Below are 1153433 nucleotides of genomic sequence, written 5' to 3' on the forward strand. Positions count from 1 at the left end.
TCAGTGACGGTAATTAAAATTATAAAGAGTATTATTGATTTCTTATACCTTATTATATATATATATATATATATATATATATATATATATAATTTTTGTCAATTAAAATCGAGGTATAAGCGGCTGTTTTTTTTTTTTTTACGTATAAAATACCACTCGAATTTATTTTAATCAACATTCTTATTTAAAAGTGACACGAGTTTTATAAATTATACTATTAACAGTTAATTTTATTAATATTTATTTAGAATTAGTAATTAATAATTAGTAATAATAATAGTAATTAATATTAATAATAATTGAAAAATTGTTTATGACATCTTGTTAGCAACAGCGAGGTGTAATGAGTGCAATTGACTTGTCCATTTGTCAAGAGCATTATAACGAGCTGCACACAATGACTTTTTGTCCAATTCAAGTACTTGATTCACCTGAAAATATATTTAACATTTAAATATTCAACATTAAATGTCTGTTATAATAATAATTAATTAAAAATCAATTTATATTAATTTTAAAACACAAACCTGATCAATACGGCCTCGAATGCTGCTGTCAAGAATACAAGACACGAGTAAACTTTCAACTTCAGATGCATCAATATTCAATTCTTTACTAATAAATGGGATGTGAATTCTTGTGTAAGGCTTGATAAGTTTTATAAGGACCTGTTGAATAATATTTACATTAATAATAAAAATAAATTAACATCTCAGTGTTAAGATGAAAATCTCAATTATCTTTTAAATTTATATACTTTTAATATTACGATATTTGATCATTTATAAAATTTATTTATTTAATAATTACCTGAGTTCTAATATTACGCAATAAATCTTCAATATGTTCTCGAATAAATGGATCATCCATTATATTATTTCTATTTTGCTTGAGGATATCTTCAAACTGACTTATGTCATTGTTTTGATAACTTGATACTAAATTAGTCATTGCTAAAATTTCAGGATCATTTTTATATGGTTTGGCTTCTTGTGAATCAAATGGATTTATTCCTGATTTCATTAACCTGCGATCATTTAATTGATTAAGTAATTAACTGTTATTATTATTCTTAATAGTAATTAGCAGACATAAAATAATTAAAATACTTTTTTAATTAATGTTTATTTTAAACACCGGATACTTATTGAATAATTGTTATCTCAGTACATCGGTTTAAATATCTCAGGACATTATTCTTCGCAACAATTTTTTTTCCGACTTGACAATTATTTTTATTTGATTTTATAAATCAACTATTTTTCACGAAATTTTTCAACACAAAAAAATTTGTGATCATTTTGACAGCAACGGAAAAATTAATCAATGATTTGATTGAAATAAAACTGAAATTTATTGCATGTCAATCAATTATCGAGACAAGAAAGTATTTTCTCGATAATTATGAAGAAATTAACTTCTTAAATCAATAAAGACTTTTTAGTAGAAGTCATATTTTCTTTCAATGCAATATATATTTTATGTACTTTCATATATGAGGAATTTAATAAAGTAAAAAGCATTTTTTACCCAATAAATTTAAAAAGTTTTCTATTTGAAAATTTATGTCTTTGCATTATAAAGACATAAATACTTTAAATAAAAATCAAATATTTGTCTTTGTATTGAAATAATTATTTATGAGTATAATTAGAAAAAAATTATCCGCGTAATTTTACAAGTGAAAATAGAGTCGCGCATACGCTTATAAATATTAATAAATGCCACAGACTAGCGGACGCAATCTATTTTATTATTAATGTACTGTTTCTTTTTATCACATCCCATACACTTTAAATAAAAACGTCACTTATCTAGTCTCTTTAACTAGAAGCAATTTTTAAAAGTATAAAAAAAATATGTAGATTCTAAACAAAAATTTTACATCAAACTAAAAATTTAAAATTAATCGAAAATGTACTCAGTATTTTCTTTTATTACTTATCGATATTTATCAGTGAAAAAATTGATTTTAAATTTGAGCTTCAATAAAATATTTCATGATTTCTTGGTTTTTATATTAAACGAATAAATAAAATATCAGGATTTCGTACGATGGGTATAAATATCAGGAATAAAATTTAATTCCAATTGATTTTAGTTTATGACAGTGCAATTACAATTCAATTTTATTCCTAGTGTATTATTTACTACCAAAATCCCTACGATTAAATTTATTAAATTTTTCATTTAAAAAACTTCACTCTCTCCCAAATTTAAAAATTAAATTCATACTCAATCAATTTTAATTAAAAAAAATTCTATTATAATCTAGGTCTTACTTTGATTTTAGTGTCAGTAAATATTTGAATAAAAAAAAAATAACTTACATATTAGCAAGAACAAGATATTTAAGACACGTCGTGCGTCTTGGAGAGCCAGATTCGTCATAATTTTTGAAAGCTTCAAAGAAATCTGTGTGCGCTCTCTCAAATTCACCTTCTCTGAGATGCATTTTACCGCCACATTCTACAAAATATTTAATGTTAAATTTATCAATCGTTACTTAGTTCCTTAGTTCCAATCAATCAACTATTCATTCATTAGAAAATAAAATATAACATTACCTCTGATGACTCCCATAATAAGCGGGTGAGGAATAGCACTTTTAATATGCAAACTCTGTTCATACAGAGTCTTCAATTTTTTATTATTCTTCTGCGCAGTGTACATTTGAATCTCCAGAGCATAAATTTCCAACAACTGAGTTCCCTTCTTCAGATCGTCTTCTCCATCATCAGTCTGGCAGCTCTGGTGCAGTTGTTTTAATATTTTAGCAAGTTTATTAAAGTCTGAACGATCGAAGTAAAGTTTTCCTAACTTAGTATTTGTTTTGAACCACAATCGATCATTTTTAGCGTCTTTCAAAGCATCCAAAGTTGTTTCATAAAAATCTTGCAGCAATTCCATCTACAAAAATTCGAATAAAAATTAAATTGAAAATTTTGTCTTTATATTTTTAATTAAATTTATAATTCAAAAGTAATCTTACGTTCTTGGAGGTACTGATGTAATCCAAAATTGAATTAATAGACTTCTCAGAGTGATTTCGCGTTACTGCGCTTTTGATATACGTTAGTAATTGTTTGTACCTCGTCATCATTTCTTTGTAATTATTCTAAACAATAATATAATTAACAATTATTATTATTAAGGAAAAATAATAGTATATTGTGTGACAAGGGATGAAACACACGATTTCAGACCAGGGTGAAGACTGACATCACCCGCAATTTGAAATTGTGTTTTATCCTGAGTTACACACTAGACTTTTTATGATTACCTGCATAAGAACTTAGTTTCGGTGTCAGCAACTAGTCAGAAACAAGTTAATTTAAGACCAATAGTGTCATCAACTATTCAATTGCCATTTGCAATTTATAATTAAGCAGAAACTATAAATACTATTTATTATTAATACTAATTTTTACAAAACTTAATCACAGTCAGAGCTGTCATTTACGTAAATAAAATTAATGCTCTGAAATTACTAGTAAACAAATGACAAGTCGGGCAGAAACATTATTTGTTCGTTCCCAATGGACGAAACAAGTTTGTTTCTGCTGCTGACTGAAGGCAGTCACAATTTACGCGTTTGCTAATATTCATTCGCAGCATTGAACTTAAATTTGCTTGTTACGACTGGCTGTAGAGACACTGAAACTTTAAATTTCGATCCTAGTATCATAAAAAACTAATTGCAATGATGTTACTCAAGATCGGACTGTTTTTCGACCAACGAAAATAAAAAAAATTTATGTAATTCGACTACTTAAGAGAAAGTTCTCGAAGTTGTAGGTAGTCTAAGATTTTCGGCGAACATACCAGCATTTATATACGAAACATTTCAGAAATCTAGTCACCTAGTAAGTTTTTTACTTTCTAAAACTTTTTTTTTGTTGCGCGAAAAACGTTTCGATCTTCGGGCACATTTGCAATGATAATTAATTAAAAAAAGATTATTACAAGTTTGAAATTAATTTTAATCATTTGCTTCAGAGCTTTGAAACCCCATTCCCCTTTATCACCGGCTTCAAGATCCAGAACTTTTTGAAAACTTTGTAACGCTGCTTTTGGATCATCTTCCTTTAGAGATTTACTATTATAATATTGATTTTCTAGATCAACATCAGGTTCTGAATTAGAATCCTCTGAATATTCCTGTAAATAAATAATAAATTTTTTGGTAAAAAAAAAAAAAAAAAATATTTTTTAACTTTTAAAATAAAAATATAGAAATAAATTATATTTTCTGAGAAGTAAAAAAGTATTTAGAGCATATTTAAAAATATTAAGTCTATTTTTACTCTATGTAAAGTCACTATAACCTTAAAACGTATAACAAAATATGTAATTACCGGTAAAATTATTGAATAAATGTAAAATAATACTTACGAGACCGTAATCTTCTTCTTCTTCACACATAAAGTCATCTTCGCCGTCAGACATTTTATTTTATTGATAAATAACAATAAACACAAAATTAATATTTACTATTAAGTAATAATAAGCTTGCGGCAACCGAAAACTTTAACCTTTCACTCAACAATTCAAGATTCAACACAACCCAACATCCGTCATCTCATTCCTCTTTTTGACGCATGCGCTTTTATACGGCTGCATGCCCGCAAATAGCGCGAAAAATTTTGAATTTATTTCATGATCTTGAAGTCAGCAGACAATTAAAAATTTTCGGATTTTTTTTTCGACAAATTGATTACAAAAAAAAAAAACTAAAAATATGCGCAAGTAGAAAATTTAAAAAACTACAAGTCCAATTTTTTAAATATTTTTTTTTTATAATTTATCGTTTTTAAAAAAATTCAAAAATTATTAGATTTCGGCTAACTTCAGTTTCATTTTTTTTTTTTAGTAAATTTATTTAGTAACAGCCAAGTTTCTTGTTTTAAAAACATTTCTTACTGATGGCTGACACCTAATAGTCTATGAGATTGAATCCATTAATTTTTGATATTGAAGAATAACAACTATACCATCATTTTATTGATGATACTGAAAATAGCCAACAGTAAAAAAATGTATTTCTTTTAAACAAAGAAACAAAATATTTATAGAAAATACTTTTTAAAATTGCACATCAAAATCGTCTTGTACAAATTATGGGTGCATTCCAGAATGCACCCTTGTTAATTATTCTTATTACTTGCGCAATAAATTTAAATATTTAAAGAATAAATTATTATAAATTGAAGAAAAATTAAAAATTGTACGTCAAAATAAAATGGCGGCCGTATATGATAGAAAAATATTTAAAAAATTTAAAAAAAAACACGTAAGTGTTTAAACAAACCTTGGTGGGGAAATAATACGCAGAAGGGTGTCCTAATACACTTGGAGATTTGAATTAAATTGCTCCAAGTGTATTGCAGCTAAACAAACGTCACTTAACTGCTATTTCCCACCAGACGATGCCAGATGATTTTGCTCAGGAACTTGGATATTATCAGCATCAGCCATCAGCTCAGCCATCACTTTACAGTAGCACTGACCACTTAACACTTTACACTAGCACTGAACATGTAACACCTTTCACTAGCACTCAAAATTTAACTACACTACAAATACTTTACACAATCTAAATTAATAAAAGATAAATTTTACTATCACTGCACAATTTTACACGACGCCATTGCAATACTGTGTTTCAATTCAAACGTAACGAACAAAGAAGGATCTAGACTACTACTGCCATTGTCGATGATACTGACTGACGCTATCGAACCGCCAGTTGATACACAGCAATCGACTTTGCGATTCTCTCTCTCCCCCCACTTCAGAAAAAATTCGAACGTTAAATACGACGCGCAGTAGCGCCATCTTGGCGCGAAATTTCAAAATTTAAATTGAATAATTTTATTAAAATATTAAATTAAATTAATGAATATTAATTAGGCTAAAAGTACACTTGAGAAGTTTTATTTCCATCAATATTTTATTAATGATTCTCATTACTAGCGCATAATAAATAAATTTGATAAATCTCTCCACTGTTTCAAACACCCGGATCACGTCTAAGGTATGAGTGTGAATGTAATAGACAACAGAAAAATTTAGAATTATAAATAAATAAAGTAAAAAGTAAAAAAAAAATATTTGTAAAAAATGCAATTATTAATTTCAAAATTCTTTAAATGCTCATTTTTATTAAATTTTATTTGATCAATTATTCACTTTAATTATTGATAATTTTAAATTTGTCTATCTGCTACTTTCACTCATTTTATTATAAAATTCAAAAAATTGCCAATTGTCAGCTACATCACACTCAGTCCAAGAAAACTCTACTATTTTATCCGTTAATACCCCGTAAATTAACACAAATTATTATTTGAATCAACGACAACTATTATAAGAATAATCTAGCCTTTGTAAATTAATTAAAATAATAAAAAACGTAATAATTATCAGAAATTAACTGACTATTAACACAGAACCGATAGCTTTTGTTTGACTCGAAAGTAAAAATGACCAACTGACTTCACCAGCGCACTGGAACTGCGTCAGCGAGCCGATGGAAATCCTCATCACTGATTGGCTGACGTAAGCGTGCGCGCGCATCCAATTCTTAGCGCGCAATTTTTAAAATTCACTAATTGCGTTGCGGTCTTTTAGCATTAAAACTCAAAGCGCCTGCGCCAAGAAAAAAAATGTCAGCGAACACGACCTAAGTGTCATACATTTAGTCATGCGCAAAAGTTTACTTGATCAGCTGTCAAATTTCATGAGACATTGTTCCACGGTTTTTTAATTATTTATCGTTTTATATACATACATCCATCCATATATATGAAGTGTATATATTTATATATTTATATGTATATTATTACCATATTAAAATTTTCTTTATCAACACAATCATTAGCAGTACTGCCGTATTGATGACTAGTTAATTTTTTTAACCCTAAAAATTGTAATTATTTATTATATATATATACGTTTCCTTCATGTATCCATATATATACTTATATAGATATATATATACACTAACGGCATTATATCTTAAGTAACGTATTGGCCTAGCAAAATTTTTTATTAACAAGAATGTTTTTAATTTAAACTATTTATATTTATTTATAAAATAAGTGGTAATCAATAATTACAAAAACACGAGGTAAGAAAAAGTGAATGAAATATTTTTTTTTTAATTTTATAAAATCATTACAAATGTTGAGTCTTTTCCAAAGACATTGAAATTCCAATTAGATTACTCATTTGTACTATCATTTGATCTACTTTCTCGTCTGAGATAGTACGAGTGCTATTTTCTCTTATCATGGATGAGTTTACTGTACAGTCAATTACTTTTATGATTACGAGTAATTCAAATGGTTATTATTTATTGTCATTTGTTTGTTTTTTACAGAGAATTTGGAATGTAGTCATGGCTGCTGGTGGAGGTGGAAGTTTTATAAGCAAACCTGCACGAGGATGGTTACACCCTGATCATTTAGTGAGCAAAGAAGGGATTACCTATGCTGTAAAGGTAATTAGCAATTATTGATTTATATTTTTTTATTTATTATTCACTTATTTTTAATGATTTTTATTTTTGTTCATTTACTTTGATTTTTAGTACATTGGATGTCTTGAAGTTTACACGTCGATGAAAAGTTTAGATTTTGAAACAAGATCATGTGTTGCCAAGTAATTTATATATTTATTATATTGAATTTTGTTTTTATTATTTATTTTTTTGTATATTTTATTATAATTCATTTTTTAGAGAATGCATTAATCGAGTTTGTGAAGCAGCGGGTTTGAAATCTGCTGATAAAAAAAGAAGAGTAAGTAATTTATTATTTTTTATTATTCTAAGGACAATTTTAAACAGTGCTACCACTTTTTGAAAATTTTTAATGACTTAATTAATTAAAAAAAAATTAAAATTTTAATTGAAAGAGGATAATTTCGCTGCAACATAGAATTTAAAAAAAAATTACTTACAATCATATCAATTGAATTTGTTGAAAAAATTTTGGCCTACAAAATTTTAAAATTCAAATTGTAAAACTGACATGAAGATTCTAATGAAATTTATTTACAAATCTCGTTCAACTCCTAACTGATATCAAACCTAAACTAGGAAGTCTTTAGCATTTTTTTAAACCTTAACAGAGGGCTAAAAATTTCGGATTTTCAAAAATTCTAATTCGTCTCTGAGAAAAATTGTTTTAAAATTATCATTTACTCTACGAGTTTCCCTTAAAGTAACAGTCAATTAACTAATTTTTATGATTAATAGGTTGATCGTAAAGTATTAAAAGCTATTGCTGATAAGCCTCGCATGGAGCATGCTGGTGACAACATTAATTTAACAATAAGCAGTACCAGCTTAGCACTCACAAGTTTGGACACTGGTCAAGTTATTGCTAAACATGAAATGCCGCGTATCTCATTCGCTTCTGGAGGTGACACTGAAATTCTCGACTTTGTCGCTTATGTTGCGAAAGATATACAGGAATGGAGAGCTTGCTATGTACTTGAGTGCGGTGGGGGACTAGCTCAAGATGTTATTTCGACAATTGGTCAAGCATTTGAATTGAGATTTAAAGAATTTTTAACGAAACCATCAACTCTGCAGTAATTTTTTTAATTTTTATTTTTTCCTCAAACATTTAAAATTTTTATTTATTATATTTACTTATTTATTTTTTCAGTCCTGTATTAAATGGACTCAGAGAGCCAGATCGTGATTATTATAATGATCTTCCTGGCAAAGTTCCACCGGATATAGGACCACCTCCGGTACCGCCACTTCCTATTACGGCTTCAACGCTTCCTAATTTGAAGCATCACCATTCAAATTCAAATTCAATGAGTTCGAATAATATACAATGTATATCAGATCAGTATCCTAATGGAAGGGGTAGACATACTTCAGTTCAACAATGGCCTGGTAATTATTTAAACATTATATTATTTTATTTTATTAAGCTCGTAGTTAAATAATTTTTTTTCATTTTTTATTAAAGAAACCGGAAATCTTATTGATTTAAATTCCGACGGTGCAACTGTGATGCCTTTAACGCCACCTGAACATAATTATGTTAATGATACAGTAATCGCTGCTAACAGAGACAGTAGAAAAGAAACTTCATCATTATTTGATGCCTTTGATATGCGTAAGCATTTATTATTTGTCAATTATATTAATTAATATTTAAATTAACAAAATACTTATTATTATTATTATTATTATTATTATTATTATTATTATTATTATTATTATTATTATTATTATTATTATTATTATTATTATTATTATTATTATTATTATTATTATTATTATTATTATTATTATTATTATTATTTAGAGCCATTTAGCACAGCTATATCAGAACTGACAAAATTGAGTCCAAGATCACAAAAACAACAATTGAAACAAGAGGTCTGGTACCATGGGAGTGTCAGTAGGTCGGAAGCTGAATCAATGCTTACTAAAGATGGTGATTTTCTTGTACGAGAATCTCAAGGTTCTCCTGGCCAGTATGTTCTCACGGGAATGAACAACGGGACACCTAAACATTTGCTATTAATTGATCCCGAAGGAGTGGTAATTATTTATTATTATTAAATTTAATCATTTTTTTTTTACTATTAAATTTATTAAAGCCATTTTCAGACAGTGTCACCCACACTTTTTTAAAATTTCCAATGACTCAACTGTCAAAAGCGTATAAAAATTTTATCAATTAATAAAAAAAAAATTGAAGCATTAATTTTTAATAAATTACTTAGTTGATATCAATTGGGAGTTAAACAGAATTTAGAAAATGAATTTCAGTAAAATCTTCATGTCAATTTTAAGAGAGAATTTTCAAATTTTGTAGGGGAAAAATTTATTCAAAAATATGAAAAATAGTTGACCTTGCGGGAAAACTCCAAAACTTCCCGCCGTTATCGAGCTCAGGGAGCTGAATCTTATCTGCAGAATTTCTTAGACGGCGATTCTGTTGAAAATGATGACAGTTGAAAGCCTTTAAAATTTTAAAAAACTGGGGAACACTGATTGAGAATTTCTTTAATTAATAATACATTAACTAATTACAGGTTAGAACAAAGGATCGCATATTTGATAGCGTTAGTCATTTAGTTAATCATCATTGCGATAATGCCTTGCCAATAATATCAGCAGACAGTGCTTTGGTATTGCGATACCCAGTACCTCGACGTACAGAATTTTAATTTTAATTCCTGTTTAATTAAATTTAACTATCAGGGAGATTACAAGATTTATAATAAATGTATTTAAATTTAAATTTGAGAAAAAAAATAATTGTATACAATTTAAAAGAACGTCGGAAACTTTAAGTGATTAAAAGTCTCTTTAAATCACTAAAAAAAAGTTTACATGAAGAGAAAGAGACTGCAGTTAAGGCTTTTATAAATCAGTGCCACAATTTAGCATTTTAAAATTTTTAAATGTCTTTTATTTTATTTTTTTTTTCTTTTTTTTTATGTAAATATTCTTCCTGCCGATTGAATATTTTTTTAACCAACTAATTGATCCATTGATTAATTAACTGGCTATTTAATTAAATAATGAATTATAAATAATATAAATTATAATTATATGTAATAGCAATTAATGTGAACCTTTTAAATGTTAAGTAGCCATGTAGCTAAATATCTTCCTACTTATATTCGAAGCATAATTTTATTTTTATATGTATGTATTTTAGAGACCGACTATAATATACAAGTTAGTATATTTGGATAAAAATATTTAACAGATGAAATATTTAAAAATTATAAATTATTAATTTATGTGTCATACTAAACAAGTATTCAAAATAAAAATCATTGTTCGGAGAGTAATTTATGACTATGATATTTGGAATTTATATATTTAAAAACAAATATATATATATATATATATATATATATATATATATATATATATATATATATATATTAAATTATAGCGCACTTTTTTATATTTTCATACATGAAAAAATAATAGCAATGCATTATAATAATTATTTACTTATTTGTTAGGTATTTTATTTGTAATTCAATTAATGCTACGCATTTTTTATCATACTATCATAATTATTAATTAATTAATTATAATCATTCAAGTCATTTAATCATGTCAATAAAATCTTTTACCTCATAAATTATCTGATTTTTTTTTTAATTTAAATATTTAAATCATTTGACATTTCATTCAAATCTTCGAATAAGGTCATGCTTAATAAATCTCCGTTATCAAAATCTTTTTCATCAATCATCTATAAAATGAAAAAATAAAATTATTAATTGATATATTTTAGGGGAGAGCTGAGTTTTTTAAGTAACTAAAATTAATTATTTCGTAGATTCGTGTCTGAACTCTATCTACTTCGGACAAAAATTTGAATTATTTTAAAAAATATTAAAATTTCAACTCGTTGAAAATAAAATTTTTGAATTATTCGTAAATTTTTGAATAATTCAAAAAATTCGAAAGTTCCCAAGTAGCACAGAGTCAACTTTAAGATGTCTTTTAAAAGGACAAGACAAATTTTTTTTTGTCTCAAAGTCATCTTTTTTGGTATAAATACGACATGCAAATGTTGGTTCCGGAGACAGAGACGAGTCGTGTTGTTTATCCTGCCTCATATCAATTGAAAAGTCGTTTAGATGACTTATTTTACCACTATTTGTGATTTACTTTTTGTCGTCACTTGTGTTAAGTCTTTTAAGTAGGTATTTTTTCGGTGACATAAATTTCTGATCGTTTGTCAACATATTGATGCCTTATCGACAAGTCAGAAAGTTGCCTGAAAACTGACATCTTATAGATGTCACAAAGGCAAGTGTGCTACCTGGGTTTGAATTATTCGATTTTAAGTTTGAATAGAATAGTTCGATTCGATTCGATTCGATACAAATAATTTGTAAGTTCGAACTATTCACCTCGAATATATTTTATAACAAACCTCTGGATATTTATATTTATGTGTCTTTTTTTCTGTTGGAGGTTCAGGTTCTTTGTTATCTTCCTTTAATTTTTCTGATACCAGAGAATTAGGAATAGTTTTTTTAAACCATTCGTAATTAAATTCCATTAAATCCGAAGCGTTTGAAGATTTTTCTAAAACTCTACGCCTTTGTTGAAAAAAATCATACGAAAAATTGTTTTTATTTTTATTTTTACTGTCAATATCTTTAGCTAGATCATCAACATATTTGCTCCACTCGTCGTAATTAATGAGAGCTTTTTTCTTTTTCATTTTCTTACGTCTTTCAGAAAGCTCAGCAGTGCCTTGCTCGATTGCCTTTATGTCCCGGTCACGTGATTTAAAATGCATAAGTTCTTGTTGTTTTAAAAATGTCCCAAGACGTGGAATGTCTGATGAAGGGTCCAAAGAACATAAAGGCACACTGCTAACCGGATGCAAAGCTCTGCTTTTAATTTCATCCTCTTCGTATTCAATGTACTCATCATCATCTTTATCTCTTGCTATTAAACCTTCCTCTTTTTCTTCACAAATATTTTTCATTTCGATTTCAATTTTATACCGCTCTGGTAAATCTATACAAGCAAAATCTTTATCATCACAAAAATTAATATAATTTAATTAATTAAGAAAAAATTAATTACAATTTTCATAAGGCAGAAGATACAAATGTTTGCCGCAACTAAAAATAATGTCTCCTTTTAATGAAGAAAATGTAAGTTGTCTTGCACTTAAATTTATTTCAATTATCTAATAAATTATACAACAAATAAATAATTACTCAAATTATCTTTATAAATAATTAATTAATTAGTTAATTTTTTTTTTACTTTCAGAAGATCGTTCTGTTGATTCCATACGCGTAAAGTGAAATCTTCCGAAGATGTCACGCAAATTAGTAAAGATTCAAGTGTAGAAATATCAAGAATCTGCTTATCGTGATCTTTTGATTGATTATGTTGATACTTATCTAAAAAAATTATTTATTTTTACAAAATATTACCTCATATTAACTATTAGAACCTCAAATTAATTACTTTTATTTTTTATATCATACATTAAAAGTTGATGCCTCGCACTGCTACTAATAATTACACAAACTGAAAATCTTTTATGTAAATTAATTAAAAGTTTATCAATTATGTAATTTAATTTTTCCGACACTCACCCTACGGATGCGATATTAATTACTGGAGTAGTTAAATAAATACAGTAATTTAATGCTAAGGGTTCAATAATATCAGGAAAAATTCTCCATGCTTTTACACACCTGTCGTCTGCTATAGAAAATATGTGACGTGATTTATATGACGCGCATAATTTTTTAATTGATCCTTTATGTGCCTAAAGAAGAATTGAATAGACAAACTTTTTTTATACTAGAAGATAAGGTTGAAGTTGAGTCAAAACGACTTAAATAACCTGAATAACTTTCGAAGGAGTGAAAATAGTCGATTTTTTTGGCCTAGTCTAATATCTATACATACTGTGATTTCAAGATCTTGACTAAGATAGCTACTAGAGTAGCCGCTAACACGACCAATTATCTCCATAGCAACCGTTGCCATAACGACAATTCCTATAGCAACCGTTGCCATGACAACAGTCTTCATAGCAACCATTATTATAATCAAAGTCTCCATAGCAACCGTTGCCATGACGACTATAATCCTCCTCGATCCTGACGTCCCGTATAGGGGACAATTTTGCCGGCATTTGCAGATAGCAGCTGTTTGCTAAACGATAAAAATAATTATTGCCACAGCTTTAAAATAGATGACTTTAAAAACTATAAATTAGAAAAAATATAAAATATGTTTCTTTACTTCTTAAAAGGTCTATAAGTATACTTATAAAAAATTATTCAAATAGCAAACAAAATGGTGCATCGGGACTGAGGAGGAAAAGCGGTGACATAACACCAACTTTTTTAGGATAGATTAATTATAATATAAAACTATAAAGAACTTCTATGATTTGTTGGAATTTTCCAGTTGATTCTTCAATAGATATCAGCTCCCCTGTATCTGTTCCAGCAATTACTCGCATACAATTAGAATTTGCAGCTGGATAAAACTTTCGATTATATTCAATTCGTTGATAATGATCGTATACTACGACAGTTGTTATTCTTTTTTCGCTTGTCCATGAATTTCTATAAATAAAAGTATATTTTATTTTTAAAGTAAATTATACTAATTATTGTAATTAAGTTCACAAGTTATTTTTACTTGATCTTCATTGGAAATATTTTAGAATTTAAAATGATAATATTTTGTATTTTCATTGGGACGATATAAATGTCAGCTGGAATAAAAAAATTTTTTGTAATTTAAATTTATATATAAATTTATATGATAACTTACTGGTGACAGAGCTGTAAGAAATAGATATAGGATCAACATTAGATGGAAGAACAATAACATTTATTTGTTTTCCAGTAGCAGAAGATAAAATACTTATTGTATGATCATAATTATTACTGACGACAATACGAATTGGATGGATTAGATTTTGGGTTGACAATAAAATATTTGGTTTCGCACTGAGAAAATAAATAATTTTTAATACTTATTATTTAAAATTATTATTTTAAGACCTTACGTAAGTGGAGAGTAAAATAAATAAAGCTGGTGCGTGTAAAAAAAAGTTAATTTTGTTCCTAGAGTTACTAGTGATGATGATTCATTAATTGCCATTGAAGTTATTGCTCCAAGATTTGAAAAAGACTCAGATTTATCTTTAAAATTACAGCTCCATACTTGAAGAATATTGTCTGTGGACGTGGTAATGAAACCACAAATTGAAGGATGAGAGATAATTGTCTTCACTGCACCTTTATGGCCGGCTAAGTAACTAAATACTTTGTCTAAATTTATTGTCCATGCTGAAACTAAAATTAATCATTAAGTCTACTATAATAATAATGTTAATAATTAAAATAAATATACCATTGCCTAATTGATCACCGGTAATGATCCATTTACTTGCAGGTTGATAATAAAGAGCTGTAATTGCCGATGCGGAAGCGTTTATTTTTTTTGATAAAAACTTAACTGGAAGACTTGTGTCTTCATCTTCGTCTGGGTTCAATGGTATAATATATATTGTCGTTAAATAAGATCCCGCTAATTTTAATGGTGAATATATATCAATTGTTATTAATGAGGAGCATTGTATTGACCATACAGATCCGTAGTTATCATCCATCATATTTATTTTTGGATCACACTCGAAAGTTAATTTAAATTTATTTTTTAAATATCTCTGGATATTATTATTATCATTATTATTATTATTATTATTATTATTATTATTATTATTATTATTATTATTATTATTATTATTATTATTATTTAATTATAAATAAATATAATGCATACAGTGACATTGATAAGACCGATGACAATAAATTGATCATAAGAAAAAATTAAATTTTCAATTTTAGATTCATTTCTTATTGTTTGTATTGATTTAAATTTTTGATCCAGGAGCCAAATAGTTTCATAATGAGGAGCATAGCATGCAAATAATTTAATACTTTCACACCAAATTATTTTCGAAAATAACATACTAGGGCTCAGAATAAATGAAGGATGGATTACTTGTCCGTCTAATAAATATCTGTGAATTTTTAAACCGTCATCGAGTACAAGAAATTCCTTTGAGAAAAATAATTCAAATGTTTAATAATAAAATACTAAGTGTACTAATAATTTCTACAAATGAACGTACTTTGCTGTCAGTGCAATAACAAATATCTAGAAATTTTTCAAAAACTTTTGTTGAGGATATTAATTTTAAGCCGCTGTATGATTTCATTTCTTCTTTACCTTTAATTACTTCATTGTATTTTTTTTCTTTGGATTTTTTTGTAGTTTCCAATTTAAACGCTGACATTTTATTTTTTTTTTAAGAAGCAAAGTTATTGTTATCAAGAATTGTGAGTTAAAAAATCAGGTTAATTACTTATGATTAATCAGATTGTCATATTTTATCACAATCGATCTGAAACTCGTTTGTTTTTTTTTTTTTTTTATTTATTCGATAAAGTTCAAAAATTAAAATTTTATAAATACGAATGTAACTGATAAGTGAAAATTAAAAAAATTTAGAATAAATAAATAAAATGTATGTAAGATAAGAGACCCAGAACCCGATCAGGGAACTGGTACCAGAGAACTACTAACGCAGGACCCGCATGCATACAAAAATATTATTACTGTTTTTAAAATATTTTATTCATTATAATTAATAAGATATCAACAATGACTTAATATATATATATATATATATATATATATATATATATATATATATATATATAGTATATAGACAAATCCTAGACTCAGCCTAGTCAAAACTTAGAAAAATTTATTTTGCTGAGAATCCTAGACAAATCCTAGACTAATCCTAGAGAAAACTTAGAAAAATTTATTTCTCTGACAATCCTAGACAAATCCTAGAGAAAACTTAGAGAAATTCATTTCTTGGGTTACGTTTTCATTCATTGTCATGCAAATGGATTGTGAAAAAATCGAGAAGCTCTATTATTTATATTTAAGGGTCGAAGAGAAAGAAAAATTTTAAATAAAAAATTCAAATTTCGATCATTTTTGATATTTTCAAAATTCGTAAGCGACCTCTGAAAATTTTTTATCGAACTGATTTTTGGAGAGGCTTCTTAAAACATCGTAAACCAACAAATTTTCATAAGAGACTTAAAAAAAAAATAGTCAGTTTTTTTGGGCCACCTTAATATATATATATATATATATATATATATCGTTTTTAATTTTTGGTGGGTCAACTTACCTCAGTAAGAGATATAAGTAAATATTTAAAAAAATTTACCAAGTGCATATACAAAAATTAACGCGGGTTTTTTAAACCAAAAGTAGTTTTCGTCAATACCGATTTCATGTAAAAATAAATAAAAAAAACAAAAACATTTTTCCAGATGTTTTTCCCCTCTCTTCATGGTCACAAATATAAATAAATAATTCAGCAGACACAAGTGTAAAAAATTTCAAGGCCATTCAACACACAAAATACTTAACTTGCAACACGTTAATCTAGAAACATCTAATTTTTTAAATAGTGTGTGTTCTGTCCAACAGTAAGCAACCAGCATCAACATCAGTATAAAATATCCAAGACAACCTGAAGTGCAGGACGTTCTTTGTCTTCAATACGTTCATTAACCTATCGCAATACATATATAAACATACCTATATACATACATATTTATAAAAAAACTTGTGACTCTAAAATATGTAAATTTTTTAAGCACGAGATTTAGAGCTCCAAGCTTGGATTGGATCCATTCAATCAACGCACATCCAAGAACCGAGTGCTCGAATTTATTTCATCACATCTTCCAACCCAACTGAAAGCTCCAACTAAAGTTCTGTCATACAGTAAAATCTTTTGTTCGTAAGGTAAAAGCTCTGGTGATGTGAGCGAATGCTTTGTTCGATTGACGTTTAGACTTCGACTTGCAACTGTCAGTGTTTGGTGTGAAAAATAAAAAAATACAGTTGGCAAGAAGTTGGTTCTGGTGTTCTCTCACCTAACAAGTCACTGTCTATTTTTACAACAGAGACCAGGATCGATGAATTTTTGTGTGTAAATTAACTTGAAATAGACCACGCGATCTTCAGTCTTCTCTGCTGCGTATTTATAACGTAAATAGAGCGATGAAAGTTGCTATTGAGGTTAACGAGTCGTTGGGCAAACAACTTGAGTGCTTGATTTGTCATTTATATTTTATTGTTGTTGCTAATTATCTAGCAATCAGTTGTCATTAGATATATATTTATTTTTTTTTACTGATTACAAAGGTATTACTAAAGATTCAAAACTGATAAATCTGTACAGTGTTTATCCAGTCATAATGGATGACGAAACGGATATTTTAATGCCATTTATTAATCGGATTTATTCAATGGCAAGAATTGGTATGTCAATGACATTGTACACCTTGTTGAGTGATAAGACTGAGGAACAAGTAAATTCAATAATAAACCAGGTAATTATTATTTTTATTTACCCAAAAAAATATTTTTTTTAAGTTTGTAATTTTCATTTACTCCAATAAATTTTTTGAATTTTGATACTGAAGTTAGCAAACTAAATTATAAAAAAAATATATATTATTCAAAATTGCACATATAGTTTTTTTCATTTTCTACATGTGCATTTTTTTTTTTTTTTTGTTTTTTTGGAGTTGATTTGTTGAAAAAAAAAAATCCGAAAATTGTCGATTGTCTGTCAGTTTAAAAATCATCGCATTATGATAAAAAATATTTTTTGCCCAAGATCATTTTTTTTGTGTACTAAAACCAGGTACTTTGTTTTTACTACCAACTGTCAAATAATTTTTGATGAATAATTGCTTTAAATTGTATACTTTATAAATAATTTATTTAATATAAATAGATTTGGCATTAAATTCATCATAGAACTCAATGTTAGTTTAATTGACACGTGTGTATAATAAAATTTGTCTTGTCGCTGGCAATTATTCAAACGACCTTTGTGTATTAAATTCTTTTAAACAAAGAGAGTTAGTATTAAATTTATTATTGTATTTTTTATCAGAAAGTTTTGGATGAAGATGGACAAAAAAGTACGCCGCTGATAATAGCAGCGCGCTATGGCCATGACAGAGTAGTCAAAATGTTTATTGATAAATTTAAAATGGATATTGAACAGGAGGGAACTGTCAAATTTGATGGATATGTCATTGAAGGAGCAAGTGCACTTTGGTGTGCAGCAGGTATATATTTTACATATTTAATTTAATTCAATTAATTAATTAATGAAAAATTATTGTGATTCGGTGATGCAATAAAAATGATTGTTGTTTTATATTTTGAATTTGAAGCAAAAGCTTCTTTCAGGTGCGGGGCATCTCAGTGTTGTAAAGACTCTGGTTAAAGCTGGAGCTGACGTAAATCATCCGACTCACACTAATTCTACGCCTCTGAGAGCGGCGTGTTTTGATGGAAGACTTGATATTGTTAATTATTTAATTGAGCATAATGCTGATATTCATATTGCTAACAAATATAACAATACTTGTCTTATGATTGCTGCTCATAAAGGACATCTTGATGTCGTAAGTTTTTTTATTTATTCAATTTATCGTGGTCATATTTATTTTTAGTCAAGTGAAAAATTTTCCATCGGAAATTTCCGTCAGAAAAAAAGTTTGATTGGTTTTTTGCAAATATCTTTGTAAATATCGAAGTATTCAAAAAATTATAAGAGACCTTTTTCGTAGAGTTTTGAATTTCCTACAAAAAAGGTATCCTGTAGTTTTTTTTTAAATCGAATAGCTGTTGAGATATTTTGAGTTGAAAACTGCCTGTCTATGCGACTGTCAAAGATTAATTTTTTTTTTCTTGGGATTTCAGGTGACATTTTTACTTGAACATAAAGCGGATCCAAATGTAAAAGCTCTTTGTGGAGCAACAGCTTTACATTTCGCAGCAGAGTGGGGTCATGTTAACATAGTAACAGAGTTACTAAAATTTGGAGCTAAAATGACTAAGAATAACAGCGGGATGACGCCTTTGATTGCTGCTGCTGATCGCACACGTGCTAATATCGTCGAATGTTTTATTGAAGAAATGGATATTAGTCGGGAGGATAAAATAGAAGCTTATGAATTACTCGGTGCATCATTTGCTAATGATAAAGATAATTATTGTTTATCAAGTGCTTATAAATATCTTCATAAAGCAATGGAACTAAGGTATTAATTATTTATTTAAGCATAAAAAAAAAGAAAGCAAAACATCAGTGTGGTATTTTTATTTCAGATACGCGGATCCGACAAATATAATACGTAAAAAATTGAATGAACCCGTGTCGGCTTACGACAATTGGAGAGAGAGTGAGACTATGCAAAGACTTGAGAGTATTAAGAATGACGCCAATGCTATTCATATGGAATCGTTGGCTATCAGAGAAAGAATACTGGGTACTCATAATCCAGAAGTACCACAGCCGATTATTTATAGAGGTGCTGTACTTGCTGATAATGCGAGATTTGATAGATGCATTGATTTATGGCTTCATGCTTTACACCTCAGACAGCAAAACGATACATCTGTCGTCAAAGATCTTTTACGATTTGCCCAAGTAATTAAATTATTTATTTAATATTTATATTATTAACGTGATAAAAATTTAATTATATTTATACCCTAGGTGTTCTCACAAATGATTCATGTTGGAGTGGATTTACAGTTCACACAAGTTATGAATGTACTTGAGTCAAGTGTAACGGAATTGAGTAGGAATAAATTGAAAATAAATAATACGGATGCTGATGAAATTGAACAGTATCTTGTAAGTTAATTTTTTGAATATATTTTTATAATTTATTTAAATATAAAGAAAATTAACCCTGGGTGTATACCTATACTTTTCGAGACACGGTTTTTGCACTGGGTATTTTAGGGAACAGTCAAGTTCTAAAAGTTTCTAGGCTTTCAAAAAATCTGAAAAAATATCTGGATTATTTCTTGAAGTGCCTGATACATGGCCCAGAAGTTGCTAAAGTCAAAAGTTTAAAATTGCTGCCAAAAATTTAAGAATAATAAAAAAAAAACGGAATATTTCTAAAAATTGACTGTTCTAGGACCAAGGATACATACGCAGTGTTAATAAAACTCTTATATTTGTTATTTATTTTAATCTGTAGGATGAAACAGAATCTAATATAACGTCAGCATTATATATTTTGACAATTCTTGTTAAATTAATGGCATTGAACCAAAAATCATATGATGAGAAAGATATAAAAAAGGCGCGTTATCTTGTGTACAAATTGTGCGCGTTAAAAATGACTTTACGTGATGGTCAAACTTTGCTTCATCTTGCGGTTAATGCTAACACGCCAGTTGATGATTTTCACACCAATGACGTTTGCAAGTAAGTTTTCATTTATTATTGATTTAATAATTTAAAAAATGACTTTTTTAAATTTATTTTTTATAGATTCCCGTGTTGTGCGACAGCCAAACTATTAATTGAGTGTGGCGCGGATGTTAATGCGATGGATAATGATAGAAATACTCCATTGCATGTTATAGTTGCTTATGAAAAGCCTATCAGGTATTTAAATTTATGTAATAATTATTTATTGGTTTATAAATAAGTATATTTATGTATATGTTTTTTTTAGTGACTTTTTGACATTGCACGGTATTGTTGTGGAGCTTATTAATGCTGGAGCTCATGTTGATACAGTAAATAGTGAAGGAAAAACTCCTTACGATGCAGCAACAACTGGTAATTTTTTTTTTTTGTTTAATAAAATAAAAGATCTAATTATTGACAGGGTACCAATTATTGACAAAACTTTTATCAACATCTTGAAGCGCCAGTATTTCGAACCGGGTTTATTTTTATTGAGGTTTAAATTAATATTGCGAGTATATCTAATATATATTAATAACATAAATATTTTTTAAAATATTTACGACCCGAGGAAAAATTTCTAGTTTAGGAAATTAAAGATTGAATAGAAAAACATTTTTTGACGTATTTGAAAATTCAAAGTTTTTAAAAATTATATGACGTTAATAATTGGTACCGCGTCAACGATTGAAGTTTTACTGTATTTAAAATTACTAAGGTTTGTTTTAAAATTATTGTCAAATAGGAGTTGCTGAAATAGTATTAAGATCACAAACACAACTGTCACTAAAATGTATGGCGGCAAAAGCTGTAAAAACATACGGCCTATCTTATACTGGATATGTTCCGCGTTCTCTTGAAAGTTTTATTGAACTTCATGGTCCAGGACTAAATCAAGGATAATAATTATTATTAGTAATAACTATTTTTAATGTTATAATATTTAAAGTAACACGAATTTGATAATCGACTGTTTTTCAATATTATTATTATTATCGTTATTATTATTATATTTTTTTCTGTAAATAAAATGTAAGATATTAATTATTTGATAAAATAAAAATAATATAACTACGAATTAATTTAAGTAATTTAATGAGTGTGAATATAAAATTTAAATACTTGAAAAATAAATTATTGTGGTCTAAAAAAAAACACTCAAGTGTTTGAACAAACCTTGGTGAGGAAATAATATGCAGAAGGGTGTCCTCATATAATTGGAGATTCGAATTAAATTGCTCCAAGTGTACTGCAGCTAAACAAACGTCACTTGACTGTTATTTTCCATTAGACGATGCCAGATGATTTCGCTTAGGAACTAGGAAGTTATCAGCGTCAGCAATTCGCAACACTTTACACTAGCACTAACACTCAACACTTAACGACACCACAGACACTTTGCACAATTTAAATTTTACAAACACTGCACATTTTAATTAAACAGTTACCATGAGCAATAAATTTTATGGATAATTTCGCGAACTAACTACAAAACTGTGTTTCAATTTAAATGTAAAGAAGAATCTGCGCTACTACTGCCATTGCTAATTATAAAGACTATCGCTATTGAACCGCCAGTTGATACAGAACAATCGATTTTGCGATTATTCGACCACTTTAGCAAAAATTTGAACGTTGAATACAGCAACGCGCAGTAGCGCCATCAGCGCGAAATTTTAAAATTGAAATTTAATAATTTTATTAAAATTTAATTTTGTGAATAATTATATTAATTAACTCGAAATTTTTTATTTTCATCAATAATTTATTAATTATTTTTATTATTTACGCGGTAAATTTAATAACGTCTGCTACACTCACATTCATAGTAATTTATATATTGATATTTAAATATTAGAAGTATTAAGTTCAACCATAGGGAGCGGTAGTGATTTTTTTTTAAATGGAAATATAAAAAGTTTAGGTTATATAGAAATATATTAAGTTGTGTTGAGTGTAAACACACGTGGGTGTTTCAAATCATTATTGAATTGTGAATTATTATTTAAAGTAATAAATATAATAAAGTAAATATGAAAGTTAAAGATTTGCGTAAAAATCCACTGAGCCGTAAAAAGCCAGAAAAAGATGATGATGGTGTAAAAATAAAGGAAGAGACAAGTGATAAAGATGATAATAAGGTTAGATTTCCATCGGACACTAATTTTAATCATATAAAATGCAAAGCTGTAAGGCAAATGAAAGTCCAGAAGATGATGAAGGCCAAGGCCAAGGCGAAAAAAGAGGCCAAGAAGGCCCGCATCCAAGAAGGAGCTCCAAAAGGTGTCACCCATACCATTGAAAGTCTCAGAGAAAAAGATGAGACCATGATCAAAGGTGATCTAGATGATGAAGAGAATGCTGAGCTGAAAGCTGAGTTAATGAATGATGAATTTGCTGCTTATTATCAGAAAGATTACGAACCAAAAGTTCTGATAACTTATTCTGACAACCCTACGAGAAAAACAAGAATCTTTGGTCGTGAATTAACGCGAATTATTCCCAACTCAATTTCTCTTTATCGTAATCGCTCGGGTGTTAAAAAAATGGTAAAGTCTGCGACTGCTAGAGGGTTCACTGATATTGTTATTGTTAATGAGAATCAATGTCAGCCAAGTATGTTTTTTTTTTTTTTTTATTTACGTAAATTATTTATCCTGATACGTCCTGGAAATACGGGTGTAAATGTAGCAGATGTCAGACGAATTCGAAATTAAGAATAAATAGAGTAAATAATTTTTAAAAAAATATTTGTAAAAAATGCACTTGTTAATTTTTTAATTTTTTAAATGCGCATTTTTTAAAAATTTTATTTTATTAATTACTTACTTTATTTATAATTAATTTTAAATTTGTCTGATGTCTGCTACATTCACACTCATCCTGAAAATAGCAGACACTAAAAAAATTTATTTTTTTTAAATAAAGGAATAAAATATTTAAAAAAAAAATTTTCGAAAATTGCACATCAAAAGCTTAAAAAAATTTTTTTCGGAATGTTATAAAAATTATATTTTATTTACAGGTGATATGTTTATAAAAATTAAAAAATTGTGTGATGACTGCTACTTTCAGTGTCATGAAAGTTGTAGACAATTAAAAATTTTTGGATCTTTTTTTCCAACATTAAATTATGAAAAAAAAAAAAACTAAAAATATGCACATTCAGAAAATTAAAAAAAAACTATGGCTGCAATTTTTTGAAATATTTTTTTTTTATAATTTATCACTTTGAAAAAAATCTAAAAATTATTAGATACCGGCCAACTTCAATATCATTATCTCAGTAATTTTTTGATTTTTTTAAAAACGATAATTAAAAAAAAAATTGCACCTATAGATGTTTTAATTTTCTACATATGCATTTTTCAGTTTTATTTTTTTTTTTTGCGATTGATTTGTTGAAAAAAAAATCCGAAAATTTTGAATTGTCTGCTAACCAGGATCATTTCATGCTGACAATAATAAATTATTTTTTTTTTTGTTTTTAGATGGTATGCTGGTTATTCATTTACCAGATGGTCCAACAGCGTTATTTAAACTCAGTAATGTTAAAATAACTCCTGAATTGAAGCGTAGTCACAAAGAAATTACAACTCACAGACCGGAAGTTATTTTAAATAATTTTTCTACACGATTGGGGCATACTATTGGCCGTATGCTGGGTGCTCTCTTTCACTATCAGCCGGAATTTAAAGGTCGTAGAGCTGTTACTTTTCATAATCAACGTGATTATATATTTTTCAGACATCACAGGTATACTTATACTTATATTTTAATATTTAATTTAATTTACTTTATTGTAAAGGAATTTTTTTATTTAATTAACTTTTTTTTAGATATGAGTTTGATTTAGAAAAAGGTAAAGCTAAATTACGTGAACTGGGACCAAGATTCACTTTGAAATTACGATCACTTCAACACGGAACCTTTGATAGTAAATACGGAGAGTATGAATGGATTATTCAGGGTCGTCGTCATGCTTTGGAAACAAGTAGAAGAAAATTCTTCTTGTAATTTTCATTTTTTTTATTGTCCTTAAAAAACTTATAGACTATAAGGATTAATTATAAATAAAAAATAATAAAGTAGAAATTATTGAATTTTAAAATTGACTACTCTGATTTATCGGAAGATGACGATGACTTTCGTGGCTTGACGAGTGTCGTTACTCTGGAGATAAAACTTTCGTATGTTAAATTTGTACGTTTTAAAACGTAAGCCGCTGCATTGAGTCCTCCCATACTTATAGATAAAGTTTTTTTTACTCTAAATAAATCTGAGGCTGATTTTAAAGCCTAAATATTTAAAAAAATTTGAATATTTGATTAATTAATTATTAATTATTAATTACATTAAATTAAAACAGTGAACTTACCACAGTAATACTTCGTCGATCGTAAGTTAATAAAACTAATCGTCCATATTTCATTTTAACAACACGACCTAGTTCTAGTAAGTATTTTTTATACTGAACTCGATTGTCTGACATCGATCCCATTCTTTTACCAAACGGCTGTAAAATAAATTCATTTATTAATTAATTTAATTACGTAATTAAATATCCAGAAATTAAATCGTTAAGACAAAATATTTAACAATACAAAAGCTAAATATGATATTCCAACACCTCAAGTTTAAAAAAATTTAAATATCACATGAACTAAATATACTAATATACTAGATATATTTATAAAAATTTATTCTGTCTTTTATTTATATATTTTAGCTTGTGGATATTTAATTTTTCTACTGTTAATTTATTTAAAAATAAATATTGCCAGTATAAAAATATAAAAATTACCATGTCTGTTACAAAAGCATCAACATATGAATCTTTAAATGGTAATTTTTCCAAATTCCATTTAATTAAATCTGTTTTATAAGCTTTCGGTAGCATTGAAATATTTAATCTTGATCTTTCCATAGCTTTCTCATGATTATCTCCACCAATAATAAAAGATAATGGAAATTCTTTTGCTGCCTGAATATTAAAAAAAAAAAAAAAGAGTATGAATGTGAATTATTATATTGTTAATTACTAAAATTAAATATTTTACCTCAATGGGAATAGATCCGCCACCACACATTGGATCGATAATAATTTCACCGGGTTTGGGTTTAGCTAGTCGCAATAAATTATAACAAATTGTTGCTCTTAAGGTTGTAGGACCAAAGAACGCGATGTTTCTCCGATGCATTGACTCAGTAGTAACACGTAAATGCAAAATTGTCTCACCGTGAGTTATTTTGTACAAAATTTCCAGCTGATAATCCGTCAAATCAACGATCCAATTATACAAATCATTAAACTCTCCGCCTAAATTAACAGCAACTTCCTGTGATTCAAATGCATGAATTCCGGACCTTTCACAGGATACTCGATAAGACAGGATATCATTTTCATTAGCCGACGCTGGATCTTTGCCTCGTTTCTTTTTACCCGGCACAGATTTTTCATCAGCTGAATTTTTTTTTTGCTCTTCTTTTGCTGCCTTATGAGTGTCTACTACTTTTTCATACTCTTCAATAGAAGGAAATATTTTTCCAGGAAATTTAGTAAATTTTTTCCACGCATTTATACTCTTGTCTAATTGAGACTTATTTGTTAATAACGAGTCTTTAAGAAGTTTAAAATTATATTCCTTGTCGTCTTTGTTGTATGAATAATATTTAACATCAGCTAGTATATAAATATTGTCTATTGATTTCAATTGTTCGACCTTTACAAAATAAATTTATTTGTTATTTTAATTGATGTAAGTTTCAGATTGTCAATCTCCAATTAATTTTTGGACAGAAAAAAAAGGATTTCTTGGCGGAAAAAATTTTTACTCATTTCATAAAAATTTTTATTTGTCCCAAGTAATTTTTTGTATTATAAATTAAAAATAAAAATTTTCTTGGGTCAAGCAAAATTTTTTCTAGTGCTAAGAAAATTTTTTTCTTTAATTTATAATAAAAAATATTTATTGCATTAAAAAATTATTTTTTTCTGTGCGGTCTTTCAATAAAAAAAATAAATTTAAAACAGAAAATTAGTAAATTTTAGGAACTGACTGCTGGTATTTAACTTCAAATTTACTTATTTTTATTTTTAAATATAATTTATCACTAATTATAAGCTTTGAAATAAAGTTTAATTATTATGGAACCAATAAAAAAATTTTTAAATATTTTGTGGCACATAAACATATAAAAATTAATTTTTTAATGACACTGAGAGCTGGGTAGTTAAATAAAAAAATTTATTGAAGTAAAAAAGACCTTATAGAAATCATCTATTGGAATATTAAAATATATTTTCCCTCGATCTTTAAAAACCCGTAAATTCTGCGATATTTTTTCTCTGCACTCATCAATGGCCTGCCATTCGAATCCTGTTAAATAATTAGAAATGAGTAAATATCGTTAGACATATGGACTTATTATTTGTTTATATAATAAAAGTAAGGCTATGCCTACAATATAAAAAATTATTAAACAAATTAAAAATTACCTGTATCAACTGTAGTTCCAATTGTTATTAAATTGTCATCTTTTTTAGCAATGTCAAAAATTTTTTCCAACTCTGACTTCGATTCTTCAGACATTTTAGTTAGTTCCTTTTTTTTTTTTTTTTAATTTAATTTTATTTCTGGAAAATTAAATTATAAGATCAGCTGATCCTTACTGCACGTGTTTATAAAAATATATATAGATTTTAATTTTTAATTAGATCACTCGCTTGATAAGAATATTTTTTTTTTAGCAAAAATGATATTATTGGCTGAAGTTAAGGCTGGGCTGCACGAATTTAATTTTTGAATTTTTCTTTTCTTTTAATTTTTTAATCAATTGTTATTACGGAAAAAATTAAGAATATAGCTTTTGAAAAAATTTTTAAAACGAAAATTTCGGAATATTTTTATCAATCGAGTGACATAATTATTCGAGACGTAATTAGAAAACTGTACACAATTTAAACAAAAAATCTATGTCTCGGCGATGACATTACAATTACGTTGTCCTTTATTCAACTATTTATAAATTAATTGATGAAATTTTAATACGATTTGACAGTTGTCATTAGAAATTTTTTAAAATTCGGGGCACTGTCTGCCCAAGTATCACACGGTTTTATGACAGCTAAAAGATGATAGTTTTGTGGCTGTATTTTGACCTATCGATAGGCACCAATCAGGGCTGACTTGACAAGTGACTACAAAAAGTAAAATTAAAAATAAGTCATCATCTGGACGATTTTTAAATTTAAATGACTTTTTTAAAACGGAAAAAAGATGTCAAATTTTCTATGATCCTAGGACCAACATCTGCATGTCTTATTTATATCAGCAAACTTGACTTGAAGACAAAAAAAAATTTTTCTTGTCCTTTCAAAAGACATCTTAAAGTAGTTTTGTGTTACTTGGGGGTATCATATATAACAAAAGAGTTAATACGTTGGCGCAAGACTTGATGTCTTGATGCGCATTAGCGTATTTTCACTAGTTCTTTGTCCAGACTCGAGACTAGTTCAAACATAACAGAATCGCTGACCCAATGCAATGTCTTCTAAATTTCTTTGAATAATTTACGCCGAAAAATTATCAGCTTATTTGTTTGATTTTTTTTTTAATAATAAATAACGGCGTATCGACGTTCATTCGGTAATATTTATTACTTTTACAAGTAAGTATATTTTTTTGTCATCGTTATAAGATTTTAGTATTGTTTTCCTTCTCTAATTACTTAGTGTAGCTTCTAAAAAATTATTTTCTGATTACTGCAGGCAAGTAGTACGCAATAAATATCGTAATATTTCATTTTTGTTTTTCGTGAATTTATCTATTAACAAAAAAAGCCGCAGTTTAAAATTTAAAGTTTATTTATTTGTTATTCTGTGTTTTTTATATACATGTACAATACATTTATACAGAAGAACAGTAAGAAACTTTTCATACATCAATGGTGGAGGTACGGTAATCGTATGTTTACTGTGAGGAATCATATTTCACAATTAGCATAGGCATTATATGCGTATCAGATTTTTTTGTGGTATGTGGTACACGGAATACATATATATATATATATATCATCTAAGATGTATACACAATCGAGTGTCAGTTTTATTTATTACTTGGTATTTAATTATAATTTTTTTTAAGTCCGCATGTATATAGTTAGTAATCACATGTAATAATAATAATTGAAAAAAATTTTTAATTTTATTTTGTAAAAAATAAGTAAAATTACAACTTTACAACTTTAAATCTCTGTGGTTTAAGTGAATTTAGAGGAATAATTGAATTTAACAGGATTTATATTTGACAGTGCGAAATATTTTTTTTAAATTTAAAATATAAATTATTTAAATTATCATTTCTCAGTAGTGTGATGTTGCTTAGACATTTTAATATTTCAATTAATTTAATCACTGTAAAAAATTTAAATGAGGTTTTAATCTATAATTATAAATCTATTATGCTTCCCTTTGTCGCTTACATTTTTTTCTTTTTTTTTTTTTTTACGAAAAATAAACATAAATAAACTTAAATAATAATTTAAAATTTTATCTGAATTATTGTATTGTTATTTTTTAGGATTGCATGAATCACTTTGTCGTCTAAATCGGATGGTAGAATTTTGGCGCTAATTAGTCAATAGTGACTGGTAAAGTAAACTTTAATTTAAAACTTGCATATAGATCCAAAAACAATGACATTAATATGTAACTTTTTATTTTTTTTATTTTTGTAGGAATCAATAAAGATAAAAAATATGAATAATTATAACAGAATGATTAGACGACAGACGACTGTATCGAAATTACCATATCAGGCAGTTCGTTATCGGATTCTGAAAGGAACTATGGATGTTAATACAAAGTGTAAAGAAAAACCAGAGGAAGAGACGACAGCTTTACAACTTGCGATAAAAAAACAAGACTGGAAATTAATCGACTACCTTCTACAACATAACGTTGGCGTTAATAGTTACACATCAAAATGTGAGCCGGCACTTTTTTTGGCTATTAGATCTGGCAATGTGAGTTTAGTTAAGGCTTTAATTCATCATCGCGCTAGGATAAATATGAAGTATAATAATGATACTCCGCTACACTTGGCTGTTGATGGAAATAACTACACAATTACTGAATTTCTTATCAAACGGAGAGCCAAAGTAAATGCTCTGAATAAAGAAAATCAGTCCCCTCTGCAGATAGCAATTGAAAAAAATAACTTAAGTTTAGTAAAACTACTGATTAGAAATAACGCTGATGTTAATGTAGTTGCAAAAAATAATGAAACAGTTCTAATTTTTACTATAAAAAATGGATACTTTGACTTATTCAAGATATTATTGGATGCAGGCGCTGAAGTAAATCCGGTAAATTTGCCACCTTTGTTTTTAGCCGTTGAAAAAAATTGCTACAAAATGACTGAACGTCTTATTGAACGAGGAGCTAATGTAAATACTATTTACAACAATCAAACACCATTAATAATTGCCGTTAAAAAAGAAAATATAAAGATCGTTAAATTATTAATTAGAAATAAAGCAGACATTAATGTTAAATCAACAACCGCGAAGGCAGCTCTTTTAGCAGCTATTAGAAAAAGTAATTTAGTCATATTTAAAATATTAGTGAACGCAATCGCTGATTTAAATTCACCTGATTTATTACCATTACATTTGGCTATTTTACAAGACAACTATGTGTTCACGGAATATTTGATCAGCTCTGGAGCTAATGTCAATTCTCTTGGTAAGAAACGACAAACACCATTGCACACTGCCGTTTTCAATGAAAGTAAAATAATAATCAATTTATTACTTAAGAATGATGCCGATGTTAACGTCTTTGATGATGATAATCTGTCACCATTAAAGATTGCTGTTATCAAAGGGAACAAGGAAATCGTGGAGTTATTAATTGACAAAGCCAAAAGTACTGTCAAAGCAAGTTTGAAATCACTTTTAAAAATTGCTTGGAACAATAGTACTTTTAAAATTTTTGAATTATTATTAAATGTTGGTCTTGAAGTATATCCGTTGGCTGCTGGTAAAATTGTACCACCACTACATATGGCTGTTCTTAAGAATAATTTTGAAACTTTTGATCGTTTGATTAATGATGGGGCTGATATCAATGATTTATTTTGGGAAAAAACGCCACTAGACATCGCTGTTAGAAGAGGGTACAAAGAAATGACAGCATTACTTGTTAAAAATAAAGCAAATGTTAATTTAAAAAACGGTAAAAGTATTCTTGTAGTAGCTGTTAAAAAAGATAATTTTGAATTGATGCGTATATTGGTTGACGCTGGTGCTGATGTTAATTCTGGAGCACCATTAAATCAAGCAATTGAAAATAATAATTATGAAATAGTGAAATATCTTGTTACTAATGGAGCTAACGTAAATGCTTCTGGTGAATGGGGAATAACACCATTAGAACATGCTGTTAAAAGAGGATACAAAAAAATCGTTGAATTGCTTATTGAATACAAAGTCGATGTTAACTACAAATCTTATTCCGAATTTTCATGCCTAAATACAGCCATAGGACAAAATAATTTTGAAATATTCAAGTTACTTTTGGATGCTGATGCTCATATTCATTCACTGCCCGGAGAAAATGCACCAATATATGTAGCTGTTGATAAAAATAATTATGAAATTACCAAACATTTGATTAATTGCGGAGCTGACGTTAATACTATTGCTAATTATAAAACACTATTATATCGTGCTGTTGAGAATGAGAATGAAAGAATAGTGGAGTTACTGATTAACAATAAGGCCGACGTTAATGAAATTATTTTCGGTTCTATATTGAATATTTTATCCCCGACAGCTCTTCATAAAGCTGTTGAAATCAGTAATTTAAATATAGTAAAAATACTAGTCAACGCTCCTAGCATCAATGTCAATTTATCTATTGGTCGACAAGATCCACCGTTATATAAAGCGATTTGTAAAAACAATTACGAAATAACCAAGTGTTTAATAGAAAATGGAGCAAATATTAATTATAATTTATGTCTCAAAACACCATTAAATATTGCCATTAATACTGGAAGCAAAGAAATAGTTCAACTACTGATAAATAATAAGGTAAATGTTGAGAATTTATTGGATTCACCTTTTCGTGCAGCTATTGAAAATAATGAATTTGAAATATTGGAAATATTAATCCATGCTTATAAGACCGAAGTAAATCCACGGTTTGGCGAGCCACCATTACATATAGCGATTCGAAAAAATAACTACAACATGACTAAGTATTTGATTAGTCAAGGAGCGTGTATCAATACTTGTTATAATAAAACACCATTACATATCGCTGTTGATTGTCAAAATAAAGAAATAGTTCAATTACTTATTAAGCATAAAGCAGATATTGATTTCATTACTGCATCTGGAGTAACAGTTCTTGGTATTGCTGTTGAGAATGAAAATTTTGACTTGGTGAAAATACTATTGGATAATGGTGCTAACACCAATCTCTCTTCTGACAAAGGTTACTCGCCATTACAACATGCGATCATCAAATCTAACTGTCGAATAGCTCAATATCTAATTAATCATGGTGCTAATATCAATGCTCTTTGCCGTAAATTTTGTCGTCAAGAATGGACTACAAAGCGTATTAATGGATATGGTATATTTATTAATTCTATCAGTGATTCTCAATATAGTTTATTGCAGTTTGCCGCTGACTGTAAGAAAACTACAATGGTAAAATTATTGATTGATAATAAGCTTGATATGAGTTTGGTTGAGAAGAATAATCCACAATTTATTTTCGATATTATTAAATATCAAAGTCATAAAATATTTGAGTTGATATTGTCTACTCGTGTTGATGTTAATCGCCGCGATACTCGTGACTTGGGATGTAATGAAACTCTTCTGCACGCTGCTGTGAAATCAAAATATATGAATATCGAAAAAGTAAAATTATTGGTAATGAGCGAAAATTTTACTAATATCAATGCACTAACAAAGGATGGTAAATCTGCCCTTCATTATGCTGTAACCGAAGGTCATACGCCTATTGTAAATGTTCTTCTAAATGCAGATGTTAAAATTGAAGTTAATATGCGTGGCGACATGGCAGTTATTGCTTATCGCCATCCTGAAAATATCAGACAAATAATTTTACAGCATGTTGTTAAACTAAAAACTGCTAATTTACATTTTGGTTATGAAAATTTACACGATCTAAGTGATGAAAAATTAAATGTTCTATATGCCAAGTGCTTAAATGAAATTGAAATAATGAAAAAAACAAAAATCGTGAAAACTAATTTATCATATTACGATGTAATAACTAAGAGCAAGCATAAAATAGCTTTAGGTTTGAGTCGTACTAATTATTATGTTAAATTTGACAGCGAAATGTTATTATTACAATTCCCATCATATGGCGGGATGATCAGCTACCGCCTAGATGAAGCACAAAGAAGACGACAATTTTTAGAAAAATCTAATAAGATTCTCTCTCTTATTTTTTATGGTAACTTGTCGTATGATATTATAGCTCAAATAAATTATTATTTAACTTCTAGAGATTTAAAAATTTTATCTTTACATTGTTGATAATACTATTTAAAGAGCTTCCGACAAAATGTAAATGATGTTCCTTTCATGTCGATAATTATTTTATTTTTTAATACTTTCATAAAAAATACGGATAATATTAAACTCATCTCAGATTTAAATGTAACAAATTCAGTTTTAAAAAAAGTGCAGCTCCATTATTTTACTAAAAACAATATTTTTTTTTTTTTTTAAATATAAAACTATTTTATAATCATTACAAATTAAGAATTGCTTAGACAAACCTGAATATTAAGTTAATAATATTTTTATATTACAAAGAAACCGCAATATCTTTATATTTCAATTTATCAGTATGAATAGTAATAACTGTTTACTCTTGTAATCAACTACTGATTATTCAGGTTGTCGTGTAAAATTTTCTATATCTATTTTTTTTTTAAACTTTGATTTAAAAGTTGCTTATATGTATTTCCTATTTTAAATATTTTTTTCCAAAATATTTAAGTTACAAATATTATGTTGCTATAAAATCAAGCAAAATGTTTAATATGTGTAATTTAATTTATGTAGCAGCTTAAAATTACTTTAAGTATATTGATATTTCAATTTAATTAAATATATTTAAAATAAATTCATTCATTTAAATTAAAATTCTTCAATTGGCTGTTGATTTTTTGTTTTGTAGTAAATAATTATGACACTGAGGTAAGCCGTCGTCTGATAATTTTTTGATTTTTTTAAAAAAGATAAATTATAAAAAAAAGAAAATATTTAAAAAATAGCATTTATAGCTTTTTTATTTTTCTACATGCCCATATTTTTATTTTCTTTTTTTTTAAATTAAATTATTTTTAAAAAATCCGAAAATTGTTAATTGTCTGCTAACTTCAAGATTATATATAATTAATTTTATTATGAGTGTGAATGTAACTGACAAGTGTCAATTTTAAAAATTTTTGATTAAATAAATCATATGTTAGCAGAGTAAGAATTTTAAAATGCATATTTCGATCAACGAAAAATTAATACGCGCATTTTTTTAAATTTCATTATTTGAATTTATTTATTTACTTATTTAAAATTTATAAATTGTCTAATATCTGCTACATTCACAGTCATAAATTTCAAAAAGTTGCCAACTATCAGCTACATTCACTCATTTATAAAACAAAAGAATTATCTTACAAGCTGAAGTGCTCTGCTATTGGTCGGAATGGAATCTACTCAGTCGACGTCACTCAACATCCATCTCCGCACGACCAACTCACAGTAACTCATCTTTCTTAAAAAAATATTTAAAGGTAAAAACAAAAATTAATAATTTCTAGAATTAATTAAATTTAAAAATTTATATCATAATCATATATATTTACATCAATATAATAAAATAACAAATTAAATTTTAAAAATAAAATTCAAGTATTTTATTCCAGATGACTGTCGGAGGTGCGCAGACGCGCATGCGCATGAAATATAACAATTATAGATGGCGTAACCTCAGTCATCAGAAGCACGCGTGCAAAGTGGACGTAGGAGCTGGAAATTGCAGCCTCCGTATCTGGCATCACCTCCGCCTCCGCACCACCACCTCCGCCGCCGCAACCGCGGTCGCGCTCCTCTGCGTTCGAGGGACGTGGGTAAGTACCCTCACTCCACGCTCCAATCAGTCTGCACTCGCATGTCCACGAGGTAGCTCACCGGGCTGGCGGCTTCCTCTAGCATTCAATACCCCGCTTCCTAGCTTTCTCAGTTTGTCTCTCACGTTTAACCGTGACGGGGTGACAGCTGATAACACTTTTGCTAGGGTACCAACAGTACTTGCCGGGGTTTAGGTTAGGTCGCATCTATTGACAAAGCGCGGGCTTATGGCTCATTGTTTGAATTACAATTTTTTCCAGAACATTTATTATTATTTGCTGTCATTCAAATTTAACTATAAATATTTACTGTTTGTTATTTTTTTTTTGCACTGTCATAGAAACCGGTGTAATTATTTTGTAATTTTAATAAATATACTGTGTCAATTGTGCGGTTATTTACGTGCGTGAAGTGTCTCGCGTGACAGCTGAAAGAGGTTAGGTCTCTTTTAACTGCAAGCGCGCGGTTTTTAAATTACTCTACTATTTTTAAAAAGTGATTCTATTTTTTTTATTCTTGTTAATTATTAATTAAAAATTGATTAGTTAAATTTAATTCTCACATGACAAATGTCTGATTGCGTAGTAAAAAAAATGTTCTTGTGAATAAAACTCACAGGAATTAACTCGTGGATAATGCGAATTATTTATCGAGTATAATAATAATAAAGATAACGAATCAGTAGTATTTCAATTTAAAAAATTTATATATATATATATATATACAATATATATATAAAATTTAACAAGAAGATAATCATCACACAACTGGGCAATCATGTGGAAAGACAGCGGTCCTACTGTAACTATTGCATTAATTATTATTTGTGACAAATGCATCTTCAATCGAGTGTTATCGTTATATTATTTTAAAAAATATAATAAATATATTTATTTTTATCTTTACAATTGAGTAAACGCGATTGCGGTAGTTTAAATGTGTTAATAAAAATGATATTGACTTTACCCGACGTTTAGTAATTTTTGTTTTTATTTTTAAAAAAATAAATCATAAAAAAAAAATATTTCAAAAAATTGCACCAGTAGTTTTTTAAATTTTCTATATGTGCAAATTTTTAGATTTTTTTTTTTTGTAATTGGTTAAAAAAAAATTAAAAAATGTTTAATTGTAGTGATACTGAAGCTAGCCGACGTTTAATAATTTTTGAATTTTTCCAGACGTTGAATTACAAATAAAAAAAATATTCTGAAAAATTGCACCTATGGTTTTTTCAATTTTTTATATGTGCAAATTTTTAGATTTTTTTTTTTTGTAATTGGTTGAAAAAAAATTCAAAAATTTTTGTCTGTAATGATACTGGAAATAGCCGACGTTTAATAATTTTTGAATTTGTCCAGACGATGAATTATAAAAAAAAAAATATTTAAAAAAATTGCATCTGTAGTTTTTAAAATTTTCTACATGCGCATATTTTTAGTTTTTTTTTTTTTTTTTTTTTGTCATTGATTTGGTGAAAAAAATCTGAAAATTTTTAATCGTCTGAACTTGAGGATAAAAAAAAGTTTGAGTAAAAAAAATAAAAGTAGGGGAGGAAAAGTAGTTTATCGTGAGCTAAATGATCGATTAAAAGAGGGATGATTGATGAGCGTAGGCAAGAACCGAAACGATTTGTCCGCGGCGATGGCTCGTCGATGGACAATTATATGCGAAACCACTGGACACACACTCGTGACTGCTCCGCGACGGCGGACGTAATATAAAACCAATTTGATTTTGATTCCGGCATTAATACATTGGATGCCGATCAGCGTACAACCACGATGATGCGGGTGGTACTGTGTGTGACCATTGCGGTTACGCATTTGTCCACGCAATTTGGTTTTGCGTGGCTGGTTAATGCCGGATGCTATATCGATTGTACACTGAGTTCGGCTTTCCTACTTTCGACTGATTAACACTCGAATTAATCTCTTTAATACTCGATTTAAAATGTTTTATTACCTTTTTTTTTATTTTTTAAATTTCGCGGGTTATTCATATAATTAATTAATCATATTGCGGTGTAATTAAATGGAGAAGAACATAAAAAGAGAATACCGGTGTCTGTTTTAGATGGACAATTCTTCATATTTGCCGAATCATCTCCCGCCACCGTCCTTGGTCGTGTTTTCACAGGCCGGGGGACTCCCCGATGGCTTGCGAATGCAGAGACCCTTCAATCCACAAGTTAGTGCCCTTTCCTCGCCGTGCTTTCGTCGTAATTGCATGAAAAGTAATATAGATTATGAGTTTAACAATAACTACTCTCTTTCACCGCATGCCCCCTCCCCTTTTATTTTTTTTTTTACTAAAAAATTTTATAATATTTAATCCCAGTACAAGAAATTGACATTTAACATTATTAATTAATTATACAGTTGATACGTTCATTTGATCAACGGACTTTCATATTCACGATATTTAAATAAAATGATAAAGAAGTAATTGAAAAGATTAATGAGATTAAAAAGATTGAGAATTATAACTTTCGATAAAAGAGATAATGACTTTTAAATTGTATATTAATGTTATTTAAATTTCAAATGAACGTTCATAATTTTAATTATATGGAGTAGTAAAAATTTTTTTAATTTTTTTAACGGTAGATTTATTTAAGATTTAATTTAAAGTATGATAATAATAACAATAATAGTAAATTCACTTGCTTATTGCATGTAAAAAAAAATGCAAAGTATTTATAGTAAAATAATGAAAGTAATTGAAATGTAATTTAAATTTAATAAAAGGTAACCGACTCGAAAGAACTGCAAGTGCCATTCAGCACAGCAGCATCACTGGGCTACGGACTTCATCACATGCTGCATTTGCCGCATCAATTTCTTCATCCGTTGGATCCACGTTTACCATTTGGTGCATTTCGTCCACTAGGACCATCGGCATTTGCGCCACCGAGCAAGTGCCTAAAAGTCGAAACCGGAGGTTCAAGTGTATCATCTGGTCTCGCAAGTATCGGTTCGCTGTCAAATATGTCAAATATGTTTTCGCCATCACTACCGTCGTCCGGAGTTGCCGGCGGTCTACCTGGTGGACCGAGTAATCAAGAAGTTGCACCACAAAGTCCTGCTGGTTCAGCAAGTCGTTCACCTCTTGGAACAGGACCCGGTTCAACTAATGCCTCTAATCGTGGACAGAGTCCTGATGATGATGACCGTGACACAAATGCAACACCTGGTTCTGAGAACACCGAGCGATCTACGCCCGAGGAAGGACGGCCCTACAGACGTGAGTAGATAAATTTTATTTAATTTAAATAATAATTACAATAAAAATATCCACATTCGTATACATAAAAAACATACGCGAAAAAATAATATTCTTGTGGCTTCTGTTCGGGTGAATTTGCGTACCTTAATTGCCAGATGATGGAGCCATTCATTTCGCCCTCACCTTTGTGGCCTACGTTAACTTTTTTTTTTTTATTATTCTTATTCATTTTTACATCCTCGCTTTGTCCGCGGTTTTTAGCCAACCGTTGCCCGTGTTTTATTTTAAAAAATAAATAAAAAATAATTCACATTTTATTTTTTATGCAGTCATTGGCTTTTTTCTGTCGCAAATTTTTACGCTAAAAATTTACAAGCGACTAATATACGTTTGATTGCAAAATTTTTTGACCGCTAACTGGTGTCACATTAACAGCCGGTCGTAAGCTGATAGTTAGTTAGTTAGTAATATATATATTAGTAATATATATATTAGTAATATATATATATTATATCTGACAGTTCATAGTAAGAAGATGAAGAAAAAAATATATACGAATTTATTATTATTACTAATGTATATTATTATTAGTGAGTAAATTATAAATACACATTAGTATCACGGTAAGCAGTTAGCAGAACGGATCGTTTTGTTGATGCGTAGTTATAGTTAGTATGTATATGTATGTACGCTATGTGTTAGTGTATTATGGTGTGTACATACAGTGAGTTTTGACTCGTGTATAACGACATAGTCCGCAATATTTCAAGCTCCGCGGTATAACGGACGTAATATGATGTCGAAATGAAACGTGTCGAGCGAACTAGTCGATACCTCTGCGGCTAACAAATCGGGGAGAAGGTAAACGCACCAGTAGTTGCACCCCTCGATATCTATATATGCATATACATATATATATATGTATAAATATATACACGCATCATTCCTCTTTACCCCTCACGACAAATACAAGCGCAGTGATTGAACGTAACGTGTGTACTCGTGGAAACACAGATATTTGTCAGGAAATTGATAACGCGAATAAACCCATACTCTATATATATGTATATATCATTCATTCTCTCTCTCATATATTCATATCTTTTCTGTTTATGTATTATTATATCGGTTAAAATCTGACAAAATATCCATTTCGATATCTAATTGTCAATTTATCATTTAGTATTTTATTATTTATAATGTTTTATATTTTTTTTTTGTAACTTGATATCTTTAAAATATATTACGCGGATAAATTTACAGGTTTTTATTAATCTGATGTTATTGATTGATGGGTAATTTTTGGGATTATAATGGTTATGGACGTGGATGGTTGTAATTAATGAATGGTGTAACATTTCTGTGTAGAAAAATTTTTTGTAATTAGTTTGAAATTACTAGAGGATTATTGTATTTATGTGGAGTAGATATCTGTGAAATTGATTGGGGATTCATTAATAGCTAACAGATATTTTCATTTCTATCTCAGTTTATTTGGTTTCTGATATACGTGTGTTTGATACACGTCATTTGATACAACATATTATATCCAGTATTCAAAATTTATACACATATCGAGAATGAGATATTCGATAATTATTTTTACTCTTTTTACATTCAGTTGTGCTGGACAAAAAAATAGGGTATGGAAATTTTTCGAAAATTATTTATTTGATTTGAAATTTTGAACGAAATCAAAGGATATTTGAATGTAAAATAAATATTTTTTAAAAGTGTTAATTATTGAAAAAAAATAATTATTTTATATAAAATAATTGCTTGACCAGCAATAATTAGACATAGTCTGAAACCCCATGGCAAGAATAAAAGAAAAAAATTTCAACACTTTTGTCTGTTAATTGGCGTTCTTTCGATACCAACGAGCTTGTTATCCGTCACCTTCTTGTACACTTTGAACAGATGCAACAATCCAAAGTAACCAAAAAATTTACGAATTTCGTTTTTTACCATTAAAATAAAAAAAATATAATGCGTTTTATTAAATTTAAATTATAACATAAATTACACGAAAAAAAGTAAGCAAAAATTATTGCCCGGAGAAAAATTTAAAGTAAATATTCCTATGTGATTTAAAAAGCATAGCTGACATTACTTTACGAGCATAGTTAATGATAAGCAATGTAATGTAGTCATATCTGAATATTTACTTGAAATTTTTCTCCGCGTATGTGGCAAGTTATTTAAAACCCCTAATGGGATCCGATAACTTTTAATTTTGACAAAAGTTAAAAATTACTATTCCATAAGTAAAATGTACTGTAATAAATTAAAAATTACTAAGTATTTGTATCTTTTACACTGTAAAAAATTTCAGAGGGAACGCGGATTAAATCTGGAGTAAATGCGGGGCAGATGACTGGATGGATTTGATCTCGGAGTGAAATTCACTCCGAAGGAGAGTTAGTTCTATTATTGAAATTCCGGGTCGGAGTAAAATTCACTTCACAAGGAAGTTTATTTAATATTAAAACTCTAAATCGGAGTTAATGCGAGTTTAAATAAAATCCAGATCACTCTGAAAAAACAAACTCCCTATTTACTCCATATGCGAAGTGATTTTTTTTCAAACTCCGAAACTTTGTGTCAGACTGAATTCGGATTGAAATAAAATTCGTAATCACTTCCAATAATTTACAATGTACTTATGGATCCATAAGTAAAAAAAATTGTAGTTCTTACCACAATATTGTAGTAAAACATTTGTAGTAGCGAGTACTCCAATATGTAGTACAGGATACTACATAAATAGTACTGACTTTACCACACATGTGGTTGAGGTTATTCCGTTGGAAGTTGGAGTTTGCATTTCTTTACTCCAACTTGTAGTAATCTCAACTACAGCTGCTGTTGTTTTTGTAACAACTACACTTTTTCCGTGAAATAGTAATTTTTACTTATGCCAAAAGCAAAATCTATTGGACCCATTACTTTTCACCCAGTAATTATAACTAAATTTTGAGATCCGTTTTTGTCCATCTAATAATGATAATAAAAATTTTTTATTTGATTATTGAATAATTTCGTGGTGCGTTATGGTAAATCGAGGAGGACGCGCTGGACGGAATATTTTCGCTCTAAGAATACAAATGAGGCTAAGTGCTTTTCTACAACATGACAGATACGTACAACGAATGGTATGTACGTATGGTACGTACTACTACTGTTATGTAGGGTCGTTGTTCCACGTTTCAGATTCAGATGTACGTACCTACGTACGTGCATTCGGGCATCAATTTCTCACCCTCGTCTCGTCTAGTCCTTCTATTCTGTTCGTGCTTCATTTGATTTCTCTTATTCTTTTTGTCTCTTGTGTTACAAATAGAATCGATCAATAGATCATTTGTCATTTATATTTTATCCCTAAAAAACAAAAAAAAAAAAATAAATTATCCTATTTATATACAACTTTTTTGATAACTCATTATTCTTCATGTGACATATGTTTTATGAATCTTTATATTTATTTTATTATTTTAATTTTTTTCGTTAAACTTTTTGTTTTTTATTTTCACTCGTGCATTAGATTTAAATTTTAAAAGGACAGGTAATGCGAGACTCATTATATGTTCAGACAGTAACGAGCTACCGTTCAAATTACCGCCATCACAAACGGAATGAAATTATTGAATTACACACATCAAATATTTCCATCTTTTTCTTTCATCTTTTATCCATTTTTTTTTTATCTCATATTTAGTTTACCAAAGTTATATTATAATTTTTGTCCCTGATCATTCATATTAATATTATAATTAAAAATATTTAAATAATTTTTAAAAAATATATATCAGGCTGCAAAATTAAGCAAAACGGTATTTAAATTTTCAGTAACATAAATTTATATAAATTGTCGGGTATATATAAGTTGATAAATTTTTCTACTGCGCAAGAATAAAGACCGCGTCCGCGTCGGTTCTCCTCCTCTATATATTACTTTGGTATGAAGAAGATTCCTGGGCGGAGCAGGCGTTTCGCGCAAGTACGAACATTGTCTTAAGACACTGCTAACCCCTTTGATTCCTAGACAAACTTGTACCAACCAACAGCTTTTGATCTTTCTCAAATCCTTTATACATCTCTACATATACTTCTCATATATATCATTTTGAAATATCAAAAATCGACACTCGCATGTCAGCATAATTCCTTCGCAATACAATCAAACGGTAGTACTCAATTCTCGAGGAACAAAACCCGTTCAGAGAGAGAGTATCGTATCTATATAACATATATGTATCTGTATATAAGTCTAGAAATAGAAGCTCCGCCTCCTAGAAATTGAGCATTGAACTTTACCACCCACTCACCCAGGGGTAGTTATTTCTCTGTCTCTCTTAATACTGCACTTTCATCCGTGTATTTTATCCTTCAAAGGCTAAAACCCCTCCACTAAACCGCGGAAACTCTCACGACTGTAGACGTCGGGGCGTGGTGATGAGGACTAGGGAGGAGTCCTCCTCATTCCTCTCTCTCTCTTCCTCTTTCTCTATTATTTTTTTTATCTTTTTACTAAAAGTCATTTATGTGTAACACTACTAGACAGCAAGTGTTCCGACACTTTGCCAATATTACGAGCAAGTGAACTAGCCAAAGAGCAGAAGATAAAAAATTCCTGGACAAAAAAATCTATTTGCAACAAAAAACTTGTTCACCAAAGATGTATGGAAAATTTTTTTTTTTTTTAATTGCGTTCGCTGGTTCCGTCACCCAGTGGTATTTTGTATTGTCCATGTGAATGTAAACTGTTTCTATATATGTTTACATAATACATACATACATATTTGGTTTTATAGTAAACGGACGGCTTGACTCGTGACAGAAATTACTAAATGGTCACGCGGGCAAGGGAGGCAGAAATGGGAATGCGCCCTGGCGGGCCAGTTAAACTAAATATGGAATGGGCAATCGCGAAGCAAAGTGAACAGTATAGGAGTAGAGAGTGGAGTTGTATGTATCCAAGCGAGTGGAGTAGAGGGTAAACGACGAAAAGGGAGAAGAGAAAGATAGAGACAGCGTGGTAGTGTGGGTGGTAGAGTGAGTTAGGTGTTGCAGGTTAGCGTCGAGAGGAAGTGCCGGTAAACGGACGGTGTGCGCCTCACGCGCATATTAATCTCTTCAACCGCACATCAGCAGGCCGCACATCTAGCCTCTACTCTTGCACTACTAGCTGGTGATTGCTCAACTACTCCTTCCATCTACCCCGTCGCCGTTTGGTTCTCAACCCCCTAAATCAAGAGACGAATCTCCTTTCTCTGCCACGCACTTGCTGTTTCACTTTAATTCATTCTACATTGTACGTTCTGCTCATTGTCATCCACGGTAGCTAACCTACGTACATATAACGCTTGTGGGTAAATTGGTAAATCTGCCAAGAGGACTGTCCGCGGCTTCACGCGGCAAATGTGCGCATATATGTGTGCAATTGTCACGAAAACGTGCTGAACGTATTAAAGCAACTAAATCGAAATATATATCACTCTCTGTAGGGTAGAGGTACTGTTCTTGGCCACTTTGGGACCAGTTTTGGACACTTGGAAAATTTAAATAAAATAGTTTGTAAAAGACGCAATGACATTATTTAATTTTTTTTATTTTTAAAAGATACTTCTATCCTACTATTCAAATGGTCGTTTTATTTTTAATTTTTTTTATTAATTGAATAAAGTATCAAATGTCCAAAAATAGAACAGTGGCCATAAATGGTACTTCTACTTTATATGGATGTTATGATATTTCTTTACATAGAAAAATTAGATTTCTGGACGCAAAAAATTTTTACTTGCCCTAAGAAATTTTTTGCATTACGAATTAAAAACGAAAATTTTCTTGGGGTGACTATTATATATATGTGAGTGAAATAAAATTGATTAAAGTTCTGGTATTTGTTTCCATTGTCTATTTTCGATTGTTCGTCAAATGAGTTGATTACTATAGTTGTCATAATTATAAAATTAAAATGAGTTTATGGTTTCTGGTAAAATGGAAAAGGGTGTAGGGAATGAAGGATAGGGAATTAAGGGGGTTGTTGAGTAAATGACGATGTAAAATTATTATAAGTGATGATGAAACTCTCGGGCGATGAAGAGGAGAAAGCGATAGACAGAAATCACGCGTGTGGTTTTGCGGCTAACATTTCTGACCGCCGAACACTAAAGTTCGAATTGAACTGTCACCATCAGCTGATGTGGAGCGTGACCACGCGCAGGTTAACGCGCGAAATGTTCGTTCATAATAACTGCGGTTGCTAGTCAGGAAATTCTCTAAACGCCTGTTTGGATTTTGTGATGGCATTTTCACACCTCATCGGTTAATCTGCAGGATTCAAAGCTGATATTATCTAGATGTTTTTTTTTAATTTTTATTATTAATTATATTCAAGTATTGATTTGATTTAGGCTGTCGAGCAAACTGTAAACGGGAAATTGAGTCGTCAAAAAATTATTGTGTTACACTATAATTATTATTGTGAGCCTGCTGCATCGTAATTGTTTGATGGCTCAACTTATGATACTAAAGTTAGCCGAGGTCTAATAATTTTTGGATTTTTTTAGAAACGATAAATTATAAAAAAAAAATATTTCAGAAAATTGCACTTATAGTTTTTTTAATTTTCTACATGTGCGTATTTTTAGTTTTTTTTTTTTTTAATTAAATTGTTGAAAAAAAAAATCCGAAAATTGCTAATTTCAGGATCATCTCAATTTATGATCCTGAAGTTAGAGAATTAAAAAGTTTTTGATTTTTTTTCCACAAATAAATAACAAAAAAAAACTAAAATGCACATGTAGACAATTAAAAAAACTATTGGTACAATTTTTCGAAATATTTTTTTTCTTCATAATTTATCATAATCAAAAAAAAAATTTTTTAGACATCGGTTAACTTTAGTATCATTCTCAATTTCCTGTTTCAAGTTCAGTTGACACCATAATCAAAATTTGTACATTTTTTAAGTCAATTTTTCTCCGCATAGAGGACAGTAGTATTAATCCCTCTTACGTACTTGGCCAGTCGTATTTTATTAGGCATAGGGTAGTACTTAAGGGCCGACAGAAAGTCATTTATCCTCTAACAATAAATACAGTAAAAATATTAATCCCAATTTAATAAATGACCTCAGAAAAAAAGTAAATAAATATAAAAAATAATATCAGGTATAGAATTGCGGAAGCTTATTGTTACATTTGATATGGCCGGGTAATATACAATAGCTTGTTACTTCTATACGGTGATAACTCCTCAGTAATCCGGCATCAGAGTAGTGGGAAGCTCAAAATCTTTCTCTCATCCCGGATGTCATTACACTCAGGGCTATTTACTAAAGAAAAATAAGAACACAAAGAAGAAATATAGTAGTAGTAATACGGCCGAAGTAAAAGTAGAAGAAGAAGAAGAAGAAGAAATAGTAGTAGAAGCAGTAGTAGTTGTAGTAGACCCTTTTTCTCCCTTTGGAAAGTCGTCGTGTCTTAAGCCTTCAAGTAAGACATCTCAACCTTTAGCCCTTTCGCTTGTACGACACCCTACAAGATATTTACGAGTGGTAAAGACCCGCACACACCAATCGTACCAATGTCTTGTATAAACGCCAACGCATTTTAGTTTCTACTTGTCTCTTATTCTCTTTTTCTTCTATATAGTTGAGTGAAAAATGGCCCCAGTGACAATTAACTGAAATCACTGGAACTAAAAACGTTTATCACTGTCTTCTGATCGTTTCTATACACTGGTATTTACTCTAATCTATATATATATATATTTTAACCAATAGTTTCCGGAAGTGATTATAAATAAATTTGTTTTTTTTTTTTTTAAATTTACATTAATAATTTTTTTTTTTTTTTTTAATTAAAAAAAGTTATATTACATGAGTAGTGAGTAAAATCTGTTGATTTATAATTCTCAAAGTGTCATTTATGGTGGCAGGAAAAAATCGGACATTTCTGTTCGTGTTTATCTAATTTTTAATTAATTTATTTTTTTTACCCGTTCCTTTTAATTCGTCTCTTGACTACTAATATAAGAGAGCTCTTTGACACGATCGTGCTAACACAATTAACCAATTAGGCCATTTTTAATCTCGTTGGTAGTGTAGTGTTTCGCTTCAACAATTTTACCACCACGTCGACGTCGTCACCGTGAACTGGTCACGAGCCAGCGGAAAAATAAATTTACTCAAACGTTGTACGGGATTAAATCGTTGATTAGAGTTTATTTTTTTTTTCTTACTCTTTATATACATATATATTTATATATGTCTAGGTTCCTCCTTCTAAATCGATAAATTATCCCTAGAGTTTTCGTCAGTGTCTTTGTGTTTCTTTAATTTTAAATGCCCCACACGTTTATTTTTACTCAAATTTATTTATTTTTATGTTTTTATATTCCATTTTAATTAATGATTAGTTTTTTTAATTTAAATATATATGACACTGGTAAATTATTATCAATTAATTAAAAGTGAAATTTATTTTGTCACTATTTTTATTTATTTATTTTCGTACTTTTTTTTGACTCTTAACTTTTATTTGTCAATTTTATATTTTTATTTTTAAATCGTATATATATACATATATATATTATTTTTTTATTTTCTCACATTTGACAATTATTCGGTAATTTATCAACGAAATCCGCACACAATGGACCAGAGTTAAACTGTATAGAATTACGAATAAGAAAGATGCACACACGTGACTTGTTAGAGTCTCTTTATTCGCGCTAAGAATTTCTCGCTTACAAACAGGGTGTTTAAAAAAATTCATATTCTCTATACAAATACTCACTTACTCCAATAAAAAATTTTAACCGTTTTATTAAGAATAAAAGGAAAAAATTTTGATGATAAATAAAAACAAAACAGTTTGGATAAAAAATAAAAATAATGAATATTATAAATTTAAAAATAATTGGAGATTAAAAGTGAATAGATCACCCGGTAGGTAAGAAAAGATTCAGCCAGAGAACAAGTTCACGTTCGAATCGTGTATATAAGAAGTTTAAAAAGCCGAATATAAGCGAGATAGAGGGTGAAATGTAAAAACAAAAGTATCTCATTGTGTGTTAATATGGTGCGTTGCTTTTCTGCTGGTCCGTCCACCTCGATCGCCTCTCTTTGGCACTCACTCCACACTACAAAAGACATAACATATAAAACGCTTTAGCTTTTTTTTTTTTTATTTATTATTATTATTTTTAAAATAATAATTTTTATTATTTATAAATTTAAATTTTTATTTATTTTTCATTGGGAATAAAAATATAAATTTAACGTATAAACGGCTGAGTATTAACTATAAAGTATGAGGTAAATCGTTTTCCCTACGGTATATATATAGGAAGAGATAGGCTGCAGATATCCTAAATTACGAGAAAATTCTAGCGTCAATTTTCAGCAGCTTAGGGCGTAAAGTGAGAGAGCAAGTTGTTGTAGAGAGTAGAGCAAGAAAATGTAACTTCTTGTAGGGGTCGAGCACACTTGGGCCACATATTGGATCATATCGTATCTTCTCACAGCCCATGAATAATGCATTTCGAAATTCTCCACCTCTTACCCTCTCTCGTTACTTTTATTCTCCTTCTCATTTTACTATTTCAAATTTTTACGTTCCACGATTCACTTGCTCACTTTTTTTATCTTTTTCTCAAGCACTAAAACAAAATTTTAACATGAAACTTTTATTTGTTTGATGCTTTGATACTTTGTAGCTTTATCGCCGTTTAAAATATTTTATCGGGCTATTAAATGATTATTAATTACCTTGAGTTTAATTACGCCCATCAATTATGCGGTTAAAGATAAAAAATTAAAATTATGGGCAAAACAAGATTCACATCGATAAATTTTATTTAAAGATCGATTGTAAAAATTCTTGTTAAAATATTTGTTGAATTGCGTATATTAACCTTCAAGTGAAATTGCCAAATAAATCTTGGATTACCTACACCCTTGTCTCGGGTATTTTCTTCGTCTTATTCTTTTTTTTTTCTTGTCTTACAACTGTCGTAAAAAATAGCCGTGTGTCAAGGGGATGATATGAGGTATAAGGGATAAGGTGTATTATATATTTTTTTTTTAGGTATATATGTATATAAATATAAGTGTGAGCAAGATAAAGGGGTCATTTGTGAATAAAAAAGCTTGAAGATGGTGAGTAGCCGGATTGAAAGCGGTTTCTCAAATTAATTACAGGGAAAAGAGATCCGTGCTCTAGACTCGGGAGTCTGTAGTGGAGGTGGTAGGAGTGGTCGGGATAGCAGAAGTGCGGGGGTGAAAAAGACCGAGGGATGAGACCACCCCTGCACTAAAGTATTCAACGGAAGGCTCGTTAGTTGAGTAAGAAGGACAGTAGCAAAGAGCCAGAAGTAGAGAAGCGAAAAAAATCTCGACGTAAAAATTCCGTTGCGTACTAGTTGTATAGCTGTAGGGGATGAACAAGATTTAAGTAGTCTGGTTGGGTGCTTAGCTCCTCGTTCGACCCCAAAAAGACGTCCACACGTTTATCGATATATGTTTTGCTATAACATTTAGTCTTCTCCAATTGAATTTATATACATTTTAATTTTATTTTATCTTTGAATTCAATGCGTTTCTCTTTCATTCCATTCGTTGGTATCAAATCAAAGAGTATTTTTGTATTTATACTTTTATATTTTTTAAATTAGCTCAATACTTTTTTTTTATTTCATTATTTTATATTTCATATATCCAACAATTTAAATTCGCTAATCGTACTCCAATTTTGTTCATTATATAAATGGTTCTCTCATTAAAGAACGGTTGAAATAGCTCTTAATTTAATATATATGTCTAACGTCTATCAAAATGTATATCTTCTTATGAACTGAAAAAATTCATGTGATAAAAAATAAAATTCTTATATATATTTATGAGAATTATCAAATTATGAATGTCACTTGACTTTCACAATGAATATGAATTTCTATGATCCTGTAAGCAGACCATTAATAAGTTTCGGATTTTTTTTTTTAATATTTAATTAAAAAAAAAAATAATAATAATATGCACATGTAGAAAATTACAAAAGCTATAGGTGTAATTTTTTAAATATTTTTTTTTTTCATAATTTATCGTTTTTAGAAAAATTCAAAAATTATTAGACGTCGGTTAACTTCAGTATCATAAATTTTCTTATTAATAAATTAAGTTATTAAATTATTTTTTTAAAGTGAATGTAGCTGACAGTCGTCAATTTTTAAAAATTTTTGAATAACTAAATAAAATGTAAGTGAAATAAAAATTAAAAAATGTGTTTTTAGATTAATGAAAAATCAGTACGCGCTTTTTTTAAATTTCATTCTTTTAATTAATTAATTTATTTATTTAAAATTTATAAACTGTCTCATGTCTGCTACATTGATACTCATTTTTTTAACAAGACCTTAAAAAAAAAATTTTTTTACATTTTAATTTTCTTTCCATGTAAAAAAAAAAAAAAAAAAAAAAAAAAAAAAAATATTGAAAGCCGTCGGTTATCAAATAAAATAGTAGGAAAAATAATAAGATTGATCGGTAACGCGATTTCTAAATATTTTTTATTTATTTATTTTTTATATTTTTTATTTTATATTTTTTTTAAGGGTAAACTTGTTCACCCAGCTTATCGTGAATCCCACATAACGAAAGCGGGTTTGTCCTCTGGTAATACCGATGTAATCCCCACGTATAAACGTAGTAAGTCTCGATGACTGGTTGGATATCACTGGTAAGCTTCCAACCACTGCATCCGCGCCCTACTCGTTCGATTTGTTTTCGTACAATTGTGCGGGCACTTCTGCCTATCTCTATACATATACATATACATATACATAGATATTTCTATCTTTCATTATCTCTCTTCTCTCGCAACATATAATTATGTATATAAATGCAGTATTTCAGTATTCCAGTATCTCTAATACAAGTCACCCAAGTGTTTGTCGTAAAATATTGCTTTAATTACATCGAATTTACGTGTTGTATTGAACACGTCTTATATGTGTCGACTTTTCTCACGCTCTTTAGACAATGAGGACATTCATTGGACGGCAAGAACCGTCGCATTCTATCGTGCAGTTAAAGTCTTAATCGTTTGCCACGGAATGTTCGATAGAGGGAAGTTTACTTTCAAAAATAAAACAGAAGAATTGAAATTTTTTATCGTCATCATTATTGTTATTATAATTATTATTGTTCCTTAACTTCATTGTACTTCAAACATACAACACTTACTTTAAAAACCAGCAACAACAAGGAACATAACAACAATCTTCACATTATTCGCGCGCATTCCGATCACGAAGTCGCGTTCAGAAAAAAAACAATAAGAATTAAAGTAGAAAAGAAAAAAAAAAGTATTATGCATGCATGGTGTAGAGGAGAGAATCGAGGGAAGCCCCGATGATCGGAAGGGCTATCGCCCGGACAGGACGCGAAACCGCACTCGGCGTTCAAGGGTAATGTAAGGATATATACTCATCGGGACTATGTTGGTTAAGTTTGTTGGTGATCTATAGGTTATATATTTACAATGAAGGCAAAGGTACAACAGAGACCTAACCCGATGATGGCTATATAATCCGTTATATACCCATCACATATTACATAGTCTGTATGAAATATCAACCACCATGAAACTCGAACGGCCTGAGAATACTTTGGCACTTGATCGCCCTAATTTTGCCAATGCGTTCGACAATTCTTTGAGATAAAAAATATTTATTTTGTTTTATAACTTAACGATTATTACACTGTAAAAAATTCGGAGTGAATAAGGATTTTTTATTTAAATCCGCATTCGGTCTGGAGTTTTAATACTTAAATAAATTAATATTTAATAGAAACAGCTGGTAATTAGAAACATAATTGCTTCAATAAATAATTCACTCAGATATTAATAATTAAGCTTAAAACATTATGTTTTTAATTTATAAAAAGTTTTAGTAACTCACTAAAATATAATTTCATATATATAATGTATAGTGAAAATATTAAATTATTGAATAGCTATAGTGAGATAGTTTTTATGGGAATATTTTATACTTCGGTACAATATGAAATGTTTCGTGGTATGTCATCCGACAGTTTGTGACTCAGTGTAATTATATTTGTCAAAGTTTTATTATCAGCTGCTTATAATTTTTAATAATAATTTCGCGGGAATATATGGAAAGGGAGCTCGTAATTATTTCCATATTCAATATCAATGTCAAAAAATTAGACCTTAGCTCACTATGTATTAGTAATTTTTTTAATAATTAATATTTTCCTAAACTCTCCTTGGAGTGAAATTCACTCCGAAAGAATTAATTAAATAAAAAAACATCCACTTCGCCTTCACTCCGAAAATTTTTTACAGTATTACAATAATTATTATTGTTATAAATACTACTAAGTTTATTTAAATGAAAAAATTCTAACCGCGATATTCAATATCGTAAATTATTATTTCAATAATTTATGGTAATCTAGATTAATTATTTGTTTTATATATATATATGTATAACGTATATTTAAGTTATTGATTGATAATTTAGGTTCTTGATGTTTGTAAATCTACAATGATAATTTAACTTGAATATGACAACTAATATTGACTGGGGATATGGTCAACTATTTGTTTTTGAAATGTATCACCGCAAACTTGAATTATTTGCTCGCGGGGGTAATATAAGCTAAAACTATTATCATTTGCTCTTTTCCATATTGTTTACAGTACTGTGTTGTTGTAAATGCTGAATATGTTAAATATGTCATGACATATGAGTGCATTGTGTTTAAATATATATATATAGATATATATTTATTTATGGTTGTATGCTTGTGGGTGAGTGAGTGAGTTTGTGTATGTATGTATGTATGTATGGATGTATGGATGCAAGTGTGATGGTCTCGTAACACTTCCACAAACTGGTATTTAGTATCTGAGTAGGTACAGAGGATTGAATAGCAAGATCTCTCACGGCAAGTACTGAACCGTCTAACTGGATGCAACCCAAGCCACTCATATGAGCTCAAATGCCTGAATTTCCGTAATAGCTATAGTGTCAAGTATGTGTACTTTCATTGTTGCCAGGTTTATTTCATCACATCTTTATATTATGAATATATATGTAATTATCATTTTTTTTTTTTTTTTTTTTTTTTTTTTAATAAAAAAAATTTTTTCTTGTGACCGTAATGGAACACATAGTCGCGATTCCGTCACTGATTTTTGATAAAAGTTTAGTGTTTTTTTTTTTTTTTTACAAATTTTTTTCATTTCCATAAAATTCATTATAGAAAAAAAATTAATTTTTTATGGAAATTTAAAGAAAATTATGTTCAGATTTATTTGAATTTCAAAAAGAAAATTATTTAGAATCATATGGGTGTTTTAATTATTTTTAAAAAATCATTATTAAGTTGATTATAAAATTTGACCATTCAAAAAAAAAAAAATTTGAATTCGACAGAAAGAGGGTACAGCACTTGACTTTGAATAATATTTTTTTTGACTTTAAATTCAAAAATTCTTTTATAGATAATGATTAAGTACATTTTCAATCTCATTGTATGTATTTTTAAATCCTGTAATTTAACCGTAAAAAATTTTTTATTGTTGCGGTTACCATAAAAAATTTCATAGAAACAGTAACAATAGAAATTTTATTACAATGTTATTTTACTCGAAATTTTTTATTCGAGGATAACAATCGAATTAATTAAATAATCAATATCTATAGTCATCAAACTTATCCCTCTACATTCAATAAAAATTGAAGGAAAATAATTTTTTAAAAATTTGAATTGAATAAAATATTGGAATAAAAATTAACGTAAAAATAATTAATGTATAAAAATATATAATATAAAGAATATATTATTGGTTTTTATACATGTGATTGTGATGTATGAATTGGTAATGATAAAAATAATAAAAAATAATCTGACGGATGGTCTTATCGAAGGGGTGTGTCCAGGAAAAAATCAGTGAGCGTGCGCTGGAAGGCTTAAACTTAAAGACATATAGAATAGAGCAGAAAAGAGTCGACGAGTCTCGCGGCTCAATGAATTATTCAAAGTCTCGATATATATACGGTCGTCGGTTTACCAAGTAGCGAATCTTCGGCTGCCACCGTCCGACGGATTCTCGTCCTCTCTCAATCGTCGAGAGTCGCATTTTTTATCATTCTTTTTAAACTCTTTTTTATTTTTTCAACATACTCCTTAAATATATTTTTTTATTTTATTCCTCTCTTCTACTCTTGTTTATTTTATTTTATTTCATTTATCTCCGTTCAATCCCGCTCGTATAAGCTTTTCTGTACTGGCCTCAACTTTTTTTTTCTCTTTTCTTTGTTTCTCGTATCTTCCTTTACTTTATTTATTTTTTATCCTCGAAGCAGTACACACACGACGAGACGAATCTTCTCTCCTTCCGCGAAGAAACTGCCGAGATTAAGATCGCAAGGATCTGCAGCGGACTGTCAGCTGCCAGTCCTCGTGTCTCTTGCTCGCACGCGGCTACCGCGGTTTCGCGTGCCTTCTATGGCCAATTCCACAATGTATTTTCATGATTCAAACTCTTTCGTATACGTATTATACCAAACTTATATTTTATTTTATATAATACATACACAAAAAAAAAAAAATTTCTTGGCGTAAAAAATTTTTTTTATTAATTCATAATGAAAAATTTATTTTGCGCCAAGAAATTTTTTTTTTCTGTGTAAATACATATATACATCTCATATATACAAATAAACTAATTTCGAGCCTTATAAAATAGATAAATAGGATAGAGGTACCATTTGTGGCCACTGTTCCATTTTTGGACATTTAATCCTTTATTTTAATTAATGAAAAAGTGTAAAATAAAATTTCCATTTTAATAGTGGGATAAAAGTATCTCTGAAGAAATTTTAAAAATTAATTATGGTATTGCGTATTTTACAAAATATTTTATTTAAATTTTTCAAGTATCCAAAACTGTCCCTAAAGTGGCAAAAAACGATACTTCTACCCTACTCCAAAAAACTATTGAATTAATTATGACTAATTGCTAATTATCAATCAATTATTGATTTGAAAGTTTCCACTTAAATTTATCGCTTTCGTTCTACTTAACACGTTGTAGAATTAATTAATGTAAATTTCGAGTCTAAGATCTATCGACTTTCAATTAAAACACTTTTCATTAATTCGTATATATATAAATATACATAAATATTTATTGAACATAAATATTCTTACATCTGATACATGTTTAAAAATAATTTAAAAAATTTTTCGATACTTAAACGACTAATTTATGGTCATACTACCCACATAACATTAACTAAAAGTACATCTTAAACATTAAGAATGAGAAGGATAAAAAATATATATGTCTTGTCTGAATTCAGACACCCGTTGCGTTTAAACTCACCTTAGCAAACGGTACACTGTGTGCTGTGTCCATGAGCCAGTGAGATGCCTAATGTAAAGCAGCCTAAAGCAAGATCTCTCGGATCTTTTGAGACTCTTTTCGCCGCCTAATTGTATCGGGTGTCTTAATCAGCGTGTAAGCTACCGAGTCAAAGGCAACGCGCTTTTTTGCCTTAAACTCTACGGTCTTTCTATCATTTTATACTACTACCTCTACTATATATATTTACACTAACAACTTTATCTATATAATATATATACTATATATCTTTTAAAATTTTTTTTTCTCTTCATTTCGGCCGATGCTCTGCATTTCAAAGACGCAATTTAAGAAGAGTATGTTAAGCCGCCGGTAGCATATTATATATTATGTATATAAAGATATATATATATACATTGTAGACCGTGGATAATATATATGTATATAAATATATAATGATAATAATACGGATGATAGCTTCCAGTGGAATTTTATTTTTTGCTTGTGCTCAGGACTTTAAAAGTTAAAATATGATGTTAATAAATATCGATTTGTTGCAAAGTGAAAAGGGGGATTGAGATATATCCTATCATCGTACACTATATATAGTTTAGAGTAACAGTCAGCTTCAAAGGACACGCGGTGAGGGAGAATTGGCACGTGTCAGATGTTGCAAAAAAAATAAAAGCAATAAACTCATGCATTGTCGATTGATGCAAAGTGGATAATAAAGCCTACAAAAGAAAATTACTCTATATTATTAAATATTTTTATATATATATTTTACTAATACTAAGCATATGAATATGATATTTAAAAATGTGTATTTTATTGACGGGTATCGAGGATGTTTCTAAAAAAAAAAAAGAAAAATCTTCGTCGATACCCGTGTAATAAAGATGATAATGATAATGACGATGACTGATGATGTAATCTTGTGGGTGATTCTAGTGGGGCCAGTATTCGGGGGTCGATGCGGCGCAGAGGCGCTTGGTTTGGGTCTAGGACTGTCACTGGGCCCAGCCTACAGGTTCGCTCTGCCCCCGGGACTCGCTGCCAAGACCACCCGTTGTCTTTTACAAGACCAAGGTAGGTCATCAGCCATCTTCATTATCATTATAACACCCATATACATTTATATATATTTAATACTTCATATTTATTTTTTTATTAATATCAAGCATAAATTATTCGCTTATTAATTAACAGTAAACATAAGCTTATTTGAATATTATCGAGCAGATTGACGGTAGCATTTAATCGGAAGCAGAATAATAGTTAAATGTATTGCGTAAAAAAATTAAAATGAATAAATTTAACGATCTCACGTGAATGCGTTTAAATATTCGTACAACAATTTCCGGAGTAATAATCTTGTTACTATGTTGACGGCTAATTGAACCAGTAGTTAACGGGATTTGTTTTTGATGCCGTTTAATTGCGGCTTATATTTAACAATAGTCCGTATAAAACTTTTCTATTTATTTATTTACTTTATTTTTTTTAATAACAATTTTAAAAAAAATTAATTAAATTTTTTTATTGATATTTAATAAGCTGTAAGTTTTTATTTTTTAATTTTTATTTTAAGAGGTCAGAGGATTTGATTTCGGCAATAGCGTAAACGTTAAAATTGATAGGCAATCCGTTCACTCAGTCGTATCACCACGATACATATATATGTATATATGTATATATATGTATATGTATAACACGTACGGGCATATCGTTCTCCAACTCTTCGTACTCAACAGTAACAAAAATACGTGTTGGCAATATCCTGTAATACTTTACTCTCTTTCCGTTAAAAACACGCGCATATCACTATTCATTTCCGAATACCGTTTTATATTTCATTTTGTGGACTTTTGTTTTCATTTGTATCTCTATAACAAACAAACACACCCACATAAATATAACATTCATACAGCGAATATTGATGCTCACTTGGGTTTTATTTAAAAATTTTTTTCATCTCTATTGATTTCAATTTAAACTCTTTAAATTGATTTCATTTTATTGTATCTTATTTTTATTTTAAATAAATTATTCAGTGGGTTTTAGTTTGGTTAATCTCCGAAAACTGAGGATTTATTTAATCAGCAATAAATGTATGATATTAAAAAAAAAAAAAAATTAAATACTTATTAAATTAATTTCTTAATGATAAATAATATTTTATTATTTTTTTATTCAGTAAATTATGTTTTGTTGCGAATGTTATTATGAGTAAGAGTGAAAACACTGGACCGTAAAACTTAGCTACGAAAAAGTAACAAAATTTTGATTACAAGCCGCTAAGAAGAAATTTAAAGCTTTAAAGAGACTCTTAATTTCCTCTTTTATATTTTTTTATTATTGTTTTTTTCATATACTTTATTCTCTTTTCTCACATTCATTACCTTAAAATGGCCGTCTTGAGATTACTACTAGGAAAGACACTAACTTGAGACCAAAACTGGTCAGTGCAAGGGCATTAAAGAGTACCCATATTATTCGCCATTAAAAATTCTCTACCAGGGGGGTCTCACATACACATTATTAAATAAAATTACCGTATATTATGAGTATACGAGTAACTTTACTCCTCATCATTTTACCAACAAAGAAAAATATCACCATACACTCTAATTTTTTATTTTATTTTTTTTATTTATCTGTTGTACTTTATTTTTATAAGTACTTTTTACCTTTTAATTCAAAGTTAAGGACCTCGCTAAGTCGTCTTTCAACGTGACTCATAATATCTCTGCGTATATTTTTCCTTGGGAATATTTAATTACTTTTTCCACCGGCGATAAATGTTAATTGCAGATGAAGTGGTAATAAGAGAGTGATCCACATCGCAAAGCGCGGTTGAGTGTTTAGGAAAAGAGGGAGTATCATATTTTCGGTTACATTCTTTATTCTTTCTCTCAACCCAACCTCACCAACCAGCGCGATAATTTTTTTTTCGCGAATTTAACTCTTAACCAAGTCACTTTTTTTTACAACCCAAGAAAAAAAAGTTGAGTCAAAAAAATATTTTGGAAAACAAATGTTTTTGGAAAAGTAAAATGTCTACTGGATGACTAGATTTAAAAAATGTTTCGTAGATGCTAGTATGTCAGCCAAAAATTTTCGCCAACCCCCATTTTCTGGAGCCCCTTAAGCACTCAAATTACATAAAATTTTTTCGTTTCATCGCGCGAAAAATTTTCTGATCTTCAGGTTCATGAGAATTTGTCTTGGTCAGAAAATTTCAACTTTATTCGAGAAAATTGAGGTTTAAAAAAAATTTTCTTGAAGAAAAAAAAAAACTTCAGTCGAGAACTTTTTTTTCTGCGCAGTAAATTGCTAACTACTGATATATATGTATGTATTTATTATTTAAAAATATGAATGTCATTTTTTTAATACTGAAATTTTTTTTTTTATTAAAAAAAAAGAATTAGTGATATTGCGTTAAAATATAAATTTAAAGAAGCAACATATTTATTTAAAAAGCCGTTAAAACCGCGATAAGACGAGTATTTTTTCCAAGAATATTATCTATGAAAAGTCCAAACAATGTCTCGGGAGTAGGATTGACGCAATGAAACATACTAAAGATCAACGGAGGAAATTGCAAAACGCCAAGGGACACCAGCGGCAGAAAGAACGGAATTTAATTAAGTAAAATTACTGTCGCTAAAGGCGACAAGGACCCAGTGCCACTGCCGTTCTTTCTGCTAACGGGAATAAGGCAGCCGTACGTCCGCTGCCGGGGTGTCGGCCAAAAGGTAACGATGCAAGAAGCTACACCCACACACACACCGAGCTAAGAAAAGAAGGGCAAAAGATACGGGGTAGGGTAATGATCTCATCCCTTGATAAAACAAAGTAATAGAAAGTAAACGAATTCGCTTCTCCCTCGTCAGTCTCTCACCCTCACTACTTACTCCTTATGTCCTTTCTCTCACCCTCACTCTCATAATATTTTACGTTTCTCTTACATTATTTTATACCTCAAGTATTTGTCGTAAACTAGTCAGTCTCTATACACAAAAATCTTCACACAACAATCTTAAATATGTAACAACTTGTATGATGAAAAAAAAAAGCTAGTGTAAGCAATCATCTATAACGATCCCGTTATAGTCTTTTATGAAAAGTAATACGACAGTTGATATGATGTTGAGTATGAGATTTTGTTGAGTATTATATGCTAAAGTTAAGTTAAATTGCAATAAACCCATGACAAAATGACGATGACGGGACATGTACGTATATATACATATATATATATATATGTATGTAGACGTTGACACGTATGTGAAACTCGACCAATTTGTCGACACCTCGTAACCTTAACAGTTGTTGTATATGTATATATATATATATATATTGGTTGTAACCCAAGCCAAGTAAAGCGTATGTGGAATATGTGGTGTGGGCGTAACACGTCGCTCTGGGTCGTTGCAATCCAACTAAAGCCCTTGCTGATAAGCTCGACGATAACGGTGAGCTTGAAACCCTCTTCGGAGCCCATCTATGTACGGCCCGATTGCATGCCACGAAATTTTCCACTTTCTTTAAAATCCAACCGGACGAGATGGGATAGGATGGGTCGGGATGTGTTATGTGATGTTGTAGAAAAAGAGAGAGGGGGAGAGTAGTGTCGCGCGCGAAAATACTGATACTCGTACACCCCAGCTAGTACTAATACTACTTTTAGCTGGTTTATGTATACGAGAGAACGACGCTGCCGAGAGATAGAGATAGCGTTGACGAATTGTCCGGGTGGTGCCGGCTGTTTAGAGATTTTCACGACGATAGAGAGAGTTTAAACCGCAAACGTTTGCGTATACCAACAAACTCTCTTTCTCTCTCCGGCAACCATTTCCGGAGATTTTCACTGATTTAGTTTACAAACGCGTGCGTGGTACATATGTACTACACGCGTCTTTTATGTTCTTGGATTAGGTGATGCCGTTTATTAACACTATCTGGGTGTTTTGTTGTTTGGGTTACATTTAATAGCTTTTTTTTTTTTTAGTTTTACAAATTTGTCAAATAAATTTTTTTTCCACTAGGGTGAGCTATCGAGTTCCCGGCCTCTTTAGAATCCTATTTTTTTATATTTATATCCTATAGAAATCTTATTATATATATTTTTTTAAGATTTTAAAATACTTGGATTTTATTTTTACAAAAATACCTGAAGATCGAAACGTTTTTCACACAATAAAAGTTAATAAAATTATGAATTCGACTGCTTAAGGGGTAGTACCGGAAGTTGGGGGTCATCTAAGATTTTTGACTGAAATACCAGCATACGCGAAACATTCCAGAAATCTAGTCATCCAGTAGAATTTTACTTTCCGAATGTTTTTTTTTTATTCCGTGAAAAACGTTCCGATCTTCAGGTACATCAATTTTCGGCGCATTCAGCCGCGTTCCACTTTCCCTCAAATTGAATCAAAAAAATTTCAATTAATTTTACTAATAAATTAAAAATATCACTTTTAATCTATTAAAATATTTATAACTCAAGGCATAATATTTAAATTCAGTCATACATCTTAAAACAGTTACAAAAGTAATAATCTTGAAACCTGTAACATACACAATATTTGTTGGGCTCCCCAGCCGAGGTCTAACCGTGAGATATTATGTAGCCGTGTAAACCCGATGACAAACGTTCACGAGTACGCAAGTATCGTAAACGAGTGAGACAAACTACCAGCTATATGTAAGTCCAAACTCCCACGAACAAGTGTGTTGGTAAGTGTAGTTGCCGTGAATTCGCACAGCACACACAAAACATCAGATTGAGAGTGGAGAGTATGTGGAATACTGGTATTTGTCGTGGTCGTGGTCGTGGTCATACATGTACATACAAACAAGGTATGAGGGAACGAAAAGAGAATGATAGAGAATAACATACGTAGTGTGTGTACCGTAGCAATATGGAAGATCATATGTCATGCAAGGGTCTCCGCAAAAGCACCCGCTCCACCCCTTACCGACTCACGTATAACACACGCTTCGCATAAACATTTTCTGTCGTACCTCGCACCCACATATATATCCTTCATCTTACTCGCTTCTCGTGAGATTCAATTCGTGCTGTACCGTGGCTATGTAACCAAACGAATAAGCCAAATAAAATAAATAGTAACACAAGGGGGGCTGCAAGGGCAAGGGGTTTCACGCTACTCGCGGTAATATAACATACCAATATTTTTATACACATATTTTGTTTATTTGCTATATAGGTATACCTACATGCTGAAAAAAAAATGATAACTATTACCGTCTTCAATAGGGATGATTATCATATTATGGGGTAATAATTATCATACTTATACATTGATGATTTGTGTTTTTTTTTTTTTTTTTTTTTTTTTTGGATAGAAAGTAAGAAAAGATTTCTTGGCACAAAAAATTTTTATTTGACTCAAGAAATTTTTTGATTTATGAATAGAAAACAGAAATTTTCTTAAAGCAAGAAAAAATTTTTTTGACTCAGCAGAAACCTTTTTTTTTCTGTGTATGCTTATATATATTTACTCATTTATCTATTCTTAGAGAAATTATTGTCGTTTGAAATGATAAAGTATTATAGTAAAACTGAACCATGCACTGCAAAAAATTTTCAGAGAGATTGACTGTTTTTTTAAACTCCAAATCAGAGTAAAATAAAATCCAGAGTACTCCGAAATCACTCCGTTAAAAAAGCTCCATATTTACTCCGTATTCAGAGTGATCTTTTTAAAAACTCTGGAACTCCAAGTGAGAGTGAATTCGAATTTTCATAAAATCCGAATCCACCCCCGACTTTTCACAGTGTGTTGGTTGCCAGCAGAAATTAGAATAAGCGCATGCAAAAATTACTATAGTCATAGTAATTTTGACATGTGTTTATTTCAGTTTCCGTCAGGTGGCCACCATGGTCCGGCTTTACTGTGACACCATAACATGTCAAACAAGAAAAATTTCTCCGTGTGTACTGCCATGTTCTTCTTTTAATTCTCTATTTAATTAGACTAGTCCCTCTTGTGCTGTGTTTTAATACAGCTGAGTATTCACATGCTATTTGAAAGAGTAAGAGAGTAAATTTTACTTAGAGTTCAGAGAAAATGTTTCGCCACGTCGTGCGGCTTATTAATCCGACGCTAAAGCGATAAAGCGGCTGCCCACACGACATACACGACACTATACTTCATACTCACCGTCTACTCATGACTTCTATGAAGAATGTTGTGATACATTTCTTCTGTAACTTTTTTTTTTTTTTTTTGTTACTTTTATTTATTTTTTTATACCAAGTCAAGATTTATTGCCATTAATTTTTTTAAAACTCGTTAGCTTTTATTGCTGTATATTTTATTACGGTATATTATTAATGACTTTATTAAATATATTTATTACATATATGATACAAGAAATTTTATTAAAAAATTTTGAATCAGTAAAATTTTTTTTTCTTTTTTTTCATATTAAAAAAAAAAAAAAAAAAAAAAAAAAAAAAAAAAAAATTAAATTAAAGATCGAAATTTATCACATCATTAATAATTTTTGTTCATATATATGAAAACACAACTGAGTAAATGGTTAAAGGAAAAATTTGATTATGACATTCCAATTTACTAATATTACCCTACAAAAAGTATCATTTATCATTACCGGGCTGTATATATTTATATATATGAGTATAAAAAGGAAGTGAACTGTCACAAGGATTGTACTGAAATACATGACACAATTAAGTGTATAGATAGATACCTATAATAGACAAATTGAATTCTGTGATCTTTTGAACACTTAACATTAAACACCGGACATTGATTTCACCCGTCAATGACAATTGGAATGAATGTTGAAAATTTAACAACGACCGTATTGCGAAAGAGGTATATTCATATATATCGTGGGTTTCCCTCAATAAAGTATCATCATCACTTTTGGATGGTTTACCAGAGATTGACAAGCATACATGGAATGTATTTTAGTTAGCTTATTCTGGCGTGTGTTTATCATACATTTTAATGACTGTCAATGACGAAAAGCTACTAACTAAATATCCGAAAATCTATTTTAATTGATACGATACACGCATCCTCGAGTGTACATTTCAGCAGAAATCTAATGGAGAATTTACGAACCCAATTTAAACGTCACAAGCAAACCCGGCAAATAAAAATAAAAATAATACCAAGAATCAAAGTGTCGATAGTAAAAGGATAAAAAATGACAGAAATAGAGATTAAAGTGATTTACGCGGTTATAAATAGCCAGTGGCTCTTATATAGACAGAGCTAGAGGACGGAGGTAGAGGAGTATGAGGAAGGGTGAAAACAAACACAAATTTCAGGGGGTTGTTGTGTAGAAAACATGATCGTAGAAAGATGCAATATCACCGTGTTATGACAAGCATCATATTTTAGGGGCAAGGGGAAATATTACCAAGGGAAGTAAAGAGAAAAATAGCTGTATTCATGTTGTAGTATTGCTGGACTATGATGACAGTAACGCAGGCATAACAGTGCACGGTATACGCATCAATCACTGGTATTTTAATATCGGCCAACGGTATACAATAACAGAAAATTCCTTATAACGATAAAATACCTAAACTATTCACTTTTTTTTTCGTTTTTATAGACATGTATATTTTTTTATGAATATATGTTACTATATATATTTAATTTTTTACTTTACGTCATCTACTTGTCAAATAAAAACGGTTTTTTTTCAAAAGTAAAATAAAAGTTACTACTTCTCAAGAAAATTTGATGTTTAGAAAAAAAGTTTAATTTATTTTCAAATAGAATTTGGCGTGAAACTATACATTTTATAAAAAAAATTTATTGAAAAAAAATTGTAGGAAATTTAATTTGCTACAAAAAAGGTTTATGGGCTTATTAACGTATCTCTGTTAGTTTTCCAGTCATAGAAACAATTAACAGGGGAGTAAGTAATTTGCAAGTATAATGTTCAAATTTATTTTCTATCTTTAAGTTGTTATTACATTGAAATAATTGAATATACGAAAAAATGTAATAAGACCTTTTTTGTAGAGAATTTAATTATCTATTAAATCATTTATATACATTTTTGTCGTATCTTTAGCAGTTTGTCCAGAATTTTGATTTTTTCGCGATATTTTTTGAATATTAATTTCAAATTTTGTGAAAAAAAATATATTCATATATATATATATTTTAAAAATATATTGTACCGTCGATAATAAATCTTACGGCCGAAAATTTTTCATAAACAAAATATTTTTAAAAATATTTTTAAAAAGTCGGCCATCAAAATTTTTAAAAATAATTTTTATTTTATTTAAACGAAAAGAAAAATAAAAATTATATATATATAATAAGTTTACTAACAATATATATTTTCATTGGACATTATCGTAACAAATAATTTGTGCCAATGGTATCAAAGAACATAAAAAGGTGAATGATGATAAAAAATGTGTTGAATCGCATGCAAATAAATGGGGTTATTTTATCGAGTTTATATTCACGCACTCGACAATTAATTTAATAATATATGTATATGTATGATATGAGAAAAAGTAAAAGTTACGATAACTATCATTCATTAAACATAAATACAAAAGTTATTTTTCCACATATTACATTTATTTAATTCCATATAAATATAAATTTTTAAATTATATTATTTCAATGAAATTAAATTCAAATAATTTATTTTTTATATCTTATTTATATATTTAATATGAGTTTATCCAAAATTTAATTATGCTTATAATAATATTAATTTAGATTATTCAACAATGATTTTTTTTATTAATTAAAATTTATTAATTAATTAAATTCATAATCATTAAATAATTGTTACGTAATACTAATTAAATTTATCTTATTAATCTATTTTAAATATATGCATACGTCAATTAAAATATTAAATTCCATGTTAATTTTCAAACGTTGAAATCACATAGAGAATATCATTTTTTTAAATTTAAAGAGTATTCGCGGTAATCAAGTGCGTTATATAGTTGAAAAAATATTTAAAATTCTGTATAATTAATAGCACTCGTCGTTTTTAAAAAATTTAAATGCTTCTAAACATGTCAAGTAAAAAAATAAACAGGTAAACTTTTTAAAAAGATGCGCACGAAAAGATGCAGAAGTAGATGACTTGAAAATAGCAAGTGATGAATAAGAATTTTCGTCTTGCCCTCCTTACTCTCAGATGGTTGCGTACGTCTGTTTCCACGTTCTTCTGGTACTTGAACCAGACATTGAGTAAACCCATTCCTCAATCTGTCTTTCATCCTCTCTTTTCCTCAGCTTGTCGAGTTACGAGGGTGTTAAGCCGGGCATCTCGACGTATTTTAAACTTCTTTTGCATATTATATATATATATATATCTATATCTGTATATATTTTTCCTCTACACTCCACTCTTATGTTATGTATATGTATTTTTTTACCACTCTAAATTTTCCCAGTTTATCCGGGATCACTGAATTTTGTTTTATTTCCAAACATTAAATATAAAATAAAATCAATTTTACTTTTTATCAAACAATAAATTTTTTTAAAACCCATTTTTTAAATTCTCTTCTGTATATATTTACATAAAATCTGCTAAAAATTTTTCCCTCAATAATATTTTAATTTTTTTTTTAAGTATTCGCGGTAATTTACAATCCAACGTTTTCGACTTAAAAAAAAATAATTCAAATTTTTTACTCCGGTAGTTAACGGTTTTAATTAATTCAAGTCTTGTATATATATGTAAAATATATGAGCTTTTTCGAATGAATAGTAAGATACCTGAGAGGTTTATGCGCGCCTAAAAAAATTTTCCTCAAGTTTTTTTTTAATTCTTTTGAAATCCGTCTTTGCCTTTTCGCAGACGTTTGTCGTTAAAGTTAAATTCATATAAATAAACAGTGTTCAATTCAAAAGTTTGTACATCAAGTAATTCATATAAGTAAAAAAAAAAATTAATTTTCATAATTACACTAAAAAATCGGGAGTGAATTCGAATAAATTTGAATTTTATTTAAATCCACTTTCACTCCGTTTCGGAGTTTTAATATTAAAATAAACCCTCCTTTGGAGTAAATTTCACCCTGAGGGGGTTAAATAAATGAACAGCCATCTGCTCTGCAATTACTCCGCATTCACTCCGTATTTAATCCGCAAATTTTTATGACAGAAGTTAGCCAACGTCTAATAATTTTAGGATTTTTTTCAAAACCATAAATAATAAAAAAAAAAATATTAAAAAAAATTGCACCTTCAGTTTATTAAATTTTCCACACGTGCATATTTTTACTTTATTTTTGTAATTGATTTTTTACATTAAAAAAATCTGAAAATTTTTACTCTGTTAACTTCCACGTCATAAATTTTTTAGTGTAAAAAAAAAAGATTTAAGAAAAAAAAAATGAAATTCTTGATCGCGAAACGTGGCTTATAAACGAACCTAATATGACGAATTAAAAAAAAAGAAAGATATGTGTCCCGCAAAACTAATATAAAAACGGATTGTTTGTGTTAACGAGCATCCGCACATGAAGTGATAGAAATATATGTGTTGATAACGGATGAGTGCACGCGTCATGGACGTCCATCGACGAGTAACAACCGATAATCAAAGCTCAAGCCATCCCAAACGAGATAGACATCACTGTTATATATGTATATACCTGTAGATATTACTCTCACAGCGATATATTTTCAACATACTCTCTCTTTCTACAGTGCTCACGTTTGCGGCAGATTTAATTTCGCCCTGTGGGGCTATTGGATATCCGCTATAGTGTAGTATGTAGTATGTAGTGTGCTTTCAACCGACAGGGATATTATTTTATTTACCATTAAACTCATTGGCGAATACATTTGTTATTAATTAATAAAAGGTACCGCGAACAGTGAGTCCACATGACTGTTATATATGGGCCGACCGAGTTTGTCAAATACGTTACACGTATCTATATATTAATTCTGTCCTTCTTTCCATACATATCCAAATGCAATATCAATTTTATACTCAGCATTCAGAGTCATCAGCTCTACTGGTGGATCTGTAATGTCATATTGCTCACCATGGGGTCAGAATACTATATAATATAGGTTTTAGTGATCAGAAAATCCCTCGGTTTACTATACGTGTCATCATCAAGCACAATATCAAAACAGCGGCAACTAAAAAAATAATAAATAAAAAATAAAGCATCATCTGCAATGACATTTCAGTATATAATATTATTCGTATGTGCCAATGCAGATATTTATTTTATTTTTTATTACCCTTGTGCCTTTTTTTTTGTTTTCATCATATGTAGTTTGAAGTTTATTTTTATCCTCGTCAAATATTATCCTACATTGCAGCAACTTCTCTCATCCCTTGGATCTCTCATTGATGTGTGTCGATAGCTTATATAGGTTGCATGTCATATTTAAAATATCCCTCGAATCCCGTTTTTTCAATTTTTATGTTTACTCTAAAGCGATATCAACTATTTTTTAAAAATAACAAACATCTATAGTAATAACGGCTTATGAAAAAATATAAATTTTCAAAATTTCATAAAATACCTAGCGGGCATACAACATAAAGAAAATATTAAAAGAACACTATTTATTGAATTTTTTTTTTTATACTCAAAAAATGTTGACAAAATTTATGATACTGAAATTAGTCATCTAATAATTTTTGGATTTTTTAAAAAACGATAAATTAAAAAAAAAAAAATATAAAAAAAAAATTGCACCTGTAGTTTTTGTAATTTTCTACAAGTGCATATTTTTAGTTTTTTTTTTTTTTAAAAATTCAAAAATCGTTAATTGTCTGGTAACCAGGACCTGAAAAATTTTTTTTATTTCACGAGACGGGAGTAAAAATAAATATATAAATTTTCGTGTAGTGACAATGAATAAATTGTGAATTTTTTACGACATCTTTTAGTTAAGTGAAAAAGTAATCAGAAAGTCTGGGTGAATTGTTCATCACACTGGAATAATTTTACAGGATGGTAAAAGAGAGGCAAACGATTACCAATTCAAAAAGGCCCAAGCTACAGTTCACAGTCGATGTGATATTCTTTTTCGTTAATTACTAATAATATTCCAGCCGCTCTTTATATATATACACAGATAGACATTTATATATACATACATATATAAAATTCACAGCTGGTGAGCCTAGCATTTCTCGAGAGGGTGAAAAATATACCATCGTACGGTTGGAGATAGTAAAAGAGATAGAAGTAAAAGACAAACCGGTGGTAGTATCGCATTACCATAGGCAAACTGAGCGACTGAGGATGGTGTCTGGCTTAGTGAAGAAAAATGAATAAAATTATCAGGTCCAAGAGAAATTTTAGCTTAAAAATGACGTGTCGGCGTTCAAGAGTTTCTACATCATCCCTTTATACAACCATATATATATATATATATATATATATATATATATGTGTCAAGTGAGAAAATATTTTTTTGTGGTCTGATGATAGAGAGAACGAGAGTCTCGTCAGCGATTGAATAATACCAAGAATACCAAGGACTTGGAAGGGCCGTTTTACGTTTTGAGGGTTGAAAGATACCTATATATATATATTATACATATATACAAACGCGAATACGGGGTTGAACGATGCCTGGTATAAGTCAGAATGCGGACAGACGCGTGGTAATAGGGGATGAGAAGTTTAAATGGCTCGTCCGTATGGCGCGTCTCTTCCTCTCCAGCTAGACTTCCACCTCCGCGTACTCCTCTTGCTCTTATGGTTCTTCGTCCTCTTGTCTCTCTTGTTCGTGATTTTACTCCTCTCTGACTCTCTCACGAAAGCAACTACTGCTGCAACATACTACCCTACCAACCCCTTTTCACCCTACATTAGCCTCGCGAGCTTTGAACGCACCCACCGTGCGACCGCTTACGGGATAACGTTCAGTCAAACCACGTTATTCAATTTTATTACACGTCGATATTAATTCATTTACCGTATACGTCCGTTTATACATATAATATTTCCGCGTGACACCAAAGCACAAATACATAGTGGAATTTTGTTACTATAGTCTGCAAACCACTATATTGTACACTAATATTCAGTGCCAGTCTATTTTCCTCAACGCATCATATTCTATCGTACATAGAAAAAAAATTTTTTAATGAAAACTTAAATTTTTTTGGATAGAGTAGAAATTTCTTCTGGCCAAGACGAATTCTCTTCTCAAGAAAATCTTGACTTGGTTCCCGAAAATTTGTCTTCCAAAATATTTTCTTGAAATTATCTTATGATAATTTTTTTTTTTCGGTGTGTACTTGATGTTTTAATTTTTTCAAATATAATAATTATTATTATTATTCAAAGATATTTTCAAGTGACGGCAGTCGGGTAGAAACACTGTCGGGTACATAATAGAAGTCAATGAATGATTAAAGCATCAGCCGGATTTCTCGTGGCTGCTGCTCAGTTTCCGAGCTAAAATTTACCAACCACCTAATTTGTGGTTTGCTTTTCAGCTACTTTTAATTGATGTACACGTTATTTATTAATCAGTACTAATAATAGAAAAAATAAAATACCGGGAAAAGAAATTAACTTAAATTGCGAAAAAATTTTTTCATTACAAATTTTTGCATCCATGTTTGATTGAAATTCGCTAACAAAGAAGAATCAACTGAAAAACTCAAGTGAAATATTTTTAAAAATATTTCTATCTAAAAAATACTTTAGAATATTTTTGCAATTACGTTCTATTTGATTTAGCAAAATTAAATTGCAGTGAAATATTTCAAATCATATTTCATTTGATCAAAAAAATATAGCTGAGGGTTTAAAAATGTTTTATTGAAAAATACCGATGATAAAGATGTGAATATTTCTATAAAAAACCGTGTAAGCTAAATATACTTTCAATTGAGCATAATTAAATTATGATATTTGAGTAAGATGCTTTAAATCTGGTTAACAGACGGTGAAATGAGAGGGCGTTTACGTCACTGAGTAGTTTGTGGATTCCCCTTTCTCTAAAACAACTCTCCTGAGCTGATAGACGCTTATGATCCACACAAAACTTGTGTCGATTTGTCGCATCTGTGCAGCCCTACGAACTTCCGCTTAAATCACTCTCTCAGTTTTCCTCCGCAGTACGTATATACATACATATATATATACTACATAGATATATATACATCTTAAAAGCAGTCTTTATTGCAATAGCAGGGCGGGTTTGAGCATGAGTTAGCTGTAAGCAAGTTTTAGCGATCAACCGGGCGTCGAATGAAGGTCGGTGTTATGAATGACGAGGCAAAAACCTCAGCAAAGTCCTGGTTGGTCGGTTTGTTAGTTGGTTTTCGTCCGGTTGACCGAGTGGGTGATTAGCGGATAAAATCCACAGCTGCCCGCTGTCAAATCTTTTCTCGATTATTCCGTACCCGGATGCAGATTACATCAAAGTATTCCCTCAGATAGTCATGTTCGAAACGAATCCAACACACCCTCATAGCTGGACATTTTTTGTCATTTTATCCTCACGAATTTACCCTACACAGCATCGAGCAAATAAGTAAAAAGAGCTACTGGATAATATTTGTCTACTTTTATTTATATGTGAAATAAAAAAAAATTTATGTTACACACCTCAATTCCGTGTAGTTTATATTATTGGTGAGGAATATGAAATTTAAACGGAAGTACCCTGATACGCTTGAAAAGACCAACAAGTCGTTTTCGCGCTTCCCACCGCCAACCTCGAGGACGACGATGTGGTTACGATGTGCTGGTGGTGATGGTACAAGTGTAGAAGAGGTTCTTTCCTGGGGATTCGTCTCGACGTTAAACGAAACGGAAGCGCCTCGGGCTTTAAGAACGCTTGGCTTTCGGTAAAGATACGAGTGAAGCTTAAAAATACGCAATCTCGCTAACCCGTCAGGCTGAAGAATTGAAATACGCGTTCCACCTACTGACTATACGGCTACATCAAGTCTCTTCCCCTTTGATATCGTTTGCCCATAATCATTTAATTTAACCGCAGAAACGACCACCATCTGAAACTTACCTTCGTACTTTATATATACGTATAAATATGAGTTCGTTTCATCATTTTTCGCTGCCGACAACCAAAAACTCGCGGAAGTTCTTTAAAAAGTATTCTCACGCGTCGTCGGTCGCGATATTCCTTTCTTATTCTACATTTTCTTCACTACTCTTTTCCGTGATAATTTTTTTTTTTCAAACCATTAAATACACTTCCAAAAATTTTATCATTCGCAATATATATTTATATATCGTGTTACTAATTTCAAAAAGACTTGTATTTTTCTCACCCTTTTGGCTTTAGAGAGTTTTCTAAAACCAAAAGGGCTTAAATTTTTTTTTTTTTATTATCAAACGTTTCAGGGACTTGAAATTTGAGACTAAAAATTTTTTGGCTCAAGAAAATTTTTTCTTGCCCTGGGAAAAATTTTTTTTTTTCAATTTATAACTGAAAAAAATTTCTTAAGGCAAGTAAACATTTTCTTGGGGTGAGTAAAAATTTTTTGCGCCAAGAAAACTTTTTTTAAATTTTTAGCTTTAAAATAAGTCGACAAAACGACAACAAAAAAAATGCCCTTTTGGTTTTAGGAAACTCTCTAAAGCCTAAAGAGCGTATAAAATATGTCCTTTTGAAATTAGTAACGCGATATATTTTTAATAAAATTTCATTATATTTTTTTATTACTCCAGAAAGAGTTTGAAATTTAAAATTTGAAACTGAATTGCTTATTATTAGATAAGCGAAATGAAAAAACAAACTAATAATGTCGTAATATTGAAATGTCGGCCGAAAAGTATAAAAAATAAAGAGAGTAAAGTATTGGAGTGAGCTGCAAAACGTTTGATATTATTTCTCTTTATCATAGTACTTTTTTTCTTTTCTTTCTTTACTCCTCATTTTTTTTTTATATTCCGGTGTCGATGGTTCGACGATAATGTCAGATGCTCCGAGACACTTTCGATGCAAACTACGACAGGCAACGAATCCAATCGGTTATTGAATCGTTAAGCCACGCAAGACCGTGGAATAAAAAGATCTACATAAACTTATATATATATTTTATTTATATTTTCCTCTCTTTCCCTTCAAAAATACTACCAACTTTGTAGTAAACCCGTGGGTTTAAAGTATGGGTTATTTGTATTCTCTAAAGATTCATGTTGGTTGTGTAGAAGTAGCAGTAGTAGTAGTAGTAGCAGTAGCAGTAACAGTAGCAGTAGTTGAGGGTTGAGAGGATGAAGAAGTGCAAATAATATTTTGAAACGTAAAAATGTGTCAAATGGTTGATCCCAGCTGACATTTGAATACACAGATATATATACATATATATATATAAAAAACCTACGCATCCATCCCCAAGTTCTTTTTTAAGGGGATGACTTAGGGTGAACTTTTCATCCAAACTCATTGGTCATTCCTCATTACTGTCATTTTTATTTTCACTTCTATACAATAACAAAAAAAAAATAATAATAATAACAACAAAGAGTTGCAAATATAAAATAAAAAAAAATAATGAATAAAACGAAAAAAGAGAAGGACTGAAGCAGCAGTATAAGTTTACAACACCACGCCGACATGACGATTAAGTGCGTGGTTTAACGATCGATGAAACTTACGATCGGCTGAGAAAGCTAATGGTGAGTGGTCCATCGTCCATTCTTTTTGTTTGCTTCTTGTACTTTTTTTTTATTTTTAAAGCCTTTTATTCATCATTTTATTTTATTTATCTCTCGCTAAAGTCTTCAAAGTAAGCAACAACATAACACTAGTGTCTACAACATATATATATATATATATATATATTTTTAGATAGATGTATAATATAGAGTGTATCACTATGACCATCGATAGTGGAACTAAACTGGTTAATGGACTCTTCTTCGAACAAGTATATACATTTACAAGCGAATTTAAAATTTTTAAATAATTTCTTATCCATTCGATTATTTTAAATGATTATTCTCTGCAATCTTTTATTATACCGCGATAATTTAAAAAAATTAACTGAGTCAATTAAAAAAAAAAATATTTATTGAAAGTAAATGAAAGAAAAACATGTGTGGTAATATAAATATTATTAAAAATAAAAAAGCAAATATTGGATAATTTAAAATCGTGTAATTGGTGATGATCTTAAGATTCTTGCAAAAGCGGTAATGAAATTTAAAATGAACTCGATTTAATAGTACCGTAAATACCAGCTTATTAGCTATATATTATTAGTTAAGTCAACCGTTGCATTGTATCCACATCCGGCGACATTGACGTGGATGCAAATTTGCAACTTTGTAGCTCAACATACGAGCATACTTGTCGTCCAACAGCGTGAGATGTGGTCCGTCAAAAAGCTATAAAATCTGCAAGGCCACGTCGTTGGACTTATACTCACTTGCGGCTGATGTCTTTTTTTTTAACTTAAGGTTTTTTACAACACAATGAACAAGACTTTGCACGAACTTGGAGCAAAGCGGCATCTTGTACTTCATTTGGGTTTATTTCTTTTTTCTTTTTATTACTTTTCGTTCAACTGATTAGTCTTTTAAAAAATGCAAGAAAAAAAAACTGATAGTAGTAATAATAATAATAATAAAGATAAAAATGTAAAGAAGTTTCGGGCGGATCTTGGGCGAAATACATAATAAACTCTGACTCCTCGCTCCCGATTGCAGTCTCATCCTCATAACTCGAGTGCATCGTTCAATTAAGGATTGGAGGATGCTAAGGGAGAACATATTCACGGCAAACTAGTGGTATACATGTTGTACAGTCTACTGGAGTGTGTATATATTACAACTATATGTATGTAACGGGTGTGGATCCCGATCGAAAACGATTGAGCCGAGTAGTTGTGTCTTGGGGTAATAAAAAAAACGAGACGGCGCATTATCCTCGCGAGAATGCAATCGACTTGGACTTTTCGTTTATCGATCCACTTCTCCTTTATTTCTCGTCTTGTTTTCTCAGCTTCACATCCTATATATATGTATACTTGTATATATGTATGGACAGATTTTTTATGGGAATATACGTATGGAGAAACTATAATACTTATTATAGTGGTACATTCGCGAATACAGATATCGGGGGAACGGTTAATAACTTGTGAATTGCGTGCAACAAGCTGTTATTATATTTTCTACTGTGACTTTTTGATGTCTCTTTCTGTCCTCAATTTATCTCATTTATAATGCAATTAAATTTTTATTTTTATATACATCCATATATAATATATTTTAAAACCATTATTAATAAATCGCTGATAAATATTTTTTAAATTACCTCTGGTTACTTTTTTTTATTATATTATTTCACATTCGGTATTTAAAAGCCTCGAGATAGTCATCTTAATAACTATCATCAATTTAAATAAAATAATATATTTTTTAAAAAATAAATAATAGGGGAGACCGGGGCATAGCGGCCCACTTAAGCGAGTTATTATTTCTAGCTACTATTGATCATCTAAAAAATTTTCTTGTGCCTTATCTTGAGGGAATATATGATAATTTGGTCAAAACCCACAAAAAAAAAATTTTTTTTTTCTGGGGCACAACGGCCCACTTCTGGAGAATAATTAAAAAAAAAAAATATTACCAAAAATTTTTTTCTTTTTTAATATTATTCATTTATTCTAATTTAAAAAAAAAACATTTTGAAATGATAGTTATTATTTTTTAACTTCCCCCACCCCTTTTCACTTTCTTTGTTTAGAAAAAAATTAAATTACAAAGATTTTCTATTTGAAACTCAGAAAAAATTTTAATTCCGTACGATGTAAATTTAAAAGTACCGCCAAACGATTGGTTGATGACATCAACGGTCGGTAAAGTTTTTGAAACAGTCGCTAAGTGGCGTTGTAAATGTTGAAAATAAATATGGAGTTGTACATCATATGACTATATTTGTGTTGGAGGTTCACTACAGTTCGGCGGTAAATTTTACAATTTTAATTTTACTTCTCATATTTTCTAAAATAAAAAATGGTGCGCAATTATAAATCAAAAAATACTCAAATGTCATGGAATGAATTGGCTATGGCAAAAGCTATCGAAGCAGTTAACCAAGGAGAGATGGGATATCTTGCTGCTTCAAAAGCGTTTGGAGTACCAAAAACCACTCTGAGACGCCGATCCAATTTTTATAAATTAAACAATGATATAGAGTTTGTATCATCGAAAGGTATTGAGAATCTAAAACAATTATTTTATTAATACACAGTAAAAAATTTTGCATCAATGCGTCAAAAAATTTTTATGCTAAATATTTAACATAAAAATTTTTAACACAAAATTCTTTGATGAGAATTAATTTAGCACATATTTTATAATTTTAAGAATTTTTTTAACAAATAAATTGTCAAAAAAAAAAAAAAATGAGAAAAGAAAATTGACATTTAGAAAATAAAAAAAATAAAAAATCCAATTTTTTAGGAATAATTTTTTGGAGTAAATTAATTTATTAAAAAAAATTAAAAAATTGTCAAGCGACTGCTAACTTTAATGGATTAATTTTTTGACGCAATAATAACGTAAAATTTTTTACTGTGTAATTTAATCGAAGAAAATAATTATAAACTAAAATTTTTATTGTAGGGCTACCCAGAAAGTTTACTCCAGTTTTTAGTCCTGTGCAAGAATCCGAACTTGTCAGTTATTTAAAAGATTTAGAAAGTCGATTATTTGGATTATCAAGCTTCGAGGTGAGAATCCTCGCTTATCAGCTCGCTGAAAAAAATCAAATTAAACATCCATTTGTAAATGGAGTAGCTGGAGAAGATTGGCTGCAAGGATTTTTGAAACGTAACCCCACCTTATCGTTACGCAAACCTGAAAGCACATCAGCAGCACGGGCAGCTGGTTTCAATCGGATTGTCATTCAAAATTTTTTTAACTTACTAAAACAGATTATGGAAAAATACAATCTACTTCCTCATCGTATTTTTAACGTAGATGAAACTGGCTGTAGTAGTGTCCCAAAAACTCACGGGAAAATCATTGCTGAGAAAGGAAAAAAACAAGTTGGAATTTTAACGTCAGCTGAGCGAGGTAAAAATGTGACAGTGGAGCTTTGTGTTTCAGCTTCAGGACAATTTTTACCACCATTGTTCATTTTTCCTCGTAAGCGTATGAAACCCAACTTGTTGAATAATACAATCCCAGGAAGTTGGGGGCTTTGTCATTCCAGTGGCTGGATGCAACATGATCTCTTCTTGCAGTGGTTCCAATGGTTTGTTGACCAGGTTAAGCCAACTTCTGAAGATCCAGTGCTGCTGATTTTGGATGGGCATACGACACACACTAACAATTTAGATGTGATTGACTACGCTCGTGATCATCACGTTGTAATTCTTTGCTTGCCACCTCATTGCACTCACCGTTTACAACCATTGGATGTCAGTGTAATGAAACCAATATCTTCTTATTATGAGCAAGAAGTAAAAAAATGGTTATCAGAGCACCCAGGAAGAGTCGTCACGCCTGAAGTTCTGCCAATGCTGTTCAGTAATGCATTAAATAAAGCAGCAAAGCCTGAAACTATAATAAATGGTTTCCGAAAAACTGGAATTTACCCAATGAATCCAGATATTTTTGACTCAAAAGATTTTGCTCCTGCCGACACTACCAATAGCAACAAACCACCTGAAGAACAATCACTAGAAAATCTGACCCAAAGTCTGAGTGATTTGTGCAAGACAGATTTTATTGAAGGACCTGAACCCGAGCAACAACCTGAACAGCAGCAACTTGAGCAACAAGAGCTTAGACAGCAAGAGCCAGAAAAACCTGAACTGCAACAACAACTTGAAGAGCCAGTAATTATTCCAATTGCCTCCACCTCCACTGGTAAACCATCGTTGAGGCCCCCATCTAGGTACTTTAGACCACAAATTATTGACGAAAGCTCCGATGAAGAGATGGAAAAATCTCTTACTGAAAATATCACTCAAACTGCTGCATCATCCAAAGCAACGATGAGACAAAACACATCGAAGTTTTATGTAACACCTTACGACATCAAGCCATTGCCATCAAGAGACTCCCCGCCAAAAAAACGACGTCGAGGTGTGACGAGGATTTTAACCAGTAAACAATACCGTGATGAGTTGGAAGAAAAAAAAAATAATCAAAAAATAAAAAATAAAATAGCAGAAAAAGTCACTAATAAAAACAAAGCTCCAAAAATTAAAAAAAAAAAAAGTTCTCAAAAAGAAGACAGTGATTGCCATTGCCTGTATTGTAATGGACTCTATTCTGAATCAAAGGAATCATGGATTCAGTGCAATAACTGCAAAATGTGGTCTCACGATTCCTGTGCAAGTATTGAGGAAGATTTTTCAGATGAATATACCTGTGATTACTGTGAAAATAATTAATTGTATTTTTTTATTTAATTGTTTAAATATTTTTAGAAAGCTAAGTGTTTAAAGATTTATCAATTATAAAAATTGTTCTTTGTTATAATTACTCTTAAAATAATTAATTGTATTTTTTTTATTTAATTGTTTAAATATTTTTAGGAAGCCAAGTATTTAAAGATTTATTAATTATAAAAATTGTTATTTGTTATAATTATTCTTAAAATAATTTAAAATTTGTTGATTAATACAAAATATTCTTATTTTTTAAGTTGCTGTATAATTTTTAATCCCAAAAGTTTTTGTTATATTTTAGATTAGAAATTACTTGATTGTGGTTTGACAAATTTTAATTTTTTTGAAAAAAATTCTTATCAAATCATTTTTATCATAAAATTAAAAAAAAAAAAAATTTTATCAATATATTTTTGAAAAAAAAATTTTTATCAACAATGTTTTATGGAAAAAGTTTTTTGATGGTCCATTTTGCCCCGGATTTCGCTACTTAACTAAAAAAAATTAAATTTATTTTTTGACAAAATTTTTGGAGTGGGCCGCTGTGCCCCGGGTGGGCCGTCGTGCCCCGGCCTCCCCTATCAAGTTTTTTGTTATTTAAGTCTTTACAGAAAAAAAATATTTATTAGTACAAGAAATTTTTCGTACCGTGAATTGAAGAAGAATAATTTTTTCAGCCAACAAATTTTTTTTCGTCACTAAAAATTTTTCGTACTATGAACTAAAAATGAAAATTTTTTTTTTCTGTCAGTTATTAAAATTTTGGCTGTGGATAAATAAAAAAAAAAAAAAACGATTTAGACTAGCATTAGTAAGTGGCGGTCTATCTTCGTCATAGCATACCCTATCTGTGGTTGATGACGGTCAGAGAAATCGTCGTGTCGGTTGTGTATCTCACTCGTATCCTGAGGACTTGTCACCCCATTGCACGCGTCCGGGTTGCCCGGGTATAATTTATCCCGTTATGCTAATCGAGACGATTTGTCTAAATTAAAAGGCGCTCGTCGTTGATCCGCGGTCAGGTTACCATTTTCGCTTGTCCTACCGACTGTCTCTTTTACCACTTCTCGATTTATTTTATACTTTTCTCTTTTTCTCTTATCATTGTCATCCTAACCTCGTATACATACATCTATCTATACATATATATACACATATACATATGTATTTAGGGGATGGTATCTAGGAAAAAAAAGAAACGAAAAGAGTGAGGGTAGGTCCAAGAGTTAAGCGAACAGAGAAAGCAGAAACGGACTTTACGCGAGGACATTCTCCCGAGGGAATGATACTCGCGTTATCGTACTAAATCCCCGCGGATGATGAGACTTTAGTTTATTGTTGGTGGACGTCAGGATATTCGTCGGCATTGGTGGTGGCGAAAAAAAACAAGAAAGCAAAATATGAGTGAGTGTGAAAGAGAAAGGGATGAGAAGAGCAAAGAAATAAAGGAACTGAAGGAAAAACAACACATGTAGGATTTGTTTCTTTGGTAGTTTCTCATCCCCTTTGGATGGTCAGTCTCTAAATCCTACCTTCCTACATGACTAGACTACATGATGACTTTTCTTTTGAACAAAATATGTATAAATAAATAAATAAACATGCAGTAGCATCTATTCGCCAGCCAAATCGCTTCAATCTTTTTGAGCCCTTTGGGATATACATCCCGATGACCAATCGTTTTCATGGATCTTATATATTATGTATTATATACATTTTCTTTTTGTTCTGTCGTCAAAAAAAAATATAAAATTTTGTTTTACAATACAGGTCTACACTGCAATAAATTTGTAGAGTGATCGCGGATTAAATCCGGAGTAAATTCGGAGCAGATGACTGTTTATTTATTTACTTACCTCGGAATTAAATTTACTCCGAATTGGAGTGAATATGGACTGAAATAAATTTTTGGATTTTTTTAAGCAATAAATTATTAAAAAAAAAATTTTTGAAAAAATTGCACCAGTAGTTTTTAAAATTTTCTATATGTGCATATTTTTAGTTTTTGTTTTTTTGTAATTGATTTGTTGAAAAAAAAAAAAACTGAAAATTACTAAGTATCTGCTAACTTCAGAATCATAAATAAATTCCAGGCCACTCCGCGGAAAAGACAAACTCCGAATTTACTCGTATGCGGAGTGATTGTTTTTTTTTACTCCGAAAATTCCAAGTGAATTCGAATTTAAATAAAATCCGTAGTCACTCCGAATTCACTCACGATTTTTTACAGTGTACATAGGGTAAGAGTACCAGTACCCAGCCTCTAACCAGTAGTTAGGGGTTGGGTACTGGTGTTCTTACCCTATATCAGATTTTTGATTTAAAATAATTTATTTTTGTTAAAAAAAAAAAATTACAAGAAAAAATTTAGTTAGAAAAAAAAAAGATAAAAATAATGAGTTATCAGAGCAACAAATCGATTGACCGTCCAATCTACAAGTGCCTCTTTATCGTCGATTAATGGCTGAAAATTATCCGAGGGTTAGTTGGTCGCTTGAGGCAAACTAACGTAGCAGTGAACAGCAAACGACGCGATTGGATATTATCACGCCCGCATGAGCAACCGAATCGACAAGGTCGTTGAGTATTTCCCTCATCTAGCACCCATACACATGGGCACACTAATTCTTTACTCTTCACACTCACATCCTATCTGCCGTAATACTGACAAGTATTTGTACCTTACAGAGGCTAGGTGTGTATTATACACCGTGGATACAAAGAGGAAGACACTGGGAGTGACAAAAAGAAGATGAAGTAAAGGAGGCCAAGGGCCCCGGTTAGAAAGCATGTCCTATTCATCCGGGCCACTGGCATTGCCAGTGACGTAAAATATCCCACGGGATATAGGATACAGAGGAGAGCTCGCGTCGTCGAAAGACGTTTGTACTAAGCCGTATAAATCTGGGCATCTTATAGCGGCATAAGTCTACGGATTAACACGCTCTCTCTTAGGATCTCTCACCACTCGGCAAACCAAGCTCATTCATCCTACCACGTCTCTTTTCTTCACAAATAAATATATATATATATACATATATACATTAAACCGTAGCTTTTATACAACATAAAATAAAGTGCCGACGTGTCATTTCATTTAAAATTTAAAGATGTTAATTTTCACCAAGTATAGACTCTATACTTGGGAATTAGAATCGCCGCCTTATAATCTGCTCGATTTATCCGATTATACGATAAAAGCACACGGAAAAATAAAAATCAAAATTTCTTCTTGAAGATTTAAAAAATTTTAAAAATAAATCTAAATCTCAGGAGAAAAATATATAGTACGACTGTTTGGTATTCTTGGGTTTACCCAGAGGCGACGATCAAGGGCAGGGGACTTTGAGTATGAGTGTATAGTGTGTAGGGTCAGAGGGGATGAGGATGACGTACAGGCTATATACTAGGGGTTGAGAGGGATACAGGTTTCCCGGGGGCGGCTGATGAGCTATTGATGATAGGATCGCGTCAACACCAGCTGAGCCAATTACACGGCTAAATCTCCTCCACTCTTCACTCTCCTCTCACTTCTCTGGTGAAGCTTCTCTCTGACGACAGAACAAGAGAGACTATACAAGTGTGAGGTACAGGAGCTGTGTAGACCTGAGTACCGTAGCTAAAACCCCCCACGGCTATTTGCCACCGGACTGTACCACCCACCGATACATCGATGATGTCGATTTTCATACCTATCTATATAACGTATATATATATATCGATTCTTCAAATCACCTTGACGCAAATTAACGTCATGGCAACGCTATCGCGACTCTCGGTGTCGCTGACAACTTTGTACTAATGCGCGACTTTTATCTAAATTATTTTTTTTTTTTTTTTAAAAAATGACAATGTATTGATAGAACTAAAAATATTTATTTTTTTTTGTTCCAGGTAAGTTTATCCAGCCATTTAATTTGTTTTATCACATCGGACCATTTAGTTTTGAGATGGAACAAGTGGGGCACTTAAACTTGCGTATTATAATAAAAAAAAGAAGTAAAGTATATAAGAACGAGGGTGTTGGTGTGCGAGATATAAATAAGAGACACGTAAGAATAAAAAGGAGAGACTGGTAAGTTTTAAAAGTTAAAAAGAGAGTAAAAGAGCGGGACCATTTGTCCCGAAACGGAAGCCCGGGTCGCCGAGAGAGACCCGGTTCCGAATAACAAAGTGCCAGAGAATAACAAACGCGTGGCTACATTGAAATGGCCCGCCGGCCGTATCTCATACTCTGGATACTACTACTGTTACCTTCTGTACCGTAGAATGAGAATGAGTATGTATATAAGTATGGAAGGAATATCGGAGGGGCCGTAACAGACCGTCGTAAACAGAAAACGAATAGAATAGAGAAAGAGAGAATTGTGTTAAGAGTAAAAAGGATACGAACAAGAGCTCGCCTCGCGCGAAATCGCCTCCCAAATCTCGCGTGAAAATTACCCTATTGTAGCTCCCTTGCCAACCCTCGTATTTCATCCCTCGGTTGCGTAATCGGCTTTTTGTTTCACCTTTTTATCCAGGGTGTACCTAACCCAGGCCAGAGAGCTACTACTATACCCAGTACACAGCTATATATTTATATATTTATATACATACCACAGCAATGTCCTTTACTTGGTCCTCGCTCGATTTGGTCTCGAGTTTGCGATATGACACGAGACACTCTTACCCTCTCTACTCTAATACAAATAAAGACCATGTGGAAAATTTAAAGAGGGTTGTGTAACGATCCCGAAATTTGTCGATCTATTCTTATTTTTTTTATTTATTATTTTTTTTTTTTTTTCGCTGGGTAGAGACTCTCTATTCTATTTCGGATTACTGTTAACTTATATACATACCCAGTGGATAAAGTACCGCACACCACATCCCAGCACATATGGCATAGTTTAGTTATGATATATACATACATACATATATAATATATATACGTCATCGATGTGGTTAGGTTTTTAGCACCCTCGGTTAAATAACTTTTTTTAATATTTTTCTTACAATGATTAATATCCATATGATCAAATTATCAATCACTATTTTATCGTTTATGTACTACATATGTTAAAGAATTAACAAGTGTGTAGTAACATAAATATTATATATTTTTAATTTAAGGGAAATCTCATCTGTTTTTTTAATACGCAATAAGTGATAATTTTAAATATTATTTTTTTGGTAAAATTAAATAGAAAATTTTTGCTAAAAAAATTAAAAATTTTTCATCAAATGAAACGATGAAAAAGTTTTGCGCAATTGTAAGTGCGTGTAGGGTATTTTTGAAATTACAGTACGCGGAGAAATTATTGTTGTTTGAAATGTTATGGTGTCAGTAAAGCTAGAGCATGTTGGCCACCTGCAAAAATTTGAAGCATATGAAAAAATTACTATGGCCATAGCAAAATTTACAAGAATTGTATATGATATTGACGTTAGCCATCTAATAATTTTTGGATTTTTTTTAAAACAATAAATTATAAAAAAAAAATATTTTGAAAAATTGCACTTGTAGTTTTTAAAATTTTCTCCATGTGCATATTTTTAGTTTTTGTTTTTTTGTGATTGATTTGTTGAAATAAAAATTCAAAAATGATTTATTTTCTGCTAACTTCAGAGTCATGAATTTTATCACAATTTACTGTAACCATTGGAAATTTTACTATGGAGGTGACCATCATAATTCGGCTTTTCATGACACCATAGCACTCCATGTTGCTGCTGGTAATTAAATATGATTTTTAAAAACTTTTTACTAAATAAATGAAAAATTCTTCATCTAATAAAAGGATGTAAAAATTTAGCGCGAATGTAAGCGCGCGTTGTGTATTTTGAGGAATCACGGTTGGTGATGCTGCCGGTGAGCATTATCGGGGGTTATCAGTATCGGACGAGCCAACACACGAGTAGGGAAGTGACGAAGAGGAGGCGTAAAGCAAACGAGAGAGGAGCTAGCTCGTGTAGTATAGTTATATAGGAGGGTGAGTTAAACGTAGACCATATGCTGCCAGTATGTTGAACACTCTCACTGTGGACATGCTTCTCGATATGACTCTCGAAGCTCTCGATCTATTTGTCTACTCTCTCTCTTCACTCGCTACTCTCTGTAATCTCTTTGCTCTCTTTACTCCCGCAACCTCACACTCTTCGGCAATCCCATCAGTCCAACTCGTTCACTGCCATCACTGTCATAATCGATATATTATTACAACACTGTCTCTATTTAGCTTCCACGCTAAATATATTTTCCATTCATCGTATCGTGTATACTCTATACCCACTGCGGTAAATTATTCTATCAATATATAGAATTTTTTGTAATACTGAAATCAGCCGACGTCTAATAATTTTTTAAAAAATGATAAAATTGAAAAAAAAAAAAATATTTTAAAAAATTGCACCTGTAGTTTTTTTATTTTTCTACATGTGCATATTTTCAGTTTTTTTTTTTTTTTTTAATTAAATTGTTGAAAAAAAAATTTGAAAATTGTTAATTGTCTGCTAACTTCAGGATCATTTTTTTATGATACTGAAATTGACGTCTAATAATTTTTAGATTTTTTTAAAAACGATAAATTAAAAAAAAAATATTTCAAAAAATTGCATCTGTAGTTTTTTAAATTTACTACATGTGCATATTTTTAATTTTTTTGTTTTTTTTTAATTAAATTGTTGAAAAAAAAATTTGAAAATTTTTAATTGTCTGCTGGCTTCAGGACTAAATGTTTTAAATTCCATTTGGTATTTTTTTGTATTTTTATATCACCGGGTTTTAGTTTTCGTCTCCATTCTCTGCTCGTCAACTAGAACATCGATTAATTTCTCTACTATACCCCATAATTCGACAAGCTTTTACAAAAAACAACTAGACGTTTATTTCGGTTAGTTGTCAACAACATATCTAAAATATTATTTATTTTTTCATTTATCAAAATAATCTTTATTCAATCAACTTCAATTTATAAAGTCTTAATATAACGTCTCAATTCTTCAGCAATAACGACATTTATTTTTAGTTGATATTGATTCCGCTGTAATATAATTTACTAAATTGACGATATTATTAATCTATCATTGAAATTTATAAATTAAAGCAATTGGTTTACTAATAAATTAAATTGTTATTAATATCTTGATTATATTAAAAAATAGCCCGTGACATAAAATCTCTCATGATCAAATTATCAAATTTATTTTTATAAATTACCGTCGGTATTAAATTTCACAGTAAAAAAAAATAATAATTGTTTTAATTTTAATTTTAACACATGACCTGCAGCTGTCAGTGTCAAAATCTTTAGATATATCATTCATTATTCATTAATTTTTTTTTATTATCTACATTTTTGATTAAAGCTCTGCTAAAAATAAGTTTTAATTATTAAAATTTTATTAATTCAAATCTATTTTGGATCAATCAAACGTCCAGTAAATTTTAGTGATTAAATTTACAGATTTATATTTTGAGATTTTATATAAAATAATAAAACTAGTAGAGATATTCTGTCTATTTATATTTAATTATAAAATCAAATTTGATCTTAATTTTACACACTCTCAGATCATGTCATTCTTATATCATATGAAATATATATATATATATATATATATATATATATATATATATCATAAGAGCACAATTTCCTTAGCAAAAGTTGACTTTATAAAATTTTCCTTGAATTTTTGGTCAAATGTCCGTCAACTTCGGACTTTTCCGTTTTTCACGACAATTTATATACAACTTGCTATAAAATTTGACATAAACTTACTTCTCAAATTATAATTCAAATTCACTTAAAAATTTGTATATAAATTGTCGTCAAAAAAAGGAAAAGTCCGAAGTTGACGGAAAATTCAAGGAAATTTTTATTAAGATTTTTTTTTATTATTGAAAAAAGTTACTTCTAAATTAATGGAAAATGAATCGCAAATTTTCCTTTCTAACTTTTGCTGTCAAATCCGGGCAGCAAATTTCGGTAATTTCAATTGTCAAACTGCTGTCAATTTCAAGCTAAACTGGCTATTAAGGAATATATATATATATATATATATATATATATATATAATATGAAATGTATTTATAGGAAAAAGTAATCGATAAATCGAAAAAAGTGAGCAAGAATCTAATTCACACTACGACGGGTAACTTGTGTAATAAGTTATTATTAAACTTTTGTCGAAGTATCAAGCAAATGACACAAACGTTTTGTGGTTATTGTGAGGACAATCACGTCCTATATTGGTAAACTTGGACACTTGCTGTTTTCGAGATTTAGTTAGTATATATACATATATATAGACACATGGAGAGAATATATGAGAGATAACTCTCGTGACATGTGACATTAATTTACAATCTTCCGCGAGTAACAGTATGTGATAGCGCGATGACTCACACCGTATGCCACATGCCCAAGATTTCATTATCTGCTGTGTGTATTATGATACTGAGTTATGCTGAGTACACAGTATTTAAGTACTTTGGAGCTACTGACGATCTGATATGTTCAGAATTGTTGTTTATCGAGTTTACTGGTTAATAGACTAATCGCTAATTTTGTAAATACTCCAATATCTTAATTTTTATTTTCGGAAGACTGATTTTGATCGGATGACTTAATTTTTATCAGGAATGTCGTCTGAAAAATCTTATAGAAATTCGATAGAAAATCTAGACTCCTTGATTTCAAAAACAGCGGGAAGTTTTGAGGATTTCCCGTAGGGCCAATCGTTTTTCAATTTTTTTTTTTTTACAGTCGTCCTATTAGTAAAAAAAAATTTTCTTGCAAACTTCAATAATTTTATGGAATTAAAAACTATAAATTTTTTTAAACTCATAATTTAATGTTTTAATATCAATAATTATATTTTGATAAATTTTGTAATGAAAGTTTCAGTATCTAGTTTTAAATTTCTTTAAAAACATCAAAATTTCAATTATTTTTTTTTTACAGTAGTCCTATTAGTGAAAAAAATTTTATTGCAAACTTAAATAATTTAGAAAATGAAAAACCATAAATTTGTTACCAAATTTCATATATATTTTTAAAATCAGTGATTATATTTAAATAATCTCGTAAAAAATACTTCAGTGTCTAGTTTTTTTATTTAAATATTTAAAAAATATTTTGTCAATTTTAAAATCTAATAAAATTAAAATCTGATTAATGTTGAAAAATAATTACAGAACATTCATAAAATATAACTTTGAAAATAAAAAAAATTAATCTGATTAATTCCCTTTTTGGTAGTTTTAAATTTTATTGCAAGCAAAACTTACAGTCACAAAAAATTTTTTTTACATTCCAAAGCCGTCTTCTTTAGCCTCGTCATTTAATTTAGCTCGAGTCATATATAAAAATCGCTAATTATTTCCATACAAGTTATTCAATGTGATGTATAATACAACATCTATATATATAATAGTAAGAGTAACAGTAATGATAGTCTCCTTGATCTCAGTAGGTTTAGAGCTGTCGTTCTCTAATTGCACTATTGATCAATCTATTCCGTATAGTATACAATAATATACCATCGTGATCGTACATCTTACATGGAGATTTACTCAATTCGATTATACCCTCGATCTTCGACCTATCGATTAACTTAAGCAATCATCTTTTTTGCTAATTCACTATTATATCCCATAAGTTACTTTTTCTTGACATTACATTAACTAACTCCATACATATATCTGTAATACATCAAAGATCCAGCAATCATCAACCAATCCAGGTTTTACGCCACAACACTACTACACCTATCCACATCACACACACACACAAACACATATATATATATATATATATATATATATATATATATATATATATGTGCACACTTGAAGTCTTTATTTTCTCTCATCCAACTGATACCTGCTGGAGTATCAAACAGTTAAGTTGTGTGTTATGTGTACGAGCGGTAGTAGCAGCAGAAGCAGTAAGAAGAAAAGCGGAGGCACGCAGTCGTGTTGTAAATTACGAGATCAGTCGCTGATCTCGTGATTTCTTAAAGGAATCTTGCCTTGGTCTTTTTATCTCGTTCTCTCTTGTAGTGGCTGTAAACTCGGGCAGCCACCAAAGAATGCCCAGGATAATTTATGCTCTCAATCGAGTACGACTTTACTCCGAGTTGAGAGTCCGCAGCAGATCCAATGGGACAGAGCAGAACATAACAGAACCAACACAGAACTTCTTAACTGGAAGAACTTAACTTGGATTCGATTCAACGAACCATAGAATAACTAAAGAGTGTCATGCTGTTAAATCCGCGGGCAATTATTTCCTGGGAACCGAAAATACTTTACTCAGTATAAAACATACTTATAAATGTGTTCGGTAAATAGGACGTACAGCAATTGAGACATTCAAATTCTGTGGTAATAAAATTTAAATTTACTCTAGAGCTCTTTGATTTACAATTGAGGTGTGTAGTAGGCCTGACACCTGGAGACCTGGAAGAAGTTATCACTATTGTCAGTAAAATAAAAAGCTCGGGACAAAGGTGTAGCAGCTTCTGATGTTACTGGAGTCTCTTACATTACACATTACATTATAGATCGAGTTGAGAAGTTCTGACCGGTTGATTTACGCTTTGACCACAAGTCTATAACCAGAGACTTGTAGCAGACATTGTTTTTTTTTTTTTTTTTTTAATACACTTATACACTTGCGAAGTACTACGAAATACCACTACTAAATTATCGTAGGTAACATTTATATACGTCACTCGAAACGATATGAGGCATAAATAAATCAGCGGCAGACCTCAAAAACCATTTGTGTCTTCATCTTTAATATCTTTATCTTGTATTCTTATGCTTATACTCTTCTTCGTCATCCTTTTCTTATTATTATTATTATTGTTATTTTAATAATAATAATAATAATAATAATTATTATTATTATTATTATTATTATTATTATTATTATTATATTCTCAGTGATTTCATCACTTTCTCTAACATTATTACATTTAAAAATCCAATTTGTTCGACACAGTATCTCATTATAAATTTATTTTATCCGCTATTTAAAATCTATTGATTTATTAATCGCTGTAAATTCGCACTCTATTTATTAGTTCCTTCAAAATTTGAATAATTATAATTTAATGTTTTTTGCTTATAATTGAATTAATTAAAAGTCATAAATAAATAATACTCCATTATCTGGAGGTGAAATTCCGAAATAAATCACCTTAGAGTCTTATATTAATTAAAAAAAAAAAAGTGATATAAATTAACAATGAAAATTCAAAATAACAGCTAAGCATCTGATAGGCGGCAATGAACAACTAAACCACATTGACCACTCGGCAAACACACATACGATCCGATATATCGGTAGTAAGCCTCCTTAAGTCCGTAACTCTGCGGTGATTTGTGTCCTCTCCTCTCGAAGTAGCCCCAGGGTCTTGATTCAGTCTCACTCTGTCCTACATGTATAGAGCCAAGTAGTGTAGAGTATAGCGAACTCGGCACACACTAACTGATGTGTGCAACACAGTAGCCAGAGAGTATAGTAGCAGTTAGAAGCTTCTCATACCTCTGAATACCACTGCCTACTGAGCAATTAACAAGTCCCCCTCAACACACTAATCCCGCTAATCCCTTGACTGATGCCTTGGTGTCTCAGTCCGGCGTGCCGGCCACGGGTTTCGCCAGATCGCCGGTGAGTGTAGTCAGAGAGAATCACCATCAGCACAAACTCCACATCTCGAGATGACCAGTTCGTCCCAACTTAATTTTTAAAAGATTTATCGCGTCTTACATTTGTCCGTATTCTCATTACATCAATTTTTTTTTGCACAACTTAATTGCGAAGCAATGAGATGTGTTCTGCTAACGCTTACTCAGTCCCAGCTGATTCACTCACGTAAAAATCGTAGTAACATTTATTCAAATATTATCAATTAGAACAAAATTCGTACTATTTTGACAATAATTTATTAATGGAAAAAAATAACACAATATTAAGTCACTTTTTTTAAAAATAATTTTTAAAATCTGTAATGTCCGTCAGTATGTTTGGATGTTGGTTAACACTTTAGCTGCAATTTTTTTTTTTTATCATTATTATTATTATTTTTTTCTTAAATTTTTTTTGCACACAGAAAAAAAGAATTTTTTGACGCAAGATAAATTTTTCATTATGAAATGAAAATAAAAATTTTCTTAGGATTTGAAAAAATTTCTTGGCTCAAGAAAATATTTTTTCACTCTAAGAAAATTTTTGTTTTCAATTCATAACGCAAAAAATTTCTTTAGGCAAGTAAAAATTTTCTTAAATCGAGTACAAACTTTTTGCACCAAATTCTTTTTTTTCTGTGCATATTGGAGCGTTATCTATTGATAACTTTTTTAATAAGAAATTGCACGGAAGGAAATGTCAAGTAAATATTCCTATGCAGCATAGTAATGGTTACATTACTTTATAGTTTGTACGAGCTGTCACATAAGAGCGGCGTGACACAAACTATAGAGTAATGTTACCTTTATTATGCTGCATAGGGATATTTACTTGAAATTTCTCTCCATGTGTACTGTAAAAAATCGGGTGTGAATTCGGATTTCATTTAAATGCATATTCACTCTCTCACTCAGAGTTCCAGTTTCAAAAAAAAAATCACTCCGCATAAAAAGTGAATAAGGATTTTTTTATGGGAGAAGTGATTTCGGAGTGATGAGAATTTTATTTCACTCTTCAAATTTTTTAGTGTGAATTGTGCACGTTTAGATTTTCCAAATTTTTTTTTTTTATATGACTTATTATTTTGGACAATAGCAATTTCTTGGGCTATCTATCAATATAAAGTACATATCGTAACGGAATTAGGTACGTTAATTGATCGTTAACGCAACCCCTGGTCTAATATTAGAGGAATCAATTAGCTTGTAATAAAATTTATTGAATAATATATATTTATAAAAAGTAAGAGGTAGTTATATTACTTAATGACATTAAACGATAACTCTTTTTTATTTATTTTTAATAATTTAATAAAAATAAATTTCATTAAAAGTAATCACGTAAACGAAATCGGTTCAATTTACCACCCATATAATGATGTTATATTTAAAAACACGATTTGTATTTAAAAAGTAAATATTGAGTTGACGGGACTGAGGGAATATTGTAGATGAAATGTCGGTATCACGTAGCAAGTTAATTCATTTATGAAAAAAATAATTCATTAACTTTTTCATGTACATAATATCTGTCGATATTTTGATAACTAAATTCAACTGATGTACGCAGTGTATTTTACCTCATTTATTTAACATCAAAACTTGGATACTGCATACTGAATTTTAGTTCGATATTTCAGGGTTTGAATTTCAATTATATTGTGGATTATTGATATTATTATATTTTATTTTCTCGATTTATCTATCACTTAGATTAATTATTTATATTATTAAAATAGTAATTTTATTTGGTAACATTTTTTATTATAAATTATCATATTTTGATATTTTATTTTAATTTTTACTTATTAATTAACACAAAAATGTTGCAGTGAAGAGAAAAATTTCCTTTGAAAAAAAAAATAATTTTTTTGAATTTATAAATTATTCGTTTCTTAATTCAAATTTTTTCATTTATATTAAAATTATTCGACTCATACTAGTGTTTTATTTGCAGATAATTTTTCTTCAAATTAGAACTTTTTGTATCAAGAAATTAATTTATTCCAAATTTACAATAAAATAATTTCTCAGCGTAAGAATTTCTACTCTTAAAAAAAATTATTTTTTCTTAGTGTAGAATTAAATTATGAGTGTGAATGTAGCAGACGGAGAAATTTAAAATTATTAATAAATATAGTAAATAATTAATAAAATAAAATTTTTAAAAAATGCGCATTTAAAAAATTGAAAAATAAATAAGTGCATTTTTTACAAATATTATTTTTTAAATTATTTATTCTGTTTATTTATAATTTCAAACTTGTCTGCTGTCTGCTACATTCACACTCATAATTAAATTAAAAAATTGAATAGTATTTTAGATAAAACAAAGCCGCAGGGTAGACTCGAACTGCCGAGCTTACGTTAACCGAGTAATTATTTTGCACTGACAGTGATTGTATTTATCTTTTTAAGTTATAAATTTATCATAATAAAAATTTAAATAAATTATTAAAGTCTAATTGGACGTGAACATCAATGACCAAAAATTATTAAAATAATTCGAGTCATACTAGTGTTTTATTCGCAGATAATTATTCTTTAGTAAAAAAATTTCTTTTCGTGTCAAGAAATTAATTTATTCAAAATTAACAATAAAATTATTTCTCAGCGTAAGAATTTATATTCCTAAAAAAAATTATTTTTTTTCATAGTCTAGAATTTAATTAACAAAAAATTGACTAAGAATTGAATAAAATTATAGAGAAAAAAATTCTAGAGTGGACTCGAACCGCCGAACTTTGCACTGAGTGATAATATTTATCTAATTCAGTTACAAATTTATCATAATAAAAATTTAAATGAATTATTAAAGTCTCGTAATTAGACAGGGAGCGGCAACGACCCAAAATTATTAAATTAATTTGAATACCGACCGAAGATCAAAATCTCAAAAATCCATTCACTAAAATATCAGTCTCAATATTAATATTAATATTACTATAATATAGTAGACAAATATATATGATACATGTATACGGGTTTAAAAAAAACGTATCAATAATAAATCGAGTTCTCAGTTTGACTTGTCCCTTTAGCTGATGTTTGGCGGTCTTGTTACCTATTACAATTTTACAATAGACCCCTGCGATCAATTGCAGCCTATTATGTCAAATTTCGTTCGAAACTGCAGTACAAATATCCCTCTCTAGATTTATACACACCCGGGTTCCCAAAATAATAAATCAAACTTTTCGAATATACACACCTATGATACGCTTTTGTTCGTGCCCCATCGTCAATGTTACACCGAGTTTCTCCATTTTTATATTTAACATCGAGCATACTCATCTCCGTCTCTTTTTTATTTTATTACTCAGCAGTTCCATACGTTTCTTCTTTATTTTTTTTTTTAACTCAGTAGATTAAATTGATGAAGCTCAATATTAAAAATTTTTTATTAAATTCAAAATTTAAAAAAAAATTAATCCACAATCAATAATTAATTTTTAAAAAAAGAATGTCTATATATTAAAATACTCGGCTTATATGATTTCAATTCTCCGTCACGGTATTTAATTTCGGTAATTAATCACTCAAGAATGAATTATAAGTTTAATTAAGTAATTATTAATATATTTATACATATATATATTAAAACATAATAGATTGAGATAATTAGTTAAATAAAAGTAGACAAAAGTAATCCAAGAATAAAAGATTAATATAAAAATGGGTTTTTTATCTCATTTACTTGATTTGTGACACGTCTTAAGTGTAAGCTGTCTTGGCTCCTTAGACATCATTCATCCATATAACAGTAATATAAAGTGAAGGTAGCGGAGCGTAAGACAAGAGAGGGACATATCACATGATGAGAGTGAGATACATATGTGACGTGTGGACGCGGTGACAGCTACTAACGTGTCCCCTTCAACTGATACCCGTAGGTCATTAGCCTTCGGATATTCACACTAGCATATTAGTGTAGACTCGCTCCAAGTCAGTATCACATCATCTGCCATTTAATACTCGATACTGTACCACTATCTGCGACAATAAACTATTCCACAGAGCTATCTCTACTCCAGAAACTTACTCAACACTAATTATATTATATTCAACCCGGAGCCCAAGATCAAACAACAAACTCATTCTAAAGGTGTATCAATGAGAGCACACTTGGAGCTTATACTCTACAGCGAATCTATATAATGTAGATATACTGTATTCATATACGGTATTCATTATATATGTTCGGTGTAAATTCACCTCCGGGCTATTAAGACATTTGCGTTTGAGATAAAAGGAAGTAGCAGGAGTTAAAAAGAAGAGTTAACTTTGTATCGAGAAAGAGTGTAAGGCAGCTAAACGGATAACGGGCTGATAGGACAAGAAGATGAGCAAGAAGAAGAGCAAATAAATGTGTTGAGTTGAGTGTAAGGGTAAAGTATCATCAGCAAATGGATAAAGAAAGAGATATACAGATGGAGAAAGAGTAAAATGTTAAGCGAGTTGAAGCCAAACGAGTAGCGGGCACCATTAAAATGAAAAATTACAATCCTACTGACATCCCCGCAACACTGGAGCTAAAGTGTCGAGTGTTGGCTCTGTATTCACTTGCTCTTGTTCTTGTTCGGCTCAGTACTCTTCTGTTCTGTTGGTAGCTACAGTTAAGTACAACAACAGCATCCCTATCTCCCTTGAAAAGCAAACAGTCGCCCCCCGGAGAAATTATTGGTGATTTTTAAAATCTGTTAAACAGCCAACGAGACCGCAGTTTTACATTCCCCTCTGTATCCTTTGCACACTACATATCTCTTTTTCTTTTATATTCTATTCTTACGCTACGTTCAAGCATTACTTTTTTTTTTTTTTTTTTTTTTTTTTATTTTTCCCGTCCTTGTCAAACTCTTTCTCACTTTCACTCGCCTATGGTTTTTTGAAACTACGAGGGGTCGTTCTCTTGACTCATCTCCCCCATCTCTCCCTGTACAGTATTCTCGGTTACCGGCGCTTAACACCTTGTTATTTATTTTTAAAACTTTCCTCAGCCGAACCATCCTTCTTATAGATTTTTGTTTAAATTTTCCGTCTCTCCGTTCTCGCTTCAGCTTTGTTATTTTTACTTTTTTATTCTTATCCATTTAGTTTCTTTTTTAGCTCAAGATAACAAGAACAATATATATATATATATATATATATATATATATATATATATATATATATATATATGATTGAAAAAGAAAAATGCCATGGGATTGATGAGTGAAATTTCCGACAAGTTTAAAACTGTTGTTTTGTCGATACGTATCATCATGATATACATTTGTCGACGCCATATGACAAAGCAGACACACTTCCGGCAGACAAAATTCTTCTTATTGAATCTCTATATATTTTATATATATTGTTGATCGCAATAAGTTTCTTGTTATTGTTGTTGTTATTACTATTACTATTATTGTTATTATATATAAAAATACTTAAAAGTGAATAAGAATTGTCGGATGGGAATAACCACTTTTCATTGCTAGGTATTGACATGTCACTGTCATCGGTGGTGGGTATCCAAGAAGTTACACACAATATCACTACTACATCCAGTAGTTCTGTGTGACTTGTCGTCGCAATCGTCATCGTCCCTGTCGTCTCTGTTGTTGATGTTGTTGTTGTATAAAAGAACAGACCGGTCTGAGAACAGTGCGATCTTCGAATCAACTCACGAACATTTTCAATTGCGTTCATTGGCGCAAAAAAGGTGTGCCGCCGTCTTAACTTATTTCGCTCAACTCTCTAACAACACACACGCGAGTCTCGCCACGGCAATTTTATAAAATTATATCCCATTTTATTTATACTTTTGTTCATTTTATTAACTTGCTTCTTGCTAATTTTTTTTAAAATTCCAATTTAATTCAATAAGAAAAGACACAAACGTCTCTTGTACATTATCTATATATAAAGACAGTAAGACGTTTTTATTCACCAAACAAGTGATTTTATTTTATTTTATTCATTTAAAATACGATACGAAATTCAACGCCTTGATTTCTTCGAATCGAGATCAATCATTTCTCGGATGAATTAAACCCTCATAGTCAGTTCACTGTACTGTGTACTGTCTCCTATCCCGATGCATATTCACTTCGGTCGGGGTTTTTTTTTATTTTTTTCATTATGTGATACAAGAATGATAGAGGTGTAGCTCATGCACTTGGGCCTAAATTAAAAATGCAAGAACATGGACAAGCCAACCAGAGGAAGCGTGGAAGGAATCGGTTCTTTAGCAAAATAAGTATTATATACTAGCCAATGTCTGTGTATATATACATATATATATATATATTTATATTTATATGTGTGTTATACTCTGGGCCTTACCTCTCTCGGGCCTGGCAGTATATCAACAATGATAGTTATACACGTACGTTATAATCGTAAATTAGCCACGGCAACATAATATATTCGTGAGCTGTGTTGCTTCGCGCGTATCTGTTTTATGCGGTTATTATATACGACAGCACCAGTCATACTTGACTGCTGTACCTCCCCCATTTCTCTCCTTCTGCCCGCGCGATTCTTACCACTAATCGAAATCGAGTTAAACTCATATCATATCGTTTACCCGATTAGTTATACTTTTATAAACTTCCTCAGTCTTTAATCCTCGATAGCACGGCGCCTGGAGACCAACGTCGTCAAAATTTTTTTATTTCTTTCATCGGGTAACTCGTTCTAATATCTTTTTAATGATCATTTTACGTGGGATGGAATAAAAATAAATATTTTAGTTGCTGTGAATTTTTATTTTATTTAATGACTTTTTTTACGCACTCCGGCTAAAAATTTTATTTTTAAAAAAATGCTACAAGTGAAATCATGTATAAATTACGTGTACATGGAAATTATTGTTTACAACCTACTATATGGCTACAATGACTACGGTGTCATGATATGTATTATTAAACACCTACGGGCTTTCATAACTCCTTTATCATAAAAATTTCAAATTTTATTCAAACTAATTTTTAAAATTAATCAAATTATTAACAGAAGAGTAGGAGAGACTGGGACACAATGGCCCATTTTTTTAAATTTACTAAAAAAAATTATTTTTAAAACAGAGCAGAGTAGGGGCAAAATGAGCCATGGAAAGTTTAAAAATATAAAATTGTTTTTTGTGAAACAAAAATTTTCGTCAAATTTTTTTTTTTCGAAAGCTATCGATAAAAAAAATATTTTATGAAAAACAATGTTGGTACATTTGGAGGTTTGTTTAATCCAAGTGCAATTGAAGTAAGTACAGAGAAAAAAAGAATTTGATATCGCCTTAAAAAATTTTTCTCGCCTCAAGAAAATTTTTGTTTCTAATTTATAATACAAAAAATTTCTTGCGTCAAGAAAAAATTTTCTGGACGAGTAAAATTTTTCGCGCTAAGAAATTTTTTTTCCTGTGTAAGAGATTAAAATCCAAAAAATAAATTATAAGATTGAATTTCAAAACTAATTTTTAGAGATGAGTGTTGGTTTATAAAAAAATATTTTTCACCAAAATTTTAAAAATTTGTTGAAAATAAATGAAAATAATCGTATCCGTGTTTAAAAGTCACAACTAATAATTACCCGTTTAATAGGCGTCGTGCCCCAGTCTCCCTGAATAATTTATCACATCAAACCGAACAAACCCAATCCCAATTACAAAAAAATAAAAAACACCCAACATATTATTTAAATCAATGACTATTTGTAATCAAGCGTAAACAATGACACCAGTGCTATGTGTATACCGCGGCGCGCAGTTTGATGTATATATATGTAATACATACAAATACTAACAAACATTTGGCTCGCTCACGGAAACTACTTGTCACTGGCTTTCGATATCCGGCATACCGTTGCAATTAATGTCAGCGACACCATTATCGGGCGAGGTATACTCGTGGATAGTGTTTCGAAACTGGGCATTGTGAGCTTCTGCCGTCGGACTGCGAGGGCTTATACTACTACTACTACTACTACTCCTACTGCGGCACTCTGTAACTCTCTTTCTCTAGCATACAGCAACTAGTTACACAATCCATCGGTTATAATGCACATCCACACATTGCAATAGGACATACGTTCCACGTTCCACGGGAGAACGCGAGTATTTCACTCAGCAATAGGGAGCTAAAGGGCCACTATTGCTTGTCCTTTGCCTGCACCAGTACGACAAAATATATCTGACTCTCTTCTCCAATAAACCTCATGCTCATACTCACAATAATTCTCATGGTGTGCTTTAGATTAGCAACAGCTCAACCGACATTAATTTAGCCTCATCAGCACGTGCGTTACGATATATCCCAACAAAATAAACTACGCGATAAAGTCATTGCCCGGTGACCGATAATACAAAATAATAAATCTTAAAATCATTAGTTATAAAAAAAAAATTAGTCAATTACTCGTTCTTATGATAATTTAATAAAAAATATCCTTCAATAAGTCAGCTCTGATCCCTAAATAAAAATCTCGTCGTGAAAATACACCAACTGGAATTTCGACTTCTTAAAGGGACAAATTGCTCGTGAGCGCGCGCGGCACGACGAATTATTAATTGTTATCGTTGGATTGTAATTTTTTGTTTTCCATCATTCTGCTGCCGCTTATGCTGCTACTGGTACTGCTGCAGATGTTACTGCTGGTGGTGTCCCATCCTGGACAACAAAACGACAACCAAGAGATCAAGTTTCTCGCTCTACTCGCGGCTACTCTCAGTCAACTCGTGCGCGGACGACCGGTGGACACGCACGATTTATTTATTGGCCAGTTGCCCCTGGGATATTCTCTCATACCTCATGCCTTCTGCTGCCTCACATGCTACCACACTACTATACTATCATATATATGTATATATATATAAAAGAGTCGGCCGCAAAGGCACCGATAAAAGAGTTGATAGTTATCATTATCGATCGTGTGCGCGCATTTAACCGAGGACTAAAACAGTAGCCGCGATATCTCAATAAACGACAACAAGAATAATTGTTTAACTTTAAATAAAAATAAAATACAACCGTCATCAGGATGATTACTCTGGCTACCGGCAAAAAATATCAAGTATTATAAATATACAAAAATTAATGATTAATCTATATACATATATATGATTCGCCTTATCCACTTAATCTTAAACTTTGCCGTTGTCATCCTCGAAAATTATTAGACTCTTCGTGACACGTCCTCGAGACTCTCGTAAGTTTCTGTCGGTGGCTCGTAAAAGGCATCGCGAGTTGTTCGAGTATAGAAGAGTAGAGACGGGACCGAGTACAAGAAGTATAAGGACATAGCAGCAGGACAAAACAAGAGAGAAGAGGATAAAGGAAAACGAGACAAGACAGGACGAGCTTACGGGTTTCGCGACGAGACACACTTGGTTTTTAATAAGCGACAATTAGCCAAAAGTATGGCTGACTACCTCCCAGTATCTCAGTAGTCTTTCTCTTATACTGCCTCCAGTATTATCTGTTTAAACTTGCTGTTCCTGTGCCCCGGTTGCCGGTGTAGTAGTCCTGTAGACATTAAACCTGGTGGTGGTGTCTCGAGGTGACTGAAGATCGTAAACTACGTAAAATATTACTACCAGCCAGAGAGTGGCGTGTGATGTTCCCCCGGTTTCTTTATACCCGTTCCCTTTTACATCAACGCATCTCTTGTTTTCATCGATTATAATAAAAAATAACCCAAACCCACCTGTCTTCAATAAAACACTCGTGCAAAAAATACACAATTACTGTTCCAAGTCTTAAAGAATTATTTACTCGAGCTAAAAAAATTTTAAATTCATTTTTAGATACCCATATCTTATCGGATGTATATGGAATTAAATTCCCTGGGTTTTATATATTTTTATATATTTACATATATGTATATAAATTTTTTTATTCTTGTAAATTGTTTTATCCTCCTTTTACGACCGTGTCTGACTACTATGTATCTGCCGGGTCCAGAAAGTGTTTAAGACTGAGTAAGATTTTGTCGTATATGCATACAGATATTTTCTATATTCACATGACTCACCAATGAAGTAAGTGATGTTTTAGTGCTGAGTGAACATATATATACATGAGGATAGTATGATGAAAAAAAAAAAAAAAAAAAAAAAAAAAAAAAAAGATAATAATAATAAAAATACATAAAAGACAAAGCTGCACGAAACGAGCGCCCCTTGACATCTATGTGACACGTATGACACCCCCTTAGGATATTGAATCCCGATTTTATGATCCCTCGACGACGTCGCTTTTCTCGTGCGGTGTAAACTTTTATCTGTAAATTTTTAGCAAATCAAGCGAAACAGTAAACTGAAGAACGAAAGAAAGAAAGAAAATAATAATAAATAAATAAACTTAACTCCCACTCTTGTGTACAACAATGTGCGCAATTTCGTACGGTAAACATACTGTAATAAAAAAATAACAATTTGGAAGGTAAACTGCATGATTTTATGGCTCCATGCAGTTTTACGTCTCACAATTGTCTCGAGTAGTAAGAGTAGTAGTTTTAAAAGCTAAATGGCTGTTTCACGCCTGTTATGTGTATCTATATATTATATGTATATGTATATATATTTGTCGGCGTGAATGGAATGGAAGTGCGTGTGAAAGCCCAGTGGGTTTACTATCGTCGTTTAGCAGGCTCTTACGGGCATTTCTTTAGACATAGTAGCAACGGCAGCAGCATGGAGCAGAGTAGTATTAAGCCTCAGGGCGTTTCTTTAAGACACAACACAAAGTGAAATGAAGAAAACGATTTGAGTTTAAAGATGCCGGGATCTTATACCAGCCTTGCTGGCTGTATGAACGAGTATCTCTTTTGAGAGCCCTTTCGCTAAAAGGCTATTCGATAATAAAACGCTAATTAATAGGTTGTTGCTTGTACTTTGCCGCCCTTTCTCCTGTTCCGAGGCACGGGATACTGCGCTCCGTGTAAAAGGGGTAAAACCCCTCGTATTCAATAAAAATTTTTGTTAATATCTATCATATTTAATATTACGTTTTATTTCTTCAATACAGATATATTATTATCTTTTTTTAAGTAAAATTATTAGACAATTTATAAAAAATTATTTTTAAGTATTTTATGGCTGAATTATTTGACCGGAAACGGGAAAAATTGACTGATGTAAAATTAGTTACGATCGTGAGACAAATTTTTTTTTCTGGGAATTTTAAATTTACCGCTTCTGTGGGCTGACCAATTTGCCCCATATTTTTTCCAACCCGTAATGAAGAATTTTCAAACAGAAAATTTTGTTTTTCATATACTGGATTCCAGTAAATGTTGATAAAACAATTTATGAAAGATATAAATGTGAAAGCGACACTTAGAAGTGAAATCTGCTCAGCAATAAATCGTAGGGTGAGTAGTAAAGTAGCGAGTACAGTAAGTAGAGAGAGTATAGTATAGTAGCTCGGTATATTCGACGTAATAGTATAGAGAGGGCGGTGGCATCAAACAATTAGCCAAAATCCTCGCTTACCCCATCGGAGGTTAACTTCTGATTGGGGTAGGTTGTTACAACTAATATCTTTGGTCTTATCCTCGTTATTATCCAAAGCCCGAAAACGAGAAGGGGGAAGCGATGAGCGAGTAGTCAGAGTTATACTCTTAGAGAAAGCCTTCTTGCATTTAACAGCAGTCCTCTCTCAGACTCTTAGTACTGCCAAGTGCCGCCATACCGTCGAAAGGATATTAAAGCGTCTTCACCCTCTACCCTCTGATAATTTCCCATCCCGCCCGACCGAAACCATCTCGGTGCCTGGGTATTTTACAAATAATATAAAAAAAAGAAATCATTCTGTCAACTATTTTTCACTCTATATCATCGATTATGTCAAACAAAAGAAAGAAAATATGTCTATAAAGAAGTTGAGCTCCCGTGTGTACTAATAATAGTGGGGGTAAAAAATCCCAGCTAGTGACAATCATGACATAAATAGGCAGGTGTTAGAAAACCGGAAGCCTTTAGAACGTACCGCATATATATATACATATATATATATATATATATATTTTGTTCAATGGACCATCTAATTCGAACTGTGACTTTTGACTGTATAATCCTCAAGCCTGATCCTTTTGGTCACTGGGAAACGTTCATTGTGTGAATCCCAAAGTCTCTTTTCATCATCACTCCGGTGCTTTTTTTTATTCTTTTTTCACATTCAAATATATATTGAGGGATCTATAAACTAAACTATACCCAATTGCTTCCTGCGCAGGCACACCATAAAAAAACTATATGACCAACACTATTTTTTTTTTTGTTATTTCTTGTCAAACCGACAAAATAACGATTAATCCAGCGATGAGATGAGAATCCTCCCTAGCTCATTGTAGGATTATTATTCATCCGCGTATGTGGGCAAATGGACGTATAACTATGGGTGATGATGTCAGCGGGGTAAAGTGGGTGTGTGTATGTGTTATAAGGGGATATCTTTTGCAAAAGCTTATACTCGCAAATCCGCAAAATGACGTCTCATAAATCGCTCGGGTATTCCCGTTTACCCGATATACACGTCCACCGGGTTGCACCGATTTTACATAAATAAATATGTACATGGTGTGCTCGAGCGCAAGAGTAGAGATGCGAGTAGCAGAGCTACGCGACGGACCGTGTTACGAACAACTCAGGCGAATGGTTTTAAAGTTAACGTTCACAAGTCTACTCTTATCCCTCACAACCATCTCGTCTCTATTCAACGTAACTCTACATACTATTATACCATATTATATGTTACACAAATATATGTACTAAACACCCATAACAATACCATGCAAGAGATCACCCAAGAAATCCGCAAGACCCGCGGTGTGCATTTATTTTTTAAAAAAAAAAATATCTACGGCTCGAAAATTCGCTACGTTTATTTCAAATAATACATTTTACATCATAAAAATAATTCAAAGAACATTTTTATATTTAAAAACACATATATTTTGTGTAAAATAAATTTACGCACACCAAAAATATTCATATACGATAAATAATAAATATCACGTACATCTTTCAGATATTTATACTTATAAATTTTTTTTGTTGTACGACCGTTGTACTAAAGCTAATGTGGTGTGACACGATGGCCTTTTGCACGCCACGACTGTTCCTAGCCGTGTATTATACATTGAAAGTACCGAAAATACTAGTATAGGTTATATTTCTCAAAGGGTGACGTCGATTCTCTCACTCTGGTATTCTTGTTGTGTATATAAGGGCTGGGTGTCGGACCAGTGACATCTGTATTAGCGAGATTATGGGGTCGTTTTTCAGGGGTGCGAGATCCTTATACACACTCACTATACATATGTATACATACTTAAATATGTATATATGTATATATCTATATAGATATATATTTAGGTATGTATAGAAAGGTAGACCGATACGTGACGTGCAGCCGGTTTTGGTAGAGTAAGAGGACACGAAATAGGTGTGGACATAGATGACGGGTATAACTGAGGGTGTGATCTTGATTTCTGCTACTACTGCGAGCTATATAATTCGAGGTACTTTGTAAGCCAGCAGTTCACTAATCTGCTGATGAGGACAATATGCCCTATTGTTGAACAAACATCCTATGAGTCGATTTGTCAATTCAATTTACAAACATGATTCTATGACAGTTTGCTTTTTACTAAATCTATAATTCTATTATTTCGAATATAAAGCGCGAGGAGTAAACCGATCGTAAACGGATCAATTATTTTTGTTATAAATGCTATGATGTCATAATGAGACCGGACTATGCTGGCCACCTTAGGGAAATTCGAATGAACATTTTACAACAATTACTGCGCCCATGGAAAAATTTTCAAAGGTTATTTAAAAAATTACAGCAACTATTGGAAGTTTTTCCATAAATGAAAAAACAAAACTTTGGAAATTATGGTGTGAATAGTAAAAAATACTTTTTTCAACGCAAAAGTGTGAAAATTATTGTTTTTAATGTAATTTTTACAATATCTCAACAATGATCTTATAAGCAGCAATTTTTGAATTCTGCATTCGCAAAGATTTGTTTTACTACTCGCAGTGTAATTTAAAAAACTTTTTTTTCCATTCATAGAAAAATTTTCAACGGTTATTTAAAAAATTACAGAAACTATTGGAAATTTTTCCATACATGAAAAAACAAAACTTTGAAAATTATGCTGTGAATAGTAAAAATTATATTTTTCAATGCGAAAATATGAAAATTGTTGTTGATAATGTCATTTTTACAATATCTTTCAAAAATTATGTTATGAGCAGCAATTTTTGAATTCTGCATTCCCAAAGATTTTTTTTTACTGTAATTGTAAATGTTTTCTTTTTCATGTATGGAAAAATGTTCAATGGTTACTGTAATTTGTGACATTGTAGATATTTCCATGGACTTAATAATTTTTGAAGCATGTTTTTGATAGTTTCCACAAGATGGCTCACATACACAGAAAAAAAAATGACTTTAAAAAACATGGTATTTTTTTCTTACAAAAAATTATGCTATTGGAAATTTTCAGTGCAAAAATTCCAAGATTTCATTTAAAATAATTTTCTTAATCTAAAAATCTGACTTCAGTTCAAAATATCCTGTCTTTTTTTCACACTACCATAAATAAATTTCTGCCCGAAAATTATTCTCTCTACTCCTTAAAAAAAATTGTTTTTACAAAAGTTAATTTTTTCCAGTGTAGTCTATCCTTACTGACACTATAGCTTTTAAATCATTAATAATTTTTCTATGGCTAGAAAAACATTCATTTAATTTTACACATATATATTACTAATAATCTATCTGTATACAGATATAGGTATAGACTGCGTATACTATAATTGTGTACACAGCAAAGCGGATGTGGACAGGTCAGAATAATCTTTAAAGACATTCAATACAATAGACGAATAGGCAGTGTTAGTTTAGTATAGTTAGTATAGTGTTATGTGGATTAGGGTAACTACGGTTAGCTAAAGTTCGTCTCCCTCTCTCTCTCTCGCTCTAAAGAGCTACTGTATGGTAGTATGCTAGTTGGTATTATATCCTGATCCTGGTATGGCAGTACTGAACTAGACAGTTTGGCTCCTTGGGGCGAAGTCACATCCCCCCTCGACATAACACTCTCTCGGATCTCTAAATGCGAGAGTCACCCCGGTCTCTCTATACTACTCTGACATCAGTAGTCGAGTGTGCTGGATGCTGTGGACTATTACATTATTACGTTCTGTTTAACTGGAATGCTGCTGTACTACACTAGTTATCGCTCCAAACACTTTAAATACATGTTTAATTATATATTATTTTCGTGATATATTACAAGTGATTTATCTATTCAGATACTAATTACTCAGGTCTATTGATACTGATATCAATAATATAGTTTTTTTAAAAGTGTTATGTTTTTTTATTTGCAATGGATATGTACCATAATGTTAATCTCTCACTCTTTTGGAATTTGCACTGTAAGTTTATTTTTTAAAATTTATTTATATAAGAATTAAGATCATAAATTTTATCACGACCTAATAAATATATATATTGTTTTTAATTTTTTAATTGATAACCGGATTTAATTCGATTTCAATTTTCCATTATCTCTTAATCATTTAATTTATAAATGTTTTTACAAGGTATAGATAAACATGCGTGTACAATCTATTATATATATATATATATATATACATATATGTGTAATAAAAAAAAAATCCTAGTGAGAAACGATAACAAAGACATTTTAAGTGTCGAAAGACCGGTTAGATATTATTATACAGTAAAAATACAAAAGTAACTTCCTCCCAGTTTTATAGTGGCTCAATTAAACTTGCTAAAGAGTAGGTATAACGGGCTAAAGAAATTGAGAGAAAGAATTATAGTGGTCATTGTATTATTGGCAAGAAGTAAAATAAAAATAAAAAAAAAATATTTAAAATAAAGTTGTAAGAGAGGTGAGCAGTCGAGTATGGAATCGAGGAGCAGATGAAACTACATAACGCGCGGGATAGCTTATGAAGAAGAATTAAACCGCTGGTGATATTAAAGATCACAAACCCAGCACCTAATTTATAAAAAGATACTATCCTTCCATTCGTCTCTTAGGTATTTACAACAGACCTTTGCTATGCGTAAGAGTCTCTTACGATCTACGGGATCTATCAAAGGGACCGCACATTTACAGCCCCATATACTCTTTACGGCATTTCAAATCTGACATCTATATAAGTGCAACTATTTTTTTTTTTTTATTATTTTAACATTATAAAATTTATATGTATATATATAGATATTTATATCCATGGGTTTTAGTTGTCAAAAGGAAATAGTTTTAGCATGCGTTGAACTCACTCGGTACCTGGTTTGAATTCAACAATAGTTCTCAACTTAAATGTTACACTGTAAAAAATCGGGAGTGATTATGGATTTCATTCAAATCCGAATTCACTCCAAGTTCTGGAGTTTTTAGAAAAAATCACCGCAAATGGAGTAAAGGGAATTTGTTTTCTCAGTAGAGTAGTTTTGGAGTGAACTGCACGTAAAAAATTTCCTTTTGCTGCAACAGGAAATTTTTTTCCGTGTGGATTCTATTTAAATCCGCATTTACTCCAATTCGTAGTTTTTACATTAAAATAAACTGTTCTTCGGAATAAATTTAACTCCGGATTTAATCCGCGTTCACTCCGGAAATTTTTTATGGTATACTATATTATTATATACTAATAAATAAACTTTTATTTCAAGCGATTTCATCTTAAATTATTCCGCGGCGGTTATTTGTTACGTCGGAAAAAATTTTTTATAAGTTTTCCTCAATAGTCCTGGCGATATCCATTCCCAAGAACGTTAGTAATGTTACAATACAAATAAAGAAATTTCTTATCTACATGGATGGACGTTAGTAAGAGTTAAAGTAGTACACTAGAATAAGAAAGATAGTATCATCGACTACTTTTGCGGTATGCTAAATATCTATACATATATATAGTGCTCCTGTTATACGCGCATACGTCCTTGATATTTATTGAAATTGTTTTTTATACTCTCTTATTCTCCTTACTTGTAATGTTGTTACCCGTGTATCGGAGTTTGAATAAATGTAAAAAAAAAATTTTTCATCCATATGAGTATTTTAAGTACACGTTATTTTCTTTGTAGACGCGTTATCTTGATAATAACAATTATCCAGAGTAAAGAAACGCGATATCACACCTTATAGATTGTTACTGGTAATATAGTTAATAGCAAATTCTGTAGGAATATATAAAAGCATTTGTTAAGTGCTAAAATGTGTATTGAAAGCTTAACAAAAGATAAATGTGAATTGATATTTTTATTAGTATACAATATTATCTTTAATTTATAAATTCTATATTTTATAAAAAAAAGTTTATTATTTTTATGAATGAGAAAAGAGATCCTAAACCCTATCAGTATCATTACTCGATTAATTTAGCTGATTAATGCGTTTTCATAATTACAAAAAAAATTTTTAATTGATAAATAATTATTTGTTAATTTGAATATATATTAGTATGATATATAGAAGTATTTTATAGTTTATTTCATATAAATTTAAATTAAGTGACTTTTGAAAATCGCGCTGTCATTTTTTATTGAAATGTAAAAATTCGTTGAATCGAGCTTAGATGTGTTATTAAATATATAATTTGAATTTGTGGAAATTAAAGAAATCAATATATTTTATATATTTTATAAATTATTCTATAAATTTATAAACTTATCATAGTTCGTATGATAATTATTTTGAGTGAATATCGAACCATTGATCGATTAATCTCATATGAAAAAACAATATATGGTTAAAATATATAAAATCATATATGTTTGCAACAAAAAAATATATGATATATTATATTGTATATTATAAAAAATCATATAGAGATTTTCGCCGATTTAATATAAAATTGAATACAGTAGTAAATATATGTATTCCATATATGTAACTTATATGTTTTTTATATTAAACCATATATACATTTACATTTACCTTATAATATATTGTATTGATATATTTCCTTTTATATTCAAAAAATATAAAATTTTTATATGAAATGAAATATATGGTAGGATATAATTTATATTATATATGGCACCATATATTTTCTTTGTTATATTTGAGTATATATTTTATTCGGTGTATGCGTATGTATATGGGTATTTTATATATTCGCTCCAAATTAACTAATTTCGAGAATTTTATCTGCAACTTAGAGTATATCAAAATTTAGTTCTAATTTAATTGGAATTGGTTATATACGAATGAGAAACTTTTTTTTCCATACACAATAGAAATATATGTTTTTACATGTGATCAGAATATATTTTTCGTATATGATAGAAATATATATTTTTATGTATCATAAAAATATACTTTTTGTATATGACAAGAATATATATTTTCATATATGCTAAACAAATACGAACTGATATATGATGAATATTATATTTTTCAATATAAAAAAAAAATATATCAGAAAATATAGTTAAATTCACCACATATATTTTCTGATATTTAGCATATATTTTCACATATATTTTGACCATATATGTTATTTTCATATGGGATAACAGCTGAAATATTTTAAACTAATAAAATAATAAAAATTTTCTTCGGCCTAAAAAAGACCGAAAACTTCTGAAAATTTTCTGTCATATAATTCTGTTTAAAAAGAAAAATATTGGCCAAAAATAGACTTTTAGTTTTTCGGTCTATTTTTGAATATTAATAAAATTTGTGTTTCCGGCCAATTTTCGGTCTTTTCTAATAAAATTCTACGACTTTGGCGTCATTTCAGCTAAATTTCGGCTTCTGTAAATAAAATTGTATGTTTTCACTGTAATTTCGGCCAGATTTAGTTTTTTCGGCCAAATATTTTTACCCGAAATGGTACATCACAACTTTTAGTGAGCGACTACGGGTACACTCAACGAACTCATTAAAAAAATAAGCAATAATTAATTATCAACATTATTCTTAAAATAAAAATTGTATTCTACTATTCAAAGCTACAAAAAAAAAGATAAAAACAATTTTTAATATAATTTAGCAATTTATATTGAGTGGTTTAATCTGACTCGAAATAAAAGTGTGCGTAATGGATATTTTACCTCAGTTACTTTTATTGATAAACAATCTAATAACTAAATAACAAGTGACTTTATCAGTAGTAATAGTTATAAAAATTTATAAATTTGTTATTAAGTTAAATATGGGACTAATGAATAACGATATGTTATCAGAAATGTATCGAGATGATGTTGAACGTGTGCATTAATTTTCAATTGATGTTATTTTAGTTAGACTCTTACGTTCCTTTACGTGTCTACAATCGTCTCCCTTTGCACATTTGTTCGGCATTCACCCATAACGCTGAGTTTAATTAATATTCGCACAGCGGGTTGGCCCGTTTGATTAGCCTGCTCACAGAGAGCAAGAGAGAGAAAGAGAAGGAGAAAGAGAGTGTGAGTAGAGAATACTCGATGCCCAGGATTCAAGCATGCATCCGCGGTACAACTATATTCCATATATATATATATATATATATGTACATATATGTTTGGACATACATATATATGTGGCGTAATGGTACAGGTTACGTACGTTCATACGTACGTGCGAATAGAAGGGGCGACTGGACTGCGAAACGTCAGAGAAACACGGGGAAAGCAGATAAAGCCACATTCCGTGAGCCTACGGACCAACATTGTAACATCACAATCATAACTAGACCCACGCTTGTCCATCCGTGCGCTCGTCCGTCTGCCAAAACGTCCTCACGCTTCACCGATATCAAAGAACTGCCCGTCGGTTGTTGACGTTATGTTTCTCCGCGTGCACATCTCCATTCTCTATGTATACAAACTAATAATATATTATATTATATATAAATATATATATATATATATTTTGTTTGTCATAACTATACAAATTTAAATCCCTCATATAAGTCTTATATATAACTTATTACAAACCATACTCGTGTCTAAATAAATACCAATTTCCATAATTATTAATCCTTAAATAGATTTTTTTTTTGTGTTTTAATAATAATTCAAAAATTTATTTCATTTATATCAAAATAAATTTCCCGAGTTAAATTTACTCCGAAGGGAAATTTATTTTAATATTGAAACTTCAAATCGGGTTTAAATAAAATCCAGACCACTCCGAAATCACTCTGTTGATAAGACAAACTTTTCTTATTAACTCTGTACGCGGATTGATTTTCTTTAAAAATCCAAGTGATCACAGAAAAAAAATTGTAGTTGTTACAACAGCAACTGTAGTTAAGGTCACTACAAGTTGGAGTAAAGAAATGCCAACTCCAACTTGGAATTGGAGCTAAAACTTTTTTTCCATGGAGCGAATTCAGATTGAATTAAAATCCGAATTTTTGCCGCGTAAAATTTAAAAATTTTTCTAAAATATTTATTTATTTATTCATTAATTTATATATTTTATATTACATTTAAAATTAGTTCATTCTCTTTGCCAGCTATCTTGCAATCATTTTGTAACAGGAATTTATTATCCTCGAGCGTTAATACGCAGTAGCAACGTATTTATTAGCACAGATAGGACCGCCACGTCCCTTTCTTTTTACTCGCTTCCAATTACCCGGTCGCGGGGAGGTTTTAGTTTAGTACCGTTGCCACTTGTCCACTCTACATACATACATACATACATACATACATACATACATATAATATATTTATATTTGTGATTATATACATCGGCCTGTACATCCCACGGAGTTTGGAGTTGTCGGGTGTTGGGTCGCGAGAAGGGGGGTAGAGATTTTACGGGAGAGGTGAGAGACGAGATGAGATAGTCGGAGGCGGTGCGTGTTGCCTGATAATGTAATAACGTATCCCCGTCTGTGTCCACTTCATAAACCAGCCAACCTCGTGAATCTTTCTTACATTATTATATACACATACATACATACATACATATATATTTTCCTCCTTCCTCATATCATTCCTTGTTGCTCTGTCGCTCTCGCTCTCAGCCGCGTGTATATTACACCAGTTAATAAGAACTATACTTAACTTAAATCTTAACTTATTTTCATCTCTACTCGACTTACACTTATAATCTTACTCTGACCGCGGGTTTTATTTACAAACGGAGTATATAACATGGCCTGGTGATACGGTACACATATGAACCAGAGAGAGTAGAGAGAGTATTCGTCGATGGGACATGACCAAGAGTGGCTGCGTTAACTATAAAGCACAAAGATGATATATAAGGGATTTGTCTCCGCGGCAACCTCGTGCGTCATGTCGCAAATATTAACTCTGATACAGGCCATTAATTCTCTTAATTACAAACAGGCTTGATTTAAGGCAGGTAAGACGGTAGGGGGTCATGGGAGTGTAACTGAGACAGAGTAACAAGTAAGGTGTCCAAGAGAAGAGAGATAAGACGCCTGAGTTGAAAACTTTGGTCTTGTGTTGTAGCTTTCTTTACGACCCCTCATTTACACAACGGGAGCCCGGACAGCCGGAGAGACCAAAACACTCTTCTTCTTTACTCTTTACTCTACTCGATCTTACACACACGAATTTTACTCACTTGCAATCTACTTGCGGTCAGAGTTTAACTTAAAAATAAATAAATTAAATATCCTGTAAGGAATTGAGTTTGAATGTGAAACTAAATGCCATTTTTTCCCATGGCAGCTTCTGGATGCTGGCAAATTCATTTTACTTTTCTGGGTTGGTTCATCTCTCGAGCGTGTGGCAATTTCACGAGGGCTTTTTTCACTTGTCTTGACGGATAAATACGTTGTCGTGTGACGTGTCAGACAGAATCTGCCGTCGAGCGGAGAATAAAAAGTAAAGTAAAAGCACAGAGTTGCCGACTACTACTGATAAGTGATACCACTAACCGGGGGTTGATCGTTTTGGATCTTGTAGGAGCTGTTGAATTATATAGTAGTGTAGTAGTAGTGAAGCGAATAGAGAATGGAATGTCTATATGAGAGTGAACAGCCAGCCGCGAAAGGAATAGAAGCAAAAGCGGTGACGCGTAAGTCGTCTGCACATCGGCAAAGGAAAATAACGGAAAGACTATCGTTTGGTCTTTTCCCTTAAAAAATAAAATATCTTCCTCGCTCTCTTACACACATCCTGGAAGAAATAAATTTAACTACTTTCGTGTAAGCTATTCTTTAAGCTTTTCATCTTAATATCCAATTTTTTTTTTTTTTTTTACATACTCGAAATTAATAAAATACTTGGAATAATTTTTCAAATAAATTTATTATGAATCAAATAATTCGCATGCACTGCAAAAAAATGGGAGTGAATTCCGAATGATTACGGACTTTAGTTCAATCCGAATTCACTCGGAGTTTTTTTAATATTAAACTGAACTTTTTTTAGGAGTTAATTTCATTAAATAGTCATTTGCTCCGCATTCACTTCGAATTTACTCCAAGTTCACTCCGCTAATTTTTTACCATTTAATTGTAAATTAAAGTAATTTATTACATATGTAATTTATACCAAAAACAGTAAAAATTTCGATGCGTAGAAATATAAAAATTTTGAAGTCATTTTTACTGAAAAATTTTCTGTGTATCTGGAAAAAAATTATAATTGAATTAAAAAAAAAAAAAAAAAAAAAAAAAAAAACAGGGTAGGATAAGTATTAATTCTTGGTTGTAAAAGTCATTAATATTTTTTACACCCACGCTTTTTTCATAAATTATTCTGTCATTAAATAGTTTGATAAAGTCTATAGTTTCGATGATAAAATAGATTATCGGCGATTAATGAAATAAATTATAGAACATACAGCAATGCAGTAAAAGGAACAGTCAAGGTTACATTTATGGCTTCTTGAGATTAAAACAAGAATTAAACTATTAAATTAGCACTGTAATTTAATTATGTCTTCCATATAGACATTTTTTACTCCTTGGGAAATAATAACCTTCAATGAGTGTGAATGTAGCAGATTAGACAAATTTTAAATTAATTATAAATAAAGTAAATAATTTATAAAATAAAATTTTTTTAAAATGCACATTCAAAAAATTTTGAAATTCATAAGTGCATTTTTTATAAATATTTTTTTTTAATTATTTACTCTATTTATTTAAAATTTTAAATTCGTCTGATGGCTACATTCATACTCATAAAATTTTAATGTAAAAATTAATTTCCCTGCTCAAAAAAAAAAAAAAGTCAATGAGTTCAGTATAACACCGAAAAAAATCGGAAGTGAATTACAGATTTTATTTAAATCCGAATTCACTTAAAGCTCCGGAGTTTTAGAAAAAATTACTCCATATACGGACTTTATTTTTTCAGCGGAGTAATTTTTAAAATAAACTTCCCGCATTTACTCCACGTTCACTCCGAAAATTTTTTACAGTAATGGCAAAATGTTCAGACAAGACATGATTTCATAAAGTAATTGTCTATATAATTAATAATTAAATTGCCAAGTATTTAAACAGCATTAACAATTTTTTTTTTCGTAATATTTATTTCGCAAAAGTTAAAATATTTATAGCGTATTAATAAATATAAAATTATCTTCCGACAACTAACCAGTATTAATAATTACAATAAAAATAAAAGTCTCAAAATTATGATATCGGTGGTTTTATTCAGCTTATATATATTTTATACCATACACTGTTGGTGTCTCAACTGAGTGCAACGATGGTGTTGCGATAGGACGAGATTTAACACCAAGTGGATATAAGACGTTATATATACATGTTGATACTCTCATCTCGGTACATATACATATATACATAGAAGAAGATAATAAGTAAAGTAGAGTAGAGTAGAGTACAGAATCAGAGTAGCAGTAAAGTATAAGAGTAAGAGAGTAGTGAAGCAAAGGTACTCGGGTATGCATGAAAGGACTCGCATTTAAAGGGATTGCAAACCACCCGGTGTCTCACGCTACTCCGTCTCATCCTCCTTGCCAGTGCCTTCTTACCTACAAAGTAAAGTAGTCTTATGAATGTATATATCTATATATCTATAGATAAATATCCTTAACTGCCGAACTTATGCCTGTAGTCTGAAGCAGCCCTTGAGTCGCCCTCGCGTAATTTACTCATCTAAGAAATTAAAGAGAGCTACTGTACTATGTACTACACTCACTACCTTAGGCCCTTATATATAATATATAATATAAAAAAAGTCAAAACGGACCGTTATCATTTAATTACTCGACTCTAAAGCCCAGATAATCACCGAGACTGCATACCAAGTGCCAAACGCGTTTTGTCGTTGTTCTCAAAGCTTAAGTTATTAATAAAATGCCTAGTCCGTTTACTTACTAACTCTCTTTTACTACTTATTATATATTATTATTATATATATAAATATATATAAATTTTCCCCTACACTTGAGGACATTAAATGGATATAAAGGTTGTAAGCTGTAGGTGTAATGGCAACAAAGAAAGAGCTATATATATATATATATATATATATATATATATATATATATTGGGGAGAGGGAGCAGAACGGGGTATTTAAGGAAATACTTTCGAGGACTCGAATACGCAAAATCTTTTTTTTTAATGATATTCAAAAATGAAAAAAATTTTCAGTTGCCATTAAAAAAAAAAAAGAAGACAATTAAAAATTATCGGATATTTTTTTCTAGCAAACCGATTACAAAAATGAAAAAACTAAAAATATGCACATGTAGAAAATTAAAAAATCTATAAGTGCAATTTTTTGAATATTTTTTTTTAATAGTTTATCGCTTTAAAAAACAATCAAAAAATTATTAGACGTCGGCTAACTTCAGTATATTTTCAAAAGTGATTTTGAAATGTTTAAAAAAAAAAAATTCTTTTTAAAAAATTTTGGAGGGTACTCCGTTTTGCCCTCCGCCTGTCCTCTGTAAATATATATAAATTTTCCCCTACACTTGAGGACGTTAAATGGGTATAGAGGTAGTTGTAGGCTGTAGGGTAATGGCAATGAAGAAAGAGCTACATATATATATACATATATATATATATATATATATATATATATATATATATATATATATATATAAGTCGTATGATGTCGTACATGGGATCGAATATCATCCAACTCATACGATTAAGAATTATGGTAAATTTATTCGGGTATGAATTTAGTAGTAGTATGGGGTTATTATTTGATTGAGACATTTGCCAGTATAAAAAAAATTAAAAGGTATATGTAGGTATAAATAAAATGGGAATTAAAATAAAGAAGAAGACGAAGAAGAAGAAGAAGAGATACAAGCTAAGATTTAGTTAAGTTTAAAGGTGTGTATATTATTGGTTAGGATAAATAAAAGCGACGAGGAGGAGGAGAGCAGTCAAGAGAGATACGAGGTATAGCTTGTTGGCCCCCCAGTGCGTTGAATGCCGGTGTACTTGGTGTGGTTACTCACCCCATTCGCGTGACAACAGTTGTGGTTAAATGGCTAGTAGTGTTTTAACCACGCGAACGAACCCTCGACTGAACTTTTGGTTGCTCACGTAACGGTAGTAGAAGTCTGCTGAGAACCGCCAATACAGACAAATTTAACGCGACTGTTGTATGGACTGTTTCCATCTTTCTCTGGACATTATTCTATGACTCTTGGGTAGTTGACAAGCTTTATGTAACTTGGAGGGCCATGGATAGATGGGTTTGTTTGTGTAAGAAAGAGATATTCTGAGAGTAGAGGGGAAATGAGAGACGCAGGACAAGAGTAACCCGTCGTGCTTGGTTATTTAATTAAAACCGGATTAAGTTTCAAGTTACTTCCATACCATGCTTTTGCATTATATATTTTCTCGCCCTCTCTCCCTCTTGTTCTCTTACTTTATCATCATCGATATCAGATACTAATTGCTCTATCCAGATTAAAACAACCGTAAACACTCGTTAACTTTATTATTTTTATAAACATTAGGTATTCATGCTTATATATTTTTTTTAATAACATATTTCAAATTTCGGTAGTTACGTTGTTACACTGCTGTACCCTGTTCAAAATCGGGAGTGAATATGGATTTTATTTATACATGAATTTACTTCACTACTCGGTATTTTGGAGTTTTTTCTCGGAGCTATGTCAGCCTAGTGCACCGCAGACAAGATTTCCAATTCAAACGAAAAGCCCGCGTTTTTCGAAAATAAAATTTTAATTTTAAAATATCGAGTAACTCTAAAGTTTTATTAATTTTTTAAATTACTAGCTCAGTAAATAATTTTAAAAAAAGTCATAGGCACAGCTCAAACGTTCATGTTATATAAGACATGTCTATTACATTTATTGTCTGAAAAAATCTGCCGATTTTTTATATCATGACAATACATAAATTGTAGACGAGATTTAAAATCAGTGAATGATGAAAATTTTTTAAACAGGAGTAGGGATGAACTTTACCCGAAAAATTAAAAATTTTAATTCTGCATCAACCGACGAAATAAAAAATTATTTATGAAATATATTTGATGCTGGAATATACCAGCCCATTAAACACCTTATGTACAAATACACTTGATAGCAATTCAGTAGAGTTTGACGTCAAGTATGCGCCCGTTGATGCTCGCTATTAAATCAAAGAGGTACTCGAACGGCGCCCGATGCCCCGGGAATTCAAATCGGGACCATAAACCTCACACAATACGCCGCACTCCCTTGCCAGCAAACCCACGGAGAATTGTTGCCAAATGTCTATTCCCAATGATTCAAAATCTGTGCAGATACTCACCGGCATATCTGATCACGTACGACCAAACTTAACCACATCCCCGTTATTGAATACGCGATGCCTCCAAAATGGACCCGAAAAAATAAACAACCGTCGTAATATACAATATATATTCATAACATCACAGCGCAATAAGTAAAAGCATTTAAAAATAATCAGTCCCTAATAAAAATCTAAATTACGAATTAATGATCAAGAAAAACGACATTAAGATTATTTTTAATGTTTTAAATTACCTCATTTAATATAAAACCAAAACTACATTTTTTTCTCTTTACTTTCTTCATCTATTTATTTATTTTTATTTTATTACACCGAGGGTCATTTAGGGGTTCTAATTAAAGATACGAAATCGCTCTATCGCTCGCAAACACTTTTTTACCCCCTTATACATTGCGTTAGCCTTTAACTCGCTCACTTTTAACTTTTTTTATTTCTTCTCTTTCATGAATTTCGTATTCTTCTGTTCAGATCCGCAGTACTCTACCGTACCGTGAATAAGAAAAAGAGTAATAGTGTATATATATGTTAAAAGAGAAGTGAGAAAATGTTGGGATTTTAACAGTAGCTAAGTGTAAATGATAGCGCGGTTGGAGATGCTCTCAAAAGAACGGTTACGACGTCATCCTCCTGAGGGTTCTCTCCCCATTTCTTCTTTTCTTTCTTCCTTTCTTTCATCCTTCTTATTATGTTTTTTTCTTTTACGGTTAAACGAAAAAGTGTCATGATAAAACGAAAAATAAAATAAACTGTAGTCGTACACAAGTAAGAAATGAAAGAGGATAAAAAAATATAAATAAAAAAGAAAATTTAAAAAGAGAAATTTCAAATGTTAAGAAAGACAAAAAACTTAAAAAATAATACCCAGCTTCTTATATGTCGTACTTTTTTTTCATCATCATCTTACTCTTGCACGTTAAGATTTTAAGGTACGACGTTATGAAGTTTGAATTAAATTCAAGACAAAGAAGCGCACGAAAATAAAAAAAAAAAAAAACAAATAACGAGTATCCTGACGACTGCTTCAACTCGACTCGTTTCGATAATCGAAGATTTAAAATTTTTTTTTAAAAATTTCCGATACGACGGCTGGTCTCGAACACGCGCACATATAAACTCATTACATTACATGACACTAAAAAATTTTTTAAAATTCAAAATATCCGATCCGCGAGTGGTCTCGTCTCTGTTTAGCTCGCGACTCTTTGATACAAGTGTCCTTGTTTCAATAAAAGACAGCGACGGAATATCGAATACAGTAGCGGACATAAATTTGCGAGGCCACTTAATTGAATAGGGAAAGTAGGGTGAGGGCGAGAAGAGACAAGAGCTACCGTAAGCCGGAGATAAACAAGGAAGAAGGAAAAGAGTAAGAGAGATAAAGAAGATGAAGACGATCAAGGGCTACAAGGGAGTCCAAAGCCGGTGAGGACAAAGAGTAAAATTCCCTCTTCCTCTTTCTCTATCTCTTTCTCTCTTAGACTTGCACCCGTCTTATTTTCATGCCCAAGGATCCTCTGTATCCAATAGACATGGATATGTTAAACGGTCGTGGAATGCAGCGAGGTATTCGCCGAATAAACGTGAGTAGCAAGGGGCTTTACAAAATAAAAGATTTAGGATTATTCTAGTATATAATAGAATAGCAAGGACGTAAGACGTCACGAGTCGACGAAAACGGCCTTCGCGTGCCAACCAATACTTCTTTTACTCCTTTATATATGTGTATATGTATATGTATATGTGAATGTATGCATATAGACATATTATATACATATGTGAAAAACACACACATGTATATATTTGTTATTTATTTTTTTAAATAATTTTTTTGAATACACGCTGACAGCCAAATGGTTTCTGTCACGTGCTATACAAAATACAAATAATGTTAACAAAGTGTGTAGCTTATCTTATTAATATACATGTGGGCTTGTAAAAATATTAAAGAAATGATACGTTAGATGTATATGTATATTTCCGGATAAATTATTGTTTTAGTTATTGATGACGGTCTAGTGGAAGTAAACTAAAAAAAAATAAGTTTTGTAGAAAAAATATTTTTTCGAGTTGTAACCAATTAAAGTAATCGAATTATTAAATGAAATTTAACTTGGAAAATAATTTTCTTGACGGAAAAATATTGAAATTTATTTACGCAGATCCGAAAAAAAATAAATGAATATTTGATCTAAGAATTTTTTGTGAAACTCGGGTCAAAAAACATAATTTTGACTTTTTTTGACTTAAATAAATACTACACAGAAAAAACGAATTTCTTTATGCAAAAAATTTTCACTTGCCACTAGAAAATTCTCAATTTCTGCAAAAAATTTCTTGAATCATGAAAAAATTTTTTCCTGCTTCTAAAAAATTTTTTTTTTCAAATTATAATTCAAAATATTTTTCGCGCCAAGAAATAATTTTTTCTGTGTCCATTGAAGTCAAAAAACTCAAATTTGACTTAGTTAACTTGAATTTCTCCGAAAATTCAAATTAAAATTTTTTTTTACCCGAAACTACATTTGGTTTTTTTTCCGTGTTCGATCAAGAAAATAATTTTGAATGAAGATGAAATTTTCAAATTTTCAGTAGCATAATTTCTCGCAAGAACAAAAATACAGTTTCCAAAAGTTATTTTTTCTCTACACGTAGTAGTAAAAAAAATGGTACAGTAGTCTTAGTGATTTAAAAATTAGTCTGACCCTTATATATATTTATATATATTACTTTATGTAATACAGAGTATAAGAATTCTAAAATCCCAGCTAAACATTGTGTGCCAACTGTGTGGAGAGTAAAACCGAACAAATAAATAAACAAACGTTGTACGTTTGAAGGACCGCAGCTGGTGTTCTGATGATCAGTTATCTTTTGCCCGGAGCGCAATACGTACTCCGAAGCCTAAAGTAAAGTTTCCGCTTATACATCTAGTTTTATATTTTTTTACCACGATTTATTGGTATTATTCTTGTTATAAATTAAATAACAATTTTTTTAGTATAAGATTTAACGTAAAGATGGTGACTGACAAAGATGACGTTCTATTTATTTTGAGGTGATTTATTTTGTTTAAGGTAAGAAAAAATTTTCGTCAGATCCGTCGTGTTGTCCGGTTTGCGGTGTTACCGTAAGACCACAAGAACTCGAGCAGCATTTCGCGCAGGAATTAGATCGGCTTTACAAGGTATCTGTTAATAATTCACGACCAAGACAGAGGTTATCGTTACCCCCGGGACATCAAGATCATCAGCATGGACTGATGCTTCACGCACCTTCGACTGCTGATGGAACGATACAGGGAAGATGGGAGACTTACAAAAGGATTCGCGCTAATCGCCAAGTAAATATATAATTTAAATTATTGATCAACAGGAAAACGTTTTAATAAAAATTTATTTAAAGGCGAGAATCCGGGTTAAAAATCGTAAAAGAAAAGCAGATGAGCCAGCGTGTCCTGTATGCAGTGAACGTCTCTCGGGTACTCCAGAAGAACTTAATCAGCATGTAGAGCGATGTCTAGCTAAACATAATGGTGGTAATCCTGGATCACATGTAAATTTAGATGACGAAGAAGTGGACGTTGAAGGTGATGCCGAAACATTTGAAGAGTACGAATGGGCTGGACAGAGAAGGATTCGAGCCAGTTCGATGCTAGTGGGAGGATTTTCTGGTGAGCATTAAATATAAAAAATATTAAATATTTACACAGAAAAAAAAAATGATCCTGGAGTTAGAAGACAATTAAAAGTTTTCGGATTTTTTTTTCTACAAATCAATGTCAAAAAAAAAAACTAAAAATATGCATATATAGAAAATTTAAAAAACCAGAGGTGCTTTTTTTTAAAATATTTTTTTTTTTATAATTTATTGTTATGAAAAAAATTAAAAAATTATTAGACGTCGGCTAAATTCAGTATCTTGAATCAAGAAAATATTTTGAAAAACAAACGTTTTCGGGAAAATTGAGGTTTTTAAAAAAAAATTTCTTAAATCAAGAATATTTGCCTTAACTCGAGAATTTATTTCCAAGAGACCTATCACCCGATCACTCATGTATTTGTATATTTATATTTAGTGAATTTAACTAAATATATGGAATAATCGAGTATTAGTTCCCTGATCAGATATTAGGTTTACCTTACGCTTAGATTGATTCAAAAGTATTAAAAGTTAATGATATGTATTTCGGAGTCTAATAAAATTTAAAACTGAAAATCCGCGCAATTTCGTTTAAGGGAATATCAAATAAATATTGCCTGCAATATGTATGATATTTCATACCGTTTTATCAATTTAAATTTTATTTTTTTCCGTCATTTGTTGATGGCCTTTTTTTTTTTTTTAATTTTTTACAGCCGCCGGATTAGCCACGTCAACGAGTAATCGTTCGAGTAATCAAGAAGAGGAGGAAGATTTGGTTGTGGATGGGGATGACGCAGCGCAGTTCGGACCCGCTCAGTACTCGGAAGCTGATGTGATAGCGCCCCGGGGTGAAGGCTCATTAAGAGAACAAAAAGAGCGCGATGCATTACGTGAAGCTGTTATATCACCAAATGCACCGCTTACACCCCACACACCCCCGGATCAACCACACGGTGCCCAAGTTGATGTTAAATCAGAACCTGGTACTACTAATATTAATAATTCAATGTCCGTATCACCTTCTTCTACACCACGACAACGCAGTGACAGTGATGATGCTGGTTCTGCCTCATCTCCAAAACGCGAAGGCACCGACGCCCCTATTGTTGATGCTCTGCGCAATAGAATTCGCGAGCTAGAAAATGAAATGCGGGGTCAACCTTTCAAGTGTTTAATTTGTATGGTACGTAATTTATTTTTTTTTTCTTCAATAATTATTTTTATTTATTCAAATTATTTTATTTTAATTGAAAAATAAATTTTCAAGATTAAAGTTTTACAATTTTTTTTTTTCTGTTTAAAGGAACAATATAAAAAACCAGTAACTTCAGTGTGTTGTTGGCACGTCCATTGCGAGCAATGTTGGTTACATACACTAGTAAGTTTCATATTTTTCATATATAATAGTAATATTCTTCAAAAAAAAACGGCTTTCAAAATTTAGATATAAGATGATCCGTTCAGTGAATGAACACGGTCCGTAAAGGAATGTGTACGTATGTGAGCACGATATTTCTTGAAAGAGTTGATGAATCACTTTGATTTTTTGATATTAACCCCTTCGAATCTCTTTATTGTAAACCGCCACGTTAATTAATAATTACATACACGCAGATAAATTTTTATTAAAAATTACCCAAAAAATATGATACTGTGAGGACATGTGATTTTGGAATTTTGGTATTGTAACGAGAGTGTATGATGTCTCCCCAGTATATTGCGATTAATTTTCGCAACTGGTACTTCCTTCCTGCGTTTACTCCGTTTCATTAAATATATCCAACTTGTACGCACAATGTACTTCTTCAAAAATGCTCCACTGGTCGATTAAAGAGTCAGAATACTATAATAACTGATCTATTGTACGAACATGTCATAAATATTGTAGCAACTGGTACCTTAAATTAATATCACTTATACACTACAATAATAATACACTTAAATTATAAATAACAACACCACAATTAACAGCAGTAAAAGAAAAGCAATCAAAGATATAGTTTATTGAATACAGATTTATGCTGTTATGCTGTTAATATATGACTGACTTTAGTCGCGCATCTATAAAACAAGAGAAGAATGCATTTGTTTTCTAGTTATTCAAATATTTTAAAACATCAGTTTCACATTCGTTACATTATATAAATTTTTACCATGCACATTGTAAAATATACTACTCTGCAGCACATAAATGAAGTGGATGTCCTTACAGTACCAAAATTTATGGTTTCAACTAATACCAAATTCTCCATTTGTTTTTCCACAGATAGATATATTTTTACATCTCGATTCTACGTTTCGAAAGCGGTTATTTTTTTTTTTTTTTTATCAACAGTAAAAGCTACGAATCCCATTAGCGGTTTCAAGTTATTTTCAGCATATTAATTTTGACTTTTTTTTCGTGTAATAATCGTTATAACAAGCAATTAATTGAATGAATAAAAATATATATGATCGTGATACAATTGATGACATGTTGCTTTGATAGCGTAATGTATTAATTACAACTTGATATGACAAATTGACAAAGCCCGTATGACTTTATACGGATGATAGATCAACAATATCAAAATCAAATAATATATATATATATATCTTGTAATACCTGTTACTGCATGTAATTATAATAATAATAATGTAATAATAATATTAATATATTAACGCAAGTGCACGTTTAAATTATGATTACAGGGAGCTAAAAAATTGTGTCCGCAGTGCAACATGATCACATCACCGTCGGATTTACGACGTATTTATATGTGAAACATAGTAACGACTATAGTTTTGAAACCCGACAAAATAGATAAAGATAAAAGACCTAGTCTTAAAAATGAATCCGGATAAATTATTTAATTCCAGCAATTGAAATTATTTTATGGACTCTAAAGAACAAATAAATATAATTGTACATTTTGTATATTTAAATTAAATTAATTGATTCAAGTCCTGTTGTGTATTTAGTATTTAGTAAATTAACTATTAGTTTTTAATGAAAAAGATATGAAAATATTATATTACTGATTATTAATAATAATAATGATAATAATAATTATTATAAATCTAATAACAATAATAATAAATACAACAATAATAATAAATAGTATTATAATTGCCCGCCCACAATTAGTTAATTTAAATCATAATTAAATAAATAAAATATCTAATTGCACTTTCATATAAAACACACAGAAAAAAAGGATTTCTTGACTCAAAAAATTTTTTCCTGTCTTAAGAAAATTTTTGTTTCAATACAAAAAATTTCTCAGAACAAGTGAAAATTTTCTGTATCAAAAAATCCTTATTTTTTCCTAATTAAATTTTTTCCTGTCTTAAGAAAATTTTTGTTTCAATACAAAAAATTTCTCAGAACAAGTGAAAATTTTCTGTATCAAAAAATCCTTATTTTCTGTGCACTATTGAAATTAATAAAAAAAAAAAAATATAAATAATTGTGGTAATATAAATTATTAATTGACAAATTGGTGCGTTAGATAAAACAACAAGAGACTTATGTATGCATATAGATAGACTATACCTTTTTAGCTGGAAAAAAAAATATAAGTCGACGGGCCAACGGTACTCCGTCCGAATTAACGGCAAAATACTAAAATATAATAATTGTTTCTGTTGAAAAATAATAATAATACCAATTATTTTAAAAAAATATTATTATTTAAAATTTAAAAAAATATTCATGTTTAATTTTTTGGCCGCACTAAAATTCCGACGTTGTATTAAAACTAAAAAAAAAAGTAATAAAAAATCTTAAACAAAATAAAAGACCATGAAATATATATATATATAATAAAGTTGTTTAAAATTATTTATTTAAAACCCGACAGCCCAACTAGCGATAAGTATCTCAATGAAGTATTAAAACCCAAGCCCAGTGTTCACTGCACAGTGCAATAAATATAAGAAATGTATGACAATTTATAAATTAACATGCTAAGAGAAAATAATACATAATTTTCTCAGTACCTGAGAATTTAGTTGTTGCTGTTACCTTTTTTTTTGTCATTTATTTATATATGAAACACCTATAAATACCTGGGTGTAATTTCCGCCCTCGTGTTATCTCGCCGGCGTCGAGCTCGTTTGTCGCGCACAAGACGTCCTAATTAAACATCACCAGCAGTTGTAATATTCCAGACTACTATATAATATCCAGTAATCTGCTGGTATAAAAAATAAATACCTTTCATTTTTATAATAAATATAAATATAAATATAAATAAATGACATTTACAAAATGGCGATGGAATTTCTGTATAAGATGCGTTTTACTCTACACCATCTTAAATATTTCCCTTCACTACTCCTTCTACAGAACATATATATTATTATTTAGTTATTTCATCCATATAAATATATAAAGGAGCTGTATTTTAGTTGGCATAAAATTGTATAGGGTGGCAGCTGTATTTATACCCAGACAACCGGACATACTTTAGCATTTCGTAGACCAGTAGCGAGTTACCTCTTTACCGTTACGTTACATTACATGCACATACGCGATTTTTTTCATCTATTATATTATATCTTTACTCCATCTCGTTGGTTATATATATATATATGGAAGATCTAACGGAGTAGTAGGAGGCAAGAGAGTTTAGTAAGGGGGTAAGGGGATAAAGGATAAGGATAAGTATATATCTATATATATATATATATATGATTATAAAGAGGAAGAATAGTAGAGGGAGAAAAGAGTTTCACGAGTGGTAACACACGGTTAAATTGTAACACGTAAAAAGAGTTTGTACGCGCATAAAAGGTGTAAGTGGGGATTCAAAGTATTTAAAGCTCCGCCTCTTCTCATGTATCTTTATATATATGTATATGTATATGTATAAGTATATATGTGTATTGACCTACATGTATATATTTAAATAATACATATTCTTTTTTATTTATATTTTTTATTCAAAGCTTAAGAATTTTTTTTTTCTTAAAAATTAAAAAATTTTCAACAGACAGTAAATATTTTTGATTCAATAAAATTTTTTTGAAAACCTAAATTTTCTGGAAAAAAGTAGAAATTTTTGACCAAAACAAATTCTCTTGGCTGAAAAAAAATCTTGACTTCTCGAAAACGTTTGTCTCTTAAAATATTTTTTTCACTCAAGACTTTTTTTTGTAGAAGAAAATTTTTGAATAGAAAATTTTATAGTTTAATTTTTGCAAGTCGAATTGTCAATGATCAGACAGATTTTGAAATATAAAATTATGGATTGGAGAATTAATTTGTGTGGAATAATACAAATTTTTTGTTTAAATAATGAATGAAAAAAAAAAAATTGTCGAGAATTAAAAAGAAGTTGAAGCTGCCCAAAGCAGACTGAGTGAGTATCGCACATACAAGTTGATAATAACACTGCGCAACTCGTAAAGGATAAAGCGCGCCTGCGAAGTTGAATGCGGTCTGAATAGAGGAACGCCCACCGCCTCCATCGAGGCGTTCATTCTTAACCGGCCCTCCAACCGGTACCGGGGGCCGCGATTCCGCGTTCTCCGCGACGGCGGTCGCGCACATGAGGTGGAGACACATGAAAGGTGACGAGAGCTTGGAGACGTGAGTTTACAGTGACCTGGCACTTCTGAGACCTCCTCTTTTATTTTTTTATTTACTTTATTTAACATTTTTTTTATTTTGTTTCAGTTTAACTTTTTTTTTTTTTTTTTTTTATTAAATAGACTTTGGAGTAAGAGACGTACGCGGGTGCTGTCGAAAGAGGAAGAGGCGGAGGTGCTAAATTGCTCTAGGCTATTGGATTCAAAGTTTAAATTGTCAAACGTCAGATAAAATTAACTTTACCTAAATCGTTACAATTTTTAAATATTTCAATCTTTTTTTTATATTATCAAGTAAGTCACTATTTTTATTAAATTATATATTTATATATATATGATAATTATTAATATCTACTCATATTTAAATGCCACCCATGCGCTTTATAATTAAATAAAAAAAAATTCATATATTTAAATACGATAATTAAATTATATATAAAAAAAAAACTTAAAAATCCCTTATAAAGTAAATTATTAAAATCCACATATATATTTATATATATTTTTAAATTATTTGGCAAAATATAAATGTCTATTTATTATCGACACAGAGAAAAAAAAAATGACTTTTAGAAATATTGTATTTTATTCTTACAAAAAATTTCATCCGAAATAATTTTTCTCAATCAAAGAAATCAGAGTTCAGTTCAAAATTTGCTATTTTTTTTTTTTTTAATTGTGTAAGTAAATTTAAATTTTCTTCTTTTCAGAAAATTCAATTGTCAAAACCAAGAGTTAAACGAAATTTATTATAATTAGAATTTGAAAATTGTGTAGTCTAAAATTTATTTGCAAAATTTTGTTTGACTCCTTGTTGATAACAACTGTACATTATTTTTTATCAAATCTATATTTCGGCGGAATTGTATCCACATTGTCCTTTTTTAAATTAATGCTCTAATTTTGTTATTTTTATTTTAATTAATTAACAAAATTCTAATACGTTCACAACAGTCAAATGTCATTGAATATTTTTGAAAAGTGCAAGACACTCTCTCAGAAAAGCCTTAACTTTTATATTTAAAAAAATATGAGCTTTCAGGTTTCTTATAAAATAAATTATTAACTACTGAATTCACCCGTTTAATTTTTTTTGATTTTTTAAAATATATAAGAAAAAAAGTATTCAAAAAATTCTACCTATAGCTTTCTTAATTTTCTACACGCCCATATTTTTTATTGCGAATCCGAAATTTTTGGCTATAACTTATGATACTAAAAGTTGACATTTTTCAAAATTTCTCCCTTAAGTGTTTCATTTATTTATGATACTAAAATTAGTCGGTCTAATAATTTTTGAAATTTTTTTAAGCCAATGAATTATTAAAAAAAAAAATTTCAGAAAATTGCACTTGTAGTTTTTGAAATTTTCTACATGTGCATATATTTTTTTTTTTTTTCTAATTAATTTATCAACAAAAAACAACTAAGAATTTTTAATTGTCTGTTAACTTCAGGTTCATATTTATTTATTAAAAGAAAAACGATTTTTAATGTCTGTCACTTTCAATATCATAATAACCTAGTTTATAATTATTAAAATCCATATATATATATACATATATATATTTCGAAATGATTTAAGAATATAAATGTTTATTTACTATCTACTGGTGAATATTTATGATGATTAATAAATGTGTAATGTATGCTTGGAATATCCTTATAAAATATATAATAAAATATAGTTGTGAACTATAAAATATATATTATATGGAATTACTGATAGATGATCTTGACCATCTGTAGTAACAACTCGGAAAGTATATAAATGTGTTCTCCAGACATTGATGTATTGCATCGACTTCTTCTACACTCTTTATATAGTCTTTAGTCTTTCACTTACAATTCGAGTTATACAAATTAAAAAAAAAAAGATAAATAAATAGATAATTCTGAAAGTTAAAGTAGCAAACAGTAATGGGTTTAAAAATAAAAAATTGACTCAATTTAATAAATATATTTTTTTTATTACTATCATGACAATATTTATTTATTTCATTTATTTATTGTAATTTACTTTAATGTATACTCATTTAGAACATACATATAGCGTAGTTACATTTATTAATTATAGTTAACATTTTAAAAATATAATCTCAAAGGCACATTGTTGGCTTTTTTATCCAAAATAATTTACCAAAAAACATAAATTTTAATTTTAATCTTTTCTTGTAATTTATCATTTTTCCATTAATCAAAATTAATATAAAATTCAAAATTTAATAATGAGTTAATTAATTATAAGTAAAAGCTGTTTTTTTTTTAAATACAATTGAAGCTTTCATAACATTTATATAATAAGTAATAACAATAATAATAAAAATAGCACAATTATGTCAATTTAATGATAAAAAAAAAATTCTACAAATTAATTCGAAGGCGCGAATTTTTAAATCAATCAAAAGAATAACAAAATTAAATTTTTTTCAATAGAATAATAATAATTGCCTCCGATCTGATAGTATTGCACTTAAAAAAAAAAAAGTGCTGACATAAATGAGCTGCATCTCATAACATCTGACACGTGACCGCTGATTAATTTATAAACATATAAATTAATTGACATTTAACCGGTTAGTTATATAAATTAAACGTCAACTTTAAATGGTGATCCAGGAATATGATCGTCACCCCACTTGACAATAACGATGTACTCGCCTCGTTCACGTACAAGATAACTGACGTTGTAGTTATTACGACCAACGTGTTTGACATAAACTTCTTCGCAAGGTCCTTTTGGTCCGTAAACACCAACGTACAAAATATTGCTGCCTATTAAACAAATTAGACACGTGAATATCAATTGCGTAACAATAGTTGAGTTTTAATTAGGGTAAGATACTGACCAGCTTCACCGGCACTGACACTGAATTGATTTTGCTTTCCTAAATAAGCCTTTTTTAATCCCATACCCTTGCTAGTAACTTTGCTGGCGTCAGATTTGAAACGCGGTAATACTGGACCAGTTTGTTTTGATTTTGAAAACTTCTGAACTGTTTCTACGACAATGGAACTCGTTTCCTGAGCTCCTTTTTCAGCTAAATCTTGTCCTGCAGAAAAATTTTTTTATTGAATATTTATTCAATAGTTTATTGTGATGATCCTGAAGTTAGCAGACAACAGTTTTTAGATTTTTTTTATTGAGAATTTAATTTAAAAAAAAAAAAAAAAAACATGCACATGTAGAAAATTTAAAAAACTATAGGTGCATTTTTTTATAATTTATCGTTTTGAAAAAATAAAAAAATTATAAGACGTCGGCTAACTTTAGTATCATATATTGTGTGACAAGGGATGAAACAAAAGGATTTCAGACCAGGGTGAGGCTAACATCACCTGCAGTCTGAAATCGTCTTTCATCCTGAGTTACACACTAGATTTTTCATTATTGCCTGCATTGGAACTTAAAGTTTCAGTGTCAGCAGCTAATCAGAAACAAGTTAATTAAGACCAATGATGTCATCAACTATTAAATTGTCATTTGCAATTTATAATTAAGCAGAAACTATAAATACTATTTATTATTGACACTAATTTTTATAAAACTTAATCACAGTCAGAACTGTCATTTACGTAAATAAAATTAATACTCTGAAATGACTATTAAAAAAATGACAAGTATCAGAGTTTAAATTGCGAAAGCTTTCAGTCAGCGGGCAGAAAAATTATTTTGTTCCCTCGGGACGAAACAAGTTTGTCTCTGCCTGCTGACTAAAGGCATTCAAAATTTACGCATCTGCTGGCATTGGACTGAAATTCGCTTCTTTCGACTGGCTCTCACTTTAAGAGACACTGAAACTTAAGTTTCGATCCTGGTATCCGAAAAAACAAATTTTCACCATACCTGCATCGAAAGTTTAAATTCCTGCCCTATTTAGCGGGAAGAAAGTCATCCTTTTCTCTTATGAGAAAACAAGTGACAAAAATTAGCGCATGCGCCATTCTTCCCAAAAATAGAGGCAAAAATTTAAACTTTCAGGTACAGATCTAGTGAAAAATCGTATACACACCCCGGAGGCAAGTAAAACGTCCCAATATCTGTGTTAGGAATTTCCTACATCCCTCCTTAGGTGTGTAATATACTAATTTAAAAAACTAAAAAAATAATTACCAGTTGCTGTAACTTTGAAAGGTGACCCGGCAATATGATATCCATTGTACTTGATACTAATATAATAATCCCCGGGTACCAAAGGAGTGTACCTGACTTTGTAACCCTCTTCGACTTCAGTGCAGTCCATAGCGACTTTGCTGGGACCATCAACGGTAACAGCAAGCGCGCCGTGGCCAGCATTGCAAGTGTCGACAATAAAATCTGTTTTCTGTCCTGTCTTTATTTCCTTGAGACCGTTACCGTACGCCTGGATAGCGGCTGGATCAGCGTCCACCTTTCCAACCTTCACGCGGAACGGACTTCCATTGATATGTACCCCATTGAATTTAAGATGAATATTATGAATTCCGTTTTCCCGTGGCATAAATCTTACAGAGTACTCTTCAGAATCAATTGCTTGGATAAAACAGTCATCTTCCACTCCGCTCGGTGACACGATCTGCAAATTATTTTTACCAAATAATTATTATTTTATACTCATCATGACTAATAACTAAAAAATTTATTAATATAAAATATTATGCGTATTGAGCTTTTATGTGTCAAGTAAGACTGAAAAAAAAATATATATATACATATATATCGCCCACGCACTGTTCCTCATGATGTGGCATCGTATTTTGCAATGCCGTGTTTATTTTTAGATAACTTTACGCAAGCTTACATTTAAATGTCCTCGATTAGTCATAAAAACACTGGAGGGATATCCGTAGACGAAAAAAAATTCTTTAATAATTATAATTTACAAAATATTTCATTTAATTTACTCATTTTTATTTTTATTATAAAAAAAAAAATTTTCGTTATGAATATTATACATATGTGAGCTCATATATGTATAAATAGCTACTTAAATCGTTTCATAAATTAATTTATAAAATTACAGCCCTCAGGGAACTTCAGCTTTAGGATAAAAAAATATATGAAATAAATGAATAAACAAAATAATTTACCTTGCCGTCAAGTTGTCCTCGTGCGCCATTATTACGCACTAAAAACGTTGCTGGATTATCTGGTTGCACACCATGCTCTGGAAATTGAGCAACTTCTAATTTGTGAGCATCACCAACTGCTGGTGATATATAAACTTTGTGCGGTGAATCGGGTATATGTTGGTCATTGAATTTAATTCCCACTCTGTAGTCACCTGTAATTCAAAATAAACATCAATATATTTAAATTAAAAAAAAAGAAAAATTATTTAAAGTGACTTAAGACAGACCATCATCAGGAGTTTGCAAAAAAATATTTTTACAAGCTGTAAATGTACTCATGACTGAACAATAACAAGAAGGTAAACAATGAGTACGTAAATAAATAAATAAATGTATATGAAGTAGTAAAGTGAATGGCAATTATAAATAGACTTGTGCTACTGACGAACTAGTAAACGAAGAAGATGATGATGATGAAGATAAAGAAGAAGAGATAAATAAATAATAAAAGGACAGTTGAGAAAGACAAGTGCAGCTGTGCAACCGGGAGTTGGTTGTGCACCACTAGGTCTCTCCCTAACGAATTTAAACCTCCGAACGTCTTGAGTTAATGCCGCCTCCACTGCTGTCCTCTTTTAAATCTTACACAGTTAAGAAAAGCTAATTCTTATATATTTCTTGTATATTTATCACCAAATATTTTATTTACACGCACAAAAAATATTAAATTTTAATTTTCATCATCACTTGATTTTAACGCTCTCATATATATATTATAATAGTATACCCATTCTCACAATTTATATTTTTATAAAATTTTCAGCATAAAAACATCCACACGACCCGAATATAAACCACGTGAGCTAGACGTAATAGCAACGGCATCGTGTCTCCGCCGCCAAAATATTATTTTATCGCGAGCATATATAGACGATGGTGTATTTTTAAAATGTTTTTTTAGATGAAAGATAATTTTTAGATGAGTTAAGATAAATTTACCGGGATATCAACGAGGTGAGGACGCGTCTCACGCAAAATGAATCATTGAAATGTTAAAAATAAAACTTAAATAAATAAATAATTTATTTAAATATAAATATGTAATTTACCTGGTTCAGAGACACAGTAACTGACATAACAGCTACCGTCTTTACGATCCTTGAAATCAATGAGAGCTTTACTGGGTCCTTCAACAGAAATAGCTAAAGTCCCAGCTCCAGCTTCACGTGTCCAGATATTAAATTCACAGGGCTCGCCTTGTTCGCCTCTTTCCAGACCTGGACCACCGGCATGGACCCGGTGAGCGCCGCCATCTTTCAGTGGACCAACCGTAAACTGGAATGGTGACCCAGGAATATGCATCTCCTTGTAGCGTACCGACACCGTATGCACACCAAGTTCTTTTGGTACAAACGCAACTGCGTAAAGTCCGTCCTCGACTTCCTTTATCTCCGCGTCTTCAGTAATGCCACCGGGTGAAGTCACCGTGGCCGACAGATCAAAAGAAGTTATTCCAGGCATCTTGAAGGTCAGCTTGCACTGGCTACCGACTTCGGTAATCGGTACGGCCTCACGACGTCTCTGAATTTTTTCGCGCTGCCGGTTGCTGCCTTCTCCAGTAACTTTTACTGTAAACGGCGAGCCCTCGACATGATGGTCAGCGAATTTCAGGTTCATTATATAGTAGCCCGGTTCAGTTGGTTTGTAAGACACATTTAGAGTACCATCAGCATTGTCTTTGCATTGGATTTCAGCTTTGCTGGGTCCCTCCATTGACAGAGACAGTCCTCCGAAACCAGCATTGCGCGTGTCAATGGAAAACGTGTTTTCGACATGAGTTTTACCTTCTTTCAGTGCACTTCCTGATACCTTAACTTTCTTAGCGTCACCAACCTCGCGATCCTTAACGTCTATTTTAAACGGAGAGTTCTGAATATGTTTTCCCATTCGCTTGACGGCGACGACGTGCTCTCCAGCCTCCCGGGGCGTAAATGACACGCAAATGTTACCACTGGGCATTTTTTTCAAAAAACACGGCTCTTCTAAACCACTTGGTGCCGTTATCGATCCATTTAACGAACGTATGTCAGCCTCGGATACTTTTCCCGGCAACTGGACTTCACTTGATGATCCAACAGATATCTGATTCCTCTTACGACCTTCACCTAATTTTGAATATTAAATTAAATTATTCATTTAACAAGAAAGTAATTGCTGAATATTGTGATAAATAATTTATTAAATATTTTACCAGTTATTTTGGCAACATAGGGACTGCCTTTGATTGGCTTGTCTCCAAATTTAACTGAAATTTTGTACTCTCCGGGAGCTGTTGGTAGATAAGACACTGATACGGTGCCGTCTTTATTGTCGTGGCAAGAAATTTCGGCTTTGCTGGGTCCTTCGACGGCTAGGGATAGTCCGCCATCACCCGCGCCCTTTGTAGAAATAGTGAAATTCGCAGGCTCACCGCAGACTCCGTAAATTAAACCTGGCCCGTAAGCTGTCACGTAACCACTCGATAAAGAGTCAACGTGAAATTTAAATGGTGAACCTGTTAACATATATTTATTTGTAAATAAATATCTGGTAATTACGGCCTCTAATGAATTATTCGTACAAAATGGACCTAGGAATAAAATTTTCGAGCTAGAAAACGGGTTTTCTCTCAGTAAATTTGTGGTGGCTCGCGAAATAATTTCGAAAAGTTGATTCGTGGAAATAGAAATCGAAAATTTCAAATGGAAGTAAAAATAAAATGATCCTGGTTAGCAGACAGTTGACAATTTTTGAATTTTTTTTTAACAAATCAATTAAAAAAAAAACTAAAAATATGCACATGTAGAAAATTTGAAAAACTATAAGTGCAATTTTTTGAAATATTTGTTTTTTTATAATTTATTGCTTTGAAAAATATCCAAAAATTAAATGCCCGATAAATTCAGTATAAAAAATATATATGTAAGGTTTCTCTCTTATTTTTCGTAATGTGATGGCACTAAATAAATAAATAAATAAATAAATAAAATTATATATATTTTTTTAATTATCTGTTGAAATTATTTTTAAATAAAAATTTTATTAAAGATAATTATAAAATTTTAAATAAAAAAGAAAAACATGATTTAAATTTTTAAATATAGAAAAACCAGATCGTAAAATTAAGCTCACGATCTCATAATCTCGCTTTTATTGCTTTATAATTCGTACAGTAAGACGGATTATAAAACCAAAATAACGAGGGGTAATTTCATTTTTAGAAAATAAAATTATTTATAATATCATATATCTACTTTTTTTTTTTTTTCTAAAATTACAGTAGTAATTTTTAAAAAAATTAAATATCAAGGGCACGAAGATAAATACGATCATGAAGTTACTAGACAACTAAAAATTTGTAGATTTTTTTTCAACAAATCAATTAAAAAAAAAACTAAAAATATACACATGTAGAAAATTAAAAAAACTAGGGGTGCAATTTTTTAAAATATTTTTTTTTTTTTTAATTTATCATTTTTTAAAATCCAAAAATTAGTAGACGTCGTAACCAGTATGAAATAAGTAAGGAATTTTTAAAAAATCTAAATATATTTTACCTTGAACATGTTCGCCATTAAATTTAACGTAAAGTTCATGGAGACCTTCTTCCCTTGGATCATATTTTATAGAAACAGTTCCGTCATGATTATCTTCGATCACTGGCTTATCAACGTTTCCACTTGGCATTTTTACTTCAGCTAAAAAAAATAATAAATAATAAATATTAATATTAATTAAAGTTAATATATTTATCTTGGGCAAAAAAATATTTCCTTAAATTAAAACTCAGCTGGGTCCTAAAATTAAAGTAAAAAAAAATTCTACACAAGTCCCACCTTTACGCGAATTAATATAATAAAGACTTTGAAATATTAACGGCGCGAAATCAAGACCCGGAGATGGTATTTCTTCTTCTTGACCGTTGGCTGCAGGATTTGTGTTTACATAAAAACTAGGCCTGTCTGGGTAATCAATTTCACTGCAAGTAACTGATTTTAGCCACGCTTTGTAATAAAATGATATATCCTCCCAAGTTGCAACTTCCTCCTCCTCGTCAGCCCAAATCATTTCTGGTATCTCAGTAAATTATTTTTATTTTTATTAATTGTTACCAAAAAAAAAAAATTAATATGAATGCACTTTGAAGCTACACAATTATAAATTCACAATAAAAAAAAGTACCAGGTAAACATTATTATAAATAAATATAAATTTTTTTGATAATTAAATAAAATATAAATTTGAAAAATGAAAATTCCAGTTCTAGTGGTCAGCAAGACATCTCAAGCTGAACTGACAACTCTTAATTCTAAACACGGGTGTTGGAATGAGTGAGTTTCTAGTTGGTATCAACTTTAAATATGCTACTGGGTCCCGGGATAGAGGCCGAATTATCTTCCAGAGGACCAGGCTAAAGTTAATATATAACATTCGGGGTCGTATGCTACAAATGTAATGCTATCAAAGAAGTTGTCTCTTCTCGGCCAAACTAATTCGTCTCCCACGCAAGCGCTCGGGCGATGACGCCAAAAGGGATCGGCAGAGAAGGAGTGATACTATTATGGAATGATACACAAAAATATTATAAATTTTAAGTTCTATATTTAATTATTTTCTTCACGACTTATAAATATATATATATGTTTTTTTTTTTTTTTTTTTAATATCTTTTAGCTGCTAATCCTCTGAGTTTATTTATCGCTGGAAATTTTTTGGAAATTTTATTTAATTATTATTAAGCCTGAGCTCTTGAGAATTTTTAATCGACAAGATGGCAGTGGTCCAATTTTTTTTTTTTTTTTAATTTTTCTTTTTTATTTATTTATTTTTTTTTCATTGATAGTCAAGATAGCAAACCTCTCTTATATAATTAATTTTCTTTAGTAAATAATTTTGAATTAAGAAAATTTTTTTTACTAATGAAATTTAAATCATAACTTTTTTTTTGTCAATAATTGAAAAAATGGATTTTTAGAAATTAGGAAAATTCTGTGAAAATTTTATAAATTTAAAAAGAAATAAAATTTAGTTACGTGTAAATCAAAATCAACAAATTTTTTTTATTGCAATAGATAATTCTGGGCATCAAAATTAAAAAAAAAAAAACCGACATGTTTTACTAGAGAAAAATTGAAAAAAAAAAAAGTGCATTTCAAGTTTTTTTATCTGATACTCAGAGATCCATGTCATTCATCAAACTAATTATTTTTTAAAGACTTAATTTCTAAAAAATTCATTCTATTTTGAAACATCATTTAATAAATATGAAAAAGAAACCAAAAGACTTTTTAAAAATATTTATCTACTGCATTTATTTATCTAACTTAAGTATTTACTCATTCATAAAATTTAAACAAAAAATACTGCAAAAAATCGGGAGTGAATTCGGAGTGATCTTGATTATATTTAAATCCAAATTCACTCGGAGTTCCGAGGTGAAAAAAAAATCACTCCGCGTACGGAGTAAATTTGGAGTTTGTCTTTTCAGCGGAGAGATTTTGGAAACTGGATTTTAATTCAATCCACATTTACTCCGATTCGGGGTTTTAATACAAAAATAAACTCCCCTTTGGAGTAAATTTTACTCCGAGGGGTTCAATAAATAAACTGTCCCCCGCTCCGCATTAACTCCAGATTTAAACTGTAAAAAATCTGGAGTGAATTTGGAATGATTGCCGTTTTTATTAAAACACCAATTCACTCCCTCACTCGGAGTCCCAGAGTTTTAGAAAAAATCGCTCCGCATACGAAGTAAATATGGAGTCTTTTCAGCGGAGTAATTGCAAAGTGATCTGGATTTTATTTAAATCCGCATTTACTCCGATTCGGAGTTTGATACTAAAATAAATTTTTTTGGAAATGAATTCGACTTCGAAGTGGAGTTTAATTATTAAAATAAACTCCCCGGAGTAAATTTCACTCCGAGGGGATTAAATAAATAAACAGTCATCTCTGCTCCGCATTTACTCCAGTTTTGATCCGCACTCACTCTGCAAATTTTTTACAGCATAATTAATATCTTTATTTTATGTAAACAAATTAAAATTGATGTGTAAATTTTCCCATTCACTTAATAATGACTGAGGCGCGTAAACATTATTTGGTACTTAAATTCTAAAATAAATCATTTAAACACCTCATTGAACATTTATTTGCCAGGAATGTGCTAAGTTAAGCTATACTTTGTTGCAGGTTTAAATTTATCTTATTATGTATTTACTTACTATGTAATGGATCACTAAAAGTTACTGAAATATGTTTTCAATTCCTCTTAATAGATCTAAACACTAAAATAAGAAAAACTATAATTTAAATCTCAAATTTTTAAAAATATAAATTTATTTTTTTTTTTCAAAATATTACTCTAATGTAAACTCAAAAAAATATAAACATTTTACGTTTATTTTTCAAAATTTCAGCAAAATAAACCAATTAATTTTGCAATTTATTTCTTCCGTAAAAAAAGTTTTACAAAAATTCTAACAAAAATAAATTTTACTAAACTCATCTCTTTTTTTTTTTTTTTTTTGTTTTATTTTTTTTTCTATGTATATCATCAAAATACATAGACAGCAGACAGGAAATCACGGCAGCTCTGCTCTGGCGTTGGATCACGGGCCAAAGGAAATATAAAAGCACGACTGGCGCAAACTCTTCATCAAGATCTAATTAACGATGCGTAACGTTAATCGCAATCGTATGGACAAGTTGTGACTCATTTGTCACTTGTAAAGTGTTAAAACCAAAAGACTAACGTACGAGGATTAATGAAAATTCATGTCAATCATTAATTACAATCAATTTGAATAATCACTCCATTCATTGAGTTCTTAAAAAATATAAAACTGTTTTTTTTTTCTGTTTGATAATTTATTTAAGTCAAATTCATTTATTTGATTTGTCGCTCTTTCCCTTGAGGATTAAAAAATAAATCCAATTGATGAAATGTGCACGCGGTGGCACTTAATCATCAACCAATATTAATAACACGAATAGCAAAACCTTACGACATCTTTAAATATTTATCTCTCTTTCTTCCCTCGTTCGTCGTATTTTACTTTATCCTATTCATATTTTTGGCATAGTAATACTTGGGTATTATGTAGAAAAGTATTAATCAAGGTCTTTACTTCTACCTAACTTTATAATAAATAATAATAATAATAATTTACTACTGCACTTTAATATTAAATTATTAAGATTCAAATTCAAAGTACGGTAGACTTGTAACATCCGTCAAAGAAACTAATAAATTTGTAAACGCATCAATAAATAAAAATATATAGTTACGGATTTTATTTAACTGCAAATTCACTCCGTCGAAGTCTTGGAGGTTTTTAAAAAATCACTCCGCATACGGAGTAAATTCGGAGACTGTTTTTTCAGCGGAGTGATTTCGAAGTGGTCTGAATTTTATTTAAATCCGCATTCACTCCAATTTGGAGTTTTAATATTAAAATAAACTCCCCGAAGTAAATTTCACTCCGAGGGGATTTAATAAATAAACAGTCATCCGTTCCGCATTTACTCCGGATTTAATCCGCAAATTTTTTTGCAGTACTGTTAATACTAAGGAGCTTTGGTTAATTGATAAACTGCTTAATAGTTTACGTTCAGTAATTAATAGCTCTCATGTACTGTAAAAAATTTTTGGAGTGAATGCGGATTAAATCTGGAGTAAATACGAAGAGCATGACTGTTTATTTATTTAATTCCCTTGGAGTGAAATTTACTCCGGGGAATTTATTTTAATGTTAAAACTCTGAATCGGAGTGAATGCGGATTTAAATAAAATTCAGTTCACTCCAAAATCTCTCCGCAGAAAAAATAAGCTCCGAATTTACTCCGTATGCGGAATAATTTTTTCTAAAACTCCGGAGCTCTTAGTAATCAGTTCGAATTCACTGTAGATTTTTTACAGCGGATCAAGTATTTTATTAATGCTGAGCTTTACTTGGAATAGGAGAGACTGAGTACCAAAGACCGGGAAAAATTATAAAAAATGTAAATAATTGAATGAAGTACTTACATGTCACGGTACCGTCACCTGATGGCAAAGGGATACTGTTGAGACGGATTGAGTTAAATGACTTAACACTTTCGTGTTGCTGATTTGCTGTACTACGTCGTGTAAATCTTGAGCTTTCTTGAACACTTGAGCTGTGCTTTTCTATTACGCGTTCGTTGTGTGACCTTCTTCCTGTTGTTTTGTGGGTACTTTGTTCACGATATTCTTCTGATGCCTAAAAAAAATTTTTTTTAATATCTTATTAATTAATATTTTAAAAAAGTTTTAATAATTAATAATTTTAAAAAAAATTATATTAATTTCAGTTTTAGAAAATTTTATTAATTAACACTCGTAACTATTTTTATTAATCAAAATTTAACAAAAAATTTTTAATTACTACTTCAAAAAAATTTTAATAATTAATAGTATAAAAACAAAATTCTATTAGATAAGTTTTTACAAAATTTAATTAATTAACATTTTAATAAAATTTAATTAATGAATATTTTAAAAAAATATCAAATAAAAATAACTGATAAATTTTTTAACAAAATGTAAATAAATAAGTAATTAAAAATATTTTATTATAAATTTTGATATTGTGAAATAAAAAATTTTCTCTAATTGATTTCATAATTCAATCCTGGCTAATATGAAACCGTTACATAAGACGCGAAAACCTTGAATTGAATCTTGTCACGAGGTTGTTACGTTCATAAACAAGGTATGTACAGTACACATAAATAATCTAAATAATTCGTAAACGTAATAGCTAAATATTTAGACATTTGATAAATCTTTACTGTCACTTAAAATTATAAAATTAATTTTTTCTAGTTTGTCAATAAAACGGTAGCTTGTACAATCTTAGAACGAGCTTTGATACTCAAGGTGTCAAGAGATGGTATAAACAACAATTTGCTAACACAATAATAGATCTAACCCCCACTCTTGTATTTATTAAGGAATGTGATAGAAATAAATTTGAATTTTGCTGACGTTTAATCTAGATCGCTAACAAGTGTAATATAACACAAATTTAGTATTGTTTCCATATGTTGTCTATTACTCTGTATGTTAAGTCGTTTTCTTCATCGCATTTTAACCCCGGAAATGAGTGAAATAAAAATTTAATTAACAAAATCTAGTTGAATTATAAATAGCAAATCTACAATAAAATAAATTTTTAAAATCTCACGGAAAGCAACAGGCGTTTTGTTGCTTCTATTAGTTATTTTGGAGTCGCGGTGAATCCACGCGGATCTACTAGATTTGCAGCTGTCGCCGTGTCTCTCCTAGTCAAATTAACTTTATTTATTTATTATTTTTTTTTTTTTTTCAAATCTTTACACTGCTATCAAATATTTTAACAACTACCCAGTAGCATTTTTTTTTATTTTCAAATTTTAAAATCACTATAAAGTACTCATGTGTTGAAAACGTACAATAAAAATCGTCTGTATATATTTTTTAAAATTTTAAAATAATATCTAGTCGTCTAAAAATGTATAATTTAATCCAGAGCATCAATTCACCAGTCATCAAGTCCACCCACAATCTCTCTTTTCTACGTATATAAATTCAAAAAAGCCCGTTAGTTAAGATGAAAATAGTTCATGGATGTCCATACGAATAAACTTTAATTCAACATCTCTTGTAATTTTATTTATGGATTTATACTGACATTTAATTTCCTAAAAAAAAAATATTCTGCCGAACTTCTGTACACAAAAAAAAATAAAATAGTAAAATTACAAATAAAATTTGACAAATTTACACAATTTAATCATAAAATATATAAAAGTACCTTTTTATTTAAAATAAATGAATCAGCGTTAAGGAATCAAAGTACCCGTTAATTAAATGACATCTATAGTACAGATTACATGTACAAAATGTAGATTTTTATTTACAGTAATTGTACTATAGCAGTATATAGTTATCACTGATATTTATCCCTATCGATATAAATATATAAATATTATATACAGATGAAGAAGACGTCGATGCTATTCCGACGACACTACGACGTGAACTGTTAGACTGGAAACTCCGCGACAATATCCCGGACGTGTTAGTCTCTATAGTTAGATACAAAATTACGCCCCCACTCACCCCCACATAAATGTTATAAGCAATTCGGGAAATGGGAGAGACAGTTTGAAACAGTTGTCATCCCAAGATCACGAGGATTTACAAACCAACGAGAGACTATCGTGAAAAAAATTTAAATCTTCTGTCAACTCTCTTTACTCTCCGTCAACTTTATTTATTTCGAAGCTGCCACTGCAGTTAAGTCACGCTTTGTTTACCATACGTTATTTTCATTAATCTTATATAAATAAATCCTTTGTACAAATGTAACTGTCTAAATTCCGGCCAAAACTGATGCACTTTCATAAAGTTATACGAGCTGCAATTGTCTACTCTAGTTATATTATTTTGTTACAGTTGTTGAAAAATTTTATGCACATTAGAAATTCAAAATCCATGGTGTGGATTATTGATTTAATTTATTATTTTGTTATTTAATAAATAATTAATAATTATGAGGTGATTATTGCATACGTACTGTAAATGTATAGAAACCATTTGGCACTGGTTGACCACCAAATTTGATATTAAGTGTATATTCCCCTGCATCAGCAACAGTATAATAAATATTTACTGTTCCATCTCCATTATCCTCAATATCAATGTCCACAACTTCACTGTAATTAAATAAAATATAACCATAAATAAATAAATAAAGAATATTAATTTTTGATAATTTGTTTTTCAATATAAATGTCATTTTTTTTTTTTTTTAATTAACGATAGTATTGAAGTAAAAGTTGTAATTGTTGACAGGGTACGATTATTGAATATTTTATTTTATTATTTAATAAAATTTTATCAATATATTTATTTTTTAAAATTATATATATTTTTATATCATACCAATGGTAGGAAAATCGAGACCTGATTTTCAAACGAGGCAGGGGAATAAGTAGATCTGATTAAAAAGCTTGGTAGACTTGGCTAGGGTGAAGATGGGACATCTGGCCAGGGTCAAACATATTGAAGATTTATGTACCTGAAGATCGAAAAGTTTTCGCGGAAGGAAAATAAAAAAAACGGAAAAGGAAAAACGTTTACTGGATCTAGATTTTTAAAATGTTTCGCATAAGTGCCAGTACGTCAGCCGAAAATTGCAGGCTATATTAAGCAGCCAAATTACATAAATTTTTTTAATTTCCGTTGCGCAAAATGTTCTGATTTTCAGATACATGAAGATTGACAATTACGTGGTCTAATCAAGAGTTAAATTGGAAATAAATATGAAAACTGTTATCATGGGTACTATTATAGGGAGTTATTATCGGGAGTTATTCCCAAAAGATGAAAATTGATAGACATCCTTTCGATTTCCCCTCATCCTCCCTGCTCGGACGGTGTAATTCCAAAATAAAATTTTTATCACGAATTTTTATGGTTTCTTCTACTAGAGGACATTATAATGCACAAAAAAACGTTAATATTGTGATGGGTTATTTCCAACAAAAGCAAAGTTATCGCCCACTATTCATAAAAAGTTATAGATAGTGTCATCTGCCCGCATCTGCCCGTATCTGCCCGACGTCAATTACTTAAAAAATAAATTTTTCCAAGGACTTTTTATGGTTTCTCCTACTAGAGGACATCATAATGAACAAAAAACATCCATATTGTGATGGGTTATTTCCAATAGGAGCAAAGTTACGAGCTCCCGTAAAAATTAAAAAATTTAATTTATCAACTAAAAAAAATTTATCAAATTTCAGGAGCGCTAAAAAAAAATTTAATTTATTATTGCCATTAAATCTAATAAATAAATAATAAAATCTACTGTACTTTTCGCAGTATAAATAATTGGAACATATCTTATATATTCGTAATATTAACAATAAATAATTAAAAGTATAGTGTCACGTTGACATTATAATGTATGTAAATAATCAACAGCGACAATAAGGTAAAATTTTCGGCCAATTGCCAAAAGATCTAAAGTAACAGGGCATAAACGAGTCGGGTAGAGATTAACAAATAGAAGAGAAAACATCATGTTCAATTTACATAGGATGAGAATTAAATTCTGAAGGAAATAGCCAACTAAGTATCATGCAAGTTAATACCGCTCAAGTGAAACGTGTTCGCTTATAATCAGACATGCATTGTCATAGTATATATATATATATATATATATATATATATATATATATATATATATATATATATATATATATATTTACATACACATATGTATGAATATACAATTAGCCTACTGTACTGTACTATAACTACAGACACTTTGGGTGTTAGATTCTATGAGAGCCAAAAGTAAATGTACGTCTGTCAACTCCAATAGAATACGTCTGTCAACGTCGGTTCTTAAGCACTCACTGTCATTATAATACATGTTACAATAAAATTATCATTTACATATCTCTACTTTGTCTTCACAGCTATCAGTTTATTTTATATTCTTTTATTTTTATTTATTTTTTTTTTTACACTACACTGTAAGAAATCGGGAGTAAATTCGAAGTGATTATGGATTTTATTTACATGCAAATTTACTCCGTCAGAGTCTCGGAGTTTTTCAAAAAATCACTCCGCATATGGAGTAAATTCGGAGTGTCTTTTCATCGGAGTCTTTTGGATTTTATTTAAATCCACATTCACTCTGATTCGGAGTTTTAATACTAAAATCCGCGTTCATTCCGAAAATTTTTTACAATATACTATTTAACGTTAATTGATAATTACTGTACTGAGAAAAAAAAACTTTTAGAATAATTTTCATATTGTTACCACAAGAAATTATGATATTAAAAATTATGTCTGATATATTTTTGACGTAAAAATTTTAAGATTTCATTAGTAATCATTTTCTTAATCGAAGAAGTATGAGTTCAGTTCAAAACATGCCGATTTTTTTATCGAAATTGTGTAAATAAATTTCTATTTTCGTGTCGAGAAAATTGTTCTTCGAATTCGATATAAAATTAATAAACCCAATGAATTTTATATTTTTTATTTAAAAATTAATTTGTCATGTTGCTTGTAATTAATGACATGTGTCATGTAATTATTAATATTTAGGTGAATATATATATTCTCCAATAAGAAAATGAACGTGTGAGTTCATTTGTGGATGCAGGAAGTTATTAAGCGGAAACGAGAGAAAGATAAATGAGCTTCGAATAACAGAAATAAACTCGAAGGAGTTCTAGAAAATTTTGAATATTTTTCTCTCCATTCCAATTAATTATAATTTACACATTTAATGTATGTTAATATTTTTTAGTGTCCATGTTAATAAATCTGTTCTAAAATAGAAACCAAAGTGTATAAATTATAATAAATTTATTATTGAGAATAAAATATGTAACATACCTTCCGGAAGTTGAACGTATGCGACATGTAACAGCACCACGGCCAGCATTTTCGGTGTCCACACTGATACAGTATTCTTCGCCTTGTGCCAAAGTTTGTTGAATGCCCTCTTTTATTTTACACTTATCAGCCTTACCAGTTGACACACTTTGAACATTAACCGGACTTCCGGGTACTTCTTTGCCGCCATATTTAACATTTACTTTATAACGACCGCAGTCATCTGGCAAATAAGTTGCTTTGTATTTACCATCACCGATATTTTGAATACTAACTTTACGCGGTACTTGATCTGGTCCAAGTACTTGAACTTCAAGATCGCCGTATCCGGCTTTTGAAGTGTCAACGACAAAGTCAACAGGAAAAGAGGCTGTACATGCTGATGCGACTCCCGGACCTGACAGCACAACTTTGTTGGGTTCAACAGTTGGATTAACTTTGAATGAAAACGGACTTTTAGGAATATCTTGATCGCCATAAAGAACTCCGACTTGTATATTACTGCCAGCAGCAGGTGGCTGATAAGTTACTTCATAAACACCATCACCGCGATGCTTAATGTCTGGTTTCTGCATCTGACCTTTGTCTGTCTTCAGTTTGATATCCAGCTGTGCAGGGTCACATTTACTGGTATCCACAACAAATTGCGCTGGAATGCCTTCGCGAATCATCTCAGGTTCTAATCCAGGACCGTAAGCAGTCACGTCTTTTGCATCAATACCGTTTTCTACTTGGACTTTGAACGGCGATCCAGGTATATGTACCTCCCCAAATTTTATAGCTACATCATATTCGCCGGGTTCCGTTGGCACATACTCGACACTACAAGACCCGTCGTAATTATCTGTGCAAGTCATGATTGCTTCACTTGGTCCTTCGATAGCTAAGCCTAGACCTCCGTTTCCTGCATCTACAATGCAATTATTAAAGTTAATTATTTTATTTTCATGATACCAGGACCGAAACTTAAGTTTCAGTCTCTTAAAGTGACAGCCAGTCGAAAGAAGCGAATTTCAGTCCAATGCCGTGAATTAATATTAGCAGATGCGTAAATTGTGAATGCCTTTAATCAGCAGGCAGAAACAAACTTGTTTCGTCCCGAGGGAACAAAATAATTCTTCTGCCCGCTGACTGAAGGCTTTCGCAATTTAAACTCTGATACTTGTCATTTTTTTAATAGTCATTTCAGAGCATTAATTTTATTTACGTAAATGACAGCTCTGATTGTGATTAAGTTTTATAAAAATTAGTGTCAATAATAAATAGTATTTATAGTTTCTGCTTAATTATAAATTGCAAATGACAATTTAATAGTTGATGACATCATTGGTCTTAAATTAACTTGTTTCTGATTAGCTGCTGACACTGAAACTTTAAGTTCCAATGCAGGCAATAATGAAAAGTCTAGTGTGTAACTCAGGATGAAAGACGATTTCGGACTGCAGGTGATGTCAGTCTCACCCTGGCCTGAAATCCTTTTGTTTCATCCCTTGTCACACAATATACTATTTCATATAATACTTTATTTATTAAACAAATAAATAATTACCGCTTGTTTCGACAGTAAATCGATTTGATTTATTAACAAATCCTTTTTCCAATCCCGGTCCATACGCTTTACATTTACGTGGGTCACAAACTCTTTTAACATTTACTGAGAATGGTGATCCAGGAACAGGAACATTGTCGTAAAGAATGTCAATAGTATGACGTCCCTCTTCAAAAGGTGTATAGCTAACGCGATAAGTACCGTCATTTTGGGGTGTAATTATTTTTTCCATTTTACCCCCAGTTGGATTGGTAATAAGACACGACAATTTATTATCGTCACCAGGCGTTTTGGGTATCGCTCGTGTGTCGATAGTAAATTCCGTTGGTGTATTAACACTCAAACCTGTAATTATAAATAATAAAAAAATTACATATATATTTATTGCAATAAATATAATAATTATAAGTCTAATACTACACTAATTATTTATATAGCAACGCCAAACATTATAAATTTTAATTAACTTATTAATTAATCACTATTATAAAAAAAGTACAAGCTGCACACACGTGATTACTTATTACTTGTAATTAAAAATCAAAGATAAAAAATTCATTTAAAAAATAGGGTAGTGAATGAAGCGGGTAGGAGGGGTCGGGTTTAAAAAATAAAAATATATGTGAGTAAATAAAAAAAAATGTTAAGATAAATAGTCATGCATTTTAATCGAGCAGCAAACAGTCCACGCGGCTCCTAACCATGGGGCTTAATGCCATTTCCGGTGACCTTGATCTTGGAGAGATCCTGCTCTGGTGCGATGATAGCTTGAAATGGTGACCCAGGTATATGGCGATCATTGAATGTGATATTGATGATGTAATCCCCGGGTTCAGTTGGTAAATAGGCGACCGAACAAGTGCCATCGCCATTGTCCCGGCAATTTATCGCAGCTTCGCAAGGCCCCTCCACAGTGACACCAAGGCCGCCTTGTCCGGCACCACGTGTGTCAATGACAAACTCAGCTGGCCTGGAGACTAGACCTCGATGCAGACCCGGTCCAGATGCACGGACCTTGGATGGATCGCTGCCGTGAACGCAATTTAAACGGTAAGGTGATGATGTTATTGCTTCGCCGCCAAAACTTATTCCCAACAGGTATTCACCGAGTTCAGTGGGCGTAAAATTAACCAAGTAGCCGTCGTGTGCAGGAATAATATGGGCCTTGACTCTATTACCCGACGGAGTTGTTATAACAACTTGAAAATCAGCCGCCTTGCCAGCCTCCTGGGTTATCACGCGGAATTGCTGGAGACTGTTGACTGGTGCCGCTATAATTTTCGTTTTTGTTTGCTTTTGCTGTATATTGTTTTCTTTTTTTCTCTATTTTAATTAGCGTTAATTATTGCTAGTCTATTTTATGTTTATTAATTTATTAATTAATTAATTAATTATTATCATCAATTATTCACAAGTGCTAAGTAGCGTAAATTTTTCATTTTGCGCATAAATTATTGACGGGAAGCGTCATTTGGGAAAACTAGCTGTTTGGATTTATTTACAACGGTGGCGCGCAAGCAATTATTTATTAATTATAATTAACAATCAATAATTTATTTTAATCTTTAAGTTAATTTTTTTTTGGCTTGTGCACCTCCGATAATTGTGTACGTCAGTACTATTAAATTTACACGAGAAAATATTTTTATTTTATTGTAGCAATTAAGTTTTTTTTAATGAAAAAATAATCAATTTTGAAAACTTTGAATTTAAAAAATTTTGCCACAAAAAAAAAATATTTCTCGCGTGTTAGTTAAATTAATATAAAAATCAGTATCAATAAAAAAAAAATCTATTGATCTATTGTCAAAAAATCCAAAAAATTATTCAAAAGCTAAAAAAAATTTTGTTTGCTGTTTATTGTAATTTAAAAAAAAATAATTTTTCATAATTTGAATATCTCGCGTAGATTCTTTAAATTTAAAAGATAAATTTTGTCAAGTTAAATGTAAATTATAATATTTTTAGATTAAGCCAAAGGCTACGTAATCGTACCGAGGAATTTGTGAGATCTGAAAATAAACATCGGGCGAGGGTATACAGGAAAGACGAGCTAATCGTAAACCGGGACAATTCGCGACCTAAATTTATTAAATCTCATTTTGATTCATCATCATAATAATTTTATGAATTTTCATTCATTGCAATTATTATTACTCCATTAACACATTCATTATATCATTACTTTACCATCTAAAAATAAATCACAAAAGTAATTCAGGCTTAAATAATAAAACAATTATTATAATAGCAATAACAATAATAATAAATTACACCGATGTTATGACATGTGAAAATTAAAAAGTCGCGTGAAAATTTATCATAAATCACCTTGAATTATTTTAGTACTGGCTCGTTACCAGCTCAATAACACGCGTTCATGTTAGTATTATCCTTGTTCTTATCCTGAACTTTAAAATATTATATTACTCAAAAGTATATAAAATATACTTTAGTTAAAAGCAATAAATCATTTGTTAATTACTTCCGGGTATAACAGTGACTAATAAACCCGCGAAACCCGAAGATCTATAAATTACAACAATTTACGATTTTAAAACCCACGTCTCTCCCAATTACCGTAGTCTAAATAATCACCGGCGACACAAGTAGTCAACAGAGTTTGTTTAAATACTCACTTGGTTCAAGTCCTTCAACTTTTATTTTCGACACGTCAACATGCGGCTGAACATTGACCTTGATAGGACACTGAGGTACTTTTAGACCACCGTAATTTAGATTAACGGTGTATGTACCCGGCTGAGGGGCGACATAATCTACTGTGTAGGTTCCATCTTCATTGTCAGTCAGCGAAATCGGTAAGTCATGACCCTCAGGACTCTTCATAGTAACGTCTAAGTCACCGTTACCAGCTTCGCGGCAATCAATATTGAAATGTGTCGGAGTATTTGACTTTATTCCTTTCTCTAAACCAGGACCAAAGGCCGCAACCATCGCAGGATTTAATGGCGACGCGACTTTGACTCGATACGGCGATTTCTTCGTAGCAACACCTCCATAATTTACCTGAATAGACAATCAAATGTCAGTAAGTCATAAAAAATTTCCAATACAATGCATAGATTATTATTAAATTATTATTATTTACCATGACTATGTGCTGAGAGCCAGATGTTGGTGCATAGTGCGCCTGTACAGTACCGTCGTGTTTATTTTCCAGCTTAACTGGCACATCACGTCCCAATGCATCTTGAATAGTAACGTCCAGTGGAGCTTGTCCAGCTTTTTTAGCGTCGACGATAAAATGCGTGGGCTTATCACGTGCTACGCCTTCAGGTTGAATACCCGGACCGTGCACTTCAACTTTATCCGGATGGAAATCCGCTTCAGGTTGAATTGTTGCAATGTACGGACTCTTTGGAATGTCCTCATTGTCACAAAGTATGTGGACAGCGTATGGTCCTGGTGCTGTTGGTAAATAAGTCACGTCCGCTGTTCCATCGCCATTGTCATGGCAATCAATTTTAGCTTTAGACGGTCCTTCTATTGAAAATCCTAACGCTCCAGTTTCACCATTTGTATCAACGGTAAATCTAGCCGGATGATTTACCATACCGCCGTGTAATCCAGGACCAAATACGCGTATTGATGATTCTTTATAAGGGCCAACATTTACTTCAAATGGTGACTTGGGTATTTCTTTACCGCCGTATGTTATCATCACAACATGTCTGCCTTCTTTTATCGGCACATAATGACACTTATAATTGTTACCATCAATTTTATTTATTGTTATGGGTAAATTAACACCTCCTGGACCAATGCATCGGGCTTCTGGTATTCCTTCACCCGCATCCTTGGTTATGATAACGAAGTCTGCTATATCTTTAACCCTTACACCATTGGGTAACAGACCACGGCCATAAGCGCGGCATTTTTTAGCATCTGACAGCGGTGCGACGTTAACTCCCATAGGACTTTTTGGTATTAATTTACCAGCGAAAAATACATTCACCGAATGCAAACCAGTTACCGGTGACACGTACTCGCATCTCCAAACGTCGGGTGATGTTTGACGCAATTTAACTGGTACAGTTGTCTTTGAACTCTGTAAGAAAAGAAATTGTTAATTTATAATTATAAAAATATATAATCAATTTATTTTATTATTATCTGTTTAACCTGGGGATCAAGAATAATAACTTCCGGTACTCCGCGACCAGCATCTTTTGTAAAAATGTCGAAATACGTTGGGCGATTTACCACGACACCGTCGGGTTGTAGACCAGGACCACTGGCAGTTACTTTACTCGGGTCACCTGGAACACCTTCGACCGCAACAGTGTAAGGGCTTTTTGGAATTTCACGGCCGCCGTAGAGAACCCGAACTTTGTGAGGTCCCTCGCTCTTAGGAGTATACGAAACAGAGTACGTAAGATTCCTGTCGTTATTAAAACGGATGTCCACTGGTAATTTATGTCCCTTAGCGTCATCGACCGTTACTTCAACGTCGCCTTTGCCAGCTGAGAATGTTTCGACGGTGAAATTTGCTGGCGCATTGACTATCGGTCCTTTAGGTTCGATACCCGGTCCATAGGCGCGAACTCTAAAATGTTATCGTACAAAAAAAATATAAGATATTTAAATAATTGTTGTTTATTGCAGTAATTAAAGTTACTATTCCTTCGTCCACACTAAAAAAAAATCCGCATTAATATTGCCAGTCGGTTACAAGCGTTAAACAATCCGTTGTATTTTTAATAATTATAATTACCACACGCTTGCACACCAGCTAATTTTATTAAAATAAAACTAAAACTTAATTAATTAATTTTAAAAAATTATTATCATACGTTCGTCTAGTTAGATATGTATTCAAACATTAATATTTATTAGAATGAAGGCGTAATATTTCCCTTTAATTATGAATTATATTTATATATTTTTTTTTGTTTATGTATGAATGTCACTACGGCAATGATTAATGCGTAAATCAATAATTAAAATAAATACTTTCGCATCCCGACTTACCGGGGCGGAGGAACGCTGCGACCAAAAAAATGAAATAAATTATTATTAATAACTTAAATATTTTTTTTAAAAATCTATTACTAGTAACTGATAATTAGGAAATTTAAAATTAATAATAATAGATAATTATTTTGTGTAAAAAAAATAATTTACCTGTTGGGATTAGTGCGTGCACGTAAAGGTGCGCCAGTTTTCAATTTAGCATTAGGGTATTGCGACAAATAAGTCATCATCGACAGCTCATCAACATTTGGATTCACCATTTCCTCGGGACTTATAAGCTGGGAGATAAAAAAAAAATTAATGACTTCCTAGTTTATAGATATGACTTATGACTCACCCGCATATTATGTGTAATATAAATGATGGTAAAAATAAAAATAATAAACCTGTGGTATGTTGAGCCAGTCATCAGCAAGACTCATTGCCTCGGAGGCATTTTGTACGGCATCCTTGGGGTTCCAGTCAGGCCAGTCAGGACACAAACCTGGTGCGACTGCATCAACAAGTGCACCAACGGCTCTACCGTCATTCCAGTCAGATGTGAAGTTATTTATTGGTAGCTCAGGTAATTTTGCTTGGATCCAGTGCATCAATCTCTGTTTGGGAGTGGCGCCTTTCTGTGCTTCCTCCGTGTCGTCGTAATCCCACATGGGCATTGAAATTGAATAGTGGAGAATTAGGGTCCATATTAATCCAAGTATCAGTTTAAGCTTACAGTCAACGATATCTGATGAGTCTGCAATTAAAAATATATATAGATATTTATGTAGTATACTATGAATTATCGAGTTTGAATACGTAATTTCTATGGAAAATCAGATGTTTAAAATTTTAATTTTAATTAAAAATTTTATTTATTTAATTTTTTAATTAATTTAAATATAGGGTGAGATAAATGAGTTCGAATGTAGCAGACATGCGACAATTTATAACTTTTAAGTAAATAAATTAATTAAATTTAAAAAAAGGCGCGCTGATTTTTAAAAATTTAAAAACTGCTAATTGTCGGTTATATTTATACTCATTAGAGGTAAAGTTTTTGGCAAGTTTTAGACACTTGAAAAATTTATATAAAATACGCAATAATAATTAATTTTATCACACTATTACAATGCAAGTTTTTGTTACTTTTTTATTAATTGACGTAAAGTATTAAATGTTGAATGAAGCAGTAGTAAAAAATGATACTTCTACTCTATTAATTATTAAAATTTAGGGCCAGTTTTTCACGATTCAAATTAATATTGCTAATATATCGATACATTAATATTATATATATTTACCAGCAATAATAAATTCAAACCCGGTTTGAAAAACTGGCGGTAATAAAAAATTTTATTACTCATATTTAAATAATTTTATAAAATTTTTTATTTTTGAATAAAAAATTAATTAATGTAATTAATATTTTATTATCATTATTATTAGTCATAATAAAGCTTTCATAGAAAATACAGACTCAATACAGACTCAATACAGACTCGGTGCTCGATATTGGCAAAAATAATTATTTTCTTTCATTTTTATGGGCTGGCGTGAATTTAGAAGCCTTGTCTATAGCTTCCATAGAAAATACAGACTCAATACAGACTCGGTATATCAGGTATTATTAGTCATAATACCTGATATATGTAAGTATGATATTCATGTATATATTCTTAGAAACATAATATAAAAATACAAAAATACGTGGGTGTACATAAAAGTGTGACAGTAAGACTGTGGAAATAGAATAAAATATACAAGTGTCTTCGACTCACATTTAATCTCTGAATCATACAATCAAACTAAAAACATTTGAATATTTCAAGATCAATGACTCAATGTATATATATTTATATATATATATTTTTTTTTAAACAGGTCGATATCCTCATTTTACATCAAACTAAAATATTACTGTTAAAAAATATACTATAAATAATAAAATTAATATCGTCAGTGTAATAAAATATAAATTAAAAATTTGAATACCAACTAATTAAAGTTAAAACACCTGATGATGTTAAATCACTTGGCGGTTGATTAAGTGATGTAAATAGTGCGTTCAAGGTGATAAGAAACGTAACAATTTGATTTTTATTTTAAGATTTAAAATCTGAGAGATCATACGCTGTTTATGTCAAATACTTGTAGTCGTGCGAGAATTGTAAGAGCTACAGGTGGATTTTTAGTTGCACAAGAGAAAGAGAGATGATAATAAAAAAAACTTATATGAAAAAAGAGAGATAACTCTAACGAGTTTCAGAAAGAAGACGAGAGTGCCCAAGCGATTCATACCAGTTATTTTAAGCAATTACCAACCAATGACGTCATATATTTCTTAAACGTAACTGACACATCTTTCTATTCATTAATATTACGAGTCTTTTTTTTTATTCAATAGAAGCTGATAAACCAATCGCATATATATATTTTTTTTTTATGTCGACGTATCGTTAAAATAATTATTATCACAAATTTAATATTCGATGTAGTATGAAATTAAAATATTAAATTTGAAAAATAGAATTAAATTTTAATTTTTTAAATTTTATGTAAACAAGTTACATAAATTAGTTTATCATATTTTTATTCGATAAACAAAATTAAATGTTCTACTTTTTAATTATGTAGATATCGAGTATGAAGAATTGGTACATTTATATTTATCGGTGATAAAAAATAATAATTAATAAAGACTTGTGTCATTATATTTTAAAATGAGAGCCGTAGGAGCTATTGCTTCAATTAATAAATCATAAATTTACATGCTCAGTTGCCTGTCACACCCAATTTAAATAGTTTTTTTTTATTATCAACTTCTTTCTTTAGTTTTTTTTACGTTCCACGCACTTACGTCTGTAATTTAAAAATTTTAACCACTAATTACTTGAAAAATTTTTTTACAAAATATTGATCCTGGTTAGCAGACAATTATCAATTTTTGAATTTTTTATTCATCAAATTTACAAGAAAAAAAAAAACTAAAAAATGCACATGTAGAAAATTTAAAAAGCTGCAGGTGCAATTTTTTGAAATATTTTTTTTTTTATAATTTATCTGAAAAAATCCATATCATAAGACATCGGCTGATTGGAATGATACTGAAGTTTGCCGATTTTTTAATTTTTTGATTTTCTTTTTTGACTATAAATTATAAAAAAAAAAATATTTTTAAAAATTGCACCTATAGTTTTCAAAATTTTCTACATGTGCATTTTTTTTTTCTGCAACTGACTTGTTGAAAAAAAAATCCGAAAATTGCTAATGTTCACATTCACACTCATTTAAAAAATATGTTATGGTAATATTTTATTAACAACCGATATTATTTACACTATTGTTAAGTGTAATACAATATTAGCTTTTGTTTATTGTAAGAAACTAGTTTGCGAGCATCGCAGCATGAAGTGATTTTTAAAAATGCCCCTCAATGGATGCTCTATAAATTGTAAAATAATATCGAGTACAAAATAAAAAAAAAACTATAAAAATTTATAAGAGGATCAAGAGGCACTTGAATGTTATTTTATTAATCGACCACCGTGTTAAGGAGTATTTTATTATGCATGTACACAAGACTATATGTAGAGTTTTAAAATACTCTTGAGATAAAATTCAAATAATGAAATATACTCTTTTGAAATCGGTCAATAAACTCAACCACCAGTTGTCGATTTATTTGATTGATCATCTGTAATTCGATTTACAAATTTACTCAAGTTATTAAGATTAAATTTAAATTTTTAAATTCAACTTATTTTATGTAAATAATAAATTTAGACAAAAAAAAATTAATTGGCAATTTAAATTAAATATTTTTAATAATTATTATTATTAATAGTAAAATATAAATTAAAATGTGTGCACGTCTGATATAATAGATGACATCAGTGTCTGTCTGTCTCATCGATGACGATACAATGCGTTTAAACTCATTGGCTTATAACTGGACAATTAAGTTTCTCACACATTAGATAACTAAAAATAAAATGATACTGAAGTTAGCCGACGTCTAATAATATTTTCATTTTTTCAAAACGATAAAATCTAAAAAAAAAAATTTTTTTTAAATTGCGCCAATAGTTTTTTTAATTTTCTACATGTGCGTATTTATATATTTTTTGTAATTGATTCGTAGGAAAAAAAATTAAAAATTTTTAATTGTCTGCTAACTACAGGATCATAAAATAAAAAACTACCACTACAGAGTGTCTAATTTAAATATTTCCCTGTAAAAAATTGGGAGAGAATTCAGATTTTATTAAAATTCAAATTTACTCCACACCTGAGTTCTGGAGTCAAAAATCATTTCGCATGGAGTGAAAAGAATAATTTCGGAATTATGTGAATTTTATTTAAATCCGCCTCTGACCCGTAATTTTAACGTTAAAATAAATTTCTTTTTGGAGTAAATAAATAAAAAACCGGCTCTGCATTTACTCCGGATTTAATCCGCGTTCACTCCGTAAATTGTTTTAGTCTATTATCTAAATAAAAAAAATAATCTGTTTGTCCCAAGTTATGTTCAATGAGTCATGCAGTAATTAGTAATCAACTTGACGACAGCATCACCAAACAACAGCAATCATCATGATCACAATCGTCATCACGTTTATTATAATTATTATTTTTGAACAGACGTTACACGGTTTGGTTAAGAGAAAGTGGGCGTTCTTGTTGACCGTTACAAGGTCACGTCTGGCTAGATGCCTGCAATCTTAACATAATTTTATCACCGATATTGTCTAAATCCAATTACCCCAAAATTATTAAATTACTGCCTGTCATTTCAGTTCTATACCTTGAAAAAATAGTCACCCAAAATTTGACTAAATTAATTAAGTTAATTAAATTAAATTAAATCAAATCAAATCAAATAAAAAGAATTATTCTCATATCTACGTTACCATATATATTTATAGCTATTACGAAATACGAAATAATAATTTGATAAGACTTACATATAATACATGTAAGAATGTTTACGTCCGCAAAACATTTTAAAGTTATCGCGGTTAAGAATGCGCGCGACACTTGCGCGCGGATGCAGTCGGCAAGGATCCACTAAGCCAATGATTTTTTTTTCTTTCCCAATCCTCTATAAATTTAATATAATTCATTATCTACAAGCAAGCAAATAAATTTAAACTCACATTTTAAATTCAAATTAATAAACTTTTATCACTCGATTTAAAATATTATTTTTGGCTTAAAAGAAAACCTAAATAATTCATGAGTATTTTAAATAACGAATAAATAAAATTATAAATATGAACAATAGAACAGGTTACGAGTAAAGAATTTCAAGGATCAGTGTCCTTGTAGACTGTACCTATAGTAAGTCTTAAATTCCGGTATGCCCGGGTTACAAAACAAAATCGATTAATCGTATCGCTGTTCGATAACGCGGTTTAAACTTTTTTTTATTATTATTTATTTAATTACACAGAGAAGCAATCAAATAAAAATCATCTGTTAAAACTTGATAGTGTCCTTGATAACTTTAACGATAAATAATATAATATATATATATACATATGTATAAAACTTACCGATATTAACAATACGTATGCCTTCATCGTCAAGGAATTTCAAAGCGACAGCAACATTTTCCAGTTTTTGTGATCTAAAATTCGGTCTTTTATTGTGTTTAGGCAAACGTTTTTGTGACAAAACTTCTAGCAGATTTACGAGATTTAGACCGTCAGATAAATCACATTCCAGGTCATCAATATATTTGTTTATTGATTTCAAATGTTTGTTGGCCCATCTTGTGAACGTATTCTGCTGTATCCTTTTCCACTGTGCATCCTCTGCTAATTCCCGCTCAAACATTTCGTTCTCGTCTTCCACCACGTTGGAGTTCTCACTCCTGACTGACTTATCATTCTCATTCATTTTATCGCCGGCGTGGTATGAACACGAGGCAAAACTCTATACTCTAGCCTTCAGCTATGTGTACGTATATTCTTTTGAAATGGAGATGGTGATGGTGATGGTGGTGGTGATGGTGTTGGTAGGTATGGTGATGGTACTATTGCTATGTGGATCTCCAAGTAGTGGGGAAATGGAGTGGAGACTGTAGAATTGTATATATTTATTTTTTTTTTTACTTTTTTACTGGTAAAGACTCCAGTCGATGATGATGATGATGATAATGATGCTGTCTATATCGGCCTGTGGGTCAGTATGAGTCACAAGACTCAGAAGGTATTCCTCATCCAAGGTATTCTTTAAAGTCTAGATTCCTTTTATTTATTTATTTTTTTCTTTTGCAGTTAATTCCCTTCTGGGATTTACTTTTTTTTGCTGACCCGGCGTTTGCTGTGCGTGCGTTCCTGTTTCAATTCTGCGCGCGCAAACGTTTTTGTTGATTGCAAAGATTTTTTTTAAAAATACGGGTTTAGTCGGCGGGATGTTCAATATAAATTTAATCGCCGATAGTCCCCGATGGGAAATTGCTGGAGCTGAAAAATATAAATAAATTTAATTATATTTTTAGAAAATAAATTTAGTTTTTTTTTGAGACCCAGCAACTGGGACGACATTTGGAGAGATTTAGTCTAGTTTTGGAGTTTGTTACTAAAGTTTTAGTTTTTGTTTTTTTTTTTCTTTATTATTTTAAAGATTAAGGATAAGGACGTTTACTTTAATCGGCTGTTTACTTTATTTGTCACTTATCGTTTTTAGTCACGTTCTTGGTAATATTTTATTTTGGTTCGGTAATTTCTTGTAAATGTTTTGACAATTGTTTCTATTCCGGTTTTATGTCAAAATTATTTAATAAATAAATTTTTAATATCAATGACATTTTTGTTTTAAATTTACAATGTGAATTTTTCAGTTTAATTTTAAATGCTTGCGGTTATAATATTTCTGTTTTGTTACAAAAATAAATGAGATATTAAAATAAAGGTCAGACTAAAATAATAACTGATAATTTTTGATAATTATTTATTTATAAAATATTTTATTTTTTATCTTTAAGACGCTAATTATTTTTTTCTTTTTGATAATAAAGGCTGTGGACACCCGACAATTTGTTTAATTTTACATAAAAAAATTAAATAACAATAGAAGTAATTTTCAAAAATAAATACCAAGGTTTCAAAATTTTTTTAATTAGAATTAAAAAATTTTCAAATGTCAAATTTTGTAGCTGGGTTAATTATTAATAAAAAAAATTCGATTACTTGTTTTTTTAATAAATAAAAATATGTACGTTATCGACTTATTAAAAACGTCAACGGAGCACAAATTTCGCGGCTAGAATCACACATGGAAACACAAATTAAACATAAACCAGCATTCGTGAGTTTAATTTGAAAAAAGTAAATTTGCCAGCAGACAAATCACAAAAATAAACATATCGTAATTCAAGAACGCAAAAAAAAACATATAAATATATCTCGTTACTCATACATTGAGACATTACTTATATTAAAAAAAAAAAAATCTCCAACTATTTGTAAATTTTCACTCGTAAATTTTTCAGTCAACTTTTGAAGCACATTAAAAATTTTAAAAATTACCTTTTTAAAAAAATTTGAAAAATTCACAATATCAAAGCACGCGCGATTTCTTCTCTACAATGTAGTAGAAGAATAATTAATTAAAGATCACAGAATTTTATAAGAGCTGCTTGAGGATTAAAAGATAATGGCACTTAATACTTTAAGTAGATTTGTTTTAATGAAAAAACCTCTTGAGAAATGACGGCGTGGTCGTTGTCGTCGTCGATATTTAAAAACCGTTTAACATGCGTCTTCGTAACGGAGGCAAAAGCAGGTCTGAGTGAAGTTCTCCAAGAATAGTACTTGGTAGCTCACGTTAAAGCTTCTGTAACACCCCCCGCACTTGACAATTTTACCCCGAAACATTGATATTGGATAGGAGGGGAATGAAACCGAGCTATATATACACAGACGATCTTTCTTCTCTACCACACGCAAATTCACTTAATATAAGATTTTATAGCGAGATGAAGAAGGAGCCAATGTTACAAAAACAAAGCGCATTCATTATTCATCTCTTGGTTCTAAAAAAAAATAACAATCATATTTATATTTTATAATAATAACATTTTTATATAAATAAATCGTTGAGTAATGATTTGAATTGTTGAGCAATTTGGCTTTAGTAAACAATCTACGGTGAAAAAAAAAATGACGTAAAAACAATTTTTTCTTAAGGAAAATCAATCAAAATTAATAAATTATTAATTATATGTTCAAGTTAATTATGAAAAATATTTTTTTTGACTGAAGAAAATCGAAATTCATTTACGAAACTCCAAAAAAAAAGATCTTCATATCTCGAGTTAAGCTCAGATTTTTTTAAGAAAATTATTTTGAATGAAATTTTCAAATTTTTTCACTAATCTGTAAAAAAAAAAAATTCGTTACACAAATGCTCAAAAATTGAGGGAATTCTGAGCATTTTTGAAATTTTTAAAAAATTAGAAAATTTTCAACTGAAGGCTTTTCTTGCGTATTACTTTTTTTAAGCAAAAATAATTTGATTTAACAATTTTTTGGTTTTGGAGAAAAAAAAAAGAAATTAATTAGGAATTATGAACATTTACGACTTTTACCAGAAATTCAAGTATGAGATGTAAAAAAATAAAAAAGATTTGAAAATATTTATGAACATTTTTTCTTTGAAAATTTTTCACACTTCTAATTATTTTAAATTTCCAAAAATGTTCAACTCAAACTCAAAGTTCGAAATTGTCTCAATTTTTGAAGTTCACTGTCAGGCATGACAGAAAAATTTTTTTTGCACGGGAAAAATATATTAAGATTGAAAATTTCCAACAGCATAATTTCTTGTAAGGAAATACAATATATATAAAAAATATTTTTTCTCTCAGTGTAATATAGTTTAGTTAAATAGATTTTAATTTATAATTTTTAAAGTAAAAGTAAATACATGACCCGGTCTGGCCCATGGACTTATTCATCAGATTATGGTTTGTCTGACGAAATCATTTACCTTCATAAGCACATTTTAAATTGCAAACCGTATATGGCTATAGTCTTCTAATAAAGTAACTTGTATTAAACATTTAACACATTGATAAGTCTATAAATACATTGAGAAGAAAAATATCTTGAGGAGTTTAAAAACTCTTTTTTACTATGGCCGAGTTTCGCTCTTGACCATATGAGGTAAAATAAAAATAAATAATTACAATTCTTATTTTTAATTTATACAAAATTAATAAAAAAAAAAAAAAAAAAAAAAAAAAACAAATTAATTGTTGTTGCATTGAACTGATAAAAAAAAAGTATTTTCCGATGAAAAATTTTTTAGCTTCTTGTTATTGTGAAGGTGAGTCATAAAGAAAATATTTCTTTTGAAATAGTAGTTTTTTGAAGAGAATGAAAGGTGAATATGCATCTTATACCTGAGAAAAGATTATCCCCGGGCTATTTATCAAAACATACACGAGCTAGTTGAAGATTCAAATATTAAAATGAAACGAAACGAGTGAAATTTTATAAGACCTAACGGATGATTGATTTATTGATTATTTATGATACTAAAAGATTTAAGATATTTATATTTTTACTAAAGTGATATATTATTTTATTTTTTTAATAATTGTTTGCTTTTGTTAATCTAATTTTGGAGAATGCGATAAGATCGTACATTTACTTATATATTTATTTATTATTCAAGTATTTGAATAGTCAACAAACTTTTTTGTTATTCCCGTGTAAAAAAAATTCGTTCCAAAAATATTTCCAAAAAAAGGTCATGACAGTGAACTTCCAAAATTGAGACAATTTTGAACTTGAGGTTGAACATTTTTGGAACTTTGAAAAATTATAAAGTAAAAAATTTTAAATTGAAAGCTTTTCCCGCGCGTTTTTTTATTCTTTGAGCAAAAAGTAATTTTATTTGGCAATTTTTTGGATTTGAAAAACATTAAAGAACAAGAAATTAATTAAATTATTGCTCAGGTATGAGGCAAAAAAAATAAAAACGATTTGAAAATCTTTCTGGTCATTTTTTGACTTATTCAAAAATAGTTTGAAAAATGAGTAATTAAAACTTTTGAACTCACAAAATTCCAAAAAAAAAAAACCTACAAGAAAAGTCGACATATTTGAAAATTTTTCACACTTGTAAATATTTTAAAATTCCAAAAATGTTCAACTCTAAGTTCAAAAATGTCTCAAATTTGAAAAATCACTGTCAGTTATATTTTTTAAACATTTTTTGAAAGATTTTTTTTTACACACGTTGTCATTAATAAAAAATTTTTATACTAATCAACGCAATAATAAAACAACACAAAAAATAACAAAATTATTTAATTAATAAATCAATAAAATCCAATAACTAAAACCAAACTTACAATAAAAAATTAAAATAATTAATTTTACAAACTAGTATTGCAATTAATTTAACAAAATGTATTATCACTTGTATATAAATATATTTTTTATGATAAAATATAAACATACCTTATAATAATTCAACAGTCAAATATTTAAGTAATAAAATTTAGCCATAGTCATTTTAAAAATATTTATCTTTAATATTATCTATAAATTAATGGAGAGTTTACTGCTTATTGTCTACCCCATTCATAGCGTTGTATTTAATTCTTCGTTGCATGTTCACACAATTGTCTTTTTGATTTTTTTAAAGACGAAATTGTCGTGTATAAAAAAAATAATTATGCGCTCAAAGTCGACACAACTTTTTTAGCCGCTTCATCTAAATCGTTGATCATCGTAAAAGGCGGGCCATACTCTTGCAAAATTTTTCTTGCTTCCAAAACATTTGTTCCTTGCAATCTAACTACTACTGGTTTATTTATTTTCAACTGTTTGGCAGCGGCGACTAATCCCTTAGCTATTGTCGCACAATTTACAATCCCTCCGAAGATATTTACAAAAATAGCTTTGGCTTTAGGATCTATAATTAAAATAATAATCAAAGTAATGCTAGTAAATAAATTATATCAATAAATACCTTCAGCTACGATACGGAACGCATGGAATACTTGTTCTTCTGTAACACCTCCGCCAACATCTAAGAAATTTGCTGGTTCTCCGCCATTCATTTTAATAATATCCATTGTGGCCATGGCTAAACCTGCGCCATTGACTAAAAAAATATTAAATCGGGAGTTAACTCGGAGTGAATAAGAATTTTATTTATTTAAATACTCAGAGTTCCGGAGTTTTTTTTTTTTTTAAATTACTCTACTATTGGCGGAGTGATTTTGGAGTGAACTACATTTTATGTAACTCCCCTTTGGAGTGAATTTTACTCCAAAGGAATTAAATAAGTACACAGTCATCGGCTCCTAATTCACTCCGGATTTAATCCGCTATTTTTTTACAGTGTATAGATAATAGTTTAAAAAAAAAAATTTGTACCTAAACAACCAATATTTCCATCCATATTTACATAATTCAAATTATATTTCGACGCCTCAATTTCTCTGGGATCTTTTTCACTGACGTCCTCCATATCAAAAATGTCTTTCTGTCGAAATTGCGCATTATCATCAAACGCTATTTTGGCATCAACAGCAACAACTTGTTTATCTTCAGTCTCAACAAATGGATTTATTTCAATTTGCAGCGCATCAATGTCGACAAATAATTTCCATAAATTTTTCAATTCAAATATCGCTTTCTGCTTAATATCATCATCAGTAAACCCTAAAAATTCAGCAACTTCCTTAGCTATTTTATCGTCAATCCCATAATAAATATCAAGTGGTATCGTTTTAACAGCTTCGGGATTTTTTTCAGCAACTGTTTCAATGTCAACACCACCAGCTGGTGATGCAATGAGTACCGGTCCATTATGCGATCTGTCCATTAATATGCAGAGATATGTTTCTCTTTTTATATTGACAGACTCAGCTATCATGACTTTTTGTACGAGAATACCATCCTTTGTTGTTTGTTTTGTTATTAATTTGTGACCCAGCATTTTCTTAACAATATCTTTGACCTCTTGCGGACTGTAATCACCCGCAAGAATATATAAATAAATAATCAATTAAATGACAATTTTACTGAGATAAAATTTTTAAAAATTACTTACAGTTGTTATCAATTAAGAGTTAAAATTTATTGAGTCAATTTGAAAATTCTAATTATAAAATTGACATGAAGATTTTACTGAAAATAATTCTTCAAGATTTCGTTCAACTACCAATTGATGTTAACTGTATGTAATTTTTTAAAAATCTATATCTCAGGGAAAGTGTTCTTTTTTCAATTAATGCTTTAATTTTTTTTAATTAATTGATAAAATTTTACTGCGATTACGACAGTTGGATCATTAAAATTTTTACAAAGTCGGCGCACTCCCTAAGTAGCACAGAGACAACTTTAAGATTTCTTTTAAAAGGACAAGACAATTTTTTTTGTCAAAGTTTTTTTTATATAAATAAGACATACAGAAATTAATCCTAGGAGTCATAGGAAATTTGTCTTTTTCAACAGCCTCAAAACTTCTATCTTATAGATGTCATAAAACCAAGTGTACCACTTGGGTGAGAATGGTCAAGACACCAACATGTTGAAAAAGCGATCAGAAATTTTTGTCATCGAAAAAATATCCGCTTAAAAGACTTGATGCAAAAATAATTTTTACTCCAAAATTTTTGAGTTGTAATTTGAAGAAAATGGAGAAAAAAAATTGATGCCTACAGCACGTGGTGTTCCCAAGCGGTCACCCATCCAAGTACTAACCACGCTCAATGGTACTTAACTTCAGTGATCAGACGAGAACTGGTGGAATGACCATGATATGACCGTTGGCTATTATAAGAAATTGTCTTGTACTATTTCTACACTTGCTATCAAATCATAAAACTTGGGGTAGAATTACTATTTGTGACGACTACTCCATTTTCGGACAATTGATACTTTAATATAATTAATGAAAAAGTATAAAAAAAAAAGCTTCCATTTTAATAGTGTGATAAAAAAATCTTTGATTAGATTTAAAAAATTAAATATGTCATTACATCCCAAGTAACAAACCTGGATTTGTGACATCAATAAGATAAAAGTTTTGAGACTGTTTTATGACCTATCAACAAGGCACCAATATGTTGACAAAATATCAGAAATTTGTCATCAAAATAATTTTTTAATTGAAATGACTTTTTTAAGATGAAAAAAAGATGTCAAATTTCCTATGACTCCTACGACCAACTTCTGTATGTCTTATTTATATAAAAAAAAATGGTCTTGTCCTTTTAAAAGACATCTTAAAGTTGTCTCTGTACTACTTGGGCTTAAATAATAAATTTGTTAAAATTATAAATATTAAATACTCACTCTTTGGTTAAATGCACACCGCCTTTAAACCCATTATCAAACCATCCTTTACCTCGTCCACCAGCCAAAACTTGAGCCTTAATAACATATTCATTAGCATCTAAAAAAATAATTAAAATATAACAGCTAATTTATATAAATAAAAAAAAAATTAATCTTGGTTCTAAGACAATTTTCAATTTTCGGATTTTTTTTCTACAAATCAATTACAAAAAAAAAAAAAAACTAAAAATAAGCACATGTAGAAAATTAAAAAAGCTGCAGGTGCAATTTTTTTAAATATTTTTTTTTTATAGTTTAACATTTCTAATAAAATCCAAAAACTATTAGACCTCGGCTAACTTCAGAACCATGTAAGAATTAAATAAAATACTTACGAAATTTATCAAGTGCACTATCAGTTTTTTGTAGATCATCAATAATCGTAAAATTCTGTACTGAAACACCACTGTCTTTTAGCAGCACCTTGCTCTGGTACTCCAATAAATTTAAATGTCTTATTGACAATAATCCAGCCTGCGAATATTTAGTCAAAGATCCAACAGAACTGACTAGTTTACGAGTTAAAAAAGCCGACATTATTAACCTGTTTTTCTTAACAATATAATTAATAATTAAAATAATTTCCTCTTATTTTGTATCAATATTTCAAATAATAATTCAGTCTTATTGGATGATTACACAATAACTCTTCAGTGATATCGATTACCTTATCTTTTTTAATTTATACATGAGTATATATAAATATGTAATTTTATTTGCTTTTATACATAAAATTAAAATCTGCTTTCGCGTAGTATCCTCTCAAAACAGCATGTAAAAAAAAAACAAACATATTACATACGTATAAGTATAAAATAAAATAAGAGCACATATGCGCGTTGAATTTAATCAATCGGACAGTTTCGCGGGTTATCGGGAAATTTAAATTTAACGCGGGAAAAAAGTTTGCGTTTAAATATAATCTACTGATAACATATTATATATTTTTTCATTGTCTACAATTACACTCGTCTAATAATCAAGCATCTACATTTTTTTTTATTGTTGTTATTATTATTATAAAAGTGATAAATTTATAAGGGAGTGGACAGTAAATTAAAATTTATAATTTAATTTTGATGAGTGTAAATGTAACTGACAAGTGTCAATTTTTTTAAATTTTGAATAAATAAATAAAATGTAAGTTGGATAGAAAAATATTATTCGAGACACAGTCTGTACTAGGTCTTTTAGGGAACAGTCAAGTTTTCAGTTTCTAGGCTTTAAAAAATTCTGGATTACTTCTTGAAGTGTCTAGTACATGGCCCAGAAGTTTCCAAAGTCAAAAGTAAAATTTTTATTAACAAAAATTTAAGAATAATAAAAAAACTTAATTTTTAAAAAATTGACTGCTCCTCCAAAGACCCAATAAACAAACGCAGAGTTAAAATGCTAATTATTACATCATTAAACATGATGACGTATCAAAAACATTCAGTAGACGATTTTATATGATCAAGTTGCTGAATAAGTCCCAATAAAGGGACGAAACGTTCAATATATGCTCAAAATAAAATTATAAATTTTAATTTACTGTTCATCCTATTAATTTATCATTTTATTAAGTTGATCTGGACATGATTTTAAATTAAGTAAATTATTATTATTTTTTGTTATGATAATTTATAATTAAGTGATTAATTAAAACAAGTATGATATATTATTTTAAGTTATCTACGACTGTTAAGAAACATTATCATTATTTTGTTCAAGCGGAAGTTCTTGTTGATTATCATAATTATTTGTGGGATAACTTTCATACTGCTGTTGATCAGCTTGATTATTTAGACCCTGGTTTGATTCGGGATAAAGTGACGGGTCGTACTGCTCGTACTGCTGATAATCTTCAGCTGTATATTCACCATGATAGTTAGGATCATGTGCTGTGTAGTCTTGGTAATTTTGATTGTCTTGTAATCCATACTGCGGTACTTCCGCCTCGGTGTTTTTATTTTCTCCATTGTAAGCTTGTTGATAATTATTTTGATCGATGTCATACTCGGGGTTTGTATTCTGATTAATATTTTGATTTGCTGTGGAATTTTTTTGTGACTTCAGGGGGATTTCTGATGACACTGATTGTCCTGTAAAAATATTTATTATCAATATTCATAATAATAATACTAATAATTAAATTTAAATATTAATTAAATTAATAACCTTTTTTATTTTCAAATGATTCTTTTATTTTATTTGTCAAGTCGTTTATTTTTTCCTGTAAGTTGACAATTTCTTCCCTAGTAATTTAAAAAATTAATTTCTTATTTTTAATTGATTTATTATTTTCATTAAACTCATTTTAAGTAATTACAACTATTACTGTGCTGATAGAGGTGCTTATGACTGGAGAACAACGGACTTCTTTTTCGGATTTATTTTAAGTTTCAAGTCAACCTTTACAGTGCGTTTCTTTTTTGAAGGTGAAGTTGTCAAAGTTAATGGTCCATCATCCATGTCAACCGGTTCCTCTGTCAACACAGAACAGCCTGATGCATTTTATTGCGACATAATTTTACGATAATTTACTAATTAATATTAATTATAAAAAAAAATGTTTGAAAAAAAAAAAAAACAACCCGCCTAAATATTCGCGGTGATTATTTTTAATAGTATATTGTGTGACAAGGGATGAAACAAAAGGATTTCAGACCAGGGTGAGACTGACATCACCTGCAGTCCGAAATCGTCTTTCATCCTGAGTTACACACTAGATTTTTCATTATTGCCTGCATTGGAACTTAAAGTTTCAGTGTCAGCAGCTAATCAGAAAGAAGTTAATTTGAGACCAATGGTGTCATCAACTATTAAATTGTCATTTGCAATTTATAATTAAGCAGAAACTATAAATACTATTTATTATTGACACTAATTTTTATAAAACTTAACCACAGTCAGAACTGTCATTTACGTAAATAAAATTAATGCTCTGAAATGACTATTAAAAAAATGACAAGTATCAGAGTTCAAATTGCGAAAGCCTTCAGTCAGCGGGCAGAAAAATTATTTTATTCCCTCGGGACGAAACAAGTTTGTTTCTGCCCGCTGACTAAAGGTATTCACAATTTACGCATCTGCTAATATTAATTCGCGGCATTGGACTGAAATTCGCTTCTTTCGATTGGTTGTCACTTTAAGAGACACTGAAACTTAAGTTTCCATCCTGGTATAATGAAAAATAATTTATTGTTTTTTAAATTATAATCAAAATAATACTTGTGCGTGAGATTGTTAGCATCCAAACGCTGTGTGAGAGATTGGCATTCGGCAGACAGTTGTGAGACGAGCATAGCCTGATTGCTGAGAGCATCTTCAAGACCAGCAACTGTGGTAGCTAGAGAATTTCCAAGTTATTCAATAAACTGAATTATATTAGTCAATTTAAATAATAAATTGACTAATATTTTTTTTTCTTACTACCCATGCGTGGCATAATGCCGATTTCCCACACAAATTTTGTTCAACAAATCTTTGTTTTAAATTAACAGACGTCATACTAATTACTTACACCAGTACTTTTTAATAATTAATAATTATTTTGTTTTGTTATCACAATCTACGGACAATATACCCAACACAGGTAACTTAATAATATCTTACCATGTTTTGTTTCCATGTCCATTATCATTGATGTCAAATCTTTTTCATTATCCAGCCGAGGTGTAGCTGCTGGTGTCTGGCTGTCAGCGCGAATTATTTTAACCATATTCAGCTAAAATAATAAATAAATAATTTTTTATCGGAAATATCAATAAAAGAAAGTGGAAATATTTATTATAAATATTTTACTTCTTTTTCTAACGAAGCAATTTGTTCAGATAATCGTAAATTTTCACGTCGGCAATGAACAATATCAGCATCAGCGCGTTCCAATCTTTGCTTGTAAGAATTTATTTCTGTTTGCCAACGACTTTGCTCTTGCTTGGCGTGTCTTTCACTTCTTTCTGCTGATAATTTTGCCGTTGCGACTTCTTGCTCGACTGCATCTTTCTCAGCTGCCATTTGATTTAAATCACTTTGTAAATTTGCTAAAAAAATTATAATAAATAAATAAATATAAATAATTAAAGTTAAAAAAATAATAAATAAAATTTACAAATTTTATTGTGTAATTCCTTCTTGAGATCATCAATTAGCGCTTGCTTCTGAGCCAATTCTCTCTTCAAATCCAAAATTTCTCTCCGCTGTCTCTCAATCTCCAACTGAGACTTGGAGGCAGCGTCCCAGTGAGTCGCGACGTCAGCTGAAAGCTGCTCAACTTGTTGACCATAACGTCTTTCGACTTGATGTCTCTCATCTGCCAGCCGTCGAGACGTTTCTTGTGTAGCCTCCCGGATTTTATCCCGTTGTCTCTCTAGTTCATCTTTTAGTCTACGAATTTCCGATTCTGCTTGACATTTTTCAAACTCCGTTTGCTGAATAGAATCTATGGCGCGTTTAGCTTTCAGCGTTGCCTCAGCCTCGCGATCACGCGCGACTTGTAAATTTCTCAATGTCTCCTCCAACTTAACAGACAATTCGCGTTTTTCTTTCATCACCTGATCCAACTGATGGACAGTCTCTGGACTGGTATCAATAGCATCCGTAAACTTTTTACTACCAGCCTGACTCTCTTCCAGAGCTTTCTTCAGTTCTATTTTCGCTTGAGTCAACTGTGCCTCCAGTTCACTGATTCGCGACTCATACATTATACTCGGGCCCTCAATTAACTGATGTAATTTTATTTTTTTACCAGGACTAGACTGAATGTGATCAACATCCACCGACTTGTCTCTTTTATTTTCATCTTGACTGTCATATTCATTTAAAAATGATTTAAGCAACACCGTCTTATTTTTATCATGCAGCGCCTCGTTTTCCGCCACAACATCACGGATTTTACCGAGCAAATTTTTTAATTCTTCCTTACAGTACTGAGACTCAGATTCCAACTGCTCAATATATTCTTCCTGACGTATTATAAATGTTGACATTTCTTTCGGTGTCATTTGTGAATTATCGCCGCTCAATACCGAAGTAATTGGCAGACGTTTGTCTAATACTAATCCTGTATTAGTTCTTGATGATAAATTACCTGGAAAACCTTTTGAACAATCACTTACTACACTTCTGTCATCTGTATCATCCGCTGACTCATGCAACTTTGTATTACTTCGTCTATAAATATTTTTTTCTCGCATTATTTTACTGAAATAAATTTTTTTTAAATTAATATCAAACAAATTATATATTTTAAGTATAAAAAAAATATATATATATATATTACCCAGATCCTCTTGGAGTGTAAGATTCAGCTAGTAAATATTTCAAACGTGATACTGCTTCTCTGTAAGCTGTTTCTGTATAATCAGGTATTTTTTTTTTATTAATATCCATTTTTTGTATATAATTTAATTTCCTAAGAAAAAAAAATAATATTAATATTTATAATTAAAAATAATAATAATTGTTTTTTAATTAACTGGTAGACTTCATGAGTGTGAATGTAGCAGACATCAAATTTAAAATTAATAATAAATAGAGTAAATAATTAATAAAATAAAATTTTTAAAAAATGGGCATTTGAAAAATTTTAAAATTAATAAGTGCATTTTTTATAAATATTTTTTTTTAATTATTTACTCTATTTATTTATAAATTTAAATTTATCTCATGTCTGCTATATTCACTCACGCAGACTTCTAGTCTCTTTCAAAATTATTTACTATATGTGGTGATATTTCGTGGGTCCAATACCCATATCCTCAGACCATAAATCTATTGACTCGATAAAAAAATTTTATTTAAATTTTTGTAATTAATTATTTTTTTATTGATATGATTTTTTCTTTTTTATTTTCATGTTTTTCGTTTTTTTAAAGTCTGTTTTAAGTTCGTATTTAGTAATTTTTTTAAAAAATTTTATTTAAAAAAAATGTGGTCAGTATAAGCAGTGAAAGTAGTCTGAGGATGTTGGGTATTGGACCCACGAAATATCACCATATAGTAAATAATTTTTAAAGTGATCCGAAGTCTGCTAATTAATTTAAAAAAAAACAAATATTAAAACCGATCAGAAAAATATATATTGAAAAATTTTTTAAAAAACAAATAGTAATAATAATAAAAACTTACTTTAGTTTGAAACGTTTTGGTCTTCCAAAAGGTGCATTTTCAATATGATTAAAATAAAAATTACTTTTCGGTTTAGAGTAATAAGATTTGAATGGTAATTTAGGTCGTGATAAGTAACTTCCAGGACTTTGAATAGCTAATGAGGATGTACCAGTTCGACATCGTCGAGAATAGTTGTTGGTCGGTAGCATTCCGTTAGCATTATGGCATCTAGGTTGCTTTGACGGGGATTACATATAAGCTCGTTGAGTCGTAGTTGAATCGATTATGACGGTAATATACAGGAGTCGGACGTACAAATACACTGTTAAATCTGAAATCTTTAAACAGTACTTGGGAGGGCTTGTAAGCTAAGTCAACCAACCAAGTAAATTGAACTTTTGTACAATGGGACGTAACCAGAGACTGGTACCAGTGGAAAATAGCGTGCAGAAAGTCATCCGTGCTTATGAGAGACAGGCACCGTCACTATCACGCCATCCTCTCATACCTTGACTATCATTTTTATATTATATCTTTTTTTCTTATCTCGTTATTAATTACACGTTAATAAGATGCCTCATTTATAATAAAATAATTAACAATGTTATTTTATTTTTATAAATAATATCAATTAATTTAATACAATAATTTAGTTTTAAAAATAATAAAATAAGTACGGTTTTAATTTAAATTCACACTTATCAATTTTCACTGGTTATCCTCGAGTTTACTTCTCTGGGTTCAAATGTATCGTCTGATTCTATAGTTCGATATTCTCTTCCATCTAAATAAATATTTACGATTTTTAAATATGGCCTAGATTTATTCCTACTTTTTTTTTTTAAGTGAATGCCCTTATTAATTTAAATTAATAATTACATAATTAAATTATGTGTTCATTAAAAAAATAAAAATAAAAGTAAAATAAAGTAACTGATTAAATATTACATACTAATTATTATTATTATCGAATCTAAGTAATACTTTTGTAAGAATAAATTTTTTTACTAACAAGGACATTCAGCTTAATAAATTTTACCTTCAATTTGATTTATCAGAGGTCTTATAGATATCAACATTAAAAGGCCAACAGTTGCGGCTCCTCCGCAAACAAAACTCAGTACATCCCGATAATAATAAGGAGAATTGAACTTGTGAAGTCTGCGATTAAAATTTTTATTTAATTAATTAGGGAAACGTACTGAATTAAACTCATTGGAAATTATTTTAAAAAATTGAATTATATTTTTAATTGATAAAGTTTTATTGTTGAGTAACAGACTTACGTGTATTGTATTGCCATGACAACAATTCCATTACTGAGTTTGTCGGTAAAACTCATAGCACCATAAACAAAAGCACCGCTTTCTGTATTTGGGCCAATTAAATCTGCGGTTACTCCAAGACTAGTTACTAGCATCATAGATCCGCTTGCTCCTGTACTCAGTAATATATTTATTTATTTTTTCATGATATCAGCATCGAAACTCACAGCTTGTGTGTCTACAGCCAGTCGAAAAAAGCGAATTTCAGTCCAATACCGCGAATAGATATTAGCAAACGCGTAAATTGTGAATGTTATCAGTCAAGATCGACCCTTGGGAAGATCACGTGGCTTAATTAAAACCAGAGGAGTAAAAGAAGACCTAATACTGCGTTTACCTTCTCTGTAAAGTTTATGAACGCATTATGGTAATCGATTGTTTTTCCGGTTTAACCAGATAATATTTGTACTGAAAATTTAAATTTTGGCCTCTAAAAGTTTATGAGTGTGAATGTAGCAGACATCAGACAAATGTAAAATTATTAATAAATAGACTAAATAATTAATAAAATAAAATTTTTAAAAATGGGCATTTAAAAAATTTACAAATTAATAAGTGCATTTTTTATAAATATTTTTTTTTTAATTATATACTCTATTTATTTATAATTTAAAATTTGTCTTAATGACTTTCTTCCCTCTAAACAGAGTAGGAATTTAAATTTTCAGTGCAGTTATAATGAAAAATTTCTTCTTCTAGAAGACGTTCTTCCCTTTTAACAGAAAATAAATGATAAAATTAGCGCATGCATCATTTTTCCCACAAACTTTTAGAGCCAAAAATTTAAACTTTTAGATGCAGATCTGATGAAAAATCGTTTACACATCAGGGAGGCAGGTAAGATGTAGTTCACCCTCGCCTTTGGTAATTACACACGCAAGTTGGAATTTCTTACTTTCCTTCCTGAATGTGTAATATACTATTATAAATTGCAAATGATAATTTACGCTTACGCTAATAATTAATGACACTATTGGTTTTAAATTAACTTGTTTCTGACTGGCTGTCGACACTGAAATTTTAAGTTCCAATGCAAGTAATCATAAATAATATTAATTTGTTAATTGTTAAATAATTTACCGAGTAATAAAGAAACCGGATATATATACAATTTAGTAAAATTCGTCCCTTGGCCAAACCATATCCACACACACGCAGATATACCCAGCAATACTCCAAGGGCATACGAAATTTTTCTACCTAATTTGGTATTTATTCTCTCAATTATCAAGGAAACTTTAAAGCTGCTGAGGTACATTATCAGGGGGATTATTGCCAAAGATGTCGCGGGCATTTTCAAAGTATCGTGTAAATATAAAGGTACATAAATTTGTGATATATTTACAAACAACCTAGTTGCCATGTACACGACAGCTACTTGATAGAACTTAACGTCTCTCAAAAATGACGAAGCCGGTCGTAAATTTCGTCTTATAGGACCTACACAAAAAAAATTACAATTTATTAAAGTTTTGGACAATAATTTATTTAAATTTTAAAATAACTCATACTTCCAATATGAGATTTAAAAATAAAAATTTAACTAATTAATTACCAGTAGAATCGTGCGGAGTTTCTTGAATAATTGAATGGAAAGTAATTGACGCTACAACACCAACTGCCATACCAATTAGAACAATTTGTTGAAATTTGTAAACATCTTTTGGACCTATTTGGTTATTTAAATTATCACTGGTGACGTGCAATACTGCCCAGGTTACTCCGTATACAAAAACATTTGAAAAAACTGTAAATGTATATCTAAAAAAAAAAAAAAATGATTATAAATTTATCATTCAATGATAAAAATGAATGTGCGAATAAATTAGTCGGACATTCATTCAGTGAATCATACAATAGAATATTAAGTTGAATAATTAATTAAAATTAATTTGTTTACAATGTTACCTAATTGCAGTGAGCTCCGTTCTTTCGTGTTCGGTTGGTGTGAGATCAGGTATCATAGACAAGTGTGATATTTGTACAGCAGCCCAACCGAATTGAAATATTATTATAAATGCCGAATAATAAACTATTTGAGCCCAATGCTCAGCATTGTAACAATTTATACAACGAGAAAATATAAAAGGAAAACTAAACATGACACATATTGTACCTAGAAAAAATATATAAATTAATATGAGTGCGAATGTACCTGACAAGTAGAAATTTTTAAATGATACTAAAATTAGCCGACGTCTAATAATTTTTTTATTTTTTTTATAACAATAAATTATAAAAAAAATATTTGAAAAAATTGCACTTATAGTTTTTTAAATTTTCTACATGTGCATATTTTTAGTTTTTTTTTTTTTATAATTGACGTTAAAAAAAAAATTCGAAAATTTTTAATTGTTTACTAACCAGGATCATAATTTTTTAAATTTTTGAATAAATAAATAAAATTTAAATAAAGAAAAAATTTTAAAATGCGTATTTAGATCAATGAAAAATCAGTATGCGCATTTTTTTAAATTTCATTACTTTAATTTAAAATTTATAAATTGTCTCATATCTGCTACACTGACATGAGTGTGAATGTACCTAATAAGTGGGAATTTTAAAAACTTTTTGATAATTAAATCAATTGTAAGTTGGATCGAAATTAAAAAATGCGTATTTAAATCAATGAAAAAATGCGCGCATTTTTTAAAATTTATTTACTTAAATTTTATAAATTGACTCATGACTGCAACATTTATACTCGTAAATTAAATAAATAATACCTATTAGATGCCAAGTTTTCCGTCTTCCATATCTACACAACCAGAAGTCATCAGTTTTATCTGATTGCAATCCAATAAATGGCGTAGAAACAGCATCAGCTACTTGACCAATAAGTAAAACAGTTCCTGATAACACGGGATTGAAACCCAATACAAAGTGAAAAAATACAATTAAATATGTAAACCACAATGAGGCACAAATGTCATTCAACACATGCCCGACTCCATATGCCCATTTTTGTTTTTTTGACAGCCTCTGGACTATCTCCGTGTAATCATGTTCTACTGAATTTGTACTTTGATTATCCATTATTCTATTTACTATAATTACAATTATAAATATATATATTTATATAAATTTAAAATTAATCCTTAATTGAGTCACTGGGATACTTTGTGATGATTCAAATAACCTAACAACTGACAGGTTAGAAAAATTGCAATGACAACTTTAACAATTTTATAAAAAATATAAATTTGTAGACAATAAGATATATATTATTTTATTGTTACCATTTTTTGGTAATTGTTATTTACAATAATACTAATTATTGTATATAATTAATTAAAATAGTTTTTTTTTGACAGTACTGGCTGTCACATCTGAACTGACACTAAACAGCTGTTAGAAAAACTCCTCTTTGATGATATCATAAATTTTTGTAATCTTCCGCTCATTTTTCTATTATTATTATAATTTAATGAGCATGTATGACTCATTAACGACTTTGCGGTCAACAGATAAACAAATACAAATAACAAAACAATAATTATAATTATTATCTTTAATTATTTTATGATCCTAAAGTTAGCGGGCAATTAAATATTTTGAATTTTTTTTCAACAAATCGTTTACAAGAAAAAAAATTTTAAATATGCGCATGTAGAAAATTTAAAAAACTCCGAGGGTCAGTTTTTCAAACCGGATTTAAATTATTACTGCTGGTATATTTATATATTATTAATATACTAGCGATATTAATTTAAATGAGTATGAATGTAACAAGTGGGAATTTTTTTAATTTTATTTTAAAATAAATAAATAAAATGTAAGTAGAATAAAAATTTAAAAATTCGTATTTACAGCTGTAGCGTAGCACATTTCGGAGTGCACCCTTGTTAATTATTTTTATTATTTGCGCGGTAAATTTAAATATTTGAAAAATATACTATTAGAAATCGGAGAAAACTAAAAATCGTGCGGCAAAATATGATAGAAAAATATTTAAAAAATTATAAAAAAAAACATGTAAGTGTTTGAACAAACCTTAGTGGGGAAATAATATGCAGAAGGATGTCCTAATACACTTGAAGATTTGAATTAAATTGCTTTAAGTGTATTGCAGCTAAAAAAAACGTCACTTAACTGCTATTTCCCACCAGACGATGTCAGATAATTCTGCTCAGGACCTTGCAAGTTATCAGTAACACTTTACACTAGCACTGAACACTCAACAATTTATGCTTGCACTAGACATTTAACACTTAAAGACACCACAGACACTTTGCACAATTTACATTTTACAAACACTGCACAATTTCATTGAACAATAACTATGAACAATAAATTTGATGGATAATTACACGACGTATCTGCAATACTGTGATTAAATTCAAACTTAAAAAATGATCGTTGAGTACAGTAATACGCAGTAGCATCAACTTGGCGCGAAATTTCAAAATTGAAAGTGAATAATTTTTTAAAATTTGTGTCAATAATAATATTAATTTGACCAAAAAAAGTATACTCTAAATGTTTTATTTTTTATTAATAATTTGTTAATTATTTTTATTAATCGCGCGGTAAATTTAAAGATTCACAAAATAAATTATTAGAAATCGAAGAAAAAGTAAAAATTGTTATTCATAATAAAATGGCGGCAAAATATGATAAAAAAATATTTAAAATATTTAAAAAAAAAACACGCAAGTGTTTGAACAAACCTTGGTGGCGAAATAATATGCAGAAGGGTATCCTAATACACTTGGAGATTTGAATTAAATTGCTCCAAGTGTATTGCAGCTAAACAAACGTCACTTGACTGCTATTTCCCACCAAACGATGCCAGATGATTTTGGTCAGGAACTTGGTAGTATCAGCATCAGCAATTTGCAACACTTTTACACTAGCACTGAACACTCGACACCTTAGGACACCACAGATACTTTGCATAATTTAAATTTTACAAACACTGCACATTTTAATTAATCAATTACTATTAGCAATAAATTTTATGGATAATTTCGTGAATTAACTGCGATACAGTGTTTCTAATTGAACTGACTGCCGCTATTGGACCGTCAGTTGATCCAAAGCAATCGATTTTGCGATTCATCGACCGCCCCCACTCTAGCAAAAATTTGAACGTCGAATATAGCGACGCGCAGTAGCGCCATCTTAGCGCGAAATTTCAAAATTGAAATTTAATAATTTTATTAAAATTTATTTTTGTCAATACTTATATTAATTAGACTAAAAAGTATACTCATAGTTTTTTTATTTTCATAAATAATTTATTAATTATTTTTATTATTTGCTCGGTAAATTTAGAAATTCGAAAAATAGGTAATTAGAAATGCGAAAAAATTAAAAATCGTAAATTAAAATAAAACGGCGGTAGAATAATATAGAATATTTAAAATATAAAAAAAAAAATTACTCTATTTATTTATAATTTTTAATACTGATGTTTGCTACATTTACTCATTTAAAATTATGATCCTGAAGTTGGCAGACAATCAATTTTTTTTTTTTTTTTTTTTTTTTTTTTTTTTTTCCAAAAAATCAATGACAAGAAACAAAATACTAAAAATACGCATATGTAGAAAATTAAGAAAACTATTGTTGCAATTTTTTCAAATAGTTTTTTTAAATTAATAAGCAACAATTTTATGAGTGTGAATGTAGCAGACGATACAATTTATAAATTTCAAATAAATTACAGAAAAGAAATTTTCAAAAAATGTACGCGCTGATCTTGTACTTTTTGACTTTTACTTCCATTTTATTCTTTTATTATAAACTTCGAATAATTGCCAATCGCCATCTATATCCACACACAATTTTTAAAATTAATTAAATCACTTACTTAAAATAACTTAAGCCTAATATACAACAGAACTAAAATAAAATAAATTAACAACAATTAATTGTTTACACACATTTTATTATAAAATTTTTTTTTCCTTTACAAGAATGGTTTTTATATTAAATACAAAAAACGATAAATCTACTTATTGGTACATTCTTTTTATAATTAATTTTATTAATTATAATTTAATACTAAAGTCAAACTTTGTCCTTATAAATGTAATTACATTTGTAATATTAAAAAATAAACTTAAGATAATTTAATAAATGACAATAAACTAGAGTATGAATGAATAAAAAAAAATGAAAATATTGAAGTGATTATCTTTAAGCAGCTTTGACAGTCTTTGATGCTTTGTCTTGAGCACGAGTAACTGGAGTTTTTTGAGGAGAAGTGTCCTTTGATCCTGAGGGTTCAGCTGACTTAGTGTCAGTTGATGTGATAGCTGGTTGCCCAGTTTGTGTGATTGGAATAACTCGTTCATTTTTGTCTTCCAGAGCTTTTTTGCGGGGAGCGATGATACTCAAGACTCCATCAGATGACAAATTAGACTGAAGTTGGTCAAGGTCACACTGCTCTGGCACCAAATATTTACGTGAGAATTGACGTGAAATCCAGCCATGCTCATCCTGCTTTTCTTCATGTTTGCCCTCGACGATAACATTGCGCCCCGATACTTTAACACTTATTTCATCTGGAGCAAACTGCTGGACGTCCAAGTTAACTTGGAATTTATTTTTGTCAGCTTGCAAAACTGATGATCCAGTGCCGGATCTACGAGCGATCGACTTCTCGTATGGATGATGGTAATGATGGTGACGTTTTGGTGGACGAATTACCAGCAGACTAGGCTCTTCTTCACGGAATGGAAGCAAATCTTGCGGGCTTAAAACTGTTCCAAAATGTTGGTCCAACAAACGATGAGGACGTTCAAGATCTTCCCACCAGTGAGAGAATAATGATGGTAGTAATGACATATTTTAGTTTTTAATTATCACTTCACAGCTGATAAGTAAATAAAATACAATTACTATCACTTGTTTGTTTGTTTATTTAATTAATTTACAGTAACACGTAAAACGTGCGGTTTCGCTTAAATGCGTATAAGTTACGTATTGATTGTTTGTTTTCAGACTGATGGCGTCGACGGAATTCACCGGTTTTATATAGACAGCAACTGACAGCAGAGAGGGGGTATGAATATACCAGAAATTTCTAGATTAAAAAGTTCGCGATGCTTCTGGCCGTTACCTGAATAATTTCATTTTTATTTTTATTTTTATTAAAATTTATTTTAAATGTCAAGTTTTCAAAATATTTTATTTTTATTATTAATAAAGTACTTATATATTTTATGTGAAATTTTCATACCTGATATATTTATAAAAAATAATTCCTCTTGTGTAATTATTTAGTAAATTAATGTAATTTATTTATAACGAAATAAATTAAAAAAATGAAAATTAAATAAATTTTTTAAAAAATTTTTTGAATGAAACAAAAAGAAATGTTAGAAAAATTTATTATTTACTTGATTACAATAATTTAAAAAATCATGGATTATTTTTTGAATTTATTAGCAAATTTTTATTTGAATCCATTAGAAAATTTTGATATATTTGAATTTCTATAATCGATATAAAAAATTATAATATATTTTATAATTTATATTACATGATAAATAAACAAAAATTCAAAATAAATATTATACATTTTAGTTGTAAATAAAATATTTTGTAAATTTATTTTATAAATAATAAGTATTTCTAAAAATATGATTACAATATTTATGAAAATAATATAAAAAAAAATAATAAATTGATATATTTTTTTATTATGTATTTTATTGTAACGTTTTTGACTAGAATTTTCTACCGGCAAGTAGATCGCTCTCGCAAATAAACATGTAGAATTCCGATGTTTATAATTGTTTATTATTTTATTTAAAATTTTTGAATCTAAAAAGTTGTAATCGTCATATTTAATTAATATAAGTCAATTATCACAACATACTGTTCGTTATTGTTCATAATTGTATTTATTTTATTAAATATATAACATATATAGGTTTTGTTTACACAAATATTTATATTTTATCCCAGTAGATGGAAGTACTGTCGCGCGGCATCAACGCGCATGCGTCATTATTTCAAATTAAAAATTATTTTACAAATAAATAAAGTGTAGGAAATTTTTTATTTTTTATTGAAATTTAAAATTAAATAATTAATTAATAAATATAAGTTTTAATTAAAATAATTTATCAGTCATTAAAAAATGTCCAGTCTGAATATGTGAGTACTATAAAATTTCTAGATTAAATAAACTAATTAAATAAATTAATTAAACTCAGTGTAAAACTTCAGTCTTTATTTATCTCAACCAAAATTTTTTTTACAAAATTAATTATTTAAAATGACAGTAAATTTTTAGTAATTAATTATTTTAATTAATTGATTCTACTAATAAATTGATTAACTAGTCACTAAAATAATTAAATTACTAATTAATTTTATTATCAATCATAACCACATTCATTTATTTATTAAAACAATTTAATTATTTAAAAACTAATTAAATATTTATGATCCTGAAGTTAGCAATGAAAGTGTAGCTGACAATTGTCAATTTTTGAAATTTTAAAACAAGTGAATAAAATGTGAACTGGATAAAAATAAAAAAATTCACATTTACAGAATTTCAAAATCAGTATATGTATTTTTTTTTATATTTTTGAGTGTTAAATTCAATTATTTGTAATTAAAAATTTGATTCATATCTGCTACATTCAAGACAGTAAATTTAGCGGACATCTGACAATTTTCAAAACTTTGAAATAATAAAAAAAAACGTTTGCAAAATAAAAATAAAAAATACATGTTTAGACAATTAAAAAATAAGTACATGCATTTTTTTAAAATTTTATTATTTTAATTATTTAATTTTTTTATATGTAATTCAAAAAATGTTTTATGTCTACTACATTTACACTCATAAGCTAGCAAATTAAAAATATTTTTTTTTTTAACTAATCAATTACAAAAAAAAAACTAAAAATATGCATTCGTAGAAAATTAAAAAAACTACAGGTGCAATTTTTTAATTTTTTTTTTTTTTTTATTAATTAATTTATCATTTTTTAAAATTATTGGATGCCGGCAAACTTCAGTATCATAAATCTTCTTTATATTATTTTATTTTTGTAATTTTGGATAAGTATATTTTCTTATTACATTTAAAAATACTTTATAATGAGGGTCATTACTTTATGTATAAATTTTCTACTAATAGTTCTATATACTGTAGTTAATCTCATTTCAATGGTATCGTAAACTTAAAAGTACATTACGATGATCTCTAATTACCTAAATACTTAACATTACAAATTTCAAACCATGTCTATACCTGGCGTTTTCCCAAAATAAATCTCTTGCGTACTGTACCTACAGTGCACCGAGTTCCTTGTATTCTATTAGCCTGCGAAAATTTTTCTTTGGTTCCCCCCCCATAGATAATTAGTTGACCTGCAGCAACACGTACACGTATTTGAAACTTTTACAGCAATACTATATTTCACTCCGTTCTAGTCAGTCATTTTGTGTTAAGCATCGCGTCAGAGTACAGTTTTGTTTAAATTAACAAAAAATAGTAAAATCGCTTTAAAAAATGTACCGGAAACTCGAAGAAACGGATTTTGATTTTGCAATACCTAGTAGTATTGTTAAAAAAAGAAAAATAAGTGATACAAATATTAATAGTTTATCAAATTACAAACTTAGTCCGTTGGAAAGATCTTCAAATTTTTATTTCCAAGCTCCATTAAAGGACAATGTTAATTTGAATTTTTCATTTAAATCTGTTTCAACAGAGTCAAATTCAAGAAAATCAGATAGTGGATTGCTGAGTTCCAAGTCGAGGATGTCATCATTTTTTTTCAAAGAACCGAATAAAAAAAACTTGGATGATCATCAGTTATTAAGTTCCAAGTCAAGGATGTCATCATTTGTTTTTGAAGAACCTAATAAAAAAAAACTGGATGATCAATCATTGAGTTCCAAGTCAAGGATGTCAGCATTCTCTGGTTCATGGCCAGAACATTTAAATAATACAACATCTGGGTCTTCATTAAAAGGAAAATCACCTAGAAATTTAAATGGTAATTCAAAGACTATTAAATTGACAAATAATAATAGAATACCAGACACTGATGATAACTCACCTGGAACTGCTGAATCTGATGATAATAATCCAGTAGACTTGGATGTCACTCCACCAGTTGGTGATTTATTTGATGAAGCAGAAGACTCAGATCTGGATGTTACTCCACCAGTTGGTGATCTATCTGATGATGACATCACTCCACCAGTCAGTCCATCAGATGACTCCAAAACATCTGATGATTCATCAGATTCAATTGATCTGGAAGACATCACTCCGCCAGTCAGTCCATCAGATAATTTTGGTGAAGAAGAAGAAGAAGATAATCCAGCTTTTGACACATGGAAAATAACGAATTCTGAGGGAATCGTCCTCAGAACGGGTGATGACAATGGGAATCGAGATGACCCACAGCCGCCTTCAGGATCTTCACGAGTTTTTCATATATTGCCTGGAGATGATCAAGTAAATCTCACGTTATCTTTGTGATGTTAATTAATTTAATTCATGATAAATTTGATATATTTAATTATTTAATAGAACTTCAATTGTAAATAGACAAGTAATTTATAATCTTTAACTAAGATTTCAATCAGTAATTAATTATTTTCATTTTTTTAATTTATATATCAAATTACACGAAATTGATATTCAGTTAAATTCAAATATTTTTAATAATTTTCTTTATGAATTAAAAAAAAATAGAAGTCTCTATTTTAAATAATATGCAGGGTAAACTATCATGTCCTTCAAAAGCTAGCTCTCTAATAATTGTTGTTTATATATTTACCAGCCACAGAAACATTTAAAATTTTTTTATTGATTCTACGATAATTAAATTTAATTTTTATGCTTATAATTATTTATAAAATTTCATATTAGAAAATTAAGAAAATCAAACAAGTAAAATTGCGACATCAGTCAGCTCTTGTACAATTTTCAATTATGATAATAATGCAGCAGATTTTAAATAACTGATTAAACAATAAATTTATCTGGTGAAAAAAAAAAAAAAAAAAAAAAAAAACAAATAATTCTCTTATCAATTTTATATAAAGGCACTGGGCTGCTGGCAATCAGATACTTTATTCTATTAGCGAGTAAATAAAAAACAAAAATAATTTATAAATGTAAACTTTAATATTTATAAAAAATTATCTAATACCATGTACATATAATTAAATAAATAATTATAATAAACAAAATATATAAATGACATAATTAACTATCCCTTCTCTATTATGCTAAGCTTTTAATTAATTATATAATTAATTTAATTATCAATTATTTACTAAATTTCAATGATTTATCAGTCGAATTCTCGTTTAAAAAAAAAATCCTGTTTTTTTTTTTATCAGATGTTAAGTTAAAAATAAAACGTTTTATAAACATAAAAAAATTTTTCAAATTTTAATTATAATAAAAATTTACTTACCTCATTTATCTTCATTTTTAAATTTAAATTAATTTTCACTTACTAATTACTTAAATTACTAATTATATAATATGACAAATTTAAATTTAAGGAATTATATCTCAAATAATGAACAAGATTTTTATATTTTTTTTTATATATTTATTGATAACACTACATTTGAAATGCATCACTTTACATATTTTTTACAAAAAGTTACAAGTCCAAGACTAATGATAAATAAGAGTAACATAAAATTATGATTAAGTAGAAAAATGGCGCACTTTTTTTAAATGAAAAAACAAAAGAAAATTCTTATTAATTAATTATAATATAAATTATGTTATTTTTTAATTATAGATATAAATTTTACTGTTTAGCAGCGACTTTTTTGGGTTCTTCATGTTCAATAGAAGGTTTGCCGGTGAACTCAATCTTTATTGGTTTTTCCTTCTTGGCTTCGATAGCTTCTGGTTTCCTGGGTGCAGTGATGGTCAGCACTCCGTCAGTGGACAATGAACTGGTAGCCTTATCCGGCATACACTGTTCAGGAATCAAATATTTCCTAACAAATTGTCTGGACACTGTTCCATGCTCGTCACTCTTTTCTTCATGTTTGCCCTCGACGACGATGAAGTTGTCCTGGACCTTGACATTTATTTCCTCAGGTTTGAACTGCTGGACGTCCAACGAGACCTGGAACTTGTCTTTGTCTGCTTTTATGACAGAAGTTCCTTTCTCATCGTCTCTCATCAAATCAGCCCATGGTCTGTAGTATGCTGTTGGAAATCTTCTTTCGTACTCACGCATGGTCCTCTCGAAGTCACGGAACAGGTGCTCAGGATTCAAAGGCAATCCAAAGTGTTGGTCCATCAATCGGTGAGGACGATCAAGTGTTTCCCACCAGTGAGAAAACAACTTTGGTACGAGTGACATTCTTGATCTCATAGATTTTTAAAACTTTGATCACTTGTATAACTTTTCAAGTTTATTCGTTGCTTGTATTTTTGCGACTGACGGTTTGCGCGCTCCGGCTCGCTTTTATACTCTCCTGCAAACGTCGTACAAACGTCACTCGACGTTTCGAGAACGCTCTTTAAATTTTTCGTTGTCTAAATTATTTTTTAGTCAATTCTATGATTTTAAATAAACGTAAAAATAATAAATGACGCTATAATCACTCGTTATTATAATTACCTTCAAAAAAATTAATATTTTATTTTTAAGACGTCACATATCAACTGACGTCCAGAAAAATCTCGATCATTCTTTATATACAAATAAATTTTAAGTTCTTATAAAATTATTATTATTATTATTATTATTATTATTTATGATCCTAAAGTTAGCAGATAATTTTCAAATTTTTTAATTAAAAAAAAAAATAAAAATAAAAAAAATAAATAAAAATAAAAATATTATGAGTGTGAATATAGCAGACATGAGTCAATTTATAAACTTGAAATAAATAGATAAATAAATTGAAATAATGAAATTTAAAAAAATGCGCGTACGGATTTTGTGTTTATTTAAATATGAATTTTAAAATTTTTACTCTACTGACATTTTATTCATTTATTATTAAATTGATGATACTGAAGCTAGCTGACGTTTAATAATTTAAAAATTTTTTTTAAGCAATAAATTATAAAAAAAAAATATTTAAAAAAATGACACCTGTAATTTTTAAAATTTTCTACGTGTGCATATTTTAAGTTTTTGTTTTTTTGTAATTCATTCATTGAAAAAAAAAATCCGAAAATTACTAATTGTCTGCTAACTTCAGGATCATTAAAATTGATGTAAAAAATTTAAAAAACTGTGGGTGTGATTTTAAAAATTAATCGTTTTTAAAAAATTCAAAAATTATACGGCTGATTTCAGTATCATTATTATTAATATTTAATTACATAAATTAGTATTTGGAATAAGTAAAAAATTTCTTACATAAAATTTAAATTTTAATTTAAATTTATACTGCGTAGTGCTGCCAATAAACTGTAGTGTAAATGCACTGAATTAACTCAAACATTGGGATATTTTACTTACGTTATCAATAAACTATCAATTAAACATTTTTTTTTATCTTTAGATAAAAATATTTAAAAATACTTTCATCTGATCAGTTTTCAAAAAATTATACAATTACTGTATTACATAACAAAATTTTTGTTTACTTCGCGATACTTCGATCAATACTTGAATTACTACGTAATTTATCATCTTCGTAATGTTTATAAATTTATTTTAAACATATGTATAAATATAATCTGTAAATTAAAATAATAATTTTTTATTCTATTTCAGGAATAAAATTAATTTTAAAATAAACAATATCATAAAAAAAGATAAAATTATTTGAAATAAACAATAGAATGTTGGAGAATGTTCTAGAAATATCAAGAACATTCGCCGGCCGGCTATCGTGAGTTTTTCAGCGCCACCTCAATCATATAAATGCAGTTGCTGGGTTGCTACGCCATCAGTCGAAAGCTAAAACTCATACGTAAAGTATCGAAAGTTTAAACTTTAAAGCATTTTAATCTTTGTGATTAATACAAGTGATCATTAATTAATTAATATAAAAAAATAATCAAGATGTCATTATTACCATTGCTGTACTCAAACTGGTGGGAAGATCTCGACGCACCTCACAGTTTATTGGATCAAGACTTTGGTTTGGGATTGCGTCCGGAGTCAATGACACCAAGAAGCCTTTATCTATATTTGCAACAGCCAAGAACAGCATCAAGATGCCCAATTAACTACAACCGACCTTGGGGTGAGCTTTTGCGTAAAGGTCAGGGCGGGGCATCAACAGTAAAAGCTGATAAAGACAGTTTCCAAGTTTCATTGGATGTCCAGCAGTTTGCACCTGAAGAAATAAACGTCAAAGTGGTCGATCGATCGGTTGTCGTCGAGGGCAAGCACGAAGAGAAGCAAGACGAACATGGCTTCATATCAAGACAATTCACCAGACGTTATCTCATACCAGAGCAATGTGATATTGATCAAGTGACTTCTAAATTATCATCTGATGGAGTTCTGTCCATTGTTGTACCACGCAAAGACCAACCCAAGATTGAAGGCGAGAGGAAGATCGAAATCGAGCACACTGGGAAACCGGCTATCCGTGACACTGCTCCAGAGGCTGTTGCTAAGAAACCTGAGGCTTAAATTTAATTATTTTTACATTTAATGACTAAATAATTTTCACTTTTTTTTTTTTTTTTTTTTAATTTAACTCCATTGCATTTAATTCATTAAAATATTAATTATCATTATCAAAGACATGAGTTAGAATTTAAGATCTAGTCTATATGCTGTAGATTTATGTATTCTCTATAAACTTTTTCTTATAAAATAAAACAAAAAAAAAAAAAAACTCGAGAAAAAAATAATTTTTTTAATTTTGAAATCCTATCCTTTAGTTTTTAATTTAAAATATTTTTTAATTAAAAGTAATTAGGCTAATTCTAGTATATAATTAGAAATAAATTAGTTGTAAATAAAAGAAGACAAGGTAATTATAGATTTAAATTTTTTATTACATACAAAAATAAAATTAGTTTTTACTTTTTTTTTTTTTTTAAATTCAATTAAAATTTTTTTTTTTTTATGATACTAAATTTAGCTGACGTCTAATAGTCTTTTTTTTTTTTTTAAACATCGATAAATTATAAAAAAAAAATATTTGAAAAAATTGCATCTATAGTTTTTTTAATTTTCTACATGTGCGTATTTTTAGTTTATTGTTTTTTATGTAATTGAATAGTTGAAAAAAAATCCGAAAATTTTTTATTGTCTGTCAACTTCACGATTATTATTTTTTTTTTTTAATTGAAAATATACAAATTTACAACAGATCGTAAAAATATTTATTGGCAATTAAAATTGTTTGAATTTAATTCAAGTTCAATATGCGCGCGCATGAGTCAAATAAGCATTTGCAAAAGAAAAAATAACAATTTATTTTACACTAAATTACAATATTAAAAAAAAACTTTCAATTATAAAAACTTATAAAAAATATTTAGATTCTTTATAAATTTACTAAAACATATTCAACTGATGTCAGTAGTAGAGCGCATAGAAAAATATATAAACAATTATATAAGTATGTCAATGTCAACGTTAGAAAATGTACATGATGACGTTAGTAATCTGGTAAACGTCAGTTGCAGAACACAAACTCTTACCGCGTACTTTTATTTTTAACAAAATAATAATCCTAAATAAAGAGTTTATAATATTTATAAATAAGTGTTCGACTCAAGTTATTTCCAACTAGGATATTTATATTAACTGTCATCCTCTTATTTTTTTTATTTGCTACTTGACGTTGCCTAAAAATAAACAATAAAAATAATAATTTAATTGTTTTATTATTAGTAAGAGAAATTTGTGGTAATTTACAATATAATTAATTAATTAATTAAATTAAGTGATGTCATTGATACCAATGTTGTTCTCCAGTTGGTGGGAAAATTTGAATCACGTTCATCGAATTGATAATCAAGATTTTGCATTACCCATAAATAATATTTATTTCCCATCATCGAGGTATAGAAATTATCAGCATCCATTTGATGTGATAAATTATCGACGAAGTAGATTTATAACACCAAGATATCAAGAAGAAGAAAAATATTCAGTGACCTTGGACGTTGGACAATTTAACCCTGATGACATTGCGGTGAAAGTGGCCGACAATGTAATTACAGTACAAGCTGGACTTGAATTAATCCTGGATGAGCATGGTACTGTTTCAAGAGAGTTTGAGAGAAGTTATGACATTCCAGAGGAATATGATGTTGATGAAGCTAAGTCCGAGCTATCGTCTGATGGTGTTTTGACAATCAATGTGCCTAGAAAAAAATTAGAAGGTGAAAGAGCGATTTTAATTGAATATATACCGTATCCAGCTGTTATTGAAGTTGCTCCGGGTGTTGGAGAGCAGGAAAGGCCAAGGTCACCAAACCGACGTCCAAGATACAATGGGTCTGTTGCTGCTGGATAATTTTATCTTCTAAAAATTATAAATATTTATTTTTAAAAATATTTTTATTGTGAAAATTAAATAATTATTTCAATTTTTAATTTATTAAATTTTATAACAAATTGATTTATATCATAATATTATATATTTGTAAATATATATAAGCATGCGTTGATATATGTCTGAAAGCTTTATTGCTGTATATTTAAAAATTTTTTAATTAAATTATTTTTTTGTATTGAGACTAAATTGTAATTATAAAATTTATTATTTAGAATAAGTTGCATAATTAATGTATTTAAAAATAATTGGCAATTATTTACAAAATGTTATAAGATATGTTATATATATATAAATATATATTTTTTTTGAAGTTAATAAATCATCAGAGCTTACTAGAATCTATATAGAACTAGTAATTATAGGAGAAATTATTTATTGTAAATAAATATTTACAAAATAAATGTTATATTTTGAATAATAAATAATAAACATATTTTCTTGCCAATGTATTGAAAAAATTTATCAATAAATAAATATTTCAATGTCTCTTTAAATAACACGAGTACGTTCTTAGACCCGTACGGTACTTTTTATTTTATTTTATTTTTTTTTTTTTTTTCATCATTTTTCAAAGGTTTTAAAATTTGCCGCAATATTCTAGAAGGTTCTAAAATTTTTTCGACGTTCTAATCAACAAATGGTCTAACTCCATTTCAAAAAATCCTCCATTTATGCGAAAAAAAAGTAATGTAAAAATTTTTTTTTTCATCTAAAATCAATTAGAACGTCGTTATGGAATATTCTAGAAGGTTCCAGAATTTCATTGAACATTCCAGAATTTTCTACGAATTTCTTAGAATTACATGAAATATTCAAGTATTTTTGTTTCCGAATTTTCTAGAAGTTAATGGAAATTCAGTTAATATTTTAGCACTTTTTTCCATATGTTTTGGAATTACATAAAATATTCTAGAATTTTTCCGAATTTCTTAAAATTACATGGAATATCCAAGTATTTTTTTCCCCGAATTTTCTAGAAGTTTATAGAAATTCAGTGAATATTCTAGCACTTTTTCCCATATGTTTTGAAATTACATGAAATATTCTAGAATTTTTTAAGAATTCTCTACAAAGTTCTGAAATTTCATGGAATATTCTAGAATTTTTTCGAAATTTCTAGAACATTTTAATAAATCTAATTTTTCATATACATATTATTGAATTATGTAAAATTTAATATATTTTAGATAATTAATCAAATAAATTTATCAAAATTATAAAAAAAAACTTGTTTTTACTTTGTTTCAATCAAAATTTATGTCAAACAGCAAAAGATATATATTTGATACGCGAGATATATATGTAACTAAATAAACATGTTTATCTACTTATATTTATAAAAAACACGAATTTATAGATATATATTATAAAATATATAAAATGCAAAATAATATAACAATCATATAATATATAAAAATATCTAGTAATTACATAACAAATTTTTGTTTTTAAATTAAATAGTCTGCGAATTTTGTTTACCGAAAATCCATCAACTGATAATGTTATTGATATTACTCATATGTTATTCACTACATTCATATATATGACTTATGATTATTAGGTATTATATATATTTAAATTCGTGTGTATTTATATAAAATCGTTACGTAGAAACCGTCAGAATTCAAAGGTGAAAAATCTTTTCGTTAAAATAACATATTTTTTAGATGATCAAAAACGTTTTATATAAATATATATATATATGCATGTGAATGTGAGTTTTTGTTCAGCAAAAACCCCAGGCAGGTTACGACAAGTTTCTGGATCCTTCTATCCTAAAACGTAATACATGAAGGATAATATAGAGAACAGGGTGGGGTTTCTAAACCTATTAAAGGACGAGTAGAACGAGAAACTTCAAGAATATTCGTTGAGTTAACGGAGAAAAAAAAATAAACGTTCCCTGCTAAAAACGTCACAACAAATGTTTCAATTATCTTATCTACACTAACAATGTTAACATAAACAAGATTCATATTACATGGATTTTTAAAAAAATAAATAATTGATATTAAAATTTATTTATTTAAATAACTCAATAATTGTTACTAAAAATAACTAATTTATTTTTTATGAGAAATAATAGCTTGGCAAATAATAATTTTATCATTAAATAAATATATGTGCAAATTTACTGAAATTCGCATTGTAAACTTGATTTTTTTTGAAAATCAAATTTGTTTACAGGAAACAGCTGATATTTATTATTGTTATATAGAATATAATAGATATTCACCGACAAAAATTCTCGTTTTTGTTTTTTTTTCTTTGTTCCCCTAAACGTTGTAACCGATCACTACCATCACCCAAGACGAACATTCGAGCACGCAATAAATTCGACAACAAAATATTGCGTCGTAATAATTTATTCACAATGGAATAATTTTTTTTGCCAAAAGCAAAATTGATAAATCATTATATAAATGACAATAATAACAAATATATTTAAAGAATTTTCACTCAAATGTATTTTGACAGTCGGAAAAATTTTTTAAATGCGCAGTTTTTAGAGACGTCGCGAAATTAATTTTTTTTTTTTTGCTAAATTAATTAATTAATTTATGTGAATGCGAATGTAACAGATATGAGACAATTTATAAATTTTAAATAATTAAAAAAATGATTTAAAATGTAATTTAAAAAAAAAGCGCGTACTGATTTTTGAATTATCTAAATACGCATTATTTAATTTTCTTATTTTACTCACATTTTATTTATTTATTCAAAAATTTAAATTTGCTAATAGTCAGCTACATTCACACTCAGTAATTTATATATTTATATTATATATTAAAAATTAATGCTTTAGGATTTTACGTAAAAGAAAATATTTACAACTTGACCCTGAAAGAAATTTAGTAAATAATTAAACAAAATAAAGTATCAATAATTAATAACTTGTTGACAATTATATATTTTTATTTACTTCATTAAAGCTCATTGCTATTAAACGATAAATTAAATGATAAATATTATTTTACTTGTTGTTTCATAGCAACGACCTATATTTTATTATATTATTATTATTATACAGAACGGTTGCCAAAATTGATTTTTTTCTTCTCTCTCTTTATCATCTGTCTCTCTTTCTCTTTTTCACTTACACTTTCATTTCGCCTACAGATAGGCTCGGTCTGTCTCGACCATTCGAGAATCGCAAGATAAACAGAGACCGAAAACATGACATAAAACGTTCGAATTACGTCGCTTTTTTTTATCACACACATTTTATACGTAACTCAATAACATATATACTTCTTTCTAGTATTTTCTGTCACATTCTGAGCAAACTTTACCTGGTCAAAAAAATATTTTGATCAATAATCGCAAACTGCGAAGTTTAAATAAAAAAAACACATATCACTTTACACAAAATATTATTATAAGATAAGTAGTCACGCATTAAATAATAATAAAAAAATTGTTATTAAACAATTTAAAATATTTTTAATTAATGAGCGTGAATGTAGCAGACAGTAAACAATTTATAAATTTAAAATAAATAAGGAATTTTAAAAATTGCACGTACTGATTTTTCAATTATGCGAATACGCATTTTTTTTTTATTTAAATTTTATTCATTTAAAAATTAAAAAAATTTCCACTTAGATACATTCACACTCATGTGAATGTCGCAGATATGAAAAAATTTATACATAAATAAAAATAATAAAATTAAAAAAAAAAGCGCGTACTGATTTTCCAATTATGCAAATACGCATTTTAAAATTTTTATTTTACTTACATCTTATTTATTTATTTAAAAATTTTAAAAATTCCCGGTTGTCAATTACATTCACTTACATTATTTATACAAAAAAAAATTATTTTTAGAATATTTACCAAAAAAAATAAATAAATAAATAAATTATAAAAACAAATAAACACCGACTTGTGTTACGAAATTTCTAGACGAGTGTTTACGAAGCGAAGTCATTGAACTGTCAGCTAACGCCTGTTTCTCGAAACGTCTATAGGTTAAATAACAATTTTTGAATTAAATATCCAATTATTTTCTATACAATTATTACTAAAATAATTACAAGACATTTAAGATAAATAAATAATTAATTTTTAAATTTTTAAATAGAAATTAGGAGAATTAGAACCTAGAATTCGAGAGTATTCTATTGAGAACGTTCACGAATCTTCGAGCTACCGGCCGGTGCCTATATAAGCCGCGCGCATCAGACTGCCGGCACAGTTGAATTCAAACAAGCAAACTATAAACTTCTCTTACCTCGCTAGTAAGCGAAACTCATACGCGTTCTACGCAATAACAAAATACTTACAAGTTTATTTGTGACAAGTGAAGAAAAAAAAAAAAAAACTAAGATGGCATTAGTACCATTGTTGTTCTCAAACTGGTGGGAAGACTTGGAAGCTCCTCACCGTCTTCTGGACCAGGACTTTGGATCAGCATTGACAGCTGACCAATTACTGACACCATCTATCCTGGAACGTTATTTGGTACCACGTGCATTAGAACGTCGTCGCAGTCCACTGGCATACTACCGACCTTGGGCAGAACTTCTTCGTCGTGGCGATACTGGATCTTCAACCGTAAAAGCCGACAAGGACAGGTTCCAAGTCATCCTAGATGTCCAGCAGTTCAAGCCTGAGGAAATAAACGTCAAGGTCGTTGACAAGTGCGTCGTCGTCGAGGCTAAACACGAGGAGAAACAGGACGAGCATGGATGGATCTCCAGACAATTTGTACGCAAGTACATGATTCCAGAGCAGTGCGACATTGACCAAGTTAACTCCAGCTTGTCATCTGATGGAGTCTTGACCATCACAGCTCCAAGAAAAGACGTTCCTAAATTGGAGAATGAACGTCAGATCAAAATAGAGCACACTGGTAAACCAGCTATCCGTGAGTCCTGTGAGAAGGAATCCTGCGCCAAAGACGTCTGCGCCAAGGAGTGCAAAAAAGACGACAAGAAAACCAAGAAATAAATTTTTTTGTCTAGTATTTATTTTTACTTCTTAATTATTATTATTATTATTATTAATTTATATTATATATTTTTTTTTTATTATTATTTTTTTTTTTTTTTTTAAAATAAGATTACTGACTGACTTGTACAGCGTAACTATCATACATTTAATTTCTAGTTCATACAAAAAAAAAAAACTTTTGTACTTCGAGTCACTAAATATATAAATAATTTGTTAAGATTAATGTAAAATTTTGTTTGTTATAAAATAAATATGAATAAAAAAAAAAAGAGAGAAATGGAAAAGTTAAAAATAAATAATTGGTGTTTATTTTCCTACCCCTATTTTTAAGTAATTAGTTTAAGTATTTTTTAGTATAATTAATTTTTAGTCTAAGATTTGATCATATTTTTATTACGTCAAAATTGGGGTTTCACTTTACGATATAATTTTTTTAATAATTACTGCAATTAAAATTAGTTAGTTGCAATAACACATAAATCGACTTGAGATTATTTTGATTATTATAAAATTATAAGAAAAATTACGAGTAAAATTAAAAATAGTTATGGAAAAGTATCTACATTATTTTGGTAATTAAATAATTAGAGTAATAAATTTAATTACAATAGAATAATATATTAAAATTTATTAATATTTTATTTATTAGTACATTAAGTATACAAATTATTTATATTAAAAAATAGCATCTAATCAAAGGGTTTTGAGCGAAGATTAGAGCTACTGAAAATAATTATCTAAATTATTAAAGCAGCAAGTACTTGATAATTTATGATCCTGGTTCGAAGACAAACGAAAATTTTCAGACTTTTTTTCAACAAATCCATTACAAAAAAAAATACAACTAAAAATATGCACATGTAGAAAATTAAAAAAACTATAGATGCAATTTTTAAAAATTTTTTTTTTTATAATTTATCGTTTAAAAAAAAACCCAAAAATTTGAAGATGTCGGCTGACCAGTATCATAATTTTATGGAAGATAATTCAAGGCAATTTTTTAAATTAAATTCTATAGAGCAACACTAAAATTTCCATAACTTGAAATTATAATCAGTAATTATTTACAATTAATTAATTAATAATAATAATAAATGATAAATGATAATTAATATCAACTGTCTTTCAAAACTTCCTTTAATATCGACCCAGTATTTCTAGGTGATACGAAATCTGGAAAAGATGGAAGTGTCATATTGGACAGCAAGAGACCACCGGAATGAGTTGATGATGTCGAGTGCTGTCTACTGTGTCCTGGTCTTGTTATAGGCTGCAAAAATAATTTATTAATTAGTTAATTGATTAATAACTATTTAATTTATTAATTACCGTGTTAGAAATAGGCAGAGCTGGGACAGAGGACATTGGCTTGGATTCACTTTCCAGAAATCTAACAAATGCAGCAGATAGAGATGCCTCTTGATCCTTAAAAATGAATAGTAAGTATCAGTTTCAATTTATTGTTCCAGTGTAAATTTAAATGAAATAAAAATGACAATTGATTACTTTTGTAGGGTTTCCGCTGTGTAATAATCCCGAGAACCAGCCACCATGGGCGCTTGAATTATTGAGACCCGACTTATCACGCTCAGTTTCATTGAAATCTAAAACCGTTGCCATTACTCTCAACACTGATGGTTTGTCCGACGCTGATGCTGATATGAATCCAAGAAGCAAATTTTTAACAAGATTTCTAGGTAAAATAAATGAATCATTCATTAATTATTATTGTTGATAATTAATTTTTTCACCCTGCCTACGCCGAAAGCTTAAATTCTTGCCCTGTTTGAAGGGAAAAAAGTCATTTTTTTCTCTTATCAGAACACGAATGATAAAAATAAGCGCAGCTATTCTTACCACAAACTTTTAGAGCCAGAAATTTAAACTCTCAGATACAGATCTGGTGAAAAATACACAGAAAAAAAATATTTCTGTGTAGTATAGACACTACAGAGGAAGATAAGACGTCCCAATTCACGTGTCTAGGCCCAAACTCGTGTTTGTAGACAATTACACGCGACTAGTGTGTCCTACTTTCCTCCCACGGTGTGTAATATACTAATTATTAATATCACCCCTTACTTATCAACTTTTCCTGCACCACTTTCCTTAGCTTCTTTAATTCTTTGTTCCGCAGTGTTAACAAGTTCATTTAATTTAGAAACTGAAATAAATAAATTTTTAAATTCAGTAATAAATATCAATTAAAAAACATGTTTTCTAGTACAAGTATTAAGTAATTAATAATTAACATAATAATAATAATTATTGAGATACCTATTGATGCATAAAAATGTGCATTAAATTTTTCATCCAAGTTTGTAGACTGATGATGACTAAAGAAAACATAAATGCAAGTATAACACAAGCACTGGCACTCAATTAATATAACCAGTACCTGATGTAATACTCACAACTATGTTTATACAATCATGCGGCATTCCTTTGATCTATCATGCCATTCTATTGAGCTATCATGCTAATTATTTAATTATTAATATGCGTTACAAAAAAATTAAGTAATTTAACAATTTTAATTATCGACTATAAATCTAACTGCAACTCAACTACGGATATATTTAAATTATAAATTGGGTAAAAAATAATACTGGTGATTAAAAAAATATTAATGACAATAATTTATTGTAAAAAGATTTATGTTAATTAATAAATTTTATTTTATTTAATTTGAAGGATAATGGTAACGGGTAGGAAATCCCACGAGGTAATATGAGAAACTGTAATGAACCGACTCATAGTTACCAAATGAGATTACTTACACTATCGCTACCAAATATATAAATATTCTATAATATTTAAATATGTTAGAAAAATATATTTATTCTTTTAGTTATTTTTTATAAAGGAAGTTCTAGTTAAAAAAAAAAAATTTAGGTTTATATTTATATTCAAATTTAATTTAATAATTTTTTTTATTAATTATCAGACATAATTATTTTTTTTTATTAGTTAAACAAAATACTAGAACATCCTCGTTGTTTAAAATTCTAATGCAAATTATTAACTTTGACAAAAAAAATCAGCACACAAACTCTAGCTAAATTTTATGAAAAATAAAATTAATAACAATTCCCTGATACCAATTTAAATATTTATAATAAATTAATAATTATTTATACTTATAAATATTTTTTTAATCGCTGATGATAATGAAGTCGGATTAAAATATTTAATTAAACATTTTTTTTTGTTAACAATAATAATTGTTTAAAAAAAAAAAGTTGGGTAAAAAAAAACCAACACCAAAATTTAATGAATAATGCGTGAGTTCGATTTAGTGTGCAAAGGCGACGTTCTAGTACTTAACCAGATACCAGCAAGAATCCTGAGTTTCTAACAATCCCAGAATTACCAGCTGATATTTGACTAAGACACCAGATTTATTGTGCATTTGCTCTATTATAATTAGTCACAATTCTATTAAATATAAATAAATTCATTACTCATAATCTAATAACTCATTATCCTGAACTAACAATTAAAATAAATTATCTAATTAATTAATTAAAATCTAATGTAATTTTAAAAGGAGAAATAGCTATAAGCATTAGAAATAGCGTGAAATTTTTAGTACCATGCAATTTTTTTTTCTACTGTCAAAATTAATCGTCAATATTAATAGTGAGTTAAATGCATGCGTTATATATCGTATTACTAATTTTTATTAGACCTTTTGGCTTTAGGGAGCTTCTTAAAGCTGAAAGGACATTGATTTATCTTGTATTTATCCATGTAAAAAAAATTATTTCCGAAAAGATTTCAAAAAAGTTGGACACGGCGAATTTCTAAACTTGAGACAGATTAGAATTCCCAGTGGAACTTTTGTAATTTTGATAGTAAAAAAAGAAAAATATTTTATCTAGGATTTTATATGAGTGAATTTTGAGTCAAAAAAATGTAGTTTTTAATTCTTAAATTTAGAACTTATTTTTATTCTTATCGGGCTATTAGTTTCTAATGGAAACTTTTTCGGAACGAGGGTAAAATGTAATAAAAATCCGATCTGAAAATTATATTTTAAAAACGATATTTTTTAACTCAAAATTCGCTCATAGAAAATCATAAATAATTTTTTTTTTTTTACTATCAAAATTAGGGAATTTCAAAAAAAATTTCCACTCAAAGTTGTAATCCATCTCAAGTCCGGAAATTCCACATGCCGAATTTTTTTGAAATCTTTTTGACGGGAATTTTTTTTACATGGGTAATAAAAGTAAAATTGTAAGTCCGTTTCGCTCTAGGAAGTTCCTAAAGTCAAAAGGGCCAATAAAAATATGTTTTTTTGTAATTAGTAACGCGATATTTTTTGTATTAAAAAGTTTAAATATTTAAATAGAAAGAAATTAAAGATAATTAATTATTAATATATAATTAATAAATACCTTCTTCATTTAGTTCTTGTATTCTTTCAGTTTTTTTATCTAACTGTTCACTCAATCGAGAGGCGGCTTGTAAACATTCTCTCGCTTCTGTCAATTGATTCTATAAAATAAATTATTTAATTACATAATTAATTGAATTAATAAAAAATATATAAATTGTCATTACAAGATAGTTAATTAAAAAAATAATGAATATTAATGTCTTGGTATTGCTTATGTATTTGACATTGAGACAAATGGAAGAATTTAATCTTAATAACATTAATCATAATGATACTTCTTTTAATCTAAATGTTAACTTGTAGATATAGCTCGTCATTAATCATCCGGTATAAAAAATGATTACAATTTAAAACAATATAAATTAAGTAAACAAACCTTTAATAATTTAATCTCTTCATTTAATTCATCTTGTTTCTTAAATGAATCATTTAATTGCTGACGAATTCTGTCTGTCGCATTTCTTATGTCACTTTCTTTATCTAAAGTCAAAAATTAATATTTAATTAGCACACACGCGCACACAAACAATTTTTATTAATTTTTTAAAATAAATCATACTGAAGTTAGCCGACGTTTAATAATTTTTGGATTTTTTTTTTAAACGATAAATTATAAAAAAAAAATATTTTTAAAAATTGCACCTGTAGTTTTTTAAATTTTCTACATGTGCATATTTTTAATTTAATTTTTTTTATAATTTAATTGTTAGAAAAAAAAAAATCCGAAAATTGTTAATTGTCTACTGTGACTTCAGGATCATAATTTTTTTATGATACTGAAGTTAGCCGACGTCTAATACTTTTTGGATTTTTTTGAAAACGATAAATTATGAAAAAAAAAAGTTTTAAAAAATTGCACTTATGGTTTTTAAAATTTTCTACGTGTGCATTTTTTTTTTTTATTTTTGGACATCGATTTGTTCAAAAAAAAATCCAAAAATTGTTAATTGTCTTCCAACTTCCATATCATTCAGGATAAAAATAAAAAATTACCTCTTTGGAATTGTTCAAGGACAATTTGCAAATTGGTAAGCGCCGCCGTTTGAGATTGAACTTTATCTTCAGCGACAGACAATTTATTTTGTATTTCATCTCTTTGTTGAGCGACAAGCGCCACTTGCTGTTGAAGAGTTTCAACTTGTTGATTAGCCCTAATATTCGCTGAAGTATAAACATTCGAGCTATTTTTCAATTGTTCTTCAGCTTGGAATAATTTATTTTCCATTTCTTTTTTACTCTGTTCAAGTATCAGCATTTCCTCAGTATGATTTTCTTCAATTTCCATTAAATGCGATCTCAGTCTCTCCAACTCCCGTGCTGCCGAATTTTCACGTTGTTGGCTTTCAGTTAATTGATTTTGTAACATTCGATTGCTGGCCTGTTCTTGAACAAGAGCCGCTTCAAGGGCATTAGATTTTTCAATTAGCATCGATAGCTGAGCTAATTTCGACGAGTGTTCAACAACATTACAAATTTCCCCATAGTTTGTTGACTCTTCAAGATTTTTCAATCGTTGTCGTACTACTTTAAGTTCATTTTGTGCCCACAGTACTTCAGCTTCCTTATCTTTTACCAACTTTTCATAAGACTCACGTTCTGCAACGGATGTTTGTAGTGCAGTAGCCTGTTCATTAAACAATTGAGTCATACGTTTTATTTCAGCGTGGTACTGTAAACTTTCATTGTGTTTAACTTGTACGAGTTTAATAAGTTCGTCGCGCTCAGCTTTCAGCGAAGTCAAAATATTTTCATTCTCGCAAACTTTCTTCTCAACATCAGAGGCCTGCGATGACTTAATCGACGCGATTTCTTTATCCTTATCGTTGACTATTTCAGACAGATTTTCAATAGTTTCACGCGCCATGTCCGCAGCTTCTCGCGATTTATCAATCGACGATTGCAGTTCTTGTGAACGTGTAGTTAACTGTTCTATCAGTTCATTTCTCTCTATTTTCAATGACTCCAACTCTGCAGTTTTACTCGCACAAATATCGGAAATTACTTTTTTATCCTCTATTAACTTTTGTTTCTCGTTCAAAAGTACCATCAAATCTTCTTCAAGCTGATGACATTTGTCTACATCCTCTTTTGATTTGTTTTCCTCCATACGTTTTAATTTTTCTTCAAGCTCTAGATATTTTTCTTCATAGCCAATCAATTCTTCATTAACATTTTTAAGTTTCATGTATTTTTCTTCCATCTCTGTGTATTTTTCTTGACTTTCCTTCAATTTTTCTTCAATAGCTTCAAGTCTCGAAATTTCTTTCTCCAATTCATCGGCTATTTTTTCCCTTGATTGTAAATTTTCACACAAATTTTTAAATTCTTCACACTCAGCTCTAGATTCCTGTAGTTTAATTTCAAATTCCCGCGACTGCAACTCGCATTTTTCAAATTTTATTTTCAATTCATCCAGCTCAGCTTTATCAGCTCTTGCTTCTTCTTGCAAAAATATGTGTTCCTGCTGCAATGAATTCAACTCTCTCGACAGAAGCTCCAGTCTCTCCTTAGAATCTTCATTAGCAATAGTCAATTGATTATAAGCATTCTTATTATCTTCGCACAATTTTTTAATCTCCCCATCCAATTTATGGCATTCGTCTTCAGAAACAGCAGCTTGACTCAACGCAGCATCCAATTCTTTTCTCATATTCATTAAATCATACTCTAAATCATTTTTCTCATGGTTCGCTTGATCCAATTGCTCGCGTAATTCTCTAATTAAATTACTGTCTTCATCAATCCTTCCATTATTTTTCAGCGCCATCATCTCCATTTCCAATTGTTCCTTTTCCTGGGACAGAGCCAAGATATCACGCTCTATTTCTCCTTTAGCCTCATGCACAGTCATCAATTCACTCTCCAATCGCTTGTTATTATCCAGCGAGTGCTTCAATTCTTTCCTGACATTATTTATGTCCAGCTTAAGCTCCTCAATAAGTTCAATATTTTCATCCAAACTCTTGCACTTTCCCTCGTACATAATCAGCTGCTCTTGCATTTGTCTCTCCCTCGTCTCCATCGCGTCATTTTTATTTCTCAGCTCATTATTTTCGTCCAGCGCAGCATGAAGTCGACGACTAAGATCCTCCATCATATTTTCATTGTTCTCGACATTTTTCGATGCACCCGCCAGCTGCTGCTGCGCTATCACCAGTTGCTGTTTGGTATTGCGAACTTCAGCTTCTAAATTTTCTTGGTTTCTCAATGAACCCTCGACATTACTCATTGCCGTGATTAATTCGGAGTTTTTGTGATTAAGTAAATCGCACTCAGTTTCTAAACGTTTTATTTCCTGTGACAAGGATTCATTTTCAGCTTCAAGCATACCGACTTTTTCTTCGCTTTCTTCAGGTATAGATGGTAAATTTGATTTAACGTGTTGGATTTCCATTTCTAATGACTCAACATGATGCTGCAATTCATCACATTCCATTTGTAAATTATCTCTTATTTGATTTGTCTGCTCAAGTTCATGTGTTAACTCTGTCATCTGACGTTCAAGAGTATCTTTTTTCCATGACGTTTCCACATAATGCTTAGCCACTGTCTCAAATATCGTTTCATCCTCATTATCTTGTTTTATATTATAATCTTTTATAATATCATTGACACGTTTTATTAATAATTCAATATTAATATGATTATTATCATCAGTCTGAGTTGTTTCATTATTAATATTTTTTTCCTCATCACTAATTAATTTTGTTTGAATATTTTTATCTTCTGATGAAAATTTGTTTGACGTAAAATCATTTATTGTCGAATTGTTATTTGAAAATTCCAATTCTAATTTATTTAATTTATCTTGACATGAATTGTAATCAACATAAAGAGATTCGTAAGCTGCCTGAAGACTTTTGTGTTTTTTTTCAAGCTCTTCTTTGATGCTCAGTACTTTTTCTGCGGAAAAAAATTTATTTAAATTTTAAATTTTTATTTTAATTAATAAAATATTATTATAATTTTAAAAACCTACCGATAGATTGTGAATGCTGCTGATCCAATTCTTCGATACTGCCAGTCAAAATTTTATTTTCCTCTTGTAATTTATTTATTTTATCAAGTAAATCAACCTCGCGATTGTGAACTCCGTTAGTATTAGACTCGTCGTGATAACGTTGAGAATAATAACGTTTCTTAAGTGTATTATTTTTTTCATCATCATTGTCTTTTAATTCGCTTCCATTGTCAAGCTCCAATGCATGGAGAGCACAACGTATTAAATGGATTTGCTCGTGAGAATCAAGTTTCGATATTGCTGCTCGAAAATCATTTACAAACGTTGATTCATCTAACTGCTGTTTCTTCATATTCCTTTCCGCTTCTCGGCCCTGTGTACGTTTCAAAAACACACGTGTATCATATACGTATATATAAATTACATTATTCAATATTTGCGTGATAATCAACTTGAATATATGTCATTATAAAATATTACATGAGATCTGGTGCCATTTAATTGACACTAATTTATTATTTCGTATGAATATCTGACTGGTTTTACAACAAGTTTCAAATTTTTCCAAGAAATAATTTAAAAATTTTTTGAAATTTCGCGGGCATTAAAAGTTTTCCATGAAATCGGGCAACCCAGGTAGAAAAAATAACTTAAACTTAAATTTTTTGACTTAAATTTGAGTCAACTAAGCCAAAGCCGAGTGAAATTTGACTTTTTTGACTTAAGTGGATACTAAGGAGGTCAAGTTACCAAAAAGTAAGACAAAAATGAATAAAAAACACGTTTGATTTTGAATTACTTTTGACAAACTTGAATTACTTCGTATCTATTCAAGTAAAAAAACTCAAATTTAAATTAACTCTCTGACTCAAGAAATCATAAGTATCAGATGACAGTTAAAATAAAAAAAATTTCGTTCCCAGCCGATTTTTATTGCAACTGTTTTTAAAAAAAAATTTAATTTACGTCCGAGTTTAAATAAAAACAGAAATTTTGGCCGAGTTTGAATTTTGCTGCTGGTTAGATTTATCTAGTTTTGAAAAAATATGTAAACTTTGAATAAATATCTGGAAATTGAGTGACACTTTGCAATAAATCCTGCAGAATATGCAAGTACTCAACAAATAGAATAAGAATTTATTAAAAACTCAATTTAAAATTTTTGAATAGCAGATTTTAAAACTACAGTTAAATTTATCAATAATATTTTTTATTAAATAATAAAATTATTTAAAAAATACTAATTTTTATTATACTTGTCATTATTTAAAATTATTTACTAGAACTTGAGAACGCAATAAACTGATAAATTAAAATAATTTAGAATAATTATAAAAATTTGAAATTATAAACGACTAGTCCATGTTATTTAAATAACTATCTATTTTAAATAAGTTAATTAATTTAAAATTCAAAATTTAAATTACCTTTTCACCAATTTGTATAATACGATTAACAATATCCTGTTTAGCCCGTAAAATTTCACCTTTTTGATGACCATCCGCAACATCATCGAGTTTATCAATTGATTTATTTCTGTATTTTTCAACTTCTTCTTCTAATTCACGAATTCTCATGGTGGCTTCAACAATTTGATCTTGTAGTTCACGTACTTGATTTCGATTACTTTTGACCTCGCGATTACTCGCCGGTGGATCCCAAAAAAAACCTCCGCCTTCATCTGCGCTAACATCTTGCTAAAATATATATAAAAAAAAAAAAATTATAAATAAAAGTTAAAGAAAATATACAATCAGAATGATTAAATATTATTACAATAATAATTACGATGTGTTAATGCTAACATAAATACAATAAAATCACAATTATTATTGTCATCCTTTACATCTTTGCATAATAATCTCGTGTCATGAACAATGCACTTAAAGCGTTTCTATCCGGCAACGTACAGGGTCATACAATATGAGAAAGAAAAATTTATTATGCAATAAAAAAAAAAATTATATGTCTTTACTTTTGGGTCGCGAGAAAAAAAAACCTAGACTGAGTTCAAAAATGAATTAATAAATGTATAGAAAAATTGAGATTAATTTTACAATATATATGTATATATATTTTTTAATTTAAAATAAATAAAGTAAAAAAATTTGTAAGCATGTCAATGAGTAGAAGTTTATCAAAAAGTCGAACATTCAAAAAAAAGGACAATGCATTATGTATAGACATTAAAACCCGACCGAAAAAAATAAAAAAAAAAAGTTTTTGTCAGACGATTTAGAGATACAAATCAATGTAAAAAGGAAGTTGGATCACCAATATTTGTGAGTCATAATAAAAATTCGGATATTTTTTTATTTCCTTTGTCGCTGGGTTTATTTATTTATAGTATATATTCAAGTGACACTCATCGAAATGCAAATTAATGTAACCCAGTCAATGTGTACATATATATTATAAAGTCCTAGTGCTGGCTAAATCGCCTTATTATCCCGGATTGGACGATTTTTTATTGATAAATATCTTGATGAAAACAAGTTGAGATTAATGTTTAAGAATATATTTTACTGCAATAAAATCACTCTCTTATGGATCTAAAATTTGTTATTTATGAGCGGGAAATTTCAATTTTTTTTTTTTTTATTCATAATTATAATATAAATTTATCAAATTACAGCGGAGTTTAGTAACAGTAGTACATATTTTCAAAATTTATTCGTTAAGAAGGAATTTAAATATCGCGCGAAAATATCGTAATTTAAAAAATTAATTTTTTAGAGAAAATTAATAGTTTTATACGTAAAATAAATTATAATAGTTTTTATAAATTAAAATATTTTTTTCCCCAGTTAAGTATCTGCGTAATTTAATTTCAATGGGTTATGACGTTTGATCATTATGTTTTAAAATCAATATAATAAATTGGTGTACTTAAATATAAACACATTTTATTAACGTCATTTGGTAGTATAGCGATAAGAATGATAAAGTATAATAAGTTGTTAATTGCAGGAAATAAATTAATAATTATTAAATTATTTAATTACTGCAAAATAAATAAACATTTTAAAGTGAGCGCATTAATTTTATTTGATCTTAATAAATAATTAATAACATAAACGAGGGTTTTGTTTAATGAGAAATTTTTTTTAAATTTAACAGTAAATTATTTTTTTATTAGTATCTGGTTGAATTTTTTTGTATTTAATAAAATTCTAATAATAAATAAGGTAGAAGTGCCATTTTTGGTCACTTTAGGGCCGGTTTTGGCTACTTAGAAATTTTAAATAAAATAATTTGTAAAAAAACTGTAAAAAATTTGCGGAGTGAATCCGAAATAAAATTTAATCCTCTCGGAGTAAAATTCACTCCGAAGGGAAGTTTATTTTAATATTAAAACTCCGAATCAGAGTGAATTCGGATTTAAATAAAATCAGCAGTTACTCTAAATCAACTCCCGAATTTTTACAGTAAAGGTAACACAAAAAAATTAAATAAAAAGGCCTATTTAGGTATGGTAATTATTTTTAGAAACATTGACTGATATCTGCGTCTCGCATCCTGTCCTTGTTTTATTTTTTTTATATTTATTTATTTGTTTCTTTAATATAGACTACGTTTTTTACTTGTCTATTCTACTCTCGGGTTTAGTCTCAGCCGGGAAAAAAATATTTTAAGTAGTAAAAAAACCCTAGCCTATGTCTCTATCGGTACCTGGTTGGTCCAATAAGACGTGGCAACGCTAATGAATATGAAAGGGGGTTTCGTTAGGTCAGGTCAAGGAATAATAGCTCGTTTGACTTGCATACCGTGACAAAAAAATATAATAGCAATAAATAACCTGATGTTGATTGTCTCTCAAAGGTATTCCATAAATATATAATATTGTGTCTTTTATATATATAAATGTTATACAAATTTATTTTAAAAATTTATTATTCTTCTATACAATTAGATTTATATATTTTAGTTATATAGGTGAAGTAAAAGCGAACAATAGAAAATATTTTTTTTATTTTAATAAAAAAAATTCCTATCACACTTGTGTACTGATGAGCACGGGTAATAAGTCACCGATAGTGAACGTGGGAAAGGAAGTGGCATTGCTGTGGCACTATCGAACTCAAATAGCGCGGTAAAAGTAATTTATCTAGTGATAAAAAAAATTGATAGTAAGTATAATAATAATAGTGTGCATCAATTTTTAAAGTTTTAAATTTTTTTAAATTTTATTCATACGAATAATTTTTTTTTTTTTTTCCTGAGTATTCATTTTTTATGAATTTAAATTTATTGGACATTATTGTAATACATTAGTACGTACTATAGATAAATTCAGTATCAAAATTATGTACTCGATATAATGAAACAGGTGTTCATGAATAAAAGTAAATGTTGGTATATGATAGATGAATTAAAATATATTTTATACTTTAATGATATTGGAGACCAAGTGTTAGGGATTAATTTTTAGGATTATTATTTTATTTCCTTACCGGAAATACTTTTGAGAATAAATAAAAAAAATTTATTATTTACAAGTTGTAATTTATATTTTTTGTTAAGACTCAAAAAAGTGAATAGTAATTACAAGTACTTTTAAAAAATAATAATAATAATAATAAAAAAAAAAAGGACTAATGTAAGAAAGAGGTCGCGATAAAACGTCAGACTCCAGATATCAGGAATAACGAACGTTCCAGTATGAACTCATATTGTTCTTAAGTAAATATTAACAGCTGCGTTGATATTTATGGAGACAAAAAAAAATAGTTTATATTTTTTTTAATATTAAAAAAAATGTAAAGCAAATTAACGGAAATAATTTATTGCAAAAAATATTATTTATGAAAATTGAATAATTTTTGTTACGTTATATGTTACAGTAGCCTTTACTATACATTCATATATATGTATATATAAAAATTTATGTGTATGTATATGTATATAGTACATAGCGATAACAAGTAATCGAGACGATTTTCAACGTTCGAAGACACGCGATATTGTAACCCGCATCGTTATATTCCGTCAATACTGACCTCGGAATTAAATAAATATAAATAAAATCCATATACAAACATAGGTAAAAATTTTAAATTTAATTTAATGACTCAATTATCAGAAATTTTTAGTAACAGTCATAATAATAATAAAATAATTAAAAAAAAAAAAAAAAAAAAAAAAAGTAAAGTAAACTAAATAAATAAATAAAATAATAAAAAAAATATAAAATTACTACTGTAAAGCGACACATTTTTTTCTTTCTGATCATTTTGCTTTACTAAGAAAAAAAACGTCGTCAGCATTCTGGAAGATAAGCCCGCGAGTGCGTCACCTTTTTGAATACTTCAACTCTTGTGTTAAAAATACTTTTAACAAAACTTAAATTATTCGAATTAATAATAAAATTTAAATTTCCAATTTATGTCACTCAATAATTAACAAATAAATAATTAAATTCCCATGTAAATATTATAAATAATAAAAAAAAATTTAATAGGGCAGAAAATAATCAGAAATTATCGCCAAGTTTAGATCTTTGGTACGATATCTAATAAAAAGCTTTATATCAATGAAAAACAATAAAATATATATTAATATATGTATATGTATAAGTATCGGTAAATATATGAGTCCATCGATATTCAATAATGTAGAGCGATGTTATGAGACGTTTTATCGTGGGGTTACAAGGTGTAACGCCGTGGAAAGTTGATCGAACATACGTTAAATAAACGGCCACGCGATAAGAATTGCTCGTTACGTATAACGTTAAGCCTAATCGTGTCCCACAAACTATTTGCACCGTCCTCACGCATGTATATGTACATATAAATATATATATACATCGTTTGTGCGAATTACTTGTTGCTACGTTAATTGTGCAAGCGGCATTTTGCACTATTGCACAATAGTTTAACCAAGGACCGATGAAAGTCAGCATATGCACTTTTGACTAATGTGTCATATTTACTTTTTTCTATAAATATATATTATATATATATACTTTTTTATTATCATTTAAAAACCATGTCTTTTACTTAAACTCAAACTTAAACTGTTTGTTTTATATATTATATATATATATTTTTTTTTACCCATTTACTGTATTACTAAACAGTGTAAAAAAATATATAAGTTTTGTTAATGTATTTTAGAGAGAAAACAAATGTTTTGCTAAATTAATTCTAATGGCATTAAAAGAGGCATTAAATATTTTTGCACCGTCATTTTAACAAAATAAAAAGAGGCTATAAAATTAGTTTATTTTTCATAGCATTAAATAGTAAAAAAAAAAATTATAGACTTTGTATTCTATGACTGCAATATAAAAAAGACTTAGGCAAAGTTTTATGGCAAAATTTTTTAATGGGGTATTAAACAAGTATTTTTTAATGGGATTAAAATTATGTAATTTAATATTTTAATGTCTTTTTATATTAATTTACAATATAAATTTTAAAATCAGGTGTACATAAATTTATGTCAGCGTTTTACAATAGTATCATTGTTATATAACCGGAAAAAATTGTATAACAATAACGGATACTATAAGTGGAAAAAAATAAAATGTAAAATGAAAAGGGCGGTATGAAATATTTATGGAAATTCATAGTCATCCATAAACTCTATAACAAATATGACAAATTTAATATTCAATATTTCATTTTTCTTATTTTTTTTTTTTAAGTGCAGGTTTCTTCAATACTTGTTTAAATAACGCAAGTTTACACGAGAAAGTCGAGGACGAGACATCAGCTTGACATATGCCAATACATTAAGAGTTCGAAGTACAAGGATCAATTTAATTAGATTTTCTATCTATTCATATTTATATATATATATATATATATATATATATATATATATATATATATATATATATATATATATATATATATATATCTATTTATTTATAATAAATCAAGGTATAATGTAAATTATTTTAAAGTGGGTCATTTTATTATGGTTATTTAATTTAAATTTAAATAATTAATATTTTTATAATTAGTCATAAATATGTAGCATGAGTATGAATGTAGCAGACATCAAATTTAAAATTATTAATAAATAGACTAAATAATTAATAAAATAAAATTTAAAAAAAATGTTCATTTAAAAAATTTTTAATTATTTATAATTTTAAAATTGTCTGATGTCTGCTACATTCTTACTCATATATTTAGCAACAAAAAATTAAAAAAAAAAAATAATATTGTCCTCAATGTTGACTATCGTGTGTGTATTTTAATCGTTGATTAAGATAAGAAAATGCAGCGGTGCATTTATGATAAACCGGCGTCTTTTGTGATAGTAAAAATATTTAAAAATTTTATTGTATACTCATAGCAATACCGAAATATGTATTATCATAAAAATAATAAATTTCTCAGTAGTAATTTTAATATTTATTATTTTCGTATAACGGAAATATTTCGTATTGTTAAAGTGTGTCATCGTAATTTATTTTTTAAAATATTTTAAAAAAACTTTTAACAATTGGAACTATCGGTGATACTGTCATGTGATATATTTTGTACAATTCAAGGTATTTTTAACGTCACAAATCGGTTTTATATACATCTATACAACACAGAGAGTAATGCATACAGCAATAACTAAAGAATTGTGTACAAATATCAGTATTACTATGTCTGTGTTTCCGTTTCAATCATATAGATTTTTTCGCAAGTCATTAAAATACAGATCAACAATGTATTCTCTACTATATAATAATAATGTTATTGTATTATTCAATAATAACAATAATAAAAAACATACATATGTATCAATACTAAAAAATAATTAGAAAATTAATAAACTTCCTTCCAATAATAATTATTTCCAATAACATCATCATTCATATCCCATTGATGTATTGTTTGAATAAATAACTTTCATTTCCGCACTATTGTTTATTAAAATAAAAAAATAAATATATATTTTTCATAAAAAAATAAAATTTAATTAAAAAAAAAAATTACCTCAAGTTTTAAAGTTGGAGTTGGAGTAAATTTTAAATTGCACTCTTAATAAATATATAAATATGACGTACACGTGAATTTACTGATTGTTATGTCATGAATAAATGAATTTAAAAAATAGTTTATAATTTTATGATTATATTAATGTGGACAAAAAATTCGAGTGTAAGGTAGACACGTGTTACACCTTCCAAGCGATGAGACACGACTGTGCTCCAAGAGTTCGCCCGCAGGCTGTTGGGGATATAATATGCACACCATATACCACACACGACACAGTGGTCTAGAGTAAAGTGATGGACGCGTGCCCACGACTGTATATGTATCCATCACGTATAGACCAAGTAGTATAACGGTGGTGGTTACCATTATCTTTATACCATTACCATTACTAATCTACCACATTTGTATATGGACATACATTTATGTATATATTTATCAGTGTTGGGTATGAAGAAACCGAAAAGAAGGAAATAATTTTGTGAAAAGTAGTGGAGGTAGAGGAAAAAAGGAGGAGCTTAGAATTGTAATAATAATAATAATAATAATAATAATAATAATAAAATTCAACCCCACGACTACCTGCAAGACAAATTTGTACAAGAAACTATTTTAAAAAATTTTTACCGCCACAAAAAAAATTTTTTTAAATTTATATTGTTGGGTATAAAAAATATTGGAGTAAAAATTCTAATGAATGAAATAACTTTAAAAAAGTTGTGATATTTATGCATGTTTCGACATTCTTCAAACATATTTACTATCAACGTTAATAAGAATCGAGGAAGTAGGAGGAAAAATAACGCAATAATTCTCTGATAGTGAATAATATCTTCAAGGTGGGTCGACTATTATTATCACAACAGAGTAATAAAATTTGAAAAATTAACGATTATTTTTAATAAATTATTATTTTCATCTAAAAATAGAAAGAAATTTATTTTCGAAAAATATTTACTCATTTTTTTAGTTTTAATATTCAATATAGCAATTATTAATATGTATTAATTAAAATAATTAATAAAATTAAAAGGTAATTAATAATCCGAGTAAGAAATATACAGAGAAGTTCATGAATAATGCAACTAAGCATTCACTCATTTTTTTTTTTCTAACTGTTGATCCTTGTTTAATTTGTACGCGTCAAGAGCATTAAAAGCCGGACAATTTTATCAGCCCTCATGTTAAAAATTCTGCGGGCACAGGTGATGAGAATAAAACTCGCACAGTAGGACTGAATTTTATTTTTTTAATTTCTAAGGAAATAAAATTGTTGTATTTAAATAATATATATTTAAATTAAATATCATAAATTATTATAATACTGCAGAATTTAAATTACATAATCGTATATATATGTGTATATATTTAAATGTATATGTATATTTACTGAACACAAAATAATTATAGGAGCAATTATAAACGTCGTAGAGGTAATTGTTTAAAAGTGATAACAAAAATAAATATATATAAATAATGAATTTGTATGACATACATTTTTAATTACTCATCGATAATTTCGAATATACTCGAACATTATGTCCTTCTTAGCGATATTTATATTATTATGTTGATAAAAAAAAAAAATGGAAGAAAAATATTGCGAGCATAATAATGTTTAGCTGACCTGTCAAGACTCAATAGGACGACCAATTATATGGAGATATGTAAGTCTACCTCGAATGTACACGTGTACTAAATAAAATGTTATATATTACGTAGATTAGTCAACTGGTTATTGTTAATTAAGTGGAAAAATTAATGTATTCTATAGATATATTTTGGTGGTATTACTCATCGAGGGTAAATTCTTAAATAAATTTTTTTTGTTTCACCCTTTTGCTGTTAATTATATAAATATTAATAACAATTTATATCAAATAATTGATGAAATAAAGAATTTCATATAAAAAAAAGAGGGAAGTTTATTAATTTGGAGGTTAATTGATTATTTATAGATTTATTGGTAATAAAATTATCAATTAATAAAATAGGTTTAATTAAATTTTATTAGCTTTTATGCTAGTATAAATAGAGAAGTTTTTTAAGTAGATATTAGAAAATTAAATAAGATATTTGTATGTACACACTGTAAAAAATTGGGGGTGAGTTCCGGAGCTCAAAAAAAATCACTCCGCATACGAAGTCAATAGGGAGTTTGTTTGATGGGTTTTATTTGAATCTGACTTTACTCCGATTCGGAGTTTTAATATTAAAATGAACTCTTCTTAGGAGTGAATTTCACTTCGATCTAGAGTTCCAATATTAAATTAAACTCCCCTTCGGAGTGAATTTTACTCCGAGGGTATTATTCGCTAATTTTTTACAGTGCAGAAAAAAAGGATTTCTTGGCGCCAAAAATAGCCCTAAGAAATTTTCTGAATTATGAATTGAAAAATAAAATTTTATGGCGCCAAAAAAAATGTTTTCTTTTTCATTTATTTCATAATGCAAAATTTTTCTTGCGCCAAAAAATAATTTTTTTTCCGTGTATGTATGAATAGAATAAAATAATTTATGATTATTCCAACATTGCAGATGTGAATCAAGTCAAGGGTTAAATCCGGCGTGTATGTCTGTGATTATTTGGGTAAAATTAGTGACATGGATTGACAGGAAACGGAAGAGACATTATTAGAGAATTGCCTGATGCTTTCTGTTGACCTTTTTCAATAGATCGAGAGACATCGATGGCATTGGAGTTCTGTTGACCAATCCTTTGTTGATCGTAGATACGATAAAAAATAAAATATATAACCGGTACGGTACATTTGTCTATTGATAAATTTTTTTTTATACTTTTCTCACTTCATGGAGATGGTTTTTTTTTTATTTATTGTTACAGTTATAACTCATTAATTGTAAATTATTATTGTTTATTTAATGTACATCCACACAAGTGTATGGTGTGTAATTGTTATTATTGTATCATTAGTTACGCATATGCAAGAATATTATAGTTGGAAAAATATACAAATATATTAATGTATATGTATATATAAATAAAAAAATGTATTATGGAGAAACTAAAAAGATCATAAAATAACCTTCGGTTTTTGTTGAATTTAAACACAATATAATGTAAGGATCTATCCCTAGAATTTGTATGTATAATTAATAGTATTTGTTGTACAATAAAAAAAAAATTTTAAGAATAAGATAAAAAAAATGTAAAGATAAATAATAATTTTATCTATCAACATTTCATTAAAATTTTTTTTTGTTTATTTTTCGTTGAAAAATATAAATTCTTACCGTTCCATGAGCTCGTACATTTGATTCAACTACAGCTTTTTGCAATTCGCAATTTTGTCTTCGTAGAACTGAGATCTGTAATTGAAAAACAAACATAATTTTTTAAATGTGAAGAAAAGTTTTTTATTATAGTATTTTTTTACCTAAAAAGGTAAAATTGACATAAAAAATATGATATACTGGAATAAATTTTCTAAAGCAGAGTTTAAAGGAAGTCCGGTGGTTTACTATACATATGGAGGGAAGAGCGTACGATGCGTCGTCTCTATTTACTTTGTTTATCTCTAGTTTGTATTGTGATAAAACGCAACTACCTCTTCACCAGGTATTTTCATTCGTTCTTATATATTATCTATCTTTACCACTTATTTTTTGTTTCTGTCATAGATCAGACGTTGTACAACCGAAGCTTTTGAGTATTTCATTTACTTCAGGAACGAAGAGATAATTTTCATTTCCCCAGGTCATTGAAAATCAAATAACAAAATGAAAATTTTTAAATATACTTGGGATGAGTTTTTGTTGTTTGATAAAAAAAAAAATAATAAAATAAAACTCAGCACAATTAAGTACTCGGATTACGTTCATGAGACAGTTGAGTAAGCGAAATTATAGATTATTTTATTACAAAGAATATAGTAATCATATATTTAGATTTTTTTATATCAATGAAATATAAAAATAGATATATTTGATTAAATAAAATTTAGGTTTATATTTAACGTAACAAATTTATTGAGAGATAGTCTGTAGTAAGTAATATTTTTAGAAAGTTCATAGAGTAGGCATTTGTGGCCACTGCTTAATTTTTGGAGATTTAATACTTTATTTTAATTATTCATAAAATATAAAAAAAACTTGCACTGTAATAGTGCGATAAAAGTAATTTAAACACATTTTACAAATTAATTGTCATTGCGTATTTTACAAATTATTTTATTTTAAGTTTTGAAGAATTCAAAACTGTAGATCTAAAGTGGCCAAAAACGGTACCTCGGCTATATTTATTTTAAAAAATTCATTAAGAAGCTGATAATAGTTTAGTTTCTACAAAAATTTCAAATTTCGCGCCCCAATTTCGTGATAAGTTTATTCAAAAATTTAGAAGAATTTTCCTTACAATATCTCTAGAAAAATATTTAGCCGAAAGTATGCAGGAAATACTAAACTCGGCCGAAATCTCGCCGTAGAATTTTATTAGAAGAGGCCGAAATTTGGCCAATAAAATAAGTCGGCCTATGTTTGGGCCTAGCTAGTTTTTGGCCTTGTGTTCACTACCTGGGCCATTTGTCGGCCACTTTTTAGCCAAGAAAAAATTTTATTATTTTTTTTACCTGAATTTTTTTCCCCCGGAGTCTCAAATAACAAAGAAAAACCAAAATTTGATAACAAATTTTCAAAAAATTATAACACTACATTGTAGCAATTACTTGAAATTACAATCTTACAATTTTTAACAAATAAATATTTAAGAAATTACTATTTTCGTGCGAATGATTTATAAATTTATGCTGATCAATCTAGAAAGACTGAATGTATAACGAATGAATTTATTTTTAGTTTATATAAATTTAATATTTTACAACAGATAAGTATGATTATGATGAAAGGATTAATGTATAAAATGATAAGGATATTTGATTAACACTCAGCGACAATCATTAAGGGATATACAACATCTGTTAGGATATTTTCCAGTTGACTAACCTTCGTTATCAAAATAAAATTTATCGGAACATATGTCCAAGGGACATTCGATACTTTTTTTATTTATTAATCAACCGTTAGCAATCAGGACATAGATATTTTAAAATAAATTTACTAATGCAAACCTCAGAGCTTTAAAAAAATTTACTTTATTAATTCAAAAAAAAAATAAAGAATTCACGAATTTTTGAGTGATTATTATAAATTTTTTTTTAAATAAAAATTCCGGATAAAAATGAGGCGAGTAAAAATTTTTTGCGCCAAAAATATTTTTTTTCCGTGTAACTGATTATCCCTTTTTTTTTTTTTTGTTTTAACATTTTTTATCTAAAAATAAATTTTTTCAAACCTATTTGGTTGAAGGTACTGGTTTTGCTCACTTTATACTTTATTTCAATGTATTAACAGTATAAAAAGTATTATAACTATAATAATAGTGATTAATGTATCTTTAAAAATGACAGAAACATCTGTGATATTTTTCGCGTATTGTATAAATCACCTTATCAAAATTATTCGTTTATGAAACGGGTATTTAAAGTGTCCAAAATCAGTAGTTTTACGTTACGACCATTTTTTTAATGCCACGAAATTAGAAGAGTAAAAATTAATTTTTACTGAATTTTGAACCGGAAAATTTGTAAATTTCGATTCTTATATCATTGAGGTACTATCAGCTTAAAAATTACTGTTTAAAATTCCATAAAATTTGGTATGCTAGTAAATTATGACAAGAAAAAAAAAACAAAATGATTTTTTCAAGCGCTACAGAGAACCAGTAAAATAAATAAAATTTCAAATTTCGCTGGCTTTCTATACACAGGAAAAATGAACTACAGAATTTGAGAAACGACAAGTAATATTATGAAAAAATAATCAATAAATACTATCATTTTCAATTGTAATTCTTTAATTTATAATTAAAACATAAATAATTATTGAATGAATCAAAATTTATTGTCTATGCAGAAAAAATTAATATTTGAACTTTAAAAATCGGAACATAAACTTAAAAAATTTATGTCACGTACAATAAAATTTATTATTTGAATTAAAAAAATTCCCTATATTGACACCCCGGTTTCAAGTTATAATTTTAAACACCAATTTTAAAATTTTCTACTATTTCTGTAGCTCTCAAAAAATTAACTTCAACTTTTTAATTGTCATTCTCTACTAAAGTCCAAAATATAATTAAATTCCATCTAGTAATTCTAAAACCAACTGTTCGACCTTGAATTTAAATTTCATCCGTCAAATAAATGTAAAAAATGAATCATTTCCAATTACCTCAGCATCCCTTGAATTTAATAACTCTTGTAATTGAACGCACTTAACATTAGCTTCTTCCAACTGCTTAGATCCTTCATCTAGAAAAAAAAATACAACAAAAATTGATAACCAGCTCAAGTAAACATAAAATTATATATCAAATGTACTCCGTAAAGTACAACCATAAAATTAAATTTCCCGGTGCACCATATGATTTATCAATCGGTATTACAGTACAATATTTTGACAGAATGTTATTGTGAGAAGGAAAATATAAACAAATAATTATAAAATATATAAAATAAATTTATAATTAAATAATTAACATACCAGTGTCATTGACAATGCTGTCAGAAAGGACTTCTTTTGTAAAACTAGTAATCTGTCCTTTTAAATTAGATAAGCTAGAAAGTCCATCACCGAACCACGCCATTTTACACGTCGACACTTGAATTCTCGACTTATTTAACACTAATTACGGTGTAAATAATTACCAAAGGCAATATCACTATCAATAAATCGAATAAAACTAATTTTTAATAATACCTTGTTATGAAAAAATATTAAAATTCACTTTACAAGACTTACACGTCATACTATACATCACACATATACATAACACAACACATGTGATAAACTGTAGTATAAAAACACAATATTTTTTTATTTTCCCCTAGGAAATTTATTTTATCATGAACCGACACTCCAGCGCATCAAATTATCTCCTCCTGGTAAAACAAATCCGGCCATCTGGCGGTTGATTTATGAATTAAAATTTCCAGATGACGTTAAAAAATTAGGAGGTTAAGAAACGTTTTTTTTTATCGTATCAGTGGGGTCTGATCTCTCCTTTAGATCGACGGGAAAAGCGGAGCACAGGAGTCGCAAAATGGCGAAGAAGACGTTGGTTGATAAAAATAATCAAAATGATGATCCAGCCCAAAATAATGACGAGCAGATGAATGAAGATGACGAGCCAAACTTCAGTGACCCTGAGGGATACGTTGATGACATTAGTGATGAAGGTAAAAAACTATTTTGTTATTTTTTTTTTAACTGACGAACCAACGATTTGATGCGGTGGCAATTTTACATGCATGGATTACCGGAAATGTGGGACATGCGACATAACCTGCTTTAAGTTATATATTATAATGCATGTGTATATTTATATATATCTATAAAAATTTATTTATATCCCGACAATGTGTGGTATTTTTACTAAACATTTTATTTGTAATTTTTAAACAGAACTTCTGCCAGATGTGTTGGCGCAAAAACCATCGGAGGCTGATGGTGTCGAGTCGGTGATCGTCGTCGACGGCGCGCCCCAAGTCGAACCTGAACGGCTGGAAAAATTTAACACACTTATAAACAAAGTCTTCGGAAAGTTTGGTACCATCGTTAATCGGTTTTACCCCAAAAATGACAATGGAATTACCAAAGGGTAAATCATTTTCCATTTACTACTACGTCTTGCACACAATCTTTGATGTTTATTCTATAGAATATTTAATTGCTTTGGTAGGTACTTTTTTTTGGAGTACAATAGTCCATTGAATGCTGCAGCGGCGGTAAAAGCTACAAATAACTACAAGATTGACAAGCAGCACACTTTCAAAGTAAATCTTTTCACCGATTTCAAGAAATATGAAGAAATCCCGAAAGACTGGGAGCCTCCGAAACCAAAACCTTACAGTGCAGCCCATGATTTGCATTACTATGCATTGGAACCTGACGCATACGACCAATTTGGAGTTCTTTGTGGTAACGGTGCCGGAGTGTCAGTACAAATTTGGCTGAACTCTGCGCCTGATCCAACTCTAATTGAAGAACGTTCGCGATGGACAGAAACTTACTTCAAGTGGTCGCCATTGGGAACTTACCTGTCGACGTTCCACAAACCCGGAGTTGCTCTCTGGGGAGGTCCGAAATTCGAGCAGCAAGCGCGATTTGGACAGAGTGGAGTTGAGTGCATTGATTACTCTCCGTGCGAACGATATCTCGTGACTTATACGCCGCGAATGGACGGCGGACCTGATCAAAAACGTCTTGTAATTTGGGACATCCTTACTGGACATGAGAAACGTTCATTCTTTCCCGATGGATCATCTGTCTGGCCAATTTTCCGGTGGTCTCACGACGACAAGTATTTAGCTTGTATGGGTGAAGATATTTTGAGTGTCTATGAGACTCCGTCATTTGGACTTTTGGATAAAAAAAGTATAAGAACTCCAGGAATACGTGACTTCAGTTGGTCACCGACTGATAACGTGCTCGCTTACTGGGTGCCAGAAGACAAAGATGTTCCTGCTCGTGTAACACTTTTAGAAATTCCTAGTCGTAATGAAATAAGAAATAAAAATCTATTCAATGTAGCTGACTGCAAAATTTTCTGGCAAAAATCTGGTGACTACTTGTGTGTCAAGGTCGATAGATTTGCCAAAAAGAAGGAAAAAACTGAGCAAAAGTACACGGGAATGTCGTACAACTTTGAAATTTTCCATATGCGAGAAAAACAAATTCCTGTAGACAGTGTTGAGATGAAAGAGCCCATTCACGCGTTCGCTTGGGAACCAGTTGGCAGTAAATTCGCTATTATTCACGGTGAAATTCCAAGCGTCAATGTAAGTTTCTACGAAGTACGATACGGACATCAACCAGCGTTGCTAAAAAAACTAGAGAAAAAAGCGTGCAATCATTTATTCTGGTCACCTGCTGGTCAATTTATTGTCTTGGCTGGACTGACCACAATGGCTGGTGCTCTCGAGTTTATTGACACCAATGACTTCACTATCATGAACTCAACTGATCACTACCAAACCTCCGACGTCGAGTGGGATCCTACTGGCAGATACGTCGTCACGGCTGTGTCTAACTGGAAGACGAACGTCGATAATGGCTACTGGATTTGGACATTCCAGGGTCGTATTTTGAAACGTGTTAACTTGAATGCCTTCAATCAATTACTGTGGCGACCACGTCCACCAACTTTGTTAACTCCTGAACAAATAAAGGAAATAAAGAAAAACCTCAAGAAATATTCAGCCCAATTTGAGAGCAAAGATAGAATGCGTTTGACACGTGCGTCCAAGGAACTCATTGAGAAACGTTGCGCCTTGATGAAGGCATTCAATGAATACCGCGAGAAACGTATTGAAGAGTGGAACTCTCAGAAGAAACGTCGCATGGAGTTAAGGAACAATATTGATACCGATAATTTAGATTCTGATACCAAGAATGTAGAAGAGGAAGTCGTTGAATTTTTTGTCAAAGAAGAAACTTTCCCAGTTGATGACAAATAGAAAAAAAATAATCATCGTCGTGACTATTAAAACCTGTGCCCGCGGTTTTGCCCCTACATATTTTTAAGCATTATCGTTGGGAAGTAAATTATTCAATTGCAAAGAAAAAAAATGACGTACTATTATAAACAAGTGTTTTTAAATTGGCCATTTTTTATATTTTTAAAAGACCACTTAGTCGTGGTATTAGACGTACTCTATATTAATTATAATATTTACAAATTCTATCACTTTACGTATAGAATATTATATTTTAAAATATATATTTTATTCCTCTTGTCTCGAATTTTTTGTTTTATCTTTATATATTTATTTATTTATTTATTTATTGGACCCTTGATCGGTTTTCACTGATTGCGGCTGACGATGTATGTCCTTATTCTCTATGTTAGCGAACTGATTTGATTAGAAAATTTTAAACTCCAGAAAAAATGTTAACCCACAAGACAGTACACAATTGCTACGGTCGTAATTTAAATGATTATGAATTAAACTGACAGTTAACAATTTTTGGAATTTGTTTTTCAACAAATCAATGACAAAAATATAAAATCTAAAAATATGTACATGTAGAAAATTAAAAAAACTATAGATACAATTTTTTTAAATATTATTTTTTAAGTAATTTATTGTTTTAAAAAAAATTCAAAAACTTTTAGACGCCGGCTAACTTCAGTGTCATTAATTCAAACCATGAAATAAATTACTTAATTAAATTAATATGTAGAGATGTCAAGTAAAATTTAAAATAATTTTTTTAGGTTTTTAAAAAAAGAGTTTTATTAAAACTCAATAATAAAATTATCCTAGAAAAAATAACGAAATAAAAATACTGCGGCGTAAACCCAAGTCGGGACAACTCGATCATGTTGTAATAGTGAATTTCTAGTAACTTGATGAGAATTTTTATATAATCTATTGTACTCTTCGTACAAATCATTTTTTAATCTATCATTTTTTGTAACAACGGCTATTTGGGTTTCTAGATCACGATTTACTGATCGGTATCCTGTAGTAAAAAATAAAAATGATTGTAATAATAATTAGCGGATTAAAAATTATATAAAAAAAGTATTTACCAAAATTTGAAGAACCAATTAAAGTAAATGAGGGTTTTTTTTGATTTGGTAATGTGTACCAAAGACCTTTGGCATGATATGTCCAACCACTACGAACATATTCTCTTAATTTAATGCGTTCATTCATTCCCAATCGTTCACAATATTTATAAAATGATTTTTCTATCAGCGTATACGCTGCGGGAATTCCTCCGGCTACTCCTTTAGCGCCTGTGATAACAAAAATTCTAGTTACTGATTAAAATATAAATTTATCGGATTTATAATTAAAATGACAAACCATAAAAACCATTGGCTGTAGGATGAGCAGTAAGGAGCTGGACTGAAGCCTGACAATCGCGAATCAGAGCATTAGAATACTCTGTCGTTAAATTAAAATATCCTGTAGCGAACCGCAGACTAGCTCCCGCAGGTGCAGTCTTCAATAATCTTAAAGTAATTTCATTGTCGTGATAAATTCCAAGCTGACCCATTTGAATCAATGGAAATATCCATGTGTCTGCAGACACTTGATTATTCCCGGCTTCGTTTTGACGTTTATCCAATTGATTGAAGTAAAATTTACGTATTCGACTGTTAGCAGATGATACAAATTCTTTCACAGGACTTTGGAAAGGATGAGGACTAGAGTCGGTATCAAATGACGTTGAATTATCTGGCATCAATTGGAAACTGAACTTTGATACTTGAGATATTAAATCATTATAAAAATCACATAAATCTTTGCAGTCTTCAATGAGAAAATAACGATCTTGACGATTCATGAAGTAATCATTACTCAAATTAGCCCTTTAAGTAATCAAAGTTAAATTTACAATAAAAATTTATATATTTATGATAATTGCTGTTAGCTTACCCACTAATAATTAGAGAATCATCAAAAATATATACTTTCATGTGTTGCAAACCTATTAATTCATTGAAGCGATTCGGTATAAACTTCTTGAGTAACCCTCGTAATTTTGGTGTATGGTACAAATGAACTTTAATGTTATCAGCCCATTGTTGTTTAAGTAATGGCTGTAACATTTTTCTGGAATTTTTGTGACCACGTGAGCCTCGCATGTAATCCAAAAGAATGTTTACTTTCAAATGACCATCGCTTGCGATTACTGATTTTTCTATAGCTTCAACCTTAAAATTTAAATATTTAAATAGTTTGTTAACATTAAATTTTGAATTTATCACTTAATTATATAATATTTATCGTGTACCATAATAATGGTACATACGAACCTACCAAACCCCCTTCAAGTTTTCCAGTTCCTAAATAAAGCGACGCTAATGTTATTCTTTTCTCAGCTTTCTTACATTTATCTAATAAAGTTGAATAAAAAACTTCGGGTTCGTGAATAATTGTCACCTTAAAAATACAATTAATAAATAATCAAAGTAATTGATAACGTACTTAGTGAGACCTAGTACCCGATCATAGAACTAGTACCCAATCGGAGAACTAGTTCTGATCAAAAAATGAATACCTGATCACTCATATATTTGTATATTTATATATATTTAGTAAAACTCAGTAAATATAGATATTGAAATTCATGGAGTAATCGAGTACTAGTTCCCTGATCAGGTACTAGGTCTTTTACTTTACTAAATATTTAAATAAAAATAATAAACATACTTTAGAAGCATCGACAGGAAATGCAGGCGCTGATTTTTGTAACCAATAAAAAAAATCCATAGGATTTACTTTATTGTTTTTATCAGTAGAATCAAATTCATTGCTAATCATCCTGATTGAATTGATATTTAAATTTTTAACTTGCCGCCAATGTGTCATTGTCAGTTTCAAAATAAATTTATAGTCATGAAGCCTACAACTAAAAATGGAATATATTTATAAATATTAAATATCAAAATAATAATTTCATCATCTAGCTTTAACCTTGTATTGAATATAAAGAAAATTATAACTTAATTAATATTTATTAATTATTGATAATTAACTAACCGTTTAAATGTGCATCTAATTAAATTATACATGAATAATAATTAAACATTAACTACGATTTATAAATCCAAAATTAAATCTCTTAAAAACACACGTGTATACACAAGGACTTATCATTCGCATGTTTATTCTTACAGTTCAATTAATGTATATATTTTTTATTGATCAACATGATCATGTGAGTGACATACATTGTACATATTTTTTTAAATTATTATTTTTTATAATTAAATTATTTTTACATGCATTTTATTTTTTAAAATCATTTTTATAAATTTATGTTGTAATTTTCTCTACTTATTTTTTATAATTTTATTTAAAATTTTCAAATTGTGTATAAGGAGTAATTATTGTGTATGAAAATCCGCCTTAATGTAGATGCGTATGATCAACATGTGTTTGAAAATATATATATGTATGAGTTGGATGGATGGATAAAATTCAAACTAACACAAGCATAAACTTTTACTGGTTGACGCCAATATACGCTATCCAGTTGTAGAATGATTCAGCAATATTATTATAAAAACGAAAAACGGAAAGAAAAGACTTTCCTCCTTTGCTGTGGCATCGTAACTTGATCCTTAAAATGGATGGAAGACGCTCCGTTAAAATGGTAATTACTATTTATTTCATTTATTCATTATTTCTGTTTAAATAAAACAGCTGATGTTTTCGACAGTTGTATAGTTGAGTCTGTTTGTAAGTGTAAGTGACGTATATTCATACTGTAACCTACTCATCGTTACTATTCTATTCGCATCATATTTAACAAGCCACCAACAAAATTATTATTTTTCTTTCTAACATCATAAGTTTAAATTTTTCCCTGCCGATTTAAATTGCCCGCCATTAATTAATTATTTATTTATTTGCAGGATCCAATTTCTCCAAGTCCTTGCTTGGATATCAGTGATGATGAACTCGTGACAATATCAGTACGTGATTTAAATCGTCAGTTAAAATTACGTGGGTTGTCCCGTGATGAGATAGTGCGTATGAAACAACGTAGAAGAACTTTAAAAAATCGTGGCTATGCAGCAAGTTGTCGAACTAAAAGACTCGAGCAAAAAGATGAGTTGGAGACTGAAAAAACCCAAGAGATTCGGGATATGGAATTGATGCAAGAGAATAATGAGTTAATGCGCACAGAAATTCAGTCTTGGCATGCTAAATATTTAGCATTAAAAAAATTTGCCGCTGAAAGGAAAATCATAATTCCTCATGAATTAGAAACAATATAATTTTTACTTATCTTGCAATTTATATAAGTAATTCATCTAATATATTTACGTAATTACTCATTATTTAAATGTAATTAATAACTAGTCCAGTTAAATAATAATCAACTTAAAAGTATAATTAAACCACATGTTTTAAAGGTAAACGGGTGTAATAAGTTTAAATATAATAAAAGTTTTATTAAAAATGTTTATTTGTTATTAAAATAAATATCTTATTTTAAAATATTAACAATTCTTTATACTTTTTTTTTTTTTTTAATTAGAATCAGGTACGTAATCAAGGAGAATAATTAATAGACTGACAATGTGGACATTTATCGAATTGCCGATCAATTTATATCTTTGTCGTTTATTTATTGTACTTGGGAACGTAAATTTATGAGGAAAACACATGAGTCGCGATACTTCACTAGGTGTAAAGTAACGTAACCTTAAACTCTTTAAAATATCCGAGTTATTTTCGGTCAACTCGCTATTTTTTAATTCATAAATTTTTTCCTCAACATCAGAGCTGAGTAATGGAGAAAAAACTGACCCTGTGCCTTCAGCATAACGTCCGTATGCTGAAGTAAAACAACATGACCCTTTGGAGTCAGGACTTCTTATATCTAGTACTTTAATATATTTATTTAAAATTGTTTCCGGTAAATTGTACTCATGTGTGTCAATTTCATTTGAATTACTAACTACTTCACTTAATTTAATGCAATCGTTTGTTAGATATTCCGGGTGTTTATTTTTAAATATTTTGAATCGGCACGACTTGGATAAAATATTTAAAATTAAATCAGAGTTGATGTCTGTTATCGTTGAGTCTGATAAACAAAATGGTAAATTTTTTTTCTTAGCTATTAAAAAATATCTTGATCTACTATTAGGTACTCCAAAGTCACTGGGACTTAGAATACATTCACGATAATTAAATCCACTGTTTTGTAAACATGAAGTTAAGATATCACGTGACAAAGATTTTGAAAATGGTTCAACATTTTCTAATAATATATATTTTAAATTTGTCAATTGAGGTATTAATTCTAGTATATGAAAAAATGATACTGTTCGCGCATCGTTAATATCTTTTTGAAGGCCATTTCTTGTAAAAGGTTGACATGGAGGACTCATAAATATACTATCTACTTTCATATCTTCAATATCTTTAACTGTCAACGAACCAATGTTTCTATTAATCAGTTTTGTTGATGGAAAATTGTGTTTATAAACTTCATTTGCAACTGTACTTATTTCAATAGCTGCAACTATTGTTCCAGGTACTCCACTTTCTAAAATAAAAATAAGTAAATAATTACTCAACATTTTAAATTAAAATATTAATTATATAATTTAAAATTTAATTAGTCATAAGTGGAAATGTAGCTGCCAATTGTCAACTTTTTAAATTTTTGAATAAATAAAAATTAAAAAATGCGTATTTAAATATTCGACAAATTATTGCGCGCTTTTTTTTAAATTTTATTATTTTAATTAATTTATTTAATTATTCAAAATTTATAAATTGTCGTGTGCTACACTCACATAATTATTTACTAAAGTAAGTAAATATTTTACTTACTCTCAAAAGCATAATGCATTCCACCAATACCCGAGTATAATTCTAAAACCCTCATGATTTATTTAATTGCTTTGACATCAACTAATTATGACAACTATAACTTTTTTTGTTTATTATAAATTATAAATATAATTATTGTTGATTTTCAGAATTGATAAACGACTGATGAATCTGCACATCACACATGGGTTTTGGCGTAACCTCAAAAAGGCGCGACAGAAAAATTTTAAATGGGCGTATTTATATTTTAGATGTTGGAAAAATGGACCAATCATAAAATTTTTCTTTGTGTTATTAATATTTAATGCTGCTTCGTAATTTCGGTGCTCGAGAGATGCTGCCACCTAAAAAATTTAAAGTATTGAAATAAAAGACACGAGTGTGAAGTAGCTGACAATTGATTTTTTTTTTAATTTTAGAATAAATAAACAAAATGTAAGTTTAGAATAAAAATTTTAAAATGCGTATTTAGATAAATGAAAAAACAGTACGCACATTTTTTTAAATTTCATTCTTTTAATTAATTAATTTATTTATTTAAAATTTATAAATTGTCTTATATTTGCTACATTCACACTCACTAAAAGATGATACTGAAGTTAGCCGGCGTCTAATAATTTTTGGATTATTTTTCAGAACGATAAATTATAAAAAAAAATATTTTAAAAAATTGCACCTAGAGTTTTTTTTATTTTCTACATGTGCATATTTTTAGTTTTTTTTTTTTATTTTAAATTGAATTGTTGAAAAAAAAAATCCGAAAATTGTGAACTGCCTGCTAACTTCAAAATCATATTAAAATTCGCGTAAAATGAACACCACGTGGTTGCTTTATAGTTAATTAATATTCAAAATAAAATAAAATATTAAGTTATCAGCTGATAATTAATCATATACTTAATTCATCCAATTACTGGAAAACTTTCGGAAAATTAGAAAAAAAAGCGCGTAAAAAATTTTAAGGCTGAAGAGATGCTGCCCTCTTTAATAAAACTAATCCTATAAAAAACAAAAAAAAAATACGAAATAATGTTTCTGTTGGTAAGAAAGCACAACAAAGTTATCATCAAGGACAAATAATAAAAGTACGTGTTTTTATTAACTGCATGTCTCAGTGTGTCAAAAAAATTCCTTTGTTTATCGGCTTGTCCATGTTTTTATTATGGTCTCATACGAATTTCCGCGTGAAAATTGACAATTAGTGTACTTACATTTTATAATTTATATATTTATAAATAAATCCACCAGTTATATTCTACAAAATTCTATAAATATCTTTATGAAGCTAATTGCTCGAGGTAAGTCGACAATAATTTACAAAACAGTATTTTGTGTCATAAATCCTATTGGATATTGAGTAGTGAAGATAAAAAAATAAGTTAAAACGAATGTTGATACTCAATAGCCCATTGTACTTACAAGTGTCGTATATTATTCTCAAGTTTTATTACGTCAATGTATGGTATATATATTTATATTTAATTTATTAATTATTCATTTAAATGTCCAGTGCAATGGCTAGTCCTGATGAAAAATCCAGTTCTGTTAACGAACGCAATAACGAGGATAGTTCATCTTCTGGTGAATGGACTCTGATAGGTGACAAAGAATCTGCTGACAGTATTAGTATTAGTAATAGTATTGATGTACATGACAACGATGATGATAATGCTGACGAAAACATTGATGCTGAAGAAGCTCGTGAAGTAATTCAACTTTTTAAAATTTATTTTAAAATTTTTTATAAATTTGATTGTTAAAAAATTTTAAAAATTATTTCAGGCCATACAAATTTTAGGAGAATCAATTCAGGCTGGTAACAAAGAAAATGAAGATGAAGATAAAGACAAAGAAGAGAAAGATGATATGAAAGATGATGAGGATAAAAACAGAAATGATGCTCTTGTTACACGTGATGATGATTCAGATGGTATATCTGTGATAACTGACTGTGAAAAAAGTGATGATAATTTATATAGAAGCCTTACTGAAATTATAAAACCTGTTGATAAGATCCAGTTACCGGTACACTTTCACATTTATTATTATAAACATTTTGTAAGGGATCTATTATTGTAATGATCCAGAAGTTAGTAAACAATTTCAAGTTTTTGAATTTTTTTAGAACAAATCAAAAAAAATAATGCACAAGTAGAAAATTTATAAAACTATAGGTGCAATTTTTAAAAATAAGTTTTTTTTTTAAATTTAGCGTTTTGAAAAACGTCGGCTAACTTTAGTACAATTTATTTTATTGCTTTAAATTGAAATTGGATCTTGTAGTTAGCAGACAATGACTAATTTTCTGATTATTTTTTAACAAATCAATTAAAAAAAAATATGCGCATACAGAAATTTAAAAAAAACTATAGGTGCAATTTTTTTTTTTTTTTTATAATTTATCGTTTTTCAAGAAACTATTAGAGGTCAGCTAACTTCAGTATCATATTAAATTACATAAAATATATTTTATTTTAGTTATTTAAATTCAAAATTTAGATAACATAAATTTAGATTTATTTGTTTGAACCTGATAAATATTTCAATTATTATTTAAAATAAATTAAATTTTTAGGCCGGAAGTTTAGTGCATATATTGATAGCATGCACACTGGCAGCGACAGTTGGATTTGGCATCGGATTATTTTTTGGCCCGGGAAATACCGAAATGTCACCTCTTACCCCAACAATTCCAACTAATGATGTTAATTTTAAAGATATAAATACAGAAAGTGAAAAATCACTTTATCGTACTGATGAATTAAAAGAAGAATCTCATTTACTAAAAGATAATATTGATGTGTCAGTACTGAATAAGCCAAAAATAAATAATTTTAATGTTGGTACAATTAAAAATAATGGTGATAATAAGCTTGTAAATATTAAGACTTTAAAAAATAATGGATCATTAAGAGAAATAATTGACAAAGTTAAATTATCATTTAATACTTTATGTTCGATCATTGAAAATGGTGACACGCCGCATAAAACGAGTATAGACTTTGCTTGCAATCGACGATCGCTGCTAGATTTACTTGACTTGAAAGATAATCTGCAGAGAATTATGACGGGGATTCAATTTACCGAAGAGAATTCAAATAAACGGTTTGTTACATATATATTAATGGTTTTAAAAATTGGAGTAACCTTCATTAAGAGAAATAATTTACTTCATGCTGTTTATTTCTATATATTAGTCGATTCAAATTGTTTTAAATCATTTCAAATTGTTTTGAATCATTTTAAACAGTTTTTTTTAATCAAGAAAACATTGGCTTATTTTATTCATCGCTCCGTAATGGAGTCACCAGCATCGGTGGTCTAGTGGTATGATGCTCGCCTGCCACGCGGGCGACCCGGGTTCAATTCCCGGTCGATGCATTTGTTTTTCTTTTTTTTAATCAAAATTTAATTTTTAATATTTTATTTAGAGTATAAATTTTAATTAATTCATGGGGACTTTGAAAACAAAAATATTTTTGGTCCATATCATTTCTGATTTGATACAAACGACATAATTTAATTATTCAATAGGAGAATCTCACATGAGAATAGAAGCGTTAAAAATTAAAATGTGATAGAATGCCCTAAAATTAATTTAAAATAAAATATTCATTTGCTTAAACAATAAATAAATATGTTTTTTTTCACTGTTTCAGATTCATCGAAAATGTGGAATCGAAAATAAAAAATATTTCTTTGACGTTCTTTGATGATTTATCAAAGACTTTAAAGAATTCAATTGTAAAAGTTCATCGTAAATTAGTTAAAGTAAGACGTAAGTTAAATCAACGATTATGTTTGATACAAAATACGATGGGCGACGATCCAAAATTGTTGGAATTGTTAGAGAAACTAAATTTACAAAATAAAAACTGTAATAAACCGCTAAAATCAGATAAATTTAATGAAAAAATTACCAACGATGAGCCGAAGAAGAAAAATAAACCAGATAAAAATAATAAATATCCTGTGGGACCGGAAGTTAAGCGCGAATTTGATAAAGAAAAATCTAAGGTAGTGTAATTAATGAGTGTAAATATAAATTTATTATTTTATATTTTCTAATATGAAGTTTTTTATATAATTATTTAAATTATTATAGATGGATTCAAAAGAATATCGCGCTAAGCAAAATGGGAGAAATGACAAAGGAGAGTACGGAGAAATGAAGAGAAAATTTAAATCTCAAAGAGATTATCATAAAGAGTATTCGATAACAGATGATAGTAAATCAAATGATTTAAATGCTAAAATAATAAGAGATACCGCTAAACTTAAACCCAATGCTCCTCCAGTAGATAAATATAAAGATAAGACTAAGGAATCTCATATTAAAAATGATGATGACTCTGTTTGTCATAGTAAATTTTGTAGCAAACAGCGCAATAACGATAGGAAAAATTCATTTGAGAAAAATGAAAACTGGCAATTCAAAAGGTAACAATAAAATTTATTTAAATATTCAGGGTATGTTCAGAAAAACACTCGGGAGATTGATAAATATTCATAGGAAATTTCCGAACATGCTCTTGCTTTATATATTTTACTATTAAATATAATTTATTAATAGATCTGAAGGACGTGATAATTGGCGGACAGAAAAAAAAACAAACGATAAAAAAGAATATTCATGGGATTTTAAACGCGCTAAAGGACGTGAAAACGCGCGAACAAATGTTTGAATCTTTTATTTGTGTATTTAAATATATATATATATTTAAAAAAAAAAATCCAGAATTTTTGTGTCCACAACTTTGAAGAAATAAAATTTTATTTATAAATAAATAAATCTTTAAAAAATTATTTAAATGTATTGAGATAAATAAATTTCAAGTTTTAATTGTGGAAAGTTAAATTTTTTATTACTTATTTCAATAACTTCACTTGTTTAATGTTAAATATGGAAAACTATCATGCAGATAAATTATTTTATATTGTAAATTTAAATGTCAACTCTGTGGTACAGGTACATTTATTATTTTTTTTTTAACTTAATAAGAATAAGTATTTAATTTATAAGAGTAAAAATTAATTTTAATTTACTAATAGAGTTATGGAATTTTATGTAGATAATTAATATTAGTATGTTTGATTATTAATGTCATCATTCTCAGACAATACCCCCCCCCCCTCTTTTAAAAAATTTTCAATAACTCAACTGTCATAAGCGTATTAATATTTTATCAATCAGTTAAGAAACAAAATTACAGAATTGATTGAAAAAAAGTACAATGTGGTTGCAACTTTTAATTGATAACTAATTAATTTTTTTTTTTAAATCTACATCCCGACGACAATTAATTTTTTTAAATGAATTAATTAATTATTTAAATTTTGATACGGTTATGACAGTAGTCATTGAATATTTTGAAAAAATTTCACTACTTAAATGTTTGTAAATAAATTATTATAAACAGAGCGGAATAGAAGAGATTGAAAAACTTGCTGGCGAATTAAATTCAAATGAAAATTATAAATTTCTAAGTTATGTCAAATCATTTATTGATTATGGATTATCAAGACTTGGACTGTCAGTTACTGATGAAAGAACCCGACAATCTTATTACTGTGAATTGTGGCATCATGTCAATAAAATACAAGATAATTACAAATGTAAATTATTTTATTCATCAATTTAAATTATTTTATAAAAAATATTTTATCATATAAGTATTTATTTATTTAGCGCTGTCAGAAAAATTATTTTACCAACGTAAACTTCACCGAGAAATCGAATCGAAATTAATGAGCGAGTACTTGAAGAATGTTAAAGTGTTGAAAGAATTTAATGATAAATATATAAATGACACAGAATTTATATCAAATAAATATGAACGTATGCAAGTTAATGAATATAAACAATCTCTAGCAAGACAAAATGATTTAAATCAAATTTGTGGGTTTACTAAAAATAAAACCGATGCTTTGATGGCGACGAATAAAAAATTAGAGATGGAAATCTATTCTAAAAGGTCTTTTTTTATTGATATATTTATTTCTTATCTAATATATGAATTTTTCCTTTTAATTTCTTTGTTAGAATAAAAGTAATATCACAATTAATGTCGTTGCTTCATCGTTATGACACTGAAATTGGTGACAAAAAATGTCATTTAGAAAAATTAAAAGCAGAACGTTGTGATCTGGAAGAAAATCTAAAAAAAACTGAGGTAATTATTATAAAATATATAATCTATGTATTAAAATATATATATTTACAGTAATTATTGACTATTTTAGGAAGTAATTCATGAGCAATCAATAATTTATGAAGAATATATGAACGAACGTCATAAAAGTGACATCGATCGATTGGAGTCATTCAGAAAAAATCACGCTGCCAAAAAAATTCAACGCTGGTGGCGGTTTATTCTTACAATTAATAAGAAAAAGACCAAAACTAAGGGGCAAAAAAAGAAGAAGAAGATAAAGAAGAAACGTCGTATTTTACCTTAAAAAATTTTTATATACAGTAAAAAAAATAAATTATTCATCTTCTTTTATACATTTTTCTACTAATTCACGTAAATTTGGATTCTCCATAGCAGCAGCAATTCGTTCCTTATCATTTATTTGTTTATTTACTGAAAAAGGATAATAAAATTTAATTATAAATTAATAAGTAAATAAATGAGTATTTATTTAAGATCAGGGAGATTTTGACTCGAATTGAAAAATAACAATAAAATTATCATTAATATGCGACGTCTTGTTTTTTGTTTATTGCGACTTTATCAAGTAATTGAAAGTAAAAATATTATTTTAAATACAGTACTGATAGTAAATATTTTTCGTCACTGTCTGAAAGCAGAAAATGATTTAATCCAACTTAGACATTGAAAAAAAAATAGATGAGTAGATTTATTGTAATTGAGCTCATTATAAGATTAATTTGAATTAATATATTATATATTAAACGTCTCACATTAATGAGTTTTAATTAATATATTGAATCAATAAATACGTACTTTCTTCTTCAGTAGAATGAGCGCCTTCCTTAATATAAATATCTAATTTAAATGACTCGATTAATGAACGTTCTAATTTAATTCTAATACACAGTCCGATTAATGTTGCCAGCGAACAATGTGGTACAGTTGGATTAAACTCAACCCGTATAACAAATGTACCATTTGGAGTTGATGGGCAAATAATAACTCCATCTTCATAGACAACGTCCAATTGTTCAAGTGTTTGTGGTTTTTCAGGATCTTTTATTGTTCTCAATAGATCTAAACCAAACAAAATAAAATGAAGTAAATATTTGACGAGCGTGAATGTAACTGACAAGTGGGAATTTTTTTAATTTTTGAATAAATAAATAAAATTAAATAATGAAATTTAAAACAATGCGCGTACAGATTTTACAATTATGCTAATACGCATTTTTAAATTTTTATTCTACTTACATTTTACTTATTTATTCAAATTTAAAAAATTCCCACTTGTCAGATACATTCACAGTCACTGCTACTGAAAGTAGCAGACAGAAAATTTTATTTTTATAAACAAGTTGCTTGTAAATAAAATATAATTTTTGTTATATGCAGAAAAATATTAAAAAAAAACTTTTTATATGCAATTTTCATGTGAATATAATTGATGTGTCAATTTTAAAAATTTTTAAAAACGAAACAAAACGTAAATACAGAATAAAAATTAAAAAATGCGTATTTAGATAAATGAAAAATCAGTACACGCGTTTTTTAAAATTTCATAACTTTTATTTATTGATTTAAAATTTATAAACTGTCTCATGTTTGTTGCACTGTCACTCATAACTTTCAAAGTTTTTTTTATATAAGTATTTTATTTATGTAGTAATAAAATAAAAAAATTTTTTAAATGTCTGCTACTTTCAGTATCGTCAGATTGTAATGATCTAAAATAAGTACATAAATAAATATAATTATTACCATAAATAGTATCTTTTAATTCAGTGATATCTTTCTCAGTAACCTCACTTGGGTTTTTTTTGTTAGCAAGATCTTGAGCAGTACCCATTTCTCCATCAGGCAATAAACCATCTTTTATTTTAGTGCCAATAGATAATTTGCGTATCCAAGATAATACACTTGTCATTATAATCTTAATTTAAAAAACAAATCAATTAAATTAACACCTAAGTACATTTAAAAAATTTCAATGTAATTATTGGCGATGATGTTGACTTTTTATAACACAACCTCTACAAGACGTCAAAAAAAATTCAAATTATTTTTGTTTTATTCATTCGTGATTTTATTATTTACCGTAATTATAATCAATTAATTAATTAAACAATAAACTCATCAATGAATTTCATTATTGTTGTTTTTACTGTTACTTTTTTTATTAATAAACAAGTATATATTTGTTTATATATAAAATTATAACAGCTGCTGCCTCTGTTGTCAGAATTACACAATCAAAAATTATCTACATTAATTAAAAATTATATACACAATTTATATGACTGAGTAATTAAAATGAAAATAATTAAAATTAAATAAAATTTAAATATCTTATTATTTAGTATAATTATAATTTGATTAATTCATTGACTCTTGTAATAACAATGAGATTAAATGATAAAAAATCAAATTGTCAAGCAAAAAATTTAATTATTACATCAAGTGAACGTAATTATAAAATTTTATGGTATAATATATAATTATATTGAGTTTGAGAATTTAAAATCTCAGTTATCTACTTATATAATCTATGATTATTTATTTTTATTATACATAATTTAATCTCTAGTCAGATGATAGCAGACAGCTTTGACGAGCTGCCAGAAGATGTTGTCTCAAAGAAATGGAGTTTTTAAAATATTCAGTAGATATTTAACAATAGAAAATTCTGTTCAGCCTGAAATATCACGAGTAAGTTATAAATAAAAAAAAATAATTTACTATCATTAATATTAAATAAATTTCTTTTAAGAAAATTATAAAATAATTAATTTTATTTAAATAATTATTTGTTTATTTCAGATTCAACAATTTCGTGAACGTTTGAATCATGATAAGAAACAGGAGATTCTTACGGATTCATTTGGACGTCATCATTCTTATCTAAGAATTTCATTAACAGAAAAATGCAATCTGCGATGTCAGTTTTTTTTTTTTTTTAAAGATAATTTTTCGATTTATGTTTTTAAATAAATGTGTATTTATTTCAGGTTTGTATTGCATGCCAGCAGAAGGTGTCAAGCTGACGAAAAGTGATAAAATTTTGACAACTGATGAAATAATGAGACTAGCAAGACTTTTTGTTAAAAATGGAGTCAAAAAAATAAGATTAACTGGTGGAGAGCCTACTGTTCGCAGAGATATTGTTGATATCATTGGTAATTGACATTTACTGACTATAATTTGTCTATTAATATCTATAAAAATATTTTACAAAATTTTATCGAGCAATTTCCTCTACAAAATTTTATGAAATTCTTTTTTTTTATTCGCGTTATTCTATTTTTTCCTTTCAATTTTTATCTGCATGTTCACAATTTTTGTCTTTTTTTCTACTCTTTTTTTTTAAACTAACTTCTTATTTATTGTACTAAACATCGCCTACACCTTTATCACAATCTAATGGTTTATCACCACCTGCTTCAATCGGCTTTCCTTTCAGTTTTTATTCGCCTAAATTATTTTATTTAAATTATTTTTAGGTCAGTTAAAGACATTAAAAAATTTAGAAAGTGTTGGAATGACAACAAATGGCCTAACATTAACTCGTCAACTACCAGCACTGCAGAGAGCGGGTCTAGATGCACTGAATATTTCACTTGATAGTCTTAAAAAAGATAGATTCGAAAAATTTACACGAAGACAAGGATTCAATCGAGTATTAGCGTCAATTGATTTAGCTGTGCAGTTAAAATACAACCCAGTAAAGGTATTACTATTTTTATTTATCATCAATGCTAACTAATCATGATCACAGTCGATAATTAATGCTTTGATAAATTTTTCTTCAGATAAATTGCGTAATGATGCGCGGTTTCAATGAGGATGAACTAATAGATTTTGTAAAGTTCACAAAAGATCGACCTATTGATGTGAGATTCATCGAGTACATGCCATTTTCTGGTAACGATTGGGACGAAGCTAAAATGTTATCGTTTGAGGAAATGAAATTTATAATAAGAAAAGAGTTTCCTGACTTTCGACAACTTGAAACACCAGCAAACTCAACATCGAAGGTATATTATTGTTAACAATTAATATATTATTTATTTAAAATGACTTAACTGAATGATTAAATATTTTTAGGCTTATTGTGTACCTGGATTTGTTGGACAAGTTGGTTTTATAACATCAATGAGTCAGCATTTCTGTTATTCATGCAATAGATTACGAATTACCGCGGATGGTAATATTAAAGTTTGTTTGTTTGAAGGCAAAAGTGAGATATCATTACGCGATGCCATGAGGAATGGAGCTTCTGATGATGATTTAGAAAAAATTATCGGATTGGCTGTTTCACGGAAAAAGAAACAACATGCTGGTACGTATTTAAATTTATTAATAAGGTCAAAGACCTAGTACCCGGTTAGGGAATTAATATCCGATAAGGGAACTAGTTCCTGATCAGGTAGGTCTTTTACCTTATAATAATAATAATACTATTAATTTAAATTATTTAAATATCGAACGATATTCCAGGCATGTCCAATCTTAAATCTGTGGAAAATAGGCCTATGATCTTGATAGGAGGTTGATTATTCCCATATTAATTGCAGGTCCGCCGCAGTTACAAGAAATATTTAAAAATTATAGTATCTATGGAATTAACTACCACTTTAATCATCAAATAAAATTAAATGCACGACAATATTCATCATTGACGCACGTAGATAGCTCAGGGAAAGCAGCGATGGTGGACGTAAGCAGCAAAGACTCAACTAATCGTTGTGCGAGAGCACGTGGAGTCGTACGTGTTGGTCCAGTTGTCAGTAAACTTATCGCTGATAATAATATGAAGAAAGGTGATGTGTTACTCGTCGCTCAGCTTGCGGGAATAATTGGAGCGAAAAAAACATCCGAGTTGATACCATTGTGTCATCCATTGGCACTCGATAATGTTAAGGTCAATTTGCAGCTCAACGAAGTTGAGCACACGGTTGAAATAATAACAGAAGTTAGTTGTACTGGAAAAACTGGTGTTGAAATGGAAGCTTTAACTGCTGCTAGCGTTACTGCGCTGACTATTTACGATATGTGTAAATCAGCTGCTACACCAGAACAACTTGAAATATTTAAAATTGAATTAATATCTAAAACTGGCGGTAAAACTGGTGATTACCATAGAAAAAAAAGTAATTAATCCAATCAAAGTGTCTTCCATTCCATGTACCTGAAGACCAGAACGTTTTTCGCGCAACGACGCAAGTATGCCTAAAAAGGCGAGGTATAGGCTTCCGGTTAACGCAAGTGGACTTAGGTCCCGTTACATTCATTAATTTTCGCCCCCTTAAGGGGTAGTTCCGGAGGCTGGGGGTCGCCTAAGATTTCCGATTGACATACCAGCATCTTTATCCTCCTCAGTCCCGAGGCATTACTTTGTTTGCTATTTGAATAATTTTTTATAAGTATACTTATAGACCTTTTAAGAAGCAAAAAAAATTTTATATTTTTTCTAATTTATAATTTTTAAAACCATCTATTCAAAGCTGTAGCAATAATTATTTTTATGGTTCAGCAAACAGCTGCTAGTTGCTAATGCTGACATTGTCCCCTGTACGGAACGCCAGGATCGAGGAGGATACGCGAAAAATTGAAAAAATCTAGTCATCCAGTAGATTTATTCTTTTCAAATTTTTTTTCCGTTAAGCGAAAAACGTTCCGATCCTCAAGTTCATTCCGTGATGCATAATAAATAAATTAATTAGAATAATTATTATTTTTATACTAACACGTGTATATATTGTACATTTTACATAAAATAAATCATTTACTTTTTATTATTATTAATTAATAGTCGATATAAATTTACAAATTACGGAAGCTTTCGTTTGGTAGGTTCTTCATGAACTCGTACTTGAAGAGTTGATCTTGGACCACATTTCCAAACATTACCATCTTTATCTAAAATACTTGCGCTCGCAGTGACCTGAAATTGTGTACCACTCGAGCTACTAGAGGATCCAGAACCCGAACTACTCCCGGGAATGTTTCCAGCACAATTATTATTACCGAGTCCCCCAGCTGATGAACTTCCCAATGACAGTAAAAATTCACAAGCGAAGAAATCACGATGTGGAATAACTGTCTGTTGAAGTTCATTTCCATTTGATTCATGTGTGGATCCATTTCGCGTGTCGGCATTAATTTTAGATGGTGGTGACGTCGAGATGGAGATACAGACAGCCGCAACAGATCTGAATAATGAAGCTCGCCGGCCGTGACGCAGTACGCCTTCTATTTTTAATGCCAATTGTGATCCCTGAGGAACGCAAACTGGCTCACCGAGTACTCGAGGCTGCGGAGAGACGGATAATTTAACAACAGTAGCCTGCAGTGCTTGGAAAAAGTAACGAGGCATAGGAAGACGTATTTTTCCACCAGCTAGTAACATTACTTGCGAAATAAGTGATTCTATTCTTGAGTGACTGATGGCTTCTTCCTTTTCCTGTACCTGCCAGATGGGACCAAGTCGTTGTACTTCAGCGCAACATTTCGCCAATTGCCGCATCTCCACGGAATCTCCGAACATAAATTCAGTCGGCTCAGTTCTTTGATTCGTTGTCGCGGAATTATACACCGAGCAGACACGATCAACGCTATTGGCCATCAGCAAACAGATCTCCTGGAGTGCACGGATGTTATTTAAAGATCCTTGATCAGCGTCAAAAGCCGATTGATACAATTTATAATAATTATCAGCGCACGTGCGGAAATCTTGAGCTGACTTTCTTAGCTGATAAGTTACTCTGCCGTAACGTTGAAACTCGTCCTTAGTCAAGACGACAATTGACATGGCGATAGCAGGTGGCGGAGAAGTACACAGAGATCTGCATGAGTGAACCAGCTGTACAAGTGCCTGGAGAAATTCGCACCGTAGTTTTGCGTACTCACAAGCAAACTGAAGACTTCTCAATGGAGTGCTGGCTGCTTTGAGTGACGCACAAGCACTTGCATACTTTGATATCGCTCCATTTAATTTCTCAGTAATTCTTGCTTTGTTTTCCGCGTGATTTTCTCCTTGACCGCTTGCTAGATAACTCTCAGCACTTGTCAGTAATTCTAAACCAGACAACCAAAAATGCAACTGCTCTGAAGCAACAGTTTCCTTTAAATTTTTAAAAATTTCAGAAGCAATACCATGATGCCCGTATCTCGCAGCACCTCGAGCAATGCGATACTTTGCCCAGCCATCAACAGTTTTTGTTGCAGTCAAAATAGCTTTCATACATTCTTCATTCCACTCATAACCACCAGCGACTATTTGAAATAGCAGCGTGCAAAGCATTACTTTAGTGTGAGCATCAGTCATATGTTTTAATTTCTCAAGTATGTCAGGCAAAAGCGGTAACAAAACGTTATTTCCTAGACTACCAATAGCTCCAAGTGCTTCGCACAAAACCGCACTCTGTTTATCATTGCGACAATAATCAGAACTAGAATTCATAAGAGTTGATCCAATAACGTCGACAAAAATAGGAGCGTGGCCAAAGTGCGCCTGGCAGAGTTTTACCGTTGCTCCAAGACACATTTTCAAATGATGAACGTACTTGTCTTCGGTGGCGAGAAGTACAATCAGAGATTCCAAGCACGATATTGTGTGCTGAATGTTATTGACCGGCAGATTTTCTTCGTAACAATAGCAAGCGATTCTTGAAAGAATCATTACAGCTTTGACGGCAATTAGAGGGTCATGTGAATAACACGCGTCAATGCACATCGATGACAATGGGCTATTTTCATCTTTATTACCGTCACAAGTAACGGCATTTCTGCTTAACACTTCAATTACATCTAGAGTACGGAGTAATAAATCAGTACTTTCATTGTTGTCCTGTGGAAGTCGGGTTGTACTGTCGACTAAATTATCTAAAGCACCACGTGGCCACAAATGAGCACCACGTTTAGCTAAATCCAGCAGGAGTCTTAATGCGTGACGTTTTACTGACAAACGTGGGTCATCGCGCAAGTATTTAAGAAGAAGTGCCACTTGGTTTGGGACGTCGATCAGTGTCGCGGATGCCAGTGTGCTCATAGCACTCAGGGTCACCCGGACGAACTCGACAGCTGGATAACTCGCTAATAATTCCATGCAGAGTTCGTTGACCATAGAAGCTGTCGACGTGTCGTGATGCATATACTGGAGTATGGGAATTAACTGAAGCTTCATGGAAGCCGGAGTTGCTTGTCCGCGAATCATATCAGATATTTTGCTACACATAGACACTGCAAATAGTTTTGATTGTGCGGCAAACATACGTGCTGCGTAAATAGCAGCTTCAACTTCCACCGAATCATGTGAATCGAGTGACTTACGTATACTGTGATGTACTTGCTGACGTTCTGGTATTATTCCAGCAGCACTTCCTAGTGTTCGTAGTGTTAATGCTCGCGCTACTGGATCATTTGAGTGAATGACACTGTAAATACGACGTACAAATTCGTCAACGTTTAATATTTTATCCAAATGTTTTTCACTTTGCTGACAAACTCTCAGTACCCATACACGTAAAAAATTACTTCCAAGACGAAATACATCAGCTAGTTTTAATAACGCTGAGTTTATGAGAATTGGGAATGGATATTTTTCAAAAAGACGAGGAAATCTTACTATTGCTTCGCAACGTTCTCCAGTATTTTTTGATCGTAATCCTAAAAAAAAAATTTTTATTATAATTTTATTAGTGACAGCAAACCTGTCAAAAATTTTATTTTTAAATAAAAAAAACTCAATATTAATTTTGTTTAAATTCATACCAGACTTCAAAATCTGGGTAATTATTTTTAAATTTTAAAAAAATTTGAAAATTTTCTTACGGCCGATAATTTTAATGATACGAAAGTCAATTGACGTCTAATAATTTTTTGATTTTTTTTCAAAACGGCAAATTATAAAAAAAAAATAGAAATATTTTAAAAAATTGCAATAATAGTTTTTTAAATTTTCTACCTGTGCATATTTTTAGATTTTTGTTTTTTGTAATTGATTTGTTGACAAAAGAATTTTAAAATTTTAAAATATCTACTAACTTCAGGATCATTAATTGTACCCGCATTAAATTTTTTACAAAAACATTTTTATTCAAATGAAAAATAATTTTAAACCGGTGATTTAAATAATTTTAATTCAAATAATAATAATAATAAAATAGGTTATTTTTTTACCTTTATCTAATTCAATAAGCGCAGAATTAGCATCTTGCTCTGGTTCACCAGCCACAGTATCATTAAATGCATTCATTTTAATTAATTAATTATTACTAATTTAAATATTTAATTCATTACTATATTAATAATAACCCATATATTATTGCAAAAAAATAAAAAATATAAGATATGAGAAAAATATCACAAGCTTCAGTAAACTGTCGCCAGTTGGCGCCTAAGTTTTAAAAAAGCAAGTTGACAAAGCCCAGTAACAAATATATTTTATATTTTTATTTACACTATTTTTTGTTTATAATTAATGCTAAGTACAAAAAATATATCAACAGTTGAATAATAATGTTTAATAAATAAAAAAACAGCCAGTGCAATTAATTGTTGGAGATGAATTTAATTAAAGTCTGTATTTTATAGAATAGAATAAAAATAAAAGTACAAAGAAAAACTCTAGGATACTCAATGACGACGGTTGTTTACCCGGGAAAAATATCACCGAGATGCCGACATTACATGCTCAGAATATTTACTTAGGATTCATAAGTATTTTATTATTATGTAATGGAATTATTAAAGCAAATGATGGACTGGAAACTGACAGCAACAGTCCTGTGGAATGTCAGTTGGGACGGGCGTTGAGAAAGCAGGTTAAGCCCACGCCACTTGGTGGCATGTGTCTCAAGGACATTGTCATTCGTTTGTCAAAAACTCTGCGTTCAATTGGTAATGATGAACTGGGACTCGTACAGTTTCAACGTATGCTTGACCAACTGGATTTTATCCAAGTCCCTGATGAACCAGACTCAGCATTGAAGGCACTTGTCAATGACATCGACAGCCAGCTGGAAAAATTTCTTGACATTTTAGAACGTAGTCTTGACATTGTTACTCCAGTAATAAAAATAAATACTTATGACCATTCATATCTAGATCATAATCAAGAGCTTCAGGTACAAAGACAAAAATCTGGAGATTTTTGTAAACAAATTGAAGATGGTAATATATATTTAGTTAATTAATTAATTATTAACGAGCAACCTACAGTCATTACGTGTCTGTCTGAGTATTACTATCAAATTTATTAAATATGATTTAAATTTAACTATTTATTAAAATCTCTACTCTAAAATTAACTCTAGAATATTTTGTTTATTTTTATGATTATTGAAATTTAATAGGACAAATCTCATCATTAACTCGAAAACTTATTGACTTCGATGATTGTATAATCATGGAATTCTTGGAAAGAAATCTTCACACGGTCAAATTTTTTCTTATTAGTCGTCTTATATATTTTTTTTTCACTGATACCAAATTATTTTCTAAATTTTTATTATCATAGAAGACATGGCATAGACTACATTTTTTTATTTTCTCTTAATTATATATATAATAGTTATATATATTCAGTCATATTCAGTGACAGAATAATTAAAATATTCATTTATTTAAAGAAAATAATTACGATCGTATTTTTCCTCGCGTAATTTAAATGTAATTTGAATGGTATAAATTAATTGATTTATCTCGACACTTGGCAATAAAAAAAAGTTTAAACCATGAAAAAGCACGAATTCAAGTCAATACCTTCTAACGATACCAAATTTAATAACATTATTCTATCATATAGATATGGCTGGAACAAAATTTTTTTTATTCTCTTAGTAATATAGATAAGTAATTTATCTATTTAATTATTTATTTATTAATTTATTTTTTTTCTAGCATTGGCATTCAGTTTAAAAGACAGTGGATGGAAGCATTTACGAGTTATTCCAATAAAACGACCGGGTAAAATATGCGGACAGGCAGGACCTGTTCGTAACATCGGTTCCTTATTTCTTTCCCAGTGTGATAAACCAAGAAATGTTATTGTCTTGTTAGAAAATGGAATGTTTATGTCGGAAGAAGATATAGCACTTGCTCGCGCAACCGCCAGGACAATTGTCGACATGCTGTCAGATGCAGATTTAATAACAGTAATTGGCTTAGCTGATAAATCCTCAATCTACTGTACTGACACTCTTGTCAAAGCTACTGATGTCAATAAGTATCAATTGATACGTCGTATTGACTCAATAGTAAGACTTGATGTCAATGAATCATCGTCAGTAGATTTTAAATCTATAACTAAAAGCTTACTTGATGATATTGTTATTGTCCATATTACAAATACATTTAAAGACTTATCCAATGTTAAAAATATTGTTAATATTATTGCGTCGAACAAATTGAAAGTTTATTTTCGTACTGCATTGATAGTATCTGATTTAAAACCAAGTGTTAATGTTGAAGAGACGTTTATCAATGAAAGTACAGCAACTTTACCAACTAATAATCCACTTGGTTACGATATTGCAAGATTGTTTGCTAATTTGCAATGCCCGATAATAAATAGGAAATATTTTTATCTATCAGATATATTTTTACAACCGTATGGTAAAACACTAGGGGTATCAATAGTCCGTGCTACTGATGACGTACTTATATCACTTGACGTTAAATTACGTGAATTTGTTGAAAAAATAACGTACTTTAATGCTGGTTTTAATAACAATGCTGTGTTATTTGATAAAAAAGGCTTAGTGTGGATGCACAAAAATTTTCCGAGAATAGAAACGTTATTTGAGCAGCCGATAAAAGTTTATTTTCATGATATTGAAAATATTGAAAAAGATTTTGTTGTTGAAATGATTGAAACTCCTGCAGGAGTCAGAGAGTTGACGAATAAATTGAATGAAACCATAACTGTCAGATGGAAGCACTTGAAGTACTTAGATTTAATTGTTTGTATTATAACTGATTACAAAAATAATGTCCGCAGATCAGTTGCTAAATTTCCACCACCACTGCCAGAGAATATACTGCATCATCGGCTTGATTTGGTATCACAAACTCTAGCCGACAGCGTCGAGTTATGTCTGGACAGACGGAGCATCGTGAGTCCAGGGAGCGCAGTCATGTATCTATCGCCCTGGTGTTTGAATTCATGGCGAGAAGACTTGGCTTCGCTGATGAATCTTCAGAGTTACATGGCTTACATCAAGGACGCGACGAGACTGCTGAGAAATCCAGGACTTGGTCCGTTTGTAAGACGGGACGCAGCGATGCTCGCACAGATAATTGACCATTGGAAAGAACGTCACGACAAGAGTCCGTCAAAAATGTTTATATTGAGGAGATACATGGCTGCTGTAGAGAGTGGAGTCGCTGAAGTTTATCCAGGATTGGCGATGGACTCGAGTCTGGATCCCAGACGACGTGCTTGGTATGGCAAAGCCATTGATCATCCTGGCAAAATAATACTGACTGGTTCGTACTTAGATGGTGGAGGTGCTGGTTATGTTGTAAGTTTAAGTCAGACTATTTACGAGGGACGACGATCTACAATTCATACTCAAGATGATCCAGTAGTTGCTGTTGCATCAATGGATTTTACATTAGGTTACGTCGTGAGATTAATACGAGACATGCTGCCGTTTTGCAATGAATCTATGATTAAATGTTTTTTGATGGACGACAAAGGATACCTGGTCTTTCATCCATCACTCTTGGAACCAGCTGGTAAATTAGAACAGCAGCATTTGACTCACAAAGAACTTTTAGTAGCAAATGATATTTTGAATCATGAGTTTTTTGTAAGGAAAAAAATTTGTGCTAATTTTTTGGATGGTACTATTGAGAGATACTATCAATTTAATACATCTCTAGAAGAAGTTTTGACGAACATTATTCACGGAGAACATTGTGTCAAGTACCAATTAGCTGCGGTACCGGATACCAATCTCTTCTTTGGAGTAGTCAATGAAACTTGTACTTTACCAGCGTTCTGTCCGTGCAATACCATGGCTCGGTCTTGTCTCAATTGCAAGCGAATGGAACAAACGGAGTGCGAATGTCCTTGTGAATGCTCTCTATACTCATCAGGTTGTGAACCCACTAATATCAGTAATATTGAGCCTTGTAGGCCGCCTTATGAGCAAGGAATCGTACCGACTACTCGCTGGGATCGAGTGACTGTTCCAGAACAACTAAATCTCCAGCAATGCCCGTCGTCAAATTGCAAAGCATACGGAACAGAATCAGAATGTCTGGGAATTGTTGGCTGCCAGTGGTGTTCAGTTGACATCGACGGCGAGACAACTTTGGTCCATCCATTTTGCTCCGATATTAATTTATGTTTCAAAGGAGTTTTAGGAGCGATACTCCCGTATGCAGACGGTACTTACAATTCTCAATCAACTGGAGACAGTATTGGGAAGGAATGGCCATCAGTTGGACCAGTTGCTGGTGGAATTCTTGCAATAGTTCTTATATTTGGTATCGTACTTTTCTGCTACCGTCTTCACAGTGTCCAGTCTGGTTTGGAGCATCAGTGTCTTCATCTAAACGGATCACCTGACACTCTCCGGATGACCCATTTGGACGTGGGCTTGGGTGGAAGTACTGACGGTGATCCTGTTGAGCTTGACCGATCAAAAAATCACTTAGATTCTCTGCTACATGAAAGCACGCCGCCGATTTCACCGTATCGTGTTTCTACGAACTACCGGCGACCTCCAGGAGGTGACAGCGATCATGGCTACAGCACAATGACACCACACGATGACACAGAGCAGCAATCATTCGCAGAACCTCTTTTACTTATCAATGCAACCATGGAACCTGAAGACGACCGTCCTGTTAATCGTCCACCCTCACCTACAACTCGACTCGAATCACCGCATCGCGTTTTGGTGCCGGTTACCGTCCATCGAAATATGGAAACTAATTATTGTTAATTGTTGCTTTTATGCCGCTTATTGCCACTAGTGTACTATTTTTATTTTTAACATACTGCTTATTTTTAGTACTTTTATTTTTAAAAAATGTTGACTGGAGTCCAGAGTTTTGGGTTTATGACATTTATATTATTTTTAATTACTTATTAAAAGTTTTGACTGCAATAATAAACTTTAAAGACTTACTAAAAATAATAAATAAATAAAAAAATAACACACAAACTCTGGGCTCTTCTAAAGATGATCATTGATACCAGTGTGTATATACCAGTTTTTTTTTATACTCCATTTTTTATGGATTTTACGGGACTTACAATCGTGCCAATGAATTGATGATATTTTATATATACTTATATAAAAATACTTATTAAATTTTTGAAACGTACAGACTGATTTTAAAATTGCCACATATTTTTGTAGATTAACATATGTAGATACTTAATAACACAAAACATTTTTATAACAATATTTTATTAATATGTAATTAATTACTAAAATATTAAATGTAAAAATTTAAGGATGATGACAAAAAAAAATTTTTTAACTAAGATGATATTATTAATTTTTTTTTATTATTATTATTACAAGATATTACTTTTTTATGTCTCAAAAAAATAATAAAAGTTAGAAAAGATGAGAAAAAAATTTTATACTGTGTCTCATTATTATTATTATTATTATTTTTTTAAACAAGCTCTCACTCCTTACAATAATTATTATTAAAAATAAAGTGACTTAACTAGGGAACAAAGTCGGGATTCTTTCTGAGGATAACGAATCCTTCCATTATCGGGGTAAGAGGAATATATTCTTCAGTGGCAAGCTCAGCTCGTTCTCCGTAAGCTAATAATACAGGTGTCGTGTGTGTTTGGAATCCTGTTATTGTTTTCGGTTTACCTGCTTGCCCGACAACGTCGACAGCAACACCAACTCTCACTGGTACTGGAAGTGGATTCAGTTCTTCGTCGAATGTCACCAGCATTCTGGGTTGCATTGCTGCTGCCAGAGTATAAAGTAGATAGTGCGATCTTCCAAGAATTACTGTAATAAAAAGTTTATTAAAACATTATTTCATTTCAACTATTAAATGATACTAGAGTTAGCAGACGTCTCATAATTTTTGAACTTTTTTAAAAACGATAAATTATAAAAAAAAAAAAAAATTAGACCTATAGCTAAAATAGCAAAAATTGTTGTCTATTAACTTAAGGAATATTATTAATTATAATTACTAAATATAATACTTACTATTTTTAACATCAAGGAAACCGATGATAGCTGATAAAAGTCCAGCAAGAGCAACTGGGCTGAGTAATTGACGATCGCTGTGATAAGGTGATAAAGTGAGCGTACCTTTACCTAAATGCGTAAGACCCTGAGCAATGCGTACCATGAATAAATTATTGGGGTCTTTAGCGTGATACTGAGCAAGTTGACGAAGCATGGCAGCCAAACGCGCGTTATTTGTTCCAGCTCCAACAAGACCCATACCAAAAATAGCGTTGTGCGCAACCTCTGGATCACTGTCATGCGAAAATTTCGACAAAGTATCGACAATATTTGGCTTAGGATTCGATACAGATATTAAACCAAGAGCCAAAGGTACTGATCGTCTTATAACAGGTTCGCAGTACCGCAGAAGATGCCCAAATGTCCTGTAAGCCATCTCTGCTCCAATTTCTTCACCCATTGAAATAAGCGCGATACCAAGCACAGCAATAGCTTGTCTTGAACTAAGATCCTTTTCTTTTTCCTTTTGCTTACCATCCTTGTCTTTGTCCTTATCTTTTTCTTTTTCCTTTTCCTTATCATCCTTCTTTTCTTTGTCTTCTTTATCCTTCTTATCTTTGTCTTTGTGATTACGATCAGACTTGTCGTCTTTGTCGTTCGTAGGCTCGTAATGTTCAGAGCAAATATGCAATAGATGTTGAATTTTCAAGACATTGCCAGTACCAGCATAAGCACAGACTTCAACAAGAGTTGTTGACATTGATCTAAAAGGCTCAGGAATTATTTCTAATGCTGCTATTATTGCTTCAGCGGATTCTTGTTTCCCAAGGAAACAAAGCGCAAGACCAAGAGGTAAGAATCGAGCATAAGTGTCCTTAAGATCAGCTTCAGTCTTTTCCATCAAGCAATGCATGATTGTTGTTGTTACAAATGAATTACATGAACCAACGGCTACCATTCCGAGAGCTAGACCAGCGATACCGACAACTTCCCAGTTTGATTTAGGATCTGTTAATACTGGGGCTAATAGACTAAGTACAGCTTCCCGATTAGAACCAGCGTAGGCAAGTCCCAAACCAACGATAGCCCCTATCCGCATTGTGTTGCTGTTATGAAGAACGTAGTCCGATAAAAGAGCTAACGCTGGATCGCATTCATTTCTTACACCACAGTTAACAATACCACAGGCCAGCAGAGCTCCTGACTTAATGTAATCCTCAGACGAGTACAAATACTTGTCAATTGGCGTAAGACCACCATCAACATCCCAAAGAAGTACCAGACCCAGTGATGCAGTTGCGCTCAACATTCCGTGTTCTTTATTCTTGTAGAGCCATTTATTTCCGTCCTCGATCAATAATTTATCATGGCCAAAAGCGGCATTTACAAAACCGTTTACGAAACTAGCAGCAAGATTTTGTCGTGCTGAGTCAACTTGTCCACCACCGAATGGCGGTCGTGAGTTTTCAAGATGTGATTTGTAGACATCTTCAGGTGTTTTAGGTTCCATGATGTCTAACTCACGGGCCAAGTTGAGGAAATGATTGTTTAGATGAGAATTTGACATTATTTCTATCAAGTCATCGTACTCTGTTGTAGACTCGGGAATCTCTAGGAAGATTTGCTGGCGACCTAGCATAAAAGCCAACTGCTTTTGAATTGATCTGGAAAAAATAAATAATTATTTATTATTTATCAATTGATTAATCATAATATTCAAATTTATGACAGGTAGAATACTTACAAATCAGTGCAACTTAAAAATATATAGCCAATAAGATTTAAATCATTAAGCTGCATGGCGACACGTAAAGCCTGCGGGTATTGCTTAAATTTTCTGTACAATTTCCATGAGCTGCGGAGCAGTGTACTGTTCTCTGGATCAGCTACATACGGGACACAGCTCGTGAGATAAAGACATACGCGTTGATAAGCGCTCTCATCAACGTAACGTTCCACTAGATCAAGTCTCTCGATCTCCATCAGCAGATCACAGGCTTCAGTCTCAGCATTATGAGCCATATTGTAAGGAATTATTTCATGAACAAGACCTATTAATTTTTCAGTATTTGCCGCAGCATCATCACCGCTACTGACTTCGTCCCATTCAGCAGCCAGTTCACCAGATAAATGTCTCACGTACTCGTGTCCCCATTCGCTTAATGGCAGCGATGATCCAATCAGCCGGTATTTAAGACAATCACGGCCTTCAGCCATTGTCATTGCCAGCACAGATATAATATCTGCGCACAATTCACGAGATTCTTGGTCGAGTAGTTTTTCATAAATTGTTTTCATGGTTTCAAAATGAGGCCGCATGAATTTCAATGGCTTCGGGACACTGGTCATCGATGTCGTTGATGCCCGAATTTGAGCTCTAAGTTGTTCCAGTGCTGGGTAATGGAGACGTCTGTCAGAATCTTGTAGACGTTCTACTAAATGTTCTAATTCTTCTTGAAGTAATTTATCCTCTTCCGACTGTAAAAATAATTATTGCTCATTAAATTTAAAAAAAATTTTAAATATACAGCCGGTAAAGATAGGATTTTTGAATGATACTGAAGTTAGCCAACGTTATAATTTTCGAATTTTTCAAACGATTAATTATAAAAAAAATTGCACCTATAGTTTTTTAAATTCTCTACATGCGTATATTTTTATTTTATTTTTGACTGTTGAAAAAAAAAGCAAAAATTTTTTTAATGTTTAACTTCAGGTTTTTTTTAAGTCTAATTTTTAAAAAAGTAATTAAATAATTAATTACTCTGATAAAAAAATAAAAAAGTATAATTTTAATTACTAAATAATAAAAATAACAGCATAAAAGATGAAAAAATTTGATAACTCACTAAATCATTTTTTTCCTCTTCTTTGCTACCCTTGACATCTTTAGTCGATTTCGACTCGACTTTCGTACACTCTGGCATTTTGAATCCTCTATTTAAATAACAATTAGCAAAAAATAAATGCTACTGTATATTAAATTTATCAGTAATAAATTGTCCGTCAATAGATATTTTAAATAAGGTTAAAATTTCAGTAGCTTTGATGTGCGAGTCACTGCATCAGCAGCGCGCTTGCTCTTGGCGTTTAAATAGTGAATTAAAAGTAACTTTCTTTATTTATAAAAATCGAGTTTGTATACTCGATTAATCGAAAAGTTAACAACTAGAGTCAGCCATTGTGTTGTACTTAAAAAATTGTCAATGTCAATAAATAAGAGCACGACTTGAATCAAAATGATTATTAAATTCAAGTAAGTGTTCCATTGAAGAAAATTAATCAATAGTTTATTAATAATTATTTAACACGACAATATGATTTATTATTTACTTGACAAAATAGTAATAGCAATAGTACTGATAAGTGAATTATGACAAGTATTTATTTTTAATGATTAATAATGCGCTTGCTCGTACGCGATAATTAAACTCGAGAGATCGAAGATGAACCAGCAGCATGGAGGCCTGTGTACTTTTGGGGCGGTAGTTGTGTGTCACTACTGTTAAATAAATTCACGTAAACTAAGTCAAATAATATTTTATTAATAATGTATTCAATAATTAATTACTATATTATTATTGTGGAAATAATAAAATGACATTTAATTATTAAGTGTAAGATTGTTGCTGGGATAAAAGAAAAAAACCATAGACGCCAATGTGCGTACAAACGCAACAAAAATTTTTTATACTCATATTTTATTGACGTGTGATCAAAGCCAATTGGAATTATTTATTTTACATGGATTAAAAATACTCCATTTGCTGGCTGCTTGTTTTATTTTATTATTTTTATTTTATTTAAATAAAAAAAAAAAAACGATAAAAATTAATTAAATATTAATGATTATCAATTTAGAAAATTCATGTAACTATTTTTTATATTGTGTTTATTGTAGTTATTGTGATAATAATGACGCGCCGCAATTCGGAGGCAGCAGCTTCCGATGAGCGGCGACTACGATACCAAGAGTATTATACGATCATCAGGAAAATCATTGTCCGTGGTGTCGAATACTAAAGTGAGAGTGTCGTCACGACGTGAGTTATCGCCTTCTCCGTGTGCCAAGAAGAGACGAAAGTACAATTGTGAAAGCTGGAAATCATTTAATGAGGACAATATGGCATCACAGAATTCAAATTCACCTGGAATTGCTAATGTAACATCAACATTATCAACCGCAGGATCATCAATTGCAGCACCAGTATCATCACAGTTGCCATCATCATCATCGCTGTCTGTATCAACATCATTATCAACGCCCTCGTCGTCATCTACATCAACATCACCGTCGCAGTCACCCTCGCCGTCACCTATGCTGTCGCCGTCCTCCATCTCTTCAATGTCTCAAGGACTTCAACAAACTACTCATCCTCAACAAAAATCAAATAATTTTGAGCCACTTGATAAAAGCTCGTCCAATACTTTGAAGGTTTTACTATTTTCTGTTATATGATAAATTATTCTATCATTGTCACTTATTATTAATTTATAAACTTGTAGATTATAGATAACTGTCATATCAAGTCTCTAAAGTTTTCATTGTTAATATTTTTTTTAAAACAATCGAGATTGTTTCATGTTTAACTCATAAAATATCTTTTTTCTGTGCATTAGAATTACAAAATAATTAATATAATAAATACTTATCATTGTAATTGATTAAATAATTTTTTATTTTCCTATAGATAATTAATGACCGTGAAAAACGAGTTTATTTGCACAACAATTTTATCTCGAAAGTAAATATTTATCATTTTAATCTAAAGAATTCAAACGCGATATCAAAAACAATATCAATTAATCACTAATTATTTTTGTTTAAAATAATATCAGTTTGTCATTTATATATTTTATAAATTTATTTATATTTTTAGAGAAATCCTAAAATGGAGCTGAGTAAAACCGATCTATTGAAACTTCTTGGATACTTGGAAGGAGAATTGCAAGCACGTGATATTGTAATAGCTGCATTAAAAGTAATATATTATTATATTTTTATTTATCATCACGTACTCGAATTTATTTGTTCACATTTATATTTTTTTTTTTTTATTATAATTGGATTGTTTAGTCTGAAAAAATGAAACATTTACTGAGCTCTCGGTATCGAAGTGGCACAGCGGATCCACATGCTGCGTTAGCACGGGATGTAGCTATTGTGGGTGGTGTTATACGTATGGAGAACAATCAAACAGACCGACAAGTTGCTAGTCTAGAGGCTCTTGTAACTCAACAGAGACGTATGCAATGTCGCATGGCTAAAGTTCTTAAAGAAGCGGAAATTCGACATAGAACGGTAATTTAAAAACTATAACAAATAGAAAATAAATAAATTATTTTTTTTTTATTAATGCAGTTGCGACTTTTACACCTGAGTATATTTCAAACTTATAAGTATTTAAATATCATAGGATTACTAGTACTTTGCAGCTGTTTTAAATATCTCTGACGTCTAGATTATTGACTTTAGAAACTGTATGATATTTTTTTTTTTAAATTGTAAAATTAATTTTAATTTTATTTTGCACTGAATTTATTGATAAAATAAAATATAAGTTATACTTTAGTGAACTATTCAAAAAAATAATCAATAAAATCGATGATTACAATGTCAGATTAGCTTAAAATAAAAAAATTTTTCTTTTGTCACACGACTATCTTCTACAACTATTTGAATCTTATTTTAGAATGAATCTCTCCAGCTATTTATACATAATGTCCATATATATTTAGTATTTTGTTTTTGGTAGGTAATAAAAGAGTTAGAAGAAGAGAAACGTAAGCATGAACACGACACAGCACAGGGCGATGACATCACATATGGACTGGAGAAAGAACGCACGAGACTGAAAAAAGAATTAGAATTAGAAAGACAAGAGAAAAAACGACTGGAGATGGAATTGAAAAAAGAAAATATAGCACTTGAAGTTGAAAAATCACGACAAAAACAAATAGTACTTTTATTATTAGCAGAACGTAAAAAAATAATAATGAAATATATTGAGGAGAGAAAACGTTCGGAGGATTTAGCCCAGATATTGAGCGAAGAAAAAGTACGTATTGATTCGATGGCTGAGGGATTAGAAGAAGAAAGTAAAAAATCATTACAAATGGAGGCTGAAGTTGAAAAACAACAAGCGCAATTTGACATGGAACGTCAGCAATATCGTCAAGCGCTCGCTAAAGCTGAAAAACGTAATAAGGAATTGGAAGCGGATCTTGAGGGGTTGAAAACGGAGGTCGAGTCGTGGAAAAATGGTGCTACTATGCGTAGTGTACGTACACCACTGGGAGTTACTCCGCCTCCACCTCCAGCGAAGCCTGCTAATTTAGCAGCAATACCGACACTAAGACCTTCTGGTAGTGCTGCACAATCTCGTAAGTTTTTTTTTCAATCCTTACTTACATTAAGCTCCTTATTATTATTGATATTTAGTTATACATGTATATGTATAATTCATTAAGTCTTTAATTATATTAATAGTTAAAGGATCAGCTGTTCTGGGTACTGGTACACCGATGGTCAGTAGTAAGGTCGTTCAACCGACTGCGACTGTTTCCAGTGTACCTGTAAGCGGTCCAAGTAAGTTAAAAAAAATAGTAATAATGATAATAAACAGAAAAAAATAATTTCTTGGCGCAAGAAAAATTTTTTTCATTATGAATTGAAAAGAAAAATTTTATTAGGACTAGAAAAAATTTCTTAGGGCAAGTAAAAATTTTAGTTTAAATAAATAAAGAATTTAATTAAAATAAAAATAATTTTTTTAGCAACAGGAATTGCAAGATCAGTGACACCGCGACAAGTAATACGAGGTGTTACTTATGGAGCAGCTGTACCCGTGACACCAATAACAAATGTTACAACAGGTACTTCTAATGTGTCACTTGCTAATACCAATGTTACGACGATATCTAGTGTATGCACTACAACAACAGTCACTACTGCCCCAACAAACATCAATGCAACTACAGCACCACCGATTGCTGGTGGTGTTGAATCAACGGCCTCGGAGCCTCAGGTAATTCATCAACAATTTTCTTCTCGGTCTACGTTAATTTAATAATTATTATCATTCGCACATTTTGAACAAAGGCCCTATTTTTAATTACACCGACTTTTATTTTTTATTCAGACAAAGAAAAAAATTTTATATTGTTTACACACAATTTACACATTATAATAATAATGTCTCAAATACTGCATGATCAGTTAATTATTATCATCATTATTATTATTTAATATATTATTATATTTTTACTGTCGTATGTGCACGGAAGAGTTAGTCTTCCTTATCTACGTTGTCATTTTAAAGATATGTATATTATTACTTATTATTTAGCCAAGTAAACATTTCACTGTTTATTATTATTATTATATTTTTTTAAAATCATCGCAACTCATGTGGGCCGAGATTTTTATTTTAATTCATACCGTGGCAACTTTTTTTTAAAAAAATGATTAACAATTGTTATTATTATTATTAATAATTAGGAGATAAAAAAAAGTAATGACATGTTTTAATAAAACATGTTATTTTTAAAAAAATTTCTAGTCTTATGCCCGTTATCGTAACGGCGTTTGATTTTATTATAAACATATATATTTACCAAGTACTTATTGTTTGATTAATTAATTAATTAATGTATTTTATTATTACATTAGTGTTTATTATACTCATTAGTCATTTAATTTTTCATTTTCTCATGTATCATCACGCTAATCTTTATCATTTATTTTTTAATACACTTGGTTAATATTTTAATACTTAACAAATCTATTCACGTCTATTTCAATTATATATATATAAAATTATATAAATATTTATATAATAGATATTACTATTAATAATTAGTTTGTAGTCAAAATTATCAATTGACGAGAATAGAATTGAAAATACAACAAAAATAATAATAATAATAATTTTTTATTATTATTAATTAAATAAAAAAAATTTTATCACTTTAAAATTTGAACTGATGCGATATTATTATTATTATTATGTATGATGTATACATATATATTAATTTTTAATTATAATTAATCATTTATTCTTTTAACTATAAATTTTTTAATTTCGCATATTCCAAAGATATCATCACACTTTCATTTTTCTTCAGTATATATATTATCGATAATTAATTTAAAAATATATATTTATTTAAAAAATTACACTCCTGATTTTTATACTTCAATTGTAATAAAATTATTTAAATTAATTATCGGTATGATATATACTAAAAAAATATCATTCACTCAATTATTAATAATTTTTATTTTACAATTAATACTTATCGTTCTATTTTTTGTGTACATAAGTCTATTATTTAGTATGTATATTGATTAATTCCTTAATTAAAAACATAAAAAAAAATTTTTCGTATGCAACTCACTTCCGTGCTTTATTTACACAACTTCCCTGCTTGCCCTTCCAATAATAATAATAATAATAATTTGATTTAAAAAAAAAAAATCTATCCGCATCCACTGCAAGCCTCGGCTCGTAGTGACAATTGCTTTATATTTTTAAAATTATTCACACTATCAGCAACATTTTTATTAGCAAACAATAAAATAATAAAGCAAGTAAACAGTTAATTAATTAATTAAAAACAAAAAATATATACATACAATTACGAGATCGGAGAATAAAAACAAATAAAATTTTGTTGTCACAACTGCCACATGCCACATGCTGACTTTTTTTTCACATCATGTATTATCTGCTGTTTTTCACCAACCAATTGGTCCTGGCTTCTGTATGGTTTGGTCAATGGTTACACATCTCTTGGGCTTGGTTGGTAAATAAAGATAAAAAATAAATAGAAAAAAAAACCAATTAAAATACATTGGAGCAGCGGAAAATAATTACATTAAATTTATATCATAACTAATAAGACACACGTATGGCTGTGATGTGTTGGTTCCTCAGACAACGGACAAGCGTACGCTAACATCAGCAGTACCAGTCCTAACATCATCATCTTCATCATCATCTCCATCACCATCACCATCATCAACAACAGCATTATCATCACCTGGAGCAGGACAACTAACAGGAACTAAAAAACCTCTTATTCCAAGAGGGATTCCACCTCCTGTGCCACCCAATAAACCAGTCGTTCCACCGAAAAAAGAAGCCGCTGCTTATATGAGACGACCTGATCCAAACTCAATCCAAGAAACTTTAAAAATCAATAAGTCTCCAGCTGGTGCATGTCAAGCATCCATTCCGGCTTCATCTCTCATTCAACCAGCATCAGTTAGTCCTATTCCAAGTCATCAAATAGAAGAGGTCAGTTTTTAATTTCATTTTATTCATACTCACTAAATTATTTATTTTTAATTTTATTTATGAGTCATCGTCTCAAATAAATACTTAACTCAAAATCACTTGAGAATTGTGACTCATTAAAATAAAATAAGATTAAGATTATAAATTTATTTATATTTGCTTACATACTTATGCATCATTGAATCATTATTCTATAATTAACAATTAAATAATTTACCAAAAAATATTTTTAATTATTTCAATTTCAGACCAAGCCACGTTGATTACTTTGTACGCAATATCAAGAACAACAACTGAAATTAAATCATTGCTCTTACACAGAAATTAATTGTGGAAAATGAGAAACTTTTATAAAGGTTTCTATTGCACTATTGCACAGTTCACGCATTAAAAAAAAAAGCCTCCACTCAGGAATATTTTCGCAATCATTATCAGGAAGCTATGAAATTTATCTGATTAAGTTTGTGATGTTACCACTGCCTCGTGAATACTTGTGTGGATTTTTTTTCTGGTGATTACTGGAGACTGTAAAAAAATTAAAAAAAATAAAAACATTTAACGGTTAGTAGAAATGTTGCTTATAATAATACACATAATAAACTGCAGCTAAATTAATTTAATATCACCATGAAAAATAAAATAATAATAATAAAAAGTAAAATAGCGATTATCAAAAAAATAAATAAAATATAACGATAGCAATTGTATTGATATGCTGGATTTGCTACTGTGTAGACGCATTACTATTAAATAATTGTTACGCACGACAAATTGTCGGCATGTACATTGATATATTTCGTCCTAAATTTTGAGTTTAATCCAACTTGCAATATCGTTACAGTCTTCCAGATATTTCTATAATCATGAACTATTTTATCATTATTTATTTAATTACTAAGTATTGCAATATATTGATAATTGAATGTATTATTAATAAGTTTATTTAATTCGCTCACTGTCTACAAGACTCACTTTTATTTGCCAGATCATTAGGAAATAAATGAATAAACTTTTTTAAAATTAATTATTGATAGAAACATGCGTCCATTATGTCTCTGATAGTTTTTACGAAAAAATAGAAATAAAATACTCAATCGTTTTAATATTCATAACGTATTCTCGTCACTCACATCACCTCATTATTAAATTTTTAAGAAAAAAATGTAGTGGCATTTGCAGCCAATTTACTTAGAAACCATCCTTTTATTTCGCATGATCTCTATGTATACAAAGAACAGAAAAAATATAAATAATTAAATAAAATAAAATTATTATTTAATAATTTTTAAAAATACGTATAGTAAATACGTTAAATGTATGAACATAGAATTTAAATCTTGTACGGCACGTACCTCAATGTACCGAATTGATACATAGATATGTAAAGGACTGTAAAAAAAAAAAAATCAAATATATGACATGTGAATTATATAAATGAATAAAATAAAGTACGTTAAAAACGAATTTTAAATTATTTAATTTTAAATATTACACTGGTAATTTTGAATCACTTAAAATTAAGTTTGACATTTTAGGAGATAAAAAGAAATTTTAAACTTTTGAATAAGTGTGAGTGTAGCAGACATGAGACAGCTTATGAATTTTAAATAAATAAATAAAAATATAATGGAATTTTTAGAAAATGCGCGCACTGATTTTTAAATTTACGCGCCCACGAATTTTAAAAATTTTAATTCTACTCACGTTTTATTTATTTATTCAAAAATTTTAAAAACTGACAGCTGTCAGTTACATTCATACTCGTACTTTTTAATATTTAAAACTTTTTAAATTCTTAGAACGTAGCAGTAGATGATAATTTTATTTGAAATTTTATAAATAGTTCATTTTTTAACTGCCTTAAAAAAATCAGTACTTAATTTAAATAATTTATACTGCAGAAAATTAGTCGTTTATTTCTGGTAAAAATCATAAAATGTAAAAAAAAAAATTTCAATAAATTTTAATGAATTATTGATACCCTCAGATACTTTTTATTGAAAATATTATTCATATTTTAAAATAGAATCACCCGAATTAAAATTTAATGTAACCGCATAGTTGAATAACGTCTGACAGAACTTATTCCCGCGATAAAATAAGCGCGCGCACGCGCTCAAGTTTAAAAAAATGGCGGACTTTATTCAGGAGAGAGATGGCAGCACTAAGTGGCGTTGTAAAAATAAAATCATATAGATTTTAGTACAGTAGTGTGTTGAGGATTCCTTCGTTCGTCAGTTTCAGTCCGATTCGTTGCAGTCCGCTCCGATTCGCCGGGGCGTTTAATCCCGGTTTGTTTCTACCACTACCTAGTGCATATATATTCGTAGTCGTCGTGGTATCGATATTAAAATTTATCGGAGGCGTCTCAGTTTATTCTGTTCCTGACGCACCAGTCCCAGTCTCCCTTAAACCGTTGGCGCGTTCGTCGGACAAGCAACGTCCGTGATAAGATACTCTGTTCGTGGCACGTCGCGTTCTTTATAATATTTTTTTTTTCGCCCCTCTCCTCCACACCATAACCACGCCATTTACCAGACCTTCACCACCACCTGCTCCTTTATCACCGGATCTTATTTCCTGGAACAATCGTTAAACTCATCCTCAAATAAACTCCGTGTCCACTATAAAAAATCAATCATCACTAAGTAATCGACTAAATATATAATACCGAAGAGGTGCGAGTGTATTTAAATTATCCATATATATATAAAAAAAATATATATATACCTTAACTTCGGTAACACGAGAGACAGGATGGCGTTCAATGGGGACGGACCCCACTCGAAGAGGCAGCGACTTGAGGAGTCCGGTCACAGGGTGAGGAGCTTCCAGACACCGTAAACCCGCGTTATTTATTTACATTTACATGCATTTTTTAAATATATATATATATTTTTTTTTTACATTTAAAAATTCAAATCTCGTAATTACAAACTAATCTCACACATTAATTTATTATTATTATTTATTTATTTATTACTAACTCATTCATACAAAAATATTAACCATGATAATTTTTTTTTAGTCACCATCAAAATAATATAATTTTTCAAGTAGATAAATAAATATACTGTGCATAAACTCAACAATACGTATAGTAAAAAGTACATGTACATGGACACATACAGAACATAATATAACATAACATAAAACAGCCGTCAGTTGATTGAACTTATAAATAAAATTAGTATCGTTGAATAAGTCCTGGCTTGGGGACGATCGTCGTCGTCGTCGTTACAATTACAACAACGGTGCTGGGTATTGTTGGATTAAAAGATCGCGCGCGTAACTCTCACGTCGCCATTGGTATGTTATATGTATGGACCCTACGTACCAAGAGGAAGGATCGTTGATTCGTTAAGCTAATCTGGAAGTATCGATTTCGCGTCCGAGTTAAATACTGATATATAATAAATAAAAATGTTTAACAAAACGGAGTAAAAAGAAGGAGGAGATAAAGATAAAAAGAGCATTAAATCATAAAATTGTAAAAGAAAAAGCTTATAGTGTTGATGATTGAATGTTTAACCATTGAACGGCAAGTCATCGGCATCGCCGTTAAAATTGCCGTCAACTGATCGCCGTCATAGCTAAGCTGTGTCCTCGTCCTCGTCTTGGTCGTCTTGGTCATCGTCATCGAGTCGACAACCTGTTATCCCTGCGTGCCAGCGGTCCCGCCGCTCTCTTGTCATGGAGGTATATTGATTATTTCGCGAAGCCGGTCGCTATTGACGATACCTTCCTCTAGACGCTTGTCGAATTATTTATTATTGTTATTTTATTAACTTATAACAACAATAACAGTAATGATAATAATAATATAAAGATATATATTTTAAATGGTACAATACAATATACAATTACATAGACTGTAGGTGTATATAAATATATAATACAGTAAATATATAATACACTACAATGCATGTCTGCATATCGATTTTTGTTCGCTTAATCACGCGTTCTATTATATTTAAATTTTTTATTGCTTTTGACGTATTTATATATATGACTTTATAATTGGAAAGTTCAACAGTAATTTATTTTAGCTTTTTTACTCCAATTGAGATGACAGAAAAAATTTTTACTTTTTTCTTTTTTTACCCGAAAATTTAATTAAAAAAGATCATAAATCATTGGATTTATCTTGTGACGACAAACATCTCATAGCTTACATTGTGGTCGTTATACAGGTGTTGTAATATCTAGCATCCATATATATGTATTTTAAAAATATATATACTTTATAGATGATTCTGGTTAGCAAACAATTAACAATTTGCGAATTTTTTTTTAAACAATTTTTATTAAAAAGAAAAAAAAACTATAAATATGCATATGTAAAAAATTTAAAAACCTGTAGGTGCAATTTTAAAAAATATTCAAATATTTTTAGACCTCGGCTAATTTCGGCATCATATTTACATATATAAATTATGAATGGTACAGTATTTTTGAGTCTGATATGATGATTTGTCACAAAGACGAAAGTATGAATTATCTGTCCAATGGAGAAGCATTTATGCGCATATTCAAAAATTGGCGCACGCGCTTGTGCGTCATTGAAATCGATAATTAATACAATTTGCCATCTCCGTAAATCGTTTACCTTTGACCAATGATACGTAAAAAATAAAAAATAATAATAACAATCCTCAGAGAATTATTTAAAATTATTTAAAAACTTGTAAGAGAATAAAGGATGAAAAATTTTTTTCTTCCAGTAAATTTATCTCAAGAGATGTATCCATTTAATTAAATTGAAAAGCCAACAAAAAGTACTATCTACTTCACCGAGCTTTTGTTTCCTATCTCTCTATTTTGATTCGCGGTTATATCTAGTCTTTTATATTAATAATGTATGATGTGGTGACGCCGATGACATACAAAAGAAGATTTTATATTATAGGTATGCAATGATAGTGCGATGATAGTGAAGCCCGATCTGATTACTCGTTCAACACCGTGTCATTGTACTCGGTGGTGTTGTCTTCCGAACGTCGTACTGTAGTCGCGACATATCACAGAGTTAATAATAGAAATGCATACAGATACAAGTAGATATTACAGCCGAGACAAGTTAAGTAGTCAGTTGTCCCATTCGTATATTCGTGTTTATTCGCCCGTAGGTACATACTTATTTTTTTATTTATTACTATTGTTTTGCTTCATTCTATTTTTTACATTTGTGCTTTGTTGTTTTTATATTTATTTACTTTATTTTTATTTCAGTGGAAAAAAAAAAGAAAACAAAAAAAAACAGTCACAAGTGCCGTTTTAACTCAACTTAAATGCCAATTGTATGTGCACATGTATATCAATTTATAATCGTATGAAATAATTTATATAGACTTACGTATGTCTATCATATATATGTTTATAAACTCTGAACTAACATTAGTAAAAAGCAAATAGATCAGCGAATTACTATATAACATATAATATGTACAACATAAAACGTATTTGTTGTTGATGTTTTGTGTGATAGCTGAGTGCTCTCAACGCATTTTAAGACCGCGAACAACGTGATGCAGAAAGTGAGTCAAGAAAGCTCTCTTGGATACTAAGCAATAAAATGTAAACATTGTTTTCGTTGCTAATCTCTTTATTGGCGCGTGCTTGGCATATTGCCAATGGCAATAGTCGTCTACCGTCTCTTACTCCTATATGTATCCTTGTTGGTTTTCTCCTGTTGCTGGTACCGGTGCTGGTGCTGGTGCTGTTGCTGTTGTTACTGATGCCACTGCTGTTACCGGTACAACTGCTGATTCTGCCGATGTGTTACAGCTACTCAGCTTAACTGGTTTTCATCTTTATCCTTTTGAAGGGAAAATTTCCTGTTGCTGCTGATACGACTGTTGTCGTATTTTCTATCGATTATTTTACGCCGTTTAGATCTCAGTTATTAGTAATTTAGCACACGGAAAAAAATGGGATTGAGAAATATACAAATTTTTATTCTGCTGTTGACCAAATTTGAAATAGGAAGTTGAGTCACTTGGAGTTCTGGAGTTTTTTTTTTTAAATTACTCCGCACAAGAAGTAAATAGGGAGTTTGTCTTTTCAGCAGAGAGATTTGAATTTTATTTCAATTCGCATTCACTCCGATTCGGATTTTTAATATTAAAATAAACTCCCCTCAAGTAAATTTCACTCCGAGGGGATTAAATAAATATACAGTCATCCACTTCGGATTTAATCCGCGTTCACTCCGAAAATTTTTTACAGTGTAGTAAAAAATTAAAAATTTGTAGAGACTCACGATAATAATTACAGTGCAGCTTAATAATTTTTTGACGACTCAATTTTCTGTTTTAAGTTTGGGTGACAGCATAGTAAAACAAAAATTCATACATTTTTGTCTCCATTTGGTCTCGGTGTAAATTGTATCTTATGTTGTGTTATATTATTAACTACTGACTGTGATAGATAGATTTGTATCTATGCAAGACATGATTTAACTAGTGTATGTTGAGTTGTCAAAGTTGATTGCCCGGTACAAAAAGAATAGGTTTACGATGGTTGAGCGGTTGGATGACGTCCATAAACGATTTTACTCAAAGTAAATGGAGTAGACCTCTGGCTAGCTTAATTTGTAAATTTGGATCGGGAATTTTAGTTGTTATAATGTATTTAGTACGACAACTAAACGACGTAGACGACAATTAAAATCGTTTTGCCCGGGATTTACAGTTAAAATTTGTCTTTTATATCTGTCTATTGCATACAAATGTATATATAAGTATATAGGACATCAATACTAGACACTTTAGATAATAAATAAAACAAACTCAACTAGACTTAACTTTTTGACGTGTACTTTGCAATACGACTTCCTCCATTTTATCCTCCATGCGACCGTCATTATTTTATTATTATTTGTATTATTATTCGTCATAATTATTGTTAAATTTATCGTAAATTTAATTTATTTTATTGTGTTTCAGAATCACGAATACAGTGGGTATGGCGATGAGCCGCGTCGCAAAAGGTAAATTGTTTATCATCATCCGTTTTTTTTATCTTTACTGTACGTAATAATTATTAGAGGTTTTAGAGATTGGAGTTTTTATTAATATAAGACTTTTGTGGTTTTCTGACGGTAGATTTATCTATAATTATCAGGTACTCTTTGAGTTTAGATAATTAAATTCTTTATTAATTTATTTCACAATTACTAATTTTAATAAAATATTAAATTTTAAATTTAGTTTTATTTAACTTTTAGTTTAATAATTTTTAAATTTTTAAATTACAACGGATGTAACTTTAAATTGCCGTAAATTTATCATCATTTTTTCTTTATTTAACATAAAATTTTAAGATATATTTAAATATTAAATTTAAAATTTATATTTTTTTCACTTTTATTTTAATAATTTAAAAATTTTTAAATTACAACAGCTGTAACTTTAAAATGTGATAAAATTGTCATCATTTTTTCTTTATTTAACATAAAGTTTGAAGAAATATTTAAATATTAAGGATAAAAAAAAAAAAAGACAAAGAATAAGTGAGAAAGGTTTTACAATTGGCCATATTTTATGAGCTATGTGAACATATATATACATATATATGTGTGCATAGTATAAGGTCTGAAGAATTTTATAAAAGAATGAAAATGCCAAGCTCTGAACCTCTACAATATTTTATTCATTCATATGTAATGTACTTGGCCGAAAAATTAGCTCATAAATATTTATTGCTTTTTACAGAGAAGACAATAATAAACCGAATCACGTATTATTGTTTACAATAATCAACCCAGTTTATCCAATAACAGTCGTAAGTTTTAATAACAACATAATATATACTTAATAATATTTATTATTATTATACATAGACGCTAATGCTACTAGATTGTAAAGAATGATTATTATTTATGATGTATATATATATCAGACCACTCTGTCTGCACTCTCATCTCGTATCGCGAGCCAACAATTTCCAAGATCGTGTGTGTTGTGACAAGCTTAGTATCCACGAACATTGTGCTTGTATGTATTATACAAAACAGCCCACGTGGATAAATAACGTCCATACCATTCGTAAATTCCTCATTGACTTTGAGGCATAACGACGGCTCATTTCTCAAGCAAGACGACACCGTTGTCTGGATTAAGTTGAGCGAGGTCAAGCGACTGCCAGCAGAATCAAAATTTAAAAGGCTCAAGAGAGTGCAGATGGGAAATGTCTTCTTAATCTTTAAATATAACGTATACATTTAATTTAAATAATTTTTAGGGGTGGGCGAATAGTTTAAACTTACGAATTATTCGTATCGAATCGAATCGAATTATTTGTAGTCTCGAATAATTTAAAAATTTATAAATAATTCAAAAATTTTATTTTGAACGACTTAAAATTGTAAAAGTTTTTCCAATAATTCAAATTTTTGTCAGAAGGAAATATAACTCAGACACGAATCTATGAAAAAAATTTTTGGTTACTTCAAAAACTAAGCTCTTCATTAAATAAAATTTGAATATTTGAAAGCTGATTAGAATTTTCACGATTTGAATCGAGTAATTTTAAAAGTTTCAAATAATTCTAAAATTTACGAATAATTCGCAGAGTTATGAATTTATGTACTTGAAGATCAAAACATTTTTCCCGCAACGAAAATGAAAAAAATTTATGTAATTTGACCGGAGGTAAGTTTCAATGATCTACAGTCATCCAGTAGATTTAATTTTTTCAATTTTTTTTTTCGTTGCGCGAAAAATATTTCGATCTTCAGGTATACGGAACCCGATTTGCATACCCCTAATAATTATTTAACAATTTATATAATTAGTAATAAATACGTATTACTATTTTTGTAGTGGTCAAATATCATTTATAAACATCTGTTACAGGAAGTACTGCACACAATCAGTGCCCCAAGTGGACAGGTACAACGTATCGTTATCTTTAAGAAAAATGGCGTTCAGGCTATGGTCGAATATCCTTTTTATTCTAAATATAAATAAATATATATTTAAATTAAAAAAAAAAAAAAACATTTAATTGAGAGACTAAATTAAACTTGAGAAAATTAATTTTTTGTTTACTTTAGTATTTCTGTTTATTTTAGTTTCTCATTCATGTTTAATTGTAAACATTTAAAACATAAATGTAAGAATATAAGCGTGTAGGCTCGTATACAATATAATATAATATAAATTTATATAAATATATACATATAATCCTTAACGATTTGTTTTTGATATTACGTTTGACTCGGTAGAGTCAGCAACGCGGGCTAAAGAAGCCCTTCACGGTTGTGACATTTACTCGGGTTGCTGCACACTGAAGATTGACTTTGCCAAGGTAAGCATAAGAAGTCGTTGGTTTATTCAAAGTTAAAACTTTACAACGTGCTAACTCGTACGCAGGTCGCGAATTATCGATCGACCAAACGAGAAAGACAATGTGAGAGAGAGAGGGAGAGAGAAAGAGAAAGCAAGTACTGTACAATGTATATATTATAACTATATAATGTTCAGAGTCTATACAAGACAGTGAGAAAGTAAAGCGAATGAGAAAATTAGAGAGATAGAGAAAATGTGAGGCAGTGTAGTAGCGGTTGAAGAAGAGTCCGCGAATTCGTTGGCTCGTCTTTCAACGTCTGCCAGCCGCTTGAATTAATACTCTCGTTTAATGCTTCTACGCTGGGTTATATGCTAGGCGATTTAGCAGTTTGGCGGTCTAGAAAGCACGTGAGTGCCTGCCAAAAATAGTCAGATGATTTTACTACTACTACTACTACTACTACTACAACTACTACTCCAACTTACATTACCGTTGGTATGACTAAAACAAATATGCTTTAAGGGATCTGTTCCCCTTGATTAAATGTCGAGAATCACATTCCACAACCGATAAGAACCCATAAAATATCGGGTTATAGTACTAATACATAAAGGCAGTTATAATAAACCGGATACTTAAAATTTAAATCGTCAATCGTAATCATAATCATAACAGTAATAACATTTTACGATACATCAAACCTAGGAAACGAGCACTTATGCATACGCTAGATGTGATTTAAAACGTCGACTATGGCATCCGCTGGCAGTTGGTTCACTGGACAAATATAGCTCAAGTATTTCAGAGACATGACGTTGATATGACAGGGATGCTCCAGTAGTAGGCTACATTACCAGAAACTTTGGTATTTCCCTTTGGCACCACACGTTATCTTCATCATCATCATCATCTTAATAATCATAATAACTAATAATAATAATAATAATCAGCATTCTCATCCACGACGCCAAAGTAATTTTCTGTAATTTCAGTTAAATATCATATGAATCTTATACAATTTACACGAGTAAGCGTGATCTTTACGATTTGTCATTCGTTTCTCTCCATCAACTCTCACACTTTCTGTTGGCAATTTAATTACGATTATATATATTTTATGAGACATTTATAGTCAATTTAATGCTTTAAACTTGTGTATGTAATAATTATTATTATTTTAATATTTTATTTTGAAATGTTTCAGCCGACCAAGCTTAATGTATACAAGAATGATGCCGAGAGCTGGGACTATACGACACCAGCACTGGGTAAGCTTTTAAGCTCTTTCTCTTTATTTTTTTGTCTCTCTCTCTCCCTCGCTCTCATTTACTCAGTCAATCATTCACTCACTCACTTGCTCACTCACTCGAGCAGTGCAACGACGACCGATCGACAATCATTCTTCTAATATTTTTTTTTTTAATTTTTTTTTATTCCCTTTCCTTTTTTTTCGCTCTCTTTTCTACCATCAATATTTCGCCAATGTTGCAACTGATGCTATTCTGGTCCAAGCTTCCTCTCTACTCTGGCCTCATGCTCTATCAGCCTCTCTACTACTTCTATTTCCAACTCATTGCTTCCTACCCTCCCCAAACCTCTTCCATCCCTCTCGCACAATCCTACCCTACTGTGTTATCCCTGACATGCACCAACACTCTTTTATCGCCATTAGCCGCCTTCTGCCTATCTCTATACCTGCCTGCTTGCCTGCCTGCCAAACTGACAACTATCGAATTGGAACTCCTCGGGGCGGAACATTGTCCCACTACGAAAAATCACTGATAAAGTAAAAGAAGTTACGTTTAGATCCACGGATTGCCGGGATGTCACGAGACTGTTTGACGTGTGGACGACGTTACTACCGCCCCGAAGAAAATTCACGCGAATAAACGCAATGCCAATAATTTTCTTTCATGTATACATGTATATTTATATATGTATAGATATAGTCATACCTCCTACGATTACTCTTTGGACCACGCCCTCTAACCCACTGCTGTAATACCTATATATTTAATCCTTTAATCTCTCAAACTGTATATCACTCTTGCTCTTTCTCTGTGATCGGTATTTGTCCGCTGTACCAATCCCCCGGCAGATATTGTCATTTGAAAAAATATACGCGAGCTTACGTGAGAGAATCCATGATAAATATCACAGTTACACACAGTTACCAATTGTTTAAATATAATAATTCGTTGCCTTATTCGTTGTTACACTTTATTGTCGCATGGAAGCATTTTGTAGATTTTTTTTTCTACGATTAATTATACATGGAAAAAAATTTTTTTTTATAGATTAGTAATACTGTTTAGCAATGTAAATTTAATATATTGAATTAGTTTGAAATTTAAATTATGTACATATTTTTTGCGCTTGAAAATATCGGCTCTAGATAATAAATTATTTTTGTTATTTTTTAGTAAATTTAATCCTTGAAAAAATTATTTGTATTAAGGAAAAAAATAAATAATTAAAGAGTTGGTCGGTTTTCCGTAAAATTTTAATTTTAATTTAGAATCTCGTTCATTTAAAATTTATAATAATAATAGTAAAACGTCGGCATACATCCCGGGCTTTGAATTAAGATTCTGCTAAAACTATGCAAAACAGAGTAAAACTGTACATAAATAATTTTGTAAAGGATTATATTGTACACACAGTAATAAGATTCTCTGCATCGTGGACCTTAAGTCAATGGTTTTGTTAGAAAAGTTTAAATTTAGAAAACTCATTTAAATAATAACATTTGAAAATTATTATTGTTATTTTTTTTTACACAGAAAAAAAGATTTCTTGGTGCAAAAAATATTTTGCACTACACAGAAAAAAAATTATCGACTGAATGTAAATATTCTTGATTTAAGAAAATTTTTTTTAAAACCTCTATTTTCTCGGCTAAAGTTCGACTTAAACGAATTTTCTTGGCTCAAGAAAATCTTGACTTGGTTCCCGAAAATGTTAGTCTTCTAAAATATTTTCTTAACTCAAGATAACTTTTTTTTCTGTGTATGAATTGAAGATAGAAATTTTCTTATGACTGGAAAAAATTTATCGCCTCAAGAAAATTTTTTAAAATTTATAATACAAAAAATTTCTTGAGGCGAGTAAAAATTTTTTGCGCCAAACTTTTTTTTTCTGTACATAATTAAACAGTATTTTTTACAATTAATGAATTTATTTCCTTAAATATTTAAATAATTTGTATTAAAAAAATTTTTTTTTCCATTTATATTGACTTGATGATTGGTATATTATTAACTAATATTTATATAAATAGTGAATCATTGTGGCATTAAGCTTCCAGATACACATCAAACCACCTCAGTACACATTGCGTTAAAAAAAACGGTATATATATAAATAAATTACTTGTTTATTGTTTAAATAATGTAGTGAGCTACTTGTCACAACACATGATGGATATTCTAGTGTATATTTAACATAAACACAACGAAAAATAAAAAAAATGTAGCAAGTAGAAAACAAAAATAATGTAGAAAAATCACCGGCGCTTAAACTACTTTAAACATCATCCAACACAAATGACAAACATATAATTTGTCATTGAATCATGCCATCGAGATAATAAATAATAAAAGAAGACACACATATTTATAATAAATACATCACCACGGCCTGCACTCAACTTTAACACAAGGATCAAAAATATATCAACTGATAAATAATTATAAAATACAAGTGAATAATCATTGATCGATTATTTAACAACTCTACACCTCTCAAAACACATAGATGATGAAATTAACTGACAAATGTTTTACGCGTTAAAATCTCAATATATCAACTTTACTTTTTTTAACATTTTTTTTGTTAACGTAAATTATTATTATGAGACCTGTAGTAATTTAGTGAAAGATGCTTTCAAGAATCGTACCGTCAATTATCGCTTGAAGAGCCGGACGAGACATAAAGGAGGCAAAAAGAAAGTTATATTTATACTGCGGGTGAACGCCAGAGGGATGGAGATGGGAAAAAAAAATATATATATATCATAATATTAACTACAGACGAATGAAAATGAATGAAAAATAATAAGACGGAAGCTTATAATGTCAAAAAAATGTAAATATATGTATATATGTATTTATATATATACTTAGGTATATATATTAATATATGTATGCATAAAAAGACTAATTAGTTACGTAACTGTCACATAGTTTACAAGATATTCTCACATATGTCACACATACTACGAGTAGAGTAATATATATATATATATATATAGATATACGAGCAATCGGACCCTCAACAAATTTCATTCACCACCAGCATCGACTATTAAAATATATATGAAACGAAACAACTCACCTATAAAAGCATTTTATATACAAATGTACTAATAATTGAGAACAAACATATATACATTAATTATTTTATGTCGCATAATATATATATTTATAATAATACTTGACATTTAAAATTATTAATTAAAAAGTCTATAATAATAAAATAAACACTAAAATTTACACTTATGCATATATGTGCTTTATTAGATACAATATGGATCGTGTATATATGCAAATTAATGACCAAGTGGTTTTAGTAATAATATATTAATAATAATTATAATAATAATAATATTAATAATAATCACAACAATGTTATGTGCCATTTTTTGCAAAGGCTACCAATGCACTCACAGACAAACATTCGACTGATGAACCTATCGACCACTGCTATCGCCCCGCCATCAATTTACCGAGTCTACAAATTCGATATAAACGAAATATTAAGAGAGAGAGCTAATTCATGTAATTAAAAATAATAATTATTTATTTAAAATCGGATAATACGGAGTCTAGTCATTAATCCTCCCGTTAATTCACACTTATAAATTTATAAATTTAACACAAGTGGCGGTCGAGGCTTTAAACAAAATTTAACCGGTTAATTAAACACGGATGTAATAATAATTATTATTTATTAATAATAATAGTAATAATAATAATAATAACAATAATAATAATAATCAACAAAAAAACATTTGGAAAAAAACATGTGCACAGAAATAATACAAGAATAATCCGGAAGTGCGGAAGATTGCAGGTGAAAGATGTTATGTTGGAATGTTTGTCTGTGTGCAGATGCGGCCATCAACTACTTTGTTGACTTGAGGCGATGATGATGATAATGATGGTGATGATGATGATGTTGGTGATGTTGGATTTACAATGGACGAAAGAGAGAAAATTGAAAGAGATATCAGGTTTGGTGAGTGAACACAGCACTTTAGGTAGGTTCTACTACAAGTACTTTTGATGATGATGATCCCGAGCCTTGTCAGCTTTATCGGTTGGAGATATAAAACAGAGGCTTCTTCAAGAGATTATTTTGTACAAGATCGATCAACTGATTTACGGTAAGTGGAGTAATGCCGCTTGCTTGCCAATCAAAACAGTTAAGTAGTTTTTAAGCCAAATGAATAAAATATTTAAAATTTTAATAAATAAATAAATAATGATAATAATACAGTACATTATTTAAACCTTACGGTCATGTAATATGTATATAACAATTAGTTGGTGGATGTGAGGTGAATAGATCGATGTTATAAATATGTAGAGGCGCGGTTTCACTGACAATGTTGCTGGTGGTTGGCTGTGGTTAAATTGTGACTCTAAAAGACAAGAAGAGTAAGAGTAAGAGCGAGAGATTAAATATACGACAGACGAGAGTGTATGTTTGGTCGCGATAACCGTGCTTACCGAGCAAATTACCTCTGTTTAAGGTGCAGTGGCTCACCAAAAAGAACCAAACACCAACGGACGACCGGCGCCGCTTCTTGCTGAACCGAGATATGGAGCAGCACCACAGCCATATGGTAACTTTTTTATTTTCCTTCATTTTATTACATTATATCCACCAGACTTTTAACATACTTCCACATAATACCTTTCTTTTGGACCCCAGATTAGCGATAAAATATTTTTTTAACTCGAAAAGTCAACTTTAATTTTTCCATTTTCTCCTAAACTATTTACTTAACTTGATGTAAAAAAAATAAAATGAAATATCCAATTAGGCGGTAGTAAGAAAAATAAAAATAAACTTTCTGGTAATTGCCAGCGTCTTTTATAATTAACGAATGTTATTAAAACCTCAAGGAGCTTGTTAAAATATTCATCTCGTGAGCTTTATACTTATGGTTAATTTAGCCGACTCTAATAACGTTAGGTTATTTCTTGGCCGCAGGCTCGACGCCACAAGTGGGCTTTCCACCCGGGCACGATCGCTACGAAGAAAGCTTCAATGGTCCCGCAACGTATGCGGAGCCTTATGAGAGGTATGGGTTAAAAGGTGACTTTAGTGGCCGAGAGCCACTTCATCCGTCTCCAGCTAGACCTGGTTATGTTCCAAGTCTCGGACAAACGCCGCCGACAAGTACTCAAGGCTCAGTTATGATGGTTTACGGTCTACAAGCTGACAAAGTCAACACTGACAAGCTCTTCAACCTCTTCTGTCTTTACGGCAACGTCACTAAGGTAAATACACTCTAAGTATTGTCATTTTTCAAAATTATTTTTTTACCTCGTTATTTACTCCAGTGAAACCCGATAATCTTTTAATCTTTATGGATTTTTTTTTTATTTTTTCAGGTCAAATTTTTGAAGACAAAGGAAGGATGTGCCATGATTCAAATGGGTGATAGTATTGCCGTAGAACGGTGCCTACAAAATTTAAATAATGTGACAATTGGTACTGAAGGTAAACTTCAACTCGGCTTTTCAAAGCAGGCCTTTCTTGCTGACGTAACAAACCCTTACGTATTGCCGGATAAAACTGCCAGTTTTAAAGACTTCACTGGTAGTAAAAATAACAGATTCTTAAATCCAGCAATGGCTAATAAAAATAGAATACAGCCACCGTCTAAAATAGTTCACTTCTTCAATACACCACCAGATCTTACCGAGGAAACAGTTAATAATGTATTTGTCGAACGTGGAATAGAAACACCTTTAACTATAAAATTGTTTCCACTCAAGTCAGAGCGCTCGTCCTCGGGGCTTATTGAATTCAGCAGTGTAGGAGTTGCCGTCGCTGCGATAATGGAGTGTAACCACACAGCACTAGAGAATAGTAGTAAGTTTTAGAAACTAGAACATGACTAGTATTCATTAAATGTGTTAGCAATCAAATAGAGTAGAAAATAAAATAAAAAAGACAATAAGAGATAAAAAAAAAATAAAAAAAAAACTTATTCGTCTCTTATAAATTGATTTTTGTTGTTTAAAACTAGATGGCAAGTTTCCGTACATCATGAAATTGTGTTTCTCATCATCACGTACGATACCAGCAAACTTTCCACCAGCCGGTGCAAGTGCCAATGCATCAAGCGATTCACCCGGTAATGGGCACGCTAAAATGCAACAAGACTCAGAATAGAACGTCGAACTCCAGGGCCAGCATCAGCATATCAGCAACATCCGTCATCAACAGCAGCAGCAACAGCTTCATCATCATCTCCATCATCAACAGCAACAGCATCAACAACAGCAGCAGCAGAAGCATCATCAGCAGCCGCAGCAATACCATCAGCACAATCATCATTTTCGTCATCATCGTCTCTCACAAGGTCAGGCGCAGGGTCAATATGGCCTACATGAATTATGTGTCACGGTAGGAACAGCCGTGCATCCCCAAACAGCCATAGCTTTATCTCCCGTTTTACCACCGCCACTTCCTCCTTCCTGTCACCTTCTTATCACTACACCGAGTATCTATTCAGGCGTACAGAGGGTGTCTCATCAACCGCCCCCACCCCCACCTCCTCCACCTCCACCCCCGCCGCCAACTCCCGGTGCGCCGGCACTTCCGACCCCTACGGCATTAGCACCACAACCGTCGCTTCCTCCATTATCGTCACAGCCGCTGGCCGCTTTCTGGCCCTACGGATAAGAGTATCGGAATTTCTACTTTCTGCTGTCAAACAGAAGGATTAAAAAAAACGTAAATAAAAATAAAATAGGAAAATAATAATAATAATAATAACGATAAAAATAAATTGCATATAAAAAAATGTAGAAGCAACAAAAAGAGATTTTAAATAAGAAAGTGTAGATGAAGAAAAATATAAATAAACAAGGCTGGACCAACTATATCCAGACGTAGACATGCCTAGAGGTCCCTCGTCCCGTTTTTTGATTAATTAGTACTGCCGTGGTTCTGGTTAGTTTTTATAACTCATCGATTTATTATTGAACGGGAAAACATCACAATTATCATGATATAAAGTGTGATAGATTGCCACAAAATTTTAGAATTGCTTTTTTTTTCTCAGATACATATCAAATCACGTGGCAATTGCGTTTGCTGATTAGACGATTTTTTGTCGTTTATAATATTAATAATATAATAATAACAACAACGAATGTATGACTTTTATTACGTTCGGGCTCTACTCTAATGACGTGTCATCTTAACTATCATTTGCTTTAAAAATAATAATAAACACCTGAACCACGTGCTATTAAATATAAAAACTGCCGTGTTTATAATCCTTTAAATTACCGTCCAGGATTACTTTGACACCGGGGAAATAAATAAATGAATAATTAAATTTATAAATAACTTATAATAATAATAATAATGGTATATTGTCAAGTAATGTTGGATTGGTGTATTTAATTGGTTAAACTGGATTTAGAACGATGATTACGCGACTTTACGCGATGTATTTTTGGAGCCACCTCTAGTCCCCGATACTGCGCACCATTTCCGACGATAATTGCCGCTAGTCATTCATTTACCCGCATAGTAAACCCATAGATTGATTAATTAATTGATTAATTTATCCATCTATCAATTGATTATTTTATTTATTGTAAATTACGAATCGAATAATAATTTAAAAATTTTTTTTAGCATTAAAAAATTCGACAGTTTATTGAAACTCTTTTATAGACAAGCTTAGATTAGTAAGCGGCAATAAATCGTCGTGACTCTTTTATGAATTTTAAACAAAGAAAAAAAAAATTATATAAAATATATCTTCTTGACTGCTATATTTAAGAACAATAAATTTAATCTTATCACTGGCGTTCACACATGCGGTGGACTGTAGTGTTCAGATTTCCTAATAACTTTCAAGTAAATAATAAATTAATATTAATAAAAGTATATAAGTATATACTCGATACTAAATTCCTTATTCGATTTATAATCACGGATCGAATCACGGACTGTGAATTGAATTTTATATGCTAAAATAATTTAAAAAAAAATTACCTTGAACACAACATGATAATTAGTATCTCTTGGCAATATTTTGTCGGGTCAAGGGATGTTTTTATAAAAAAAAACAAAATTAAATAAAAAAAAAATTAAATTATTGAATAATAAATGAAAGCAGGTTTTAGATCTCGGATAAAAAAAAAAACATTTTTTGATGAAAAGCGAACCAAATGACAACGCTATCAATTAAATTCTTCTAAATTACTCTATAATTGCTATATATATATATAAATATATGAGATATCTATTAACAATAAATAAATAATGTAGACGCAACTCGGCCATGCATTATATTAAAATAACGATTACAAATAATAATGATAATGATAAATAATAAAAGTAATAATTATCCGGGCATTGCATACCCCCCTGAGACGTAGACAGAAAAAAAAACTAAAATGTAACCGGCAATTAATGTCCACTGATCGTGCAAGAGCATGAGAGATGATGAGTGATTGCGCGTGTAAAATTTAAATAAAATTTTAAATGAACTAATAACAGAGTAATAAAGTGGAATTTATTATTAAGAGTAATAATTTAAATAAAACAAAAAAATGATCGATGATTTAAATAAAGAACAAATTTATATTTGAGCCAGGTGTAAAAACAAATATATAACTAGAGTATTTGATAAAAATAAAATACATATAATATTGTATTGCACAGTTTTTTATTTTAAAATAAAAATTAACGGTGCAATGCAATACGTGGTCTGATGTATGTACATAGAGAGCTTCAACGATGATTCGCAATGATTTCAATGAACGGAATTGTTTTGGAAAGTGCTTAAGTAGCCTAAACAAAATAATAATAATAATAATAATAATAATAATAATAATAATAATAATAATAATAAAAATAATGATAAATAATAAAAATGGTAATTTTAAAAAAAATTATGGACTAAATATAAAGGTAACACGTCGTCCCTCGGACGTTTACATACGCTTTGTATTTTCTATTAACAATTAAATTTTATTATTTTTAAATATTAAAATCTTATTAATCTTATTAATTATAATTTTTTTTTTCGCGATTTAATCTTGATAATAATAATTACTGATTATATTTTTATTTAGATTTTATTTTTGACTTTTAAAATTAAATAACTACACATTTGTAAGTGTAGAATCATATCAGGTTAGTCTAGATTTAAATGAGAAAAATTAAAAAAAAAAAAAGTAAACATGTAGACATCCAGCGAATTTTTAATTAATGATTAAAAAATAATTAGATGGCGAGAATAATGTCATATCGTAAGTAATTGTAGGTGTAATGTATAAAAAAAATTAATTACGAGTTTTTGGAATTAAATTGGGAGTATCGTCATAATTATTTTATAAATTTTTATTTTAAATACTTAACGTAATCAATTTTTATTTATTTTTATTTTAATTATGATTTTTTTCGACGGATTTATTAATTTATAAAAATATAAATAAACAAAAAGTTTGTTTAGTTTTGTTTGTTTTATCAAGTAGAAATATCGTTTGGATACGGCTGTGAGAAATATATACTTTGGCAAAAATATAATTTTTTTGAAAAAAACAAAAAATTAATAATAATATAATAATATATATATATATATGTATATCCTCGATTTACAATTCACACGACAATATATCATTAATTATCACTAACACTTAAATATCAAGTCAGTTGGAAATAATATTTTATAAAGAATTTTTAAACATAATAATGAGTCATGATAATGGAAAGTTTTTTAGCAACTGATTATTATCATTATTATAATTATCCAACAATCTGGCTTAGATATTTTTACGTGCCAGATTATTTTAATCAATCAAGTAAGAAATAAAATATACAGAAATAATACAACCATACATTTATTAATTAAAGTAATTAATGAAAAAAAAATGTCTATCAATTTTTTTCCTTTTCTATTTATACAAAATTTAAATAAAAAATACAACTGCGTTTAGCAATGAAAAAATAAAAAAATATAATAAATTATCTTAATTAAATTAGTAGTACTTGAGACGCTTAAATGATGCCCTCGTGATTTAAATCACGCTCCGATGCGAATAAAAATAGTGGCGCTTTTTATCAAAGCGCGTCGTACTTTTAAATAAAAATTCAAAAGCCAAAAAAAAAGTAAACTGAAATGAAAAGTAAAAGTAAAGTATAAATAAAATAAAAGTAAAGTATGAATTTGAAATTTTTAAAGTAAAAAAAAATCTGCACATTAGACTGTCGCTTATTTTCTGATAAATAAATTGTACATTAATTTACTAATTAATTAATCAATGAATTAATTACTAACACATAAAAATTTTAGTCTACATTACAACGAACGTTTGCAATTATTTTTAATCCGATAATTTTAAATCGGATTTAAATAATAGTACGGCGGGAAAATAAAATATTTTAAAATCTTTTTAACGTCAATTATTTAAATATTTAATTAAAATAATTATTTGCTAAATAACGACCCATTTAATACTTCAAATAAATAATTAACGTTAAAAAAATATTTTAATTTTATTTTAAATGAATTGTGTGTCCGTTTAATTAACGAAATTTTATTTCGTTTAATTATTCGTCTGTTGACGAGTATTGAGTTTGCATTTGCTCTCGTTTTATTAAAATAATAATTAATATTTAAACAAATAAAAGACATACCGAAAGATATTAAACTCTATATTTAAAAAAAATTAAAATAATAAAATTAAACGAGCGCGTAAATTTAAATGCGCTGTAACTAATCAAGACTATACCATACACCGGTAGAAAATTTAAGTCAATAAAATATTTTACTAAATTGCCAATTATTAAAAACATCCTTTATTTTTTATTTGTTCTAAATATTCAATATATATATATATATGTGTATACATGTATATGTAAATATATACATAGTAGTAATCATTATATTTTTTTTAAAATTGCGATAGATTATTTGCAGTATTAAGCAATCATCTTCCGGTGAATGGAATACAAATTATGTACAAAATCAAATCTTATTGTATTTAAAATAATCTGATACATATATGACATATATTAAACAACAAAAATATTCACACACATATACATTATACAAATATATAAATATATACACAGGCGTATTGTAATTGTAATAATAATAATTAAAAATAGAAAAAAATAAATAAATAATCAGACATTAAGAAAATTTTCAATGTCTGCAATATATGTCAAGGTTGTAAGAACAAAAACAAAATGATTTAAACTGTGTCGATAATTATTCTAAAAAAAAAAAAAAAAAAAAAAGGAGCGAAAGTTTTCTGTTTAAAAAAAAATACTAAATGCATATCCCATCTGTGTGTATATATTTGAAGAAAGAATAAGTAATATATGGTACACTTTTATCAAACGATACTGTAGTAGTCTATTATTTATAAATTCCAATTTTTTATAAAAAAATTGGAGTATATACATACATTAATTAATAGACATTGCGTCTTAAAAAATGAAAAAAAGAAAAAGAAAAAAAACAATGGTATTAGAATTAATGTCTTGTTAGTAATTAGTATAGAAAAACATATCGCTATTATTATATTATTAATCATGATTTATATAATTTGATTAATTATTGATAATTGATTACTATTAATTGATAGTTATTACAATTGTTATGATGTATTGTCATTATTGGTTATATCATCTTCATCGACAGTTGATTATTATTGTTCAATTTATAATTTAGTTATCAATTATGTTTGTAAAAAAAATCTATTTTAAAATTGTAACGCTAAAGCGCGATATTGCTCGACGTACGTCACAATTACTCGGATAATTAAATTTATTATAGCTATTAAATTCTTAATTACACATTTTAAATCTTCTTAATGGTTATTTTAATATTTTATTTCAACACTTAATCACAGCGGATTATATAAATTACACACATACATATATATACTAAGGATGTGCGAATAATTCAAACTTACAAATTATTCGTATCTAATTAAATCGAATAATTTGAATACTCGAATAATTCGTAAATTTTATTTGAAAAAAAATTTTTCGATTTGTATCAAATAATTTGAAAATTGACAAATAATACAAAAAGTTTCGATCCGAACTCGATTCGCACACCCCTAATATATGTGTATATATATCATAAATCCAAGTAGTTTATATGAAATATTTTTTTCCATTTAATAAAATTAATAATCTGAGTAATTAGTATTGCAATAAAGCGTTTAGCGAAGCCAAGTATTACCGGTGTCATTTACCTGCCCCTCCCTTACATATCAGGTTGTAGTAAATCCAAACTATCTTCTGTCATATCAATGTATGTAGTGTTAGTTAACCGTATATCGGTTGATAGGAAACCTTATCCCTAAAATAAGACCAAGGGGAGTATTTATAAATTTAATAACAATACTGCGTATTGTTAAAACAAAAAGAAAATAATAATAATAATGATAAATAACTCCCCAGTCTATGACCCGTCCCTAAAAACCTAGAGTCCTCTTCATAATAATCTGGACCTGGAGCATTCAGGTCCTTGCTCTGTCTTCCCATCGCTGCGTCAAAAGACAAACTAGATGTAATATAACAAGATTTATTGATTATACATATATAAATATAAATAAATAAATAAATATATAAATATATATATATATATATACGTATATATATATATTATACATATACATATATATTATACAATATTAAAATACAAAATAATACGTGAAATATGATTTTTAAAAAACTGTATCATAACGGGAAATTTGAATTTTGTTATTTTTAAAAATTTTATTTTAATTTGGGTGGATATTTATTTATTCGATAAATAATAAATTTAAGTATCTGACAAATACGAGAGATACAAGGATTAGTTTAAATTGAATTATTGATCCGGTGATTTGCGAGTAACCACCCTCCCTTTATAATAAATTATTGCCCGTTATGTCGCGGTACAATGCGTATAAATTTAAATTTAAATGTATTTTAATGCTATAGAGGTATAATTATTAGTACAATAATAAAAAATATAAATAACATTAACACACGAATAATGATGATAAAAAAAAATAACAAATTATAATTGGGATGAATTAAACAAAGTAATCAGTATACAATTACATGTACACAACAAATTTATATAACAAACATATACACGCTCAGTCACTCTTACTCTTCATACTTTTGTTGCGATGCCATTAAACTTACAAGTAATACTAAAAAAAAAAAAAAAATTAAAAAAAAAAATACAAAATATGTAAACGTAAATGTGTGTGTAATTATAGACATTTATAAATATTTTCATTTATATATAAGTATTTTCTTTGAATATATATTTATAAATGTATATAATTATTTACACAGAAAAAAATGATTTTTTGGCCCAAAAAATTTTTACTTCTCTCAACCCGGGTAAAAAAAAATCATATATAATTTTTTTTACCCGCGAAAAAATTTTTTGCATTATAAATTGAAAAGAAAAATTTTTAGAGGCGAGAAAAAAAATCTTGTGCCAAGAAAATTCTTTCCAGTCTTAAGAAAATTTTTATCTTCATTTAATAGTGAAAAATATTTCTTGCGCCAAGAAATCTATTTTTTCTGTGTAGCATTGTACTGTATGTCGTACGCTCTAATGTTGTTTAAAGAGTTATTTGCGAGTCAATTACATGTGCCTAGCAGCCCTGAGCACCCTACCAAGTGTACCACTGTCTAGATGAAAATCTAAATATACAAAATAATATTTAAAATATAATAATAATAATATAATGATAATGATAATGAATAAAAGGATAAAATACTTGAGCGAGTGAGCGAGAGAGCGAGAGGCTAGATGAGAAAAAAAAACTGGTGAACAAACAATAATTGCGATAAAGCATTTTAAGCGTAATTTTATTTAAATAATCATGTATATTTAATAGCCAGCACAATTATCTGGTCCTATTTTTTGGGAATCAGTTAATTTATTTATTTACTCATTTATTTCATTTTTTTTTTTTTTATATTTTTTTTCCTCGTTTTTAACTTTGCCAAGAAATGTATTGCCTACTCGATTAGGGGTATATATTAAATAATATATGAAATACAAGAGATTTAAATGAATATTTTCAATTATCTATTGCCTTGATAGCTCCATTTTTTATTAACAAATTTTATTTTTTTTTATACAAATTTATTTAATTGATTTTCGAATTATTTTTTTTTTAAACAGTCATTTATCATTAACATTAACAATCATTAATATAAAATATATATTTATCATACAATTGTATGATCGATATTGTTTAGTAATTTTTTTTATTACTCGTGTTCCATAATTACTCTTACGCTGACACTCACTCGCCAAATATTTTTCAAAACAATAAATAAAAAATAAATAACTGGAATATAAATAATAATAATTCACCAACAGTAATAAGGTAATTAAAAAAAAAGTCATAAACACAGACACTGACAAATTGATCAACAAATACACTCTTTACTCACGACCGACAGCAAAAGATAACAGCGGAAAAAATTCAAAAAAAAATTTTTAAAAACAAAAATTACTGTATACAGTAAAAAAAATGCTTTTAGCTGCTAGCGTTTACGTAGAATAGATAAATTTATTTTAAGTTTTAAAATATAATTAATATTACGATAAGGTAAAAAAAAAAAAAATATCAGCCGCTATCACTTACTCTGTAACACATACACTGTAACATTATATTAACATTATATACTGCGAATTGATACATATGAAATCACATTAAAACATGTACTACTCTTATATATATCTATATATACATATCTCTATATATATAACCATTGATTAACAATTTTACACCCACACTACCAATTCAACTCCAATCTTTACCTTTATCATTGAAATATTTTTTATATTATTATATTCTATACGTGAAAAAAAGATAAAAGATAAACAATATTTATTAAAAAGGTAATTTAAAATTTTGTTTAAACTTATAAATTAAAAAATGATAAATTGCCTTATATATTTTATTAAAATTTATTTTAAATTCAAAGATTAACGTATACGTCATATTTACAACACGATACATCATTTTCACTGGAATACAATGTTAAGCGTGCATTATTTATTATAAAAAAATATATATATATATATTCTCATATATATATATATATGTAATAAGGGATTGATTTAAAATTATCCTTTAAAAATTTATATATACAGGCTTTCATTGAAAGCATAAGTATCGGAGTTATCTGTTACTGTTGTAATATATATATATATATATATATTTGGGTGTGTTATTTTAGGACAACTTTTTATCAACGCACCACTAGTTTTTATTCTAGAAGGAAGTGGCTTATCGCGATTTTCTATTTCCTATTGAAATAACAGGAAAAAAAAATTTTAAGTTGAGAATTTTATACCTCGGGTGACATACTGTACAAATAATCCTAGGATTTATTTTTGTAAGGAATTTAACGCTTTACAAAAAAAAGTCTCTTATCATTTTTTGATAAATCCATCTGTTCAAAAGTAACTTGAGCTTTAAGTCAAATTTATAGTAAATTTCGAGATCTTTTTACTTTTCCAGCGAAACCATAAGACTTATCACAAAATATCATAGAATCTTTTTTGTAGACAATTTTATTCCCTACAAATTATTTTTAATAAAGTTTTTTCAAATTCCGCATTGTTTTCTAGTTATTTTCATTTTAATATCAAGCTCAAAAAAATAGTCTGATCGATCTCAAGAGCTTAACGTTAAAATGAAAATAACTAGAGAACAATGCGGAATTTTGAAAAATTTTATCAGAGTTAATTTGTTCGAAATAAAATTATGTACAAAAAAGATTCTACGATATTTTGTGATAAGTTTGATAGTTTCATTGGAAAAGTAAAAAGATCTCGAAATTTACTATAAATTTTACTTAAAGCTCAACTAACTTGAACAGATGGATTTATCAAAAAATGATGACACTTTTTTTTGCAGAGCGTAATTGCCTACGAAAATATACTGAGCCGAGGTATAAAATTCAAAACTATATATTTTTTCCTGTGTTATTCAAATGGGTAATAGAAAATTGCGAAGAGCCCCTGCAAGTATAGACGCTAGTGGTTCGTTTACAAAAAAAGCTGCCCTAAAATGCCACACCTATATATATATAATATATATATATATATATATATATATATATATATATATATATATATATATATATATATATATATATGTATATCAGACGGAAGAATAATAGATGAGTATATAGAATACAATAGCAGGAAGCCAATCATTCGGGAGATCAACGAGCCCGTTCCATTCCACGAAGAGCTTGAGTGGATACTCCAGGTGGAGGCAAAACTGCATCAATACTTCCTCTAGCTTCGACGTCATTGTTACTAGCCTCAGCGGCTTTGAATCGTTTCCACTTTCCTATAGAACAGAATTCAATAAAATAAAATTTTTATGATACTTGATACCAGCAATCCAGTAAAAAGTCATTAATTAATACAATTAAACATCAATACACTTACTCGCTAAACGTATCATCGTGACACCCCACCAGATACTCCAGCCCCATCCAACAAGACAAAAGAGTACAGTAAAAGCTTGGCTGACTCCAACAATAATATCGACAATAAATGCGCCTACTCGTGATTTAGCACTAGCTGTCGCAGCAAACCGAGGCTGACCGACGCATAAATTAAACAACCCACTCCACAGAGTACCTATTGCACAACAAATACAGTAATAAAGTTGAGTAATTGATAATTACAAGGTAATTATCATTAATAGACTTGTCTGAATGATTAGACAGGGAGATAGACAGTTCATAGTTACCTGTACCGGGAAGGAGGACATTCCAAACGAGGCAGAACCAGGCCAGTGGGACGGGAAGACAGGGAATGGCAGCCCGCATCACGGAGTTGTGCTCAATCAGAACATCCGGGATCTTGGATTTCTGCTCCTAATGGATTATTGATAGCAGTAATAATGATTAATCGGTTATTATCTCATTCTATGCTCTTCACTTAATATAATATTCAAGCAAATGACGTACGCTAGATTGATAATTATTATTGAGTTTAATTAAGGTAAATTACCTCCGAGAGTGGCGGTGGTGCGACGCTCGTTAAACTGTGTTTGGCACGTACGTTCCTGGTGGTCTCTTTGCGTTTGCAGGAACAGCAACTGGGCCATCGGCACCAGCTTAAACTTGGCTTACATAAGAAACAGCAACTTTTTTCAGGACGACAGCAGCTCGTCGTTTCCGCTGGCGCTACCCGTGAACGTCCTCGCAGATTTCTATCAAAATAAATAATTACTTTAATTCAATCAATCAACAACGACTTTTTCCTGGTGATTTACAATGAAAACATTTCATTTTTATTGAGAGTATCTAGCCAGGAATACAATTTATTAATAATAGTAAAGTAAAAAACCTGCAGCAGGCTGGTTTCAAACGGGACCAAGCACTTGGTTTTTTTGTGGCACCCGTAGCTCTTTGTTGTTGTGGTTGTTGTTGTTCTTGGCGATTAATTTTAGTCAACTTGTTATCTTTTTTTTTGTTCTTCCGAAAATTAAAACACTTGATATTTCTTCCTTTAGCTTTTGTGTTGCTCCAGCGATCCTGCAGCCGTTTCACCACCGAATTTCTCCATTTGACAAACCTCTCACGTTTGGTGACAATTTGTGGCTGACTGTTGTCGGTTGATTGAATAACGTCGACTGTCGGCTCGGTTACCTCGACGATTCTGTCAACAGCAATGAACAATGGTACATCTAATGAAAAGGTCAAGGGCGAAAGAACTTGATCAACTTGTTTTAAGCCCTTGTCCCGCATTTTTTTAATCATTTTCAAAACCGTGATACTATTTCTTCATTTATTTATTTGTTTATTTACTTAAACTCAAGACTTTACTGGGTTTTTATTACCAACAATAATTTTAAAAATCTAAGTAACTTGGTAACAGCGCGGCTTAGCACGTTAAGCGATCGGTCGCATTAGACGTCGGTTACTCGAAGATTGCGGCGCACCCCAAGTCCGCGGTTGGTCAGTCTTAAGAAGGGGACGTAGGGAGACCCGGTCACGCAAAGATTTAACTAAGAATCGATATTCTACCCTGACTTTTGTTCAGCTTGACGTTCTCGTGTCTCGAACCTGTGTTTACTTCACCTACTACTCTAGTGCCGACAATAAGCTATAGCTCATGAGCGTCTTAAACTTCCTCATCAACGATTGCCGCCACCCCTACCAATCTTAAGACCCATATAAATTCCCTCGTGACACATATTTCGTTATTTTAATTTGCAAATATTCAAAAGCAAAAAAACAACGTGTCCACTTAATAAATGAGTCACCGTATAAGTAAATTTACTTAAAGTTGGGCTTAATTTTAAACTAGTCCTCTTTCTCTTTCTTCAGGACTTTGTTATTTCTCTTCTCGGTAATATGTACCCACATTTATTTTCGTTCTCTGTCTTTAATTTCATTTTATTCAAAGGACCTTGGCCGCACGCGACGTCACGACGTTCATTTTCACCCTGAGCGATAACACATGGGTGAAGGAAAATAAAAATTACCAATTGGTCAATTGTGTTTTTACCTCACCCTGCCCTTGTAAGAATTAACTTTTGTGCTTTTGATCGATTGTTTTTTGCCCAACGCCCACACTAATTCTCATATCTACTCTCTGTAGTTATTTTAATATCTAATAAATGCCTAAACGTGTGCCGATCATAAAATGACTCACTCGCGATCCTGGACAATTATTTAGTCACTCTAATTATCAGTAAATTCATTTCTTCTTATCTTTGCTAAGAAAAACAATTAATGAAAACCGAAAAAAAAAATTTTTTTAAATTCCTGTGTTTTCTTATGTCCGAGCGTCCATGCAAATCGGCCGGGATCGATAAGTCCGTCGTTGGAACAAGCAAACGAGCTGTACTCGCACGCTCGAGGTCAAGAAACTCTCGACGTTCTGTTGGACAATTTTATCGTCTTCATTTTTATCATAAAGACGTACAAGGAATAAAACTTCTCTTTGCTTTCTTCTTTTTTTAATTGACATACTAATAATTTTTCCTAATATGAGACTTAATTATTTAAAATTTAAAAAATAATTTACTTGAAATAATTAATTGCGAGTTAGCAAAATTAACTACCAACGTTTAAACCCTTAATTTAAATAAACATTACAGTTAGTAAAATAAATACAGTTAATTTAATTGTGGACATTAAATTGTTTGTGTAAAGAAAAAATCTAAGGCCTAAAAGATTACAGGTTTTAAGTAAATTATTTTCTTGTAGCGTTTGAATTAAAATAACTCATTTTGATAAGTTTCTAAAAATAATAATATTACTTTACAAAGTACTCTTTAGTTAACTTTAAAGATATTTCTAATATGGGTAACAGAAATTTCACCACGCATCGTTACAGTCACGAACACCCAGAGCTACAAAAAGTATAAAATTCTTTCCGGATTATTAATTAAGAGAGAAAACAAAATAAAAAATTTTAATGAAAAAGAAATTTCCTTTAAAAATAAAAAGTACTTACGCTGGCTCGCCATTTCGTCGGTTTTCAATATTCATCACATTGCCACTGAGTGTTTCAATTTCCTGTGACCGTTTGACAACATGGGTACCGCGTTTTTCTCTTGCTGATGAGACACCACGTACGGTATTGAGACTAACTCCGGTGTCAGTCGAGCGGATACTCTCGACAGAACAAGTCGATAAGCCATTAGATGACTTAAGAGAAGTTTCACTTCCGTGGTTTCGTAATTTATCTTGGGTCTGATCAGTCCTTTCATTCAAAAGCTTTTGATCTTGGCGCTTATCGTCCTCGGGATTAAGTGAACCAGCAGCAGCAGTTTGAATTATTCTATCAGTTTCATCAGTTTTTAATTTTTTATCACTATTATCTTCCCTAGTCTGTACTTTAACTTGATCAGTTGCCTTTGTCTCGGCAATCTTTTCATCTTTAATTTTCTTCAGCTCCTTATTATCCTCTGGTTTTATATTTTCGACTAATGCCTCAACATTCATTGGCTCAACGACTGCTTCGACGGATTGAAGACCGTCCGAAATTTTATCACCCGCTACCAAAGTTTTAGTTTTAGGTTCAACTTTAGCTTCTACTTTAGATTCAACTTTAGTCTCGGCTTTAGCTTCAGTTTTACTCTCTATTTTAGTATCAGATTTAATCTGTTCCGGTATAAAACTTTGTGAACTTTTTTTATTGTTATCATCCTTAGTATTCGTAACGACAGCGGCTGTCTCACCAGTACTTTCATGAAGAATAATATTTGTTGCGTCAATTTTAAGCGGCTGTACTGCAGTTGTGGTCGTTGCACTAACGACACTTTTAGTTCCTTCACCTTTTGTCGGATGTTTAAGAAGATCCACTAAACCAGGATCGTTTTCTTTTTGCTCTACAGGTTTTACTACTGGTATTTCTTCACCAGCAATCACAACAGAATCGTCGGTTGTTGCAGGCACAGAGGAAGATTCAGAAGATACAGCCGGTGAATTTATTTCTTTTTTGTCTTGCTTATCATTTTTATCTGAAATCTGAATAAATCTTCCACCTCCGGCATTATTCCCACCTCCGACGCTTCCATTAGGAGCGAAAGCTGCATAACGTACGGGTATTTTTGTTGGCGATCGATTTATTTTCTTATCCGCTGCTTTAGTTGCAGCTGAATTTTTAGCACCAGTAGAAACACCAGGAGTTTTAGTTGTTGTTGTTGTTGTTTTTTTTGTTGACGACTTTGCCGCACGTATCGTCTCTCCTGTCGGACGTTTTGCTGGGGCCTTGAGTGAGCTAGAACGTGGTATCCTAGTGACATAACGACCGGACCGTCGTTCCCATTTATCACGATCTTTGTTCTTTTGAGTCTTAGCACGATGTGAAGTTAAACCACCTCGTGGTTGAGGTATCAGACTTTGTTTCCTTGGACTATTACCTTGTGACAATGACTCTGAAATAAATAAATAATTAACACGTTAAATACAACAGTAAATAAGTACTCAAAGCTAATTTATTATTAGCAACACATAGATGACAGTTTAAAAAAAAAATATAAATTTTATAAGGAAACAGTTTAATTTAAAATTCAAACTACAACTTAGAGAAATAAATAAACTCACTGGGTTGAATAAATCGTCGTTGAGCAGGTACTGGAGGACTCTGTGGTCTTGATTGTGCATGAGGAGGTGGCCCTTTAAAACCTCTAGGCCGGAAAGGGGAGGATCTACCACCAGGTACAACTCTCGTTGGGGACAATGGACTTCTGATAATTCTCTGTTCGTGCGTTGGCGATCCACCGACAGATCGCGATGTCGGTTCGATTGCATCAGCAAGAATAACGAAACTCGATCTGCGGTGTGCTCGTGTCATCGATGATGACGCACCGGATATTTTATACGGTTCCGGTGCACGCGGAGGCTCGGGAATATCCAAATAATATTGATGATGAACATTGGCACTGGGATCCAAAAGACGAAATCCTACATGATCATCATCTATAACTCTTGGTCTACGATATCTTCTCGTATCCTCTTCAAAACCATCAAATCTTCGTCGCATCTTATTTTACACCACCAGAACTTCATCTACAATAATAAATAATTAACCATCAGCTATCAATTAGAGTTCCAGTTGAGAAAAAATCACTCCGCATATGGAGTAAATAGGGAGTTTTTTTTTTAGTGAAATGATTTCGGAGTGATCTGGATTTCATTTGAATTCACATTCACTCCGATTCGGAATTTTAATATTAAAATGAACTCTTTTTCGGGGTAAATTTCACTCCGAGGAGACTAAATAAATAAACAGTCATCTGCTTCACATTTACTCCGAATTAACTCCGCGTTCACTCCACAAATTTTTTACAGTGCAATACACTGCACCCTTATTCTCTCATTCTCTCTCTATATCTTTGTCTCAGACATCTTGCGACCCTGCCAAAAAATTTATTACCCATGTTTATGTATATTTATAATCATTCTTACTTGTCTAGATTTAAATTATTGATACATATATCAAAATATGACCCCGTAATATTTTCAAATTATTAAATTTTTTTTAACACCTCTGATCTATTAATACCAACAATTATTATTATTATCAAGACCTAAAAGTAAGTAAAAAATATATATACACACAAATATAATAAATAGTAAAGTCACGGTCGACAGTCAAAGAGAAATCTCAGCTGCATGTTTTTTATTTTATTATTTAAAATTTCTCCAAGTAATCGATTTACACAAGGACTTGAGCTTGTAATTATTGGTAATTATTATTTCAATTATCATTATTACCCCAATAAAAATTATTGTTATTTCCAAAGACTGTTTTTATTTTAATAATAGTAATAATACAAATAAAAAAGTCAGTAATTTATTTGAATAAATTTATTAGCTCACCTGACAGTTGTTATTGGACGCGACACCGTCTCGAGTAAGACTCGGTGGACTTCCACACACGCGGAGTCATTCGAGGGAACTGTGTAAAGAAATAAGGAGCTGGTGAGAGCGCGACTCGGCCGTTCTGACTGACCGACCAGCCAGCCAGCCAGTCGGCGAGAACACTGGAGTTAAACAATAATGTATGTGGTATTAAGTTTTACCTGTGTAGTAGATATATGACTAGCTATCAGAGACCAGCTACCAGCTACCAGACATACTCGGCGCCGGGGAAAGAATCACTGTCATGTAGGATTCTAGCACTGGGCAGTGAATAGCAACCCCCTTTTTAAAATAGAGAGTACGCGTGCTACATTACCGCCAAAAATATCCACTGACACGTGTGGTCTTGGTGATTGTCCTACATCGACTTTATCAACTTGTTTAGATACTTAATGATACATACATATCATTAAATATATCCGCTATACGCATTAAATTATCTGCATAAATAATTTAAAAGATTTATTAAATATTATAAGTGATAGTCTTCGCTATCAAGCTGTCATTAAATTTCTCTTTACTTACTTATGTTTATTTCATCATTTTCATTTTTCATAATAAAGTGCGTAGATGTTTCCTGTACGATGATGAGCCTATTTCCAAGTTCGGGCTCCGTTAAACAACAAGAACATTTTATTAACAGCTTCAGTTGGGTTTTAAGTTATGATTTGAGTAGCAACTAGGTCATATTTTATTTAACTACTAAACCTGTGATAAATGGATGGATTTTTTGTAGTTGGTGAAGAATAATCCTGAAGTTAACAGACAATTAAAAATTTTTTGATTTTTTAACTTCCGCTGATGATTTTTTTTTAACAGAGTACGTGTGAATGTAGCAGACATGAGACGTTTTATAAATTTTAAATAAATAAATGAATTTAAGTAATGAAATTTGAAAAAATGCGCGTACTGATTTTTCATTTATCAATTTTTTTAATTTTTATTTATTTATTATGAAATTTAAAAAATTCCCACTTGTCAGTTGCATTCACACTCATCTGTGTCAGATGTCTAATAATGGTCTAGATTTTTTTCTAATTTTTTTAAACAGAGCACGTGCGCGTCAGATGTCTAATAATGGTCTAGTTTGTCTAAGAAGTGTCTAATAGTGGTGCAGATTTAAAAATTTTTTTTAACAGAGCACGTGTATGTCAGAGATTTAATAATGGTTTAGATTTTTCTGTCTAATAGTGAACTTGTTTATAAAATTATCTGATGTCCGCTACTTTCGTTATCATAAAAAATGCACATGCACACAATTCAAAAAGCTACAGGTGCAATTTTTCTACTTTTTTTTTATTTTACAATTTTCGGTTTTTTAAAAAAATTCAAGATTATTATGAGTGTGAATGTAGCTGACAATATACAATTTTTTAAATTTTGACATAAGTCAATTAAATGTAAATCAAATAATTAAAAAAAATGCGCATTTATAAAATTTGAAAATCATTAAGTGCATTTTTTAAATTTTTTATTGTTTAATTCGTTTAATTATAATTTAAAATTTCTTTCATATCTGCTACATTCACACTCATAAATTATTAGACATCTGTCAACTTCGTTTTGATTTTTTTCAATTAATAAAAAAAAAAAAGTAAACTAAAAATATGCATATGTAGAAAATTAAAAGAGCTATAGGTGCAATTTTTTGAATATTTTTTTTTTACAGTTTGTCGTTTTTAAAAATTAAAAAATTGTTAGACTGCCGCTAACTTCAGTATAATGATGAAGAAAAAAAATTTTAAAATCACCACTTGGAATGATTGGTTTCAGTGTGCAAAATGATGCCCCAGCTTTTATATTGACTTGCAATTACTTGAACATTAGCTTGATTGAAGTTAAAATAGGGCTGGGCTGTATAACTCTTCAACTATCAATGTGTCTTGAGTCACTTTTAAATAACCGCGATAAAATCTGGGCTTTTCTCATGATAATTAATATTCTTAGGTAAGTATAAAATAATAATTATTTTATATGAGTTAAGTGAAAGGATTATTTTCTATTATTATATTTTGTTACAAAACAAATTTATAAATATTTAATTTTTAAATCGTATTATGGAACTCACGTTTTTAAATTTATTTCAAATAAAATATAATCCTTGAATTATTCATTTATAACTTTAAAAATTTTACAATTATACTTGTAATAAATAAAATACTGTAACAAGTAATTAGAGCATGCTCAAATATATTTATTCCATTAACTTCCGTATATACAGATATATCTTAGGTTATTTAACAAATAGTTTTTACTTTTTTTTCAGCAAAAAAAAAAAATAATGTTACGTTACATTACACATTAGACTAATAGACATACGGGCATGTCGTCGTCACGCATTTAAATATATATTTTTCATTAGAAAAAATAAAAATTTTGAAGTTCTTACTGATGCCCATGTCAAAAAAAATATTACAAAACTTTTCTTCACAACTTTTAAATTTTAAATAATTTAAATTAAATTAATATTTAAAAAATCTCGTGCGCGTATTCAAATTCTTACAAAAACTATTTTTTAACTTTCAAAATATTTATTTTTAAATTTACTTGTTTATGAAGAAAAATAAAAGCGATAAATTTATTATCCTGAAGTTAGTAGACAATTACTCAACAACAATTTTCGGATTTTTTTTCAACAAATCAATTACAAAAAAAAAACTAAAAACATGCACATGTAGAAAATTAAAAAAGCTATAGGTGCAATTTGTTAAATATTTTTTTTTTATAATTTATCATATTTAAAAACATCCAAAAATTATTAGACGTCCGCTTACTTCAGTATCATGATAAATTTTTTAATTATTTTAAATTTTGATCTGAATTTTTAGAGCTCGGATTTGAATTGAATCGAATAATTCGAATTATTCGTCAATTTTATTATCCGAAAGTTTTTGAATTGTAACTTTTAAAATTACTCGATTCAAATCGCAAAAATTCTTATCAGCTTTCAAATATTCAATTTTATTGAATGGAGAGCTAAGTTTTATTTGCCTCTGACGAAAATTTGAATTATTGTAAAAAATATCACAATTTTAAGTTGTTCAAAAAGAAATGTTTGAACAATTTACAAATTTACGAAAAATTCGATTCGATTCAATACGAAAAACTTGTAAATTCAAACTATTTGCTTACTGCTAGTTAAAATAATTATAAATTATTTAAAATTTAAAAGTCGAAAAATTTTTAGTAACTTATTTTTTAAACACGAGTGTAATTAAATAATTAAAAATCCATCTAGCCGAGTAAGAAGTAATTATGAACTAGAGACCGATATGTCGCGGCCTTTGGCATCAAAATAGTCACACTTTTTTCCAAGCTATCAATCAATTTTGTGTTATGTGTTTACTTGTGTGTAGGTAATAAGTATTATAATAGTAATAGTAATACTGCCTATGTAATGATCCTCCAGTATAATCGAGCAACACTTAAGCTTTAACGTTGTATGATATAAACAATAATAATAATAATAATTATGATAATAATAATAATAAGGGTAGCTTATAATCAGCCATGGTATTGTCATTATGTTTATATTAGCATACAAACCATATGAGTTTATTAGTATTCATTGTACCCTGGATAATAATTCTCATACAATGTTTTTTAATATTGATTTTCTTTCAGATTTTATTTTATTATTATTTTTTTCATTATTTATTATAGCAACAGCGGCACTTATTAAACTTCCGGCTAAATAAATTACATTTTTATTTTTTTATTTTTAAATAAGTTCTTAGCATAAATATTTTCTCTCGTAATTTCACTTATTTATGTATGTATGTATGTATGTATGTTTAGTTATTTTGTTTTTTAAATTCAAACTAAAGATGCATATTAAATATCACGTATTTAATGAGAGAAAATTTTGATTTTATAGGCCGAATCATTTTTTTTAGTAAGCGGTTTTGCATAAATTAGCTTTTATATTTGCTACTTAATTATAACTTTTAATTTTAATTAAATATATTTGATTAATTTATTAAATTAAAGCCCGAAAGTTTGTGTCTATACAGGTATTTATATATATTTCATTTTTTTTTATGAGGTAATTTTAATTGTAAATATATATCATTTTTTTTGTTTCGTTTAATAAAATTATAATGATCTAGAGTTCAATAGTTTATAAATTATAAAAAATTTGTATAAAATTACATTTTAAAAGCTATAATTTCTAAACTATTAAATCTAATCGATCTACAATAATAATAGTTTTATATAAAAAATTATTTAAACAAATTATTATTAATAATAATAATAATAATAATAATAATAATAATAATAATAATAATAATAAAATAAAATATTATAATTTCGGGCTTCAATTATCATTATCACGTAATAAATATTTTTTAACACAAGGACTTGATTTATAAATAAAATATTGTACAGAATTGTGATCACAAGTCAACGAGTTTGATGACCAAGTTGATGAAAAAGTAGAACAAGGTGAAGAAGAATTCGAACAAGAATAAGAATAAGAAGTAGCAGTATTAATAATACGTATTATAGCTCGACGTTATGTATTAGTTTCTGTTTTTTCGTGTATTTTTTGCATATAAATTTTCTTATGATCCTTACGATATTTTTCAATTGTCAGATCAGCATTTACATTAGTGGGCAAACGTAATGTACGCGGATCAAGACTGGCAGCTAATTTCAAATAAGTTTCTTCCATTTCTTTGGTTATTTTAACTTCGCAATCTTCATCACTTGTGCTTAATTTTTTTTCATTACTTCTGCTCTTATTTTTTCTTCCATCCTCGTCCTCTCCGTCGTCTTCGTTTGTCGAGTCGAAGCAAATCAAATCTTTTACTTGCTCATTCTCTTGTTTTTTATTGCAACTCAATAAACTCTTTTTGTCAATCACGTGTGTTTTAATAACCAGTTCATTGGCAATCCCTTTGTTGCTATCAAACGCCACCTTTAAAGAATTATTTTCATTAATAAGATCATCAGTATTCGGTATTTCGATAATACAGGATGATTTTGTGCTCTTCATATTTTGTGGCTGTGTCAGATTATCACTGGATGTGCTCGGCTTAATACCAGTATTATTAATATTATTATTGTTATTATTATTATTAATATTTATATTATTAGTATTACTAATGATGCTATTACTGTTTCTTGTATGAGGAATTTTTTTAACCCCAACAGATGACTGAACCCACTCAGCCACCCTCTGTAATTGCGTTGCATCGTTTGATAAAATAGGAAGAGCTTCTTCACTGCTAGTTGACAGCGATCTACCAGAACGTGTTGATTTAGCCAAATTGTGTACGAGAGCTGTGTTTGTTTGATTGGCACTACCGCTACCACTTCCAGAGCTTGTATAAAGAACTGTCTGATATTGACCAGCGTTGTCTAGTAAAATATTTTTCGATCCCTCACGACTTACGCGCATCAAACAATTTCGCGGGCCAATAACACGATCTTTATTTACTGGACTGAGTAATCGTCGCTTTTCATTATTTATTTGGACTAGATCACTCGAGCTACTTGACGGTTCAGAGCTCGACATCAGAACGCTGTCATTACTGAAGCTCGGACTTACTGCAAAGTCTGGGGTTTGATTTGCAGTCTCTTCATTTGAAACTTCGATTACTGTCACCTGATTATTGTGATTGCTATTGTTGTTGTTGTTATTATTATTATTGTTGTTATTGTTGTTGTTATGGTTATTGTTATTAATATTGTTACGGGGTTCTGTCTTCCAAATCCGTTCATTTATTACATCTAAATGAATGTCACTTTTACTATTCGATTCACTGTTGCCTTCTAGCTGGGGAGAATTCAATTTCGATTTGCTCCAATTATTTCGCCATATTCGTTCGTTTATTATATCAACAGGATTAACTTGACCCTGTGATTTTTGTATTACTATATTGTCAATTGGAATTTCTATCCTCTTGGGTTTATTATTTTGTTTTATTTTAAGCGTTGATTTAGATTGACGTTCAATTTTTATTTGTGATGGCAAATCCTGATTTACTTTTGTGCATACGCCTGTTTTATTAACATTCAAACTTTGACATTTTGTTTCATCACTTTTACATAAATCGTAATTATTATTGTTATTGTTATTATTAGTATTAGTATTACTATTATTATTCTTACTGTTATTATTTGGACTAGTTTGCACCTTATTACAAATAATATTATCGGGGCTCGTTTGCGTATGGGAATCGACAGTTAAAATAGATTTATGACAAACACACGTTGAACAATGTTTGGCAAGCAAACGATCCTTTTCCCGATCTTCAAGGACTTTGGCCATAATTGCTGCTGAAACTACATCTATTTGTGGTTTACCGTCGTCACTCTCGTCATCACTGTGCTTGTCTGGATTTGTTTTTGTTATGTTGTAAACCATTGCTGTTGGTGGAAACGTTGATATTGGCACAGTTATACTTTTAACTTCTGATTGTGATTGATCACTTGAACGTCGCTTTTGACTCATGTAATGTTTTACTCGTGACTGTATTTCTAGTGGCAACTAAAATAAAACAATCCATTTTAATTATTATTATTATTATCAATATTTTGTACATGCTATTGTTACTGACAGTGTCCTAATTAATGACTCATTCAATTTATTTTTTAAATTTCCCGCTATGAAAAATTAAAATTAAAACAAAATCCCAAATTATTGGTTTCGATCCCATTTTCGAAAATCGAGTTTTCATTAGATTTCGATATTTTTTGATACTAAAAAATTATTCAGACTATTTCTGGGTGGACGTCCGTGCGTGAGTGTGAACTTTTTTTGTCTGACGATACCTTTGAAACGAATAAACTGATTTGAATATTTTGGCGGCAATTGGAAGGGTTCACTAAGAATTTGAATTGATTAGATTTTGAAGTTAAACGATCGAGTAGTTTACAAGTTATACGCAAAATAAAAATAAAAAAATTTTTTCTTCAACAGGCATTCATACTTTTTTCTTTCTCACACCCAAGTGGGCAAACGGTATTATCTTTGATGCACTAATACAGTAATCAGGAACTTTGGCCGAGTTTTTTTTCTTAAACAAACGAATAATATATAAATATTGAAGTGCACTCTGCTAGATTAGACAGTAGTGCATCAATGTGCAGTTTGTTTTCCGAAAAAAAATCAGTTGAAAATATCTGATAACCCCTGTTGAGTTTTTGTTGCATAACTTGTAAATAACACGACCGACTTGTTTTCAAGTTTTATCAAATCTATGTCACAAGCTCTTTTGATTGTCGCAAAGCACGTGTGAATCAATTGATTTGATTCGAAGATATCGTCGGACGAAAATGAGTTTTTTTTAGCGAAATTTATAGATTTTGTCCAGCCGTTTTTTGAGGTGAAAAGTTTACCAATAGTAACGTTTTCGAGCTCTCCGAGCTTAAAAACAGCAGGAGGTTTTGGGGTCGATCCCCAGAGTCACCCGTTTTTCAGCTTTTTTTTTTAACTTGATTTATTATATTAAAAAAAAAAAATTAATAAATTATTTCTGTAATTAATAAAACTTGAAGTTTCAAATTGAAAAAAGAACAATTAAAATATTTGTATATGTTAATAATTAAAACATCTGATTGTTATGACAACACTGAAATTCAAAACTTAAATTTAACATTTAAAAATATAAAACAAGTTCGTTATAAAGCACAACCTCTTCGCTTCGCATTCGAGGCGTGCAACTGTATATATAAATTTAATTAAATAAAATAAATGTGACACAAAGTGAGAAGCTTCATTGTTCATATTTATATTAATTACTAACTCTATTAAATTCTATTCTCATATTATTTTATTGATTAACAATTAGTGATAAAATATGTATCGAATGAAATTAAAAATTAAAATACTGGATAATTAAATATTTTAATAACACATTGATAAAATTTGAATAAATATTTTTACTGACATTTTAAAAATAGAATTAAAATCGCAGTAATATTTAATATAGAAAACAATAAATGTTAAAAAGTCAATAAAATATTAAACTTACAGCATCATATTTTTGTCCAACGAAGTTGGATGGTTTACATTGAAGCGATTGAATAGCTAGATTCATATCAGCTCTGTATCTAGCCTGGAATTTAAAAAAGTGTAAGAAGATATTTAAAATTTTAGGGCAGACGTACCATTTGTAGCCACTGCTTCACTTTTGGACATTCAATACTTTATTTCAATTAACGAAAAAGTGTAAAATAAAATTTCTATTTTAATAGTGTAATAAAAGTACACCGTAGAAAATCGGGAGTGAATTCGAAGTGGTTACGGATTTTATTTAAATTCAGATTTATTTTGTCACTCGGAGTTCCAGAGTTCTAGAAAAAATCACTCCGCACACGGAATAAATGGAGTGTTTTTTCAACGGAGTGATCTGGATTTTATTTAAATCCGCATTCACTCAGATTCAGAGTTTCAATATTAAAATAAACTCCTCTTTGGAGTGAATTTTACTCCAAAGAAATTAAATAAGTACACAGTCATTCGTTCCGCATTCACTCCGGATTTAATCCGCGTCGAAAATTGGCTGTAAAGTGGCCAAAAACGGTACCTCTACCCTGTAACCAGACACTTATTTATCCCTAAAAATACAGTAATTAATTTACATTGTCTTGGGACAAGCTGTGAATTGTCAAATTAGCATCAGCCAAACGATGTGACAGTGTCGCTATGTCCTTAATAAAGGCACTCTTCTCAGTCTCACATTTATCAACAAGTTTCAGCAATTTATCTTCGAGATTTTGATTAACTTTAAGCATCCTCTTTTGTGCCTCCATTAGTCGTGCATGTTTTTCTTCCGATAGACGTAAGTCAATCTTCATCGACGCCAATTTACCATTTGGAAATTTATCAACCTCCTTCAAGTACTGCGTTTCTATTTTAACAATATAATTTTCTTTTTCCTTTAATTTTTGACGTAACTGTTCGATTTCCGCATGTAAATGTACGTCGCTGAATCTGTTGGCATTTATTGTGCATTTTACGCAAGTGCATTCCTATACAAAAAAAGAAAAAAAAACAGTCATTAATAAAATATAAAATTAAAAAATATTAGTGTGAATATATCAGATATAAAAAAAATTTTGAATTACAAATAAATAAAGCAAACAATTAAAAATATAAAAATAAAAAAATTGCACATACTTATTTTAAACTTCTGTAACTTTGAAAACTTGAAAAATTTGTATTTAGATAATTTGAAAATCACTACGCGAATTTTTTTAAATTTCATTATTGTAATTAATTAATTTAATTTGTTCAAAATTTATGAACAGTTTCATGTCTACTATACTCATTTATTTTTTAATTGAATTACAATTCTTGGATCACAATTTAAATTTAAACGAGTGTGAACGTAGCAGACATCAAACAAATTTAAAACTACAAATAATTGGATTAAATAATTTAAAAAATAATATTTATAAAAAATGCATTTATTAATTCCAAAATTTTTTAAATGCGCATTTTTTAAAAATTTTATTTCATTAATTACTGTATTTATTATTAATTTTAAATTTGTTTGATGTCTGCTACACTCTCATAAATTTAAACTTTTAAATCAACTTGTTTTTACAAATACTTCTTTATTTTGAATAATTGGCGACTGGAAATTAAATAAACATTTCAAAATTACTGTCTCAGATAAGTTTAAAAGTTAAACTCTAGTAAAATTACATTCAAACTGTGACTAACTTTTTAAACTATTCTTTAAGTTTTATTTCTAAACAAACTTTTTTAAAATAAACTTTCAACATCAATAAATACTGGAAGATTTCATACTTTTTACATACATTGTAAATAATAATAATTATTATTATAATAAAATTAACATAACAAATATTCAACCATATTTACGAAACCTTGAAAAAATATAATCAACCTGTAGATTAAATTAATGAATAACAATAATGAAGAATAATTAAATTCAAGTACCGAGGTAATGACATAGAAATAATTAAAATTTTAATTATAATAAAATTATCATCCAGATGGATGCGAATGAACAAATTTATCAATGATTCTATAGGCATTAATTATTAATTAATAATACAGTTGTATTTTGATACATACCTTACACTTTTCTGACATGATGGTCTTGTTTCGATATTATAAAAATAAAAATAATAAATAGTCAATAATAAAATTATTATATTTTTGTATCTATTTGTCATAACCCTTGGCTGCTATTGAACAGTAAAATAAATCTAAAAATCAGTGATTGTGATTTTATTAAAAAAATACATATTTTCACTCTATTGTTTAAATACGATGACATTTAATAATTAAAAACAATAATAATAATTAACAATGGCTTTATAAAAAATTTATATACGATTTTAATATTTAGGATACATGATATAAATCAGTTTTTTATCTTATATATTTTTTTTGACACTCATTAAAGAGTGAAATATCTTTGTAAGACGTAAGACAACACACACGTTTAATCGCGCATACGTGTGCGACCGCCATGTTTTTTTTACACTTTGCGCATGCGCGGTTTTTATTTTCGTATTTCGTGCTCGCGCACATGCGCAATTATGTTAAATTACAAACCGCGTTATTTTTTAATTATACTTTTATATTTATATTTATATTTAAGATTTTATTATCGACAACTCTCATATAATTTATGTCTTATCTGTTTAATCAACTGATAAATATACAGTCTGAGTTGGTGGTAAATTTATTTGAATAGTTTATATGTGTAGTAATTTATTATTTAATAATAATAATAAAAAAAAAATTATGGTTTTAATATTTATTTTTTATGGTTATTATTCATAATAAACACCTGCTGCAATTCCGATTGCATAAAATTGTGAATTTTCAAAAATATATTTTGAATATGAATCTCTTTGATGGTCCCAAATAAATCCCAATGATTCATGTATTCCTTGGTTTGTTTTTTCGATAATATTTATTATTACGACGTATTTATATCTAATTATTAAAAAAAAAATTAATTAATTAACTTAAAAAAATTCATCATCCAGAAGTTAACTGGCAACTAACAAATTTCGAATGTTTTTCTTAAAGGAATTAATTACAAAAAAAAAATAAAAAGCCACTCGGCGTCTAAAATAGAAGATTTCTAATTATTTCTTAATTTCAAAGTTTCAAACAAAGTTGAATTGAAAATTAATTTTTTTTTTTTAACTGAAATGAATTTAAAGCTCAAAAACCGCCAAAAATAAAATAATTTGAAAATTTAAATTGCCACCTTTCCTTAAATACTCAACCGACTTTTTAAATTTTTGAATTTGATCAAGAGATAATTGACTGGAGAATAAGTATATAAAATTTGATAATTATCCGTCAAAAATTTTCAAATTGGTAATAATGTCATTTTTACTATAACACAAAATTTATACATACATATTTATTTTTTATAATTTAACGTTTTAATAAAAAATTCAAAAGTTAGTAGACGCCCGCTAACTTCAGTATCATATAAATTTACCGATTAAAATCAGCTTTGTAAATTTGTTTTTTAACTTGTATAGCAATATCTTGACACAATTGCAGACAAATAATTGGATTATATGTAACGCCAGTTAATTTTGTTGTCATAATATTTTTTAATATTTTATCGACAATATTGTGTGAGAATGGATTAGTTGATTCTAGCTGATAAGTATTTTGATATCTTGGAACCTATTATGATGAGTCATTCCATGAGTAATACTAAAGACATTTTATTTAATTGTTTTTAAAAATTAATTTATCTACACTTAAGTAATACCAGTTTTTTAAAAAGATGTTGATAAATTGGTTATTAAAAAAAATATATTGTGAAAGTTATTCATGAATTAAGTACCTTAAAACCAGCTTTACCAATTCTAAACGCAACACTACCACGATGTATTCCTAATGATAATAAACTACTTGGACGTGATTTGTTTGATGATGTCTGTGATAATGCTCTCGGTAACGATGACTTTGATGTTCCTGACAGTGTCTTTTGACTTCCTTAGTTATTAAATAAATAAATTATTTAAGTTATAATTCAAATCAAACTATATTCACAGAAAAAATAATAGTGGAAAAATTACTGTTTCAAATATCATAGCAAAGTTCCTCTCCTTCGAAACTGTAAAAATTAAATTATTTCTAAGATGTAGTAATTTATTACAGTCTCATATAAGACTTTTTTCAGTTCTTACACTGTAAAAAATTGGGAGTGATGTCGGAGTGATCTGAATTTTATTTAAATTTGCATTCTCTCCAGTTCGGAGTTTTAATATTTAAATTAAATTCTTCTTCGGAGTTAATTTAACTCTGAGGAGATTAAATAAATAAACGATCATCCGCTCCGCATTCACTCAGGAATTTATAATAAAGTTTAGTTCAACTTAAAATACACTAGAAGCTGTAAAACTTGGTATCTGTAGTTGTAATTAACTTTATTACAAAAAGGAGTCTCAATTATTACAGTGCAATCTATACATAATAAGTACTTGGAGTTTTTTAAACGAGGATCCTGTTTTTGTACTAAAAATTAATTTTTCCACTGCTCTTTTTTCGTATTTAAAATTTTAAATCACTTACGTATTGACATCTTGCGTATTAAATTTCTTTTTTTTAAAAAAAGTTGAAAATCTTAAGCGTGAAAAGGTTAAAAAATTTAATTTGTCATTCAAAATTTTTAAAATTATTTAGGAAATTTTTTCGATAAATTTAGGTATATTTAAAACTGTTTGTAATTTCAGTTGTAATAATAAAATTTTTTTTATTTATAATTAAATTATTTAGTAAAATTTTGACAGATATTTGGTTTTTAAAATAAAATATAAATTTTTTAACATAAAAAAATATACTTATATTTTTATAAAAGTTTAAAAGTTACGCGCGTTTTTATCAACAACCGGATATGACATCGCACGTGCTCTTACATCCGTTGTCACTTACACAGACTCATACGTGGTAAATAACTTACAATTTGTGGCAGCAAACACATTGAAATTTTTATATATAAATTTATAAAAATATATATGTGCATTGACGTATTCACGGATCCGATCCAACGAAAAAAAAAAAACTAGTGTATGATTCACGTGACAATTGTCAGATGTCAAAGACCAATTAACCTGGAATAATATTTTTAAAAAATATATTTAAAATTATAGAACAAAATCTAGGTGTGTTTGTAGGATGTTTCAGAGATCACCAAATTTTTATCAATTACTCGGTAAATAACCTGATCTTTTTTACTCCTTTGTACCCATCATTGTTAATTTAATATATATCATATAATGTCTGCTTGATACAATGTAATTTTATATATATTTTACAGATAAAGCTACGAGCCATTTGCATCTTGATCCCGACTGGCCGACGATTTTACAAATTTGTGATCTCATACGCCAAGGAGACATACAGTATGTTCATTTATTTATAAATTCATTATTTAAATAAATCTACATATTATTTTAATACTAAATTTTATGATTACTTTCTTTTAGACCTAAACCAGCTCTCGCAGCTATTAAAAAAAAGATAACTAATTCCAATCCACACGTTTCTCTTTTTGGTCTTCTTGTAAGTTTATTTTTTATATTCAAATTTAAAATATAGTTGGTATATATTACAGTACTTTTCTTTAGGTATTAGAATCATGTGTGAAAAATTGTGGAAGTTTGATCCATGATGAAATAGGTACTAAGCAGTATATGGAACAATTGAAAGAACTAGTTAAAACAACAACTCACGAAGAAGTTAAAACTAAAATACTTGGACTGATTCAAGCTTGGGCATTCGCATTTAGAAATAGTCCTAAATATACAGCCGTTAAGGTAAATTTATTTATTTTTTTAAGATACCAGCATCAAAACTTAAAGTTTCAGTATCTACAGCTAGTCGAAACTAACGGATTTTAGTCCAGTGCCACGGAATAATATTTTTACCATACCTGCGCCGAAAGTTTAAATTCCTGCCCAGTTTAGAGGAAAGAAAGTCGTTCTTTTCTTATTCGCTGTACCCAAGTAGCACAGAGACAACTTAAAGATGTCATACAGATGTTTTTTAAAAGGACAAGACAAATTTTTTTTGTCTCAAAGTCGTTTTTTTATATAAATGAGACATACAAATGTTGGTCCTAGAAGTCGTAGTAAATTTGTCTTCTTTTTGTCGTCACGTGGATCACGTCTTTTAAGCAAATATTTTTTCGGTGATATAATTTTCTAACCGCTGTCAACATTTTGGTGCCTCATCGATAGGTCAAAAAACAGCCTCAAAATTGTCATATTTTAGATGTCATAAAACCGTGTGTTACTTGAGTACCTGCAGAAGTTTAAATTCCTGCACTATTTAAAGTACAGATTTGGTGAAAAATTGTATACAGACTACGGATTTCAGACTGCGGGTGATGTCAGCCAACTTCATTCTGGTCTGAAATCGTTTTGTTTCATCCCTCGACACACAATATACTATTTATTTGTTGATAAATTTAAATTTCAAAATTTCCATCCATTAGTTTGCTAATTATTAAAATATTTATAAATTTTAGGATACTATGAACATTATGAAAGCAGAAGGATACATGTTTCCCGAGTTAAAAGAAAGTGATGCAATGTTTAGCGCAGACACAGCACCTGAGTGGGCTGATGGTGAAGTTTGTCATCGATGCCGTGTTGCCTTTAGTCTAGTGCAACGCAAACATCATTGTCGAGCTTGCGGTCAAGTATTTTGCGGTCAATGTTCTAGTAAAACATCAACTTTACCTAAATTTGGTTTTGAAAAAGACGTACGAGTTTGTGATGCTTGTTACATTGTCGTAAATAAACCTAGTACTGCTTCGACAAAAGAAACTGATTTGCCGGTCGAATACTTGAGCAGCTCACTCGCTCAACAGCAACAAGTAAGTTACTATCATTAACTATTAATTTTATCTTTATATTTCCAATTGATTTTTAATGTACGCGACTGACGTCTCGTTTTTATCATCAGTTACTTTATTTAATTAGTATAAAAAAAAAATGGCGTCCATTGAGTCGCAAGTGAGTTAACAACAAAATAAAATTTTTAAAATAATTATTTAATTGTTAATTTTACGAAGGTTCCGCCACGAAAGACTGAAGAAGAGTTACGTGAAGAAGAGGAACTCCAGTTGGCGCTTGCATTGAGTCAGAGTGAAGCTGAACAGAAAGAAAAGGATAAAAAACGTGCGACAAATGCATACAAGAGTAATTCTATATCAATATCACGGACAACTTATTCTCCTCCACCATCTCCAGTTTGTTTTATTTATTATTTATTTATTTAAATTTATAAAAATAATATTTTTTACTAATTGCGGTTTACTTTTAGGGTCCTAGTCCTTCGAAAGTCCATGAAGAAGAAACAGATCCCGAGTTGGCAAAGTATCTTAACCGTCAATATTGGGAACAAAGACAGATAGTTAATGAAGAGCAAACTGGTGGTTCGCGTGCTGATGTCACTAGTCCATCAGCACCCAACATCGGCAGCCCGATGCCTCAACGGGTTGTCATTGCCAAGCAGCAGAACGGCGACATTGACATCCACCTGGATGAGTTTGTCAACAACTTGAGATCCCAAGTTGAAATATTTGTTAACAGAATGAAAAGCAATTCATCGCGTGGCAGATCTATTGTCAATGACAGCTTCTTCCAAAGTCTGTTTATGAACATCACTGCGATGCACTCGCGATTGCTTAAGTACATCCAGGAACATGATGACACTCGGCTTTATTACGAGGGCCTGCAAGATAAATTGGCTCAGGTGAAAGATGCGAGAGCTGCGTTGGACGACTTACGGGAGGAGCATCGTAATAAGTTGCGTCGCGAAGCTGAAGAGGCTGAAAGACAGAAGCAAATGCAAATGGCTATGAAGTTGGATATTATGAGAAAGAAAAAGCAAGAGTACTTGAATTATCAACGGCAATTGGCTTTGCAAAAAATTCAAGAACGTGAACGCGAGCTCCAGATGCGTCAAGAGCAACAGAAGCAGCAGTACATGATGGGTAAGTTTAATAAAAATAAAAAAATAAATAGTTCGAGATTAGTTTTTATTTTTTATTTTTAAAAATTTATTTCTAGGTGGCTATCAAACGGTTCCTAATTATATGGGTCCAACCCAAGGCTCACCAATTCGTCATGTTCAGTATCAAGTTCCGGGTACTAATTACAATCCCATGTCTCCAACAACCCAAGGCGTTTATTCATATGGCCCATCATCAATGGGCCCATATCCGATGCCAAATTATTCTATGTCTCAAATGGGTTCTCTCCCACCTCACATGATGCCCAACATGCCAGGAACTCAAGACCAACCTCCGCAGTCTGGTCCCAATGACTCAATGATTCAATCACGTGACAATATGACTCCGGCATCACAACCTGGAATGGTAAATTTTTTTTTCTCTCTCTAAAAATATTATCTGACTTTGCTGTTAATTACAGATGCCGCAAATGTCAAATGTACCATCAATGACACAAATTCCCGGAGCTGGACATCAAATGACATTACCAGGTCAGCATGGGCCGTCGTCTGGACACATGGGACCTCGTATAGGTCCTCAGTCGAACGATATTTCTCAATCAGTGCCTCCAGCGAATGTTTCACAAATTGGATCGGCTCAGGGAGCAATGCACGGCCCCCCTGGACACATGGGCATTCCTCAAGCACCCGGTGGTGTTCAAATGCCGCAAGGAATTCCTCAACAAATGCCTCAGCATGTCGCCGGGGCTAGTAATATTCCACCACCACAAGCTCCTGGATCCATCCAAATGCCTGGTGGTGGTGGTGGTAATAGTGGCAGTAACACCCAGATTTCACAGACACAAATACCATCAATGAACCCTTCGCAGCCTATTCAATATCCGGCATCAGTTCCCGCGACAGTTCCATCAACACAAACAGAACCGCGACAGAATGAAATTAAAAAAAATGATGATAATACTGCTGAGCTTATATCTTTTGATTAAAATACTCCCATTGATAATGTCATTATTATTAATCAATGGTAATAATAATTACTAAAAATATCTGCGTGATATTTATATTAATATTCATGTATGCTAATTATCATCATTTAACTGTTTAATTAAACATTAATAATTATATTAATAATCGTTACTCAATTATATAACTCCTTCAATATATTTGTTCAATAAAGTCTCGTATTAAATTTTAATAATCAATATTATTTTATTTAAATTAATAACTAATTAAAATAATACAACGAAATTAAAATATTTTATTATTTTTAAGTTAAGCATTTACACAGTCTCTACTTGACCTTTTTTTTTTCGACGTGATTGACCTTGCGTTGAAGTGAATGACGTTTCTTCAGAGCGTTTATTAATCACAGACAAATCATTATTTATTGATAAATTTAATACAGGTATTTCATCCCTATCAGATGAACTGGCAGATCCGTTGACGGTCAATGAAGATTTTCTAAGACGCATATCTTCAAGTGGTATCTCTTCACTACGAGGTCTCGGCATCTTGGGTGAGCTGTCGCGGGATCTCATGCTGTCTTGAGATCTACCGCTGCCACTTGGGCTGGCATCGTCACGCCGAGGTCTCATCGGCGTGTCTTTGCGCATTTGCGCCGCGAATCCTGGCACTTTGTTGACCATAAACATTGGTCGGGGCTGGTCTTTTGGTCTTTGACCTCTTCCAGCTATTCCTGACGAACAATAAATTTATAAATTATCGTAATCATAGAACTGTTTTGTTATTTTTTTGTATGTCCGTATTTTATTAAATATATTACGTTCATGACGAATACCGAATAAAGCGTAATTTGGAGGAGTTGAACAGCTTGGAAGATTTGTCGGAATGTCTAGAAGTCGGGCTATTTGACTCATCTTCTTCTGTCGTGCTTTGATGCGTCCTTTGCTTAATCTATTTTTAAATAATTATAATTATTTAGTATTTGATAAAGTAATGAATGATAAAAATTAGTAATTATTGGGTATGTAACATGTGACCCGAGAAAAAAGTAACTGTAAATATTAATAATAGATAAAAATTAGTAATTATCAATGATCATAAATCATTAATTTACTTTTATAAAATTGATTAAACATAACGCAGGAAAATTTCAAAATTTTGAATTTTATTAAAAAATAACAAGTAGCATACTTGGCTTTGTGACATTGATAAGGTATAAGTTTTGAGACTGTATTTTGACCTATCGACAAGCTAGTAAAAGTTTGACAAAGCGATCGGAAATTTGTCACCGAAAAAATATTTGTTCAAAAGAATTGACACAAAAATAACTTTGACTTAAAAATTTTTGAAATGTAATTTGAGGAAAATGGAAAAAAAATTTGAGCTAACAGCACGTGGTGTTCCCAAGCGGTCACCCATCCAAGTACTAACCACGCTCAATGATGCTTAACTTCAGTGATCGGACGAGAACTGGTTTTGTCATCATGATATGGCCGTTAACTGTTGATGAAACTTATGTTGTACAATATATACAATTACTTCCAAATGATAAAACTTGGGATCAAAGTGACATTTATGACCACTGCTCCATTTTTGAACATTTAATACTTTAATTTAATTAATAAAAATTAAAAAAAAAAACTTCCAATGTAATAGTGTGATAAAAAATCTTTGAACAAATTATGATCCGGAAGTTAACAGATAATTAAAAATTTTTGAATATTTTTTTCAACAATTCATTACCGAGAAAAAAAAATAAAATATCCACATATAAACAATTACAAAAACTCTAAGTGCAATTTTTTTAAATTCATCATTTTGAAATAAATCCAAAAATTATGAGACGTTGGCTAACTTCAGTATCATAAAAAATTTAAAAACTAATCAATCATCACATTGCGTATTTTACAAATTATTCAATTCAAATTTTCAGTGTCAAAAATTGACCCGGAAGTGGTCAAAGACGGTACCTCTACCTTGTCTTATCTTTTTTTTATACTTTTCCAAATAATTACTTATCACAATTTTTATGAGTGCGAATGTAGTAGACATCAGACAAATTTGAAATTATAAATAAATTGAAAAAATAATTAATAAAATAGAATTTTTGAAAAATGCGCATTTAAAAAATTCAGAATTTAATAAGTGCTTTTTTTAAAATTTTATTTTATTAATTATTTACTCTATTTATTTATAATTAATAGTTTGACAAAGCGATCGGAAATTTGTCACCGAAAAAATATTTGTTCAAAAGAATTGACACAAAAATAACTTTGACTTAAAAATTTTTGAAATGTAATTTGAGGAAAATGGAAAAAAAATTTGAGCTAACAGCACGTGGTGTTCCCAAGCGGTCACCCATCCAAGTACTAACCACGCTCAATGATGCTTAACTTCAGTGATCGGACGAGAACTGGTTTTGTCATCATGATATGGCCGTTAACTATTAATATGACTTATCTTGTACAATATATACACTTGCTTCCAAATGATAAAACTTGAGGTAAAATTGACATTTATGACCACCGTTCCATTTTTGAACATTTAATACTTTAATTTAATTAATAAAAATTAAAAAAAAAAACTTCCAATGTAACAGTGTAATAAAAAAAATCTTTGAAAAAATTTAAAAAACCAATCATGTCATTGCGCATTTTATTTAATCTAGTGTTATATTTAATTTTATCACGCACTCGATCAAAAATTTAATGCATTATTTGGTTCAATTTGTCTTGTCCTTTTAAAAGACATCTTTATGACATATCAAAGTTGTCTCTGTGCTACCTGAGAATTTATGTAAGTGCTGTGATAAAACATACGTAAGAAATTTTACCCTAAATAAAAATATTTATATATTATTAATATTTAAATATTTTTCATGACTTATGACATTTTACATTTACATTTATTGCATCAAAGTTTCTTTGTTCTCGAGTACCACGGGATCAGATAATAAATTACCTTTGTTTAGCAGCCATACACCGTATGTGGTCATCAAAAATAAACTTTGCCGAAAGAAGAGGTAATTTGTTAGTAGAACTACTACTCGGTTTGTGAATAGTCAAATGAAGACACCGGGAATCATCTTTGTCACCAGCGACTTCAATGTCCTGAAGAAATCCCACTAGTTTTGCTACACCCCATCCTAATTTTCTCGTGTCAGGTTCAACAAGAATTAATTGAATGACATCGATAACTAAAAATCGTCTTATTTTTTGTCCGTCCTTCCAGACCACTGTGCAAGCAATCAAATCACTGTTATCTTAAATAAAACAAATAAAAATAATTATTATTTATCATTATAACTATTAATTAATACCGTTCAGGAAGTAATTTCTACTGTTATTGTTATTAAAATCCCGAACGAGTTTATTTAAGTATAAAAAACGGGAATAACTTTTACTTAGGTCAAGAACGTTGTTAACCTGGACACAATTTGTTGGATTTGTTAATGGTAATTGTGTCTCTGTCTCTTTATTTAACGTCAATGATAGCTCACGGATTAAAAAAAACACTCTAATTGCTCGGCGAGCTCTCTCGACCTATTTTTCAAAATAAATATAATGTAAATTGTTTAATTAATTAATAAAAAAGGTTTTTAAGGGACACCACTAGTGTGAAATTTTGAAAAAATCGATTCTTTTTTGTATATCTCGATAGTTTATACTTTCAAAAATAATATACTAAAATTTTAAGTGCATATTTTATATAATGTTTGAGTTACGCCGTCGAAAAAGCAACATCTCATTGGTTTTTGAAATCATATTTTTCAAATTTACTGCAGTTACAACTCGAAGACAAATTATCTGATAGATTTGATTCTTATTGCAGCTTCTTTTATACTTCTCCATACCATGAAGTTTCAGTTTTCCGATCGAATGGAAAATGTAATTTTGCAGGCCAAAAATTATCAAATTTTCGCGTGAAATTTAAAACTTTTTTTAAAAAACCCGCTATTATGTTACATTTTGGGTCAAAAATTTTATCATGTATTTATTACATTTACATATCGAAAAATATATCCTCAAAACATTATAACATTCCATGCAGCAGTTTTCTTTAGAAAAATTCCCAAAAATCACCTTTTTTTCAGGCGGTCGCACTAGTGGTGCCTCGTAAGACAAATTTATTTTAAATAGTTATTTTTACCTCACCACAGGGCAATCTCTTTGTAAATTCAATACCAGTCATCGGTGTACCAGTTGGAGGTAATAAAATATTACTGTCCATCATTAACCATTCGACATTCAATGGTTTTTTTTGCACCTCAACATATTCATCTTCAAACATATCCAAAAAAATATCTTCACTCTAATAAACAAAATATTAAATAATTAATTTATATTAACATAAAAAAAATTATTTAATTATTTAAATAATAAATAATTAACAACTTACTTTATAAAAATTTCTCAGCAATGCAGTGCTTTGTTCTCGCGCGGATTCAATTGCCGCTAAATGAGCATCACATAGTAAACTTTGTCCATCAGACATAACGATTTTTAACAATAATTTTGTACATAATTCCAATGTTACAAGTCGTATTTTAGCGTCTAATAAATTTATTTTAAATAATTATTATTATTTTATAAATTTATATATTTTTATAATTTATTTCTTACTGTTTTGGCAGCTCATTGAAATAACTTGAATTAATTTTCCTACTAGTGTTTCATTGTACCAATTACTTGATGCTTCTTTACCAGAAATACATGACATCAAATCAAGTGCTTCATTTTTAACGCCCTGAAAGAAACATATTTTATTTTATCCTAAAGAAGGGAAGCTGGTCTGATAGACACAAAAAATGGGGATATTTTTGTGATTTTTTTTTCATAGTACCTTCTTTATTAAAATTCTTAAAATTTCAGACATTATTAAGCAACCTTCCAAGAATATTTTTATAAATTTTTATAAAAAAATATTGAAAAATAAGCCAGTGGTATTGGGGAGAGACGAGTCACTTAAAAAAAAAAGTCTTCATGCCGTAGGCAGGATAACTCACGACTGCTTTATTTGAAATAAAAAAACCAAAAATATTTCTTTAGTACATAAGTTTATCTTGGATTTGAATGAAGGAATAAACAAAATATTCATTTTTTAATTTTTGGTAAAGGTGCAATAAAAAAACTCTGATTTTGCCAAAAATTCTTCATTTCGTTTAATTAACGAATAAGTAGTTACTAAAAACAAAAAATCCTTCGTTCAAATCTAAGATAAACTTATGTACTAAAGAAATCTTTTTGGTTTTTTTGATTTCAGGTGAAGCAGTCATGAGTTATCCTGCCCACGGTATGGAGACTTTTTTTTTTAGTGATTCGTCTCTCCCCACTACCACTGGCTCATTTTTCCATATTTTTTTATGAAAATTTAGCAGAATATTCTTGAAACGAAGCTTAATAATGTCCCAAATTCTAAGAATTTGAATAAAGAAGCTATTCTAAAAAAAAAACCATAAAAATATGCTCTTTCTTTTGTATCCCGGATCAGCTTCCTCTCTTAATAAATTACATTACAGGAAATAATTAAATAATTTTTACCTCATTACTTATAAGAGCGTAAAGCAAACAAAGTCCAAAAAGTGCCGCATAATCATTTTCCGTACAATGTAATGAATTTAAAATGGTGTCAAGAAAAGGTCTAGAGACAATAGGGCCATTAGATAAACTATCAGCAATTTGTTTAGATAAGACAGGACTCTCGAGAGCTAATCTCTGTTCTTTTTCTTCGTCCGTAATATTAAGATGTTTCATTTTGTCATCGAAATTATCTGGTCTCACAGCATCCGAATCTGAAGACTCAGGTAATTCGTCGCTCGTACAACTAAGCGGTGGCGAATCGTTCGATGACACTAGATCCACAGTCGGACTCTGAGCTTCGGATATCGCACTCAAACTCTCTAATGACTTTTCTAAACTCTCTGCAGGTGGTCCGAAAACAATTGACTTATCAATCGTGACATCATACTCTTCTAAGACTCTACTCGCTCCATTTTCAATTATTGCCGAGTCGGATTTTAAAATAATCGAGGCTAATGTACGTACGAGAGGTCCATATGAGACAATTAAAAATACTTGAGACAGTAAAAAAAGTGATACAACAACGCTGACATGTTTACGTTCATCTTGATGTGAATGAGTTGATTGGTTTCTTGATTTCGTTAATGAGTAAACGTATAGAGGAACAAGTAATTTATGGAGCAAGTGTTCCGATAACACTGCGTTTAAATCTTCTATATTTAAACAAAGAATATCATTCAAATAGTGTAAATGATCTAAATGTTCCGCTACTAAATCTGCTAATCTATTTTGACTCTGATGACTGTAAATTAATTTTATTATTATTATTATTATTCATAAAATTATTAAACAACCCAAGTAGCACACGGCCATGTCACCAAAAAAATATCTGTTTAAAAGACAACACAAATGATAACAAAAAATAAATTACAGATAATTGTCAAATAAGTCATCTAAACATTTTGTTAATTGAAATGACTTTTTTAGGACAGAGAAAAGAACACAAATTATCTATGACTCCACGGACCAACATCTGTATGTCTTATGTATATAAAAAAAAACGGCTTTGAGATAAAAAAAAAATTGTCTTGTCCTTTTAAAAAACATCTTAAAGTTGTCTGTGGGCTACTTGGGAAAAATTAATTTTTCAAAACTTACTCAGCGTCATTTCGAACACATGTATCAAGTTCAATGATATGATTTCCGATAAACCAAACTAAATTACTAAAGTACGGAGCCGCCGTACGATCACGTATAAAAGCAAGCATCGAAGCGTCTTCAACACGATATACATTCAATGTCAATGTTCGTACCGCTATTCTCACCATACCTTCCGAGTGATTGAAAAATTTAATGGCCTCAGTGTACAATGGAAAATCATTTGTATGCTAGAGTAAAAAAAAAGAACTATTAATATTTGTATTGTATTTAATTATTATTGACTACTTACTAAAAACTGCAAACTAAATTACAAATTTAAACGAAAAATTGAATAAGTATACCTTGTTTACCTCGTTATAAAAAAAATGAATGGTATGCGCATTCAATTTTAAACTCAATGTCTTTAGAAAACTAATGTAGTAAGCCATAACTTCTTCGTCGCTAAAGTCGAATTTGTGCACAATTATGCTATTTACATGATTATTACTCAACAAATAATCTATAAAAAAAAATGAATGAAATTTGTTACGTTCTTAACAATTTAAATATATCATTTATTGTATTATTATTAAAGTGTCATTATCGTTATTACTAATTATTGATAAATAGATAAACAAGTGTCTTACATAATGACGTTTCATTTCTTATGTTTTCAAATAAAATATTGAGCGTTTGAAGAAGTTGAACACATACATAACTACCGCATTTTTGTTTCATTATCCTTAAAAAAAACGACAGCATATTTTTTTCTAAAAAGAAACTGAAAAATAAATAAATAAATAACAGATGATAAATTTTGAATTCGCTGCTTAGAAATATAACATCAGCTGAGAGTTTGAGTATTTTAAAGAATTAATATAATAAACTTTTAATAAAATTAGAGAAAAATTGTAACTGCGTGTTATTTAATTAATTTTACTTTTGTATCTCTATCTATTTTTTGGTAAATGGCTCAGGTTTTTTTTCCTACAGTCAATATTATTTATTCATATTTTAACAATTTTCTGTTAAAAAATGAATAACTATGTAATTATTTGTAAATAAGTATGAATTCATAGATAAATTATTTAGTTCAATGAGAATATTAAATTTATAATAATTAGAATAATTATCTAACTACGCATTTTCATTTTTTAAAGATAAATAGAGTAAAGTACTCGATTGCCAGCCCCCTACATAATTTATTAATTAAATGATTTTAAGATCAATGATTATTTTATTACTGACAATGGATTTATTTTCAAATCAATTATTTCATATTGTGACAGCTTTAGACTCTCAATAATTTTTTTTTTGTGATTATTTATAATTAACATGAATGTAAATGTAGCAGATATGGGACAATTTATAAATTTTAAATCATTGAATAAATTGAAATAGTGAAATTTAAAAAGTGCGCGTACTGATTTCTCAATTATCTAAATACTAAATACGCATTTCTTAATTTTTATTCTGCTTACATTTTATTTATTTATTCAAAAATTAAAAAAATTCCCACCTGTCAGTTACATTCGCACTCATGAAAAAAATTATTATCCTGAAGTCAACAGACAATTAACAATGAATTTTTTTTTTCAACAAATCAATAGAAAAAAGAAAGAAAATAAAAATATGCACACGTAGAAAATTTAGAAAACTAAACGTGCAAATTTTTTAAATATTTTTTTTTTACTCTCGTTAATTAACAAATAAATATTTCTAATAACTTACTCAAAGACACTGCTGTCATTCTGATCACCCCAGATTAAAATTTCAGCAATACATCTAAGGGTCTCGACAAGTAGACCTCTATTGTTGTCAGACACTGTTTGATTTTTTGATAAGACATTATAAAGATATCTGAAATACCAATGCAATAATAAATATAAATATACAAAATAAAAAATCTTTAATCTGCAATAGTATTAAATTAAATTAACATACTTAAGATGTTCAAGTGAATGTGGGTTTTTAGGTTTCCACAAGCCACCACCGAACCAACTGCGACTCCGAAACATTTCAGTTACAATAAAATTTATAAACAATAATAATAATAAAATATAAATTTATTTATCAAATAATAATAAATATTTAAGTTAATAAATGTCTAGCCAAGTCATCAGCTTCGACGTAGTAGTGATTAATTTTTTTAGTTGATGATGATCGTCACTCATCGTCACTTGTCACCTTTATTTGTTGGAATGAATAAAAACTTTTTTTGTAACCAGATTTTTTAAAAATTAATTAATTATGAAGAGCAGAATTTATTAGTAAAATATTTAAAAATTTTTACACAACCAGCCACTTTTGCAAAATCCAGTTCTTGGGCAAACATGAAAAAAATTATTTTTAAATAAATTATTATTATTGCAAATATTATCTTGGGTTTGTATTTAATTTTTTTCGTTTGTCACTTGAGATTAAAAATATAATTCACGTTTCTTGTTCTTGATCAACAACGTCATAAAATACAAACAGAGCGCAGAGGTTAGTTTCCATTAGACTCTTGCCTGTAGCATTTGTCCAATCACACACAATAATTTCTGTCAATGATAAATTTGACAGCTGATCAACATTGGACTTGGCTACAGATCAATAATCTATCTTGTTTATTTTTTCAACTAATATTTGTTATTACTTTTAAACTAAAAATAAATTAATAATTTTTTAAACGATTAAGCAAAATTTTAAATGTCAGGACCAATCAGGGCAATTTTTCATGATTTCTGACGGCTATAGGCGCCGAGTTCCTATTGGCTGGATGGAAATATAATAAAATTCTACTGGTCAATAAATCATGTGCAGAAAATTTCATTTTATTTTCATGAGTAAATTTTATGTTTTCAAAAAATACATTTTATATAAAAATGTTTATTTTCAAAAAGTAATTATTAATTTGAAACAAATATTGCATTAAATTTTTTATGGAGTGCGGATTAAATTTAAATAAAATATCAGATTAATTGAACTTTGAGAATAAAAAATGAAATAAAAAAAACTGATGAATATGAATATAGCAGACATCAGACAAATTTAAAATTATAAATAAATAGAGTAAATAATTAATAAAATAAAATTTTAAAAAAAGCACTTATTAAATTCTGAATTTTTTAAATGCGCATTTTTCAAAAATTCTATTTTATTAATTATTTTTTCAATTTATTTATAATTTCAAATTTGTCTGATGTCTACTACATTCGCACTCATAAAAATTGTGATAAGTAATTATTTGGAAAAGTATAAAAAAAAGATAAGACAAGGTAGAGGTACCGTCTTTGACCACTTCCGGGTCAATTTTTGACACTGAAAATTTGAATTGAATAATTTGTAAAATACGCAATGTGATGATTGATTAGTTTTTAAATTTTTTATGATACTGAAGTTAGCCAACGTCTCATAATTTTTGGATTTATTTCAAAATGATGAATTTAAAAAAATTGCACTTAGAGTTTTTGTAATTGTTTATATGTGGATATTTTATTTTTTTTTCTCGGTAATGAATTGTTGAAAAAAATATTCAAAAATTTTTAATTATCTGTTAACTTCCGGATCATAATTTGTTCAAAGATTTTTTATCACACTATTACATTGGAAGTTTTTTTTTTTAATTTTTATTAATTAAATTAAAGTATTAAATGTTCAAAAATGGAGCAGTGGTCATAAATGTCACTTTGATCCCAAGTTTTATCATTTGGAAGTAATTGTATATATTGTACAACATAAGTTTCATCAACAGTTAACGGCCATATCATGATGACAAAACCAGTTCTCGTCCGATCACTGAAGTTAAGCATCATTGAGCGTGGTTAGTACTTGGATGGGTGACCGCTTGGGAACACCACGTGCTGTTAGCTCAAATTTTTTTTCCATTTTCCTTAAATCACAATTCAAAAATATTTAGTATGTGGAAGTTATTTTTAAATAATTTATTTATTTATTTTTTTACTAAATTAAATTTTAAATTTATATTCCACAAATTCAAATTTTCCAACAATGAGCCCTCTATCTACTCAGTACTCATTCACAGAATTATTAATTTTTACCTATCATCGATAAGAAAAATTAAAACTACGATTTCATGAAATTTTGTAACCTCAAAAGTTTCATAGTTTGAGGCTGTAAACTACTGTAAACCTCGTGTTGAAGCTAAAGTGAAAAATTCTCTGTCTCAGGAATCATCATCAACATTAAGTGATTTTCAATCCAATCCAGATAAACTATCGAATAAATTCCATTAACTTGATACTAAGTATTAAATTTATAAAAATAATATCTCTCATAGTCGATCAAATTTATTTTTTAACGGCAAAATGGCAGTGAGAGTACAATTTGAAAATAGTAATGAAGTTGGTGTATTTTCAAAACTCACCAATTCGTATTGCTTGGTTGCAATCGGTGGTTCTGAAAATTTCTACAGGTATTTTATTATTTATTTTTTAAAAATAATATTTAATTATTTAAAATAAACAATTACGAACTGGAATAATTAAATAATGAATATTCAAGTGTGTTTGAGGCTGAATTGGGTGAAACCATCCCCGTAATCCATGCATCAGTTGCTGGTTGTCGTATTATTGGACGTTTAACTGTCGGTAGGTTCTTATTTTATTAATTAATTTTTTTTTCTATTAACAACTTAAAAACGATTGATCTAAATAAATTTATTTTTTTCTATTAACAATTTAAAAGCGATTGATCTAAATAAATAAATAAACATATGTAATTGTCCAGGTAACAAAAATGGGTTATTGGTACCAAGTTCCACGAGTGACATAGAGCTTCAGCATATCAGAAATTCCTTACCAGACTCAGTGAAAGTCCAAAGAGTTGAAGAAAGACTTTCTGCACTAGGAAACGTCGTTGCTTGCAATGATTACGTCGCATTAGTTCATCCAGATCTTGATCGGGTAAATTTATTTAGACGAAAAGCAAAATTTTTTATACTAAATCAATCCCTCTGATTAAATTTATTATTTAGGAGACAGAGGAAATTTTAGCGGACACATTGAACGTAGAAGTATTCCGACAAACAGTTGCCAGCAATGTTTTGGTTGGGTCATACTCTATTTTGTCAAATCAAGGTGGAATAGTACATCCTAAAACTTCAATACAAGACCAAGATGAATTGTCGTCGCTTCTTCAAGTGCCTTTAGTGGTAAATATTTTCCCAATACAGGGTAGAGGTACTATTTATGGTCACCGCTTCACTCTTGGACATTTAATACTCTATTTTAAATAATGAAAAAGTGTAAAATTAAATTTCCATTTCAATAGTGGGATAAAAGTATCTTTAAACAGATTTAAAAAATTAATTATGTTACTATGTCTTTTACAAAATATTTTATTCAAATTTTTGGTGTCCAAAACTGGCTCTAAAATGACCAAAAACGGTACCTCTACCCTATTTTATTTGTATTAAAAACTACTAGGTTTCAAGTAGAGTAAGAGACCCAGTACCCAATCAGGGAACTAGTTTCCTACTAGGTCTTTAACATAATTTAAAATGAATAATTTAATTATTTAGGCTGGAACCGTTAATAGAGGAAGCGAAGTTGTAGCAGCAGGAATGGTCGTAAATGATTGGGCAAGTTTTTGTGGTATGGATACTACAGGAACAGAAATATCTGTAATTGAAAGCATTTTCAAACTTAATGACGCAACGCCATCAGCAATCACTTCAACTATGAGAGCATCTCTTATTGAGAGGTAATTATTTTTTTTTTTTGATCTAAAGTAATTGTTTAAAACTAATTAATCTCATTGCCTGTTTCAGCATGTCCTAAATAACTGCACCGAGACAAATTACACTTGATGTATTAATTATATTGATGTATGTATTAATAATCATATGTTATATGTACATAAAAAAAAAAAAACAAGAAAACTATTCAATTCTGACAATACAATTTATTGAAATTAAAGATTGTCTTTTTCATTCTATACAAACACAAGTAACTTCTATTTATTAATTTATTAATAAATCGCTTAACACAAATAGTTATTTATTTTTTTAATTATCAACAAACAAACAAAATTAGCTTATTATTTTAAAAAACCGCCAAATAAAAGTTAAAAAAAAAGCTTGACAAAAAGATGAAGTTTTTTTTTAAATTTAAAATTTAAACAAATGTTGAAGACGAAGAAAATTATTAAATTATTAATAAAAGTAAAGAAATTAAATGTTATTATTTTTCGTTGAAGAACCTGAGTTAATAAATAGTGAACACTATATAAAATTCAGTTATATAAAACTGAAAAACTATACACCAGCTCACGACTTTATTTCAATAGCTTAGTCCGCGAGGCAGGGAGACTCTATTTTATAATACGTCTAGTTATTATTACCTATTGCAAGGATTTTAAATTATAGTTGCGTTTACTTCATTAGTTGAAACATCCCTTAGCCAAAAATAAAAAAAAAACTTTATGAGCTCAAGACTGATTAATTTGTGCAGTCCTCGTTGCTATTTAATTACAATCATTACATACAGTCGTGTAGTGTTTAATGATACCAACACTATTTATTTATCTTTTTCGTTTATTTCGTAGCTTCTGTTATAATTATCTTGTCTTTTTGTTTATGATGAGACTAGAGTAATGGTAATTCCTCTGCATGAAGTAGTTCATCGGCTGCAGCTGCGTCGGATGGCATTACGAGAGTAATTCCTGATTGATATGACGCAGGAATACGGATATGAGTGGTACTAAATGTTCCTGTCGTTGGTTGAGGTCTCTGGCCTGAAGATTCTCGAATTATATTCACCACTTGACCTAAACGTTACAATTAAATTATTACTCAATAATTTACCCTGAGTAAGGCAAGAGTACCTAGTCCCCAATCAGGGAACCAGTATCCGAACACTCATGTATTTGTACATTTATATTTACTAATTTTATTAAATATCGATTTACAAATACATGAAGTAACCTAGTACTAGTTCTCTGATCGGGTACTAGTTCTTTTACCATACATGGTTTTTCTAACTTCCCGCTGTGAAAATTTAAAATTTTCAAAAAAAGTGAAGTTATTGGTTTTGGTTCGATTTTTGAAAATCGAGTTTCCATTATATCTTGACGTTTTGAGTCACTAGGAAATTATTCTGACTATTTTCTGTGTATGTAAATTTATTTTGTCCGACGACATCTTTGGAATGAATTGACCGATTTGGAAATATTTGGCGGTAATCGAAAGGGCTCATCAAGACGAAACAGTTTAGACAAAGCAGTCGCAAATCGGTCGATTTGGTCCTAAGATCCTAAGATCGTCACACAAAAATTACTCTATTTCAGCGGGAAGTTCTGGGGTTCGCCTACAGGGTCCGTTTTTAAGATTTTTTTTTAAATTACCAAGAACATTGAGCCTTCGCCAACGATGATCCATATTTATGAGTGGTGTTAAATCTGTTGATGGGTTCCAATGTGCTAGAACGTCATCTCGACGTACTAATAAAACACTTGGACTTACTAATTGATGCCATACAAGCTGTAATTAATAAATATTTTTTATAATCATTTATTATTATAATTATTCTAATTAATTTCATAATTGAATTGGATAATTACTTGCTCAGGAAGACATTCTAATGGATTTGTAAAGTAAATACCAGCTTGACTTACTCCAAAAATCATTTGATGATGCCAAGCATCTGGTATTTTAGATTCTTTGCTACAATTTTGTAAATTCAATGTCGCTATTGGTACCGCGCCTTTAAAAAGAATAAAAATTGTAAAATTTAGTTGACTGATAACAATAAATTGAATGAGTATTAAGTTAAAAATACCTCGTGAAATCCAGTAATGAAGCCAATGTGAAAGCGAAATCGCTCGTTCTGGATAGAAGGAAAAAAATTTAGTTATCACTGCGCCATTAGTTGCCAGAGAAATACCACGAATGAGATCTTTATGCGTTGCTCCTGCTCGCGATCGACTCAATAGATATCGCGGCAATGGAGTTCCTGGTTCACGAAGTCTTGTCGCGACGCCTTTTACCAATACTTCCGGTGAAAATGGCACGTCTAACGCGAGCTAAAAATTTAATAATAATTATTATTATTAATATTATAAATAAAATATCTTATATGGTAAATTTAATTGACAGTATATATGTTACTTAATTATAAAAATATTTACAAGAGCATTAATGGCTGATGTGGCACCGCAAGCAGAAGTTGCGATCTGGGTAACTTGTTTTGAAGCGGCTTCTTGCTCGTTCCAGAGCATTACTCTCTCAACCGGTTGCAAATCATCTAATTTGTCATTACACAAGTCACTTTCCTGCGATTAACGACAATTATTATTATTAATATATTTTAAAAATATTAGTGTAAGAAACAATTAATTTAATCAACAAACCAAATTAGACTCCCCGCTTTGATTGAATGCCGTTTGTTTATGAAGCATCAATTTTTTTGCCATCATTCTGTGCCACAGAGTTGAACTCAAATTAACTTTTAACCAGTTGACAGTTGAGTTTTCCGGTAGTGGTATAGCTGCTGCGTCAGCCCACAATTCGGAATCAGAATCTCTATTATCACCTGGTGAAATTAAATCACCACTTGTGTTATGATAACCGTGTGATTCTCTTGTGGGAATTCCGGCATGATTGTATAAACTGGTGCCAACTTTTCCTGTCACAAAACCAAAGTTAATAAATAAAGTATTTAAAATTATATCAGCATATTAAGTACAATAAAAATACAAACTTATTCCCGAACTGGTACTGGGTAGACATTGGGTGACTTGATTATGGTTTGAATTACTAGTAGAAGGTTTATCCAAAGGTACATTGTCTTGTATCTCCAATTCAACGCTGACATTCTGTTCATTTTGAGGCTGAGGTGAGGACTCACTTGGCCTCTGTAGTTTTCCGCCGCTCAAGTCATTCAGAAATACTGAATCAGCCTCTGCATTATCCAGCGCAATATTCTGTATGTCTTCATTAATCGACGCCAAATCACTGTCTCCAGTATCCTAATGATTAAATATCATAAATTTAAAAAATATTGCCTACAATTTATTGCAACCAAATAAATAAAAAAATCGACCTGTTCACAAGAAGGTCCAGGGTCGAAATCCATTTCCAAAAAATCCATTTCTGGACTTGATCTTCCACTAGATTGTTGTCCACCAGCTTCTTGATTCTCTAGAAGTCCATTGCCTCGATGCCTTTCGTCAGCAACAGCTTCGTCATTACCTTTGTACGTATATATGCAATAATCTTCACCGTCAGAAAAATCATCACCTTCATTTCCTGAGCTAGAATCTCTTCTGTCATTATTTTCACGCTTAAAAATAAAATAAATAATAAATAATTTATTTAACATTTTTTAACATCATTTTTATAGATTAAATAATATTTTATACCCTAGATAATCCACTTGGTCCAGCAACTTCTCTCGTACCATTTATATTAGGTCGTAAAAAGCAACAAGTACCTTGACTTGTTGAACCAATACTTGAAATATTATTCAACGAATTAGACCACGTTGCTCCAAGCTCGTTACTGGAATTACATGACACTTTTGCTGGGCACTTGTTGATACCACAATTATAGTCAACATTATTTATCATATCTGGATCATCTGGAGTGTCGCTGTCATTTAATCCCTGGAATCCAGGTAATAATGACGACGATGAGCTCCCAGTTGTCGCTTGTTGACAACCGTTAGTACATACTGGTGGTAAATTTGATTCAACATATGAGTTTGAATTATTATTTACTGATAATGAATGTGGACTGGGTATGTTTGTACTCGTGTATTTGTATTGAAATGTTTCTTTGTCGTTGTCCATTTTCGATGATGTCCCATTGGATACTACAATAAAATAATATTTATTTGACATTAATATATTCTATTATACTTTAAAAAATTGGCGGAGTGAGCGCCGAGCGGATGATTGTTTATTTATTCCATATCCTCGGAGCGAAATTCACTTCAAAAGTTGCTTTAATATTAAAACTCCGAATGGGAGTGAATGCGGGTTTAAATAAAAATCCAGATCACTTCGAAATTACTCTACTGAGAAAATAAACTCCCTATTTACTCTGCTGCTAAGTGATTTTGTTTTAAAACCCCGGGGTGAATTTGGATTTAAATAAAATCCGTAATCACTCCGAATTCATTCCCAATTTTTTACAGTACAGAAGTATAAAATGTAAAAAATATGAATAATTTATTAAAATTACATACATATGCCATTTTGAATTTTTGTTTTACAATTTTTTTCAGCATCAGACATTACATTGCCAGTACTTGGGCCAATTGATTCCTCTAGTTCTATTTCCATTTCACCTTCTTTGTTATTTGTATCCTTGGAGTTCATAATTTATCCCATTAAATAATCATCAGAGTAAATGACTCAGTAAATACACACGCTGTAATTATAAATACAGATATAAATAAACATTTAAAAAAATTATATTAAATCTCAATACAATAGAACTTGTTGCATTGCTAAATAAATATTGTCATAAAAAAAACCGTTAAACCAAATTGTCAAACTCATAAATTTATAATCTTTGTATTAATAAACGTTAAAAATAAATGAAACCAAAATGTTTGTTTACATTAACGTAATAATTAAGAAAAAAATATGCTAAGTATGAAAAAAAAATTTATATATTTTTTGCATAAAAAAAAATTGGCAGTGAGTATTTTTGCAATGGTAATTATAAAGACAGTTACCTGGATTTAAATTAAAAAGTAAACTTTTTATTAACTGACATTTTAATAAATAATTAACATGTGGAATATATTAATATTAATTATTGTTATCTTCATTTAATAAATAATTTAATATCGCGGAAAAATATTTATGTGAAGTGAGGCTAATAAATGCTGGTATATATATTATATATATATATAAATATATTTGTATATATATATATAATAATATATATTTATTAACGTTTCTTAAAACATCGACTCCGGATGTCAGCTGATTAAGCGGAAATAAAATTTATTTGACATTTTTTGGATTTTGTAGTAATCAAAGTTATTAACAATTGTAATAATTACTGGGTTATATTTATAAATATAAACAAAAACATCAAATTTACTTTTATTTGTTTATATAATTACATATATTTATATATTATAATAATAATAATTATTATTAAAACAATAAAGTTTGAAATTTACAAAATATTTTATAATTTATTGAGTTAATTTATGTTTGTTATGGAATTAATCAGATTTAAAGTCATATAGGAATGATGGTAATGTATATGTTAATTGTTTTAATTATTAAAAGCAAAGTGTCATAAACTAACCTCTAATAATTGATTGTTTATTTATGATTATTAATTAATTTTTTAAATTATTTTTAGGTCAAAAAATGTCTTCGAGATAATAGAGACCTTTTTTTGAAATTTTTCATTTGACAGCAAAGAAAAAAACAAAATGAATATTGTTCGTATAAATGGAAAAAATGTTATATTTATCATACTTTCATTGATATTTAATTCAGTTAAACAAGTGCATATGGGATATGGTAAATATTAATTATTTATTGTAATTAAATTAATTATAATTTAATATTAATCTCATTTTTACAGAGGGTATGATGAGTTACGCTTTCACAAATGTTACACCAGCTAATAATAATAAAAAAGTACGTATTAAATACTAATAATAATTCACTAATATATTTTATGATACTGAAATTAGCCGACGTCTAATAATTTTTGAATTTTTTTAAAAACGATTAATTGACAAAAAAATTTTTTTTTAAATTGCACCTATGGTCTCTTTAATTTTCTGCATGTGCATATTATTAGTTTTTTAAAATAAAAATTTGAAAATTGTTAATTGTTTGCTAACTTCAGGATCATTATATTTTATTATTGATTAAATAAATGTAAATAAAAATATTAGCAGGATGATCTTTATGGTTTATGTCCAGTCGGAAAATTATGTTCAGAAATGGGAGGTGATTGTTTGACATGTGATCTTGATCCTCATTGTGATTATGGATCAATGTATACTGTGAATTGTACTGTTCCTGATTCAGTAGATTGTGTGGTAATTTATTGATAATTTGGACAATATTTATTGGTTTAAAGTAGAGGTACCGTTTTTGGACACTTAGGGCCAGTTTTGGACACTTGAAAAATTAAAATAAAATAATTTGTAAAAGGCGCAGTGATATAATTAATTTTAAAAATTTGTACAAAGTTACTTTTTATCACACTGTTACAGTAGAAATTTTATTTTTTATATTTTTAATAACTAAAAGAAAGTATCAAGGGTCCAAAAATGAAGCAACGGCGACAAATGGTACTTCTACTCTAAATGTTAAAAAAATTAACATGATTTCTAAAAAAAAAAATCATTCTTTTGTAACAATTTTTGTTATTTAGGGAGAAAGATCATTTACGAAACAATATATGTGTAGATATTGTTACCAAACTGATCACTGGGAACACAAATGTCATTTAAAAAATTCATGTAATTCTGTCGCTTCACCTCCGCAATATTACAGGTAATTTGAAAATTAAATAATCATGTCTGAGTCATATTTTCAAAAAAATAAAATTCTACTTTAATAATAAATTTATTTCAGAACTAATTGTACAGTAAACAGTGACATCATATGTTTAGGAAGACGAAAATTTATGAAAAATTTGCGTTGTAATTGGACTGGGGGATACAAATGGTCGACTGCATTAATTTTGAGCATAACACTAGGTGGTTTTGGTGCCGACAGGTATTTAAATAAAATACGTAATTACCAACTTAAGTATTTTTATTTAAAATGTGGATATATGGTTATTTTATTTTACAGGTTTTACTTGGGACACTGGCAAGAAGGTATCGGCAAATTGTTCAGCTTTGGTGGACTGGGTGTATGGACACTCATAGACGTCATGTTAATTTCCATAAGATATTTAGGACCCGCAGATGGTTCTTTGTATATTTAATTTAAAAATACTAATTGCGCTCAGTGATTTGGCCGTGAATGAGGAGCAAAACCAAACATTATTTATTTATTGTATTTATAATTATTTCATATTTGTTAATTCATATTATACATATTTATTTTTACACAGTATATTTCGTGATTAGTAAAAAAATTTATTTTCTAAGAATATAAAAACTGATTATTATTATGGTTTACTATTAATTGTAAATGATTATTATCAAAAATTGCAGTTGAATGAACTTTTAAATATAATGAAGACTTTTTAAATTTATTTTTATGCGTTAAAAATTTTTTTTTTCATCAAATATTCAAATAAAATAGAAATAAAAAAATATAAAGAATTTTCAGTTTACAAACGGAGTAGCCTTTTGGGTGCATAGTTGCTAGATGTCGCAAGGTGACTTTTCTTTAATAAGTATCAAACGGTAAAATCGAATCTAAGGGTGGAGTCGAGAGAATCGCAAAATGGATTGCTTTGTATCAACTGGCGGTCCAATAGCGGCAGCCAGTATCATCAACAATGGCAGTAGTAGCTCAGATCCTTCTTTGTTCTTTACGTTTGAATTAAAACACAGTATTGCAGTGGCGTTGTCTAAAATTGTGTGGTGATTATAAAATTTATCTTTTATTTATTTAAATTGTACAAAGTATCTATAGTGTAGTTAAGTGTTTAGTGCTAGTGTAAAGTATTTAGTGTTGAGTTCGATTGTAAAGTGTTGCAAATTGCTGATGCTGATAACCTTCAAGTTCCTGACCAAAATCATCTGGAATCGTCTGGTGGCTAATAGCAGTCAAGTGACGTTTTTTTAGCTGCAATACACTTGAAGCAATTTAATTTAAATCTCCACGTGTATTAGGACACCCTTCTGCATATTATTTCCCCACCAAGGTTTGTCCAAACACTTGCGTGTTTTTTTTTTAAATATTTCAAATATTTTTCTATCATATTCTACCGTCATTTTATTTTTACGTACGAATTTTCATTTGTCTCCAATTTTCAATAATTTATTTTTCAAATATTTAAATTTACCGTGCAAGTAATAACAATAATTAACAAATATTTACTTTGGGTGCATTCGGAAAAGCTCTACCTGGAGTAGTTCGGTGCTCGCCGCAAGATTGCGCTTAAGAAAAGTGGTGTCCCTGGCAAGAAACTTATTTTAGAACTTATTATATTTTCTTTTAATTCTATCTCAGTATTTTTATAGTCAACAAAAAAATCCTTAATATATTTATGGGTTCTTAAATTTTGCGGAAGAATTCATCTCAGTTTTCTTAAAAGCAAAAAAAAACCAAAACAATTTTTCTATAATTATATTTAAATCAACTATATACACTTTCTAAAAATATTTATCCAACTATCTAAGTCATTATCCGCTCTAATAAAAAAAATAACTTCGATGAAAATTTACATCAATTAAAAAAAAACTCAAATTATCTTAATATTTATTTTTTATTTTAATTACACAATTGATCGGACGGATTATGATTGTTTCATATTCATACATTTTACAATTTAATAATATACTTCCAAACGACATATATTCTATATAATAAATTCATCTATATCGGTCTTAAATTTCTAGTACAAATTTAAACAGTAAAAAATAATAATAATGTTTCTTATAAACATTTACAAGTCTTTCGTTGACAGTAAGGCATCGCGGTGTTTATCATACATCAGATAAATAAGATAAAATGCTTCTGAACACATCAACATTATTGTAAGTAATGCATTAATATATATCGATAAATGTTACTCGATATTCGGTTCAAACAATACATTCAGATTATTCTATTTAAAAATAACAATCAATATTTTCAATAATAATAAAAAATTATACAGTTACAATAAACTAGATAAATAACCAATTAAAAAATAAACAAATATTACATCGTTTATACAATTGTTGCGAGTTATATCACACATATAAACAAAAAAATGGAGTTTATTCCATTTGACCAGTCTTATCTTTTTCATCATCGCCCACGTCAATATTAACATCAACATCAACCTCATCAGGATGAGAGTCAGGATCATTATTGCCAATATCATTGTCGTCTTCATTGTCATTATCATCATTATTATCAATATCAATGTCATTGTTATCAACATTTTGTTCAGAGACTAGAGGTATGTCCTGCTTATTAAAAACTAACGAATCCTCACCAATAGGCGCAGCAGCAGTGACGAGATTTTCAATAGACGTGGCATTGATTGGTGGAGCTGATTGATGATTGAGCAGCGAATTTGTCTGCAATGTCTGGTGGGTTTTCGTAGTACCCCTTCTGATACTACTCCGTAATAAATTAGCGACATCAGCAGCTGTCAAATTAGATGATCCGGTATTGTGTAAACGCCGGCGATTACGATCGATTGTAGAGTGAGTTCTTTCAACAGGACATCTGTCCAAAGTGTTTCGTGATACTCTGTCGAGAGTTTGTGATCCAACTCTTAGATCCATAATTGGAACTCCGCTATGACTATTCCGATGAAGATGATGGTGATGATGATTATGGTGATTATTCATAGCAACACCAACATCTGTTACATCCGGTCGCGATTCAATGGTATGAATAGTTGGTATGTCTCTTGAAACAATCGTATGATTCATTTCAACTAAAACAGTTGCGTAGTCTGGTGGCGGTGGTTGCAAAGCTGGTCTTGCACGTGCTACGCTACTTTCTCCTAAGACTGATGCTATTCTCCGTACACTTTGACGAAAACTTTGACGCAACATTTTAGCAATTCGTGCACCCGTCGCCGTCGTATAACTGGGAGGTGGTGTATACTTTGGTGGTGGGTCTTCAAAGGGTACGTCCGATGTCGTGGGTAGTATTCCTGTGTTATCGTGATTTATATTTGTCGCGCCGCTATTTCGTAACTGGGTGATACGTCGTCGGGCACTTTCGGGCTCCAGTGATGGCCGATATAGCAACTGGATTCTCTGTAAAAAAAATTATTTACTCGTTTTTAAATTATTTTGGCATTGAAATATATTACAAATATTAATAATCATAATAATCATCAGAAAACTACAGTCTATGCTACAATTCGAGAATCGTTATTGTTCGTTAAAAATTTTAGTAACTTTTTTTTAGTAATTAACACTTACATTAGCATTACAATCTTCACAATGATTATTCATCTCCGATTGTTCAGTCTAATGTGTTAGCATGTCAAAAATAAATTCCATCTTACAGTTATTTCAATCAAAAAAAAAAAAATTTAATTAAGCGCAAACAGAGACTAAATAATTTTTTATGTGGCTATTAGTTACCAGTATGATTTACTTTACGTATTAATATAATTTATAATTTGTTTGAACTGTTAACAAAGTATTGATATTATACGAAAGTAAAACATTTATTTTTAGGCTATTATTAAATTTTAATAATTGTTAGTATTTGAAAATATTATTTTTAATTCAATAAAAATAAATATTTACATCATATATAGTCACAGAAGGCATTTACTTAATAAAGTTTAAAACTTACATCAAATATATCCGGTGGTCCATTATTTAGATACCGAAAAGTTTGGATTATAGCAACTGCCGGAATAATTAATATCGGTATTAATTGCATCGATGCACCCAATTGTCGTGACCATACTGCCCAGTAATCTTTACCATTTCGTCTATAAGAATATAGTTCACGGAAATTACTGCTGCGGAACAAAGTTATGCTCAAAACCTGTAAATTAATTTACAAATAATTATAAATAATAATAATAATAATAATAATAATAATTAATAAAATCTAAATATTTACCATTAACATAATCGGTAATATAACATTCCATGTGAATGACAATAAAGGACCAGCCCAATGCTTAAGACATCTACCAGTTGGTGAAAATAATTCAGCAACAACAGCTTCCCCAGTATGAGGTCTACCTCTAACTGCAAATACCGCGCCGACTTGTACGAGATATAAAATAATAATCCACCATGCACCGCCAATTGTGTAGTCCAAAAAATAAACGATATAAATACCCCACTATAAAATTTAAAAAAAAAACGTTTATTAATAAATTTTACTATCAAATAAACACAATCGTCTAATGCAATGTGCACACAGTTTATAATTATTAATAGCAACTAAAATTAAAAATAAATCTATTTATCCAAAGCCGACGTAGAAGCCGATAGATTGCTTTGTAATTCGGTAATCTGTATATCGAAAAATAACAAATTATTTTTGGTGAATCCATCATGTCTATTTAAAACAGTGTGTGGTATAAACATGTCAATAGTTGAATCTTTTTCAAAATTTATGCTACTATTTTTACTGTCATTACTTTTAAACCGCGTAGCTGTGGTTTTAACAATTTTTTTAATATTATTATTTGAATTATCTTGATCTAAAAGTGTTACACGCGCACGAAGAGTGCAAGGCCACTCTAATAAAGGATCCCAAGGACCTTCAATGACTTTAAGACATCCAATAATATTCCTATCTTTCCACCTGTCTCTTCCGTTTAAATATAATTCCATTTTTAATAAGTAACCGTATTCTTTACTAAAAAATGTCGGGCTATTAACTACAGCCTCATATTCTTTAGCGGCGCTCATTTTCTCACAGTAATTATCAATACGCCACAAAAGTCTTCCATGCGTAATAGGTATCGCTGTAACTATTTCTTCTTTGCTGTTTTTAAAGTAATTTATATTACCAACAGCATTGTAAGATAATAATAAATTATTATTAACAACATTTGAGACCATTAATTCCTCAAGACACTTAATCGTTTTGTTTAACCGCAATTTCAATGACTTGGTTATGATTTCATGTTTGTCAATGCACTCATTATGACATTTCAATTCATCAATTAATAAATCTATTTTATCATTAAGCAATTTAAATTTACATTCAATATTTTTGTCCTCATTAAATCGTAACCCTAATTGATATTTTATATTTTTTATCTCTTGCTTATGATTGTCCCAAATATCGCTAATTAGTATACTTTCTTTAGCAACGAACGTTTTCAAATCTTTCAATTCATTTTCCAATTTTTCCATCCTCATTACACTGTCACAATTATTTGATTGCTGATGCTGATTATCATCAAGAGCATTTTTAATGATATCCAACCGATAACCAAGCGCTTGAAAACTGGCACTAGTCTTCTCTTTAACGGCGTTCAATATTTCATCGAGATTATTCAGCTTTTTATCAACATTCAGTAAATAATACTGCTGCTGTTGATGTCTAGCGGTCTCTTTACTCGATTCTTCCATCATATTTTTCCACAATCCATTCATCAGCTTAGTTATGTACTCAACATTATTCTCCAATTGGTTGATCATTAAAATCAAGTGGTCCACCGATTCCTTACGCTCATCTTCTTCGTCTTTTATCGCTGCGTTCATTGCGTTAATTGCGTGATAAATTTCACCTGCCTCGTTAACTTTATCAGCCGGTTTGTAACTCATAGATTTTGAATTATTTAATTTATCTTGACAGTTATGACAACCGGGACACTTATCTTGATGAATTATTTTATTCCTTCTCATTACATAATTACCACAACCTGTGCATTGTTCTAAAATTTCACTACACATTTGTACATGACTGTGCCAATATTTTTGATCCAATAATTCATTACAAAAATAACAATTTATGATATTTAACTTTGAACCGCTCGGAGTATTAACGTCGCTTGTACTGTTGCTATTCATTTCTTGTTTAGTTATTTTATCTAGCAACGCGCAAGTGAATTATCTGTTTTACTTTTCTTTATATTTTTTTTGCATGTACCAAGTAAATTTCATTGATTAAATCGCGTATTGATATAATATTCATACAAATACACTTGTGATTTTTATTTGAAAATTTATTTTTTATTAACCGCGTCGTATTATGTGCATTCCTGTACTGATTTGAATCATTCTACAAAGCTATAGTGATGATAACAATGAAAAAAAATGTGATAAGAGATTGTGAGATAACGGGGATTTTATCACTATTTATAAACCTTTTTTTTATTCCGTTTAAAAAAAGTTACTTGAATGAATTTAATTTGTGTTAGATACTAAATGTTTTATTGACTAGTTATACTTTGTTTTTTTAAATTAAGTGCTTACCTCAGTTGCCATTGGTAATCCAAGGATATAAGCGCAGGCACAACTAAAAAATGTTATTGTTGTTTCCCAAAGCTTCATCATTTTAGCGTTTATTGCCATTATCCCAGTTATCACACAATGCCATATTGCTAACTGTAAATAACCATTTAATTTATGATAAATACACAAATATATCAATTCATTTTAGAGTAGACTAAAATTTAATACACAGCCGCAGTTTATTAAAAATTATTTCTTTTAAATTTTTCGTAAGATTAAGGGCATTCTCAGAATTTTACTAATTAATTTAAAAAAATTAAAACCTTAATTGAAAAAAGGACAACGTTGTCGCAGTTTCGCTGAGATAGAATTTTCAAAAAATTACAATTGTTATCAATTAGGAATTGAAAAAGTTTTTTGAATAAATTTAAGCCTAAAAAGTTTAACTCCCAATTTAAATTAACTGTAGGTATTTTTTTTATATCTATATCTCAGCACAATTATGAATACGTTGCCTTTTTTTTAATTAATGCATTATTTTTTTTTTAATTAATTAATAAAATTTTGATATGCTCATGAAAGTCATTGAAAATTTTTTAAAAATAGGGGACACTGTCTATGAATAGCCTTAATTTGTCGTGAATAAAATTTGAATTAAAATATTTACATTTGAAAAATAAAATTAAGATTTAGTTTTTTTTTCTTAAGTAAATAAAAATGAATTTCTCAAAAAAAAAATTTGAAAATTTTGATGGCCCATAAAATCAGCAAAAATGATAAAACAAAATTTTATTTTATTAACTTGGCCGTATTTTTTTTATAATGAAATTGAGCGAAAAAAAATGGTTAAAAATTTTAATGGCTTAAATTCACCATATGAACAGTTTTTTTTATTAGTATCGTTATAAAAAATGGGCTGGGTATTAAAAGTTCCGTGTAATCTTCAAGAGTTAAAGGTAATAATTACCTGTTGCGCGATACCAAAAAGAATGAGTATAAAATAAAATAATACGGCCCAAAAAGGCGAAACTTGTTCAGCACCCAGTAGAGCAAGAGTTGCTGGCACTAGTTCCGTTGATAGTCTGAGACTCTGATAGCCAGACTCAGCAGTCAGATCCGCACCTGGTTTTATTGTACGCTGTCCTAGAAGAAATGACGCGTGGGACATGAATCTTTCGGGCGTGTTGCCGTAACCTGGAGGCGGCGCTTGATTGATTGGCCTCATAAAAACATAACTAGATATTTTTTCTATAACAAAAAATTACAACCAATAAATAACCGAGCAATTTAATGAAACAAATTGTTAACTACATCAGATAATTAAATTTATAAATTACCAAAAGAACTAGTCGTATATGTGTACCCATGGTATCGTAAAATTTGCACACACGTATTAGCTAAAAATGCTGCTAACAGTAGTACAACAATTGTCAAAACAATTACCAGGCTGGTGTCTCGTTGAAGAAGATTCTTATATTTATTGTGTGCGGCAATCTAAAATAAATAAATAAATACAATTATTTATTTATATATTCTTAGACCTTGAAAGATTTTTTTTATAAAAATATTAACCTGCATTGCAGCAGCACCTAAAACCCCCCATGTAAGAAATACTTCAGATGAAGCAGCGACCCATGATTTACTGTTTATAAAAAATTCACTCCAAACAGTTGCCGGAAATAATTGATTTATCGTACCGGGTGGCGTTAAACCCAATAGTTTTGTACATAATATTAATGTACCGAATACTGGCACTAATGTAAATACATATACAACTTTTCCATATGATCTTAACCCTGCAAGTAAATAAAATATATTAATTAATTAAATTTTATTAATTAATTCTAAAAATAATAGTAATAATACCTTTGCTAAGAGAAACAAATACAATCATCCAAACAACGGCGAGATTAAATGCTACTTGAAATTTAAGAGTCACGACACCAGGACTCGGTTCATTTAAATGATGTCTCTGTAAAACGACTCCACTAAAATAATCAGGCACTGTTTCGTGTAATTTGTAAGATACTGATAAGTTCATTGGCTTGGTATCTTCACGATACAAAAAAAATGGTTCTGCCCAACGATATCTGTCTTGTTTTGTTATAAATGAATCTCTAAAAAAAATATTTAGTTTATTTAAATTAAAAGAAATAATGAATTTGTGGAAGATGGATAATTACCTGAAGTAAACGAACATCCAAGAAACTCCAATAATACTGTAAATACCAATAAGGGCATGTGCTACTAATAAAGCGATACCAACACCATGAAAAACTGGTGATATTTTCCACATGTCAACGGCACCGGCTGCAAGGCGTTGACCAAGACACACTTGTAATGTTAGCATTGGTATACCGAGTACCAATGACAATACTAAGAATTGTACGATAAAATTTGCTATAAAACAGATAAATAATTAGAAGTTATTCAATTATTCGTACAGAGATACATGAGAATCAGGGCAAAATGAGCCCCGAAGAAAAATAATTTAATAGTGTGAGTTTTTTACTCCGGTTCTATTATTTCTTCTAGCCCTTACGTCATCATAAAAAAATAGAAATTTTAAATGTGGTACAAAATGAGCAATCATTAAGAAATTTTTGAAATTGAGGAAATTTATGAAATTTTGAATGGCTCCCATTACCCAAGTCCGTATCGATTATTCGTGCAGTTAAAAGAATTTGGAGGCCTATTTTGCCTCCTTTTTTAGTATTTAAATTTAAAAAATAATCTTTACCTCCGAATTGAACACTGAGTATTGAAAATCGGCTTATATTAAATAAACCAAGTGTACAACCAAGACAAGCCAATGCTGGACTAAGCGCATGTGGCCATTTCCCCAATGGATTTTCCTCACTTTCTTCATCTTCATTTCCTCCCGCGCTTCCTGCGGCTCTTCGGGATCCATCTCTCTGTCTTTCACATCTATAAAAAAAAAAAATTCAAAATAATTAAATTCACATTTACCAACGGCGGGAATCTTTTAACTTTTTCTCGAACCAAATATTCTAAGATTCCTAAAGTTTCTGCAATTAAAATTTTTAAAAACAAAATACTTTATTAAAATAAAAAAAATTATTTGTCTGAGCGATTGGTTCTTGGATCAAAAAATTTATTTAAATTATCAAGTACCAAAACAAAAATCTTTTGATCCCAATTTTCAAAATTTCGTTGCTTTTGTTCCTTTATATTTAACTAAAAAAAAATTACTTAGAAATATTTATTAATTAAACGATTACTTAATCTTATATCTTATATTTAACATCAATACGTAATATTTTAATATATGCAATAAAATAACATTACTATTAATGTCACTCAGCAAAAAGTGATAATTGTAGTCAATAACAAAAACATGCTAAATAATTTAAACAAAAACTATTAATTTATTTATTTATTAATTTACACATCCAAGGTCACTTAAAGGTTGCGATACCTCTATAAGATCATTGTCGCAAAAATTAAATTGGATAAATGAGGTCAATAGACTATAAAAAGTAAAAAATAAATTTTTAAAAAAACCATATATATATATATATAATCTATTACAAATATTTGACCTTTCTCGCGATGTAACAGCTTTATATAAGAAAAAAAAATGGAATCTAAAAAAACGGCAGTCATCAAGGATAACAACAATAACAATAACAATAACAGTTATTACCGCAACTAGTTCGCGTTTCGCTTAACATTCGGACTTAAAAATAATAAATAAATTATATTACCACTTATCACATTAAAAACTTATCAATTCATTTAGTTCATATAAACATGTGATATATACAGTATTTCTATATAATTAAAATATATTAAGTCGTTATCACATCAGTAGCATTAAAAAAAAAAGTACCTTGGTCGTTGTCTCCGTTGACTATAATAAAAGTAACTCCTGCATATCGTCGTATTGTCGTAGCTCATCATATTAATATCATATCATATCTATAGTACAGCGACCGACGTCGTCGTCGGGGAGTCGCATCAGCGACCAGAGGTCGGATCGCAGTCGCAGTCGGAAAAATCGCGCGCGAAAATATTACCTCTTTACTTGATCGTGTTTGCCTGATACGAGGATTTTCCGACAGCGTCAAGTAAAGACTCACTACTTAGTAATAACAATAATAATAATACTGACACATGTAAACATTATTTTTATTCAACACATGTTATATACCTTCTCGATTATACTTATTGACACTTGTGTTTTATTAAATATATATGCAACTCAACGTACATATGCACTTGTGTTATTGAAATATTATCAACCGCATATACGCCTGGTGGACGATTAATTTATTTTATATATAGACATATATAATATATCAATATGTAATAATGCATTATTATTATTATTAAGTGGCGGTAAATTTTTGAAAATCGATCACAATTAAATTAATTAGTCAAATAGATATTTATTACAGAAGTTATTATATTATTACATAATTGTAATTAAATAACAACAACTTTTTATCTATGGTAATAAATTGCCTCTTAACACGCGCGTTTTGAATGCAATATGAGAAATTGATCGTTAAAAACACGCGGTCAGCTGATATTGATTATCAGAATTTTAATTTTTTTTAATTAGTGTTATTATTACTATAAATTATTTATTTTTTTTGTTTGTGCCATTAATAATTGTTTTAAAAAATACATTAGTACCGTTAAATTAAATTGTACCGTATGAGTAGCAGTATACGGTGATTCTTAACAACCGGGGACGATACTTAACTTAACTCGCGAGTCGCGACTACTGAGGCGATTTAATGCGTATGATATAGCTAGTGACTTGGACTACCGCCTCCTAGGCCTTGATGGTCACCGCACGTAGACTCAACCATCGCCTGAACTTGCAGCAGGTATAACTGTAAGCTGCAAGTCACGTGAGGTGACTTGTTTATATTTTTTTTACTCAAATTTTTGTATTTTTATTGTTGGTAAATTATTATATGTACACAGAATATTAAACTTTATATGACGGTAATAAATCGCTGAGAAAATAAAGACAAAAGAAATTTTGGGATAATAAATTTTTATATTTTACCTGATAAACGATAAGATTTTTTTTTAATTACAATCCAAATATTTTTTTTTTAATTATTAATCATAACAATACCCTTTATCGTTAACTTTTTAATCCAAAATTTCAAGTAAAATAATTTTTTTTTTACGTTCTTATTAAAAAATATCAGATACAAAAATTTATCTCCCATTTTTAAATAAAAATTTCTAATGAAATTTTTTTTCAAGCTTTCAATAAAATTTTGCCTGAATTTATTTTTTCAAATTTTCAATAAAAATTTTTTTTCTATCAAAAATATACAAATAATTTGAATGATACAAAAAATAGAATTCAAATAAAATAATTATTTAAAAAAAAATTAAAGTATATATTTACACGATGCAATTGATATATATATATATAGTATCTATACATTGGATGGTTGCATTCAGAGCTCTAAGTACAACATGCATTCAAGTACAGAGTGCATACGTGAGCAAGAGCACATGTTGTATAGAGCTATCAATATAGCAACAATGACAGTGCAGTATACGGTGCATGCACCGGCTACACGTGTGTTAGTTGTGTGTCCGATAGGAGTCAACACATGGAAGAATTGCAGCTGGAGAACGAGCAGAGGGGGAGGAGTGTATTGGTCGCGAGTCAGACATGCGGAGGAACTAAAAACTATAAAGTGGGGGAGCATGTGCAGCGCTTTGTGCAACGCCGCTGCAGTGAGGGTATCAGGAGTTTAGATACATAAAGAGGTGAAATGGCGAGTCGATGCAGTTTATACATATAGCTTGCAAATGCCTCTGAGGATGAGTGGTGAACATCATGATAAACATTACTCACATCATTCAACTACGCTTATGCATCCCGGTTCATTTTTTGCCCCAATAAAATAGACTCCCGTTTCCGATACTGAAAATTCATCATGCCCATTGCTCAAACTCATAAATTTAACTACTAAGGACTCCTAGGATTCCAAGGACTAATTTTAATTAATCATAAAAGCGTGTTGTGTAACAGAAAAAAAATTATTGCAGAGCTCAGCAAATTCAAAACCGTTTAATAACTGATTTTTTTTTTTTTTTGAGATAAAAATTACCCATAAACAAGATTGCAAAATTTGTAATTGAAAATTAATGAATTTTTCAATAGAAATAATTTCCATGATATATTAAATTTTAATGACTAATGGCAATATTGGAAATAAAACATGATCCTGAAGTTAATAACAATTAAAAGTTTATGGATTTTCTTTTAATGAATCAATTACGAAAAAAAAAAACTTAAAAAATGCACATGTCGAAAATTAAAAAAACTATAGGTGTAATTTTCTAAATATTTTTTTTTTTTTAAATTAACGTTATGGAAAAAAATAAAAAGTTATTAGACGTACGCTCACTTCAGTATCATAATAAAGCTGTGGAAATAATTAATTAATTAATTGTTTTTTTTATTCGAAATAAGTAAGAAGACTTTATGTAAATATGAAATTGCAAAGAATATCTTATTCATAAGACGAACGCTTTCTAACTGACTAATTGCAACGAAAACTTAGTGACTAACACCATTGGTTTGGTTGCATGGGTACCTAAAGTATAAACAATACCGCGCATACATTTATCATTCTCAGTATTTACTTTATGTGGTTTTCTGCGCACTGATACTCTAAAATTGAGTACCAGGTTATAAATAGTTTAAGTATAAATAAAATTTAGATTCAGTTTTATTTATAAAATAGTAAATAAATTAAACCATGAACAGAGAACAAAAATTGTATGACTAATGAAATTATTCAATTTAAATTTTTGATGATTAGTAGAAATTTTTCTATCAAAATTAAAAATTTTTAATAGTCAATTAAAAGAATTTAAAAGTAAAAATTTCTAATGAAAAAATCGATGCATTAAAAAAAAACTAATGAATCATTTTTAACCCTACCTATAAGATCATTAAAATAGTCTACACAGAAAAAAATAATTTCTTGGCGCAATAAAGTTTTACCTGTCCCAAGAAGATTTTTACTTGCCCCAAAAAATTTTTCGCAGTATGAATTGAAACCAAAAATTTTTTTGGGACTAGAAAAAATTTTACGCCAAGAAATTGTTTCTAGTCCAAGGAATCCTTTTTTTTGTGTCAGTACCAACTAAAAATTATTTTAACATCGACCAAATTTTATACCATATATGGAATATTTATTTGAACTTTTAAATATTTTTATTATTATTTATAATCTCTTACCTAAAATTATTACTTTTTTACCACACTAACTAAAATAAAAATACACATATAGAATTACATAACTAGTAACTGTTACGAGTTTGCATTGAAATTAATACCAATTGCTAAATCAACATTATCATTAATAATAGGAAACCGAAAAATTATTATTTTTTTTACTGATAAATTGCAACTTTTAAATACGGATAGTAATTTTTTCTAAATACATTACAATAAACAATTATAAACCATTCAATTTCATTTACCCGCGCAATTAAATATTTTTAAAAAATCCTTTCGATAAAAAAAAATTAATTCTCTGTGCCGAGTTTTCGGTAAATAAATCACAAATAATGACTCATTATTTAAAGTGAATTTAAAAAAAAGTTTATTTATTTACACAGATGCACGTGTTGCATGCAAGTGCATTGTATTGTCGCGCAAGTGGTAAGTGGAATTCATTTTAAAAACCGGAGCTACGCACTCTGGCCACTAAGTCTAATTGCATTATTTAAAAAATAAATAAAACAGACAGAGAAAGTACAGATGAGGTAAAAAGAAACTCGTGTGTCATGTCTCGTGTGCATCAACATGTGGGAATGTGGGCACTATATATTGTTACGATTATTAACGTTATCAGTTAAGTACGAAATAAAGATAAGTACATATATATACGCAACATATACGAAATATATATGTAAGTATTTTTAAGTCAAGAATAAATAAATATTAATTTTGAAAGTTTTTATTTCACGTGCTCGGTATCGTTTGACATTGAAACGGTTCCAAGGCCAGTCGTATCGTCACGAATACCCCTATCCTGATGCCCTTAAAGCAAATATATATACCTATTCCTATTTAAAATGTGTGTATATATGTTTGTGTATGTGTATCTATATTTATATATAGTCCTGCCGCAATTGCAGGCTGACCACTGGCCAAACTAGGGGAGTAATCAATATCATATCAGTATATAAGAAAAATGGGGATGAATATTTAGTTATAATTTTATATTTTTCACTATCTAACATTATGAAAATAATGTATTATTTTTATATGAGTTCTTCATATGATAGATATATAATTGGACGGATTTATAATATTTAAGTTCCGGGTTTTTGAGGTCTTTGATGTAAAAGAATTGAAGTATAAAATTAAATGTAATTTTTTAGTACAATTAAATGTCATATTATTTAGAAAAATATTTGAAGGATCAAGAGCTGTGCATAAACACTGACCCTGGGTGGTCATTGATGCGTGAAGACAACATGTAGCCAATTGACTGAATAAAACGAATGGGACAAAAAAAAATATTATATATTTTTATTAATATTTATACTTATATTATTGTTGTAAAAGACATTAAATAAAGAAAGTGAACAAGAAGACGTTATTTTATGTTTCACAAAAGCATCTCTCAACATCCGGTCGTAGGATGATGATGATCATGATGATGATGATGACGATGAGAACAAGTACGAGAACTTCTCAAGCAATAAGCTACGGACTACAAGTTATTTTATTATTATACTATGGTGATATCATTTCAAGTCTATTCACCGTAATTTATTATTTTTTTTAACATGATGAAATGATAAGTAGAAAAAAAAATTAATTTAAACTTCAAACAGGGCAGCGTTGAAGGATAACAATAGGAATAAAAAAAAAATTGTTGCGTAACGGTAAGCGGTGAAACAGCCCGTATGGAGAAATATTTTTTGACATATGGTTTATACCTACATATTATAATATTATATATACATATAAATATATACTATAAAAAAAAAATTAAAAAGAATATTTGACGCAGGTTCTTTTTTTGTTTAATTATTTTTGAATTTAAATTAAAAATAAGTATATTTATTATATACGGTCATTAAAAAATATATATAACAGTCCGGAAGAAAATTTAATCCAGAAAACTGCAAGTTCTCTGAAGCGAAGAACCGCAACAGTGCAACAGATTTCTTGTGTTCCTTGCGTATAATATGCATCGCAATTCCTAACACCGAGAAAGAATGAAAACAAAATAAGAAAAAAATATTGACCACCTACGCTAAAGAATATATATATATATATACAGCGTACATTGGAGTATACAGTACAGTGCGTTGAAACGCGAACGATTAACGGCACACCACATATATATATATATATATATATATATATATATATATATGAATGTAATGCATAAACATAACAATCTCCGCGAAAGGCGACATACACAATGCACATTGATGATGTTTTCTCATACGCCGTTTGTTTGCAATCAAAATTTTAAAAAATTTAAATAAGAATATAGACATTAAAATTCTTTGTCTACAAACAATCTGAGTAAAAACATAAATTGTTATTTAAAATAACTTTATTAATTAAATATAAATAAATAAAATTGCGTAAACTCACCGTCTGGTTGTTGGAGTTGAATTTAAATGTTGAGGAGAATTTATTCTTGTAATATTATTAACATTATCACTATTATCACCATTAGCACAATTATTATTAGTGTTATTATTTATTGATGACGATCTATTGCTATTACGCCGACATGATCTTTCAGTAACACTATTATTTCCTCTTGAACGATTAATATTTCCTCTTCTACCTCTACTACGCGGTGTCAACAAATTATCACCGGCATTAGTTCTCGCAACAATAACCGGTGCACTCGATGGCCTCAAATTTGACGGGTTAGAATTAGTGTGAGCGGCCAATATTTCCGGAGCAATTAACGCGATGTCTGGTAATGAGTTTGGGGCAGAAATGGGCCGAGATGATGAGGCTGAAGATGAGGATGCTGATGACGATGTTGAGGTTGTTGTGAATGAAGATGACTCAATATTATCAACAGTCAATGGTCTGTGAGATGTCCTTTGTCTTGTTGATCCCTGAGGAAGACGGAGATGTCGAAGCCTGCGCATCGACGCACGCATCCACGACGAACTACTGGCGGGAGAATTTCCAACACTATTAAAAACAATAGTCGTGTCTTCGTTATCATTATGATCGACCTCAAATGACAGCGGTGTTGAGTTTGAAGTAGAGGAAGTGGAAGTTGAATTGGAAGTTGATGTTCCTGCTGTTGATGTTGTTGTTGCTGATACATTATCAGTGTAATTATTATTACTATAATGATTATTATCTTGGCTTGACAACGTGGACGCTATTGATTTTACCGTCGTCGTGTCGACGGGCATGGTGATACTGGCATTTGAATGTCCACCGCTACCGGCAACTGGCCCTGCTGATGAACGCATGCGTTTCTGGATTTTCTCTAGTGTGTATTCGTTATTACGAGCACCTGGTGATGACGATGTACTCTCTAATGTTGTTTTTGTCGGTGTGCTGGTAGTGGTGATGCTCGCAATGGTGGTAGAGTTGATGGGGGTACAACTTGCAGTAGTGGGAGTATACACTGAGATTAACGACTTTGGACGACGAGATTGAATTGATAGCGAACGTTGACGCTCTAGTTCTTCAACCCACGACCAATCAACTTCGGAACATTCTGAAGATGATGTTGATGCCAATACCTCTGATGATTGCCTTTGAAAAATAACGAAAAAAATTAATTATTTTAATAATAAAAAAAAGTAAAAAATTTAAATATTAAAATTTACCCTAAAGATGATGACTTTGAATGAGTCGGTACAATTTCCTTATTAGACGTTGAAGGTTTACAATTAAATTCATCAAGTAATCCATCAGAATTTTTAATCCACAATTTTTTTTCTTCATTTCCTGCTGATAATTCATTTTCATCAGCCGCTGTAGATTTAACATCCACCTCTAAAGATGTTGAAGATGATGATTCGTCATCTCCAAGAGTCCTTGAGCCATTAAACTCATTATTATTTTCACTCAGCTCGGCATTCTGCTCCTGAGTTGCCTTTATAACAGGTTCCAGATTTTTCGTTATAACACGAATTCTTTTTATCGTTTCTGAAGACACCACGTCTATTCTTTTACGTACTGGAACAACCTGATCGTGCCCAAGAGTTACTAAAACATCACCATTGTCACAGTGTTGGCGTATCAATTTGTGTTCTTTCGTCAACGATAATTTTTGCTCAAGCCGCGGTGGGCAGACATCCAGAAGATGTTCTTCAGAATTAACTGTCTCTGGTACACGAACAATTGATACACAAGCACGGCCATCTAAATCAATTAAATCTTCTTCCTCTTTGTGATCGCTCGTCGTCAACGCCGTCGCCATTCTATTGCTTTAATTAGTCTTCAACTAATTCCTACAATCAAATTAAATTGTTAAATTACTGCCTAACAATAAATAATCAAATAAATATAAACTTTACAACTCAAAATATACTTTTAATTTATAGCTTTAAATGTCACTGCGTACTCGATTCTAGTCTGCGTTCAATTGAACACCAGACATTTATATCAAACATACATTTCTAAGTCTACATACTTAACATTCAAGTGATAATATTTTATAACACATAGTGAATAATTATCAAATACGTACAAATATCATTAACATTAATTATTAATTAATTGATAATATTTTTACTAGTAAAATTAATGATACTGAAATTAGCCGGCGTCTAATAATTTTTGGATTTTTTTAAAAACAAATTACAAAAAAAAAAAAAATATTTCGAAAAATTGCACTTATAGTTTTTTCAATTTTCTACATGTGCATATTTTTACTTTTTTTTTTCTTAATTAAATTGTTAAAAAAAAATCCGAAAGTTGTTAATTGTCTGCTACCTACAAGATAATTAAAATAATTATTCATGTACTTAAAAACTATTTATCAAAATAATATTTTTTAAATCTACTAGAGCAGTCTAAAGTGAATTTGTTTGTCGATGATTACGTGCCAAGGGTCTAGGGTTGGCCCTAATACATATAAGTGTTTTGTATGATTCATCGATTACAAAGTAAGCGTAAGAGTAGAGTGTATATTAACGCCTACTCACGCATACATACATTCAAATACAAACAAACTAAAATTCTTATTCCTCCCAGACATACACACAATACACTCTAATATATAGATACATTATTTTTTGTCACGATGATTCATAAAATCGTTAACAAAAAAACTTATGGTATGCACGTGTTTTAAATCTTTTTACTTTTACGGACAAATGTTTCGACAAAATAAAAATTTATAAATTAACTTATTTAAACATTCAAACCGAATAATTTTGTTTTAATTTTAAATTTTAATATCAGCCATATGATAAATGTATATAAAATATATGTATGGGTATAGGAGTAGGCAACAAACTTATTCACCTCGACATTGATTTTTTACTGACCACACGAGACATACAGCGAAATAAAACCTGTCGGTTAGAAAAAACTTAACTTAAAATTTATAAATTTAACTTTATTTACAATGTCAAATATATGAAATTAGTGATAAACTTTAATATATTTATTTAGTAATTTAATTTTACATTCATTAAAAAATTACTTCAAAAATTTTTTATTAAATGAATCATTTATCCTTCATGTTTATAAAGCGTTGATGAGTCAATGACCTTTTTTAAATTGTCCAGATAAACTCAAGCTTCGTAATATATATATATATATACATTGATGCGCACATATTTATACATTTATAGATGTATATATTTGAAGTAAAAAAAAAATACAGAATAAAAAAAAATAAATTATTAATACTAAAGAATAATTTAGGTTCAATAAGTCACGGTCAGCCATTTTATTCTTCTGCATTATACTCCTGAGTGCAAATAAAATATATCTTTTCTTGTATATATTTGAGCATACACAATTCATATTATATATAAATATAAATAAATAAACAGAATATTTGTTCTAGAGCTAATTCATAAATTTTTTTTAAGTCAATTTTTTACTCCGTTTAAATAAAAATTTATCTATTTACTTTCTCACAGGACATGTGTCTTATTTTATTAGTTAATTTATATATAAAATTTTAATAATATAAATATATATGAATATTAATATCAAATTACTTAGACTAGAGAAAGTTTGTGTGAAAATATTATTTCGCTTGTCATGAGGATTAACAATAAAAAAAATAAATGATACTTTATATAATAAAAATAATAATAATTTATACTTGTCACAGGATTTTCAAAACTAGACGTTGAGTTGTGGAGATAAATCTTAATTTATAAATAATTTATACAATCAATTATAATTATTTAGATTTATAAACGTATAATATTTATTATTTATTTATTCTATTAACAATAACTCAAAAAAATACATAATACTGAATTACTCTACGTCTCATAATTTGTGAAATTTATTCAAAACGATAAATTATAAAAAAAAAATATTTTAAAAAATTGCACTTATAGATTTTTTAATTTTCTACAAGTGCATATTTTTAGATTTTTTTTTTTTTGTAATTTATTTACTGAAAAAAAGTCCGAAATCTTTTGTCTGCTAACTTCAGGATCATAAAAATATATATATTTTTAAAAATACTTACAACAAAATTGGTAATCCATTGAAATTTAAAAAAAATCAACAAAATATACTTTATAATAAAATATATTTTGTTTTCAATCGAAAAAAAAATTATTTCACAGCAATAAAAATAAAATAAACGGTAAATAATATTTTTTTTATCATTTCTTTGTGCATAATAAGTGGCACGAATTCAAATCCTTTATAATAATCATGAAAACTATATACCACACGTACAAAACAGGTCGTTTAAAAGAAGAAATAGAAAATATATGTACACTATATACACGAGCAATATTTTATATTTAAAAAATTGACTATATACATATACTTTTGCTGTTTAAATAAAAATTGAACTAAAAATTTATTTGAATAACTTTATGGATTTTTAAAAATTCAAATAATGGCAAGAAATGAATTTTCTATAAATTTTTTAATACTTATTATTATTATTGTATTGTTTATTATTATTTTAAAAAGTATAGTGTACACATTTTATGGTGAATTTTACCATGGTGAAAATATTAAGTATTAATACGAAACAAGTCGGCGCGATACTAAAGAACGAGAATGAGAGACTTTAACTATGGGGCCTTTTCGGAGCGCGTGCATTCACCCATTCACATATACATATATATGTAGACATATATTTATATATAAGTACCAATACAAAGGGGAATGGAAGAAAAGTATATTGAGCCAAGAGAGCGTGATAAAAAGAGAGAGAAAGCAAAAAGAAAGAGAGAATTAAATAATCTATTGGTAGAAAATGATCAAGACAAGGATAAATAACAGAACACATATACATTTACGCGGGAGAAAGAGATGGCAATGTGTATGTAATGGATAATAGGTCAGATATATTCAGCGCACATCAAAGTAGATAAAAAACAAAATGTTTGATATATTTGTACGTATGTATGTGTGCGATTAGAAGTAAAAGTATAAGAAATAGATTTATTATTAAATGGGAGGGAAGTTGGCTAATATTCAAATAATAAATAAAATACAATTTGCGATAATGTATCTGTAGTGGTGAATGTCGAGGAGAGCTGGTTTGTGAGTATAGTAATCGAGATTGTAGGCCCATTATGGCTTCTATATATATATATATATATATAAATATATATATATATATATATATATATATATATATATATATAAATAAATATAGTTGTGTGTGTGAATAGCGGATTTCAAAGAGCGCGGGATTGGGCCCTCTCGCATTGGCGTCGAAATCTTTCAATTTTATTTATTTTTTTTATTTCTATGTCCTTGAGTTTTTTTGTTGCTTATATTTTATAGAATAGTTTTTAAATAATTTCATGGGTCTGGTGAGGATACACTTTATTTTTATATTTACAGAGATGAACTTTTGGTTGATTGGTCAAGGGCATCAAGGGTTATTTTAGAATATATATAATAAAAAAACGATGAATAGATTTATGAGTTTAGTCAGAGCTATTTGAAATCGTGGAAACGTTTCTTCAAGAGTTCGATGTCCAATCTATGTTTGCAAAGATAGTGTCCCTCGAAAAAAAGAACCGGAATTTGATATCTATACAGCTCGAACAGGCCCTCATTGCCGGGCTTACTGATGTCAACTTGTTCGAGCACATAGCAACCGTGGAATTGGGCCTCAAGTTCGTCTTTCAGTACATCGCATAGTGGGCATGGATTTTTAGTAAATAACTGAAGTCTTGGCAATGACGGGCTTGGTGAAATTGGATGTCTCCTACACGCATGGGTATTTTAATCATACATATTGACATCAATCATCAACATTAACATTAACGAAAATATTTATTCATCACTAAAAAATATAAAAGTTATAAAATATAAACATCCAAGTGTATACAAAAATAGTAAATATATAATATATTTCTTATTTTTATAAAAGTATATAATTTTATTTGTATAATTGCATATATATTTTTTTAAATTCAATAAACAACAAACGATAGACTTACAATTTTTCAATTAAAATAGATGATGCACCTCCACCGCCGTTACAAATTGACGCAACACCTTTCTGGCCTTGCTTTAATGCGTGGACTAAGTGAACAATTATTCTAGCACCAGACATTCTATTAAACAAATAAGATTATTTTATTTAAGAACTCAGTTATTCACTTTAAAAAATTATGTATAAATTATACTGACCCAACGGGATGTCCAAGGGATACAGCGCCACCATGGACATTAAACTTTGCTGGATCAAGATTTAATTGTTTTTGATTAGCGATCGCAACGGCACTAAATGCTTCATTTATTTCCCATAGCGCAACATCATCTTTCTTAACTCCAGCTTTTTCAAGTAACTAAAATAAAAAAAAAAATAAATAAAAATTTATGTATCGCTAAAAAATTATTTATATCCATGAACTCATGAAATTACTTTTGGAATAGCAAATGCTGGCGCTATCGGAAAGTCAATCGGATCAGTGGCAGCATCATGAAAATCGATAATTCGTGCCAATGGTTTGAGATTTAATTTTTCAGCAACTTCGGCAGTCGTTAAAATTAATGCAGCAGCACCGTCATTTAACGTTGACGCGTTTCCAGCCGTGATAGTCCCATTATCTTTCTGAATATAAATAATTACAATAATGACGCAAGTATAATAAATAATTATCAGTCTAACTCGAATATAATTACTTGAAAGACTGGTTTCAATTTGCTAAATTTATCAAAATTGACACGCTTAAATTCTTCGTCTTCATTTACTATCAAATCCGGCATTCCACGTTTAGTTGGTACATTGACAGGAACTATTTCATCTTCAAAAACTTTACTTCGCCAAGCGGATGCACTGCGTTTGTAACTATTTATCGCATATTCATCTTGCTCTTGACGAGTGATTCCTAATTTTTTAGCAGTCATTTCAGCGCACTTGCCCATTATGAAACCTTCGTTGAATGCATCCATCAATCCATCAAATATAATTCCATCCTCAATTAACAAATAGATATTAATTCATTAATTTTTCATATCACACTATAAATTGTTATTTAAAATTCATTAAAATTACATGTAAAGTAACTCCACCGTAAGGTGTAATGCCACGTTTCAAATAATATGGAACATTAGACATTGATTCCATACCACCAGCTAAAATAATATCCTGATGTCCGCACAGCAATGATTGGGCTGCTAACATAACACTTTTCATTCCACTTGCACATACTTTATTTATTGTTGTACAAATTGTTGATGTTAGTAGACCTAAAACCAAAATTTGTATTAAATATAAAAACTGATAACTAATAATTATTAATTATAACCCAGGTCTCTAAAAGTAAACAACAGGATAAAAGAATAATCTCAAGCATGTATTTAAATTCACAATTACTAATTTATATTAAATTTCAGAGTAAATACCAGCGAATAAAGTTGCTTGTCTAGCTGGTGCCTGTTTTAACCCTGCTTGCAAAACATTGCCCATGTAAACTTCATCAACTTGTTCCTTAGTGACACGTGCACGTTCAACAGCAGCCTGGAATAATTATTGATTTATTTATTTATTAAACAGTAGAAAAATGAGAAACTTACGAAAATAAATTACTTGTATAGCAATGGCACCAAGTTTCGGAGCCGGTATCGACGACAATGATCCAAGAAATGAACCCATCGGTGTTCTTACCGCACTTACAATAACTACATCTCTATTCAAATTTATTCTCGTACTGTAAGCTCTGCTAATAAATATTTTATTGATACCCTGCAATTATAAAATAAATTATCAAATAAATAAATTTCATTTCTCTATTAAAAAAAATAGTTACTCCAAAAAATAATTACCATTTTTATTATTTTTGAGTTATGTGAAATTGTGAAGTACTTGAAACTAAAGTTTCATATGAGCCGATCTATACAAAGTATCAACTTTTATCTGTATTCAAAGTATGCAATTATTATTATTATTCGAAGTATTATAATTCTTTAAAAAAAGTAAAAAAGTCACATTATTGCCACCGCATTTTGCATATATTACATACATTTATATTTACATACAAAAATCGCACATATATATTATATATCGCGTTAAATAGCTACTTATATTATCAACTCATATTCATTCATATATAAGGTAAAGTACCTAGTACTTGAACACCACTGAAGATAGGAGCACTACTTGAACAAATTCATATAAATTAAATTATTTAAAAATTATTGCATTAAATATAAGAATTTTTTTTTTTGTATTGCAATATTGTTTGAAAATTCAGGTAGTAATTGCAATAAATATATTTTCATTTCATATCGAAATAATTATAATTTTATTGAATTTAATGTATTACCATACAATGAGTTAACAATTGATGCTTCTCTTCTCATAAAAATGATTCAAAGTGATTGAATAAATAACCGGCAAAAATTACGTTACATTAATGTTTTTAGTGAAAAAATTCTACCAGTAATTCTAATTAATTTTACCATAAAATATACTTTTTTAAACATAACACATTTTTTATGAAGTCAAAAAATTATTTTTTAGTATTAAATTTCATCGCCTGACTATACCTCATAATTTTTTAAGTCATACTCGATACTTGAACAAGATCACGTAAAATATTCAAGTCTAGGTCCTATGTTTTTCGACCTGCAGCAGTAATTGAACAGGTTACTATAATGTGATTTAATTAATTTTAAACAATAAAAACAATCAGTCAATTATTTTAATAATCTTTTTTATTGATAAATATTATAAATAAAAGTTATTTGAAGTGAAAAGTTGTATATATTATAAAAATAAACTATTTACAATATTCGATCTAATCATTCACGCAATAGGGAACATTTTAAATGACAGTAAAGTTTGAGGACATCTGATAATTTTAGTGTTTTATATTCAATAAATTAAGTAAAATAGAAAAATAAACTGAAATATTGGAAGTAAAAATTTTTTTCAAATCTATATGTCAATATTGTTTAATAAATTTATTTGGTAATATTTATCCTGTTTGTCAAAATAAATAAATAATTTATTGATTTTCTATTAACTAAAGTATTATACATTTTTAATGACACTATATACTAGTCATTATTGAATTATATATAATTAAATTTATAAAATTAAAAATTAAAAAAGTTTAATGAGTTATTATTGATTTTTGAACTGCAATCTGTATATATCTTATACTTGTTCGAGTATTGGTCTCAGTGTATTCAACTACTGCGAATTGTGTAAATAGATTGTTCAAGTACTACTGCTTTTTAGTAAATTTTGAAAACCTTACGAAAATATGAAAGTTTTATAATATATTAATTTTTTTTTTAATAGATTGAAAAATGTCCCGATTTTTATAAATAAGACTTATTTTGTCGATTTCATTAATTTTTATTTGCCAAAATCATATTTAAATGGATTTCACTTTAAAAACTGTTCAAGTACTAAATATTTTACCTTATTTTAGACCAAATTATGAATTCAGTTGGAGCTGTTTAAAATCGTGGAAACGTTTCTTCAAGAGTTCGGTGTCCAATCTATGTTTGCAAAGATAGTGTCCCTCAAAAAAGAGAACCGGAATTTGATATCTATATAGCTCAAACAGGCCCTCATTGCCGGGCTTGCTAATGTCAACTTGTTCGAGCACATAGCAACCGTGGAATTGGGCCTCAAGTTCGTCTTTCAGTACATCGCACAGTGAGCATGGATTTTTAGTAAATAATTGAAGTCTTGGTAATGACGGGCTTGGTGAAATTGGATGTTTCCTACACGCATGGGTATTTTAATCATACATATTGACATCAATCATCAGCATTAACATTAACAAAAATTTTTATTCTTCAATAAAAAATATAAAAGTTATAAAATGTAAACATCCAAGAGTATACAAAAATAGTAAATACATTATATATTTCTTATATTTATAAAAGTATATAATTTTATTTGTATACTTGCATATATATTTTTTTAAATTCAATAAACAACAAACGATAGACTTACAATTTTTCAATTAAAATAGATGATGCACCTCCACCGCCGTTACAAATTGACGCAACACCTTTCTGGCCTTGCTTTAATGCGTGGACTAAGTGAACAATTATTCTAGCACCAGACATTCTATTAAATAAATAAGATTATTTTATTTAAGAACTCATTTATTCACTTTCGAAAAAATTATATATAAATTATACTGACCCAATGGGATGCCCAAGGGATACAGCGCCACCATGAACATTAACCTTTGCTGGATCAAGATCTAATTGTTTTTGATTAGCGACCACAACGACACTAAATGCTTCATTTATTTCCCATAGCGCAACATCATCTTTTTTAACTCCAGCTTTTTCAAGTAACTAAAATAAAAAAAAAATTAAATAAAAATTTATTTATCGCTAAAAAATGATTTATATCCATGAACTCATGAAATTACTTTTGGAATAGCAAATGCTGGCGCTATCGGAAAGTCAATCGGATCAGTAGCAGCATCATGAAAATCGATAATTCGTGCCAATGGTTTGAGATTTAATTTTTCAGCAACTTCGGCAGTCGTTAAAATTAATGCAGCCGCGCCGTCATTTAACGTCGACGCGTTTCCAGCTGTGACAGTTCCATTATCTTTCTAGATATAAATAAATAAAATAATGACGCAAGTATAGTGAATAATTATCAGTGTAGTTCGAATATACTTACTTGAAAAACTGTTTTTAATTCACTAAATTTATCAAAATTGACACGCTTATATTCTTCGTCTTCATTTACTATCAAATCCGGCATTCCACGTTTTGTTGGTACATTGACAGGAACTATTTCGTCTTTAAACACCTTATTTTGCCAAGCAGTTGCACTGCGTTTGTAACTATTTATCGCAAATTCATCTTGCTCTTGACGAGTAATTCCTAATTTCTTGGCAGTATTTTCAGCGCAATTGCCCATATGGAAACCTTTGTTGTATACATCCGTCAATCCATCAAATACAATACCATCCTAAATTAACAAATCGGTATTAATTCATTAATTTTTTATACCACACTATAAATTTTATTTCATATTAATCAAAATTACTTGTAAAGTAACTCCACCGTAAGGTGTAGTGCCACGTTTTAAATAATATGGAACATTAGACATTGATTCCATACCACCAGCTAAAATAATATCCTGATGTCCGCATAGCAATGATTGGGCTGCTAACATAACACTTTTCATTCCACTTGCACATACTTTATTTATTGTTGTACAAATTGTTGATGTTGGTAGACCTAAAACCAAAATGTGTATTAAATATAAAAACTGATAACTAATAATTATTAATTATAACCCAGGTCTCTAAAAGTAAACAACAGGATAAAAGAATAATCTCAAGCATGTATTTAAATTCACAATTACTAATTTATATTAAATTTCAGAGTAAATACCAGCGAATAAAGTTGCTTGTCTAGCTGGTGCCTGTTTTAACCCTGCTTGCAAAACATTGCCCATGTAAACTTCATCAACTTGTTCCTTAGTGACACGTGCACGTTCAACAGCAGCCTGGAATAATTATTGATTTATTTATTTATTAAACAGTAGAAAAATAAGGAACATACGAAAGTAAATTACTTGTATAGCAATGGCACCAAGTTTTGGAGCCGGTACCGATGACAATGACCCCAGAAATGAACCCATCGGTGTTCTCACTGCACTTACAATAACTACATCTCTATTCAAATTTATTCTCGTACTGTAAGCTCTGCTAATAAATATTTTATTGATACCCTGCAATTATAAAATAAGTTACCAAGTAAATAAATTTTATTTCTCTATTAAAAAAAAAATTTACTCCAAAAAATAGTTACCATTTTTAGCATTATTGAATTATGTGAAATTATGAAGTACTTGGAACTAAAGTTTTATATGATCCAATTTACGCAAATTATCAATTTTTATCTGTATTTAAAACTTATGCAATTATTATTATTCGATGTATTACAATTTAAAAAAACAATAAAAAAGTTAAATTATTACAAACACATTCTTCTTACATTACATACATTTATATTTACATACAAAAATCGCACATACATATTATATACCGCATTAAATAATTACTTAAAAGTATATCAACACTAATACATATTTATTTATATATATTATAATTCAAATTTTTTCTGAAGAGGCAGCACTTCCCGATCGTCAACCACTATATATATATATATATATATATATATATATATATATATATATATGTATTCGTATATTTACAAAAAATAATTTACATAGGCGTGATTGGAGTAAAACTTCTCCACTCACGTCAAAAAAAAAAAATGATTTATTATATTAATTATGAATAAAAATATTAAACAATTAAAAGTAATAATGAAAAATGAATTTGAATTAAATTTAAATGAAGAAATATTTATCAAATATATAAAGTGTACAGTATTTAAATAAAAATATGTATCTGTGTATAGTTTAAAAAAAAAAGTGTGTCACTGGTCTCGATTTTATTAAAGTTCTATATATTTGAATTGTAAATAAATAAAAAATTTTTCGTTTCATCTAGACTGGAATGTATATAAATATATGGATTGAATAGTAAATAGTATCGAAGTAGTTGGAGTAAAGAATCAGGATTGTGGTAATTAAAGTTGCCATCTCCAGTAATATACACGAGTACAGCAGAGCCAGTCGGAGTCAGATCATCAACAATAGGATATAGGATAGTACAGTATAGCATCAGCCATCGCCTTGAAAATTACAATTACAATTACTGGATTACAGTGGGCTGCTGTAACGCAGTTTAAATTTTGTAACGGTCGTGTCGTGTGTATTGCATTGCATTAAAATAATATAAAAGTCGACAAGTTAAACTTCAAAACATATTAAATTAATTATTTTACTTTTAATTCATGTTTATTTTAAAGTGCGTCTTTATTTTTTTATGTAAGTGTACAATTGCTTTATTTTTTAAAATATTATTAGTCATGATAAATATAAATCATTAAAACTGTCGTTATTTTTAGTTTACTTTAAAATTTTTTTTAAAAATTACTTTATAAATAAATTTTAATTTAATAACTTTCACTTTCAATATGAATTTAATTATTGATATTAATAATAAATATATGTATACTTTGTTTTACAGATGTTAAACATATTGTGTATGTAAACAGTATTTTAAATTTAAATTGTGCATATGTAATATAAAATATTTTATATTTTTTATATTTATATACATATTGGGTGTAAATGCGTATGTGAAAAAATTTTTAATTATTTAAATTAATTTTGTTTGTGCATAATAATGATTATGACAAGATTTTATACTTGTAAATAGAAATAATATTTTAATGTTTATTTATATATTTTATATATTAAAATAAATCACAAAAAATTACGATGGATAATTCAGATTCATTACTGATGTGTGCTACGGAGTTGATAAAAGGTAAATTTATATATTTTTAAAATTATTTAATAACTTTATTAAGGTAAAAAAATCCAATTATTGACAGGATACCGATTGTTGACACTTTGTTTTATTTAATTATTTACTTAAATTCTTTCGACATCGTAACCAGTTATGAATATTCTTATCTAATCTTTTAAAAATATTGAACCTTAGAAAATTTACTTATAATTAATATACAGGGGATTGAATAAAAGAAAAGTTTAATTTTGTGTTCGGAAACATTAGCAAGAAAACTGGAAATCCCTTAGAGATTTTTGAAAAAAAAAATATTAAGATATGAATGATCCTAGTTAGAAGACAATTAACAATTTTCGGAGTTTTGCCCATCAAATCAATTAGAAAAAAAAATATGCACATGGAGAACATAAAAAAAGCTATAGGTGCAATTTTTTGAAAAATTTTTTTTTTATAATTTATCATTTCTAAAAAAGTCTGAAAATAATTAAACGTCAGCTAACTTGAGTATCATAAGATAATTATCCTACATCATATATATTTTCACTGTCATATATAATAAATAAATTATAATGTCTGATATACTTTTATTATTGTCAGTAATTGGAATTTTTACTTTATTAACTTAAAAACTTTTAATTGTATTAATAACTAATTTAAAAATTTTACAGATCGATTTTATTTTGTGACATTGCAAGCTGATGTCAAACCTAAAAGTACTCTAGACACCCATTACTTTAGTATCGACGATGAATTAATTTATGAAAATTTTTACGCCGACTTTGGGCCGTTAAATTTGGCGATGCTTTACAGATATTGTATGAAAGTTGAAAAGAAATTGAAAACATCGGGTTTTTATAAGAAAAAAATATTACACTATACAATAAGTACCGAACCAGAGAAACGTGTTAATGCAGCATTTCTTGCTGGTAGCTATGCAGTAAGTTATTTATCTATTAATTAATATACTTATTTATTCACTTAATTAGAAGTTAGTGTTACTGTTTACTGATTACTAAATAAATTAAAATTGTAGATATTATATTTAAAAAAAACAGCTAGAGAAGTATACGAAAGCCTGGTGAATAGTCCAAATAGTCCACCCTACATAATGTTTCGCGACGCATCATTTGGTGCGCCGTGTTATCAGATCTCCTTGAAGGATTGTCTGAGTGCCATTTACGAGTGTCATAGATTGGGATTTTTCAACTTTGACGATTTCAATGTCAAAGAGTACGAGTACTACGAGCGAGTAGAATACGGTGATTTAAATTGGATTGTTCCTGATAAATTTATAGCATTTTGTGGTCCACATGCTAAACTTAACAATGAAAATGGATATCCATTACATGCGCCTGAATCATATTTCTCTTACTTCCGTCAAAATAACGTTACGACAATTGTACGGTTGAATAAAAAAATTTATGATGCATCACAATTTATAAATGCCGGATTTGATCATCGTGATTTATTTTTTCGTGATGGTTCGACGCCAACGGATAATATTGTAAGACAATTTTTAAAAATTGCTGAAAATACAAATGGTGCTATTGCTGTACACTGCAAAGCAGGTCTTGGTAGAACAGGTTCATTAATTGGTTGTTATATAATGAAACATTATCATTTAACAGCACATGAAACAATAGCTTGGATTAGAATATGTAGACCTGGTTCTGTTATTGGTCATCAGCAACAATGGCTTGAAGAGTAAGTTCAATAATTAATAACCAAATCAATTAAATGGACAATTACTTCATCACTAATATCATTATTATGTAAATAGGAAAGAATATTCTCTTCATTTATTGAGAAGGGAACCATTACAAGTAGACAGCAATGGAAATCCGCCTCATTCACGTGGAATATATTCAAAGTTAGGATGCAGTGGTGGTGGAACATCAACTTTCTTAACATATGCAACTAAAATGAATCCGACTGCTGGTACAGCATTGGAGCAGCATCAACAGCACGATAATGTATCCGGAATAGTACATCGTGTAGATGATATTCATCTAGACGACTCATCGTTACTATCAACAACATCTACGTCGACTACGACATCAACACCAACAACGACATCGACAATCACAAGTGCTGGTAATAATACTAAATTGCAGCAACAAAAGCAGCAACGCCCACAACGATTTGCCTTAAACATAAAAACTCAAGGAGACAAATTGAATGAAATTAAAATACGTAGACAGACGTCGTCTTATGGTAATAATTTTAGTATTGGTAGAAAAGGTATCGGACAGCCTACTGTTATGCTGTAAGTTTTCAATTATTATTATTGTTATTATTTTAAAGTAATGCTTACACGCATCATTAAATAACAAACAGTTGATCTATATAAATATATTACTTGTAGTCCTAATTTGGGGCTGCTGTTGAAGTCATCAACGTCTTCGTCATCCTCCTCAGTTACATCGAGAGCTAATCAGAAAGGAACGAGCAATAATACGATAGCTACCATTATTGGATCTAAAAAAGATATCAATAAACGTTTACTTTCACGTTCAAATACTTCGGGAACAGCCACACTTGCTAAAAGGTTTTTTTATTATTTAATTTTATCACTGAGGTATCTAGTTTTAAAGACTGACAAAAACACTTAAAATTTGAAAAATTGCCAAAAATTAATAATTGATCAATCAGCAATTAAATGACTGAATCAAAGTCATCAATTTCTTATGATTCTCAAGTTAGCCGACGTCTTGTAGTTTTTTAATTTTTTTTTTAAAACGATGAAATGCAAAAAAAAAAATATTTTTAAAAATTGTTAGTTGTCTACTAAATTCAAAATCATTACTTTCTTTTTCAGTAGTAAATAAAAAAAATTTATTTCTCCAAAAATAGATTAAAAATTAAGCTTTTAATTTTTCCAAAGACGCCAAGTTCTAAAACTAGACACCGCAATTATTAAACAAAATATTAATGAGTTTCGAATGAATCTTAATTAATATTTATATAGAAATACTCGGAGATTGAGCTGCAGTGGTAACAGTACCATTAACAGACCATCTCCATGCTACATGAGGTCTAAATCAACAACGCAGATGCATAATAATCATAATAAAAATAGTGTTCTGATGTCTAACTGCAGCAGCGTAATAAGATCCGGTTGTACGAATACTAAACCAATAACACGATCGTTTGCTTCACGTGAACCAGCCTCGCTGTCATCACCTACAAATATTATCACACAAATCCGCCGCCCGACTTTATTACCTTCAACTGCTCCTACAACAACCACTTCAGTTACTAATAATAATAATAATAACAATAACAATAATAATAATAATAACCAAAATTCAACTCAGCAACAATTGTCAACAAATACAGGCAGCATGGTACTAAGATCTGCTGATCGTGTAAATCGTTACTTCTCTAAAAAAGAGTAAGTTTTTTTTAAATAAATTGATGGTTTCATTATTATTTATTCGCTTTATTATAAAAATTTACCCGCAATTATTATTTTTATTTAAAAAAAAATATATATATATATAAGCATGAGCAGCATGAAATTTTTTTTTATTTCTTCTGTTGAATTGATAAATTACAATTTTGCATGAATTTTAACAATGATACAATTTGTAGTGATTGCGTATGGAGTGTAAAGTAATGATAAAATTTTAACGATTGGTTCTTTTATAAATTTACTCTATAAGAACCTATAGGTGGCTAACAATAAAAAAAAAAAAAAAAAAAAAAAAACGAAACAATCGTATTCTGTTTGCTTTGTGACTTGCAGTGCGCGCACGGCAATAACTTCAAAAACTGCATTTATCAGATGATTAACCGACGACGATATTCTTAGTGGTATCAAGCGGCGTAGACGCCAGCGGCGGAGTGTCATCACTGGGGAAACGACGAGCCGCAGGACTTCAGCGAGGCAGCAGCAACAGCAACAACGATGATGATCAAGATTATTAATGGATAATATCTAAAATCTAATCACGGCAATTTTATTTTTTATTTTTAATAATCACCTTGCAATTTATAATAATTAACATCCCAGATAGAAAAATATTATAATTTAATTATACTATCGATAGATATTGTCGTTATAATTATGGAGAAAGTGCTCTGGAAATTCCGAGCTCGAGTTTTAATTGATAAAAAGATCTCGGTGCTTCAGTTGTTAATTGGAAATTATTTTACTATCAATAAGATATTTTATTTTAATTTTTATTTATAACCGCGTTCATGTTTCGGTAAACTGTAAAAAATTTGCGGAGTGAATCAGGAGTGAATGATTGTGTATTTAATCCCCTTGGAGTAAAATTCACTCCAAAAGGAAGTTTATTTTAATATTAAAACTCTGGTTCTAAGTGAAAGTAACTCCTAAAAAGAGTTTATTTTAATTTTAAAATTCCGAATCGGAGTGAATGCGAATTTTAAAAAAATCCAAATCACTCCACTGGAATAACAAACTTCGTATGCGAGTGATTTTTTTTTTAAATCCGGAACTCCAAGTGACGGAGTTAATTCAAATTTAAATAAAATCCGTAATCATTCCGAATTCACTCCCGATTGCTTAGGGTACACAACTTCTCTTATCATTAATTAAAAATTAATTTTTGTTGTCTAAAAAATTATTTGTTTGACACTAAAATAATTTTTTATTTAACTAAAAAAAATTCAAATATTCATATATATATATTCAAGGGTATACGCTACTGGACCTCTTTTTTACAATCAGAAAAATAAACGGGACTTTTTTTGTTGCACTCGTAGAGTAAATGATAATTGTAAAACAATTTTTCTCGGAGACGGATTAGAATTTTTGAAAATACGAAATTTCGTCCTTTATTAAGGTTTTAAAAAACGCTAAAGACTAAATTTTAGGTTTTCAGTGTTTGTCCGTGAATTAAATTGATTTGAAAATCAGTTACCGTTACCTTTTGAGTATGATCAGATATATGCATATATGATATCAGATATAGTTATATATACTCATACCTGATATCATGTATGAGCCATAAGAGTAAATGCGGCATCATATATGAACAATTAAAATCATATATATGAATATATGACTAAAAATAATGACATCTATGTGTTATCATATCAGTTATGAATTTCCTAACCATTTTCTTTTGATAATAATGACAATATTATACTTTTCCACTGGGATAATAAGTAATACAGAAAATGATAATCATAATAATAATAATAATAATAATAATAATAATAATAATAATAATAATAATAATAATAATAATAATAATAATAATAATAATAATAATGATAATTATTAAATATACAATTTAATACAAGCAGATATTTAGTTTGTAGCAGATTTTTTTCTTTTTTATTAAAAAAAAAAATATATATATATATATCAACTATAAATAGCTATTAGAAAATTAAAAGATTTTAATAATTGATTAATATAAATAAAATAAAGTAATAATTGATTATATAAATATGTATGTAGAATGTAGGCTGTAGATTGTTTAATAGATTTTAAAATATTGTTTTTAAACACAATATGTATATAAGTGAGTAAATTTAAAATATGTAATTTCTTTCGCACAATATAAAATTAATACATAAAATAATAATAGTAATGTACTGACAGAATGTAGAAAACAAAAAAAACTAAACTGATATTAAAAATTAACAAGTACAAATCATATTTATACTTTTTATCACATGCACTTTAATGCTAAAGTGAATAAAAAAAAGCAGCTGTAAAAACAATAAAAAATTATATTAATTGTAAACTAAATTTTCGTTACTTAATTACTGGGTAATTATTAATTGTTTTTAAATAATTCTAGGTAAATATAAAAAAAAATTTTTAATTAATTACACTTTTATAATATTAAATATATTGCTCACGTCCAAAAAGTTCAATATTAAATTTAATATCACGGTTGATTTTTGTTTTTTCGTAATTAATTAATTAAATATATATGCCTATATATTGTTAATTTCAAAACAGTAATGCATTAATTTACAGTACGATATTATGATTATTTGTTATTAATAACACTTTATTAATTTAAATAATAAAAGAAAAATATTTACTAAAATCATGATTAAATTTTTTTTATTGATGCGTATAAAAAATATCAAAATTTATGTACATGTAAAAAAATATTAAGTACAAATAATTACTTGTTTAAATAATTAGATAGTATGTAATGTAAGTAGAAAGTGCAATCAAATGACTGGCAAATCCAAGTTGTGACCATTTATCAATAGTATGTGAGTAATTGTAACCAGTTTCTTGTAACTCAGAGGTATCAAACATTAAACCTAAATAAGCTAAATGAAATACTGCGAGTAACGAGAATCCAAAATTAATTAATAAAACTTTAATACTGTTTTTTGAATTTAACTGGTACTGACATTTGGTACCACCGCAAAAATAAATAATCGATGATAACGATGAAGATGAGTTACATTGCCGTGATCCAATGCAAATATTGAATGTATTGGCTAGATGATTACGTAACTTAAACTCGATGTAAGTATATAAACCTAAGCTTAATAATACTGCAGCTATTTGAAAATTTAATCCGTGAAGTAGTGAACTTGTTAAGTATGTCAGTATTACGGCATTAAATTTACCGACGTGTTTTACTGAAGGACGAAAAATATCTGTAAAACAAAATTGGCAAGATTAAATCAATAAAATATTTAAAATAAACTAGCGCGAAAAATTAAAGGAACAAAAAAATTTTTAATTTTTGGAAGGCTAAATCTTCGTGGAAAATTGTCGAATTGAGATTTTAAAAAGGATTTGAAAGCTTGGAATCTCTAGTTTTAAGATTTTGTGAATAAAATTCAACAAGAATAGAAGCAAATTTAAGATAAATAAATTTGCTAACTGGCCTATAAATTGGTTTAGCTGAAAAAAAATTTCCACGGCTCGTGGACCCTTTGAAAGAAAAATTTAAAAAATTTTTGTCTTGCAATATTTCTCATAATTGCACAATAACCCTAGCTTTAAAAACATTTTGAATCTAGAGATTTAAAGCTTTAAAATCCTTTTTTTAAAATCTCGATATGATAATTTCCCACAAAAATTCAGTCTTCCAAAAATTTCTATAGTTTTTCTATTTTTTGCGTTAGTGTATAATGGTAATAATAATAGTATATTATATTACATGATTTTAACCATGTATGCATCGGTATATTCCATGAAATGACAACTTGAACTAATGAACGCGGTAATTCAATATCAATTGGTCTTGTTATTGTTGCTGGTGATATTGATTCCATGGGAGTGGTATTTTCATGATGAATTAATGATGTAACTCCACCAAGTGATAATACTGTTGATGCAACGTAACATATAAAATAATGGGATGATCTAAATGATAGAGCGTCTCCATAAGCTGTAAACCATCTTTGAAAAATTATTTTTTACAAAATATTTTTAATTTTCAATCTACAATCAACCGGAATAACTTCGGCCTCGTCAAAGTAATTTGAGCCTTTTAAAAAAATTCCTGAACTTCTATCTAACAACCGCGTTAAGTATTTGTAGCTTTTAGATTGCTTGGGTAGAAAAAAACATTATTAAAGTGATATTTAATTATTTATGGACAAGGACAAAGTTACTCAGATTTGATATTTTATTTAATTAATTATTCTTACTTTCCATCACTGATATAATTGGGTATAAGCCACTGAGCAAAACAATTGGAGATACTCAGAAATATTAACGCGATTGCGAAATTTTTTAGCGCATTACCCAAGTCAAGGAGCCACAGGCTACTGATTTGCTGTGGAAAAATATTTAGTATTTGATAAATAAAATTAATTTATAATTTATTTTAAGTACAGAGTATTAACGTACCCGAATAGTTAATTGTTGTTCAATAACTCCAGTGGTAATCGCTTTATAATTATTAAAAGAAATCCATGGACCAAATATACATGTTATGGGACTAAATATATATCCAGTGTACTCCCAAATATTGAATGATAAATTTTTATTTTTATTGCTGTCCAGAGATATACTGACAGTTTTCATTGCGGCAATCATTAAGATACCACGGATTCTATGCCATGATACTGGATCCATTGAATATTCACTATCAATATGAAAAGTTGTTATATATTCAATTACGGGAAAAATTAAATAGAAAAATACAGGAACGAAATTCGATAAGAATAATATTTTAAAAACATGAAGTAAAATTTACCAGTACAAAATTGTTAGTAGAGAAATTATAAACATTTCAATTCCTCTTTGATATTTTTTTGGCACACGTAAACATAAATATGATAATAGTGTGTATATAAACATTAATAACAATGATTCGTGTGCATAGTAATTGATGATAAAAATCCCAATTATTACTGATATAATATGATATATTTTAGATGGCACTGAAAAAATTTTATAATAAAATTTAATAATACTTGTTAGCCGACGTCTAATAATTTTTGGATTTTTTTAGACGATACATTATAAAAAAAAAAGTATTTCAAAAAATTGCACCTATAACTTTTTTATTTTTCTCCATGTGCATATTTTTAGTTTTTTTTGTCATTGATTTAAAAAAAAAAAATCCAAAAATTTTTAATTGTTTTCTAACTTCAGGGCGAGTGTGAATGTAGCAGACGTGAGATAATTTATAAATTTTAAATAAATAAAAAGTAATGAAATTTTAAAAATGCGCGTACTAAATTTTCGTTGATTTAAACACGCATTTTTCAAATTTTATTCAAAAATTTAAAAAATTGCCACTTGTCAGTTACGTTCACACACATAACTTCAGGATCATAAATAATTATGAGTGTAAATGTAACTGACAAGTAAATTTTTAAAATTTTTGAATAAAAATTAAAAAATAAGCGTATTTAAAATGATAGTAAAGTTAGCGGACATCTGACAATTTTTAAAACAGAAATATTAAATTAAAATGTTTATAAAACAAAAATAAAAAAATGCATGTTTAGAAAATTCAAAATTCAGTACGTAAATTTTTTAAAATTTTGTTTTAATTATTTAATTTTTTTATATGCAATTTAAAAATTGTCCTATGTCTGCAACATTTACACTCATGTACCTAAATCAGTAAAAAATCAGTACGCGCATTTTTTAAAATTTCATTATTGTAATTAATTTATTTATGTATTTAAAATTTATATATAAATTGTCTCATGTCTGCTAGATTGACACTAATTAAATAATTATAAATATTAACGCTTACTAAATTGCATTAAAATTCGTAGCAAAATATTTGCAACAAATAACGTTGAGAAATTACTTGTCGCATTAATACTGGTAAAGACGCAATTATTTAAAATTTCTAAAAATGTTTCGCTGTTATTTATTTCTAAATAATCGTAATCATCATAAACATCAAGATTCGGTGGACTATTTTTGTAATTTAGGTTATAATTGTTGCACTCAAAACAATCATTCTCATCGTCATCGTAATATGACATATCATTGTCATAATTATCTTTGTAAAACATTTTTAAATAATATTTAAAAACTTTACTTATTTTTATTACATAATACTGTAGTTTATTTTATTTAAGTACAATATTTAAATTTCAAACTTCAAACTATAACCTTTTGTTTGTGCGTCAGGTCAGGTAAAGGTAAACATCATATATGTATGTATATTACCATCATAGATATATTTTGACATAAATTTAAAAAAACGCGCGCTTAGTTTTAAACCAATGGCAAATAATTCCAGAAGTAAAAGTAAATTTTAATTCGTCGAAATTGAGTTTATTATTTTTAAATAACTAGAATGTGATTGGTAATGAAATTAAGTAACTAGATTTTTTTAAATTCATCAACTAATCAAATTCATTTAAACTTTTTTGAAAGATCACCTTTAAATATCTATATGTATAATATACATACAACATTAAAATATAGAACTAGGACTAGGACATACCAAAAGTGTTCAATTTATCAATAAATTTAAAAATATATTTTTAAAATTCTATGTCTATATTAAAACTAAATAATTCAAATATATATTTACTAAATTGGTGTGATATTTAATTAATTAAAAATAAAAATAAATATTTTTTTGCCTGTCAGATATTTAAAGATAGTTATTTAAAAATGTCAACAGTGTCAGAGTTAATCCGTTCAATACCTAGTAGTCCTTGAACTTATAAAGTTTTTGAATTAAAATCTAATTCAATAATATTGTTATCTGTCATATATTTTGTTATATATATTATTCTTCCAATTATAACAAGTGTCATGTTATTTAAAAATATTATCATAAAATATGAATTAGTAATTATTTATATTGGATTATTTTTATTATCCTGCAATAGTAAGTTTTATTTATTCATTCATTTATTTATTTATCTATTTAATTAAAAATTATTAAAATTTAAATTTTAGATGTCACAAGTTTGATGCCAGAAGCAAGTCAAGAAGGTGCTTTACATGCTTTTAAAAGCTACAGTGACGTTGCAACATTTCATTACACTGTTCCTAAGGAAGTTTATCGTGCAACATGGCAATTTGCTGCTTTTATGGATGGAAAAAATTGTGTACCACGTGAAGTACACATGTTAGTTATTTTTTTATATAATAAAATTTTTCCCTGATTAAAAGAAACGATTCAAAATGATTCAATTTTACTACTATATAAATATACATTCATAATTGAATGAATTGTTTTGTTCAATCAGGAATTATTTATTACAATTAATTCATTAATTTCTTACTTAAAGTCGTGAATTTACCTTCTTTACTATTTTATTTTATTTGCAATTTTATTTTTAAAAACTTCTATACTGCAAGAATTTAAAATCTCGACCGGTAGATTCTCCTAATTAAAATAACTAATTTAAATAAAATAATTCGGAGTAAAAATAGAAATTTTACAAGCTAACAGCAAAAATTTAAATTTGATTTAAATCATAATTCAATTACGTCTTTCCCTTTCCTCAATTTCTAATAAATATTTGAAAGATTTATTAATAAATGAAATCAACGTTTCCGATAAAATTATTTTTGAAGGTAAATAATTAAAAAAGTTACACCCGGTTTCAATAACAAATTCGTATTTTACTTTATCACTTTACTGCTGAAAAAAAAATAATTCTGTAATTACATTCATAATTATTTGTACGGGTATTTTTGTCTGAGGTTGTAATTCTAGTAGACTTTTTCATGACAGATTTAAAATAATATATTTTATTTATAATAAATTCATTTTCAGACATTTGCAATGGGGTAGTTATCCAGTAATAACAGTTAATAATGCATCATTCCCACCAAATATGTATCCAGCAAGAAATGACACTATTAGAGTAACCGCTGTCACTGCTTACGACTTCCAAACAACAACAGTAGTACCAGTAAATAGTCCAGAACCCGGTGATTGGTTTGTTGGTGCTTACATGAGTCATTGGGATGAAAAAGTTCAACAAGAGGTTACTTAGTTTTATTTTTTACTCATTAAATCTTAAAAAATTTTCCTCCCAAAACCTGATAATATTTAATAAATAAATTTGAATTTAGGGAATCGGTCATAAATGTCATTATAGTATTGGCTCAGTAGCGGTTTGGTTACAAGCTAATGGTATACAGAGTATACCAATTGGTCATGAAAGTACTATGAAAACTAGTCAACCATCAACTTATTACAAGTATAAAAAGTTTTAATACATTATTGATAATTATTTTAACTAAGTAAATAAAATAATAAATATTTAATGTTTTAGAATATTTATACCATCAGGAACGTGGACATTTAGCGTTAAAATATGGGATTGCAAATTTAAAATAGCGACTTCAAATAAAATATCAAAAAATTGTATCAAAGCTTTGGCATTACAAGGGCGCACGATGCCAGTTTTTGATCATTCTAGCAGTTTAACCATGACAAATTTATCAACTAATAGTACTTATACATTTACTGAACGAACGCCACACGATGATAGTTATTATTATTTACTTGTAGTTTCTGATAGTATTGTTGAATTTAATGTAAAAGTATCTATTTCCGGTAAGTTTATTATTTATTAAGTAATAAAGTAATTAATAACGAGCAACCTGCAGTCATTACGCTACTGCTCAAGTATCACTTCGGGAAAAATTTTTACTTGCGCCAAGAAATTTTTTCTAGTTCTAAGTAAATTTTTTTTTTAATTCGTGCGGAAAATTTTCTTTAGGCGATAAAAAATGTCTTTTTGTAATTAGTAACGCGATATAAATATATATAGTTATATATATTCAGTCAAATTTATTCATATTCTGTGACAGAATAATTAAAATATATATTAATTTATTTGAAGAAAAGAAATACCATTTTATTTTTTTCGCGCGTAATTTAAATGTGTTTTGAATGACGTAGACAGCTTGATTAATTTTAATACTTAGCAATAAAAAAAAAATTGAAACCGTGAAAAGGCACAAGTCCAAGTTAAAATCTTCACAACGATATCAAATTTGACAACATCAACTGATTAGATCATTATCCTCTTAATAATATAGATAATTGTTAATTAATTTTTTTTTTTTATTATAGAATGTCCAATTAAAATAACAGAAAGTACATTGATGCATCACTGGGTATCAAATATAAGTATTAATTATACAAGTCATCAATTAATGATTAATGATAAAAATTTTAATGGCCAAGATGATAACAAAGATGACCCATGTCCGCGTAGATTCCAACTTATTCGCGTTAAGCAAATTCAAACATTCTCTGGAGTTTACTTATTTCAAGGACGTGAATGGCTGACTCCGTGGATATTATTGACCGACAATTATCCAGTGATTGCACAATTTAATATACTGCCGCTGGTGGATGTTGGAGGTTCGCTGGACATCGGTGTTCACTTAGAGGTAGATAAATTTGCGACTCAACAACAGGTAATTGTTATTGCTTGTGTACGTCGTGCTCGAGTACCTGATCGTTATAATGGGGAAATAATTTGCCATGACAATCATATGATGATGAATCTATCGTCTATTGATAGACGTGATGGACATTTGCTGATACCTTATCCGCAACCTGATACCTGGCACGTGGCATTGCAAACTAGATGTCTAAATAATGGGTAGGTTTTATTTTTACTTAGCAATCATTTTTTTTTTACTTGGTTTATGAATTATTTTTAATTGTTTACAGAAATGTTGTCCGTTGTGACGTTAATGAGATATTGGTATCATTGAATATTCATACAAGACAATGTGTTTTGTCTGGACCACAGTCGTGCGGCAGTCATGGGATTTGTGAAGAAATTCACCGTGGGTTACTACATTATACAACTTGTAGTTGTTTTGGTGGTGAGTATTATTAATTATTTTATTTATAAATTAATTATAGAAAAGCGGAAATAGAAATTTAACCTGTTCTATGTAAAAAAATTTATTACGAAACGTTTGTATAAATATAAAATTAAAAATAATTGAGTAAGTAATTAACTTAAAAAAATAATTTTCAGGGTACAAAGGATGGGGATGTACAGATGACACAAACGTAAATATACACTCATCACTACTTTTATCATTTTTAATGTTAATACTGAGTAATGGATTCTTCTTACCAGCCATTTACTTGGCAATTAATCGTAAATTATATACCGAATCCCTGGTATATTTTTCTACAATGTTATTTTCATCGCTTTATCATGCCTGTGATCAAAAATTTATGACATACTGCATTGCCAGCTACGAAGTCCTGCAATACTGTGATTTTTTTTCTAGCATACTAGCATTCTGGGTAACACTGGTAGCGATAGCGCGTTTGCCGTTGCAATTGATACCAGTATGTCATATGTTTGGTGTATTTATAATTGCGTTTTGCGTTGAATCCAACAAAACTGGATTGACAAGTATATTAGTGCCTTTAGCTATCGGTATAGTAATCCCTATTGGATCGTTTGTTTATAATTTTTACAAATTGAAAATACGTAAATGGTCACGTAATTTACTGATTAAATTATTTATAGGTTTAGGCTTAGCGAGTATAGGGCTGGTTTTATTTACAACCGTTGAAACAGAAGCTAATTATCAGTATACACATAGTATGTGGCACGTGATAATAGCACTGTCTTTGATATTTTTGTTGCCGCCTGCTGGAGGTAATAACAGCAAAGGCAATGGTGCTATCGAATCAAGCAGCGGTTCTGACAGCGAATTAGTTAATTTAAAAAATCATTCCGACAGTCCCGTGTTTACTGTTACGCTTGATCAAGAATCCTCATCTATTGCCAATGAAAATAGTTAAATTATTAATCTGCTACCTACTTAATGTGCCAAATATATATGAAATTATTTTTAAATAATTATTGAAGTGTCTTTCATGTTTGAAACATAAGAATCTATTATCATTATTTAGGATTTATATATTTTTTTAAGGTTTTTCTGCTTAAGAATTTATTAAAAAATAATGAGTAATTATTTTACGTACTTATTTATGTATATTAATTATTGTTAATTAAAATTTTTAATTAATACTTAAGTTATTAAGTTTTGATACCAGTTCTGTTAGCGTTAAATATTTAAAATAATTTTTGGCATTTAAGACACTTTGATATAAATGAGATTATTTTTAATAATGACTTACTACTTAATAATATTTAAAAAAATATTTTTCTCCAAATATTACTTATACTTGAACATATATATTATTCAATCGACATAATAATGATTATATTTTGATAATTTAAATTTTTTCTATAAAATATTTAATGACAATGACTATTTTATTGTGAGATTAAAGTTGTTATGTAGACAATGCAATCCATGACACTTTTAAAAATAAATAAATATTTTAATAAAGATATATATTTAACAAGTGGATCTGCTTAGTTCAACAAATAGAATGTCTTTTAAATAATCGCATTTCTCTGAAATTCCCGATTTCATGTTAACTGTCTTTAATAATACAAAATATATATTTATATTATCTGCTATCAAAGGTATAACTTTATAAAGTTCTTTGCATCTAAAAAAAAAAAAAAAAAATAAAAAAATTTAAAGTACCAAACTTAATATACTAATAAAATAGTTTATTTATATACATATTTAATAATAGTAATACTAAAAAGTACCTTTGAATTTCTTCCTCTAAAATATTTATGTCATACTTCCGAGCGTCTTGTTTCATTTCACTTAATTTTGTTTCAATATCCAATAGTTGTTTCGTAATATTAATAGATTGGATAAATTTATCTAGAGCTTCGATAACAATTTCCGTTTCTAAAATAAACCCATTAATAATCATCAATTTTGAACGACAGGTTTAATTATTCAATTGCACTCAACTCCATTTACCCAAGTGAAAATATATTATTATGTCATTAAAATCAATTATTATAATTAAGAAGTTATAAAACAAGACTTCTTCTCAGTTTAAATCCAAGCTTCAAAAATTTAAATATGCTCGTGATAATTCATAATTACCTTTTTTGATATGATTCTTCAATCCTATTATTTCTTCATCAACTTCAATTAAATTTATTCCATCTTCCAGACGTAAGTCAATCAATTCAAATATTTTATTGCAGTTTTCAATTGAATAAAGTTCATCACTTAATGCCGTTATTAATTCAATAACTCTCCTAATTTCTTCCACATCCGGTTGCAAAATAATCTAAAAATATTTAGTCCATTATTTCACTAAAAGCTTCATTTATTCTCCAATATTATTAAATTTCTTCTTATTTAATTACTTGATCATTTAAATAATGAGCTTCAATTATCAATAATGGCTCGGGATTCGTCAAACCATCGCCTTCAAAAAACCTACGAGCTGATAATAAAGACATACGAATATTTATAAGCAAGCTCTCCTTCAAATTTTCTATTATTTTCTCTACAAACGTCGTCCAATAGTTTGGAGTCTACAAATTATTCAAACAAATAATAAAAATAATTAATTTATATTCAACTATCAATTAAAAAATATTGATTACAAACCTTATCGTCGCGTCTTATGTCATATTTAATCAATGAAATCAACTTATAAATTTGTTTGCACTCTTCATTGATGTTTTCAAGACTTTTATTTCTTTAAATTAAATAAATTAGTTAACTAAGTAATTAACTATCTAAAAATTTCCTAATTACCTAATATTTTTCAAGTGGCTCTCAAACTCTTCTAAAGTATAAATAGAATTAATTGTTCCTTCAACAAATAATGTCTCGGATATATTTTTTAAACAGCAGTATATTTTTTTAAATGACAATTTATAATCTCCTATAACTCTTCTCAGCTGAAAAAATTCGAAACTAACAAATTTGAAATAATAATTAATTAATTAATTAAATTATTAACTTAAATAATTTACTTGATAAATATTATTGAAACATTCGTCGTAAAATTTATCAATAGATTCACTCGTCCATGTATTTTTAGAAACTCCAGTTGTTACAATTATTTTAATTTCATCAATTAACAATTTAAATAACATCAATTCTTCTTTATTCCTTTTCGCGATTATATTATTGTAATACTTACATAAATAATCAACTTTTATGTAACGTATCATAAATAAATTCCATTTTTGTAGTAACTTCGGTGATATTTTTTTAGTTTCGTACTTCATACTTTTCCACCTGAAAAAAATTACCTCATTAATTAAATTAATTAATTCATAATATAGATTATTAATCATATAAATTTTACATTCAATTGTTACAAGTCTATAATTATTATTTTATTTCAATATTTATCTAATTTTTCAAATCATGTCAAAAAAAATCATAATTTCGAACAATTTATTAATTTTTGTATTTTTAAAAAATAATATTTAATTAAAATAAAAAATAATTAAGTACATTCTTAAATATTCCCCCCCCCCCCATTATTCATTTTACGGCAAAAAATAAATTTTTATATTTTTAAACAATTTCATTTCTTGTAAAACTTATTTTTCATCAAAATTATCTAATTATTTTAATCAATAATTAGTATAAAAATTTAATAATAAACTTACTCAATAACCGACTTGATATTTTCTAAACAAGTAAAATTTAAATTAACTTCCATTAATTTATTATTTGGATAGTCAGAATATTTAATAATTGGATTGTTAAGCATTTCTTTAATAATTGAATCGCTCAATAATTGTTGCTCCCATTTCATATTAATCGAATTTATTTTATCCAATAATGTACTTTGAATACGTTTATATTTATCAATAATTACTCTAAAATATATAACGCATTAATTGTTTATAAATTACGATTTAAAAATAAAATAGTAAATTTACTCTTGCGCAATATTATCATCAAACCAATCAGAAGCATTTATCAGCATATTAAATTGTGTGCTCAGATAATTATTTTTTAAGTGCAATAAAGTCGCGGCGCCGGCATACGAAGTCATCGAGCGATCGTGAAGTAAAATTTCGTCGTCGATATCAGTGATAATTAATTCTAGCTCATCATTAAATTTTTTCCAAATATTTGTCCAGTAATTATCGAGTGTTTCTTGCAAATTTTTCCGTATCATAAAACGCTTTATTGCATACAAAGCTTCCAGAGCTTCTTCGATCGTCGATACATTTTCGAATATATCGTGGATCAAATTCTTCATCATATTGTCTATATCTTCTACTTTATTACGAAAGAGTTTTATTTTTTCCAACCACGTGAACTCGGTGACATCTAAAATACACTCAGGTTTTTTTTTTATTTCCTCAAGAGTTTTGCTAAATAATTTTTCTATTTTTTTATATTTCAATTCGTGTTCTGTTGCTTTTGCTCCACCAATTACTTTTATATCTTCACATCTATAAATATATATATATATTTGTTATTATTATTATTAACGAAGAATTCACTCATGAATTAATTTATTTGTTCTACTAAATTTTTACTTATCGAAAATAATTCTTGTGTTTGTAACTTCAATGAGATCTTGACATCGTTGAATAAATGTATCAATGTGATTAAAAATATTATTTTTATTAATATTACATAGTGTTGATGAATTACAATGTCTGTCCATTATTATTAACTATAGAAAAATATTAGTGATACTTAAAATATAACAAAAATAAAATGTATAAAATACTGAGTGTAAAAAAAAAGTTACGAAAATATTTCATATGAGGAACTTTGAAATTTTAAATAATTCGGAACTTTAACTTAAACTTCTGGCAAACTTTTTGTAAAGAAGAAAAAACTGTTAATATTAATTTTTTAAAAATATTACAAAAAGTGCTGATAAAATTCAAAAGTTAAACTCAAAGGTCTGAATTTGAAAAATTTTTGATAATTTTTTTTTTTTACACATTAGAAATTAATTATTTATTTTGTAATCAAGAGGATCAATAGCTTTTAAATAACTGAAATAATTTTCAGGTGATTAATTAATTAGTTTTTAGACTTTTAAATAATTATGTTGAAAAAAAACTAGTTACTAATTTTAAAATATATTTTTAGTTTTAATAATATTGACTAAGATAAAAAAAAGACCCAGCACCCGATCAGAGAACTAGTAACCGATCACTCCATGTATTTGTATGTATATATTTAGTAAATACAGATATAAAAATACATGAGTGATCGTGTACTAGTTCTCTGATCAAGTATTGGGTCTTGTCTAAATATCCAAAAGAATTATTTATTAATTTAAAATGTAATGATTTCCTTTAAATACTTCTCTTAGTTGTTATTATTATAAAATCTTATAAATAAATTACCTGATCAAAAATTTCTTTAAAACGTTGACAAGAATAAACTGAGTGTTGAAGCATTTGTTTGCCACTTAATGGATCTTCATCAAGTATAATATCAAGACTTATATATTTTTTACATTGATTTATTATTTGTGTGCCCAATGCACGGCAAAGTATTTCAATTTTATCACTACCAATTAATAATTATTATCATTTACTTTATTAATTAGTGGGTTAAAAATTCAGTGTCAAAAATACGATTTTAAATTATTTGTCATTTTAATATAAACATCTTGTGATCTGAAGACGTTTCAAACTATTGTTCAATTCAAATTTCAAGAAAAATATGTAGTAAACATTAATATTTTTGTCTGTCAGTGTAGTACTTAAATTTAAATAATTTTCAAATCGTATTTTCAATTTAAGGAGAAGAAAATAAATAACAATTTTTTTTTGAACATACGGGCTATTGTAGAATTTAGAATTAATAGCAACGAATCGTATTAAATACAGTATTTTAGTCGTATAATCATCAATATCATTAGGAATTTCAAAATCACAACAATAATCGACGAATAAATTTAAATATTTAATGTTTGAAGTTATTTCAATAAGTGATTTCTCAATTTCCGTAACTAAAATTGTAAAGTCATCGATACTTGATGATTTAAAATTTTTCAGTGTCTCAATAATATTCATAATATATTTATTTGTCAGCTGATTATGAAGACAATTAAAACTTTCAACTAAAATACAAATATGAATAATTAAATAAAAAATTTAAAGTGTTCAAAAATAAATATTTTTAAATTATAATTTACAAAAAATATATTTATAAATGTTTATTATAAATTATATTTTCAAATGCATGGAACAAAAATTGAACAAGTAAAATAATAATTCAAGTATTTTAATAATTATAAATTATAAATATTTAAAATATATATCTATATATGTATGTGAAAAATGTGTAACAAAGTAATAAAAAATATATTTTAAATGTTTACATCTGTAGTTCCAGAAATTAATTTCATCAATGATAGATCTGCAAGCTGATGTTGTTGGAATATTAGAGCCGCGCAATACTTGTCTGATTTGTTTTACCCAATAACGAGCAACTCGTTCAAGTCGTTCGATTAATCCACTCTTATCTTGTTCCCTCATATTTGATTCTAATAAATTATTATTATTTTCTTTCGTGTCTTCTTTATACCCATGAGTATAATTTATCATTTTTTTTTCACTGCAAAATATTTTTTCGCGAGGTACATAAAGAATAGTCAGACCCATTGGATAATACGTTGCGTCATTTAGGTGACTTATTAATTTATTTATGTTTGAAAAAATTTCATCTCTTTTAACTAAAAAACAAAAGAAATAATGGATCATTTAATTAATAAAATAAATTGTTAGTTATTTTAATTGATACCTATCGGCCATCGATCGTGAGCGAATGCAACTGGAGCATAAATATTTTGAAAAAATTTAAGCAATGAATTTTCAAAATAATTTAAACTCCCAAATTTTACTGTAGACATAAAATTATCGGGAGTATAAACTTGCCACGGGGATCGGAGAAAATAAGTCAGTCCATTTTTCGGATATGGAGGGAAATTTAAAAATACTTTCCATTCAAAATCAGTATAAAAAATTGTTAATATTGTGTGGGACGGATTACAAAAGTATTCGTAAATAATATCAACATTTTTTTGTGAAAAAATTATTTCTCCGTGTGGTTTCGCTGTTAAATTTTTAACATACTGGAGCTAAAAGAAATTACAAATTTGTAGCACTATAAAATTGTCTAGAAATTAAATAACATAAATTTATACAAGTATTTGTAATTGTTCCTCGGTAAATGCTGGTTTTTCGGGCTCAGGAGGAAGTTCTTCATCTGGCTCAGGAGTTTCTGTCATAAATTATCATATTTAATTAAAAATTAAATTTATTTTATTTAAATAATTTTTAAAAAAGTTGTTAATTATTAATTATTGTTAATTAAAACCTTGATGACCGAATTCTTCTTCATCAGTATCCATATCTAAGTATTCTCTATGAGAAACTACCGAAGGTGTTTTGTCAATTTTTTTCATTTTTTTCGATTCACTCGATTCACTTTTTTTCCCACTCATTTTTTTTGAATTATCAATTTCAAAAATTATTTAAAGTATTTTTAGTGAGCAGCACTTAATATTCTATTGACTGATAAACTAGTTTGTTATTTTCCTTGGTTACAAAGTAAATCAACGAAAATTTTTATCCATATACTCAACAAAAAAAAAATATTAGAAAGTAAAATATTCTTTTGAAAAAATTCATTTTCAATACTAGCATTTTTCAAATCAACTTGATATTTTATTTAAAACCCGATTAGGAAACTAGTACCCGATCACTCATAGATCTACATTTACGCACTTTAACTAAATATATATATATAAATTCATGGAGTGATCGGGTCTAGGTCTTTTAATGAAAAATCAGTTAATTTTTAAATGACAAAATTATTTTTCGATATCGACAAATTCTTAACAAAAAATATATATTTTATTGATGATATCCAAGTAGCGCATTTGGCTTTTTGACATCTATAAGATACAAGTTTTAAGTCTGTTTTTTGACTTATCGATAAGGTACAAAAAAAAACTGACAAAATTAAAAGACTTGACACAAGCAAATTAAAAAATTTCAATGTCATGGAGATTATATCCCGCGTGAAAAATATATATAAATATGTATGCTTGTTTATGTACGATAAATAAACAGAAGATATATATGCGGAAAAAAAAAATTCATAAATATTTCGTATATATTGACATGAGCGCAACAACATTTACAAAAATTCAATGTCTTAAATAAAGTGATAACGAAAAAATAGTGGGGATAAAGTCACGTGTCTTAATCTTGAATCGAGTTGAATGGGTCAAGCTTATATGACTTTACATCCAACACTCGTACTTTTACGCTGCCATATGAAGACTTTCAAATATTTAAAATACGCCTGAGTAAATAATTACTATCATAAAATGACAGGAAAAAAATTTTTGTTTGTTGGGCCAATTGTACAGACAATTAAAAATAAATCAGCTAAAGTTGAATTACAAATTATTGAGGATGCTGGGATACTCGTACAAGATGGACAGGTAAAATTTACTCAATAAAAAAAATAATTTTTTTGAATAAATTTGACTTAAAATTTTTATTTATTTACTTTTAGATACTTGAGGTTTTCAAAAAACCAAAAATATCAGATATAGAAGCAGATATTGTTACAAAATTAGACAGAGGACAATTTTTAGTACCTGGATTCATTGACTGTCATGTCCATGCTGTTCAGTTACCAAACATAGGACTCGGTTATGATAAAAGTTTACTTGACTGGTTAGAAGCTTATACATTTCCACTAGAATTAAAGTATTCAGACAATGAGTTTGCTGATAAAGTATTTGACTTTGTTGTGGTAATTAAAGTCATTATTTTTAATCAACTTATTTATTAATTAATTTAAAAATTCATTTATTAGAAAATTGTTTTTATAGAGACGTACGTTATCATTAGGAACAACAACAGCTTGTTACTTTGCTTCGCTTTACAATGAAGCGTCTTTGATTTTAGCTAAGAAAGCTGCTAAATATCATCAACGTGCATTCGTTGGTAAATTAAATATGGACAGAGTACGTGATGATAATTATTATGAAAATAAATCACTATCTATTGCTAATACTAGAAAATTTATTGAAGAAATTTATGCACTTAAAGTGAGTATTTGTTTGAGATATCAATTTCCAATTCATTATTTTATTTTTAAAAAATTTTTATAGTAATTTATGATAATGATAACTTATAATTAATTACTTTCAAGTGCTCATTAGTCAATCCAATTATAACTCCTAGATTTGCATTGAGTTGTAGTATGGAATTACTTAAAGAACTTGGTAAAATTGCTGAAGAATATAATATTCATATTCAGGTAAAAAAATAAGGTAACAGTTTAGTACTACGTCATGTTATTACATCGCGTTACACATCATAAGAACGTTTCCGTTGTAAGAGTATAAGGGTATAAACAATTTATTTTTTTTTCTTAATCAATTCATTTTTTGCCTTGAAATATAAAAGTGAAAAAATATAAATTTTACTTATTTTAATTTTTTTTTTTACGCTCTATGATACCCGGCCTACCCGAGTGTCATAATCATACAAAATTTTGTTATTAAACATCCAAAAAAACCAAATGAAAATATATATATTTTTTTTTTAATCAATGAATTTTTATTTAGCCATTGAAAAATGAGTAAATACAAATTTTTTCCGTTCAAAATTTTTTTTATTCGCCTTATTGGTACCTGCATCGCAACATATATAAATTGATTGCCCTTCGTATTAGTAACAATTAAAATAACTTCCCGAATTTTTGAAAATTTTCAATTAAGAAATATCACATCACTAATTCCAAAAGGACTTAGATTTTATACGCCCTTTAGGTTTTAGTTACTAAATTTAAAATCAAAAGAGCGTGTAATTTTCTTTTTAATGGCAAATCATATCGTAGACTTTTTTTAAAGCTGAAAATTGGAAAAAAAAGTTTTAGCTACAAACTAAGAGTACAAAACGATTCAATAAAAAAAAATTATAAACCCTTTTGGTTTAAGTTTCTTACAGTCAAAATGACGTATAAAAATATGTCCTTTTGGAATTAGTAACGCGATGTCACCAGATGTGATTATGAATAAATATCGGAAATGATTAAATAATTTTTTTTAGTCTCATATATCAGAAAATATCGGAGAGATCGCTGAATGCAAGTTATTATTCCCAGATTGTCCGACATATACAGAAGTTTATGAAAAAGCTAAATTATTAACAAGTAAAGTACGTTAAATAATTAGGATATTTACATAAAATTACATGCTTATAATTATTTTGATAGACTGTACTAGCACATGGAGTTTATCTCGAAGACAGTGAATTAAAAATTTTAAATAATCGTAAGTCAGCAATCATTCATTGCCCGTCATCTAATACTAATTTAAAAAGTGGGCTCTGTGATATCCAGAGATTGAGAAGTAATAAAATAACTGTAGGACTCGGTACAGGTAATTTTAATTAATTAAATTGATATGAATATATTCTACTTCTACCCTAATTAATAATAATATTAATTTGTTTAGACGTAGCAGGTGGTAATAATTTATGTATACTTGATGTAATGAGATCAGCAATTCAAGTATCAAATCATATTGGATTTATGAAAGATAATTCTTATAAGTCGATTAATTATATCGATGTATTTTATTTAGCGACTTTAGGTGGTGCTGAAGGTAAATAATATTTCATTAATTAATCAATTAAATTATTAAATTAATTAAATAAATTTATTTTATAGCTTTGTCTATAGATGATAAAGTGGGCAGTCTAGTAGCTGGAAAAAAATTTGATGCATTAGTAATTGATTTAAACGCTAAGGACTCATCGGTAGATAATTTAAAAACTTTTAGTTTAGATGACCAATTGCAAAGATTTATTTACTCAGGCGACGATCGTAATATCATACATGTTTACGTTGAAGGACATAAAGTTAAATAATTATTTAAATTTATACGATTAAATTATTTTTAGATAGAAAATTTTGTATACTACTGTTGCATTGATCGTAAGCTTCAACGAATCCTTGGCAATTATTGTCCTGAAATAATAATTTTGTAATTTAGAGTTTGTAAAATATTAATTATAATAATTAACTTACCGTAAAAGGGTCACGAATAATTACAATTTTATCCGGATAATAACTTCCTAATAATTCAATTTTCGCTTTGCTAATTTCCGGTTTTATTTTTACAAGTTCTCTAATATTAATTTCATCCATTCCAAAGATCCAATCATAAGAATTAAAATCCTCTTTTGTTATCTATTGATTATTAATTAAATTATTTATGATCATTACTACATAGAAAAAAAAAAATTTCTTTGCTCAAGAAAATTTTTGTAATATGAAATGAAAGCAAAAATTTTCTTAGGGTAAGTAACAATTTTTTATGCAAAATTATTTTTTTTTCTGTGTATGATTATGAATATTGATAATTAATTTGTTTTAAGTATCAGTGATTAGAATAGAGTATAAAGAAGACGTTGATTTAAAATGAATACTTAAATACATACAAGTTTAGCTTTATGTGAATAATTTATAATTCCTTTTCCTCTGAGAGTTACTAGAGCACGTTCATCTGGTGTTTGACCTAAATGGTAATCACATAATGCCGCACTGTCTACTTCCCAGTTATTTAAATTCATCTTTGTTATGTAATCATTAAAAATAGCTTCTGCTATTGGTGATCGACATGTATTGCCTATTTAATTAATTTTTTTTTAATCATTATAGTAATTTAAAATAAAAATCATTAATGACAATAATTATTTTTTAAATATTATAAAATTAGTGGCTGTAAATATAAAAACAATTATTTACCCAAACAAACCATTAACACACGTTTTTTATCAGACATTTTTATTAACAATGATTTTTAAAAATTATATAACTAAATAATTATTTTAAAATATCACGTGTTATTTATACATTAATGTTTTTGTAGGAATGATTCGACACTTCTTACACATTGTTCGTAAGCTTTAACAAAACCTGCGCTGTTGTCATCCTATTAATTAAAAAATAATATATTAATTAATTGTGTTAATTAAAATAATTCATTGATTGATGAATAATTACATAATAAGGATCTCGAATTATTTTCTCTCCTTCAGGATCATAAGATCCCAATAATTCAACTTTAGCTTTACTGCCAGAGGGTTTTAGACGATTTAGTTCGGAGATATTGTCGTCGTCCATTCCAAAAATCCAGTCGTATTTATTGAAATCATCTTTGGTTATCTATAATTGATAGATTAATTAATTAATTAGTATGTACATTATAATATTTGAATAAATTAGACGACAGTTAAGATATAAAGTAAAAAAATATTTACTAAGATACAGAGAATGGATTTAAATATTTGTAATTTCCGGGTCACTACACAGAAAAAAAGATTTTTTGAGGCAATAAAATTTTCTCCAAGAAATCCGTTGTTTCTGTGTTAGACTTTCTGGTTTTAAAATATGAATTGCGTGAAGATAAAATAAGAAGTGAGCATTTATTTTCTATAAATACTAAAGTTCAATAGAAAGAGTTTTAACTTACTGGTCTAGCACGATGTGAATAATTATTAATTCCTTTATCCCTCAAAGTACTCATTGCACGACTATCTGGTGATTTACCAGTATGATAACCAATTAATGCTGCACTATCAACTTCCCATTTATCATTTAAATTATTTTTATTAATATAATCATCGAAAACAGCTTCTGCTATAGGAGAACGACAAATATTTCCTGAAAATAATAATTATTTAAAATTAATTTGTTGTAGTACTGAAAGTAGCAGACATCGGTTATTTTTTTTATTTTCCTAAACAATTAAAATATTTTTAGAAAAAGTACAAAAATTTTTTCAATTCATTGTTTAAATTTAAAATAATTATTTTTATTAGTGTGGAATTAAATTATTTAAAAATTGTCAATTGTCGGCTTACTTCACTCATGGAAATTTACATTTTGATCTACTGAAATAAAATAATAAATTAAGTTATTTTTACCTAAACATATCATCAGAACACGTTGTTTATTAGCCATAATTGTTAAATTATTATTAAATTACTTTACATAAAAAAATACAATGAATTTTTTTAACCTAGATTTGATTTTAAAAATTTAACCTTTGACTGGTTGGAGCGAAGTCCAAAAAATGTAATTTAAAATATTATTATTGGCGCCACTCTTAATGTCCACTTGCATACAATTTTTAAAAAAATTTATACTAGGATTTAATTCTACAAAGAATATATAATAAATTATTTTCACCAGTTTTATTACAAATATTTATTTAATAATCAATTCATGTCCAATTTAGTTATTTTTAAATTTAAAAACCCACAGAAAATTAATTCATAATCATGATCTTTTTTTTATGCATATAGTTAGTGATTAATTCCATCTTCAATGTATAGAATCCTATAAGTGTAATGTAACAGACAGACAATTCATAAATTTTAAAATAATAATAACAATTCATAAATTTATACCTTATTTGAAAATAAGGTATAAAGTATTCAAATTACTCTCGCATTTATTTTGAGATAAAATAAAACCCGGACAAAAATATTTAATAATTTCAGTCATGTTAATTGATATAATAATTATGAAAAAAGAAAAATTGATGTGTACACTTGAAATTTTATTCACCAACAGTCGATAACTTTAATATTTACATATACATATATGTTATATATATATTTGTTTATTTCTAGTAGCACATGGTTAGGATTTGTACAAGTGAAGTGTCTAAAAAACACGTGTCCGCTATTTATTTACTTGTATATAAAAAGGATAAAATTAAAAACTATTTATTTGAAATTAATATTTAACAGTAATAAATTATATATAGTATAGGTTTTATATTTTTATAAAATTGATAATGTCAAAGACAGTTAAAAAAAAAGCTACCACTGAAAAACCAGAGGGGACAAGACTTCCAAATAATAAACCGATATTTCAACGAGCTGTAATTGGTCTTCATGGTAAAATTATCAATAATACATTGAAAATTCACGTACACTCTACAACTCCGGGGCTTAATTTAAATAAAACACCATGGGTAGAACGATGGGATGTCGAAAATGTTATGAATTTATATAGTCCATTTCCTTTTGCTTGCGATCTACCAAAACCTTTATTGCCACCGGCAAAAACTAGAAGACACCGTAAGTTTTATTCAGCAATGTAGTTTTATTATTTTCGTAAAAATAAATTATTATTTTTTTCTAGTCCACACTAATGATGATCCTGCTACCGATATTTTATTTACTAAAAGATATATTAAAGAGGAGATGGATGCGATATTAGACAACTATCAGATGCATCAAAATGGTTTGTTATTTTTTTAATTAAAAAGTACTATTAATAGTATATTGTGTTACAAGGGATGAAACACACGATTTCAGATCAGGGTGACGGCTGACATCACCCGCAGTTAGAAATTGTGTTTCATCCTGAGTTACACACAAGATTTTTAATAATTAACTACACTGGAACTTAAAGTTTCAGTGTCAGAAGCCAGTCAGAAACAAGTTAATTTAATACCAATGGTGTCATCAATTATTAGCATAAGCGTCAATTGTCATTTGCAATTTATAGTTAAGCAGAAACTATAAATACTATTTATTATTGCCACTAATTTTTATAAAACTTAATCACAGTCAGATCTGTCATTTACGTAAATAAAATTAATGGCCTGAAATTACTATTAAAAAAATGACAAGTATCAGAGTTTAAATTGCGAAAGCCTTCAGTCAGCGAGCAGAAACATCATTTGTTCGTTCCCTCGGGACGAAACAAGTTTGTTTCTGCCCACTGACTGAAGGCATCACAATTTACGCGTTTGCTGATATTAATTCGCGGTATTGGTCTGAAATTATCTTCTTTCGACTGGTTGTAGAGACACTGAAACTTGAAGTTTCGATGCTGGTATCATGAAAAATTATGTAGATAATTGAACTAATACTTACTTTTTTAAGATCTCTATTAAGTATATCTAAATCTTTGACATGATGCCCATCGATAAATCGCGTGGCATCTCTCAATAATTTAGTCGCTACTCCTTTGGAATCCAGTGCATCCACAACTGGAGCTATTGTTTAAAATAACTAATGAATTTATAATTAAAAGTAATAGAACACAATAATACTGCTGGTATACGAACAGAATAAAGTTTAATAATCTAAAATTATTGAGAGTTTTTTCTTCGTAATTCTTGCGCGTATTAATAATTTAAATTATCTAATTACAGACCATACTTCCCAATTAAAAAAAGACCTTCAATGGTCTGGTACATATAATAAAGGTGAAACAATATTACCTCGTTATATTGCTAATCTTGCAGATCACATCGAAATGGATCCAGATCCGTATTTTGAAGGGGTAAAGTATTAAATAAATAAAAAAGCTTATTAATAAAACCATTAACCACTTCTTTATAATTAATAATTACTTTTAATTATAGAAATATAATTGGTATTATACCGGTGGATCACTAAATAATCTTTGTTTTAATGGATCTAATTTATTAATTTTTCCTTATGTTAATGATTTAGGTAAATATTAAATTGAAATGTTTATAGATTTATTGAAAGAATAAATTACTAGATAATTAACATATTTTTAGTGGTAGCACCGATAAGTCTTCGAGAAAATTCGCTATGGAAGCCAGCATTAAATAATGCAACTAAAGTAAATATTGATAATACACTTTATGAAACCAGATATAATATTTCGACTGAAAGTTGTAAGTTGCTTAATAATTAATATATAACATTATTTTACTAAATGTTAAGTGAAAGATGTGAACTATTTTTAACTATTCAATTAATAATTTATTGAGCCTAATGGATTACCTTTTACTTACATAAATATCTTGATTGACATGAGCTCTTCTTCTTAATCTTAATAATTTACGTACTCGCAAGCTTAATAACGATATTATTTTATATGTAAGATATAAAATACATAGAATAATTAAGTGTCACTTAAAATTTTGATGAAATATTTTTCAGGTCGACTTCTTGCGAGATTTAAACACGAATGTATATTTTATTCATTGACTGAAAAAAATGGGGAGCTTAATTTAATAGCACTTGATAATAAAGAATCTAAATCTACGCCGTTTATAAGCGCGGATTTAAATCCTATTGATCCGAATCAGTATTGTACATTTAATGTTGGACGTACTTTCGAACTCTGTGATATGGTATCAGGGTAAGTTGTCATTATCTATATAAATATTTTATTAATCAGTAACTAACTACTACGGATGTACGAATAATTTGTACAGAAAAATAATTCGTTCTGAACTAAATGCTAACATTAGATTCAAAATTTCAATCGCATTCATGAATTTTGAAAAATAATAAATTTTTTAAAATTCAAATTTTTGCGGAAGAAAAAAAATCCTAGGCATGAATTTATGGAATAATTATCATAGACTAGTCTAATTTAATAAGCCGAGTTCACCATTAAGTGGAAATTTAATATTCTAAATCTAAGTTGGATATTCGATATTGAATATAATAATTTAAAACTTTTTAAATTCGCGGTTTTACAAATTATTTGAATATTTTATCAACAGAAAATGTTTATCCAAAGGTACTGTTGATATGACAAAAGTTCTTGATGATAGTTGGGGTAGTATTAAATATACATCCAATCCAAATATTGTTGCTTTAACTGACAGATGTTGCCTACATTACATTGATTTAAGAGTAAGTACTTCAACTAAACAATTTAATTGTTTATATAAATTTAAATTTAAATTAAAATTCGAATTAAAATTATAGGTATCGTTAGAGATACCGACAGTGACAATGTGTCCAAAGTATAGATTAGATCGTTGTGACAGTTTATCATTACATTTTCCAAGTGCACGTCCTTCACGTCATTACATTGGAACGTATCACAGTTTCTTAATGTGCGATGATCGCTCACCAGACAAAAGCATTCAACAGAAATGGACTCATCAACTTAGAACTGCTCCTCTAAGTGGATCTGCAATTATGCAGTAATTATTCAAAATATATAATAATTATAAAGTACTTTGATTGGTTAATTAATTAATTAATTTTTGTAGTGACGGAGAAGAATTTATAGTAATATCTAGTCTATTACCATCGGACAAATCGATAATTATAAATACCTGGCAACACTATGACGATCCACACAGTTACCATTTGCCTCGTACCCCGCCAAGTATTTTAGATACTTTGAGAGAATCTCGTTTGTTAGGAAAATGTTTGGATCCATTACTAGCATCGCGACTTGAGTTAAGTGCCATTGGATCTACTTCGATGATTTATGATACGAATGTTTATCATTTTTCTCAAAACTCACTGGGTAATTTTAATTACTTAATTTTATTTGCTAATAAATAAATTATGCTGGTATTAAATCTTGTTTTTTTTTTTTTTTTTTCTAATACAGAAGATATTTTCTATTCGTGTTTCACTCATGACAGTAATGTAGATAGGATGGATTATATTAATGATCATGCTCGTTATGCGTTGGAAGTTTGGGATCGTCAAATATTGAATCAAGAAAAGTCGATAGCGCCTTTAGTGCTTACGGATCGATTTAATATGGCGCATATTTTTGAAAGTAAGTAATTAATTTTATTAAATTTATTAATAAAAGTTGGCTATCTCAATGTTAATATAAAAATTAAGTTATTAAGTTTTGATACCAGTTCTGTTAGCGTTAAATATTTAAAATATTTTTTGGCATTGAAGACACTTTGATATAAATGAGATTATTTTTAATAATGACTTACTACTTAATAATATTTAAAAAAATATTTTTCTCCAAATATTACTTATACTTGAACATATATATTATTCAATCGACATAATAATGATTATATTTTGATAATTTAAATTTTTTCTATAAAATATTTAATGACAATGACTATTTTATTGTGAGATTAAAGTTGTTATGTAGACAATGCAATCCATGACACTTTTAAAAATAAATAAATATTTTAATAAAGATATATATTTAACAAGTGGATCTGCTTAGTTCAACAAATAGAATGTCTTTTAAATAATCGCATTTCTCCGAAATTCCCGATTTCATGTTAACTGTCTTTAATAATACAAAATATATATTTATATTATCTGCTATCAAAGGTATAACTTTATAAAGTTCTTTGCATCTAAAAAAAAAAAAAATAACAAAATTTAAAGTACCAAACTTAATATACTAATAAAATAGTTTATTTATATACATATTTAATAATAGTAATACTAAAAAGTACCTTTGAATTTCTTCCTCTAAAATATTTATGTCATACTTCCGAGCGTCTTGTTTCATTTCACTTAATTTTGTTTCAATATCCAATAGTTGTTTCGTAATATTAATAGATTGGATAAATTTATCTAGAGCTTCGATAACAATTTCCGTTTCTAAAATAAACCCATTGATAATCATCAATTTTGAACGACAGGTTTAATTATTCAATTGCACTCAACTCCATTTACCCAAGCGAAAATATATTATTATGTCATTAAAATCAATTATTATAATCAAGAAGTTATATAGCAAGACTTCTTCTCAGTTCAAATTAAAACTCCTAATGTGCAAGACTTTATTTGGATATGAATATTAATCAATTAACTATTTATTTAATTATTCCAGAGTTTTCCCAAACAGAGTTAAAATATGAACTAGTAGAAGAAGAAAGTTTTCTACCCGAGTACTGGAGACAACCGATAGATAAATTAAAAGAATATGTTGATATATTAGCGCCGGTGATACTCAGCGCTTGGGAGCTAGATGAAGAAGGAGAGACAGTGGCCACAGCGAAACCTCATCAAAAAGTATTGAATTGGCTTGAAACGGCTGCCAGTGGTGAAGTTGATGCACCTGTTGGTTCTTTATCTCAGGAACCGCAAGAAATGCAGTCGTCGCAAGCAAATGACGAGGATTACATTCCATTTACTCCGATAAATTCGCAAGAACTCATAAGTGTCAGTCAGCAACATCAAGAGTATCAAGAAGAGCCAGAATTGGATACTATAGATATTAAAGAAGAAATTATAGATGCTGATATTGATCTTGATATTTTCATGCCCAAGATTAAAGTCGTGTCGCAACGGAAGGATACGAAAAATAAGTCTAAGAATAGTTATATTTCGGGATTTTAAATAATTATCTGATACGAAAATTAATAAACAAAATTGTTCGATTATTTTTTTAAGAATTTAAATATTTATTTAAATTATTAATAAAAATATATGTTTTTATGGATTAAAATCAAAGTATAAGTTTAGTTTGGGTGAAAATAAAAATTTTATTTTAACATTTAAATATACATTAACTTAAAAAAAAAAAATTTATATTTATAATTTTTTAGATTATTTATTAATGCGATTTTAAGAACGATGGTGTCCATTTTGATACCAATGTTTTGTTACTTTCATTTTGAGTTTTCATCATTTCGTCTTCTCTAATTTGTTGCTAAATTAAAAAATTTAATATTTATTTAATTGTTTCAATAATAAATATTTGAATTAAAATTAAAAGTTGAAAAATATACTTACTATTACTCTTTCTCGGTTAGCCTTAAATGCTTCGATAGGATCATCGAATTGTTGATAATACAATAAAGCGTCACGCATATCGTCAATCTCTAACGCAGCAAGAGCTGAGAAAATATTTAATATTATTAATAGTTTATAAATGATTATTTTTATTTTTAAACATTCTATTAAATATGTACTACCTTTGAGAAACGCTGTGAGGTGGAACAACGTCGTGTCATCATCGTTACCCTTCCATCGAGGTATTTTGAACAAATTTGCTGGGTGAAGTTTTACGCTATTTGGATTCCAGTCTACTACAATTACCTATAAAAGACAGAATGAAATGACTTGAAAAAATGGCAAGTATCAGAGTTTAAATTACGAAAGCCTTCAGTCAGCAAGCAGAAACATTATTTGTTCGTTCCCTCGGGACGAAACAAGTTTGTTTCTGCCCACTGACTGAGGGCATTCACAATTTACGCATTTGCTGATATTAATTCGCGGCATTGGTCTGAAATTATCTTCTTTCGACTGGTTGTAGAGACATTGAAACTTGAAGTGTCGATGCTGGTATCATGAAAAATTATGTAGATAATTGAACTAATACTTACTTTTTTAAGATCTCTATTAAGTGTATCTAAATCTTTGACATGATGTCCATCGATAAATCGCGTGGCATCTCTCAATAATTTAATCGCTACTCCTTTGGAATCCAGTGCATCTACAACTGGAGCTATTGTCTAAAATAATTAATAAATTTATAATTACAAGTAATGAAACACAATAGTATTGATTTAAATAAAATAAATACCATTGCTGGTTCCGCTGTGAAAATGACAACTTCAAAGCACTGCGATAGACTTTCTAGAAATTGATCAACGCCCGGGCGTTTTTTGAACCTCCAGCCGGTTTTATACTACAAGGAAAAATAATTTAGATAATAAATAAATATATAAACAATTTAAAATCAATAAGTAAAATCATATTACCGTCCATTCTGGATGAATTAATACGTCAGTCAATTCTAATACTACAGTCGGCGGGTGAAGGTACGGGTGTTTCAGTGGATCTGGTAATAATTGTTCTCTACTTGGTTCTTGGATGAACTAAAGTTAATTAATTATTATTATTATTATCATTACTAATTATTGTGAGTGTGTATGTAGTTATCAATTAGCAATTTTTTAATAAATAAATAAAATGTGTGGAATAAAAATTAAAAAATTCGTATTCAAATATTTAAAAAATCAGCGCGCGCATTTTTTTTCAATTTCATTATTTGAAATAATTTATTTATTTATTTATTCAAAATTTATAAATTATCTCATGCCTGCTACATTCATACTCATCTAATTGTCAATCATGGTGACCACAGATTTTTATTTTTACAGAAAAAAAATTTATCGGATATTTTTTTAAAAAAAAAAAAAAAAAAAAAAAAAATAAGTAAAAATTTTTCCAGCTTTGCGACGAAATTTCCTGACTTTTCTAGTAGATTTATAATTTCCTGACATGTCCAGGTTCGTCTAGAATGTGGCCACCATGCCAATATTTATTAAGTTGATCATAAAACACTTACTTTAGTCCAATAATTAATTCGATCAAGAATACGATTCCATAGACGTGGGAAATAGGGTAAATGTGAATATTCATCCTCGATGACATTGCCTTTGCTATCATACTGTGGTACTGATAATTGATAAATATAATACCCACCCATTAAGCCAAATATTATTCCGCATGGAATCATACTGTATTTGGTAAATTTCCATGTCATTTCGCGTTGTTTTCTAAGCTCTTCTTCGTCAATATCCATATCATCTTTTGGAGGAATTGGAGGAACTTGTTTATTATCTGTTTTTTCTTTTACATTTTGTGCAAATGGGATTGTGGGCGATGACGACTTGATGTTTGTTAAGCTACCAGCTATTTTAGTTCGATTATCTATTTATCAAAATTTAAATTTATTAATTTTAATTTAAATAAAAGTTATTAGAGCTAGATTATGAAAAATGTATCTTGGGAATACAAACACGTGCGATTAGGTTAGAGCTTAGTTATTGATTTATGACTTACTTTGTGTGGTAAATTTGCATTTTTGTATTGATGGCAATAAACTTATTCGTGCTATTGGTTTCCGTAATGTTGAGTAAGAATTAGTGACATTGCCGTTGTATATTTTGTATAAAATTCGCAAATTTCGAGCGGCGAAAGCCATTGCGTTTACACTACGAATACTACGATTTTATTGTTATTTTTTTATTGGCTGCTTACTCGTTGTGATGAAATGCAAAGAATGGAAAAAAGTACAGATAGTTATTTTTTTCATTGTTGGTAAAAGTGTTGTCTGTTATATCTAGTATGTATTTTTTTAAATTTGACAGTTGGTAAGACGAATTATTACTTATACCCTGATAGCCACCTTAACTTCAAACTACGGCCGTATTTTGAAGCCATCTTGAAGGAAAATGTTGGAGAGTAAGAGTTACCTTTAAGTTGACAGTAAATTGTCTGTAACTTGAATTCAATTTGACAACAAGTGTTACTGTCAGAAAATGACGTTAAGTTGATTGAAAGTTTCACTTGAAATTGACGGCAAGTTTTTCTGTCAAATTACTTTCAGATACGACAATTGATTTGCATCAATTTGAATGCAAGTATTATCCAGCCAGGACTTGCCAGAAACTTGGTGTTAAGTTAGCCGAAAATGTTTCACTGCAGAAGTTCTCTGATAGCCAGAGTTTCTGATCAGAAAGTTGGTCTACATGAGTTGCGACCAATTTGACAACTTTCAGTTGTGCGACTGTTGACTACAAGTTGCTCAAAAAACTTGGCGACAATCTACTGCCGTAACCTGTCACCAAGTTGGCACTTCCATAAGTCGACGACGATTTTCCGAGAAACTTGTTGACAACTTTAAGGTCATATAACTGTTGACTACAAGTATGTCAGAAAGCTGTCGACAGGTTGCGGCAGTAGATTGACGCTAATTTCCTGGGAAAATTGGTAACAACTTGTAGTCAAAAGCTACAAAAGCTAAGAGTTGTTGACAACTTGCTGCCAAGTTAGTTGCTACCAATGTACACTAACTTCTTGAATAGAAAGTCTGGCTTTTAAGAAGTTTATAAATTTTTATACTATTGCGGTGATAATGTCTAGTACACGTAAAAAATTTCATTCAAATTTTTGCTCTCTTCCACACGTAAAGTCACAAATAAACTTGATGTAAAATAGCAGCTTTAATTTAACGTCAAATTTATATGTTATTTTAGGTATAAGAGAGCTAAAAAGTTTAAACTTAAATTTTTGATATATACTATATATATATATACGTCATCGAGATGTCAAAAGTTTCATTTCAATTTCTAAGCTGAAACTCTGGTTTCCTGGGTAGGGTTAAATTTTAAATAATTCGTTCTACTTAAGATGAGTCTGAAATTTTTTCTCTATCAAACTCAAGTCGACAAACGGTACTATCTTTGTTGCACTTGCGCAGTAAATAGAAATTTTGTCCACGTTTTTTTCTTTAGAAGCGTCGTAGTAATTTTGGTCTGTTTTTCTCTCAAACAAAATCTCTAGACATTACTCTATCTGTCATTACTGACAGACATTAATCTGTCAATCGCCGTTATCATTTTTAAAAAATGCGGACAAAGTTTCCATTTACTGTGCAAGTGCAACCGTTCGTCGACTCGAGTGTGATAGAGAAAAAAGCAGACCCCTCTTAGAGGTAATCTAAGACCACCCCTCTATATTTTTTAATTATGTTCAATCATTATCAATTGTCAGAACAAAATTTGAAATTTCGAATTATAATTTTGACATCAACATTTTATTGGAATTTACTTTTAAAATGTACTTACACACTTGGTAATAAAATTCCGATAGTAAATAATTACAATAAAAAATTAATTCAATTATTGGCACCTGAATTTTTAAAATGTTTAATTAAGAAAATTTTGTAGAAAAAAATTAAATCAAGACCCAACACTAAATTCCAAAAATAGGGTCATTTACATTTTAAATTATTCTCGATACTTTATAAATTGACAAAATGTTTTATTTAATTGATCATTTATAAATAAATGAGTAGCTGCAAGTAATGAAATAATTCGAGAGCGCTTTAAATATTAACTTACATGACTCTAGTATAATGACTTGGTTTCATCTATAACGAGAAATAAAAATAGAGTTTATTTAATCAATATGGCTGTCTAGTAGTAGAAATAGTGATACATTTTTAACTGAAACCTTTGGAAAATAAATAAACGTCTGTCAATGAGTTCACTCACTGCGCTACATTGACAAATAAAATCGATTATCCATTACACTTTAATGAAAGAAAAAAAAAATATATATTTTTTATTCTTTTAGATTTCTATTATTATTAATAGCTTGTTTACATGTCAGTACATGAAAATCGATTGTTGAGGACTATCGGATTAAAATCTCTATATAATTTAAAATGAATCATTATACAAAAAAAAGTATATATGTATTCATGTTGTCATGAAAATTTTAATTGCGGTGAATTTCAATCGGTGGAAAATGTAGAAAAAAATTCTTAAAAATTTAATTAAAAATTTTTGTAATATTTTTTGTGTAGTGTAATTAAAAAAAATCTTTTAAAAAAATACAATGAAATGAAATAAAATAAAGTAGGATGGGTAGAGTATGTATTTAAAAATCATTGGAATCAATTTAATTAAATTCAACGCAATTTACTCTGAACTCGACCGATGACCCTACTCGTTGTGAGTTAAAGCTACCCTCTCTGACATTTCCAAATGTCTAACCAACCAACCAGCCACCCACCCTCCCAGTCTACATCATCCCCCTTTGAGCCTGCACATGATTCAAGCACAGGGTGTTTCAAATGTATTCGTTCGTCAAATGAATTTGCTTGCAGGTTTGCTGAGTAAATGCTGCCTGACAACTTTTATATCACTACATTTTAGTCTCTGTGACAAAAACCGGAAAGTATTTTCTTTAATTTTTATTTTTCATTCAAATTTTCTAGGTTAAAAAACAAATATCAGTTTAGAGAAAAAGACCGCAAAAGAGACCCAGACCAAAATTAATTTGAATTTTTTTTTAAACTGAAAATTGCGTAAAAGAAATAATGAGACAAATTAGGTCGGTTAAATTTGAAATCAACTTTTTAAAAAGATTTTTCGAATAATTTAACTGAAATTAATGATTAATTTCTTTTTAGTTACCGAAACAAAAATTAAGTTTTTAAATTTTTAATTTGCCTAATATTTACATGAATTTTTAAATAACTTGACCTTAGTATAATAGAGATTTAAAATTTGTTAAATAATTAATAAATTTTAAAAGTGTCAGTAAGTAGGACAAATAAATATTAAGTTCAATAGTTCTGGCAACGTCAAATAATTAAGATACTGAAGCAATTTTCACAAGATATTTACAGAACTATGAATAATTTATAGTCAGAAGTCTTTGTAGAGTCACTAATTAGGGCATTTATAAATAAATAAAAAACAATTTTATATTAGTCAAATACTACATATATACAGTGTAAAAAATGGGGAGTGAACTCCGAGTGATTATGAATTTTATTTAAATCCGAGTTCACAGTCACTCGGAGTTCCAGAGTAAAAGAAAATTATGCATATGGAGTAAATATGAGTTCGTTTTTTTCAGCTGTGATTTCGGAGTAATCTGGATTTTATTTAACTCCGGTTCGGAGTTATAATATTAAATTAAACTCTCCTTCAAAGTGAATTTCACTCCAGGATTAAATAAATAAGCAACCATTCGCTCCGCATTCACTCCGGATTTACTTGTCTAATTTTTTATTTGAATGATTCATTTATTTCTCAGTCTGATAAAGTATAAAGTTTAAGTGAAATAAATATTTATAAAAGTCCATACAAGCGAGGTTGATAAAAAGAGTTTAAAAATAATAAAGTAAAAAAAAAAATTTTAAAATAACGTAGATGTTAGTTGCATCAGTCGTATAATCGAAATATCGCGTGTAAAACTTGCTTCGCGCTAATTCCATTACCAGAGGGAATAAATTTATGTACACTGCACTAGTACAATACACACCAGCCCCTAACTCACAGTACAATAGTACACTACTTTTTTTTTATCCACCAAATGATCTAACACTGCGTTTGTCACGTGTGGCTTGCACGTTAAAAAATAATAATATATATATGTATACCTGAAAACATACATCTATACATTGATCCATGTATAAATATAAATATAAATATAATAGTATTCACATGTATATATATTATAATACAAATAAATGCAGTAACAAAGTTACAGCTAATAACAATAACACGGTAAAGATAAATGACGTCAAGTGTACAAATGTAATTTTGTTTGCGTGGTAATGTATTTGGTTTTGATGTATTATATTGTATATTGTATGCACACATGAGTATGAGCATGAGCATGAATGTGAACATGAACACACGTATAGGCGATATAAAATTAGTCAATTGCTAACAAACACGTTATGACACGTGGAAACATGATTAATTATTTAAAAATTTTCTCGACGGTAAACATGACGAATTGGCGAAAAATTTTAATTGTAAAACAAACTTAACTTTCAAGAAGCTGTTACTGTTAACTCAAGTCTTTGTTACTGTAATTAATATTAATACTGTACTATACTTTATGGACATGGTAAGATTCAGCTGTGTTGTGAATAAATGGATTTTTTATTTTGAATTTTCTCGTTAACTTTGCGGTATTATGTCTGTAGTTATTTAGCGGTCATTGCTTTTGTTATTGTGACTCTTTTAGAGTACTCACTCGGGGTAGATGTATGTACAGTTGGGGCATAAAGACACTGGAGTGTAAAAGAAAATGAAATAGCATGGGACAAGTAATGAAAGAGAATGGATAAATTAAAATAAGATCAGAGTATGAGGAAGAGGAAGAAATAAAAGGAAGTAAAATAAAAAAAGGAAAGCTTTCTTGTTCTTATGGTTGAGCATCGTCGAAACGACGGAGCACGGCGAAGAGTAACCACTTGGTCGTAACGCGAAAATTAATGTCCTGCGTGTTTACGAGCGGGCGCGAGCACGTTGGTTGGAAAAAAGTCGTGACGGGTATAGTAGCTCTCAAACTCTGGACTCTGGTACTCTGTTGTGTTCTGGTGTTTTGCACGGTGGTAAATGTATAGACAAGTACACCAGAGAAAGAATCAGTGAGTGAGAGTGAGTGAGAGGAGGCAAAGAGCAGAGGGATTGAGATGAAGTGAATAGAAAGAGAAAAAAGTGTATGGATGAGAGTTGTAGTAGAAATACCCAGCAGAAGAGCTAGCCCGGGCTCTCTCTGAGCCCTGGGCTCTCGGTTGGATCGTTGGTCGTTGCGTCTCTTGCATCGTTGCCGGGGGCTGACGTTCTCGAATAATGAACGACGTCGAAAGTACCGTCGGGTAACTATAGTCAGAGCGAGAGGGATTGAGATTGAGAGAACTGGGTAGATGTAGCCAACGTGGGAAATCTGCGGAAACTAGACCGAAAGGATTTTTTAATGTTCATTTTATCGCTGGTTGACGTATAAAAATAAAAATAAAAATATATGTATAAAGCTTTGTAAATGAATTTGGATCTGTGTTTATTTTTACTTTTTTTTTTTAATCTAATCTTGTTTGTTTGCATTATTAATTTTTTTTGTTTCAACTCAGGAAATTTTTTTTTACAAAAATAAATATAGAAAATTTTTTTTATTCACATTACTTCAGCTATTGTACTATAAATAATAAAACTAATTTCCAAATGTTTAAAAAAAATTGTCTTTTAAATTTCGGTTAAAATGGAGTAACCGAAAATTTTTTTTTCATGTCTTTTAACTAAATTTTACATGCATGCTGATTCATATGTAAATTTTAGTAAGGAATGTGATTTTTAACACAATTCAAGAGTAAAACGTTAAAAAAAATCAATTTTCAAAAATTATTCCGTGCGCGGCAAATTGCTTACGAATTATTGTATAAGTAATGAATTGCAATTTAAAATCATTTTAAAATATATAATTTGTTCACAATCACCATTTTTAGATACCCCTTCTACCATAGGAGTCCTTAACAATAAGTAAAATGAATTTTTATTTGACTCTGTCATAGTAACTAGCATCACTACTCTGTAAAAAATCGAGAGTGAATACGGATTTTATTTAAAATTCACTCCGAAAGAGATGAAATATATAAAAAATCATCCATTTCACAAAAACTCCTTTGAAATAAATTTCTTTCCAAAGGAGAGAATAAATTAAAAATCATCTACCCCGCAAATTTTTTACAATACAGTAAAAACGTTCTCCGGAAATTCGAAATAAAAATTTTTTCATAATTAAACATTAAATTCCATTATAACAATGATGTAGCCATAATTATGCTTATGATCACATCATAATGAATTTAATTAAAGTTCCGCCTGCTTATATTATACAAGTATGATTTAATTTTACCAACTTGATGTGTAATCTAACTTTAGCATAATACACACATGTCCATTATTATTATCATTGTTATTAATATTATTAATATTCCAATTATAACCCTCAATAATATGAAGATGCTCTAATTAATACATCCGAGTTAAAATCATTATTAGTCTAAAAATAAATAAATATACATAGCTCGGATACTTAAATGAAAAGTCTACAAGAGCTTTGATTAAAATATCTCAAGAGATCATTTCATTTTTTTTTTTTTTCTATTAAGCAGAGTTAAATATACCTTTATAAATATAATATATAAATTAGATGAAATAAAATAAGTATCATCTTTAAATATATGTATATATAAATAACTAAATATATTTAATAATGTATAGTAAAGATACATATTTACGGGAATGGTGAATGAAAATGTGCGTGCATACCTGCGGTCTCATACCACCCAGGTGTTGTAAGTGTCGGTACGTAACGCCTGAGTGCGTTGCAACAGGACGAGCCGAGTAACTGAAGAGTGAGTGAGTGAGTATGTAAGTAAACGTTCTTATTCTTACTCTTATAACGATTTCGTAGATAATTACGGTGGTGTGAAGTGAATAAATATGTATATAAATGTTAGTACGGACTTACTCCGACCTCACACGTTTGGTTTTAATAAAAAACGACTTCATCTTATTTTTAAATGGTCGAATTATTAAATGAAAAATTTAATGGTATAATAGACTGGTTAATTTTACATATTTATTTATGAATAATAGTACAAGTTACGGCGGGTATTATAAATTATAAGTCTACTTTAACCCTCAAACTATTCCATCTTGTCGCAAGTAGAGCTCCCTTAATGCATTATATGCTAGTTTCGACGTGATTTTAACTATGTGTCCGAGAGTAATAAATTTAGATTAAATTTAATAAATTATTTTACCTTAACACTCTCTTGGTACGGTAACAAAATGTCCGACAGTAAAATATCTGCAAAACAAAATAATTATGTCATAAAATTATAGTAGTAGTGGTCTAAACATGCTACTAATTTTGGTTGAAATAATAGTACTTAACTTATGTAATCGAAAAATTTTCATTTTTGTTCGATCTTTAAATGATACCGGATGCCATTTTTATCCCAGACTATTTTCAGTCGATTTTTTTGAAATTTTCTCAATGGAAACACATTATAAAAATTTTTGGTGTGAAAATGGTCCTCGAAGACTTTCCACGGTCTGCTCAGTGTGAATCGACGGTGTGAAATGTTAACCGGTGTACTTCTAAGACGGTATGAGTGTTTTCTTTCACATCGTTCGGTGTTAATAACTCAAGTATTGTCCGATAATGTAACCTGTAATCAAAAATTATCAAATAATATATACACTGATGAAAAAGTTGACTTGATTCAAGAGAAAAAATCTTGAACGAAGAATACTATTTTAAAGAAAATGATTTCCTTGAGTCAAGAGAAAAAATTCTTGAACTAAGAGACTTTTACTTGAACCAAAAATAATTTCTTGGCTCAAGAATTTATTCTCTTGACTCATCTTTTCTCTTGAATAAAGTCAACTTTTTTATCAGTGTAGGTTACAGCACGAGTTAAATAATATTATTATTATTGATGTCGATTATTTTAAAATAAAAATTAAATGTCTATCGTCGAAGTTTTGAGAGTTTCAAATAAATAACTTATATATTTACGCCGTAGATGGTGTGAACGTTTTAATTCACACCGGCAGTGTTAAAAATTTAACACCAATGCATTCACACCGGATGGCGGACTCAAAATTGAAGAACTAGCTGGGTCGTCTGCTGACAATTGAGACTTTCGACATTGCCCAGAAAAATGTACCATTCATGCTTTGGAATAAAGATCTTTTTTGGAAACCCCACGTACAGAAAAGTCTATGGCGTAAATCTGATTTTTTTTAAATATCGAAATTTAAAAAAATGCCGCGTATGAGTAAAAAAAAAAAATTTTTTACGGTTTTTTTTTTTAATGAAAATCCAAAAAGTCTCATCAGGATTCTTTGTAGAGGTAAGAAATATGTTCTAGAATTAATTCAAAGAGAAATTTTGAAAACTAGTGATCATTGTTTCAGGATGGGGTCAAAATGTCGCCGTATCACACGTATGTCATTTCACAGACTAGTGTCAGTTAAGGGGTAAAATTAATATTTAATAGATTAAATTTTACTCTCAGGAAGTCACAGTGATTAGGAAAAGGTTTCTAGTATAATTATTAAAGAATTATCCATTAATAATTAGCAAAGGGTTTAATTACAGCCTGAATATTTTATTCGGAAACAATAAATCTGGAAATGAAGCTCATAAAAACGGTTAAATAGTATAAAGCGAGGGACATATTAAGTTGTAGTTGTTGTTGTTGTGTATTTAACTTTATTTAGTTGATTGTTTTTTTGTTTTTAAGTACAATAAAACAAAACTACAGCAAGTACAATAAGTAGAGAGTAGTGTAGTAGGTATACTGTTAGAAGGAATGTTAATGGCGTCGCAGATGTTGGTGATATTAAACGCCTCCTGGCTGTGTTCATACAACACCCAACGAATTGGAGTAAAATCGTTTTCGTATCCCGCCAAGCGTGTTGTTCACGGTGTCTTGAGTTCTTTGGAGCTTACAAACCATCTCACGAGAGCTTCACTGCGGCGTTTTAAAATAAAACGTGTGAAGAAGATGAGGTAGAAAAAGTAAGAGAAGAAAGGATAAAAATAAAAAATTTAAAATACCAAGATGTACATCACAATGATGAGAGCTTTCGTTAAAAGGTTCGACGTTCATTATCCCAGTCGTGGGTTCAAATAAAAATGGGGTTGAGTTGAATCCTTACTGATTATTTCAACCGTGTGCATATTTTTAAAAAAGAAGGAAATCGTTCTCTTTTCACCTCCTAGATGCGCTTCTTTGCTAAAAAATTCCTTTAATCTCAACACGCCATATATTTCTTCATATTTTGTCTATATAAAATGCGCTGGATTTATTTTTAAGATTATCACAGACACGATTAAATTCAAATATTTAAAAAGAATCAAATTTTGATATTATTGGCCAGTTACATGCTCTCATGTTAAAATGTCAGCCCCGCGTAAATGAAATTAAATTCAAAAATTTCTACAGCAGTTGCTACTTTGTACGGTTTATAAAAAATTCTCACTGTAATGCCTCATAAATTTTTATTAACATTTAATGACATCACGCGTTCGGGGTACGAAATCTTGACTTTATTAGACTGTTTATGTTTTCATATTTAGCGTAGAGATAAGAAAATATTATAAATAGGCAGAGAAAAAAAAAATAAAATATAATGTTCTTTATTTCATATTAAAGTATATGCTTAAAATACTACTTATAACAGGTATATGTTCAGCTGTTACTGCAGCGCTCGCAGCAATAATAATCCTTCGCGCGTAATGTAATATGCGTGCAGGCCATATCCAACGCGGCATATGGCTCAACATGCGGGCTCTTGGGAATATTGAGAGAACACTTTTGGCTAGAAACTACTACTAGTTAACTGTCTGACTAAACTTTAGATAACTATATCGGTATACTTTATTGGATACTTACGAACAACTTTCTATACACACATTTGTATATCTATGTACATATTTCTATAAGTATATACATCTATACATACATGTATATAGTACATAAACACGGACATAGAAAGTGTTACAGAAATTACTTAAAAGTTATGCCCATGCCAGGAAAATAATCATTTTTACATTTTAATCTACTGGTAAAGTTATTAAACTGTTGACAAGTTCATTATCATAGTAAATAATATTTAGACACTTTGACAGTATAACTTTTGATGTTTAAAGGCTTATAATGACGATGATGGGCATCAGCAAGGGACGAATAATAACATAAATTAATTCCAGAGTACCGTAAATGTAAAAACAATTTTAATTACTGCAATTGAAGTGAGGTCATGGGGATTCCCGCGGTATGTTAACCCTTTTACGACAGCATCGATTTTTGAGTATTGTACGTATCTATATATGTGAGTGTAAATGAGTGTACATATGTGTATGTGGGTACAGAGGATGAGAAACGAAAAGGTTAAGCTGGTAGTGAGCATATAAAATTTCTTGGAAATTAAAGCCGACGGTAGGATCCAGCGATTGAATCGGCGAAATGGCACGCCGCGAACAAGTACACGTAATTAGATGCCCTATCTTTTGGCTAATTAAGTGAGTTTTAAGTTGACTAATTAGGCCATCTGAGCGAAGCACCAGTGGAATACACGGCTATATATATATGTGTATTACTCTCTTTAATTCTGTCGCGCGACCGCGAGTTCACGTTTATTGGTATGGAAGGCAAGACGCGGATCTTCTTTTCTTATATTTCTTTTGATCATGATAACGTCTCTCGTTTGCCTGGCTCTCAACAACAACCCTTTTGTGTGTACCGTAGGATTGAAAGGATCTTTTAACCCCTTGACTGAGAAGAATAAGAAGACGATGGAGGATGAAGCTGAGCATGACCATCATTCTCGTGTTCTGATAATCTACAAACAGTGTACATGCAGAAAAATAAATTCAAATTAAAATTTAACTCAAGATTTATTTTTTCCTGTTTATTTTCATTAACCCAATTAATTATCAATCATTTTAAATATTTTTTTCCAACTCGTTCTTTCTAATTGATTAATTATGTCTACGGACATAATTTCGCGGGTAATTATTTGAAAGTGACTGCGCATTTAATTAATTTAAATTCATAAGAAAATGGTTTGCTATTAATGTATTTTTTTTTGTAGAAATCTGTTTGTTTTGAACCAAGAATCCGATTTCAGATCAGATCCTCATTTAAGCTTTTGGACTTTAAGCTCATTAGACCGGAAGATCCAGGTTCTGGAAGGTGTAGAGAATCTAAAATTACTCTACTAACAACCTTAAACGATTAAATCTGTCTACTAGAGAGCCGCTCAGCCACTGAAACTGTTCGAACCACGATTTTAGTCCGGAGACTTGTTTTAAAGCCGATACTTATTAGCTTTTGGGTTTCAAACTCATTAGACCATCCGATTTTTAAAGGTCAGTTTTAGTGATTTTTTTAATACACCAAAAGCCTCAAATTTTTTATCACATAAATCTGTCATTGCAAAAATTTTACGACAAAAAACACCATTTATTTTCCAAACAAATCACTTGTTGTAAGTACACTGATTTCGTTGCTACAACGAAATAATTATTCTGTGTATTGGCTCGATAGCTCCGGTATTGGAAACCGATAACAGTAAATTAATTGTAAAGACTTGGAGTGTTAATAATTTACTACAAATAAATAAATATTTAATTTATTAACCTATTTCGGATAATCGTGAGTTAATGTTATATACTTTATCCACTTGGGGATATCAAAGACGTTAAAAATGCAAATTACTCTAGTAATAGGAGCAATAGTAGGGTATATATATTTATATATTAACTTTGATAGAAAGAACAGACTAAGAAAGAAAGAGAGATCAAAGAAGAATAGTCAGCTAAATGGTAAGGAGTCCAGTATAATGTACAATGTAATGTACTTGTGTCTTGCCAAGTCGGTGCCTCGTTAGTAACACTTCTAATTCAACACTCGACATTAATATACTGACCCGAATACCATTAGCTGATGAAGCGGATTTTTTTCTACCCCTTTAAAAGTTATTTTTCTGCTGCGTCAGCATTCAAATATGTTTTGTATTTCTTCTGTTTGAATATTTTTTAGTTCCTCGGCTAATATATAACTCTGAAAAAATAATGACATTGTCATTTACTGCGTAATTTATCAAAGTTTATATTTTTATATATATTTTAAATCTTTTTGTTACGTGTAAGTACATTTTGAATTTTCTTGTATCACTGGCGATGCTTACTCTTAGCTACTTACTGCTCTTTTATTCTTCTACTTCTTGTCCGTGACATGACGATATGAGTTGTGTTTTGTGTGCTGTTACTAGCAGTGTGTGGTAAAAGAGCCGCAATGTCTGTACGTGAGAGTCGTTCTTCTTCATACAGTACACAGTATAGTAGGTACTTGATCGTCACTGCGGTCGTTACCCGGGTTTTTGCGGCAACTCAAATGAGCCGTCAAATGACTAGAACCCGGTGTGGCGTCCGAGGCAGACTTTAACCATTTGTTGCCACCGACTTTCTTTGCACGCTTCAATCGAGACCGTTTAAAACTCTTTTGCCTCCTTTAATCTTCGTATTTTACTTTTTACACTCCTATTTTTATATATTTCTTCATTTCTTTTTTCATCATCTCTAATAGTCTGTTTGATGATTTCATACAACAGAGATCTAAATGCACATCATTTTTTATTTTTTATTTATCACTGAGAAAAATCATAAATGATCATCTTATTTTTATGCTGAAAACTTACTGCCAGTGAATTAATTTGTCATAGTAAAGAAGTTTGACACTTAAAGTGACACAATTTTATTCAGAATTCCGTCGAAAGAATTTTTCCTGATGAAGGCTTTCAGCGATGAATCCCGGGGTTTTTTTTTCTTTCAAACGTAAAATGTTTTTGGGCCTGGGCTTGACTGCGTACAAATTATTTTAGTTTGGGAAAGAAAAACTGGAACAAATAAGTTGCGGTCACTTTATTACATTTTTTTTTTATCTCTTGTATGACAAGTTTTTTTTTTGTTGTTAAGGGTCGTTTGGGTAATTAGAAATTTCTATTCATTATTAATAATGGAAGGACCGGGCAAATAGAGATGTTGGGGGTAAAATAAGACACCTAAAATTTTTTTTTTTTTAAATATTTTTAATTTTATTTCTACAATTATTTTTAGCGGTTTAAAGTACTAAGGATTTGAATTGTAGATCATATTTCTTATAAAAATTTAAATATGAATGACCATGCTTGTAAAATTTTCTTAAAAGATGTGAATAAAAAAAAATTTTCTTATTTTCTAGACTTCTCCATATTGCTCGAAAATAAAAAAAATAAAATTTAATGGCAATTGAAAATTTGTATTATTTATTTGAAATATAAGCGATGAGAAAAAGTTTTAGCGTATCCAGGATCAAAAAAATGAATTTTTTTAGCGTTTCCATTTCGCCTGCTTTCTCCTCAATATTAAAATATTCAAATTAGATTCATTAAAAAAATAAGAATGTCGTTCTTTAGAAAATTTATAATAATATAAATATAAATTCATAATAAAATAAATTGTAGAGTTAAAAATATTTTTTAATACTTTGGGTATTTTTGAAATAATATAATGATCTTGTTATTTTGTGATAAAATAATAATCGGTCGGATAAACAGACATAATAATATAAATTGGCGAAATAAGTCAAGCATTTAAAAATATATTTTAAATAAAATTATGATGAGGATTTATATTAAAATATTTATACTTAAATATTTTCTCAAGCTTATTTATATGATTTGATAACTATTCTCATTAAAATGAATATCATAAATAACTTCAATAATATTGTCAGTACAGCGGAATATTAAAGTTAGGAACAACAAAGTACTGTAAGTTATATAATAATTATATCCGCGAAAACTTTAACAAACTCGCGTCTATTTATACTAGCATAAATTTATACTTAAATAACAATAATAATAATATTGATAATTAAAATAAAATTGAATTATAAAAATAAAAATAAAATTTTTATAATAAATAAACAATATAATAGAACATATTTATTACTTTAAATTCAATTTTACGGCTCTGTATACGATAAAAATGTCAAAAAAAATATGACGATCGTTGTACATGTGAATTCGTTTGTTTTTTATTATATATATATTTTTTTTTAATACCAATATATCAAACGGTGCAGCTGTCAGTCAGTCAATCAATACTTTTTTTGTCAATTTTATTACTCATTGACATATTGTACAATCACTCGTGTATCGCCGTCGTGTCTATGGCATTCACCAATTAATAACAATAGCAATTCTATAAAAAACGTTTGAACAAAAAAAAATATATATACATACATATAAAATGCGCCGAAACGTCAATTGGTGTTATGAATTTTTAACCAGTGATCCACTTCGGCGAGAAATTTTTTTATGGATTTACAATTTTCTCATTACTTACACGACAGTAAGACTAATTTTCTCAATTATTTTTATAATATATTATCATATATTTTTGCTGATTATTTGTTCACGTTCATAAGCTTTAAAAAAATGTAAGTTCAATTTTTAAATTATTTGAATTTTTTTTATGAGTAATTTCTAATTATTATTTTTTAAATTCCAGAGTTCCTACCTCTCAGTGTTTTATACAAAAGTTAAATCATGTTTTTTTTTTAAATAAAATAATTTAATCATTTGTACAGAATTGTATAATAAAGTATACAAAATATTAAAATATAACAAGAGGTTGGATGTTGGATGTTGATGAAGAGAAACGAATAGTCACTATATATTTATATATATGTTATAAGTGGATATATTGTACTGTAAAATAATGATGGGTACGTCGCACATGATGGTGCATAGGGGAAGCAATGAGTAAAGCGCCGAATATAGGGTAACTGAGGATAATTATTTCCGTGGTCGCCCGAGCGTCCTATTTAGCCCATAAAATTTGCATACTCAGCACAAGAGTTACCACCCACTACTGTACTACCGAGTATATACTATACCAAGTATCCTACTCGGTTTAGCGTGTTTAAAAAGACATTACCTTCGGCCAACATCCTACGTAACGTTAAAATGACGCTTCTCTCATTCATCGTAAACTCTAGGGAACCTTTTCATTAGATAATTGCACCGCGGGTTAGTAATTTATATAAACTATTATTTTTTAATGTCAATAACCCATTTTAAATATTAACAATTACCTAATTAATTAATTAAATGTTTAATAAAAATAATAATTTTAAATATTCACCTCCCATCGAGTTGTTTGTTCGTAAAATTTAAGTTTCAGAAAGAGAAAGTGCTGTTACTCTAATCTCATTTAATCAATAGTAAACCAACGACAAACGTTTAGTCGATGTCACCAGCAGAAAGACCGGGAACTTTAAACTACGTCGACTTCATCAGTGAGGAAACACTTGGTCGTTTATTTCAAACTATACTCTATGTTTACCCTTTGTGTTATTTACGTCTTTCTCATTTGCTCTCTATTCGCGCAGTTCCTTCGTCTTTAGATTTCGATTCGACATGCGATTGTATATCTATATTTATATCTATATCTATATAGCTTACTGTACACAGTACATAGTACCTAGTATTGGTCTATATAGTGGGTGTTGTAGAGATACCTCAAGTCCTCCATGCATTTACTGAATCCCCAGCAACCCTCGACACCCACTAGCACAGTCTGCAGCAATGCCATATATATACATTGCGCTCCGAGTTCTACGTGTCTATAACTCTTCAATTCGTCATCTATTTAACTCTTCTATTCCATTCGATTCGAAACTGGGGTAAACGTTTTCTAGGAAACTCGCTTATAGCTTCGCTTTGTTTCTATCAAGTACCAATCGCGTGTCATTCAACAAAAAATAACTTTCATCATCAAACAGCAATCCGTTCTATGGATTATAAATGCGAGTACTGAAAAAAAAATATTTATACACTGAAAAAAAAAAAAAAAAAAAAAAAAAAAAAAAAATCGGGGTGTCCAGACGGTGTAGGTGTTCAACACCGAAAGCGGTGTTAAAATAACAGCGCCACTAGTGTAAATATTCTTTACTGGTGTTAAAAAAATTTCCAGTGTTAAAATATTTAACTTTGTTAATATTTTTACTTACTCGATCACTAAAATTAGACAGTGTTTTTATTAATTAATTAAATTATTGATGATTAAAATGATCGCCGTAAAATTGTGTAATTTTTCAAAAAATTACATGTAACATAAATAAGTACATAGCAAAATTTAAATTTCTTCCAGATATTATTCATTAAATTTTTGTATTTTTCTATATGTAAGACATTTTTTTTAAATTTCTATACGTGAAATTTTTTTTTACACCGATTTAACGCCGCCAAATTACACAGTCTACAAGGGTGTTATTTCATTTTAACACAAATTGAGTCCATTTTCTTTTGTTTTTTACAGTGTACATATATATAAATAAAAATCCGCAGGTTTTTATCTCGTTAAATATTCACATTGTTAAAATATTTTCGGTAAATAAAATCCTCTTTGATAATACAAATTTCGACATTGTTTTATCGACAGTAAACAGATGAGCACGAAAAAAGGATAATCATTGATTGATCTCGGGGAATAAAATAAACAAATAAAAAAAAAAAAAAGAAAAAAAAACAATAGATTGGCAGTGGAATGGAATACATGTATTGAACAAATATAAATGATCTGGGGAACAATATTTGAAATAATAGATGAAAAGCCGAATCGAAACGTCAGTGGCGTGATATCGACGTTAATTATAAAGGCTTGTACCTGAATATATATAGAGAATAATTGAGAGACGGCTGGTAGTACTGATGCTCGATGGTGGAGGTATTATTGAAGGTTTCAGAGGGGACTCGTGGATCGTGTACGGATGCACCGGCAGTAGCCAGCAGCAGTAGCAGCAGAATGACGCGGCGGCAGAGAAGAGCAAAGGGAGGATGGTAAAATGTTGACACTGACATGCGCTCGGTTGATTCGCTGGTCAGTCTAGTCGTCAGTCGACATTACGCACACACACACACATACACACATATTGTAGGGGGTGTACTGGTGCTGATGCTGGTGGTGGTGTTTTCATGCATATGCTAATCACATCTCTACGGAGTAGGTGGCCGTTCAATCCCTCAACTACTGCGCTCCTCGTCGCCGACGTCGTAGTCATAGTCGTTGCCGTTGTCGTTCCTATACCCGTCTGTCTACTCTCTTTTACTCTCCTCGCGTCTCAAAGCTCCAGATGCTCTCAGCAATTCCTCTCTGCTTACATCAACTTATTCCTACTCTTCATTCTCATATAATATATTTTCACCCGACGATATTTTTATTATTTATTTTTTTTATGCAAATTCATGTGTCAAGCAAATTATTATTTTGTTATTTAATATTTTCGTTAAATGAATAAATAAATAATTTAATAAAATGCTGCCTTTAATTATAATCACATTTAAATATTGCGGGCGGACGGTTGTAAAACGTCTGAGTGCCGATGGAAGATGCAAGATCCAATGACATTTAAGTATAGCTGAAGAAGCTCGTGTCCGAGTCTTTTGGTCGTCAACTTTTGATGTCGGAGTTGATGCTGCTGGTTCGTTTGAATGCGTCTCGAATGATGTGAAGTGGACGACGAACGTCAACGATTCTTTTGTTCCACGAATAAGAGAGACCGCGCGCTGTTTCCAGGACTCAAGACACAGGACTCAACTCTGGTCGCCGGTAGTTGTTGCTGCACGGCGTACACTACATATAGCAATGTAGTCAGTCAATGCAGTCCGATTTCGATGCAATGCGATCCGAGAGTCGACGACTGAGAGACTGGGAAACGATGAGAGACGGAGAGCACAAGATAAGGAAAAATAAGAGAGAGGAGAAGAGAAGTGTACTTGATTTAAAGCCAGTACGATATCTTTGGCGAATCGCACCGAGGCTTAACGAGCGCTACCCCACATGTACGCATGTCGTTCGTTACGGTTTTACTTTATTTCCTTCTCACAAATGTTCATGTATATTTTATATATATACACATATATATGTAGGGAAGATTCGGTCAAAATAGGGACGACGTTTAGGAAATATTCTTTTTTTTTTTATTTAACTTTAATGCGCTAGACTTTTTTACTTTTCGCTTATAAAAAAAAAGAGACAAATTTTCAGTTGCCGTTAAAAAATTTTCTCTTTTGCGGCACTCCCTTTCACAGTATCGAATTTTGTGGGTAATTTTTACGAACAATTTATCTGCGTGTAACAATTTAATAATAACGAATAATGACACTGTAAAAAATCGGGAGTGAATTCGAAGTGATCTGAATTTTATTTAAATCCGATTCGGAGTTTAAATATTTAAATAAACTCCCCTTTGGAGTGAATTTTACTCTGAGCGGATCAAATAAAAAAAATCATTTGCTCCGCATTTACTTTGAATGTGATTTGCTGTCACTTCGAAAATTTTTACAGCGCACGTAGATTTTTTTTAATAAATTAAGTGACATATCCCGAGTCAAAAAACAAATTCGCATTTGGACCTCATAGTTCTCATTGAGGCTTTTGAGTACTAAACGAATTGGTTTTTTGACTCGGGATTAAACTCTGAAAACTTTTAAGGCTGAACAATTATTATATGCATATTTGTAAGGGCTATTTGGTCATTCAACATATTAATGTTTAGTTGACTTTATGTCATCTCTGGGTCTTTCATGGAGATATAATGCTAGTTAATTGTATTCAGTGTCGTCTATATTACGTCTTGCTGGTGTTAAACGTCATGGGAAATGCCGAGGGACTTTACGATAATCTAGTTGACCTAAGGAGATGTAATATCTTAGTTTTAGTGTCTATATATAGTTTCGCGTGTGTGTGTGGATTTAAGAGGGTGTTGATTTAGTTGATGCTGATGTTGATGTACAGGATGTCTGATGTGCTGGATGTTAGGGCCAAGGACTAGGGTGCGAAAGATGTTAAAAGAATGAAAATGTTATAAATATATTGATGTTTATAGTAAACATATATATATATATATATATATATATATATATATATATATATATATATATATATATAAAGACGGAACGTGAAAAAAGTGAATTGAGACGGAAGTAAAAATAAAAAAAGTTTGTTGCGGGTGATAGAGATGAGCTGAGGGTAGAGTCGGGAGCTGAGTGGGAAGAAAAAGATAAAAGAAAAAGAAAAGTTTAAATGCAGAGTTGAGAGAACTGCTGCTACGGGACTTAAATATATTTTCGCGGTTCGTTTATTATTCGGTCTGCGACAATCATGCGCCTGGAATATTCCGGCGGGATTGCTACTCTGATATCTTGCTGGAAAATAAGGTTACGTATCTTTCTGTGAGCAATCATCGGTAAAATGTCTTTATTTTACAAATAAAATAAAACATAACATCTCAATTAATTAGTCTAGTCACTAAATATTGGTTTGAAGCTGCATTTTTGTCGTACTTTTTTTTTCAAATACCGAATCAAACTCTGATCATATTTGCCGCTAAATTTTTTATTTTAATAATCCGCTGAAAATATTCCGAGGACATACAATATGCTTTGAAATACAAGTTTTACAATTTATATAAATACTATTAATAAAATCTATGTATCGAATATCGAAAATAATTTAAATGACATATTTCGCTTCGACTATTTATATATGTATAAAAATTCGAGATACATTTTTTATTTTAAAACATATATCTTGGACAAGATTATTGGCTCTTAGTTTTATTTGAATTATATATCTTATTCTTAATTTATATTTTAAAATTAACTTTAATAATAACTTTTTTTTTATTCAGTAGTGAGCGAATGTTTAGTACAGATGAGTGTTAACAGTTAAAAAAATAATAGAGTCTTTCGAGTGATTGATTTTAAATTGAACGCATTTCTTTTCGATTACTTAGGCCTTCGATCATGATAAGTAAAAACAAAACAATAATAATATTAATAATGATAATAATAATGGTGATGAAGAAGTAGGAAAGTAAGAAAATTGCATTTGTTAAAAACATTGTTGATTTAATAAAAAAGTTTTTTAATATAATCTAGTCGACAATCAGACACACGGTAACTCGAGAACGTAAACGAAAATAAGTGAACATTGAGGGTTTGTGTAGATATATAGGAAGAGGAAAAGGTAAAGGATGAGAAGAATGAGGAATAAGAGAATGAAAAGGTAAAACTCAGCTCGATGGGAGCAGAATCTGCTTCTCTCTCTCGGTCTCTCTCATTGGTTTCTGTTATCGAGTAGTAGTAGGCCGCTCGTTCACGTCGTTTGACGGAAGCCGATGCATTCCGCGAGACATCACGACTGTCTCACCGATCTCCTGGTCACCCTTATTTATTGCCGCGCGAATCGAACGCCGAGCAACTCCAAGACGAAGACGAGCAGCGAACGAACCGACGGACGGACGATTCAACGACTCTGCCTAACAGCAGCAACAACAACAACCGAGGGAATCACATAAGAGATTGACTGTACATACATATAAGAGCAAAGAGGACGAAAATAAAAGGATGAACCGGATCGATGAGCGTGTTTACTGAACGACGGCCCGCGCCAACATTTGGCATGTGTGTATTCAAATTCGTCTCTCGTCTTGCTTCATCCTCATCGGCGTCGTCGCCATCGTCGTCTACTTATATTTATTCTTATTGTACAGCAGTGCTCGATATCACCCAAGTAAACAGTCAAGAGTGCATCTGATCTGCAACATCTGACGTTTGTTAAATAAAAATTTATTTCGCTGGCATTCTCAAACTTTTGAGTCCGATTTTTTTCTTGCTTGTTTCAAAACTTACTTTTTATACTTATTTTATGACGAGGGTAATATTTGCCCAGAAATAGTTTTGAGTTAGAGGTATAGGCAATCAGAAAGAGAAATAAAAGAACGAAATCAAACGGCGTACGACAATAGTCCCACGGGACTACGAATCGACGAATGAGTATATTTTTAGAAGGTGCTGAGGCATGGAAATCCCGAGAGACGTAGTGGTTTATTCTACTTTTATTTTTTTTTCTTCATTTTCTTCTTCTTCTTCTTCTTCTACCTCTTATTCGTCTGCCCCTTCTTGATCTTCCTTTATCAGAGAAGTGAAGAATGGCTGTAGTGAAGCGACATGTCTGAAGTCTCCAAAGGGTCGAGGATCCAAAATGAAATGTACGTATGCGTATAAATGTTCATACATATATGTATAACATACCTATGTGTGTGGGATATAAATGTGTAGTGTAAAGAAAAGAGAGAGACATGATGATGTCGACCAATAGTTCATATGCCGGGTGTCGCTTCGTAGTACGTGACCCGCCCGACAATAGGACCCTTGCGTGCTCGAAAAATTCAAAGACGTGTGCATTTATTTCGCGGGCCACCTACAACACGAGATTGCACCCTTCGGTTTTCGTTCGTTCCCTCGTTCGTTTCTTTGGCTGCTTCGACTGGCATCGAGGTCGAGATGTCGAGAATTTCCCATTTTAAATTATCGTCTTTCCTCTTTACTTGCTTCTATACATCTATATATATATATACACATATATACCAATCCTTTGGAAAATCACGCCAAGGAAATAGGGGTAAAAATATATAAATATATATATATATATATTTATAAAAAAAAGAAAAAGAAATGAGGAAATAGCACTAATATATAAAGACGACTTTTCCGTATATATATGAATGTAAGTATATAAGTTAGATGGCATTCAAAACGTGCCGGATTGAATCCATCCGTCATCAGCATCACCCTCGATGATTGACTGTCGTGGTATAATATTTTATATAAAGAGTATCACCCTTCTTATTAAACATTTTTATAATACTTGTAGTCGGAGTTATTGTTCGCAAAGAGTGTAGTAGAGAAAATCCGATTAAAACTTAATTCGAGAATAGTACTTGCTACGGAAATTACAGTAGAAGCGTCACAGTGCTATAATGTAGTGTAATAGGTATATATACTTATATATATATATATGTGTATGCAGAGTGGTTGTCGAGTTGAGTTGATGCCTGAGAGTCGAGACGAGATGAGAGTGAAAAGGGGCGCGTTCTACTGTGCGTTGCAGCATGTTTGATAACCCAATAATGATCAGTCGGGGGATCCTTTGATTTAGTGCTATTTCGCTGGTGCTGTGACACGCCGTCACAAGGTGACTGCGTTGTGAGTGCACAGAGGGGCACCGCTCCCATTAATTTACTAGAGACCATTAGCCAACTTGTGCGTAGCACTATCTAATACACAAACAAAATTATCCCTAACTCACTGGGCTTTTAGTTGCTATTTACTTCTTTTTTAAAAATCCTTTACAATTCATCGCTTTTTTATATTTTTCATTTTTTATCAATAAATTATTGACTTAAAATTGTTTTAGATTTAAACCAACCGAGCATTTGTATAGAATGCCTTAAGGGGAAAAGGTTATCGGCCTTTGGAACTTTAGTTTTTTAAGTATCTCGTGCGACAGTAACTTTGTCTTGGGTTAAACTGAAAGTTTACACTGTTCCAATATCTCGAAATTAATTTTACCAAGTCCTGAAAAAAAAATAATTCAAATCTGACGATCTAAATCCTGGATTTCATCCAGTTTACGTAGATCTTATTGTTAAATTATTCAGATATATGTAGATCTTCGTTGGCCAAAGCTAGAAAGGCCAAATTATCGAAAAGCAAAAACCAAAAATTTTCATAAATTATCAATAAATTTATAGAGACTCACATATTTCATTAATCGTTATATGAATACATCGAAAATAGGTAACTAATTTTTAATATTTGTGGGTCAATTATAATTATCTCGCGCTTTGAGTTCAAAAAATGAATCGTGTATCCTTATCATTACCCGTAACACGAAAATAAAATTTAAAAAAATGAGGTGATATTTAAAAATAAATAATATATTTTTACAACGATTTTAATTAAGATAACGCGTTATTTAATTTATTTAAACAATGTAAATTAGATTAATTTAAAATTCAAGAATTGATAATATATTGGATTCTTTTACAGGTGATTTAACATTGGTTCTTTTTAGCACTATCTACCGCCAAGCATTATTGGAATCTGCGATTCAATTACAAGTTAAACGTTGTAAATCTGCATGAAGTATCGCAAGTTACCCTTGGCTATCTTGTATGCTTTTGCTCGTATTCTCATCCTATCTATTGTATTATATCGCTCTTTCTCTACTACATTCACATTCGAATACAATTATACATGTATCTATACATATATATATATATATATATATATATATATATATATATATATATATATATATTGTATATACATAGTCATGTGCACGGATTTCATGTAATCATCATCTTGCCTCGTTGCACTATCGTTCTAACAATTCCATCACACCCCTAGAGTTGCTGTGGGGATGCGTGGTTTCTACCCGATCTCATATAATTTCCCATTCTATTTTCCTTTCTCTCTCTCTCTTCTTACTGATCTGCTTCCTCCCCGCCCCTAGTCCTAATAAACTATGCAGCCTGAATAACAACGAGCTTCGGTGTCTCATGCGTCCACGAAAAGTCAGATCCTTAATATTGTTATCCCATTTGAATCACCCTCGTATATAGACAGTCACTTTATCTTTTGATATCTCTCTTTTAATATACTCTAAATTATATACTTATCCAATGTATGTGGAAAAAATTTTTTATCACATACTTTTGACCTCAAAAATTTAATCATGTTAAGTGAAATTAATTTTCTTATTAAATAATGTATAAATAATTAAATAAAATGTAATTTATTATAAAATTGTTTAAGAAATTTGATTATAATTATGAGTATAATTTCTGAAGTAAAATAGATGGAATTCGTTAGAGAACTTGGATGATTAAGGACGCTAAACTTTTAATTGAACATTATTTTTTTTTGTTTAACTTCAAATAAATGATATATACATTTTTTTTTTTTTTAAATTAAAATATTCTTATTGTTTATAAATAAAAGAAAGTTTTAATTAAAATTTTATAACCTCGAAAATTAAAACATTTTTTAATATTTTCAGTATAGAAAAGTGTTCGATAAAAAAAAAGTCATTATATTTTTCGATAGAAAAAAAATTTTTTCTATTATTCCTGGCTCTTGAAATGTTGATTTCAGTTTAATAATATCCGTGAAACTTTTTAATTATAAGGAAAACCTTTTTTTACCAAACGCGATTTTGTTTTAATTTTTGTCTGACGGATTTTCAATTGAACAGTGGGCTATTTTCAATTTTATAATACTATAAAAGAATTGTTTCTTTTAATTTCAAAGGAAATTGGAATTGCGAACGTACTAAAGTTTTAAAAAATTTTTTTTCAAACAAAATTTAAAAAGATAAATTTTCCTCCTGAACTTAATGGACGTCAATTGTAATGGGATCAGATTTAGGACGGAAACAGAAATTCCTTCTTTTTCTTCTTCAAGGATTAGGAATGGGCTACGTCTCTCCTTATCCACTAAAATTATAAAAAATACCTGTGCAAAAGTAAGTATGCAAAGTAAAAATATCACGAATTATTCTTTTGGAATTCAACTCTGATATTTAAATAAAATAGATATTCACATTGAAAATCCATTTTTGTTACAATATATTTACCACAATGTTAAACTAAGCTGTAAGGGAAATTTGTGAAATCTACCCGACATTCTTGCGGAGAAATACGACCGAATAGAATTGTAGTATATCCTATTTTTCCTCCCTATTCTCATACAGCAAATGAGACATACAAAAACTGGTTTTTTCGCACGATACGAAATTGAGAGGGATGAAATCATAGCAGATATATGTATATATATATATATATGAAAATTCCCCAAGGGGATTGAAAATGTACGACATTTTTCTGTATGCAATCGATATTGTGCCAACAGCAGCAATATACCCAATTTTTTATCATTTCAAAAAGTCTGCCGTCGAACGTCAATTGTCATCTTTTTTTGAACCGTTTTATTCTTTTTTTGAGCTTTTCAGCTGAAATATGAGTTTGATAAAAAAAAAATTATTTTTTAAACCATTCGACTTCAATCTATAATTAATTTAATATCAAAATTGATAGTAATAGTACGCAGGTGAAAAGATTACTGTTAAATTTAACACAGATCACATGCCCTAAACGGTCCGTTCAATTTTTTGTGTTAATTTAACACATTATAATTGTGTCAAAAAATAATACAAGTGTAAAATTTGTTGAGATCAGATAACACATTCAACTTTAGTTAGATTTGGAACTAATGGTGTCAAATAATTGACACAAAATATTCAACGATTGAATTTTTATGCACGAGAACACAAAATTTAAAACTGTGCAAATGAGTACTGACATATATTAAATTTTTGACGGTTCAAAACTGATAAAAAAAAACAATGTCAAGTACCAAAAAGGTTATGGATAAATTAACGAACTCAATTGAACAATAAGACTCATATATTTCACGACTAAAAATAAAGTTTTTGATTAAGAAAATAATAGTAATAGATTATTTAACATAAATGTAAAACAGGCGAAGAGATTTCAGTAAATCAGATAATTTTTTGTCAGTTTACAAAAGGGGGTGCGGAACACGGGATTGGGAATCTCGAGAGCGACGAGTTATACCTTTCGAGTTGGCTCGGTTGGCACGTAAATCAGTGCGACGCCTCACCTCGCCGCGCTCCCTTTCTGTTTTCGTGTTATACTCATCCTCTTTATCCGCCGCCCTATTCTCTGCTGGGTGTATGTACCGGGAGAAAAAACTATTGGTGAGACTAATCCGTTTTGGGTGCGTGCGTCCATCAACGGCTCTGCACATAACACAACTTGAGCATACAACATATACAACAATGAAAAAAAATATATAAACAATAAAAAATACATAAAAAAAAAACAAAGTCGTACAAATGTACAGCGATGTTATGAAAGAGGAACAAACGAGAGGAATTGGTGTATCACTGTAGCGGCAACGAAAAATATAATAAAAGTAGAAATAAAATAAAAAACAAAATAATAAAAAATAGATGGTGTGCTTTCTATTTTCAGCACCGCAATGGCAATAACGATATCGGCATCATTGTACTTGGTGTTGTAACGACGCCACAAGCGTAACATTTCGATAACGAAGGTTCGAGTGATCCGTTGTTAGAGGTGATGGGTTGGAGGTCAGAGGCTGTAGGTTTCGTTCGCGAGGGGCGAGAGGAGGTGAATAGCAGCATTGTTGAGCAGTTTCTACCCTCCTGGCAGAGAAAAGGGAACAGTGACGGGGTTGGTAACAGTCAAAAGCACCGTGACAAAGTGTGACAAGTGAAAGCCGGCAGCGATAAACGCACGAGGAAAAACCAACATCCAGGAAACAGGATATCGTTATGGCACGACGTTACCTTCTGTTATAGTGCGCCATCTATACCAGTTGCGATGCCAATTTCGGATGCGATTTATACCTGTATCATCGCCTTTTTTTACTATCAGCTTTATAGTTATCAATACATTTTTTAAAAAATAACTATCAATAGCTTAACAGGTTACTAAAAATCCTGCTCCCTAGTTTACAGATTTGTTTTTTATATTTATGATTTAAGCGAAGATAGTAAATTTACTGATAAGTTTTAGTGCATCCTGACCTTGTTCCTGTCCTGCATTACATCGAATTGTTTAAAAAAATATAAGAGGGCGTAATTTTGGCAATTACCAACAGAGGCTATAAAAATATATAACTTTTAGGTAAAAGTACATTTATTGAGCTATTAATATCAAGTTAATATATATGATTATGAATAATTTGTCAGAGGCAATTGATCGGTAAACTATAGAGTTTCCATATTTATGAACCCAGATAAACTTGAGAATATGATCGTCAAAGTAATCCTTATTGATCGTTAAAAGTAACTTGGTTATATTGGATATACATGTGTCTACATGTATATATGTATATGTATATGTATATATATAAAAAGAGTCTTTATATACATGATCTTCAGGTCCCGCCCAAGTCGCTCACGTAAACTTATTGAACGATCGTGTGTATTCCTTTTTCAAGGGTACCAATGAGGGTAAACATGTATGTACATATAAACATATACTTTCTCAGAAATCTTTTGTCGCACCTAAAACCGCCGGTTTTAAAACTTAAAACTGATCATTATACTGAACTTTCGATCAAAAAGCCATTTTGCCGCATACTGAGCCACTCAAAATGGCTTCCATTAATTTTTTATTATTTCTGTGTAAGTGCGCGAGCAGACAGAGAAACAAAATAACGCGAAATTGTTTTTCTCTGGCTTTAAGTGTTTATGATATGTTAGATGCAAGCGTCTGAGTTTAAAATTTTTCAGAATAGTGGGATTTATTCAACACTGAAATACATGATGGCAGTTATTATTATTTTTATTCGTTGTTGTTATTGTTATTATATAAAGCTTTAATACCCGCACAAATCTAAATGGCGAGGAGAAGGCGAGTGAGTGGGATATTTTATTAGTAATAAAAGAAAATCCGCGTCAAGCCGGTGAATTATATATTTCGGCACTAAATGTCTGCTGGCTCGGCCTGCCTGCTGCTGATGCTGATGTTGCTATATATGTGTATATATATAAATATATATATATATATATACATATGTAGTAAATGGGAATCGCACCGTATGAGCACACCATGAAACCCAAAAGATATAACGTATCCAGAAAGAGAGACTTTCCTTATCCCTTTTCAGCCTCTTTCTCTATCCACGTTATCTATCTCTCAGTCTTGTGTGCTCTCAGTTAACCTTTTTTTTACTCATTTTTTTTTTCTTTTTCACTGTAAACCGCAGGCATTAACGTGGATATTTGTAGCGAGAAGCGTCTCGTAAATTGCGGTGCAAATTTTTCGGTCCTCCTGTTTTGCAGAGTAAGGTATTTTGTGAGATATCTGTTGGTTAGGACAACTTCCATGGGATAGATTCGAAAAAAAAAAACACCTGACAGAATAAAACTGATGTTAACATGATGATGTTATTGGTTGAGTTTTGATGTTAATTTATTTATATAAATACTGTAAGAAATAGTGTAGGTAAAAATAAATACTTGAATGTTGTATTTGTAATAAACGCTTAACATAATCAAGCTTCTGTAATGAAGTGATAGAATGCGAAAAATTTGTTGTCACGACAACTTGATGTCCTCGTATTTTCGATGAAACCGTAAAAACAGGACGAGATACGAGAAAGGATCAAGTAAAAGGTTTATATATATATATATAAAGTTAACAAAGAAAAAGTTTGCGGCAAACGAATAAGCGTAAGAGATGACGAAAGACAAGAATAAAAAGAGTATTAAGGAATACATAAAGATACAATGAGAAAAGAGGACTAAAGGGGAAAAGATAAATAAATATAAGTATAACAATAATAATAATAGTGATAAGAATAAGACGAAGGAGACGGTAAGTTTGAGGAAGAGCTTAAAGCAGTGGGAATAAAAAATCGCGAGAAAGATGAAGCGAAGAATGGAGAATAAGAATAATAAGGACAAGGCGCATTCATAGAAGACGATTTGCTGCTGCTGAGGCTCTGGAGAACTCTCTTTCTCTTGAGTCTTTCTGAATCTTTGGGACCTTTTTGCCCTTTTCGTTAGCTCGCCCGTCGGCGAAAGCACGGCTTAGGGGGGGGGGGGGGAGTGTTATTAGCGGAGAGTCGGGCCTGGCGGCTGCCACGACGGACCACACACATCGTTTAGTGTTCCGCAGGAGAAGAACCTACCGGTGAAGAACCAATGGACTCCAATGCTCACTTATTTCACTCTCATATTCCTTTTTTTCTTTTTTGAATCCCTATTTCCTGCCTCTTCCTTCCTCTCTTCCGCCGCAACTACACTCGTACTTTATTTCTCTTTTTTTCAATTTCTATCAATACATCCGCTACATTTTCTCTGATTGAAAATATTCTCATAGACAGTAACATTAAATAATGTAGCGAGATCTGTGAATTGTAGTTACAGCAACTTTAGCGACGTTTGACCCAGAAAAGTGAACTGCATTCAACATTTTCCAATACTTGTATATTATTGGCAAATTTATTTAATTATGTAATTCATTAACACGACTTCTAATGGGTTTTACGTGTATATATAACTTGGTTCTCAAATATTCCGTTCATTTATTCAGTCATCAATATAACATTTTAGTAATTGATGTTGCAACCGCAATTATTTGCCATTAAAATAAACAATGGTTCATTCCAGGTATTTTTTAATTCATGAGAGTTCATTTAAAGAAAACTATCGATAGAATATTATAAAAAATTTATGAACTTTACTTGATAAAAAATAAAACAAAAATGTTTCTATTGATTTTCTAGTGACAAGTTCCCACGGTTAGCTTTTATATATTTATTTTATTTCAATATATAACATTTGTAAATAGACATGAATATATACTGTGTATCGAGGATTGCATCCACTGTAAGTGTGCGTATGTGTGTGAGTGTGTGCATGTGCGTTAAATTCCTCTGATATGATCGAAGAGCTGTAATAACTGTCGCGGTAGTATCTGCGACGGTATTTACGTGGATATTCACGTAAATATAGCATGAAAGGAGAGACCGCATTGAAAAAGCTTTCCAGCCATCTTCAAACATACCGCAACATATATATTTATATATATCTATACAGCACACAGAGAGCACTCACATCGACAAACACTCTTAGCCAGAGTCAGACTTCGTTTTAGTTAAAACGCAAAAGTAACTGAGCACATCACACATATAGGGATCGCAAAAACTCCGTATAGGTAATATTAAATCCAGAATGTTAAAGTGCAAACACTACAATTCAATGTTATTCCAATGGGAATGGGAATATAACTGTGGATCGAATTAATTCCGAGAATTGAACTTGTCACCATTGAGCAGGAATGACATGTGTGTGTACGACTCTGCGGTCATCCTTTCTTCACCGCAGGAATTATATTATACAGTGCGTTATATATTTGTGTGAAGATGGCTTCTCTTCTTGGTAAAAGGATGTGTATGGTTAAGAATGTCTAGTTCGAGGCCAAGATAGAGGTCACGGCGACGACTAAGTATAAGGCGACCGAATGACTAAACGACTAACCAATGCACCACAAAATGCCACAAGACGCACATTGGTGCTCTGTTATATGCTTGACATATGCCTTGGTGATATTTTATAATTAGCCTCGAGTACTGCCCGGTGCGTTACGGTGTACGCCGTATCACCAAGATTATTTTTATTATTGTTATTAATATTATCTGACGGTCTGTACACACGTGCGATTAAATATCGCATTATAACTTTAGATGTAGTGCAGAATATGCTTTATATATGTGTATGGGAAATGTTTTTTCTATATGAAATACCTTTAGCATCCTGCCACTTTTTCACTGTCATATATATTTCAAAGCAGACGGGACTTTGCGGGCCTCCGAATCAGTATCTTGGGCGCGTGAACGAAAAACGTAAGTGGGGTTTGGAGGATAGCCAGAAGGAGGATGAGTAGAATGGGAAATAACGAATAAAATATATGTATATCTGGGATGTATTCATGTATATTGTGCTGGTGAGCGAGGTAGGGAGAGAGTGCGCTGGAGAACCAGGGTAGAGAGGTATCGTCGAGTGATTTACGCGCACGAACGTGGCGTATAGGTACGGTAATTAAGCGAGTCGAGAGAGCGAGAGCAGGATCCATAGGTTTCTTCTTTGGTCCTGCGGCCAGTTGGTTATGTTTATTTCTTCTCTCGCTTTTACTAACTGGAACTGCTCATAATACGCCCTCGCTCGTTCGCAAAATTTTCTTCTCCGTAGTGGGCGGTCTGCAAATCGCGTCTGAATTTGACATGCGTATCACGACCCTTCCGACTTGGCGGTAACATTCATCCGTATCTTAAAAGGTTATTAAAGAACTCTGTTTAAATTCTTCGGCAATTTTGTTTCAATTGTTCGCCAGCCAACTCAATGAAAAACATTTATTTCTGTTACATGGACGCTGATGATACACGCGGGCGTTTGTTAAATCAACTACATCATGTTCAAGTCAACACCTCATTTATTATTTTCTTGATATATATATGTATAGATATAATTCTTAAATTTTATTTTTGTTTTTTTGAATGTTTTAGTACCGACATAAATGTTTGACTTGTTTAGATATATTGTATCGGATGTATGTGATGGCATGGCAGCAGTAAGATGTCGAGTATCATTTTTACACACGGGGAATTGAAACACGTGGGGTGGTCCACAAGATTCGAGAGAGTTAGTGTATTTCATACTTTTTGCAGGTGTCGTGTCCACCTTCATCTGACCACGACTCTGCTAAGAGTTGGACCGAGAGAAAGAGCGGTTGACATGAGGCACCGATACAAGGGCTAGGAATTCACGAAATTCGAATGCAACTGGCAAATTGCTCGACGGGAATCCACCAGAGGAATTCCATTCGGCGAGATGCCACCGGCCTGTTCTTACTTGTCGCAAGGAATGGCCGACGAGACCAAAGTCACCACGATCATTCTCTTTATATCTCCCCCTGGCCCTCTTAACTCAACCAATATTACATCTCGTTTTATTTCTCTTTATCTCAAGCTCTTTACCTCCATCTCACTCTTACGTACACTTACTGTTTTCTCACTTAACTCGTTTTCGCAGGACTCGGGATTGTGTGTACCTTTGAATTTAAACATCGCATGGAGATTATTCGGTCTGCTGATGCTCCGAGTAGTAGGTTTGCTACTGGACTCTTGTTGCTCGTCAGCAGACACACGTTCCTCCTGCACCTGTCCAGCAATGTCCTCGAAAATAACCCTCGGTGCTTTTATTTCATTCCATGATGTTTGCCAGTCGCAGTTCAGGTTGATAACGAGCAAGGGACACGTTGCTCGGTGAGCAGTTGAGGACAATGGAAATAAAAGTTAGATGTAGACGAGATGCTCGAACGATAGTCCTGTGAGATGATTATATATGTACATATATATGTGTATATTGGTAGCACCCTCATAAGCAAAGACCTTTTGCATTTGGCGAGAAATTCTCCACTCAACAACTCGAAATGCCTCAGCGAAAGTGCTCGAAACATCTGACGAGCTGTCGCGGAAATTCCTTAAGTACTCGAGGTCAACCAGCCCCCGAGGGAAATAGTTTTAGAATCACCGACGAGAGATCTAAAGTTCTCTTGGTTTAAATTGGAGTGGTGATTAAACAAATTCATTAATGGATCACCAATTTTGAAAGCAAATCGACAAGTACTCGTGAGCCAGCATTCACTTCTTTACTTCTCTTAAGCTCTTCATACTTTTATTTTATTTTTTTTTTATTTTATCTCTCTTTCCTTCCATCTCACAATGATGGATTCGATTTTCCTTTTATTGCATTTGATTCAGACTTTACCTATCTTTCCTCTGCAGCTCTTTTCATTTTTTTCCAATCGAGCTGACGTCTCATCCTCCAAAGCTCACACTTTCAAAAGCCAGTGAAAAAGATGGAGACTTTTCTTCATTTTTATTTTATCTTGTTATTACTATTATTATTGTTATTATTATTATTATTATTATTATTATTATTATTATATTTATATATGTACCTATATATAACGGTCATTCGCGTCTCAAGCACGTTCTTCATTTCTCTTGTGCAACTGGCATATTATGTGCGTGACCTATGAGATCTCTTTTGAATTGCTATGCGGAATCAGAGATGTGCTTGCAAAAAACCTGAAAACGCTATATATGTATTTATAAAGAAATGTCAAGAGACGTGTGAGTTTCTTGATTAATTTTGTTATTTAAATTTCAAATATATCACTTTTTACATTTATCTACTGGTTTATTTATTCTACCAGCTGCTCTGCAATTTTTTATTCACAAAAAAAAGTTTACGTCAAAATGTACTTTTTATTTTGAAATTTTTTCGTTTCATAAAAGTTTTATATAAAAATCCATTTACAACACATTTGCCGAGTATAAGGCCTTTTATTCTGTTATCCGAGAAATAATTCAACAAGGCATTATTTTACAAACATACGCATGTGATAAAAACTCCTGCACTGGGACTCACTGTTTTTACAAAATAAATGAAAAAAAAATTTAATCCTTCAACACAAGCTTCATTCAAATCTCAAAGGAATACGCTCATTGTCATAATCGTCAATACTCCTGGATGTAAAGAGAGCTTACATGTTGGAAAAAATTTCACAAAGTCGTTGACATACTGATTGTTGAAAAATGCAAAAAATAAATGCTCAAGCGAATTCGAAAAAATATAGTAACTGCACATTGTTTACACATATATCTAGGCGTCGTTTCACTCATGAATTCTCTCCTTCATTGGTGCACGCGTAGTCTATAAATCAGCATTGTCTTTGTTGCGTATATCCACTTTACTGGACACCTCTATCCTTTATCTTTTATTCTCTGTCCTTCGTCCTCAGCACCTGTTACCTTTTTAAGAGCACGAATGCATGGCGATGTTAAGCACACCGAGTGAGTATTCTGACATCAGGGGAAGTGGATTTAAAGAAGTGGCAAAAGTCTACGGCAGACTGCCGGCCAGCCGTCTAGCGACAGTGGCGCGGCGACGGTGGCGTGGGCTAATTAAATCCAGTGAGTGGGTCCATTGAGCCATTTGAGCCGTAGCTCAATGCAATAGTAATGATTAAAAAGTAAGAAGAGAACAGGTAAAATTGGTTCAACAGCAGTAGCAGTGGTAACTGTGCAGCAAAAGCAGAACCAGAATCCGAATCAGAACCAGAAGCAAAAGCAAAAGCAGCAATACTAGCATATGTACAAACTACACTACACACTCGGCTCGTGGTGACTTAATCCGAAGGCTGTGCAATGGGGTAAGCCAGTGTGTGCTCGACCACACAATGCCGAGAGACCGGCCACCCGGCTTCCGCTTTAGTTAGTGCGTAGAACCCGTAAACAGAATGACAGGCTTTGCCAGGTTCGTTCGGCTACACGTTACTGTCTCTCTTTCTCCCTCTTCCCCTAGCTCTCGGTCTTTGTTGCATACTCGTTAACTCAGCTACTATATACTCTCATTGCCCGCAGGTTAAGCCGCCCACTTGCCACCTCTTTTACTCGTGCTCAGCAGCACTCGGCTCGTTTGCCTAAAGCGCTAACTCTACAAAAGTCTCATCAATATATAAACTTAGTTCGGGGTAACCCGCTAATTTCTATTTAATTTAACCTAACAAAACTATTTACCCTGATAATTTACAACCTTTTTACTTATTCACGTGCACACATGAGCGTGTGAGGTAAACAATTTGCGTGCGATCACCATTAATTTAACCTTCTCTCCTCTGCCCCGTCCTGCCCTTCCTTTCCCTGTATATTTTTATTTAGTTTTTGTTGTTTTCGCTTATAATGGATAGTTTATTTATGTTGTTTGATTTGTCGATTGTTATTTTGTTGGTTTTATTATATTGCAGCGTTATTTCTTCCTATGATGGCAATCGTGATTTCAACAAAATTCATGTGACCCAGGTGCCACCAATTCTGGCCAATTGGCCGGTTGCCATTCCTTACTAACTTGTAGTTTCGGTTAAAATATCGTGCCTGTAACAGCTTTTAGTTTTTTAAAAACTCTTTTTTTCTTCACTTTTATTCTCATTTACTTTTATACGTTTCATCTATTCAAGCTTGTTTTTATTTTTATAATAGTTTTTCAATATTGATTTGTCAGCGTATGCGTATGTGCACACATCTCATATGAATAGATGGATATATAAAAATAAAATATTATTGTTTGTTGCCTCACAAATTCTCCAACCAAAAAATTGACAATGCATTATTTTTTTCACTTGCAATAACATTTTTACTATCTCGTTTCCTGTGCAATTTCAATAGATCCTTCTACTCACGTTGCAAAGTTTATACAAGCTAAGGAGCGTGCAGTCACGTCGTACAACCTAATATACAGTGCAAAGTGCTGTGAATCGTTTCCCAGAGAAAAGACGGTGAAAAATAAAGATAAAAATAAAAATAATAATAAAAAATAAGTAAACGATGATAGAAATATAAAAAAAAAATAAAATAAAAAAATGAAAAAAATATATGAGAAGCAAAGGATCCGAGAGTAGAGTGAATATAACTGATCATACACACACTATTTAATAAACCTATACTTTGTACAATCATAAATATCCTACATCTGGAAGATGGACGCGTAATATTAGCGCATTGATTACTGTGTAATTTGTAATCAATAAATCTGTAAGAGTGGCCTTCCGACAGGAAATTGAACTTAAATTATACTAAATTCACTCTTCATACTGTCATAGTAAAACTTAAAATTACATCATGTCTACTTTTTTATATTTTTATCTTATAACTCATATACATACGCCGGTACAAGAATAACGACATACCTAAAATTAAATTTCTAGTCACGTTACTGGTTATTACATTTTTTAACTTCCTGATTGACGAACTAAAAAACGAGAGAGAGAGAAAGGGAAGACGGAGATTTTTTTTTAGCGGATTTCTGTTTTAAATTTTTTGCAAGTAAAGAGACGAGAAAAGGTGGATTTTGTAGGATGGGATTTAGCAGATCGGATATAATTTATAGAAGTTGATTAAAAATGATTGGCCATGTCCGAACGGTAGAGTCACGTGAGGGTGCGGTGATGTTGTACACATTATATAGAAGAGAGTTGGTTCCTCGCAAGGAGAGTTAAAGGTCGATACTCACGAACTCTTCATATATATGTGTATATACATACGTATGTACATATTTATATGTATATATAGATAGATATGTACCGGTATATATATAAAGTATATAAACCCAGGGCATCGTATTCGAGTCGTGAGCAACCGAGGCTCCGACACGGTACTGGAATTTCTCGACAAATAGGAGAATATGCACATAAATACATAACAAAGGGTCAGCGGCGGGAGAAATGTTTCTGTAGCTAACGTTTTGCAGCAGCCTGGTGTGGTAATGTTAACCGCAGAATAAGAGGAGAGAGAAGTGCCCTATCGTCAGAATTTGTAGATACCCACAATAGTAAACAGATTACAACGCTACACTAAACGTCCTAGATATTGTTATTATTATTATTATTATTATTATTATTATTATTATTATTATTATTATTATTATTATTATTATTATTATTATTATTATTATTGTTATTATATATAATTATTGTTGAATGTTATTATTATTCATTTTATTACTAGATACGTTTAGATGGATATATTTCGTGCCATTCTGACCTAATACTCCGACTTACTGAAGAGAAAATACCGAGTCGAGGCTACATCAGCAATAACTACACGCATTTAACAGTTTACGGTGTTTAACCATTATTATACCAGGTCATTAATTTTGACCGACTAGTTTCCATATCTCGAGATGATTTATTTTCACGAGCTATCTATTCGTTTTAACATTTTTATTTATAAATAAACAATTATTTTTTTATTATTTGCGTTATTCTTGTTCTATAAAGAGAGTTACCTATATATAGATGGTTCATAAAATTTTACTGAGATCATTTGGTCAAAGGTTTAGACTAAACTTGATCTTTTTGGTACGGTTAATTTGTATTTCAGAGATTTTTACGTAGGAATGAGTTTTGAAAGGTTCAAAATTAACAAAACTGATATTTTGAAACAGAGAAATTCAAAGATTCAATTTAAAAAGACTGTGGATTTTTTCTGAGTAACTAGCCATGGGGTAATATTGTAGACAGTAGATCAGTTCGGTTATTTGATCAAGTAAATTTATAAATATCGATGATAATTGTAATGTGAAAAAAAAAGTCAAATTGAATTTCTTCGGTATTTGTATAAATAACGATTAATCTCATGAGCAAGTCATGAGTTTGAATCTGAATTTTTCATGAACGTGTCAAGGAGATAGATTGACTGATTGAAATGAACCGGATAATTTATTAATCATTTCAAGTTTCATATCTATGAAAATACCAAAAATATCTATAACTGTCAATATAATTCATGCAATTAAGACCAATAGAAGTCTTGTAAAATGATAGATTCACTTTTCAACGTCATCGAGATGTAACTTTTCGTTCCAAAAATGTTCACCAAAGGTAAAATTCAAAATTTTAGACATCAGAGCTTTGAGTTGACGATTTTGAACGGATATAAAACCTTCCGTGAGATCAAAAAGGAAAATAAATATTTGGATTTGAATGATAATTCAACGAATTTTTCATAATCAACATTTTTTTTTCAGACCAGAATCGTGAACTGCATGCAGTAAAATAAAATTAAAAATCATTATTGCATGGATTATAAAGTTAAACGAAGCAATTGACCGTGTGGTCATACAACTATCAAAATATTCATTTTTTGTACACAGCATGCTTGATAAAATTACATCGCCATGCATGTAATTAAAATTTAAATTTTTCAATGTAAACTAATTGTGAAAAACTGAATTAATCATATTCCGGGAAATTTTTTTAATCAATTCAATTATTCTTTACATCTTCCATTGGTATTGTCCAAAATATATTTTTATGTAATAATAAAAAAAAAAAAAACAAATATTGACAAGATATTGTATGACATTCACGTACAAAATTGTAATCCATTTAATATCCGCAGTCGGTGTAGTATTGCATCGTTATGTCAAGAATGAAAAACATGTTTTCCGAACAATATATATACGTACATACAAATAAATAAATAAATTTACTAATACATTGTTATTTATCCATTTTATAAAAATGAATTGTAACTGTACGTAGAATAAACAAAAGCCCCAATAAGTACATGGATGTTAAACAAAGTGAAAAAAATATCAAAAATTATTAATTAAAAAATAAAGTTGGATCTGCAAATAGAGCCGAGAGATGGATGGTTGTATGGGAATTGGTGCGAGCTTAATATATTGCAATCGCGATTATTATTTTTTTCCAAGGTATGTACACGAGCAGCAGTGGTCAGACTGGCTATTAGTATTGGACATCCCGCTGTGGTCCTCACGATATCTTAGACACGAAACCGACCCCAACGGCTCTCACACATTTTCGATCCGACATGGAGCTTTGAGCTTGCCAACTTATTCTCTAATCTCTGTTCTTTGCTAACCATTACACTGCACTCACGAATTAAGTCGACCAACTGATTATCTTTTTTGATGACACACTTTACCATTAAACGGTTTTTTTATTTTTTTACTATCAAATACGGTATTACTATTTTTAATTATACAATAATTATACCAGCTATCAAATCTATTAGATAACTTGGTTAAATAATTACTGCAGTAAATTTGCTGTCGTGGTCAAATTACAGTACTTGTTATATATTGATTTACTTGTTGTAATTATCAGAGTGTTATTTGTGATTATAATTTAATGTAATAGATTAAAGGTATTTTGATGAGCGTTAACTAATCCCGATAATAATTACTCGTGAAGTAGGATTATTCCAAAATAATAATAATAGTTATTATTATTATTTTATGGGAGTAATTAAATAATACGTATATGCAGCATTAGATACTGATAATTTAATTAGTAGCGATAAATTAATAATTTTGATTGATAGTTGTTCAATAAATTACTGGGAAAATGTATTGATATTGATCATCCACTGTTATTATTATTATTATTATTATTATTATTATTATTATTATTATTATTATTATTATTATTATTACTATTATGATTTTTTAGCTTTAGTGTAAATGAATGAGAAGAGTTTTTGAACTTTTGTCTTTGTCGAATCAGCATATTTTTGTGAATACTATTTTGGTTCCTGATTTATTTCCAATGAACGTAAACTTCAGCGCTTCTCACCTCAATAATATCGATTACTTATTAGTATTTCTATGCGATTATTGTTAACAAATTTCTAAAATTTTTATATAAATATTTTTGGTAGCTATTGAATTAATTCTAGTGAGTACCTGTATAAAAATAATTTTTGAAAAAGCATTGACTACTTAGAACGTGACACACCGACGAACTTTTTTTAAACTTTTGAAAATTCAAGAGGAAAATCAATGAATATTCTAATATTATTACGATATTCTAAAAGAAACGTTCAGAAATAGTTCAAAATCAGATTTTTCTGGACGTATTTTGCACTGAAAAAAATGATGAAACCTTGCACTGTTAATGAAGAGTTGAAAAAAGTTTACAAAAGAGTCTAAAAGCGTTAATTTATACACTGATAGAAAAACTGTTTTGATTCAAGAAAAATTTTTTCTTCAAAATGTGGTTCTTGTTTCAAAATTTTTAATTCAAGAAATAAGTCTTTGAACCAAAAAATTGAAATTCTCGGATAGAGAAAAAAATTTTTCGTTTGAGAATTTTATTCTTCAATGAAGCCTTTTTTGTTTTGAAACAAAATTCTAACATATTTCGCTTAAGAATTTCTTGCTCTTGGATTAAGATAGGCAAAATGTAGGTTTAAGACATTACCGACTTGTTTCGAGACTGGCGCGATTTTTAAATCAAGATATCAATTTACTCAGCTTGAAATAAAACTTTTTTTTTTTATTTTGAAAATGAAAAATTTTAAGTGATTTTTTAGGACTACATTTATTTACTTCAGATATGTTAAAATAGAAATTTATTAAAGAAAAAATTTTTTTTTTCATTAGTTAAACAACATCTTCCATCAAGGAGTTATTAAGTTATTACTTGAACCAAAAATTTCAAGTTCTAATAATAATAATACAACATTTTTAGTTGAAGACAAGTAGTCTTGCTTGAAGAATTCAATAGTATCGATTGAAGATAATGTAGTTTCGGGTCAAGAAACGAGAGTTATCCATCAAAGATACAAAATCTTCAGAGCCAAGAAAATCTAAATCAAGACAAGAATTTCTTGAAGCAAGACAATTGGTTTTCTTCAGATATAAATTCTTGGCTCAAGAAAATATTTCTTGAGTCAATATAAAATTTCTATCAGTGTAGTATTAAGTCACAATTCAAAATTTCGAATAGTCAACACTGTTTCAACCTCTGTCACATGGGTATGTATGTTTTTGATCTATGTAGTAAAGATTTTTCATCGACAATGTATTTATAAATAGCGCTGAATGGAATAGCTATTTGTAATCTGTGAATTGTTTTATTGAATAGTGTATTGGGTTATTTACACAATTTGCAAAAAAAAAAAAAATAAAAGAATACTGGACACTGAGTTAAAATTTTCTAGTACAATGAGATTGTTAAAATAAATAAAATAGAAAAAAAAAAAAATAATACAAGTAAATATCGTAAAAACGACACGTATAGTAGAGTATACAGGTCTCAAATCACACGTAAGCACGTATTTGGAGCATTGATCGGAAAAAGCCAATCGGGATTTTCACACAGACTGAAAACGACTGAGTAGTAAAACGTTTCAAATACCAAATATACATCTGTCCATTAAATTTAATCAATTTAAAAAAAAACAAAATTGCGTCGTCGTTGTCGCCATCGTAACAAAAATCGACATTGTGGCGACACAATTAAAAAAAAAAAGAAAACTGTCTCAATATTACGGAGCAGCTTTTCAAGAACGGAAATATTCTGGATAAATAGTAATAGGAAATGATGAATAAGTGATAATTTAAATTCAAAGCTTTGTTATCTAAGCGTTTATGGTTACCCAAAAGAAAGGAATTCAAAGTACAAAAATAGTACATTTTATTGCACATCGTGATTGCGAAGCATTGGGTGTGCTCTATTTAAATATTTTAATACAAAGAAACTTGAACGTGATGGCTCATGGTTTTTTCAGCGAAAATGACGTAGTACACTCATGTATGGGATGTGTGTTGTATGGAAGGAACAAAAGAGCAAAGCATTGTTTATCGCGACGAAGGCAGCGGTTTATACGAGGAGGTTGTGCCATTTTGTGGGCAATTTTTCAAACTCACAGGAGCGTACTGGCTTGTCATAAAGTCAGAAGAGTTTTCCTGGTTGCTTATGCGCAAAGCAAATAACATACGCGACGGGGATATTTTATACGGATCGTTGGATTCTTTCGATAAACTAATCCTCTTTGTACTTGCCACATTTTTACGACAAAAAATATTATTTGACTTTATTTTTAGTTACAAAAATTAATGGTTGTAATGGACGGCAGAAAATGGGGTTAAAAAAATTATAATCACAGCAAGTAAAGGAAAAATACGATTTTAATATATAATTATCATCTACCAGAAAAATTACATTTTGCTAAAAAACAATTCTATAAATATTTTATGAAAAAAGTTGAGGTTAAAAAAATGATAAATCGCTTATAATTTATTTGAAAAAATTAAAGCAAGATGTTACCTATGACTCGGTAATTTTTTTAATCATATGGGTAATGTCGTACTGAAGAAAAAAGCGGAATGATTAAAATTTTCCGGACCGTTTCTAGTTTATTCAGGCATACAGTAATTTTTGGTCAGCTTTTTTGTTCACGTATAAATGAACGGCTTTTTGTAGTAGCGTTTAAGCAAAAAACAAAAAAAAAATTTTTATTAATAGTTAATTTTAGTTGAACAGAAAGTTTTAAACCAGAATATGTTAATAACGAAACTTAATAAAAACATTTACGTTGAAACGTTATTGCGAAATAACTCGAAAATATATTTAATGAAATAAATATACATGTTAATTATAAGTGTTATGTTGTGAGAGAAGGTATAAAGACATGAAGAGTTATATGTTTTAATTTATTTAGCTGGGGCAATTAATTAAATCAAGTAGTGGCGTATAAAATATAAATGCGAGGTGGTTGACATAAAGAAAAGCTGGCTGGTGGGTGGGTGTAAAATAAAGTTAACGAAAGGTTTTTATTCTCTATTCTCGGGGGTTGAAAGAAGAGGAAGAATAAAATAAGAAAAAGGAGGTAGAGGAGAAGAAAAAAGAGAAAAAGCAGAAGAGAATGAGGGTTAGACGGTGAAGGACGACAGTGGTAGCGTTCGGTACACTAGGTGCAATTTATAAACCCGAAGCATTATTTTTCCCGCCCTCTTCTTATACGATATGGCATACTCTCAGTGGTATAGAGTAAAAGAAAGAGAGTGTAGGCAAATAACTCTGCAACGGACGAAAAATAGAGTAATATTTTAACCCGGGCAGCTGTTTTCCCGCCCTCGCAGAGATTTTAATAAGAACTATGTTAAACTTAAAAATTAATGTTCTTTTTTATTCTCTATTCTTTTCACTTCTTTTAACAATTTATTCTATACGTTTATCTTATATCAAATTTTAACTTTTTATATTGCAACAATATTTTATTAATTTTTATCTCGTTCCCCGTAATATACTTTTACGATAATAGTTGCGAGACTCATTTTATTTCTCAAAAATAAATTTTTAGCATTAAATAATTTTCATCCGTTCTTTGTTTTATTTATTTTATAATTTTATTTTCCCGCTCAATAGTATATAAAATGGTTTAAAGACTTATAGACGCGTATATATATTCCTTAGCTTTATCGCTTTAGTGATAAAGCTCACCGAGAGAAAATCCGAGGAATAAAAAAGTAAGCTGACGTTGATTGAAAGTGTATCGTGAAATCAAAGTCATTGTATTTAATATTAATGACGCAGTTATAGAACGTGACGTTTAACATTTATAAAATTTATATACTGCATACACTGAAAAGCGCTTGGATTTTTATATAAGTGGCAATAACATCCTACTAAACTTCTGTATACTTCTTTTTATGTACACCTTTCTTTAGTATTTTTTTTTATCAAAGTTTTATGGAAGACACGAGACACTATTTTCACTGTTGGTCAGACTCATCTGAATACACATTAAATTTATATAATATATGCCTGCGTCCTACGTGACTTTTAATGTTTTTGATATTCGTTGTTTCTATTTTATTTTCATGTCATACTAATTTTTATTTATTTATTAAGGGACATAGCAATTAAGTTCCTCGAAAAAAAAAAAAAATAAATAAAATAAAACCAATTATTGTTCATTTTTTTTTTGTGATCGTCAAATAATTTGTTCGTATTAGTATGAAAGTCGTATGAAACAATTTATGTAGTGTGATATTTTATTCTTCATAAATAAAATTTCAGATCTAAAAAAATCCACATGAATAAAAAAAAATCGAAATGAACGATGGAGATCAATCGTATTGAATTTTTTTTTCCCGGTCTCTATGAGCAAAAATATCAAGAAAAGCCGAAATTTTTCTTTCTTTTTTAGCCTTCATATTTCAAAAAAAAAATTGAGCATAATTTTGAATTCTTTTTGTTAAAACTTTTTCAAAAATTGAAAGTGTCAATCAAAAAATACCAAGGGCTTTTTTTTATGATAAAAACTATTAAAATTTTTTTTTTCCTTTACATCCAATAATTATGTAAAATTTAATTTTTCTTCATGTAAATTACTTATAAGAAAATTCAATTGAATCAAATTTATATAATTTCCAGAAATTTTTTTTTTATTGGCAGCTGAAAATATTTTCTATTTATTTTGAATATTATTAAAAAAAAAAATATTTAACGTATTTGAGTTCCCGAAAACTTAGTATATTTTTAAGTAGCCCATTTTGCCCCTCCCTCCCCTATAAATATATAACACATTTAAATTATAAGTAAATCAAATTTTGGCAATTCCAATTTACCCCGTACACCAGAATATTTTTCGATGTGTCATATAGATTTCAAAAAAATCTTTAAGTAATTCATATTTCTGTAGATTTTTTCTACCCGTTTTTCCTGATCTTATGTAAAGTGTAATTTAATTTTATGAAGTTTACGATAAAGATACTTGATGAAAAAGTAAATTAGTTTTATTAAACTTTCATAGACTTGTCATTAACAGACGAATGTAATTGACAGTTTATTATTAAAATATCATCAAAGGATACTTTGATAATGATTTATGTCTCAATTAATAAACTTTGATGTATCATTTGAATATGAATCAATCATGAACAGATATCTATACAGAATGCGGATTATTGAGAGCGGATTCCCGTGGAGTTGAAACTTATTACTATGAATTCCCTTTCATAATCTATTCAAAAATAATAATCAATAATATTTAAATAAATTAAAAGTTGATTTATTAAAATATTTGAAAATTATTGTACATCCTTGGCTATATTTTTCCATATTATTTTTTTTTATTTAGATAAAATAAATGAAACTGTCGTACATTCATGTCAAAACTACACAATAAAAGTCAATTTATTGCAACGGATTTTTATTTCGAAATATTTTTTAGTTTATTTATGTTTTATATGTTTCTTTGGAGTATACATTGTATACGTTATTCCATATTTCACGTATCTAGTTAATAAAGAAGGGGATAAAAATATGTTTTAATCCTTCCCTTGTATATAAATTGCGATAAAATGTATCACTTTAAAAGTTTGATACACGTGTAAATGAAAAATAATAAAACTTTATTTTCATCCTAACTTGAACTTTTATTTTATATTTTTTTTCGCTACACCGACGTTTTCATGAGCCTGAAAATATTTTACTACCGTACAAAGAAATACTGATGAAATCTTTTTTTTATCTATGCAAAACAATCGACCGAGAAATACGGATTTGACACTTTTATTGTGTAAGTCGTAAAAAAAAGTTTACAAAAAATATATATATGTGTACAGAAACAGGCGTATGAGATAAAAAATACTGATTCTTACTTTGAGCATCTATGGTTTGCGTGAAATTTTTATTGCATCGTATTTTTTCAGTGGGTTTTATTTACACAATGTGCTTATAATATATTATATTTACATATATACATATATATTTATTTTGTACATTTTTAATAACGTGTAATTAATTTTGATATTTATTTACAGTGTATAGTACTGATATATCTATAATATTTACTAAGTAAATTTGCATATGTTAATTAAAACATAAAATTTTATGAAGAGCATGCAATAAATATTATTTGAAACAGAAAATGTGGAATTACCAAAGGATTGAAAATTTATTAATTTTCTAAATTTTTTGACTATTTGAAAATTGCATGCAGAGGATTACTGTTGTCAGTAGAAATTGCACTTCATATATATGTTATCGAAAAGTATATTTTGCAATGTGCATGGGAAAAATTTACATATTCACTACATGTCCGCACAGTATCAAACTTTTCGAGTAATTTTTACTAAAAATTTCTCTATGTGTAGAGACACTTTGAAACATCAACTCTTGAAAAATTTTAGGTTTATTACAGCAGACTTTGGTATTTGTTCATTTTCATGATTACCTAATTTTCGGTTGTATTGAAAAATCATGAAATAACGTCACTGAAGAAATTCTATAGAATTTCAGGACTTGCTGCTCATGCGCAAAAAAAAGATTTTTTTCTTTCACTATTATTCTTTAATCCTCTTACGGATCATCATGTTACCGTTTCTGAATGCCGAAAGTGGGCATTTTAGCCTTCATTTTCCAAAAATTCACCTCCCGAAAAATTGCTTAGAAAATGTATAGAAAATCAGGACTTGCTGCCCTTGTATTCAATATGGAAAATTTCTGTATTTCATTATTCTTTCAATCACCTGATTTTTGACTCTTTCAGATCATTGATTACAGCGGGTTGATATAAAAATTAATGGATTTTATATAAAAATAGTAATTTAATATATATTTCAATTTGTCCAGACTTGTAACAAAATGAATTTTTGTAAATTGTAAACCTATATGCATTCCAATTATTAATTAAATTGGTCAAAGTGAATAGAAATGAATGAAATGATTTAAAAGTTTTTTTTAATGAAATAAAATTAACGTGAATAGGATCGTAGGTGAAAAGCGAATGTCAAGAGCTATTTATTTAACAAGTTAAAGTATAACTATTTCTGTCTGACTATCCTTTTTCAAATATAACTCGTTTGAAACGTAATTTTTTTCGCAGAAGGACCCTTGACGAAAATACCTCGACCGCCCTTCGTGACGTTTTTCTCGCATCCGTTTTTTGTTTGCACGTATCGTTCCACTTGACTACTACATTTATGCTACAAACGGCTTTCATTTAATACACAGACACACATATATATATTTTATTCTTTCTTGCATTCACCCTAGGTTAATTGCCTCAATTAAATCTTTGTTACCAACAATTTAGGATGAAAACGTTAAGAGCTGACTGTGATTGGGTTGATGATGATGGGGGTTAGAAGAGGAGATTCAATCACGTTTTTCAATTCTTTCTATTTTACTTCTACTTCTCTTCTGCCACAGTCTTTACAAACTTTGTATTCTGTTCTCTTTCTTTAAACTTTATTCTTCTTACGTGTTCAACTCGTCGTGAACAACCCTATAGATCGTTTACTGAACCAGACACAATTCGAATCCGCATCGAGACTGCCAGAGATTAACCCGAGTACGATAAAATGATAATTCTTTCTTCAATAAAACTCAGACCCAATGTTACCCAACTTTATTTCAATTTTTACTTTTATATTTATTAAAGTTTCTACCAACTCAATGTCAATATTATTCTAACAAATATATACATTTTACTATATTTAGTTACCGTTTACTCTTTTAGCTGCCGGGAAAATGCTCAAAAATTTTGTTTACTGGAGTTAAAAAAAATCCATGTCAAGATTTGAATACAGAATATTCATTTTTTGCAGATTAAATCAATACAATGGTATCAAAATTATGTTTTCATTATTGGTACAATTTTTGAACTAATCTTTCCGATTATTAAAATACCAAAATCGAAAAAATTGTAAAATTGATATTAAAGTTCTGTAATAGGTGACATGTAAAAAATATGAAGAATTCCAATCCGATTATAGATAATCTATCTTCAAAATTGAAACATAACTTTTGTGTCATATTTTACAGGAATGAATAATTTTATGAAAAAAAAAAAGTTATGCAAATTGTTATTTAACACGCGATTTGTGTTAATTTTTATAAAATTTTTTTTACTATATCATATTTATTGCTAATAAAAATAAAAAAATAGCTGCAAGTTCATGCGACACTTAGGGATCGATTAATCATCCGCAGAAAATACAACACACGTGTATATACAACACACGTATTATAATGAACTATGATTATAACCTCCACACACCCAAGAGACTTAAATAACGTGGGTTAATCGCGCGCAAATTAAATCGAGATTGCGCAACACGCGAAATATTTTGCGCGCTACTGAACAGGTGATACTTGACTGCTAATGGCAATTGTGCGAGTTATCAAAAGACTATACAGTATATACATAAATATATATGTATGAGTACTTATAAATATGTGGATAAATATCAACTAATGATGATTAATATATAAAACATTGTTTTAAAAAAAAATTACACATATGCATAATTTTTATTTTTTACAAACAATGAAAAACTCTTATTTTATTATTTAATTTTAACGGTAATATATAATAAACTATTAGTGAATGTACATTATAATAATAGTAATTAATTGCAAGTTCGTTGACCGCAAAAAAAAATATTTTGCATTAAATATATATAGAGCCTTGTAATTAATTTTAAAATATTAATAACACGCGAGTTTTAATAATTCAATGGCTCGTTTAATCAAAATATTTGAAATCCCAATTATTATCATGATATTTGAGCTTTTTCGTATTATATTATACTATAATTTAACGTGTTATTACAAACGAGAGATATTTTAAAGCTGTACAACCGATAATATTAACACGGGAATCGATTTTATTGAATTTTATTTAATTGATTTAATTAACGAGCAAAAATAATTTTATAACAATGGGAGCCGTTGTTTGTAAACTTAATTATAAATTTATTATCAAGTTTCAAATAAAAAAGTATTTATCAAAATTAAAATATATATATATATAGATATTCGTATAAAGTAATTTGTTATTGTTTGTACGTTAACTTCAGGTACAGAGTTTGAGTGGGATGTTTATTTCACGGTCTACTTACACATGCCACTGTGTCTGGGAAAGCTTGATGACTGGCAGAGGCTATTAAAAAGCTACTCTCATATGCAAGTGGATATGATGGGGGAAAAGCTCGAAAGCACAGCTGGAGTGGACAGCAATCGTTTTATATATACATAGACAATTTATATAGATATAGATATAATACATATTTGTTGAGATGGATTTAACAATTTTAAACTCTGTCGAAAATAAATTAATGACTTTGAATTCGAATAATCCATTGTCTATTTTTTAATAAATGTGGGCTAGAATTATAAAGGTTATAAATTTTAGTAAATCGATATTATTTGAGTTGAATATTTGCACGTAAATTATACCTGAAGATAGGAACGTTTTTCGAGGAACGAAAATAAAAAAGGGAATGAAAAGTAAAAAAAAAAAAATAGGTCTAGATTTTTAATATGTTTCGCAGAGTGCTAGAGTAAGGTAAAAGCCCCTATACTCGCTCACTTTTCATCTGGGTGAGATTAAATCACTCAATATGATTTAATAAATACAATGAAAATCCATTTTTTTTTTTATAGTTATTTTTTGAAGTTTTGAGTATTAGAACAAAATTTTAGTATGAAGAATAATGTTGATGATTAAATATTATTAATTTTTTATATAAAGTCCTTGGGTGTACCCATAGTCGCTCACTAAAAGTTGTCATGTAGTATTACTCGATCAACACATGACCCTATAATCGCTCAAAGACAATATCGATTAAACTATGATAAGTTTATTGATTTGGAAAATAATTTATAAATTATACTACTTTATTCTTTGATAATATAAAGTTTCATGAATTTTAAAAATGTATTTAATAAGATATAGTTGTAAAAATTCTTGAAAAATTCGACGTAACCTAAATTTAATCTAACGAATGAAAAAAATTCCCAGCTGAGCGCGATTTTGAAAACAGTCATTTAATTTAAATTAATAATCTATTATAAAATAATTTGATACATCATATTTTAATATATTTAGATTCACAAATAATTATTTATTAATGATAATATTTTTAGTTGTAATTTTTTTTATAAAAATTATAAAGAAACGCTTTAAACAATTAAAGTGAGCGACTAATGGTATTGAGCGGGTATAGGGGCTTTTACCTTATGCCAGCCGAAAGTTGCCACCCCCAATTACCCCTTAAGTCACTTTTAAGCAGTGAAATTAATTATTTAAAAAGGAGTATTTATTTTCAGCAAACTCGTCGTCAAATTTTTTTTTAGTCTGGTTTTGTCGGTGTTTTAAAAGAAGATATCGTGACTGTAAAAAGAAAAAAATTTTCAGAATCATTTTAACGGTATCCAAGTCTAGTCTTGGTAGCTGTGATTTTTTAAATTTTTATTTGGAATTATTATGGTGATATTTTTTTAAATAAATGAAATTTTTTGTCGAGAAACTTCATGAAAAATAGAATAAATTTTTTTAAAATTTTTGCGATCCTGCGAATTTTTTTTTTATGACTAAAAGTTAATAGAAGAGTGGCTTTGTTTTCAAAAATAAAAATAAAAACTCAAGTTTATATTAATAACGAGAATTTAAAATATAAAATTCAGGATTGAGTTGAAAAATTTATTTTATTAAACTTTTATTTTCCATGGATTAGAATAAAAAAAATCCAGTTGATAAATATTTGAAAAAAAAATGAAGATAATTTTTTTTTTTTTTTTTTTTTTTTTTTTTCATAAGGAATATTGTTTTAAATGAACGTGTATGGTGCACTCTTAATTATATTTGTTATGCACTGTCAGCAGGTTTTTATTCATATCACGGAATCATGGAAATTATAATCAAATATGCTGATCAAGATAAAAAATAAAATTGCATTGAAAAAACGGGTATAAAAATAATAAAAAGGTTAATTTGTATAAGAGGAAGCAGAAGTTTGTTTTAAAAAAATTTTAAACTGAATGTTGAACTTGGAGATTTTGGCGCTGGGTGATAATCATAAGATTTTATTTGCCGAGCAGACTCAAGAGAATGGAAAAACAAAAATGAAAAAAAAAATAGTGGATCGATCAGTGCCTATACTTGGCGTGCAGAAAGACCCATGAAGATGATCCTCGATAAAATCTTTAAATTTGTTGTCGGATCCCAACGTTGTCACAGCAGGACACGTGGTAACAACTATAGTCCTGTGGGAGATCGCTGGAAATAGTAGACACCTTTACTGAAAATTTTTTAAGACTTACAATAAAATATGTTTGATTATTTTTATTAATATTTCAATTTCAATAAATACTGGATTTTTTTTTTTTCGCAGACTAGAATACTAACAATAATTCTCGCTGACGCAAACAGGTGAATAAAATTAATAATAATTATCAATAACGTTTAAAAAAAAAAAAAAAAAAAAAAAAATAAATAAATAAAGTAAAATGATCCTATTCTATTAGAGATGACAATGCGGAATTTTAATTGATCTCGCTAATTACTCTTTTGATGATCTTTTGCCTTCTAGGGCGTGGCTTAGGCTCTGATACACTTCAAAACTATTTGCAAAAAAAAGAAACATTATATATGAATATAAAAAGATGCATTATTAATGTTATTTAAATTGAATATGCCCAAAAAAATTTTATTCACTAAAAACAAAAAGTTTTTAATATATAATTTAATTAACTTTTTCTCTCCTCTCTCCGACAAAGAATTTTTAAAGTGAAAAATGTAATTTACTTGATTTTTTTTAAATTTCTAAAAATTAATTCCAAAATAATTTCGTAAAAAAAAAAATTTTTAAATAAATAGAATAATTAAGGATAAGTTTAATTTTTTTTTTACTTTTTGAAATAAAATTATCCAGCAATTTAGTGAGAAATGGCATTGAATGCATCATTATCGATTAATTTGAGTTCCTGAATGTAAATAAATAGCATTGAAAATAATGACACAGTATTGGAATTGATCTCGCGATACATTCACTGGAAAGAGAGATAATTTTTTTTTTCTTAAGTATTTCTTTTGCCTTTGTTTTTGTAGTGTTTTTTTCAATATATTTTGAAGCTAAAGTGAGGTGAGTGTGAAAAGGGCGGAGCATGTTCCTTGTGGTGGGAGACATGCTGATGTGTGCAGGAAAGAGGCGTCAGAAGCGAAAGGGTTCAGAGGGATACATGAAATAATAATGGTATGTATAAAGTGTAATTTAGCTAAACGTATGCAGCGTTGTATTGAGGCCCGACTTCTCGAGCACCAGGTACGTACATACTTTACCACCGGAATCAGATATTTTAAAACCATCAACTTCCATTTTATCACAATCCTTCCATTTAAATCAACCCGACAATAATTAAATTAATTATTTAATTTACCACTGAAATATTTCATGAAAATCTAAGTGTCCTGGGCAATTATATGGGTATTTTAAAAATATATAAGAAGAGCGATGGACCCGTGGCCCGATATCGCGAACAGTATTTCGGGATTTCGATGAACACATCCCTGAGTTATGCCACAGGATGGATTGCCTGAGGCTCGCGGTGAGTAAATTACAAGGTAAGACTGAAAACGCTGACTCCCTCTTCCCACCGCATTATAACTTTCTTTCTCTTACTACTTGACGTTATTCAAAAGATCTCTGTCTGACATTCACTCCCTTTTTCCCCTTACCGAGCCATCCGCGGTCTCAGAGACGTTCTTGAGCTCTCAGTTGCATTATTTCATAGCCGGCTTCGTCCATGATATCCAACGTCAGTATCATCACCAGTTGAGATTCTCCGTCGATGTATTGTATCTATATACACTGAGTAATGGGGTAACTCAAAAGACTGATAGTGTAGCGCTGCTATGTGTAGAGTACTAGGTGCATCGGTATACAATATACCTTTTTCCCCTTTTATCTTTCTCACTCAAGTAGCTACTGTGCTGTGTATAATATAACCCGTCGTCCGGTCTGTACTTCTCGTCGACCTCGCGTCCGCTCGACGACGATGAGTCGACGATCCACTGCCACTACTATCATGTACTTGTTTTTTTAAAATTTATTTTTTTAAACGATGAGATGCTGATCCCCTGATCCACATTTTTCTTGTCATATTTTGCGGTCAACACTTTTAGATTTATGTAAAACTGCTTGTTTAATTATTTATTTATATGTAAGTACTTTTAATCTTTTTTAGTGTCAGAGGAATCATTTATCAAAGTGGCCAATTATTGATCTTGTTCTATTTTTTGGTATTTTTTTTTATTCATTTTAAAAATAACATATGAACAATAGTCTAATACTTTTTTATCATAATAAGAGATGATATTTTTTGGCTTTTACTAATAATAGTGATCAGCATTTTTTAAAATTAGAGCTGAAATGTTTGATTCTAAACAATTTTCGTTGAAAATATATGACATGCTACCCAGATTGTTATCACTTTTGAGTTTTTAGATTTAAAGATCTAGCGGACATACTATTAAGTGCTGAGGTTTTTTCAAGCAATTAAATGAATTAAAAATATCAGAAGAATCTATTGACTGTGGACTTTAATTTTACTCAAAATATAATTTTAGAAAAAAATAATAATTTTGTTTCAATGCTACGTTTAATAACGGCTGAATATTTTTTAAATATTCAAATTTTATGGATATTCCAGGGATTTTATTCGTGTTTCGTTACATGAAGATAATTTTAAAATACAATTCACACTAATGATGTGAATAAAAATAAACCTGGGTATGATGAATTAGTTGTTTGTTTCCTAAATATTGCTCAATTACGGAGTAGAAAGTACTCGGTCCAGAGTTTTTTTTTTTTTTTTTATCAAAAAGTGAGGATTGAAACAAAAATGGATACTTATTTTTTTGTTTCGTTTTTTAAACCAGATGTTTAAACTCACTCTAAATTATAGGGTAATTTTTAGTAAAAAATTCGCTTCGTGTACGAACTCACTTAAAATGATACATTGCATTTTATTTTAAATAATTTATCAACAGAATATTTTTATTGGAATAAAATTTTCAAAAGATCACAAGTAAGTTGTTAGCTGTATTGAAGAATTAAATAGAAAATAGAGTAATGAATGATATAAATCATGATTTTATTATATTTGTTGGTTTTGTGTTCATTATAAAAGAATTTGAATCCTACTAATGCTGTATACAAAAGTGAAGATTATGATAAAATAAAATAAAACGAAATCAATGATATCAAATAAGCTTATCATGAGCAGATTGATTCCACTTGACCAGCCAAGCATATTTCAAAAATTTGGAAAACCATTATATATTATACAAATATATTTATACAAAGGAATAATAAGTGTAATCGATTGAAAATACGTTAAGTATATTTAGTAGTCTGTGTCAATATGCTGCATCCCACGTGTTTACATCAACACATGCGTGGAGAATTGCCTAGAAATGGTGAATATAACATCTGTCAACTGGATTCAATCCCTCGATTATTCGCTTCTGACAATCACAATAAAACATCTCTATTTTCCTCCCTTCATATTTTTATTTACATTTTTCTCTTTTTTTTTTTTACCACTATTTACTTCCATGTTTATAGTTTTTTTCCGTCTTAATTTTGATTTTTTTGTGCATTTTACGTCAAGATTGTTTATATTCCGGTATTGATGTTGCAGTAACAGCAGCACTGACCCATGTTTTTAATAATAAAGACGTTTGTCGATCGATATAGAAGAAAGAAATTATGAAAAGATTCTAGCGGAAGGAAAATGTCGGTGAGCGCGCCCATTCCCGATAACTGTTTCCGTCACGATCACCTTCCGCAGGAAATCGTCCGGAGATGTATCAAAGGAAAAAACGAAAACTGTCTTATATATATATTTCTTGACATATCTTCTTCTTTTCTTTCTTTCTCTTTTAATATATATATATATATATACTTATTTCCCGGAAAATTGCCCAGCATTTTGATAAGGAAAGCAATAACCGGTATAATACTATACTGCATGCACAGTTGAATTCACGTGGATTTTGTCAGTAAGAATAAAGATAAAGATGAAGATGAAGATGACATAGTGAAGTGGATTGGTGAAGCTAAAAGATGAAGACGAAGATGAAGAATAAAAATAATAAAAAAAAGCCAAGCATTTTGTATTAGCCGACAGTGAGAATTACCATGCATGTAATAAAGAAACAGAAACGTGAAGTGCCCGAGGTAAGGCCATGACGAATTGCTTCTGACGGTGGTGATTGTGTATGGAAATACGGAAAATTTTAAATTGCCAGACTTAATATAATTGACTTAAGTAATAATCTTAATCTTTTATAATCTTTATTTAACGTTCGTCAGCGGCTATCACGCTAGATACTATTCTAACATTTTTTTTTTTTTTTTCACCGAAATGGAAATCATTGTTGGAAAATATATACATATATATTTATATGTAGGGATAAAGAAAGCAATCATTTAGTGCAGAGGCATGAAATTGAAATGGTCTTGGTGAAGGAATAACTGTGTGAAATATTGAATAAGATAAAAGAGATAAGTTTACGTATATATACATATATTCATACATGTATATATATATATATATATATATATATATATGTAATAAGTAAAAGTATAATAATCCCTCATAGACTGTTTCGAAACGAGCAAGAGTCCGGGTTCAGGGACAGGCGGACTGTATCGTAAATTCATCAGTATTACGTCCGATTAGCATACCAACTGGACTCACAAGTACACTGTCACACTGTGGTGCGACTATCATCCCTTCTACACGAATTTACAGATCTTTGTTTGAGTGCTCCATCGAGTTGAGGTGTCTGGTTCTCGTAACGACATACATCCTTATATTTATACAAATACAAATACATATACATATATATATGCGTGTAAATATATCTATATAAATGTAAGTCTGTCACTATATGGTATGGTTTGCTAACGTTCAAAGAATGTCTCGTAAACATTGAGCTTGAAAAGTTTTAAGTATGATAAATTGAGTATTTAATAAATTGACCGTGACGTTGTTGAATACGACGGATTAACAGTGACATTTTTATTTTTTTCTTACTGTCTTTTTCGTGTTTATTATTAATCTACTATCGTTTTAATTTCGTAATATGCTATATATTTATAATAGTAAACAGCAAATATACATATCCATAGTTCTTAGTGTTGATTTATGCAATAATTATTTTTAAGCTCATTTATTAATACTTTTTTATTTAATCTCCAATATAAATAAATTATCAAGATTAAATATATAAATTAACTAAAAATATTTAACTCGGTCTGTTAATTTTTTAATTTTTTATCTTAAAAAAAAATGTAAAAGAAGAAAAATAAAATGGATTTTCAATGAATGTATGAAAGTCTAAAGGGCGACATAAGTGTAGATAAGAGTATTGGGATGTATGTTGAAAAACTATCGACTGACAATAGAAGAACCATTAAGAATGGTCACGTGAAGTGACGCAAATGGTTTTGAAAGTTGTGAAGAAGACAGTGAGTGAGTAAGTAATGTATAAATGTATGTAGTAGTGATGGCGAAAAAGAGGATATGGGATGATAAAATGTGAGAGTTTGGTCTAGAGGTTTGAAAGCCAGAGACTTTGGTGGTTAAAGTATTCATATATATGTGGTAAGGGTGGGAAGTAGAGAACGGTTAGGAAGTAGTAGAGAGTGGAGGGTTTGTTGAGCTCTCCCTATTATCGGGAAATTAAAGGCAGTAACTCATCTCAACTCGACTTCTATTAGACTTTCCCTAGCTCGGTTGCGTTCGCTTGATATTACTTTCGATATGAAGCAGCCACTAAATTAATATCCACAATGCACTGGCAATTATCAAGGGCCTTTATTCGACCAAAGTCCTAACCGAATAGCCTCTGCATCTGTGATATTAACCAAACCAAGGATACTGCTATCAAACTACTCTACTCGTATGTGCATCCAACACTTGCGCTCGGAGTAAGTTAACGCTTCAGAATTATATGTGTGCGTATCCAAAGCTCAACAACCAGAGTTTAGTTGTATAATCTAGTGTTCGTCTTTGTAGTAGTCAACGAACAGTCTAGTGCGTGAGTTTTCATTTGTCCTAACTCTCTTGTAGAAGTGGAGCTGAGAACAATGAAAGCAAGTTGGTGGTGGTGGTGGTGGTGGTTGCGGAAAAGGCGGACGAGAATAATATCGCACCCTCCGACGTCTACTTGCACATTTTTCATATCGCATAATCACTTTCAATGTCGCCGAGGAGCTTTCTCAAGTTTGAATTGTAATCGTGAGATAACCTTTGATACACAGTCGCTGCACGGAAGTTTTATCAATTAAAACTTTTTTTTGTTAACTTCACAGTCTGATGAATAACTTATCTCTAACCGGTAGGACCATAAATAGTCTCATCCGTGACGGATTATTTTTCTTCAAAGCCTCAATTAATAGATAATTTAGCGGTTGCTGAATTGCAGACAATGGGATTCAAATAAATTGATAATTGCGATGGAAAAATTATATTTTTTCTTTCTTCTGTAAATAGTCATTTGATTCTTTTCTTGCACTCCTCAAACAATTTAAATACTGAAAAGTAATTTATAAAATTTTCATACTCAGTTAGAAATTTTGTGTATTTGGGTTAAATAACCGTTTGTCTTATTTTACTTCAACTGATTTTTTATGTTAAATGATAAGAAAATCTCTTGCAAGGTCCCTCATTAATTTTCAAAAGCTGCTGAAATTTTTTTTTTCTTGTTTACAACCTTCTAGACGTACTGTAAGACCCAAAGGAGCACAAGAAATTAACCATCAGTAGATTACTGTCTCAAAAGGCCTAAATTGTTTTTCCACAGCTGTTTAGAATTTTTATTTTTGGTCTCCAAGCTACTAGGTAGTCTGTAAAACTCAAAAAAAAAAAATTTTTATGAGAGCTAAAAACCACTATGCTGCTAGATATATTTTTTTGACAATCAAATATGTGTCCGATATAGTTTAATTTTTTCATTACAAGTTTTGAAATGTTTTGCAGGTTTTACGCAAGCCTTATTTACGTTTTCGTACGTTAACCTTGTCTAAAATACGTTTTTACGGCTATTTACGTCTTCGAAGGTTGCATTTACGTTTTCGACGTCTATATACAGTATATAGTTCAATCTACGATTTAAATTTCGCTATATAAATTCGATAAATTTGAATTGTATTCTAAATTTGAAACTCAAAATTTAATATTTTTTGAAAGTATAGCTGCAGAATAAAAGATAATAATAAATGAATGCAAGTACTGTGTTGTTGAAATATAATTAGTGTAGAAAATGAGTAAAATGAAGAGAGAGAGAAAATGAATAGTTGTTTTATAAACACATTACTATGTAAGATAATTTGTTTGCATAAATTTAACAGGATTTTTGGCAGAAAATCAGTATATCTCATCAAGGTGGATTATTAGGGTAGAAATAGCATCAACAGCAACAGCAACAGCAGCATCAGCATCAAGATAGAATGAGAGAGATGGGAAGTGGGAGAAGATAGGATAAGCATATACACAAGCTTTTGTGTTAATTATCAAAGTTCCAAGGAGTAATGGCCATTTTCAGACGTGAATCCAATTGGCGAAAATATATTTTCGAATTTCGCGACAAGCCAATTATACGTAATTTAATTTAATGGAGTTGCCACGAGAGCTCCAAGAGCTTTCTCTTTCGCGCAGAGCCAACTCGCTTAATCGTTTTACGTTGTGCACAACCCCTACGAGGAATTAAAATCAAGTGAATAAAGAGAGAAAACGAGAGAGGGTGAGACGAAGATGAAAAATACTCGTTTGCTTGTGCTCTGTCTGCACCACCACCGCCACCATCACCAGCAGCAACACTGTCGTTTGCTCTGGAATCCATTAAACTGAGTGTCGGTCGTTAATTTTTGTTGGCCAAAACTCTTAACTATCTGAAAATTCGTTGTTGTCATATGTAAACTTTGACTTTAGCTGGCTGCTCTGTTGCTGTTGTTTTTTATTTCACATTCACCCTCGCACTAAAATTTATAACTCAAACAGTAAACTCAAACACATGTGAGTAAATAGTTTAAGTTAAATAATATATATATTTAAAACTCTGTACAGTAATTGCTGTAATTTGTTGCCATGCAAAGTGGGTGAGAAATCTATGCGTGATCAATGCCTTTGTTGTTGTTATCGACATTTATTTGTCTGAAAAAAGGATAGGATAATGATGGGAATCGGATGTCGTTGATGGTCTATTTTATTTTTTCTCTTCACTTTTATGATCGATATTCCTGACAGACGTAATATTTTTCGAGCCATGACTGTAATGATCTACTTGGGGGAGTGTTTGAGTTCGCAGGGATGCAGATGTCGGATCACGACGATTTGTCATACTTGGGGATAACTATCATTATATATATGAAGCTTATATATGTTGTAATTTTAAATAGATGAACAAGTACAATAAAGGTTGTTATACTTGATATATAACTTTGGATGATTAAATCTATTATTGGGTAATGGAGACTATTTTTTTTTAATAATAGAGATTATTACTTTTAGATTAGTCTTAGATAGGAGATGAAAAATTACTCATTTTTTTTTTTTATAATAAAATTATTGAAATAAATTTAATGATAAAAAAAATTGTAAATAATAAAATTTATATGTCAAAGTATTTTTTTTTTTATATGGCTAATAAATTTTATGAGCAAGTAAGGTCACTTTGATGTGTAAGTAGGGATCCACCTATTTCGGTCTGTAGAAAATTTTATTGTGGCTTTAGAGATTTGATTTTCTTTCAACCGTTTTATTGATTCGCTGGATTGAATAATAAAAAAGATATATAACAAAATGGTATTTTTGAATGGTCTTAAAGTGGCTTTTTAAGACATTCAGAGGCGTTGCGGCTGATTTGTTCATTTTTTATTTTTTTTCTTCATCCCTTTAAAAAAATTGTAACACTCAGAAATAGAGATTTTTTCATTTTTCAATTCACTGAGTCAATAAAGCGGTTGAGAAAAATAAAAAAAGTATTTTTACTGTGCAAAGTAGATGGAGCCCCATTTGTCCCTTCACCCTTAGTAACAAAGTGAATGATCTGAGAGAAATGTACATTGAATTTATCTAATAAGAATGGGAGTATGAATTTAAATTATTGTTATATTGGAGTGGTAACCTTATTGCCAAGATGGTAGACATGTTTGATATGATGAAAGATGGTTCGTAGCAATTCCTGTTTAGAATAGCTTGCCTCCACTTCGAGGTCAAGGAAGCTGAACAGCAAATTGTTACGTTGCGGTTTGAGGCTGCTCTAGATACTATGCTGATACAATTGCAATTGTAAACCATCACGTTCTTGAAACAATGCATATGAAAATGTCCATGTATATGTACTCGGTACTCTACTCTCTGTAATATTTCATCTATTCTAAATATCAAGCCCTAACAATAGCAATTTATCGTATCTAATAAATATATTCCAACCGTTATTAATTTTATAATTTATTTTATTTCCTTTATCGATTGGAATTTTAATTTATTAACGACACATTATTATTCTAGATAGTCACAAAAATTTATCACAATTTATGATAACAGAATATTGTACTTTCAGTCTATTGAGATAACATCCGTTACACAGAAAAAAGGATTTCTTGGCGTAAAAAATTTTTACTTGACCCAAGAAATTTTTTGAGTTATAAATTGAAAACAAAAAAATTTTTTGAGGCAAAAAATTATTGAGCCAAGAAATTTTTTCTAGTCCTATAAAATAATATTTAGACACAACTTAAATATTATTTTTTAATAGAAACAATCAGCAGGCGATTTAAAAATCCGGATATACTAAAGCCGGTAATTTATTATTATTAAATTTAGGTCTTGGCCTGATGAAAGTTCGAGTGAACTTGATAATTAAATAAAAAAAAAAATTTGAATATTTATAAAATAAAATTACTTGAATAATGATATAGTGCACACATCGTTATGATAATATTTTAAAAATACAAACAGATAAACCTACACATGCATTTGTCTTTTCAGTATCCATTGTTGTTGGAAGCAGTGCGAAGGGGACTAGAGATAATACTGAAGAACAATGCATCATGTCTGACAGATAATTCTAAATCACTCTGTACACACCTGCGGCTCAGTGATCTGACAGAATATTTAAAGTAGCCGTATCCGAGGGTAATTTATATATAAAAATAAAAAAAAATTATTTTCATTGAATTCAGTTTAATTAATGGGTTAACCAATTAAGTTAATTTTATCAACGATAGGTTAAATTAATATTCGGCGTAATTAGCACAGATGTACAGAAGTAAAGCAATCAAATGGTGGTTTGTCGTGTAGGGTATGGCTACGGATGTTTCTAACAACTCGAGCTGGGATTAGCCTCGGGGATGTGGTCTTACAGTTTCGATTCACTCACTTGCCTGCTTGCTTTCCATAGTTATACGCATGTAATTATCATCTGTGATTGGATTAGACTGTGTTCATTTCAATTATAGGTATTGACTGTATGTCTTGGATTTTGACGTTTAAGCTCCATATATACAGGCCACTGATGTTAAATCGATTGCGCTCATCAAAGCGATCTGACTGATACTATAAGCGTATTATTAAAATTTTAATCAATATTAATCCTTATCAATTTAATGATAACTGCATGGATGCATTGGAATATTGGCTTCAAAATTTTTAATACAGATTAATAAGTAAAATTGTATTAATATATCAAATATTTTCGGTTAAATTCGACTCAAGTTTATTTTTCTGTCTGTAGGGTCACTTTATTTTAATTAATGAAAAAGTATAAAATAAAAGTTCCGTTTTAATGATGGGATAAAAGTATTTTTGAACACAATTCAAAAATTAATTATGTCATTGGGTCTTTTACAAATTATTCTATTGAAATTTTTCAAGTGTCAAAAAAAAGGCTAAAAACTATACCTCTACCTTATCTATTTGAAAAATATTTTCAAGTCGGCCTTTAGCGATTGACCAGATCAATTTTTAAGAATAAAGTTCCAGAGAAATTTTGAATATTTATGTACTGTAAAAAATCGGGAGTAAAAACAAATTTTATTCCAATCTGAATTCACCCTGTCACTAAGAGTTGCAGAGTCTAAGAAAAAAATCCGTGTTTTTTTATCCTTAATATTTTTTAAAACTCCCCTTGGGAGTGAAATTCATCCCACGTTAATTCTTCAAATTTTTTACAGAGTAACTTCTAATTATTTTGAATATTTCGAAAAAGAAAATTAATTTATGTTTCAATTAAGGTTCCGGCGGGTAATAAGGCCTAGCTAAGGGAGATTTTGAATAGAATCGAAAATATTGCATTTAATTATCGAAATGTATCATTAATCATTATTTCAATACATTATCCAAAATGTAATGAAGTAATGGTAATTTTTACCATAAACAAACAAAAAATTAAACTTTCACAAAAACTATACGAATAGGCCTTATTTTACTACGGAAGGGTAATAAGGCCTCCGGGTTAAACAAACTGTAATAGTTTAATTATACTTAATAAAATTGATATTAGAGATGAATCATCACTTGAATTTAGCAACAATACTTTTTTAAAGACAGAAGACTAAATTGTTTTGTTCAATAGCACTTAAAACTATCAGTATCCTTTTTAAGAATCAGAAGACTAGATTGTTTTTTATAATTTTTTCTGCGCTACGACATCATATGACAGATGATAAAATATAGAAGACAGGGAATGTTGTATCGGAACTCAATAAATATGTCGTAACATCTCTATGCAAAACCCTTCTACGAGAGTAGCCTTCAGCGGAGGTGGTTATATTAAATATCATTTCTGTCACTTAGATCTTATTACCCGTGGGTACTCTCTAAAAATGAATTAGTGAAATTCTCGCGAATCAGTGGATAGTCACTATTTGTCTAGCTATAAGTATACCACTAATTCAACCAGTGGTATACTTATAGCTGGTTCTCAATAAATATTCACTAATTTGAAGTGAATTTGACTGATTCATTTTCAGAGAGTACCTCATTAAAATAAATTTGTCACAAAAATAGTGACAAGTAAATAAAATTATTTAACCGGTGCAAACTGTATTTTATATGCATCCTGTTCGGTAGACGTTTAACTAAATGATCAGTTGTCGGATAGATTAATTTATTTATTTATTTAAAGTTAATTAAAATTGTTTGTCAATTAAATTGAAAGTTTAAGAAAATATCTCAGTGAGGTTAAAGTATAACTCAGACGTTAAACTGTTACAAATCAATGTGAAAGAACACGGTGACCTGGAAAAGAGTTTGTATAAGGACAGATTCCGATTGTTTCCGAGACAAAATAACAGGAACAATAAACTTTTTTTTAGCTTTGTTTGTTTCGTATTGTCATAATATTTGTTTTGTTCTTCCGTTTCTCGTTACATTTTTAAATCTCTTTTGCTGAACGTTTTTATTCATACAGTTAATTATTAAGTAGCCATTTTTAAATATAAAAAAATATAATATTATTTTATTATGTTAAATTTCGTGATGCTTTAAATTTTTTTAAAAATAAATGGCAATTGTTGTATTTAAAACAATAGCAACGTTGATTTATAATACCCGCTAATTAACGTTAACTTTTTGACATTTTGTATGATGGGCCATTTAAAAAAATGAGTTACGTATTATGCAATTAAAATTATTTAAATACTGAAATAATTTTGATTAAATACGCGCGAATATTATTTAACATATCATTAAATATTACAAAGATTATGAAGTGACAAATTTAGATATTAATGATATTCGTCATTAGTTATAGTATTATTAATTTTGAAATATATTAGAGTAGAAAGCTTTTAGGATTAAAGATAAAACAGTAAATAAATATTTAATAGAGATAAAATTACCGAAAGTTTATTGTTATTATTAATTCTGTATTAACTTTAGTAGCAGTAGCGGTCGACAGTGAGTTGATGATTAATCTATGGTGGAAAATGGTAAATTTAAGTAAAAATAAAGTTTGAAGATCGGAATCCGGAACGAGAACGAGAATAATGCCGGCAGAGGTTATTAACATAAAATAATGGAAAAAAGCTTGTGACCTGGACTTTTGCGATTCAGAGTTAATGTTTTTTACTGTTTGTAGACAATTAAAATTTTTGAGAATGTCTACGGTGTAAGCTTGATTGTATAATAAGTTGGTGGACAGAGACAGATGAGTCGGTGACGACAAAGCAGCAGAGAGTAGTCCCTGGTCGGTTCTGGGCTGGCCTGGTTTGCTATTCTCACATGGGAATCAAGTGACATATCAGTACGGGGCATCCTATCCTTGATAGGAATAAGATATAACGAGAATTACAACGGTGGCACTCATAGCTGAGGCACATATGTGCCGGAGAATGAGCATCAAAGTTGCATGAGGGTCGGAGCACGTTAGGTATCAGAATAATGAGGATGTAGGAATAAGGCGATAGTCATATCTTGTTTGTAACAAGTATGTCCTAACGTCAAACTAATCCGATGAATGGAATAGAAGGTCGTAGAAGTGGATAAGGAGAGTACAGAGAAGAGAGCGAGGGTAAGAGATCGATAGGCGATGGCAGCTCCTGATCCGACGAAATACTAAAACATTAAATGCCAGATGGTGCTAAATTGGATTGGATTGGATTCTCTTCTCATCGGTAATATTATTCTTATGATGGATTTGTGGTGTTTTGTTATTTATTTATTTTATAAAAGTTAAGTTTCTCTAATTTTATAATTTTGTTTTCGTTCCAATACACTTCCGTGGCCGAAGTTAGCCGTCTTTGGATCGATAATTCTACTTTAACAATTCACCTAGTTTGAAAAAGAAGTTTGTATTAGCAGTATAAAGTTGAAGATAGAAGAAAAAAGACGTAGATGAAGAAGAAGAAGAAGAAGAAGAAGGAGAAGAAGCAAGAACCTAATGTCCGGAAACTTGGGCGAACTGAGTATGTTTTTAGCGTCTGGAATAGTTCTCAATGAGTTCTCATGAATTCCAGCTAGCTATCTATACTCTGTACCAAAGAACTTGTTGTATAGATAAACAAAAAGTAAGAATAGAGTGTACCTATAAAAGCAGATTAACTTGATCACGTGGTTTTAATAAGTTTTAACAGAAATATTCAATAATCCCTTTATCTACAACTGGGATAGTTTTTTTTATAATTGAGGAAACTTTAAAAAAATTTTTTGTGTAATTTCTTTTAGATATTTAATACTTTTTTTCTATCATAAAATTGTTCTATTTAATGGATGACATTTCAGAGAATTTTTACTTAAAAACCGTGAAGTTTATTTAAATCTTCATTAGCATCCAAAATCAATTTCGTTTTTAATGAAATGGAAATATCTTTTATACATGAGAGGACTCGGCTAAATAGAGCATAAAAAATTTTTTATTTTTGGAATAATTTTTAAATTGTAATTTATTGCTTTTGCAATTATTTTTAAGTAATTTGAGATACTTATGACTTTAGCAAGATATCACACTTGATATTTCTTAGTTTACACGAGTATCTTAAAAAACAATAACTTGAAATTTTTTTTTGAAGTTACAGTTTTTTCTAAATTAAACTTTAAACGGTAACACCTTTCGGCAAACCATTAATCAAATTTAAAACCAATAAAACTTTTTTTAATATGTTTGTGTTCAAAAATTAATTAATGTGAATTTTCAAAATAAATTAAGTACACTCAGGAAATTAAGTCACTGTGTTTATGATGCTAAATTTTTAATTCCAATCATCTAGAATAATTGGGACGTTTTTCAATGCAAAAATAGTAAGTGTTATAATCTTTTTTAATATAATTAATAATTATTGGATGATAACTTCTGCAATAAATTTCGTAACAGTTACTATCAGGATAGTAATATTTACTATCAGAATGATAATATTTACTTCAGCAATAAATTTCGTAACAGTTACTATCAGGATGGTGACAATTATAATTTCTGATGGTAACTGTAACCATCCGGATTTTAAATATAACTATTTATATTAATAATAATAATAATAATAATAATAATAATAATAATAATAATAATAATAATAATAAACTCTAGTTAACATACAGGATTGTAACAATTATCATAAATACGGTGAATATTACAATCTAGATGATTTATACAATCATCTAGATAATATTTACTACTATCTGATTGATGGTAGAAATTTTTAACATACGCTGAGAAAAAAAATACTTTTGTTAAGAACATTTACTTGATACGAGAACATATATTTTTGATAATTTTCAAGAATATATAATTTTGTCTCAAGAATTCGTAGAATTGAAGGAAATAATTTTTATTTAACTCAAGTAAAGTTATTCTTTTGTTTACTCATAATATAATATCAAATTCATATAATAACAAAAATAAATTTGATGCTCTTTTCTCAAGAAATTGATAATTAATAATAATAAAATAAATATTTTAAACGGATTTCTTGAATCAAGAAATTCTTGTTTCGAAAATAGTACTTTTTTTTCTCAGTGTACTAGATAGATAGATAGTAACTACTATTATTTAATTTTCTGAGTGTATATGACATTATTAAATCATGTCTTTTTCATGAAGATCTTGTTTTATTCATGTAAATAGATAAATTTCCCGTTTCAAAAGTAAAAAAAGGCCATTCGGCAGCCGAAATGGAAAGTAGATTTCTTAATTAATCGATCGAATAAGTTAATTTCGTACATGAATATCTTGTGATACGTGTTAATGTGTAGTCAGTATGAAATTTGGTTCGTTTTCTAAGAGTGAGGGTCAAAAAGGAAAACGACTTACTTTCTCGGCGAACTTCGGATTGTTAATTTGACAAAACATTTTATAGATAATATTCCGATATAAACTTTACGCAAGTAAAGTATTGCTATATTTATAGTCTACAATGTTTATTTAATTTTTAGATGGTTAATATCACCTAACGGTGTTACTATCAACAAAATATTATCTTTCAGTGCAAACAAATAAAAAAAACGTACAAATTTTGAAGTTTACCGTTTAAAGGTTACAAAAAAAAATATTTATGGCAATTAAAAATTTGTTGGAATTCCTCTAAGAAAGTCTATTTCCCGTAGCTTCCCACTTTGCCCACCCGCCCTTTTTGTCCAATTTATAATTAATTCCATCATTATAATTTGCTTTTCATCGCAATAATAAATATGAGGTATATTTTTGTAATTTCTATTGAAACAATATTTCCTTTGATACTTTAATTATTTCCTTAACGTAATTTTCCCTACTAGCGAGGAATAAAATTAATTTGAGTAAATATAATTCATGATATGATGGCATTATATGATAATTAAATTTTAGACTAAGTAAAATATTTATTTAACAAAGTAAATTAAAATAAATATTATGGATAGAAGTGACTTAATTGTTAACTTAAGTCGAATAACGATAAATTAAAATGTCATAGAAAGCTGAAGAAAATGAGCAAATGCGCGTGTTTGAAACCAGTATTGCTAAATTTGAAATACATATGTCTATAAATCAAAATTCTTTTAGTAAATCTATGAATTTTTAGTCGCACGCAACAGCAGTATTACACCCTGCTGTTTTCCATAATAATAATGTTGGATTATTATACACAACAGCAGCATCAGGTTCAGGATCAGGCTCGGCAACAAAAAAACGCGGGAACAAAAGTACACAATACAAAACACGTGTATTATATTTATATATATGTATATACGGAGAATTTATATTTAGTTAAGTTGAGTTTCTTTTCGCGTGTTCTGTCACAGTGTAAAAGTTATGAACTTTCTGGTGAAGGACGGCTATGATATACAGTGTTGAGTGTAAAGTGGTGTAGTGTTGTGTAGTGTAGGTATATTAATGTAAGTAACGAGAGAAAAGAGTAGAGGTTGGATAGCCGATGGAAGGCGAGAAGAGAACACAGCGGGATGAAGGACGTTGAAGGTAAGATACCAAACTTCTCATCACCGGGGATTAAAGTGTTATTGCAGCGCAAAGCCCCGCTATGGGTGGCATAGCGTGTTCTTTGCCGCCGTCATATTGAACGCTCCGTTGAAATAAAAATATATATATATGGGTAGGTATACAAGTGGATGAGTTTGCACGTGGGATAACGCGCGCGCGGTTTGCGTCGATATTGAAATTCGAAAACCACCGATGCGAGCCACAGCCGAGATTAATTTTAATTTTTTTTTTTTATTTCAATATAAATTTGGTTTTTTTTTATTTTTATTAATTTTTATCATTCTCGTGGTCTGCTTCATTTGTGTTCACATAAAATATAGATATGTCTACCTATATTACAACTTTATATATATATGTAGAATGAGAGAGAAAGAGAGAGAGAAAGAAAAAGGACAATGTTTAAATATCACGGTGTCGGCTCAGACGGGTAATCAGAGGCTGCACGATTATTTGGTAGTCGATACCGGGTTAATAAAGGTGTCTCCGATCGAAGTGATTGGAGTGGACGGGAATGGAAAGAGGAAGAAGGAAGAGGAAAAGAGGTATAAAAAATAGAAAAAAAAAAAAAAAAAAAAGAAGATGAGGATAAAGAGTAACGGGTAGGCGACGTGAGGGTACGAGGCTCAGCGGAAGAAAGGAAACAAAGAAGGGGATGGGAAGCTGGAAACGCGAGGGCAAGTCGATAGAGAGTAAAGTATAGCATCAGACAAAGATAAAGAAAAAGGAAAAAAATTTATAATAAAAACAAGGAATAAAAGAATCGACCAAGACCCGGTCGACTACTCACTTGGGCCAAGTTCTCGCTCTTTCGAGCACGCTTCGATGGATTCGGCTAATGGAAGGTGCCGAAGCGGTCGGAAGGTCGCGACGGAAGTTTGCGGAGGGCGCGTCGATCTATCCATGAAAATACCGCTCGGTCGTGTCATCTTTTCGCTCTTTTCCTCCCCACCCTCCTTCTCTACCCGGGCCAACCCTCTGTATAACAACGCTCACAGAGCTCACTGTTCATAGTCTCTTTCGTTCCACTACTACTACATTTTATACTACTACTTTTACTACTTCTACTTCTATCGGGTATATACCGTTTTGCCAACTATTCCAAACGCGGTCGTCGTAGGTACATATTTATGTATGAGGCTCTCTGGTACTGGTGGTGCTGGTGCTGGTGCTACTGCCGGTGCTACTGCTGCTGGTGTGCTGGTACATCCGATGGAAAATGGCGTTCACCCGTAAATAGCTCTGCCAGAAGAGAGTTCTCTTGCTCTACTCTGCACTACTCTAGCCACTGTGAACGAACGTGCATCAGTATTGTACATCTATATATATATATATACATATAGAAGGTCGAGCTTCCAGCAAGAATCGAGGAACGTATAGATCAGAGTGACGGCTTTGGTTGTGGACCCTCTGTTTACGTATGCAAATAGAGTTGGATCAATGCCGTTAATTAGGATTGGCTTTTCTTCCAAACGCTGGTGGTACTGATGACGCCAACTCTGGTATAGGACGACGCCAATGGCACGATTTGATGAGAGACTAAACTTAACATCATTCTCTGATGGTATTCTGTTGATTTATTTTACGATTAAATAGCATCGGTCGCGGTCATCCCTTTAGATCTTTGACGGTGTAATACCTAAATATTTAAACGTACTCGCCCTCTTTCGTGTTCTCGCTTATTAAGACAATGAAGGGCCGTATTATATGACCCGTTGTGCAGATGTGTATATACAAGTGCTCTGGTACCTTCAATTCTGATTACACGGACTCGTATGTCCGTAAGACGCCCACGATAAGCTCATACTCGGTTCGCATCTTCGAACGGCTACGGTCCGACCGCCATAATCGTACTCGATGGCGTATAATCATATACGTTATGCCGAGGCTTGTCTACGCCCTCCGTCTCTTTACTCTTTCTATATATTTTTTATTAGATTTTTTACCTCTTTATTCACTCTTTCTATAACTTTGTGGGTATTATATATTGCATGTGTGTCTTATAGTGACTCGCTTGTTTATGCTCTATGTACTCGGCACGTTCTTTTGTCCCCATCACCGTATTCGCGCACCCACGGATATTATAAACAGAGACATTATCTGCCACTTGCTTGATTATCGCTTTAATTCAGTACCTCTTTAGTTTTACTTCTTTATTTTGTTATCATTAGAATAAGAATTTTTCTTCGGTGTGCACGGAAAAAAATGATTGACAATAATTGTAGTTCACCTTATAATTATTTATGTCATGTTCAATAACTAATGTCGTTTCAATCAGTAAAATATTGAAATATACTGCTTGACTATTTAAAATTACTACTTAAACCTTAAAAAACTACAAGACACTTGTCAAAAAAATGCATATGTTATTAATTTTTTACGTTCTACTCAGTAATATTTGCGAATATTTTTTTCCGTGTGTGAATACTTGAAATTTTGAATTGTTTGAGTAATGTTTTTTTTTAAAAGTGTTTTCTGTAAATACCAAATAATGGCAGTTAACTTCTTAGAAAATTGTGAAGCGGATAACTTTTTATTTATTTAATCTCCTCGGAGTGAAATTTACTCCGAAAGGGAGTTTATTTCAATATTAAAACTCTGAATTGGAGTGGATGTGGATTGAAATACAGTCCAGATCACTTTGAAATTACTCCGCTGAAAAGATTCCATATTTACTTTGTATTCGGAGTGATTTTTTTAAAAACTCCGGAACTCTAGGTGTCGGAGTAAATTTATTTTACTTGATATGTATTCTAGCTGAAATTTCAAAATTCATTTCCAAAGAAGAATAAAATTTCCAAAATTAATCTTTTCAGTAAAATAGAAATTTTTTTAACTTTTGACAGCTGAAAAAATTAACTTGTCAATAAATTTGTTTTTTCTTTTTACACTTGCACTATAGCTTACAGTGAAGTTTTAAAGACAAAGCCTTGGAACTAGTGTTGGGGGTGTGAGAATTGTATGCTCGCTAATGTGTTATTCGAACAATAGATACAAGACAAAACAGAATTTGTTCAGGCGTTGAAAAAAATTTCATTGTTAACTCACAGCAAATTGTTGGAAATTATACATTGGTAATTATTTATTTATTGTTTCAGAAAATATATCTTTATATTTATTTATTACCTCAGTGAATTGATGAAATATAATGACGTAAATTTTTATTAGTTGTGCATTGAAAAGTTTTCATATATCATATATGTGGTTTTCTTTCATAGCACAAGTACGTTCGCAATTAATAAATAAAACCATGTATATTTTTATCGTCAAACATAGTTTTATAACAAGTGTACATACACATCGTCAAAGGCTCGTATATATCTATCAGTGAAAAAACTAGGTCGTGCTCATTCACTCTCAGAAATTCCGTAATTTTAAAAATTTCACCAAGAATATTTTCTACTTGTTAAATTAGACGCTTTGACTATTGTTTCGCGAAGAATTTATATGTGTATATGTATATAAGACTGAAATATGTCTCGTGACATCTTTTGATATAAAAGACATTTTTTATAGAGCATAAAAAAAGTATACGGACAAAATAGCGTTCTATAAATTCATAAAATTATAAAGGGGAAAGGATAGAAGGAGTTTTAAAGAAAATATATAGACAAAAAAATATATATACTAAACTGCTGCGGTAGGGTAAGCAGGGTAATATGATACGACATATTCATCATAAATCATAACGCAAAAACACCTTTGACATTGACGGGATATCAAAAAATTTATGAATGGAAAATTCTCACAAATGGTTTACACGGAAGTAAGTTCAAAAGATTTTTGGGTTCATTTTTTACTTGCTTTTTTTTTATTATTATTATCATTATAGATGTATATATGTTGGATTCAAATTGTGGTTGCTGATGATTATTATACGTCATATTTAAAATGAAGATTCAAAATAATGAGTAAGGTATGCGATGATGGCCGGATATAATAATTTTACGAGAAATTTGATCTTCATACAATGGGATATTCCTTTTTATTTTATTATTATATTTTTAGTGATATATAAAGCTAATAAATTGCTTACTAATCCGGTTTAAAAAAAGTTGAAAAAGTGTTGACTGTTCTAAACTTTAAAACATGACACAATCGTGAACTTTTTTTCAACATTTTTAAACTTTTGAAAATTCAAAAGAAAAATCAATGATTGACTTGATAGTAATAAAATATGGTCGAAAAAAAAGTTCAAAAATAGTTAAAGATCATTTTTTCTGACCGTTTTTAACATTGAAAAAAAAATGATAGAATTTATCACTTTTAGTAAAAAGTCAAAAAAAGTTTACGAAAGAGTCTAAACATACCCGGGTCATAATATCTAGCCTCATCGAACCTCAATCTAGCCTCATCAAACCCAAGTAAGCCTCACTTAGCTAAAAAAGCATTTTGAGCCTCAAATAATACTCATAGAGCCTCAATGAGCCTCAAATAATACTCATCGAATTTAAATTATATTTGATCGAACTCATTAAATTATTATTATTATTATTATTATTATTATTATTATTATTATTATTATTATTATTATAAATTCATTGAGTCGAGACTAGGTTCATTTGAGGCTAATCGAGGCTTCTTGAGGATCTGTGAGCATCATTTGAAGCTCATTGAGGCTATATGAGCATTATTTGAGGCTCAAAATACTTTTTTTAGCTAAGTGAGGCTTGATTGAGGCATACTGAGGTTTAATGAGGCTAGATTGAGGTTCGATGAGGCTAGATATTATGACCCGGGTAGTCATTTATGATGTTAAGCAAATGGTTTATTTCTTTGAATTTTCCAATGTTTAAAAATCGTTCAAAAAAAGTTCCTCGATGTGTTACGTTTTCGAAATAGTCGAAATTTTTAAATACAGATTTCAAATATTTAATGTCTAATTCACACGTGATCAATTATGGAAATTTTTTTATGTATAATAATTTGAACTTAAAAAAATGAAAAGATAATGTTAATATACAATTCAATAATTATTTGCACATCCTTGTTGATAATTTGTTATCTATGATGACATTTTGAGTTGGGCGTGAAAATAAATAATTATTGAATGTGTAATATATTAATTGGAATGTTGATAGAATTGATTATGAGTAATAAGTCAATAATAAAATACCTCAGACAATTGATGTTAAAAGTTATAGTCGTAAATCAGATGTGTGGATACGTAGTGGATGTTATAAAGTTCGTCTTAACTACAGGGTGGTGTATGCAGACAAGTGTGTAGTGTGGAAAGTATGTACTTGTACATGTAGTGACGGAAAGAGAAAGAGGGATAGATATAAAGTTTGAGAGTGTGAGTACGAGTCTCTCGTAATTTCGTAGATTTAATTAACCAATTTGTACCCGTCAGGAATCTCACTCGGAAACTAGAGAGTCACGTAAACAAACGGGGTCCTCCCGGATTTCTCGGATGGCCGATTAAACCGTCTGAGGTGTACGTACATACACGCTATCGTTCCACCGGGGAATCTGAAATTGCGTTAACCTCACTCTCTCAACTACTTGAGATCCGTTTCGGCGAGAAATTGCTGCGCTTCAGACTCCAACGCCTTTGGCAGATACCAAATTCGTTTAACGTACTACCTTATAGATATATCGAACTATTTTTTTTCTTCACTTACTTTTATTCAATTGGGCATTTCTTTTTTTTTTTAATAAAAAAATACTCAACTAATTATTCAACTTTTTTTTTCCATGAAAATTTATAGATTTCCTGCGAGACTTTCGTAATTTAAACTGAATTTATTTAAATAAGATAAAATTTTTTTTTCTTTAATAAAACTAAACATTAATTACAATTTAAAGTATTTAATGTTAAGACAGAGTTAAAAAAAAATAATTATCATTTGCGGTACGAATGTTTGTTTAATGAACTTTAGGATAATTTAGAATTTCACTGATTACTTTCGTAAACTGCACACATTTAATTTTATAGAAGACCGAAACAGAAGATTAAGTCATTAAAAACTATATGCAGCCTCGTTTCCATGCTATTATAATTATAAATAAAAAAAAATTTTTAATTCAAATTCAATAATTGTACTCGGGATTTAAATTAATTTAATTGCTTTTAAAGGAATTTTAAGATCTGACATTTTAAATTTTAAAAATAATTCAAAGCTTTGAATTTTTTCTGGCAAATTAGTACATAGAAAAACAAAATGTCTTCAGTTAAGAAAGTATTTTGAAAAATAAACGTTTTCGAGAACCAAGTCGATTTTTTTGAATGTTAGCCGACGTCTAGTAATTTAGGATTTGTTTTAAATCAATAAATTATAAAAAAAAAACAAATATTTAAAAAAAATACGTCTATAGTTTTTTAAATTTTCTACACGTGCATATTTTTAGTTTTTTTTAATTTTTTTGAAAAAAAAAAAATCTGGAAATTGTTAATCGTCTGGTAACTTCAGGATTATCTTTCTTGAGCCAAGAGAATTTGTCTGGGTCAGAGATTCCACTTTATCTGAGAAAATTAAGGTTTTAAAAAAAAATTTCTTGAATCAAGAATATTTACCTTCAGTCGATTTTTTATATGTGTGCAGATTTATTTTCAATAAAAAAATAATAATCAAGAGTATTAATGGACGAATAAAATTTTTCCCACAATAATGAACACATGTTCATCCCTAGAAGGGAACTATTAGCTGCAAGGTGTTCCTCGTACCATAATAAGAAGAGAAAGAGACTTAGACTCTTTCTGCAGTAGTAATGTTGGTAATACGCGTAATAAATAATAATCACATACGCACTATCTTGAGGAGTATGATAAATATGTGAATGAAGAATGGAGAATGTTAAATAAACGTTAAATTGTAGAATTAAGTAGCTTTAAAATGGCGTTAATGTGAAAAGATGTACCTGTTATTCATAACGAGCGATACGATAAATCAAATAATATATTTTTTTCATCATCTTTTATGGTATTTTACCATCCCATTTGTATTTATAAGCAAGTTGAAGTTGTAGATGTAAATGCAAACCTAAATTATTATAAAAGAATAAAATTTATCGTCTTTAAATGTGTGTTGCCAGAGGGTAAATTGCGTTTTCCAAGTGGTGGCGGTGACGATGGTGCAATTAGATGCAGCTTTTAAGTGTGTAGACCCGAGTGCAAGGTATAAAATACCCACAGGGCAAACGGTTTCACATTTATAGAGGTTCGCTCTCACACACTTTTAAACACGGCTGCAAGATCTCACCGTTGATTCAAGAGATAGATAACGCGTCGCGCCGGATAAGTCGCATTACCGTAACCATCGGTTTTGTATGGGCCTCAAGGGTAAACCTGCGATACTATCCACCAGCCATCTCAACTTCAGAGAAACAGAGAAAGAGAATCGATCTGTTAAATATTATTCTATTTTCGATTAACATTTTGCCCACTCTATCATTTTCCCTCTTCATATCATATTTTATTTACATTCATACTTTTCTATTTCGATCTACAATATATTCGTAGTGAACATTCCGTCACGTGATATTATATGAGAGAAACTCGACGTGAATTAACAAGTGATGGATAGATAGTGCTCGCACAAAAGTTTGTTTGATTAATTTCAAATTAGTAATTACGGATTTCAATTATTTCCATCTGCTGACGCGCGTACGTTTCAACTAAAATAATATTATTAATTATGGACGAATTACTGAAATTTTATGTCTAATTTAGTTTGGGGTAGTGACGGAATTTAATTTGTATGTATGTGATATTTTCAATCGACAAATTTATTCACGAATTTTGTTTTGTATTATTATTATTATTTATTATATTAATTTTCGTTTGTATACTACTTATTGCATTCATCGGTTGATGTTTCGATTAAATTCAAATGAATGAGAAGTATGAAAAAAAATTTTAATTTTTAATGACCGCGCTTTTGTAACCTGGAGTATATAATAAATGATATGGTATGATGATAATTATATAGAGATAAATGGAAGTAAAGTTGACGTAGATGAGAGAACATAATAGTTGAAGCAGTAATAATAGGAGAATTTTATTGGATTAATAGTAAAGTTGAAACGTATCACGCGATTGTTGACCCGATCAAAAGAGGGTGATCCTTTGAGGCGATTAGATAATCAATAATTCAAAGAGAAACTCTCTTGGCTCCATTGCGCTCCCGCAGATCTCCCAGAGGTCAAAAGTTTTACATTCGCATATATATGTGCATAAGTACGTTCGTTTAGATTTTCCTTGTGGCTTTCACTTTCTAATGTACTCTCCGCAAGAACGCGTATTTGCGATCATCAAGACCTTCGACTTGAGATTTACATCGATTATTGATCATTGTTTCTCTTCCGGGAAAGTTTTTAAAAAGTAAAAGATTGCGTGTGATAAATGAAAGCGAATAAAATCGCTGGTTTTATTTATTAATACATGGATTATTTCGCTGGGTAAATTTGTTGGAATTTAAATTCCTAAATAGTGAGTGAATGTTTGTTGTTTTATTTAATGATGCGTTGTATGGATAATTTTACAGCAATTATTGTTATTATTATTATTGTTCGTATTAATTTGTGGTACGAATTTCTAAATTCCGTGGGTAATTTGCACAAAGATTGAATCATTGTATGCAGAGATGTTTGAGTATATTTGTTCCGGTCAAAAGGTCTGTGTGTACACACACTGAACAATTATTGTCCGTACAAGTAATAATTTCATTTCTATACGTGAGAGAATTAGTCAGACGTTAAACACATATTCTATTTGGATAAAATATATATTGTTAACTATTTAATTTAAATGTTTATCGAAGATTCATCTCCGTAGATAATTTTCAGTAGAAAATTATTCATTTCACTGTTTGTCTTAAACAGAGTTAAAAAAAGTAAACGATTATTTTTGTGTATGAAATGTCATATTTTTTTTCAATAAAAAAGCGATTGAATATCAATCATAGACTGCCTCAGTCGGTCTTAAATAACAAATAGACAGATAGAATATTATTCTTTCATTATTTTAAAGGAATCTATTTTTTTCACAAATGAAAAAGTCATTTTTTAAAGGTACACTGAAAAAAATATTTGTTCGAGCCGACTAAGACTTATTTGAACCAAAGATATCGTATACTTGGATGTGGCCAAATGAATATTTCATTGTGAGAAAGATATAATGTATCTGAGCAAGTTACCCGAGTCGAAATCTTGGCATACTTTTAACCTAAATGGGCATTGAAAGCCTACACTAGACTTTCTGGGATATAATCATTGTAAAAGCTTGAAATGGACCTGCTTAGGCTTACAAAGGCTTGAATGGAACCTACTTAGACTTATGGAGGCTAGTAAAAAAATTCTGCAAGTAATCCAGCGATTTTATCAGCAGATTAATGACACCTAGGAATAGAATAGGACCTAAAAAGTCGAATGTAGGTTTTCAATGCTCACTTAGGTTTAAAGTATGCCTTAGATTTCGGCTCGGGTAATTGCGTATATAAGTGATTTATTTGTGGTAAATGATCCAATTGTTGAAATAAATGTTCGTTTATTTGCTTCAAATATACGTCAAGTATCGTAAAATTTTCCGTTATTCGTCACAAATTTATCATCTTTACCACAAATATATCATTTAATAACCACAAATAAATTATATACTTCAGTCATACTATGAAATTATTTGAATCAACTTCCATATTTAATTGTTCCAAATATATTTATTTGTAATTAAGAGATATTAAAAAAAATCGACAAATAAATTGCTTTATTTGGGATATATATTTCTGCTTTTCAGTGAAGGGAATTCTCTTTCATTATTATAAAAAAAAGCAATAAATTTGTCATGTGACTAAAAAAATGATTTTTTTTTCTTTATAAACTTTGATGTTATGATTTTTCATTTTTTAATGGAAGAAAAAAATTCATTTTTATTGAAAATATCCAAACAATTTATTTTTAGTTATTTTATAATCAACTTTGGCTTGAATATTTGAGAATTTAGTGACAAAAAGTTTTAATTATTTCAATAAAATAACCATACTATCGTTCATAATAAAAATATGCATCGCTTTGTTCAATTTTTATTTTCCCCCTTTATTCAACTATATATTATTTAGTAATAATTCCAATAAACATAACAAAGCTAGACTGAGGTCATATCAACTTTTCATGATTTATCTTTCGAGAATTAGAACATGTTTTCGTAAGTAATTAACAGAAAGTAAAAATACTTTGTTGTCATTCTAGTGTTGAATTGACAGCCAGACAAATCGATGTAAATTTTACAAATTTCCTAATTGTAGAATTATATAAAAAAAAATATTAACTATAAAAATTTCGCATTGTTTATACTTTACTATAAATATATATATATAAAAATTATAAGATTAATTTTAGTAATAACTCAAGTCGATGTAATATAAAAATAAATGTTGTTACAGCAGGAGTATTAAAAGAGCTTTACATATTTTTCATTCCACTGAACGTTTAGTCTCTAGTGATTATTGGATCAAATAAATAATGAAAGAAAAAAAACTATGGATAATAAAAGTTGTGTACTATAAATATTATGATAGATCTATATATTCATGTTTATAGATCCGCTTCATTGAAAAATTTCATAACGCCACAAGAACTTACAAAGCTCTCAGTCTTCCGAACAATTTCATCGCGATTTCAGCCATATCTACTATTTTTTTTCCACTCAATTGTCACGATGAAAGTATAAACTTTAATTCTTTATTTTTACTTTACTTGTTTCATTCCTTTTAACAGTATATCCATGTAAACTAATAAAATTTTGTTTTTTTAATCCACTAAAATATCTCATGCAAGTTTAATATCTTGGTCAATGGCCAATTTTTATTCTATATATAATTTTTTTATTTTTTACTCAATCAAATTAGTAATAAAAAAAAGTCCTCACATGTGAGTTTACTCAAACCTAGCGTGTCCATTTTCATTATTAAATTTATTTTTTTTTTTTTTTAACTTGTTATCAATATTTCAACTAAAATATAAAGGAAAAATTATATGTTCCATTAAAATTTTCATTTACTTTAAGTGTTCAAATTTTGTAATTTATTTGCACATCCAAAAATTTTCGAAATTACATATCATCGTGTTCTTATTTATTTTTAGTTTCTCGTCTAATTGATAAAAAAAAAATTCGTATTTTTTTTCTGTAATTTATTTTAAACTTTTTATGCCTCTCTTTATTTAGATCAGGGACATACTTTAATAGTTTACGAGTTTTTTAACTAGTTGTCATTAAAAATATATTATATAAATTTAGATTTTATAATTTAAAAAAAATCTCACTAAACTATAAGAATTTATTTATATAAAAATTATAATTTCCTGGTACTTGGATAAAAAATATTTTTTTTCATACGACAGACCAGCGATCATATGAATGTTTTCCGACGGGCACGCTGTCAAATTGATATTAATTAATTAAAATATACAGTTTTCAAACTTCTAATAATCGCTAGTATTAAAAACTAGTTTTCTGAAGTTAATTATTATTACATAGTTAGCGCCTAGTTTAATACCCTCCGAACTTTATAGGGTTAAGTTGTATGAGCAATTTTAAAGATCGTATTCCTCATTTATTAGTAAACTTAGGGATGAAATTACTACATAATACTTAAGTAAATCCATTAAAATTTCACGCCTAAAAGCTTTTTGAATAAGGCTACTAAATTTTGATCTTCTCTTAACATATCTGTGTACTTAACGTTTTTCAAGAGCATTACAAAATTTATTCCATGGAAAATTAAAACCAGGTAATTTATATATTATGTATCTCGATAAATCAGTTTCCAATGCAACACTTCAGCTGTATACTAATATGAATACTTTATTTTATCATCAACAATCTTCTATGAACTATAAATACTCAAATTTGATTTATCAATATCGATATCTTTATTGCTGTTCCACTTACACGAGTAGAAAATATTTATTTATAAAGTTTGATATTTAAATTCATATAAAATTATATCTCGTTAAAACACGCGGCTTCTAATTAAAAGCAAATTAATTTTTATACCGAGTTAGATAATAAATTATTTCAAAATATCAGTCTTCACTGCTAGTGGATTTCATTTTATCCTTTCTATTGAGATAAATACGACTTACGCATACATTTAAAGCTGGAATTTATCTTTGAATATTCAACTCAACAAATAATTGCGATAATTCCTCTCAGTGCGCTCCGTATAAATGGAATTTTTCATAAGTAAGTGTTCCAATTTAAAAGATCAAATGTTCAAAAACTGTTGAACGATTGAATAAAATACTAACATATCAGCGAATTGCTTTTTTATAAACACATATAATTTTTTTTATATCCGTTAGCAAAAGTCTATGAGTAGAGAAGAGAAGTCTTTTGAAATAAACGTTGGACTATATAAAGTAAAAGTTTAAAATCGATGTAGTTTGGATATACTACCACACTAAAATATAAAATAAAAATGAAAAAAAAAGTTTTATAAAAAGTATCGTTTAAGTTTTCATAATAACTTGACTCCATTATCTTCAATTTTAATTCTTATGACGCGTAAAAACGAAAACTCTGGTTGCAGTTTTCGAGTAGTAATAAAAAAAAAGTTTTTTTACCAATCTTACTATACTTTTTTGTAAACTTTTTTCTACTTTTTGTCTTTTATTTTATATTTTTATCTTCTGTTGTATTAAGTTTAAGTATCAATGAGTACTTTTGCCATTGGACTATTCGAGTTTCCAGTAGCAACGGAACAATTGAAGAAAAGTTTTAGTGAACACGATTCGCAGCCTCGCATAAAGGATCGAGATCTTCGTTTTAAAGTTCCATTGTGACTTTCCGTACCGCGTGCTACTTCTATTCCTTTTCCTTTTCCTTTATATCAACAGTTTTTATTTTTATTTTAGGATTTTTTTTTATCAGAAGAATGCACAGGTCCCGTAGAGGAAGAAATGGATGTAAGGTCCTATGTGTGAGATACGTTAAAAAAATAACTTACTGTGTATGTGTGTAGTCTATGAAGTAAAGAGGATGTTAAAGTTTAAGTTTAAGCTGAAATGTTATTTAGTTAATGGAAAAGTTGCAAGTGAATCTTTTCGTTTGTACTTTTTAGTTTAAAAAAAATAACAAGTTGTAAATGGAATAAAATAATAGGGTTTTCACCATAATTCCTTGGACAAAATAAAATTAATAAGGAATGCTGACATGTCTAATGCATTGAACTTATTATTTGTTTTGAAACTGTTTTTTTTTTTTTAAAGGAAAATAAATGTCGAGTGGCTATTGTATAAATATTTAACGGCGTTAATTATTTAAGAAGATGAAAACAAAATAATAAATAAGTAATTTTTGAAAGTGAGAAACTATCTTTGATGATTTGTGGATACATGTCACGCCGGGATGAAAATTGATATTTGATCTATCGAGGGAACATATGGCAGCGTAACATCTGTAAGCGTTCGTTGATTTAGTGTTTTAAGTAATAGTTTTCTGAACTATTGAATTAATAAATCTATTTCTAAACAGTAATTATTTTTTAGTGTACACCCACTGAAAAAGTACAAAGGAAAATAGTAACATCTGACTGTAAAAATGAAAAATTATTTTTTTATAAGCATTCGAATGTAATTTAATAATAATTAATTGATTTCAGTATTTTAATCTTTGAAAATTTAATTGATATCAGAACAGGCGGGAGTGTATAAATTTTTGAAAATTGATTTTTTATTTTGGAATGAAAATTTTTATATTTCGATGTCTATTGAATATGTCAGCAGAATTGGCTAGTTATCAGATCATATATTTTTTCAAGTATATATAGATTAATTTTGATAGTAAAAATTTTGAGATAATATGAACCTGCCAAAAAATAAATTTTTTTGTTTCTCGAATAGAAAATTATAACTTTATATAAAAATTAATTCAATTTGAATTTTTTTAAAATTCAAATTTTTTTTAGTCATATTCGTGGTTGATTGCTCCTATGAAACTAGAATATTGAGTTTTTAGTGCAATAAAATTACAATACTGTCCAGAGCATCACGGAGGTTAAAAACAACGGGATACAAGCCAGTTGAAGGGTCAGCGATTGTTACATTTTTTCGATGCTTCTAATAATTGAAATCATATTAACAAGCTTTTATTTTTCAGTAAGCCCGACATCAAAGAAAAATACTATTTAAAAAACTAAGTGAAAAATTCACTAAAATAGAGCACAAAAGCCAATATGTGTATTATAAAAAATGAGTTTTTTTTTTTTTTTTTTTTTTTTTTTTTTTTTTACGTTTTCTCAAATTTGATACTCTGACACAAAACCATTTTTCAGTAAATTTTTTCATGCATATACATTCAGCTATAAAATTTCTATTATCATCTGATGGAAAAATATTTTTTTTCCATTTCGAAAATAATACAATTTAAATTAATGATTCAATATAAATGTAATGCAGGGAATTGCGAGATGATGTGAATCACACAGAAAACTGCAATTACTCTACAATCAGAGGTAAATAAAAAATATTTTACTAATTCCAATGAACTATGTAATATTAAACTTCCTGGTACGCCTGTTTCTGGTTAATTCAATCCCAACACGAGTCGTAATACTATTCCCGCATAAAACATAATTACGTCCATATAATAGCATCAGCAAAAAATTTATATAAATAATTAAGAAACAAAATTTTAAATTAGCTTCAACATATTATTGACATTAAAACTCGTTCAGCGAAATCACATGTGAATCGGTAAATCCTTCAGTAAGTAATAAGTCGAATTGAAGCTAAGGAGGATGAGGTTAATAAGGATAAGTAAATGCAAGTGGTATATAATATATGATGCAGTCGGTGAGCTTTTCATAAATACAGGAGGAGCGCGAATAGAGCGGAATCGTTTCCCTGAATGCGTATAGATGCATTTAGCAGAAGAGGCGTCAATCTTATATACACTGGGGAGGATGTACTGAGAGTTAGTATGTGCGGCAAAGACCAAGACTACGAGCAAGAGGAAGATGAGAAAGAGGAAAAGGGGAAGGGCGAAGGGACAAGGGTGGCAGAACAGAGTAGAGAGGACGAGCGTGACAGCCGCTGGAAAACGACGATCGCGAAGGTGGATATAAAGAGGTGGAGGGATAAAGAGAGGAAGGATGAGCAAGTGAGAGAATTGAGAATGAACGGATAAGTCTTAGCTTAGTTGGTTGGTTGGCTGGTTGGTTGCTTGTATAGATGAGTATGAAAGAGAACGAGAGGCATTAAAGGCCGAGAGAGAGAAAGAGATAAATAAAGGAAAGGATACGATGGGTATGCACGATGCACGTAGTGAGATAACTGGTTTCGCGGAGCCTGCTATCATGGCACTCTAATTACCAGCCATTACACTCTCAGTGAACGAACGAACCCTCGCTGAATTGTTGCGCCCTCTGTGCTTGTACTAATATATATGTATATAGATGTATAGAAACTACAACATGCAGAACCACAGCCACCGCGACCGCAACTCTAAATGTGAAATTAATATACTCGCTGCAGACACTTAACTCACTGATATCCTATGTCTTTTATTTTATTTTTTCATTAATTTTATGTATATTTTTACTCATCAATCATCGGAAAATTTATTTTAAAGTAATTAAAATTTTATAGTCGTGTCAGTGGTTTTTGAAAAAAAAAAAAATTTGGTTTGCCAGTTGACCCTGCAGACCAGCCCCAAAACTTCCCGCTGTTTTCGAGCTCCTTGAAAATCTCAAAACGTCGACATCTGTTGGAATTTCGATTTTCGCAAATGGGAGTGAAAAGAATAACTTCCCGAAATTTTTGAAAATCATCGATTTTCTTAAAAAAAATTATAAGAATAATGTTTTTGATGAAAATGTAATCAAAGTAATTCATTTAATATAAATGAAAATTTTTATTCATTTTTATTTTTACAACATTCTCTCGAAAAATGAATTAGTGAAATTTACTGCGAATCAGTGGATAGTCACTATTTGTCTAGCTATAAATATATCATTAATTCAACCCGTAGTATATTTATAACTGGTTTTCAGTGCATATTCGCTAATTCGTAGTGAATTTCACAACTTCATTTTTATAAAGTTGTAAGTTTGCTTTTATAAAGTGGTATCCTCAATGGTAAGATTCCAAAATGTTGTTAATATTACAACAGACATTGTTTTGTAAGTCACATTTTACATCGTATCTGTAAGATGCGAAAAAAAAAGTTTTAAATAAAATAATTCGTTGCTTATAAACAAGTTTTCATCTTTTTAATTTACCTTATAGATGGAATTACTTCAGAATTGTTATTAAATATTTTTTCATTGAGACATTGAGAAGCGGGAACACAGAAACAATGCTCAGTTTTAATAATCTCACACATATTAATTCCAGCAAAAATTAATAACAGCAATAATTGAAATAACTCCATTTTTTTTATTCGCAAACAAATAATTTGAGTGTTAGCGCTGACAAAAATTTCTACACTATATGTAACGACTGTTTCGATACTAAATTAAACGACATGCAGAACGCAATAAAAAAATCATTAGCTTGTGCCGTATTATCAAGTCTTTTTATCGATTGATGTGGAAATTTTTTGCTTTAATTGCTTTGTTTTTTTACTTTGTCTGTAATATTTATTAATAGTTCTGAGTACAATAACTTTTATACCCGATTCTAAGTATTTTTTTATAACTATAGTATTGCTTAAAGAATTTAAAATAATTGTGATAAATTTAAAATTAACAGAGCGTAATTTATATGAATAGATGCAATAATTTTCAGAGCACGTGAATAAAAATTACAAAATTAATTAACTGATTAAGGGAGTACGACACATTCTGCAGTATCTTAATGGAATGTACTAGCAAGAGTAAAGTAATGGTATTAGTAGTATTAGGTACCAACCGTCTGACTTTATCTCAGTACACAAATAATCGTTTACATTCCGCGAACTAACGTTTAGTAAACGCACTTGATTACGCCAGGTGGATAAATGTCGACGAGAATCAAGTATAATTAGTATTTGCAATTGGCTATCGTACTGCATACATTTATCCATACTTATATACACATTATATGTGAGTATAGAGATTCAGTACGCATCAGGATAGCGGAATTGATCTTGTGTGACGCGATGGATAAACAGAAAAGAGCCGCAAGTGTACAACTAAACTCATGTATTAGTAAATAGTTTAGTTACACTGGAATACATATATGTATATTTGTATGTATATTAGTATGTGCTGACTTATTCGCCTCGAGAGATCTAAATGTGTGCGCTTGCGGATCATGATCCCATGAGATTGGCAGGTAAATGCATAAGAATGTGCCATTAATTGTATCGGAAAGCCAATTGGTTATTTAATTGGTTAGCTCAGAGAGCATGAATTAACTGTTGCCGAGACAAAGACAACTAGGGAGAAAGTTATGTAGGATAGAGGAGTTTAAAGTGTGTGCATACACCCACGTGTGCATGCGCTTGATTATTGCATATGTTAATAAAGAATTGAATATAATACTCTTTGCCTTTAGGTTTTTACTTTCACATTTAGTACCGAGTATAGAATAGACGACTATCATATATATGTATATATAATAATTTAATGCTGCATTAAATGTATCGAGGGTGTATGTGCATATAAAGATCGACAATGATCATCAAGTTTAAATAATCCAGCTGCTGTGTAATATCGATCTCATTTATATCCTTCTCTCGTTTTCCCAATCGGTAATCGATCTATTTATCCGGCTGCTACTGCTGGTATCTTTTAGTCGACGTCTTGTCGTAAAAAAATGTCGAGGATTGTGCAGACATGTTACACTCTTGAGTATTACGATATCGTGTATATATATTCATGTTTATTTATTTTATAGGCTGTTGTATACATGTTTATTTTATTTACTTGTTTTTTATTTTTTTATTGTTATTTTTAAGCTGTAAAATTGTACGCACGGAGCGAGACGAGGACTAATACGCGGTAGCTGTTTACTGCTGAGACCAGAGACGTCGATATGCGGAACTCAATATTACTTTAGAGAGTATTAATGCGTTGTACAGAATTAGATGATTCAGAGTTTATGTACGTGCATTTGCGAAACGATCCGACGTCAATCTAACCATTAGAAAGGTCGTTAATAATGTTTAGTCGTCGGCAAATCATCAGTCGACAATTTAACCATGACAATTAGACAGCGGAATCCTAGTTCGATATATGTGTATGTTTATGTCTTTGATCTACGTGTATATGTATAAATATATGATGTCAATATATATGTATGTGTAAGCATTGTTAATATATGCTTACTATTATGTGTATTTATGCGTAGTATTATGAGATTAAATGTCGACAAATTACTAAAGATATCGTTCATTTATTCATTTTATTACTGAGTAATTTTTATAAAATAATTAAATTCAATGTTGGCATAAATGAAAATTTTACCAAAAACTTCTTACGTGAGTTTTTTTAAATATAATTGTTAAAGTAAATTATCTTGTTTTATGAAAATGTAAAATGAATTATTGAGATTTTGCCTCCACTTTCGCGTACCGAAAATCAAAAAAATTTATGTAACTTGACTTTAAAGGTGACTTAAGGGGTAGTTAGAGGTGGCCAGCAATTTTCGGCTGCGAAATTTTTCAGAAATCGAGATCCAGTAGATTTTTTACTTTTCATTTCGTTTTTTTATTTTCGTCTCGGGAAAAACGTTCCGATTTTCAGGTACATAAAAAAAATTATTTTATTGGATAGAGTAGAGTTCTTTAAACAAATGGTGAAAAAAGTTTAATAATTTATTTTTTAATTTTGAGATCAATGAAAATAAAAATTTGAATGAATTAATGGAAATTAAAAATCGATTATCAATACTGAAAAATATTGGACAATTTTTTTTACATTGATGAATTCTAGATTCCAAAATCTCCAATAAATGTAAAAAAAGACCTTTAAATAAACTTTAATAAATTTGATTTTATAAAAATTTGAATGTGCCATTTATTGTAAAAGTTTAAATTTAATTTTTTACTCATCTGTTCGTTACAAATTACTGTAAAATTTTTTTCACGTTAAAAAAAAAAAGTGACCGTACTTTTCGTACCAATGAAAAATTTTTGCCCCACTCTCATCCGTATCCCTGAGCATGATTTTTAAAATACTTTAAGAGGATTGAAAATAATTACATATTTATACATATATAAATACTAATAATATATAATTTCATCGTCTCGATAATAAGTTATAAATATATTACATCGGATTGCATAGAACCTATCAAAGTATCAAAGCGAATCATGAGATATCAATTACGGAAATTGAAAAACTCGTTCACACGAAATTTTTCAAACAATCCTTCCAATTTGTATAATCTATTTATCGTTTTTTCCATTCCCATTACATTGATTATTATTATTATTATTATTATTATATTTATTTATATTTGTATTTATTGAAACAGAAAGTTTTATTGGATTATTTGATCGGTTGTGCACAAGTGTCGCAATATGTCGATTGAAAAGTATATTGTATACCAACAGAATAGAAGGACACCGATGAGAGGTTATAACTGAAGAGAACTAAGCGTTCGACATTTGATAGGAGAATGCCTGTCAATAGATTATATTATATCGAATGTACACTACAGACATACATGGTCACAATTCACTGGAGATTCTATTAATATTAACGTTCCACTTTGGCCTTATACGCCGAAGAGAATAATTGTTTAAGTGTAATTGCTGAGAGCTGAGATCCAACAGCCAACAACCGAGAACCGCTCAATGTAGTTTAATGTGATTAAAGTCATTAACCTACTGACTATAATGCAAGATGCACTGCTATATATATGTATCTACATTCAAGGAGTTTAAAACAGCAGTATTTGCATTATTAATTTGTTAAGTATAATTCAATGGATCGTTTGATTGATCGGACAAACATAACAAACTTTGAATAGAGGTAGTCCAAATATGATTAGTTGATTAGTCCAACTAGTCCAATGTTCATTTGTACGGCTCAGTATGATGTTGATATTAATAGCAATATCAGGCAAACCAAATTGATTTTCCGCAGTCGGTGCATAACGCGGTATGCCTGGTGTGCCACGTGGTTGCACTCTACTCTCTGTTGTGTTGCAACCACGACCTCAACAAAATATACATTTAGTCAATCTACCTTTATATAAATATATATATGTATATTGAGAGAATAGACGATTGGCATGCGCCTACACGCTTTATAATAGCGAACAATTTACCGATCGCACAAAAGTCTGATTGTAGTTAGCCGCTATCTGATTCGCAACGTCGCTCGCTATATCCAATGGAAGAACTCAACCAACTAGGGAGTACAAGTTGAGCCCAACCACTGGGAGTGCCTCCGTGTGATGCCGTGAGGCCGCCTGCATGGGAAAATAACGCACTTCTATATCTTATGTATGTACTATACCCTGGTACACCGACCGAGTCATTGCTCTGGTGTGTTTACGCGTTCGGATACTTAATACGCTGAGATTTTTAAGAGATTATAAAGTATCTAGGAAATCCGATTACAAGATGTATAGTATTGTATATAAATTTTTTTTATCTCTAAGCAATTTTACCTATCGCGTGAATGTTTGAGGCTTGAATTTCACAATTTATTTATTATATATTTTACTTTTTATTTAAAAGTGGATAATTTATTTTATAAACTAAAAATTACTGATCAATTGATTCAGATAATTTTATTTATTTTTAAAATTGGAATTAGATATAATTATTTATTTATTGGTTTATTAAAAATGTATCAAAGTTCAACGTCGTGGTAAGACTTTAAGATCAAGTCTGATTAATTTGGAATTGGACATGAATTGTAAATGTGAAATGTCAGCGGAACGAATCGAATTGAAAGATCATCATTTATTTCAGATGGTAATTATTTATTGACATGGATAATTCTAAATGTGGATCTTGATAAATTATATTAATTTATTATTACCATGATCATTTATAAATTCACATGCTTAGTAGATAACGAGCTACGATTTTCGCTATATAATTTTGTAATAATACTTTCACAATTATTTTTGGCGATAGAAAGCAATCATTTTCATATGCAGCATGAAAATGTCATGAATGTTTTTATGGATTTTGTTTTTTTTTTATTTTATTTATTATAGTAAAAGACATTTTCTCTAAGAACGTATAAAGCGAGTTTAATGATATATAAATAACGATTATCTAACATATAGAGAGAAAATTTATATACATATACATATTGTGTATAGTTTATTTTATATGGAGACGCACGGGATGAAAGTTTACGATGTAACTCTCACACGCATGTCTTATAATATTATATCCGGCATATGAATATGATTTTTTAAAATTATTCATTGTTCGAATGACAATGAACAATGTCGTGATTTTCTCGTATGGTTTGTCGTTCATTAACTTGATTTTTTTTTTGGGAGAGCGAAATAATTAAAAGCTTGTGGATTTTCAGTCTTCGATACAGTCGATTTTTATCTATTTTAATAAAATCTGTCATCGCTTTACAATAATTTTAATAAAAACACTTTTTCATACCGCAGCATAAGAAAGTTATTGAAAATTAATTTCATAATTTTATTCGCTGGTTTTAATTACTATGCATACTTTCACTTTACTTGTATCCGATGAACTATCCGTATTTCTGATAAAGAAAGTTATTTTTTCGGGGAAAGATAAAAAATTTCTTCAATTTTTTAAATGTCTCATTGTACCGTACACAGAGAAAAAAATATAGTAAAATTTACTAAAAAATATGCACGAAAAAAAAAACTCTAAAAATTACTATTTGAAATTATAACTCGGAACCCGACCTCGGTTGTCAATATGGGGAATTTTAAAATTCAAATAGTAATTTTTCTTGCATAGACAATAAATTTTCCTACTTATCCTGTAATTATTCACATTTAAATCGTAAATGAAAAAATTACTATTTAGAATGATAATATTTACTGATCACTTTATCATTATATTACTTGTCATTCTCAATTTTTATAGTTCATTTTTTTCCGTGTGGGAATAATTACTAAATTTAGATAGTAATCTTGAAACACTTATGATTTATATGAAAAATTCATAAACAGATAAGTAAATTTTACTATAAGATTGTAATTTTTACTATATTTTTTTCTCCGTGTAGGTACAATTGATGATAAAAATTTTTTTTAGTAAATCCCAGAGGTGCCCTGGTCTTCACTATAAATTGCGAAAAAAAATAAAGCAAATATTGGACTTGAAGTTTCACAAAAATAATTTTAAGTATTTTATTTTTCGAAAACACGTGTAATACCTTAAGATATGTTATGTATGTTAAATTCGTATCCAGACGGTGCGAAAAGTTTCGTGCAGCTGTTACTTCTCTCTAGTGTATATATATATAAGTATACAACATACAGTGTGATATGTCGTGTGACGAATACTTTTAAATGTGCAAGGTCATACCATGACTGTGCCTTTATGTACTTTTATTTCTTTACTCTCTTTCTTGGTACGTATCTTTGCGAGCCGAGTTTCTTTTCGTATTTGTTCTTTATTGCGTGGCAATGAGTGTACATATGGGGTGGGCATGTACATATATTTTTATATACATATATGTATATAGAGTGTACGCCGAAAGGGTTTTAGTTGGCGTGAGAGTGCGGCACTCATTAACAGCGAGCGCAGAGAAGTGTGTCGGTAAATCTGTTTGAAACTCACCTGTCCATCGCTCAATTCAACGTCGCAACGTTTCATTCGATACGTATCAAAGACGGCCTCGATGAGTGACACTGGGCAGATGCCGGGAAAAAGAGCCCAGGACTTGATCGTCCAAGGATATGCTTAGTGTTTTATTTTTTCAGTTTTATATATACACGGACTGCAACTGTTACTTAAAAAGATGCTTCATTAAAAAAAAATTTTTTTTATTTACCTGACACATAAAAATATTTTCCCTTTTATTTTTTATGCTTTGACGGAATAATTAACTCTATTTTTAAAAGTTGTGTATAAAAAAAAATTTTTTTTCAATTATCGAATTCCGTAACAGACCGACACACTCAAAAAAAAAAAAAAAAAAAACTAAAAATATCATTTCCGGTTAACTTAACACGTTAGTCTTAATTTTTTGTACCTGTACATTTTGACTAAATTACAAAAAATGAATTTCAAAAATCTATCAATTAAAAATTTTAATTCTGATACTCAACATTTCATTAAAAAAAAATTTTATTTAAAATTAATCCCAATGTCAATTTTTCCCGCAAAAATTTTGGATTTCTGACTTTAAAAAAATTAATTTTATTTGAATAAATATTTAAACTTTTACCGAAAATATGAGACAAATCATTTTTTGATTTTTTTAAAACTAATAAATAAAAGAAAAAAAATTAATTTCAAAAAATTGCACCTATAGTTTTTAAAATTTTCTACAAGTGCATATTTTTAATTTATTTTTTTTTGTTAATTAAATAGCCAAAAAAAAAATTCTAAAATTGTTAATCGTCTGTTTACTTCAGGATCACGACGAATAGAGCGATGTTGTGTTCTATTACAAATAGAAAAAATAAAAAAATATATAATTCATAAATAGAAACTCTGTTTAAGGTGACAAATATTTAAATAAAATAAATTTCTTAGCCGCATATGAAAGTAACATTTGCTTTAATGCAAAATAGTGTACATGACACGCAGGCACCATTTATGGTTTATTAATGCCAGAGAAGAAAGTCTAATAAAGTATATAGATATACATGCAAGTGACCCAGAAGCCGTGAGTATGAACTGTGCAGCGAGACCCTCGAACTGAAACCTGTACCGTATTTAACCATACATACAATCATACATATATCATAGATATATACATACACAAATGTACTAGTTGGCGATTTCGCGGTCGCGGCACGAACGCGGTAACGATCACTCGTGTTATTCATCGGCGTGGAACGAACGACAAGCGAATAGCACCGAGATAAAGACTGAGCCTAGACTTGTGTTGTATACCCATTCTACTTGTCACGTCATATTCCTCATATCATGATATGTCTAAATTCCATTTAATCGATGCATATATTATTATTACTATTACTCTTACCAATGTTATTATTATTATAATTATTCATATTATTAATATCTACTTAATAAAAAATACGGGGATTGGACTAACATATTTATTAAATGGTTATTATCTGTGCCAACGGCGCTTTCATCTTTCATTTAATGTGAGAGAAAGATTTATGTGCAAGCTAAGATTAGAAATCGATTGAATGTAAATGGTGCGGGTGGGCTGTATTAGATTTAACATTTATAAAAAATACGGATACGAATACGAGTACGACTACGAATAATAAATAAAATAAAAATAAATAGTATACGATTTTACATTGACAGTGAGTTGTATGTATAAGCAAGTAGAAATACGAAAAGTGGTAAAAAAAGAAGAAATAAAAAAAAAAAATAAGGTAGTCTGTGATCAAAACCTCACGAGAGGTATAAAACGTGAAAACTTTTCTCGCCCCTTTTTCTCGCTGTCATTTGAGACTTTTACTTTTAAATCATTCAACTTGATGCCCTTTACATTATTCATCCACTAAGACCGCAAGATTGCTAAGAGTTCGTATATAAGTTTCAACCAGCATACATTCTTTACTTTTATTTCACACTTGGATTTATTGTCATTTATGTTAAAGCTACCAAGTTGTTGATAAATCAATTGCCACATTTATTTTTTGTTATACACTAGTTATTTATTTATTTTTTTAAAAATTAAAGTGTGCAGTGACGTTTGATGATTTTTTGTCTGATTGTTGTTCTGCGGTAAGTTGAGATGAAAAGTAGCTAAAGGCAAAAAATATGTTTTTTGCGAGCATTAGCTTAATGTAAGTAAGAGCATTAAGTACATTTTATAAGTACGCTAGGATTACAGTTGAGGTAGTTGAGTACAATCTTTTTTAAAACTTTTTTTCCATGGTTACATACAAACGAACGTTATATGAGAGAGCTTTACAGAAAAATTTAATAAAAATTTCTGACATTTTGCTATTAAAAAAAAATTTTTTCTTTACATAGAATTTTCTAATGGATGTAATAAAGAAAATTAAATTAAATAATTCAAGACATTTTAATTTAATTAAAGTAATTATTTGAAGTTAAACAAATTTAAAAAGGAAATTAAAAAATTTTAGTAATTTAATAAAATGAGATGCTAAGAAAAAAATTTTGTAATAATTTTTTCATATTTTCAATAAAATTTAAATACTATGATGATCTTCGGTTAATTGAATTGAAAAATATAAAAAAAAAATCTGAAAAATGGTTGACCCTAAGGGAAAACCCCAAAATTTCCCGACGTCTTCGAACTAGGAGCTGAGTCTAGATTTTCTATGGAATTTCTTCGACGACGATCCTGATCAAAATTAAAGCGTCTGATAAAAAGTCGATTTTTGGAAATCGGATCGAAACCAATAACTTTTGTTTTTTAGAAAATTTTCAATTTTTATAGCGGGAAGTTGAAAAAGTCATCAGGTCAATTTTACTGATCTCAAACTGTTTGAAAATTTCCAAAAAATATTTTCTATTTTTTAGAGAAAATACCCGATTTTCCACTCGTTTAAAATGAATCAGTGAAAAGTACTCCAATCAGTGATATACTTGGGACTGACTCGCAGTGAATATTGGCATCACTGATTTGTAGGTTTTTTCACTGATTCATTTTAAAAAAGCGCGGCACCTAATTATAAAAAATGAAAAGTTATAAATCTCAGAGCTAATAATTCTTATAAAATGTAAATTACGTAAGGTATTATATCGTTAGTACAATAGGACAAATTAAAAATATAGGTTGTACACGTTAAGATTTACAAAGTTAATTACGATTGCAAAAACTGACAAGAGGTGATAAATTTTTTCAGTAGTCACCCGATACGGTACGACAAAATAACTCCTTGCTCTCGTAATAAAAGTATTACCACTACCCAGAGCCCTCTTAACTCCAACTCCAAGTATTACAACGCAGTCGACTGATTCTTTAGCGGGACAATAAAACGAGAGTGAGCTCATAAGTTTGTCGGGTTTGATAAAGGTCTACGACTACGGCTATAAATAAAATTGTAATAGGCATGTTGCCATACACGCTTATATTCTTAAAATAATAATATTATAATATATAATTTTGTTCAGTGGTCGTGTGGCCGGTCATCCGGCCAAAGCATTCGGAGGTGCTCACATTGCGTGTTACTCGTTTAAAACCGCTGCAAGTAGGTCAACATTTATATTAGCTCTAACCAATTTTTAAAGCACCACCCTCGCTATTATTTATCCCACCCTGTGGTTATTTCAATAACTACTCCAACATTTTCCATGTATACATGTTTCGTCCCGTCCTCTCGCTCGCCAGAGTTACTCTGCTCGGGTATCTCTATTTACCTCGTCATTTCAATCTACTGCTGACGATTTGTGGATTATCGTTACATTTGTTTCCATTCGGTAGAATGCATATCGCGGTTATAATGCCCAGCGGTCCATCAAAAATATTCATTTCTCGTTAAAATATTTGCTTCATATATATCTATATACCATTACCACTCGCGCTGCTGTGGTAATAACATAAAGTTAAATTATTTCGCTACTATAAATATCATTTTTTTTTTATTTTTTCTCGTCTACTTTTAAAAATGGTTTTTATAGCAATCAGTTATTTAAAATAAAATGTTTATTAATTAAATTTACTTTTTATTTACGACCGTGTTAAAATAAAATCTACCAACAGATAAATTAATTATTTACATTTTATAATGGATTTTTTTTTTCGATTAAATGTAAATATTCATTTTCGCTTCGGGGGGGTTTTTAATTTTTTTATAGAATTATTAATTATAAAGCAAATATATTGATGACTGAATACACAATCTATATAAATATTTGGATGAATTTCAATTTTATAATCCTTGTTGATAAAAAATTTTATTTATGATGTCTATATTTTATCAGGTAAATAAAATAATTTTATTTATATTTTGTTGAGGATAAAATTTATATAAATAGAATCAGAGTATGAAATGACAGTATTTATTTGAATGCAATTCGAGAAAACAGAACATTCTAAATTACAATTAGCAACAGGGTCGCTATTGTGACGATGACTTTCTCTTTAGTTTGAATTTATATCGGCTAGATTTCTACACATACCTCTTTATGTACAATTTAAAAATTGTTTGTGACTTAGAAGTAGATCCGAGTACATGCAATGCAAAATATGGCCACCTACGCTCGGATATTTCCACCGTAAGTTTATATATAAATTCAAATGATGTATGCATACCACATTGCTTTGTTTTTTAATATATTTTTAATTTAAAATTATTTATGGACGATATTAAGGTGATAAATTAACCCGAGGACTGATTTCTTATCTGATGTGTTGAAATAATGCCTCGTTTTTAAATTTAGCTTTTATATTTTTAGATCGACTTTAAAGGAAAAATTAAACCCGATTGGATTGCGAGTCATTAAGAAGATTATCGTCCTCGTTTAGAGATTGAGGGGAGGGGAAGAGGGTAACCGATGAACTAGAAGAGATCCGTGGAGCGTAAAAAACGGAAAGAGAGCAGAGGGACCGAGGGTAAGTCCCGGTAAAATCAGAGACCTCGTGTTGTAAAGAAGAAAGTCACGATATACTCGTATTAAGGAAGAATCATGAGCAAGAGCTATTCGTAGTACTCGTTAACATTATCTTGCACGGTACAGTGCGTGCTGGAGACCATCTCGAAAGCCCGGAATGCCCTAACGAATTTCCTGTCCCAGGAAGCTCAACCGTAAATCACTCGGAAGTAGCTGCACCGTAAGTCCGTACCACTTCCTACAGCTAACTCCTTTTTTAACAACCACCTTAACCACCTACATCGTGTTTTAAGTACGCTCAAGTATCAAGGTCTCACCTCAAACTATTTATTTGTAAATTATTTATCACTGACTGATATTCATTTTACTTCTTCATTACCGAGCAACTATTTAGGGCAGACCCAAGCGGAGGTAAATTATTTTCAAGTAAATAATTTGTTATGTGATTTATTTTTCACTATTTCAAATGAATCTATTACGTATTAAAATCATTTAAAATTTTGGAAAATTTCAGAGCATGACCAGGTGCCTTAGAAAATTTTTTTAAGAAATTTTTTTCTTTTTATTTTAATTACTATGAAAAATGTAAATATTTTCACTGCTCTGATATGTAATGACTCGATAATAATTTACTGATATTCTTAATTCGAAAATTCCTATTTTTTGGGGGAGATAAAATTTTTTTTAAAATTTTAATCAGTTGAGAAAAAACTCTGACAAAGAATTTTTTTTAAAATTATTTAAAAAATAAATTATATGTTAAAATTTTTGAATATTTCGGATGACCATACTGCCCCACTTATCCTCTATTTTCTCATTTCTCACCTCACAACTTTATTATTTCTATGCATTGAATTTTTTTTTTTTTAAATTTCAAAGCTTCGTATTAATGAAAAATGAAATTAGTGTAAACAGAGAAGATGAGTAGCAAAAGAAATATATATTTTATTCGGAAATATGAATTCATCTCTTTTAAAAATTAATGTTTGAATAGTATGCTATAGCGAATCGAAATGGGAATAAAGTGAAAAAATTCTTACGCTGAATGAAATGAATCAGTCTGTTTAAATATTTGTCTACCGTATGTTTATTTATCGATAAAAATTAATGAAAATTATAATCTCTCAGTAAGTGATTTTTATTTAATTTACAATGCAATTCATGTTTGCTTTTAAATTAATTTGTTGCAAAACTATTGAGATACCAAGTAAGGGGATTTGACAATCGTGATAAATGGTAATTGTATTGAGTTATTAAAGTGGGTGGATAATATATGAGTTTTTATGTATGACAAATAATAGTTATTATATAAATATATGAATTTATTTAAAGTTATGCTTACTTTGCTACACTGTAAAAACAAATCGGGGTAAGCCTAGGCGGTGTATTAGATGTTAAATTTCAACACTGCTGCCGGTGTTAAAAACATTTTCGGTGTTAAAATATTTTTCTTTGTCAATGTTTTTACTTACTCGAAAATAATAATTATTTAAATAGTGAAAGGGGGGCAAAATGGGATACTTAAGGAAATACTAAGTTCTCGAGGACTCAAATACGCCAAATCTTTTTGTTTTTAATGACATTCAAAGTAAATAAAAAAGAGTTTTAGCTGCCGTTAAAACAAAAATATTTTCACTTTTGTGGGCAAAATGGGTTAAGTAAAAAAAAAAATTATATTATTATTATTTGAAATTTTTTGTCATGTGAAATTTGTGTTTTTGACAGGTATCTATCTGCTCGAAAGTGTTCCGAAAGTATCCGAATGTATCCGAAAGTGAATCGAACGTGTTCTGAAAGACACTTCCCAGACACTTATAGGCGAGATACCAGAAAACTGACAAATAACCAATTTCAAGTAGCAAAGTTTACAAGCATGAATATCACTGGACTTTTAAACTTTAGGTAAACCTTCAGACGCCACCGTCCATCTTACGGCTTTAAATAACCCATAAGGTACCCGCGGGTAATAAGTCCTGTTGGGAAATAAGGTCTAAGTGACAGAAATGATATTTAAAATAACCGCCTCCGCTAAAGGCTACTCTCGTAGAAGGGTTTTGCATAGAAAAGTTACGACATATTTATTGAGTTCCGATACAACGTTTCCTGTCTCCTATATTTTATCATCTGTCATATGATGTCGTTGTCCAGAAAAAATTATAAAAAACAATCTAGTCTTCTGATTCTTAAAAAGAATACTGATAGTTTTAAGTGCTGTTGAACAAAACAATTTAGTCTTCTGTCTTTAAAAAAATATTGTTGCTAAATTTAAGTGATGATTCATCTCTAATACCAATTTTATTAAGTATAGTTAAACTATTCCAGTTTGTTTAACCCGTAGGCCTTATTACCCTTCCGTAGTAAAATAAGGCCTATTTGTATGGTTTTTGTAAAAGTATAATTTTTTGTTTGTTTATGGTAAAAATTACCATTACTTGATTACATTTTAGATAATGTATTGAAATAAAGATTAATGATACATTACGATAATTAAATGCAATATTTTCGATTCTATTCAAAATCTCTCTTAGCTAGGCCTTATTACCTGCCGGTACCTTACTCCTTAAAAAGAGTGAAAAAAAAAATTTCTGCATATTAAAGAAATTCGATTAAATAAATTTTTTTGGAAGTAATTTACATAAAGAAAAATTACATTTTACACAATTATTCGATGGAAAGGAAGAAAAAAAAATTTTTTATTGGTTTTTATCATAAAACAAAAGCCATTAACATTTTTCGACTGACTCGATTTTTAAAAAAGCTTAACAGAAAATATTCAAAATAATGCTCAGTTATAATTCCAAAAGGGATTTTGAAATGTTTAAAAAACATTTAAAAAATGAAATTTTTTTTATAAAATTTTGGGGGTACCTCGTTTTGCCCCTCTTCTCTTAAGTACATAGAAAAATTGGAATTTTCTCCAAATAATTTTTACTAAATTTTTATATTTTTTTTTATGTGCAAAATATTTTTCTTCTAATTTTTGTACGTGGATTTTTTTTTTACTGATTCAACACAGCCTAGACCGGTGTTATATCATTTTAACACCGCGCAGTGTTAAATTGAGTCTATTTTTAACACCGCTCTTTTTACAGCGTAGTTATTATATAAATATATGAATTTATTTAAAGTCATGCTTATATTACTAATGATACATGGGTTTTACGTGTTTAAATATCTGAGAATCCAGTGTTGTGGTATAAAAAAAAAGTTAGGAGTAGTCGGATGACATGCCGTGAAAATAAGCTCGTCGTAAAAATTTTGAGGACGTTGAGAAATAGGTGTTGCATGAATTGTATATTGCATGTTGTTCGCTGGGTTCTAATGTTAAGCCTCGTGAATTTTTCATTTTCTCGAGTAAGTTACAAGGCCTTTTAAAAATCTGTCTGCTTACTGGCTCCTCGGTTCGCCTTTTCTTTTAATGATACCAGTAGTAGGTGGAACGATTGTTTGAGACTGTGATTATAGCTGTCGTCAGATTCATTATGGATAGTGCTCGTTTCTTTTTTGAGGTGTACCCTTTTATATTCAGTTCTTATATATGTATATATATCACGTAGTACATGAACTTGTTTACTGTCATTTTTCATTTTCCTAGCTATCAATTCTCTTTTTTTTTTTTTTTTTTTTTTTTTTTGTTAATTAAAAAGTTAATTATTCTTTGTTATTTTTCTCATGATACCTTCTATTACTGTTTTTAATGTATTATTGTAAAGTTTTTACTATTATCAGTTGAGAACTTTTTTGTTGTTATGTAAGCATGAAAAAAAAAAATAATAATAAGGCGTTTATCGTCAAGATAAAACAAGGAAGTTCATTAATTTTTTAATATCCGATGAAAGTTGGTTAAATTTATGACGCTATAGAATTATTTACAAGATTTTAAGATTCAAAGTTTCGAATTATTTCTAATTAATGCACCCTCTGTCTCATTTTCGATGAATGATGAATATTTAATTGATCATGAAATTCAGTAAAGAAATAAAATTAATTTTTTCCAAAATCCGTGAGTCAAAATTATAAATAATGTTAATGAATAAACAAGCATTTATGGCTTTCAAATATTTCAAATGGTTCTTCGAGATAAAACTTGGAAAGTTGCATCTCTGTTTACTCATTTATGTGAATGTTATCAGTTACATTCACACCTTAAATTTACGTCAATTAGAGGTTATGTGCCAGAGCCTCTAAGGAATTACATCTTACCCTCTGTAAGTTTGGCTGATCTCAAAGAAGACCTCCTCGTGGCAGGCATAGATATCCAGCAGCTTCCCCTGAGGTCATAACAGAGCAGTGGGAAACTTTGCTTACGTATAACTTGTGACGGTCGCTCATAGGAATCAAAGATTCAGTCATTTAATATTTAAGACAATATTCAAAAATATTTTCAATGACTGGAAATCCAAGACGTTACAATTTTATCACAACTAACGAACCACTCGGTATTTCAGGAAAAAGTTAAAAAAAGAAAGCTATCTTACATTTTTGGAGCAAACATCAATACTTATAATTTAATTCGTAAGACAATCTTCTAAATAAAATTTAAATATTGGCGATTATAAATATTTGAATACATTTAATATTGAAACTGATGGAATTTATATGACTTGCATTTTTTTTTTAGTTTGATAAAGAAAAATATGGGCGTATTGATATTTTTGTTAAAAAATATTTAAAATATTTAATAATTTTCTGTAACAAAATTACAGAAGCTCCAAGTATTGGTAGCTATAAAAAATCTATTGGGTGGAATTCGGAATGTAGAATCGGAAATTATTGCATTCCGATGCGTCAATATTTTACAATGATTTTACATAGTCTAAAAATCTCATTCAATTGACGGCGGAATTTCATGAATTGCTGTTTTTTCTTTTATATGCGTATATGAATATTATGGATTAAATAATAAAAATATTTATTCAAAAGGAGATATGATGTGAAATCTGAAGAATTCATTTTTTAAATCCATTTTGCATGTGAAATTTATTAGTTAGATATTTTCTATGAAAAAAAAAAAAAAAAAAAAAAAAAAAAAAAAAAAAAAAAAAATAGAATTAAAAAGCAACTTTTGGTCTATTATAATAATTATTAAAATACACACCGTGAAATAATTTATGGAGGGAAAATTGGGGGTTTTCAGTTAAAATTTTAGAACAAATACGCAAGTTTGGTTTAAAACCAGATGAAAGGTGACATTTTCGTGATTTAAAAGATCGCATACTACGGTTTAATATTTAAAATACACACTTGTGTGAACCGTTAGTATAATTAATTCAAGGCCCATGAAACAGACGTTCCGTAGTTACAATAATGGAGAGTCATGAGCCACCGAGGACCACTCGAGGAGAAAAGCGGTGAGGGTCACAAGAATAAGGCAATTTAATGTTACACTCATTCAACTATCTAGCTCCCTCGGCGAGTTTTCACGTTACAAAATCCACGTTCTTAATTATTTCGTTGTCGCAATTCAACTGTTCTTGTTAAACTTTCGATCGTTTCCCGCAACTCATTTTTGCAGAATAAAACAAAACTTGAATTTTTCAACAGAATCCCGACTGAATAGATGAGCAGCAAGACTGATGATGCTGATGATGATGATAAATCCCATAATAGGTAACAAATAATTCGGCACACGTTCTCGAGCTCTTCGGTATAAAGATCAGAGAGAAATTAAGGAAAGAGAGAGACAGAGTATTTCATCCGTACGACATTTCCTAATTCCTAGACAGCAGTTTGGAACATCTAATTTCCCGGGCAGGCATTTCACAATGGGGATCGTAGCCCTCGTCACTGGATCTGACGACAGACGTGGACGGTAACAGATAGCCTACAACTCCGAATAGAACACGAGTGCTTGGCTGCCAGCAAGACGTATACATACATAGATGACTCTGAGCTGACTGAGAATCTGATGGTAGGTGGTAGTGAGAGGACGGTCTTATTCTCAGCTCTCTTGCTCTCTTCCGGTCTCTTATTCACTGTCTTCTCTTGCCTCATCTCATCTCATCTCATCTCAGCAATTTTCTTCTCCTCGAATGCCCAGATTGCGATTAACTGTGGCTGTGGGATGAGCAGACCATCCATAGAAACTCATCCAGTTGATGCTCGTTTCTCGTTTCGATTATAAATCGACGTCCATTATTTATCAAACCGTTTTCCATATACCCTCTACTCACCCGTCAACCTATTGTTCCAATGAGTATTTATCTGACTCGCGTATATACTCCCGTTCATCTGGTCAATATATTGAGCCTTTAACACTTGGGTTGTAAACTTAACCAGTGTTTTTCTCTGATTCTTGTACCAATACCAGTCACTACTTCCGCTATCCCAGTTGTTTTCAAGTTTCTTTATTGCCCTAAGAAATCGTGTTATGAGATTGTATCTAACTATTAAATCTAGACTCGTGACGATTAAAAATATAACAACACTATTGATTTCGAATTAAAATGTCACTTTTTCATGTGTACTAAATTACCGTTAAGAAAATAAATTTCATTCGGATAAAATTTAATTTTTTTCTTCATCTAAAAATATAAATATAATTAAACATCTAAATATACAATCAGTGCAGGAAATTGCGGAGGAGTTTTATCGAAATTGGTAGCCGCAAGTAACGCAGGATTAACCCGGGATTTACGGAAGACAATTTTGTAACGCCACAGGAGTATAGAATGCTACTCGGTAGTATGTAGCTTTTCCGGATGCGAGACACGTAATGCTGCGATCACAGGACTTTACCATAGAGTATTACCAGTATGCAAGCTAGCAAGCTACCAAGTTTACTAGTACTGAAAAGATACCACTTTTAGATATTACAAGTTTTAACCGCGGTCGTGTTTTTTCTAAACACTGTTTAGCCAACAATTTAAAACTTAATTAAACAAGTTTAAAAAACTTTTCGCGGGCTTAATTAATATTCTGTATAATGTCAAAGTGATTTTTGACGTTGAAGCTTTGATGAAAGAATTTTTTGTTTAGACATTAAATAGTCAAATTAACCAGACTGGACTGAAAAACGTTGGATAAATAACAGGTTTTGCGTCTCCTCGACATTAATATTTTGTAGTCATACGCAGTACGCGTGGCAGACGTGCAAAACCAAGCAGAGTTACATTCGTACAATGTGCACTGGGTGCTATATATAATATAAATATAACTGGTCACCCGTACATTCGTTGGATGTCAGGTGAACTGGACGCGTTACATCGGACCGTAGCACCTACATAACTCTGCTGGCTGTTGCTGCACTAGGTATTTAAGAATATGTCACGCAAAAGCTTACGCTTTACTCTCCTTTTATTTACATTAGATAAATATTTTTTTCCATGTATTTGCTGCGTTAGATATGTAATTCCATGTAGATATTAAATGTACAGGACATGGTTGTAAATATATGTATATACAAGTAATATATTAAAACATTTACACACAAAATGGATGCAGAAAGTTGAGAGATAACTTTCTCTATTTTCATACTGCATGGTTTAATATTTCGCTCACATGCGAGAGATCAAAGGATCACTAGCAAAATATGTATGATTAATATGAAAACGTTTTTGATTTGTAAAAATATATATTAGAAAACTTGATAAATTATTTTTTTGCTCATAGAAAAGAGGCTGGACGAGGGGGGAGGAATAAAATAGACGGAATTAAGATTGTTATTGTTTTTGGTCATCGATATTGTTACTTGACTTATTGTGCTCGGTGATTATCGAGCTCCATCAGGCGCTTCATGCCTTCTTGTACCTCATTCTTGTTCTTTTTCTTCTTCTTCTGTAATACGGGATCGGAATAAATACAGTTTGTGTGTCGTGTGCTGTGTGTGAGTGTGTCAGAGCCGGTATAGACGATGATACGTGATTTATGTGCCGCGTGGGCCTCGGGCTGCGAAAGAAACGATTGTAACTAAGATTTATTTCGCGCTCTTTACCGTCACAATATCGTACACCGGCACGACCACCACCACGTAACCATGTGCTGTATCAAAAGGAGTACGGGATGTATATATATTTGTACGCGTGAGATATGTGGCCTCATCGTATTAAATACAGGTATTGAACGCTGGGCTACAGGGTGCATTGAAAGCTATGGGAGTATAATCATTTAATGTCATAGGCCATGTGCTAAATTAGAATACTCGCCGTACGTGTCGTCGAGGCGTTAAGATTTTGCGTGTTTGAATATATATAATATTTATATATATATATATATTTATATACATATGTGGGTACATGAAAAATCGATTAAAAATTATATAGGCTTATAATTATTTTATATTATGTGACGTTGTAATTCATTATTATTATTATTATTTTCCCGCGCGTTTATAAATATTAAAGCTGATATAAATTTTTTAAATTATTATTATCGGAATGTTTTATTAGAAGGGTATTTTTTTGATTGAAAAAGGTCATGCATGAAACCATGTAATTCATGAAGGAAAAAGTATGCCATGATTAAAAAAGAGTTTTTTCATAAGCTCCAATGTTCGTTGAAAAGAGAATTAAAAAAAATATAATTAACCAAAATTTTCTATTCTGTCGATAGTGTACATCAAACGACCCGATTGAACGTCCATGCAAAAGGTTCTTTGACAGGCATTGCTATTAACGGCGTTAATTGTCAATCACCCGTTCGAACAAACAATGTATATCCGAAACGCGTGTGTTGAAAGTGCAAACCTACATATACTTGGGGCATATAAACGCCAATAACACACACCATTTGCTGTAGGAAGTACTCTCAACACTACAGTATGCTATTGTTGATGATTAAACTTTCGTTAGTCTAGGAAATCGAAAAATGATGTAATCATAAAAATCAACAGTTCGATTATCACTGAAATGTAATTTTGTCTGAAAAAATTAAAATGCCCAAATATAAATTTATCAGCATATCTGAATACCTATTTTATGATTACGAGCATGGTTGGTTGTAGGGAAACCTTTTCCGGTACAATAGCGATGATTTGATAATGAAGAAGTTCAAATTTTGGACAAGAATATTACGGGCATTATTTAACTCCGAAAGGACAAATCGAATATGGTGAACTAAAGAAACAGCAGCGTAGTATATAGGAGGGTAAGGTAACTATTTTGGTAAAAGGGTGCCCATGGGAGTATGATCCGAGTGGTGTTTTAACCCCTGAGTACCACTGGGTCCAACGAAACTTGGCCATCGTACCATTCAATGTAGGTAATAAAATGTTCCATCGTTAAGCGACGACTCCATTGAGAATGTACTTTCTCTCTAGCGATTAGCACACACTGGAGAATATAATTGAGTTACTAGTTCAAAGGGTAATTCAACTTGGGATCTATATATAATATAATATAATATAACGTAATATTAGATACATATAGATATATGTAAGTTTATTCGAGTATACTAATCAATAAAGCATTGCTTCCGTTCATCAATAGCTTATACTTCAATGTGTATTAATATAATAATCTATTATTGATGGCTGTAGTTGTCTATTATTAACTGCACACAAGTATAACCGTTTTCTGGAGTGTATCCATGTACTCTATGTTCACCAGAGCATCAAAATATCTCACAAATTTAGTGTAAGTGGTTCTATGAATTAAAGTGAAAACATTTTCGGTTTACAAGATAAGTCTCATCTAGGCTCCAGGTTGTTATGAAGTAGTTGGTAACTGTAACTCACCAGCTGATGCCACATGGCCTTTCTGGATGCTGTCTCTTCTATCCCTTCATAGCCACCGCAGTGCACCCTTACCTCTTACATACCTTGCTAGATACCCTTGGCCAACTTTACTCATTTGCGATAATGTATGACCATCCATTAAGGATACGAGTCTGTGCGACCTCACTTTTACTGTTTAAACAGGTAACTCGTTTGCAAACATATATATGGCTTCTTCTCGCCTCATTCTACTTCTGCTGCTTCTTCTTCTTCTTCTTCTTCTTTGTTTTATGCAGATTATGTGCATGTATAGAGCTAGATACATACATCTATGTATATATGTATGTATGTATATGAAAATCCATTGTACGATGTGCAGCCACTTTTAATCTAATTAGTAATCAGACTTAGTCAGTTGCCGAGCCTTTTGGTGTTCCCCGGCTTAATGGCTCATTGGATTGTCATTTCGTATTCCACAAATGTGATTTTCGGAATATGGCTTTAAACGTTCTATATCGAATTTAAATCCTACCTCTGATGTGGTTTTATAATTTAATCCTTATATAAGTTTATTTTCCGAATTTTATTTTCCACGGAGTTGATTTTATTATTTTAGGTTTATACTAATTTATTTATTATTATTTTTGTCTGGATTCTAGTGACAATTGTCATTGAAGTATATATTTTTAATAAAAAACTCCAAGGTACATTAGTAATAGAATAGCAGATAGATAATTAACAGAAATGGTTAATGCATGTTCTGCAGAAATAATATCTTTAAATATTATTATTCTGACAGAGTATATATTTTAAATATGTGGATTTTAATCTAAAATTTATAATTTTATAATTATTTATAGAAAGTAAAATAGTTGAGATTTTAGGGTCGGTCCATCATTGGCAGTCAGGTAAAACGAAAAATAATGAATTTATAGTTGGACATTTGAGTGGCGTTAAACTCTAACAATATATGATAATCTGATTTACTAATTCAACTTTCATAATTTGTTATGTCAGAGAGTATTTAAAAGGTCATTTATATTATTTCATTTTCTTAAGTTATTTATTAATTAAAATTAATGATAAAAATAACTAGTTGATTATTGATTGAAATAAGGGGAGCGGTTCTGCAGAATACCTAAACGAGTAATCGATTTTTGTGGCTTTTGACCACCGAATACATTTTATTGTCATCTATTTCGACTCAATCACCCATTACTTTACAATTATTTTCATAAAAACAATTCAATTTCATTTACTATTTTTTCTTCGGGCGATTGAAAAAATTTTTATCATGCCTCGTTATGCCCCAAGTGCTTTGTATCGCTTGGAAATTCAAACCCTACGTAAAAATAATAAAAACTCAACAATGAAATTTTTTAAAATTAAATTTTTGGGGTATTCCGTTGTATCTCAAGTATTCTGTGCTCTGCTTTCCTTATTTTAATAATTAGTTATTATTAATTTTAAGAATAAAAAATTTTAATAAAGCAGCCTACCGAAATGAGACAATTTCTTTTGTAATACGACTGGGATAGATAAGAATAACATTTTATACAAATGTAGGTTAAGAGTCCGTAAAAAAAAAGGGGTTTTAGTAATAATACCTTACAAATGTTTATTCTGGCAAATTGATGTCAAGAACAAACAAATATAATGTTAAAAGAGTTGTTGAATGGTACTAAAAATAAAAAGTTAAAATATTGTAGCATAGTAACAATACTAAAATATACAATGAATTTAAACCTTTCAGCTATCTTTATATATAATCCTTGTTCAAAAAAATAGTACATCAAGCGTATGGATCTTCATAAAAACGGAAACACAGCGGCAGTATAATAATAAAAAAAGGCTTCTCTATATACTCGTGAGCGCAATTGTACAATGAGGAATCTGAAGAGCATTCACCTCTCACTACATATATATGACCGTGAGTACCGGAATAGGAAGGAAAAGAAGCACGGGGTAATAGGCCGCATGCCGATATCCCCATTACTTTGTCATTCTTACACGATCTCATATTGATATATGACTAATGTGTATACTTATACATACAAACAAACAAATAAACAAACATACATGCACACTACTGTTGTGTTAAGTTGAATTTATAAGAGGCTTTTCGAGTATATCGCTGTGTTGTATACGCAGCTTGTTTGTTATTGTAAAACTTCCGTATCAATTTCATGTAAGTTGATTTGATACGCTATTAATGATAAATTTATATTGACTTTTCAGTTATCATTTTGTTTATGATGTTTGATGTAGCTTTTAAAACATACAGGCTTTTATTATGACTGATATTAATTTGTTGCTATATTGATAATTATTATGCGGATTTATTTAAAATCATTAATTATTTTTATTAATTTGCCAAATATTTATTGTATAAAAGCCAATTGAAAGCAGATTTTTGAAAAATAAATTTTTTTTCAATTTAAAGACAATTGTCTTGATGAAAAAATTGAATATTTAATTCGCCCACCCATAATTTAAATGCTATTTTATTTCTGAGACTATAACAAATATTATTATTTTTTTTTTTTTTTCAAATGTTCATGTTCTATTTGAACGGAATTATTTAATGAAGTTTTATCGTTGGTCAACTTTGAAAATTTTCAATAAAAAATTGAATAACGATATCAGCAAAAGCATACACTGCAAAAAATTTTTAGAGTGAACACAGATTAAAGAGAAATTCATTCTTTAAGGGAATTTATTTGAGTATTAAAATTTCGAATCAAAGTGAACACAGATTTAAATAAAATCCAATTCACTCCAAAGTCACTCCGTTGGAAAAACAAATTCCCCCTTTTCTCCGTATGCAGATTTAAATAAAATTCATAATCACTCCGAATCCACTCCTAATTTTTTTCAGTGTTTGTATTTTCCACTTTTCTATAAAAAAAACTGACAATAGAAAATAAATTAATGAAGCCTCCGGTGAAAACACGAGGTAGAAAAAATAAAAATAATAGTTAATATGAAAATAAATGGAGCAAATGTATTAAACCATAAGATTAATTGAAAACGATTCCCAAATCGTTGTTAAAATATATTATAATGAACAATAGAGGCGATAGAATAAAATTGATTAGAGAAGATTTAGCTGATGGGCTGATGGAGAATCAGAGTAACCAGACGACCCGAGGGGTTGAATAGCAATTGACAGTATATGCGGTGTAAGCAAGTGGTGTACGTAATACACGTTGAAGCCAGCAACAGCAACAGCAGCAGCAGCTCAAACGGTTCAATTAGCGATCGTGACCGTGTCAGCCGTTCGTACTACAGTATATAGTATCCGTTGTTCCGGGGCGCACGTCTACCATATCCTGCACTATATACTGCTCTGCAGTGATACGCATCTTGGAATAGGAGTAGAGGATGCGCGCATAGGAAAAGCCCGGTATTGCAAGTCGATAATCAAGTGTGCACCAATACCCAGTCTGCACCCACAAAGCCTGTATTCAGGTGCCAATTTCACCATTTCATCTGCTCCATTCTACACCATAATATTGTACGTGAAGAGTGCTCGAACCTCAACGTCAATCAATTATATACACCGTCCGACTATTCTGTTCATCTAGTCTAACCACTTATGAATTGTACGATCAAACGCACTTTCTACTACTAACTCTCTTCACATTTCACATTTCACATTCACATTCACATTCACACTAGAACACATTCATCAAAAAAATATATTTATAAAAAATAAAACCAAAAAGTTAAATTCAGCGGAACCTTAATTGTTGTCAATGTCTTCGTAATTTTTTTATCTCCCTGTGCAAAGTAACTTTATAGTGGTTTTTTTTTCTCTCCTCCAATAACAGTGTAAAATAATGAGCCGGATGGAATAAAAAAATGATAATAAGAAAAGGGAAAAAAAAAGGACAAAGTGAAATAAAATGGTTAAAGTGAACTAACGAATCGTTATATACATGTTCTCCTCCAACAAGTATTATATCTATTTGTTCTTGTTAAAACAGTTTCTCAAGATAGGCGCAATGTAGAATATAGACGTCGAGAGACACTGAGCACCCGCGAAATCTTGGTAACCCTCTTGCTGGCATTCCCTGTGGCGCTTCAATTAACGGAACTGGCAATTATCCGTTATTTAAATGAACCTCTGCTCGAGAAATGCTTCTTCTCTACCCAGTCTTTGTGCCTTATAATGTCACAGCCGAGAGTCTGGTGCCATACCCGGTATGCCTGCCTTCAAGGATACAACCTTACAGAGACAACCTTAAGAACTAAAATACAAAGGGTTATTCAAGTGGAAAAAAATAAAGATAAGTTTTATCGTACTTAAATTTTACGACATTAAATCTATTCAATTTAAACTTGTCTCTATTTTAAAAGTAGACAATAAATTATATTTTTGTTTGATAAAAAAATATTTTTCATCTTTTTTGCGAATTCGAAGGGTTCCAAAGTCTATAGATTTTATTTGCTGTCATTGCTGAGGATAAAGAATTTTAATAGAAATTGTTTGAAAACAGATACAAATATATATATCGACACAATAAAAGTTTGTAATAAAAATAATATTTTGTGATTCTTTGACGATTGGTCATTGAGCGACCATTTAAACTTTTCTCTTTTCGCGCTTGGGATCCGATATCATAAAAGCTTGAATCGTCAAGATTGCTACGGTCAACGAGAAGCATAACCACAAAAAATAACAAAAATAAAACTCGACAAGGAACAAAAAATACAATGATACTTTTTCTTCTCTCCGATGTAATCTTTAAAATGAGATCACGGCAAGTTCATGAATCCCAAGCTCATCTCTGATAAAATTACTCCATTTAGTTTTTTCTTTTTTTTTTTTTTTTTCATTAAACATTTCCGTAGTACGATTATCAGATAATTGACATATCAAATATAATTAATTAATCCAAAAAAAATAAAATACATTTTTTTAATTTTTCACGACTGAAAATTAGAGTAATAAATTTCTAGACACTTTAGTTATAAATAATTTTAATTTCTTATTTTGAGTTTGAAAAATAAACAAAATAAAAAAATGTGAACTTTATCACCTTTCAAGTTTTTTAAGCTCTCTTGATGTCCGTGGAGAAATGATTAAAAATAGGCAGCTTTTTTTTAAGTACTTTCTATTTATCACTCAAGCCTCAAGACATTTTAAATAGACTTTTTGCCACATGGATGATTTTATTTATGAAAAATCGGTATTTATGTTTATTCGCGTGTACAATAAAAAATTAGGGAATTTGGGCTAAAAAATAGTTTGTCAAAATTTATGTGTTGAATATAAATAATTTTTTTTTTTATATATTAAATTAATACGACCCGTGTAGAAAAAATTCATTCGAATATTGTGACAATTCTGAATTTTCAGTTGAACATTTTTGGAAATTTTAAATAATTAGAAGAGAAAAAAAATTTCAATTAGTGTGGACTTTTCTTGAGAGTTTTTTTTTTTTTTTTTTGAAATTTGTAAGCAAAAATGATTTGCACTGTCAATTTTATGAGTTAATAAAAAGTTCATTATTAGTTTCAATGACTCATTTTTTGGATTGTTTTTGAACAAGTCAAAAAGCTAAACAAACTTATCCAAAAAATTCTAATAAAAGTCAAAAAATGTTCATAAGTATTTTTAAATGTTTTGTACTTTTTCTTTGCTTCATACCTGAGTAATTTTAATAAGTATTGTTAATATTCATAACTTCTAATTAAATCTTTTTTTTTTAATTTTCTTCAAATCCCAAAAATTATCAAATCAAATTATTTATGCTCAAAAAATTAAAAAAAAAAACAAACAGGAAAAGCCGATACCAGTTGAAAATCCTTCACTTTATAATTTTTTCAAAGTTGCAAAAATGTTTTACTTAAAATTCAGAACTATCCCAATTTTTGAAGTTCACTGTCATAAACATTTTTGAAACGAATTTTTTCCACACAAGAAGGATTGATTTCATTATTAAGACTATAAAATTTTAGTCAATTAAAATATACGCTATTTATTTAAATAATTTTTTAATCCGTGATTTGTATTAATTTTCTAGCGCGTAAAATTTTCTCACGATTTGTTTAAGTATTGAAAAATAAAGTAAATAAATAAATCTAGTTGACAATCAATAAAGAGGCAGTTGGTTTGAGAGATAAGCTAAGGTAAGCTTGAGACTGGTGCGAATAAATTTATTATATAAGCTCAGTGTTTCAGTGAGCATCCCTCGAAATCCCCTTGTCGTTCGACTCTATGGAACTTTCGATAAAGTACATTGATATAACCTACAGGCATCTCACAGACCGAGGGGAAAAGAGAATATACACCAAAAGACATATAATCTAACTAAAATCCTGCTGTACACATACTACATCCATTTAAATAGATTATTTATCTTTTTATTATCCGTCGCATTATTTTTTTCTTTCGTAACATCGCTTTCTTTTATATACAGGCTAAATAATTTTGAATTTACAATTTAAACAGTTTTGTACCTCGTCGGTTTCTTAGCAACTAGTTCACGTCATTTATATTTAAATTTATATATACTTTTTTATCTCATCTTTATCAATTTATATATTTATTCTTGCGATAAAAATACAAACAGATAAATTTTTCCAATATGACTTTATACATTTGATATTTGACATTTGGCAGCTCGACGAACTAAATATATAAAATATATGAATTTAATTAATAATAGAATTCATTAAGGAAAATAGAACGTCTTTAATTAATAATAGAGTGAAATAAAAAATGAAAAATTTATACGGTTATTTTTTCAGTACGTACAGAAATAGAAGACAAAATAAAATATAATTAAGAGGCGAGAAAAAAAATTAACTTTTTTTTATGAATCCTACAATAAATAATTTTTTTACCCGTGAGTTGCAATAGGTACTGTACTTTCTCGATAGTACAGACGTTTATTTATTTTTATTTATATTTTTCCAACACTTGATGAGTTTTAAAAGTTTTGTTTGAAGACTTAATTACTGATAATAAATTAAAATAAAGTGAATGTTAAATTATTATTTTATGTTAAAATAAGAGGTGGTTTAAATTAAATAAGAGAATTTTATCGTGACAGTTGCAAGGGATGTCACATGGTTAAGTATCAAAGGAATTTTAAAATAAGCCAAGAATCAGCAGAGCAGAGTGGCTTACATCAGAATAGAAATTTATTTTATATTCTTTATTTAATTTAATATTTATTTATTTTTATTGAGTTTTATATGAGAGATCTCAGCAAGCAGAGAAGGATGTACCGGCATTTGGGAGGCTCAAACCCGAGTGTGTGTTTGTGGAGTAAAGAAAGACGAGACAAGAGGTATAGAAGTAAAGGCAGAGGCAGCTGAGGTAAAAGCAGAAGTAAAGACTGAGGCTGGTAGTTGAGTAAAGAGAAAAGAGAAGAAACATAAAGCCGGTATATATATTTGCCTCTTTCCTCTTTCCTCCTGAAAACCCTGTCAGTATATATACTCTGTCGAAGCGTCGTCCCTCTCGTGATGTATTATTCATGCTCGGCATCGACTGTGACTTTAGGAAAAAGGCCTTTTGCCCACTTAACGAGGAGTCACGTGTCCCAGGGAGTGCGAATCCCAGGATGGATTTGAGTCCATGCTAGTCTTCACTGGTACTGTCCACCAAACGACCAGGAAGGCAACACAATCTTGGTAAGACCAGCTGTCGCACTCTGGCTCTGTATATTTCTCTGCTTTTGCTTTAGCTTTTGCTTCTGCTCCTGCTTCTGCTATCGTTTATGATGATCGCCTCCTTGCTTTGTAGAATTACTGGATTTGTATATAGAGTGCACACTTAACCGCTCTTTATTTTATTTTTTATTTTTACTGTTACTTTAGCTTTTTTCTATTCATTCTAGCTCTATTTCAAAGTGTTATACTCGTCTGCCGTTATAAATTAGTTATATCTACAGTCTGGTGGTCTAGTTGTCAGATGAAATAGTAAAATCATATTTAATTTGCCAGACGAATAATGAATAGTTTGTACAAACTAAAATGGCTAGACAATTTTAAATTTTTATCAACCTGGTATTTAAATAATTTAAGCCATTCATTAGGTTAAAGCGGTATTATAATAATATATAATATAAATACAGACGCTTCCATTTTGACGGAAAGATAAATATTTTAGAAAATTTTATAATGTAATTGAATAAAAACAATTTTTTTAATTGCAACTTGAGATATTTACCGGATTTTACTTTACTATTTTTTTTTTTTTTTTTTTTTTTTTTTTTTACGAGCTACAATTCGTTATGGACACGTCAAGTAGAATATAGTTTAATTATAAAAATACATATTGATCTATAGAGAAAATTATATATGACTATAGCCTTAAGATTATAGCCTCGTTAAATTATCACTTACGAAGGTATGATTACGGAATAATAATAAGATGTATGTATATAAGATAAAAGTTATGAATTTTTCGGTTGTTTTATTATTATTTACATTTTTAGGTTATTTATTATTCATGAGAAAGTGAATAATTTACTTTTAACTATTTCAATATAACTCAAAAATGTTATTTCAACGAAAATTGGTTTTGTTCACCCTTCCAGAACACGATGAGGGTTCGCCGAGACAAGGGGAAGAAATATTCTTATGTGATCCCAATCGGTGTATCGTATAGTTGTAATGTTTTGGCATCGTACACCCTTCTCTATCTTGCAAGAAATAGCAATTGAAGCGGCCAGCGTAGCCAAAAAAACCCTCGTAACTACCAGATTTATCGTCACTTGAGGGCACGTGCAGTAGATAAAAAAACCTACTGATGTTTTTTCAATTTTTTAAAAAATTGTCTGGACACTTATTACAAATGCATTTGAAATCAATTTATCGAAGACTGAAAGCTGCGAATGAAAGCTAATTACTATTTTCGTGGTTCATTAAATGTTATGAGATAATTCATTTGGGTACAATGTAAATTTAATCTGAGAACCTGAGCTTAAACGCAGTTAGTTAGTTAGTTTCTCTAAAGACAAAGGAGATAGATTGAGAGTCAGAGGCATTTACATATTTACAGGGTGACTGAAATAGGGGTGAATTGAACCTGTATTATATACGCATTTCATTTGAGAAATCCTACTCTTTAAAATTTTTTTTTTATTTTTTATTTGGAGGTGAGACGGGGCAAGACGGGCTACTATACAAAAAAAAACTGTTCTTATTAATTTTAATTGCCTATTAAAATTTTCAACGAATTTTTGATACTGTAGATAAGAAAAATTTTTTTTTTTCGTAAAATTTTTTAGCTGCCCATTTTACCCTAAATTACTCTGTACTGCTCGAAAATTTATTTTTCTTTTCACAAAATTTTTTAGATGCTCCAGTTTTTTTTTTTATTTTCAAAGTAAATTTTATGAAATTAAATTAATAATAGATAACTTTTCGTGTTAACTATTAATTTAATTAAAAGTAACTCAATAAACTTTTACGACCATTGGAACCCGATAAATTAAATTAAAAAGTCACGGTTAGTAGTTTTGAATAAATCGATCTATTAGAGAGTTGTTTTGATAAATAATGAATTTCAAAAAATATATAAGATACATTAGACGTATTGCTAAACTGATGCAATTTCATTGGGGCAGAATAAAAAAAGGGAGGGGGGAAGAAAAATATTGGTACTTGAAATAGCACGTAAATAAAAGAAGCCATTGAAAGTGAACGAAGTCTATGCGAGAGCAGTTCAGCGATCCGTAGCACGAGTGATATATTTGATTTTGGTTTTCAAAGGACTTTCGAGTCGATCTATATAAATGTATATACATAGATTGCTGGCAACGTAAACGCGGTCACGTGTCTAGTTTAAACAGAGCCTGGAGCCCTTATATATACAGAAAAGACACGAGCGAGCGAACATCATTGGACGAAAATGCAATGCGATATAGGTGGATAAACGTATATATTGTGTGTATGTATATATAAATGTGCTTAAGTCTTCTAGTGATGTCATATATACGATTTGAAGCCAAGTGCGTTGAACCGTAAGGCTCTGTCGACGTAAACGACACGGTACCCTATAGAAATAGCGCATGTGAGTGTGGATTTGGAGCTCTTGTGTATTAATTCTCTCCTCTTTCATACAATCTCCAATGATTTTCTCTCGCTCTGTCGCCACCCTCAAGGATCCGATTATTTCTCGCTGTTTTCGAACAGCCCATTAAAAGCTGGCTTGTTGGGAAAGTGAGAATGATAAGAGGCGAGAGAGCGAGTGAGCTGGAGATTCAGATAAAGCGAGACAGATAGAGGAGAAAGTAGGGGTGATAAATGCTGATTTCGTGGAGCGCGAGTAAACTTCTCGTTCCCTGGGTTGCTTTGCCACCATTGAGACAGCAGACCCCCAGGGTTCATCGGGGGGCTTTCACCCTCTTCTAGAGACCAAAGTTCCCTTCTAGCTTCCTATTCCGATGAAATATTTTATCAAATACAATAAAACGCACACCAGAAGTTCAACTACAGAGTTTACTGTTTTATCGTCATTTATTTCCGCTTTTCATTGGTATATAAATATAGAATACTACAACGATATTTATCATCTTCTTTTTCATTTTGCTGCTGCTGTGTTATATTGTTTCTCTACTTTTTAATTATTTTCCGTACGTACATTGATATGTATATTAATCATTTTTATTTTTTTTTAACATCCGACGAATTTAAATTTAAGGTTACGTTTGAAAGCTTTTGAAAATTTATTCGTACATAACGTCAAACAAGCTGCATAATGCAATTGAAATTCCAAGTAAATTTGTAGGGATTTTGTGAAATTGAATTTGAAAAGGCTTGAGTTGTAACCCAAGAGCGCCATCTGAGGGAAGCGTCGTCAGACTAAAGATAAAATTTGTATCATCTTTATGCTTTTGAGAGTTTGCTTGTATATGAATATCAGTTTTATTCACTACAGTGGTAAAGTGTAACGTAGTTGGTCTACAAATATACATGTTGTTTTTCACCAAGAGTTTGTGCGTAATGACTTAGCATTCATGGTTGCCGAGTCGGCAAACGCATCACTGAAAATTCATGTAATGTATCTTTACGGACTTGATGTATTTTTTAGTGGTTTTTTTTTTTTGTTTTCGCGTCTTTTTAACTTCCTAAAATGCTATTTCTTGGTGAATTTCTTCGTGTCTTTATTTTATTTTAAAAACTTTTTATTTGCGTTAGCTCTTTTACTTTCCCTCGATGAACGTAAACGTTTTCGTGAGTGACATTATTCGACTTTTGTGGGTTTCCTGAGGGTGCACACGAATTTTCTTGGTATCTGTAAAAGCAACCAGAGAGAAAGAGAAAAAAGTTGTTTTAAACAAGTCGCGGATGGGGATTCATAAATATCAGAGTGGCTCTCTCTAATGTAGTACCCGTTTCCGAAAGCCATAATGTCCGATCTCCCGGCAGAAATATGAAAGGAAAAATGGTAAAAATGGGTAAGAGGAGCTTGCAGTTCTCATATACGTTATATATCTATTTTTTATTTTTTTTTTTTTCAGCCTTCTTACTCGCACTTATGTGCATTCTTATCCCTGTTCTTGTTCAACTTGTCTCACTTTATATACATGTATGTATGTATGTATGTACGCTGTGGGGTTGGTCGCTGATATTTTATGACTTTCCAAAACGAGAAGAAAAAGAGGGAAAGAATATGAAGAGGAAGAGGACGAGAATGAGGTCTACGAAAAAGTAAAGTAAAGAAAATAGCGAGATAGAATATAAGACGACGCTCTCGGGTATCTTCTCTGCAGTACTGCGAGAATAAAGAAATGTGAGAGATGTATGAGAGCACAGAGAGATATTGAAAATTCATAAAAGCATAGCAAATTGCATATGACTCCTTTACTTAAAATAAAAACTCGAAAAATCATTATTATATAAGCTTATACTTTTATTTAAATATATTTCATTATTTATTATTCAAATCCGTAAAACCGTCAGCTTAAGACCATTATGTCGAGACACTGACAGATTAATATACCAAAACTTTATACTTTGAAATTTTAACAATTTTTTTCTATAAAATAAACATAGTATACATTGTAATTATCGATCGAATGCATTAAAAGTTTATTGAATAATCTTAAGTGAACTTTATAAATATTTTATCAGCAGAGTTTCAACTATTGGGTACTCGAATAATTGACTCGGCCTTAATGTTGCATAATTAACTAAAATTTCAACGATTTTTCTCGCAGTATAATTATTATAATGAAATTAACCCAGATTTGAAAATCGGCGAATGAAAAAGTCTGAGTAGGGCAAAAGTTAAAAGTAACGTAACTGTTAAAATATCGAAAAATCATCAAGTCCCGGTGCGTTGGGTATTTTGATAGATTTAACAAAAGAACGACATTAAATAGCTTGGAAAGTAGAGTTGATGGCCCGGGGGCTACTAAAAGTAAACTGAGTAAAGTACTTTTGCACTTTGAAAGCGTATAGGCGTAACTCTGAAGTTTTCAGCGCACTGGTCTCGGCCAAGTAGCTGTCTTTTAAAGAACTCTTAAAACTCGTAAAACTTGCTTTGCCGAAACTCTCATGAAAACTTTATGTTTTTCCGCGGTAGTGAATTACTTGTTACAATTTATTATTACTAATAATAATAATAATAAAAATTAAAAAGTGAAAACAATATAAAATTTAAATATAATAAAAAATTCATTAGTACAACAGGATGATTGACGAATAACTAGAGCTTAATTTCAAAGTGTACCCGGGAGGCATTGGCTCCTCGCCCTCTGTCGATCTTTTTCACTTGCCCAGTCGTCGTCTACTGGATAGTCTATATATAAATATATATATATACGGTACATAACCTCACCCTTGTCCCTTGGGGCGGTAACACGTGCTCATTCGTCAAGAGCACCAGGGATGATACAGAGATAGTTTAAGTTGTAGTTGTAGTACAAGAGAGGACGAGACAGAAAAGTAGTAACTTTTAGTAACAATGTTTTCTCACCCTTTTTACTCATAAATTGATGGAGCGAAAGAGTAAGCAACCAAATGATGGAAGAAATCCGCGAGAGGAGGCAGGATAAGAGAAAATAAGTTCAACGAAATGTGGAAGCGAGTTTGTGTAGACAAACAAGTGTGAGATAAAATAAATTGGAAAATGTGTGGAAGCAAAGGAGACAGGATGAAACGAGTAACTGGGACGACGCACACCCTAAAGTTCCTGTGTGTTGGCTAGGTATATGTCTATATATAAAGCCCGGCAATCAATTTCGTCAATACCGCTTGTTGCGGAGGGTTTCACGACAGTCTGGCCCGCGGCGGTGCCGACAGTAGCGCTTCTAGTAAATGGAGAGGTGGTGAAAGTGACGTCGGTGACCTCCAATACCGCCCTTTTGATCTACTCTGTTCTACGACCCTATATTGTTATAGTTTACTACAAAAAGCCTGTCTAGATTTTAGATTGTATGTTTATTTATTGCTGCCATTAATTTTTTTTTATTCAACAAATATTAAATGGTTTGTTAATTAAATATATACGAATTTATGTATTTATTATATGCTAGATTAAACTTCATATAAAGTAATAGACTTTACTCCAAGTAAATAAACATCAATGTAAGCATTTTTGTATTTGCAAGTTTAGTGTTTGTTACTGTTACTTTTTTTTTTTTTTTATATAAAATATGTAGAAATAAATTTAATAAAAGCGGCTGAGTCGAAATGTTTTGAAAATACTTTAAATAATAATAAACGTTGAAGATTTTAAATTATAGAGGATAGAATAAATTTATGTAGAGGAGAACCGGGCAAAATGGAGTGTCCAAAAATCGTTTTAAATCATGATTTATTTATTTTATTTTTGCATTGAACTTATATATTTCAAATCATGTTTTGTAAGAAAATTTATGTGTAAATTACTCTACTAAAAATTTTATTTCATTTTTATTTTAAATACTTTATTTTGCTTGCAAAAAAAAAAAATAATTTTTTGATGGCAATTTGAAATTTGAGTTTTTTTTCTTTATAAATTTAAAGTAAAAGATTTAGCGCATTAAGAATAAAAAAAAATTTATCTGGCGGACATATTTTACCCGGTCCTTCCTATTTTAGACAGATAATATATTTGTGTGTACGATTTTTTCTCAGGCGATATTTTTAATACCATTATAAAGAAAAAAAAGGTTCAAGATTGTCCCTTTTCCTTACATATTTTTTCAAAAGATAAATAGTCATTGGGTAAATAAATTAAATATTTATTATTCTAGTTATCCGGATAATCTTAACGGATCGGTGTTACTCAAAATTTCAGCACAAGTACAATCATCAGAGTAGCAAATGAATATAAAGATTCTGCATGGTTTTTTTTTATACTTCAATATTTGATATTTTATTTGTAAAATAATAAACAGACTTCTAAAAGTGATTATAAGCTTTTGAAGAGCTTTGAACCAGAGTAATTATTTATATTGTTAGATATATGTATTTAATATTTTATCATTTGTTCAATAAATACCGATGGTGAATACTGACAATGAATAAAATTTTAAATACATTCGATTATATTTCATCAATTACTGCTTTATATCAATAAAGTAAAATACGAGTAATTATCTACTAATTGCTATTGATTAATTCAAATTAGTGAGAGCAATGCATTTAATAATTAGTAAAATCCCGTTGAAAATAAAATTAATATAAATATTATTGACAATTAAATATTTAATTAAAAAGTAATATTTAGTTAAGAGACAAAACGTTTTTGAAATTTATATTAGAGAGTAATTGGTGATAAAATCTATCAGAGATAAATTTAAAATATTCAAATTATTTTATAATTCTTATTAATTTTGCAAAAATGAATTATTATGATATTTTATTTAAATTTTTATCGACAGCGTTTTGAAGCTATCGAATTATCTCATTTAATTTATAAAAATAATATTTTCTGATCTAATAATTGATTAAAAAATTAATTTAAAATAAGCTCAAGATAAATCGTAACGATGTAAGACATTTCCCAATAATCGATTATAGAAAAAAAAATGAACAAATAGAATAAATAATTACATACATAATAGATTATTATTAATAGCAACTGTGGTTATTGTCAACTCGGTGCACTTACAATGTAGGAATTCATGCGTAACAAATGAGTATATATTGCGTCCACAGATGGAAATATATCGTTTCTAGATGAATGACCGTTTATACTTCATTGAGCTAGAGTTTTATCAGACGCTGGGTTGTGGGAGCGCTTGAGCACAGAATAAGTGCCAGCAAAAATCACTTTATGATACGGAAAAATTTGATAGAAATGTTGCTATTTACTATCGCTATTTATTTTATTTTTTAATAAAAATTTCCTTCTTTCTTTTTATCATTAATTTTTAACTAATAGCGAAAAATATCTCTCTTGAGAGGAATTTTAATCAAATAAATCCGATATGAAAGGACCTTTATGGTATAAAGGACTTGCAGCATTGATAAAAGGGAAGCTAATCAAACGTCATACTGTTTAAAGTGAAATAGGAGAAACGGGTACGAGTTTGGCAGCAGAGGAATACTGAGAGAAACTGTTATATAATATATATATATATATATATATATAGAGAGAGTTCGGACGGTGGCAAATGGTGCTCTTGGCAGGACGCTTCTCGTTCAGCGAGTGCCACCGGTGTATTTGGCACAGAGTGCTTTTCATCTCCGTAAATGGACCGACGGTAAAGCAATTTTGGTACATTGCCTATACTCTTGCGTTTGCTTACACTCTGCACCAATTCAGTGAAAGAGAGAGACTAAGATTCTATTATATACACATCGATATATATGTATAAAGCCTTCTGAATTTCTCGTATGGAAACTTTACCATCATCCTTGCTTGCCTATTTTCAATCTCTGCTCACGTTCACAGATTTACTTCGACTCGATAGTGAAAATAAAAAAAATACCAAAAATTATATAATTTCATTTACTTTATCAAGACCAAGTAAAATCTCTTCATCAATCTTTATAACCATACAAAACTGCCGATTACTCAAACTGATATGTAGCCTTGACTTTACTAACAGTCAAACAAAAACAATAATTTTAGAAAACCATTGAAGCTTTTTATTTACAAATGATCCGAAAGTTAGAAGACAATTAACAATTTCTGGATTTTTTTTCAACAACTCAATGACAAAAAAAAAAAAACTAAAAATATGCGCATGTAGAAAATTTCAAAAACTATAGGTGCAATTTTTTGAAATACTTTTTTTTATAATTTATCGTTTTGAAAAAAATCAAAAATTTATTAGACGATGACTAACTTCAGTATCATATTTATCAATTGATTGAAATAAAACAAGAAAGATGTCAATGATCGTTTTCTACTCTAGGATCTGAAGGTACCGTTAAAAAAAATCAGGTAAATTAATTGCGCAATTTTAAGTTTACAATCTGTACGAACTTTCAAATGTATGAATGAAAGGACTAAAATTTTATTTATCACTGTACTGTTTATTAAAATAAAAATTACCCATCGGAGAGTAAAATTCTATTGCAGAATTTTGAAAAGTATAATTTCTTTTTGTTTTTCAAATATAAAAGAATAAAATGGCTTTTTAAGTTTTAATAGTAAGACTTGATAAGAACGGTTGAATAAAAGAAAATACTTGGATGAAATGGAGAGAATATAATACACATAAAACTGTCTTGCAAAGTGAGGTGTAGTAACCACATTCCGGGATAGTTTTAGCTCTATCGTTGAAAGGAGTTCTATATTCCATTGTTAAAGCTTACCGCATATTCAGTATATACTAAAACCCTCCTATTCATTAGGCCTGTACTTGCTCGCGAATCTTGATTAGTCTACTCTTTCTAGTCAATACCACGTCTCTGAACAGGACTTTCGCATGTCGCTTCCACTTAATGTTTAAACTTGTCAGTGTCTTGATCTGACGGTGTGTGCAATGCTAAAACCATGAGATCTACTTTTTTAAACTACTATTTATTTTCACATACACACACAGATACACACTAATTATTTAGATAATTAACGTAATTTCTGTTGTAAGTATAGCAATCAAAAGTAGTTAACTCGAATTTAAAATCATTTAAAAAATTGTTTTTCGTGACTTTAAGAATTTTTATGTTAATAAAATTAAATAATAGCACACCTGGAAAAAAATAATTCAGATCTATACAAATCCACGTATACCGAAGCTCAAAAAAAAAAAAAAACGAATAAAATATGAAAAAAGTTTTGATTTATACTTTAAAATATGTCTCGAAATTTATGATCCTGAAGTTAGCAAATAATTAGTAATTTTCGGATTTTTTTTTTCAACAAATAAATTACAGAAAAATAAAAACTAAAAATATGCACATGTAGAAAATTTAAAAAACTACAGGTGCAATTTTTTCAAATATTTGTTTTTTTATAATTTATTGTTTAAAAAAAAGTCTAAAAATTATTAGACGTCGGCTAACTTCAGTATCATTCGAAATCTAATAAAAAACGAATTTTTTGATCTAGAAAGATCTACACTGTTCGAATTTACTCTGGTCCAGAGTGTTAATGAATAAATTAATATCTAATAGAAATAGCTGTTAATTAGAAACATAATTATTTCAATAAATAATTCAGATCTTAGTAATTAAATTTCAAATATTATATTTTTAATTTATAAAATATTTTAGTAACTCACTAAATTAAAATTTCATATATATAAGACATAGTGAAAATATTAAATTATCCAACAGCTATAGTGAGATAGTTTTTATGGGAATATTTTATATTTCGGTACAATATGAAATGTTATCTCGTGGTATGGTTGATGTAAGTCATCCGACAGTTTGTGACTCAGTGGAATTATATTTGTTAAAATTTTATTATCAGCTGCTTATAATTTTTTAAAATAATTTCGAGTGAATATATGGAAAGGAAACTCGTAATTGAATCGTTTATTTGAGAAACCCCATAAGTCATTTTTTTTCGAAATTTGTGTTTTTTTTTTTTTTTTGCATTTTTGGGTTCTATGGATGTCCTCCCATAGAAATTAATAAAAATATCCATCAAATCAGTGTTTGAAAAACAATTAATGGGATGAAAAAAATTTCATTTTATTAAAAAACCCCATAAGTCAACGACTTATGGGGGTTTTCAAATAAACATATGGAGTTTTAGTTTTATAGAAATAATTTTTTCTTTTTTATTTAAAATTCGCGCTTTTTTGGGGGAAAAAAATATGACTAATTAAAATACTTGAATTAATTATTATTTTTTGTAATTTCTGAGGTTCAGAGTTTAAATACATATTATAAGCTTCATTTTATAATTCTAATAAATTATTTGAGTAGAAAAAGTAAAAAAAACAATGTATTTCTTCCGTTTGGTAGAGAAACCCCATAAGTCAATTAACTCTAAATAATTTTTTCAAGTAGTTTCAATTAGAAAATTGGATTTTTCTTGTTTGAATATTTTTTAGAGACGCAAACATTATTCTCTTCAATTATTTATTTACTATTTCAATGACAAGTTTTTCCATAAAAATGTTTTTAGTGTTTCCTGATAAATTTTGTATTTTTGAGTTATGGAATTTCTCAAATACACGATTCAATTATTTCCGTCCTCAATATGAATGTTAAAATGTAAGAGACTTAAGCTCACTATGTATTAGTAATTTTTTTTATAATTAATATTTTCCGAAACTTCTCTTCGGAGTGAAATTCACTCCGAGGGAATTAGATAAATAAAAAATCATCCACTCCGCGAATTTTTTTACAGTGTACGTTAATTAAATTCTGTTTCATAAATAAATTAATTAATATAACGGGACCTAAGCCCACCTCCGCCGACCGGAGGCCGAGGTCTATTTCATAAAATAAAATTTTTATCACCAATAAATAAATCAACTATAAATATTATCATTAAAAGTGCAATAACAATTAAATGTAATTTTTCTTTGGCCAACTATAAATCCGGATGTAATCGTCCGAGTATGCCATTTCGGAAGTTAAAGCTAAGCCGTTTACCGAGATGGTTAGTATAAGTCCACTATAAATGGGTCGATGGTCTACTGCGCGATGTTCTACTATTACAAGCGTAGATGTATATTAGTTAAGCTTTATCAATATTACATAGTACGATAATTGAAGCCGCTTGCCGGAAGACCTTTACCGGAAGCTATTCTCTTATAACTCAAATGACTTTCTACCACTTCAAGTACTCTAATATTTTGACGTGACCTGGATTCTCTAAAATGTATTAATATATCTAATATTAATCTGAATCTCAGTCATTTGATAATTTATTTTTCATTGCCCAGCTTCCGTGAAACAAAATTTCGTTAATCGTTCTTGCGAAATTATATTAACTTTCAATATTAAAAAGTTAACGATTCAATTGAAGCCCTGTCATTTCTCTATAGCTAGAATATAGTTTTATTATATTATCTATCTATAGATAGATATATTATATGAAATATCGATTTCCAGATAGTTATCTGTCATATCTGTCAGTGACGATACCGTTATTGTCCGTATGAATAATTTATTAAAATGCTAATGTTGAATATGAATTATATATTTTAGCATTAAAGTATAGCAAGAAGACTTTTCATAAATTTATTATAACTTTAATAATGCTATTTGATAATAATATTTAACGTTTTAAAACCTGATATTTCATTTATTTACTAATTATATACTTATCGCTTAATAACAGTATTTTCAATATTAAAAGCTTTTAGTGACATATATACTTTATGATTACCAATGCACTATTAATTGTATCATTAAATGAAAATATTAATTGATGTTTTATTTTAAATATCCCGGGTTTTTACGGATGGTTTATTTTTGATAAAAATAAAACCACAGGTTGAAAATTAATAATATTTTTCAATCAGCTAATAGATCAATCAACAATTAATGATTACAATTAATTATTGTGATTGTAAAAATAGAAAATAAATTTGATGAAGTAGAAAAATGTTTTTTACTGGTGATAAAATATAAAAATAAACAGTTTGAAATTTTGTGTATTTGGGTTAAAAAATTATTTGGTTAAATGTTTTGTGTTGATTTTTAACACAGAAATCTGTTAATTCAACACAAACCGTTTGTGTTATTTTACTTTAACAGATTTTTTATGTTAAAGAAATAGAAAATCTAGAATGTAAGACATTTCTTGTGTTATTCGAAAATTGATACAAAATTTGTGTTGTTTGACTGAACGTTCCCGCGCAAGTCTTCATTACTATAACCAAACAAAGCATTGTAGCAGCATTGTCTGCGAGAAATTCGGATTATAATTTATTTGCAATTGAATTTAGATAACTCTCATATATTTTTGAACCGGTTCAATTGTTCGCTAAATAGACATAAGTTCTACTAAGGGTAGATCAGTATACTTGATTTGGTTAGGTTATGTGCTTATGTTTATTAGTAGATTTTAACACGAAAAATGTGTTAAATGTACACAAATTTTTTGTCAAAAGAACAGATTTTATTTGTTCAATTTTATTTGACATAAAATAAGTGTTAAAGATCAACACAAACACAATGTGTGACCGTTTGCAAAACATGATTTGTGTTAAATTTAACACAAAATTTCTAACTGTGTAGAGCCACCTTCACTTCACGCTCGAGATGTGCGATATAAAAATTACGAAACATTGTAACCGATTTTAAAAATTTAATCGAGAATAAAGTTTTGGCATTTTGTTTTATTAAAAATAAAAAATAATAAAATTTTCTACGTTTATATCTATATAAAATCTCAGTAGCGGATCGTAGTAATACGATCCATGTCATCTGTGGGTATCGATTGCGAGTAGACTAAAAAGATGTCGACAACGTGTTAGATAGCATACGAAGTGACACGAAGGCATTCACGTGAGAAAAAAACGGCAGACTCACTTTCGGTTACAAGCAGCTTCTTCGGGGTCACACACATATAACCATCGGCCCGTTTACCGGAATTCGCGATAAAGATATCTCAATATATATTTTATATATAAATAAATAAAACGCCCAGTGTAAAAAACCATACACACAGACTTAAATATCTACATAAATAAATGCCTGTCTATTCATGTGTGTGCGCGCGCGTGTGTATGTGTGTGTACACGTCTTTGTTTACGTGAGAGTATTAAAGTAAACCCGAGGATTTAACGATTGGCGTTTCTTTAGGTCTTCCAGGACTTTCTGCAGAATCGATATCACGTTTTCCGAAGGTCGCGCGATATACGCGATATCTCAATTGAACGGGGTCTGGGGCGTGCGGTAGTCGATCTTGGTACCATCGGCACGCGGTTTCTCACCTCGGACAACAACTCACACGCGTAAAATACCATCCACGATTATAAACCTAACCCAAGTAGGTAGATAGGACTACGTAGGTTCATATAATAGTCCTTGTAGTAGTACTTTACTGTACGTACACTTAAGACAGTCTCTTCCTCTTTTATTCAACCTCCTTCACCTCCACCATCACCATCATCACCACCACCACCACCACCACCACCTTCTCCTTATTCTTCTTCTACTCCACTCACCAGGTATTTATGGCCGCGATACGCGTTGCGCTTGAACATGTATGTGATTTACCTTTACACGCCAGCACGTTTATCTCGATCCCAGTAGGTATACAGGTATAAAGGTAAAAGTGTACTCGCATACGGTTTTTTAGTCTCCAACTAAAGTATCTGAACATTTATACTAACTCCTTACAGATGAAGGCAGCTTTCCCAATACACTATAATACAAATACTTTATATCCGAGTTAGTCTTTCAACTAAATCTTTCATTTTGAATTGCATTAAATAAATATACATATATATGTATACATATTTCATTCATCATGACATGATAGAATTAAAAATTTGATTATTCTGCGATTGGAATTCCCGTAGATCATTTATTTTTATTCGCACAACAACAGTTTGCTTAAACTTGTGCTGTCTGTAAACACGTGACCAACTGAGTGCCTTGTTTGTTGCAAACCAACTTACCCCGCCTAATCAATCGTTCGGTCGTTTGGTCGGTTATACATATTTGCACCTCAGTTTACTATTCGCGCGATCTATTAAACTTTTTTTAAAATAGATATGGGTATGAGTAGGCGAGTGTGTGTGTGTTGGTGTGTAAGACCGCAATGTCGATATGCTCGTGATCAAGTAACGTAGATACTCTGTTACGAGTAGCTTGATGTAGGCCACTGATCCTGCCGACTGTATTTCTTAAACAGTTCCGTGCGAGATTTTTCTACATGCCGACGACTCTCGTGTAGTGTTTTATACCGTTATACATAAACATTTGCCAGAGTCAGAGCCAGAGTCAGAGCCAGAGTCAGAGTCAGAGTCAGAGTCAGAGTCAGAACCAGAGTTGGAGTACTCTCGGTACTCAGTGTCTAACGGCATTAAGTAGTAGTTTATTTAAATGAAAGAATAAAGTTATGTTTTATTGATAGCATTATTATATGATTAATTATTATTGGTTTAGTATTTTATATTGCAAGCCTTTATTTTATTATAATAATGAATTAACTATTAATTTAATAGTTTTTTTATTTATGATATTAAAAATTATTAACTTGTGGAAATTATTATTCTCAAGTGTTATTAATTTATTTTAAATTAATAGCTTGTAATAATATGTTTTGAGAATGATTAATGGACGTTACTGTATTATATAAATAATAAAAATGCAATTATTCTATTTTTCTTCAACTAAAAAAAATTAATTTAATTTTGTTTTTTGCAGTAATTTAAATTAGATTAGATTGTCGCGCCAAAATCCATTAATTACTGTCTTGTATCTTTTAAATAAAATATTAAAAATAATATTTTATTTATAAAGAGCAGGATATTTCTAGGTCTAGATAAAACGGTAAAATCGACCTTTTTCATGTTTTAATTTAAATTTACATACGCAATTCAACTGTAAGGTCAGTTAAGTGACCTTTTAATCTATCCATAGACGTCAGATAATTTATTAATAAATATAATTTATAAATTTAAAATTACAATCAATAATCTTTGTAACATCACAAATTACCCGAGAGTCACAGACACTTGCAATTAATAATTTTTTATTTTATCAGTAATTGAAAAATAAAATGAAAATACCGGTACAGAACAATGGCTATAAATAATATATTAAAATATACAGCAGCAATTATTGAACTAATGTTTTTATAATGAAGAATTTTGTTCAAGTGTCTGTGTAAGTATGTCTTATATATTTTTAAATTATTTTATTAGCGCAGGCCAATAAAATTGTCAGAATTAATGCGAATAATATTGGATACTTGTATCTAACTGTTAGCAAGAGAGCTCGAGGCCTGTGAAATATTTATGACCGTAAGAATAATGACGTCGTTGTTTCATGGGGAAAGAAATTAACCGTACTTGTGTCAAGAAGGCAGGACAATGACAAGAGCTGATACTGAGAGATATACACCAGCTAGATGTGATCTGGCGGACAAAAGTTAAGATAGCGATTGCTCGGATGGGTTATGAGCCAATACGAGAAGATCTTTTCACTAGATGGATTTGAAACTACTGCTACAACTATTTCTTCTCTATTGCTGGTCTACAACTATGATATGACAACTACGAAGATGACGAGCAAGACGAGGATGACCAGTCTATACGATCGATACAGTTACGACGCCCGGGACGATCAACTGATAGTTATTTACCGTACCTTGCAATCACCGGCCATAAAAAGGAACATAAACTGACACGTTCACTCGAGTCCAGTTTTATGCTGCCTATTTCTTTTAATACCACGGAACGGTCATTTTTAAGTTGTTTTACTTTATGTAATTATTAAATAGCTATTTATATACAAACAATTTATTAATGATAATTTAAATTGTGTTATTAACTCATTTGACGGAGAAAATGGACGCCCTGAGATAAACGGCCGATTGTTCATAAAAAAAAGCCTGATGTGGGGTAAAATGAGTCTTTTAAAAAAATAAACTAAAAATTCTTTTTAATTTCTCATTTCCTCTGTAGAAAACTTAGAAAAAGCACTAAGAAAATCCAAAACCAATTTGGATACTTTAAAAATTTAAATAAAATAATTTGTAAAAGACGCAGTGATGTAATCAATTTTTAAAATGTGTTTGGATATTTTTATCCCGGTATAAAAATGCAAATTTCATTTTATATTTTTTTATTAAATAAAATAAAGTATTAAATGTCCAAAAAAGGAGCAATGGTCACAAATGTTACTTCTACCCTATAGTAGATATTTAAAATTTTAATAAATTTATTTTATACCAAAAATTTTAATTTAATAATAAAAAAAATTATTTTTAAATTATTTTGAATTGAATCTTTTTTTTGTTTTAAGAAGGCCCAAATTTTCCAAAGATTAAAATTTGCTCATTTGAATTATGCCAATTAAATTTGTCCCTTTTTCCAATTAAATTTATTTTTTTTTCTTTAATATTTTGACGAGTTGAATAAAAAAAAAAAAGTACAATTAATGATAAAAAATATTTCCGCAGTAAAATAATAAATAAAATGAATGTTAGATTGATTTATATGAATATTTTAAAAAAAATCTTGTGCTTTAGTGTAAATTATATCAAACTGATAAAAGTATCACAAAAAAGGTTATAAATCCCATGTAATTCACATAAAAGTGTTGTTATAATAATTCAAGTTTATCTGTACAGATGTTAAGTACAAATTTAATCTGAGGTTTTAACTTTTCTAGCTTTACAATCTCATGACAATTCACAAGTTGACTGATTACTCAGTAACACGATAAACATTAGCATGTACCCGGTATTATTTAAAATTTTAAATATATTAAAATGTGTATGCTGAATGAAATTTATTGCGGCACACTAAAAAATTATGATTAATTCAAAGCATAAATAATTAACATTAAGCATGATTAAAAATATTTCCGAGTAAAGTAGTACACAAATATAATAATTATCAAAAGCACGAAAAACAAGGCGACAATCTTTTGTGTTAAAGTTAAAAAAAAATTTAACGCGTTCATAAAATCATAAACAAAGCGCTCAGCACAGCAACACCTGTCGTGAAGGCGTTATTTTCTTTTGCGCCCTCGACTTTTTTTATTTTTCTATTCATTCTTTCTTCTCATAATAGTGCCGAGACAAAATTAAAACAACCGGGTCGCGCTCAACTCTTTCACTATAGTTAAGTAAATTAATACAACAAAAAAACAATAAAAACGGGATAAAATAAAAGTAAAAAGATTCTAATTATCCCTGAAAGGTGTGAGCAGGCACGCACACTTGAGAAAAGGTCTTGTCGGCTTTTGCTTTTGCCCCTGAAGCTTTTGCCGTTGGCCTTGTATGCTGTGTCCCTCTATGTCCCTTTACTCTTGAGATCCCAAGAATAAGAGAGTACATATTCAACTCGCGATTCAACTCTTTTGCTTTTGCTTATACTTATACTCACTTGCATTGGTTAGCTTTAGTTACTATACAACAAGTTGCATTGCATCTTGGATCGGTTGAGGAGCATGAGATCACGCGTCGTTGCCGGCAGCAGCAGCATCAACCGCGCGTTTTGATATTCATGTTTCAACATTATTTATGGTCCTTAGAATGAGAAGCCGCACGCGTATTCCTGACACACACGACGTGTCTCAACACATAACGCAACACACATGCCACTGGCAATCTCATTTAAAAGATAGTTTAATACTTATTTACATCAGAACAACATCAACAGCAACAAAACATATTTTTTTAATAAACAGTTAAAAATAATAATAATGAAGAAAATATATTGAAACAACGGCGGGAAAAGTGCGGACGTATAAATGTGTAAGAAAAAATAAAATAAGGGTGGAAAATTACACGTTACATGTTTGTTAGTACGTGATATATATGAATAAAAAAAAGTAGACTACTCGAAAGTAAGAGCATGGAGCTGTGTATTGCAATAAATGAACGTCTGACTAAAGTATACGCACATGAAAGAAAAAAAGGGCAGAACCACATGTTGTTTCATTATTGTATAGAGCTAAGAGTCGCGACATAATATTCTTTATACTTATATTTATGTACATATATATATGTGTGCATGTATGTGTGAGTAAAAAGTACTCAGGGCTGGTTTAGTTGGGGGGGTGTGGTTCAAGCACGCGTTACGGACATAATTCATCCGACATCGTGTGTAAAGCCTTTTTGTATAGTGTGACGTACACATGTACAAATCCTGGTTTTTATGTATCATCGTCGCTGATAAGCACAACGCGAGTATAGTACACACACATATATATATATGTATATACATAATCAGGGTTAGTATACTTTTATATTATGGAATCAATTCCTGCGCAACCCCTCATCATCATCATCATCATCATCGTGCTGTTCCTTCCTTACTAACTAACTAATGGTCCCTAATCAATATCCTGTGTGTGCTGCCGAGTGGTAATTTTCGGAGGGTTACGTCACTTTATTATTATCGTCTAGTCTTTATTCTATATACATTCGAGCTATTCCTGCATTTGCTTTATTATTTTTAAATTTTGTTGATCAAGTTTGAAGATTTTAAGGAGAGCGCTGTTAGAAAAATTAAAATAAACCGTGAAAATATTAATATTTTTATAATTTTAGATTTTTCAATAAAAAATCCGTGCTGACAACGGATTATTTTTGTTTAATCTTTAGATGACATTATTATAAAAATTTTTAATTGACACCAAATTTCTTTATCACATAATTTTTTAAAATTTTGGTCTCCTTATGAATAAAGTTGAAGAAAAGTTTTTTAATGTAAGGTAAACACCTAGTACCCGAACAGGGAACTAGTATTCGATCACTCCGTGTATTTATATATATATTTAGTAAAATTGAGTAAATATAGATACACAAATACATGAGTGATCGAGTACTGGGTCTCTTACCTTACTCCGAAAAAATAATTTACGTAAGTCTTATTATTTAATTGTGTCTTTATATATCAAAGTAGAGCAAAGCTAAAAAAAGACAAGCTATAAAAATTTGAACATATTTCACATATTTATATATCTAATAGATTTATGGAAGTCAATGTCGATTTTAAATATAAAAAATGAGATCTACGAAGATACTGTTTAAAATATTGTGAGAAATTATTTAAACATATATATATAGAAGAGAAGGAAGTTCGTTGAATTTTGTTGAAATTTAAAATTTAACAATAATTTGGTCGGAAAAAAGTTTTAAATAAAATTTAGCATCTGGGCTTTGTGATTTATTTTTTATTTTAATGTACGATAGAAGAGCTGTCTTATGCAATTGCGTATTCAATGAGGCAGAGAGTACTATGAGATGCATGTTTAAGACAGCAAGAGTTTTCTTCCGAAGAGTTTGCAACTTTTTTCCCGACAAAACTAAGACGACAATGTAATGGGCGCTTTGCAAGCACACAGTTGCTGATGCTCTACTACTGCTACTACTACCGTTACTACTATAACAACAACAACAATAATAACAACAACAACAGCTAGTTTTACTACTCTATTCAAGTTGAAGAGTTTAAAAGCATCCGCTTTAGAATACAAGAGTAAATAAATGGCACGGGAATTCATTTAGATAACTAAACGAGCTTTATAATCTCATGACGATTCACAGCTCGACTGATTACTGATACTTAAATACACGATTCTTTTATTACTTTTATATCAAACGAATCCTTTTTTAAAAACAACAAACAAAACATTCAATTAAGAGTAAAAAAATTTAGTGATAAAAAAATAATCTCAATAAAAAAACATGAAGACAAGAATAATTTAAGACATCGGAAATTTTTTAGCCACTCCAAAGTATCTGAAAAATTTTACTCGAGGGTTTTTAATTTTTATGAAGAACGTCTAGACACCAAAGAATAAAACTGAGTCCATTACGTCTTGGAGAATAATATCAGTATAACTACTTGTTGTGAAAAAATCGCGAGGAAGATTTATTTTTTTGCAAATTTTTTTTTTTTTTAGTTTATTTGAGTTTTGTGACTTTGGGTTGATTTAGTTTTTATTTTTTTTTCATTAAAATTTTAGCATTCTGAGAAATTTTTTTATCAACTTTTTTTGGAGAAAAATCTGGCAAATTCAGCAACCACCCGCCAGTACAATCGACGATGTATCCTTTTTGTGTCGACCTCGAGATTCCAAACCCGTGGAAATAACCGCGCGCAGGTTGCAGTTAAGACCTCAAAGTATCGGGTTTCCCGATTTTATCAGCAGACGTTTTAGCTGACTTCTCAAGTATATTATGTATATAATATATATACATATGTGCGAATAAATATATACATATATATAAATAAACAATATATATTGAATTTTTAAGTATACAATAAACTTTTCCACCAATTCAGTTTATTGAACTTTGATTTTTAAAATTCTGATAAAAAAAATTAAACTTTTTTTTTCAGTAAAATAAAATAATTAACTGCCATTAATTATTACTTACAGAAATGTCTCTTCTGTAACGAATTCAAAAAATATAAATTACTAATTTCTGTTAATAATTCAATTTCAAGTCTCGGTATTTTCATTGATGAAAAAAAACTTCAGTAGACATGAAAATTTTAATTTTTAAATTACTCAGCTCTCTGCCGAATCGATAAAAAAAATTATTCTAACGGTGGCAAAAAGCGTTACCATATTTCACATGATAAAAATAAATTTAAGCGATCAAGTTGGCTGTGGCCTGTTTATTTGACCTTTTTTCTACTTTTTTAAATTTAAAAACTAGAAATAAAACTTGATTTTATATTTATAATTGGTATTAAATGTATTTCATAAATCGTCGTTCGCGACCTTTGAAAGTCCGAACTGTTCTTTAGATCACTCTCGTAAAATATCATGCTAAAATAATTCAAATTAATTATTTATAACAGTTGTAATTTTTTCATCGATCCATTGAAGAGCAGAGGAATTTTAAAAAAAGACGAAATGTCATTTGAATTTTAAAATATTTTCAACCCAAATAAAAATGTGATAAAATTATTATGAATAAAATAATTGATTCAACTTTAAGCTCCGATACGCGGATTAATTTTACGTCCTCATCCTATCCAACTTTTCTCGTATTAATAAAATAAATTATTAATATAATAAATTACATAAAATATCAATATAAAATTTTCATCTCGACTAATGGACGTTTAAATGAATATTTAACAAGATTTTCAATAGAATATCTATTTTAATATCATTGTAATTTTATTATAAGCCAAATTCATCGAGGTTGAGGTAAAAGTTTTTAGTGAAGACCATAAAAGCATTAGATCTTAGCAGGATCGTTAGAGAATGGAGGATATATGAGATAATAGCTAAAGCTTTACTCTAATAACTACCTAGTATTTAATATGAGGAATAAGGATGTGAGGATATAAGGATGACACAGTGAATAGTGTATGTCATAATCTCAATTCTGGTCGGTCGATAACCCGGTAGAGCTTCGATTGACCCATTTACGTTGCTAATAGATAATCAACCGACTGATATCCATTACCAGATAATAAAAAATATAAAAATCAGGGTAAAATAAAGATAAAAACAAGTTAATGAATCCTGACATAAACGGTTTAGTGTCCAAGGCATGAGAATATCGAGTTTTCTATTAACTTACTGGTGTAGTAACCGAGACAGCGATTAACTGAGGTAATTGCCGGATAACTGACGCATCGAAACGCTACCACCATCATGACTAGACCTCTATCGTCTCTATCAGCTCTATCATTCGTTAATTTAAATAAAAAATAGTCCAAGAAAAGTATTTCAATATCGTCTTGGTACGGTGGTTAATGATAAGCATAAATATATAACCGTAAAAAAATATAATGAGAATATTTGCATTTCTAAAATTGATTAAAATTCATCAGTTGATGCTGGCGATATCAATAATCGATCTTTTATGATATCTCTATTAACTTTAATGCTATTTATTATTATCTCATTTTATCAAACTCGATTATTAGCGACATTTATTAACGTCAGACTCGTTTGTATTTTAAATAATTTATATTTTATGGAGAAATAAATATTAAAATGATTAAATAATTAATTACTCACTCATCGCTGGAAATGTAGATGAAGATGGTAATGAAATTGAAATTGAAGGTGAAGTTGATGATTCGCCGGATGTAATCCGTCTCAAAATGTCTTTGTAGAAGTTCATTGTCTTCGCAGTACAATGGGACCAAAAGCTCCAGGATATCATTCAGTGGGTCTGCTTTTGAAGATTTATTTTCAAGTGTTCTATTACAATATTAAACCTGGAAAAGAATTATTTATTTACAATTAAGATGTAAAATGTCACTAAACTGAAAACTTTGTACTATAATTATATTTATATACCTGGGTTCAATATCCGGACTTCAGAGTATTTTACTATCATTGTTTTGATATTATTAATTATTTTTATTAATTAATGAGTGACAAGCTTTGAGAATTACCAGCCATTGTTTTCACAAAAGTGAATGATTGTTGCATAATTATGACTGACAAGTGTTTTAAGTCTGGCTTTATCAACTCGAGTAATTTTATTTAAATTTCATGCTCGAGATATTGTAATCAAGATTATAAATTTGGTACCAAGTGAATTTGTTAGTTAAATATATGAGCTAAGATATTCAAATTATTCAAAATTACAATTAAGATCTTCATAAAAAGTAAATAAAGAGAGCAATAAAAATCACCTGTTACTTTTCTGACAATTTTTCATCTTCTTTAGTTTATTTCTACTCTTTTGTGATTTTAATTAATTAAAAATATATTTTTTATATTTATTCATCATTTGAATTCATTACTGTAATAGTAATAATAGATTTTTTACTTCGCACCGACATGATAACCTGCAATAAAAAAAAATTGATGGTTTGGTTATGATTTAATTATTGTTAACTTTATTATTGATAATTAAAAAAACCAAGAACTTTAATCACCTTTTTAATAAAATAAATCAATTAATTTATGAGAATTAATTAATTGATTAGCAGCTTGAAATACTTTGCCGCTAACTCTTAGGTCTAAGCGTCTGGAATCTAGACGCAGAACGTTCTAGAACGTTTCAAACATCGAAGCGCTGCGAGCGTTCTGCGCACCCGCGCACACGATTCGAATTTTGCGCGTCATTTTGAAGGACGCCATCTTTGTAAAGCCAAGATGGCGTCCCAAAGTCCCAAAGTGAAACGACGCGAGCTTTAAATCGTTCGTATAATTAATATTCAAAGTGACGAAATAAAATCGTGCAAGTATCTAAAAATATGACTCACTTATAGAGATTAATTTCTTAAACAAAATGAGATATTAATTATCATTAATCATTAAGTATTTTATAGTTTTATTATTTAATTAATTTTGTGAGTTTGTTGAAGTGGAAGTGTCTAGTGTCGAGTCAGTGTTCGGAAATCATTATCGGTTAAATTTTTTCGCGGAGACCTAATTTCAAATTAATTTTTTTTTTTTAATCGTTTGACATTAGTGACTGTAGAGTAACTTAACTTTTTTTTGTAAAGAAATTATTTATAAAATATGACGCGATAACTTTTGGATGTCTATTGTCTGTACGAGCGACATTCAAATTTTGTGCGTCATTACAGGTGGCGCCACCTTTATCATGCCAAAATGGCGTCCCAAAGTGAAACGACGCGAGCTTTAAATCGTTCGTGTAATTAATATTTAAAGTGACGAAATAAAATAGTTGAAGTGTCTAAAAACATGACTCATTCGTAAAGAATAATTTTTTGAACAAGTTGAGATATTAATTATCATTATTCATCAAATATTTTATAGTTTTATTATTTAATTAAACTTGTGACTTTGTTGGTGTGGAAGTGTCTAGTGTCTAGTGTCGAGTCAATGCACAAAAAATATTCTCGCTTGAATTTTTTCGCGGCAACTGAATTTCAAATAACTTTTCTTTTTTAATAATTTTTTTTTGTTTTTATTTTTTTTTTCTAATGATCTGGCATTAGTGACTGTACAGTAACTTGACTTTTTTTTATAAGAGAAATTATTTATAAAATATGACTCGATAATTTTTTGATGTCCTTTTGTTGTACAAACGACATTCAAATTTGTGCGTCATTACAAGTGGCGCCACCTTTGTCATGCCAAGATGGCGTCCCAAAGTCCCAAAGTGAAACGACGCGAGCTTTAAATCGTCCGTATAATTAATATTTAAAGTAGTGAAATAAAATGGTGCAAGTATCTTAAAATGTGACTTACTCATAGAGATTAATTTTTTGAACAAAATGAGATATCGATTATCATTAATTATTAAGTATTTTATAGTTTTATTATTGAATTAAATTTGTGAGTTCGTTGAAGTGGAAGTGGAAGTGTCTAGTGTCGAGTCAGTGTTCGGAAAACATTTTCGGTTAAATTTTTTCGCAGCAACCGAATTTCAAATTATTTTTTTTTTTTTAATGATTTGACATTAGTGACTGTAAAACAAATAAAAATTATTTATAAAAATATGACGCGATAATTTTTTGATGTCTTTTTGTTGTACAAGCGACATTCAAATTTTCGACTCATTGCCAGTAGCGCCACCTTTATCATATCAAGATGGAGTCCAAAAGTAAAATGACGCGTAGCTTTTAATTGTTCGTATATTTAGTCTTTAAAATAGTAAAATAAAATAGTTAAAGTGCTTTAAAATATAACTCGTTTATAGAGATTAATTTTTTGACCAAATTGAGATATTAATTATCATTAATCATTTAGTATTTTATAGTTTTATTATTTAATTAGGTTTGTGAATTTTTGGAGGGAAAGTGTCTAGTGTTGTGAGTGATCAGTGTCTAGTGTGTAATCAGTGTTTTTAATTACAAAAATTATCAGTTAAAATTCAAAAGTGTTAACAGTGTTTTCAGTCATTTTCAAAAATCCAAACTTTATTTTCAGGTAATAAATTAATTTAATAAAATTTTTTTTTTTAATTTTAGTTTCACAAAAATTACATAGAAAATCACTCAAACATTTTAAAGTCCCTGGAATATGATACTGAAATTAGTTGACGTCTATTAATTTTTGGATTTTTTTTAAAAGCGATAAATTAAAAGAAAAAAAAATTGCAGGAAATTGCATCTGTATTTTTTTGAATTTCCTACATGTGCCTATTTTTTTTTTTTTAATTTATCATTTTTAAAAAAAATCAAAAATTATTAGACCTCAACTACTTTCAGGATCATCTTGGAATAGATTAAAAAAATTTTTTTTATTTAAAAATAATAATGTCATTTTTTTTAACCAGATATTTTTTAAAAGTAAATACTAAAATAAATATGACCTTAATCACCAAATAATGCCTTTTATGAAAATACAATAAGGAGAAAATTTTTATTTAAATACAAAGTAAATTTTTTTTTTAACTTCACTTATTATTTTTGCAGAGAACGAAGCAGTTTTATTTTTAATTCATCAGCAAAACCAAGATGTCCGTCACTATTCATCACCGGTGAGTGAATTAAAATAAAATTATACATTAAATAAATTCATAATGAATTTAAAATGAGAATTAAGAAATAGGTTAAACATAAAAAAAGAAAAATGACAATAAGTTTTATAAAGTCACGCACCAAGTAGCATAAATCAGTTACAACCAACGACTTTATTAAAGTAAAAGGTGCATACAGTCTGTTTTAATAACACAGTTATAAATATACTATAATAATTCATTCTCTTATATAATAACATACTTAAAATATAAATGTATGTCTAAACAATGCATACATAATCAACTTAACATTTATCGACATCCGTGAATAAGCGGAATTTTATCCTCATTATAATTATAATCATCATTATGATTATTAAAATTTAAACCATCATGTATAATATATATATTTACATGACTGCAAGAGCAAATAGATGTTTATCAGTCCAGTTGAGCGTTAAAATTAAACTCAATGTATTCAAAATAATTTTGACTTTGTTGAAGTACACCGCGTGCGCTAATGTCGGTAGACTTACTTGGCATATTTCCCTCTCACAAACTCAAAACAACTGCAGCTCGTAATATGTACAATCATGTAACAACCACCGACATGATTGTTCGTACATGTTAAATAATTTCACTAGTTCATACATGATAGAAACATGCGAGTTAGTTGAATACAGAACTTGAATTCAAAATCCCAGAATTTATAATCCATGAAGGAGTTGAGCGCATTTCTCTTGGGATATAAGTATTTGCAACAGGAGTAGTTTAAGTTGTCATTGTAATTGTAGTTGTAAGTTGTAGTTGTAAGTTGTAGTTGTAGTTGTAGTTGTATAGATCTAAATGTTGTAGTAAGTCTAGAAGTAACAGAACAGCAGTAGCATCTTACTCTGGGGAATTAACGTAAAGCGCGACAAGAACACGCAGAAATAAATTTTGTCTTATTCTACACGGTCTATTCTTTCAATGAATATTGACCAGCGTTGCATGTTTATGATTACCTTGTCATTAATATATACTTTTTATTCATGATTAACAGACGTCCCTGGTGAAATCATGATACAAAATATTAATTTACCGAGTGATGTAGATATAGATGGATTAAAATGAAACATTGAATGGCGTTATTATTTCCGTCGAGACTTACGTAGTGCGTAGAAATCGCTAATCAAACCTGAGACGGTACTCGGAGTACAGAGAGCATAGGAAGAGGAAGGTCTTCTCTTCTTCTCATCCAATGGAGACAATCGCGGCTGAGCTGCTGTTGTTCCATTGTATTCTAGACTCAGCTCTTGTGCCATTATCGAACGAACGCGGTCTCCCACACCCTCTCAATTCTCTTTTTCTTTTATTTTATACCTTTTTTTATTGTTATTGTTGTTATTATTATTATTATATACACGTTTACAGATATAGATATATTTTTTTCCCTATATTCTGGGTCTCGGAGTTTGAATGCAGTCTGGCAGGTCCTCGTATAGTTTGAGGAATTACTATATAATACAGAACTTGCAAATATAACAGTGCGTCATTCGTTGAAAAATTTTTTCAGGCGGGTCTATGGTCTTGTATAGCTGCGGTGATGTTTTGGCAACGACTTTGACAGACTAATTATAGGAGACGTTTTTAGTATTTTATTTTTTTTTATTTATCCATGCAGTAGGGGATTTGTGGGGAGTAAGGGTGAGTGGAAATATTTAGGGATTGGGAGGAAGAAGGGCTTGGCTGAATGAAAATCGTAAGTTATCGGTAAAAATATTCAGTGGAAAATCAAACAAATCGTGGATAGATTATAAAACGCTGACGTGAGTTTGATATTCGGCCAAGTGTAAGGGAAAAAAAAAGGAGAAAAAAGTAAAAGAACTGAGATTGAGACGACGAGGGACACAAGCTTGTAAAAGCGTGATCGGGCAACTGCTCTCGATATTAAAAAATGGCTTTCAGAGCGTAAAATTCTAATATCTTCAATAGAGTCTGGTCTTATATTTTCATGAAAAGATGAGTAATAATAATAATGGTACTAATGGTAATAATAAAAAAGTATTAAACGGAGGTAAATTATACCAACAAAAAAGTCATTTTAAATTACTATACTTCAAACTATTTTTTTTTTTATTCCAATAATTGATTCATCGGATAATTTTTTCCCTCGGTATAATGGTAATAAAAAGTTTTTATTCAATTGTCAGTTTTGATAATTTGATTTTGAAATTTAGGAATAAAATATACATACATAATAACGTGTGAGAAAAGTTTAAATGTCATTGAGTGTCTGGCTCCTTTCCTCATTAGCCCATCATATATTGAATAATAATAGACTTAATTAAAAGTTATTAAATGAATATTTTCTATAGTTCAACTGTCGAATATGTAATTTTAAAAACTGTAAACTTTGTATATTTTAAGTATTGAATAACCTGGACAATAGATAGACGATGATGACACGGGTTATATCTGATATACAATAGCACGGTGTAGGTTGGAATGCGAAACAGAACCGTGGGGGAATCTGCTAGTGAATGTTTTCGGTGGTAATAACTGCTGCAGGAGATTAAGTGATATCTTTGGCACCCAGACACAAACTACGCGAAGGGCGGAGTATTAGTAGCGAGACAGGCGCGGATATAACGCGATAGCATTCAATTTTTATTATCGTAGAATGTCTATTCAGCTCTTTGGGCACATCATAATCGCATTTAACGTCTGGTTGCATAAAGAAATTAGCTCATTCATGGGAGGATTTTAAAAAAATAAAAAAAGTATAAATTTAAAACGTGAATCGAACATTCCGGCATTTCAAATGCAATTCATTACTACTGAATTTTGCATTAGTTTAGTAAAAAAAAAAAAAAAAATAAAAGTTAAATATACGTTAAAGAGGATGAGAAAAGCGACGGCGGGATAGAATATGAAATAATATAATTTGAATCTGATCGTTTTTATTATTCAGTGGATGAGGATATTAAATGTTGGGACTTAACGTTTGCATTAGGTAGATAAATAAATTCTTTTGAATGGTCGTTAACGACCATTAACAGGAACTGCAGACGAGATAGGCAGAGTCACGTGCGCGCTTTGGCAAACCCAACAGATCGAGAATCCCTGGCAAACACGACTAGCAAATATTGAACGCTTCGCAATCGTTGACACGAGGCTCAAAAATAACAACGCTATTTTTTTTATTTTATTTATTTATTTATTTTTTTTTTTTTATTTATTTATTTATTTATTTTTTTTTTTGTTTATTTTAAACTTTAGTTTATTCGCCGACTCGTTGGTTCCATTTATTTTACACGTTTACCGTCAATCATATTTTATTTATGAAAAAAAATTACTCCGATTGCTTAACACATAAAATGACAACCTTATGTGATATTTTTTTTTAAAAGGGATTCATTTTTTATTTTTTTTTTTTGAGTTAAATTATCTAATTATAATTCAACGATTTCCAGACATACGGAAATTTAAATTAATTATAACTGACTTTGACAAACGGCTTACCTCATAATTGAAAGAAAGTAAAAATAGCAACTCGTAAAAATAAATGTACGTATTCGTATTACACGTGTTTAAAAATATTTGATTAACATTTTAAAAAAATTCCTGTTTCTCATTTTAATTTTCATCTTATCGTGTTCTTGTTTTTGTTTTTATTGTTATTCATTAAAATAAGTGACACTACAGAGCGGTTATCGTTTTGCATTTGTTAAGTCGAATAAAAATGCTGAATGTTCGATAATGACTCGGTATGATAATTGAGGCATAAAAGATGGAGTAATTTACTGGATGGATTCGCCCGAGGATGAAGTTGAAGCTCATAAAGCGGGTGAATACACAACAGTGTAAAGTCTATGTACATATAACGTATGAGAGTATGAATATGTGTGTATGAATAAGGATCGGCTAAGAAAAAAAAAAAAAAAAAAAGGGAACGGCTAACATATAACAGGACGGATGCACGGATCGACGCGCATCATATCGTGTGTATGCGCGTGCGAGTCAATTTACCAGAGAAAATAGCCACAGAGAAATTGTTTCGTCTAAAGGTAGTGGTTAATTTAGTAGGAGAATTCTACCAGTAGTCTCTTCAGTTCTTCACTCGACCCTGAAATAAATATATGTATATCTATATATATACATATATAAATTACTATCAACTTCATAACTCTTTACTCTTCACTTGCTTCTTCATCCGTTATATACATCATATTCTACAGCTTTTCGTCTGTGTATTCGCTGGCGCCAAATGAAAATGAGGTTTTTATATACAGATAAAAAACGCTTTTACTCGTAGCAACCACTTTTTATATATATATATATATATATATATATATATATTTATATAAAATGAAAGGAATCGAGTGTCGCACGATTTTAACCTCCAACCTCAACTGCAGTTGTAGTTTGTAGTCCCCGGAATACGTCGACAGAGCTTCATCCAGTCATGTCCCGGAAATTGAATTTCGATGAAAAACTCTTCATTTCTTTTGGTGTACATCCCATACCTCGGTTAGCTCTATTACTTCTGGATCAAACTTTTTTTTTAGTTCAACTAGTGGATGATGAAAATTTTAAATTAAATTTTAATTTATCTCATACCTTATTTTTTATATTTATTTTTCATACATTTTACAATAAATGTAAATAAGGTTAAAAAAAAAAACGTAAAAAAGTAAATAGAATTGTTGGTAAAAAATAAATAAATTAAAATGGATTTTAAAGTGAAGGAGTATTAAATGACAAGAATCGTTATCGCGAATTTCTTCGCGGATCGCACACGCGTACTACTCGAATAAGAAAAATTCTGTTGGCAGTATGTGCACTGGTACTCGTAGCAGAATGTAGAGAGGAAGAGAGATAAAGAGAAAGCCCGTTGGTATTCCGAGATTTCGTGACAGTGTTTGCGACACGCACTGTACCCCCACGTTAACGCGCGTCTACCAGTCTCCGTGGCGTGCGATCTGCTGCAGAGAGCCGCTAATTTTTTCGTTGCTTTTTCATTCCTCTGCTCTCCCTCATCCTTACATTTCTCCTCCATCTTCATCTCTCTTAACTCTTATTTTATTCCTTCTTCCCACTTACACACTCACTGCGCGAGGGGTTTGCATCTCCACTATCCACAAACGGTGCACTGAACTGACCAGCTTTGTAGCCTTTTCTTTACCATCTTCTTCTTATATTTCTTTTCCTTCTTATCCTTTATTATTATTTTTTATTTTATTTTTATTTTGTACTCTTCTTGCAATGTAATTCACTACTCTTCTTCCCCATCCTAAGTTGTTGGTCATTATTTTGTCATGGACGAAAGTTAAGAGTTTGTTGCTTTTTGGAGCGCCGGCAAAATACTCGCGCCCGCGGTTCTTTCGAATGTCCAAATTACGGCCAAGCGTAAACCTCCTGGCTAATGAAGTCGCAATTCAACCAACATTCTACCCCATCCAATCCTTGTTAAATATCAAACCTTATTCTCAACTCCATTCTCAGAGTTAACTCACTCGCGATTATACTCTACTCTTATTTTTATTAAACCCAAAATTATTTATTTTTAGTTAAACTTTAATCGATAAATTCGTCTAATATAATTTAACGTATCGACATAAATTATCCTGAATAATTTTTTGTCACACGTCTATTTTTTTATTTACTTTTTATACCTCTGTTAAATAAATTGACAGCTTGTCTATTTTATTATTAATATATCAGCCATTTATTTTCCAATATAATTATCGTCATACGTCAAAGTAAATTTACTTTTATGACATTTGATTATTATTTATCATTATTATGACATACATACATACATATTTTTATTTCATGTAATTTCATTTCATTATAATCCACAATATACATCAATTAACTGCAAATATTATTCCCTACATTATACGTAAATACTAAAAATAAATACGTGAATTAATATCATGAAAAACTTTATTTTATTTTATTTACGGCAAAGAGTTTTAAAACCGACCGACGTTACCGACAAAAAAAAAATACTCTGATGAATTTCCGCGAGAGTTTATATACAAAGAATTTTGAACTAAATTATATAATTTGTGAGCAAGTTACCTACTATACAAACACAAAAAAACACCCATATATAGAGTAAGTACAACAAAGAGGAGGGGTTTTCATACTTGTTTGCCTATAAAATACTCACCCAAAATATACATACATAATAAGTATTCATCCACATTAAATTTAAATTCAACTTTTTTCTTTTCTTTAACTCTCAATATTAAAGTGAAAAAATTTCATAAATTATTCCTCAATAAAGTATCCTACGTAATAAAAAAAATATATATATACATATATATTTGTTTTTTAAACTTTATAAAAAAAGCTTCTTCATATTTTTGTCATTCCAGCGACAAAAATATTCAATCACTTTTACTTAAATATTTTTATGTCCAAAAAAAATATATAATTCACAATCATAATGTACCTTCCATTTCCAATATTTTTATTCGACATATTTTATCATAAATATTTATGCTCTCTAGCAATCAATACACTAAAAAAAAATTCCTAGCTCTTTTTTTAAAATATTTCTTTTATTAAATTTACACTGTAAAAAATTATGAGTGAATACTGATTTTATTTTGATCCGATAGAATCACTTCGCATTCAGAGTAAATAGGGAGTTTGTTTTTTCAGCGGAGTGATCTGGATTTTTTTTTAATCCGCATTAACTCCGATTTGGAGTTTTAGTATTCGAAGGAATTTTTTTAATGAGTGAATTTCACTTTGATCCGTAATTTCAATATTACATTAAATGCCTCTTTGGAGTAAATTCAACTCAGGGAAGATTAAATGAATAAAGAGTCATTCGCTCGGTATTCGATCCGAAATTTTGATTTATATACGCATACGTATAGTATCCGAAAATAGGGCAAATGAAGATTCTAATATTGACGGTGAATATTAATACGATTGATGACTTAATTGTCAAATTGTAGCCTTGGATATTTAGTCATGTAACCATTTGCTAAAAAATTTGAACTGCTGATTTAAGAATTAAAATTTTTTTCAAGTAATTTAAAGTAGCTCAGATTGCCCTGTGATATTAATTCAACTCCTTGCACAGGTTAAAAAAATGGGGTTCATTCCCCTTCTAAATTAGCATCAGAATTTAATTCTTCATTAATAAATATAAATGAAAAACGCGTTCACTCCGCTAATTTTTTACAATGTAACAGAAACCACAAAAAGACAGATATTACTGTACCGTGATAAATAAGATTGGTTAAATTTTTGAATAATCCCCGTTATTCCATCAGGACTAGTATACACACGTTTCAGACATAATACATAATATACAACAAACATAGTACATATGTAACGATAGTGAGAAGCGTGCGTTTATAGTGCTTCTGGGCGTTGTTACCAACTGCACAAGACATCGGTTTATTGCAATCGAGGGAGTATAACTCTATACCGTGCACACATTCACACAATGCTTGCTGTATATATTGTATATATATTCAGTTATATAGACAAGAGTTGGTTGCCCGCTTACTAAAGCTCCCTTTATGACAGCCGCTATTCTGATTAATTATAGATTGCTTATGGAAATCTAACGAAAAGCCAAGCTAGCTTGTTCAATCATTATTTTCAACGCTTTCTCCTTACCTCCTTCAATTCGCGTGTTCACCACCTTGTCAGCTCATTCTGTTAACGATGCCTCGTTATATATCTCAGGCTTGTCGTGCTTTTCTCTTTACTTATAATACTCAGCTATAAACTATAATAACTATATCCTTCCGAGTTAATGAAAATCTAAATGAACCTTGTCTTTATGTCCATCATACTTTTATAAATTTTATTGTCACCCGATTGCTAAACTGCTGCCATTTAATTTAAATTGCTTGGTAGATAAATTTATTAATTACTTGGGATGGATACGATGAAAGAAAAATAATATGATACTTATACAGTAGTTTAAAATTTTATTTATAGAATAATATAAGACAGGAAGTAAAGATCATCAACGCATATTATTATTATTTTTAGATATATATTCTCTTGAACATTATTAAGTACATAAGTAATATGAAACTGAGAAAACTATTAATCATGACGTGCATCAAGTACTTGACTAACGGATACACGCTTTATAATATAAATAACTTTAACACACTACATATATATTCTGATGGATGCTACTTAAATATATACATGTATATTTATACATATAAAATTTTATGTTAAATGTATATGCATTTGTAAGATACTAGGATGTAAACGGTGACATTTGCCAAGAGCTGGGTGCAGAGCATAATATTCATCAGATCAGCGAGTCCCACTCATCGATGTGCATTTCACTTTATATAACGGTCCTCAATTTTTCTTTGTTTCTTTTATTTATTTTTTAGGGCTGTTTTTTTTTTTCTACCCGCAGGAAATTTTTATCAATATTTCATATCAGCCGCAGCCAATGGAACATCAACTCGTTCTACCAACTTGCACTGCTATCACTAACTCGATCGACGACGATATATCTCGTCGACTAGCACGTGAAAATTGATCAAATGGTTACGAAAAATAACTAAAAGAGCATACAAGTACACAACAATAAAAAAAAATACATATACATATATATGCTTATGTATTTATGTATGTGGATAAAAAAGAGATGGAGTAGCCAAATTTGATTTTAAAGGGAGAGAAAGGATCCTATCCACACTCACATTTATATATGTGATATCTACCTATATATATATATATGAAGACATAAAATATAAAACCAAATGGTGCAAATGCCCCGAAGCATCAGCGAATTATCATGCTTTTGATATGGGAAAAAAAACATCCGCACTCTAGTTGGCAGGATGAAAGTCAACGCCAACAGGAACGTGGGTCACATTTGGTGTAGCACCCGGTTTTATCTACGTAGTAATGACAATCGATATAATAAATCAAGGGTATCTAAAAGTCAGCAGTATAACGTACGGGAGTGAATGAGTTTGTATGTATATATATATACATATATATACATAAACTATGGGAGTGTATGTGAATGAGTGAGTGAGTCTCTTAGTTTCGACATTGCCATCAGGGTCTACATTGACAAATGTCTCTATTTCAACGTCGTATACATTGTACATGTACCATTTCTTCGGCAGGGTACCCCTGCCTTTAGATGCTACTGCTACTGCTACTGCTACTGCTGTTACTGCTACTGCAGTGGCTGTAGAATAGCCCTCGCTCGGTTGGGCAATAAAAATTGTCAATTGGGGTAGGTTGACTGTCCCACATGCTCTCCATCTATCCTACACAATACAATAGTGCATTAAGCTATCTCTGTGCATCATGTTAATTCACTGGATTGAATCGCTCCCTTAGGCTTACACACATACACATAGACACACATATATTTTATATACGGTTATCAATAAAAATATACTATTACGTACACATATATTATGTAGGTTAAGAGTTGAATGTACATTGAGAAATTGAAAAAATGATGAGCCGAACCGGATTCATCTCGCAACTTTGATTGACCGTCGGCCATTTGTATTGTATGTGTTTATTATACGTGTACACGTGTATTACTCGAGCGTGTGGTGATAAAAAATAAAATCTATTGCAACTGCTTGGTGATTTGCCCATGGTAAAGTATACATACGTAGAATGTAGAAGAGTCTCTGAGCGGAAAGTGAGTCGTTGATTAGTATTCAGGGTTTTTACGTGCAAACGGATACACAAGATGACGATGAGACACCATATCCCGCCGCCAGGTTATAGTGTTATGTGTATTATATAGTTATATTGTGTGTTGTGTGTAGTCGGTGATGCACATAAACTTGTATTTATGCTCATGTTGCGAATAGACGTCGAGTTGTTGTAAGACGCGACTTTATTCGCCGCCAGAGGCCGTTTCTTATTCATAAAACCAATGTTTGTGGCGTGCTGTAGTTCCACTTGCACTCTATATGACGATTATTCTAGCTCTGGAAAATTGACATTCCCTTTATGGTTACCCTGTGTCCATTTATCTTTCTATCGGTTGGTTATACATCTATATATTTATATGCTTATATGTGTGTGCAGAAGGTATATATATCTATTGAAACTTTAAAGTATCTATATGTGGATCGTACGTATTTATTATTTTATTTCTTCAGTACTCGTCGTTTGCTAATTTTACTTAGCAAGTATCAACTCCCTTTCTGAAGACGAGAAAAAAAAAAGCGAACGTGAGTTGATTAATTCGTTGAATTATGTATTTCATTTCGCGGTGTATATACACAGTGAGCTTAAACATTTTTATATTCGTCGCAATCAATTTTCTCTCAACCGCATGTAATATAATAAGTATAGCATCCCTTTAAATTCTCTCGGGGAAAAAAAATAAAAATATGGACAAGTAAAAGAAGCAGGAGAAGAAGATGAAGAAGAAGAAGACAAAATAAAGGAATAAAAAAAATCCGACAATCCCTTTGAGAATACTTAATAAGGACATTTTCTCTTTCCTTTGTTTCTTTCAGCAACCCAACAGCTTTAAACATAAATTCGTTGATTTGCTCGTCGTGTCGACACAAAGGAATCTTTTTCCGCAATGAAGAAGGAAGCAGTTTACGACTTGGGCACATGAAATAGCGCACGCCGATTGAACGATATCGAGGATTATAATCACTTCTGCTGCATAGTCTGCATAGCATTCCCTAAAAATACGAGAATTTTGGTGCTGTACTGTGGTACCTCCAAGTATAACACAAAATCATCTGTGTGTGTGTGTATATACATGTATATGTTGAGATGCAGGAAGGAGGTATATAAGGATGAAGAGAACGCACAGCACTCTCGGAATACTGCGATGCTTTGCACACGAGGGTGGCACGTTGAGTGGAGCGCATACTCGCGATTGTGTCAGATGGCTGGGAAGATAGTGATCTGAGAATCTCAAGAGCCCGTGGCGTACCATGAACGCTACGCTATGAGTTTCATGAGAGTAACGATGGTATAAATGTATGTATGTATGTATCGTATAGATATATTATCAATGTGTTGAAGTAAAAGCAAGATGGAGGGATAGTCGGTACGCTGGGTCTGAAGTTAGCTGGGTGCCACCAAAGTGCGGTAGAACGCGGCGGTTGGTCCAATGTGGCTAGCGAGGAGAAACTCTCGAGGGCTGTACACCACAATTGTCCGTTGGCCGTTTCAACGTCGTCAACCCAAAGATCGAATACTCAGCTTGTCGTTGTTCTCGTAGTCGCTGTTCTAGATCATCATTTCCTTTAAACACTATTCTACTATCAGTCTCAAGAGGGGTTTAAACTACGTCGAGCACTTACCACAACTATTCGATGCAATCGAGAGAGTCTAATTTCTGTCATGTCGAATGAAGCTTCTCTAATTCGGTCACTTATATATTATATATGTACTGTAATTACTGTTCATTCATCTTTGAATTATATACGTTTTACGTTCGTGATGGGTATGAAAGCGAGGTTAAGTCTAGTAATTTGTATCTATAAATCAGCGTGTCAAACAAAAAAAACCTACATGATATGAACGCGAAAACAGCCTGTTTGAATTAATTTTTTAAATGTCCCAGTTTAAATATTCGCGGTCTTTTGTGTAACCAACTTTGTGTCGGTGAGCAGCCAATCACAGGATCGGTTAAAAAAATTCTGGTATTTTTATAATTCAATTTATGGTGGGTTTCAGTAAACAAGATCCTTTAAAAAAAAAAAAAAGATAAAATATTGAATGTGTAAATTAAAATTGAGACATAAAATAATGAATTTTATTTAACACGAGTTTTATTGTAAAAAAAGTGGCGATAAAAAATAAAAAGACCGACATTTAATGTCAGTGTAGGGCAATATGTGACGTTTCAAGCTCTAAGGGCTATATGCGTGGCCGAGGTGTGAGGTCTGCACGATCAGCTGTCACGCGGTGGCCTCGGAGTTTCTGCTACTACGTAATTAAATTATGTTAATACGCGACGGCCAATTTCTGGAGGCTGGCATCGTGTAATTTCCTATCATTACGTCACTCGTCGGGCGAGAAGACTGCGCGCCAGTAAGGCTGTCTATCCTACTCTCTTCCCATGGCCCGTCTGTCCGCCTCCGGCCTCTTCTTATTCTTCTTCTTCTTCGTTCTTCTTTCTCTTTACGCCAATCTTCCGGGTCTCTTTATCTTCGTCTTCTTCATCATCCAACACCACGGCTACATCATTGGATGTGTATAATGAACGAACAAACCCATTAGCCATCGTTCGTGCCTTCTATACTACTCTGTTTCACCTCAATCTCAAGCATTTTGCATTTTACATCTCAACACACACCTGTAAGCCCCAAACAATAGTTTTATATTCCTAATACTACTTTTAATTGTCATTTTTATTAAAATTTATTTTTATTTTAAACCCAAAGTATATTTATTTATTTGTTAATTTATAGACATTGATCTTTATGTAATCGTAACTAACGTTGAAAGAAGTCACCATGTAATTTGCCAAAATATACATAGTGGTTTGTTAGTTATGAAAAAATTGGGTTCATTGAATTCAGTCATTTATGACTGGAGCCAATGGGCCTGATGAGCAACCTCAACACATAGGTAGTAATTGGTAAGCGAAGACCTCAACTTTATGTTTGAGTACACCGCTTTTTTATCACCTGCCGGGGAAGCTACTGGCTTTCTGACCTGCGCTGCCATGTCTGGAAGATTTTCTTCAAAATCTGACAAATTGGCGGAGAGTTAGATGTCTCGTCGTAGAGGCTCTGTGCACGCAACCTCTAAGAAAAACTCTCTTTCTATATATATATATATATATATATATATATATATTACTCAAGGTGCGCCACTGAAAGATTTAATCCCATCAGTTACGCGGTACAATAATCTTAACTTTTAAAAAGTGACTCAACAGACGTTTAAAGGACTCACATTGGACTACTTTGAGAGAGCTTAAAAAATTTTATAAAAACCTTGTCCAGAAGATAAAAAAAAAATAAGTATAAATAATAAAGTTGATAAAGTGAAGCAATATGTTTGACGTAAATACACGTCCCAGTATTTCTCTTTCAATATATATACATATATTATAAATTAGCGAGTTTAATAATTAAGTAAGAATAAATGAGAATAAACAAGGACGTTGGCAAGATCCTTGGAGTTAATTGTTAGAAGCCATTATATATTATTTAACGACGAAGGGAGATCTCCTGGCTGCTCATTATAACAACAGGCTACAGGTGCCAAGAGAGTATCGTATGTGAGGTTCACTTTGGCCCGGGTTTTACACCTGTACCACACGACTACCGAAGTAACAACGACCCAGAGAATCAACAAAGTTCCGCCCGTCTACCCGCGTTATAATTAACTCTCTTTGGTAGTAGCAAAGGCGTTACCCTGCTTGTACATACATACACTCTGGCTATATATACTGACGCCAACCCCCGCGAATATGGCCTTTATGACTTTATAGCGTACATCAAAGCCTCGAGTTAACTGAATATCATAGTCACGATAATAATTATCATCATTATTAAAACATAATTGCTAGTTAATTTGGAAAATTAAGTAAAGTAATGACGATTGGCGCCCAGGGTGAGGCTTTCAGCAGAGATTTATTCTTCGCGATTTGGCATTGAAGCTTTGGCAAGGGGCAACCCGACAATTAATCTACTTGCGGACCGATGAGAGAATCCAAATGGAAATGCGAGGGCCGACGCGGTTAACTGTGACCACAAACCGCAGACTGGAGAGAAACAGTATCAACATCAAAGTAAATCTAAATATATATGTATATATACATTGAATTTTTATAGCTATCGTGGTAATCCGGCAGATGAGATCCTAATACGAGTAGAATGACACGAGGCACATTTTGTAATAATGTCGCTAATGGAAAAAAAATCTTGTTAGGCAGTTAATATAATGGCTGATATGCATACTGATTTTACTGGTGATATTAATCTCTGTTGATTCCCTCTCACCTGTATTATAATTTGATGGCTGTGACAATAAAATGATTTAACCAGACGGGACAATTGAATTCTAGCAATTAATTGAATTGCCTGGCGAGAGAACCACTCGATAGAACGTTGACCGTTCCGAGTAGCTGAGAGTTGTTGTGTTGTTGGATTTACCAAACCAACAGCACAAATCCCAGCATAAAACACGTGCCGGTACATGGGTATACATCAATAACGTGAAAGATTTGAGTAGTTGTTTTCTTGTTTTATTTATTTTTTTAACTTTTTTTGCCGTCGCTGATTGCTTTCTCTTTCTCTTATTCACTGACCCGAAGAATCCTCATCCTCTGTTAGTGGCAATATGTATCGTACACGGTTGTCTACCAAATGTTTTTGACTTTTCTTTTGCCGCAAAGATCGGCCAGAGAGCAACAACCAGTCTTGGGATGCGTCCAGGTGAATTTACGACGTGGCCCTTCTTCTCTTCTTACCACCACAATATATATTTATATACATTTATGTATGCATGTATATGTCTGAGATGTATATGCATCGCGCACAAGAGCTTTATTTCAATGCACACAGCGAACCAACTTGAGAGAGGTATATAGCGACGCGTCATGCTGAGCCAAAAATCTTAAATATTCATAATTAAATATGCTAATGGACTGGCGTCTTCAACAGCAAAATAATTATCAAAACGGACAATAGTTACGACGTACCGTCGCTACGGTATTATAAACTTTGTATGTGATCGCATCTCTACATGCAATATATATGTAATATTATATATTACGTCGCTTTATATGTATATTTATATAGCTTTTCTTGACATAAATATACATTTTATTTATTTATTTTTAAATATTTATTTAATTATTTTTTAAATTCGTCTATTTATGCTTATTATCTTGACAGATGTGCGTTGTGATAAATTTCGATCTTTATTCGATTTATAAACTACTCAAAATTACAGTTCACTGGTTAATTGGAAAGTTATCATATAAATTTTAATAGTAATTGATAAAAATTTGTTTAACTAATTAAGACCATTCTGAGATTGCCCCCCCCCCCCCGCCACAAAAAATTTAAATGGCTTAACTGTCATATATGTATCAAAATTTTATCAATTATTTGAAAAAAAAAAGACAATTTTGTTGAGAAATAGATTTCAAAAAAATTACTTGCAGTTGACATCGATTGGGAGTCGAACGAAATTTGTCAAATTTCAGTAAAATTTTCATGTAAATTTTATAATTCGAATTTTGAAATTTTGTTGACTAAAATTTATCCAATAAATTCCGATTAACTCCTAATTGATGACAACTGCAAGTAATTTTTTAAAAATTCAATTCCTCAACGAAATTATCTTTGTTTCAATTAATGATGTAATTTTCTTGAATTAATTGATAAAATTTTGATTTTAATTTAGATATTGTCTGAAAATGCCCTTAATTATGAAGATTTGAGTTTAGAAGTTGAAAATCAGACTCTGGCATTGAATAATGAAAATAATAATAATAATGTTAGTAAAAAAATTTCCTCTTGAGTTTATATAACCTTAAGTATTTTCCAATAATCATAACTGTAAGATTGACAGGTTTATTATGGATAAAATAAAAAATCTAAATGAGTAAAGGCATCTCAGTGACAGCTAAATATTGTAATGAAAAGAGAAAGAGAATAATGACTAGAGAAAGTGAAGAGCTACCGCACATTGGACAAGTCTGAACAACGAATAAATCAAAGTAGCGTAGATAGAGAATTTATTAAATCATGCCGGTCTTAGAGCCAAGGCTTTCTCGTGACGGGTTGAATAATCGGCGAACATGCTTAGTATACATACATGTAAATATACATAAAATAAGCGAATGGTAAAGCTCAGGATGAAAAGAGCGAGACAGATAAAAAGGACAAGAGACAGACAATAACAAGAAATACCCACACAGAACAGACATATATTAGCTTGTAAAAAAGCAAAAGTAAGAAATGTTTTTGCTCTATCTCTTTTTCTCAGCTCTTGAAAGAGCTAAACTTGGGTTGGATACCTCGTCGCGTGAGATAGTCGCATCATTCCTCGCTAGACACAATTAATTACTCGTGTGTTATGTTTTAGAATGGTTATGTGTCGTATTAAATCCTAGGATTTGTAACTTGACGTACATGAGAATCCCGCTGTTAAACTAAACATTGAACAATAAATCTTTTTAATTCAATCAATCCAATCAGTCCAATTAGCTTGCAGTAGTCCGCCTCAGATATACTTTTACTATTTGTCTTGGAAAATAAAACAGGAATCAATATCACAAATAAATAACTCACTTACTCGATTGCCCGTATGTATACCTACGTCGGATATAAATTTTATCACAAATTAATTCAACAAATTTCTCAATATACTTGCTCTCAATACCAAACAACGTCTATATTATTACATCCAACATAAACTTGCCACTTATCGATTATTCCTCTTCCGTGGTCTCTTTAGTCGAACCACCTCAACCTCCTTTTCCTTCTCGGTCTATACTCAGCCTCAGTCTCAGTCTCCTCTTAGCCCTCCCTATTTACCAACAACACTTTCCTCTTTGTCTCTCATTGCATGCAGCCTCTTGAGTAACCATATTCGATGTACATGCCACTACATTTAACATTGACGCCCGTTAATGTTTATAGAATAATGTGCATTAACCAATACACTGATGCAGCTCTCCCTTTCTCTCTTACTCCACTATATATATTAATATATATTTCTATATACACATACCGTCACTACTTACTTACTGATGAGCTGATGCACATTTTGAGGGTTGAAAAGCAACAGTGCAAGTGCTTTCACCACAAGGACAAAGTAACCAGACTAGAATTTGTTAACCAATCGCGTTTGACACGATGCACCCACGATATATATAAACATATATTCCCATGACATAACATAACACCACAAAACGACTACAAGAGTAGGACACTCTGCTGTAGGGTAGAGCAACAACTGAGGGAAAGGTCGAAAGCTTAAAAGGAAGTTTTAGTATAACAAGTACTGTGTTGTATTCTAATGTTATATATGTTATATATGTTGATTATACACGCGATCAGTGTTACCGGTATTTAGCATCGTGTCACGTGAGCTAAATGTTCCAAGTGATGAACACTGTACATTTACATATTATCAGACACTGCGTTTGTAGTTTTGTTTAATATTTAATTTACCGAGCTTGAATGATAACCACTGATGTCGTTGTTTTACGGTTGCTGTTGGGTTGTCGTTGTTGCTTTGTTGGGTTCTCTTGTCATTGAGTTAAGGGTTATAGGAACAGTTGATGTAACCGTGTGTATAAATTAGACAAGTAACGCCGTATGTGACACTGAACAACTGATAAAGATAAATTTTCGTTTTAAAACCCAACCCCGGTATACTACGGATGAATCAACAATAACGTCGTCTCGACTCGATGTCGACCCCGACAAAACTTGCTTGTACTTTTTGTATATAGTTGCATTTATACCCACGAATTTATATTTTTTATTTTTATTTTATTTATATTAGGTGGCCATGGGTAAGTGAGAAAAAGTGTGTGTTGGTATATAAAATAATAAAAAAAATAAAAAAATAAATAAATAAATAAAAGATTAAAACTTGAAGTGTCTGATGTACTACGCCTTACGTTCGCGTTATCGCGGATCGCGTCGAAAAAACACGTCGCTTTGTCCCCGCAGCCACGTTGGTAGTAAGCCGTGGATCCGACCGATTATTTCGACTATCGTTTTGCCAAAAGAAAAACGGGATTCTTATATTCAATACATTTACTTTGGATTTTGTATGTTGATGTTTATAAATTTTTATTTTATTTTTCGTGATAAAAATAAACAATGAGAGATTTAAAGTTATAAAATGTGAAAAAAAAAAATAAATAAATAAGTATAAAGACAATAAAATATTTGTAAGTCGAAAGCAAAAAGGGAAGATAAGGATGAATAAAAATAAAATTAACGAAATAAGTTAAATAAATTCTTTTAAAAATTTTTAAGTACGGTTGCATTGTCTCGTTCACACCGGTAAGTTTCCGTCGGTGGCGTGCCAAAGGGGCATTAACGTGCCGACACAATTCACCGGCAAATGAGAGACCCGGTACGGTCTTAGCCCAAAGTCTATACGAATGAGCGAAGTCCGTGATCAGTGCGAACTCTGCTCTGGAGAGACCAAAAACGAGTAGTAGATCAAGAGTATGATGTGTTGAGTGGAAAAAGTATCGAGAAAAAGAGCTCGGATGGCGAGCAGAGCTCTCATATACCTCTGATGGAGTCTACACACGCCTTTTTAATTTTTCCACTGATTCCTCGAACTTTTTACCCGCACTGCAGAGTTGCGATCTATCGATTACCGTCTAAATCGGTAGACCAAACAACTCTAACGGTATTGCTGCGCCAAACGATAAAAAGTAAATTGATTTAAATTGGCGCTACTGTTACTGAGTTTGTTTTACGTAAGAGGTTCGTTTAAATATTTTTCTTACGTGATACTGCACGATTTAGATGTTGCGCAGCTCAATAAAATCAATTGATCGATTTGGATCGAGTCTAATGTGTTGGTTGTTAAACTGTGAAACCGTGAAATTGAATTAACACGCACTTACCCCCTTGTCTCTTTGGATTACTAACAACGGAGATCTTTAATGCTGAAGTGAATGCCAAAGCTGATGATGCTGTTATACACATATATATTTTTATTTGTATATTTATGCGTATGTATGTATATTGAGTTTGATTTCAAGTATCAAGAAGCTGATGAAATGAGATTATTCATGTATCAAGCGAAAAAAAAAGGCAACAGTCAAATAACAAGCAGATATAAAGCTAAGAATGCAAGCAAAGTATACTAAAAATCTCAGAACGCGCAGTATCCAGCTTTAAATCATCGTATTAACATGTGCTGGGGCCCCGCGACCGTGGCGAATACATGAAAATGTTAAACGCGCATGAAGAGAGACCAGGTCGTCATGAGTTTGGAGGGAGGCCTTGGTTGCATTTACAACATGAGAGCTTACGAGTTGGGCCGCACGGGCTTACAAGAAAATAAAACGGCGAATATAAATGAAAAAAGAAAAAAAATTAGAGAGAAAGATGATAAAAATCGAATGATTTAACAGAACCGCTTGGTGTGTCTTGGTGAACATTGTGACACCGTGGTACGAGATATATGTCTCATGATATTGCTTGTCCAATAAATTTCATTCAGCGCCACTTTTTTATTTATTCATTTTTTTAATTTTAATTTTTTTTTATTAATAATAAAATCGTGGTTTGATACAGGGTTTTTTTTATTTCAATCATTGCAATTTGTATTTTTTCGCGGCTTTGTTCTGAATAAACGATTTCGATTTTGAATATAGGATCGTGTGTATAACGTATACGTACAAAAAGCTGATCTAGAGGTTGATCGGGTAAACGAGATTTTTGTATTCGTCTATATCTGCGGATCAGGTTTTTTTCACGACTATTTGAACAGTACTCACATAACCCTTCAAAGCTCGCTTTTTTCGTTTTATTTAAGTGTAGAGCGCTTTTATTTTAGATGAAAAAAATAGAAAAAAATTATCGTTCAATCGATTGGCAAAAAATTCATGTAAAATAAAATTAAATTGGTTGATCTAAATGAACCTAGCTGTTTGGATAAGTCCATAAAATAAAACTAAAAAAAAGTTGTATATCAAGCTCAACAAAAAAACTTCAATCAACTGTTCAGTTTTCGAATTTAAAAATTTTTAAAAAGTATAATCCTGGCAGCTACGATTTCAAATAATCCTTAGAATGTTTCAAAGCAGTAATTTCTTTTAAAATCAACTTAATTAATCATAGAGTTACGTATGAGTCTGAAATTTTTCCAAGTATACCAAAGTCAAACAATGTTGTAAACTAGCTCACTACAAAATTAAATTGTTCTCACTGGTTCGCTCATAATTGTTTCTAACAGACAGCTTTAAATGAAAATTAATTAAACTACGTATCGATCTTCAACAGTTTTATTTTCCTCGAGCATTAATTTTGACAGTTAATTCAAGAATTACATGAGCGATAAAATAATTTAACCCGGGAATAATTTACAGGTAAAAGTGTTAATCAAAAATCTATTGCCAGCAGTAATAGAAACCTACAAGTAACCATTGTATCATGTTAATTGTATAGTTATCTCTGTCTATTTTACTGGTAAGCGAGTTATACAATATAGTACTAAACTCACTCTCTAGCTCATATTATACAGTACGATACCGAAGAACAAGCACGTATTTGGTTCTTACAACGAATTAACTTCAACTAACACTTGTCTCACTTGGTTTCCTCACTATAGATCGTTATAATAGTTCTTCTTGTATACATATATAGATACATCCATGCATATAATAAAGCTCAGATACCAAGAAGTTGGTATAGTGTACAAAGTGTATTGAGCCAGGTCGACGGCTTAGTAACGCAGTCGACGGTTTTACAACGCGTTAAGGTGAACGATATCTCTATTCGTTGAGACACGCGAACTTTACATGCTTCGTCGGAGATAGGCCAATGAGTTGTTACATATATATTGGTATACCTGCAATATATATGTATATACGACATGTAGATCGAGCGTGTGTTGTATCGAGTTCAATGAGAATCCCAAGTTAAATTGCAATCTCAAATTGCTGCCGATGTAGGACGATATACTTATACTTAGATTATTACGCTTTGATTTTCTCTCTAGCATGAGATCCTCGGTGTATATATAACACTAATCGTATTAACGTTTCTATTGGTATTTGTAAATTTAACGAAAGATTTAATATTAATGTAGTAGATTGCATGTAACGGGTACATGGACATTGATAATGCGAAATGAAAGGATATGTAAGTAATAAATATATAATATGGAGGATGTAAGGCGTATATAGATGTATATAAGACGCGCGGAGACGAAGACGGAGACGATATATAGAAGCGATAGATGTAATAAAGGATAATTGAGTTTTCAAATCATTCGTTTTGATTACATCTACACAAGAGTCGTTGGATGAAACATAGGCCAGGTAATTACGGACCGCCCAGTTACAAAAGAGCAGGTGCCTGTCGGCTCTCTTCGAAATCGAAGTGTGAGGTTCAAATACTTGGACCGCCCTAATAGCCTCGGGGTTACAGGTCTCTTCTAAACTGGAAGGGACCCTCGCCTTGAGGTCTCACCATTCAACCAACCAACCAACAAATAAAAAATAATAACCAACATGAACAAAATAAAACTAAAAAATATGAATAACATGAATTAAAAAACAACAAACGCAAAACGGCGTTGCATGCTTATTCGTATTCATCTGGCAACTCTTCTCTGCCTTTTATTTTATTTTACATTAATATATACATATATTTTTTTTTTGTTTTCACCTTTTTTCATTTCGCTCATTTTAAAATCTCACAGCTTGTGGGCGTAATTATAATAATTATTGTTTTTTATTATTTTATTTTCCCGGTGTAATTATACGCGACACAGATGCAACTTAATTGATAGACTAGCTTGTGTTATATTCTCGCGACGAGAACTTGGTAATCCATGGGCTTATGTGGTTTATAGCTAACCGTGTCAAGCTCGCCGGTGAAACTGAGCCCAGAGAGTAGAGTACAGCTAAATGCCCAAACCTCTGCTACCCGACTTTAGTTACTGCAGCTCACTAAACTACGGTATAGCACTACCAGTACAACAGTACTGAGTTCTAGGTCGTAGTCCGTATAGTACAGGGCCCTCACGCATTCAAACTAACCCCTCAATATCTAGCTGAATGCGTAATAGTTGTATATACTACCACTACAACTACTGCAACTACTATCAGCACTGACACTACCAACTACCAAGTACAGCTTAATACCCTCAATGGTGAATGGGCAACAACCGCGGGAATAGCAGGGACTACGTATAAACTAACTGCTATGGAAATTGCACATTCTCAAAGTTTCATATATATACATATATATCTCTAGGTAGGTGTTAAAGGATATATGCAAGTATGTGCCATGTGCTTCATCGCTTTTGTCTATAATACGCAGCTACTCACGCAATTGAGTCTCGTAAACTAAATACGCTTTGAGTACCACACTGTGAAAAAAAAAGAAAAAAAAACGGGGTTAAGTCCAGGCGGTGTAGGTAAAATTTTTAAATAAATTATGTACAACATAAATAAGTGCATAGCAAAATCGAACCCGAGTCAAAAAAAAATTCTAGTTTAGTCCTCAAAAGCTTCAATTTCTTTGATGTTTTGTTTGGCGACCAGAAAGTAACTCTATTTTAGTACTCAAAATCCTCAATGAGAACTATGAGGTCTAAATAAGAATAATTTATCGATTTTAAATTATAACTAAGACCTCAAAATCTACAATGAATGAAAAGTTATATTTTGGACTTATAAAAATTTTAGATAGAAAAGGGAGGGAAAAAATACGTCGAATGAGACTTTTGAGGTTCAAATGTGGGTAAAATTATTCCTGTACATTTTGAGTATTTTGAGGCTCTAATCTAGATTATGTTATTCCAGTTTAGCCCTCAAAGTGGTAAAATTGGTCGTGACTACTACTTTGAGGACTAAACTAGGATAACTTTCTCTACGGATGTCAATCTTAAAATTCTAAATTGATCCTCAAAAATCTCATTGAGAACTTTGAGACTTAAATCCAAATTTGATTTTTGACTCCGGAAAATTTTTTCCAGACACTATTCATTAAATCTTCATATTTATTTACATGTAATGCATTTTTTAAAATTTCTATACATGGAATTTTTTTACGCCGATTTAACACCTTGAAATTACTCCGCCTACATCGGTGTTATTTCATTTTAACACCACGCGATGTTAAATCGAGTTCATTTTTAACACCGCTATTTTCACAGTGCATGAGTATGTAAACTGGTATACTTTTCACTCTCCGAGATGTAACCATTGTCTGAATTATACAATTTTGTTGGTCTACTTATTATTATATTCCGAGCTTTATTATTTGCTGGCTTACTTTTTTAAATTTTATAAATATCTTAGATCGGTTATTGGCATTTGTGAAAATGTCAGGATTTTAAATGTCAGCTTCTCTATTCACGAGATTCTGAACTAACATTAAATAATCATGTCACGTATCCTATGGTTATAATTATAACAAGTAGGTGACGTTTTAATAATTATTACTTATTAACAGGGTTTATCTATTGCTAATTGAAGGACTTTTGCGTTCTTACTTGAGTAATAACCTTTTAATGGTCGGAAATTCTGATATAGCTTTTATCGAAAGCTCTAAATCAATTTGCCCATCATATATTCATGGTTCAGCTCTGTATTGATGTAATATCTGTTTTATTTAATTATTATTTTAATAAACACTCCGGGTCATTGGAATATTTCATAAATTATTTGTGATGGCCCTATTTATTCTAAAATTTCATTCGTCCGTAGAATTTATTCATGAATTTTAGAAATGTAGGTCTTTAAAACAAGCAAAAAAAGAATTAAAAAAATACGTTTCATATTTTTATAGTTGAATAAAGTCTCATTATTGATATAAATTTTCCAGTTCGATTTTCTATTGAACTAGATTTTTAAAAATATTTTCTGTATCAATCGCTGCAGGGCTTTATCATAAATTTCTAATAGTCTCCAAGGACTCAGCGTAAACTATATTTATAATTTATCCTACAATCTACGATAATGAATCTGCCAAACTGATAAATTCTTCAATAATTTATAAAAATTAAAAGAAAAAAAAAGAAATTTAAATGACATAGAAACAAAAAGTCCTCGAAATCAATCATATGTAAAGTAATTTTTATCTCGTCTCTAATGTCATTGTAGAATAATGTAAATATATATCAAAGGTAAATGACGTTTAAGTCAAAAGCGATGTCGAAAATTAAAACGATTTGTTACTGTATCGTAATATCTTCGCAGGAGGTCGACAATATAAACCTCTTAAGTATAATATACAAAAAAAAAAAAGTGCAAGGGCTCCGAGGATAAAAAAATGATCAAATGGTTGTTTCATGCTTCAACATGCATCCATTATTTTCTATTATTTTTAAATATTAATTTTTAAACTGGCATAAAACATCCATCCAGACATACATACCTACATATTCCATCATCATACAGCACATAATGCTCTTGCTCTCGCCAGCTTGAGAGTAGAGAGAGTAGAGGGTAATCAATAATGACTTAATGTCCACCAATAACGGACACCATGGGTGGCACAACTCATTCGCCAAGATATTCCCTCGGCCTCTTCTTACTTATATATATTTTATATTTTTTATTTTATTAATTCTTTTTTAAACTTTCTTACTCCTTTAAACTTTATGTGTATATTCTGCACAGTATCCTACTCGGGATCCACGATCCATCGACGTTTACACTGACTCCATACAAGTACCGTTCATTTTCACCATCATTATTTTTTTTATCTTTCAACTAACTCACACTCACACTCATACATTCATATCACGGATATTACACACTAAAAATCCATACCTGGTAATTTTAAACTTCATGAGCCATAATACAACTAAGAATAAATTAATTGACCATCGATTCAAGCCTTAAGTCATAATCATCGTAAACTTTTTCTTTATACTCTGAGACTCCATCACTTGAGAATTAATATAACTTTTAAATAAAAATATTCATTTTTAATGCAGCTTTTATTTTAAACAACTTAAAATCATAAAGTTTTAATAACTTTTATTGGAAAAAAAAATTATAATAATAATAATAATAACAATAATAACAAAATAAATCTATAGTTATATAGTTACAAAGTTATTGTCTAATTTTATTCTTACAACAAGTTATAGAATTGCAGTAACAAAACTTGATAAACTTATTTTCTATAAATAGAGCGTATTATTAAATGGATATAGCCATGGCAGAAATAGCAAACATTAATTTAAATGAAACATCTGGTTGGATTTCCACGAGTAAAAAAGTCATTTCTTTTATGAGGGTTTTAAAGAATTAAACCCAATGAATGCTAATGATTTATTTTGAATTATTAATATATTTAATTTAATGCAGAGCATTTATCAAAAGTTAATGTGAAATCCTTTCTTCGGATGTGTTACACAAAGAAATATATGTATGTATAATAAATGTTATACTTAAAGTTTATTACAGATATCATTAAACAGCTGTGTAGATAAATAACACAAGAATTATTATATTTCATTTCCTTTTTGTTCCGCATGGCAGTAGATTGAATCGATTCTGTAATAATAATTATCTCGATGACTTACCGGTACGGTTACGGGCGTAATATCGCGCTAGATGAGAGTGTGAGCAAGTGAGAGAGTGAGTGAGTGAGGAAGGAAGAGAGGGAGAGAAGCCCCGATGCGATTATACATTACCAGCGATGCGTTAGTCAGGAAGGGTAGATTACCGTAATGAACCCAAGCGACCCCTCTGTGCGGTCCAACGACTCGAAATATGGATAACCATAACCACTACTGCGCCGCGAATCGTCCACTACTCCGCGAAAACTTTACAACATATACATATCCATCCAGACAGACGTATTTCCTTCCATCTTGCTCATTAGTACCTTTGCCATCACACCAGACTTTATCACTCTCTTTTTCGTCTTTATTTTTGCTACACACACGCACCCACACATCCTCACAAACACACACTGCATTTATCTAACTCGTTTTTTAACCCACCATCTTGCTCATTCTCTTTTACACTACGTTCTACATTCGCTTTCTCAGTTCGCTAACCATCTGAATCAATCTTCGGACCGTTTATCTTCCACTGGTATACACTCGAATTATATCTTTTGAAATGGATGAAAAACATTTTTATTTTTTCCTTTTACTTTCATAATTCACTCCAGTACTATTTACCACATCCATTAAAATAATATCTAATTAAGTTATTCATTAACGTTAACCAATTTACAAAGTAAAAATAATAATCCTTTAAATCTTCCTCTAATTAAAAATACTATTATATCGGTAATTTAAATACAAGTTGGGTACGCAATATCCTACGGCGAAAAATTTTACCCTCCGCCAGTTTATAGGGTTTTAAATAAAATCTGACCTCGTAGAAACGCGGGCCACTATGGAGACTAAACTTAATAAGGAAGAAGTGAGTGTCAATGATGGCAGAGGCTGAAGACATTCTCAGACAGAAGTTATCAAGTTTTAACTGCATCAGAAGGACTCAAATTTTTTTGACGTTGCAACAATGAAACGTCAGGAGGATTAATTAATACCGTTGACATCAGCTATGAAAAAACAATGCTGTGATCGGTGCATCATCAGAATGACTTAATGAAGAAGAATCGAGTGTTGACATAATAATGTCTTCGAGTTTAATAATCCTGTGACAGAAGTAAGAAATGTAAAAACAGAAGGTAAAGTTCTGTTGTTAATAGAAAGGGATAATGCAAATAGTATAAATTTCATAAATAAAATATTACTCAACGAAGCCCCGATGGTGTAGGGAGAGTAAAATAATGAAATGTGTAGTAATATAAATAATAATAAATAGATTCGTTAGCGTCAGAGTGGGATGTGATGGGAAATCCTGAGTGAGTTGAAATCGTCCGTTTACCCAAGATGATTGTCAGGGGTAGAAATGCCGTACTGGTAAATCTCAATATTCACTAAGGCGTCATGAATATTCCTGGCACGCGGATCTAGTCACTGAGGGTACATAAGGGGTAGAAGCACCAGCAGTTCCAATGAATTTGGGTTTCTGCTTAAAGGGGTCGCGTGCGAAACTACGTCGGGGTTTTCACCATCGCCGTCTAACTCACTGCTGCATTATAGTGTCTAGTGTAGACTAGTTCTAGCAGTATTTCACTGCATAACATTGCCGATGGCCAAAGACAACCCTTCCGACAACCAACTTTAACATACCCATTATACATATAAATTATTAAATCTATTGTTGTATTACCAACTTAAACTTTTAAAAATGATAATATTTATATGAAGTCTTGAAATTATATTCAAAAGTGTTTCAAGCTTTCAGAAAAATCTTTAATAGAAAAAAGAACTCATACATGCACATATGTACATATAAATTTATATAAAAAGACTTTGAATGCACCGAAAGAGTATATAAACTTATATTTAATATATATACATAGATATATACATGCAGTGAAGACGATAGATCTCAGCTGTTGAGCAAGTCGACATGAATTTTTCTCTCACAAACTTTTCTTTAAACTTTTTAAAACTTAGTAAGAATGTAAAGGAGAAATACAATGCACTATAAAAATACAATCCTTTTACCAAAAGTTTAAACGAAAAAATATTTCATGGCAATTAATCATTTCCATCACCCTAATTTTAAACTCATAAACTATTTAATAATTTTTAAGAAAATTTTTTACCGCCATTTCTATAGTGAATTTTATCCATTATTTTATTCTTAAAATCCCGGTTAAAATTTAAATAACGTGGAATGTTTAAAAATATGCTAAAGAATACCGTCACTACTTTAATTTATAATACATACCTACTGTATTCTTATCCTCAACTTTTGTATAAAAGAATATAAACGTAGTAGCTGAGTAACAGCGTTTTAAATCTCTCAGACAGACGCGCCTGGAAAAGAAGACGAAGACGAAGACGAAGATGAAGAAAAAGAAAAAGTTTAAGAATAAGAAAAATAAGAGTTAAAGTTATCGGATCTACATAGCATAGGGTAGTACAATGCGTTAGCATATGATCAATCTGCCCTGCCTCGATTAAATCACTGAGGCTGTAGAAGGTATATCTTGATGCTGGTGCGACAAGAGTATTCCTGTGCTACTTTCTCATCTACATATATCTATATATATATGTGTTATATATGTACACATATATGTTAACGCAAGGCGAACATACGCATGTTGATTTTCATCGTCAATGCGTATGCACAGGCGAGAATAGTGCAAAGTCAATAACAAAGGGCTCGTGCAAGTGTGACGTCAGTGAGATTTACCTGTACACATAGATATATCTGTCTGTGTAAACTCCAGACAAGAAAATGCTCTTATGTACGCGCGTCAAATGCAACGTCAACCCCTAGATGCTTCAATGTCTATTACTGATGCGGTATTTAGATGTGACGTGTTGTGTGTACCAGCCCTTGTCTCCGTCAGTTAATTTACGGCAATCGGGTAGCAAGTACTTGACGAGACAAATTACGTAAATTTAATAATTATTTTAAAATGAAAGGTCTTTATTTTATTTAAATATTACTTTAAAGTCTGGGTGAGGACGTTAAATATTATATCAAATAAGATGACGCATAAATTGAGTTTAAATTTACTTTTTTCTTTGAATGAACTTTTCCTTGGGAAAAATTCATTCACGATGCAAGAGTTTCGCTGAACCTTTTTCAGAGATCTATGTTTGTATTTATGTGAGTGAGAATGGGTGGGGGTGGGTTGGGGAATGGGGATATGTAGAATAAGGGCTTGGAGTGTGTACTGGATGTGTACAGATCGACACAGCCAATAGCAGTAGCACGACTATCTCAACGTTGGAGTAGAGACAGAGACGCGTCATTTGAATACGAAATTCGAATGCGTTGACGAACCGCGCATACATCAGTCTATGTCTGTTTGAACTGGTCTCTGTATGGTAATGCTTACGAGAGCGCCACGATACAACTCACGGTTACACGCACGTTGAGTAGTAGATAGTACCGACGAGGGTGCAGTAGAATGGGAGCAATACTTGATGTAAGTACCCAACTGTACCTCGCATCTATATGGGATGTATAAATGTATAGACGTACAGAATTGCTCTCTTGTAAACGATACAGCCAATTCTTTTGACACGTGTGCTTAAAGGATTTAAATGCGATATATATATTTTTTACAGCTCTCTCGCACTTTATTTCTATTGTAAATGGAACTGCTCATTTCTAAATTGATCTTTTTGTTGAATAAAAAAAATTATTCTATTCACAGCTCGCACAATAAAGTTATTTTCGCAAGTGTCGAGCTAAAGCTTCGCTGAAAAAAAAAAAAAAAAAAAGAATTTACAATTTTTGTTGTTTGTTATTTTGATCAGTTGCTTAAAAATAAAAATAATTATTTTTAATAAATTTAGTAGCTCGATAAATTGTAAATAAAAAATTTAATTTAAATAATTTAAAATGATAAAACAGATGATAAGATGTGTATCTGAATTGGTTTGTAAATTGAGATGGTGTTTAAATAAAAAATTCCACAAGATATTCTGTTGGAGAAGAGTAAAACTGCCATGAATTTACTGTGTAGGATGTTGAAATTGAGAGGTGAAAAAAAGTAGATCGAATATCAAGATAACTGCCTCAGTGCCAGAGGGCAGGTCGTGGAAGAAAGAACTGGTGAGGAGGTTCAAGAAAATGAGAAAGGTAACACGGGTGCTGGCGCAAAGTTTAAATGACTTTCACTGTTTTAAAAAGCTAAGTTAGCAAAGAGACTAGTAGTAGTTCACCCTCTACCTCTACCTCTACTTTTACCTCTACCTTTACCTCTGCTTTTCCTCTTCGTCGTCGTCGTCGTCGCCAATGACGACCAGAACTCATCCTCCAATTGTGCACCAACTTTCTCTCACTCAGTGGCAATTTTCCAGCACCTCTACCCTGTTCATCTTTTGCATTACTCGCCTGATTCAAACTCTTCTCCCTTTCGTTTTTATCTTATTCGCATTTTCGTATCCTCTTATTACTTATATACATACACATATACTATTACATACAAATGTATCAGTATCAGTAGCAGTACCAGCAGTATTAGTAAATGTATATAGTGTTTACAAACGTTAGGTGGCTCATAATGGTACTTTTTACGTATTGTCGTTGTGAAAATACAAAACTAACTTGTACAAACTTTACAGATAGTTTTTCTGCTTATTCAACTTTTTTATTTTTTCATCCCTCTCATTTCTCCTCTTCTCTGCCCGCGATACCGAGATACTCTTTTCTATTCTACTGCCGACTGCTACTATATAACAAAAAAAAATTTTCTCACAGAATTATACTTACTGCAAATGATACCATTGTACTAAAATAAAAATAAAAATAAAAACAAAGCCAAAGACATAATCGTCTTTGTAAGTAATTTTTGTTATTATATTTATATCTTTTATTTGGTATTTTTTTATACCTGTTGAATTTAAAAATAAAAGTACATTGATTCATGTACATTGTTACTTACTTACTTACCCGGTTGCTTACTTACTTACTTACTTACTATACTGTCTATGCGGCTATAAATATTAGCTCGATCTCGTAAAATCTTTTGCGAAAACGTTCGTAGCCGAATCTATTTAAATAAATAAAATACGTGATTTACAATGGTCTGAAGTATACTTAAATATCTGTCGGTTCTGAAAATGGTGAAGAAAGGAAAAAAAAAAAAATAGAGAGAAGAAGAATCGAAAATGCAAGTTGTTGAGACTAGATTGTATTAGTGTAGTGGTGGCGATGGTATTGAAGGAGCACTCGTTAAATTAGCGTATTCCTTCGACGGGGTAAGTTGAAGTTGCGGGGAAGCTTCTGCACGGAAGCAATCGCTATTCCATGAATACGAAAAATGTTGGAAGCCTCAGACACATCGGTGTGCACGTTTTTACCCTCGATCCGCTTCGTTCGTTTCTTCTTTTCGAACAAAACTTGCAACATTCTTTTATTCTTATACGGGGTTTATTTTCTTTTCTTTTGAATTTTTTTTTCCATCCTTCCCTTATTTCTTATTCTTTCGAAACTTAAGAACATTTTCGTAAGAAAAAAAACAGTAAATATATATATGTATACTGTAAAATAATAATGGACGCGACGAGACTCACTCAGACAAAGTTTTATTATTTAAATCCAAATTAACGTCTACGGTGTTAATATTTAACAAAAATATTCAATTAACAGTTAGTCGGTGAATTTAATTTAATTTCAATTAATTCCAAGTAATTGTATACTAATGGATACTGTAATAGCTATTGGTGATTGCTAAATAAATCAATACTTTAAGTAAGAGTGTAGTTGTGTTTAGTAAAGTATACATATATATATATATATATATATGAGTGTTGAATTCTCCAGTTTCTCGAAAGTAATTTTGAGACGTGCGCACCAGGGGTTTCACTGTTTCCAACTGTTTTGTAATGCTTCGCTAGGGCTGGAAAGGTTTCTTGAGATTCAACTCGCCGGTTGCACTGGCACGTAGGAAACTAGAATGGTTGTGAATTTCGTGAAATCCGATCCCACTGCATCCGATCCAGCTACTCAATTTACGCATTGGACGTTCTATTATTGTCTAACTCTGACTCTTTATTTGTTTTATTTCATTTGTACCGACTTGTAACGCGCATTCGATATCATTCGTACAGTAAATAATTAAATGTTCACGTAGTACAGTTTGACGTTGAGAAGTATCGAGTCAGAAAGTACGAATCAACTTATCGGAAAAATTTATACGATACTCCAATACTTCATAAGTTACATTTTAATCAATTGATGTCTTATTAATTTAATATGAATGCAGAGTATCGTGTTTTTAGTAATTTAATATTAGAATTCATAGTTAACTAAATATGTAAGTAATAAATGTCGGGATTATAAAAATATCTTTCTTCAACGGAAACAGAAAATTTTAAAGTTACTGAGTCAATAAATTGTCGCAGTTCTTTTAAATTCAGTAAATAAAAATTTTATATTTTTTTTTACATCTCATAAAATTTATTTTAAATGCCCGGTAAAATTTATTCAAAATTAATGAAGATCCGGTAATTATTTATTTTGCATACTTTGTAAGTGATTATTCCAAGAATAAAAACTCCCAATTATTTAAACTCACTCGAAAAAAATTTATCTGAATCACCCTGAGTCATTATTATTATATATTACTCTATGTGTCGTATATTAAAGGAGAAATGGAAATCCAAACAATGATGAATATAAAACTCAGTGATTTCTTCACGATTCCCGAAATATTGCGGTCACATAATCAATGATACCTTTTTTTTTATAAATTTTTTTCGGATTCAATCGTTGATCGTTTCCGACAAAGACACAGAGGCGGGGGATTCTGAAGAACGTGGGCCGGAACCTGAACCGGTTAGTTGTTGAATACCACGCGAGAGATGCTGCAATCATCGAATACCCGTTCCTTATACTCGTCTTATATTCTCTTATATTCTCCAAGAGCTAAAGTATGTGCTCTTTTCGAAGCAGCACACACCGTGTGACATATAGGAGTCAACGCGAAAGAGAAAGAAAACAAGAGAGGGAGAAGGAAAGGGAGAGGGAGATAGTAGAGAATGAGGATAGTCGAGAACCCCACGAAAGGTAGAGGTCCTTAATAAATTCTAGATGCTATCTCTGGTAATGGCCATGTAAACTAATTTTGGTAACTTGGTCCAAATGGTAGGTCGTCTCTGATCCAAGTGGATGTTTTTTCAAACACACGCATCACTTGGATTGGATCATCTGAATTTTGTTGTGTTTTGTGTATCTACACACCTATAAATATATATATAAATATATATTTCACTTAACTGTATATAAGATAAATATATACATATGTCGCATAAAGAAGATAGACATATCATGCGGGTAATTCAAATAAAATAAATTCCCCAAAAGTGAACAACAATAAAATACAAAACAAATTCGTCAGTGAGGTGATAAGAAAATAATCCATATATATTAACTTATACTGAGCTCAATTATTTACTTTTTTTTTTTAATGAGCATTTTAATAAAGTAACTTTGTAGACCGATGCTGAGTAGAATAAATTACAAATAAATTTAATTTTAAAAAATGTCGAAGCTCACAAAATCCACGGATTTCTGTATTAATTGTTAAATTTATTTGTATGTAAATTAACTTTCTTTGACCTTTTGTTACCTTCCTTTAAAGTTTTAAAAATAAATTTATAAAATTACTGTTTGAAATAGTGATTAAGTATCCAGAAGTTTATTTGAGAAACCAGCAATTTTAATTATTCGATAAATCATCAGTACAGTTTATACTTTATTAACATTTTTACAGTTCAAATTTATATTTCTGTGGTTAATGATGGAATTAATATTTAAAATTTCATTTGTTACTGATTACTTTGTCAGTAATTACTTGCCATACTTTAATTATCATCTTTATGTAATTAATATTTAAAATATAATTTTAAAACGGAAAAGTAGGAAAATATTTTTTTTTCGGTTGAAGTGCAATCAACTTTTATTAAAAATTTATCATAAAATATTTAAAAAATTTTTTTGATTCCTTTTCGTTCAATTTTTTTTTGACTCATATATTAAGAGGAAAAAAAATGAGTTGAAAAAATTTTCCGATGACAAAATTGTTATGAATGATGTGTGTTTAATAATCGTAGCAAAAGCTTTAAAATCTCTGCATTGCGACGTCGTTTTGGCTCTGTCGTGATGTTCACATCGTTCTCGTTTCTCTTCAATAGTAACAGACGGGCCAATTATCCGGTTCGGTGATACGCTTTCGATCTTCACGTTTTATTTATTTTTATATTTTTTTTTTCTCCGTTTCTCTGTATCGAAATGTCCAAAGTCACAGTGGTCAATCAGGAACGGGGACCTCTAAAGTGAAACATGCGAGCTCTCGCGCTCCGCAATCGAAACGTTAATGGAAAAAAAAAAAAAAAAAAAAAAAAAAAAAAAAAAAATATACAAAAGCAAAAATAAAATAAATAAACATTTGTAAAAACTAACACAATAACAACCTGCTGATTCAATTCAGATAAAACATACATCCATGTACTGCTATTTTATCTCTTTACAATTACGTGGGAATAATTAAATGAATAGAGGGTATTATGTACAGTAAATGGAATGGCGAACAGAATTTTATAATAAATAAATAAATCTAAAGAAGATTAAAAATATATAAAATAATAAATGTAATGAAAAAAGTTTTAAGTATCTCAGCGATAAACGTTAATGATATTGAAAGTGACCAAGTGTATTTTATCTGAACGAGGGAAGACACAGGTAAAAGCCCGCGTGAGCCTTGCTAAGATAGCGGCTGAAAGCTTGCCCCATTAAAGGTATCTAGATACCTCAAGACATTCTTCTTCTCTTTCTCCTTTTCTCTATCTCTCTTAAACTTTTGCTCAAAGAAAATATCTGAATAATTATCCAACGCGTTACTGCGATTAACATTTTGTTGCATGGGGCCAACTATATCCCTATATACCTGTATAAATATATATATAAGTAAAGGGGACATTCACCTTTTTCCTGTCTCTAACTTTTTTATGACTGTTCACCCTACTGTTCACACAAACAAAAACACACACACATGCTCCGTATACATGCTGTCCATTTCTCGGGAATACCATGTGAGATAGGAATAATCTGTCCACTTGTCCTAACTTTAAATTCAAACTTGTCCCTCGTATAATATATCCCGAAATATAAAAACCTACCAGTCATTACCGTTCTGTTTCTCACAAAGCAGTAAAAAATAAAATAACGCGAAACTAAATAAATAAAGAGATAGAAAAAAAAAAAAAAAAAAAAAAAAAAGGATAAAAAGTTTGCCATTCTCTCATAATTATTCATAACATTTATATCTAATAACTTAACGTTTAATTATTATTTTTCTGATGACAACATTAACTTTTATAAAATGAGATTACAAGACTCGTTTATCTGTTATTTATTTGATTGCAATTTAGCAACAAGTTTCAACAGCCGATTTAGCTATTTTTAATTCTTCATTTTATTTATTTTTTTCTATTTAAATATTTTATTAATATTGCCTAGCATGCTTGCATCTTAATTGAATAACATTCACACGATTTATAGTGAATGTTTCTTAGATACAGAAGTAGTCAGCGAGAACCAGTTTGTCGACGGCCGTTATATCCAGGAGATGGTCTAAGGGGATATTTCTTTCATCGTCGTCTTCTTCTTCTTCTTCTTCTTCTCCTTATTCTTGTTCTCCTTAAATTTTTTCCTTACCTTTTTTCATTCTTCTTCTATACCGCCTGCGCGATATTCACGCAGTAGACCCACGCGGAAACAAATAAAATACCATTCGAGTAACGTATAGAAAAATGAATTAAAAAAATAAAATCGATCCTACATCTTATATATTATTTTAAAGTCTATCTATTATTACATCTCCACATACTAGAATTAAATATCACAAAATAAATTTCGTCCTCAGTTTAAATATTCTCCGAATAAGCCGCAATTATTTTTAGTTGGTCTTTAGTGTCAGCCCGACACTATTATAAAATTTAAAGTTTAAACTTTTAAATTACATATACATCAGCTGAATAATAATAATAATAAAGTGTGGCAATCACACATAAATGCTGAAAAAGTATTTAAAAATTAATTCAACCAAATTGCATGCGTTGAATAATGCAAATAGGTTTTCATTTTTAATTCCTATCAAAAAAGCTTTTTAAGCCTTATCACGACTACACTAAAAACATATTTATATATTCATTTTATTTTATACACAAATATTTTATTTTTATTTATTTATTTATTTTTTTTTTTTTTTCGATTATGGGTCCTCCGAAAAAGCCACTGGTTAGTGGCCAAGCCGCGTTGAGAAGTACCAAAGTGGACAAGCCGTTCAGTCATCTCGATTTGATGAAATGGTCGGTGGTTGTAATTGAAATCCCATGTTTCCTTTCAGCAGTTTGATACGACGTTGTTACTGCCTCGTAATCGCGCGCCATAGTCCCACAAGATATCCCGGAACCCGTTCACGTCACGTTCGCAGAACGCAACCAACCCGATCTTGTATATATATATATATATATATATATATATATATATATGTCTCCATACATATATATGTATATACAGTATAAACTTAATGGTGTGTACGCCCGCGCGCACCTCTACAAAGACTTGCCTCGTTGAAAGCAGACGCACACTTTTCTCCATCTCGACTTCTCGCTTCTTCATCTTCACCTTCGGCTCGTATCGTCGCTGTTGTTGTCGTCTTCGTCGTCATCATCATCATCATCATCATCGCCGCCGTCGTCGTTTTACCGACGAACCCCTCTAAGCCGATTATCTTCTCAAATATTGAGACGTGCTCATTGGACGAAATCACGAAGCTTCGACCAACACACCATCAAAGTGCCGTGAGAGTCTTGAGTAAAGAATGGTCGCTGTGTGTTTTATTATTTATTTTTTTTTTTCGTAACTCAAAGTCACTTTATTCATTCCCTACATATACAAACACACATTATATTCAGTAATAATATTTTTATAACATAACTTAACGTTTCTAAACGCAGGGTATCACACGTAGACACTAAAGTTCATAGAACTTTACGCGCTAAAAATTATATATCATTTTTATCTCCAAGACCTAGATGTTGTGTGTTAAATTAAAAATTTATGTTATTACACATTATAGTGGTATCGCGTATATACCTAGATAAATATATATATGATGGTTGCGAAAGATGCAACAAGAATATAATGCGGTAACGAAGCAGCACACAATCCCCGACGGCGATTTGACAAACTCGATTATTATAACACGAGACGTGGTTAGTAGCATCACACCTTGTAGGATGTATACGCACGTGTACAAGAAGATATGTATGTATATATACATCCAATGAAATTTCGTGACAAGCCAAATTGACAATACGATATAGTAGTGTGTAATTACATGGAAAAGGTCGAATGTATAAAACCACGACAGACATATCCCGTGGGGTCTAGAGTGCGGTTAATAAACTTGGTACACATCGAATGTAACCGCAACACCGTGTACGTACTGTATGATGTACTTTTATTGTATGTATTGTAATCTATAAATGCAACTGCGGTAATGAGTGTGTATATATGATAGCTCTGTATCTCTGTGTGGCTCCGTGTAAACTAGTACCCGGAAATCTGGCAAATTTTATCGTCAATCAGTGGGTTGTTTGCCGCAAACGTTGTTATGCGTGGCTTTGAAATATCTGGAATGTTTGTGTGGTATTTTGTTCTGCTCGTGCTCGTATTCGTAATTATTGGGCTGTAAAGATTCATTGTTAATACTTGGCTTAAATAGTTACACGAAATAAAAGTGGTTTAAATAGGTTCAATGGAATATAAATGGGTAGAAAAATAAGTGGCGCCGTGACGAAGCTTCTTTTGAATTAATAAAATTAAAAAAAATATAATCGAGTCATTTAGGCATTGAAAGTTATTGTCCTGAATGGGATGTACGTATGTGAATAATAAATAAATCTGCCGGGCATTACTTTAGCACATAATTAATTTGGTAAACGGTAAACAAGTAATTTAGTTAGTGGAATAATGGATCGGTTGGAATGGAAGAGGATGAGAAATAAAAGATAAAGAAATGAAATAAAGTGACTTGCAGAGGAGGCTGTGTAACAACACGCTGCAGAGAATCAAGTTGGGTTTGTTGGGCCATCTAATGAGGGTGGACCGCCCTGTAAGTCAAACATCAAAACAACTACAACAAGAAGAACAACAGAGAAGTAGGTAGTTTGGCGTCGTTCTGAAATGAATGCGACCCGGGAGTAGCTTTCGTATGCTAAAATTTGCATCTTCAGTCCGCTGTAAATAGTTATCCGAAATGACAGTTGAATTTTGGTGTAACTGGGCTCCGACGTTGCGAGACGTCTTCAGCTTGAGAAGACTCAGCAAGTCTGATGGGAAAGATGCTAAAAAGTATGTAAAGAATGGTGATCGGTGGTAATAATCGTTGGAGCGAGTATCAGCAGCCCCAGCAGTTGCATCAGCAGCAGTTGCAGTTGCAGTTGCTGTTGCTGTTGCTGTTGCTGGAGCAAGAGGAACAAAACGATGAGAATGCTGAAAGAAAGGACATGAGATATAAATGTTCGGGTTGGGAATTGTGTAGGCTAGCCGGCGTGGTTGGTACGGTGAAGACGGGCCAAGTTCATCGTTTGTCTTGTCTGCCATTTCGATTGAAAATCCAACCCAAGTAATTCTTGTGTTGCTTCTTATATTCTTTTCCGTCGGCGGGGCATTGTACCAACGGACAAAGCAAAATGCCAAGTATATATCGCAGGAGATACATACACACTCACATACACATATAGATATAGATATATAGATGCACACAACCAAAGTACAGAGAGTCTTATCCAATCCAAGCACACGGGCTTCCAAGGTTTGACAATATCTCTCGATGAACGGTTGGTTGTTCTATAGGTAGTATCTATTGCTCTCTTTCCCCACAACATTGAACGACGGGTGATGGTAATGTCGGAGGTGGGTGGGTATAGAATTCAGCAGAGGGGGAAAAGAAAGATTATAGACCAAGTCGTATGATCCTTCGGATATATAAGTCTCGAAGGAAAGTTGCCGGAGGACGAGTAGAGTAGAGGAGAAAGAGAGAGGAGAGAAGGAGAGAATGCTGAATAGAGGGTAAAATAGTGTAGCAGTGTACAGTGAAGTTGAGGGAGTAGTAGAAATGGTAGCAGAAGCAGAAGCAAAAGCAGTAGAGCAGAGAGGTACAGCAGAGGAGTAAAGAGAGGTAGAGAAGAGGATTTCAATTTTAATCTCGAGAATGTCCCTCTCCACTTGCCATCATACTCCGCGCGCTACTATATACTCTCTTCCCTTCTCTCTTCTTCTCTCGATATCTTTTTTAATAATAAAGCCCTGCTCATAAAACTCGTTCCGTGATATCTCTACGTCGCTGTTCAAATTCACATAAATTACTTTGTACAAGTCGTATAAAAAAATCAGTGAAGCATTAAATATTGATATCAGGGCGAATAATTTAAGTGAGGCGAAAAAAATTTGTCGTGGTTATGTATATGTATATTTATAATGGCTATTTGTAAGTGTGAGTGTAAAAAAAAGCTTTCCTAAAAGAGAATAAGAATAAGGCGGAGAGACGCGTAAATAAGAGGAGAATATGGCGTGGGATTTATCCTATCATATCCGCGTGTACACATGGCTGAATGTGCCTCACTCGATTGCTCGAATATTCCTCTTGTAAAGTGTGCGCGAGTGTGGCCGACACACCCCGACTTGAGGCGTCCCGCGCCGTCACGCGATACACGATGAAGAAGGCTCCTCGTGTTCAAAACACGCGATCAAGTATATGCAGGGGGCGCTGCGAAAAAGAAATGTTCGTCCCTCTTTTACCTCCTCATCCTCATATTCATCCTCATCCTCATCCTCTCGATCCTCTCTTTTCTGTTTCTCCTACTGCTCCGACCACTATCACACCAGCAGAGTCCGCAGCTAAAGAAGAAGAGGTTCCTCAAGCTTCTCCATGAACCACCGATGAGGAACAAGAACAAGAAGAAGTTTAAGTTAAAGTAGAGGCCCTACAATCTTTCACATTGAGGCGGCAATGGAATGCCTTTTTTCCCTCTTTTCTTTACTCCTCTCTCATATCTTCGTCTTTTATAAAACACACCATCTTTCTCCCATACACTAATACACTCTATAGCAGCAACAACAACACCAGTCCACTAGTGTGAGCATACACTACTCTTTTATCTTCTTCTTTTTCACGGGTTTATTTCGTACGCCACCGCGCATCAGCTTCTCGGCTTACCTGACCGGAGCCGGCGGCTCGTATCGATTCGACAATCATAATATACGCACGAGTGTTCAGCCTACTGGAAATCAAGTGTTGTCGACAACGCGGTAGGCTCTCTCCCTCATCGCCAATAATAATCCCCCTTGTACACGGTCTATTTTCTACCATTTATTATTATTATTTTATATTTTATAAATTCCATCTACTTTCAATATTACATTATTATTTCGTTCATGATAAAAACATCCCCTCAAATCCCAATGTTTATTAAATAAAATAAAATAAAACAGTTTTTTTTTTCCACTGCTCATGGCATTTCAGTACATAAAAGTCGAAGGCAGAGTATCTCAATGCACAATTTATTTGATATGATGAATAAAAAAATGTAATTAAAAAAATGAAATAATTTAAGAAAGATATCAGTAGCAAGGACAGCGGCATTGGTATGTTAGACAATAAATCGCAAGTCAGTAGTGCGAAAAGACTTGCACCAGTGGCTAGAGCGATGTCATAAATTCGAAGCACGCTTCGCGCGTGCTGCGGCTCGACGGCTACCGGAAACGATTTGCCGAACGCGTCCCGTTTTGCTATGTGTGAGCCACGTGGCAACGTCTGCGCTTACACTTATACAGTGATGAGAATCCAGTAACAAGAACAACAACAACTAGCAGGCAAAAGCCCTTGAAAAAGTTTTTCTCAGCGGGCCAACATTTGCCCATATTCCTCTACATAAATTATATGGGTCTGCAGCAGTAGTATTTTAGTAGGGAAAAAAATAGAGAGGGTGTGTGCATCTCCGAGGGTTAACAGAGAGTGTGTGCCCCTATCCCTCTGGCATTGTCATACATTCGTACGGTACTTTTTCGTTGTCATTTATTGCTGCACGAATTATTACTTTTTATCTCGATATCCACGTCTGCTCTTAAATTGTCCAATTATTTTTAATCCTTTTATTTGTTTATTATTTTTTTTTTCTTCTATTTTATTTATCACAAGCAATCGTACCGGAAATTTTGCCAATTTAATTGCTGGATTTTTTAATTTTATTTTCTTGAATTCCTCCTCTTTTTCTTTTTAATCACCTGTAGGGTATTTCTCATAAGCAAACAGTAGTGCGCTACACTCATATTGTAATTTCCGGTTAAATTTCCTCTCGGGTCTCTTGATTCCGTAGTAAATTGAAAGCCAGGGGGAACAGAGTAGCTCTCTGCGCGGAAATACCACAGCCTTACAAGCTATCGCAGAAGCGCGAAAGTTGAGAAGAGCATTGAATAAGAAACGGAACGATCAATCTCGGATAACCTATGCCTCGACACTGAATCCACTTCTCCGGCTCTTTATTCTTCTTCTTCGACACAAAACCCACCACCGCCGCCAAACTCTATACATAACCAGCACTTGCTTCCTCATTCACTCACTACCTCTTTTTATTACTTTTTTTTTTTTTTCTTATTCTCACTTTTATTTCCCATCTATATTATTCTTACTTGCTCTCACACATTTTACCCACCGTGGCTCGTACCTTAGCCGTTTCACTCTACTCACTAACCTACGACCTAAGAATTTACGCCGGGGGTATATAAGCGTTCACTTTAAATTCATGTGAGCGAATAAATTTTACAACATTGTAGTACAGTAGTGCACAGCAGCTCTAAACTGCAAGTAATGTGACTGGAAATATGTGATCGAGATGATACAAATTTATAATAATTTACATAATTCCTAATATTACTTTTCTCACAAAAAAGTCAAAAGGTGATTAATATTTTCTCAAATTAACTCACTTCTTATTTTATTCAATTTAATAAAACATTTTTTTTATTATTAATAAAATTTTTTTGCCCATCTAGCGCCACTTTATAGTCGTATTACAAGAGCTAAAGGAAATGAAATAAAAATAAATAATAATTTAGATAGAGTAATTTAAACAAGTTTCTTATTATTTCCGAGTATTATAAAAAATCAAAATTGACATGAACCCCCATATTGAAAAAAAAAAAAAAAAAAATGCATTAGACCGATGAATCGTTAAATCAGCCATAAATATATATTGTATATCAATGTACATAATGATCACAACAACAGCAATAATAATGTATGAGTGTAGATATCTATATATATTTATATGTGTGTAATAGTAAACCACAGAAGCAATCAGCATCAGAAAGGGAGAATAAGCGCTTGTGAGTCGCGTGTTAGCAGTCAGAGAGATGTCTATAAGTACGTAAGGTTGTTCGAATGAGAGTTGGTCGGAAGTCGGGTGCGATCGTGATCTAGCTCATCCGAGTTACACGCAATGCGCCCGTGCCCCAGCCCCAGCACTACACTCGCTTAGTGCACCGTCTTGATGTCTTTTCTCCTCTTCTCCACACCCAGGCTGGTTCTCCTTATGCATGCATGCATGCATACACTTTATCTGCCTCAACATAACCTCATCCCACCTCTCTGTCCCTCTCATCCGATCGCTTAGTGTAATCCAGTCGGTAAAGCATAAGTGGTTCACCTTGATAGCCCTCTCCGCGACTACCAGACTATCACAGCTACAACTACAACCACAATTATTATATTTATACAGGGAATATACAACATCTACAACTATACAATAAACATCGTGACGCTTATTCTTCAAGTCCTCACCTGTGCGTTCTTCACTCTTAGATTCTCTCTTCCCATTACACCTATAGTCCCATCTTCTCAACTCTACTCTATTCTACTCACTCTATCTCATCGTTCTCTTGCGTGTTTCAAAGTTATGCCTTTTACTTTTATTTCTTTTGGTCCTCTTCCCTCATTCTTAAAAAGGAACAGGATTGTGCTTCTTTTATTCTCCCTCATCTCCTCATGACCTGAGGGCACCGCGTACCTGGCCCGCCCATTTGTAGCACCCATGTCTGTGACCAGCCGCCCGCAGAGCGTATTCAGAGGCGCTACTACTACTTCTATGACTACTACTACTGCTACTTCTGCTTCTACTTCTACTTTTTTTGTTATCTTTACTAGTACTATACACATGTCAATACTATTCTTGATAATAAAAAACATATATATGTAATACTGTGAGGATTTTCTCTTACTCGTAAAGTTGAATGATTTTTTTTCTCGTAAAACTTGAGGTTTTCTTCTCAATACTGAAAGAACATTATTCTGTAAAAGAAACCGAGGATATTGAAATAAAAGTAACGTAAATAATTCATTGGGGATTTAAATATATTAAATTAAAAATTAACGTTATTAGTTGAGTATTTCAATAGCTAATGATTTTAATGATACAGATGAGTAATGAGTTTTATTTGAATATTAAAATGATAATGTAAATTTATATTAAATTTTTAGTTTTAAAATTAACATATGTGACCGTGAAAAATTACAAAATTATCTGTAACAATATAACGGAAGGTGGGGCGAAATAGACCCCTGGGGTACAACGGCTTCCGCTTCCCAAAGATTTTAATCAATTTATTACTCATAACGGGTTTTTTAAGGCATTTTCTTATTATTGAATGTTTAATAAATATATTTTTACATAATAACCCAGTTACATATTTTGAAACCCTTCATAAAAATAATATCCGTCTTTTTATCTTAAATAAAATTTAAAAAATTTATTTATTAATGATAAAAATTTAAACTCAATGAATTGATAAAATATTTAAGCGTTAAGTAAAATACAATCACTAGACATTTATTTCCACATATTTTATGAAATATTACAAAATTCCATTTAGCTAAATTGTCCAACAGTTGGAAGGAATATCGTTATCTTTAATACCGGATGTAATACTCGTGTAGTTAGACTGATAAAAAATGTGCCAGTGCAATTGTTTATAAGACAATGCAGGATAGGAGTAGAGACAAAGTAAAAAAAAAGTAAAAAAATTTAAATTTAAATATAAACCTCGATTGAGAAGATTAGCGGATTGGGCCCCCGTGAATAACCCCAACACTAGCTCTCAATACACCAGTGGGCCCTATGGGCTAATTAATTCGAGAGAGAATTTATCTGCGGGCGAATCTTAGGGAATAGCAAGACGGGGCCCAAGTCCCACTAATTATACGTTCGAGTTCCAAACGAATTTGAGCCACGGTCTCGCGATTTTTATCAGGATTAATATAACCTTTTCAAATGAAATAATCTAATGTAATATGTGATCAGCATACATTACTACTCACATACCTCTGTGATATGAATATTTATAAAATATTTAATTAATTGCTTGTATGAGAGCTTATGAATTATCATGATAATCAATTGTTGTTTTATCTTTACATCAATTACATATCACTCACAATATAAATTTTATTTTCAATATAATTAGTAAAATATTGGAATTTTACTCAACAGTTATTGCTACTTTATTACATGAACACAATGCTTGACTATGGAATTTAATTATTAATCTTTGATATGTGAAATTTGTAGTATGGCTTGAACATATTTCAACTAATTATTATTGATATTTGCTGTATATTTTACCATGTTCAGAACAACTTTGATTTGATTGTTATTAAATTACTCAATACTTTATCACATGGTAAATCAATTAAATGAAACGAATACATTGATTGATTACTAGTGAATAAATTTAAAAAAAGTTTATTGAATTAAAAAGTCGATATTTTATCTGAATAGAAACGCGATAATGAAATTGAAATCTTAATAAAATCATGGAAATGATGTTGGAGTAGCTTGTAATGCGTATATAAGTGGTTTTTGCACAGAGCGTGAGTGCATTAGAGCGGTAGTTGAGAGGATATGTATATATATATATATATATATATATGTAGTAGCAGGATGAGGATGAGGATGAGTAAAAATGTGGAATAAAGAGCGGTAGAGAGAGAGAGAGAGTGAGATTGCAGTAAAAGAGAGAAAGAGTGACGGTAAAATCAAAGAGAGGTAGATGGTCCGACATAGCAAGAGAATAACGATTGGCTCGACCTTGCCAAACAGGAATACGAATATATACTCTGGGATTTTCTCTTCTCTTAGAATAAGAGTATCCTCGTTCTTGTTCTCATTCTCGTTCTCGTTCTCGTTCTCGTTCTCATTCTTGTTCTGCGTCCGTTCGTCCACTTGGTCCTCGCGTCGTCGACGGGTCGTCCGATAGGTTGTCACCGCAGTAGCCGAAAGTAAATGCGCTCCTCTTATTATTCGGACAGAAGATTTAAGCTTTGCTTCTGCGGCGCATGAGTTATGCTCAAAAATTGAAGTTACCCAACTACACAACTCGGTAGTAAGAGAGAGCCATCCATTTCTCCTGGTGCTCTCAAATCCATGATCTGCTGTATGTATCTTTCTCTGTGTCTGGTACTCTCTTTAGTGTAGTACCAGCACCAACGGCACCAGCAGCAGTAACAGCAAAAGCAGAAGCAGCAGTTATACCGCCACTGTAGTGTAGTAGCAGGCTCATCCGTTGTCCAGCATATATCTCTTGTTTCTTCTTAAGGCCCACGCATCCATTCCGTTTGTCTCAGTCTCTTCTGGTCTCTTCTGGTTCTTCGTCTTCCACTGTCTCTCTGACTTTTATTTATATTTATTTTTTTACTTTTGTTTCGGCAATATATTTTCTCTTCGCATCGAGCGATCGTCCCGTGGCTCGCGGAGAAAGGCCCTACACGCGGCTCACCCGGGTTCTCAGCTTCCTTCTTCTCTTGTTTCTCCCTCAGTCCTCTGTCGCGACCCCCTACTTTGGATTCCTTTCGCCGGGAATTCGAGGACTATAATACATGCGTATGCAGTAGCTACGATCCAACATCCACTTGGACCACTCGTTTTCTCTTTCACATATATATTTATTTATGTATATACACATACATATATATTTTCTGATTTCCGATTTTAATTTCTCCTTCTGCTACTGTTGGAGAGGATGTCCCGACGGACATCTCATACTCTTAAATATATATATTTATATGTATGCAGACGAATTTATATACATATAGATAGATAGATAGATAGATAGATAGATATATTTGTAGACTCTGAAGAGGAAAACATAGAAAACGCAACAACAGAACGGATATTTCATTTTAATTTTCCCGCAAAATAGAATCCTTTGCGCCGGATGGGTACGCCCATCCCTTGTTCCATGCAGTGATAAAGCAAATAAAGCCGCGTCGTGCCACAATAAACTGCCAGTCGAAATCACGTGATTTAAATAAATTTACATCCGTTTGTACCTGCGGAATAAATTTCACTTTGCTCTTGGACCGTCGGCGTGTGCTCTCTGTCTTACTCTGTCTTTTATGCCTCTTGCTAACTCTCATCACTCGTCGACGTTCATTCTCTACACTAAACACATCCACACACACCCACACATACACTGACGTTCAAATAGTCCCTCCTCATTTATCTACATACATACACTCTTCTGTGTGAACCCTTCATCCGCCACGACTCGACTTAACTACGTCGTTGAATAATCAAAAATGAGAATTCGCATTCAATTCAATTGGCCAAGTGCAATTAACATCTCAAGCTGGCTCCGTTCTTTTCTCGTCTTGCCTTCATTGTCAACCCAACCGTAACTACTGTCGTCTCTCTCAATTATTTATTTATTTATTTATTTAAATCCTTAGTCCAATGGTGGGCGAATAAAGCCAATGGATTATTATCAAGCACCACAATGTCAAGATATTATCGACAGCCATGATAATGATAGTCAGCACGCAGCGCAAGACGCAAGATGATCAACAAGAGGAAGAATAATAAGTCGGGAGTAGAGGATGAGGAAGAGGAAGAGCAGACGGTGGTGTATGACTCAAAATACAATACATAAAGTAAATGTGAAGTCAATGGGGCCGAAATGATATACGAGGCGCAGACGCAAAATGGCATTGCTCTTTCTGTTAACCCTATCGTACGGTTGCATTGCGCATCCGGTAGTGTAATAAAGTCGATAATAACACCAAGCCTTGGATATTTAGTGCTAGTCGTAAATCTTGAGGCAAATCGACGCCGCCGTTTCGTCGTACCTGTTAGAATACATTATACTTGCCACACCATACTTTAGAGACTCCCAGCCAGTGGTTTCTTGCATTACATATGTACATACTACTTTTATATATCTCCGATTGCATTACTCTTATAACCGAATAGACTTGCGACGTTTAAATTATTAGCTTTATCTACACGAGTACAGTAACACCTTATATATTTTACATTTATTTACTTTTTTTACTCGCCTTTCGGCAATTTTTATTCCTCTCTATATAATGCACTTTATCTTATTTCTTATTATCATTATCATCACTCTTCGCGACATAAATATTTACAACTCCCGATAAAAATATATTTATTTCAATCCGACGCGAAATTCGGGAGAGCGGACCGCGACGGGGTATCTGAGCGAGTAATTAATTACTGTCAATTTTCATCACTATACACAATTTCTTCTCATTTGTGAACAAATCCGTCATCATTAGAAAAATTCCCTTTAAAAAAGTTATTTTTTTTTTTTTTCTGATTTAAAAAATATTCAAATTTATTTTTTTTTTAAATTTCGTTTTCTAGATGTCCCATTTTACCCCATGAACACCAGTCACTTTAATTTCACATATATTTTTTTTTACCTTTAACTCAACGACCGATTTGTTAAAAAAAAAAAAAAACCGAATCAATGAACTGAATAACATCTGAACTGATATTTTTAAGTATCGGATATCTTTGCTCTCATTATATAAACATATAATGAGAGCAACTTCAATAATAACTTGCAAGTTGATTGATTTTCGTTGTTAAAATTTATTTTGAATATACCAGAGCATATTTATAAGGGTTGACGAGCGATATGACATAATGATAATAGCCAGGCTCATAAATAACGTTAAATGTAAGCAGACATCTGTGAGCTCTATTTTAGTGGGCGTACGACAGATAAATCGATTTGTAGTTGAATCACGATATACGATAGTAGATAAGTGAGTATCGTTAGCCTGCCTTACCAAAATATGTGTACATGTCTACGATATAGTAACAAACTGACCTTATTTTCGTTTGACAATGAGATATGTGAATATAACAGGGCCAGTAACAGCAACATCACCATCACGGTCATGTCATCCGTCATCCATTACAAATGATAACTTTGTCATCGAAAACTTTCCTTTTTATTTTTACCCGCTGTCCGTACTATATATAAATATATATAGGGCATTTTTATAAACCCCGACATCCACTTTTTCATCCCTTAAGTAAAATCTCTTTTACCCTATTTATTTATTTATTTTATTTTTTTCCGTCATATCTTTACAACACTATATGTCCTTATTTATAACTCCTGTCAACTAACTGCCTTTTTTAACGATTCACTTTGATACATTGCATTGATCGATTACACGTAAAACCTGATTTATATTCCCAGAATGCTTTTCACTTTTTAAGACTACCGTGAAAGCGTTACTTGAATTCCTGACATTGCTAAATATAATCATACAAATTCAATCAATATTCTGTAAATTCTATATATTTTTTAAAATATAAATTATTATCTTCATGAAAACGCTTTAGCTCATATTTTTATTAACAACTGGGAGTTATATTATTATGGAAATTTTTTTAAAAATACCCTGCAAGTTATCATTAATTATCAATTTGGACTTTTTGTTATTTGGGTTATTCAAATTTATCAAATAATATACACAAGTCATTTTTTTCACGATTATTTAATTCGCCGAATCAAACGCATATGTATCATTATTATTGAATAATGAGAGTATTTATGATGTAATGTAACCTGTAATTTTTAAATTCAATTTTCTGACAATATGAAATTACTTGGGGGCTATTAGCATGGAGATTTTGAAACCACTCTCAAAAATTTGAGCCTTTCATTCTATCCTACGTCCTCTTCGACGTTATTGCGAGCTGATACAGAGAATAAAAAGTTTAAGTTGAGAAATTCTCTTTGTCTTCATAAAACAAAAGGGAGAAAAATTTTCAAAATCTGAAAAGGGGTTGATCCTGTGCTGTTTCGAGCTCCCTAAATTCCAAACATCTGAAGGAAGCCTATATTTTGGTCAGAATCGTCGTCTAAGAAAATCTATAGAAATTTAATCGTAAATCTAGACTCAGGACTCGATTCTGAGAAAAAAATTTTTTCCTTCACTTTTATGTGCTAGCGTTTTTCCAGAAGACTTTTCTGATACCAAGAAATTTAATGGAGATCCCAGAGAAAAATTTCTTGCTCTAAGAAAATTTATTCTCGCTCCAAGAAATTTTTCGTTTTCAATTGATAATACGAAGAATTTCTTCTGCCGCGAAATCCTTTTTTTTTTTTTGTGAATCTTTTGGACAGAAAAATCTATAAAATATGAGTACAATTGTATCAAAAAATAATTTTTCAACTCATAGCAGTGTAGTTTTAAGTAAAAACGATTGCAAGTATCGAGAAATCTAACACGTGTCTATATTGAAAGCGGCTTCGGTCGATTGTAAAGGTCCATTGGCGATCGGATCTGCTTAAACTCCTTAGCAAGATCATTATGACTCCATTCCAACTATCCAGCACGACGACTGCACTCACTTCTCCACCGTTCAATACCCACCTTAAAAGTCCAATCTTCAATCATTGTTTTTAACAACCTCTTTAATATCTCGCTCAGATAAATAAATTTCGGTCGTTTTCTGACGTTCAAAAGCCAACATTGTAAAGTATAAAATAAACTACTTTGCCCGATAATGAGATAATGAGACCCACAAGATATGTAGCTTATATGTTATATTTTATATGTATTTAACCAACAATGTCAGAGTATATTACACGTGAATCAATCCGAGATGGGTTTATACCTGGTTCATAAGCCAAGTGAATATTGGATAGTGGGTTGGACTTAATGGCCGTACCGTTCGCGTGTTAAACACCAGTTATCTTTTACCGATCGGGTAAGTTTTACGTTTGCCCTCGTCGGTCCAACCAGTCGCGTGCTTCTTGTATTTAGATCTTCATTCTATACCTTACTCTGCAACTTTGTATATTTTTGTCTTATGCCTTAACGGAAAATCTCTCTCTGAAAATAGCACTCGTTTACTATCTGTAGAAAATATTTCATGCTATAATTTCTGCAAACTATCATTAAAACATCAAAATAACTATTCAATTAAATTTTTTTTGTCTATTATAATTACATAAATATTGCAGTAGCTCGATATTATTTTTTGTATATATATATATATTTTTGTAAAAGATAAAATTACTACTTCAATAATTTTTTATACATACTTCAAGTAAATAACTAAATTAACTTCACTGCGCTTTGAAGTATTTACTTTAAAACGTGTAATTTATTAAAAAATATTCAGTAGAAATTATTTCATTTTGATTTCCAAGTTTTTCTTGATTAATTATAATTTAATTAATAGGTCAGGTATTTTCAGTGTCTGAAATCACATTTGACTAATTATAAATTAAATACTTGAGTATATTTAGAGAAGTTTAGGATGTAAATAGTGATTTGTAATATTACTTACCCTACTTTCTATAGCGTACAGTGTTTTCATTAAATTAATTAACTTTTTGGTATGAAAAGTTTGTTGAAAACAATCATGATCGATAACCAATCGAGCTGACAAATCACAAGAGCCCTAAAAACTTAATTCGCGTCGCGGTGAAAGGAACTCGGTGCACTCAGTTAATTACGAGACTTGCTGGTCAAGAGCTACAGTAGAGGTAACAGAGCTCATTGGTACTCCTTGACTGTTTTCACCACAAGGTATAGGTGTGTAGAGAAGTGAACTCTGTTCAGTAACCTCTCTTTGAAGAGCGAATAACAGGAACGAAGAGGGATGAAAGAGAGTATGACTGTATGGCCGTGGGTTGTAGGTACACTCGAAACTAGAGAAAGCAAGTAGAGTTGAAGTAGGGTGCAAATGGAATTGTTCGGCTTCTTGTGCAATTCTATTATATATGTGTCGGCGTGTCTTAACAAAAGAAATAATGAATTTTCCATGTAAGTAAGTCAAGTTAAATAGATGAAATAAAATAATAAGAGACAAATGTGAATGAGAACTTTAAATATGATGCATAAAAAAAATTTTTCCAAGAGTACTGGACAATTTTAATTGTACACACAGTTAGAAATTTTGTGTATTTGTGTTAAAAAATTATTTGGTTAAATTTTTGTGTTGATTTTCAACACAGAAATCTCCCGAGTCAACAAACAATTTATAATTTAATCCTCAAAAGCCTCAATTCCTTTGATGGTTTATTTGCCGTCCAGAAAGTAACTCTACTTTAGTACTCAAAATCCTCAATGAGAACTATGAGACTTTAATCCGAATTCGATTTTTGACTCAGGCTGTTAACTCAACACAAATCGCTTGTGTTATTTTATTTTAACTGATTTTTTATGTTAAATAATTAGAGAATCTAGAATGTAAGACATTTCTTGTGTTATTCGAAAATTACCACAAAATTTTTGCTGTTAAGCCAAACACTCCCGCGCATCTCTTCGTTTCTATAACCAATCAAAGCATTGCAGCAGCATTGTCTGCAATGAATTTGGATTATAATTGATTTACAATTAAATACAACCATAGATAACTTGAATATTTTTATGATTAGGTTCAATGGTTTTTCTATTCTTATTTTACGGGAGGACAATTCATAGCTCCGCTTTTTAGAAAAATCACAGAAAATCGAACTAATTATCTGCTAAATTGACAGAAGTGGTACTAAGGGTAGATCAGTGTACTTGAGTTAATTAGGATATGTGCTCATATTTATTAGTTAATTTTAACATGAGGTCTGTTAAATTTCCAAAAATTTTCTGTCAAAATATCAGATTTTGTGTCCAATCATTTAGCATAAAATTTGTGTTAAAAATCAATGCGAACACAATGTGCTGAATTTAGCACAAAATTTCTAACTTTGTACTGGACAATTTAAATTGTATAGTAATAAATTAAATTTTCAAGGCATTGCAGAAATTTTTTTTTACCAAATTATTTGTCAGCTTAATTTTGAAAGCATATTTATTCATATTTCCAAAGTTTTATTTACCATTTTTGTAATTTAAATTTTTTAGATTATCTGTGTTTTTATTACGGCATTTAAAATTTTTTATCGGATATCACGGTGCTCATAAATGTTATCTAAGTAAGCGTATTATGAACTAATGAAAAAGTTTTAGTTATCACACCCCATGTCGAGCTGAATTGAGATTATCAAAGTAAAAGTAATTTTCCGAATGATGTTTTTTTATTGAGCCAAAAAAATAAAAAAAAAAGAAAAAAAGAATAATAAAATCCATAACATTAAATTTTTTTCTGTTGCTGGAGCCGGCGGTGATAATATTTTTCATGTGTATGCGTGATAAAAGTATAGAGTGTGCCTTTTGCCCGGGGTACACACCATCATCATAGTATGGTGGGTTCCTTTGTTCGGGATAATAATGAATTCAGCAAGTTTTGTCGAGGGTAGTAGTTTCCTGACGGCACCCTAAAAATTGGCGTCTAACGTTTGGGGTAACGGTGGTAGCGGCCGCGACGGTAGATACTAACAACAACCTCGACTACTGAAAACGGTGTGCCATGATTATGGCAGCGGTGTGATGAAGAGACGGGGTTACAGTGTGCCGGGTTGTCGATTAACCGAGACCGAGTTGTAGATTATATAAGCTAACACACAAGCAAAAGCACAAGTAGGAGCTGAAGCTAAAGCTAAAGTATAAGCAAACGCAGTAGAAGCGAATGATGGTAAAGAGTAAGTAAGTGAACGGTTTAAAAGTATAGTAGGGGGCTTCAACAATTTATAGACTGACGCTTCCTTTATGACAAGGTACCCATTCTATCTTTTATTTCTTTCTCTCGCTATTTTATTCGTTCCCTTTTTATTATTATTATTTAGTTTTTTTTTTGTCTACTGTCGGTTTTCGCGACTGAATTTTTAACCTCGCCTATTTAAATTATGCAAATTTTTTTATTTTTTATTTATTTAAATTGCCGCTTGATAAATATTTATTTTTTGTTTCAATAAACTCAGTTTATTGATTTTACAAAGTAACTCCACTGAAATAGTTTAAATAAATGATAACAATCAATATTAAATTTGAAGTGATCTTTCAGAATACACGTGCACTGCGCTCAGTTACTTAACTGTTTATTTAAAAGTTAATCAACTATGGACACTAAATAATTTAAGATATTTAGAATTGTAACAGATGTCATGATGCTTCATAAATTTATTACAAAAGAACGTCAATTTTGGCAAGTTAAAATTATTCAACAAGAACTGAAAATATTTTCAGAAATATACTGATAATTTTAGCACAGTTTACCTAGTTTCAATAGAAATCTCTATACTGTATTGTGTAGATTCATAGTGGAGCTAAATAAATAAATAAGGCAAAAATATTCCAAGCAATGAGTTTTCGTTGTGATAAAATAATAATTAAACAGTTGATGAGAACATATCTCATAAATATTTTTATTTTAGTAATTTACTGAAGTCAGGCAAATAATACACGGAAAAATCGAGTACAAATTTTTTTTTTTCACTAAAAAATCGGGAGTGAATACGAATTTTAATTCAATCCCTCACTAGAAATTAAAAAAAAAATCACTCCGCATGCGTGAGTGAAGAGGGATTTTTTCATGGGAGTGATTTCGGAGTGACGAAGATGATACTGAAGTTAGCAGACAATTGTCAGTTTTTGAATTTTTTTTTCAACGAATCATTTACAAGAAAAAAAAATAAAAAATACGCATGTATAGAAAATTAAAAAAATTCTAAGTATTTTTTTAAAAATATTTTTTTTTCTTAAATCCATTTTGATAAATATCAAAAAATTGACGAAGATTTTATTTCAGTCCACATTCACTCCGGTCCGGAGTTTCAATACTTAAATAAATTTACATTAAATAGAAACAGCTTTTAATTAGAAACATAATTATTTCAATAAATAATTCATTCAGATATTAATAATTAAACTTAAAATATTATGTTTTTAATTTATAAAAAGTTTTAGTAACTCACTAAAATAAAATTTCATGTATATGATACATAGTAAAAATATTAAATTATGGAATAGCTATAGTGAGATAGTTTTTATGAGAATATTTTATATTTCGGTACAATATGAAATGTTATCTCGTGGTATGGTGATGTAAGTCATCCGACAGTTTGTGACTCAGTGATATCATACTTGTTAAAATTTATTAAAAGCTGCTTATAATTTTTAAAAATAATTTCGCGCGAATATATGAAAAGAAAGCTCGTAATTATTTCCATACTCAATATAAGTGTCAAAATATAAAAGACCTAAGCCCACTACATTAATAATTTTTTTTGTAATTAATATTTTCCGAAACTCTCCTTCGGAGCGAAATTCACTCCGACGGAATCAAATAAATAAAAAGTCATCCACTCCGCATTCACTCCGCAATTTTTTTCAGTCCACAAAACAATTTAAAATCGTAATTTATTATTTCAAAGCAATTTATACTTTTAAAAAAATTAAATATTTTCATGATGATTCAACTAATACGATAATACCCATAAACATGAAACAACTGACATGAAATCTATAATAATACCAGAGTTCGTACCACGTGTCCAATAATTCACTTGGATTAATTCTCATTGTTTAAATCAGGCAATCTTACACCAAGTACATAAATAAATCTAACTAAAAATAATATAATTTATTTACATGCATAGTCTACAAATACCCATAGGCTAATGAAAAGTTTAAGTACTATTAACTATGAGTCATTATTAGAGTACGCAACTAAACAGACATCTGATTTTCTCACGTTAATAGAAAATATCTTTTAAATAAAAATAACTTGGAGTTAATTTAATGCACAATAACAAGCATATACAGATAACGAGAACATGAACAATTCAGGCAATCATAACTGTATCTCTCTATTGTGTTATAATAAATCCATATCATTTTGTTTTGCTAACAATCTGCGGGGGCTTAGTAAACGATAAACTTTCCTGTTGGTGTTTAATCTGTAACAAATATTTGAATTTAAATTCTTGTAATTACTTCAACTTTTTTTTAAATATTTTTCGGAATCTAGATAATTTAGAATTTATAATAAGATAAATAGTTAATTCTTTTGTATATTGTCATTAAGAATTTGAACTCAATAAAACAAAACATTTAATCAAAATAATAATTCCGGTAAATGAAACAACTTTTTGAATGAGACTTTACAGAAAGGGAAGTGAGCGTAGTAAAGTAAAATCAAAGTGAATATATATAACTTTACAATACAATTTTTATATACTTTTATTTATATATATGTATATAAATAAAGGAAAAGAATAAGGAAGGATATTAAAAGCTCAAGGATAATTTGTAAAGACGATTATTTGAGGGGTAAAAATAAATAAAATATATAATATGAAGCTTGATCGAAACTTGGTATTATAAAATATATAATATCAAATGACAAAGTATAAAAAAAAAATTAGTCTGTTGTAGTTTGAATAAAAAAAGAGATGAAAAAGCAGAGGTCGTAAAAGGTCGATAAGATTTATGTATTTAATATATACATACATATATATATATTTATATTAAAGAGCCTTTCAGTTCTTTTGATGCTCTAACATTATGCAGACTTCAATACGTTTATATTTGTCATCATCAAACTATAGATATTATAAATATATCAATGAGTTTTTTTTTTTTTTTTAATTTATAGCAGACACGAACTTTGAAGTCAAGTATCTCTTACAATTACTATTGTGTAATTTGTAATTATTTTCAATGATTTCATTTAATAGAAAAGAATTTTTTCTTTTTAATTAAATATTACAAGATAGTTTCATTTAACGATCTGATAAAAAATATTGAGTCAATCAATTTGTAGAATGATTTCAATGTAAACCTTGTTACGAGGATACTTATAGTCTGTGTATATTAAATTGATTTAATATTGAAGTAGAGTAAAATAAAAAAGAAAAAAATATCAATTGATTTCACAGTACTTGATTTAAAAAAAAAAAAAAAAAAAAAAAAAAAAAGTTAAAACAAGGGAACTGATAACGAGAGTACATAGAGCTTGGAGGATTGTGTAGAGGAGGCTTTCTCATATGCGGTCACATATAGCAGTGGATTCACCACCTACGTCGATGGGAAGCTATACATGAGGTCAACCGCAGTCCGCAGTAGAGAAACTATAGTATAATAGTGTAGTGTAGTAGAGCAGGCAAGTCCCACATCGACTACATCCCTCGCGCTCGGTATATCTCTCGAACGAGCGCACCCGCGAGCGTAAACAACTATTAGCCTAATTGATTCGCGGTGCGATAAGTTGGCCAATAATTTCAAGCAAAACCCTCGCGTATTTGCTCGTGACTCGTACACATTTACATTTTAAATTTAATTACACTTTATACACCGTCAATTTTTAATTTAATCACATTTACTTCAACGACATTTTTAAATCTAAATAATTCTAATGCGTTTTAAATAAAAAATTTAAACAAACCATAACTTTTTTTGATTATCCCGCCAATGGCCAAATAAAAAAATTTATACTTGATTTTCTAGTACTTGACATTTTACAATAATTTAACAACAGAGTAAATTTACATATTTGCATATTTTATTTTATGATCCTGAAGTTAACAGACAGTTACTAATTTTTTAATTTTTTTTTTTTTTTCAATAAATCAATTACAAAAATGAAAAACTAAAAATATGCACTTGTAGAAATTCAAAAAAACCATGGCTCCAATTTTTCAAAATTTTTTTTTTTTTTTAATCTATCGTTTTGAAAATAATCCATAAATAATTAAACGTCGGTTAACTTAAAAATCATCTTATTTATTTAGTTTTTATTAAGAGTTAACGTGGACAGAACAAAAAAAAAATTTTAATAAATATATTGATAGAAGTGTATAAAAAAAATGTGTGGTAATTTAATAAATCTGAAAGAGTTAATGTACAAGTAAAAAAAAATCAATATCCGAGTCAATATTGAATCGATGTGCTGTGAACCAAGTAATGAGAATAGAAAGGGTGAGAATCTATGGCATTTCATATATCTATATCTATGTACATATATATATAACGACGTCTCTCGTCGCTGGACTCGCGAATAGGACGGAAGTCGATGCGGAGAGGTTGACGTTAGCCGTAATTGCGACGATAATTCTCGCCCGTGAACATGTGGCGCCATGTCACTCGGCTCTTAATCCTCTCGTTACCCGACTCAACGATCTCTTCTCCCTTCCCCCTGTTACGGACAACCTAAACCCTCTCGTTTGAACCTGCTGGTACGAGCAGTCCAGCTCTTTTACTCCCGTCCTATCCGTTCTACTCAGCTCTGCTCTTCTATCCTATATCCTAGTGCAGCCCCAATGGGCCCCAATTCTACTCGACAAACTAAACGCGAGTGAACCCTGATACCGAAAGAGTTATCGCACCGTGTGTCTCTACCACCGCACCCATTTCTATAGAGGTTACGCGGTACTAGGCTTTGCACCCATCCAGCTGACCAGACAATTAATTAATCTCAAACTTTTTATCCACCTATCGATTATTTTATTTATCACTACTTTTTTTATTCCTCAAAGGCTTCAACCTACAGCTCAATACTTTTTTTGCGAGAGACATTAATAACGTAATAGATAAAAATAGAATCATAAAAACAGCAGAGACTTACTGAACGCTGTTGGAAATTGAAGGTAAAAAAAATAATTTAAAAAAAAAAACATCGATTCATTTTGTAGGAGTTTTTGTTCGACTATTTTCAAAAAATAATTTTTTTTTTATATAGGGCGGGGGGGGGGGGGGAGCGAAACGGGGTACTTGAGGAAACTCAAATTTGTTGAGGACTCAAATACGCAAATTTTTTTTTTTTTTTAATGATATTAAGAGTAAATGAAAAAAAATTCCAGTTGCCATTAAAAAAAAATTCATTTTTGCGGGCAAAATAGGGTACCCCCTAAAAAAGGTGAAAAAAAAAAATTTTGAATATCAAATAAAATTTTTTTGTATTTAATTTACATAAAGAAAAATTGCAATTCGCATAATTATTAGAAAATTTTTCGACTGACTCGATTTTTGAAAAAATTTCAAAAAAATCAAAATAATGTTCAATTATATTTGCAAATTTAATTCTGGAATGTTCAAAGAAAATTTAAAAAAAAAACTTTTTTTTTTAATTTCGGGGGTAGAAAATACAGTTTACATAAAATATCCTTATCTAAATTGCTTAATGGCAATAAATTACGATTAAAAACACCAATTACTACTAAAATTTTTGAACACTCCGTTTTATCGGAGCCTCCCCTATATTTGTACTCACTAGACATGTATAAAAAGCATTTGGATTAATTAATATTTTAATAAAAGCAAACAGTCAGTACAAAATAATTTATTTTTTTTTTTTTTAAATATTTATATGAATAAAACAGTTGATAGTATTGAAACATTAATTAGAGTTGTGAATGTTTTGAATATAAAACAACTTAACATAATAAAATATATTTGAGAAGGAAAAAAGAGGCGCATTGGTAATGCGTGTGATGCATACAATGTTGTAGTTATGTATGTACTTGCCGCAGCTTACATACAAAATAGAAAGAACAAGAAGTAAAAATAAATAAAACGTGAAATAAAAAAAAAAAAAAAAAGAAAAAAAATACACAGCAATAGTGCATGCAAGAAGTGATACTCGTCTTGAAATAAAGCACGTACACAAGATAATTACAAGAATTACACAACAGCGAATGAATCATTAGAAGTAACATGCCGGCTATGTCTTTATATCAATAAAACACTCGACCTTTGTGTAAATAAATTTATGTACAAAGGATGATTAGTTATAATTGAAACGGATGATGCTGTCGTTATTTAAATAATGACGATAAGACAACGTCTCAGGTCTCACTGATAGATGTCATGATATTTATTGGGGCATGATGTAATTTTGGTGCTATAATATTCTTTATATTATGACATGAGAGCTTTTGTCGGACACAGTGGCTTTTATACTTTATTACAGAGTAAAAGAGTATATATAATATAGAGTAGGGCTTAACTTGCGCGTGACGTCTCAAACTCAGGACGAGCATCTACAAAAGCTAAAAAGCCGGCGGGTTGCTCGTTTGATCAGAACCGCCTACCAAAGTCCCGAGAGCTCGTTTTGTGCCAATCGATTTTCCTCACTTCACTTTACTTTTTTATTTTTATTATCATATACATATATATGTATATATATACACATTTCCTTCTTATATACATCGACATATATATCTATGTACTACAGATTTCAATGACTCTTGCCAATTCCGTTTTGCATTGCGAATTCTTTGGGTAATTTACCAAAGAACTTTTTGACGACATTGTCAAGGAGTATGTGCCACTTTTGTATATTTCAATATTTTTATTATAAATGAGCGTGTATACATATTTCCTTTATTGCTGAAAGAGCAGACATATATAGAATAGAATAGAATAGAAAAAAAAAAATGGTTAACGATATCAAGCTGTAATATCCAATTTATTTTTATAAGTTGAAATAAATTTGATATTTTTACTGCTCATATTTATTACGCTTTTAGTAAACATGGTAATTAATTAGTAAAAAATATATATGTATATTAGCTTTCTATAATTAATAAAAACTAATTATTTCTCAATAAAACAGGTATCTTTATCAAGCGATATCACTAAGATTTATCGTTAATATATATCCAAGCAATAAAAATAATATTATACACGGATAATATATCGATAGTGTAATATTTAAAAAAAAAACCAATAAATAAAAAGTAAAGTAATAAAATGAACAGAGCGAGTTATGTTCATTGATTATTCATATTTTTAGTTGATTCGTAAAGCTTAAAAAAATAATAATGATGATAATAATAATGAAAAAATAAATGATTGCGTATGCATGCGCGTGAACTGGTGAAGCGAACCGATTGCTTTGTAATTTTGCGTACACCGTTATTTGCAAACCCGATCGTGACTATCCAGCTTGCATTGAACATTCACGCGGGCGCATAACGGTCCTACGTATTTTCGTACAATCTATATAGGCTGATGCCGCCGCCATCAGTCCAACAGTTGTACAAGAGAGACAATAGTAGCCGAGAGGGCAGAGGAAAAGGGAGAGAAAGTTTTTGCTAAAAAAATTATTACACTCGAATAAAAGAGAAAGAGAAACAAGACTGAGTAAGATAAAATATGCGTATATATATATTTACAAAGAGATGAAATAAAAGTACATGGATTTTATGTTCATGTCCAGGTTAAATGACGCGACGCATTTGTATTGACCGTCCACGGCATACGTATGCCAAGGACTTTTACAACCGTTTGATTAGCCGTGAGCAATTTCGTGGCCGCGGTCAATAATGCTATGTTATATGCTTTGCTATGCCATGCATATATATACATATATACAAATATGTATACATATTGCTAGCTAGTGAACTGTGATGCTGACAATGAAGAGTGAGATCTGTGGTCACGTAAACTCTAAAATACTAACTTATGCACCTCAGCCAAAAGGTTTCACCGACCAGTGAAATGCCATTTGCTCTACACTCTGCAGTCTGTAGTCCTGAGTCAACTCCACTCTCTTTCTCTTTCTTCATGACAAACCTCTTTCTCTCTTGCTCACTCTTTTGCTTTGTGAGTTTTATTATTTTCCAGCTTGTGTTGGTACGAGTAACCGCTGGTTTAATCGTCGCTGGCAATTTACTTCAGCTCACCGCCACGAGCTTTACGATCACTTTACTCTGTTGTATGTCATATTATGGAATACGCTTGGTATTAAAGACTAGAGCTTTTGAATAAACCGGATCCAAGTAAATAAATTTAGATCTTTTGTTTACTATTTTTTTTTTTAATTAACTATTATATAATTAATAATCTTCGCGGTCTTATGAGATAAATATTAAATGTGAAAGAATGAGTTTTTGAACTTGAGTTCAACAACGACTAGCGTTAAAGCCCAAGAGTATCTGTGTAAATATGTTTTCGTAATGTCTCGGTTGGTTTAGGGGAAGAAAAAAATTTTTTGTCCACGAAAACGATATTCCAAAGTTTAATTAATAGTAAGGGCGCCCGGGGCAAAATTAGTCATTACTTTTGAGAAATTTTTTTTTTTATTTTAGTCAAAAACTTTTTTTGGGGTTTATAGAAGATAATGCAAGTTTGCCAGCCTGAAAAATATGGCCACTAAAAAATTTTCCATGGTCGTTAATCTTAACTGAAAAATTTCATAATTTTCTACTAATTAAATTTTCTTAACTCGGGCTATTAGTTCGTGTTGAATAAAAAAAATTTAATTGGATCAAAACTCAGCCTCGAGATGCTTTTTTTCATCTTCCAAACGTGCAATATTTTTTCTTTGTATGTCATATATTTTTTGGTTAAAAAAAAAAAATATTTCATTCGCAATTTTTTATCAATAAAAAATATTTAAATTATTTTTTTAAAAAATTTAAAGAATTTCAATGACACAATCATGATTGATGTTACATTAATTAAAACATAATATCCCAAAATAATTAAATTCAATAGCAGTTAAAAACAGAACCCGCCCATGAGTTAAATTTTAAAAAAAATTATTTAATCTCCCCGTGTATTTTAATACATTAAAGTAAAAAAATTAAATTTATTATGTTATGTTACTTTTTGTTTACGATAAAAGAGATTACGGATTAAATTAATGGTATTAAATTTTTTAAACTATAAAATTATTATTATGTAACGTTATGTTGCCTTAATTTCTTGAAAACGTTCGCTTAACAAGCTATTTTAAATAGTTGATTCAATTATTAAGTATTTTTATAAATTAATCGCTGGCTGAATACACGTTAAATATATTAATAATGAAAAGAAAAAAAAAGAGAGACGTTCAATAGCACGGTGCACAAGTTTAAGCCGTAAAAAGCGTTTTAAAAAACCCGCAATAAAATTAAATATCCATTCAGCTCGTAATATTAATAAGTTTGGAGATGTGCGCAGGAGGAACCGGTTTAACCTTGACGCCGGTAAACGAACATTCCCAAGCCAATATATTGCTATGTATAGGTGATGCATAAAACGTTATACTTTGCCGTGCATACATATATATATATACAATACAATACATAAGTAATGTAACGAGGAAATGACAAACCGGCGTTCAAAAAATTTTTAAACCGCCCGAACTACTAACTTGTAATGAGTTTAGTGAAAGAAAATGAAATAAGAGTAAAAAATGATAACAATAAAAAATTTAATCTGTTTCACACCTCAAAACACGCGTGTAGAAGATAAAATTATTGTTGTGCTGTGTATTCGACTATTATGTTTTTGGTGATGAGAAATTCAGTGCGTCCAAGTTATAAAATAATTCCATGAGGACCACAAAATCTCATAAACATTGACAGTACTCGACCGCAAGTAGTTATTGGGAGTGAAATTTGTCGGGTGATTTCATCTCCAGACTCCTGAGGGCTCTCCGTACTCTATAACATCGTCTTCACAACACATTTACTTTTATTTTGCTACCTCAGTCTCATTCTATTTTTATAACTGTCTTGAAAACAGATAAAAAAATATATAAACATCCTACTTTTTTATATTATTTTTTTAAAACCACGTACTTGCTAGTTAGCATCAAAATAACCTTCATTTATACATTGTATTTTTATATTTTTTTTAAAACAACCATTCCGCCATTTCAGGTTAATAAAATATTTAGAGTTACACTGAGAAAAAAATTTACTAACATTTGATAAATTATTTGTATAAATATTTGACTATATTTATTAAATAATAGATTTATGTTAACATTTGATAGGTCGCTGATCAATATTTAGTATAAGTTTATTAATATTTGATAAACTTGCATTAATTATTGGTACGTGAGATTTGTACAGTATTCAGACATCGTATTCTCTCCTTACTACTGCCTGATAGCTGTGTTACAGTTAATAAATTTTCATGCTTGTTTAAATAATAATTAAAGATAAAAAAATCTGTCTATCGGTTGACCCTGCGGGCCAGTCCTGAAACTTCCCGTTGTTTTCCACCTCCTTGAGCTCGAAGACATTGTTGTGATACAAAAAATTCTCCTAAGTTTTCTCTAGGCTGAATCTAGGATTTCTCTAGGATTGAGAAAAAAATTCTCTAATATCACTTGTACATAAAAGTGAACGAACATTATTTTTTTTTTTCCAACACCGAGCCCCGAGTATGGATTGTTTACGTGCTGAGTATGGATTGTTTATGTAGTGAGTACGGAATGTTTACGTGCTGAGTGTATATTTTCTGTGGAAGCTTCAGACAAATCTTTTAAAATATCGCTGGCACATAAAAGTAAAGGACAAAGATTTTTCTAAGTTTTCTGTCCGGTGACTTGACAGAATGGCTCTAGGACCTCAAAACGTCAACATCTGATGAAAACTCGATTTTCAAAAATCGGGGTGAAAACAATAATTTTCCGAAATTTTTGAAAATCATCGATTTTCTAAGCGGGAAGTTAAAAATAAGTGTCATGAAAGAATTATGATGAAAATGAGACATGCAAAAATTATTTCTAATTTTGATGTTTGTGTCAATATTTAATAATATTTAAGAAACCGTTTACTATATATCGATAAATTTGATTAATATTTGAATAAATTGTTCTCTCAGTGTACTAACTACCGAGTTTATAAAATTAAACAATTAATTTATTTTATTTTAATACAGTAATTAAGACCCGGTCATTAATATAAACACTTTAATTTAAATTACCCGGTAATTTTAAAAAAGTTTAAAATTAATTATTTTTACATTAAACCGGTTGGTTTTCAAATTTATAATAAATAAAGTACGAAATATAAATTAATTAAATAAATTCATTCATAAAAATCTAGTGAATGAATACCATTGCAATAAAAGTATGAAAAGGGCAGCGAGCCTGCTAGATATTTTTGCGAGGAAAAAAAAGGGTTCAAAGTGAAAATAAAAAAATAATAATCTTTTAGTAAATCATAATTAAAGACCCCCATTGCGAATTGCACCGACGTGTATTCCTCGACGAATAACCATAATATATGCCCACTGTTTAGCCATATACCAGTGCAGTGTGTTGCCCAGGCACCAGTCTACTTTATAACGTAAGCGCAGCCACCAAGTAACCCACCGGGCTGGACCATGTGTCTTCTCCGTCCTGGTACTGTCCACATTTTTCGTTCATTTACGTATTCTTGCTTATTCCTCCAGCTCCATTTCTACCACCACTTCTACCTCTTTACTTTTTTTCTTTTACTTTTAAATGTACTTTTTACTTTTTTATTATCCAGTATTTTTTTTTCTCACGATAAATCACTTCCGCAACTTCCGCATTATTTATACACGGTCCAGGTTAAAAGATTCATGTACGCCTTCACGTTTTTTACTTCGGTGGCTCACAAATTTCATAGAAAATAAAAATGTTTAACATGATAATAAACCTGACAAGAACATATAAGATTTCTTATAAATTAAAACAAACTTACAGCTATAAAAAAATATATAAATTAATATATATATTGATGGTGATTTATAAATTATCTTCTTATCTTTATCCTTAACATCTGTTTGTTCAATAAACTGATAATATTTATATTTATTACTCATTTAATATATATATTAAATAACTGTATTATTGGCAACAATTTAGTGCTATAAATATCAAAGAGAGTTGAATAATTCGATGAAATTTAATTTACAAAAGAACTGAATAAATATTTATTTTCAAAATGACATAAATGTAAACACAATTTTACTCCAAATGCTTCTTTTATGCGCTCAATTATAAAATATATCTAGCGTATACTATTTTATTTTATATTTATATTTATGTATATAGATATATATAAATAAAAACCAAGTTCGCGAGTAAAAAAAAAAAAAAAAAAAAAAAAAAAAAAAAAAAAAAAAGTAACTCTAAGAGAGTCGAGGAAACATCGTTACGTTTCCAGAACTTTGTAGACGGATGAAGTGAAATTGAGTTATTACTCAGAAAGATATCCATCTTTCATACTTTTTAAAGTGACGAACGTTCAACAGTGAACTGGAAATATATAACATCGCAGTGTAATGAAAATGTAATTTTGACCAACTAAATTATTTTATTTTACTTTTAAAAAAATTTTTTACGTTACATAAACTCATAAAGTTGATAAAAAAAAAAAAAAAATAATAAAATCTAAACACTTGTTTATTTTTTGGTTACAATTTAAAGCTTTTTCGGAGTCTGCTGTGGCGCATAGTCGAAGTAGACTCGGTATAGTAAAGAGTATAGTAGTAAGAGTAGACGGTAAAACGAAAAGCAAGTTTAACAAACGAACGAAAACTCGATTTAGAGTGCCATGCATCATGCTCCATGCTCTAGTGTTTTCCCCGCCATTGAAAATTCATGGTACAGTCCAAGGTTCCTGAATCACGACGTCGACTACGATGAATACGACACACTCGTGTACGAATCCCATTTTTCCGTTACGCGCAAGTTCCCTCCTCTCTCGAGTCCGAAAGAGCTTTCCTACCCCATGAATCCTGAGTATTATACACCACTTGCGACAACACATTCCGCGAATCTTTCCGCGTACTCTCATTCCACACATTAAACTTTCACCCAATATACGCACACGTGTCTACTTCAACTAAAAAATACATTTCAAATGTTTCCACGTTTAACTGGATATATGTTTATACATATAACATCAGTATAGACAATTTAACTTTTATACAACTTGACAAATCTTTTACTATTTATTTCTTAAATTATTTAGAAGTTCACAGTAATGAGCACAAGGATAAGCTTGCCAGCTTAGTTATTTATTTTTTAAATTGTTTTACAGAATGTTACTGTTTTTTTTTTAAAAATGATGTTTATAAAATTTTTTCTCGATTAAGGGGGAGGTTGATCCAAATTTAGTGTTTTTTTTTTTTTTAATTTTTTATGATGACTTGGTACTCTAATGAATATGATCTATGACGAAATTCACTGTATAGAAAAAAAAATTTATTTTGAGTGAAAATTAAGGTTTTCAAAAAAATTTTCTCGAATCAAAAATATTTATTTCAATTGATAATTTTATTCTGTGTAGCTTTTGCATAAAATCAAAATATTTTTCTCAACTCAAATTCAGTTTTTGAGAGGAAAATAAATTTATTTAATAAAGGAAAGGGCTAGAAAAAGTGAAGTACCCAAAAACTTTAGTAAAAAAATTTATTCAAAATTTTATATTTATTGAAATAGTGACCTAGCCAAGAATTATTTTTGAAAATTTTTTCCAATGTTTTTACTTTCAAATTATATTGCATCATATTTCATATTTCAATTCATGTACAAATCACTACTTGTTAGATTTTCTTCAAAATATGAAAAAACAAAATTAACGTTTTTTTTTTTTTGCTACCCCATTCTGACCAAAAATGAATAAATTTTTTTTGTATTCTTTATATATATATATATATAAAAATTAAATAAAATATTTATCGTATTATGGATGAAAGAGGTAATTTTTTTTAGCTTTTCCGTTTTGCCTGGCCTTGTTCTTTATTTATATATAATATATGTACGTATATATCTAGATATGAAATTGATAATTTATTAATATTTACCATAAACTTTTAATTATCAATTGAATATGCATTCCAGTCACTCGTAAAAAGTTCTTTATTAAGTTTAAAGTTATATTTAATTAGTACAAAGTTAAATATTGACTTTTGAACTATGGATGTTTTAAGCTTTGAGTTGAAAAAAATAAATAACGTAAATTTATTAAATTTTTTTCATAATTATAAGTCCGTTTAAATAAAACTAAATTATAGTAATTAAAAAAATTTAATTTAATTAGTTAAGTATTTAATAAAATAAAGTAAAAAATTTATTAACGAAGCTTTAATTTTTTATCTTATATAAAAGTCTGTTATTCTTTATATAATAAAATAATAATAAAAAAATTGTTTTTATGATTCATGTAATAAAAGAATGAAAGAGTCAAGTATACTGTTATGATATCGCGCATTTTTAAAAGTTAAATAAAACGACGGGATAAAATAAAATAATAAGATTCATTGGAAAGGAAAAAAAATAAATAAATAAAGTTAAAAAAGATAACATAATTGTCAGCATATGTAGTGAGCTCGTAAGGTATGTGTGTAGACTAAAAGGCACCACTCGACCACAGAATGTTTTCGTTTGATACTCAAGTTGTATATATTATACACACGAGTAACCATACGTCAGAGACGTATAAAGGATATCGACGACTTTACAAACTTACCTCTTGCTCTCTGAAGATATTCTCAAGAGCAAGCCTTCAAGATACGCAGTTGACAGTAATTAACGACAAAATATTTTTTTTTCTTTTTCAAATCACAATAAAACACGAATTCCAAACATTCTTCAAAATTAATTTAACAAAATTTATTAATAAAGGAGTGGAAACCGCATGCGCTGAAGAAAATTGGAAATGAACCTGAAGTGATGACGGATTTTAGTTAAATCTGAAATCACTTCGTCACTCGGGGTTACAGAGTAAAAAAAAATCATTCTGCATATGGAGTAACTAGAGAGTTTGTTTCTTTAACTGAGTGATTTTGGAGTGATCTAGATTTTTTTTTTAAGTCAGTTTTCACTTCTTTCAGGAGTGAATTTCACTCCAAACGGGATTTTCGATTTCAAATTAAACTCTTCTTTGGAATAACTTTTACTCTGAGGGAATCAAATAAATTAGTAATCATCCGCTCAAAATTTATTCCGCTAATGTTTTACAGTGTACAAAAATTATTTCAAATTAATATGACTTAATAGGGAAGTAATTAATGCCGTGCAAAATAGGCACTTAAAATTTTATTTAAAAATTTTTATTTTCTGAATAAAAAAACGAAAAAAAAAAAAACGAGAAAAGTTGAGAATTTTTTTTTTTTATCATTTATATTCATTACATATATTTGCAACGTAAATAAATACATTTCTTCCTAAACATTAAATTCATTATTAAAAAAAAAATTAATTAAAGCTTAACAAAAAATTTCAAGTTGATTTGAAGTTAAAAATTTTTTTATTCAAAATTAAAATTGCTCAAATTCATCCCATATCAATTTCACTTTCTCATATTAAAAAAAAAAAATCTTCAAAGTTCCCTCTCTGCCCCTTGAATTTCGCCTCTTCTCATTTTTATCTCAACAAAGCCTTGATTAAATTAACTCATCAGTTTATTTAGCAAACAATTCCAAGAGCCCATCACTTGACACCACAGCCGAGTTTGATCACAACTCATGAAATTCTTTGAAAGAAAACAAAAGTTTGATTAAAAAAAAACAAGATCTCAATATTTATATATCCATATCTGTATCACTCAACCAAACCAAATAATTAAAAAAAAAATAAACATAATTTTCGTCGTACGTCTCTCGAAAAATCCCGAAAGCGAGATAAGATTTAGCCGTAGAGAATTGCACCTTGAAAATTGATAATATATCATGAGAGTTACAGCGTCGTTTTATAATTGGTTGGTATATTTGCATGGAGTCTTAACGCTTATTGAGGTTTAGCCGCACAGTGTGTGCCGGTGTGTAGCAGTGCATCATTTCGGTGTGCATAATATCTGCACACATCCTCAATATGTAGTGTAGTCTTGCAGTATATGTTATATTATATAGCCAAGAAGCAAAGTGTTGTGTAGTTGAACCGGTCGTCTCTCGTTCAGCCGTCGGTTTTTATCATTTACGCCGACGTTGTATGCAACCGGCTCGAAACACGCGATGGCGACATCTCTTCTTCTCACTCATACCCACAAACTTTATTTTTATTATTATTTATTTTATTCAAACTCACATGCATTCTCTCCCTCCCACTATATACTGGATACTGCATATATCCCTTTTATATCATATATATAGTATACCTTTTACCTATCCACTGCATCATCAGAGATCCAAAGCTTATTATACTTGCTTCGTCACGGCCCCCGCTGTCACATTGATACACCACGCAAAACCTCCACGGCAGCAGCAGCAACAGCAACAGCAGCAGCTAAGCTTCTTGTATACACGCATACCCATAAACAAAATTACACTTAATCAGATGTTAAATAAAGTAACAACAATAATAATAATAAAGTTATTCATTAATTTATATATTTTATTATTTATTATAATTAAAATAATATGTTTAAGAGAGTGCAATAATTATCAGAAGCAAAGCTAAGATTTTAAATATTTTGGCGGTTTAAAACATTATTTATCCTCTGGATATCATAAAGTTAACTCTCGATGTAATATATAGATCCTGCTGATGAGTATGTGGGGACGGTATGGGTGAGCTGCTAAGCGTAACGACTGCATTCACCGGTGACGCTTGGACACGGATAATTTCTCATCGGCGTTCGATGTGGACGAGTGCACGGATAATCCCAAAGATGCATTAATTACTGTTCGACGCGGCGTATAATAGCCCGACTCGTGGTCATGAGAACATTCAACGTGTACTCACTATCTATATATATATATATATATATATATATATATATATATATATATATATATATATATATATTTATATTTATGTATAGATATAGATATAAATGTGCGCGGTGTAGGAAAGATCGATGTACAGTAATTCATTCTCCGATGCTCCCACTATATCAGTGTCATTAACTTTTAACCATTTAGACCAGTATTTAAATAATCCCTGATTATTTTAACGATCTCGTATAATTAATTTAATATTTTTTAGCAAATAAACGTTTATTTATTTACGTTTATTTTGTTGTTCTAGGATCAACAGGAAACCTGGTGGGGTTCGACATCAGCATATGGTAACGTACTTTGTTTTATATAATTATCGTGTTAAATGTACCACTACCGGATACAAAATTTCAATATCCGGATGCATTGTGTGTTTTTAATTATTTTAATTATTATCGGTAATTAGCAATAACCGATAAAAAATTCAATGCATCATATCACACGCAGGAGATAATTAACAAAATTATTTTTATCTTTAAATCTGACTATTCAGGACATTGGAGTTTAGTTACTGTTTAAAAAAACATTTATTTTTTATATGGGGCCGTTTTTAAAATATGTTGAAACTTATGGGGGAGGGGGTTAGCTTACAGTGACAAGGGGTCGGGGGGTTCAAAGAAATGTGATGTTCACAGCTCATTAAATAATTTTTCAAATTTTTCTCTCGGTTTGTTTTGATTTTTTTTTTTTACGATTAAAAGTCATTCGTTTTATATTTGTAAATACATAAATATTTCTATATATTTGATAGGGGGGTGGCAGAAAATGTAGCATAGCGCGACAAATCGGAGAGGGGGTCTAAAATTGGGGGGTAAAATTTTACGTGACGTATTTTATGAACGACTTTGATTTGATAAATTTAAATACTCAATTGTTTGCCAAAATTTTAAATTATATATTGTACATATTTTTTCATTGCTATCTAAAGTAAAAAAGACGAATTTTTTTAATGGCCTTAAATTCTTTTTTTTTTTCTGGACAAAAAGGATAATACTGAAGCTAGCCGGCATCTAAAAAATTTTGGATTTATTTTAACAATGATAAATCATAAAAAAAAATAATTTAAAAAATTGCACTTATAGTTTTTTTAATTTTCTACATGCCCATATTTTTATTTTTATTTTTTTTTTTTTTTCGTAATTTATGTACTAAAAAAAAATTCGAAAATTGTCAATTGTCCGTTAACTTCAGGATCATCAAAATGGGGTGGCCTAAAAAAATAAAATAAATGGTTTTTTTAAAAAAGTTTAACGAGTATAATAGAATAGGCTATAAAACCAGAGACATATATAAATATACCACAAAGTAATAACAAAATGCGGTATTGTCAATTTAAAAACACAATAAACAGGTAGTCAAAGAAATTTATAATTAAAAATTTATTTATCTTTTAAATGAACGTTTTTAATACACAATAAAAAATTCAAAGTCATCATCATCAAGTTATTTATATAAAAAAAATACTCATAAATAGAAGCTAATGATAGCAAGCAAGTAATCTTGAATTGAGTGACGCATCGTCGAAACTTCCTTAGCAACAATAACTCAATAATCTAGCGATCGATAAAAAGTATATAAACAAGGGGTGAAAAAATTGAAAAATGAAGTCATTAGTGTTGAATTGACATGGCGTTTTTAAAACAGTACTTCTCATTTATTTCGGAATTCTAGTATAGTCATTAATGAAATTGGCACAGACGTTCTCTGATCCACTTGCCAGTCGTTTTAATAGTATACTATCGTTTCAAAGTAATTACTGAGCTGATGGGATGCGGCTGTCGGTTGGAATGAAAATTGTTGCTATTCGAGGCCAACAATTAGCACACCAACAAGACGTGAGAGTGATCGTGAGAAGTTTTAAAGAAGAGAAATCAACTTTATATATTTGTATTGTAAATAATACATTATATAAAATACATCTTCCTATTCACACGTACATATACTTACACATATATAATTTACAATTGCTTCTGCTTCAATATACATCCATCTATACATAAGTAATATCAATCTTCTCCAAGTTGAGGGACTAGTTTGCTTGTATATTAACATTTTAGCAAAAGAATAATCGTAAGACCGACAGGCCCTCCACTCAGAAACTCGAATAGAAAGAGGATAAACTTCTCGAGCGTAATCGTCGATAATCCTGGGTGTCCAAGTTGCAACTTCCTAGGATGTACCTTTATAAAACACCTCTTCCGTTGTAGTACCGGGTTCTTTTACTGTATATAGTTACAACCCGCCCCTTAGCTCTATCGCGACTACGTTTTTTCTCGTTCTCACTTCTCTTTATACACCATCACATAACATATATATATATATATATATATCTATATATGTATCCAAGCCCTTGTAGGAGTGGTATACAGAGTTACGTTGGGTAACGAGTTCAGCCCAAGAGCTTAAACGAAAAGTACTTTGCGCTCCGGCGGAAAAGCTTGAGTACAATTTATAGATACACGAATGTTGTTGTGGTTGGGAAAATTCTATGCTGATGCCACCACCACTAGCATCACCAGAGTACTGGGTTTACTATCGCAAAAGGAAAAATAAAATTTATTTTCTTGTTAAAAGATTAGACACTCGGAGATACTGCTCTGACTTTTGTTATCCCCTGACAATATAATAAATTGAATTTCAATTTATTTTTTACTGTCATATTAAATTAAATTGTTTTTAGTATTTATCTTCTTTATTATTTTTAACTCCCATATTTATGCAGTATTTATAATGCTTATAAATATATACATATATATTTACTTGTTATTTACGTAATACTTTCAATTTAAATTATTCAGATAAATATTTATCGGTTGGATAATATTAATAATATTAGATACCTAATGCAAATGTCAGCAACTTTTAATCCAGGGTTGTAATTAATAGTTATTAATTTATGATGAAATTATTGATGACTGATAATTAAATTTACTTATTTAAATGTTTAATAAAACAATGGGATATTATTATAAATCTATGGATGAATAATTTGTTGCTGGGATGTGACTAAGTGACTAAAGTTTAATTATTTAACATCATATGTAATATTAATTAGAAATTTATATGAGCGCAATCTTAATGGTATAAATTACTCGGAATATGATGATTAATATTATACTTTATCAGACTTACTAATCCAATCGTAAGTTTCACTGAAATTAAACTATTATCTCGAAATTGAAATTTATTTCCCTCTATTTCACAGAACAGATATCAATAATAATAAATATTAAATATTAAATTGAAAAAGTTAATAATTTCATAAACCACTCGGTTGATTAATTAAAAAATATATAAACTTAATTAATAAACAGTCAGAAACAAAACTTGATAGATATTAAATTTAAATTTAATGAGTTATAATATTTAATTAACAATAACTCTCCGTTGAACAAATTGAAATAATAAACTAACGAGTAAACTATCGCTCGTGTATAAATTTCATTAAATGGTATCGTAGTTTTAAACAAATCCAAACTAATACATATCATAAATTAATTACTGTTTTCGAGCTCTACTTACTAATTCACCTGAGTATTAAATATTAAATGCGATCGAATATCAGAAACATATCAATTGCAAACTTACTTTCCAGACAGGCGATCTAAAACTCACTTAAGTGTATCAATTTGATTGAAGGATGATTTATGATAAATAATGTTTAATTGGTATCACTATCAAATTTGGTAGCAAAGAGGAGTAGAAACCCGGCCAGAATCGATTTCCCACAAATTTATGTGGAAATATGTATGAATATTTTTTTTTCAATAGTCGTAAAAATTCATTCTATAATTGTATATTTTATAGACAGGAAAAAAGGATTTCTTGGCGCAAGAAATATTTTGCATTATGAAATGAAACCACAAATTATAGTAGGAGTAGAAAAAATTTCTTGGCATACTAAATTTTTTCTCGCTTTATGAAAATTTTTATTTTTAATTCATAATTCAAAAAATTTCTAGGGGCGAGTAAAAATATTTTACGTAAAGAAATCATTTTTTAACTTCCCGCTAAGAAAATTATTAATTTTAAAAAATTCGGGAAATTATTGGTTTCACTCTGATTTTCGAAAATCGAGTTTTCATCAGATGTCGACGTTTTGAAATCCTAGGAAGCTATTCTGACTAATTTCAGAAGGATGTCCGAGTGTCTGTATGTATGTGTGTGTGCACGTGTGTATGTGTGTGTGTGTGTGGATGTAAACTTTTAATATCTTTTTAATGAAGTGACCGATTAAAATGTTTGAGGTGGCAATCAAAAGAGTTTGTTGGCCGTCAACTTTTCTGAAAATTTCAAACCGATCGATCAAATAGACTCTAAGATATGGAAGAAAAACAAAAAAAAAAAATTTTTTTTTTTTTTTTTAGTTTTTTTCAAATTTTTCAGAAATGGCTCGATCGATCAATTTCAAAATTTAATCAGCTCTAGAACTCAATAAATCGCGTCGATTGCCGCCTCAACCATCTCAATCGGTTAATTCGTTCGTAAGATATCGTGGGATAAAGAAATGCTAAAAGACGGTTTTTTCCGAAAACAATAGCATACAACAGAATTTTCGAGCTCGAAAAGCTAAAAAATGTATTTACAACAATGTTTTCGAGCTGAAGGAACGGGAAGTTTTAGGGCTGGCCCGCAGGGTCAACCGATGGACAGATTTTTTTCTGAGTAACGATAAAAATGTAAGGAAACTTGTTTTTAAAAATTTTTCTTTTGCGGTTTTATCTCGAATTGAGTCGTCAGTCATATTTTTTTTTTTAAATATATGTAAATTCAAGTACAAATTTTTTTCAGTGGTTTTAAATCGTGTTTTATAAATTTTACAACTATTCTTAAAGAATTCAAAATATCCGCAGCTTTTTTCTCCCAAAATTATATTTCTTGATAATTTAAATTTTAAACTGTACTGTAAATTGTAATTATTTAGTATCATTAAATATAAATATTGACCTCCTCTGGTAAATTTTTCCAATTCCGCATTTTTGAAAAAAAAAAACTTTTTCACACTTTCCGCTAGTAATTTCCATAATAAAAAAAAATTTTTATACACATCAGTAGAAGAAAAAATTTCATCTTATATATGAACTTCTTCACATATATTGTTTTCTTTTTTTAAAAAAAAAAACTAATTTACTGATTTTTATCTCTCCCACAAAATTAGAAAAAGGCAGTTAGACGGCTTGTTACTGGTACAATGTGCATTTCCTGGGCTTCGAAATTGGTATATAATAATAAAATAAATACATAGTCGACTTTGAATCGAAAAACTAATTAACCGCCACTCGGCATGACATCCCTCGTCTATTGTCCAATAGAACCCGTAATCCATATCACAAAACACGTGTTTAAAATCCACGTATCAAAATGATCCGACATATGCATACATAATAAACTGATTGTACACCTTTACAAAGGTACGCGCATTCGATTGGCGTCGAGTATGTTAGCGGGTTTGGAGGGGCGCAAAGCCTGTAGCTAAGAACCAACGGTTGCTTTATACTAAACCGTAGTCTCAGTTGCTCAGTACGACAGTTCAACGAGCGTGTCTTCCGAGACTGGACCGCTACACACTTAACTTAAACTTTAAACATATACATATATGTATATATATGTAAATATCTACCTGTGCAATCTATTCAGACGTCCAAAGTTTTATCAGATTTCCCAACTTTATCGCGACACCGGTAGTGCTCCAAAATAACTATACCTATATCTTATATTCCATTACATTAAACTACACAACATTAAATTAGTAATGTACGTACATATATAATAGTTAAACTACTTAACTTTGGTACTGGTAAACTAGTAACAACGTGAAAGTGATGGTGATTATCTGTTGTCGAATACCTTAAATCTTTCCTTAAGTACATTTCACTTAACTCTTAATTGCAACAATAATAATAATTACTCCTGCTATTAATCATCAGTGCAATTAAGTACATCAGTGTGTATTCAAAAAATATATACATATATTTTAAAAAATGTATATGGATTGGATAACATTATATGTGTGCTGGTGAATGAATAAATGTAGTTTTAAATTTACCGTGTGGTTTTTATACATGTCACTGTTTTTTATTTATGCTGCTGTGCGTATATATAAGCCGCTCCAGGATTGGATTGGCAATAAGGTTGCACTCGCGAATGACTCGCGCAATGTGAATGATTGAGTGGAACGTATCGCATCGATGAATGATGCCATGTGTTCTTGGCATGGTTGAAATGCGATCGGACGCCGATTAAATTGTGCTCTTATATATATATATATATGTGTGTTGATGTGTATATATGTTAATATACGAGGCTGTGTAGGAAGGTATAGTGTGACAAATAGTTCAGTGTAGATGGAAGTAACCTCAAGTATGTTTATTGTGGAATGTCACGTGTAGTCGAGCAGGAGATGTCCTACTGAGATTTTAACTCGACTTACATATTTCCTATCAATTGATACACGTAACTATTGATTGATTAGTGGATGGTAAAAAAAGTACATATATATGTACAACAAATATTGATTTTTATCGCGAGTGGTTTTTGTTTATGTTCGTTTTGTTATAATATTTGGTCGTTAAAATTGTTCTGTTTGACGTGCTGTGACAACAGTGACGTAATTTAAGAGTGTGTTGAGGATAAGATGCAGTGAATGCATTGGTTTATTATAGAAGAGTATTGTGGGTATTTATTATTCATAAGATCATCTTCGAACCTGGAATTTTAATCACTTGTTTTTCATTCAAATATATTTACAATTATTTTTGTATTTATATATACATATTTTTTTATATATTGGATATTGTCTGCAGTGAGGTTTTGTTTCTACTGTGAAGGAATTATATTTGATCGATAGATATATTAGCTTGGAAATCAATTACTCTTTTTTGTGGTAAGTCACGTGTTCTCAGTATAATAATTTTCTATTTTTTTTTTTTTGGGAAATTTTATATATTTAGTTAATTGATAACGAAAGGAAAAAAATTTAATTAATTTTTTGGGAAATAAATAAAATATCTATTGATTTTAATTGAAAAAAAAAATAGTTTTAATTAAAATTTCATGGTATTGATGATAAAGTTTTTAATTTAAAAACTTATTTTAATTCGAATGATATGGCTGTGTATTGACTTTGGCGCGAAATAAAAAAATTCAATTAAAATTTCATATGTCAAATATTATGTCAAAGTGTATAGAGAATGAAAAAAAATTCAATAGCGCCGTTTGGCAATCTCTTAAAACTTTTATTTAATTTTTTTATCAACCTCACATCAAACGCTGTCTCTCAATTAATCATCTCCCGTAGCTCTGCGATTAATTTCAAATTTTATTGCACAACAGTCATGTATATTTATGTACTTGAAAGACAAAAAAAATAAAAATAATACTATAAAAAATTTTATATAAAACAATTAACGTCAGTAGAATCGGAAAAACTGCTTTGTGCATTTAAGAACCCAGCAGGTATTTAAATTAGACGACTTAATTAAAGACCCCCGTAGTGAATTGCATTGGAACGTAGGTTAAAAAATTTTATTTTACTCGGTCTATTTGCTAGCTAAATAAAAAGTATATTAATCCAACAATCGACAAACAAATAAATAAAACTGTCAAATAGTCTTTTAAGGAATAAAAGTGATATAATTATACCTCACAGGCTTTAATTTTAACGCACATACACGATGCCGTAGCAATTCACTTCTTAATACCATCTCGAGCGCATTTAATACGATCCAGTATCCTCAATTATCCGCGCAGCACTGCAATATATAATTCAAACGTGAGATTTTTAAAAAATTAGAATTTAGTACCTGGCAACATTTATAGAGTGGTTGTCCTCGACGCCTCGGCTTATGACGTACAACTCAACAGATAAGACTAAATAAAAATAATAATAATAAAGATCATTATAATAAATAATAAAAAAGTAAAATAAATGGTATAAATATATATACACTTATATATCTATAAGTAAAAGGTGGTTGGTCAGCCGGATGATATAAAAAAATGACGCGTGTGCTCGCTCGGGTGGCAACAAACGAACAAACTGGTTCCTTGGTTCGATGTCGTCCGTGAACACATCAAATCACATGTATATATATATATATATACATATACATATATATGAACATCACACAGTCTCTTATTCTCATCATCTCTCAGCATCATCTCATCTCAGCTCATCTATATAACTCTTTATACTGTTAATTCTACACTCTGCTGATGGTTGGTTCAAGTTCGGGTTCGGTCTCTCACAAGTTAGGGTTCGCCTTGATATCCATGGATTTGGAGCAGAGGTTGATCAAACACGCCTCACAGTGTAGCACTGGCTGGCTTATATTCCTACCTCAGGACCCAAGGTCCTACCTTAGAACCTTAAACCTTCCTACCCGGTTTTATAGGTAGTCAGCTTTGTGTTTGCCGTCCACCTCCTGCTCTATTTCATTTTTGTCCCGGCTCCTGCTCTGCTCACCCGTCCCAGACACACAAGACACCAACACACTGACACCAGGTCCCAACGACGGCAACTATCAAGGCGAAAAATCTGTGTCAAGCGACATGTTGACACGTGTAGGGGACGTTTGCACACCGTCCAGGCATCGTGCTGGATATATCTCCTGCCGCCACCGTTGAAACTCGGCCATCAGTTGGTATGTGTCTTGTTGTATATTATAGTGTCAGATTTCGCTGGTTTTTCGTTCTTCTCAGGTCCCTACTCACCTTTGTGCTACATACGACACTCTTACACTTTATACTATACACTATTCTTCTCTTACTTTCTTTATAAGACTCTCATCATCCACATCTCTTCTCAACTATACTTAACTCTCGCATCCTCCGTATTATCATGCTAAATGTGAGTAGCAAACGAGCTGAGAGTTGACAAGTAACCTCAAGACTGAGACTAACACTGAGACTAAGACTATCCAAGTCATCTTGAGACTGCAGCGACGACGACGATCAACTCTTCTCTCCTCATTCTCATCATTCTCATCATCGTCGTCGTCATCGTCACCGTCATCATCAGCATCATCTTGCACTTGGTACAAACCTTGTCGCAGATGTGTGTACGTGGGTTTGTCTGCTTAAGTGAAACCAAATGACGCTGACATGCAGTAAAATACTCTAGTTACTGGTCGTTAGCTATGAAAACATGAATCAAAGCCAAAGCTATTCATTAAAAAAATTCAAATAATAATGATAATATATTAATAGAGTTAGTCGTGGGTACACATTATTTTTATTATTGTATATATAAAGTGGTTTTGCTTTTTATTTAACAACCAGCAACAACAACAAGGCACAAAAGGTCTGGCCCGAGCGCATAGCAGTAGCTATCGCGTTCCCTGATTCAAGATATGGAATTTAATTTTATTATGACGTGAGCCGTCCAACGTTATCCTTAAATCGTTGTACTCCCCGCGGCGTTTGGTCCGCGAAATGAGACTCGGCTACAGTCATTTGGCCCGTGGGCAGACTCGACACTGTTCAGACGAATGAATGTACAAGTAACCACCAAGCTGTTACTGAGTTGCACGAACCTCTGTGTTACATGTAATGTGCGTGCGCCAAACCATTTTTTCAATTTTTATTTTATTTTATTATTTATTTGTCATATGTATACGAAATCGCCATCATTTTATATGTAAGTCAGTAGATTAGTCCTCTTATTTTCGGAAATGATTTCTTTTTTTTTTTTTTTTTTTTTTTCTAATAGATTTTATTAGGGAAATTTATATTTTTATTAGTGGGAACAGAATAATTGATGCGTCAATGTGAGAAATAGTATATGAAAAAAAAATATGATGCTTGTGGAAAAGAGTATATAGCTATGTAAAATTTAGTAATAAACGTAGTAATAAATTTAACAGCCCTGTTGGATTTGAATGCTACTGTCAACAATAAAATACCGTCCAGGTTTTATATTTTTTACCATTTCGACATTCAGGAGCAATCAATGTTTTTATATTTATTTAAATTATTTTATGATAAAGCCGTATAATACAAATTATCAATATATATTTTACTGCACATCGTATCGATCAATTTTCATATATTAACTGACAGATAGGGAAGGGCTGGGAAAATTTTTCAAAGAAATTTATTTATTTTTTTAGATAGTTCTCATCATTTTTTATTTTCCCGATTATTTTTCAATAGTTTGATGTACGGGATTTTTTTTTTATTTCGAGACGTTTCAATTTCGACTAAAATCGAATGATAATTTTTCTAATAGCAATTAAGAACTTTTGAAAAATCTAAAAATTTTGTGTATTCAGGACAAATCTCTCTCTCTCTCTTTTAACAAAACAGATTATAAAACAATAACATAGTACAGTTACTGGATTATTCATTAAACAAACCTTTATTACGTCGATATCTAGTGAACAATAACTGCGTGATTGAACCAGTAACAATACACTAGCCATAATATAATTAAACATACTCTATTGAATTACCGACATATCAATCTTATTAACATAAACAAACACACATCAATATAATTAAATTATAAATAATTAACATGCATTTCATAAAGATAATTAGAGCAAACAATTAACAATGTATTTATATAAAAATACCGAGAAATCAATTATTTACGGTGGCGATGACTCAGCGAAAAATAATTTAAAACCCCAGTGATCGTAAAATTCACCACATACTCGAAAATGCACCCTAAAGCGCGGCCATTAACGACAGATGTTACTCGTTCGGTTGTGGCTACTCGAAATAACTTTCTTATAGTTAGGTGAAGTACTCTTCAGATAAATTTACCTAGTTGAAATAATTTTTTCTACACTTGTATACCTATATATAAAAGTAACTAAAATTTATTAAAAATTTCTATCTGCTTCCTCTTCTTCTTTTCTCTCCTTCTTCTCTTCTTTCCTCTCGTCATCGGTTAAAATTCCTAGTATACCCTTTCGACTATAAGTATATCTAAACGCAATCCGGCATTTTGCCAATGCCTGTCATATAACCTATAAATACTTGGAGCAACGACGTTTTATGAACTTTAATGTTCAGGTTTTTACGACCCGCTAAGGAAATAATGTTTTCTCTGTATTAACCAGCAGTCTTACTCAAATAAAATGAATAAGACACGATTATCTTTCCCATAGTAATAGTATGTAGCGTTTAAAATAAGCCCACTATCATGGCGTAGTATAGACTGTAATAAAAGTTGTATGATGCTACTCAATAGAATACATCACATCTACCGATCATATAATCGTGTCTCGGTGGTAGAGAATCCGGTCGGGTCACGATCCCGATGGTATTAATACTACCGCAATAATTCCGATGTAGCGTAACTCAATTTAGAACATGGAGCGCGACTAATCATTCAATAACGACAACAACTACTATATACGGGGTTCGATTATGATTATGATCAGCATCATGATTATGATCATGTATTGCCTACATTTGAACATGAACCAAAGCACAAAGATAATATGAAGCTGTTATAAATCCTCTGTTATATATAGATATATATATCATAGTTGCTGTGTATTAGCCATCATTCCATCGTCGCGCATCGATAAGTAAGCCAACAACTAATAATGTTATATACAAACTCATGATGAACCCGTAATGCAACGCATCGTTTAACCCTTTATACTTATTCTACAGTAATTCAGCAGAAAGTTTATAACCCGACGCCGAACGTAAATAATAGTAAACGCTAGATAATCACTAAATATCAAACATATTTTACGTACAACAATAAACGTCAGCAAGCTTATTGCCTCTTACAGAGCCCAGCCCGGAATTAAATATAACCGGTAGTCGGTATTGGGTTTTCACAGAAGATAACTGCAGCTGCAAGTTGTATGAGTTTGTTTAAAGTTTTATTTAGCTGTTGGTTGGCATAAGCGATTAAAACTGTAGGAGTAATCGGTTGCTGCGGAAGTGCATAATTGAGTTGCCAGAGAGAAGAATTACGAAGAACAAATAGAAAGAGAGGGCTGTAAAAGTTGCGTGTATGAGCAATCATTCAATTATGCCTGTAAACCCCATACCGATCTTGGCATTAATTCACTTGACAAAAGATATACTAGTAGGCAACTATCTACGTAGTTGTACTCATAATCGTCGTAATAACAGTCGTATAACACGCCCGGGTTCTGTGCTGTATGTAGATGCTGTACAAGAGCAACCGAATAATCCAGTCTTCGTTAATAATGTATTCATTCTGACGGCGAATAAGACTTGCTAGGCCATTATCGTTACCTTTTCCCCTCACTTCACTACTCTCCTCTGTATCATCATCTCTTTTCTCTTCTGCTCTCCTCTCCTCTTCCCCTTTACTCAAATTTACGCGTATGTATGTTGGTTCTATTATATATACACATACATTTATATATATATATTTTGCCACCGCTCACTAAATGAACATACGCCCACTCACTGCCATCAATATCTCGTTATAAAAGTCCCTCGGTAAATGCGAATTATTATTATTATATTGATACTGATGAAAACCAAATAGACACAATAAATTTCGGCTTATTAATAGTTTCATTGCTCTCTTATTCAGAACAAACAAAACAAAATATATATTATTGTCTAATTTTATCATTTTTCATATTTTTAGATAATCGATTTTGACGTTTATTATCAATCAATTTCAGATTTTGTTTATTTTCTATTAATATATTTAATTAGCATTTACAGGCATGTATGGATTATCGAACAATAACAATGGAGATGAATATTGTATTTCGGATACAATTTAAATCTTTGATAAGTAGCGGCAACTTTACTTATCACACGTGTACCAATAATGCGCTTAGTTTAACTCTGATTATGTAAAATGAATATGTATTACCGTATGTACAATGCGCATATACATATACATATACATATACATATGCGTATACATATATATGTTCATATATCACCATACATATGAGTGTACAAGCTATTAAAATCAACGTCTATATATAATTTATTGCCGTAATATAAACAATGTTAATCAATAATGACGCAGAAAAATTTAAATCACGATAATATAAATTATATTTACTAGTATTTTTTTACCTGAAAGTTAAATAAAAGGTTTGTACACTTCAAACGCGAAGCGTGCTCTACTCTCACTGAAAAATCTTTTCCTGCTTCACTCGTATTAAATTCCATGAACAATTTGTATACTATACTAAATTATTATGAATTATGACCAACATATTTATACAAAGAATGCATTATCATAAATAATTCTAAGAATTACTCAACTCATATAAATTGGATATTAATTTTTAAAAAATAATTTTTTCATTCTTGTTTTCGTTAATCGGTTAGTCAGTTGATTTATAAGTAGTTATGATATCTTCCGAAAAACTCAATAATTTAATTTGATTGCTTTTACATTAAATTCCGACATCTGGAGAATTTCATTGGAAATCAATACTGGGATTTTTTTTTGAAGTATTGTAATAAATATATCAAGTCGAAAACTGACATTATCAATCTACAACGACGTATTTTTTTTTTTTTGTTTTTACTTTCCGTGCTGCCGACATTCGCGTGACAGTAGTATGAAAAAATGGCGGTAGATTTAAAAAAACAAATGATACTGGTTAGTCGACGTCTAATAATTTTTGGATTTTTTTAAAAATGATAGATTGCAAAAAAAAAAAATATTTGAAAAAATTGCACCCATGGTTTTTGAAATTTTCTACATATGCATATTTTTAGTTTTTTTTTTTTGTCATTGATTTTTTAAAAAATAAAATTCAAAAATTGTCAACTGTCTGTTAATTTCAATCAGTTTTTTCTTTGGCTGTTTTTACTTTCTACTGCCGATATTCGCGTGACAAAAGTATGAAAAAATAGCGGTAGATTTAGAAAAAATTCAATGTGAAATTACGGGCATAGAAATTTTAATTGTAATACTTAGATCAATCTTAATAAATAATTTGAAAATTTTTATACAAAAATTTTCAATTAAATAAATGAATATTAAATGGAAAAAAGTAAAATCGTCACTGACAATTCGTTCCCTTACTGGATAAATCTCGTAACTGCAAAATTATTATTTTTTCACACAGAAAAAAAAAATTCTCGACTGAAAGTAAATATTCTTGATTCAAAAAAATTATTTTGGAAACCTGAATTTTCTCAGATAAAGTAGAAATCTTCTCCAATCAAAGTCTCTTGGCTCAAGAAAATCTTGACTTGGTTCCCGAAAACATTTGTCTTCCGAAATATTTTCTTGACTCAAGATAACTTTTTTTTCTGTGCAGAAATCAGTCAAAATGTCTATTCTATTACACGTGCGTTAATGGAAATATTAGAATTGAAAAGTCTCTTGAATATTCTGTTATAATTATTAAAATTTGAAGTTTTTTTTGCGAAATAGCAGTACTAAAGAATGTTTTTCACTTATAATTTGAACTATGAAAAAAAAGTAGTTGCGAGGTTTTCCCAGAAAGTGGACGAATTTCAAATATAATTGTTATCAAAATGAGTATTTGAAGTGTGTACTAGATTTTAAAACTTCTTTCATTATTTATTAAAATAATAAATGACGTTATTAATAAATCAAATTTGAAATTTTTAACTAATGTACATGGCACTTTGACAGATTTTCTCGCTTTACCGAAGTGGCATTTTATGCCGCGTAACAAGGTCACACGCGGTGTCACCTTTACCTTGCGCCTTTGCACAAGTAGCATTCCCATAATGCTACGACAACGTGTCGTGTGCAGCTCCCGCAGAGAATAATTTCCAGCACGACTACGACGACTCAAACGACGTTCTGTACAGGTACTGTAAGTCGTCGTCGTTGTTGTTGTTGCTGTTGACGTTGTTATTATTATTATTGTTGTTGTTGTTGTTGTTGAACGAGTATTATAACCACCGCCAATCTTCGTCGACGCCGTCGTCACCGTCGCGCTTCGTTGCTTCTACTTTCTTTTCGGTCTACACTTTTTTATTTATTTCTTTCGATACTTTTTTTTTCTTTCATACTTTTACTAAATACCTCGTTGCCGGTACAACAATAAACTTTTGACAGTCTACCCGTATTTTTTCGATAAAAATAAAAGTAGCTAGTTAATGAAGTGTGAAAATTAATTCACAAAATCATTAATCGGTGAACGGTCGAATGATTTATGTAAAGAACAATACCAATAAATTAAACGGTTACAGATTAAAATGTAATCTCCATGGTACGTTAATTCAACTAAAAAACATAATACATACATTTGTGAAATATTAATATTAAAAATAAAATATCGACAAATGTAGAGTTTAATCAACACAATGGTTCTTACTCCAAAAATTTTACCCATTTGTTAATTTAATATTTATGATAAATTAAAATTATGTATATATATATATATATGAAGATTTATGTGTAATACAAATGGATTATAAATGAATAATATATTTTTAATCCGTTACTCATTAATTTTGATAAATGAGAATTATATTACAGACAAACTAAAATTCGTAATTGAAGATTTAATTTTATTATTCTCTCTTGTGTGAAAATCCTACAGACGCGTTTAATAATGCGGAGATTTCAGTAAATAGAGAAAAAAATTAACGGAATCCTAAATAATTTATAATACAAAAAAAAAAAAAAAAATTTACGAATTTACAAAAATAAAAATATTTTGTATCTTATATACATTTAGTCATATTAATTCGGTGTATTTTTGAAAATATAAATGTTTTATTCAAAAAAATTTGGTACGATTGAAATGCGAATGTAAATTTGATTTGCTGTATCAATAAACGGTACGTTTATAATTTTATTGGTTTTAAATGTTTATAAATTTATTTGTAGTGGTAGTTCCAAGTAGCCGAGAGGGTGAGTGAAGATGAGTTTAAAAAATCGCGGGGGAGGGATAGAGAAAGATATTCTTTACTCAGCGTTTTCCCTTGCTACTGTACTTTATTCAAATCCTATCTCCCAGGGGCCATTTTCGATCACAACATGGTATTGACAAAACCGCTTTTCTCATACAAAATGCATGAATATTTTTTGTCCGCTCGATGTAAAGCACCGAACTGTAATCCCCGTGTACACGTCTACCACCGAGAAAACATCGTCTTCGCCGTTGAATCCCAGTATTTAAAGGAATACACACTTGCTCACTCTTACCTCACTATCTATATGTATATATTTATATACATAGATTTACATATGTACTATATACATATAACGTCACCCAATAACTTTGTCGACTTCGATTTTCCGCATTTATGCCCTCACATTTGTCGCAACGAGGCGCGAAATCAAAAATTTATATTCCACAATCTCCATTAAATTTAACCGCGATTTTCAATTTCCAATTAAAATATACACTAATATAATTTTTAATAAACTTAATAAATTGGTATCAAAGAAAAAAAAAGGAACATAATAAATTAATTTTGGTGCTAAGGATTTTTTTAAAGAAAAATCGTGACGTCTTTCTCAGGGGATAAATCGTGGGCCACCTAATCTTAGACGAATAATGGGGGTCGTAATTAAAAGTTGAATGGGATTGAGGGTGAATGTTGGGGAAACTTTGAGGGTAAGAGACAGAAAACTATGAAGAAGAAGAAGAAGAAGAAGAAGCTTTTACTTACGAAAGTCTTCTCTTGCGATGAGACAATGCAGCCCTGGTACGGTTGCGACAGAAGGGCTCGTTGTTATTTTATACATATATACAGATATCTATGTATACATATTTATCTGACAGTCTGAAAGATATAATGTAAGTTCTGAAGCACAAGAATCTATAAAAAATGTTAATAGACGTTGTATCATTTAATTATATAAATTAAAATAATGTTTAAATTTCTCAATACAAGTACTTGGTGGTGAAGATTTATGTATTATAATTATAATAAACATAATATACAGAGATGCTAATGTTACAAAACATGCTTTTAATCATGAGATCATGAGTCATCACTTAAATTTGCACATGATGATGATTATGGTTATAGTTTATGGTTGTGGTTATGATTATTATTATTGTGACAAGAGAACCATAGGCTGGGATAACTTGTATTATATTATTGTTACCGGACATGATTCTTCATCATTTAAATACATGAAGAACAACAATTCTAATCATCACATCAGACAACGTCAGACAGCCATCGATTTATCTAAAGATCACAAGTACAAAAGAATTAAAAATTAAAACGCTTGTGTGAATTATTTTTGGAGGTTGAATAATATAATAAATAAAATATTTCATTTATAAATATATATAAAAAAAAATCCTACGCAGTGCTTTCACCTATTGCCAATTGTTGCGGGATAAATGAGCCATTCATCGCTCGCCACTGTACACTTTACCATCTACATACTCATATATGTATATATATATATATATATTTGTTTGTGGAAGAATCGAGTAAAGATGTATCAAAGTCCTCAGTTGTTAAGATTCGCTGAATATGGACTTTCGATAAAATCCTTTCAGTTGCGACAGCTTATTGATTGTTTAAAATTTATCATTCGAGTATGTTCATTGGTTTTATTATTTTTTATATATACATATATATGTATATATATTGTAAATTGCCTCAGCTTTCGATCGTTACTCATCGGCTGGATAATAAAAGCACCTCAATTCGTTCGCCTGCTGCACGCACGCTATTTTATTGCGTTCGATATCCTCTACTCTTCTCTACTTTTATTTCATTTTAATTTTCATTTTATTTTATTTTAATTCCAGTATTTCCAATTCTCATTTCACTCATCTAAATATTATACATAGTCAAGTGGCTATTATTTCATACTCTCACTTAAATTATATTTTTATACAATTTTAATGATCATTGATCTTCATTTAATACTAAACTGATACCCAGCTTAAGAGATTTATTTATTTATTTTCAAATAATTATTTATGAAAATAAATTTTAAATAATGAAAAGTGAATCCCTTTAGTTCATTTTTTTTTTTTTACTTTGTTTTCATATTTTTCTCATCATTAGTCTTTATTAAACAACAGGGATTTATTTTTCTCTTATGGAAGTTTAAAAAATTTAATTAATCAACTTTGAGGTTAATTTTTATAAAAAAAAAAAATATTTCATAATTTAAAAAATAAAATTTAATTTGTTGAAATTAATTTTGATGTTAAATTAAATTTGAACCAGTACAGAATGGACTCGGCTATCATTTTTCATTTCATGTCGTGTCGTTAAAAATATCGCATTTCTTTTTAAAAAAGAAAACGTAAAAAACGATTTTCCTTGTCGTTTTCTCAAGTTCGCATGACCCCACACTGCAACACACTACTGCTATAGTCATGTACGTTTCTCGTAGAATTGAAACGAGCTACCATCAAGACTTTTCTACTGGCACTTCCATCCATCTACTTTCTTTGCTATCCTTTTTTTTTTATTCTCTGGCCTTTTTTCATCCCTTTATTTTATTTTCTTTCTTTATTATTATTTAGTTTTTTTTTTATTCCATTTTAGATTTTTTTCTTTACGTATATTTTTCCTCGCAACTCAAGATTCTCCGTGCTGCGTCCATTTCCTCTTAGTTGTCTTCACACAACATTTTTTTCATTCTCACACTTTTACGAAATTTCGAAAGGGAAAGAAAAAAGATGAAAAAAAAACGCCAGACGCAGGTGTACTGTAAGTTTCTTCTTTCCATTCTGCAAATTGCTTGCTCCGGAAGGAAACATTTTTTTACTTTACCCCTTTCTATTTCTGTTCCTTTCTCAACAGTTGACTTTTCAAAAATTATCTTTTGATAAATTTATACGATGAAAACATCACCACGATATTCTTATATTTAATTCATATTTTTATTTCTTTTTAGTGTGTCTATAATAGAACGTTTATAATTTCACTCTCAATATTAATTTTGTACAAAATATTTTTTATAATTTATATGAAAATTAATGAATTTCAGTAAAAAAAAAAAAAAAAAAAAAATTCAAATCATAAATTTCTATTATATTCAAAATTTGCAGAAAATTCAAAAAAATGAAAACGAAAATTTGTAATGGCAATTGAAAAATTTTCTTTATTTTTTTGATTAATGGGCAATTTTCAAGATAAAAAAAGTCTCTTTTTTTATCACTCCCATTTCTCTAACCCTCCCCTATTTGAAAAAAAAAAAAAAATTTTTACTAAAATAATGAAATCTAAACGAAAATTTATGACTGACATACTTTTTTATAATATTAAAAAATATATATTTTGTTATATATATTAATATAAAATAAAATTAAATCACAATTAACTGGTTGGGAATATAATTTTTTGTGGCAAACACCAAAAATGGTATCATAAAATAAACATGAGCAATTGATGTGACAGGGGGAGGAAAAAGGGAGTAGAGCATATCAGAAAGTAGTAGTAACATTACTCGGGATTAATCGCGATACAAATCGGGATAGAATAATAGAAAAAGTATAGAATATAGCGCCGAGTCAGCAGCAAATAACCGACCACCCAACCGCTCGTTGGCTACCGAAGAGCTAAACGACTTTCTTCAGCTTCGAGTCCTCCGATTAATCGTCTATCGAGTTCTCAAGTTCTTTTTCTGATGAGATATATATCTCAGCAATATATTTACTTGATGTATATATACATATACATATACATATACATATATATGGATACAGATACGTACGGGTAGCTGATCCACAACTCGGACACATATTTCAAATGGAAAAAGTAAGTTATTGATAGTTGGAAAAACCTAGCTCGCAGTCCAACACACAACAGCACACTACACGTTACGTTATACCGCTAAATGAATGACTTGGAAACGAACACGGACCGACAGGCGATGGGTTGATTTGTTCACCATGTCATCTCATATATATTCTCCAGTAAATTCACATTCATTAACTTCATATTCATTTTTGCTTTATTATTATTATTCAAATTAGTCCAATCTGTTCACTCTTAATTACTTTTACTATTAATTTAACGTAATTACTATTTTATTTTATCGACTTTTATTTTTGTTTCGTTTACTCTTTTTTCCTTCCCGATAAATGTCGTCTGAAACAAAATGACATTTGTTCTTGCGTTACTTGGGTTCTTTTCTCACGGGGATAATCACATAGAAATTGGAAAATCCAGGAGAAAAATCTGCAGATTCTCAATAAGCTGACTACAAGGTGAATTCAAGTGTGGGATGCTGAACGCGTACGCGGTGCCAAAGCCAAATTGCCTTCAAGGGGTGAAACGACACGATAACACGGACACAGCACAGATGAGACTCCAATTGTTGTGACATTAAAGATATACCTTTTTTTTTCTTTTTCTTTCTTTGCTTTTTTTTTACAATTGTCTAACTATCATCTCATTTTATTATACATTTATTTTATATCATTATTATTATTTTTTTTTTTTACATTAAATAGAATCATCATAATTTGATTTTTAATACAGACCGTCTTTGCCAAAAACGTTTTCGATTATTTCCTAAATTTAGTAACCGGAAGTCAGATGTATACAGCAATTATATTTATCGAATCTTTTTATTTGTTAATTTAAAATTTTTTTTCTCGTTTGAAAACCGATCCAATATTTTTTGTAACTATTCCAACACTCAAATTCAATTAAAATTGTGAAGCTGAGTAGAAAAAATAGAGAAAAATCAAACAACCGGGAACTGAAGGTACAAAAGAGTACCCGAAAAAATTTGTCTCAGGAATTTTTTTAAAATCTTCTTCTCCAAGACTTTCAAATTTTAACATTTCGTCAAAATTATTAGTGATTTTTTGCGGCTACCAAATTTCACTTGAAAATGTATAAAGTATATGAATTTTTAATGGCAATTAAAAACTTTTCTTAAAAGATCCAGAATACCCAAGACCAAAAAAGTAAAAATAAAAATTGTGTGGAATTAAAATATTTATCCAAGCCGAAAAACGAATTAAAAGTCAACATAATTTGATAATTGGAACATTTAAGTTTAAAGGAAGATGATAATGTGGTAATAAAAAATCTTATTAGAGGCAGTATGGATATAACATAGCGTGTTAATAAAGATACGGTTAGATTAATTTAAAATGCAATCTATAAGTAATAAAGCCTTATATGCAGATTAAATTTCCTCGAATTGTATATTAGGGGTAGAATAATTTACTAAATAATCAATTAGATATGAATTTTTTACATCAATTATACCTTCTCGTGTGCTTATGTTATATACATATATAACTTACGAATGTATGCTGAAAATTTAAAAGTCTCTTGATTTGAGTTCACTGAACTTTAAATAATTCATTTTATTAATAAAAAAATATTCTTCTAAGTATTTTATCGATTATCTTCATATTTATTTAATCAGCAGTCTGACATTTTTCTTGAAATAAAAATAAAGTTCAATTTGTAGAATATCACAATTCTTAAATTAATTTTAAAAACTCGATACTTATAATCTTATTAATTAACTTTATAATAATAGTTGGTATTATTTTTATAAAAATAATTTTTTCATCCATGATATGAGATTGGAAACTATATATATCTAAGTAATTAAGATCAAAAAGGTTAACACCCAGCAGATTACACCAGGGATAATAAAGAATCGATACAACAATATAATATATATGTGTATATCGATTGGCAAGTGTATGTGTGTGGGTTTGTAACCCTTCGAGTATTATATAAAGATATTGTTTTTAAAAGCTGTGGTTTAGCACGACTCCCTCTTGGGAAATTGAACCCGCGAGTTCCGTTGCCAGTAAACTCACCGCTCATTTATTACCGGCGTTTTGGCTCTGGGTGGCCAAATTTACTGGGCCCACCCTGACCACAGCAGCTTGTTCTCTGACATTCGACCGAGTCATTGCCACTTTTACGGTAAACAGAAGTAATATAAAAAATTTTTTTACAAAAAAAAAAAAAAAAAAAAAAATAACAAGTATAGTAAACACATGTTCAATTACAGTATTATAGTAAACGTCCGTTAATCGGTTAAATTTTTTTGTTTCAACTGGAAAGTGTTCGCCAAAGATCAGATAATTTTTTTTATATTATTTCACTTGCTTCTAATAATTTGAAAAAAAATTTTTTTTACACTTTAAATAGAGCGGTGTTAAAAATAGATTCAATTTAACACCACGTGTTGTTAAAATTAAATAACACCAGTGTAGACGGTTAATGTCGGTAAAAAATATTTACACCATTTGTGGTGTTGAAATTTAACACCAAAAATTTAAAAACACACTGCCTAGACTTACCCTGGTTTTTTTTTGTAGTGTACCATTTTTAGTAATTTTAAAGTGATAAAAAAAAATGTTGAAACCTCTTAGCATTCTTTGTAGAGTAAAAAAATCATACGGATGAGTAAATATTTAAAAATGTATAGAATTGGATCAAATATGGCTAACGTTTGACTTTTTTTGCTCATACATGCATATAAATCTGTACATATGAGCATACTTGCATAAGCAATTTCACAGCACTCATGCTGAGATTATGTCTATAGATTCATATAATACCCTCTATATTATTTGCTAACGCAGTCGAGTCCAATGCCATGAAAAACTAGACAAGTCTTGTTGATAACATATATATATATATATATATATCTGCTCAACCATGGCGATCGAGCCAAGTGTGTCTTATTACTAACATCTGCCAGTTGCAAATCTTTCATTCACACACATACTTTAACATATAAATATATAAATAAAAAAAATAAAAATGAAAGTTTATATATTTATTTTAACTTAGTTACAAAAACAACTTGATAAATATTCATCATTTAAAATTTTATTAACACTCCTAAAATGTTATTGGCATTTATTAAAAATTATAATCTAAATTATATCCACTTAAAACAAATAATTATTCATTATTCATAGATTATTTTATAGTTCAGTATATTTAGCTATCTCGAAAAATTTTTAATTAATTACAGTAAAAATTCTTAAGATAAAAATATATATTCCTTTTAGACTCTAATTCTATATATATTTGACAAACTTTAATTATCGATAAAATGCTTCAAAACAAATACAGATAATAATTTTTTAGTATAAATAATAATAACATTATGCTTTTAATATTAAATTTATGAGGCTTTAAAAAAGTCTTAGGAATAATTTACGCAAATCTGATGGTTACGATTATAAATTTTATAAAATAATAACTTTTTTTAGTAATTCAGTAAAATTAAAAGTATACGTGAATAAAAATTTTTAAGTAACTGGCCATTTCCAAGTTAACGACTCGGTCCATCTTCTTGGACTTTATACCGGGTAATGCCTCGCGGCGATGAGAGACGATGTTATATACGTGCTAAATATCTACGGAATGCGGTACAGACGAAAGGATTAACTCTTTAAAAAATGATGCTCATATCTAGCAATAGCATGTCGGATGGTCAAGCACCGTGTGTCAATTAAGCCGGATCTTAGCGTGCAATCGATTAATTTTGTCTTGTATTTTCGCCCACCGGAGTGCGTGAATAATTTACTCATATTCTATTCACCTCTTATTATTATTATTATAATCATTATTTCTTTTCAAATATATTTAATTATATATTATATGATCAACACAAACGTATACATTATGATTAATTAATAATAATTTAATTATATTTTATTTTATTTTATTTTTTTTTTCTTTATCGAATTCACTTTTTACGCCCACGTACATTTAATCCGCGGATAACAATCACATGTAATATTACAAAGGGTTAACTATCGCCTTCCGCGTTTAAAATCAACTTCGACCTGACTACACATTTACTGTGACTAAACTTGACGTTTAACTCTAAGGACTCTTATATAAATTTATATGTACATGTATTCTTTGAAAGTTTAAGTCTTATTGTAGCACAGTAGCGTGACTTTATTTTTGCACGCTGTCGTAATATGAAACGAATTTTTTATGTTTTATGAGTAGATATTATGTATAAATAAATATACATATATAGTATACATATATAATATACGGCTGGATTAGAATTATTAATCATCACTATTTGTACAATATGCATGTCTAATTGACCACATGACCAACCAAAGGAATTTTTTTTTATAACCCATAAAAGTCACTCTACTTACCAACTGTTACATTAAAAAAAATAATTTATTCATTTTTACCCATGGCTATTAGAGTTTCTTGATTTGTTGGTTGAATAGATTTTATTGATCGGCTAATTATAATATTTTGACTTCTTAATTATGGCTAATTTATCATATTTACAAATTTATTACCCATTTGTTTTGCCAATTTAAAAAATTGTTTTTGACACCTACATTAGAAGTGATGAGGATAAAAAAATATTTTTTTTAACAATACTTACTGTATGGGGTAAAATGATAATTTAAAAATTCTGAAAAAAAGTCTTATTCTATTGTGAAATATTAATTTTTAGATTGATAAATTTTCATGTTCTGACCATCTTCAAATTTAATTAAAAATTTTTTTCACCATTAAAACATGACGATTTTTTTTATATCAATTTAATAATCCAATACACGGAGAGAAAATTATGGTAACTATCCCTAGTACGTTTATGAAATATCATCCCATACCGTTATGGTAATGATTACTTGGGATTATGGGATATAGACCCATACTTTCTGGGAAAGGTTCCATAAGTATGAGAACAATTCCTACCATTATGGTAACAGTTTCCATATCGCATGTGAAAGATTCATGGTAATGATTACCATACTCATAGGAATAGTTCCCACAAGCAAATCGTAACCGATCCTATAACCACATTGTAATGGTTCCTAAATGTGTATGGGAATAAGCCCTATATATTATGGTAACTATTCCTATAATATTATGGTAAACATAACCATCATATTATGGTAATGATTACCATAATGTATGGGAATTATTACCATAATATTATAGTAACCATTATCATAATTACATGGTAACGATTACCATGATTCCATAGGAACTATTTCGATACCATATCGGAATTATCCCCATAATTATAGGAATGATTACCATAATATATATGGGTGCTGTTTCCATAATCAACATTTGAAAAAAACCGGTTACCATGCAGTATGGGAACCATTCCCATAATATATTGTAACTGTTACCATAATTCTCTCTCCGTGTACAAATTTTTTTTTTTTAAATGACCCATTTGACCCCAGTCCTTTCTATTTATTTGTAGATCAATAAAATATTATGATTAAACTATTACTTCTCACTATTTCATAGCTTAATTATAATCAAGTAATATTCTGCAAAAACTAATAATCTTAATAAAAACAAAGAGTCTAAAAAAATGTCATCTGCGAATAATCTAGGTTATTTCCCAACAATACTGTTCATATAGGATCCAATTTCAGGCGTAATTACAAAATAAGTCTGAACGAAAACAAGACCGGTAAAAAATGAATAAAAAAGTTTGGCGTATAAAATATAGCTAGGTGAATTAGTTGTACGCAATTCTCTGTTGTTATAGTTTATTTCGCGAGGTGAATTCAGCAAGCGGTGTTTCATTTAGTACAGCACGTATGTGGTATTATATCGGCGAGTAAAGTGACTGCACGTTTCTCTACGCGACGGTATACTCGTACAGTACGCGGGCAAGAGTAGAATAGAGGTGGCTAGACGGCGATATGCGAAGCGCGAGGTGTACAAGAGCTATACATGCGAATACTATACATACACATATAATAGAGGATGAGGTGCCGTAGATGCGCCAGGGGTACACCAGAAACAACGGAGTAGGGAAAACGGGATAAACTTAATTGTTCAAATACACGCATTTCACCGCAGTCCGCAATACGCGAGACGAGGTTCACCCTCTACTCTACTCTATACTCTATCATATTATATATACATACATATATATTATAGATATATATATATAATGGGAAGAGTACAGTACTGAGTATATACGGGTACCAATGAGAGAGCAACAATGCACATACTAAACACGTGTATATGCCGGTACATTTGCAGCACCAAGCGTGCCGACGATGCGCGATCCTAGGCAGCATATGTACACATATGTATATATATATTGATACACAGAAGAACCACACAAATACCATCAGTACCCCTCTTTATCTCTTTCTCTCTTTCCCATCCTCCATCTATCTTCCATTTATATATACACATAAACATTTATACATATATATGTATATATATATTCCCACACTCGTTATTCCATACACGGAATTTCGATCGAACGAGCCACCCGAAGCAGGATTATTTTAATGAAACCATTTGGTGGTGCTCTTGCACCCTCATCTGGCCATTCCTCTCTTTCCTTTCCTACAACAGAGAATCTATATTCCTCGTGCTTTCTCTTCCCTTCACAGCATACCTATACTAGAGTATTCACTGTACTGGCGCCTCTGGTTCACCCACTGCCTAGTTGACGACGCCCTTGTTCCGGTACACTGACGTAAGCCGAAAGAATTTCAAACCCGATGGAACGGATAATTGCGTTCTCGACGATGAGTGTAATAGGATTTGTGGTAATCGCCATTGTTTCCTTGTAACCAGACTATTTTTTTCAATTTTATATATCCACGCATCGTTTGCATATTAGTGGGCACTTATTTTTTTTTTTTTTCCGATACTTAAAAACACATTTTTATACTCAGAGATTTTTTTGGCAAAACCCTCCCCAATAACCGCTGGGTAATTCACTATGATTTTTTTTTTTTTTTACAAAAATTATTTGAGTGTAACATTAAATTTTAATGTGATTAACTATTTTACAATTTAATAATTTTACTAAAAGATTATAAAATAATTATAACGATGAGTTAATACTCTGCCAATAAAAATTAAAATTTTTCGATCGGAGATTATTTTAATACAGTGAAAAATTTTCATGCATTTTAATCGTTTAATCGCTCCCGTCAATTTTAATTACGCGTCAATTGTAAAATTTATATACATACACGTATACATATTTATTTATTTATTAATATATATATATATATATATACATATATATGAACCAAGTAAAGAGCTTCCCACAACATATAGCTCATCGAATAGGCTGAGTGAACACGCGAATCCATGTTAAAACCAACACTAATGCCATCAATACAACGTTAGCTGACATATATATATATATATAATAATAATGCAGAATGTGTTTCTGGCTTTACCGAAAATCGAGTGCACGGATTATGTAGTGATGCACTACAGTAGCCAGTAAATCATTTGGATAACCAAGCCAATGTGTCGAAACGATGCTACTGACTTCTAAATGAAATAACAACAACAACAACAACAACAAATATAATACAATATAAATTCACTATGTGACTATAACTAAAAATCAATGAATCGAAAAATACGTCAAAACCAATTTCCACTTTTTTATCTACCAACAAATATATTAATAATATTTTTAAAAATTAACACACGAGTTATTTTTCAATAAATTTCAACTTTGCCGGCTAAAAATTAAGCAATTGAAATAAAAAAACAATAATCCATTTATATGGAAAAAAAAGTTATTTATTTTTTTTATTATCTATGGATCTGGCTTTTGTATACATAATATGCTGGTTTATTGAAAAATTCGATGCGGAAATTTAAACAAGGATCGAAGAATAGTACAAGTACGTGCAAATTTCTCAAGCGATATTCTTTGATTTCGTACATATATATGGAGACGAAGCCGCTCATGAGACACGCCAGTAGTGAGGAAAAAGTAAAAAAGCGCTTGAGTTTTAGTTCCTTCGGGAAATTGTCGATTGAACGATATCCATGCAACTCCTATATACATACACACATACGCACATATATTTTATACCTACGCAACACTAGTATATGCACATATATAATACCGTAGGTGGCAGATATGTATCCAGTACGTTTTTTATTTATTATTATATTTTTTTCATCCCTTGCGTATTCCATACAGCAAAGTCACAATTTCACAGTACAAAGCACAAGGTTTTGCCCTGGGGATTTACCGATTTTTGCATGTTAGAAAAATTTTTGCAACTTGCACTTGTTATTTTTAGCTTTATAATATTTCTTTGTTTCATTTTACCAACTATACGATTTCCCGTTGACATTTTGTCATTTGCACACATTCACACACATATACGTATAACTACAAAGGTACAATCGTTTTGACTGTAACACACTAGAAAAAGAAAGAGAGAAAGTGCAAAATGTTCGAAGGATCACGACAAGTATATATGCAAAGAGTTTAACGGGGAAAATTCTATACGACATTCACGTAAGGCGTGAGAGGGTTCAGAAAAGTAACCAAGCAATTTACCACTACTACAACGAACCGACTAGCAGCTTGTTTAATATATATATATACATATATATATGTGGTAGGTATAGCAAGGACGATAGGGAAGAGAGAGCCAAGCAAAACATGAATATGCATGCTTTGGTAGAAGCCGAGTAGCGCTAAGATACGAGCACTACCACGGTTATTCATGTGCCTTTCATATTTAATACGACGGTTTACCCGCCCCTTCGCACGCGTATAATTTTTCTGATACGCGCTAGAAAACGGGCATCCTAAAACCTAGAGACCGGCGATGGTACAGTAAAGGAAGCTGAACAAAAATAATTTATAAAACAACCCCATCAACTATAGCATGTATACATATATATATATAAAAGGACGATAATTTAAACTCCTTTACTACGAGGTTTAATACGAGACCTACATTTAAACTGTACGAAATGTCTTGAAATGTCATATATCATTTTACTTCAGAAAATTAAATTTCTCTGGTTGGTCTTCTACTTTTATTGCTGAATTATTAAATATCTTATCTACTGGGTTTTCAATTAAAATTACTCTAAAATTAGTTCATTTATTTAATTGAATTTGTTATGACGAGAATCAGACATTTAATGTGACATTACTCGTCTAGAATTTCTTAATATAAAATAATACGTTTCATCATATATTTATTTCTCCATAAAATTGTCAACGAATTTTATAAAATATTATTTTCTTAATTATTTTTAAATTGTCAACTCAATTCACTTGATTATAGCTTCCTTGAATCGAATAAATATTTTTTCAGGTTTAAATAATTTCATTTCACACAACGTTTAATTCGAGTTTTTCAGTTCAATTAAATAAATTACTACTTGTACATTATTTTAAAACCCAGTAAATCTTATAGTCCACTTGCTAATGCATTCAAAAACCAATAGATATAAATATTTCATTAAAATGACACTGAATAATTACATTCTTTCACAACAAAACATTTAAATAAAGTATATGAATAAATGAAGTATTTTCAGAGATAATTAATCGAATTAATTGAATGCAAATAACATGAATTATTTGTATTTAATAAAATGACTATTGATTGCCGACAAACAAATTCCGTTTAAAATAGTTTACTTTAAATGTCATGGCATAGAATTTGGTTTAAATGTATGATTTAGCTGTTTCGGAATGTCACTGATGACGAGAATTACGTGTGGTAAAAGCCATGCAAAGTGAAACCATTCGAGCAGTATGCTATTTTCCGAGCGTAAGTCAAAAACGAGGTATATGAATTATATACTGGAAATATACTAGCACAGAACGTTCAATTCAGCAAAGCTGTGAGCCAAACAAACCAAAACTCTATCAGCACGTGTTATATATAGAAATAGTTTGTGTTATATATATTTATATATATATATATATATATATCTGTGTATGTATTTGTGATAGGGTAAAACGCGTAGTTCACGTTTCAACTATCTAGGTTTCATATATTTTATATGTTCATTTCTATGTATTTGATGTATTTTTTTTCACTCTATGGCTATTAAAGTTTTCAACGAGTTTTACATTCGTTCCATGACACTTTTAAAGTTACATGAAACCAACCACGACATTAACTCCGTGTCAATCATCTGCACAATCGCTTGGTTTGCATGTTAACCTTTTATTGTAAATGCTATAATTTTAAGTAACAAGAATATTTAATAATTGAATGTTCTGTAATTATTAATAATTCAAACCAGCAGATTTTCACTCCGACTTCTGAGATTTAAAAAAAAATTCTTCTTTAAAACATTTGATTATAATTAACAAAAAAATTCCAAATTGTATGAGTATGTTGAGTATAATTATAATATGAAAAATGGAAAAATTTGGTTATTTTAAAGTAAATTTTTTCCCGCTGCAATAGTTTTTCTGAAATCTTGTTTTAGTCGAAAAATTTTTCATAAAAATCGAATTCGATACAATTTTTTTTTTTTAAATTTCCTCTAATGCCAAAAAAGTATGGGGGTGTGTAAAAAAATTCACTTGCAAAGGCAAAAAAAAAATTGATTTAAAACCCGAAGGTTTATAAATATTCATATGCTTTTTTGGTATTAGACAGAAAAATATTTTTTTTTGTTTACATTTAATATTTTTAAAGTGATGGTCAAACTTTTAAAAAATTATATGGTTTTTTGAAAATTTAAATTGACCGCTCACTCTGCGTTTAGTCGAAAAATTTCTTGCTACAAAAAATTAAATATTTTATGACTTATTGAATTTAAAAAAAAATAGATCACGTTGATTTAATAGTATTTATTTTTCTTTATTTACTTTTGATTGTTTGTAAAAAGAAATTTTTTTATCTGGTGACAGTTACGCTTCAACATCTTATCGGGAGACTGATAATTTATTTAGGAAAAAGCGAAATATGAGAACGACGAATAGTTTTTGTGTATCTTGAAGACAAACTTGATGAGTATGTCAACGATCTAGAAGTCGATAACTCGGTTATTTTTTTATTTATTTATCAAATTTAAAAAGAGAACGAAAGAGTATGTCGGCATGAACTTTATGAAATATTAAGCGGCAAAGTTTGGAAATAATTGAGAGTACGAGTGTTTGAATAAACGGTTCTTATTTATGGGTAGACTTACAATAAAGGAATGAAATAATGTCATGGTATAAGTAGGCAACTTAATTATTTACAAAGTTGTGTTCACTAGTTATTTTTTACAAGCATAAAAAATTTAAATATTTTGAGTCGATAGTGAATATCCAACAAATATATTAATAGAATAAAACATTTTTTATGAATATTTTATTTTAAATATCAAAGTGTTACGAATGCGGTTTATATTTGCTTTGAATTATCTTTAGAGTTTATAAATAAAGTATGAATTACAAACAGTAAATTATTGCAAAAAATATGTTTGAAGAGGTTGTAAGTAAATATATTTTGATGTTCGTGTAAAAAAATTAAATTTAAATCCGGTCTTCGAACAATTTTTTTTTTGTTTATATGTATGCGAAATAATGTAGACTACACCCATGTATAAAAAAAAATTGGATTCCAAAAATGTTCCAAAAAAGTTAACTGACAAATCTGACACAGTTCTGAGTTGATTATTTGCGGAACTAAAGAAATTCAAAAGTAGAAAAATTTTAAATTTCTAAATCTCATTTTTGGATAGTTCTTATAAAAAGTCCAATATCGTTTATATGTATAATTGGTTTGAAAACTATTATTGATGTTCTTCAAACCAGCAAACATTCAAATCGAATTATTTTTGCTTAAAAAATTAAGAAAAACGTTTCCAAAAAGTACCGAGTTGAAAATTATTTTCTGATACTAAAATTAGCCGACGTCTCATAATTTTTTGATTTCTTTAAAAACGATGCATTTAGAAAAATTGCTCCTGAAGTTTTTTAAATTTCCTACAGGTGCATATTTTTCTTTTTTTTTCTTTTTTTAAATTAAGTTGGTAAAAGAAAATCAAAAAATTTTTTAATTGTCTGTTAACTTTAGGATTATATTATTTTTACTCTCGAATGATTTCCAAATTCTGAAAATGATCGACTGAAAGTTCAGAATCGTCTCAAATTTGAAAGTTCGCGATTATGAACTTTTTTCGAACATTTTTATGATAAATTTTTTTTTTTCACTGGCAGTTTGACGTTTTTCCAACAAATAATTTTTTAAGTGAGCTTTAGATTAATCTCGGGGGAAATTACACTAAAACTAGCTACTGAAATTGCGAAATTGAATTATTGTTCATTAACGAATGATTAATTTTATTAGAGTTGTTGGTTCATAAAAAAAATAAGGAATTACAGTTTGAGAACAAGAAAATTTAAAAAAAAAAATAGAATAGCATGTCGTACATAAACAAAATTAATAAAAATGGAGGGCTAAAACCTCTGCAATCCTGTATCTAATTCTTCATGTCGGTGCTTAAGTTTTAACACCAACCCTTTTAATAAAACATAATTTCCTCTATATAAGTATAGGTAATTAAATCACGCGAATTTTGATTTTTTTGACGTCGGACACTTTGTAGTTAAAGTTATTAAATAAAAAAAAAATATTTAAATACTAAAAGCTGAAAGCAAAAAATAAAAAACAGTTACGACTAATAAAAAATAAATAATAAAAATGACTTTTTTTTCAACGCACGTAGAAATAGTGTAATAATAAAGTAAAATCCCGGAATCAGAGCATAAAAAAAGTAAAAGCATTGCAAAAGTTAGTTATTGCAGATTTTACTATATAATTTCGAGGCAGCATTAAAGCTTGGACGTGTATAAAGGATTTAAAATTCTTAAACGATTATTTTTATTAGTAAATAACAGGAGAGCAGTATAAGGTATGAAAGGGAGATCATTTGACAAAAATAACGTTAGAGAGGATGATGAACTGGCGCCTGATCTATGGCAAAAACCAGCTAGTACCGAGTTCTACAACCGCTCGTTCACCTTCATTACCGTGCATTCTTGAGACAGGTAAAGACACAACCGAGCGAGATAGTGATAGCGAGAATTCTTGCTCGTCAAGTGATCGCTCAAGATTAATTGTCGTGAAATAAAAAAATAATAATGATGATGCTAAAAAATAATAAAATGATGCAATGAATGCTAAAATTTTAAACGTTAGTTCGCGGCATTTATATTGAAACTTGAGCTCGGGGATAAGAATATTTCGAATAAATGGAAAATTTCAGCAAGCATTGAGTATATATACATCTATATCTATATCTTTGTATATAAATATATATAAAACGACAGAGACAAGAGAGTAATGGTGGCCGACGGCCGTGGAAGATGATTAAAGTGGTTCTCGCGCGGACAAGAAGGCAAAAGCATCAGCGAGGCTTCGGTTTACGTGGAAATAAGTGCGATAATGACTGGTGCCCAGCAAACCGGCTGCAAACCCCTCCGGACCTTTCTATACTCTACTAGTGTACTATACACTTTATACCTTTATACATTTACACACACGCACACATTCATAATATATATTTATAATACATATGTATGTATATGTATAGGGATACTTAAAAATTCTTTCTTATGACGTTAGAGCGTGCGGGAATTCAAATTGCAGAACCTTCGCAACACCTGTGAAATAACCTACACAAAAGACTAAATACAATGTATAGATATATATATATATATATATATATATATATATATTTATATTAATATTAAAGAAAAAAAGGATAGTGAGGATAGATAGCGTTGATGCCTGTGAAACCGTAGACACAAAATAATCGACGAATTTCCGGCGACATAGAGATCCAGGTGATGTCTTAATTGCTTCTTTATTCCAAGCCAGTAATTAAAAAATATTGTTATTATAGATACTTATCGTCTTTATTATTATTATTGCTATCAACATCGTACATATTTTTCTACTGCCCGATAATATATTCTTATTAATTCCTGTGTCTATATATATGTTAAAGATTGTAGTGGCAATAAATGAAACAACAGAGGTCTTTATCAAAATACTTTTTAATTAATTCGAGATTTTAATCGGATTTATTTCAATAGACGAACTATCAATCATGCTGTTAAAATAATATTTTTTGCCCGAATTTTCGTTACTAAACGTCGGACAAAGAAATTTAAACGGCTGATGGTAGATATAAGTTGCTTCTGGAATGTTTGTGGGGTTATTAGGTGATTTGTTAAAAATATATGACATATGTTTCTTAATCATTTGTCGTATGGCTGTCTTGTATTTTTTTATGGTCATTTATTATTTTTATATAAATATACATATATATTATATTGTGTAAACCAAAGCGGCTTTGTACAGCCGATATATTTTATATTCTTTGTTCAAATATTCAACAAGTTGTGAAATTAATGAATTCATATATACAAGTCTATTTAATTGATTGTAAAAAATTTATCACAATATATATATTTTGATATATGTAAACCGCTAAGAGGATAAAGAAAATATAGACCAAGTTTTTAGTTACTTTTGGGGTCTATTGTCGGAGGGAAAAATAAAAATCATCACACCTTGTGCAATTGATTTGATACAGGCGAAACGCAATAAGTAAAAAAAAATAATGAAAAAAGGACTGAGTGTATACATATAAATATATATGCAACAAATAACTAGGAGGAGAAAAAACACATAGTCATGAGTATACGATCAAATTTCATTCAGAAAAATATTTGTTAACAAATCCGAGTGGGCAATTGAATAGAATAAAATGAAATAGGGAGTTTGGTGGTATACAAAGTGTCGGATGTTCACGCAGAGCAAGCGAGACATAGGGAAAGCCACGCGTTGCACCTGGTCTACAGTTATCGGGTCTTTCTTTTTTAAAAAATACATTCACACATTATATATATGTATATACATACATTCCCATAATATGCGCATTCATGGATTCAGAATAATAAAATACACGATTTGTTTCTTATTTTTCGGCACTTGAAAATATACATTTAAATTATTTTAATTTTCCGTGGATAATGGTCCTCGAGCCCTGTAATACGGAGAGATAAATGAAAAGATTCAAGAGACAGGCTATTTATCGCGTATTTAAAAATAAAGATGTAATAAGCTTAATATCTTTTCATCTCTATCTCTATACAAATAAAAGAATTACAAGTACTTGTGTGCTGTAGGTTCGTTTTTTTTTTTTTTTTTTTTTTTTTGCGCTCTTTATGCCTACTTGCTTATTATTATAACCGAGAGCTTTGGAATCGTTAAAAAGTATAAAACACACCTGCATAAATGTATGCTCGCGGAATGAGAGTACGCGACGACACGAGAAAGCAAGAGCAGAGGAGTTTAAAACCGGAAACCGAAATCTGAAACGACTACACAAGGTGAGACTACACGCCCTATTTTCTCGCTCACCTTCCTACTTCTTTTTAGGCTTCAAATTTTATTTATAAAAGATATCGCGTCATATTTACAATACACAAATATATATATTACAAATATTTATTATTATTTCGGGGGGTATAGGGAAAAGAGAGGATATGTAACCCTGGGAGAAAACGAGCTCTAGAAATTTTTTTTTAAACTATATGGAGCAAAATATATAGCATGGGGCAAAGTGGGCCCGTACTCAAAACTTTTATTTAATTATTTTTTCAGGAAGTAATTGGATGTTTGTTCACAGAAAATTTTCTTAAATGGCTTGTTTTGCCCCCCTTTCTTGGGAAAATTTTTTTTCGCCCGCACTAGTACCCATATAATTTAAAAATCAATTGCTTTAAATGTAATGAATTTATGAGCTTAATTTTTTTTTTTTGTTTCAACCTCATTATTCTTTTACGGACAATAAAAAAGTTATTGTAATAAAATTTCTTTTATATATCGACAGTAGTTCAAATTAAGTAGGGAGCTTTGGAAAAAAAATATCTACCATTTATTTCTGTAACAATCACACGTCTCCGGATACAGTTTTTATCTTAACCGTTCCTGTGAAGATTCTCTTTGCACGCTAGAGAAAACGGATGAAAGATAATCTTTGACCAGAGTATAGTAGTGTGTGTGCACGAGAGAACCGAGATGAACAACCGTCAATATTGACCCGAGAAGACGAATCGTCGTGGCTCTGAAATGACGAGAACAAAATATGTATATCTATATCTATATATAAATATGTGGATATATCTACATATGGATAATGTGTGGCTGGTACCGATAAAGTTTTATCATCTAGTCTAGATATATGATATATGATATATATATACATATATAGTTGGCTAGTGTAGCAGCACATTGTGAGAAAGTTTTCAACGCTCGGCTTTTGATAAATTTTCATACCAAGTGCCCATTTATTGGAGCTTTGAAATTTTCATGAAAATTTTAAGTGATCTATTGAAAACTAAAAATTTCAATTACACTTCAACAGCTACTCAAATTTATTGGATTAATACTTGAACTTTGATATTTATAAGCTCGAATTTCTGAATAATAATCGAAATTTTTATTTATTTTCTGATCAAATACAGCAAACCCACGTGGAAAAATTTAAGGCCCCGTACGAAAAAAGTATATATCCAGACAAAATTGAATATATGTCTCATATATTAAGATTTGCTCGAATATACACTTTTTTCGTACGGGTTTTAATTAACAGGATAAAAATTTTTTAATTCTCGATGATATTTATAAATTTATGATAATCATAAATACGAAAATGAAATAATTGTTGACAAATTTAAAAATATATGTATTTACACAATATTATTTATACAAATAGTTATGTGTTGAAATAAATAAATATATTTAAGAAGCTGACAATAAAACAATTTTATAGCTTGTAAGATATTATCTAGTGCCATAACAATATATCAACTATAAATATATACACCGAGAGTGGTTCGGGTTTGAAATACCTATGCTGGGTCACCTATCTATCCTATCCTGTCTATATATAAATATATAAATATAAATATATATACATATATAATATAAAGTACATAACACGGGAATACATGCATGCCTAGAGGCACAAAATCGTCTTCGGGCGCAGCTATGAGGAAAGCAAAGTGTAGTAGGTATAGGGAAACGACTAAGAGAACGGAGACGAGAACGATGAGATCGAACGGTCTAGAGATGATGTACTTGTGTATATCACGTGTATACTCAATGTGATACACACGAAGATGAGGATGAGGATGTAAAAGAAAGAAACAAGCAAAGCAGCAGGGTGGCAGCAGAGCAGTGAGATCGCCCATCGCCAAAGAGACCCAGCAAAGGCCTCACATAGTTTCTACTCGACTGGGTCTTCGCGGCAGCTGCCAGTCGACGCCTTTCCTTGCCACCAACAATAAATTTAATACTAAAGCCATATATACCGTGACACACGTCAATACTAAATTATTAACGGCAGACGAGTCTCATCAAAATATATATATATATATATATATATATATATATATATATATATATATATATATATATATATATATATATATATATATATATTGTGTTTTAATGCATTTTTAATAAATTAAAACTCTCAAACAACTTTTATTCACGAATATTTGTTCTGTATTATATATGTGATATATATAATATCTGAAATTTTATTCAAATATCAAGTACTAGAATACCTTCATCCACTTTGGTAATCAATTTTTTTTTTTTTAATTTAAGTATTCTTGTTATTGCGAAAGTCGAAGTTTTTATTCGGAAATAGAAAAAAAAAAGACTTGGAATATTTATTTAGCAACAAAAAAATTTTATATAAAACATAAATCCCAGAAAAATTGAGTGTCTAAATTTGCACTGTAAAAAATCAGGAGTTAATTCGGAGTGATCTCGGATTTTATGTAAATCCGAATTCCCTCCGTCACGGAATTTTAGAGTTTCAGAAAAAATCACTCCGAATATGGAGTTCATAGGGAGTTAGTTTTTCCAATGGAGTGATTTGAAGTTTACTTCAATTCGCATTCACTCCGGAAATTATTTACAGTGTGAATACAAAACTGCGTAAAATTAGATCATAAAATATTTTATTTAAATTTATTTAGAGTGTAAAAATGAAAGAAGGCAAAGATTTATTTAAAAAATTTAAATGAGATGTTATAAATAGAATATTGATAATATGAATGATAACCTTCGCACACTAAGTATTCTGTCGATTTTAGTATGAATACATTTTGCGGATGCGAACAAAAGTCTTGTCATTAATTAGCAAATTGAATTTGTTGGAAGCAACAAATAGTTTGAAATTACAATAGAATTAATTAATTAATATATATTCGACTTATATATTTGGATATTGAATTTATACTAAATATATTTATACATGCATAATATCGTGTATAGAACTAACATAATCGTAATGTCGATATTCAAGCAAACATCCATATTCTCATTTTCAGAGAGAATTATATCACCAACAGTGTTTACGCAATCCATCCGATTATTTATACATCCGTACATATAAACGTAGATATGATGTTTTGTCAGAGCTATATATAACTGTTAAGAATAAAATTCACATATACATCTAACCATATATGCCTGTAGTAATTTAATTCAAATGTCAATCATGTATTTTCATAATAGACAAACAATTAATCTCTATTTCATTTAGTTACGTCGTTGATTACAAATTATACATTAGGAGTGAAGGTTTCGTGATGGTGAACACATTCCCTATTATCACAACACGTGGGATTCAGTATTCAACAGCTCGTACGGAAAATTAACGCTGAATACATTATTCAGAAAAAAAATATCATGCAGAGCTAATGTCAGCTATCGATCATTATTAATTATCTAATTAAAAAAAAAAAATATAGTAATTTATATATGGATACGTATATATATAGGAGGAGGGGCAAAACGGGGTACTTAAGAGAATACTGTTTTCGAGGACTCAAATATATGTAAAATCTTTTTTTTTTTAGTTCACGGAAAGAAAATTATGGGAAGTGTTCCTATGCGTTATTGGAATAGTTCCCATAATGGTATAGGAACTCTAGCTATACTATTATACACTGTGAAAAATTCCCATTAAATTTTACTATGGGTGCATTGTAACCCCGGACCATAAGAAAACTGGTACAAAATTTACAAGTATCCCATAGTAAACGGTATGCGCAGACGATACAATTGGGACCTATGCGCATACGTTTACTATGGGACACTTGTAAATTTTGTATCAGTTTTCTTATGGTCCGGGATTACAATGCAGCCATAGTTAAATTTAATGGGAATTTTTCACAGTGTAAGGATGTTTCCCATATATTATGGGAACCATCCCTATAATAGTATGGATACAATTCCCATGTCATTATGGGAACCATTCCCATAATGGTATGGGAACTATTCCCATAATGGTGTTGGAAGTATTCCTATAATATTATGGGAACTGTTCCCATAATGTTATGGGAACGACCCCTATAATATGGTAAAATTTTTTTTTTGCAAAATAGTATAAAAATTTTTTCAAAATTTGAGATTTTATCAAAATTTAAATTGTTATTTCCAAAATTTGAATTTTCTTGAATGTTGTGCGCTGACAAAAAATTTCTGTTAAAAATTTTGATGTTTTTTGCCAAATACTAATTTTTTTTCAATGTTTGAATTTTTGTTTTCATGTTCAATAATATTTCTGTGTATTGTAGAAGTGATTTTCACACTTTTCTTTTAATTAAAATTTTCGTGATAGTATGGAAACCATTCCCCTAATATTATAGGAATGATTCCCATAATGATATAGAAAATTTTCCAATTGCGAATAATTAATGGGAATAGATCCTATAATTTATAGGAATATTTCCTATATATTATGGGAATGATCCAGTTCAAAATAGTGCTCAATTATATTTACAAAAGTTATTTCGGAATCTTTAAAAAACATTTAAAAAAAAATTTTTTTTCATACAATTTCGAAGGTACCCTGATTTGTCCACCCTATTCCCCGTCTCATATATATACAAGAAATATGGCAATAGTGTTCGAATCGAATCAAACATTTGACTATAAAAAAAATTTGGTTATATTCGTAAGCTAATAAATTATTTGAAACTTTTCATACTTTTATCCGGATTCAAATAAAAATTTATAAACTTCTCTATGAAAAAATAAACTTTTGTATTCTTGATGCTCTCTATTTTTACTATTATAATTATATTTTAAAAGAATCTTAACTACGAGCTTAAAACATATAGTGGAAATAAAAAAAAAAAATACGTGAATATGAAGTATTAACTTGAAAAAAAAAAAATGATTTATGTTAATATTTCAATTTAATCCTTCAGTACTTGTGTAAACAGCGAGCTAGGTTGAAAAAAAATTTTATATTTATAGATTTGAATCTTTATGACATCAAGAATATAATTATCAAGTTAATTTTTGCGGGTCAGCTAGTCCATAAACATATAAATAAAATGGTTAATGCGCGGGTACTTGTAAAGTGCATTACACATTCTATTACACAGAATAATAATAATAATAATAATGGAGTAAATAAAGCAAGTACTAAATAAATAAATTACGGTATAAATTATAATAATGATTGTAAATCAATAAGCATATAAAAGACAAGAGTGGATGTACTTGTGTATACATATATATGTATTTGTATATGTATATTCTATAAAACTAAGTGAGCGCCGCTGTATCGGATAATATTGGTATTAGAGTATATAATATGGCAGTATAATAATGAAGAGGAAGTATTAAAGCCAAGGGCTTCGCGTTCGTTCGTTCGTTGGTTAGTTGGACGACGGGCAACCAACTTTGATTAATATACACTTAATTAAGGCCCTACGTCCCCAGGTATTGTTATTTGCTATCTACCGCTCACAGGGTACACACAAATGATTTACTAACAAAACTATATGTATATATATATATATATATGTATGTATATTTAGAACGCTTTATAATATATAATATTATATAGCGTCTCTTTATATCCTTTGTCGTCATCGTCGTCGTCGTATAAGCCACCGTGTCAGCTCATTTACTCTCGTATTATATGTTTCACATCCACAAAATAATATCGATTACATTATTAAATTTAAAGTCTGTCGTAATTAAAAATTTTTAAATTAAAAACTTGATATATAATGTGTTAATTTATATTTTTAAATTTTTATTTTTCGTCAACGGATATTGTTGAAATCGATATTAAATATAGTCTACATGGATATATATATATATATATATATATATATATATATGTGTCAATATAAATGATAAACCGTATTTAGTTTTCACGATACGATGAAAATGTCACGCGTACTGTAGAAATGGATATATATATATATATATATATATATATATATATATATATATATATATATATATATATATATATGTATATATGTGTGTGTAGAGATGGATAGAGAACGACGCGTATATTCTACGTGGGATGACAGGACACCGCGAATCATAATATTCTCACGCGTACAAGTGCACTTCCTGTTTTCACTAGCTCATCCGTTTTACGTTCAACCGAGTATAAACGTTTTCGATCAGCATCCAGGATGCATGACTGACTTTGCACCATCTCAAAACGCAATATCTGGTTTAGTAAAATGCCTGCCAATATATATATATATATATACCTAGCCTCGTATATATATATGGGTAATACATATGCGAGGGTAGTGAGAACACATATAAATATATGAAAAAGATATTATTGCGTTCTGTGGATCTAAAAAAAATTTTTTCTCAATACTTTATACAAATAAATGGATTGTGTGCTTATATAATATTTATAGATGTACCATTTTAAATAAAATGGAAGTATCTAAAGGTGACATCAAAATGCACCACTGAGGATTTTATTAGTTTATAAATAAACTGAAGGTAGAATTTTACGTGAAAATATATTTTCGGTCACCGATTTGATAATTTCAATATGTATGAAATTTACACATATTGTAAATCGGAGTAAAATGGTCACTTCGAAATAAATCAGTCTTGCAAAGGAAAAAAAAAACAATTGTCATTTTAATTTTTTAAAAACTGTAGGTAATTTGAAAAAAATACAATCTCTAAAGTTTCTGATCTTGATATCATTTTTTCGGAGCAAATCAAAACAGTCTAGTAAAAAATGATTTTTCTTATAATTGACGGGGGCGATTTTCCGAAATGCTATAAATAATATACAAAATTTTACTATAATACGTCATAAAAATGATTAACACACATACGATAAATAAAAATGTATTTTTTATTTTTGAATTATTCTACCTTGACCGGATCGGCCATTATGGTTTTCCCTACCCCACATATTTATTACATATTTATATTTGTTTAATAAAAAAAAATATTGTTTACCTCCAGCTAAATATTTTTTCATTAACTATTTTTTTGGATGCTCGTTATATTTATTTTTTGTCACTCAAATATTTATATAAAAAATATGATTTTGAAGTTAGCAGACAATGAGTAATCTTCGGATTTTTTTTTCAACAAATCAATTGCGAAAAAACAAAAACTAAAAAAATGCACATGTGGGAAAATAAAAAATCTGTAGGTGCAATTTTTTCAAATATTTTTTTTTTTTTCTATAATTTATTGTTTAAAAAAAAAGTCCAAAAATTATTAGACGTCGGCTAACTTCAGTATCATATAAAAAATGCATTCTTAATTACAACAAAAACGCAAATAAATCGGGAAAATTTTTATAAATTTAAGTCGTTTAATTATTTAGAATGTTTTACGGTTTATCGAGATTCTTATCCAGCTAATCTATATGAGCTTAGTAAATCTGCTTTATCATTTTTTTAAATTACAAATATTTTAATTACATTAAAATACAATGATTTATTATTTGTAATATTCATTAATCATAATTATGATTTATAAAATATAAAACATTTCAATATTAACGAATCATTGATTCAATGATTCGAAAATATGATATGCATTTTTAAATTGTGAATTTGTAATGCCATTAAATTAAATAAATGCATCGATAAATTAGTATTAAAAATTATCAAAGAGAATGCATTTCAATCAGCTAATTTTTTTTTTTGTATGTATCCTTTTTACATAATTAAAAAAAAAAAATTAATTTTTGTAGCATCAGGAAAATTGCATGTCGCAAAAACAGACAAGCTTCTGTCTGTTGATGGCACGTAGAAAAATAATATAATATGTAATTTATAAACTCTGCTATATATAACGCATATTATCTAGGAAATATCATATAATTTATTTGATAAAATAAATAAAAATTGAATTTATCTATTTAAGAAAAAACTTTATTCTGCGTAAATTAATCGTGTAGTGAAAAAATAAAAAATTCTGAGATACAATAAATGAACAGAAATTGCAACTCGAATCACGTGTAATTTAACGAGTAGATTGTTAAAGTTAAAGCGTAATGAGTTGGAAACAAACTGTTAATAACATTCGAAATGTAGACGAGGGAGTAGAGAGAAAAGTAGATACGGAGTAGCAAAAAATAAATGAATAAATAATGAAAAAGAACAAGTATATGTTATTCCCGTTTTCTTCTTCCTCGGTTTTTTATACTCTCATTTTATCTTTTAATGCGGGTGCTGAGGACGTCACACTGTAACGTACGTAGGAAACAGTCTCAGGTATTTTTCTGTATAGTCCCGTGTCAGTGGATCCAAAAAACAAACGGTTTTAAGTGGGTTGTCCCTCATTACGTTGGCACTCCACTCTTCCCGGTCATTCGCCCCTTATTTTTCGATTCTCCCTTTTCAGTTATAAATTTTAAATAATAAATTTATACAACCTACGTTTATATCATAACCGAAAAATACGTTTTTCATTATTTTTTAATCCATTTAAATAGAATAATTTTATTTATCAAATTTATTTTATTTTTATATGAATTAAAATGAATTTTTTATTTTCATCTCTATAAAAATGTATATAATTTTGAAAAATTATTTTTTGTTCAGCCTTAATCAAAATTTTACATTACCCTGAATTTTTCAATGATCGCGTTATAGGGTAGACGTATCGTTTTTGACCACTTCACGGCCAGTTTTGAATACTTGAGAAATGTATTCAAAATTTTAAAAAATTTGGTCTTTTTTAAACAAAAAAAAAAAGGAAATTTTATATCAATAGGACCAGGATTTTTGCGTTAATTTAAAACAATTAAAATTAAATAGTGTGAATTTTTTATATTACGGTGAAAATATTGGTCTTATCAAAAAAGTTTTCAAACAAAAGTTGTAGGAAATTTGATTTTATAAAAATAATGTCTTTTATGATTTTCATATACGACTAATATTTTCACCGTAATTTAAAAATTGAAATTCATAATGAACGATTCAAATTTTTGTTAATTATGAAAATCTTAATTTTTAAATTACGACTTTCTTATTAGTCTTAAGAAAAAATTATAAGAGACATTTTTTTTAGAAAATTAAATTTGCTACAACTTTTGTTTAAAAACTTTTTTTATAAGACCAATATTTTCACCGTAATATCAAAAATTTGACACCATTAATTTCAAAAATAAAGCAAAAATCTTTTCCTCAGTCATCGCACTGAAACTCATCGTGAACTCGACGGTAACCACAAGAATTTTTAACAATTTATACTAAATGATTTTTAATAGCGAGTTTAAAAAAAAATTTCAAAATGATATATATATATATACATTGTTTGATGAGAATGGATTTGAAAAGAAAATAAAATGTGTGGAGGCTACGAACCGGTATATGAATAAGATGTCATGCGAAATGCATTCGATACGTGTTACGCACTCAACAATGTACTCACTTGAATTTTATTGTGTTTGAATATTCTCTACAACAATAAACAATTTATATGATCCCGAAAAAAAAAAAATAAAGCTAAATTTAATACACTAACTGATGAATAATTTTGACATATGTAATATTTAAACGGGTATAAAGTGAAAAAAAATGTAAATGCGCTTTTGGAAAATGATTTATTGCAAGTGTATTTTTACAATCGACAAACCTCATTGTCAAGTTTTATCTGCATATAGTGTATAAACAAAATAAAAATTTAAAATCCCTCAATAATAGGATCACAGGCATTAGAATGGATTATGGAAATCCCTCGAATGCAAATCTGCGAGCGATACATATATACTAAATATATGTAACAGCATGAGTAGGAAAGAGCAATAGCCATGTGTAATTTCTTTTTTGCGTGCTAGATTCGTATCACGTTAGTAACGTCGCCATTTTTATCATTTCAGATAATAGAACAACCACTCACACCCAGTCTACAGAATTAACGATTGACAGCCATCACGTAAGTGTCCACTTATTATAAATACATAACTGCTAATTTCAATTTTTAATTTTTATTCTTCAATTATTTAACATAAAAAATAACAAAAGCTAAACATAACATTTATGATATCAGAAAATAAATTTATTTAAAAATGAAAACTAAAAAAAAAATAAAACGGCATAAAGTCTCTCGTTCGCTTTCAAAGTTGAATGGCGTACAGTGAGAGCGATATAGTATAGAGGTAACTTTAAATCCACCCGCTCAGTAGATCGTACATTTTCGCGAGTTATAAGATCGCGATCCGGCTTGTTTATGCGATTGCCGAGATAGAAGGTGGCCTCTTTTGTCCGGGGGTGGTTTTCACCAACATACTCACCCATTTATACCCACACATACTTACATATACGGTATACATACATGTACACATATGTACATCTTCAGACCATATACTAGATACGGTGAAATAAATTTAGTCGCGCGATACCTTCCAACACAACACAGAGCAGCGTGTCTAGGTAAATTCACCGAGACGCAAATTCGTGCTACTTTATCGTCTCATATATTACAAGCTACGAAATGCAAAAATTAACTGCGTCTATAAATAAATCCTGTAAAAATAAAAAATATAAATTATGAGGGTAAAAAATTTTTTCACTGATACATCAGTCATTTCTCACGTGAGACACTGAGTGGAAAAGACCTTGGGTATGTTATCTCAAACTCGCAAGAAGTACTTTTAGTTGTCCATAAGACTGAATCCTAACGGTATCCTCGTACCTCTTATTCTTTTTGTTCCTCCATACTCCTTTACCCACCACTCAGCCTCTTTACTCTCGCGCTTTGGTTGATTTGGTGGCCAGTACAGAGATACCGAACGCATTTGCCAGTCGCCTTACCCGTGAAAGAGACAACGCCAGCGTGTTTAAGATTAAACAGACTGAGTACCGACGAGAAAGAGAATGAGAATTGTAAAGACAACCACGGAGTACTACTACGCCGACGATGATGATGACGACCGGGACTGCGAATGCGAAGACAAGACGAAGATGACTACGACAGGACGTAGGATGATGCGCAAGAGAGCGCGCAGATCAGTTATGGTCCAAGTGGGAGAAGAATCGGGTTTACGTACATACGAGTAATGTCATCTTAGTGTTGGTAGTCACCGTCGTTCCTATCCGTAGCTCTCTCTGTCCTGTAGTAGTCTAACTAAAGTGGGAGAAGAGGAAAGCGTTCAGTTCACAATCGGGTTCTGCAAGCTAACAGAGCACAGAAGACTTTGCAGAGTGAGATCGAGTACAGTATAGAGGTAAAGCAAGTACAGACATAACGTGAATACGAATAGTCACTTGTATATATATATACATATATACAAATATATGTATGAAGTGTAGACTGTAGAGTGTGGAGAAGAGTTTGGTTGTGAGTGAGAGAGCATATATATATATATATATATATACATATATACTGTACCGACAACCAACGACCGGGTCGAGCGGCAACGCCGGGTTACCTTTCACTAGAGTGGGGGTAAAACACTCTTGTGCTGCGTGGTGGGGATGAGCGACGCTCTTTCGCCCCGCTGGTGGTTAGTTTCGCCGCTGACGCAGTCAAGAGCGGATCGGACTCATCGTTCGTCTATTTAAATAAATATATATCGCGACATATATATTATATATAAATATCTAAAATAACAACCAGTGTAATTAATTTATAATAAAAAAAATGTAATAGTATAAAATTTAAAGTACGACTCGTAAACCGTGAAGCTGCACTGGATTCATGCAGTTTATTTTTCAAAATCTTAAACTCTGGATTATATATATTTATTGGATTTATTTTATTATTTTAACGAATAAGGATTAAGGAAACGTGAGTGCTAGAGTGTGTGAAGTGTTGAACTGTGAAGTTTTTTGTTTTTATTTTTATTATTTTAATGGGATACTGCCGGTGAGGAGTGAAATTGTTTCGTTATACTGAATATTAATTTAAAAAATGATTGCGGCTGGTGTCGGCTGTGTGCCAGTGGGTTTATGTTAAATTAAAAACCGAGGGTAGAGATTCTGCTGGTGGGTTTATATAGAAGATAGAGGATTGTATTGAGTTGGATTTTATTTGTATATTAAAGTTTGAGCTCAGTTGCGGCAAAGTACAAAGAAACACTGCAGGATATCTTTACCTTGTGTGAGGATTGCAGGCCGCTACACATTCTCCGACCATCACACGCTGCCTGTCCTTACTATACTGTGTAGTGTTGTATGCTTGTACCAGTACCGTAAATTTAACACTTTGTAGTTGTTATATATACATATATTTGTTCTGACCGATGGATGTCTAGTCTTGCTGGTGGATTTTTTTCCCATTACCTGGGGACTTGGTAGCAACTGGTCCTGGGATTTTAGTTGACGTTAGTAAAGTTTCAGGCCAACGTGCATATTGTTGTGTATATTTTTATTTATATTTTAAATTCAAATATTTGTTTAAATACAAGTGATAGTGATATATATTTTTAAGTTGGAAAGTATGTGCGCCAATTTTTCTGGATTCATTCAACCAGTGAGTAATTTTTTTATTTTTATTTATTTAAATGTTTAAGAAAATTTTTTCAATGATTTTTTAAAATTTTTTGTGTCGTGAAAAGTGTTTTTTTTTACTTTTTATTTTACTGATATAAAAATAATAGCAGGTCTATTGTATGTGTATATAATTATTATGTTCGTGGAAAAAAATTTTTCATGCGAAAAAATAATTTTATGTGTGATGTCATTTTTGTCCTGGGAAAAGTTTTATTTTCATTTACATTGCGAGGAAATTATAAATATTCTCATTTTGTGTTGTCTTCAAAATATATATAGATGTACATACATATGTATATATATTTTTTAAATTTTAATTTCACTCTAAAATACCTGGAATGCTCTCGAAATGAAGATCGCGATTTGAGCGCCATTAATTTTTGGAGCGCGCGAATTTTTAAAATTTCAAAAATTAAAAAATCAGCTCTAGTCTTTTAAAATTATTTTTCTCTGAAATTTTTTAGTGTACGTGAATAAATTTATCTGCCAATGAACTGACAGGAATTTTAAATAGCCGCGAATATTTAAAAAAATTTATATTTCGAGTAAATCTCCATAGTTATAAATTCTACTTCAAGTTAATAAATAATGATTTGATCGATAAAAATTTTAATTGACAAGTTTATTTCATTTTTATCATCAGCGCAAATTTACTGATTTAAACAAACTTTGCTGCAATAATTATTGCTCTCTGATTAATCATGAGAATTTCAGGAAACATAAAATTTTGTCCAAGTTCATATTAATATTCAACGGCCACTGATATTTTTTTGCTTAATACTCGAGACTTAAAAGCGGCTACTGTTTTACTATTTTTAGGCAAACAAAAATAATAATATAAAAAATGAATTGGTGATTTCAAAATTTTAAGTTTGAAAAATTCGCGCCACAAAAATCTTTTGATTTAATTTCAGTTTTTAAACTCTTTGGATTTCGATAATAATAAAAATACGAGTGAGTGATATGTTTAAAAAATAGCATAAATTATTATGTGTATATATGTATATACATATATATTTAAATATATGTTATAAAGACCGTCGGTAATTTTTTGGAGTAAATAAAAATTGATTTTCATTAAAGTAAGAAAAAAAAACAAAGTAATACAACAAATAAATAAAAATGACAGTAAAAATGAAGCAAAATAAGAAATTTATAAAAAATATATAATATGTGGAATTTTTGATACGCGAATAAAAACTAACGGTTAAGACGGGCTGATTGCAGCGAAACTTATCCCGTATCCCATCGATGATGTTCCTGACTCAGCTTTTTTCTCTCTTAACCGCAGCATAGTAATATATACATATTATTATTATATATACATATAATATGTATATGAATATATAGATGTATATACAACAGCACCTTTCCCCTTTGAGAGATCTCTTGTTTAATAAGAAAGAGAATCTCTTCTCTATAACAACCATCTGTCTATCGTCATCTTGTTCCTCTTAAAATCTTACTTGGTTTATACGTCACACAGTACAGTCTCACCTTTGATCTTTTTTTTTTTTTTTTTTTTCATTATTATTATTTTTTCTGTTAACAAAACACAAGAGTGAAAAGAAATTTTGTTGTACTCTACGCTACACAAGGATCTTAGAGCTCATACGCTGAGATTACGAGAAGGGTCAATGATACTTTTCAATGTTATTAAAGATAACCGACCTTTTGTGTGGTTTAACTTAAAAAACCATATAATAATAATAATGATATATGTTCTATACAATATAGGATAATATTTCTGTACACACTTATCTTTTTGGTATCTAATTTTAGTTGGAAAATTTTTTTCAATCCGCGTCTGGTTTATGTTTGGAAAATATTACTTCTTTTTAGTATAGTATTGTTCGAAACAGGAAAACGGTTACAAAATATGAGAATAAATTTAAACAGACCTTCTATTTTACTTTTGAAGAATAGGTTTTCTATTTCAAATGGCTATAAAAAAAATTTCATGCTTGAGAGCAACATTAGATTTTTAGATATATAGATTCTGAAGTTAGCAGACATTTTAAAATTTTCGGATTATTTTTCAACAAATCAATTACAACAAAAAAAAAAAAAAAAAATTTGCACATGTAGAAAATTAAAAAATCTATAGGTGCAATTTTTTTAAATGTTTTTTTTTTTTTTTTTTTTTTATAATTTATTGCTTTGAAAAAAAAATCCAAAAATTATTAGACGTCGGCTAATTTCAGAGTCATGAATGTAGCAGACATCAGACAAATTTAAAAGAAAAAATAATATTGATAAAATATGCATTTAATAATTTAAAAATTTTTTTAATGCACTTTTTTTAAAAATTTTATTTTATTAATTATTTACTTTATTCATTAATACTTTTAAATTTGTCTGTCTGCTACATTCACCTTCATAAATACATTACGAAAAATTTTGTTTTTGTTTAAATTTGAATACATATTTAAAAAAAAATAAACTAAAAATTGATTAATATAAATACAAATTATTGAAAAAAAAAATTATTTTCGGAGCAGTCTAAATTATTAAAAAAAAAAAAAAAAAAAAAAAATTTTTGTTTTAAATTCAAGGCTGTAAATAAAATTTATTATTATAAACCCAAGCAAAAAAAAATTAATTGAGACTTTAAAAAAAAGTTATTAAATAATTTCTTAACAAAATCCATTTTAATTAAAATTAAATGCCTTTGACCAAAAAAAAAAATCAACAAAAATTTGCTCGGTTTTCCAGTCCCAAAAATGTTTTACTCAACCGAAAGGCATAATTTTTTTTGTCAATCATTAATAAAATTTTTTCAACGCACCATTAATAATTTAAACTCCATTTATCATAAGAGTCAAAAAAAGTATGAAAGTAAACTAATTAGTGCTTTAGCTTATATCAAGATAACCAATTAAAATTTCTTTATAAAAAACAAGTAGTTGAAGATAAATCCTCAAAGGTTAAAACAAAAATTTAAAATGCAGCCTAGAGGTTAATGTAGAATCTAGAAGCCTTAAGTAATAATTGCCCGCGACGGATTTAACAACTTAACGTCACCTTAAGAATTATCCACAATAAAGCTCTTTACCAACTCTATATAAAAGTATTAAACATACAGATAACACCATCAAAAAATATATACACACATATATATATCATCGCGAGTCGTGACAGTATAATTAAAGTGAAATCGTTTATTCATCGGCAAAATTATATCCGTCAGAGTAGCATCAAAAGCGTCGGAAAGAGTGATAAAGTGCACTACTATCCATACATGTATTCATATATATTATCTACATATATATATATATACATATACCCAGACAGCACACCTAGTATCTGCATTCCAGTGACAATCGATCGATCAACAGACACTTGATATACAAGAGCCCATGTCTGTCGCACGAGCTAACATCGAGCCGTACGCTTCTGAATTTCGATTATTCCTCATCGTGTGTATTGTGTACTAATATAACACACGTGCCCCCGTATACAGCCTGTCACACTTGATATCGCATTAAGAGGTTTACCATTATTATTATTATTACTACAATAACACAACAACTACGTACTACTAAAAAAATATAAAAAACCATGACTAATCACGTTCGATACAAAATGTCCTTCTATTATACCATACCGTCCATTATCATTGTAATACCATACCAGTGTAACGGCAATTAAAAATATTCCATACATTAATAGATTAATTTATCATCGGACATTGTCCTTAAGACATTGCTATCACGTGCAATAATGTCGTGTATTTAACATCGATAATTAATATTTATTTGTATGTAAGGTATTGTGCGGAAAAATTAATACAAGTATATTAGAGCTGATATCGATACGTGTATATTTTTTTTTTCGTTTGTAATGTTGTGTATCTATATATGTATGTATGAGTGTATGTATATAATGGTTGAAAAATTACTGCGATTAAGGCAGAAAGCATCCACCTCTGTCCGCCATTTTCTCACAACACCTGCGAATTACCGCGTAATTGCCGCGCCTTCCATCTTCTGGCTATCCGTCCATGGGAACTCGAGCCATTTCATTGTCTAACACCGCTCGCGCCTCTTATATGTTGAGTATATATGTATATATACGGTCTTTTCCTCTTTCTCGTTTTATCTTTTTCCTCTATGCGCATCCAGACACTTTAGCTTTGCTCCGGTCTTAGCTTTGGCTGTGTAAAACTAAACTGAACTAGTGTTGAGAAGACTTTAGTTGTATTGAACTGAGGCCGCGGTGCTCGAGGGCCCCGCGAGAAGTCAAGTGAGGCATAAGCAATAATAATAATACCTGTGTCGAATCAAAAATTTCACCTGAGTACTTACTTTTTTATCAGCCATAGTACACTTGTTTTTACGCTTTATTTTTATCTTTATTATCTACACTCTTTTTATTTTTATTTTCTATCATTACACATTTTTTATTAAACTTTTTTTTTTTTTTTATTATTATGAATTACTTTTGTAGTCATTTCAAAAAGGTAAGAGAGCTTGTAAATGAACAAGGATTCTCTATTATATTATATTATATATTACACCCGAGTAGGATCGGTAGCTGTGTTGAGTTAAAACTTATTTTATCATCGTCAAAGGAAATTTAGCAATGAAAGAATAAATCAACAGCAACATCAGTAATAATATGAGAGCGTTGCACTTTAAAGTGAGACGGAGACTGGTATCTTGGTGAATTATTCAAGGCCAACAACCATATATATATATATATATATATATATATATATATTCATGATGTTAATCCATTGATTAAATCCGCGCGATCTACGGAGACTAACCTTGTAATTATGATCGTGTGAGAAAATAAACCGTGGCAAATAGTTTGAGTGGTAAGTTGCTTGCTGTTACAATCTGCAACACGCACAGAACCAGTCGTCGTAGGATCCCCTGCTGTCCATGCACATTTACTACATCAGATCTATAAGTATATATATTCATACGTATATATATATATATACATTAATATGCTTGCATACCTACCATTACGAATACTAACTCAAGGGTAGCAGCAGTGTACGCGTCTTCGCACCGACCGTAAAGCAAATAACTACACGTGTCCAATTAGAAACGCAAGGTTGTGCCACCGGCGATCGGCGAAATGTCAATTGTGGCGCCGATTGCTCTCTCAACACAATCCTTAGCTTAATAACTAGATATTTATTTCTCTACTTGATATCTGGCTTAAAAAAATGATATTAATATTTACGGAGAAAAATGGAGACAAAAATGTACGAATTTTTATTATACTGTCGACGAAACTTAAACAAGAAGTTGATTTGTTTCTCTATTCGCATTTAAGTGGATGGACGGTACTATCTTTGTTGCACTTGTACAGTAAATGGAAACTTTGTCAAAGTTTTACTCGTAAAAAAATACAAGTTATCAAAAAATTAAAGTGCACTTCATTTGTTCGTTATCTCAGAGAAAAGCTTGGACAAAATTATCTGAAAATGGTTCTTATGCTGTACTACAATTATTATTGTTAGCCTCTAAAACTAAAATTTTTTATTTTCTACTATAAATCCTAGTTTAGACAAATAATATTCATTACAATTCATTAATAATTTTTTGGCCACTCAATTTCTTGTTTCAAGTTTGGTGAACAGCATAACAAAAATTTAAGCCCATTTTCTCCGTGTAGTCGGAACACGGCGGTATTATAATTAATAATTAATAAAAAAAAATTTCAATGCATATCGTGCCGAGTGATTGACGCGATAGTTATTAGAAACGGAAGCTAATCAAACGTAATTGTCATAAGAAAAGTAGTTACAGAAATTATAGTGAGGATTATGCGTCATATAAGCAGTAGACGTTTAGTTATAATGACTTTTATAGACGAATTTTATTTCCCTAGTAGTGGACTGTAGTCCAGTTGAGTTGAGTCCAGTCCCATGGACATTATATCGTGTCAAGTAATAGTCCCTGGTACGTCTGTAATGGTCGTGGTGGTAATTTTATCGTAATTATCGCGGTGAGTATAATATTCCGCGGCGTAATGAACCATTTATATGATTAATAGAGACCGGCTTGATCCTCTTTGCCAGTGGACTCAAGCTGGTCAAGGTGCTGCACAGCTTCACGCGGTTCTATAATATCTGTACAGATTTATATATATATATATATATATATATATATATATATATATATATATATATATATATATATATATATATATATATATATATATATATATAGTGGCCGTAGTGAAACAGGCGAGACAAGGCATGCAATAGAGAAAAGGAAAGGAGCAAGAAGTCGAACGGAGTAAAGTTGAGTAGAGTGGATGAGTCGAGTGTATCGAGAGTGGAGTAGAGGCTGGATGAGAGTTGAGAGCTAAACTAATGTAATGTAAGACTCAACTTCAATACACGGCGGCTCTCTCGTGCTCCAGGTATACTATTATCATAATTGCTGCCAATAACGACCCATGATTGGTGCACTTGACGCTTTTCGGTTCAAATATCTTCGACGTTCGGAAGTCCAACCAAGCAAACTTTAAAACTTCAATCTCCTTTTTTCTTTTCCATCATATTAAAATTTTTAAATAATTATTTTTATTAAGTAAAAAAAAGGATAATACAAGTAATGATAAAAAAAAAAAATGAAATGTTAAAAATGATTTTGAACATTTCCGCTGGGATTTACGTAAACGCGAGCAAGCAGGGAATTTTACGGTTAAAAGTAAATTGTAAAAAAGTTATATTAATTTAACGGGCTTTAGATAAGCATCGCACGTGCGGACGTCTCTATACACGGGCGGTATTCTGACACGGGGGCGCGATCGATTGGCAGTAGTGGTTTTAGAGTCCGACGCGAAAGAAGAGATAAATTATAGGAGCGCACGTCCGAAAGCGATATATTCCGTCGGTCTAACGTCGAGTACAATAAAATGAAATAAAATAAAATACAAGAGAGTTGAAATAAAAAATAAAAAATATAACGGACAATTAAGAGAACTCTGGAGAGTTTTCAAGTCGACGTATTCGCTTCATCTCGTCGTATTCTCTTGAGTATTTTGCCGTCTTGCCAGTTGTTTCGTTCATCTCCCTTGCTGCTTCCTGTTTTCTACTTGTGCTTGCCCCACACACTTGTCTATTGGCTTTCTCACTCTGCCTTCGGCTGCTACAGATTCCTGGCTCTGCTGCTATTCCACGTCTACTTCGACGAGTTCCTAAGAGAGACTGAGAAAGAGAACATGAGAAACAAGAAGAGAAAGAGACCGAACATGAGAATGTGCAAGAGAAAAGTTGGGCTCCTGGATACGAGTAGAACCAAGGACTCGACGCTTTAACCCCCGGCACATCGGTCTACTTCAGCTCCCGATCCTCTGCTATACTTGTTGTCTTATGTATAGAGAGGTTGAGTCACCAACAGTGCCAGCAGTCCGCGGGTTAAATAAAACGAGAAACATCGAAAAGTCTTGTTTTCCCAATGTAGCTTCCAACACTAGGCCAAGTCCCAAGTGTACGTACTATTTTCTCCACGGAATTTTGTTTCTTCTTGCACCTTTTTTTTTATTTTCTATTTGTCAGGCATCTTTACATTCATTTACACAAATTACATATTTTTTTTAAACCCGCGCAACAGTTAAAGCAATCATGTACAATAAATTTGTGAACACGATTGTCATAAATGTGCTTTCAAAAATATTTTACCAGGATTTTAATTTCTTCCTCGGTATTTTGTAGCATTTTATATATATATATATATATATATATATATATATATATATATATATATATATATATATATATATATATATATATATATAGATGTTGGCTTTTTCAGTCTAGCTTCATTGAGCTTGGATTTCGTCGCAGATTACCTTGACGGACGGGCAAATAAGGGATAAAATTAGCAAGCTGCGGCATGCCTACGGGCATCAAGAAAAACGCAACCTGGCTGGTTCATTAAGTTCCCCCGCTGTCCCGGCTTTACTTGGCGTTACCAACGACTCAGTTGGAAAAAAAATAAAATAAAAAAAAAAAAGGCAAAAAAAAAAACCGAGAAAAAGAGAAAGAGCAATGAAATGATTCGATTGCGCCATTCTCCCTCTCTCCGTGTAAATGTATATATATACATATATATATAAGTACGCTACTAAAGCGACCGTGATCCTAGGCTCCATGGTTAATTAACGCTACCGCCGCGAGCTTTAAAAATCTCCTGCAGACCTAAGATATTCAAAGCGACTACGAAGGTCATTGCTTTCATTTACTGGTTAGGTGAATCGTGCTCGTGAATGCATATAAGCCCTCATTCTCAATTACAACTAAATACAAATTTAACATTTATATATATTCATTTATTTCATATATACATACATTACCAAAAAAAAAAAAAAAATAACATTTTCTTTTAATTAATCTTCAACTTTTGCAATAAACAATCGTACGTTGAATATTTTTATTACGACATTTGAATGTTCAATTTTTTTTTATTTTTTATTTTACATTCATACAAGCAATATTTTGCTATCATTTACTTTTTAATCCGACTTACCATTTAAAACTGTACATCTGCTTTGATAAAAAAAAAAATTCACAAATGGTTTCAGTGAACATAAAAAAAATGCGGCAGTTATTTTTAAAAAAATATTAAAACTAATGTCTATTTGTTGTATTAAAACTCTATCCGCTTTATGTGCATATGTGCAATTTTTTTTTTAAAAATTATATCTCTACTTTCACTTTAATTTCCATGATGCCTGTTAACATCGCTCATATACATCTATAGTAAATATTAATACTCGCTAGATATTAAAAAAAAATTTTTTATCCGACAAAAATTTCAAACATTTAAAACGCGGAAAAAAAAAATTTGAATATCTACAGTTTCAAATAACAATTTCTGACTTTTACAAAACTATTGAGCTCAAAGTACATTTTTAACTGTTGAATTTATTGCTGATAATGATATCTAATAAATATTTTATTGTAACTGTAATTTCGGTAAATTTTTCAAGTTTTTTTTATTCAAATCGCCGCGTTACCATAATAAAAAATTTTTTTTTGCGCAATCATCCGATTATTTTCGCAATATAAAAATAATATATATTAATAAAAATATATATTTTTAGTATCGCATGTCCAGCTATCTGTACATAAATATAATTCTTCAATAAAAAATAAACTTTATTGTTGTGTATGTATATAAAAATAATGATAAAGGTTAGTCACCCTCTTGATCATAGCTGACATTAATGTGCTCGTATATATCTATACATTTTAAATAAATCAGCGTATTTTGCTGTCAATATAAAATGACATATAGCAAAACTTTGTACACAAAAGTATGATAACCTCTATATCCATACTTAGATTGTGTATAATAGATAATAAAAAATATGACAATTGCGATGTAGACTAAACACGCCACGTTCAGTATTTATGATATGATAACTAAGAAAAGAATATTACATACTGCTAACGTACCACCTTACGCTCTTCGAACTCTAATCGATAGACAGAATATAGCTACAAGTCTACCGAGGTGGTGAGAATGGGTGCTTGAACTCTTTATATATCTTATATATTTATATACAATACAATAGAATGAAAATAATAATAATAATAATTTTACAATAAAAAAAAAATATGAGTCTAGTAAAGCGGGACTGCGAATTATAAGAAGAAACTCAGCGACCACGTCAGTATTTTCACACGTGTTATAGTGTAAGGAAGCTTTTTACCACCTTAATATATATAGTTTTTTTTCTACCCCTTATTTCAATTCTCACGAATTATTATTATATTTTTTTTTATTTATTCAATTTTTCATGCTAAGACACAGGCCAAATGGCAAAGTGAAATCATACAGATGATCTTACAAAAGTAGTAAAAAATTCGATCAAATGGCAATAATGCTTACAATTTAAATCAATCATAGAGACAAAGATACAATAGATGATGAATGATGATATAAAGTTCAATAATATGCTGTAATAAAATTCGTTAATTACAATCTAGATTTAGTAGATAATCATACGATTTATTATTATAAATCTCAATACTGTCTGATTGAATCAGATGTAGGGGTAATTCTTGTCAAAGACGGATAATTGATACTACAAATGATACATTGTTTGCCTTGACAGCTACACTGTAAAAAATTTTTGGACTCGGTGTAGTGTAAATGTCTTGGTATGAAAATTACACAAATTCGGTTTTAAATTTAGGCGGTAAATTAAAAATTTTTACACATAATTCATGATAATTTTACGTTAAGAAAATGAATGATAAAAATATTTAAGTGTTCAAAATATTTATTAATATATAAATAAAATTAATGTTGTTATTGATTAAGTAGTTAAAAATATTCAATGATCGTTTGTTGCTCATTAATCAAAATTACAACGAGTAACACGGAATGGTGTAAAAAAGTATATTACACTGTGTTAAAATTATACGAATGGAAAATTTACACCGAGAGAATTTTACACCGCTATTTCACATTATACGGCCGTGTAAAGTTCACCGGGTCCATTTTAACACCGAAATTTTTTACAGTGTAGTCTTTCAGAACGTCTTGAATCAGTATCATAAATAAATAGCTCAGGTAGATAAAAAGTTTATAGGCACGTTCATGAAAGTAAAAATATCCAAGATTCTAACGACAAAATCATTATCAATTTGGTTGATAGCACGTGTCCAAATGCGGTTGATGTATGTCATTACATATGAACTAAGCTAGATCATAATTTTGTCGTCAATAGATTAGACAAGTGAGTTAGCATATATATTAATGCGCGCGCAAATCACCGATCAGGTATGTGCATAAGGTGACAGCAGAGGTTTAAGGGGTTGTCGCTGCAAGCTGTGGGCTAGACTCGGGAGTGAGGGCTCCAAGAGGTTATGTGTAAGGGTGATGGCGCATTGCAAGGGTGACACGCACGGCTAGACCGATTATATCGATAATAGCTCCCTTGAGAATTGATCCTGTCTATAGTCACTAACTCTCTACCCCTGCCTGCATGAGTTTCTCATCGTGAATCACTACTCGTTTTCTTTTCTTTACTTTTTTATATCATACATATATTATATACATCCACACACACACACTTGCACACTCATAAATATAGAGTTCTTAAAGTATATCACGATTTTCACGCTCTTGTATCCCCCTTTGTTGAAAAGTTTTTTTTAAACCATTTTTTACAATTCTTTTTCTTTTACTTTATATTTTTAACCAATCTAATACCTTGTCATCTGTGTAAAATGGATGTAACGTTTTGTGTTATTGTATTGTGTTGCCTGTATTGTTACAATAAACCGCAAGTGAGTTTATCCGAGCGTTAAATATAATTGCCGGTGAATTTAAACCAAGTATGCATTCAAATATTTAAACAAAAATAACTTCATTTTATTTATTATTTTATTTAAAAAAAAAAATTTAATTAGTGAAATTAAAACTGGTAGTAATTAATTTAATTTTCTGATAAATGAATGGATGTAAAAAAAAAAAAAAAAAAAAATTTATTTCATTTTTCATATCAAGTTTTTTCAGGGTAACTATATATGGATTAATTGGTATTGATATATATGTATGTTACATACTGGGTTTATTTGATTAAAAATAGTCTCTGTATAGTTGAAAGATAAAATTTACAAATATGGATAATGGACTCATTAATGAACTTTATTTAGCCGAATTGAGAGTATCATTATCCGAATATGTGCCGAGTGATAGGTTATTACTTAGTTGCCGTACTAATGAAATAAACCTACTGATATTACAATCTGATAAACTTTCACATGTCATAATATATCATTAATATATAGCTCGTAAAATTAAATCTATTTTAAATAGTCAATAATTAATCAGATTAAATATCGGAAATATGTATGATAAATATATAAATATATATTAATTAGAAATTAATAACGAATGTCGAAGTGAATAAAATATTGAAATAGCTTTTAATATAAGTGGATAATCGCGGATATGAAATTTTTATTTAAAAATATTTTTAATGAGAGCAAAAATGAGTCCAATTATAGGTAATTATGTTTAATCCTTGAATCCTGCTATCATTTAGTACTTTCATTGTGCACATATATTTGATAATCATCTGTTAGATTGGGAATTCGCACATTTACTGAGTTTAATTTCCACGGTAATTATCGAAAGTGCATCGATTGTTTTGTATTACTAGAATTATTATCGAAATACTGGCAAATAGCGATTATAATACTCGATAATATATAAACATGTATATATATATGTATTTTAACAGATCGAGTATTGTGAGTATGTACAGATACAGATACGTAGTATATGCAAGTTGAAAATTGTTGACACGACATCGATTCGTAGATACATATATATCTATATATAAAGTATTGATAAATTTGGCTCTCTGGTGCTTCAACTTATTCGTTCAACACAAAATAGATATTTCTGTACGTGCTATGAATAGTTTTTCTCATACAAAATGTATAAGTTTCTATAAAAATGAAATGAAAGTAAAGTAAAAAAGTATAAAGTACATAGAAAAAATAAAAAAAAAAAAAGTTTATAAGATATGACTACAACAGCGATAAAGACTGTGTGACGAATGAACCAAAAGGAAGCTCGATTCACGCGTATCGAAAAAACATACTTTCATTTATTTTAAAAGAATTGAATTCCCATTTGAGAAGAACTCGGGATACCTGAATAAAATAAAAAAACTACCTGAGAATATTCTCCACCTCAAATCTTGAAAAATTCTGTAGAAAATATATTTATATATGAATGTGTATATATATATATATATATATATACGAAACCAAGGCTAAGGCTGGAGCTGGAGCTGGAGTTGGAGCTGAGGCTGAGGCTGTTCACCCGAGCATCAGGATAAGCGGATTTAAACTCTCGGCTTCTTATGGAGAATGGGAATCTACCGACAATTCTAACAGGACCCAGCCCTCTCTTCATCTCTTCTCATCTCCCTATACAAGCCATTACTACCTCTACTGCTAATACTATTCTGTAATAATGCACAGTATACCTTCTTTAAACCACAAAAGTCGCCCTCAACAGCAGACGCTTCAGTTGTTACAAAAAATCACTGTTTCATATTTCACAAATTCCCAACATTGTTCTCTTGTACTTATTCCCCGGTTAACACGTCTTATGTGGCATTAGTGAAATTAGACACACTCTGGACGCTGAGAGACACTCGAGAGCTAATACTTTGTTTCATTGTTGTATTTTTTTTATATTTTTTATACAAAATACGGGATTTACAACAATATTGTGGTGGTAAATCTCCTAAAACATCAATACGCTAGAAAAATCTCTTAAACCTGACAAATTTTTTTTCTACTACCGTTTGTTAAATTCTATTCTATTCTATTTCACCCAACAAATTAAAAATACTGCACACAGTAGATAATGTACTTAAAAATAACAAAATTAGTTTTCGAAAAAATATTTTGCTACACAAAATTCAATATTGCCTAAATATATACCGATATAAAGTGACCAGATGTCCAGTTCAGGTATAAACAGCCGTTCTATAGCATAAAATTTTGTTCAGTAACACTAATAAAAATTCAGTTCTCACTTAAACTGCTCCTCAAACAGAAACTCCGCATAGAAGTTTAAATCTAAGCCTAAATAAAAATAAAAAAAAATACTAAATCATAGGACGTGGAGTTGTGAACAGTTTTAAGGCCTTTATTACCGCAATAAACCCATCATATAATATTTTTTAAGTAATTACTTAACGACGTAAATACTGAGATCATCGTCATTGTAAATCATAATCTCGAAAATTATTAAAAAATCACGTACAAAGACCTTTGGCGTTCATAAAATAGATTTCGACAATAAATTTTTTTTTATTTCCACCGCTCCTAATTTTAATACATTACAATAAATCTTTTTTTTATTGTCCATTTTTAAAATTTATTACACTGTAATAATGACATATCAATATGCTAGAAAAAAAAATATATACATATCTATTTATAGATAGGATTTAAAAGAGAATGATACTAAAGATTTACGATGTCATCTTAACTTACAGTTGTTTCCCAGATGCCACATCAAGAGATGGGATTATAATCCAACTCTGATGGACATAGTTAGTCCGATATAATATATATGACAGACTACACCAACATATACTGGACTAGAGTGTAGCAAACTACTATGTATTGCATGAGTATGCCTAAACTATACGCATAACTATAACATATATGTATAAATATATATAGTGTCGCTTTGCTAGCTCGGAGGCATAATCCAGTATAGATATATAATATATCATATTATATATGGTATACATTATGTAAAATTATTCATGTCCTAGCTTCGAGTAGTACCCATTTCTGGACCCATACATATTCTGTTGGTAAGAGAACTTGTGCACTGGCCTCCATCTCTGTCCCTGTTTCTGTTCCCATCTCTGTCTGTTTTGCCGATGCCCGGTCTTGGTGAACATCAGCTTTGGATAACACTCGTGCAGTGAGTCGTGTTGGGCTGGAAGACCGTATGTGTGTGTAAAGTAAAGTAAAGTGAAGTGAAGTAAAATTTTTTTGGCAGTGCGGTTTTTTAGCCGCGGGTTTTAGCTGATTAAAGTACGTTATTATCCGCAATTTGTCGTGTGTAGATACAGGAGCGACAGGGCTGGCTCTTTGTAAATTAAACCCATGGACCATTTTAACACACCGGATGAGCATTTCGTGTTCATGTTTGTCCCATCGCCTCGACGAACAAGTTTGTTGGCAAATATTGTTCATACTGCAAACTATAGTTTGTTTATATTGTCAACATTTGCCAAGCTTTTACACGTTGTATTAATGATATTCATGTTTATCAATTCCACACCGTCCATATATATTATGTGTTATTATATATATATATATATATCTATCTATGTGTGGATAAATTTTCATTTTATGCATTTTGATAATCCTCTAAGTATATTGATCATCTCATCCATCTTTTTCAAATTTATTCAATCGATACATTTTCCTTACCAAAATTTACTACAAAAATATTTCATCAAATTTTCTCTATTATGTTTTCAATACATATATATTTTTTTTTTATAATTAAATTGCAGTCTTAAAATAACTAAATTTCCAATACAAAATTTTAAATTCAAATTTTATTAATTATTGTTCAATTTTTTGACTAAATTTGAATTTTTCTTCACAATTATAATAATTTCTAAAAATCAATACTCAATGACATACTTATTTATGTTTTTTATTTAAATCACAAAATCTATCAAATAAATTTTGGAATGTTGATGTTTTTATAAATTTAACGTAAAAAAAAAAAAAAATTAATTTTGAATTTCGCAACTGAAAATTGTGAGATTATTGACTCAAATTATCTTTTTATTAAATTAGTTAAAATTAATGATAAAAAAAATCAAGATAGTATACGAGTAAATATATGTCTGAGTGTGTGTTGCGCTCATTAATAACAAATAAAGTAAATTTGAGTTGAAGGGAAATGTGCTTAGTTAGATCAAACTATAACTAATTAAAGAAGTTTGTCAATGGAGATTAGTAATCATCAAAGGCGATAAAAAATCGGTGCCTGTGGACTTTTAGCAGCCACAAAGCTCTTAGAAGTTTAGTCAATTCTACAACACTGATATGTCAGGGCGACTGTTATCATGATATATTTATCTCTATGGCAACATGAATAACTCTCCCTTGGTCTTATTGCCATCAGTAGGACATCTAATACTAATACTGTTCTCGTGTTCCCATCTGTACTTACAAGCACATCCGTAGATATAGAGAGGGTACAGGGCACGAGTATGTGTGTGCGGCAGGGACTAGAGTTGTGTGGGTTAGCGTTTGATCCGATTGCATGCCGCAACGATATTAATCATCACTGGTCTGACGTGCCCTCGCCCCTTCGTTTCGCGTTATTTACCTCCCCCGTGTGCCCGTGCGACGAGTTCCTGCCTATCCTGTGTGCTGCCTATCGGACGACCCCCGTAGCGCAACTCCAACCGGGGGTTGTTCCGCGTACGTGTACACAGAAGCTGCTTGTGCAAAACTCACTCTCTGACGTCACGTTCAACTTTTTTTTATTATTAAAAAATACTCGGGAGATTAATTTTTTTTCTCGCTTTTTTACTCAAAATTTACTCATTGCTGATACGTCCGAGCAATGATTGATAATATCCCACTCTTGGGAACCGTAAATTTAAATACCAATTGCGAGATTACTCACAATAATTTAATTATTACACTTTTTCTTTTAATTAGGTTGCATAATTATTTTAGACACTTGAAAATTTTAATTTATTTAGTTATATCAAGTATTATTAGATGTAATGCGATGTATACTTCGTACAAATCTTCTTATAGAAATATTAACAAGGCTTATATACAAGTCAAGTATCTCATTAAACTAAATTACGGCTTTTCATCTTCATTCGTCAAAGTATAAAGTTTTTAATAAAATTATTTTACTCTAAAAACTTACAAGAACATTATTATGGATTTAAAGATAAAAATGATCTTTGAACTTTGGGTATAAAGTAATTATTATTTATTTCGCTAAGAATTAGACAAAAATTATTTATTTAATTTGACAATTTTCAAATCTTCATTTATTACTTTATACTGTCCTCCAATTATTTTTAAGCACATTGACGTACTCGGGATTTTTTTTAAAGTCACCTCATTTGGCCCATAAAAAAAATTAGTAATTTTAACAAAAATTAAGCACAATTAGAGTTTAAAAAAATTCAATTTTTCCTTGGCGTCATGCTTGCTTGATCCTCAATAAATTAAAACCTCAGTAACGGTCTCCAAACAATTAAAATAACGATATTTCTCGCAGTAATTTTGATTAATGATAAAATAGAGACATTAAATAATAAAAAAAAATTAAATCTATTGCCCTGGCCAACTGAATCGATCCGTCATTAGGACAGCGCTCGATTTTTTTTATTTTATTTTTATCTCTCATCCAAGCAGCTTCCGTTCCTTCATCTCGTCTTCACGTACTTCTAGTGTTCTTGTCTGATGGCCGAACCATTCAATTGGATTACGAATCCTCGTCGGATGTACGAGGGTTCAGTAACGATGCTCAGCAAATTCACCAGCGATTAACTTCCATCACCAAGACTAAAACTAAGTCCATCTTCTCCTCAGCTCAGACGGTTTAATTTTTTCCTCCCTTTTTCTCCGTCATACCTCATGCCTCTTTTATTTTATTATTTAACTTTTTTATCCTCATATTTTTCCTTCATTCAATTTAATCCTGTTTGTGTCTTATCGCCATGGTTACCGTCTAAAAATAAAGTTAAATATGCGTGTCCGTTAGACATTAGATGCCTGCCTCCAAATCGGAGACAAATTTCCTCGAAGCCTTACTTGCACAAGTCGTTTCACTCGGCAAATAAGTAAAAACCTCCTCGTATATTTGCTCAATACTCAATGCGTAATAGATAAAATATCCGTTGTTTGTCCCAAAAAGAGACTCGTAACCTTTTTTACACAAAAGGCAAACGAATCTAATTTGTCGAGAGAATTTCTCAAGTTAAACTACATAGTTTTCCAATTGCATTTACCTCGTCAACTACATTCACATCATTTTTTTATCTACACACATATTTTTCATCATTATTATTTTCTACATGCTACTGCTTACACATTTCATAACGAGTTTTATTCCCACGAGTAAATATGACCCAGGTGAATCGAGCAATATTCCCCGAGAATAATTATTAACTCAACAAGCAAAAGTATTTTTAATTCATTTATTTATTTATAAAACATATTTTGTCCCTCGATATATTTCAATAAAATATATATTTTAATTAATATTAACTCGATATCCGATATAATAATTTTTAAGTCTCGGGTCCATGCGTAACATATAATACTCATCGGTAAATATATTTAATTGGCAATTGGCAATTGACACTTTGATCTAGATGCGTATTGCTTTTACTGGTACCCTGCAGCTTGTGACACAGTTAATACTCTGGCGAGTAAAGGGAGCAAACCAGTGCGGCAATGCGTAAGTCGTACGCAGTATCAGTTTTTACTGCTCGTGTATGATATCTTGCTACATATAAATCTATATATGTAAGTATGTTTATATGTATATGCATGTACACCCTTTTCTCATGGGTTGACGAAGCGTAAGAAGGAGCAAGCGCGAAAGAGAACAAGGGAGGAGAGACACGGGTAAGACAGCTACCGTGCTCGGAGCTCTAGATGCAATGATTAAGAGTGATTCACGGTCCGTCCTGGACAGATGGCGGTTGCTTTCCTAATGAGTCGTAATTAATGGTTTAGGTATGCGTGTAAGCAATACCCAGTCACACTTTCTCAGAAAACCTTAACTTGCACAGGTATCGCTTGCTTAAATATATATCTCTACATATAAATATAAATGCATATATATATATGTATATAGATATATTTAAAGACACAAGTGTTAATATATAATTGAAGCCAATAACAAGTTTTTTACACGGTACCGTTACGCGTACAGATGTTCTGGAGACTGGGAATTCAAAAAAAATATTCTGTTAATTATTAAATAAAAATATTAATTGACTATTAGATTTAAAGATTTAAGTAAGAGAGTACGTAATAGGTATACTATATATATATAAGGGAAAATAGGTATTTTAAATTCACGAAAATGGGTTTGCCGATAATCCTAGAGCTAAATATCCGTAAGTCGTTAAAGTATTTTCTGATCGCGTGTATATAAGTGAAACAGGATCGAGCCCCTCTTGTTGACGAGCGAGAAGGGATAAGAAGGGACCGTGAGGGTGAGAAAGGTAGAGGGTATTGGAGGTCGTGATGAAGAGCAAGAGAAGTGAGGATTGAAGAGAAAGGGTTCAAGTTGAGCTTCGACGAGTTCTATCTAACTTGCTAGAGCAAATAACACCTGCCGTTCGTGTCGTGTAAACTTTTGCTCAAACTCTGTACTACTATATATCCAACATATATATATCTACATCTATAGATGTATAGATGTATTTTATCCTTTTTCCTTTACTCTTGTTCCTTCAATCACGATTCACTCTCTCTTATTCTTTACCTCTTTCTCTCTTTACCTTTACACAATCAAAAGTTAGTATCGATATCATCAGCTCTCTCTATATATATATATTGTGCAGAGTGTTTTGGTGTTCAGATAGAGCATATAGCTCGAGACTTTTGGTGAGAAGTTGGCTCCGTGATTCTAGAGTTAAATAGAAAGGAAATTGTTTTCTTTTCTTGATTAACAAATAAGAGCAAAGCTAAAAATACTTGTCTATATTTATTTATTAAAACATTTATTTATCTGTCTCCTTCACTTTAATTATATATATTACGAAAAATTTACAACTATCACTATTACTAAGTATATAGTAATAATAAAAAGTCATTTAGTTGCTTAATCGAGCAAGGAAATTATTTAGAAAGTACGTAGAAAGTGTTAATTGGTTTTTTTTACTCATTTTTAACTTTAATTGGTTATTGAGTTAGTTTCATTCACATATTATTTTTTTTATGACCAAGTAATTACTGTTTATTATATTTATGCGTAGGTAATTTAAAAGGTGAAAATAAATTGGATAGAATTTTGATGTCTAGACAGACCTTGAGTAACAAAATATATACATATATAGTGGATATTGTTGGTAGGCAGTGTTAGTCATATTTAGTAATGAATATATTCTGACGTATTGTATATGATATTAATATATAGATATGAGAAAAGACATTTGCGTGACCTCAGCGAGGGCGACTAAGACCAAGTTTAAGTGATGATAGTGCTAGAGATATATTAAATATGGGATAGGGTTCGGTATGGCTTAAGCCCAAGGAAACTCGTGTCTTATAACGGAATGCATGGTGTTCGAACTTCCGGTCGTTGGTTTACTGTCACGCGAAATATTCCCTTTTTAATTTTTGTCGCCGACTTTAACATTATTATTGTACACAGTACACATAAAGATGAATTGTTGACAGTAATTAGTAATTTATTATTTAAATTATATACCGGGTAACAAGAAAAGGATATATTGTTACAAAGAATTATTAAAATAAAAAATATAAAGCTAACGTAACTGGTACTTTAAATGAATACCGACAGGAAAAATTAATTAAGTATTCAAATTTGTGTAAGCTAATTGTCGAGACAATTATAACGAGAAAAGGAACAAAGTAAAATAATTTTGTTTTTAATTTTTAAATTCATGGGGTTTTGTTAATAGAAAAAGACTCGGCAATAAAATATTACGTATACATAAAAAGCATTTGAGAGATAATTTTATTATGTATTAAAATAATATGATTTGCAGGCTTTACATTGTACCCAATACAATAACATAGACAAAAGACAGTACGTATGTAAATAACACAATAAAATGAACCCACACAGCTCACACACCGCGAAACAAAACATAACCGCGCATACATGCAGTTGATGTACAAGCGTTAATTCGCGGGTCTTTTGTTCGGCAAATCAAGTTCCGACGCACCGTTTATAATAGCGCCATTACCCGTTTCAAATTGGCTCTATCCACAAAACTAGAGTTATCACCGATTCATATTTTTTTTTATTTCTTTTGTTTTGAAATTTTTTTCCGGCTAACTTCACTAAAAATTAGTGTCTCATAATTACATACTCTAAATGCCATCTTATCTGATAATCAAAAAGTACTTAAGCCTAAAAAAAAATTTCTCTATGAATCACTTGAAAACTATTTCTTCCACTATCATTTTACTCAACAGAACACGTCAGAATTTTAAAAATTTTTTTATGAGAAATTAATTACAGTCGGACCTCGTTATTAGACTATTATTCTGTCGTTTTTATAAACCAGATATCGCGATAGTTTGAGAGAAAAACTAATAGTCTTATAGAGAGGTCCGACTGTATTGAAAATTTTTATAATAAATTATCCTACAATAACTCATGTTAGAATGGAAAGGGACAATGTCATATCCTCAGGATATATTTCCAAGTATATATACATATATATAATGACAATGACGTACCTATTATACTTGAGTAACTTTGAACCGAGTGAGAGAGGGAGTGAGTGAATGAGTAAGGAAATATATTCAGTGACTCATTACGAGCACGTATCCTCTAACCTTCTATACATACTAGCGTTCATATTCCTCTTTATACATATGTAGGTACACATATCTATATATGTATGTATATATCTTATAATGGGAGCCAGCAAGTTAAAGTCTCGACTACTCAAGAGTTAATCTCGAGTCTTGGATTACTGTAGCGTACAGTCAGTTTGTCTTTTTCACTCATACGTGCATCCATTAAATGTACTTACATATATACATATATACATATATACATATATATATATGCATATAAAATCTTGCGTATGATACGGATCAACAAAACGTAAGTATACATATCGATGTGCCCTAGCGCAATTGGAGAACATGCCTATCACCTCTACTCGTCTTTCTTATCCTTATACTCATACTCAGCTTATTTTTAATTTTCTTTCACTTTATCCAATCGTGATTCTTAAGAATGGAGTCAAAGGAATGAGAAATAGTGAAAGAGTAAGAGAGAAAGAGGAAGACTTTGATGATAGGAGAATGTATAGCTCGAGGCAGTATTCCCATTCGTATGATTTTTATCTAGTTCTTATGATTGTATGAGAACGCAAGTGAGACAGTAATTTTTTATTTTGTAAACCGTGCACTCACACTGGATCTCTGTGTAGGTGAGGTCGGATAATAAGACGGTATTAGAGTTTAAGATCGTGAGAGAGTGAGATAGTATAAAAAAAACAGGGGAGAGCTAATAGTAAACGCATTGCATCGACTGCCTGCCTGTGGTTTCCGATAGCATCGTTGGATTAATTATGCGTAATGCGTTGAGCATCGGCGAATGGCGAGACCGGTGAGCAGCCAATGTGCACCTATACTTACCTATATGTATATATATAATATATGTATGTGTATAGGGGGCACAGTGTATAGAGGAGACGGCGAGCTAGATACCTAGGTATATACAACCGATTAACCCACAGTGTATTCCCGGTACGAGTTAACATTCAATTATCATTGTCCTCCTCCTTTAGTCCTGCCACTGCTTCCGCGATAATTACATTCACATGTAACTGAGTGTAACCATTCTTATATTATATTATAAATTACTACATTTACTTATTGGTACTTAGCAAATTACTAAAAAAATACATTATATATATTAAATATTTATGTATTCAAATGTCGATAGCTTTACTTTTACTTTTTACTGATATTCAATGAAAATATGTATTTGACGATGGGAACGTTTTTTGTTAGACGAAAATAAAAAAACAAAATGAAAAGTTAAAAATCTACTGAATCACTCCTTAAGGGTGTGCTGTTAACTAATCTCAAGAATTTTATACCTCGACATTGATTTCTACAAATTGATCACACGAACATCCGATCTTATAGTCATTTGGTTAAAAATGATTAAGATAAAGGTTGCGAGGATGGTGATAATAAAAATTAGTGAAATCTTGATGAAATTGATGAATTAGAAGATCAATTGTCGTGTGATCAGTTGTCATGGAAACCCCCTTAAGTCACCTTTTATCAGTAAAATTACAGAAATTTTTTTATTTTTTGTTGCGTGATAAACATTCCAATCTTCAGGTACATATGAAAAAGGAAAAAAATTTTTAACTGTTTGACCAAAATAATTTCTTTTATATTTTTTAAAAACATTTATTTAAATTATTTTTCAGGCGTAGTCAAAGCTCGAGGCCTCACCATGGAGTGCGGCAAGGGTCGGCGGAGAGGCCTACTTGGCAGTTTTATCCTTGTCTGGTTTTTCATCAGCGATTGTATTGTCGCTGCACGAGAGAGAGGTGAGTTTTATTTATTTATATAATAATAATAATATTATACACTCATATTTATACTCCCCCTTCTCCACCGAACACACAACTTAATGAATTTTGAATAACGTGAAACGTAATTAAACTTCAACACCGATAATTACAATAAATTAAAGTACTAACGAGAACTGTAAATGCATCAAAGACGAATTAAATTTATAAATATATACATACATGTGTATGTTTATATAAATTGTAAAGGTGTATGTAGCGATGCGGAAATGTAGTTTAGTCTGTAGAATAAGTAAAGCATGATGTGCTGAATATATAGCGCGGGAATAAGAGCGAAAAGGGTGCGAGAATGAGGAGAGAGGAGCAAAGGCATTAACGAGCGGGTCTCTTGAGTGTCTTGAGTTCATAAGGAATTGAATCACGTGGTGCACACCGATATAAATGTTTATGTAGATGTAGATGGAGATGAAGATGGAGATGGAAACACAGTTGAGTTGAATTAAAGATACTGATGTTGGAGAAAGACAGATAGTTGAAGGCTTAAGTGAGGGCCAAAGTAAAGATGGACGACCTAGCGTTTATATATTATATATATGTATATGCATAATGTATATATGTGTGCACATGTACAGAGTTGTGATAGTAATTTAGGGAGAACTGAGATAAAGAGAAGGTTGTAAGGGTTATTCTCCCTATTCCTTGGCGATTACTACATACCTCGTTGCACCCAATCCACGCAGCAGTACCAGTAGACTATGCGTTTCTCTTAACTTGAATTTCTACTGTACTGAATCCTCAATTCAACACAGACACACGTACACACATACACGACTGCTTCTGTACTCATCCGATGTTGAATATCTCATACCCTTTACTTCCCTCCCGGTTTTGCATCTCATCTTGCATCTCTGCATCATTTCCGTGCTTTCTCAACTTGAAATAGCTAGACCTCCTATATTATCTATATATAGATAGATTTGTGTAATATATGTACGCTTACGATAATGCGATGAGAAATGATGGAATGTTTCGATGACACTCAATGAACAGAAGCTCGTAATCTCGTCACGCATTCGATTCTGATTCAATAATTCTATTCAGATTAAAAAAATTTATATGCATTAAATTAATCTTTCTAACTCAATTTAATTTAATTAGACCTCATGTTTAGTTTGTTCAATTATCTTATCATTGTTAGCAATGACTATTTTTATTCTGATATGAAAGAAAATTTTTCAATTGATACATTTTTCGTTTTAATAATCAATCAGTTGATAACGCTGTCTATGACTATTTAAACTATCAATTTAATTTGCGTGTATTAGTAGTTAGTTTTATCTATATGTCGTTAAAAATAAACTTTCAGAATCTACAGTAAATAGTCGACCGCTAAAGTTAAAAACTCGTGCCCTATTTTCGCGTGTTTATTTTTTTTTAAACAAAAAATTTTTCACGACATATTTGTTCTTTATTTTTTACCGCAGAATTTTATTTACACCAGTGAATTTTTTCGCAAAACAAACATCAACTTAAAATGTAGAGAGAAAACATGAGTTTTAAAATGTCGGTCACCAAAAGTCTACATAAAATATTTAAAATTTAAAAATCGTTGAATTATTTTCAGTATTGTTTTTTGTAAAATCCCAATTGTAGGATAATTTAAAGACATTTAAGAGTAGAATAAAATATAGAGGACATTCAACATTACATTTTCAGAGCATTTATCGACAATTCTAAAGCACTCGAGTGTGATCTGATCGTTAGCGCATTTAAAGTGATTTACAAGGGAAAAAAATAAAATTGGAAAATAAGAATAAGAATTAAAATGAAAAAAAAAAAAAAAAAAAAGAGAAAGAAAAAGAAAGAAAGCTTTGCGATAAAGGTAAATCCAAAAGCCGAGAATATCTGAAGCGATCTTGAGCATGAACGACAGGGCGAATCGATCTTTTTATCACACCACCAGATTCCTTGTCGTCTTCTTCCTCTGGTTCTTCTTCTTCTTCGTCTTGTGTATACTCGAAAGTGGAGCGTCTTCCCTTGTTAACTCTATACTCAATATATTTACCTTCTTTCACTTTCTCTCAACTCTTTTCCTCTCAGTTATTTTGGCATCTCAGTAGCGCGTTATCTCTTAGGCAGTTCGGCAGTGGGCGTAATCGATTTCCGATTTTTCGAGTGCCAGCAATTTTTCAACGGCAAGTGAAAAATAACTCTGGAATAAGCCGGCATAAGAGTTGCTACCCCAAGTCCTAACTCTATTTTTTTTCTTTTATCTCAAATTTTTATTTTTCTTCTACCTTTTTATTTTATTTACAAGTTCGTTCCTTCCTTATTCCGTCGGTTTATTTCTTATTTACTTATTTTTTTTCACTCGCTCGCTTCCGTCCTCCACTTCAGCATCAACTTCTTTTTCTCATATATTTCTTACCCTTTTTCCGTCACAGAAACAGCCGCTTTAGCAGCTTCAACCCTTATACCCGTTCTTCACTAGAGCTTACCACTTGGCTCGTTTCTTTCACGGTTGCCCTCACTCACTCTCGTTCCCTCTTTATCTTTTTCATCCCCTTGTACACCAACGTCTTACCTCTTATATATCTTTACCAAGAGTACAAGTAAGGTAAAAGTAACGCCAAGAAAAGGAAAACTGTATAAGTCTATATACATTTCTCGGCAAGAGTTTAAATTTTCTTTCCTTCTTCAGCTGTTCACTGAGCACTCTCCGCTCCATATATATATATATATATATATACAATCCGTATTCTTACACATTTTACTGCACTACACAGACCTGGACCATAGCATGGCGTTGAAGTAAAGCGAATCCGCGGAAAGATATAGAGGTTTTTCCAGTAGAGTGTAGAGGCATGGCGTTATCTATTAAATAGATTACGTTCGACTTTACTTTTTGGAGCGTGTTAACTGCTTCTCCGACGGTAAGCTTACGAAAAGGTCCCTTTCTACGTTTATTTTATTTTTCCTGATAAAAAGCTGGTGTATAATAGTGAATCGGGAAAAGTACTAAGCAGAAATAGTTTGAGAAAAAGAGAGAAAGAGAAATAAAGGGAGAGAGAAAGAGTAAAGTGTATTATTATATTATATAAAATAAAGAAGGTAAAATGTAGTAGTAGGTAGTAGTAGTTGTAGTAGTAGTAGTAGTAGTAGTAGTAGTAGTAGTAGTAGACGAAATCGTTGAGACGGCTTCATCGGAGGCTTTTATCAAAAGTTCAAGTACACTCTTTTCAACTTTTTAATAATGGCTATGGATAATAAAACAGAATAAAAAATAGTAATATAAAAAAAGTAGTGTTTTAATTGAAGTACTGTAGAAGATGGCGAGGCCACTTTTTTCAATTGGTTGTTAGTTTGAAATCTACGTGAATTGCCTAATAAAAGAATCAGAGAATTAGAGCTCACTACTTTCTGGTGTACTCTACTGCTGGCACTACTACTGCTAGTGATGCTGATGCTGATGCTTTTGTATTACTGTATATATATGTACGATGGTAACAGTAGTGCATTACGACCATCATCATTTCTATTCACTTACTCTCATTCATTCCCGGCTGAACAAATAGACGGAAACAATGTGATGAAGAAGAATCGGAAAATTTAACGAGAGACAAAAAATGAAGAGTTTTTAAAAAGTATAGAACAAAAATACCACGACAAAAGTATGTCAGTGCAAGGGAAAAAATTTTATATCTACTTTCCATCATCTATCTTCTTCATTTACTTTTTTCACTGGTAAAAATAATTAATCAAGTAGAAAACTTTCCTTTAACGTTCATTTCCTGGATGTTTATGAGCAATAACTATCACGATTACTCATTAGCTCATTAGCCTTCAACTATTTAAATGAGTTTTTTCCTTCAAGATGAGCCATCGCCGTCACCATCACTCTCCTTCACGGTAAACTTGATAATAGTTACGCATTAAATTGATTCACGGTTGAAAGTTATCTCTAAACACCTTGGACTTACGCTACTTACGATAATTACTTTGTGTTCTTATAACTTTTCTTCATATATATAAAAATGTGTATGTATGTATGCCGAGGATGGCTAGTTGTTGGACTTTTAAATTAAACTTGTTACTTTTATATTCGTTTTACTTACAGCCGATAAACTTTTTTTCTCAGCGATTATTAATTGGACTCAGTGAGTACTTGTACTCTATATATACATAGTTCGCGAACAAATAATCGATGCTATGTATTATTGAAATAAGTTTGAGAAATTAATATTTTAAAATAACTTTCAGGCAATTACTCATTGTCCGGACTAAAATTTTTATTACTCACTTTAATAAATTTTTAACTTTTTTTTTTTTTTTTTTAGTTATTCATTAGAAAAATTAGTAATTGCATGAAAAATAAATATTTAGCCAACGTGACATGAAAATAATTTAGTGAATGCTTGGAAAAAAAAAAAAAAAAAAAATTAGCAAGTTTCATTTGTTACGTTTAAAAAAACAATTTGTTTCTTTATTTACCCATAAAATTTTTTTGTGTCGCTAAAAAATTTGCATATTGCGCTCTATTTGTTTTTTTCATTATTGCAAGTAGTATTTTCAATTTTAAAATCCCTGCACTTGTATTTTCAGCTAAAAAAAAAAACTATTGCAATGCTGAAAGTATTAAACACAAAATTAAATTTAAAATTACCATTTTGATGTAATAAATTATTTTTTTAAACACGATCAATACGTATACATTTAAAGAACGTATATATAGATCTATATACATATATATTTATAGAACTAATAAAATCCCTGAGTCACGTAATATAATGCATGTGCAAAACTCCATGTTCAGCAAAAGCTCAAGCTTTCCGTGTCACCAGATTAAGCTCAATTGTTTATCCGAAAAAACACACTGACAAAAAATATAAAAAGTACCCTTTCATCACTGGCGCAATTTACGCGAGTCTTTTAGAATAGCTGTTTGCAATTCACTAGAACAGAGAAACAATACCGATAAATGAACGCAAGCAGCGCAGACAAAAGAGAGCCAGTAGTAGCGTGATCGCACAAGTGTGACAACGAGTAGATAATAAAATGAAAAAAGACTAAAAATAATTCTATATATTTATATATATATCTACATTTAGGATCTATTTGCAAACAAAGACGGAAGTGAACGAAAAAGGTAAAAGAGGGTAAAAAAAATGCAATTAAGATGATGATGAAATGAGAGAATGAAATTTAGTAGCGGAGTAATCAGTTTCTTTTCTAACATTGTCTTTCAATTAATGAAGGCTATCCATTTATGGCAAGAGAATGACACTGTGTGTCTCGATGAAGTAACGAGAAGCATAGACGAAGACGAGGACGAGTAGGAGCGAAGACATCAGAACAGAGTCCGGTTGGAGACATAAATGGGAAGACGATAATCGCGGTAGCGAGAGCTGAAACTTGTGACAAGGGATGGGCTGTGCGACTGTTCGTGATGGAGCAAGTAACCATATACCCTAGACACACTTACACAGATCCACAAGCGTATTATCCTCATATGAGAGGGAGAAAATGACGTGCTTCAAAAGCCGCTACCAATGTATGTTATCTCATCCTGATGGATATTAAGGTGGACATCACTGGCCGTGTTTTGTCCAGCTGACTTCCGGCATCCAGTTGTCGGTGGGCTTCATTGACACCCATCACGTCGTTTGGGACACATCGTCCACGGACACCATCAACCATATCACATTTATCCTCTTCATCTACACAGGCTTTGTTCTGGCACCCTAGCTATTCCTGTTTTCAGTTCTCGCTTTTATTCCTCTATTCTTGGGGATAAATCCACTGTTGATTTAGAGCTACGCCATTCGTCAGTAGCTTTTTTTTATCTTTTTTCAGCTGCAGAAATGATGGTGCTAATATAGAACACTTTTTTCTGATTGACCAAATAACTTCTCGACTTCATACCATCTATTCCGGGTCCTTTCAAAACCCCATCAATTTATCAAACTGAAATATGCCAGCCGAGTTATTAAATTTTTCGTTCATTAAAACTTTAATATTAATCATTTAAATTATAACTCGAACCCCGTAGTTTATTTAACTTTCGTTAATTATCTCGTGTGCATCAGTTGTTAAAATTACCACCTCGGTCATCAAATGATCGTTATTACCGTCTGCTTAATCTATATTTCCATCTCAGCGTAACCGCGATCCTCAAAAAAATAAATTATTTATTTCTTGTATTTATATTTAACATCCACTAATTTGGCCATGTCTTACTCACCGGCGAAACGACCCAGGTTCTTCTTCTTTTTGTTTTTTTTTTTAAAAAAAGCCACATAAACACGGGATAATTGACAGCTATAAGCTAGAAGACAAGTCAATTTCATCGTGAGGAGGCACACAGAGTATCCGAAACTTTTGACGTTGCCGTAGTAGAGTATCTCTGGTTCACTCCCCGAGAAAGTGTACACATCAAGCCGGATGTACACTAGACCGGTCGACAGATTGGAACGGGTGCTACGGAAGTTTATTACCGGGTTACGGGATGCTACACAGCAATACACAAGAGTCCAAGTGAGAAAGAAATACACAGACATATCTACAGATGTATATATATATATATAAAGCAGTCAGAGCAGAGTAGTTGAGGTTTGCTGAGTCAGGAAGAGGCGCAGATAGATTCGAGTTGGGACCACTTAGCAGGCGTACTGTGTCTCTACCATTCTTCCCAACAAAACGGTTTTTTTTTCTTCAGTACTTCCATCTTTCTTTTTTACCTTCTTGTTCTACCTCATAAATTCTTCTGCGGTTCTTCCTTTACTTCTCGCTATTTTTATTTTTATTATACCCCATAGTCAACACTTTTTTAGCCTCCTTTCCATAGAGCGTGTAAGGCAACTCATCAACCCAAAAAGTGTGTCTATTATCTGCTTTTGACACTCGTTTTTTCATTCTGATGATATAAATTTTTATACACAACCTAGCATGACTATAAATACATGTACTATATATATACATGTATATATAGTTCTCGATATAATATGGTAACGTGACGTAAAAGGGTGATCTCTCGATCCACTTTTCGTACCCAGGGGATTCTGAGAACGCTTTTCCGCCTGGCCGATCGCAACCGCTGCTGCCAAGGGTATGAATAAATATTAGAATTTTGCGGGATAAGCTGGGTTTTACGACGAGATACTTGTTTCTCGTCTAGCGAATCGATCGGCGCGTGTCAAGCCACCCACCCTTGCCTATACACTACTACACTTCTCTAAGTCCCTTGCTAAAGCCGAAGCCGAAGCTGAAGCCTCAGCCGCGCACTCTCATCGTCAGGGTGAATCTCCCTTCTCTATATACCTTTACCTTTCTCATCTCTTATGTAAAGTACATCACTATATCTGTACCAACTTTCCACATACGTATATCTATATAGTTTATATACACTTTTTTCAATCTAACCATAGCACCCTCGTTCTCGTGCTCGCACTCGCACTTGTACTCGTACTCGTACTCGTACTCCTGCTAGCACATCTCGCCCAGAAAGCTCGTATCCAAGCCCTCGAAATCACGAGTACACTCAACTCAAGTTTAATCCTACACAAAAATATTTTTCGAATTGATTTCTTTTCACTTATTCTACAGCCAACAGCCAGTCCTTCGTTTCTTTAATATATTTTTTTCCGACGCCTCAACCGAAAGTTTTCCAACCTCTTATCACCACTTGAATTGTTTAACGTCACCGTACTTCCTGTAGGAGATTGCTGGTTAATTTCAATTTTGACACTATGAATTATGATAATAGTTAGTTGTCTATTCTACGTACAATATATGTATATATATTTATCGGAAGTAAGTCCTGAGAGAAATGAAGACAATAAGACGAGTAGGGGTGGCCGAAAAGCTGGTCTCTTGGGTAAAACCGTACTTCCCAACACCCTGACAACAAGGTAGTTCCAGATGTGAGCAACGAGAATACATAATTACAATGTCTCGAGGTTTGGTGCTGGTGGAAGTGCCGGTCGTGGTGGTGATGCCAGAAACACTGGGTGATGTTAAAGGTATTCTTGGAGGTTGGTCGACTCTAGACAACTCCCGGTTATAATCTAGACAATGCGACTCTAGGGAGCTGAGAGACGAGAAAAGGGACAGCCAGTAGTGGGTGGTCGTTGCTCTTCCCATCTATATCTATATATATATATATATGTACATGTACCCAGTTTCTGCAAGGGGAAAACACCCTTCTGTGAACGGAGATTGCGTCTGGCGATATGTATTTTGTGTCCCCAAGTCTACGTTATTGATATGCTCATCCAACTGTTCTCTTGTTCGTACACTCGGCAATTTAGTATTCTTACTTGTTGTCACCTTTGCGCTCAATATTTCTTTTTTCTCCCGACAATCTGCATCAGAATTATCAATAACTTTATAAATTAAATTTCTTTATTAAGATTCCAGTGGTTGTCAACATTCTGATCGGTATATTTTAATAACTTGAAGCAGAGTTGCTTCAAAGAATGGTAAATTTATCAAAGCTTTTATCGAAGTCGTGACGTTTTCAATGACGGATTTAAAAATGAAAATGTCTCCAGTGTTTCCTTTCTTGATTGATGTTTTTTTAAAATAAATTTGTCACAAGAATAGCAGATAGTTTGTTTGTAGTTTGTATATTTGACGCTGAAAGAACTGTGACGGGATTAAAAAAAATATGTTTTTATTTCTCTGGTAAGTTTAAGGCTCTTGTCGAAAGATAATAAACGATGATTCGTAGTTGTACACGCCCAAGAAAAGACAGATAGAAAATATAAGCATCAGAAGAAGTAAAGGTAGAAGAAGCTGTATAATATTGTCGTGTTGTTCTGTTTAACGTTTTGTCTGTGGGTTTTTGAAGATACAAGTTAAGACGACACACTGAATTGAGAGAAACAAGACAAGTTGAAGTAACCAAGAAGAAAAGAGCAAGAATTTAAAGTAGTGGAAACAGAGGGAGAGTCAGTCCAGGTTGTAGTACTTGTGCTTAGTGTTTCTGTAGCTGCTGGTTGTTCTGGCTGTGCTTCTGCATCCACTTGAGTCACATTCCTCGAAACTCTGGGAAACAGTCGTCGAACCGTAGTGTGTTTGGATGAAACCCAAGAGTCCTAGGACTGACGGTACAATACTTGTTGTGAACGTTAGGGTTCTTCAAGTGGCAAGTTGGTGCATGTCAAGGACCACTGTCTATCCAAACTCCGATTGATTTTATTTATACTCATTTTTTTTAACAGCACCAATTTCTCTTACATTATTTCCGGTAGTATTTTTATAATTAAGTATTATCTGTTGGTCAATAAATTCACTCCCTTTAAATACAGGAACTCAAATAATATTTTATTCACTTGTTAAAGTGGATAATGAGCCACGATTTTATTTGATCTTTATGCAAAATTTATTACTACCACTGCTACTCTTTCTTATTCTTCTTCTTCTTTCTTCTTTCTTTTTATATTATTTTTTAAAGCATTTTACTTTCGCATATATATTTTTTTGATGCGACCATTAGCTTTTGAATTGCGAAAGAACCATCGATTCTCTCGCAATTGCCGTCGTCTCTACTCTCTAGTCTGGGATGGAAAGAGGAAACGGAGGAGTTATCTAAAAGGTCTTCTCCTCCTACATCTTTTCCTGGTCTTGTCTTTTCTTTATTTACCTTCTCTCAAAGTATTTTTCGTGCTTCTCTCTCTTTCTACAAGTAAAATAGCGGAAAAAGTATTAAAAGTAAAGTAAAAAATAGCGCATGACTAAAATTCTTAAAGTTATCCTATTCTTTAGCGAAGTACCTTAGATTTATTATTCCACAGCAAATCAATTTTATCAAAAGTCAAGTGCACTTGAGTTAAAGGTATGAAGACTTATATATATATATTGTTTATATACATATATCTGTATGGAATCAAAGCTTTTGCTTAGAAACTTGTTAGAAAGTTTGAAGCCTATGTTGTTTCCTCAAACCACCAAACAAACAATATTGCTCAAGTATATGATCTCTGGTGTAGGTTAGCTACCGTGAAAGTGTGATATGTTGAACATCACCAGATTGGTATACTGAAAACTTGCAACAGTAGTCTCTTTGTATTAAGCGCATCTGGTGATACTACTGAGATCAATCGCGCTGTTGTGATACACTACACTGCTATATATTGTTTTCCTGTAATACATAGCATGGTATAGATTGATATATATATTTATATGTATAGTAACATTGTTAAAACGCTAATTATGCCGGGAAGTTTGTCGTATATCTTTAATGACAATTGGATGGGATCCAAACTCACAACTCGTAATTCACAGCGAAAGTCAACGAAGACAGTGAAAAACGTATATAATGATAAAGAGAATATGAACAGGCAGAAGAGATAAAAAAAAATATAAAAAAGTTGAATGAGCTGGATATTTCGAGAGCTTCTGAAAGGATATAAAATATATGGCGAAAATAATAGGTAGGGGAATAATAATGGAGGATAAAGTGAAAATAAAAAAAATGAGAAAATATATAGATTTTCAATTTTAACGTTAAAGACCAACGCCAATTTATTCTTTATCCCTCGATCAAGAGTGGTTCAAGTTAGGAGGAAAAAGTTGTGGGCTGAGGGTGAAAAAGCTTGTCGCAGAATGAAATCGGAATGAAATCAACCGAATAGAAACCTCGATTGATTTACTCATATATATATATATATATATATATATATATATATATATATATATATACAGAGGAATAAAGTTGAAAGCTGACTATGTTCATCTGGGGTTAGGTTTCATTCATTTTTCGATTTAGTTCACTAGCCCAAAAAACTATATTGTTTTGTTATACATAACTTAGATACAGATGTATTTACCTATTGATTGTTACATTTATTTATTTATTTATTTTATTTTGTATTGAGGTATCCCTACAGCAATTGCTAAAGTCACGTGCACTTGTTCTTTATTTCTTTTGTTTGTTTCTCTGTCTCGTGAATCTCCATCGGAAAAATTTCAGTTAAATTGAAAGCATCATATATCAGAATGTAGTTGACGTATTTATAGACCATCAAGTTTCATTTGATCGTTAAATCAATCGTACAAACTCAAAAGTAAATATTCGTATAAATAACTAAATAAATATAAATACTATTAGATGAAGATAAAAATAATGAATTTGTGGTCAGGGATAGGGATATTTAAATAATATGGCGGTAATTCAGTTATCTGGTTAACGCGTCAGGAATGACGTCTCTTTAATCCCATAAGAATAAAAAAACAAAAATATTTGTATAAAATAAACTTTAGTTAGACGAGCTGTTGATATTTTTGAGTTTAATAATTAAAGTTTAGATGAGTATTTTAAAAACGTAAGCGGAAATTGTGGCCATTAGTCAACGACATATGAGAGTTGTTTCACTCAGTGTGACAACCATTAATTTAACTTGTTGATGAACTTTCTAGACGCCCGATCACATTACTAACTAAATGACTCACTTTCCAACAGATAACTATAAGTTGGGAGTAAAATAAAAATATAAAATAAAAAACATATCGTAGAAGCGTAATTGTATTCGTTCAAAACAGCGGCAGCTGTCTTCTGGGCTTTACAACTGAATTCAATTCTAAGCGAACAGAACTACTGACTTGTCTCTCTGCACACTCTTCTTATTCTTATTCTTCTTCTTCTTCTTTTTCTTTAACATCCTCAGCCTCAGTTTCTATTCCTACATTACTTCTTATTCTATTTCATTTCTTCCCAATCCACTTTCTTCAATACATTTCACGTTCTTACACAAACTCTGATCCCTCACTAGTACTTTATATATTTTTTTTCATCTCTAAAAACATATTTTTATTGATGAGCACGCTTGTATACTTAAAATTTTTCTAGTCCACACACTCAAAACTCTTGACTATTTTTTTTTTTTTTATTACTCTTATTTTCATAAAACTTTAAATCAAATGAAGTATAATGAGATACATATTTTTATGAGATCCCATCAGCGTAAATAAAAAATTGTAATTAATATAAAAATGTGTTTACAGAAAAATAAAAAAGCATTTAAATGATCAAAGAGATTCAGTTCTCAAAAATTATTTTTAATCTACATATCAAATTAACAGTTTAAAAAAACGTGAATTTAAATTTAAATTTAGTATATATTTAAAAATAAGAAACTCGGAGATTGACTTTTGTTGTATGCAAGTCATAATTATATAATATATAGTAACTGCATAATACGTGTATTAAATTTTCAATAAAGCTTTCAGTACAAAAAGGTAATTTAATCCTTTGACACAGTATAATCACTCTATAAACTATAAAATAACTTTCTTCATATACAAAGGAAAATATATATTAATAATAAATAATTATAATAATATCGTGTTGACATATGGTAATTAAATATATAGTAAAGTATAACGAGTTAAATTGGCTCATGGCTTTACCATCGACTTTCGTCAACGTCAATTACATGACACGTAACAAAAGTTTCGCGTAATAACATGTAATATGATAAAATTTTGTTAAACACAATACACCTGAATTTTAATAAAAACAGTAACAATGGAAACAACATTAAATTGAACAGCAGAAAATAAAAGAGGAATAAAAATAAAGTAAGACAAGAGGAAATTGATTCTGAATCAAATGCATGATCGCTTCTCTATTTGTTTTTGCTCGACTTCTCGACCCTTCCTGACTATAAACATATATATAGATATGTATATGTATATATATATATAGCAACAGAAACCCAGGATATGTATGCTGTCCACTCAATTCGTGCAAGACAAGTAACCTAAGGCTAAAAGCAATTTTATTGGACGTAATACTTCTTGATCCCATCCCTCCGGCACTCGCCCCATTTTTTTTCGGTTTTTTCAAGTTACACTCACGGTCCCTTGGTTTTTCCAGCAGGATTCCAAGCATCCTTTTCCTCATCCTCATATCCGATTTTATTTTATTTCATTTTTACTTTTTCTTTAAAATAGACTGCAATATAAAGTGAAATCAATCGCATCCCCTGATCAAAAATTTAATTTTAAAAACATGAAAGTTCGTCGGCTGGATTGAGTGGTTCGTTCCCTCTTTTATTTTTTTGTCTGGCTTTTTATTTTTTTTTATCTATACTTTTTTATCATTTTATTATTTTCTTTCTTCATATATATATGTATATATATATTTCGAAAAAATTTTTTGCTCATATTTACTCAACCCTCATCGCTGGTCAGACAGTCGTTTTTATACCGCGTACGTCCCACACGATCCGGAGCTGAGAGCCAGACACGGGCATGAATGCAGGCACATCCTTAATCAACCGCTGACATTTCAAATGTTTCGATGCCCGAATTATCGATCGTTGCGATAGTACTCGCTGCATTAAACATATATATGTATATATAAATAAATACAACATATATACATATATATTGAAAGGCCCAGAAACGGCAATGCTCGCGTTGGGTTTTACTGCATTTCGCGATTCGATAAATCAGTATACAGTGTGAAGCTTCGCAGCACATGTTACTTGTATTTTGATACTTGTATACATTACTATATTTCCATATCTTTATTTTGGTTATCTCCATCACACAACAGAATATTTTATAATTTAAATTATAAAATAACAATCCGATACTTTAAGCCAAGAATTTTAATAAAGCTCTGATTTAAAAAAAAAAAAAAACTAAAACTCTATTAAATGATTAAAGAGCATTAAGACATGATTGTAACAAATTATTTTTGGCGACAAAAAGTAAAAAGGAAGATAAGTGACAAGATAGCCAGGATATTTGTAGCTCGAAAAATACTAAAGATAAAATACAATAAAATAATAATAAAAAAGAAAAAGTATGGGGAAGGAAGAAAGCGGATCACACGAGTCATCGTTTAAAGGATCACTCTCTATTTATCATCGCAAGCATTAATGGTCCGGAATGCCATGTATTCCATTAGTAACTGTCCACTGTTACTGTGTAAGCCTCTTTCTCTCCTCTCTGTCTCTTTATCACTCACTCAGTACCACATATAATACCTCCATACCCTGCAGTTCGCTTCTGCCCATACTACATATAACCGCCAAACATTCTATTCGTCATCACCCGGTCCCAGACTATTTCAAATCCATGTTCCCTTATATTACTTTACAATCCTCCTCATCCCCTTTACCTCCTCTTTCTCCATCACTCCCTCTCGCTGTCACTGGACAGAACAATATGCACGTAGACTTTGACAGTCTGCGTTGTTTGATTGAAATTCATATTCCATTTTTCGTACTCGCTTTTAAATTTTTTTCATTTTTTCAATTTCCGTAATGAAAAGTCCATTGTCTTTTATATGTTTTTACGTATACTTCATATTTACATTTTTGCAATGTACTCTTATTATTATTTATTTTTTTTATTGAAATCTCGACTTCTCGGTGCCCATTTTTTAGTAAGTTTAAAAATTATTAAAAATATTCAGGTTTTTTATTTTGAGCAAGCAGTCAACAACTTTTTTGTACTTCATCTACTGAGTAAATAAAAATGGAAAAAAAGGGATTAAGTATCAAGTGTGTCATATATAGATATACAAATATATATACGCGTTTTTCATTGACACAAGTGTATTCTACTTCACAGACTTCAAAAAAAAAACAAGTATCCGTATCAAGTTCTACTTCTGTTAGTAAATGTTGAAAAAAATACTTCATAAAACGACTATATATAAATAAAAAAAGTAAAATATATATATACTTCAAATAGACGATGTTTTGTTTTTGTATTTCACAGAAGACTATAGTATAGAAAAATTTGGGTAAATCTCAAAAGTTTAATTTCATAATTTTTTAATTAAAAAAAATTGTAAAATATTCTGTAATTTATTTTTTTTTTAATTCTTAGTTTTGGTGTCAAATCTAGAAAAAAAATCCAAACATTAATTTTCAACAGGAAATAAAATTTTCCAATTTTCTTAATTTTTATATTTTTCGTTACTTGCCGCGAAAAACCGGGTGACAGTAAACATGACCACCATAAATTTTTCTAAATGATCTAATTCATAATCTCTATTCAAAATGTAGTTTGCTTATCGATATCTCGTTTTTATACTTGAATTAAGTCGCATTTTCATTTGTTTCTCCATTCGCACTCAAGCGGATAAATGGTCCTATCTTTGTTGCACTTGTACAGTAAATGGGAACTTTGTCCATGTTCTTTTCGTAAACAAATACGTACCTGAAGATCAAAACGTCTTTTGCGGGACAAAAATAAAAAACAAAATGAAAAATAAAAAATCTACTGAATATAGATTTCTGAAATGTTTCGAATGAGTGCTAGTCTATTAGCCGAAAATTGCAGCCACCCTCAATTACCTCTCGTCACCCTTAAGCGGCAGAATTTTATAAATTTTTTCATTTTCGTTGTGTAAAACGTTCCAATCTTCAGATACATAAACAAATGGAAGTTATCAAAAAATTAAAATGCACTTTACTAAGTCATAGAGTAAAAAATCATTGGGTCTGTGTCTTTATTTTAAACCGTAAATTTTTATTTTGCGTTTAGGTATTTTATCTCAGAGAAAAGCTTCGACAAAATTATCTAAAAATGATTTTTAAAAAAAAAATCATTCTCGAAAACAATTTATAAAATGTCGTCCAAGATACATAACAGTAAATTATACAAATTTTTATGACATCTTTTATATTTTTAATGGTCATAATGTAGAGATAGTGTTCTTAAGTGAATTTTCGTATAAAATGTACAGCACAGTAACACACATAATTTATAAACTGGCCGTCGGTGTGCTCTACAGTATAAAGAACAATTTCTCTTAACGTTAGATTTTCCTTTTCTTCTAAATTGTTATTTTTATCTTTTGTTTTTATCGTGAGATATTTTTCTCAAGTTACAGCCGTGACGACTGTTATAGAGTATATATACGGGTAACACTCAACACCCTCGGTTTTATATATCTATATATATATACATAAATGTACCTTTTATACGTATCTAGAGTCCTTACCCAGGTGGTCTGACGAAAAGAACGAGCATTTTATGAATTTTCCAGCGGACAGCGCTGCGTACTTTATTCTTTACTTTCTTCTATTCATCTTTTATCGTCTTAGTCTTCATTCGTCTTAACGTTTTTTTTATACACCTACAATTTATAATAAAATACTTACAACAAAGCATTGAAAATATTACAGTCAACTTTATAAATTACTTACATCAATAAAATATAAAAAAGTTATTTTTAATTATAATCCACCGGGATAATTAATTACGACAATGTTAACATTATGTAAAACAACGTGATAATTAATATTTTATTTATATTTCCCAAAATTGATTGTCTTATTTCCATACTATGTAAATAAAAGGTTTGAGACGACACGCCAGGGAGTCTGATATAAATAAAAAAATATTTATTTTTATTTTTCATGATACACATACTTGAGAAAAAATACGATAATGTGTATGTAATTAAAAAATATATATGACGTATAAATTATAATGCAGTTTTAAATTCGTGACATAGAAAATGTTACCAACTAATTTCAATGTTCCTCTAGTTTCTTGAGAACTCTAGAGATCCTGGGCACACGGTAACTATTTAATTATGTAATCCTAAATTTACATAATTGGAGACGCGGGTGTAGGTATATTATGTATATATATAGATATTTATAGTGAAAGACGTTGAGTATGCGAGGAAGCAAAAGATATAGTCGGCTGTAGTACGTGCGCGAGAAAAATAATAGGCGAGACGCGTGAACTCGCAGCTTTATCATCTGCTCCGAAAATTAATTAATTAATAATTTTTATTAATATATAAATCACTTTAGTTTTGTAATATTTAACCTCTTATCTGTCAATTAAATAAATAATTGTATATAAGAAAAACAAAACAAGTTAATGGGTAGTAAATTTCCCATAAATAAAAGCTGAACGATAAAGAAAAAGATCCACAGAGTAAAGATAAATCTAAGGTATTTTGGTTTTCCAAAAGTGCGTCATCTAATTGGTAGATTTGATCTCTAAACCATGGGCCGTCAGGTATCATTAAAAAGAGACTAGGACTCTAAGACCTTAAACCCACTGTACTAAGTGTCTATATATCAGAAGAAAAAAGTATCACTGGCGCCGTTGTCACCAAGAGAATTAATGTGTTGCCAGGATGGTGTTGAAGGTACCGGAAGTGCCTCTGTTGTCTACATTTTACGCTACTTTTATTTATTTTTAATTCCCTGTCCTCTATCTATTTTTCAAATCTCTTTTATTTCATTCTTCCCTTAACGCCCCAGCATTTATTTTTCTCCTTTAAATTTTTCCATCACATCCCGGTCTCGAATCAGTGTATCGTCACTGAAACTCCGACCACATCCAGAGTTACATATACACGGCAGAATACTGTGCCAGCACATCGCGGTGAAAATTGATACTCAGATTCAAGAGACTGTTAAATTTACAGTTGACATTCTGCAAAGCTTTGTGGACAAAGCTATACTTTTTATCTGTATACACTTGAAATAGATGAAAACACACAAAATATATATATTCCTGTTGTTGAGATATATAACAACACATACATACATAGTTTTGATATTAATTAAAAATGTCTTCCTTTTGAATATAAATAAAATAAAAAAAAAAACAAGATGCTGTTTTGTCAAGTGCAATGATACTTTGCACGGTTGAAGTAGCATCAAATATACTCTCGAGATAAAAGAGAAACGAGATGTAGGAAAAAAAAAAAAAATATATATATATATATATATATATATATATATATATATATATATATATATATATATATGAATGTGTATGTACAAAAGGCAATGATCCGCTTTTCGTGTGTTGTGCAGCACGTAACCGTGTCACGAGTTACACACTAAGCCGACAGGTTAAGCCGGAGACGAAAAGTTGTTCGGATTTCACAGCGATGGCACGACGTACACAGTGTCACATGGAAAAGCGAACGAAAGTGAGCCAGCAAGTATAAAAACCTGCATAGGTAGTGCTAAAAAAATACACAGTTAAGTTTATAAAGTTTATATATGTGTATAAATACAGAAAACGACATGCATAGTAGCTAATACGGGAAAAAGGAAAATAATAAAAAGGGGTAACGCGAGAGAGATAAATTAAAAAAAAAATAAGAGACTAGAGAAAACATAGGGAGTAAAAACAGTGAAAAAGTGAGTGTATGCCTCTCCCTCTACCCCTGGAACAGAGGATTTAGCGAGCTCGGAGTGGTGCAGCACATAACGGCAGACAGCCAGAGGTATCTACGATTGTACCTGCACTGGTGGATATAGTGGGTGTGCAGTATGTTCTTGGTGTAGTATTATGTAGTATAGCTATAGTCTGTAGCCGACTAAACCGGTGGCCAGGCGGAAAAATGCATTTTCCAACGGTTTTTAAATTTATGAGCTTTGGACAATAGCTGTAGGACCACGCCGCTTCACGGTTAAAACTATATTTCTATAGTCCTATCCCATGGTACATCATCCTCACTCATACTTGAATGATTTTTCTTTTCTTTATGTTTCTATTATAACTATTATTATTATTATCGCTATATATTATACAACTGAAAAATTTTTCGTAAGCTGTACAGGGACTACATTGGGGACTGGGGATTAACCTTAAGGTACTTCCGGACTGATTCGCCACAGTCAACATCTCAATTTGTTGAAACTCAGCATGCATTATATTTCTAGTGTCGTAATAAAATTGTCATTTGCTTGTTCCTTTATTATGCATTCTCTATACTCTATTCTATTACTACTTTACGCTACAATACACTTTCGAGAATGCTCTATCTTTTTATTTTATTACAAAAACTCGTATATAAATATTAAGGACACACATAATTGACATTAAAGACGTTTTTAACGATTCATATTTGTCGACAATTATTATTATTTTTATGAATGACATAAAATATACAAATATATATGTGTATATTTTTGAGCGTATTTTACGAGCGTAATATGTTGGTATAAAATGAGATAGGGTGACTGAGTAAGAGCTGGAGAAAAGTATACGAGACATCATCCAGTGAAGATGTACCATGCACACAGTAAAGTCGTAAAACTTGTTGATGGCGCTTGGATACGTGAACCACGGCAATATATATGTGTATATATATATATCTGTCAAGTAGTGCTTTGAGTTTGCGTACAATAAGGCACATGAGGATTATGATGCGGAATTGTCGCAGGAATATTCTCTAGTTTTCGGAAGCCCGAGGATTTACGCAATTTATACTGGCGTTTATTTCCGGTTGTTTCAGTGAAGCTATAGCTAAAGTATACAGAGTAACACTCGGAACTCTGGCATCCCTTTCACCACTGAAACTATAACATCAGCATAACTATCTCTCACCCTATTCTCTTAGTATTATATCCTTTCAACCGAAATATTATACTCCTGCAGCTCCACATGCCTATGTATCTGTCCGTACTTTTGGGTAAATTAATCACAAAACCAAATGAGAAATCCCGAAATTTGATCATAATAAAATAAACTTTCAGCATTATAACATTGACTACGTTTAATTTTATATGCGCATATTATATCTATATTATGGAGATATGAAAACTAAATTAATTATATGACATTGAAATGGAAAGAAAGATGGCTATTCAGGTATGAAATGAATAACTCGACGTCGACGAAATTAGTCCGGGCAGCAGATTATATATATATATGGTCATCCGGTAGCAAGCCAACATATCTCACGTTATTCAATTAGAACCACAGCGACAATTGTTACTCGAGAGTTCATGATGTAGTGAGTTGAGAGGATTTCTACAACAGCACAGTACCGAGAGTGTGCGGAAGGAAATTCAATGGACAGTGGGTGGTTGTTCAAGTGCGTAGAGTAACGACAAGAGAGAAAGCTATCTGAGTAATGTTGGCTGGTCTCCCAATGCACGCCAGCAAATTCCCAAGCTCTTCCTCTCACTGTTATCTAGCCTCCTATACATGACGTACACAGCAAACATCCAACCAACTAACTATAGTCCAAGTATAGACAGATATAGACGTGAACTGTCCTCATAGAAACTACTCTCATTCAGCCCGGATCTTGCACGATATTATCCTCGCCACACGGTTAAATCGCGTGTCTGCAAGCTCGCGTTTAGTTTATATTACTAGACGATGATGAGGATGAGAATAGCGCGGTGACCCGTCCGAGGCCGCGGCCATTTCTCATCGGTCTATCACGGAATTCACCTGACGTTCGTGAAGCCTGATACTAAGATTTGAATTACAAATTTATATACCAACCTACATAAACGATTTACGCCAAATTATATTGTTCAGAGCTTATCCTTCTCTTTCATTACATCGTCAACATCAATCCGATCATCGTTATCATTATCACAATAATAATCACAATGTCGCGATGAAATTTAGTTGCCTTAATATCTGGATAAAATCATATCATCACTTAGCAGCTTACCAATTATTAATAATCTGACAAACGTCGTGTCAATCATGACATATAAATTCTCTAAAATATAGGATAGGACAGGACAAACCAGAATAGAACAGACCAGTTGATACGTTTTAATTATTCTCACTGGTAAGTTTAATTGACGGTTAATTATCCATTGTCAGGAAATATAATTAGTGGTTTAATTGGTTTTGTATGACACGTTTAATCTTCCACGATGTTCTTTGTGGCACCAGGGAATTATTTTGACCGGACGAATCTATTCAGTCTACAAATGACCTGTACATGTTCAACTGTGTCCAAAATACATCAACAAAATAAAATAACCGTGAATTTATTCCTGAAATACAAGTGCACATAAGATTAAGCTGATGTCAGCGTAACAGTTGAACATTTGGTGAGGCTGCAATCCTTCCAACTATCATCCATTTTAACATACATAAATACTCGAGGGGACCTGGTGGCAGTCATTAGTCTTCAAATGTGCTCTCGGTACTCATAAACCGCAAAAAGTCTTATAATACTGGGCTTTATCCCTTACACAACACGCATTAAATGCTATGTATAGCAGCAGCAACAACAGTTTAAATGTGAAAGGAGCTGGGTTTCGAGTCGTCAGAAGAGTCCGCGCGACATGAATTAAAGACAGGTGTCTCGGACGTATTTATTTATAACTGCGTTTTAACGGAATTCGCGTATCTTGGTTTTAGTTTACACAGCTCGCTTACCCATTCATTCTGTCTCGTGCAATGAGACTATGAATAGGCGCTATATTTAAAGTACATATATAGATATAAGTGAAAGAGAAAACGTAGATGGGCACAGAGCCACGATTCTCGGGATGCCAGTACCGGTGATCCGAGCCGTGCCAGTCGATTCCTCGGAAAACTTACTGTCGCAAAAGGAATTTTTTGATTCTTTCATCAGTCAACGTACTGTCGTTTTTACCCGCCCATCAGTTTATCCGCTTTTCTCTACTCTTATTTCTTACATTTTTTTGACTTGTTCCTCTTTTTTACCTTTTACTCTCTCGCCCGTTCAATACTCTCCTTCTCTTTCTATTTTAGTAGAGCAGTAGAGCCCGAAAGCTGCCGAAAGTCTTTTGGGTACACAGATATTGAATACCCGCCGCCAGGTCACGATTTCTTTTCAAACCGATCACAATGAAAGACGGATTTTGTTGGAAATCCAACGTCTTTGGTACAACGATGATGAAAAACTCTGGCTAGTCCAGATGCGTGTTAAGGATGCACTGTGAATTCCTTCTTGACACACACTCACACACGGCTCGGTCTTTTTCTTCTTTTCCTTCTTCATTGCAGCCTCAATTTAGTCTTTTTCGTCCATTTACACTCTAGACTCTACATAACAGCTTCGACATAAATAACTCAAACTTTATTGCTTCTCGTCTCTCATGAATTGAGTTAGATTGTGAATCGTAGTGCTCAAAAATAGAATTGTCCTCTCTATACAACTCGGTCTTGGTTTCACTCCCCGTCTCCAACTTCATCTCATCTTAATTTATTTTGTTTCCAATGAATGTATTCACTGATGATGATGATGATGATGATGATGATGACGACGACGATGGTACGACCGCTTTTATATTATTTGTAATGACTACCACTCGGGTCTCGGTCTTCGGAATCTACGGGCATGTACTCGCCACACCGAGAAACAAAAGAAAAGTAAACGAAACGAAACTCGACGTGGGAATGTGCTACAATCATCGTTACAAATAAAAATAAGTACAGCGAAGTAAAAAAGTATAAGTTGAGAGCAAAGAAATATATAGATATATAATACAAAGAAAAAATAAAAGGAGTAAAAAAAATAAACCCAAGGACTATTGGCTCGGGGTGATTATCGTTAAAGGACCGGACGATACACGGTGGACCGCCCGCTGCAGATCTCAAAGACGCACAAGTATATACACTTAGACATCGACCACCCATGCTTACCAGCATCAGAAAGATCGCTAATTAACGATGACTGTACCCGCGCAATGCGTTATTGTTTCACTGCATACAAACGACCCACCTGTCTCCAGCGCGTGCTACTATACTATACCGCCACTGCCATCGCCACATTTATTTATCCGTAGATTATGCATTTTTATCCAATCTTGTATATATACACATATATCTACAATTCGAGAATCCAACTACACATGTTTCGCTTCGTTACATTTTATTTTTTCATTATAGTTAACCTTTTTCTCATACTTAATTTATATGCATACTTAAACCTTCCTTACCAAGATAATTCCGAGTAGAGATAAATTAACAAAGTAAAACTTAAGAAACATAACATCTCTTATATCTCCATATTAATCTCTTAGTTGTGAAAAGTTTAACGTTAAATTTTCACCGTCGTTAAACCGACTCAAACAACTTTCGCATCCCAATCATATCCCTTTACTCGCTTTACTTCATTCTATTTCTCATTTTGACTTTTCATTTACACAAACATACTCAGTACATGCTCGTGTACTCTAAAAAGAGAAAGAGAGACAGATAGAGCGTATATATAACACAGCAGCTGCACAAAAGTTTGGCAAAACCTCTACGGTCGCACGTCGAGAACCTCGTGACTTTAATTCACCACCGTGGTGGATTTCCACTGCACTAGAACCAGAACCAGTAGCATTGCCAGCAGTTGCAGTGCCAGTAGGCAGCCTAGACTTGCTCGGGTTAACGAAGAAACTTTACAACAAGTAGTCAGTAGTCTACCTTCGTGACTGGATGAACTTGCTAGAAAAAAAAAATTTTAAAATAAAATAATAATTCTGAGCTATCAATTAAAAACATTTTCCAGCAAATCAAAAGTTAATTGAATGATTTATGAACGGGAATAAATTATAAAACTTTTCGGCAATTATTTTCTTCAAGTCTATTATCAATAAAAAAAATATATCATATAATTTTATGCGAATTTAATATCCTGCAAGTTAATAAAAATGATAAAGGCGGTATTATGTTTATTTGAAAAACCGCAGCAGATCAAAGGAAATTTTATGATGAGACAAAAAATAAGTTCTCTGTTGAGAGAACAATTCTTCTAAATGGTCATACTCTTATTATTTTTCATCTCGCGTATATACATCTCTCTTGTTAAAATCCATTTTCTTCATCTCTTTTTTTCATCCGCATCTAGATTTGTCTTTATCTCAGTCACTGTCTCTCACTTAGCTCGTCTCTTTCATCAACGATGCGACTACTCTTCTTTCCTCTTCTTCTCTTCTCTACTCTACTCAGCTTACTGTGTATAGCCTCTGTACTTGATTTATAGTTTTTAATTTGAGTCTCATTTCAATCCCGACAAGAATGAAGCGAGAACGCGAGTCAGATGATAATAAAAAATAAAAAATATTTAAAAAGAATAAAATGCTAAGGGAAAAAATTCAAAAGCACGATACACTACACAGACTCACCCAGAAGATAGAACCACCAGCAGCAACCCCTAGCTCTGAATCTTTCCGATCTTAAGTACTCATGCATTTTATCAAGTCTTTAATCCATGTATTTCAGTGTCTACTATTTTTCATAACTTTATTTAAATACATTAATATTTTAATTTACATTTTTATTTATTTTTTAAATTACACAAGGGTGAGAATAATTTTTTCTTACAAATTATTTTCGTCATCGAATATATTACAATTCAAATTTCTGGATATTGTCAGTTCTATAATTATTTGAAAAATTTAAAGCCACATAGTTTGAAAATTATGCATTCAAAAAGTTCTAAGTATCGTAAATTTTTTAATTATTTTAAAAATTTGAATTGATGGTAAATTATATTCTAGTTAAAAAATTTTGAAAAAATTCTTAATTATGACGTAACAAATATTGTTTAATTTATTTTAACAAAATTGACATCAAGTTGTAAGTAAAAATTTATGATACTGAAGTTAACCGACGTCTACTAATTTTTGGAATTTTTTAAAAACGATAAATTAAAAAAAAAAAAATATTTCAAAAAATTGCACTTATAGTTCTTTTAATTTTCTACATGTGCATATTTTTTGTTTTTATTTTTTTTAAATTAATTTTTTGAAAAAAAAAAAATCAGAAAATTGTTAACTTTATGATGATAAAAATTGACAGACGATCCACGTTTTTTGGATTTTTTTTATCAAATCAATTACGAAAAAAAAAAAAAAACTAAAAATATGCACATGTAGAAAATTAAAAAAACTATAAGTGCAATTTTTTCAAATATTTTTTTTTTTAATTTATCGTTTATAAAAAATTCCAAAAATTAGTAGACGTTAGCTAACTTTAGTGTCACAAAAATTTGCGTGTTTTAAAGTTTACATTCCACGACTTGTTTCCAGTTTAACTGAGAAATTGGTCAGTATCCAGTGGAATACGTCGTGAAAATTACTTTCCACAATTAGCTTGCTGGACACGTACGATAGATAATACTTTAAACGATTTTTACTCTCAAAAACTGACTTCGTGACTTCTAAAAAAAAAATCGCTGAAGTTGGGAAGTAATTTTAAGTTTTATATTGACGAAAACTATATAAAATATGACATTTTATCATACTTAACTTCGAAAAATTTGACTTACACGATTGAATAAATTTTTCTAGCATTGGTTTATAAATTTAATTTATAAAATGAAGTTTTTATCAGTAATGGAATGTAGTATTTATATTAAATATTTATAAAACGTCATTTTTAAAGAGACATAAAATGAAACATTACCGTTAAACCACGAAGGAGCTGAATAATAGGAGCATTGGAGATGTAATCCGTAAAGTATGATGACAGTAAAAAATAGACGAGCTAAGAATAATAATATATAAAAAAAAAAAAGAAAAAATCGTAGTCTATAAAAATGAGGAAGAAATAAAAAGAAAAGGTGTTAGAAAGAAGTAAAGAAAGGGCAATGGAAGCTAGCCAATCTTCATTGGAGCACGCGCTTGAAATATCGGCGCACGGGGAAATTACTCCCTGATGTAAAATTCCAGTGTGATCTCAAGGGTTCTGGGCGTCATACAACTAGTTTGCTGATAGGGTGAGAGTATTGCTGAAGGAATGAAAAAAATTTTGTCTAGGATAGAATACTGCGCGTGATTAGAATATAATATCAACAAAAAACCTTTAAAAAAATAATAATAATAAAGTAAACGGCTAAGAAATAGAAAAGAGGGCTGGTTTATTAATAAACCCCGATATTTCTTGATTTTTTTCTATTTTACTTTTTATACTCCATACAAAAGATATGACGTAACCCTTGTGGTTTAGTTCCCTTTATTTCTTAGAATATACGACCGCATAGAAGTACCTCATCGTACTCGAGAGATTAAATTTCCCTATTGATGAAACTTGATGGGATCAGTATGAAAAATTTCTCAGTACAGATAATAGAAACCTAGCGAAGAAATACAATAATAATAATAATAATAGCAGTAATAACAATCGATGGGGAGTATCTCAACCGTCATTAAGTCCAAGCTACGATAAGTGAATTTAATCATAACCAAGTCACCCTTGTGTTTATTCAATTCGCGGATTGGGTGCATGCCCCCTGTGCGTTTTCTCGGTTCACTCGTCATAAATGTTTATTCAAAAAGCTTACTCGTCGATCTTTCACTCTCCCTTTATCCGTCATATTCTTCCGTATAGTCTGCTTCACTTCACTTTTGTGTTTAATGTCTACTCAACTTTAAGTTTGTTATATCTTTTTCTCACTCGCTTATTTATTATTTAATGTCTTTGTCGTTTATGTCGTGTCGTTTTTACACTCGCTCATTCGTTCTTCCTCGTATACTATCTACATATATATGTATATGTATATGTATATTGTCAACCCCAACAACATTTTCGGTGGTAAAGCTAGACTTTGTATATCCCCCTTTTGATACGACTGTCGTGAACGCGTAAGACCCTTATCGTACTCGCCCACCCTGTGTGATGCTCACCCCCATTATTAATAACAATAATTCTGAAACCATCCAACCAACCATCCGTCGGTCGATTATGGATTTACGCATAAATATTTCCAAATGTTTGAATTATTTTCGAAACATAAAATACGGATTATTCGGGCATTCTATCAAATTTATAAAACATATAATAGTGAATCATTTTTTTAATTATCATAACAATAATAATAATACAGTCACGTGCATTAAATTTTAGTAGCGACACACGTGTTTATATTTTTCTCGGGCTTACAAAATTTAAACCCCTTCTATATGTGAATATATATGTGTATATATGATAAAGCTTTATGAATTATAAGTCGAGACATGAGCAAAGTTGCTCTGTATGCTCAGAGAGATATAGATCGGCAAAACACGAGGATGCACTTTGAATTGTCCTCGGAGTATTCAAATTAACTCTCGGAAATTTCGTCTATTTTCATCCACATACTCGAGAGAGAGCATTCTCTTGCTTTTATATTATTATGAGTAACAGGTCATTCACATAAATTGTAATTCAAATATTATTGTATACAAAAGGACACGACAAAAGTCCTGTTAATTATTTTTTCAACGCAATTAAAACTCATTTTATAAATTATAAAACTTTTAATAATTTTCGCGGTAAAAATAATTTTATATACAAGTTATTATTCAAAAATATAAATTATGAATTATTTGTGCAATTAAAAGTTTTTATTCAATTGAAATATGAAATACAATGCATATTGAACTCTCTGTGTATGCACTTGCTATTTTTATTATGTAAAGAAATAATAATAATAATAAATTTTAAAATATAAATTTTGAAACTATTGAAAAACTCAATTTTATATTTCAAAACTAATTTAAATCCGTAATAAAGTGCATAAAATTTTTCATATCTACATATATTGCCGCACATAAAATATGTGATCAATCGAAAAACTTTTCAATGAAACTTTTTTCAACCTCCACGCCACTGCAGACAAATATATATATATATAAAAAATATGTCTTGTAGCAATTCTCATTCCTCACTTTAGTTATAAACTCAATCGTCTGGTCTCAATAACCGGGACTTAATTGCCTTAATTAATTTACCGAACAAAGGCTGCTGTAAGTGGCCTCTACTCGCTGATGACAATAATTCCACTTGCATCATATTTATTATTGTCTAGAGTCTTTTAAATACAGCCGCCGTCATACTCATCGAGCATTTCCGTTTCCTTTCAGTCTCAATTTATCCATTTGTTAATGTTTATTAATAAATATCTATTAATATTTATGTTAACGAGTCTTCAATTCGTCATTTATATTCTTAACTTAAATTATATGTTTACATATATAAAGTCACTTGTGAAAATAAATACAGCGAGGAGATAAAAATGTTTCCTGTAAATCGTGAGTTAAATTGCCTCAAGCTCATGTAGATATGACAAGTTATATCATCAGTTATAAATAACTAAAGTATGTATGTATGTAATATAACAAGCATGTCTTTTCTACTTATATCTACTCATCATTTCTCGTGGTCATGCGGTGCCGCGAAAAGGCCGGTCTTTACCCCCCTTGGTCTAACAGTCTAGCGTCTAAGCTTTAAGTCAAATGAAAAATTTCCGTCATGTATAAAATGTAGAATGTGTACATTTCACAATATACAGACTTTATTTTATTTTTTTTAAAATTCTGACGTTTAAAAAAAAAATATTAGTAAAAAGTTTCCGATGAATTTAAAATGACATTCGATTAAAGAAAATTTTAGCTGCACCTTTAATATATAATCCACATCAGTGGTTACATAAAACTTTAATGGCGTTTGGTAAATGAAAATTGAGGGGAGTCGGTTGAGACCCAGAGCCCAGAGTAGAGAGTTTATATAAAAAAATGAAAAAAGTAAAAAAAGATGGCCTCCTTTGGATGATATAGCCAGTGTCTTTAATTGCGCGAGTTTGATCGATGGTTCTGGCGGTACGTGACACCGAGGGTGGCTTAATTTCGTAGCCGACAAAGACTTAGCTCCATGAGTATTAAAGGAGAGAGAGAGAAAGAGCTGAGTCTCGGTGAGTGGAAAGTTAAGAGAAAGAAAAAGATAAAGATAGAGGGAATGAGAAAGAGAGTGACAAGGGAGTTGGAAGTTTATTCTCACCTGCGTGATATACGGCCTCGCTCCACTTACCATCACTTGCCACATAATTCGTGATACACACGTGGGTGTAACATCATCGCAGTTGATTTTTCGTTCTTACCGCTTCTATTCCTATTATTATTATTAGTTATATTTATAAATATGATAGTCATGATTATAATTGAACCGACAATCGTCACGGAATTCACGTATTCATTTAAATGCTAGACATTTATTTCATTTTATGACTCAGAGGCAAATTTTATTATTTCTACGTGAACTTCACCATTTAATAAATAGCATTACCTTACAACTTAACTAAAAATGAAATATTCCCATCAATTATTAATGAAAAAAGAAGAAAAGAAAGAAAAGAAATTTTTTCTATAGAATCCCTTTGCTGATATCAGTAAAAGTTTATTTTAAACCCTCGACATTAAAACAAAAGAACGACTCGGGAAAAGCCATTGATGTTTGATGCATGGACCAGAGACTGAATGCTTTTATCGGCAATCCAGCATACGACAGTGTATCATGGAAGAATCTCGAAAGACTCTCATCTCCTTTCTTTCATCTCGCATCTCATCTCATCTCTCTTCTTTTTTTTTTTCCATCTCTCTCAATTCTTGAGCTCCTCTACTCATGTGCATCACGTCTTTACCTCGGCTGCTGTTACTGCTAGGAGCAACGTTGGTACTCAGTACCCTCGATACATCCAACACAACACAGTCTCGTCCAGATGAGAGCCTGCATGTACGTACAGTACACTGGGGATCACACGAACCAGAAAACAGCAGCAGCAGCAGCCAGTCTGGCCAGAGTAGAGAGTAGAGACCCGAGCAGCAGGCAACCATTGCAAGTAGAGGCAACAGTACGCGACAGAGTTCTCCTCTTGATTCTCATTTCTTCTTCTCCTTCTCCATCTTCTTCTTCATTTTCTTCTTCTGGTTCTTCTGTAGTACATACAGTTACTGCAGAGAATACCTTGCTCGTATACTCCAGGGCGATAGCACATACTGTACAGAACCGGTTCCCGAGTAAGTAAGCTTAACTTCCCTGGCACTTCAGGCCCCTCTTCTACACGAGTTTGAGCTCCTCGACGCTCATCCTCCAAGTTCTATACTCAAGCTATACATTTTACCTCGGTTTATACCTCTACCTCTACCTCTACCTCTGGCTCTTGGTCCTACAGTATAGAATATAGCACATTCTATACTATATAATACAACTTGTCTTATATGTTCTTTGTTCCACACTCTTACAGAGAAAAGAAGAGAGCTCCCTCGATCGTTCTTCTACCCGTTGGCCGTTGTGCAATCGAACCGAGTCAGCTCGAACGGCATCCGACTCGAGGTTACTGCGGGCCATCGCCTAAACCGCAGTAAACCCACTCTTGAACTACGTCCTAGCAATCCTCCTATCCACTACTAGACCACTCCGAGTACTCATACTCGGTGCTCTCAGTAGTCTCAGTCCTACTTGCTCGATCTTTCAACCACTCGAAGACACTTACTGCTTCTGGCCGTTGTCCCACCTCAGATCCTCGAGATCCCTTCGATCTCACAATCGAATGTCCAAAGACGAGGCTTTCTGCTTCCACCAATACCACTTTTATTCACCTCCATATATCTCTATGTCTAGCTTTATCTTACAATGATACTTGAAAATAAAATGTCTGAGTAAGCAGTCTGAGATGACTTGGACTCAAGTACAGATTACTTTTAACAATATCCCCTAGTCGTCTTATACATTTATAAAGTATATCAAATTTTTTATACCACTATAAATATAGATTCACCGCAAAAAGTATTTGCACATTGATTTACCAGCATTTTATTATCATCAAAACCCGCGAATTTTAAAAACCAACCGTTTGTTTAATAAACATTTAAATTAATTAATACATTTTATTATTTTAATTAAAGTGAAATTTAATTTAAAATTTTTTACTCCTCGTAAAAAATGCTAATATTAAAAATTAAATAATTCTTTAAGTATGTAAATATAATTAGTTCGTCTAAGTAAATTCCTTTCTTCTGTATGCACATACATGAGTCTACTCTATATATATATATATATATATACAAGATATATTCTATTCTTGGAGCAAATTTAGCAAAATGTATATATTATATACCCAAGACTCTGCAGAAAACCCAGATCACCTTTTTAAATATTTATACCCAGAGAATTTGCAGATTACGAAACACACCAGGTGATTTCACTTGGATATCTCGTGGATATTTACGTAGTCATAGAGTCATTAACTCTATATGTACGAAAATTTCATCGTAGATTTGTACTAGAGATAGAAATTCCACACACATGTATATGTATACATATATATACACTACACATATGCATTTACACGTACGTGTCTCGACGTATGAATGTTTTGCGAAAATGAAATGCATCAGTAAGTGGCTTAGTATCACGGGTTCACCGGCAATTACATCAAGCACTAGGTTTTAAAAAAAGTTAAAATAAAAATACACAACATAAAAAAATAAATAAAATAACATAAAGGCACCGACAAATAACTTAGCCGCCTTAAGACATATCATGGCCAAGTTTCCGATCGTGTTCGAGTGCGAGAACGATGCAGTCACGTAAGTCATGCCATATTGCTGTTCGTCACGGGAACGGAAACCGCTCTCATTTCTATAGTACCTACAGTCCTTGGCCGCGAGATTTATGCTTTAATAATCATTACCAGAGATGAGGACTTGCGTGTAAAACTTGCACACACATAGACTTTTAAATGAATAGTATGTGCATACCTTTGTTTTTTTTTTTAATATCCTTATTTTGTACAGATGATGAGACTTATTGCAATAACTTTTAGAATTTAAGTATCAAGTAGTTTCCCCTTTATAATATCTACTACCACTCTTTACTGGCATTACAACCGCTTCACATTTGTATGTAATATATATATACATATACTTATATATATTGGCATAAAGAAACGTGGAATGAGAATCTTGAATTTTATTCACCCGTAAGAGCTCACTCACATCCTCACTAGCTAAGCTGGTGTGCATGGGGACTTTCTGAGCTGAGCCAGCCAACCAACATGGCTCCGTTACATTCCTTTCAACTGAGGACTCGTAGGATACTCTCACCGACATTGTCTTTAATCTGATCTCTCATATATGTACACACATCTCGCTAACTTGCTGCAATATCAAAATATATATTAACAAATATATATCATATATTGCATTAGTTAATTTAAAGTAAAAAAAAAAATTACGGCCGAAATTAAAAAGAGAAACTTACTGTGACCCCTGAGTCGAATTGATTTATCAATAATTATATGTTTCATTTTTAGTAATGATAAAAAAATATATCGAAATGTTTGACGCAATATGTCAACGCAGTTATTATTAGAAATGTCAAATAAAAAAAATCAATTTTATCTCTATATCTATATATATATTTATTTTTCGTACAGTAATTGGGTCAATAAAAATATTTACTTTCTTCCCCGAGGGAAGACAACTTTTTATATACATATATATATATAAATATATAAATGAAGATTAAGTTTTTTTGTTGTCGTACCACTCGATCATTATTTTCAGTAAAAGTACAAGTTCTTACATTTATTTTTTGTTTTCTTATATTTATTTTATTTCATTTCATCGGATATTATTGTTATCAAAACGTTCTTCCTTTCGTGTTTGGTATTATATTTCGTTGGTGGCACTAAAAAAAGGCAAGCTAGCGGCAACGTGGCTGGAAAAGAAACAGCTTCGTTTCAAATCCACTGTGTCAGCTTGATTAGCTCAGTAACTCCATGTGCAAGTATCATACCCTATAATAACTATATCCCAACTAGCATGGATAGAGAAAACAAAATTTCTTGTTACGTTAATCACCAGCATGACAGTTCGTCCAAACACTGCACTAAACATCCACTAATTCTCGAGATAAATAAAATAAAGTAAAATATATAGAATGCATTTAATGTTGGAATTTGGTAAAACTTAAGTTAAACAACTTGTGTTAAAAAAGAGAAATGGTGTACCGAGTGTTTGAGTGCGTGGTTGGATGGATCTTTTATGGGTGAAAAGACGTTTTGCTGAGTGCAGGATACCAGATGTTCGATCTGCCACTCCTACCTCACTCGTTGGGACGCATTACTGTTGGCTATTCTACTATACATATATATACATATATATGTATATCCTATATCCTATAACACATAAGATATAGAACCCGGGTGATTTTACTACGTATGTGGGCGTATTACTGATATATCTTCTCTGTCTAAGTCTAAAGTGTAAATGTACCCGTACCGTAACAATATGGACTTGGGGTATCTCAATTGCTAGAATAAAGAATTGAGTATAGACATATGTATGTATGTGCATGCGCATGTGTAGGTGATCAATATAATATATAACAGTTCAAAGAAAGACTCGATCATTGACATAAGAACGTAAACAACAATGAAACAATGTAAAATGTTGGTACATACTACCGGCAATCTAAATTATACACGTCACACCTCTGCTGTGAAGTTAACCTCAAGGCAATTCATGGGGTTTTGCGCCTTGACAAATTGCTTCAATTACTCTACCGCTCGGGACAATTAATCGTAACTGCTTTTATTAATCTTGACTGCTTTTTAATTAACCACCGCTGACCTTTGTACACACAAAGTACGGACTACCTGTCTCTGGCTAAAGAAATCCCTTTCCCATATAGTAGAAATAAAAAAAAAAAAACAATTATCTTCTTTCATAATACGGCTTTCGAATCCCACAATACAATACTTTTTTGTGGTAAACAAAGAAATGTATGTTTTCTATTTATATAATATACAATACAAATAATATATATTATTATTATTATTTTTATGTAGAATTTTAAATGCTCTTTATACTATTCAACTACTCGACAACTAAAACTATTGATTTTTCTCAACTTTATTTTTCTCCGCGTTTTCTTTTAAAATTAAACTTGCTGAGTAAAAAATTGTTTGAGTTAAATTTAACTCTATCTCACATAGTTTTCACAGAATTTTAATTCAAAACTCGCGTGTAGCAGAACCAGTGCCAGAAGTAGAGTACAGTAGCAAAGAGTTGTGGGAATATTTTTCCATGCACGCGAGTTTAAAATTTAAAAGCTTCGAGTAACAAAATCATAGGTAAACAATTTTTTAACCAAACCCAAAGCCAAGTAAAAAAAAATATTCAATAGAATGCTTTGAAAAATTTTCTCTATTTGAAATTAAAAAATTTATAAACATATAAGTCATATATATTTATAACATACAGACTTTGTTTATACTCACAAATTAATTGGCTCACTTGAGCCATAAAAAGAACCAAGAAGTACATCAAAGAATTTTGAAATAAGTAAACTTATCGATGAGTGCTTTAGATCAAAGCGCTCAAAGTTTCTTGTGTATCCGTTTAATCAGATACTCGAAATGAGTGAGTTAATATCGATTTTATTTGTTGGTGAAGGCTTCGATTCCTCTAGCACTAGACTGCTACCAGACTAGCTCTAGTCCAGAGTTAAATATATACATCTAAACATATATCTATAACATTTCAAAGTGGCTCGTATCAAGTCAGTCGAAATTCGCTTCTGCATTAATGCATGTGTGCGGGCAATCGACGATCAAAGGCAAAGCAATTATACTGATGGTTTTCGCATCAAACAGGAGCCGTACTGTTTCACCGGTGGTCTTCGGTTGTATACACCAGCTTCTGCATATTCAACTGATAGACATCTCAAAGTACATATAATATAATATACATATCTATCTCTATCTATATAATATATATACATATATATAACAACAAAGATGTTTCTGCAATAGACAGTATAGCACAGCTGATACTGAATCCATCAGGCCACGATTCAATAAGACAAATATATATACGTATATAAGCCTAGATAGAATTATCCGTAGATATATTGAGGATCCTCGCAATAGTAATATAGGCTTTGTGCTTTCACTTGTATTGAGAGTTACATCCGATTCAAATTGACATGAACCTATTTACAATAAAGCCTGACGATGTAGATATCTGATACGTGTTCAAGTGTTCACCATTCATGTCTATATCTCTACATCAACTCAACTTGCTACGTAACATACCTACATATATTTATATAGCTATAGCTATCAATGCGGGCAGATACTACTGACATAGTTTGAGATGACATCTGACCAAATATTTGGACTATCCTTACTCATAGCATATATTTGTCTTACCCTTAAATTCTTATACATTTTATCAGACCCCAATAGCTGTATGCGTTTTTCATATTATTGAAAATGTAATGTAAACTTAACGCTATTTTTCTTTGTGTTTCAGGTAAGAAAATCAACATTTGATGTCACTGGATGTAAGAAAAATAATATACCTGAGCATCTTACGGGTTAGATTTTTAAAATTAATGCTGGAGACTGTGAGTATGAAAGTCATGGATATTTTAAACCCCACCCAAGTTGATAATTATTCATGGACGCCTGCGGCCCAGAGGGATTATGTAGATAGATAGGATGAAAATTTAAGAGAAAATAAACGTGCCAGCTATATATTTTTACTATCACGTATCGTCTAGTAGATATATTGAAAAAATAAAAAAACAAACTACTCTAAACGAGTTTAAGATTTTTCTTTTATCACTTCATTATAAGATTCGGATGCTAGGGTCTGGTTTAAGTGAAACCTATCTCGGATCCGTGATATTAATTTATAAATACTAGAGACTAGTTTTGAGTTTAAAGTATGGTATTAAAAACGTTTTTAAAGTTTATCTAAATGAGGTACTCGGCTTAAGTGGATGATATATTTTAAATAACTTATATATGTATTTATAACCTGCCAGGCATCTTGATGTGTCACTAACTAAATACGTTCTTCTGCTTAAAATAGTTTTATTATCTCACAATTGCGTAATATATCTTTTAATTATCCTCGTGCATTAATTAAAGTAACCCACGCTTTTGTAATTAAAGTATAAATTTACCGGGGTAGTGAATAAATAAATTGGAGCTCTTCATAAAAATCATTCGAGTAAATAACTTGTCCTAATTAACCAATGACTAATGATTAATCGCTAATGACTAATGACTGTTAACCACGTATCATTTATTAACCTATTTTTTGACTTTAATAACTGAACAACTAAGCAAGTTGATGAGAGTGCAGTTTCAATCCATGCTGTAGTAGTATATATATATATATATAAGCAGAGAGTAAGTGTAAGTTTGTAAGACGGAGTGTACATGGAGAGCAATAAAATAGCAAGCGGGCAAGTGCGAGTAAGCTGATGGCAATAGATGTGATCGTGACGTGAGGAGGCTCGTTGTTAGTTGGAATGAAGAGGGAAAATCGGCTGTTAGGAATGAGGAGGGCGAAATTCGCCAACGGCATGCCGGTTGAGTACCAGAGAATAAGAATGAAAGGAAGTTTAATGTATTATAACTGTGTGGTGGTAAAGTAGTGTAGTAGTAAGTACATGTAGGTATGTATGGATGTAAGTGGTAGTGGTGTAAAGAGGCAAAGAAAAAGAAAAGGCTCGTGGGACTCGTACTGCGGAAGAGCCATGGCCACTTGGAGGGTAGAGAAGGGACCCTCGGTCTTTTCGCGTAAAATTTACTGCGTTAAACGGCCGCCTACGCCCCAAGGAAATATACATATATAAATTTTTCTATATACGTGTGTCTGGGAGCTTTACCTACCTTATAAAGCCTCACTGTACGTAGGTACTTGATCTCAGCACACTGCTCCATCTTAACGACTTCCACTTAGTCTGCTTCCATTTGCGAAAAGAATTGTAAACCGGTAGCGCACGGGCATTAAATCTCATTTCATCCCCTGATCTTTACTCTGCAGCTACTTCTTCTGATTTAAACTTTTTAAATGTTATACGGGCTATATATATATATATATATATATATATATATACATATATATAGGTGTATACTTTTTTACTGTAAATTTGACATTAGAGAGGGCGTGGATTAAATTAAAAGTGATCCGAAACCGAAAGCTGCCGGGGGTGAATGAATCAACATTTTACGACCAAGTGATATATAATATATACAGATATACTGCATTTTATTTAAGAAAAGTGCTTTTTATTTTTTTTTTTTCGCTCGTGCTTGGTGTACATACGAATGTCGAATTACCTTTTGGATCGTCTCACGAGAATACAGCTAGTGTACATGAACGACCAGCGACATCATGAAAAATATGTGGTATTCAAGCACATGGGAAGACATTCCTCGCAAAAGCTATCTCGACACTTTGCGTTCCTGTAGGTAGCCTCACAACCGCAGGGGAAATGACTTTGTGTCATTTCGTCTATCACTATATAGATATACATGTACACATATATCTGTACTGCTGAAAATGTTCTAGAATTTATACTGAAGACTGCTGCAACTCAGATAAATTTTATTCTGCTCGTCTTCTTTTACGACTCTCTTCTGCTTTATAACTATTTCAAAAAAAATAATAAATTACGCCAATCATATATTTTTTAGAAATTCACACAATCTAGATTAATCATAATATTTAAGAGTTGACGCATATTAAACCGTTGGAGGTTAAATATTTTTTTTATTTAATACGCACATAAAGACAAAACTTTTAAGAAGACGAATAAAAGTTCTAAAAAAAAAAAATATATATATATAATCGTGGAATTTGGATAAAGATAATAACTTGTTTTAAAGGAATGACTGTAAGGCGCCGACTTAAATACAAGAATGCCATTCGCCTTGTCTAGTCTGTCTGACTATAATGGCATCACACAAGACACAAGATAAGCCTAGATATGTTACACCACCATCGCCATCAAAGACTACTCATTTAAAAAGCCTCCAGTGACTTGTGACGATACGTTTCTACAACTCCTTACTTATATTATTAAAAATAAAAATATCTAAAAAAGCCGTTGACCACATTTATATCCAACAGCAACATTCCAGGGATATGAAATTCCACTTACTCTCCACATATGTATGCGTCAGCCGATAAAGAGAACCCGTGGAGCGTAAGAATGAATATCAAAACCAAAACCGAAATAAGTAAAAAATAAATCGGTGATTCGTAGTATTGATACTAGTGTAACTGGGCTCTCTCAAGCTGCGGTTGCAAATCATCCGGGAACTTTACCGCGAGTATAACGGATGGATTCCGGCCGGAAGGTTCAGGTAATTCCGATCCGATTACCGATGCTTCGTTATATATTCCCTATCTTTCTCTCTCTCTCTTTCTTCGTTTTGGCCAGTGCTGCAGCAGGCTACAGTGCTTCAGCGCTGCATGGAGAACTAACACAGCGTTCATCCCCGTAGAGGTCAATATTGCAGTTAATCTATGTTACGATTGTATCTGTTCATTGGGTTACGAAGTACCGTGGCACGAGCCCTTGGACATTAATTGCCGTTGTTACTGGCAGCTACGATCGGAGATACCTGATAGTTTCACTGATGCATTTGCTGTGCGCTGTTTGTTCCAGGGTATATAAGCCGCAAGAGTATTACGATACAGTATTTAGTATGAACTCTCTGGTCTCTGGTCTCTGGACTCTGGTCTCTGGCTTTTCCCTCCACCTGGTAAGGCTCCATACTCAGAATATAACATTCTTTTTACATTTAGCTCAATGCCCTATACCTTTTCCTTATGACCGGTCCATTCCGTAGCAATCAGACACCAGATAAGACAATTATAACTGGATAATGTTAAATAATGGTTCATTGTAACCGACGCAATATCCAATGACTCAATGATTTTAAAATGATAACCATCAGCATAATCATCATTATAATTTGTATATTTAATTAATGATATAAGAGTTTAATTTGTTTTAATATCGCAAGAGTATATGTATCGTATTAATTACCTCTTACTCGACGTTTTCGTGAATAATCACAGCGGCGTCGAAACAGTACCGTACTTTCATCCTCATCCTCAGCCTCAGCCTCATTCTCGTCCTCATCTACACTACAATATATATACTGGCAAAACTCCAACTCAAGCCACGGAAACTCGAAACTCGTAACTCTCGTTGGCGAATGAAACGTTACGCCTTCAAGCAATGCTAGTAATTATTCCGTAGCATCGATTATTATTCCCAAGTAACGAGAACATATAATATTACACGACAACATATACATACCACATATGTATATGCATTTACCCGAAAACCTACATAATTTAATTAAGAATATGTGCTTTCGCTGTATGGATAAATCTTGTGCACGATAAACTATCAAAGTCCTTGAAATGGAAAAGGAAATGAATCTGGAGTTGATGAGCAAGAGTAAACTACTAATTCTCCCGGTAGTATTTAATGGTCCGTTCAATGTGTCATGTTGTTGACCACTACCGGTCCTTTACACTTATATATATACATACATATATATATTGTTGGACTTCTCGGCTTTCATTCGCACCCATGATGCTTTATCTTCTCTCCGTTCCAGGTCTTCAACATTTACCAATCTCCAAAATCCCTCTGCTTTAAAACATATATGTATTGGATATTCAAACTGCCATGTTTTTACAAGCGTTGTCTGAATGTGTTCTCTGTTCCGATTAATGAGAGGACGATAAAGTCCACATGGATTTAACTTGAATCTCAACTCAACTACGCTGACACAATTGTCGCCAGATAACTTTTGGTCTCTGTTCCTGTTCCTGTTGTTGCTGTTGTTGTTGTTGTTGATGTTGATTCCCTGATGCTGATGCTTCCTAAGCTCGTTGTTTATGATCCACTGATATACGTTAATCCTTCTAATGGATCTATTTACTTACAGAGCTTAGATATTTATTAAACAAGCTGAATAATAAATAACGACAGTAATTATATCCTTATATAGGATTAATTAAAGTAAATGAAGTTTATAAGACGTGATTGTTACATAAATCGGTAAACGCTAAAAACATTTGACCCAGAGGGACGTAAAGAGAAATGACGCGTGTACAATCGCAGAGACTTTCTCGACTGTTGAGTTGGAGCTAGTGACGTTACATTGCTGTAGAAATTAAAGAAAGAGGGAAAGGAAATAAAAAAAAGTTATGAAAAGGTCATGATTTGCCAGCGGGAACGTCGACAAAAGGTATATATAATTGCAAGATTACTCTACGATACCTCTACATCTACGGAATTTCTATAATTTAATTGAAATTCTTGCGCGCCTTTACTGAGAGCACAATAGAGTTTAATCCATGCTAAAGATAAGTTTTAACTTAGAGTAACAATGAGAATGTGAAGCCATGTTTTACGAGAATGCAATGATGAAATCTGTTTTAATATATACATAATATATATGTATATGTGTATTTTAGTTTTTAAAGATGAAGATAAAGTTTAAGTTGAATTAATATAAATTTAACTAGCACTAATTAGCTGGATACTCATCCGTAACAACTCAGATAAAAACACTTAACGGTTTTATTGTTTAATTTTCGAGTCTCTGGGGAGACAAATCGTGTGCAGCCGTTACATTATAGGAGTACTGAGTTGTCGCTCATCTGTTTCATTTCCAGGCGGTTAATTATACTGACGTCTACTCGCGTAGACCGCGCTGTGAAATATATATACATATATGTATGTAGATAAAAAACTTGCTAATAAATATATAACAAAGCGATACAATTTCAGTAGCACATTTGTTCCTGCTCAGAATGTTTTATTTTTTTAAAAAAAAAAAAGTTTAAAAAGTAGATAACAAAGTAATGACGACAATCGCGCGTTAATATCACGTAAAATAATTAAGAGTGTTCTCTGAAAATAATCTCGGATAATATTTAACAAATATTACACACAGGAACTACCGGCAATCATTAGTTATTAAGTCTGAGTTTACTACTAATATACAGCACGCAGGATCTAAAAAAAAAAAGAATTGGTATCGGGGACCGGCGGTCGCGGCAAAGGAATTATGCGTGGGCTATTATGTGGCATGGGTCTGTGATCATGGGGTAAAAATAATAATAAAAAAGAGGGCCAACGTGAGGTGCGCCGAGAAACACGGAAGACGTTATGGCCCCGACACATGCACGCCGATTGGATCTGACGCCACGCCTCTGCACGAACTAATAATTAGACACCTTTATGCACGATTCATGCCCCGCCTCTTTCTCTCTCGCACCCCTAAAGTATTTTGGATCGCAAAGGCACCATGGACAAACCATCAGCTTTCCCACCACCCGAAAATCTCTCTTCTGCTGCGGTTACCCTCCTTTACAATTTAAAACCGCGACCACCAGTCCAATGTGCGTTAATTCAAAATCGTTACGCGTACGCCGCGTTTCTCTTGTATGTGTACTTACACTACATACTCTACCTTGCACACATATACAACTTGCACAAATTCCACGTGTTCACATGCATTTGCTTTGTTCCCTGACGCCTACAAAGCCTTTTAATTCGTTTGTGATACGCCGCCTCTGTCAGTTACAATGCCGCGTAGATTGTTCAATTACACATAACATACAATATCATTGATCCAGCATTAAACGCCCTCTATACGTATTTACTTTACCCGAATGTGTTTTATGTAATTACTCAACACACATAAACTCATGTGTCTATTGTTTTAATTTACTGTTTTAGTTTACTATTTTCCTATATTGTATCCTTTAATACAATATTCCGCGGCTGCGGTTATTCAATATATTACACGTCATATACGTATAGTGCATTACTTAATTTTATTCAATTATTTTCACTATTCAATTACCTGTAAACAATTTACCTCCAGTAATAACACTATTAAACTATTTTCCAATTACTCTGGCTTTCAGAGAATAATTATCGGTTATTTTTTTCCCAAATTACAAACAATCAAATTAGTTCGCGGAAAAAAAATTACGAAAAACCGTCACATGGCTGAACACGCAAACTAGAAACGACCAAAAATTATAGTGATTTCTATTTGCTCTAGAGGAAAAATTATTTTCCGTTAGAAAAATTTTTCCTGGGTGCAAATTTTTTTATTAGAAATTATCAAAAAAATTTATTACTATGCATCTTTTTACTTAAGACAGTAATTTTTCTACTCCTCTGTAATTAACATTTAATTTTTCCATGTGATGACCGTTGAAAATTGTATAAAAAATACTTTTCCCCGGCTTAAAAACCCGAGCTGTCAATATTGACCCCATAGAACTCGGAGCACAATGAAATTACGTTTAAAAAAAAAAACATGAATAGAAGTAAAAAACGGTATCTATTAATAAAGACATTGTTCTCTAAATGATAGCTATAGAAACGAGTTTCTCGTCGATAGGATGAGCATGGCGATCAACCAAACTATGAACCCTACTATACTAGGGAATCTTACTCGAGCGTGGTGTAGTTGTAGCTCGTCACGCGTCTTAGACTGAGGAATTTCTCGGTCATTTCCTCGTCTTCCCGTGTGATGTTATGCTGGACGCGACACACTGCATCATCAGTCCTTTCTATCCTTTGTGTTACATGTGCCGCGTGTACAATCATTGCAATTCAATGATAGATTTTTTATTTTTTTTCATTACTATTATTTTTATTATAACATACTCGGCTCAGCTGGCTTGTAACCTCGAGGAATCCCAGCCGAGCTCAGCTAAAAAATATTAAATTCCATAATCATTAAATATAAATTTATAAATCATGTAATAACATTTTTTATATAATTATAAATAAATAATTTATATTTATATATATATATATATATATATATCTCTGATGATTATTATTTTTTTCCGCGGTCGAGGCACATATTACAAGTACATGTACATATTCTTGGATCCAGCTTGATCACATTGTCGGATTATTCTCGGTAAATGGATCTAGGGATAGGGATAGGGATAGAGAGGAAGGATTGGGGGGTCGCAATACGTGTGGAAATGTTCAAGGTGAGCGGGTCGAAGGGGAATACGCGGCTCATTGCCAATTAGGTGGCCATACGCCCGCAGGTATCCGCCATACCAGTAGAGATCCAGTAGAAAGTATAGAGTACAGAGTACAGAGAACTGAGAATACTTTGTAGTCATCAAGTTTACGGAGTACATAACCAAGTAAAGCACCTCTACCGAGGAAATGAGAATCCACGTCTCACGCGCGGCATTCCAGACAATATTATATACATACTTATTTAAACATATATACATATACATTTTTTTTAAGTTCTATATTTACATCGGATAGGAACAGTCGTACTATAGAGGAAATTGAGGGTAAAAGAGTAACAAGAACTTTAAGTAAGAAGGTCTTATGTACAACAAAAGTATTAGCGTAGTTCTATATATATATATATATACATATATATATGTAAAATTAAAAATAAAAACATGTTATCGGTTGGCCACGTCTAGCGTCTAAACTAACCCGCCTCTTTGGCTCTTTCTGCAATATGTATACAGACTAATGCCACACTCTGGGCACCTAATCGGCGTATGCAAATCACAGGGCGGCGAGCTTGACGCATTCGTATAATCAATGCCCCTCTTACGGTGCTGGTCGATGGAAAAACGACCGCGCCGACAGGAATTTCCTGACCACGCGAAATCTGCTTCTATTTCGTATCTCCCTGGGGTCTTTTGCTTTATTTTTTTTTTTTTTTTTGTATGTAAGTTTTTTGTTTCTTTTGGTTACTTTTTTACGGATGACCGTGTGCTGTGAATGGAAGAGAAATATCAACTATTAACTACACTCACTCGATACAAATTGACATTCTCGCCACAAAATGCGAGCACAGATCAATTCGATTTACTACCTGTAGTCTTCAATTATTTTATTTCGATTACACGTAAGATGCTACGATTTTTATTATTTTGTTCAACGAACTCGATTTATTTCGACGGAATATTTATATTTATTTGGATATTGACTTATTTTGACTGACATTTTAAATTGGAAATATCATTCGTTAATGAGGAAAGTAAAATAGAGAATAAATTAGTAATTAAAAATGAATTGACGAGGGAGATTGGCGTGGTATCGAAAGAGAAATTAATTAAGTAACGTCGAGGTTCGTTGAAGGTTCGTGAGTGTTTGAAATGAGGTGCGCTAGTGCGGAAAGCGAGAAGAGAATGAGACAAAAAGGAAAATAAATAAAACTTTTATAAATAAACAAAAACGAAAAACTAACTTGAGAATAAAAAAGTGCAAGAGTAAGAGTAAGAGTAAATAAAGACGATCTCTAAGACGTTGAGAAAAAGAGCCCCGGCTATCAGCAGGGTCATTAGTTACGGATGTCCTGTCCAAACCAGGACCACTCTCGTGTCTTGATAAACTTAAAATAAAGGTTTTGAATATATAAATTATAAAAATAACGTTAAATAAAAACGTAGTAATCACTAAGTGTCGGTAAGAGCCACAAATAATATCTCAACACTCGGTAATATAACGGTCACAAAATAAAATGATTATCCGAAGCTTTTAAAGTGCACTACAATGTTTCCAACTGATATGCCAAAATTTACACACATGCTTGTAATAATGTGACATGTATATGGATATTAATGTACGTATGAGTAAATGGATCCTCATATACGTCTTTTTTTTCTCACTAATGCATCTCAACGTCTGTTGACTCGTTATGTACCTACGTGTTTAACATATCGAAATATTATTCAAAATAATGGGCTCGTGATTTAAACTATAATTTAAGATCATAAAAGAAAAATAATCGTATTCAATTATTCATCGACGCATTATTATATGCCAAATTATATATTAGGTATATTAAATATATTACAATAATGCTTCTGAAGATAATTCAATATTTTATTTCCTTCGTACGTATACATATATACATATATTATAACTTATAACTTATAACTATTATTTTGTTTATAATGTGTACATGTATATGTATATGCACATTATACGACTTAGACTCCGTACAGTGAATAGACGCAACAACTTCTCCAAAAAGTTTGAATTTTTTATAATTTATAGATAGTGTTCAAATAAATTATATATAATATATTTCAACAAATATAATAAATTGATTTATCAAATTTATATAGAAAAAATGTAGGTAAATTGTAGAAACTGATCTTTATATTTTCAAAATTGTTATTATGTATCTTTAAATTTCAAATTTATGAAAATTTTGAATTTTCAAATTTGATACGTCATTTATTTACAGAAAAATATATGAGGAAAATTGGGCGGGCTCAAAATTTGGAGGCCAAGTAAATTAAATTTGAGAATATTTTATATATTCAATATTATATAGAGGTCTGAGCAAAAGTACACTTTGGAAATTTGTATAAAAGTACACAGAAAAAAAGGATTTCTTGACGCACGAAAAATTTTACAATACGAAATTAAAAGAAAAATTTTTTTGAGACTAAAAATAAATTCTTGGCCCAAGAAAATTTTTGTTTTCAGTTTGTAATAAAAGAAATTTCTTAGGGCAAGTAAACATTTTTCTCGCCAAGAAATCCTTTTTTTCTGTATCGAAATTTTGGCTTCGTTGACTTCAATTTAAGTCAAAAATTTCAACTCCGTTAATTTTTTTGACATCGGTGCTCTTAATTTTTTACTTTTTACTACTAATTTTAAAAAATGAGGGAAATTTTTGATGGAAAACTTTTTGTTGTTAAAAAAAAACTAAACATTTTTGAGGGTATCTATAAAAAATGTCTCTGAAGATCGAATCGTTTTTCGCGTACCGAAAATGAAAAAAAATCCAGTAGATTTTTTACTTTTCATTTCGTTTTTTTTATTTTCGCTCCGGGAAAAACGTTCCAATTTTCAGGTACATTATAAAAAGATGAAAGAAAAAATGGTTTTTAATAAAATTCAACATACGCGGAAATTCATGTGTAAAAATAGGAAGCAAAATCTATTTATATTATAAACTAAAATAAAAATCTATGGTCTAATATTATAATTTTAAATGGGTTGTAAAATATCGTTAAATTGAGTGTAAATAAAAAAGTTGAAGAAAATATCGTGTGACATAAAGAGATAGGAAAAATCTTTACCCGATGTAATAATAAGATTAAAGCAGATCAACGGTGACATTCTTTGAGAATAAATAAATAAAGTAAATCTGAAGCGATAAAGAAGAGATAAAAAAAAAATGAAGAAAGAAATATTGTGCTTTTAAATTCAAATGATACGTCAGCGCACATTATCTTCATAGAAGAACCACTTTGGAGACAAATAGATAAGAAGACGATGATTGCGTCAGTTGTTTACAGTAAAATGTATATAAAATGATAAGTTTGTTTTAAAATAAGTAAACAAAACTTATTTATTATTTATAGCGAGAATCGATATTGGTATTGATAAATTTTTTCCTTTTAATATCAAATAATATACAACCTATATAAAAATGATAATTGATGGTTTTAATTGATAGCAAATCTATTTAATAAATACTTATTTAAAAAAAAATAAATATAAAATATAAAATTACTCAGTTGAATTCTGTAAATATTCTCATATAACTCGATGTTAAAAATTATTTTACTAAATATATTAATACTCGTAATTGTAAAAAGCTGAGTTTATTTGATCAAATGTCAAAAATATTCAATAATTTTAAAAATTTTCCAATGAAATACAAATACTTTTTTTTATATTATATAAATATATATTTTTTTAGTACAATAGAATTTCGTTAATTATAAAATTGAAATGCAGTCAATTTAAAAAAAAAAAATATACAGTTTCAAAAGTGATACCTATGTTATTTAATATCTAAAAAAGAACGATATCATATTTAAATTTAATATGAAAAAAACATGGGTATTGAGGTTTTATTGAAAAAAGTATTATTTTACACTGACAGATTAATTAATCGAATAAATTTACAAAAATTTGGTTAAAAAAAAAAAAAAAAAAAAACAATTTTAATAATTTTCGATTTAAGAAATCGGATGATTTAAAAAGAGCTTTAAATGTAAAAAAAAACTAATGTAAAAAAATGAAGTGAGACGTTTACTGCAACCAGAGTAAAAAAAGTATAAATTTTTTTTAACCTCATCGTGTTTTGAATCTGCGGTAAAAGGAAAAAAAAGCCAAGTAGGGTGTTCAAAAGACTTGCTATCAGTGAAGCGTTTAACCCTCTTTAGTAAAGAAGTAGAAGGAACACACGAGTACAGAGGGACTGGTCTGGTGTTAGCTGCAGGTCATCACATACTTGTATATAGATATACATAAGTCTGAGCAGATAGTAATAGCAATAGTGGTCGGATAGTAGTATGGGCGCGTGCGATCACCCTCATCCTTGCCCAGGGTAATATTTTACACTAGAGCTCTGTTGCAGGCAGACTAGGCAGGGCGAAGTCTGCTCACAGCTACCCGAGTGAGAGCAAAAGCTTAAGAGTGTTCCGACTAACGTTCCCTCTGTCTCTGTACTCTCTATATAGTACATACATAACAAGCAAAAGAGGAACAAGTTGAAGTACAAGTATAAGTATAGCATACTAAAGGATAGGATAGGATAGGATGCGAATGAGCGCAAATAGACTGAGAGTAAGCGGCGAAAAGCCAGCAAAACCCCGCGGGAATAAAGGTGCCAGAGGAAGAGAGTTTTATGTTTTAGAGTGTCGGTGAATACAAGTAAAAGAGTAAAATAGTGCATGGGGGATGGTTAAGAGAAAGATAATAAGAGAGTAATATATAGTACTGGTGCACTAGTACTATGGTAGCAGTTATAGTAGTAGTCGGAGTAGTAGTAGTAGAGTACAGTAGTATGAAGACGAGTATGTGCAGCTTTACTTGCTGTTATCTCGTTTGTTTCCTCGATGAAATATCGACTAGTTGTGAAACTACTCAACTCCACTACACAAGTATAGATATGTATGTATATATATTTTTTACTGGCATTCGACCACTACTTGACTTGTTATTTCTTTGTGCTTTTATCACTGAGTCAACTTGAATCATATCACTTGGTATTGACACTTGAATGAGACGTTAAAAAATTCCCAGGTTTATTTTTTATCGAAAAGTTAAACGGTTAAAAAAAATCACGTATACACATTGAAATATAAATAAAATGAGCAACAATAGTTTTGTTTAGTTTTTTAGAAATGCCTTCTTCTGTGCTTTGACGTATCTACAGTATTGTGGGAATGTTTTTTTTATAGTTTGTTTCCAGTTGTTTTGTTGATATCAATAGCGAATGATATTTCGACAGGTCGGATCATTCTCAACCCGATAAACGATATGCCCACATATAACTCAAATCCTGTACGTGGAAACGTCATGATTCTACTTGTGTTCTTGACTATGAATATGATATAAAAAATAGAGCAAAAATTTTTTAGAATAAAAATAGGTTAAAGTCCTTGATAAAATATTTATTATATTTTATACACACAATATATTTATAATAATAATAAAAAATATAAGAGTTAAATAATTTTTCATGCTGCGCTGTCACTCATTAAAAAGTCATAAGTAATTTTGCAATTAAGGGTTGAAAAATTACAAATAAATTATCAGTTCAAAAATGTATTCTTATAAAATTTCATTAAATATTTTTAATTATAAATTACAACACGAGCATCTGAGGTGTGAACTCCAACCGGTTAATGAATTAATCATAAAACTTGACTAATATAATGGAAAAAAAAAAAAAATGAAAACAATAAATAATAAACTCGGTTTAAACTCAGCTTTATTTTTCCCATATAGCGATAAAAAAAAATTCACCCCAACAATCGCTTAACATTTCGCTTAGTAGATATTAATAAAGCCCATTATCATTAGTCATGTCTGCTGTTCTTGACTGGGTTATATATTTTTCCCGGCTAATTAGATTTATCAAAATATTAATGGCACAGCAAAAAGCAAACCACGGACAAATCACTTGACGAGTCATTAGTTAAACCTAAAACTATATAACAAAAGTTTTATACATTTATCCATCTACATCTGCTGTAAGCATATACACAACAGAAGTAATAATGTATAACAAAATACGTGATGTACGTGATATGTTATTGTATTGGTTTGGCTTTGCTTCTCACACGAGTGACGAGTGAAATATTGTTCTGATCAACAATAGTCCCGCTGTGTCTTAACAGCAAAGAAATATATGTATTTATACACACACGCACACTTATACACTTAAATATATTTATATAAATTTATATATATATATAGACTAATACATATAGTTATATATTATATAGTGTATAGATATAGTTTGTATATTCGTGTCTCAGCGAACATCAAGCTGACGACATCCCGCTGCTAAGAATATCCTTTCATGTTGGCCGCTGTGACAACGGGTGGTAACGTCTCGAATGTATACCAACTAAACCTGATTTCACATATATGTATATATATATAAATATATCCAGTCTATTCGAAAAAATTTTCTACCCCTCGTCATGTTTCTCTTATTGCCATATTAGTCGCAATACAACGAAAAATATATATTATTGTTATTGCTATTATTAATATATAAGAAAAAAAAATATGTGTATGTATATCAATAGTTTTCCCATACGATAATTTATTATCATGACATTAAATAATTGTTTATATAGGAGATATGAGATTTAACATTTAAAATATTTATTTTATTATGTTTTTTGTTGCAGAACGTTATAATGTTTATGATACGGCGTATGAATGTGAGGGTAAAACATTGAGGATAGAATGCGGAGAGGGCGAATTGATACATCTGATAAGAGCTAACTATGGAAGGTTTTCGATAACAATATGCAATGAACACGGGAATACAGATTGGAGCGTCAACTGTATGTCTCAGAAATCATTCCGCGTTCTCTATAACAAGTAAGTGGTTATCTTTAATCATATAAATATATATAATCATATAAATACATTAGTGTATTTGTTGGAAATTTAATTTTAAATATTCAATTGTGAGAAATATTTGCGAGAGCGAATGTGGAAATGACAGTGTGTGAATATCAAGTTTTAAAATTTGAAGGAAAAAATATTAGACACGAGCTATTTCATATGATAGAGCAAACTGGCCAATTGCTTCATCATTGAAATCTGCATTAGCGTAGATTGCTGCATTGAGATACTTTTATAATGTCACTGACATTTTCTGTTGTCTCATATCCTGCATCTACGCTGAGAAATTCGTAGTATGTTATTTCCTTCATATTTTTTTATTTTTTACTATTCAATTTATCGTACAGTAATCCTTGTCCTTTTTCCTTGAACCATTTTTCCTTGGATTTAATGTATAGTCTACTCGGTGAATCGAACGTTGGGAAATTTCTTAGATAGTTGAGGTCGTACGATATATGTTTTTTTTTTTTTGTTAACATTAATAATTTTATAAATATTAACTGTTGAATCATTTTTAATCTTGATACAAATTAAAGTTTTTATTTACGTACTACCTTCAACTATTTATAGAAAAGAAAAGAAAAAAAAATACGGTAGATTTTATAAATTATTTCGATATTTAAAATTAATTTTAACGGCAATTTTAAATGGTGAAAAAATTTTTTTATTAATTGCAGTTAAATATTAAATTTATTATTTTAATAATTAGGAATATTATTTAATTTGAAGATTATTTATTTTTTCATCATTTAAAATAAGTACTGTCTTAACATTTTAAAAATCGTCTAAAAAATAACAACTTTACTATGGGGCTTAACATTTTGTCAATAAAAACTTGTATTTGTTAAATTTTTTTAATTGCTAATTCTGGTATTAAAGTGGCATTAAAATCTTTATTTAAAATTGCTTCGCTTGCTCTCCGTACCTTGGAAGTAAATAACAATTACAGTAATACTCAGGCTTGATATTGAAATAAATATTTCTAAATAAAAGAAAAATTTAAATTTAAATTAAAAAAAAAAAAATGAGTAAATAAATAAAAAAATAACAGTGACCCAATTAGTATTATGGTAGAATGAAATGACGTTGGGTTAATTTGAAAAGTTGTAACTGCTTATTTTTCAATATATACTTAATTTCACAATCTCTATTCTCTTTGCACTCTTTAATTCATTTCCGTAATTTATTATTTTCTTTTTACCACTACCGTTTCTATAAACTCCTACTGGATTTATTTATTTAATTATAACTGGATCTACAGATATAATAATCAGTGAGTTGGGATTAATAATAAATGTACATGATATGCCAGAGCCACTATTTTTTTTTAATTATAATTTTAATAAGAATAAAAAAAAAAAATGAAAAAAATTTTATTGCATAGATAGAGATTGTGTGTAAGGGTATAATATATAATTACGAATTTCGATTTATCGAGACGGCATCGGTTGGCCAGTCGACTGATACGTCGCGATATGTCGGGCAAACAAACGTGAATGTAAAGTAATTGACCGTGAGATGGAAACCGCTAACCCATCCATGTACAAACGAACATGACCGCGACCGTCCATATTCCCATCCAACAACAACTTGTATAATATCATGTACGAGTATTTGCATGTGTTAATTACGTGCCAACTTTATTACTATTATTGTTATTATTACTATTTAACAGTATCAGTGTGTATCATCATATAATATATATAAATATATACAATTAGGGATGTGTGAATAATTTGTATCAAGTCGAATAATTCAAAGTATTCGTTTATTTTTTTTTTTTTTTTAATTTTCTGAATCATTTAAATATTTTAAATTTATATAAAATAGTTTGAAATTTTTGACTTTTTAAAAATTAAATTAAACAGCTTCAAAGTCGAAATTATTCGGTTTTAATTTTGAATCGAAAAATATTCGCACACCCAAAATATATATGTATATTATATATCACACATAAAAGTTATTTATAAAATTTAATAATAAGTATTTTATTAATTAATATCGTACTCACTGTCATGGGTTTTGTTTTTTAAATGAATTTAGTCTGATTTTTATTAATTAAAAATAAAAATAACAGAAATTTTATAGAAATATTTTTAATTATTTCAGTAATAATTTAAAGCTACAATTAAATTTTTAAATGTTAAAAATATTAAATCGGCCTAATAACAAAAAAAATAAATAAAACAGAAAATAAATTCATATATCGATATAAAAGATTTAAATGAGCGATAATCCATTTAAAAAATAGTAAAACAAATATGCGCGATGCATAAAAGAATGAAATAAAATATTTGTTAAATAATCTCACTGCGGATTTGATAAAAAAAAAAAAAAAGAAAGAAAAAAAAACAATTCAATTGTACAACAGAGATAACAATTGCATGACAATTACAAATGTTTTGAATATTTTAAAAATAAAAAATAGGAAAAAAATAGAGAGCGACGAGACAATCGATACTGCATCCAAGTTATGTTACGTCGGCACATCAATGCGCGTATAACAGGCATCCAATAACTATCTGTATATAATATGTCCAATATATACGCAGGTATATAGTTTAGAGAATATATACCTGCGGTGAAATATATAATAATAATAATATTATTATTATTATAGTATATAGTATGTAGTATATAGTATATAATATATACAGTAGATCCGATATGTGTGGGACACATGACATGCCCGAGAGGCGCATTTAGTGGTTATAGGTTACTCAGACGCGACATTCCAGTGAATGTGCTTTTCCAATAATATGCCAACGGGTAGGTGTTAATTGCATGCGAACAAGCCTCACGCAGGCACGTCGGCAATGTGCTGCTACGGTAATAATTAGTCAGTTAATAATCTTGTTTTCCCTAAATATCTCGATTAATCCTTCAGCATCTTCAACAACACATAAAACATGTGTGCTCCCAATTCGTATTTGTCTCAATCTTGTATTTAATTATTTACCCGCATCAGTACACTGTAAAAATTCAGAAGTGAATTTAAAGTGATTACGGATTTTATTTAAATCCAAATTCACTCCAGATTTAATCCGCGTTCACTCCGAAAATTTTTACAGTGTAGGTATCAGTAAGATTTATAATTAATGAAATATATAACAATAATAATAACGATAAAGAGCTTGGGTCGGATATGAATCTGTGGGTTTGAATAAATAAAATAGTGTAATATTATTAAATTTTTCGTTGTTTTTCTCAAACAGTTATTGTGCTATTAAAATAACAGTCTAACCGCGAAATGGACATTACGTTGAATTGCTAGGTTATACTTTTAGCTCTATATGTATACATACTCGCGTAACATTAAAATTAAAATCCAATTTCCGGTCATGTCCGCTTGTCTGCGCATTTGCTGGCTGCCTTTAATCCAATTTCCCCGGGCTAAATCCTGATTATCGTGGTATGCTAATTACAAACGAAATCCGTTAATGAGTCCACTGTTCTAATTAACAGTGTCATTATAATACTTGGCTCTAGTCTACTCCAGCCTTCTGTGTTATGTATTTATGTCTCGGTTAATTTTACGATAACGTTCGTCAATAAGATTTTTATTCCAGTAGTATAATTTATATATTATCGCGCCTTAACCAGTACTTATATTTTAATTATTATTATATTTGTATTATTTTTATTCATTTTTGTACCTTGAGTTAACTATAATCACTTGTTTGAACGAGGCTCTCAGTATTTAAATTAAATGACAACTTTTTTTCATCGGAATTATTTTCACAAGATATTTGCTTATCGATTAACAATATTGTCACGTTATTAAAGTCCATCGGTTTGCTGGTTAATTGAGAATTTTTTTTTAATTTATGCGGGAAAGAATTTTAATTAATTTTTTTTTTACTCTTTTTTTTAAAACTAATAATTTCATGTTACCAAGTAAATTTAAACACGAAATTACTTTTTGAATGTACACATTATGACATTGATTACATGTATAAATAATCAAGTGAAATTTTCATACTCTATGATATAGGGAAAAAGGGGTATGATAGGCCTGAGGACAAGCAACGCTACGAAATTTTTCATTAAATAAATTAAAAGAGACGAAATAAATCCGAGAGAATGTAGTTGACTTTCTAGGGAAAATTGGGCCATCTTAATTTTAAAAATCTATAATTTTTTTTAATAATTACTCAAAATCTTTACTGAAATAAATTTTTCCTGAAAAATTTTAAATTACGACAGATGTTGAGGTAAAAAATTTTCTTGATTTTTCTCAGTCTTTTTTCTTTAATAATTTTCTCAGGGAAGAAGTTGCGAAAAAAAATTTCTCATATTTTTTAAGCCGCCCGTTTTCCCCACCTGATTTAAAACAAAAATTCATATTAATATACAATAATTTTTGTGCAATTAAAGAAAATTATAAATATTAAAAAAAAATTACTTGAAATTTTTTAGTCGGCCGATTTTGCCTCCCCTTCTATTGAATGGTCAATAAAAAACGTGTATGATACTGATTAAACGAGACTGACGCGTAAAAAGATATTGATAATATCGAGTGTTATAAATCTATCGGTTAAAAATTTTCTTATATAAAATATTACAGAGGATTGAATCAGTGGGGTATTTATGTGCATATATATACAGGCATAAAGGAGATAAATAAAAGTATAAAAGACAATATGAAAAGTAAAGTATACTATAATATACCCGAACGATAAAATTTAATAATGCAATAAACCCGAGTATTCCTAAATGACAGTTTCTCGTGTTTCATCGTAGTTTTAAACGTTTTAGCTGTCGCATATATTTAGTACAATAATTCTCCATGCTCTATATAGAGAGTGATAAAAAATCGCAATGCATGAGCTGAATACCCTTCAGGCAATATGGTCATTTCAAAGACTCGGCTGATCTCTACTCGGGTTACCATACACCGGATGTTTATCGGTTTCCATGAAAACAACTGTACTCTCCTTTAAAACGCACCACCAACTATTTCTCCAGGATTATCTCTATACTGTGTCTCTACTGATGCTCTTTCACTCCCGTTCATCCTCTTTCTCGGTGATCTGCAATGAAGAACGCGGTAAATCTCGAGATCTAAACCCTGTATCTATATCTTTGATGTAACTTTTATTTTTGTTTATTATCATACTTTGTTCCTCAACTTTGCTGATGGATACTCTCAGATTCGCTAAACCAGTTACTAACCACACACTCGTTAGTTTAAATCAACATTATCCTATTTCAACAGATATTATTTACTCGATTAAATTTATATTCCGAGATACATCAAATAATTAAATGCCTTTGCTCGTCCTGTTCATATTTAACCTACTAATTTTTTCATACTTTATCATTAATCATTATTTATTCTATTATGTGTTTTATGTTGCTAATAAAACTCAACTTTATGCTTCTGTAAATTAATATTTATTTTTAAGACTTGTTCTCATTAAACTTAATTAAATAATTTTGTTCTGCTAATTCCTTGTTCTGCAACTCTGCTACTAATGGTAACTGTTGTGTTTAAAATTTAATTAATTTATTATTATTTTTTTTACTTAATAAGACCTTGTTTTTTTTTTTACAAACATTTAACCGCCTTTAATATTATTTTTTTTTAAACACCGAAATAATTTTAATTCAATTTAAAATTCCGATGAATAAAAAAAATTTTGAAAGCTTAAATATCTTTTCTACTTAAAAATAATTTCTTATTTGTAATTAACACAACCTTTCAAAAATTTTAATCCATTAAAACGACGCGAGAAATCTACCGTTTAGTTTAAAAAAAAAATATAAATATATATATATAGAATAGTCAGGATTAAAAATGGCGAAAAAGATAAATAGCGCAGGTGTCATTTTTTGTTTATTTTCACGTGACCCTCGCAGGTGTAACGGGCAACGTTCGTGCACGCTGGAAGTAAGCAGTGAATTTTTTCAAGAGGATCCTTGTCCCGGAACCGGAAAATACATCGAAGCACAATTTCATTGTATAGGTTTGTTTATTGTTTTGTTTTGTTTTTTTCGTTATACTCAAATAAATTTACAATTATTATTATTATTATTTAAAACAATTATTAAAGAACGCATCGAGCTCGTCTCATTAGAGAGTTGTAATTCTTTAAGTATTCTCCTAAAGTACTCGTCGGGTAAATCCGCTTTCATTAGTTGCGCGAATCGTTACTTCAGCAGTCAGATAGGTCAATAGGCATGAAGAGAAGTACTCTTAACTCTTCTGTCAGGTTAGCTTGCGGCTAAGAGAGAAATTTAATAGAATGTGAATGAGAAAAAGAGAGGAGAGCTGGGAGTAGCGAAAAAAGTAAATGAGAGAGTAGTATAGTATGTAGGCACGTAAGTACGTAAAATCCATGGCTCCGTCTAATGGATCGAATCGAGTACCTCTTACTTCTCTTTATTTTTTTTCTCTACATCTCTTTCTTGCTCTTTCATTGTCAACTCTGGCTAAATATATGGCAGAGAAGGATAGTTTTCTGTGGTAGAGTGGAGATCTGAGGGAGAGAATGAAAATAAAGTAAAACAATGTTGAAAAAGTAGCGAAAAGTATATGGAAAGAGCAAAGAGCCAGAGAGCTAGAGTATAGAGACAAATAAAAATCAATCGACGCGATAAAAGCCACGATTCCCATTTTCCCTCAGAGCTTCCGAGAAAACTACGATAATGCCGTGAGGTTTTACGAGAGGCTGAACGTCGATACGTGGCTTGCCTTTTAAACTAGCTTGCAAGCACGCGAAAAATGATACCGCATTATTTCTATGATACTGCTATTATTTTATTTATACGTCTCTTCGAATCAGATTAATCCCAGTCTTTGTGATAAATATTATTATCCAATATATCTGTATAGCTGAGATCTCGATTAAGAAGAATAAAAGAGGTCTTAAATATTATTCACAATGGAATTTACTTTAATTAAACCGAAACCCATGACAGTGTGTGCAATTTAGTTTAAAATTGTACTGCAAGTTAGCTAATCAATTGAATATTTTATTCGCGGTTGAATCGTTCAGGTGCAATGAAAAACAAAACTGCAGTATCACAGCTTCTACTTCGCATTTTGGTGACCCTTGTCCAAGTACACTAAAATATCTTGAAGCCCATTATCAGTGTCGATCTGGTAAGTATTATCATCTGTCACTTGACCACCGAGTGATACAAATTTTAACCATTCTATCACACAATTCAATTTTATTACAATTTACAAAAATTCTGAACCCTTCAGTAGTCACCTCATTCTGGAAATTTTTATAAAAAAATTTTCTTTCAATCCCGGTATTCTCAGTTCGTTGACAGAATCTTTTTACATACTGGCATAACATATTTTTAATATTTATTATTTTTTTTAGACTTCAATGTCTGAAATTATGAATAATTAAATTCAATTGTCATTAATGTTGATGTATTGTAATAATTCTTATATTTAAAAAAAATTGTTAGACATTTTTATTGAATAAATTAGGTCATGAAATGACTGAAAAATAAACTCATGTTATATAAAGAATTAAAATTTAATTGTATAAACTATAATAGAATTTTTACTGTGGGTGTGAACTATCGTGTCACAAATTTTGAGGTCACTGAAGGGTTGAGAGCTTGAATATTACCTCTAAACTATTTTTCTTTCAAATTTTGATTATATAAATAAAAAATTTCAATAAATTTTTAATGTTTTCACAACGAAAAGCTGCATAAAAAATAATTAAATATATAAAAATATTTTTTTTTATAAAATATTAACCCAGGAATTTTATTAGAGTAAATTTTGTTATCAACCTAAATTTTTTTACGCGTAAAAAAAATTTACCAAGTCATTAAATTTCCGTATATTTTTTCATGATGATAATAAAGAACGAAAACATAAAAATTTTAGCAAGACATAGAAAAATATAAACACGAAAAATATATTATCTCTATTAACAATTTATTTAAAAAAGATACATCATCTTTACTACTATTATTATGGCCGTGTATAAAATTTTCTGTATAATATAAAATAATGAAACGTCAGAAAAAAGTAAAACAGAGTCTGTTCCTTTTTATTTTTTATAACTCGATAGGATGCGAGCTCGCATGCCCAACTCGTTGGGGCGTAAAAAAGAATAAAGAAAAAATAAAATACGGATAAAAAAATTTAATGTAACACATTTGCAGCTGCAACGACAACAACGACATCAAGACCAAGTCCACCGTGGTTGATAACCACTCAGCCAAGTGTATGGACTACGGGCAGTCCCAGCGTGAGACCGCCATCCAGGACAACGAGTTTCCCAGCTCAACTGCCGGCAATAACCACCCTCGGTCCGTCCATAACAACCCCATCTAGGTCAGTATATATACATGTCCATATCCATACCATGTATATACTCTCAACTTCTATCATCATTCAATTTACTTCATCTTCAACTCTTTCTACCTCTCTTACTCCAGTCTACATCCATATAAAATCTATTTCAAATTCAAATTTACAGTCCGGCAAGTACGTCTCGAGCAGTCGTTGTAGATGAAACAGAGGACATTGAACGCAATGATTCGAATCCACCTTCAAAGGATAATGTTAGTCCCTTGGCTCCCGTTGTTCCAGAAACAACTGAGTCATCAACAGAACATCATTTCGTATCATGGAAAACCAGCCGTCGACCTATTGGTAAAAATAAACTTTATTATTTTTAAAGATTAAGAGATTTAGGCCATAAGCCAGAGCAAGGTGCTTCAACCAATTGGCAACATGACTCGGCTATTTTTTTCCAACTCATAATTAATTTTATGAAAAAAATGAACCGGCGTTTGTTCTACTGATTGAATTCGTTTTGTAAATTTTAATTTAAATCAAACGTATTATTATTTATTATTTAAGTTTCGACGAGTATTCCGTACACCGAGCACAATTCAAACGGGAAATGGCACGAGTACAACCGACAAGTTTGCCCGCCAACGGCAGCACGACATCTCATCTGGAATGCGACACGAGCCGGTGACATTGCAGTACAAAGCTGTCCCGGTGGAGCTAACGGTTTAGCGAGGTGGAGATGCGTTGCTACTGAGGATTCGGCCACCTGGTACCGTGAGTCCCCAGATCTCAGCGAGTGTCGATCTCTGTGGCTCACTACCTTGGAGAGCCGCGTCATCGAGGGCGATACTATCTTGGGAATAAGCAGCGAGTTGGCTCTCGTAACCGACAACAGTAGAATACTGTACGGTGGTGATATGATGATAACCACCAAAATAATTAAAAATATGGCGGAAAAAATGTCACAGAATATTAGAAATTATGAGGATCTAGCTCAGAGAGAAGTCAGCGTAACAGAGCTGCTACAAAGTGTCATCCGAACTGGAAGTAATTTGCTTGATAAAACACAAATGGCGTCTTGGAAAGACTTGAGTCATCAAGAACAAATGAGGGTCGCCACATCATTGCTAATTGGACTTGAAGAAAACGCTTTTCTGCTTGCGGATACTCTCAAACATCAGAAAACTATCGTACAAGAAGGAAAAAATATATGTAAGTATTTTATTAATAATAAATTTTTCTATTCAATTCAATTCAACTGATTAAATTTATTTTTTTTGCTGCAGTAATGGAAGTACGTGTACTAGAAATCCGTAATATCGTCGCCGGATCCGAAATATTCCCATCGGAATCAGTACAAGAGAGATGGACGACATCAAACAATCACGTTGAACTCACAAGACAATCGTTGTTGGAGAACAGCAGCGAAGATGGTATCGTTCGACTAGTTTTCATGGCATTCGACCGTCTCGAGGAGATACTGCAGCCGCAAATCGAAGAGTCATTCGTAAGTTTAAACGACGAAGCGAGACCACCGCGTAATATCAGCAACAGAATACTCAACAGCAAAGTTATCTCGGCATCTCTGGGAAAAGGTCGGCACATACAGCTATCCGAGCCCGTTCGTATATATTTTGAGCACCTTACCGTTGAAAACGTAACTAATCCCACTTGTGTATTCTGGGATTACATAATGAGGTAAATATCACTATCACTAATAGTTGTAATTATAATAAATATAAATAATATAAATACACATATACACTATGACATTATGAATATTTCGAATTATTATAAGATTATTACTCTTACTGTTTTCATTATTATTATTATTAATATTGTTTTTATTTTAAAAATGAAACAATGCAACGATAAACGAGTCACGTTTTGCATACGTGGACTAGTTAATAAACTAAGCAATGATAAAATAATATAATAATTCTAGCGCGTGGTCAGAGGAAGGCTGCCGTACTACGAGGAGCAATGAGACCCACACTGTTTGCGAGTGTACTCACCTCACAAACTTTGCGGTCCTGATGGACGTCCACGCAGTTAAACTGGACATGGCCCATCAAGTCGCGTTGCAAATCATCACTTATATCGGGTGCATCATCTCTGTTGTCTGTCTCGTTCTCACTATCATGACATTTCAACTCTTTCGCGGACTCAAGGTATATAATGTCACGTCTACTTATAAACCAAATACTTGCTTATGTTATTATTATAACTCATTACTATTATTATTATTATTATTATTATTATTGTTATTGCCATTGTGTATACTTGACGTAATTCACCTTTCAAAAAGTTTCATAACAGCTTTTCAATGCATTTCAGTCGGATCGTACAACCATTCATAAGAATCTTTGTGTCTGTCTACTTATCGCAGAAGTATTATTTGTTTGCGGGATCGGACAAACCGACCAAAGAATCGTTTGCGGAGTTGTCGCTGGTCTTCTTCACTTCTTCTTTCTTTGTGCATTTGCCTGGATGTTCCTCGAAGGTAATTAGATTGATTTTTTTTTATATTTATTAAAACTTTAAAAGAGATATTTAAATTCGCGAATCTTGTATTTGCTGAAAAAAAATTCTTTTGAGTTTATTCCTGTTGTTAGCGAGCCCGCAATCATATTTTTTTTTAACCCGTGAGTGTTTAAATATAAAAATTACTAATTATTGATTCGCTCCGTAGGTTTTCAATTGTATGTTATGCTGATAGAAGTGTTTGAAGCTGAAAAATCGCGCCTACGTTGGTACTATTTAATAGCATACGGCGGTCCGTTGCTAGTTGTTGCAATTTCTTGCATAATAGATCCACTAAGTTATGGCACTGATCGATACTGCTGGCTGAGGGCAGACAACTATTTCATCTTTAGCTTCGTGGGACCCGTCATACTTGTAATACTGGTAAGATAGTTTACAGTTTTATGTTTTATGTATAATAATAGACAGTAAATAATATTAAATTAAATATAAACAAATGAAGTACAGTACGTATTAAGTATACACTTCTGTTAAGTCATATATTACGTGCAAATACTAAATTTAACGGCTATGAATAATGACAAGTATTGCATTGTTACACGTTATTATAATAAATTTTTAATTTCGTTTACTCACCAGGCAAACTTGGTCTTTCTGTCGATGGCGATATATATGATGTGTCGACACGCAAACACCACGGTATCTATGAAAAGCAAAGAACACTCACGGCTCGCGAGTGCTAGGTAAGCATTAATTATTAAATCTACTATCGCAGTAACACAATACGTTTGTTTTTGTTACAAGCATATATTTTTTTTTTTTTATTTTACGATATTTATATTATTTTATATTACATTATAGTAATATTACAAATTAATTGTTTAATACCCAGTTATTTCAAACGTTTTATTTGACCAAGTGTTTATTTTTGCTTTTGAATTTTAAAATATAAATATCCGTGTAAAAAAATTTCCGAAAGTTTCACATGAGGAAGTTTGAAATTTTTCGACCAATTTTACGATTTTTTGAATTAGTGATTTTTATTTTTACATCTTTCGTTTTGAAAAAAAAAAAAAAAAAAAAAAAAAAAAAAAAAAAAAAAAAAAAAAAAAAAAAAAAATATTTTTAAAATGTCACTAAAAAAAATTCAGACGAAAAATTTTTAGAAAAAGTACTAACTCGACTAATGTCAGTTTTTAATTTTTAAAAATTCAATGCGAAGTTATAAATCGTCGAAAATTTTAAAATTTCTCATACGGAAAATTTTGATTTTCTGGAAATTTTATGAACTTTTTCTTTACACTGACGGTGTAGGCTTCTGTAGGTTGAAAAAAAAATTCAACATCCATCTTCTTTATTTATTTTGGTTTTTTTTTTTTTTTGTTTCTTATTTTTTTTTTTTGGTTTTGTTTTATTTTATAATAATTTTAGTTGGAATGTTGGCAAGTTTTATTTTACACAACACACGAGTAATTAATAATAACGTTTATATCGCTCAATAAAATCATTAGCGTGTCCATTTAAAAAGCCCACATTTTTATTCCTACGAAAAATAAATAACAATTTTAGAAACTGTCACTATTAATTATGTGAGTTAAATTGTTTCAGATTATATCTTTCAATTTCTAGTTTTTTTATAAATTTTTTTATTTCGATACAAATTTATTTGTTCAAAAATAAAACAAAATTAAAAAAACATTATAGAAATAATAAATTAGATTTATTTAGATATTTACTTAAAAATAAACACTTATTTTAATAACAAATTGGTAATGGTTAATTAATATAATTAATGGTTAATTAATAATTAATATAGATTAATACTCGATTCAAATTACTTGTTTTAATTTAATTTGTATACACATTTTTTATTTTTTTATCAATTTTAATTAATTGAAATTTGTTTATTAAATATTTGGTAAATGAAAAAGTATTGAATCGCTTCCTGATATTCGGCTCTCGTATTTTTATTAGCGGAATTATTTTAAAATAAATTTATTTATTTTCAAACTGATAAATGGTACCTACAAACATCCTTTTTAATCAGTATTTTTTAATTCATTAAATCATTAGTTCAATGAAAAAACGGGCTATTTGTAAACTGATATTTTAGCGCGAATTTAAACGTTTTTATTTTTCGTACCGTAATAATTTATTGATACATATATAATTAAACTTCAATTTAATTAGTTCAGTTGCTATGCAAAACTGAAATTTTTCGTGGGTGTGTCATACCCACGCGTTTACAGAAAAGGTCTTAAGTTTTTTCTAGAATACTTAAAATATTTAAAGTTCTTTAAATTTTTCAATTGACTTTTAGCCTTTGAATTTATATACTGAGGGTTGAAATAATAAAAAGCTTCGATCAAACAGCTACAGATTTTTAAAAATTCATTCAATTTTTTTTAACAATAATAAATGTTTATTTACAAATTGCCTACAATTTGAATCACCAAATTTTTTTTTTAAAAGTAGAGCCCAATTTCCAAGGAAGTGAAAAACTGAACAGTTAATCCTGTAGTAATATGAATCGAATATTATTGTTGTTAGAAATAAATTACAATTGATTTGATTAGTAATCGAATGGTGCCGGGATAATCATTTAACTTTTGCTCTCTTTTTTCATTTTTTTTATTTAAAAAAAAAAAAAAAAAAAACAAACAAACAAAACAAACAAAAAAAATCTTCTACCCACTTCTGTCTACACTCTTCTACATTCCTCTGCATGGCGTGGTTGATGGTAGTGGAAAGGAAGAGAATGTTCTTCCCAACAAATTGCAAGCGCACTTGTAAGATATTTACCATTTTTATTATTATTATTATTAATTTATTATTATTATTATTATTATTATGTTTACTGTTATTTTTTCTTTTATTCTTTCTGTCCAATTTTATTTCATTTTTATTATCAGACAATCTCATAATAAATACGACAAAATCTAATTGAAATCCATTGATTTTTATTTTTATTTATTTAAATCCGTAGTTCGTGTATGCAATGCTAATTTATTGCTATTTTCTCGTTTATATAAATATACATAAATCGATAATTTAATTTTAAAATTATTATTGACTTTATAATAACTCCAATAAATATTTATAAATAAACATTCATTAAAGTTAACTGATTTATCAATACTATTTACTCGAACAAACAATTATAATAAATATGTTTGTGAGTTTTTGTTAATTAACTTCGTTAAGTAAAATAATAATACTCTGCTAATTAATTAAATTAACCTTTGCCATTTTAGTTAACAATCAACGGATATTTTCTCTTTTTTTTATTTAAACTGTTAAAGTAATTGAAGTCACACGATCAAATTTAATTTTATCTCCTATTTTGATTGATAATTAACCTACATTACAGTTAACTTTTCTTCTTAACTCAAATATTTTAACTCATTTAATTAAATTATTATATTTTTATCCTAAATTAATTTTTGGAGATCAAAATATCGTCGTTTAATAAAATGTATCCCGAATATTGTTTTTTTTTTTTACTTGAGCGTCTTGTTTCATAACCAGACGAAAATATTTTTCAAACCTTTGGAAAATTACGGAAATTGATAATTAATGAATCAGCAATAAAGTCAATATGGTATTTTTAGTTTTCTATACAAGTGAGGCAAATTAAATCTGATAAATGATTCAGTTAAAGGTAAATAAATGTCTTTTTCACTCAATTTCAATTCTAACTGAATTTCGAGGTAACGTAACCGAAAAAAGCTCCATTTTTTATTTTTATTTGATTTGTTAACTAGAGTTTTTGGTATTGTTAGAATGTTATTCTTATTACTCGCCGAAAAAATTATTATTTTATCCGAAAATATCTGAATTCAGGTCTAGTTTCATCAGAATACGGATAGTTTCCATAGAATTTCCCGACTTTCTAGACACTTTCCAAAGAACGAATTTCTAGGCAACTTGTAACTGAAAAAAGCTTCATTTTTTATTTTAATTTTATTTGTTGACTAAATTTTAATGTTATTCTAATCATTCGCCGAAAAAATTTTTGTTCAACTCTGAATTTGAGTAAAAAATAAATTTCTGCTGAATTTAAATTTCCATTTGTTAAAATTGTCTAGTTTAGTCAAAAGTACTCATCAAACAGTAAAAATTTATGAAAAACTAAATTTTAAATTTTTAAAACAATCTGGATTTGAAATTAAACGCCCCGACTATTAATTTTTCTAAAGAATATTTTTAAAAAAACCTACTATTCAGAACACTAAATGCATTTTTGAATCAGTTCATAAAAAATTAAAATATCGATAGTATATTTAATTAACATTTTACTTGAAATAAATATCTAATTACACTAACAACTGCATGCTGTAATTTTACACACTAATAAAGATATCGCACGCTAACATATTTTTGAAATTTAACAATAACAATTTTAAAAATTTTTTATTTAATTTACTTTTATTTGTTTATAACTAGATTAGTAATAAAGTTATTTTATTATCTGACAGTTCTACTGACTGCCACTACAAAATTCTAATTAATAATTGGAGCACGATAATTAGCATAAATTAATTATCAAATGACGAGATAAAATAAAAATAATATTTACGAATACGTAATACATATACAGCAATAGTATTTAATTACAAATATTAATTAACATTATAATCTCGTCATTTATTAAGTAATGAACGTACAGATAATTATTTATCGTAACGTAGAATTTAAATGAATTACTAAATAAAACAGTTAATTAAATAATGAATTTTTATTTTGACAAATTTAGGGCATGGCTACGAGGTGCCATCGTATTAGTATTCTTACTAGGATTAACATGGACCTTTGGACTGCTCTATTTAAATCAAGAATCCGTGATAATGGCGTACATATTCACTGTACTAAACAGTCTGCAAGGAATGTTTATATTTGTCTTTCATTGCATTCAAAATGAAAAGGTAAGGGAATTAACAGGAACTCTATCGCCTACATTAATATAATAATAATAATTAAATAAATAATTTTATATAAATAAATTAATTAATTAAAATCGTTAATTGTTAAATTAATTAATAAGACAATCGTAACTTGCATCGATTTTAAATAACTCATCGATCATCATTCTATTGACTACTAGATATAAGTTTAATAAGAAAAAAAAAGTGAATAATAATTTTAAACTCAGTCTTATTTATAAAAATTGTCAAATAAAATACAAGCCAATTATTAATAATTATTACTTATTTAATACCTCAGATCCTTTGTAGTGTTTTTTTTTCGGTGCACGCGTTTATTTGTAACGTTCACTTTTTTTTATTTAGGTTCCGTTTTAATTTCATGTTCATTTATCTTTCATTAATTTCAATAAATCAGTTTCTTTTAATTAGTAATATTACAAAGACGTTTTTTAATTAAAATAATTGAAGAAGAAGTCAATTGTAACAAAAAAAAAATTATAAATTCATGCTGATACTTGGAGCTGAACTAAACACTAGGTTATGAAAATTTAATACAGAGAAATTATTCTCGTCTGTAATGCTGTGATATCATAGTAGAACTAGTCCATGTTAGCCACCCGCAGAAATTCAAATAAACACATGGAAAAATTACTATAGGCATGATAAAATTGATAATAATTATATCACACATGAGAGCCAGTTTTCAAACCGGCCTCAAATAATATTGCTAGTATGTCTATATATTAATAATATATAAATATGTCGTATGGTCACAATATTGTTTGCATGTGTTTATCTAAATTTCCGTCAGCTGGCCAACTTGGTCCAACTTTACCATGACACCGTAGCATTTCAAACAAGAATAATTTTTCCATATAAATTAAAAAAAATATAAATAGTATGACAATTTGAGCCATAGTTTTTCTTCCCAAATTATTAGAATTGTCATTATTCAACATAGAAATTAATAATTTTAGTTTATGAACAATGACTTTTTTTTTAAAATGGGTTATGTTCACTTATTACAGATAAAATTGTTCGTTTATATTGTTACAGTTGATTTTCTTTGTTCTGAGTATAAAATGTTATCTCTTATATAAATTCACTGACTCAAAGACATACTTTTTTGTTAATTAAAAACTAACGAATCAAAGGTACATTATTCAAATAATTAAACTTTTGTTAGAATTGACCTGCGCTTCAATTAATTTCTTCTGTAATGATATTCAGAACACTACAAAACACAAAAAAAAGTAGTCATTTATTGAAATTAATGGCAAGCTATTTTATTTTTATTTTATAAATAATGCTTTGTTTCGAATTATTTTACGAAATTTAAAAAACACCGCAGCTTTATTTTTTAACTGCACCTTAAACAATATTATTTTGTTGTCGCGCGTAAATAGGTACGTAAGGAGTACAGAAAATTCATAAGAAGGCACTCGTGGCTACCAAAATGTCTGCGTTGTTCAAAGACTGTAACAGGAAGTTCCGGAGGGGGTTCATCAGGTACAAGTGTGGGTGCTGCGGGAGTTAACGGCGGGAAAGACTTTTCATCGCACAACACATCGTCAAATCCATCAGCCCCGACAACTGATAGCTCCGGATTATCGCCGCATGCGGCATCAAATGTGGGTACTCCAGCAAACAATCACCCAAACAACAACAACAACAACAATCTACTGACAGCAACGTCACCAAACAACAATACGAATCTTTCGATAAATGTGAACCTGAACAATTTATCAGTGAGATCGCCAAACGGGGCACACCAGATGCACATGATGGCACCTAGCAACCACAATAGGCATCCTGGCCAGCAAGGTATCCATAAGCCGCTTATACACCAAACCAGGAAACCCGTTCGAGGTCTCTCGCTTCACTGTCGCCTAGTTAATCATTATTATTTATTATTTATTAACCATTTTTTCATTTAGTTATTTACTTTTTTTTTTTCACTAGTTTAAATTATTTTATCGTTTTAGTTATTTAAACTCTCGCTCGCTCACGCGCCTCGACCAGTATTATTTATCGGTTATTTTTTTAGTATTTTAAATATTTGGTACCATGATCAAAATAGAAGCAACAAATCCCATGCATTTTTAAACCCACTTTTATTTATTTATTTTATCGACTCTATAAATATGTTTTGTATATACTAGTATTTATAAATATATATAAGTGATTACTATTATTGAATATTGATTAGATTTAAAGGTTTTTTCATTAAAATTTTATTTTTATTGTTATGTACACTCGATTTTTTCGGGCATAAGACAGTTGTGTAAATTTTCGCTAAAGATCCACTGACTTTTTTTTTCGTACTTCCGGATTGATAAAAAAATATTTTATATCAAACTAATGGGGCTTTTATAAGAATTTATTTTAAAAATCCTGTCAAAGTTTTTTTAAAAAAACATTTTGCCGTAAAATGAACATTAATTTTTTAGATATTTAAATTTATTAGATAATTTGAAAAAATTTACTCAAATAATTGTGATAAAAAATTTTAATTTAATTTTTCCTCGCCTATCCGCGTAATAGACAAAATTTGTTAAAATTTAATTAAAGACCAAACAATTTTTACGAACAAAAACATTAAAATACTGTAATTACTTCTTTACTAAAAAAAAAATTAAATACCCTCACCTTAATATATAATAGTGTACAAACAATATAATAAAATAAAACTAACGAGAGACTGCAAATGAAATTAATATTTGACAAAAAAAAATCACTCATCGTATATTTAAAAAGAAAAAAAAATAAATAAAATGAAAACTCAGTTGTAATTATTACTTTCCGTAGAAAAAAGAACAATGAGGCAACTCGTTACTCTTTAAACAGACTAATTATAATTTCAGTAGTACATGCATGTAATAATTTATAATAATCCATCATATATATTTATTTGCCATCTCTCACTACCGCTTTGTAAATACAAACTTACGCACTATATTAAAAAGTTAAATATTAAACAATAACTTTAACAAAAAAAATATAATACGCTGGGAAAGCGGACACATCACACTCGTCACATTATTTTTTCATTTAAATTACTGTCATTATTATTACCATTTTTATTATTATCATCATTGTTATTATTATTATTACTTATCATTATTATTATTTTTTAAGCTATAAAAGTAAATAAAAATAAATGAAAGTATAATTAAAAAAAGACCTCTACTAACACATGATGGTGGTTTTTCCGTGATTGCTCCCAGCGGGGGGTTTGGTGTACGCGGTGTCACGGTTACTTTGTGTACACTATGTGCAATTCGTTCGGCGAACTCTGTTGAAAATTGTTCACATACTATATACTACTATTATACGTAGATTAATATTTAAATTTATTTATTTATTATTCGGCATATTGTTTTATTTAATAATTATTGCATTTCGAAGGATTCGTATACAATAGCACATATATTTCCTATTTAATTAGCCACAGAAAAAATTTACTTATTCCTTTATTAATTCATTAATAAATACTATATGTTTTTCAAGATGATTAGAAAATTTTTTTAATTTTTTATCATTAATGATTTGCTTACGTAAATCATTTTTAAATTTCAATTGACCAAAAATTTGTCACGTCAAAAAAATCTTTGACATTTTCAAATTTTAATCTCTGGAATTCTGGGTCAAAAATTTAATTACAAATAGTTAATTATATAAAATATTAATTTTTTATGATCCTGAAAGTGACAGGCCAACAATTTTCGGATTTATTTTTTCAATAAATCAATTAAAAAAAAAAAAAAAACAAAAACTAAAAATATGCACATGTAGAAAATAAAAAAATCTATGGGTGCAATTTTTTAAAATATTTTTTTTTCTACAATTTATCGTTTTGAAAAAAATTCAAAAATTATTAGCCGTCAGCTTTCAGTATCATAATTTTTTACTCATTTTACTGCTTAAAAAAAAAAAAAGTCGGTTTATTTTAATTATCCTAATATATATAGGTATATATATGTACAGATATATATTTTAATCTCATGAAAATATTTAAACTTTTTCTGGTGGCTAAAAAATATAGATAATAAATTAGCACTTAACACTTGGCTTACACTGGCTAGTGCATGCAGTTCCTCATATATATATATATATATATATATATATATATATATATATATATATATATATATATATATATATATATATATATATATATATAACATACGATACATACATTGATCCAAACGACTGTAGGCCAACTCGCCTCGTTGATACGATACAATACAAGCCAGACTCTAGCCTAGTTCTGTCGTATCCACGACTCGACAACAATTTCAACTGATGAATATAAACGACTACAACACCAAGAGCAAGTTTAATTAATTGCATAATAATGTAGTTAAGTTAAACAGCCGGCAGTAAACAACAACAACAACAACAACAACAACAGCAACAGCAACAGCAACCAACAACAATAACAGAATACACAGAACGAAATTGACGAATTTACTTTACTCCAATCTATCCATCTATTTATTTATTTATCTACTTATCTATCTACTTATTTATTTTTTTTTTTAATTCTTTATTATTAATTTAAAATGTACTAATTATTTTCTTATACTAAGGGTGATGGTTTTATTATGAGACATTAGAGATATGAAATTAAATTAAAAAAAAAAAAAAAAAAACTAGGATGAATTAAAAATAGACAGAGATTGAGAACGACAGACGATTGCTTTACAGTACTTGATGTCCGGGCGAGGCTGGCCAAACAACGATAGACAACCAGTGGCACCAGTGGCACCAGTAACTTGCGAGACGGCATCTACAGATGCATCCGCAGTCGCTACTTTGCCACACACTCGTCACGCATTCTTTCCGTCAGCTCCTAATATCCCAAAATCTGCAACCGCCACTTGGGGACCTATTAACAAAAACCTCATGTGGAAGGTAACTAATTGCAATCAACCAACAGAATTGTACAGAAAAAAAAAATTAATAACATTTTTTTTTAATATCTATTATTATTCACGGGCTTCTGTTACGCCTTGCTAATTAACATTTATAAATTACTAATTCATTAATTGGTAACTGCTTACTGCACCTTTCACAATGTTCCCTCGAACATAAAACTATTACCGCTTACTTCTTTATATATTTATTTATTTTATTTATTTTAGGTATGTAAATATAATTAACAGAAACTTTTATATTTTATTTACTAATTTATTATGATACTGAAGTTAGTCGACGTCTAATAATTTTTTAATTTTTTTTTTTTAAATGATAAATTATAAAAAAAAAATATTTAAAAAAATTGCACCTATAGTTTTTTTAATTTTCTACATGTACATATTTTTAGTTGTTTTTTTTTTTTTTTTTTTTTTTTTTTTTTTTTTTTATAATTAATCGTTTTGAAAAAAAATCTGAAAATTTTTGTCTGTCAATTTCAAAATCATGTCAGAAAAAAATATTAAATATTTTAATTGAATCGGTTCAGCAAAAAATTTTTTATAATTTTGATTTTTTTTTCTTCAGAATTAATTTATAAAAATTAATAATTACAATTTAAAAGCTGATGACTCAGTTTATTATAAAAAATTTAATGATTTTTTCTACTAAAAATAATTTGCAAAAGTTTCAAAAAATATAAAATTAATATTAAATTAAGTATAGAATTAATTGGTAACTTTATAAAGAAAATAAAAAAAACTAAACAAAATATTTTATTCCACAGAACATTTCTTTTAAATCGTACTCACGTGATTCGGGACACGGTGGTTCTGAGCAAGAGGAATCACCGCGTACACACAATACAATGACACTAGGCGGGCATACAGGACGTACACGTGGCAGCAGTCGTCAATTAATGAACGACAATTTAGAAATAAACAATAGATCATCAAGTATCGGTGGAGTTGCCGGTGGTATTGGAAGTGTCGGCGGACGGAGAGCAGCCTCACCCTACAATCACACATACACCGAAATACGGGATGGAAGTCGTAGCAGCACAGGAACTTCCGGTTATCACGGCAACCATACCCACGTTCATTTATCTCGCGGATTGGTCGGTGAAGATGATCCTGTTTACGAGGAGATTGAGCGAAACGGAATAGGCGGCAGTGGAAGTGGAAGTGGAGTAATTGGGGAAATCCAAGTATCCGACATGTCTGATGAAGACGGAAGACGACAGAGTGACATGAGCCGGCAGTCATCACGCAGTTACGGTGATCATCGGCCTCTAATTCCATATTCGCCCGCAAACGATAGAAATTTTATCCACTACGGGCAGTCAATGGATCGCAACAATCTCCTGCAATACGAACCCTCGCAATACAGTCCCGCTCAAGAGCGAACGCTTAACGCCTGCTGGGAAAAATTAAGGCGCCAACAGGCTAAATATGAGTTGGGCGAAATGAATAATCGTTTGCAGTCAAGCACATACGGGTTATCGCAACAAGATCACACGAGAACAGTTGCTGTATTAGATGGACACACTGTAGTTTGTCATTTACAACCGCAAACGGACATGTACACTGGACGTGGAGTACCACCGCCTTCGTACAGCGAGTGTTAATAAATCTAAATAAACTGTGTTACGTGATTATGATATTTAATTTTTTAATCAGCATATATTTAAAAGACATTTAAATAAATAAATAATAAGAATAAGAATAATAACTTTAAAAATAGACTTTGAGAACGTCCTACCTCGGGCAATAACTTCATTAACGTTAGTCCAGGCTCAATCAGTCGCCGTTCTTAAAAAAAAAATAATTAGTAATATTGATATTGATAAATATTAACAAGTGATTAATTATTTTTCGGAGGTTTTAGTTATTTTTATTAATTTTTCGCAGGCCGAAATCTGCAGGAATGACTGCGTAGTCTTGATAACACGGAGGAATTTTAAAGTGAAGTGAGGCATTTTTTTTTTGTTTATTTTTTTAATTATTAAATAATAATAATGATTAATGAATAATGATAATGAGTGGAGATGAAAAAAATTTGCGCGGAGAATTATCGGAAAGGCGGTGGACAAGTCGGTTATGAAAATAGATAAATGGTTTTTTTTTTTTCATGTATTTTACTATTATCGTAAACATGGTCGATTAATTTTAGTTAATGAAAAATTGTATAATTGTATTTATAGTTGTGTAAATAATAATATGTATGATGTATTTTACGTATACTGGCGTAATTTATGATATGGTATTTAAGAAAAAATTATAAATTAATGAAGAAATAGAGTGGATTTTTAAATACATATCGATGTGGATCATAATTGATTTAAAAAATGACTTTTGTGTAACTAAAGGACAAAGATAATTAACAAATACATAAATATAGTTACATAATTACAATTTGTTGGTTTTAAATCAATTTCATTGAGGTTTCTAGTATATTTGTTTATTATTTATTAATTTAAATATAAACTCAGTTATTTAATAAATTAAAAGTCAAAATATTTATTAATTTTTATGACGGTTTATTATTATTATTTTTTTTTTATAAAAGGAAACAATTAATGATTTACTGGATAATTTTTTTTCACAAACTTGCCCTCAATAATGGTAACTAGAGTAATAAAATATGAAGATTGAAAGATAGGAAGTAAAAATTCCTAATAAATGAATAATTATAATTGATAATTACGTGAGTAATGCACTGAGAGTTTAAAATTGTAATGACTAATAATTAACGACCATGATAAGTAAAATTCTTCACCCTCTTTCCCGTAATCTCACTAACTGTAAATTAATATAATATTTGAAACGTTGCGTTATTCGTCACAAATGTTATTTTTATAAATATATGTAGAATTATATATTATATATATACATATGTATGTATACACTATTGATAATTGATACTATATAAATATGAATATAAATATAAATGTAATTTGAATTGATGATAAATAAGTGAATGCGAGTGAAGAAATTGAGATAAAAAAAAATTAATAATAATTAATAAATCACTAAATGTGACTATTATTATTAATATTATAATTAGATAGCGTGATTTTAAAAATCGCCATTAGAAAAATAAATGGCGAAAAACTTAGTCACTGTTTTTTACAATATTTTTTAAGTAGATAGATTATTATTATTATCTTATTCGCGTCTCATATAAGATAGATTAGAATTACGCGCTCTATTTATTTTTATTTTTTATTAGGTATTAATTATTATTATTCATTTTGTTATTATGATTTTGTATATTTAAAAGAATTATTTAAAAGTCATATTATTTTTTTTTTTATTCCAAAATTTATTTTTATTTTATTAAACGCAATAAAAACATTGTTTGTATACTAGAAAAAAAAAGTTTGTTTCACTTGGAAAATTTTCTCACGGCCGGAGTCGATGGTACCCGAATTGCAAACAATCGAATCTAACCTACTTTCAGATTTTTGAATATTTCGATTGTCTTGTGTACTAGTTGAAGTTTCAAGAAAATTAATTGATGTTTTTTTATTTAGTAGGACGTTTATAAAAGACAATAAAGTTTATATTTTTTTTAGTTTTTTGATTCATTTAAAAATTTATTACAACGAAAACAAAGTAACCATTGAACATTTTGTAACTTCCGACAATGATCGGAAGCCTTCGGTAATTTTCGTCGACTGGCCATTAAGTGAAAACAAAGTAATCGAAAATACTGCCGCATTTAAAAGACTTATTTTGCATTTAAGTGACGAATTATTTTTTTTGTAACTCGAAATTTATTTCTCAATTAAACAGTAATGAGCTGTAACTTACAAAATTTTAAAAAATGAAAGCAAAAAAATTAAAAATTAGCGTATAAAAAGTTAAAAAAGACAATTTGAAAACAAATTGAGTAATTAATAGTTTGTAACAGTAGTTTGTGTAAAAAAGTCGTAAATTCACGAATTGACGCATATATGCACGCAAAAGATAAATAAAGTAGATAAAATCTCGACTAATTAAAAACAAATAGCGTTTCGCAATAATTTCATATAAAAACTCAACAAAATATAATAATTAAACTGGCTCACGTCTACTTAGACAGAGTTTGAAAATAGTGAGAATTTATAAGAAAAAGAAAAAAAAATTAAAACTAAAAATAAATCTGAATTAACAGAAACTTTTCTGTTTAATGAGAGATAAAAGAATGAACGCTTTTGTATGAATGAACGAGGAAAAAATTTATGTAAACAAACAAACGTTGATACGTTTTATGTTACTATTATTATTATTCTAATTATGATTATTTTGGATATTATAATTATTGTAGTTACTTATTCCCCGTTATCCTTCGAGAATTTATTTCCGACTTTGTATATAATGTAAATATTGCTTTGTACATGTTGAATACTTTTAAATGTAAATCAGAGTCGAGGATGCGTAATTAATGAATAAATTAATTAAATATAAATAATTAATTAATTAATTAATAATATTATATAAATGTGAGATACTTATTAAGTGAGAGAAAGAAAGATTAGTTTAATTAATTGACCATTATAAAAGAATTGATGTGACAACACATTTACATGTATATAAATATATATATTTATAAGTATATATGGATATATATATTTATATATAAATATAAATATATATAATAAATAAATAAATACATATTATAAAGACAGAATGTCTAGAATTATAATTTAAGTCTTGAAATAATAGGAATGTAAATATAAAACTGATGCGATGAAATAAAAAATAACTAAAAATGCCCAAATAATTATTGTATATCTATCGATTTACGAGTAAACAATAATAAAAAAAATTAAATTTATTTATAATTTATTAATATATATTCATTATTATCACAATTACTATTTATTACCATTTATAAATTTAATTATATAGTTTTCAGCGTCAGCCATTTTGTTACGCCGTGCTGCAGTTAATGGCGTGGCATTAAAATCATCTGTGTAGTTGATATCTATCAGTTTATTGGTTAATATATACTTAATCACAGATATATTACCGACAGAAGCTGCAATATGTAACGCAGTCTGTCCAATTGAATCTTTCGATGTAACATCAGAGCCCAATTGGATCAACCGGTGGAAGACTTCAAAGTTATTGCTTTTTACTGATTCGTGTAGCGGCAATAGACCAGAATAGTCACTTTTATTAAGTAATTCTGGCGATGTTGATATTAATATATCTATCGCATCGTAGCACCCATGGAAGGCTATTAGATTTTTATATCATTATTAAATTTAACGTACATTAAAAGTAATTTTTTACTTACCCGCAACGTGTAGACATGTCCGACCATTATTGCTTGCAGAGACAGCCAATGAAGGTTTTATTTTTAGTATTAATTTTATAATATCGATATTACCTGCACGGCAGGCAATATGCAATGGACTCCAGCCATCTTTGTTACGTAATTCCAAATTCGCGCCATGGTTTATTAATATATTTGTAGATTCAAATGCTTCTTTAGTATTTTTTGTGCACGCCAACATCAGCGGTGTCCAATCAGCGCGTTTTAATGCATCTATAGTCGCTCCTAAAATTATAAATAAAAATTAGCATTCATTGTAAATTTATCAATACTTTTTCATTCCTCATTTGAAAAGATCATTGTTATAAAGTCATATAGTACTTTTTCATGATACCTAAATCGAAATTTAAAATTTCAGTGTCTCTACAGCCAATCAACAGAAGATAATTTCAGTGCGATGCCGCAAATGAATATTAGCAAACGCGTAAATTGTGAATTCCTTCAGTCAGCAGGCAGAAACAAACTTGTTTCGTTTTTTGTGAACAAACAAATAATGTTTCCACCCACTGACTGAAGGCTTTCGCAATTTAAACTCTGATACTTGTCATTTTTTTAATAGTAATTTTAGGCCATTAATTTTATTTACGTAAATGACAGTTCTGACTGTGATTAAGTTTTATAAAAATTAGTGTCAATAATAAATAGTATTTATAGTTTCTGCTTAATTATAAATTGCAAATGACAATTTAATAGTTAATGACACTATTGGTCTTAAATTAACTTATTTCTGACTGACTGCTGACACTGAAACTTTAAGTTCCAATGTAGGTTTCAAACTGCCGGTGATGTCAGCCTTCACTCTGGTCTGAAATCGTGTCTTTCATCCCTGGTTACACAATATACTATTAAATTTAAAGTGGTCAAAAACGGCACTTTTACCCCACTTGTTTAAATACAAAATGATACCTTGGGTTACTAAAAATTCCAATACATCAGTTTTTACAAATTGTGCGGCTTCATGCAACGGTCTTTTCATATCTTTATTAGCAACATCTATTTTAAATTCAGGCTTTGAAAAATTATCACATAAATATTTAACAATATTTAAATAGCCTTCACGAGCTGATATATGCAAAGCTGTATCTCCCGATGATTCATGCCGGAAAATAGTCCAGTCGTCAATTTTCCATTGTTCAGATAAATTTATTAATTTATCTAAGTCACCTCTTTGTGTCGCATGTAAAAATTCTTTTGATAAATTTACAATATTATTCATTATTATTAATTACTAAATAATAAAAGTAAATTATAGTTTAAATTTAATTAAAATTCAAATACAGAATAACTAAAAATTCAAACATCTCAAATTATTGTTTCAAATTTATCTAGCACTTCTTTGTTCACACAAATTTATACGTAAACAAACAAGAGTGTTTTGATATAAATATATGTAATATTACATATATGTCGGTAATTATCTGTTTTTACCAACAATCATATGGGGAGAAAAAGTTTAAAAGACATCAACGTTATCGATAAGACATAGACATTACCGCCCTCTGTTTTAAATTAAAAAAAAAATAATTAAAACTCCTTGCGGTACTTCGTCCTTTCTCAACTACATACAACAATATCCATAGTGTCTTTTAAGACAATTTAAAATTAGTAAATTAAGTGTTAGCTAATTATAATTATTTTAAATGGGGGAGAAAAAGGAGGCACTTTTATGGAGATTCGCCGATGCTGTTCAAAATATTCTCGAAACACCTGTCATTTGGTTTCGAGGTGATTATCTAATCATTTATATGCACTAGGTTAAGTTTCACTAGTGACAAAATTATATATATATATATATATATATATATATATATATATATATATATATATATATATATATATATATATATATATATATATATATATATATATATATATATATATATATATATATATATATATATATATATATATATATATATATATATATATATATATATATATATATATATATATATATTAATTATTTATTTACTCCCTTTCATTTAGAAATAAAATATGTTTACTTTTTTTTCTTTAGAAAAAATTGTTGAGCCAAACAGAAAAGTATATCCCTGGTATCATCAGAAATTCAGACGAGTACCGACTATTGATGAATGTTATACTGATGATTATGTCTGTATTTATGAAGCCAATGTACAATATCAGAAAGACAGGTAATTTTTTAATTTATTGATTAGCTGTAAATTTCAAAAAACTTAAACAAATCACTCGACATCTATTTCTTTAAAAACTTTAAATCTAGTTATCAAATAAATATTTATTCAAATTTTTTTACTGTCAATGGCTCAGTCGTTCATCATCAGTTAATTCAAATCAAATGAAGTTTGAAATAAATAAATTATATTGAACAATTAATTTCTAGAATTTATAAATTTAAAGAAAATTAAAAAAATTTAAGACTGTTTAAAGGAATGTTGAGCCAGGTTAATTTGTGTCACTTTTATTATACAAAAATATAATTATTTATTTATTTATTTAATTTAAATAGAATGGTGGACAGTGAAATCGTTGCTATCTTGAGAAATAGATACGAAGACTGTGTTCTTTACAATCAAGAAATTAAAGCTTGCGATAATTTATATGAAATATTGGAAGAGGCATCTGCAGATTGGTGCGCGAAACGTAAGATAATATTATTTGAAATTAAAATTAATAATATTATTATTGTTAAAATAACAGGAATATTCGGTACTTGGGCCAGAAATGATTAGATATTAAATTTTCAAATTTTGCGAGGCTTCGTTTCTTCAGTTATTCTGCTGGTTGAATTTCATAGTTCGTTACACTTCTTAAAAAATAATAATTGTGTAAATATTTATTAAATATTGTTTTGGATGACATAATTTATATTTTATACGCATGTACAATCTGGTAACAGTTTACCAGGATGGCCACAAACTGGGAATGTCGGGGATTATAAGGGAATTTTATGCAACCTGAAAATATGGAAATGCTAGGGAATTTTGACAAGTATCCGGGAAATTAATTGCCGTTAAGAATTTTAGATTAGATTTTCAACTGTAACTCGAAGAAAAATGGTCATACAGCAAAAACAAAGAAGGCAAATTGTAGCTTTGAGAGCCTAATTTTCTGACTTGGTCTTTAACTTTTTTAATTATACACGGTCCCAGAGTAATCCTAAGAAGACTATCGAAAAAAAAACTTACCAAATTATTGCTCATGAAAAAACGGTCTACAGACTTTCTTAAATTTTTATCGATAATTCTGATTAATTTATGATAACATCGAATTGTGCATAATAAAGAGATTTCAAGTTGTTTCTGTTGTACGAGCATTTTCCTTCGAGTTTCATCCTATTGAACATCACTTAGATTTGAAATTTTTTTGATATCTCTTAATTTTTGTGACTAGTGGATTTTGAAATTATTTTAATCATTAAATTTCTTATTAAATCTTTTAACTTACATCTTTTTAATATAGAATAATCAAAAATAGGCCATGTTGATTTATTTTATTGTTTTTTTGTTTTCTCGCATGATTTAATCATCAAATTTAGTTATTGGCAATGAAAATATAATTGAAACTTTAAATATCACTAAGATATGAATAAAATTTCAAAATCAGGGAAAAATGTGAAAAACTGGGAAATATCAGGGAATTACCAAGTACCTAATGTTCCTGTCGTTGTTATAATTATGGACAACAGAATTCATAAATAATTATTATTGTCAGTATAATTAATATTAAAAATAAATTTATTTCAAGATGCTGATCTCGGGCCACAACCAGACGCCAGAGAAGCTTTTATGAAACAAAAACATCGTATGGTTTGGGAAAGAAGACACGGACCCGTTGGTTCAGGAATGAAAGAAGTACCAGAAATTTGAATCATCATACGTAGAAACATAAAAGCATTAATGTAAAATTCTAACTGTAGATAATCATAAAGTTAAATAAAAATCATTTGGTTTATTGCCATTAGTAATGATTTTTTTTTTTTTTTTTATATATAATTTATATGTGCTTGTATCACAATAAATAACTACATATTATTAATAAAATAAATAATTTAATTAATCATTAAATAAATATGAAATTTCACATGTATCAAATTTTATTACATTAATGCCAGTTTACAAATTAATTATTTTTTATTCGCTTTCTATTATAATAAAATTTTTTTATTGGAAGGACTATTCGTTGTCCTAAACTTTATTTTTTTTTTTTACAAACAGTTTAAGTTTTTTTTTATTGCTTGTAATTATTTTTATCTTTTTTTTTTTTTTTTTTTTTTTTTTTTTTTTTTTTTTTTATAATTATTTTATTATAAACAAGAGATCTTTTTCGGTTTAAATTTAATCGATACATTACGCTATTAAATAACTAAAAAAAAATTAACAATTTAATTTTAATTATTGACATAAATACATCAGAGATATAATATAATTAATTATGCTAATAATAAATATAAATATATACATATATATTTATAATAATAAAGAAGTCAAGCTATTTTGATTTATAAAAACGCCAATATTAATTAATTTAGTTAATTAATTATTAATTTTTATTGTCTATTAATATTTAATAGCAATGTAACGTTTATTATTAATTAGACAATTATGGCATTTATTAATCTTTAAAACCTGAGTTCTTTTTTATATTTAATACGTAATTATTTTTTTTGTTTATTGATTATTAATTTCGCACCGCGAATGCTCGATTTTATTTACACCGATTTAATTATTAATAAAATCTCATACAAAGAATATTTTTTTTAATCAGATAAAATTCAAAAAACTTTGGATACACTTTCACTCATTTGATCATACAATTATATCAAATTACATCAATTACATTAATTCATTCATTTTATATTTTATATATAATTTTTTTTTTGAAAAATAGGATCTAAGATTATTTATAATTAATCAATTAATTAGATTACAACTCACATACAGTCATACTTAAAATAAAACTAAATATATAAAAATTTAACATCATACATTATTACATGAATATCAATAATAATGATGATGATTAAATATATTTAAGGACAGTCTTAGAAAATACCCCCACTTTTTACAAATATTCTAGTACTCAACTGTCATAACAATTTTAAAATTTTATTAATTAATTAATGGAAAGTTAAAGTATTAATTGGAAAAAGGACAGTTACTGGGATATAGATTTTCAAAAAAATTACAATTGATATTAATTAGGAGTTGAATAAAATTTGATAAATAAATTCCAGTAAAATCTTCAAGTCAATTTTATAATTCGAAATGTAAAATTTTTAAACTAAAATTTATTTGTTAAATTTCGTTTAACTCTTAGACACAGTTTTTTAGACCGAGTTCAAATTAAAATTGCTAGTATATTTATACATTAATGATATATATATATATATATACATCGGCATTAATGACTTAAACCCGGTTTAAAAAACTGGCCCTTATGGACATTCTTAGACAATACTCCCCACTTTTTAAAAATATCCAATGATCTTGAGCTGTTATAATTGTATCAAATTAAAAAAAATTAAAGAATCAATTAAGAAAAGCTAACGAAATAGCAATTTCGCCAAAATATAGAATAAAAAAAAATTGCTTACAATTGCCGTCAATTAGGAGTCAAAGGAAATTTGGAAAATATATTTCAGTAAAATCATATCAATTTTATAATTCAAATTTAACAATTTTCGTTTGATTCCTAATTGATGACAACTGTAAGTAAATTTCAAAAAAATTCTATATCTGTGAAATTGTAACCGCGTTTTTTTTTCCAATTAATTAATTAATAAAATTGTTAGACGATTTGACAGTCGAGTCATTAAATATTTTAAAAAAGTGGGGTATATTGTCTGAGAATGCCCTTAATTGATAACAGCAGTGTTATTTTCTTCAAATCTATATCCTGTTTTAATTAATGCAACTTTTCTTTAATTAATTAATTAAATTTTCACACGATTCTGACAATTACGTCTCTGAATAATTTTAAAAAATGTGGGGGGCGGGGACAGTCTGAGCATGTCCTTAAAGGTAAAATTTTACAATCTTGTGAGTTTTTTTTTCTTTTTTTCAATTTTTTTTTTTTTAGAATACTTGAGAGATAAACATTTAAAAATGTTTCTCTATTAAGAAACATGACTTTTGTGCACTTATGACATAAATTAATAATAGAATTATATTTATAATTAATAATTACATTAAATTACTGGTACCCATGATTATTTATATTAATTAAATGATATTACGTATAATATAATTATTATTTCTAAAATATTTATGATAAAACCAACTGTATTTATAATTAAAAATATCAAATAATTATGAAAAAGTATTTTGTTTTTAAAATAATAATAAATAATAATAATAGTAAAATAATAAATACATTTTTTAAATGTTAGTTTTATCACAAAGTTATTGAAATAATTTAATTACAAAAATTAATAATTATACATTAATTCTACAATCGATGTATGTAATTACAACTTTATAATTAATATCTACAATATTATATTAATTATTACTTTTATCACAGCCTCAAAAAATGCTCTGCGATACCGATGAGAGATGTGTATTTTTATTGTTTATAAAAATCTAAAATAGTATTATATTAACTCGTGTAATATTTATCGTAATGATATTTTTATTAAAATAAGACGATGAAGATGATAATTATTAATTAATTAATTACATTTTATTTTCATTCATTAATCAATTACTATTTTATGATTGTTATAAAAAAAAATAAGAGTGAAATATAGCCTCTGTATTTCATGAATCGATTGGCTGATTAAATTGAGCTGCGAGTTTACTAGTGCGCTTACCTGTTACCGTTTTTTTTGGTGTACTGTCAATTATTTGTGAACTTTCACTCTCAGTCGTGTGATGCGATGGCTCACTACTTTCAGAAGTTGTATTTGAACGGTTTGGGCTTAAAATTTCCAATGAATTACTAAGAATACATGAATCTACTTTGTCGTTACTATTTTTTGAAATATCGGAAAATAGATCGCGCTTTGGTACCAGTGATAAGGAAGGAAGAGGCAGCTCAGATGGATGCGGAGCCATTATCACATGACTTGAATAAAACGGATTGAGAGGATTGGCTGCGGCAGACAATAGATTTTTAGCTGGAGACAGGAGATTACTTGGATCGTCTTCTTCATCGTGAACCCACTCGGGTAATGTCAGTGGTGGTAAATCGACATTTGTTGAGTAAGTATTGGGAACATATTGAGGCGGTGATGCCCACACTGAAGACTCACTTTTGCTATCACTTTCTTCTTGATTGTTTATCGAGTCTGACAGTCCAGTCTTGGTACCCATTGGTAAATTATCCATGAACGTTGACGACTCGCGTGTGACAATATTTTTAAGAAAAGTTTCACCATTTTCATCAATAACTGGCCACTGGTCAGAATTTTTTTGTGCTGATTGGCTCCATTTATTTTCATTGTTGCTGTTCCAGGTTTTCGGAAAATTATTAGCGGTCCATGCACTCAGTCTAGATGACACTGAACTGTAATTTGATTGAGAAGATTCGCTGCGTATCGACTCATTGCTGGAATCTTGATCACTTGATGGAGACGTCAACTGTATTGGTAATGGGATTCCTACTGTTCCTAATTGTTTATTTAAAAATATCATTTTCTTTTTACTTCTTGTCTCTTTAATTGTTACGGTACACTGTAGCGCTTGAAGAAGGGCATTTATTGATGAGAAACCATAGTGTGAGGCTTTAACTTCAGTGCCAATAATATTTAAATAAGCATTTTCAAATAATTCAAGATTTAATTTACCACGATATTTAATTAAAACTCGATATAAATTACAGGCAAAACATTGAAGAGCTGTTAACCCAATAAATTCTTCATTATTAACGGTTATAAATTCAACTATATCTGATAAATTATTTCTTATCTCGCTAAGATCACAAGACACTCCGAAATATTTATCATAAATACGACGGAATTCATGGACAGGTAAACGTTGCTGGCATTGATCCATTAAAATTCTACGGCACTTTAATCCTAATACTTGTGACTGAGATTTATCAACAAGAACAACAGTTGGTCCATTTGTTGTTTGAATTATTTGTACAGCATTGTTGAGTTTTCTCATCAATTCCTCCATTGAATTGCAATCGTAAAACTCGGGATTAAGTATATAGCCGAATTGGTGTGAATAAAACTGTCCAATGTTGGACAGTAATACACCTTGCGATTGTCCTACGAGTTTACTAATTTGTTCACCCAGAACACGAAGACGTTCTGGCTCAGTTAAACTAATAAGTCTTTCACCATCAGGAACATCTTTTATTTGTATCACATGAGGTATTGCTTCAAACAATTCAATTAATTTTGTGAACCCATAGTCTGAGACACGGCACTGATGACCGAAGTGGTGATGATAGGAAGGAACGAATTTATTAAACTGCATTGTACAGTGCGGAGTATGACTGAGCAGCTCAATAGCATCTATGGTAAATTGTTTTGTTCGTTCTTTTTCTTCGGGGTTTTGATCTCTTTTAGGTATTGCAATTAATTTATCACCATCGATATCACTCACCGCAACTGTGTGCTCAGAAACTTCACTTAAAATGTCACCTATTTCACAGACTCCGTAATCAACTGGATCCCACTGCTTGCCTGGATAAAACAAAAAATTTCATTTTTTTAATTAAAAAAAATTATTCTGTAAATAATTATTAAGAAATTAAGGAAAACTTTTACCGTATCTTTATAATAAAATTAATTGAACTGATTAAATTTAATATCAATGGAAAGATTTTGATTTGAATTTGAGCATTTTTTGAGTTTTAAATATTTTGATGCGATTATTAGCTCAATATCTAAATTTTTTTAAATAAATTTAAACTTCGCGCTAAAATAAGTACTTGTAATATTTTTAAATAACAAACAAAAGTTTTTAAATCAGATACTGAATTTTTTCGGTATCAATTGAAGACATCCCTTTGGTAAATAACAATCATATTAAAGCTAAATTAATTATTTACTTTTCTTACCAATAACACGGTTGTACACTGCCGGAAATTCCTTCAGAGTTACTTGTTTACTTGCTTGAGCTTTCAGGACACGAAGAAGATCGGAAGTAAAGCGACGTATTTGTGCACGATGTGACAAAGTAACTGTTCTTTTATTTCCTTCACCCATCACCTAATCAAATAAGAAATTTTATTAATTCAATAACTGTAAGCTTTTAAAAAAAATCATAAATCATTCATCAATATTGCGAATAAAATACGAACTTGTATAGTATTGGGCAGAGCTTCCAATAGATCAATGAGTTTAGTGTATCCATAATCAGCAACTCTACACTGTCGTCCAAAGTGATGATGATAAGCAGGAATGAATTTATTGAAAAGAATCTGACAGTGCGGCGCAGTCTTCAACAGATCAACCAACTCCCGGCTGAATAATGTCAGCTGATTGACAAGAGCCGGACTGGCACATTTTATTTCTTCACGATAATCATCACCCTTATCTTTTGCCCAAAATACATATTTTACGTTACTGTTCACTTGCTTGATCTCAACGAAATTTAAACAAGAAATTAAATGCTCAAGCGGTACTCCATTTTCGGTTGTTTTCAAGACTTTACTGAACTCCGCTTCGTAACAAAAAGTCAAAGTTAGTAAAGGCAAATTTCCATCGTGGGTAGTTAGAAGCTTCTCGATATGTAGACCCAATATTTTTAATGACATCATGACACTTGGCAGAGATTCAATCTCTTGCTCAGCCCATCCTTTGTCACCACCCGGCTTCTGATAATGGATATGACAATACGGCAACTCTAGAGCTGTGCTCTGTAAATTATTAACTCAAATTAATTATTGTAATATTGTAACTAATTAAAAAAAAATATTTTTATTGTTTCTCAGTATGATCGCTTAGCATGTATGATCATTATTAAGTATCAAAAGGAATTATAAACTCAACTCTAGATACTTAAATTCATACTCGGCTTAATGTATGTCATCACTACAATATAATAAATATTTAAAGCCATTCTCAGACAGTGCCCGCCACTTTTTGAAAATTTTCAATGACTCAATTAAAACAAAAATTAAAACCTTATTTGAAAAAAGGACAACGTAGCAGTAATTTCGCCGAGGGATTGATTTAAAAAAAATTACTTACAATTAATATCAATTAGGAGTTAAACGAAATTTGGAAAATAAATTTCAGTACAATCATGTCAATTTTATAATTCGAATTTTCAAATTTAGTAGGCTAAAATTTATTCAAAAATTTTTTTAACTCCAAATTGATAACTGGAAGTAATTTTTTTTTAAATTGATATCTCGGCGAAATTGTACTTTTTTAAATTAAGGTTTTAATTTTTTTTTTAATAATTAATAAAATTTCAACGTGGTTTTGACAGTTGAAAGTCATTTCATATTTTTAAAAAGTGGGGAGCACTGTCTGAGCATACCCTTAAGTAAAGTAAGAGACCCAGTACCTAATCCGGGCACTAGAACCCAATCACTCTTGTATTTCTAAGGTAGAGGCTAGAGGTATCGTTTTTGACCACTTTAGAGTCAGTTTTGAACACTTGAAAAATTTTAACAAAACAATTTGTAAAAGACACAATGGCTAAATTAATTTTTTAAATGTATTCAAAGATACTTTTTATTTTACACTTTTTCATTAATTGAAATAAAGTATCAAACGTCCAAAAATAGAGCAGTGGCCACTAATGGTACCTCTATCCTGTGATATTTACTAAATTTTACTAAATATAGATATACAAATATATAGAATGATCGGGTACTAGATCTTTTACCTTAAATTAATTTATGAAATAAAAGTTAAAAAAAAATTACCTGAGATATATTTTCCATGCAGGGTGATGGACTATTTCTGAATTCCGGATTAAGTGATACCATTCGTCCGCTGGTATCTTCAATGACATTACAAACGTCCTTCATTTTATAGAGCTCAGATACAGAGAGTGGCATTAAAAATCGATTTTCGTACATTTCACGAAATTTAAACAGAGGTAATTGATAACCTGGTACTTCTAATAGTAACATTATTATTTGCGAGCGCACTATTTGCGGATTAGTACCACCAGTATGTCCATGTGACATTAAAATTCTCTTAAATCCAATTTTACGTCGATGAAGCTGAGATATTGCATACTGGGCATCTGATAATGAAGAAAGTTTTACATTTGCCGCGTAGTTTCCATCAGACTGCATAAAAATACCAACATGTTCAACGCGAACGTGTTCAGAGAACATTGAATGTAATATACGACTCATTGTTTTGGCGTCAATATTTTGATCTAAATTTGTTACTTGAAGATCTATTGGGCCATTGTTGCTACTATTACTTACACTACTACTAATACAATTATTACTACCGGAAATATTACCAGGACGGTTAATAGGATTAAAGAATTTATCATTATCTTTTGTTGGATCGTTGTGTAAATAAGGTGATGCATTTGTTTGCCGATTAGACATATGCATGCCAATATTTTTATATGGCGACGGTGTTCGTGCTGAACGACGTGGCTTAGAAAAATTTTGTAGATTACTACTATGATATCCAGTATCTAAATTTTTTTGTTGACTCGGTACCGGACTTACGCGTTTTAAATTATTGCCGTGGGGATAATTTGGTTTATATGTAACTGGTACCGGTAATTGATAGTAATTAGGACGCGGTATACTGTTCCAATCTTGATTAGAGTTCATCGAACTGTGAGCACTACGATTACGACGCATATTATCTGAATCACGGCTACCGACGTCAGATACTGCATTGTCCTGATGGGAAACCATAGATCTTCCGTGATCTTTTTGCTGACGTTTCGTAGTACCAGGGTCTTCCCAACGTCCAAAATGTTGAGTTTGATTACTCCAAATTAATGGCGATTTTGTACGATTCGTTTCCGTGTACTGTCGATTGTAAATATCTCCATTGCCTGGATGTTGACGACCCAATATCGGGGTTGGTAGTGTCCTTAAAATAAATTATTTAAAATTATATATCAATAAATATTATAATGATAATGATAAATAAACTAAGAATTATAAGTTGTTCCATCAGATAAGATCAAACGGGGTTCATTGTTCGAATCTTCGAGGATTTAAACAATCAACTCGTGACTCAAGAACTCGTTTCTCGGATTTTCGTCATACGGAACAAAAAAAAATTTTTTTTTATATTCACATAATGGAGAAAATATTAATTACCCGGAATTATATGAGTGAGTGCCATTCCAACCGGCAAATGCGCCAACAACCGGCGACGATGAATTATATTGAGGTGTCCCAGGAAGACTACGGACACCTGGAATGTTTGCGCTTGGAAGATACATCGGTAGTGGTGAACTTACGGCAGCTCCTCCTACGTTTGCCGACTCGGTGATTAAGTCAATTAAGTTATTTTCTGTAAACACACAAACATGAACATACAGACACGGAAAAAGAATAATTTTTTTCCAAAACTTTTTATGATCATGAAGTTAGCAGACAATTTAAATTTTACGAATTTTTTTTTTAACAATTCAATTTAAAAAAAAAAGAAGCAAAAATATGAACGTGTAGAAAATTAAAAAAACTATAAGTGTAATTTTTTCAAATTTATAATTTTCAAGAAATCATCATAAATTTTTTTGGGTGGATAAAAAATTTTTTAAGGGGAGAGACAATCTCTTGCTCCAAAAAATTTTTTCTAGTCTTAATAAAGTTTTAGTTTTCATTTTATAATTCAAAATTTTTCTTACGCTAAGAAATTATCTTTTTCTGAGCATAAATATATAGATATTAAAATAAGTAGTAAATAAAACAAACAAAATAAATAGCAAAGACTTTTGTCAATGTAAACATTAGAGTTACACGTGTACAGCTATTGAGTTTATTTTCTTACCTTCGGTTGTTCGGTTACTTTTATCCTTGAGTGACCTTACTTTTATCTTTGCATCAAACACCTTCGCGCCATTCATACGTTGTTGAGCTCTAATGAGCAAACAAAAAAAAATACAATTAATTTTAACTTAAAACTATTATTATAAATAAATGTTCATTAAAATTTACTAATTATTTTAATTGTTAATTATTATTGAGATAATTTTAAGTGAGAAAAATAAGTTGGCGTCAGTAAAAACCCGACTTTTACACTCACCATTTAAAATAAGTTGTTACGATTAAAATAATAAAATTTAATTTAATTATTAATAAACTATAACTCAAATTAGTGATCAACAATTACTAAAATTAAAAAGTTAATTTATTTTAAACAAATTAATAACAATAAATTAAAGCTTGTAAGCAACGCGAGGAATAAAATGATGTGATAATATATTTAAAAAAAAAATAATACGTTCTTCTATAAGCGCTGTCGTTACATTGCTGGAGAAAATTATCTGTCACTCATATTTATAAACACCTATCCCCACTTATTTATTATTTAGGAAATACTAGCCGATAAGGTATTTTTCTTGATTACTGAATAACGATTGCCGATAAATTTAGAAAAATTTCGGTAATTTTAAAATTAATAACTGACAGCCATTTTGATCACGAGGACGCAAATCTACCCAAGTAACCGACTTGACTTTGTGGCATCTAGAAGATACAAGTTTTGAAACTTTTTTTTGACCTATCAAGTCACCAAAATATTGACAAGGCAATCAGAACTTTATGTAACCGAAAAAATATCTGCGTAAAAGACTTAAGGAGGAATGAGTGTAAATGTAGCAGACCAGACAAATTTAAAATTATAAATAAATAGAGTAAATAATTTAAAAAATAATATTAATAAAAATTGTACTTATTAATTTCAAAATTTTTAAATGCCCATTTTTTTCAAATTTTATTTTATTAATTATTTAGTCTATTTATTAATAATTTTAAATTTCTCTGATGTCTGCTACATTCACACTCATAAGTAGGGTCTATAGTAATTTTTGTCCAAGTTTTTCTCTAAAACGAAAACTCTAAACGTAAAATTATGAACGAAGCTCGATGCATTACTCTATAATCTAGAAATCTATATTTTCCTTTTTCAAAAATGTTCATTTGTTGAAGAGAAAAACGTGGAAAAAGTTTCCATTAAATGCGTAAGTGCAACAAGGACAGTACCGTTTATCAACTCGAGTGTGACAGAGAAAAAAGTTCAAAACCCAAGCGATAACAAATAGTAAATTACAAATAATGGTCAGATAAGCTATCTAAATGATTTTTTAATTGAAATGACTATTTTAAGACGAAAGAAAGCCAAATTTTTTATGACTCATAGAGCCAACTCCTGTATCTTACTTATATAAAAAAAACCTGACGTTGAGACAAAAAAAAGTTCGTCTTGTCCTTTAGAAAGACATCTTTATAACATCTTAAAGTTGTCTCTGTACTACTTGAGATTATTTCAAAATATAAAATTAACATCTTTTATCGCAAAGTTTGGATTTATTTAGAAAAGTTTAGATATTGAACTATCCAAGTAGCACAAAGACATCTTAAAGTTGTCTTTGTGCTACTTGGGTACAAACGAAATAGGATGTCAAGTTGACTTGAAAAACTTAATGATGCAAATAGTTGACGGTAATTTGTAAACTTCAAAATAAAATTTTTCGCATTCAAGTTTAGTCTCGCAATTTTCTGTCATATTGAAATTAACTTTTGTTCTTCAAGTTTTATTTCCGCAACTTGAAGGCAACTTTCTGTTTCAATGCATTTCTATTACGGCTGTATATTTACGTCAACTTGTAGTTCATGTACTCATATCAGTCAAATTTTGAACAGCAGAACTTGACGTTAACCTAACCGACAATACTGAACAGCAATTTTTTGAAAAAAAAAGTGTCTAGCAAGAAATTTAATGTAATGTAACATACCTATCAGCCCAATCTTGCAATCCAAAACGTAGGATAGCTGCACCTGAATTAATTCCTACTACACGTCCACCGCAATTATCTGATAGCTGCTTTAATTTACTTTTTATTGCTTTGAATCCTTTATCTTTAGGAAGATTACTCACTAAAACATCGAACGTTTCATTCTCCTTAAAAAAAGAAACAAATAAAAAAATATTAATATATTTTCAATCTTGCTAATAATTTATTTAAAATTTTAAAAAGCGCCACCATGAAAATGATGTCAATAATAAATAAAAACTGATACTTATAACTAATTTTTATATTAAAACTAAAAATTCTAGTGAATTAAAATTTTTTATAGAGAGCATGACTTTAAAAATAGATATATTAATAAAAAAAAATATATATACTTTAAAATATTCAGCAGATGTTCTCGAAGGTAATGGATCCAGAATATCTTTAAAATTATAATGCTCATTAGCACACTGAATAAGTGCTTTTGATGTATGATCATTGTGAAGAAGTATAACGTGCATTCTTTTACGATGCCTTAGATCACTCAAGTCAGCAGCAAAATTGATGTCACCTGATATTACAACAATAGCCGCTGCGCTGCCATGAGTATCTGCAAATCTTCGTATCGTTTGCTTAAGTTTTTCATCAGCAGCATTTTTAAATGTCGCTGGTACGTGAATTAAATTTACCTGTTACAATAAAAATAAGTTATTACTAAAACAAATAATTATTATTTATAACAATATAATAAATAAATAAAAATTAAATATACCTGAGCATCATTTAATTCCTGTATAATTTGTCTACTTTCTTTATATACATCACACACAACAATAAATTCAGCTTCACGATAACCTTTAAAAAATTTATCTCGGATTGCTTGTACTACGGTGGATGCTGATTTACCTTTAGGTACTCGACAATTTTCGATGTCCCAAAATACACCAATCGGTGATAAGTAGTGCTGGAGTAGCTGTGGTTTAACAGGACTTCCATGTTGATGGAAAAGACTGTAGTCATTTTTATACGGATATAATCCAGGTGGTGATTCGGAGTAATTTGCTAGCTGATGATTATTATCCTCAGGTTTATTTAATGATGAGTTAATATCTGACAATGATTGCAAATGCGTGTTATTCTGAATTAATTTAGATATTGGAGTTTTAAGTAATTCAAGAAGTTGTTCATTCAGGCAATCGATTTCAAATTCATTGTCTTTGAAAACGGCCTCGTTTTCCCAGTAATTTCTCGCCATGGGTTTTTTATTTCTGCTATACTTTTCATCCCACTGTTGAATAAGTAAACATCATAAATGTTGTAAACAAAATTTATGAAAAATGTTATTTAGATAAATTAATTAATGTATGAATTTAATACGCAGTATATTAAATTTATAAAATATGTATAAATTTAGCGACTTACCCGTTTGTCAATGTTTAAAAAAAATAATAATAATAAACCAGTATTTTCTGTTTTGTCAAATTGATTTAAAAAATAAATATTTAGGGTCATATAATTACTTTAATTTTAATTTGCATTTTTTATACCAATGTAAAGTATGGGAAAAACAAGTGGACGCGTGCATACTTCTATCTATTAGAGAAGAGCTACCGAGGCTTCCAAAATTTTTTTACTCACTCTATTAAAATTGTTTAACTTTAACGCGTTCTCAAGTATGTGTATAGTGTGTGTGCTTTTACTACTCCATATTATATGTATGATGTATAAATGTAATTGTTAGTAGCGCAGTTTAGAACCGGTTGCTTTTAAAAGTTGTCAGAAATTACGCAGATGGCACATTGTGTTGAAAAATTCTCAAGGCGCATTTTCATGTTCATTTCGCGCGTTAAATTAAAAAAAAAACGATTATTCTAAATAAGTTTGAATGTAACTGACAAATGTCTATTATAAAAATGTTTTAATAAGTAAGTAAAATAAAAGTAGAGTAAAAATTAGAAAATGCGTACTTAGATAGTTCAAAAATCAGTATGCGCATTTTTTAAAATTTAATTATTTTAATTTATTTATTTAAAATTTATAAAGTGTCTCATGTCTGTTACATTCGCACTCTTTTTTTTTTTTTTTTTTTTTTTAATAATTAAGAAAAAAAAAACGAATTGTCATTATCTCGAAATTTAAAAATCTGTGGAATAACCGAATTTATGATACTGAAAGTAGCAGTCATTAGAAAAATTTATTTATTTCTAATAAACAAATCAAATATTGAATGATACTCAAGTTATCCGACGTCGAATAATTTTTGATCTTTTTAAAAGCGAAAAATTATACAAAAAAAAACTATTTAAAAAATTGCACTGGTAGCTTTTATAATTCTCTACATGTGCATACTTTAAGTTTCTTTGATTTTTTTTTTTATAATTGATTTGTTGAAAACAAAAAAAATCCGAAAATTGTTAATTGTCTGCTAACTTCAAGATCACAATACTGACAGGCAAAAATTTGAAAAAATGCATGTGAAGAATCTTGAAAAATTTTATTGTGTATATTTTTTTTTTAGTTTTCTGTCAAAAATTAACTCGATTGACTCGATTAAAAACACTAAAATTGTCAGATGTCAGCCACTTTCAGCATAATCCAAAGTAGACATCAGAAGTGATAAGCTTCAAGAGCTAACATGGAAACGTACCTTGAGCTTTTTGATATTCGAACGTATGTTCTCTCTCTGAATTATTAGCAAATGATAAAATCTCTTTTAAATTATAATTTTTTCATAGAAAAATTCCTAACCTGGGATACAGGAATTCGAATATTATACCGTAATCTTATGCAATTTTACGCGACAAAAAATAATTAAAATTAATAACAAGTAATAAATAAATATTATGCTGTTAAGTCGATTGAGCTTATTGACTTGTCAACTGGCACGAAGGAATATATTACAAAGGTAATGAATAGTATATTACATACCTAGGCCAGTAAAATAAGAAAAATCTCAGAGAACATGTAATTGTTGGCCAAGGCGAAGCCTGAGGTTTTCCTTTTTACTGGCCAAGGTGCGTATACTATTTTTCTGCTCGACGAAGCCGGAGAGTTGCAACTTCGTTCAGGGCAGCGGCCCGAAAGTTGCCACTTTCCGGCCGGAGGGCAGAAAATAAATTCTATATAAATAAACTGCGGCAAAATATTGTTTTTGTTTTTAATGATTTGTAGAGTGATTGCTCGAAGTAATACTCAAACAAGTAAGAGAAACAATAAGAAGGATGATGATGACGATGACGAGATGGATCAACCAATTCAATACTCAACATCACCAGCGGCAAGTTGGCGAGTACGGTACAGTCAACAAGGTGCCAATAGAGATCATTGGCCTTGGTATCAACCATATATTATTTCTGCTAGTACTTTTACATTGTTAATGTACTTTGTTTATCTAAGAGAAGCCAATGATATTGATGAGATATTTGATAAAGAGTTGGGTGATCACTTTCCTCATCTTAATGAAGCAGATATCGCTAAAAGACTTCCACCAGATATTGTTACCAAAAGAGTTCAATAATGTAGTTTATTTTTTATTTAAATAAATTAAGTCTTATGTTATTAATAGGTATTTTTTTTTATAAGGGATATAACAACTCTCCCCAGAAAATATTTTTAACAATCATCTTCCATTCAATTGGTGGATTATGATTTATTGTATCAGGAATACAGTGAACCCAAGTTTCTGACCAGGATGAACGTACGGTTGTCATCATTAATGTTGATGATCTGTCTTGATGTATTGATTTTAACGATATTTTAACTGAACCTATTAATTTACATGAGCAATTAATGATTGCTAATTATTTAAAAAAAATAATGCAGTAATTTACTTACTGTGAACACATCGCGAATTAAATAACCAACATAAAAATGTGTAAACTGGAAGTATTTGAAAATAAAATCGTAGTTTTGTTAGAATTCCACCAAACCCAATTATAATTACACGTAACTAATAAAAAATAAAATTTAATAGTATTATTGATATTGTTTTTGAGTATATATTTATTTAATAATGATATTAATAATTACTGTTGTAAATACTGTGTAGTATACCCAAGTTGTTGGCATGAGAAATAATAAAATAGTAAAAAGTAGGGTACCGACAAATAGCTGATCCGCTTGGTATTGACACGAGTCAACTCTTTCTCTCAATGGATTTTTTTTCTTTCCAAGAAATAGTCGAAACAAAGCTGTCAGTCCTCGCATTTGTAAATTAAAAAGCCTAGAAATTAATATAAATGTATATTTCATTTTCATTTTGTCAAGATAATTTATACAGAAGTGAAGTTCCATTTGTTTTTTCTTTCAAAATATTTTCGGCGACCTTGAATAATTTTTTTTTATTAACAATTACAATAAATTTAGACTAAAGAAAATAAAATGACTTTGGTTATTTTATCTTAAGTAAAAACCAAAAATAAATGGACTCTCACTCTCGGGTAAATGTAAAAAAAATTTCTTTACCTCGCAGCATAAACATAAATACAATAAGCATGAAAACTAACGAGTGCTAAAATATCAGCAGCAATCGCTATTTGAAAAGTGATGCCAAGTCTTCCAAATAGCATGAGAACATCAAAGAAAAAGTCCATGACTGGTTTTATAGACACTAAAAATGTCCACCAAAAATGTATGTGGTAAAGAAAAAATTTTCCAAGCATTTTATTGAATGAATAATTTAATTTTAGACCAGCTGGAGCTCCCATTAACCAGTTCACTAAATTTTTCAAAGTGTCAACGACTTTCTGGAGTAAAAATTCGTATACGAATTAACAAAAATATGTAACTAAATAATTATAATTGAAAGTAAAATTATATTGATTATTTAAACTACCTCTGCATTATCAAGTAAAATGTGCGAAGGTCTTTCATCAATAGTTTGCATTAAAAATCTAATTAAAAATACTCCTAATAAAATATCTAAAGTTATCGCTACCATTGGATTTAATGTTTTCAAAGTAAACTTTTTATCTTGAATTATTGTCAATAAAATCCATTTAATATTTTCCAGCCATCCACTGAGATGTAATCCCAGTGTTGAATATTTAAAAATTGGCATCAATTTACTCGTTACTTTGGATAAAAATAAAACCGGATACATAAAAATAATAATCATGTACATCAGCAATGTTTCTTTACAATTTTCAAAATAATTTTTCTTTTTTATTTTATCCTCGATTATTTTTTTCTCCAGTATGTCTTTCAACTCCAAAAAATGATTGCCAGATAAATTCTGCGTTCTGAATAATTCCGATTTAATCAAAACTTTTTGGTCATAAATAATTATCACCGTGTGATAATTTGATTTTTCAATCGTCTTAGTATCTACTATCACATTTTTAACGCTGTAATATGAATTATCTTTTGTATTATCTGACTTAAAAGTTATTTCAATCCAATCGTTTATTTTTTTTCTACATCCTGCAGTATTTTGCGCTCCAGAATAATATCCAATCAATTCCGAGTTTGATTCTTGCGAATCATTTGTGTTTATGTTTATAACATAAAATTTTTTACTATCACTTTCGTTATCATAAAGTACTTTTCCATTAATGTAACCACTCGTTTCAAATGGAAAATTGTTTGGAATAAATACTAATAATGATTTCATTTTTTCTAAATACTATTTTACATTTGTTTAGTGAAATCCAAAAATTAACGTATTTTTTTATAACTGAAATCAAATTTTATTTTATAATTAACTAATAAATAATAATAAATCAATAATTGATTAATAATAAAATTACATTACTGTGAATTATTATTTAGAATAAATAATTTAATGACAGCTGAGATAAAAGTTTTCAAATATTTGAACAATCGTACCTGGAAAACAAATATTTTAAATCACAAGAATAAACAAGTTAAATTTATTGCTTACATCGAAAAAAAAAATAACAATAATGTTGAAAGTAATAAGTGTGAATGTGGCAGGCATGAGGCAATTCATAAATTTTAGATAAATAAATAATAAATTAAAATAATGAAACTTAAAAAAAACGCGCGTAATGATTTTTCTCGGATCTCAATACGCATTTTTTAAATTTTATTCTACTTACGTTTTATTTATTTATTTAAAAATTTAAAAAATTGACAGTTGTCAGTTACATTCACACTTATTTGAAAGTAACAGTCATTCAAAAATTTATTTATATTCACTAAACAGAGTAAATACTGACAGGCAAAAAATTTTAAAAATCCAAGTGAATTTTCAAAAATTTTCATTTTCATGATATTGAAGTTAGCCGGCTAATAATTTTTGAAATTTATTCAAAACGAAAAATTATTAAAAAAAAAAAAAAATATTTGTAAAAATTACACTTGTAGTTTTTTTAATTTTCTACATGTGCATTCTTGTTTTTTTTTTTTTTTTGTCATTGAGTTCCTGAAAAAAAAAAAATTCAAAAATTTTCTATGATTATGAATGTAGCTGACAATTGGCAGTTTTTTGAATTTTATAATAAATGCATAAAACATAAATAGAGTAAAAATTTAAAAATGGGTATTCAGATAAATGCGAAATCTATTTTTTTTTTTTTTTCAAATTTAATTATTTTAATTAATTAATTTATTTATTTCAAATTTATAAATTGTCATATGTCTGCTACATTTACACTTATAATTTGGTTGTGTATTTTTAAAAAATTTTGCTAATAATTAACTTTGTAATTAAAAACACTAAAATTATCAGATATCAGGTAATTTCAGCATCATCAATAATAACCTACAAATAATAGATTTAAAATTAAATAAAAAATTAAAAACAAGTGTAATTACCATTAATTGTTATTAGTAAGAATCAATATATTGTTGACAATAAGAACAAAACATTTAAAAATTTAAACGTCAAGTTGTTAAATGTTTACAAATAATCAGCTGTTTTTAGTAATTGAAATGTAAGCATGGGGGGCACTCGTGCATGAGTGACACGTATTTGTACTGATACTTATTAGACTTAGTATGCGAGTTCATTAATCTAATTGATAATTCGTCATTTATAATGTTTCTTTACTATCTAAATACTGTGTATTGGTAAAACCAAATAAGTTTTAAAAAAGATATATATTATATATTTAAATATATAAAGTATACAAGCGATGAGTCGGGTAGAAAAAAAAATTAGCAATGCTTATATGTAAGTACAAGTAAGTGTCCAGATCTTGGTTTATGCTAACGGATAATGATTGCTGAGGTAAAAAGTGAAGAGTCGACAAAAAATGTTGATGAAACAAATCCGGTCACTGAAGAAGATACGAGAATTAATAATTCAGAAGTTAACGACGTGGCAAATGATATATCACAGAAGGTTATTAGTCCCTCGGTAGAAGAAAAGCTGGCAAGTAAAATGTTTTCATGTTCACGTGAAACATTATGTTTATTTCTTGTTATAATGGGTCTTACTTTTGCTGCACTTCACAATGCGTAAGTTATATTTTTATTTTTAATAATTATTATTACTATTATTTATATTTTTAATTTACTGATACCATGATTTACAGACCACCCAAGATATCAAAACCACCACCTGCACGGCCGTTTTTTAATCAAAGTTCAATAGTCATTGATTTTTATAAAGGACAATTAAATGCTATGATTGAAAGAGCATCGGATTCAGATGTATGTTTTGTTATGTACTATGCACCATGGGATGCGGAGTCTCAAAATGTGAGAGAAGAATTTGAACGTGTTGCACAGTATTATCATTCACAAGTAAATAATTTTATATTATTTATTATATTTTTACATTCTTGGAGGTACTGATGTAATGTAAGATTTAATTAATAGACTTATCAGAGTAATTTAGCATTACTGCGCTCTTGATATGCGTTAGTAATGTTTGTACCTCGTCACCATTTCTTTGTAATTATTCTAAACAATGTAATCAATAATTATTATTAAAGAAAAACAATAGTATATTGTGGGCGGGAACATTATTTGTTTGTTCCCAAGGGTCGAAACAAGTTTGTTTCTGTCGCTGACTGAAGACATTAACAATTTACGCATTTGCTAATATTTATTCGCGGTATTGGACTGAAATTAGCTTCTTTTGACTGACTGTAACGACATGTATCTGAAGATTAGAAGGTTTTTCGCGGAAAGAAAATAAAAAACAAATTTAAAAGTAAAAAATCTACTGGATCTAGATTTCTGAAATGTTTCGCATAAGTGCTGGTATGTCGGCCGAAAATTGCAAGCCACCGGAACTACCCCTTAAGTCACTTCTAAGCAGTGAAATTACGTAAATTTTTTTCGCGCGAAAAAAGTTCCAATGTTCAGGTACTTGTAGGATTACTGAAACTTCATGTTTCGATGCTGGTAAAATGAAAATATTATTTCAAATAACTTACTAAATTATTTATTCAGATATTTTTTGCTGCTATTAATTGTTGGCACCCTGGATCTGAATGCAGACAGCAGTACAATAAAATACAAAGTTATCCTGTGTTATTTATTTATCCTCACCGAGGATCTGGAGTTCAGTACAGAGGAATCAATGAAGCTCCGTATATCATGCGGTTTCTTGATACGTTTTTAAAACCCATACACAGAATATCACGGCAAGAAGAACTGATGGAGCTTCTTCTCAAGCATGAGGTATTTTTTGCTATTTAATTATTATTAAACATGAGGTAATCAATTGATTAAATTATTTATTTATTTTTCAGTCAGTTATGGTTGGATTCTTTGAGTTTGAAGGGCTGACAGTAAGTCCTGGGTACAAGGAATTTTATAAAACGGCCATACGTGCATTAGAAAGAGATCCTAATAGAGATACTGCATTTGCTGTAGTTACAGATCAGCGAACAGCTTCTAAAGAATTTTATATTGATTATGTTCCTTCTATTGTTTTATATTTATGGAATGAATCCCTTGTAAGTTTAGAAAATAATTTTATTAAATAAAAATAAATATTTATTATTTTAATTTAATAATAGATTTATCCGCAAGAAAAATTATGGACAGTAAATAATATACTTCGTTGGAAAGATGAATATAATCACAAAGTTTCTGCTTGGCTTCAACCACCTGGTGTTAAATCTAAAACATTGTCACCTTATTTCAAAGATAATCCAGTACTTCTTCTTTTTACTCCACGAAATCCATTACATTCTTCAAATTACCACAAAAATTTGGTAAATTATAAATTAAATTTTGTTGTTTTTCAAATTTATGGTTTTAAAATCAATGTAATTAATTAATTATAGATAAGAGAAGTAGCACTTGAGTATAAAAACTGTGGGAATTCTTATCAAACTAATCGATTGCTCGAACGGTTACGAAAAAAACGTCAGTACGCTAAAGAAAAGTATCGTATAAAATTGAATGAATGCTCACAATTATTAGCTGAGTCAAAATCACAGCCAATGGTCTCTCCGGTCAGTATTTCCATCCAAAAGTGGATCAATGAAAGCTGTTGCGCCAAGATCTTTATGAATAAATGTCTGTTGTGTAAAGATGATTCGTCTGATGGTAAAGTTTGTAGTGTCAGTGATAAATTTTCACGAATGTGTGAAAAAAAAGATATATTTAAGATGATTACTGAACAAAATAATGATGAAAATGAATATTTTTGCTGCAATAGCTATCCTGGTACAAATGAAACACCCGGCGCTGCGAGTAAAGTAAAGTAAGTGTTAAATTGTATTTCGTTTCCATGTAAAATATTTTTACTGTTACTAAATAATGTATTTTACTTGTAGCAGTAAATATAAGACATCAATGATTACTCCGGAAAATGATTCCCGATCAGCGATTGCCGTCAGAAGGCATACGATTGAAAACGATTGCATTAAATTCCTTGCTGGTGATAAATATCATTACGCAATATTTCCAGATGAATCAGATCAAAAGTCTGACGTTAAATTAACTGAATCTGTTTGCAATGTAAATAGAACACTTGCATTTATAGCTGTAGATAGTTTACAATACTTTCATTTTGCTGAGGGACTTGGTCTTGATGTTTTGAAAATGAGAGACAAGACTGCTGTTGTTATTTTAGATACATTGGTAAGTTTAATGTCATCTTATCTACAACAAAAACGTTATTAAATAATTAAAACATTAATATTAATTTCCAGCAAGAGAGCCAGTACCTGATGCAACAAAATTTGAGTAAAAATACTCTAATTAAATTTATAAATAATTATACTACTGGATCATTACAACGAAAATTGAGGTCTGACAGTTCAAAACGTTATGCTGAGGATTTTGAAAAAAAGTCACAATGTATAAATACACCATCGACTATTTGTGTTAAAGAATTAAATACTGATACATTTTTACCAACTGTATTAGACCCAACAAAAGACGTTGTTGTGATGTATCACTCGCCTTATTGTGCATTTTGTAGTGCAATTTATTATGTATACTTAACATTAGCACATTTATTATCCAACGTGGACCAAATTAGTTTCGTACGAATCGACGGTGACAATAATGATCTTCCATGGGAGTACACAATAAATCGTTTCCCGTCAATATTATTTTTCCCAGCTAAAAAAAAAGAAGACAGTACAATATTTCCATCAAATCTTCCAATTACAATTCCAAATTTATTGTCATTTGTTCTATCAAACTTGGAACGAGATACACATATTGAAGCTTTATTAAATGTATGCCATATTGGCGCCGGTGAGTCTCCGGAAAAATGTGTTTCAAGGATTCGTCGCTATTGCCTTGACACTATCCAAAATTATCTTCACGCTTATCGTAAGCTCTTGAGGCAGCAGCAGGGCAATGACAACAACAAAAACATTAACGATGACAACGATGATGATGACAATAATAATGACGGCAATAGTGACGTTTTATTTAAAAGGCAGATTGCTAAAAAACGACGTGAGATACTTTTAAAACTGGAGCACGTCAGAGACGTACATCTTTTACTGAGTACCATTCAGAATTTACAAAACGAAGGTGATAAATATAAAGAGTTAGTTAAAAAATTCCGTACTTATCGTAGTAATTTATCGTCAATGAACAGACGATCAAAAAAATATCGTAAACGTAAGATTGGTAATGATGCTGTTAAGAGAGATAGAGAGGAGAGAATAGTCAAGGACGAATTGTGATATCATTTAAATAATTATCCCACGCCTACAAACATTTCCATACGATTTATCGTTGTCATGTATATAAAAGTGTACAGTAAAAAAAATATATAAAAAAGTAAAAAGGAGTTTTCAGTCATTAAATATTGCTTCATTTGTTTATGACAACTCTTTTAATAAACGCGGTCAACGTAAAGGTGTTTTATTCTGTTGTTTGTGTGTATGCACTTTACCGTTTGTATTTATATATATAAATAAATATATATATCTTTATTGTCATTTGTAAATATTGTTAAAAGAGTACAAAAATAAATTGATATTTTATCGATAACTAATTAGTTATCTTTCAGTTTATATTTAATTATATTTTTATGTTGTAAAAAATTAAGATAAAAAAAAAAAAAAAAAAAAAAACTAAATGCACGATAATAAAAATGAGCGTAGGTCGAAAGTTGTGGATCAGAATCGCGTAATCAAGCGTATTAGTCATATTCCCCCCATTCATACGATTTATTTATTTATGGGCTGGATTACTTGACGTAATCAAATTCTCGGAAATATGATGCGCGATAAGAAAGTTCTTATAGGTGTATATGTATATCTCTAGCATATCTATATTATTTCTCTCTTCCCAGCTTCCGGTATGCGAGCGCGGGTATTTCGTCATTTGAATTATTAACGCGATTCATGATTCATAAAAACTATATTCTCATACGAACAATAATATCATCGGAAGTAAAAAAACCTCAGACTCGATATCAGTCAGTACACCGGATATCAATCACCTCATATTAATCACTCAAGTAAAGTAATAAAATAATATGTATGCATATATTTTTGATAAATCTGAAAACAAAAAATATATATAACAATATGAGGTTAGTGATATTAAATGACACAGTTGGTAATTAAATGAAAACTATGATACTCAAGTCAGCAGATGTCTAATAATTAAAATATTTTAAAAGTAATAAATTCAAAATAAAAATTTGAAAAATTGCACTTATAGATTTTAAAATTTTCTACACATGCATTTCATTATTTTTTTTAAATGTGTTGGAGAAAAAATTTGAAAATTAAAAATTGTCTTCTAACTTCAGGATCACTTGAGAACTATGAGTGTGAATGTAGCAGACATCAAACAAATTTAAAATTCTAAATAATTAAAAAAAAATATTTATAAAAAATGAACTTATTAATTTTTAAATTTAAAAAATGCGCGTTTTTTAAAAATTCAATTTGATTAATTATTTACTCTATTTATTTATAATTTAAAATTTAATGTCTGCTACATTCATACTCATGAGAACTTGGCAGACCTGAATGTCGGGAACATCAGCGCCGCCTTGTTGAGAGTCGAGTTAAGAATCAGATAGCAGATAGGGATAGGATATAATAGTTTTGTTAGTTGTGTTGGTTGTGAGAGTGTTGTTCGTTGTCCCATGTTGTGTATTTGAGAAAGGCGACGAACGGAATCATCGTGAGCTCGTGGTTCTCATGGTGTCGCTGTTGTACATCAGCATGTGTAAGTTATATATATGTACATAAGTGTGTCTAATACCAAGTACAGATTGTGTGTACAATACACAAGTGGATATACATGTAGTGTATAACTATACACTGTTAGTGCTTCTGACAATGAGCCGCCACGGTGACTGTGATAAGTGAACCTCCGCCGCGTAAACCTCTCGCCTGCTGCTGGTTGCTGCAACAAAAACGCAGTGGAGATAAATAAATAAATAAATAATTTATTTTTATTTACAATAATAAGTAACTATTATTATTTTACTAAATAAACCAGGGGCGGTTACGAGTTAACGCATTAATGACTCGTTATTAATAATAAATAGTCGTGAGGTGGACCGCAAACAACACCAGACCTTATTTTATTATAATTATGTTCAATGTACCGCCCAAGTTCTACGAGCTGTGTCGTCTTTGTTTATCGTCGGACGGTGTCAAGTTGCCCATATTCGAGGATGAAGGCGCCCAGCGTAATTTTGCAGATAAAATATTGGCGTGTTTGTCGATAGCGGTAAGCCGATCACCCGGTTGTCTTGTTTAGATTTATTTAAATATTCAAATTTACATTATTTATTTTAAATTAAGTCTGCTCTTAACTGTAACTCTGCATGACAATAACTTTGTTTTATTTTTATTTATATTTTATTTTATTTTATTAATTAACTTATATGGATATATCTGGTATACATGTGCATTAAATATACATATATGTATAGGTACTGGGCTGTATTGTGTTTAGAGTGTGGTGAGTGTTGAGACGACTCATCGAAAATAGACGCAGAGACGCAACATCTGGGCCCCCGCGGGTCGGGACCTCGCGCTCTCTCGCGCACACAAAAGCTATCCGCGTGTGGATGCTTACTTGTGTGCGTAACTTATGTACATGTGGAAATATATGTATATATGTAGATGTCGGTGAGGATGTGTGTGTGTGTGTGTGTGTGTGTGTGTGTGTGCGCCACACGGGGAGAAAGTTTGGCAAGAGATGTGTCCGCGAGATAAGAGACAACGGCGATTTAAAATGGCAGTGATAAGCTGCTCCATGCCTTCTCATGCTGCTATTACTGGTTGATACTCTTGGTAATACTCCATGCTGCTGCTACTGTTACTCAGTTACACTACTTAACTGTTAACTACACTATGTACTGTACATAACATTTATTAAGAGAGTTTACTTGTTCATGAACAAGTTGAGTTTACAAGATCACGATTACCTATAAACATCTTTTATCCTTTTCTCATATATTGTGTGTGTAGATTTGTATGGATGTATGTGTGTCTCTCTGTCTGTCTGTCAGCATCTCTGTCTATTTGGTCTTGTCTTTTATTGCCTCTGTACACAGACTTGCTGTAGATAGGATAGGTATATATGTACATTACTTAGTTACTACTGTACTGATGAAAACGACTGAAGAGACCGATCTCTTTTCGTATCGCGGGTCTCCCGCAACGGCACACACGCGTTCGAGGGATTGATCTCCTTATTTGGATCGCCCTCTTATCAGGTTTCACACGCGGACACTGCGGCAACTCTTGTCAGCCACCGGGCGTCCAGTTTTCCCTTGTGTGTTCTGTCCACATAGCTTTTGCTTTTTTACTCAATATCACTGACTAAAAACACAACTATTACCAGGTCTCTAGGGGCCTACTTTAACTTACAATCATCTTGATATCATTTATCAATCAGAGCGATCGTACTTTTAACGTTTTTTTATCAACATTTCTTTGTTCTTATGTGAGTGAGATGAGAGCTGGAAAATAGAGACAAAAAATTATTCCAATTATGATTAATACTTTACTCTTATTGTTGTTATTATTTTTAGGTAAAAGATGGAGACTCATTACCACCAATCATCTGTCACAGATGTGTTTACAAATTGGATGTTTTACACAATTTTCGTGAGGTATCACGAAAATCCGACGTTATACTCAAACAGTACCTGGATTATGCCAAGCAATTGTCATCACCTGACAATGAGGTATTTGTTACTTAATTATTTATATTTCTTTATTTATTTATTTAATGTATATTAATATAATATGTATCAACTTTATAATTGATATGTATTATTATTATTGCATCACAAAGACAACCCAATAAATATATATGTATATATATATTTATATATATGCTGACATTGATGAACATTCTTACTGTTATAAGTGTATGTTGAAACGGAGAATGTGCAACATATGCAATATCTGATTGTAGATAAGGCTACAGTCATGTACACTGCCTTTTATTTCTTCTATATCTGTTCGTGAATATCGTAGTAGCAATTATATAAAACTCAATGTCAGTGTCTAGAGGGGAGCTTGCCAGTTATTTATAAATTACTATCACTTGGTTAAATTTTATCATTTGTGTGTTAATTTAGATTTATACTAATCCATAAATTCATTTTTATTTATCATCTATTATCTATTGTTATACATGTATGTATGTAATATTTATTTATTTACTTATTATTGTTAATAATATAATTATTTAATTACAGGATAAGTCTATTTCCACTGCCAAAATAGCCGATTTGAGTCCTCTACAATCGTTTTTACAATTAAATAAAACTCTGTTCAGTGATGAGCCAAATTCACCCGCCAGCATTAATCAAAATGTGATACCTCAAACACAGACACACTACTTAGAATTGCGGGCTAACGAAATGTTGAAGCAGGAAAGTAACGTTAAATGTGAGCCAGAAGACGATACCTATTCGAATAGCTCGGATCCAGACAGACTGGAGATCGAGGACCGCGAGGACCATGAAACAGACGGTGAAGAAAATGGCTATGATATGACTGTGAGAAAACGAATTAGAGTGGATAGCATTAATAACGAAAGTAGTTCGAAACGAAGTTCACCAAATCAAAGCCCAGTTAATAGGATGGACACGCCTGAGAGTAATTGTTCGGATACAAACATAGATCAGGAAACAACAAAATTATGGCAAGCATTAGCAAAGTAAGATAAAAAAAAAAAATTGCAATGGATAAGAGATGAATAATATTTAAATTTTGTAAAATAATTATTGAGGAAATTATCAAGTATGGTTTGATGATAAGACTTAGTTATGTGATGTCATTATTATGTCTCATATCCACTACTGGTTAATACATTTAACATGAGACCATTTGGTGGTGTGAGCTATAAATAGGCATGATCATAAATCAAGATTGAATAATAATGAGTATTGCAAAAAGTGATATCACTCCCATCATCATTGTCATCTTATCTCAAACAATAATGCATGCAATTTTTTTTTTTTTTATATTTTCAATGACTTTATTTCTACAACGAAAAAAATGGAAATATATATACAGATAATTATGTGTACTTGTGCACATAAGTATATGTTTTCATTAATATTTATTTAAGTAATGTTTTTTTTTCTCCTCAACAGCAATCGAAATCTGGAAATAACACGGAGTAATGGTGACAAAGTCAATAATGGTTTCACTGGTGAAGCGACAAATTTACTACGTTCTCTTATCAACAATCGACAGATTGGTATCACCGCCGTAGATACAGGTAGAATATCACCACAAGTAAGGTTTTACCGAGATACCCAAGGGACGACAATTGAACGAACCGATTGTTCAATACGTGGAACTCGTCCTATGCAGTCTCTCGAGAACAAAGTAAGTTATATTTTTACCTGATAGTAGATATAGGCGTAGGACTACGAGTATTTGTAGTAGGAGTAGTAGTAGTCATAGTCGTAGTATTAGTGTTAGTACTAGTTAGTTTAATCACGGTAAATATTATCTTTTTTTTTTAAATGTTTACCAAAGTGAGAGGCTAAAAATTCTCGTTAGTATAATTTGGAAATGACTTCTGCATTTTTTTTTATTTTCTTATTCACTCTATCTACAGTTTACTCTTTCTCTAGCCTCTAGTTTATAGTAAATTTTATTTATCCATAGACTTTTAGTCGACTCGGCAAACGATGCTGAGTACACAAAATGTTAAGGAAGCGAATAGTATATAAGCTATATGCAGTTTACTCGATGCAAATATCTATCCAAAGACTCAGGTATAGAACTAAGCAGGTCAGGTGACCCTCGGGTGTTAAAGAATCCCTTTTTGGGACTCTGTACTATACAGTTTTATACTATTCAAGTCCCACCTGCCCCTTCAGGTAAGGGGAGGTCTACGAGCGGCCTCGCCAGATAATAGATAACTAGAAAGACGCTTTGTGATAGGCAGTTTTTGAGTTCGGTACCTACCGGACCAATACTAGCATGTCAACCCGCTGTTAACAGATGTTCAGATAAGCTTTCTTGCCTCAATGGATTTTAAGCAAGTCTTTGTTGAATGTAATGCCCAGAAACGTGTAGAATTTTTCTTTATCTTTCATTTATACTTCTTCTTCTTCGTCTTCTCCTTTTCTCAAAACTCGAGTTTCGTTAATATAAGATTTAGTCCAGAGCCTGGATATTTATATATACATGTATAATATATAGTTTAGCGCTAGAGCTAGAGCACGCTTTGTTAGAATTTTTCCATCACACTGGATTCTTTTTCCGATAATACCCGTAACGAATAAGCTGGTACAGAATTTTTTCTTAAATATACCTGCCATTTGTCGGTACCACGGCAACTACTACTTCCCCCACATGAAAAATCACTCACTTATAACCATTTGGACGTCATTTAACTTTGCGACGCATCAATCATTTTTTTTTCTTCATTTATTTTATTTTATTACAGAGTGCATCTATGGACAGTAATCCATCCAGTCCGGCGAGTGTCGGGCGCAAAGAGACAAAGGGCAGACGGAAACAAAGTTACCCGAGCAAAGCACCGACAAGTCCTGATGTTCTGAGTTATCATCATGAATCCGAAGAACAAGCCCAGGATTTTACCTCATGGAATAAGATAACTGATAAGGTAATTGATTTGCTCTTTATTTATGATACTATTGGTTTAAAAATAACCAGATAAATAAATGGATATTTAAATTTGATTGAAGATCGATGAGCAACGTCAGTCGTTTGATCAACAAGCCAGTAATATGACTAAAAAAGTCGACATGTCGTGTACAAATTGTGGCACCATGACGACGACAATTTGGCGGCGTAACATGAAGGGTGAAATGGTTTGCAATGCCTGTGGACTTTACTACAAACTTCATGGTGTAAACAGACCTGTAACCATGCGAAGGGACACAATACATACACGTAGACGTAGACCCAAAGGCGAAAAACCCACAAGGCATCGAAGTAAGAATTTTATTCATACTTTTACACGCGATTAATTTTCATTTCCATATTTTTTATATTTTTTTCTATGCTGCTTATTGTGTAAATTTTCAAAAGTTACGAATGATTAATTATGATGAATTTTATTTTCATTCTTTTTTTTTTTTTTTGTAGAAAAAGAAGCAGTTGTACCTGCGTCACAATCGGAACAAATGGATGCTGAGAGTGCTGACATGCTGGCAGCGTTACGCCGACAAATTCAGCCGCATTTGATGATGGCGGCATTGACACCGCAAAATTTATCGGGTACACATCCACCAGTTTCAGCAGGAGCTCAACTAAATTACCCTCTACCATTATCATCTTATATGATGCACGTGAGTACGCCGCACATGTATTCCGTAGATCTAGTTAGTCGTGTGACACGTGATGGAATTACTGGCGGTGGTATGAAAGCAAGTGACGTCATAAACTTTGCACAGCATATGAAAACGGAGCCGAGAGAACGTAGTAGTACGTCGGATGACGCTGACGATGGTGACGAGGATAATGTTTCGGACGTACCATTAAATCTTGTGGCAACTTCACTCTCGGAAGAGGCACACTGATAACAACAACAACAAAAAGAAAAGAAAAAAAAAAGCAACACCACCAATTTGTCAACAGCAGTTTATTTACAACAATTACGCTGGTATACTCACTACCATTTATTATTATTGTTATTATTATCATTATTAGTGATAATAAATGATTTTATGAATGAAGAATCTTACCCTCAAGAGGATTAACAATACAACCAGAAACAAAATGATATAATTGATAACACAGGGTGTTACTATTTAATTTATTTATAAATTTAATTGGCCTCTCTCAATTTTAGAAATCCAATTAGCTCTCTACTTTGATATTTATATATGTTAAATACCTTTACATATCGTTTTGTTATTGTTTTTAAACTCAAAAATGCTCTCTACGCTTTGCATTTCTCAAGGTTTTTATTTTTGAGAAATTTAAAAATGGTATTATATTAATTATTATTATTATTATTATTATTATATTATTATTATTAATATTATTATTATTATGTATTGAGGGGCGGAAGAAATTATTGATGTGTTAATTATCAACACCAACGTATTCACTTACGTCTTTACCGTCTTGATCACCTGATTCCGAGCTAATTGGCCCGTGGTGCGAAGCGTCCAGTTATTATTAATTAATTAATTGATTAATTAATAATAATACATTGTTGATATTAAAATTACAGTATTATACTCGTCGGTTATTAAAGTCGCGTTGGATATTGCAATTGTTTAAAGCTTATGTATGTATTTACAATCACATAGATAAACATGAATAGATATTTTTGTACGAAATATTTCTATACACTAGTACTTGTAACTAAAAAACTAAAATTATATATATACACTGTAAAAAATTTGCGGATTGAGCGCAGATTGAATTCGGAGTGAATGCAGAGTACGTGACTGTGTATTTATTTAATTTGTATACTTAGGAGTAAAATTCACTCCAAAGGGGGGTTTATTTTAATATTAAAACTCCGAATCGAATTGAATGCGAATTTAAATAAATTCCAGTTTACTCCAAAATCACTCCACTGAAAAAACAAACTCTCAATTTACTCCGTATGCGGAATAATTATTTTCTCAAACTCCAGAACTCCGAATTCACTCCCGATTTTTTATTCTGTACAAGCGCGCAAATTACTAAATTCATTGATATTTTTAAAAATAGTATAACGGTTTTAAAAAATTTTTTTTATTTAAAATGACACTAGATCTGATTTAAATTTACCGGTTGAGTAATTCTTATATTTACTTTACACGACAAAATATGTATATTTATATATTTATATTAAATTGTTAGCGAGATTTTAAAACTTTCGTTTTGTTCCACGGGCTTTTTAGTTGAGCTATTATTAATTTATATATTGTCAACCAACATAATACTCTTATTTTTAATAAACGGCGTTATATATTTAAAACAAAAAAAAATACTTCTTAAATTTAATTATTACGAATTATTCAGTATAATTAGCGATTTAATAACTAGTTTTCATTGTTTTTGGCTTTAAATAATAATCGCAGTATACATTGCACTCGTAAACAAAAAAAAATAATTATTATTAACAAAAATGTAAATCAAAGTATGGTAATTATTATTTATTTTAAATATTTGTCAATACTCAACTTTTTTTTTTATTTTTTCAATTTAAATATTTCCATACTTTGTATTGTATTAATTCAGATTATGTAACACGGAGAATTTACTTACGTATAATTTTTAGGCATTAAGACAAAAAAAAAGAGAGAGAGAGAGATAATTAAAAATAATTTTTATACGCTAACTTTTTGCGAATACGCTAGTGTTAATACTCGAAAGAGAGATAATAAGAGAGAAATAAAATCTATTTTTTATTTTATAAATGTTTAAAAAGAAAAAGAAAAAAAAAACATCACTACGATAAATCATTTGCAAGACAAATGTCAAATATTTTATTTACTGTACTTAAAAAAATATTTACACGCATCGGCGTTATTTACTCATCGCTAAGCAATAATTATCCATGACATGGTTCAATAGTAACCTGACGATACTTACAAAAAAAAATTATTAATAATAATAATAATACATAAATAATTACAATAAATAAATTACAAATGATAATAATAATGTAATAAAGATGGCCAGATAAAAATGCAGGAATTAAAATAATCGCTTTATACTCTGGAAGTTAATAATAAGTAAAAACTACTCCAGTCAATCGTATTTTAAATCAGAAATAATTATTCGTCAACTGTCCTCTTGCTTTTAAATTTAATTATTTTTTTTTATTAATTATATTTTTCTTAAATTTGTACAGTTTACAAATGATAACTATTAATTTTATTTTATATTTTTGTTCAAGTAGTACATAAACTAAACTGAACTTGGAAAAAAAATAATAATAATTATATTAAAAAAAAAAAAAAACAAAAAAAAAAAAGAAACTATGGCCAGTGCATTTACACTCATGTATTGTTATAACTAATACGTCATATACCTAAATAACTTTGCCAAAAATAGTTTTAGTCTCTTTGTAACATAGATATAGTTAAGGGCATCAAATTTTCTTCCATTTACATCTTATCTACTTTCTCTACAAACTATTTCATTAAAATTATTAAGAGGACAGCGAAATCGAATAATTTAAATATTGAATGGAAAATATAAAAGTTAATTATACGATAGACGGAGTTAATTTAGTGGTAGTCGTTATCCATGGAGCCTTATAACAAACAAATAAAATATGTTTATATATTGTATATGTATACGTATATATATTATACATGAATTTATATTCATATTATATACTGAAGAGAAACAAATGATAGTATGATAAATCAGCCGCAAGGCATACGTGACTAGAACAAAGTCAATGATAATAATGATAATGATTAATGAAGTGAGACATGAATTTTGTAATGAATTTTTTTTTATTTTTATTTTTAATAAGTAAACTTGGAAAGGCAGCAGTTGCCTATATTATTTTTCGGTACATTATAATTTCTTACTGCTCAGTTGCCTACTGAAATTTATTTTCACGGTTCTATTGCCTGCATAAATATAAAATATGTAATTCAATTGCTAAAAAAAATTATTGCACTTATTGCCTGTTTAAAAATAAGTCATGGTGTTCAATTGATTACTATTTAATTGTGTATTAAAGAAATATCTAATTAATGTGGAATAGGCTTCTGATTTGATTGCTGAGAAAATTAAGTAATTGTTGAAATATGATATGAGCGTGAATTTAGCTGACAACTGTCAATTTAAAAAATTTTTGAGTAAATAAATAAAATGTAAAGAATAAAAATTTAAAAATGCGTACTTAAATACTTCGAAAATCAGTACGCGCATTTTCTTATTTATTTAAAATTTTTAAATTGTATCATATTTGCTATACATTCAAACTCATAAAACAATGAATGTTTACGATCGATTACTTAAAAAAAAAACACGACTGATCTGAAAAATATCAAAACCACAGTAATCTTTACCATAATAACTGGAAAACTTGACAGTTTTCTATCATAAATTAATGACTTGATCAGGTCTTTCTCGGCAGTGACTATGAGATTCAACTCAGTATTTTATTTTGGGTCGGAAGACTACCCTGGCTCTGATATTTTCCAGATGAGCGGTGTTATTTTTTTCTCAATTGATTGGTCTTGAATATTGATAATTTTTTCTCAACAAGTACTTGATTTTCCCAGTAAAGTTAGAAGCTTATCAACATTGATTAGGTATTTTTTTGATTTGGGTTCACAGTTTAATTAATTGAAGAACATTAAATATTTTTAAGTAGAGAATAGAACCGTAGAAAATGAATTTTAGTAGGCAACCGAGCGGTAAACATTTAAAATGTATGAAAAAATATTGCAAGCATTTGATACTTAGCAAAAAATGTGTAGGCAATTGATCCCTTCCCAGTAAAATTATAAAAAAAAAAAAAAGAATTCATTACTTCTTCGACTCGCGTATAAAATGTGATTCTTCCATTGTGCACTTCCTATTTTATATAAAAGAATAATTATTCGATCGGATCAACTAAGACACTCGTGACACTTTTTATTAACTGAGATAAATATAAAAAAAAATACAGGATATTTTATTAAAAAATAGTTTTATAATATTTTTAAATAATTGCGTTGATCTGCTGAGGATGTAAAAATTTATACACAACTGCGGCTTCTTATTTTTTTTTTTTTATTTTATATTGCACGATACAAAGACCAAATGGCTATTTATGTGTGACTTTGCCGAGAAAGGACAGTTATTTTTTTAGGCATTTCATTAATATTAATTATTTTTTTTTTTTTTAATTTAATTTAATTGAGATTTTTTTGTCTGTAGATTTCGCTCACTTTAGATTGTTATTCTATAGTCTTTAGAATGCAATTATTATTATTATTATTTTGAAATTTTTGTCAAGCTTCTAAGTTTAACTTAATAATAATTTTGTTTGAGCTCTCCAACTAATGCTGAACTACTTAGAGATTATTTTTTATATATTTAATAACATACCATAAATTGATTGAGTATTGCTAATTTTTATTAATTATTATTATTATTTTATTGATATTATTAATTATAATTATAAAAAAAAAACAGTTACAGTAACAACAACAAGATTGTAATTAATTATTAATTTATAAGGACTAATTACTCTGATCGCCTAGATTTGATTGATAAAAAATTTGGCAATTTTTTTTTTAGCGGAGGCTTCTAATAGATTTTTTTTACATCAGTATTCCACACCTTTAATTTTAGTTTATAAGTTTTTATTCGAAACAATACTTAAATGATTTAATTTACTTAATTTTATTTAATTAATAATTATTATTATTAGTTTTTTTTTACATCTGTTTTTACAGTCCCTCCGTTTTATTATTATAATAATTATTATTATTTTTTATTATTATTTAAACAATTATATGTAACTTATTTGTGTCTGTTCGCACCAACATTTGGCAGCAGCGACTGGCTTAATTTATTATTTTACATTATGTAGATTTTTTTTTTAATTAAACAAAACTCATTTCATTGTACGTATATTTAAAAATAATTGCTGATTATTTTTCATGAATTTTTATGAGTGTCAATGTAGCAGGCATCAGACAGATTTTAAATTATAAATAAATAGAGTAAATAATTTAAAAAATAATATTTATAAAAAATGCACTTATTAATATTAAAATTTTTTAAATGCCCATTTTTTAAAATTTTATCTTATTAATTATTTACTCTATTTATTAATAATTTTAAATTTGTCTAATGTCTGTTACATTCAAACTCATGAATTTTTGATTATTTGAATTGAACAAAAAAAAATGTTTTGATTGAAAAATGCTTGATTACACGGTACGGAATGCATACAAATTTATTTTATATAAAAAATATTTAAAAAAGTATAACGAGTGTATGTAATTTTTCCGTTCAATTACAAAGCAACTGTACAGTTTATATTCTATACTCAAAGACGATTTAAATTAAATATTTATAATAAAAAAAAAATGTATTTGTAAATGAAATTGTTAAAAAAAATTGTATAAAAAAAAATCGAATGCTTTGTAATAATTATTCAGAACTGCTCATGCAAGTGTTCCGTCCGTTAACGCGAGCTCCAGCGTTCGATTTTTTTTTAACTGTCAGGAAAGTAAAACTAAGCGTTATATTAAAAATAAAAATTTATAAATAAATTTACGCGTAGACAATATATTTAAAAATATATTATTTGTAATATACGATAATGATATTGGAGATAAAAAATATGACAAAAAAACTACATGGTTTTTCCAGCGATTTACCCCTCCTTTATACTGTTATGCGCAAGTATTAATCCGAACTAATTGACTGAGTATTATTTTTATATATCAAACTTGTAATAAAATAAAAATAATTTAAACTACGACACGGTGATTAATATAAGTGTCGGGGAAAAAAAAATACATAAAATAAAATACAAAAGAGAAAAAAAATGTTGAGCGCTCCTCGATCCCTTATACATTAATTAATTAATAAATAAATACTACGAGTGCCCATGTATTTTGTATACAAAAAATAAAAAGAACAATAATAATTAATAAAATAATAAATGCTGTGGTACGCAGTTCTTATTGTATTAAAAAAAATAAAGTAATTAGCGATTAATACGCTATGGTTAAATAAGCAATAGAGAAAAAAAATTTACTTTTGTATTAACGAAACGCTAAAAATATATTAAAAGATTTATAATGATTAATGATAATGATAATTAAGAAGGGGAATAAAAAATATGATGAGTTAATTTGGGCTAAGGCCAGCAGCTGTTGAGATTATTCAAGGTTGTGTGTATCGTTATAAGTATTTTGAATTGTTGAATAGTTAAATAGTGTAAGTGGGTAAAATAGTACTACGAATTTTTACCTAATTGTTTATAGTTAATTAATTAATTTATTAATTAATTAATTATTTGATAAATCGAACAATCAGTAGAGTGATGTCGCCGTATACATTATAATTTTTTTAAATTTAAATTAATTATTTTATTTTATTAATTATTTTATTTATAATGTTAATTGCTCGTAATTTGTCATAATATCAGCCCCGTAATGAATTATTATTATTAATTTTATTTATTAATATTAAGGCGACAATTTGCAATGTCTCCCCCTGATGTCGAAATAATTTTTAATTGATAAATTTATACACTTATTTAAAAATAGTCTGAAATATTCATTTTTTTTTTCAACTGTAATTGCGTTAGAAATTATTTTCAAAATACTTATCAATGATAATTTGAAAAATAATCATGATTTGTACATTCAAAAGTAATTAGTTGAGTATTTACATCACACGAGTTTTTGAAATTGTATACAATATTGAGCGTAATTATAAATATGTATTTTTTTGTCTATGAAAGAGAAAAAAAAATACTCAGTAAATAGAAATTGTTGTATAAATAACAAATTTATTAATGAGTTTTCATTATTAAAAATGGGGAGAATTTGCTGGGGCATTGTTGTGATACCACAGATGCAGCTTCATTAAATCTTCAATAAAAAAAACTGCTAAAAAAAAATTTGTCATTAATTATCCTCCTAGCCCAATTATGAATAATAATAATTTTTGTTAATAAGAAATGTTTAAGACTGAAGTTAGTAGACAATTATTTTTTTTTTTTTTTCAATAATTTAATTTAACAACTAAATATGCACATGTAGAAAATTAAAAAAAAACTATATGTGCAATTTTCTGGAATATTTTTTTTTTTTTATTTATCGTTTTTAAAAAAATCAAAACATTATTAGACGTCAGCTATTTTCAGATGAGTGTGAATGTAGCAGACATCAGACAAATTTAAAATTATAAATAAATAGGCTATATAATTAAAAAAAATAATATTTATAAAAAATGCACTTGTTAATTTAAAAACTTTTTAAATGCGCATATTTTAAAATTTTATTTTATTAATTATTTACTCGATTTATTAAAAATTTTAAATTTGTCTGATGTCTGCTACATCCCACACTCATAAATTTTCAAGGTAGTTATATTTTAACAAATACAACTAATGTATTTATTTTTATAAACTGATATAATTTATAATATTGTAATTTAATTTTACATTAAATGGTTTTGTTTCATTAGAAAGAAAAAAAAATTGTTTGCCCGGACTGTTCCGGATACCATAAAAAATAGGACAATTTCAAAAGGTAAATTTAAGGCGGGAAGTTAAAATCTGACATAAAAATCAATTTTTTTTTGATAATTTATTATCGGTAACGATCTTTTGAGATTTAATGCTTTTATGGTCAGTTGAAACGGGTCAATTTGAGATCACTGGTAATGTAATTTGATAACGTTGACAGCTGTCAATTACGTTAACTATTACAAGCATAAATTATTTTAAATCTAATAATGAAAAATAGTCTAAGATGGTTTAGTTTTGATAGGAGGTTAAAATAAATAATTTTCATTATTGATACGCTAATTTTAATGATCTTGAAATCAACAGACAATTATTTGACAATTTTTGGATTTCTTTTCAACAAAACAATGACAAAAAAAAACTAAAAATATGCACATGTAGAAAATTTTAAAACCCACAGATGCAATTTTTAAAAATATTTTTTCTATAATTTATCGTTTTGAAAAAAATCAAAAAATTAGTAGACGTCGGCTAACTTCAGTATCATTAATTTTTAATTTATGAATTTCGATTTATATAAAAGTATTTGAAAATTGGATATATATATTTATAAAATGAAGTCTTGTTGCTCTGAAACTGTATACGATTGTTGATTTAAAATAAATTTTCAAATATTTTTACATGTATGAATATTTTTATACTGTGTCTATGACAAACACATACATATTTGTTTACATAAATATATATACATAAAAACACCGCATAAACAAGTTTGCAAAATTACCTAGATTTTAACCTATATGTGGATGGATTTTGAGAGATAGAATGACAGAAAACTCGGAAACTAAAAAGGTAAATAATTAAAATTATAATCTATCTTTTATTATTTATTAATAATTTTCTACTGACATTAAATTTGCTTTTTTTAAAAAGAAAAAATTTCTCGGTTGTCTGGTGCTTTGCTGTCATAAATAATATTTATTTACTCTATACAATAAACAATGACATGATACTGAAGTTAGTCAAATAATTTTTGGTTTTTTTTTTTCGAAACTAAATTATAAAAAAAAATATTTCAAAAAATTGCACCTATAGCTTTTTTAATTCTACATGTGCATATTTTTAGTTTTTTTTTTCATCATTGATTTATTGAAAAAAAAAAAAATTCAAAAATTGTTAATTGTCTTTTAATTTCAGTATCACGCAATGACACAGATAAATATCAAATTAATATATTATTTTGAATATTTACAGACTCGAAATGCAACTTTGAATATTGGAGATCGCTGTGAAATTCTTCATCGTCTTAGTAACGGCGAAGCTCCAAGTAAATTAGCTGCCGAATATAATGTTTCCAGACAAGCGATTTCTAAGATAAAAAAACGCGAGCAATTTATTTTAAAAGCTGAAAATGTGCTCAAGAGTTGTGATGGAGATGTCACTAAAAAACGATACAGAGCCACCGAGGAAAATCCATTGGAGCAACAGCTTTTCGAGTGGATGAACGAGCAACGAAGAGCGGGAATTCTCATCTCGGGTCCAATGATTAAGAGGCAAGCTTTGCTACTTAATAAGCACCTTGGAGGCAGAGATACTTTTACAGCAAGTGACGGATGGTTGGATAGATTCAAAAAACGACATGCATTCAAAGTAAGCCCTCCAGTAAATAATAAACCGCCGACAGAATCTGTGGATGTAAGTGAAGGTGATGATTTGTTACCAGACTTGGATGGAACTATTGAAGATTTAAATACAATTATTGAAAGTCATGAGCAAGCTGCAGAAATAAATCTTGACTATGTCTATAGTTGTGATGAAAAAGTTCTTTACTGGAAATTAATGCCAGATGAAATGTTACTTGGTATAAATAATAAACCAATGGCTAGTAGAAAGAAACCAAAAAATAGATTAACTATTTTATTTTGTACCAATGCTTCAGGTACACATAAATTACCTTTACTGATAATAGGAAAAACAGCACAGCCACGTTGTTTTAATAACATAAAAAATCTGCCAGTCTTTTATGTAAATCAAGAAAACGTTTGGATGACTTCTGATGTAATGAGGTCGTGGTACAGCTCAGTTTTTTTACCAGAAATAAAAAAGAAACATAATCTTGATAATAATAAAGACATTAAAATAACTTTGATTATGGATAATGCTGACTGTCATCCTTCTGCAGAAGAACTAAATAGTTTATGTGACTCATGTAGGGTGCAGATTTTACCTTCAAATGTAGCACCACTACTACAACCTTTAGATCAGAGTATAATAGAAAAATTTAAAAGGTGTTACAGGAAGATGTTGTTAGAAAAAATCTTAGCTGAGGATGTATGTCACAGTGGTGAAAATTTTCTTAAAACATTTAATCTGTTAGATTGTTGCAATTTATGTGACTTTGCTTGGAGCAAAGTGATGCCAGCGGACATCAGAAGCTGCTGGAGAAATGTCAGTTCTTTAGACGACGAAATTTTTTCAAGTTCTGAAATCGAACAAACTAGAAATTTAATTGAATTATCTTTGGTATCCAAAGACTCTTTTGAATTATTTGATGCCAGCGTATTTAACTATTTATTTAGTAAAATTCCAAAATTCAGTGGATTATCTATTGATCAAGTTAATAATTGGCTCAATGTAGACTCTGATGAAATCGGCTGGCAACCTCGCAGTATTAAGGACATTATTTTAGGACATTATCCTGACAATGATGCTAAAGATGCCGTTGAAGAACTGAACGATCAGGTTTCATATGACGACCAAGATTCTACATCTGCAGACTCAATGTTAGATAATAATTGTCCGACTTTTGTTGAAGCGTTCAACGGTTTCAATATATTTATACGTTGGTATCAAAATAACTGCGATAATTCAAATTCAAATTTACAAGTATTACAGGAAATACATCAGGATCTAATAGGAAAAAAATTAACATAAGTTTATTATAAAGATAATATTATTTAGTGTTTAGAAAAAAAATACTTTTATTTATCTTTACCGAGTGTAAAGATAAAATTTGTTTATTAATTCTTAGATTCTTACGCTTTTTACAATTAAAATTATTGATAAATAATCAAATACTAGCGCAATTTAAGTTGAGCAATATTTAAAATTTAGATTAATATTTAATTTATTTAAATATTAATTAGTATAAATCATTAAACTAGTCGTAGATATTTTTTTTATAATTTTTAACGTAAATATTTGTTTTAAAATAATTTAAGTGACTTTTGTTTTGTTTCTTATAGTAATTTATTAATAATTAAAATTTGTTATTTAAATTTATAATTTTTTTTACATATAATTTTTTTTATTTTTAAGCTAAAAAAAATAAAAAATTTCAGGGTAAATTACCAGGTCTGTCATTTAAATTAATTTTCCTTTGATAAGTTTTTTTTTATTAGTTTATTTGCTACAAAAGTTTAAATAATTATTTATATATTTTATACTAATTAAACTTCATTTTTATGTTTTTAATTATTTAAAAAATATATTTAAAGTAAAAATAAATGTGTAAAGTATCGTGATACTGTAAGTAGCAGACATTAAAAAATTTATTTATTTTAAATAAACAAATAATATATGAGTGTGTATGTAGCGGGCATCAGATAAATTTAAAATTATAAATAAATAGAGTAAATAATTAAAAAAATAATATTTATAAAAATAATTTTAAATTTGTTTAATGTCTGCTACGATCAAACTCATAATAAAATACTTATAGAAAAAACTTGAAAATTGTTTATAAAAAATTGAAAAATATTTTCGTGCATAATTTAAAAATTGTATTTCACTTACAAGTAACTTGTTTATAAAAATTAAAAATTTAATATCTGCTATTTTTGGTATCATATAGTATCAGCTGTCACTTCTTAGTTTTTTTTTTCTAATAATAATCAAACGGATTCAAAGTGATAAATTTATTATAAAAATAAATAATTGTCTGCCTCAAAAGTAATTTTACTCATTAAAAATACAAAGAGGCTGACAGTGGTGCTTTAGTTAAAATTTCAAAATCCGCGGGAAAATTGAATTTAAAAAAAAAAATAAATAAATTTATCTATTTATCTATAGTCGATAACACAATGAAACATAAAAATACTTATGACTCAAGTAGTTATTGAAAGTCACTTCCGTTTGTATCAAGGCGTCAATCGTAATTTAACGAACGCCATCTTGTCTTGGTCGTGTGTCGGCAGTGTGTGGATACGTCGTATGACGAGCAGTTAATAATTACAAAATTTAATTATTTTATTACCACAAATATAAATAAAAATAACGTAAAATTATAAAAAAAATAATAAAATAATGAGTTACGGTCGTCCACCTCCCCGTATTGACGGGATGGTGTCTTTGAAAGTTGATAATTTAACTTACAGAACAACGCCGGAAGATTTACGACGTGTGTTTGAAAGATGTGGAGAAGTTGGTGATATTTATATTCCCCGTGACCGTTTTACACGCGAGAGTCGTGGTTTTGCATTTGTCAGGTAACAGATTTATTATTACATTTTTTTTACTATCATAGCAATTATATTTTTTATTATTTGATAATAGTGCGACGCATACATATTTTTCGTAGTAACAAGCTGTGACGTCATCAATTCTTGTCTCTATTTTAATTACCGGCGATAATAGTATGACTCGTTTGATAATTATGATATTAATAATAATATATTTTAATAATTTTATAGATTTTATGACAAACGTGACGCTGAAGATGCACTTGACGCCATGGACGGACGTCTTTTAGACGGAAGGGAACTTCGTGTACAAATGGCACGTTATGGAAGACCAACATCACCTCACAGAAGCCGTGGAAGTCGTCGCAGAGGAAGGTAATTTATTTATTATCAAATCACTTTTTTTTCCATTATTTATAATATTTATTTACGATTTTATTCTATTTTACTTTTTGTAGATCACGTAGCCGCAGCCGAGATCGCAGACGATCTCGATCTAGATCCCGGTCTAGGTCAAGAAGCCGCGACCGTGACCGCAGACGTTCTTACAGTCGTAGTCACAGTCGTTCCCGGTCAGACAGTAAAAGTTCACGAGGTAAATCTCGTTCACGCAGTAAGTCTGCGGAAAGAGAAAATAGCCGATCAAAGTCTAGGTAATTAATCTTGTTATTTATTGATAATAAATATTTTATTTACTTTAAAAATTATTTTTTATTTTCTCGATCAAATCCTTTAAGTTTTTTTTTTTTTACTCTATTAATTTTTAAATACTTTATGACTTTTACATGGAAGTTTAAAATATTTATGACAATGATCAATATCATGCCTGTCCTAGTTATTTGTTCTCACCAGTACTCAGAAGAATAATGAAAATATTTTTATTTTCATGTGAATCAGAACAATAATTATTTTTTTTAAATTTGAAATATAAAAGAAAAATTAATTTATCAGAACTTTTAATTACTCATACTTTCAAAAGATAATAAATTTTATTTGCTTTAACAAAAATAAAATGATTAAAAAAAAATAATCATAAAAATAATGATAATAATGGAGTAAATAAATGAATTGTTATCTTAATAATTTAATTTCAGGGACTGAGATGGCTGGCTTTGTATGAAAGTACAACAGAATGAGATGCACGTGCCCTGAGTTTAAAATGCAGTTTATTCTGACATTGAAAAAATATAAAAAGGTATAATTAATACTCTAAATACCTTAATCACACTAGCACATTCGCATCTTTTGATCATTTTCGTATTAATCATTTCGACGCACTTCTTTGGGATTTTAATAATAATAATAACAATAATTATAAATACTAATGATTAATTATGAAAATCCAAATTAATTTTATAATATATATATCTACAAACTTATAATTATTATTAGAATTACAATTTATATTTAACAGAACAAAAAGTTTATTTCCAAGTCAATTTTTCTTATTAATTTCTAGACCGCGTTTCATTTTATTTCTTTTTATATTTATAATTATAATTTTTGTCTTTAAAGTTATTACGAATATATATCACACAAGCTTTATCATTAACTACTACTTATCAATTACAAATTGAATATATTATACAATGTTAGTTTGTGTACGAAAAAAAAAAACAATACAACAATTAAACACCAATTTCTATTCACTAATTGTTCTTAATTTTTTTTTTATTTTGTGATAAGTTTTGGTTTATATTTTTTTAACGCGAATTATATAAACTAACTCCCCACGGGTATTCTCTTGTTGACTAAAAGTATTTGTAGAAAATAAAAGTTGACAATTTAAATAAATTTCCCGCCCAAAATTAATAAAATAGTTATAGACAAAGTCTAATTAATTCAATTAAACTTATCGTATTTAAAATAATTAACTTGAAATATTATTGTAGAATTCTTGTATAGATTTTTTTTTAATTTTTTTCTCTCATTACTTCTTAGACGATAAGTTTTGCGTTTTTCTGTAACTACTAATTACAAATTTATTTATGTAACTTTTGCCATTTTTAATAAAATATATAAAAGATAAAAACACAAAATTCTAAATACAAACAAATACAGTTTAGACAAATTAATTTATGTGCATGATGAATGAAATTATTTACTCAAGTGAGTAAAAAAAATTATATAAATTTATATATAACTTTTTTTAATTAAAGTTAGAATTAAAATTAAATCCGTCATATCGAATTAACGCCCTCCCGTTTACAAAAAAAAAAGTTTAGTATAAGTAATTAATAATTAAAAAAAAAAATTAATAAAATTAATTAGTACCCTTGAAACAATCTGGATGCAGCAAAGTTATTGCACATAACTAAGTTGTGATTTTATGGTGCCACAGGCGGTGGAAAGGCGTGGAGTGGCGTGTCGAGTGATGGGGGTAGCTGAGAGCGCTGAGAGTATGCAGTAAGCCGAACTGTAAGCGGGGCTGTATGCTGAGTTTGCTGTATGCAGAGTTAGCGAGCTAAGCGGTTGGCGGTGTCTGGTGATAACGATGATGATGATGGTGACGATGACGATGACGATGACGATGAAGCTCGAGATTCGCGGTGAAAGTGAAAGGCGCTAAGCAGGGTTCCCGTTGCATTAGTGAGTTTGAGTGAACGAACGCGCTCACTCTATTGTGTTGTCATACGGGTGGGTTTGGCCGATTTAAATTTTAGGATCACGTACGAGAGAAATATTATACGCCGTTATAATTATGACGAAGGGGATGACGAAAGCAAGAAACCGAGCCTAGAAGTGAACGAAAAAAAAATATGTATATATGTTTAATAGTCAACGATTATTGATGTCGCAGTCGAGTTTGCTGACATGGGAGACACTTTTTGCTGACGCCTCGTGGTATGTCAGGTTTCCTGTTCAGGATATTTATATAGCCCAGTCAAAACTACAAATAGGAAAAATTCTATAAATTTGGTGCAAATTTGATTGAAGGATGATGTCACTCTCAAAATGAAAAAGTCATCAACTCAAGGGTTGGTAAGAGAAAATATAAAATAAAAACACCTCCAAAAACAGATTTTTCGCAAATATTTCATAAACAAAAAAAAACTTTTAAACGAAGCTTGTAGAGAAAAAAAGTCACATAAAATAGGATATGAAATTTTTTTTGTATCTATACAAATTACACCTAAGGTAACGAACCCAGTGCCCGATCAGGGATTACTCACACATTTACTAAGTATACATATAAAAATACATGGAGTGATCGGGTACTAAGTTTTTTATCATAATAGTTTTGAAATTTCCTAGCTTAAATTTACTAAATTTTCATAAGGATGCGCCACTGAAGTATAAAAAAAATGTGTGTCTATAGCTGAACTGCTTACACCCCATAGCGCAGCTATATATACACATTTTTTTCTACTTCAGTTGCGCATCCTTATAAAAATTAATCAAATTTAAGCTTCAAAATTTCGAAAATTTATCACGTGTTATTTTTATAGATACAAAAAAAATTTCTTATACTTGTTTCTCTCTCCGTTTTGTTTAAAAATTTTTTCTTCCTAAAATATATGCGAAAAATCTGTTTTTGAGGATACTTTTATTTTTTTTCTCATGAACCCCTGGGGTGATGACTTTTATTTAAGGGTGTTAATGAGTGACATTGTAGACCTTTAACCAAATTGGCATCCTTTCGAAAATGTCTCCTATTTCCGAGTTTCAACTGGACTAAATAATCTTGCTCAGGACATGACGTTGACTTGAGAGAGTTTATTGCCGATCCACTTGAAGCTGATTCGAGTATCTTCAGGTTCGGATTCTTAGCTGTTTAAATGCCATCATCTACCTCAACGTAATGCCGTCACTGTGAAACCGTGAGTCTTTTATCTCAAATATTCGGTTGTATTTTTATTTATTTAATTGCAATTTATTTTTTATTTTTTTATCAATTTTTTTTCTTGATTTAGTATCTGTATTTTTACGCGTGTACGAAAGTGGAGATGCTTTAATAATTTTTTTTGTCGTATTCGTTGGTAAAATTATATATAACGGATTTTTATATATTTGCTATTTATAATACCTTGTTTTCAGAATTAATTACCCAATTTTTGATGTAAGTATTGATTTATTTAGATGCTAGATTCTTAATTAGTTTATTTATTTTTTTTAAATTTAACATAGACAGTAAATTAACAACTGATTATCACTCGTGGTATAAATAAATCTTTATTATTAAATCAACAAATGTTTTATTAATTTATTAATTATATTTATCACCTATTTACAGATATATATATTCCTATATATATATTTGTACTTTTTCATACCCTATATAAAAATGCTAATTAGTCAATAAAATTTGATTGGATTTTAAATATTAATTACTAAAATTTTTAGTATCAACAATTATAATTAATTGATTGCTTCGTTTAAGTTTTAAACTTTTAATTAAGTTTATTTATTATTAATTTTAAATCTTACTATCTATTACGTATTGGCATTTGTAAGTTATTTTGAGAAAACTAAAATTCTATCTATGAATTTTAAAATTAAAACATTTTTAAAAAATTCTTAATTAAAGAAAAAAAAAAAAAATAAGAATTCACGTTGAAATTATTATTCAACAGATTCACGTCCTCAATTAAAAATGTAATTAATCATTAAGGCAATAAACATTATTCAACGCTATGTTAATTATAGCTTTTGACTTTCTGTTTTGGTAATCAAGTAAGGCTTTAGTGTGCGTCCAATAATGTACAATAACACAGCTAGTATATGTCCAACAAAGTAGACACTCTTGTAATAAATATATATGCTACCAAAATTAAGTAATTGAAAGCCGAATGAGAGGTAAGCCATGCAGTTAAACCTCAATAACCATAGAAAATACCACCATCCTTTTCTTGTCTAAAAAAAATTTTTTATAATTAATTCGTAGATTAATTAATTAATCCAGATGTCTATAAATAAAACAACATTTAAATATTTGACTTACTAAGCTGTTTTCCTTGCTTTGAGTGTAAAATTTAACATAAGTATCTTCTATTGGAAGGAATAAAACAACGGAAAATATTCCAACGAAATATCCAAAAGCGTATCCATGCCAAATTGTTGAAACGAAGAATGTCGCAGCCGCTCGTAAATTTCTCCACGGAAATACTTTATATACATAATTAGCCATCCAGTATTGAACAGTAATATTCCATCGTTTCATTGCCGTTCTCACTAAATAACTTTTTTCAACTCCCCACAAATCAATGTTGTATACAGTCTCAAAGTCCATTTTCTCTTCCTTTATTTTCTCTGGATTTAGAGCGCTATAAAAAGATTCATTAATTACAATTGTAAATAATTAAAATTACTTAAATCAATAATTGGCTATAGTTTTATAAATATCCAAGCCAAGGGAAGTTGTATATACATGTATATATTGAAGTAGAAAATCCAGCCAAGTGCTGATCCACGTTAATTTTGACACAATTTATATTTAAAAGATCAATAAAGTAAATTGTGCAAAAATAAACTTGCAGCAGTACTTGGTTTGATATTCTGCGCCAATAATTAAATGATAAATGTATAGATGAATGTATGTACATTTGCTCGGCTAGTTTGTAGTCCTTGGGTCCGAGACCAGATCGAGGCTCTGAGCTGACAGGGTACACTCCTAAACCAGCCATTTGACAAACGCACTCGGAAAACATCATCCCTATGTATAATCTTGTGCGGAAAATTAAAAATGATGGGTAAATGTACCAGAGTCGGTACCAAAATGGTCTTTCTTGGAATTCTTCAGTCAGTACATACTAAAAAATTATATATTTTTAGTTAAAAATTCATTATCAGTACAGTCGAACTCCATTATCTCGGAACTGTCCCTCAATCGTAACTCCCACTAAGAGCTGCGTCCTCCCACCAGATGCTATACATTTGTATGTGTCTGTATATTTATCTATACGTTATTTATGTAAATGTAAAAACGCATGCGTGTAGTTTACTTTTCAAGAAAGAAGGGACATCCGTTAACTTAAAAATGTTTAATTTCCGCTCTTTCGTAAACTAGTTAATGGAGTTCGACTGTCCCATTTGTGGCCACTGCTCCATTTTTGGACATTCAATACTTTTTAATTAATAAGAAGTATAAATGTAATTTCATTTTAATAGTGGGGTAAAAGTATTTTTGAAAACAATTTAAAAATTGTCATTGGGTCTTTTACAAATTTTTTAAATCAAAATTTTCAAGTGTCCAAAACTGGTACCTGTACCCTGTGTCAACCCAATAAATAACTTACGTAATTTGGATATATGTGATTGGCTAACAAAAAAATGACTGTAGATACACCTATAAATTTTAATTTGTAAAGAGTTGGCTCCCAACATTCAATATAATCTGAAAACTTTCTATTGATACAATCATAGTATGTTCTATACCTGTAGAAAGGTCCTGTAATAATTTTAAAATTAATTATTGTTGTATTGATTGGGCTTGGAGTAAAAATAAAGCTACCGAGTTAATAATACCTGTTAAAATACCCATATAACTCCAACCATAGTGTACAACATCTAGAAAACTAATATTTTTCATGGCTTTGTAACATTGAATATCTGGATTAGTTTTTAATTCCTCCAATGCTGCATTTAATTCAAAACCCATAGCACCATATTTCAACGTCATCAACATTAATATTAAATTAGTGTGTGTTGAAATTTCCGGTAGTCCATACCATTCAGTTAATCTGGATATTATCAGTAGATAAAAGAATGAAAAGAAAAAAGAAGTCGTATGTCTATTCCTGTAATAAAGTTAATTTTTTAAATTAATTTACAGCAATAAAAACAATAGTCATATATATAATTAAATTTAAGTATGTAATGATAAAATGACTAATAAATAATGAGTAATGACATTTTGAACGATAATGAAAATAGCAGATATCAGGCAATTTTTATAAATGAGTTCATTGTAAGTAAAATAAAATTTTTAGAACATGCAGAGAAAAATGGCTCCAAGTTTTAGATTTGAAATTTTTAAGTTTTTTATTTGTTTATTTAAAATAAATAAATTTTTTTAATGTCTGTTACTTTCATTATTATAATTTTTAATGATAGTAAAGTTAACGGACATCTAACAATTTGTATAACTTTGAAATAATAAATAAAAATGGTTATAAAATAAAAATAAAAAAATGCATGTTTAGAAAATTCAAAATTTAGTACATGCATTTTTTAAAATTTTATTTTTTTATATGTAATTAAAAAATTGTCGTATGTCTTCTACATTTGCTCTCATCCATTTATATAATTCTGAAGTTAGTAGACAATTAAAAATTTTTCGATTTTTTTTTAGAACAAATCAATTGAAAAAATACAGAATTGAAAAATGCACATGTAGAAAATTCAAAAAACTATGAACGCAATTTTTAAAAAAATTTTTTTTTTTTATAACTTATCGTTTAAAAAAAATAAAAAAATTATTAAACGTCAGCTAACTTCAGTTTCATAAAATGTTGAATAATTACCTAGGAGACAATTGTGAAATAATCACCGCACATATTATGGTCATAATAATTGGATGAAGAATATCCCATCCAGAAACAATAAGTGATACAAAAAATCCCACTCCAGTACTTATCCATTGTTTATTAAATGGATTTTTAATAGAACGAAAGTAATTACCAAATCCTATGAGACCAATAAGTAAACCAACATAAATTATATCATCGAGCATCATGATGCTGCTAAAATAAGTATCAAACTTGGTGTGTATCCAGTGAGTGACTAAATTCCCAACGTTATCGCACACTGAGTTTATTTAACTTTAACAGTCACAGATTTACTTCTACTTGTTCCCACATTTCTCGAACGTTTTTTTTTCTTTACTTTGTTTCAACGTCGTTGTATAATCAGTAATAGCAATTATCATTTAAGCCACATGCTCAATTATGTATTTGTAAAAATTTAAATATATATAAATAAGATTCAGTAACTTGTATCACAAATATGAACTTTGAACACTTTTTAATTATCTGTTTATGTTATGCTTCTGATTAACTTTTTTCATTATATAGTTCTTTTTCCTACTTACGTGTCTATAAACATATCTTTGTACAGTAAAAAATAAGTACTTGGATATCTATAAATATACCTACAAGTACTTAGTTATGTCCATGTTGTGTTGCAAGTACGTACACAACAATGACAAGAATTATTGAAAGTGCTGCCTCTTGTGATTTACAAAGTAATCAAAATTTTGTTTTCATTTCAAAACCGGTATAAATAAAAAGTAAACGCACAATAATAATCTGTCATTTAATTTAACTGATAACTATATTTTAGAGGAAATATTTTTATTTTAATATATAATTATGACGAGAGAAATAATTACCATACAATTAGGACACTATGCTAATTATGTTGGTGCGCATTGGTGGAATTTACAGGTTAGTTTGTATTTAGTATTTTAAATAAATTTAATTATTGTAATGATTATAATTATAATTTATATTAATTACGTTGTTTATTTTTTTAAATTAGGAGGCTGGTTTTTCATTTGATTCATCGAAACCCAGTGAAATAAATCATGATGTTTTGTATCGTGAAGGAGAAACACCACGAGTATGTTTATTTTAATTGTAATTAATTAATTAATTAATTGATTAAGGGTATTTATAAACGGTACTGCCCAATTTTTTGAAATATTTAATGACGAACTCTCAAAAGTATCAGAATTTTATCAATTAATTAAAAAATATATTGAAGTATTAATTTAAAATTAAAACGCAATTGCACTTCAAGATCTAGAATTTAAAAAAAATTACTTACAGTTGTCATCAATTGGGAGACAAACAAAATTTGAAAAATAAATTTCAGTAAAATTTATGTCTATTTTATAATTCGAATTTTCAAATTTTGTAGGCTAAAATTCATTTAATAAATTTCGTTTGACTCCTAGTTGATGACAACTGTAATTTTTTTTTTAATTCTATACTACGGTGAAATTGTAACTACTTTGTCTTTTTTGCAATTAATGTTTTTATTTTTTTTTTAAGTAATTAATAAAATTTTAATACGGTTTGACAGTTGTCATTGAATATTTTTAAAAAGTGGACACTGTCTACTCAAATAGCACAGAGACAACTTTAAGATGTCTTTTAAAAGGTCAAGACAACTTTTTTTGTCTCAAAGAAAAGTTTTTTTTTATATAAATAAAGTATACAGATGTCAGTTTTAGGAGTCATAGGAAATTAGTCTTCTTTATTCCGTCCTAAAAAAGTCATTTCAATTAAAAAATCGTTCAGATGATGACTTATTTGACAGTTTTTTGTTGTCACTTGTCTTGTCTTTTAAGCAGATATTTTTTCTGTGATAAATTTCTGATTGTTTTGTCAACATTTTGGTGTTCTATCAATAGATCAAAAAACAGCCTCAAAACTTGTATCTTACAGATGTCAAAGCTGACAATTGGAAATTTTTTAAATATTAGAATAAATAGATAAAATGTAAACAGGATAGAAATTAGAAAATGTACATTTAGATAATTGAATAATGAGTACGCGCATTTTTTCACTTTAATTATTCTAATAGTTAATTAATTTATTTAAAAGTTATAAATTGTCTCATGTAAATACAAAAAATTGATGGGTGTCTGCTATTTTTATCAAAATTTATTTATTTAAAAATAAATTGATAATTAAATAAATTAATTTTATAGAAAGAAGTGACATTTACACCACGACTGCTGGCGGTTGATTTAAAAGGATCATTGGGATATTTAAATGAACGAGGTTTTTTGTACGACGATCCTAAGGATGTCAAGAGCCTTGAATGTTTGTGGGAAGATGGTAAAGTGGAAATTACTGCAGAGGAACCTATTCCAGTTGCTCCGTTTGTTCATAGTCTTGATACAAATTCAGCAAGTGGAGACGGTAAATTAGACGTGACAAAATTAAATTTTGAAAATGATGTGACCAGTTGGACTGATTATTTGGTACCACGTTTTCATCCGAGAACTGTTAATATTATCAGGGAGTACAAGCATCAGTGTAAAGATAAACCCTTTGATGTATTTAATTATGGGTTTAATTTACTGAAGAATGAAGAATTTTTTGATGAATTTTCTGATAGAATTAGACAGTATGCTGAGGAATGCGATTCACTTCAAGGTTTTCAAGTAAATAAATCTTTTATAAAATACATTTATTAATTATCTGTAATTATTACAAATTTATCATTTATAATTCCAGGTATTGATGGACTCGACAGATGGATTCAGTGGATTTGGGTCAGCTTGTCTGGAATATTTACGTGACGAATATGGAAATAGTATTTTAGCTTTTCCACTAATCGAAGGCGGATCTAATGAAATGTCAGCATCAAATTTAATAAAAGTAGTTAACACCGCACTATGTTGGGAAAAACTTGGCGAACATGCGTCGTTATTTAGTCCTCTGTCTTGTGGAGAGCAAGGTTGGCCTTGTCCAGGACCGCAACGTAAATTCGAAAATTTAACTTACGATCTTAATTTAAAATATCACACCAGCGCAATACTGGCGACTGCTCTAGACACTCTGAGTCTCCGATACCGTCACAAAGAATTTACAATGTCAGCTTTGTCAGACTTGTGCGCTGATTTAAATAAATTGGGACGTAAAGCCGCGGCTACAAGTCTCAGTTTGCCATTCCCAATGACCGTTAAAAACGATTTGATTGACGTGTTGGATAATTTAGAGGGACCACTCTGGACAAGTCTAACTCCCAGTTGTAAAATAATTAAAGACAAAAGTATGCACAGTCTCGCACTGCGTGGTGTCAATGAAGATCGACTTAAGAGGCCACTTGCTGAGGCTAAAAAACAAATGGAGAAACCGGCTTATCGGTGCTCAAGTGTTCATGAAATGATGACTATGTATCTTGCGTACTCTTGTCATGCTTCTGCTTGTTATTTGACGACTGCTGAAGCACCTCTTAATGTCCCTGTTCCATTCCCAAGAATTTTTAACAACAATGTCCATGCGAATGGTGATATTGCCAGCTGGCCTGTCGCTGAAGGTATTAATATTTATTTTATCATTTTTATATATATTATTTACCATCTTTTATTTTTTATCTCAGATGTTAAATCCATTCCTGTCCTTGCTGGGCTCCACAGTGGCAGTGGATTAGCTTTCATGTTCAATTCACTCCACACTCAAGCTTCAAGAGTCAAAAGCATCAGGAGGTTTCATATGTTTGAAGAATCTGGTCTTGAACAAGATGATTTCATTCACTGCTTGAATTCCTTACTTGATAGCAAAGAATCTTATGAAGATAATTACATTTAATTTAATGTATTATTAAGTTTATATACTTTTACAATATAATTTTATACTTTTAAATGTTTATTTGAATTTTATTTATTTAATAATTGGATGAATGCTTGATTAATTATTAATTAATTCAGATAGAATATCTATAAACTAAATAGTTGATAAGCTTGAATACTTAATAACTAATGGTGTTTTTTAAATTTGAATCACGACTAGCGTGAGAATAATTTTTAACGTGGGCACGAACAGGTGAGGTTGTTTTTTTTTATCACGCAATAGCTGAATATGAGGGTCAGATTGTAATTTTTTTATTTTTTAATTCGAATTCTTTTATTCTTTATAAATAAGATTAAAAAAATTTCATTCACGAACTTATTGAGCACCGAGTGCTTAGAAAACGTAATTTAATATTTTAACATAATAGATTTTTTTACGGGTAAATATTTTAGCATAACATAAATATATGAAATGTCTTTTATTTTAAATTATTAATTTCGTTGAGTTGTATAAATAATAATACAAATATATCCCTTATATATGGGAGCGCCAGGCACACCCCAGAGTTATTAGAAACTATTTTGTATTGAACATCAGAGTAGTCTACTGTTTATTTTTAATTCAGTATTTCTCACGACGCGAGGAATATCTATTCTCTTGTGTGCATTCGATATTAATATGAAATTATTTTTAAAATTGCATTGTTAATAATAATAATAATAATAATCATATTTATATTTATAATAAATAACTGAGAATGGGAAATAAAGTCGCAACTTTCACTGAAGAACAATTAGAAGAATATCAAGACTGCACATTTTTAACGCGCAAAGAAATTCTCAGGTACAAATAATAATAAATAGATAAATATTTTAAAAAATAATCTGTAGAAAAAAAAGATTTGGTGCAAGAAATATTTTGCACTATGAACTGAAGACAAAAAATTTCTTGGCGCAAGAATTTTCTATTCATTCCAAAAAAATTTTTATTTTCAATTTATTATACAAAAAATTTATTGGAAAAAGTAAAAATTTGATGATCATAAAGTTAACAGACAGTTAAAAATTTTTGGAGTTTATTTTAAACAAATCAATGACGGGAATAAAAAATATAAAAATATGTACATGTAGAAAATTCAAAAAACTATTAGACGTCAGCCAATTTCAATATCATAAAATTTTCTTGAGACGAGAAAAAAATTTTAGTGCCAAGAAATGCTTTTTTTCTGTGCATATATTAATTTAAATTACTTATCAATAATATTATAGAATTTTTAAACGGTTTCGTGAAATGGGAGATACGGGAGCGGTACCAAAAACGATGACACCTGAACAAGCGTCCCAATTAAAACTGCCTTTATCCTGTTTATCAAAAATTCCTGAGCTAAAAGTAAAATAAAATACATTTTTAAAAAACTACTTAACGTTAATATTTTGATATCTGATTACAATAATTTATTATAATTATTATTTTAAAGGAAAATCCATTTAGAGATCGGATAGCGGAGGTATTTACCAAGTGCAGTGATCCAGGAAGTGAAGAAGAAGGTATCTGTTTCGAGGAGTTCTTGGAGATGATGTCAGTATTTTCAGAGCAAGCACCTCGGGATCTTAAAGTATTTTATGCTTTTAAGATTTACGGTAAGACGTTTTGTCTAGATATTAAGTATAGAGACTAGGGACTAGAGACTAGACCCCCAACTGTGGGAAGCGAACGGCAAGTTCTAGGTCACAATCCTGCATACAAGACTCTTTTACGTGGGTGTATTTAGTGGCAGCTATCCTTCATGTAGATAGATAATGATAATGAGATAAAGTAAATTACCGTAGAGCCATTCCCTTCCGCTTCTCAAGTGACCAATGACTACTTAAATTATTTCATTGTATATGTATGTCTTCAAAGTACTTTAAACTTTGCCTTTTCTGTGGTTTTATTTATTATCCATTACCTTCTAAGTCTGTGTAATTATAAATTATAATTTTTAGATTTTGACGAGGACGGATTTGTGGGTACGAGTGATTTAGAACGTACGTGTCGTCAATTGGTACAAGATGGACTGACAGACGAAGAGGTCGGAACGATTTGCCGTAAAGTACTTGAGGAATGCGATATCGATGGTGACGGTGCATTGTCTTATCTTGAGTTTGAAAATGTCGTCACGAAAGCATCGGATTTTTTGTCAACTTTTCATATAAGAATCTGAAGTTAAATAAAATAAATAGTGATGGTTTAATGGTACCGGTTTGATGAAGAAACGTGTCTGGTTGTATATATAACAATGTCGTGGGAGAAATAAATGGGATGTGGAGCTAAAGTTAATGCTGAGAAAAAGAGGAGAGAAGATGAAGATGAAAGAAGGGCAATAAGAAAAATAGTTCTCTGACCCGTGGACTGGTTTCCCTGTGCTCTCATAAGAGACGCTAATTTATCGTTCGTGCATGGATAAATTGGAATAAGAGTACAATTTACATAAATACATCTGCAGAAATGTCGACGTCAGAGAAAACCACAAGTAAATTGCTGCAACTCCACGCGACACAAGGTTCCAATAAAATGTGCTGCTGTTTTTATGGATTGAGAATCATAAATTTTACGTCAATCTCTTATTGTACAGCTGGTTGGCAATAAGTGAAAAAGAAAAAATAAATATATATGAATTTTAAAATTAAAAAAAAAAAAATATGCATATAAAAATTTATTATTGAAAAGGTAATAATTTAATTAAGACGAGAAAGTAATGACGACGACAACAACTGCGACAGAGTGTGCGATCGATTTTAGTGTTCACCACGCCTTGGATCGGTGGAGCGTCAACTTAAAAAGCGGTCGAAATTGGAGATACCACCTTGTTCCACGAAGGCGGGACAGTTATAGAGTCGGGGCGAGCAGTAACTAACCGAGTCTCGACGAAACCAAGGCCATCCGGTCACTTGGCTTGGATACCCCTCGGTCCCTCCTGCTTACACCACCCCCTTCACTGGTTTGGCACACACGAGGATCAAGAAGAAGAAGAAGCAGAAGTAAAAGCAAAAACAAAAGGAAAATAAAAAATAACGATGAAGCAAAACGTGTAAGCCCTTCTTGTGCCTTTACTTTGAAATATCACATTCTAGTCTACTCTTTTTCCATCTCGACTCTCTTATTAGTTTTTTAGTTGGCTTCATCTTTAACCGCTTCCTCTGTATTGGCTTCACCTGGTAGGAAGATCTTAACTCTTTGCTTCCAAAATTTAAAACCAGTGATTTCTTTCGGTAAGCCCGAGAATATATATTATGGTGGTTATTTGAAGCGGTCTTTAAGTACAAGGATATAAAGAAGTAGATGTAAGAAAAAAAAAATAATAATAAGAGTAGAATAATAAAATAAGAATTAAAAATAAAATGCAAAAGGTGGGAAGGCGGGAGTACACTCGAGGCAAAATGAGAAGACGAAAGATCGCAACGAAGGATTGAACAGAGTGTGTGGAGGTGGATGAAATAATAAGAGGGAGAACAAGAGATTTTGAGTCTGAAGGTGAAGCAGGAGAGCCGCAGCAAGGGGAAAGGTGAGCAAGAAAAATAAGGAGGAGGTGAGACGCAGGAGGCTGGAAGGCGGATTTTAAAGGCAACTTTTATGGCCAAGCGTGGGCGACTGAACCGGCTTCTCGGTGCTGAGACTACTCTCGAAGCTTTGGCTCCGGGATTCCCGAGCATCTGAGCAACCTCGTCCACGGATCTGCAAGTACATTGCCAAGGGGATCAAAGATACTAGATGTGTATACACACATTATACATAAATATAAATATATATGTAGAGTGTAGTATTAGTATATATAGAATTGGTTATATATTACACATTGGCACGAGCCATTTCGTTGGAAAAGACTGCAAGCCATCGGTTCTTTGCATCGTAATTCGTACTTACGTCTCTCGATACGACTCTTAATGCATGGGTACCGTATCTCTTCGATGGGAAAACCCTCGGGATGAGATCCACGATCGTTTCTCTCTTGTCGTGATAGATATTTCGTGGAAATAAAAAAAAATTACAAGCAACATAAAACTCGTTAGTTAGCAATGGATGCGTGGGAAATTGTAGATCATCTGGTTCGAGTAGAGACATCAGTTCATTAGTTACTTAATTATATAACTTTAACTATAAATTTATGTTATATACCTATTAAGTATACATATATATAAAATAGAAATGTAAGAGAGCAGAAAGAAGAGACTTATTCACCTATTGCCGCTTCAAGGTCGCACTTATATACGGGCGACCAAGTCGAAATAATATCGGAGCCACGTAGCGTATATATTCGCGGTGGTCGGACGGTTAAATAAGAACCGAGCTAGCAAGAGTTTTGAGTTAAGCGAGAAGCAGTAACGTGGGATCGAACGGGTTAAAGTGAGATACGTGTGTAAGTATGTGCGTTTGTATTAAAGTATGTGTGTATGTGGACGGTGAAAACGTCTGCAGGGCAGTGTAGAGAGTAGAAAGAGCGAAGGGGGTTTGTTCATGGCATGGAGTCGGTTGCCGGCCAACGGAATGTGGCTTGACCGGCCACAGTACAATCCCCCGCCCCCTCAACTGGACCCACCGACTGGGCCCAACCGCCGTTCGGCCTAATGGGACCCATTGGGGTGCCTCCTCGAATATTCTCTTTGGTTATCTCGGACACATCTCTGCAAGATCCGTGAGCCACCATTTTTTAACGCTTGCCCGTGAGATTCTTCGAGTCTACAATCATTCAGCAGGATATCACACACGATATTTTTAAATATGTCAATTTGTTTTTTTTAGTTTTTGTGCAGTAACCTAACACAGAGGATTATATTTATTTATATATACATACTTTTACCCACATAAAGAATAAGAAGAAAAGGCAGAGGAGGATTACCAAAAAGAATAGTAGGAATAAGATGGAAGAGAGCGAAAAAAGGGTCTTTTGATGAAGCAACCTGCTACTCCATTGTTGCCAACCCGGAGCTTCATTCTCATCTGTATCTCAAACGAGACTCGTGTCTCACCGTCGCTGAGCTACATACAAGAGCACACAACATGACCGAGCGTGCATTATAATCTCAAACATGAGATCCAGGACCTTCTGTTTTGTAAAGTACAGATCCATGGATCCATGGGGCCACATGAGCTCTCTAAAGCTGAGCACAGGCGCCACTATACTTCCCTGGTATTTATCTCTGCCACGTACTCTTATAGTCTTCTCTCACTGATGTATCCTCGATACTTTTACCTCTATAAACTACTCACGGCAAAGTATATTGAGTTCAAAGTATGTAAAACTCTGAAATACGGGTCGCGATCGCGTATCCAGCGGTGACTAAATAAGAGACCGGTCTCAAGATACGGATTTTGCTGTTACAGAGCAAGATAACAGCAACAAAATCGACAACGACGACGACGACCATCTTCCAAGCTCAATATTCTTTTACGTCGATCGTTGGTGACCCTTGGGTTTAAAAAACTCCGTTCTCGGTTATCTTCTTCACCGTCTTCAGCTTCTCTTTCTCTTTCTCCTTTTTTACCATACACATATACATATATATACATGCGATTTTATACGAGTTACCTCTTAAAGAGACATGTATATAACGTTTGAATTTACGTAGAGTACGCGGTTGTATCCGCGCATCGTCTTGCAAGTTGCAAAAGCAACGAGAAAAGAGAAAAGACCAGAGGAGAAGAGAAAACAAGGGAAGAGACGAGAAGAGAAGAAGTTAAACGAAGAATCTTTAATCGCATGCGCGATCGTGCGGGGCCGTATATGTAATTTATTATAATGCCAGCCGGATTTTCTTTCTCTCGGTACGTACAATGTAATGGCTCTTTCTCTATCCTACCATACATACATAAATATATACATATACGTACATATACTAAAGTAAAGTAGTTTATATGTACATACACATATGTGTTGTATGTAGTAACCGCGACCGCACGCACGAAGAAATCCATCTTGCACGTTCAAGAGACAACTCTCGTTGGACTATAGGGCTACCTAACGAGCCAATACATATACATATATATATATATATAATATATAATCATTATTTTGTTATTCGTCGTCGTAGCTCTACACTTACGCTTACATTAGTTTATTCTTCTATTATATATATTTATGTTTTTTCTTTTACTGCTATTTCTACTCTGAAATCAACATCTGAGAGACGACAAGGCTGCTGTGTCAACGTCAATAAGAGAAATCCAAGCCCATATTTATTCCACGAACGAACACACTGTATACGCGAGTTCAGCCAACGGCTCTCTGAATCTTCAAGGCGAATTTTCGTCACTCCAAACGTCATTGTGACAAAGTCCATGGGAATAAAAAGCCAAGTGGTAAAAAGATAAAAAAAAAATAATAAATAAGAATTAAAAAAAGACCAATGAATAAGGTGAATATGTCGAGTCATCGTATTTTCCACTTTAGTTTTGTTAAACACGGGAATTAATTTAACTTTTTTTTATTTTATTTTAATATTATTATGTATTTAACTTTTTTTTTGTTCTGTCTCTTTCATTATATCCTACCAGCCAGAGATTTCAAGTGCTCAAATCATGTTGGCGCGGTTAATCAGGTTTAGTTGGCAAGCTGTCTTGAGAATTTCGAAGGAGACACGACGGGATATCGTAAAAGTAAAGCAGCAGCAGCAGCAACGGCATCAGCAGTATAGCATTTGAGAAAAGTAGCATCAGCATCATCAGCAGCAACAGCAGCGGGTTTGCCGACTGTAAAACCAGCGACAGCAAAAGAGGCGACGGGGAGATGATCATCACGAGACGCCCCTTCTTCTCTTGTATGTCGAGGGGAAGCGGGTGTACCAACCAGCAAAAGTATATATGTATATACTTTCAACTGGATGTGGATATCTGCATAACCGGTATGCTGGATATGCTATAGTTCTGCAAAACTCGACTGGTCATCCTGGTTGCTCTGTTCTGCTGTGAACGTTATATACCAAGCAGGATAGGATGGCGGTTGTACAGCAGAGAATGAGAATGCATTTTGCACATGAGACACGAGTATATATATATATATATATATACGTGGTGTAGTTGCAGTTGAGAGATGAAAGAGTAAAAGAGAAGCGCCATTAAAGCTATCTGCTCTACAAGAAGAGAGAATAAAACGAGACTTGGAGTGTCTCGGAGTGTGGATCAGAAGAGAGAACCGGTGTGTTGAGGATCAAGGAGTAGGCGTGGGTCTTTGCAGACTCACTCTTTCGTACCACTCCATACTCTTTGGTATACACGTATTCATACATCCACAGAAATAAATGATTGCTGATGATGTCATCGCGGTACTCAGATGTACCCGGGAAAGAATGACTCCGGGGTTTAGCGTTAGCTCTCTAAGCCGCAAGATGAGTTCGCCGGGCGATCGACTGACAATTACTGGATAGGATGCTGATGCTGCTTCTGCTACTCCTGCTGGCGGACTCGTTTTCTCGCCACCGCAAGACGTCAGAAAGACACGTGTGAGGACACCTCAAGGGCGTGGATTTTTCTTTGATCTTCTTTAGCTGATTGACAAGCTGCCTTGTTTGAAGAAATTGTTAAGAACGTGACTCAGGAGTATTGAAAATCGATAATTTTTATAAATAATAAGTATCACTTATTACTATTCGCAGTCATGATCTTGGAGATTCAATATTTTTTTTATAAATCTATTTATTTTTAGATTTATATTTTAGGATTAACGTGGGATGTTTTATTGTTACATATAAAAAAAAAAAAAACGAGAGTTGAGCGGATGAAGATAGACGGTTGCTAAAGTCTGAGAGATACTGATGCTGCGATGATACTTGTTATTTATCTAGTCGCGTGGAGACTTCAATACGCGGTTTTCTGCAACCGCAATGTCGGCTTACCGTGCCGCCGACAGATCACGGCCATGTTTTATGCTGCTGGATTCATTGCTCCACGTGGTTTCGTAATCTACTATAAAAAACTTTAGAGTAGGTGGAGTATGATGATGATGATGATGGTTATTATAATAACAATAATTATTATTATTATAATGATGATGATGAGAAAAGTGTGAATGTTTTAGTAGAAGATGGATGTGTCGGGTAAATTTATAAAAATACGTTAGTTTGTATAGTTCTCGAATCTTCGATTTCGATGCTTTTTGGTTTTTACCTGAAAGGGATCTTATGTTATGTGGGAGACCTAAAAGCCGTTGGTTGTAATGGTAACTAAAAAGGTTGCTAATGGTCGGTTGAAGTAATCTTGCTCTCTTCTTAAGTCCAAAGGTTTGACGAGAAATTTTTATTTCATCTTCCTTTTTTTTTTTATTTTTTTTTTTTTTAAAAAGATAAATTAGAAACCCTTAATGGTTTAAGTCTTTGAGTCCAAACCTTAGAAAATATTTAATATATCATTCTGTCTATTATATCTTCTTACAATATCTTTTTTTTTTTACTACCATACACTCCTCTCCAATTTATATTGATGATTGACCTGAAAACGGTTTCGTCGGCAGTTAAAAATACCTTTATCCTTCAGATGCAGTTCTTTGTTAAAAATAAAGATTTATATTATTAAAAAAAAGTCAGAGTAAATTTTTTACTCATTTAAACGTTAAAATATTAAATATTTAAAAAAAAATAAAAATTTGTCAATGTAAGTGTTGTTAATGTGTAAAAATGTATATATATTTATTGAATAAAATGAAAAATAAATAAATTTAAACTCTCGTATAAGTTTGGAATGTCGTTGAAGTAGAGAGGTAGAGATTAAATAAAAAATAATAAAAATTTTTGAGTATCAAATGGACGCTTCCGAATCCCACCTGACCGAATGGAACCAACGAACGAGTGCTGAGGAGGCACAGCAAGGGACCCAAGGAGGGAGAGTAAAATGGACAATGTCCAACTACAACGAATGGTTATAAAACTAAATGAAACCGAGGATCAGGGCGAAACCCAGGTAAGAAAGAAAACACGAGAGCGTTGGAGAACGTCTGGATGGAGAACAAGTATAACCGAAAACCTGTGCTGCGCATGTTCTTCATCTTTTATTCTCCATTACATATATATATATATATATATATATATATATATTCTTTCTCTACACTTTCATCTCAACTCATATATTTTTTTTTCTTACTCATTTTTCTACACGAGGCACCGATCAAGGGTAGAGACCTGGTACAGATGAGAGGCAAGAGGCTTAGGGGGTTCAAAACTTTAAAAAGTTTTCTTTTTACTACACTGAGCAGGTGCGAAATGATGTCTATAGTCCCTTACTTGGTAACGGCTCGTCAGCACCGAAAATCCACATGTATATAACATAACAACGAAATAAGAACGAGAGGAATATATGAGAAGAACGTTATAACCGTCATCGTATATATGTACTGTGTACAGTATATATTATATATATATATTTATAGTTTAAAGTGGATGCCTGTGGATCAATTATTGTATATACCTTTTCAAAGGTAATCTACATATTCTCCTTTGCGTACAACAAACATCAGTCATTCAATCTCACGTACTCGGTACAATTGTACATGAATAATAAGTATGTATGGATGTATGTATGTAAGTGTTCATATAAATTTATGTTTTAAACGTACAATTTTATAGGTACGTAATTATATATTTCTGTATATGGCTTCGGAGTGTCGTAAATATAAATTTAATGTACAGATATATAAATTTGAATATCGCTGATGGACAATTGGGATTGCAAAACATGACAATGCAAAGGAGCAAGGACGATGTATATCCGCCGGAAGTTGAAGGTAACGTCCAAGGTTGCATTAAAATCCTGATGACGATACACCTCCCCCGAAGTTGAGAATAAGAAAAAGAATATATCAACAAGTAGGCGCAGGTGTGCTGACTGCTAAATTCTATACCTACTGAATTGAAATTAGAATAACAGTAAAGTATAATTTTAAGTTTAAAGTTTAAAGATTTAAAGACCAAGTACTTGGAAAAAATAAGGTTACTTTAAATTTTAACAACCTCGATACTTGTGTCGGTATATTTAAAAAAAGAACAAAAAATTTTAAAAATAGTGCCGAAAATTTACAGTTATTTTTTTCTATTCTTCAAATTTAAGGTATGAATAATTAAGTACGAAATAATAATGAAAAGCGTTGCTATTATGTACTTTAGCTTTAGGTTTAGAGCTCAATAGTTTACCGAAATTATTTCTGCTTTTGGGAAAATTCTTTTAAAACAACCATTGTGTTGTGAAAAAATTTTCCCTTTATTGTTAAGTCACTGTGAAAAATTTGAACCGATAGAATGTCGTTTTTCAAAGAATAACCAAAAAGAATATGCGTCTTTTTTTTGTTAGTACAGTTTTTTTTCCTTTTTGTTGTCAGGACCGGATGGAGGAACGTCGTAGTTCGTCTTTTGAAATTTCGCTCGTGTTCTCTATTTTATTTATCCATAATATAATATAATAGTATGTAATAAAAAAAAAAAATATATATATATATATATAAGCCGATCAGAAATAAAGTGGAGGAGAGCCCTTCAGTAATACTGCGTCGTTGAAACTCGTATGATCATGAATTCAAACCAAAATTCTTGGCGGGATGAATTTTTCGGCAATTCTTTTATAGAAGAAAACGAATTTCAGTCTTTTAGACAACAACACAACGACAATTTACTACTAATACATACATACATACAAAATACTACAACTATTGCTACTACAGCAGCCAAAAACGTTGGAATTATATATTGCAGCAAGACTAAACTCGTAAAATAACAAACAAAGAGAAAAGAGAATAAAAGGTGATTGGTGTGATGTTAAACAAAGATCGAGAACATTCTCTTCGAAGACGGTTAAAATATATACATATACATATACATATATGTATGGTATATACGAGTACATATCTAAAGGTATAGTACAGATGAAGCCTAGAGGGTGATGCTGACAAAGACCGCGTGAGTTTTTAAGTGCGGGGTGATGTGAACGAGGAGCATGGAGATCTGTAGACGTTAAAGGGGAAACAAGGGACAGGGGTTTAGGTCATCTCCTATACCTATCCGTGTGTTGTTGAACGTTACAGCGTATGGGAATCGTTACGGGCCTCGACTATAGTCGGTTGGAATGTGTCCTTTTTTTTCTTTCTTTTTGTGTCTCTCCCTGCTGTATACCTGGGTAACCTGGCGGTATGGGTCTGCTACAGCCTCCGCAGAGTCCACAGGTAATCCCGTCCCGGCGTCCGGTCGAGCAGCCTTTGCCGCCTTACCTCTTAAGAAGAAGAAGAAGAAGACGAAGAAGATCAAGACCAAGACCAAGAAGGGGCGGCCGTATCTTTCTCTTTTCTTCTCTCTCCTGTTTTATGTTCAAGACAAACCTCTTGGGGGTATGTCGGTATTGGTACGTACACACACGCACACACATGTGTAACAGACAATCTTGGATATGTGTGAGTCCAGTCAAGTGGGAGAACACGGAGGTCGTTTTGTACGTTTAGTTCAAATGTTGTGACGTCATGCAGGGGGATTCGAATGAGCCAATGAGATGAAGGCTGACAGTGTGTGCGCACTGAGTGGGGAGACACGAGAGCCGCGGGAAAGGTGTGTGTGACCCCAGTGGTGCTTAGTGGTTCAGGGCGCGGGGCCAGTTTCGCTGTGAGTGCGGTAGTGATCTCATCTCCGTACCCGGGTGTTCTCTTCTTTTCACTTCTCTTTATTCTAGTCTCTGTGCTGCTGTGTGCTCTTCATTGTCAGCTAACTTTTATTTAAGTTTGTCGATCAACTAACTCTAGTCGTAGTCTTTCAAGCACCAGCTATTAAACATCTTCACAAAATTTATTCATTTCATATTTTTATTTTCCATGGAAATCATCAAGGTAAGTTACATTTTTCATTTAAATATTTTACCGGTCTCATTATTTTAACTTGTAAAATTAAATTGATTTTTTTTATTTTTCCTCAGATATTTTTTATACTTTTATGAAATTTTTGTTGAGTGATTTCAATATTTTTTTTTATTATTAAAAATTTTTTTTTTATTAGTTAGAGTATGAACGCGTCGATACGACCAAGTTCCCACGTACAGAGACCGGAAAACCTTGTCGGCGTTCTTGTTACTTTCCACCGATCGTCGACACGCTTCGGCGTTCATCTTTCCTTCAGTATTTTTATTTCCTCTTTTTATTATTTTATTTTATTTTTAATCAGTAAGTGTATTCAATTTTTTTTTTCTTATATTAGTTCTCTTGGTAACAAGTTTTTCAACAAGATGTTAATTTATTCATGTCTCGTACATTATTAATAACTTCGTTAGATTTTTAAATATTTATTTTTTATGTGTGAATGTAGCAGACATCAGGCAAATTTAAAATTATAAATAAAAAGAGTAAATATTTAAAAAAATAATATTTTTAAAAAATGCACTTATTGATTTTTAAATTTTTTAAACGTAATTTTTTTTTAAATTAGTTTTATTAATTATTTACTCTACTTATTAATAATTTTAAATTTCTCTGATATCTGCTACATTCACACTCACATTTTAAATATATAACCGATTATTTGATATGACGATTAGAAGCATGAGTGCGCATGTATCATGCAATCAGAAATCAAATAGTTATAGATAATATAAAACTTGCCAACAAATATATTTATATATATCTTTAATATATAAATAAAACCATTGAGTATGTGTGAATAAATAATAATTTTTTAACGCTTTGACCTTCACATATTTTTTCATATTTATTATAAAAATAAAATTTAAAATTTCTACGGTCCACTCTCTTTGTTTCTGTTTTTTGAAACGAAAAATATTAATCGCATATAAAAAAGTATTAAATAAATATATAAATAAAAGTTGATTGGATGACAAACGTTTGAACAAATTTTATCATGACTAATTTTATAATTAATGGAGTAAAATTGTAGTAACAAGTGTTTAAATTAATATCAAATGAAATTTATATAATAGAAATGATAATAAGTGTTAAATACATTGTCGAATGTTATACATTAATGTTTATCATCTTCCTTACACAAACTCAATGGCTCTTATCATTTTTATCGCAATTTAAACTTGATGCCGGATCCATACTTATTAATAAAATAAATTATTACATTTATCTGATAAATTTTATGTTCAATAGATTTCATTTAATACAATTATCATGTACCAAATAATTTATGTCCGCACAGAAAAAAAGAATATCCTGAAGTTAGCATGAGTGGTAATGTAACAGACATCAGACAAATTTAAAATTATAAATAAATAGAATAAATAATTTAAAAAATAGTATTATAAAAAAATGCACTTACTAATTTTTTAATATTTAAATGCGCCTTTTTTATAAATGTTATTTTATCAATTATTTGCTCTATTAATAATTTTAAACTTGTTTGATGTTTGCTACATTCACACTCAGTTTTAAAAATTTTTAAGTGCAATTTGTTAAAATGAATTTTTTTTTTAAATTTATCGTTCTTAAAAGTATTCAAAAATTATTAGACGTCAGCCAACTCCAGTCTTGTAAATATATATATTTAAGGTAATTGTTATTGGTATTTGCGTATCCAACTTACAAGAGAATTTGTTATTTAAACTTGTCTTATACTTTTTATTCATTCAGCTTTTTTTTTTCTTTTAAATATTTAATTTTATTATTTATTCTTTTACTCTTTCACTGAGTGTCTCTTTAATTTCAAAAGCTACGAGTTCGTGACGAGCAAGACAAGCTCAACAATTTATCGCTTTTTAAAATGTACGAGACGTTGTCGATTCCAGTAACGGAATGCTGAGTGCAAACATACGTTTATTAGCCAAGGTAAAAATCCAGAGATACGAAAGTTAATGTAATAAGATTTGAAAAAGAAAAAAAGTATTGTTTTTAAATTATAAATTTGTAGAAACAGAAAGAAAAATATATTTTAATTTATATCTACATTTTATTTATAAAATTTATATATAAGTTGTAGGGAGATATATGTATATATTTAATATTAGTAAATAAAAAATAAATTGATCAGCTTTTATTTATCATACTGAGAAATAAACGCGGGGAAGTATAAGAAACTTGAACGATAATTGCGTATCACTTGTGACGTCAAATGCTACACGCGTTCAATCACGACTTTAAAAAAAATTTCTCAATAATCTACGGTATCAATATATAAAAAAAAAACAGTATTATTTATTTTTCTTTCTGTTTTTAAATATTTTCCGTCTTATTCATTGAAATCTTGAATCATTAGTCATTTTTTTTTTTTTTTTTTTTTTTTTTTTTTTTTTTTATGCTACTTCATTACAAACTGAAGTTTATTTTGTTTTTCTATTTCCAATTTTAATAGATACGTTTGCAAATAATAATGTATCATCGTGTATTGACGGGAAATAACGTTACCGCAAATTAATTTTTTTTTTTTTTTTTTATTTTACTAGACAATGATTCATTTATCTGATTCACCGGTCTATAGAATAAAATAAAATTACCGGTTACTTTATTTGAATAAAAAAATTTTGAATTTTATTTATATTTTGGCTGGATGATAAAAATTTTTTAGTACTTGTGATTATCTTTATTATCATATTTACACTACATATTTTAATTCTCAGAATCGCTCAATACCACAACCTGTTTCACTGTTTGGCTATTTTATGACTGCGTTTACTTTTTTTATTTCTATTCATAGCTTGTTTGAGGACCGTTAAAATTTTTTAATAATGTCCTCGAGTATTTCGCGTTCAAAAAGTGGATAAATTTCGTGTTGATCCACAAGGATAACGTCTTTTTCTTATCTACTCATTGTAAAATCTCAAACTTGCCATAATATTTTACATTGTCACTTGACTCTTTTTTTTTCTTCTCTTCAAATTTAAAATCATAGCGTTGGCGCTTTTAATATCAACGCGATTTGAACTTTATTCCAAGCATCGAAATCTACACAGAAAAAAAGGATTTCGTGGCGCAAAAAATTTTTACTTCCCCTAAGGAATTTTTCTGCATTTTGAATTGAAAACAAAAATTTTCTAGAGGTGAGAAGAAATTTTTTCTAATCCTAAAAAATCTCTCGTTTTCATTTAAAAATAAAAAATTTATCTGGCGCCAAGAAATCCTTTTTTTCTGTGTATAAATTTCTGATATTTATATACAGGTTTGACTTCTCTGTGGTAGATGTCAGCACAATCGTTATTCTCACATGCGCTCTTGATTTCTTTTTCTATATATAACATTTCCAACTGATCTTATCATTTATCCAGACGAGAAGTATAAATTAATATACACAGTACAAAACTTTTACTTATGTAATTACATACTTTTTAATGTAAATTATCGTGGTCGAGATGCAAATAAATTTTCTGTCCTCAAGGATTAAATCGATAAATATTTGGTAGCTTATTTTTGGAGAATTTTTTATTTAGTAATTTATGTTCCACTTGGTACAATTACTTGTATTACATAAATTTATATGATATTTAAGAAAAAGGAAAGGAAAAAATGCTGAGATTATGTAGAATTATTGAGGCGTGAATATTATAGTCGAGACAATACTGTAGTTTTAAATAAATTCCACAGTTTCGATTATCTTTGATCTCATTTAAAATCTATAACTCTCGTAAATTGTGAAAAGTAATGTATGCAATGTATATATTTATTTATTTATATATTTACAATAATGTATATATATAGAGAGAAGGGAAAATGTAATGAACATAAAATGTGGGTGAAAAAGACGGTGAGAGCTGGATTTAAAATAAAATCGAACGCGGACACGCGTACGATATGGCAAGATCATAACTTTCTCCAAATGGAAACCGTTACGCAAACTTTTCTGGCTACAAGACCAACTGTTACTTACATGACAGCTTTAATAAATTTAATTCGTCAATTTACTTTTCTTGTTATTTAAAAAAAATAAAATATTGGTGACTTATATTAATTAATAATTATTACTTTAGACGAAACATAATAAATTAAGTATTTTGGAGTTCTCGAGATTTAAAATTTCCGAACGAACTCTAAATTGCTGACACTAAACCTTGATAAATTTTACAATGTGACTCATTAAATAAAATTTAACAACGCATTTAAAATAATTTTATTTTTTTTACAGACGCCGAAATATCAACTGGTAAATATTTTTAACGCCGACTTGTATCCGGTTTTTCAGTAACTATTCCGACAATTATTATTTTAACTCGCCGATTTTTTAATGCCGGTATAATAATGATCATAAATAATGAAAAAAAAAGTATAAAGAGTAGAGTAATATAATGGATAATTATATGGCAGCGTAAAGACCAAGTGAGACGCGAATAAAACGAATTACGGTCGACTTTCTACAGCCAAATGTCAACGGTTGTTAAACTTTTTCATGGCCCGTATACTCTGCGATGATGTTATTGCATATCAATCAATACCACGACTACAACTATAACTATAACCATGACTATGATTACCATTATTATTTTACTATTTGGATAACAAAGAAAGCGCTGCTATATATTTAATTCTCTTACCTGTGTTCCAGGTGCGCCACGTGTGAAGAGAAGAGTTTCGTTCTTCTCTTCATCCATCGAGATCTTCATCTGCAACATAACGTCAAATAATAATTTATTACTCAAGCCTTTATTAGGTGAGGAGAGACTCGATGAAAAAGATGAAAAGGATTAATCAGTTGATTATTCATAAGAAATGAAATGACTTGACGATGGCTGATTATCAAGATAATAAAGAAGATGATTCAACATTTTGGCTCGGACATTTTCTTTGGTTATCTAGCTGTATGAGTGCATTTAGACATCATAAAGCTAGGTTACCGGAGTTAAGATCCTCGCCATATCAACTTCAACGATCTCTTATTTTTTTTTTCAGACATTAATGCATCGTTTATTTTTTAAAAATGACGTTGTAATTTTTTATTACGAATTATTTAAAGTTTTTGTGAATTGAATTTACTTAAATGTATATAATTTTATTAAATATAATAATGTTATTATTATGAGTAAGTTTTGTAAGATTGTTATTTATGATAATTTGTAATTGAATACTTTGTAATGGGTTTAAAATTAATTAATAGTTATGCTAATGTAGTTTGTGTATTGTGTCCCTTTACTTCTATTTCCTCAATGAATTTGAAAGGAAGAGTGCACGAGTTTTTAGATGGAGATACGCTCTGTGGCGATGCTCGTTCCCACAATAAAATAGTCCTCGAGTTATTTTGTGGTGATAAGTATATGCACCTACGCAATGAGGGTTGCGTACGTGGTTTTCTTTAAGAAACACTTATGACTTGTACTTATAAGGAAACCGGAAAATGATTCGTTCTATTTATTTATTATTTATGTAATGTGTACATAGATTATTATTTCAATAATGTCAACGTACTTATGTTGAAACATTTTATTTGATTAGATAATTAAGATTAATGTGTATATATATTTTTAATTCTGTTCATTCGTAACACTTAATACGTGATATCTTTTAAGATTCAAGTAAAGATTAAGTGTTTAATAGAATCGAGATTATTTCTTTAAATCTTTAATAATTTTTTTTTTATTTATTATCAAATTATTGTGTTACAAATTTTTATTGGAATTTGCTGTGATATTAAAAAAAATTTATTTCTAATTTTGCTAAACAAATTTAACAAAATTAAATTGAAAAAAAAAAAACTTGCGTTAATATTTTTTTTTAAATGTCCGTAATAAACAAAATGATTTTTCTGATATTGAGGAAATTTTAAAAAATTTAATATTTATTTAAAACGACGTATTCAAACCATCAGAAGTAGAGTTTTAGTCATAAAAGTTAGAATTTATGTCCAAATATATATAAATTGATATCTAAAAGTATTCGAGATTAATAATGATAAAAAAAAGTCTTGTTTTTATTTAAATGATCGAAGTTAGTAGACAATTTACAATTTTCTGATTTTAATTTCAACAAATCAAATACAAAAAAAAAATTTTTAAAACTAAAAATATGCACATGTAAAAAATTAAAAAAGCGATAAGTGCAATTTTTTAAATACTTTTTCTTTATAATTTATCATTTTAAAAAAATTCGAAAATTATTAGATGTCCACTAATTTCAGTATCATTTATTTAATCCATATTTTTATAATTTATTTTTGGTGGAAAAAAAAATCTTAAATTAACTTTTCTTTACAAGCCAAGTTTTTTAAACCTGGATTTATTGTAGTCTGTATTTAAAATATCTATTGATAAATGTATCTACGTAAAATAAATACATACTGAAAATTTTATATTAATCCAGAGCTTAACGTAGTGTTGGCTTTAAAAATTAGGCTTAGTATTTAATTCAAGTAAAATATGACACTAATCTTTTATACCTATAGCGTATTCAGCTGGCGCTCTGAATGCGTCGGGTAGTCACGACAAAATCCGATTGTATTAAAAATTAAAATTCGTATTAAAGGTAAACGTCCCAATTATTGACAATATAAGAAGTGAGTATGACATTAATTTATTTGATATCAATAATAAATAAATTTTTTGAACGGATCTTTTCATTTGATGATTCTATTAATTTGATAACTCGTTTTTTTGCTAGAAATAAATATGAAACATTTCAAATGTACCAATTAATTTTAAAATGTCATAATCTCGTGCGGTTTTCTGAGATGTGAAATGAAATTTTTTTCTTTGGAGATTTTTTGTATTATAAATTAGAATTGCGTTTGCTACATTTTCACAAATCCAAATATATTTTATGGAAACATTTATAACTTTTAAAGTTACTGGAGAAATTTTAGTGAATAATTAAATCTAAATGTGTCAATAATTGGATCTTTAACTTTGCATAAAATTTGTTGACACAGTAACTGTCTTATATGATATAGTTTTATTATCTTCAGAAGATCTATATTTCTGTTTATTTAATTATTATTAGATTTTTATGAGTGTGAATGTAGCAGACATGCGACAATTTAAAATAATGAAATTGAAAGAAATTCACGCGCTGATATTTCAATTATCTAAAAACGTATTTTTTAATTCTAATTCTACTTACATTTTATTCGTTTAATTCAAAATTAAAAAATTGCCAATCGTCAGCTACATTCCCATTCATTAGTTTTTTTTATGATACTCTACTTTGCTACACAGAGAAAAATGAAGATAAAAATTTACGAATTCTCATTATTCTGCTGGCCAAGCTTGAAACAAGAAGTCGAGTCACCAAAAATTATTACGCTGCACTATAATTATTATTGATTATAAAAAAAAAATATTTGCAAAAGTTGCGCTTATATTTTTTTAAATTTTCTACATGTGCATATTTTTAGTTTCTTTTTTTTTTGTAATTGATTCGTTGAAAAAAAAATCTGAAAATTGTCGATTGTCTGTCAATTTCAAAATCATAAATTTTTTATTCCCTACTGTAATTTTTATTTTAGACAAATAATTTTCCTTACAATTTATCAATAAGTTTTAAACGTCAAAAATTTTTTGTAGTGCAGCATAATAATTTTTTTGGCTACCCAACTTCCTGTTTCAAATTTAGCCGACAGCATGATAAAAATTCGTAGATTTTTTTATCTCCATTTTTTCTGTGTATCAGCGTAATTATCGACCAAGTATATGATATAATTTTAAATCTTTGTCATGGATCATTAAAATATCACTTCATTATTAGAAGCAAATGATAATAAATCGATAATGCAAATAATTTTTTCCCATTATAAGTAAAAGTAAAAAACAATCGACCGCAATTACCAAATATATGAATAGACTCATCTCTTAAATTACTCGCTAATTAGAAAGTTCTGGAACCTTCTATAAATTTCAGCCTCAAAATTTTGCTTCTACAAAAACTTATTTAAATAAAAATTTATTTGAATAAATACCTTTCTATATTTTGTTTGTCGAAATTAATTTACAGTGTAAATATATTTTTTACTAAATAAACAATAAAATTAAAATGTTTACTTTTACATAAAAATGTTTCTCTCCATTTTAAACTAAAAGTTATTTTTGATTTCATACTACAGAGGTCAGCATTTTCCAGCAGTCAAAAATTCAAAATTTTATTTTATTTTTATTGATTGTAGATAAAAAAAATTCCTGTACTAATTATTTTAAATAATTAAACGATTATTTAAATTATAGTTTAATTAATTTAAAAAATATTTAAATTTTAATCGTTTACCAAATTTTAAATAATTTTTTCTTTTTGTTACAAAATTTCACATGAAAACTAGCTGTCATATTAAAATATGTTTTCTGCCTGTAATTAGAACGCAAAATTGATGATAAAATCTAAAAAATAGTATTAATTACTTCTAATAATTTAAATTAACCAGGTCATGGTGATTCTAAAAAAAAGGAAAAAAAAACTTAAATGATTTTTTATTTCCATGTATACAAGCGGCATAACAGCGCATGTTTCTCGAAAAATCCTGGAAGTACAACAAAATAAATTGAGTATTTAAAAATATATCAATTTATAAAATTACATTTTAAAAAATTCAAATCGTACTTTGATAAATCATTTGTAATTTTATAAATTTTATTGTCACAAAAAAGTTTATCTTTTATGTGATAATTTTAAAAAATGTGCTATCGAAATAATCATTTATTAGAAATATATTTGAACGGAAGTGCGGTATTGAAGCCGGAGAGAATGTTCTCGAAGCTTCTAGAACATTCTATCAATATCGAGAATATATAAGGAGGCTTGGTACCGCCGCTGCACATTACTGTGTGATACCTCACTACATTCAAACGTGTTCATATTAACGACTTTTCTTATACTTATTGTTAAAACATAATCGCAAAGGTACGTTGAATTTATTTAATTATTACACGTTATTTTATTTTAAATGAATTCATCTTTATTTTGATTTATTAATTATTATATTAAATTTCATACTATTCGAGAAAAATAAATTCAAAGACGCCAATTTTTTGTCGTTAGTTTTCCGCATCCATGACATTTCAAATTCTATCAACTTTTATATTTAAAGTCAATTAAATCTTATTTGAATTGGTTATAGAAAATTCAATTAAAAAAACCTTTTTTACAATGAAATTAATAATGTTTTTCATTTATATTAATGTTTAATCAAATATTCACGTGCATAAATTATGGCGTGTAACCTCATTTTTCTAACTCGAAAATCAATAAATTTATTGAATATGTAATCATAATCATGATCGTTAATAATTTTTAAACATCAATTGCATTTAATTATTAAAAACTTATTTAGTTTTTTCGGGCGCATTGAATTTATTTAATTTTTTTTTATTTTTTAATAAAAATAATTATTAATTCAAGTAACGATTTAATAAAATTTTTGATACTGAAATTAGCTGATGTCGAATAATTTTTTAATTTTTTTTTTTTAAACCATAAATTAAAAAATAAAATTATTTCAGATAATTGCACCTATAATTTTTTTAATTTTTTACATGTGATTTTGTTTTTTTTTTTTAATTTGTCGAAAAAAATATTTAAAATTTGTTAATTGTCTGCTAACTTCAGGATCATCGAAATTAAAATTCATGACTTGATTTTTTTTTATTCATTCAATTTTAAATATTAATATTTTTTAATGTAAACTAAATACTAATAATTTTTTTTTTTATCTAGATGCCAGAAGGAATGGATACCTCGTCTGGTGATGTGGAGACCTTTGCTTTCCAGGCAGAGATCGCTCAGTTGATGTCATTGATCATCAACACCTTCTACTCAAACAAGGAAATTTTCCTCCGTGAGTTGATTTCCAACTCGAGTGATGCTTTGGACAAGATTCGTTACGAATCATTGACTGATCCATCGAAATTGGACAGCGGTAAAGAACTTTCCATCAAGATCATTCCCAACAAGAATGACCGTACTCTTACTCTTATTGATACCGGTATTGGTATGACAAAGGCTGACTTGGTCAACAACTTGGGAACAATCGCCAAGTCCGGTACCAAGGCATTCATGGAGGCGTTGCAAGCTGGTGCTGATATCTCTATGATCGGTCAATTTGGTGTGGGTTTCTACTCTGCTTACTTGGTCGCTGATAAAGTAACAGTCACCTCCAAGCACAATGACGACGAGCAGTACGTCTGGGAATCAGCTGCCGGTGGTTCATTCACTGTTCGTGCTGACAACAGCGAGCCCCTTGGACGTGGTACCAAGATTGTCTTGTACATCAAGGAAGATCAGGCTGAGTATCTTGAGGAAAGCAAGATCAAGGAAATTGTTAAGAAACACTCACAGTTCATTGGCTACCCAATTAAATTGGTAGTACAGAAGGAACGTGAAAAGGAGTTGAGCGACGACGAAGCTGAACCAGAACCTGAAGGTGAAACTGAAAAGAAAGAAGAAGAAGATGACAAACCAAAGATTGAAGATGTTGATGAAGATGAAGAAGAAGACAAAGAAAAAGAGAAGAAGAAGAAAAAGAAGACCATCAAAGAAAAATACACTGAAGACGAAGAGCTCAACAAAACTAAACCCATTTGGACAAGAAACCCAGATGATATTACCCAGGAAGAATATGGTGAATTCTACAAATCATTGACCAACGATTGGGAAGACCATTTGGCAGTGAAACATTTCTCTGTCGAAGGTCAACTAGAGTTCCGTGCTCTACTTTTCGTACCACGTCGTATGCCTTTCGATCTCTTTGAGAACAAGAAACGTAAGAACAACATCAAGCTTTACGTACGTCGTGTCTTCATTATGGACAACTGCGAGGACTTGATTCCAGAGTACTTGAACTTCATGAAAGGAGTTGTTGACAGTGAAGACTTGCCACTCAACATTTCTCGTGAGATGTTGCAACAGAACAAAATTCTCAAAGTTATTCGTAAAAATCTCGTCAAGAAGTGTCTTGAACTTTTCGAAGAACTCACCGAAGACAAAGAGAATTACAAGAAATTCTATGAACAATTCAGCAAGAACTTGAAGCTCGGTATCCACGAGGACAGCTCAAACCGCAGCAAACTTGCCGATTTGTTGAGATACAACACCTCAGCATCCGGCGAAGAGAGCTGCTCGCTCAAGGACTACGTCGGACGTATGAAGGAGAACCAGAAACACATCTACTTCATCACTGGTGAAAGCAAAGAACAAGTAGCCAACAGTTCATTCGTTGAACGTGTCAAGAAACGCGGATTCGAAGTAGTCTACATGACTGAGCCCATTGACGAGTACGTTGTACAGCAAATGAAGGAATTTGATGGCAAACAGCTCGTGTCAGTCACCAAAGAAGGCTTGGAGTTGCCTGAAGACGAGGCTGAGAAGAAGAAGCGCGAGGAAGACAAAGCCAAATTCGAAGAACTCTGCAAAGTCATGAAGACTATTTTGGACAGCAAAGTCGAGAAGGTCGTTGTCTCAAACCGTCTCGTAGACTCGCCCTGCTGTATTGTCACATCTCAATACGGTTGGACCGCCAACATGGAGAGAATCATGAAGGCCCAGGCTCTTCGTGACACTTCGACCATGGGCTACATGGCTGCCAAGAAACACCTCGAGATCAACCCCGACCATCCAGTCATCGAGAACTTGAGACAAAAAGCCGAAGCAGACAAGAACGACAAATCAGTCAAAGATTTAGTTGTCCTTCTCTTCGAGACTGCTCTCTTATCTTCTGGATTCTCACTTGATGATCCCCAGGTCCACGCTGCTCGTATTTACCGTATGATCAAGCTTGGTCTTGGTATCGATGAAGACGAGCCCATCGCCGAAGAACCAAAAGCCATGGAAGAAGTTCCAGCTCTCGAAGGCGAGAGTGAAGACGCGTCGCGTATGGAAGAAGTCGACTAAGTGATTAGATAACTTTTTAATTAGAAACTTTTTTTCCAGTTTAATTTATTGAAGACTGTTAGAAAAAAAAAACGTTAACTATAAATTGATAAAAAGAATATTGATCACGTTTTATGTGATTGTATTAACATATGTATCATATATAAGTCGTAGCATTACTCTTACAAATAAGTTATCATTCCTGACATGATGTAAGCACCAAAAAAAGTAATTAATAATCATTTTTTTTATATGTTAAATTTTAAATGTAATAACAACTCAAATTGTGGACTATTCCGCTATCAATTTTTCGTTCATCGTCATATGTTTAAATCAAAATAAATTTCATTTCCACAATTAAAAAAATTGTTTTATTATTTATAGTAATTAAGTTTCTTCTTAAATTTAATTAATGAATAATCATTTATTTTTAAACCAAATCGTATAAATATATTTATTTTTACAGCATATTTACAATTTAAAAAAAATTTATAATTTAAGTTTTCAAAAAAATAATTAACAATTGAAATAAAATAATTTATTTTTTATAAATAATTTAAAAAGACGTAGGCGATGGTACAGCTTTCAATCGATTCCACAGAGCAACTGCATACGTAACGTGTTTCTGTTCAGTCAATCTATCAATTAAAATTCTAATGTGAGGTTCTATTTCCGGTATTGTATGATTTGAAAACATTTCCTCAAGTATTTTCTTGTGAATTGGGTGAGTGGGCGGCAATAGCGATGTTAGATTTTTAAAAAATATTTCATTTAAAATAGGCGATGGCAATTCCACTTCACTCTGGTCTTTCAAAATGTCCATCGCTTCTTGATGAAGACGTGGATCATTGGCACACAGTCTCAAATAAATTTTGTCTTCCACCGTGGATTTATCATCGAATCTTTTGACAAATGCTTCGTAGACATCGGGATCAATCGGCCGCTCCTTTAACAATTCTTTGTACTCTTCAAGAATCGCAGCTTTGTAGTTTGAATTATTTTTACTGCTTACAAATGAACTGACACTCTCGATCATACGCAAAGTTGGATGTTTATCAGAAGTAATAAATTCTGGAGCTGCAAATACCGGCCATGAGTATAAAATTTCTTTCAATTCGACGTAGTCTTTTTTGGTTTGCATCCGAGAATACGAATCTTCAAACTCCGCATATCGTTGCTCTTCAGTAGTATCATCAGCAGTATCAGTCTGTGTCTCATCAAAAGTATCCAGTGATAAAATCTCACTATCAACCGCCTGTTCAACAGACGAATTAAATTCTAAATTATCAGACTCTTTACTTCCGCCAGCTTTTTCTTTAAAATCAGAGTCTGAAAAATCACTCCAGTTGTCATCCCATCCATCATCATCAGCAGGTGTCATTTTAAATGCTTCATTCTCATATAAATTCATTGAATCCTTATCAGAAACATTTACAACACAACTATCTACCTCTTCATTATCACGCGACTGTTTGACGTCAACATTAGATCGCTCTGAATCCACTTCTATTTTTTCTACTTTATCAGGTACTTGATCATCAACTTGACTACTCTCTCGCGTTAACTGCTGACACCAGTAAACTAAAGCTATTTTCAAGTCATCAGCTTCATCTCGTGCTTCGTTTGCCATCATCTTCATCAATTCCATCGGATCATACATAAAACAATCATTAGCATCCGGGTTTATTCTACAGTAGAGTTTCAAAGAATAAAAATAAATAGCAGTGTGAATATACAAATTAGTGTGGGGCAAACTTCTAAATACTTCTTGAGCGTGTGAAATAAAATCATCATTTGAATCATTCAAGCTTAATAAGTACGCCATGCCTAGTTGCCAGTCATCGGACATAACATGGCTGGCTAATTGCACAAACAAGTGATTTATGTCACTTACTTCTAATCCGTAACTAGCAGTCTCACTTAGTGTCGTAATACGTAAAAGTGTTTGACACATTTTTAATTTACTATTGTCAATATCAGGTATTGAGTAACGTTCGTATCTCGTGTCCCAGCGACTGAGTGTACATTTATCGTACAATGATGCATAGAAAGCCGGAAAACTTTGGATTTCATCTCTTTTATCCTCATTATCAGTATTCGATTCAGCTAAATAATTATCTTCGTCTTCAGTTCTATTAAAATTCAATGCAGTCTTCCAGAAACCCTGGGCTCCAACATTTTGTAAAATACCCAGAGTTGATTGCTTGACTAGTTGCGCAGAACTCTTGACCAATCCCGTTGATGTTTCCAGTATTTTCGGCACAAATTCTTTGACTTCGATCTGCGGAGTTGTCATTGCGTCAGTGAACTCATCATCGTCATCATCATCCTCACCAGCATCAATTTTTAAATCATTTTCTCCCTCATTATTTTCACTGTAGACGTTTACTGACTTCCAGTTTTCGAGATTTTTATTCAATACTTGAATCTCCAGCAGATGCATCTGCCGCAGAGTCTCTTCCAAGATCTCATTTGGGCCGTAAGTCAGCGTGAAAGCCAAACATTTTTGCTTAAAATCAAAATCACTGAAATCATCAGAGCATCCAAGAGTTTGAATTATTTTCCAAGCATTAAAATAACTACTGTCTATTAATTTCTGGCATGTAGAAGTTGCGATTTCATAATCTTTAGCTTGATAAGCTTTTTCAGCTATAAGTTCCAATATTTTCCCTTCACGATTTCGCTTATTTTTACCTTCGATATTTAAATAAGTCGCGAGAGTAAGCAATCGTTGCTGTCTTTTATAGGCGTCACGTTTGTTATTCAAGCAGCTTTCAATTAATTTTAATCTGTCGTGACAAAGTCTCACCTGCAGCGGTAAGATATTGATGTTAAATTCATTAAGAATCTGCAGAGAATTTATCAAATCGTATTCTTCTTGTATCAGCGGATTTTCATCTTCAATCAAATGGATGCAAGCCCGCGCTAATTCCATATTCGAATCCTGTAAACTCTTTGAACTGTTGAAATATTCCCTGCTTGCTTTCAAAACCAAATTTACTGTCTTATCATACGAGACTTTCAACAACGAGTGCTCACTTTTCTTAGTTTCAATGAGCGATTTACAATTTTGTATGTTAGTTTTTATTCCAGATGCAAGCTTTGCGTCGACGCAAATTTCAAAACAGTCTTCGATGTCTATACATGAAAAAATAAATTCTTGTAACTCCAACATGTCATTCAAAACTTCCGCCCAAGCTTCTTGACTCGCTGGTGTAAGAACTTGATTCAAACTACCGCTCATTTGATGCAGCAGCATCTTCACTTCACTTACGGTGTTTTTATTATCGTGAATAAAGCTTACAGTACACTGGACATTATATTTATTTAATATTTTAAGACATTCTATCTCACGTTCCAGGTCATGCATCAAACTAGCAGCTCCCGGTGCGTCTTGAATTGCCTGTGGCTTAGGTAGAGTCTCAAATATTTCTTTAGCAAGTTTATACATATTTATATTAGCGCACGCGTAAATACAATCGACAGCAAACTCGATAATATCTTCAATAATATTCAAAATATCAACGTCACTCTTTAAATTATTAAAAAATATCAATGTCATTGATAAATCATCAGTACTTATGTCGATTAAATAATTCTTTAGTAATTTTTTATCAAGATCACCGCCCATATATTTTTGCTTGCGGTAAATAAAAGGAAGTACGTAATTTTTTAATTGCGATATAAAATTTTTATCAGTCGCTGTACTCATCAGCAGTTTTATCTTTTCCAAGTCTGATAATTTTTCAAATTGCGCTAGAGACATACTATCTAATTGTACTTTGTAAATTAAATCGTCTAGAGTTTCGAGCTGGAGTAAAAAATCTTCAAGTCCGGTGATATTGTGCGCACGTGCGATTTTTATAAGTTCCAAAGCGTTTTCAACAACGCAACTGTTACGTTCTATATCATAAGCACGTGCTTTGTACCACTTTTGCAATAAATCCATCGTTATTTCAGTAGTTTTGTAAACAGATAGAGCTGGGTCATCTTCATAAATTACGTGGGATTCAATGTCGTTGTTATTGACAACGATGGAATCAAACTCATGTTTCTCGGACCAATCTTTGGGACGCAATTCTTTTTGATAGAGCAGGAATAATTGGCCCTGATCATCGCATTCCGGAAGTAATTTTTTGTATTCATTTGGATTCAATGTCTCGGGAAAGTAACTGATTATTGGCAGCCAGTGAGCCATCAGTTTCTGCCCGTGATAAGTGAACAGAAGTCTTACTGTAGCATGGTCACAGTCTCTGGCAAATCTTACAGCGTTCTCTAGGATAGTTAACTGTCGAAATTTCTCATACGAATCCTTCTTATATTTATCAGGAGTTCCAATAATTATTTCATAGGTTTTTAATTTATCCAAGTGATTAAGAACACTTCTGCGGTAGTTGAGTAATTCTTTTTGGGGCTGCGTGCAAGCTGACAAATCAACTCCTTCAAGTTTTTTGTTCACCTTCTGCATGTATTTTAAATTAACCGCGACGTCATTAAGCTGAGCTGGATCTTCATCATTATCAGCAGTAGAAAATTTCCCATCATCCTCTTCTGCCAAAGCTAGAAACGCATCAAGATTAGTACCTTTTAATCCAAAATTTAAAAGTTCTCGCGCCGCTTCTAGAGTCTCAGGAACTCGCATAATGCACTCGTTCAAAACCCAGGATCTTTTGCGTACCTTGCTCAGGTGATCTTTGATAGCTTTCATAGAAAACTTTGACTTACGCCACTGAGTCTGATAAACTAGATCTGTGTCCAAGTTATAAGACTTGGCTAAAGCCAAAGCTTCATCATACTCCTCTAGGTCAATCTTCCTCGAGTAAAGTTCTTCCGGTGTAGTACTTTTCAGTCCCAGTATCCTGTAAGTTCTCTGCAGGAATCTGGCCTTCTTTCTTTTCGGCTGCAAGCTTTCGATATCCGTAATAGAGTACAGAGCACTGCGCAATAAATTTGTTAAATAACTCATGAGAGTCAGCGGTTCCAATTCCTCTTCTTCTTTTTCGCTGTCCGAAGCTTCTTGACCCTGAGAATCTGAACTAGACTCTTGCAAACGTTTCTTAGTTGTTATTATTGTCTCGCAATCCAAACACAAAAATCCTTTACCCAGCAGAAACTCCGCTATCTGAGGCTGACCGAATAAAAATTCGGGACACGTACCAAGAAGATTTTTTAAATCACTGATAGAACAAACTGATATTGCTCCTGAATAACGCGCAATAATAATCGCGTGGTCTGACCACCACCCGATGTCCATCGGATGAAACTCTGTGTAGCCGGCGGGTAATTTTTTGTACTTAGAAACAGATCCTGGTATCCGCGCATCATAATTAGGCTGCTCGTTGAGCTTCCACTGGTGTTTCAACTGGAACCCTGGTAAATTCCAGAGTGAAACAACACCGTCTGTGTGCAAACATGCTACGTAATTGCAGCTCGGTGATACACTAATACGAAAAATAACCGGCTCTTCAGGTGCGCGGAACTTTGGTATCAAGTTCCATAGAGACAGAGTATGCGAGCTGCAGTTTTCTTCAAATGTAAAAGATAATTTGTAGTATGGGTAATCATTTATGGGCCTCCAAGAAGTTAAACCGACATTTGATGCGGGAGATAAACAATTATGGATGATACTATTCCCTGCAAGTATATAAATATTGTGCTGGTGATCGTATGTGAAGGCATTGACGCCTTTTCGATAAAAATTTCCAAATGAAAAATGATACGTAGCCTCGTAATCATGGACGGCTATGTTGTAGGCCTTGAGTAGGCCACTGTAAGTAACAGTTTGGAATTCGTACGACCATTTGTCAGCAGATATTCGGGGTTTGGTGAAGACCATTGATGATATCGCGTCGCCGGCTTCAAGTACCTCGGGGTTCTGAGTTTCGGATTTAGAGTTTATGTTAAAAATATTGCTGCCAAGTGAATTGTAACATGATAACTGGCCATTGCTCGAAGCTAGTACCAGAATTGAACCATCTGGACTCCACTTTAACTTACGCCACTGCGGAAACGCATCTTTGGGAACTAGAAATAAATTTATTTGATTAATTTAAATGATGGTAAATTGAGTTTTACTTTAATGAAATAAATAATTAACCTGTTGCTTTGCCAATAACTGATGAAAATTCATCTTTAGATCGTCTTATTTCGAGAATGTTATCATGCAAAATAGCAATAAGTCTTCCGTTATCACCACTAGCGAATTTCCATGGTAAAGTGAGACTTATTTGTTTTGAAATACTCTCTGGAAGTGAGTATCTATTATTTAGGTATCGGAGCGCATTTTTAATTGTTCCCGTAGTGGACAGAATATCGATATCATTTTTAAAACGCTAAAAAAAATAAATTTAATTTATCAATTAGTATTAATGATGACACGTATTATTGTAATTTTGACAGGTTGTTGAAAACAGATGTTGTAATAATTTATTTAAAATACTCACAACCAATTCAGGGTCTTGTTTTTTAACAAAGTACTCCAGTAATTCATACAAAATTAGATCGTTATCAATATCCTCGGTCTTAACTTCCATTTCATTTATTGGCGATTAGTGTAAATATTTTTATAAATAAAATTTATTATTAATTATAACCTTTTTCAAAAGATAATTTGTGATTCATTTATACTCACTAGAGGTCGCGTTCATCGGTTATTCCTCCATTAAATAATTTCCTGCGCATGTCTGATCAATGATGACGGTCTCAAATTTTTGTCTCACAGGCGTCAAATAGCAGTTTTAAACTTACGTCAAATTTATGTGAAATTTTACGTCAGAGCTCAAAAGTTGACATTTTAATTTTTTGTGTACCGTACGTCACTGAGACAACAAAAATTTCAGTTCAAAAATTGCGGTTATCTGGGTTCTCGTCGGATTATTTGAAATTTACTTTACCGGCATCTATAATCTATTTTACCTATGAATGATATAGTATATATATATATATATATATATACATATATATATATATATATATATATATACAGAGGTATTTAAAAAAAAACATGTTGGTGTGGTGGATTACACTTGATCGACTAAATTATAAAAAAAGAAGTAAATAAATGACTAAATAAAAACTTATAAAATGAATTAATTAATAATAATTAAAAATGAAGTTTTATTAAAGAAAAATTTTTTACAAGTATGAGTGAATTGTATAAGTATAAGAAGATAATAATTTGATTGGTGTTAACCTCAAAAATAAAAAAAAAAAACAAAGAAAATTAAAGTTAGGTGAATATAAAAGTTAAAAATTTTTAATTAAGTTATTTGTTATCAATAAAAGATGACGAAAACGGAGGAAGATGATAAACAAGTGGAGAAAGACTCTCAAGATACTCCAGAAGCTGCTGAGGATCCGGGTACGGCTGGAGATTCGAGTACGGATGAAGATCGACAATTGGTATTGGACTATGTGAGAGATGCTGAGCAACGGCTGGCTGCTAAAGAAGAGATCAGAAAGTCAAATTTAAATATTACAAGACCACCAGACTCTTATTTCAGTAAATTGGATTCAAATTTGAAGAAAAATACAACTTTGGTTAAAAAATTGAAGAGTTTTAATGCGGCTCAGGTTGATCAGTTTTTGAAGGACATGGCCAACTTGAATTTAACAAAATACGTCAGTGAAATAGCGACAGCTTTGGTCGATGCGAAATTAAAAATGACTGATGTCCAGGCAGCTATCAAAATTTGTACGTTTTTACATCAAACTTATGGTGAATTTTCTACTCATTTTTTTGAAAACTGGCAGCGTGTGTTGAGTTTCAAAGTCGGTGAGAAAATAAATAATCCATCAAAGCTACGCGTAGATTTGCGTTTTTATGCAGAGCTTGTCAATGCTGGTATTTTTACTCACAAACAAGGACTACCATTGCTGGGTTCTGTTCTAACAGTCTTGATAAATATGGACAAAGAGGAGCACAATAACGCTAACATTATTTTGAGTTTTTGTAGGCATTGTGGTGAAGACTATGCTGGTCTGGTGCCGAAGAAAATACGAGAGTTGTCTGATAAGTTAGACATCCAGATACCAAAGAGTAAAGTATTGACCCAGGATAAAAAGCACAATGTACGTACACTGTTGAGAGATTATTATAATTCACTGTGTAAACATTTGCTCAAAGAACACAAAGAGCTTCAGGCTTTTGAGAAACAGAACCGTAAGATTCTTCAGACCAGAGGTGAACTTAGTTCTGAGCGTAAGGAAAAAATGGAAGCGCTTCAGGTGTCTTACGACCGTTTGATCGCAAGTGTTCAGAATTTTTCTGAGACCTTAGACGAGCCGATGCCCCAGCTGCCGGTGGACAGCGAAGTAAAAGCTGAGTCTGATGATACTCTGAAAATGATAAGCGAGAGTGAAGAGAACAGTCTGATGGAAGACATGTGGGGAGATGATGAGACAAGACGATTTTATCAAGTTCTTCCTGATTTGACAGTTTTTTTGCCGGGTTCGTATATGAAAGAGCTACCGAAAACTGAAGTTCCAATAACTGAGGAAGCTTTGGACGAGGATATAACCCTTGAAGAATTGGAAGACATTGAAAAAGTTGAAGAACCTGAGCCGGAGGTTGAGGAGCCTCAGGTAGCGAATATCAGTAACAAAATTTTACTTGACGCGTTCTTGACTCACTTACCTAATTGTGTTAATCGTGAGATGATTGACAATGCGGCTGTTGATTTTTTGATGAATCTCAACACAAAACACAACAAAAAAAAATTAATAAAAGCATTGTTCGGAGTTTCGAGAATCCGTTTAGATTTGCTGCCTTTCTACTCTCGTCTCGCCGCGATCCTGCATCCCGTGATGCCGGATGTTGGAAATGAATTGTGTACTATGCTCAAGCACGACTTCAAGTACCACGTGCGCAAGAAGGACCAGATAAATATCGAGTCGAAGGTTAAAGTTGTAAGATACATCGGTGAGCTGGTTAAATTTAAATTATACTCTAAAATCGAAGCTCTCTATTGCCTCAAGGTTTTACTCCACGACTTTACTCACCACCATATCGAAATGGCATGCAACCTTCTCGAGACCTGTGGAAGATTTCTCTTCTGCTCCGTGGACTCACATCAGCGGACCAAAGTGTACTTGGAGCAGATGATGAGAAAAAAAGCAGTGACTGCTTTGGATTCGCGGTACGTTACCATAATAGAGAACGCTTACTACTTCGTGAATCCACCAGAGTCATCCGGAGGAGTATCGAAAAAAGATCGTCCTCCTATGCACGAATTTATCCGCAAGCTTCTATACCAAGATCTCTCAAAGACCAACACAGACAAAGTGTTGAAGTTGATGAGAAAGCTAGACTGGGAAGATGAAAACACAGCTTCGTATGCTATCAAGTGTCTTACTGCTGCTTACAACGTTAAATATTTAAATATCCGATGTGTCGGTAGTCTATTGGCTGGTTTGGTAGCTCATTATGAAGCAGTTGGACCCCACGTGGTTGATGGCGTATTAGAAGACATTCGTATTTGTATGGAAATAAATTTGCCCAAGTACAATCAACGAAGAATAGCGATGGTTAAATATCTCGGGGAGCTCTACAACTACCGTATGGTAGAGAGTGGTGATATATTTCGTACTCTTTATCTTCTGATTACCTTTGGTGTCAGTATGGATCACGCTGTTCCTAGTCCACTTGATCCACCAGATCATCTCTTTCGTATCAGACTAGTCTGCACACTTTTAGAAACATGCGGCCAATATTTCAGCGGTGGTTCTAGTAAAAAAAAACTTGATTACTTTATTATATTTTTTCAAAATTATTACTGGTTCAAATACACGGATCCAATTTGGACAGCGGATAATATTTTTCCAATAGGAATTGATTATATGTATCGCGATACTCTGGCAATGTTGAGGCCAAAGATGCAACTGTTTGCCAGCTACAAAGAATCACAGTGTGCTATTGAAGAACTGAGAAATACTTTCTATCCGTCACTGAAAATTATTAAGGATGACGAGCGTACAGAAATAGTCGATATGGAGATGGGAGTGATTCCAGAAGCTGATGAAGAAAATGTTAGTGGTGGTAATGGTAGTGGAGATGCCAAAGGAATGGCTGAGTTACATTTCGAAGAAGCTGAAGACTGTTCAGAAGCACAGTCAGAGGAAGATTGGGTCATGGGAGGTGACCGAGATGACAACGCGGGTACGGCAGAAAATACTCAAGAGCAGAGTTTATCTCAGGGAATCAACGAAGGAGTTATTTTAGACTCTGCAGAGCTTGATGCTGCATTGCCAGCTGGTCCCAAACGCGTTAGTTGTCCAGAAGATGATGATTTTTTGTCAGCACTTGATAAAATTGTGTCGGACAATATCCAAGACCGTATGCGAGACAATGTCAAGCCTCCTCAAGTTGATATTTCTGTTCCGATTCATGTGAAAAATTCTAAAAAAACTTACGAACAGTTACAAGAAGGTCCGTCGGATAATTCAACGGTTGATTTTATTTTGATGCTGAGGAAAGGAAATAAACAACAGTACAAAAATCTCGCGGTTCCCGTGTCCTCGGAGCTCGCGATGAACCTGAGAAACCGAGAGCAAGAACAAAAAGAAGAGAAAGAACGTGTCAAGAGACTGACATTGAATATCACTGAGAGACAAGAGGAAGAAGATTATCAAGAGACAATAAATCAAGGCGCAAGACCTGTTACTGTTAATTTAAATAGAGAAAGAAGACAAAAATATAATCATCCAAAAGGCGCGCCGGACGCTGATCTTATTTTTGGGCCAAAAAAAATTAGGTAGACTTTGAGAGCTAAATAGTTTTAATTATTCTGACGAATAATTCTTTTTTTTTTAATCATCCGTAAAAATATTCATATAAATAAATAAATTATATATATTTTCATATTCGGTCATTGAGCTCAAAGAAATTTATTATTAAAAAATATTTTTCTTTTTTGTTTACGAATATATTTCATATAAAAAAAAATTAATTTAAATAAATGTTAATTTGATTAATTAATAAAATATTTAGTTGTATAATTTTTTTTTTTATTTTTTACGAATAGTACCCAAAGATGTACTTATTTTTTATCATCAATAACTTAAATGTAATTAAGTATTAGAGTAAAAAAATTAAAATAGACTAAAGAAAAAATAAAATCTTACTCTGTGATTACTAATTGCTAATGAATAGTAATTGTTGATAAAACATAAGTTTAAATAATAATAAAATAAAAAACGAATTTATGCCATGCTATTTAATAACTGTCAGTGTTATCATGTTAATGATTTTATTGTTCTCATATCATGAGACACTATTGCCATGTACAAAATGAATATAAATAAAGTTTAGTGCTTGAAAAAGAAAAAAAATGCATTGTACGTTTTAATTGTACAGTAACTAATGTAATTAATGTTTTAAGTGATATTCTAGGGTGGAATACTTTTTCTTTGTATCATGTTGTTATTATAATTTTTTTTTGATATATTAATTACTGCTGTGAGTAGCATTGATCTAAACTATCAAAGTGCAGTATTGATTATAGCCAGTTCGATTTGAAGTTTAGTCATTAATATTTTACGAGTCGTCGGCGTCTTCAGCGTCTTCATACCTAGCAGCATCGATGTCCATGTCCTCGACATCATTACCATTTTCGTTTCCATTTCCGTTTCCGTTTTGATTATTTCCTATTTGCTCTATTAGATAAATTGCCACAATAATAATTATTATTAAATTGTTAACTGATAAAATAGATGATAAAATTTATTACCGGGAGGTAAAATGTAAGGAGCGTCGACATGTCCAACTTCATATGCATCTCCGTACTTTTCATCTTCTTCAGCATCTTGATAAATGTCTTCTTCAGCTAAATAAGAATAATAGTATTAGTAGATTTCATATAATCTATATGTTGCATTTGTCCTTATAGAATTTTCAAAAAATTTCGCCATAGTCTATCATTTTTATAAGACCATCCTAAAACCAATTTGGACCTCTGGCATCTAACTTTGGGGCACCGTAAGCACTAGTAACGTCGAAATCTTTCAGTGATTTTAATCCAAGACTCTTAGAGCCATCATCAACGCCTCGTGGTTCGTATCTAATTCTCGCGTTACAGCATAAAATACCAAGCCAGTCTCCACAAACATCCGAATCCCCTAATGAAAGACTTCCTAAAGCTCAGAAGCAAACCCACGCCTTGAACGTATCCAAACCCTGGACTTACCACAGCGCTTTTAATATTTCATCCAGACTAGAGTATTTTGCCTATGAGTAAAGCTCTAATCTACACCTCGTACTTTATCATCGCAATTATTTAGTGTCGTTAATCAAATTGTAGTTTTGAATTTAATGAATAAAAAAAAGGTTTTTAAATAATTATTAATAAATAAATTACCATCAGAAAAACTTTCATTAGGATCAGGATGTAATGCCTGGCAAACATTCATCGCTTGGAACATGGCGTCCAAGTTGTGAACGTTGTCGGGTGCGAACCTCATTTCAGTCATCACGGTCTCTGAGTTATCGTCGTCATCTCCAGAATTATCTTCATTCTGTTGCACGACTTCAACATCTAGACAATTATTCATTTAAAAAAATTTAGTAATTATTTAATTAATTAAATAAATAAAATTTGATTGGTCAGTTTTATTACCAGGAAGGTCAACTTTAGCATCAACCATCACGTAAAGACACTGTCTAGGGTGAACTTGTTGATCTCGTGAGATTGCGTGGAGAGAAATGTGAGGATACTCTAGAGAAAACCCCTGCTGTGTTGTGTTGTTTACCCATGACAGTAAACTGAAAAAAACATCAATTAATTATTCAAAAAACAATAAAACTAATAATTCTGAAGCCCTTACCTCTCTGTTATGTAAAGTGTACCTTTCCCCACCTCCCTGTCGTTGATATAAACTGTCGTGTTTTGTTCTTCATGTCGAACACCTTCTTGAGGTGCCAAAAAATTACTCAGTACAACCATGATTTAATCTGTCAACAAAAAAAAAAAATTAATTGACTGAATTTATTTTTTAAAAAATGAAAACATAAATTCTGATGTTTACTTACACTTTTATTAATTATAATTTAATTATTAGAGTTATCAGTCTTGATAATTATTATAATGCGGACAAAAATTTATCACAACTTGATAAATGACAAATTATCCTTCACTCAAAAACTGGAGTCTTTACTTTACTGTTCTTGAATTACAGTTACACACATTGAGTTAAACTTTAGGTTATTTAAAACTTTACATAAAAATAAAATAAAAAAATAACATTGTGTGAGTAAAAATAAAATTTAAATACGATTTTTCGTTATTTTTAAATGAAATTACAATTGTTTAATTACCTTGTGTACACTAGTGCAATTTATTACTTTTTGTTTACCAAAAATTTCGAAAAATTATTTTTCAATGTGATCTCTATATTTAGATATATAGTGATATAGTTAGTAAGTATGTAAATTTATTGAACTCTATTTATTTAGCGACTGCAGTAAGCGACAAGTTCAACCGGTTAGTCAGTCATCTGAATAAACAAAGATAATTATTTAAATAAATAATAATTATAATTAAAATAAATATTTCAACTTTTTTTGGTTATATTTAGTTTATTTATTATTGATAATTGTTTGTCTGTGAGAGGATAACTCCAGTTTTTACTACTAGTTCTATTATGACTCTCATGGAAAACGTGCTAAGTTGGTCGAACTTGCGGATTTATCAGATGTCAATTTATTCCTCGCGGGAGTGTTTGAATTATTTATGAAACTGAAAGAAGAAGACGTGCGTGACTTTTGTGTTTTCTTAAACAAATTACATATTAATAAAAAAAATAATTTTATAATATACAGATTTATGAATGTGAGTGAATGTGGCAGACAATTGTCAATTTTTTAAATTTTAGAATAAGTTAATAAAATGTAAGCAGAGTAAAAATTTAAAAAATGTAAAATCCATACGCGCGTTTTTTCAATTTCATTGTAATTAATTTATTTGTTCATTTAAAATTTATAAATTTTCTAATGTCTGCTACATTCACACTCATGCAGATTTTTAAAAAACTTGAGCGTGAACTTGAAAACATTTTTTTTGAATCAATATTGAATTTGTTTATTTAAAAAAACTAAACGTTTCAGTTCGCTGATTTCGCTGTTATAAATTTTTAAGTTGAATGACTTTCTTATTCAAATAAAAAATTAACATAATTTTGAAATTCAAATTAAATAATATTATGATACCGAAAGTGACAGGCATTAAAAAATTTCATTTACTTTTAATAAACAAAATAAATATTGATAGAAAAATTTTTAAAAAATCCACGTGTTATTGTATATATTTTTTTTTTAATTTTTATGATGACAATTAACTTGGTAATCAAAAACAATAAAATTTTAAATTATCGGCTACTTTTAGTATCTTAACATTTATCTGGCATCAGTTTTTTGTTTTTTGCATTTATTCAAAGGAACTTAGTAATTAATTTCTTTTTTTTTTAATTACAATTCATTAGTTTTAAAAATATTTAAAGATCAACAAGATGGCACAACAGTCTGCTACTGATAAAAAAAATACATATATATTTTTAAAAACTTTTATATTTCAGTATAAGTGAAATAAAAAATAAAAGTATTACGCGTGCTCTCTGTGGAACTCAAATGACTTAAATATAACCTTAAAATAAATTTATAAAATTTAAAAAAAGTACAATGACATTACTGAAGACTTTTATACTTCGTTGTATTAATAGAAACGATCCTTCATTAATTAAAAATTTAATTAAATCAAGTAATCGATGTATTCAAACAACAAGTCGTAAGTATTTATTTCAATTAAAACACACTCCTTATTTTTACGCGGGAAAAATGTTTTTTTAAATTTTTTATTTGTAATTGTTTCAAATAATTAATAATAATTTATATATTTAAGGTTTAAGTAACGGAGAATATGAATGGCAAGATCCTAAATCACCAGATGAAATGTGAGTAATAAAAAAATTAATTTACAATTTTATCATTTACTTTAATAATCAACTTTATTTGTTTTAGAGTAAATGTTGTTTTTGTAGATAAAGATGAAAAAGAAATAAAAGTTAAAGGAAAAGTTGGTGATAATGTGTTATATTTAGCACACCGATATAATATCGAGATCGAAGGAGCTTGTGAAGCTTCTTTAGCATGTTCAACATGTCATATTTACGTTGATCATAATTACTTAGATAAAATTCCAGAGGCGACTGAAAAGGAAGAAGATTTATTGGATCTTGCTCCTTTTTTAAAAGAAAATTCACGACTAGGTAAAAAGAAACACTCAATTCTCAATAATTTTGAATTTTAAATCCTAAAAAATCTTGATCACGTCTAGAATATGTAAATATCCAAGTTTCTCATGGGTATTATGCACAATTAGTTTATTAATTAATCAGAACATTTATTTTTTTAAACGACGTTTCGCCATTTTATTATTGTGACTTTTTTAAATTCTCAAATTTGATTGATTATTAGTCAAGTTAAAATTTGAATAGACGGTCATCAACCAAAAACTTCAACTTTTTACAATACAATTGATGACCGTATATTTAAATTTAAACTTAAAGAACTTTAAAGTCAATAATCAATTAGTTGTCCTCAATACCCGTAATAAACTTGGATATTGATTAATATATTTATCTTCTCATGACCTAAAATAAATTACAAATCATATAAATATTTTAACAGGTTGTCAAATAATTTTAACAAAAGAACTCGAGGGAATTAGACTCGAATTACCAAAAGCTACGAGGAATTTTTACGTCGATGGTCATACACCAGCTCCCCATTAAATTATATAGTATTACTGGTTTATAAATTTAAAATAATGTAAATACGACACTTTAATAATGCAAACAATGTTATGCAATTATTGTTTATAATCAAATGTAGTTAATAATAGTCTAAGTATTAATTTAACTATTTAACATTTAAAATTAATAACGACATATTTAAAAACATAAAGGATATTTTAATAAAAATATTTGATAAATATTTCATAATGATACAATATATTTATTTATCCGTACATGGGAGATTATGTTACATAATTATATTTATTATCTGTTTAATTACAATGATACAATATTTAAACATTTATGATATAATGAATTTATTTATTTATCAATTTTAAATCTTATTCGATGGGTCTTGCAGTAACATTAACATTAATATTATATATATATTAATATTATTTTGGAAGAAGCCCAAATAAATATTGGGATTCATCAAGAGAGAAAAAAGCTCATGACACATTTCGCTACCACATTTTTAAATTACATTAATATTATTTTATTTTAAATGTTTTATAATTTATTATTTTTTTAATTTTATTTTACTTGCGGTAGACATCAAGTCCAATAATTCCGATAGTCTCCGATTAAATTTATACCCACTAATTATAAATTTTTTTAAATACATTTATGTCGCTTTCTCATTTACTTTTTCATAAAATAATTATTTTATTTAATATATAGTAAATATGCGTTATATAAGTTCGATATATAATTTATAGACACGTTTATCATTATTATTATTATTTTTTTTTGTATTTGTTCATCGATTTATAATTTAATTTTTTTTTCTTTCATAAAATATTTAAACACTTTTTCGTTTTATTAACAGACATACATTTTTACAAGAAGCATTTTTTAAAATAAACAAAAATTAAACAATCATTCGCAAATACATTTATACATTTTTACCCAGTACTTCCATTAAATAATCGCGTGTTATCGTCTTTTGAATAATTTTATCAATAATTCATTTTATTTAATTAATTAATAACCCGGAGAAATGAAAATAAAAAAGACGATTACACTCGTATCATTTGGTAGTCATCACAACGGACTTATTGAGAAAATAGTTTTTTTGTACTTATTCATAAATTAAAAGGATTAGATATTTTCATTTTTATTTTAAATATTCATTATATCATTATTAATTAATATATATATTTTTTTTTTAATTATAACGTTATCGTATTTCTTATTAATTCATTTGACAAAAATTATATACTCGTTTACGTGTACAATTAACGTTACATTAACAATTAAATTCACTTTATTTAAATCGATTAAAAATATTATTTATAAATTTTTTAACAAATTTCAAAATTCAAAAATTTAAATTACTATATTTTATTTAAAACAATTTTTTAATTATGGCAGTAAACAATACATTATATATTTACATGATCGACAAAAATGTATAATTTTTTCATTTACTTTTTTTTTAAATATTTAAATTTATGTTGAGAAAAAAATTATTCAAATAAATAAATCATTTAATTATCGCGATATTTTAATTTTAATTGAAAATATTAATTATTAAATGAAAATTATCTAAAAGTATTAAAATTTATGAAAAAAAATATATATATATAATAATAATAATAATAATAATAATAGAAACCAAATATTTTAATAGGAAGTCCAATGATTGAATAATTTATAATATAATGAATTTAAAAATTAATTTATATAAATTGTAATTTAAATTTTTATGACACAAAACGACAAGCGTATTTTCATTTTAATTAAATATTATCACCACTTAATCTCAAAAGTGCACCGAATTATCTCGGCACGTACAATAATTACACGGAAAAATAAAAATATTTATTTCAAATAATTATTATTACTATTTTTTTTTTTTTAATAATTTTTTTCTTTTTTTATATCAAATATAATTCCAACAGATCCTTCAAGTGTTAAATATTTTTTCTCCTCAGCTTGTCATTTAAATATTTATACATTCAGTACAATAATTTAATAATATGATTATTTATTTATTACTTTTTAAATAGTTATTTATATTTAAATATTAATAATTTATTTTAAAATTTTGTCGTCTAGTAAACTAATAAAATTTTAAAATGGATGTGCATAGGAGTGTAAAAAATAACATTTTTAACTCTAAAACGTGATATCCTAAAGCAAAAAATGATAATAGTGTACTCTTGTGAGCCTTCAAGAGTACATATTTAACATTTTTAACATACAAAACTGTAAAAAAGTCAATATAAAATCGAATACACTAACGTTTGTTCTTCTTTTTATTTATTTTATTTTATTTTTTAATATTCATTCTTATTATTCTTTTTTATAATCTAAAGAAGCATTCGTACTTACATTTTTTTTACTCATCATTTCCTTTCAATTTTAAATAAATGTAAGTATTTTGCTCCATGATACAACCAATAAAAAAAGCATACAATTAAAATAAATCTTCATTACTTAAATAAAAAAAATAATTATTCATTTTATTTAATTGGCTGTACTTATTTTTGTTTACATATTTATTATTAATTTTTTTTTATCGCAAATTACAATTCATTTTTTATGTGTGATTGCAATTGAGTTTCAACGCAATTAATTTTTAAATGACAAGTTAATTAAAAATAATAAATGACAAAATTATAATGAATTAATAAGTAAATTAATAAAATTATAAATTAATTAATGACAGACGTGTGTTAATTGTAATTAAAATTCGAAGTTAAGCGACATTAAAGCTTCATTGTGTTTCCGGTTGCGTTCTTTAAGGGAAACAAATCGATATTATAAGAAATACTCAATGGTTCTTAGCAATACTACTTAATTTAATCACTTACACACTACCTCAATTTTTACATAAAACATTATCTTATTTATTCATTTAATTTTTTTTTCTATCATTATATACCACGCATACATAATCATACACATACATTATTATATAATAATAAATTACGCGTATGTTAAATTCAGGGAGAAAAATTTTCTTCACTTTTTTTTATTTTAATTTATATTTCTTAAATTAATATTATTATTATTAATTAATTAATTATTAACTACGTACGTTTTTCTAAAGTTTTTTTTTTCGTACCCAGTAAATTGTACACTGAAAGCTCGGGGGTTCACTAGAATACTAGAGACATAGAGCGGGGAACCATTTTATTTATTTTTATATCTGGAGATTCATTTACTTTTAAACCTGGGCAGTACACGACAAATTCCTCGAATTTATATTTCTATCAATTTAATAATTTATTATCATTACATCGATTTTTCCAGCTTTGGAGAAAATGCGCGAAACGAACTTCCTTGGAAGATTTTCATCATACGAGTCCCGTAAATATTTAAAACGTAATTAGAAATCTAAAATCCAGAAATTCAATTTGATTGCCGGCCTTTGATTGCAATTTAAAATTATGTCCATGACATTTATGGTATATTACACAGCTAGGGAGGAAAGTAGAACATTTCAAACACGGGTATTAGGACGTCCTACCTGCCTCCGTGGTGTCTATATGATTTTTCACCAGATCGGCACCTGAAAGTTTATACTTTTGTCGCTATTTGAGGAAAGAATGGCGCATGTGCTAATTTTCGTCATTTTCCTCATAAAAGAACGATTTTCTTCTCTATAAACAGGGCAGGAATATAAACTTTCAGTGAGGGTATGGTGAAAATAACTATACACACGAGTCGGAATGTCCTACTTTCCTCTCTAGGTGTGTAATAAACTATTCCATGATACCAGCATCGAAATTTAAAGTTTCAGTGTCTTGACAACCAATCGAAAGAAGCTAATTTCAGTCCAATGCCGCGAATAATATTAGCATACGCGTAAATTGTCAATGCCTTCAGTCAGCGAGCAGAAGTAAACTTGTTTCGTCCCGACGGAACAAACAAATAATGACAGAAGACTTTCGCAATTTAAACTCTGATACTTGTCATTTTTTTAATAGTCATTTCAAAGCATTAATTTTATTTATGTAAATGACAGTTCTGACTGTGATTAAGTTTTATAAAATTTAGTGTCAATAATAAAAAGTATTTATAGTTTCTGCTTAATTATAAATTGCAAATGACAATTAACGCTTACGCTAATAGTTGATGACCATTGGTCTTAAATTAACTCGTTTCTGGCTGCTGACACTGAAACTTTGAGTTCCAATGCAGGTAATCATGAATAATTTAGTGTGTAACCCAGGACGAAACACGATTTCCACCTGCGGGTAATGTCAGCCTTCACCCTGGTCTGAAATCGTTGTTTTATCCATCGTCACACAATATACTATTTAAAATAATAGCCACTTAAATATTTTTATTAACTTTGTGCAAAAATAAAATTGAGCTTTGCGACTTTTTTAATGTTAGTTAAAATATATAATGTTAATGAAAAAAAAACTATAAATATATAAATAAATAAATAAGTAATAACAAATAAAGTTATTATTATTTATTATCGTTTTTGTGATAAATAAAAAGATGTTTTTCCTTGTCATAAATAAAACAGTTGTACCATAAAATTCACTAGATCAAGATTGAGTGTTTCTCAGTGTCTGGTAAATTATTTTACACCCACGCACCGTTCAATTACATTCATGAATGTATCTAGCTTTCCATTAATTCTCTTTGGAGTTTCTTAACATTGTTAAAACACACGAAGAAATTAATCACAAGCAAATTTATATAGTTTTATAAATTAATCATGACACATATGTAAAATAATATAAATATTAATAATAATTATTATTATCATTATTGTAATAGTAATAGACAAAATATCAAATATCTGAAAAAACGTTTTTTATAAAAAAAAGTCTTCAATAAAATTATTAAATAGAATAGAAAAATTGTTAAAAAAAAAAAAAACAAAAAAAAACGAAGAAAGTATACAATAGGAAGCAGTTTTAAATAAAAATTGCAACGTAAAGCATAAATTAATTTTTTTAAAAAACTTTCTTAAAAAATTAATAAAAGTCATGGCCAATATTTTAAAATCGTTAACGATCAGGATGTCGATTTGCTGTAATTATTATCGGCATGAGATAATTTGCCCAATAAATTATACAACAAACTAAGAGAGCAAATCGTTGTCATAGTCAGTTAAAACTCATATGTAATTGTAATTACTTCAACATTATCCACCTCCGCATTACTCGATTTTTACCCTTAGCTTAAACTTAAACTTCATCTTCAACTAGTACTCATAAATCTTTTTCTTCCTGTTTCATTACCTCCTCTTGCCGTTTCATAACCAGCTTCTTTACCTTCTCCCGCTAGTACATAAGCACTAAGTATATATATATATATATATATATATATATATATATATATATATATATAAACTCTGCTGTAATGTTAAAGGTCATATAATCTAAAGACAACGGTGTCGACGAAGACGTAGAGGAGGACATTGACGAGGACACTGAAGAATTCATTTGAAAGTACTCACAAATGACGCTGATGTATGAGCGCGTGAACTGGAAGCTGTCTGCCCCTTTGGTATCTCTGGCACCGTCCCATACTCAAATCATGGCATTCATATACATTTGCCACGGCACCGCGTGTCGATTGATACTGCGGCTCTGTTATCGTAAACGGTCCAGAGATATCAAAGGGTCCCTCACGTTATTCTGATGGATGATGACGGCCTCCGCAAATGCCGCAGCTCATCCCACACCAGTGGATAGCACGCAGTGGTGGATACATCCATAGACATGGAACTATTAGTGAGAGTAAAGCCAGGCCGAACCATCGCCGGCAGCATCCTTCGTCTGTACTACAACTGAAATTAATCGATTTAATAATTAAATAATTACATTTAATAATAAATACGTCAATAAAACCAATACAGTAACGGATTATAATAATAATATGAAGCGTAATATATAAAACAGAGAATAAAGTGTTAATAGATGATGTTGTGTTAATAAATTACTGATGTCAGGTGGAGAAAGAATTGAAATAAAAATTACCTGCAAGGATTTTGTGAAAAGTCTCCCTCGGCGTCGCTCATGCAGTGATAGAGCATACAGCGAGCACACAAGAGACAGGATACTGTGGCAATACCATTTTTAACGGCATCGGGCGCGTACTCACACGATCCTCGAGGGTTTTGATGCTCCATATACATTTCCTGGCAATGCCGACACTTAAGTCTGGCACTACCACGCTGCTGTTTACTTGTATTCTTGGTTGGCTGCGATACAATTATGTCGGGTTTCTTGAGCGAACCGGAAGAGTGACGTCGCTCCACGGGACTTCGATCGGTCTTGTGTTCGTCGATCACGGGATAAAGATAATCATGATTGAGAGTCGTGAGCTGGACGTAGGAATAATTATCGGACGCTACGTCGCCACTGGACTCGAGGGGATGATGGCTTTGTGGGACCTTGACCGATGGGCCGCCGCTTATGCAGTGAATTGAACTGGATTTATGCGGATCCGGCAACTCTGGGCATTGGGAATGATAATTTGGTACACGTACTATTCCACGAGGTGGATCTGAGGATTGTCGTGGATCCGGTGGCTCTGCTGGGAGGTTCACTGTCTAAAATACATCATCAATAAACATTAAGAGTATTAATATTTTTATGTTTGTTGATAATTCACTTTAATTAATATTTGTGGTAATAATAATAATAGTAATAATAATAATATGGTGGTGATGGATCGTATTATATAATACGTACCATGAAAACACCGTCGTCACCGGCGTCTGGAATTGCAGGTGATGATGAATCGGTGAGCCCTGTTAAATATTATTGATGTATTGAATTAGCAGATGAGGAGTAAGCGAGTTAGATTAGTGAAAAAAAAGAAAAAAAATTTTAATTTAAAAAAAAAAGTAAAAAAAAAAAAAATCAAATAAAAGCTTCTACTGTAGATCTTACCAAGTAAGTAGGTAATCCAAAGAATAGCAGATAGACAAGACAATAAAGCGTTAAATAGGTGAAAATGAAACACTCGGCGTTGAAATGTCAAGTGAGTAGTAGATGATTAATCGTAGATTATCAATCACCTTCCAACAGTTCTTCTACTGCTCGGCGAACACCTTTGTCGAAGGCACGGGCATCAGCGGCTGTCTGGAACGTCAGTCCGAACCTCTTCTCCCCCGTGCACCAGTGGTGGAACGTCGGCATCACCTTGTTGTACTGGAAGTCCTTCTTGATTGTGCAGCTCAGAACAACCTGTTGCCAGCGAGGCATAAAAAATTCAAATTCCCATCACTATCTCATTCATAAATTAGCCCACTTACTACAACAGTAATAATTATAACCAATAAAATAAAATAAATTAAAACGTACCGACTGGTCCTTGATTCTTCTGCCGTAAATAAAATACTCGTGATTTCTCTTGGCACTGGGTGGCGAAGTGCTGGATCCATGGCCAGCGGAGGAGGCAACTGTCCCAGGCGTAGAGTTTTGAGTGTTTGATGATGACGGAGAGATGACAGCAGTGATACCAGGTACATTGGTGCCATTGGTACTGCCAGGTGGATGTGGTATTCCACTTGTGGAGGAGGTTACTCGTCGTCTTACTGAGACGTTGGCTAAGCCTCCACCACTCAATATCACCCATCCCCCAGAGCTGTCATCCCTCGTCATCACCTGGGCTTGAACTCTCACCAGATAGTTACCACTGTAACAATAAATTTAAACACCATCGTCATTAATACGACACCATCACTCGCTCAATTAAATTCAATTAATTAACTTATAAAATTAAAAAAAAAAAAAAACGTAACGCCCTACCCCGGATCACTGTCCATAGAGTCATCTTCAGTACTCATGTCACTTCAAAGCTCACTAAAACTCTCAATAATAAAAATCGACGTCGATGCATACTCAATTAATAATTAATAACCCAGCATTTAAAACTAACATGATTATTATAATAATAATAATAATAATAATAATAATAATAATAATAATAATAATAAATAATAAAATAAAATATAAAATTAAAATATAGGAAATATGTGGAAAATAGGCGTACGCATTGACATCGATTCGATGAATGAACGAGCAAGCAACGTGCACACACGCACTCACACCCGCGCATGACTTGTCTTCATGAATGCTCCAAGAGCGTGTGCTCAGTCCTACATATACATACATATATATTTATATATATGTATATATACATGTATATAGATAGATATTATGTGCTCTCTGTGTTACAGTTGATCAAGTAGAGGGTGTGTGTGGGTGTTTTGTCAGTGGTGGCGAACGATCGGTATTTCCCTCGACGACGACGTCGCCGTCAAGGTTAGGCCGATGAACCAATTTAAATTACACCAAGTTTATAAACTAAAACCACTTGCAATAAAAGTTATCCTCCATAAATTAACAAAAACAAACAGCATTTAAATATTAGTACTGATCGGCCGGACCGCGTCAAGCTCTACCACGAGCCAGTACAGATCTAAAGTTAAATAAATAAATAATAAGCATAAATATTTATTTAAAGTGATATACACAACAGTTAGTATTTAAAATGAAAATAAAAATAAAAATGCGGCATAGCCCAAAAGAAAAACAAACACGTTCTCAATAACTACCAAGTACAGAGATATGGGTACAACACCCTTGAAAGTAGAATGTCGTCGTCGATTGTGAAGACGATTAATATATAAATATATGGTATTATACATTACAAAAGTAAAACTTACTCGTCCGAGGCTTCTGTCATGGTTTGAAATGTCCAAGGCCTTACTCAATGCCCACTTCTCGCCACACTTCACCATTTTCGTCGCATTGAGAATACATTCGGTCTTGAGATTCAACTATTACATTAGTAGAACCTTTTTTTAGGCTAACGCCAACAACAGGAAGCAGCGCTACTCCTCCCTCTCGTCGTGCTCTCGCTACTCGGTTCGCGTTCACGCTTTTCTCCCTACCCTACCACCACAACACTGCTGACTGCTAGTGCTGGTGCTGGTCTTCTGTACCTTATACACCTATACCAGCACACCACTACCATCACCACTGTCCATTGGCACGCTGAAACTTTTCTGACATGAGCATCAGCACACTCGCTACAGGCAACACAAACTCACCACGTCCACCACCATCACCAATATCATCATATCAACCATCACCGCTACCGCTACAGTTTCATTTGCTCTTTCTCTTTATGCCTTTACTTTACTTATATTCAACTCGTTCTCGTTAAAACCCAGTACGCCTGCTCTGCTCCTTATCCTATCCCTGTACTGCTTCAACTAAAACAAACTCAAACTTGTGTATATCCTGCCTCTGCCTGCTCTGTGTTATGCTCTGTACCCTCTACATACACCAGCTAACTCTTTCTCCTGCTGCTGCTCGTCTCTCCGTCACTTTCTCTCTTAAACTTACACTATTTATTATTTGTTTATTCACTTACTCATTTTGTATGCTCGTGTTACGTGATATCTATTTCTCTTTACTCCTGTACTGCTCATGTCATCTGAGATTTAAACCATAAATATATTTTTATTATTATTTATATTAAATACTTATATATTATACTATATTTTTATTTTACTTTCTCTGCAGGTTAATCAGCAGCATACATGTACATGTACTTAGTATGTATGTGTGTATATAATTATATATATGGAAAATGTACTGACCACTTGGCATCAATGACTAAGAATGAGATCTGACCCGGGAATCTTGTTTGAAAGAATTTATAAAACGTTTGGTTCGATGACTCAGGAAATATCATCTGTCAGTTTTAAATTTACCTCCATTATTATTTTATTATTTATTCATTTTTACGCTTCATTATTTTATAAATATATATTTATAACTTTACGTAAGTATGTAAAGTTAACTTATAATATAAAATATATATGTAAAAAAAAAAAAAAACGTTACATATAAAAGCTTAGATACTTTTATTATGGGTCAGGTATTTATTGATTGTTTTTATTTTCTAATTATTTATTATTAGATCGTATATTTAATCTATTTATGGTATGCGTAAACTAAATAGTTAATCGAGTGAATGAATTATAAAATTCTAGGCTATTCTTTTTTTTTTTTTTTTATTTTGTTTTTTAAAATTATTATTGTTATTTATTATGACAATGTAACAATGTCGAAATTGCCAGGAATTTGTGCAAGCCTCGAATGGATCATTTCAATTTATACTAATTAACAAAGAGGATCGTATGACCCTGGATAAAAAAAAACCTCCGGATGTTTGTCAATAAAAGATTCGTCATCACCTAAATAATTATTATTTTAATTTTGTAAATGAATTTCATGCAATAATTTTTTTAAATTTTTGTAAAAAAAAATGTATAATTTAAAAAAAAAACAATTAATACTAATTAATAATTAGTTATAAAACATGTATTCATTATAAAAAGTACTGTATTATTAAATTTGAATTTTTCCCGCTTAAAATTCAATGCGCGCGCTAACGCACGTGGTCAGTGACCTCTAGAGTTTTTGAATAAAATTAAAAATAAAAACAGCTGATTTGAGTGTAAAATAAGTGACGTTAATGTAAATTTAATAGAATTTTGTTGTAAATAATAATTATAAATTATAATTTATAAATAATTAATAAATTATCATTAAAATAGATCGTGAGTTAAATGATTTAGGTGATGAAAAAAAAATTATAACGATTTTTTACTCCAAAATATTTCAATCGGCTATTTTTTAAAGCTGTGATTAATAATTAAGTTAATTAATTAATAAATGATTAATTAAATATTAATTATTTGTTATTTATTTTGTTGATGAAAAAATTTTAAATGGCTTACTGTAATTATTGTTGATAATTATAACTAGTTTGTGGCTGTGTTGATCAACAATGGCTGGAAACTTTTGGCAAAGTTCACATCAGTAAGTTTTAACTCCGTAAATTGAAATTACATTATTATTGTAGTTGTTACTAATTATTTCGATCATTATTTCAGTCAACAATGGCTATTAGACAAACAAGATTTGATTAGAGAACGACAATTCGATCTTACGATACTGAATGAAGAAGAGTATCAAAAATTATTTATTTTTTTTGCCAATTGTAAGATAATTAAAATTTAAATAATTTATTAGTTCAATACATATTTAATATTTTATAAAAAAATAAAATTATTATTGTGAAAAATTTTTTTTTAGTAATTCAAGTACTTGGAGAACAATTAAAATTACGTCAACAAGTGATAGCAACAGCAACAGTTTATTTTAAACGTTTTTACGCAAGAAATAGTTTAAAATGTATTGATCCTTTATTGTTGGCGCCAACTTCTGTATTTTTAGCATCCAAAGTTGAAGAATTTGGTGTTATATCAAATACACGTTTAATAACAACATGTCAAACTGTAGGTAAGTATTCAAAAAAATGGTAAGCCCTCTTGACATCTCAGTCAAAATATATGAGGTGAAATATCTCTATATAAAAATATCAACTTACGCCTCATTCAAATATAAAATTGAGATATTTTACCTGATATATTTTGACTGAGATGTTTTTAGTGGAGATAGAATGAGGGAGAGCCTAAAAAAATTTATTAATTAGACAATCAATGTTTACTGGAGCATTTAAATTTTGCTCGATTGATGGAAGTAAACTTTATAATAAATAAAATCAAATTATTACAGTAAAAAACAAATTTAATTACGCCTACACTCAAGAGTTTCCATACCGCACAAACCACATTCTGGAGTGTGAATTTTATCTTCTAGAACATCTAGACTGTTGTTTGATAGTTTACCAACCGTATCGACCTCTTTTGACTTTGATCCAAGACGTTGGACCCGACGATCAATTACTTACTCTGGCGTGGAGAATCATCAATGACAGTCTGAGAACTGATGTGTGTCTTCTGTACCCTCCTTATCAGATAGCTATCGGATGCTTGCAGATTGCATGCGTGATACTGCAAAAAGACTTGAAGTCATGGTTCGCTGAACTTAATGCCGACATGGAGAAAATTCAAGAAATAGCTCGTTATATTATAAATCTCTATGAGCTGTGGAAGACATATGATGAGAAAAAAGAGATTCAGGGCTTACTTGCTAAAATGCCAAAACCTAAAGCAGCGCCGCAACGCTGACATGACGATGAATTTGGCATTTATGAATCCGCATAAATGTCCGTCTTCGATTAATATATTTATCATTTTTATTTAATAAAAATTAACAAATGCATCCATGTTAATCATTGTCATATAAAATAAGTTAATATAGTAATAAATAGACGTCAATCAATTTTTTGCTCCGCAACTATTGATCTCCGGAAAAAAAATTATACATGTGAAATATTTTTTCATGATACCAGCATTTAAACTTGAAGTTTTAGTGTCTCTTAAAGTGGTAGCCAGTCGAAAGAAGCTGATTTTAGTCCAATGCCGCGAATTAAAATTAGTAAACGCATAAATTGTGAATGCCTTCAGTCAGCGGGCAGAAACAAACTTGTTTCGTCCCGAGGGAACAAAATACTATTTCTGCCCGCTGACTGAAGACTTTCGCAATTAAACTCTGATACTTGTCATTTTTTAAATAGTAATTTCAGAGCATTTATTTTATTTACGTAAATGACAGTCCTGTCTGTGATTAAGTTTTTAAAAATTAGTGTCAACAATAAATAGTATTTATAGTTCCTGCTTAATTATAAATTGCAAATGACAATTAACGCTTACGCTATGAGTTGATGACACCATTGGTTTTAAATTAATTTTTTTCTGACTGACTGCTGACACTGAAACTCTAAGTTCCAATGTAGGTTTCAGACTGCGGTTGATGTCAGCCTTCACCCTGGTCTGAAATCGTTGTTTAATCCCTTGCCACACAGTATACTACTTTTCTCTCCAAACAGCATGTTTTGTCTAAAGATCTGTTTGTATTTTATCCGGAAATGAATAGTCGGTGGTTTGAATTTCTAAGTATTGATCTTTTTACATTCTTCCATCTAAAGTAGTTGACATAAATCAATCATACGGTTTTTTAAATTCAAAAAATTAACAGTTCGATATCTATTGAGCTGTTATTAGATTTAAAAAAAATACTTAATAGATGGAATGATTAATTAACTGGATACTAGGCCATTAATTAAAATTAAGCTTGAATAATTTATAATCAATTAAGTTAAATAATTACGCATTTAAAAGTGAAATGACAAATAATTTTTTTTGTATTTGTCTTAGTGATAGACAATTTGAATTTATAATAATAATGAAAGATGATCGATGAGGTAATTAATGAATTTATATATAAAAAAATGAAATTTATTGCTAGAATTCATCATTACATTGTAATAATAATTTATATTTACATATAAAGAAAATTAATTTGAGCCTTTAGAGTACCGCTTCCAAAATCTTTTGACATCGTCATGACCGGCTTTGGTAACTACCATTGTTCGTTTTCTGTAATAAAATTTTTTTTAAAAGTAATTAGTAATTACACATTATGACTTGATGGATTCAATGATGATAATAATAATGATTGTAAGCAAATAAATAACCTGTCGCTCTGCCAAATAAGTACACCAGTTGATAAAGCGTGATCTCGTAACGTTTCAAAATCAGTTTGTGATAAAAATTGGCTATATAAAACGCCTTCGCTAAACGTAAACCTGTTTCTCTCGTTCTCCCACAGTTTTATTTGGTCGACAATTGTTGGTGGTAGCGTCGGTGGGCCTGCTTCAATCATTTTACCGTGGGCATGTTGACGCAAAAAACTTTTATTTAAAACAAAAACAATATATTTGTAATATTTTATTATTAGTAATAAATATTTTTGTAAATTTAATTCAACTTACCCAATTATTTGAACTGCTGTTATACCACTTTTTAAAGCTTGACGTACTGAATCTCGGGTTAATATCGCGACAACTAAATTTGGAAACCTAAAAATGAAAAATTTAATATTGAATACGAAATTTCTGGCCATTTTCAGGCAGTGTCACCCACTTTTTAAAAATTTTCAATCACAACTGTCATATGTGTATCAAAATTTTATCAATTAATTAAAAAAATTAAAGCATTGCAAAAAGGACAATTTCGCTGAGATGTAGATTGAAAAAAAAAATTACTTATAGTTGACATCAATTGGGAGTTCAAAAAAATTTGTTAAGTAAATTTCAGTAAAATCTTCATGTCAATTTTATGAGAATTTTACAATTTTGCAGGCTGAAAATTTAACAAATTTGGTTTAACCCCTTATTGATGACAACTGCAAGTAATTTTCTTTTAATTAATTAATAAATTTTAAATACGGTTATGACAATATAAAATCATTGAATATTTTTAAAAAGAGAATGCCCTTAATATCGAGTATGACACCATTACTTTTTCTCAGTTCTTTTCTGTTACATACATTGAATTTATTTACAAAAACTGAATATGAAAGGTGTAATTCAAATTAAAAATGATAAATAAATTACCTGTATAACATTTCACAAAAAAGACCTAACAATGCAACTTGCAAACTCGAACAAGTGTAAGCATACACCCTGTAATTTGTTTCAACGACAATATATCCTTCTTTTTCAATATCTCTAGCCAGCGGTTTACTCTGACCTGTTGCAATATTTAAAGCCAGACGTGTTGGATAAAATCTATAATAAATTAAAATATAATTAGTTTATAATTAGACCCAGTACCCGATCAGAGAACTAGTACCCCATCACTCATGTATTTGCATATCTATATTTACTAAATTTTACTAAATATAAAAATACAAATACATGAAATCGAGCACTAGGTCTTCTATCTTAAATGGTAATAATTATTTAGTATGAGTGATTAATTAAAAAAATACCTTCCAGCTTTTCTTTTACGCTGGTAAACGAGTCCAAACTCTCGAAGATGCTGCAAGAAAGTCAACAGTCCTTCCGACATACCCTCAGTACTGTAATCTTTACCAAGTGTTGAAAAATTCAATTGAAATAAAAATGTCAAACACTCTACAAGATCAAGGCCTCTGGCTTCGATAGTGTCCAAGTATTGGAGTATAAAATACCAGACCTAGACATTTAAAATTCAATACAATCAATTATTGATGCAAGAAAATATATGACTGTTAAAACAAAAATTACTTGTGATGCTGTATCTAGAAGCAGGAATTGAAAACCAGCTTGAGTGATAACTGGACTACCATCCTCTTCATCTCTTTTCATGAGTCCAGCGTGAAGTAAAATTCTAACAGCATCTGCAGAAATTCCTTCCTGCTGCTGAGATCCTACCATGTAGTGCAAGACACATTCCCATCTTTCTAAAGCATACGAATCTAAAAAGGCCACATCTCTGGGCTTGTTATCAGTCTCCATTTGATTGGACATAGTCCAGGGTTTCCCACCACCCAATAAAACAATTTTCAAATTTTTTTTAAACGTGGAATTCAACGTCCATCCTGGCAAACCACCAGGTATTGAAGCTTCTTTCCATACATTTAATTCGTTGAGCACTTGCACAACTCGCTGATGTTCATCAAAGTGCAGTTTTGAGCACCACGATGCTATAACTGCTTGAGGTACCGGTTGCTCGACGAACAATAATCTCATGACGTAGTGTCTCGCTATTTCAGGAAGCTCTCGAAACACTGCTAGACATATTGGCGGGTTGTGATAAAGTTTATTTAATACTTCTGGAGGTCTGCTTTTTAAATATTCATGCAAATCCTTGCACTGCAAACCCGAAGGACGCAAAAGATTCTGACCGCTTTGTGATGACATGCTGATAATTAAAATTTTCTCTAATTGTTTTACTTATTATTTCAATTTCTTATACTATTGGTACATAATTCAAAGAATTCTACTCAGCACGTGGAAACCTTTTGAATTTATCAATAATAAATAATTTTTACGAATGTGTTTTTTGTTTACTTTCACAGTTAATGTTCAGTTGTTGACTTTCAGGTTTATCATTATCCTAAAGACCGAAATCCGCCGAGTAAAATTTTTACCTTCAATCAATAATCAGTTATAAAATCATATTGAAATTTAACAGAAGATGGCAGTGTAAGGTCTAGGCCAGACAACTTCAATTTTTTTCCTGAAGTTAGCAGACAATTATCAATTTTCGAATTTAATTTTAAAAAAACAAAAATATGCGCACGTAGAAAATTTTAAAAATAATTTGCATTTTTTTTTTCAAATTTATAGTTTTTAAAAAATTCAAAAAATTATTAGACGTCAGCTAATTTCAGTATCACATAACTTTGAGCTAAATAAAAATTTAAAAAATGAGTAAAGTTGTACTTTTATATTAAAAATCTGAAGTAAGAGAATCTATTTATTTCTATTTTTAATTACTACGTCATTAATTAAATATCACTTTCTTATGAGGACTTGAAATTTCGTCGTTTCGTTAGGGACATGAGAAACCGCCCAAACTCATGAGTGTGAATGTAGCAGCACAAAATTTATAACTTTTAAATAAATAAATAAATAAAAATAATGAAATTTAAAAAAAAGCGCGCGCTTATTTTCCATTGATTTAAATATGCATTTTTAATTTTTACTTTACTTACGTTCTATTTATTCAAAAATTAAAAAAATTTCCACTAGTCAGTTACAGTACACTCTCTTAAATTAACGCGCGACATTTTGAATTTAAAAAACGCCATCTCTGGAACTTTCTTCCAGTTACAATTCGAAAAAGCATCAATTGTATAGTAATCGTATAGTAATGTGAAATCATAACAACGTGTTTACTTTTATCATCATTAATATTAACTCAATTAAATAAAATAAATAATCAATAATTAATAGAACATCATAAAAAAGTATTAAGAAAAATTTAGTGGCATTAAAAGTACTAATACTTTATTAAATTTAACAAAAACGTATTCTAACCTCAACTCATGATTATATTAAATATTTAATTATAAATAAATAAATATAAAATCATGTATTCGATTTGCAAGACCAAACACCCGGCAACTGGAGTCGAGCACTCAATCACCTGTAATTTTTTCAATCGGTCAGAAAAATGTCTGGTGGCAGCCGGTGCCAATGTTATCAGAGTATTCAAACTGATACCGGACATCGATCCTGTGAAAAAGGATAAAATATACGAAACTCGAGCACCAAAAATGAAACTGGAATGCCTGGCTCAGTATATTCTCCATGGGAATGTCATGTCTCTGCAGGCAGTAACACTGATGGGATCACAACGCGATGCTCTGCTTCTGAGTTTTCGCGACGCGAAGCTGTCAATAGTAGAATATGATCCTGAGACCCATGATCTACGTACGGTATCGCTTCACTACTTTGAAGAAGAAGAAATGAGAGACGGATGGACAAATCATCACCACATACCCATGGTCCGGGTTGATCCTGAAGGTAGATGTGCTGTCATGTTGGTCTACGGTAGAAAATTAGTCGTCTTGCCGTTCAGAAAAGACCCGACACTTGATGACGGTGATTTACTGGAGGTTTCTAAAGCAGTTGCCTCAAACAAAACACCCATTCTGTCATCTTACATGATCATTCTGAAGAATCTTGATGAAAAAATAGATAATATCATTGATTTGCAATTTCTTCATGGGTATAATGAACCCACGCTGCTGATGCTGTACGAGCCAGTAAGAACTTTTGCTGGAAGGATTGCAGTGCGTCAAGACACGTGTGCGATGGTCGCAATTTCGCTTAACATTCAGGAAAAAGTTCATCCCGTTATTTGGTCTGTATGTAATTTACCTTTTGATTGTTGTCAGGCCGTTCCTGTGAAGAAACCTCTTGGAGGCACGCTGATAATGGCAGTCAATTCTTTGATCTATCTCAATCAGAGCATCCCACCTTACGGAGTATCGCTGAATAGTCTTGCTGAATGCAGTACTAATTTTCCATTGAAGCCGCAGGAAGGAGCCAAGATGAGTCTAGAAGGCGCGCAAGTTGCTTTTATATCAACAGACCGGCTGGTAATTTCATTGAAAAGTGGAGAATTGTATGTCTTGTCTTTGTTTGCTGATAGCATGAGATCTGTACGTGGGTTTCATTTTGACAAAGCCGCTGCTAGTGTACTGACGACATGTGTTTGTTTATGTGAGGAAAGTTATCTGTTTCTTGGTTCACGTCTAGGTAATTCTTTGCTGCTACGTTTCACAGAAAAAGAATCAGAGAACTTGCAGAATTCAGATGACGTTACGATTGTAAATGAAAGTGAAGAAGCGCCAGCGAAAAAACAAAACTTTTTGGGCGACTGGATGGCCTCGGATGTATCGGAAATAAAAGATCCAGAAGAACTTGAAGTATATGGAAATGAAACTCAAACTTCTATGCAAATTACTTCCTATAGTTTTGAAGTATGCGATAGTTTACTTAACATTGGACCATGCGGTAATATTTCAATGGGTGAGACGGCATTTTTATCTCCCGAATTTTCTCAAAATGTTGATATTGATGTGGAACTTGTCACTACTTCGGGATATGGAAAGAACGGAGCGCTCTGCATACTCCAGCGTTCAATAAGACCCCAAGTTATCACGACATTTGAATTACCCGGTTGCCGAGACATGTGGACTGTAATTAGCCCGTCGTCTTATGACCAACAAAACCGAGAAATTGAAGCAATTCATTCGTTTCTTATTTTAAGTAACATAGACTCGACAATGATCCTGCAAACTGGACAGGAGATAAATGAAGTTGATCAAAGCGGCTTCAGTACCCAGAGTACGACAGTATTTGCTGGTAATCTTGGCAACAATCGTTACATTGTCCAGGTAAATCCAATGGGGGTTCGTTTAATGCAGGGAACAAATCAAATTCAACATATGCCGCTTGATTTAGGGTGTCCTATTATCTATGCAAGTTGTGCTGATCCCTACGTGGTTTTACTAGCAGAAGATGGACAAGTTATACTACTAACTCTTCGTGAAGTTCGTGGATCACCTCGACTTCATGCTGATCCAGCGAATTTACTCTTCCGTCCGCAGATTGATACACTCTGTGCTTACAGAGATGTCAGCGGTCTCTTTACGACTCAACTTCCTGACGAAGAGCCAGAAGCTACAGAAGAAAATAAAGATACTGAAGATTCTTCAGCGGCTATGGTTGTTGACAACGAAGATGATCTGCTTTACGGAGATGTTCCTGCCTTCCAAATGCCTCCACTTTTGCCTGTAAAAGCACCCGAAGCATCGACTAAAAAAAATCCATGGTGGCAAAAATATATGCAAGACATAAAACCAACTTACTGGCTTCTAGTTTACCGGGACAGCGGCACACTGGAAATTTATTCACTACCGGACTTACATCTGTCTTATTTAATACGTAATTTCGGTCTAGGTCAGTCTGTTTTACACGACAGCATGGAGTCAACGAATATTCTTTCGTCGCCAGTAAATGAATTACCGAATCCCGAATCTCAAGTCCGTGAAATATTGATGGTAGCACTTGGACATCACGGCAATCGGCCGATGTTACTGGTACGTCTGGATACCGAGCTACAAATGTATCAGGCATACAGGTATCCAAAGGGTTATCTTAAATTACGTTTCAAAAGACTAGAACATGACATTATTCCTGGACAGACATTTATGAAACCAAAAGAAGAAGACATAAGACACGGTGACGAAATCCGCAGCTCAATGATGAGATACTTCAGCAACATCGCTGGCTACAATGGAGTTTTTCTCTGTGGTGATTATCCTCACTGGATATTTTTAACAAGTCGAGGTGAATTGAGAACCCACCCTATGAGTATTGATGGCCCTATAAGATCATTTGCTGCTTTCAATAACATCAATTGTCCTCAGGGATTTTTGCATTTCAATCGTAAGCAAGAGCTGAGAATATGTGTGCTACCAACTCACTTATCTTACGATGCACCCTGGCCTGTAAGAAAAGTTCCTCTACGTTGCACACCTCACTTTGTTACCTATCACGCTGAAAGTAAAACTTATTGTGTCATCACCAGTACTTCCGAACCCTTCAAAAGTTACTACAGATTCAATGGCGAGGACAAAGAGTTCACTGAAGAAGAAAGACCTGAAAGATTTCTGTATCCTATTCAAGAACAATTCAGCATCGTACTTTTTTCACCAGTATCCTGGGAAACAATTCCCAATACGAGAATAGAACTAGAGCAATGGGAGCACGTTACGTGTTTGAAAAATGTCGCGCTGGCTTACGAAGGAACCAGGTCTGGACTCAAAGGTTACATTGTCTTAGGAACAAACTATAATTACGGAGAAGACATCACTAGTCGTGGACGAATAATGATATTTGATATCATTGAAGTTGTACCTGAACCCGGACAACCTCTCACAAAAAATAGGTTTAAGCGAATTTACGCTAAAGAACAAAAAGGCCCGATTACTGCCATCACTCAGGTTTCAGGTTTTCTGGTCTCAGCAGTAGGTCAGAAGATCTACATATGGCAGCTCAAGGAAAGTGACCTGATTGGAGTTGCATTCATCGATACCCAAATATACATCCATCAGATGATCAGCATCAAGAGTTTAATAATAATTGCTGATGTCTACAAGTCGATAAGTTTATTGAGGTTCCAAGAAGAGTATCGGACACTGTCATTAGTCAGCAGAGACTTCCGTCCTGCTGAAATTTTTTCACTTGAGTATTTGATTGACAATACCAACCTCGGGTTCTTAGTTTCCGATGGAGAAAATAATTTGTCATTATTTATGTACCAACCAGAGTCGAGGGAAAGTCTTGGCGGGCAAAAACTTATCAGAAAAGCAGACTTTCATCTCGGACAAAAAGTTAATACATTTTTTAGAATTAAATGCCGGACAAGAGACATAGCTGGCCAGAAAAAAGAATTTGCTGGTGCTGAGAATAGACACGTTACCATGTTTGGTAAATATTTTAATTTATTTATTCACTAGTCACAAAAATTAAGGGATGTTAAAAAAATTTCAAATGGCTGTAACTCGGAGGAAAATTGAAATTAAAAATCTGTATGATGATTTGGCGCGGAGTCATCACCGACTAAAGGAAAATAATTTATTCTGACTTTGAAAATCAACAACTCGGGAAATGATGACCGTACAGGGAATGAAAGAGTTTTTAAAACTTGAAATTTTTTAATATCCCTTAATTTTGTAACTAGTGTACTTATATTCAAATGATTTACTTATTTTTTATAAATAATTAATTTTTTATTTACAGCTACACTAGACGGTGCTCTTGGATACGTACTCCCAGTACCGGAAAAAGCCTACAGACATTTATTAATGTTACAAAACGTCTTAATAAGTCATATATGTCACACTGCTGGATTAAACCCAAAAGATTTTCGTACTTACAAAAGTTACGTACGAATGCAAGGGAATCCAGCACGTGGTATAATTGACGGTGATCTCGTTTGGAAATATTTGCAATTGCCAAATAATGAAAAAGCCGAAATAGCTAAAAAAATTGGCACACGTATGCCAGAAGTTATCGAAGATATTCTTGAAATAGACCGACAAACTGCACATTTTTAATTTTACGCGTCAATTGTTTTAGTAAATAATTTTATTTATAATTATTGTACATTACACAAAATTTTTTTTGCTCATCATCAAACTTGACTTTAATATTTCCATTAAATTTCTTATAGTATTTTTATATTTAATAATAAGTACTAGGAAATAAAGTGTAAAATAATACTAGTGATAAGTTAATAAAATTTTTAAATAACTAAAATTTAATTAATGATATTAATTTAAATTAAATATATTTGTTATTTAAATATAAATATCTTGAAATAAAAATATTGACATTGTTTCACAAGGTATGATATCGATTTAACAAATTTGTTTGCTAGCAGATTATTTTCAAAGGTGTCTTTTGATCAGTCCGATTACGAAAGATTTAAAAAAGTAATTAAAAACATTCATGTTTATTTAAAATTATGTATATAATTAATTATGTAACATGTTATTGAATTAGTGACAGGATCATTGGAGCCAACGTTGTTAGAAAAAAGGATTTCAGATGCATTTGACGTGTTCGATAATGCAAGAAGTCATGAAGTTGATGTCAGAGAACTGGGAACGATAATAAGATCTCTGGGATGTGTGATAAGTGAAGCTGAGCTCCAAGAGATTCAAGTTGAAGTTGAAGATGTGGAAAATAATTGCGTTACTCAAGAAAGATTTGTCGAATATATGTCCAAGGCAATATGTGAACAAAAGTTAATGTTTTTTTATAAATAAATAAATTAGTTATGATACTGAAGTTAGCCGACGTCTTATAATTTTTGGATTTTTTTTAAAGTGATAAATTAAAAAAAAATATATTTTTAAAAATTGCACCTGTAGCTTTTTTAATTTCCTACATGTGCATATTTGTACTTTTTTTTTTTTAATTAAATTGTTGAAAAAAGATCCGGAAGTTGTTTGTCTGCTAACAAGGATCATAATTATTTCTGATAGATTCAAGCCAGCAGATCCTGAAGATCTACTGCAGGCATTCCAGCTTCTTGACCCAGACAATCATGGGTACATAATGCGAGGTGACATGGAAAAAGCACTGATGGAAATTGGAGAACCTTTTACCAAAGAGGAGATTGATGAAATGATGTCAGTGGCTTGTGATCCGACGACTAATAGAATAAACTACGAGCATTACATTAATTCGCTCATTGTAAGTTTATTTTTTTCAACTATTGATTATGAGTACTTGATGTATTTTATTAGATTGATCTGCCTGATGATAAAAACGTTTATAAAATCGCTCAACTTTCGGAAGCAAACAAACCAAAGATTCAAATTAAACCCTCGGTATTAAATGACTTTATTTAAATAAAATAATCAACGAGTATCAAGTTTTTTATTTTAAATTTATAAAAATATTAAAAAGGTATATTATATATAGTCCTTCAACATTTAGATAAAAATATATCTTTAAAAAATCAATTACAAAATACACGAATTTTCAGTCAATAAAAATTTTAAATATTTTCCTGATAAGCCTTTAAATTTATTTTTATAATTTTGAAAATACTGCGGGTTCTCCTTTAGTTGCTTGAGCAACTGCAGCATTTATAAAATCTTCACTTTGCAACATTGTTTGATTAAGTCCTCTCTGTAAAAGTAATTAATATATTAACTTATTTTTTAATTAATTACTATCAATAATTAAGTAGATTTTTTAATCACAGGTCGATGATTAAACCACCAAAGATTGATGAAAAAAAAAATGAATAAACTTACGACGTAATCTAAGCCTTCTTGAATTGGATGATCTCTAGAATATATTATTGTCTTTTTTGTCGTTTGGACAGCTACTGGACTCTTCTTCGAAATTTCTTCAGCAACGGCAAGAGATTCTTTGAATAATCTTAGAAAAAAAATAAAAAAATACTATCAATAAAAATAGATTAGTCTTCAACAATGTTGATAAAAATTCAACATACGTTTCGTCATCTTTGAATAATCGATTGACTAGTCCACACTGCAAAGCTTCATCAGCTTGCATTCTACGAGCAGTGAACGCCATTTCTCGTACCAAACTTTCAGAGCCGACGATTTTTGAAAACCACTGGAGAGCTCCAACATCAGCAGCCATTCCAATATCAACTTCTTTTAAAGAGAACCATGCATTCGAAGAACAGTAACGAATGTCAGCACCACAAATCATATTAAATCCACCACCAATACATGCTCCATGAATAGCAGCAATTACGGGTTTACGGCACTTTTTAAATTATTTTTTATTATCAATAAATCATCAAAAATATTTAAAAGAAGTGTTTGAATTTGAAAATTCATTTTATGATACCAACATTGAAACTTGAAGTTTTAATGTCTCTTGAAGTGACAGCCAGTCGAACGAAGCTGATTTCAGTTCAATGCCGCGAATGGATATTAGCAAACGCGTAAATTGTAAATGCCTTCAGTCAGCGGACAGAAACAAACTCGTTTCGTCCCTTGGGAACAAACAAATAATTTTTCTGCCCGCTGGCTGAAGGCTTTCGCAATTTAAACTCAGATACTTGCCGTTTTTTTAATCGTAATTTCAGAGCATTAATTTTATTTACGTAAATGACAGTTCTAACTGTGATTAATTTTTATAAAAATTAGTGTCATTAATAAATAGTATTCAAAGTTTCTGCTTAATTATAAATTGCTAATGACAATTAACGCTTACGCTAATAGTTGATTGCACCATTGGTCTTAAATTAACTTGTTTCTGACTAGCTGCTGACACTGAAACTAAGTTCCAATGCAGGCAATCATGAAAGATCTAGCATATAACTCAGAATGAAAGACGATTTCAGACTGCGGGTGATGTCATACGATATACTATTAAACTTTTATTACTTTTTCAATAGACAGAAATGAATCCTGATACAGTTTTATTTTTTGCTCCAATGCTCTACTTTTCCTAGCAACATCATCATGCTCAGCTAGCATTGATCCCATACTCATGGCGTCTTGTAAATCAATTCCTGAACAAAAAGCTTTTCCAGCTCCTGTCAATACGATGACACGACATTCTGGAGAACTATCAAGTTCTTGAAAACATTTACCAATTTCTCTGTCAATTATAAAAACAAATTAATTAATTAATTAATTTTAAAAATGATTTACATAATTACTTCAAAATTATCATCTTACTCCCACATAGTATTGTTGAGTGCATTCAATTTTTTCGGCCGATTCAATTCAACTTTAACGACATATTCTTTAGGACTCGACACAGAAAGTGTTTCAAAATTCAACGACTTCATGTCTGATGCTGCCCTGATACTTCGAAATCCACCAACTTATGTAACAATATTTGTTATTAACAATTTTACATCATTAATGTAAACATCCTTGATAAGTAAACAACCGACACATTGCTTTTGCATTAAATAACTAAACAAACAAACAAGTAAACAATTAATTATCATAAATAATAAATATTACCTTTAATTGATGACTGTAACAAATTAATCATTTTTGATGTAATCATGGTAAATTATTTTTTTTTTCAAATAATTTGTTTTCAATTCCAGCAAATGCGATTTCTTTGACGGTCCAAAGTCTTTTAATTCTAAGTTATAAATAAAATAAAAAACAAGTCAACAAAAAATTAATTTGTCGGTAAAATCATTTTCTTAAAGAGATTATCATTTGAACGTGAGAGAAAATCCTAACCTGATGTAAAACAAAAATTTGTCAGAACTACAACTTTGTCAATAATAAAAATAATAATTTTAAAAATCAATCAATTGTTTATTGATTGAAACAAGTAAATTTAAATTATTAGCGTGTAATTAACAATGACACTGAAGTTAGTCGAGGTCTGATAATTTTTGAATTTTTTCATAAAATAAATATTTTAAAAATTGTACCTATAGATTTTATAATTTTTTCCTTGTGCATATTTTGAGTTTTGTTTCTTTTTGTAATTTATTTGTTGAAAAAAAAACTAATAATAAAATTAAATAAAAATGTTTTTAAATAAAGCGGTGACTAAATTGCATGGATCTGCAGTAAATTCATTGCAAATATTTAAGCGACTTGCAACGTACCACCCAGATTATTACAAGAGTCCAGAAGCAATTCAACGAGAGCAAGAGGAGGCTGATGAACCAAGACCCCGACGTAAATTAAAAAAGTGGCGAAGAATGCCGGGTGAATTACCTGTTGATGAATCATTTCTGGGTATGTTTAATAATCAAGCAGACAGAGATGATGCTGGAGGTTTTATTTTCCGAGGAAAAAGTCTCAAGTTTACAGACTTGATGTACTCATTTAAATTACGTCGACACGAGTACTTGCAGTTTGATCAAAAGTATCTTATTGAGCGTAATCAAGTATTGGGTAATGACTTAGCCGCAGTACACTTCGTTGTTTATAGAAAAGGGAAATTCCGTAAAAAAGGTGAAACTGAGATGTGGGATATCAGCAACCTGGATGTGATACCAAATACTTATCAACCTGATTGGTATGTTGATGAAATTGATGTCAGTAACACTGATATTGTTTATGAAGGTATTGAAAATTTCAAACATCTGAAATGGCTCAAAAAACTAACATTTAAAAATTGTAAACACTTTGATGACTGGTGCCTAGACAGAGTTGTTGGTTTGTGTCCAACTATTGAGTACTTGGATATTTCCGAGTGTGAAAAAGTAACAGAGCGCGGTCTAGAAGCTCTTTACAGAGCATGGAATTTAAAAGATTTAATTGTCACGGATCATTATCACAACCCGGCATTTGAATTGACTTGTATGATGATTGAAGACTGCCTACCTGATTTGAAAATTCATATAAAGAAAGCGCCCAAGAAAGAACCTGAGCAAGATCTAAGTCATAAAGATAAAGAAGAGCAAGAAGAAGTACAGGAAAAAGAAGCTCTTCAAAATAAAAATTAATTTAGATTTATTTAACACAATAAGTTAAAGTTATAGATCTATGTATACATATATATTAAGTATTATAAATACAATGGAAATGTTAATTTAATTATTTACTATGTATTAACTTTTATATACTTTATTTTTTTCTCTGCGTTTTTTCACGTAGTGTAGTTCTACTTTATTAGTGACACCGTAATTTTTGATATTTTCTTTGTCGTTATTTAAGGAAATTCCACCGAAGCACAAGTCATATTTCTTCCACACGTGTTTCCAGCTTATTTTCTTCTGTACCCTTTCTCGGTGAAGGGCCAGCGTTGTCTGTCTTCTTATTGCTTTTTTCAAATCTAGTACTGTGGTGTTGTTTGGAGAAACCTATGAAAAAAAATATAATTAAATTTTTTTCACAAAAAAATTTGAAAATTAGCTTTTAGAAAATTCTAAAATCAGTATATGTACTTTTTTTCACTTTGCAATTTAATTGTTTGATTTTTTTAAATGTGATTTAAAAATTGTCTTATGTCTGCTACATTTACACTCATTAAAATTTTTCGAATATGCATATAAAGATTTTTTAAAAATTTTTATCTATAAGAATTTTATACAATCCATTTTTCAAATGTCCTGTAGTTTTTAAAATTTTCTACATGTGCATATTTTTAGTTTTTTGTTTTTTTGTAATTAATTTGTTGAAAAAAAATCCGAAAATTGTTAATTATCTGCTAACTTCAAGATCATAAATAATTAACGTAAGTAATAAACGTCAGATTTTATTGTTAAATAATTACCACAATAGATAAACGAGGTAATTCACCCCGATTTAAATACAATGTGATAGCTTGTCCTTGAGCGACTGCTGTCTGAGATTTTAATTCTTCAACAGTTACGTCCGAAGGTAGTCCAGAAAAAAGTGGATCACTTTCAATTATTTTATCAATTGCTTCTTGAGTCAATTTTACCAGTTCTTCATGACTGAATTGTACTTCATTTTTTTCCCCCGGTTCTTCATTTGAATTTTTTTCCTCCATTTTATTTCAATTGTTTATTATAATTATTGTTAACAATAATTACCGGCAAAATTTACGTGTCTGGTTTTGTCGTCACCTAGTGTATATTTGAAGAGTTTTTAACCTAAAATTATACTTCTACAATATATATCATTTAGTTTATAAAAAACAAAAAAAAAAAAAAAAGTTATCGTCAGACTTTGATTTAAAAAAAAAGTTAACATCAAATAATTTTTTTTTATCCAATTCGTCAGAATAAAAAAAATTGAATTAAATTAATTGCACGTCAGATGACGACACATGTACGTTAAGAATTCGAACAGATTCTCGAATCCTTTGTTCCAAATGTGTATCCTTGATAAAACTTGATCCTCGATGTCCTTTGTTACAAATTTCATTTAAAACCCGCCCATTTAAAAAAAAACCCATAAGATTTTTTTATCAAAAAAAAAAAAAAACATTTATCATCAACTTGTTATATTTTTTATTTCAATACATCAAACAAACATACTTAATTACTTAATTTACATTAAATTTAAATAATTATCAACCATAATTACTCAACATCTAATTACTTAAAAAAAAAAACAATTAAAAATCCAAAGCAAGTAATCATTTCCATTAATCATCATATCAAATAAAAATAATAATAAAAAAAAACAATTTCATTCATTAAATAAATTAATAAATAAAATCAACGTAATAATTTATTATTATTTTCTTATGATTACCATATTATGAATGAACACACGATAAAATGACTCTATCGTATCACGATGGCGCTGATTGAGTATCAATTTCATTACACATAAATAAATAACAAATCTACGCATACTCACACGTTAATACACTCAACAAATATATATTTACTTATATATATACATACATACATCTAAACACATACATTATAGCAGCTATCAGGTGAAAATGATGACGTTTGACACCGCATCGACACAAATTGTACACAAGCGCCTTAATCACCCTACTTTATCTAACTCTATACTACAGTTAAATATCAATAACCATAATACAAACATACATAAATAAATATACTTAAAAATAATAAAATAAAAAAATAAACAATAAACAAATTAATCCCATAATTTAAATAATAAATTTGTGACAGTGATCTAGTCATCAATAAAATTCAAATAATAATAAAATTTTAAATTTAATTTTATCAAATCTACTTACTAATAATTACATATAATACTGTAGACATTACATACATTCATCCATCATCCATACATGTATATACGTATGTATATATATATATATAGTTTTTGACAAGTACGCGCGTATATTTCGCGGCCGTTCTTTCTCGGTCTCAAAAGCTTCTCCCGAACCCTGGCGGATTTAACCGATTGTATTAAAACGCATTTATCTACATGTATATAAAAATAAATAGGTATAAGCATGTGTTTACATATGTATATATAACAAATCGACGAGTCCAGTAGCTTTATCACTTAGTGGTAGTATTATACTAAATATACATGTACTTCGTATATATTTAATTTTAAAATAGTGGTGGTTGGCGGTAGTAATGGTAGTGGCGGCGATGGTTTGTCGTCGTTTATTGTTGTAGTGTCGGTGGTACTGCTAATACTATAATAATAATAATAATAATAAAAGTTTAATAAAATATATAAAAATATATATATCTATAATATATATAATAACAAGAAGTGCAACTATCAGATATACTACACTAATAAAAAAAAACTACACTACATAACTCAGATATAGTATTAAAGATATATTATATATATGTATATATAGATATATGTATATATGTATGTATAAAAAAAGAGTGTAGTAAGTGTGTAGTATGTACTGTAAGTAAAGTGAGTTGGTTGGTTAGTTAACATACTACAAGTTAAGACTTAGCGGTGTATGCGCGCCTTCTTAATTCTTCTTTACCTTGGTGTTGTTATATTTAACGTAAATTGTGTGTTGTGCAAAGGTTAAGATAAATTATATATGAATATATCTATATAAGTGTATATATAGATGGATAATGATAATTATAATTTATTGGTAATAATAAAAATAAAGTGAAGTATAAAATAAAATATTTATAGGATTTGAATATTTAAATATAAATATAAATGTATATTATAGATTATATATTGCAGAGATAAATATTACTTGTAATGAGGAAAAAAAAGTGATTTAGTAGGAAGGTGGTGTGAAATTATAAAACATGAAGATGTTTATTATTGAGCGTTGAAGAATTAACCCGAGGGCGGCTAAAAAACATGGGAAGATCGAAGTTTCCAGGCAAGCCGCCGAAAACGGTAACCAGAAAACGAATCAAGGTTCTCGGGCGGCCAGAAACAACTCAAAGTGATTCCGTAACCGTTGCTGAAAACATTTACTATGGACTTTCACTGTTCAATGAAACATTTGGCGATAATGAGAAAGTATGAATTTATTTGCAGTTTTTTTTTCGCTTTTTTTTTTGTTGAGAATAAAACAAATTTTGGTGTTTTTATTTTTACTTGATAAATTTGTTATGGGTTTAGTGTTGCATGTAATTTTATATTACAGGGTTGTGATATACATATATATAGATATATCATTATATTATTTTATTTTATGATTTTTTGTTTTATTAAACGACGCAGACACTTTGTTGTTGTGATCCGCCGATAGAGACGCGCACACAAGGCGCCGATTTGATTGCGACTTGAAATTATAATTGATTTTTTGTTGTTATTATTATGAGTATAATTAATTTACTTTTTATGTATAAATAACTGAGAATCACATGTAGATTTTTGAAGCGGGAAGTTTTTAAAAAACAATTTTGGAGTTTGTGATTCAAAGTAGTATTTTATTTTATATATATATTGGGTTTATTTTGATGACAACGGGTGATGTCATTGAGGCTTTATTTTTTATGGTATGAAGCCAAGCTAACAGACACCATAGTGCGTGTGTTTTATCATATATTTTGACAGTAGATTTATCGTATTTGTTCTTTTGCTTTGGTCTTTGGATTACTTAAAGATAATAATGTTTATTTTTAAATGGTTTTATGGTATTTAAATTTAAATAGCACCATAACCTATCTATTTGATTTATTATTTTAATATTAAATACTTTGTTTATAAAAATTATTAAAATTTGCACAAGAAAAATTTTTATTATAAAATAATATGATACTGAAGTTAGTTGACATCTAATAATTTTTTGAATTTTTTTTTAAAACAAATTATAAAAAAATAAAATATTTGAAAAAATTGCACCTATAGTTTTTTGAATTTTCTACATGTGCATTTTTTTTTTTTTTTTTTTTTTTTTTTAAATTGATTTGTTGAAAAAAAAAAAAAAAAAAAAAAAAAAACCGAAAATTCTTGATTGTCCGTCAACTTCAGGATCATGAAATAAAAAAAAAATCTTATTAGGACTAAAAAAAATTTCGCGTCTAATTTTTTTCTCGCTCCAAATAATTCTTTTTTTTTTTGTGCAGAAATTATTCGAAATACTTTTAAATGAAATGATAATTAAATAAATAATTAATAATAATATATTTTATTTTTAGGAACGTCGTCCATTCCATGGTTTTAGCAGTAAAGAAGCTAAATTATCAGTATCATATATAAAAACAACAAAGCAAGATACCGATAATGACAAAAAAGTAAATAAACAATTAAATTCAAATGATAAAATAAAAACAAACGAATCATCAACAGAAAATTTATTATTAAAACCATTGGAAAATGATAATAATCAATTAAAAAACAACGATCACAATAATAGTAATTTATCGGAAAGTACAAGTAATAATAATATTGTTAAAGAAACGGTAAATGTTAATAAAAATATTAATAATGATGATGAAAAAAAATTAAAGAGTGGCAATAAATCAAAAGTTGGTAAAGGGGTTGTTAAATTTAAACGTGTTGTACGTACACCGATACTGAAAGCCGTTAATAATATATTGGATCGTCATCAACGCACACGACAGCTCCGTAATAGTACAGCAAAACGTTTACTACAAAGGGCTAAGTACAACATTTCGTCGAATAATCGTAACATTACAATTCAGTCTAGTGATAAATCTAATGCTATTAAAAAATTCGTCCTTCCAATGCGCAGTGCACATTCATCGCGTGTTATCAAGCCAAATAAAAGATTTATTGAGGAATTAGAACAGAGTCCTAGCAATGATAATGACGATGGCAAACAGTCGAAGAAAGCCAAGGCGTCGAATAAAAATAATCGTAATGTTAAATCTAAATTGAAGCAATATAAAAATAATTCAAACTCATCGAAATCATTAAAAAATTATAAATCTGTGAAAGGTAAGGAAGACACTAGATTTAAAAGAAATGGAAGTCAGGTAAAAAAATCGGGTTTAATGAGTAAAACAAAAGTAAAACATAAAATAAATGATAATATTAATTCGACATCAATAAATAAATCATCAGAATCAAGTTCTAATGAATCATTACTTTTAAAAGTTCTTCCTAATTTGAATACTCCAAATGTTGAGTCTTCCAGAGTTAAAACACGATTGAGGATACCCAGTGAAACTGCTATTGATTCTGATAATTTATTATCAGTAAATAATGAAAATAGTATACGAGATAATAAAAAAATTGATTTCATTAATTCAATTATTTCATCATCATCCTCATCTTCTGATGACAACAATGATTGTATGGAGGATACTGTTAGTAATTATGATATTGCCAGTGAAAATCCACTTGATGCATTTGAATCTGACAGTTCATTATCAGAAAGTACAAGTGAGAGTAATCACAACAGTGAAGATGAACAGTCCGAGTGGACGGGTATGAAATTAGACGGTGGCAAAGTGATATTACGTAAAGCGAGATTAAAGCTTGAGAATAAAAATCCAGGAGGTACTGAAGGTCCATTTTCAGTTACAAATATCCAACATCAGCACCATCATCAGCAACATCACCAACATAGTCATAGTAGTAGTAATAATATTAGTAATAATAATAGTAATAACAATGGAAGTATTAATTCAAGTTTAACTGGTACAGTTAAATGTGGAGTATGTGGTGCAGTACGTTTTTATCGTTTTGTTAAGCAAGCACGTAAATTTGGTATCTACAGTTGTGAATCGTGTCGTAAATTTATCAGTAAGATAATAAAGCATCAAGCTTGCGCTAAGTCTACCAATACGTCACTTCCTGTATTGCAGTGTCACAAAGGTGATGGTCTGTGTTTAGTGCCTCCAGTTGTACGCAGTCAACAGTGGAATTTAATGAGATGTGCTTATAAAGCGCGTTGTCCAGCTTGTTGGCTTAAAATGTGTCTGAAATGCTACAATATACCTACGTCTATTAAAGCAGGATTGAATACTTTACTTCCGCCTTTACTCAGAGATCCTTTGATGTCATTGGGGTCCATTAATCAGGACAGCAATGAAGTAATTTGTGGTCAAAAAAATGTTTCAACTAAAATAAATTGGCCAGCTGAAGACAGTTTGGAAAAAAATCTATTCAAGTCAGCAATAAGTTGGACAGGAATACAGGAGAGGAAGGTTGGGTATCAAAGTGGTCAAGGATTATTGACAAATAAATTTAACAAAGTTGATTATCCGATATCTATGTCATTGAGTAAAAAAAGAAAAAAAGATACGAGGATAAAGATACGTAAGAAAATAAAAAGTCCACTTGTATTGTCACCCCCGTCAGCCTGCTCGTCGCCTACTGTCGGCCAGTCTACTCAGTCACTTCGACAGAGGGTTGATCTCAAAGGCCCACGGGTTAAACATGTCTGCCGTAGTGCTAGTGTTGCACTTGGTCAGCCAATAGCGACTTTTCCTTCAGCAGATGAAAAAGATGAGTCTGATGTCAGTAGCAAGAGTCTGGTGAGCGCTAAAATTAAGGACGAAGAAAAAAGGCCAGATACCAGGGAAAAAGTATCGAAAAGTAATCGAGAAAATAATGCCAATTCGACAAATAATAGTATCGTACAAATGTCTTATGTCAAAAAAAATAAAATCCAATCAAATAATTTGGTGTCGAGTAATCACAGCGTACGTGCACTTGCTAAGTTGACAAAAAATAAAATTCATGAAATATCTATCGATTTTTGGGAGCAGTATGACCCAACGGAAGTTGGTGCTAAAGGTTTTGCTCTGATAGCATCGGAAATTTTTCCTATTCCAGCTATTTGTTTTCTTTGCGGTAGTGCTGGAAAAGAATCTGTAAGTATTATTATTTTTTTAAAGGTAATAATGAAAAATCTAGTCTGTAACTCTGGATGAAAGACGATTTCAGACTGCGGGCGATGTCAACCTTCACCCTGGTCTGCAATCGTTTTGTTTCATCCCTTGTCACATAACATACCATTTTTTATTTACAGTTAATTAATATAATAATTATTTTTAATTGCAGTTAATTCACTGTCAGTGTTGTTGCGAACCCTACCATGCATTCTGTCTTGAACCCAGCGAGTGGAATGCCTGCGTCCAACCAGACTGGTGCTGTCCACGCTGTACAATCTGTCAAACATGCTCTCTAAGAACCGGGCCAAAATTATCGTGTATACGTTGCCGCCAATCTTTTCATCATTCGTGTCTATCAAAGTCGGGTGTCAATGCCAGACTGTACAGCCCAGATCGGCCTTATATCTGTCAAAATTGCGTTAAATGTAAAAGCTGCGGTAGCGAAGGTGTCAATGTTTACGTTGGTAATTTACCTCTATGTTCAATGTGTTTTAAATTACGTCAACGCGGGAATTATTGTCCGCTATGTCAGCGTTGTTACAACGAAAATGATTTCAATACTAAAATGATGGAATGTAACGAGTGTTCATGTTGGGTCCATGCCCAGTGTGAAGGTTTGTCCGATGAATTTTATCAAGTACTAAGTTATTTACCAGATTCAATTGAATTTACATGCAGTCAATGTTCACCAAATCAAAATTCAACCTCATGGCGCAGTGCCATTGACAAAGAATTAAAATCTGGTTTTGTTGCTGTGCTAAAATCATTGAGTAAAAATCGTAAGGTCTGTAATGCCCTCAATTGGAGTCCAAGAAAAGAGTGCCTGTGTAAGCCAATTGTCAGTGTAAGAAAATTATTAGATTTTTCTGACGCTGATAATAACACTAGTAAGCTTAATAATTATAAAGAATTAACAGTAACTGATAATAATGAGTCTGAAGATAATAATTATGATAAATATTCAAACAATGGTGATAATAAAATTGATCCTCTAAGTCGGTTTGATTTTGAAGTTGACGAACAACAGCAACAGCAACAAGAAGTTCCACGCAGAGGTTTAAGAAAACTCAAACAGAAATTCCATCTTAAAGAATGCTCTGTACGGGTTAAAAATTGTATTGTCAAAGATGGTAATGATTCTAGTAGCAATAGTGAGTCTAATAATCATCAGTCATTAAATACAAACTATAATTCAAGTACGACACGTGAGTGTATGTGTTTAGATGAAAATATTTTAATGAAACCATCGCCAAGTCTTATGTCCGTAAAACGTAAAGTAAATAACAACGAATATCAATCTCTTTTTCAATTTCACTGTGATATGGACCATGTTGTTAATAGAGCTGGTAAACAAGATCTCACAATACTTTATCATAGATCTCTACAGGAAATATTTCCATGGTTTGATCCCAATCAAGCTAAAGTTAATTCTTATGACGATGAATTGTCATCTTCTTCAACTGACATTGATGGTGATGGTGATTCATCGGTATCTAAATTAAATGATTCTATTTTAGAAACGTGGAAAGAGGAAGTTGTCAAAGCATCAAAAGCTATCACTATGAGAACGGGAAATATTTACAGTGAAGTTCAGTTGGAAGACACGAGACTCTGTGCTCTTTGCAAAGCTACAGGAGATGGTAAAGAAAATCGTGAAGGCCGACTGCTGTATTGTGGACAGAATGAATGGGTCCATGCTAATTGCGCTCTCTGGTCTAATGAAGTATTTGAGGAGATTGACGGGTCATTGCAAAATGTCCACAGCGCTATTTCACGTGGACGTATGATCAGATGCGGCGAGTGCGGCAAAAAAGGTGCAAGTGTTGGCTGCTGTGCTAAAAATTGCGGCAATACGTTTCATTATCCATGTGCAAGAAATGCTGGGCTGGGATTAAATGATGACAAGACAATTTATTGCTCATTACATTTATCAAATTGTATTAACAAAAATCAAAATGATGAAGATAATTTTAGTTTAAAGAGGCTTGTTTACGTTGAGATTGAGAGAAAGAAGAAAAAATTCGTTGAACCTGATAAAGTTAAAGTGATGATTGGCTCTCTTATGGTCGACTGTTTGGGTACGATCGTTCCTGAATTTTCCGATACTGCAGACAAATTAATACCCACTAATTACAAGTGCTCGAGGCTCTATTGGTCCACTAAAAACCCTATGAAAATCGTCAGGTATTATATACGTACATATATAAAAACATGTACGACAGATATTAATTTAGACTTGGATCACAATGTGACGATAGATCATTCGAAAGAACAAGAGGCTGAAGAACGTCAAAAAATAGATAATTTAATAGTCAAGCAAACACTTGATTCATTAATTGATTCTGTTTATAATCGTGAGATGGATGACAATCTTGCTGAACAAAATAATACTGATCTATTGCCACCGGAAATAACAGATGTAATTTTTAAAGATTTGCCCCACGATCTCTTGGATGGAATCTCAATGCAAGATATTTTTCCTAAGATGTCTTATGAAGATTTTTTAGCAATGGATCTAAGAAATGATGGTATATTTGGTAACGATATACTTAAAGATGAAATGTTGTCTTCAGATGTTGATGATGAGATGATTAAATTGTCTGGTGATAATAAATTAACCAAAGATTCTCCCTGTATCTCAGATATAGCTGAGCAAAATGACATATGGTTACATCTTGAAGCTAAAAGCAGCGTTCAAGAATTTATGGATGATTTATTAAATTCTAAATCACAAAAATTTGGTGGTAAAGAATTAAAACGTTCTAAATCAGAAGTTATTGGTGGTAATGCATTGGTAGTTGGTAATCAAAGACGACATCATCAGAGATCTTGTAGTTTAACTTGGAGTTGTAAATTAGATGGTACTTATGGACCAACAGTTAAACGAAGAAAATTATCACGACCATCAACAGCAATAACCGGTGAAGTTAACAGTTTTGTCGTTGATTCTGCCGAAAAAAATTCAATGTTTCATGAATTACGTATACCTGAAAGTATTATGGTTACTGTCGGGCGAACGACATCTCCTACAATAAACGAATCAGTAAGAGAATTTAAATATTGCATTGAAGATCCAGGAATAAATCGACGTATGATGCCTACAAGAGAAGACAACAAAGATCACAAACGCCTGCTTTGGCACACAAGACAACAACCGCTAATGCTTCAAGTTGACGGCCCAGCAGATCCAAGTAGTGCAAGTGAATGCAGTTCCCCAGAGTATGACGTTGAAGAAAAATTAAATTCCGACGGTTATAAAATAATTGTCAATGAACAAGACAATTTATCGGACACTGATTCCGAGGAGAGTCTTAAAATACCACAGCTGGATGGCGCAGATGACATTTCAAGTGATGACGAGAGTCACAGCAATCCAATGGATACCATAATATATGTTCCTCATACTATTGAAGATGGTCCAGTAACTTGTAAACGTTGTCAGTGCACTTACCGAACCCATGACAGCTACAACAGGCACTTGTCTAACTGTGATATTGTAACGACAAGTGACAGCGACTCGGAGACGATTGATCACAAATGCGGGCCTTCATCGTCCACCTTTTTTGATGATTCATTTTCGCCGCAATTTGTCACACTGTCATCACCATCACAAGGCCGCACATTGTCAACAGATTATCCAGATATACAGGCAACCTCACCACTTGAAGCTTCAGTACCGTCACCACACACTGGTCTGCAAATAGAACCAATAGCCCAGGCTCTAATTACACCACAAATTCACAGTCATGAGACAGTGGAGACTCTTCATCAGACAGTATTGACATCTAATGAAGTTATAGTTCAAACTCAGTATACAAGAACAACTACAACATTACCCAATTCATCAGCAACAGTATTACCTCAGGATAGCAGTATAAAAATAATTGAAATAACAGATTCGCCGACACATGAACAGACATCACCAAGTATTACATTGTCGGCAAATGATAGTAATCATCATCAAGCTGTTGTCAGTCCTTATGTATCACAGACTATTCAATCTGTTGATACTCCGGTGGTAATTAGAGATATTGACGAAACTCATATCAATCAACAACAGCAAAATCATACAATTATCTGTAATAACAAAGTATTAAAACCAAAACCGCGAGTTGTTAAAGCTAAAACAAAAATGATAAAACCTCAGTATGTTAAAAATACAATAAGTCAGCAGCATCATCTTGAGCCGATACGTTATCAGACAATTCATCAAAATACATCGCCGATGGTTCATTTACAGCAGGCACCAAGAGCCGCAGCACCAACAGTTATTCTCCAGCAAGTACCGTCTTCAGGAATAATGTCAGCTTATGTTGATACACTTCAGCAACAGTCTGATCAAAATTTACAATACATCACAACAATTGGAGGTCAAGAAGCAGCATACAAGCCCCAATTTATATCAACAAATCAACTCGTACCTGGTGCATATATTCATGCAGCTTCTGATAATCTTCTAGCACTTTCCAATGGCGGTATTTCTGTCTTACCAAGTGTACAAATTGGACAGCCTCAGCCAACTGTTTTAGGAACGATAATTCAACAGCAACCAAATGCTATTCAATGCGGAGTTATATCATCAGAACAATTAGTTTTAAGTTCAACTCCTACTTTAGAAATGTTTACTGATTCTACTGGCAGTATGTTTGTCTCTAGCCAGCCAATGTATTACGGACTAGAGACAATCGTCAGTAATACAGTCATGTCATCAAGTCAATTTGTTGCGGGTGCAGTGCCACAAGTATTAGCCAGCAGTTATCAAACAACCACTCAAGTATTTCAAGCATCAAAATTAATGGAACCAATTGTCGATGTACAGACAATACCAAGTGTATCAACAGTTCAAGCAGTTCAAGGAATTTCCAGTGTTCCTGTACAAACTGTACCAGCACAAAATCAAAATGTACCGACAGTCCAATCAATCCAAAGTATACCAACTGTACCTAATATTCATGGTAGTTACGTTGTTATGAATCCACAAGCTACTGATAATTCAATACCAACAGCACTTAATAATCATACGTCTGTAAATATTACACCAGCACCATCAACTGATCAAAACTTTGATGGCTTATCAAGTTCTATTATCAGCACGGAACCTGTAACAGCTAAATTACGACTTCAGGAACCAGAAATTGTTAATTCGGTAGCACCTTATATAGACATGTCTTCAAGATCAATGTCAACAGCAGTATCAGTATCAGTATCAGCGCCAGTAGCAGCACCAGCACCACGGGCAATTCAAAATCATCAAAGTATACCGCGTATTGCCGTGCGTCCAAGTCCAGTATCACAACAAGCCGTCACGCAGCCCAATTACAGCCAGTGGAAATTTATTTCTGAACCAATCTATAACGTGGAACAGCACACTGTCAGTAGTAGCACGAGACCGTATCTTGACTCAAAACACGTGTCTGAAAATACTAGTATGATAAAGTCAAGTTTATCATCAAAAGTATCGCCACTATCAAATCACTGCGTCACGCAGCGTGATATTATTAAAAAATTAAATAGTTGTGATGTTATTAATAACGTTAATGATATTTATGTTAATGGATTGTCAAGTAATTATGCTAGTTCAATAACTTCAACACAAACTGGACTTAATATCAATAATATCAGTAATAACACCAGCAATAATTACAATAAAATAATAACAAGTGTGGCACCAACGAGACCGATGAATCGAGTCCTGCCGATGCAAGCTGTTGTACCTAAACCTGAAACGATAAAACCGGATATTAGTGACATCGAAGAACCAACGAAAGAAATTAAATTTACAATTGAATCTGAGCCTATTGAATCATTAGATAAATCGACCATTGATTTAACTGATACTTTAGATAAAAATTTTGCAGATAAGTTTTTTAGTGACAAGCCGCTTATTGCTGATGACAATTTAATAGACGATGAAATTTTATTTAATGACAAATTGTATGATGATAAAAAATGCGAAGAAATAATCGATAGTAAAATAATTGAAGAAAAATTAATTGAAGATAAAAATATTATTGAAGATGTTAAAGTTTTTGAAGGTAAAAATGAACAAAAAATCATTATTGATGATAATGATGATAATGATGATGATGATGACGATGACACTGATGATGAGTATGATGAAAAAGAAGAGTCTGATAGTGAAGAAAAAGTAAAAGTTGATGATGATCATAGAGATAAATTAAAAAATGCCTCATTAAAAATAGTATTACAAAAACAATTACAAGATGGTTCTTATAAAATAACGCACAATATTAAAACAAAAACACCAACATCAACAACAACAGCAGCTCCAGTTCCTGCTCCAGCTCCAGCTCCTGCTGCTGTTGCTGTTGCAACTAAAAATCCACCTAAAATAACATCTGTTGAAATATTGCCGTCAAAACAAACTCCTCATATTGGGTCATTGCAATTATTGCCAATTAAAAAATTTACACTGAAGGCCAACAAAGTAGAAGAAATCCCACGTATTATTATTGACAGTAATAAAGAAAAAGATTCAATTACTAATTTATCAAAACCAAAATTATCTGCAACTTCTGTTAAGACGTCAAGATTTTTATCAAAATCAAAAGTTGATCCACTTACTAATAATATTATTAATAATAATAATACCATAAATAATCTGAGTACTCCGAAAAAAAATGAACCGAAATTAATGTACGAAATAAAGTCACAAGATGGTTTTACGCATACGGCGTCATCAATGTCTGAGGTCTGGGACTCAGTATTTCAGGCGGTACAAGCGGCGCGAAAGACGCACAATTTGCCACCACTTACACACAATCCGTTAACAGAAAATTTAGGCTTAGACAACAATGCGACGGTTTATTTGGTCGAACAGTTAGCTGGTGTTAACAGATGTACTAAATATAAACCTAGATATCATAACTTAAAACCACCGAAATCATTTGACAGTGACATTTTGTCTGGATCTGAGTATGGATCAGCACGAGCTGAACCATTTAAAGATCGTAAAGTTCATGATATGTTTAGTTGGCTGGCATCACGACATCGTAAACAACCGAAAATTTTAGCGGTCTCGGAAATGGACGTCAGACGAGCTGCTAGTACTAATTTACCGATGGCTATGAGATTTAGAATGCTCAAAGAAACTTCTAAAGAATCTGTTGGTGTTTACCATTCTCACATACATGGCAGAGGATTGTTTTGTTTGAGAGATATCGAAGCTGGGGAAATGGTTATCGAGTATGCTGGCGAGGTACGTAAACTTTTTTTTTTAATTATATTTTATTGGTACTTGATACCCCCTTTTAAAAATATTTAATAAGTCAACTGTCAACCACATGAAAATTTTATTAATTAATTGAAAAAAAAAAACAACGTGGTTACAATTACTGAGGTATAGATTTTAAAAAATTACTTAGTTGTTAGCAATTAGGAATTAAATGACATTTGGTAATTAAATTTAAAATTATAGTTCATTAATAAAATTTTAATAGAATTGTGACTGTTAGAAGTCATTGAATATTTTTAAAAAGGGGACATTGTCTGAGTCTGAAGTAGTAATAGCACAGAACAACTTTAAGATGTCATAAAGATGTCTTTTAAAAAGACGACAAATTTGTTTTGTCTCAAAGCCAAGTCTGTTTGCATAAATAAGACATACAGCTGTTGGTTTTAGAATTCATAGGACATTTGTGTTTTTTTTTCTATTCCAAAAAAGTAATTTAAATTTAAAAATCATTTAGAAGATTTATTTGAAAATTATTTGTACTTTTTGTCGTCACTTGTGTCGTGGCATAAATTTCAAACCGATTTGTCAACATTTTGGTGCCTTATCGATGTCAAAAAACATTGTTGTCTATTTTAAAATTATTGCTTTAACTTTTTTTTAATTAATTAATTAAATTTTAGTACGCTATGACAGTTCGTCGTTGAATATTTTTAAAATCTGGAAGATATTGTCTGAAAATGCTCTAAAATTTATTTATTGCAGGTAATACGCGCATCATTGACTGACAAACGTGAAAAATATTATGACAGTAAACATATTGGTTGCTATATGTTTAAAATAGATGATCATTTAGTTGTCGACGCAACAATGAAAGGAAATGCCGCGAGATTTATAAATCATTCTTGTGAGGTAATTAATTATTATAAATAATATTCTTAAAAATAATTACTAACATTATTTAATTCAAATAAATAAATAACTAATTATTATATTACAGCCCAACTGTTATTCAAAAGTCGTTGATATACTTGGTAAGAAACATATATTAATATTTGCCTTGAGACGTATTACTCAAGGAGAAGAGTTAACATACGACTACAAATTTCCATTTGAGGAAATTAAGATACCTTGTACTTGTGGCTCACGAAAATGTCGTAAATACCTCAATTAAAATTATCGTTAAGTAGACAAGTGAAAAAAAAAAAACAAAAAAAAAAAAAAAAAAAAAAAAAAACTTAACGTATTATCAAACAACGTCTCGAGCAATAGCGAGCAATTAAAAAGTAGCTTTTAACGATTCGACGGTTCAAAATAATTAAAATAACCTCGATAAGTATATATTTAAAAATATTATTTAAATACACAACTACAATTCGTCCTACTAAAATAATTATTTGGTTAATTTGTTAATAGATCGCAGCTTTTATTTTATTATAATTATTAAATAGATAGTATACTAAGAAGTATATACATATATAATTATTATCACAGCGATATTAAATTTTCATTTATAATTTTTACATACGTATTAGATTTATAATAATAATTATAAGCATAATTGCTTCTTTTGATGCTCTCGATTTTATTATATTCGCCATTGCGTGATAAATAATTCATTTATTTTGTATTACTATTATTACTATTACTACTAAATAGCATTACATACTGGGGCTTTTCTTACGCATACATTTATATGAATATATATATCTATGATTGATTAATAATCCGGTTAATGCTTTACATTTAATGAATCACGATTAGTGCTGTACTGCATTAGTGATAATTATTTTTTTCCTTTCATATAATCATGACATGTTTAGTATATACTTTTTTTACTTTTACTATATTTAATTCACTTGCTAAAATATCTGTAGTACCCAATGCAGTCAATGATCCCATTAATTATTAGGATTTTTAATCGTATCTATTACTTTAGACTTCCGATAATTATTAAAATAAAAAGAAAGAAAAAATAAAAAAAAAAAAGTTTATCTTTTAAATAATATTTAAGTAAAATTATAATATTAATAGTAATGACAATTGATTTAAATAATGTGGGATATATCCAGATAATAAGAGTGTACAGTGTATTTTATTATTGATACTAGTTTTATATTTTATTTTTCATGCCTGCTATTAGCCAGAGCTAATAGAATTATTTTTATTGTAAAATATGTAATAACTTTATACTTTTTTTTTTTTATATAATTTAAATTACGTCTTTATAAAAAATAAGTATTGCTTATACAAGAAATACAATAATCAGAGAAAAAATATGAGAGAGATGAATGAAAAAAAAAATTTTAGGCGGGAGAAAATAAAATTTGGTTTTATAAACTACTTTGGCAGACATTGATTAAGAATATTAATAATTAAATTCAATCAGATGACAAAAAAAAATAGGGAGAAAGCAATATTCGCCTTTCTTATATAAATATATATTAAGATATAACGCATTAAATTTGCAATATAATTAACAAAAAAAAAGAATCTGTGTAGAGAATATTACAGCGCGAGGTAAAGTGGGCATTTTAATACTTTACTTTTTTTATATACTTTTTCTTCGCTTAATTGATAAATAATTGATCTTTTATTATTTTAAAGTATTACGCATTATTGTGCTTCCACTTTAGTCATGTATTATTATGGTTTTATTTTTTTTTTTATTGACCCGAAAATCATGTGCTTTTATTTAACCGTAAATCATTAGCTCTTATAAATACAGATTTATTTAAAAAAATATCTATTTATATATAGATATATAAATATATATACTTCAATCGTCCGTTCCTTCAATTGTAATGAAATCAATATTATTTTTAAAGTAAATACTTGTAATTACAGTTGAAACAAATATGTTTCATTACATACAATAAATTTCCATGGGGAAATAAATTGTAATCGCGATTTGCCTTAAATTCGTAGTTAAGTCTACGCTTTAACACGGTGATGATAGATTTTAGGAATAATAATAAACGTAAAATCTCGCATTATCATTTTTAAATTATCTAATATTATTTTTTCTTTCTCATACAATGATATTAATAATAATGATAATAATAATTACATGTAATTATTGTATTAAGATAAATAATGTAATATCTTTATGATAATAATGATCAATATCTGCCGAGGTAGACGTCCCTTCAATTTATTGGTGCTCTATGGACACCGCTAAGTGCACTTTTCATTAATTAAAAAAAAATAAAATAAAAAATAAAAAATGGTAATAAAAGAAAAAAAAAATGGCCTAGTGTTAGACGAGCTGCGAATTTATGTTGTGTTTATTTACAAATAACACTTGATGAAAGATAGAAAAAGAGTGTGAGAAAAAAAATAAATTAATGAATTGTGAGAAAATTATTATAAAAAAATAGTCTATTAATTATAAATTATTTAAGAAAAATTAAATTAATTAAGATAAGAGATAAATGATGGCAGGAACATTATTAGAGCACGCAATAAAAAATTTAAAAAAAAATAAAATGAAATGTCGAAGAGCACTTAAATTTTTAATCGGCCTGGTTTGGTACAAAATATGTATGGTGATGAGATGTAAAAAGTCTTAAAGTGGTTAATAAAAAAATAATAATAATTAAAAAAAAATACGATAACAAAATGATAAAAAAAAATAAAATAATGGAAACTTGTTCTGGTCACGAGAAATTGCCATTTATTATTTTTTTTTTTTAGGTTTTTTTTGTAATTTTATTTGATTATTTTTAGTTTTAATTATCGATAGTTATGAGGTATAAAAGTTATATGAAAGAACTAATGTTAATATAAATAAAATAATTATATGATTAAATAAAATTAATTAATTACTTATGTAAAACAAAAAAAAATGAAACGATAATGAGAAAATGAACGAATAGAAAATAAGCAAGGTAATAATTTACGAAATATAATAGCAATGTTAGATATTTTATTGATATTTATAAATTATAAAGTAATTTTAATTTATAAAATAATAATTAAGGTAAATAATAATATTAAATGAAGAGAGATACTAATTAAAAATTAATGCATAATTTAAGTTGATGCAATTAAGAAAAATATTATTTTTTACTTATAAGTCCCAGTTTTATATATTTTTAGACATCGCGGTAATTTTTTTTTTTAGTTTTTTATACTTGACAATGTATGCAATTGCATATGAGATATATATTTTATACATTTGTCATTATATTTTGCCATTAAAAATTTTTTTTATTATTTTTATTTAATCATGTAATTTTATAATCTATTAGTTAACGCAATTAAATATTTTTGTTTTATATCTTTACTGACAAAACAATGAATTCAGGAAAGAATTACAATAATAGTATACATATATTAAAATTATGATAAATAATAATTGCTTTTGCTCTACCGGTTTCTAAAAATAAATAGTCGCAGTTCCGGTTGTAGTTAATGCTGCTTAATTAATTGATTATAAATAAAATAATTAAAAATTGTGCATTTTTATGAGACTAACTCGTTTATTTTTTTGTTTTTAATTATTATTATTAGTGTGAATAGATAAAAATATTAAAAAAACAAATCTAGTATTATCACATTTTTTTTTTTTAAATATTGTTTTTTTTTATTATTTTATTTTTATTATTTTGAAAGTTTGAAATTAGTTTTATTAATTGAAAAATAATAAATATTTAAAAAAAAAGCATTAAATCACTATGAGTCACTTTTAGTAACTTGATCACATTTAGCACCAATTTAGTTTTTATCAAAACTAGATAAGGATTAAATTAAATGTGTGAATTATATAAATATATAAAAGGGAGAGTAATAATTAAAAAACAAAAAAATGAAAAAAAAAAATAAAGAAAAATTTTTAAAAAATAAAAAAAAAAATTTTAAGATTTATCAGGAATTTAAAATTATAAATAGTCGATAAATTAATAATAGTCGACTTAATTATAATTTTTTAATGTAATAAACTACTGTGAAAATTTTGAATATAATGTAAAATGTTTGAGTATTTAAGAAAATAATAATAAAAATTAAGACAAAGAAAAATATTTAAAATAAAAATAAGATAAAATATTTAACGAATTGGAAATTCTTGAAGGATTAAAAAAAAAATTGAAATTGTCTGTGATTATCAGTCATAATAATCTTTAGCTCCACATATTTTTTAGATGATATTTTTTAGGAGATTACAAAATTTATAATATAACCATATTAATTATTATTATTATCTATTAATATGTAGTTATTGGATCAATTATGAACAATTATAAGAGTGACGAGTTTGTGAAATAATAAATTTTTTTAATTATAAAAAAAATAAAGAGTGAGAGTGTGAGAGCGAAATATTTAATAAATAAAATTTAAAAAATTTAAAAAAAAATTGTCAACTATTTACTGTGAGAAATTTTTTTAATGACCGATTGACGAGACTGTTTCTAAGATGCTTGAGCTAATGTGTATTTAAAAAAAAAATTGATAACAAAACTTTGGAGAATTAATTTACAAATAATTATATTTTTTGAATCCACATTTTATTTTTTTTTTATTTTTAATTAATTGATTTTTTTTGTAATTATGTAAATTAATTACTTCAATAGATATTATTAGTACAGGACATATTAGCGGCATTTGTAATTGAACAAATAAAAATCTAATAAAATACAAAACATGTCCAATAAATATATCCATTAACAAACATAATAAATCTAATGCTAATTTTTTTCGTGCAAGTGATCTTTGTAACTTTATCGGAAAACTTGCCGTAGAAAAATTACTTACATTGAATACAATAACTGCTTTTATTATAATTACTTACAATTAACAAATCGTCTATACAACTGTCATACATTTAATAATATAATTCCTAACTATAAATTTTGCTATCGAATAAAAAAATTAATAACAATTTTCGGGTATTTGACTTGAAAAAAAAACACGTGGTTTCAAAAAATTAATTACTTTAATTTTTAAAAATAAAACTTATAATTATTTATTGGGAAATCTCATAAATATTCAAATAATTATCAGCTAAATAAAACAAATAGAAAAAAAAACTTTTGCTTTGGTGATAAACTCGCTTATGTTTGAAATAATCGTTAGTTATTTTTATGGTAGCAGTAATTAGTTTTAGTATAATAATCTTATCACTGGTTTATGACTCCCTTTGTTCCCACAAACTAGTAATAGTACTAGTAAATACATAAGAATAATGATAATAAATATAGTAATGTCGCAATTGATTGTATAGGTGCTACTGGTTGCATTACATATGGTGTAATAAAAAAAAATTATGGAAAAAAAACCATGTACATAATAACAGGCACGTGTTGATAGTTGTTAGTTCATACATTAAATAATAATTAACGTACTGTACGCTGTTAATTTTTTCACAGTGCGCTTAAATTTCCACGGTCAACTAGCTAATTGGGTTATCAGCCATTCTTTATTCTTATCAACTGCTATTTGTTATTGTACCGCAAAATAAAAACAATTGATTCCCTGAAAAAAATTAGCAATTCCCAGTGATGACTAGTGCGGTAAGAATTAATAAGAATGACGACGGCTGGATTAAATAACTACTACTAGTATAATATGTCATTTTGAATCTAATTATCGGGTTTTAAAAATAATATCTACGGTAATTAATAGTATATTACACATCTAGGTAAGTAAAGTAAGAAATGTCTCAGATCACATGTAATTGAACATGTGATCTGAGGCCTTTTTATTTACTTCCCGTGGTGTGTATACTATTTTTCTCGTCAACGGAGGCGGAAAGCGGCAACTTCGTTTTGCACAGCGGGACGAAAGTTGACGTTTTCCGACCGGAGGCGAGAAAATATTAGTTATGTGAGTAATCATTTCAAATATTAACGTTTATTTGTATTTATTATTTACGTTAAATTGTTATTGAGTCTCCTAAATGTTTTTTTGTCCATTTTTTCATGTACTGTAAATATAAATAATACGATAATAATTTACGACGAATTCGTCTCGCGTGGAAATAGCCGTGATATGATTACGCGAGACTGACCAGTCAATCAGACTGTCGATAAATCAAGTGCAATGAGCTTTCATATGAATAAATTTTATTTATAATAGTAACAATAAGAATAATAAACAAACGAGGGTAATGATTTTTAAACATTAAATGTATGAGTCATTGTATTAACATCCTCCCGCTGTAGTGTTGACTAATTTGAATTTCAACTAAATATTTAACATAATTTATTTTAATTCATTATTTATTTATTTATTATTATTATTATTATTATTATTATTATTATTATTGTTTTTTTTTAAGTAAATTTTTGAACTTTATTAATTCATAATTCGAAATTTCTCTGGTGATAAATTCAAAGATAAATTTTTTTACCCAAAAGTTTGAATTAAATTAAATTTTTTTAAAATTAAGCGCTAAAAAAATTTTTAACCATAAGTTTGAATTAAATAAAAATTTATTTTAAAATTAGGCGCCAAAAAAATGTAATTTATCATTTAAATTAAATAGTCAAGGACATGAACTATAATTGGGATAGGTCATACATTGTAATATACCGTGTATTATTATATACATATATGTATAGTGTAAGACTATAGGTAGGGAATAAAAAAAATATCAGGAGAATTACCTTCTAATAAAAAACTAAAATCTTCATAACGTGCGTTAGTATTTACGATGGCGGTATGAGTTGCGCATCGTTGCGTTTCTGTAAATGGCGTTAAGTATTCGCGTCTGAACGCTCTTTCATCCATTTAATTAAACTTAAAATTAAACCATCAACTGAAAATAATAATATCCAGTTTATTATAAATTTATATATGTACATACATAAATATATATATTAATAATGAGTAACATATACCATTACTAAATACATAACCAATACTTTATTTTAAAACCAACATAATTATCATATATTAATAAAGTCTGGCAAAAAAATATCTAAGCGCAATTAAAAATCATAAGAATATAAAGTGTAAAAAAGAAAAAGAAGAATTAAATACGCGGGTGATTATTATCAGTGATGTGACGGTGGATACAGCAAATCCTTGTGACGACACACCGACACCAGCGCCACGTGTTTTTGGTACGTCAAAAAATGATTATTTTATCTCTCTTACTCTTACTTTACTTTCAGGTACAACCCGTACAATTTAAACCATACAATGGCAGTAATATATACCTACAGGATTATATATACATATATTTTGAAACGCCTGCGCCTTTGTGCAAAGAATACCCACATTATTATACATCATTACATATACATTCGCATATACAATACATATATAAATATATGTATAAAGAAGATTTTAATATCACTTTGAGCAGGTATAAAAATCCCGGAACGAATGTCCTATTAAAAGTAAATTTAAATTTTCAATCATTTATCTACTACGAATATCTATTATATACAAACTGTAAAGTTATACATATATGTATATATGTAACAACTATTTGTATGTAATATGCAGTTAGAACATGTTACGTATGCTAAAATTAATATTTATTTGTCCAGGCCATTATTACGTATTATCAGCCGGCATTTAATAATAATTTTACTACAAAAAAATATCAACGTAAATTTAGTGGACATCAGACAAATTTAAATTAATAAAAATTTTTAAAAATGCGCCCTCAGAAAATTTTTTAATTAATATTTGCATTGTTGATAAATTTTATTTTAATAATTATTTATTTTAAATTTAAAAATTGTCTGATGTCTGCTACATTACTCATCAACAAAATATATTATATATACATATATATTTTTTGTTTTTAACTCTTATAAACTATTTAAGTATTAGTATAAATACATATTTTAAAAAAATAAAGATTTACATATATATGTATATATATTTTTATGTAAAGATATCAAAGTGAATGATTGCAGTCCGCGCTTGTCGTCGCGTGCCTACCGCTTACTCCGCTTACTGCCTAGCAACCGCGTTCACGTTCGCGTTCATTCAATTACTACTTCTCGCACTTCAATACACTTTTCATAAAGCTCTATATACTCATAATACACCAATAATTATTATTAATCAATAATTAATTAATAACAATATTATTAAATTATTCATATAATTATATTAATAACTCAAGATCTTTAGTAATGATACAACGAAGACGTGTCATTGACACCTGATTATCCATACTTGAATGGTATGTGATTCGGATAAAATACAAACCTGTTTGACATTACAATATATACATATATATGTATGATGCTGTCTTTTTTGATAAATATTTTATTTTTAGCTCTGCACGATGCAGCCAAGTGAAAAAACGATGGAATTTCTATGTTACTTGAAACCATTAACAAAAAAACTTTTTATTTTTTCAATCATTTAAAAAAAAATTTTTTATGTGATACTGAATTATCGTCTACGAATTTTTTGATTTTTTTTAAAACGATAAATTATAAAAAAAAAAAAATATTTTAAAAAATTGCACCCATAGTTTTTTTAATTTTCTACATGTGCATATTTTTATTTATTTTTTTTTTTAATTAAATTGTTGACAAAATCCGAAAATTGTTAATTTCAGGATAATTTTTTACAATTATTCCATCTCTTTATTTATTGCATTAGTAACAACAAATAAAATTGCATTGCAAATAAACATGGAATTAAAAATAATTTATAATTACTAGAGACTATAGTTGTGTTACAACAATTAATTTCATAACGTAGCTCAATAGTAAACATAAAACTCATAATATAAATGCACAGGAGTAGATAATACACACAAGAGTGCATGAAATATCTTGATTATTATTTATTATTTTTTTTTTATGGTGAAACAAAAGAACTTTCGCTGCACACACGGGTCACCGGACGACGTGTGTTGGATATATACTGAAATATCATCAACACTACTCACTACTCTATATAACTCTCCTTAATATGTACTCGTATTGTATTATTATACATATACATATACAAATATATATATGATACAAGTGCAATGGAGTTACTCAGGTTGCAATCCCTCAAATTCAGGACCGTAACGATTTATTCAGTTGTACATTATTATATCATGTTATATTAATTGCAGTAAAGTTAATCCACATTGTATGTATGTCTAATTATAAAATATAATTTATAATTTACGTATATATATTATTACAATTCGATATTATTTTATAATAATACAGATATTAGATTTAACTGTCAAGTGTCACTTTATCGCGGTAATATCAAGTTCTATATAATGATGATGCAGAGTATTTGCATATTAAATCTTTATTAACAAGTTAAATATATATGTGTATGTATATATATGAAAAAAAAAAAAAAATTTTTTTTCAGTAATACAATTAAATATAAAATTTATTAAATGTGGATAGGAGCAAATAAAAAATTAATGAAACTAATTATTGGGGTCATGAGAAGGCGGAGGGATTACGCAGAAAGAGGATAGAAAGAGAAAAATGAAATGGTAATAGGCTGAGGCTTTTTCCCTCGGTTTACTTGTCGCTGTCGCACATGCCAGTTGCTCCGATCCTGATAAAATTTGTTGCTAACCGCGCACTTCATAACATATTTATACACATGTATAGATATATATTTTTAAAATTAATATAATATTTTTTAAATTCATTTAAATATTAATTTAATACCATCTGATAAATTTTTTATTTGCTATTGTTGGCATCAAATTTTTACACAATTGCATCATTCATATTTTTTATAAACTCAACAATTGTTGGAAAATAATAAAATATTCTTGGGGAGATTAACGTATTTTTTTTTTTTATTTCATTAATCAATAGGATGATACTGTTGTTGTTAGACCAAGTAGTTCATTAAATTAATATAAACTTCAAAAAATGTGTAATTAAACTTACAACGAGTGGACAATGAAACAAATACTGATTACAGTTTTTGTTTCTTAAAATTATTTGGAGATTAAAAAATTTAAGTGCCATAAAAAGATATTTATTTTTATCGTTATGACTAATACTTATTTTTTTGTTATTACTGTCGTTAAAACTAATTTTTAATTAGTTAATTATTATACTTAGTAGTTAGTAACATTAAATTAATTAGGATCATCATTAATTACTTTGATAGAAAAATAATTTTATACCTTATTCCTGATATAAAAAACTTAAATATCTGATCATTATTATTGTTTTCTCGACGTTGATCAAATGATAACATATATATACATATACATATATATTACAGTTTATTGTCTCGTGCGTAAAAATAGTAAATTTGTATCGACAAATCAGAGACGATTGTCTCGTCAAAAAATAATCAATAGTTTTATTAATACAAAAATAATATTAGATTTCTATCGGTTTTATTGTTTTTAATTGCCATCTAGTGTCAATTAGTTTTCAAATTTATTATTATTATTATTAATTGATTTTTTTATTTTAAACAAAAGTAAAACTTCTCTTTATTTTGTAATTTAATTAATCACGAATAATGTCATTTTATTTAAATTAAAATTGACCACCTAAATTTTTAGAGAAATTATGTCACAATTTTGAAATTATACCACGGGCTCTTACACATAAAAAGGGTTTTATTGGCGCGAAAAAATTGTAATTGCCTCAAGAAATTTTTTACACTATAAATAGACAACAAAAATTTTATTGGGACAAGAAAAAATTTGCCTTTTATTTCATAATTCAAAATATTTATTGCGCCAAGAAATCTTTTTTTTTTTTGTGTGTATGAAAAGTATAAATTCACGCACAAGTTTTTTAGAATAAAACAAGAAAGTATCAAAGAAATTTTATAAAAATTTAATACGTAACAGAAACCGGATTTTTGAACCGTAAAAAAAAAAAACCTTAATTATTGACTATCTCGTTTTCAAAAAATAGTTAATTGTCTACAAAAAATATATTCACGCACGCAGCCGCAGTGAATATATATACTGTTTGATAACATCGTGTCTACGTACGTAAATTATTTTTATGTGTTACAGATCTTTCAGTTCAGGTTCAGACGAAAATTTTTGCCGATAGTCAAATTCAAAATACTTTTGAATTTGACTATCATTGAACGACCACCTGAAAGTATCTCATGACAATAGTTTGCGAGTGCACTCGAACTCAGTTTAGTCCTAAGACCTTTTGCACTTTGTACTATTAAATATGACTTAATAATATGATTTACATTTTATATGTACATATGTATATATATATATATATATATACTTTCATGATATATTGTTAATCGATCATTACTATTATGATAAAGTTCGATGACCTACTACCCTATTTATCATATTAAAATTCCCGGGGTTTCATTGTTAACTATAAATATGAATTTAAATGATTATTATAAAAATTATTCAATCTGTATAAATAAAAAATTAAATTATATAGACTTGAATAATAAATAAATTATTTTTTAAATAATTTATCTATCACTCGGTAATTATTTAATGACCGTCTGGAGACTACGGGAACGTTTAATAAATACGTATATTATATTTTCGTCTTTCTAAATAGGTCAATATATTATTTAATAAACCAATTAAAGTTTAATTATTTTTTTAAAAATCTATCCAATCGAACCGTTCTATTACTTATTATACAATTTATATTTCAAAAGTATAAATGTAACATTTTATTTAAATCTTACTCTGTGTAATTAATTGTTTAAAAAAATACCAGCGATAGTAATAATAAAAATACGTGACAAAGTATTAATTATGATAGTTAATAAGTATATATATTTATTGTTACCGTTTGCGTGTTTATAAATACATATATTTAAAAGTGTAGTATATTATTTTATTATAAAAATTATTTAAACTATGGTTTTTTTTTTACTATAAAACTTTATTCGGTTTCTACATTAAAGATTTAACGGATTTATTAATTGGAATGTCGATATTAATTTATATGTATTTTAATAGAAAATATATATACAATTATATATTTATAGAGAGTTATGTTATATGAAAAAGAAGGATAATATTCAATAAGATATTCAGATAGTTGATTTATCAAAATGACAGCTTATCTTTATTTATTTTATTTCATATATTTATTCATTTTTATTTAATATTAAATCATTTTATATACATATTTTTATAAACTATGTTTATATAATAGTTATGGTCATTATTTACAATTCTCACTAAGTAAATTTCATTTATTATTTATTATTTTTATTTTATTCGATGATAATAATAATATGTGTACATATGTACATACATGCATATATATATATATATATGAATTACTTTTTATGTATTTGGCGTTGAGTATTTATTCTTACAATGCCGACGACTACGACAACCAACGACGAGGTCTTTTAATCGATCGATTTGATAAATTTCAAACGTCAAATGTTATTTTAACCGTTGAGTGTCTGCGCATGATAAAAATGAAAATAATCACTTGACATATGCAGATTTTATTCAATTATCATCAATTTAATAAACATTATTAATATATTATATTTAAATTATTAAATTATCAATTTGATGATAACAAAAAAAAAAATTCGCTAACTATTTTTGATACACTGTAAAAAATTTTCAGGAATTAAATCCGGAGTGAATGGGAGTTACTATGTTTTTATTTAATCCCTTCAGTGTAAAATTTACTCCGAAGGGAAGTTTATTTTAATATTGAAACTCTGAATCGGATTGAATGGGGATTTAAATTAAATCTAGTTCTCCAAAATCACTCCACTGAAAAAAAACTCCCCCTTTACTCTATATGCGGAGTGATTTTTTCTCAAACTCCGGAACTCCGAGTGACGGAGTGAATTTGGATTTAAATAAATCTGTAATCACTCCGAATACACTCCCAATTTATTATACTGTACAATTATTTAAATTCCATTGTTCGATACTTTTTTTTATGAATAAAAAAAGATATATAAAATTTTAATTTAAATATAAAGCTTTATTTAACTTTTTTTAAAATTATAATTCATTTTTTTTCAACATTAAATATTTGGATAATTACAAAAAATGTATATTTATACAGTTTAAATTATTTAAAAATTAATATTAATGTAAAAATGAAAGAGAACAACGGAGAGCGTCAACCCTTTGTCAATTTTTGAGTTTTAAAAATACATCCAGTCATTTATTGTCATGAACCCTTTTCCTAACACATGTGTGTTCAGTTCGCACATGTAGTCATATATATATGTAATTTATAACAAGTGCGTAACCATAAGCCAACTCATTAGGAAACTACTAACAAATAATAAAATAATTATTTAATTATTTTAATTAATCCCACTCTATATAATGAGAGTTTATTAAATAAACTTATAATTAGAGAATTTTGTCGTCATTAATAGGCTTACAATGTTCGCGGAAACTCTTGACAAAGTAATTTCGCCCTCGGCAACATTATTTCGTGTGCTTATTCCATTCATACAGATATTTTAAATATTTCATTTACATAACAAATATCTTTACATATTTAAAATAACAATACTTTTTACAAATATATATATATAGAAGTTATATATACACAGAAAATAAGGATTTCTCGGCTCAAAAAAATTTTTACTCAGCCCAAGAAAATTTTATACGTCTAATAATTTTTTCATTTTTTTCAAAACAATAAATTATAAAAAATATATACATTTTAAAAAATTGCACCTATAGTTTTTTAAATTTTCTACATGTGCATATTTTTATTTTTTTTTTTTTTGTATAATCAATTGTTTAAAAAAATCTGAAAATTGTTAATTGTCTACTAACTTTAGTATCATGAAAATTTTTACTTGACCCAAGAAATTTTTTGAATTATAAATTGAAGACTAAAATTTTTGTCTTGAATTCATAATGCAAAATACTTTTAGCACCAAAAGATCATTTTTTCCGTGTATTCATATTAATATATAAATATATTGTCGTTACCTTATTTTTTAAATCTAATTATCAGATATAAAAAAAAGAAATAAATCAATAGCAATTAGAATGAGCGTGACGAGTCGATTGGACACACAGCACAATGCAATCTTTCATCCCCTTTTGGCATACAAGTCATACAAGATGAACCTCAAGTGCCCGGTGCACATTTCTGCAAGCATGAATGGCGCTGTTATCCAACTGATGGCGCGACAACGGACTACGGCGCCCTTCATTCATTTTTACTTCTCCTTCAAACCCGTCATTACTCAATCCACCCTTCGACAACATCTACAACAACAACAACAACAACCACCACAACTACACTTGAACCTACAACTTTCTATTCCCAACCAAAATTTATGCGTCACAGTATTTCCATAAAATTCCATCCGACATACTCATATGTTGAATAACAAAGCAAAAAAAAATAACATTCCATAAATATAGTAAACTTAACAAACATGAAAATAATTTCAAGTTACGGCTCTGGAATTTAGTATACTTTATATTATGACTTAAGCGCCTAAAGTCTCAATAAAAAAATCCGCGCATCTTTATCTCATTTCATTGATGTCAAAAAAAAACCGATAAGCATACAAATGATTGATAAAAATAAATAATTAAAAAGAAAATAAACATCTACGCCGATAAAAAGCTCAAAAATATAAATATTTTTGTGTATTTTAGGTGGTAAGATAAAAAAAAGGCGCGCGTTTATTTTCATTATTCAAAAAGTCCCGGGCGCTTGGCGCGATTGCTGCACCGCTGAACTCTACAGTCCGTTTCCGTCAGTTCTCGATACGAGTAGAGTTCGGTTTGCTGCAATGCTTTAGATAGCTTCCACACTTGCCTGGTTGCCTTCCATTCCCAGTCTGTTGTGTGTTGGTTCCTGAGTATCCGCGTTCGTTCGCGAGTCTCGCGTAGGTGCCTCCATGGTCGTGTCGTCTCGTCTTGTCTTATTTTACACACTACAGTAATACTCTCACTCATACACACAGTCTGCAGTCTACAGTCTACAGTCATCAACCAACCAAGTAATACTACTTGCACATAACACAATACAATGTAATGTACGACAGAGGACAGAGTAAGAGTGGTGAAGAGTGAAGATATAATAGTAAGACCATATTACTACCTAAACTAAACTATAAACTACAAACTCATACTCATACTCAGTTTTATTGAGCACCAGCACAACGAACTTGAGTGATAGATTCTGATATCTCAGCTGATCTCGCTGTTTATTACCTAGTAGCTGAATCATAATCGTAATTATCATCATCATTAGAATAATTATCACCAGTAATGTAGTATCAGTTGCAAGTTTCATATCTATATATATATATATATATATATATTATACATACATACGTATATATATATATATATATGTATACAAAGCAAGTGTGTAACATTGACCAGTGTGTTGTATAGTAAAGTGTATCGAGGTGCATTCGTAGCCGGTTTTCCCGTGTAGTGGCTGTCAGTGAGGATGTGCGCGGGCGTGTATCACATACTCCTTTATCATCGCACTGGTATTTGTAATCCACATTCATTTATTCCTGTGTAAGAATATATACACGTTACTCACTCAATTTATATTTTTTATTTCTTTGTCGTATCTCGGTTTTACTAGTAAGTTTATCTCAGTCTGGTTGCTAGCAGCCGGGTGAAGACGTTTTGTTTTAAAAATAATAATAATAATAATAATTTTGTTTGTTTAAATAATAAGTGTAGCAAGCGACGAGCTTTGGATTATTGTGTGTTCAATGTGTCAATTTATAATCACGTAGATATATAAATGTATATGGAGGATTATTGATACTTCGAAGCGTACAGTTGTGTGAGGTGAAAAAAAATATAATAATAAATAAAATATAAAGTTTTAAAGAAGACGAAGAAGAAGGAAGGAAGTGGTGTGTGCGCGTGTGGAATTAAAAACATGTGGCTTGAAAAGATGTCAATAATTCGGTGGTACGTCGTCGTAGTCATCGGAGACTCGCGGCTTGTGCACGGTAAATCTATATATCTATATTTAATACATACATGAATGTCCATATGCATATATATATATGTATATATACGTACTCTCAGCACGACGAGTATGCCGCCACGTCCGCCTGGTGCCCCCGAAGTAACACAGAGGTGTTAGTCAATTATATGTATATATATATTACATATATGTATGCGAATTGAACGAATGAAATAAGAGTGAGAAAAAAAATATGTGATAGAATCAAGTTTATCCTTAATATGAAACCAGCAGCAAAAATCCTCATCCAAGTATATCATTACTCTATCTTATACCAGTCCCTTAACTTTTTTTCCTGTCTCATATTTAAAAAAGAGTAAAGAATGTTTTTTTTTATTTTTATTCTTTACATTAGTTGGTGTAAAGTACGAGGAGCGAAAGACCACCCTATGAATTTCTCGTGCGTGTCATCATCGATGCGTGTCTTGGTGCATGTTTATTTACTCATAGTGTTGGTAGTATAGGGCAGCATAGTAAAGACGACGAACGACGACGACAGCCAAGACGAAGAAAAAGAATAAAAGAGTTTATATAGGTATATATATCTATGTATGTGTAGGTACGTAGTAGTGAGACAGAGTAAAGCAGAGTTCAGCCAGCCCGTTCTCTGGTGCTTGCTCTCTCGTTTGCTTCACTGCCTACGCGCGTGCGCTTTATGCTGTGTAGTGTGTGACGTACATATGTGTACATATATATCTTAGAGCTGTACATGTATTTATTCTCTCTTTATATTTATGTGCATGTGTATGTGCGGTGTATGGACCGTGAAGCCTGATAGTACACGAGCACAAGAGAGCGAGTGAGTACGATAAATGTATGCGCGTGCGTACACACAAGGATAAGTTCTGTACGGTGTACTTTTCTTGCTCTCTCTTTCTCTGTCTCTCCCTCTCTTTATCTGGTTTATATATAGGTATACAGATTGTAGTATTACTACACATATTGTACGATGATATGTCTTTCTTTAACTGCAAGTACTCTGTCCATAGTTTTGCTCTGTCGGTCGCGAGCACGAGAGGCTCGTGGCTGCCGCGCGTGTACGGCCTCTACTTTGCTGTCCACCCTGTACTAGCTGCACACTCGCTATTACTCTGTGTACATTACATACATACACACATGCATATATATAGATATGTATATGAGTATGCTCATGCATGAAGTGAAGACTATGAGTACAGAGCAGAGTAGAGAAACGAGTAATGCAAAGAGGAGTAATGTTAGGAGAAGAGAGCAAGGAAGAAACGCCAAAGAACCGTCTAAGCATTCTATATATGTATAACAAGTTATATATTATCGTCGTCGTCATGTAGTCTATTTATAATATACATAATATGTCCGCCATACGTAAATTTTATTTTCTTATTCTGTCACACACTCAACTTAAATTTACCCGACTGCTACTGTTATATACTCATGTATATTACTTCCCTTGTCTATATAATTTAGCTGTGATGTTACTGCTATTGCTACTGCTACTGCCACTGTCTTATCTCTTTAACGTCACCCCTGCATTTACTTTCGTGATTTAACTCAAATCTCAATATCCCATCCCTCATGTATGTATAAACATACACCCCATATATTCATACATGTACATGCATACTCGTATACAAACATATCAACAGTGTGTATATACATATATTGACGATGTATAGAACCTTATGAATTCCCTTTACCATACCCTCGCCCACTCATTCACTCGCTACAACTTTTATTCGTCATCCATATAATAGCATTCTATATTCGTAACGTGAAGGCGTACACACTACACCCTCACACACGTCATGTGTGATTGTATATATACGTGTATACATATACACTAATATACAATATCCATATCTGCATTGATGTGTATGCGCGCGTTATTTTCCCTCTCTCAATACACAATATTATACAAAATATATATATTTATATTTATATACACATACATATACATAAAAGAGAATTCTACACTACACCGTGCCGGGTCTCAACCGCGATGCGAGTTCACTCTCCTCCCTTTCTCTTTCCACTATATACATTTATTTCATACCGTGACAACGTTCTTTCTCTGTCGTCTCTTTACTTAAACTCTCTTCGGCTTCCTCCTTTATCAAGCCAACCTCCTCCACACTCCACTCCTATCCGCTACAACTACACTACCGTACACCCTACCCACTATACTCCTTCTTCAACTTCTTTCTTTATATATATACTACTATAATGTACTATACTAGCTCCTATATCGTTCTATCTTCGTACTCCATTGCTTGCTTTGACTCTCTTTCGTGTATATATATATATATATATATATATATATATATATATATATATATATATATATATATATATATATATATATATATATATTGGTGTGTTATGTTATATTAACACGCGCCTGGAGGCCAGGAATTTTCTCACAATGGATGGGTTGTGTTGGTGTGTATGTAGTGAAGAACCGACGCCAAGTGCGACGGACCATAGCACCGGGGAGTAGGACCACAACACTACACCATATCACCAGCACCACGGCCATCTCCTCAACGAGCATCGTAATATGTATAAGATAATGAGGCTAATATCTAAGCGCATCGTTTTCAATAAATGCTTAACTTCCTATCATATTTAATTTTCATTCTATTTCATTAATTTATTTTATTACATTCTATCATTTTTATATTAGTGGACATTAAACACTAAGTGTACTGATATAATTTTTTTTTTTTTTATTATTATTATCACGAATAGTCAGCCGGTAGAGTTGAATAGATAATTCTTTTTTCATTTTAATTCACTGTATGGATTGTATACTCAAGACGACGGTGACTCAAGCACGTACATTAGTACGAAGAGTTCTCTTAATGTAGTATATATACCAGTAAAGTGTATAAATATATATGTAATACATGTATATATAATCGTAATGTATGTATATAAGTGTATATATTCTCGGTGTAACGTTAGTTCTATTCGTTTTATTTTACAGAATCGTTGGATAGATGGTTTAAGTCGTGTGCACTCAACTAGACGTTATACGACGCGATTATTCGGCTTTTAGTCCTGTCTTTGTCTGATGATACGACTTGATTTATATTTTACAGACTATGTTACATTTGTATGTAATACAAAAAAATCATTTTGGTTCATTCTGTAATTTTTATGTAAACTGTAAAAAATCGGGAGTGAATTCCAAGTGATCACGCGCGGATTTTATTTAAATTCAAATTCACTCCGTCACTTGGAGTTCCGGAGTCCAAAAAAATCACTCCCATACGAAGTGAATAAGGAGTTTGTTTTTTCTTTGGAGTAAATTGGGATTTTATTCAAATCCAAGGAGTTTTGATATTTAAATAGAATCTCCTTCGGAGGTAAATTTCACTTCGAGATTAAATAAATAAATAGTCACGTTCACTCTAACATTTTTTTACAGTATATATATTTATGTACACTATAAAAAATCGGAAGTGAATTCGGAGTGATTACGGATTTTATTTAGATTTTAATTCACTCCGTCACTTAGTCTCGGAGTTTTTAAAAAAAAATCACTCGGCCAGAGTAAATTTGGAGTTTGTTTAGAATTTATTTAAATATGCATTCACTCTTTACTCGGAGTTTAAATATTAAAATAAACTCCAAAGTACATTTTACTCGAGTAAATAAATAGTAATTCACTCCAAATTTCCTCCTTATTTAATACGCGTTCACTCCACAAATTTTTCACAGTATAATTTTTTTTTTTAAATTAAATTTCATATTATTTTATTACATATTTTTGTAATCTTGCTCGCGGTTAATCTCGCAATAATTAAACTCAACTATATCGTCTTTATCACATGAGTGCTTAGTAACATGATCAAAATATCATTTTTTAGACACAGACATTTTATTCGATTGATAATAATACATATATTAATAAGAAAATATAACAGAGTATGTTAATGAGAGTGAAAATAATTATTATACATGTTTATTTTTTTTTCTTTTAATTGAAAAAGAGGTTTATCTGACCTTGAGTTTTTTTTAATATCTGTTCAGAATACTGATCGTGATTAAACAGATGAATAATAATATATCTGTTTTATTATTCTATTGTATACTATTAGAATTTTTTTTCATTCTAACTCGAGTTATCTACAATAATAATAATAAAAAAAAGAAATGATAAAATCAGAATCAGATGCCGGATTATTTGTTTTAAATTATCTTTTTTTAGTGATTAATTTTTATTTAATTTCTTAATCATTATTATTTTAATATTTATTTTATTTTTATCCATTGATAATTTTAAAGCTGTTTAGGCTTTATATTTATGTTAAATGTGTTTGTAACTTTAAATGCATTCGTTAATTAATTTTTTTTATTCTTTATTACATTTTGTCCTTCTCACTTGAATCCTTAGTTATATTTTATGTTATTTGCATATGTATAACATTAAATTACTTCGCACTCCCTCATATATATATATATATATATATACATATTATATGTATGTGTCATATTTTCTGGCTTATCCATTTCATTTTATTTTACACTTCTATTCTAAGTCTTTATTTATATTTTATGCACCTACTGTCTGAAATATATTAATATATATTAATAAACATATATTAATATGATGTAGGTGTAGTGTGCATTAAAAATAACATCTTTCCTTGTGTCAAAACGGTTTATTATTATGAATTAAATGCTTAATACAACACGACTTTATTTTGTCACTATTAAATAACTTTTCATCTTAACTATAAATTTTGATTCATAAAAACAAAATTTTACATATTTACGGTATCAATTTTTTACTAGAAAAATTAAAAAATGAGATAATTTTTTTTTTGAATTACATACACGGAGACACGGGTAAACTTTAGTGTAGAGTAGAATAGAAGAGACTTAATCGATTTGCTCTCCCTCTCTTATAACACATAGATATATAGATGTACATATATATGTTCATCTATATATCTATGTATACGTCATTAGGCATTTTATTTTTACGCTGCAACACACGCAATGTAGACCACGTGTTTATGGGGCGCATCGATTCACGGCTGGCGTAACAAGTCCATTGATTAGTGTCAAAGACATTCAGGGTCTCTATTGTCACTTAACATATTCATAATATCACTCTTTTTTTCTTTCATTATTATTATTATTTTTTTTTTATTATTACCTGCATGAAAGATTTTTATTCTCTATGAATAATAAATTTTTTAAAGGAGAGAGAACTGGCTCGCTTGTATTGACTAACCTTTGATATAATATTCAACTGAGTTGTTTCTTTGATGTTATTGTTATACTAATAATTTTTTAAAATTTAATTATTATTATATTTTATATTGTACAGAAAAGAAGGATTTCTTGGTGCAACAAAATTATATCTCGTTTTAAGAAAAAAATTTTTTTTCAATTTATAATACTAAAAAATTTCTTGAGCCGAGAAATTATTTTTTTGTGCACTGTAAAAAATTTTTGGAGTAAAAGCAGATTAAATTCGAAGTAAATGCAGAGCGGATTACTGTTTATTTATGTAAATTTACGCCGAAGGCATTGAAACTCAAAATCGGATTTAAATAAAATCTAGTTCACTTCAAAATCACTCCATTGGAAAAACAAACTCTATTTACTCCATATGCGGAATGATTTTTTCTCAAACTCCGGAACTCCGAGTGACGAAGTGAATTTGAATTTAAATAAAATTCGTATTTACTCCGAATATTAAATTTTAATTTTACTAATTTAAAAATTTAAAGTTTAAAATATTTTATTAAATTTTTTCCATATAAATTTCTATGCCATTATCTCAAAAATTTAATGTTTGATATTTATTTGTTGTTAATATACTTGTTTTTGCTGTTGTCATCACAATTTATACTTAATAATTTTATTAATCATTCGTATGATTAATTAATTATTAAGTACTGATGAACTTTACTGTTGGTACTTGAATTCGCGGTTATTCTGTGAAAAAATATATATATATAAATATATAAAGTGCTTCATTCATATCTAACAACTCGTTGAATTTTAATCTACTGCAGACTGTAGACCAGATCTAAATATTTTATTCAAATTAAAGTCTGCATAAATATAAAATACCTATGATTAATATATCAAAATAAATATATTTATATAATTTATAATATCAATCACTAAATATTTTTTAATTATTTATTTATCAGAATTCATATAAAAATTTAATAAACTAAAATTTTTATCTCCTATCAAAAATCTAATAATAAATTTACTATCAACGTTAATAAACGATTGATAATAAAAGTTTATAAATATAATTAATTCTATGATCAACCTAGACATATCATAAATGTTATTTTAAAACAATCAATAAAATTCAACCATAAATATTACATGAATTTTTTAATATCGACATTCTATAAATATATTTTTTAAATTTTCATAAAAAATTTTATTAAATATTTTATCATGCAGTCTGCAGACGACGTACAAAAACTTTAATATTTTAAATAATATAATATTAATTAATATTTTTTTGGAGTAATGAAAAAAAAAATAATAAAAAGGTGGCGTCAAGAGATGGCGTCGGGTAATAAAAGAATCCTTGAAAATTTGTCCTCTTGGCCCAGTACATTCAAAAATAAAAGACCCTATAGAATGAGTTTTTCAGCAAAGCAGGTGCATTGAGGGGGTATCTGTCTCCATGTTCCTTCAAACAATTCCTCTCATTTTCCTCGCAGTGTCTTTTCTTTTATTCTACTTGTACTTATACTACAACTCCCTTCTGCCAGTGTTGGAACTCAACAGAATACTACTATTCTCACTTACACTACTACTTACATTACTATTTATACTAGTGCATATATATATATATATATATATATATATATATATATATATATATATATATATATATATATAGTCATAGTATATAGTAGTGTGGTAGTGCAGTATAATATCCCAGTATCTCTTCCGAGTACACCGACCTGTTCTCAAGAAATAAGTGGCGTACCCTCGAAAATCTTTACCCTCTTTTCTTCTTCTTCATCTTCACTTATTCTTTTACTCCTCCACTCTCCACTATTTTTTTTTTTTTTTTTCATTTTATTATTTCTATTTCTTTTCTATTTCTTTTTTTACAGCCACTTGAAAATTTACAGACGATGATTTATGCGCCACCCGACACACAAATTTAGTCGCGTAACCATTACTAGGTCTGTCTGTAGTAAAACTACACACAATTGGTGTATTGTCAAGGTAACAAAAATTTAAAAGACACTGCGGGATATAGAGAAGAAGAAGGAGAAAAATAAGAGGCCTAGGTTAAAGGGAAAATTTTATTATTCGCGTAAAGCAATACCCTATTGATGACGGGCACTACGACTCTTGAGTTTTCTCGAGTTCTTCATAGCGCACAGGTATCGGTTACAAGTTGTTAAGATACCTTGTTCAAGAAAAAGGGCGACACCCCCTGGGGTTTTTACGGCAATGCAGGTGTATCTCCCTTGACTATATCAATTCATTCATTCTCCTTTTGACAGTCTTCGTTTTTATTTTTTTATTTTACTTGTATTTATTTTTTTACCATACACTTTTTAATATAATTTACATTTTAACTAAAATTTAAATACTTTTTCATATAAATAAATTTATGTTTTTATTTTTATTAATAATAACAATAATAATAATAAATTTTTTCTTTAAAAAGAGTAAAAAATTCGCAAGAGATTCAGTATTATATTTATTTTACTATACACTCAGGTATCGGTTACAAGTTGTTAAGAGTCCCTTTACTTCGACATGGATGAATTCTTTCAGGTGTACTTTTGTAAGGTATCAGTACACTATAGTCTTCTCTCTTTACCTGATGTTTTCAGTATACTCCTGACCCTTGGATATTTTATTTTTATTCCTTCTCATCATTCGCGCAAAACCGTACCGGCAAAAATACCAAGTAAAGTTTGCTTATTTTTTTAATTTCATATAAACTTTTCCAGCCTTCATTTCAATCCAGCATTTAATTAAAAAATTTTTTTACCATTTCATGTGTAAAAAAAAGTAAAAGATTTTTTAAAAATATTTAAAATAATAACCATATTCTTTTATTTTTACAAGTAAAAATGTCCTTTGACAATAGATTTTTTTTTTCTTTATTTTTATTTTACTTCGAATTTGTTAATCCTCCTGATGGTTACACTCAATGACTGAGACAAAACGAAAACGACGTCTACCTGTGTGTCAGTGTAGCTTAAAAATCCTTATTGAGAGAAAGCCACAAAGAAACCCAATGAGGAGGTAGTAGAGTAGAGTGATGCGGAGGTAATTGTCTCTCTACTGTGAGGGAGAGAACGCGTTAACGCGAGAGCAAAAATGAAAGACAAAAAGATAAAGACAGTTTGAATAAAGAATGAGAAAGAAACAAGATGTATAGATGTCTGTATAGATATATACGTATGTTAGTCTTAAATTCCGCCACTATAACGTCGAGCTGGCTATTCGTTGCCATCTGTACCTCTAGCTGCTCATACTCAGTCAAGTAGCAATCAAAGTGTTCAATTTTTTCCGCCTTTTTTTGCTTCTTACTCATTACATTTTTTACTCTTCTAAGTGAACTAGAATTTTTTTTAAAAATAAACTTTTTAATCTTCGTCGCCACTAGTGTCTGTTATTAATAGAACTGAAAATTATAAATAACAAAAAAAATATTATTAATTGTCAAGGTTCCACTTCCTAGTATTATTTAATAAGTGTACAAGTGTTGTGATACAATTACCCATAGTTTTGTCACGAATTTATGAATTGGAGTTATGAAAAATAACGTGTGCTCGTCACGTGTACGTACACTTGTATATTAATAGTCTTGTAAATTAATTAATGAATGCTAAAAAAAAAAAAAAATTGCTCGTTTTATTCATAGCCGTAATTAAATATTTATAACAATTATTTTTTTATTTTTTTTTATTTTGCCGATTATAACTTATTTATAAATAGATATTTGTGTAATTATATATTTAATGTGTGCGTAATGTAAGTAAGTGTAAATTTTTCGCCTGACGTGAGTATATTGCGTCAATCTAATATGCTATTCCGGCATAATAAAATGTATATCACACTACACACTTGATGATGTTGAATTCTTGCTCAAATCACGGCACGCCGGGATCGTAGCGTTGAGGATTTTATAGTACGCTTTACTCTGAGCACCATTTTTTTTCTAATAGATATCAATCTTATACACTTGTATAAAAAATACGATAAATCAATGATCCAGAAGTTAACAGATAATTTTCAGAATTTTTTTTAAACTATTTAATTATTAAAAAAAAAAAAATATGCACATGTAGAAAATTTAATAAACTACAGGTGTAATTTTTTAAAATATTTTTTTTTTTCTATTTATCGATTTGAAAAAATTATTAGAGGTCAGCTAACCAGTATTGTAAATTAATGATCCAGAAGTTAACAAACGATTTACAATTTTTAGTTTTTTTTTTTAAACTATTCAATTACAAAAAAAAAAAAAAAAACTAAAAATATGCACATGCAGAAAATTTAATAAACTATAGGTGCAACTAAAAAATTTTTTTTTTTTTTAATTATTTTACTTTTGAAAGAAGTCCAAAAATTATAAGACGTTACCTTATTATCACAATAAATAATTAACCATTGGTCATTCACATATATATAATGAGTATAATGATCATGATTATTTATTTTAGCTCAGGTTTAAAAAAAAAAAATAAATTTATTAATATAAATTTAGTCTGAAAAAATAAAAATACAAATTAATTTGGCTGATAAATTTAAATGTCATTCGCCGATGATTGATAAATAATTATTAAATTGACAAGATAATATTTTAATGGAAAGTTTAAATGCTGATTGGATGAATGTGTTGTCATGTGTATAGTATAGTACACATATATGTATTAAATTTTCCGACGGATGATTGCATTAGCCGTGAGTTTGCGTACGCGCAAATATATATGAATGAATGTACAACAGGTGACACGATGTATCTTGTGATATTATTTATAAATATATATGTATTTATATTTATTTATTTATTTATTAATATGAATGACGATAATGAGGATAATAATTATTTTTTTATTTCTGTTTGCAGATAAATTATCTGAAAAGTGGAGAAAAGTATAAAAAACAACGGGGAGATAAAGAGTAAGAGGCGTGAGTGCGATTTGGGGAACTTGTGAGAGTAGAATGCTTGGCAGCTGGGGCTGGAATGAAAATTTGGAGCTAGGAGTTGCTGCCGATAGTTCATCGGTACTATTACTAGCCAGCAAAAGTGATATAATTGATTTTGAATTAACGCATCCTGTCCCCGACAGTCGGGTGCTGAGGTATGCACCCAGTTATTGTCAATACTCCACTACAGAGTCACTGTACACCGGTCATGAGTCTCTCAAAGACCATATGGACTGTAAGTATATAAAAAACCATATAAATATATGTCAATTATATAAATATAAGTATTAAATAAATTTGTAAATTTTTGTTTAGAGCAGCGTGAGTTGGCGAATATGCTGACAGCACATCCAGAGATGCACGAAAAACGTGACTCGCTGAGCAGTGGCTGTGCTACCATGGATGAAAAAATGGTGATTGAGCAGCCACCGCCGCCACCACCCCAGCGCGATCCGTCGGATCCAACGATAAGCGCTAAAAAACTTCCAAAGAAGAGAAAATTCGATCCGTCAGAGCTGGAGGAAATGGACAAAACGAGTAATGTCATCAGCAATGTCGTCAGTTTGAATACAAATAAACAGGTAGTTTGTGCTCAGCAGACAATGACACAACCTAGTATTCAAATTCCACATACAATACCATCGCTGAACCAGTCTCAGCTCTCACCTCAACAGACCCACCATCTCCAGCAGCAGCAGCAACAGCAGCAGCTTCATCATCAGCAGTCGGATTGCTATCAATCCACCCAGACTGTGGTGCAACAACCGCCACAAAGTACGGCCGTCGATTATTCATTACGCGAGGAACCATCACGTTCGCGTCCACGACCTACTCCGATTCTTGACCTCAGTGAGTGGCGCGATCATCATGTACTTGCATTAAGGGATTCGCGTTATTACCCGGGTGTTATTAGAGATGCTGGTGGTCATGGTGAAATTTACGTTGAGTTTGAGGGTGAACATACATTAGTGAGGTACAGTGATGTGTTGGGTGCTGGTAAATATGATATCATTAGTGATGCTAGCCCGTCAGTAGGACAAGTTAAAGTGGACGCTAAAGTTTGTGTTAGATATTTAACGACGGGCGCATCCTTTATTAATGGGACTGTGTGCAAAATATCGACAAAGCCTCAGCCGAGTTTTGTTGTTAAAATTCAGCGGGATGACGATAAGAGTGAAACTATTTTTGTTAAACGAGCGGATTTACGGCTTGTCCAGCCTCCATGGTGGGACGAGCTGGAAGAGAGTATGATGGAAAGTGAGCCGAGAAGAGTTGATTCAGTTGGTTCGTTAATTTACTATTTTTTTTCCGTCAATTTTTAATTTATCAAGTTAGAAAATTTAATTACATTAATTTAAATTTAAATTATCAGATCATGGATACAGAAATTCTCTAGATGCTCCAATGCCAATTCTTCTGCATCATACCTCTCACTTGCCAGGTCACAATGACTCCAGTGGATATTACCGTACTACGGGAACTAGTCCTCTCATGACAATTAGCACTGCAGTGCATTCTGCCAATGCAACTCTGAGCAACGGCAGTAGACCTTACGACGATCTGGAGAGCGAGGATGATCTCGATAGGGAGGATATCACATTTCCCTCAGATGCAGGTTAGCCCAATCATTTTGTCATAGACGGAATAGACATGTTGCATATTTATCAGCGACGTCTACAGACAATATGATTTAATATTAAGCTTATTGTGTAAGTAATGTATGGATATATTTAACTGACAGATGCAAAATTATCAGGGAGCAGTAAACGGAGTAGTATGCAGAGCCGTGGCAGTACCAGTAGCTTAGTAGAGCAGCGTAGTATAACCCCCCGTTCTCAGGCAGCTACACCCAGGTATGTACAGCATTTAATAATTAAGTGTATCATTGAATAATAAACTTTAATTCACTCAATAAATATTTATCACCAGATCTCAGGCGGCAACGCCACATAAATATAAAAAGGGTGACATAGTGGCCACTCCAAATGGAATTAGAAAAAAATTTAATGGGAAACAATGGCGTAGACTGTGTAGTAAAGAAGGCTGCTCAAAAGAAAGTCAACGGCGTGGTTACTGTTCTCGTCATTTAAGTTTAAAAGGTTCAGGTTTACGTGGACCCACAAATGCTTTTCATGGTGGTGGTGAGGAAACATCCAGAGACTCAGATACCTCACCAAATTACAGTGATCGACGAATGACTGGACGATTTGATCAAGAAGAAACAGAAGCTGCCAATATGCTCGTATCATTAGGCAGTTCACGTTCAGCAACACCAGCATTCTCATCTCCAACAGCTCATTCTTCCATATCACCTTGTATAAGTCAATCACCAGTTCCGCCTCTAGGATTAAACCAAAACAACGTATTTATGCCAATATCCAGTCCAGCGCATCATGCTACGTCACTTATTTCGCCTGGTGCTAAATGGAAACACTCGCCAACGCAGCAAAGTTTTACTGTTCAGTATCAGCAAGTTATAAAACCTGAGCCGAATCGTATGGTGAGGCCGAATCGACCTCCACAGACAGCCCCGGTGCCACCAAATTTGGGAACAAGCGTTATCCGAATCTCACCAGTTGGACGTGCAGTGCCCATGCAAAATCCTACATTGACTTGGTCTGAACAGGGTCCACCGTCGCGGCATCCTTCAGTCGTGACGTCTATTACTCAGCAGCAGCAACAGCAGCAGCAGCATCAACAACAACAACAACAACAACAACAACAACAACAACAACAACAACAACAACAACAACAACAACAACAACAACAGGGAATAATTCTCCAGCATGCACTTACGTCTAACAATGGGTTCGCAAATCACACGGAGATAAACGAGCAAAATACACAGCACTTGAAATCACCACACTCACCGCATATTTCTCTTCCGGTCCCTACTTCTACACACAATGTAAGCCTTATTCATAAATCTCAAGATATTCCTGTCGACTATGCTCAACCCCAGATACCGAATCAATCAATTTACGGTTTACAATCTCAGCATTCACATCAACAGTCTCAGCTTCATCATCATCATCACCATCACCATCATCAACAGCAGCAGCAGCAGCAACAGCAGCACCAGCAACAACAACAACAGCAACACTTGTCACAGTCACAAGTACAACACGATAAGAAATATCTGGTTATAAAGAATGGAACTGAGGTGCAGTCGGTACATATCACTCAAGATGATAAATACCGACAAGGTATGATGAATCATATGGAACAGGTGCAGTCACAATTACATCAAACTACATGTCAACCACCACAATCTAATGTGATACCGTCCGCTCATCCTGATAAAATGTCAATAATATCACAGGTAAAAATCCTCATCATAATATCGCGTCTAGTTTCAAAAGGACTTACGTTTTTATACGCTCTTTTGGCTTTAGTCACTAACTTTGAAACCAAAAGGCCGTATAACTTTTTTTTTTAAATTGCTAATCATATTGTAAACTTATTCTAAAACTCGAAATTTTGCAAAAATTTTGAAAGCCAAAAGCGCGTATAATTTAAATCATGCGCCCTTTTTTAAAATAAGTCTGCAAAACGATTGAGAATGAAGAAAAATTATACACCCTTTTAGCTTTAGAGAGTTTCCTAAAGTCAAGAGGGCGTGTAACAATAGAATGATTTAAAAAAAAAAAAAGCAAAAATATGCACTTGTAGAAAATTTAAAAAACTATCAGTGCAATTTTTTTTTTAATTTATCATTTTTAAAAAAATGAAAAAATTATTAGACGTTGTTTAATTTCAGTATCATATAAGTATTTAATTTCAGTAAAATATAAGTACTTTTAGAATTAGTAACGCGATATTTTAACCACAGTACTAAGATTATTTATTTTATTTGATAACTCGTTCAATAATTATCATTATCAAAAAATTAAATTTATTTTTCACAGCCGGGAAGTAAAGTAATTGGACTTCATGTAACTCCCGTGGATTTATTAAAGACTCAACCAATGTCAACTGGCGTTGTAATGTCAACAACATCAGCTATCACAAATACATCAGCACCTACCAGTGTTTATCAACATGTTATTGTTCAGCCGAGTCATTTAGTTCAAGTACCAAAGCCGTTGTCTCACTGTGAGGACAACAATAAAAGCAACGGTGTTGTCTGTAAGTATTTACTTAATAAATAAATATATAAAAACACCACTGATATATTACTCTATTTTCATATGATAAAAAATATGACTTATATTATGTATTATTTAATTAATTAATTATATATACATATATGTTAAATTAATAATTAGCTGCATGTAAAATGAATTTAAAAACTAAATAACAAGGATTCCACAGATGCCAGTCATGAAGTATCTCCTGTATATCAACACCATCCTCCGCCATTGCACAACAGCAATTCCGTGCGCAATTGGAAAAAAGGTTCGGATCATCAACTGATGTGTATGATCTAAATAATTAATGCTTATTGCAGGCTTTTATTACGTCGGTGGTATTACTCATGATAATTAATGCGATGCCTACTTGTACTAATTCTTTAGATTTTTAAAAATAATACTAACATTTACCACCGTGCGTCATACAATTGCTGGACAATCCTCGCTTCACTGCAGTTTCTTTTACTTATTAATAACCTCTTGAACTATTGTGTGTATGTGTGTGTGTGAGGGGGGGGGGGATAAATTATAACATCATAATCATTAAGCTCCACGATAATCCTAAAAATTGGTACAAGGCAACAATACATTTAAATATTTAAAAAAATAAATAACTTTATTTTCATCAACACTCATGATTCACAATGCATTGACTACTTGCGTATGTGTATATGTATATATATGATTACATTATCCAGGGTTGCAGTATTGGGTCTACAAAAAAACTTATTTTCAAATTTCCTGTCTATTTTTAAAAATTTAAAAATAAATAAAAATTCAAATTTAAATTTCCACTTCCTGTGCTACGCTACTAACCACATTCATCGCAATTAACTCCAAAAAATTTCATTGCAGCTTTTTCCTGGCAGACAGTGGTAGATCAGCCGGAAGTGAGTCCACCACCATCGGCATTGAGTCCACCCCTTAGCGCACCACCAATACCATTGAATATTGGGAATGCTGGTGAAGAACCACCATCGGGACCAGCACCAGATCCTATTACACCGGCTGAAGAGGAGGATGATGATGTGTTTGAAGCCGAGCCGACTACTCCTGCTGAAATAGAGGCTAATTCAAATAAACGACGTAGTCAATCTCTCAGCGCACTTCATAGTAAAGAGCCTCAAAGTCCGTCAGTTAAGGTATTGTATTTATTTATTTTTACACCTGCACCGAAAGTTTAAATTCCTGTCCCATTTAGAGGGAAGAAAGTCGTTCTTTTCTTTTATGAAAAGCAGAGCCAGAAATTAAAACTTTCAAGTGCAGATCGGGTGAAAAATCGTATACACATTGCGGAAGGTGAGATGTCCCAATCTGCGTGTTTGCCACCGGGTAATTATACGCAGGTTGAAATGTCCTACTTTCCTCCCTTGCTGTGTAATGTACTAATTATTTATATTTATATTGTTATAAATTAAATTTAATAGTCAAAAGATCCGCGAATAAGGCGTCCAATGAATGCCTTTATGATATTTTCAAAACGTCATCGAGCTGTTGTACATCAGAGACATCCAAACCAAGACAATCGTACAGTGTCTAAAATACTAGGTGAATGGTGGTATGCATTAGGTCCTGAAGAAAAACAAAAATATCATGATTTAGCGTCAGAAGTTAAAGAGGCGCACTTTAAAGCTCATCCTGACTGGAAATGGTGTAGCAAAGATAGACGGAAATCTTCGACGACTAGCTTCAAGGGCAATGAATCGAGAAGCAAGCTCAATAGTACGGGAGAGGAAACGGATGTGGGTCCTTCTAGTGAAGATGTTCCGTTGACACCGCGTGGTTCGGATGAAATTTACGTTCCTGTTACTGCTGTATATAATGAGATATCAAGTACTGAGGTAACTAAACATTCAAAAATTATGTAGTCGGCAGTGAAAGAGTTTTTAAATTTAAATCAATGGTTTTTTTTTCATTTATTTTTATCAGAATAATGTTAGTCAATCTCATCCGCCTCAACGAGTTCATGAGCATCAAATGCAAACGGATAACTCGGATTTTGGAGTAAAACAAGAGGAAGATGGTAATGCGTCTGACGATGATCATCAAATGGTTATTTGTGAGGATCCTCAGCCTGATACAGACTTGAAAGCAAAACCCAAGGCTGCTGATAATGGTGTTGAGATGCAGCAAGACGAAAATACGGAAAATAATTTTAATCAGTCAAGATATTCACCGGTTAGTGGTCAGAATAGGGAAGGCCAGAATAATCAGAATATTAATACAGAAATTACGTGCCGTCCCAAACCTATTAAAGGTATTTTTATATTTTTTTAAAATTAAATTATAATTATTATTACCGTAAAAATAAATTTGAAATTTTTTAATAATCAGGTACTGAAACAACAACAAAATATCATCACGCGTCCATAGATAAAGGCGGAACAGTATCAGTACTGCCACCTTACTCTTATCTCAGTCCGGTAAATCCTACTGGAGTGTCGGGATTTCAACCAAAAGGAGGTGCTTTCATAACGATGCCAATATCCCCAAAAGTCGTTAAACCAGAACCTATAAAAGGGGATCAGCAGTACGCAACTCAATATAGTGTCAATAATTTAGTATCGAGTGTCCACAATGAAAACGGTCGAAGCATCTCGAAATTTACTGCTGCATCAGTATTGCACTCGGTAAATATTCATATTTAAATACATATTTTTACTATAGATGCTTAGAAAATTTTTAAATAAAATAAATCTAATCCGTCATTGAATATCACCCGCCAAAAAACATTCATTTTCTCTCTTTACTCAACTTTTCCACCTTCACTTGAAGTATTTGTTTTTACACGAAAAATTATCATGCGAATTAAAAATTTTCGATGTAAAAAATTTATAAAATAATAAAAAACTGTAACACGTATTGTGACGGTGCTAAACAGATTGGATCAAAACCGATGATGGCTGTGCTGAAACATCAGCCTTTGCAGCCAATCACAACTCACCGTTCCCAAACAACAGTCGCTCCCTATCAACCCCCGCTTACTCTTACATTATTAAATAATGATTTGGTGGCTGTTTCTAAACAACAACAGGGTACCGCACAATATCTTGGACCAACTGGACAGCATCCCAGGATGTTATTCCCTAGTTTTCATATTCCTATTTCTGGTAAGTTATTTATTTTTTATAATTAATTATATCAAAGTGTTAAATTTAATTTATTTAAATTAATATAGATGCTGGAAATCGTAATCTATCAGTACAAGGTTTTGCTGTAACTGGAAGTAAAATAGAAACACCTAGTGTAATTGTCACTAAATCTCATTCACTTGTTACTAATTCGAATCCCAGTACACCAAGTCATCGTGAGTCAATTGGACATTCAATTGCTCGATTAGCGGAGCCAGAGAAAAAGGATAATTTGATGTCAAATAATCACGTGCAATTTTGTGGTAAGTTTTTAACAAATCAATTACAAAAAAAAAATATGCACATGTAGAAAATTTAATAAATTATAGGTGCAATTTTTTAAAATATTATTTTTTTTATAATTTATCGTTTTGAAAAAAAATTATTAGACGTCGACTAACAGTATCACTATAAATTAATTTATTAATCTAATTTTTAAAGGCAATAATTTAAAAGTCGAACAAGAAAGGAAAGAAAGTAGCATGCATTTATCCTCGGGAAGTGAAAAACACATGCAGCCATCAACGCCTCATACTCCTCATACACCTCACGCTAATCAAAGTGTCAGTGAACATTCCTCGGGTGTGTTTTACTCTGTTGAAGAATCCTCTGGTAGGAATAATGACGCTGGACAGAATAAAGCTCCGTTTATGTTGGCACCAACGCCTGCTCAACTTGGACGGGCTCCTTTGCAGCGAAGACAATCTTTAGGTAATCAATAGTCATCAGTAATTATTAATTATTATTTGTAGTCATATTTATAATATATTCAATAATTATTTGTAGCTGTACCAACGTCAAATACTGGAGAGCAAGGAAATGCATCTCAACTTACAGATAATCGTCAAAGAAATGTTACAAATTCCGAATCACAGGGACAAAATTCAGCGGAACCTTTAGCTTCTCCTTCGGCGTCTACTAAAAAAGGCTCATTCTTCAAGAAAAATGTTGAGGATGGAATGGATAGGTCAGTAATTATTATATTATCAAAGTCTCTTTTAATGCTGCGTGTATTTATACATGATAAGATCTAGGGAGTTACATGTATGGTAGCCCTTTATCCCCCATTCATGAAGAAGGTTCCCGTTTTTACCTGAAGAACGTGGTTTTGAAGATGTAAGGGCTGGAATTTTCGTCTTCTATTAATTTCTAAAACATCCCAGAACACTTGAGAGTATTCGAGAACATTCCGCAACATCCCTGAACATTTCAAAGTTTATCTTTTTATTCCAACTACCGAGCAATTCCATATTAACTCCCTGAGCGAAACCGGGTACCTACTAGTTAATTGATATATTTAAATATTTATTTAATTATTTACAGAGTTCTCGAGCAGGTAAACTTTCAGGAAAAGTTTTCATCATTACCTGAGTTTAAACCCGAAGACATACAGAGTCCAAACGCAATAAGCATCAATACACCAGCTGGGTCTTCAGTTCACACACCAGCGACTGCTGGTCTTCATTCATCTAATATATCACTTCAGAACTCACGTAAAAAATCTGGTCTTGGATCTCACAGAGCATCAAGTAAATTATCTCATATATTTATCTACCATAAATATTTTATAATTTTCAGTTATTAAATAAATATTATTATTTTTTCTCTGATTAGTGAATGAGGAAGACGCGGAGTCAGACATTTCCGTCTCAGCAACCCCAAAATCAACGGCAAGCGTTAAATTAACAGGCAACACATTTTTCGGTCCCGATTTCAATGTCGACGCGTTCAGATTGAATTCTGAATTAGGGGGTGAGGGTGAAACAAATTCACCGAGAACGCCAAAGACTCCAGGCGGGGGAGCGAACACTTCAGTTGGAAGTGCTCGTGCAGATAATGAACGTGGTCCTCGTAAAGTTCTTGAACGACGTCGGCAATTAGTGATGCAACTATTTCAAGATCAAGGATATTTTCCATCTACCCAAGCCACTTCAAACTTCCAGGCAAAACATTCAGATATATTTCCTAATAAAGCTAGTTTGCAATTAAAAATACGTGAAGTTCGTCAAAAATTAAATAATTCTGGTTCTATTCCTCCAATAAGTGCTAGCAGTCTTGTTAGTCCTTTACCAGTACCAGAACCTTCACCCAATGTTACTGGTAGGTTTATTTTATTTAAATAAAACTCTTACTTATACACAACTGGGGCTCTAAAGATTTTTTTTATAATTAAATACACAGTATTTTAAATATCACTGACGTCCACTCGGTGACATTAATTTGTATCGGGTCGTGACATAATATCGAGCCGAGGGTAAGACGATCCGGTACAAATTAATGTTGCCGTGTCCATCTTAAGGCAAATAAATAATTATATATATTTTTTTAGTTTGATAAAAAATCTGTGGAGTCATGAATCTGTATAATTACTAAAAAATTAATAAGTTAATTATAAATTATAAATGATTTATTACAGGATCAGTTCCTTCAACATCAATGGGAGCTCCTCAATCACTACCTGTAAGCAGTAGTGGTAGCTAGCGCCCATATACCAACTGTGATAATGTAAATTCTCGAGTTTCTAAACACGAGTATATAATAATTCTTTGAACATAAATTTTATGGCGTTTGGGTTTAAAAAAAAAAAAAAAAAGAAAAAAAAAATTATAACGTCATCAGGATAAAGTTTTTTTTTTTACGAACTATAAAGTTCTCTATTATATTTTACTTGATTAAAAATATCAATGCGATACTAGTGCAATTAAATAAAGAATTTTAAGAATAATTAATCAGTACGAAAGGCTAATTAAAATGTTATACATTATTAATGCTCTAGTAATATGACATCTAGAGTATACATATACAATAAAAATAAAATTATTCATCTATGATGAAAAGTTATGATTATTATTATTAATATTATTAATATTATTATTATTATATTAATTAAATATGTTGAGTTATCGTGACGGTTTATCTTTTTTATATTAATAACAATTACTTATATTATTAATAATAATTATCTAAATTCGATCAATGCAACTGATTACTGTAAATTTAAAATTAATAAGCCAGTGACAGATTTAAAGGCCTATGATATTTTTAATCATTGTTGAACAGTCCTAGGATGTTTACAAATAATCAGCAACTTATTACATGATAATAAGGTATAATTATATATAAAAAATATTAATAATAATAATAATACTGATAATAATGTGAAAATATTAAAATATAAATTTAAACTCGTAATAGAAGTAAACAATTATTATAAATTTAATAAAAATTTATTTAAAATAATTGTCAAGATAAATTTCATAAAAAATAATAATAATCTCTACCGAATTATATAAAACGATACTGAATATTGCACAAAAATATCTACGTAACCGCAAATTGTCTTTGTGTTTTTTGTTGTAAATAATTATTATTACTATTATTATTATTATTATTATTATTATTATTATTATTATTATTATTATTATTATTATTATTATTATTATTATTATCATTATTATTATTATTATGTGGTATTTAGCTGTTGGATAGTATGGAGAAAATTATTAACAATTACGAATAACTATTATTATTATTATTATTAAATAATATGAAGATAATTGTGAATGAATTATTCACCACAAAGTCTTGACACAATAAAGGACTGAATTTTTTTTTTTTTTTTTTTTTTTATATGGAGAATAAATAATTCCATTATTAAAAATTTAATTGTAATAAAAGATTAAAAAAAAAGAAAAAGAAAATCTAATTAATGCCATCGTACGGCAATGATAATGGTACGCGTTAAATTTATTGTTAATGATATGATAATAAATGAATTATCTGATAAAAATGAAAATTAAAAAAAAATGAATGATATTGATAGTAAAGAGTTTCAGATATATTATAATGAAGAGGATAATATTTCCGAAAGTACTTATCGACTGTTTTTAAATAAAACTTTGCCATTATTCAACGTAGCACAACACTGACAATTATCTTATCAGTCTTACCTTATATTTCATATATTTTATGTACTACAAGTATATTTATATTTTTTGTTTTTAGTTCACCATGACATCCATATCATATTTTACATCTTTTATATATTTTTTTTATATAATATATTTTTACTTAAAGATATCCTACAAAAATTATTCAAATTTATTTATTTTATTTTTACATTTCTTGTATATTAAAAAAAATGTTTCATATTTTTTGTGACCTCTGACTTTGTCCGCAAAAAATCGGAATATTTAAAAGGCAGGATATCTTTAAATATTTTATTTTAATTGCAATCGAGTCTTATAATTTTTTTAAATTCAAAAATTTATTTTATTTTTTATGACAATCATGATAATTATTTTTTTTTTTTCAAATTTCTTTTTATTAAAATTTATTTACAATGTAATTTTTTTAAAATTAAATTAAAATTATAATTTTTAAGTAATGAATTTTTCCACTGAACACGAGCTTACTGATAAAAATAAATACGTTGAATTTTGGCGAGATTGTTGAATTTGGCTGTAAAGTAGATAATATAATTAGTTAATAAATAAATAATTAATTAAATAAATGAATTTAAATAAAAGTTATTAATGACTTAATAGAATAAACTTCCGATCGAACTTACAAACAAGCTATAAAATGTAATTATAATCTAGTTGAAATAATATTTGTCTGATATCTTCTGTAAATAGAGTACATCAGATTTAACTCATTAAATATAATTAAGAATTTAATAAGTAAAGCAAATAAGATAATTTTAAAAAATAACAAAAAAATAAACAAATAAAAGTTAAATAATAAAAAAAAAAAGTGAAATGACTAGGATGTGTAAATACGTGTAGATAACACGGGATATGTAGACTTATAATTAAGAAAAATGAATGAAAGCAAGATTAGGTTTTAAAAAAAAAATAAATTTATTATTATAAATATATATATATATATATATATATTTATGTATATATATATTTATTATAACAATGAGCCTTTGTATATTGTAGACTTTATTGTGCTCGGGATTGCTTACTCCCCATAATTTAACTCCAAAGTTATAAATAACTTTTTTCCATAAAGTGTTCTGTCACTTTTATTTGTAAATATTTTTATTAATTAATTAATTACTTATTATTAAATAATAATTACCATAGATTGCCTCAATATTAAAGTTATTATTTGTCATTAATAATTAAAAACAAAAAAAAAGAAACAAATAATAACTGGTTTATTTAAACATGAGACATTTTACACTAGTTAAATTTTATAATTAATTAATTAATTGTCATTTATACATTTTTTTTAATCGATTAAATATTAAAACATGCCTTCCAAATGGAAGTTAAAGCGCTTCCTTTTAAATTTAATATCAGTTTAATTATTTAAGTTTAATATTGTTAGCTTAATAATTAATAATATACTTTAATTATTTAACTAGTGTAATGTCTTGTTCTAATCCCGCTCAAAAAAAGTTTAATAAAAAAAAAAATAATTATAAATAATTTTTTTACTCGCGTAAATTAATAATTAAAAATAAACAACTTTCCAGTATTGATTAAGATTCGAGTATAAAAACTTTGGTAATCTAATAATTAATTACAACTTTTTTTTTGTATCTTATGTCTTTCGTTTTATTTCTCTCTACCCCTCGTTATTATCTGAGATATTATTATATTAATTAATTAATAAATAATTTATAGTATGATGATAAAAAATGAGTTTTTAAGTTTTATGTTAATTAGCTGCCATACCCAAGTGACTGTGATCTAGAAAACCGGAAGTAAAGTTATATGGGATGGCTACTTGACAATGTACATACTACTGTTTTCTTCATCATACAGTAATTATTATTATTATTATTATTATTATTATTATTATTATTATTATTATTATTATTACTATTATTATAATTATTATTATTATTTCTATTAAATTAATTGTAAACAACAAAATTAATTATCAATTAATAGTAAAAAAAAATTATGCAATTTAAAAATAATTTTATTTTTTTTTCGTTGTGTGTTTTTTTTTTAAGCGGCTATTAATTTTATCTCTACTACTATTATTATTATAATTATTATTTTATTGTCAAATGTTCAATTTTGAAATATGTTTAAACTTGTTACGTAAAAATGTACATTAATCAAGTATAATGTTATTGATAAACACCTGGCATATGAAAAAATAATAATAAATAAAAAAAAAATAAAATATTTAAATCTACATAAATAATAAATTCTACCATTATTATAATAATTATTATTATTTAGGGGTGTGCGAATAGTTTGAACTTACGAATTATTTTTATCGAGTCGAACTATTCGATTCAAATTTTCGAATTCCTTAATTATTTGTAGTCTCCAATTATTTAAAAATGTACAAATAATTTTAAAATTTTATTTTGAACGGCTCAAAATTGTCATATTTTTTCTAATAATTTAAATTTCTGTCATAGATAATTAGAGCTCAGACACTAATCTACGAAATAATTATTTGTAATCACTTTAAAAACTCTCTCTATTAAATAAAAATTGAATATTTGAAATCTGATGAAAATTTGAAATAAAACTGTCAAAATTTTTTAAATTCAAATTATTCGATTCAATTCGCACCCCTAGTATTATTAATAAAAAAAATATCCATAGACGTTTCAGGATGAGGAGATCCTACATCATGCGCAAATACCCGATAAAAATAATAAATGAAAACACAATAGATATATATTTAAAGAGAAATGTATTTAATATAAAAATAATCTGGATAATTATCATCAAATGGCATTAAATAATTAAGTTGATAAAAATATAAATATAAATTATTGTAAATAATAAATATTTCTACACATGTGCCCTTGTATTAATGGTATTTTAGTTAATTGGACCAATTATGAAGTCAACTACCAATTACTGTGTATAAAATATATGTGTAGTTATATTTAAAAGTAGAATAATTATATAATTGTTAAAACAATAACTACTTAATTATTATAAAATTGTTTCTAAATTTATAAATTAATCATTTAATTATCATTTCATATTTTTATTTATTTATAAAACTGACTAGGGTTATTGTTTTATCAATTATCAGATAATAATTGCTTTGTAATTATAAAATATCATGTGCCATAACTACTGAGGGATAAAGTAAAAAAAAAGTTAACTGTAAAAAAAAATCGTATAAATATTTTCTATGAAAACGCTTGAAAAAAATCTTCTCTGCATGTCTGGTTTAAATAATAATCACTGATAACTATCCCTTCCAGGAGGTGAATTTAAATCTAATTATTAATGTAGATATTCAAACTTTCGTTTCATTTATCGTAAGGTTGTAATTAATGATAAATGAAAAAAAAAATAATTATTATTAATAATAATGATAATAATATACTCATTAATAAATTATTGATAAATAATAAAAGTAATATGGAGAAGACAATGTAATTAAATCACGCGATTTAAATTATAAAATAGTCCAGTCAGAACTCGGAAATAGGAGACATTTTCGAAAGTTGGTGTAAATTTTGTTGTAGATTCACGATGTCACACGCACGAAATAAAAAAACCATCTCAGAGGTTGGTGAAAAAAATAAATAAAATCATCCCCAGAAACATATTTTTGGAAATATTTGATTAACAAAAAAAATTTTTAAAAAACTTCAAAACAAAACTTGTGAAGGAAAAAAGTTCTAAAAAGGATGAGAATTTTTTTTCGTATTTATAAAAAATAAAACGGAATTGATTTTTGAAATTTCTAAGCTTAAATTTACTGAATTTTTATAAGGATGCGCCACTGAAATAGAAAAAAATGGCCACTGCTCTATTTTTGGACTTAAAAAATTGAAATTAAAAAAATTAATTATGTCATTGCATCTTTTACAAATTATGTTATTAAAAATTTTGAATTTGCCAAAAATGACATTTCTATCCTGTAGCTGCTGCTTACACTCATACAGCAGATATATGTACATACCTCTGATTAAAACAATTATTTACTCAGTGATGAATGCATATCTTAGTATGAAAATTGAATTTTTTTGAATAATTTTTTCCATACAGATATTTTTCTACTTCATTGCGCATTCTTATAAAAATCCAGTAAATTTGAACTTTGAAAATTCAAAAATCTATCAAGGACTATTTTTTATAAATACAAAAAAAATTTCTCATACTTTTTTATGTGAATTTTTTTTTTTTTCATCAGCCCTTAGGATGATGATATTTTTATTTTTGGAAATACGTACAGGTGACATCATATATCTTCAAGGAAATTTGCATCAACTTTTGAGAATGCCTCCTATTCTAAGGTTTCTACTGGACCAAAAGTCCAGCGTGAAAGTAATGTAGAAAACGTCATGATAGACAGCATATTCGATATATTATATGCCTTATAAATTGTAATTATTAAAAGCAACGGGCTCTGTAATTATAAATTGATTTTTAAAAAAAAAATAAAAATTTTTTATGGACAAACTCCATAACATTTGTTGGATAGCAGCTACAAAGAAAAAAACTTTCGGCGTAAATATATTTTTGAATAAAAATATGAAAAAAAAAAAAAAAGAAAAAAAAAAGATAAAAAATTATTTGTGGATGGATAGATTATCGAAGGACAACTTGTTGATAATAAATTATTTGTCAAGTAGTATTGTAAGCAATTGTGAGATAAAATAATTATTAAAATAATAACGGCGACTTTAAATAAATGAAATAAATAACCACAGTTTGTTAAATAATTACTGGAATAATCAGTTTGAAAAAAAAGACGACTGTTAATAATTTTAAAAATTATTAAATAAAACTAAAAATAATAATAATTAAAATAAAATTTTAAAATCCGTGTTGACAATCGCCAATATTATTATTGTGAATTATAAAATGGATATGCCTTAATGAGGATGTGAAAACATTTTAAATTAATTAATTAAATTTAAAGTTACATAAATAATTTATTTATTTATCGTTCAGTTCATTTTTTAAATTAATAATTAAAACTTGATATTGAAGAGCCGGCGTTTTTTTTTTTAAAAGAAATTTAAAAAAAAAATATTTAAAAAAATTGCACCTATAGTTTTTCAAATTGTCTACATGTGCATATTTTTAGTTGTTTTTTTTTAAATTAAATCGTTAAAGAAAATACCGAAAATTGTTAATTATTTGCTAATTTCAGAATCATTGAAACTTATGAGTGTGAATGTAGCAGACACGAGACAATTTATAAATTTTAAATAAATAAATAAAAGTAATGAAATTTAAAAAAATGCGCGTACGGATTGTTCATTGATCAAAATACGCATTTTTTAATTTTTATTTTATTTACATTTTATTTGTTTATTATAAAATTACCTGGTAAATCTAAATTACGGTAAATTTGTGGTAATTCACCGTAAACTTTGCGGTAGCACTGTAGTATTTCACTGTACATGTACAGATTTACTGCAAAATATGAACTTTACCACAGATTATTTAAATGTGCTACGATAAAAATTCCACTAATTGCGGTACATTACCATAAATTGTTGTAATCACCGCAGTCTGTTGTAAATTACCGTATTTTTATCAAAAACTGCCATATTTTACCGTGATTTTTTATAAATATTATTTTTTAAATTTTCACATTTATGGTCCTTGAGAGATTTTTTAAAATTGACACTTGTCAGTTACAGTCACACTTATTAAAACTTATCGTTATATTATTTGTCTTTAAATATAAATAGTCAAAAATAATCTGTCCTTTCGAATGCAATAGTTACATGAGAGCCCATAATTATACAGATAAATTTATTGTTTAAAAAAACCATAACTCAGATTATTAATTCAAAATATCAACAAAACTGTCCACAATTATTACCATAATAATGACAATTTAAATTTTATTTTAAAAAATACTTTAAACTAAAAAATTGAGATATAAATTTACTGTAAAATTTTTTTTTTTTAAAAATTAATTATCCGGATTTATTAATTAATTTTATCAAGTCGTTTTTCTACATTTCATAGGCAATATTTATTAAATTATAACAGATTATTATTATAGAGTTTATTGTAAAACTGTTTAATTATTGATAAGAATATATATATTACTATACAATACAATACACTGGATATATATAAATATAAATATAAATATAAATAAAAATTATCAATAATGAATAAATAAATTGAAAATATCCATATATATATATATATATATATATATATATATATATATATATATATATATATATATATACGATATTATATACGTATATAGTATGGAAAGTGCACGTTAGTAGGATCATATATCTACAAGAAACGCTTGAGAATATTTTTTCAATGCCAACTAAATAACTATTCCATGTAAAAATCAATGTAATAAAATTAAATGCACAATGATACTCATTTTCTTATTATATTAATTCATATGTTTATTCTAATTACATTTTTTATTTTTATTTTAAAAAATCTATCAATCGACTTAAATGCTTTTGGCTTTAAAAAATTTAGTTAGTAATTTATTAATTAATTAATTAATAATTAGTGTCATTTAAGTCGTTGAATTTTTTCCATTTCTTCAGTATTAAACCTCAGTACTGTTGCAATGGCATTCAACATATGTTTACGACTGGACGGATCACTACTAGTTAAATAATTAACCACGACATTTTTTAAATACTCCAAATTGGCGCCTTCCCTTGATTTGCATGCTTCTAATCTAAAAAGAAAACATGTTTTTTATTTTAATAATAAATCGCGTTAATAATTCCTAAAAGGCATATATTTTGTTTTTTAACTGCTAATCATATTGTAGACTTATTTTAAAGCTGGAAGTTAAAAAAAAAAATTTTGAAAGCCAAAAGGCATATTTTTTTTTATGCCAATCGTTTTGTCAACTTGGGACAAAGGTATCGTTTTTGGACAATTTTGGACACTTTAAAAATTTCAATAAAATATTTTGTAAGAGATGCAATGACAATTTATTTTTAAAATCTGTTCAAAAATATTTTTATCCCGCTATTGAGAGGAAAATTTTATTAAAATTTTTTTCCATTAATTAAAATAAAGTATTAGTCAAAAAATCAAGTGGCCGTAAATTCGACTTTTGCTCTATTTTATTACTAAAATATTTTTTCCAATTTTCAGTTTCAAAATAAGTCTGCAATATATATATAAAAATTATTTTTAATTTATTTAAAAGAAATTACCTTGATATTTTAGCTTCTAATGATTTTATTTCATCAGCGTGACGTTGGGTGACAGCCAATAAATCGCGTTGATTTTCACGTAAATTATTTTCTAATTCACTATTTTGTTTTCTTAATCCTGCGACTTGAATTTCGCGTCTTGACAGTTCTTGAGCGTAATGAAGTAAAGGAGGATTATCAACCGAAAGCATTGCGGACACAAAATCTGCGATGGGTTCTGGTGATTTATCATTAAAACCCGATTTAGAGTCCATAGTTGAAAGTAAATTACTGTCCTTTTTTAATAACATAGTACGGATCGAAGATTTCAAAGTTCTAATTTCTTGATCCTTCTCTTCAATTACAGCAAAAGAACGTTCTCGCTGACGCAGCAGTTGATGCTCGAGATCCGATATTTTGCCTCGATATTCACTCTCTTTTTGCGACAGTATCAAATTAAATTTAGTCCTCTCTTCATTGAATTGTTGAGACTGTAATTCCATTTTCATCTGCATTTCATTTTCTCGATAATTTAATTCTTTCGATAACATACGGATTCTTTCTTCTAAATTTTTACTGTAAGTCTTTATCAAATTAACATCACTGCTATCATTTTTGTTGTCTTTATTATCACCATGTAAATTACTTTCAAGTGATTTTAATTTAATACTCATCTGTTCTTTGTACATTTCAAAATCACGTTGTAATGATTCATATTTTTCTTTATAATCATTTACCTCTTCATTGATGGAATGTAAATCAAGACTTTTTAAAAATTCTACAGAATAAATCATTCACTTAAATATGATATTTATTAACAACAATAATAATAATATTTATTTATTAATTTATTTACCTTTCATATTAACTAGACTATTTTCCTGATTATTCATATCCAGTAACCGTGCATACAATTCACGTATTTTGGCAGCTATTTTATTAGGATCTTCTGTAAACTCAACATCAACATGATCCCTATGCTCATGTAATTGTAATTCAGACAACTGATCTTTAAGTTTTTGTATTGCATGCTGATCAATTTGTCTCAAGCGCTCATAACCACCGACAGTATCAGATAATTCTGCAAGTCTTGTCTCTAAACCAACAACCCGAGCTTCGTGAATTGCTTCCAATGCTTTAGATTGTTGCTCTGCTGCAGCAGCTCTTTTGCGTTCCTATAAATAAATTCAACAATTACTCCCCATTAACAAAATTATAAATAAATTTATCAAAAAATAAATTAACTTCATGAATGGCAATACGATGGTGTTTCCTCAACCCCGCGATCTCGGTCTGCAAAGACAAAAGCATCGGTGGTGTTTCGTTAACAGCAGCTTCGGCTTCTTTTAATTTATTATTTGCTATTTCTAATTCAGCTTCAAGTACTTTGCTTTGTGTTTTATTGTTTGCTTGTTTTTTTAGTTCTTTTATCTGCTGCTCCAATGATTCTTTAGCACGACGCTCATCAGTGACTAGTCTTTGAAGTTCTCTGAGAAAAATAAAAATAAGTTACGTAAATATATGACGTTTTTTAAAACAAACTATTTTTTACAACAGTGTTTTTTTTCAATAAAAATAAATCAATACTTGATCATTGCTGAATTATCAACATGTTCTTTTTCTCTTTCATGTCGTTCCATTATTAATTTATACTTGTAATGTTCAACTTCTGATTGTACGTTGTGTTGAGTTTTTTTCAACTTTTCTTTCAAATCTTTTATGGTTTTTTCGTACTGTAAAAAAACAATTAATTATTATTTGAAAATTACTATTACAGAAAAGTGGATTAAAGGATAACAATAAAATTATCAACAATAAGAAGTTTTGTCTTATATTTATTCAGTCTTTATCAATCATAAAATCTGATATTTGTGCTTAGAGTTGATACTGAAAGTATAAGTGAATGTAACAGATATGAGACAATTTATGAATTTTGAATAAATAATTAAATTTAAAAAAATGCGCGTACTGCTTATTTAATTATCGAAGTGCGCATTTTTAAATTATCATTCTTTTTACATTTTATTTATCTATTTCAAAATTTAAAAAATTTCAAATTGTCAGCCAAATTCGAGATCTTGGTTAGCAGACAATTAACAATTTACGAACTTTTTTCCATCAATTTAATTTAAAAATGAAAAAACTAAAAATATGCTCATGTAGAAAATTTAAAAAACTGTAGGTGCAATTTTTTCAAATATTTGATTCTTAAATTTATCATTCTTAATAAATTCAAAAAATGATAGACGTAAATTTCAGTATCATGACAAATTCACATACTGAAAGTAGCAGCCAATAAAAAATTTAATTCTTTTAAATAACCAACTAAAATATTAAAAGAAAAAACTCAAAAATATTTTGTTGCACATCAGAAAAATTTTATTTTACTTACCAGTAACTTATTTATAGAAATTAAAAAATTTTGACTGCTACCTTCTCTCATAGAAGTTTTTAAAATAAATAATTAAATTTACAAAAATAAATTAATCAATAAAAATAATATACCTCATCACGTTCAATTCTTAATTGTCGTCTATCAGCTTGAAAGTTTGCTTCCATTCTTGATTTTTCCGCAGACAAAGTCGCCAATGAATCCATTAAAACTCGTAATTGATTTTTTAATCCTTCTATAGATTCTTCTTTTTTTTCTACTACTCCTTTCTGTAAATCATCAACTAAATTAAGTCATCATTACATTTGACAACACCAAGTACTTACTAATTGTAATTACACTTTAATTTACTTACACCCTCAGTTGTCTTTTCAATGTTTCCATTGTTTGTTAAACTCTTACTCTCTGTTCTCGCGCGCACATCTTTTAATTCAAATAATAATATTTATTATTTATCATTGTAGACATATACTTTATTTAAAAAATATAAATAGACAAATTCAATCTGTCAAACTTACCATCGTCAGATGATTTTTTTTTATCATTATCAACAAGTCTAGTTTTTTTATTTTTATCCATTTTTTTATTTTAATAATTCATTTAATTTTTTAAAAACTAAATAATAAATACTTTTTAAAATCAATATAATTTAATTAAAAATCATTAATAATTAATATTTACATGATATATATTTTAAAAAATTATAAAATATGGTTATGTTATCATATTTGACGTGAAAGTTTTCCAGGTTGTAAACGTTGTCAAGTAAAACATCAAGTGACGTCTATATTTACTATCTAATTATAGAAATTGTTATTATCGATAGTAATAAATAAAAAACTTGATTTTATCGGTCTGTCTTGATAAAAAATTTTTAAAAAAACACAAGAAAGTTTATTTTTAAAATCATCATCAACCAGGATGGCAGCACCAGTTTAAAACTTTATCACATTGTGTTTTAGTCGTGTCGTGTCGTGAGAGATCTGTACCCTAGACCGAGGTTATTGAAATCACCTCACACTCTTTGGCATTAGGGCTAAAGAGTATCAAACATTATATATTTGTATTTTTTATCAAATTATTTATTGTCTGTGCGTTTATTTTACCCCCAATTAGCTTTAATAGTTTAAATTAATTAGTATTATACCCACACACTAGTAACATAAATTATATTAATTATGAAATTTGTGAATTCGTGATAGTGAACAAAAAAACTGCCACCAATATACCCACATATATATATAAAAAAAAAAAAATAATAATTCTGTGAAAGGTAATCGAAGGTGCGTGAATTTTTTCATCCAACCGTTTGACAAAAATGCTTTTTTGTTTATACATTTATTTAGATAACCAAATTATATATATATTTTAACGTCTCTCATTAGAACAATGATAAATTATCCGTTATCCGTTAATTGTATACTTATATACTTTTTTTTTTTTTTTTATTTTATTTTTTTTTTTTTTTTTTTACTTTAATATCAAACGTTTAATTTCCTGCCCGAAGTTATTCAGCCTTGTTACGGTCTCTCTTTGCTCTTTCATTCCTCGGTTGTAGTCTTGTACAATTAGACATCGCCGAGTAATTTTTAAATCATTCATCTTAAATTCAAATATCTAAATAATTAAATACGGGTCCATTTACTTTCCATAAATTTTTTAAAAATTAAAAAAAAAAAATTACGCTCTTACTGATAACATATTTATTGTAGAGCCAATCAATCGTGTGGGACATCATCAAGCTTTTTGTATACGTAAAAAAAAAAATTGCGGCAACAAAAGTTATTATTAACAAATCAAACGTAAACGTCTCAATTAAAATTGTGACGTTTATAACAAAAACAAATAAAAAAAAAATTAATAAGTTATAAAAAGATTATTGGAGATGTATTGATGAACTTAACCTCGTCCTTGTTGAACGTGGAACCGACCCAGAGTGATCGTGATATTTATTACGATACCCAGTACATAACTGATCAATTTGGTTTATTTAATTTATCAAATACTCAAGACTGTTACGAGGTAATTATCATAGTTAAAAATTAATTGGTTATAAATAAATGATATCGATTAATTTTTGTCATTTTATTTTGGCTTTATGTCAAATAGGAGGTGTGGGAAGAAGGAAGAGAAGGAATTGCATCAGCTGAAGAAGATAACAAAAAATTATTCGGCAGATTTATATCACGGCGAATAAGAGAGGAGCAGAACGAGTTATCAAGTATCAGTAAGGACAAAAGATTAGTTATTAGAGGAGGAGGGATGCCTCGTAGCAAGCGCCGAGCGCCCTCCAGTACAAACCATCATCATCACACATCTACTGATATGTCACCAAGTGCCCATGAGGATGGAATGCCCAGACATCCCTCCAAGAGGCTGCGTCACACGTCTAAGTAATTATTTTTCTTCAGTTTTACTGTTTTATTTAATCGCCAACGGATAAATTCATGTGACCGTTGTTTTAAATTTATTGAGATTTATTATCATATTTTAAGTTTTTTATTTTCGCTTTATTGATAATTAACACGGATGTGACCTTGATGATGTTTTATTTATTATTTGCAACGTAAATGTTTTGATAAAATGTTGGTAGACATTTTTAGTTATTCTTTGGATGCACCCACTGATTCTTAGTAGATATAGAGAACGAAAGTTTAAGAATAGACTGTCCACAATTTTAGTTTGCCCTTCCTTGCTACTCTAGTTGGTCTTGTTGGTCCAATTTTCTAGCTTAACTTTTTCAGCATTTATTTTTATTTTATTAAACTTTTTTCCTCGTTCAATTTTAAATTTAATTACGTGTATTTGTTCATTACCAAAATTTTTCAATACTTTATTAATTTAATTTAATTATAAAAATTAAAGCCAAGAAAATTAAATATTTGTACAGTTTGACAGTGTATGGAAGACGACGGGTGTGTAAATACGTATAAGTGATTTAATAATAATTCATTTTTATTTTTAATTATTTATTTATGCTGATGTTTGTCAATAGATACTTATTATTATTATTTTCTTTTTTAGCGCCAGAAGATATACAAAGACAGAAGATGTTCCAGCAGCATCGTCGTTCGTTCAGAAACGCTGCATTGCGTGGTTCAGAGAGTACACAGCTGCGGATGATCCTGATACCCTGGGTCCTGATGGAATGGAAAAATTTTGCGAAGACATAGCTGTAGAACCAGAGAATGTTGTGATGCTTGTACTGGCGTACAAAATGAACGCTCGTCAAATGGGATTTTTCACACTCAACGAATGGCTCAAGGGATTATCTGAATTACAGTGTGATACCATTCATAAATTACAACAAAAACTTGATTATTTGAGAAGTTTACTCAACGAGCCACACACATTCAAGGGAATTTATAGATATGCATATGACTTTGCTAGAGTATGTATTCAATTATTTATTTTTAATGACATTAGACAATATCCCCTTCACACTTTTAAAAAATAGTCAGTGACCTTCATCTGACATAACGGCATTCAAATATTAATTAATTAATTACAGAAAAGTTGAAGCATTAATTGGAACAGACGTTTTATGAAATATAGATTTTAAAAAAATTACTTATAGTTGATATTGATTGGAAGTTGAAGGAAATTTGGTAAGTCCCTGATCAGGTACTAGATCTTTTATCTTAATTGATATCAACTATAAGTAATTATTTTCAAACCTACATCTGTTTTTTATTAATTAATAAAATTTCAATACTGTTATGACAATTGAAAGTCGTTGAATATTCAAAAAAAAGTGTAGTGGGGTAGGCATTGTTTGAAAACGCCCTTAAATAAATTAAAATTTTTAAGGATAAAGATCAACGTAGTATGGACATGGAAACAGCACGAGTGATGCTTCAATTATTATTGGGAAAACATTGGCCATTATTTTCACAATTTGCCCAATTTTTAGATCAATCCAAGTACAAAGTAATAAATAAAGATCAGTGGTGCAACATTTTGGAATTTTCGCGAACTATTAATCATGATTTATCGAATTATGATTTAGATGGAGCGTGTAAGTATTCGACACGTGACAAATTAATCATACTGACGTACTCACACACAAACCGCGGCATTTTTAAAAAAATTTACCGCTACCTCGCAAGGTAATACATCAATAATTTAAAAATTAATTTTTTAGGGCCAGTAATGCTCGATGAATTTGTCGAGTGGTTAAAAATTCAACGGGGAGAAGGAACCTCGTCAATGGGAGTCCGAGGCAGCTGAAATATTACATAAAAAATAACTTATATTTTACGAAAACTACCCGCCTAACTTAACTACAACACTTTTTCAATCAATAATTTGTTAATTAAACCGATTACTATTAATAATTTTTTTTTTTCTTAAAAAACAACTCGATTTATTCGCTGACACAAATAATTATTAGTTATTAGTCCAATTCTTCGTTTTTATGTCTGAATAATACTTGTAGCGTAATTTCATTTGGATAAAAAAAATTTTTAAAACCGAAACTTTGATGGAAAATATTTTTCGCCGAATGAATGAATAGTTAGTTAGCTAGTTAGTTAACAATAACAATATTAATCAATTTATTATTGATAATAATAATAATAATAATTATTATTATTATTATTATTATTATTATTATTATTATAAAAAAAAGTAAACATTTCGTTCTCTAATGCAATAGCCGATAGCTTAATCGACTTTAAGTGTCGCCGTGTACTTTACATGTGGTTGTGCTTAGAAATTCGATTGTTTAAATAACTATATATTTATTAATAACAATATTTAAAATGTAAATTTTATAACAATAATTTTTACTGCCTGTAATAATTTATTAAATGCACTAAGTCTACTTGTAGAAATGTTAAAAAAAAGCGCAGGCCGTCCAACTAAATTTTCAGTGAAAATATCAAACTGACGCACTTGAAAAAAATTTTTGCTATCACATACGTTGGATGGATAATAGTAATTAAATATAAATAATTATAAAAACAGATAAACAATAAATGGCTCGGTTTTGAGCACAATCATGTAAATAACGGCGTAATTATCGATAATAATTCGATTTAATTAGCGTTAGTACACGGAATTGATCATATATAAATGAATAATAACAAGTAATTATAATGATAAAATATAGAGTTAAGAAGAAGTGAAGGAGCGCAGATTCTGAAGGCCTACCCGCCGATATTTAATTTTTAAACAGAAGACCCAATTAATGTGGACTATAAAATAGTTTAATAAATTTCCTCGTGTTCATTTATTATAACTTTTAATTGTTCAATTACTCTTGGTCCCATTTGAGTTTAAATTTTAAATGTAAAAGATTAACTTGAATAGTTTACTAATCAATGCGTGTTAAGATATTTTAATTAATTACTATAAGATAAGCTCATAGCTAATTTGTATCATTAAATTTAAATGCAATCATTTCTTATAAGCATATATATGATCACAAGAACTGTTTTTTTTTTATCTATAATATAAAAAAAAGTATAAAGTACTCATTAATAATCATAAATCAAATTTGCTCAATTAATTTTACGATGTTGCGTTTCATTTGCAAAAAAAAATTCAACGTATTATTGTATTAAGAATTACGGATATTTTTTTCATGTCATCATTTATTAAACAGTAAATTAATTTTTAAAAAAATTAATTCACAATTTTAAGTAAAATAAAATAATTAAGTGCCAATAATGTAAAAAAAAAAAACTTGGTATTTTTTGTTAAATTAATCAATTAGTTAATTTAAAAAAAAATGAATTACTGTGATTCTATTTGCAGTATCTGTCAGCTTTCATTTTACTTCTTCTATCAAGTAAAGTTTCGTGTAAAATTCCTTCAGCTTTAGCCGCAGCTAATTTACTGTTATCTTCGGTATTTATCCTTAGCTTTTTATCTTGGAACTTTTGAAATTTGCGTCTGAAAAAATCAAAGTAAGGAAAAAAATAATCAAATTTAAATGAAATGATCATGTGTAAATAATTGAATAGTTGATAATTAAAAAATTACTACTTACACATAATTGACTTCAACTTCAGTAAGCGAACCTTGTTCTTCAATAGGTATGCCTTTGTTGGGATCGTCTATTCGCTGGACCAGACTTCTCAGACAAACGTATTCTGATGATCCAGCTGTTTTGCTACTGCAAATGACATCATCATCTTCTGTTACAGACATGAAACAATTATTGTTACCTAGAATAGCGAGTTTACCATCCTAAAAATAAAATAAATATTTATTAATTAACTCTTGACATCTTAAGAGGGTGAAATAAATGATTACTTGGAAAATAGGCTCCCACTGTTCCATAGCACCGACAGCATCATTCCTTCCTATTACCACTCCTTTTTTATCAATTCCGATATATTTACCATAGCCCGACTTGAGAGCTATTTTATTTTCATTTACCGGAAACGCCGTGAGGATTTCTTCTGGTGATGGACCATCGCCTTCGTCATGTGGAGCACCAAGTGTGAACAAACCATTGTCCAGTGCTTTTATATAAGTATGATTACCAAATTCTATTGCTACTGTTCCAGTTATTTCAGAAAAGTTGTTCACTTTCCACCAACCACCTGCTCGCAATTATTATATATTATCAATATATAAATATAACTTTAAATGTTCGGTATCAATAATTATAAGCACAGACTGTTAATATTAATTATAATTGTAGGTTATTTTATAGTAATAAAAATAGTAGACGTCTAGTGAATTTGAATTTTTGGTAAACAAATAAAATATTATTTGAAAAAAAAAATTCTAAATCAGATAAAATTTTTTTATATTAAAATTGAATTGATTTAAAAAAATAAAAAAATTACCAGACGTGTACTACTTTCACTGTCATTTAATTGTTTACATAAATAATTTTAAAAAACTATAATATTAATTAATTAGATTAATAAATTAAAAAAATCACCATGTTGAGGAGCATCATTTGCAGGAGCATTGGATTCTTCATTTTTATTGTCTTGTTTTTTATGTTTACGTTTTTTTGATCTACATACAATAAACAAATAATTGTCAAATTATATAAATAATTATTTATGAATTATAATACAAATAAATAAATAAATACATACTTAATTTTTTCACCTTTAAGTTTTAGCTTTCCTGTACGTACTTTGTTGTATTCAGACATTTTTATTTAACTAAAAATATAATAATTAATAATTTATTTACTTGTAACGTTTACTTTGCGTGTTGTGTGTAAATAAAATATATGAGTACATATTTTAGTACTAGGATATACAGTTAGATGGCTCAGTGTTTAATTAATTGAAAGGTAATCAACCGCCGTCTCTTGGTTAACAAAGAAATTTTATCATTTGAATTTATTGACGCCTGCGCACGAGTGGGAATGTAAATAACTGACAAGTAGCAGTTTTTAAAATTATTTTTAAAAAAATTAAAACATACATAATTAAATCAATGAAAAAACAGTACGCGCATTTTTTTAAATTTCATTACTTTAATTAATTAATTAATTTATTTAAAATTTGTCTCAAGTCTGTTGAATTCAAACTCATAATAAAAATTGATTTCAGTTGTCATCAATTAGGAATCAAACGAAATTTGGTAAATATTTTAAAATTCTAATTATAACATTGACATGAAGATTTTACTGAAATTCATTTTCCAAATTTCATTTAACTCTCAGCTGATATAAACTGTAAGTAATTTTTTTTTTTTAATTAATGCTTTAATTTTTCTCAATGAATTAATGAAATTTTAACACAGTAGCGGCAGTCGAGAGCCATTGAATATTTTTGAAAAATTGCGGGGGATGGTCTGAGAATGCCCTGCAAACAAATGAATAACAAAACATGATAAATTTGAAATCGTTTTGAATTTATTGATTGACAATATCTACAATACATTTTATTTTTTTTTTTCTAGAGTAGCGTAAGAAGCAATAAAGAAAAAAAATTCCTTCTACGAATAATATATAAATATATATACGTATATATATATATATATATATATATATATATATATATTGATCATGAGATAGTTATTATCGTTATTAATTATCAGATATTGATTTATAATTATAATTATTTGTTTATTATAGTAATTAATATAACTTTCAGTCGTCGAAAAAATATTTAAATAAATTTTTTATTGGCTATTTAGTATTATCAACTATTATAATTATTCATTACTTTAATAATAATTATTATAATTATAAGTAATTATTTGAGTAATATGTATTGCCAAAAATACGGGTCATCAACATTTATTTTTAAAAACTTTTAGTTGCAACGTTTTTTTTTATTTTCTTTTGCAATCGTCTTTATTATTTTGTTACAATTAATCGATTTGTACTGACATTTATTAGAATTTGCTACAGTCGTTCAAGTTTACTTTTCTTATTATATTTTTTAAAATTTTATTAAACGCCGACACACTTTTACTGCCTTGGATTATTTAAATAATTTCGATACCTCATATTTTTAAAAATAATAATAAAATTCAAACGAGATAGATGCGTTTATTTATTTATTTATTATTTAGGAATGTCTGTAAATAAATTTTAAAAAGTTTATTTAAATATATTTGTTGTCTGTTATCAGTTTAAATTATTTAGATTTAAAAATTATATTTATGGAATATATTTTTAAAAGTTTATTATATTGATAGCCAGTCAGTTGTATACAGTAGCCAAAATAATATACATTAATATTTATTTAATTACTTATGTATTTTTATAATTTGATAAAAAATAAATTTAACATTTTCTCAATTGCTTTCATTTATGTTACGTATTTTTTCTTTTACTTTTTTAATAAATTTGTATACAAATACAAAATTTAAATTATCAAGCTCATGATATGGATGTTGATTTAAATATTTAAATTTATTGTTGTTTTGAATAAATTAATTCGATTTTAATTTAGAAATTTACCACAACCCCAACGACTTATTATTTTTATTTATTTAAATTTGTTATGGTCTATTACTTTAAATTTATTTATATTTTAAATATCATAAATATTTCATAACTTTTACTATCTCGTTTGTATTAATTTTTTAAAAATAATTTTAATTAACGTAATCATACATTTATATTAAAGAAATACTAAAATAATTAATTAAGCAAAATATTATAATTAAAATACAATTATTTATTTAATTACGTTAATTATAATTATTTTATTTAGAATATTGTTGTACGATAAAAGCTTCTTTAATTTATTTAATTATCTGCTGTTAAAATTTCTTTTTACCTTCTAATAAATTATTTATTTTTAAAATTTTTAATTCATTCAAAGGCTGGTAGTTCAGCAGACGCTTTCAGTACTTAGTCATACAGCAAAATCTAAAAAAAATTACCTCAGCACACTGTTAATAACACCGCAAGCTAATTATAATAAATATTTAATTTGTTTATTTATTTATTTATTATTTTTAAAATTCTATCTAAGCCAAATTTATAAATCCTCCTCATAAATTTAAATCGATGGTTTAAGTTTATTAATTATAATTATTTATAAACTTACAACCATTATTTTTATTTATTATTTAACCAACTCTACGATGTATGTTTTTATTAGGCTACATAAATATTCATTATTATTGTTCCGGAAGACGGTTTCGTCATAATGGTTTTATTTTAATTAAAATAGTTGCGATAAATTCGATGGAATCACTCTTTTATTTCTTTTCAATTTCAATAATTTATTATTTTAATGTCTTGTAATTTTTTATTTTTAATTCCCAATAAATCAAATACTTTATTTATAATTTAATGATAATGTATTTTAATTTTTTACATAAAAAAATTACGACTTTTATCTCAATTATTATTTTCAAATTTTTTTTGGTCATTTGAAAAAATTTTTGACGTTTTTGTGAACATAGAAAAATTTTTGAAAAAAAAAAAAAAAAAAATGTGACAAAAAGTCAAAATCTCTCCATATAAAAAATCAAAACACTTTCAAATATTTTTAGTTTTTAATTTTTTACATTTGTAAATTTTCAAATTTCCGTAATAAATATTTTTACACGGATAAGTTAAATTATTATCGAAGTTAATGATAATTTTCTTCTTGTTTCTTATAGCTCGCAATTAAATAAATGAGATAAAAAGTATAATAAATTGTGACAATATCGCGTTTTATTTATTTTGCACAGCTATTACGTTATTCCTCTTACTTTAGTTGAATAAATATTTATAAATTGACGTATACATTTTGCCACGTAAAAAAAAAAAAAACTTAAATATAAATATTGAATGACACAATAAAATGTGCTCACGTAGATTTAATTTAAATTTACCAATAACTTGAACGTTATTTTCGTATCTTGTAATTAAGCTTCAGGTAGCCTGAGATATTTATAATATTATTTAAGTTAATATATCTGTATAACCGTCAAAATTTATTTCCCAATCTCGAAATATTTTTATTATCATTTTTTAAAAAAAATTCAAATTTTACCCAACGCATACTTTAATAAAAATTTAAATATTTTAAAATTTATAAATCAAACTAAATAATACTTATAATTATTTACGTATTCAGTTTGTTTTAAATAATCATCATACAATAGTCTAGTGATTATGTATAGATATCTTTTGTCTGTGTGCAGATAATTCTTCAATAATGTACTTATCCATAATTTTTATTTATTTTATTAATAATAAATTCATAAAAATTATATTGTTATTAAATATTCACCTAAATGTTGAATTTAGTCATTATTATTAATATTATCATTATTACTATTATTATTATTAATATTATTATTATAAATGCAGAGAAGAATCATTTGCACAAACAGATTGTGTAAAGCGTTTATACTTTTCGAGTATGCTTCCTATTATTATTATTATAATAATTTGTCAAAAATATATTTTATTTTTTAATGTATATTACGATTAATTTGGCCTGCCCTATTGTTGGTTATTTGTGCATCATTAAAAAAGTGTTATTTATGTTAAAAAATATTTTTTTTTATTTTTATTTATTATTTTTTATAAACTTGGTCATTAGTTTGATGCATTTAGCTTTTACAATTACTAGCGGATCCGAGCTACGGTAAATTTCCGTATCTTACCGTAAAATACCGTAAATATGCTGCCTATTACGGCAATTTTCGGCAAAGCTCGGTATAATACGGAAAAATACCGTACTGTATTCAGGTAAATAACCTTAAATTACCGCTAAATTCGGTATTTTACCGTAAGTGCGCTATTGTGCGGTACAATGCCGCAAATTCGCGGCAAAATACTTCAATTTTACCAGATGATGTCGTAACTTCCGGTAAAAATGTCGAATTTTGCGGTAATTTACGATTATTCTTGTGAATACCGTAAATTGGATCCGTTAGGGTTTATAATAATAATAATTTTGTGAAAATATACATATATATATAGTCTTGAAGCGAAAATATATCATTTATTCAAATGATTAAATAACCTTGTGCTGTATGTATATTTGCACAGTGTATTTTGATTTGAGATCCTCTTTTAAACTCGACACTTTTTTTTAAGTTTACAATTAAATAAGTCTTTAAAATTGCATGTGTTTAATTAAGATAATTTCTAATTTAAATTATTATTACTGTTATTTAAAATGTAATAAAATAGTACGTATTAAAAAAAATATTTTCGAAAGAATAAAAATGCATCATTGTGACCGTTTTGTAGTCGATAGAAAAAAAATGTGTAGATAGAAATACATAAAAATAAAATAATAAAAATGAACCAACAAGTGGGCAGTAATCTGTGACAATGTTACAACTGTATTATTTTTAAAAATAACTGACTTGATTTATAAATCGCTACAGTAATCAATCACTTTGTTATTCACCTATTATTCTATATTCATAAATTTATTTATTTATTTATTAAATCTAAAAATTTTATTTCATAATTATTTTTATTTTATTTTATATATTCCTATTATCATATTATTAATAAGTAAAATAACATTACAAGTTTTCATTGTTTATTTTTAAATATATATTTGTAACGTCAAGGAATAAATCCTCGTTACGTTCATCGTGATTGTGACACAAGTTTATATTTTTAAATAGGCCCGTAAAATTTATCAAATTACAGTTTATTTATTGTTCTTTATTTAATTATACAATTAACTTTTAAAAGTTTATTATTAATTTAAAAAAATAATCACAATCATGATGAACTATTGTAATAAATGTCTTTACAAGTACAGCATTTAAAACCTAGGACGGGTCTGTCGGGTTGTCTATTCACAATATAATCACTTGGTTACATTTCTCACTAACGTTTATTTGTTTATTTAATATTCATTTTATTACAATTATTATTTTATTACTTTTAATACTCTGTTATTGGGAAGGCTGTACTTGTAAAGACGCTAAATAAACACTTATGACAATTATTTACTCTTTTTTTAAATTGATTTTAAATAATTTATTGTCATAGTGTTGAATTGGTTAACTCCTAAGTAGTGTTTTGCTGTTATTTGCTTCATTTTGTAAATATGAGTCTATGGTATTTACGGTTATAATTTTTTTTTTTTTTTTTTTATTAGAGTAAACTACCTCTCAGCTCTCCACATTTTTTTTAAATTTAGGGTAGAAGTACCGTTTGAAAACCTGCACCATTTTTGACATTCGATACTTTTTTTTTAATCAATGGAAAAGTAAAAAAAAATTCTACAGCAATAGAGTGGTAGTAATTTTTGAAAAAATTAAAAGAATTAATTATGTTATTGCATAGTTAACAAATTAAATTATTACAATTTTTTAAATGTCAAAAACTGGTCTAAGGTGACCAAAAAACGATACCTCTGCCTTTCACAGAAAAAAAAAGATTTCTTGGCGCGAAAATTTTTATTCATCCCAAGAAATTTTTTGAATCAATAAAAAAAATACTTAGGCTAAGAAATCCTTTTTTTTCTGTGTAAATGTCACATAATAATTTTAAATTTTAATTTTAAAACTATAAAATAATTAAACTGCATCATTATGCTTATAATGATTAATAAAATATCATATTAGTCCGCCTTAATTTGTTTTAAAAACCATAATTTAGTAGAATGGAAATAACTACCAGGAAAAAAATAATTTTTTCCTAGAAGTTTTACAATTGATCCATGTAATTAATAAAACAATAAATTTGTTTTACATAAAATATTTAGAGGGCAGGATACTGAGAGGACTAGCTCTTGTACTACCCAATTTTTTTTTTTTATAATACAATATAATAAAATAATTTATTTATAAATTTAAAAATATATATATTTGAAAAACTATTGTTTATTATTTAAAATATATTCATTATTTGATAAATTGAATGATAAAATAAACAATGCAAAATTTAAAATTTAAATTACGGTGTTTAATAAAACCGCCCGAACCGTCAATACCACAGAAAATAAAAAATTTATTATTTTGTTTAAAGCCTATATATTTAAATATTTAAAACTCGATTTATAAATTTAAAATGACCTAATAAAATCTTTTATTTTTTTTTGGCCTCGTATTTTAAATACAATTGTAATTAAATAAGAAAGAAAACATTTTTTTTATAATTTCATAGACTCTATCTATTATAATACCCTCTATTTTTTTTTCTTTAAATTATTAACTCCTAAAATGGCAATATTTTGTCAGTTGACAGACTCAATTTATTTTATATACCTATTTATTTTTAAAGATCTCAAGCTTTACTTTATATTTTTTAAAAAAAATTATAGTACAATAAAAAAATAAAATTTTACCAACTTGAATTTTTGCGGGTATTATAGACTAAAAAATAATTTTGCTTTTATATATCAATAAATTGCTGAACATTAATTAAATAATATTTATCTTTGTTTTTTTTTTAATTTTTTTTTTTTTTTAATTTTTTTTTTGTATTTTTATTTTATTTTTTTTTTTTTTATTAAAATTTGTTGTAACATTAAATGTCTATGAGGAAAAAATTTGATAATAACGTTCCTATCTATGCTAATTATTTAAATATACCTTAAACAATATTCATTTGTAATTAATTTATTAATATTAATTTCAATATTTTCTTTTTTTTTATCGTAGTGGTTAACAACTGCATTTTCAAAATTATTTTATTCCTCCATACTTTTACTCATTTATTATTATTATAAATTTCATATATATATCATTTTGTTTCTAGTATTTCTTGATACCTTAATTTATTTTTCCCTTCCTATTAATTAGTATAGTAAATATTAATTTATTCAAACAAGCGAGGTAAGTTCTCGTTAAAAATATCAGCAGTTCTATTAATTATTATTATTATTATTTTCAATTCATATCAGTAATTGTTATAAAATAAATTAAATCGTAAGATGTTTCAATAGCCATTATATCAATTGAAAAAATATAATTATTATATATTTATTATCAGTTCATTGTATTAATTTATTATTTTTGATTTTTTAAATTTAAAAATTCTAAACACCCGCCTTTTTTTATTATTTATTTAAAAAAAAAATTAATTAACTAATAAATTATTATTACATTTTAAGACTTACTATTAAATGTGCACAATTTTTTTTCCTGCTAAACCACACTCTAATTTATTCTTTACACTAACTATCAATTCAAGTTCAATTTATTCCTATTAAAAAACAATTACTTTTATATTGAAATTTGAAAAATAATTATAATTATAAACTCATAAATTAAAACATTTTAGACAAATAAGTAAAGAAAAAAATTAAATGGATAAATATATAATATAGTAATTAGTTAATTATTAAATTAAAAATATAATATTAATTTGAATTTTAAAACCGCCTATCTAAAATATTATTTATTATTATTATTAAATATTAATATAAGAAAATATACTAATTGTGATAAAAAAAAGCTATTAAAATAAATAAATCATTATTGATTTACGTAAAACCCCTTGTACCGATGAGTAAAAAAAGAAATGTGTTAATACTTTAAGAAATTACTACTTAAATCTAATTAGTTTGATAAATCTGCACGTGACATGAGGAGTTTTCTTATGAAAACATGACTGTAATTATTAATTATTATATATTATTATTATTATTATTATTATTATAAATACCGAAACATCTTACGGCTTAATTTACTAATAACATTTTCTTAAACTTTTTTGTTGCGCTTTAAATAATTAATTATTATTATAATAATTAATTGTTATAATTATTATCATTTATTTCCCATTCAAAAAATTAACCATCAGACTATTATCATTGTACTGATTATTGTGTCAGTGTACAAGTTTTTTTAAATATATATGTATATATATATACTTTGTTTTATTTTTTTATTTAATCAATTCCTAAGAATTTAAAATTTACTTTTGTTTTTATTTTAATTAGCACATTAAACTTCACTGAGACTTGGTCTCGGTAGAAAAAAAAAAAAAAAAAAAAATTCTGACAGCCTCAATTAGTCAGATGTGAATTGAAAGTAAATAAAAAATTATAAAAATGATGACTTAAACAAATGTTTTTAAGCCTCTTGTCACTGTTTATTTTTTATTAACTGACTTACGATTCTGCAAATGACAGCCGCAAGTGTTTGTCACATTTAATAAATTCATATTCACGTTAAATTGAATAAGCGAAACTAAATCATAACAGTATTTTAGTCACACTTGTTTCAATTGACGTAGCGCGAACTTGTTATGACTTTTTTTTGTTATCGTACTGCTACACTAGTGGTAACAGTACCGAGAAGAATGTATTGAAGAAAATTACAATAGTAATGATGATGACGATGAAGATAATAAGTGTACTGGTAATAAGTCGATTTAACTGGTTGAGACAACGGGGGTCTGGCAGTATGGACACTCGCGTTGATTTGGAGCACACGTTGAACATACGACGTAATGATTACATGGCGACAGAGTCACCGCACGGTTTTGTTCCTCACAAACCATACACTTGGTCGCGGTTTCTCGATACAATACCTATTTTAAATAATAAATTATTTATTATTTGTAAATAAAACTAATAGTCAATTAATATAAAAAAACTTATCATCAACTATTTTAAATTTAATGCTTAAAATTTTTTTTAATTAATTGATAAAATTTTGATACGCGTATGACAGTAGTCATTGAAAATTTTTAAAAAGTGGGGTGGGGGGGGGGCTGCCTGAAAATGACCTTAAACGTCATGGTAAATAATCATAAATAATAAAAAAAAAAAATTTAAGAACAATTTTTTTTTCGAATAAAGATAATTAAATTCTGATGTACTTGTAGGCTTGTTAGTATGGCCTACATTTACCGTAAATAGTTTTTAGTACGAACCGATACTTGAATTGTAGTTGGTAAATCATTCATAAATTACAATAGTACATTTAGATGTAGGCGGATATACTAGTAATGTAAAATAAATTCTGAAGGAAAAGAGAGCACGAGCAAACGAAGATCGTTATCAAACATCGATCGTTAATAAGCAAAGAAAAAGTTTCATATTTTATGCGGCAAAATTTATTTCATGACTGTGCTATTAAATATCATGGCTGCAGGATTCACGAAGAGCTTAAAGGTCGTATCAGTACATCGGAAATAAATAACGGCAGTAAAGTGTAGTGACATAAATGTTTATAGTTAATGATAACAGTAATTACTTTTTCAACTTCCTCGAGCTCTTGACGCAGCTGTGACTGAATGGATTTCAATGCGCCTATTGACAAATTTCGTAGCTCATTACTAATACGTTTCATTGAATGAATATGTGAATTGCCACTTGAGGAAGCTGCTTCATTCTCATTTTTCAGTGCTTTTACTTGCATCAGTGCCTCATCTCGCTGTTGTTCCGCAACTGACGCTTTTCTTTTAGCCTCTTCACTCTCCAATTGCCAAGCCGAGCAAGCAGCACGTGCTTGATTTATCCTCTCATCCCAAGTAGCCAGTTGTGCGCGACTTGAAGTCAACTCTTCTCTCAACCTCTGAACCTGCAACTTATTACCTTGTATTTACCACTGTTCAACTTACTTTTCCCTTTACAAGTAAAAATAAACAGGAGGGAGAGACAAAGTAGATTTTCAAAGAAAAAAATTATAATAGTATGAGATTTTTTTTTTCTAGCCCCATATACATATCCGGTATCAATATAGTCTAGCAATGAAAAGATGAAAACTCATTCCGACCCTGTTCTCTGTTTAAAATAAATGTATGTATTTGTTAATGTCAATATAAGTATAGATTTACCTCTGACAGTGATCCAGAATTACTGGGGCTTATTGAAAATGCGTTAACAAGCGGTGATGCTCCTAAAGGCTGTGTACGCGATGGCGATAATCCTTGATTTGCAAAATCAAATAGACTACTATTAAAACCACTGAGTTTTGATGTCGAACTACTTAGTTGAGATATATGATTAGAAAATGGATCCGATACTGAGTGACTCAAAAATGGCATCGTCTGTAATAAAACATTATTTTTAAATTCATAAAAATTATTCAGTAAATAAAAAAAAGAAACTTACAGATTCGATTGGATCTTGGTGAGAAAATCTCGATCCAGTTAAAAATCCAGCGGATTGTAGATGCTGTAATGGACTGGACGTAGAAGGTGAAAAATTTGATAAAACCGAGCGTTCAGCCATACCGGGAATATTAACTGGCGCAGAACTACCTAGTAATCCGGAGCTCGCGAGACCCGCAGATATTGAATTGCTTATTGGAGAGCTGGTGTCTCGGTGCATTGAGTCTACTAAATTTAATGGGTCGTCTAAATGCAATTCGTCCAATGCGTTACCTAGAATCGAAATTACAAATAACAAATCGTTGATTACAAATTCTTGTCTTGAGCACTATCAACAAATAAATAAATATAACAATCACTCACCTACTACTGATTCAACAGTATCATTTGGATAAAATGAACTACTCGAAAGAGGTGATACCGTTGACCCTAATGAGTGTCCCAATGATCCGTTTAAATTATAAGCCAACACAAGACTTTGTTTGCGTTGTAATTTTTCAGATTTTGTTAAAATTGGATCATTTTCTATTGCTATTACTTGTTTTCGTAACTCATTCTTTAAAAAAAAATTTTTAAATCATATTAATCTCCAGAAAATTTATTAATCACTAAAATAAAGTTCAATTAAATACTTACAAGTTGTAAAAAAGAATTAGGATTAAATAGCATACTGGATAGTTTATGCTGATTTGAATTATTTGTTGAATTATTTGTACTGGAATTATGTAATTGTGCACCAGGTGCTTTACTGTGTGAATTATTACTACCAAGACTACTTGTACTTGCTGATTCTGACACTTCACCGCTTCCATTCTGTAATCCCAGGAACTAATGACATTTGATTACATTAAATTTTCATTTTTATTTATTATTTTTTAGAAATTTCCGAGAATAAAAACAAAAAAAGAAAAGAAATAACAAAAACCGCAATATAATAACGTTGGTTTCAATTTACCGTGGGTAAAATTGATTGATCGGGTGTTTGTTTGTTTGATTGATTGGATTGTATTGTAGTGATGGTAAAAATAGTAATAAAAACTTACACTGCTGTCGCTGAGTTGTTTGTCTTTGTCGAGTGACCGCTTGTCCGGAGGTAGAGCATTGCTGAGTAGATCTGCCAAATTGGTGCCGCAATCAATTGGAACAGCCATATCCCGTGCGAGGCCCATGTCTTCTGTTGGCAATACTGCTCCATCAGCAACGACACCCAGACCATCAATATTTAAATGTATATAAATGTTATAAATGTGTAATAATTATCTTCATCTCTATCTCTATTATTTTAATTGGTGATACCATTCAATTAATTTTAAAAATATGAATGACTAATGAGTGAATGAAATTAAAAATTATCAATGCAAATTGAATTTAACTAAAATCTTTTGATGATGATGTATGATAATAAAAAATATATGTTGGATTAAGGTAAAAGACCTAGTGCCCAATCAGAGAACTGGTACCCAGTCATATACAAACACATGAATGATTGGGTGCTAGTTCTCTGATCGGGTACGAGTCCCTTAACTTAAATTGTTTTTGTTTATCAAAGCTTAAAATTTAATAAAATGTATAGTGACTGTTTTTACGTACGATTTATGAGAGTAAACTCACGGTCAACGTGTGCAAATGCACAGAAGACGCCACGAGGACAATAACCAGCTTGCTGAACATCATTACACTTTGTTGATTTATAAATTTCCGGATGAAATTGCTGCTCTGTACGAGTGTGACAGTACATGCAGTTGTCTCCCTGGTCACAATTACCTGGCTCGCCCCACTCTTCCCCGTGTTTGACATTAGGACAAGGAGTTGACCTACAAAATAAATGAATGGATAATTAGAATTAAAAATTTTAAAAACTAATCAGATGATTAACGATAAAAACCTACCGATACTTTGATTTACGTGGGCTACGTCTTTTGTCTTTGCTATTGTGGTATTGAGGACACGCGTATCCCTGTCTGCATAGTCGCGGCGGTCTTTTACATGGCTCAGTCTTGTAATTACTGAGCACATAATTAGTGTCTTGCCATTTAGGATCTTCATTCATCAAGTTACGCTCTTTATCAAGAATGTTCGGTCCATTTGAGGATGAATTTGGATCAGAGTCGGGATTTTCCAGGGCTTGAATCTCTTTGATATCGTATACCGGCGGACGTAGATCATGATTCCCGTGTGCAAAAGCACAATGAGGTCCATTTTTAACACAAAATCCTCTAGTGTCTGTGTCATGTACACACATACAGGTCTTGTAATAGCGTAGGTGATAACGCCGCTCTGTATCTCCGGCTGTTCGATGTAAAAATGGGCACCTGGAATATAAATAAATTCATTCATGTCAAATATTATTAAATTAAAATAAAATTGAGTATGATTTTGGTTACAAAATAATTTAAATGATAATTAACTTCATCTAATAGATCACCAAGTGGCCAATAAAATTTTAAAAAAAATATATAACTGCTAAACAGATTCCCGTAGACAAAGAAAATATATAGCTACTACATGGCCAGCTGAGAGCTGAGATAAAGTGGTCTATGTTAAACAGAAATCCTATATCTAAGTCCACTTAAAACTTGCAGCTGTCCGTAAAAAAAAAAAAAAAAAAAAAAAAAAAAAATATATATATATATATATATATATATATATATATATATATATATATATATATATTTGGACAGCCGGGATATTAACAAATAAAGCAAAAGTTAAAGACAATAATAACAATTGTTTAAATAAATATACATTTCGAAAACATATTTTTACTATTCCAATCAGGTATAGAGAGGCCTCATCGCAATTCTTTGTTGCCCGCGTATACCCACGAGAAAATCAATATCAGGAAAGCTTCTTTGTTTGGTACGGGCTTCCCCCCGCACGCGTCATTTCACAAATATATATTTTTATAAATATATATCTATGTTTTGGAGGGAAAATATCAAGTAACTTATTAGTTAATTAATTAATTAATTATAATCAATAGTCTATATTTGTATTTATATGTTTTTAATTTTTTTAATTAGATAAAAAAATATACCTCGTAAATATGTGAGGCTATTCATATATTTATTAATAAATAATAATAGTTTATATATATATTTGTATTCTAGTATCAAGTTTTGCGTATCAATGACATGATTTGAATAGCTAAATGTACATCTATGAATTGCAAAGCAATATCTCGTGCACAGTATTTGTAGTATAGTTGTTTTGTTTTATCGGTCATTGTAAAACAACAACAGGTGAATATTTATCAATGAAATAAATACATATATATGTTTTTACGTTGTAACAATACATTATGAGATAAATATCTTTTTATATCTATAAGATAATAATTTAAAATTCAAGTTAATGAACCATTAAATATATAAATTAAATTTTTTATATATAAATATATGTGTACACATATGTACTATGAATCACAGGAAACGTATCATGTCAAAAAAAAATTTCTCAATCAATGAGTCACGTACAATGATATAAGATTCTTTATACGTTTTTTTTCTTTTTTTATGACTTCATCTTCATGTATTTTTAATACTCTCCAGTATTTCCGGTACATGTAAAAAATTTATGTATTTTTTTGAGCTCCATTTATTTGTCTATATTTAAATTTTTAATATTTACCGCGTGTTTTTAAAAAAGGTTTTGATAAATAAAATTAAACATTGAGCGGGAAAATGAATTTTTGAATTTCTTATGAAATTTAAATATTTTAAAGTATAAAGTATGAGTATAAGTAGCATTAGGAAAATGTATTCAAGTATCAAATGCAGGGTGAGTTGTCTCAGATTTAAATTCAAAATCCCATCCATCCATTTCTTTTCTATTCGCATGAGTAAAAAAAAAAGCCCGTTATGTTGACACAAAGAAAAATCCAGCCGAGGAAATGCGTCCTTTTTCCGGCAGACCCATTTACGAACAAAGAAAAGTTATTCTTTGTCTCAATTATGCTCGGGTTGTATGCAGCCCAACCACGAAACAAAGAAATTATATATATTTTTTTAGTAGACGGTTGTGTAGGTAGAAAGTGTCGCAACAAGTTGCTGGTATATGTCGAATAATTCATGAATGTAATGTTAATTTAATAGTAAGATAAGACATGTAGTAAACTATTTAAATTTAAATAAAAAATAATGTAAGAATTATTGTGATTAAATGTCACGGACTCTTGGTGTCCGTGTGACGCGTCATTGCCAAGTTCCCGAGATACTTATAATAATAATTATAACGATACCAATCGATATAGATAAGGTCACGTGTGGGCTAAAAAATAATTATAACAAATAGTGAATTAGCAGAAATTCGGTGGCTCTGAATCCGTCAGCTGGTGATAAGACGAGTGAACAATGAGACAACGAAATACTGATACCTACTGTATTATATATATATATATATATGTATGTATGTATATGTATTTGTTATGTATAGTTGCTGAAAATTAGATAAACAGAGTTATCAAGTTGGTGCTGATGAGTTGGAGACTGGCGGTGACAAAGTTATTAATTAATGAATTAAGTAATCAGTTAATTGAGTAATTAAGTAAATTGGTGATGAAACGAAAACTTACTCGTCGCCGTCGGGACATATGCCGGTAGTCTCGTCGTACTTTGTGCAATAATTGTCCGCGCTGTAGTTGAAGGTGCGGTCCCGTTTTCTCACTGGCCTGCGTCTTCGCTGGTTCATAAAGTGCCAGTTGAAGCACGTGAATGGCCGATGCTGTGTGCACTTTCGCTGTATAAACAGTGGACATTGTTCGACACGAAATTCCTTCAAGTATCTGGAATGCGAATCCACAGAGCTACACATTATATTTTATTATTTATTTAATAGTCACGTAGACGCAACGCGTCATATAATTTCGCCTAATTATTTTTATTTCCCTCAATTTATTTAAGATTTTTGAATTATCAACAAATATATACTTTGCTTTATTATTTTTATTTAGAATTACTTTTTCACTAAACACTGGCCACTAGCACCTTCCCCATCCAGCCCAATAAATTTATCATTACAATTCTTTTTTTTTTCATTATTTTATTTAAAATAATTCCCTCGCTAACTCTACCGTAACTCGTGCGTCTAATTTAGATTTTTATTTTATCTTATTATTGTTATTATTATTATTTCCCATTACACTTCTCGCTCTATCAACATATCACCCATTACGCATCTCACGTCCTGTCTCTTTTTCGTTCCCGCGATATATATTTTCTCTCCTCACGACCACGACTTGTCTCAAAACTCCTCCACCACCACCATCACCAATAACCACCTCCTTCTTCACCACCTCCTGCAGCACCCTCCCACCCGTTATTACTTTTACTCTTTCCTCCTGTCGACGAAAGCCTCAGTCTTCTCTCTTTATTATTTTTTTATTCACTCGCGCGATCTCTCCATTTTAAATATTTATTTATTATTTATTTATATTTTTATTATTTAAAACCTACTTGTTTTAAATTTCCCTCCGCTACCGATTATTTAACTAAAATACAAAAATTATTTATTATTATTATTTTTATTATTTATTTATTTATTTAAGTTAATTTATGTGTAATATAAACTCGCGACTTTTGAATTGGTAGCAACACATACGAGCACGCGGTCTGCTGGCGAACGTTACTTACGTGTAATGATTCGCCTTTTCCGCTTGAGCTGTCAACAAAGATTTTGAGTCGGACTTCATCTTGGTGGACGTAAGACAACACAAAAACACCAGCGGCGTCGTGACCGCTGCCACAGCCGCCGTAACACAAAACACAACACGCGCGCGCGATACTCCGACTTTAACATATATATAAATACACACGCACTAATTATTACACTTTATTATTATTTTAATTAAATATAAATCTGTAAATACTAAATTTTACATTTTTATATCATTTATTTATAACTTTACTTGTATTGTAACACTACCGTACTTAGATATTAGTACACATTAAAAACGTTGTGTTGTGCTGGAGGTTGTTGGTCGTTTTACTTTTTACTAGTGTACATATATGTATTAACAAACTACACGCAAATATGAGATCGAATATATTTATATATATATATACGCACAACAATTCACACAAACTCACTTGAGCGACCGGTGGGAGGAAGTACGACGACCAGCGACAACCAAACCAAGTAGAAAGACTAAAATTATTTCTTTGTGTACACGGAACACATACGCGACACGTGTGTGTGTAACTCACACAGTTAAATCAAAAATCCGCGCGTGCGCATTCAAATATAAAAGCGCGTGCGCATTGAAAAGGATGCGCGCGCTTAGGCAGCTGGTTTTGAAAAAAAGATGGATGGCGCTGATATTCGGTGCGCTGTGAGATGTACGCAGAAAGAAATTACCGACCGCGCGCCAATCGCAGTGAGAAACTTTGTCATGTGACCCTGGATCGTCTTTTCAAGGTCATCCGTGTTATGATCCACCCTGAAGTAAACAACTCGTGTTCTCTGTGTGTGTATATGAGTACGCACACAAATCTTGTAAGGACTCTCCTGAGTATTTGCTGCGTAGGGTTGCTATATTATTGATTAACCCACGTCCCGATGCGAGTCTTTGTCCTTGATGTTACGTTGGACCCTTTTATTAACTTTCGTTATCTACGCAGTTAGATTTTTTAAAAAATTATTACTGTCATTTTCATTGTTCATTTTCAAATAATTATTGCTGTCATTTTTAAATAAATTTTCAAATACTTGTCTTTTGTTTATTTTATTAACAATCGAATTTGTTCATTTATTTATTTTTTTTACTATTGATAATTAATGATGATGATCCTCTGAGGTCCTGAAGTACACAGTCTGCACTCATTGCGTGTCAAGTGATAATTTAAAATTTATGTGATAGAACACACAATAATATTTAAATATCCCACCTGATGCTTGTCTATTAATTTTTACTGCACTTAGTGTTAATATTTGAAGCACTATTGAGTAATAAACTATTTCTCATACACGTTGATATAATCACCCGGTGACTTTACATAATCTATTGTTTACTCTTTTTGTGGTATGGGTTTTATTTGACGCGCGCAGTTTAAAAAAAAAATACGCTTTTGTTTTTTTTTCAGACAAGTCCGTGCGCATGACAACGACCGAGGCGCGATTTAAGGGCCAATAGAAATTTCAATTTGTTTATGGTGAATTTTTATTGGTTAATTTGTTATTGTCGGCAGTTGGTTGGCTTTAATGACCGGTAATTATTACAAGTTAATTATTAATAAATAAAATGGATAATTGGGAAACCTGGGCGGCTGATTGAAGTAGAGTAATAAATAATTTTTATTTGAGGAAATAATGAAACAGATTTATTAATTTATTTTTTTTTATTTATTAAAAAGTCATGGACAATTTTTATTTTTATTAATAATAAATCGCAAATAACGCACACCTCAAATGTAAATACTTTTGATTAAATCCCGTATTTATCCATCAAATAATCATCGTTTTATTTATAATTTCATATAATTGTACTGTTACTTCTAAATATTTCATTATGGATGGACACTGTTTAATTATTTATATTAATTATCATACCAGCTGTTTATTAATTTAATAATCAGTTAAGCATTTTAAATATCAAGTTTACATGATTGCAATAATAACTATTTAAATTCATGGCAAATTTGTTAAATCAATCATTTAAATTCGAGTTCCCAATAAAAACTTCAAATACTCGGTACTCATTTAATAAAATTTTTACTGAGCAATTCAAATTTTTGCCCACTTAACCTCAAAATTTTAATACATTTAATTAAGGGCATTCTCAAACTGTCTTCCAACTCACTTTTCAAAAATTTTAAATGACTTTTGGCGGTCATAAGCTTGTCAAAATTTTATCAATTGAAAAAAAAAAATTATAATTGACATCAATTGGGAGTTAAACGGAATTTGGCAAATAAATTTCAGTAAAATCTTCATGTCAATTTTATAACTAAAATTTTAACTCCTAATTGGTAACAACTGTAAGTAATTTTTAAAAAATTAAAAGTCATTGGATATTTTTAAAAAGTGAAGGCATTGCCTGAGAATGTCCTTTAAAAAAAAAACTGCATGACAAAATGTAAATACAATCACATTTGTAAGTTATTAATTTAAAATATTATTTTTTGTACTCCATCTACAGTACAAACACATTACTATTAATTAATTAATTATACGTACTTTGGATGGAGTTTTATATTTAAATTTAAATATATTTATTTAATTAATACAATAACGGAATATTATTTTTAAAAATGTATTAATAACTGACGTTTTTGAGGCGCGCGTAAAAATTAATACACAAAATTCAAACATCGAGAAGAGAGCTTTCTTTTAATAATAATGATAATAATATTAATTATTGTTTATTTGTTTAGTTTTATCTGTTTGGTATACGTCTTAATTGTTTTTAATATATTTTTATTTGAATATAACAACTTAACTATGTACATAAAAGATTTCTCGTGTCGATCAAAACGAGTCTCGCAAATGACGGCTCGATGTCGCTGATTATTCAGTGCAGTTGCGTCTTATTTTATTTTGTTAGATTTTAAATTTATTTATTTATTTATCAAGCAGTTTTATTAAATTATAAAGTAAATAAATTCTATCTGGTCTCTAGTACGATTTTGATTCTCTACTGGTTTTCTAATCGCGATTTATTTAAAATAATGTGCGTCTAATTTTAAATGCATTTATAAATTTATCATTATTCAAAACGTTATTATCAATTGTTGGTTAAACAATAATTAAAATAAATAATAAAAAAGTATAATAGAATAGAATACAATAAAACTTAGAGAATATATTACAAAAGTTTAATTATTTTTCCCGTTTGATTGTTCTTTTTGCTATAACTGTTGTATTCATAATGTAGTTTTCTACTTTCTACTTTACACGGAATAAAAAATAAATATATGTTATGGCAAGTAAAATATCAAACAAATGAACTGCCCTCATAATTTTTTTAACAATAAAAATAATATCAAAGATTCAAAAATACATTAATTCATTTTTTATAACCAGTAAAATATTTAACTGCGTTAAATTAAAAAAAAATATAAAACAAAGACTAATTCACTGTAATATCAACATCTTGAGCCCTCATTTATTATAAATTTATTATAAATAAACTAAAAAAAATCTAACGAATACACGAGTCACTTGAAAAATAAAAAAAAAATAATAATGGTAAATAAAAAAAATAATTTAACATGATAGAATGAGGAAGCATTGAACGTCGAAAGTTTAAACGGTCGTACCGTAAGTGCTGAACATCACCCTAGTGGTATCAGTGTCCAAAGTAACGTCTTCCGGTGACGCAAGATCAACTTTAATAGATCCCGAATTGTTTCTACGTCTAGCCATGCCGCCGCCCCAGTTAGAAAGTGTCCAGTGGTAAGTCTCTCCCTGTTCTTTGATCTCTCCCTCATGCAGAGTCTCCTCGGGATCGTTGTCTTTGTCAAGACCAGTCTCCAGTGAGACCGAAGACTGGGACGCGACCGAGTCGAAGCTCGAGTCACCGCCACCTCCACGATAACGCCCGACGCACTCGGTCGCCATCTCACCCGGAGACTCTTCAATCGCCCGGAGAATGTTTTGACACAACTCTGAGTCGAGATCAATAGGGTCTTCGGAGTCACGATTATGAATATTTACTGCAATATGAGCTGGATGTGGTATGGGAAGCGGTATTACGAGTTTTTCAGCACTGTAAGGTCGTATCTCACGTTTCCATGGTTGCCAGCGTCCATCGCTGACGGATAATCCCGAATTTGTTTTACGTCTTGATCTTGGTGAAGTCAATAAACTTGTCTCACATCTTTTTTCCGACTTGCGGCTGTTACTGGCCAGCTTTGCGCGCGGATTAAAGTACGACACCTCAAGATATGGACTCTGTACTTGAATGTTACCACGTGGTGCGTAAATCGCGCCCAGCAGATCTAATCCGTTGACACCGCCGAGCTCAGTGCTGTGGACCATTTCTGTATAACGACTTAGGTCAACTCCTGGATGTGGTTCTAGCTTGAATTTGGTGTCAGTATCGTCAAGAGGCTGCAAGAAATCCAAGCTAAAGATATCAGCGTACATGAGACCAGCTAATCCGGCCCAGTCGCCGACACTCAGGCCTTTGTTTTCCCAGAAGTCTTCCTCACAACTGCTGAGACGTGCCAACACGTGGGAGGGATACAGTCGCTCCAGCATCAGCGCAGCTTGCTGTATAACAATCTTCAGATCAAATGTCGTCAACTTTATTTTGCTTCTCACAGCAACTCCGAGACCAGTTTGCAAGTCTTTGCGGCGGCGGTCAAGCTTCTCGTGAAGAACTGCGACCAAGTCACGCGCTTCTTTCTCTAGAGACTTGTAGGGGTCACGTGTCTTGGCTAAACTGGTTGCAAATGGACTAAAACACGCCTCAACAAACTGCGTAAAGTCACGCTGGGGTTGTGTAATAAGTCGCTCTGTTTCTTGTTGGAAAGCCAAAAGTTCGTCGAGTTCAAGTTTCGCCTCAAAAGCTGCCAACGCTTGCTCCGGTCTTATTTGATAGTAGTAATCCGAGGCCAGTCCAGGACCTGCGATTCTCTTTACAACGAAACTGTCGCTCGCAGGTACACGCCCGCGGTTCTTAATTACAAGATGGAACATCGCAGTGTCCCACATCACTCGTATCCAGTATCTTATCACAGCAATCGTGAGTATCAAAAATGAAATTATTGGACATACACATACGGCGACAATCAAAGCGGCTACAGGCTGTAAGCAGCCCTGGACACCAATATTCCACGCCAGTGCTTCCATTACTACTAAATATCGATTTCGACTGGGCTCTGGGCTGTCGAGGTCCATTACTAGAGCCATGAATCCATGCAGTAATAATGTTACCATCGGCATCCTAAGAAACAAAGTTAATAAAATATAAAACTTCATTATTATGCTAATAGTTGTGGTACAAGGCAACAAATAAGGAAGGATAGTAACAACAGACCATAAAAAAGCTGAAATAGCGATGACAAGTGAACTGAAACTCGCGATAATGCAGATTATGGGAAAGAGGAAGAGAATACCCATAGTTCCCATAAGTCCTTTTACTCCGTAATTCCACAGTCTGTTAATGTGCCTCGTCATTCCTTTGCCAATAAATCCTGTTAAAAAAAAAAAAAGAAAAAAAAATACAATACACGTATTAACATATTTACATATTTATTTATCCAGATAAAGTGAAAATGAATAATTACCAGTGTCAGGCTCAGTCTCAAAGTGCGTCCGGCTTTTGCTGATATGCCGCCAGAGTGCAATCAATCGGGAACATAAAGTCGGTGTCTGTGAGGATTTTCGCGGGAACAGTGTCCCATTGAGTTGGCTTAGCTCCAAATCCGGTGTGAAGGGTTCAACCAGCAGAAGCGCACGCAGTGAGACTCGGCTGCACCAGGGCACTGCGACACCGAACAAAAACATTGCGTTCCACGTCCAACACCATGTCCGTGCGATGTAATTTATCCAGCGCCACATGGGCCATCGTGTTGTTGTTGTGTGACAAATCTCCCGCTCGACCAAAAATACCGGCTGACTTGGGTCTGCACGCGGAGTTGTTATCGATGTCGGCGTGTTGCTTAAAACTGTGGGGATTATTTCAGAAACCCCTTGGAAATTTCGCCTCACTATCCAGTTGCGCGGCAGCCAGATTTGCGTTGGCCACTGGAAACTTCGTGTCGGTGTCTTGACTTTGCGCAATTCTTTCAGCAGAACTGGTTCCCGCTGTAATTTAAATTGCATTAATTGGTCTATTAGTTTTTAGTAAGAGAAATTAATCGATTTGATTGAGTTAGATCAGATTAAAGTACCTCTTTCATGAATGTCAAGTCACGATTGAGGAAGTAAACGGTTTGACGTAAATTCTGTCGATTGCACAGAGACAATGCCTCTTCGTGTGCACTCCATTCACATTCTTCAATAAAATTAGCCTCGGCTTCTCTCATTCTGTCCCGCATCCACGGTCCTATTCGCGCGAGAACCGGATGCTCACTTTCCATTTTGTACCGCAAAGATTCTTTAGTCTGGTGCAACTTTCGCTGGACATTTTGAACCGCCCGGTGCATCAGTACCACCGATTGAGCTTGTTCGATCAAGAGCTGGGCTATGCCATCGCCCAGAGCTAGAATATCCGGATGAGAAAGTATGCTCGAGTAGACTCGCTGAAGGTATTCTCGCATTACTGCTTCATTGACTTGCTAAAATATTATAAATACATAAATTTAAAATCTCATTCCATTCCCTTTCCTTCCTTTTCCTTGTCTTCCCTTATAAAATATAAAATAAATACTCGCCTGTTCGATTTCTTCGTCGGTTTTCTTCTGCGCTCGTAATTCCGAAATAAGTCTTTCGCGAAAATGCAAAAACCATCCGCGTGTTTCGCGTTCCAGTATAGTCACCAGAGTCGGTAGAGCTTTCCTAATGATATCACGACTGAATAATCTCAAGTCGACGGCAGTACCGGCAGGTGTACCGAAGACAAAGGGCACCGAGACTGGCAGCAATTGCGATGATTCCCGTTCCACTTCAAACTTCTCCATCGTCGCTCGTCGTAATTGTTTGCGTATAAAACCACAAAGTAATTCCAGTGAATCGTCATACTCAGGCTTACGTTGTAAATAAACATCAATTTCATGTACATGGAAACAATAATTACAACCAAACATATAACAAACTACAGTTATCATCTTTAAATTCGCTTGAACAAGTTTTAAACTTGCAAAGAATAATTAAATCTATCGGCTTACCCGGCAAACTAACTCGGCTACAAGATAACGGCATCTCTCTTCGCGAATTTTACCATCTAAATTTTGCGCTTGGAGTGACGGTACTCCAATAATAATATCTGTAATTAAATAATCAGATAAAATCAATGAATTTAAAATTATAAACACCTTAAGGAAAATAATACTTACCAAGAAGTCTTAAAAATCCCGTCAGCAATGCCTTGAGTGCCTGAGAAATACTAAAACAATGAGAAACTAGTCGCGCTCTGGCAGTGACGACGATAAATCTCGTTGCCAGAGCTAAATCTTTAAGCAACGTTTCTCTTCTGCGATCTCTGCCCCGCTGGAGAAGTCCGCTGAGTCGCCATCGGTGTGTTTGACCCGAAAAATTTATCGAATCCACCTCGAATTCTCTGGAAAGTTAAATCCTCATTAAAACTTTTAAACCCGGTAATGCCCGTGCGCAATTAGCAACGCACGTTTCTCTACTACTGTCTCACTAGCTCTTTTTTGCCGCACACGTGACACACAAGGTGATTTATACAAGTTACGTGGTGATTAGATTACCAGGGTAAAAAAAACTTGGGATAGAAAACACTTAAAACAATTAATGATTAAATTAAATAGTAAATAAAAAATTAACATAAGAGCGTAAATTACTTATTTCCTCCCACCATACACCAATTCTTCTAATTTAAAACTAGTATAGGCTTACAAAGCTTTCTAATGTTTAAATAAATATTTTAATTGCTTCTATTATCAAAGTATGTAAGTGTATGATTTTTTAAAAAATGTTACACACATTTCCCATAAGTGCTAATTCAAATTAAAACTATCTTACAGAATCGCTGTGGTATTTTTGGATTTTAAAACCGTCACCGTTTTTTTTTTAAGGAAATTTATTTTTTTATCGAGACCTCATGCTTGTAAGAATGAGAAAAGCTTAACTTTTAATTATTTTCGCTGACATTTTGTTAAAAACTTGAATTTCCCATGAGTTTATATACAGATTTGTTTTATTATTTAGTATTAATATTAATTAAAAGTCAACACAGTGAATCATATTATTATTATTATTAACATGATGGAGTGTCGGGATTGTGTTTAACGTACCCGCATCTCCGAATGCTCTCCAACTGAGTGGCATTAAGTTTCTTCGGCTTTCCATACTTATCCTTGTGCAAGCTTTACAAAAATCGTTAACAAATAAAGTCAAGTGTTTATCTAATTAATTAATTCATTTAATCATTTAAATTTAATATCAATTAACAAGTTCAATTTAATTTAAAATAATCAACAATGGATTTTAATTAAACCGTTCTTGTAATTTTAATAAATTATTAATTATCGTTAAAATTCGTGTGAGAGTAAAAAAATAAATTATTAAATCTATATGACTAATATTTTATAAATCTATATTATGTAAATATTCTATTGCTACATTAATTTAAGCGCAATCTAATTGACTAATTTTATAAGACACTAGCAATGAGGACGAACTATATGATGTGAAAAAAAATAATTATTATTATTATTAATGTAATTATTGATGTAATTTTTATATGATGATTTTTAATTAATAATGTATAAGTAAAAAAAAAAACCCACCCTCGCTCGCGGATACTCTCGAGTTGTTTGTTGGTGAGCCTCCGCGGCTCTCCTTTGCTGTCGACGGCAACCGCATCGAGCTCGTCGAAACTCGGCGCAACAAATAAATCTCTCAGGTGATGCTTCTTCCGGACCAATGTATCTTCTCCATCAGTGCAGGCTGATAGCGGTGGTGGCAGTACAATTGGAAACGTTCGCCAGTGGTACAAAAATTGCTGAGCAACTTCTTTGATGTTGTGTACCAGAGACTCCACCTCTGCTGGTGCACCTCGTAGATGACTTGCATCAAACTCAACAGGTTCTTTCTATTTAAATAAATATAAGTATTATTATTTTTATTCTGGTAATTAATTAATTGTTTATTAGACTTTAATGGATAATTACCTCAGGTTGGAGTCCATCATTAATTTGATAAGGTTGAGATGGAGGATAGGCCTGATGGTTAGGCCCGGAATTAGCTGAATTAGCAGACGTTGTATTTAAATTATGGGGCATGTCGCGCGTAAATAGAGTGCGCGGGGGCTGGGGTCAGCTGCCCCTAACACCCACAATCTCCTCATACACCATGCTGCTTGTCGCCACCATTTATCATTCCTCCTTCCTCTGTAAAAATTGAAACAAACACCAATAAGTTTATATTTAACTCGGGTTTAAATAAATTATTGATCTTGAATTGTTTATGGCAACTTAAACTATAAGTTTAATTTACTGGGATCGATTAACTTCAATGTGTAAAATACCTCTTGCTTTAACTCCCACGTAAACTTTTAACAATTGGAGTATTTTAAACGATCGATGCTATTTTAATTTTAATTTTAAATTTAAATAAACTCGTGGAAAATTTATTGAAAGTTAATTTTGTCTGGGTGATGGTAATAAATAAATAAATAAGTAAATAAAATAAATGAATATAAAGGTAAAGAATTACAAAATAACACATAACACCTCAAGTTTTTAAAAATATATGATATTTTGTTTCACTTCCGGGTTGACAAGAAAAGAACGAGATCTAATTACAAACCCTACGATATGTCTATCATAAATTTACAAAAGCTTTTTATTTTACGAACAAAAAACTGTAAAAAAAAAATATAAAAAGAGAAACATCGGATGTTTACTCAATGGTACAGTATGTAGTTGGTTGGTAACTAACAACTGACAGATGAGAATATTTAAAAAAGGGATAAAAAAAAATAGGTCAGGTTATTTCAAAGAGAGATCAGATATTCTAGCAACAAATTATTCTCACACTGCAATTAAAAGAGTTTTTCTTATTGTTATTTCTTATTATGGGTAAATGTACGAAATAGTTTAATTATTAATAGCTAGTATATATATATAGTATATTGTTATTTAGCCGCGAGTGTATTCAAGCGACAGTAAAAGTACGCGAAATAGAAATTTAATGGAGTGATTTAAGTAATTTATGAACAATAAGATATTTAAATACTATCGTACTTGAACTTATTTTATCTGTGATGAATTTCTCGCATTAGCCATCACTAAGTAATTGGCTAAAATTTTGAATGAATGATTTTAATTATAGAAACAGAGTTAATACAAACGGATTGGTAACTCTGTTGCTTTTAAAAGAGTCAAATTTTAAAACTATTTGGCTGTGGGCAACAGAAGTATCAAATACTGTTGATGTAAAATATGTGTGAAAGATGTTCAGTCCTATTTGACACAAACACAGTTGTAGGCGCACACGACAATCAGCTGGTTTGCGATACAGATGCCTGCGAGGATGATTACACTTCGGTGTCCACTATAAAACAGTATCGGAAAAACAAATTTTCATTTTTAAATCATGAAATCAGCTTTAAGATAGAAAAAACAATTTAATCACAGAAGGTCCGAATTTACGTTTGAGTTTGTTAGTGTTCCCAATTACAATTTTTTGAGTAAGTTAGTTAGCTTGTAAATTCGTCTGACATGGTATGTAGTTTATACGTATGTTTGTACTTGTTTATTTTATGTGGAGTTGAAGGAAAAAGTTTAAAAAACCTTAGATGGAAAAAAAACCATCTAAACATGGTTTAAATCCAGGCTGAAAATGTATATAATCAAGACATATAACGGTAATAGTTGAAGGTTTCTGCAACCTGTGTGACCGTGGAAAAAAAATAAAATTTATCCATCTATCGGTGGCTCGGGTACTAATAATATTTTATTTTAAATGAAAAAGAGTATAAGTATTTTGTCGACGGCCCAAAAGTCTTTGCATTCTGACACTTGGAAAAAATAAGCTTACGAATGGATATAACATAGGGAAAGGAATAATCCTTTCGCTTGGAAAATAATGAAATGATACGACAATATAAACGATATGACAAATACAGAGACAGTTAATTTCGGCGCAACAAGAATATCTAACTGATAGAAAAATTTCAAAATAATTTTTCTCGGCAAAAACAATACAAAATAATTCTCGGTGTAAAAAAAAAAAATATAGAAAAATTCAATTTACAGCTTAACAAAATTGTTAAAAAATTTATGTTTACAGGGGTTTATATTGTATAACTAACCGAGTCGAGATTGAGCCAAGCAAATATTAACATTATCGACAGTAACTTACTTAAGTTTCGCGGGCACGTTAAAAGTCCCGATATTGTTCATGGGGTTTAAGCTGCACGTGACAGACAAGTTGCTATTGTGTAACAAAGATTACGTTGTAAAGTTATAGCGGACATAAAAAAAGCAAGGATATTAATAATAAAAATAAGGGAATTGTTTTTGCCAAGGAAAAAATAAAAATATTGAGCCGATTGTGTAATAATTGCCATGCTCGAGACTATCTGCTTCAGAAAGCACATTTCTCTTTTTATATGATGGCTTAATAAAACCAGTGGCTGTAAAGATAGACACGAGTTTTATAAGCATCTATCAACGGCAATATTATTTTAAAGTGGCTATTAAACAAATAGCTTCGATGTACTGATGATTTTATTTTCAAAAAATTAAATTTACGATTTTTAAAATTACTCAGCTGTTTTACATTAAGATTTTTTATTGTCACTGATTATTAATTATTGTTTCTATTTTACATGCGTTATTTTTTGTGGTAATAAATATCAAGTTTATTTATTTATAAATTTAAAAAATAAATTATTTATTTAAGTCATAGAATAAATATTTATTTATACTACTGCCGTGAAAGTATTTTAAAATAGTTGTTGCGTACTTTAAGCTGCAATGTACTTATTATATGTATGATGAGTGAACAGAATGTAACAGTAAGAGGTCGTAAGTACCAGAGCCACGTTCGCTGACTGTCAATTAGCAGTAAGGAGTGAATTGGATAATGATGCCTCAAATGATACCACTGATATTAAGTTTGATTTTTTTTTCTTATTTTCCATATGTATTATGCTCACGTATATTTATACAAAATACATATCACATCTTCCACATATCGTCTCTTTGAAATAAATAATATTTTTGATAAAAAGTTATAATTACGACTGTGAATAATATTGAGAGGTCCGAGATTTTATTTTTATTTTTTAAATTTCGACATTCGTCGCATTCACTCGGATTCGGAGTTTCAATACAAAATACTCTTCTACACGGTCACTCCGTAATCACTCCGAATTTAATCCGCATTCACTTTGAAATTTTTTACAGTGTAACTAAAAGCCCGGGAAAAATTTAAACGTTCAAATTAATACTTTTATCAATGGAATATTATTTTTTATGCTGAGACTATTATTATTTCTAGTATGAAATTATTCATCATCATCACAAAATATTGTAAATATTATTAATGAAAATACTATTTCAAATGAAACTTTATTGCTAATTGTGTAAGAAAAAATGATCATTTAATTTTTGGTCTAATTTTGAAAGCGAAATATTATACCAAGCAAAAACTATTCCCTTTAATTTTAGCCGTGACTACTACTGTCATCGTTCCAGCTCTTGACAAAGAAATAAAAAAAAATTCAGAATAATAAGACCAAGTGTGACGTGTTCATAGAAAAATCAATAAACGCTAGGCATCACTCGTTCCATTATTCCCGAAGCTTTATGTTCAATATTTTAATTTATCCTCCATATTTTTTATAAAATTATTTTCGCTTGGACTAAAAAATTTTTTGACAAATAAAAAATTAAAATATATCTGAATATATATATATATATTATACATATGAATGCCATTTCGAGTAGATGAGTGAAATAATAAATTTATCAATATTTTGTTGAAAGGATTATTGTATTATGAATGAGTTTATCATCAATTTTGCTGTATCCAAGCCCGATAAAATTTAATTCAACTTGTCGGTATACTTGTTTATGTACTACACTCTAATGTGAATTATATTTGATAAATAATTCAAATATTAAATGTCCAATAAAACTTTTTTAAACGTTATCGATTTTGCAACAGCGAATACCAAGTTCCCGGTTTATTTTCCATTCATTTTTATTTTTATTTATTTATTTTTTATATCGAAAACCATTACGTTTGATATTTTTTTTGTTAACCATAGCTTGGGTCAAGGATTATCGAAAATTAAAGAGAGCAACTACAAGCCGAAAGGTTTGAAAATCTATCAAAAATCAGGACCCGGTAAAAAAATTTTCAAATTCTCCTCCGAGACTCCATATTAATGCCAATTTTTAATGCCAAAAGAAGATATCAGGCTTCACTTTTGATAAAATCCGACTCCTAAGAAAATCCATAGAAAAATCAGGACTCGCATGCCCAGAAAAAAAATTTTTATTGACGTTCATACATTAACACACTTACAGACTACGTTTCTATACCACCCGGGTGTGGTTTTCTCAACTTTTAAACATAGACTACAATGACGTGGGTTTTCTATCAACTGTTTTATTTTTTTCTATTTATAAATATTTTGCTCCACGATAGCGACAAATCGATCGGTTGCGTGTACGAGTTATTTGTAGTAATTATGCAGTAAAGTAAACGCCTCATTTTGAACTTTTTCATAATATGACTGACTTAATCAACTTTACTAAACAGAAAAATTAATTTAACCCATAAGAAAAAGTGCCAAAGATTCAAATTTAAAAAATGAGTCTCACCAGCAGTAAATTAAGTAAAGGCAACAACTAGATTTAATGATCTATAGACAGCAGACATTCGCTGACTTTTGACCCACTTGGAAGCTCGCAAGTACTTGTAACCTTAAAACCCAGCTATTGCTCAAGTAAAGACACAACCTGGACTACTAAAACTTGTATGTACATGACATAGGCTTCTCTGTACTCATCAGCTTAAAAATAAATAAAAAAAAGACCAGCCGACTAGATTGTCACCAGGTTTCATGTATGTAAACATCTTCTAACTACTCCACAACTTTTCTTATTTATCCTCATCTCAAACAGCTGTTTTACTCACTAGTAATAAAGTTTAAATATTTGCTAAAGCTTGAAACAAAACTATGAATCTTTCAATACTTTGGGTTGAAAGTTTAAATTTGATAAAGCTAGAGTTTGAAAATTATTAGCATAATTACTTGTAATCCTATAAATTATTCAGGGGAGCTATTTCCAGAGGTTGTTAAATTTTTAATTTTTGTAAGAATAAAAAAATTAGCAAGTCTTAGTTGCCAAATATTTATAAAAATTTATTTTTATTTTTTTTTAGTTGAATTATTTAGTGAGACGTCGGAGCCGTGAAGTTGTTGATGAGTGAACCAGAGGTAAAGAAGCTGTGGGATGGATAGGTTGAGAAAGGTCAATGATCTTTGCATTAAGCGACGAATATAAGAAAAAAGAAAATGAAGAAAAAGTTATAGAGAAACAAGACCGAGGTTTGTAATTCTCAGATGAACGTGCTAAGACTGTGCTATTAATATGTGTATAGAAGGCAATTGTAGTTGTTGAGGTAGAGGTACAGGTACAGGTAGAAATAGTAGTTAGTGGTAGTGCAGACTTAATACTGCTAGTACAGCTACTACGGGTATAAATCCCCAGGCGACGATTAACCACACCAGGTTTGTACACACGTGTATCGTCGTCATATCAGGTAGCACGGGCATGAATGGAGGGCATTCAAGTCAACATGTTCTGTGTAGCATACATACACAATGTCTGTAACCAGTCCAGACGTCTATATGCATCATGATCCTCATGCTTGTACTCATACTCTGAATCATGATAAATGTCTTTCGTACGTGCACCAATCAAAGTTCAATTTCACTGACCCCTGTCACGTTTTTCATCCTGGGACTTTAATTAATTTAGCTTATGGTCTACTCGCTAGACTAATTTCCACTTGATGACAAAATTTTTTAGAGAAAAAATTTATTTCTATTGACATCGAGGTTAAAAAAGTTATTTTTTTTTATTCTGTTTATTATCATTTCTAATTCTACTGGTAAAAGAATCGGATTTTAGTAGGTCGAGATGGGTGGAGTTTTTTTCTAAACCTTTACGTGTCTTTTTTTTTTTGGTTTAATTATTTTAGAGCTCTGACGTAAAGAAATCTATGGAATATTACTGATTGTAAGTAAAAAAAATTTTTTTTTGTCTTAAATAAAATTTTTTGTCGGGTTACAAATTAATTTAGTCACTGGAGTTTTAAAATGAATTTTTTTTGTTAGCAATCCATATATCAAGTAATTGTATTTCATTGGATAAATTTTTTTATTTAAAAAGAAGAAAAAATGTTAAGTCTACAAACGGTAAAAAAATTTATCGTAATTTATGTCTTGACATAAAAGCCATCACAAAACGTCAGAACTTAACAATTCATCATCTAAAGCGATAAAAATTTTTTACTGCGCTATGAAAATGAAAACAATAAGAAATGAATGGAATGGGATAAAAGTGTTAATAATATAAATTTATGTAAATGTCAATTATTAGAGCGACGGTTATTTTTATTATTAACATTAATATAGGTACTGCGGAATATAATGTCTGAAGAAATTCCTTTGAGCAATAATTAGAGGCCGACAATTGAGCCAATATTACCACTTGACAAGCTCTTCCACTACACATATCGTCTACTATTCGGTCAACTTAGACATCAGTTTCCGCGGGACTTGCTGTCAAAGGCTACTTCAATAGCTCAACTAGCAATTCGCAATACATGTTACCAAAGGGAAAACGGCATCCCAGTTCAATATGTCCATAGAAACTCAAAGAGACAGTGCAATATCCCGTGGGTGGCTTAGCATACATATTGTCGAAGTCGACTCCAAGAAAACAGTCTCAGGTTGTCACAAACTTTAAATTTGCATCTCCAACACAAACTCTTTACAATTTATACTGCTATTGTAAGTCTATAAGTTTATACACATATATATTTATCACATGAAGAATTCAATATACGAGCTATATATTTTAGCAGTTGACTTGCCCAGATTTTTCATCTCCTGGTGTCTTGTTATAGATGATGGGAAAAGGAAATTGATATAAGATTTAATGTATCATCGGCTTCGAGCAAGTAATTCAATGTACTTTGTTATTGATAGCATTTTATGCATCGAATAAATTATTTTTACCTTCAAGCTACCGGTATATTGACCGATTTCGATCACTGTAAGCTGCCAGTTTTTTATAATATATTTTTTTATAAATTTTCATCAGCATGGATCTACATGGATGTTGTATCTATCTGTCTATCTATATTTTTATTTATGTGTATGTGTAGGGAGAGAGTGAGAGGGATTTTTGCGATTACAGGGACCACGGCATTTATCGATGACAGAAGAGCCATTCTATTTAATCGTCCAACTATCAAAAGGGAAGGGTGTGGAAATTATCGAGAACATCGGAATACTGGGCGTGTATGACCAACCTATCTTCTGTCATATATATAGATATATGACTTGCATGGGCAATATTCAAATACATATATGTGTGGATAAATATATTGATGAACAAACACATTTGGAAATTGTACATGTAGATTTTTTAGTGACGTTTATTTCAGTAAACAAAACTGAACAAATATTTCGTTGCATTTACTGTATAGATTTAACGGTAACGGAACATAAATTAAATATATATAAAATGGCAGATCAGATATTACTTGAAAATTATGATCACGTTTTAATGTAGCGGGTGTATGAAAATAATTGATTTGAATTTGAATTAAAAAAAAAAATGGTTTGGTGAAATCTTAAATTGAATTTTAATATTTTTTGTGGTAAGGCATACTGGAGGTATAAAAAAAAAGAAAAGAGGCATTTCCTGTGAACATTAATCTTGCGAGTCCATTATATATCATGATCGTCAGTGTGGAATAAAAATAAAAGGAGTTTAGTGTAAGAAATGAAAGTAACAAGGGCGAGAATGCGAGATAACCCAAGTGGATGATGTATTCGGAAGCGATGTAATAAGAGTATGAGTAATATAAGGCAGTTTAAAGAATAAAGAAACGTCTGGTTGAGAGAAATATTTTTTTCGATTAAGCTATATAGTGTGAGTTAAAGACGCCATGGTTATTTGTCATCGCGACCACATAGTTCGGATGCTGGATTATCAAAGGTATGAGAAATGACTAAGAAATGTGGATTGGATGGGATGTTATTTGTAAGCGAAGAAAAGTATTAATTTGGGAGCTTGAAATTGCTGAAAAAATGAAATCAAGACAGAAATTCTTGGAAAAAAATTCTTAATACAAAAAATTTCGCGCCAAGAAATTATTTTTTTTCTGTGTATGGAATTTATAATTTTTAAAATGCACTAAAGTGCCGCGTAATATTTTTTATGGCCACGATTTCAAATAGTAGAGTGATGATTGTCAAACAAAGTGAACTTTCAATAAATTTTTCAAGTATTCCCGGTTGATACAGAAAAGCTTTTACTGATCCAGATGCTGAGTTTTTATTTTTCCTGTAGTACAACTTTGTATGAGTTGTGCGGATACATTTGGATTCTGTACTGAATACGGAATCATATTTATTTTTTATATTGAACATACGGTTTTTATATTTTTTTAAATTTTAACTGAAAATAAATAAAAAATTTTATTTGTCTAAAATTTTTTTTAGAGACCTGGCTTCTTCCGTTTATAAGACGATTGGAATTTAAATAAATGAATTTGTAAATAGTTAAGTAGCTCATAAATATTTTAACGCTAGTAAATAATTCGGCTTGTAAATACTTAGCAAGCCCGCCATTGATGAGTCTTTTAAAAATTTATGAAGTTAATTTTTGGGCTGCTATTAAAAGTTAAACTTTCAAACGAATTTAGTTGCGAGAAGCTTAACAAATAATAGACGAGAAGAGTTTTCGAGAATGTAACCGATTTTTATTAATAAAAAAATATTTTATTAATTTTCTTATAAAAAAATTCATTTTCATTAAACTAATTTACTGAACTTAAATTGCGAAACTTCGGATGCTGAAAAATTTATCTAGAAATAAATTTAAATGATGTTAAGACCTTGATAACTTTATAAATTAATTTACAAGGAATAAAATTTAACAAACTTTTTTTACCCAAGAAAATTGAGTTTCAGATTAATCGATTTTACTCGTTAATTACTAATAAACTTTAAATAAAAATAAACATGCATGTTTTGACATGAGTTAAGTAGGTCATCAGTTATCCAGGATCTCATGCTCCAGGACCTGCGCACTAGAGTTTTAAGATGCAAAGCAACTGGGACGAGATAACTGTGATTCTCAAAGAATTTAAAAACTAATTTCTTTCTCTGATTTATTTTTCCTTTTCCCGCCTCATTATGTCATTTACATCCACACAATATTATATTTTCGCTCAACTTTTCCGTATCTATATTTCAATAAACTTAAAAAAAGTTAATTCGTCAGCGCAGACTGTAATCCCACGTTCTGTTGTGAATTGATCTAGGTCAACAAAGATGATGGTGGTTAGTTTCAGTTACCCTCAATTCACTGGACCATGATACTGCGAGATTCGAAAATAAAAATAAAAAATAATGCTCAATACTTTTTTATTTCCTCATTTTTTTTTGTCTCAATCAACTTCCCTTCAGTTATCAACAATAAATTGCTTCAATTTACAGCTTGTTACTCAATTAAATTCATTATCTTTCCATTATCGTACAATAATATTTATTCGTACCATCAATTCATCTTTCAACAGACCCAACAAACTAAATAATTCAATAGCCGATTTGTTGAAACGAAATACTTGAAAAAAGAAAATTGGGTGTTTTAAAAAAATGGCTGCATTTTTTTAAAAATGTGATATAAGTTTAAAAAAAAATCAAGAGTTTACATCAGAGAAAGTGGTATGACGTAGCACTCTGTACATTTGTCTTGTCATGAAGGGCAAAAAAATTTCCAGTGGCTCTAAGTCTTCCTTTGTTTGAAACCCTCGTTACACCTCATACCTATTCTCTCATATTATATTCCTCCATACATTTATACACATGTATGTATATATATTTTTTATTTATACATAGAACAGCATGATGGAGTGTGTCTGGTAGACCCAACACTCTTTTACAACACACTAGATGGATAAACTGGGCTTGTCACCCTCAACTCGTATAACAGAATGCCAGAACGTTGATGAAAACCGTAGGCGGTTAAATGATCGGAAAATTGCCTCGCGACTTTTATATTCCCTTACTCCAGACATCAATTTCCCGCCGCAAAATATTTAAAAGATGATGGGTCTATTATTTTTTCATCTTTCGCTCGAATATTTCATGTAAATAATTTAGCGAAAATGTTTATTTTTTAAATGGATCGGGCGTTTCTGATACTCGAAGGTATTTTATATTCGATTTGACCCTCTTGCTGAGCTAAGAGTATCAAGAAGTACAAGAACGTGACCAAGTATAAGACGACAGAATTTCGCCCCCTTCGTGGCTTCTATATCATCGCTCAATTTAATCGCGTTCTGCTTGCAGACACGTATGTTAGCTTCATATATATCTACATTTATCTCGTATATGTTGTGTACCTGATATGAGGCTGCTATTCGTGTCCCCAAGTAGTGCGATTGTGTTTCACAACAGAATAATTGCAAATACTCTATGACAAAACTTTCAAGTGAACGAGAAAATGCTTTTGGTCGCTCAGAGTTCGGAAACATCGAAAAAATAATAAATTATATTTTTCGGTGAAGAAATAAAAAATAAGTACGTACGTGAATGCAATAAAAAAAAGTAAATGATGAACCGGGTCAGTTAAGATAATTTCAATAAAGAGTTATTTTCCTTTTTCCGTTTCCTCTCTACTCACCAATGGGATTTATAAAAAGAGTTCACTGTCTGGCACTGGCCCAGGGAAAACTCATGACGTCAACGAACGAATGATGACAAAAGATTATTCGTCGCGAGTGCTACGGATCAAGTAGTTTTACTCTCGTCTCAGTAGAGTTATAGTCCATGGAAAAAATAGTAAAAGTAAAGTTATCATTTTTTGGTCATAAATCTCCATCACTTTAACGTCAGCTTCGTTCCTTTACTTCTTCATCCTCGATTTTAAATTTCCTTTCCCCCACTTTCTTGCGTACTTAGCTTGTACTTATAAACTCTTGAGTGCTTCGTTAAACAAAGCCATTGTTTTGCTTTTCAAACTACTTCTATCATCTCTCATCTGAAAGTATTGATAACATCTAGGACATAATAAATCAAAATTTCCGCCGTTCATTTCTACTACAATTTTATTTGAACTAAAAATTTTTGTTAAATTGCTAACTTGGCTTTTGACCTACGGTCGGAATTAGTGATCTTGGATCCCTTGGATTTACAATTTAATTTCAAATGCAAACAATTATTCAAAAATCATACCGACAATTGTATTAGTTCCACTTGCTACAATTTCACAACATGGTGTCAATCAAGCGTCAAATCCACGTCTCCTACACTCCCTGTTGACCATAAACAGTCACCTAACCCACATGTTGGCCATCACAAAGCTCATACACTTGCCTTCACACGGATAATTTTAAATCTGGGATGCCTGGACCTAATGTACCGAATGCTGCAATAATTTATCTTATAACCCTTTGATGCATCAGAAAAAGCAACCGGTAGAATTTCACTCCCGACACTGCCGTACTTTAGCTCTCAAGTCATCAAGTGGAATTAAGTGGCTCTTTACCTTAACCAAATAAACTTTACGTACGCGTGTTAATTTATGCTCATAATAATAACCGTTGCTGGGAAATTCACTCAACAGAGAAATAATAAAGCGCCAGACTTTGCTACAATTATTATAGGAATCAAATGTAGAAGCTCTAATTTTCGTAGTATTACTTCTCATTAGCAAAAGTTATCAAGAAATATATCTCTTACTCGTATTTCTGGTATTAATTTAATTTAATTGATATATAACTTGGCGGAAAGTTTTTCAAGTGATTACGATGATAAAGAAAAATTATTAATATTAAAGTTTAATTAGTTTTTTGTTTTTTAATTTTAAACCTGAATCAAGTGATTATGGTGGAGTATCGCTGTACGATGGATTAATACTCGGGTAAATGCAAAATACTGAAGAATTATTTTTGCAGTAACTTTAAAATAGGTCAAGCCGGTCTCTTGTTGCTGCTGGCAATTTCTATCAATTAAATATAATGCACCGGCTTGAATCACAATTACAAATCCGTCATCTCAAAAGCACTGCTTTAATACTATTTTCTCGTTTTATCCATTTAACTTTTACATTTTTCATCATTTACTTCATACATTTATTTTATGTGGAAAATTATTAACAACTTTTAAAAGTGTAAATAAATTCATGTCTCGTCTAACTGAATTTTTTGCTTTATAATAAAATGCAGAAAATATTTATAATAGAAATCAACTTTTAATGCATTTTTTTTTCTTTTTTTAGGAATCAGTAAATTTAAATCTAGAGAAATTATGTATGCGAATTTAATATAAAACTTTTTTAAAAAGTTGTATAAAGACCCATTACCCGCTCACTTTTCATTGGAGTGAGATTAAACCACTCAATATAAATTGGTAAGCGAAATGAATAATCATTTTTTATTTTTATAGTTTTTCATACCTGCACCGAAAATTCAAATTCTTGCCCTGTTTAGAGAGGAAAAGTCGTTTATTGCTTTTGAAAGAAATAGTACATTACGTAACTAGAGAGAAAAGTAGGATATTACGTCTTACTTTCGTCCTTTGATGTGTATGCGATTTTTCATCAGATCTGCAGCTAAAACTTCCATTTTTCCTGTTTGAGGGCGCATGCGCTAATTTTTATCATTCGTTTTCTCATAAAAATAAAGAACGAGTTTCTAAACAGGGCAGAAATGGTAATTTTCGGTACAGGTATGGTGAAATAGTTCATTACACACCTAGGGAAGAAGTAAGAACGTCCGATCCACGTGTTTTCACCCTCACCTTCGCCTTCGGCAATAATACGAATTAAAATGTCTTACTTTTCTCCCTTGGTGTGTAATTTACTAATTAATTTGAAAAATAATGCGGATAATTGGTTGTAATTATTTTTTTTAATGAGTTCGTAGAGTATACTCGCTCAAAGATAATATCAATTGAACTATGGCCGGTTGAGCGCGATTTCAAAAATAGTCATTTAATTTGAATTTATAATACGTTATAAAATACTCTAAGACGTCGTAATAGTCGTTTTACTCAGAATTTTTTTTTATAAAAATTGCAAAAGCGCATTAATTTGTTAGAAACTTGAATTTGAAATTTTTATACTGTTATATAAACTGATATGTGAACGTTAGTTATATTTTGATCAAACAAGACAAAGTATACAAAAGTTATGTAGTTATTTATTAAATTAATTTACTAAAGTATATTATAGCTTATAATTATAAGTTTTGTAGTGTTTGTGCTAGACAATAGATTGTGTATGATCGCACGTGAGAAAGAGCCAATTATTTTTTCCTGCTTGTATAAATAGTACTTGATAGATGTACATTGTACATGAAGAATAGTATATGTATATATGTATGTATATATTGTATTTTTTTCTCGTTCTCCCGCAGACCAGCTGAATTAATCATTTGGACTAAGGAAGGATATAAGGACCGAAGGTCTTTCAATTTCAGAGCAACGAGTTTTAATCAACGGAATTCGATTACGGACCCACTTCGGCTTGAGGGAATCTCCAACCGACAATTATTTTTACGGATGATAAACTTTTTATTTTTTTTACTACTTACTTTATTAAGTCGTTGATAAAATAAATAAATGGGAAATAAAATAGAAGAAACCTACGGGAAAAAATATGGCGGATAAATTATTATTATTATTATTATTATTATTATTATTATTATTATTATTATTATTATTATTATTATGTTTTACAGAACTAATTGCTCTTAATTTTTTTTTGACATTTTTAATCTTTCAAGGCCTTGTATGTAATTTCAACTGTCACATATTTATATTTATCTAAATACATATATTTTTTTACTTTCCCACTGAATTCTGTTGCTATTAAAACCCAAGTTCATTGACTCTTATATATTCAGTGAATTTATATTTTTATTTTTTGAATTTTTTTTTTTTCTTTCGGTAGAAAAGAAAATAAATTTTCTAAAAAATTAAATAATTTAATAGAATTTAGTTGTGTAAAAAAAATCCCTGAGAATGCTATTTGACGGTTATAGATTTTTTTTTTATTTAGATTTTTTTTAAAATTTAACGACTGAGAGATTCCCAGCGGAGATCATAAAAATTTAACGCTCTCGGCTAAAATTCTGGTCTAGTGAACAACCTTATCACCTCCGGGGAAAGCCATACCTGTGTATAGTCGTGTCATGGACACACACACACATATATATATACACATACATATTAACGTCTATGTATCATACTTTAGTCTAGCAAACAATTTAAGCTCGCAGTTTATTTTTGGTTTTGACGTTAACAGATTTCGCAATTAAAATATCCTCTGATAAATAATAAATATTAATAATAAATATCTAAAATTTTATCAGTGAAGATATCAAATAACTTTTTGCTGTATGTAAATAAAATATGTATCGGAAAATAGCTAATGGCAAAAAAATAAATTTTAATTTTTGTAAATACTGTAAATTAAATAAAGAGTTAATTAATTTTAAAAAATTTGTCCGAGTACATTTATTATTAAATAAAAAGTTAACGAGTTGACCCAGAGGATTTTTAGTTTCCGCGGCGAGTTTTGTTCCCATTAATTCCGTCTGACGTTCCAAATATCTCATTTCCGGTAGCGACATTGCCCGTGCATTCACCCGAGTCCCGAGTTGATAAGAAAATATTATTCTCATTTTGTTTATCCCTCATATCGAGTACTTAAATTTTTATTTAACGATAAAAGTAATTTCTATCAAGAAAAATCGAATTTACAATATGACCATTTATTTTACTGCGCATGCATTTTTTTGTTTTATTTAAGTTCGGACAGCAAAAGAGGTGAAATACGTTTCATGCATTACGAAGAGGGTTCACAAACGTACGTGAAAAGAGTGACGCGAACGAGAACAGAGTGTAGAGAAGCCAGAAATATCTCTTGCAGATGCTGGTGCTCCACTCGCGTTGACCAGCGAACCGAGGAGAGGCTTGATCGATTTTGGCGCTCGGCCGGCAATAAAATTCGTGGAATGAGGAAAAACAAAGAGTACAAGCACTAAAGAGTTTAAACTGAAAATTCTCTACGTGGTTTTTGACCCACCGAAAATCGACAAGCGCCACGCAAAAAAAGTACACGCAATTTTTTCGAGTATTGAACGTAATTTAATTTACTCGAGCTTTTTAATTAACAAATAAAAAAAAACCTACGACGCGACTTGTAGTTAGAACAAAAGTTATTCTGCAACAGGACAAAAAAACATATATATATATATATATATACACATATGTATTTTTTTCATTAACATGAGCCAACTCAGTCTGGTCTGAATCCTCCAGTCCTCTACATGCTAGAACTCCTAAATAATTCTGAGAGAAAGAACATAGATTATTATTTGTCGCCAGCATCACACACGTGTCGATGACGTCGTCTCCTCACGCTCTGTTGCGGTTTCGGAATAACAAAGTAAAGTTTACCCACCGGAACACGTACGGGATCATAAAGACAGAGTAAAAAATATTTTAAAAAAACTAATCCATGTTTCAAGCATATGAGCTTTGGGATCCAGAATCTTCCCACATGACTTATGACTCTTATTTTATTTAAAAAGTTTAAAAAACTAGTTCACATAGATGTTTTTTTTAAAATAAAAATTAATGGAATATTGAATAAACTGATTTGAGAATAGACCGATTAGTCATGCTCTAGATTCTGATAACCGCCGAAATAATCAGTCATGGTACGTTAAAGTGTCAAGGTAAAAATGATGCACATCGCACGGCCTAGTTGCATGACATTATAACAATATTGTATTAGATGTTGAAGAAATATTAAAACCACGTGCTGCTATACGGTATCACATATCCGATAACAGACAAGCAAACAAGTACAAGTATTAAAATATAAAGAGTACCCTGAGGAAATGCCAGTTATATTACACACTCAAGAGTGCAAAAGAGTACCCAGTACATAAAAGTACTGAGCTTGTGTACTGTTTAGTCATATCAGACGTGTATTGGTTTGCTGAGGTATAATAAAACACTTGTACTCGCGGCTGTCGATAGGATGTTTTTAAGAACCAGCAGCCTCAAGAGTCTGTCTATATATATATATAGAGATATCAAACATAGTATCAATCTTGAGATAGGGATCCACTTTTACTCTGGTTATGAAACTTTTAAGAGCATGGAAAACTTTATCCCGATGCGCTTCAATTTTTGTTTTGAAATTTTTAAAAGTTGTACTCAATTATATTTGAATTTTCATCAAAATAATTTTTCATTTTTTCCACCAAAAGTTATACTGGACTCGAAATAATACGCGAGTTCGTTCAGAAGATAATTTTTAATTTTAATAATTAGTGCACAGAAAAAAGAATTTTGTGGCGTGAAAAAATTATGATACTGAAGTTAGCCGTCTAATAATTTTTGGAGTTTTTAGAAATGATAAATTATAAAAAAAAAATATTTTTAAAAATTGCACTTATAGTTTTTTTAATTTTCTACAAGTGCATATTTTTAGATTTTTTTTTTGTAATTAATTTACTAAAAAAAAGTTAAAAAAATTTTAATTGTCTGCTAACAGGATCATGGAAATTTTTTCAGTGTGAAGTGAAAACAAAAATGTTCTTATGCCAAAAAAGTTTTTAAGCCAAAAAATCCTTTTTTTTCTGTGGGTAAATAATTTTAAAAAATTTAAAATGATGCATGAGAAAAAACTTAAACAGTGTCGGTGACATTGTCTAGTATAAGAGGTCACTGTTTTTTTGATATTAAAAAGTGTGACATTAACTTACACCAGGGTCAAAAGTTATATATGAAAAGAGCGGACTAATATAAAAGTAAAGCCTTTGTTATACATACATAGGTCAGATGCAGATTCTAAGTGAAAAAACTGGCACAAGTCCTCATCGATTGACCTAATGACTAAACCGATTTAGTTCACCGTATAAACATTTTATTATTACTATTATTATCAATTATGGTATAATATTTTATTCATAATTTACTTAGTAAAATAAATTGAATGAGAAATAAAATAGTCATGATAACACCTCAATTGAAAGCGGTTCAAATAAAAGCCGCGTAATTGCGGATGAACGGATCCGTGACGTTGAATAAAAAATACTGATACTCAAAGCGCTGATCAGTGTTATGTTACAAATTGCAAAGTACATAAAAATGATATAAAACAGATAAATAGATTTATAAGTTGAAGATTTTTAAAAAGTACATACTTATTTATCATAAGTAATGCAGATACAAATGAAGAAAATAAAGAGAGCGAGACGCGAAGGAGGTGTACGCTAAGAACGCGACCACCGTAACTATATAAATTGTATTTTTATTATATATATATATATATATATATATATATACTTCTCAGTTTGTATATCTTGATATACTTTTTTCTATCATCTATTCCGTGGTTATGCTCTTCAAACTTTACTACTAGATTCGAAGAAACTCTGTAGCGAAACGTTTATATTTTTTCTCTGATCTTTGAAAAAATATGAAGAAAAAGAATAAGAGTATAAGCAGTTATGTTATTTTTCGTCTCAAGTCTCTGTACATAAAATTTCTTTAGCTTTACTTGGGTAAAAGTAATTTCGTGTCCCGGTATCGTTGCTTTGACGATGACGTAAGCTCTTTATATAAATATATATATGTATGAAGACATAATATAAGCGTAAGTATGTATGATAGGTACGAGAACAAGATATACATGGAGATTGACAAGACGATATACGCGTCAAGGATGCCGGGATTTAATAATAACAGTGATAATAAAATAATGTTATAATTATTTTAAAAAATATACGCAGTCTGTTTTATTTGTATTGTCATCCACGTAATATTCCATTACGCGGATGTAAAAATCGCTTGGGTGATTTTTATAAATTTTATTATTGTTAATGAGTAAATAAATAGTATGATTAGGCGGGTAAATAATAATACGATTAAGGATAAAAATAAAATAAAATGGTGTGTGGTAATTGGTATGTGATTACAGAGACGGTGGGGAGATGATAAACATCCAGTAATGAGGAAGTATAAATAAATAAATAAATAAATAAAAAATAATATGACTTCCGCGGTTATAAAACAACCGTGGGTCAATGTAATACGAGATGAAAAGTACACTAAGTAAAGCAAAGTTAACTTGCGCTGGTTGCAGGTAATAAGATCTCTGAACCGACCGAGACGCCGAGGGTTTAACAAGCAATCCAAGTAAAGAGGAATATGGTGCAAGTGAAGTTAAGACTCATGACTGAAGTTGAGAGATGCTTTTGAGCACTAGACAAATCTTAAATCCGTGCCGGGTCACAAATTCCTGCGGTTGTCATTCATGTTAATTTAACTTCCGTGGAGTTTAGGTTTATACAGCTAATTTGTAATTGCCTGAGATTTAATCGAAGTAATAAAAGTATTTTCTTTACTTAAGGGTAACACCAACCGATTTTAAATTCAATTTTATTTTCGGACAGACACTGAAATCTAAAATAGAGTCTTCAGTTTTTTTTAAACCATTAACAGGGGCTAAAAATTTCGGATTTTCAAAAATTATAATTCGTATCCAAGAAAATTTTTCTTTAATTCTCATTTACTCTCCAAATGAAACAGAATGATTCGGAGAGAATGTGGAGCGGATGATTAAAAAACTTGAAACTCTGAGTGAACTCGGATTGAAATAAAACTTCCGATTTTTTACGGTGTAATTGCGTTTATATTTCAGAGTGTGAGAAAGAGGTCCAGTGGAGTTTCCCCTCAAGGTTTATTTCATTTGACAGCTTGGAGTTTAAAATTTTCTTCTCACTCCAGACACACATGCAGCTGAAATAATTAAATTTTGAACGAGTAAAGAGAACAAGCAAGCGATTTGAATAATTTTATTTAATCAGAATTAGTGATACCGCTTTGAGAGTGGGAGAGCGAATGGAATGCCGGTGATGAGAGGTGACGTAGTCGGTGCTGAAATTGAATTACGGCTCGGGACTCAATAAAGCGGCCGCAAGCACGGGAACTACGACGACGATGATGACGACGACAGTTAAACGTCCGAAGTGTCACGCTCGTGTTCACATGTGTATACACGTTAAAACCCTATAATCTATCATGGATTCGAGCTATTATGTCGCATTAAACACTGCGGTTTTGCTGCGTTATGTTATTATGAGCTAAAAGCACTAAACCAGCAAAGTATAATCCCGCATGAGATCAACGTTCGACGCCCTTCGATTCAAATCCAGCTAATCGTCAATAATTAATACTCTAGACGGGGATTTACGGATGATGCTTCGAGTTAAGTTGAGAGACAGACAGGAGACTAGTGAAACTCAATTAAGTTTTGAATCCGTATAAGGAGCCAACGCAACTCTTGTCTCGGAAACAGTTGTCTCTATTGTCTTCCATCATCAACAATTCATCTTCATTAGCAATTAATTTTCTACTAGCTCTCCATACTCTGCATATTAAGTGCCCCGGCACTTTACTTTGAATTATCAAGATGATGGATCAACGTCAATTGCTGAAATTATACGTCAGGTTATTTTATTTAAAATCAATCAGGTATTGGAGGTTGCTGAGTGTATTAGCAAATACATTTAAGATTATCAAGATCCTGGCATTAACCTTGGCCTCGACCACCAAGTAATCGACCGTTTTTTTATTTAAACCGGCTGAGCTTGCCAGGTGCAACTTAAGGATTTATTTTTTTTACTCTGTTTTGTATTTTAAATTTACCCTGACGACCCGCCAATTTGTACTCTGGGTCATTCTGATGGCGAAATGAAGGATACAGCTGATCCTGAAGACTAGGACGTACGTTTTTTTTCTCACGGCCGCTGAGGATGTGTTTATTAAATATATATGTTTATTTATTGACGTTTTGGTAAAGTCCAATAGACGGACGAGAGGAATGTGATAAAGTACCCGAGTAAGAGTTTTGGATAAAGTACTTACCCTGATGAATCACTGGTGAAAACGGCAACCACTGGTGGTTAATCACTGATTTAAAAGTCACTGATGTAAAAAAATAATCGCACGAACACTGAGTTTACTTAGCGACCACGCCAAAACAGCCCCTCGACAACGACTGATTTTTATCGAACAACTCGCGCCAGCAACACTCCTCGGCGCTGCTTTCCTCGACAACTGACCTGGAGAACTAACAGCGGAAGGCGCGACATCTTGCGGTTGAGGAGCAGTTCAAAAAAGTATTTATATAAGCGCGGCAAATTTTAAACTGTTTTTTTAAACTTTTTTCCTTGATTTTTATGTGTTCAGGTAATTGTAGAAAACTTCTCTGAATCCTAGAGAATCCTGGAAATCCTAGAGAAAACTTAGAAAATATTCATCTCGCTGAGAATCCTCGACAAATCCTAAACAAATCCTAGACTTATCTTAGAGAAAACTTAGAAAAATTTATTTCGCTGAGAATCCTAGACATATCCTAGACAAATCCTAGAGAAAACTTAGAAAAATTTATTTCGCTGAGAATCCTAGACATATCCTAGACGAATCCTAGTGAAATCCTAGAGAAAACTTAGAAAAATTCATTTCGCTGAGAATCCTAGACAAATCCTAGACAAATCGTAGAGAAAACTTAGAAAATATTCATCTCGCTGAGAATCCTAGACATATCCTAGACAAATCCTACACGGAGAAAAAAATATAGTAATTTTTACTAAAAAATATGGGTAAAAATTACTATATTTAGATTGTAATGTTGAACCGCTATTGAAAATATAGGAAATATTATTAATCACATTAGTATATTTTACTTATCGTGGTTAGTAATTTTTACAATACGGATAAAGGAATATTTACTATACTGCTTAGTAAAATATACATCTCAAATATGAAATGGTAAAAAACCTCATTAGTAATAATTGTAAGTCGTTTAATAATTTTGAAAGTACGAATATTGGAATATTTACTATACTGTTTAGTAAAATATACATCCCAAATCCTAGAGAAATACTAGACAAATCTTAGAGGAATACTAGACAAATCCTAGAGAAATACTAGACGAATCCTAGAGGAATACTAGACAAATCCTAGAGAAATACTAGACAAATAATAGAAAAATCCTAGAGGAATACTAGACAAATCCTAGAGGAATCCTAGACAAATCCTAGAGAAATCCTAGACAAATCCTAGAGGACTACTAGACAAATCCTAGAGAAATCCTAGACAAATCCTACAGAAATACTAGACAAATACTATACAAATCTTAGAGAAATACTAGACAAATCCTAAAGAAATACTAGACAAATCCTAAAGAAATACTAGACAAATCCTAAAGAAATACTAGACAAATCCTAGAGAAATACTAGACAAATACTAAACAAATCCTAGAGGAATACTAGACAAATCCTAAAGAAATCCTAGACAAATTCGAGAGAAATACTAGACAAATTCTAGAAGAATACTAGACAAATCCTAGAGAAATCCTAGACAAATACTAGAGAAAACTTAGAAAAATTCATTTCGCTGAGAATCCCAGTCAAATCCTAGACAAATCTTAGAGAAATACTAGACAAATCCTAGAGAAAACTTAGAAAATATTCATCTCGCTGAGAATCCTCGACAAATCCTAGACCAATCCTAGACTTATTCTAGAGAAAACTTAGAAAAATTCATTTCGCTGAGAATCCCAGACAAATCCTAGACATATCCTAGACAAATCCTAGAAAAATCCTAGAGAAAACTTAGAAAAATTCATTTCGCTGAGACTCCTAGAGAAATCCTAGACGAATCGTAGAGAAATACTAGACAAATACTAGACAAATCCTAGAGGAATACTAGAAAAATCCTAGAGAAATCCCAGACAAATCCTAGAGAAATACTAGACAAATCCTAGAGAAATACTAGACAAATCCTCGAGAAATCCCAGACAAATCCTAGAGAAATCCTAGACGAATCCTAGAGAAATACTAGACAAATTAAATCCTAGACAAATCCTAGAGAAATACTAGACAAATCCTAAAGAAATACTAGACAAATCCTAGAGAAATAATAGACAAATCCTGGATAAATCCTAGACAAATCCTAGACAATTACTAGACAAATCCTAGAGGAATATTAGACATATCCTAGAGAAATCCTAGACAAATCCTAGACAAATCTTAGAGAAATAATAGACAAATCCTAGAGAAATCCTAGACAAATCCTAGACAATTACTAGACAAATCCTAGAGGAATACTAGACATATCCTAGAGGAATCCTAGACAAATCCTAGAGAAATACTAGACAAATACTAGACAAATCCTAGAGGAATACTAGAGAAATCCTGGAGAAATCCCAGACAAATCCTAGAGAAATACTAGACAAATCCTAGAGTAAATACTAGACAAATCCTACAGAAATACTAGACAAATCCTAGAGAAATACTAGACGAATCCTACAGAAATACTAGACAAATACTAGACAAATCTTAGAGAAATACTAGACAAATCCTGGAGAAATCCTAGACAAATCCTAGAGAAATACTAGACACATCCTAGAGAAATACTAGACAAATCCTAAAGAAATACTAGACAAATCCTAGAGAAATACTAGACAAATCCTAGAGAAATACTAGACAAATCCTAGAGAAATACTAAACAAATTCTAGAGAAATCCTAGACAAATCCTAGAGGAATACTAGACAAATCCTAGAGAATTCCTAGACAAATCCTAGAGAAATACTAGACAAATCCTAGAGAAATCCTAGACAACTCCTAGACAATTACTAAACAAATCCTAGAGGAATACTAGACATATCCTAGAGAAATCCTAGACAAATCCTAGAGAAATCCTAGAGGAATACTAGACAAATCCTAGAGAAATCCTAGACAAATCCTAGATAAATCCTAGACAAATTCTAGATAAATCCTAGACAAATCCTAGAGGAATACTAGACAAATCCTAGAGAATTCCTAGACAAATCCTAGAGAAATACTAGACAAATACTAGACAAATCCTAGAGAAATACTAGACAAATCCTAGAGACATCCTAGAGGAATACTAGACAAATCCTAGAGAAATCCTAGACAAATCCTAGATAAATCCTAGACAAATTCTAGAGAAATCCTAGACAAATCCTAGAGGAATACTAGACAAATCCTAGAGAATTCCTAGACAAATCCTAGAGAAATCCTAGACAAATCCTAGACAATAACTAGACAAATCCTAGAGGACTACTAGACAAATCCTAGAGAAATACTAGACGAATCCTAGAGGAATACTAGACAAATCCTAGAGAAATACTAGACAAATAATAGAAAAATCCTAGAGGAATACTAGACAAATCCTAGAGAAATCCTAGACAAATCCTAGAGAAATCCTAGACAAATCCTAGACAATAACTAGACAAATCATAGAGGACTACTAGACAAATCCTAGAGAAATACTAGACGAATCCTAGAGGAATACTAGACAAATCCTAAAGAAATACTAGAAAAATACTAGAAAAATCCTAGAGGAATACTAGACAAATCCTAGAGAAATCCTAGACAAATCCTAGACAAATCCTAGACAAATCCTAGACAATAACTAGACAAATCCTAGAGGACTACTAGACAAATCCTAGAGAAATACTAGACGAATCCTAGAGGAATACTAGACAAATCCTAGAAAAATACTAGACAAATAATAGAAAAATCCTAGAGGAATACTAGACAAATCCTAGAGAAATCCTAGACAAATCCTAGAGAAATCCTAGACAAATCCTAGACAGTAACTAGACAAATCCTAGAGGACTACTAGACAAATCCTAGAGAAATCCTAGACAAATCCTACAGAAATACTAGACAAATACTATACAAATCTTAGAGAAATACTAGACAAATCCTAAAGAAATACTAGACAAATCCTAGAGAAATACTAGACAAATACTAAACAAATCCTAGAGGAATACTAGACAAATCCTAGAGAAATCCTAGACAAATTCGAGAGAAATCCTAGACAAATTCTAGAAAAATACTAGACAAATCCTAGAGAAATCCTAGACAAATCCTAGAGAAATACTAGACAAATCTTAGAGGAAGACTAGAGAAATCCTTGACGAATCCTAGAGGAATACTAGACAAATCCTAGAGAAATCCCAGACAAATCCTAGAGAAATACTAGACAAATCCTAGAGAAATACTAGACAAATCCTAGAGAAATACTAGACAAATCCTCGAGAAATCCCAGACAAATCACAGAGAAATCCTAGACGAATCCTAGAGAAATACTAGACAAATTAAATCCTAGACAAATCCTAGAGAAATACTAGACAAATCCTACAGAAATACTAGACAAATCCTAGAGAAATAATAGACAAATCCTGGATAAATCCTAGACAAATCCTAGACAATTACTAGACATATCCTAGAGGAATCCTAGACAAATCCTAGAGAAATACTAGACAAATACTAGACAAATCCTAGAGGAATACTAGAGAAATCCTGGAGAAATCCCAGACAAATCCTAGAGAAATACTAGACAAATCCTAAAGAAATACTAGACAAATCCTACAGAAATACTAGACAAATCCTAGAGAAATCTTAGAGAAATACTAGACAAATCCTGGAGAAATCCTAGACAAATCCTAGAGAAATACTAGACACATCCTAGAGAAATACTAGACAAATCCTAAAGAAATACTAGACAAATCCTAGAGAAATACTAGACAAATCCTAGAGAAATCCTAGACAAATCCTAGAGAAATACTAAACAAATTCTAGAGAAATCCTAGACAAATCCTAGAGGAATACTAGACAAATCCTAGAGAATTCCTAGACAAATCCTAGAGAAATCCTAGACGAATCCTAGAGGAATACTAGACAAATCCTAGAGAAATCCTAGACAAATCCTAGAGAAATACTAGACAAATCCTAGAGAAATCCTAGACAAATCCTAGACAAATCCTAGACAAATCCTAGAGGAATACTAGACAAATCCTAGAGAAATCCTAGACAAATCCTAGAGAAATACTAGACAAATCCTAGAGAAATCCTAGACAAATCCTAGAGAAATCCTAGACAAATCCTAGAGAAATACTAGACAAATACTAAACAAATCCTAGAGGAATACTAGACAAATCCTAGAGAAATCCTAGACAAATTCGAGAGAAATCCTAGACAAATTCTAGAAGAATACTAGACAAATCCTAGAGAAATCCTAGACAAATCCTAGAGAAATACTAGACAAATCTTAGAGGAATACTAGAGAAATCCTAGACGAATCCTAGAGGAATACTAGACAAATCCTAGAGAAATCCCAGACAAATCCTAGAGAAAACAGAAAAATTTATTTCGCTGAGAATCCTAGACATATACTAGACGAATCCTAGTGAAATCCTAGAGAAAACTTAGAAAAATTCATTTCGCTGAGAATCCTAGACAAATCCTAGACAAATCCTAGACAATAACTAGACAAATCCTAGAGGACTACTAGACAAATCCTAGAGAAATCCTAGACAAATCCTACAGAAATACTAGACAATTACTATACAAATCTTAGAGAAATACTAGACAAATCCTAAAGAAATACTAGACAAATCCTAGAGAAATACTAGACAAATACTAAACAAATCCTAGAGGAATACTAGACAAATCCTAGAGAAATCCTAGACAAATTCGAGAGAAATCCTAGACAATTACTATACAAATCTTAGAGAAATACTAGACAAATCCTAAAGAAATACTAGACAAATCCTAGAGAAATACTAGACAAATACTAAACAAATCCTAGAGGAATACTAGACAAATCCTAGAGAAATCCTAGACAAATTCGAGAGAAATCCTAGACAAATTCTAGAAGAATACTAGACAAATCCTAGAGAAATCCTAGACAAATCCTAGAGAAATACTAGACGAATCTTAGAGGAATACTAGAGAAATCCTAGACGAATCCTAGAGGAATACTAGACAAATCCTAGAGAAATCTCAGACAAATCCTAGAGAAATACTAGACAAATCCTAGAGAAATACTAGACAAATCCTAGAGAAATACTAGACAAATCCTCGAGAAATCCCAGACAAATCCTAGAGAAATCCTAGACGAATCCTAGAGAAATACTAGACAAATTAAATCCTAGACAAATCCTAGAGAAATACTAGACAAATCCTAAAGAAATACTAGACAAATCCTAGAGAAATACTAGACAAATCCTAAAGAAATACTAGACAAATCCTACAGAAATACTAGACAAATCCTAGAGAAATAATAGACAAATCCTGGATAAATCCTAGACAAATCCTAGACAATTACTAGACAAATCCTAGAGGAATATTAGACATATCCTAGAGAAATCCTAGACAAATCCTAGACAAATCTTAGAGAAATACTAGACAAATCCTGGAGAAATCCTAGACAAATCCTAGAGAAATACTAGACACATCCTAGAGAAATACTAGACAAATCCTAAAGAAATACTAGACAAATCCTAGAGAAATACTAGACAAATCCTAGAGAAATCCTAGACAAATCCTAGAGAAATACTAAACAAATTCTAGAGAAATCCTAGACAAATCCTAGAGGAATACTAGACAAATCCTAGAGAATTCCTAGACAAATCCTAGAGAAATCCTAGACGAATCCTAGAGGAATACTAGACAAATCCTACAGAAATACTAGACAAATCCTAGAGAAATACTAGACGAATCCTACAGAAATACTAGACAAATACTAGACAAATCTTAGAGAAATACTAGACAAATCCTGGAGAAATCCTAGACAAATCCTAGAGAAATACTAGACACATCCTAGAGAAATACTAGACAAATCCTAAAGAAATACTAGACAAATCCTAGAGAAATACTAGACAAATCCTAGAGAAATACTAGACAAATCCTAGAGAAATACTAAACAAATTCTAGAGAAATCCTAGACAAATCCTAGAGGAATACTAGACAAATCCTAGAGAATTCCTAGACAAATCCTAGAGAAATACTAGACAAATCCTAGAGAAATCCTAGACAACTCCTAGACAATTACTAAACAAATCCTAGAGGAATACTAGACATATCCTAGAGAAATCCTAGACAAATCCTAGAGAAATCCTAGAGGAATACTAGACAAATCCTAGAGAAATCCTAGACAAATCCTAAATAAATCCTAGACAAATTCTAGATAAATCCTAGACAAATCCTAGAGGAATACTAGACAAATCCTAGAGAATTCCTAGACAAATCCTAGAGAAATACTAGACAAATCCTAGAGAAATACTAGACAAATCCTAGAGACATCCTAGAGGAATACTAGACAAATCCTAGAGAAATCCTAGACAAATCCTAGATAAATCCTAGACAAATTCTAGAGAAATCCTAGACAAATCCTAGAGGAATACTAGACAAATCCTAGAGAATTCCTAGACAAATCCTAGAGAAATCCTAGACAAATCCTAGACAATAACTAGACAAATCCTAGAGGACTACTAGACAAATCCTAGAGAAATACTAGACGAATCCTAGAGAAATACTAGACAAATCCTCGAGAAATACTAGACGAATCCTACAGAAATACTAGACAAATACTAGACAAATCTTAGAGAAATACTAGACAAATCCTGGAGAAATCCTAGACAAATCCTAGAGAAATACTAGACACATCCTCGAGAAATACTAGACAAATCCTAAAGAAATACTAGACAAATCCTAGAGAAATACTAGACAAATCCTAGAGAAATCCTAGACAAATCCTAGAGAAATACTAAACAAATTCTAGAGAAATCCTAGACAAATCCTAGAGGAATACTAGACAAATCCTAGAGAATTCCTAGACAAATCCTAGAGAAATCCTAGACGAATCCTAGAGGAATACTAGACAAATCCTAGAGAAATCTCAGACAAATCCTAGAGAAATACTAGACAAATCCTAGAGAAATACTAGACAAATCCTAGAGAAATACTAGACAAATCCTCGAGAAATCCCAGACAAATCCTAGAGAAATCCTAGACGAATCCTAGAGAAATACTAGACAAATTAAATCCTAGACAAATCCTAGAGAAATACTAGACAAATAATAGAAAAATCCTAGAGGAATACTAGACAAATCCTAGAGAAATCCTAGACAAATCCTAGAGAAATCCTAGACAAATCCTAGACAGTAACTAGACAAATCCTAGAGGACTACTAGACAAATCCTAGAGAAATCCTAGACAAATCCTACAGAAATACTAGACAAATACTATACAAATCTTAGAGAAATACTAGACAAATCCTAAAGAAATACTAGACAAATCCTAGAGAAATACTAGACAAATACTAAACAAATCCTAGAGGAATACTAGACAAATCCTAGAGAAATCCTAGACAAATTCGAGAGAAATCCTAGACAAATTCTAGAAAAATACTAGACAAATCCTAGAGAAATCCTAGACAAATCCTAGAGAAATACTAGACAAATCTTAGAGGAAGACTAGAGAAATCCTAGACGAATCCTAGAGGAATACTAGACAAATCCTAGAGAAATCCCAGACAAATCCTAGAGAAATACTAGACAAATCCTAGAGAAATACTAGACAAATCCTAGAGAAATACTAGACAAATCCTCGAGAAATCCCAGACAAATCACAGAGAAATCCTAGACGAATCCTAGAGAAATACTAGACAAATTAAATCCTAGACAAATCCTAGAGAAATACTAGACAAATCCTACAGAAATACTAGACAAATCCTAGAGAAATAATAGACAAATCCTGGATAAATCCTAGACAAATCCTAGACAATTACTAGACAAATCCTAGAGGAATATTAGACATATCCTAGAGAAATCCTAGACAAATCCTAGACAAATCTTAGAGAAATACTAGACAAATCCTCGAGAAATACTAGACAAATCCTCGAGAAATCCCAGACAAATCACAGAGAAATCCTAGACGAATCCTAGAGAAATACTAGACAAATTAAATCCTAGACAAATCCTAGAGAAATACTAGACAAATCCTACAGAAATACTAGACAAATCCTAGAGAAATAATAGACAAATCCTGGATAAATCCTAGACAAATCCTAGACAATTACTAGACAAATCCTAGAGGAATATTAGACATATCCTAGAGAAATCCTAGACAAATCCTAGACAAATCTTAGAGAAATAATAGACAAATCCTAGAGAAATCCTAGACAAATCCTAGACAATTACTAGACAAATCCTAGAGGAATACTAGACATATCCTAGAGGAATCCTAGACAAATCCTAGAGAAATACTAGACAAATACTAGACAAATCCTAGAGGAATACTAGAGAAATCCTGGAGAAATCCCAGACAAATCCTAGAGAAATACTAGACAAATCCTAGAGTAAATACTAGACAAATCCTACAGAAATACTAGACAAATCCTAGAGAAATACTAGACGAATCCTACAGAAATACTAGACAAATACTAGACAAATCTTAGAGAAATACTAGACAAATCCTGGAGAAATCCTAGACAAATCCTAGAGAAATACTAGACACATCCTAGAGAAATACTAGACAAATCCTAAAGAAATACTAGACAAATCCTAGAGAAATACTAGACAAATCCTAGAGAAATACTAGACAAATCCTAGAGAAATACTAAACAAATTCTAGAGAAATCCTAGACAAATCCTAGAGGAATACTAGACAAATCCTAGAGAATTCCTAGACAAATCCTAGAGAAATACTAGACAAATCCTAGAGAAATCCTAGACAACTCCTAGACAATTACTAAACAAATCCTAGAGGAATACTAGACATATCCTAGAGAAATCCTAGACAAATCCTAGAGAAATCCTAGAGGAATACTAGACAAATCCTAGAGAAATCCTAGACAAATCCTAGATAAATCCTAGACAAATTCTAGATAAATCCTAGACAAATCCTAGAGGAATACTAGACAAATCCTAGAGAATTCCTAGACAAATCCTAGAGAAATACTAGACAAATACTAGACAAATCCTAGAGAAATACTAGACAAATCCTAGAGACATCCTAGAGGAATACTAGACAAATCCTAGAGAAATCCTAGACAAATCCTAGATAAATCCTAGACAAATTCTAGAGAAATCCTAGACAAATCCTAGAGGAATACTAGACAAATCCTAGAGAATTCCTAGACAAATCCTAGAGAAATCCTAGACAAATCCTAGACAATAACTAGACAAATCCTAGAGGACTACTAGACAAATCCTAGAGAAATACTAGACGAATCCTAGAGGAATACTAGACAAATCCTAGAGAAATACTAGACAAATAATAGAAAAATCCTAGAGGAATACTAGACAAATCCTAGAGAAATCCTAGACAAATCCTAGAGAAATCCTAGACAAATCCTAGACAATAACTAGACAAATCATAGAGGACTACTAGACAAATCCTAGAGAAATACTAGACGAATCCTAGAGGAATACTAGACAAATCCTAAAGAAATACTAGAAAAATACTAGAAAAATCCTAGAGGAATACTAGACAAATCCTAGAGAAATCCTAGACAAATCCTAGACAAATCCTAGACAAATCCTAGACAATAACTAGACAAATCCTAGAGGACTACTAGACAAATCCTAGAGAAATACTAGACGAATCCTAGAGGAATACTAGACAAATCCTAGAGAAATACTAGACAAATAATAGAAAAATCCTAGAGGAATACTAGACAAATCCTAGAGAAATCCTAGACAAATCCTAGAGAAATCCTAGACAAATCCTAGACAGTAACTAGACAAATCCTAGAGGACTACTAGACAAATCCTAGAGAAATCCTAGACAAATCCTACAGAAATACTAGACAAATACTATACAAATCTTAGAGAAATACTAGACAAATCCTAAAGAAATACTAGACAAATCCTAGAGAAATACTAGACAAATACTAAACAAATCCTAGAGGAATACTAGACAAATCTTAGAGGAAGACTAAAGAAATCCTTGACGAATCCTAGAGGAATACTAGACAAATCCTAGAGAAATCCCAGACAAATCCTAGAGAAATACTAGACAAATCCTAGAGAAATACTAGACAAATCCTAGAGAAATACTAGACAAATCCTCGAGAAATCCCAGACAAATCACAGAGAAATCCTAGACGAATCCTAGAGAAATACTAGACAAATTAAATCCTAGACAAATCCTAGAGAAATACTAGACAAATCCTACAGAAATACTAGACAAATCCTAGAGAAATAATAGACAAATCCTGGATAAATCCTAGACAAATCCTAGACAATTACTAGACATATCCTAGAGGAATCCTAGACAAATCCTAGAGAAATACTAGACAAATACTAGACAAATCCTAGAGGAATACTAGAGAAATCCTGGAGAAATCCCAGACAAATCCTAGAGAAATACTAGACAAATCCTAAAGAAATACTAGACAAATCCTACAGAAATACTAGACAAATCCTAGAGAAATCTTAGAGAAATACTAGACAAATCCTGGAGAAATCCTAGACAAATCCTAGAGAAATACTAGACACATCCTAGAGAAATACTAGACAAATCCTAAAGAAATACTAGACAAATCCTAGAGAAATACTAGACAAATCCTAGAGAAATCCTAGACAAATCCTAGAGAAATACTAAACAAATTCTAGAGAAATCCTAGACAAATCCTAGAGGAATACTAGACAAATCCTAGAGAATTCCTAGACAAATCCTAGAGAAATCCTAGACGAATCCTAGAGGAATACTAGACAAATCCTAGAGAAATCCTAGACAAATCCTAGAGAAATACTAGACAAATCCTAGAGAAATCCTAGACAAATCCTAGACAAATCCTAGACAAATCCTAGAGGAATACTAGACAAATCCTAGAGAAATCCTAGACAAATCCTAGAGAAATACTAGACAAATCCTAGAGAAATCCTAGACAAATCCTAGAGAAATCCTAGACAAATCCTAGAGAAATACTAGACAAATACTAAACAAATCCTAGAGGAATACTAGACAAATCCTAGAGAAATCCTAGACAAATTCGAGAGAAATCCTAGACAAATTCTAGAAGAATACTAGACAAATCCTAGAGAAATCCTAGACAAATCCTAGAGAAATACTAGACAAATCTTAGAGGAATACTAGAGAAATCCTAGACGAATCCTAGAGGAATACTAGACAAATCCTAGAGAAATCCCAGACAAATCCTAGAGAAAACAGAAAAATTTATTTCGCTGAGAATCCTAGACATATACTAGACGAATCCTAGTGAAATCCTAGAGAAAACTTAGAAAAATTCATTTCGCTGAGAATCCTAGACAAATCCTAGACAAATCCTAGACAATAACTAGACAAATCCTAGAGGACTACTAGACAAATCCTAGAGAAATCCTAGACAAATCCTACAGAAATACTAGACAATTACTATACAAATCTTAGAGAAATACTAGACAAATCCTAAATAAATACTAGACAAATCCTAGAGAAATACTAGACAAATACTAAACAAATCCTAGAGGAATACTAGACAAATCCTAGAGAAATCCTAGACAAATTCGAGAGAAATCCTAGACAATTACTATACAAATCTTAGAGAAATACTAGACAAATCCTAAAGAAATACTAGACAAATCCTAGAGAAATACTAGACAAATACTAAACAAATCCTAGAGGAATACTAGACAAATCCTAGAGAAATCCTAGACAAATTCGAGAGAAATCCTAGACAAATTCTAGAAGAATACTAGACAAATCCTAGAGAAATCCTAGACAAATCCTAGAGAAATACTAGACGAATCTTAGAGGAATACTAGAGAAATCCTAGACGAATCCTAGAGGAATACTAGACAAATCCTAGAGAAATCTCAGACAAATCCTAGAGAAATACTAGACAAATCCTAGAGAAATACTAGACAAATCCTAGAGAAATACTAGACAAATCCTCGAGAAATCCCAGACAAATCCTAGAGAAATCCTAGACGAATCCTAGAGAAATACTAGACAAATTAAATCCTAGACAAATCCTAGAGAAATACTAGACAAATCCTAAAGAAATACTAGACAAATCCTAGAGAAATACTAGACAAATCCTAAAGAAATACTAGACAAATCCTACAGAAATACTAGACAAATCCTAGAGAAATAATAGACAAATCCTGGATAAATCCTAGACAAATCCTAGACAATTACTAGACAAATCCTAGAGGAATATTAGACATATCCTAGAGAAATCCTAGACAAATCCTAGACAAATCTTAGAGAAATACTAGACAAATCCTAGAGAAATCCTAGACAAATCCTAGAGAAATACTAGACAAATCCTAGACAATAACTAGACAATAACTAGACAATAACTAGACAAATCATAGAGGACTACTAGACAAATCCTAGAGAAATACTAGACGAATCCTACAGAAATACTAGACAAATACTAGACAAATCTTAGAGAAATACTAGACAAATCCTGGAGAAATCCTAGACAAATCCTAGAGAAATACTAGACACATCCTAGAGAAATACTAGACAAATCCTAAAGAAATACTAGACAAATCCTAGAGAAATACTAGACAAATCCTAGAGAAATCCTAGACAAATCCTAGAGAAATACTAAACAAATTCTAGAGAAATCCTAGACAAATCCTAGAGGAATACTAGACAAATCCTAGAGAATTCCTAGACAAATCCTAGAGAAATCCTAGACGAATCCTAGAGGAATACTAGACAAATCCTACAGAAATACTAGACAAATCCTAGAGAAATACTAGACGAATCCTACAGAAATACTAGACAAATACTAGACAAATCTTAGAGAAATACTAGACAAATCCTGGAGAAATCCTAGACAAATCCTAGAGAAATACTAGACACATCCTAGAGAAATACTAGACAAATCCTAAAGAAATACTAGACAAATCCTAGAGAAATACTAGACAAATCCTAGAGAAATACTAGACAAATCCTAGAGAAATACTAAACAAATTCTAGAGAAATCCTAGACAAATCCTAGAGGAATACTAGACAAATCCTAGAGAATTCCTAGACAAATCCTAGAGAAATACTAGACAAATCCTAGAGAAATCCTAGACAACTCCTAGACAATTACTAAACAAATCCTAGAGGAATACTAGACATATCCTAGAGAAATCCTAGACAAATCCTAGAGAAATCCTAGAGGAATACTAGACAAATCCTAGAGAAATCCTAGACAAATCCTAAATAAATCCTAGACAAATTCTAGATAAATCCTAGACAAATCCTAGAGGAATACTAGACAAATCCTAGAGAATTCCTAGACAAATCCTAGAGAAATACTAGACAAATACTAGACAAATCCTAGAGAAATACTAGACAAATCCTAGAGACATCCTAGAGGAATACTAGACAAATCCTAGAGAAATCCTAGACAAATCCTAGATAAATCCTAGACAAATTCTAGAGAAATCCTAGACAAATCCTAGAGGAATACTAGACAAATCCTAGAGAATTCCTAGACAAATCCTAGAGAAATCCTAGACAAATCCTAGACAATAACTAGACAAATCCTAGAGGACTACTAGACAAATCCTAGAGAAATACTAGACGAATCCTAGAGAAATACTAGACAAATCCTCGAGAAATACTAGACGAATCCTACAGAAATACTAGACAAATACTAGACAAATCTTAGAGAAATACTAGACAAATCCTGGAGAAATCCTAGACAAATCCTAGAGAAATACTAGACACATCCTCGAGAAATACTAGACAAATCCTAAAGAAATACTAGACAAATCCTAGAGAAATACTAGACAAATCCTAGAGAAATCCTAGACAAATCCTAGAGAAATACTAAACAAATTCTAGAGAAATCCTAGACAAATCCTAGAGGAATACTAGACAAATCCTAGAGAATTCCTAGACAAATCCTAGAGAAATCCTAGACGAATCCTAGAGGAATACTAGACAAATCCTAGAGAAATCTCAGACAAATCCTAGAGAAATACTAGACAAATCCTAGAGAAATACTAGACAAATCCTAGAGAAATACTAGACAAATCCTCGAGAAATCCCAGACAAATCCTAGAGAAATCCTAGACGAATCCTAGAGAAATACTAGACAAATTAAATCCTAGACAAATCCTAGAGAAATACTAGACAAATAATAGAAAAATCCTAGAGGAATACTAGACAAATCCTAGAGAAATCCTAGACAAATCCTAGAGAAATCCTAGACAAATCCTAGACAGTAACTAGACAAATCCTAGAGGACTACTAGACAAATCCTAGAGAAATCCTAGACAAATCCTACAGAAATACTAGACAAATACTATACAAATCTTAGAGAAATACTAGACAAATCCTAAAGAAATACTAGACAAATCCTAGAGAAATACTAGACAAATACTAAACAAATCCTAGAGGAATACTAGACAAATCCTAGAGAAATCCTAGACAAATTCGAGAGAAATCCTAGACAAATTCTAGAAAAATACTAGACAAATCCTAGAGAAATCCTAGACAAATCCTAGAGAAATACTAGACAAATCTTAGAGGAAGACTAGAGAAATCCTAGACGAATCCTAGAGGAATACTAGACAAATCCTAGAGAAATCCCAGACAAATCCTAGAGAAATACTAGACAAATCCTAGAGAAATACTAGACAAATCCTAGAGAAATACTAGACAAATCCTCGAGAAATCCCAGACAAATCACAGAGAAATCCTAGACGAATCCTAGAGAAATACTAGACAAATTAAATCCTAGACAAATCCTAGAGAAATACTAGACAAATCCTACAGAAATACTAGACAAATCCTAGAGAAATAATAGACAAATCCTGGATAAATCCTAGACAAATCCTAGACAATTACTAGACAAATCCTAGAGGAATATTAGACATATCCTAGAGAAATCCTAGACAAATCCTAGACAAATCTTAGAGAAATACTAGACAAATCCTCGAGAAATACTAGACAAATCCTCGAGAAATCCCAGACAAATCACAGAGAAATCCTAGACGAATCCTAGAGAAATACTAGACAAATTAAATCCTAGACAAATCCTAGAGAAATACTAGACAAATCCTACAGAAATACTAGACAAATCCTAGAGAAATAATAGACAAATCCTGGATAAATCCTAGACAAATCCTAGACAATTACTAGACAAATCCTAGAGGAATATTAGACATATCCTAGAGAAATCCTAGACAAATCCTAGACAAATCTTAGAGAAATACTAGACAAATCCTAGAGAAATCCTAGACAAATCCTAGACAATTACTAGACAAATCCTAGAGGAATACTAGACATATCCTAGAGGAATCCTAGACAAATCCTAGAGAAATACTAGACAAATACTAGACAAATCCTAGAGGAATACTAGAGAAATCCTGGAGAAATCCCAGACAAATCCTAGAGAAATACTAGACAAATCCTAAAGAAATACTAGACAAATCCTAGAGAAATCCTAGACGAATCCTAGAGGAATACTAGACAAATCCTAGAGAAATCTCAGACAAATCCTAGAGAAATACTAGACAAATCCTAGAGAAATACTAGACAAATCCTAGAGAAATACTAGACAAATCCTCGAGAAATCCCAGACAAATCCTAGAGAAATCCTAGACGAATCCTAGAGAAATACTAGACAAATTAAATCCTAGACAAATCCTAGAGAAATACTAGACAAATAATAGAAAAATCCTAGAGGAATACTAGACAAATCCTAGAGAAATCCTAGACAAATCCTAGAGAAATCCTAGACAAATCCTAGACAGTAACTAGACAAATCCTAGAGGACTACTAGACAAATCCTAGAGAAATCCTAGACAAATCCTACAGAAATACTAGACAAATACTATACAAATCTTAGAGAAATACTAGACAAATCCTAAAGAAATACTAGACAAATCCTAGAGAAATACTAGACAAATACTAAACAAATCCTAGAGGAATACTAGACAAATCCTAGAGAAATCCTAGACAAATTCGAGAGAAATCCTAGACAAATTCTAGAAAAATACTAGACAAATCCTAGAGAAATCCTAGACAAATCCTAGAGAAATACTAGACAAATCTTAGAGGAAGACTAGAGAAATCCTAGACGAATCCTAGAGGAATACTAGACAAATCCTAGAGAAATCCCAGACAAATCCTAGAGAAATACTAGACAAATCCTAGAGAAATACTAGACAAATCCTAGAGAAATACTAGACAAATCCTCGAGAAATCCCAGACAAATCACAGAGAAATCCTAGACGAATCCTAGAGAAATACTAGACAAATTAAATCCTAGACAAATCCTAGAGAAATACTAGACAAATCCTACAGAAATACTAGACAAATCCTAGAGAAATAATAGACAAATCCTGGATAAATCCTAGACAAATCCTAGACAATTACTAGACAAATCCTAGAGGAATATTAGACATATCCTAGAGAAATCCTAGACAAATCCTAGACAAATCTTAGAGAAATACTAGACAAATCCTCGAGAAATACTAGACAAATCCTCGAGAAATCCCAGACAAATCACAGAGAAATCCTAGACGAATCCTAGAGAAATACTAGACAAATTAAATCCTAGACAAATCCTAGAGAAATACTAGACAAATCCTACAGAAATACTAGACAAATCCTAGAGAAATAATAGACAAATCCTGGATAAATCCTAGACAAATCCTAGACAATTACTAGACAAATCCTAGAGGAATATTAGACATATCCTAGAGAAATCCTAGACAAATCCTAGACAAATCTTAGAGAAATACTAGACAAATCCTAGAGAAATCCTAGACAAATCCTAGACAATTACTAGACAAATCCTAGAGGAATACTAGACATATCCTAGAGGAATCCTAGACAAATCCTAGAGAAATACTAGACAAATACTAGACAAATCCTAGAGGAATACTAGAGAAATCCTGGAGAAATCCCAGACAAATCCTAGAGAAATACTAGACAAATCCTAAAGAAATACTAGACAAATCCTACAGAAATACTAGACAAATCCTAGAGAAATACTAGACGAATCCTACAGAAATACTAGACAAATACTAGACAAATCTTAGAGAAATACTAGACAAATCCTGGAGAAATCCTAGACAAATCCTAGAGAAATACTAGACACATCCTAGAGAAATACTAGACAAATCCTAAAGAAATACTAGACAAATCCTAGAGAAATACTAGACAAATCCTAGAGAAATCCTAGACAAATCCTAGAGAAATACTAGACAAATCCTCGAGAAATCCCAGACAAATCCTAGAGAAATCCTAGACGAATCCTAGAGAAATACTAGACAAATTAAATCCTAGACAAATCCTAGAGAAATACTAGACAAATCCTAAAGAAATACTAGACAAATCCTAGAGAAATACTAGACAAATCCTAAAGAAATACTAGACAAATCCTACAGAAATACTAGACAAATCCTAGAGAAGTACTAGACAAATAATAGAAAAATCCTAGAGGAATACTAGACAAATCCTAGAGAAATCCTAGACAAATCCTAGAGAAATCCTAGACAAATCCTAGACAGTAACTAGACAAATCCTAGAGGACTACTAGACAAATCCTAGAGAAATCCTAGACAAATCCTACAGAAATACTAGACAAATACTATACAAATCCTAGAGAAATACTAGACAAATCCTAGAGACATCCTAGAGGAATACTAGACAAATCCTAGAGAAATCCTAAACAAATCCTAGATGAATCCTAGACAAATTCTAGAGAAATCCTAGACAAATCCTAGAGGAATACTAGACAAATCCTAGAGAATTCCTAGACAAATCCTAGAGAAATCCTAGACAAATCCTAGACAATAACTAGACAAATCCTAGAGGACTACTAGACAAATCCTAGAGAAATACTAGACGAATCCTAGAGGAATACTAGACAAATCCTAGAGAAATACTAGACAAATAATAGAAAAATCCTAGAGGAATACTAGACAAATCCTAGAGAAATCCTAGACAAATCCTAGAGAAATCCTAGACAAATCCTAGACAATAACTAGACAAATCATAGAGGACTACTAGACAAATCCTAGAGAAATACTAGACGAATCCTAGAGGAATACTAGACAAATCCTAAAGAAATACTAGAAAAATACTAGAAAAATCCTAGAGGAATACTAGACAAATCCTAGAGAAATCCTAGACAAATCCTAGACAAATCCTAGACAAATCCTAGACAATAACTAGACAAATCCTAGAGGACTACTAGACAAATCCTAGAGAAATACTAGACGAATCCTAGAGGAATACTAGACAAATCCTAGAGAAATACTAGACAAATAATAGAAAAATCCTAGAGGAATACTAGACAAATCCTAGAGAAATCCTAGACAAATCCTAGAGAAATCCTAGACAAATCCTAGACAGTAACTAGACAAATCCTAGAGGACTACTAGACAAATCCTAGAGAAATCCTAGACAAATCCTACAGAAATACTAGACAAATACTATACAAATCTTAGAGAAATACTAGACAAATCCTAAAGAAATACTAGACAAATCCTAGAGAAATACTAGACAAATACTAAACAAATCCTAGAGGAATACTAGACAAATCCTAGAGAAATCCTAGACAAATTCGAGAGAAATCCTAGACAAATTCTAGAAAAATACTAGACAAATCCTAGAGAAATCCTAGACAAATCCTAGAGAAATACTAGACAAATCTTAGAGGAAGACTAGAGAAATCCTAGACGAATCCTAGAGGAATACTAGACAAATCCTAGAGAAATCCCAGACAAATCCTAGAGAAATACTAGACAAATCCTAGAGAAATACTAGACAAATCCTAGAGAAATACTAGACAAATCCTCGAGAAATCCCAGACAAATCACAGAGAAATCCTAGACGAATCCTAGAGAAATACTAGACAAATTAAATCCTAGACAAATCCTAGAGAAATACTAGACAAATCCTACAGAAATACTAGACAAATCCTAGAGAAATAATAGACAAATCCTGGATAAATCCTAGACAAATCCTAGACAATTACTAGACAAATCCTAGAGGAATATTAGACATATCCTAGAGAAATCCTAGACAAATCCTAGACAAATCTTAGAGAAATACTAGACAAATCCTAGAGAAATACTAGACAAATCCTCGAGAAATCCCAGACAAATCACAGAGAAATCCTAGACGAATCCTAGAGAAATACTAGACAAATTAAATCCTAGACAAATCCTAGAGAAATACTAGACAAATCCTACAGAAATACTAGACAAATCCTAGAGAAATAATAGACAAATCCTGGATAAATCCTAGACAAATCCTAGACAATTACTAGACAAATCCTAGAGGAATATTAGACATATCCTAGAGAAATCCTAGACAAATCCTAGACAAATCTTAGAGAAATACTAGACAAATCCTAGAGAAATCCTAGACAAATCCTAGACAATTACTAGACAAATCCTAGAGGAATACTAGACATATCCTAGAGGAATCCTAGACAAATCCTAGAGAAATACTAGACAAATACTAGACAAATCCTAGAGGAATACTAGAGAAATCCTGGAGAAATCCCAGACAAATCCTAGAGAAATACTAGACAAATCCTAAAGAAATACTAGACAAATCCTACAGAAATACTAGACAAATCCTAGAGAAATACTAGACGAATCCTACAGAAATACTAGACAAATACTAGACAAATCTTAGAGAAATACTAGACAAATCCTGGAGAAATCCTAGACAAATCCTAGAGAAATACTAGACACATCCTAGAGAAATACTAGACAAATCCTAAAGAAATACTAGACAAATCCTAGAGAAATACTAGACAAATCCTAGAGAAATCCTAGACAAATCCTAGAGAAATACTAAACAAATTCTAGAGAAATCCTAGACAAATCCTAGAGGAATACTAGACAAATCCTAGAGAATTCCTAGACAAATCCTAGAGAAATCCTAGACGAATCCTAGAGGAATACTAGACAAATCCTAGAGAAATCTCAGACAAATCCTAGAGAAATACTAGACAAATCCTAGAGAAATACTAGACAAATCCTAGAGAAATACTAGACAAATCCTCGAGAAATCCCAGACAAATCCTAGAGAAATCCTAGACGAATCCTAGAGAAATACTAGACAAATTAAATCCTAGACAAATCCTAGAGAAATACTAGACAAATCCTAAAGAAATACTAGACAAATCCTAGAGAAATACTAGACAAATCCTAAAGAAATACTAGACAAATCCTACAGAAATACTAGACAAATCCTAGAGAAATAATAGACAAATCCTGGATAAATCCTAGACAAATCCTAGACAATTACTAGACAAATCCTAGAGGAATATTAGACATATCCTAGAGAAATCCTAGACAAATCCTAGACAAATCTTAGAGAAATACTAGACAAATCCTAGAGAAATCCTAGACAAATCCTAGAGAAATACTAGACAAATCCTAGACAATAACTAGACAATAACTAGACAATAACTAGACAAATCATAGAGGACTACTAGACAAATCCTAGAGAAATACTAGACGAATCCTACAGAAATACTAGACAAATACTAGACAAATCTTAGAGAAATACTAGACAAATCCTGGAGAAATCCTAGACAAATCCTAGAGAAATACTAGACACATCCTAGAGAAATACTAGACAAATCCTAAAGAAATACTAGACAAATCCTAGAGAAATACTAGACAAATCCTAGAGAAATCCTAGACAAATCCTAGAGAAATACTAAACAAATTCTAGAGAAATCCTAGACAAATCCTAGAGGAATACTAGACAAATCCTAGAGAATTCCTAGACAAATCCTAGAGAAATCCTAGACGAATCCTAGAGGAATACTAGACAAATCCTAAAGAAATACTAGACAAATCCTAGAGAAATACTAGACAAATACTAAACAAATCCTAGAGGAATACTAGACAAATCCTAGAGAAATCCTAGACAAATTCGAGAGAAATCCTAGACAAATTCTAGAAAAATACTAGACAAATCCTAGAGAAATCCTAGACAAATCCTAGAGAAATACTAGACAAATCTTAGAGGAAGACTAGAGAAATCCTAGACGAATCCTAGAGGAATACTAGACAAATCCTAGAGAAATCCCAGACAAATCCTAGAGAAATACTAGACAAATCCTAGAGAAATACTAGACAAATCCTAGAGAAATACTAGACAAATCCTCGAGAAATCCCAGACAAATCACAGAGAAATCCTAGACGAATCCTAGAGAAATACTAGACAAATTAAATCCTAGACAAATCCTAGAGAAATACTAGACAAATCCTACAGAAATACTAGACAAATCCTAGAGAAATAATAGACAAATCCTGGATAAATCCTAGACAAATCCTAGACAATTACTAGACAAATCCTAGAGGAATATTAGACATATCCTAGAGAAATCCTAGACAAATCCTAGACAAATCTTAGAGAAATACTAGACAAATCCTAGAGAAATACTAGACAAATCCTCGAGAAATCCCAGACAAATCACAGAGAAATCCTAGACGAATCCTAGAGAAATACTAGACAAATTAAATCCTAGACAAATCCTAGAGAAATACTAGACAAATCCTAGAGAAATAATAGACAAATCCTGGATAAATCCTAGACAAATCCTAGACAATTACTAGACAAATCCTAGAGGAATATTAGACATATCCTAGAGAAATCCTAGACAAATCCTAGACAAATCTTAGAGAAATACTAGACATATCCTAGAGGAATCCTAGACAAATCCTAGAGAAATACTAGACAAATACTAGACAAATCCTAGAGGAATACTAGAGAAATCCTGGAGAAATCCCAGACAAATCCTAGAGAAATACTAGACAAATCCTAAAGAAATACTAGACAAATCCTACAGAAATACTAGACAAATCCTAGAGAAATACTAGACGAATCCTACAGAAATACTAGACAAATACTAGACAAATCTTAGAGAAATACTAGACAAATCCTGGAGAAATCCTAGACAAATCCTAGAGAAATACTAGACACATCCTAGAGAAATACTAGACAAATCCTAAAGAAATACTAGACAAATCCTAGAGAAATACTAGACAAATCCTAGAGAAATCCTAGACAAATCCTAGAGAAATACTAAACAAATTCTAGAGAAATCCTAGACAAATCCTAGAGGAATACTAGACAAATCCTAGAGAATTCCTAGACAAATCCTAGAGAAATCCTAGACGAATCCTAGAGGAATACTAGACAAATCCTAGAGAAATCTCAGACAAATCCTAGAGAAATACTAGACAAATCCTAGAGAAATACTAGACAAATCCTAGAGAAATACTAGACAAATCCTCGAGAAATCCCAGACAAATCCTAGAGAAATCCTAGACGAATCCTAGAGAAATACTAGACAAATTAAATCCTAGACAAATCCTAGAGAAATACTAGACAAATCCTAAAGAAATACTAGACAAATCCTAGAGAAATACTAGACAAATCCTAAAGAAATACTAGACAAATCCTACAGAAATACTAGACAAATCCTAGAGAAATAATAGACAAATCCTGGATAAATCCTAGACAAATCCTAGACAATTACTAGACAAATCCTAGAGGAATATTAGACATATCCTAGAGAAATCCTAGACAAATCCTAGACAAATCTTAGAGAAATACTAGACAAATCCTAGAGAAATCCTAGACAAATCCTAGAGAAATACTAGACAAATCCTAGACAATAACTAGACAATAACTAGACAATAACTAGACAAATCATAGAGGACTACTAGACAAATCCTAGAGAAATACTAGACGAATCCTACAGAAATACTAGACAAATACTAGACAAATCTTAGAGAAATACTAGACAAATCCTGGAGAAATCCTAGACAAATCCTAGAGAAATACTAGACACATCCTAGAGAAATACTAGACAAATCCTAAAGAAATACTAGACAAATCCTAGAGAAATACTAGACAAATCCTAGAGAAATCCTAGACAAATCCTAGAGAAATACTAAACAAATTCTAGAGAAATCCTAGACAAATCCTAGAGGAATACTAGACAAATCCTAGAGAATTCCTAGACAAATCCTAGAGAAATCCTAGACGAATCCTAGAGGAATACTAGACAAATCCTACAGAAATACTAGACAAATCCTAGAGAAATACTAGACGAATCCTACAGAAATACTAGACAAATACTAGACAAATCTTAGAGAAATACTAGACAAATCCTGGAGAAATCCTAGACAAATCCTAGAGAAATACTAGACACATCCTAGAGAAATACTAGACAAATCCTAAAGAAATACTAGACAAATCCTAGAGAAATACTAGACAAATCCTAGAGAAATACTAGACAAATCCTAGAGAAATACTAAACAAATTCTAGAGAAATCCTAGACAAATCCTAGAGGAATACTAGACAAATCCTAGAGAATTCCTAGACAAATCCTAGAGAAATACTAGACAAATCCTAGAGAAATCCTAGACAACTCCTAGACAATTACTAAACAAATCCTAGAGGAATACTAGACATATCCTAGAGAAATCCTAGACAAATCCTAGAGAAATCCTAGAGGAATACTAGACAAATCCTAGAGAAATCCTAGACAAATCCTAGATAAATCCTAGACAAATTCTAGATAAATCCTAGACAAATCCTAGAGGAATACTAGACAAATCCTAGAGAATTCCTAGACAAATCCTAGAGAAATACTAGACAAATACTAGACAAATCCTAGAGAAATACTAGACAAATCCTAGAGACATCCTAGAGGAATACTAGACAAATCCTAGAGAAATCCTAGACAAATCCTAGATAAATCCTAGACAAATTCTAGAGAAATCCTAGACAAATCCTAGAGGAATACTAGACAAATCCTAGAGAATTCCTAGACAAATCCTAGAGAAATACTAGACAAATACTAGACAAATCCTAGAGAAATACTAGACAAATCCTAGAGACATCCTAGACAATAACTAGACAAATCCTAGAGGACTACTAGACAAATCCTAGAGAAATACTAGACGAATCCTAGAGGAATACTAGACAAATCCTAGAGAAATACTAGACAAATAATAGAAAAATCCTAGAGGAATACTAGACAAATCCTAGAGAAATCCTAGACAAATCCTAGAGAAATCCTAGACAAATCCTAGACAAATCCTAGACAATAACTAGACAAATCATAGAGGACTACTAGACAAATCCTAGAGAAATACTAGACGAATCCTAGAGGAATACTAGACAAATCCTAAAGAAATACTAGAAAAATACTAGAAAAATCCTAGAGGAATACTAGACAAATCCTAGAGAAATCCTAGACAAATATTAGACAAATCCTAGACAATAACTAGACAAATCCTAGAGGACTACTAGACAAATCCTAGAGAAATACTAGACGAATCCTAGAGGAATACTAGACAAATCCTAGAGAAATACTAGACAAATAATAGAAAAATCCTAGAGGAATACTAGACAAATCCTAGAGAAATCCTAGACAAATCCTAGAGAAATCCTAGACAAATCCTAGACAGTAACTAGACAAATCCTAGAGGACTACTAGACAAATCCTAGAGAAATCCTAGACAAATCCTACAGAAATACTAGACAAATACTATACAAATCTTAGAGAAATACTAGACAAATCCTAAAGAAATACTAGACAAATCCTAGAGAAATACTAGACAAATACTAAACAAATCCTAGAGGAATACTAGACAAATCCTAGAGAAATCCTAGACAAATTCGAGAGAAATCCTAGACAAATTCTAGAAAAATACTAGACAAATCCTAGAGAAATCCTAGACAAATCCTAGAGAAATACTAGACAAATCTTAGAGGAAGACTAGAGAAATCCTAGACGAATCCTAGAGGAATACTAGACAAATCCTAGAGAAATCCCAGACAAATCCTAGAGAAATACTAGACAAATCCTAGAGAAATACTAGACAAATCCTAGAGAAATACTAGACAAATCCTCGAGAAATCCCAGACAAATCACAGAGAAATCCTAGACGAATCCTAGAGAAATACTAGACAAATTAAATCCTAGACAAATCCTAGAGAAATACTAGACAAATCCTACAGAAATACTAGACAAATCCTAGAGAAATAATAGACAAATCCTGGATAAATCCTAGACAAATCCTAGACAATTACTAGACAAATCCTAGAGGAATATAAGACATATCCTAGAGAAATCCTAGACAAATCCTAGACAAATCTTAGAGAAATACTAGACAAATCCTAGAGAAATACTAGACAAATCCTAGAGAAATCCCAGACAAATCACAGAGAAATCCTAGACGAATCCTAGAGAAATACTAGACAAATTAAATCCTAGACAAATCCTAGAGAAATACTAGACAAATCCTACAGAAATACTAGACAAATCCTAGAGAAATAATAGACAAATCCTGGATAAATCCTAGACAAATCCTAGACAATTACTAGACAAATCCTAGAGGAATATTAGACATATCCTAGAGAAATCCTAGACAAATCCTAGACAAATCTTAGAGAAATACTAGACAAATCCTAGAGAAATCCTAGACAAATCCTAGACAAATCTTAGAGAAATACTAGACAAATCCTAGAGAAATCCTAGACAAATCCTAGACAATTACTAGACAAATCCTAGAGGAATACTAGACATATCCTAGAGGAATCCTAGACAAATCCTAGAGAAATACTAGACAAATACTAGACAAATCCTAGAGGAATACTAGAGAAATCCTGGAGAAATCCCAGACAAATCCTAGAGAAATACTAGACAAATCCTAAAGAAATACTAGACAAATCCTACAGAAATACTAGACAAATCCTAGAGAAATACTAGACAAATCCTAGAGAAATCCTAGACAAATCCTAGAGAAATACTAAACAAATTCTAGAGAAATCCTAGACAAATCCTAGAGGAATACTAGACAAATCCTAGAGAATTCCTAGACAAATCCTAGAGAAATCCTAGACGAATCCTAGAGGAATACTAGACAAATCCTAGAGAAATCCTAGACAAATCCTAGAGAAATACTAGACAAATCCTAGAGAAATCCTAGACAAATCCTAGACAAATCCTAGAGGAATACTAGACAAATCCTAGAGAAATCCTAGACAAATCCTAGAGAAATACTAGACAAATCCTAGAGAAATCCTAGACAAATCCTAGAGAAATCCTAGACAAATCCTAGAGAAATACTAGACAAATACTAAACAAATCCTAGAGGAATACTAGACAAATCCTAGAGAAATCCTAGACAAATTCAAGAGAAATCCTAGACAAATTCTAGAAGAATACTAGACAAATCCTAGAGAAATCCTAGACAAATCCTAGAGAAATATTAGACAAATCTTAGAGGAATACTAGAGAAATCCTAGACGAATCTTAGAGGAATACTAGACAAATCCTAGAGAAATCCCAGACAAATCCTAGAGAAAACAGAAAAATTTATTTCGCTGAGAATCCTAGACATATACTAGACGAATCCTAGTGAAATCCTAGAGAAAACTTAGAAAAATTCATTTCGCTGAGAATCCTAGACAAATCCTAGACAAATCCTAGACAATAACTAGACAAATCCTAGAGGACTACTAGACAAATCCTAGAGAAATCCTAGACAAATCCTACAGAAATACTAGACAATTACTATACAAATCTTAGAGAAATACTAGACAAATCCTAAAGAAATACTAGACAAATCCTAGAGAAATACTAGACAAATACTAAACAAATCCTAGAGGAATACTAGACAAATCCTAGAGAAATCCTAGACAAATTCGAGAGAAATCCTAGACAAATTCTAGAAGAATACTAGACAAATCCTAGAGAAATCCTAGACAAATCCTAGAGAAATACTAGACGAATCTTAGAGGAATACTAGAGAAATCCTAGACGAATCCTAGAGGAATACTAGACAAATCCTAGAGAAATCTCAGACAAATCCTAGAGAAATACTAGACAAATCCTAGAGAAATACTAGACAAATCCTAGAGAAATACTAGACAAATCCTCGAGAAATCCCAGACAAATCCTAGAGAAATCCTAGACGAATCCTAGAAAAATACTAGACAAATTAAATCCTAGACAAATCCTAGAGAAATACTAGACAAATCCTAAAGAAATACTAGACAAATCCTAGAGAAATACTAGACAAATCCTAAAGAAATACTAGACAAATCCTACAGAAATACTAGACAAATCCTAGAGAAATAATAGACAAATCCTGGATAAATCCTAGACAAATCCTAGACAATTACTAGACAAATCCTAGAGGAATATTAGACATATCCTAGAGAAATCCTAGACAAATCCTAGACAAATCTTAGAGAAATACTAGACAAATCCTAGAGAAATCCTAGACAAATCCTAGAGAAATACTAGACAAATCCTAGACAATAACTAGACAATAACTAGACAATAACTAGACAAATCATAGAGGACTACTAGACAAATCCTAGAGAAATACTAGACGAATCCTACAGAAATACTAGACAAATACTAGACAAATCTTAGAGAAATACTAGACAAATCCTGGAGAAATCCTAGACAAATCCTAGAGAAATACTAGACACATCCTAGAGAAATACTAGACAAATCCTAAAGAAATACTAGACAAATCCTAGAGAAATACTAAACAAATCCTAGAGAAATCCTAGACAAATCCTAGAGAAATACTAAACAAATTCTAGAGAAATCCTAGACAAATTCTAGAGGAATACTAGACAAATCCTAGAGAATTCCTAGACAAATCCTAGAGAAATCCTAGACGAATCCTAGAGGAATACTAGACAAATCCTAGAGAAATACTAGACAAATCCTAGAGAAATCCTAGACAAATCCTAGACAAATCCTAGAGGAATACTAGACAAATCCTAGAGAAATCCTAGACAAATCCTAGAGAAATACTAGACAAATCCTAGAGAAATCCTAGACAAATCCTAGAGAAATACTAGACAAATACTAGACAAATCTTAGAGGAATACTAGAGAAATCCTAGAGAAATACTAGACAAATCCTAGAGAAATCCTAGACAAATCCTAGACAATAACTAGACAAATCCTAGAGGACTACTAGACAAATCCTAGAGAAATACTAGACGAATCCTAGAGGAATACTAGACAAATCCTAGAGAAATCCTAGACAAATCCTAGACAATAACTAGACAAATCCTAGAGGACTACTAGACAAATCCTAGAGAAATTCTAGACAAATCCTACAGAAATACTAGACAAATACTATACAAATCTTAGAGAAATACTAAACAAATCCTAGAGGAATACTAGACAAATCCTAGAGAAATCCTAGACAAATTCGAGAGAAATACTAGACAAATCTTAGAGGAATACTAGAGAAATCCTAGACGAATCCTAGAGGAATACTAGACAAATCCTAGAGAAATCCCAGACAAATCCTAGAGAAATACTAGACAAATCCTAGAGAAATACTAGACAAATCCTAGAGAAATACTAGACAAATCCTCGAGAAATCCCAGACAAATCCTAGAGAAATCCTAGACGAATCCTAGAGAAATACTAGACAAATTAAATCCTAGACAAATCCTAGAGGAATACTAGACAAATCCTAGAGAATTCCTAGACAAATCCTAGAGAAACACTAGACAAATCCTAGAGAAATAATAGACAACTCCTAGACAATTACTAAACAAATCCTAGAGGAATACTAGACATATCCTAGAGAAATCCTAGACAAATCCTAGAGAAATCCTAGAGAAATACTAGACAAATCCTAGAGAAATCCTAGACAAATCCTAGATAAATCCTAGACAAATCCTAGAGGAATACTAGACAAATCCTAGAGAATTCCTAGACAAATCCTAGAGAAATACTAGACAAATACTAGACAAATCCTAGAGAAATACTAGACAAATCCTAGAGACATCCTAGAGGAATACTAGACAAATCCTAGAGAAATCTTAGACAAATCCTAGATAAATCCTAGACAAATTCTAGAGAAATCCTACACAAATCCTAGAGGAATACTAGACAAATCCTAAAGAAATACTAGACAAATCCTAAAGAAATACTAGACAAATCCTAGAGAAATACTAGACAAATACTAAACAAATCCTAGAGGAATACTAGACAAATCCTAAAGAAATCCTAGACAAATTCGAGAGAAATACTAGACAAATTCTAGAAGAATACTAGACAAATCCTAGAGAAATCCTAGACAAATCATAGAGAAATACTAGACAAATCTTAGAGGAATACTAGAGAAATCCTAGACGAATCCTAGAGGAATACTAGACAAATCCTAGAGAAATCCTAGACAAATCCTCGAGAAATACTAGACAAATCCTAGAGAAATCCTAGACAAATCCTAGACAAATCCTAGACGAATACTAGACAAATCCTAGAGAAATCCTAGACAAATCCTAGAGAAATACTAGACAAATCCTAGAGAAATCCTAGACAAATCCTAGAGAAATACTAGACAAATACTAGACAAATCTTAGAGGAATACTAGAGAAATCCTAGAGAAATACTAGACAAATCCTAGAGAAATCCTAGACAAATCCTAGAGAAAACTTAGAAAATATTCATCTCGCTGAGAATCCTCGACAAATCCTAGACCAATCCTAGACTTATTCTAGAGAAAACTTAGAAAAATTCATTTCGCTGAGAATCCCAGACAAATCCTAGACATATCCTAAACAAATCCTAGAAAAATCCTAGAGAAATCCCAGACAAATCCTAGAGAAATACTAGACAAATCCTAGAGAAATACTAGACAAATCCTCGAGAAATCCTAGACAAATCCTAGTGAAATACTAAACAAATTCTAGAGAAATCCTAGACAAATCCTAGAGGAATACTAGACAAATCCTAGAGAATTCCTAGACAAATCCTAGAGAAATACTAGACAAATCCTAGAGAAATCCTAGACAACTCCTAGACAATTACTAAACAAATCCTAGAGGAATACTAGACATATCCTAGAGAAATCCTAGACAAATCCTAGAGAAATCCTAGAGGAATACTAGACAAATCCTAGAGAAATCCTAGACAAATCCTAGATAAATTCTAGACAAATTCTAGATAAATCCTAGACAAATCCTAGAGGAATACTAGACAAATCCTAGAGAATTCCTAGACAAATCCTAGAGAAATACTAGACAAATACTAGACAAATCCTAGAGAAATACTAGACAAATCCTAGAGAAATCCTAGGCAAATCCTAGATAAATCCTAGACAAATTCTAGAGAAATCCTAGACAAATCCTAGAGGAATACTAGACAAATCCTAGAGAATTCCTAGACAAATCCTAGACAAATCCTAGACAATAACTAGACAAATCCTAGAGGACTACTAGACAAATCCTAGAGAAATACTAGACGAATCCTAGAGGAATACTAGACAAATCCTAGAGAAATACTAGACAAATAATAGAAAAATCCTAGAGGAATACTAGACAAATCCTAGAGAAATACTAGACAAATAATAGAAAAATCCTAGAGGAATACTAGACAAATCCTAGAGGAATACTAGAGAAATCCTGGAGAAATCCCAGACAAATCCTAGAGAAATACTAGACAAATCCTAAAGAAATCCTAGACAAATCCTAGTGAAATACTAAACAAATTCTAGAGAAATCCTAGACAAATCCTAGAGGAATACTAGACAAATCCTAGAGAATTCCTAGACAAATCCTAGAGAAATACTAGACAAATCCTAGAGAAATCCTAGACAACTCCTAGACAATTACTAAACAAATCCTAGAGGAATACTAGACATATCCTAGAGAAATCCTAGACAAATCCTAGAGAAATCCTAGAGGAATACTAGACAAATCCTAGAGAAATCCTAGACAAATCCTAGATAAATTCTAGACAAATTCTAGATAAATCCTAGACAAATCCTAGAGGAATACTAGACAAATCCTAGAGAATTCCTAGACAAATCCTAGAGAAATACTAGACAAATACTAGACAAATCCTAGAGAAATACTAGACAAATCCTAGAGAAATCCTAGGCAAATCCTAGATAAATCCTAGACAAATTCTAGAGAAATCCTAGACAAATCCTAGAGGAATACTAGACAAATCCTAGAGAATTCCTAGACAAATCCTAGACAAATCCTAGACAATAACTAGACAAATCCTAGAGGACTACTAGACAAATCCTAGAGAAATACTAGACGAATCCTAGAGGAATACTAGACAAATCCTAGATAAATTCTAGACAAATTCTAGATAAATCCTAGACAAATCCTAGAGGAATACTAGACAAATCCTAGAGAATTCCTAGACAAATCCTAGAGAAATACTAGACAAATACTAGACAAATCCTAGAGAAATACTAGACAAATCCTAGAGAAATCCTAGGCAAATCCTAGATAAATCCTAGACAAATTCTAGAGAAATCCTAGACAAATCCTAGAGGAATACTAGACAAATCCTAGAGAATTCCTAGACAAATCCTAGACAAATCCTAGACAATAACTAGACAAATCCTAGAGGACTACTAGACAAATCCTAGAGAAATACTAGACGAATCCTAGAGGAATACTAGACAAATCCTAGAGAAATACTAGACAAATAATAGAAAAATCCTAGAGGAATACTAGACAAATCCTAGAGAAATACTAGACAAATAATAGGAAAATCCTAGAGGAATACTAGACAAATCCTAGAGGAATACTAGAGAAATCCTGGAGAAATCCCAGACAAATCCTAGAGAAATACTAGACAAATCCTAAAGAAATCCTAGACAAATCCTAGTGAAATACTAAACAAATTCTAGAGAAATCCTAGACAAATCCTAGAGGAATACTAGACAAATCCTAGAGAATTCCTAGACAAATCCTAGAGAAATACTAGACAAATCCTAGAGAAATCCTAGACAACTCCTAGACAATTACTAAACAAATCCTAGAGGAATACTAGACATATCCTAGAGAAATCCTAGACAAATCCTAGAGAAATCCTAGAGGAATACTAGACAAATCCTAGAGAAATCCTAGACAAATCCTAGATAAATTCTAGACAAATTCTAGATAAATCCTAGACAAATCCTAGAGGAATACTAGACAAATCCTAGAGAATTCCTAGACAAATCCTAGAGAAATACTAGACAAATACTAGACAAATCCTAGAGAAATACTAGACAAATCCTAGAGAAATCCTAGGCAAATCCTAGATAAATCCTAGACAAATTCTAGAGAAATCCTAGACAAATCCTAGAGGAATACTAGACAAATCCTAGAGAATTCCTAGACAAATCCTAGACAAATCCTAGACAATAACTAGACAAATCCTAGAGGACTACTAGACAAATCCTAGAGAAATACTAGACGAATCCTAGAGGAATACTAGACAAATCCTAGAGAAATACTAGACAAATAATAGAAAAATCCTAGAGGAATACTAGACAAATCCTAGAGAAATACTAGACAAATAATAGAAAAATCCTAGAGGAATACTAGACAAATCCTAGAGAAATCCTAGACAAATCCTAGAGAAATCCTAGACAAATCCTAGACAATAACTAGACAAATCATAGAGGACTACTAGACAAATCCTAGAGAAATACTAGACGAATCCTAGAGGAATACTAGACAAATCCGAAAGAAATACTAGAAAAATACTAGAAAAATCCTAGAGGAATACTAGACAAATCCTAGAGAAATCCTAGACAAATCCTAGACAAATCCTAGACAATAACTAGACAAATCCTAGAGGACTACTAGAGAAATCCTAGAGAAATACTAGACAAATACTATACAAATCTTAGAGAAATACTAGACAAATCCTAGACAATAACTAGACAAATCCTAGAGGACTACTAGACAAATCCTAGAGAAATACTAGACAAATACTATACAAATCTTAGAGAAATACTAGACAAATCCTAGACAATAACTAGACAAATCCTAGAGGAATACTAGACAAATCCTAGAGAAATACTAGACAAATACTATACAAATCTTAGAGAAATACTAGACAAATCCTAGACAATAACTAGACAAATCCTAGAGGACTACTAGACAAATCCTAGAGAAATCCTAGACAAATCCTACAGAAATACTAGACAAATACTATACAAATCTTAGAGAAATACTAGACAAATCCTAAAGAAATACTAGACAAATCCTAGAGAAATACTAGACAAATACTAAACAAATCCTAGAGGAATACTAGACAAATCCTAGAGAAATCCTAGACAAATTCGAGAGAAATCCTAGACAAATTCTAGAAGAATACTAGAGAGATCCTAGACAAATCCTAGACAAATCTTAGAGAAATACTAGACAAATCCTAGAGAAATCCTAGACAAATCCTAGACAATTACTAGACAAATCCTAGAGGAATACTAGACATATCCTAGAGGAATCCTAGACAAATCCTAGAGAAATACTAGACAAATACTAGACAAATCCTAGAGGAATACTAGAGAAATCCTGGAGAAATCCCAGACAAATCCTAGACAAATCCTACACAAATCCTAGACAAATCTTAGAGAAATACTAGACAAATCCTAGAGAAATCCTAGACAAATCCTACAGAAATACTAGACAAATACTATACAAATCTTTGAGAAATACTAGACAAATCCTAGAGAAATACTAGAAAAATCCTAGAGAAATACTAGACAAATCCTAGAGAAATCCTAGACAAATCCTAGAGAAATACTAGACAAATCCTAGAGAAAAACCAGACAAATCCTAAAGAAATACTAGACAAATCCCAGAGAAATCCTAGACAACTCCTAGACAATTACTAGACAAATCCTAGAGGAATACTAGACAAATACTAGCCAAATCTTAGAGAAATACTAGACAAATCCTAGAGAAATCCTAGACAAATCCTAGATAAATACTAGACAAATCCTAGAGAAATACCAGACAAATCCTAAAGAAATACTAGACAAATCCTAGAGAAATACTAGACAAATCCTATAGAAATACTAGACAAATCCTAGAGAAATACTAAACAAATCCTAGAGAAATACTAAACAAATCCTAGAGAAATACTAGACAAATCCTAGAGAAATCCTAGACAAATCCTAGAGAAATACTAGACAAATCCTAGAGAAATACTAGACAAATCCTAGAGAAATACTAGACAAATCCTAGAGAAATACTAAACAAATCCTAGAGAAATACTAGACGAATCCTAGAGGAATACTAGACAAATCCTAGAGAAATACTAGACAAATAATAGAAAAATCCTAGAGGAATACTAGACTATTCCTTGAGAAATCCTAGACAAATCCTAGACAATAACTAGACAAATCCTAGAGGACTACTAGACAAATCCTAGAGAAATCCTAGACAAATCCTACAGAAATACTAGACAAATACTATACAAATCTTAGAGAAATACTAGACAAATCCTAAAGAAATACTAGACAAATCCTAGAGAAATACTAGACGAATCCTAGAGGAATACTAGACAAATCCTAGAGAAATACTAGACAAATAATAGAAAAATCCTAGAGGAATACTAGACAAATCCTTGAGAAATCCTAGACAAATCCTAGAGAAATCCTAGACAAATCCTAGACAATAACTAGACAAATCCTAGAGGACTACTAGACAAATCCTAGAGAAATCCTAGACAAATCCTAGAGAAATACTAGACAAATCCTAGAGAAATCCTAGACAAATCCTAGAGAAATACTAGACAAATCCTAGAGAAATACCAGACAAATCCTAAAGAAATACTAGACAAATCCTAGAGAAATACTAGACAAATCCTAGAGAAATACTAGACAAATCCTAGAGAAATACCAGACAAATCCTAAAGAAATACTAGACAAATCCTAGAGAAATACTAGACAAATCCTAGAGAAATACTAGACAAATCCTAGAGAAATACTAAACAAATCCTAGAGAAATACTAGACAAATCCTAGAGAAATACTAGACAAATCCTAGAGAAATACTAAACAAATCCTAGACAAATCCTAGAGAAATACTAGACAAATCCTACAGGAATACCAGACAAATACTAGACAAATCCTAGAGGAATACAAGACAAATCCTAGAGAAATACTAGACAAATCCTAGAGAAATACTACACAAATCCTAGAGAAATACCAGACAAATCCTAAAGAAATACTAGACAAATCCTAGAGAAATCCTAGACAAATCTTAGAGAAATACTAGACAAATCCTTGAGAAATCCTAGACAAATCCTAGAGAAATCCTAGACAAATCCTAGACAATAACTAGACAAATCCTAGAGGACTACTAGACAAATCCTAGAGAAATCCTAGACAAATCCTACAGAAATACTAGACAAATCCTAGACAAATCCTAGAGAAATACTAGACAAATCCTAGAGAAATACTAAACAAATCCTAGAGAAATACTAGACAAATCCTAGAGAAATCCTAGACAAATCCTAGAGAAATACTAGACAAATCCTAGAGAAATCCTAGACAAATCCTAGAGAAATACTAGACAAATCCTAGAGAAATACCAGACAAATCCTAAAGAAATACTAGACAAATCCTAGAGAAATACTAGACAAATCCTAGAGGAATACTAAACAAATCCTAGAGAAATACTAGACAAATCCTAGAGAAATACTAGACAAATCCTAGAGAAATACTAAACAAATCCTAGACAAATCCTAGAGAAATACTAGACAAATCCTAGAGAAATACTAGACAAATCCTAGAGAAATACTAAACAAATCCTAGAGAAATCCTAGACAAATCCTAGAGAAATACTAGACAAATCCTAGAGGAATACCAGACAAATACTAGACAAATCCTAGAGGAATACTAGACAAATCCTAGAGAAATACTAGACAAATCCTAGAGAAATACTACACAAATCCTAGAGAAATACCAGACAAATCCTAAAGAAATACTAGACAAATCCTAGAGAAATCCTAGACAAATCTTAGAGAAATACTAGACAAATTCTAGAGAAATCCCAGACAAATCCTAGAGAAATACTAGACAAATCCTAGAGAAATCCTAGACAACTCCTAGACAATTACTAGACAAATCCTAGAGGAATACTAGACAAATACTAGCCAAATCTTAGAGAAATACTAGACAAATCCTAGAGAAATACTAGACAAATCCTAGAGAAATACTAGACAAATCCTAGAGAAATACCAGACAAATCCTAAAGAAATACTAGACAAATCCTAGAGAAATACTAGACAAATCCTAGAGGAATACTAAACAAATCCTAGAGAAATACTAGACAAATCCTAGAGAAATACTGGACAAATCCTAAAGAAATACTAGACAAATCCTAGAGAAATACTAGACAAATCCTAAAGAAATACTAGACAAATCCTAGAGAAATACTAGACAATTCCTACAAAAATACTAGACAAATACTAGACAAATCTTAGAGAAATACGACAAATCCTAGAGAAATCCTAGACAAATCCTAGAGAAATACTAGACAAATCCTAGAGAAATACCAGACAAATCCTAAAGAAATACTAGACAAATCCTAGAGAAATACTAGACAAATCCTAGAGGAATACTAAACAAATCCTAGAGAAATACTAGACAAATCCTAGAGAAATACTAGACAAATCCTACAGAAATACTAGACAAATACTAGACAAATCTTAGAGAAATACGACAAATCCTAGAGAAATCCTAGACAAATCCTAGAGAAATACTAGACAAATACTAGACAAATCCTAGAGAAATCCTAGAGAAATACTAGACAAATCCTAGAGAAATCCTAGACAAATCCTAGAGAAATACTAGACAAATCCTAGAGAAATCCTAGACAAATCCTAGAGAAATACTAAACAAATCCTAGAGAAATACTAGACAAATCCTAGAGAAATCCTAGACAAATCCTAGAGAAATACTAGACAAATCCTAGAGAAATCCTAGACAAATCCTAGAGAAATACCAGACAAATCCTAAAGAAATACTAGACAAATCCTAGAGAAATACTAGACAAATCCTAGAGGAATACTAAACAAATCTTAGACAAATCCTAGAGAAATCCTAGACAAATCCTAGAGAAATACTAGACAAATCCTAGAGAAATCCTAGACAAATCCTAGAGAAATACCAGACAAATCCTAAAGAAATACTAGACAAATCCTAGAGAAATACTAGACAAATCCTAGAGAAATACTAAACAAATCCTAGACAAATCCTAGAGAAATACTAGACAAATCCTAGAGAAATACTAGACAAATCCTAGAGAAATACTAAACAAATCCTAGAGAAATACTAGACAAATCCTAGAGAAATACTAGACAAATCCTAGAGAAATACTAAACAAATCCTAGAGGAATACTAGACAAATACTAGCCAAATCTTAGAGAAATACTAGACAAATCCTAGAGAAATACTAGACAAATCCTAGAGAAATACCAGACAAATCCTAAAGAAATACTAGACAAATCCTAGAGAAATACTAGACAAATCCTAGAGGAATACTAAACAAATCCTAGAGAAATACTAGACAAATCCTAGAGAAATACCAGACAAATCCTAAAGAAATACTAGACAAATCCTAGAGAAATACTAGACAAATCCTAGAGGAATACTAAACAAATCCTAGAGAAATACTAGACAAATCCTAGAGAAATACTGGACAAATCCTAAAGAAATACTAGACAAATCCTAGAGAAATACTAGACAAATCCTAAAGAAATACTAGACAAATCCTAGAGAAATACTAGACAATTCCTACAAAAATACTAGACAAATACTAGACAAATCTTAGAGAAATACGACAAATCCTAGAGAAATACTAGACAAATCCTAGAGAAATACCAGACAAATCCTAAAGAAATACTAGACAAATCCTAGAGAAATACTAGACAAATCCTAGAGGAATACTAAACAAATCCTAGAGAAATACTAGACAAATCCTAGAGAAATACCAGACAAATCCTAAAGAAATACTAGACAAATCCTAGAGAAATACTAGACAAATCCTAGAGGAATACTAAACAAATCCTAGAGAAATACTAGACAAATCCTAGAGAAATACTGGACAAATCCTAAAGAAATACTAGACAAATCCTAGAGAAATACTAGACAAATCCTAGAGGAATACTAAACAAATCCTAGAGAAATACTAGACAAATCCTAGAGAAATACTGGACAAATCCTAGAGAAATACTAGACAAATCCTAGAGAAATACCAGACAAATCCTAAAGAAATACTAGACAAATCCTAGAGAAATACTAGACAAATCCTAGAGGAATACTAAACAAATCCTAGAGAAATACTAGACAAATCCTAGAGAAATCCTAGACAAATCCTAGAGAAATACTAGACAAATACTAGACAAATCGTAGAGGAATACTAGACAAATCCTAGAGAAATACTAAACAAATCCTAGAGAAATACTAAACAAATCCTAGAGAAATACTAGACAAATCCTAAAGAAATACTAGACAAATCCTAGAGAAATACTAGACAAATCCTAAAGAAATACTAGACAAATCCTAGAGAAATACTAGACAAATCCTACAGAAATACTAGACAAATACTAGACAAATCTTAGAGAAATACGACAAATCCTAGAGAAATCCTAGACAAATCCTAGAGAAATACTAGACAAATCCTAGAGAAATACCAGACAAATCCTAAAGAAATACTAGACAAATCCTAGAGAAATACTAGACAAATACTAGACAAATCCTAGAGAAATCCTAGACAAATCCTAGAGAAATACTAGACAAATCCTAGAGAAATACTAAACAAATCCTAGAGAAATACTAGACAAATCCTAGAGAAATCCTAGAGAAATACTAGACAAATCCTAGAGAAATACTAGACAAATCCTAGAGAAATACTAGACAAATCCTAGAGAAATCCTAGACAAATCCTAGAGAAATATTAGACAAATCCTAGAGAAATACCAGACAAATCCTAAAGAAATACTAGACAAATCCTAGAGAAATACTAGACAAATCCTAGAGGAATACTAGACAAATCCTAGAGAAATACTAAACAAATCCTAGAGAAATACTAGACAAATCCTAGAGAAATACTAGACAAATCCTAGAGAAATCCTAGACAAATCCTAGAGAAATACTAGACAAATCCTAGAGAAATACTAGACAAATCTTAGAGAAATACTGGACAAATCCTAAAGAAATACTAGACAAATCCTAGAGAAATACTAGACAAATCCTAAAGAAATACTAGACAAATCCTAGAGAAATACTAGACAAATCCTAAAGAAATACTAGACAAATCCTAGAGAAATACTAGACAAATCCTACAAAAATACTAGACAAATACTAGACAAATCTTAGAGAAATACGACAAATCCTAGAGAAATCCTAGACAAATCCTAGAGAAATACTAGACAAATCCTAGAGAAATACCAGACAAATCCTAAAGAAATACTAGACAAATCCTAGAGAAATACTAGACAAATCCTAGAGGAATACTAAACAAATCCTAGAGAAATCCTAGAGAAAACTTAGAAAAATTCATTTCGCTGAGAATTCTCGACAAATCCTAGACAAATCCTAGACTTATCCTAGAGAAAACTTAGAAAAATTCATCTCGCTGAGAATCCTCGACAAATCCTAGACAAATCTTAGACTTATCCTAGAGAAATACTAGACAAATCTTAGAGAAATACTGGACAAATCCTAAAGAAATACTAGACAAATCCTAGAGAAATACTAGACAAATCCTAAAGAAATCCTAGACAAATCCTAGAGAAATACTAGACAAATCCTAGAGAAATCCTAGACAAATCCTAGAGAAATACTAGACAAATCCTAGAGAAATACCAGACAAATCCTAAAGAAATACTAGACAAATCCTAGAGAAATACTAGACAAATCCTAGAGGAATACTAAACAAATCCTAGAGAAATACTAGACAAATCCTAGAGAAATCCTAGACAAATCTTAGAGAAATACTAGACAAATCCTAGAGAAATCCCAGACAAATCCTAGAGAAATACTAGACAAATCCTAGAGAAATCCTAGACAACTCCTAGACAATTACTAGACAAATCCTAGAGGAATACTAGACAAATCCTAAAGAAATACTAGACAAATCCTAGAGAAATACTAGACAAATCCTAAAGAAATACTAGACAAATCCTAGAGAAATACTAGACAAATCCTACAAAAATACTAGACAAATACTAGACAAATCTTAGAGAAATACGACAAATCCTAGAGAAATCCTAGACAAATCCTAGAGAAATACTAGACAAATCCTAGAGAAATACCAGACAAATCCTAAAGAAATACTAGACAAATCCTAGAGAAATACTAGACAAATCCTAGAGGAATACTAAACAAATCCTAGAGAAATCCTAGAGAAAACTTAGAAAAATTCATTTCGCTGAGAATTCTCGACAAATCCTAGACAAATCCTAGACTTATCCTAGAGAAAACTTAGAAAAATTCATCTCGCTGAGAATCCTCGACAAATCCTAGACAAATCTTAGACTTATCCTAGAGAAATACTAGACAAATCTTAGAGAAATACTGGACAAATCCTAAAGAAATACTAGACAAATCCTAGAGAAATACTAGACAAATCCTAAAGAAATCCTAGACAAATCCTAGAGAAATACTAGACAAATCCTAGAGAAATCCTAGACAAATCCTAGAGAAATACTAGACAAATCCTAGAGAAATACCAGACAAATCCTAAAGAAATACTAGACAAATCCTAGAGAAATACTAGACAAATCCTAGAGGAATACTAAACAAATCCTAGAGAAATACTAGACAAATCCTAGAGAAATCCTAGACAAATCTTAGAGAAATACTAGACAAATCCTAGAGAAATCCCAGACAAATCCTAGAGAAATACTAGACAAATCCTAGAGAAATCCTAGACAACTCCTAGACAATTACTAGACAAATCCTAGAGGAATACTAGACAAATACTAGACAAATCTTAGAGAAATACTAGACAAATCCTAGAGAAATCCTAGACAAATCCTAGAGAAATCCTAGACAAATCCTAGAGAAATCCTAGACAAATCGTAGAGAAAACTTAGAAAATATTCATCTCGCTGAGAATCCTCGACAAATCTTAGACCAATCCTAGACTTATTCTAGAGAAAACTTAGAAAAATTTATTTCGCTGAGAATCCTAGACATATCCTAGACAAATCCTAGAGAAATCCTAGAGAAAACTTAGAAAAATTCATTTCGCTGAGAATCCTAGACAAATCCTAGACAAATCGTAGAGAAAACTTAGAAAAATTCATCTCGCTGAGAATTCTCGACAAATCCTAGACAAATCCTAGACTTATCCTAGAGAAAACTTAGAAAAATTCATCTCGCTGAGAATCCTCGACAAATCCTAGACAAATCTTAGACTTATCCTTGAGAAAACTTAGAAAAATTCATCTCGCTGAGAATCCTCGACAAATTCTAAACAAATTCTAGACTTATAGAAGACTTCTCTAAATCATAGAGAAATTCCAGAGAAATGTTTTTCTTTTACTTTTCTGTATTAGAGGGAAGTTAAAAAAATACTTTAGTGTTTGAACAAACCTTGGTAGGGAAATAATATGCAGAAGGGTGTCCTAATACACTTGGAGATTTGAATTCAATTGCTCCAAGTGTATTGCAGCTAAACAAACGTCACTTAACTGCTATTTCCCCACCAGACGATGCCAGATGATTTTGCTCAGGAACTTCGAAGCCATCAGCAACAGCCATCAGCAACACTTTACACTACCACCGAACACTTAAAACTTAACGACACCACAGACACTTTGCACAATTTAAATTTTATAAACACTGCACAATTTAATTAAACAATTACTATGAGCTACAAATTCAATGGATAATTATACGACGTCACTGCAATACTGTGTTTCAATTCAAACGTAAAGAAGGATCTGGACTACTGCTGCCATTTTCGATGATACTGACTGCCGCTATCGAACCGCCAGTTGATACGAAGCAATCGACTTTGCTATTCATCGACTGTCCCCACTCTAGCAAAAATTTGAACGCCGAATACAGCGCCGCGCAGCAGCGGCAACTTGGCGCGAAATTTTAAAATTGAAATTTTGTCATTTTATTATAAATCGTGTTAATAATTATGTTAATTAGGGTGCATTCAAAAATGCTCGAGCTTCAGCTCTCGTTGATGCCAACGCTTGACTAGAACCAGAGTTTGAATTTTCGAATGCACACATGCAAAATAAAGAATACACGCTTATCAACAACTGTTACTCCATATCCTGATACCGGGTTCTTGGTTGAGTCCGCAGATGTCCAAAGAAAGTCTATATTTATATTTTTAATTATTCTGCGGATAATTTTCATTTTTACACTCACATTAATTACTCATACATTTAAATTGTTTAAAATCTGCATGTATTATTCATCACTTACAACAATGAAATAATTGAACAAAGTAATTCAACGCGCATGACAATTACATACAAAAATATCAGTCATCATTATTTCGAAAATAAACTTGTGGTGATCCCGCTGGCTGTTGATGTCTGTGTGATAAAATATATATTTCAAATAAATAATTACTTGTAATTACAATCATGCCTTCATTCTGCTACATCTTGTTCCCAATAATTGTGATAATGGGATTGTTGAGGAAATGCCGTGAACTAACCTGGGGAAAATGTAAAGACACGAGCAGCTTACATGGAAAAGTTTTTCTCGTAACCGGTGCGAATTCCGGCATCGGCAAGGAAACTGTTCGTGAACTTGCTCGGCGACAAGCTCGTGTCATATTGGCATGCAGAGATATGGACAATGCTCGTGATGTTATTTTACAGATACGTAAAAATGTATCAACTGGTGAAATGGTAATTAGCAGCAACTTAAATACTTATTACTTACTGATTTATTGCAATAAAAATAAATAAATAAATTTTTAGATTCCCATGCAACTGGACTTGGCTTCGCTGGCATCTATACGCAAATTTGCTCAGCAAGTCCTCGATGATTTTCCAGAAATTCATTGCTTGATAAATAATGCTGGAGTCTACGTACCACTGAGAGATCGTTCAATGACCAGAGATGGTTTTGAAATTCATTTTGGTGTAAATCATTTGGGACATTTTCTCCTCACCAACTTACTTTTGGAAAAACTTAAAGTATCAGCTCCCAGCAGGTATTTGCTATTTAAATAATTATTCAATTAAACAACGCCATTAAATATTTAATTAAAACTAGGGTAGTAATTGTTACGTCAAAACTATTGGAGTCCGGAGTTATTGACTTTTCAAATTTGAATGGAGAAAAAGGTCTACCTGCGAAAGGTCGCATGAATCCTGGCTACTGCAATTCAAAATTGGCGAACGCTTATTTTGCAAAAGAATTGGCTCGACGTTTAGAAGGTTCTGGAGTTAATGTTTATATGGTTTGTCCGGGATTTACTTACACGGGACTGTTTCGTAACGTCAAGCGTAGTTGGTTCCATTACATAATATTTTCTCCAGTGGCTCTTCTATTTCTACGAACTGCTCACCAGGTAATTAATAAATTAATAAATTGATAGTAATATTATAAATGATTGTATTAATGATGACGTTTTTATTGAAATAACAGGGCGCACAAACAGTTTTGCACTGCGCAACAGATGCTTCCTTATCAAATGAATCAGGATTACTCTACCGGGACTGTAAAATTTATGACTCTAAAAAAATATTGAAAGATGATGTCGCCAAAAACTTGTGGGAAGTCAGTGCCAGTCTTGTTGGAGTTGATACTCCTAAATAGATATTCAAATTTTTGAATTATTTTACTCACTCACATCAGCTCTCAACAAGATTAATACGAGATTTAAAATCCTAAATTATGAGATTTTTTTAAGGTTTACAGAAAAAAAGAATGTCTCACGCAAGAAATATTTTGCATTACGAATTGAAACTACAAATTTTCTTAGAACTAGAAAAAGTTGTTTGATTTTTCAAAAAAATTTTGATTTCAATTTATAATGCGAGAAAATTCCTGGGGGCGTTTTAAATTTTTGTACTCTGAGAAAATTTTTTCAACTTAAATTCAGCAGAATCGTGATGAAATTAATTTTATATTCATTATTTTTAATTCATTTATTGATAAGTTTTTGTATTTAATTAACGGTAATATAGTACTTGTTTTTTTTTACAATTAATAAAAATTATTTTTATCGGGTTTAAAAAATTTTTATTCACAGATCTTTGGTTTGATTGAAAAAAATTTTAGTCTCTTTCAGATATCAATTCGTACATGATAAAGTTTGAATTTTTCTTTAAAAAATAATTTCCTATCAGTTATTTAATAAATATATAAATCATAGTTAGAATATTTTAATTCAAATAAATATAAAAATAAAAAGTAATAGATTAATTTAAAAAATTTAAAAGAACATTCTTAGCAGTCAATAATAAATAATGCCCAAAATTAGTAATTTAAAAAAATCTAAACTAAAACTTGAGGAGATATCAGGAAAGAGATTTAGAAGTTTAATTATAAAACTAGTAATTAGGGAAATAACGTCCGATTATATTAATAGCTTGTAAATAGTTAATATAAATAATAAAATTACTGTTTCAATTATATTAATTATTATCATTTATAAATAAATATCAATAATTATACAACAGGATAAATTAAAGACACGTTCTAAATTGTTGACGTGTCTGTACAAGAAAAAAGTTTATATTTACAAAAACTTGGTGACTAATTTTCGTACATAATGCAATTAAAAAAATTTAAACTCGTTGACAATTTAATCGCACGTGATTACGTGGTAAAAATATATTTTGTTTTAATTTAATTATAAACATGTATAAATTTAAAACATAGTGACCTGCGTAAAATAAATAAAATTTTAATATTAAATAAAAATAAAAACAATTAAATATATATTTTTTATTATTACTATTATTAATATTATTTTATTAACTAAACATTTCTAGTGTGAATGCATTTAAAAATGTACCTAAGAACGTGGTTTCATGACTTTGAAACTTGTTTTTTTACTTGCTAACGCCTCGGTTCTCGCGAACACATTTTCCGAGCTCCGTCGTATTGAATCTATCAATTCTGAAGACGTACGATAGTCATTTATCACTTCTTGTACTTTATTTGGCTGAGATTGAGACGTCGAAACTGATTGAGTTCCTCTATTTTTTACCTAGACATCATCAATACATAATTATTATCATTAACTGTCTCCATCGCTAACAGATAAATTTCATTTTAAATAAAACTTACTTGTTCGTACCCTGTTGATGTCTCTAAGCTAGGATTGGACTCAGTTCTCCAGTTTCTTTGTGTCACCACATCACTGCAATTTTAAAGAAACATCAATACATTTATAAAATAAAAATTTTAAAAAATAATTTACCTGTCGTCGTAAAATGACTTAGCACTTTCAGGACAACTAGAAGCAACATCTGACCTAGTCTGTACCCTCTGACATGAGTTCCCAGTTCCAGTGTCATCCAGCGACACAGCGGAACTAGAAAGAGTTTCGCTACTATTAATAATATCACCAACTAAACCATTGATGTCTTTCTTGTCATTAAAGTACGTAAGAGTCTCCTGGCTCCTCTCGTTTTCAGTCTTCTCAAATGCTGAGCTCGAACTCGCGCTCGACATTGCACTGCTTGAATGCTCGTCATCAGCATGCCGGTACTGCTGATAATTGTGCTGATGGCTCAGACTACTGTTGACAGACCGCATCAACGTGGCCTCGAGTACCTCGACCAGCGAGTGACACTCACCGCCGTTTATTTTATCACCAGGATTACCACTGCGTCTATCAACCTCTGTCGTCGAGCTGCTCAGAGCCATTTCACAGCTGCTTATAGAATTAGAACTCCTCTGCCGGGAATTTGAGTCGTCATACTTGGCATTGCAACACACAGAGGTGGGTATCGTTATCTCAATATCAGTTTCTATGGTTCTAGCTGAGGACAAAGATTCTTTGTTGAACCTCCTGGAAACTCTGCTGCCTTTATCATCCATAAAAACATTCTCCTCGCTGCTATGACTCAGCCTGTCTCGAAACAACGATAATGTTTTATCATCAATAGCACTTTCTTCAGACTTACAAATTCGTTTCGTCTCCGTACCCAGTACCAAAGCGGGCGTTGGTTTGTCTAATCCCTGATCTAAAGATGAGCCCAAAGTTGTTTTAGAATTTTTAAACTGACTGATTGTCCTCATCGGCTGATGGAGAAGCTTCAATTCTTTGTCAATTATTATTTTCTGAAACGGCGGAGTCAGCGACACGTTGTGCTGCTTGCCATTGCTATTGTCCGTGTCAAGTGATGACCCTGAGAAAGTTCTCTTGGAATTATCCAGCGATTGTCCAGGCTTCAAGTTCATCAGTGAAGCTAAGTTGGACAGGGTAGTGCGTAAATCGGAAGTAGGAAGACCACAGTACCATTTCAGCTGAGCAATATTTTTGTTCAGCAAATAGACACCATAATTAAACTGAACTTTGTCTTTACTCCTCGCGAACAAAGGCGACCGCCGGTCTTTAGACGGATAATTGTCAGTAATATGGTCTAATATTCTGCTGCGCGAGCCGCTGTGAATAATCGGATACCTTGTGGGTACATTGAGGATGTTGGCAATTACCTGGGTAGCATGACAGACAAAGCCGAGTCCTACAGCAGACTGGATGTCATTGACAGTGTCCAGTTCCTCACTGTCTGGTAAATGTACATTGTTTATTGTAAACTTGCGCTCGGACTCTTGTCTTATTGGGTAAATTAAATTTAAATCCGATATGAGTTGACGTCGACGGTAAGCCAGCTGTGCCGAAGTCTGAACAAAGCATTCGCGCATCTGTATGTGGCTCTGCCTCCAGTCACGCAGCCGCTCGATGTCTTTATTGAGCTCGCGATAGCGTTCCATCAGCAGCGAGCCTAGATCTTGATTCTCTTCCATAATACTAAGATGCCGTTGGTTCAGCGCCCGCAGCTCTCCAACTTTTCTTATTCTCTCTTGTTCTAATAATTTTGTTCTAAACTTAGCAATCTCTAACTCTTTTCGTATCTTTATAATCTCAGCCTTCTTCTCCTTGCTCATTCGCTTCGGCTGGAGCAGCCGATTCAGTGTCGTCTGCTTGAACTTCGGCTCGAGGCTCTCTCCAGATGCTATTCTGTCTCTGAGAGCCTGGGCGCTTTCAGTTCGTTGCTTCAACGACTGCATTAAGTTCCTTAGGTTGCTCAATTTGCTTACGGTATAACTGTCACAGATCTCCGAGTTATTTACACTCATATATAAATATCTACGGAACTCTGGTGGGTGAAGAAGGCAATACGATGGTACAAAAAATCCACCGTACAGGTGGAAGATCAATGAATTTTTTCGGAGCATTGATTCTAAATTATTAGAGAGCTTAGGTCCCATATAAACTAAACCTGTGAATGATATTCCCCAGGTGAATACTGTCACGTCGGTTGTTGGATCATTGGCTACTGTTCTTCTCCACAGTCGTAGAACTATTTCTGTTTAATTTTAAATATATCAGTGTATTTAATTTATTTATTGATTACTACAGCTGTCAACCTGAGTAACTTTGACTGTCAGATAAATTTTAACCCTCCTTTTCCCAAAGATGTCACCCTGGTAGCCACACCTTGCTCAGCAAGTTTCTGCAGTGTCAAGTGCAGTGTCTAGTAACAAGTTTCTGACAAGTCTTGCCAGAAAAATTTGACAGGAAATCTCGATGTCAATTTGAAGTTAAACTTTCAATCTACTTAACGTCATTATGATGACTATCAGGGCACTGACAGACAAAAGTTATCCAGATTGAGTTCCCATGTAAAAATAATAATTAAAATTACCATTGGCAGTAGAAAGACCAGTAGCATGTAAAGTAGGCACTTCTAAAGATGACCATTTAGGGCTGATGTGGTCAATTGGTTCACTAGTGTACAATGGCGAGGACATACTTGAACGATGTAGCGTAAAGTAGAACCAACATGTCTCAAAATTTTTATCTGTCTCTAAATTGTAGCCGATTATTTGATAGAGGCTCCTCAGGCGCAGCTGTTAATGATAATAGTAATAATAATAATAAAAAATCATGATATTGATAAATAAATAAAATAGAGGACTAATTACCTGTTGAGTTGCCAGAGGAAGCCAAACTTTGTAACGTGGTGCCGGTCGAGGTTGGAGAGTTAAATCCAAGTCTCTCACGAGACCTTGTTTCGCTTTCATCTCCATCGTCCTCCTCACTCATGGCATCACGCGATTACTCGGACTATCGTTCGAGGTGATAAATCCTCGTTTTTATTAAATGATAATTACACTTACAATTAAAATTTGAATTTAAATTTAAATTTGAATTTAAAATGCAGTAACAACGTAAGTGGGTAAGACGAACAGTGGATAACTCCTTGTGGTAGAGGTTACCCAGATTACAAGTGTTTGTCATTGATCACCAATTGACATTCAATATCACGGTGTTACAAATTCAATTGTGTTTTTGTTCACGCCCCTGTTCTGTTAATTATGTTTCACGCTCTATATATTATTATTATTATTAATATTACTGTTGTTATTATTATTACTCAAACTACTGTTATCAATAGTTACGACTGTCAGTACCACAACTAATCCGTTGACATAAAAATTTATGATAGTTAAAGTTGACAGCTCCTTTTTCCATAAGCTAAATATATGTAATAAGAAATATTTCGCATATCTGATAATTCTGTAATGAAATAGAAAGTCATTAAATTTTGTAAAAAGTTGTTGTTCTGAAAAACAGATGACGTTGGTTTAAAAGTGGCGTCACATGTTACTGGTGCCGCTGAAATTTGAAAGTAAAATTAATTTTTAATCTTAAATAAAATACTGGGCAAGTTGCTATTCATAAAATTTTCCCAGACTTTTAAAATAAAAAAAAAGACTCATTTTTACCCATAGCCAAACAATAATTTAAATTAAACAAGTACCTGATGATGATGCTGATGAAGAAATTACTCGAATTCCAATGATTTTACAAGATTCTGAGGTTGACAGACGATTAGCAATTTTCGGATTTTTTTTCAATAAATCAATTACAAAAAAAAAAATAATTAAAAATGTGCGCATGTAGAAAGTTAAAACAACTATAATGCAATTTTTAAAATAATTTATTGCTTTGAAAAAAAATCTAAAACTTATTAGACGTTGGCTCACTACGAGTGTGAACGTAGCGGACAATTAGAAATTTTTTAAATTTTTGAATAAATTAGTACGCGCGTTTTTTTAAATTTAATTATTTAAAATTTATAAATTGTCTCATTTCTGGTACAGTGTGACAAGTGTCAGTTTTAAAATTTTTGAATCAATGAATGTAAGTAAAAATTTAAAAAATCCATACTTAGATAATTAAAAAATCAGAGCGCGCATTTGTTAAAATTGTATTTTAATTTATGCATTTAAAATTTATAAATTAACGTCTGCTACATTCAGACGCATCGGCTTACTTCAGTATCGACATTACAGGAGTTTAGGTTCGGAATGTTCTGTTACCGACAGCTATCGATTTTTAAAAAACTAATTATTGGCGCCACGTAACGATCAACTGTTTAAACTCTCTCGTCAGCTGACGACAGAAAACAGAGTAGTAAATTATTCTGTTGCTGTTTTAATTTAACAGTTTACCCAACACCTTCATTCAATAAACTATTGTACATACATATTTATATATTTATATATTCACCCACACTTACACTTACTCATCACTCTAAAAAGATAAAATGTCCAATTGTGTTTTTTTATAAAAAATGCTTTCCAGTCATAAATAATCAACTGATTTAATTTTAATTTTTCTATCAATACATACATATATACATTTTTATACTTATATACATTTTTAATTACAATTACCATGGCTATGAAAATATTGCTGCGCTTGGAAATTAGAAAATTATCTGGAGCACAAGTAAGTTTTATTTTAATTAACTTTAATTTAATTACTTACAATTGTTATATATATATTTATCACAATTTAAAATTTAAATTTTTATTTAATCACTCGTTTATTTTTATCCTTAACAAAATTACTTGCACGTGCTCGTGAATTTTTTATTTAAATAAAAATTAATTTTTTTTAATTTTTATTTTGCCACTTTTTCGAATTAAAAACTACTGAGAAAGTTTTGAATCCATTTTTTTTTATTTATTTTATTTATTTATTTAAATTGTCTGACGTTAAAAATATTTATTTTTGATGTCTTAGTAGAAAGCGGGTCAGGGTTAATATAAAAATACTTTCGCCTTGTCTAAGCACGTGTTCTATTGGTTAATTATTGACAGAAAGTTATTGAAAAATAAAATTTTCTAAGTCAAGATCAATTTAAAAAATATATCATTAATTAGTGGTAATAATAAATTTATTTTTTAGCATTTTAGCACAAAGCCAAAGCCAAAATTCGGTTTAATATTTGACATAGATGGTGTGATAGTACGTGGAAAAACTGTCTTGCCACCGGTGCCCGAAGCGTTCAAACGTTTGAAAGACAACGATGGAAAATTCCGTATCCCTACGATATTTGTAACGAACAGTGGGAACTCCTTGCGCTCTGAAAAAGCTGCCGACTTGTCTAAATGGATCGGCTACGAAATAACTGAAGATCAAGTGGTGCTGGCTCACTCGCCACTTTGTTTGTTCAAGCAATTCCACGATAAACGGGTCCTAATTTCCGGCCAGGGCCCGATAAAACAAATCGCTGAAGAGCTGGGGTTCAAGAAGACGGTCACCGTTGATGAGCTGGCTAAAAATTTTCCTAGCTTAGATTACGTTAATAAAGACCGTAGGAATCCGACTTGCGGGCCAGTAGACCCTGACTTTAAGCCAATTGAGGGAATTGTTCTGCTGAGTGAACCCACGACCTGGGAAACTCCGCTTCAATTGATGGTTGACGTCTTGATGACCCAAGGAATGCCCTCGTCGTTACCATCGGAAATTCCTTACCCTCATTTGCCGATCCTCGCTTGCAATATGGATTTGCTGTGGGTCTCAGAGGCTCCGATCCCTCGCTACGGGCATGGCGCTTTCCTCGTTTGTCTCGAGTCTTTGTATAAAAAAGTTACTGGCAAGGATTTAATTTATAATGCGCTGATTGGTAAACCTAGTGAAGTTACTTATTATCACGCAAATCATATGATTATGAACCATGCTAAGAAAATTGGAATCGATCATAATATCGATACTATTTACGCTGTCGGGTAAGTTATAAATTTTATTTTTTAAATATCTAGATCTTGAAAAAAAAATTTATTACTTGGAAATTGAAACTTTTTAATAGTAGGAATTTTTTTGAAATTTTAATAAAAATTTAATGGTGAGAAATTTTGCTTTATTCTAAATTTAAAAATTATTTCTGCAAGCAAATAATTAATTACTAAAAATTTGAAAATTTTAAATTGACTACAGTTTTTCAAGGCAATTCAAAATTTTATTTTTCATCGTGTGCTGGGTAATTTCTTTATTTATACATGAGTTTTTTTTAATGAATAATTTATCGGACAACTACCAGAATAATTAGTCCGACATTTTTTACCATCAGTACTTTTTCGTAGTTAATTAAATTTTCTCTCAAAATATGCAGATCTCGATTTTACAAAACTTTTTATTTAAAAGATAGATTAATTAGTAGAATATAAATTTATTTAAAATTTATTTTTTATTTAGCGAATGATAAATTGTTATTTGTTAAATAAAATTTATGTTATTTCAGTGACAACATAAATACTGACATATTTGGCGCAAATTTGTACGACAAATACTTGGCAAGATATTCAAAAGGCAAAGCAACAAAGTCTCGTGGTCTGGAATCGTTGCTGGGTACTAATTTAGTTGCACCGAATGTTAAAGCGTGTATCAGTATTCTGGTGGAGACTGGGGTCCATAGAAGGGATTCAGAGTTCATTGCTGAACATTGTCCACGTGATTTTTTGCCACTGGAGAGTGGACTTGCACGCCCGGCTTTCGTTGTCAAAGACGTCGGCGAGGCGATTGATCTCGTGTTGAAAGAAGAAAAAATAGATCAAGATTAATCATAATAATTTTCTAGGGTAAAATATTTTACAATCATGTTGATAAATTTTTTTAATCGAAATCGATATCGAGTGTTCAGAGTACAAAATCCTCTTCTTTATTAAAACATCGAATCGACTGGTGCGAAAATTTAAAATTTTATTTTAATTTTTTAAATTTGTAAATACATCACTTGTATCTGAATATTAGCAATAATTATGTAGATTCGATGCCGTTATTAGTCAAAAGAATTTATTAATAATAATAATAGTAAAAAGAATCAAGTAGTGATTTATAAATAAACTTATAATTAATCTGATAAATTTAAAAAAAAAATATGTTCAAGTTACTACGCTTTAGTAGTATTCATTTTGATTGATATATTTTTTTTCGCAGTAAAAATGCGATTTTATTTTATTTATAAACGGACAACTATACATTATATACAGAATACATATATTTTTTTATAAAAAAAAGTAATTAATAAATAATAATGATTATTAAAGTTGTAAAGATATTTTTTGGTAGACTGTACATATAATGGGACGTAGATCGTCCGGTGTCTTGCCATAAATAATTAGAATACCTCATTGTTATATTAACAATTTATCTGTTTAAAATAATTCAGTAGGGAGCCAGGAACAAAATGTAAATGAAAATTAATTAATTGATTAAACGAAGAAAAAAAAACAGCGTTAATGAAGTAGTTTTTTAAAATATTTAGTGTGATCCTTGTAAGTTTTATCTATAAATAGATATAAAAATATAAACAACTCAGGCAATTGTAGTTGGTAAAGCTAGAGTATAGTAGAGGTAATGTCTGGGTCTCATGACCCACAGGTTAGGCTTTAAATTGTCTAATTAAAATAATTTTATATAGTAATTTATTGGTGAACGGTCTGGTGTCTTAATGGCGCCGAATTGACCACAAGGTTTACGACCCTGAACCTCTGTCTTTAATCAGTACTTGGATAGGTTATTTAAAGTTATTAATTCACTCCACGGAACATGCATTCGTAGATAATAAATATAGTAATTGCACTTTAAAATCACGTAATAAATAAATAAATAAATAAATATGTAAAATAACTACCAACAATTGCTACTGTCACTGAATTTATTACTCTCGTAACACTTAATAGCCTTGCGTACTTTGTCCGCAAGCTCGTTTATTTTTTCTTCACTTAGATAATCACCGTAATTATTTGATGATCTAGCAAAAGAGCGCTTGGGCACGATCGCAGACAGCATCAGTGTTATCGCGGGTATGGAAAGCCCTAGAAGGAACATTGGATTCATCATATTTTTCATTCCATGTTTCATAAAACTCTGGAACAGCTCGCCCCAGAAACTCGTCTCCTCTGGGTGACGACCCATCTTGCCGTAGAGCCAGGGCTTTATTTTCCCCGTCTTGGCGATGTAATTGTAGTAATGAGGGTCATAAGACTGGGCATAGAGTTGAGAGTAGTAGACGTTGTCTTTGGGTGGAGGCGGATGATTTAGAGCAGAGAAATGAGCACTGGCGTCTTCATATGGAGAATTATTTATTGGCGCTCCTGGTGCGTAACCGGGACTTGCTCCCGGTGGTTTCGTGTAAATCACTTCGGGCTTGGACCCATAAGGTATCGGGCCTAATCCCATGGGGCCTGTAGCTACAGGTCCTAGTCCAACGGGCCCAGGTCCAGGTCCCAGTCCGACTGGTCCAGGACCTAGTCCAATCGGCGGAGGACCTAGTCCTGGTCCCTTGCCAATGTAACCATGACCTAGACGTGGTTGTATACGTTGACGATATCTGCTAATCGAGTTACGATAATAAGGACGTCGTCTCATTCTTGGTATGTAATCATGGCGACTCTGTAACGTTGGCTGATACAATGGATACGTTTGATAAATTTGTGGCTCAGGTTGTGTGTCGGAAATTGTTGTCATGCTTGTAACTGACTGTAGATTAGATACATTGTCAACTTGTCCGTTACTTGATTGCTGATTAATGTCCATTGATGATGACGATGACGCTGAAGGTAAAACCTGGTAATATTTAGTGCTGTCGACATTAACGGGATTGACTTGTGTGTCTACTTGAGAGGATGTCATCTGCAAGTAATTATCTAAAGCGTACTGGGATTCAGCGGGAGTTCGTGAATTTAAAAAATTACTAAGCGCATCGTTGGAGATGACTGATGATGAGCCGATTTGCCGGGACGTGGCTTGCATTTTATTAAAATTACCACTTTGATCTGTCGAGTATTGCCGTGATTGTATTTGCATAGTAGACGTAGAATCGTGTGCTTTGATTGACGGGTTTACTGAAGACACTTGATGCGTCAATGTACCCACTGAGCTTGCATGTAAATTACTAGGTGCTTTTGATGACTGCTCACCAGCTTTATTATTTAAACCCACGTTAATTGACATATTCGAGGTGTTTTTATTATCATGGAAATAAATAGTCGCCGGTGCGTGTGGATCTGTCGTATTATTTAATTTTCTCCTGTCATAATTTACATGATAATGTGTTTCATCAGCAGTGTACTCGGTATTTTCTGTTAATGGATTTCCTTCATAATTTAATTGTCCTTGACAAATGGCGATCCAAAAAATCAACAGCCAGAGTATCCGCATTTTTTTTTTCTGAAAACCAGTAATTTAATAATTTAAAAAATTACAAATAATTATGCAAATTAATTTTCAAATTTAACTAATCTGCTGATAATCAGATCGCGACTGAAAAAATTTATTTAATTAACAAAAAAGTTAAGATTTTTTTTTTTAATTTCTAGAAATAAATAATCATTTATTTTTTTCTCTCCGATTGCACTTAACTGTTATTATATTTGCTCAACCCATTTATCTAATGGACTACCGATTTACGCGTAGATTTTCTTGGAAAAATTTTAATCCAAAGCGTAACGGCAGAGTTAGCACTCAGCTTATTTGTGAGCTATTCTACCTTATCTAGACATTGAGTTCATTACGGTAAATTATTTATACTTTTAATCCAAAATCTTCATCATATAAATTATAAGCTACCGCGCAATTATTATCACACGACTTTGCTCCAGAATTAAATTACTATTTTTTTAAATTATTTAATTTACTCCTCAGAAACATTTAATTTTTAAACCGCAATAATTCAAATTTAAATTTTACCGCTAATAAATTTACATAAGCAAATATAACAATGAACTTAAAATACATAATTAATTAAATAAATATAATTAAGTAAACAAAAACCACATAATAAAATACCGTTATCGCGTGACTAAAAGCGTATCACATTTGCCATGAGCAGACACCAGAGTGACAAGTGTACTTTACATTAAATATATATATGTAATTTTTTTTCTAAAGCTAGAAATGTTAAACCAATGACCCAGAGCTAAAATGAACTTGAGCGACCTGTAGGAAGACGTCGCCCAGTCGATGACTTTCTAAAACCGTTATGTTTAATCACTGAGTGTGTGGGTAAAAAATACAACAAAACAGAAAAAAATTGTCTATTATCAAATGAATTTAACAATAAACTGATATGACAGCTGCCCGGATTTCCAGAATTCCATCTTAAAACCTTTACCCGCATCAGTAAAATCTGCGAGCACGTGAATGTGATTTGAGCTGATGATTCAATAACGGCAAGTAAACGTGCGGCGTTTGATATAATCGCGTAATAAATCAGTAATTAAATGAGCATGGTGAGTATGAGATGTCCGGGTCGCTCGTAATTCGTTCTATCAGGGCATCACGGGCCAACGAATCATCATCGGACTTACCGTACTGTTAAATTATCGCAAACGTCAGCTCTTGAATAAACGAAATCAATCACGCACGTTGACGATACACTTGGACCGTTTACTTAACTTGTATACGATCAATACCAATTATTATTATTACTATTATTAGTATTGTAATTTATTGATCGTATAAAGTATGACAGATTACTATTGCTATTTGTTACTAAATAAATCGATTGATTTGCAGTTGATATTACGCGAGCAAATATTTAAATAAAATGAAGATGTTTGCGAGAACACATCCATCGGGGAGAGAGATGTCGGAAACACTGAACACTGATGGGATGGATCATGTTCTGGAATGATGAGAAAGGCGTACACGTTATATTCTCTTACTATACATTTACTACCTACCTTATAAACTCCCTACTTTTATTAAACTCAGATCCAACTCTTTATCGCCACACGCGGCACAACCACCGGCATTGCCCGGTTTTCTTTATCACCTCGCAGAGCTTCTCCTACTACTGGGACAGGTGACCGTGTCTCTTTTATTAGCTTACCTACATAAAAAAAAAAAAAAGAAAATGTAATACGCTGTGTTATGTTATTCGTCCACTGCCGGTTGGTCACTTTCAAATTACCCGAATAATTTTGTTGAAGAAAGTTTTTTCTCTAGGTCAAATCTACTTGTAATATGACACCTTTTCTAGGTGTAGATATATTTATGAAGATGATAAGTTAAGCGGCTGAAATAATTCAATGGATTTATGGAAGCATTAAAGTTTTATTGATAAATAATTGTATAAATAGTTTTGAGATAAAAGGATAATCAGTTGTTGCATAAAGACGCGTGCCATTCGCTGTTTTTACCGTTAGCTTCTTCTTTACTTCAACAATTTTTTAATATTTATTTTTTCAACGCATGTCTACGGCATACAAACTCAATAATTGCAGTATGACCGCAATTATCAAGGCGTTAAAATAATTATTAAAACATTTAACGATTATTATTATTTTTTATTACAGGAATTATGGATTTACTGGTTGTATTTAATTATTAATTACGTATGTATAATTATATGTAGATATTAATTTACGATATTTATCACTGCATAGAAAAATTTTATTTTGGCGCGAAAAAAAATTTTTTAAAACCAGAATTTTTTTATCGTCCCAAGGAAATTTTTGTTTTCAATTTATAATGCAAAAAATTTTTTTGAGGTACGTAAAAATTTTTTCTGTGCAGTGATAAATATAAATTGACATCCAGATGTAATTACACATATGTAATTAATAATTTAAAATAAACAGTAAAGTAAGCTGACCAGTAAGGCCGTAATTCCTATAATTCAAAATAAAATAACACTTATGGTACAATAAAAAAAAAACTATTGTTACGGTTGTAATTATAATTATAGTAATAATTACAATGATCAAGACTCATTGAAGCTTGAGACTAAACGCCCACAGCTTTAAAAGCCGGGTTTGAATCGCGGCGTGCGATTCCCGTGACAATGAGCACGATCATGTTATATAATTACTTTAGATTACATTTAATAAATGATACATGGCACCAGAGATTCGAATCATCAGATACTCAGTCCACATTCGGATGCTGAACCCTGCGGCATAACTATGGAGTCCCCGCGTAAATCGTCCAGCAGCACGCGGACTTGTCGCGATTCGATAGTAAATTTTAAATTGAACTATGGAAAAATATTTAACCGGTAAATTTCGTTGATTTAAATAAATAAATGTACCGTTAATTAATTTAAACTAGACAGTTAGGTAGTTTACGTTTGTGTAAATAAACAAGTTATTTTTCAGAATCGGTCTGAGTATAGGGAACAAACCGTGGGTATGGTTAATAGCATCGCTTTGTATAAGTGGAGTTTGCGGTCCTGGATTGTCATTGTGGCGGGAAGAAGTCGATCCGATCAAATCCTTCATTCCTGTGGATTCTATTATACGGAAAGATGCTGCCTGGGTCAAGGAACACTTCAATGGCGATCTTAGATACGAAAGTATTATCGTTACTGCTCCGAATGTTCTAGATCCTCAAGTACTTGAAGCGGTAAAAATAAATGCATGTCAAGTATTTCGATAATTTTTTATTATGACGATAAAAATAAAATTTTTTCGACAGATCAATGAAATTGAAAACAGCGTCAAGAGCATCGTTGTCCAGAACCAAACGTGGCACGATGTATGTGCAGAGTAAGAATCTAATAAAAGTTATTAATAGTTTTTTAAATTTATCGCAGACTTAAGAATTTGTTTTTTTAATTAGATATCTTACGTGGTTTGAAAATGGAGAGACAAACATCGATAATGACACAGATCAACTTCTGATTGAAGAATTGAGTCCACTGAAAACTTTGATGTCTGGGGATAGTTGCATTTATCAATCGATTTTAAAAGTTTTTAGAGAGAATGAAAGTCATGCCTTGAAAAATTTAACACGAGAGTCAATACTTGAAGACGTAACTGCTGCTTTACGTGACACGTAATATTTGAATTGTTAATTATTAAGGCGCCTAGTTTTGAAATCGTACCCAAAAAGAAAATAATTTCTTGGCGGGAAAAATTTTTACTCTCCCAAAAAATTTTTTTTTTACCCGAAGAAGTTTCTCTAATATATTTTTTTATAAATATATTAAGAACTAAACTTTTAATTTTGTGGAAGTTAAAAATTTTGAAACTAGCCGCCTTTGTGATATTAATTTAGTTTAGCAAGTAAAAAAAATCTCATTCGATTTTATAGGGAGAAAGGTAATATATTAACGGACATATCACCATTACTATCGAGAGTGGAGTATGATAAAAGTGGCAGAGTAATTGGAGCAAAAGCAACAATTTTAAATTGGATTTTAAAAAAGTCTAACATACATTCGCCGGAATGGGAGCTGGAGTTCATTGAGAGAACTTTGTATTCAAATCGCAGCTTGCCAGAGGGCATGAAAATTTATGCTGTGGCAAAAAGAAGTTTTATCGATTGTCTTAACGATGTTATGAGAAATAACATAAGTATACTGTGCTGCGGGTTATTTATTATTGTTGCCTACGTAATAATAATGATCGGTAAATGCAACCCGGTTCAACAGCGTATTTATTTATCATTGCTAGGAGTTTCGGTGGTAGGTCAGGCCATTTTGTCGGGTTTCGGAGTTTGTTTTTATCTGGGATATGCATACGGACCAATACACTCAGTTTTGCCGTTTGTGTTACTTGGTATAGGTGTCGATGACATGTTTGTCATTATTCAAAGTCTCGACAGCTTAACCGAGAGTGAAAAAAATTTAACAATACCCGAGCGTATTGCACGCGCACTTGAACAATCTGGAATGTCGATAACCACAACGTCATTGACAAATATAATAGCTTTTGCTATTGGCATGACAACCGTTATGCCTTTTTTGTCATCATTTTGTATGTTTGCCACAATGGGAATTTTTTTCTTATTTATTTTCGAGATAATGTTTTTTGTGAGTTGTCTTGTGTTGGACGAAAGACGATTAGCGATGAAGAGAGACGGATGTTTCTGTCAATCTAAGATCGACTGGAAGCCCAATGAATGCAGCCAGAAGAATTTGCAAAAACAAATATTTGAAAAATTTATCGGCCCATTTGCTATGAGACCTAAAGTTAAAATATTTATCATTTTGATTACCGCCACTGCACTTCTGATAAACGCCTGGGGAATCTATAATCTGGGACAACACTACGACCCCTTATTGTACTTAAATCAGGAGTCTTATCCCCTGAAATTTAACAATAAACTTATTGAGTATTTTCCCAAGTACGGAAAGAGGGCTAGTGTTTATTTAGCGGGAATTGATTACTACGAAGACCGTGAAGCACTTGGTCAATTAATTAATGTCATTGCTAAACATAAATTTGTCAATAACAAAACTTTGGATCCCTGGTTTATTGCTTACAGCAAATGGTTAAATAATAAAACACGTGGTATTTATACATGATTTTTTTTTTATATCACGGAGAGAAATTTATGGTGACAATCTTTATATTTTATGGGAATTATAGGAAGTATTCTTAGTTATGGAAATTTTTCCTAGAAATTATGGGCACGCATTCCATAATTCCAAGTAATTATTACGGTATTCTTATGGGTTTATTTTTAATAAACTAGGAACAGTTGCCGTAACTTTGTCTCTGCATTAATTTAATGATGATCAGTATTTAAGATAAAAATGAAATAAAATAATTTTGTGTACAGAAATTGATAGAGACGAATACTATGGGTCACTTTCGGAGTATTTATTAACGAGAAAAGGACAGTCGTATGTTAAAGATATTAAATTTAGTAGACTGCCAACAGTTGATTACAATATTACGGTAAAATGAATTTTGGAATTTTAAATTAATTATAATAAAGTTGATAATTTATCTTCTGATAAACGGGTTAATGAATTTTAAATACCATGATTTTATAGACTTCAAAATTCGAAATTCAACATATTCACATCAATACAACGGCTGATCAGTTACACGCAATGCAGTCTATACGTGAGATAATTAAATCTGTTGATTTTAAACGGGGCATTGATCATGCTGCAATATTTTCTCAGGAATATATTTCTTGGACGGCAAATAAGGTAATAATTAAATAATTATACACCCAGTATTTAAACTTTCCGCTATTTTTTATTTCACGGACACGAATTTTAAATGTTTTCAAGATCATTAAAATTTTGCCGTAATAAAACTTTATCAAGAACTAGTGACTACAGAAAATTGTTTTTTTTTATAGATAATTGGAGATGAGTTGACAAGAAACTTATGCTTAGAAATTTTAGCTGTCAGTTTAGTTACCGTCATACTATTACGTGATATAAAAGTATCATTTTGGGTAATCTGTTGTGTTGTGTTTACTCTGATTGATCTGTTAGGATCATTGTATTATTTAGGATTGACTATTGAAATCTCCTCGAGTATTATCATACTGATGTGTGCTGGATTAGCTGTCGACTATGCAGCTCATGTTGGATTAGAATTTACTCGAGTCACTGGTACTCGAGATGGTATATTTTTAATATATTTATAGTAAATAAATCCAGTAAATATTTGTATGCACAGTAGATTTTATTTTTGTTTTTTTTTAGAGAGGTCAATTGCTACACTTGGTGCGATGGGCCCTGCGGTATTTAACGGGGGATTGAGTACCTTCCTAGCCTTTGTTTTACTCGGTGTTAGTAAAGCTTATTTATTTAGTACATTTTTCAAAGTAAGTTTTTTTTAGTAAACAACTCCACTGTAAAATTTTATTGCAAGTGAAGTGAAAAAGGCAAAATGGGAAGTAAAAAAGGCAAATAAACTCGCGTTATTGATATTGTTTCATTTTTTGGTAGCTCATTTTGCCTCCGTCCTTCCTTCACTATTTTTATTACTTGAAAAAATTTAATTATTAATTTAAAAAAATTTTTTTCAAGCTTTTTACATCAGTAGTAGTATTTGGACTATTCCATGGGCTATTATTTTTACCAGTGATATTAAGTATATGCGGATCAAACGAAAAACCAAAAGAAGTAGATGTTAAAACAGATCATACTACATTGGATTCAAATAAATACTCTACTATTCCAATTCCTTCATCTACTAATAATAATAATAAGTAAATAAAAACTGTAAAAAAAAAAAAAACGAAACCAACTGTTGGATAGCAAATTTATAAATTTTTATTAAATAAATTTTTTCATAATTTAAAACAATTATTTACTTTCTTCGCGTCTTAACTTCCGTCCATCCATCATCAGCACGAGCAGCAGCTTCATCAGTCTCCATATCTACATCATCTCCATCAGTGTCCGAGGAAGAATCCTCTAAGTTATTCGCCAGAGAACCAGTATGCGATCTGTTTCTCTGACTTATAATTTCTTCTCGCGATAGAATCCAGGGTTTTAGTGTCGGCAATTTATCTATTTCTGACTGAACTAATTCTAAATTACCTTGGCTGCAGTACTGATTAAATTTGAGTAAAATATTTGCTATCTGTTTCTCACTCTCATCTTCCAACTGAATTTCGAACTCGTCATCCATGCACTCCTTCAATTCTTCTGCTAGTCCATCATCTGACAAGTTTTCTACGCAATTATAAAAACATTAAATATTATAAATGAATAAATAAATAAATTTTTATTTTAGTATTATTATATTAACAATTTATTTTTACCATTCTCATTTATAAAGCTGGTGATGTGATACAAAAAATTACTGACACTGTCTTTAGATCCATGCCCATGTTCAACAGCCATCTAAAAAATTAAACCAATGAAATCTCCATTTTTTGACATTCGTTTCTTATCAATTAATTTTTTAATTTATAAAATAAATGACCAAGTAATTAATCGTGACCCAGCATCTAATCTTCGCAAAATAAAATTTAATCTTTTTGTCAATCATTAATATAAGAAATAAAATTGACAGCTAGATATAATTTGAAAATTTTTTGAAGTTAATGCGAAGTTTAGTAAGTAATTAATTTAAAACTTTTCACACTCAACAATTGACTTTTTTAGCTCAATAATTATAAATAAATAAAATGTCACTGATTAAAAATTTAAATTCGAATATTGAGAATTTAAATATTTACATGTACGGCAAAAATTTTAAATTTGAGGTTAAAAATTTAAATAAACCAGTCGAGGTAAAAATAAATAATGAAATTAAAATTTTATTGAAATTACTTACACGTAATGCTGTCCAATTACTAAATAATCGTTGTGTCGCACTGATAAATAAATCTTTTAAATCAGCCATGCTTGTAACTTATTTATTTGAGGTTAAATCTGACATTAAAACATAATAATAACAACAACAATTTCAAATAATCATAATTCAATAGTTCAAGTAACTGCTGCTGCCTATCGCGTGTCAAGAAAACTAAATCTAAATTTTTAAATTCCCGCCAGTAATTTTGAAACTTCAGCCCGTAACGACCAATGAATTTAAACCTTACCCAGACTCAACGGCCAATCAGTTTCCTCGACCCCCCACTCTTTGACAACTACGCATTCGTTTGCGCATTTCGTCAGTCAGTGATCGACCTCCATTTTATTTGCACGCGTCTCTCTTCAAAGCAGTTTTTATAACCAGTACGATATTTAATTTAATTAAATTAGTTTATTTTAATAAACTCGATGTATTTAAATATTTCCCGGTTTAAATTTAATTTATTCATAAATTTTTGAAAAGTGAAATTAAATGAGTGATTTTTAATTGAAATTTAAAATCTCGTGGCTCCGGAGCTTCAAGAGCCGGTAAGTTGATAAAAATAATTATTTTAATTTTAATTACTACGTAATGAATATTTAAATTTAATAAAATAATTAAAAATCTATTTAACTAAATCTAGGGTACATGAGATTTAAGTCAATTACCTTGACATCGATGGTTTAAAAAAAATTAGTGAAGCCATAGAACCGCAGTGTGATATTAAGCTGGATATTGATGAAAAAAATCTAGACGAATAAAATTGAACATTGGACATTCGATTTATTACATGTGAGTACACTTTTTTTTATATTCATTCGATTTGATTAGGGAAAATACATATCACTATTATAAATTTATTATTATAATTTTCTATATTTATTTATATTTATATTTATATTATTTATAATATAGACATCATGGCACTCTTATCGATTCGCTTGTAGGATATAAAAAAGGCCTAGATTATTTTATTATTTAACTTGCTAATTATCAAACATAATTAATTATTAAATCTTTATTATTAATTATATGTGATAAAAAATAGCAGACTTTAATTGTTCAAAAATTAAAGCAAATATTTATTTGACCAAATAAATTTTTATTAAAATTTTTTTCTTGATTATAATCAAGAAATTTTCGAAATTTTTTAAAAATTTATTTTATACGAATTTGAATTTTTAAGTGGGAAAATTTAGTCAAACTTCCATCGAATCATTTTTATTTTTAATATCGATGTTTAAAAATTTCACAATAATTTAAAAAAATTTCTGTGCAAATATTAGAAAAAATGGGTGAAAAAGTAACTTGGAGCGGAACTTGAATTAATTTTTTTTCCCGCTTTTTTTTTAAATTAAAAAAAATATCAGTTGTCTGCTAGTTAAATTATCGTAATTATTTACCCATAAAAAAACTTATTCTAAGCATATAAAGTAACAATTTAAAAAAGTTAAATTAATATCACTTATATTGACATAAATTAAAAACTGAATGTGTGTTTTGATAATCCATATATCAGCAATGATAAATTTAAATTAACAGTCAATGTCATTAATTATTAACGATCAACGACATAATTTATTCTCTTTGTAACATGTCATTATTTATTCAATTGATTTTATTATTTTATCTTACTCTGAGTAAAAACCAACGAGCTCATTCATTTCAACATTCATAAATTTCCAAATATTTAATACTGAAACACGCGTTAAATTATCGGTACATTTTTTATAATAATTAATAATTAATATTATTTATTAATTTCTACAAGTAATTTCCTTTTATCCGGCATCGAAAGCCGACTCTCGCATACAACACGCAATATTATTTAAATATTTATATTTATATATATTTATATATTCTGTTTTAATCACGACATTATTTTTATTTATACACAAAATTAGTTATATTTATTTATATATATTTATAATTAATAACTCTTATAAATTATCATGTGCAAACATAGATAATTATTTTAATAATTAATTAATTATTAGTATCATTATAATTATTATTATTGATCTATTACAATTGTATACAGCATTATAAAATTAAAAGATTTTCGATGTTGAATACAATTATAAATCTCCATATTATCAGCACACATGATTCGATAAAATATCTCGCGATATACATTCAATTAATTATTAATTAATAAATTTAATAACCAAAATTAATTTTTTAAAAATAGTAATTATCAATATTAATAAGATTATTTAATTAACAAAATTAATTTTCATTCATCATCTTCATCATTATAATTATTATTATTATCATTATGACAGGTATAAAATAAAAATGATAAGCTATATTTAGGCCGAGAATAAATCGTATAATAATTATTTTTTAAAAATACAAATAATCTCAAATAAAAAAATTTGTCAATTAAAAAATCACCTGCTGCGTAATTTTACACTTTACATTTATTTATGGAACTCGTTGGAATGCTTTATTACATTTACCTATTTTTATATATATATGTTTTTTTTTTTTTGGTTTTTAAAAAAATAATTGACAGAAAAAATTTAAAAAAAAATATATTTTTTAACAGACAAATTTTTTTAATGAGAAATATATTGATTTATTTATTTTAATGAAATTATTGGAGATTCTACGGCTTTCGTAGCACCGTCAAATTATCACGAATTTATAAGAATTAAAAATAAATTTTTTTAAAGAATAAAATTTTTCGATATCTCGTTTATTTTTCGAGAAAAATGGATTTTGAAAAAAATACGATTTAAAAAAAAAATAAAAAATTTCATAGATTTTAATATCTTCATTCTTTTGAAAAAAAAAGAGTCCATTTTTGAAAAATTTGCAGCTATTCGAAAAAAAGTCTTATTTTGTGATTCTAAAAAAATTCGCGTTCATTTGACGTTGCCGTAGACTTCCCAAATTATTCCATTTCATATTATTCAATAATATGTTTAATGCAGTGCGATGTATAAAACTTATAGAGGTCTACAAAAACGATTAACGGACGAGAACGCCTAGAGCATTTAGTCGTTCCAGTGAAATTACAGTCTTTTTTTTTTGTTATTTATTTATTTATTTAAAATAATTTTACGTACCCGGGGCAATAGGTTATCCGGGTTCGTGTTGGGACATCTGGGATACATCGGCATGACCCGATGTGGCCGAATGCTAGACCCAGTACTGATTTCTCCTCAGTAAAGGAGCTGTCCTGCGTGTGGTTGTAGGCAGTGGGGGTAGGTCTGACGTATCAAAACTACTCCACTCGTCAGCATCCGCGACACCGTAAGGATACCTCGCAGACATGTCGGCATCTGAGCCAGCAATGCTGTCCAGTGGGTTGAGAGGAATTACCTTGCACTGTGGTAGCGAGGACGTGATAGACGAGTGCATTGACAGAGGCGTGCTCGAGTTAATGTCAATGTGATCGTGTTCATATCGCTTCAAATGCGGTGTAACTGGCATCAAATGATCCGGCGGTCGCGGCAAGGGTATTACGCCCACAGTGGGAGTCGGTTCATTTGTTTTATTCTCTTGATTACCTTTGTACCTTTTGTGCCGACAGCGTATCAAAATAATGGTAAATATTCCGAGCACAAATACACCCAATAGCATTCCCAGTATGAGAATGTAGTCGTGATTAATATTGGGGGCAAGTGCCATTTCGCCTTCATGTCCCACTGGATCCATCGGTCCTCCTAGTGTACTATTAGACACTTCAGGATCCGATTTAATCCTGATCTCTAGCACACCATCTGCTGGTTGATATGTCGCGGCAGTGAGAGTAAAATGGAAGCTATCACGCAACCCTCCAGAGGCACCCCCAGTATTACCATTACTATTGCTATTGCTATTACTAGTTCCAGTATCTGTTGTATGAATTCTACGACAAACTACATAAATAACACCAAGTATGATATCACGATGTGAAAATCTCGATATTTCACGTTCTCTCGTACTGCGTTTGTCACCCGAATTTCTTATAATACGTTTTATTTTACAGTATCGTGATTTACCGGTTATACGGTAAATTGGATTTCCATTAGTCGCTTCAGCTAATGGGGTTGCGTCCATTGATTTCAACGTTATCTGATTTTTATCACCGGCAAACGCGAGCATTGGTCGTATTATCATCAATGGTACAACTTTTATAGTTACTTTAATACCCCATACCTCGTAATCACTTAATCGAGCTGAAAGTATAAAACTGTCGTTAGATGCGGTCATATCTGTTTGCACAAATACAACGCTTTTGGATAGTAAATCAGGATGTTTAAATTTTATCGCGGCGACATCTCGTACGTAGAGAGTGCCGTGTCTTGGTGGACTGGTTATTTCGTAGGTGACGTGCTCATGCCGGGCATTCGTGTCGAGCCTGATATTTTCTTCCGTGACGATCCCCATGTTGAAGCCCTGCTGAAGCGTCACAGGGTTGGCCGTTGAGATGTTTAATTTTATTGGTAGCACATGAACGTTAAATAAAGTGTAGACGGGCGTGAATCGTCCGTCAGAAACCCGGAAATAAAATACTACTGCTTGAGAAGAGCCATTGTGTTCGTAAACAAGTCGGTTTGAATCGACGTCCTGCTGGGTAAATTTAGTGACTTGTCGTACGTTGGAGGAATTCTGCTCAAAGGTAAACAGCAAAAGACGTCCGGCAGTTGGTTCTGATATGACATCGTACACCAGTTCTTCCGGTGGTGTATCTGCATCTGTAGTCAGCAGACTTTCACGGTCTATTGTTTGGGTTTGATTCTGCACAACCGTGATAAATGGGTTCTTTGTTACCAGCTTGAATGGTTGGTCGTTTACCGGTGAGATAATCACGGGAATAGTTGCGTTGCACAGCATTACGTGCCCGGGTGTAAGATAGAGGGAGAAGTTAATATTGTCCTCAGTACTGTCTGAATGATCATGATAGTACGCCACTTTGCCGCCCTCGATTTGAGGCTGAGTAAATGTCGTTATGTTTAAATCAGGAAGCAGCATTACGTGTCCGTAGATCGGCTGATTTGTTAAGCGCGATAACACCGCGGGATTTTCGATACCAGTTTTTGTACGTAAATATTTTATAATCCCGCTGATATTCATCGATACTGAGCCTGTACCTCCTTCTTCAACGTGCACCGGATTTGTTGTGATATAGCGGCCTAAGCCTCCACTTGATACGGAAACGTCTATTTGAAATATCTGAAATAAATAATTATAATAATAATTGATATTTAATTAAATTTAAATTTGATAATTGAAATTCAATGGATCTTAATTGAAAACAAATTATTTAAAATTAAATATCTGTAAATTTATATTCATGTTTGTTAATAACACAAGTCTAATTAAAAATAAATTACCAATTAGGTATTTAATTTGAAATTTAATCATTTAAATTCGAAATTTTTAGCATAATTTAAATAAACAAAAGGCTTTTGTGTCAGACATAATTAAAAACATATTAATTAAGTTTACTTAAAACGTTTTGTTGACGAAATAATTTAAAAGTTAATTACATTGAGTTTTTAATATATAATTTATTACCTGATTCTTGATAATCTCAGCAAATGGTGTTTCCACATCGAAAATAAATGAATCATTGGTCGACAAATCCATAAATTGTTTAGTGTGCTCGTAGGTGACTTTGCTGTAATTTAAATCTTTTTGTGTAAATCTGTCAACTTCTTGCCAAGTCCCCTCATTTGTCTCCATTATTATTTTTCCCAGATGTGGTGGACGCCGCACGATATATTTTATTTCGCGTTGTTTATCAGTACACATTACCAGCAATAGTTTATCCGTAATTGGTTTTCTCGTTAACGGAAAAATATTAAGCCCATCATTTCTGTAAATACTCAATTTAACCGGCATTGTTTCGACAACAATGTCGTACTGCTGTGTTGTGTGTAACCCATCAAACAACACAAAGCTAAAAGATGCATCTGTTCCATTCGTGTGCGTTAATAATACTAACGACTGATCGATTTGCTGCTGTGTAAAATTGTAAATGTCGATGTTTGTTGAATTAACCAGGGAGAAATATAAATTTTTAATAGTCGTAACATTATAAATAATGTCCGCTGGATGCGTATCGTTGTCAAAGGCTGAGAGATTGTTCGGTGTAATAACAGCACTGCCACCTTGCCACAGTTTAATATTTGATTGATTTGACAAAACGGGAAGTTGATCGTTCACCGGCTGTATATTTATCCAAACATCAACAGGTTGACTTGTTTTGTCACCCGCAGTTATTATCACTTGAAAATAATCCGTGTAACTTTCATCCCCATTGTGTTTGTAGTAAATAATACCCGCGTCTAAATGTTTTTGAGAAAACTTTTTCACCTGATTCTGCTTGACTGAATCCATTATCGTTCCATGTTTCGGTTTGTCGATGATACGGTAGTCCGTTAATTTTCCGGTGTAATAAGTTGTGATAACATGAAAATTAGAGGGTTCAATTATTGAATTTTTACCCTCAACGACGGATATATTGCCAGCCTTAATGTAAAGTTTGTCTGGTATAATTATAAAATCAATAACAAGACCTCGCATCCACGTAATTCCATTGGTAACATCTACAACGAAACTGTCCTCAGTTTGATTGGCAACCGACTGTACGTAGTAAACACGACCCTCGTTAATTACACTCTGATCAAAGTGCCTTACGAGATTTGCCTCGTAGTCATCTTTCGCCTCTTCACTGCTACTACCACTGCTGCTGCTGGTGTGCCCGTCACTCGGTGTTTGTATTTCTAAATACCCATTCCTCGGCCACTCACGTATTAAATAAGTTATCTCTGCAGGAGGTATTTTCGGATGGCCGATTTCTAGATTCTTACGGCTAATCAAAACACTCGTTGCCTCTTCAACTAGAATAACACGATTACTCTGAACAATCAGAGGTTCCCAGTATCCTTTGGGATAAACTTTTATTATGATTCTCGTCTCAGCAGACACTTTACCGTTTACCGTAACATTGACACGAAATTCGTCTTTAGTCATCGAGCCGCCTAAATGGCGATAGGAAACAAGCTTTTGCGCAAGTTCCTCACGATCGAATGCACTCGCTTCACGATTATTTTTCAATATCACACCGTGCTTTGATCTGCTCGATATAGCGAACTTAACGTCTTTATCGTTGATGTCGACATTAGTGGCAATATCAAAGTCCTTTGTTGTGAACACAACGGAACCATTGTACTGCACGATCGATGCATTGCTTTCAAGGAACCTTACGTAAGGCGCACTTGCTCGAATTCTTAAACTACCCTGTGTACGTAAATTACCGTCGCTAACTTGATAATCTAAATACCCATTATCATCGCCCTGATGTTTGAATAAAACACGCCGATAATTAATATCCTGCTGAGTAAACTCTTCAAGACGAACTCGGTTTGCGGGATTTGAAGGATCGACCGCTGAATAAACTCCTCCATTAGTGACATTACGAATAGTATAAATCAAGTCTTCAGGACGGGTTCCCAAGTCGCGATCGACGTACGTCAATTCTTTATTTGTTATCACACGTTCGCCATTAATGACAACGTCAAATACCGCATTAACTGAGGATTCCGGTGGATTGTCATTAATCAATGTGACGTCGATGTCAAATGTTCCGACGTACATGAAATCTGTGTCGTCAGTTGACACCGAAAAATACTGAAATGAATCTTTTGTTGTTTCAGAGTCATCGTGGACGTAAAAAACTGATTGACTTGTAAGTTCTTCAGAAGTAAAGGATATTATGTTTGATCTGGATGTTTGATTTGAAATACATTGTATAGACAGGGATCCGTGCTCTGGCAGTCGGGATATATTGTAAAGCAGTCCATTCACTTTATAATCTTTGGGATTTATTCGAGTGATACTCAAAGCTACTTGTGATCCTTCCTTAACATTTAACGTCTCCTTAGTTGATGCAGCTGGGAGCGGGTGAAATGGTAACGCCGACAATGAGGAGGACAACGGGAATGAGGGCTTTGAGCTTGCGCCAATCGAATATTTAATTGAGAGACTTGAAGTCAAGGGTTGACATTGCGGTGCACTCACTTGGAATAAAATTTCATCGTCAATAGACGAATATGCTCTCTTGAATAATCGATACTTGAATTTACCCATATCAATGTCTTCTTGAGTAAATTTATCGCCTTTAACCAAATAACGATCTTCATTATTATTATTATATATAATAATATTACCAAACTTTGGTAATTTTAATACCGTGAATTCTATATTCGACGACAGAGTTATCAATGGATTTGTTTGATATTTTAAATAACCACTCGTTAAATGAATTTCCTTGGCATCGAAGAATTCGAGGGTCACCCGGTTTATTTCCTTCAGCTCCATATCAATAAACGTTATTTTAAAGTCAAAAGTTTGTTGGGTTTTAACGTCTTTTACACTCGCTTGAAATTTGAAAACATCTTGAGCAGGACTTGCGGCATTATGCAGATATCTTATGATCCCCGATTCAATTTCTTTGTTTGTGAAATTATCAACATTTATCCAATAATTTGTCTGGGACTTTAATTTTTGTACGACGCCATACTGCGGAGGCACAACGACGCTGTATAATATTTCAACACTCGTGTCGTCAGAATTCGTTGCGAAGGAAATATTCGCTGGTGTTAAATATGAAAATGACTGATGTACCACCACTAGGCCGGTGTTATGTTTTAATTTTATCTGTAGTGGATAGGCAGATATTCTTAGAAAAGACGGCTTACTCGTCTCCCTTCCGTCAGTCACTTGTAGGCCCAGCATAGCGTTCGATTTAGCTGTAAAATAATTAAATTAAATTATTAAACGTATAATTAACACATCAGTCAATTTAATGAGCTCGTTAATTAATAGCAAAATAATAAGTCATCGATAAATAATCAAAGAGCTTAATAATTGAATCCATTATAGAGTTGATAAATTTATATATATAAATATACGTCATAATAATGTTTGACATAAATCAGATAAAAATAACATTGTTAACGTATAATAAAACTCACTGTTTCCATGGTGAACATAGGAAATGAGTCCGCGAGCCAACTCGCTCTGAGTGAAAGTCTCGATGGGACCGGCCGATGATTGATTGACTTTTTCAACGTGACCAGCATCAATGTCAGTACGTAACACCGTGTAAACGAGGATATCTGGTGGTGTGTCGGGATCCACTGTCCATACCAACTCTTTGTTCAATGTTTTTCGCGTTCCCTAGGCACAGTAATAACCATATTCAATATATACATATATAAACATATATGTCTTTGTGTATATAGACGATATGTCTATCCATAAATTGTCATATTGATTAATTTCAAACATACAATTTACGTGACCGCCGTGCGGTTCAAGTAATTTAGTTAATTTGTCAAACGGCAATGGTTGGTACAGAATACGTTTAAACGCATGGTTAAAGCGGTTTTAACGTTCTTTAGCTCCCGTTATTCCAATTATAAACACGATATGTGCTGGGTTTTAATTCATGGCCCAAGTATAATGCCATTTTACGACTTACTTAACCCTTACCAACTTACACTAAATAAACATTTATTAACTTATTATACGCTTCATTATATAAACTTTATTTTTATTTTTTTTTACTCTAATTGAAATTTTTTTTGCTATTAATTCCTTTGAGGTTGAGTCGTGCGGAAAAAATGCGAATGACGAAGAGTTAATCGTAAGCCACGTGGAAAATAACTAAGAGCTTTTTTGTTTTCATATATATATATATATATGGTACGTAAATTTTATTTGAACTTCTGAAAGTAATATTTTTGACTCGTTTACTTACTTGAGCAAGTCTGAGGACCTTGGTGGTCGGTATTTCAAGAAGCGGCGGGTCGTTCACCGGTGTTACATTGACACTAAGGGGGAACCTCAGACGGCTCTGAAGATATCCAGGAAGCGTAAAGCCAATTCCAGCCGTCAGCTTCAACTCCAATATCATGGAATCCTCCGGGCTTTCGTTACCGTCATGTACGTACTGGATCTGTGATTCAATTTGTAATCTCTTTCAACGTTACTTCAAAAAATAAATGAGTATTGAGAGTAAAAAAGTAAAAAATAATTATCAATAAAAAGCGGTAAATTTCGAGTTAAATGAAGACACAAAAAGAAGAGATAAAATATAATGATAATAAACATTCAAGTTTTATCAACTCCTCCAATCATGAGCCACTTAAAACAAAGTCGTGGTTCATTAAAAATCCGACAATTAGCATATATACCAGCACCTCTTTCTCCTCTACCGCAAGGGTTGTCAGACTCAATTATATTATAAAAAGTAGTCCACTAGGAAAAATAAACTTGTGGGAAGGGAAATTAATTCAAAAGTAGACGGCACAAAGTTGCCAGCAAGATAAGTCCCGTGAATGTGTAGGTAACATACGCTACTTGGCTAAATTAATTTTATAAAGAAATATTCATATATATATACTTGATAATAGTAGTGGGAATATAATAAATGGTAAAGAAAGGAAAGATTAAATGTACGTTTTTTCTTGTATGTATATTTGGTACATAAATATATATATATATATATATATATATATATATATATATCCATGTAGAGAATATATGGATGATATATATAGAAACGCTTAGTCGTTGGGGAAGACGCAAAAGTATATAAAACCGTCGACGAACGCGGGTGTGCTCTTCTACTTGAGCAGCCACCCATTTTCTCTCTCCCCAATGCTTCTAAAGTTAGTCCTCCTCACGTCCTATCTATAGACCATCCTCTGAGACTATTAGAAGACGAACACGTGATTGCTCAGCCAACGCTTACAAACCCATCGCTTCACTTTCTTCGACTGATCCACAAGATTAGCCGAGAGACTGTCAAACTCCAGTCTGGATATACCACTTTAATTTTTTTACTCCTCGTTTCTTATTCCACTTATTTTTTTCCTCAAACTTTATTCCGCAGTTTTTATTCACTTGACATTGCTAGCGATACTTTTATCGATAAATTTATACTTTCTCGATTTCCGAAAAATTTATCAACAATAAGAAAAAAAAAACAGGCATGGAATAAAATCGAAAAGTATGAAGGTACAAATATTAGTTAACTTTGGGCAATGTAAAAGTGTCGAGTCAATCGATGACTCGCGAAAGTTCTTGCGGACAGTCGAACGATATCGGCAATGTTATTCAAAGTTTGTTCGGGTTTGTGACAATACTCGAGGTGATGCTGCAGCCATTCCATACTTATATACATATATATATATATATATATATATATATATATATATATATATATATATATATATATATATATATATATATATATATATATATATATATATATATATATATATATATATATATATATATATATATATATATATATATATATATATATATATATATATATATAAGTATTGAAACTAGTCAAGAGAAGAGATGAGAGTATATACGCTCGCGAAATGCAACTTTAGTTTTCACGTAAAGTTTAAAGAGCCAACCGCGAAACCAGTGACCGGGTGAAATTGGAAACTTTGCATATCTACCATCAATATACATCTATATCTATGCATAGAATATACATCAGTATGCATATTATGCATATATACATATATATAGAGTAAGTTATTATTTTTAAGAAGATGACTTTATAAAAGATCGGAAGACATATTTACACTGCAGTATAAATTATTTGCCGACAAATATATAAATAACGTTTGATGTCGGAAAACATCAGCAAACAAATGAAAAGTTTAATTCAAATAAATGTCCTTTTTAACAAGGCCGTGGTAAAGTAAATGACAAAAAATGTACTTGGTGGGTTTTAAAAAGATTTACGGGCGTGATTTGTCGCCAATTAAATGTTGAGATGCATACCTTGTTTCTGTAAACGTCGTGTAACGTGAATGAACGAACGGACGTTGTGGTTGAATCTTGGGTCAGCCTACCGTGTTCTGGCGGTATGGCCAGGCTGAAAATTATCCCGTCCTCGTTTACGCCGTACTTGGCAATGTCCAGTACCATTGCAATAGTGTTCCTCGTAACAAATGCATGCTCGCCTTCTGCTACCACAATGCTCTTCACCGCTACGATCTCCAGATCCAGAGCTAAACTCCCGTTCTCCTGCAATGAACAACACCGTTATTGTGCTAATTACCTGCAATGATAATCCCAGACCGAGGTATTTATAAATTTTATCGTCTGTTGGCAATAATTATCTACTTGTTGTCTAGTCTTGCTGCAACATTGTGGGCTTGATGTTTGTTGTTTGTTGTTAGAGTCTATTGTTATTATATAGACTGTTATTGTCTGTAAGTTAAATGTATGTATACAGATATATATAAACTCGGTGAGTAGTTCTTGGCAACTCGAATTATTTTGTACAAGAAAAGATCAAAGTTGTTAAACTAACCCGCTTGAAAGAACCCTGTGCGTTGTTGATACTCCGGGGAATCGTATAAAATGGCTTGATTTCCTGCGAGACGAGCATCGTACATCGCGGAGCTTACAAAGAAACGATTTCTGTCTCCGACGGGAGTTATTCCAATCTATCCAATAGACTTTTCAATGCTCGATACGGTTACTCATATATATATACATAACTTGATATTGATATTCTTGTACGATGAACAATACAATATACTAGTACACTCAATAAATTTTCCCATTGTCGTAATGTTCTTTGCTATTTTATCGATTTATAGATATTTATATCTATATTTATATATATAATAAACTACGGAGCTCAAATCATGTTTTTGTTGATATATTTTTATCGTATCGCTGTTAGATAAATATCGGATATCATACAAACGTCAATTGTTTTAACTTTATATACTTAATTATAACTCAATTACTATTTTTTAAATATATATATATATATATATATATATATATATATATATATATATATATATATATATATATATATATATATATATATATATCAAAAGTTTTGGAATGAATTACATTTATCTGATATTTGTTTGCGCTGTAAATGCGAATTTCGTTCGTTTATTTAAATATTTGTTTTTTTTTTTTTTTTGTTTTTTATTAAAAAATAATTTAATAGACTGAATTGATACTAATATAAAAAAAATAAAATATTTAAATGAACGAAATTGGGAGAACAAATTAAACAAAAATATTGTAGATTTCGATTGAGGGGAAAAATATTTTTGTGTAAAATTTTTTTTTAGAGATGGGTAAATATATTGATGAAGATCTAATAAAAATGCATGAAATAGTATAAAATAAATATGAAAAAAAGGGGTTATTGAATGACGTGAATGATATTATTATCGATGTAAAATAACGATAATAATAATAATAATGGTAAAAATAAAAAATTGAAAAGCAGAATATTAAAAAAGTTTTTAAAATATAAAAAAGAAGATTAAACAGAATCATAACTCATGCGTATGAATTATTGTTTGAAATTTATTGACAAAAAAGATAAGTTTTTTTTATGCAGCTGAATGGTCATTAGTTTAAAAATGTCAATAGGACAGGTTGGGTTTTTTAATACAGTCTGTCAAAGTTATCAGACTGTGACCGAAAAAGTGAACTTTTAATTAAGTTGAATAATAATCAGGTAGTACGGGTTAAAAGGTCAATTAGTTAATTTTTCTAAACAGAGTATCGGATTACACAAATCATTCGATAAACTAGAGTTACAAACTCGTTAGCTCTTGAATAGCGGGTTCCGCAAATCAGCACTCTCGTTCGACGACAACCGCAAACCGCGTGCCGAGTAAACAGGATGCCTATTGTGAAATACACCCATTTCAAACACTATTCACGGGAAAATTATCCCTAAGCCCGAGTATCATCACTAATTAGTATCACATCCAATTTCGATCATCGTGTATCTCTCTATCTGTGTACATACACCAAAGCAATATGTACTTTCCTAATATACCTACACGCAGGCTTTACTACCTGTCTATTAACCAACGTATCAACTAACTTACCATCAGCATCAGTCTTCAATTATTTGAAATTTGCATCATCGCATTATTATTATCTCTAATAGATCTCAAACATTAAACTAAATTACAATAACTTAAAAATGAACGTCACGTTCTGCTCATCTCAGTGTCTTATTGTCTTCAATAGTCAAACAGTTAGCAAAGTTACAGGTGCAATAATAATTAAATAAATGACAAGCTAACTCACCGTAGTGCTCTCGGCGTAATTAGACGTGACGCAATGGGGTTGATCACAGGTACACTCAAACGAGTCGACTCCGACTTGTGAACAGGTTGCTGAGGGTATGCACGGGCGCTTTTCGGTGCACGGGTAAGACCAAATGCATCCGGCGACAATGCCTTGACTTATTTTGACGTCAGGCAAACCGATTTCCGACGAATCCAGAAGCATGTTTCTGAGACAACCCTTGTAACTGCGATCGCCTGATTTGATCCCTCTACCAATCGCCCGTGCCTGTTTATTGAGCTCTGTGCCAGCGATATACAACGTTTCGGCCAAGTCCAAGTATCGATTTCCGCCGGATGGTAAATTCAGCTGTTCGGCAGGCTTCTCGTCGATGCTGATACCAATTATTGTTGGACTAAAATCTATTATTACTTTATGCCATTTTCCATCTTTCACAGCCGTTGAGTGAATCAGTTCAGTAGCACCGTTGCCTTTGTTCATTAACAGTCGCACTTTACCCTCATGCAATTCAATGCCCAAATAATCAGCGTGAGATGCTTGTCCTGCGTTGTACAGCAGTAGTCCCATCTCTGAGGTCGTTTTCAACTCGAATTCCCATCTGCAATGCGGTGACACGATGTTCACAATGGAATACTCCAATATCATATCACTGTTGCTTACTACTATATATATCATTGCTTGTCATATGACAACTAATTTAATGTTAAATGGATGTATAATATATATATTATGTATATAGAAATACGTGAAAAAATATTAATCCCTAGTTTGATATGTTTGCTATTTGCAAATTAATTACTTGGCTATAGAATTTTTATCAACAGATAATAGAGAAATCAATTAATCCGTTTCCAATTAATTATTGATATAGGGTTTTCATTCAATGCATTTTCCTTTGAACATTGAAATGCTAATGGAAGGAATCAGAGCTGATGATAAATATTTTTGTTTATTTTAAAATAACCCAAAGTTGAAAAAAATTTTAAATTAATTTGAATTTAATATTCTGTAAAATATTTTCCAATAATTTTCAAAAAAAAATTTTATGAACAGCATGTGATTAATTTTTTAATTATTTCAATGTAACATTTTTACTCTCTATTGTATATATTTTTCGTGAATAATAAGTATAAACGTTTTTGATTTTCATGAAAAATACCTTCCTCTATATTTGCTGGAAAATTAAATTCCTCTGATAATTTCCATCGTTTGTAAAGTAATACAGCATAAAAATACGTCATGTAAAAAATTTAGTACAAAGTTCATAAAAAAAGAGGCTCATTCGAGTGTAAATGATAAAATTCAAAAATAAAATACTAATAAAATTAAAGGAGTAGTTTTACGTGCATATGAATGCAGTTTTATTACCCTATATCAATTTTAATATTATTTGAAATGTAATTCAAGCTCGTTATAAGAGATAATCTGTCGGTCTTATTTCAACGGCAGATATCTACTTTTATTTGGTTCCATAAATGAGATATACAAGGGCCTCATAACGAGGTTGTGCTGTGCATGACAAAAGTTCTAGATGTCAAGAATATAAAAATAAAGAAAAATATATTTATAAACATGATAATACTATAATGCAATGATAATAATAATAATAATTTTATTTATATCAAGATCAGTCTTATATATTTTTTTGAATAAAGGAAATAGTGCACTGTAAAAAATTTTTTTGACTCAGTGTAGTGTAAATGTCTCGGTGTAAAAATTTTGCTGTGAAAATTGATGATGAGAACATTTATTTTCAAAATACTATTCAATATATAAATATAATTAATGTAGTTATTGATATAGTTAAAAATATTCAATGATCGTTTGCTGCTCATTAATCAAAATTACAACAAGTAACATGGAATGGTGTAAAAAAAGTTGATTACACCGCGTTACAATTACACGGATGGAAAATTTCCCACAAATTTTACTATGGGTGAATTGTAATACCGGACCATAAGAAAACTGGTACAAAATTTACAAGCGTCCCATAGTAAACGGTAGGCGCAGACGACACGATTGGGACCTATGCGCATACGTTTACTATGGGACACTTGTAACTTTTGTACCAGTGTTCTTATGGTCCGGGGTTACAATTCACCCATAGTAAAATTTAATTGGGATTTTTCACAGTGCACGGATGGAAAATTTCCATTGTTATTTCACACTACACTGCCGTGTAAAGTTTTCCGGGTCCATTTTTATACAAAAATTTTTTACAGTGATCTACTTTATTAACATCAAATTATTACAACTTTTGACATCTTTGAATTTATTATTTTCATTTAGAAACTGGGTTTGAAGATGTTTATATTAATTGACGAAGTGTTACCTATATCGCAATAATTAGATGTCAATAAAGTAGACCAGTAAAGCTGTATTTCCTTTATTCAGAAAAAAAAAATAAAAAGGCAGACATTAACTGTGAGATTTATATTTCATCTTTTTAGTGTCAAGTGTAAATGGATATTTAAAAATAAAAATATTTACCTCGAGCCGGTGCGCGATATTGGCCGCGAAATCGATAGAAATGCACCCTCTTCAAGAAAACTTATTTCCGTTTTTTTTGTTGCGTCAAATACCTTTGAACAGCCCCACGTAACTGCGCTAGCTTCAGATTTTCCTTGTCGTGACTTTGTATATTCTATTACATTTGCTCCATTGTAAATAATATCCGCCATACATCCGCGCATATATTCCGTGTGACCTATACATATTTATTTATCGTTAGAATAAAAAGGGTATTGCAAATTTTCAGCGAAACATAAAAAAGGTTTATCACCATAAGTATAAACATTATTGTGTACATAAAAAAATGTCGAAAGATTTCAGCGGGAAGAAAGTTTCAGGGAAAACGAATTTATTTATTTATTAAATCTACGGAATAACTTTTTTCCGATAACATTAGCGATAGAGTGAAATGTTTATTTCACAGCTTATAAGATGAGATATTCTGGAATGAAAATATTTAAATAAAGGGTAAAAAGATAAAGGTTACTCATGAATTTTATCCGATCTCTCATTGAAATAAATAATAACTTTCCATTAGTTGATGAATTGAAGGCGAAAAAAAACAAGAAAGAAGTGATAAAAAATTTGATAGCGATGCAATGCAAACAATTTATGTTACAACAAAGCGCGAATATATGAAAAAAAAAAAAAAGTTTAGCGGTTGATTCACGTAGACACAGATAGTTGGTTGTATAGTATGCACCACGGAAAAGATAGCATGTTTCATCCAAAACTTTCTTAAATATTTATTTATGCAAATTAGAAAGTACATGCCAGAGAGGGTGGGTATACGTTTTAAAGTATGCAAGTCGTCTGATAAAACATCCAACAGTGGTTTATCATTACTCGAAACAGGGAAAAATTGTAAATATTATACAAATCGAGTTATTTACTTTTTAACTTATTTTTATAAATTATTTACATTTCATATTTTTGTTTCAACGAAACTGACAACAAAATCGTATATGGAATGAAGGCATTTTTTTTGCTAAATTTTTTAATTAACGTTTTTTGTTACATGCTGGTTTAACTTTATCCCGATCGTTTTTAAATTTTAATGAGTTTTATATAAATTCTGAAGTATAATTTAAAAAAAAAAATATGAAAATTTCCATCATTAAAACCGAAGATTTAAATTAGAGACAAATATGGGCTTTAAATAAACTAAAATTTTTTATTAATTTCCGTAAATAAAAATTGCAGAGATAAAATAAATTTCCAAAGGGAGTAAAAAAAATTTAATTAAAAAATATGTGTGCAATAAAAGTACGTGGTGTGTTTAATTTACATAGAGCTCGGGTTATTGACAATTTTTAGTTCTTTGTTCAGAGGTAAATTTTTCGAAAAGAAAACTAAAGAATTATCGTATATAGCTTCTCTGGATAAATTTTGTCTATACAACGCGCAAGGAACAAATGAATTGTCATGAATATGTAAATTGAATTTCACCGGTTAGCCTCGGGAATATTGTTCCAGGAAAGTCGCTGTTTGCGCTGATCGTATTCAATTTGGTGACCTAGGTTGTTTGAAAGAGAATTAGACGACGAAAGCGAGAAACACCTTCTTCTTTTTTTTTTATTATTATCATTTTTTGCTTTTGTCTTATCTACCAAGATTACTTCTTCTATTGTTGGCTTAAGCTAAAACTATGTGGCCTTCATTCCCATATACATTCATAAATTAAAAAGAAGAGTGGAAAAGTATTAAAAAAAGAGGGAAAAGCAAGAAGGAATTTAAAAACCCTCGGCATACATATTACAAAATATATATGAATATACTTTAATAGATGTGCTTTAAAGAGACTAAAGTAGTATTTACGCGATTAAAAACCGTGAAAGAAACTCTCTAAGAAGAAAATAAAGCATACACAATTCATAAGTATAATCTTGCTGACTCTCAAGTATGTTTATTATAGAGGAATAAGATATATAAGTAAGAGTTATATGCTCACCTAGAAATAGCTCGTGAAATTCGCCTTGTCCTCCGATAAAAACCCCATACATTATGTTTAAAACAAAAAATTTTCCAGGCAATAGTGTTCTCGTGATATGAATACCATCAATTTGTAAGGTCATATTTGCCTCCTGGCGTATTAAATGGATTTCGTGCCAACTGAGGTCGTTGAGTGTTAAGCCGCGTGGACTGGCAATTTCACTCTCGCCAGCCCCCAAATTAATATGTACCTAAGAGAAACATTTAAGTAACAGCGAAAGATAAAGCTTAAGAAAATTGTTGCCACTTTTAGAGAGCATAAAATCTACATTTATAATAGAGTTTGCTGGCTACTGTTACGGGTCTTGGTATTGCTGCTGGTGGTCCGCGCGTATATCAAAATGTGTTGAGACCTGCAGGGCGCCTCGTCTGGGAAAGCTGAAAAGTGCGGTGCCTTGCAGAAGACCTTATTTTCCGAGCTTAAATCTCTAGCTCTACTCGGAAATTCGCTCGAATAGTTATGCAGATTTAACATAAACGGTGGAGAAACTTCAGCAGGAGGCAACCAGGCAGCCTCCTATACTTTACACAGCCAAGTTACCGTTGCCAAATCCTTTCCCACCAGGAATAAAGGTTAATACAAACGTTACTTCGGCGATACGGGTGAAGCAACAGAAATATAACCTTGTATGTGTGTATGAGGGCAAGAGGTTATATATAACCTAGGTAATTTCCGCTAAATATTTGCTCTCTGCGTCCATGTTGAGGTTAATTCACGTGAACAAATTCACAAATTGCGGCTTAACCATCATTAATTAATTTTATGCTGACCCATTTAATAATCAATTTTGTTAAGAAGTTATTGTTTATCATTAACTTCACGTTTTTTGATAAAAATGTTGACCGAGGGAGAACTGGATTTGGAAGAGTTATTCAATAACTTGGTGGAATTTAGCTGAAGATGAAACTATTGATTGACCCCGAGAAAGCAACCTTTGATGTACCAGGTATCACAGAGAATTTTAATTCTTTCCTCATTTACAGCTAAAGTTTGGTGTAAAAATATTTATCGAAAACTGTGCGACGGCTAAAAAGAATATAATTTAGGTAATAAATTAGCCGATAAGTTTTCAATGTTTCTCGACACTTTCTGGCTCCTGGTGAAGATAATGATCAGCTTGGAATCTGAGTGAAGAGTAAAGCTTGAGAAAAATCCATTTTTAATCCGCGATATCCGGACAAAAATTAACCGATCGAACGATAAAGAACAGTCTGTCATTGTAAGAATTGACAACTTTTTGATGTTAATGAGAAATGCTTTAATCGGTAAATTAATTTTGTGAATATCTGAGGAAAATTTTTCATCACAGATGTACGTCAACTCTAAGAGCTCTCGACAAAGGTAACAATAGACTTTACAGACCTTAAACATTGGCAACTATTGAAGAAAGAAATTGAAGAATTTAATTGAATTCAATTATGTCGTTTCTCGAGAACTTGAAATTTTCCAAGAGAAAAGTTTAAAATAATTTTTATAATGAAGTCATAAAATTTAACATAAAGACAACGTTTATATACTCGTGTAAAAACCCAGTTATATCATATCTCTTTTCACAAACATTTATATATAATTATATAAGAAAAACAGGTTCGCGAATAAAAAATAAAATTACAGTACGACAGTTTTTTTTATTTAAATTTGATTTTTCTTAAAAAAATTAAACGGTGACAGATCGAGTTAAGCCAACTGAAAAAATTTAATCGTAGAATGCAAATTTAAGAAAAATAATATCCCAAGTTTTATTATTAAAAAAAACATTATTTGTCATTTCATTACGACAAACAAAAATAAAAAAAAAAAAAAACCGAGTAAAATAGATATTATACGAAATTCATAATAAATGTGATATCTGTTACGACTCTAACGCCTCAAGCGAAGCAGTTTGGATTTCTCTCACGATATAGTAATAACTGTTATTATTATTATCGATAAAGTTATATAAAGTATATTTGATAAAAATTCTTGGAGGTAGATTGTCCAGTAATGGATGAACAGACTGGTTCATTGAATGCGTTTTTACGGGATATACTAGTAGTGTGGCGGCAAAGAAAATCGCTTGGAATCGATTTGATCTGGCATATAGCATCGAATTGCGATGACCTGGCTGCCCAACTGGAAATGCCAGTTTTTTAGTACTTAGATCAGTAGTTCTCTCTGAAATTCAGTAAATACACTAGTGGGTGGCTGTATAGAGTACACCCCAGAATATACGTACGTATTTATATATCTGTATACGAGACGATGGGATAGAGACGGAGTGGGTGTGTGTAAAAACGTCCAAACACAAACACCCAGAAATATCAGCGCAGTTTTATACAATCACGAAAATTTATGGCGAGGATGTTAAAGCATACATTGTCGGTTATAAGAAAATCCAAAAGGGTCGGGTTTATATATACTTATATACGAATACATAGAGGGCAAATGTTCCTTAGAGTTGGCAAAGACTCAGCAGCCGTGTCATTACGCGAGATCTCGGGTTCGAGTAGGAGCTAGCTTGATTAATTATCCGAGTAGAGGGGAAGATCTTCGTCGAGGGATTACGTCAATTTGCAACGTGATATTCGTTTTAGAACCGCGCCGGCTTGACCCCGTGCCAAGTCAGATCGTTAAGAGTTAATTATCACGTACCGAGAAATTCGCCGGCTTCACCCCCAAGCTCACTCGTGAATATCCTTTGATATCGACTTTCCTTCAGCTTAAAGGATCTCCCTAACGCCATAGTAACCCGAGATGCCCTGGTCCCAATGAAAAGGAGAACAAAACTATGGGAAAAAAGAGGAGTAAAAAAGCAGAGCTAAAAAATGTACAAAAAATAACGATCGAATGTCTATTTAGACAAACATTTTTAGTTATCGCTGATCCAATTGGATTCCATCAATTACCAGCAGAGTTAGTTTATGGCCATTTATTTAGCGCCTTTGTGTTCGTTCATTCTCCGTGTTTCCTCTTCTACTTGTTTTTAATTCTTTTCATTTTATTCTACTGTAGTAAACCCCCCAATGGTATTGGATATCGTGTCTACCTATATATCTGCAGACATATATATGTGTACGTATGTATGTATACAGAATCGAGAGAGCTATGCACCAGTGGCGAGTTTCAACGTCGACCAAATATCGATTACTATGGACCAACGGCTAATTCCCGACCTCTTGAATTTACGTTTTAGCTAACTTGCTTATCGTGCTATTTTCCCGGGAATCTATATATCCGTAACGATGTTTGTAATTACTAAATATTTGTCTGAAATGTTGGCAAAGTAAATAAGAGTAAACTAAATTTAATGTATATATTATAACTTATTATATTATTTTGCTCTGCAGTGATATTTGAACCATGATCGAAATGTTATCGCGAATACGGACATTAAAAACGTCTATCTCCCTTGGCACCTCGTTTGAGGATTTCTTTTTGCTTTTTTCTCTGTTTTTTGTTCTTCTTTTTTGTTCAGTCTTTCTTTTTTTTATCGTAATAAAAAGACTAGTGATGTGGGAAGCCTCGTCTAAAATCGAGGCCGAATCCCTGCGGCACTCGAACTAGTTGTAGTAGTGGGTATAGTTGTACTACTTCTACTAGTACTAGTTGAGTAGTAGAGTAGTAGACAATAGGATGTGAAAAAGAGTGAAAAAGACTGCACACAAACCTTTAGTCTTGCAGCTTCGAGCTTGATCAAACAGTAGTCCGTTTTTCCAGCTGCCAATAATAAGATTGCATCAGATAGATGTGTTCGGAAACGAAAACTTATGTTAGTACTGCCTTTGGCTTCTTGTACCGGAAAGTGAATGTAGCTCGAACCATAAAATGATACTGCAATCAAATAAAAAAAACTTTAATAAAAAGTTACGTGAGAAATAGATTTTTTACGCGGATTAACTGTTAATCTTGCTTGTAGGATTCATGTTTCAAAAATCATATTATCACTTTGTTCCTTTTTTTCAATTTTTTGTTTTTTGTTGCGCGATCGTAAAATAATGGACTGTGCGATCCATGTATGTGTATGAACATAAAACTCTCGTGTATTCAATTACTCGGGGAAAAACAAAAATATTTATTTTACGAGTTTCCACCATTGACGATGACTATTATCCGAGTAATTCAATATCAATTTTGTTCATCCGAGTGAAACTAACAGCAAACATCAACTGCGACACAGTAAAAATGTGAAAAGTGATAAAAAAATATATAAACGCGCGGGTAATATTCAAATGTGTAATACGTCATGATGATTTGAAATGTGGTTTATATTTAAAAGGCGTGAAACGAACATGAGAGAATAATTAATTGAGATTGAAAGCTATATCATGTATCTTCTTATTGTGTATATTTGTGTGTATACAAAAAGCCCCAGTCAGGGTGTATGTACGGTGTTGAAACTGAAATACAAACGGTCGTTCTATATATTCATCGATAAATAAACTACCGCGAAACTCGAATGAGACAATCTAACAGTTGAAACACGAACTCAATAAATACATATAGACATATATATATGTTACGTTGTATGATAGCAGTAAATGAAGAGACTACATGAATGAAACTTTTATGTTTTCATCCAATACATGGTTTAAAATTGAATTTAACATTGGGTTGAAAGGTACATTCCACAAATATCCATTTGTTTGTTCACATAGCAAACTCCCGTCTGTTTGAAGCTTTAAGCTTTTGAGCTTAGTGATGGTACTTTGCTTGGTTGCTTCTGTTATCCTAACAACAAGCTTCGACGCGGTGCACCGATATATTTATATATATCTCCCGGTAAAGCTCAACCTAATATCATTACTTTCTACAAAGATTTTCATAAGGAAAATTCTTTCAAGCCAGAAAATACAAGCAACAAAGTCCTATTAATTTCTTACCTCGTGTTCCCGAACAGAAATTCCGATTCGAGTCGCTCACGGTTTTTTCCCTCCTTGGCTGTTTTTTTATCGACAGAATAAATTTAGTTTATATTTTCACTCTAGCGTTTTCTGCTTAATGATACTTTTTTTAACACTGTTTTCATTATAATTTTTTTCCCGCTCTATTTTTAAAGCTAACAAAACTTGAACTACTTACAGCAAAAGCTATAAATCAATCTCGCTTTAATTTACTTTTTTATTATTTATTGTTATTATCCTTTTTTTATGGATTTCATTTTTTTAATACAAAACTCTATTTACTTTAGCAATAAAGCAACATAATAAAAGCTAATACTTCTTATAAATATTCAAGTATTTATTGCTCTAATTTTCATGCATTATTATTATTTTATAAATTTATTTATGCTAACTTTTTTATATTAAAATACTTTTTTTTTAATTTTACACTTCCGACTTTTAATATTGACCGAATTTTGGAAATAAAAATTTAAATTTCGATAAAATCTCAAATTTTTAATAAAAAAATTTTCATGATATTATGGGGATGGTTCCCATACCATTATGGGAATAGTTCCCATAATGCATAAGAACACTTCCCATAATTTTTTTTCCGTAATTACACGGAGAGAAAATTATGGTAACAGTTACAATATATTATGGGAATGGTCCCCATACTGCATGGTAACGGGTTTTTTTTCAAATGTTGATTATAGGAACGGCACCCATATATATTATGGTAATCATTCCTATAATTATGGGTATAATTCCCATATGGTATCGGAATAGTTCCTATGGAATTATGGTAATGGTTACTATAATATTATGGTAATCGTTACCATAATACTATGGGAATAGTTACCATGATATTATGGGAATGGTTGCCATAATATTATAAGAACCGTTACAATGTGGTTATAGGATTGGTTCCTATTTGCTTATGGGAACTATTTCTATGAGTATGGTAATCATTACCATGATTCTTTCACATGCGATATGGGAACTGTTACCATAATGATAGGAATTGTTCCCATACTTATGGAAACTTTTCTCAGAAAGTATGGGTCTATATCCCATAATCCCAAGTAATCATTACCATAACACTGTGGGATGATATTTCATAAACGTACTAGGAACAGTTACCATAATTTTCTCTCCGTTTACAGAAGCGAATAATGATAATAATTATTATTATAAATAAAAAAAAAAAAAAAAAAAAAAAAAAAAAAAAGTATTGTATTACTGCAAAACAGAGTTTAACATCCTATTCACCACAAATAATTATTTGAAGAATAAAAAGTATATTATTCAAACAATGCGAAGCAGTGTATAATTATAATAAATAAATAGTGTTAGTGTGTAATCCGTTATATTATTAAAATTCACAAATTGTAAAGATGTTTTTTATACAGCAAATATTTTTTTTACTCCCTGACTCTATAATTGGCTGCTGCCTCTGGGATTTTTATAATAAATTGAATAAATAAGATAAGCAAATAAAAAAGTCTGTGAAGAAAAATGAAGAAAATATTTTCGAATCGTCAGTATTATTAATGCTTGCGCTTCAATTGCATCATAAATTCCTTTCTATGAAAAAAGGAAGGAAAAAAGTTATGCATAAATTTATGAGTAAAGCATATTTATTATTTACAATCTCTCGTCACGTTTCGTCGAATAGAAGTGTAGCAGTGTAATGTATGGAAGAGTATCAACGGGACATAAGCAAGCAAAGTCGAAAAGACAGTACAGGGTACATATCTACAGTGGCGTCCATTCATCCATCCATACGTTACCTTTTTCATCTGTCTGGCAGAAGCCCAAGAAGATGGCTGCTGCAGCCAACAACATCAACAGTTCCATGTCGACAAAGTTTAGGCTTTTCCCTCCGGTGTCTCGGTTCGTTTCTTTCTTCTACTTTTTCTTATTAATCCTCCGACTCTCCCTATCTCTGTCTCTCTCTCTATATATATATATAGATATTCCTTCAAAATTTTTTATATATTTTCATAAAAAAAACCTTGAGATTTTTTGTTATCCCAAGTTGCAAGCTCTTTTATTATCTCTTGTTTCCCTCTTCTTTTCTTAGCGCGTGTATGGAAGTTAAGTACAGAAGAGTATAGTCTAGTCTAGTCTGGGTGATTTGAGATACTGGGCTGGCTTGGCTGGTCCGCCATACAATATTCTTTTGCGTTACTGTTCAGTGTTGTTGAGGATAAACGGGGCTAACCAAAGTGAAGGAAAACCTAAAGCGGAATCGATCTCCAGGTTATACCAGCTCAGCGGCGTTATTTATGCGAGGCCATAAGTTACGTACTTTCGTGGCGTCATGTTTTTCGCGGCTTTTCCTTCTTTCCCGTGGCGGCTTTTACTCTGCTCCTTTCCTACACTGTGCTATATATCTCCACGGTAGTTTCTTCACCCTTTACTCTCTGCTGGTATAAATCTATATTCGTTTTTACTTTACTCCGTTTTTATACCTTTTTTTTTTTTTTTTTTTACCTCTTATACTTCTTATATACTTTTCTTATTCCTCTTTGCTTCTTTATACTTCTTTGGCTTTCACAGTATATAGCTTCGAGAATACCAATAGCGCGTTTCAAGTTAAACGGCTGAATCGCGTGAACGCTTGGCCGATTTCCTCGGAAAATCACAACGAAACTCCCTTATACGTCATTTTATTTTATATAAATCACATTATTGGTATTATAATTTGTTATCGTTTCTCAATTATAATCTACCTTTTATATTATAGTATTTACATTATGTATATAAAGATTTGATTGTTTAAGTTAATTGAACAATTTGATTTTGAATAAATTAATTATATAAATCGACTGGGTATATTTGATTAATTTCGCAGTTAGTTAATTTTGTCTCTTATCACTGAATTATTTGACGTCGTCGATCTGTGCCAGTTTCTGTGAAATAAAAGAAAATTAACAGAATTTTATTTTATTCCCTTTTATTTTATATTTTATATTTTATTTCTACTCTTCATTATTTCAGTCTTTTTTTCGTCTGCTTTGTCATCGAATTTTTTTTTAACGTAATTACCGAGAGCCAGTATTTAGTTTGAATTTTAATTTTAGCTCGGATTTTTTTTTTTTTTTTTTCAAGTCTCGATAAAATATATGACGTTGATTTTATTATAAAAAAAAATTTTTTACTTTTTGCTGTTTATATAACCGTGTAAAAATAAATTGATATGGATGTTATTTATTTAGCAAGCATATAAATATATGAATTCATATTTTTTCGTTAAATGGATGATGGAGAAAAATAATATATGATGGAGAAAAATATCTGATAGATCTGAATAAAATTTCTGAGGCATGATTAATGTAATCTCGTTTTATTTGATCCCACGAGCGATGTGACCTTTGGGTGGTTATATTCACGAGTGGCCGTAGTAGCAGTGCTACTAGCTAGTAGTTTTACTAGTAGTTGCAGTAGTAGTTGAGTAAAAGCCTCGCAAAAACCATTTTACCAACTATATACCCTCTTTCTCTCCTTTTTAAGCGTCAAAAAGCATTCCAACAGTAGCTCGATCCAATTCACCATTTTACCGAGTGGGAAAATGAAACAATGCTCGGTTTTCTCCCTTTCAATTTACATTTCGAACTATTTGTTCGCCTTTTTTTTATTTTTTTTCTATTCTTTTAATTTTTTTCATCCTTTTAATTATAAAAAAAAGAAATTCCACTCTTTTTTATTATCAAAATAAAAGCGAAAAAGACTGAAAGAAATACATCAAAACAAATCCCCCGGCTCTCAGGCAGTTTAAACCGTACAATTTGCAAACGAAAAAAAGTGAACAAATTTATATTATGACTATTTCTTTTCAGTTATTTTAACAGTCTAGAAAATAAAATATTTTTATAAAAAATATAATCGTACAATTTTGTGTCATCCAACCGTGAATATTGTAATTTTACGGCTGTCATTTTGCCTCGTTCAAATCAGCATCAAATGGTAAAAACGGCCTTACGTCAGACATAAATTAGCATTAGAACGTATCGAAGAAGAAGAAGAACAAGAAAAAGAATAAAAATAATAATAATATCTCGACACGAGAGAAATGTTAAAGTATATAAAAGGATCGTAGGTAGTGATGACTAGATGACAAAGTACAAAAATCCATTCAAATTCAATCGTACCACTAAAATTGCATTGAATAATATAAACGCTGCTTTATCATTTCAACTATTATATGTACAAAGCACCTGCACTAGCTTTGTTCTCCATGACATTTTATTTTTTTTTTTTTAACTCGATCATTGAAACACATGGACACTTCACGACTCCGAAATTTAAATTGCAAAAGACAAAGGATCGCAAAACGAGTGATAAAAAAAAACCTTAACTTAATAACCGATTAAAATTTTTTTTTTAATCCCATTGATGTCCATCACGAGGTAAAATTTTTTAGCCGGAGTTACTCTGAGTGTTGATTGATAAAAATCCACATCACAACAACACAAAAAAGCAGACACAAAAACGCACGTTATGCCGTGAATAGGTACTCTATGCGACTAGTCGCGTTCGAACGAGCGCTTTCGTCCGACAGTAGTGCGATGAGCTTTGCGCCGTCGCTCCAGAGGGTACAGAGCCACCAGCACCAGCGGCAGTCAGCATCCACAGCCTCATCTCCTCATCTCCTCGTCTCCTCCAATCCTCCACTCTTTTACTCTCGTCTCTACACCATACCATACTCCCATACTACTACGTTCTGTTCTATAACACACAACTCTGTTGTGTGTCTTGGCGAGCGATGATATGAAGCTGATGTGCCATGCGCACGAGCTTGGCTGAACGACCTGGTACACCGAGAAGCTCTGAGTGAAAGAGAAAGAGAGACAAAGAGACACCAAAAGAGAGAGTATACTGTTGTCATTTATATATAGAAGAAGAGAAAGAGGGAGAGGAAGAGGGAAAAAGAGAATGAAAGTTGAGAGGGGAGTGAAGAGAAAGCAGAGTTAGGAGTTTAGAGTGTTAGCTACCCTGTCCCCCGTTTCGTCCCGTTCTGCCACATCCACATCTCGCGCCGTCGCGGCTCCACTGTGGCGGTGAGAGGTTTTTTTGTCATGTCCGTATACGCGACGGTTATACGTCCCAAGCTGAGTAGATCTCTACTCTCCTGTATGGCTAAAAATGCATCGGACACTGACAAAATTCCCTAAATAAAAAACCACGAGATGAAAAAATGGTTAAACATAAAAAAAAAAAAAAAAAAAAAAAAAAACGAAACACTACGACAACTAAATAAATGAAGGAAATATAACGGTGACGGTAAAAAATTCTAAATAAATCATATCTCTTTTTAAGAAATGTTTTATTGCGCTTTCCCATTTCACTCGGGTACTTAAGTCATGAAGCGAGGAATTTATTTAAAATTAAAAGTACGGAAAAAGGTTTTTAATTAAACCGGATACTCTTAATTGATCTCTTTTTCCACTGCCTTGATACATATTATAACGGTATAGAGTTAGGTAGGTGTGGATGCAAGATCGAATAGATCACATCAAGTGATTGAGTATGCGAATATATAAATTTAAAGTTAATGTATGTAAACGCGGGACGATAAACGGCGAATGAAAGGCTGCCGGTGGTGGAGAGAATCGATCCCCGTTCCCCCGTAAAACCCATACTCTCACCCTTTTACGGATGAATCCGTAAGATTGCCTCCAGCTAAAGCCATTTTGCCTACCCCCACCCCTATTTTATATCCTCAAGAGAACGATTAAACGGCGTGCTGGAAGAAAAACGTTTATAAATATTTTCCGGGACTCTGGCGAGCCCTCAACTCTATACCGTTATATACCATTCAAAAAAGATTCTCATCCTACTCTTAATGTATATATATATATACACTTAAACCTCTGGTTCTCGGCTGGGGCTACTCACCGCGGCACGGGCTCTCTCTAACACAGCTGTCGCTCTTATTTTCTATCTGGCTTTCAACTCTATACTGCTGTACGTGCTTGACACTTTACCCCGTTGTGTATTCATGTGTCTATATTTTATGTATACATGTGTCTATATATGTACACCAGATGTACATAAAAGATTTAAATGAGTGTGTGAGCCACAGCAGTGTGTGGTGAATTTGTTCAACCATCCAGCCTACCACGAAGGGAATTTTTAAATAACCGCGGACATTATACGCGAAACTACTTGTCTTATCCCCTTGCTCAATGGTTATTGTTATACATCATCTTTATTTATGATCGTGTGCTCGTACATCGAGAGGTTCTTCGCGGATAATCGATTTTGTGTACACGTTAAACGAGCTTTATATTCGAAAATCGAAACTAATGAAATTGGATTTCGTGACGTTGAATAGCCTGAGGCGGATTTTTTAAATTTTTTCTTCTAATTACAAAATATAATCGCCCGCATTCTTTTCGCTGTAACATCAGTCGTTTTTTTTTTTTTTTTTTTTTTTTTTTTTTTTTTACGTTATTGCAATTTTTATTAATTTGACTGACTTGCAAATATTTACCCTCAAATTAAACTGTTTTTTATGGATATAAAACTTTAATAAGCGACATGATAGCTTGTTGGTCGTAAAAAAATAATTTGTTTTAATTTTCCTCCGCGAATTTTTAAAGAGGTTGTTAAATTTTTTTTTCTCGTCTGAAAAAATATCCGCAAGTCTTGGAGCAATTTCTGAAAGCTTTTGTAATGATGTCTATTATGTTTTTTTTTTTTTCACGTATGTCAGTATGTACTGCATCATTGTCTGGCTATTTTTTTGGGATTAAAAAAAGTGCCTCTCGAATTTCGTGTTGACAGAAAAATTTTTTTAATTTACGAAAAACATAAATTTCAGGTTTAATTTAAAATTTAATTTTCACGCGGGAAAAATTAAAAAAATAAATTTTTACAATTGGTGTAAATTTATGCTGATTTGTAATAATGTAAAAAAAATTTATTTTATTGTCGCTTTGGTTATTTTTTTTTTTTTTTTTTTTTTTTTTATACAACGGAATTTTTACCTAGCAATCATATCAAATTGATATTCTACAAGCGTAATTGTATTGAATTCGATGGCTGGTGAAAACCTTTAAGTTGGACAAGGAAACGTTCTCGAGGTTTCAATAAAATTCCTCATTTTCTCTTGAGGAAGACGACAACGAATATTGGTTCACGGCGATTGGAAGGAGCGATTGAATTGGAGCACCGCTTTCCACTTCGTTCCCATCCACTTTTACTCTACTCCATTTTATTTCGTATCGCGAATGTCGACTACCGGCTCTCGGTGTATTCACTCAAGACGGAAATCGACATCCCGAGCTCCTTGTACTTCTGCACACTTCTATACATATAACAAAAAAATAGACATATAGCTCACGTTTTTAATTGATTTCGTTGTAGAGAAAATGAGCAAAAAACTTTATTATACGAGAGTAAAAAAATAAAAGGCAATAAATCAAGAAAATGAAAGAGTACGTACTTGACAGAAAGTTAAAGTCATTAATAGCATTTCCGAGAGTCCAACTTCCTAGTCATATTACGGGTTACAAAGGGACAAAATTCAAAATTTTACCATTCCTTTATTCTCCAATTCTATGAGCTCTCTTTTTACAATAATATTTTAACGTGCTTCCTGACCGAATTGTCCGGGAATCCGGAATATATGCAAATTAAAATCGTTCTACTTTCCACCATTACGCGCCCATCGTGGCGCCCCAACGACCTTTTCTCTCCTCTATAACGACCAACGGACACGTTATATACCAACTAAAATTTTATCATGAAAACGCTGTAAAGCAGATATAAAAAAATGACATTTAATATCCAGATGATTCCTTTTCGTTACTCTCCGCTGCCTGGATTCGATTATTTCAGACAGCAATTTATCCAATGGATCTATCTCTATTTTTAGATTTAACGCATCACTTCTCATCATTTTAATTAAGTAATTACTCGGGGACTATACATTCATCCATAATAAATACATTTTTTTTTTTTATATTATAAAAACTTCATTCTCGCATGATTTAAAACATTTTTTTCCTCTTTATAATTTTCTCTCGGGGAATTGAGCATTTTTATAAAAAATGCTATTATCAAATTAGATATATTTTTTTTTTTACTCCAGTTGGAAGTAATATTTTTTTTTTATATTAATTTAATATCCATCGCAAGTTAATTATAATAACATTTAACCATAAAAAAAATTCCAAGTTTCCAGAAAAAAAATTTAAGAAAAAAAAAATTTCAAGTCTCCAGAAAAAAAATTTAAGAAAAAAAAATTTCAAGCACTTCCTATTGCTTAAAAATAATTACAAAAATATTTAATTATGATTTAACTTTTCCTCGAATCATCAGAATTTTAGGGGAAGTCGACCCTCTTCTAATAGTATGAATTATCGATGTTATTTATTTTGCCAGCAATAACCATGTCTACAACATCATTATCAAGATTTACTATTAATCTTAAAAAAAAAAAAAAATCTACCATAAATCATAAGAGACAAATTTTTAAAAATAAACCAACGTTTTTTGAACAAAACCGGTGTTCAAAAATAAATGCCTGCATTGACGCTAATTATCGCTACATATATCAAGTTATTGGGAACATATATAATATTATCACAAAATCCGCGTGTCAGCGATTCATGCCAGCATTTAAAAAAACATTATTCTCTGGAAGCACATGTCCTGTTTTTACACACTTGGCAAACAATATCGGTTTTACATGATTGGTCTAATTGCGCTACGACAAAAACTTTTACTGTTGCATAACGAATAGTAAATATACAGCAATGTTTATATATTTACTTGCCGCAAATGCATTCACTGGCGATATCAATGTAAAAAGTTTGCTACCAGAAAAAAAAAAACTCATGTTTGTAAATTTACTGAAGCGTTATATTAATTGAAGCATAATATATAAAATTTTTTTTTACTGCATAATTTATCTTATAAACATTCGTAAAAAAATATTGCACTGCAGTTGCAATGAATATCTCAAAGCTTTCCCAAAGGTGCTAAAATAAAAATATAAAATAACGTTTTATAGAGTTTAACTTTTTTTTTTTTAATTATTTATAAATTCAAAAATATTTTAGCTGGTTTTTATTTTTTTATACGGGGTACACATATTCTGCGAGATATGAATATGAATGCTAATTTATTGTTACATTGACATTTATTATCAACACAATGGGAATTGTTTATTGTACATCATTTATTATTTTGACAAATCTACTTAATGGTTCACACGTTGAATTATATATTTTATCATTTGATGTAATCTACAAACACATATGTTACTTTCACAACATTTTACATGCATTAAATCACACGGTTGTAATTAATTTTACAATTGTGATCTCGATGGCGCCAAAATAATTATTTAAATTCAAAATATCGTGATACGAATTTTTTTTTTATTCAATTTTTGAAAACAGAAAAAATTGCCTGGGCATCAGCTGACTGCAGGTCAATTCTGAGACTTTTCGCCGACTCGAATATAGGGGAGGTGGGGCGGGATTAAGAAAATACTAAAGTTTTCAAAAAATTAATTTTTCAAAAATTCCCACTATTCAATTCGATGCAAAAATTTGTAAGTAAATTATTTGTTCATCCCCAGTTTTTATACCAGAACCCGGGTATAATGGTGTCCCTTAAAGCAGAATCCATGGAATAAAATTGAATATAATCATTTTTGAAAAAATATAAAACACTTACATAATTCAAAAATTTCAAAATAATTTTCTAGGGATTAAAAAATTAAATATGAATTAAGAACATAATTTATGATTGTCATTAATTTATTTATTGTGTTTACTACAAATTTTCCTGTCATAGAAAGTAAAAGAATTCAATAGTAGACTATTGTGAAATATTGAATTGGCGTAAAATAAGAATGAAAAGTTACATCCATGTTGGGTGATAACAGAAGTATAATTATTGACTGCACAATTATAATCTGCCCTACAATTACCATTCAAAGTTCCCGCACTCTGTATTTGGTTAAGTGCAATATAATTACCAATGTTTTCAAATTCACCAATAGCTTTTGTTACATTTTGAATAGGGCGGTAACTAACAATAAGCATAACATTTATTCCATGATACTTTAAGTATTTCTATTATTAATTTTTCATACTTTTCGTTTACTCGTCCTGAGTACACGGAGAGAAAATTATGGTAACAGTTACAATATATTATGGGAATGGTGCCCATACTGCATGGTAACCGGTTTTTTTGAAATGTTGATTATAGGAACGGCACCCATATATATTATGGTAATCATTCCTATAATTATGGGTATAATTCCCATATGGTATCGGAATAGTTCCTATGGAATTATGGTAATGGTTACTATAATATTATGGTAATCGTTACCATAATACTATGGGAATAGTTACCATAATATTATGGGAATGTTTACCATAATATTATAAGAACCGTTACAATGTGGTTATAGGATTGGTTCCTATTTGCTTATGGGAACTATTCCTATGAGTATGGTAATCATTACCATGATTCTTTCACATGCGATATGGGAACTGTTACCATAATGATAGGAATTGTTCCCATACTTATGGAAACTTATCCCAGAAAGTATGGGTCTATATCCCATAATCCCAAGTAATCATTACTATAACACTATGGGATGATATTTCATAAACGTACTAGGAACAGTTACCATAATTTTTTCTCCGTGTATAAACAGAAAAAATCGATCGACTAAAAAAGGCGGTAATACAAAATTATATTTATTTTAAATTGCACAGAATATTATTCAAGTTTACAAAACTGATTTTTGAGATAAAAATTTTATCTAGCATTGGAACAGATTCCAATTAATAAAAACACTTTTACTTTGACATTTTTTTTTACAAAAAATTTTCATTTATCGAAATACACTTGCACAGTTCATAGTCGACGCAATAATTAATTAAATTAATTTCATGTGCGCATCGCTTGAAATAAAAAAATAAAAGCGGTTAGAGTTTGAATTTTAAATTAAATTATGTTGGTATTTTAAAGTACAATTACCACAATTTAGTTAACTTTAAAACTTTTTACTTTGAAAACAATTTTAATTAATATTTATCAAATAATCATTATAATAAACTCATTAAATTTTAGTTAATTTTTTTTATCTTTTTTTTCTATTGATTTTATACGTCAGTGGGTTTGCGATTTAAAATAGAAGAGTTAATTTCTTTCCAGTTAATATCTTTTAAAAGAGTTAAAAATATCGTCAGGCGCTATGAAGTGTAATCTACTTTACTAAATGTAATTCACTAAAAATTAAAATCTTCATCATAAAATAGAGTTAACAAAACTAAATTTTCTAATGGCTTTCAACTTTTTTTCATAACCAACTTAAAAAAAAAAAAAAAACAATAAATTAGTTATTAATTTTAAAAAAATTAATTAATTTTTCGCTTTAGTCGATGGAAAAAAAAATTCATTTTAAAATAACATGGTTCAGATGTACATATTTATATCCATATATATATATATATGCATATATGAGCATAGTGGAAAGAGAAATTCGCACCGATTTATTGGACGGTCGCTTAGTGGAATTCGACTGTAAAAATAAATTAGTAATTTAAAAAAAAATTTTTCAAAATTTTGTTCTCAAAAATCACAACGCAATTATTTAAATCAACAATCTTATAAAACATTCTCAAGTAGTGGCAGAAATTTTTAGTCAGCCACTGATAAGAAAACAGAAAAAAATTACTCTTATCTAACAATGGAAAAATAAATTCGAAATACTTTACCATCGTCTAGTAAAAGTCATTAAACTCTGTTATTTTTTAATCCATAATCGATTTACTTGATAATTTTCAAGGTAATTAATTAAAAAATTATTATCAGCACTCATAAATTTTGTATTGACAATTTTCAAACATAATTTTCCATCTAATTTCCTGAAAAAAAAATTTCTGTCAAGTAGTAACTGTCAATTTATGTCAGCCTCCGTTGATTAAAAAGCTCTGCAGTTTTATCTGACGACGTAAAGAACTTTACCGATAACTTATCGACATTTAAAAAATTTTTCTATCATCCAAATAAATAAATCATCCCCCAAAATCAGCCAAATTTTTCCAATAATTATTTTCCATATCAGCCACCCACCTGTCAAAAAATTGACATCATTTAATTCCGAAAATCACCTGAAAAATTTCCAATATAAAAAAAAATAATTATCAATTTTTATTATTTCCAGATTGTCAAGAAGCTCAATGAAAAAATCTAGTGGGTATTGAAGGATGTCAAAAAAAAATTTCTCAGGACAAATTTATAGCAATAGAGGAAATCAATGCTGAGATGAATCTCAACAGAATAATTATCAGAGCAATTACAGTCAATCGAGTGTGCACATTATCATATCTCCTCAATCTCTACTCCAATTGATCTGTAAGTAAGAGACTATAACTAGTGCATGTGTGGAGTTGTATCAACAATGAGGAATATCGATTGCCCATCGACATTCTCTCCCTCCCTTGTGCATACGTGTGCATCACAAGCAATAATACGGGATCGCGATATGATTCTTCCGGCAATTCGCATTGTGTCGATCGCCACTACCCCACACACTACAAATAATGCAACAAAAAACTCCAATAGGCGTAAAGACTCGGCATTCACTTGCAATTATATCCAATCTAGTATCAATAAAAATTTTTTTCCTTCCTTATCATTACCGCTATTATAACCATCATCAATATCAATATCAATATCAATATCAGTTTCACATGATGACAATTCATGAAAACACAATAGCGTAAAAGCACAATGATAAATACAATATATGCCTGATTTTATCATTTACCATCGATCATCGGTAATAAAAAGCATTGTGTCTAATATACGTGCTGTTGAACAACTGAAAAGTAAAGACAGATTGTAAGTTATGTATAGTCCCTAGGTAAGCATTAGGACAAGAGATAAAGTAAGTGGGCAAGAAATCCTCTAGCGCTTCCTGCTTCCTACAGGATTCCCCTCAGCGCCTCAGCTTCCACCCTTGGAGTCCTGCCTAAATGAAAGAAAAAAAAAAGGAATAAAAAAATAAAGAAAAAAGAAAAAGAAGAAGAGGCAAAGACTTAAAAACGTGTGTAGAAGTATAAAAGAAACGTGTAGTTGGAGTCGACTCTCGAATATCGAGCGGGCCCTGGTACCACAGGGTTTGTCTAAGTGCTTCATAACGCAAGCGCGTCGCAATCTCGTTCACTGACTATATACTTTTTTATTTTGCACAGGCGACCTTTTTCCATCCCGCTCATAGTCGTGTGGATTTACAACGGCCTGGATCATGCGCACCCGTTATTAATATATCTCTTGCTCTAACTCACACGTCACTGGCATTGTACCATCCAAGTAAAACAAAGAGAGAGTTACTGAGGAGGAAAGACGGACATTGCCGGTGGAGAAGATGGTGTAGGAGGTGGAGGAGGAGAAGCAGAGGGGCTGGTGGTAGCGGTGGTAGAGGATGATTATGATGTGGATGAGGAGATTGGGGTGTAAGAGACGAGCGACCACCGACACTCGACAGGGGGCGCAAAAGGAACACAGGACTAAAGCTACGGGAGTGAGAATGGTAACCGTAACAGCGCGGAGAACGGGAACAACTGCGGGTGGTATGTTCCAGTGTGCAGCGGGCGGGCATCGCGGCGGCGACGCCGTTCTGCTGCTCCTGTAGATGGTGTCAATACACCAGTCGGCGTGTCGAACGTGACATTAAGCTTTTCGTTCCTTCGTTCACCATCATCATCATCATCATCATAAATATAATAACGGGGAGTTACCCCATTATCTTTACCTCAACTCTGCTGCATTAATACATAATTCAAAAGTTTAAACGGCTAAACGTTTATTGTCATTATTATTATCATCTCTGTTATTTTACTGGCAAGTATTTAAATTTTAGTAAATTGAATTAGCAGAGAGTAAATAAATTTAAAAAAAAACCGCCTGTTCTTGAGTGTGTCAGTTTAGTGCTGTACGAAAGAACCAGTGCCGCGCCTATTAGCACCAGAAGAGGAGGATGCGAGCGCGAGTCGACATGAGTCTCGGGCCGCCGTGACACAGCTCGAGTTACTTGCTGGATAACTTATATATACATATATATTTATATATATATATATATATATATAAAAGTGCATCTTTGTGTGGGTGAGTGCGGTGAGTGTGTGGGTGATTGTGTGCTCCAGTGAAGATGCTGTGGCATCAGTGTAAATAATGATAATGATAATAATATTATTGTTATTATTGTAATAATATATATATTGATTAAGTATAATCATAAGTAGTAATAGATAAAACGAATTACGAGTGGGTGTAATGGTGATGTCGTGACTAGGGTGTCTTAAAAGGAAGAGCACCTTGGTGTGCACAATCACGAGGAGAGTGACATGAAAAGCACGATGAAGGGGTGCGGAGTTTCCCTGGCGCGGAGGACGATGGTGACCCTGTTGGTGCTGATATTAGCGTCAACGTCGTCCACGCGGGCCCACCGTCCTGTGCCCAATAATAATCCAGCGTTACTTCCCAGCTCGGCCTCGCCCGCAGCAACACTACTCGGCTATGGGTCAAACGCCACCAACATCACCAGCACACTTAGTGGGCACGTCAACACTGACGTAGACAGCAACCGTGAAACGTACGACGGGTACAATGCAACGCTACACCATCGACATCACTACGTCACGCCGCACATTGCTGACACTGACAATACGACAGTCGTAGAAAAAACACCTCTCTTTCCCGCAGACTTGTTCACATTCGAGCAACGACGACGTGGTGCGGTGATACTACACGTACTGGGTGTTGTTTATATGTTTGTAGCTCTTGCGATCGTCTGCGACGAATTTTTTGTACCATCACTGGACGTTATTATTGAGAAATTTGAAATCGCTGACGATGTCGCGGGCGCGACATTCATGGCAGCCGGTGGATCTGCACCAGAACTATTCACCTCCGTGATAGGTGTCTTCGTTTCCTTTGACGATGTCGGTATCGGCACCATCGTCGGATCCGCGGTATTCAATATATTATTTGTTATCGGCATGTGTGCGATATTTTCAAAAACAGTACTCTCACTAACGTGGTGGCCGCTCTTCCGCGATTGCACTTTTTACAGTGTCAGCTTGATAACACTAATATATTTCTTTCGTGACAACTTTATACACTGGTACGAGGCATTAGTACTGTTCAGCTTCTACCTGGCCTACGTTGGGTTCATGAAATTTAATCGACCAATGGAGAAGCTGGTCAAGAGGATATTGTACAGAAATAAAGTAACCCGAGTCAGGTCGACTGACCAGCTGATGCCATCGGTGAGTCCAGAACCCCGGAGCCTTCCTTTTTTAGTACTCCTAATATGTATCATTACTTCCGCTTGCTTCGTACTGTACTCGTTTTCATCGAGCTCATAATCTATCTCACCCTTAATTATCTATCAAGTAGTCCATATATCGACCCGCTTAACTTACACGTCAACTTTTCTGGGCTTTATATATTATTTTTAATTATAAATATATAATTAAAAAATAAATTTATGTATATTTATGATAATGAAAGGAAGTGGAAGGTGGAAAAAAATGAGAATGAACAAAAAAGGACGCGTAGGGAAGTAGAAGAAGGAAGTGGAGGAGGAAAGGGTGAGAAGGAAATGCTGATACAAGTGTCTGAATACTCTATTCTGAATGTTGACTGGACCGAAAGGTGGACAGTTGCTGATATCAGCATTTGTTCTTCCCACGTCTTTCCTGCTGACTACACACAGCTGACATTGTCATAAAGAGTTTGCTTTCGAAAATCATCATCCAGCGTTACATCATTGTCTCAAGAAAATTTATCCTCACGTATTTTATTTTATTTTTATAAATTTTTTCCCCATCGTCCTTCACTCAACGTCATCCTTCACTCCCTCATACATATATTTATACCTCTATTCTTTTTTTATCTTACGACTGATGTTATTTTGAAAAATAACCTTTCGAGGGCGTGAACCCACGGGAAGTTGGCAAATTCATATCCAGATTAATAGCTCAGTGAAACAACCATGAGATAATGCTATTGGGGAGCTTCCGAGCGTTAAAATACATCACAACAGAGGCCTCTGGCTTTACTGAAGGACTAAAAAAAAATTTTAAAAGCTGGAAATTTTTTTTACATACAATTTATACCCCACGAAAAATTTTAACCCAGAAAAGATGACACAGTTTGCATTTCTATACATTATTATACTCACAAATATGCTATAAATATATCTAAAAAAATTTTTTCTATTTTTACTCGTTAGTCAAACAGTGGACACAAAATATACATTCACACGATGAGAAAAATATTTGAATAAAAAAGCGGATGCAAATAAATTAGATAATTAAAACTCTACTACTACTACTACTACTACAATTATTACTACTACTACTGGCGTATATTCATCAAAGCTTGTTTCAGTTTATTCGTTAGACATTGAATAGATTAATCTATATTTTGAATATTGAACTTGTTATTTGTGCTTTACCGTCAGCACACAATACTTGAACGCTTCGCTGATCAATACCTTAAACTTTTACCGAAGCTCACCATACACGCTGACGTACTTTTACATCCATTGAATGCACGTTATAATCAATTGTCAAGCTCATGCTTGCAGCATATTTAAAATCTTCCATTATCTCTGCTTAAACTCAACTACTATTATTTATGTAAAAAGTCAAAAACGCATAAACCAAAATAACTTTTCTGCAAACAATGTCCTCTATTTGCTAACAAGTCTCCCAAGTAAATATTGGGACTTAATAGTAACTGGGTATTTCTTGCTTGCAGCACCAGAGCGCTGCCCAGGCATTGGTGAGTCGCATGTGTATCTTCCATTTTCTCTTATCAGTAAACCTTTTTTATTTTATTTTTTTATCTATTTATTCTTACAGCTATTTTTTTCACTATCATATTTCATACACACATTATCAATACACCCGATCGCAACAAACAAATATTTTACCTCCACATGCGCACATACAGAAAATTATTTAAAATAACTTTCATGAGTAAATAAAAATAAAATAGTAATTGACAATCGATTTATCAATGAAAATATATAATATTAAAATATATTACATCAGATTTAAATAATGCATGTACTATTTAACGCACTGTAAAAAAATCGGAAATTAATTCGGAGTGATTACGATTTTTTTTTCTTCAGAGTAATTTCAGAGTAATCTGGATTTTATTTAAAACCTTACTCTGATTCGGAGTTTAATTTTAAAATAAACTCCGCATTTAATCCGCGCAGTAAAATTTTTTACAGTGCAAGTACTCTAACACTAATTAAATTTTTTCCATAAATTTTTATTTCTTATATACATGATTTTAAAATAACTTTTTTTTATTTAAAACATAAAGTTTGTAATTAAGCTTAATTGCCATAATTTTAAAATTAAAAAAAACGCATTTACAAAATTAATCTTCAGACAATAAATGAAATGCTCGTGCAAGATCGCTTTATGCTTTAAAACCAAGAGAGAATCGATAGTCAGTGCGAAGCGGCAACGTATATATATATGTGTGTATATGTATAAATGTATAAATGTATACATATATTTGATATACCGAGTCTTGAAGGCAGCTGACCGACTTCTCGGCACTCACTGCAATTAACCCTCGCAAAGTAACCACCTCGAGAAGTTTCCATTGTATATGACCATAGTCAGGTTTCCATCATCCTCAGAGTATTATAATCAAAAAAACCTCTATTCTCATACTCATTTTCATTCTCTACACACTATTATTCTTAATATTCATTTTATTTAACATTTTTTTTTATTCAAATCCATTTTTATCTCTCTCATTCTCATTCCCATTTTTTAAAACTCATCGCATTAACAATAAACGTTTAATTAACCGTGTATATTTAATTAACATGCTTTCTCTTCATTTATTATTATAATTATGCAATTCTCTAAATAAAATTGTCTTTTATGATCATCATATTTATTCATTATTATCACTGCTATTTTAATAACTTCATTATTATTATATATACATATACATATATATATATCGCGGTACTAATTTCGAAAGGTCTTATTTTTCTACGTCCTTTTGGTCTCCAGAGCTCCGTAAAGCCAAGAGGGCTTAATTTATATTTATTACCATTCGTTTTGGACACTCACTTAAAAGCTAAAAATTGAAAAAAAATCTTAAAAGATAATAGGGCATATAATTTAATTTAAATGCCCTTTAGACAAAAAAAATTTTTTTTTTCAATTTTTAACTTAAATTTTATCTACAAAATCATTGGTGATAACAAAAAAAATTACATCCCATTGAAAAATTTGATTTTAGTATAATTTGATTATATTAGAACTAGTTGATCTGTTTTTAAATTTGTACAAAAATTTTAAACTGTTTTTGAACTAAAGACAATGAAAAACAGACGAAAAAAAAAATTATAGACAGGAATAGTCTAATTTTGAAAATAATGACTGATTTTGATCTACAGATGACTAAAAATTATTGAAAACAGTCTAAATAAGGAGAACTGCAAAACTCGATTAAATTTCCCATGATAATTGATTATAAAAAAAAAAGAAATTAAATTTGTATTTTATTTAAAAAAGATCAAATTTTTCGAGCCAGGTTTCGGTTTTAGAAAACTCAGACCAAAAAACCGTCTAAAAATATGTCATAAAATTACTAACACAATATATATAGTGCGATAATAAATTATCTAATTAATAATCTAAAGCATAATTAGATGATTATAAATAAAGATACGAGTATATAATATATCGCTCATTAAATATCACCAATAATTTGATAATTAATTGTATGTGGTTATTAATTATCGATAGATAAATCAAACCCAGTTTCTAGCTAGACCACATTATATATAAATATGATGATATGAGACAATTTATTTAGACAATAAAATTAAAAAAGACAAAATAAATATTTGGATGAGTAAATTGTCTTGATAGTGATAAATAAAATAAAATAGCATGAATAATAAATAATAAATAGAGAAGTTTAACAATAATACAAAAGCAATGTTTTAAATTATTAACGAGTTACTGTGGGTGTGTGTGTATGTGGGGGTGGGGGTGGGGTGTGTGTGTTTGTGTTGTTCCAGCAGCATCCAAATGCAACGAATAGCAGTGAAACGAGTGTGGGTGGGACATCAGGTGCCTGTGGCAGCAGTGGTGCTGCGATAAATGCCGATGCTGGATGCAGCAGCAGTCGTGGAGGCAGCAGCAGTGGCCAAGGCTGCGAGCAGTCATCATCTCATCCAGGTGCTCGACACTCATCACGCGAGAGTCACGCCAAGTTTAGGCACGGCCTATTACAACTAATGATCCACACAATTGATCCGCTCCACGACGGTCAGTCTCGCGCCGGTATAACTTCAACACTCTCTCACTCTCGCCTGCCTGCTTGCTAGCACGCTGCCCATTATTTATAAATAACATAATTAAACCCCGTAACAATCAGCCATTTTACCCCTTGACCACCCAAACGATTAACAGTTGATTCACTAACCATTTTATTTTTATTCATTATTTCCCCTAGATCAATTGTTCCGCAACGATTGCCAGACCAAGCAATTTTTTTCCTCAAAAATTTTATTTTTTTTTTTTTTCTTTCAATGCACGACCCAAGTGAGGACGATAGAGTTATTTTTCAAGAGCCAGTTGATAGTCCAGTTGAACTTGAGACAATATAAAGGCATAATTGTGCTCCACGTGAGCTACACAATGCTCGGTGGCGTGTGTGTCAACTGGAAACTCGTGAGCTCTCGAGTGAAGGTGAGAATGTCATTGTTGGAGAAAAAAGAGTAACGTACATGAAAAAAAAAAAAAAAAAAAAAAAAATGAAAAATAGGGAAAAGGTTAAAAAAAAAACTAAAGAAGTAAAGAAGTGAGGCAGCACGGGGTCGGTGGTGGAAGGGCCGAGGAGATGTCGTAGGCATTGAAGGTTAATTCTGCTTTCGATAATGTAGGCCGAAAGCTTTTGCTTTTGCAACAGCCACGAAATGCCCTTACCTATATATATATATGTATATATGTAAATGTATATGTGTATATAGTGAACTCGGGCTGTGTTTTGAGTGTATCCCCCAAGTACGTACCTAGTCGCGAGTAGAGCGAGTGTATCGAGACCCTGACCTACAAACCGCTCTATCGATCGTAACTACCGACTGTACATTTCGCAAGCTCGAGGTTATACCTTCTTATCTTTACCGAAAATTTTTCTCCAATTATCTTTTTTATTCAAACATCTACTCTACTTTTTATTGTTATTATTATTTTTATTATTACAATCAATATAAATATAAATAAATTTGAATTATTTAAATTGAATGAATATCGCTTGGGCACTTTACTAATTTGACATTTAAAGATTCTCATAAAATATATCTAACGGATGTTAAAAATAATAAAGAGCTTAAAATGAAAAACTAGAGATGAAAATATAAAAAGTCAAGAGAATTGAAAGTGTCCGACAATGGCTTAGGAATGGATGCTACAGACACACTTATGATCTGGAAAGCTCTTACGATTTGGAGCAAAATGAGCGCAGGAACACTGAGAACGTCGGGCGACATTCCAACTAGGCGATGCAGAAGGAATTCACGGAATATCGGGTCACCTCTTTACCCTCCTTGCCACCTTTCACCTCTCCCGAGTGGTAATGTGTCGCCTCTGGCTGGCTCGGTCGCTGCCACCACCACCACCACCACCGTCTCCACCGACGTTGTTTGTTCTCCTCGTTTCGGCTGACTCAGGAGCCCTCCAGATATCCTGGCATACGGATAAAGACACTCCACTTTACAGCGTTCCATTGATAATTCAAATCAATTGACCTGATATTAAAAAATAAAAGAATCCATTGCTATAAAGACTTGTACCCGCGGCGAATACAGTTGCTGACACTGACGTCTCACTCTATTCATTTCCTCACCACATTTTTAACGGGCCTCGGAAATCCCCAGGGCACTCGAAACTCTTTTCTGTCATAGTTCAAGTGTCTATTAAAATTTAAAACATAAAACTCATCCCCATTCTCCATCCAGAACTTGACGAACGAGTAGTTTATTGTATTTTCAAGTAGTGCTAAACTAATTGGAAACTACTTGCCCGCTCCTGCCCTTAAGTGTCCGGTGTCCAGTGGACATTCCAGTAGCCGGTGCCCCGAGCATTTCCACAATACCATCGACCGCGCCACTCAGCATTAAACACCTCAAAGGTCTAAGCAATCAACGTCAAGTAGTTTACAGCAATACATATATATATATATATATACATATACATATAGAAATTCTTACACACAGCAACGAGGTTAGTCGTAATAAAAGCGTGCTGCAAGTAAAGCACGGGTCGATACTTTGATCGCGTTGCCAGCGCCCGCCCGCGCTCGTTCGCTTCACTCGGGCGACCTTAGCCTCCTTTGCCCATTTTGCCGGCTGGTTATTCGATCCTACGGGACACACTCACACCCTCTCAATTTATCTCTCCAGTCTATCTCCAGCCACAGTGAAAAAGATTGATCGTTTTTCGATACTCGCGGTGAACTCGGTAAAAAAAAGCCCAAACATCAACTGCCTCCGGTGGACCTGATCGAAAAGTGCTCTCTGGAAATCACTGAATCAGAAATCCCGCCCGATACTAGTAGATAGTTATTATAGAATAATAGTTGTAGTTTGCGGCAACAGACTATAGAGTACACTATTTTTTTTTATTTATAAACTTTTTTTTTATTTAATAGCCCGAGTCCTTAGAGTTTTATTTAATATTAAATGATGCTTAATGATGTATTTAATAGTTCAAGATTAATGGGCACATTTAAGAGAGTCCAAGTCTTGTGAATAATTAAAGACAGCTCAAGATGTTTGCTCGAGAATACTCTCACGTGTAATTACATCTAGTAAGGATTTATTTAGAATTTTAGGGGCTGCTTTGAATGCCGCTTAAAAGCAAAACAGATTTATTTTATTTTAAAATACTCATTCGTTTTGCCTGGGTAATAATACTTTTGTTAAAAATTAATTTTGCTGTAACGTTTAGTTGCTTGTTAAAGTAATCAAGTGCAGCATAAACAAGAGCATGTGCACAGCTGAGACTTTGAAATGTTTTGCTGTCACGATAGACGTGTCAGTTACACTTGTTACTGCTTGTTGACTAGCCGTTAACTAAAAAATCAAAATTTTACTTATTACTGACACAAGTTTTTGGACATACAGGCAAAGTGGACGAGAAGGCAACGCAGTTGCACGCAATAGCCTCATTAAAAGTCCTCTTGGACGCAACTAAACCTCAGAATGGAGCTGCGACGTCAACTTCTGCCCAGTACTCAGGTGTCTCCAAAGAGACGGCACTTCAGCTTCAGCAGGGCTCGCAAGGTACTACGACAACAACCACCACGACAACAACTGCTGGCACCACTGCCGGTATCCAGGAACTTCCTAATGGCGGAATAGCTGCTGGTATTGACGCTGGTCTTGAATCGGTTCGTATTAATCATCATCATCATCATCATCATTTTGACAGTCTAGTAGAGAAAACATTTTTTATGTTACTAATGCCCTGATAAATTTATAAACATATTTCAGGGTGAAGAAGATGAACCACCAGAAGCTCTAGACATGACGTGGCCCACTAGCCCAAAAAAGAGACTAACTTATATTCTAGTTGCGCCTATTTTATTTCCTCTCTGGCTTACTCTGCCCGACACGCGAACTCCGAGAGGTAAAACACGATCTAATAAATTTCAGTATTATTATTAATCAATATTTAATAATAATAATAATAATAATAAAGTAAAAATAAAAAATAATACTTTTATTCAGGAAAAAAATTCTTCGCGGTGACATTCATCGGATCGATTATCTGGATAGCAGCATACTCGTACCTGATGGTCTGGTGGGCAAACGTAACCGGGGACACAATATTAATACCGCCTGAAGTAATGGGTCTTACATTCCTGGCAGCAGGGACCAGTATTCCTGATCTTATAACCAGCGTGATAGTTGCGCGTAAGGGATTTGGTGACATGGCAGTATCTAGCTCCGTCGGCAGTAATATATTCGACGTGACAGTTGGGCAAGTGTTAATTTTATTAATTAGTTGTCAAGCTCCCAGTCGACACAATAATTACACTGTAATAAATTAGCGGAGTAAATTCAGAGTGGATTTTTTTTTTAATTGCTCGGAGTTAAATTTACTCCGGGAAATTTTATTTAATTTAACATTGAAACTCTGGGTCAGATTTTAATGAAATCTAGATCACTCTGCTGGAAAAAACTCCCTATTTACTCCATATGCGGAGTGAATTTTTTTTGACTCCAGAATTTCGAGTGACGGAGTGAATTCTGATTGAATTAAAATCCGTATACGGAAAAAAATTAACTATATAAATTGAGAATGACAAATAATATAATGATAAAGTGATCAGTAAATATGAAAAGTATGAAAATTTATTGTCTATAATTTAAAAATTTCCCATATTGACATCCGGGTTCCGGGTTATTTTCAAACACAAATTTTTAAAGTTTATTTTTTTCCGTGTAATCAGTCCGAGTTGACTTTGAATTTTTTACAGTATAATAACAATAACAATAATAATTATTGTTATTTGAATAGCTAGAGAAATATTAAACGCTTGGTATTTGTGATAATCCTGATAATACTAACGGCGATAGTGTATTATAATAACGATGATGATAATGACAAAGATGAGAGCATGATACAAATAATGTGATAATAATTATTAAATTAATGTCCCTTAACAGGCTTCCGGTCCCGTGGCTTCTGTACGGTTTGATTTATGGCAAACCGGTGGAGGTTAATTCCGTCGGGATGGTCTGCAGTATCGCCATACTCTTCTGCATGTTGCTGTTTGTAATATTGAGCATCGCTTGTTTCAAATGGCGAATGAATCGCGGTCTCGGATTCACAATGTTCCTGCTCTACTTTGTTTTTGTAACCGTATCGCTTATGTTCGAGTACGAGATTCTCGTGTGTCCTGTTTAGGAACTGGTTAAACCGAGCGACCCATACATCAACGACAAACACAATAATAATTATATTTATATTTATATAAATATTAATAATTATAATAACAATAATAGTAGCGACGTTATTACGAGAAAATGGAAAAGGAAAAAGAAGAGGAAGAGGAAGAAAAATAATAAGATTACAGCAATTTGCTGACTCACCGACTGATCAGTAGACGACAATTACACCTTAAATGCAAACGCACTTGTCCACCGGAGCCATCATCGATTTGTTATTAAATGAGGTTTGTAAATATGTATAAAACCTTGGAAACTGTCCTTGTCATAGTCTTTTTATCTAGTATAAATCGCCACTTAACTGTATAACAACGTCAGTATAAAGTATATACATAAATATTGTTATTTTATTAAACTATATTTTTAAAAAACTTAAAGATATAGTAATAAAATATTTTATTTACGTTAATTTGATCAAGACACTCGTTGGCTATTTTAAGAACTTGATAATAGAGCTTCGCACGCCTACCTCGTTGCCCGCGAGGTTATTATAGTTGATAGGATTAAATTTTTCGCAATTTTGTATTACGTAATAATATAATATATATAAATAAATATAAAGAAAAATAATAAATCGATTAGACGATAATTCGGAGGAACTTAGTAATAGCATAGTCTACGGCCATGAAGCAATCGGGTTCTCTTAGTGTCTAATTAATTACTTTAAATATATTTATTTATTACCATTCATTTATTTAAATTATCACCGTCTCTTTGTCATTAATTACTTTTTTTTTTTTTAAAGAGTTACTGAGTAACTCATTTGCTCGTTGCATAAAAAAAAAAAAGTTAATGTATATCATGGCGTTTAAATAATATTTCTAAGTACTGGGAAAAATGTCAGATTATTAAGCGCCTAATTGCGGCCTAGTTTATGAAATTGACATCAAAATGAATTGGAGTTCATTTCGAAAACTAATTAAAAAATATATCAAGTCCTTGGAGACATTTTTAAATTTAATTTCACTCTATAAATTATTTATAACTCATTAAATTGTTATATATTTTATTTATTTAAATATATGAGAATGTGTCTTAAATAAATATATCTTATATACTGACGTTATTATAAATACTGAGCGCATTAATTTAAGATATTTTTTTTTTATATATTTATATATGTATATATGTATTTATATATGTATATGAATATATATGAAAAACAATTAAATGTAAAACTATGTTGAATATTTAATGTTAGTAGTGGAGGAATATTGATAGAGCAATTGCAAATATCATATATTTATATATATATGAATAAAATGATGAGAGGTTGAAGATCGTGATCACATGATAGATTTGGGTGTACAGAGGAATTGTAATGTCGGTGGGTTCTCGAAATAAAATTCGTACTGTAATAAAAAGCGATCGATTTAGTGGTATTGAGTTTTTAGTTTTTTTTTTTTTTTTTTTACTTTTATTTTTTATTCTTATATTTATTTAAGGTTTTTTTTTCACCACATAACACGCTTGTAAATCGATCGCTGGAATATGGAGTACGATGGCGGTAACGTTACTCGGTACGGTAGTTATCTAGGTGTAAAATAAAAATAAATAAAATATTTAAAAACAATATAAATAAATAAATGAAAATAATTATAAAAGTAAATATTAATATAATAATAATATATATAAAGATTAGTTTATTATGCACAATACGATCTTCCCGAAGTATATCGATCCGCGAATAATAAATGGCGACGCCCCATTGCGAAATTAGAGCTTAGTAAATAGATGAAATTTAAGTAAATATTTTAAATAAATATACCGTGACAGATTTATTTTATTTTTTTTTTTTTTTTTTTTGTTTCTTTTTATTGTATTTGTTTCAATTGACAAATATAATAAATAATAAAAAAAATGTTTAATAAAAAAAAAAAAAATAAATAAACAGTGATGTGATTACAGCTCACAGCGTGCGTGTTTTACATCGCGTGACCTTTTTACTTTCACTCCTTACTGTATTAATAATAAACTCTCCGTGATTCTCAAGCTCATTTTATCATGATAATAATCTGATTTTTAAAATTATTACTTTTTTAATTATTTAATTCAATGTCATTTTAAATTATTATAACCAAGTTCCCCATTAATTTATATATATATATATTATATTTAAACATATACATATATAATTTTAAACTATTATATTAAAGCGTGAGTTGTAATTACAATACTCGTTTAATTTTGACATAATAATTACAAATTTACTTGGCAAAAAAAAATTCAAAAAAAACCCGCGAAAAAATTTTCCTGATTTAAAAATTTTTTTTCGATACATTAATTATTATAAATATAAAATAAATTTTGGCCTGTCGATTTGAAGGATTTAACAACTTGGTAAAGCAATCAAGCTTATTAAAATAATAAAAAAAAAAAAATAAAATCCGCTGATCGCTGAATCAAGTTAAGGGTGAGCTGAAAAAATAATAAAATGTTATAATTGAAATATAACAGATATAAATACATATACATATATATCTAAAGAACAAACAAATAAATATATATGTATATATTTGTCGTACTATAAATGACAAGGCATGAACGCACATATCAGAGAAAGAGACGTTTAAATTTAGATACTATATAAATATATATATATATTATTATTATTATTATGAATTAATTAGTAACGGTATTAGATTAGAAAATTCACTCGTGTAAGATCTAGATCGTTAAAGTTTTTAAGATTACGAAAATAACATTATAAATATATATATATAATAATATATAAATATAAATAATTTATCAAGCGACAGTGACGTTGCTGGTATTTATTATTATTATTATAATTATAGAGACAAATTATTAATCGATAGGTAGGTCAATATAATTATTAAATTTTTTCATGTATCGTATTGATAATTAATATTAAAAAATTAAAGACAGGATTTAATGATACTAAACTATTATTATCATATTTATGTTTATTTTAATTGCATATAGAATTCACCCCGTCCACCGGCGTTTTTATAGAAGATTAAATGCATCAAAATTCCTAAATATATGTATAGATATATATGTGACCCAAAAAAACTGGCTGTTGAAAAATTTTGAGTTATATTTTTTAAATTTTATTGAAAAATCTCGAGAGTTGAAAAATTTTCAGAGGTCAAAAATTTTTTAAATGTAAAATTAAATTTACTTTTTTTTTATGACGAATTCCAGTAGAAAATTAAATGATTTGTGAAAAATTAAAATTGAAATTTTAAATTCTCAAAAATTCCGAGCGACGACTAAATATAAATATTGAGGCTTTGATCCGAAAGAAAAATTAAATTAAATAATTTATTTTAAAATTAAATAATTCCTTAAATGGGGCAAGACCTTGACAATATATTTATAGCCCATTGTTCTTATATCTCGTATTCTAGTTTTGATCACAATTAAGTAAGATGATATTAAAAAAAAAGTCTAAAGCTTTAATGTTAATATTTAAAGGTCACGGAAATATTGACTACTCAAAAACTTCAAGTTTTTAAGCGATCTTTAAAAATTCATTTTTTCGGGTAATGATATTCAAATATTTTTTTTTTTTCATACATTTAAATTTTTTTGAGCGCGAAAAAATTCAAAAAAAAAAATTAATTTTTTATAATTTTGATATATTTCAAATTTGATTGACCTTTGAAAAATTTTCACTTATTCACTTTTTTTTTTATTACAGAATTAAAAAAAAAGTCAATTTTTTTGAGCCCCGACACACATATATACATATATTTATTTATTGATGATAAATAATTAATACATAGATAAATTGATTAATTTTCTGATTAATGGGATTATGAGTTAATACCTGAGTAAAAATAAAATTGTCATTTCTTGAAAACCTGATAATTATTTTATTTAAAACTGAAAAAAAAAATAAATTACACGAACCAACGAAATAAAACTAAAACTAAAGATAAAGAGATTATAGGAGTTTATATTTTTTTTCAAATTATCTGTAAAATTAATTTATAAAAAAAATTTGGACCATTTAACTATGTATGTTTTATCGGTAACTAAAAGTAGAAGAAGATTTTTTAATGAATTGAATCTCAGCTGGTTTTTCCAACATAGAACGGATTAAATGAAACAAAAAGTAAATTCTTTGTGAGATATTTCCCAATCAACGACCACTTCGTATCCTGTGGATAATTATTATAAATTTAACGAGAAAAGTTTTATTATTATTAATTAAAAAGATCCTATATGTTCGAAATGATAAAACCGGAACTGTGAGACAGATTAGATAAATAAATTATAAAATAAACATAAAATAGAAATTAAATTATAAATATATTAATTATGCAAAAAAACGCAATCTAAAAATTTTAATTAAAAAAATTTTTATGGCGATCGCTTTCGGAGTCAGTATCGAATTAGTGATGGAAGCAATAATCGCCTTCTGTGCCGATTATTTTTAAATTTATCATTTACACAGAAAACATTAATTTTTTGGCGCGAAAAATTTTTCGCACTAAAAATTGAAAACTAAAATTTTCTTACGATAAAAATAAATTTTTTTGCGTTGACAAATTTTTTCTAGTCAGAAAATTTAAATCTGCAATTTAAATTCAAATATTTTTCGCGCCAAAAAATTAAATTTTTCTCTGTACTATTTTCAAATACGTGATTAATATATCTATATATGTATAGATTGTCACAACTAATCAAGACTGGTCTTTGATTACTCGACTTTGGCATCGTCGATAAATAGATAAGCGGAATATGGATAGAAAATTTTTAATTAATTAATCAAAAAAAGAAATTAATTAAATTTGTTTTTATATCGTAACAAGTATTAAAACTCGTGCTGCCCTTGTATTACCGCAGTCATTTTTTAACACGGCTGTTAATTTATCTGTTTCATAGATTTTATTAATTATTATTATTATTAATTAATAATAAATTATCCATTAATTGAATTTGAAAAAAAAAAAAAATTAGATGTTTCAAAGAAAAAAAATAATTAAAAAGCGACTGATATCGTTTTCAATGAAATATTTGTACAAAAAAAAATAATTTCAATAATTATAATTCTTATAATTAATTTAATTATTAAATATTAATTATATTAATGAACAATAAGAGTGATGCAATTCAAAATTAGTAACTGAATGTATATGTACTTTTTTTATCGCATTTATTCACAGCCGTAATTAAATAAACGGTAAATTACTGATAGCGCTGTTGAATTTTATTATGAAAATAAAAAAAACTAAAATAAAAAAAAAGTGCAGCAGGAGGAAAAAAAAATGGAAACTGAAATTTACGTTACTTAAATTTGATTATGATTAAAATTAACCAAATAGTTCGCGTAATTCAAGATACTGGCCCCACTGCGATTAACTGCGCGATCGCAGTTAAAAAAAAATATATATATATATAAATAAATAAATAAACATAAAGAGAAAAAAAAAAAAAACTTAACATTTATTATATCCTTATATACAAAATTTTTACGGCATATACGAATACGATATAGAGCAGAAAATTTTAAATACATGCGTAGGTTAATCGTTGTTGTCTACCATAGTATATATAAATATATATATATATATATATACATAAATATATGTTAATATTTATTTATATATTAGTTAATATAAATAATTGACAATTTATAAAAAATAGTGTACTGTTTAATTTTAAAATGACTTAGAACGCTAAAGATTGCGAGGGAGAGAGAGAATGCGGATGAACGTACGCTCATAAATAATAATAAAAATAATAAATAAATAAATAAAAATATTAGTTTTAAAATAATGATAAATAACTAAATAAATTTAAATTACACAACACACATGTGAGCCGTGCAAAAAAATATATATATGAATATATATTAAATTAATTATTAGTTAAATTTATTATGAAACCCGTGGAAAAATCGATCAGATCTACGATCTGATTTGTTTGATTTTTGAGATCAAAGATTTCTGTAGATCTACATAGATCTATGTAGACTTAAGTAGATCTCTACAGATTTACAATCTACGCATACATGCGCAGATCATAAAAAAGTGTGGACACGTAGATCTGAGTAGATCTAAATAGATCTATCCGATCTACGTAAAGACTTTTTGTATGGATCATTAGATCTATAATGATCTATATACATCTAAATAAAATTACGTAGATCTAATGATCTATAAAAAAAAAACTACATAGACCTGAAGATCTTTGTAGATCTATGTAGATCTAATAATGTATGAAATAGTGTCTACGTAGACTTAAGAAGATCTATATTGATCTATGTTGATCTAATGCATAAAAAAGTTTGCGCAGACTTAAGTACAGTCGAACTCCATTAACTCGGAGTTTACGGAGGAACAGAAATTTCTGTGATTTCCGACTTAACGGATGCCCCTTCTCTATTAAAAAGTAAACTAGAGCGCATGCGCTCTTACTACTACATTAATGATGCAGGCATAAATATACACACACATACTAATGTATAGTGTCTAGTGGGAGACTGCGCAGCTCGTAGTAGGGGTAAAAATTGAGGGAAAGTTCTGAGATAATGGAGTTCGGTAGATCTGATGTATTTTTTCACAGGTTAATTTATTGATTGTTAAATTAAAATTTGTTTATCTAAATGTACACAATATATATCCACATATACATATACATTTATGTTGCCCTGTACATATCGGTATGTGTATATATGTTTATACATATCTATTATAATTATCTATTAATTAATTAATTATTGTACTTAACTTGAAGGAATGAAGTAGAAAAAAATGGAACTTGACTATAATTAATGACAACTCAGATGTAAATCGATAAGAATGATAATTGTTGACAAAGAAAAAATATAAATGTGTGTTGTAAGTATTGCGAATTGTTAAAAAAAAAAAATAAAATAACAAAAAAAATATAAAAACATATCCTGTGTAAAGGACATGTGTTAATGGAGTTAAATAATATTTATTATTATATAAATTATGTGGCCGTGTTATGTTTAATAAATCTTTTTGAGCGCGGTTCCTCATGTTAAATGTTGAATTATAAATGACATAAAAAAATAAATAAATGAAAATAATGAATAAATTATCTACCAAGTCCGTTAACTTATTTGGTCTGTTGCTATAAATTCTTTGATATTTATTACCAATTATAAATTGTCTATCATATCATACACATGTACGCATTTTTAAAATAAATTAATTAATTGATATTCATAATTGAATATGTTAATTGTAAAAGTATAATTGCCAGTTGATAATAAGAGTAATTAAAGTATAACGATGAAAAATTTCGTAGACGAAATTATAAGCCTTGCTTTTAGTGTTTGACTGAGCGGTGAAATCACGATTGTGCTAATGTACTATGAAATTTTTAAAAATTGGCGGTAAATATGTTAAATTAATATATATGTTCATTGATATTAAAAAAAAATTGAAAATTTTGCCCTTTAATTATGTATTCGATTTATGAAAATTATAAATAATTTATATTATACATTTATAGAAAAACTATTTATCGGCTCTGCTTAAAAAATTAAATAAGTTCTGATTTGCATTTATTAATTTTTCTAAGAATTCTGGCTCTGTTTTAATAATTTCTTATTATAATAGTAAATTACGCACTTAGTGAGAAAAATAGGACATTACAGCACTCATGTGTAATTGCTACTGGCTAATACGCATTTTTGAATGTCCTATTTTTTTCGTGGTCTACAGACGATTTTTCACCAGATCTACACCTGAAATTTTAAATTCCCGCCCTTTTTAAAGGAAAGAAAGTCGTTCTTATAAGAAATTTTAGCAAATTATACACCAAGGTAGGAAAATAGAACATTACAGCCTGCGTGTGTAAATGTCGGTAAAAATTAAAATTTTTCCCTCTGTAGGAAGAATTGCGCATGCGCTAATTTTCATCATTGACTTTCTTATAAGAATGACTTTCTTCTCTCTAAATAAGGCGGTAATTTTAAATTTCAGGTATAGATCTGGTAAAAAATCGTCTGTAGACCATAAAGAAAAAGAGGGCGTTCCAATCTGCGTGTTTGCCGGCAATTTTACACTAGGGTCGTAATGTCCTATTTTTCTAACTAGTTGTATAATTTACTATTATATTTTTTTTATAATTAAATTCTATCTATTTTCGCTCTAAATTTAAAATCGTAAGTGAACTTATTGGATTGTTTAAAGAGTTATCGATAAAAAAATAAAATGTAAAATTTCTCGACTCTACAATGTTGAAAGCTATTTTCAGAAAGTGGCTATAAATTAAAGCAGCTTATTATATATTTACACAATTTAAAAATAAATTTCTTCCTATAGTTGCTTTACACTAATTCTAACCAAATATATTTAATTCGATCGATCACTTTCATAAATCATTACCGGTGGCACTAAATCGCTCACTATAAAATACTGGGAAATTTAAAAATTTGAATTTAAATATAAGGACAATAGAAATATTTAAAACTGATGATCGCTAAAAGTTATCGATTTGAAATTTTATAAATAACAATAAAATAAACTATGACATTTATCAATTGCTTAATACTTCGCTTCCATTTTCTCTTTTCATGACACTACTCAACTATCATATTTCTAAAAATTAAAAAAAGAAAACTAATAACGCTCTTTATTATTAAAAAAAATATAATACAGTCTTCTCGCTTTATCAATTACCTGACATTAGCGTCAATGAGTGAATACGTGCGTCAATAAATTATTTAAAATAATTAAAAAAATGTACGAGAAAAGCTACTGGACTAGTTCATACCTCGATCTAAACACAATAAAATACCAGTTGTCAATAAATATATACTTATAATTTGTTATAAATTATAAACTATATATTTATATTTGTTTAGTTTTTGTTTAACTAAAAATTTATATAAAAGTTGATGGTTGATTATTAAAAATTATAAAAATAATAGATACGGATATTGTACTGGATTATCTTGTAAACTTTTAAACCTTTTATCAAATTAATTGAATTTTAAAAATACTAATTGCCTCAATTAACACCCGGCAAGTAATTATTTATGAGATATATTTATTATCGTTGACAGATATATCAATTCGTACCAAGTACTGCTAATGATATCGAGTGATTGTTCGTAGAGATCGAATTAATCCACGCAGACTAATTATTGATTTATTTTAAAATATGATAATTAATAATTATTATTATTATTTTAATGGAGCGAAAGCAGGAGGCCAGTCGGACCATCAAAATGTTTCCTTCCTCCTTCCTGATTATCGATCTTTACTTTCTCTCCAGCAGCCTAACAAAATAATAATAATAATAATAATAATAATAATAATAATAATAATAATAATAATAATAATAATAATAATAATAATAAAAGTGAATTAAATAAATATTTGAAAAAGAAAACATAAATAAAATAAAAATAAAATTAAACATATTGTAATCTATTGTAGATTGTTGTAGATAAATTATACGGTTTGACCGTAAATTGTTACTTTTTGTCGACAATATAAAATACACAGAGATATAAGTAACTATTTAATAGGTATTATTTATTTACAAGTATTACCATTCATTTAAAACTTAAATTACACTTGCAATTACAATTAATTATTATATTTTATTACTTAATTGATTATCAATAAGATCGTAATTTATTACGATAATTTTAAATACCAGTAATTTATTTTTTTTTAATTAATTAATTAAAAATACATTTTTTATAGAGAAGTTTTTAATTTCCCAGTCTGGTACTGAATGGAAATCGGTAATTAGTGTGTAATTAATTATATACATCCAACGACATCAATTATTTCAGATTTTACCTCTTCGTTTTTAGGCATCAGCGCTGCTGGGATAGTCAGAGTCTGAAACATTTAAATAAAAATTAATTAATTTATTTATTAGTTAAAATATATATCGCGTTAATTAATTACTTTTCCAGGCGCTAGAGCCTCGTACTGATGACGCAGTGACTGAAGTTCGTAATTGCAAGTAGCGAGAGCTCCTTGTAATTCAAAGTGCAGAATGATGTCGCTCCTCAGTTCATTAAATTGTTGGCAAATCTCTTCAGTAGGCGGGGGATTTAAATCCATTTTCAGTTCATTCAGCATCGTTTCAATAACTTTTATCTTCTTCTGACCTAGACTGCTGGGTAACTTCAGTCTCTGGCCGCGTAAACTCACGCCGCTATTTTTGAAATCTGGGAATTTGATTCCCGCAGACTCGACCACTTGGAGCTTCTGCGTGTAGGCAGCATCGGATTTATTGGGCCTGTTTCTGGCTGTAGTCGTCGTCTTTTTCGATGCCTGCTTCCGTTCATTTTTACGCGGGTCTGCTTGATGGTCAGCAGCGGTGATCAGTTTCTGCAGGTCCTGTGTCTTGCGGTCTCGTTCTTTTTTTCTCTGCTCTATTTTTCTCAGCTCCGTCAGCAGAGTTTGCTCTTCACCGACCAGCTCCGGCGTGCGTTCGAATAATTTTTTCAGTTGTTCTTTACGTCGCTTCTCATGGTCAGCATCAAATACGTAAATTTTATCTGAATAAGATTTAGATTTAGTCAGCGCGCCGCAAACCTGGTAATACCTTTCCTTCAAATCTTCGACAGTTCTAGGAGGAAATTTACTCCTGTCCCACCTGTCCTGGATGACAATGAACCTCAAATCGAACCTGCGGCACAAATCAAACAAATGATCTGTCTCTGCGCGGGTCCATCCGTTGACAGCCAGGTGCTGGTTGTATTCCGTGTTGCTGTAACTTGGAACAGGAATTTTTTTATTGAACTTTGCGAATGGATACTCTTTGGTATTATCAGCAACGCGTCTCCAGTGATGGAATACAGCACCGTCAGTACGAGCTGGGTTTGTAAATGGTGTCCATTTCCAAGGGCGCACTTTTTTCATACCAAGCTTAGCACGAGCTTGCTTGTACCCTTTCCCGGTGTCAGTGGGGTAAATTGGTGGCACGTCAGTATTGTCTTTGCACAATAATGCGAACACCTCACGATGCATCCCCTCAGGACGTTTAGGAACTTTGTAATCATATTTTCTAACTGTTTTTTTGTTACCAAATATAGACTCACGTGTTAATTCTCCGGCTGCTGGACTTTCAATGTCCAAAATGTCACGGACGTCTGCCATTTTGTTTATTTATTACACATTTATTTATTTATAAATAGCAGCAACTCTTCAAGTAAACACTTGATATTTTTTTAGGTTAGAGTTTTGACATGTTTTTTTGGAGTTTGAATTTTTCCCGCGTGGCGCGCTGAAGTCGCTCAGACAAGTACGCGGTATTATTTTAAAATTCAAACATGTGTCACATTTTATAATTTATTACCAAAATAGATATAGTCAACTCAGTATATAATTACAATTATTTTTCATAAATTTTATAACATGACTAATAAACATTTAATTTTAATTTTTAAATTACAGTGAAAATTTATGATATTCGGTAATTAATATAATTATTGGCACGATTTATAATAAAATGACTAAATTTCAATTTTAAAATTTCGCGCCAAGTTGCCGCTGCTGCGCGGCGCTGTATTCGGCGTTCAAATTTTTGCTAGAGTGGGGGCAGTCGATGAATAGCAAAGTCGATTGCTTCGTATCAACTGGCGGTTCGATAGCGGCAGTCAGTATCATCGAAAATGGCAGCAGTAGTCCAGATCCTTCTTTACGTTTGAATTGAAACACAATATTGCAGTGGCGTCGTGTAATTATTCATTAAATTTGTAGCTCATAGTTATTGCTTAATTAAATTGTGCAGTATTTGTAAAATTTAAATTGTGCAAAGTGTCTGGGGTATCGTTAAGTGTTGAGTGTTCGGTGATAGTGTAAAGTGTTGCTGATGGCTGATGCTGATGACTTCCTAGTTCCTGAGCAAAATCATCTGGCATCGTCTGGTGGGAAATAGCAGTTAAGTGACGTTTTTTAGCTGCAATACACTCGGAGCAATTTAATTCAAATCTCCAAGTGTATTAGGACACCCTTCTGCATATTATTTCCCCGCCAAGGTTTGTTCAAACACTCAAGTGTTTTTTTCTAATATTTGAAATATTTTTCTATTATATGCCGCCATTTTATTTTGACACGATTTTTAATTTTTTTCATTTCTAATAATTTATTATTCAAATATTTCAATTTACCGCGCAAATAATCAGAATGATTGATAAAAATAAAAAATTTCGAGTATATTTTTTAGTCTGGGTGCATTCGGAAATGCTCTAGCTCTAGCTCTCGCCAAGCGTTGCCATAAATTTAAATATTCCCGCACAAAAAAATCAATGACGTCTTATTTAAATATTTTCTCAGCATGTGTCGCCCTCTAGTGTCATTTTTGAAATTATTATTAAAGATGTATGATCTCTGATCTAGAGGACTTTGGCCTCAATATTTTTTTTAACTCCTGATTTATCTTATTGTCAAATAAAACATAAATTTTCATCAATAGTTCATTGTCATCGCTCATAGTTTATTGTTCAGTGAAAAAATACATCCGTGGTTCTTTCAGCAAAAAAAATTGTTCAATTAATTCACAAAATGTTCGCAAATTGTTTAAAAAGTGCAAGACATCCCAAAGTAAGTAGATATTTTTACATAATCATAAAAAAAAATTTAATTTACATGTGTAAGTATAAAAAATGATATTTTCTATTCTTGATAAGTATTTAGTTTTAATTAAATGAACCATTTGTTGACATATGTTGAAACCTGTCTTTCAGTTTGGGTCTTTAGCACGTCTGGAGTCAACACTGGTGATAGCAGAGCACAATAATGAAACACTGGCACCAATAACACAGGCAGCACTTAGTGCGGCCAAGAAAATTGGTGGTGACGTAACTGTACTGATTGCTGGAACAAAGTGTGGACCAGCTGCTGGCGCATTATGCAAAGCTAATGGCATCAACAAAGTTCTCGTAGCTGAGAGCGATGCTTTCAAAGGATTAACACCAGAGTCTATAACACCTCTGATCATAGCGACCCACAAACAATTCAATTTTAGTCACATCATGGCTGGTGCCAGCGCATTTGGTAAAGCTTTACTACCACGGGTCAGTTTTAGTTATTTTTATATATTATTATTATCAGACATTTAAATAATCCAGTAGATTCTGATAAAATCTGAAAAATGGTTGACCTGTAGGCCAACCTTAGAACTTCTCGCTGTTTTCTAGCTCAGAAAGAGCTTCTTGTAAATTCTGATAAATTTTTCTATACAACTTTCATAGGCTCATAAATTTATAAGAGAAAAGTAAAATCTATTTCTTGTATCAATTCGTCAAAAAAAATTTTATCAGATTTTATGAATACAAATCAGAATTTACTGAATTATCTAAATAGGAAACTAAAATCTAGTATCCAATATCCAATTTCTGATAACTTATTTCCATACATATACGAAAAAATATATATATATATATATATATGTGTAGTAATTATTATCAAAGCATAAAGTATATGTGTAAGTAATCGATTAAAAAAAAAAAATAAAATGTAGGTCGCAGCAAAACTCGACGTATCCCCAGTGAGCGAAGTTATCAGCATAAAGTCTTCAGATACATTTGTCCGACCAATCTACGCCGGCAATGCATTACAAACAGTAAAGGTCAAAGATAACATCAAAGTTGTTACGGTCAGAGGTACCTCATTTGAGCCGCTACCCCTAGAAGGTGGAAATTTATCTCCCGAACCAGCGCCAGCCGGCGACTATAAATCAGACAAAGTTGAATTCATAAAACAAGACCTGAGCAAATCTGATAGACCCGAGTTGACATCAGCTAAAATAGTCGTGTCGGGAGGGAGAGGTCTTAAATCTGGCGAAAATTTCAAACTTATTTACGCACTCGCTGACAAATTAAACGCTGCTGTCGGCGCTTCCCGAGCTGCAGTAGATGCTGGTTATGTTCCCAACGACATGCAAGTGGGACAGACTGGAAAAATCGTCGCTCCAGTGAGATCTTTTACTTGATTTATAATTCAATGACCGAATGCTTGATTATCATAATCATTATTAATTTTTTCTTTTAAGGATCTATACATTGCCGTGGGTATTTCCGGTGCAATTCAACATCTCGCCGGTATGAAAGACTCGAAAACAATAGTAGCGATAAATAAAGACCCAGAAGCTCCAATTTTCCAAGTCGCCGACTATGGATTAGTTGCTGATTTATTTAAAGCCGTTCCTGAATTGACTGAAAAATTATAATCAGGTTTATTATTAATAATAATAACCACTAACCAATAGCGCAAAATTATCCCTGCGTGTAAACTGGGTCTTTAGGAACCAGTTTTGACAATTTTAAACTTTTGACTTTGGCAACTTGGCTGCGTATCAGCCTTCAAGTAATCCAGAATTTTTTTAAAGCCTAGAAACTGAAAACTTGACTGTTTCCTAAAAGACCCAGTGTCAGAAAAAATACAGAGACACGCAGGTTAAATATTATTATAATAAATGATAATTAGAAGACAATGTTATTTTTATATCCGTATATTTTCTACATGTTAATGTTTAAAAAAAAATAATCGCCGTTGAAAATTTGTAATTAAAATTAAAAATATACTCATATAATAAGTATTTTAAAAAATATATATTTATATACACGTTAAACATGACTTGACTCAGTGGTTGTTCGTCCTTGGAATATATTTACTACATTAGTAAATGATAAAAATAAAAAAAAATAATTAAAACTCGTCAGTGGCAACTAGTTTGCAGACCGGTAAAGCGCTTAAAGTATTTCTGATGAAACAAATAAAGTGTTTGAGCATTTGTACAACAACAGTGTGCGGTTGTTGGTACCAGCGACCAGGTAACTGAAGCCACGAACTCAGACCCGAGTCACTGTCCAGCAACTAAAGAAAGGGAAAGCAACATCAGCTACCGCACATTTAACTCAGTCTACCAGACGCCTTTTGCGATACAGTCATACATTTTATCTTATCCAGCTCATCCTTCGCTAAGTATGTATTTATTATTTATAAATCATTTTTTATTTTAAACTCACATTACTTTTAATTAAACCTCTTGTAAATTGCAGCATGTCTTACTTAATTACCATTACTACTATTTTACATTACTGTAATTAGTTCACTTGTCGTCCAAGTTCGCCGGAAACTATCAAGATCGCCGGGCGTATAAGAACAAATTTTTTAAAAACTTTTTTAATCAATAATTTAAATTTTATTGTTTTTGTAATTTACATAAATCATAATCGTGTCTTCACATCATATATGATGCATTGAATAATCCTATTATGTGTAATGCCGTTGCGCAATGAAGAAAATTTCTCTTTCATGCAATTATTGCCTGTTCTATTATTACTGGATTCTTTTTATCACAAGTAAATGCACATATATAGACATATGTAACAACAAGACAACAAACATGTGCAGGGTAATTTAAATTGTCATTGGAAGCACTGTTGTATGTCATTATTTATCAATATATATTTATTTGATAGCAGTGTTTATGCTATTGCAAGTACTGTTGATAGTAAAGAAGCGAAAAAAAAAAAATATATATATATATATATATTGTAGTATACACAAAGCATTCTCTATCGCTGCTATTGCTTCATTACCTCTTTCGTCAGTTTTGCTACGGTAAGTACAAGGACGACCGCATCATACGTACTTTCAACCGTCGCAATTCCCTCAACGAGAACAGCAAAACGTTTTATTAAAACCTTCAAAATTTTTAACTACTGTAAAAAATAAATTGCGAAGTTGGCAGACAATTTTTGAACTTTTTTTTTTCAATAGTTTAATTTAAAAAATATGCATATGTAGAAAATTATGGGTGCAATTTTTAAAGTTTATCGTTTTTTAAAAATTAAAAAAATTATCAGTTGGCTAATTTCAGTATCAATAAAAAACAATGGGTTTTATTTATTTATAATGATATATTTATTACTTGAGGTTTTTAGTTATATAAACAAAATTACTTACTACTTATATTTTATTACAGAAATGGTGAATAAATTAGACAGTTGACAAAGGACACGAAGCCTCTCCATCAGTCTCGATGACTTAACAGCCATGATAAACATATTTATTTAAATCTCAAGATAATAATAATATTAATTTATAATGTTAAATCCAATACTTGGTATTTCGCCAGTCTGGTGGCTAATTATTTACGCCGGGGTTCTGTTACTATTGTCACCGGTCGTACTTGTTTTGATAATATTTTTACCAAATTTTCCATTGCTACTGTTAAGACGAATGTGTTACATTCCAATCGAGCCGATATAAAATGCCAGAGCTCAAGACTCAAGGCCACTTGTAGCCTTTTTGTTGTCATCTGTAAGAATTTTCTTTGCCTTTGCCATTTAAATAATAAATAATATATATACATACATAAATATATATGTATATATAGATAATAACAATTGTCTTAATGGAGTGTTTATTTTAAAATTAATTAAGAATAAGTTTAATGACAAACAAATGGCGACTGGTTCAATCAATCAGTCGCGAGTCCTGAGGTTTATTTACGCGCATTCACGTTGCAGTACTAGTTGTAATAATAATATAATAATGTCACACATCAAGTACTTTCGCCAACTGGGTATGTAAGTGGGAGTTTATGTCTGGAGTGGTCTGGAGACCCTGGTTTCGATCACGTATATACAAGGTACCAGGTCGAGAATCCTGATACTTGTTATCTACTGCTCACGGACTGGTGCTCAGTATAATATGGATTTATTCTTACGTGTAAGTACCAACATACTTCTTCTTCTTCTACTTGAACTTCATCTTCATCTCCATCTTATTATTAAACTTTCAATGATCCTCATTCTCAAACTGATACTTGACTTTAGACTTTCATGATTCAATCTATCAAATTTTATCATCATTTTATTCACCGTAGATCTTATCCTGAAAATTTATTCAGACTCCCGCTAAATTATTCAAACCCAATATCGTGAAAATTTTATTTAAATATTTAAATTATTTAATACAAATATTTTATTTGCTGACTTATGTAAGCGCAAAAAAAATAATTAATTATTGAGAATATTATTAATGGTGTCAGAAGACCGGATGTAAGAAAATCGTGAGGGTCATCAACGCCCCTAAGGTTTCATAATACAATAGCTCGTGTATAATTAACAGTAAATACTAGACTTAATCTTAAATAATAATTACAATATAGACATAAGCAAAATACATATTTATATTTACATTTATAAATTTATCTAATAAATTTTATTGACAGATTTTATTGCTGACATGTTTGCTGTCGTTAAAAATATCAGCAGAAGCATCGCCAAAGTTGTTGAAGAATCCAAAAGTTTACAATGTCGTGGTGACGAGTGACCAGAACCTTCAGCCATCGCAAGCTTACCCAGTAGTCCAGCCTGTAGCTCAGAGTCAGGTCGTTGGTTACTACCCGCCTTATTACGGTGGATATTATCCGTACCCATATGGAGCTTACGGACCCTATGGACCCTATGGACCTTATGGTTATGGACCATGGGGCCCCTACGGCCCTTACGACCCAGTGCCTCTGGTCCCAGGAGTGCCTTTTGATCCCCGAATGCCGTATCCGAATCCAAACCAACCAGCAAATCCACAGCCCGCTGACAACCCGAACACTGAATCAGTCAGCAAAGAAATGAAAGAAGTGTCTATCAACTTCGGCAAGCAAACCGATGGTTCAAAAAACTCCGAGGTTGATGACATGTCTAAAGAAGAGAAGGACAAAGACAAAGACCGAGTGCCTTTGACTTTCTACCCGAGCACGCAGTCATCAGTTTACTTCAATCCATACTATTACGGTCACAACTTACCTCCTCATGTACCACCACCTGGAACTTACTACTTAAATTATCAACCCGCAGGTCCGATTCCAGTACCAGCGGCTCTTCTGCCTCAACAGCCTCCTAGCACTCGTTTAGCTCCTCAAGAAAATTCTGCTAAGCGACCGGCTAACATCCAAGAAGCTAAAGAAACTAAACAAGAAACTCAAACTAAAATCCCTGATGTTCCGCCGCCTCCAGTGCCAACCAAAAAAAGTTTATGATTTTTATTTTTACCAACCACTTAGTCACGTAAAGACACTTAATAATAATAATAATAATGATAATTAGTTCTACTTACTGTTAGTTTTTAAAAATTATCTTTTTACCCACCGCAAAAAACAACAAAAAAACATTGTCAGCTTCTTGTTCTTTTAATAAGAATTTTCATTAATCGTAACTTGTCGCTGTTTATTCTTAAACAAATTGATACCTTATTTTTTATTTATACTTTAATTATTTAATATTAAAACCAGGTCCTGAGATGGATTTTAAAAGTGCCGTCTACTGAATCCAATTGTCTCTTCAATCTACTCGACCAAAGATTACATCGGCACTAATTGATTGATCTCCATGGCCGCTCTTCGAGTAACGATAAAAATATCAACTTATTTCTGGATACTCATGTCCAGTAAATGGTTTATTCCTGTTACTTTGTTAAATTGATTAACTATAAAAAGGCGGGAAACGATTGCGTTCAAAGCTTGAATTATAAATAAATTTATTTAATGTCTGAGGGCTATTTTTGGAAGTGTCTGTGATGAAGAAGAAACAATTGGCATAGAATCATTTCAATTATTTTATATATAAATATATAATTGTATTATTTGTCTGACGATCTATTGGTTGTCAAAAGTTTTATGGCAACCTTGTTAATTTTGTCCGCTATTTTAATTTTATTAATTTACACCAATCTAAAGTATACAAAAAAAATCTCGGCATTAGAAGGAAAACTTCATTAATTGTTAATGAAATTTTCACCCCCTCCCCCATTTTTTAAAAACACCCAATGACTTTCGTGTCATAAAATTTAAAAAATTCGAAGTTAACTCGGAATAATTATGGATTTTATTTAAATCCCAATTTACTCTACTCAGAATTCCGGAGTAAAAAAAATTACTCCGCATTCAGAGTAAATAGGAAATTTGTTTTTTTAGCGGAGTGATTTTGTTTAGGAGTAAATTTTACTCCGACCCAGAGTTTCAATATTAAATTAAATTGCCTTCGGAGTGAATTTTAGACTGAGATTTACTCCGCTAATTTTTTAGAGAAATGGTATTAAAATTTTTTTAAATAATTAAAAAAAAATTAAAGCATTCATTGAAAAAAGAACAACGCAGATTTAAATAAAAAAAATTACTTACAGTTGTTATCAATAAAGAGATAAACGAAATTTATAAAAGGCATTAAAATTAAATTATTTATTTTATTATAAAAAATTAATATGAAATTATAAAATTTTAAATTAAATGTGAGGGTAAAAAAAAATTATAGAGACTCTACGACGACAGAGTCGTCATCTGAATTTTCATTGCTCATTGGGGGATTAATTTCCACATCAGGATCTATTTTCTCGTCGAGTTTTTCAATCCCGTCGTCAAACGGTCGCTGGGTAGTCGTCGAAATCGGCTGCTGAGGAACGTAACTCGGTTGTTGTGGAACGTAATGAGGAATAAACGGCTGGAGGTTCGTAAACACCTGCTAAATTATAATACAAATTTAAATATACATTTTTACAAAGTTACAGTTTTAATTAAACAAATAAAATTTAATCGTAGGCTTATATAATAACGAGAATTTTTTACCGGGCTTAATTGGAATCCATAATCATAAAGAGGCGCTCCGTAGTAATTAAATGACGATGTTACGTATGCATTACCAGGATTACCATAAGGATAACTCAGTACTGGATATGATTTATGGGGATCTACCTAAAATTTTAAATTAAATTTTTTTTAATGCTAATGAAGATCCACATTTTTTATTTTAAAAACAAATAAATTTTTTTTTTCAATCTCACTTGCAAATAATTGTAAACAAAATAACGAGGTTGAATAGAATGAATTGATGACTGAACAAAATTTGATGGTTCCATAGCTAAATCCTCAAGTGATTTAGATCTTATTTCCATCATTGATTCCATGGGAATCCTAGAAGCCCCACAAACTCCCAAAAAAAACAACAGCGCAATCATTTTTTTATTTAAAAAAAAAACTTTGACAAAAAAAATAAAATAATTCAATTTTAGATAAGAATAAAATAATTGAATTAAAATCACTACTCTATATCGAGTAACTATCCTCACTAACTGGAATTCGGTCTCGCCCACGAGCTTATATATTCTCGGGCCCGAAACCTGTCCCCACCCATTCGTACTCATATTTGTTTTTTTTTTTTTTTTTTTTTTTTTTTTTTTTTTTTTACCACTTTTTTAAACCACCAAATACTTTGTTTTTATTACTAACGTGTATCTCTGCAAGATCCAATAAGACTCGATAATAATAAAAATAAAAACCGAAAGACGGTAGAAAAAAAAAGTATAAAGCTAAAAAAATATTACGAAAGCTGTAAGATTACCTTAGCAAACTGGCAATTGCATTAATTCAGTACTTGGCTTAAGATATTGTAAATATATAATATAATTTAATATCCCAGATCTTGATATGGATCAAAATTATTTAATAACACCTGAGCGCACGCTGTGGTCGTTTATTAATTTTTATGACAATCTGGCGATTATCGACGTAATATGTTAACGAGAAATATTAAATGTGAGACAAAAAAATAATTTTTCATTACCCTGATAAAGTTGGCCGGGTCAGGGTCGGCTTAACTCGAGTTTTGATATAATTACCAGATGAAATAAATTTTCACACGAACTCGAGGGCAAACTCGCAACGTTATTTTCTACTAAAAGTTTCTTATAAATATATATATTGAGAATAAACACACTCCTACTCTCGTTAAGTCCTAAAATAACGTGTTTTGCTGTAATTGTTCGCAGAACAACCTCATTAATTAAAGCTTTAACAATAGTTTACTGCTTATCCTTAAATTAAAGTTACAAATTCGATTTAATCTGTGCCAGAATTATTGTTTTCACGTGAGCTTTTTGTTATTTAAACTTTTTGGATTTATTTGCATTTAGATTTATCGAATTAAACTCGAGACAAATCGAGTAATTTAACTAAATAATTATTGAGCTGCGCAGCAAAAAATTTTGGGAAAATTAACACTAAACTGTGTTAAAACTTTTTACACAAATTGTTATTCATTTGAGTAAAAATAACACTCAAAAATTTGAAAAACAGTTGAGCCTAAGACCAACCCCAAACTTCCCGCCTTTTTCAGGCTCCGAGTTCAAAATTTCATTATTGATAAACTTTTGAGCTCTTGAAGCTCAGCTTAAGTGACTACGGTAAATTTAACAGATTATTTGTGTTATTTTAATGAATTAACACTATGTTAAAGTTACATTTTAAAAGTGTTGTTTGGACAGTGGCACTGAGTAAATTTTACTTTTTTAAATTGACATCTTTTTGTGTCAATAATGAACTGTTCAAACAACACAAAAGCAGTATGTGTATTTTTTGTAAAATCTTTTTTGTCTTTCTTATGTCGTAAATATTCAAATATATATTTATGAATTCTATTTACTCTTTTTTAATCTCTATATAACCTTTGGCTTATACTAATTAATCAAAAACTGCTATCAGTATTTGTCCATAAATAGTTACACTCGAATCGTCTCATATATTGCAACGCAATAAATTTTTTTGTTCTTCAAAATTTGAAAATTTTAATTTCCTGTCATTGAAATTTTTCATAAAAAATTTAAAGTTCGTAATTTTCTTTTTAAATTTCGAGTTTCAGTTCAAATAAATTTTTTTTCACAATTTTGATGATTTTTTTTATCATCCAAGTTTGCAATTCACTGGAAAAAAATAATATAAAATTTTATCTTCGCGCCAGACATTGAACTTTTAAAAGATAAATTTGAATTTTCAAATATTTATTTAAATGTAACTGAAATTAAGCTACAAATTATTGTTGACTAATTGTATTAAGTAATTATTCTCTAAATTATTCAGCGTAATGGCATTGCAGTGTTTAATGCAGTTTGAGTTTAAATTAAGGGCAACGTACCCCGAATTTAAATCACGATAAGCTCGTAACGGTACGAATAACTTTCGTGTCTCGAAAAGTTACACTGTGCAATGGACCTATACCACCAGACACATTCATATATTACTATTATATATATATACATATATACATATATATTGTTTGATTGTTGTTATAAAAGAGCGCTAAACGCAGAATGCCGTGACGGCTTAAGTTTATTCGTTTCTCGGCATTGCACCCGGTTCGACACCATATCGTTTTTATTATCTATTTTCTAATAAATTTCAACTAAATTCAATATTCAACCCTAGTTTAAATTATTCAAATTTTAATTCCAAAAATTTAATTTTTTCCCGCCAAAATTTGAATAATTATTCTGATAATTTGAACTATCAACATAAAAAATTTGAATATTTATTTTGAATTGTAGTAAATTGGCGGCAAAAAGGGTAAGTAAGTTTAATTAACCAATTAATTAATTAATTAAGTTATTAAGAATTAATTTTTGCAGAAAAGGAGTGAAAGATTTAATTGAAAGTTCAAATGATACCGCGTTAGGTGATGGAATCAATACTTGGACTGTGTATATTGCGGTAGCTGGAGTCGATTCTTTTTTGCTACGTAAGTTTACATTTTCCTGTATATATTTTATATTGTTAAAATAATTTACATCATTAATTTATAATAATTGTAAAATAAGTAAAGTGTTGGGTGTCATCAATAGATTCAGACTCATGTTTATCAACAAGTGCCGCTATATCAGCAGTCAATGGCTTCGATTATTACGAACACGAGTTTGGATAAAATATTATTGTACCTGTATATTGCAACTCGTACTTGAGGGTGAATAAATTCGGTCTGTTTCTGTAATCGCTTGACACGACAGTCACGCGATATTTTCTTCGCTCTTGTATACATCTAAACAAATTTATTTTTTGTTTTAATCGTGTCAAGTGAATGTCTGACAATTGTACTGTCACTTTTGAATTTATGTCTGAGTAAGTTATTCATTTAATTTTTTTTTTACACCAATTAATTTAATAATTTTTATTAAATTAATACATTAATTTTTTTTTTTTAACAAATTTTGAAATTTTGTAATACATTTTATTTTGGCTGATTAAATATATCAATTAATTATAATTTTTTTTTTTAGTATAAAATGAAAAATATATCAAAGTCATGTATATTAATACACTTACATTTTGGCGAACATGATAATAATTTGACATGATTTAAAATAAACTTAAATCAAGATCCTATCATAACAAAATTTGGCATTCATAATATTTAATAATTATTTAAAAAAAAAAAAAAAAAAAAAATTTTGTTTACGACTAAATAAACTTCCAGGGAAAATAAATGTCAGCGAATGTTATTACCGGGTTCAATGTCTTTAGATTCTTAGATCTCATATGTACCAGAAATAATAATTATACACATGGCAAACTAAAAAAAATGAAAAACAAAAAAAAAAAAATGAGAAATTAGAGAATCGTGAGAGACGGTTTCGAAAACGAGCATGTTTATTAATAGCGAACCCGCGTGTGCACTTGGGGATTTAAACATAGTTTTGGCTGAAGAAAACGTCAAACCGACTCGAAAAGTCGGTGGACGCGTTTCGTTTCTTGTTTTTGTGAAAAATTTTTAAACAAACAATAATTATTGTTCAAATATCAAAACACTATAAATTGGATTTATGTTTCGTTAATTTTTTTTTTTTTTTAGTGACTTTTTTTATATTTTATATTAAAAATAAATATATAAATTATGAAATAGTGAATTAAGTAATTACAAAACTATTTCCATACGTTCCTTTAACCCACATTATTGCAAGGTGGTTCCGCGAATATATTTTTAGATTGACGTTAAATCGCAATACGAATAAGAAAATATATATCTTAAATTTACATATACATATTTATTATTCTTATATTTATATTTATAGTATTACTAAAACCGAGTACCGTCGCATTCATAAAAGTGTTTTTAAAAAATACAATTTAACATTAACACGTTTTTTTATGCCTTCATACTCAATTAAAAAAAATTTCAACATTTTAATTAAACAAACGTGATTTTTTTTTTTTTTTTTTTTTTTTTTGTAAATTATTATTTCAGTTTGAATTAAAAAAATAAATACTTACGAGTACTTAATATTGGGGTAAAAGTTTTTATTGACCATGAAAAAATCGAGAGTCAGTGACAAGGAGAACCAGTGGCCTGAGGATAAATTGAATAACTTATTATCTTCCAATGATCACATGTAATTTCATTTTTTCATTAGTTGTAAATTTGTTATTTTAAATTACACAGATTTATATCAATTATTTAAATATCATTACGTACGCGGGATAATTTAAATGTACAGAGAAATCCTTAGACCTCAGACCTTTGGTTTCAAGAATTTTTAATTTGAATTTTGAAAGTTTACTAAAAAATTTTGAGATCTAAGATCTATATAGATCTTAATAGATCTAGTAATGTCAATATATCTAGAAAATTTGAAATATTAGACTTCAAATCCGGTGTTAGATCTCTTTAGATAAAATTTATTTTTCGCGGCAATATTTAAAAATTTAAAAAAATTTTCTAAGATCTAAGATCCACATAGATCTTAATAGATCTAATAATATAAATATATGTACAAAATTTTGAAAAATAAAATTTAAATCTGATATGTGTGTCTGATTTTTTTAAATAATTTTTTTTTCGCGGCAATATTCAAAAATTTAAAAAATGATTTTTTTTAAAATTTATTACATAAAATAGTTGATATAAATTTAAATCTGAATAGCAAAATTTGAGTTAAATAAAATAAAAGGGACATTGACATTCGAATTTATTTTATAAACGGAACAACTCGGGTTTCTGTAAGTGACAGGTTCACCCTTTGGTGGTTTGCCAAGTTCAAACGATTAATTGCCGTATTTTATAGAGCCCCATTAACTAAATGTCATACTATTCACGTGATTTATTTTATTATATATTTTTATGTTCATCTAGATTTTAATTACTGAAAAAACTTTATAACCGCAAATAAATAATTATATTTTCAACTTTTATTTTTTTTGTTTTTTAGAAGCATGTCAGTCAACAAAAATGTTGAAGACACAATGAATGAAACATTGGTCGAAAAACTACGACAATGTTTACCAAAACATCAAGAGAATTACGAGACTATAAAGAGTCTACTGGCAAAACTTTACACTCGCATTACATCCTCAGGTAATTTTTATTTATTTTTTAAAATTCCTGTCATTTAATACCCGCTGACAGCAGGCAAAAATTTATATATACCAAAATAAAGTAAAGAAATAAAAAAAACACTAATAAAATTTTGAAAATTTACTAAGCTTACGTAAATTATTTGGAACCCAGTTGATGGTGACACGGCGATCGTGCTAAAGATTTTGTTGGCAAGGGTCCAATAATTCTTGTGATAATCGTTTGAGTAAAAAATAATTTAAATATTGTAAAGAAAAAAAAAACAAACAAAAGTCTTGAAATTTTTCAGTTTATTTTTAATTTTCGAATTTTATTAGTCAATAAATAACAGTAATTGGATAATAAGATTTATTGTTATTGATCCAGATCGAAAAGTTCGAGAACGCACTCTGGAAACGATGTGGAGCAAAGAGTACAACGTTATCGAAATATTTATCGTCTTGCTGGAGGTATAAAAAGTTATTTATTTTGGTAATTTGTAACTCCTTTTTGGTTTTATTTAATCACTTAAATTGAAATCATTTTTCATTTTTTTTTTTTTTTTTATTTTTCTATAGGCTTGTAAAGATAATGGAGTGTGTTGTAATATTACTGGAATATTGCATGAATGTATAGCACCTCGACAATCCAAGGTGAAATTAAAAGGAGCCAAAAATAAGCACTCGAGTAAGATTTATTATTTTTTTTATTATCTATTAAATAAAGTAGATTATTTTTATAAATATTATTATTATAATTATATTTTATAGAAAGTGCGAGTCGAACAACAATTGCTCAACTAATACAATTTGGCGGTACGCAAGTATTTTTGAAATTATTAATAAATTCCCAACGAGCTGACAATACTATGACAGAAATATTAATATATGAAATACTGTGGATATTAAGTCAGGTTAATTTTTATTAATTTGTCAAATTAAATAATAAATTAATGAGATTTATAATTAATGAAAATAATTATTTCAGATTGCTCAGAAGGATCAAAAATTTCAAATAAAAGTAAGACTTTTAAATGTCACCAAAGTGTTTAATTCATTGTTAAAAAATAATTATAACGACGCTCGATTACTTTTGCCGCTTCTTCTTATCCTAAAAAGTCTCGCTAAAAATAGTAAGAACTTTACATAGAAAATCGATGATCAATAATGAAAACTCGAATAAATAATTAATTATTTTAAGCTTCCGCTGTTCAAATTCTTGTGAAAGACGGAATAGCCTCGAGTTTTGAAAAAACTTTTGTCTGCATCGGATACTCGCCTCACCTCAAGTTAAAAGTTTTATTGGAGTGTCTAAAACATTTTACAAGCAATCGTAATTATTTATAATCAATGATCTATAAATAAATTTGTAATTAAAAAAAAAATTGAAATTTTTCAAGGACTCTGCTGTGCCAAGTTCATTAAAGGAAATATGGTGCACATGTTGATGCGTGTTTTTGAACGTTGGGACAGATGGGACGGACAGTTGAGACAAAAAATTGCCAACTATGGTCTCTGTACCCTCCACCACTTGTGTTTGATAAGTAAGTAAGCATTCGATTGACAACTCCGTTAATAAATTATATTTTCATATAAAAATAATATTCCGTCATCGTGTTACGAGGGTGTGGCCAAAAATTTTGGTTTTAATATTCTTATTATCATTTTTATTTTATCTCCACGCGTTAGATGCATCAAACCAACTGTACGCTGTATGTTTCGAGCTAGATGGTGTCATGAATAATTCATGATACCTTTGTTAGCCGTATCAAAAACTCTATACCTTTATATTCTTCCATATAATACGTAATACAAAAAATATATATATACATACATATTTAACATTAACCACTGAGCTTAAAAGTATCTTCATTTTATTTCTGACAATGAAACGTTTTGATCTTTGTCTTGTATTTTATTTTTTGCCCTTGACTAAAAACATTATACGCTGACTCAACTCTGTAGAACCAGTTATTGTCACCACTAAATTTTAATCCACCGCCATTATGTTCATAATTTAAACAAACAATATTATTATAACAAAAAGGTTTCAATTATACACGGAGAAATTATTGTTTTTTCAAATGCTACGGTGACCACCTGCAGAAATTTAAAACCACGGAAAAATTACTACGGCCATACACGGAGAGTTTTTTGATAAAATACTCTACAGCTTAAACTAAACCTGGACTTAAAACAAAATAAATATAAAAAGAGATTCCTTTTGTTTTACTTTTTACTCTTTTTTATTTAAAAATTATTCAAAATTGGGTTCTCTTACCCCATACCTGAACACTATCCAGAAACAAAAGAGTAATTATTCATCCAGGCCCAGTCTTACTCACAATTAACGAATAAAATTTATTAAATAATTCTCCTCATGAGTTTTTTTTTTAAATTTCCGTCAGGTGGGCAACATGGTCCAGTTTTACTATGACATCATAGCATTTCAAACAGGAATTTCTCCGTGTATAGGGTAGAGGTACCGTGGACCAGTTTTGGACACTTGAAAAATTAAAATGAAATAATTTTTAAAAGGCGCTGGCAATTAATTTTAAAAATGTAAAAAGATACTTTTATTAGACTTGCAATGGATATTTTATTTTATACTTTATCATTAATTAAAATAAAGTATCAAGTGTCCAAAAGTAGAGCAGCGACCATAAATGGTACTTGTGCCCCATATATTTGTCACAGAATCCGGACGACGAGCGCTAAAAGCAAACAATGGCCTCCAGCTGCTGTACCGTTTCTGCAGCAATTGTCCCGAAACAAAACCCTACGACTTTCTGCTTTCCCGCGTGTGCGGAATCATAAGTCAGTGTTTAGAAAAGAGGGATTTGCCGGTGCCTGAAATGTCACCAGCTAAGTATGATATTAATAAAAATATAAATGTATCAAAAAATCTATTTGATGCATGCAACATCTCATTTAATTATTTATTCAAATGTCTGATATTTAATATAGATTTAATTTACCAAATGGTAATGGGAAGAGGGCCAACAGCGTCGACAGTTGCAGTGACGTTGAAAGTCAGGTAGTATCATTTTTTGTAATCAATCCAATTAATTTTATATAATTTATTATTTTATTTTTGTGTAAACAGGCAAATAGTGTTAATTCGGCAGGAAGAGTTTGCAGTGACGCGGATTCTGTTGATGATGATGATGATGATGATGACGATAATGATGATGATTACAGTGGCGACCACTGTGCTTTGAATATTGGTAAAAATAAATTTAAACACTTTAATGATGTTAATAATGCTGACGAAGGTCAATATTTTGCGAGTGTCATCACATCTCAGCGAACTACTGAAGATCTTCTTGGGTAAATAAATATATTATTTATTATTATTAGTCATAATAATATAAATTATTGTATTTTTTAAAGGTACAGTGTTCTCTTTCGAGAACTGGGTAATCTAGAAACGCAATTAATGATGGAGAGCCAATCAAATTTAGAAGACAGTATTGTCGAGTCTGTAATGAGCAAAGAAACAAAACGCAAACAATTATTGAGCGACGTTAAATCTGATTCAAATAATTGGACAGGTGTTTGTACACAAATTACAGATGTTGAAGCATTGCCGTATCTGAGAAAGCTACGACTCTTGGACGACATCCCACAGAACGCACTAGAAAAAACAATTTATTGTATCTGTGCCAGTAGAGTAAGAAGCGTAATATCTTTTGTAAAGGTGGCGTATCCTGATCTAATAGGCGGTTGTTGTCGTGGGAATCCCGAGCCGCTTAATGACAAAGACAGAAAAGTTTGCCGAGCAAAGCTACTGAGTAGTGTCGAGCGTGGACTTCGACCGAACCTGCATACGCAGGAAGTAATTTTTGACCTGGACGCCCTTACGATGACTTGCCAAACTGCTGGCGGAACCTCTGCGTCGTCATCTTCTGAGAGACTCGACAGACTGGTTTTGGGAAATTCTGATGAATCACATACTGGTAGCCGTTGCATCGAAACCAAGAGTTTGTTATTCGAATCGAGATTCGAGAGCGGAAACTTACGGAAAGTCATTCAGGTAAAATATTTTTAAAATTAATGTCTATTGAATAAGATTTGTCAATACTGATGTCAAGTACCACAGATAGGCCCTCAAGAGTACGACTTAATCCTGACCCCGGATGTCAACAGCGGGTCGAGACACCAGTGGTTTTATTTCCAAGTATCAAACATGGAAGCAAACATTCCTTACACTTTTAATATCGTAAACTGCGAGAAGGCAAACTCGCAGTTCAACTTCGGCATGAAGCCAATTCTCTTCAGTGTTACCGAGGCCCAACTGGGCAGACCAGGCTGGGTGAGAACTGGCAGCGATATCTGTTACTACAGAAACTGCTATCGGAGACCTTGTCGGGGTAAAAATTACCTCACCACTTCTTTCAACGTTACCTTTCCTCATTCATACGACATTTGCTACCTGGCGTACCATTTCCCGTACACATACAGTCAGTTGATGACCCACATCTGGAGATGGTCGCGCCTGGAAAAAGAGTCTGTACATTTTTCAGCAGAGATACTCTGCAATACTCTAAATAATAATGAGTGCCCCTTGTTGACCATAACTTCTCCAGAGTCGACTCAAAATCCAATTAGTGTGAGTACTATTACCTACAATAGCTTGTAAAATTACTAAATTAAACGATTCTATGGATTGCAGAAAAGGAAAATAATATTTTTAACATCGCGGGTCCATCCTGGAGAAAGTAATTCGTCTTGGGTAATTCACGGTACACTGGAAGCTCTTCTTGCAGACAGTACTTACGCCAAAAGTCTTCGGGATGATTACATCTTCAAGATAGTTCCCATGCTTAACATAGAGGGCGTCGTTAACGGGTGGTAAGTGTTATTTGAATAGTATTTATTATTAAAAAAAAATAAATAAAAGACCAATCATTCGAAATAGCTCTTCATTCTCGCTCTGGTATTACAATATCAATGGCATACATATAAAAAAAAAAAAAAAAAAAAAAAACAAATTAACTCGTTTAAATTGTTACATTGAATTTAATTAATCTCTAATTATGAATACGACTGGATGACGCAAACATTGTAGCGGACATTGTGCACTAAGCGACAATAAGTATTATTGATTAAACATGTATTAAAATTCGCACAACGTTTCGTCTTGCACTCGTATTCAGCTATCAGTACAAATTGTCGAACATGGCATCAGCGGACGTCCCTTGGCCCATCACCTAAGAAGCTACAAGCTTTCTCAAGTCCTCTGATGCCATATTTTGATCAGTATTATCATTACATTTCAATAATAGTAATAATAATAATAATTTTTATTGCCTTATGTCTATAAACTAATTACGAATTTAATTGAGTCGAGAAGTTGATCTTATTAATGCCGCACTATTATCCCTCACGACTCTATTATTTATTATTATTATTTAGTTAATTAATTACTCGATAAATTTTGCTTCGATAAAAAAAACGGAGGAAGTTTGTATAAAATACTAGGACTTAAAAAATAATAACTTAATTGGTGGATTACTTGGACGGAGGGTCTAATACTTTTCCGTTGGAGCGGACTTTGATGTTGTACCTATAAGCTGGCTCGGCATCAGGCAAAATAGTGCTTGAGTCTTCCTCTTGGTCCTTGGACGTGTCTCCGCTGGTGGGGCTGTGATCTGGAGCGTCGTTCGCGTAATCTTGATCGCTGTCGTACGGGCCAATGGTCTTGGACTCCTCGAGCGAGTTCTCTGGTTGACTTGCGGCCTTGTCGTAAGTCGGCGACTGCTGACTCGCACGTTGAAGTGATCTGATTTCGTGAGTCTCCAGTCCAGCGAACACGGTGTCAGTGCGTGATTTAATAGCCGGGTTTCCAGTAAATAAACTCGTTATGTCGGGAATATCCTCGGTTCTGCTGCGCTGCTCTTTGATAACGTCCTCACTTGATTGAGATTTCGTCAAAGGGTCAGAGGAGATGGCGCTCATTAGCCGACCCACTACTGGGTCTTCGGGTTGGGTGAATGTGTCTGGTGAATCTGAACTTTCTTCAATTTCTTCTTGTTTATTGCCGTCATTATCATTACTCTCATGATTTTTATTGTTATTGTTATTGTCACTGCTATTGTTTTCGTATATTTCTGTCTGATGCTCTTCAGCTGGATGCTCGTGCTCCTCTTCTACATTAATATTATCCACGTCTGTTGTTTCGGTCTCCAATTTGTCCGCATTATCGTCGTTACTGTCAGTCTCTGGCAATACCGTTGTCGTCGTTGTCGTCGCGTATGGTCTACGATTTCTGTAACAAATGCACCAGCAATAAATGCCGTCGCAAATATTCAGACAATGGTATTACTTATTATCGTTAGCAAAACTAACAATAAATTATTTATGGTAACCGTATAAAAAATAGAGCTCTCATTTTTTATTCTTATAAATTTTATGACTCAACTTTTTTTTTATTTCCAAATTTTCAAAAATTTTTTTAAATTTTTACTGGGGGAGTCAGTAAAAATCACCACGAAAAATTTTACTAAAAGCCCGACTTTTATATAATTACCTTATCAACAATTATTTAAATATATATTTTTAAATTTACTTGCAAGGAAAAGGGGTAAAATGGACCAGTTAATTTTTTAAAATCGAGGTAGCGAAGTGAATCTCTGGGCAAATTGGGCCGCCTAAAATTTTTTAACAAATTTTTTAGACAAGCCATTTTGTCCCCTTTTCCCTGTTGTTAATTAATGAGTTAGTTTGTTAATAAAACTACAAAAATAATATAAAAAAAAGCAGTGTTAGTTTTTTTGTTATTAGTTAAACGTCGATGAAAAGTGCGCACCCCTGTAATTATTCAAAAGCTTCAAACTACTTTAATTTAAATACCATAAATAATTATTTTAAAGACCTATATTAAATAATAAAAATAATAATCCAGTTAATATACTAAATAAATGTAATTAACGATAAAGTATAAGTGTAAATATAAATTAAATAATAAAAGTGATAACACTACTCAAGAACTTAAGTGGTACTTGTGCCCCATTAATTATTATGACTATTAATAACTATATGTATAATAAGATGAAGAGGCGCGCGACTTTTCATGTAACGTGATTAAATGTCTCACCTCTTACCCCTGAGTTGCCGAAACCGGTATGCTTCCATAGTTGTAATAATAACACCGTGTCTGCTCGCAAATGAAATCCTTAACGTGAGTGCAGTCCTGGGAATCCCAGGCTAGTGTTGGTGCCACCATCGCGACACAACCATCCGAGCTCCCACTATCTCCACTGAAATAGCAATTTAATTAATAATTACCGAAAAATTTAATCAAATTTAATTAAATTACCTTTCACGTGCTACCCTTTGGGGTTCAGTACCGGGCGGTACGTCAACAGCGCGGTTACCAGAACGTCTCAGCATGTAATCAAACGTCGCATTAAATGGCAATCCTGTGCTCATCCAAAGGAACATATCAGTTCCTAATTTATTACCCGACGTCCAGAAATCGTATTTAGTGTAACCGGCGTTTTTCAAATACTGCGTCATGGTATCGGCTTTTTCTTTAGTTTCAAAAGACGCCAATTGAAGGCCCAGCGAACGACAATACTGATAAGCCAGGAAGTAATTTAACTCCGGGCTGTATGGGTTCATTCTCGACACGAAATATTGCACTCCATCAAGCTGGATTGTCGTTATCCTCTGGCCTACAATAATTACCATATTTTTTAAAAATGTATAAAGTGAAAAAAAAAAATGGGGTTTTTTTCAAATGCTAAAGCGATAGAAATATTTAAAATAATTTATTATAATTAAATAAATGAATGAATGGAGTAAAAAAATTTTTATGCTGATCAATATTCTGGCCCGTTAAAGAATTCATTGAGGACCTTAATAACTTATGCATAATGCATAATATTTTATAGTTATATATATATACATATTTTAAACGCACGTGGAATGTTTGGCTAGGTGTGGGTGAAGGTATGCACATGTTGCGTTTCAATATATATATATATATATAAAGGTTCCATTTCGTCTCGGCACGTTTCTTTCAATCGCTTCCGAGCCGCTAACATCACACCGTATCCGTTAAATAAAATATATAGACAAATGTACGTGATAAATAATTTTGAATTAATAATTAAATGATAAATTCCAGGAAATAAATTTCTTACCGTTAATCATGCTAAATTTTAACCAGTTATATTTTTTATAAAAAATATTTAATCATTTAATATACAGTTCATTGAACTCGTTGATTAAGTTGTTGTATAAATTGGCTCGTAAATCATCGATGATTAAATAAAAACAAAAAAATCTTTTAGAAAATAATGACGATAATTTTTCATATGGGTTTTTGTTTCCAAGCAATGGAAATAATAATAATGTATATTTTTATGGAGACTGAAGACGGTGTAGTCGCAGGTGGTAAATGACCTGCAGACCTTGAGACATGTACTGTGTTGTGTTGTGTACGTAATAATATGTGCAACAAGATGCAACCGATTGTCTACCGCAGAGTCGGTAGATCAATTACCAGATAAATCCCTGGTATTTTAATATTCATTGATTTAATTATCGGCCTGGTGTGAATGTGTACCGATCTCTGACCGCCTTAATTTGTTATTTTCAAATAAATAACCGTGGGAAGTTTTTAGTTTGACGAGCAAGTGGTCAGATATTATTGGGCTGTTGAACTAATCAAGTAAATTAATTTTAAAAAATGGAGTACGAATAATAATTGTTGTTAATTAATATGATGTGTGATCAAGTATCTGGTATAGTAATAAAATAAATATTACCTGAGGCAATGAACGTTGTGATGAGTAGCAACAGTACAATTTTCATGTTGCTCGCGTATTATATTATTGCTTCCGTTACACGTTACGTTTTAAAAAAACCGGATGTCAGTGTTAGGGTCGCGTTCTCGAACTGGCCTCGCGCAGCCTCGTGAGCTCCCTTAAGAGTCTTCTGACGATGGGTATGCCATGGAGGGGGATCGTTGTTGAAGATGATTCACTGAAAGGAGACCGACAGACCGCCGACACACTATACAACAACCGACACCTATATATCCATTTCAGAGACTGAGTAACTCCAAACCAAACACTAGACGAGAATCGAGAAGAATCCAAATGCCAACAGACGATTCGCTATCTGGCTGCTCAGTTCGGGTCCAAGTCGAGGAGAGATGATAAAAGATTTAAAAGCTGGACTCACTTGAGACATCTGCAGACACTCCAGACTCTAAATAATCTGAGACACGGTGCCCTGACCAGACATCCTGACCACGGATTCAAAATTCTTATCTCTTCGGTCTGCCAGAGACTTTACCAGAGTTTAAAATAAAAAAAAAACCTTTCAAAGTAAAACTAATCAAGTCGACACACTCGACGCGTCCAAGATATTTTATGGCTGAGCGAGAAAAAATAACAATAAAACACAGGTGATATATTTACCTGGATACAACGAAATCCGTCTCGTTACCAGGAATTTATCGAGATTTACTCTTAAACAGGAATCGTAAGTTTATTTTTAGTTACTCCAGTTAACTTTATTTTATTTTATTAAATAAAATGAAAGTTTATTTTTAGCCGGTGATGGGATAAAGAAGTTACGCATCAAGTCGGACAATAAATAAAAGCGGAGTTCTATTCACAAGGCCACGGCAAGACGGATCATCTACTAGATGTGCTGTGTATAGTATTGGAGTTTGTAAGTAACTTGGTGGTGGCGATCCCGTGGGAATGTAAGCGCATGAAGATCGCTGCGATAAGCCATCAGAGATCGAATGGAAGTATAACTTGGGTACAAGTCATGTAGCAGAGGTATAAACGTTGCTCGCTCGAGGCTCTCCGGTGTCTTTACTCGCATGTCCAGGGCCCTCTTCTTCCTCTACTACCTCTTCTTCTTCTTCTTCTTCTTCTTCTTCTTTTCTTGCAGTAAACCCTCAACCCGGTATAATAAGTAAAGAGAACTAAACAAGCGATCCTCCTTCGCATCAATCGTCTCATCCTTTATTTCTCTCTCAGTATTACCTGGGGTCTACTGTGCTGTTGCCGTACGTTGCTGCTGCATTATTCGCCTTCAGCTCATTTCTCAGTCTCTTCTTACATTAACTACAGGAGAGTTCTCGTAGTATATCCTCTTTACTTATTCTTCTCGTTTCATCTTTGGTATCCAGCTCCAGGCGCTGGATCACTGGCTGGAAGCCACTTTTCACCGTCCAGCATCCACTATATTTTTTCCCTCAACTATTTCTTCTTCTTTTTTTTTTTTTTTTTATTTATTTACTTTATTTATTCTGCCTCAGCTTTTTTGCGATCCAGTGAATCCTTTTTGCTCAAAGCAAAAACAAGAGCTGTTCACGTTACCAAAGGATTTGACTATGGTTGGATGTTTTGTGCTGCTGAGTAGAGAATGAGGATGAAAAAACGAAAGGTTTTTATAGTAGTAGTAAGTCAAGGAGATGAAGAAAATGAAGATGAGAAGAAGAATAAGAAGAAAAAAGAGGGAAGCTGAGGAGAAAGAAATGCCGGCAACTCGAGGTCTATTTCAGGATACCAGGGGGATCGCCATGTACGAACCGCCACCACTCTGGAGGTCTCGATTCTAGTCCGCGATCCGCCACGGACTGGAACGAGACCACAAGGGCTTACCCTCGTACCGGGATCGACATTCTTCTTGTTTTTTTATTTTTTACACCTAAAATGCGCATCAGTGGTCCTCATATTTAATTCAATTTATGACGAAAAAAATATTATGTAACGGCATTTTATTGATGCATATTTATATTATTTTTAGCGGCGGAAAAAATGATTATTTATATTGTTTGTTATTTTTAAAAAATTGTCAAGTCAAAGGGATTTATAAGGAATATGTTTATATTCGAAGGTCGTCCAGCTTTTGCGCGTCGCAAGTTATTTTATTTTATTTTATTTTATTTATTTTAAAATAAAAAAATCCATAGACTCTATGGGTCATTAAAATGATCATTCACGAGATCGTATTTCAACGCTCAGCTCCAGATTTTTTTGGTCGTTTATCATCGGAAAGTATATAATAGGGACCGGCGTGCTTGTATATATAGAATTTTAATATACCGAACCTGTAAATTATCCGTTAATTTATTCGATCATTTATGTATCGTATATTTTGAGACGTTTATTTTTTTTACTAGACACTTTTATATAAAGGGCAGGTATTAATATTATACATATATTTATTTATATCCCTTTTTTTTTCTTATCATTCTGAGAAACTAGCGAGTGGTAACTCTCCTAATGAACCCCGTGTCCAAGCCACTTTGTATCCTTGTCAATGCTGGCATAACTAACTAATTTTGACGTCATAACAACTCACAAAAAATCATAAACAATTTCAAAAATAGTTTTATTTTTAAATAATTATCAACTTTTTTTTAAATTTAAATTTATTTTCAAATTTTTATTAAAAAGTAAAAATTAATTTTTAACTAAGAATTTTTAAAAAAAATTTTTCTTAATTATTTCAGTAAAAATAATTTGAATTAAAAATTTTTATGACAAGATATTCAAAAAAAAAACTTTTTTTGAATTTTTATAAGAACTTTTCCAAAAGAGGTCTGGAGATTTTTAATTTTTCTTCTCTAATTTTTTAAAAATTAAAAAAATTACCAATTCAAAATTGTCTCAAATTTAAGAGCTTATTTTTATTAAATTTTTTAGCATGGCCGTGAAATAAAAAAAAATTTTTTAATTAAATAAAATAGTTTTGTAGCTCGCTGCACGTGTAAATCTTAAAAGTATAATTTAAAATCCTCCAACACACGCAAAGTCACATACCCCTTCATTATAACACTAGAGGGCTTTAGTGACGTTATTATTATTTTAAAAATTTATTATTATTATCGTATTCTTCTATTTTCCGTGACTTGTGTCAGGCAAAGTGAGAAGAAGCAACACAAGAATTAAAAATAAAATGAATAAAAATTCTCAATACTCTTCACGCAAAGTATTCTCCATGTCCTAAGGCTAGTTTTAAGTCTAATAAAGCCACAGCCATCACATACATATTTATATACATCCACCACATATATCCTATACAACATTTTATTCAAAGGCTTATTTTTAGCATCCTTATCTCGATCTGCGCACACCGATCACTCTTACACATATTTTAATTTAAAATAAAAAATAAATAAATAAAATCTCACGGTTAATTCTCTTCCTCAATAAGACAAAGCCATTGAAGCTAATTTCATAGCTAAAAAAATTTAAGTAATTCTATTACATTATGCTATTTATTTTTTACTTAAACACCAAAGGTATCTTTAGTCTTAAATCGCAATTCATTTCTTCAGGACGAACAAAGCGATCCAATCCACCGGGCAGTGCTTTGTACTCCAGCACGACTCGAGTACAAACAACCAACAACCAGAGAAAGAATAAGTTGGCGGTCAAGGTTTCTTACATTAAAGTCATTGACATCCAACAGCACTTACACGAAGATCTCTCTCAGTCTTTAATCTTTTGAACTATTACACCACACCGGTCTTGTATTTTTTCCCAGGTCTTCTCTGCAACAAAAATAAACCATTAAATTTATTATCATTAATTTTTCCAGTATACAAAAAAGCAACTTGTACACTTCCCTGTGAAGTTTAAGTTGTAACTCGTAGTACTGGTATCGAAGCATGTTGGGCTATTATTGCTAAAATTACTTTTCCTTTGAAAAAATTATTTCTCTAACACGAATATCCTTTGGCATTAAAATCCTCCGTCTATCTACCGGCTTACAACTAAACCGTGAGTTGCTGAGATTAAGTATACTCAAAGAAATATATACATATACATATATAAAACGGCAAAAAGCCTTGGTTGGATTGAACATAGCCAAGTACTGAGAGCATTGACTCTACTTCATGGTGCAATTTCAACTCGCCAGCAGCTAAATCAATTTTCCACTCGACTCTTCAACGTTTTATTCCCTTATTCTTTAGACCATTAGTTCGTCAATTTCAGGTAGTATCTCTCTACATTAGCTATTACACATCTATACAAATACAAATACATATAAAATATACCAGTAGACTTGGAGAATATATTTGTGTGTATACTATATATACATGTCTTCTATCGTCTGGTATCTCGTCATCACGGTGCGTGTGAATATTATTTATGATTGGCATCTATCACGTGTAATGTTACATCAACAGTAATGATATAAATCCCAAGGTATATATTTAACGAACATGGCAATAGATCCTGACAATTACTGGACTGTCTTGGGCTGAAAAGATAATTTAGTTTGGCACTGTGGGCTGTGTTGACTGTTGGACTCTCATCAGTTTAAATAAATAAAATACAAATATATCTACAGCTTGAGCAATACTTACCTTGAAATATATATTTTAAATCTTACATATATAACTATATTGCTATGCCGCGCAGGAAGATCATTTCCTTTGAGCACGACTTCCGGCCGCCGGAAACGTCTCTCTAACTGTGACTGAATCCTTAAATGATGTTTCAGTGATCCGTTGAATGATTTAATAATTAAAACTATCATTACTATTATTATTATTATTATTGTTAATAATAATAATAATAATGCACTTTAAAAAATTGGGAGTAAATATGGATTTTATTTTAATCCCGATTCACTTCAACACTTGGAAATTTGGAGTAAAAAAATCACTGAACATACCGGATTTTTTTTCAGCGAATTTTATTTGAATTTCCCTCCAGTTTTTATTTTAATAGTATATTACACACCTAGGGAGAAAAATAAGACCTAAGCAAACACGTGGATCGGGTGAAAATTAATAATTTTCATTATATCTGTACTGGAAATTTAAATTCCCGCCCTGTTTGAAGAAAAGAAAGTCGTTCTTACAAGAAATCAAATGGTAAAAATTAGCGCATGCGCTATTTTTAGAAAAAAACATGTATAAAAAATAGTAAATTATATACCAAGGGAGAAAAGTAGGATATTTCAATCCGTGTGTATAATTACGCGGCGGGAAATTTGAAAGCTTAAATTTTTGACTGGGAATAATGACGCATGCGGTAATTTTTATTATTTATAAAAGAACAGAATGACTTTCATCCCTCTAAACAAGGCAGAAATTTAGACTTTCTGCGTAGGTATGGTGGAAAATAAATTTCCCATGGAGTGAATTTAAATCCAGGAATTAAATAAATAAAAATTAATCTGCTCTGCATTTACTCCGAACTGAGTGCGCGGATTTTCTTACATAAAAATATTGTTATTTATATCTGTACAAGATAAAACTGAAAGCGCAATAGTTAAATCGCTTGGAAGCATCTAGAGATAAATAAAAATGAATAAAATTATATTTTTAACTTAGCAACCGGTATGGACTAACTAACGAGGATCTTAACCGACGTTGGAGTAATCCAAGCCGTGTATTACACCCTGTAATATACCATACAAAAGGTCTTATGGAGTATTGCAGCAGGGTGTTACACCGTCCACCTCATGTGTTCGTTGATTACCATGGACACTCCCGCAGGAAAAATGTATTTCTTTTTGGTTGCTCAAGGTCGGGTTCATGGAGCGCAGCTGACCGCGAGAAACCTGATCAGCCTGACCACTATTTGGTAATTATTATTTTATCAGCACGCTATTATTTCACTTGCAATATTACTATTCGCGATACTTTTAATTGTTGGTTGTTTATCGACAAACATTTTTACATTTACTGGATAATAATATATTTAATTAAATTACTTTAAATAAAATACTTAATGGTTTTGTTATTTTAGATGCTTCCAAGACTCATGCAGAAAACATCGCCTGCTTTTGCACTGCCTCTGTGTTCATTCAAGGTCGAGAGGAGCAAAGAATCCACTGCCAGGGTCGCCATATGGCGCCAGCTCGGCGTAGCCAGGTGAGGGCTTATGGTATTTTACTTTTTTTTTACTTTATTTTTGTTTTATAGATTTAATTGTATCAATATTTATTATTTTACGTCATATATCAAGAATTCCATCGGCTTGATCTGCTGCTCGTTGCCCCCTAGGACATATTCGTACTTTTTATACAATAATCGCTCATAAATATGAATCCCTTGTAATTTAATTTTTGACATCTTTATGTAAAAATTAGTACTCAGTACTGAAAAAAAAAAAAAAACGAGTAAAGTTGTCAACTACTAGCCGTAGATTTTTAATTAATAAAAGTATTTATTTAAAAATTATTATTAATTTTCTCATTAATTAAATTTTAATTATTCCATTAATTACTTTCGTGATATTAAATTATTATTTTGATGTCAAGTCTAATTTTTTTAAATATTTATTCAGATTTTTTAAATTTTTATGGGATAAATTTGTAAAAAAAAAATTTAGATAATCAGCCGCGAAATTTCAAAATTCAGCAGAGATAATTTTTATAAATTTCAAATTTGTTTTTTAAAAAAAAGTTAGTGCGCTAAATTTTGAAATTAAGCAGCTGTAATTTTCAAAGCGGTTGGGGCTGGATTATTTTGACTACTAAAATTAAAAAGTTAATTTTTTTTTAATTATCACAATAGCGGATAAGAATATAAATTAGTGTTAATAAATTAATTGTCTGTACTTTAATCAATTGATAAATTATTTATTCCAGAAGTTACACAATGGAAAGTAGTTTCTGTGGATGTGACCAAGGGCCTCTAGCTGGATTACACTTGGACACTAATCACTTGCGAAACGTAGGTCGGGATTTTTGCCAAGCTCTTGCTTTCCTCAAGGACACTACTGATAATTGGATCCTCGACAAGTATGTAATTTTATTTAATTTATTGTCCATCTTCAAAGTATGTAATTTAATAATAAATAATACTTGTAAATTATTGTTATATACTTTGAGATATATTTTATTAAATTACACTATGGGATTAAGGATAAAATTATGCAATTAGTATAAAGAAATGAGTTTTCCGATTTAAAATAAATTTAATCTAGATCGACTAGCGAAGAGTGCTGCCCACTTGAGTGTGTAAAAAAAAAGTGTAAAAGACCTAAATGTATCCAAGACAAACATGCGAATCAACATATCGATGCTATTAGAAGAAACTCAATAATTGTTGGCAATTAAAGACAATCAAGGCGAGAATTATCTTGCGTGTTTAATTAAACTTATATTTATTTAGATCTTTTAACCAACCAATTAATCAACATCGCATGATTTTTTATTAATTACTAATTTATTAATAAACGGGCGTAAAATTTATGCTTTTATTTTATAAATTAAAATTTTTATCATAAGAAAAATAATAAAATTTTTTTTAAACTTACAGATTTATTGCTAACGAAAGTAATGAAGAAAAATGTACTGATACTGATGAATTATCATCGACATGTGATTCTGACTCGAGTTGTGCTGATTAAATAATTAATCCTATGGAATTTACTGTGTAAATTATCTAGTAAATTATTATTATTAAAAAAATGTTGATCTCTGAAGCTTTAAAAGATTTAAATAAATGACAATTATTAATTAGATTAATACATTTATTAATTATAATTATTATAAAGTTTACAACTAAAATAATTACAATAAAAAAATTACTCTGATGGTTTACAAATTTTTTCTTCAATGCAAATGTCATAGCAACATTTTTCATCACTACCGCAATGACCATCTTGCCCGCATATTTCCGGAGAGTCGCTCCAGTAAAAACTTCGCGGACAATTGTCTCTTGTAGGCGGGCATTTTTTAATATTATTTTCATGACTCGAGTGTCCGAGTTCAAAAAACGGCAGATGCCATTCGAAAGATTTAAAAACACCCATAAAAAATACGGGGTAATTAGGCCAAGAATTATATTCATCAGCTTGGTCATCAGCTGGACGTCCCGAAGGACAGCAGTAAAATGAATTGACTTTAGTCCTGCACCAATAGCGACATGGTCTTCCACCAATCAATACAATCACATTAATTATCAACATTAGACTAATTATTTTAACCATAATTACTAATTAATAATTAATAGCAAGTACAAGATAAATTAAACCGTGAATTGAAGTAAACGCGCACTCGTGCTCAGTGTCAATACGACAAAACTTCCTGGTCACCTTGCTTATAAACCAGCCTCTTCTCCAATTAAAATTTTAAAAATCCATTTTCTCATGAATATATTTACGCTTAAATCAACTAAACCATAAACTCATTAACCGACCACTTAAATATTCAAATAATTTTCTTAAGTTTTACTCTACCTGCCATTTTTAAACCAACTTATGAAACATATTTTACCTTTGTCACATAAATATACTTATTTTATTAATTATAATTACTTAATTATAATTCATAAGCTCATATTTAGGTCCGTGCTTATCTACCATTCTTTGAAAAAAATAAATAAAATGCAATAGATAATTTTGGACGGCACCAGATGTTATCGAGCATTTTAACAGAGTTTTATTATCATGACACTTAAATATTACGGCCATTTATTGATAATTGTATCACAATTTCATTTGTAATACGTTAAATATATAGATATATATATATCTATACTATTTAGCAGGTAAATTTCTTAAGTAAATTCATTATTTTTTAAAGACTTGTACATATTTCAATAGTATTTTATAATTGACAACCTAGTCCGCGCTAAACTACTGTGATAACTCGTTAATTTGATAATTAAAATATATATATATTTATTTGTCTATATATGAGAATAATATATTTAATATGTGTATTGTAAAATAGCTGCACAGTGGGCGGTATTTTTTTTCACAATATTGTCAGTAACGTAAGCCATAGCTCGTCGTAATTAAAACATCAACAATTATCTTAGTATAGACATTTTGTAATCATTATATGATTGGTCTATTGATCATATAAATCAATTAATTAATTAGTAATATTATTGTCTTATGACGCGGGTGTAGGAGACAGTGGAGGCCCTACGGCGGCGGCTTGTTTCGCCCGTCGACGTTTAATCAACAGCGGGTTGTTTGAATTGTCTAATTGTTTCAAATTAGCGGCATCGTAGTCGACACGCATTGTCGCAAGAGACCGGGTCATCTCTTCTTGTACTTCTGGCCAAAGTTCTTCTCCTTCACGCAAGACTCGCCCGGTATGCAATGGAGTCGGCGGTACTTCTGTGTGTTTCTGTACAACAATTTATTAATTTAATATCTTTACTTATTTTAAAGAGTGAAAGCTAGAAAGTTGTGAAGTAAAAAGCACATACACAAATCCAGTTGTTTCTCATAACATCTTCGATGGTAAATCTTTCAGCTGGATCTGTACGCAGCATTCCTTTTATCAAATCTCGTGCCTCAGTGCTCACGTGTTCCCATTCTGGAGCGGGAAAGTCGTATTGACCTAAACGAATTCGCTTTTTCATACCCGGTGATATAGCTAGGCCGTGGTTGCTGTAAAACGGCGGGAAACCGCACAGTAAAATGTACATTATCACTCCCAATGACCAGATATCACAGCTCTTGTCATACTTTTCTGGTCCCAATACTTCAGGAGCTAAAAATAAATATATACATTAATGTAAATTAATTAATTAATAGTTTTAATAAAATAAATATACAGAAATTGTAATCGTATAAGATGGATTTTAACTCTAATCATCCTGATTTTTTTTAATTCGCTGTACAGCTACAGATTGACTGAAGTTATTCATGGAAAGATAATTTTATTAGGTAGTATAATTATTTTTATTGACTTACCAACATAATAAGGTGTGTAACACGGTGTTTGTAATGTGTTTTTGACATTAGTCTCTTTCGCAAAACCAAAGTCTGTTAATTTCAGTATTCCCGAGCTATCTAAAAATTTAAATTAAATTTTAAATATAAAATTTAAAAATTAACAAATAAAATGTAGTATTCAAGTTTATTATTATTATGTTTACCTAATTTTGAATACAAAAGATTTTCAGGTTTAAGATCTCTGTGAGCAATATTCATATCGTGAAGATGCTTTACTGCAAGACAAATTCCGTACATTATTTGTGCAGCTTCTACAATAAATAAAAATATGTAAATAAAATCACATATTATTTGATATCATACAAAAAAAAATATTTTCTTTACCTCTTTCAGTAAACGCGCCTTCCTGGCGATCTTGTATCCGTTGAAAAAGTTCTCCACCCTCCATACTGATAAACAGCAAAAAATATTTATCATTAACAAACAAATTAATGATAAAAAAATTGTTATTTATAATTACCATTCCATTACTACAAGTAGACATTTATTTCCTCCATAAGTGTTTTCATAAACATCTTTAACTTGAACAATATGTTTACAATTAGAAGCTCTCCAGTGTAATTCGACTTCTCTCCGCGCTTTCATACAGTCATAAAGTACCTGAAATAAAATATATAAATATAATGTATATAATATAAATAAACAAAATACGAAGGGATAAATTTTTTATTAAAATTGTAAAACAGGAAGTGAAAAATTTCCTTGATATCAACGTCAATATCAAAAGATATTGAATCAATAAATATTATTATCATTTTATATCTTGTTTTATTTATTCGTTTCATTGAACCGTGCGCTATATTTTCCGATTATAAAACCGAATCATTGAGAGGGAAATTACTTAGAGTATAAAAATAGCCGATGACGGTGAGACCCGCAGTCTGAATCTCAACCAAACTCAGCTTGATTAACTTTACGAATATCGATGACGTATAATTACACAGACATCTTCATTAAATATATATTTGCTCACAAATAAATATGCCCGACATCTGTATATATATTTTCTCATACCAACTTATTGCTAACAATAAATAATAAATTACCTTAAGGGCATATTTTTCTCTCGTATTTTTGTCATAGCATTCAACAACTTGCCCATTGATACCAAGTCCTAGTACATGATTACTTATCTCGTAATCATCAGTAATTGGTGTCTCCTTGGGTACACGATTGTCTAATCGTGATATTGAATATTCCATTTTATTTTTAAATACTTCTGTTTTTACTTCCTTACTAACAATCTCATCAACTTCCTTTATCACTTTGTTGTTATTATCGCTATTACTACTACTATTATTATTGTTATTATTGATGTTAATGTTGTTGTTGTTGTTAGCAGCAGTAGTGTTACTACTCTGGCCTTGTTCTTTTTCAATGACACTGCTCGGACGATCTACTTTCTTAGACCGTTTCTTTTTTCCTTTAGGTTTTGTAGTCACGTCTAATCGTACTCGTCTTGGCTTTCTGTTAAGAAACAAAAATGTAAATTTTAATAACATTTAAATTTTCTACTTAAAATTACTTATGAATCATCAATTAAATATTTATAACATAATACATAAATAAAATATTAGTACACTGTAAAAAATAGGAAGTGATTATGGATTTTATTAAACTCCAGAGTTCTGGAATTTTAGAAAAAATAACTCCGCATACGGAGTAAATAAGGAGTTTAGCTTCCAGGAGAGATCTAGATTTTATTTAAATTTGTATTTACCCCGATTAGGAGTTTTAATATTAAAATTAACTTGTAGGAGCTAATTTTACTCCGAAACCAGATTTTTAATATTAAATTATACTCTCTTACGAAGTGAAATTTACTCCAGGGAAATTAAATAAATACCCAGTTATCCACTCCTCATTTACTCCGAATTCACTTCGTCACTCGGAGTTCCGGAGTAAAAAAAGATCTTTGCATACGGAGTAAATGAGTTTAATTTCCAGGGGAGAGATCTGAATTTTATTTAAATTTGTATTTACCCCGATTAGGAGTTTTAATATTAAAATAATCTCCCTCGGAGTAAAATTTACTCCGAGGGCATTTAAATAATCAACCATCTGTCCCGCATTGACTCCAGATTTACTCCTCTATTTTTTTACAGTATAATAAATATTACTATTTTTATTTGTTAGTAATTTTAATCAGCTTAGCATGCTTTTGAATTAGTAAGCAGTTATCGATTGTTATTTTTTAAAAAATAATTGCAGTTTAATGCAAAAGTTTATAATTAAATGATGAGATAATGAAAAGCAAATGTGACAAAGTAAAACCACGTTCAATAAAACCAACAATAATGCGGTTCGTGATAGTAAATGTACTCAGTATTATTTTTATACCAATTTCTAATTGATAAGATAAATTACGTTACATTTATGAGTACGTATGTCATACATATAATAAGGTACACAAAGCGACACTGCGACACGGACAATTTCATTTTATATAGCAATCAATATATATTTTTTATACTATATATTGAATAAAATAAAAAAAATAAATAATTGACCTCCAAAAGGTCCAGCTAGTGAGTGACTTGGACATTGATGCTGGAATTCCTTTTATTTAACAAAAATAACTTATTATTTTTATTTACTTATTTTTTTAACAAATACTACTCGTTATTGTGTGATTGTGTGAATTATTTATAAGACCTGGATGACTCCAAAAAATAATTCTTGATATTTTTTTAATAATTCCTAAATAAAATAACAAATAATTATTTTACTGCCGCTGAAAATAAATTTATTTTAAAAAATAAATTATTACGGATTATTTATTTCGTAAATAATTAATTATTTAATTAATATATGTATATATATCTATATATGTATACTTATAAAAACACTTGTCACAAGTGATTTGATGAATCAGCAATATTAGAGTTTTATAAAAACGCTGATATTTATGATAAAATAAAAAATAATTTAATACTTTACTAGTTACTGAAACTTTAATATTTTCTATAGAAGAATTTGTGTAATCAATTAGTAAAGTTGACGTAACGCTAACGCACAACCAAATATAGAATTCGAGTGACAAAAAAAATAATCATCAATAAAATTTGAACATAAATTATAAATAATTGACAGTATCAACAATAAACGTCAATTAATTTCTCATGAGTTAATTCTAGTGAAAACAATTTATAACCTCAGTAATTAGCAACAGTTTAATTGCGAATAAAATTATATATGAAATTTTATTTTAATATTTTACTACTACTTATTTTTGTTTATAGTTTTTTATATGAATTTTGTTATGATAAGAAGAATAAAATATGTCATTTTAAAAATTTACCAAAGGTAGTAATAAATTTTTACACGGTGTCGTGAAATTCTAAGAAGTCGTTCATGGCCATATATCACTCATATTGCGGAGGTGTAGCACCTGTCGATTGTCATGAACAAAATAATCCACAAATGGTATAATTACTATCACAAAATCACACAATAATCGTAATTATTAATAAGATTTAAACATTCAAATAATTAGCGCACTTTTTGAATTTAAATTAAGTGATTAAATTATTTTACTGTACTAAGTATTAATAATTGAAATGATAAATTATTAAAATGTTAGGTTGAGGTAAAAATCAACAAACTGAGTACTGTCCATGTTAAAATCTCAGCTGACACTGAATTGTAAAATATAATTATTCAAAAGTGTGTACATACTTATTGTGAATTAAATGTGTGAGTACAATACCGCGTTTGCGCTGTTGCTCTTTAATTTTATTATCGTGATTCTCCGTCTTCTTTGTGGGGAATCGTTCAATTAAATTTTAAACGTCCCCGTAGTTTACTTGGATATATTTTGGTGGTGTGACGATTCAAATGTACCAGTCGAGTTTATTTTAAAAAGTTGCCGAGCTGATTTTGAATGAAAACTCGTGGATTTTAATTTTCGCTGCTTCGTTTCAAACTGATGATTTTTAAATTTATAAAAGAAGTTGCTGTGATGATGATGATGATATGATGATGAAGAGGTGATGCACAATCTCTTAAAGTTACCAAGAGCAAGTATGCTGGAAAATCAGAATGACTCATCTTCAGGGCCGTCACTACTGACTTATATTTTTTTAAAAATACTTTCACTTGATTTATTATTGTTATTAAATTTTATTTATATTCAATAATTTATTTTTACGAAAGTTATATTTATAGATTTTAAATTTATAACAAAATTTATATTTTTAAATTATTTATTATTCATAAATTTGAATTTTATTCTAACCGGGAAAAATATTTAAATACAAAACTTGGAAATCCATAAAAAAAATATGACACATATTTTTCTTAGATAGATATATATATATATATATATATATATATATATATATATATATATATATATATATATATATATATATATATATATATATATATATATATATATATATTAACTCGTATATATCAGATATATGATCATATTTGAGTATATTCTCTTGAATATTAATAATTTAATTTATTTAAAGTTTCGCGCCAAAATGGCGTTTGATTATTTTTTAATCTATACAATTTAAAAAAATGATTAAAGGAAATTGAGGACTGGGTAATTGGCTTAATTAAAAAAAAAAAAAAAAAAAATATGAGTTAGATATTTATTAATAAATTTGAAAAAGAAAATGGGTTAAAATAAATTATAAAGAATAAATAAATATTTTAAATGTCAGGCTTTATTTAATAACTTGTAATTAAATAATTACAAAACTTTAATCACATTTAATAATGATCATTATAAATAATTGATTTAAATTTTAATAGGCACAATATTTTTTTTAATAATTTTCTGTACATTATCAATATTTTAATACCTTGACCGTAATTCGATTTTTTTTCATTTGTATACTTAATTAACAACCTTCAGTTAGATTCTTTATTATTATTATTTGTCATAATAATTTGTAACTAAAGTTTAAGACTCGGTAAGTTAAAAATATCTGGAGCGAAGGAAGAGAAAAATATTATCACCTTATTTATGTTCTTTATAATTATATATGTAAATTATTGTATTAGACATTAAATTATAATATTTTAGTCGTGATAATTAATCAATTGATTAATAATATACATTAACTGATTTTTAAAAATTTACATATAACTAAATCCCATGTACAATCTTTACATATTTAATTATATCAAATTATTCACATTCATATTTATTTTTTAAATTAATAATAATGTTAATTAATAATTAATTAATAAAAAAATTGAGTAATTTTATACTCAAATGAAATAAGTTTATTGAAAAAAAAAAAAAGTCATATTAATTATTAAGTTTTACCTAAATTTTGGCATTGAAAAAAAATTTAATTGTAACGAACTATAATTAAACAAATGATTAATGAATGCAATGAAAATATTTTGGCGTAAAATCTAATATCTTAAAACTCGTCCAATTATCAATTAATCTTACAATAACTTACTGGTAAAATTAACATTAATGTTCTATTGTAACATAATTATCAGACATCAAAACGACGTCTAATAATCGACAATAAGTATTACAATGATGAAATAAAATTAAATTCAACAGGTACAATACTAAATAAATTTAACTTTATCATCTAACAATTATACTTATTTTCTCTTTTTTTTTCACCAACAAAATATATATCACCGCAACTATATATATTTTTATACTCAAAAATACTTATCATATCGAAGATTAAATTATTTATTTTTTTCTATCATAAAATTTTTAAACGTAATCCAAAATGCATCTAGATTTCGATAAAAAAATAATCCATCTTAAATATGTTTCCAATGCTCACAATATAAAATTCAACAGTTATAATTAATACATTGAGCAATAACCTTGTATGACTATTATAATTTTAAAAAATATTAAATATGTTAACTAAATTACCATCAATTTGTTGATTATTATTTTATCAAAAGCCAGATAATAATCTAAAGTCTAATTAAGTCTCATATTTAATTTGGAACAAACGTAAACATTTAAGTATGTTTATAAACTCGACAATGCCATTTTATAATTTCAAAAATAATATTATTGATAAAGGAAAATACTCATTATAATAAATGTATAAAATAAATCTTCGAATAGTAAACGTCATAACAATTAATCCTTACTCTTAGGTAACGATTGGCATTGCACAAATAACAATTGTCATACCATTTGGGCATCTGATTCTGTTTTACAATCCTGCATACCAAGTATGTAAGGCACGACTGAAGCAACGCTGACTCTGCCAATAAGACCCGCGAAAAATAAATCTTCTAAAACTCGTGGATTTATTGCACGAAGCGGAGCTAGTCTTAGTAGTAGTCGAGGTAGTCGATCTGATCCAACTCGTTGCTGAAGTTCACTCCATGCTGCTTCCTGCAGCACTTCGACTTTCTTACGCCAAGCGTCAGCTAAAATATTGTCTGTTTCACAAGACAACAAATACATGTCAATTATTATCATTATTAATATTCCCGATATGGTAATAAAATAATAATTAATGCTATTAACCTTTGGCGGGAATTATAACGTCATAAATGATGACTCACCTGAACTGAAGAGTGTCAGAGCCTTGAGGTAGGCGTACTCCGTTGAGTCAACCTGCATTTTATGAAGGGAACTAACGCAATCCTGGAGTCTGCATATGTGCTCAGTTATCAATTTAACTTTACTCGCTGTTATTTTTTCCTGAGCGATGCTCGCCTGCAGGTGATTTATAATTGACGTCAAAATACTGGGTAGTGACAGAGTGTATGCACACTGCGCAAGACCTAGAGTAAACAACTGACCCCATGAACTTCGTACCAGGGAAGTCTGAACGTCCGAGCTATATAAAATACATAGATCCAATTACCAATACAATAAGCGGATTACGTGAGATTAAAGGTTTTATTTATAAAATATAATAAGAGAAAATCAATATTTACGGGAGTGCTTGAAAAGCGGGTATTCCTCGTGCCCAGTGAACGGATAAAAATAACAACCTCGCAGCACTCTCACAAATATAGTGAATTGATAAGTATGCTGGAGCTGGACTAGGTGCCCGTAGTTCAAAGACTGTGTGCCGCTCAAACAAAAGCTGGCCAGTCCACTCTTCCTCTGGCTCATCGGACCCATTTACACTCTATTTAAATAAAACAACCTTGAGTTAATACTACTAACTCATAAATAATTCATAATAATAAACAAACAAATGTTATTATGATATACTGTCGCTCTTACATCACCAATGAGTTTAGCCATTCCCTCGAGCGCATGTGAAATGAGCAAACGTTCACGTGCCAGAGTCAATGCATCACTCAGATCACTGTCACTGCTTTGGTCTTCGACACTTGGACTTTCTGGAGGTTCCCAAATGGGTGCTGTCTCTGGTGCTGATTGTTGAGGCTCTGGTTTAACTCTCGCACTGCGATTACTTAATTTAGTGCTTGCTGCTTCACCAAGTACCGGTTTTCGCTCGTGCTGCACCGCTGTAACACCCCAAGCTTGCTTATGTTTATTATATTCATCTAGTAAACCCTCCAATAACTATCACTATTCATCAATAATTATTACTATTTAAAAAACTAATATTATTATTAATATATACAATAAAGTAACTCACAGTCACTCCTCATTCCCATTGCCAGGCATTTTTGAAGCCGACAATACTGACAACGATTCCGATGATGCTTAGTGACCTCACAGGATTTACTTCCTCGGCACTGATAGCCCAGTTGTTTACGGATACTCCGTTTAAAAAAACCTTTGCATCCTTCGCAGCTTATCGCGCCATAATGACGCCCACTTGCACGGTCACCGCAGACGACACACAATTCTAGCGACAGCCCAAGGCCCAGAGAACCTCTAACATCTCTCGCTAATTTAACCTGCAATAAAAATTTAAATCATCAGTTACTATTTACCAACAGCTATCAGCTTGATAATAAATAATGATAAATAAATTACCTCAACGTCAGTGTTATTCAAGTGCTCAATGCCGCTGTGTATGTGTACCATACCACGATGGTGCCCCAAATTACGGAAGTCTCTACCCATTTTGTAATCGACCTTCTCGTCCAGTATGTCAGAGTGATTATTTTGATCGCGTTCAACATCTCTCTGTTTAGAAAAATTAAAAAAAAATAAAAATTAATGAGTTAGTAAATACATCAGTACATCTGTTTAAAATAATTCGACGATGAAAAAGTACTGGAAGTATTTTAAATTTTAAAAAATTATAAAAGCGATTGGTCCCGCGGGATAAATTCAAAATTTCCCGCTCGGAGAACTCAAAAATATTAGTACTTGTAAATTTTTGAGCTCAAAAAACTGTTAGACCGAAAGAACATGCATTTTACTTGGTAGCAATTGAAAGAGCTCATTAAGGATTAGAACTAATTACATTTAGAGGCAAAATGGGCCAGTGGTTTATGAGTTATACAAAAAAAAAGAATTTTGTATTTTTATTTTTCGTATAACTCGCGAACTAATCGACCGATTGACTTCAAAATCTAATCAGCTCTAAGTCTTAGTGAACTCTTTCGATTGCCGCCAAATTCGCTCGAATTGATTCGTTCCAAAGATATCATCGGACAAAAAAATTTTACACAGCCTTAAAGTGGTCAGAATAATTCTCTAGAATTTTCCTTTTTTTTTTAAATTTAAAATTTTCATAGCGGGAAATAAAAAACTAAATATAATTACCTCAGTATCAGGATCAACAGAATAATCCATATTACGATGATGCCTCAGGTCATGAAACTCAACTTCTCCTTTCCGTTCGGCCTCACTGTCATTCAAATTGTCGCTGTCACACTGATCCAGCTCTCTGTCCATATTGTTCATCAGCAGAGCCAACAACACCTACACACACTTACACACCTACAATGATAACAAAATAAATACACTTATTATTAGAGTATCAAAGTGTGTTAAATGATAATGACAAACGACAATTTACTAATCGATAACAGTACATTTTTAAACATTACATATTTAACTTAACGACTTTAGTACATTTTTTTACTCCTGCCTGAAGTATAACTTCGTTAATTATTTATCTACAATTATTAACAAATAAGTATACAAGTTCCCCTTCCTCTTATAAAAATATTAATAAAACCGTTCCCTTCGCTCTCATTTTCTCGGTTGGCTGACGGCATTTTTTTTCTTTTTATTTCATATATATATATTTTCTTTTATTACTTTTTACGGTAAGGAAAAGATGGCTCAACTTACATTGCATTAATCCAACTCCTACGTTTTATTTATTCCTCATTAACGCGTTATAAATTTTTTAACAAAACGCGCGCTTAATATTTTTTAAAATATTTCGTATTTCAACACGAAATATAAAAGTTTAAAAATGTCACGGCGAATTATGAGTCAGAAAAAAACGAGTTAAATAAATAGCGACTACATAAAACGACGCAAATATATATACATATATATATATACATACATATATATTAAGACATAATAAAAATGATAAGTGTGGGCGGGTCACAACTTGACACGTATTATACCTGTGACGAGGTAACGTATCACACACACCGCACCTAGGTAACACGAAAAGGTCACGGAGTTTAAAAAAACGTTGTCTGAGTAGCCATTTCGTGTCTTTCAGTGGCGTGCCAGATCAGCGTCTTTACTTAAATATATATATATATTCCATACGAATGCCTATAAATATAAATATGCAGATAAATATTTATAAAAATATAAATATGACAATTAATAAAAATCAACTTGTACCTATATGATGAAACAAAATAAATAAAACCTAAATACCATTTAAAAATGAAGTTTTATTATTTAAAAATAATGACACAATACGCTACCTGTTATTGTGCGGCAATTAGTGTCAGCATTTGCGTACTGTTTGGATTTGCACACGCGGATCAGCATTTAAATAAAACTTGTTATTAAAAATAATAATAACAATCCTGTAGATTTAATTTCTTGTGTTTTACTTTAGTCGTCGGTGATTTTAAACTGAGTCTGGAACTGAGACTGAGACTAAAACTTGGTGGTCTTGTCTTAAAATACATACAAGACTAGTGGGTGTAATGCACATCTGCCACGAGATCACATCGAGTTTATTGTCCGTAGACTAAACGCTGGTCAAAGTTATATTGATGATATTGTAGAGTATGTATAAATATGTATATATAAAATATTGGAGTGAACTGAGTGGAGTAGAGTCTAGAGTACAGACACTGATGTGAGTTAAGTAGACGACACAGGACACACCGACGAACACTTACAGCTTATACAGGACAGATGTCAGCAACAGAAGCAGCAACACATACACTGACAGGCTCTGGCTCTGAATATAATGCGGGAGAGTTTAAAGGTAACAAAACAGGCAACCTTGCACACACAGGTGAACGCAACTCTATCTATCAGAGCAATGGTAACTGGTAACCTGTAACACTCACCGTGGTGTGGTTCCACTGCTGGCAGTCCCCCAGACCCCCAGTCCTCGGTGCCCAGGTCAACTTCAGTCACTTTGTCGCTCTTTGCTCTTCTCCTCTCTCGTCTGCCCACTCCAAGACCCGCTCATTCCACTCTACTCTACTTCTACTTAACTCTTTTCTACTCGTTTATTTTGTGTCTCTCTCAGAGGGCCGGTTGCTGGTGGTATGGTGACTGGCTCGTGGAGTTGAAAGCACACAGGCCAGGTGCATTAGTCGTGACTCCTCACGTTCTATTCTGTTTCCAGGCTTGTCTTCTTGCCCGCCTTTACCTTTACTTCTAAGTTAACTCATATCACTCGCTGCTATGCTGGCTGATGTTTACTCTGGACTCTGAAAGTATCAGAAAAAAAAAAAAAATAATAATAATAATAATTACGAGACGAAACTGTATATTTATGAGTGGATACTTTACTCATGTAGTTCAAGATGTTTTTTATTGGCGCGTTAGTTATTGATTTAAGAAGCCCGCGAAATTTAAAATTTTTTAAATTGAGTTTTTTAAATTAGCCCGCGTTTAATAATTTTTTGATTCTTTTAAGAATGATAAATTAAAAAAATATATATATTTGAAAAAATTGCACTCAGAGTTTTTAAAATTTTCTACATGTGCGTATTTTTAGTTTTTTTAAAAATTTTAAAAATTTTTAATTGTCTGCTAACCAGGATCATAAAATGAAAAGATGGAAAGGATTTTTTTTTTTTTTTTGAAAAGTAAATTAAAAACTTTGTAGGTACATTTCATCTATTTAGAATTTTCCATTGACAATTGTTACATTGTATGTATTTTGTTTATACATATAGATTTTATATATATTTATATTTACATATACATGGAGATATAATTATAATGTATGCGTTTACATATATGATATAAATCCTGCTCTTTAAATACTTAATTATTTTGAATAGTCATAAGTTATAAGTAAAAAATGTACATAATGTAATAATAATAATAATTACATGAAATTGTCAGGTATCGAAAAGTTTGGCAAAAAAAATAATCAGAGCCTCTGTTTGTTGTTCAATGAATTTTCATTTAAACGGTATAATTTTAATTTGTTGGTAAATAGATTTGTTTTATTAAAAATTATAAAAAAAATGAAATCGATTTAATTAATGGACGATTTCGTTATTTTAAAACTCTGTTACATGAGTTTTCATTAATTATTTATTATTTATTGTAAATATTTTTTATATTATTTTGATCAATTTAAATCATCAATATATATAGATATATATTTATTGTATTTATATATTATATTTGTGATAAATTATCTTGTGAAGAAAGCATAGAATTGTTTCTGTTGTGAATCACACTAATTCTCAATTGTTTAATCAAGATTTTAATTATTTTATTTTATTATCCTAGTATCAGACTACCTTATACACTTATGAAGGTAATTTCTTTTAAAGATCAATATTTGAATTTAATATTGTTATTATATCATATTATAATATAATATTAATATTACTTATGATGATGATTCCAACGATATAGATGTATTTGTATCAATTAAACTTGCACTCGTTTTTAAACCCATTCATCCTTCATTATTATTAGTCATCAAACAAAGCACCACAACAATTTTGTACCACGAATAATTGAAAAAGTTAATTTTTTTACGCTTAAACATCATTTATTATTTTTCCTTCCCTTTGTTTCCTAACCGTTAATTTCTATTGGTTTTTAATGATAATATCACGTGAAATTGTCATGATCATCTGAAAATAAAAATATCATTATATATTTCAGGCGGAATGTAATTGATACATTTTATATTTTAATAATTATTTGCATTGTAAGATACAGAAGAAAAGTTGGTTTGTTCCCCGGATAAAAATGGAAACTAAAAATCTACGGGTTTTTATTGAGCTGACGAAACTTGACGGGAAATTGTCATCAAAAAATTGTGCTGCAATTATTATTGTGAGCTTCTAAAAATTTTTTATTCTCTACTGACTTCTAATTTAGACAATAATTTTTATCACAATTTATTGATAAGTTTCAATTTTATATTTTTTGTAGTGCAGTATAATTTTTTAGTGACTCAATTTCCTGTTTCAAGTTTGAGTGACAGATTACTAAAAATTTGTAAATTTCTCAAGCCCATTTTTCTCCGTGAAGTATTGAAATTTAAAAAATTGGTGGAGTGAATGCGGAGCAGATTGCTTATTTATTTAATTCCCTCGTTATGAAATTCACTCCCGAGAGTTTATTTAAATAAAAAAACTCCGAATCGTGAATACAGATTTAAATAAAATCCAGATTACAAAACCACTCAATTAAAAAAACAAACTCTCCATTTACTCCATCTGCAGAGTAATTTTTTCTACTCCGAGTTCACTCCCAATTTTTTAGTGCAATGCCAGTGATATAAATAAATTAATAAATTAAAAAAATAAATACCTAGATCAATATTATTAGATAAATTTAAAAAACTAACATCCAAAGACTTCTTGGCTCGCAAAAACCATATACAAAAATCCATCTTCATCTTTTTCTCGTTGATATAGTTGTGCCATTGTCAGACTTCCGCTAGCCATACTCCTTTGATTGACAAGCACAAAAAATGCCTGTGTCGGATGTAATTGTAATCTTCGTCTAAATAAAAAAATATAAAATAATTAACCCGCATTTAAAATATTAGTTAAATTAAATAATACCTTATAATTTTAATTAATTCAGCAACAGTTAAATGGTCTGGCACTAAAAACTTAGATTTATCTAATAAAGGTAATTGTCTTTCACCGTAGTAACGTTCAACAATAATAGGTATTTTATTTGGATGACGTTCACGAATTAATTCCACATCAGCTACTCGTTGTGCTAAAATAAAATCGTTATAAAATAATATTTTACTAACAATTAAAAATAGATATATCAATACCACTCCAATAAATCATTACACTATCAACGTAATTGCAACAAATACGCAAAGAAGAACTGAAAGAATTAAAAAAATAAATAAATATAAACAATGAGGGAATAAAAATGATGATAAAATAAAATGTACATGTATGTGTGAGCTGTGTCAAGTAGCAGAGACACAGTAACGTTTTGTTATAAAATAAGTAACCAGAAAAATAACTACTGTCATAACACGACTTATTATTTAAAATATTTTTTGATTTGACGTAAATTGCAATAATATTTATTTAAATAAATGACTATTTATTTACCAAATGATCGCTTTTCTTTGAATGACTTGGGTGTCAAGCTCATTTCGTTATTTCGTATTCTATTTATCAACTACTACGACGCACTTTGACTAAAAGTCAGCTGTGAATTCACCAACACAAGTTTAGTACAACAAACAAGTTCCTGAAGCTTGTCTCGTTTTTGTTGCGAACTGAAACTCACTGAAATACACTAGAGTAAGAAAGATAATCACACTTTTTTATATGAACAAGAAAGAAAGAAATATTATAATGGACGGACTTACGATTTCTGCGCAGGCGCTGACATGTTAAACTATACTTTGTTATCATTGTTGGAACTGAAAAATATATGTATATATATATTTCTTTTATCATTTTATGTTACTAACTAAAGTTCTTGACGACTGGCTAAAATTACAGCCGCGATCGAATTTTCTTTCAGCAGAACTCACTGGTCCCAATTTTCAAGATCCTGAAGTTAGCTGAGGTCTAAAAGTTTTTTGAATTTTTTTAAAATGATAAATTACAAAAAATATTTTTAAAAATTGCACATAGTTTTTTTAATTTTCCACATGTGCATATTTTTATATTTATATTTGTCATTGATTTGAAAAAAAAACTCCGAAAATTGTCTGCTGTCAGTTGACTTCATGATCATAAATTTTCTATAGAATTTCTTCGATGGCGAATTTTTAAAAATTACTAGAATTTTGTTTTAACAGAAGCCAGTGTCTCAATTTTCTATCTAGACCATTATTAGTCACTTCCTGGATAAACCTAGACCATATAAACTCAAATTTTCATCATGAGTGTGAATGTACCTAACAATTATGAATTTTTAAATTTTTAAATAAATAAAAATTAAAAAATGCGTATTTAAATAATTTAAAAATCGCGCGCGCATTTTTAAAAATTTAATTATTTAAATTTATTAATTTATTTATTGTCTGATGTCTGGTACATAGTTACTAATTTTTGATAACATTAAAATTCAAATACTCGCGGTCTTTCAAAAGATCAGTTACCGCCTCCTAGACACAAGTAGACGAGTTACGTGTCCTGGTGGTGACGGAGATAACATTTGATGACGTGCGCATCTGTGTATTCAAAAGCCCAGGCCAGGCTATCATCAGGCTCCTCTCTCTCTCTCCCGAGCTGGTTATATATATTATATATAAATATATACAGGTATATGTTTGTACGTGATGTATAGAAAAGTGGATAATACTCTGGTGGTATATTTCTGTATGCCTTTGTACTTGCGACTTGGACACAGTTGAACGCGTGATGGCGCGTGGGTGTGGAGTAGTTGATGCGTTATTATAATTTGAGGTAAAAATTAGTTAATTTATCTATGAAAACTAGTTTTAAATTCTCCGAGTGAAGCTGCTTTGCAAAGTACATCACCAGTTTGATAATAATAACAGCAAGTAAAGTTACAAAACTACTACTACATTGTCGGGATCATTAAACTTTTTTTTGTCAGCCAGGGGATGATAGCATAAGGATACTGACGAGCGTCACCTGTGTCACTCAGATGTATACAGTTAGATGAAACACTGAGTTTATATGAGAGAAGATAACGATAATTAAACTCGAGCTTCTCCAAGAGTTTGCTCTGATAAATATCCGGCCTCGGAAACAACGGCTACTATGTAAAACTAAAAAAAAAGTATATTTATATTGCTGCCACATCAGCTGCTTAGATATATCATCAATACTTGCATCAACAACAACATCAACATCAACTTAAATCTGGATCAAGTGCTAAGAGTCGCTGCTGCTGGAAGAGAAAGAGTAATTATTTAAAATTACGTGTAACAAGTTGACTCATAAACCCTCATAAAAAAAGGGGCGCACGATTACTGCGCGTCCGATCATTGTACTGTCGACGTAGCAGCACAAACTGGATTATTATTATTTTTATTTATTTTTCACTTGGCTTTAAACTTTTTTATTTTATCACTTTATTTATTTACATTATTTTTATCGACTCCGGCAAGTGAAACACGAGCGTTTATTGTTGTGTCATGCTAATATCAGTTTGTTAACGCGCACAAAAATCATTTTTTTGTTTCTTTGTTTTTTTTTTTTTTTTTTTTTTTTTTTATAACAATTATCCATTTACTTTAAATGCACGTGAGTTGATACAGCAGTAGGACGTCGCTAATCAAGAAATTTAATGTGAGTGTATATTTTTAAAGTACCCAATTACTTATCAATTTTACATATATTAATTAATGGAAATATGTACAGTGATTTCTAAATCAAGTTGCGCCATTTAATTACTGGGGAAATTTCTACAACTAAGATGATAAATTTTTTCCGTGCAATTATTTCGAACGCTCAGTAGTCAGGTAAATTAATTTTTTATTGAATTTAATTGTAAGTAATAGGGAATAAAAATTAATAATTAATTTTAATTTGCAGATTTATGTGATTTTATGAAGTAGTTCTGGTTAATGAACGATGTCGAGCTGATAGTAATTTTAAAAACAAATAAAGTTGATGATAAAAATAAGAGACGTATTGCTGGTGAAGATGGAGCGAAACGGGAGAAATTGTTGATTCAAGTATGGCTACTGTCGACGTGAAGTATCAGTGTCACGTGGTAGACAGTAGTAACGGAGAATATCAATTACAATTAGGAGGCAGGTATTGATACTAAAAGTTTTATGTTAATTTTGCTGAAGAGTTGATGATTATTTGGAGCTGGTGTTTGTACTGGAAGTTGTAGAGTAGACCAGTAGGAAGTGAGTTGAATGAAATACGAATAAGTCATCAAACTTAGCCGGCTCAGTGCCAACACATACGAGGAGCTAGACAGCTCATAATGTGTTTGCCCTCGTGCACGATAGATTATAAAATTAGACGTGCTAAACCACGCTCAACGAGAGTTAGAAGAATACGACGGACAAAAGAAAAGATTTATAGTGAAGAGCAAGTAGTTTATTTGTTATCAATACGACATCTGTATCGGTGAGGATTATTAATAATATTTATTATTAAATATTTAAAAATATCAATACTCAGAGAAAAGTGATTTTGTTTTTTATGATTTGAGTGATTTTTACCCTCTAGTCTTTCGCATTTACACATTAGATGAAAAGAAAAAAAACGTGTATCAGATTTAGCTCAAAAAAAAGTAAAATAGTAAACATCACTCTTGTGATCTCACGAGCATGGCATTAAAGCTTTACACAATCATGACGCAATAGGGTTCAATTGATTAAATGGACAAGTAAAGCTGGATGGAATAAAGCGAGAGAACCACAGGGTGACTTTATAAAAATATAATAAATAGTAATAATAAATATAAATAAATAAAAATGATGAATCTGAATAAAGCAGGTGAATTTAAATGACTGAGCCTTCTTGCTGAAGAAGACTAAAGATTTATAAATAATTTGCATGCAAGTACAAATGTCTAGCTTAACAATATCAGCTAGAACAATGCCCTTGTCACTACCGACTCCGTTCGTGCCTATGAGCGCAATTTCATCACAAACATACATAGGATCTAATGAAAATAATCATTTGCCGCCATTGAAACCGGGTAACTATGTGCCCAAGCAAGGCGAATCACCACCGAGTCATCTGACCCACTCGAGCCACAGTGGTAGCACCCACTTACCTAGTTTAGGATCAAGCGCCAATAACAGTTTACAAAATATAACGATTAACTCGGACAGCCTTAATTTGAGCCTTAGTTCTCACGTCAGTCACAACACGAGTCACAATTCCCATTCGCAGCAGTCGAATAGCAGTCAGTCTAGCAGTCCGATGATTAAGAATGGACGTACTGAGAGTAATTCAAACAAGTCTACGCTGAAAGCCGCGGTATCACCAGAGATTGTCATGAAGCTTTACATGAATAAGCTTACGCAGTATGAACAGCATGAAATATATGCGTATCCGCAGATTTACTTTATTGGAGCGAATGCCAAGAAACGTCCAGCAATGCTGGGACTTCCCAACAATCATAATTACGACAATGAACAGGGCTCTTATATCCACACGCCCCACGATCATGTGGCTTATAGGTATGAAGTCCTGAAGGTCATTGGCAAAGGATCATTTGGTCAAGTCGTGAAAGCTTATGATCACAAAAATCATGAGCACGTTGCTCTGAAAATGGTGAGAAACGAAAGGCGATTTCATCGACAGGCACAAGAGGAAATTCGGATTCTTGCTAATTTAAGAAAACAAGACAAAGACAATGCTATGAATATTATTCATATGTTCGATTCATTTACATTTAGAAATCACATGTGTATAACATTTGAATTACTTAGTATAAATCTTTATGAACTTATTAAAAAAAATAAATTTCAAGGATTTAGTCTGCAGTTAGTTAGAAAATTTTCCCATTCACTGCTACAATGTTTGGATGCCCTATACAAAAATAAAATAATTCATTGTGACATGAAGCCAGAGAATGTGTTGTTGAAACAACAGGGTCGAAGTGGTATTAAGGTAATGATATTAATCTGATTTTTTTTATATCTTAGATTACATTCGCCGATAGTAAAAATTTTATTAACTTTATTTTTATTTTTTTTAGGTGATCGACTTTGGTTCGAGTTGCTATGAGGATCAGCGAGTGTACACGTACATTCAAAGTCGGTTTTATCGAGCGCCCGAGGTAATACTGGGCGCTAAATATGGAATGCCGATAGATATGTGGAGTTTGGGATGTATTCTTGCGGAATTATTAACAGGCTATCCGCTTCTGCCGGGTGAGGATGAGGCTGATCAATTGGCGTGTATCATTGAACTCTTGGGAATGCCACCGAGGCGATTGTTGGACAGTGCCAAACGTTCTCGTCAGTTTTTTAGCTCAAAAGGCTATCCGAGATATTGCAAAGCGACGACTACTACCCATGGTACCACATTGTTACATGGTGGAGTGTCACGTCGTGGTAAAATTCGTGGCCCGCCTGGTTCAAAAGATCTCAAGGAGGCACTCAAGAATTGTGAGGACCCGCTATTTTTGGATTTCATACGCAAGTGTCTGCAGTGGGATCCAGAACAACGGATGACACCCAGCAAAGCACTGAGACACGCATGGCTAAGAAGACGACTACCACGGCCACCTGATGACAAGGTCGATGTCATTTCGAGCCACTCGGTGCAGCCGACAGCTGCTGCAGTGACAACATCCGGAAGCCGCAGCTCCAGCAAGACAAACGCCCATGGATCAGCAGGATTGTCCAGCAAGCTGCGCGAGCTTAATGATCAGAGATCCTCGACAATTCAATCCCGACATCCTCAGCAAGCTTCACTTGGCAGCCACCCCGTAGTGTCCTCAGTCGGTAGTGGAAGCGGTGGCGGACACTCAATATCGTCCTCCAATCATCCTTCATTGGCGCAATCAAATCATCAGCCTCTCAACGCAGTTTCAGCGCACAAACATCAACAATTGCACTCACACAACGGGTCTCACGAGTCCTCGCACGACAGCCACAGTTCTCATGGATCTTCTAGTGGGTCAAGTAGATATGTCGTTAGCAAAGAGATAACATTAGTAGATCCTTGGCGGTAAATTAAGACTGTGTGTGTTTATGTAAATGTGTCTGTGGATACGAAGTTATCTATAGAGTTATATATAGATATATATACATCTTATATTCAGCATAAAATTATAATTATAATTATAATTACAATGGTAATAGTAATAATGTGTGTTCGAAAATTGGGAATAGATCTCAAGTGCCGTTAGATGATAAATCTATGCACTAGCTTTCGGTATTGATATCGAAGTCACGCGGTTGTGGTCAGGAAATTTCCCAGAGCCCATTGTTTAAAGTTATAGATTATGATTACTATAATTATTATTATTATTCTTGGTTGTCTTCTAGGCGCTAGACGTTAATCAAGTGCCATTCACTAATGAATGGAGCAAGCTTACTATGTAAATTCATTTTTAATTATGCTAAAATAGTGTATTTTATTTACACGTCTAAATTTCAATGAACAAAAATATAATTTTAATAATAACGATTTAATAAAGTAACATCATTAAGTCAGTATTTATATGTATGGTTAATATATATTATTAAAACTCTTGACAAACGATTAAATTACATTGGGCGCGAAAATAAAATAACGGTTTAAATTTTAAAACATAAACGATCTAAATTATTTCAAGACTTAGAAAATTTAGCTTAGACATTATTGTTAAATACAGAATGTCTTGTGATATAAAACTTAGGCGTCTACTGTGGTTTATATATATATGTATATGTATATATATATGTATATGTATATATATATATATGTATATATATAAGCCGATTAAGGTAATTATTTTATCGCGCTATAGAGACTAAGTAAAATAAATGATTAATGATAAGATTTAAAAGTAGTGATGAAAAAAAAGAAAAAAAAAGAAAACAAAAAAAAAGTTTAGTCGTATTTATCATGTAATCTAATGTAAAACTAAATTGACTACAGTGATGACCCAGTGTATTTAAGTATCGCGCATTATCGTGTTATTTTATAATATTTTTTGTCAATCTCTCTAATAAGTACAGTACTAATATATATTTTTACTTTGTCAGATTGCTCAGGTGCAATCAATAAAACCGAAGATAACACATAACATTATTATTATCATACGCATGGTTTTCATATATTTATATTTATATTTGTACTTTTTTTCGCTTAATCATTTACTCGTATTCATGTGTATTTAAATTATCATTAATTGTGATGTTTTTTTTTTAACTTTAATTACTATCACTCTTCACTGCCAGTCTCAAAAAATTTATTTAACAACTTTTTTTTACAATCCTAGCGATGTTGAATTTATTTTGAGACGATGCATTTGTTTTCCAATAATTGTGTTTTGTAAATCGTTTTAATTTACGACGTATTATTATAATTAATGTTATTTATATAATATATGCATGCTCGTATATTAATTTTAATTAGTTGATATATCAAATATTTTAATTAAGCTACATATCTTTTTACTTTAATTCAACGGTTTTCATACCAAATTATAGAGAGAACTTACATTGTTTTTTTTTTTGTGACTACATAATTTTATTGACAAACAATTACAACTAACAAACAAAATATCGTATAGGCTAGACAATTATATGACTTGTAATTGTAATTAAAAAAAAAGTCATTTACAAAAGTGGGCAGTAATTGTTATTAATGTGATGTGTATTCGGTTATACTAACAAACCTGGTAAATTTAATTAAAATTATGAATATTTGATTAAATATTAATTGTTTAACATTTATGACACTCGTGACAGATTAGATCTACATAGATCAAATTTATTTTATTTTTGAGATCTACTTGTCTACGAAGATTTAAGTAGATCTACTTAGATCTACATAAGCACACTCATGCATTATTAGATCTAACTCGGTATAGATATATGTAGATCTACGCAAGTTGACGTTGATTTAATGTAGCTGATATATATAGATTTGATATAGATCTAAGTAGATTTACTTAGATCTACGTAGAGAAGGTTTTCTGCATGATCAGATCTATATTGATTTATATAAATCTGTAGAGATCTATGTAAATTTATGTAGATCTACATAGATCTGCAAATGCATAAAAAAGTGTCTACGTAGATCAGGATTTACTTGGATCTAGATATATAGACATAGATCTCTAAAATATAACAAATAAGATCTTTGTAGATCTAATATATTTTTCACGAGTAGACATATATATAATTATTATTAAAGACTTATTTATATATATTTTACTTGATTATGTTCTTGCTGAAAATTTAAAAAGCTTGAAATATAGTTAATTGATAAAAAATATATATATATATATATAAATATTAAAATATCATAATTGAACTGAATTAAAGAGACTTTGTCGTGTCTCATTGTACTATATGAGTGAATGTTTGTATTATAAATTAATAATCGATGCATTTAGGACCTTCATGAGTTAAATAATAGAAATCATTACGTGATGACTTGAATCTACCGAAAAAACTTTCTTTTATATATTTACATAATTTTTTTTTTTTTTTTTTTTTATAATATAAAAATTGTATCTCATCTACTGCATAAAAAAAATTTTTTTAATTTTGTAATTGATAAAAGATAAATCAATTTATAAATTATTTAATGATAACACGATTGAATTAATTGACAAAATAATTTGATATTCAAATTTGGCGAGCGTTTGTATTTAAAAGAAAATAATAAACAAAAAAATTTTATACAAGCCTATACATAAAAATAAAAATAATAATAATAATAATAAACAAAACGTTGATGCGATATTAGATGAAGAAATAATATTGATTATTAGTTATTATTATTATTGCTATTAATTATTATTATATTTATATATTTAAAAGTATATATATATATGCACAAAGGTGGAAATTAGATTGATATGAACATAAAATAAAATATAGACTGCCACTTATACCGTATTACATCTAAATTAAAAAAAAAAAAAAAAAAGAAGATTTTTAAAAAGTAATTAATCATGATTATGATAAATATTGCAGCCGACCAATTCGTACTTTTTTTACTTTAACGTAATCTCCTGGTCCACTGGCAGCCAAAAATGGGCATAAAATTGAGTAAAAAATTTAATTAACATGAGTGTGAATGTAGCTGACGATTGTAAATTTTCAAAATTTAAAAATAAGTGAATTAAATGAAAGCCGAATAAAATTTAAAAAATACGCATTTATAGAATTTTAAAATGAGTGCATTTTTTTTTATTTTTATGTTTTGAATTGTTTAATTGACTTATTTGTAATTTGAAATTTTTCTCATGGCTGATACATTCATACTCATTTAATTAACGTTTAATTAATTAATGTAACACTAGATTGAACAAATTAATAAATTAAGTTATAATAATAATAATAAATAAGCATGATATTGTGAGTATTGTATAAAGAAAACATTATAACTGTTGTGATTTATAAAAAAAATAATTTTTTTTTAATTAAAACGTTTGCTTTCTATCTGCAAGTTTAATTAACATTAAGTAATTATATAAATTAAAAATAATTTTAAAAAAAAAGTATAAGCGAAAAACTTTCTCAACTATTGTATCTTTTAAATTAATAATCCACATTTAAATTAAGTCTTTTTATGATTAAGTGACAGTGAAAAAGTTTGATCTCTTATCATTATTATTGTTATTATTATTATTATTAATTTAAATACTTATGATTGTAAACAAAAATGAATTAAAATAAAAATAATAATTATGACGAACTCGAGTTCGCATTTAATTTATGATGTTGACGCCAAGTTAATTATTAATTGTACGCGTTGATAAGTAGATTGTAATAATAATTGAATTGTATAATTGATTGATTGATTATATAAAATATTTAAAAAATGGCAATACAAATATTGAATTTTTTAAAAATAAATTTAACCCATTGTCACTGACACAAATATCCAACTGAAAATATACATT

At 30.4% G+C, this 1153433-nt stretch overlaps 105 protein-coding genes, 3 long non-coding RNA genes and 5 other non-coding genes across 202 annotated transcripts; 53 read left to right on the plus strand and 60 right to left on the minus strand.

The window, feature by feature from the left end:
• Positions 1-224: 224 nt before the first annotated feature.
• LOC103574092 (COP9 signalosome complex subunit 2) lies at positions 225-4575 on the minus strand. The gene is made up of 8 exons (XM_014439902.2): positions 4396-4575; positions 3967-4161; positions 2993-3118; positions 2568-2910; positions 2331-2469; positions 811-1027; positions 528-668; positions 225-431 (listed from the first exon to the last, which is right to left on the minus strand). The coding sequence occupies exons 1-8, from the start codon at positions 4447-4449 to the stop codon at positions 312-314; spliced, it is 1335 nt and encodes a 444-aa protein (XP_014295388.1). The 5' UTR covers positions 4450-4575; the 3' UTR covers positions 225-311.
• Positions 4576-6716: 2141 nt separating this feature from the next.
• On the plus strand, positions 6717-10839 carry LOC103574093 (SHC-transforming protein 1). 2 transcript variants are annotated; one of them, XM_008553445.3, is made up of 9 exons: positions 6717-7132; positions 7385-7504; positions 7595-7665; positions 7745-7805; positions 8264-8601; positions 8679-8917; positions 8994-9143; positions 9336-9574; positions 10072-10839. In XM_008553445.3, the coding sequence occupies exons 2-9, from the start codon at positions 7403-7405 to the stop codon at positions 10204-10206; spliced, it is 1335 nt and encodes a 444-aa protein (XP_008551667.1). In that variant the 5' UTR covers positions 6717-7132; positions 7385-7402; the 3' UTR covers positions 10207-10839. The 2 variants fall into 2 exon arrangements, with proteins under 2 accessions (XP_008551667.1, XP_014295385.1); XM_014439899.2 differs by lacking the exon at positions 6717-7132 and adding an exon at positions 7222-7309.
• Positions 10840-11700: 861 nt separating this feature from the next.
• On the minus strand, positions 11701-13467 carry LOC128668232 (uncharacterized). Its single transcript, XM_053740665.1, has 3 exons — positions 12797-13467; positions 12611-12716; positions 11701-12541 (listed from the first exon to the last, which is right to left on the minus strand). The coding sequence occupies exon 3, from the start codon at positions 12507-12509 to the stop codon at positions 11919-11921; it is 591 nt and encodes a 196-aa protein (XP_053596640.1). The 5' UTR covers positions 12510-12541; positions 12611-12716; positions 12797-13467; the 3' UTR covers positions 11701-11918.
• A 443-nt stretch (positions 13468-13910) lies between these two features.
• On the minus strand, positions 13911-15866 carry LOC103574181 (uncharacterized). The gene is made up of 7 exons (XM_053740775.1): positions 15702-15866; positions 15350-15628; positions 14918-15233; positions 14571-14859; positions 14333-14511; positions 14198-14273; positions 13911-14121 (listed from the first exon to the last, which is right to left on the minus strand). The coding sequence occupies exons 1-7, from the start codon at positions 15864-15866 to the stop codon at positions 13911-13913; spliced, it is 1515 nt and encodes a 504-aa protein (XP_053596750.1).
• Positions 15867-16907: 1041 nt separating this feature from the next.
• On the plus strand, positions 16908-21947 carry LOC103574094 (protein fem-1 homolog B-like). 2 transcript variants are annotated; one of them, XM_053740448.1, is made up of 10 exons: positions 16908-17997; positions 18570-18747; positions 18872-19089; positions 19388-19728; positions 19796-20117; positions 20187-20327; positions 20683-20912; positions 20979-21095; positions 21166-21272; positions 21646-21946. In XM_053740448.1, exons 1-10 carry the CDS (start codon positions 17863-17865, stop codon positions 21801-21803), a joined length of 1947 nt encoding a protein of 648 aa, XP_053596423.1. In that variant the 5' UTR covers positions 16908-17862; the 3' UTR covers positions 21804-21946. The 2 variants fall into 2 exon arrangements, with proteins under 2 accessions (XP_053596423.1, XP_008551670.1); XM_008553448.3 differs by lacking the exon at positions 16908-17997 and having other exon boundaries at positions 18666-18747; positions 18856-19089; positions 21646-21947.
• An 891-nt stretch (positions 21948-22838) lies between these two features.
• On the plus strand, positions 22839-25018 carry LOC103574097 (probable ribosome production factor 1). Its single transcript, XM_008553451.2, has 3 exons — positions 22839-23516; positions 24392-24656; positions 24740-25018. Exons 1-3 carry the CDS (start codon positions 22934-22936, stop codon positions 24915-24917), a joined length of 1026 nt encoding a protein of 341 aa, XP_008551673.1. The 5' UTR covers positions 22839-22933; the 3' UTR covers positions 24918-25018.
• LOC103574096 (tRNA (guanine(6)-N2)-methyltransferase THUMP3) lies at positions 24915-27567 on the minus strand. The gene is made up of 6 exons (XM_008553450.3): positions 27400-27567; positions 27168-27280; positions 25961-26623; positions 25705-25884; positions 25279-25416; positions 24915-25198 (listed from the first exon to the last, which is right to left on the minus strand). Exons 1-6 carry the CDS (start codon positions 27491-27493, stop codon positions 25016-25018), a joined length of 1371 nt encoding a protein of 456 aa, XP_008551672.1. The 5' UTR covers positions 27494-27567; the 3' UTR covers positions 24915-25015.
• A 768-nt stretch (positions 27568-28335) lies between these two features.
• Positions 28336-33754, plus strand: LOC103574182 (ankyrin-3). 2 transcript variants are annotated; one of them, XM_053740517.1, is made up of 3 exons: positions 28336-28571; positions 29483-29552; positions 29640-33754. In XM_053740517.1, the coding sequence occupies exon 3, from the start codon at positions 29661-29663 to the stop codon at positions 33486-33488; it is 3828 nt and encodes a 1275-aa protein (XP_053596492.1). In that variant the 5' UTR covers positions 28336-28571; positions 29483-29552; positions 29640-29660; the 3' UTR covers positions 33489-33754. The 2 variants fall into 2 exon arrangements, with proteins under 2 accessions (XP_053596492.1, XP_053596493.1); XM_053740518.1 differs by lacking the exon at positions 28336-28571 and adding an exon at positions 29269-29336.
• Positions 33755-34671: 917 nt separating this feature from the next.
• On the plus strand, positions 34672-122320 carry LOC103574098 (E3 ubiquitin-protein ligase Rnf220). 4 transcript variants are annotated; one of them, XM_014439923.2, is made up of 9 exons: positions 35796-35891; positions 37164-37277; positions 37838-38333; positions 55673-55810; positions 118576-118841; positions 118904-119171; positions 119857-120326; positions 120447-120521; positions 121835-122320. In XM_014439923.2, exons 1-9 carry the CDS (start codon positions 35868-35870, stop codon positions 121904-121906), a joined length of 1923 nt encoding a protein of 640 aa, XP_014295409.1. In that variant the 5' UTR covers positions 35796-35867; the 3' UTR covers positions 121907-122320. The 4 variants fall into 4 exon arrangements, with proteins under 4 accessions (XP_053596904.1, XP_014295409.1, XP_053596905.1 ...); XM_053740929.1 differs by lacking the exons at positions 35796-35891; positions 37164-37277; positions 55673-55810 and adding exons at positions 34672-34753; positions 34886-35089; XM_053740930.1 differs by lacking the exons at positions 37164-37277; positions 55673-55810 and having other exon boundaries at positions 35825-35891.
• Positions 122321-126802: 4482 nt separating this feature from the next.
• On the minus strand, positions 126803-157565 carry LOC103574099 (filamin-A). 3 transcript variants are annotated; one of them, XM_008553457.3, is made up of 19 exons: positions 157299-157565; positions 155319-156233; positions 150168-150517; positions 149932-150059; positions 148930-149353; positions 147896-148855; positions 147426-147813; positions 145488-146057; positions 144787-145131; positions 143238-144147; positions 140392-140530; positions 137838-138051; positions 133366-133506; positions 132021-132323; positions 130879-131934; positions 129788-129981; positions 128832-129273; positions 127567-127770; positions 126803-127492 (listed from the first exon to the last, which is right to left on the minus strand). In XM_008553457.3, exons 2-19 carry the CDS (start codon positions 155662-155664, stop codon positions 127308-127310), a joined length of 7299 nt encoding a protein of 2432 aa, XP_008551679.1. In that variant the 5' UTR covers positions 155665-156233; positions 157299-157565; the 3' UTR covers positions 126803-127307. The 3 variants fall into 3 exon arrangements, with proteins under 3 accessions (XP_008551679.1, XP_008551677.1, XP_008551678.1); XM_008553455.3 differs by lacking the exon at positions 145488-146057 and having other exon boundaries at positions 126804-127492; positions 157299-157563; XM_008553456.3 differs by lacking the exons at positions 137838-138051; positions 140392-140530; positions 143238-144147; ... (7 more) ...; positions 155319-156233; positions 157299-157565 and adding an exon at positions 133645-134249 and having other exon boundaries at positions 126805-127492.
• Positions 157566-160193: 2628 nt separating this feature from the next.
• LOC103574100 (succinate--CoA ligase [GDP-forming] subunit beta, mitochondrial) lies at positions 160194-163914 on the minus strand. Of its 2 annotated transcripts, none has more exons than XM_053740951.1 (6): positions 163801-163914; positions 163469-163677; positions 163092-163191; positions 161166-161761; positions 160756-160890; positions 160194-160698 (listed from the first exon to the last, which is right to left on the minus strand). In XM_053740951.1, exons 1-6 carry the CDS (start codon positions 163821-163823, stop codon positions 160457-160459), a joined length of 1305 nt encoding a protein of 434 aa, XP_053596926.1. In that variant the 5' UTR covers positions 163824-163914; the 3' UTR covers positions 160194-160456. The 2 variants fall into 2 exon arrangements, with proteins under 2 accessions (XP_053596926.1, XP_053596927.1); XM_053740952.1 differs by having other exon boundaries at positions 163469-163685; positions 163801-163888.
• LOC128668317 (5S ribosomal RNA) lies at positions 162449-162567 on the minus strand. The gene has a single exon (XR_008404078.1). It is a non-coding gene; the product is annotated as a 5S ribosomal RNA (ribosomal RNA).
• On the minus strand, positions 163801-169696 carry LOC103574102 (serologically defined colon cancer antigen 8 homolog). Of its 5 annotated transcripts, XM_008553461.3 has the most exons (8): positions 169245-169696; positions 168397-168528; positions 167227-168317; positions 166920-167158; positions 166731-166842; positions 166347-166464; positions 165294-165370; positions 163801-165217 (listed from the first exon to the last, which is right to left on the minus strand). In XM_008553461.3, exons 1-8 carry the CDS (start codon positions 169433-169435, stop codon positions 164817-164819), a joined length of 2361 nt encoding a protein of 786 aa, XP_008551683.1. In that variant the 5' UTR covers positions 169436-169696; the 3' UTR covers positions 163801-164816. The 5 variants fall into 5 exon arrangements, 4 of the variants coding, with proteins under 4 accessions (XP_008551683.1, XP_008551686.1, XP_008551685.1 ...); XR_008404035.1 differs by lacking the exon at positions 166347-166464 and having other exon boundaries at positions 165208-165217; positions 165294-165601; XM_008553464.3 differs by lacking the exons at positions 163801-165217; positions 166347-166464 and adding an exon at positions 165454-165601 and having other exon boundaries at positions 165293-165370.
• Positions 169697-169824: 128 nt separating this feature from the next.
• LOC103574101 (major facilitator superfamily domain-containing protein 12) lies at positions 169825-174885 on the minus strand. Of its 3 annotated transcripts, none has more exons than XM_008553459.3 (8): positions 174545-174885; positions 173278-173598; positions 172460-172667; positions 172107-172312; positions 171632-171991; positions 170513-170663; positions 170266-170387; positions 169825-170010 (listed from the first exon to the last, which is right to left on the minus strand). In XM_008553459.3, the coding sequence occupies exons 2-8, from the start codon at positions 173585-173587 to the stop codon at positions 169928-169930; spliced, it is 1440 nt and encodes a 479-aa protein (XP_008551681.1). In that variant the 5' UTR covers positions 173588-173598; positions 174545-174885; the 3' UTR covers positions 169825-169927. The 3 variants fall into 3 exon arrangements, with proteins under 3 accessions (XP_008551681.1, XP_014295413.1, XP_053596925.1); XM_014439927.2 differs by lacking the exon at positions 174545-174885 and adding an exon at positions 174362-174378; XM_053740950.1 differs by lacking the exon at positions 174545-174885 and having other exon boundaries at positions 173278-173932.
• Positions 174886-176445: 1560 nt separating this feature from the next.
• Positions 176446-177526, minus strand: LOC103574104 (protein lethal(2)essential for life). Its single transcript, XM_008553465.3, has one exon. It carries the CDS (start codon positions 177344-177346, stop codon positions 176696-176698), a length of 651 nt encoding a protein of 216 aa, XP_008551687.1. The 5' UTR covers positions 177347-177526; the 3' UTR covers positions 176446-176695.
• Positions 177527-178097: 571 nt separating this feature from the next.
• On the plus strand, positions 178098-181676 carry LOC128668276 (putative surface-exposed virulence protein BigA). Its single transcript, XM_053740953.1, has 2 exons — positions 178098-178663; positions 180238-181676. Exon 2 carries the CDS (start codon positions 180288-180290, stop codon positions 181014-181016), a length of 729 nt encoding a protein of 242 aa, XP_053596928.1. The 5' UTR covers positions 178098-178663; positions 180238-180287; the 3' UTR covers positions 181017-181676.
• A 445-nt stretch (positions 181677-182121) lies between these two features.
• Positions 182122-182969, minus strand: LOC103574106 (protein lethal(2)essential for life). The gene has a single exon (XM_008553468.3). It carries the CDS (start codon positions 182887-182889, stop codon positions 182311-182313), a length of 579 nt encoding a protein of 192 aa, XP_008551690.1. The 5' UTR covers positions 182890-182969; the 3' UTR covers positions 182122-182310.
• Positions 182970-184398: 1429 nt separating this feature from the next.
• Positions 184399-185312, plus strand: LOC103574107 (protein lethal(2)essential for life). The gene has a single exon (XM_008553469.3). The coding sequence runs from the start codon at positions 184540-184542 to the stop codon at positions 185116-185118; it is 579 nt and encodes a 192-aa protein (XP_008551691.1). The 5' UTR covers positions 184399-184539; the 3' UTR covers positions 185119-185312.
• A 581-nt stretch (positions 185313-185893) lies between these two features.
• Positions 185894-187264, plus strand: LOC103574108 (protein lethal(2)essential for life). Its single transcript, XM_008553470.2, has one exon. It carries the CDS (start codon positions 186389-186391, stop codon positions 186959-186961), a length of 573 nt encoding a protein of 190 aa, XP_008551692.1. The 5' UTR covers positions 185894-186388; the 3' UTR covers positions 186962-187264.
• A 3915-nt stretch (positions 187265-191179) lies between these two features.
• Positions 191180-192242, plus strand: LOC103574109 (protein lethal(2)essential for life). The gene has a single exon (XM_008553471.3). The coding sequence runs from the start codon at positions 191339-191341 to the stop codon at positions 191960-191962; it is 624 nt and encodes a 207-aa protein (XP_008551693.1). The 5' UTR covers positions 191180-191338; the 3' UTR covers positions 191963-192242.
• Positions 192243-192585: 343 nt separating this feature from the next.
• Positions 192586-215145, minus strand: LOC103574183 (thyroid receptor-interacting protein 11). 2 transcript variants are annotated; one of them, XM_014439919.2, is made up of 12 exons: positions 214842-215145; positions 214530-214609; positions 211533-211607; positions 201759-202028; positions 200350-200704; positions 197364-200273; positions 196747-196850; positions 196369-196468; positions 194048-194129; positions 193472-193658; positions 193295-193390; positions 192586-193235 (listed from the first exon to the last, which is right to left on the minus strand). In XM_014439919.2, the coding sequence occupies exons 1-12, from the start codon at positions 214942-214944 to the stop codon at positions 193080-193082; spliced, it is 4518 nt and encodes a 1505-aa protein (XP_014295405.1). In that variant the 5' UTR covers positions 214945-215145; the 3' UTR covers positions 192586-193079. The 2 variants fall into 2 exon arrangements, with proteins under 2 accessions (XP_014295405.1, XP_053596942.1); XM_053740967.1 differs by lacking the exons at positions 211533-211607; positions 214530-214609; positions 214842-215145 and adding an exon at positions 208278-208571.
• Positions 215146-215326: 181 nt separating this feature from the next.
• LOC103574110 (eukaryotic translation initiation factor 3 subunit B) lies at positions 215327-218102 on the plus strand. Its single transcript, XM_008553472.3, has 3 exons — positions 215327-215536; positions 215763-215958; positions 216040-218102. Exons 1-3 carry the CDS (start codon positions 215401-215403, stop codon positions 217814-217816), a joined length of 2109 nt encoding a protein of 702 aa, XP_008551694.1. The 5' UTR covers positions 215327-215400; the 3' UTR covers positions 217817-218102.
• On the minus strand, positions 217950-221201 carry LOC103574111 (CDP-diacylglycerol--glycerol-3-phosphate 3-phosphatidyltransferase, mitochondrial). The gene is made up of 7 exons (XM_008553473.3): positions 220859-221201; positions 220529-220727; positions 220136-220258; positions 219752-220029; positions 219176-219684; positions 218896-219105; positions 217950-218825 (listed from the first exon to the last, which is right to left on the minus strand). Exons 1-7 carry the CDS (start codon positions 220888-220890, stop codon positions 218623-218625), a joined length of 1554 nt encoding a protein of 517 aa, XP_008551695.1. The 5' UTR covers positions 220891-221201; the 3' UTR covers positions 217950-218622.
• A 131-nt stretch (positions 221202-221332) lies between these two features.
• Positions 221333-222236, plus strand: LOC103574113 (transcription factor MafG). The gene is made up of 2 exons (XM_008553474.3): positions 221333-221474; positions 221737-222236. The coding sequence occupies exons 1-2, from the start codon at positions 221448-221450 to the stop codon at positions 222100-222102; spliced, it is 393 nt and encodes a 130-aa protein (XP_008551696.1). The 5' UTR covers positions 221333-221447; the 3' UTR covers positions 222103-222236.
• A 35-nt stretch (positions 222237-222271) lies between these two features.
• LOC103574114 (tRNA (cytosine(38)-C(5))-methyltransferase) lies at positions 222272-224247 on the minus strand. 2 transcript variants are annotated; one of them, XM_053740968.1, is made up of 3 exons: positions 224168-224247; positions 223673-224016; positions 222272-223382 (listed from the first exon to the last, which is right to left on the minus strand). In XM_053740968.1, the coding sequence occupies exons 2-3, from the start codon at positions 223725-223727 to the stop codon at positions 222358-222360; spliced, it is 1080 nt and encodes a 359-aa protein (XP_053596943.1). In that variant the 5' UTR covers positions 223728-224016; positions 224168-224247; the 3' UTR covers positions 222272-222357. The 2 variants fall into 2 exon arrangements, with proteins under 2 accessions (XP_053596943.1, XP_008551697.1); XM_008553475.3 differs by lacking the exon at positions 224168-224247 and having other exon boundaries at positions 223673-224068.
• Positions 224248-224820: 573 nt separating this feature from the next.
• LOC103574115 (uncharacterized) lies at positions 224821-228530 on the plus strand. The gene is made up of 7 exons (XM_008553476.2): positions 224821-224970; positions 225183-225378; positions 225455-225697; positions 226248-226777; positions 227332-227689; positions 227778-228112; positions 228246-228530. Exons 2-7 carry the CDS (start codon positions 225187-225189, stop codon positions 228355-228357), a joined length of 1770 nt encoding a protein of 589 aa, XP_008551698.1. The 5' UTR covers positions 224821-224970; positions 225183-225186; the 3' UTR covers positions 228358-228530.
• On the plus strand, positions 226983-227053 carry Trnag-gcc (transfer RNA glycine (anticodon GCC)). The gene has a single exon. It is a non-coding gene; the product is annotated as a tRNA-Gly (tRNA).
• A 29-nt stretch (positions 228531-228559) lies between the features above and the next one.
• On the plus strand, positions 228560-229820 carry LOC103574119 (uncharacterized). Its single transcript, XM_008553483.3, has 3 exons — positions 228560-228641; positions 229093-229288; positions 229362-229820. Exons 1-3 carry the CDS (start codon positions 228567-228569, stop codon positions 229718-229720), a joined length of 630 nt encoding a protein of 209 aa, XP_008551705.1. The 5' UTR covers positions 228560-228566; the 3' UTR covers positions 229721-229820.
• Positions 229821-229973: 153 nt separating this feature from the next.
• On the minus strand, positions 229974-232040 carry LOC103574118 (MIP18 family protein galla-1). Of its 2 annotated transcripts, XM_053740356.1 has the most exons (4): positions 231928-232040; positions 231592-231763; positions 230644-230907; positions 229974-230259 (listed from the first exon to the last, which is right to left on the minus strand). In XM_053740356.1, the coding sequence occupies exons 2-4, from the start codon at positions 231755-231757 to the stop codon at positions 230162-230164; spliced, it is 528 nt and encodes a 175-aa protein (XP_053596331.1). In that variant the 5' UTR covers positions 231758-231763; positions 231928-232040; the 3' UTR covers positions 229974-230161. The 2 variants fall into 2 exon arrangements, with proteins under 2 accessions (XP_053596331.1, XP_053596330.1); XM_053740355.1 differs by lacking the exon at positions 231928-232040 and having other exon boundaries at positions 229977-230259; positions 231592-231769.
• LOC103574117 (molybdenum cofactor biosynthesis protein 1) lies at positions 231846-234988 on the plus strand. 4 transcript variants are annotated; one of them, XM_053740354.1, is made up of 8 exons: positions 231846-231928; positions 232418-232539; positions 232651-232768; positions 232839-233006; positions 233331-233557; positions 233640-233864; positions 233935-234169; positions 234405-234988. In XM_053740354.1, exons 2-8 carry the CDS (start codon positions 232456-232458, stop codon positions 234986-234988), a joined length of 1641 nt encoding a protein of 546 aa, XP_053596329.1. In that variant the 5' UTR covers positions 231846-231928; positions 232418-232455. The 4 variants fall into 4 exon arrangements, with proteins under 4 accessions (XP_053596329.1, XP_008551701.1, XP_008551702.1 ...); XM_008553479.3 differs by lacking the exon at positions 231846-231928 and adding an exon at positions 232129-232315; XM_008553480.3 differs by lacking the exon at positions 231846-231928 and adding an exon at positions 232129-232296.
• Positions 234989-235639: 651 nt separating this feature from the next.
• On the minus strand, positions 235640-239197 carry LOC103574116 (integrator complex subunit 7). The gene is made up of 2 exons (XM_008553478.3): positions 239011-239197; positions 235640-238497 (listed from the first exon to the last, which is right to left on the minus strand). Exons 1-2 carry the CDS (start codon positions 239084-239086, stop codon positions 235661-235663), a joined length of 2913 nt encoding a protein of 970 aa, XP_008551700.1. The 5' UTR covers positions 239087-239197; the 3' UTR covers positions 235640-235660.
• A 33-nt stretch (positions 239198-239230) lies between these two features.
• Positions 239231-244331, plus strand: LOC103574120 (VWFA and cache domain-containing protein 1). The gene is made up of 2 exons (XM_008553484.2): positions 239231-240003; positions 240733-244331. Exons 1-2 carry the CDS (start codon positions 239508-239510, stop codon positions 243786-243788), a joined length of 3552 nt encoding a protein of 1183 aa, XP_008551706.1. The 5' UTR covers positions 239231-239507; the 3' UTR covers positions 243789-244331.
• Positions 244332-244341: 10 nt separating this feature from the next.
• LOC103574121 (26S proteasome non-ATPase regulatory subunit 2) lies at positions 244342-248088 on the minus strand. The gene is made up of 4 exons (XM_008553485.3): positions 247868-248088; positions 246763-247496; positions 245037-246682; positions 244342-244829 (listed from the first exon to the last, which is right to left on the minus strand). Exons 1-4 carry the CDS (start codon positions 247943-247945, stop codon positions 244528-244530), a joined length of 2760 nt encoding a protein of 919 aa, XP_008551707.1. The 5' UTR covers positions 247946-248088; the 3' UTR covers positions 244342-244527.
• A 118-nt stretch (positions 248089-248206) lies between these two features.
• On the plus strand, positions 248207-255749 carry LOC103574123 (CTTNBP2 N-terminal-like protein). 3 transcript variants are annotated; one of them, XM_008553487.3, is made up of 9 exons: positions 248207-248274; positions 248920-249453; positions 249899-250000; positions 250096-250320; positions 250775-251402; positions 251509-251607; positions 251796-252046; positions 253958-254320; positions 254569-255748. In XM_008553487.3, the coding sequence occupies exons 2-9, from the start codon at positions 248968-248970 to the stop codon at positions 254581-254583; spliced, it is 2169 nt and encodes a 722-aa protein (XP_008551709.1). In that variant the 5' UTR covers positions 248207-248274; positions 248920-248967; the 3' UTR covers positions 254584-255748. The 3 variants fall into 3 exon arrangements, with proteins under 3 accessions (XP_008551709.1, XP_008551708.1, XP_008551710.1); XM_008553486.3 differs by having other exon boundaries at positions 248214-248537; XM_008553488.3 differs by lacking the exon at positions 251509-251607 and having other exon boundaries at positions 248214-249453; positions 254569-255749.
• Positions 255750-256551: 802 nt separating this feature from the next.
• On the plus strand, positions 256552-273870 carry LOC103574124 (heterogeneous nuclear ribonucleoprotein L). Of its 3 annotated transcripts, none has more exons than XM_008553489.3 (10): positions 256552-257140; positions 261268-261311; positions 262036-262105; positions 263179-263264; positions 263536-263632; positions 264819-264882; positions 269370-269462; positions 269834-270123; positions 270238-270721; positions 270879-273870. In XM_008553489.3, the coding sequence occupies exons 1-10, from the start codon at positions 257078-257080 to the stop codon at positions 271022-271024; spliced, it is 1437 nt and encodes a 478-aa protein (XP_008551711.1). In that variant the 5' UTR covers positions 256552-257077; the 3' UTR covers positions 271025-273870. The 3 variants fall into 3 exon arrangements, with proteins under 3 accessions (XP_008551711.1, XP_008551713.1, XP_008551714.1); XM_008553491.3 differs by having other exon boundaries at positions 269376-269462; XM_008553492.3 differs by lacking the exon at positions 256552-257140 and adding an exon at positions 257498-258019.
• Positions 273871-281056: 7186 nt separating this feature from the next.
• LOC103574125 (protein stum) lies at positions 281057-287520 on the minus strand. Its single transcript, XM_008553493.1, has 9 exons — positions 287428-287520; positions 287225-287303; positions 285947-286411; positions 284352-285777; positions 282234-282545; positions 281895-282096; positions 281632-281758; positions 281325-281519; positions 281057-281223 (listed from the first exon to the last, which is right to left on the minus strand). Exons 3-9 carry the CDS (start codon positions 286383-286385, stop codon positions 281093-281095), a joined length of 2832 nt encoding a protein of 943 aa, XP_008551715.1. The 5' UTR covers positions 286386-286411; positions 287225-287303; positions 287428-287520; the 3' UTR covers positions 281057-281092.
• A 1932-nt stretch (positions 287521-289452) lies between these two features.
• On the minus strand, positions 289453-297713 carry LOC103574184 (putative uncharacterized protein DDB_G0277255). Its single transcript, XM_014439933.2, has 4 exons — positions 297324-297713; positions 295859-296248; positions 295249-295332; positions 289453-293762 (listed from the first exon to the last, which is right to left on the minus strand). Exons 1-4 carry the CDS (start codon positions 297339-297341, stop codon positions 291783-291785), a joined length of 2472 nt encoding a protein of 823 aa, XP_014295419.1. The 5' UTR covers positions 297342-297713; the 3' UTR covers positions 289453-291782.
• A 317-nt stretch (positions 297714-298030) lies between these two features.
• LOC103574185 (dynein light chain Tctex-type 5) lies at positions 298031-299814 on the minus strand. The gene is made up of 4 exons (XM_008553584.1): positions 299805-299814; positions 299074-299225; positions 298717-298910; positions 298031-298196 (listed from the first exon to the last, which is right to left on the minus strand). Exons 1-4 carry the CDS (start codon positions 299812-299814, stop codon positions 298031-298033), a joined length of 522 nt encoding a protein of 173 aa, XP_008551806.1.
• A 360-nt stretch (positions 299815-300174) lies between these two features.
• Positions 300175-304410, plus strand: LOC103574126 (hepatocyte growth factor-regulated tyrosine kinase substrate). Its single transcript, XM_053740577.1, has 9 exons — positions 300175-300444; positions 300550-300634; positions 300719-300794; positions 300860-301048; positions 301762-302112; positions 302311-302487; positions 302562-303234; positions 303311-303618; positions 303674-304410. Exons 1-9 carry the CDS (start codon positions 300408-300410, stop codon positions 304196-304198), a joined length of 2421 nt encoding a protein of 806 aa, XP_053596552.1. The 5' UTR covers positions 300175-300407; the 3' UTR covers positions 304199-304410.
• Positions 304411-304447: 37 nt separating this feature from the next.
• Positions 304448-313538, minus strand: LOC103574127 (protein CLEC16A homolog). Of its 7 annotated transcripts, none has more exons than XM_008553499.2 (13): positions 312779-313538; positions 312566-312694; positions 311482-311615; positions 311206-311354; positions 310853-311082; positions 309716-310496; positions 308798-308921; positions 308574-308728; positions 308325-308486; positions 307579-307717; positions 307137-307437; positions 304996-305126; positions 304448-304908 (listed from the first exon to the last, which is right to left on the minus strand). In XM_008553499.2, the coding sequence occupies exons 1-13, from the start codon at positions 312850-312852 to the stop codon at positions 304493-304495; spliced, it is 2925 nt and encodes a 974-aa protein (XP_008551721.1). In that variant the 5' UTR covers positions 312853-313538; the 3' UTR covers positions 304448-304492. The 7 variants fall into 7 exon arrangements, with proteins under 7 accessions (XP_008551721.1, XP_008551720.1, XP_008551718.1 ...); XM_008553498.2 differs by having other exon boundaries at positions 307573-307717; XM_008553496.2 differs by having other exon boundaries at positions 311197-311354.
• Positions 305558-305676, minus strand: LOC128668311 (5S ribosomal RNA). The gene has a single exon (XR_008404072.1). It is a non-coding gene; the product is annotated as a 5S ribosomal RNA (ribosomal RNA).
• LOC128668312 (5S ribosomal RNA) lies at positions 306501-306619 on the minus strand. The gene has a single exon (XR_008404073.1). It is a non-coding gene; the product is annotated as a 5S ribosomal RNA (ribosomal RNA).
• A 1031-nt stretch (positions 313539-314569) lies between the features above and the next one.
• Positions 314570-314688, plus strand: LOC128668313 (5S ribosomal RNA). Its single transcript, XR_008404074.1, has one exon. It is a non-coding gene; the product is annotated as a 5S ribosomal RNA (ribosomal RNA).
• Positions 314689-314926: 238 nt separating this feature from the next.
• On the plus strand, positions 314927-316708 carry LOC103574129 (eukaryotic translation initiation factor 6). The gene is made up of 6 exons (XM_008553502.3): positions 314927-315251; positions 315341-315426; positions 315566-315741; positions 315813-315989; positions 316359-316540; positions 316608-316708. Exons 1-6 carry the CDS (start codon positions 315145-315147, stop codon positions 316615-316617), a joined length of 738 nt encoding a protein of 245 aa, XP_008551724.1. The 5' UTR covers positions 314927-315144; the 3' UTR covers positions 316618-316708.
• Positions 316709-316822: 114 nt separating this feature from the next.
• LOC103574130 (uncharacterized) lies at positions 316823-321670 on the minus strand. Its single transcript, XM_008553505.2, has 11 exons — positions 321520-321670; positions 321025-321209; positions 320198-320649; positions 319879-320118; positions 319537-319804; positions 319187-319461; positions 318965-319108; positions 318616-318859; positions 318398-318540; positions 318182-318317; positions 316823-317605 (listed from the first exon to the last, which is right to left on the minus strand). The coding sequence occupies exons 2-11, from the start codon at positions 321155-321157 to the stop codon at positions 317424-317426; spliced, it is 2217 nt and encodes a 738-aa protein (XP_008551727.1). The 5' UTR covers positions 321158-321209; positions 321520-321670; the 3' UTR covers positions 316823-317423.
• Positions 321671-321803: 133 nt separating this feature from the next.
• LOC103574131 (TM2 domain-containing protein almondex) lies at positions 321804-324029 on the plus strand. Of its 2 annotated transcripts, none has more exons than XM_014439904.2 (7): positions 321804-322052; positions 322164-322327; positions 322392-322447; positions 322714-322857; positions 323196-323317; positions 323399-323542; positions 323621-324029. In XM_014439904.2, the coding sequence occupies exons 2-7, from the start codon at positions 322237-322239 to the stop codon at positions 323754-323756; spliced, it is 693 nt and encodes a 230-aa protein (XP_014295390.1). In that variant the 5' UTR covers positions 321804-322052; positions 322164-322236; the 3' UTR covers positions 323757-324029. The 2 variants fall into 2 exon arrangements, with proteins under 2 accessions (XP_014295390.1, XP_008551728.1); XM_008553506.3 differs by having other exon boundaries at positions 321806-322052; positions 322711-322857.
• A 1077-nt stretch (positions 324030-325106) lies between these two features.
• LOC103574133 (uncharacterized) lies at positions 325107-344538 on the minus strand. 2 transcript variants are annotated; one of them, XM_008553508.3, is made up of 13 exons: positions 343518-344538; positions 340681-341307; positions 339467-340606; positions 332570-332757; positions 332013-332229; positions 331696-331946; positions 331402-331625; positions 331167-331323; positions 330797-331077; positions 329851-329982; positions 327533-327760; positions 327257-327454; positions 325107-326706 (listed from the first exon to the last, which is right to left on the minus strand). In XM_008553508.3, exons 2-13 carry the CDS (start codon positions 341274-341276, stop codon positions 325708-325710), a joined length of 4611 nt encoding a protein of 1536 aa, XP_008551730.1. In that variant the 5' UTR covers positions 341277-341307; positions 343518-344538; the 3' UTR covers positions 325107-325707. The 2 variants fall into 2 exon arrangements, with proteins under 2 accessions (XP_008551730.1, XP_008551731.1); XM_008553509.3 differs by lacking the exon at positions 343518-344538 and adding an exon at positions 341388-341479.
• LOC103574132 (uncharacterized) lies at positions 327770-329844 on the minus strand. The gene has a single exon (XM_008553507.2). The coding sequence runs from the start codon at positions 329443-329445 to the stop codon at positions 327880-327882; it is 1566 nt and encodes a 521-aa protein (XP_008551729.1). The 5' UTR covers positions 329446-329844; the 3' UTR covers positions 327770-327879.
• A 615-nt stretch (positions 344539-345153) lies between the features above and the next one.
• LOC103574186 (acetyl-CoA acetyltransferase, mitochondrial-like) lies at positions 345154-347383 on the minus strand. Of its 3 annotated transcripts, XM_053740836.1 has the most exons (9): positions 347297-347383; positions 347061-347216; positions 346877-346991; positions 346527-346720; positions 346154-346447; positions 345894-346082; positions 345659-345816; positions 345466-345582; positions 345154-345308 (listed from the first exon to the last, which is right to left on the minus strand). In XM_053740836.1, exons 1-9 carry the CDS (start codon positions 347297-347299, stop codon positions 345299-345301), a joined length of 1236 nt encoding a protein of 411 aa, XP_053596811.1. In that variant the 5' UTR covers positions 347300-347383; the 3' UTR covers positions 345154-345298. The 3 variants fall into 3 exon arrangements, with proteins under 3 accessions (XP_053596811.1, XP_053596812.1, XP_014295382.1); XM_053740837.1 differs by lacking the exon at positions 347297-347383 and having other exon boundaries at positions 347048-347118; XM_014439896.2 differs by lacking the exon at positions 345154-345308 and having other exon boundaries at positions 345357-345582.
• A 1411-nt stretch (positions 347384-348794) lies between these two features.
• Positions 348795-351565, minus strand: LOC103574134 (acetyl-CoA acetyltransferase, mitochondrial). 3 transcript variants are annotated; one of them, XM_053740833.1, is made up of 10 exons: positions 351473-351565; positions 351278-351368; positions 351042-351197; positions 350858-350972; positions 350508-350701; positions 350136-350429; positions 349876-350064; positions 349641-349798; positions 349446-349562; positions 348795-349210 (listed from the first exon to the last, which is right to left on the minus strand). In XM_053740833.1, exons 2-10 carry the CDS (start codon positions 351287-351289, stop codon positions 348919-348921), a joined length of 1527 nt encoding a protein of 508 aa, XP_053596808.1. In that variant the 5' UTR covers positions 351290-351368; positions 351473-351565; the 3' UTR covers positions 348795-348918. The 3 variants fall into 3 exon arrangements, with proteins under 3 accessions (XP_053596808.1, XP_053596809.1, XP_053596810.1); XM_053740834.1 differs by lacking the exon at positions 348795-349210 and adding an exon at positions 349232-349283 and having other exon boundaries at positions 351278-351545; XM_053740835.1 differs by lacking the exon at positions 348795-349210 and having other exon boundaries at positions 349325-349562; positions 351278-351544.
• A 153-nt stretch (positions 351566-351718) lies between these two features.
• LOC103574135 (dual specificity protein phosphatase CDC14A) lies at positions 351719-358133 on the plus strand. 2 transcript variants are annotated; one of them, XM_008553511.3, is made up of 9 exons: positions 351719-351905; positions 351985-352364; positions 352567-352869; positions 353520-353788; positions 353885-354555; positions 354632-355117; positions 355217-355399; positions 355820-356245; positions 356666-358133. In XM_008553511.3, exons 3-9 carry the CDS (start codon positions 352821-352823, stop codon positions 356763-356765), a joined length of 2184 nt encoding a protein of 727 aa, XP_008551733.1. In that variant the 5' UTR covers positions 351719-351905; positions 351985-352364; positions 352567-352820; the 3' UTR covers positions 356766-358133. The 2 variants fall into 2 exon arrangements, with proteins under 2 accessions (XP_008551733.1, XP_014295448.1); XM_014439962.2 differs by having other exon boundaries at positions 351719-352364; positions 356600-356758.
• Positions 358134-358903: 770 nt separating this feature from the next.
• On the minus strand, positions 358904-362418 carry LOC103574188 (protein-serine O-palmitoleoyltransferase porcupine). Its single transcript, XM_008553586.3, has 6 exons — positions 362028-362418; positions 361014-361200; positions 360665-360902; positions 360463-360590; positions 359970-360211; positions 358904-359460 (listed from the first exon to the last, which is right to left on the minus strand). Exons 1-6 carry the CDS (start codon positions 362293-362295, stop codon positions 358979-358981), a joined length of 1545 nt encoding a protein of 514 aa, XP_008551808.2. The 5' UTR covers positions 362296-362418; the 3' UTR covers positions 358904-358978.
• Positions 362419-362727: 309 nt separating this feature from the next.
• Positions 362728-367209, plus strand: LOC103574189 (post-GPI attachment to proteins factor 6). The gene is made up of 8 exons (XM_014439967.2): positions 362728-363125; positions 363197-363368; positions 364023-364236; positions 364325-364452; positions 364528-364811; positions 365334-365871; positions 365943-366100; positions 366259-367209. The coding sequence occupies exons 1-8, from the start codon at positions 363050-363052 to the stop codon at positions 367041-367043; spliced, it is 2355 nt and encodes a 784-aa protein (XP_014295453.2). The 5' UTR covers positions 362728-363049; the 3' UTR covers positions 367044-367209.
• A 391-nt stretch (positions 367210-367600) lies between these two features.
• Positions 367601-369395, minus strand: LOC103574190 (uncharacterized). The gene is made up of 8 exons (XM_053740776.1): positions 369391-369395; positions 369109-369247; positions 368888-369033; positions 368738-368828; positions 368491-368661; positions 368222-368411; positions 367870-368017; positions 367601-367763 (listed from the first exon to the last, which is right to left on the minus strand). The coding sequence occupies exons 1-8, from the start codon at positions 369393-369395 to the stop codon at positions 367607-367609; spliced, it is 1047 nt and encodes a 348-aa protein (XP_053596751.1). The 3' UTR covers positions 367601-367606.
• Positions 368998-373607, minus strand: LOC103574191 (uncharacterized). The gene is made up of 10 exons (XM_053740777.1): positions 373451-373607; positions 373278-373354; positions 372875-373211; positions 372453-372806; positions 371741-371987; positions 371470-371635; positions 370642-370781; positions 369757-370554; positions 369109-369376; positions 368998-369033 (listed from the first exon to the last, which is right to left on the minus strand). The coding sequence occupies exons 1-8, from the start codon at positions 373575-373577 to the stop codon at positions 370029-370031; spliced, it is 1974 nt and encodes a 657-aa protein (XP_053596752.1). The 5' UTR covers positions 373578-373607; the 3' UTR covers positions 368998-369033; positions 369109-369376; positions 369757-370028.
• Positions 373608-374349: 742 nt separating this feature from the next.
• Positions 374350-377182, plus strand: LOC103574137 (guanine deaminase). Its single transcript, XM_008553512.3, has 8 exons — positions 374350-374585; positions 374660-374902; positions 374982-375200; positions 375305-375412; positions 376207-376314; positions 376373-376538; positions 376614-376763; positions 376829-377182. Exons 1-8 carry the CDS (start codon positions 374469-374471, stop codon positions 377026-377028), a joined length of 1311 nt encoding a protein of 436 aa, XP_008551734.1. The 5' UTR covers positions 374350-374468; the 3' UTR covers positions 377029-377182.
• On the minus strand, positions 377039-377998 carry LOC103574192 (low molecular weight phosphotyrosine protein phosphatase). Its single transcript, XM_008553591.3, has 4 exons — positions 377909-377998; positions 377602-377789; positions 377189-377350; positions 377039-377128 (listed from the first exon to the last, which is right to left on the minus strand). The coding sequence occupies exons 1-4, from the start codon at positions 377943-377945 to the stop codon at positions 377039-377041; spliced, it is 477 nt and encodes a 158-aa protein (XP_008551813.2). The 5' UTR covers positions 377946-377998.
• Positions 377936-379231, minus strand: LOC103574138 (low molecular weight phosphotyrosine protein phosphatase). The gene is made up of 4 exons (XM_008553513.3): positions 379090-379231; positions 378636-378826; positions 378167-378328; positions 377936-378095 (listed from the first exon to the last, which is right to left on the minus strand). The coding sequence occupies exons 1-4, from the start codon at positions 379124-379126 to the stop codon at positions 378018-378020; spliced, it is 468 nt and encodes a 155-aa protein (XP_008551735.1). The 5' UTR covers positions 379127-379231; the 3' UTR covers positions 377936-378017.
• Positions 379232-379795: 564 nt separating this feature from the next.
• Positions 379796-385357, plus strand: LOC103574139 (uncharacterized). Its single transcript, XM_008553516.3, has 11 exons — positions 379796-380253; positions 380318-380419; positions 381339-381469; positions 381552-381642; positions 381714-381833; positions 382102-382303; positions 382674-382806; positions 382882-383102; positions 383172-383434; positions 383522-383695; positions 384731-385357. Exons 1-11 carry the CDS (start codon positions 379968-379970, stop codon positions 385237-385239), a joined length of 2232 nt encoding a protein of 743 aa, XP_008551738.1. The 5' UTR covers positions 379796-379967; the 3' UTR covers positions 385240-385357.
• Positions 385358-385361: 4 nt separating this feature from the next.
• LOC103574140 (mitochondrial import inner membrane translocase subunit TIM50-C) lies at positions 385362-387896 on the minus strand. The gene is made up of 8 exons (XM_008553517.3): positions 387694-387896; positions 387197-387561; positions 386607-386723; positions 386429-386533; positions 386229-386357; positions 385818-385941; positions 385636-385739; positions 385362-385552 (listed from the first exon to the last, which is right to left on the minus strand). Exons 1-8 carry the CDS (start codon positions 387833-387835, stop codon positions 385457-385459), a joined length of 1182 nt encoding a protein of 393 aa, XP_008551739.1. The 5' UTR covers positions 387836-387896; the 3' UTR covers positions 385362-385456.
• Positions 387897-395270: 7374 nt separating this feature from the next.
• LOC128668224 (uncharacterized) lies at positions 395271-521929 on the minus strand. The gene is made up of 3 exons (XR_008403989.1): positions 521840-521929; positions 521555-521757; positions 395271-395401 (listed from the first exon to the last, which is right to left on the minus strand). It is a non-coding gene; the product is annotated as an uncharacterized LOC128668224 (long non-coding RNA).
• Positions 470173-470823, minus strand: LOC103574141 (uncharacterized). Its single transcript, XR_549208.3, has 2 exons — positions 470564-470823; positions 470173-470487 (listed from the first exon to the last, which is right to left on the minus strand). It is a non-coding gene; the product is annotated as an uncharacterized LOC103574141 (long non-coding RNA).
• Positions 521930-521998: 69 nt separating the features above from the next.
• On the minus strand, positions 521999-522515 carry LOC128668225 (uncharacterized). The gene is made up of 3 exons (XR_008403990.1): positions 522427-522515; positions 522181-522336; positions 521999-522105 (listed from the first exon to the last, which is right to left on the minus strand). It is a non-coding gene; the product is annotated as an uncharacterized LOC128668225 (long non-coding RNA).
• Positions 522516-524076: 1561 nt separating this feature from the next.
• Positions 524077-735922, plus strand: LOC103574142 (latrophilin Cirl). 9 transcript variants are annotated; one of them, XM_008553519.3, is made up of 20 exons: positions 524077-524392; positions 524881-524945; positions 594105-594144; positions 638666-638721; positions 663972-664094; positions 713081-713276; positions 720305-720411; positions 721446-721617; positions 721763-721938; positions 722149-722793; positions 722868-723279; positions 723527-723752; positions 723919-724084; positions 724274-724488; positions 724705-724808; positions 726810-726854; positions 728822-728990; positions 730397-730621; positions 733701-733907; positions 734695-735922. In XM_008553519.3, exons 5-20 carry the CDS (start codon positions 663998-664000, stop codon positions 735532-735534), a joined length of 4002 nt encoding a protein of 1333 aa, XP_008551741.1. In that variant the 5' UTR covers positions 524077-524392; positions 524881-524945; positions 594105-594144; positions 638666-638721; positions 663972-663997; the 3' UTR covers positions 735535-735922. The 9 variants fall into 9 exon arrangements, with proteins under 9 accessions (XP_008551741.1, XP_053596349.1, XP_008551742.1 ...); XM_053740374.1 differs by lacking the exons at positions 524077-524392; positions 524881-524945; positions 594105-594144 and adding an exon at positions 599384-600737; XM_008553520.1 differs by lacking the exons at positions 524077-524392; positions 524881-524945; positions 594105-594144; positions 638666-638721; positions 720305-720411 and adding exons at positions 640309-641259; positions 719166-719272.
• An 89-nt stretch (positions 735923-736011) lies between these two features.
• LOC103574144 (ankyrin repeat domain-containing protein 16) lies at positions 736012-740568 on the minus strand. Its single transcript, XM_008553526.2, has 3 exons — positions 740139-740568; positions 739194-739457; positions 736012-739133 (listed from the first exon to the last, which is right to left on the minus strand). Exons 1-3 carry the CDS (start codon positions 740446-740448, stop codon positions 738769-738771), a joined length of 939 nt encoding a protein of 312 aa, XP_008551748.1. The 5' UTR covers positions 740449-740568; the 3' UTR covers positions 736012-738768.
• A 196-nt stretch (positions 740569-740764) lies between these two features.
• On the plus strand, positions 740765-743178 carry LOC103574145 (NADH dehydrogenase [ubiquinone] 1 beta subcomplex subunit 10). The gene is made up of 4 exons (XM_008553527.1): positions 740765-740957; positions 741250-741385; positions 741721-741854; positions 742959-743178. Exons 1-4 carry the CDS (start codon positions 740873-740875, stop codon positions 743078-743080), a joined length of 477 nt encoding a protein of 158 aa, XP_008551749.1. The 5' UTR covers positions 740765-740872; the 3' UTR covers positions 743081-743178.
• A 485-nt stretch (positions 743179-743663) lies between these two features.
• On the minus strand, positions 743664-755803 carry LOC103574146 (meiosis regulator and mRNA stability factor 1). Its single transcript, XM_008553529.3, has 10 exons — positions 755489-755803; positions 754839-755354; positions 754462-754755; positions 754070-754236; positions 752104-752192; positions 751428-751623; positions 750048-751194; positions 748470-749027; positions 748227-748377; positions 743664-747849 (listed from the first exon to the last, which is right to left on the minus strand). The coding sequence occupies exons 1-10, from the start codon at positions 755576-755578 to the stop codon at positions 745973-745975; spliced, it is 5085 nt and encodes a 1694-aa protein (XP_008551751.2). The 5' UTR covers positions 755579-755803; the 3' UTR covers positions 743664-745972.
• Positions 755804-755971: 168 nt separating this feature from the next.
• On the plus strand, positions 755972-757628 carry LOC103574147 (uncharacterized). Its single transcript, XM_008553530.2, has 3 exons — positions 755972-755991; positions 756585-756971; positions 757238-757628. Exons 2-3 carry the CDS (start codon positions 756910-756912, stop codon positions 757581-757583), a joined length of 408 nt encoding a protein of 135 aa, XP_008551752.1. The 5' UTR covers positions 755972-755991; positions 756585-756909; the 3' UTR covers positions 757584-757628.
• Positions 757576-760931, minus strand: LOC103574148 (phosphatidylinositol N-acetylglucosaminyltransferase subunit Q). Of its 2 annotated transcripts, none has more exons than XM_053740981.1 (7): positions 760844-760931; positions 759819-759892; positions 758901-759740; positions 758531-758811; positions 758096-758288; positions 757901-758015; positions 757576-757832 (listed from the first exon to the last, which is right to left on the minus strand). In XM_053740981.1, the coding sequence occupies exons 3-7, from the start codon at positions 759675-759677 to the stop codon at positions 757642-757644; spliced, it is 1557 nt and encodes a 518-aa protein (XP_053596956.1). In that variant the 5' UTR covers positions 759678-759740; positions 759819-759892; positions 760844-760931; the 3' UTR covers positions 757576-757641. The 2 variants fall into 2 exon arrangements, with proteins under 2 accessions (XP_053596956.1, XP_014295412.1); XM_014439926.2 differs by having other exon boundaries at positions 759814-759892.
• A 95-nt stretch (positions 760932-761026) lies between these two features.
• LOC103574149 (thioredoxin domain-containing protein 11) lies at positions 761027-765448 on the plus strand. The gene is made up of 8 exons (XM_014439924.2): positions 761027-761488; positions 761566-761776; positions 762431-762661; positions 762733-762939; positions 763003-763200; positions 763273-763694; positions 763768-764074; positions 764146-765448. Exons 1-8 carry the CDS (start codon positions 761247-761249, stop codon positions 765136-765138), a joined length of 2811 nt encoding a protein of 936 aa, XP_014295410.1. The 5' UTR covers positions 761027-761246; the 3' UTR covers positions 765139-765448.
• A 1063-nt stretch (positions 765449-766511) lies between these two features.
• LOC103574193 (uncharacterized) lies at positions 766512-778192 on the plus strand. Of its 3 annotated transcripts, XM_014439942.2 has the most exons (8): positions 766512-767152; positions 768465-768620; positions 769140-769603; positions 770043-770280; positions 771353-771532; positions 771615-771864; positions 772018-772220; positions 772326-778192. In XM_014439942.2, the coding sequence occupies exons 1-8, from the start codon at positions 767015-767017 to the stop codon at positions 772449-772451; spliced, it is 1755 nt and encodes a 584-aa protein (XP_014295428.1). In that variant the 5' UTR covers positions 766512-767014; the 3' UTR covers positions 772452-778192. The 3 variants fall into 3 exon arrangements, with proteins under 3 accessions (XP_014295428.1, XP_053596550.1, XP_053596551.1); XM_053740575.1 differs by having other exon boundaries at positions 772018-778192; XM_053740576.1 differs by having other exon boundaries at positions 766514-767152; positions 769140-769588; positions 772018-778192.
• Positions 778193-780657: 2465 nt separating this feature from the next.
• Positions 780658-783129, plus strand: LOC103574150 (jerky protein homolog-like). The gene is made up of 2 exons (XM_008553536.2): positions 780658-780889; positions 781292-783129. Exons 1-2 carry the CDS (start codon positions 780863-780865, stop codon positions 782969-782971), a joined length of 1707 nt encoding a protein of 568 aa, XP_008551758.1. The 5' UTR covers positions 780658-780862; the 3' UTR covers positions 782972-783129.
• Positions 783130-784197: 1068 nt separating this feature from the next.
• LOC103574151 (serine/arginine-rich splicing factor 2) lies at positions 784198-789045 on the plus strand. 2 transcript variants are annotated; one of them, XR_008403951.1, is made up of 5 exons: positions 784198-784524; positions 784729-784872; positions 784956-785150; positions 785592-785692; positions 786839-789045. XR_008403951.1 is itself a non-coding variant. In XM_008553537.3 (4 exons), the coding sequence occupies exons 1-4, from the start codon at positions 784343-784345 to the stop codon at positions 785596-785598; spliced, it is 528 nt and encodes a 175-aa protein (XP_008551759.1). In that variant the 5' UTR covers positions 784198-784342; the 3' UTR covers positions 785599-786150. The 2 variants fall into 2 exon arrangements, 1 of the variants encoding a protein (XP_008551759.1); XM_008553537.3 differs by lacking the exon at positions 786839-789045 and having other exon boundaries at positions 785592-786150.
• Positions 788688-792613, minus strand: LOC103574153 (lysophospholipid acyltransferase 7). Its single transcript, XM_008553539.3, has 6 exons — positions 791961-792613; positions 790963-791234; positions 790734-790885; positions 790039-790247; positions 789440-789761; positions 788688-789351 (listed from the first exon to the last, which is right to left on the minus strand). The coding sequence occupies exons 1-6, from the start codon at positions 792170-792172 to the stop codon at positions 789139-789141; spliced, it is 1380 nt and encodes a 459-aa protein (XP_008551761.1). The 5' UTR covers positions 792173-792613; the 3' UTR covers positions 788688-789138.
• A 131-nt stretch (positions 792614-792744) lies between these two features.
• LOC103574154 (protein misato) lies at positions 792745-795819 on the plus strand. The gene is made up of 5 exons (XM_053740534.1): positions 792745-792881; positions 792976-793056; positions 794153-794611; positions 794685-795489; positions 795553-795819. The coding sequence occupies exons 1-5, from the start codon at positions 792807-792809 to the stop codon at positions 795759-795761; spliced, it is 1629 nt and encodes a 542-aa protein (XP_053596509.1). The 5' UTR covers positions 792745-792806; the 3' UTR covers positions 795762-795819.
• A 681-nt stretch (positions 795820-796500) lies between these two features.
• LOC103574155 (calcium and integrin-binding family member 3) lies at positions 796501-797989 on the plus strand. Its single transcript, XM_053740709.1, has 4 exons — positions 796501-796586; positions 797012-797132; positions 797221-797383; positions 797729-797989. The coding sequence occupies exons 1-4, from the start codon at positions 796501-796503 to the stop codon at positions 797944-797946; spliced, it is 588 nt and encodes a 195-aa protein (XP_053596684.1). The 3' UTR covers positions 797947-797989.
• Positions 797990-816383: 18394 nt separating this feature from the next.
• Positions 816384-819797, plus strand: LOC103574156 (heat shock protein 83). The gene is made up of 2 exons (XM_008553543.2): positions 816384-816495; positions 817309-819797. Exon 2 carries the CDS (start codon positions 817309-817311, stop codon positions 819478-819480), a length of 2172 nt encoding a protein of 723 aa, XP_008551765.1. The 5' UTR covers positions 816384-816495; the 3' UTR covers positions 819481-819797.
• An 86-nt stretch (positions 819798-819883) lies between these two features.
• LOC103574157 (NBAS subunit of NRZ tethering complex) lies at positions 819884-826090 on the minus strand. The gene is made up of 3 exons (XM_008553544.3): positions 825903-826090; positions 825557-825791; positions 819884-825483 (listed from the first exon to the last, which is right to left on the minus strand). Exons 1-3 carry the CDS (start codon positions 825990-825992, stop codon positions 820016-820018), a joined length of 5793 nt encoding a protein of 1930 aa, XP_008551766.1. The 5' UTR covers positions 825993-826090; the 3' UTR covers positions 819884-820015.
• A 369-nt stretch (positions 826091-826459) lies between these two features.
• Positions 826460-830323, plus strand: LOC103574158 (regulator of nonsense transcripts 2). The gene has a single exon (XM_008553545.3). The coding sequence runs from the start codon at positions 826744-826746 to the stop codon at positions 830212-830214; it is 3471 nt and encodes a 1156-aa protein (XP_008551767.1). The 5' UTR covers positions 826460-826743; the 3' UTR covers positions 830215-830323.
• A 4-nt stretch (positions 830324-830327) lies between these two features.
• Positions 830328-832573, minus strand: LOC103574160 (methylosome subunit pICln). Its single transcript, XM_008553549.3, has 6 exons — positions 832484-832573; positions 832279-832405; positions 832071-832216; positions 831813-831989; positions 831186-831281; positions 830328-831111 (listed from the first exon to the last, which is right to left on the minus strand). The coding sequence occupies exons 2-6, from the start codon at positions 832395-832397 to the stop codon at positions 830993-830995; spliced, it is 657 nt and encodes a 218-aa protein (XP_008551771.1). The 5' UTR covers positions 832398-832405; positions 832484-832573; the 3' UTR covers positions 830328-830992.
• Positions 832574-832632: 59 nt separating this feature from the next.
• LOC103574159 (adrenodoxin-like protein 1, mitochondrial) lies at positions 832633-835421 on the plus strand. 3 transcript variants are annotated; one of them, XM_053740896.1, is made up of 5 exons: positions 832633-832700; positions 834025-834233; positions 834348-834399; positions 834467-834714; positions 835136-835421. In XM_053740896.1, the coding sequence occupies exons 2-5, from the start codon at positions 834128-834130 to the stop codon at positions 835237-835239; spliced, it is 510 nt and encodes a 169-aa protein (XP_053596871.1). In that variant the 5' UTR covers positions 832633-832700; positions 834025-834127; the 3' UTR covers positions 835240-835421. The 3 variants fall into 3 exon arrangements, with proteins under 3 accessions (XP_053596871.1, XP_008551768.1, XP_008551769.1); XM_008553546.2 differs by lacking the exon at positions 832633-832700 and adding an exon at positions 833127-833204; XM_008553547.3 differs by lacking the exon at positions 832633-832700 and adding an exon at positions 833192-833282.
• Positions 835422-836718: 1297 nt separating this feature from the next.
• Positions 836719-844839, minus strand: LOC103574163 (sprouty-related, EVH1 domain-containing protein 1). 3 transcript variants are annotated; one of them, XM_053740894.1, is made up of 8 exons: positions 844750-844839; positions 844609-844671; positions 843896-844447; positions 842529-842862; positions 842243-842411; positions 841914-841972; positions 841197-841771; positions 836719-841006 (listed from the first exon to the last, which is right to left on the minus strand). In XM_053740894.1, the coding sequence occupies exons 3-8, from the start codon at positions 843913-843915 to the stop codon at positions 840850-840852; spliced, it is 1314 nt and encodes a 437-aa protein (XP_053596869.1). In that variant the 5' UTR covers positions 843916-844447; positions 844609-844671; positions 844750-844839; the 3' UTR covers positions 836719-840849. The 3 variants fall into 3 exon arrangements, with proteins under 3 accessions (XP_053596869.1, XP_053596870.1, XP_053596867.1); XM_053740895.1 differs by having other exon boundaries at positions 843896-844226; positions 844283-844671; XM_053740892.1 differs by having other exon boundaries at positions 843896-844671.
• An 866-nt stretch (positions 844840-845705) lies between these two features.
• Positions 845706-848420, plus strand: LOC103574162 (cyclin-C). The gene is made up of 4 exons (XM_008553550.3): positions 845706-846065; positions 846140-846246; positions 846342-846548; positions 846825-848420. Exons 1-4 carry the CDS (start codon positions 846034-846036, stop codon positions 847277-847279), a joined length of 801 nt encoding a protein of 266 aa, XP_008551772.1. The 5' UTR covers positions 845706-846033; the 3' UTR covers positions 847280-848420.
• Positions 848421-848435: 15 nt separating this feature from the next.
• On the minus strand, positions 848436-851095 carry LOC103574164 (general transcription factor IIH subunit 4). Its single transcript, XM_008553556.3, has 6 exons — positions 850264-851095; positions 849987-850192; positions 849610-849783; positions 848986-849072; positions 848689-848904; positions 848436-848590 (listed from the first exon to the last, which is right to left on the minus strand). Exons 1-6 carry the CDS (start codon positions 850897-850899, stop codon positions 848509-848511), a joined length of 1401 nt encoding a protein of 466 aa, XP_008551778.1. The 5' UTR covers positions 850900-851095; the 3' UTR covers positions 848436-848508.
• A 741-nt stretch (positions 851096-851836) lies between these two features.
• LOC103574165 (cleavage and polyadenylation specificity factor subunit 1) lies at positions 851837-856706 on the plus strand. The gene is made up of 2 exons (XM_008553557.3): positions 851837-855987; positions 856300-856706. Exons 1-2 carry the CDS (start codon positions 852075-852077, stop codon positions 856614-856616), a joined length of 4230 nt encoding a protein of 1409 aa, XP_008551779.2. The 5' UTR covers positions 851837-852074; the 3' UTR covers positions 856617-856706.
• A 160-nt stretch (positions 856707-856866) lies between these two features.
• LOC103574167 (dynein regulatory complex protein 8) lies at positions 856867-858358 on the plus strand. Of its 2 annotated transcripts, XM_008553559.2 has the most exons (4): positions 856867-856994; positions 857065-857308; positions 857550-857760; positions 858278-858358. In XM_008553559.2, coding segments are annotated over exons 1-4 (468 nt in total). In that variant the 5' UTR covers positions 856867-856993; the 3' UTR covers positions 858290-858358. The 2 variants fall into 2 exon arrangements, with proteins under 2 accessions (XP_008551781.1, XP_053596803.1); XM_053740828.1 differs by lacking the exon at positions 858278-858358 and having other exon boundaries at positions 856918-856994; positions 857550-857931.
• On the minus strand, positions 857999-860164 carry LOC103574166 (delta(3,5)-Delta(2,4)-dienoyl-CoA isomerase, mitochondrial). The gene is made up of 6 exons (XM_008553558.3): positions 860031-860164; positions 859737-859884; positions 859440-859656; positions 858533-858813; positions 858330-858456; positions 857999-858201 (listed from the first exon to the last, which is right to left on the minus strand). Exons 1-6 carry the CDS (start codon positions 860074-860076, stop codon positions 858103-858105), a joined length of 918 nt encoding a protein of 305 aa, XP_008551780.1. The 5' UTR covers positions 860077-860164; the 3' UTR covers positions 857999-858102.
• A 100-nt stretch (positions 860165-860264) lies between these two features.
• On the plus strand, positions 860265-861575 carry LOC103574169 (distal membrane-arm assembly complex protein 2). The gene has a single exon (XM_008553561.3). It carries the CDS (start codon positions 860558-860560, stop codon positions 861482-861484), a length of 927 nt encoding a protein of 308 aa, XP_008551783.1. The 5' UTR covers positions 860265-860557; the 3' UTR covers positions 861485-861575.
• Positions 861475-862861, minus strand: LOC103574168 (U11/U12 small nuclear ribonucleoprotein 25 kDa protein). The gene is made up of 2 exons (XM_008553560.2): positions 862255-862861; positions 861475-861841 (listed from the first exon to the last, which is right to left on the minus strand). The coding sequence occupies exons 1-2, from the start codon at positions 862492-862494 to the stop codon at positions 861590-861592; spliced, it is 492 nt and encodes a 163-aa protein (XP_008551782.1). The 5' UTR covers positions 862495-862861; the 3' UTR covers positions 861475-861589.
• Positions 862862-863118: 257 nt separating this feature from the next.
• Positions 863119-878868, plus strand: LOC103574171 (histone-lysine N-methyltransferase trithorax). 4 transcript variants are annotated; one of them, XM_053740832.1, is made up of 6 exons: positions 863119-864530; positions 864612-864899; positions 866024-868669; positions 868860-875909; positions 876648-876794; positions 876883-878868. In XM_053740832.1, exons 2-6 carry the CDS (start codon positions 864735-864737, stop codon positions 877054-877056), a joined length of 10182 nt encoding a protein of 3393 aa, XP_053596807.1. In that variant the 5' UTR covers positions 863119-864530; positions 864612-864734; the 3' UTR covers positions 877057-878868. The 4 variants fall into 4 exon arrangements, with proteins under 4 accessions (XP_053596807.1, XP_053596806.1, XP_053596804.1 ...); XM_053740831.1 differs by having other exon boundaries at positions 863119-864513; positions 864598-864899; XM_053740829.1 differs by having other exon boundaries at positions 863119-864513.
• A 4659-nt stretch (positions 878869-883527) lies between these two features.
• On the plus strand, positions 883528-916150 carry LOC103574172 (putative transcription factor capicua). 8 transcript variants are annotated; one of them, XM_053740343.1, is made up of 20 exons: positions 891495-892733; positions 902826-903140; positions 903226-904189; positions 904278-904520; positions 904647-904758; positions 904835-905813; positions 905919-906227; positions 906814-907033; positions 907220-907303; positions 907894-908180; positions 908466-908879; positions 908968-909295; positions 909373-909668; positions 909920-910148; positions 910217-910432; positions 910611-910880; positions 910956-911136; positions 911493-911698; positions 911784-912269; positions 912586-916150. In XM_053740343.1, exons 2-20 carry the CDS (start codon positions 903063-903065, stop codon positions 912648-912650), a joined length of 5967 nt encoding a protein of 1988 aa, XP_053596318.1. In that variant the 5' UTR covers positions 891495-892733; positions 902826-903062; the 3' UTR covers positions 912651-916150. The 8 variants fall into 8 exon arrangements, with proteins under 8 accessions (XP_053596313.1, XP_053596318.1, XP_053596316.1 ...); XM_053740338.1 differs by lacking the exon at positions 891495-892733 and adding an exon at positions 883528-883948 and having other exon boundaries at positions 904835-906227; XM_053740337.1 differs by having other exon boundaries at positions 891496-892733; positions 904835-906227.
• A 4331-nt stretch (positions 916151-920481) lies between these two features.
• LOC103574194 (GRIP and coiled-coil domain-containing protein 1) lies at positions 920482-924506 on the minus strand. Its single transcript, XM_014439882.2, has 8 exons — positions 924178-924506; positions 924015-924082; positions 923773-923928; positions 922855-923000; positions 922513-922756; positions 922124-922442; positions 921289-922045; positions 920482-920798 (listed from the first exon to the last, which is right to left on the minus strand). Exons 1-8 carry the CDS (start codon positions 924236-924238, stop codon positions 920627-920629), a joined length of 1923 nt encoding a protein of 640 aa, XP_014295368.2. The 5' UTR covers positions 924239-924506; the 3' UTR covers positions 920482-920626.
• A 108-nt stretch (positions 924507-924614) lies between these two features.
• LOC103574173 (DCN1-like protein 5) lies at positions 924615-928146 on the plus strand. Of its 2 annotated transcripts, none has more exons than XM_014439944.2 (6): positions 924615-924942; positions 925372-925681; positions 925769-926052; positions 926684-927050; positions 927470-927677; positions 927804-928146. In XM_014439944.2, the coding sequence occupies exons 2-6, from the start codon at positions 925553-925555 to the stop codon at positions 927887-927889; spliced, it is 1074 nt and encodes a 357-aa protein (XP_014295430.1). In that variant the 5' UTR covers positions 924615-924942; positions 925372-925552; the 3' UTR covers positions 927890-928146. The 2 variants fall into 2 exon arrangements, with proteins under 2 accessions (XP_014295430.1, XP_014295431.1); XM_014439945.2 differs by having other exon boundaries at positions 924615-924932.
• Positions 928147-929317: 1171 nt separating this feature from the next.
• Positions 929318-930875, minus strand: LOC103574174 (protein FRG1 homolog). Its single transcript, XM_014439943.2, has 5 exons — positions 930724-930875; positions 930561-930640; positions 929921-930213; positions 929655-929854; positions 929318-929557 (listed from the first exon to the last, which is right to left on the minus strand). The coding sequence occupies exons 1-5, from the start codon at positions 930780-930782 to the stop codon at positions 929410-929412; spliced, it is 780 nt and encodes a 259-aa protein (XP_014295429.1). The 5' UTR covers positions 930783-930875; the 3' UTR covers positions 929318-929409.
• Positions 930876-937535: 6660 nt separating this feature from the next.
• On the minus strand, positions 937536-948085 carry LOC103574175 (RING finger protein unkempt). 7 transcript variants are annotated; one of them, XM_053740485.1, is made up of 11 exons: positions 946706-948085; positions 945649-945858; positions 942965-943387; positions 942687-942889; positions 942119-942249; positions 941712-941888; positions 941439-941631; positions 941077-941348; positions 940800-941012; positions 940217-940549; positions 937536-939548 (listed from the first exon to the last, which is right to left on the minus strand). In XM_053740485.1, the coding sequence occupies exons 1-11, from the start codon at positions 946762-946764 to the stop codon at positions 939390-939392; spliced, it is 2373 nt and encodes a 790-aa protein (XP_053596460.1). In that variant the 5' UTR covers positions 946765-948085; the 3' UTR covers positions 937536-939389. The 7 variants fall into 7 exon arrangements, with proteins under 7 accessions (XP_053596460.1, XP_014295446.1, XP_014295443.1 ...); XM_014439960.2 differs by having other exon boundaries at positions 941712-941903; XM_014439957.2 differs by having other exon boundaries at positions 941712-941903; positions 942119-942261.
• A 326-nt stretch (positions 948086-948411) lies between these two features.
• Positions 948412-976029, minus strand: LOC103574176 (uncharacterized). 2 transcript variants are annotated; one of them, XM_008553574.2, is made up of 11 exons: positions 975862-976029; positions 955817-956035; positions 955433-955737; positions 954938-955009; positions 954014-954237; positions 953846-953943; positions 953393-953704; positions 952910-953296; positions 952304-952823; positions 952054-952210; positions 948412-951960 (listed from the first exon to the last, which is right to left on the minus strand). In XM_008553574.2, exons 2-11 carry the CDS (start codon positions 955925-955927, stop codon positions 950316-950318), a joined length of 3831 nt encoding a protein of 1276 aa, XP_008551796.1. In that variant the 5' UTR covers positions 955928-956035; positions 975862-976029; the 3' UTR covers positions 948412-950315. The 2 variants fall into 2 exon arrangements, with proteins under 2 accessions (XP_008551796.1, XP_008551797.1); XM_008553575.2 differs by lacking the exon at positions 954938-955009.
• Positions 976030-1018881: 42852 nt separating this feature from the next.
• On the plus strand, positions 1018882-1020726 carry LOC103575833 (retinol dehydrogenase 11). The gene is made up of 4 exons (XM_008555800.2): positions 1018882-1019454; positions 1019527-1019762; positions 1019825-1020122; positions 1020200-1020726. Exons 1-4 carry the CDS (start codon positions 1019185-1019187, stop codon positions 1020368-1020370), a joined length of 975 nt encoding a protein of 324 aa, XP_008554022.1. The 5' UTR covers positions 1018882-1019184; the 3' UTR covers positions 1020371-1020726.
• A 140-nt stretch (positions 1020727-1020866) lies between these two features.
• LOC103575819 (UV radiation resistance-associated gene protein) lies at positions 1020867-1025259 on the minus strand. Of its 2 annotated transcripts, XM_008555789.2 has the most exons (6): positions 1024718-1025259; positions 1024438-1024642; positions 1021983-1024098; positions 1021850-1021922; positions 1021575-1021769; positions 1020867-1021442 (listed from the first exon to the last, which is right to left on the minus strand). In XM_008555789.2, the coding sequence occupies exons 1-5, from the start codon at positions 1024820-1024822 to the stop codon at positions 1021575-1021577; spliced, it is 2694 nt and encodes an 897-aa protein (XP_008554011.1). In that variant the 5' UTR covers positions 1024823-1025259; the 3' UTR covers positions 1020867-1021442. The 2 variants fall into 2 exon arrangements, with proteins under 2 accessions (XP_008554011.1, XP_008554003.1); XM_008555781.3 differs by having other exon boundaries at positions 1020867-1021769.
• A 946-nt stretch (positions 1025260-1026205) lies between these two features.
• LOC103575813 (haloacid dehalogenase-like hydrolase domain-containing 5) lies at positions 1026206-1029320 on the plus strand. Its single transcript, XM_008555768.2, has 3 exons — positions 1026206-1026530; positions 1026993-1027816; positions 1028329-1029320. Exons 1-3 carry the CDS (start codon positions 1026477-1026479, stop codon positions 1028645-1028647), a joined length of 1197 nt encoding a protein of 398 aa, XP_008553990.1. The 5' UTR covers positions 1026206-1026476; the 3' UTR covers positions 1028648-1029320.
• A 93-nt stretch (positions 1029321-1029413) lies between these two features.
• LOC103575792 (uncharacterized) lies at positions 1029414-1032484 on the minus strand. 2 transcript variants are annotated; one of them, XM_008555730.2, is made up of 2 exons: positions 1032398-1032484; positions 1029414-1031258 (listed from the first exon to the last, which is right to left on the minus strand). In XM_008555730.2, the coding sequence occupies exon 2, from the start codon at positions 1031247-1031249 to the stop codon at positions 1029717-1029719; it is 1533 nt and encodes a 510-aa protein (XP_008553952.1). In that variant the 5' UTR covers positions 1031250-1031258; positions 1032398-1032484; the 3' UTR covers positions 1029414-1029716. The 2 variants fall into 2 exon arrangements, with proteins under 2 accessions (XP_008553952.1, XP_008553976.1); XM_008555754.3 differs by lacking the exon at positions 1032398-1032484 and adding an exon at positions 1031877-1032342.
• Positions 1032398-1039214, minus strand: LOC103575931 (Pre-rRNA-processing protein TSR2-like protein). Its single transcript, XM_008555937.2, has 5 exons — positions 1039070-1039214; positions 1038552-1038633; positions 1038099-1038462; positions 1032773-1032921; positions 1032398-1032714 (listed from the first exon to the last, which is right to left on the minus strand). Exons 1-4 carry the CDS (start codon positions 1039136-1039138, stop codon positions 1032918-1032920), a joined length of 519 nt encoding a protein of 172 aa, XP_008554159.1. The 5' UTR covers positions 1039139-1039214; the 3' UTR covers positions 1032398-1032714; positions 1032773-1032917.
• Positions 1033983-1038077, plus strand: LOC103575941 (NPC intracellular cholesterol transporter 1). 2 transcript variants are annotated; one of them, XM_008555947.3, is made up of 10 exons: positions 1033983-1034088; positions 1034189-1034435; positions 1034508-1034578; positions 1034652-1034867; positions 1035126-1036327; positions 1036599-1036717; positions 1036816-1036977; positions 1037133-1037403; positions 1037485-1037606; positions 1037812-1038077. In XM_008555947.3, exons 1-10 carry the CDS (start codon positions 1033997-1033999, stop codon positions 1037995-1037997), a joined length of 2688 nt encoding a protein of 895 aa, XP_008554169.2. In that variant the 5' UTR covers positions 1033983-1033996; the 3' UTR covers positions 1037998-1038077. The 2 variants fall into 2 exon arrangements, with proteins under 2 accessions (XP_008554169.2, XP_053596614.1); XM_053740639.1 differs by lacking the exon at positions 1033983-1034088 and having other exon boundaries at positions 1034349-1034435; positions 1034508-1034567.
• Positions 1039215-1041830: 2616 nt separating the features above from the next.
• On the minus strand, positions 1041831-1065046 carry LOC103575782 (chondroitin sulfate proteoglycan 4). The gene is made up of 10 exons (XM_053740667.1): positions 1064362-1065046; positions 1061356-1061519; positions 1057668-1057899; positions 1055696-1055912; positions 1053206-1053803; positions 1050905-1051150; positions 1048854-1049051; positions 1048066-1048270; positions 1044602-1047840; positions 1041831-1044256 (listed from the first exon to the last, which is right to left on the minus strand). The coding sequence occupies exons 1-10, from the start codon at positions 1064426-1064428 to the stop codon at positions 1042238-1042240; spliced, it is 7185 nt and encodes a 2394-aa protein (XP_053596642.1). The 5' UTR covers positions 1064429-1065046; the 3' UTR covers positions 1041831-1042237.
• An 11960-nt stretch (positions 1065047-1077006) lies between these two features.
• On the plus strand, positions 1077007-1086585 carry LOC103575921 (sodium/potassium/calcium exchanger Nckx30C). Its single transcript, XM_053740778.1, has 7 exons — positions 1077007-1077882; positions 1079381-1079404; positions 1081689-1081953; positions 1084797-1085062; positions 1085166-1085301; positions 1085403-1085655; positions 1086345-1086585. Exons 1-7 carry the CDS (start codon positions 1077007-1077009, stop codon positions 1086583-1086585), a joined length of 2061 nt encoding a protein of 686 aa, XP_053596753.1.
• A 9542-nt stretch (positions 1086586-1096127) lies between these two features.
• On the minus strand, positions 1096128-1097798 carry LOC103575775 (DNA methyltransferase 1-associated protein 1). The gene is made up of 2 exons (XM_008555707.2): positions 1096502-1097798; positions 1096128-1096432 (listed from the first exon to the last, which is right to left on the minus strand). The coding sequence occupies exons 1-2, from the start codon at positions 1097699-1097701 to the stop codon at positions 1096352-1096354; spliced, it is 1281 nt and encodes a 426-aa protein (XP_008553929.1). The 5' UTR covers positions 1097702-1097798; the 3' UTR covers positions 1096128-1096351.
• A 1114-nt stretch (positions 1097799-1098912) lies between these two features.
• Positions 1098913-1101155, plus strand: LOC103575767 (electron transfer flavoprotein subunit alpha, mitochondrial). The gene is made up of 4 exons (XM_008555695.2): positions 1098913-1099147; positions 1099291-1099620; positions 1100067-1100519; positions 1100598-1101155. The coding sequence occupies exons 1-4, from the start codon at positions 1099109-1099111 to the stop codon at positions 1100772-1100774; spliced, it is 999 nt and encodes a 332-aa protein (XP_008553917.1). The 5' UTR covers positions 1098913-1099108; the 3' UTR covers positions 1100775-1101155.
• Positions 1101156-1101216: 61 nt separating this feature from the next.
• On the plus strand, positions 1101217-1104758 carry LOC103575750 (uncharacterized). The gene is made up of 3 exons (XM_008555666.3): positions 1101217-1101529; positions 1102536-1103284; positions 1103790-1104758. Exons 2-3 carry the CDS (start codon positions 1103267-1103269, stop codon positions 1104594-1104596), a joined length of 825 nt encoding a protein of 274 aa, XP_008553888.1. The 5' UTR covers positions 1101217-1101529; positions 1102536-1103266; the 3' UTR covers positions 1104597-1104758.
• Positions 1104759-1105778: 1020 nt separating this feature from the next.
• Positions 1105779-1106658, minus strand: LOC103575738 (hypothetical protein). Of its 2 annotated transcripts, none has more exons than XM_008555652.3 (3): positions 1106393-1106658; positions 1106178-1106303; positions 1105779-1106070 (listed from the first exon to the last, which is right to left on the minus strand). In XM_008555652.3, the coding sequence occupies exons 1-3, from the start codon at positions 1106564-1106566 to the stop codon at positions 1105861-1105863; spliced, it is 510 nt and encodes a 169-aa protein (XP_008553874.1). In that variant the 5' UTR covers positions 1106567-1106658; the 3' UTR covers positions 1105779-1105860. The 2 variants fall into 2 exon arrangements, with proteins under 2 accessions (XP_008553874.1, XP_008553865.1); XM_008555643.3 differs by having other exon boundaries at positions 1105779-1106073.
• Positions 1106659-1109099: 2441 nt separating this feature from the next.
• On the plus strand, positions 1109100-1128169 carry LOC103575707 (cytosolic carboxypeptidase 1). 9 transcript variants are annotated; one of them, XM_008555616.2, is made up of 20 exons: positions 1109100-1109118; positions 1109222-1109495; positions 1111580-1111725; positions 1112092-1112174; positions 1112283-1112391; positions 1112475-1112617; positions 1112692-1112836; positions 1112905-1113036; positions 1113104-1113247; positions 1114401-1114572; positions 1114671-1114740; positions 1114810-1115033; positions 1115097-1115739; positions 1115806-1116315; positions 1116379-1116557; positions 1126030-1126282; positions 1126448-1126572; positions 1127292-1127444; positions 1127630-1127773; positions 1127965-1128053. In XM_008555616.2, exons 2-19 carry the CDS (start codon positions 1109455-1109457, stop codon positions 1127760-1127762), a joined length of 3405 nt encoding a protein of 1134 aa, XP_008553838.1. In that variant the 5' UTR covers positions 1109100-1109118; positions 1109222-1109454; the 3' UTR covers positions 1127763-1127773; positions 1127965-1128053. The 9 variants fall into 9 exon arrangements, 7 of the variants coding, with proteins under 7 accessions (XP_008553838.1, XP_053596623.1, XP_008553811.1 ...); XM_053740648.1 differs by lacking the exon at positions 1109100-1109118 and having other exon boundaries at positions 1109124-1109495; XM_008555589.2 differs by lacking the exons at positions 1109100-1109118; positions 1109222-1109495 and adding an exon at positions 1110661-1110763.
• Positions 1116612-1120626, minus strand: LOC103575697 (conserved oligomeric Golgi complex subunit 8). 3 transcript variants are annotated; one of them, XM_008555577.3, is made up of 4 exons: positions 1120481-1120626; positions 1119025-1119382; positions 1118810-1118965; positions 1116612-1117974 (listed from the first exon to the last, which is right to left on the minus strand). In XM_008555577.3, exons 1-4 carry the CDS (start codon positions 1120524-1120526, stop codon positions 1117218-1117220), a joined length of 1317 nt encoding a protein of 438 aa, XP_008553799.1. In that variant the 5' UTR covers positions 1120527-1120626; the 3' UTR covers positions 1116612-1117217. The 3 variants fall into 3 exon arrangements, with proteins under 3 accessions (XP_008553799.1, XP_014298741.1, XP_014298745.1); XM_014443259.2 differs by having other exon boundaries at positions 1117796-1117974; positions 1118803-1118965; XM_014443255.2 differs by lacking the exons at positions 1119025-1119382; positions 1120481-1120626 and having other exon boundaries at positions 1118803-1118923.
• A 470-nt stretch (positions 1128170-1128639) lies between the features above and the next one.
• LOC103575913 (serine/threonine-protein kinase tousled-like 2) lies at positions 1128640-1141149 on the minus strand. The gene is made up of 16 exons (XM_008555918.3): positions 1140197-1141149; positions 1139061-1139237; positions 1138323-1138475; positions 1137979-1138243; positions 1137597-1137844; positions 1137302-1137498; positions 1136924-1137201; positions 1136544-1136797; positions 1134080-1134180; positions 1131448-1131868; positions 1130862-1131001; positions 1130726-1130790; positions 1130545-1130652; positions 1130360-1130458; positions 1129870-1130156; positions 1128640-1129787 (listed from the first exon to the last, which is right to left on the minus strand). The coding sequence occupies exons 2-16, from the start codon at positions 1139199-1139201 to the stop codon at positions 1129548-1129550; spliced, it is 2997 nt and encodes a 998-aa protein (XP_008554140.1). The 5' UTR covers positions 1139202-1139237; positions 1140197-1141149; the 3' UTR covers positions 1128640-1129547.
• A 544-nt stretch (positions 1141150-1141693) lies between these two features.
• On the minus strand, positions 1141694-1144197 carry LOC103575687 (microtubule-associated proteins 1A/1B light chain 3A). The gene is made up of 4 exons (XM_008555566.3): positions 1144016-1144197; positions 1143500-1143662; positions 1143243-1143437; positions 1141694-1142557 (listed from the first exon to the last, which is right to left on the minus strand). The coding sequence occupies exons 1-3, from the start codon at positions 1144056-1144058 to the stop codon at positions 1143275-1143277; spliced, it is 369 nt and encodes a 122-aa protein (XP_008553788.1). The 5' UTR covers positions 1144059-1144197; the 3' UTR covers positions 1141694-1142557; positions 1143243-1143274.
• Positions 1144198-1144597: 400 nt separating this feature from the next.
• LOC103575681 (dual specificity tyrosine-phosphorylation-regulated kinase 2) lies at positions 1144598-1151976 on the plus strand. 3 transcript variants are annotated; one of them, XM_053740650.1, is made up of 5 exons: positions 1144598-1145326; positions 1145481-1146178; positions 1146251-1146351; positions 1146425-1148470; positions 1148559-1151976. In XM_053740650.1, exons 4-5 carry the CDS (start codon positions 1147406-1147408, stop codon positions 1149537-1149539), a joined length of 2046 nt encoding a protein of 681 aa, XP_053596625.1. In that variant the 5' UTR covers positions 1144598-1145326; positions 1145481-1146178; positions 1146251-1146351; positions 1146425-1147405; the 3' UTR covers positions 1149540-1151976. The 3 variants fall into 3 exon arrangements, with proteins under 3 accessions (XP_053596625.1, XP_008553776.1, XP_053596624.1); XM_008555554.3 differs by having other exon boundaries at positions 1144598-1146178; XM_053740649.1 differs by having other exon boundaries at positions 1144598-1146351.
• The last annotated feature ends 1457 nt before the right edge of the window (positions 1151977-1153433 follow it).

Source organism: Microplitis demolitor, chromosome 7, assembly GCF_026212275.2.
Source record: "Microplitis demolitor isolate Queensland-Clemson2020A chromosome 7, iyMicDemo2.1a, whole genome shotgun sequence".
NCBI lineage: Eukaryota > Metazoa > Arthropoda > Insecta > Hymenoptera > Braconidae > Microplitis > Microplitis demolitor.

Coding starts and splice junctions, on each gene's coding strand:
- LOC103574092 (XM_014439902.2), bottom strand. CDS start 4,449: ATGTCTGACGGCGAAGATGACTTTATGTGTGAAGAAGAAGAAGATTAC. Junction 3,119..3,966: donor TTAAAATTAATTTCAAACTT/GTAATAATCTTT, acceptor ATTATTGTTTAG/AATAATTACAAAGAAATGAT. Junction 1,028..2,330: donor TATCTTGTTCTTGCTAATAT/GTAAGTTATTTT, acceptor AAATGATCGCAG/GTTAATGAAATCAGGAATAA.
- LOC103574093 (XM_014439899.2), top strand. Junction 7,806..8,263: donor CTGCTGATAAAAAAAGAAGA/GTAAGTAATTTA, acceptor TATGATTAATAG/GTTGATCGTAAAGTATTAAA. Junction 8,602..8,678: donor ACGAAACCATCAACTCTGCA/GTAATTTTTTTA, acceptor TTATTTTTTCAG/TCCTGTATTAAATGGACTCA.
- LOC128668232 (XM_053740665.1), bottom strand. CDS start 12,509: ATGAAAAATATTTGTGAAGAAAAAGAGGAAGGTTTAATAGCAAGAGAT.
- LOC103574181 (XM_053740775.1), bottom strand. CDS start 15,866: ATGTCAGCGTTTAAATTGGAAACTACAAAAAAATCCAAAGAAAAAAAA. Junction 14,512..14,570: donor TTATTTTACTCTCCACTTAC/GTAAGGTCTTAA, acceptor TTATTTTCTCAG/TGCGAAACCAAATATTTTAT. Junction 14,122..14,197: donor ATATTTCCAATGAAGATCAA/GTAAAAATAACT, acceptor TTTTATTTATAG/AAATTCATGGACAAGCGAAA.
- LOC103574094 (XM_053740448.1), top strand. CDS start 17,863: ATGGATGACGAAACGGATATTTTAATGCCATTTATTAATCGGATTTAT. Junction 17,998..18,569: donor TAAATTCAATAATAAACCAG/GTAATTATTATT, acceptor ATTTTTTATCAG/AAAGTTTTGGATGAAGATGG. Junction 21,273..21,645: donor TTACGATGCAGCAACAACTG/GTAATTTTTTTT, acceptor ATTGTCAAATAG/GAGTTGCTGAAATAGTATTA.
- LOC103574097 (XM_008553451.2), top strand. CDS start 22,934: ATGAAAGTTAAAGATTTGCGTAAAAATCCACTGAGCCGTAAAAAGCCA. Junction 23,517..24,391: donor TGAGAATCAATGTCAGCCAA/GTATGTTTTTTT, acceptor TTTTGTTTTTAG/ATGGTATGCTGGTTATTCAT. Junction 24,657..24,739: donor ATATTTTTCAGACATCACAG/GTATACTTATAC, acceptor ACTTTTTTTTAG/ATATGAGTTTGATTTAGAAA.
- LOC103574096 (XM_008553450.3), bottom strand. CDS start 27,493: ATGTCTGAAGAATCGAAGTCAGAGTTGGAAAAAATTTTTGACATTGCT. Junction 26,624..27,167: donor CAATAGATGATTTCTATAAG/GTCTTTTTTACT, acceptor TATTTTGTAAAG/GTCGAACAATTGAAATCAAT. Junction 25,199..25,278: donor ATCGACGAAGTATTACTGTG/GTAAGTTCACTG, acceptor TTAAATATTTAG/GCTTTAAAATCAGCCTCAGA.
- LOC103574182 (XM_053740517.1), top strand. CDS start 29,661: ATGAATAATTATAACAGAATGATTAGACGACAGACGACTGTATCGAAA.
- LOC103574098 (XM_014439923.2), top strand. CDS start 35,868: ATGTGGAAAGACAGCGGTCCTACT. Junction 37,278..37,837: donor AGAGACCCTTCAATCCACAA/GTTAGTGCCCTT, acceptor ATTTAATAAAAG/GTAACCGACTCGAAAGAACT. Junction 120,522..121,834: donor AATGTTGGTTACATACACTA/GTAAGTTTCATA, acceptor TTATGATTACAG/GGAGCTAAAAAATTGTGTCC.
- LOC103574099 (XM_008553457.3), bottom strand. CDS start 155,664: ATGAATGAGAATGATAAGTCAGTCAGGAGTGAGAACTCCAACGTGGTG. Junction 150,518..155,318: donor CATACGTATTGTTAATATCG/GTAAGTTTTATA, acceptor TTTTAATTGCAG/ACTCATCAGATATCGTTGAC. Junction 140,531..143,237: donor ATACGTTCAACTTCCGGAAG/GTATGTTACATA, acceptor ATTTAATTACAG/TGAAGTTGTGGACATTGATA.
- LOC103574100 (XM_053740951.1), bottom strand. CDS start 163,823: ATGTATAAATTAAAAAAGATAAG. Junction 161,762..163,091: donor GGTGTGCATTTAACCAAAGA/GTGAGTATTTAA, acceptor GGGTGATTACAG/TCCGCAAGAGGTCAAAGATA. Junction 160,891..161,165: donor TGGAAATATTGGTTGTTTAG/GTACAAATTTTT, acceptor ATATTTTTTTAG/TCAATGGCGCAGGTTTAGCC.
- LOC103574102 (XM_008553461.3), bottom strand. CDS start 169,435: ATGCTACCGACCAACAACTATTCTCGACGATGTCGAACTGGTACATCC. Junction 167,159..167,226: donor GGAATTACACAATAAAATTT/GTAAATTTTATT, acceptor TAATTTTTTTAG/CAAATTTACAAAGTGATTTA. Junction 165,371..166,346: donor GCTAACAATCTCACGCACAA/GTATTATTTTGA, acceptor TTAAATTACTAG/GGAAGAAATTGTCAACTTAC.
- LOC103574101 (XM_008553459.3), bottom strand. CDS start 173,587: ATGGATAATCAAAGTACAAATTCAGTAGAACATGATTACACGGAGATA. Junction 172,668..173,277: donor GAAAACTTGGCATCTAATAG/GTATTATTTATT, acceptor TATTTTTTCTAG/GTACAATATGTGTCATGTTT. Junction 172,313..172,459: donor ACGGAGCTCACTGCAATTAG/GTAACATTGTAA, acceptor TTTTTTTTTTAG/ATATACATTTACAGTTTTTT.
- LOC103574104 (XM_008553465.3), bottom strand. CDS start 177,346: ATGTCATTACTACCATCATTATTCTCTCACTGGTGGGAAGATCTTGAA.
- LOC128668276 (XM_053740953.1), top strand. CDS start 180,288: ATGTCATCATTTTTTTTCAAAGAACCGAATAAAAAAAACTTGGATGAT.
- LOC103574106 (XM_008553468.3), bottom strand. CDS start 182,889: ATGAGATCAAGAATGTCACTCGTACCAAAGTTGTTTTCTCACTGGTGG.
- LOC103574107 (XM_008553469.3), top strand. CDS start 184,540: ATGTCATTATTACCATTGCTGTACTCAAACTGGTGGGAAGATCTCGAC.
- LOC103574108 (XM_008553470.2), top strand. CDS start 186,389: ATGTCATTGATACCAATGTTGTTCTCCAGTTGGTGGGAAAATTTGAAT.
- LOC103574109 (XM_008553471.3), top strand. CDS start 191,339: ATGGCATTAGTACCATTGTTGTTCTCAAACTGGTGGGAAGACTTGGAA.
- LOC103574183 (XM_014439919.2), bottom strand. CDS start 214,944: ATGGCGTGGTTCGGTGATGGACTTTCTAGCTTATCTAATTTAAAAGGA. Junction 196,851..197,363: donor CCTTGAACAATTCCAAAGAG/GTAATTTTTTAT, acceptor TTTTGACTTTAG/ATAAAGAAAGTGACATAAGA. Junction 194,130..196,368: donor ACAAGAACTAAATGAAGAAG/GTATTTATTAAT, acceptor TATTTATTTCAG/TTTCTAAATTAAATGAACTT.
- LOC103574110 (XM_008553472.3), top strand. CDS start 215,401: ATGGCGAAGAAGACGTTGGTTGATAAAAATAATCAAAATGATGATCCA. Junction 215,537..215,762: donor TGATGACATTAGTGATGAAG/GTAAAAAACTAT, acceptor ATTTTTAAACAG/AACTTCTGCCAGATGTGTTG. Junction 215,959..216,039: donor GACAATGGAATTACCAAAGG/GTAAATCATTTT, acceptor TTGCTTTGGTAG/GTACTTTTTTTTGGAGTACA.
- LOC103574111 (XM_008553473.3), bottom strand. CDS start 220,890: ATGTATAATTTAATTAGATGCACATTTAAACG. Junction 220,259..220,528: donor TTCCTGTCGATGCTTCTAAA/GTATGTTTATTA, acceptor TGTATTTTTAAG/GTGACAATTATTCACGAACC. Junction 219,106..219,175: donor TACAGCCAATGGTTTTTATG/GTTTGTCATTTT, acceptor TTGTTATCACAG/GCGCTAAAGGAGTAGCCGGA.
- LOC103574113 (XM_008553474.3), top strand. CDS start 221,448: ATGGATGGAAGACGCTCCGTTAAAATG. Junction 221,475..221,736: donor GAAGACGCTCCGTTAAAATG/GTAATTACTATT, acceptor ATTTATTTGCAG/GATCCAATTTCTCCAAGTCC.
- LOC103574114 (XM_053740968.1), bottom strand. CDS start 223,727: ATGAGGGTTTTAGAATTATACTCGGGTATTGGTGGAATGCATTATGCT. Junction 223,383..223,672: donor AATGCATTATGCTTTTGAGA/GTAAGTAAAATA, acceptor TTTTTATTTTAG/AAAGTGGAGTACCTGGAACA.
- LOC103574115 (XM_008553476.2), top strand. CDS start 225,187: ATGGCTAGTCCTGATGAAAAATCCAGTTCTGTTAACGAACGCAATAAC. Junction 225,698..226,247: donor TTGATAAGATCCAGTTACCG/GTACACTTTCAC, acceptor TTAAATTTTTAG/GCCGGAAGTTTAGTGCATAT. Junction 226,778..227,331: donor GAAGAGAATTCAAATAAACG/GTTTGTTACATA, acceptor TCACTGTTTCAG/ATTCATCGAAAATGTGGAAT.
- LOC103574119 (XM_008553483.3), top strand. CDS start 228,567: ATGTTAAATATGGAAAACTATCATGCAGATAAATTATTTTATATTGTA. Junction 228,642..229,092: donor ATGTCAACTCTGTGGTACAG/GTACATTTATTA, acceptor TATTATAAACAG/AGCGGAATAGAAGAGATTGA. Junction 229,289..229,361: donor AATACAAGATAATTACAAAT/GTAAATTATTTT, acceptor TTATTTATTTAG/CGCTGTCAGAAAAATTATTT.
- LOC103574118 (XM_053740356.1), bottom strand. CDS start 231,757: ATGACAAGTGTATTATCTTGGATACGCAAATTATCTATTGGCACTAAA. Junction 230,908..231,591: donor ATTAAAAGATACTATTTATG/GTAATAATTATA, acceptor TGTTTGGTTTAG/ATCTATTGAGAACAATAAAA. Junction 230,260..230,643: donor TCATTCTACTGAAGAAGAAA/GTACGTATTTAT, acceptor ATCCTTTTTCAG/TAAATAAACAAATAAATGAT.
- LOC103574117 (XM_053740354.1), top strand. CDS start 232,456: ATGTTGTCTCAAAGAAATGGAGTTTTTAAAATATTCAGTAGATATTTA. Junction 232,540..232,650: donor TTCAGCCTGAAATATCACGA/GTAAGTTATAAA, acceptor TGTTTATTTCAG/ATTCAACAATTTCGTGAACG. Junction 233,865..233,934: donor CAGCAAACTCAACATCGAAG/GTATATTATTGT, acceptor AAATATTTTTAG/GCTTATTGTGTACCTGGATT.
- LOC103574116 (XM_008553478.3), bottom strand. CDS start 239,086: ATGAATGCATTTAATGATACTGTGGCTGGTGAACCAGAGCAAGATGCT. Junction 238,498..239,010: donor GCTTATTGAATTAGATAAAG/GTAAAAAAATAA, acceptor TTTTTTTTTTAG/GATTACGATCAAAAAATACT.
- LOC103574120 (XM_008553484.2), top strand. CDS start 239,508: ATGCCGACATTACATGCTCAGAATATTTACTTAGGATTCATAAGTATT. Junction 240,004..240,732: donor TTGTAAACAAATTGAAGATG/GTAATATATATT, acceptor TTTTTTTTCTAG/CATTGGCATTCAGTTTAAAA.
- LOC103574121 (XM_008553485.3), bottom strand. CDS start 247,945: ATGCCAGAGTGTACGAAAGTCGAGTCGAAATCGACTAAAGATGTCAAG. Junction 247,497..247,867: donor AAGAGGAAAAAAATGATTTA/GTGAGTTATCAA, acceptor TTATTTTTACAG/TCGGAAGAGGATAAATTACT. Junction 244,830..245,036: donor TTTCCTTGATGTTAAAAATA/GTAAGTATTATA, acceptor TTTTTATTACAG/TAATTCTTGGAAGATCGCAC.
- LOC103574123 (XM_008553487.3), top strand. CDS start 248,968: ATGAGCGGCGACTACGATACCAAGAGTATTATACGATCATCAGGAAAA. Junction 249,454..249,898: donor GCTCGTCCAATACTTTGAAG/GTTTTACTATTT, acceptor TTATATTTTTAG/AGAAATCCTAAAATGGAGCT. Junction 251,403..251,508: donor TGGTAGTGCTGCACAATCTC/GTAAGTTTTTTT, acceptor TTATATTAATAG/TTAAAGGATCAGCTGTTCTG.
- LOC103574124 (XM_008553489.3), top strand. CDS start 257,078: ATGGCGTTCAATGGGGACGGACCCCACTCGAAGAGGCAGCGACTTGAG. Junction 263,633..264,818: donor TGAAGATTGACTTTGCCAAG/GTAAGCATAAGA, acceptor GAAATGTTTCAG/CCGACCAAGCTTAATGTATA. Junction 270,124..270,237: donor TTTACGGCAACGTCACTAAG/GTAAATACACTC, acceptor TTATTTTTTCAG/GTCAAATTTTTGAAGACAAA.
- LOC103574125 (XM_008553493.1), bottom strand. CDS start 286,385: ATGCGACGAAGATTTGATGGTTTTGAAGAGGATACGAGAAGATATCGT. Junction 285,778..285,946: donor ACGACGATTTATTCAACCCA/GTGAGTTTATTT, acceptor TATTTATTTCAG/AGTCATTGTCACAAGGTAAT. Junction 281,759..281,894: donor CACCACCGCCACTCTCGGAG/GTAATTTACCTT, acceptor ATAATCCATTAG/GAGCAGAAATCCAAGATCCC.
- LOC103574184 (XM_014439933.2), bottom strand. Junction 295,333..295,858: donor ACAGCTTGTCCCAAGACAAT/GTAAATTAATTA, acceptor TTTAAATTCCAG/GCTAGATACAGAGCTGATAT. Junction 293,763..295,248: donor TTGGACAAAAATATGATGCT/GTAAGTTTAATA, acceptor GTTTTATTTTAG/TTGCCACTAGAAATACAGTC.
- LOC103574185 (XM_008553584.1), bottom strand. Junction 298,911..299,073: donor TTGGTAAAGCTGGTTTTAAG/GTACTTAATTCA, acceptor TCATCATAATAG/GTTCCAAGATATCAAAATAC. Junction 298,197..298,716: donor TACAAAGCTGATTTTAATCG/GTAAATTTATAT, acceptor TTTAATAATTAG/ATATAAATACGTCGTAATAA.
- LOC103574126 (XM_053740577.1), top strand. CDS start 300,408: ATGTTTCAGAGATCACCAAATTTTTATCAATTACTCG. Junction 300,795..300,859: donor TTTCTCTTTTTGGTCTTCTT/GTAAGTTTATTT, acceptor ACTTTTCTTTAG/GTATTAGAATCATGTGTGAA. Junction 302,113..302,310: donor CACTCGCTCAACAGCAACAA/GTAAGTTACTAT, acceptor AATTTTACGAAG/GTTCCGCCACGAAAGACTGA.
- LOC103574127 (XM_008553495.2), bottom strand. CDS start 312,852: ATGTTTCGGAGTCGCAGTTGGTTCGGTGGTGGCTTGTGGAAACCTAAA. Junction 312,695..312,778: donor CATTCACTTGAACATCTTAA/GTATGTTAATTT, acceptor TTGGTATTTCAG/ATATCTTTATAATGTCTTAT. Junction 308,729..308,797: donor TTCAATGAGCTGCCAAAACA/GTAAGAAATAAA, acceptor TAAATTTATTAG/ACGCTAAAATACGACTTGTA.
- LOC103574129 (XM_008553502.3), top strand. CDS start 315,145: ATGGCAGTGAGAGTACAATTTGAAAATAGTAATGAAGTTGGTGTATTT. Junction 315,252..315,340: donor GGTTCTGAAAATTTCTACAG/GTATTTTATTAT, acceptor TGAATATTCAAG/TGTGTTTGAGGCTGAATTGG. Junction 315,990..316,358: donor TTCTTCAAGTGCCTTTAGTG/GTAAATATTTTC, acceptor TTAATTATTTAG/GCTGGAACCGTTAATAGAGG.
- LOC103574130 (XM_008553505.2), bottom strand. CDS start 321,157: ATGAACTCCAAGGATACAAATAACAAAGAAGGTGAAATGGAAATAGAA. Junction 319,805..319,878: donor CTGGACCTTCTTGTGAACAG/GTCGATTTTTTT, acceptor TTTAATCATTAG/GATACTGGAGACAGTGATTT. Junction 319,462..319,536: donor CAGTACCAGTTCGGGAATAA/GTTTGTATTTTT, acceptor GTTTTGTGACAG/GAAAAGTTGGCACCAGTTTA.
- LOC103574131 (XM_008553506.3), top strand. CDS start 322,237: ATGAATATTGTTCGTATAAATGGAAAAAATGTTATATTTATCATACTT. Junction 322,328..322,391: donor ACAAGTGCATATGGGATATG/GTAAATATTAAT, acceptor TCATTTTTACAG/AGGGTATGATGAGTTACGCT. Junction 322,448..322,710: donor CAGCTAATAATAATAAAAAA/GTACGTATTAAA, acceptor TAAAAATATTAG/CAGGATGATCTTTATGGTTT.
- LOC103574132 (XM_008553507.2), bottom strand. CDS start 329,445: ATGAATAGCAACAGTACAAGCGACGTTAATACTCCGAGCGGTTCAAAG.
- LOC103574133 (XM_008553508.3), bottom strand. CDS start 341,276: ATGGCGACGGCGTTGACGACGAGCGATCACAAAGAGGAAGAAGATTTA. Junction 331,947..332,012: donor TGGATGTTCGTTTACTTCAG/GTAATTATCCAT, acceptor TATTTTTTTTAG/AGATTCATTTATAACAAAAC. Junction 331,324..331,401: donor TAGGTGCTGCTGCAATGCAG/GTTAATATTTTT, acceptor TATTTATTTTAG/ATTGCCGCACACAATAAATA.
- LOC103574186 (XM_053740836.1), bottom strand. Junction 346,448..346,526: donor ACGGTGGAGTTACTTTACAT/GTAATTTTAATG, acceptor TTGTTAATTGAG/GATGGAATTATATTTGATGG. Junction 345,817..345,893: donor CAGCATTTGCTATTCCAAAA/GTAATTTCATGA, acceptor TTTTTATTTTAG/TTACTTGAAAAAGCTGGAGT.
- LOC103574134 (XM_053740833.1), bottom strand. Junction 350,430..350,507: donor ACGGTGGAGTTACTTTACAA/GTAATTTTGATT, acceptor TTGTTAATTTAG/GATGGTATTGTATTTGATGG. Junction 349,211..349,445: donor TCTATTTTAATTGAAAAATT/GTAAGTCTATCG, acceptor CCATGCGTGTAG/GAAACATCCAATTTCACCAA.
- LOC103574135 (XM_008553511.3), top strand. CDS start 352,821: ATGGATAATTCAGATTCATTACTGATGTGTGCTACGGAGTTGATAAAA. Junction 352,870..353,519: donor TGCTACGGAGTTGATAAAAG/GTAAATTTATAT, acceptor AAAATTTTACAG/ATCGATTTTATTTTGTGACA. Junction 353,789..353,884: donor TTCTTGCTGGTAGCTATGCA/GTAAGTTATTTA, acceptor TTAAAATTGTAG/ATATTATATTTAAAAAAAAC.
- LOC103574188 (XM_008553586.3), bottom strand. CDS start 362,295: ATGTTTTACAAAGATAATTATGACAATGATATGTCATATTACGATGAC. Junction 361,201..362,027: donor ACGAATTTTAATGCAATTTA/GTAAGCGTTAAT, acceptor AAATTTTTTCAG/TGCCATCTAAAATATATCAT. Junction 359,461..359,969: donor GCATACATGGTTAAAATCAT/GTAATATAATAT, acceptor TTTGTTTTACAG/ATATTTTTCGTCCTTCAGTA.
- LOC103574189 (XM_014439967.2), top strand. CDS start 363,050: ATGTTATTTAAAAATATTATCATAAAATATGAATTAGTAATTATTTAT. Junction 363,126..363,196: donor ATTTTTATTATCCTGCAATA/GTAAGTTTTATT, acceptor TTTAAATTTTAG/ATGTCACAAGTTTGATGCCA. Junction 366,101..366,258: donor AACTTGTAGTTGTTTTGGTG/GTGAGTATTATT, acceptor AATAATTTTCAG/GGTACAAAGGATGGGGATGT.
- LOC103574190 (XM_053740776.1), bottom strand. Junction 369,034..369,108: donor GTTTCAATAATATTTATCAA/GTAAATTATTTA, acceptor GAATTTTTTCAG/CTGAGAAGAGTTATAGGAGA. Junction 368,829..368,887: donor AGCCACTTGAAAAATATTAG/GTAATTAGGAAA, acceptor TTTAATTTAAAG/AAATAAAAGTCTTGAAAACA.
- LOC103574191 (XM_053740777.1), bottom strand. CDS start 373,577: ATGAGTGGGAAAAAAAGTGAATCGAGTGAATCGAAAAAAATGAAAAAA. Junction 370,782..371,469: donor TTAAAGAAATTTTTGATCAG/GTAATTTATTTA, acceptor ATTTTTCTATAG/TTAATAATAATGGACAGACA. Junction 370,555..370,641: donor ACAAGAATTATTTTCGATAA/GTAAAAATTTAG, acceptor ATATATTTATAG/ATGTGAAGATATAAAAGTAA.
- LOC103574137 (XM_008553512.3), top strand. CDS start 374,469: ATGACAGGAAAAAAATTTTTGTTTGTTGGGCCAATTGTACAGACAATT. Junction 375,201..375,304: donor AAGAAATTTATGCACTTAAA/GTGAGTATTTGT, acceptor ATTACTTTCAAG/TGCTCATTAGTCAATCCAAT. Junction 376,764..376,828: donor GACTTTAGGTGGTGCTGAAG/GTAAATAATATT, acceptor TTTATTTTATAG/CTTTGTCTATAGATGATAAA.
- LOC103574192 (XM_008553591.3), bottom strand. CDS start 377,945: ATGTCTGATAAAAAACGTGTGTTAATGGTTTGTTTGG. Junction 377,790..377,908: donor TGTGTTAATGGTTTGTTTGG/GTAAATAATTGT, acceptor TTAATTAAATAG/GCAATACATGTCGATCACCA. Junction 377,129..377,188: donor TTATTCGTGACCCTTTTACG/GTAAGTTAATTA, acceptor TTATTATTTCAG/GACAATAATTGCCAAGGATT.
- LOC103574138 (XM_008553513.3), bottom strand. CDS start 379,126: ATGGCTAATAAACAACGTGTTCTGATGATATGTTTAG. Junction 378,827..379,089: donor TGTTCTGATGATATGTTTAG/GTAAAAATAACT, acceptor TATTATTTTCAG/GAAATATTTGTCGTTCTCCT. Junction 378,096..378,166: donor TAATTCGAGATCCTTATTAT/GTAATTATTCAT, acceptor TTTAATTAATAG/GATGACAACAGCGCAGGTTT.
- LOC103574139 (XM_008553516.3), top strand. CDS start 379,968: ATGTCAAAGACAGTTAAAAAAAAAGCTACCACTGAAAAACCAGAGGGG. Junction 380,254..380,317: donor GGCAAAAACTAGAAGACACC/GTAAGTTTTATT, acceptor ATTTTTTTCTAG/TCCACACTAATGATGATCCT. Junction 383,435..383,521: donor TTTTTCTCAAAACTCACTGG/GTAATTTTAATT, acceptor TTTCTAATACAG/AAGATATTTTCTATTCGTGT.
- LOC103574140 (XM_008553517.3), bottom strand. CDS start 387,835: ATGGCTTTCGCCGCTCGAAATTTGCGAATTTTATACAAAATATACAAC. Junction 386,358..386,428: donor TCACAGCGGAACCAGCAATG/GTATTTATTTTA, acceptor TAATTATTTTAG/ACAATAGCTCCAGTTGTAGA. Junction 385,942..386,228: donor TTAATAGAGATCTTAAAAAA/GTAAGTATTAGT, acceptor TGTCTTTTATAG/GTAATTGTAGTAGACTGGAA.
- LOC103574142 (XM_008553519.3), top strand. CDS start 663,998: ATGGAGTGCGGCAAGGGTCGGCGGAGAGGCCTACTTGGCAGTTTTATC. Junction 723,280..723,526: donor TTCTGGGATTACATAATGAG/GTAAATATCACT, acceptor TAATAATTCTAG/CGCGTGGTCAGAGGAAGGCT. Junction 730,622..733,700: donor CGCCGCATGCGGCATCAAAT/GTGGGTACTCCA, acceptor ATTGCTTTACAG/TACTTGATGTCCGGGCGAGG.
- LOC103574144 (XM_008553526.2), bottom strand. CDS start 740,448: ATGAATAATATTGTAAATTTATCAAAAGAATTTTTACATGCGACACAA. Junction 739,458..740,138: donor GGAATTTTTAGTAACCCAAG/GTATCATTTTGT, acceptor TTATAATTTTAG/GAGCGACTATAGATGCATTA. Junction 739,134..739,193: donor GACATGTCTACACGTTGCGG/GTAAGTAAAAAA, acceptor AAAATCTAATAG/CCTTCCATGGGTGCTACGAT.
- LOC103574145 (XM_008553527.1), top strand. CDS start 740,873: ATGGGGGAGAAAAAGGAGGCACTTTTATGGAGATTCGCCGATGCTGTT. Junction 741,386..741,720: donor GTACAATATCAGAAAGACAG/GTAATTTTTTAA, acceptor TAATTTAAATAG/AATGGTGGACAGTGAAATCG. Junction 741,855..742,958: donor TGCAGATTGGTGCGCGAAAC/GTAAGATAATAT, acceptor ATTTATTTCAAG/ATGCTGATCTCGGGCCACAA.
- LOC103574146 (XM_008553529.3), bottom strand. CDS start 755,578: ATGACCCTAAATATTTATTTTTTAAATCAATTTGACAAAACAGAAAAT. Junction 754,237..754,461: donor CATCTGCTGAATATTTTAAA/GTATATATATTT, acceptor TCTTTTTTTAAG/GAGAATGAAACGTTCGATGT. Junction 752,193..754,069: donor TTGCAAGATTGGGCTGATAG/GTATGTTACATT, acceptor TTTGCTCATTAG/AGCTCAACAACGTATGAATG.
- LOC103574147 (XM_008553530.2), top strand. CDS start 756,910: ATGCTGTTAAGTCGATTGAGCTTATTGACTTGTCAACTGGCACGAAGG. Junction 756,972..757,237: donor CGAAGGAATATATTACAAAG/GTAATGAATAGT, acceptor AATGATTTGTAG/AGTGATTGCTCGAAGTAATA.
- LOC103574148 (XM_053740981.1), bottom strand. CDS start 759,677: ATGAAATCATTATTAGTATTTATTCCAAACAATTTTCCATTTGAAACG. Junction 758,812..758,900: donor TTTTACTTGATAATGCAGAG/GTAGTTTAAATA, acceptor TTTTTACTCCAG/AAAGTCGTTGACACTTTGAA. Junction 757,833..757,900: donor TAATTCGCGATGTGTTCACA/GTAAGTAAATTA, acceptor GTAAATTAATAG/GTTCAGTTAAAATATCGTTA.
- LOC103574149 (XM_014439924.2), top strand. CDS start 761,247: ATGATTGCTGAGGTAAAAAGTGAAGAGTCGACAAAAAATGTTGATGAA. Junction 761,489..761,565: donor TTTGCTGCACTTCACAATGC/GTAAGTTATATT, acceptor CATGATTTACAG/ACCACCCAAGATATCAAAAC. Junction 763,201..763,272: donor CAAATTACCACAAAAATTTG/GTAAATTATAAA, acceptor AATTAATTATAG/ATAAGAGAAGTAGCACTTGA.
- LOC103574193 (XM_053740575.1), top strand. CDS start 767,015: ATGTTCAATGTACCGCCCAAGTTCTACGAGCTGTGTCGTCTTTGTTTA. Junction 770,281..771,352: donor TGCAGTCTCTCGAGAACAAA/GTAAGTTATATT, acceptor ATTTTATTACAG/AGTGCATCTATGGACAGTAA. Junction 771,533..771,614: donor GGAATAAGATAACTGATAAG/GTAATTGATTTG, acceptor ATTTGATTGAAG/ATCGATGAGCAACGTCAGTC.
- LOC103574150 (XM_008553536.2), top strand. CDS start 780,863: ATGACAGAAAACTCGGAAACTAAAAAG. Junction 780,890..781,291: donor AAAACTCGGAAACTAAAAAG/GTAAATAATTAA, acceptor GAATATTTACAG/ACTCGAAATGCAACTTTGAA.
- LOC103574151 (XM_008553537.3), top strand. CDS start 784,343: ATGAGTTACGGTCGTCCACCTCCCCGTATTGACGGGATGGTGTCTTTG. Junction 784,525..784,728: donor CGTGGTTTTGCATTTGTCAG/GTAACAGATTTA, acceptor ATAATTTTATAG/ATTTTATGACAAACGTGACG. Junction 784,873..784,955: donor GGAAGTCGTCGCAGAGGAAG/GTAATTTATTTA, acceptor TACTTTTTGTAG/ATCACGTAGCCGCAGCCGAG.
- LOC103574153 (XM_008553539.3), bottom strand. CDS start 792,172: ATGATGCTCGATGATATAATTTATGTTGGTTTACTTATTGGTCTCATA. Junction 790,886..790,962: donor TTATATGGGTATTTTAACAG/GTATTATTAACT, acceptor AAATTATTACAG/GACCTTTCTACAGGTATAGA. Junction 790,248..790,733: donor ATCACATATATCCAAATTAC/GTAAGTTATTTA, acceptor ATAATTTTTTAG/TATGTACTGACTGAAGAATT.
- LOC103574154 (XM_053740534.1), top strand. CDS start 792,807: ATGACGAGAGAAATAATTACCATACAATTAGGACACTATGCTAATTAT. Junction 792,882..792,975: donor CGCATTGGTGGAATTTACAG/GTTAGTTTGTAT, acceptor TTTTTAAATTAG/GAGGCTGGTTTTTCATTTGA. Junction 795,490..795,552: donor CAGCTGGCCTGTCGCTGAAG/GTATTAATATTT, acceptor TTTTTATCTCAG/ATGTTAAATCCATTCCTGTC.
- LOC103574155 (XM_053740709.1), top strand. CDS start 796,501: ATGGGAAATAAAGTCGCAACTTTCACTGAAGAACAATTAGAAGAATAT. Junction 796,587..797,011: donor ACGCGCAAAGAAATTCTCAG/GTACAAATAATA, acceptor ATAATATTATAG/AATTTTTAAACGGTTTCGTG. Junction 797,133..797,220: donor CAAAAATTCCTGAGCTAAAA/GTAAAATAAAAT, acceptor ATTATTTTAAAG/GAAAATCCATTTAGAGATCG.
- LOC103574156 (XM_008553543.2), top strand. CDS start 817,309: ATGCCAGAAGGAATGGATACCTCGTCTGGTGATGTGGAGACCTTTGCT.
- LOC103574157 (XM_008553544.3), bottom strand. CDS start 825,992: ATGGAAGTTAAGACCGAGGATATTGATAACGATCTAATTTTGTATGAA. Junction 825,792..825,902: donor AACAAGACCCTGAATTGGTT/GTGAGTATTTTA, acceptor TATTTTTTTTAG/CGTTTTAAAAATGATATCGA. Junction 825,484..825,556: donor AGTTATTGGCAAAGCAACAG/GTTAATTATTTA, acceptor ATTTATTTCTAG/TTCCCAAAGATGCGTTTCCG.
- LOC103574158 (XM_008553545.3), top strand. CDS start 826,744: ATGACGAAAACGGAGGAAGATGATAAACAAGTGGAGAAAGACTCTCAA.
- LOC103574160 (XM_008553549.3), bottom strand. CDS start 832,397: ATGGTTGTACTGAGTAATTTTTTGGCACCTCAAGAAGGTGTTCGACAT. Junction 831,282..831,812: donor TAATGAAAGTTTTTCTGATG/GTAATTTATTTA, acceptor ATTCTTATTTAG/CTGAAGAAGACATTTATCAA. Junction 831,112..831,185: donor TCCTTACATTTTACCTCCCG/GTAATAAATTTT, acceptor TTTATCTAATAG/AGCAAATAGGAAATAATCAA.
- LOC103574159 (XM_053740896.1), top strand. CDS start 834,128: ATGACATTACTGAAGACTTTTATACTTCGTTGTATTAATAGAAACGAT. Junction 834,234..834,347: donor ATGTATTCAAACAACAAGTC/GTAAGTATTTAT, acceptor TATATATTTAAG/GTTTAAGTAACGGAGAATAT. Junction 834,715..835,135: donor AAAAGAAAATTCACGACTAG/GTAAAAAGAAAC, acceptor ATATTTTAACAG/GTTGTCAAATAATTTTAACA.
- LOC103574163 (XM_053740894.1), bottom strand. CDS start 843,915: ATGACAGAAGCCTCGGACGA. Junction 842,863..843,895: donor ATGACAGAAGCCTCGGACGA/GTAAGTTTTACT, acceptor TTATTGTTACAG/TGGTAACTATCTGGTGAGAG. Junction 842,412..842,528: donor GAAGAATCAAGGACCAGTCG/GTACGTTTTAAT, acceptor CGCTGGCAACAG/GTTGTTCTGAGCTGCACAAT.
- LOC103574162 (XM_008553550.3), top strand. CDS start 846,034: ATGGCTGGAAACTTTTGGCAAAGTTCACATCA. Junction 846,247..846,341: donor ATTTATTTTTTTTGCCAATT/GTAAGATAATTA, acceptor ATTTTTTTTTAG/TAATTCAAGTACTTGGAGAA. Junction 846,549..846,824: donor AACAACATGTCAAACTGTAG/GTAAGTATTCAA, acceptor AAATTATTACAG/TAAAAAACAAATTTAATTAC.
- LOC103574164 (XM_008553556.3), bottom strand. CDS start 850,899: ATGTCATCACAAAGCGGTCAGAATCTTTTGCGTCCTTCGGGTTTGCAG. Junction 849,784..849,986: donor CGTAAAAGAAAAGCTGGAAG/GTATTTTTTTAA, acceptor AATTTATTATAG/ATTTTATCCAACACGTCTGG. Junction 848,905..848,985: donor ACAGCAGTTCAAATAATTGG/GTAAGTTGAATT, acceptor TTTAAATAAAAG/TTTTTTGCGTCAACATGCCC.
- LOC103574165 (XM_008553557.3), top strand. CDS start 852,075: ATGTATTCGATTTGCAAGACCAAACACCCGGCAACTGGAGTCGAGCAC. Junction 855,988..856,299: donor TAGACACGTTACCATGTTTG/GTAAATATTTTA, acceptor TTTTATTTACAG/CTACACTAGACGGTGCTCTT.
- LOC103574167 (XM_053740828.1), top strand. Junction 857,309..857,549: donor AAGGCAATATGTGAACAAAA/GTTAATGTTTTT, acceptor TATTTCTGATAG/ATTCAAGCCAGCAGATCCTG.
- LOC103574166 (XM_008553558.3), bottom strand. CDS start 860,076: ATGATTACATCAAAAATGATTAATTTGTTACAGTCATCAATTAAAG. Junction 859,885..860,030: donor GTTACAGTCATCAATTAAAG/GTAATATTTATT, acceptor TTGTTACATAAG/TTGGTGGATTTCGAAGTATC. Junction 858,457..858,532: donor TTATTCAAAGATGACGAAAC/GTATGTTGAATT, acceptor TTTTTTTCTAAG/ATTATTCAAAGAATCTCTTG.
- LOC103574169 (XM_008553561.3), top strand. CDS start 860,558: ATGTTTTTAAATAAAGCGGTGACTAAATTGCATGGATCTGCAGTAAAT.
- LOC103574168 (XM_008553560.2), bottom strand. CDS start 862,494: ATGGAGGAAAAAAATTCAAATGAAGAACCGGGGGAAAAAAATGAAGTA. Junction 861,842..862,254: donor TACCTCGTTTATCTATTGTG/GTAATTATTTAA, acceptor TTTTTTTCATAG/GTTTCTCCAAACAACACCAC.
- LOC103574171 (XM_053740832.1), top strand. CDS start 864,735: ATGGGAAGATCGAAGTTTCCAGGCAAGCCGCCGAAAACGGTAACCAGA. Junction 864,900..866,023: donor CATTTGGCGATAATGAGAAA/GTATGAATTTAT, acceptor TTTTATTTTTAG/GAACGTCGTCCATTCCATGG. Junction 868,670..868,859: donor GTAGTGCTGGAAAAGAATCT/GTAAGTATTATT, acceptor TTTTAATTGCAG/TTAATTCACTGTCAGTGTTG.
- LOC103574172 (XM_053740338.1), top strand. CDS start 903,063: ATGCACCCAGTTATTGTCAATACTCCACTACAGAGTCACTGTACACCG. Junction 904,521..904,646: donor CACATTTCCCTCAGATGCAG/GTTAGCCCAATC, acceptor TTTAACTGACAG/ATGCAAAATTATCAGGGAGC. Junction 911,699..911,783: donor TGGATCTCACAGAGCATCAA/GTAAATTATCTC, acceptor TTCTCTGATTAG/TGAATGAGGAAGACGCGGAG.
- LOC103574194 (XM_014439882.2), bottom strand. CDS start 924,238: ATGGATAAAAATAAAAAAACTAGACTTGTTGATAATGATAAAAAAAAA. Junction 924,083..924,177: donor AAAAAAATCATCTGACGATG/GTAAGTTTGACA, acceptor TTGAATTAAAAG/ATGTGCGCGCGAGAACAGAG. Junction 922,046..922,123: donor TAGTCTAGTTAATATGAAAG/GTAAATAAATTA, acceptor TTTATTCTGTAG/AATTTTTAAAAAGTCTTGAT.
- LOC103574173 (XM_014439944.2), top strand. CDS start 925,553: ATGAACTTAACCTCGTCCTTGTTGAACGTGGAACCGACCCAGAGTGAT. Junction 925,682..925,768: donor ATACTCAAGACTGTTACGAG/GTAATTATCATA, acceptor TATGTCAAATAG/GAGGTGTGGGAAGAAGGAAG. Junction 927,051..927,469: donor ATGCATATGACTTTGCTAGA/GTATGTATTCAA, acceptor AAAATTTTTAAG/GATAAAGATCAACGTAGTAT.
- LOC103574174 (XM_014439943.2), bottom strand. CDS start 930,782: ATGTCTGAATACAACAAAGTACGTACAGGAAAGCTAAAACTTAAAGGT. Junction 929,855..929,920: donor AGTGGGAGCCTATTTTCCAA/GTAATCATTTAT, acceptor TTTTATTTTTAG/GATGGTAAACTCGCTATTCT. Junction 929,558..929,654: donor GAAGTTGAAGTCAATTATGT/GTAAGTAGTAAT, acceptor TGATTTTTTCAG/ACGCAAATTTCAAAAGTTCC.
- LOC103574175 (XM_014439953.2), bottom strand. CDS start 946,764: ATGAAGTCCGACTCAAAATCTTTGTTGACAGCTCAAGCGGAAAAGGCG. Junction 942,890..942,964: donor CCACGTAAATCAAAGTATCG/GTAGGTTTTTAT, acceptor TTTATTTTGTAG/GTCAACTCCTTGTCCTAATG. Junction 942,262..942,665: donor TGAGTTTACTCTCATAAATC/GTACGTAAAAAC, acceptor CTGATGGAGCAG/TATTGCCAACAGAAGACATG.
- LOC103574176 (XM_008553574.2), bottom strand. CDS start 955,927: ATGCCCCATAATTTAAATACAACGTCTGCTAATTCAGCTAATTCCGGG. Junction 955,738..955,816: donor ATGATGGACTCCAACCTGAG/GTAATTATCCAT, acceptor TTATTTAAATAG/AAAGAACCTGTTGAGTTTGA. Junction 954,238..954,937: donor GAGAGCATTCGGAGATGCGG/GTACGTTAAACA, acceptor TTAACTTTCCAG/AGAATTCGAGGTGGATTCGA.
- LOC103575833 (XM_008555800.2), top strand. CDS start 1,019,185: ATGCCTTCATTCTGCTACATCTTGTTCCCAATAATTGTGATAATGGGA. Junction 1,019,455..1,019,526: donor ATGTATCAACTGGTGAAATG/GTAATTAGCAGC, acceptor ATAAATTTTTAG/ATTCCCATGCAACTGGACTT. Junction 1,020,123..1,020,199: donor TTCTACGAACTGCTCACCAG/GTAATTAATAAA, acceptor TTGAAATAACAG/GGCGCACAAACAGTTTTGCA.
- LOC103575819 (XM_008555789.2), bottom strand. CDS start 1,024,822: ATGGAGATGAAAGCGAAACAAGGTCTCGTGAGAGACTTGGATTTAACT. Junction 1,021,923..1,021,982: donor AAGTCATTTTACGACGACAG/GTAAATTATTTT, acceptor TTAAAATTGCAG/TGATGTGGTGACACAAAGAA. Junction 1,021,770..1,021,849: donor CATCAACAGGGTACGAACAA/GTAAGTTTTATT, acceptor GATGATGTCTAG/GTAAAAAATAGAGGAACTCA.
- LOC103575813 (XM_008555768.2), top strand. CDS start 1,026,477: ATGGCTATGAAAATATTGCTGCGCTTGGAAATTAGAAAATTATCTGGA. Junction 1,026,531..1,026,992: donor GAAAATTATCTGGAGCACAA/GTAAGTTTTATT, acceptor TTTATTTTTTAG/CATTTTAGCACAAAGCCAAA. Junction 1,027,817..1,028,328: donor GATACTATTTACGCTGTCGG/GTAAGTTATAAA, acceptor ATGTTATTTCAG/TGACAACATAAATACTGACA.
- LOC103575792 (XM_008555730.2), bottom strand. CDS start 1,031,249: ATGCGGATACTCTGGCTGTTGATTTTTTGGATCGCCATTTGTCAAGGA.
- LOC103575941 (XM_008555947.3), top strand. CDS start 1,033,997: ATGGAGTCCCCGCGTAAATCGTCCAGCAGCACGCGGACTTGTCGCGAT. Junction 1,037,404..1,037,484: donor AGTCACTGGTACTCGAGATG/GTATATTTTTAA, acceptor GTTTTTTTTTAG/AGAGGTCAATTGCTACACTT. Junction 1,037,607..1,037,811: donor TATTTAGTACATTTTTCAAA/GTAAGTTTTTTT, acceptor ATTTTTTTCAAG/CTTTTTACATCAGTAGTAGT.
- LOC103575931 (XM_008555937.2), bottom strand. CDS start 1,039,138: ATGGCTGATTTAAAAGATTTATTTATCAGTGCGACACAACGATTATTT. Junction 1,038,634..1,039,069: donor GTAATTGGACAGCATTACGT/GTAAGTAATTTC, acceptor TTAATTTTTTAG/ATGGCTGTTGAACATGGGCA. Junction 1,038,463..1,038,551: donor CAGCTTTATAAATGAGAATG/GTAAAAATAAAT, acceptor ATAATTGCGTAG/AAAACTTGTCAGATGATGGA.
- LOC103575782 (XM_053740667.1), bottom strand. CDS start 1,064,428: ATGGAACTGTTGATGTTGTTGGCTGCAGCAGCCATCTTCTTGGGCTTC. Junction 1,049,052..1,050,904: donor ACGACGTTTACAGAAACAAG/GTATGCATCTCA, acceptor ATTGAATCACAG/ATCCAGTACGTACATGACGG. Junction 1,047,841..1,048,065: donor CTATGTTCACCATGGAAACA/GTGAGTTTTATT, acceptor ATTATTTTACAG/CTAAATCGAACGCTATGCTG.
- LOC103575921 (XM_053740778.1), top strand. CDS start 1,077,007: ATGGTGACCCTGTTGGTGCTGATATTAGCGTCAACGTCGTCCACGCGG. Junction 1,079,405..1,081,688: donor AGAGCGCTGCCCAGGCATTG/GTGAGTCGCATG, acceptor GTGTTGTTCCAG/CAGCATCCAAATGCAACGAA. Junction 1,085,302..1,085,402: donor CGACACGCGAACTCCGAGAG/GTAAAACACGAT, acceptor ACTTTTATTCAG/GAAAAAAATTCTTCGCGGTG.
- LOC103575775 (XM_008555707.2), bottom strand. CDS start 1,097,701: ATGGCAGACGTCCGTGACATTTTGGACATTGAAAGTCCAGCAGCCGGA. Junction 1,096,433..1,096,501: donor AGGCTCTAGCGCCTGGAAAA/GTAATTAATTAA, acceptor TAAATGTTTCAG/ACTCTGACTATCCCAGCAGC.
- LOC103575767 (XM_008555695.2), top strand. CDS start 1,099,109: ATGTTCGCAAATTGTTTAAAAAGTGCAAGACATCCCAAA. Junction 1,099,148..1,099,290: donor AAAGTGCAAGACATCCCAAA/GTAAGTAGATAT, acceptor CCTGTCTTTCAG/TTTGGGTCTTTAGCACGTCT. Junction 1,099,621..1,100,066: donor GTAAAGCTTTACTACCACGG/GTCAGTTTTAGT, acceptor AATAAAATGTAG/GTCGCAGCAAAACTCGACGT.
- LOC103575738 (XM_008555643.3), bottom strand. CDS start 1,106,566: ATGATTGCGCTGTTGTTTTTTTTGGGAGTTTGTGGGGCTTCTAGGATT. Junction 1,106,304..1,106,392: donor TTGTTTACAATTATTTGCAA/GTGAGATTGAAA, acceptor TTAAAATTTTAG/GTAGATCCCCATAAATCATA. Junction 1,106,074..1,106,177: donor ATGGATTCCAATTAAGCCCG/GTAAAAAATTCT, acceptor ATTATAATTTAG/CAGGTGTTTACGAACCTCCA.
- LOC103575707 (XM_008555589.2), top strand. CDS start 1,110,681: ATGAAAAAATCGAGAGTCAGTGACAAGGAGAACCAGTGGCCTGAGGAT. Junction 1,110,764..1,111,579: donor TTATCTTCCAATGATCACAT/GTAATTTCATTT, acceptor TTTGTTTTTTAG/AAGCATGTCAGTCAACAAAA. Junction 1,115,034..1,115,096: donor ACTACTGAAGATCTTCTTGG/GTAAATAAATAT, acceptor TATTTTTTAAAG/GTACAGTGTTCTCTTTCGAG.
- LOC103575697 (XM_008555577.3), bottom strand. CDS start 1,120,526: ATGAAAATTGTACTGTTGCTACTCATCACAACGTTCATTGCCTCAG. Junction 1,119,383..1,120,480: donor CACAACGTTCATTGCCTCAG/GTAATATTTATT, acceptor TAATTATTGTAG/GCCAGAGGATAACGACAATC. Junction 1,118,966..1,119,024: donor CAAAGGGTAGCACGTGAAAG/GTAATTTAATTA, acceptor TTGCTATTTCAG/TGGAGATAGTGGGAGCTCGG.
- LOC103575913 (XM_008555918.3), bottom strand. CDS start 1,139,201: ATGAACAATATGGACAGAGAGCTGGATCAGTGTGACAGCGACAATTTG. Junction 1,138,476..1,139,060: donor CTGTTGATCCTGATACTGAG/GTAATTATATTT, acceptor TTTTCTAAACAG/AGAGATGTTGAACGCGATCA. Junction 1,130,791..1,130,861: donor CTACTTGTAGTAATGGAATG/GTAATTATAAAT, acceptor GCTGTTTATCAG/TATGGAGGGTGGAGAACTTT.
- LOC103575687 (XM_008555566.3), bottom strand. CDS start 1,144,058: ATGAGCTTGACACCCAAGTCATTCAAAGAAAAGCGATCATTTG. Junction 1,143,663..1,144,015: donor CAAAGAAAAGCGATCATTTG/GTAAATAAATAG, acceptor ATTTTATTTTAG/CACAACGAGTAGCTGATGTG. Junction 1,143,438..1,143,499: donor GAATTAATTAAAATTATAAG/GTATTATTTAAT, acceptor TTTTTTATTTAG/ACGAAGATTACAATTACATC.
- LOC103575681 (XM_053740649.1), top strand. CDS start 1,147,406: ATGCAAGTACAAATGTCTAGCTTAACAATATCAGCTAGAACAATGCCC. Junction 1,148,471..1,148,558: donor AGGGTCGAAGTGGTATTAAG/GTAATGATATTA, acceptor TATTTTTTTTAG/GTGATCGACTTTGGTTCGAG.